Source organism: Schistocerca gregaria, chromosome 2 (genome assembly GCF_023897955.1).
Source record: "Schistocerca gregaria isolate iqSchGreg1 chromosome 2, iqSchGreg1.2, whole genome shotgun sequence".
Taxonomy (NCBI): Eukaryota; Metazoa; Arthropoda; class Insecta; order Orthoptera; family Acrididae; genus Schistocerca; species Schistocerca gregaria.
The window spans coordinates 918,672,458-919,583,101 of NC_064921.1; the positions used below are offsets into that span (position 1 = coordinate 918,672,458).

General features: G+C 43.2%; 1 protein-coding gene, 3 non-coding genes and 1 pseudogene across 4 annotated transcripts; 2 read left to right on the forward strand and 3 right to left on the reverse strand.

Annotated features, from left to right (window-relative positions):
• Positions 1–107,145: 107,145 nt before the first annotated feature.
• LOC126335350 (protein lozenge-like) lies at positions 107,146–761,543 on the forward strand (the record flags this gene model as incomplete). Its single annotated transcript, XM_049998535.1, has 5 exons — positions 107,146–108,706; positions 304,980–305,093; positions 434,796–434,960; positions 753,914–754,120; positions 761,467–761,543. Coding segments are annotated over exons 1-5 (987 nt in total), but the record flags the coding sequence as incomplete, so codon positions are not given.
• Positions 317,727–317,801, reverse strand: Trnat-ugu (transfer RNA threonine (anticodon UGU)). The gene has a single exon. It is a non-coding gene; the product is annotated as a tRNA-Thr (tRNA).
• On the reverse strand, positions 453,166–453,238 carry Trnav-aac (transfer RNA valine (anticodon AAC)). The gene has a single exon. It is a non-coding gene; the product is annotated as a tRNA-Val (tRNA).
• On the reverse strand, positions 530,419–530,536 carry LOC126337389 (5S ribosomal RNA; annotated as a pseudogene).
• A 140,571-nt stretch (positions 761,544–902,114) lies between the features above and the next one.
• Positions 902,115–902,189, forward strand: Trnas-cga (transfer RNA serine (anticodon CGA)). Its single transcript has one exon. It is a non-coding gene; the product is annotated as a tRNA-Ser (tRNA).
• Positions 902,190–910,644: the final 8,455 nt, after the last annotated feature.

The window sequence follows — 910,644 nt, forward strand, 5'->3', positions numbered from 1 at the left end:
GACCAACATCGGGTGTGGCCCAAGGAAGTGTAATACGACCTCTAATGTTTAACAATATACATAAATCATTTATCACATAGAATCAACAGCATTTTAACTCTGTCGCTGTGGATGAGTTTGTATACAGGAAAGTATTGTTGTTGGACGACAGCGTAGAACTGTAGAGGAACTTGAACAAAATTTCCAGTTGGTGTAATCAATAGCAGCCCGGTTTAAAAGTGGATAAATCTAAGATAATGCCTATAACAAAGAGAAAGAACAGTGTAGCATCTGATTACAAGATTCGTGATGAACATACGGAGCACGTCACTTCGTATAAATATTTAGTAGTAGTACTAATAGAGTGATATAAAATGGAATAATCACGTAAAATCAGGATTAGGGAAGGCAATTTTAAGACTTAGATTCATTGGAAGAGTTCTGGGAAAGAGGAGTGCATCTTCAAATGAAATTGTCCGTAAGATGACTAGTGACCGACAGGTAATATAGTAATGGAGAAGTAAGTAAATGCAAGTATCTATTAACATAAGGTATTTTATAGTAACAAATTTTAGTCTCACTGTAAAAAAAACGGTATCATTATCTACAATATGGTTAATTATAAAACATATACAAAGCACACATTGTCTTCATCAGATTAATTTTATTTTGTGAAACTTCTTTATTTTACGAAATTCTTTGAAAACAATGTTATAGTTATAATGTGTTCATTGTTTACTTTTTGGTTGTATGTCTCTTTGACACAAAACGTAAATATCACTGTATGTGCGAACTCGTGAAAAAACGAATTATAACTGTCCATGAGAAAAATCAGGTTCTGGTAAATACAGTTCTGTCCCTTAGTGCTTTATTAATGGCCATACCGAATCCTACATATATTAACAATTGTCGTCTTATTCTTTGGAAATGCATAGCTGGATCAGAAGGTGTGAGGTTATTGTGAGATATTAGCACAGTTTTATCGGAGTCAAAGAATTTAGCAGTGATGTTGCATTCGCCTAAGCGAGTTCTAATCTTGTGGGGTTAATTAAGCCCTGATTAGCGTTAAGATTTCTAATTTACATAAAAAGCATTATTTGAAGCAATTAATGAGTTGGTGGATTTAAAGAGTTCAGGAATTCCACGGGGTACAGTTGAACGTTGTTTATTTCTTCAAGTTGGACGAAATCAGATCTGCGGTAAACCTTTGCCTCTTCAGGTAACAAGTTGGAAATAACATATTAAACAACTGCTGAAAAATCGTCAAGTTCTGGATAGAATTGTTAAATATTTTGTTCTTTGATGCCAGTGGCGTTGAGTATGTTCTTCATGTTGAGTCCTGTAGCATCGGGGGAACACGAAATACAGAAGAAAAACGTTAGCAGACATTAGACAGTTTTCTTGTAATTATTCATTTTTTGAGAAAAATTGATAAGAAATAATCATTCCCGACAGTAAATGGCTGCTTTGCTGTTGCTGGTGATATCTATGAATGATATTGAGGTTAACGGAAGTGTAGCGTAACGTTGAAAACGCTGTAAAGTAATGACGAATACGAATTAAAAAATATAAAGGTAAACAGTCTTACCTGTGATGATGAACTCTGGTGTTCAAATGGCTCTGAGCACTATGGTACTTAACATCTGAGGTCATCAGTCCCCTAGAACTTAGAACTACTTAACCTTAAATAACGTAAGGACATCACACACATCCATACCCGCAGCAGGATTCGAACCTGCCGCCGTAGCGGTCACGCGGTTCAAGACTGAAGCGTCTAGAAGCCCTAAGCCACCACAGCTGGCAACTCTGATGTGATTCAATTTATTCTGGCAGTACACAACACTGGATTAAAGAAAGTAAACAACTCCAATCGCTGTTCTACATAACAGCGAAATCATGTTGTCGCAAGATGGCGCTTCTAAATTCCTTAAATCGACGTCTGTGATCGAAATCAGTTGATAGACTGCGCTTGCGTAAAGAATCCAAACAACTGCAACACCTGTCGTGCACGCTAGTTAAACAGGTGGTCGATAGATGGTACCTTCTACGTTGTTTCTATTTTAAAAGAATTCAGAACATAGTTATTAACGGAAGTAATAAATTCAAACTATTTTTATACTTTTAATTAGTGCTGAACGAAATGTTGATAAAGATATCTCAATCATTTATTTTGATTAAGTACTATTGGAGACATGGCGTACCGACAAAAAAAATCAGATATAATACATAAGATAGTGCGACTGTTTCTTGACAAGTGTTCCAGTGTTTAGAGGCATGGCATCAGACATGGAACGAATTCAGAGACGTGCAGCTAGGGTCGTAATACGTAGATCGTTGTATCCCGAATAAAAATGGTAGGAGAATGTAAACGGGAATTCTTGGAAGAAATACGATGCAGTTCCCACGAAACTGTGTATTCGAAGATGACTGAGCGACCACTATGATACAACCAAGGTATTTTAGACGTAGAAATCACGACAGAATGGGAAGAGAGGTTAGGGTGCTATACTATCCACGCCTAAATTTTATTTAGAATAATGTTCAAGACAGCATTGTGTGTGGAATGTGCATGAACATTAATCGTATTCTGGTGACACTGATAAAATGACTTCATCTATAATAACAAATAAATAAATATTGTCAAGGACAAAATTTAATATTTTGTAAAAAATTATGTTTCAGACAATACCCATGGAAAAATATAATGAAAATCTCAGTCTTTTGATATCTATCATTCTTCCAGAAAAGTCCTTGTTCGAACTGCTGTACTGATAGGATGTGATTGATGTCTCGTAACACAGATGTCTGTAAAAAAAAAAGTATTATATTGCTAATTTAATATTTGAAAAATAGAGTTTATGTGTCACTGAAATGAATCTTCTTTGTTTGGAGTTTTATTTCATTGTAAATCTCATCCTATATAAATGTTAAGTGTTCTGATCAGCTACAAAAGAGCGCAGCCAGTAGCACATTTGATCTACAGCGTGGTTTGTTGGTAAGTGCTGAATAATAAGCCATTAACATTGAGAAATGTTTTTAAATGTTAATGCGTATAGTAAAGGTACAAAAGGGTTTAATATATTCAGGGTGTAAACGGTATAAGGCGCCAAAATTATACAGATGGTACATCTCGGTGTGCTTGACAAAAAGTCTAATGACATCTTCTTGTATCATGTACCTTATTTTTGTATTATTAAAACCTAATGTTCGTAGGATAGATAGTATACGCATTTCTGTTTACGTAGTCAATCGACAGTATACGGCGTACCCAGCTTATTGCCTACAATGTCGGGGCCGCCAGAGAAAGGCAACGAGCCGACCAGAGGATTGAAATCATTAGACGTGTACAACGACGTGATGTGATAATCATGTGGTACCGAAAAAAGGAATGTAAACGGTTTTTGGGTTGTCCAGAATGTGTAACTCGCTTCACGTGAATTGAATACAACCAGTCTATTTCTCAACAAGTCGATAACGAAGGTAGTATTAGTAATGACAATCTAATGTCAAACACAATGTATTTCCATTACTACAAATTCCATCACTCACCAAGTAGATAGAAGTGCATTAATTACAATCAGCTGTTTCACCTTTTTACGGCAATGCCATAACGAATACTAAATTCATATTATTTTCCTTCTGTACAACAACATCGTAACGAAAAGAAAACTCATTACTTCGTTTCCTCTTATACTAATACTATAATAAATGTTCGAAATGACCACCATTCACTTCTACACATGCTTCATTACGGAGAACCCAGTTTCGTCGCACTCGTTCACAAACATGCGCATTGGCCTTTATGGTATAGGCAGCACCTAAAATCTTCTGCTTCAATTCGTCCACATTATTTACTGGCTCAGCATAAACAAGTTCCTTCATATGGCCTCAAAAGTAAAAATCCAGTGGATTTAAATCAGGGCTGCGTGCTGGCCATCGACGTGGACCCGAACGCCCGATCCATCGTCCTGGAAATCGACTATCCAAAAATCTGCGTACTCTGTGACCAATGTGGGGTGGAGAACCATCGTGGAGGAACCACATGTTATGACGTATGCCGAACGGAATGTCTTCTAACAACGTTGGTAACAATGTTCGGTAATAGTTACCAGTTAAACGTGCAGGTAAAACATAGGGCCCAATAATGTAATTATCGAGCATTTCCGCCCACCCATTTACGGAAAATTGTCGCTGAAAATGTGTTGTCACTACGTGGCGAGAATTGTGTACACTCAACGTGTGCTTGTTACGGAAATTAGTTATTCCGTCGCGAGTGAAACACACTTCATCTGTGACGAGTATTTTGTTGACAAAATCATGCTGCGCACCGTGTAAAAAAACCACTCTGAGAATTCACGTCGTGGAGGGAAATCTTGTTCTTCCAATGCTTGTACGCGTTGAATGTGGTAAGGCCGCAGTCGCTCCTCTTGCAAAGTGCGATGAACGACAGTGTGCGATATACCCACGTGGCGGGCGATGCTTCTAGTACTCAGAGAAGGATCATCCTGGATGCGGTCCAGAATTCTTTCCTCAACTTCCAATGTACGATCGGCGCGTTGTCGGCCTCTGCCTTCTGCGCGGGGCGGTAAAGAGCCAGTATCTCTCAATCTAAGGAAATTAAGTACGTACTCGTCAGTTGTATTCTGTCACGATGTAACAAAAACGAAAAGCATACCAGAACAGAAGATACGTTTCGCATACGGACGAAAATTTACAGAGGTGCAGATAACTATTGTACTTTATTAAGATGTAAATGCAAAATAATCGCATACAAGTAGAGAATTACAATGACACAAACCTTTGGTGCACAACAGCAAATGTCTTTCGTGCAGGAAATCGACGTTGTGGGAAGCGTTCTCGATAAATTCGTACAGCTGCCCTCGCAACACCTTTTGCCTCGCCGTAAATTAAATGCATATCGCATAGTTCGGCTATAGTAAATCTCCTTTCCATCCTAACAGTTAACAGAGTTGCAATAACATCTGCACAGGCTACTCGCCTACTATCGTCGCTCGTTGTATTACAAAGACGTAACCATTCAGGCCGCAGTTGCCTATGTGTTCACGGTTTACGCTAGCGATTTCAATACGCGCAGGAACCGATTGCTTACGTACGTGCACGGCCAAGTATCTACTTTTCCAAAACCATTATCCTGAGACGAACTGTTTTTTTTCTGGGACAACCGTAGGAAATGCGCAGACACGTTTTGTATTATCGCGTTATAGGGGAGAGAGTGTGGCAGATATGATACACGAGTTGGGATGGAAGTCATTACAGCATAGACGTTTTTCGTCGCGGCGAGACCTTTTTACGAAATTTCAGTCACCAACTTTCTCTTCCGAATGCGAAAATATTTTGTTGAGCCCAACCTACATAGGTAGGAATGATCATCAAAATAAAATAAGAGAAATCAGAGCTCGAACAGAAAGGTTTAGGTGTTCGTTTTTCCCGCTCGCTGTTCGGGAGTGGAATAGTAGAGAGATAGTATGATTGTGGTTCGATGAACCCTCTGCCAAGCACTTAAATGTGAATTGCAGAGTAGTAATGTAGATGTAGATGTAGATGTAGACTTTATTGTCAAGCATTGCGAGATGTGCCATCTGTATAATTTTGGCGCCTTATACCGTTTACACCCTGTATATACACCTGGTGATCAAAAAATCAGTGTAAATTTGAGAAACTGAATAAATCACGGACTAATGTAGATGGAGAGGTACAAATTGACACACATGCTTGGAATGACATGGGGTTTTATTAGAACCAAAAAAATACAAAAGTTCAAAAAATGTCCGACAGATGGCGCTTCATCTGATCAGAATAGCAATAATTAGCATAACAAAGTAATACAAAGCAAAGATGATGATCTTTACAGAAAATGCTCAATATGTCCACCATTATTACTCAACAATAGCTCTAGTCGAGGAATAATGTTGTGATCAGCTCTGTAAAGCATGTCCGGAGTTATGGTGAGGCATTGGCGTCGGATGTTGTCTTTCAGCCTCCCTAGAGATGTCGGTCGATCACGATACACTTGCGACTTCAGGTAACCCCAAAGCCAATAATCGCACGGACTGAGGTCTGGGGACCTGGAAGGCCAAGCATGACGAAAGTGGCGGCTGAGCACACGATCATCACCAAACGACGTGCGCAAGAGATCTTTCACGCGTCTAGCAATATGGGGTGGAGCGCCATCGTGCATAAACATCGTACGTTCCAGCAGGTGTTTATCAGCCAGGCTGGGGATGATACGATTCTGTAACATTGCAGCTCCTTTTATACACGATTGTCACACGCAGTCACTGACGTTTTGCTGTCCACCGCCATATGTCTCACTTTTCTTTTTTTTTTTGTTCTAATGAAACCCCGTGTCTTTCCAAGCATGTTTGTCAATTTTTACCTCTCTATCTACATTATTCCGTGGTTTATTAAGCTTTCAAATTTATTCTTTTTGATCACCCGATATATATATATATATATAACTCCGGACATGCTTTACAGTGCTGTTCACAACATTATTCCTCGACTAGAGCTGCAGTATTAAACTGATTTTCTACACAGACGTAAATGTTGTTGGTCATAACTGCGATAATAATTGTGAACTGGTGGCCCAGAGACCACTCTGAGGTAAAAAATTTCCAGTTAGACTGTGACTACAGAGAACTTCTGTGAATGCAAACAGCATCTAACGTAGTATAAATTCTTATCTGCTGTAAAAAATGTGAATGTCGTGTGACTAGATCCTCCCGTCGGGTAGACCGTTCGCCAGGTGCAAGCCTTTCTATCTGATGCCACTTCGGCGACTTGTGCGTCGAGTCTGCTGATGTATGAAGCCTGGTTATTTCATAACATTGTTTATGAAATATTTTGACAGAAAGAATACATTAGTGTTGTGTGCGTGTGGTATTTTGTGACAAAACTGTTCATTTTTCTTAAGGAAAAGTGTTGCCACGTCAAATAACAGTAGCGTTAAATTTGATAAACGGTCTGCAACTAGTAAAGAGACTATTGTACAACAGCACTGAAAATTACTAAATATAATCTCTTGTTTAGTTCAGATTACTTACCATACATTGTTTGCTGGTTATATATGATTACTTTTGTGCATGAACTTAGTGCTACTTACAGAGATTGACAGACAACAATGCTATACGTTCCCAGGTGGAGATTTCTTTCACAAAATAATGATAATTAGCCAGGAAATTCAGAGATAAAATAAAACCTCTAAGTAACTAGGTTTATTGTAATCTTCCTGAAACTTTAAAACACGAAATCTAACCACCACTAGACGCCACAGTGCGTTTAGAGTCCTATAGGAAGTCATTTTTTTCTCGCGCAGTACGCGGATGGGATAGAAAACTGATGACACTGGTACGATGTACCCTCCGCCATACACTCCACAGTGGCTTGCGGAGCACTTCTGTAGACGTAGATGTAGATCCCGAGTGCGAGAGCAGAGACGCTTACGGTATGCAATAAAAGGAAGAGATAGAATGGGTAGGGCGGGGTACGTAAGGCTGACGTGGGGAACATCTCATGCACCTTAAGAGACAGGCAATCTCTCTCGGGAGTGGATGATGTAAGATGGGTTTCCTATCCTGTCTTGAGGTGCATGATGTGGTGTAACGCCTGTGGTGATAAAAGTAATTACGAAGAATATTTATCACAAGTAGTGTATTGAAACCTTAGATTTCTATGTGACATATAAAGAATTCATTAACTAGTATATAAGGGAAAGACGCCATGTTGTCTCTCTCTTATCGTTTGTCTTTTTGATCTTGTTGCTTATGTCTTGTCTTGCGCTCGTGGCTTTGTAGCCCATTCTATGTAGAGAAGTTTGCTGCTTATTCATGTAAGTTAAATTACTGTTAAATAATAATTGTCAGTGTCGAATTTTAAAATTTTGTTCTTGCTTTTAAACGAAAACCTTTTCCCCTCCTTACTATTTATGTAAAAGAGGTCAATGCTTTATCATGGAAGCACGCATGGCATGTAAGTCCAAACGTAGCTTAAAATTAGTTTTCTTTCGTTCGTCGCTCTTTACACTCTGAACAACCTGCATTTAAACTTATTTACGAAGTTAGATTTTCAGTTAACACGGCACGGTTATCTTTGATCGATGAAAATTTATCTTTACGTAAAATCACAGTAGCTGAAGCTTGCATTAACTCTGGCTTGAGCCTGACGAAGTAATGTTTCAGAATTAAAAGAATTTTCAATTAATTTCGAGTCAGAAAGTTTACGCAAAATCACAGTAGCTGAAGCTTACATTAACTCTGGCTTGAGCCTGACGAAGTAATGTTTCAGAATTAAAAGAATTTTCAATTAATTTCAAGTCAGAAAGAAAAGTATTTAATATCCATAACAGAGACAATTTTTCGTAGCAGTAAAATGTATCCATGACAGAATAATACTTCCTAACACCATGATATTTTCACTTTAGCTAAAGAATAAATTTGTGAATTGCGGTAGGGAGCTGATGTTGAGTGGAAAGATACTGAACGTTTCTGAAAACACTAATGAACTTATTTTTAAAAGCAAGCGTCCAAGAATAACATTAACTGAAACGACTAAATTTGAATAACCAACTGATAGCAAACACGCAAAAGGGCAAGAGTATAAAATCACTACCTTTTTGTAAAGAATATTAAATTAAGTAAAAAAATATACATTTACATTACAAACAGCAAAACATATGATTGAATGATTATGTCACAAATATCAACCATCGGGTATTACTAGTAATTATCAAAACGCCTTTGCCAACGAAGTAGCCAAAATGACTGACAAAGGTGGTTCAAATTTATGATGACAGAAGCGGTGGCAGAGGCAACGCCAGTAGCAATAATTCCTCTTTCTCTACTAACATAGGACGGCGGTTGCCGCTACCACAGTACTAGAAACCTTCTTTAAAAATTTCATAATACTCAAGCATCTTTATCAAGATCACAGTTAACAACAGATCTACATCTTCATCTACATCTACATGATTACTCTGCACTACATACTTAAGTGCTTGGCAGAGGGTTCATCGAACCACAATCATTCTATCTCTCTACCATTCCACTCTCGAACAGCGAGCGGGAAAAACGAACACCTAAAACTTTCTGTTCGAGCTCTGATTTCTCTTATTTTATTTTGATAATCATTCCTACCTATGTACGGTGGCCTCAACAAAATATTTTCGCATTCGGAAGAGAAAGTTGGTGACTGAAATTTCGTAAATAGATCTCGCCGCGACGAAAAACGTCTTTGATTTATGGCTTCCATCCCAACTCGTGAATCATATCTGCCACACTCTCTTCTCTATAACGTGATAATACAAAACGAGCTGCCCTTTTTTGCACCCTTTCGATGTCCTCCGTCAATCCCACCTGGTAAGGATCCCACACTCCGCAGCAATATTCTAACAGAGGACGAACGAGTGTAGTGTAAGCTGTCTCTTTAGTGGACTTGTTGCATCTTCTAAGTGACCTGCCAATGAAACGCAACCTTTGGCTCGCCTTCCCCACAATATTATCTATGTGGTCTTTCCAATTGAGGCTGTTAAAAATTTTAACACTCAGATACTTAGTTGAATTGACAGCCTTGAGAATTGTACGATTTATCGAGTAATCGAATTCCAACGGTTTTCTTTTGGAACTAATGTGGATCACCTCACACTTTTCGTTATTTAGCTTCAACTGCCACCTGTCACACCACACAGCAATCTTTTCTAAATCGCTTTGCAACTGACACTGGTCTTCGGATGACCTTACCAGACGGTAAATAACAGCATCATCTACGAACAACCTAAGAGAACTGCTCAGAGTGTCACCCAGATCATTTATATAGATCAGGAACAGCAGAGGTCCCAGGACGCTTCCCTGGGGAACACCTGATATAACTTCAGTTTCACTCGATGATTTGCCGTCTAGTACTACGAACTGCGACCTTCCTGACAGGAAATGACGAATCCAGTCGCACAAATGAAACGATACCACATAGGCCCACAGCTTGATTAGAAGTCACTTGTGAGGAACGGTGTCAAAACCTTTCCGGAAATCAAGAAATATGGAATCAACTTGAAATCCCCTGTCGATAGCGGCCATTACTTCGTGCGAATAAAGAGCTAGCTGCATTGCACAAGAACGATGTTTTCTGAAACCATGCTGATTACAAATCAATAGATCGTTCCCTTCGAGGTGATTCATAATCTTTGAATACAGTATATGCTCCAAAACCCTACTGCAAATCGACGTCAATGATATAGGTCTGTAGTTCGATGGATTACTCCTACTACCCTTCTTAAACACTGGTGTGACCTGCGCAATTTTCCAATCTGTAGGTACAGATCTATCGGTGAGCGAGCGGTTGTATATGATTGCTAAGTAGGGAGCTATTGTATCAGCGTAATCTGAAAGGAACCTAATCGGTATACAATCTGGACATGAAGACTTGCCCATGTCAAGCGATTTGAGTTGCTTCGCAACCCCTAAGGTATCTACTTCTAAGAAACTCATGCTATCAGCTGTTCGTGTTTCAAATCCTGGAATATTCCATTCGTCTTCCCTGGTGAAGGAATCGGCACTGTGTAGCGAAGGTATTGACTGCGTCTTGCCACTTGTGTACTTTACATACGACCAGAATTTCTTCGGTCACTTATCCTGTAACACAGAGACGACTCGTTAATTACTTAGTAAAAATTAAACTCTTCTTTGGTTTTTTACTTAGATTCAAGCAAATTAGTAAGCAGCTCGAGCTCGTAATACTAGTCAACAGGCAACTACAGACTTGCCTTAGAAGTAAGGTAGCTAGGTTCAGAAATTTTCACTGACTATAATGTACAGTTCGTAAATCAGAAGAATTACGTCTGCATTCTATACCCTTAGATTCAATTTGGAATAGTGACAGCCATAAGGCCACGCACATTGACAGAAATGAACTCAAGTAGTGGCAGGCAAAACCTTCATAAGTTACACATTTATATACATAATAAAGGGCAACCAGGATACTGAACCAAAATAGCCACCACACGACACCAAGTAACGTGCACACTAATCGGATGCTCATCGTGATTTCTCGTAAAATCCAGCGCCCACTGACAAACGCTTGCTTAGAGAGCGCCGAGAGAGCGGTGTAACGAAGATTAAAGGTGATCGGACACCCACAGGTATCATCCAGCAGACGCCACCGCGTTCAATACTTGCAAAGGTTACACAGGAGTCCAACAGGCGCCACAATGGACACAAACTGCTTGCAAAAGCAACACCAGAGAACACGACAAACACTGTGCGTCCAGCCGAAGCACTTTTCAATGAGCCACGTTCACAGCTGCTACCAACACGCGGCCCCGCCAAACGCGCAGCGAACTAAGGCACCACTTTTGCCAACGGGCCACAGCAGACTATTGGCAACAACACGCCGCCACACTTGCGCTCCTCCCGTCCGTGTCAGACTCTCCTCTTCTCTCCAGGTCGCCGCAGTCCTTAGCTGCCGGCGACAGTAACGCTCCACTGGCTCTTGTGGCCAGAGGGATTCCAAATCCGCAGAAATTACGAGAAATTAAACGCGGGCGCACAGCACAGTTTGAATTTCAATTTCCGTTATTAAATGTAGGAAGAGAAGTTCATCATAAAAAAAGGTATTTGTTCTTGATTTCCAAAGATCTGCTTAGAGAGAACGTTTCTTAATTTTCCGAAATAAAATCACTCAAGTCGTAAGAACGTACAGGTAGGATCTAGTGTAGTCGCCACAAACGGTCGAATTGGGCTCGACCGACCGCCGTGTCATCCTCGCCTAATGGCCCCATCGGGAGGCGGCTGGAGGGGCGTGGGTTCAGCACATCGCTCTCCCGCTGTTCTCGAGTTGGCAGTCAAGCAGCTCCTCAGTTGACATTTGAGGCTGAGTGCACCCACTTCCAGTTCTCCTACCAAATGCGTGGCAGTAGCGAGAACCGAACCCAGACCCTCGCTTAGCAGTCGGCTGTAGAGGGGACGGAAAGCAACGAGGTGGTCATAAAATGGTATACCAAACGAAAGAATCTGCTAGAGAGGAAGAGATTTGAGAGCCTGAAAGATGTACCTGACGTCAGTACATTCAGCAGCATTAAGGGGGCCTACCATCGAGATATCAACTCGGCAGTATGTGGTTACTGATTAAGCCGTATGCTACAATCAGTAAGAATGTAAAGAATTCGCACTCAGAATGTTCAAACTCGTGTAGTCATGCTACGCAATATAAATGCTCGAAGTGGCGTATTGCAGTTTAAACGACACCTTTCTCTAACACCGAAGCAGGTTAAAAGGTTTCAAATACCTGTGGCCAGTTCGCCGTTCTTCCGCCACAACCCCGCTTAGCCGCTGCCGGCATGCATGGGCTGTCTGCAACCCCTTCGTCGTTCACCAATAAAGATCGCCTGCTCAAATTGCCAACGACAGCACGCACATGTTCGGCGCTTACTGGTACCATCCTCAAAGATTCGAGGCGCTGTTCAGATGTTGCTTCATTGGTACTGACTGAAGCACATTGCCTATACACATGTAACCTGTAGCTTGCGACAACACTTTTTTCTGGGAAACAGCAATGTGTTACAAAATTTTTGGTAACATATTTGGGGAAACAGCGGTTTTGTAAGCAGTTGACCTCAGTCGCTGAAACTGGCTATTCCACGCATAGTCAAATTCAGCTGATGCTGCTGTCTGAAGATGACCGAAGCCTGGGCCGAAACCTGTCATTTTAATAAAATAACTATGGCGACCAAGGCTATTTCTTCACTGATTTTATGTAGCAAGGGTTAACTTGGCGGAATTCCGCCTTTCACCCTTTCATTACTAATTTTCTTTTTTTTTTCGAGAGAAAGACATTAATGAACGATTCTTTTAATTCATGTCATAAGCACATGTAAGAATATAAAAAAAAATTGTTTTTCTAGGCGAGGACGGGTGGAACAAACTTGGTTGTCCATACGTCCCTCGGGGCGACTATGTAAAAACTATAACACACATAGAAAGTAAACACATATTACTGGATACACCATCTTTCCAAGTTTGTAACTCACATTAAATGTGTCTAGTATGGGCGTCGTTTGTGATGTGGCAAACGACAATTACATTGATTCAGTGTATTGTCTCGAATTTTTCACAAAGGCGCAACAGCAGTCCTCTTTGCAAATCTGTTCATTCAGTTGCCTTCCTGAACGCACTAATTTTAGAGTGCCAAGGCTTAACAATGAAACTAGAAACAGAATAACCAAAAGGCGCAATCTGCAATTATTTCTGCAAAGTATTATCAGGCTTCCCTTTACCAGTGAGACATTGATACATATCAGTACCATTCAGCGAATTCCCACTACTTCTCTGGTAACCTATCGTAGGAGACAAACAGTACATTCAATATTCCCAGATTTCCGAAAAGCATTTGACAGTGTGCCCCATTGCAGACTGTTAACGAAGGTACAACCGTACAGAATGGGGTTCCAAACATGTAGTGCCTCGATAATTTCTAAAGTAACAAAATTCAGTACGTTACCTCGACACTGACTGTATAGCAGAGACAAGGGAATCGTTAGGAGAGGTCCAGGGAAGTGCGATAGTATTGCTGTCATTTTCTACATACATAAATCTTTTGACCAACAGGGTAAGCAGCAATATGTGGTTGTTTCCTGTGGAGTACAAAATTTTAGTTGGTGTAATGATTGGCAGCTGGCCGTAAATATAGAAAAATTTAAGTTAGTGCAAATCAGTAGAAGAAACAAAGCCGTAATGTTCCAATAGTAAATGTCCTGCTTGACTCAGTCACGTCTAAGCGTCCATGATGCTTCTCAGGCGGGTGTAAAATTAACGTGCGCAGCCGAGAGTTATAAACTTTAAAATGAAGATTTGCCCTGTCTGACTACCCCCTGAAGCAGATCTTAGGATCTCTTCATTCTATACGTTACAATCTGAACATAAATGAATGATGAAGGCAACTAATCCTACTAAACGATAAACGTTGTTCCTGCTTATATACTTATTGTAGATTAAAAAAAAACTTATATTACAAAATTTACATTCCCTAGGTAAAATTAAGTATTTGTTTGGAGTGTAGCCATGTATGGAAGTGAAACATGGACGATAACTAGTTTGGACAAGAAGAGAATAGAAGCTTTCGAAATGTGGTGCTACAGAAGAATACTGAAGATAAGGTGGATAGATCACGTAACTAATGAGGAGGTATTGAATAGGATTGGGGAGAAGAGAAGTTTGTGGCACAACTTGACTAGAAGAAGGGATCGGTTGGTAGGACATGTTTTGAGGCATCAAGGGATCACAAATTTAGCATTGGAGGGCAGCGTGGAGGGTAAAAATCGTAGAGGGAGACCGAGATATGAGTACACTAAGCAGATTCAGAAGGATGTACGTTGCAGTAGGTACTGGGAGATGAAGCAGCTTGCGCAGGATAGAGTAGCATGGAGAGCTGCATCAAACCAGTCTCAGGACTGAAGACAACAACAACAACAACAGGTAAAATTACTAATCAATTGCCCAACTCTGCCCCTTATTATGACTGTGCAATCTAACCTCAATAACGCGAAATGACTGACATCATCTGCCAGCCGGTGTGGCCGAGCGGTTCTAGGCGCTTCAGTCTGGAACCGCAAGACCGCTACGGTCGGAGGTTCTAATCCTGCCTCGGGCATGGATGTGTGTGACGTCCTTAGGTTAGTCAACTTTAAGTAGTTCTAACTTCTAGGGGACTGATGACCTCAGGTGTTAAGTCTCATAGTGCTCAAGAGCCATCTGAACAATTTGAACTGACATCATCTACCTACCAAGCACTAGAAGACACTACTTTCAAAGATGATCTACAGTGGTGTGGAATCGTGATAACAGCTGTTTAGCCTTATAGCCCTAGTAATCCGAAGCAATCTGCGATATAACCGTATGTACTGCGTTCGGTGCGTTGAAGTGATGGTTCTCGTTCTCGTGTGTGACGATGGAAGAACTCCAGCCACAAATAAACTCTTTCAAACACTTGGACCGCAGGAGGCGGTCCTCTGACTAATATACTCTACTACAGTCATCTGCTCTCTGTGCTCTGCAGATGAGAAACGCGAACTCCTTACCACAAGGACGGAGTTCAGATAACGTCTCAACGTAAGTACAGGCAGAGGAAGTGCTCTTAATGACTGAACGCTGCGTTCTCAACGACGACTTCCAAGCCGGATGTGAAGTTCAGAATCGTATAGGTTCGCAACAGTACAGTTCCTAACTGCTCTAACTATAAACTCTACTGAGAGAAAAGACAGAAAGTCCGTCTGTACCAACAAAAGCTGATGTCCAGCGACCGTCACACACGGGCGTTCACAACGGAAGACCGCGTCTCTCCAGCACTGGCTTCCCAGCAAGGCTCGGCTCCCACCCTCGTAATTCCGAAAACGAATCATATTCCCGAAACCACGGAATATTCTTCCTCTCTACAGATACTTCCGAACGCCGACCAACCATATTTTAGTCTTTTGTCGTCCAGCGCGGAAAGTTTGCGAGGAAAAATCTATACTCGTACAATGCCACGCTTCCGAGTAAAATTCCTTGGAAATAACGCAGCCTGCGTGGTTCCCGAGATTCCGCTTCTTCGTTCCTCTCGCCTGCGTCCAAGATTTTCAGCGTTTCCGAAGTATAATCCTTCCGGTTCGGCTACAATATCGGCCGGTCGCGACTCTATTTTGCTCCAGCGTATAGGTGCTACGACGTTCGTCTTGTTATTTCCTGTGTTTAAGCAGGACCAACACACCTGTGTGGGCCTTTCATCCAGGGCTTCAGTTACGCCAGCCGTTTCATTTCCACTGGCGTTCCAACCTCTACTAGCATAGGCAATCATTCATTACGCCGTTTTTGTAATAAAGACACTCCGTCACCTTTCATGCAATAATCGTTAACAGTTACTTAGAAGACGTACGTGACAATGTCACTCTCCTTTATATATTCATATATACGATGTACAACCTATCACATGATACCTAATTGTGTTTGTAGATCACGGCGAAGTATGTGGATGAGGGCTTGTAAGGCGCGAAATTATAGCCACCTTACAAGCGTAACGTTACAAAGCAAACTGAAATGCAACGAGCAAATAGAAATTGTAAATTGTAGTAGGGTACGTTCCTGCTTATTTGGAGAATTCTAGAGATGTATCGTTCATCTGCAAAGGAAATCGCATCTAGGACGCTAGTACGACCTATTCTTTGAGTATTCCTCCAGTGTTTGGGACCCGCAACAGGTAGGATTAAACGAAGACCTCGAAGAAATTCAGAGGTGGGCTGCTAGGTTTGTAACCAATAAGTTCGAACAACAATGCGAGCAGCAATGTCGTGATACGATAAACCGCAATCGCGATAGACTACAATCCGACCTTTATCAAAGTCGGAAACGTGATGGTACGCTTTCTCCTCCTTACACGAGGCATCACAACAACGTTTCACCAGGCAACGCCGGACAACTGCTGTTTTTGTATGAGAAATCGGTTGGAAACATTCCTCATGTCAGCACGTTGTAGGTGTCGCCACCGACGCCAACCTTGTGTGAATGCTCTGAAACGCTAATCATTTGCATCTCACAGCATCTTCTTACTGTCGGTTAAATTTCGCGTCTGTAGCACGTCATCTTCTTGGTGTAGCAATTTTAATGGCCAGTAGTGTATTACGGAGATGCTTCAGGAGCTCAAGTGGGAATCCCCAGAGGGAAGACAACATTCTTTTCGAGGAACACTATAGAGGAAATTTAGAGAACCAGCATTTGAAGCTGACTGCAGAGCGATTCTTCTGCCACCAACGTACATTTCGCATAAGGGCCACAAAGATGAAATTCGGGCTCGTACGGAGGCATAAGGATAGTCGCTTTCTCTCTCTCTTTATGCGAATGGAACAGGAAAAGAATTGACTAGTAGTGTATGGTGGCTTCCGGAATATGTATGAAGATGTAGTTGTAGTGAAAGGGTTAAGAAAGAAGCATTCCACCGCCAGAAATGGAGACACAATGGAGCTGCTAACAGAGCAGAAAACTCGTCATGGCAGTCTGGACTCTTAACCCGCTCGCCAGACGTGTTCCGCGTTACTGAGCGGTTGAGGTGGCGCTCGTCGTGGCGACAGACGAGGCGGCGGCGGCGGCAGGTGCGAGGCGGTGCCGCGGCCACGTGCGTGCCACGTGGAGGGGGCGTTGCGGCGCAGGCCACGCCCACCTCCCGCCCGCCCGCCGGCCGCTGCCCTCGCCACTGCCGCCGCCACCGCCGCCGCCTCCAGCTGCGTCGCAGCTTCAGCCGCGCCAGAGCACGTCTTCGTACTGCACCACGTCTCTCAAGCCTCACAGTGTTTGATCGAGGCCATCCTTTCCGCAAACAGTCCACAGCCAAAACGCAGATATCTACAGCACATTTGTCCGCAATACACTGATCACCTGTGGTCCTGAGTTAGTGAATAGTTTAAGTTTGTTGACAATTTACTGCAAGTAATCTGCGTGAGCCAGACCGCTGGTCGATCATCAGCGATCAGCTTGTTATCTTTGGCGCGGGCATGAGCATCTTTTCGGTTTCGGCTGGGGCGCGCGAGACGGCGAGAGGCAGTCGGTTTGGGGCGGCCGGTGTGACTAGCGGAGTTGTGGCTTGGGCGTAAGCACACGTGTGACGTCTGTTACGCTGGGCCTGTTTGCGAATCGTGAAACGCCTGCGGCGGTTACTGCTTGCCTGGAAGGCATTTCGTATAAACTGTGCCAAGCCTCGCAGTGAGAGGGGAGTCCGGAGTTGGTGTTGGCCTAGATGTTTGTACGAATTGAGGTGCATGTGTGGGAAGCACGGTGTGCGCCTGTTGGTTGCTTCGTCCTTCTGGCAGCCACCGCAAGCGCATGTTCGGCCGGAATGTCTACAGTTTGTGGTGAGCATAGTGTGAACAAGTTCTCGTAGGATGTGTTCCCAGCCTGACTCTTAGCCTGTGTTATTTGTAGGTGCCGAACCCTTGTCTGTTACTGCTTCCGGGAGTCCTGTAGGATTTCACAGCAAAATGGCTCAGCCTCCGCCTAGAAAAGGGAAAGATTTGGAATTCCTTAATTCAGTAATTTAAACACATAAAGAAAATTGAAAATGTTTTTTTATTCTTGTTTAATGTCAGAGAGATTCAAATTTAGTTTACCTGGTTATAGGCTTAACTCGCGCTTCACGCCCTAAATCAGCTGATATTGAAATTGTTTGTTTTATTCCTGTTTAATGTCAGACAGATTCAAATTTAGTTTACCTGGTTATTGGCTATACTCGCGCTTCACGCTCTAAATCAGTTGATATTGAAATTGTTTTTTTTTTTTTAATTCCTATTTAATGTCAGACAGATTCGAATTTAGTACGGATTCAAATGTAACTTCATTTATGTATTTGAAATAAATGTGATGGATTGACCTTAATGAATTATGTGCAATCGAAGTAATGGACCCAGTCCTACATTAGTGCTTAACAGTGGCGTGCGGTTCGGGTTGTGAGCCCCATGCTTGCACCACTGCGACAATGAGCTAAACAGACAAAGTATTGGTTAACCCTCTTAAATGAGTACACTGTGGTCGCTTTGGATTGTGTACATTGTGTAGAACTGGTACTGGTACTAATTTACTTTATACGAAACGGTTCAAAAGTGGGATTAAAATGCAATGTGATAGGGTATCAATGATAAGATTTGCTGATGAGATTACTATCCTCAGGGAAGGCGAAAAAAAACTGAACGATCTGCTGAATGGAATGAACACTCTAGCTAGCAAGAATATGGACTGTAAATAAAACTTAGAAACACGAAAGTAATAAGGAGTCTCAGAAATGAGAACAGTGGGAAACTTAACTCTGAATTGGTGATCACGAAGAAGATTAAGTTGCGGAATTCTGCTACCCAGGCAGCAAAATAACCCGTGACAGACGCAAGAGGACATAGACAGTAGACTAGCACTGGCAAAAATGGCATCCTTGGCTAAGAGAAGTCTGCTAGAATCAAACATAGCACTTAATTTGCGGTAGATATTTCTGAGTGTGTTTGGAGCACAACATTGTATGACAGTGAAACATACGAGGGTCGGTCAAAAAGTAATGCCTCCCTTTTTTTTTCTACTTAAAAAAATTAAGTTAAGAGAAAAATTTGAATTTGGCGCCATTCCTCAAACCTTCTTCTGCAATCCACTGCAGTAGTAACTTTCTGTGTCAACAGGTGGCAGCACAGCAGAAGTTTGTAAGATGGCCGACATCGATGTTCGTTTGAGACAGCGTTGTGTGATTGAATTCTTGAATGCAGAAGGTGAAACGCCCATACGCATTCATGAAAGACTGAAGAAGGTGTTTGGTGTTGTGACAGTGGATGTCAGCACTGTTAGACGATGGGTTCGTCGTTGTAAGGAAGCTGAAGGGCAAACACCGTTGACTGACGAAAAGCGGAGCGGCAGGCCGGTGAGTGCAGTGACTCCACACAACATTCAGCAAGTTGATGACATCATTCGTGGTGACCGTCGGGTGACTGCAGATGAAGTGTGTCGCATTATTTCTCTTAGTAAAGGCAGTGTGATCACGATTATTAAACAATTGGGGTACTCAGAAGTTTGTGCACGGTGGGTTCCAAGAATGTTAACCGATCAGAATAAAGAGGCAAGGAAAACAATAGCCTCCCAACACTTGCAGCGCTTCCGTTTGGAGGGAGATGAGTTTCTGAAAAAAATTGTGACCGGGGACGAAACGTGGGTGCATTTTTTTGAACCCGAATCAAAGAGGCAGTCAATGGAGTGGCGTCACACAAGCTCGCCGAGGAAGAAAAAATTCAAAACTGTGCGATCGGCAGGGAAAGTTATGGCAACAGTTTTCTGGGATACAGAGGGTGTGATTCTGGTTGATTTTTTGGAGCAGGGATGCACAATAAATTCTGTTCAATACGTCACAACCCTCAAAAAACTTAAAGCACGTCTTCAGCGAGTTCGCCCAACAAAATCAATGGCAGATGTTCTTCTTTTGCATGACAATGCAAGACCACACACCAGTCGTCACACCTCTGACGAGATTGTCAAAATTGGATGGGAAGTTTTGCCTCATCCCCCATACAGCCCTGACCTGGCACCATCAGACTTCCATCTGTTCGGGCCACTAAAAGAAGCTCATCGTGGGATTCATTTTGAAGATGAGGAGGCCGTCAAAACATCCGTGCGTCAATGGCTTAGGAAGCAGAGCTGTGATTTTTACCGTGCTGGGATACATGCCCTTGTTCAAAGATGGACCAAAACTGTAGAGATGGGCGGAGATTACATTGAAAAATGACAAAATGATCCTCAATGTTGTGGTTTTCAACCTATGTAATTGCATTTAAATTTCCTGACAATTAAACGTAGAAAAAAAGTAGGAGGCATTACTTTTTGACTGACCCTCGTAGTCTGTTCGAAAACCGGAACGGAATTGTAGCTTTTGAGACTTTTTCTGCAAAAGAATGTTGACAATTAAATGGACAGATGAGGTAAGGAATGAGGAGATTCTTGGCAGAGAGAGATAATGAATAAGTGGAAGCCATCGACAAGAAGAAGGGACAGGATGATAGGTCATGTTTTAAGACATTAGGGAGTAACTTCCATAGTACTACATCTACATGACTACTTTGCAATTCACATTTAAGTGCTTGGCAGAGGGTTCATCGAACCACAATCATTCTATCTCTCTACGATTCCACTCCCTAACAGCGCGCGGGAAAAACGAACACCTAGACCTTTCTGTTCGAGTTCTGATTTCTCTTATTTTATTTTGATGATCATTCCTACCTATGTAGGTTGGGCTCGACAAAATATTTTCGCATTCCGAAGAGAAAGTTGGTGACTGAAATTTCGTAAAAAGATCTCGCCGCGACGAAAAACGTCTTTGCTTTAATGACTTCCTAGTTTTTAAACCAGTCTGCTCCTATAATCGCCAGTAGTCGCTCTGCGTTTTGACAAGTCCAGGATTGGTACTTCGTCACCTTTCCTCTTCTTGTGCTTTCCCTTCAGCTTTACGTTGTTAATGTTCTTCCTATGTGCGTTAGTATTTTCTTCGTCTACTTCTCTTTTCCTTTACTATCCCTTCAATTCCTCGCTGGAGAAAGCACTGCCTTCTCAAGATGGGGCCTAACAAATTTTTATTTCTTTTCCTTATGATGTCAAAGAGGTATCTGTCCTCCAGGATTCTCCCCAACACCTTCACGCTCCTCGCCATATCTTTCCAATTTCCGTATCCAGTGCCTTCAGCCCTCTTTTCCGCCTTCTCTAAATATCCAGGTCTCTACCACGTACAAAGCTATGCTCCATGCAGGATATACCATTTGGCACTGTTACTCCAGATTTTTATTCAGTGTCCCACATTGCAATTTTGTGTTTTTGTTATCACTATTCTCGCTTGTATATCTGGGCTATATTTTAGGTCTTTCGTAGTTACATTTCCCAAGTATTTGAATTTTGCAACCTGCTGTGATTGTCTCTCTATCGTGATTTTGGTCTTCTCTCGCTTTTCTCCCAGTATCATACTCTAAGCTTTTTTCTAATTTATTTCAATTTCCAGTAATTTCTATTTGCCGTTTAGATCATTAAGAACCTTTTTATATTCGACCAACATTCGACCATTTTGCGTCCAACATACACTCCTCTAATTTCATCTATGCATTTTTTTATGACCTCGTCCAGGTAGATGTTACACAGCCTACCTGAAAGGCAGCACCCTTTACTGGATCCTCTTTCTATTCCTATTCCCGCCTTTAGACCTTCACCAACACTGGCATTTTGCTTAACTCTTCAAACAGTTTTCTTTCTCACTAGTAGATACCTTATTTTCTTAGAAATGACATTACTCTGTTCCACTGACCAGATCAAAAAATTCATCCAAATCTATAAAAATGCACATCTTCCTATTCTTTTCAATTTGAAAAAAAAGTCAGAATGGTTCAGCAATGATGGAGAAAGTAAAACATATACAATGTTTTTACTTCAGAAGAATATTTCGCGTGTTCTCTGTCGCCATTACAAGATGTATGTAGTTGCGACCTGTCTTCTATCTAATTCAAGGTAAGGAAAAAATTATCTCCCGTTTCTCTGACGATCCTAGCCGTGTCCAGCTAGTGCTTAAAAAACAGTTATAAAATAACCTCGTATGGCTTCATTAGCTTGGGAGGACGTTTAGTCATTCAACGTGAAATTTTTTTTTTTTTTTACTTCATTTGATGACGATTGCAAGACAGAGGGACGTCAGCTATTATTGACGGAAGAAATTTTCTATATTTTCTTTAACTTTATTTGTTAATGTCAGTTTTACAAGCTTTCTATTTCGAAGATAGACAGTTCCACTTCCAAGCGCTTTAATAGGGCGCGCGAATACATAAATTTTGCGGATCTTAATTACTCGAGCGTGCTATCAAGGCATCTGAAACTTCTAAATCGACGGCGTGTACAACACAAATGAAAACAGCTGAATGAGATGAAATCGTTTCTTGTACCTCATTAGAGTAGCTGAGTCCGATAAGTACTAAGTGAGCACAGTGTCTTGTTTGTGTGAGGCAGACAAATCAAAAGATTTAAAATCCAATTGCGATAGCATCCACTTCCCGAACAGCAAGACAGCACCAACGTCCATGCCTCCACTGCACAGACGTATGGTGATGGGCCAAGAATTAGCTCAATAACATGTAAGTCCAGCCTTACAAAGCAATACAGTGTCGTTTTTGCATGGCGTGGATTCTAGAAGTCCTTAGTAGGTTGCCGGAGGTATGTGATCTACGTACAGGCCACACGCCGGATAACGCCTCAGATATGTTCCACTTGATTCAGATAAGGTGCATTTGCTGACGAAGACATCCATGTGGGTTCAATATGACGATCCTCAATCCACCGCAGCACATGGATTCTGGACTCGTCACATGGATAATTATTCTGTTGGAATTTGCCACTGCCGTCGGAGGAGGCATCAAGAATGGAGGGATGGAAGTTGTTCCCATTTAATGTTCACGTAGTCCACAGCTGTCATGGTGCTTTCAAATACTGCCACGGGTCCCATGGCATACCGTAATACTGCCCCTAGTTCTGCTTCCGTGGTGCGTTCATTACAAGCCTGCATTCGCCATGATGACGGCATATCTGGACACGACACAAGAAACCTGGTTAATACGAACAGACGATACGTTTCTATCCATCCACGATCCAGTCTCCCTGGTCCCGTGTCCACTACACTTATAACTGATGATGTCGTGGGGGTCAGCTGGAGGGAAATTAGGGATCGTCTTCCGCGGAACTTCATCTTCAACAATATGTGTTAACAGTCTCCTCCGAAACATGCCTCCACCTGCATTTCTATCTTCAGATCTACCACAAGTTGCCTCCCATACTGTTTTTTGGAGCGGGCAAGCCTCCATCTTCCACGTTCGGTGATAAGACGTCGAAGTCCAAAACCTTGTCGCCTACTCGTGTTGTCGCCGTACTGCAACTACTTCCCACAGATGCTCACGCAGTAGCATGCGAAGAATCACCCAGCTCCACTGTTTCCCAGATGCTTGTTCCCAGGAGTAAGGAGCGACAGTCTGTCCTTTCTTAGAGTCGCCTATGGCAGTGGAGTTTTACAATCGCCCCCTGTTTGGTGAATAGAATGATTCCCCATCCGTCTCTGTATCGCTTGTGTACACTCCTGGCCGTTAAAAATGCTACGCATCGAAGATGACGTGCTACAGACGCGAAATTTAACCGACAGAAAGAAGATGCTGTGATATGCAAATGATTAGCTTTTCAAAGCATTCACACAAGGTTGGCGCCGGTGCTAACATGAGGAAAGTTTCCAACCGATTTCTCATACACAAGCAGCAGTTGATCGGCGTTGCCTGGTGAAACGTTGTTGTGATGCCTCTCGTAAGGAGGAGAAATGCGTACCATCACGTTTCCGATTGTTTCGGATTGTAGCCTATTGCGATTGCGGTTTATCGTATCGCGACAATTCTGCTCGCGTTTGGCGAGATCCAATGACTGCTAGCAGAATATGGAATTGGTGGGTTCAGGAGGGAAATACGGAACGCTGTGCTGGTTTCCAACGGCCTCGTATCACTAGCAGTCGAGATGACAGGCATCTTATCCTCATGGCTGTAACGGATCGTGCAGCCACGTCTCGATCCCTGAGTCAAAAAATGGAGAAGTCTGCAAGCCAACAACCATCTGCACGAACAGTTCGACGACGTTTGCAGCAGCATGGACTATCAGCTCGGAGACAATGGCTGCGCTTCCCTTGACGCTGCATCACACACAGGAGCGCCTGCGATGGTGTACTCAACGACGAACCTGGGTGAACGAATAGCAAAACGTCATTTTTTCGGATGAATCCAGGTTCTGTTTACAGCATAATGATGGCCGCATCCACGTTTGGCGACATCGCGATGAACGCACATTGGAAGCGTGTATTCGTCATCGCCATTGGTTACACGCCTCGGTCACACTCTTGCTCGCATTGACGGCGCTTTAACAGTGGACGTTACATTTCAGATGTGTTACGACTCGTGGCTCTACACTTCATTCGATCCCTACGAAACCCTACATTTGAGCAGGATAATGCACGACCGCATGTTGCAGGTCCTGTACGGGTCTTTCTGGGTACGGAAAATGTTCAACTGCTGCCCTGGCCAGCACATTCTCCAGATCTCTCACCAATTGAAAACGTCTGGTCAATGGTGGCCGAGCCACTGGCTCGTCACAATACGCCAGTCACTACTCTTGATGAACTGTGGTGTGGTGTTGAAGCTGCATGGGCAGCTGTACCTGTACACGCCATCCAAGCTCTGTTTGACTCAATGCCCAGGCGTATGAAGGCCAGAGGTGGTTGTTCTGGGTACTGATTTCTCAGGATGTATGCACCCAAATTGCGTGAAAATGTAATCACATGTCAGTTCTAGTATAATATATTTGCCCAATGAATACCCGTTTCTTCTTGTTGTTGCAATTTTAGTGGCCAGGAGTGTAATTTCCGTAGCTCTTCACGAGGTTACATGCCCGCAGGGCGGTATTCAAACTCGTGGTAGGCCCTGTTCACAATGTTTTGACTCATCAACACAGATTTAAGGCTGACCATTGGAACATTGTCTACCGGCTCGGAACAGTACGACACCAAATCCGCATGTGACTGGCATCTAAACAGTGATGATAAAGATATCTTCATTTACCAGGGACAGATGTAATAAGGGGCACTATTGATCGCGGATAACAGAAATTATAAGAAAAGATATACTTGCTGTATTGGGAGTTGTCATGAAATGCCTTGGCTGCCGTGAGTTACCGGAATAACATAAGATGGTTTCTATTTGTGGGGCAGGTACAAAGTGCAAGGTATCTTAAGTTATCGACCGCAGTTCCGAAGAGCTATTTCCCCGCTTTGGTGATGGTACAAATATGACTCGTGAAGAGTTTGGGTATTGAGAGTTTTTTGAGTAATCATTAATACGCATACATCATTTGTACGTTGGGATGGTAGTCTGCTAATCATTGTCTCTGAAGCAGCACGCAGCACATGATAAGGCGTTTGAACAGTAACTCAGTATATCAGTAAACAGCTCTTTGCTCCTGGAGTACACCTATTATAGCTTCGACACATAAATATGGGTATGGGCGTCTTTTAACACTCCCTGTCAATCGCGGGACGTCAAGGAGATTTTTGATGGTAGCCAAGAAAATTTGTGATTCATATTATCTATCGTTTCTGTAGTCGAAGCCTATCTAAGGATGTGCGATTTTGTATTAGACCATACATGTGTTGTGGGTGCTTCGAGGAAGTAGTCAGATGAACAAACACCTGTTATTGTTTTCAGGACAACATTTCGAGGATCATTTATATAGGCTTCCTGAAGAAAGGAAAATCACCTTCAGTGTTTTAGAACTTGAATGATAAGGCCAAGTGTAGGAAGATTGTGGGTGAAACTATCTTTAACGACTAGGACATTACACTCGCGAGTAATGAGAAGGTAGGGAAACATCCTAGCTTTAGACATAAGCGACAGTGTAAACCACAGGAAACCAAAGTCTACACCAGCGGATAGGGATTTCTGGTCCTGCAGAGAACAAATCCAGGGTATGGATCTATGCACCACATTTCTCACCAATAATAATTCGTTTGTTCGGCTGTGCATGTAGTTAAAAATATTCACGTACTAACTGTTTGTAACTAAGTGCGAGACGATAACGACAACACTCTGGCAGCAAATAAAAAGGTAACAGGATAACGCCGAGGGACTGCTTGCTCCGTTTTCAGTCTTCACGGAAGAAACGTTAATATTGACACATCTAAGTGATAATCGGAATGAAAAAACAAGAGCGAAGACGGAAATCCTTCTTCCTTGTGCTTTAAAGAAAAATCGGAAGTCCATTTTCCTCTAAGGAGTGGCAAGTAGCTGGAGTGGGGAAACGACCGAAACCGTTTCAGCACGGAAAATCATCGGGATTTGGAACGGTAGATGACAAAGCGTTGGAATTTCAAGAAACATTTTTCGTCACAGTTTAGTTCTCCGCTCATTACTCAAAGATATCTTTATATCACCAAGCACCACTTCTCGATAAAACTGGAGTCATTTTGCATGTGTGTGACCCACTCTCTACTGTACATTACCGCGTAACAACTGCAATCCTCTTTATTTTCCTCTGTCAACAGTATTTGATTTTTTCCGTATCCGTACTACGCATTTTGAAAGCGTACACGCTGCGCATCGAATGCCAGAAGATGACGTTTATGCAAAAATGGTTCAAATGGCTCTGAGCACTATGGGACTTAACATCTGAACTACTCAAACCTAACTAACCTAAGGACATCACACACATCCATGCCCGAGGCAGGACTCGAACCTACGACTGTAGCAGTCGCGCTGTTCAGGACTGAAGCGCCTAGAACCGTTCGGCCACCGCGGCCGGCTACGTTTATGCAAAGCTAATTTTCTATTTCCTTATCGACATCAAGCTACCCAACCCATGTGAAAAACGGTGTTAAAGCCTCGATGGACGAACCTCGAGGTCAAATATTGGATTGCTGGAGCAGTTGGTTTGATATACATTTAATTCCATAGCCGAAAGTTGTGTAAGAAAGAAATGCGGAAAGCGTACTAATTGTTGAAGGGCAGCAATCAAGCTCCAATACGGAGTAGTTCAGTCTACTTTACCCTCGTACACCCCAACGTGGAAAATGGTACTTAACTACTAAGCTGTCGTAAATTGTACTAATCCAAATTTCATTCAAAGGAAGTCATTGTTCACAGTTTGTGCTTTAATTAGTTACACATGTCGGCCGGTGTGGCCGAGCTGTTGTAGGCGCTTCAGTGAGCTAGGGTTAAAGGAATTACGCAGAAGTTGATTTGAATCACCACACCCACAGCATTTCAAGAAACTGTGTGAAATAGGACGTTTACGATTGCAATCTCCTTGATTTCTCTTTTCTTTAGTACTAAACACTCATAAATCCAGAAAGCTGTCAAAATAATCTCAATCCGTAGTCCCTTATTTTCAAGTATTCAGGAAGTTTATTTGGAAATGAGCTAAAAATACGTGATAAGTTGGATGGCATTTGGATTCAGTCAACAGTACACAGTGGCACCCGTGGTCTAGGGGATCAGAGGATTAGCTGCCCTCTGTAATTAAAAAAAAGAGCGGATCAATGATAACCCTGAACGGGTGTCCTGGGACGTCCGCCTTGAACATATGCAACGAACAATAACGAACAAAATGAGATCAATAGAAAATACAAAAAAGGGGTACCATCTGTGGTAAGTAATCGGTAAAGTCCTCAGTTCCGAAATCGAAACCCACCAGCGCTTATATTTTTATTAATAATTGGCATTGGCGGCCGAAGATTTCCTGGATGAGAAGTCACCCTCATTCTGCCAAACGTCTTGTCAAAGTTGACGACGTCTCAACCTGAAGATGAAGAGATATGAGAAAATAGAAAGGGCAATACTGTACGTAAAGGAAGATGAAGATCTAATAGTCATGGGGGACTGGAATGCAGTAGTAGGTGAAGGAGTATAAGATAATGTTGCAGGAGAATATGGTCTTGGTACAACGTATGAGAGAGGAGAAAGACTAATTTAGTTGTGTTGTAAATTTCAGCTAGTAATAGTGAATACTCTGTCCAAGAAACACAAGAGGAGGAGGTATACTTCGAAAAGGCCGGATGATACGGGGAGATTTTATTTCCTCATGGTCAGACAGAGATTCCGAAATCAGATTCTGTACGCAAGAGCAGATATAGACCCAGATCACACAAATAGACTCAGTAGTTATGAAGAGCAGGCTGATATTTAAGAGATTACTCAGGAAGAATCAATACGCACAGAAGTGGGATACGGAAGTACTAAGTAATGACAATATGCGCTTGAAGTTCTCCAAGGCTATAAATGCAGTAATAAAGAATAGCCCAGTAGGCAGTACAGCTGAAGTACTAAGAAATAACGAGGTACGCTTGAAGTTCTCCAAGGCTATAGATATAGCAGTAAAAAAAGAGCTTAGTAGGCAGTACAGTTGAAGAGGATTGAGCAGCTCTAAAAAGGGCAATCACAGAAGCTGAAAAGGAAAACATAGGTACAAAGAAGGTAACTGTGAAAAAACCATGGGTACGGAAGAAACACTTCAGATGATCGAGGAAAGAAGAAAGTACAAAAATGTTGAAGAAAATTCAGGAAGACAAAAATACAAGTCACTGAGAAATGAAATACATAGGAAGTTCAGGGAAGCTAAGACCAAATGGCTGCTTAAAAAATGTGAAGAAAGCGAAAGAGTAATGATTGTCGGAAGGACTAAGCATATAGGAAAGTCAAAACAATCTTCGGAGAAATTAAAAGCAAGGGTGGTAACATCAAGAGTGCAACGGGAATTCCTCTGTTAAATGCAGAGGAGAGAGCAGATTGGTGAAAAGAGTACATTGAAGGCCCCTATGTAGGAGAAGGTTTGTGTGATGTAACAGAAAAAGAAACAGGAGTCGATTTGGAAGAGACAGGGAACCCAATATTAGAATCAGAACTTAAGAAAACTTAGGAGGACTTAAGATCAAATAAGACAGAAGGGATGGATAGCATTTCATCGTAATTTCTAAAATCATTGGAGGAAGTGGCAACAAAACGACTATTTACATTGATGTGTAGAATATATGAATCGAATCTGGCGACACACCATCTGACAATCGGAAAAATATCATCTACATATTTCCGAAGACTGCAAGAGCTAACAAGTGCGAAAATTATCGCACGGTCAGCTTAACAGCTCAAGGATCAAAGATACTTGCAAGAATAATGTACAGGAGAATGGAAAAGAAAACTGAGGACGTGTTTGGCTTTAGGAATGGCACCAGAGAGGCAATTCTGGCGTTGAGTTTGATATCGGAAGCAAGACTGAACAAAAATCGAGACGTTCATAGGATTTGTCCACCTGGAAAAAGTGTTCGACAATGTAAAATCGTGAAAGATGTTCGAAATTCTGAGAAAAAAAGTCGGGTAATATGTACAAGAGCCAAGAGGGAGTAATAAGAGTGGACGACCAAGAACGAAGGACTTGGATTAAAAAGGGTGTAAGACAAGGATGTAGTCTTTCGCCCCTACTGTTCAATCTGTACATCGAAGAAGCATTGACGGAAATAAAAGTAAGGTTCAGGAGCGGAATTAAAATTCAAGGTGAAACGATATCAAAGAAACGATTCGCTGATGACATTACCATCCTGACTGAAAGTGAAGAAGAATTACAAGATCTGCTCAATGGAATGAACAGTCTAATGAGTACAGAATCTACACTGAGAGTAAATCGAAGAGAGACGGAAGAAATGAGAAGCAGTAGAAATGAGAACAGCGAGAAACTTAACTTCAGGATTGATGGTCATGAAGCAGATGAAGTTAAGGAATTCTACTACCTAGACAGCAAAATAACAAATGACGGACGGAGGGAGAAGGAGGACATCAAGAGCAGACTAGCAATGGAAAAAAAAGAATTCCTGTCCAATAGAAGTCTACTGGTATCGACCATAGGACTTAACTGGAAGAAGAAATTTCTGGCAATGTACGTTTGGAGTACAGCATTGTATGGTAGTGGAACACGGACTGTGGGAAAACCGGGACAAAACAGAATCGAAGCATTTGAGATGTGGTGCTCCAGACGAGTGTTTAAAATTTGGTGCAATTCAAAAATGTTCAAATGGCTCTATGCACTATGGGACTTAACATCTGAGGTCATCAGTCCCCTAGACTTATAACTACTTAAACCTAACTAACTTAAGGACATCACTCACATTCATACCCGAGGCAGGATTCGAATCTGCGACCGTAGGAGCAGCGCGATTCCAGACTGAAGCGCCTAGAACCGCTCGGCCACAGCGGCCGGCAAAATTTGGTGGACTGATAAGGTAAGCAATGAGGAAGTTCCGTGCAGAATCGGAGAGGAAAAGAATATGGAAAACGCTGGCAAGGAGAAGGATGATAGGACATCTGTTAAGGCATGAGGGAATGATCGAGAATGTCTTGGTCCGGCAGTTTTAATCTGCCAGGAAGTTTCATATCAGGAAATGACTTCCATGGTGGCAGAGGGAGTTGTAGGCGGCAAAAACTGTAGAGGAAGACAGAGATTGGAATGTATCCAGAAAATAACTGAGGACATAGTTTGCCATTACTATTCTGAGATGAAGAGTTTGCCACAGGAGAGGAATTCGTGTCGGGCCCCATTAAACCAGTCAGAAGGCTGATGACTCAAAAACAAAAACAAAAAAAAAAAAACAAAAAAAAAACAAAAAAAAGAGGGAAAAGAAAAAGAACGCTGTGGCACCTCGGACATAGCAGCTGAAAATAATGCTACGACACCAGCAGAAGTTTCAACCGAACGTAGTTGCTGTCCGTATCTGACGAAGAACACGCGGTGTGGTGCGTAGTTGATGTGTGTGATGGACCTAACACTGACAATGGTGGACAACTGTAATCTAGGAAAAACACTAACAGTCCAAGGTGTTTTATTTTATGAACGTCGCAAATGAGCTGTTAGAGATTTAGTCACTTGAACCGAGTGTCGACAACCTGATGATGAGAGCACTGTCTGTAGAAACGTGTTGTTATATTATGCATATTTTGTACTCCTCACGTGCCAGGTATTCCATATCAGCGAGCAGAATGGAGCGCTCCGCGGAACTTTCGGACTTCTAACGTGGTCAGATGATGGGTGTCACTTGTGTCATACGCCTGTACGCGAGATTTCCATAATCCTAAACATCCCTAGGTCCACTGTTTCCGATGTGATAGTGAAATGGAAATGTGAAGGGACACGTACAGCACAAAACGCGTACAGGCCGATCTCGTCTGTTGACTGACAGGGACCGCCGACAGTTGAAGAGGGTCGTAATGTCTAACAGGCAGTCATCTATCCAGAACATCATACAGGAATTCCAAACTGCATGAAGATCCACTGCAAGTACTATGACAGTTAGGAGGGAGGTGAGAAAACTTGAATTTCATGGTCGAACGTCTATTCATAAGCCACACATCTCGCCTCGCTTGGTGTAAGGAGCGTAAACAATGGACGATTGAAGAGTGGAAAAACATTATGTGGAGTGACGAATTACGGTAAACAATGTGGCGATCCGATGGCAGAGTGTGGGTATGGCGAATGCCCGGTGAACGTCTTGTCATCTGCCAGCGTGTGTAGTGCCAACAATAAAATTCTGAGGCGGCGGTGATATGGTGTGGTCATGTTTTTCATGGAGGGGGCTTGCTCCCCTTGTTGCTTTGCGTGGCACTAACACAGCACAGGCCTACATTGATGTTTTAAGCACCTTCTTGCTTCCCACTGTTGAAGAGCATTCGGGGACGGCGATTGCATCTTTCAACACGATCGAGCATCTGTTCATAATGCACGGCCTGTTGTGGAGTCGTTACACGACAATAATATCCCTGTAATTGACTGACCTGCACAGAGTCCTGACCTGAATCCAATAAAACACGTCTGGGGTGTTTTGGAACGCTGACTTCGTACCAAGCCTCACCGACCGACTTCGATACCTCTCCTCAGTGCAGCACTCGTGATGAATGGGTTGCCATTCCCCAAGAAACCTTTCGGCACCTGACTGAACGTATGCGTGCGAGAGTGGAAGCTGTCATCAAGGCTAAGGGTGGGACAACACCATACTGAATTCCAGCATTACCGATGGAGGGCGCCACGAACTTGTAAGTCATTTTCATCCTGGTGTCCAGATACTTTTGATCACATAGTGTATGTTGAGTGCTACCAATTATTACTGAGAAAGTGTAACAACCGCTACCTCAAATTCGAATAATGGATAATATTAAAATTATTCTAGGCATTCCGTTTAAGGCACATAGGGAATTTGCTCCTAGATTCAGTATCCCAAAAGGACATCAAGCCATTTGCACCCAACTATTATTTTTAGGTTTCTATAACTTCGTCGTCAAGATCAATTTCGTATACCGGAATAATAGCGATTGTTTTCTGAGATGCGAAACGATATCATCCTAAGAATGAAGCAATTATGGGCAAACGTTAGACAAATTGTATAACTCTGTGGACAAGTAAATATTTGAGAAGAGTCGTGACATGCAAAACATGGCATATCCCCCTGATCACAAAAATGTTTGGGCAGTCGAAATGTTGAGTGATTTAAAATACAAATTGTCGAATAGTTCGCCCTATTCACCAGATTAGCACGCTCTGACATTCTCCTATTCTCAGAGTTAACACTCCTTTGTGATATGTATTAGGTCTAACGAACAGCTTAATGCATCCGTAAGTAAACACTTATCTACTCGCTGAAAAAACAAAGAAAAATTACATTGATCTGGAAGGAGCTACCGAGGCACTAGTGAACGCTCATATGGACCTGGCTATCTGAAATATGCTGCATGCTATAAATGTGTACTAGACTCCGGAGTGTTCCTTCTGAAGTACGATAAACAAATTCACTTCGCGTTCTAATAAAACATTGCAATCAGATTTACTAATATTATGATCTCTAAGTCTTTGATGAAGGATGAATATTTAGAAAATACAGATCTATCCAGGCACAGCACTGTTGGTGTCAGTTTTTTAGTGTATTCTTTGGAGTTGTTGATTCCACTCTGTTTTATTCTTCTCAGTTCTAACATACAATGACATGGCTTTTGTATTGTACTTTGCATTGTTATTTCACGTACACTGAAGAGACTAAAGTCATGGAATAGCGATATGCACATCTTCAGATGAAGTTCGTATTGCATACTCTAGGTATACAAGGGTAGTGCATTGACAGATTTTTGTACTCTGGTGAGTCATGTAAAAATGTTTCCAAAGTGATTATAACCGCACGACGAGAATTTAAAGACTTTGCACGCGGAATGGTAATTGGATTTAGAGGCATTCCATTTCGGATATCGTGAGGTCATTCAATATTGCGAGATCCGCAGAGTCAATATTGTGCCGAGAACACCATATTTCAGGCATTACTTCTCACCACGGACAACGCAGTGTCCGACGACCTCCTCTTAACCACTTAGGGCGGCGGCGTTTGTATAGAGTTGTCAGTGCTGACAGATAAGCATCACTGCCTGAAATAACAGCAGAAATCAAAGCGAAGCGAACGATGAACGTATCCGTTAGGAAAGTGAGGCCCATATTTGGCGTTAACGGGCTATGGCAGCAGATCGACGAGAGTGCATCTGCTAACAGCACGACATCGTTTGCAGCACCTCTGTTGAGCTCGTGATCATATCGGCTGGATTCCAGACTATTGGAAAACCGTAGCCTTGAAGATGAGTCCCGATTTCAGTTGGTAAGAGCTGATGGTAGGGATCGAGTGTGGCGCAGACTCCATGAAGCCACGGACCCAAGTTGTCAACTGGGCAGTACGCAAGCTGGTGGTGGCTCCATAATGGTGTGTGCTGTGTTTACAAAGAAAGGACTGGGTCCTCTGGTCCAGCTGAGCCTGTCATTGACTGGATATGTTTATGTTGAGCTACTTGAAAACATAGCACGCGACCAAGTCCCCTGTTCACGATTGCGTGTAAACCGGAGAAGGGGACTCATCCACTATATTGGTTTGCAATCCCTCTGTTTTTATTCAACGACACACAGCCTTCTAGCAGTGTTTAGTACTGACGGACAAACGTTCCGAGCTCTACAACTCTAATGTTTTAGTTATATGTTCATCTGAAGATGTGGCTTTTACTGCCATGAAAAACAGGTTGTTGTTGTTGTGGTCTTCGGTCCTGAGACTGGTTTGATGCAGCTCTCCATGCTACTCTATCCTGTGCAAGCTTCTTCATCTCCCAGTACCTACTGCAACCTACATCCTTTTCAATCTGCTTAGTGTTTTCATCTCTTGGTCTCCCTCTACGATTTTTACCCTCCACACTGCCCTCCAATACTAAATTGGTGATCCCTCGATGCCTCAGAACATGTCCTACCAACAGATCCCTTCTTCTGGTCAAGTTGTGCCACAAACTTCTCTTCTCCCCAATCCTATTCAATACCTCCTCATTAGTTATGTGATCTGCCCATCTAACCTTCAGCATTCTTCTGTAGCACCACATTTCGAAAGCTTCTATTCTCTTATTGACTAAACTATTTATCGTCCACGTTTCACTTCCATACATGGCTACACTCCACACAAATACTTTCAGAAACGACTTTCTGACATTTAAATCTATACCCGATGTTAACAAATTTTTCTTCTTCAGTAGCGCTTTTCTTGCCATTGCCAGTCTTCATTTTATATCCTCTCTACTTCGACCATCATCAGTTATTTTGCTCCCCAAATAGCAAAACTCATTTACTACTTTAAGTGTCTCATTTCCTAATCTAATTCCCTCAGCATTACCCGACTTAATTCGACTACATTCCATTATCCTCGTTTTGCTTTTGTCCTTTCAAGACGCTGTCCATTCCATTCAACTGCTCGTCCAAGTCCTTTGCTGTCTCTGACAGAATTACAATGTCTTCGGCGAACCTCAAAGTTTTTATTTCTTCTCCATGGATTTTAATACCCACTCGGAATTTTTCTTTTGTTTCCTTTACTGCTAGCTCAATATACAGATTGAATAACATCGGGGAGAGGCTACAACCCTGTCTTACTCCCTTACCAATCACTGCTTCTCTTTCATGTCCCTCGACTCTTATAACTGCCATCTGGTTTCTGTACAAACTGTAAATAGCCTTTCGCTCCCTGTATTTTACCCCTGCCACCTTTAGAATTTGAAAGAGAGTATTCCAGTCAACATTGTCAAAAGCTAAGTCTACAAATGCTAGAAACGTAGGTTTGCCTTTTCTTAGTCTTTCTTCTAAAATAAGTCGTAAGGTCAGTATTGCCTCACGTGTTCCAGTATTTCTACGGAATCCAAACTGATCTTCCCCGAGGTCGGCTTCTACTAGTTTTTCCATTCGTCTGTAAAGAATTTGTGCTAGTATTTTGCAGCTGTGGCTTATTAAATTGATTGTTCGGTAATTTTCACATCTGTCAACACCTGCTTTCTTTGGGATTGGAATTATTATATTCTTCTTGAAGTCTGAGGGTATTTCGCCTGTCTCATACATCTTGCTCACCAGATGGTAGAGTTTTGTCAGGGGTGGCTCTCCCAAGGCCGTCAGTAGATCTAATAGAATGTTGTCTACTGCCGGAGCCTTGTTTCGACTCAGGTCTTTCACTGCTCTGTCAAACTTTTCACGCAGTATCGTATCTCCCATTCCATCTTCATCTACATCCTCTTCCATTTCCATAAAATTGTCCTCAAGAACATTGCCCCTGTATAGACCCTCTATATACTCCTTCCATCTTTCTGCTTTCCCTTCTTTGGTTATAACTGGGTTTCCATCTGAGCTCTTGATATTCATACAAGTGGTTCTCTTTTCTCCAAAGATCTCTTTAATTTTCCTGATATAAGCCTGTACATTCTTACATTTGTCCTCTAGCCATCCCTGCTTAGCCATTTTGCACTTCCTGTCGATCTCATTTTTGAGACATTTGTATTCCTCTTTGCCTGCTTCATTCACTGCATTTTTATATTTTCTCCTTTCATCAATTAAATTCAATATTTCTTCTGTTACCCGAGGATTTCTACTAGCCTCTACTTGCCCTCGTCTTTTTACCTACTTGATCCTCTGCTGCCTTCACTACTTCGTCCCTCAAAGCTATCAATTCTTCTTCTACTGTATTTCTTTCCCCCATTCCTGTCAATTGTTTCCTTATGCTCTCCCTCAAACTCTGTACAACCACTGGTTCTTTCAGTTTATTCAAGTCCCATCTCCTTAAATTCCCACCTTTTTGCAGTTTCTTCAGTTTTAATCTACAGGTCATAACCAATAGATTGTGGTCAGAGTCCACATCTGCTCCTGGAAATGTCTTACAATTTAAAACCTTGTTCCTAAATCTCTGTCTTACCGTTATATAATCTATCTGATACCTTTTAGTATCTCCTGGATGCTTCCATGTATACAACCTTCTTTCATGATTCTTGAACCAAGTGTTAGCTATGATTTTTTTTTTGCTCTGTGCAAAATTCTACCAGGCGGCTTCCTCTTTCATTTCTTAGCCCCAATCCATATTCACCTAATACGTTTCCTTCTCTCCCTTTTCCTACGTTAGAATTCCAGTCAACCATGGCTATTAAATTATCATCTCCCTTCAGTATCTGAATAATTTCTTTTATTTCATCATACATTTCTTCAATTTCTTCGTCATCTGCTTGTACTACTGTAGTAGGTGTGGGCTTCGTATCTATCTTGGCCACAATAATGCGTTCACTATGCTGTTTGTATTTTCCTATTAATTATTAAACCTACTCCTGCATTACCCCTATTTATTTTGTGTTCATAACCCTGTAGTCACCTGACCAGAAGTCTTGTTCCTCCTGCCACCGAACTTCACTAATTCCCACTATATCTAACTTTAACCTATCCATTTCCCTTTTTAAATTTTCTAACCTACCTGCCCGATTAAGGGATCTAACATTTCACGCTCCGATCCGTACAACGCCAGTTTTCTTTCTCCTGATGACGACATCCTCTTGAGTAGTCCCCGCCCGGAAATCCGAATGGGAGACTATTTTACCTCCGGAATATTTTACCCAAGAGGACGCCATCATCATTTAATCATACAGTAAAGCTGCATGCCCTCGGGAAAAGTTACGGCCGTAGTTTCCCCTTGCTTTCAGCCGTTCGCAGTACCAGCACAGCAAGGCCGTTTTGGTTATTGGTACAAGGCCAGATCAGTCAATCATCCAGACTGTTGCCCTTGCAACTACTGAAAAGGCTGTTGCCCCTCTTCAGGAACCACACGTTTGTCTGGCCTCTCAACAGATACCCCTCCGTTGTGGTTGTACCTATCGTACGGCTATCTGTATCGCTGAGGCACGCAAGCCTCCCCACCAACGGCAAGGTCCACGGTTCGTGAGGGGGGGGGGGGGGGGGACAGGTAGTGATCTAAAAATCAAGAAGTAAATACATTTTCAGGCATGCGTGGACTTGATATTCCCAAACCAGGACGGAATTTTCATGGATGTCAATGCATCCTGCCGTGATTGGTTTGAAGAACTTTCTGGACCATTCAAGTGAAATACTTGGCCATACACATCGCTCGACATCAATCCCATCGAACATTTATGGGACATAATCGAGAGGACAGTTTGTGCACATAATCCTGCACCGGCAACACTTTCACAGTTACGGCGGATTAAGAGTCAGCATAGCTCAATATTTCAGTAGGGGACTTCCAACAACTTCTTAAGTCCATGTCACGTCTAGTTGCTGCTCTAAGTGGGGTGAAAGGAGGTCATACACGGTATTAGGTGGTACTCCACGACGTTCGTCGCCTCAATGTGTATAATGAATATAAATGTTCAAGAAATTCATTCTTCTTGATGTTAATATTCGCTAATTTTTATTTGTCTTATTTACACAATTTGCGGCACTTTGCTCTGTTTAAAAATTAAGAACTATTTCTGAAATTTTCCGAGTGCCACATTTGTCGAATATATCGCTCGCGATATTCAAAAAATGGTTCAAATGGCTCTGATCACTATTGAACTTAACATCTTAGGTCATCAGTCCCCTAGAACTTAGAAGTACTTAAACCTAAGTAACCTAAGAACATCACACACATCCATGCCCGAGGCAGGATTCGAACCTGCGACCGTAGCAGTCCCACGGTTCCGGACTGCAGCGCGATATTCACTCAGGTAACTAATGAGAAAAGCTATTTCCGATGACGCTGTAAGAAAAATGTTTAAGCGGAGCGAAGGAGATTAACCAGTCATTCTACCGACGATATGAGCTGCAGCTGGGGAAATCCACTGACGTGAGCGACTTTCACAAACAAAGATTCTTGTGGCCCGGCGTCTGGGAACGAGAGTAAATCGTATACGGCGATGCTCGTCTGCTGTTCGTAACCTTCTGTAGTGAGCTGGTTGAAGGACGGTGAAAGCGTTAAAGGTGACGAGGTGTTGGACATCCGCAGCTCATCACAAAATGTGGAGATCGGCGGCCCACCCGGTCTGTAAGGTAGGATGGATAGTGCTGGATCAGAGGATGCAGGTTCAGGCGCAATTGTTTAGACACCCATCATCAGTTCCAATTGTTGAACGTCTGCACCACAGCAGACGAGTCCTATATGTTCCGTTGATTACCTGAAGATATTGTTACAAATGCTGTGGGCGTGCACTCATCGGGCTTGGACCGAGGATGAATAAAAACGTATCTGATGAGTTCGCCTACGCCATCACCCAGGCGAACTGTTGCTCGATGTAAACACGGTGCAAGTCGGCCACTGTGGCCGAGCGGTTCTAGGCGCTTCAGTCCGGAACCGAGCTGCTGCTATAGTCCCAGGTTCGAATCCTGCCTCGGGCATGGATGTGTGATGTCCATAGGTTAGTTAGGTTTAAGTAGTTATAAGTCTAGGGGACTGATGACCTCAGATGCTCAATCCCATTCTGCTTAGAGCCTTTCGAAACATTTTTTAAACACGGTGCCATGGACGCAGGACCTGTGCCTCCAAGGGACCTTTGCTAATAATCGAAGGCCCCATGACAGCTGTGGACTATGTTAAAATACTGCGGATCATATTCACTCCTTGGTGCTTGATGTCTTCACCGACAGCACTGGCATCTTCCAACGGGATTATTGTCCGTATAACAGGCCAGAATCATGCTACAGTAATTTGAGTGGCGTGATAGTGAACGTCATGGCCGTCAAATGCTCTTCATATGATCCCGGTGGAACACGCAACCTGACGCTACATCAGAACCCACGAACCTGTGTGCAGTTTTCTGGTGCCATGTGCCTCCGGAAAGTTACCAACGACTCGAATACATGCAACGCAGAATGGACATTCCATTTAGTTCCAAAGATGGAGAAAGCTATTAAGCAGTTGGTATAATGTTGTGACTCATCTGTGCAGAGTAAAGGTATTGCCCAGTATACATTCGTTTCAACAGATTTACATTAACAATCCGGTTCCATTTCCTGTTTACATGACTACATATTTTTGAATTACGAGGGGAATTCAATAGTTTGTTTTATTCAGGATGGACCAGTGCGTCAGCACTACCAACAGAGGCGTCCAGCTGAGCAGCGAGGTGTCTGTGATCCGTCGATCGCCTCGAATGAGAGTGTCCGCACGTTCCAACAGTGCAGGAGTCACAGCTGAGTGCGGACAGTCGGAACGCGGGAGATCGGACAGGTCTGTGCGACCTTGTTGCGACGGTGACAGGCGCCTCGCTCAACGGCTAACCGTGATTTTGGTCCCTGTCAGGTCTCTGTAGACATTCTGCAAGCGCCTATGAACATCTGCGATGCTCTGGTTTTCCATGACACCTCTCAATTGGAGCGCACCACCGTTACAGGTGCCGTTTTGAAATCTACGTAAAGCGCAGCCGCCAACCACAACCACATGAAACTTTAGCACATGAAGTGGAAATATACCACGATGTCCCACAAAAAATTCCTCATTAATTGAAGCGAAATTGTCCCAGAAAAGAAATATGTTGCGTTACTTATTGTCCCCCCTTCGTATATTGATACATACTCGTATTATGACCTTATTTACGACACGTTCAAAAAGGTTCAAATGGCTCTGAGCACTATGGGATTTAACATCTGAGGTCATCAGTCCCCTAGAACTTAGAACTACTTAAACCTAACTAACCTAAGAACATCACACACATCCATGCCCGAGGCAGGATTCCAACCTGCGACCGTAGCGGTCGCGCTGCTCCAGACTGAAGCCCCTAGAACCACTCGGCCACAGCGACCGGCTACGACACTTTCAAGTAAAGAAATTGTTTTCCACTATATACTGACTACATACACTTTTTGTTAGAGAAAACGAACCAGTGAAGCGAAGATTTCATTTATTTCATAAGTGTATTTGTACAAGGAATGATGTAATGAAATTATGATGTTACAATCTCTCATAAGGACTCTTGTGTTTGAATCACAAGGTCTGATTTCTTAATTTCCATTGCCTTAAATCGGTATTTGATTTGGTGTAAGTTTTTCGGATTTTAGTGTTCAGGTCTGAGGCTGGTTTGCAACAGTACGCTACTCCAGTGTTCTGTCTGCCTTCCTCTTTATTTCAGCATTCGTATTGCATCCCCCATCATTCATAAACTGCTGGAGATAAGACATCCTTGGTCATTCCCGACGATTCCTTACCTCTGTAGCTCCTTCTGCTGTAGTTCCAATGTTGTTATTGTGATTCAAAATGTGTACCACGAGTTTGTCTCTTCTTGTGAGGTTGAGTCTCTAGAGACGCCTGTTTTCCAGTTCTGTTCTCAAGACTCCTTCTATCTCACCAGCTTATCTTCCTCTTGTGGCACCAAATTACCAGCGCTTCTGCCCAGCTTCTCTCTCTCTCTCTCTCTCTCTCTCTCTCTCTCTCTCTCTCTCTCTCTCTTCTTTTCTTACTGTCCAAGTTTCACAACCATATAGACCTTACTCTAACAATTGCTTTCATGATATGTTTCCTTATTACCAAACTGATGTTCTTGCTGCTGAGTAAGATCTTTCTCACAATAGATAAAGTCTTTACCTGCTGTATCCTGCCCACAATTTCTTTCCAGCTTCTACCATTCCTTGTGATCCTGCTCCCCAAATAGCTAAGTTCCCCTATCTCGTCTTCAAATTCTTATTCTCACAGGTTCATTTTTTTCTTCAGAACTGTATCTCATTACTTGAGTCTTTCTCTTGTTTATTCTCATACCGTAATGCTAACATAAAATTCTTTCGATTGCTCTGAAGACCTCTCGACTCATTTCTTCAAATTTTCGTCCACCTTTTTTGAAATTTTCATCTACCTTTTTAAAATTTTCGTCTGTTTCTTTTTTTAAAATTTCTGTCTGCCTATTTGAAAGGTTCCTCTGGCTTACTGTAGGAATCTGCTGCTTTTTTTAAATAATGAGAGCATGTCTTAGGTTGGTGTGAAGATGACTTTGGAGCGTGATCAACAACTCTTTGTATTGAGCAGCTATGGAATCTTCTGTAGCCTATATGATATTGTCATATTCCCTTCACTTAATTCTTCTGCTTTTTATTGTTCCACGTTATTTTGCAGGCAGTCTATTTTTCTATTCGTCACTTGTGACCCGTCTATATTACTTTCTCGACTTTTGCTCACCTCAGAACTGTTTTAAGTTAGCAGTTTAAAGATTTAATCGCTTCTTACCTGGCTGCTGTACTCATTTACACTAAACTACGTGCACGAGCACGGGTTAACTTTAGCATAACCAAATAACGACACAAAATTTACACACTTGCCTCCAAACAACCGAATTCTTAACCTACGCGTCAGAAAACGCAATAACCCTAACCAAACACATACATATGAAAATATTTCTCCCAAAATTCCAAACGAAAACTCAGGGCAATGCACCAACCTTTCCTATGAAGAAATAGAAATTAGTAAAAGCGCATGCAACTAACGACTAATTTAAAATTCTGGATGTCCTTTTATTATTAAGTGTTCGTCCTTATTTTTCCGGTTAAAATTCTATCACATCAAAAGAAAATTGGATTACGAAACTCAAAGTGTTCCAGGCTTCGAAAATTCTAGCTAAGAGTCGACAAAATTGAATATGGGGTACCAGTTCCCCTCTTTGGCATATTCCAATGTTGCTACAGTGCGATCTCTGGCGACCTTCAGAGAAGAGAATACCCCATACGGTCATGCAAATTAATTTAAAAAAAATAATGTTGCACAATGAAAACATCTCACTGAAATGATAATTAACAGGTGTGGTCCAGTCAAGTACGAACATGTGGCTGCCACACCACGCATAAGAGATCATCTGTCCATAACAGAAAAAAGTGGTCACTATTTAAAAAAATTGGTCTATTATCATAAAAAATCAATGTATGAAATTTATTCCTGACAATTAACTGTAATAGGTATAGACGTACTGCCTAAAGCGACATATGAAATTTTGATTTGTGGCTGACCGGGACTCGACCACAATTACATGCTTATCGCGAGCGGTCACCTCGTCACTTCGGTTATCCGAGCACACCCCGCGAACAGACCCAAAGTCTGGTATGTAACACCTCTATATATTTCTTCTCATACATTATTAATCCATAAGTCCCTTTAGGTAGTACATCTTTACCTATTACAGTTACGTTGATTTCTGGAACAAATTTCATTATTTGAAACTTCATGGGGACTGGAACACGGTTAAAGGGGATGGAATCTACATCTACATCTACGTGATTACTCTGCTATTCACAATTAAGTGCCTGGAAGAGGGTTCAATGAATCACCTTCAAGCTGTCTCTCTACCGTCCCACTCTCGAAAGGCGCGCGGGAAAAACGAGCAATTAAATTTTTCCATCCGAGCCCTGATTTCTCTAATTTTATCGTTATGATTATTTCTCCCTATGTTGGTAGGGTGCCAACAGAATGTTTTCGTAATCGAAGGAGAAAACTGGTGGTTGAAACTTCATGAGAAGTTCCCGTCGCAAAGAAAAACGCCTTTTTTCAGTGAATACCACTCCAACTCACGTATCACGTCTGTGGCACTATCTTACCTATTTCGCAATAATTCAAAACGAGCTGTCATTCCTTGAACTTTTTCGATGTCATTCGTGAGTCCCATCTGATGCAGATCCGACACCGCACAGCAATACTCCAGAATATGGAGGACAAATGTGATGTAAGCAGTCTCTTTAGTAAATCTGTTGCACCTTCTAAGTGTTCTGCCAATGAATCACAGTCTTAATTTGCTCTACCCACAACATTATCTATGTGATCGTTCCTGTTTAGGTTATTTTTAATTGTAATCCGTAAGTATTTAGGTGAATTTGCAGCCTTCAGATTAATGTGACTTATTGCGTAATCGAAATTTAGCGGATTTCCATTGGTACTCACACTTTTCTTTATTAAGGGTCAATTACTACTTATCTCACCACACATATATCTTATCCAAATAATTTAGCAGTTCGTTTTGGTCCTCTGATGTCTTTACAAGACGGTAAATGACAGCATCATATGCAAATAATCTAAGAGGTCTATTAAGATTGTCTCCTATGGTGTTAATACAGATTAGGAACAATAGGGAGCCTATAACACTTCCTCAGGGAACGCCATTTCACTCGAAGATTTTCCGTCTATTACTACGATCTGTGACCTTTCCAACAGGAAATCACAAATCCAGTCTCACAACTGAGGCGGTGTTCCATAGGCAGGCAGTTTGGTTAGATGGCGCTTTTGAGGACCGGTGTCGAAAGCCTTCTGGAAATCTAAAAATATGGTATCCATTTGACATCCCCTGTTGATAGCATTCATTACTTCATGAGCGTAAAGAACTAGTTGTGTTTCACAAGAACGACGTTTTCTGAATCCGTGCTAACTATGTGTCAATAAATTCATAATGTCCGAACGTAGTATATTTTCCAAAAACCCTGCTGCAGATAGATATTAGTGATATGGGTCTGTAATTCAGCGGATTACTCCTATTTCCCTTTTTGGGTATTGGTGTGACTTGAGTAATTTTCCAGTCTTTAGGTACGGATCTTTTGTGAGTGAGTGGTTGCGTATAATTACTAAATATGGAGCTATTTTATCAGCATACTTTGAGAGGAACCTGACTGGTATACAAAGCCGGAGGCCTTGTCTTTATTAAGTGATTTGAGTTACTTCGTTACTCCGAGAATGTCTACTTCTATGTTTCTCATCTTGTCAGTTGTTCTTGATTGGAATTCAGGAATATTTACTTCGTCTTCTTTGTTGAAGGAGTTTCGGAAAACCGTGTTTAATAACTCTTCTTTAGTGGCACTGTCATGAGTGACTTCACCGTTGCTATCGAGCAGTGAAGGTATTGATTGCGTCTTGCCACTGGTGTGCTTTATGTATGACTAGAATCTCTTTTGGTTTTCTGCCAGATTCCGAGACAGAGTTTCGCTGTGGAGATTATTAAAAGCGTCTCGCATTGAACTACGCGCTATATTTTGAACTTCTCCAAAACTTTGTCAATGTTGGGGATTTGGTGTTCTTTTAAATTTGGTATGCGTTTTTCGTTGCTTCTGCAACAGCGATCTGACCCGTTTTGTGTACCATGGGGTATCAGTACTATCACTTATTAATTTATGTGGTATACTCGTATGTCTCTCAGTTGCCGTCGATACTCTCTCTTTGAAATCATTCCACATCTTTTCTGTGCTTACGTGATCAGATAGGAAGGCATGGAGACTGTCTCTTAAAAAGTGGAAGAGCATTTTTATCAGCTTTTATTTAATAGATATATTTTGCGTTTCTTTTTTATGGTTGTAGGTATTACGGTATTCAACCTAGCAGCAACTGTCTTGGGGTCTCTGATCCCTGTATTCGTGTTGATACTCCCTATTTGTCTAGGATTATTTGTTGCTAAGAGGTCAAGTATGCTTTCGCAAACATTTACCCTTCGAGTGGGCTCACAAACTAATCGTTCAAAATAATTTTCTGTGAAAGCATTCAATACAATTTCGCAGGACGTTTTATGCCTGCCGCCGGCTTGAAACGTATAATTTTTCCAGCATATTGATGGCAGATTGAAGTCACCACCAACTATAATTGTATGAGTGGGGCACCTATTTGAAATGAGACTCAAGTTTCCTTTGAACTGTTCAGCAACTGTATCTTCTGAGCCGGAGGGTCGGTAAAATGATCCAGTTAATAGTTTAGCGTGTTTGTCAACCTTACCCATATTTTTTCGCAGGATCTGTTTATTTTTTTTGTTTACTTCAATTTCACTTCTAGGTAAACTATTTCTGACAGCAATAAATACTTCACCACCAACTGTATTTAATCTGTCCTTCCTGAACACTGTTAGGTTGTTTGAAAAAATTTCAGCTGAACTTATTTCCAGCTTATTAAGCGGAACACGGAAACACACCACCCGCTGGCGCAAGTCGAGGAATCTGCAGCCTACACAGTCACAGAAACGCCTGAGTCTCCGATTCAGGCCCTCCACTCGGCTCTGCACCATAGGACCACAGTCGTTTCTGCCGACGATGCTGCGGGTGGTGAGCTCCGCCTTAATCTCGCAAGCAACACCGGCAGTCTGTACCATTTCCGCTAGCCGCCTGAAACCAGAGAGAATCTTCTCCGATTCAAAGCGACACATGTATTGGTACAAACATGGGCTACCGCCCTGTAGTCTTCATGGCATCTGGCAGCACCCTTTCCACATACGGAATGACTTCCCTTGGTATGCACACATAGTGCACACTGGCCTCCGTCCCCTCCTCGGCAGCCATGTTTCTAAGGGGCGCCTAACGTTGGAGCTCCCAACTACCAGCAAACCCACCCTCTATGAATGCCCAAATCTTGCGAGCCGAGTCAGAAGCAATGACCGACCGATCGGAGGACATGTGGGACGTGCTAGACATCCGTCGCGTCTCCGCGTCCGACACCCCACCCTCCCACACACACAGAACAAAAGATTTACGGGAGAAAATGAGCTCGGTGATCAGAACGAGAGAGGAGAAAGACTAATTGATTTCTGTAATAAATTTCAAATGGTAATAGCGAATACTCTGTTCAGGAGTGACAACAGGAAGAGGTATACTTGGAAGAGAACTCATGACATGGGAAAACCCCAGCTGGATTACATCATGGTTCATACAGAGATTCCAAAATCAGGTATTGGTTTGTAGGACATAACCAAGAACAGCTATATACTCAGACTCCAATTTAGTAATGATGGAGAGTGGACTGAAATTTAAGAGAATTGTCTGGAAGAATCTACGTAGACGGAAGTGAGATACTGGAGTACTGAGGAATGATGATACGCTTTTGAAGTTCGATAAGGATGTGAAAACTGTTATAAGGAATACCAGAGTATTCAACTCAGTTGAAGATGAGTGGACATATCGAAAAAAGAAAATCGCAGATGTTGTAGGGAAGTGCAAAAATATTCAAGGAAAGACAGAAACTCACTAATATAAATCCCTTAGCAGAAATAAACAGGAAATGTAGGGAATTTAAAGCAAAATGTTTGCAGGAAAGATTTGAAGAAATCGAAAAACGAATGATTGTCTGGAGGACTGACTCAGCATACAGCCAAACCAAAATAACCTTCAGTGAAATTAAAATCGAGGGTAGTAACATTAAGAGTGCTACGGGAATTCCATTCCCACTGCTAATGCACAGCATTGAGCGAATAGGTGCAATGAGCACATTGAGGAAGGTCTCTAAGAACGAGGACAACAAACTGGAGTCGATGTGGAAGACGTAGGGGATCGAGTATTTTAGTCAGAATTTTAAAGAGTCCTGGCCACTTGGGGTGAGTTAGGTCAGGAGGGATAGATAACATTCCATATTTAAAATCATTGGGGGATGTGACAAGCAAACTATTGTTCAAGTCAGCGTGTTGAATCTATGAGACTGGCGACGTTCCATCAGAAAATATCATCGACACAATTTCGAAGTATAGCTTTACGAAAGGCAAAGACAGTTCTGGCAGTGCGCTTGATAATGGAAGCAAGAATTGGTTCAAATGGCTCTGAGCACTATGGGACTTAGCATCTGTGGTCATCAGTCCCCTAGAACTTAGAACTACTTAAACCTAACTAACCTAAGGACATCACACACATCCATGCCCGAGGCAGGATTCGAACCTGCGACCGTAGCAGTCACGCGGTTCCGGACTGAGCGCCTGAACCACGAGACCACCGCGGCCGGCGTGGAAGCAAGATTGAAGAAAAATCAAGACAAATGCTTTGTGAATGAAAAAGCGTTCAAGAGTGTGAAATGGTGCAAGATGTTTTAAATCACGAGGAAAATAGGAGTAAGCTATGAAGAAAGACCCTAATGGAAGGAATAAGACTAGTTGTCCAAGAACTATTCAATCAGTACACCGAAGAAGCAATGACGGAGATAAGAGAACGGTTCAAGAGTGGGATTAAAATCCAGGGTGAAAGGACATTATGATCATATTCGCTGGTGACATTGACACCCTCAGTGAAATTGAGGAAGAACTGTAGGATCTTTTGACTGAAATGGTCTAGTGAGTACAGAATTTGGATACAGAATAAACCGAAAAAAGACAAAAATAATGAGAAGTAGCAGAAATGAGATCAGAAAAGTTCTTAACATCAATACTGGTGATCACAAAGTAGACGAGGTTAAGGAATTCTGCTACCTTGGAAGCAAAATAACCCATAATGACGAGCCAAGGGGGAGATGAAAAACTGAACAGCACAGGCAGAGGGTTCGCTCGTGTCCAAGAAATATTTACGGGTATCAGATATCACACATTAACCTAAATTTGAGGAAGAATTTTCTGAGAAAGTATATTTGGAGCACAGTGTTATATTTTAGACTGTTAGTGCATTGCGAACAGTGACAGATGGGGAGAATCGAAGAGATTGGCATGCGATGCTACAGAAAGTTGAAAATAGGTGGCCTATTAACATATGGAATGGAGAGGTTCTCCACAGAACCGGCGAAGAAAGTAACATATGTGAAACCCTGGTACGTCCATGATACTAAAAAGCTGTAGAGGGTAAGAACTGTAGGGGAGGTCTGAGACTGGAACACATCCAGTAAATAAAATTGAGAATCTAGGGTGCAGGCGCTACCGTGAGATGAAGGGGTTAGCTCGAGAGAGCAATTTGTGGCAGGCCGCATCAAATCAGCTGGAAGACCAATTTCGGTAACGTCTGTCTGTTGCAGCATCCTAGAGGATATTCCAGTCTCAAATATCATGGTGTTCCTGGAGAAAAAGAAGCATCTATCACAGGAGCAGCACAAATTCAGTATAGGCACCCATGTCACATGAACGTTAAAATTCTCTCAAGCTTTCAGCCCCATCTATTGGTTTAAAATCCACGAGCTTCATCTAGTTGGAGACCATTTGCAGCTGTTCATGGACTTCGTTTCCAAATGAGCCAAATGCCACGTCGAGTTAATGGACTACGTTGGGCAAAACGAGGTCCGTCATGACATTAGGAGATATCCAATGACTCTCCTCACCTCAGTGTATTATTTTGTGCTCTGGCCATTTTAAATTCCTGGGTGCAGTTTCTTTTTATTTTATCTATATTCACTATCGAGGATTTCTGTTGAGGTCGTTTAATCTTTTACATTAAAATATATCTTGTCGGTGAAGGTTATTTCAATTTAAGCCTACACTCGCACAATACCCTGTCCGAACACTTCTCCACCCAACACGTGCGCTACACAGATGAATAGATAGATTAAGTCAACCTAGAATCTCTTCTCAAATGTCTGAGTGGCTGGAGGAATATTCGAATAATGGAAACCATTATACTATTCTGGACGGCGAATGCTACACAGCAACGACGATAACATCACGTGTGCCCCAAAGAAGGGTAATGGGGTCTGTAATGTTTTCTGCATATATAAGGAATTTGTCAGAGAGCATCAGCAACTCGTATAACTGTTTGCCGACGATGTGAGGGGGTACATAGCCTTGTTGGAAGAACGTAACAAATTGCAGAAGGAGTTGGACAACATTTCGTCTTGCTGTAATGAATGGTACCTTTCCTTGAATGGCTATAAATGGAACTTAACGCTTATAACAAAGAGAAAGAACGGTGTTGTATGTGGCTACAAGATCAGTAGTGAATATATTGAACACGTCAAGTCGTATGAATACTTATGGATATTAATAGCAGACGTATGAGACAAGGGAAATACTTTCAGACTAAGAGAAGAATGTAATACTTCCAGTTACAAAAAAAAAAAGTTCGTGACAGATGAGAATGTTACCAAACTGTGAGTTTAATAAGTCATGGTTGCAAAATACTGACAAGAAATATTTGGAGAAGAATTTTGAAACAGGTTGAAGACAACCTCAGGATAGCTCAGTTAGAGTTCTGGAGTAATGTAGGGACACTTGAGGCAATACTGACCCTACCACTTATTTTAGAAGATAGCTTAAAGAAACATAGCAAACCTACAGAAACTTTATGACAATGTTGACTGAAACACACTTTTTGGAATCCGGGAGGTAATACGGCTAAATACAGGAAGTGAAAGGCTATTTGCAGCTTATACAGAAACCAGGTGGCAGTTATAAGAATCGAGGAGCATTATAAGTTCTCGGCGTATGTGAGGGACCTTAGTGGGCGCACTTTAATCGAATATTTAATTGAATATTTTTATATGTCCCAGTATATCTGACATCAACAAATTATTACCCACCAAAACAAAGATAAACGCATTCATCTGACTACAAGGATCTAAATTAATTCAGTTTATTACACGAAAATTCAAAAGAATTTAACACTCGTTGAAAGTAATAAGCTAATGCCGGGACAAGGGATTTGAAGTGTGATTCGAATGATCGTATGTCTGGATAAAGCATTTACATTCGGGGAAGTCGTACCATGATTGCCAAATTTAGTGCATGGAAATAGAATATACTACAGGCACATGTTAAACAGACTGAACAGGATCCCCCTAAACACTTCTGATTACCAAAAAGAGATGGCCATTATAAAACAAATAGCATTAAAAAGTGAACACAAAAGGAACACTAGTAGACAAACTAAACAGAAAAATAAAGACACAATAATGGAAAAAAACTAACCAACCACATCAACACTTACAACATTCACAACCACAAAAAAAAACCATACAATGACTTACCATAACAAATTTGCGTGACATATTCTAAAAATAAGGCATAAACATTGATTTACAGAACAAACAACTCAATAGGAAAACAAATATCAAAACGGAAATCAAAACGAGGCGGATACAAACAATCTGATATCTATCAGCTTAGTTGCAGAGAATGTGAAAAATGTACATTGAGATGACTGCCGGGACCTTTGATACTGGATATAAAGAATACACCGCAGCACTGAAATACGGTACGAGCAATTCAGTATTTGCAGACAATCTTAAACAGGAATATCACAGACCAAGCACTATTGAAAAAAAGAACATGAACATCATGAGAATCAGTGCAGACAGACACCTCCTCCCTTTCCAATAAAATTTCCGTATTCACAAAGCATTAACATATAACAAACAGTCTCTCAATGATCAAATGAATATTGAAAACAAGACACATATAGAGTAATTGTAGAAATCATATGAAAAAGAAAACGGCCCTTTCCCTTCTCCTCCCTCACTCAAACCCTCACTTCCTTGCGAATTTCATTTCACTCCTTGCCCCTCACCTTTTTCCTCCAACCCACCCTCTACCACACTTCTAGGCACTTATGTCAATTTATCTTTGCTTCTCCCTCCCTCGCCGGCCGCGGTGGTCTCGCTGTTCTAGGCGCGCAGTCCGGAACCGTGCGACTGCTACGGTCGCAGGTTCGAATCCTGCCTCGGGCATGGATGTGTGTGATGTCCTTAGGTTAGTTAGGTTTAAGTAGTTCTAAGTTCTAGGGGACTAATGACCACAGCAGTTGAGTCCCATAGTGCTCAGAGCCATTTGAAGCCATCTCCCTCCCTCTCCCACTCACCACAAAGGACTTCATCACTATGCGTTCATTACTCTTACACAGTATATACAAACACAACAATATAATTAGAAAGAATAACGAACGACAGAGAAAGAAAAAAATGTAGATGAAAGAAAAACTAGTGACAATGTTGGAAACGCTACAAAACACAAAACGAGCTTAGAAGTATATTAATATACAGTGAACAACGGTGTACAAAATTGTGCTCTGTTGAAAGTAAAAAATGCATAGTTAAGCAAAGCAGCGGAAAATTAGACGACAATAGTCAGTGCGTAACAAAGAAAAAAACCAGGAACATACTAATAGACGGCATTTCCTGGTGCAGGCGAAAAACCAAGCAGAAATTTCCGTAAATAAAAACCAACAATCTGAGAACGAACTGTTTTTCGATACTGGAAAATAAATCAAACTGTAAATGTCTTTAATAAGAGGTCACCGATGATTCTTTAATAGAGCGAAACACGTCTGGTGAGAAAAACACGTATTTTCCTGTAGTTGTAACGAAGGCACAAAACTACCCTCATTAATTTTAAAGCACTATGCACAATATAGCCACACAAATGAAGTATTTACTACAGAAGAATATGTGTGTGTATCTGTTGCTGAAGTTGAAAGCGTGTTCAACCTCTAACTAACTAAATCACTGAACATCGTTAAAAATGACTGGACTTTCCCTACAGCCCTCCTCGCTCTGTGGTGGCAGATGAGTCTGGAGAAGTCGTCTAGAAGTGAAGTCCGCCCTTGGAGAAAAATGCCGGAGATGTCTCCGCATCAAGACGCTGAGGTAAGAAGTGACTTTCTCCAATTCGTTTCAGACAAGGAAGACTCTGTTCTCTGCATTTTTCTGATATCCTGCAATTTTGATTGGTTGAATGATTTATAATTTGAGTGCCGACCAGTAAGAATTTGCTGCTCTCCCTCTCCTACTCGCATTCCAGGTGGTTAACGAGTTACAAAATTCGTTAGCCTTGATGCTACAGCAACTGAAACTCAACGCCTATTTCTGTCTAAGTTCGTGTGTTGGCCAATAAGGATGAATCTATGTAAGCACAGCTATATTCCTTTCTCTCAATTATTTACGTTAAAAGTGGTAGCTATTTTTACATTTCCTTAAACGTTCAGTCTTGGCGGGGTCTGATCGTGGAGTTGGTGTCTCAAGATCTTCAAAGAAGTCCTAAATGTTCTGTTCCCATTCCACTTACTAAAATGTTATCTTAGTAGCTCATGTTTTCCTGTGAATTTTGCCTGTGTGCAGTTCTTTCCACAATAGCAGTTCTTCACGGAGTCTGCCAAAAATTTCACTCATCCCACGACCACATACACCTCTCTAAAAATAGTCTCTGTTGTCCCTGTACCATCAGGAGATACCATCTGTATTGCGTGATTTTGTGCGTCCTGCGACAAGGTGGCTTAGCTTCTAAGTAAGCATGGCTGGCGTGGCCCTACCACGAATTCTGTTGGGGTCTGGTTCCCTGCAAAAACAAAGGGAAGTGCAAGCACGAGAAAAGACATTACAAATGTGAAATGCTGGCACATTAATAACTGGCGTAAGAGCCAGAAGGTTAAATGCAAGCATGCAAACGTGCATGTATTGTGTTGAACAGGTGCCGGATTGTAGTTGGTCGTTCAGTGTATGGACGCTTAATACTGTTTCTGGATAACGTGGGAGTTCTTGTCCGATGATGTCCCATATGTGCTCTATTGGAGACAGATCTGGTGATCGAGCAAGCCAAAGCAACATGTCAGCACTCTGTACAGCACGTTGAGTTACAACAGCGATATGTGGGCGAGCGTTATCCTGTTGAAAAGAGCCCCTGTAGTGCTGTTCATGAATGGCAGCACAACAGGTCGCACCCCCAGACTGACGTACAAATTTTCAGTCGCGGGGCGTGGGCCAAAAACGAGAGTGCTCCTTCCGTCGTACGAAATCGCAGCACACACTAAAACTCCAGGTGTAAGTCCAGTATATATAGTACGCAGACAGGTTGGGTGCAGGCCCTCAACTGGTCTCTTCTAACCAACACACGGCCATCACTGGCACCGAGGTTGAACCAGCTCTCATCAGAAAACACAACAGACCTCCACCTTACCCTTTAATGAGCTCTCGCTTGACGCTACTGAAGTCGCAACTGACAGTGGTTGGGGGTCAGTGGAATGCACGCTATGGGACGTCTGATTCGGAGCTGTCCTTGAAGTAACCGATTTGCAACAGTTCGTTGTTCACTGTGGTGCCAGCTACTGCTCAGCCTACTGCTGCAGATGCAAAAAGATGTGCCAGAGCCATACAGCGGGTACGATGGTCTTTCCTGTCGGTAATGTCATGTGGCCGTCCGGGGCCCGGCCATCTAGCTGGCGCACAATCTTGTGACCACCGCTGCCAGAAATCATGTACAGTGGCAACATTTCTGCCAAGGCTTTCTGCAGTATCTCAGAGGGAACATCCAGCATCTCTTAGCCCTACATCAACTCAACACGTCTAATCTCACAGGTAATTGACGCTCACGACCTTTACAGCGTGTATTTAAAAAATGCCTGATTTGCATCCTACGTGACTGGTGAGGAATTTGGATAGACATCATCTTTCACATGCACACTAAAGAGAAAAAGACACTGGTGCACTGGTGGAGATCTCTCCTGGACAGCACGTTGCAGGGCATCCAAGATATGCTCAATAATGTTCATGTCTGGGGAGTTTGGTAACCAGCAGAAGTATTTATACTCAGAAGAGTATCGCATTGTCCTGCTGGAATTACCTGGAATGAACAATCCACATGAATGGATGCAGGTGATCATACTGGATGCTTACGTACGTGTTGCCTGTCACAGTCGTGTCTAGATGTATCAGGGGTCCCATATCACCCCAACAGCACATGCCCCACATCCCTACAGAGCTTCCACCAGCTTGAACACGCTCTGCTGACATGCAGGGTCCATGGATTCACGAGGTTGTCTCAATACCCACACGCATCTGTCCGCTCGATATAATTTGAAACGAGACTCGTCCGACCAGGCAACTTGCTTCCAGTCACCAACAGTCCAATGTTGGTGTTGACGGGACCAGGTGAGGCATAAAGCTGTGTGCCGTTCAGTCATCAAGAGTACATGATTGGGCCTTTGGCTCTGAAAGCTCGTATCGATTATATTTCGTTGAATGGTTCGCACGCTGACAGTTACTGATGCCCCAGCGCTGAAATCTGCAGCAATTTGCGGAAGGGTTACACTTCTGTCATGCTGAACGATTCTCTTCAGTCGGCGTGGGTGCCATTCTTATAGGAAATTTTTCCTGCCGCAGCGATGTCGTAGATTTGATGCTTCACCGGATTTCTGATATTTACGGTACACTTGTTAATGGTCGTACGGGAATATTCCCATTTCATCGGTACCTCGGAGATGCTGTGTTCCATCGCTTGTGCGCCAACTGTAACACCACGTTCAAACTCTCTTAGCCGCGTGGGATTAGCCGAGCGGTCAGGGGCGCTGCAGTCATGGACTGCGCGGCTGGTCCCGGCGGAGGTTCGAGTCCTCCCTTGGCTTGGCTTGGCTGTGTATGTTTGTCCCTAGCATAATTTACGTTAAGTATTTTGTAATCTTGGGGACTAATGTCCGTAGCAGTTAAGTCCCATAAGTTTTGACACACATTCGAACTTTTTTTTTAACTCTCTTATATCCTGATAACCTACCATTGTAGCAGCAGTAACCGATATAACAACTGCGCCAGACATTCGTTGTCTTATATAGGCGTTGCCGACTGCAGCGCCGTGTTCTCTGTATTTGAATACGCATGCCTATATCAGTTTGTTTGGCACTTCAGTGTAGAAACACGCCAAACAACTTTCGTTTATGTCGCACAGTTCCTTGTTGGTGTTGCGACTTTTTTCCGCCAGTGTGTTTCATTTTACGGTGGAGATTAATTCATTGCGATTTGATTTGAATTTTGGATTTTACATAAGTTACAGCACGGTTTCGGAAAAAAACGGCCGCGTAATAGCATAAAAGGAATGCAATGGTTGAGAAAGAAGTTGGACAGGGTTGTAGTCCATCTCCGGAGTTATTGTAACGGTAGGTTGAGCAAGCGGTATAGAAACCAAGCAGAAATTCGGAAAAAGAATAACGTCCAAGGACAAAAAAGTATAACTTTGAAGTTTTCTGATGACGTGTAATTCTGTTAGAAACAGCAATCTACCTGGAAGAGCAATTGAACGGAATGGACAGTGTTATGGATATAAGATGGACATCAACAAAAGCAAAACAAGGCTAATGGAATGTAGTCGAATGAAATCAGATGGTTCTGAAGAGATTAGGTTAGAAAAAGAGACACTAATTGTAATAGATGAATTTGCTATTTGGGGAGCAAAATAACTCATAATGGCTGAAGTAGAGAGGTCACTGTAAGGATCGTAACATGTTGGTATAGCCCATACGAATGTGTAACATAAACAATGGTGACCTTAAATTAGAACAGTTGGAAGAAAGACGATGTAGATATCGTGAAACCGTGTTGAGATCCTGTATTCGACGATTTCTGTGCGACCGTTATACGTATATATCGTATATGGATTATGAGAAAAAGATGAGAGAGTTTAGGGGGGCGGGGGGGGGGGGGGGTACAAAGGCATACAGACAGGTTTTTTTTTCTCGACCAATACCCAAATGGAACAGTTATATTGGTACGATGTTCACTCCGCCACACACTGTGCAGCGGTTTGCGGATTATTTATGTAGATGTAGTTGTAAGTATGTGATACAGAATCTGCCGATCCACACGTTTAACGCTGTTAATCAATGATTACAGCGGCCCAGAGGTTAGCGTGGCTGCCACGATGGAGATGCAGGTATTCGAGGCTAGAAGCATCGAGAAGGCTTTTTGGAAAAATGAATCGCCGTACATGCGGCAGTGGCAGTATACCGCTGCTAGAGACGGCAAAGTTTTGTCAAGTGTCGATGTGTTGACTTTTCGATGAACTGTCAGTGGTATTGATGCTAACGATATACAAGAGGTAAAAGATCGATATTTACGACGTATTGTGTTTTCCACATATAAAAAAGACTGAGTCTTATTTGAAACAAGTTTTCAGTTTTATAACATGAAAATGTTATTATTTATATTAGTCGTATTAAAGGTCTCTGATTGTTGATTTTCAAACAAGATTGTTGAGAAATTTATTAAACTTTTATACAATGCTTTTAAAATAAAGAAACGCTACAGAACTTTTTAATGCACTGCATTCAGTTAATTTAGATTCTGAGGTAAAATATTTCTTTTATATTGCCAATGGTTTTGGGAAATCAGCAACACCGACTATTTTCAAAGTTTACTTCGTATCAGTCTCAGTTTAAAACTAGTAAAAACCATCCACTGTAGAATAGGACACAGTACCGTTTTCAGCTTTTTTCATTAAGAATTCAGACCATTTTTGTTATTGTCTCATATGAAGGGCTTATTTCAGTAGCGGTACAAGTCCATTACCTCCATTTTTCTGTCTGCATTGCTTCTGAAATTAATGATCCAAACAAACAGAAAGAAAGGTTCATCTCTGGCAAGAAGCCATATGCTTGAATACTTCTGTATCTCAACTGCAGATTTTCCAGCGCTCATTTAACAATTTAGGACTGTGTATCTCAAAATGAACAAAAATGGACTTGTACCACTATTGAAATAAGCCCTTCATATGATCTGTGCCATTTTCTGAGAGTTTTTGTGTGGCCACTGGCATTCCTGTACATAATATGGTTTTATTGACAAGTTACTGCTGTAACAATACCGTAGGGGAAAAATATCGCATATCAATCCGGATTTTGAACACGGGTATTGAGTACTTAATATTTTAACTCAATAATCTTCGCACTCATTTTGTTGAGACCTGTCTGTTGCATGAGGTGCAGTGATGAGTCAAAACATTATGACCACTTACTTAATAGCTTGTCTGTCCACGTTTGGACCGATATACATAACTCATTCTGCGTATCAGGGATCCAAGAGTTTGTGGGTAGACTTGTGGAGGTAAGCGGCGTTAGATGTCTACGCACAGGTCACATAATCCGGGTAAATAACGGGCCACTGATTTGCGTACTTGGTGATGGCACTCGATAGCGACACATATGGGTTCCATAGGATTTAAATCATGCTAATTTGGCCGCTGAGTCATCAACGTTAGTTCACTACAACGATTCTCAAACCGCTGTAGCACGATTTCTGCTCCGAGACGCGGACAGTTATACTGCTGAAATGTGACATCATCACAAGGGAAGACATCAGGCAAGAAGGTGGCTAGTTGCTGTCAGAGTGTCGTCGATTACTACCACAGATCCCATTCAAGCGCAGGAGAATGTCTCCCATAGCATAATACTGCTGCCACCAGGCAGCGCCCTTGGCGCGTTCCACTTTTCAAGCCACTCGATGAGGGCGTCTGTGTAGAAAAAATGTGATTCCCCCGAAGAGCAGACTCATTTCCACTGATCGACGGTCGAATCCCAATGGTTCAGTGCCCACTGAAGCCTTAATTGACGATATCGCTGGGCCACAATGTGAACACGTAAGGGTGGTCTGCCGTGGAGATCGATGTTAAGCAATGTATGATGAACGATGTGCTCCGAAACACTTGTGCGTGCACCAGCATTGTGGTCTTTTGACGGAGATGCCACAGATCACCACGTATCCTACAAAGCGCGTCCTGTGAAGAGTCGTGGACGTCCAACAACACTAATGGCCATTAAAATTGCTACACCACGAAGATGACGTGCTACAGAAGCGAAATTTAACCTACAGGAAGAAGATGCTGTGACATGCAAATGATTAGCTTTTCAAAGCATTCACACAAGGTTGGAGCCGGTGGTGACACCTACAACTTGCTGACATGGGGAAAGCTTCCAACCGATTTCTTATACACAAACAGCAGTTGACCGGTATTGCCTGGTTGTTGTGATGCCTCGTGTAAGGAGGAGAAATGCGTACCACCACGTTTCCGACTTTGATAAAGGTCGGATTGTAGACTATCGCGATTGCGGTTTATCGTATCACGACATTGCTGCTCGCGTTGGTCTAGATCCAATGACTGTTAGCAGAATATGGAATTGGTGGGTTCAGGAGGGTAATACGGAACGCCGTGCTGGATCCCAAAGGCCTCTTATCACTAGCTGTCGAGATGACTGGCATCTTATCCGCATGGCTATAACGGATCGTGCAGCCACGTCTCGATCCCTGAGTCAACAGATGGGGACGTTTACAAGACAACAACCATCTGCACGAACAGTCCGACGCCGTTTGCAGCAGTATGGACTATCAGCTCGGAGACTGTGACTGCGGTTACCCTTGACGCTGCATCACAGACAGGAGCGCCTGCGATGGTGTACTCAGCGGCGAACCTGGGTGCACGAATGGCAAAACTTCATTTTTTCGGATGAATCCAGGTTCTGTTTACAGCATCATGCTGGTCGCATCCTTATTTGGCGACATCACGCTGAACGCACATTGGAAGCGTGTATTCGTCATCGCCATACTGGTGCATCACCAAGCGTGATGGTATGGGGTGCCATTAGTTACACGTCTCAGTCACCTCTTGTTCGCATTCACGGCACTTTGAACAGTCCACGTTACATTTCAGATGTGTTACGACCCGTGGTTCTACCCTTCATTTTATCCCTGCGAAACCCTACATTTCAGCAGGATAATGTCCGACCGCATGTTTCAGGTGCTGTACGGGCCTTTCTGGATACAGAAAATGTTCCACTTCTGCCCTGGCCAGCACATTCTCCAGTTCTCTCACCAATTGAAAACGTCTGGTCAATGGTGGCCGAGCAGCTGGCTCGCCACAATACACCAGTCACTACACTTGGTGAACTGTGGTATCGTGTTGAAGCAGTATGGGCAACTGTACCTGCCATCCAAGCTCTGTTTGACTCAATGCCCAGGCGTATCAAGGCCGTTCTTACGGCCTGAGGTGTTTGTTTTGTGTACTGATTTCTCAGGATGTATGCACCCAAATTGCGTGAAAATGTAATCACATGTTACTTCTAGTACAATATATTTGTCCAATGAATACCTGTTTGATTGCATTTCTTCTTGGTGTAGCGCCTAGTGGTAGCTTCACTGCCCTTCGACGTATTTTCGTAGATACTAACGGCAGTAGCGCGTGAGCGTTCGACCAACTTCGCCTCTTTCGAGATACTCATTTACTGGCTCTGCTTAATAATAATAATCTGCCCTTTTTCACAGTCGCTTACCTCAATGGATTTCCCCATTTACAGGCCACATCTTCGCTAGGGTGGTCCCCCGTCCTTGTATACTGCGCTGAAATATTTTTGTTACCGCATCACATGCCCGCAACGCCACCAGGGAGCATCCAACGTAGCGGTGGACAGTGGTCATACTGTTTTGGTTTATCAGTGTTCTGTATCTTACGTCTTAGTCTCATTTTACGAGCAGACACTAGATATGTTTTTGTAATCGATGTGAAGATGGCAGTATAATTAGTCATCAGTTAGCCTTATTTACTTGCGATCTTAAATACTAAAATATTTTCTTTAAAAAAATTATTTTGTGTCAAACCTTTAGACCGCTTGTCTCCATCGTAGCTATGTCAGGAATTAGCAGTAATCCAATTTAATCGCATCGGAAAGTATTGTTCAGTAGTTTACGAGACAACCTGTTGCAAGAAGTTACTGGCTGTCAACAGCCACTTATTTTAACAAAGCCTTCCTGTGAGTTATCCTACTGGTATTTACTTTCTCACGACCTGGAGGCGACGACGCCTGTTGCTAACGCCTTCGCAATGCTATTTAAGTGCACCGCATTTCCCCTAGGACTATTACAACGCGATTACGCCGCACCGGAGCCGTGTAAATTACGTACCATCTTCAGAAAGCAGCTACTGTTGCCTCACGCCCCATCATTAGCAGCCTTGCGGGTTCTTCGACATCAGTAATGCACACTGAGATCAGTTCTTAAAGGCGGATCTTGTTCTGCTGTACTGCATAAGTACCGTGAGTCTGCAGCATACAGGGAGCGAGGAGGAACATCAAATATTTTAAGAGACTTCATGGTTCCGAGCAACAGTAAAGGAGAGATCAACAACTCGCTGAATGTAAACATACATTAATATTGCGTGAAAGGCAGCAAGAGAAGTGAAAAGAGTTCTGGCATCTAGAAAGAAAGAATCATAACATGAGCACACTAAATGACAAAAAACTTTCCCAAGTGTCAATAAACAATCTTGATGGAACTCTGTTTGCGTGTAAGGAGGAGGGGGATGGGCGCAAAATAATAAAATATGTATCTTTTTGGTTGTGCCAAATATTCCTTCAAGGGAAAAACACACATCGCAAGGTAACTTGGCATTTCAGGCATAGAGGAAATATCTTAGAAACGATAATATGTAAAAAATATTTTTCATATAAAAGTTGATACCTAATTAACCTTCTCGAAAACAGTATAATCAAATGTCTTAAATAATATGCAATTTTGCTAAAATTCTGAAAAATTGAAACATTGTTACAACTTAAATTGGAGAGGCTTTCTAGCCACGTCCATCCCTGCACAATAAAACTGGGTCTTGAGACACCATTTTCGGAAAATAAGCTGCACACATCGTTCTGTAGGAGTATTTTCAATATACCTAATTAAAATGCCTGAACATTCTTTACTATCTAATTACTTACTTATGTTTGTTTGTGTGTCAAATTGTTATTTTATGTTTTACAATCATCGTATTTTTTCTTTTCTTTTTTAGCTTACCGTTTCACCTGAGCCTCTATTGTTAAAGTAAAATAAAAAGTAATTCATTATTATGGTAGAAAGTAGTAAAAGTAATTATAATCTATAAGGAAATGCTTAAAATGCTTAAAACATAACGTTTTTTACACTATGCACACAAAATGAACGAAATTTCTTCACGTAATTTACACTACGGAGAAGACAAAGTAAAACAAGATACCTAAGATTTAAAATTGTCACGGATGATCGTGTGTATATTTCGATCCTCTGTATATCACGATTTGTATTACGCATATTTCAATACATTGGTAAGCCTTCGCGAACAGAATTGATTATGTAGTAATGACTGCGACCTGATTATATTGTTTCTCAAGTGGAGACTGAGATCACAATGATTCAGCAGAAATAGATCTCAAAGTCTTCTTAGAAAGTGCTCCCAAAATCGAAAGCTGTGTTCATCTCACGGCTGTATCTGTGCCGTCGCGTACTTTGAGGATCACCAGATGAATAAGTTTCTTGCTCTCAGGTACGGTGCTCTATACGTTTCTTTCATACTGATCACGGCAAAAATCTAACAGTAATACAGACATATCTCTTTCACTGGGAAAGAAAACATCCTTCAAATATCTTTTGAACTGGTCAGACATTTGTGTACCTGATTTCGCTGCTGGCACCTGGACATTCCGGTGTTCCAACAGAGATTCTCGGATTCTCGGACCAAATTCACCACTAGTTTCCTTTAAAACTATGAAAATCAGGGTGGTCAGTTTTTTACGCCGTATACGAGGACAAGAATTATCTGGTGGTCACAAAAGACTAGATGGCACAGGTACATCCATGGAACTTGTACAGCCTTCGATGCTGGAAGAACTTAATGAGAAGATTTTCAGATGTAGTTCTGATGAATAATAACGATGAGAATCTACGATTGAGAAACAATATAATCAATCTGCAGTCACTAATTCATAATCAATTCTCATTACCAAAGCTTACCAAGGTGCAGAAATAAGGCTAATAGAAATCAGGATATTTAGAGGATTACTCTTGGCAATTTGAAATCCTGCAGAATTTTCTTTTATGTTGTATTCCCCATCGCGTATATTACATAAAGAAATCTCGTTCATTTTTATGTGCATGGTGTAAAAGAATCATTGAAGTATTTCCTTACAGATTATCATCATTGTAATTATTTTCTATCATAATCAATTAAATATTATTTTCAGTTGACAAACTAAAAAACAAAAAAACATGCATATACAAGGTAAAATAACAATCTAAAACGTAAAACGAATATAAGTAAAGTACATACTTAGAATAGTAATAAATTTTTAAACACTCCGACAGAACACTGTCTACATCTTACTTTCCAAAATTGGTATTTCAGGATTCAGCTTTATTACATAACTGACAATCTTCAAAGCTTCTTTAATTTATGTTTTGGCAAAAGGATCCATTTTCCAAAATTAATTAATGGTGATCGGGTATTTTGCAAAATTTCAAATTATTACAAAAGCTCATTATGTAGATTTCAAGAACATTAATTACGTATCAACTTTTACATTAAAAACAATTTTTACATCCATCGTTTTTAAGATAGTCCCTCTAACCATAAAATGCCAAATTACTCTTTGGGGCGTGTTTTGCCATTTTGAAGTGAAATTGGGCCAAACGAAAACATACTTATTGCATTATATTGCCTCCCCAACAGATCTGCCAAGTTTCATTGATATCGTTAATTGACAGTTGGAAACGTATTACCTGCTATATAGTTGAATGGGAGTCATGTCATGTCTGTTGGTCTATAATCACGTGAAAAAATGTTTTTGCGCCATGTTTCAGAGAGTCGAGTGGCGGGGGCCAATCGCGAGGCAATCGCAGTTACTTCTCCAGCGCCAAGTGCTGGCAGCGTTGCCGGTGTAGGAGGAACGCTCAGTGTCTTCTTTAGCGTCGCCAGCTATATGTTGGCAACACTGTCGCAACCATAGCAGTCTGTCAATCACGAAATAATTTTAATTCGTGTATTGTAGTAAATCGCTTGCATGGAAACGCAAAGGTTGCGGCATCGAAACCAAGACGGGCCATCGAATTTTCCGCCTGTCTTTAACCTATCCGGAATAATATATTAATTATTATTAGTGGGAGTTGTGAGATGACTTTCAAATGATAATGAGTTATAACCTGATGCCGCCGGTGTCGTGGATCCGGTGAGAGAGCGACATCCACATCTGCAGTCTGCGAACAACAGTGAAATGATGGCAGAGCGTATTTCCCAAGGTACTTCCAAGTTTTCTTCCTGTTCCATTCGCGAATGGAGAGTGCAAATAGGACTGTTTAAAGCCTCTGTGCATGCTTTCCTTTAATGTTGTATTAGTGGTCCTTACGTAAGTTGTAGACTTTCGCCTCTATTGTTAAATCTATACATCGAAAAACCAATTACGGAAATCGAAGAAAAGTTCAAGAGTGTATTAAAATGCAAGGTGAAAGTATTTCAGTGATAAGATTCGCTGATGACGTTGCTAATCTCAGTGAAAGTGAAGAAGAGTTATAGGATCTGATGAATGGAATAGTTTAATGAGTATAGAGTATGGATTGAGCGTAATCCGAAGGAAGACGAAAGTAATGAGAAGCAGCAGAAATTAGAAAAGCGAGAAACTTAACATCAGGATTGATGATCTCGAAGTAGTTGAAGTTAAGGAATTCCGCTACCTAGGCATCGCTCGCAGCTCGAGGTCGTGCGGTAGAGTTCTCGCTTCCCACGCCCGTGTTCCTGGGTTCGATTCCCGGCGGTGTCAGGGATTTTATCTGCCTCGTGATGGCTGGGTGTTCTGTGCTGTCCATAGGTTAGTTAGGTTTAAGTAGTTCTAGGGGACTGATGACCATAGATGTTAAGTCCCATAGTGCTCAGAGCCATTTGAACCATTTTTGAACCTAGGCATCAAAATAACCATTGACGGACGGAGCAATGAGGACATAAAAAGAATAGTAGTCCTGGCAAAAAGGGTATTTCTGACCAAGACGAATCTACCAATAGCGAACATAGGCTTTAAGTTGGGGAAGAACTTTGTGGGAATGCACTTTGGAGCCCAGCATTATATGGTCGTGAAACTTGGACTGTGGGTAAAACGGAACAGAAGAGAATCGAAGCATTTGAAATATGGTGCTACAGACGAATGTTGACAGTTAGATGGACTGATAAGGTAAGGAATGAGGAGGTTCTCTGCAGAATCGACGTGGAAAGAATATATGGAAAACGCAGAGAAGAAGAAGAAGTGACAGGTTGGTAAGACATCTCTTAATACATCAAGGAATAACGTACATGGTACTAGAGGGAGCTGTATAAGTTATAAACTGTAGAGGATAACACAGATTGGAATATATTTAACAAATAGCTGACAACGTAGGTTGCAATTGCTACTCTGAGAAGAAAATATTGGCACAGGAACTGGTGGCGGGCCGCATAAAACTAGTCAGAAACCTAATGACTAAAAAAAAAAAAAAAATACTGCATCTTGAAATTTTGTAAGCAGGATACTGCGGAATAGTTGGTGTCAAATGACTAAAAAAAAAAAAAATACTGCATCTTGAAATTTTGTAAGCAGGATACTGCGGAATAGTTGGTGTCAATCTTCAAATGTCTACTAATTCAGATATGGCAGCATGTGAATGACGCTCTCCCGTGGCTCAAAATAACCCTTGACCATTCGTGCTGGCCTCCTTTTTCTACCTTAAAATCCCCTGTTAGTATTTTTTGGCATGGGTCCAATACTTTTGAAAAATATTCTAGATTAGATGCAATCTGCCTACTTTGTAATAAGATTGAATTATTCCGGTATCCTGCCTACGAATCGAAATCTACAAATCGTTTTGCTATAACAGGACATCTCTACACTGTGACAAAAGCCATCAAAAAGCGATATGCACGTATACAAATAGTGGCAGTATCGCGTGCACAAAGTATAAAAGAGTAGTGCATTGGTGGAGCTGTCGTTTGTTCTCAGATAATTCGTATGGAAAGATTTCAGACGTGATTGTAGCCGCACGACGGGAATTAACAGACTTTGAACGCGGCATGGTAGTTGCAGCTAGAAGCATGGGACATTCAGCTTAGGAGATCGTTAGGGAATTCAATATTCCGAGATCACAGTATGCCAAGACTACCATATTTCAGGCATTAACTCTCACCACGGACAACGGAATGGCAGAAGGGTTACACTTAACGACCGTGAGCAGCGTGTTTGGGTAGATTTGTCAGTGCTAACAGACAAGCAACACTGAATTAAATAACTACAGAAATCAATGTGAAACGTACGACAAACGAATCCGTTTCGACAGTGCTTTGAAATGTCGCGTTGATGGGTTACGGCAGCAAGCGACCGACGAAAATGTCTTTGTTAACAGCGCAACATCACCTCAACTCCTCTCCTCGGCTCGTGACCATACTGGTTGTATCCTAGACGACCGGAACATTGTGGCCTGGTCAGACGACTCCTGATTTCAGTTGGTAAGAGCTAATGGTAATATTCTAGAGTGGTGTAGACCCCACGAAGCCATGGAGCCTCAATAGTTGTCAACAAGACACTCTGCACGTTTGTGGTGGCTGGATAATGGTGTGGTCTGTGTTTACACGGAGTGGATTGGGTCCTTTGTTCCAACTGAACCGGTCATTTACCGGAAATGCTTATGTTTGGCTACTTGGAGAGCATTTTCAGCCATTTGTGGATTTAACGTTCCCAAACAATGATGCGATATGTCACCGGGCCACAAGTGTTCCCGATTGGTTTGCAAAATATTCTGGATAACTTGCCATCCAGATCAACCGACAAGAATCCCAACGAACATCTACAGGACATAATGAAGAGGTCAGTTCGTAAACAAATTCCTGCGTCGGTAATACCTTCGCAATTATGTACGGCTATAGAGGCAGCATCGCGCGATATTTCTGCAGGGGAGTTCCAAAAACTTGTTGACTCCATGCTATGTCGAGTTGTTGCACTACCCTGGGCAAAGAAAGATCCGACACGACATTATGGGGTATCAGACGATGTTTGTCACTCCACTGTATGCCATGTACTCATTTTCTGAGTATAGAAACATTACTCCGAAAACTTAAGCTTATCCGAAACGTGAAAACATGCTCTGAGGTACAACATTGTCATGTGGTTATTCTATTGAAATTGAAAACTTTTGTAAGGTGTCAGGCAAATCCAACACCTTCCATGAAAACCCTGACATGATAAGCAAATCCAGCAGTATGTCACATAGCTCTGAATAAATCGTGAAATTAAATTAACGAAAGTAATACGAGTAACGAGTGAGCAAATGGAATACCACAGACTAACACAAGAATGCCTAAATGCATGTCGTACCTTCCCACTGTGAGACCGACGCAGTTCCGAGGGGAGAAACGAGAACAGAAGCCGAGAGCAGAACCGTGTTAAGCTAGAAGACCCTACGATAAGGGACGGACCTGACACCTACGTCGGCAGCCTTCCTCTAAGACTACCACCCGCACGTTTTAGCGTGAGACTTTTTCGCGTCTCAGGTACGTCAAGGACCACCCCCCCCCCCCCCCCCCCCCAGCCCATGTTAAAAGATAGAGCCCTCCAGAAGAACAGTATAGATCTTACGATAACGCTAAAAGGACCACACCAGCCGCAGGTTTTAGCGTCTCTGTTCCGTTGCAAACTTTAAAAACATTGCCCCACCACGAAAAGTATAATGTTTCTCATTGGATAGACAGAATTTTTGTAGGCGGAGCTTAAGGTTAACATTGAGACCCTGATTGGTCAGATGAAAACACAGCCAGATAGTTTTTTTAAACCAACTTCGGTAAATTGTAGTAAGGAGAAGTAAGGGGAAAGTTACTTCCGAGATGGCGAGGCGAGCGGAGCTGTGCTGCCCGCCGCTGCCCTGACGCTGCCTAAATACCGACAAGGTAATGAACGCACGCGGTGCCGCATTTTTGAGCGCATAAGGCTTCACTCAGAACTGCAGAAGTCTCATATGTTACACCCCCTTTTTTGCATAATACTAGTGTCGATCGTAAATTAAAGCTCATGGTGTTCACATTTGCCACTTGAAGCAAAAATCTGAAACGCTATGATCTTTCTGTTATATAGTTATTGAGAAGCCACATCAGCCACTGTAATTTACGACAAGTTAGATAAGTTATTAAAGATAACTGAGGATCACTGTAGACCATTTTGATAGTTTTTCTCTTTTGTGAAACTTAATTTAAAACTAGATTATAGACGTGATATGGCATATGTCATCCTTCGATCGATTGTAGAACTTGGAAACCCATTCAGGTAATATTCGTTCACATTTTTGTTGAACACAGTTGGTTTTTACCATCCTGTATTAAAACATTTCCTTTTATCAATAGTGCAATTTATAAACGATGTTTTGTGAGTAGAATAAAATTTCCAATGGTAAACTTAACTGCTTTTTTGACGTTATTTTACCAGCTAACTAAAAATAGGAAAGCCTTGAACCCCTTCCACTAAATTTAGTTAGTATTAAGATTCTTTTACAGGGAGTGCAGTGGAGCTGACGCTGAGATCATTAAGTATTTGGTTGTATCATCGCTAGTCTCACTGAACTCTTCTGAATTCTGTGTGTCATGTGTGGTCTGGCGTCTCCTTACTAGCAATAGGTCCCAGATTCAAACTAGTTAATTCCCTAAAAAACACGCTCAGAGCGTCGTTGCGCGAAAGTGGTAGGGAGACACGATATAGAACAAACAGACACCACCATGAATGTTTAGACTTTCGCAAGCAAGAAAATCTTGTTAGTATTGTAATTAGTCGACTATCTGTTACATTATGAATCTATAACACGGTAATAATCAGTAAGTGGAATCAGATTAAGCAGTAGTTTCAAAAATGAGCTTCAAGGTAAATATATTTTTAAGCTGAAGCTGCTGGAAACTAACGCCAGTTTCCATTTTCAAGACAGGTAAAAATATTAACTCATTTAATTTTCAAAAATCACTTGTTTCGCGGTAAAACACTTTCTTTGTCCGGGTACAAGATGGTGCACCACAGACGAAGTATGCCTTCAACATTTACGTATATTTAAAAGTCGTTTAGAGCGTATCCGCCTCGATTGCTGTTGGCAAGTATTCGCTTAATCACATCTTACACGACTGGCAAATTTTGGCCTTACAGGCTATTTTCAAGAGCATTAGGTGACTACTCACATGACGGGGAAAAATCGCAACACCAAGGAGGACTAGTGCGGCATAAAAGAAAGTTGTTAGGCGATTTTTTGCATATGAAAGATCTTGTCTGGTCAAGTTTCACGTCAGACGCATTAGAGTGGCGCTAGTGGCACCGCTATCAAGATGAAAATCCACACTGCAACGGTCGTGAGCGTTATCACCTTTGAGACTGCAAGTGGTGAATTGACGTTAACCAAGAGTGCCTTTAAGGCGACAAAGTCGCTATTACGAACACCTCACAGGGGTTGAACTAGGTCATGTAATAGGGCTGCGAGTTGTTGGATGTCCATTCTGCAATATTGCAGAAAGACTTAGCAAGAGTGTTGCCAATGTACAAGATTCCTGGCAGCGGTGGTCACTAGAATGTACGGTCGCAAGAAGACCGGGCTCTGGGTGGCCACATGTTTGGCTTGTCGCTCTGACGCGTCGTACTAAATCAAAGTGACACGACAAGCTGTTTGAAATCCGGTTAATTCAAGGACAATGTTGGTTCAGTTGCTCTGTAGCGTGCATTCCGCTGACGCCAAACTACCGCTGTTTGCGACTTCAGTGTCATCAAGTGAGAGCTCACTGCAATGGCAGGTTGTATTTTCTGAAGAAAGATGGTTCAGATGGCTTTAAGCACTATGGGACTTAACATTTGAGGTCATCAGTCCCCTAGAACTTAGAACTACCTAAACCTAACTAACCTAAGGGCACCATACACATCCATGCCCGAGGCATGTCTCGAACCTGCGACCATAGCAGCATTGCGGTTCCGGACTGAAGCGCCTAGAACCGCGTGGCCACAAAGGCCGGCTTTCTGAAGAAAGCTGGTGCTGCCTCGGTGCTAGTGATGGCCGTGTCTTAGGCCATTTGAGGGCCTGTAACCATTCTGTATGCATGCTAGACACACTGGAGCTATGGTCTGCGGAGCGATGTCATATGACAGTAGGAAAACTCTCGTGGTCTCTCCACAGTGCCGTATGATTGTTAGCCGCGGGTGCCGTATGATTGTTCGCCTGCCTGGGTTCCTTCCCTTCAAGTGGACTCTCCCAACATTACACTGTTTCGTTTATCTCGGCCAGCGTCAGCAGTATCGTTGGTGTGTGTCGTTATCGTTACGTGTTGACATGAATGTTTAGTTTAGTTCCTTCGTTCGTTTGTTTCGTTTTTGTCAGTGTTAAAATGCTAACCACTGAATGTGTGTTTTTAGTCGAACAAGTATTCAAAGCTGGCGGTAAATACACAGTTTCGGTTCGTCAAACATTTAAGTCAGTTTTTCCGGAGACAAGACTCCCACATCACGATACTGTGCGAGATTTGACTAACAAATTTTTAAGTACGGGTTCAGTGACAGATGCACCGAGAAGTGGTCGTGCTAGCGTTTTGTCTGAGGGTAAACTACTCGATATTTTCGATAAAATGTCCATGAGTCCGAACAACTCAGTAAGAAAACTCGCTCAGGAAATCGATGTTAGTGTCGGAACGGACCACACAGCTGTAACGAAAAAATTATAACTTTTCCGATACAAAGTGACAGTCGTGCAAGAACTGAAAGATACTGATCATGGCAACAGACTGCATTATTGTCAATCGTTCAAAAATTTCGCCCAACAGAATGGAAGCGGTATTCTTAATGAAACGTTTTTCACTGATGAGGCATGGTTTCATTTATCCGGGTACATGAACTCGCAAAATTCTCGTATGTGAGTACTGCAAATAAATTGTGTTCATGAGGAACCACTTCATTCTGTGAAAATAGGAGTTTGGATTGCAATTTATAGACGTCGGATTGTGGGTCCCCTATTTTTTAACGAAACAATAAACGCACAACGATACTGCAGTGATGTTCTGTACCTATTCACAGCAAAATTGTGTTAAGTGAAATACTGAACGGTTACTTTCAACATGATGGTGCAACCGCGTATACAGCTCACGATTCAATGTCACTGCTTGCTCATGTGTTTGGTGATCGCATAATTTCACAGGGACTTTGGCCTCCATTATCGACTGACCGAACACCACCTGACTTTTTCTTCTAGGGTGCAGCGAAAGCAACTATCTATAAAAACCGTCAAAAGTCCATCGATGAATTGAAAACTACAATATCCACTTTCACTGCTTCTGTTACAGATGAAATATTACAGCTTGTGTTTGGAAACATGATTAGACGAATTGAATTGTGTATTCGACAACAGTGGGGACACTTTCAACATTTATTGTGAAAATTTGTAAAAAATGAATATTCAATAAATTAATAACTTGTATTTCACTGAGTTTTTTTTACGGAATATTCACTGCGACTCACGGCTAACAATCATACAACACTACGGAGAGACTCTTTGAACATCCCGTATGAACGTCATGCCAGTGGGTATTTTCCAACAGGATAACGCTGTTTAGCCCAACGTGCTCTAAAGAGTGTCGACACGTTACCTTGGCCTGCTCGAGCACCACATCTGTCTGCAAGAGAATACACAAGGAACATCATCGGATGACAAATACAGAGTCGTCCACAAGCCATGAATTACATTGGCATCGGCGAACCTCGAAGTTTTTATATCTTCTCCATGGATCTTAATACCTGCTCCGAATTTTTCCTTTGTTTCCTTTACTGCTTGCTCAATATACAGATTGAATAACATCGGGGAGAGGCTACAACCCTGTCTTACTCCCTTCCCAGTAACTGCTTCCCTTTCATGTCCCTCGACTCTTATAATTGCCATCTGGTTTCTGTACAAATTGTAAATAGCCTTTCGCTCTCTGTATTTTACCACTGCCACCTTCAGAATTTGAGAGAGCGTATTCCAGTCAACATTGTCAAAAGCTTTCTCTAAGTCTACAAATGCTAGAAACGTAGGTTTGCCTTTCCTTAATCTTTCTTCTAAGATAAGTCGTAAGGTCAGTATTGCCTCACGTGTTCCAGTATTTCTACAGAATCCAAACTGATCTTCCCCGAGGTCGGCTTCTACTAGTTTTTCCATTCGTCTGTAAAGAATTTGTGTTAGTATTTTGCAGCTGTTGCTTATTAAACTGATTGTTCGGTAATTTTCACATCTGTCAACACCTGCTTTCTTTGGGATTGGAATTATTATATTCTTCTTGAAGTCTGAGGGTATTTCACCTGTTTCATACATCTTGCTCACCAGATGGTAGAGTTTTGTCAGGACTGGCTCTCCCAAGGCCGTCAGTAGTTCCAATGGAATGTTGTCTACTCCGGGGGCCTTGTTTCGACCCAGGTCTTACAGTGCTCTGTCAAACTTTTCACGCAGTATCGTATCTCCCATTTCATCTACATCCTCTTCCATTTCCATAATATTGTCCTCAAGTACATCGCCCTTATATAGATCCTCTATATACTCCTTCTACCTTTCCGCTTTCTCTTCTTTGCTTATAACTGGGTTTCCATCTGAGCTCTTGATGTTCATACAAGTGGTTCTCTTATCTCCAAAGGTCTCTTTTATTTTCCTGTAGGCAGTATCTATTTTACTCCTAGTGAGATAAGCCTCTACATCGTTATATTTGTCCTCTAGCCATCCCTGCTTAGCCATTTTGCACTTCCTGTCAATCTCATTTTTGAGACGTTTGTGTTCCTCTTTGCCTGCTTCATTTACTGCATTTTTATATTTTCTCCTTTCATCGATTAAATTCAATATTTCTTCTGTTACCCAAGGATTTCTACTAGCCCTCGTCTTTTTCCCTACTTGATCCTCTGCTGCCTTCACTACTTCATCCCTAAAAGCTACCCATTCTTCTTCTACTGTGTTTCTTTCCCCCATTCCTGTCAATTGTTCCCTTATGCTCTCCCTGAAACTCTGTACAACCTCTGGTTCTTTCAGTTTATCCAGGTCTTATCTTCTTAAATTCCCACCTTTTTGCAGTTTCTTCAGTTTTAATCTACAGGTCATAACCAATAGATTGTGGTCAGAGTCCACATCTGCCCCTGGAAATGTCTTACAATTTGAAACATGGTTCCTAAATCTCTGTCTTACCATTATATAATCTATCTGATACCTTTTAATATCTCCAGGGTTCTTCCATGTATACAACCTTCCTTCATGATTCTTAAACCAAGTGTTAGCAATGATTAAGTTGTGCTCTGTGCAAAATTCTACCAGGCGGTTCCTCTTTCATTTCTTAGCCCCAATCCATATTCACCTACTACGTTTCCTTCTCTCCCTTTTCCTATTAACGAATTCCAGTCATCCTTGACTATTAAATTTTCGTCGTCCTTAACTATCTGAATAATTTCTTTTATGTCATCATACATTTCTTCAATTTCTTCGTCATCTGCAGAGCTAGTTGACATATAAACTTGTACTACTGTAGTAGGTGTGGGCTTCGTATCTATCTTGGGCACAATAATGCGTTCTCTATGCTGTTTGTAGTAGCTTACCCGCATTCTTATTTTCCTATTTATTATTAAACCTACTTCTGCATTATCCCTATTTGGTTTTTTGTTTATAACCCTGTAGGCACTTGACCAGAAGTCTTGTTCCTCCTGCCACCGAACTTCACTAATTCCCACTATATCTAACTTTAACCTATCCATTTCCCTTTTTAAATTTTCTAACCTACCTGCCCGATTAAGTGATCTGATATTCCACGCTCCGATCCGTAGATCGCCAGTTTTCTTTCTCTTTAAAAATATATGGAGATTTAAAAATATATCTATACCTGAAGAATTACAATATAATCCAGACAACTTTAATACATTTTAGAGCACATAAACACGCAGTACTCGAAATACACTGCAAGGAAAAAATCGACTTCGACTTTGATCCAATGGCGCCCAATGACGACACATGCCACCAACGGCAGAGCAGAGCTATTGACAGTGGTTTCAAAGTCGTCTGCCAACAGGTAGCGTAGTGCATAGCTACCAGAGTGCCACCTGTGTCTACCCTTTAATAGGGAAAGCTGAGAGCCGGAAGGCTGAGTGTGGTGCAAACGTGTGAAGCAAGCAGTCAACAATCCCACGCACTCGTGCTTCCTAAAGACATATGAGCGAGTTTGAAAGTGGTCAAATTGTGGCCTTCCGAGTGGCAGGATGGTCATTTCGGAGAACTGCCTCACAAGTTGGACGTGCTGCGTCACTTGTGCAATGATCTGGTATCAGTGGTCCCGTGTACATTTTCACAGCCGCAGACGAGTTTCTCGTCATCCACGCAGCACACACGCCAGCCAGAATCGTCGTATTGTATGCGCAGCAGTGGAAGATCGTACAGCTATGACAGCACAGACAGTACATCTTGTTAGCCCAGACGTGTCAACATGAATTATTGCGAACCGGACTACGGACATGCGCACCGCCAGTCCGTCTTCCGCCCCAGCACCGACGTTCACGGTCCAACTGGTGCCGTAGGAGGATCACTTGGAAGTTGGAACGGCGCGCCGTGGTCTTCAGCGATGAAAGCAAGTTCTGCCTTCACGCAAGTGATGGTCCTTGGCTTGTACGACACAGACCTAGTGAGCACTTTCACTTAGAGTACATTCGTCCAAGACACCCTTACCCCACCCCGTGCCTTATGATCTTGGATACGAGAAGCTACAACTCTCGTTCACCTTGGGTGTTTCTAGAGGGAACGCTAACCAGCGCACAATACGTGCTGGATGTTGTCAGATGCGTTCTTTTGCAGTTCTTGCAACAGGAGGTGATGTGTTGTTACAACAGGATGATGCTCGCCACACATTGCCCGTGAAACTCAACATGCTCTTGAAGACGTGCAGCAAATTTTTGGGTGAGCAAGTTCTCCGGACCTGTCTCCATTCGTGAACTGTGTCTAGTACGACTCGTCAACCAACAACCCTCACAGAACTCCGTGATCAGAGAGAACAGGAGTGGCATATCGTATCCCATCTATACGATCGACTGAATGCCAGAGTCAGCTCCTGCATTGCCGCCCTTGGAGCATACAGTATTTACTAATATTAGTAAAGCCTGGTTCCGTACCTCGTACCTCAGAACCACGTGTAAACGTAATCATTTCGTGTTCACCATCTGTATTGTTGCAACAATAACTGTTGGTAAGGCGGGTGCCAGGTTGAGATTCGTTGGGAGAGTCCTTAGAACATGTAGTCCATCAACAAAGGAGGTGGCTTACAAAACACTCGTTCGACCTATACTTGAGTATTGCTCATCAGTGTGGGATCCGTACCACGTCGGGTTGACGGAGGAGATAGAGAAGATGCAAAGAAGAGTGGCGCATTTCGTCACAGGGTTATTTGGTAAGCGTGATAGCGTTACGGAGATGTTTAGGAAACTCAAGTGGCAGTCTCTGCAAGACAGGCGCTCTGCATCGCCATGTAGCTTGTTGTCCAGGTTTCGAGAGGGTTCGTTGCTGGATGAGGTATCGAATATATTGCTTCCCCCTACTTATACCTCCCGAGGCGATCACGAATGTAAAATTAGAGAGATTCGAGCGTGCATGGAGGCTTTCCGGCTGTCGTTCTTCCCGCGAACCATACGCGACTGGAACAGGAATGGGAGGTAATAACAGTAGCACGTAAAGTGCCCTCCGCCATACACCGTTGGGTTGCTGGTGGAGTATAAATGTAGATGTAGATGTAAATCCTGAATCAACTGGAAACCTCTAGAAGGATGTAGTGATTTTTTCCTGCAGTGCATTTACAAGGCGGGCCGGGGTGGCCGTGCTGTTCTAGGCGCTACAGTCTGGAACAGCCAAATCGCTACAGTCGCAGGTTCGAATCCTACCTCGGGCATGGATGTGTGTGATGTCCTTAGGTTAGTTAGGTTTAAGTAGTTCTAAGTTCTAAGGGACTGATGACCTCAGAAGTTAATTCCCATAGTGCTCAGAGCCATTTGAACCATTTTTGTATTTACAAATACTGCACAAAACCTAACGTCATTTCCAGCCATAACAAAAACTGTAGATACGGCAGAAACCGATAATGTCTGCCTCTATCGCGCATTCCCTCATGTTATTCTAAATTTAGTCACCAGAATGTAGTACTGACCAGGAACCATCATGTGTTGCTAGGTAGGCTATCGTGTAGGTACAACACTTTCGTCTACTGTAGACAATGGATACTGCGTTACTGCGTTTTGTGAAGCGTAGAACTTGACATTCCTGAACATGTAAAGTAAGTTGCCAATTCCTGCACTACTTTCAAACCTTATCAAGATCTGACTGAATATTTGTGCAGATGTTTTCAGATATTATGTTATTATAGGTACCTGCATTATCTGCAGGAAGTCTGATATTCCCATTAACACTAGAACCGCCGATATGGTCAAAGTGACCACTTTCTTTGTAAGTACATGCTGTGCTGTTCAATGTAGATATTGATGACCTTGATTACAATGTATCACTTTAATTACGTTTACTAACAGTATCATTGTACTTTGCAACTACAATGGGAACATAATATTACTAATATTAAAGAACATAGTTCACAATATTTATCTGGAACCATACTAATTGTATTGCAGTAGTTTTAAAATTAATAGAAATTAATCTTACTGGAATATGAATATGTTAAGAGAAAGACCAATCATAAAAAATGACATGTATAGTACCTAATCCTACTTACAAGCATTAAAAATTACTGTCTTTATTACTTTGTATGTATACGGCCCACAAACATATCTCTTGCATTTATTGCACACTTCATTTGTCTTGTTTCTGCATTTCCTCGTTTGGCATGGTTTTCTTACTTTCTCAGGATTTTCCGCTTCTTCTCTTTCTTCATTACCATCGCCCTTTTCCTCCTTTTCTTTTCCATCCCTTGGCATCCTTTCCTGATTTCTGGATTCCATATAGGCTCTACGTAATTCTTCTTTTAGATTTAGGATGAAATTCCTCCTACTTATTTTGATCCCTGTCACTAGCTTGAAAATGATCCATGCGTTGACGGCTGCTAAATCAGGGAGATTGTGAAATACGTGTACAGGCTATCGAGTACCAGAGCGGACAGAATATTTCTTCGTCATCTGGTCCAAGATATCTACAGCAAATTTTGTGCTATTGTAGAAGCTCGGGAAGGTGTTTCGAATTATTTTGTATTTCAACATCTGTGTGCATGGTGCTATACAGAAGAATATTTTTGTTCTTTTTCCCTTGATAAACAGTCAGAGTAACATCTTCCCTTTTCAAGAGAACAGAAGTATAAAGAGGAGTTTTCATTTTTTTATAGTGTTCTTTATTTCTTTTCGTGCGCGGTTAATAGTGCAGACAAGACTAGTTTTCTCTTTTTCCAGTCTCTCCCCAAGTTTGACCGTAGTGAAAGAATTATCAGTAGTCACATTTCGTCCCTTATTGTGATATGCAGTTACCAACTTCATTCCTACTTGTTCTGGAAGTTTCCCATTAGGTGCCCTCTGTTCGTTCTTTCCTACATAAGATATTTTGTTTGTGCCACCCGCTAGAAGCCAGAATTTGATTCCGAATTTATCAGGTATATTCGGCATATATTGCAAATACGGACACATGGTTCTGCTGGGGAAAAGTTGTTCGTAAACAGTGACATTTGATCCAGGTATGTAATTCAACTGACAGTTTTCTATAAAATGGTTCCAAGTAGTTGATATAAGTGCAAATTTGTCACTTATCAAACGTTCCGACCGTATATTTTTTTCATCAAAACGCAGATATTTCAAAATTTCTCCAAACCCGTTTCTGCTCATTGTGTCAGTGAAAAATGAGGCTCCCCACTTTTTCGACCACAACTCATCTACTTCAATACATCTGGCACCTAGTGCACCACGAACATATAATAAAGCAACAAATGCATCTAATTCTTCTAAATGCAAACTCCAGGAATCATTCCTTTGAAGCCGTTGTGCCTCTGCTTCTGTGCATTTCTTCACGTGTTTCAACATTGATTGATCAACTAAAAGGCGCCAGGCACTCGAAACATTATCATTTGAGACGTGCCGCTTTGCGTGTGGAGTAGGTCCCCGTGTTTCTTTCAATACATTCTGTTGACCTATCCTACCTGGAGTAGTAACACCGAAGTCTGCTACAGGCCACTCCGAGATCCCGTCCTTCCCAGAAGTTTTGAGCCAGGTTCTGGAAGTGAACCCTCACTTCGTTCTCCTCTTCTACGTAGATTCTGTACTGGTCCACTTACAGGAGGCGCAGTTCTTTTTTTACCCAGGATAGCTCCTTCTCTATCATTGTTTATATTACTGCTTGGTCCTGGTTCAGCAACTGCTTGAGGAAAGAGACAATTAGAAAGCTACAACTCATTATAAAGATAACATGCAACACAATAAAATAGCAGTAACGGAAGTAGCAATAGAAGTGTCAGCTCTATTATAATGGTGATCATTATTCATATAGTAACAATAATAATAATATCAGTAGTAATATTATAAGAGAATGTAAATTACCTTCTTCTTCAGTCTCGGAGCTGTCATACTCCACATTTGCGACAGGTTGGTAATCTTGATCTGTAGAATCTTCCACAAGGTCCTCAACTTCAGGATCATTTTCAGCATCCGATTCATACAAAAGTGTGGCAATTTCTTCATCTGAAAGTGGCCGTGGCTGTTGTTTGTATCGCTGTGACATCTGAGCCATGCCTACTTCTCTGAGAAAAGTACTCAAATAACCAGTCTAGTTTATGCGAAACAATAAATGACATGTTGCATTGTTGAGCTTTTAAATTCAAACAATGTGAACAAACTTCAGTAACCAACCTATTTAGTATATTGTTGACGAGTGCTAAGAATAAATCCGGGGAGTGACGCACAACAATCTTTATGTAATCTGTTTTCAAATTTACATGTAATGTGGTCAAAGTGACCACTCGGTGGTTTTAAGTATAAGTGGTCATGTAAAGAAAACTAATGAAGATAAAATAAATATTGAGCCATTTTTATATGATCTACATAAACATTTAGGAAAAGTCATTAACTCACAACAGCATAGATTAGAAATTGACCAAATAATAACATATTAAAATATAAAAAGTGGTCAAATTGACCACTCGGCGGTCCTAGTGCTAATAGATAACATGAGAAGCAAGGGTCCCAGAACACTTCTCTAAAGCATTCCCGCAGCTACTATCGGCGGCTCCCTATCCAAGGTAACATGCTATGTTCGCCTAACAATAAATCCTCACTCACCCACTGATTTCGTTTGGTACTCCATACGAGCAAGACTTCGTTAAGAAGCGTTGGTATTTTAAAGAAAACCAGCTCTAGGAAGATTCAAATATCGGATTTTGAGCGTCAGAATGCCTAAATATTTAACTCGGAAACATTTGAAGTAAACTTTAATGATTTTAGAATTGGGACAACTCGTTTTCCACCAAAGTTGCTGCAAAGGTCACATTCAAATTTAGTAAACAAAGCTTCAAAAAATATAAATAATAAAAATCTCATGAATACCTTCGGAACACCGTTAAACGTATTGTAATATCGCTCAATGGTATCTTCAAAAAGCCAGTAAGTCCACTCACGGCTTTGAGAATGCTCCAGTATGACGAACTCCAGAGCGCAAACAGAAACCACTGTCGTTGGACTGCTGTCTTACTTAAAATTCTCACTGTATTTGTATATTGCACCAGTGATAAATGACCTGCCTTATTGTGGTCAGAGTCTAGAAACTAATGGCAGATTCCACAGTTTACGCTTAAATTACGCTTTTTACCAAATACAGTGTTAAATAAGTAAAATTACCTAACAAAAAGAGAGCACACACATACGTCGAAGCACCCCTCAAAAGACACGTAAATGTACATATAATAGCCACCAAAATAAAAAAGAAGAGAGGTGAAGTTAGGAAACAATAACATGGAAAACAATGAAAACATGAAATTTTGAACTGACTGTAAAACTACACTGAAGAGCCAAAGGAACTGTTACACTTGCACAATACCGTGTAGGACCCCCGGGACCACGCAGAAGTGCGGCAACACAACGTGGCACGGACTCGAATAATGCCTGAAGTAGTGCTGGAGGAAACTGATATCATGAATCCAGCAGGCCTCTGCATAAATCCGTAGGAGTGCGACGGGGTGGAGATCTCTTCTGAACCGCAGATTGCAAGGCATCCCAGATATGCTCAATAATGCTCATATCTGAGGAGTTTGGTGGCCGCGTGTAACGTCCCCTTAGAAAAATTTATGAATTACGGTGCTGATAAATCCCTTACGTCATTTGATTTTCAAACAGCTGCGCAAAACTGAACGTACGCAGACATTTCTCTCTTTACTTATTCCTATCCACACTAAACTGACCCACAATGTTTTTAGCGCAACGCTATCTAACTTTCAATAATCCCTACAAAAGAATGGCCCTGACTAACAATAACCTATACCTTTCATGAATCACTTACCTCACAAAAATCTTCGTTACTTTAACTACTGTAATACAGCGAGCGCCAATACTGCCAGATAAATAAAAGATTCTAACTACTGAAGTTATTAACTACTGACAGGCATAGTTAGCATATGAAAGATTTTGATAGAGAACAAACAATGTATTTAGCTTAATATTATTCAAAAGTCATCATATATATCAGTTCATGATATACAGTATTACAAATTTACTCTTTGTGACTGAAACGCGTCCAGATCGTCCGCTCTCAACGTTCTGCCATCTCGCTTCCCACATCCACCACTGCTGGCGGCTCACCTCCAACTGCTCAACGCTACGCGCTGTTCACATCCAACTGCCCAACACTACAATAGCAAATATTCCAACAATGCAAACCAGCCACAGACTTCACACAGCGCAGTCAGTGATTTTCATATAGAGCCCTACTTACAAGCGGAAGTATTTAAACTCGGAAGAGTGTTTCTAGAGGCACTCTGTAGTAATTCTGGTCGCGTGGGGTGTCGCATTGTGCTGCTGGAACTGCGCAAATCTATCGAAATACACAGTAGACATCATTGGATGCAGGGGATCAGACAGGATACTCATGTAGGTATCACCTGTCAGAGTCGTATCTATACGTATCAGGGGTCCCAAATCACTCCATCGGCACACGTCCCACATCACTACAGAGCCTCCACCAACTTGGTCTCCCACTGACATGCAGGGTCCACGGATTCATGAGATCGCTTCCATACCTGTACACGTCTATCCACTCTACACAACTTGAAACGAGATTCATCCGACCGGACAACATGTTTCCATTCATCAACAGTCGAATGTCGGGTCCAGGCTAGGCGCAAAGTCGTGTGCTGTGCACTTATCAAGGGCACACGAGTGGGTCTCCGGCTCCGAAAGAATATTCATTGATGTTGTGCTGAATGGTTCGCACGCTGGCACTTGTTGACGGCCCAGCAATTTGCATAACGGTTGGACTTCTCTAACGTTGAACGATTCTCTTCAGTCGTCGTTGGTCCCGTTGCAGGGTCCTTTTCCGGCAGCAGTGATGTCGGAGATGTGATGTTTTACCGGACTCATACTCACGATACACTCGTGAAACGGTCGTACGGGAAAAATCACCACTTCATCACTACCTCGGAGATGCTGTCTCCCTTCGCTCGTCGCCGACTCTAACACCACGAGTAACCAATCTAACAAATGCGCCAGACACTTGTTGTCTTATATTGGCGTTGCCGACCGCAGCGTCGTATTCTGCCTATTTACATAACCCTGTAATTAAATACGCATGCCTATACAAGTTTCTTCGGCGCTCCAGTGCATGTTTCTTCAAAAAACACATATAAAGTTCGTCAAAAAATGTAATTATATTGAACTGGTTATAGCTACTTTCACAGTTTTTACTGCGAAAGAAAGCCTTCTGACAATGCTTACGTGTGCATGGAAGGTAATGTGAGATGCCATCAACCGCTAAGTGGTGACGACTGGAAAATCATAGCAGATCCGTCAGCAAAACTGCAACTGTTATGTCCTCTCGTCTAGAGCATGATCCACTTAGCAGTAATGTTATTCCTCTGTCATCTTCCTTTGGGCATAGGCTGGTCAGAACCAACTGGTGTTACATAGATCGAATCTCGTACACGTAGGACGATAACATTTCAGGCACACGGTGCAGTTATTAATGTCAAATACATTGTTTTTGACAAAGTACAAAATTCACTTTAACTCTCAGATCGTTAAGCTACTGTTAGTCCGTTTTCCCCTTCTGCATGTGCCTCGGGCATGGATGTGTGCGTTGTCCTTAGGTTAGTTAGGTAAAGGTAGTTCTAAGTTCTAGGGGACTGATGACCTCAGGAGTTAAGTCCCATGGTGCTCAGAGCCATTTGAACCATTTGAACCCCCGCTCATCATATTCGTGAATTCACAGTGTGGTGAATGACTTTCAAAAATAGTAAACTGTTTAATTTTTTATAGCGACTGTTAATGTTTTAATGTGTGTGCAACCTCATTAAGTTGCAAATGAAAGGTCTTAGAATACCTCAGTTCTTGCCACTCACGCATCAGTAAACGTGTTAGTCTAGCTGACAGCAATCACTGTTCACTCTCCTGTTAAAAATTACAAATTAAACATCTTGTCTGATTAGTACCTTTGTCACATCGTGCATTAGCTGACTTCATCGTTACAAAAATCAATGTTTTGTACTCGTCATGAAGAAACCCTGCAAACAAAAACACCTCTTTAAACACTTCCCACAAATAAGTCACCAGCATGTGGGTTGTTCCACCACCAGTCAGAGCCCAAATCTTATATACAAAATTTTTAACTTTACCTGGTCTGCCAGCAAATATTGCTTTATCTACCCAAAAGATCTCTCTGAATGTCTGTTTCTGGTGCTCATTTAACCCTTTAACTTTAGACATTTTGTCCTTTAGTTCTTCCACAATCTCATTTTCATCACTTGCACAGTCATATGCCAGATTCATTTGTAATTGGCCAAAACCAATTCCTAAAGGCATTGCTTATACCATAAGATGCCCTAGTAAATTATTATCTCCCATTAAATGACCATAATTCACAGTCACCTATTAACAAAGCTGCCCACATAATTAACCTCTGTTTTACATTCATTAAGCCAATTTATATCTAGAATAATATCTACACTTAATCTGGACATTGCTAAAAAAATATATATCTATAAGCATGCTCACAACTGTAAAATTCAAAGTTATTTGACCCTGAACAGCTTCAGTTAATTTATCAGTAACACCCTTTTTTTTTCCTTTTTGACCATATGCTGGTATCACAGTTCACTTGTGTGTGCAATTTCATTTCAGTTTTCACCTTTCACAAGGATCACACCACATCGCTTCCTTTTCACATGGTTTACGCCTATATTAAGTCTATGCAGTATTCAGAAGTTAAATATCCTGCAGTATTTGCAGTACTTTTATTGGTATGCTAACCTCACTAGGTTTTCACGGCATACCTGTGAACTTGTGGCTACTCTCTTACTCTCTCTCTCTCTCTTTGCCTCTCTGTCTCTGTTTGGCTCCCTCTGTCGATATGGGTCTCAATCTCAGTTGTACAGCAGGTGCCTTTATACATTACATTTACCATATTGTTACAAAGCTTAGGGTAAAATTAAAATTATTATGTACCTCAAAAAAATTAAGATACATATGGTAATAGAAAATTCACACACTATTAAAAGCAAATCAAACTAATTAGTTTCCCAAATCAGAACCCCACTTAATTTCACAAATGTCTACTGGTCATTGTAAAATTAAAAACATTATAGCTTTGTTGCAGGTAACATACTGGATCGACTTTGAGTCTCGACTTATCTCAGTTGTTAGCCACAGGCCACACGTAATGTAAAAAGGCTACAAAAACAAATCTAATGCGAATATATTCCTACCCTGCATTAATTTTTGGACAATATCAATGAGAATAATTTCCTGTTGACTGCTACCTCACCAAAAAAAATTAATCGACTTGATTTATTAGTAAAAGTTGCTAACTCTGAAAAGACATATCGACTGAGAACTGCAGAGGCGGGTGTGCAAATTTTCTAACTCAAAATTATGCATGTTCATCCTAATGTTTATTGTGCTTCTTAGAAAACACTGCGTATAGTTAAAGAATTCCATGCTTTAGCATTGGATATCCGAAAACATATTATTTGATTTTTACAGCTATGCTGCTGGACGCATGTTCCCATTTTCCATGTATAGCAAATAACGGAGGTAGTGACTGTGTTTGTGTAGCATTGGCTCCGTTTGAAAGGAAGCAGGAATTGTCGGCCGTGAGACTTATCACACTGAATTCCTATCGCAAAACCGCAACTGTTTTCCCGCTCCATCAGAAATGTTCGCTCTTGATACGGCACATCTATGTTCAAGGCTTGTAAAATTTTAAACCGACCTACAGAAAACCTAGTCATACGGACGTGATTTATCCACTACGAGGTCTCTTCACTTATTTCTGTGCAACAATTTGCATTCACCGAAAGTCACTCTCCCATCAAGTCATTGTTTACGTAATGGGACTGACAAAAGGAGTTTTTATATGTCCATCCTTTCGGCAGGAGGTCTTTGGGACCACGGCCGTTTACTATCGTGAGAAAGTAAAACGCCTGCAGCTGTCCTTATGATTTTATTTATTTTGTTGCAAACAGTTCCGGCGCTTCATTGCGCCATCTGCACGCTGTAGTTTATGCGGAAGGGGTTGATACGACCCCTATATACAGGGTGGTCCATTGATAGTGACCGGGCCAAATATCTCACGAAATAAGCATCAAACGAAAAACGTGGTCCAACTAAAACATTCATATTTATTTACGTACTACACGAATATGTAGCAAAAAATGGGGGTTCCTATTTAAAAAAACCCAGATGATATCAGTTGGACCTATGGCAGCACCATCTAGCGGGCCAACCATAGCGCCATCTGGTTTCCCCCTTCAAGCTAGACAAGTTTCGTTTTTTGTAGTTTTTTCGTTTGGCGCTTATTTCGTGAGATATTTGGCCTGGTCACCATCAATGGACCACCCTGTATATCGCAACAGTAGCCAGCATAACTGATAGACCGATAATCTGAAAACTTAGGTGTCAACATTCCACAGTTGATGTTTAGAGTGCTGACACCTAGGTATCAGCGTATCCAGCTATGCTGGCTACTGATGCATTATATGACGATAATGATGATGATGATGAGGTCCCATACTCCGAGGAGAGTAGGGAACGATGCGGGAGATCCACACCGCCTGCTAGGCAAGGTCCTAGCGGAGGTGGTTTGCCATTGCCTTCCTCCAGATGCAATATATGTAGGGATCGTTATCAACTCCTTCCGCATCAACTACAGCCTGAAAAATAGCGCACTGAAGCGCCGAAACTGGTTGCAACAAAATAACTAAAATCATAAGGACAGCTGCAGGCGTTTTATTTTCTCACAATGATAGAAGAATTTGTTTTATTTTAATTCTTGTTTCAGAGCCGTCTTTATAGAAAGATGCAAAGATCTAAAAATCTTTGATAGATAAACATTGGCAGAGAAATTATTAGACGACCAGGCCATTCCTTACACAATAAAAATTCTATTAATTATTTTTTCGTGAAAGATATTCTACACTCATGCCCATAAATTAAGGACAATTGCAGAATGTGGTGCCACAGAACTTGGCACTACACAAAACTGGCCCTAATAGCATAGGCACATAGGGAACACACATGACATAGATCTGTAAGTCCACGGTATCGGTGATAGTTGAGAAAAGCGTCCAGAAACACATGTGCTACAAAATGCCACTGTTTCCTGCGCATGTATCCCGCCATCAATACGGGATATGACCACCATGCACATGTATACAGGCCGCACAACGGGTTGGCATACTCTGGATCAGGTGCTAGGGTATAGCCTGGTGGGACCCACTGCGCCCCTGAAAAGGCGTACATACTGGTGCAAAATGACGTCCCGATACACCTGACCTGTTATAGTTCCTCTGTCTAAGACATCCAGGGGTGCACGAGCATCAATCAAAATCCCTCACCACACCATCAAACCACGACGTCCGTACAGGTCCCTTTCAAGGACATTATGGTGTTGGTATCTAGTTCCTGGTTCACGCCAGATGAAAACCCGGCCAGAATCACTGTTCAGACTATACCTGGACTCGTCAATAAACATAACCTGGGACCACTATTCCAATGACCATGTACTGTGTTCTGACACCAGGCTTTACAGGCTGTGCTGTGACCAGGGGTCAGTGGAATGCACATCTCCGGGCGAATAAACTATGTCTGTTCAGTCGTCTGTAGACTGTGTGTCTGGAGACAACCACTCCAGTGGCTGTGCTAAGGTCTGAGTAAGGCTACCTGCAGTACTCCGTGGCCGTCTGCGGACACCGATGGTGAAATATCGGTCTTCTTGTGGTGTTGTACACTGTCCCGTACTGTAGCCCCTGGACACGTTTCCTGTCTGCTGGAATTGTTGACATGATCTTGAGATCACTCTTTGTGGCACACAGAGCGCCCATGCTACGACCTGCTGTGTTTGATCAGCCTCCAGTCGCCCTAGTATTCTACCCCTCATAACGTCATCAATATGTGTTCTTTGAGTCATTTTCAACACTCACTCACCATTAGCACGTCTGAAAACGTCACCACACTTACTCGTTGCACTGTACTCTGACATGCACCAACACACCTCTGCGTGTGTGGACTGCTGCCATCGCCACCGTGCGACGACCGCAGGTCAGATGCACCACATGGTCATACCCCGTGGTGATTTAAACCCGCAAACCGCCCACCAGAGCATTGTTTCACCATGTATCAGCATTACCCTTGATTTATGAGCATGAGTCTAGTTGGAGATACACGGTCCCATCAAAAGTAGCCTACAAAGTATGTAATGCGGTTTTGACCATCAGATATCACGAGAGGTGGGCCTCCAAGGAAGCAGAAGGTATCGTGTGTAGCAGGTAGAGAAGCAGTAACAGGACGACGGACCGATCAAGGGCTCTCAGTGAATTCAAACGTAGACTAGCCATTGGATCTCACCTGAGTAACAAACCTCTCAAAGACATTTCAACCCGTCCAGCGCTTTCCAAGGCGACTGTTGGTGGTGTGAGGTGGTAACGTGAAGGAAAAACTACACCTAAATCAAGACTAGGCAGATCTCGTGCGCTGACGGGTAGGGATCGCCGAACACTGTGGAAGGTGGTTGCGAAAAACCGCATGCACTCAGCGACAAGAATCACTTGGTAGTTCCAGAGTGCTACCAGAAGTCCGGCTAGCACGACAACTGTGCACAGAGAGTTGAAGAAGACGGTGTACAGTGGTCGAACAGCTCTTCATAAGCAACACGTTTCTTCAGTTAATGCTAAGCGACGCTCGAGGTGCTGTAGGGAGGGATGTCGTCGGACTTGGAGCGAGTGATTATGAGTCACGCTGTATAATGTATTCAAGGCTTCTACTAATCCGATGAAAGGGTTTGGATTTGGCGAACGCCTGTAGAGCTTTACCTACCGCCGGGTGTAGTGCCACCAGTGAAGTGCGTAGGAAGTGATGTTATGGTGTGGGGGTGTTTCCTGTGGTTAAGTAAGAAAACGTGAAACTCGGAAAAATGCGAAAACATTTTACTGTATTGTGTATCGCGTACGGTAGAGGAACAGTACGGAGATAATGATTTGATCAGCATGACCGTGCTTCTCGTCATAAAGCAGCACCTGTGAGGCAGCGGTAAGTAGAGGATAACAATACTGAAGTGGTCTGGCCTGCACAAAGTCCCTACCTGAACATAATGAAACATCTTGGGGATGAATTACAATGTCAAAATCGCTCTAGACCACAGTGTCCAACATCATTACCGTCTCTGGTTTTGGCAATTGAGCTAGATTGGGCTACCATTCCTTTACAGACATTCAGATACTTCACTGAAAGTGTCATTAGCAGAATTCGATCCGTCAGAAAGGATCACGGTGGACACACAACCCATATTAGTATCCACTGATAGGTGTTCGGATACTTCTGATCTGACAGTGTATTCAACGCTTCCATAAATTTAACTGTTTTATCACTCAAAGTACTGTGGACAACAGAAACTATCCTTACCGTCAGTAACGAAGCTGTCTGCCTAGCTGAGGCATATAAGGATCACTACGAGTGGCAGTGCTAAAATTACTGGTAGCCAGCTCGAGTACTGAAAAAGGACCAAAGTTCATCATCGAAACGGTGCCAGCAAAAGGAGACCGGTTTAAGTTCCAGGTCACCAGATGTGTTAAATCCCAAAATTATCTGCAACGTCTCGTGATGACAAGATCCTGCTGATTGTGAACGATACATCAGAAACACATGTTAAGATCTACTGATCTGTTGCCGGCCGCTGTGACCGAGCGGTTGTAGGCGCTTCAGTCTGGAACTACGAGGCTGCTGCGGTCGCAGGTTCGAATCCTGCCTTGGGCATGGATGTGAGTGATGTCCTTCGGTTAGTTAGGTTTGAGTAGTTCTAAGTCTAGGGGACTGATGACCTCTGATGTTAAGTCCTATAGTGCTTAGAGCCATTTGAACCATACTGATCTGTTAGCGTTAATCATAAAATGTAGGCTCTGAGCCAACACAGGCTCTCTCTTCCCTCGCCTATCAATGACACAAACACGGCAGTGTATTCTACACACGATCACCATAGACATTTGCACTAGTTTCACTAAACACATTCTCACTTTGTCAAGGACAGATGTGATGTAGGCGAAGAGACGAAGCCATTCCGATTAACCGAAGCTAGTTCTAGGAACCTAGCTAATAATCTCACATGACTTATTTACGTAATTCGACTCAGTGCTATAGTAGTAGGGAGCAAAAATGATCACCGTAGTCCTCCCCTTTAGGTGAGTGATCAGTGCGTCTGACTGCCATCCAGCGGGCCTGGTTTCGATTCCCGTCGGGGTCGTAGAGTTTCTCCACTCGGGAACTGGGTACTGTGTTGTCCTCATCATCATCGACGTCACATGAAAAGACTTGCAACTCGGCGGCCAAATTTCACCAGGTGGGAATTACCAGTCATCAATGCCATACGATCATTTTCATTTAACCACCAGATTCTTCAGGTGCTAATGTCAATAAGATGCACTAATGAAAACAGCTGAATGCAGAACAGTCATCAAGATGCTATGCTTTATGCAGGGTGAGACGATTAACTCAAGACATACAAAATACAGAACCAGTAAATATGAAGTGGCGCGTATTCTCTGAGTTAGAACGCAAAATATGGCGAATCTTATGGAACAAGCAAGTCATTTCTTAAGTTTATAGTCGCCGAATTATGACACCTAAATTCTTTAATGGCACTACATACTTTCTTTCGTGGTATTACAAAGCCTTCGAAGAGAACTTTTACGACCTGACGTGCGTAGAATTTAAGCAGATACTACCAAAATATTTTTAACATTAAAATAATTTTAGAAATATGTCGCGAAGTCAGTCTAGAAACACATACTGATTTGATAATCAATAAATGTCATTACTTATGTGGAACTATGAAGAAAAACTTACACAACAAGAAGAGCAAAGGCACAAAATTAAAAGTATACAGAATAATGTCTGCCCCTGTCTTACTCTGTGCCAGTCAATCTCGTCTTGAAAACAAGAAAGTCAATAGCATTATGCTATCAGGTCAAATGAGATTTTTAAGATCTGTCAGAGTCGTCGTATAAGAAATGAGAATGAATGGGAAGAATTAGAAATATTTAACTTAAACTACAATGTTTAAGAATTCAGGAAGAAAGGTGTGGGAGGATGAATTCCAGTCATTGTAAAGAAGATCATGTCCTCAGGAAAAAAGACTTTGTGAGACCGAGAAGAAGATGGTCTTAAAAATGTGAAGGCGTACTGGCTAAACCTTGAGTGGACGACTAACTAGATAAAAACGCCAAAGACCACTGCCCCGAGGTCACCAGAAGAGGCCCCGCAAAATTATGCCACATTTAAGTTTTCTGTGATAGCTCCGGGCAAATGCTGGGACGGTTCCTTTGAAGAGCGCACGACCGGCCTCATTCCCCATCCTTTCTTAATCCAAGTTTGAGCTCCTTCTCTGATGACCGCGCTGTCAACGGGACGTTAAACTCTAATCTTTCTTCCTTCACTTCTGTCTGAAGTTCAGTAAGAGAAATGGGTAAAGGTAACGACAAAATCTGATATGAACTAGAGCAACCACCAAACGTGGAGTCTGTTAAAATGACAAAGTAACTAACGAAACGTAGCGACTACCTTTTCCAATGTCGAGACAAATCAGATTGCTTATTAGCTGTCGTTAAGTGGCAAACCAATTATTTCCACGAAAGCTGACTAGAAAAAGATTATAATATAACAGGTTTTTTTCCCGAACTTTTCCGGTTATGCAAACTGGAAATGTCTCTAAGCAAATATAGGATGAGTAAGAGAGGTGACATGGATGACTTGCGAATTGACCATACTAAATATTTTGGTCGCGTCACAAATAACTGGCCACTACATTTGCTAAATAAATACCTCCAAATTACACGAAAATTCAAAAAAATTATTGAAGATAGCCAGCATTATGATCAACAAGGATCCAAGCAGCCAAAAAATTATTGGCTGATTTCCTTCTTATGGCATCTTCACCAGTTGTTGTGTTGTCCTCATCATCATCGATACACAAGTCTCCCAGTGCGACGTCAAATGAAAAGACTTGCAACTCGGCGGCCGAGTTTCACTAGGTGGGAACTGCCGGTCATGAGCAAAGGATGAAGGAAAAGATTGACCTTTAGCTGATTCTAGAACAAACAGTCTTTTGTGTAGGAAAGAGATGTACACCACAAATAACTAGTCTGACCTAACGTATACAGATGAATGTGAAAGAAACCCGAGAACAGGCGCTGTCTTCATAGACTTCACACTGGTTTACAATACTGTGAACTAAGAACGGGAATGGTTCGAGGAATATAACTGATACTGTGGGTATAGAACTGACAGGAAGCTGTAGGTCAAATTAAACAGAATCCTCCCTGGATGTGGTAGGTGCTGTGATTCTATAAATGGGGTATTGTGGTGTCTCCGGGTTGTGACTGTGGTGCACTCAAACAATCTATCAGATGTATGAGAGAGGTGTGCATCCTACGATTATATAAGAGCATGTGGAATGATTTTATGAATGCCAGTTCCACAGCGATGGAATGTATTAGAAACGTAGATATTATTTTTAGTCGATTTATTTTTGTTTTATGCAATGAGGCTCATCATATATTATAAATGTACTGTATGTGTGTGCCATATGAATAATAACAATAACTGTCACAAACCTCCTTCAGAAACGATCCCTCTGAGGTGAAGCTGAGTTTTCATTAGTGTTGAGTTTACTAATCTGGAGTGGAATTCTAACGACTCTTGTGGCTTTACAAGTTGTGACATTGTCGTGAATGGAACAGTGATTCGAAAATGACCATCTTCAGAACTGTTTATTATGAAACAGATATGGAGATGGTCATTGCTCACCGAAACCGGTAGTCCGAGGACCTATAATATTGGTGATCATTTTTATGGTCTTCTAGGCGAGTGTCGTCGCGGCCTAGAGAGAGTGTACTGATTATTAGGAAGGGGCCTTACAGCACTGCGGCAGTGTCTGCATGAACTCGACAACGTTGGTGAAGTCGAAATGAAGCCAATGAATTTGTGACCGTGGAAACCTGTAGTATAGTGTTTCTGGATGACTTGTACCTGATGAGTCTGAACTACACTGCCTGTCAAAACCCATCCAGAAGAAATGGTCATCTGCAAGTATGTAAGTGGTTAAGAGTTGCAAGTGTCACTGGTAGGTGGAAGAGCCAACACAGTGCATTAGTGCTGTTTTCTGTTGATTGTTGTTTCTAGGGCTGACAGGGTGTGCAAGAGGCCTGAACAACGTTAGGTGCTGAATGATAACTCTGAAGGACAAAGAGTTGCCCCGAGCTCGTGTGAGACAGCGTTATCAGCAACTGGTGGAATTTGAAAGAGGCTTCATTGTCGGTCCCCATTTGGCCAGCTGGTCGAACTGTGCAATAACCAGATTTTTGGGGCATTCGGATGTGACTATAACCCGATGTTGCACTGTGTAGGAGCATGAAGGCAGTATGCTGATCAAGGTTCCGGTCGACCACGGGTGACCATCACAAGAGAGCATCACTGTGTGGGAGCATGAAGACAGTATGCTGATCAAGGTTCTGGTCGACTAGGGGGGCCATCACAAGAGAGCATCACTGTGTGGGAGTATGAAGACAGTATGCTGATCAAGGTTCCAGTCGACCACGGGTGACCATCACAAGAGAGCATCACTGTGTGGGAGCATGAAGACAGTATGCTGATCAAGGTTCCGGTCGACCACAGGTGACCATCACAAGAGAGCATCATTGTGTGGGAGCATGAAGGCAGTATGCTGATCAATGTCCGGTCGACCACGGGTGACCATCACAAGAGAGCATCACTGTGTGGGAGCATGAAGGCAGTATGCTGATCAAGGTTCCGGTCGACCACGTGTGACCGTCACAAGAGAGCACCACTGTGTGGGAGCATGAAGGCAGTATGCTGATTAAAGTTCTGGTCGACCATGGGTGACCATCACAAGAGAGCATCACCGTGCTATGTACGAAATACACATCTGAGCCTGCCATCAGATAACTAGTAATGGACTCCGCTTCATTTGTCGGATATTAGCAGAAATGGTACTTGGGAATTACCGTCCAGACCGTAGGCTGCCTTTAACACCGCAACGGCTAAGTATGAACGGTGTCGTGTCAAGGAAGTATGGACGTCTGATGATCGACGTCGCACGGCTAGAAGGCGGTGATCTGCAGAGAGGTCCCATTCCTCCAGTATTTGGTAGAAGCATCGTGGGGTTACCGTGTGGAGACCCATCGAGAATGACGTCAGGCCACGGCTGGTACGGATTGAGGGAGCTATGATGGCACAAGAGTAATTCACAGACATCCTGAGTGTTACTCTCACACAGCAGTATAGTGATACAGAAAAACACTCATACACACATGGCACGTGTGTCTATGAACTATCTGAGTGGTTTTGACGTACTCCTGCCCCCGATAAAAGGTGTGGGACCAATTCGGACGTCTATTCTGTCCCAGTGCTAGTTCCAGATTATCAAGGGTCAGTTACAAAAGTTGAGAGTCATCTCTCCTCAAGAGACGATAGAGCGGCTTTATGACATACTTCCCAACTAAATCAGTTCACGCATCCAGGCTCGAAGGAGTGCAACGTCATACTGATAAGTGGGCACAAACCGCAAAGCTCTTCGTAAATTTGACTCAGTTTTGTAGTCAACAAACATACCCTCTCAACCCGTGAAGTTTCATTTCGTTTCATCCACCCTTCAGTGTGCTTCACTTTTATTTTTCTTTTCTTCCGGTATTGTATAATTCCATTTGGTCTTCGTTCAAGTTTCCGGCCGGAGTTGGTAGATATCAGATGGGGGCGGTGTATGAACCGTTCGCGATGTACAATTTCCATTCCTGTGGTCGAGTATCGGGATATTTCTGAAACATGTTGGGTGGTTATAGAGAATTATTGACTTTGGTTCAATGACAATTTTAAAGCTGTCTTACGGGTGAAAGCGTAGCTGATGGCTCGTATTTAAACCGATTTAATAGTGTATCGGTGCTCAGAACTTTACCTAACAGCAAGACGTCTCAGACTAACATTGAGCGGAATCGGACAGCAGCCCCGAGTGGAATTTCGTGTGACTATACGGAAGCTCCGATAAGAGACCAAAGTAACACTTAACTTGACCATAAAGGGGAGGGGGATCTCGTACAGTTTTGGTAAGTACGATCGTGGAGGAAAACAGCGCCTTCTTGACGTCAGAATTGGGCCTGGAGACGGAGGCCGGCAAGAGACTGTTGACGACGCTGATTCGGCGGCTGCTAAACCACTGAGCTCAGCCGACGAGCGACCGCGAAACCGCACAGCCGTGGCGGGGCAGCCGCCGCTGTGAAACTCAGGAAGCAGAAACCACCGGCGCCGTTTAAGGAACCAGTTACCGGCCACCACTGTTATGAAGTGTTAATGTACGCCCTAATGGCCTAGTCAAACGTACGCTCCTAAGACACTGCTCATCAATTTGACACAGGGACAAAACTGACAACGACGGATAGTTTCACTGCCCTCGACTTAGTGTTTCTATTTCAGTTTCAATAAAATGGATGTAGATATGTTACCACATCACATTATAACATAGATCAAGTTTTCGAGTATCATTGGAAGTGGACTTCACATGGGTAACATAGTTATTTCGTATGATGACAACAGATACAACACTATCGGTCTGGGAGGGTGTGGTCGAAATACTTCTTCCTGATGTTTCGTTGCCAACTGTGAGCAATCGGAAGATGTTGCTCGCATTTGGCACGAAACGTCAGGGGGAATAATTTCTACTGTTCGACCACGGCCTCTTAGCCCATAAGTTTTAATTGATGAAGACGTCGACCGTGAAAACCTACACCATAAATACACTAATTTTCTATATAAATGTGTACAAACTCGTGCGATCATATCTCTTCAGATCTATCCCCTTGATACATTCGATCGTTTCATCCGATCTATGGTAAATGCCTATTGGTGTTCTGTTGTGCACTCGAAGAGAACAGTCATCAACGATACGGTGGATGGATTGTGAGGAGGCAACATTGTCTTAGATTGCACAAGTAGCCCATCCCCAATTGTGGAATAGATAACGACAGCTGCCTTGTCTGGTTCTGATCCAGTTCATCATCTTGCACTGACGTTGAATGATACCTGTTGTCTTTTACTACTGCAATGTTCTGGTAAGATCAGCTACGCAAAATATCTCTCTACTGGCTCCCTAACTCCTAAGAATGACTCTGCAGGTAGAGGCTACGTTTGCTTGCCGGCGTCCTAGGGAAGACTAACATAATCGTCTCTCCTGTTCCATCCCATCCGTCCCAGAGAGCATAAGCGGTTTCTACCTGTACCACCTTCCCAATGGGTTCTCAAGGGTGGCCACTAATGCCTCTCTGACCCAAAGTAGCAATATTCGAAACTCTAGACAATCGTTGGCTACACTGATCTTGCCACGCGGAGTGGCCGCGCGGTTTGAGGCGCCATGTCACAGATTGCGCTGCACCTCCCACCGGAGGTTCGAGTCCCTCGGGTACGCATGTGTGTTGGTCTTAGCATAGAGTTAGTTTAAGTAGAGTGTAAACCTAGGGACCGAAGACCTCAGAAGTTTGGTTCCTTATGAATTCACACACACCTGGACAATTACACTGATCTTAACATTCAAAGAACCATGTAGCGGCTCACGTAAACCCGTTACAGCGTCTGGGGATATCGAACCACATGGAAGGATTCTCAGCTAGATCCTTCTTGATTACTGATGACTGTTCCCAATAGATTTTCCACGAGTGGTTGACACCGAAAGAGGACACAATAAGGTTGCTTCACGTCCATAAGTATACCCTTTAATTACCCTAAAAGTGATGCCCGGGTGGGCTATTACCAACAGAACTGTTTGAAAAAGACCCCTCATTCAAAGGACGTACAAGAAATCGGAAGATGCTTCTCAGTACCCACAGATTCGTAGATCTGATCTTCGCTCAACTCTCGATATCGAAGGGTAGCTCACAACATAACCCATATGATGGTAGTGGCCAAAATGCTAGTTCATATCCCAAACTGACTGCACTTACAGATGACTAGGTCAGCATATTAAATTTTCTTATACTTCTTCAGCTGAAAGTCACATTTCTTTATGGACGATACAAACAGTATTATCATTTAACTGCTCATGGGAAAGAAATCCACCATAGCAATGCTTGTCATTATGACAATGAAAATTGAACTACTGTCGAATCAGTCCACGTTTTAAAGAAAGACGACTCACTTCCCTCATGTTACAAAGTAATATCTCTTCATAACAATCACAAGCAGTATCAACTATATACTGCATTTGTTTGTGATAAATGTCGAAACCAATGTGGCCGTATTGTTGTAGTAGGTTGGACGAACCACCACAGAAGTTCGCACATACACTCCTGGAAATTGAAATAAGAACAACGTGAATTCATTGTCCCAGGAAGGGGAAACTTTATTGACACATTCCTCGGGTCAGATACATCACATGATCACACTGACAGAACCAAAGGCACATAGACACAGGCAACAGAGCATGCACAATGTCGGCACTAGTACAGTGTATATCCACCTTTCGCAGCAATGCTGGCTGCTATTCTCCCATGGAGACGATCGTAGAGATGCTGGATGTAGTCCTGTGGAACGGCTTGCCATGCCATTTCCACCTGGCGCCTCAGTTGGACCAGCGTTCGTGCTGGACGTGCAGACCGCGTGAGACGACGCTTCATCCAGTCCCAAACATGCTCAATGGGGGACAGATACGGAGATCTTGCTGGCCAGGGTAGTTGACTTACACCTTCTAGAGCACATTGGGTGGCACGGGATACATGCGGACGTGCATTGTCCTGTTGGAACAGCAAGTTCCCTTGCCGGTCTAGGAATGGTAGAACGACGGGTTCGATGACGGTTTGGATGTACCGTGCACTATTCAGTGTCCCCTCGACGATCACCAGAGGTGTACGGCCAGTGTAGGAGATCGCTCCCCACACCATGATGCCGGGTATTGGCCCAGTGTGCCTCGGTCGTATGCAGTTCTGATTGTGGCGCTCACCTGCACGGCGCCAAACACGCATACGACCATCATTGGCACCAAGGCAGAAGCGACTCTCATCGCTGAAGACGACACGTCTCCATTCGTCCCTCCATTCACGCCTGTCGCGACACCACTGGAGGCGGGCTGCACGATGTTGGGGCGTGAGCGGAAGACGGCCTAACGGTGTGCGGGACCGTAGCCCAGCTTCATGGAGACGGTTGCGAATGGTCCTCGCCGATATCCCAGGAGCAACAGTGTCCCTAATATGCTGGGAAGTGGCGGTGCAGTCCCCTACTGCACTGCGTAGGATCCTACGGTCTTGGCGTGCATCCGTGCGTCGCTGCGGTCCGGTCCCAGGTCGACGGGCACGTGCACCTTCCGCCGACCACTGGCGACAACATCGATGTACTGTGGAGACCTCACGCCCCACGTGTTGAGCAATGCGGCGGTACGTCCACCCGGCCTCCCGCATGCCCACTATACGCCCTCGCTCAAAGTCCGTCAACTGCACATACGGTTCACGTCCTCGCTGTCGCGGCATGCTACCAGTGTTAAAGACTGCGATGGAGGTCCGTATGCCACGGCAAACTGGCTGACACTGACGGCGGCGGTGCACAAATGCTGCGCAGCTAGCGCCATTCGACGGCCAACACCGCGGTTCCTGGTGTGTCCGCTGTGCCGTGCGTGTGATCATTGCTTGTACAGCCCTCTCGCAGTGTCCGGAGCAAGTATGGTGGGTCTGACACACCGGTGTCAATGTGTTCTTTTTTCCATTTCCACGAGTGTATTTTGCCAACGAAATTTATAGACTTTTTTGTGTTACATAACATTGGCGTAACATCTCTACTTAATCACTAGGGTTACTTGTCCAGAGATTAACTGATTGTATAGCACTTAGTGTCAAAATAGATACTGAACCATCCCCACACCCATTACAGTTGCGATAGTGGGATTCAGTTATCAAAGAGAACCTACCGGTGTCAGTACCTACGTAACGTGCCATGTGTTATTCTCTTATACTTGACCTGCGGCCTTAAGCAACTGGATGCATCGTTGTCGATATCAGCACAATCGCTAACTTCTGTAAAAATAAAAAGTGTTCTCGATATTTCCTTGAATCCTCCTAAAGTAGACAAGGCGTTACCAACGTCATCACCAGTTTAGAATACTGCTTCTATTTAAATGTAACAGGCTGCAAGGTAGACGATTGGTTGAACTATTCCGTTTACGCATAAAACTATTTTATTTTCTCTCTTAAAAGTGTTCTTTTATTTAAGGAATGAAGAAGACTGGCCTTTCCACCCTGTTTATGAACTCTCCAAGGCTTACTCTCTAGGTAATTTCGTTTATTTAACGCTTCGGCTGGCAGGTTCCATTTTCTAATCTGAGGCAGTCTTCATCTGAAGATGACTAGTAGAAAACTTGTAGGAACGTTACAGAAACACGATATTGTTACATGGATGAAGACCTGAGGAGATTTTACCGATAATATTCGCCGTGAAATCCTTTGTTCTTGTAAGGCATTTATATGTTTTACGTGATGAATGTGGAAGGATACATGTGAATTTCAGGATTTACTTGAAAGTATCTTATGAAGGATAACGTTGATGGCAGCTGTTGTGCGCCTCCATATTTACGCTTACACAATGAATTTGAACAGGCTTAGGATCTCACATTGGATGTAGAGTACCATTTATCTACAGAGGAATGATTGTTGAATGGGGACAGACAGATTAATACTGTGAGAAAAATGCGGCAGTCAGTGTCTAGGACAGGAAGTGTGAGAGGTAAACCAGATGTAATCCATATGTTTGCTCCGTTCGAAGAGTTGCATAACAGGTAGGCAGTTAGAAAGGGCTGCAGACTGCGATGATCATAAATTGACACGCATTACACCGATGGTAAACAAAAATTGTAACAAGGCAAAATTTCTTAGCGCGAAAAACTTACTTTCAAGCCGAAACACGAGCCAAGCTTCAGGATGCAGTCAGTATAGAGTATGAGACTTCTAAAATTTACATGCGGTGTTACTCCTCATATTACGACATATACGAGGGTTATTCGGAAAGTAAGGAACGATTAGTCACGAAAAGGAAACCACAGTGAAAATCCGATGAAGTTTTGCACAGCTGTGTTGAGCAGTGTCTCTAGTATTCCCATCGATCGCGCTACGTCGTTCTTTTTAGTTCTGAGCACACAGGGAGCTCATAAAGATACCTGTAACAACAGTGTCTCCCGGTAAGCACGAGGGTCCGGTAAGAGATTTTGCCTGAAGCTATGCAGCCGACATTACATAACTGTTTCCTTCTTCAAGACAATTCTCAGCCGCATTCTGCAGGGGCAGTGAGGATGCTCCTGCATCGTTTTGAATTTAAAATGTTTGATTACCCACAATGCAGCCAGTAATTGTGTCCCTCTGGGTTTCATCTCTGGTCACATGAACCACTGGCTATGAAGACAACAATCTGGCACAAACAACGAGCTGTAGGCCAGCGTAGAGAATGGCGGAAAGCACTGGCGGCTGCCTTCTAGGACGAGGGTAGTGGAAAGTTGGTACAACGCTTCGACAAACGTCCAAGTCGGATCGGCGTCTATGGAGATAAGTTGGTGGAAGTTGCAAATAAAACAGTTTTGATTTTCCCTGTGGTTTCCGTTTTGCGACCTATCGTTCCTTACTTTCCGAATAGCCCTCGTATGTATCCCTCCATCTAAAAATGGGCTTTAGCTCGCAACTAATTACGAGTAAATAAATTTGTGGAACTATGAGTGGTTGCAATGGTTTCTTTCTTCCGCCATTAAGATTTAAACAGTTGGTGAAATCCTTCAGCCCTGGTGGATAAAATAAGTTTTAGCAATGAGAGACTCATTTCCATAGGATCAAAGATGCTCAATGCTTCATTTACATCAGTTAAAACATTTACACCACTAAATAAGAATACAGTAGTAAGTACATCACCTACTTTGAAGTGACAAGAGGCCAAAAACCTTCTCTCTTAGTGTAAAAAGTAAAATGGCGAGAGAAGAAGCACTATTAATTCTAGACATTATCAGTCAGATGCTAATGTATTGCTTGTGTAAGATAGGGACTTTGCCCTACTCAGAATACTATTTACCCTTGTAAATACGAAGTCGAATGTAGCAGAAACTGCTCGAAATAGTTAAGTGTAGCAAATTGTTAATTGAGCTTATTGTCGTGTCCGCCGTGTCTAAATGAAATTATAGTTGAAAGATCCTGGCCTGGCGAGAAATGTAGCTAATCAGATTTAATCTTTTTTATCGATAGTCACTGATCAGCGAAGAGCCTGAAGTAGCTGGAAAGACGATTAGTTAACAAAAAATAAGTTCCTAAGTTTCTTCCCAAAGCGTCCTCCATTCTACAGTGTTAAAGCGTCGAGACTTGATAAGAATTTATATATTTTCCCATTAGACGGGTTTCTAGTAACTGAAGGTTTATCACGACGTGTTAGAAACGAATGTTATCCACGTTATGTGGATTGAGTGTAGTCAGTCAGTGGAGCTCTGTAAAATTAAGATGCTGTTTAAATTCATTGTCTCACCGTGAGCCTGAAGTACGTTGCATATCGGCTTGTGTAACGAATAAATCAATTCGAAATGTTAAAGTTTCTTCCCACAGCGACCTATATATACAGAGCCGCAATGTTAGGAGGCTAGATAACATGCAGTTTATATTTATACAGGCACCTGTTTGCCAGGGAGTATCCATGACGGTCTGTTTGAAAACAAAGAAACACGCGTAACCAGTCACTTAAGTATAAGTCTTTTTTTGTTCTTATTTACGATTGCTGTGCTCGATCACCAGGTGGCAGTTCCATTGCTTAGCTCAGTCATACACCTGAGCCGTACACGTGTAGTGAACTAGACAGAGCACAGGATTTTGTGTTGAGCCACATATTTAGAGGGCAACGGCCTTGCCGCAGTGAAGACACCGGTTCCCGTCAGATTACCGAAGTTAAGCGCTGTTAGGCGTGGCCGGCACTTGGATGGGTGACCATCCGGGCCGCCATGCACTGCTGCCATTTTTCAGGATGCACTCTGCTTCGTGATGCCAATTGAGGAGCTACTCGACCGAATAGTAGCGGCTCCAGTCGAAGAAAACCATCTTAACGACCGGGAGAGCGGTGTGCTGACCACACGCCCCTCCTATCCGCATCCTTAGTTGAGGATGACACGGCGGTCGGATGGTCTCGATGGGCCACTCGTGGCCTGAAGATGGAGTGCATATATTTAGAAAAATATGAACAAGACTGTACTGAACCATTTTAAGACAAGAGTAACCTGTGTGCAACCGGATACTCAAAACATGACAAGCTGATGAATTCAGTTTGTGACCTAATTAAGGGACAGACAAGAAAAAAAGGGGAAAAACAAAAATACAGAAAATTTGAAACCGGTAGACACATCCCTTAACCGAAACTGTGGCAAATGTCAGCCACTGCACGACCAAACAAATCGCTTAACAACACCACAAAACGAAGGTGCTCTTATCAATATTGAGACGAAGCAGCGGAACGCGTCAGGATCTGGGGAGAAATCTGTACCATGCGGAAGAACGGTACACCCCTCTACATTGAGTCAGCTTTCCAGAAAACTCAGTCATAATGCACCACCAACTGCAAATATCACGAGTGGACAAGACTTGATGGACGTACTTCCCATGCCTGAAACTGCAAATTTGTTGTTGTTGTGAATTACTCTGTGTTGGTCTGTTTTTTGTTATCTGGTCATTATTCTTTTGTGTGACAGTACTGTATCGGAACGTTCACACAGCACAAATTGTATAATGTTGACTTCACTACGTATAATTATAAATATATCAATAAAAGTTTCATACAAAAAAGGGCACATGATTCTGGGAATTCAGTATGTTGAAAAAATAGATTGTTTCTAAATTGAAGTGTTTCGGTCGCTTTGCTCCATTATGAGGTGGCAGTTTCGATGAAATTCCAGAAAGTTTTGAAACATTCTAGATATTTCGACAACATTGGTTTCCCAGAACCAACGTGCATAGTCAACGCTGGAACTACCAGCTGATGATGGTGCAAGCCATCCGAAACGCGCCGCAAATAAAAAAAAATACAATTTATTTTAGCTTGCGTTGTGTTTCTATTTGTGTTTATACGAGGGTCACTCCAAAAGAAATGCACACTATTTTTGTAAAAATGCAGTTTTCATTCTGCATGTGTGAAAGTTTTACAGTGTATAGATACATCCTTCCCGCTTGTTTTCAAACTTAGTACAACCTGTTCCCGTGAGTGGAGCCGTCACAGCATGTCTTCAAGATGGCTGCTACACGTGACGTTCGTCAGAAGCAAAGTGTTGTCATAGAGCATTCGTGTTCTGTGAAAACGAGACAGTGGGAAACATCCACAAGAGGTTGAAAAGGTGTATGGAGATGCTGCTGTCGATGGCAGTACAGTTAGTCGGTGGGCAAGCAGGTTACGTGATGAAAGCGGGCACCGCAATACTGAGGATTGCCCTCGCAGCGGCAGGCCTCGTACTGCACACACTCCAGACAATGTGCAGATTCTGATGCATATGTGACGACACTGAAGCCACTTCAAGCTCGACTGAGTCGTGTTCGACCACATCAGCAAAAGCAGGATGCACGACCACATGTCAGTAAAAAAAAACATGGAAGCGATCACAAAACTCGGATGAACAACACTGGAAAACACCCGCCTTACAGTCCTGACCTGGCTCCATGTGACTATCATCTCTTTGGGAAACTGAAAGACTATCTTCGTGGAACAAGGTTTGAAGATGATGACTCCCTTGTGCACGCTGCCAAACAGTGGCTCTAACAGGTTGATCCAGAATTTTACCGTGCTGATATACAGGCGCTGGTTCCAAGTTGTCGTAAGGCACTTGAGAGGGATGGAAATTATGTGGAGAAATGAAAATATTGTTCCTAAAGGATGCATCTGCACACTGTAAAACTTTCAAACATGTAGAATAAAAGATGGATTTAAAAAAAAAAATAGTGTGCATTTCTTTTGGAGTGACCCTCGTAGTTTATTACTGGAAGTTGTTATTACTTAATCGTGTCCAAGCTATAGACAACATACATATTACATATACACACAAATATAAATGTAATACACATATGTATAAATAAAACAAACCCAAAATGGGGAGGCACATTACAATATAAAGACAAATATAGTATATATATCATATCACGTGCCGCCAAAATTCAGCGCATTTAACTGCCACTGCCGTAGCGTTTGCCAGATCTTCTTCCCTGCACACTTCCCCCATGTTGCTGCATTCCAGGAGGTGGTCCATTGTTTGGGTCTGTCCGCACAAACTGTGCGCAATATGCTACATGATGCGCAACTTCACTCCCGACGTCCATAGCGAAGTCCATCTTTGCAACAACGACACCATGCAGCGCGGTACAGATGTGCCGAACAACATGTCGAATGAACGACTCAGAATTGGCATCAAGTTCTCTTCACCGATGAGTGTCGCATATGCCTTCAACCAGATCATCGTCGGAGATGTGTTTGGAGGCAGCCCGGTCCAGCTTAACGCCTTAGACACACTGTCCAGCGAGTGCAACATGGTGGAGGTACACTGCTGTTTTGGGGTGCTATTGTGTGGAACCGATGTAGCCAATGGTGGTTTTGGAAGAGGCCGTAACGGCTGTACGATGCGTGAATGCCATCCTCCGACCGATAATGCAACCATATCGACTGCACATCGGCGACGCATTCGCCTTCATGGACGACAATTCGTGCACATCTTGTGAATGGCTTCCTTCAGGATAACGGGAGCGGTAGACTACATGTTGTCTCGGTATCCCCATTCACACATGTTTACGTTGCATCTGCCCACCCCAGTTCGTAGGTGGTTGAGGGTTCTCCATAATGGCCAGTTTAGTTCATTTCCAGAGGCCAATTGTTCGTTGGGTGAGGTTAGACGTGCCTGGTCTCCCGTAGGCAGTGTTGCTTGCCATTTTGACAATCTGGCCTTTTGTTTAGAGGTTTCGAACGGTTGAACTGAGGTGAGGAAACTCCGTCTTGATTTTAGACGTGAGTGTGGAGGGTTTTGTCGGAAGAGAGGATGGCGCTCGTCGCGCAGCTGCTTGAGGCACTCTGCTTCGCTTGCTATAGCTCGTCTGATGTTGGGTGGAGCTATGCCACTGAGCAAATAAAGTTGGCTAACGGGGGTGGGTCTTAGGCATCCCGTGATTACGCGACAGGCATCGTTCAGCAGAGGATCCACTCGTTTCGCATGCGCTGATCTTTCCCAAACTGCCGGCCGGAGTGGCCGAGCGGTTGTAGGCGCTACAGTCTGTAACCTCGCGACCGCTACGGTCGTAGGTTCGAATCCTGCCTCGGGCATGGAAGTGTGTGATGTCCTTAGGTTAGTTAGGTTTAAGTAGTTCTAAGTTCTAGGGGACTGATGACCTCAGAAGTTAAGTCCCATAGTGCTCAGAGCCATTTGCACCATTTTTTCCCAAACTAGGGCAGCGTATTCAGCAACCGAGTAGCAGAGTGCAAGTGCCGACGTACGTAAAGTATGTGGGTCGGCACCCCATCTTGTGGAGGTGAGCTTGAAACATCCCCTTAGAACAATTATACATGATTTTGCTTAAACTGACACACAATATTTTTTCAGCGCAAAGCAATCTGACTTTCAGTAATTCCTACAAGAGAATGGCCCTGACTAAATTAACCTATACGTTTCACAAATCACTTACCTCACAAAAATCTTCGTTACTCAAACTACTGCAATACAGCGAGCGCCACTACTGCCAACTAAATAAAAGATTCAAACTACGGAAGGCACTAACTACTGATAGGCATAGGTAGCAAATGAAAGATTTTAATAGAGAACAAACAATGTATTTACCTTAATAGTCATAATATATACACTCCTGGAAATGGAAAAAAGAACACATTGACACCGGTGTGTCAGACCCACCATAATTGCTCCGGACACTGCGAGAGGGCTGTACAAGCAATGATCACACGCACGGCACAGCGGACACACCAGGAAACGCGGTGTTGGCCGTTGAATGGCGCTAGCTGCGCAGCATTTGTGCATCGCCGCCGTCAGTGTCAGCCAGTTTGCCGTGGCATACGGAGCTCCATCGCAGTCTTTAACACTGGTAGAATGCCGCGACAGCGTGGACGTGAACCGTATGTACAGTTGACGGACTTTGAGCGAGGGCATATAGTGGGCATGCGGGAGGCCGGGTCGACGTACCGCCGAATTGCTCAACACGTGGGGCGTGAGGTCTCCACAGTACATCGATGTTGTCGCCAGTGGTCGGCGGAAGGTGCACGTGCCCGTCGACCTGGGACCGGACCGCAGCAACGCACGGATGCACGCCAAGACTGTAGGATCCTACGCAGTGACGTAGGGGACCGCACCGCCACTTCCCAGCATATTAGGGACAATGTTGCTCCTGGGGTATCGGCGAGGACCATTCGCAACCGTCTCCATGAAGCTGGGCTACGGTCCCGCACACCGTTAGGCCGTCTTCCGCTCACGCCCCAACATCGTGCATCCCGCCTCCAGTGGTGTCACGACAGGCGTGAATGGAGGGACGAATGGAAACGTGTCATCTTCAGCGATGAGAGTTGCTTCTGCCTTGGTGCCAATGATGGTCGTATGCGTGTTTGGCGCCGTGCAGGTGAGCGCCACAATCAGGACTGCATACAACCGAGGCACACAGGGCCAACACCCAGCATCATGGTGTGGGGAGCAATCTCCTACACTGGCCGTACACCTCTGGTGATCGTCGAGGGGACACTGAATAGTGCACGGTACATCCAAACCGTCATCGAACCCATCGTTCTACCATTCCTAGACCGGCAAGGGAACTTGCTGTTCCAACAGGACAATGCACATCCACATGTATCCCGTGCCACCCAACGTGCTCTAGAAGGTGTAAGTCAACTACCCTGGCCAGCAAGATCTTCGGATCTGTCCCCCATTGAGCATGTTTGGGACTGGATGAAGCGTCGTCTCACGCAGTCTGCACGTCCAGCACGAACGCTGGTCCAACTGAGGCGCCAGGTGGAAATGGCATGGCAAGCCGTTCCACAGGACTACATCCAGCATCTCTACGATCGTCTCCATGGGAGAATAGCAGCCTGCATTGCTGCGAAAGGTGGATATACACTGTACTAGTGCCGACATTGTACATGCTCTGTTGCCTGTGTCTATGTGCCTGTGGTTCTGTCAGTGTGATCATGTGATGAATCTGACAACAAGAATGTGTCAGTAAAGTTTCTCCTTCCTGGGACAATGAATTCACGTTGTTCTTATTTCAATTTCCAGGAGTGTATATAAGTTCATGACATCCATTCTTACAAATGTACTGTTTCTGATGGACACACCTCCAGATTATACATTCTCAAAAATCCGCCATCTCACTTCCCCACATCCACCACTGCTGGCGGCTCGCCTCCAACTGCGCAACGCTACGCGCTGTTAACATTCAGCTGCCCAACACTACAATGGCGAGTATTACAACAATGCCAACCAGCCACTGACTGCACACAGTACAGCCAGTGACTATCATACAGAGCGCTACGTGGCGTTACCAATATAAAAAACCTAAACTGCCTACTTACAAGCTTACACAGGAGGATATTTCTTGTTGATAGTTTGCCCCTGACCTTGTGTACATGATGTCTGTCTGTAAGTAAGTGTGCGATCAAGGGTGAAGCCTAAATAACAAGGGTTGCTGCTGAACGCGATCCGTTGGTTGTTCCACGTGATGTTTAGAGTATGTTTGGCGTCTCGGTTTCGAAAATGGAATAGGCAAGATAATGTTTTTGCTGCGTTCTGGCGTAGGCAGTTGGCTTCGTAGTATGGCGTTAGACAGTTGAGGGCATTCGCAAGGCTAATTTCTTTGTCGTTAAAGTTCCGACGGTGCATGGCTATTGCAAGATCGTCCGCGTAAGCAAAGCTCCTAGTCCCTGGTGCAATTGGTTGATCATTCACATGTTGTTGTTGTGGTCTTCCGTCCTGAGACTGGTTTGATGCAGCTCTCCATGCTACTCTATCCTGTGCAAGATTCTTCATCTCCCAGTACCTACCGCAATTTACATCCTTCTGAATCTGCATAGTGTTTTCATCTCTTGGTCTCCCTCTACGATTTTTACCCTCCACGCTGCCCTCCAGTACTAAATTGGTGATCTCTTGATGCCTCAGAAATGTCCTACCAACAGTTGTGCCACAAATTTCTCTTCTCCCCAATCCTATTCGATACTTCCTCATTAGTTATGTGATGTACCCATCTAATCTTCAGCATTCTTCTGTAGCACCACATTTCGAAAGCTTCTATTCACTTCTTGTCCACACTATTTATCGTCCATGTTTCACTTCCATACATGGCTACACTCCATACAAATACTTTCAGAAATGGCTACACTCCATACAAATACTTTCAGAAATGACTTCCTGACACTTAAATCTATACTCGATGTTAACAAATTTCTCTTCTTCACAAAAATTTTCCATGCCATTGCCAGTCTACATTTTATATACTCTCTACTTCGACCGTCATCAGTTGTTTTGTTCCCCAAATAACAAAACTCCTTTACTACTTTAAGTGTCTCAATTCCTAATCTAATTCCCTCAGCATCACCTGACTTAATTCGACTACATTCCATTATCCTCGTTTTGCTTTTGTTGATGTTCATCTTATATCCTCTTTTCAAGACACTGTCCATTCCATTCAACTGCTCTTGCAAGTCCTTTGCTGCCTCTGACAGAATTACAATGGCATCGGCGAACGGCAAAGTTTTTATTTCTTCTCCATGGATTTTAATACCTACTCCGAATTTTTCTTTTGTTTCCTTCACTGCTTGCTCAATATACCGATTGAATAACATCGGGGAGAGACTACAACCCTGTCTCACTCCCTTCCCAACCACTGCTTCCCTTTCATGTCCCTCGACTCTTATAACTGTCATCTGGTTTCTGTACAAATTGTAAATAGCCTTTCGCTCTCTGTATTTTACCCCTGCCACCTTCAGAATTTGAAAGAGAGTATTCCAGTCAACATTGTCAAAAGCTTTCTCTAAGTCAACGAATGCTAGAAACGTAGGTTTGCCTTTCCTTAATCTAGCTTCTAAGATAAGTCGTAGTGTCAGTATTGCCTGACGTGTTCCAACATTTGTACGGAATCCAAACTGATCTTCCCCGAGGTCGGCTTCGACTAGTTTTTCCATTCGTCTGCAAAGAATTTGTGTTGGTATTTTGCAGCTGTGACTTATTAAACTGATAGTTCGGTAATTCTCACATCTGTCAACACCTTCTATCTTTGGGATTGGATTTATTATATTCTTCTTGAAGTCTGAAGGTATTTGCCTGTTTCATACATCTTGGTCACCAGATTGTAGAGTTTTGTCAGGACTGGCTCTTTCAAGGCCGTCAGTAGTTCCAATGGAATGTTATCTACTCCGGGGGCCTTGTTTCGACTCATTCACATATATTTTGAAACAGTAGGTGCGAGGACACTGGAAGTGAAAGCTACATAGAAAAAATTTGTTTGGTAAGACGGCGCACGGAATGATACGTATCGGATGCTGCCACGATTAGGCACGATGCGTGAAACAGCGAAGAAACAAGAGGAATGAGAAGAGTGTGGGGGGGAGAGGAGGAGGGAAGATTGCAGCAGACGCAAAACGGCGGCATGTCGAGACGAGGCGCGGCTTGGATCCCGAGCGGGCGGCGCATGCGCAGAGGCTCCACCCGCCGGCCACGCGGTGGGGGTGGCGTCTGTCGGGGAGGGGGGAGGCATAGGGAGGGGGAGGGGCGCTGACTCAATCGCGGGAAAACCGGCGGCGGCAGCGGCGGCGGCGGCGGTGCAGGTGGTCGGGCACTCGCGCGCCGGACTCCACGCCATGTGCACGCTCGCGGGACGCGCTGCCTGCCGGGAGGCGTGACGCGTTCTCACGTGACGTCGCAGCACCTGCCGGCCGCACGTCTGCACCGTGGTTGTGACATCGCCCAAGACTGAACGACACCCAGCCGGTTGTGAAAGAAGTGTCTCGCACAAACTCTTTTGGGACTGTATTTCGCTGCGGACGGCTCCTAGAAGAGGACCGCGTCTAGCTTTCAGGTTGTGCTCAGATTTGACAAGTCCAAGTGTTTTACAAGGATTTCATTGTTGACGGCAGGGGCGTGAGAGTGTGTCAGTGTCAACTGTCAGTCGAGGAAACATTCGTCCGAGAGTGCGCCGCTGGGCAACGCATTTGGTGATTCCAATGGACTGACCTGGTGATTGACAACAGTATTATGTGGAAGAAGGACGTATTTTTCTCAGATGCCATCGTCTAATTTTCGTATTTGGTGCATATACAATGATCTTGTGTACCTGTCAGTGACATTGCCATTGTAGTTGTGTGAATTTTTGCTGTTCAGTATCGCTCCCCTGTACTATTTCTGAAAGGAGAGAGTTAAAAGGAGTGTCTGTGCTGCGACCCGTGCAAGTATTATCGAGGACTGTCAGTGATCCAACTCGGAGTAGCGTGACACCTCAGCTGAAGTACTGCTTGAATCACACTGGACTGGGCCTGTTGCTCTGGCTGATTACATTGGACTAATTGGTCCAGTCAATGACAACAGCATTTCGTCACAGAAGGGCCCATTTTTCTCAGGTGTTCTCGGGACTTCTTTGTATTTGACGCATGACCAGTGATCTCGTGCGCCTACCACTGACACTACAAGTGCTTACAATTTCCTCCGCTATTACTGTAACGAGAAGTGTCCACCAGCATCAGTATCCAGTGTCTTGCAAGTACGAGTGAGCAACTGGGCTTTCTGGCAGCAGGGTGACCAGTCTCGCCGAGGAGGAGTGCTGTGTTGACTGGGGAGGTCTCCACTCCTAGCATCGTCGCCGTTGTCGGACAGTAGCGGTCGCAGTCGCACGGTAGTAGCCAGTGGTACCGCTTCCGCCCGGGCGGAGGAGCGCGGACCGTTGCGCAAGCCGACAGCGAGCAGCGAGCGTCGCCCCAAATGCATCTGCCGGGCCTGCTGGCGACGGTGACCCCCGCGAGCGGCGACGACGCGGCTGCCAGCCTGTGCAAGAAGCCCGGCGCCATGACGGAGCAGCAGCTGCCCGCCGCGGCCACCGCCGACGATCTGTGGTGGACGGAGCGCGTGCTGGCCGACGCGCAGGCCGAGCACCCGGGCGAGCTGGTGCGGACCGGCAGCCCCAACCTGCTGTGCACCGCGCTGCCCAACCACTGGCGCTCCAACAAGACGCTGCCCGTCGCCTTCAAGGTGGTCGCCCTCGGCGACGTCGTCGACGGCACCGTCGTCACCGTGCGCGCCGGCAACGACGACAACTTCTGCGCCGAGCTGCGCAACTGCACCGCCGTCATGAAGAACCAGGTGGCCAAGTTCAACGACCTGCGCTTCGTCGGCCGCAGCGGCAGGGGTGAGTGCCTCGTCTGCGATCTGCGAGTCCCTTTCGGCCTTTCAAGTTCTCCTACACGTAGCAAAAACACCAAATTAAACCACCGGATGAATCTCGTAACACACTCACACACTGAATTGACAATATTTCCCCCATCGCCTACAATTATTGTTACAGTGCACAATTTCCCAGTTTCGTCTATTGAGTCACCTCCAAGTGGAATTTGACCATGTTGGCCTGCTACGGCAGGCAATCATAATACTTACTGAATGAGATTTTCACTCTGCAGCGGAGTGTGCGCTGATGTGAAACTTCCTGGCAGATTAAAACTGTGTGCCGGACCGAGACTCGAACTCGGGACCTTTGCAGAAGGCTCGCAGGAGAGCTTCTGCAAAGTTTGGAAGGTAGGAGACGAGATACTGGCAGAAGTAAAGCTGTGAGGACGGGGCGTGAGTCGTGCTAGGGTAGCTCAGTTGGCAGAGCACTTACCCGCGAAAGGCAAAGGTCCCGAGTTCGAGTCTCGGTCCGGCACACTTTTTTATTCTGCCAGGAAGTTTCATAATACTTACTGTACGTCAACTCAGTTGTACACGTGGCTACTTACCACAAGTACTACAAATGTGAATTCAGCTGATCCACAGTCCATTTGGAGTATCTCAACTCTGGTTATTATAGGTTCATAGTTCCACGAAGTTGTAAAATGAAAATGAACAACCTCCACACTAGATACCATAGTAAAATTTGCTGGGAATTTGAGGACGTGGTAGCGCGATAGTGTGGGAGGAGAAAGCAAGAAAGGAAAACCTCACTAAATTGGTCGAAATGCTTTTGACTGTAGCACAGAGTCTTTCCTGTGCAAACACAGCTGACGCAAGATTACTGAAGATGAGGGAGTTGCACTTCAGTTGATGCAATTTCTTGAATCCGTGCTCCAGAGCTTATCAACACTTATGTATGTGTACCTTGTCAATAAAACCATCGAGATCGCTTAATATATATATATATATATATATATATATATATATATATATATATATATACGTTTTGAGCTGATGATGACAGTAGGCGATATGACGACGTAAATAAATATTTATTAACCGATCTAGATCCTTTTATTTACAACGCACCCCCAATGAACGCAGACTCGTTCAATATATTCATTTCTTTTATTAATATATTCACAGTGTGTAGGCATAAAGACAAACCACTGGATGACATTCATAAGACATAGACACACTGAAATGGCTATATTTCCCCCCATCGACTACAATTATTGTTAAAGTGCACAATTGACCAGTTTCGTCTATTGCGTCATTTTCAAGAGCAATTTGACGCGTGTGAAGATAAGCGACCATGTTGGCCAGCTACGGAAGGCAATCATAAAACGTACTGTACGTCAACCCAGTTGTACTACAAATGTGAGCTCAGCTGATCCACAGTCCATTTGGATTATCTCAAAATTGGCTATTAGAGGTTCATCGTTCCACGAAGTTGTAAAATGTAAATGAACAACCTCCACACCAGATGCCGTAATAAATTTTGCTGGGGATCTGATGACGAGGTAGCACAGTAGTGTGGCAGGAGAAAGGAAGAAAGGAAAAACTCACTAAATTGGTCGAAAGACGTTTGACTGAAGCACAGAGTCTTTTCTGTGTAAACACAGCTGAAGCAAGATCACTGAAATTGAGGGAGTTGCACTTCAACTGAAACAATTCCTTGAATCCGTGCTCCACAGCTCATGAACACTGTATGAAACTTATAATGTGTACCTTGTGAATAAAACCATCGAGATCGCTTAACACATATATTTACCACGTTCTTTCGGCTATTGTCATCATCAGATCAAAACTTACAAGTTGCAAAACAACGTTCATTGTCAGTATCAATAAAACCTATGTCTAAATTGTGGCGTCAACGCGCCATTTAGCTATAGGTTTCACTGATACTGGCTCTGAACTTTGTTTTACAATGTCGACGTTTTGAGCTGATGATACCAGTAGCCGATATGACGAAGTAAACAAATATTTATTAAGCGATCTGGACGCTTTTATTTACTACGTACCTCCAATGAACGCCGACTCATTCAAGAAATTCATTTCCTTTATTAATATATTCACAGTGTGTAGGCATAAAGACAAAGGATGGTGGAACTGATTTTCTTATACAGTAAGCGTTGGTTTATCTGACTATATTCAGGCAAAAAAATTACTAGACTGTATACATGTTCACATTGTGGTTGTCAAATAAGTGTATGAACTAAGTCTGTTTCAAAAACCGGATTTTAAGAAACTTTTGACACTGCCTTAATAAACTTATTTGGGTATCATAATGTGAACGTTTGTATGCATTACTGAAGGTGGTCTCTAGATCGAAACTGGTTGTAAAACAAAAACAGTTCCCACAGCAACTGACAGTGCATCCATATTATTTTCTAGGGAGCACATTCTGCTAATGTGGGAGCGATCTAGATGCTTTTAAAAGAATAAACTGGTAGCCAAGAACGCAAGAATTCTTTTTACTCCATGATTACCGGTTTCGGCGAAACTAAAGCCGCCATCATCGGATCTTAGGACATATACAGGTTACAACATCAAGGTTAACAATGGTGATATTAATAGTTGTCTATAACACGCAGACCTTACAAAATTGTCGTGATCTTAGGACACATACAGGTTACAACATCAAGGCAAACAATGGTGATATGTGCTACTCACGACAATTTTGTAAGGCCTGCGTGTTATAGGCAACTATTAATCTCATCATTGTTTGCCGTGAGTAGCACATATCACCATTGTTTGCCTTCATGTTGTAACCTGTATGTGTCCTAAGATCACGACAATTTTGTAAGGTCTGCGTGTTATAGGCAACTATTAATATCACCATTGTTAGCCTTGATGTTGTAAGGTGTAAGTGTCCTAAGATCCGATGATGGCGGCTTTAGTTTCTCCGAAACCGGTAATCATGGAATAAGAAGAATTCCTGCGATCTTCGCTACCAGTTTATTCTTTTACATATTATTTTCATTCAGGCAGGAACCACAGTCTTACAAAATTGTTTATTCCCCACTATTGACCAGTTTGGATATTAAGCCATTTTCAAGCTGTAGTTGACATGTTTGAGGATAGCCACCAAGCTCTCTGGCCACCGGCATTCGTCAGGCAGACGTGAAACGACAACTAGTCAGTGGTGTCTTCCATGGGAATTACTTTTCTTTTACATCGATTTTCGATCTTTGAGACCATGTTTTTGTCACAATCTCGTTCTCATGGAATACCGAGCCTCTTCATGGTAACAACTGTTGAGAAAACCCAAGTGTACTAAGGTTTACCTGGCTTCAGCTTTCTGGTTTACTTTTGAGTACTATGAGTTTTGGGCTGTGGGTAAACTGCAACAAAAGAGAATGCAACCATTTGAAATGGTGCTGCAGCAGGATGCTGAACATTAAATGAACTGATAAGAAATGAGAGAATTCTCCGCAGAGTCGGCAAATAAACGAGTACTTGGAAAACCCTAATAAGAAGAAGGTACAGGACGAACTGACATGTTCTAATTTATCAAAGAATGCGACACATGAAGTAGACGGAACCGTAGAGGGAAAATCGTTGGTGATGACAGAGATTAAGACATGTAGAATAAATAACTTGTTGGGAGCTGATAGCATTTTCCTCTTGGCTCACAACATTCTCATAAGCTGGTCCCTGATACATTTTCAGGTGCCCAACTGGATTGATGTCTCCACTTTTTTTCGTCATATTTCAACAAATACCGCTACCATCTTCCTCAAGGGGGGCAAGCGATGATCTTAGTTGAAGTCGATATGTAGTCTCTAGCCAGACGTTTTTAAACTAAGTGACTCTTTGCTTCATATCTTCTCTGTTTACCTGATTTTCAGCCTCTTGTTTCCCTCTATAACGTTTTCGGTCAAGAAATAAAAGATTGGGGGAAGACAAGACCATACCAAAGACAATATGACGATGTCCAGAAAGGTATTGTGAGGCTCATTTTAAAATTCACGTTGATCACTGCTTTAGCCTGCCACATTTCACCGCCACATTTCACTAAACTCAAAACTTCTCCCTTACTCTCAGGTCAAGTTGAGACCAGGGAACTTACTAGATTTCCTTTGTTTTAACACATTTTATTTCACAATACCTTTCTTTTTATTTGCTTACTGTCCAACCGTATCATACCGAGCTACAATTTTTATTCGCGTACTAATTGCTCATCACTGATACCTCAAGCTGTATGTAAACCGCAATGTAGTCATTCTCTTACTCTTATCCTGATATTTCTCGCGAACATCCATGGAAACAGTATGAGTGATGGACATAAATGCATGTTATTATTTGCATGTTGTAACTTACTTATGCAGCAATACATGCCACTAGCTTGCTTCTCATAACTGACGCATTACGTTTTTACATCTTCACAAAGCTTTGGCCATCTTGTACGACCACTCTATCTAGACAGATGTTTCGCTTCTCATACTTTTTTCTTTTTCAGCTTTCTGTTTGTTAGGTTGCTATTAGTGCCTCTGATACACTCTACATATTCTCCTAATCTGCAGATTTCTTTCAGCACCTCTTGGTTCTCATTCTTTAATCCAGAGTGATATTGTCACCAGCGGAAACTGTCACTGACGTAATACCCTCTTTCCATATTTTTCCTCTTCTTCCGAACTCTTTTTCACTCAGTTGCTCGATCGACGCACGCACCTAACGTTAGAATTCTTTCATACCCTGGCTGTCCTGATTCAAACATGGCTTCCCTCCCGAAACTCTCCAGTCTTCCTGTCAGTCTTGGCAACATTCCCACCACATCACAAGCGAGAAACAGCAAACTGATCATGTGGCAATTAGCACAAGTGCCTCCGTTTTCTTTCTTCATTGGTGCGCATAAGTCTGATCTGAGTCGCCTCTCTCACAGACTTTCGACACCAGATTGAATAATCTTTCTTCTCTTATATCTGTCATTATACCGGCACCTTTGAAAGTAATGCCATAGCTTGCAACTTCAAAGTTGTATCAAAATCGTAGTGGAGGACTGAGTCTCCCATATCAGAGTCCTAGAAATGCAACTACTGAATTCATTCACCGTCATTTTGGTTACAGGTGTCCGCAATTGGTTATCATGCATTGAAGCGTCACCTTCAGTCGCTCAATTACAATTTTATTTATCCAAATTTATGCCTTACGAGCTAGGAACCGCGTTTTCATGCTATGGTAATAAAATATGCCAGGAGTTTTTGCAATAATCACGGAAATAATAATCACTAATTGTTATGTATTACCTTGCAAATGCAATCGCATTTATGTCGATTTCCACCAAAGAATAAAGAATCTTGGTCTTTCTTTTTGATACGCATCATCAAGACAGTTTTTGTAAGTAAATCATTTTTATCGGGCATTTACAAGCAATACATTACTGCACTTATTAATTTATACATTCTATGTTGCTATTCACGTTCTTGAGCGTACTATCCTTCATTACCAGCAACAACGGCAAATGACAAGGTTTCGGGTAGCGGAAATATATCCGAAACAGTGCGAGCACCAAGGTTATAGTCAGACCGACGATGGGATATTGTTATACAGTTGGGTCTAATGGCAATAAATCTTTCAGCCTCTGCAGCTGACATGCCATAAAATGAGTTCTGGAAACCGCTTAGAAAATTTTATCCCTTTCCAGACAGTAATTCATGTACAAGTACTTACGGCAGCGCCGCTTTATGAAAGTGAATTTTGTAAACAGAATGACCAAGAGTAATCAAGAAAACAGTCCCATCTCTCAGCACCTGTAGGAACGAATCAAGAATCTCTAAGAAAATCTGCAGTGGTGACGTCTGCCGCTTTCGCCATACCCCTATAATTATTCGACATGGAAGTTGACGCATTCCTGTTAAACTCGTATTTACAATACGCCCACTACCACTGCGTCGTACTCTTTCAAGTGATCGAGATTTGTGAAATCGTGCGGATGGTCTTGCTCGATTAATTGCTGAATCATCCTTATAGCATATTGTTAAAGTATTAGTGGCTACATTACAGGGAAGAAGTCCTGCAGGTTTTGTGTAAAGCTTATCTAAATTATCTACTGCTACATTGGTTTGTCCTCCCTCCTTGTGTCTGATGGAGAATTCAGATTCAGTCTATAACATTAGCTTTATATCAATCAAAATGGGTACAGCTAAAATAATTTAACAATACAGTTACTGCTTCCTGTAATATAACAGTGCAATTCCGCCATGGAAATGAAGCTCTTGTCTCAACTATCATCAAAAATTAGAATTTACGGAGACAAAAAGGAATAGCTCAGTGTTTGAAAAACTTAACGAATTCAGGGTTACATTTTTTTGTCCAGTTTTAGGAATCCTGTTTTGCAGCTACATTTTTCTTAAAAAAAGAGGCATATCCAAGAATTAAATAGAAAAGTATGTACCACCTACTACCGTGAAAGATTTTCTTTCTTAAACGGGAATAGTCACTAGTGAAATACACCCATAACACTATAAACATAAGCCAGCTGTTGAGTAACACATCCTTCTATAGAAGAAAGAGCTAAATTATTACAGCTTAAATATCTTTCAGAATCTCAAAACCTATTTTATATGTATTAACTATGTGCTCCACGTAGAAGCTCTGACTAAAAATTATTCTTTGTACTCAGAATTTAAATCAGTGTAAATTTTGTATCTAACATCCTGTTTTATCTTAAAATTAATATCGAAAGGAATGTAGCGAATGTGTTGCAGAAAATAAATACCATTCTTCTTCAGTATGGGTCTTTGGAGCAAAAATATCATATAGGCTACTTTTACTTCCAGAGCATGTATCAAATAATAAGATGTCAAGGATATAATTTTGCGAACGCTGTGCTCTTTTTATTTCCCGGTAGCAAAGGAGAAACTGTGGTTAGGGATATCTCCAAATGATAAATTAAAGTTTGATTATCAGTCAAAGGCAGAAACTGTGAAACAACACATAACACCGACAAAGAATTTATCTCTTCTGGCTTCGAGAAAAGTTGACCGAAAGACATTAGTTTCTAATTACTTCATGTGATATATATATATATATATATATATATATATATATATATATATATATATATATATATATATATATATATATATATATATATATGTTTTGGCCGGAAGTATTCCTACTCGATCTGGTATGTTATATTGCTGGTACGCAGAAAATCTACATTATTTTATGTTGACGGTGCAGTCAAACAACGGATGGTTCGTGATTGCAGCATCACTTCCGATGTTTACTACTCTGCTGTGTGATATCAGTTTTTCTGTTTCAATAACAGCTCCATTAGCCACGAAGCACAGCATTTCAGACACTCTGTCCAACGTGACAAAAATTTGGCTATTTTTTAAATTTCCCTCACGCGTAGATCCCTCAATGGGTGGAACCAACGTAATTTTTTCACCAATAACTATATTGCAGGGAGATAATAAAAATAAGACGATCAATAAAATTACAAATACAAATAAAATTAATACAACATAATTTTCACTAATTAATGTCACAAAAGCAGCTCAAGAATACGAAATAGTGCAATATTTTTACATTTACTTGGACGACTGTAGATAGCTACAACGCGTCTTAAGGCAGTAAAATATGTTGCCCATCAGTGCGAGTCATTCCTGGTCACGATGTTTCTGAAACATTTCTTTGACGTTCCTAAGGCTGCTAGAAAACGTTGGGTATTACTCGAAAAGCAAGTCTTAAAAACTCAGTGAACTGGGTAATTGTTCAACATAAATTGTGAAATGTCGGTTCCATCACATTTACAGTGCAATGAACACTGAAGTTTACGTATTTTTTGCGCTGTAATAGGTGGCAGATCTGACATTTCAACCTTTTAACAACCGTGGTCTCATGTTCACTATGGATAAAATCGAAGTAGGGTTACACTTGTTCTATAAATACTACCAAGACTGATTGTTTAACATTTACTAACATTTCTTCTGCTCTCTACATACGCCATGGTGACAGAAAGTCAAAATTCCAAGCATTGCGCAAAATTTGCCTTCTTTTGTGCGTCCTCTCGCGACAACGCGCCGAAGAAAATAAAACAGCGTAAGGTAATTATTTTTATCCGTTAAGAGCGTCTCTTTAGGCTACAAGTGATACACTTTTTGCCAATTATTAAGCTGCCTTCAATGGCCTGAAATGCATACACACTTTCATTTGTATGCGGCACTTCATGCTTGGACATTCTGCTACTTTTCATGTAAGCTACTAACTGTTCTTATCTCTTAATAAATGTTATTTTACGTTTGTATTCCAGGCCACTGATGACGTCCTTATAAACTAATGTGAAACGCGCCTGGAAAAAAAATACTGAGCGGTTCTAGGCGCTTCAGTCCGGAACCGCGCTTTTGCTACGGTCGCAGGTTCGAATCATGCCCCGGGCTTGGATGTGTGTGATGTTCTTAGGTTAGTTAGGTTTAAGTAGTTCTAAGTCTAGGGGGCTGATGACTTCAGATGTGCTTAGGCCCATAGTGCTTAGAGCCATTTGAACAATTCTGAAAACAATTATTACCTTTATTCGGTTGCTTTCAAACGGTCTTAACCTAAAAATCTTTAATATAATATTATCATAATTGAGAATTTACGGACCAATAACATTAAAGATGGTATTATTATTCATTTTCGTAAAGCCTTCTCTGCAAATTCCAATATGGACTCCGCAAGCCAATGTACAGGTTCACAAATGCGGAAGCAACTCTATTATTGCGATAGGGTTACCATTCATCTGTCATAGTCTCCACTTCTAGGTAGTTATTAGAAAACAATCTCAGTATCGATCAAAGTTTCCCGAATAGCGATTTCATTTTCTGTACACGCTCAAACTACGAGCTGTAACCGAGCGAGGTGACGCAGTGGCTAGCACACTGGACTCCCATTCGGGAGGACGACGGTTCAATCCCGCATCCGGCCACCCTGATTTGGTTTTTCCGTGATTTCCCTAAACCGCTGCAGGCAAATGCCGGCATGGTTCCTTTGAAAGGGCACGGACGACTTCCTTCCCCGTCCTTCCCTAATCCGATGAGACTGATGACCTCGCTGTCTGGTCTCCTCCCCCAAACAACCCAACCCTACATATTTTTGGATGTTTGCATATCCTGTATAATAAACAGAATTCTTGCTTGTGGAATGTCTGAACAGATTGGACTGACGATTTCTGGACATTGCGAACTTCATTATTACTGTGGTTAGCTGTAGCTTACTTGAGAAAGGGTAGCAAGCCGTTCGACCCATTATCGTCTGGAAGCATTCCTCGTATTCAAAATAAGAAAAACGTATATTTAAGAAACGGTCTGTTTCCTTACCTCTAAAATGTTAGAGAAATACTGAAAAAATCAATTTCAGAAACACGTTTGAGGTTTGCGATGTGAACTCCTCATGTTGTTTGTTGTTGTTGTCTTCAGTCCTGAGACTGGTTTGATGCAGCTCTCCATGCTACTCTATCCTGTGCAAGCTGCTTCATCTCCCAGTACCTACTACAACCTACATCCTTCTGAATCTGCTTAGTGTACTCATCTCTCGGTCTCCCTCTACGATTTTTACCCTCCACACTGCCCTCCAATGCTAAATTTGTGATCCCTTGATGCCTCAAAACATGTCCTACCAACCGATCCCTTCTTCTAGTCAAGTTGTGCCACAAACTTCTCTTCTCCCCAATCCTATTCAATACCTCCTCATAAGTTACGTGATCTATCCACCTTATCTTCAGTATTCTTCTGTAGCACCACATTTCGAAAGCTTCTATTCTCTTCTTGTCCAAACTAGTTATCGTCCATGTTTCAGAAATGACTTCCTGACACTTAAATCTATATTCGATGTTAACAAATTTCTCTTCTTGAGAAACGCTTTCCTTGCCATTGCCAGTCTACATTTTATATCCTCTCTACTTCGACCATCATCAGTTATTTTACTTCCTAAATAGCAAAACTACTTTACTACTTTAAGTGTCTCATTTCCTAATCTAATTCCCTCAGCATCACCCGATTTAATTTGACTACATTCCATTATCCTCGTTTTGCTTTTGTTGATGTTCATCTTATATCCTCCTTTCAAGACACTGTCCATTCCGTTCAACTGCTCTTCCAAGTCCTTTGCCGTCTCTGACAGAATTACAATGTCATCGGCGAACCTCAAAGTTTTTACTTCGTCTCCATGAATTTTAATACCTACTCCAAATTTTTCTTTTGTTTCCTTTACTGCTTGCTCAATATACAGACTCCTCATAAGAAAACTGAAAATGTTTATGTGAACCAGTAACTGCTAATCTGCTTTCATTTCGTGAAGATCGCACTTAATATGAATGCCCGGAAATAAAACAGGCACTACCTGGACTGTGAAGCATACGTCGTCACGTGAAGTTTAATGTAGGCGAAACTAATAGACAGTTTTACAGACTGATGTATTCTATTGGAGAAGATGAACAACGCTCGAAGATATTGAGAGCTGAATTAATTCTCACTGCTGGCGAAGAGTGGGGAGCAGTCCAGCACAACGGACAGCGACGTGCAACCTATTTAACAGTATAAACATTAGGATTTCATATTTGTGTGTGACTTAGTCCTTCGAGGGGAGTGCAAAGGTAAGGGTAGCTAAGCGTCACTTTGGCTCGTGGGTTCGAGTCGAACGCTCTACACCTGTCTCGAAACCCAGAGTGCTGTGCGTTGAGCTATAAGAACTGATACGTCGTCTCACATTCAGCTAGCGTGTAGTTAAAACGTGATTCAAATGACAGAAAATCGTGACTATATGCTTCGGCAACTATTCTTGCTGGGCACCTTTTGCGAATGGAAAAAGGAGGGTAAGGTGTGTATCCTCCGTCAAGCAGAAATGGAGGTGCAGATGCAGGAAACTCAGATGCAGAAGGACTCGATGTCTAGGCACCAGTAGTGACTGTGCGAGCATTCATATAGACACACCAAATTACAGAAAATCAGAGTTATGGAGGGACATAATAATAATTCCCACTGCATACCACATGTAGTGTTTCCATTTCGGCGGGCTCTCGATGAAATAGGGGAAGAAGGCAAACTCTACGCCGTTTAAGCTAAAAGGTGGTCAGCTAAAAATTGTTTAACAGCATTGGTTTGAAAGTTATTTTGTGGGGTAAACGTAAAACATAAAGCGATAAGCTTCGTCTTTCTCAGCATGGGGCCTGACGTTATTTCCTGACAAAGTGTGGCTGCTGTTGTTTTGCTGCTTCTATGCGATGAGGAAAAGGATGATGATGAATGTGATGATGACGAATTTAGTTTCAGGGCGCTCAACTGTATTGTTATTAGCGCTCTTGTAAAATACATATTAACGCTTTTTCTGATACAACCAACGTCTTTCCTCATAATCAGTCTTCTTGGGACAGTGGGACATGAGCAGTGAAACAGACAACACAGACAGCAGTTACTTACCAGTGTATGAAAATAGATAGTTCAAATCAACGATGGATACATTCTTGCCCCTTACCCCTTCAGGAAACTGTCATATTGCCATGTCATAAAATACTAATAAAACGAGAATCAGCTGAAAAAGTGCGGAAGTTTTGCCTCCACTCGAGTGTTGTTCACCCGAAATCTGGGGAAACGGAACTTAGTATTTAACGTGTCTGTCGACGGCGAGGTCTCTAGAGACTGAGAGAGGAAAATCATGTACGGCCTTTTCAAAGGGGCCATCCCGACATTATAAAGTAATTTAGGCAAACCATCTAAAACGTTAAGTCGGGATGGCCGGACTAGACTTAAGAACTAGCCATGAGCCATCTTCAATGACAACATTTACAGCACACAAAGTTAACTCCTGGTTACTTGCGCCAAACTATTACATCTTTTCGATGTTTAGTACATGGATATGGTACTGATATAGAGGCTGTAATTATTCTGATCTTGTCTCAACGACTTCTGTAGAACATATGTAGGCCACGATAGCTGCAAAAAATTTCATTCCCCAGCTGTCATTCTTCGAATTGAATCCCTGTTTTTCCTCGATCGTTCGAGAATTCAGACGGTTTCTTACTTCTGCAACGGCTTTTCGTTGTGCAAACGTACGGCAGTGTGTGCCACTCTTACGTCTACACATTTGGTCTCTCCCCTCATGTCAAACTGATGAAGTCTATTTAATCAATGACATCTTGCACCGCCAATAAGCTGCTGCATCGATAATATTCAAGCTTCCATCACCTGAACCATGTTCTGGTTGATATAATCGTTAAAAACGAAAATTCCTTGACATCAGGCAAATAGGCAGAGGACATGTATGGGGCGTCAAGGAACCATCATTTTCAGAAACAAGTGCATTAAACCGACCGTATGACGTTCCGAAATATCTGAACAAGTTGTCAATAAATGGTATATTTTATTTAGAGGCTTTCTGGTGGTTCAAGCTACGGTTTATAATATGAAAATTGTGGAACGCTACTTGCGAAAAGAAACGTTGTTCATCACACAAGCATGAACGGCTATCAATTCAAAAATTGTTCAAATAGCTCTGAGCACTATGGGACTTAACATCTGAGGTCATCAGTCCCCTAGGCTTAGAACTACTTAAACCTAACCAACCTACGGACATCACACATCCATGCCCGAGGCAGGATTCGAAACTGCGACTGTAGCAGCAGCGCGGTACCGGTCTGAAGCGTCTAGAACCGCTCTGCCACAACGGCCGGCTGGGCTATAAATTAACCAACTTGATTAATGCTGTGAGTTTCCTGAAGATTGCCCTTTCATGCTAACACACACACAATCACAATCACATTACCTCGGTTTGTACTACCAGTTTCAGGACATGGTCGAGTTGGTCAAATAACGATAAATCCGAAACTGGACGAACTCAGTACGGGATTAAAAATTCTTTTTTTCCTAAGATATTAAAAGGATTACGTCCTATCTTACACAAACATGGCACTTCGTCAATTTCAAAATGTCTGTAGAGTTAGATAACATTAACACATCATAAAATCTGGTAATGTTTCAATGTGAGATGACATAGATACAACGTTCTCGATACAGCATAAACTCTTTTCGTATGGAAACCGAGTTTGTAAACAGTGCTGACATGCCTTTTATCAAGATGCAGTGAACGAAGTCTTTAATATTTGTATTAAAAAAAAAATCTGCCTTATGCGAACACACATTCTTAGGATAGCATCCCGAATAACATGAATATGATGATGTTGTTTTCGGAACATCTTAATCACACCTGCGAATAAGGCCGTCCAGGGCATAGGAAAGTATGGTTCAAAGCCGTGAGCCATGTAATTAGCGGCACACTACCAATATCAGGTTGCTAAGGTAATTAAATCTCGCTCTCGAAGTCACTAAGCAGCTCAGCAGTTATTTCATGCAGTAAGGTAAATGTTTTTCTGTAAGTCTATATTTTATTTTGGTGCCATTTACAAGAACTGTTCCGAATGCACGTTTGTAACCGACGTGACTAACCGGAGGTAATTCCAAACTTCTCGTATTGCAGCGTAATAGCAGAACAGCTTCAAATTTGTATTCAAGTTATTTTTCCCTCGTTTCCACACCAGTTTCCTTGTTTTTAGCAGCTACATTTTGCATTGCATATCGCTACCATCTTACTTCTGGTAATTCTACAGCTACTATGCTTGCACCAGCATACCCTGTTGTAGACCAAAAATCATTATTTCTCTGGTTATTCTCGGCTTTGTAGGGTAGAAGTTGAAACACAATAATAAAAAAAAAAGAAATTTCAGAGCAGCGCATTGTAATACATACTGCATCTACAAACGTAATCCGGGAGCCGCAATACGATGAACCGTTTCCCCACCTTTCAATTACGTTCGCGGTTGGGACGCATGAATAACCACTATCGGTTTCCAAATATGTCAGTCACAATTATTCCAATTTTTTCGACTTAATCATACGCGAGGGTTAGTTTGGGGAAGTTAGGTTTCTCCACTTTTAGTGAAATGGGGATTTTCAGAAGCAAGTATCTCTCCGTAATCCTGAAAAACTCTGTGGTAGCTTCTCAGCCAGGAGATAGTCAAGCATTTCCCTGACGCTCTCGCGCTAAGCAAATACGTGACGAATCGTGAATCTTTTCTTCGGATCTTCTCTACTTTTTTCCGATTAATCTTATTTGGTTGGGGCCGGTGCTCCAGACATGAACAACACTCATAAATTAATCGATCTGAGTTTTGTAAGAAACCCTCTTTCGAAGATTATTACACTGCATTAGCGATCTGATAATCAGCCAGATAACTGCATTTTTAACATTCGATTTATTTGACCAATCCACCTTAAATTCATCCTAACAGATGCAACAAGATATTAGACTCTTGTTCTTGATTCTATTGAACGGTTGACGATCCTGTAGTCAAATGGTAACTATGTATGCGCATTGCATTATATTTATTTACGCTTAGATTAAACTACCAGTCTTTGTTCCATCAAGTCATTTTCAAGTCTGCCTGTGTTTACTGACAACTGTCTTAAGTAGTAACGTTGTATACAATTAAAGCATCTACAACCAGCTTTGCAGTGATTCAAACGTTTTCTGTGAAGTTATTTATTTGTGTACTTAAAATAAACCATTCTGTCACACCTACCTGAGATAAGTCAGATGATACATGTACTTCTGTCTATTCTCCCGTTAACAGCGACGCATTATTGTGTTTGGAAAGTATTCAGTCCAACTTAACAGCTTCGTTGCGTTAATATTGCGTTGTTATTGAAGCTGCGGTATGGAATGTTCTTAACGAGTTTCCGAAAGTGAAGAAACAAGGCATCAATCCAGGCTCCAAGTCTCATCAACAGAGCAAATTGGCTTCCAAACGCTCGATAGCTGCTAAAGTTTTGTTGATTTCTAAACATAGGACCTTGCAGGATGATATGTAATTCAGTATGAGAATTTGATTCAAACTGAACACTAGTTTTTCGACGTCTGTTATATTCGAATAAACAGTCCAATCCTAATAATATTTCAACTGGCCAGGTCGTCATCAATGATTTTCGGCGGATAAATATATAGCTACTAACCGATTTCTGAAGATGATAGTGGTTAAGGAACACTGTGCACAAGAAATCTATAAAACCATTTGTTCATTGTAGCATTTTTGAGCTAAATTAACTGTCTCACCAAAGAGCAAAATGTCTTTGCGCGGCATCTCCACCTCAGTCCATATCCTTCACGTAAACCGTATCTGGAGAAGTATTTAGTAAATCTGCATTTTAGCTAAAAATAATTAATAGATAACTGTGTTAAGTCTCATTTTGCACTAAATTTTAATCGCCAGTATCGGTACCAACGCGCAGTACATACCAAATTTTTAAATTAACTTTGTAGCCGTCTGGAATGGAAGAGTGCCGTTTCATCAGCACGTAAAAAAAAAAAAAAAAAGAATGAGATTTGTTGGGAGGATTCTGGAAAAGCGGCCTGTTAAGGAAACAACAATCAAATAGACCAATTGAAGCGTAGTGCTCCAGCATTGTTAGAATCGCAACCGATCGGTGTAAATTTCACGAAACACATTTTCAGGGAACGTAAATGTAAACTACTGAAAAGAAAGAATGTAATTCCCAATCCGCTATTTGTCAAATTAAGAGAACCTATATTTAAAGTGTACTGTGTAGCTATTCTAATGCCTCCCTCGTGTACTTTGCGTTTTATGTGAAAATGGTATGAGTGATTACGGCGCGTACAGGTCAGCCTGATAAGTTCTGCCCACCATACTTTCGCAGCCTCGGTGTGACTCGTAAACAGAACATTTTTTTAAATTCCTGTGCATTGTTTCCATCTACGTTAATGTTATTAAGCTACAACCGTCGTTTCCCCACTTAACTGGTAGCAGTTTTGCATAGCTGACAGCGTAGCCTGCAGAAAAAGGTGCGCAGTGCGTTAGTGTTCGGTATGGCTTTTTGTTTCTCCACTGAGTACCGTTTTTCATTTTCTAATTTGTATATAAAAGTTCACTTTCTGTGAACTTCCGCAAGGTGTATCTCTTGTCCTGTATAATCGTATTTAACAGTATATTTTGACATTCAAAACACTGTTCTTTCTCTTCCCATACTTTTTAATAAGAATAAGTTAACATCTAAGGAAAATAATTTCTTATTTACTGACGAATTCTAAAAACGTGAGAAGCAGAGAAAGAAAAATAGGTCAACGTGAAATAAAAGTTACGGAATATATCTACATCTAGATATGTAATCCGCAAGCCACCATATGTATGGCGGAGGATACCTTGTACCACTATTAATCATTTCCTTTCCTGTTCCACTCACAAATAAAGCGAAGGAAAAACGTATCTTAATTTCTCGCACCTTATCTTCGTAATCGTTACGCGGAATGTGCTTTTGCGGAAATAGACTCGTTCTGCAGCCAGCTTCAAATGACCGTTCTCTAAATATTCTCAACAGTGTTTCGCGAAACGAATGTCGTCTTCCACCCAGTGATTCCCATTTGAGTTGACGAAGAATCTCCGCAATACTCGCGTGTTGATCGATGCTTCCGATAACGAGTGTAGAGGCTCGTCTCTGAATTGCTTCGATGTCTTCCTTTAATCAGACCTGATGGGGATCCCAAACACTGTAGCAGTGCTCAAGATTGGGTCGCACTAGTGTATTATACTCGGTCTCCTTGAAGGATTAACACTTTCTTAGAATTCTTGAAATAAACCGAAGTGACCACTCGCCTTTCCTACTACCGTCCTTATGTGCTCGTGCCCTTTCATGTCGCTTAGCAACGTTACGCCTGTTAAGTAATCAAGCACCACACTAACAATGCTCTGTTCGAACATTGCGTACTTCACCAGAAGATGAAGGGTACGAAACTCATTGAAACGTTGCGATGAGACGACGCCACGACTCGACTGATAACCCGAGAAGACTTCATCATCGCGGCATTGCTTTTCCCACTCACCTGCATTAACTTACATTTTTCTACGTTTAGAGCAAGGTGCCATTCATCACAACAACTGGAAATTTCACCTAAGTCATCTTGTATCCTCCTACAGTCACTTAACAACGACAGCGTGCCGTACGCCACAGCGTCATCAGCTAACAGTCGCTTACTGCTGCTTAGCCAGTATTTAGAAAATAAGAATGGTACTATCACACTTCCCTAGGGAATTTCTGACGATACCCTTGTCTCTGATAAACACTCGCGTTCGACTACAGCATGCTGGGGTCTATTACTCAAGGGGAGTTAACGGAAAAAAATTGTTTCACATTTTCGGATTTTTATCTCATTATAAAACTTGCAATTTTCCGAATAAAATTATATATATGTGACTGCTGCTGGGAAGGAATGTTTATGGGTGTATGAACTGTTTGAGTATTGGGCATTGCAGTAATTGCACCATGAATGAGGTCCAGGAGGGCAAAGGCGGTGTACTGGTTTTCCATCAGTTGACAGTCTGTGGAAGAAGGTAGCCCATACTGCCTGCTTCATTTCCAACAAATCCTCAGTATTATTTCTAATGGGCACCCCATAATACCGATGTAGTTCAGCCAGCATTTTGTCTGTCACTTTTCCTCGGAAAAAGATTAGTAGTTCGACGTACAACGCGCGTTTATACTATGAAAAGACACCATACTGTTTTTGACAGTGCTACCAATACAGACAGTGATTTAACCTTTGTAACAGAGCAATCCGCAGCCTTCTATATAAAAATTTACCAATTTTATTAGATCTTGAAATAATGCACACAAAATTTTAACATTATCAGTATATGTATATATCACTTATAAACTCACATGGGAAGTATTTTATTTTATTTTTTTAAATATAATCTACACCTGTTGAAAATGTTAAAATTTTGTGCACATTACTTCAAGACCTAATAAAATCGGTACTTTTTTTACATAGAAGGCTGCGGATTGCTTTGTTACAAAGGTTAAATTACTGTTTGTATTGGTAGCAGTGAACGTACCGTTTGGAACACCACATTGTGCGATAGTGAAACATGGACTGTTAAAATTAAGGAAAAGCTGCATTTATGGGATGCTATAAAAGGATAAAAGGATAGGAGAGAGGTTCTCCACAGAATCAGAGAGGATAGAAATATGTGGAAAACATAGACAAGAACAAAGAACAGGATGATATGACGTGTGTTAAGGCATGAAGGAATAGCTTCTATGGTAGCATGAAGAGCTGAAGACGGTAAAAACTGTAAGGGGAGACGGAGACTGAAATACTTGCTACAAATAACTGAGGACGGAGGTCGCCATTACTTGTCTGAGGTGAAGAGATTGGAATGGGAGAGAACTAGTGGAAGGCCCCAGCAGACGAATAATAAGACTGACGACTCATAAAATAAAGAATAAATAAGAATTTAAGGCCGCGGCGCGTAGTTCGAGTTACCTGTAAATTTCATCGATGCATTGAAAGCGGTTCCTGGAATAGCATGCACATTATATAGCTCGCCGTATTCAAATCGGTACCGCACACCTGCTTCCCCAACAACTCATCCCTTAGCGACTTACCGTTTGTCATGTCGACATCTGTAAAGTTTGGTGGGAAAGTCGCCAGCCTCCGTCGGCGCTAAAAGAGTGCTCAGATGGGGCAGCAATTGCCGCCTTCATGCTCCGGTGCGGCCGAAGCCTCCCGCGGCGCAGGAAACCAAAATTGCTCTCTCTGGCGCTCCACTTCGGCGTCCCCTGGCGTCGTTTGACGGACAGTATTTGGCCGCGCCGGCAAGAAGAAGCAGTGTGTCCAACTTCTTATTTGTCATCCGTCGCTCGACCGCAAACGGCATGACGAACGGTGCGTAACACGCAGGAGACCTTTGCGTTTGGCAAACTGCAGGCAAATTCTTGTGCGCTACCTCAGGTAGGTCTTACTTCCACAGAAATTTTTCTGTAACGTTCCGGTTACAGGGGCAAACTATAAGTTTCTGGAGGTAGATCACAGTCCTCAGCGGCGTGACATAAGCAAAACATTACCCTTATTATGGAAACCACGACTGTACAGTGTATCAAGGGAAATTTGTTACTGGATTGAGGATTTTTTGGTTGGGAGGACACAGCATGATAATATCTTGGATGGAGAGTCATCACCAGATGTAGAAGCAACTTCAGTTGTGCCTCGTGGAAGTGAGTTCGGACCCTTGCTATTCATGTCGTGTATTAATGATCTTGCAGACAATATTAATAGTCTTAAATTTATCCATACCATGTGGTTGTTTTATATATATATATATGCAACAGTCACTTTTTACTAACATTTTATTAACTTGACGTGGTCGGCGAGGGTGGCCGAGCAGTTCTAGGCGCTACAGTCTGGAACCGCGCTACAGCTACGGTCGGAGGTTAGCATCCTGCCTCGGGCATGGATGTGTGTGATGTCCATAGCTTAGCTAGGTTTAAGTAGTTCTACGTTCTACGGGACTGATGACCTCTGAAGTTAAGTCCCATAGTGCTCAGAGCCATTTGAACCATTTGAACATGACGTGTTTCGGCAGCATGCTGTTATCATCAGGTGCATTAATTAATATGAAGTGAGGTTAGTTTTCCTTTTCTCTGTGTGCCAGTAAGGTTATATGTCGAAATAGATACGTGTTCAGGAAGATACATATGTTATACTGTATACGTTATGTGATAAGCATAATGGTCATTTTGTAGCGCATCTACTTAGATTTCTGTAGGTTATTTCGTCGTCTGGCACACGGAGCACAGTAACAAGTATATCACAACATAACACTTTCACAATCATTTGTTTACTTCAAGCCAAAGACTCTTAAAAGCTAAGACAAACTAGTTCCGATCTCTAAAACAGTACTATACCGTGAAGATGTAACATTTATATCTACATGTATTTATGTCATGGCAAATATAGATGAGTTAGGCGTAAAGTCTTTTCTTTTTCCTATGAAGTAGGCATTCAACATTGGAGAACTTTCTAAAGAAGTTAAAATTATTATTTTCGAGTTTATCATTTAGCAAACATGTCTCCAAGTATTCTGTCATGAATGAATATTTCCAATTCTTCATATGACTCCATTTGGTGACCCTTGTCCATTTTATGTAGTATATGAAGATCATGCGCGAGATGCGTACCAAAGGCGAAAGTATAGAGAGAAGGTCAGCATGAATAGCCACACGTTTGTTTGATTCATGGGAGAATGTCTTGTAGATGATGAAGTAACAGAGCTGACAGATGTTAGAAGATAGACGCAAACTATCCCGAAGGAAGGAAGAAAGTTTAGAGTCGACGTCGAGCTTATCAGAGACGGAGTACAAGGATGGGAAGGAAATCGGCTGTGCCCTTTTAAAAGCACCATCCCAAAATTTTCCTGGATCTATTTAGGAAAATCAAGGAAAACCTAAATCTGGATAGCCGGACGCGGAACTGAACCGTAGTTCTCCCGAAAGCGACCACGCTAACGACTGCGCCACCTCGCTCGGTAAACTCTCCGCAGAAAGCCTATTTGCGAAGTTCCAGGAACAAGCTTTAAATAATAAATCTAAGTACGTACTACAAACTTCTGCGTATTGCTCCCGTAGGACTCTCGAGGCAAAACTGGACTATTTACAGTGCGTTTATGCAAACGTTCATTCTGCGTTCCGTTCGTGAATGCAAGAATAAGAATTAGTGCTACAATGGGAAGTGCCCTCTGCCATGAACTTCACAGTGGTTTTCAGAGTAAAGCTACAGGTGTAGATATAGCTCTAATACACATTCCATTTAACCGACGGGCACAACAAATGGCCATTCTGTAGATGGATGAAAACGGCATTCCGCAACTACAGTTGGGCAAAACAGGGTTGTCCCGTAAAACATTTCGTAAACTTAAGATAGGCAATTGAACTCAACATCATTCGCCGCCGGTGCGGAAAGATGCAAGACGGGTTGTCTATCTTAAGGCACATAAAATATTTTACAGGCCAACCTGTAAGTCCCCATTTAATAAACAATCGTACGATAGATGGCGCAAGGTTCACTGTATGAGGACCACGTTTTCATAAAAACGGTGAAATAAATAAATTTTAGTTTGTAATAGCGTTTTATTGCCTCTGAACACAATAGCGTTGAAAATTTTCAACCCATCGAATCAAAACTCGTAACATTTTTCCCACTCTGATGTCGGCCCCAAAAAACATGGCTTCAGAAGAATTTGACTACTGACCATTAGGAGATTGAAATTGCACTCCACGAATTTTTTGTTTGGTATAAGGGGCATAATGACATCGTTAGGCGATACGTCTGGGGAATAAAGGTCAATGAGAGATTAATTCGTGTTTTTTCACAGTTAAATAGTCGATTTTTGAGTGACAGCTTACCTTTCATGATTAAGAACGTTACGAAGTTTTTGCTGATTTCTTGATTTCATCAATGAGCTTTAGTAGGCATATTGTTGTAGACCATGCAGCACCGACTGTTCTTCGACTCTCTAAAGTAATGGCCGCGGCGTGTAAAGAGTAACGAAAGAAAGAAGCTGTCATTATCCTGGAAGTGCTTCTCAAACTATCCACCCTTAGTGTTCCGTTTCAGCTTGAAATACCCAGATAGTTGGCTGCTGCATAATATACACGTTTCGTCACCCTTTACGATAATATACATGGATTTTTTACTTCCTCAGTCTTCTTTTTTAACATCCGCAGGCACTAGCTGACACGAGCGTGTTTTGACCTCCGGTAAAATTGTGCGGAATACACCGAGAAAACATCTTTTTCACAGCTGAATACTGATACAGAATAGAAAGTATTGCAGTTTTCGATATGCTTTACAATAACAATACCCGTAACTCAAAGTACGTCGCATGCTGATCCTCTTCAGCTGTGGGTTTGTTTATGAACTAACGATTTCTTCTACTTGTCGCGACTTTTTTAAACTGGTTTGGCCTACTAAGGAGCACATGAAATAATTTTTGTCTTCTTTTGTTTTCTATTCCCCTTTTTTCGGTAGTTACTCATTCTTTCCCTTTGTTTTTCTCTTCTTTCTTCTGTCCATATCGCGCCTTACTTTTTATTTACATTCTACTGAAAGCCCATGATACTTCTTACTCGGGCTCTCTTATCTTTCTTTTGTTTCTTCCTTCGTTATTTTCATTTATCTCAGATCTGCTTAACTTCTCTGATCTACGTCATTGAAATTATTGAGTTTTTGTCAAAAAGCAAAAAATTCTTTTTATTATCGTCTTTTTCACCTAGCTTTTTCAAATGATCCTAGAATACAACTTCTCTTCCTTGTTGTGTCTGATATTGGTTATATCTTTTCATCAGTTTCTGTATTACTTCTGAGTTTCCGTTACTCATATTTTGGTCCCAAGACTTTCTTGATTATTTGTCTGTCCTTTTCTGTTTCACCTAATTGTTTACCTGTATTTGACGTAAGTCATTCTGAAGCATAAATGCATTGTGGATGAATGACAATATCGTACTGCCGGAATTTTGCAGTTATGGAAATGGATTTGTTGTTATAAAGGACTTTTGTTGGTTAAAAAGTCACCTCCTATTTCCTTGTTGAGTTAGTATCTATGTTCAATGTATTTGGTTGTATTATTTCACGCAGACATTTAATTTTTTTCTATTTTTCACGTCGAGTTTCGGGAAATAATTCCCATTTGCAGGTGCGTTTTTCATGTACCATTCCATTTATTCACGCTGTTCTCGACAAGTGAGATGTTGCCTTGTTCTGTAATAAATAAAAAAAAAGACGAGTGACTATTAATTACTAGTCGATCTTCATTCAACGTTAACGTCGATTTGGGAAGAATTTCTACCTATGGTATCGCGCAGTGCACTTGTGCAGGAATTCACGTATTAAACATCACACACAACTGAAACGTCCTGTTAGAGTAAAACTGTTAACTGTGAAGTTAAGCAAGGGACGCCTCTAGCCAGTATTTTGAACGTGGTGTCCAGCCGACCTGTCATATTGTTTGGCGCCGAGGCTTTTGAGTCCGATTAGGCAGTGTGGTCGGCCGGACATTCATTGTCTTCTCTGAATTTTCAGCTGAAGCCTGAAGAATATTCGTTCTGCCTGCGGTCGACTTGTAAAGCACAGACATTTGTCTTGTGATTTTTTTTTTTGGTCATCAGTCTACTGACTCGTTTGATGCGGCCCGCCACGAATTCCTTTCCTGTGTTAACCTCTTCATGTCAGAGTAGCACTTGCAACCTACGTCCTCAATTATTTGCTTGACGTATTCCAATCTCTGTCTTCCTCTACACTTTTTGCCCTCTACAGCTCCCTCTAGTACCATGGGAGTCATTCCCTCATGTTTTAGCAGATGTCCTATCATCCTGTCCCTTCTCCTTATCAGTGTTTTCCACATATTCCTTTCCTCTCCGATTCTGCGTAGAACCTCCTCATTCCTTACCTTATCAGTCCACCTAATTTTCAACATTCGTCTATAGCACGACATCTCAAATGCTTCGATTCTCTTCTGTTCCAGTTTTCCCACAGTCCATGCTGTACTCCAGACGTACATCCTCAGAAATTTCTTCCTCAAATTAAGGCCGGTATTTGATATTAGTAGACTTCTCTTGGGCAGAAATTCCTTTTTTGCCATAGCGAGTCTGCTTTTGATGTCCTCCTTGCTCCGTCCGTCATTGGTTATGTTATTGCCTAGGTAGCAGAATTCCTTAACTTCATTGACTTCGTGACCATCAATCCTGATGTTAAGTTTCTCGCTGTTCTCATTTCTACTACTTCTCATTACCTTCGTCTTTCTCCGATTTACTCTCAAACCATACTGTGTACTCATTAGACTGTTCATTCCGTTCAGCAGATCATTTAATTCTTCTTCACTTTCACTCAGGATAGCAATATCATCAGCGCAGCGAATCGTATCACTGATATCCTTTCACCTTGTATTTTAATTCCACTCCTGAACCTTTCTTTTATTTCCATCATTACTTCCTCGATGTACAGATTGAAGAGTAGGGGCGAAAGGCTACAGCCTTGTCTTACACCCTTCTTAATACGAGCACTTCGTTTTTGATCGTCCACTCTTATTATTCCCTCTTGGTTGTTGTTCATATTGTATATGACCCGTCTCTCCCTATAGCTTACCCCTACTTTTTTCAGAATCTTGAACAGCTTGCACCATTTTATATTGTCGAACGCTTTTCCAGGTCGACAAATCCTATGAACGTGTCTTGATTTTTCTTTAGCCTTGCTTCCATTATTAGCCGTAACGTCAGAATTGCCTCTTTCGTGCCTTTACTTTTCCTAAAGCCAAACTGATCGTCACCTAGCACATTCTCAATTTTCTTTTCCTATCTTCTGTGTATTATTCTTGTAAGCAGCTTCGATGCATGAGCTGTTAAGCTGATTGTGCGATAATTCTCGCACTTGTCAGCTCTTGCCGTCTTCGGAATTGTGTGGATGATGCTTTTCCGAAAGTCAGATGGTATGTCGCCAGATTCATATATTCTACACACCAACGTGAATAGTCGTTTTGTTGCCACTTCCCCTAATGAGTTTAGAAATTCTGATGGAATGTTATCTATCCCTTCTGCCTTATTTGACCGTAAGTCCTCCAAAGCTCTTTTAAATTCCGATTCTAATACTGGATCCCCTATCTCTTCTAAATCAACTCCTGTTTCTTCTTCTATCACATCAGACAAATCTTCACCGTCATATAGGCTTTCAATGTATTCTTTCCACCTATCTGCTCTCTCCTCTGCATTTAACAGTGGAATTCCCGTTGCACTCTTAATGCTACCACCGTTGCTTTTAATGTCACCAAAGGTTGTTTTGACTTTCCTGCATGCTGAGCCTGTCCTTCCGACAATCATATCTTTTTAAATGTCTTCACATTTTTCCTGCAGCCATTTCGTCTTAGCTTCCCTGCACTTCCTATTTATTTCATTCCTCAGCGACTTGTATTTCTGTATTCCTGATTTTCCCGGAACATGTTTGTACTTCCTCCTTTCATCAATCAACTGAAGTATTTCTTCTGTTACCCATGGTTTCTTCGCAGCTACCTCCTTTGTAAATATATTTTCCTTCCCAACTTCTGTGATGACCCTTTTTAGAGATGCCCATTCCTCTTCAACTGAGCTGCCTACTGCGCTATTCCTTAATGCTGTATCTATAGCGTTAGAGAACTTCAAACGTATCTCGCCATTCCTTAGAACTTCCTTATCCCACTTCTTTGCGTATTGATTCTTCCTGACTGATGTCTTGAACTTCAGCCTACTCTTCATCACTACTATATTGTGATCTGAGTCTATATCTGCTCCTGGGTACGCCTTACAATCCAGTATCTGATTTCGGAATCTCTGTCTGACCATGATGTAATCTAATTGAAATCTTCCCGTATCTCCCGGCCTTTTCCAAGTATACCTCCTCCTCTTGTGATTCTTGAACAGGGTATTTGCTATTACTAGCTGACACTTGTTTCAGAACTCAATTAGTCTTTCTCCTCTCTCATTCCTTGTCCCAAGCCCATATTCTCCTGTAACCTTTTCTTGTACTCCTTCCCCTACAACTGCATTCCATCGCCCATAACTATTAGATTTTCGTCCCCCTTTACATAATGTACTACCTTTTCAATATCCTGATACACTTTATCTGTTCATCTTCAGCTTGCGACGTCGGCATGTATACCTGAACTATCGTTGTCGGTGTTGGTCTGCTGTCGATTCTGATTAGAATAACCCGGTCACTGAACTGTTCACAGTAACAGACCCTCTGCCCTACCTTGCTATTCATAACGAATCCTAAACCTGTTATACCATTTTCTGCTGCTGTTGATATTACCCAATACTCATCTGACCAGAAATCCTTGTCTTCCTTCCACCTCACTTCACTGACTCCTACTATATCTAGATTGAGCCTTTGCATTTCCCTTTTCAGATTTTCTAGTTTCCCTACCACGTTCAAGCTTCTGACATTCCACTCCCCGACTCGTAGAACATTATCCTTCCGTTGATTATTCAATCTTGTGATACTGAGACGGAAATTTTGAAGCTACCTCATCCAGGATTATTAGTGAAACTGTTGCTTGCTCGCACTGCACTGGCGTAATGCGATGTTATTTGAATTGTCAGGTTCATTTACAGGCCGTACTTCGCAATTGTGTATACTCAAGAGCGATTCACATCTTCTTTAGAGTACGTGAGGATCAATGTCTAGTTCTCAATGGGTCATCAGAGCATATCGGTCGCCTTGCACATTACTTTCCCACTCTTTCAATAGTACTTCCGGGATTATCGTGAATGTGGGGTTATATCTTGGAACTCAAAGCTTAGGACACTTTAAAAGACGAAAACAATGACTAGGAAGTCCTTGAGTCATACGGTAGCTTCGCAGCTCATTACACGAAAATCATTGATAACAGACGGCTTTCGATCTCTTTACTCAATTTGGAACGTACAGTCTCAGTATATTGAGAATAAACCTCAAGTGTTGCACAACGTCACCATTGCAGTGTCTCCCTCTGGATGTACAATAACAGCAAAAAGCAATATAACATTTCGAAACATTCAGTGTATTTTATATATACTTTGCACCCAACAGAACGAATACCATACACAGTGTATGCCACTATCTGAAATTGGTCGAATGCTCTAAACGTATACTTAAATTTTCAGGCGTATGAAATATATGACTGGCTATAGCACCTATATTCTAATTAAGGAGGTAAAGAGCCATGCAGGTGAAGAAATTAAAAATTTACTTTAAGTAAAAGAGGTCTCTTGAACTGTGTCAGTTAGTTAGGACTAAAAATGAGATGTCTTTCGCATTAAGTAAAAGACATCTCCTGAATATGTCAATTAGTTAAGACTAAAAATGTATAATAACTGAATGGCTGAAGCTCTGTAGCATGTGGGAACGGAAGGTGAACAACAAAAACCCTGCCTAAGAAAAGATTAAGATTATTATATGACACAAATTTCCTTGGAAAGATCCCCCCCTCTATGACCCATATATCAAAGATTTGTAGGAAATACGATTTTACTAAGCGTAGTAGTAAAAGTTACCGTCGATATATGTTTTTCTGTCTACTTGTCATATAAATCCATGATTTCATTTCCCAGTGTTGCAATTACGAGGGTTATTATCCTACTCATCAGTGTTTATAATTCTTGAACCTATCAAAGAAAATTCTCTTCTGGAATAATAAAATGAAATATATGCAGTGTTAACGTTATTTTACTGGATCTGCCGACATGAAAAATCATTACTGTAGTTTTATATATTTGCATTGCATTTTTCATTAGACAGATTTTATCGAAGTTTTTCCCTTCATAGATCACATTTGTCACGCCATAATATGCAAAATTATATCTTCGTGATCACTATCTTGTAGTTTCGCTTCTATTAGTGCAACTTCCGTACATTATTTTGATACGTTAAAATCACATGCTGTCTGAATATGAAAACGAGTAGAGTATGACGAACCAAGTTACACTAAGGAGACTACTTATAGTGTATCATCCCGTACCCGTGTTATACAGGTCATCGTGTCGTAAAAGTTAGAGCTTATATCGTATCTGTACAATCTCCGTTATGAATACTGCATGTTTTTGATGATGCCTGCTTTCTCCAGTTTTATAGATTAATACTTCATTATCTCAAAGTTAGCTTTTTGCGCCTTATACGTTTTATGTGCCAATATTTTCGAAGAAAAGTAAGTCAGCTAGAAACTTCCGAGCGTATTACTGTGTGGCATTTGCCTTTCGTATCGTAATATACAAGAGGTCTGCCACTGCTGTAAACGCATGCTCTATTATCAGAAGGATACCATATATACAACTGCAATGACAGTCAGCTACTGTGACAGTAACTAACAATAGTATTTGAAAATTATCCTGAATTCGTTTTTGTGTATGTGTGAGTTTGAATATCTAGGGTACTCAATAGTAAGACTGTCAGGTCCAATTCATAAATAGTCCAAAACTAGCAAAAATTTAAAAGCCCATAGCATGCAGAACGTAGTTAAAAGGGTTGCCCCTTTCTCCTACATTCGCTCAAGAGTATCGTACATTCGTAAAATTACTCAGATTATGTTCTAAATCATAATAACAAAAAGAGGGCTTCAGTGAAATCTCGGGAGAAAGTGTGTGTTTGATTTCTTGCACAGTGCCTTAATGACCTAGACTGCTTGACAACACATATAATCTAGTCTTAAATAATTTAGGTAACAGGACAGACTTACCACAGAATCTTAAAACATGTATCATATTTGTCTGATCAACTACTGAAATTAGTTTGTAAGCTAGCCTCAGCTCTCTTCTTTGAATATAAACTAAAATCAGGGTACGCAACCACATTTCACCGCCCTGACGACACGATATTGCGACAGTCTATCTGGCCTCTATCTTCAGGTGAGATTGCAGGTACCACAGTCACGCCGGAAAAAGCCTAAAGAAAAGTCTTATGATGGCGCAAAATGTATTCCAGAGTTCTTCAACAACCTGGGGTACTTAATATAAGTGAGCAGTTACGAGGTAATAGGCGACGTTTCTCGACGTGTACAGTAATGTGAAACGTACAGCAAGATCCTCTGAACATAAATTGGATTTTTATCCGTGCAGATAAGGTAAAGGATCTGTATGCATAGCACACGTCTATGAAAATGATATGTAGAATCAAATAATGTGAGTTACTGGATAAGTGCCGCAAGCTTGTCGATGTCATCTTTGTCTGCCCCATGGATTCGTTACACTGTTGATACGACGGAAATTACTTTCTCATTAACTACTAAGACTTTACCTGTTATGCCACACGAAACACAGTTATTTCTCAGGTCAATTTACGGACATAAGGCTGGATGTCGAAATACAGTACGTTTGCCTTCGTAAACTAATACTTCGTCATGATAACATGGCAGGAGCACTACAAGTGGGCTTATGTTAGACGTCTTTGCGTTTGTTGCCAGCGACCAACATTTCTCCGTTTCTGTATTTTTCTACTTGTTAGGCTATTCCTAAGCCAACTTGGGCGCAGATTTATGACTTTACATGAGCTGTGTATAGTCTTAAAAAGATGAATTAGGATTTATTTTGCGTCTCAGGTGAAAAGATTTAACTACCCGATGAACTGCCACAGAAATATCCCATTCATGGCAACCGGGAAAAATGTTCTTGTAATTTGGGCACACCTAAACTTACATTTTGTGAGTTATCCAAGCCACTAAAAGGCGATATCAGGCCAGACTATATATCGACCGCTCCTGAAGCCCTCTTTGACTTGAGTCAGACACACTGCACATCGTAAAAAACTAGACGACAGACACAGCGAAGGATAAGAATTTGAAATTACGTTCAATTTTAACAGGCAAACTGATTCCTAGAATACGTCACTTATTAAATGCGATACAACAAAAATAAATTTTATACATCTCTAAATAATTAGGAATAAAAAAACAAATGAATCTTTCATCGTACTGCTTGTTCTATATTAAAATCTGGTCTCTGATATCGTCACCTAAACGTGACTTCTGTAAAGCTAGTAATATGTTAATATCTTCATCAATAACATATTGAAGCAGAGCTTATTATAAAATAATTTGTTAACAGCAAATAAAGGACAGAATGAACAACCATTCGATGACAACTATATTTACTAAATTGTTTCAGTCCGGACACCCACAGCTGCAACTTACTAACCTCTCTTTCTTCCATGGCGTATAGTGTCACAGTCAACACTGGTTACAATAGGTGCTGCATTACCTACATAAATGTGTATTTAGCAGAAACGCGATTTGTGAAAATAAGGAATGAAAGAGCTTCAGTAACATTATATGACTATCTACGTTTTCATGAACTTAAGTTTAAAAAAGCCTATGAATCAATGTAACCGACGTAAAGTGCTAATCACATACATCTAATTTCTGTAGAACGAGCGTTTCAATTCATCATCAATTTAGACCTTGAGTTATAGTTACAGAATTATACCTGTGTTTCACTTTCCGTCAAATAACATATTTAAAACATGAAACAGAAGAATTTTTTAATTGCAGAAAATTAAAGATTTCATATGCAACGGTTAACTGAAATTCTTTCTCGCCGCTAAAGTCGTATGTGAAAGATTTTTAATGCCGTTACACAAAAACAAACTATGGAAAATTTGATAAATTTTGGAATAGACTACTACGAAGTGCTTAAGATTTCGTTATATTTCCTGCATTCAGTGATGTCGTCATCCTAATTCATCTTGTTACTCAGATGTCACCACTGTTAAGAAAAAAGTCTCTGATGTTTTATTGGCCTTAAGGAATTCCCAAGATTGTTGAAAACTCCAAGTCACATTTGAATAACAGCCTCAGTTTCACAGACTTCACCACGCGGTTACCAAAATCAATAAATTATAGTTAGATTGGTTTGGATCATCAGTACCATATATGCACAAATATACTTATGTTTAAAGCCATATCAGACACTGCTAAGTTTCCAGATAGATACTATCTTGAGTATCCCGTTTACAACGGAAGAAAATGTACCGCAAATCTCATTTCTTCTAGTCAGTTGGTAAGTCGTTGAACTTGTCCAGCGTCACACTAGACTTCTGTCAATCCACAGAACAGCACTTATGTCGAAACAGGTAATCTTGACAACGCCATGAACGATAGTTTAAAACGGAACAATCTGAGATGTATAGCAGGGCATGGAGTAAAAAGTAAGAAGTAAGCCTCAGTCTGCGGAGACGTTAGAAAAAAGCTGCGTGAGTAGGTGTACTTCTCTTATGGATACCTGGAATGTCTACAGATCAGTCCGTTCTGGAAAAAAGTTATAAGAATAGTGTTCTATATGAAATTCTGAATAACACTATGTATGATTTCTGCGACCTACTTATTGGTAAGAGCTACAATCATCCTTAGGCACCAGAGGCTTGCGAGCATCATCTATAATGATCACTTGAAATTATGAAGTTATAAGAAGAAGCTCCAAAACGGTGATCGATAGCAGCAACGCAGGTAGCCGAAGGAGGGTAACTGCGCAATGGTGTTGGCTTCCAATTGCCCTGTCTGTTAAATTAAATTGTCCCCACCTCCCCCCTCCAAAAAACAGATACAACATAAAAAATTTGTTCCCTCAATTCTCATTGCGCTGAATTTTATATCCTCCTTTTGAAAAAAAGAGAGAGAGAGAAAGAAATTACTGATACAGTGATCGTCTTATTATAACAACACAAAGACTGAAAGGAGTGTGTTCCGTCACTGGGGAACGGATGCACATCTTATACCGTGTTGAGAGAAATGATTTAAAGTTTCCTAATTATTGTTGCGTGCGATTTTTCCTGATCTCCCATAGATCTCAGTAAGCACGACCGGATGAGTGAACGTGATTAACCCATCGGCAATTTTACATGGCCCATCTGTCAACTAATTAACAGCGACTATTTTCTTCATTGTAAGGGGAATACCGAAATGTACAGTGCTCTACACTGTTCTAGTTTTTGAGTTATTGATTGAGCGTCTGTTGTAGTGAATTTCGATTCTAGCCCCCAAAATAACACAGAGGATAAATGGATAGGCCCTTCTAGTACAAGTTCACGATCGTAGCTCGCGCTAATCAAACGGAGGTGGTTTCGTGTTTCACTTATTAGTGAGAGAACAGGAAAGGTGTGATTCATATTTCTGTCATACATACACCTTTGACACATGGTGTCTGTTCAACAGTTTTACGTTTCTTGATTTACAACATGCTCCATTAAAATGTTATTATTACTACACGTGTGTATTTTGTGTGCGTCTGTTTGTGTGTGTGTGTCTGTGTGTGTGTTTTATATGATGACGATAATGAGAGAACGGAGAGGGTGAAACCCGGTGCCGGCACATAGTCTACTCCTCGCGTATGGAACCAAAGAGAGCGCCAAGTTAACCGTCCCCATCCGACTGACAGATAACGATCAACAATGAGACATGCCCCCACTTCGTAAGACACTCCGAAGAGCTTTGGTATTTTAACCAGGACCTTGGCGCAAAGTCTGGTGATCAGGAAATTTACGCCACCACCTCTCCTCCCCTTCCGGCCAAATGCTGTAAGTGAGAGTTTTTTTTCTACAACCAGGATTCGAACCGACTTACCGCCGGGTTGAGTGACAGCGCAAAAGCGTGCACTAGCGACCTCGGCCAAGGAGCGGGGATTCAACAGTTTATAGGAATGACTATAACATCGATCTACCTTCCGTTATATGTCGCTGTCTGAATTATTGTTGAGATTTAGATTTCAGTTCTTCGTTGATGAGGTGTTATGTCGCGTCCCTCTACAGTCACAATAAGTTTCTGAAAGGATAAGAGAAAAGTTAACTTTTTTCAACGAGAGATAAAATAGTCTCGCGTTGTAATGCAGGTATACTAGGTAGATTATTTTACTCGCACGATCGGTATCTCGAATTAATATGAAGTCAAATTTAAACACCCGGCCGCCCTGGTCGAACAGTTCTAGGCGCGTCAGACCGGAACCACGCAGCTGCTACAGTCGCAGGTTCGAATCCTGCCTCGGGTATGGATGTGTGTGATGTTCAAAATGGTTCAAATGGCTCTGAGCGCTATGGGACTTAACATCTGTGGTCATCAGTCCCCTAGAACTTAGAACTACTTAAACCTAACTAACCTAAGGACATCAGACACATCCATGCCCGAGGCAGGATTCGAACCTGCGACCGTAGTAGTCGCGCTCTTCCGGACTGAGCGCCTAGAACCGCGAGACCACCGTGGCCGGCCTGTGTGTGATGTCCTTATGTTAGTTAGGTTTAAGTAGTTCTAAGTCTAGCGGACTGATGGCCTCAGATGTTAAGTCCCAAGTGCTTAGAGTCATTAGAACCATTTTTGAAATTTAAACAATGTGAATGTCTGCTATAACACTATACGCAATACAACATATAAGAATTTCGGAGAAATATATCAGAGCGTTGTCAAATGTATTAGGATCGTCCTAAATTTCCTTAACAGTATTGTCGTGTATTTAATACAAAGTTTTCATTCCCTAAAATAGAACGTCACTTCGTACATGGGAGTAAAACCAGCAAGAATTGTATTATTACATCGTTAACAGAATGAGACATCAGTTACGCAGCACATGAAATACTGACATATGGAACATCATTGTAGTATTTTCCTACACATACAGAATAGTGAGTGACAACGCTTCTGTATCTTGGACTGGACGAAAGGAAAATAATTTTGCCGTTTGTGATTTTGTTTTTGTCCCTTTAGGGGACTTACTGAATACTATAGCATTTTTTTTTCCTGTACTGATTTTCGATTCCCCATCCCCCGGGAGGGAGGGGGGAGGGGCGGGCTGATAGCGGCTTAATACGCTGCTCTACAGCCGAGAGATGAGTTAAACAAACAATGGCAAGATAACAAACAATATAAAAAAGGCGACAAAACGGTGGCTTTCTTAATAACACTAAACTGGCGGAAATTTGCGGAATTTAAAATACAAAAACACGGCGTTGACGGTGCGGATGAAGACACAGTAAGTAGACAGGCACAATTAAAAAACACGACGACGGTCTGATGTCTGTTCGCATGAGATAAAAAACACACCGAGCGTTAATACGGCGGCTGTTCGCAACACACTTCAGCATTAAGACACGCTTTCATATGAAGGTCTCGGAGCCACGGTGTGTACGGTATTTACAAGGGTGTAAATGTAAATGCAAAGCTAAGCTAAGCCCCACCGCTCTAGCCTCAGACTGACCAATCGGAACCGACCGAAAGGAATGGCACCACGCATTCATATGACTCATATGCCTCCATGGGCAATGAATCCATATTCTTGAGCGCGGATGCACAGTTACATCTGACCCCCTGGGGGAATCTCACAGTAGCGAGCATGGAGGACATGAACGAGGACTGCAGACAGATGACGCTAGGTGCGAATGTGAGTTGGCCAAGAGGCGTGCGGAGGAAAGATAAAAACTGTGGCCGCCTGGAGCGGTGGTTAACGCAATTGCTTAGTAAGCAGAAGATGCTGCGTGCTAATCCCCGTCCGGTACACTTTTACGCTCACCGCCACTGATTCCGCATAATGTTCCAATACAGCTGACATCAGTAGTCCCGTTTCGTTTCCTTTCTTCCCCTCCATCTTCAATTTACATAAGACGTGTCATTCTGTGACAATGGTGTCATTTGAATGAGGTATGTAAGGGCGTGAGTACGCTTCACGGTTATGGCCGGTTTTTGCAGACCTTGGAGCGGCTACTTCTCAACTAGCTCCTCAATTGACCTTACGATAGTGAGTGTACCCCAGTCCAGCCCTCCCATGAAGGAAATCGAACCCGGATCCGCTGCATCGCAGTCAGTCGGGCTGACCACTCAGCGACAGAAGGTGAAAGTTTGTAGATGTATCAAATGACAATGGTTTTAGTGGAAACTGTGTGTTTTTAGATTATAGTAAATCAAGGAAGAAATTGGTGTGAAATAGTTCAGTTAAAGTTGTTATCAACACTGTCGATTCGAAAGTTTGTTTTAACATCACTGTGTTATTAGGCATGGTCCTAAGGCATGTGCTATGCCATTGCTGTGTTGTCGTCCAGAGATCACGTCGCCACACCAAATTCAACAACTGGAATCGATACCACAGACATTAACTAGGGCTCGCTGCAATCCGCAACAACCAATGGGAAGCACTCCAAAGCATCACACCTCTCTATCAGCGCCTTCAGACTGAGGTCAATGAAGTGTCGCGCACACGACTTCTCTACCCAGTTCGAGACCTCAGCTACAGTAGTCAACGTCATCATCTAGGACAGTAACAGTTAAAGTATCTGTTGAATGTACTTTAGTAAAGGTTGACTATTATAAAGCAACAGAACAGTTTGTTGATCTGTGCATCGGTTGAAGCTTTCATAGTTAATGACAGGTGTAAAGTATCATTTAGTTGTGCGGCAAGGAAGTGTGTCAAAGTTAATTAAGTCCTTTATACTTTTATGTAATAAAGTGAACTAACATTTCGCCGGCCAGGGTGGCCGAGCGGTTCTAGGCGCTACAGTCTGGAACCGCGCGGCCGCTACGGTCGCAGGTTGGAATCCTGCCTCGGGCATGGATGTGGATGATGTCCTTAGGTTAGTTAGGTTTAAGTAGTTCTAAGTTCTAGGGGACTGATGACCTTAGAAGTTAAGTCCCAGAGTGCTCAGAGCCACTTGAACCATTTGAACTAATATTTCATGCTTTCAAGTTTGGTTAGCCTTCTCCCAGAGCTATCAAAGAAGCCACAGTTGCCTCTGAAAGAAAGTATAGTCACAATAGTTCCACCTCTGAACCGACTTAACCAGCCAGTCGTGTGAGGACCTACACTGACGAGCCGAAACATTATGACCACCTGCTTAATACCTTGTTTGTCCGTATCAGGGAGCCGACAGTTTGTTGGTAGGTTTATGAAGGTATGCAACATCAGATGTCTACGGGCAGGTCATGTAATTCGCTTAAATAACGGACCGCTGATTTGAGTACGCGGTGATGGCGACCTATAGCAACCCAGCTGGGTTCCACAGGATTTACATGAGGCAAATTTGGTCATCGAGACATCAGATCAGTGTAGCACGGTTCTGGCTCCGAGAGACGAACAATTAAATTGCTGAAACGTGACTTCGCCGTCGAGGAAGACATCAAGCGCGAAGAGATGCAGGTGGCTCGCAGCTGTCAGCGTGTCTTCGATTACTACCACAGGTCCCATGCAAGCGTAGGACGATATCTCCCACAGCACAATTCTGCTCCCGCCAGCCTGCGTCCGCGGCGCGCTGCACGTTTCGAGCCGCCGTTCACCTCGATGACGGCGTTCGTTGAGACGACCATCGACCTAGTATAGCAAAAATGTGATTCACTCGAAGAGCCGACATATTTCCATCGAGCGACGGTCTAATGCCGATGGTCCCGTGTCCACCGCAGTGCGGATTGGCGACGCCGTTGTGTCAACATGTGAGCACGTAGAAGTGGCTTGCTGCGGAGCTCCGTGATCGACAGTGTACAACAAAAGGCGTGCTCCGAAACACTAACACGTGCACTAGTATTGTGCTCTTTCGGCAGAGATGTCACAGATCACCATTAAACCTACTCCAGGTTCTGTGACAAGTCGTGGATGTCCAACTACACTCCTGGAAATTGAAATAAGAACACCGTCAATTCATTGTCCCAGGAAGGGGAAACTTTATTGACACATTCCTGGGGTCAGATACATCACATGATCACACTGACAGAACCACAGGCACATAGACACAGGCAACAGAGCATGCACAATGTCGGCACTAGTACAGTGTAAATCCACCTTTCGCAGCAATGCAGGCTGCTATTCTCCCATGGAGACGATCGTAGAGATGCTGGATGTAGTCCTGTGGAACGGCTTGCCATGCCATTTCCACCTGGCGCCTCAGTTGGACCAGCGTTCGTGCTGGACGTGCAGACCGCGTGAGACGACGCTTCATCCAGTCAAACATGCTCAATGGGGGACGGATCCGGAGATCTTGCTGCCCAGGGTAGTTGACTTACACCTTCTAGAGCACGTTGGGTGGCACGGGATACATGCGGACGTGCATTGTCCTGTTGGAACAGCAAGTTCCCTTGCCGGTCTAGGAATGGTTGAACGATGGGTTCGATGACGGTTTGGATGTACCGTGCACTATTCAGTGTCCCCTCGACGATCACCAGAGGTGTACGGCCAGTGTAGGAGATCGCTCCCCACACCATGATGCCGGGTGTTGGCCCTGTGTGCCTCGGTCGTATGCAGTCCTGATTGTGGCGCTCACCTGCACGGCACCAAACACGCATACGACCATCATTGGCACCAAGGCAGAAGCGACTCTCATCGCTGAAGACGACACGTCTCCATTCGTCCCTCCATTCACCCCTGTCGCGACACCACTGGAGGCGGGCTGCACGATGTTGGGGCGTGAGCGGAAGACGGCCTAACGGTGTGCGGGACCGTAGCCCAGCTTCATGGAGACGGTTGCGAATGGTCCTCGCCGATACCCCAGGAGCAACAGTGTCTCTAATTTGCTGGGAAGTGGCGGTGCGGTCCCCTACGGCACTGCGTAGGATCCTACGGTCTTGGCGTGCATCCGTGCGTCGCTGCGGTCCGGTCCCAGGTCGACGGGCACGTGCACCTTCCGCCGACCACTGGCGACAACATCGATGTACTGCGGAGACCTCACGCCCCACGTGTTGAGCAATTCGGCGGTACGTCCACCCGGCCTCCCGCATGCCCACTATACGCCCTCGCTCAAAGTCCGTCAACTGCACGTACGGTTCACGTCCACGCTGTCGCGGCATGCTACCAGTGTTAAAGACTGCGAAGGAGCTCCGTATGCCACGGGAAACTGGCTGACACTGACGGCGGCGGTGCACAAATGCTGCGCAGCTAGCGCCATTCGACGGCCAACACCGCGGTTCCTGGTGTGTCCGCTGTGCCGTGCGTGTGATCATTGCTTGTACAGCCCTCTCGCAGTGTCCGGAGCAAGTATGGTGGGTCTGACACACCGGTGTCAATGTGTTCTTTTTTCCATTCCCAGGAGTGCATTTAGCGCCTAGTGGTAGGTGAAACTACCTTCTACCTCTTTCAGTAGATGCTCACGACAGTAGCACGTTAACATTCGCCGCTTTCGAGATTTTCGTTCAAAAACTCTGCGTAAAAGTGTTCTTCCTTTTGTCACAGTCGCTTAACTGAAACGATTTGGCAAGCTGCAGCTCATATCTTCGCTGGGGTAATGCCCCGTCCCTGACTACTTCGCTTACATAGTTTTGTTACCGCGTCACGTTCCCACAATGCCATCAGGCGGCATACGACGTCCCGGTGGGCAGTGCTCATAATGTTTTGGTTCAAATGGCTCTGAGCAATATGGGACTCAACTGCTGTGGTCATTAGTCCCATAGAACGTAGAACTACTTAAACCTAACTAACCTATGGACATCACACTCATCCATGCCCGAGGCAGGATTCGATCCTGCGACCGTAGCAGTCGCACGGTTCCGGACTGCGCGCCTAGAACCGCGAGACCACCGCGGCCGGCTAATGTTTTGGAAGTACGTTTTATAGTATACTCCAAACAACGGCCCAATTCGGCATTTTTCACATTAGCACGTAATGATAGAGGTGAAGAAAGAGAAAAAAATAAAAATTGCTATTTGCCTCGTTCTCTGGGACACGTCTTTCATTCTGGCAACACTTCCATGTCGTTCCATTGCTTCCTTCTTCCAATTAATTCCACTGCTTCTCCGTTCCAGTGACCTGGTACGTGGTTAAGGAACTTTGCTCGCAATCTGGTGGAATTTCATTCAGATCTCTGTGGTGGTTTTCTGATTTGCTTTTGCCTTAGTTTCCCTAAATCTGTCGAGGTTTTACATCGTACCGCAGCAATCAGCAATTTGGTTTTGAATCAGTTTACTGATAAAGCACCGTTATCGTTTTAGGATTTACAAAATCATCATCAGACTGCTTGCATGCTTTTATCAAAACACATGGTACGCTCCTGTCCAGGTGACTTGCCACAACATCATCGTATGTAATATCTGTTTTCAACGTCATTCCTAAATAATAGGATTCGTAATGTTCTTGATCATTTCACGCACATTCACAGTAGTCATCATTATTATTCAAGTTTGTTGGCACACAACACAATAAGACGATCGAGACGCACCACCTGTTTCCGGTGCACCTAGGGCGCGTTCTGGGACGGTTCGTTGATCAAGATCAGGGCTTGTTTTCTTCACCATTCTTGTGTTGACTCCCAGTTGCCAGTGCCCAATAAGGAGTGTTGAAAATTTGGTGGAGTGATACGACAAGGAATGAGAAGCTTCTCCTCAGAATCAGAGAAGAAAACACTGATAAGGGAAAGGACAGGATGATAGAACTTAAGACATTGGGCAGTAACCTCCATGGTAACCGGAGAGGATAAAAACTGTAGAGGAAGACAGAGATTGGAATACATCCAACAATTAATTAATGAAGTAGGGTAAATAAATAAATGTTGTCTGGCGCGACGACTAGTGGAAGCCCTCTTTTTTTTCTTTTCCTTTTCTTATTTTTTAACTTCTGCTAAGTGATTAGCGTAGGAGAGGAATTCGTGGCGGTCCGTATCAAATAAGTCAGAACTCTGAAAAAAAAAAAAATCTGTACGCATTTTATAACTCGGGTGATGGGCGGGGGAAGAATGGAGCAGATCTTCATTCGTTTGTCAGATTTACTGTGGCCGCCATTAGTTCTCCAGTTCCAACTTCTTCATTTCAGAGTAGCACCTACATCCACCGTCACCAATAATTTGTTGGATATATATGAATTTCTGTCTTCCCCTACAGTTTTTACATTCTGCGTTTCCCTTCAGTACCTTGGAAATTATTCCCTGATGCCTTAACCCGTGCCCTACTATCCTCTTCTTCTTGTCACTGTTTTCCATCTGTAGCCTTTCCTCCCCGATTCAACGGATAACCTACCAAATTGGTTCAAATGGCTCTGAGCAGTATGGGACTTAACATTTGAGATCATCAGTCCCCTAAAACTTAGAACTACTTAAACCTAACTAACTTAAGGAGATCACGCACATCCATGGCCGAGGCAGGATTCGAACCTGCGATCGTAGCCGTCGACCGGTTCCACACTGAAGCGCCTAGAACCGCTCGGCCACTCCGGCACGCGGAGAACCTATCCATTTCTTATCAGTCCACCTAATTTTCTTCGTCCTCCTATGGCACCACATTTCAGACGACTGCATTCTCATTTTTTCTGGTTCTCCCATTGTCGATAATTCTCCACCATACAGTGCTGTGCTGCTGGCATACATTCTGAGATATTGGTTTCTTAAACTCAGGCTGATGTTTGATACTAGCAGACTTCTTTCGGCTAGGAATGTCCCCTTTCTCCGTGCTAGCCTGATTTTTATGTCCCTTTTGTCTGTGCTACTTTGCCTCCAAGGTTGGAAGAATTCCTTCACTCCATCTGCTTCGTGACCCCCAGATTTATTGGTAACCTCGTTTTTGCTACTCTCATTACTTCTGTATTTTCTCGGTTTATTCTCAGTTCATATTCTGGAATCACTGGAGTGTTTGTTGCATTTAGAAGTTCCTGTAGTTCTTCCTCTTATGAGCTCGTTGCCGTTCTTTTCTTTCAGAACGCTCCCACAATCTGAGAGTATTCCTTTCCAGACCGCTAGGCCTTGAGGAAAGTGGAGGGAAGAACGCGGCACCTACACTTGTTTTGTCGAGGGTATATCGGAGATGTAATTAAGTGTTCCCACGACAGGAGCACCAATAGAAGGGCGCCGTATCAGGCGAGCGGTGTGCCGTGCGCGACGCGGTAGGCCCGGCGGCTTCCTGCTGATACTGAGCGCCGCAGCTCCTTAATCTGGGCCGGGGAACACGTGTTGCCCGCCCTACTGCGACGCCTCCTCCCAGCAGCGGAGGCGGCGACCGTGAGGGAACTTTTAGGTCACACTAAGGCTGGTGCTGGCCCCGTCTCCCGTAGCAGCCACGGTGTCGCACTGAGAAGACAAACCATCAGGACCACCTGTAGTAGCGAATTCGTCCACCTTTGAAACGCAACACCGTATTGATTCTGCGCGGTACCTATTCGACAAGTCCTTAGCAAGTTTCCTTAAGTACTGTAAGTAGGCTGTTTAGGTTTTTATGTTGGCAACGCCACGTAGCGCTCTGTATGAAAATCACTGACTGTGCTATGTGCAGTCTGTGGCTCGTTGCCTGTATTACTACAAATGTTATCTGCATTATTGTTGTTGTGGTCTTCAGTCCTGAGACTGGTTTGATGCAGCTCTCCATGCTACTCTATTCTGTGCAAGCTTCTTCATCTCCCAGTACCTACTTCAACCTACATCCTTCTGAATCTGCTTGGTGTATTCATCTCTTGGTCTCCCTCGACGATTTTTACCCTCCACGCTGCCCTCCAATGCCAAATTGGTGATCCCTTGATGCCCCAGAACATGTCCTACCAACCGGTCCCTTCTTCTAGTCAAGTTATGCCACAAACTCCTCTTCTCCCCAGTCCTATTCAATACCTCCTCATTAGTTATTTGATCTACCCTTTTAATCTTCAGCATTCTTCTGTAACACCACATTTCGAAATCTTTTATTCTCTTCTTGTATAAACTATTTATCGTTCATGTTTCACTTCCATACATTGCTACACTCCATACAAATACTTTCAGAAACGACTTCCTGACACTTAAATCTTTACTCGATGTTAACAAATTTCTCTTCTTCAGAAACGCTTTCCTTGCCATTGCCAGTCTACATTTTATATCCTCTCTACTTTGATCATTATCAGTTATTTTGCTCCCGAAATAACAAAACTCCTTTACTACTTTAAGTGTTGATGTTCATCTTATATTCTCCTTTCAAGACACTATCCTTTCCGTTCAACTGCTTTTCCAGGCCCTTTGCTCTGTCTGATAGAATTACAATGTCATCGTCGAACCTCAAAGTTTTTACTTCTTCTCCATGGATTTTAATATCTACTCCGAATTTTTCTTTTGTTTCCTTCACTGCCTGCTCAGTAAACAGATTGAATAACATCAAGGACAGGCTACAACCCTGTCTCACTCCCTTCCCAACCACTGCTACCCTTTCATGCCCCCTCAATGCTTATAACTGCCATTTGCTGCAGGAAGATGCCATCGGAGGCAGTCAAGACATCAATCATGAATGGTAGCAGGTGGTCTGCAATAATGTTTAAGTCGTCCACCCAGTCCTGCTGCCTTCGGTAACTATCACAGGTCTCATGGAAGCCCAGGTGAATGCTCCACGTCGCATGCCCTCAACACCACGAGGTGGCATTAAATCTCGCAGTGAGCAATGACCGCCCACCGATGTGGCCGAGCGGTTCCAGGCGCTTCAGTCCGGAACCGCACTCCTGCTGCGGTCGCAGTTTCGAATCCTGCCTCGGGTATCCTGCCTCGCGCATGCATGTCCGTGATATCCTTAGGTCAGTTAGGTTTAAGTAGTTCTACGTCTAGGGGACTGATGACCTCAGATGTTAAGTCCCATAGTGCTTAGAGCCATTTGAACCATTTTTTGGGCAGTGACCAAAATGTTTTCGTCCATACGCTGGGCGATTATAGTTAAAATGAAGATACCCAAGAAGGCCCAGTCTGGGTTGTAATTTTCATATGGCACCGCAGCGTCATAGATATGCTGATGCGTCAATGCGAAACCGGTTTATACTGAAAGAAATAGTTACAATTTTCGCCACCAGATGTAAATCTGGCGCCGTACACTGTATTACGGGTATTACGGTAAGACATCCTCACTGTCGTTTGGCAAGCCATAACGTAAGTGAACAGTATGACCGTCCGCTGTTAATAAAGCTGTTTTATGTGAACATCAGCAGTCATACTACTGCACTGAGAGAGTATCGCCAACTTGAGGAGAGGTCCGATATTATTGAGAGGTCCGATATTATTAAACGGTTTAAAGAAGGTGATAATGAACTTCGAGAACGCGGGTGAGCTTGGTGTGACAGCTAGAAAAAGAAGGCGTAAGTTATTGGCGAGATTGCCGCTACTGTAACTGACCGTACTGTACTAGTGCTCTTGTAAAGTCACGAGAATTGTCCGTCGCATGGTCGACAGTACGGAAAGCTTTGTGCCCAGTTTTACACCGGTACCCGAAGAAGATCCAGACGGCACAGCAACTGAAACCTAATGATCCGTCACAACGTTCTGAATTTGCTATTCGGTGTCTGGTACGGATCTAAGTTGATGACATGTGGCTTAGCAATATTGTATGGACTAATGAGACACTTTTTACACTACAGGGAGCAGCGAATATAACGAACTGCCGAAATTGGGGCCCTGTTAAGCCTTGTGTTGTGTACGAAGAGCTATTGCACTTGCTGTATGTGACTATGTGGTATGGATTCAGAAGCATTTTTATTTTTGGTCCCTTCTTCTTTGAACAGAATACACCCAGAGGAGCTATCTGCAATACCTCGACGCCAGCACGTAATCGAGGCGCACAGCGTGTGATTCCTACTTTGGAAGAGAGCGACAGAGTAGAAACGACTGTTTTCATGCAAAATGGGGCAACATCTCATGTCGCTCGCCCAATGAAAGATCTGCTTGGTGCAACATTCCACAAACTTGATATCTCCAAACGGTTTCCTTACACATGGCCTGCAACATAATTTGATACCAATCATGGCTCTGGGGTATCTACCAGGGACATGTTCAGTTCCCACACAATCTGAAGGCCAGTAAAGTACAGGAACACGTTGCTCAGATTCCACCAGAACGGCTGCGAGCAGCTGTTGACCACGTCGTTGTATGGATGCAGCATCTCGTCGACATTTCCGTCGCCCAAACGGAACAAATTGTGTAAGTGGCGGTTAATAATGTAATCAAAATTAAGCCTTTCTAACTTCTTTGACCTTTTTTTCTCATGTACAGTTCCTTATCCTTTATATATTGAAATATTTCTATTCATCTTTCTTTTTTTTCCTTGCATTCACAGCCCCAGTCTTGCACCTGGTGACCAAAATTGGAACTAATCTTTTTCCGAAGTAAATCTGCTCCGCATTAACGCGCTAGAATATCTACCAAGTTTTGCTACCATACCATAATTACAGTCCGTATTGGATGTCCGTGAGCAGCTGCTTATTAATTATAACTACCAGGTGTACGCAGGCTAACGAAAGGGAACAAGGTACCACAGTCTGTTGGAAAAACGTACATATCAGTAAGCTAGTCAATGAAATAGCGGAGAAAGTCAGTTAAGATGGCAAAGTAGGACACAGTACCGTCGGTAAATTACTTCCACGAGATAAAACATGTCTTTAGAAAACAGTGGAGGCCTTGATAAGGGAAAGACTCTATGCCAAGATATCACCAACAGTACCAACAAGAAGTTGGCACAGCAGTCTCAGCTGCAGATGAGGATTCTTAGTCACTATAAGCCGGATGATGTTCAACCACGATCGGTTCAAACAATATTTCCATCGCATCACTATCACACCACCTCCTTTGTACAACTGTGTTGAAGACGAGGACCTAGAACATATTTTCGTTGGTTGCATATGCCAGAAGGACTTCCTGACGGAGCTGTTAAGAAACATTAACAATTTAAAAAACCAATTACCAGACTGTCTCTGTAATTATAAAAAGAAATTTAGATATACAAGAGACATTCTTTCTCGGTTAAAACAAAAGAAACTGTACTAGATACATTAAACATGGAAATATAGGGTGTTGACTTTCCGCAGTAATATTTATTTTACATGTCATGTTGGACCGGTTTTCCGTTTTCTAGGCCGTGGTCAGATGACACATCAGCGAGAGCTGTAGGTCCACAATGATTGTTATTTTCAAAGACATACGACATTAAAGATTACGCATCTGTACGAAAAACACAAAATTACAATTCTTCAGTCTGACATGCGTATAAAACTTGAAATATTATGTAATGATTTAATGAATATTTTAGACTCTAAAGATACAAACTCAATGTTTCACTAACATAAAAGTGTGTTTACGTCAATCAAACATTGAGATTACGAATTAATACATGTATCTTTAGAGTTCAAAATATATTTGGATCAGTCGAATACTGCTTGAGTATGACTGTAGAGTTTCCGGCGTGCGCTATTGATTAACAGCTCTCGAGCTTCCAGTCGGATGGTAGTGCCAAAATCACGAGGTTTCGAAGATTGTCATACTTATCCCCTTGTGGCATCAACTTCGTCCGAAAATTCTTAGCATGCCGCTATTAGAAACGCTGCGGTATTTTAACACTGCCCCTCTACTGGAAGCCCGAGACCTTTTTATTACTTAGATTTATAGATTTGTATTTGTTGGAGTCCTAAATATTCAGAACATCATTACATAATATTTCTTGTTTTTGTACCCATATCAGATTGAAGCATTCCAGATATGTGTTCTTCGTATAGCTGCGTCGTCTCGATGGCTTAGAAATCCGAAAGACGGTACACAGCAAAATATAAAATGAATATTGTTGTGGAACATCAGTACCATGTTTATCAGTGTGCCGCGGATGTCTGTGAAGACATAAATTCTTATTCAAGAATTTGTGCATTTCTGGCCACCGTTCACCCTGATTTATCGTACTTCTTCCATATTGCCCAAGTCTAAAAATGCAGATGGGGCCTTGTTTATGGAGAACATTACCTCTTTTAATACACGACGCACGCTAAGTCCTTGTAGTTGATCGGGAATGGTGGTTTCCTTCCATATTGCTTCCGAAAGTTACACACCGAACTTCGTCCTGTAGCGACCACACTTTTTCGTCAAAGCTGAGGCACCTGAAAAATAAAAAATAAATAAATAGACATAAAAAATATAAAAAAAGGTTGAGTTATCTTGTTACATTCAGAAAAAGAGTTGTTATTATCTAGAATAGTTTTAAAGGCATTAAAGTCCAAAAAAGATAAGACTAATATTTCCTTCACATATTTTATGTATGTAGGTGACATAATGACGTCACCCGAAAGGCAGTTTTTAAAAAATTGCTGCGTACTGAGGGTGCTTCACTAGTCGGCTGTAAGGGCTATCAATAAATTCCTCCGCACAGATACTGCATATTCTAGTACGCAGAACTACAAGGCATTGATTGACTTAGATACCGCTAGCACTAGTAAGCTTTCGGATAACATTATTTAAGGCACACATTACAATTTTAATGTCGTCACAAACACAAAGATATAATTAATGTTGTTGCTCGGGAATTCCTGAAAGATTTGCTGACGTCATATCGTATTGTAACTAAGAAATCAATAGCTGTTGCTGTTAATAACAACAGCTTTGAAATGACACAGTAAACAAAAGGACATTACTTCAGTACGAACAATAATGGCCCCATTACTTCAGGAACTGGATCATTTCTTGTCAGATACGTCTCTAGAGATAATAATCGTTTTATATTGCCGGTTGCGGTGACCGTGCGGTTCTAGGCGCTTCAGTCCAGAACCGCGCGACTGCTACCGTCGCAGATTCGAATCATGCCTCTCGCATGGATCTGTGTGACGTCAAATCAAATGGTTCAAATGGCTCTGAGCACTATGGGACGTAACTTCTGAGGTCATCAGTCCCCTGGAACTTAAAACTACTTAAACCTAACTAACCTGACATCACACACATCCACGCCCGAGGCAGGATTCGAACCTGCGACCGTAGCGGTCGCACGGTTCCAGATTGTAGCGCCTAAAACCACTCGGCCACCCCGACCGCCTGTGTGATGTCCTCAGGTTAGTTAGGTTTCAGTAGTTCTAAGTTCTAGGAGACTGATGACCTCCGATGTTAAGTCCCATAGTGCTTAGAGCCATTTGAACTTTTTATATTTTGGCTAAAACGCATATGACGTCGTGTTTATAAGTACCTGTTAACAGAATCACTCGTCCTTTTTCAATAATTACTTAATAAATAACCCACTTGTGCCGTTGTGACGTGACTTTTAGATTGAACTGATTAGAAGTTTGCTGCAGGGGCTTACCCAGCAGACCTGCCAGGAACTTCAAACTCTAGTTAGCCAAGCTGTGATGTAAATCAGTGTTCATTAATTTGTAGATTAACAAACATTGTCAATGACATTCTAACATCCAGTGATTAGCATTTCGTTCTACATTGTATTGGTCACTGTGAAGCAAAGAAATACTTAGAAGAAAAAGTAGGTTATCAGCTATCCCGGCAATAATAGGCCTTCACAGCATGAAATGAAATATATCACGCAATAATCTTTGATCACATTTAAGAATGAAACCTTTCGTCAACAGTGTGCAGTGAAGAGCTAATGGGGTTGGGGAAAAATAAATAGAAATATCGTGAGAAATCCGTGCTTGAACATAAATGCAGGTGCTAGTCAAGCCTGCAGGTTGCGCTGTTGTATTGGACCACAAACCGCACGTATGTAATGTCCTCAATGCGTCGCAAGTGTCAGTGGCAGTCACAGCAGCGCGAATGCATTACGTCGGAACTAAGTGAGGTCGAAGTGGGCAGTTTACTGGAGCTCGTGTTGTGGCCGCTTCTGTAGCCAAGGCAGCCGAAGTGTTTGGTACTTCAAGAGGCGGTGTATCGATGTTTATATCGCACACGAGGAAAGCGAGAAAACGTCATCCTCTAGGTAACAACATGGACAACAGTCTGTGTTGAGTGATTATGAGAGGAATATTGTGACGAAAAATAAGGGAGCGACACCTACGAAGGTCACTGGAGAACTTAATGTCGCACTCGTGAATTCTGTTTTTATGGTCTTCAGTCCGAAAAGGGGTTTGATACAGCTCTCCATGCTACTCTATCCTGTACGAGCCTCTTAATTTCTGAGTAACTACTGCAACCTACACCTCTCTGAATCAGCTTACTATATTCATCTCTTGGTCTCTCTCTACGATGTTTACCCCCCCCCCCCCCCCCAACACTTCCTCCAGTACTAAATATGACCTACCAGCCGGCTCCTTCTTCTAACCAGGTTGTACCACAAACTTTCCTCCTCATTTCTATACAGTACTTCCTCATCACTTATCTGATGTCCGCTCCCGAAAGCTGGATGGCGCCGGCACGGTAACTCAGCGTGTTCTGTCAGAGGGTTGGCTGCCCTCTGTAATAAAAAAAAACTGAGTTAATTGATCAACGACACACTGAAACGGGTGTCTTGCGACGTCCGAAAACGAACGAAAAAACTACCAAAAAAGCCGGCACGGTAGCTCAGCGTGCTCGGCCAGAGAGTCGGTTGACTTCTGTAATCAAAAACTGAGTGGAAAGATCAACAAACGAACTTAAACGGATGTCATGTGACGTCCGCAATGACCAAACCTAACTATCAACAATGAAAACAAAACAAAAAAGTAGTCAGCGCGACAGAACGTCAATCCTAAGGGCCCGGGTTCGATTCCCGGCTGGGCCGGAGGTTTTCTCCGCTCAGGGACTGGGTGTTGTCCTAATCATCAAAGTGGCGTCAAATCGAGACTTGCACCCGGCGAACGATCTACCGGACGGGAGGCCCTAATCACACGACTTATGTGATCTACCCATCTAGTCTTCAGCTTTCTTCTGTAGCGCCACATTTCCAAAACTTTTATTCTCTTCTCGCCAAAACTGTTTATCATCCACGTTTCACTTCTGTACATGCGAAACTCTATACAAATACCTTCAGAAAAGACTTCATGACATTTAAATCTGTATTTCTCTTCTTCAGAAACAATTTTCTTGCCATTGCCAGTCTGCATTTTATACCCTCTCTATTTCGGCCGTCATCAGTTACTTTGCTCCCCAAATAGCAAAACTCCTTTACTACTTTAAGTGTCTCGTTTCCTAATGTAATTCACTCAGCATTACCTGATGTAATTCGACTACATTCCATTGTCCTTGTTTTCCTTTTGTTGATATTCACCGTCCTTAGAAAATGGTTCAAATGGCTCTGAGCACTATGGGACTTAACTGCTGAGGTCATCAGTCCCATAGAACTTAGAACTACTTAAACCTAACTAACCTAAGGACATTGCACACATCCATGCCCGAGGCAGGAGTCGAACCTGCGACCGTAGCGGTCACGCGGTTCCAGACTGTAGCGCCTAGAACCGCTCGGCCACAACGGCCGGCCCTCCTTAGAAGACACTGCCCATTCCGTTCAGTTGCTCTTATAAGACCTTTCCTGTCTCTGAGAGAATTCCAATGTTATCAGAAAACCTCAAAGTTCTTTTGCCTGGACTTGAATTCCTGTCACAATTTTTATTTTGTTTCCTTTACTAATTGCTCATTGTACAGATTGAATAACATCAAGGACAGGCTACAGACCTGTCTCACTCCCTTCGCAACCAGTGCTTCCCTTTCATGCCCCTCAGCTTCTATAACTGCTGTTTGAATAAAAGCTGTAAATAGCCTTTCGTTCCCTGTGTTGTTCCCCTGCTGCCATCAGAATTTCAAAGAGAGTATTCCAGTCAACATTGTCAAAAACCCTGCTTTTCCCTAACCAATCTTCTATGAGAAGATGTAGGGCCAGTATTGTCTCTCGTGTTCCTACATTTCTCCGAAATCAAAACCTCTCTTCCCTAAGGTCGGCATCTACCAGTTTTATCCATTCCTCTGTAAAGAATTCATGTTAGTATTTCGAATCCTATCGGCACCAAAACAACTCTAATAGAGCTCCAGAAGCATGGAATTCCACGGCTAGCTCGAATTTCAAAACTATTAATCAGTGACGCAAAAGCCTGTATCAGGAAAACGTGATGCCGAAGCCATAAAACCTGGACTATGGAGCAATCGAAGAAAGTCTCGTTTCACACAGCTTTCAACTTTTGGTCGAGTTTGCGAACCAAGAGTGAAACACGGCGGAGTTCGGTAATGGTTAGGGCAGCCATACCATGGTGTTCCCTGGGCCCCATAGTTATTGACGGGAAATGGATATGTTCGGCTACTTGGAGACTATTTCCAGCCATTCACGGACTTCATGTTCCCAAACAAATATGTAATTTTTGTGGATGACAATGCGCTATGTGAACGGGTCATAATTGTATGCGATTGGTTTGAAGAACATTCTGGACAATATGAGCGAATCATTCGGCCACCCAGATCGGCCGACTTGGGACACACCGAGAGGTCAGCTCGTGCACAACATCCTGCTCCGGCAGCAGTTTCGCTACAGAGGCAGCATGATTCAATATTTCTGCAGTGGACTTCCAACGTCGAGATGCTGCGCTACGTTGGGAAAATGGAGGTCCGACAGGATTTTAGGAGATATCCCATGACTTTTGGGTATCCCATGACTTTCGTCGCCTCACTGTACATTATATGTTAAAATATTTCTCTTTTTCAGAACCACACAAAACTTCAACTTTTCTTGCTTATGCCAGCCGGAAATTTATATCCTCTCTACTTCCGTCATCGTCATTTAGCTTCCTACTTAAATAGCGAAGGTCATCTACGTCTCTTAGAGTCTCAGTTTACTAATTTAATTTCCTAAGAATCTTTCTTTCCTTCCCCCAGTCGAGTACCGAGTCTGTTGTTACAGGTTTTGGGAAATTTTTATTTTATTATTTAACTTGGCCATATGCCCTACCTGACATCACAGTCGTCAAGGTAACCTAAGGAAGTGAAGACATGAGCGCCATCTGTTTACGAATCACGTAAACTTTGTTTTGTGCGTTATCGTATTTTAACTGTTTGTGCATCGCTCCCTCCGAGGAGCCATTTGGGGACTAGCCCAGCATTTGCCTAAGTGAGCGTGGAAAACTGCCTACAACCACAATTAGGCTCGCTGGTGTACCAACCCAGTTCTTTAATACCCCGCACGGATTCGTTCTGGGTATGGATGACCTCGGTGACTCACAAGCTAGTGCACTCCCTGTTAAGCTATACGGGCAGTCAATTCCAACACCAACTGATTTAATTTTATTACACTTCATTACCCTTGTTTTATTGATGTTCATCTTCCTTTCAAGACACTATCCATTCCGTACAACTTCTAAGTACAAACTCATTGGACAGGATTATAATAACATCACCAAACTATAGCTTTTATATTTTGTCAATGAACTTTATTTGCTGTTTCCAAATTTCTCTTTGGTTTCCTTTAATATTTGCCTACTTTTGTAGAGACTGAATAACAATGAAGACAGTCTGCCTCTCTTTTCAGTTACTGCTTCCTTTTCAAGTCCTAATGTATTCTAATAAGTATCTCCTCACGTTATCCTAACTTTCTGGGAATGCCAAACTGTGGTGAGCGTACTGTAAGACCTTCAGTACACACACCATCAGATTATTTGACTTTCGCTCTAACGAAGTAGGCGAGTGTCAGCAATATGTCCCGTGGTCTCATCGTGGCGTGTTTATCTTTTTCCGTTAGGTCAGACGATAGAAAAGCCACTTCCACGCTTAGAGTAGCAGATTGATGGTGACCAACTTTAAACAGAACTTGATTAATTTTCACACACATTTATTAAAATAATAGCAAGGAGAAAAATTACTTAACTTGGTTCTGCATGCTATTTACAACTGACAATCTGAAGCTCCTTTGGTATTGGTACGTTAATCTTGTTCTCACATATATCTCTGATACTTGACAAAAGTGTCTATACATTTATCTTCATGGCTATGTACAGGAATAGGGTAATCTTATTAGGCGCAGACTGAAACTCGACTATAGACTGGTACAGACAAATGTAGAACTAGTACAGACTGATACAGACTAATGCAGACTGACTAATCGGAGGTCTGTACACTCGTTATAATACCTCGCGCGTTCAGGTATCACTGTGCGAGTGTGATCCGCGAGGCGAAAAGGTTCTACGTTAGCGGCAATCTCATTGGCTGCGTTACATATTAATACGCGAATCAGTGAAACAGAATTTGGTCCGTCTCTATGGCAGCGTCATCTTGTAGTGCGACGCTGTGCTTAGTGGGGCGCGCTCTAGTGGGAAAGTTGTGTACGCACTGACTACGCGGAACTATGTACACAACACAAACTTCCCCGAGGTCAGATTCTAAGCCTCGTAATCCTTCATAAATACGTCGTGTTAGTTATTTCGTACCCATGATTAATTAATCTGCTGGTTCAGCAATACATCTGTGAGCACCTAACTACCTTCTTTGGAACTGGGATTATTACATTCTTCTTGCAATCGGAGAATATTTCGCCTATTTCATGTATCTTTTCCGTGGTCTCAACAATTCCATTTTCCGTCAGCTGGATAGTAGCGGCACGTCGGGACAAATTGCCGAGCAAAATGTAAACAGCTGCGGTCTGGAGCTAAGTCGCCGCGGCTGTGGCACGCTCGAAGTGGCACACCAACTCCAAACAAATCAAAGAAAATGACGGAGTAGCAGAACTTTGGCCGCATCATCCCGCGCGTCGCTCAGTGACCGACGAGTCGCTTGCAGCAGGCGTGACGTGCCACATGGAACCCAGCCCGCGAAACTCCATCTCGGCACTCATCAGGCCACAAAGCAGGGGTCAGCGCCGTTACAGGCGAGAGCGGTGATCCGCCGCCCTCTCATTAAAGGGGGAACCTCGTTTGCAGTAAGTGACGCGAGGCGAGCAGCCAGACGCACTCGCTTAAACGAGAGAGACTACCTTCCGCGTTCCACACCTAACAAGAATTTAGAGCCTAGATTCTTCCCCGCGAACCCCTTCCGGGTCGAGTTCCTTACGGTACGGTAGGTTGTCACCACTGTACGAGTACACCTCATGGCGCACACGTTCCTATCTTCATGCCAGAATTTAACCCTTTCAGACCTGGATTTTTTCTGAAGGAAAGAAAATTTTTCTTTATGCGGTCATGCTCTTAGGCGAATTTTTAATGATTTTAGATGCAACATTTATACACAAATATGTACCCCTTTTCAAAACATACTTTGTACACATGGCTTCATTTTATGGTCTAAAATAACTAATTATTAAGTATTTTCTGTTGTAGTAAATAGTAATATGATCATTCTATAATTACAATGCAAAATAACAACAACAGTATTCAATTATACAATGGAATATAGCGAACCAAACACATCCGTTTATTTTGGTGGTCACGAGCTGCTGCGCACTGCTGCATTGATTTGCTGATATTTCTATAGTGATGCCCAACAGTTGGCAACACTTGCGCATGATGACAATGTTGAACATTCACAAATGTGCAGCTCAGGTACCCATAGGGAAAAAATACTTGTGTTGCAGCTGCGACACGATAAAAATTTATGTAGACAATTCTAGCCAGAGGGTCTGAAAGGGTTAAAGACCTGTCGACATTGAGGTCATTAGAGGCATTAAGGTAGAAATAAGGGTAAAAATCTGCCAGCGGTTGGGCTACATATTTAGAAAACAAGTAATAGGATGTTGTTGTTTGGTAACCAAAAAAATGAAATAAATCTGAATCCTGATGTGACGCTTTCAACGATCCATTTGTTTGTTTTCCTATCGCTCCGACTAATTTCCAATGCGCGTCTCCCAGAACATCCAGATTTTGAATAACTCTCGTATTAAAAGTCGATGTCTTACATCGATTTAAGGCCTGTAGCTTCAGGTACATTCTATGCACAGTCTTTGAACGTCCGTATTCGTTTTACGAAATGCGAGGCAGGTCATTTGTATTCTTCTATTTCTTTCATTTTTTGACAGATGTAACCAGCATTTCATTGTACAGCAGGTTCATTCCACCATCTAGACTCTGGTCTCAGGCCATTATCAAGTGTAACAAATGTTAAAAATTATTTCACAACCATATCAAGTGAAGAAATTGCGGCGACGAGGTTCCTTTCATCCTTTACCTGCAGCTACCTGTGAACTCGTTGCAGCAGATCGCCGATAGGAAAGCCGAGCAGAAACCTACCGTACCTACTCGCACCAGGCTGCATACAACGTAACTATTCTAAGAATCGGGAAATGGACTTAATTTTGAATGAAAGATGGAAATATTGGCAAAACTTCGGTATATTCTGAACCTTGATAATTTACACGTTCACTGCCAAGCCCGTGATAATCTTAACACAGTCATGCACAAACCCTTTCATTCACGTTAGCAACTTTATGGTAAAGTAATTCCCGAAATCTGAACAGCTACTAAACACGGATTGTTCTTAAATGAAAATGCTCGCCATACTATTAAGTTTATCGGCGTCTAATGCACTCAAGTTTTTAGTCACCGATCTTCTCAATAAGCCACGCGGAATTACTGTCTTTTCTCACACACAAAATTACCAAAAAAAATTCGTACTTTCTAAAAAACACACCGGAATAAATATGCCTTCACTTCAAGACACTTTTGAAACATGTAGCACAACTAAAACCGGCAAATTATAACTTCATTCGGAGCTCATACTATACACGACCGTACGATTGTAAGGGTGGGCTCCAACTACTTTAGACTGCTGTAAGCATACAATGTCTCCAAGAGAAAAGACGCGCGAGGAATACCTCGTCCTGATTGGTCAGTTTTCTTAAAGGCCGGTAGAAAAACATTATTTTCCCGCGTTAGTCCGCGCTTTCCATGACTAACCAATCAACCAATAACGCACTATCGAACTGTACTTTTCCCGAAACAAATATTTAACATTATGATATTTTGTTTATACTTTACGTTATTAACTATTTTCATTTGGACTCGAATTAGACTTCCTTTTACCATAGACTTACTTAACATATTATGATGCTAAATTCCCCGTCGTACAACATTCATCAGTAGAACAATGATCAACATATTTACTTTTACACATTCACGCATCATTCACACTACTAAAAGCACATAGAAAACCATACAAACGTAAATAAACAAAAAACCTTGAAGAAATAAACAGCGCAATTCACAAAAGAATTCTCTAGATCTGTCCTCTAGCAGATGAAAATTAGAACTACATACTCGGCTGAACCCGCTCTAGACCATCTGTCACTGTGCACGCATGAGTCATTCTCTCGATACACTGGCTCTAGACAGGAGCGACATAGGGCGCCATGCCTCAAACTCAGGCTAAGTGCCAGTAAATTAGCCTATTACACAAATGTTCTCGCATTTACATTTGACAAAATTGGTTTATAAAGCCGAAGATTTTCGTTAATGTTCATTTGCCTGACCAAAAAAGTGAAATATCAGCCTATGTGACGTTAATGAGTTCTCTTATCAGTATCACGTTGCACACCATCTTTCCAGCAAGTATACACTGATACGGTTGGGAATGGTTTCATAAAGCCGTTATATCCTCTCCAGAGGCCAGCTGGCCCATAAACTGTTCCTTGACATCCTGGATCCTGGCCTGGGACAGAGCGAAGTCCAAGGTGGCTTCACACATGCTCTATCAGAGACAGATCTGCAGATCTTACTGGCTATGGGAGTACCTCAGTACCACAGTACCACGCTGTTGAACAATGGCATTACGATACTATCCCACTAGAGGCAACATGAGGGGACGAAGAATGTCATCGGCATAACAATAGCCGTCAGGATTCCCTCAGTCACTACCAGCTGTGACCTGAAGTCATCGCTCCCCACATCATGACGCCACGAGTAACACCGTTGTGCTTCTCCAAAACCATCGACCTCTCACTACATCAGCGTCCTACTCTCAACCATAGTCATCTGGGTCGCGCAGAACCTCGGTTCATCGCTGAACTCAGCCGCGACATTCATCTGCGGTCGATGCTTTCCGGCACGAAACCGCCCCACACGCCGTTTGAAGTGGTTTCGTGCCGGAAAGCGTTTGAGTCGTGGTGTTAGCGGCCGCCTATCCATGGGACGGTAATTCCTGAATCCCGCTGTGGCCAATCTCCAACTAGTAGTGGAGAATAGCACAGAATGTTGCAGGGAGTCCATCACTTGTTCTCGAACGGCAGACAGAGATGTAAAAAATCCTACGACGTCCTTGATGGAAAATACGGTGGTGGTAAGACATAGTCGACAGGAACCTCGACGAGGATATGCCTGCCCTCACGCTTTGTTTCAGTCCAACATCGCCCCACCGTCTCATCCAAATGCACCACAAATCTGTACGTTGGACGATTCTACAAAAAGGCCAAGTACAGACCCAAAATGAGGCCACTTTCGAACTCTGCCTGGTCCTCACAAAGCCATCTCATGAGAGTACGCAGCGCTTCCGGGCCCTTCACAGTTACCACTCAATATATGGTGGTGGTGGTTAGTGTTTAACGTCCCGTCGACAACGAGGTCATTAGAGACGGAGCGCAAGCTCGGGTTAGGGAAGGATTGGGAAGGAAATCGGCCGTGCCCTTTCAAAGGAACCATCCCGGCATTTGCCTGAAACGATTTAGGGAAATCACGGAAAACCTAAATCAGGATAGCCGGAGACGGGATTGAACCGTCGTCCTCCCGAATGCGAGTCCAGTGTGCTAACCACTGCGCCACCTCGCTCGGTACTCAATATATGACGCTCTTCACGTCCCTTATACACCTTCTAGGCTTGGTAACAACACAGAATATAAATAGTACTAACGCACTCTAGCTGTCGCAGAGAACTGCGACTCAATTACATTTCGCCGATGGTTTGTACGTTTATGGAGTTTTCCGAGTGCTTCATTCTTTTTGTCATGCAGTGTTTAAAAGCTCATCAAATATACATCTGAATAATAATAATAATATATAGGTGGCAGAAAAAGAAAATTTGAGGTGACTCAAAGAAAAGTAAACAAAATAGACAGACAAGTACATTCCAGTAAGTTGCGCAACGAAATAAAAATGACTTTCTACAAATAAAGTAGTTAAAATTATGGTTATTCAAACGTCTGAATTCCTCGAAGCGAGCGCTAAAATTATTCATGCTACTTTGAAAAAGTTCCATTTAAATTGCAGCGATTTTTTCTCGAATCGTTATTTTCGGCTCCGCAATTGTCGTAAAGTGGAGTAAACCTTTTAAGTTGGCCAAACAAGAAACGCACAGGCACATTTTGTGGTCATCGAGGCCTAAGAACGTCATCAAACCGTGAAATCGCGTGGTTGCCAAAGGGCTGTCAAACGATCGCCATTGACGCTCTGACTGTATGGGACGTGGATGATATCGCTGAAGCCAAGGACCGCTAAAACTTTGTTCTGCTACAAAGCTCTCGAGCATACCAGCAAACCATTCAGAAGTTATTGTTGTTGTATTTACTCTGCAATATTTATTTTTTGTATGTTTTTAGTCTTCAGTCTGACTGGTTTGGTGCGGAGCGCCACGGCTTCCTCTCTTGCGCTAACCTCTTCATTAACCTCTTCATTCAAAGTAGCAATTGTATTCTACGTCTCATATTTTGTTGGATGCATTTCAGTCTCTATTTTCTTTCACACCCTGCGCTGTTCCAGACGCACTTTTTCGGAAATGTCTTCCTCAAAGTAAGGCCTGTGTTTAATACCAGCAGAGTTTTCTTGCCCGTGCTAATGTGCTTTTTATGCCCTCTTTGCTTCTTCCGTCATGGGTAACCTTGCTTCCAAGTCAGCAGAATACGTTAAATTCGTTTACTTCGTGACTACTAATTTTGATATTCATTTTATCGCTTTTGTCATTTCTGTTACTTATCATTACTGCTACTTTTTATTACTTTCGTCTTTCTTCGGTTTACTCTTAATCCACATTCTGTACTCGTTAGACTGTTCATTCCATTCAACGAATCTTGCAATTCTTCTTCAATTTCACTTAGGATAGCAATTACATCAGCGAATATTATCATTGATATATTTTCACCCTGAATTTCAATCCCACTCATGAATATTTCTTTTACGTTCCTCATTACTTCTTCAATATATTTTTGAACAGGAGAGGCGAAAAACTACATCCTTGCCTTACACCCTTTTTAATCTGAGCACTTCGTTCTTGGCCTTCCAGTCTTATTGTTCCTGCATGGTTGTTGTTCATATTATACATTACCCGTCTTTCCCTGCAGCTTACCCCTATTTTTCTCAGACCTTCGAACATCTTGCACCATTTTACATTGTCGAGCGCTTTTTCCAGGTCGACAGATTCGTTCAACTTGTATTGATCCACTGAACGTGCCTCAGTCTTCCCTCGTCTTGCTTCCATTATCAACCGCAACGTCAGAACCGCCTCTCTGAGGCCTTTACCTTCCTAAAGCTAAACTGATCGTCATCTCACTCATCCACAGTTTTCTTTTCCATTATTTTGTATACTATTCTTGTCAGCAACACTTTCGCACTTGTAGGTTCTTGCAATCTTTGGGACTTTGTAGACAATGATTTGTCGAAAGTCTGATGGTATGTCGCCAGACTCATACATTTTAGACACCAACTTAAACATTCGTTTTGTTGCCACTTGTCCTAATGATTTTAGAAATTCAGATGGAATGTTATTTATATTTTGTACCTTATTTGATCCCGAGTCTCTCAGAGTTCTTCCAAATTCTGACTCCAATAGTGGATCTCCATGTCTTCCCTAATGTCTCCAATTTCTTCTTCTGCAACGTCATCAGACAGTTCTTCCCCTTCATAGAGGCCTTCAATGTATTCTTTCCATCTATCCGCTCTCTCCTTTGCGTTTATATGGCACATCAAATTGTAACCCTTATGCTGTCATGGTAGCTGTTGCAATTGACAATGGTTTCAGGTGCCTAATATCGGAAATTCCGATTCTTTACATACGCGCCGAAATAAAAATGAGCCTCATCCGATACGAAAACGATGCCGATTGTTGTTAATCTTTTCTAACATTTTTTCATTAAAAATCGCAGTGCAATTGGCTTAGGTTTTCTTTCTGGTCACCACGGGCCTTCTTTCCATTGAGTTTCGAAGTGCGTCATAGTTTTCTAGGTTTCATTGAGTGCTTTGATCTCGTTGATATCTGTTTTAGAGCTGAACCCCTATCTTCGAAATTCCCAGCACATGACTTGATGAAGTGGTAAGCGTTCTAAACTGTAATGACCTCTGAAACCTTGCCGAACAGTAATCGGCCTTATATCAGTCTTGGAAAATGTCTTCCTGGCAAATGCACGTTGTGCACCTTTGAAGCACCGCTGCTCCTTTGATTACTAAATTGCAAGGATTCGCCATTCCCACCTTTCAGTTCTCATACGTGTCACCGCTACTTTCAAGATTTCTATTATCCCTGAGCTATCCTGTATTTCTTAAAGACTGAAAATTTAGGGAGAAAATAACACCGATTTTTATTTGCAAGATTAACAGGAAAAGCTTCTGATAATCTTGAACGTAATTGATGATGCCAACCACGTTTCTGCCAAAGAGATGAGGCAGCATGTTAAATTTAGCTTTGTTCTGGTTCTTCCTGCAGAAGTATAAACTGCATAGTTAGTATACCCAGGTTCGCAGTCGCAGCTTTGCAGACATTTGCATCACGGATTTTATGAGTTTAAGTACGACAAATTAAGAAAAATCTGTTAATATTAGCAGTATTACTTTTTTACGTATTTATTTTTGCTTCACATATCGAAATTTCACCACGGGCACGAACACCGCACAACATTTGAAATTACGTAGAAACTGGAAAAGGCGTCTTTCTCATAACACGCCTGACGGGTGACTATTCTCCCCTTTTACTGATGCCTAACATGACACACCTACCCATAGTCAAAACAGTTTTAAATATGACTTCATTATGTAGGATAATTGTTCAAATTTAGGTTAAGTATTAAACAGATGTTGCTTAGTGGTTAGTGTTTAACGTCCCGTCGACAACGAGGTCATTAGAGAAACAGATGTTGGTAATTTAACTTAATATCTCCACATCTTCTTAATGATAACAATTCTCTGTAAATACGGTTTAGCTCTTCTGTTTTCAACAGTTCAAGGAATTGATCACGGTGGTCGTTATGGGTGAATTACAATTTAATCTTGTGTTTTTTTTAAACATAATATTTAAAATTTTAAACATTGTTCGAGTGTTACAAAAATCCCGACGTGACGTTTGTACCAGTATATGTGTTTCAGAATTTCGATTTGAGGGGCATTTTACTTTTTGTTACCTAGCTACAACAATCATGACATAAACAAAAATGCAATTATTTTAATCCATCCTCTAAGCTTTTTGATAACACGTAAGTTATCGAAAGGTAATGACTTTTATTAAAAAACATAACTTTGGAAGCTAATTTTTTCAGATGACTTATCTATTTGCATTATTTAATAGTTTGGTTGACTTTTTTTTTATCAAGACGTGTTCATTGTTGAAGAGAATTCAAGTGTTAGCAAAAGTAACACTCCTTTTTAAGTTATTATCTATAGATATAGATATGTGACGAACATAGTTTTAATTGCTGATTTTTTTTCTTAATCCTTGAGAAGAGAGACTGAACGCCATAAAAATATCTAAGTGTAAACATCAAGATAGGTCTCTCATATGTATACCTTCACCTACAGATGCTACCTGACGATGTTTGAAGTGCATATTTCCATTCTAGTACCCAATACACGACACACAGTGTTGGATTATCCGATACACGATCTAATGCAGTATTGTAGTATCCGATACACGCCTAAAACGTTGTAAGCCTTAATACCTTGGCAGCCGTTCTCGCTGAGGTATTCAGCGGCGCACGCTCTGGATGCGTCCGCGAACGCCGCGTTCATTCCGGTTCCCTTTCTCCACTTGCGCCGATTTTGTGCCCGCCGCAAATGAACGGGGCGCGTAATGTACCGCCAGATGTTTATTGCCATCGGCACGCGAATTACAAGTGAACCCGCGAGCAGCACTTTGGACGGGAACAATGGGCCGGCACGGTGCACGCGCCCTTCCGCTGCCGCGAATTATTTCCGGAGGAATTTCCGCCGTCAAATACGTTTGCCCTGGGTGTCCCCTGGTATCGAACGATGGCCTCCGGCCGTCCGAACCAATTTCTGGGTCATTACGATCTAATAAACAGCGGACGGCTGTCACCGCACGTACATTCATTTTCATTTATACTTCTGAATACTGATGGGTGCGGTCGTTGATCGTAGAACGGGGATCTAACGGTTGTGCCCTATAACTAGTATTTCAGCAGAGCACAATTACGCAGGACGTTGTTTATATTTTTTCGCGTTTTCTGAAGGAATGGTACTGATACCTCACAAGAAGCCAAAAATTGTCCGTCTTCATATCATAGTGTGTGTTTGTTATACACTACTGGCCATTAAAATAGCTACACCAAGAAGAAATTCAGATGATTAACGGGTATTCATAGGACAAATATATTATACTAGAACTAACATGTGATAGATCGTGTGAAATCAGTAGCCAGAAAAATCAACTCTGGCCGTATTAACGACCTTGATATGCCTGGGCATTGAGTCAAACAGAGCTTGGATGGCGTGTACAGGTACAGCTGCCCATGCAGCTTCAACACCATACCACAGTACATCACGAGTAGTGATTGGCGTATTATGACGAGACAGTTGCTCGTCCACCATTCACCAGACGTTTTCAATTGGCGAGAGATCTGGAGAATATGCTGGCCAGGCCAGCAGTCGAACATTTTCTGTATCTAGAAAGGCCCGTACAGCATCTGCAAAATGCGGTCGTTCATTATCTTGCTGAAATGTAGGGTATCGCAGAGATCGAATGAAGGGTAGTGCCACGGGTCGTAGCACATCTGAAATGTAACGTCCACTGTTCAAAGTGCCGTCAATGCGAAAAAGAGGTGACCGAGACGTGTAACCAATGGCACCCCATACCATCAGGCCGAGTGATACGCCAGTATGGCGATGACGAATACACGCTTCCAATGTGCGTTCATCGCGATGTCGCGAAACACGAACGCGACCATCATGATGGAACCTGAATTCATCCGAAAAAATTACGTTTTGCCATTCGTGCACCCAGGTTCGTCGTTGAGTAAACCATCGCAGGCGCTCCTGTCTGTGGTGCAGCGTCAAGGGTAACCGCAGCCATGGTATCCGAGCTGATATTCCATGCTGCGGCAAGCGTCGCCAAACTGTTCGTGCAGATTGTTGTTGTCTTGCAAAGGTCCCCATCTGTTGACTCAGGGATAGAGACGTGGCTGCACGATCCGTTACAGCCATGCGGATAAGATGCCTGTCATCTCGACTGCTAGTGATACGAGGCCGTTGGGATCCAGCACGGCGTTCCGTATTACCCTCCTGAATCCACCGATTCCATATTCTACTAACAGTCATTGGATCTCGACCAACGCGAGCATCAATGTCGCGATACGATATACCGCAGTCACGACAGGCTACAATCCGATCTTTATCAAAGTCGGAAACGTGATGGTGCGCGTTTCTCCTCCTTACACGAGGCATCACAACAACGTTTCACCAGGCAACGCCGGTCAACTGCTGTTTGTGTATGATAAAGCGGTAGGAAACTTTCCTCATGTCAGCACGTTTTATGTGTCTCCAACCTTGTGTGAATGCTCTGACAAGCTAATCATTTGCATATCACAGCATCTTCTTCCTGTGGGTTAAATTTGGCGTCTGTAGTACGTCATCTTCGTGGTGTAGCAATTTTAATGGCCATTAGTGTATAATTATAAACACACACGACATAAAAGCTATTCATCCACGCAAATAGCGTGTAACAATGCCACTTATCAAGATGTAAAGAATAGAGTCTGTGGCGCGCGCCTGTGCTTGTTCTGTTAGGCTGATTGCACGCGGGTAGCAGCCTTCCCTCTCCGCAGCAGTAGAAGTGGTCAGACCGTGGGGATTCCGCTCAGGCCGCGTTTTACTCCCGGTACTCATTTAATAGCATGAGGAGTGGCCCTGGGGCAGCTCTGGAGGGACATGCAGATGGAAAATTATCCGCCACTATCCGCGACTGGACCCGGAAGCTCCAGGTCCCGTATCTAGTGGTCTATCCACTAGACCACCGCGATCACACAATACTTGATAACGACCCCAATTTGACGAGGACGAGGGTCAACAGAAAGACAGGCCGTGACCTGACTGCTCGTTAAAATGTATGCAAGCTTTCAATAGCACACGGCTGCCAACACAGTCTCCACTAAGAATCTCATGTCCGGGCACTTCCCTGCCCACTCGCTAAATGCTAGTCCGTCGAACCACGGGATCTCTTGCCAAGGTCGCAGAGCGCTGTCAGCGATATTAACACAGTCTTTAGAACTGCCAACGTACAAACAGTCCACTTACAATTATAATATTTCCACAATTACATGGTGAGCCATGCGCGGCTCGCGTTTATCCATTTATTGTTTGTCATCTTCTATTACGAAACTGCCACCTCGTTTTCTTATTCCATTTACTAGCGTCACTAACTTCCTGCCTTACTTGCCCGTGAGCGGCAGCAGCAGCAGAGCGTCGTACCATAGCGACCGATAGTATTTCCGGGTCGTCATGTGTCGGACTAGTCAGTTGGAGACGGACCAGCAGCGCAGTCGGGACGCAGCAGCAGTAAAGTCGGGGACGGAGCGAGAGTGAGGCGCCGACAGCGAGTGCTCGCCGACTGCTGGCGACACACATGAACTGTCCGACGGAGGGAGATTGGAGCGGGACGACCGTTGGTTGGTCGTATATTTGGTCCTTTCACCGTTTCCGGGCCTGGCAGTTGGTCGGTTGGCGTGGAGCCGCGACGAAGTCTCCGTGACGCGTGTCTGGCCGGCGCCGCTAGCGGGACCCACGCTCGGTCGGAGTGTGAGGGGCTGTTCCCATTGCTACGAGGGCAGTGGCTCACCGATCACGGACAAGAAAGTTGAGTTTTTACTTAATCTACCAGCCAGCCCCCAACTGTTCACATTGTGTCGTTTGAATTTCGTTGTCCTGTCGCTGGATCCGTTGACTGTCTGGCGGTTGGGTTGTCGTCGGATCGAGAATGGTTGGGCTGACTGCCTGTCTCACCTAAGCGAGCGTTAGTGTTTGAATTACAGGCCGACCCTCGGATCTTATGAGCGCCCTTGGGTGTACTGCCTTTTCTTGTTTGTTCTTGTATGGCTTCTAGCCGATTCTTAGATTAAGGTTGTTTTGCCCTCAAGGCGTCAGATGGGTTGGGCGTCCAGCCTAATTTTACGTAAAGCCTTTGGCATTTTTGAAATTAATGTTATTGAGTCTTAAGTGTTGGGCCTTCAGCCGATTTTTTATTTAAGTTGTTTGCTCTTAAAGTGTCAGATTCTTTGGGTCTTCAGTCTAATTAAGGAACTGTTTTAAGATAAGGCTCTGTCTTTTAAATTTCTGAATTTGGTTGAATTCTAAGTTATTGGCTTTCAGCCGTTTTTAATTTAAAGTGGTCTTGTTTTTAAGGCGTGAAATTGTACCGTGCATTCAGCCGCTAATTAAGTTCCAAAACTAATGCTGTGGTTTTTTTTAAATTTTCTTGGCTCTTCTAATGTTTGACCAAATAAAAGATTCTATGTTCTATGTAACTGCAAGCCTCCTATTTTGGCCCCTTTTCACAACTTAAACTACCTTTTCTGTCCTGCGGGTTTAGCAGGGCGTCTCACATGGTAAAATATTTTTCCAGCACATTGTCTAAGTCACACAGAACTCCTATTTTTACCAAATAAAACCACATCGTGGTAGCCCTCAACCACTGAATTACTTGTTACGTACACAAACTTGAAATCAAACAAGCAATATTCAAGGAAGAACAACATTTCTGTCGAGAGGGGACCACTATGATAGTTTTGAGAATAATTTAATTTTCTACCTTAGTCACATTTACTTACGACAAAATAACCAGTTTCAGCCAACATCGTCCATGCACATGTTATAAAATACAGGCCCCGGTTCGGTCCCACCGCTGCAGAAAACATATTGTCATGAAATTAATCAGTATTAGTAACCGTCTGAGCTCTGAAATAAAAACATGTGAGCGCTAACCATTCGTCACCACAAAAAACAACTCTGTTTGTTATGCAAATTCCAGTAATAATTTGGCCGCTGCACACAACGCAAAACACAATCACATTGAAAGAGCACCTTAGTGTATTTCTTATTATATTTGTTAATGAGGGTCACCTAATCAGGGGAGAAGTTGTAGGAAGTATGTTTATAAATGGACGCCGATTTCACAAATTACTAAACTTTCATTTAGATGTAAAAGCAACAAGAGACCTCATTGCAATTAGACTCTTGAGAAACAAAACAAAGGAATCTAACATGGAACACGGAAGTTAATTTTGTGGGCTTTGACTGACATCGTTAGAAAGACTGAAAGAAGCACAGAATCAGAGTTTTCCATCTGCATAACTTGCATTTCCAGATTAACAAGAGAACAAACAACCAATTAAATGCGAGCTGCTCAGAGTACGATCTTTGAGCAATGAAACTAACATCTCATGCTACAGAAAAAAAAAGATACATCTTCAGACTGCACCCTCAACACAGGACGACTGCTAGCGAGTGAGTGTTAGTCAGCACCCAACCAGAGCAACCTTCTTGTTGCAGCTCGATAATAGACACAGGATGTTCCGTAATCCTCAACTTCGCGTGAGAGCCGTTCAGCCACCAACCAACAGAGAGTTTTGATGTAACACAAATTGTAACTGAACTGATACAGGCTCGAGAAGCGATTTGTATTTGTACCTGCTATGCTACAGTCACGTGGCTCCTGCAGAGGTGGGACACACTGTCTGTATTGTATGATCTGCCTGTACTGTATGATCTGAGGGAGGCCGAAACCAGTTATTTCGTTGTCCGCAGCTCGTGGTCGTGCGGGTGCGTTCTCGCTTCCCACGCCCGGGTACCCGGGTTCGATTCCCGGCGGGGTCACGGATTTTCTTTGCCTCGTGATGACTCGGTGTTGTGTGATGTCCTTAGGTTAGTTAGGTTTAAGTAGTTCTAAGTTCTAGGGGACTGATGACCATAGACGTTAAGTCCCATAGTGCTCAGAGCCATTTGAACCATTTTTTTAGTTATTTCCTTGCAAATACATGTGATTGTGCCAGATAATAATTATGACGTAATTAAATATTTGTAACCCAATATTTAGCTTAAAACACACTATTAAGGACTTTATAAGAGTGTCAAAGCCACTGAGAACAATCATCACAGTACTACACTTGACCTCTTAACAACAAATAATCTCGGGTTAATAGCAAGCATCAAAACCAATACAGGGATTAGTGAAGACATGGTTGTCGTAGCGAGATTGAATACTGTAATCCCCAAATCCTCCAAAAATAAACGAAAAGGTCTTACGGAAAGATACAGGTGTTCTTTCTTTCCGCACGCTGTACGAGATTGGAATAATAGAGAATTGAGAAGGTGTTTCGATGAACCCTCTGCGCCGGCCGCTGTGGCCGAGCGGTTCTAGGCGCTTCAGTCCAGCACCGCGCGGCTGCTACGGTCGCAGGTTCAAATCCTGGCTCGGGCATGGATGTGTGTGATGTCCTTAGGTTAGTGAGGTTTAAGTGGTTGTAAGTCATGGGGACTGATGACCTCAGATGTTAAGTGCCATAGTGCTTACAGCCATTTGAACCCTCTGACAGGCAGTTAAATGTGATTTGCGGAGTGTCCACGTAGATGTAGATGTACAACACTCCAACAAACCCATTTATGTGTACTAATGTTCATTACATGCCAACAAATTTCATGAAGTACATGTTAATGGTGATTATGATCTACACCTACATAGTTACTCCACAAGTTACCGTACGGTGCATAGCGGAGATTACCCTGTACCACTAATAGAGCGACGGGCAAAAGACAGTCTATATGCCTCCGTATGAGCCCGTATTTCTCGTATCTTATCCTCGTGGTCTTTACCGCAATGTATGTTGGCGGCAGTAGAATCGTTTGGCAGTCAGCTTCAGTTTCCGGTTCTCTAAATTTTCTCAAAAGTGTTTCTCGAAAAGAGCGTCACCTTCCCTCCAGGAATTCCCATTTGAGTTCCCGAAGCATATCCGTAACACTTACGTGTTCTTCGAACCTACCGATAACAAATCTAGCAACCCGCCTCTGAACTGCTTCGATTTCTTCCTTGAATCCGGCCTGTACGGAACCCAAACACTCGAGCAGTACTCAAGAATAGGTCACACCATCGTCTTATATGCGGTCTCCTTTACAGGTGAAATACTCTTTCCTAAAATTCTCCCAATAAACCAAAGACGACCATTCGCCTTCAGTGACACAGTTCTCACGTGCTTGTTCCATTTCATATAGCTTTGCAGTTACTCCCGGTATTTAAACCGCTTGGCTGTGTCAAGCTGGACACTAGTATCACTTTAACCGAGGATTAGAGGTTTGTTCTTCCTACTCATGCGCAGTAACTAACATTTTTCCACATTTAGAGCTAGTTGTCATTCATCACACCAACTAGAAATTTTGTCTAAGTCGTATGGTATCTTCCTACAGTCACTCAAATTCGATACCTTACCGTACACCACAGCATTATCAGCAAGCAACCGCATATCGGCTATGTTCAGTATCTGGATGCGCGTTCTCAGCAGATTTCTCGATTTCGTGTTACTAACAAAGCTGTATACCATATTAACTATCTTCAATAAAAGTGTATGCACCCTCAGCCTTTCGATTCCGTAACTGCATAGAACAAATCCATAATTCATTCCTTTCTCTGGGAGCTTTACGCCACTTTTGCGGCAGAGTGTTATGACCCCTAAATAATTGAGGACTTTCTTCTGCTTTATAGAAGGTGATGTGAATCAGTATGAAAAGCTTGTAAATGTCTTTATTCTGTCTTGGCAAATGTACGTTTATTAGAGATCTTCATGGGCAGAACTGTTTGAATTGTCAAGGTTATATTTGATGTGAACAGCTTATTGGCAACTGTACTCACATGTGAAGTTAAAATCTCGATCGTTTTGAACAGATTTTTACCATGAGCTCGACTACAATGTTCGGTTATTATTCTTATGACCTTTTTCTGTACGTTGAAAACTCCGTTCACGTTTTGTACATTTGTTCCCCAGAAAATAATTCCATAGCTAAGAACTGCGTTTGCATGGGTATGGTATATGATTAAAATTGGCTGTCACACACTGGTAACAGGACTCCAAGGGCATAACATGCTGAGACTAATCTGTCTGGAACTATCTTTGTGTGTTAACTCGTCTGCTGAGAATCATTCCTATAAATTTTGTTTGTTACACCGTCTATAGAGGTACCATCTGCATTTAATTTAAAGATGTCATTTTCCCTCTTCAAACTGAACTTCATGGCATTTGTTTTCATTACGTCCAATGTCACTTTATTACATATTGAGCAGTTCTAAATGAAAGAGAGGATTTCATTTGCCTTTTCTGCGATGAGTTCTCTTGTTTTCTCAGTTACTGTAATATCGCAGTCATTAGCGAAGAAAAATTTATCCCTAAGGCTAATATTACCGAGAAATTCATTGATGTATGAGGGGTAGTCAAATGAAAACAGAACATATGGAAAATAGTAACCGTTTATTATGTCAACAGTATTCGCCACAACTAGTAATAATGTTTACTGTAATATTTTCGGTTGCCTACGGAAAGACTATGGTCCCACATTGTATCTCTTAGTGCGAAGCATATCGACGGCCTCACGTCGTTCTTCGTTCTTCAGAGCTCCAAAAGTATTAAATCACAAGGGGAAAGATCAGGTCTGTGTGGAGGACTTGAGGTGCTTTCCAGAGAAACTTCCAGAGAGTCCAAAGCCCATAAATGTCGATGGACGGTATATTTCTACTGCAAGATAATGCCCGCCCACATTTTGCCAAGCATATTTCGACTATGCTGTAGAAGTTTCGTTGGGAAGCCCTTGCACATCACGTTTTGTACAACTTCGTACTCAATGGTGTGGAGAGGTGGATTACAGAGTGGTGTGGCAACTGTCGTCATAGAAAAGCTGCCCATGACCAGAAACGATTAACAAACAAGTCAACATAGTAAATAGAAAATTTACTTAACTTTTATTTCTTTTTAGGAAACCGCAAGCATTTTTTTTATGAGGGCACATATAACAGTGGGACAAATGTGTCAATAGTTACCCGCAATTACTTTTGAAATAATAAACAGAAACGTTGGTTTGCCTTTCCTTAATCTTTCTTCTAAGATAAGTCGTAGGGTCGGTATTGCCTCACGTATTCCAACATTTCTACGGAATTCAAACTGAGCTTCCCCGAGGTCGGCTTCTACCAGTTTTTCCATTCGTCTGTGAAGAATTCGCGTTAGTATTTTGCAGCTGTGACTTATTAAACTGCTAGTTCGGTAATTTTCACATCAGTCAACATCTGCTTTCTTTTTTGACAATGTTGACTGGAATACCCTCTTTCAAATTCTGAAGGTGGCAGAGGTAAAATACAGGGAGCGAAAGGCTGTTTACAATTTGTACAGAAACCAGATGGCAGTTATAAGAGTCGAGGGACATGAAAGGGAAGCAGTGGTTGGGAAGGGAGTGAGACAGGATTGTAGCCTATCCCCGATGCTATTCAATATGTGTATCTGAGCAAGCAGTAAAGGAAAGAAAAGAAAAGGTCGGAGTAGGTATTAAAACCAATGGCGAAGAAATAAAAACTTTGAGGTTCGCCGATGACATTGTAATACTGTCGGAGACAGCATAGGACTTGGAAGAGCAGTTGAACGGAATGGACAGTGTATTGAAAGGAGGATATAAGATGAACATCAACAAAAAGCAAAACGAGAATAACGGAATGTGGTCAAATTAAGTCAGTTGATACTGCGGGAATTAGATTAGCAAAAGAGACGCTTAAAGTAGTAATGGAGTTTTGCTATTTGGGGAGCAAAATAGCTGATGATGGTCGAAGTAGAGAGGTTATAAAATGTAGACTGGCAACGGCAAGGAAAGCGTTTCTGAAGAAGAGAAATTTGTTAATATCGAGTATTGATTTAAGTGTCAGGAAAACGTTTGTGAAAGTATTTGTATGGAGTGTAGCCATGTATGGAAGTGAAACATGGACGATAAATAGTTCAGACATGAAGAGAATAGAAGCTTTCGAAATGTGGTGCTACAGAAGAATGCTGAATATTAGATGGGTAAATCACATCACTAATGAGGAGGTATTGAATAGAATTGAAGAGAAGACGAGTTTGTGGCACAACTTGAGTAGAAGAAGGGATCGGTTGGTAGGACATGTTCTGAGGCTTCAACGGATCACCAATTTAGTACTGGAGAAAAGCGTGGAGGGCCAAAATCGTAGAGGGAGACCAAGAGATGAATACATTTAACAGTTTCAGAAGGATATAGGCTGCAGTAGGTACCGGTGGATGAAGAAGCTTGCACAGGATAGAGTAGCATGGAGAGCTGCATCAAACCAGTCTCAGGACTGAAGACCACAACAACAACAACATTTTTCATCTGTCTCTCTTTAATTTGATGATCCCTCACTTACTTTTTTCCATCTGTCCCGTTTCCATCTGACTGCTCTCATACGCCAGGGACAGTTTTTGTCCTAATACTGTACCCTGAGGAACTCCTACATTACTGATATTTCTACAATCTTCCCAATTTGCACGATTGAAACCATAGAGGAATTCCGAGTCAGTCCCGGTGTATGACATTTACATTTGACAAAACAGCTGGTCTACGGAGAGCGACGGAATATCATCTGGCGACCTGAGCAACTTGCCCTGTCGGTGGTCCCACAGCTCTGCATTATACCGGGCCGGCGCCGGGGCTCCTGTCGCGAGAAGGCAGCTGCGGCGGCGTCGGGGCCTCGGAATGGACGCGGCGGGCGGACGAGTCGTGGCTGAAAGATGCATACGGCCTCCTGGGGGAGCGACGCAGTTGTTTACGGGCGCAAGTAGCGCTCCGCGCCCGCGCCAGCGGCCGCCCCCGCCGCCTACACGCGGGCTGATGTTTTAATGAGACCACAGCCGCAGCCGGCCGCCGCGGCTGATTACCGCATTACCTTGCATTAGCCGGCGCGGCGCGGCTCGGCGGACCCTCCGCGGCGACGCCATCGCCATCGCCATCGGTAACCACGGCGAGCCGCCGGTCGCCGAGTGCCGCTGCCGACTCACTTCCACTACGCTGCCACCTGTCCTCTCCCCTTCCCCCAGCCGTCACGTACCCTAACGGCCAAGTGGCTCCATTTCCTCAACCCTAACTGACACGTTCGAGGACGAGATGGGAAACCTCCAGTCTGCGAGGGAAATAACGTGTTATGTAGGAAAATAATAAGACATAGCCGACATATTCGTCTCTAGGAAATCACAACTGTATTGATATTTAAAACTATTGTCATTTATTGTATCTGTTGCAAATTTTAATTACATGATATGTTTCGATTACTCGTGATCGTGTGAGACCCAACTCGCTTTATTTATTCATGAAACCCAGAAAATATTAGATACAGGCTCCCAGGTAGGTGCTATTTTCCTTGACTTCCGGAAGGCGTTCGATACAGTTCCGCACTGTCGCCTGATAAAGTAAGAGCCTACGGAATATCAGACCAGCTGTGTGGCTGGATTGAAGAGTTTTTAGCAAACACAACACAGCATGTTGTTCTCAATGGAGAGAACCTCTGGCGTGCCACAGGGGAGTGTTATGGGACCATTGCTTTTCACAATATATATAAATGACCTAGTAGATAGTGTCAGAAGTTCCATGCGGCTTTTCGCGGATGATGCTGTAGTATACAGACAAATTGCAGCATTAGAAAATTGTAGTGAAATGCAGGAAGATCTGCAGCGGATAGGCACCTGGTGCAGGGATCAGCAACTGACCCTTAACACAGACAAATGTAATGTATTGCGAATACGTAGAAAGAAGGATAATTTATTGTATGATTATATGATAGCGGAACAAACACTGGTAGCAGTTACTTCTGTAAAATATCTGGGAGTATGCGTGCGGAACGATTTGAAGTGGAATGGCTCTGAGCACTATGGGACTTAATATCTCAGGTCATCAGTCCCCTGGAGTTAGAACTACTTAAACCTAACTAACTTAAGGACATCACACACATCCATGCCCGACGCAGGATTCGAACCTGCGACCGTAGCGGTCGCGCGGTTCCAGACTGAAGCGCCCTTAACCGCTTGGCCACACCGGCTGGCTTTAGAGTGGAATGATCATATAAAATTAATTGTTGGTATGGCGGGTACCGGGTTGAGATTCATTGGGAGAGTCCTTCGAACATGTAGTCCATCAACAAATGAGGTGGCTTACAAAACACTCGTTCGACCTATACTTGAGTGTTGCTCATCAGTGTGGGATCCGTACCAGATCAGGTTGGCGGAGGAGATAGAGAAACTCCAAAGAAGAGCGGCGCGTTTCGTCACAGGGTTATTTGGTAAGCGTGATAGCGTTACGGAGATGTTTAGCAAACTCAAGTGGCACACTCTGCGAGAGAGGCGCTCTGCATCGCGGTGTAGCTTGCTGTCCAGGTTTCGAGAGGGTGCGTTTCTGGATGAGGTATCGAATGTATTGCTTCCCCCTACTTATACCTCCAGAGGAGATCACGAATGTAAAACTCGAGAGCGCACGGAGGCTTTCCGGTAGTCGTTGTTCCTGCGAACCATACGCGACTGGAAGAGGAAAGGGAGGTAATGACAGTGGCACGTAAAGTGCCCTCCGCCACACACTGTTGGCTGGCTTGCGGAGTGTAAATGTAAATGTAGATTATCTTCAGATCGAAGTAGCTGTGTCAGCAACACGTCATGTCTGTGCCAAAACCTGACAGAGTACTCTGATGTAAGGTTCCGACACGGACAAGGCGAATTGCTGACTAAGTGTTCAGATGTGGAAATGATCTAGAGTGATCGGAGACTGTTATTTAATTAAAAATGTCCAACTAAGACTGAAGCATAAATGAGGATTGTTTTAAGTAATACGAATTTTCGGATTTGTTCTGCATCAGCGACTATATTTAATATGGATAGGAATGTTTCAGACCACATCGAATTGACATTAATTTTAATTGTTGTTATTGGTTTCATTAGTCCATTTTTAAATCTAAAGTGCCGTTAAAAAGGATGGCTAACAAATCAGACATTTCCAAAAATGTAACACTTTCATAACTTTATTTACAACTGACTCAGTACCCAGCGTAGCCTGGTTTGTGATTAGTCCAACCTTCTATTAGTCCGTCACTTCCTTCCCCCTCACTCTGCCCACCACCCTCTCTCTCTGTCTACCTCATCCACTCGCCAGATGCCGCGGTGGCCGAGCGGTTCTAGGCGCTTCAGTTCGGAACTACGCTGCTGCTAAGCTCTCAGGTTCGAATTCTGCCTCGGGCATGGATGTGTGTGATGTCCTTAGGTTAGTTATGTTTACGTAGTTCTAACTCTAGGGGACTGATGACCTCAGATGTTAAGTCCCGTAGTCCTTAGAGCCATTTTGCACTCGCCACTCATTTTCCAACTCCTTTTGCCCCTGTCTCTCTCTCCATACCCTCCCCCCTTCTCTCAATCTGCTGAACCCCCCCCCCCCCCATCATCCAACTGTTCCTTCCCCAGTTCCATCTCCTCCTCCCCATCTCTCTACCAATCTCGTCCGACTCTGCCGCTGTCCATCTAAACCTCCTCCTCTCTCTGTCCATCTCCTCCCACTACATTTCTGTGTCTGTCTCCTCCTCAGCCCTCTCTTAGTTCGTCTGCTCCCCTTCCTCTAAACACTTCGTCTTCCTCCAATGTCTCCCCCTCTCCTTCTACTTCATCTCTTTCCCGATCGCTGTCTACCTCGTCCTCTTTCCTTTCTCTGTCCATCTCATTCTTCTCCCTCTCTGTCCGTTTCCTCCTCCCTTATGCTGTCCAACTCCCCCCTGCTCTTTCCACGTTACCACACTCATCCCAATACGACACTGGTGGTTCTTACCCCTAAATGATTTCTTTCGAGATTGTAACTAATATGTGTGTCACATACGACTGAAATCGTTTCAGGAGCGTAGGATGAGTTCTATGTCCATGTCGTTACCATAACTCTTAAACAATATTTCACATACCTTTAACATATTTCACTCGTATTTTTACACATTTTTCGTGTCTATGTCTAGTGAATTTCGCCTTTGCATTCATTTTCACGCAGCTCAATGTCTACGACTTCTTATCTCCTGAACCATGTGCTGTACAGTGATATAATTTGGCAGGTACATCCACTGGATTATGTGCTTACTTTCTGAGAAATATGCAAAGAGAGTTAGTAGTTAGAAAGTAATAAATTAATACATGCTCCATGCTCCATGTGGCTGCTTCACCGTATGAACAGCGAAAATGTAGTAAGCGATAAACACTTGTCCTTCAATCATTTTAAGGGGTCGTCAGCAAGAAAAAGTCTCATCAAAGTTTGTAATTATGTTTAAAGTTTGTTGCAGGTCACTAAGTGACTCATGTAAAGGCGCAGACGGTAGGCCACTTTCCTCTGTTAACCGACCTGAAGCGAGTTCTCCGATCGATGTAGTCTGCACGTTTGTTATTCATGGTCCATTGGAAGCATTATCGTAATTTTCTGTCCGCAACGGTCAAGCTCCCGCACATATTCTCCTTCTCGCGTCTAATCATTTTACCTTATTACTTACCGAAAGAGAGATCACTGTTGAGATTATATCCAGACGTATGAGATTATATTGTGAGATGATATAGTGAAGTACAATAAGTAGTCTTTTTTGTCATCCGTGCCCAAACAGTAAGACACCTCGTGTAATGAAAGTAATGTTTGCCTATGAAATCTCTTGTTTAATGATCATACCACCCTCCCTCCTCCCCAAGAGATAGTTAATGTATCAGAGTTTGCAGAACACTGATTAAGAAATTCATAGTACTTGTAAAGAGAATATTGAAACTCGAGTCACGTCTTCGTACAGTCGGTCGCGTTGCGTTACTATGGCGTATTGTTTGGTGAATTAGAATCACGCGTCGCAGTAAGAATGTACCAGGATCTTGCCGCAGACTTCCAAATACTGCGACAGTGTCGTTAGAAAGACCATAGAACTTCGCACCAGGGACTATTTCATCAACTGAGATTGTGGCTACAATCTTAGCAAGGCTTGGAAACCAGCACTGAGTTCAGTTAAGACGACGGTCAGCAAACAAAACGACATGGCGACCAGAGCTGACAGAGAACTTACATCAACGCTACCGCAGACGCCGACGCTGGCGTCTCCGCGGATCGCGGTGGCAGGGGATGTTATTAGTCGGCCGCACGCCCTAGGGAGCTCAGCTCGTCGTCGCACCTGGCGATGGCGACAGGTCTGATCACCGAAATGTTGTGCCCATTGGACACTATGGATCGGCAGTACATCACGATAGGGCCTAATTTCTTCTCCAATCGAGCATTGCATATACGACAGGCATTGATAGGTTGCATTTATCGTGAATCTCTTGCCCAAGTAAAGTCCTAGCGACTGGAAAAAAGCGCAGGTGACGCCTGTATATAAGAAGCGTAGAAGGACGGATCCTAAAAATTACAGACCAATATCCTTAACATCGGTTTCTTGCAGGATTCTCGAACATATTCTCAGTTGGAATATAATGAATTTCCTTGAGACAGAGAAGTTGCTGTCCATGCTGAAGTACGGCTTTCAAGAGCATCGCTCCTGCGAAACGCAACTCGCCCTTTTTTCACATATCTTGCGAACCATGGATGAAGGGTATCAGACGGATGCCATATTCCTTGACTTCCGGAAAGCATTTGACTCGGTGCCCCATTGCAGACTCCTAACTAAGGTACGAGAATATGGGATTGGTTCCCAAATATGTGAATGGCTCGAAAACTCCTTAAGTAATAGAACCCAGTACGTTGTCCTCGATGGTGAGTGTTCATCGGAGGTGAGGGTTTCATCTGGAGTGCCCCAGGGATGTGTGGTAGGTCCGCTGTTGTTTTCTATCTACACAAATAATCTTTTGGATAGGGTGGATAGCAATGTGCGGCTGTTTGCTGATGATGCTGTGATGTAGGTGCAGGTGTCGTCGTTGAGTGACTGTAGGAGGATACAAGATGACTTGGACAGGATTTGTGATTGGTGTAAAGAATGGCAGCTAACTCTAAATACATATAAATGTAAATTAATGCAGATGAATAGGAAAAAGAATCCCGTAATGTTTGAATACTCCATTAGTAGCGTAGCGCTGGACACACGTCGATTAAATATTTGGGCGAAACATTGCAGAGCGATATGAAGCGCGACAAGCATGTAATGGCAGTTGTGGGGAAGGCGGATAGTCGTCTTCGGTTCATAGGTAGAATTTTGGGAAGATGTGGTTCATCTGTGAAGGAGACCGCTTACAAAACAATAATACGACCTATTCTTGAGTATTGCTCGAGCGCTTAGGATCCCTATCAGGTCGGATTGAGGGAGGACATAGAAGCAATTCAGAGGCGGGCTGCTAGATTTGTTTCTGGTAGGTTTGATCATCACGCGAGTGTTACGGAAATGCTTCAGAAACTCGGATGGGAGGCTCTAGAGGAAAGGAGGCGTCCTTTTCGTGAATCGCTACTGAGGAAATTTAGAGAACCAGCCTTTGAGGCTGACTGCAGTACAATTTTACTGCCGCCAACTTACATTTCGCGGAAAGAACACAAAGATAAGATAAGAGAGATTAGGGCTCGTACAGAGGCATATAGGCAGTCATTTTCCCCTCGTTCTATTTGGGAGTGGAACAGGGGCAGAAGATGCTAGTTGTGGTACGAGGTACCCTCCGCCACGCACCGTATGTTGGATTGCGGAGTATGTATGTAGATGTAGATGTAGATGTAGATGTAGTTACTTTTCGTTCTTAGTCACGGAAAATTAACGTGTCTCGTTATACGGCATTTAACCAAAGTCCACTTGATGTGATGAAGGGGAGTGTTTCATTTGTCGGGTTACGGTTAGAGATGTTAATTGTAATCAGATAGGTTTCCTATCCTTTAAGTAAAATTCCATTCCCCTCTGTGAGCAACACCGTCCAATGAACGTAACATGTCCTATGGCCCTCATAATGCTGCTTCTCATAACTAGGCACCTAGAGCGCCCATACCTGCAGGGCAAGGTGAGGCTGCACCCCTCGCGACCTCACCTAGCTCCCAGGGAAAGGGAAAATATAGTGTAATCACGTGTTTTTCTTTCAAGTAAATAGTTTTAAAGTCGATATTAGCAGATTTTTAACAGAGTGGGAACTGGAACTTCCTTAGCTACTTACCATTCGTCTTCCAGAATACTAGAAATACTTAAATGCTTCATCCCCCGGCGTTGCACCCTCATCCCCCCCCCCCCCTTGCCAGGCAGCTCTTTTACCATCTTCGCTCTGAGCTACAGTTTCCACACACTGTGGGTTAACAGTTCATTCGTTGTTCAGTCCACTTGTGTCCACAGCTCATGGCATAGAGCTTAGAGTTACTGTCTGTAGATCACAGGCGCCCGGGTTCGATTCCCAGGTTGACTGAGGATTTCTCTCTGCACGGGGACTGTGTGTTTGTGTAGTCCCAATCATTTCATCTCATCGACGCGCACGTCTCCGAAGTGGCGTCAAGCAGAATGACAAATGTAAATGCAGACAACATCGTCCGAGAAGCGCAGTGATATGGTGTTAACTGTGATCAAAACAACAGTCGAGATCGCAACATCATTTGTTTATTATGACCTGACTCGGCTTTTGTAAAGCCATCCTCAGATTTCTGAGCCCCCTACGACTGATGCTGGCAGCTCCACGGTTTCTCAAGTGATGCCACAATCGTACACTGGTCACGATCGTGGTATCATGTGAAACAAGACCCGAGCCAACAACCAATTATACAACAGTATATGACGTTAGAGTACTCGGTACCCAATCACGTTATTCCGTGACCTTAATCGACCCGCTCCCACCAATGGCATTTTGTGTGAGTGATAAAAATTGAAAAAAATGGAAGAGGACAAACCAAAAAAGGCTTGGCGTCTTTCGTGGATTCTAAAACTTAGAAGTCTTCAAGCCATTCACGTATCTGGGAAATTGTTCCATACGCCAACGCACACACTACTTTCCTCTTACAGCTTACGTCAGCGGCGGTGGATTAAAAAGAAAAAAGGGTTCAAATGGCTTTGAATACTATGGGACTTAACTTCTGAGGTCATCAGTCCCCTAGAACTTAGAACTACTTAAACCACTCATCCATGTCCGAGGCAGGATTTTAACCTGCGACCGTAGCGGTCGCGCGGTTCCAGACTGTAGCGCCTAGAACCGCTCGGCCACCCCATCCGGCGGCGGTGGATAACATGAGAGCCTAGCACCAGTTCTACACCAGCGCTCCAAAGCGACAAAGAACGACAAATATTTTGTCCGGTGAGCTCATCAGTGTAATGGAACAGCCCGTCTCGGTCTTTGACAGGGTACGTCAGATCATCAAACCAATCGCGCCAGAAACGACGCGTCACGGCCGCCACCGCCGCACCGGCTGCCGGCTGCCGGCTGCCGGCTGCTCGTTTGGCTGTAATTGCAGACGCGGCCAGAGGGCGCTACTGGCGGCTCCACCGACCGGCCTAGCTCTAGCTGTGCCCGGCCACGGACGGCTCCAAATTAATTTTGTTGTCGAATTTGTAGTGGGATCCGGGAGCGGCAGCAGCGGCAGCGGCAGCGGCAGCGCGAGCGGATATGTTTTATAACACGGGAGCGCGCGCGCAGCGACCGACCGCAGCCGCTGGTTATAATGAGTGCAGCGGTGGCTGCAGCCACGTCATAATTTACTGTGCCCGGCGCGGCGCCTGCTCCACCCTCTGCGGCGCGGCCCGGTCGCTGCAGCGGCCACACTATGCACTGCCCCAGCGCGGCGCTGCGCTCGCGAGGAGAGCACGGCAAGTGCCATCATCAGATTTACCGGGAAGTTCGCTCAGTGGAAGAAGAGTCTAAATAAGCTAACTTATGTCTCGACTCAAAGGAGATTATGTCGAGAAGTAAGGTGATTCTTTTACGAAAAAAAAATTTTTTTCCTTCTTTGCCGGACTTAACAAACCACCCTCATAGATTTAGGGTCGCAACCTTAAGTACTTTAGATGTATGAAAAGAAATAGGACGCTGACTCACAAAGACGATGTTACTTCGATGTTGAAGAGAGGGTGAGGAGCAGCGCGGGGTTGCCGCGCGTTCTAGGGCGCCTTGTGACGGTTCGCCTGTCTCCCCCCGTCGGAGCCTCGAGTCCTCCCTCGGGCATAGGTGTGTTATCCTTAGCGTAAGTTGTTTAAGTTAGATTAAGTAGTGTGTAAGCGTGGGGACCGATGATCTCAGAAGTTTGGTCCCATAGCAAGTTCAAACTAAACTCCTCCTGAAGAGGCCATGAAGGCCCAACGGTACCCGTCGGGCCATCCTGATTTAGGTTTTCCGTGATTTCCCTAAATCGCTCCAGGCAAATGCTGGGATGGTTCCTTTGAAAGGGCACGGCCGACTTACTTCCCCGTCCTTCCCTAATCCGACGAGACCGATGACCTCGCTGTTTGGTCTCTTCCCCCAAACAACCCCAATCCCAACGGTACCGAACGGCCGCCATGTCATCCTCAGCCCACAGGCGTCACTGGATGCGGATATGGAGGGGCATGTGGTCAGCATACCGCTCTCCCGCCTTATGTCAGTTTCCGAGACCGGAGCCGCTAATTCTCGATCAAGTAGCTTCCCTGTTTGCCTCACAAGGGCTGAGGGCAACCCACTTGCCAACAGCGCTCGGCAGACCGGATGGTCACCGATCCAAGTGCTAGCCCAGCCCGACAGCGCTTAACTTCGGTGATCTGTTGGGAACCGATGTTATTACTGCGACAAAGCCGTTGGCTCCCATAGAAACTTATCACCACAAAAAAGAGGGTGATGAGGTTAGAACGGCTGGAGTGTGTACGATACTTCAGGTGTCAGAGCGACGCTGTCGAAAGCACGTCAAGTGCCATAACCCGATTTCTCATAAACTTAGCACCAGTGGAAGAGAAGTCTAAATAAGCGAACACTTATCTCGGCTTATCCGTAGATACTCCAAAGTTTCAAAAAAAAAAAAAAGACAAAGTTTTCGAGGTATTTTCCAGGTATTTCATGTGCCTTTCACTGCACCATAACGTCAGAAAAAATGGTAGCACAGTGGATGGCGCCGCGGTTTTTTAGTTTGGCGCCATGTTTCCGAAATCCGGTTATTGTTTTTATTCATTTTATTTTATTTTTATTGTTTTATTTCTCCATCTTAGTCCGTGAGTGGCTACTACACGAATGTTTCTTATAAAATTAGGGGTTACAAGGACGCTCTATTAATTGTAAAACTGCAACTGTATTTCACTATAAGCGTTAGCGTCACACATGTATACAAATAAAAATTAATTTGCTGCATGTATGAAAGATTATCAACTGAGAACGACTTGACCAGTTTGTGTGTGTGTGTGTGTGTGTGTGTGTGTGTGTGTGTGTGTGTGTGTGTGTGTGTGTGTGTGTCTACGTTATAGTCTGGACAATCTTTGTACGAAAGAAAATTTTTGGAAAAATCCACCGGAAAAGCCGGAAACTAAAATCAGTTGTGAAAGATCATCACTTAGAACGGCTCGACCGATCTGTTTTTTTTCCTCTTGTTTTCGTAATGGTGGATGGTGATGGCATTTTTGGTATTAAAAAAAAAGTAAAACAAATTTTTGCGTACAGTTTGACAGTCCTGCTGTCACATGTTTTCATAACAAAAATGTCAGTTTTGCAGCTATATATGAAGGGCTTATTCCAATAGTGGTACAAGTCCACTTTTGTTCAAGTATATATACTTGAATATTTCTGGTACCTCAACTGCAGATTTTTCAGCGCTCATTTAGCTTTAGGACTCTGTACCTCAGAATGAACAAAAATGGACTTGTACCACTATTTAAATAAGCCCCTTACATATAATATATAAATACGTATGTAAGATACAATGAAGAGCCAAAAATATTGGTGCACCTGTTTAATGTCGTGTATGGCCCCCGTGATCACGCAGAAGTGCCGCAACGCGACGTGGCACGGACTTGACTAATATCTGGAGTAGAACTGAAGGGCCGGCCGCGGTGGTCTCGCGGTTCTAGGCGCGCAGTCCGGAACCGTGCGACTGCTACGGTCGCAGGTTCGAATCCTGCCTCGGGCATGGATGTGTGTGATGTCCTTAGGTTAGTTAGGTTTAAGTAGTTCTCAGTTCTAGTGGACTAATGACCACAGCAGTTGAGTCCCATAGTACTCAGAGCCATTTTTTTTTAGAACTGAAGGGAACTGACACCAGGAATCCTTCAGGACTGTCCACAAATCCGTGAGAGTACGAGGTGGTGGAAGTAGACCGACGACCTCAGCAGTTTAGCCTTTTAAAAATTCACACACGTTTGAACATTTGAAGTGTTTGAACTCAGAAGAGTGTTTCTGGAGCCACTCTGTAGCAATTCTGGCCATGTGGTCAGACAGGATGCTTACGTACGTGTCACCTGTGAGAGTTTGCATCTAGACGTATCAATCCAATTTCACACGCAAACACCCCGCACCATCAAAGAGCCTCCACCAGCTTGAACACTCCCCTGCTGATATGCAGGGTTCATGGATTCATGTAGTTGTCTCCATAACTGTACACGTCCATCCACTCGATACAATTTGAAACGAGACTCGTCCGACTTGGCAACAGGTTTCCCTTCGTCAGCGGTCCATTGTCGGTGTTGACGGGCCCAGGTGAGGAGTAAAGCTTTGTGTCATGCAGTCATCAAGGGTACACGACTGGGCTTTCGGCTTCCAAAGCCCATATTGATGATGTTTCGTTGAATGGTTCATGCGCTGACACTCGTTGATGGCCCAGCAATGAAATCTGCAGCACTTCTGTCACGTTGAACGATTCTCTTCAGTCGTCGTTGGACCCGTTCTTGCAGGATCTTTTTCCGGCCACAGCGTTGTTGGAGATTTGATGTTTCACCGGTTTTATGATATTCAAGGTACACTCATGAAATTATTGCACGGGGAAGCACCCACTTCATCGCTACCTTGTAGATGATGTGTCCCATCGTCTGCCGACTATAGCACCACGTTCAAACTCACTTAAATTTTGGTGACCTGTCATTTCAGCAGCAGTAACCGATCTAACAACTGCGCCAGACACTAATTGTCGATCGCAGCGGCGAATTCTGGCTGTTTACATGCCTCTGTACTTGAATGTTCTTGCCTATACCAGTTTCTTTGGCGCTTCAGTGTATATTCCGAAAGAATACAAAATACACAATGGATAAAGAATGAATTATGTGCGGTTCTAATTTTATGCATAACAAACACCCGAACAAACAATCAAACAAGGATACGTCGTCGGGTCGCAGTTTTTCTCTTACACATTCATTTACGCTGTTTTTTCCTACCAGTGTGAGCAATGTTACTGGTGATCACACTGTTTACTCCCTCATTTATGTATTTTGCCGTAACTCCCGTAATATTGGTAGAGGTCAACTCTGCTCATACCTTGAGAGCAGCCGACCAGCTTCACCATTTCTGTGATGCTCATTCCGAAGCGGCGGACTGCAACAATCTGCCCTTCATCAAGGTCGCTTATATTGGTCGGTTTTCCCATGTGCAGCCTGTAGCGTCGGTAGAATGGTTCACTATTTGGCTGTTCTCCACTTATACATGTCCTAACAGAGTTACCAGGCCGGCTGGTGTGGCAAAGCGGTTCTAGGCGCATCAGTTTCAGTTTTATGGTATACGCTGGTCGCAATGATTTGGCGTACCAGTTAAATAACTTCAGGCAAATTCCGAGGTGTTTCCAGCTAGGCCGTGGCCGACTATCCTTCATTGTGTAACGTGCATTAGTGCGGTGTACGGCTGTAGGCTAGGAATATGACTGTTGACCCTCGGGAGCTCGTCCGCCGGGAGCGGGGCCGACTCTGGGGGATTTTCGCGGTCGGCGGGTCCCAGCAGGCGCGGCGGCACTCGCTCGCAGGTGTCGCGCCGACCGCAGCGGCAGCCCCGCAGGAGGCGGTGGCGGAGGACGGCCGCTGGAGGTGGGCGCTGCTGCGCGCCGCGGGCTGCCTGCCCGCCAGGGGACCGAGCGCGTGCCGGCCCGCCGCAGCCGCGTCTTGCCTTACAGCCGCTCTCGCTCGCACACATCCCGCGCATCAGGCGCCCACGCTGGAACGCTTCTTTTCTCGGAACAGACTGACACGTTCCTTTTGTTCTCGTAGCTTTCGCGATGTCATGCCAACCCCGTCCTGTTGCTGTAGTCCTCAGTTCGAAGACGGGATTGCTGTTGCTCCCTACAGTAGCCTATCTTGTGCATCTCTCCTCGTGGTTGCATAACTGCTGAATCCTACACCCATTTCTACCTGGTATCTTTTCTCCCTCTTTAGTTTCCCTCTACCAATTTTGTCACCACGAATTTCCTGCGTCTTAGCAACCCACCCCCTCATTTAGCCAACTAGTGTCACATATTTCTTTTCTACTCGACTCGATTCAACACCTCAACATTAGCTATTAGTTCGTCTTATATAGTCTTCAGCATTATCGTCTATCATAAGTGTTCCGTTTTTTTCCTTTTTCTTTTAGTAGTCATCGTACGTGTACAAGCTTAAATTCTTTTCTGATAATTTCAGAGGAAGACTTCCCTATGTGAGGGTAATGGTGTGTAATATCTGGATGTGGTTGTTCTTTGCAAAGCGACAATGATCAGCGGCGCAGAGAATCGCATGCAGAGGCAGTTGTTGAGAGGCTGTGGTAGGTGTAGGCTACGTGATCCAAAGGCGGTCTATATGTTTAATAGTAGTGGCACACAGTTTGAATAATAGTGTTTATGTTTGTGCAGTGTGATAAAGGAAATAAATTAAATCTTACCAGTTCTTAATGCATCTCCATCAGTTAGTACCACACAACTGCATTTAACAATGAACGAAGTCTCGATATACATGGTCAACTACAAGACGATTGTAACATAATAATCATTAATTAACCCATATAATCTCCAAAGACGAAGGGAGCTTATACCTACAACAATTTAGATTTATCTTTCTGAGAAATACTTTTCTTGATACTGCTGATCTGCACTTCTTATCTGTTGTACTTCAACCATCGAAAGATTTTTCTCTCCGTAAATAGCGAAACTTGTCTACAACTTTCAATGTCTCATTTCGTAATCTAATTCCTTTAGCATCGAACTGTTTCATTCAATCACGTTCCATTATCCTTCTTTTACTTTCATTGATATTCATCTTAAAATCTCTCTCTTACTTCTAAAATTCCGAGTGCGTATGTTCGAAGAGGATCCGGGCGACAGATTTCTTCCTCTCAGATATGTATCACGAAACGACAGCGACGAAAAATTCCGAACAATTGCGGGGTTCGAGAGGAAGTTTATCGACAGTCGTCCTTTCCACGCACCATTCGCGAGTGGAATAGGGAAGGGAGAAAACTGAATTTGCTGGCACATGCTCTAAGTTCCACAGTCTCTATGACGACTGAATCCCAGTCGTTTTTAGTGTGGACTAGAAATCGTGTCTGCTCAAACAAGATTTTGTTATTTTTAAGCCTGCGCTCGGCTCTAGCAGAGGCCACTATATTCGTGCACTTAGTGTGGCGCTGATGTTTACTACAGTGGCGTGAACTGGTTCGAACGCAATGTCCCTCATAAGTGCTGTCACATTCGCATTGGGTATTATAAACGCCTGCAACCCCGGGAGCAAGAAAGACAGCTTGGACACTGAGGCAATGTTGTGTGCAGTATTCCTCGTGAATGTGACCGCAGATACGTGGGACAGTCTATTCCACGAGTAGTCAATTTTTCTTACCTACCACCCACTGCCATATCTCTGGTAATAGTGAAATTTTACAACTGCCCACCAGTTCTTCGGTAACGGTCATTTATAGACTGCGCGAGGGCGGCTGTGACTATGCGGTTCTAGACACTTCAGTCCGGAACCACGTGGCTGCTACGGTCGCAGGTTCGAATCCTGCCTCGGGAATGGATATGTGTGATGTCCTTAGGTTAGTTAGGTTTAAGTAGTTCTAAGTCTAGGGGACTGATGACTTCAGATGTCCCATAATGCTTAGAGCCATTTGAACCATTTATACCCTGCGACAAAAGTCGTGGAATACTTGCTAATATAGCATCGGATCTCCTTTTGCCCAGCGTATTGCAGTAATTCGACGTAGCATGTACTCAACAAGTTGTCGCAAGCTCCTTGCAGAAATAATGGGCCATGCTGCCTCTATAGGCTTCGGTTATTACGAAAGTGTTGCTGGTGCAGGATTTTGTGCACAGACGGACGTCTCCATTATTTCCTATAAATGTTCGACGGGCTTCATGTCGGATGATCTGGATAGCCAAAGCATTCGATCGAAATGTCCAGAATGTTCTTCAAACCAACTGCGAAGAACTGTCGCCCTGTGACATGGTGTATTGTCATCCACATAAATTCCATCGCAGTTTAGAAAAGTGAAGTCCATGAATGGCTGAAAATGGTCTTCAAGTAGCCGAACATAACCATTTCCAGTCAATGATGGTTCTTTGAACCAGAGGTCCCAGTCTGTTCCATTATGGAGACACCATCGACTTGCTGAGTGCCTTGATGACAAGTTGGTTTCGTTTTCGTGGAGTCTGCACCAAGCTCAAACCCAACCATCAGCTCTTACCAGGTGAAATAGGTACTCGTCTGACTAGGCCACTTTTTATCAGTCGCCTGGTCACGATCCCAGGAGAGGTGCTGCAGGCGATGTCATCTTGTTAACTTCCATAACCCCTTAACGGCAAATTTCGTCGCACTGTCGTAAAGGATGCGTCCGGTGTACGTCCCACATTGATTTCTGCGGTTATTTCAAATAGTGTTGCTTGTCTTTTAGCATTGGAAACTCTACACAAACAAAGCTGCTGTTGGTCGTTCAGCGAAGGTAGTCGACAAATGCATTAACCGCATTGAGAGGTAACGGCTCTGATCTAGTTGTCTCTGCACATTCTTGACACTGTGTATCTCGTAATATTGAGCTATCCAACGATTTCCGGAATGGAGTGCCCATGCGTCTAGCACCAACTACCATTCCGCGCTCAAAACCTGTTAATTGCCCATCCGGCTGTAATCGCGTTGGAAACCTTTTCACATGAATTATCTGAGTACAAACGACTGCTCCGATAATTCACTGCTCTTTTATTACTTGCGTACGCGGTAATACCGTTATCTGGATATGTGTATATCGCTATCCCATCGCTTTCGTCACCTAAGTTATATGTAGGAAAATAACTTTACTTAATAAAAAGTATAAAGGAGAGTTACAGCAAGTTAAACTCTATGATAATAATTACTTGCCAAATAATTTATGACAATATCTCTAACCTCCGACGCCTATCGCACACCACCCACCATGAAAGCTGACTGCCCATTAATGGGCAGCAGGGACGGGGTTGACTACCGCTGGTCTATTCGAACCGTTCCCCAAAGCTTTTCCGAACAGCCTACACTTCATACTCAAGCAACAAAGAGCCCGTGGAAATTAGAATGTGTACCAAAAAGCTTTAATGCTTCCGCGGCCGTTGTCAGAATTATCGCGTTGTTGCTGTAGTCAGCGTATTATCCAAAGTCATTGCTATGAGACTTACACCAATAACAGAAGAAATACTCGGAGACTACCATTGCGAAGTGCTATGAATATCATGTGGATGTACACCAACTTTTTGTAGACTTTAAAGAGGCCTATGATAGTGCCAAAGGAAAAAGTTGGATGACACCATACGGAGATGGAATTCCAAAGTAAACTTATCAGACTGGTACAAATGACCCTCACCAGTACAAATAGCCAGATAAAAGTAGAAGGAAAACGTTCTAAAGAATTTGAGGTCAACGATGGGTTAAGATAGGGTTATGTGTTATCCACGCAACATAATGTTGTAGTGAGTGATGTGAAGGGTGGAGATTGATAACCGAGGTGGCACTCTGTTTAACTGTATGCACCAAAATCTAGCTTATGCTGATGATTTGTGTATACTGTCTAGAATCATCATCATCGTCATCATCATTTAAGACTGATTATGCCTTTCAGCGTTCAGTCTAGGCATAGCCCCCTTATAAAATTCCTCCATGACCCCCTATTCAGTGCTAACATTGGTGCCTCTTCTGATGTTAAACCTATTACTTCAAAATCATTCTTAACCGAATCCAGGTACCTTCTCCTTGGTCTGCCCCGACTCCTCCTATCCTCTACTGCTGAACCCATGAGTCTCTTGGGTAACCTTGCTTCTCCCATGCGTGTAACATGACCCCACCATCTAAGCCTGTTCGCCCTGACTGCTACATCTATAGAGTTCATTCCCAGTTTTTTCTTTGATTTCCTCATTGTGGACACCCTCCTGCCATTGTTCCCATCTACTCGTACCTGCAATCATCCTAGCTACTTTCATATCCGTAACCTCAACCTTGTTGATTAGGTAACCTGAATCCACCCAGCTTTCGCTCTCATACAACAGAGTTGGTCGAAAGGTTGAACGGTGCACAGTTAACTTAGACTTGGTACTGACTTCCTTCTTGCAGAAGAGAGTAGATCGTAGCTCAGCGCTCACTGCATTGTCTTTGCTACGCCTTGCTTCCAGTTCTTTCACTATGTTGCCATCCTGTGAGAATATGCATCTTAAGTACTTGAAACCGTCCACCTGTTCTAACTTTGTTCCTCTTATTTAGCACTCAATCTGTTTATATTTCTTTCCCACTGACATTACTTTCGTTTTGGAGATGCTAATCTTCATACCATACTCCTTACATTTCTGATCTAGCTCTGTAATATTACTTTGCAAACTTTCAATCGAATCTGCCATCACAACTAAGTCATCCGCATATGCAAGACTGCTTATTTTGTGTTCACATATCTAAATCTCACCCACCCAGTCTATTGTTTTCAACATATGTACCATAAATAATATGAACAACACTGGGAACAGGTTGCAGCCTTGTCTTACCCCTGAAACTACTCTGAACCATGAACTCAATTTACGTCAACTCTAACTGGTGCCTGACTATCCATGTAAAGACCTTTAATTGCTTGCAAAAGTTTGCCTCCTATCCCATAATCTCATAGAACAGACAATAACTTCCTCCTAGGAACCCGGTCATATGCCTTTTCTAGATCTATAAAGCATAGATACAATTCCCTGTTCCACTCGTAACACTTCTCCATTATTTGGCGTAAGCTAAAGATCTGGTCCTGACAACCTCTAAGAGGCATAAACCCACACTGATTTTCATCCAATTGGTCCTCAACTAATACTCGCACTTTCCTTTCAACAATTCCTGAGAAGATTTTACCCACAACGCTGATTAAAGAGATACCTCTGTAATTGTTACAATCTTTTCTGTTTCCTTGTTTAAAGATTGGTGTGATTACTGCTTTTGTCCAGTCTGATGGAACCTGTCCCGACTCCCAGGCCATTTCAATTATCCTGTGTAGCCATTTCAGACCTGACATTCCACTATATTTGATGAGTTCCGACCTAATTTCATCCACCCCAGCTGCTTTATTGCACTGCAGTCTACTGACCATTTACTCCACTTCCTCAAATGTGATCCTATTTCCATCAACATTCCTATCCCATTCTACCTCGAAATCTGAAACATTACTGATCGTGTTTTCACCTACATTGAGCAACTCTTCAAAATATTCCTTCCATCTGCCCAAGGCATCCACAGGATTCACCAGCAGTTTTCCTGACCTTTCCAAAATACTTGTCATTTCCTTCTTACCTCCCTTTCGAAGACTACTAATTACACTCCAGAATGGTTTTCCAGCAGCTTGACCCATAGTCTCCAACCTGTTTTCAAAGTGTTCCCAAGATTTCTTCTTGGATGCTGCAATTATCTGTTTGGCTTTGTTTCTTTCTTCAACATAACTTTCTCTGTCTACCTGAGTTCTAGTATGTAGCCATTTTTGATACGCCTTCTTTTTCTTTTTACGGGCTGCCTTGACTGTTTCATTCTACCAAGCTGTTTGCTTCATCCTACTTCTACACACTACTGTTCCAAGACATTCTTTAGCCAATTCTAGTACTGTGTCCCTGTACCTTGTCCATTCCTTTTCCAATGACTGTAATTGACTACATTCAACTAACCCGATATGGTGAGTATCCCGAACACTAGAGCAGCACAATATGCGAAAAAGTGTGTGACTATGTATATATATCCCAGTATGCACTGCAAAATTAAATACGTGTATTGTGTATACCAACTGCACAACAGAAGCAGACATCATACAATGTTAAACTGCAAACGACTTAAAAAACTTGGTGTAAATCACTAAAAAGCACCTGAAGATGAGCCTCCAGGGCTCGAAATGCATAGTGCAGTAAATAAACCCAACTTGTGACTGAAGGCGGTTTGTTCTTCATTTCTCAACAGTGCTTCGCAAAAATAATGTCTTATTTACTCCAGGGTTTCTCATTTCTGTTCAAGGATCATTTCCGTAGTACTAGGGTGCTGAGCGAATCAAATATAGCATCATGTCTTTGAACTGCTTCTATGTCTTCCTTCAATCCGATTTGGTGAGCATCCCGAACACTCGAGCAGCTCTCAACAATGGGCTGTACAAGCGTTCTGTACGCGCCACCCCATGCGGGCTCCGTTAAAGATGTGCAACACTTATGTACCCCTACGAAAGCCCTTATGTAGTCGTCTACGGTTGTATTTCGGATTTAACCAATACATAGTTCACTGGAATAGAGGCAATCTCCCTCTGTCTATTACTTTTTTTCAGTTCCAGCATCATCTGTGTGCTGTAACTTCACCAGGAGTCCCTCGGAGCTGAAACTTCCTGGCAGATTAAAACTGTGTGCCCGACCGAGACTCGAAATCGGGACCTTTGCCTTTGGCGGGCAAGTGCTCTACCAACTGATATGAAACTTCCTGGCAGATTGAAACTGTGTACCTCGGAGCTGAAACTTCCTGGCAGATTAAAACTGTGTGCCCGAACGAGACTCGAACTCGGGACCTTTACCTTTCGCTAGCGCACACTCCGCTGCAGAGTGAAAATCCCATTCTGGAAACCTCCCTCAGGCTGTGGCAAGCCATGTCTCCGCAGTATCCTTTCTTTCAGGAGTGCTAGTCCTGCAAGGTTCGCAGGAGAGCTTCTGTAAAGTTTGGAAGGTAGGAGACGAGATACTGGCAGAAGTAAAGCTGTGAGGACGAGGCGTGAGTCGTGCTTGGGTAGCTCAGTTGGTAGAGCACTTGCCCGCGAAAGGCAAAGGTCCCGAATTCGAGTCTCGGTCGGACACACAGTTTTAATCTGCCAGGAAGTTTCATATCAGCGCACACTCCGCTGCATAGTGAAAATCTCATTCAGGGTCCCTCGGAGCTATTTGCTTGGGAAAAAAGAGAGGGCTGATGCTGAACCCGGAGGGTCGGGCGGGAACAACAGAGCGTGGAGCTACGCGCAGAGCACGCTTCATGGAGCGTCGCGTAATGGCGCGTGGAGAACGTCGCCCCGGCCGTGACAGCAGGCCGCGCTCCACAGCAGGAAGCTGCGAACCGCCCGCTGGAGCACGGCGAAATATTTGGAGAAATCGTCCTCCACCGCCACCGTGCAAGAACACCGCTGCCGGGGAGAAAAACGCAGCGGGACCCAGAGGTACCGAGCAGGTGGCGCAGTGGTTACTTACTGCGCTCGCATTCGGAAGGACGACGGTTCAAACCCGCGTCCAGCTATCCTGATTTAGGTTTTCCGTGATTTCCCTAAATCATTTCAGGAAAATGCCGGGGTGGTTCTTTTGAAAGGGCACGGCCGACTTCCTTCCCTAATCGGATAGAACCTATGACCTCGCTGTTTGGTCCTCTTCTGCACACCAGCCAGCCATCCAATCCAGAGTTAGAGCACCCGCGAAACAGGGGTAACAGAGTGGGACTATCGGCTGTTGTTGGTCTTTTTCGACGACTTTAAATGTGCGTCAATTATTACTGCCGTCCTCGTCCTCGTCTAGTCCCGAAGCTCTGAATATGTCACTCACGTATGACGTAGACCGAAGTACACTGACGGAAAAAATCGCAGCAGCAGAAAATAATTAATGTAGAGTAACGGCATTTGTCTAGGTAATATAGTGAAGTGATTACATTGCAAGATCACAATTTAAGGTAAGCGGGAGTTAAGCCATTGCGAATGTGAAATACTGGTACGTTAATAGCCGGTGCGCAGAATGATGCATAATATCCTTCCCCCACAACTCCCTCTCCTTTGGGTCTGTCATAATTTCCATTTGCACTGGTCCTCTTCTGGCCACGCTCCTAAAAAAATTTCTACTCTTTCTGCAGCTCACGAAAGCTTTCCATCCATCCTTTTTCCTCGTCGTTGAATCCGAAATTAATCGATATTAATATTAAAACCATACGGAAAAACCTACAAAACCTTATTTTGAAGATGATGCAACTAAACTGCACTGAATGAATTGTTTATCAAGTTTCGTCGGATTTCACGGTATTTGCCTTTCAACACTATTCAAGTTGAATAATCAATTAGAATTAAAGCGCCACATCAATAAAGCTAATTTTGATTTTTTATACGACCAATAACATTCAGTATTAAACTGACTTGCAAAGGGAACGAACCAGCGCTCCTAGACATGCGTTAACAACATCTTACCGCCCACAAGGCAGTTTCCGTTCAAATAATGGCTCTGAGCACTATGAGACTTTATATCTGAGGTGATCAGTGCCCTAGAACTTAGAACTACTTAAACCTAATTAACCTAAGGAGATCAGACACATCAATGCCCGAGGCAGGATTCTAAACAGCGTCCGTAGCGGACGCGCGGTTCCCGACTGAAGCGCCTAGAACCGCTCGGCCACACATGCCGGCAGTTTCCGTTCCGTCAGCCCGTTAATCCTTCTTAGTCGCTTATACTGACCGCTTCTACTCTTCCCAACACCGAGATGCCTTGACGTCACACCAGTAAGAAAGTGCCACCTTATATCATTCCACACAGTACTTTACATTGTGCCCCGCCTAATCACGATTATATAGCCAAATCAATTTTTTTTTCTAATTCCGTTTGCGTCCTCGCAACATAAATATTTCTTCGTCCTTTAGACACAGACAGATCTGTAAACAGGGGTCTGTAACTACATGCGTCACTCTCCAGAAATTTTAACGAAATTAATGGAGTACCTACTGGTCACTCTTCATTTCCCAAACTAATGCAGATAATATTCACTGAAAACATATCGTGACAAGGAGCGATGGATAGATCAATGACCTTTTAACATTATAGTATGTTTTATATCCTACCTTCATTAATTTTAATAATGCACAAAGTTGAGATATTGTATTAAAGTCTTTGCCATGTTGGGTGCACCTGATGGTTCAGCTTTAGGCCGAGAAAACGATTTTGTACCAATGAAAACAAACTATCAGGGGAATTCTTCTTAACATCAAGCTCTTCAATAATGTTGTTGTTGTTGTTGTCTTCATTCCTGAGACTGGTTTGATGCAGCTCTCCATGCTACTCTATACTGTGCAATCTGCTTCATCTCCCAGTACCTACTGCAACCTACATCCTTCTGAATCTGCTTAGTGTATTCATGTCTTGGTCTCCCTCTACGATTTTTACCCTCCACGCTGCCCTCCAATGCTAAATTTGTGATCCCTTGATGCCTCAAAACATGTCCTACCAACCGATCCCTTCTTCTAGTCAAGTTGTGCCACAAACTTCTCTTCTCCCCAATCCTATTCAATACCTCCTCATTAGTTACGTGATCTACCCATCAAATCTTCAGCATTCTTCTGTAGCACCACATTTCGAAAGCTTCTATTCTCTTCTTGTCCAAACTAATTATCGTCCATGTTTCACTTCCATACATGGCTACACTCCAAACAAATACTTTCATAAACGACTTCCTGATACATAAATCTACACTCCTGGAAATGGAAAAAAGAACACATTGACACCGGTGTGTCAGACCCACCATACTTGCTCCGGACACTGCGAGAGGGCTGTACAAGCAATGATCACACGCACGGCACAGCGGCCACACCAGGAACCGCGGTGTTGGCCGTCGAATGGCGCTAGCTGCGCAGCATTTGTGCACCGCCGCCGTCAGTGTCAGCCAGTTTGCCGTGGCATACGGAGCTCCATCGCAGTCTTTAACACTGGTAGCATGCCGCGACAGCGTGGACGTGAACCGTATGTGCAGTTGACGGACTTTGAGCGAGGGCGTATAGTGGGCATGCGGGAGGCCGGGTGGACGTACCGCCGAATTGCTCAACACGTGGGGCGTGAGGTCTCCACAGTACATCGATGTTGTCGCCAGTGGTCGGCGGAAGGTGCACGTGCCCGTCGACCTGGGACCGGACCGCAGCGACGCACGGATGCACGCCAAGACCGTAGGATCCTACGCAGTGCCGTAGGGGACCGCACTTCCCAGCAAATTAGGGACACTGTTGCTCCTGGGGTATCGGCGAGGACCATTTGCAACCGTCTCCATGAAGCTGGGCTACGGTCCCGCACACCGTTAGGCCGTCATCCGCTCACGCCCCAACATCATGCAGCCCGCCTCCAGTGGTGTCGCGACAGGCGTGAATGGAGGGACGAATGGAGACGTGTCGTCTTCAGCGATGAGAGTCGTTTCTGCCTTGGTGCCAATGATGGTCGTATGCGTGTTTGGCGCCGTGCAGGTGAGCGCCACAATCAGGACTGCATACGACCGAGGCACACAGGGCCAACACCTGGCATCATGGTGTGGGGAGCGATCTCCTACACTGGCCGTACACCTCTAGTGATCGTCGAGGGAACACTGAATAGTGCACGGTACATCCAAACCGTCATCGAACCCATCGTTCTACCATTCCTAGACCGGCAAGGGAACTTGCTGTTCGAACAGGACAATGCACGTCCGCATGTATCCCGTGCCACCCAACGTGCTCTAGAAGGTGTAAGTCAACTACCCTGGCCAGCAAGATCTCCGGATCTGTCCCCCATTGAGCATGTTTGGGACTGGATGAAGCGTCGTCTCACGCGGTCTGCACGTCCAGCACGAAATTTGGTCCAACTGAGGTGCCTGGTGGAAATGGCATGGCAAGCCGTTCCACAGGACTACATCCAGCATCTCTACGATCGTCTCTATGGGAGAATAGCAGCCTGCATTGCTGCAAAAGGTGGATATACACTGTACTAGTGCCGACATTGTGCATGCTCTGTTGCCTGTGTCTATGTGCCTGTGGTTCTGTCAGTGTGATCATGTGATGTATCTGATTCCAGGAATGTGCCAATAAAGTTTCCCCTTCCTGGGACAATGAATTCACGGTGTTCTTATTTCAATTTCCAGGAGTGTATATTCGATGTTAACAAATTTATCTTCTTGAGAAACGCTTTCCTTGCCATTGCCAGTCTACATTTTATATCCTCTCTACTTCGACCATCATCAGTTATTTTACTACCTAAATAGCAAAACTCCTTGACTACTTTAAGTGTCTCATTTCCTAATCTGATTCCCTCAGCATCACCCGATTTAATTTGACTACATTCCATTATCCTCGTTTTGCTTTTGTTGATGTTCATCTTATATCCTCCTTTCAAGACACTGTCCATTCCGTTCAACTGCTCTTCCAAGTCCTTTGCCGTCTCTGACAGAATTACAATGTCATCGGCGAACCTCAAAGTTTTTATTTCTTCTCCATGAATTTTAATACCTACTCCAAATTTTTCTTTTGTTTCCTTTACTGCTTGCTCAATATACAGATTGAATAACATGGGGGAGAGGCTACAACCCTGTCTCACTCCTTTCCCAACCACTGCTTCCCTTTAATTGCCCCTCGACTCTTATGACCGCCATCTGGTTTCTGTACAAATTGTAAATAGCCTTTCGGTCCCTGTATTTTACCCCTGCCACCTTCAGAATTTGAAAGAGAGTATTCCAGTCAACATTGTCAAAAGCTTTCTCTAAGTCTAAAAATGCTAGAAATGTAGGTTTGCCTTTTCTTAATCTTTCTTCAATAATATGTAGCGCAATTGGTCGTCGGCGATACTCGCGAAAATCAGCAGCGCTATTACTATTGTTTTGATAAACAGCTTTACGTGTAAACACCTGCTCACCTTGTTCAGTCCCACGCTGACTGTCTGCAGCTGTAATGAGCACTGATGCTTGTGTTTCAGCCCTACCACGCCGTTCCCCAACCGTCGACTAACAGCAAGTCACGACACTAACACTACTGACAACGAAAATCCTGCCGCGTACACTCTGATCGTCATTCCTGTAAAGCTGATTACACATACAGTAAATAGTTTCCCGTCTACAGTGGCTCAGATAGAGTAAGCTTGATTATTACACCTTCCCCTTCACCAACAACCTGTAGGGTACTTTCACCCTCTTCCCTACAGGCAGTGAAAACCCAGTGATACTCAGGTAAATGTGGCATTCACCAGCCCCAGGCCTCACGTAATAGTGTACAAAATTGGTAAGAGGCACCTCCATCTGTTCATGCTTGTAGTGCTTTTGAAACTATCAACGTGACGCCTTGACGTTACACTTTGAGGTTGAACTTACAAGCGGAACCATATAAAGGGCGGGGGTTCTTAGGCAAGTCCCCTCCAAATACATCCACAGTGAATAAATATATTCATGTTAAAAAAAAAGAAGAGACCTTGAAAGACTACAGACTGGACGTTCATATTCACACAGGACATATACATCAGTATGTTCTGCAGAAATGATTAACATTTCAGTCAGAGTCAGTTCTGTTCAGCATGTGTCCTGCTGCCTAGTACGCACAGGGCCCTGATGACTACTTTGATATATGATGGCACCGAAACGTATAAGGCGCAAATGACGTCCTCTGGTATAGCCATCCGTGCTGTGGCTCCAAAGTTCACCTGTGGCGGCTGGCATTGGGTCACAGCGCTGCACCCGTCGTTTCACCATATCCCACACTTCCTCGCTTGGCGACAAGTCTGGTGCACTAGCGAGCCAGGGTAAGAGCCTGACATCCTGTGACACAAGAAGGCAAGTGTTCGTGCAGCAACATATGGTAGTGCATTGTCGTGCTGAAAAATGGCATGTGTGGTGTTGTGCAGAAATAGTATGGGTATGGGTCGCAGAATGGCATTCATGCAGGTCATCTGGTCACAGTGCACGCCAGCTGTGGTTTGGGGTTGTATCTAATACACTCCTGGAAATTGAAATAAGAACACCGTGAATTCATTGTCCCAGGAAGGGGAAACTTTATTGACACATTCCTGGGGTCAGATACATCACATGATCACACTGACAGAACCACAGGCACATAGACACAGGCAACAGAGCATGCACAATGTCGCCACTAGTACACTGTATATCCATCTTTCGCAGCAATTCAGGCTGCTATTCTCCCATGGAGACGATCGTAGAGATGCTGGATGTAGTCCTGTGGAACGGCTTGCCATGCCATTTCCACCTGGCGCCTCAGTTGGACCAGCGTTCGTGCTGGAGGTACAGACCGCGTGAGACGACGCTTTATCCAGTCCCGAACATGCTCAATGGGGGACAGATCCGGAGATCTTGCTGGCCAGGGTAGTTGACTTACGCCTTCTAGAGCGCGTTGGGTGGCACGGGATACATGCGGACGTGCATTGTCCTGTTGGAACAGCAAGTTCCCTTGCCGGTCTAGGAATGGTAGAACGATGGGTTCGATGACGGTTTGGATGTACCGTGCACTATTCAGTGTCCCCTCGACGATCACCAGAGGTATACGGCCAGTGTAGGAGATCGCTCCCCACACCATGATGCCGGGTGTTGGCCCTGTGTTCCTCGGTCGTATGCAGTCGTGATTGTGGCCCTCACCTGCACGGCGCCAAACACGCATACGACCATCATTGGCACAAAGGCAGAAGCGACTCTCATCGCTGAAGACGACACGTCTCCATTCGTCCCTCCATTCACGCCTGTCGCGACACCACTGGAGGCGGACTGCACGATGTTGGGGCGTGAGCGGAAGACGGCCTAACGGTGTGCGGGACCGTAGCCCAGCTTCATGGAGACGGTTGCGAATGGTCCTCGCCGATACCCCAGGAGCAACAGTGTCCCTAATTTGCTGGGAAGTGGCGGTGCGGTCCCCTGCGGCACTGCGTAGGATCCTACGGTCTTGGCGTGCATCCGTGCGTCGCTGCGGTCCGGTCCCATGTCGACGGGCACGTGCACCTTCCGCCGACCACTGGCGACAACATCGATGTACTGTGGAGACCTCACGCCCCACGTGTTGAACAATTCGGCGGTACGTCCACCCGGCCTCCCGCATGCCCACTATACGCCCTCGCTCAAAGTCCGTCAACTGCACATACGGTTCACGTCCACGCTGTCGCACCATGCTACCAGTGTTAAAGACTGCGATGGAGGTCCGTATGCCACGGCAAACTGGCTGACACTGACGGCGGCGGTGCACAAATGCTGCGCAGCTAGCGCCATTCGACGGCCAACACCGCGGTTCCTGGTGTGTCCGCTGTGCCGTGCGTGTGATCATTGCTTGTAAAGCCCTCTCGCAGTGTCCGGAGCAAGTATGGTGGGTCTGACACACCGGTATCAATGTGTTCTTTTTTCCATTTCCAGGAGTGTAGCACCATACACCATATCGCTTTAAGTTGGCCCCGCATGTCTTGTGTGAATGCAGTCGCTTTGATGCCACTCTCCCTGTCTGCGGCGAACCAACATGCGGCCAGCATTACCAAACAAACAAAAACCTGGATTCATCCCAAATTACTATCTGATCCCATTCCTGCCCCATACACCCTTGCCGTCTGGCAAGTTTCTCCATATTCGTCAAAGGTAGGCGGAGAAGTGGACGACACGCACGTCCCCCATATCGTAATAACCGCCGACCGACTGCCACCCTGAGAGTGGACGACGTGTTACACTGTCCAGTGCCGAGCAGGTCGCAGAGGTGTTCTTGAATGCCATTCGGGTGAGGTTTCGATCATCTCGTAGAGTGGTCTGGGTGGTGCGACCTGACCCATCTCGTTGTGTTGTACGGCCTTCCGTGAACCATTCTGCATAGACTCGTTGTACTGACAAAATAATTCGTGTCACTCTAGCAGCAGTTTCCCAGGTGGATGCATTACATTCAGTCACACTAATAATGCGTCCTCTTTCAAATTAACTGATTTGACGGTACTGTTCACGTACACGTGAGGGAGGCATCCTGCACGTCCGCTCAAGTCTCGGTGATCCATTACCTTCGGTTTATAGCGACGAGAGCCGCAGGCAGATTTTACCTACGGGTGGTGTTGCGCGATGTCGATGTTAACCCTGAACCCGCGGGCCGACATATCTGAGCTGCTAATCATTTCCGCAGAATGTACACGCCCTGTGACTATGAACGTCCTACCTCTAGCCGATCAAAGTGTTCTGCTTTTTTTTCTGAACATGAATGCGTATGTAGGTGGGGTCCAACATGTTATTGGGGATTATATGGCTTGTTTTTTTATCTTATCTAAGTAATTTTCTTACATTGTAGCTGTCGAATTATGACAGAGGCTTTATAAAAATTATATTAATTTTTTTCGTAGCATTGGAAAGAATGTTCGTGGAGGACTTGAACGACGTAACATTTGTGGAAGTTTATTAAACAGTATCCACATAAAATGACCGGCAATTACGTCCCCCAAGTCAGGAGACATTCCACAATTTTCTGCTACCGTTGTTCTCTGGGTACAGAAGGTGGCAACTTGGAAGCTTCGCTGTTTCGAAAGACCCACCCAAAGTGGCCATTTCCATCTACATCTACATCAGCGTGATTACTCTGCTATTCACAATTAAGTGCCTGGCAGAGGGTTCAATGAACCACCTTCAAGCTGTCTCTCTACCGTTCCACCCTCGAACGGCACGGGAAGAACGAGCACTTAAATTTTTCTGTGAGAGCCCTGATTTCTCTTATTTTATCGTGATGATCCTTTCTCCCTACGTAGGTGCGTGCCAACAGAATGTTTACGCAATCGTAGGAGAAAACTGGTGATTGAAATTTCATCATAAGATCCCGTCGCAACGAAAAACGCCATTGTTTTTATGATTGACACTCCAATTCACGTATCACGTGCTTCATTCGCCACCTGTTTCACAATACCATAGACAATTTCCAGTAAGACACTTGATTTGATCAATATTCATATTCACAGCTTTTAGTCACATTACTTCATTTATGGGAAACTTTAACTGTCTTGAAACTTCCTGGCAGATTAAAACTGTGTGCCTGACGGAGACTCGAACTCGGGACCTTTGCCTTTCGCGGGCAAGTGCTCTAACAACAGAGCTACCCAAGCACGACTCACGCCCCGTCCCCACAGCTTTACTTCTGCCAGTATCTCGTCTCCTACCTTCCAAATTTTACAGAAGCTCTCCTGCGAACCTTGCAGAACTAGCACTCGTGAAAGAAAGGATATTGCGGAGACATGGTTTAGCCACAGCCTTGGGGATGTTTCCACAATGAGATTTTCACTCTGCAGCGGAGCGTGCGCTGATATGAAACTTCCTGGCAGATTAAAACTGTGTGCCGGACCGACACTCGAACTCGGGACCTTTGCCTTTCGTGGGCAAGTGGCCTACCAAGAACTTGCCGCGAAAGCCAAAGGTTCTGATTTCCAGTCTCGGTCCGGCACACAGTTTTAATCTGCCAGGGAGTTTCATATCAGCGCACACTCCGATACAGAGTGACAATCTCATTCTGGTTTAACTGTCTTGTTTAATTTATCATTTTAAACTATATCAAAATTTAACATTTTGCCGCCCCCATAAACCAGCTACACCTCCACTTCCCCCGTCCCCCCTCCCTCTACCTAGAGCTGGCGATATCCGCAGTTAACACCTTATTCCGTATCCATATGCAAAATTATGGTAATGTGCAGCAAGTCTAATGAGTAAATCAACAAAGACAAAAGAAAATCAACACTAAAACTGGGTCGGAAGAAGGTTGCTTCAAACCTATTGGTATGCCCAGCACAGGTTTAGTATGTTTTGCAGTACGGTGCCGCTGTGCACCCAGAAGGACTTCATCCAGTTAGCAGTAGTCTGCGTCCTGCATAAAAGACTAACATCGCAGCGTGCGGAGATGCCGGCGTGCCAAGCGTCCTCTACCGGCGACTTCCGCCAGCGACGGCTGTCACTCAGAGCGGACTCGCCGCCGAACGCGAGCCCACGAACGTCGGACGACGCCGCCGACGCCGCCGCCAAAGCGTCGCGGCGCATCGTGCATTATTAAACGAGCGTCCAGCACGGGGCTGCCTCCACCAGCCCCCAGCCTCCACCGCCACCCCTTCTACACCGCCCACCACTCCTCGCAACGGCACCCCCTCCACCTCCCCCTCCACCCCCGCACCAAAAAAAAAAAGTCCCACCCAACTGCCATTCGCCATGAGGCCCGGTATTTTCATTCCATATGAAATTAATAGCAACTTGCTGCGCTGACCCAAAAATCAATTCCGGGGTGTATTACACGCAGTGACAAGCAACTCCCGCGCGACGCGCAGTCCACAGAGATCATAAAAATGGAATTAGCCGTGTGTGCGTGACCGCGTACGGACGTGCGCTTGTGTACGTGGACGTGGATGCGCCCGCTGTTTTCGTCGCTCCCCCGCCTGGCGTGTTTTTTTTGTTTTGCCGGCGTGTCACACACAGCGGTCTGGTCTTGTAGTGACCTCTAACATGTCAGGGCCCCAAACGGCTAGCCGTGTGCCCGTAATCAACTGATATCCGCATCTCTTCATTGGGGCGGTTGTGTCGCTTTTATACTGGCGTGCGGGGCGACCGCTGCGAGACAAACAACGGCGCTCCTTTCGTTTGTTTCTTTCTCCCTCCGCTCTCCACCAGCTAGCCGACAGAGACTAACATTTTATCTACGCCTGAAATTACCTCAACTGACATAAACTCTAGGTACACATACAAGGAAAAACTTTTAACTAGTAATATATTTAAAGAAATAAGAATATCTCGCGATAAGCTCTACATGTGCGTTAAAAAGATTCATCGTATTTCACAAGACCAAATCTTTTACATTAGTGAAAATAGAAACAGGTGCTGAACTATAAAGTAAACGTAAAAATTAAAAGTTTAAATGATGAATTTAAATTTTTATTTGTGTCAGCCACTATTATATCCTCTGGCGACGCGTTTCTTCACGGTAAGGTGCTAACTGAATTATATTAAATTTTTGTAGTCTATTTAGAGTTTCGTTTCGAAGGTGTTCCAGGAAAAAGAACCTGAGTATTGTCATGGAAATAAATTCTCGTCTTTAAATGTTACAACAACACAACAAAATAAACACTTCATGATCCGAGACAGTTGATGGGTACCCAGTGATCAAATAGTTCGAATTCTGCCTCGGGCATGGATGTGTGTGATGTCCTTAGGTTAGTTAGATTTAAGTAGTTTTAACTTCTAGGGAACTGATGACCACAGCAGTTAAGTCCCATAGTGCTCAGAGCCATTTTAACCATTTTTTGCGAAATTATAGACCCTTAATCTCGATTTTATTCAGAATTTTTAAACGTATGTTAAGTTCGAATATAATAAATTTCTTTCAGCGAGAAACTATTGTATCCACCAAACCAGCTGAGATTAAGAAAGCATCGATATTGCGAAACTCAGCTTGCTCTTTTCTCGCACGAATTTCTACGATGCACACAGAAAGGGGAGCAGGAGGGTCCTATATTCCTAGGTTTATGGAAGGCGTTTTGTACAGTCCTACACTGCAGACTATTAACGAAGGCATACGAAATAAGTTCTGAAATATGTGATTAGGGTGAAAACTTTGGACAGCAAGTGTTCATTGGAGAGAAAGGTCTCGCCATGATGCCCCGGGAAAGGAGTGCTCATATTCTCTACCCACACAAAAAGGTCTCACGGCTAGCGTGAACAGCAGTCTGCAATAGCTGATAGTGCTGTAGCGTCCAGGAAAGTATCGACATTGAGTGAGTTTAGGATGATGCACAACGACTTGTATAGAGTCCATGTTTCAGCTTTCTGTACATTTGGGAAAATGTAAGTTAATAAATATGGGTAGGAAAAACAGTGCTGTGATATTCGAATACGTGCTGTGCTGTTTGACACTATCAGGTCGATTAAATATCAATGCGTAACGTTGCAAAGCGACGTGAAACGGAATAAGCATGCAAAGTCGGTTGTAAGGGAGGCGAATGGTCGACTTCAGCTTCGGGGAGAATTCTAGGAAAGTGTAGATCATTTTCAAAGGGAGCGACGTAGAGAAGACGTGTGCGACACATCTTTGAGTACTGCTCGAGTGTTTGAGAGCCCAACCAGGTAGAATTAAAGGAAACCCTTGCAGCAATCCAGAGGCGTGGTGCTAGATTTATTACCCGCACGTTCGAACAACATACGAAAGTTATGGAAATGCTGCGTGAACTCAGTTGGGAATACCAAGCGGGAAAAAGACATTCTTTTCGCTAATTATGTGGGTGCCCTTACCTCGAAGATAGGCCGTATTCTTGAGAAGCACTGTGTTAGGGTGATCTTCCGGCCCCCCACGAAGATTGCAGCTTTACTCGGCTCTGTGCAGGACGATTTACAAATTAGTAGAACGGGTGTGTATCATTGCGGAAATTGTGAAAAGTCGTACATAGGTCAAACAACACGCAGGCACCATTCGTGAGAGATGTGTGGAGCATCGAAGATACACAAGCTTATTACAGCCAGACAAGTCAGCTGTGGCCGATCGTTGTATTGATACAGAGCATTCCATGAATTACAGTCATGTCAAGATTTTAACATCCACCTCTTCCGTTTGGGAATCTGTATTCAAGGAAGCTATAGAGATTAGACTAGCTAATAATTTAATAAATAGAGATAATAGTCAGAATTTCTAAAATCATTAGGGGAAGTGGCAACAAAACGACTATTCACGTTGGTGTGTAGAATATATTAGTCTGGCGACATACCCTCTGACTTTCGGAAAAGCATCATCCACACAATTCCGAAGACGGCAAGAGCTGAAAAGTGCGAGAATTATCGCACAATCAGCTTAACAGCTCATGCATCGAAGCTGCTTACAAGAATAATACACAGAAGAATGGAAAAGAAAATTGAGAATGTGCTAGGTGACGATCAGTTTGGCTTTAGGAAAAGTAAAGGCACGAGAGAGGCAATTCTGACGTTACGGCTAATAATGGAAGCAAGGCTAAAGAAAAATCAAGACACGTTCATAGGATTTGTCGACCTGGAAAAAGCGTTCGACAATATAAAATGGTGCAAGCTGTTCAAGATTCTGAAAAAAGTAGGGGTAAGGTATAGGGAGAGACGGGTCATATACAATATGTACAGCAACCAAGAGGGAATAATGAGAGTGGACGATCAAGAAAGAAGTGCTCGTATTAAGAAGGGTGTAAGACAAGGCTGTAGCCTTTCGCCTCTACTCTTCAATCTGTACATCGAGGAAGCAATGATGGAAATAAAAGAAGGGTTCAGGAGTGGAATTAAAGTACAAGGTGAAAGGATATCAATGATACGATTCGCTGATGACATTGCTATCCTGAGTGAAAGTGAAGAAGAATTAAATGATCTGCTGAACGGAATGAACAGTCTAATGAGTACACAGTTTGGTCTGAGAGTAAATCGGAGAAAGATGAAGGTAATGAGAAGTAGTAGAAATGAGAACAGCGAGAAACTTAACATCAGGATTGATGGTCACGAAGTCAATGAAGTTAAGGAATTCTGCTACCTAGGCAGTAAAATAACCAATGACGGACGGAGCAAGGAGGACATCAAAAGCAGACTAGCTACGGCAAAAGAGGCATTTCTGGCCAAGAGAAGTCTACTAATATCAAATACCGGCCTTAATTTGAGGAAGAAATTTCTGAGGATGTACGTCTGGGGTACAGCATTGTATAGTAGTGAAACATGGACTATGGGAAAACCGGAACAGAAGAGAATCGAAGCATTTGAGATGTGGTGTTATAGACGAATGTTGAAAATTAGGTGGACTGATAAGGTAAGGAATGAGGAGGTTCTACGCAGAATCGGAGAGGAAAGGAATATGTGGAAAACACTGATAAGGAGAAGGGACAGGATGATAGGACATCTGCTAAGACATGAGGGAATGACTTCCATGGTACTAGAGGGAGTTGTAGAGGGCAAAAACTGTAGAGGCAGACAGAGATTGGAATACGTCAACCAAATAATTGAGGACGTAGGTTGCAAGTGCTACTCTGAGATGAAGAGGTTAGCACAGGAAAGGAATACGTGGCGGGCCGCATCAGACCAGTCAGTAGACTGCTGACAAAAAAAAAAAAAAAAGTTTTAATTTGGACAAAGAATGGAATCCGGCTCTTGGGGTAATTAAACTGGAGAGAAGTCGTCATGGTGTCACCGCCGCCGATCATACATCGATAAGCGAATCGAATGTCTGTTCGCCTTCGCCACAGGCGGCGCATGTGTGAGCCTATTTCTTTGCCGCCGACCAGCATCTGTGACACGCATGCGCAGTACCGCCGCGGTGGAGCATATAAGGCCACGCTTGGCATCTTGGCGTCAGTCTTGTGACTCACTCTGAGGATGACCGGACGATGCGCGGCCGAAGTATCAGTGGAGGAAATTTTATTTGCGCGGCTGCATGCCCGCAATTTAGTGGACTATTCATTACGTAGCGAGAAGTTGAAAATGAACATGATCGAGAAAGTTTAGAGTAGCGGCTTTTGCAACACACTGAAGAACGATAGTAAGGAGTGTGAAAACGAGAACCTAGAATTCAGGACTCGTGCGGAGGCGAACAGACAGTGTTATCTTTCCCCTAGAAGAACAGGGAAGCGAATGACTAGTAGTGATACAAGGAACCCTCGACCAAGCACCATATTGTGGCTTTCGCATTATGCATGTAGATACAGACCACATAACACGATCTATAATTGCGGCAACTGATGTCTCGCAATCTACAGAATGCTCTGAAGGCCTTAAACAAGCGAGTCAGAATTGGACAACGTAGAGTTCACCTGTCCTCGGGGCTGGTGATACTCTAACTCAACAACATCTTGTCCTCGTCCGTTGGCTACCAGCATCTGGACTCAAAGGCCACGAGGGTTGGACCTGCCGCCGGGTGCAGCACAATATTCTGTTCCACTAAACGGGAGCCTGCACCACAACCCCAAACTCAGCTTTACTTATAATCGTGCAACTAAGTTTTGTCTCAGGAAATCATTGGAAAGTATGCACACAATAATAGAACAATTAAATCAAAAATTATGACCATTTGGTAAACATAGGGTGATGAAATGGTGGGTAGAAGAACTTTTGGGTTCCTCTAGAACGAGTGTCTCGCTATTTCACAACTCAAGTCTACGTGAGGACTGTCGCACTTCCTAACAGGGCGTGAGCCCTGTCCGACGTATCTCTGACGGATGGAGAAAAAGGAAACACCTGCGTGTGGCTGTGGAGCGGTGGAGGTCACTCAGACCACGTCACCTATGAGTGCCCCACATGTAATGATTTAGAACAACATTTGAGAGCACAGACATGTCTAGGCTATTAAGGTATGAGGAATATGTCAAGTAATAAAGAAACCTGAAAAGATCACCTCGAAAAAGACCTGGGATGAGTTTACAAATAACCAATGACGACAAAGTGTCTGCCTGAAACGCCGTGGGGCGGTACCGGCCACCTTCAGGCTGTAATCCGCCACCCGAGACCTGTTGCGCCTGATCAAGCCTTGTCTCGAAAGACGTAGAAATGATCTGAATTGTCAATGATATTTATTACAGTGATTTTAGCGAAGATAGTAAAGGCCCGGCTTCCCATGGCAGAGATGGGAACTCTTCGGGAATAGCAAGGGGAGGATAAGTGGCCATTAGTTAGAGAACATCGTTGTATTTACAGCAGGCAGTAGGTTTATAAAATTCGAACTGGCGCACATTGTAAATGAAAGATAAACAACAGAAAATTGTTGAAAGCTAATATAACCGTCCAAGTGGCATTCTAGCTCAATATAGTAGTAGCCCTAGGGTCCACAAATGTACTAGGTGTCCGGTTATTTTGTTGTTATTGTTGTGGTATTCAGTTCTCTGACTGGTACAACGCAGCTCTCCATGCTACTCTATCCTGTGCAAGTCCCTTCATCTCTGAATAACTACTGCAACCCACAGCTTTCTGAACCTGCTTCCTATATCCATCTCTTGGTCCCCCTCTACGATATTTTCTGTCCACATTTCCCTCCAGTACTAAACTGGCGATCCCTTGATGTCTCAGAACGTGTCCTATCAACCGAATCTTTCTTTTATTCAATTTACGCCACAAATTTCGTTTCTCCCCCACTCTATTCAGTACCTCCACGTTGGTTACGTGATCTGCCCATCTAATCTTCAGCATTCTTCTGTAGCTCCATATTTCAAAAGTTTCCATTCTCTTCCTGTCTGAACTGTTTATCGTCCACGTTTAATTTCCGTACAAGTCTACATTACAGACAGATACCTTCAGAAAAGACTTAAATCTATATTCAATGGTAACAAATTTCTTTTCTTGAAAGTCGCTTTTCTTGCCATTACCAGTCTACATTTTATCTCCTCTGTGATTCTGCCATTGTGAGTTATTTTGCTACCTAAATAGCAAAACTCATTTACTTCTTTAAATGTTTCGTTTCCTAGTCCATTTCCGTTAGCATCACCTGATTTAATTCGACTACGTTTCATAACTGTTTTGCTTTTGTTGGAGTTCATCTTATATCCACTTTCAAAACACTGTCCATTCCGTTCAACTGCCCTTCCAAGTCCTTTGCCGTCTCTAACAGAATTTCAATTTCATCGGCAAATCTCAAATCTCTGTTCGCAAAGGACTTTACAGCTAATGCCGCGTTTCGGGCAGTCGGCGCATCTTCAGATTATTCAAACAGCGAAAGCTACATTAGTCGGGTAATGGAAATCCTGAATAGCATCAGATTAAAGCGAAATATGAGTACGCAGTCGTCAAGTGTGGACCAGGAGGAAGACCTTTTGCAACAGAGACTTTTTGTTATTTTTCTTAATTACTCTTGCTGCACCGAGATCATGCAGTCGAGTGATGCGTACTCAAAGTTTTTATTTCTGGTCCTGAACTACTTCTTTTGTTTCATTTATTGCTTGTTTCTGGGGATAAGCTACAACGCTGTATGTCTGCCTTCTCAACTACTACCCTTCTTTCATGTCTCTCATATAAACGCCGTCTTGTTTCTGTACGAGTTGTTTATAACCTTTCACTCCCTGTATTTTACCCCAGCTCCCTTGAGAATTTCAGAGAGCGAAATTCTGTCGACATTGTCAAAACCTTCTCCAAATCTACGAAAGGTATTAACGCAGGTTTGCCTTTCCGTAATCTACTTTGTAAGTCGTAGGTTCAGTACTGCCTCCCGTGTTCCAACATTTCAAATGTTCAAATCTGTGTGAAATCTTATGGGACTTACTTGCCAAGGTCATCAGTCCCTCAGCTTACACACTACTTAATCTAAATTATCCTAAGGACAAACACACACACCCATGCCCGAGGAAGGACTCGAACCTCCGCCGGACCAGCCGCACAGTCCATGCTTGCAGCGCCCTAGACCGCTCGGGTAATCCCGCGCGGCTCCAACACTTCTCCTGCGAGATCGGCTTCTTCCAGTTTTGCGAGTTATGTATTGTGTAATAAACATGAAAAAATACTAATACTGCAACAAAGGGTATAGATTGAACAGTACCCAATGGACATTGAATGGGTAGGATTGTTACGCGACCGAACAGTCGCTTTGGGAACGCACCCGTTCCGAGTTAGATGATGGATAGGCAGTGATGGAAGGGGAGCAGAGCTTCAGTTGTCTGTAAATCACTCTGCCCGGCCTGGCAGGTCGGTTACGTGCAACGGTAGCGGCCGCGAGGCGGCAAAAAAACCGGCTCATCCCGTGGGGTGCTGCGATCGGTGAGTAAGGTGCTCCACCACCAAAAAAGGAAGGCAAGAACAAGCGGCCGAGGGCTATTGCCAGAAAACGTGATTTCCTCCCGGCCGATGTAATTGGCCTGGCGGCGGCATATAAACTGCCACCGAACAAGCGATCGCGCCCGATGCTGCAGCTCGCCTTTGTTGCTCGCTGGGTCCGGCGGTTTTTACGAGCTTCTCAGGCCGGCCGCGGAAACGACTGGAGGGTCAGCCACGCTACGCCACGCTTGGTTTGCGCTGCTAGCGACACCTCGGATACGGTTAACGCAGCCCGGGTTACGCGCCGCTTGCGGCTTCGTAGGGAGAATTTGGCAGTGAAGTGTACACTGTCTGAAATAAAAATGCTGTTTTGCATCATCGATATTTCAGTAAAATGATAAGCTGTACGTTTACATTTTTACGATTTCTTTTGTATCTGTCACACATTCTACAGCTTGTTATGGCTTCTGGTGGCGTAGTTTCCTGTTGTCTTACTTATTTACGAGCTGCAGCCCGCGTTGTAACCCGCGGTTAAACAGTTACTTACAAAAGAATGCGAGGGTATGTTTTTATTGCAATCTACTGTTAGTCCACCTCCTTCTTCCGACTCTCTCTCTATGTTCTCCTTCCCCCTCCCCTCTATTCCTCCCATCTCCTGCACCCTCACTCTCTTTCCACCTGCTTCACTCCCCACTTTCTGTCCATCTTCTCCGTCTCTCTCTCACTGTCCATCTCCTTCTCCTCTGTCCACTTTGTCCATATCCTCCTCCATCTCCTTCACCTCCACTCTCTTTCCACCTGCCTCACTCCCCACTTTCTGTCCATCTTATCCGTCTCTCTCTCGCCGTTCATCTCCCCCTCCCCTGTCCTTTGTCCACTTTGTCCATATCCTCCTCCATCTCCACTCTCTTTCCACCTGCTTCACTCCCCACTTTCTGTCCATCGTCTCTGTCTCTCTCTCGCCGTCCATCTCCTCCCAATCCCCCTTTCTTTGTCCACATCCTCCTCCATCTCCTTCTCCCCCTGTTCCTGCCCAGCACCTCCAAACTCTCTTCACACACATTTCCTCCTCTCGCCTTTCTTTGTAAGTCTTCTCCTCTCCTCTCACCCGTCTTTATCCTCCTCCTCCCCTTCTTCTCTGTCCATCTACCCCTCACCCTCTTACTAATCTTGCCTCTTCTTTATTGTTACTGCAAATTCAGAGTAGTATTCCAATTATAAGCTGATAAGCAATAAATACAACTTCTCCATTTTCTGTGAAAACCGACTGCGTGGAAGAAAACAAAACAGTACACTAATGTGTATACAATTTTTGTTTCATAATATATATAATGAGAAGGAATATGTGTGGGAGAAACAATTTTTATAATGGTTTAAATGCCCTGATATCACAGTTCAAAGTGGTTATGCTAAGTAAACTGGTCAAAAACTACTCGAGAATTTTGTTAAGACGTTTCACTGTTGTTTGTCATATATTTTACATATGAATTTGTATATTAAAAGGATAAGTACAGCCCAGTGCCATCTGCGCGTTTGTTAGAGTACATGTAAAAATTTGAGGTAAACCGGTGGAGAAATTTTCTAGGTTTTTGGTGACAACTAAAAATGAGGAACACAAAAACGCGTGCATATTCTAATACAGCGTTGTGTCAAAATTTCAAAACAACCGGTGAAGAACTTATACAGATTTAAGATTTTGAACAAACGAACCCCCGTCCCTTACTCAGGAACAAACTGCTTTACACGTGCCGAAAACAAAACGTTGCGCAGTTAGCGAACTTAGCTCTACTTCACCTATCTTTAGTTCAACATGTATCTCCTTTACTGGACATTCAGATTAACCACTTCGAGGTTTCTCGCTTTCACTCTCGAGGTTTTGTCGTGAAAGAAACTTTTTTTTCAGAAAAAAATTTCATTCCTTTATTAGACATCTTTTAAATTTCATACGAGGGTTGTCCAGAAAGTAAGGTCTGATCGATCGTGAAATGGAAACCACAGTCAAAACCAGAAACATTTTATTTGCAACAGTAAGGTACGCCTTCCTCCTACTTCTTTACATAGTCGCCGCTCCAACTTCGAGTTTTCTCGTAGTGCTGTATCGACTTTCCAATATACTCGTCATAGAAAGTAGCCGCCTGTGCTTTCCGGCAGTTATCTGCAGTAGTCTGCAGCCCGTTGTCTGTGGAAAAATTTTGTCTTCTTTGCCAGTGGTTCTTGTGAGTAGAGATGAGACTCAGGGGGAACCAAATACGGACTGTCTTGTGGAATGATCAAACACTTCTCATAGGAAACGCTGCAGGAGCGTCTTCATTGCCCTTGCAGTGTGCGGCCGAGAATTGGTATGAAGAAGGAACTGCTCAACAGTTGTGTTATGTGTGCTGCATGACGCAGGCGAAATGTCTAACTAGGCCTTCATACTTGGCGGGAGACGCTATTCCCTACGCATCTTTACGTGCTCTCTGTTCACTCAAAACTAAAAAGAGCGGCGCGACACGATCGACTTTGCATGCTAGACACACTGCCCAACCCATCTATGCAAAGCTTTACCGGATTTTCCCAGTGGTTTCCATTTCGCGACCGATCCGAACTGACTTTCCGGACAACCCTTGTAGTTCAATCTACGGTTCCAGGGAAAAACATTAACAGCACTGAAGTCAAGACGTGAAGACAGAATATGAAAAAAAAGGATAAAGCACCAGACTATGGATCGAAATGTGTAGAGTTCGATCACCGACCAGACCTAAGATTCTTTCACCACTGACGTGAAAGTGCCGAGTTGCACCGTGGCTCGAAGACCAAGTAAAACTGTTGGTCTCTCAATAACTGGCTGTGTGAGTTCACCAAAAGGTTGGAAGATGGCACCACGCCTAGTAAAGCACTGAGGTGTTCAAGCCAAGCTTCGGGTTGATGACAGCTTTGGTGTTCATACAGAAGTCATGATACTGTCATGTCTGCATGTAAAAGTAAACACTGTTAATTCTACATATTTTAAAGCTGACTGCTGAGTCTAGATCATTAATGGGTCAACTGAAGAGACAGGAAAGATTCAACGAAAATCGGCGAGACTTTTGACCGGGTTGTTTTGTCGGCACGATAGCGTTACAGCGATGTCAAACAAATTCCAGTGGGAGACGCTCAAAGAAAAGCATTGTGCATCACGCAGAAATTTACTGGTGAAATTCCGAGAGCGTACTTTCCAAAAAGAGTCTGACAACGTATGAAGTCCTCCTTCATACGCTCGGAAAATGACGGCGACGAGAAAATCAGATATTAGAGCTCATACGGTTTATCAAAAGTCATTAATTCTACATAGACATACAATTCGTTTTACATAAGAGGTAATAATAAGAGAATATAAGACGATGAATTTTAATATCCATTGAATATATTTGCTCTAGTCGCAGAATATGGGCAGTAATTTCCGAAACTAGTGCGGTAAAAAAGTTTGACTAAATTAAAGAAAATTAATACAAGAAGCTTTTGTCAGCACTTGCGTTTCAAAAATTACTGTCACACGTACCGTAAATGAACAGCACCCGAAGAAAAAGATAGTGCTACAGATAAAGAACCCATGACCACACTCTGTGCAACGTGCCGTGATTATTAGTGTACGTAAGCCAAACACAAACCCTTGGGAGGGTCGGCAATTATGTAAGTAGGCCACCCAGCAGTTTGTCTTAATTGTAGATTTCCTGGCGTACAAGAACTGTGAGCTGGCCACGATGCAGTTCAGTTAGGTAACAAAGTCGTCAAGAAAGGTAATGTTATAATTAGAATTTCAATTAAAGAACTTGGTTGAAACTAAGTTGACATTTTTCCCGTTAATGATGCACACATTACTATTGCTCAAACTATTATTTATCCCAAACGACATATATGGACATTCAGCAACAGAAATGATCATTTACGACACGTTAAAGAATGAACATGCTATTCTTATAGTGAACTAAGCATATTTTCCGTTTGTGGGTAGAAAAAATTGGACAAGAGGAAGTTGCACACTCAACTATCTGACGTATCTGCGGGAAAATGACTAATTTTGTGCTATGTGAATGGGGAAACGTGCAGAAAAGAATCCACACACACACGCAAGAGTCGCTAGCAACCTGCATTCGCCTCATGTACTAGCCACTACCTTAGCCCTTATTGGTATACATGTCTCACTAATGTCGCCCACCATCACCTATCCATTTTGGCAAACAGGTATAAACAGAGCTCCCAAGAATCACAAAGAAAATTGAAACATTACGAAACGCATTAAATAAGGAATAGAGACAGTACAGAGCTGCTTATGAAAACGAAATTGCCTTGTGCCACGTATACCAGCTCACGAAGGACACATCAGTTTCATTGAATAAATTACACTAGCGAAAAGTCGGAAAGGATGTTAAAGCACTACTGAAACAAATTCACCAAGGAAGAAGCACTGTGGGAAGCTATTTAAGACCATCTCGAGATACAAAAGATTGCCTAGCTCCAAGTATACCGAATCGTAAAGGAAGCCTCACTTAAACTGAATAACTTACATTTTCAGAATATTGGAAACGATATTAAAACACTATTAAGACAAATTTCCCAAAGAAGTAGCACTGTAGAAAGCTATTTAAGACTACCACGTGACACACAAAAGACTGCATAGCGTCACGTATACAGATACACAAAGGAAACATCAATTAAACTGAATAAATTACTTTTACGAACTACGGGAAATGATGTTGAAGCACTATTGAAAGATATTTGATGGAAAAATCATCAATTAGAACTAAATATCCTCAAAATAGTAACAGCGGCCATTTATAGAAACAGCCACTCACCCTGGCTGGTCCGGCCTCGACCAGCCATTTTCTTCTCCGACGAGAGGCTTTCTTTCCAGCACGCTTTTCCACAAAAAACCAACATTTCCTGAAACAAATGATCCGCTAGCAGCCCCTCGATTAAAGCTGCTTCACCTGTCCAGTAAGCCTCCCCAGAAGGATAGTCGAATCTGAGATATAGAGTATAAATTGGTGGGCTGATGAAAGATTGCTTGCCGATTGTATTAACGTTACTTAAAAACCGTCTTGATTGCATATATTTTTATTCATATGACCGGTTTCGGTTCATTCAGAACCATCTTCAGATCTGATATTTCAGTTACAGGAGTAACCCGTCCAAATCCAGCAGTTTTCACATGCTACGTCACATCCATGTGCTGGATTTGGACGGGTTACTCCTGTAACTGAAATATCAGATCTGAAGATGGTTCTGAATGAACCGAAACCGGTCATATGAATAAAAATATTTGCAATCAAGACGGTTTTTAAGTAACATTATAATTTCACTGATTGCTGTTGTCCCAAAAGACATTATGTCTGTTTTTGCAAAGATTGTATTAACTACTGTTACAATTAACAGAAGACAGGGAGCGGAAAAAAATGCCTACAATATACAAATGCCAGTAATTTCTCCACTTACATCTCGCGTTTACTCTTTTAAAGTAAAGGGAGGCTTAATATATCTCGACTTATGAAATGTGTCTCCCCAGTACTCGACCAACGAATTACAATTGTAAGATGAGTTGCGAAGTACTGCTGTAGTGTAGGTTCCGAAACATATCCAGAGGCTGATCAACAGTATCTTAGGGAATGTATAACATGTTTGTGAAGATGATATCAGTAAAGAATAATTCATCATCGCAATACGTGATACTTAGCAAATGTTTGACATACACTAGCATCATTTTTACATTTCAGAAAAGCAAGTCTCCCCCATGAACTGTCCACACGTTGGCAGAATACGAAATCCCTATTGAATCTTAGTGTGTGTCTGTTCTATAAAATCACGGATTTTACCTCCTCTTTATAGTATTATTTTTATTTTAGGTTTTAATGGGAGCCCTTACCATGACTTTCGTTTTCCTTGACATAGTGCTATTGCCAGCAAAAGCTTTCATCCTGTGGACAGTCACATTTTCACTGTGTGATAGTGGTTCCTCATTTCTAAAATTGACTTTCGGTGAGTGCCTTTTAAATCTCCTTCTTATTCACTGTGACGTTGCATAAAAATCCCCTTCATGGTTATTACTTTCTCCGTAGGTTTTATGGAAGCTTTCTCCGCGATATTTTACTACCTTTAGGACATTCGTATTTCTTGTGAATAATCTATACCATGGGATTGACTATGAAAGCTGCGTCTTCCCACAATATATTATGTATATCATGACCACTATGGTGAGTACATTTTTCACTATGTTTTCATCTTAGGTCAGGGATTACTCATTTTTCTACATGATTGTTTTTCCACTCACATATAGAATTGCGATTGAAGATGCAGCTGTTTAGTGTTGTGAAATCGGTACTGCTTAAGAATAAAAGGATTTCACAGCCGAAGCGGTTTTGTTTCTCAGAATTACATATCGTGGGTGTGGCTGCCCAGAGTATAAAGTTTTTAGCGTACCAAAAATGTTCTGGAAAATGGCGATGCCAGCACGTCTTTGAATTTTCTTCCAAGCATTATTAGACAACAGCCACTCTGAATGTGCACATATTTCTCAAAGAAACTCGCAGAGGAAATAAAAATATGGTGCGTTGGGAAATACCAGACAGCGATGAATCTCTCTCTCTCTACAGACGGAGTGTTTCGAAATTTGATGACAGACTAAAAAGGTATTGTGGAGCAGAACTCAAACCCGGAACGTTGCCATCCGCGTGTAATCCAGGCACGACTCACGATCAGGGCTCATAACCTTACTTCCACCAAAAACTCTCTCCTGTCTTCGAAACTTCGCAGAATTTTTCCTACTTACCTTGCATTTCACACACAGACTAGGGGATTGCTCAAAAAAAAACCTCATTAGGTGGTTGCGTTTTAAATTTTTTTTAAAAGTTCTTCTAAGACGTTAGTTTGTAAGCTCGCTTTAGTTAGATAATAATCAATTCTGAATGGTTCCTGATGATAATTGCAGTGGTCGAAACACGTAGCGAATTGAAGTGTACCGAGAAGACACGTGAGCTGAATTTCATAATTTAAAGTGAGTGGCGCGGCTTTAATGTAAATGTTTCACGACTGACACGGACTCTACATCAACATAAGCGTCAACATTGTAATTATTCAGCGGAGCACTCTGCCGTGACAGGTAACACGGCGGTGTAGAAAAAGGCGCGCCGGACACGGCGGGTTACCTCGCGCCGCTGTGCCGGCAGAGACGGCGTGTCACGGTGGGGCAGTCCTCTCCCCGAGTGACGAGACCGCCGACTCGGGCATATCCGCGTGATTTCCGGTGACACGCGGACTTAACACGGCAGCCGAAGCCGAGTGGAGCGGAGCGGCGCGCAACTTGCGCCCGGTGTCGGCGTGAATAATTCGCGAGCGAGAGGGCGGCGCGGCCGCCGGCCGGCAGGTCGCAAATTCGACCCCCGGCGCGGGCAGCCGGCAGCGGCAGCTACGCTCATCTGTCTCGCCGCTGGCGCAGCCTCGCCGCGCCCCGCCGCCGTCATTCCATTACCGGATGGCGCCGGGCCGCGGTACAGTCGGTGTCACTGCACTCTCCCCCTAATTGGGAACACGAGGGCTGTTTGATAAGTCAGGGACTTTGACACGACATCGCGCTCGCATCGCATGTTTCATTACCTCTCTGACGTACAGCCCGCTTTTTTAGCATACCCCCTCCCCCACCATTTATTTTTTGCTATATTTCCTCAGTTTACTTAAAATCTCCAGGGTTGTTGCAAGGCCTCATTTTTTCCGTCTGGAACAACAACCGTTTCAAACCCATATCTGCAGTCATCTTCAGGAGTCATAGCATTCAGCCTCTTGAAAAACAGCGAGTGCTGGCAGAGATCACAGCAGTGGGATTGAGACAATGAACACGGAAGTGTATACAGTTTTTCCCGATGTTCAGGCCACAGGCGAGTTGAAACTCGATCTTTCGAATTATTCCCCTTCTTCACTGTCGGATCTCATATTTCTTATTTCTCTGCTGTGGGTCTTCCTTTTTGCTCATAGTTTCTCCCTCTTCTCCTCCCTCCCCTCCAATCCTTGCAGCTGTGTAGCTGTGTTGCCATCACTGGTCTTCTGGACTGGCTGAGCGCCTCATTTTTTCCTGCCTAGAACCATCGTTTCAAACATATTTCTGAAATCATCTTCAGGAATCATTGTAGTTTACTCGAAAAACAGCGAATCCCGAAGAAGATCCCAACCGTGGTATTGAAACAATGGATGCCAAAGTGTGTAAAATTTTCTCGGTATCAGGATGCATCGTCTCTGAATGAAAGTCCAACTTACAGTCTTACACATAGCTAGTTTCAACATAGGATTATACAGGCAACCTGTTGCAAATAACTGTTTGGTACATTGACCTAGGTTTCGACAACTACTGAGGGCGTCTTCATCAGAATAAAATTCTGAAGAACAGTAAAATTACTTTGCGAGAATTCAGAACAGCTATGCTCAAGTCAAAAATAAAATTAAATAAAATTAACTTGAGCATAGCTGCTCTGAATTCTGACCATTGGTTTCTCGCAATGTAATTTTACGGCTCTTCATTCTGATGAAGATCCCTTTAGCAGGTGTCGAAACCTAGATCAATGTACCAAATAGTTATTTGCAACCGGCTGGCTGCGTATTCCTATGTTGAAAATTCCAACTTACTGCTGCTGTCGGATCGTGTGTTCCATTACTTCTATGATGACACTCGTCCTTTTTTTGCGCATTACCACCTGAGTATTTGTTTTGCTATGTTCGCCACAACTTCAGAGTTCGCTCAAAAACCTTTGGGTTGACTGACCTTTTCTTTTTTGGGGAGACTAAACTTTCAAATTCCCATCTCGAATTATGTTCAGAAGTCATACTATTCCGCCAGCTGAAAAACAGTGAGAGCTAAGGAAGACACCAGTAGTAGAATTGAAATAATGAACGCACGTGCATATAAACTTTTCTCGATGTTTAGACTTGATCATATCTAAGATGAAATACGAGCTTTTGAAAACATTTACCGTCTTATTCGTCAAGAGCCAACTGACTGCCCGACAGACTAACTGTCCTTAAGAGGACCTTTACCCCGTCTGACTTCTAACAGTACTGCAAGTGTTTAGAAATACGACACTCTATGATCTGTGTGGTAATGTAAAATTTTCTATACTCTGCAAATGAGTGTCTGTTTCTAAACAACGTTATGTATTATGGAGAGTCTCGGTCCAACGAATTTATGAGATGGTGGACGGAAGAATTTCATTAAGTATTAAATTTTATAGATTTAAGTGCGTGATGTGGTATGTTGATGGATGCCTTAAATGTTATGTAATATGCGTTTTTAAGTTGTATATAGGTTAACGTTGGTTGTAACTCGGAATACCTTATTTTGTGGAGTCTGTAGACTCTGTAAACTTTTTCCAGTCGCCGTAGAGGAGACTCCGAATCATGTAGGATGGCCGAGAGTATTGTGGCACCGAAGCACCGAAGACGGTTAGGCGTAGTCTGATGGTTCATCGCTTACAGAGAGGCTACAAATGATAAAATAAGTCGGAATTGTTATGTGAGATCTCCATGTCAATCTCTACTGTGAGACCAAAGTGTTTCATTAATTCAGACCAAGTTTGCACCTTCAACTATCAGATGCTTGAGCTGGGTATTGCTCTGAATTGCTTGCCTTACGTTAGAATTAATTTCTATCTTCTAGACAATGCACCTGCGGTACTCCATCCGTAACCCGTTCCCTGCTGCTGTAATGTTTCCCACTCCTAGCGAAGAATCGCGTCTCCCTTAGGAACGAATCAATACAGTTATTCTGCAACTCATTTCAACGATTTTCTTACTGTTATTTCAATCAGTTAGATAAACCTGATAGATTACCTATGGCATCTAATTCAAATATTAAACCATAAAGCTAAACGCGATCAAAAGATAAATCAACGCACCACAAATGCCGTCTCCTTGATTCTTTGCAGTACGTATCTACTTTAGGGCTGTGGAATGCTCGTGCGGAACCCGAGCTGTTCCACTTGTGGGATATGGTGGTCTGAAAAGAATTTCTGGTGCAACTGCATTCCGATATGCTAGAGAATTTTGCCTAGGAAATCAAGGAGATTAGTGTATAAGTTTCATCTACATCTACATCTACATCTCCGTGATTACTCTGCTATTCACAATAAAGTGCCTGGCAGAGGGTTCAATGAACCACCTTCAAGCTGTCTCTCTACCGTTCCACTCTCGAAAGGCACGCGGGAAAAACGAGCACTTAAATTTTTCTGTGCCTACAGAATGTTTTCGAAATCGGAGGAGAAAACTGGTGTCTGAAATTTCATAAGAAGATCACGTCGCAACGAAAAACGCCTTTGTTTTAATGATTGCCAATCCAATTCACGTATCATGTCTGTGATACTGTCTCCCCTATTTCGCGATAATACAAAACGAGCTGCCCTTCTTTATATTTTCTTGATGTCATCCGTCCGTCCCACCTGATGCGGATCCCACACCGCACAGCAATACTCCAGAATAGAGCGGACAAGCGTGGTGTAAGCAGTCTCTTTAGTAGACCTGTTGCACCTTCTAAGTGTTCTACCAGTCTTTGGTATGCTCTACCCACAATTTATCTATGTGATCGTTCCAATTTAGGTTATTTGTAATTGTAATCCCTCAGTATTTAGCTGAATTTACAGCCTTCAGATTTGTGTGACTTATCGCTTAATCTAGAGTTAGTGGATTTCTTTTAGTATTGATGTGAATAACTTCCCACTTTTCTTTATTCATGGTCAATTGACACTTTTCGCACTATACATATATCTTATCTAAATCGTTTTGCAAGTCGTTTTGATCATCTGATGACTTTACAAGACTGTAAATGACAGCATCATCTGCAAACAATATAAGACGGCTACTCAGATCGTCTCATACGTCGTTAATATAGATCAGGAACAATAGAGGGCCTATAACACTTCCTTGGGGAACGCCACGCCGGATATTACTTCTGTTTTACTCGATGACTTTCCGTCTGTTACTACGAACTGTGACCTTTCTGACAGGAAATCACGAATCCAGTCGGACAACGGAGGCGATACTCCGTAGGCACGCAGTTTGGTTCGAAGGCGCTTGTGAGGAACGGTGTCGGAAGCCTTCTGGAAGTCTAGAAATATGGAATCAATCTGACATCTCCTGTCGATAACACCTATTACTTCATGAGTATAAAGAGCTAGTTGTGTTTCACAAGAACTATATTCTCTGAATCCGTGCTGACTACAAGAACGATATTTCCAGAATCCGTGCTGGCTATGCGTCAATAAATCGTTTTATTCGAGGTACTTCATATTGTTCGAATACAGTCTACGTTCCAAAACCCTTCTGCAAGTTTGGGGAGAGAACAGGTGTTCCTGTGTTCTAAGAAGTGTGATCGGCTGTCTTCCACACCCAGGGGAAGCAGGAGATTTAAAGGTAGTACAGGTGGCTAAGAAAGGTAACGAAAGAAGGCGGTAGACGTTTTAGCAGAGGAGTCTCAGATCGGTTGGGACATGGTGCCTTGCGATTACTTTGGCGCGTAATGAGAGCACATACTATGTCGTCATCCGCTACATCTGGTGCCGTTATTGGCCTTTCTGTCTTCAGTTGAATCATTCTTCTTGTAACTGTCGCTGTCTGGGTATCAATCACGTCGTCATTGCTGCCTATAGTTCGGGACTGTGGCGACTAAGACCGACTGCTGGAGTCGCAGGATTTGTAAAGGCTATTGGGAATTGTGGGAAACGATGAGTGAAGAATGTTTACCGCGTTAAGATCGGCGAAAAATCAATGACTGTAGTCATCTCTGGCGAACACATTTTCATATCTTACTCGAACATTTAATAATCATGATGAAGCAGGCGTTTTTTTTTCAGGTTGGGATAGAGTAGATCTTTGTTTCCTTCCGTAGGACTAACTCTATACGCTAAGGAACAAAGTAAGTTGAAGTATTTTATTCATTTATTATGATACTGGATTCGTTTAGAGAAGAGTGAGTATCGAATTCCCGTTTGACTTACTGATGCACATTTCCTTGTTTACCTTAATCGTTTCAGAATAACATCGGACGGTTTCTTAAACAGGCGTCAGCCGCTTCTTCATATTATTCTCATAATGAGGCAGTGCTGAATGACCTCCTTCTGTAATCCCACTTTTTCTAAAATGTCTAAATTGACGCAAATAAAACTTGAGGATATACTACACAGCGCTGTAGCAAACAGTTATGTAAGTTATTTACATTTTGCACAATTATGTTTACTTTTGTATGACTAATTTATAAATAATATATTGTGTGATACGGAGATCTACTATCGCAGTATTCTTTATTTCAGTGTTTAACTGAGGAAACTGTTTTACATCTACATCCACATACATATTCTGGAAAATACTGCGACACTCATAACAGTGCGTAGTTAGCATGGTATCACATGTTAGAGTTTCTTCCTGTTCCAATCGGGACTGGAGGGCAAGAAAAATGATTGCTTGAATCCCTCCTTCCCTGCTTTAATTCGTTCAAGGGATAATACGACGTCAAACGGGCCGACTTGGAGCAGGACAGGCACCACATGACATGTTAATTTCCACTGTCTATACTTTTACAAATAAATTCATGAAACTTTGTCAGCATAACCAGGAAGGATGCAGAATTCACATTCTCACAGCAGTGGAAGTTCAAAAACACAAAAAATAATTTTTTTACATGAAATTATAAACATTTTTATTGGCTGAGGTCCAGCAACCGTACGTTAATTAATTATAGGACGTATATCTAGCACAAAAGTTTTGTCAAATTGACCATGGTTCCGACTACACTAAGGCAATCTTCATCAGAATAAAAACTACATGGATTACCTCGAAAATATAATGACATGGCTTGAAATACAATATACTTAATAGGATTACTTCCATAAATTACGTACAAACAGAATGTACTTACATGTAATCACACCATGGGTAGAAAACGTCTGAGCAAATCTGCTCCCATCAAATAGAAAATGTCACAACAATAAAAACAAAGATATAGAAATATAACATGTTTGCCAACTGGATAAAATATTCCATGGAAAATCAATAGCAGCCGCAAGGTCGCTTAGCGCCAGGAGCTGCACCAACACAGCCGCTACCGTCAGACTAAACGGCTAACAGACCGAGGCAGCCACAACGTGGACACGAAAACAGATACGTGCCATCTAGTGGGAAGTAATCGAACTACAGACAAGAGCAAGTGAGGCATTGCAAAGATAATCTTGAACATTACATGTGAAACGTCATCATTTTTTCACTCACTATTGGCTGCATTTGTTGCTATAGGTACCCATTTCTTAATAAATAAGAGATTCTTCGATGAATTTTGCACAGCATACAAACCATATTTACAGGTGTATGAAACTCCAGAATTTATTTAATTTATGAAAAAATGAATGAGCTGCTGCATTTCAAACATCATGTTTAGAAAAAACTCAAATTTTATAGTTAATTATCTAAATTTTTACCGCGGTTTTTAATAGATTTGGAAAATTCTAGAGTTTCTTACACCTGTAAGTATCGTTTGTATGCTGTGCAAAATTCATTGAAGAACCTCTCTTACTTACGAAGAAAAGTGTACCAACAGCAACAGATGCAGCCAATAGTAAGTGAAAAATGATGAAATTTCACATGCAAAAAAATTGTTATGTTTTTGAACTTCCACTGCTATGGATGTGAATCATGAATCCTTTCTGGTCAAGCTGAGAAAGTCTTATGAATTTATTTGTAAAAGTATAGACAGTGAAAATTAAAACGTCCTGTGGTGCCTCTCGTATTCCAAGTCGGCCTTTTTGACGTCCTACCCTCCTTAATGCTGTCTACACTGTCCCCATGGAAGCGCTATGTAGGGAACTGAAGAATATATCTACGTTCTGGACTAAATGCTGATTCTTGGAATTTTATTAGTGGGCTCTCGCTGAATAATTTGCGTCTATCTTTAGAAGTCTTCCAATTCTGGTTCTTCAACACTTCTGTGACAACGTCCTGTGAATCAAACGTACTTGTGACTATACCTGCCACCCTTCAGTGTACACTTAGATAACTCCCTACTAATACTATTTGATACGGGTCCTACGCACTTGAGTAGTGCTATGAGTCGAGACGTACAAATGGTTTGCAAGCACTCTCCTTTGTATACTGACTACATTTTCCTAGTATGCTGTCAATGAAAGGAATTCTTCCATATGTTTCATCTATGACAAAACTGTCGTGGTAATTTCATTTTATATGCCTACAGATTAACCAGCTGGATAGACAAAAGGATGACTTTTAACGCTACAAATTGTTACAATCAAGTATTTACATGAATTGACCGATTTTAATTGTGAATCACGGATATTGTAGTCATAGGCTTTTATCTTCTAGGACATAATTTTGAATTTCTGTGATATAAAGTTGTCAGTCTTCTCGATACTTTTGGATTGTAACACAATCTGATTTGATATTCCTGCAGCCTTTTTAGACAGTAATTCTTTATTAATAAATACATCTGTAAAAAGTTCGAGTAACTGGTGATATTATCTGTCAGGTCATTAGTACATAGAATAAACTGTAAGGGGTCCCAAAACACTCCTCTACGGCATGGCCGAAGTTGCCTCTGCTTCTGTCTATGGCTCTTCATCCAAGATAACTTGCTGCGTAGCACATTTTGTTTGACATTGCCTATAACTATGCTTTTGTTAATAAACATTAGCATTTTGGAAGTTTTGATGAGAAAACTAATCTTTTCTTTAGTCCTGCAGCGTAGTGTGCTTTCTTCTATTCTGAGAGTCCAAGACGGATCGAAACTGTGAGCTTATACAGCAAATGAACAAAAGTCATTAATCCTTTGTTGGGCCACACTCTTAACAACTGAGTTATTCGAAAAAGCTTCTGGACCCGAATAAAAAACTTGTCAGCATGTGTCTCCTACCTTCGTAACATCGTCTAGACAAATTTATGGTTGGTTCCTAGACTCTAGTCTCATAAAGAGGACATATAAACAGTTAAAAAACTGTGGTACACATAATTAAATTTGCACTGTTCACCAGCGCATATCATAAAATGCTTTTGCTCTCATTAATAAAGGAAATAAATGCTCTGAATGAGTCTGCAAATAACAAGGGGTAAATTGATTGGGATCAATCGCATGTCGGGTATGGGAGGAACCTCTCCAATTGCCCTATCTGTGAGGATATATATATATATATATATATATATATATATATATATATATATATATATATATATATATATACTACCACAGGTGCATGGAAGCGTAGGCATTACACCTTTGAAAGAACGTATCCAAGCTTAACTAATTACATATACAGAAAGCTCTTATGCAGTAACAATTAATGTTCGGAGGATTCACTAACGCGCCAGTAAATCAAATCTAGTTATACACTAAGGCGCCAAGGATACTGGTATAGGCACGCGTATTCAAATATAGAGATATGTAAACAGGCAGAGTACGGCGCTGCGGTTGGCAATGCCTATGTAAGACAAGTGTCTGGCACAATTGTTGGATCTGTTACTACTGCTACAATGGCAGGTTATCGATTTAAGAGAGCTTGAACGTCGTGTTGTAGTCGACGCACAAGCGATGGGACACAGCACCCCCGAGGTAGCGATGAAGTGGGTATTTTATAGTACGACCATTTCACGAATGTACTGTGAACATCTGGAATCCGATAAACCATCAAATCTCCGACATTTCTATGTCCGGAGAAAGATCCTACAAGAACAGGACCAACGACGACTGAAGAGAGTCTTTTAGCGTGGAAGAAGTGCAACGCTTCCGCAAACTGCTGCGTGCGAACTATTCAACGAAATATCATAGATAATACGGGCTTTCAGAGCCGAAGGCTCACTCCTATACCCTTGATGACTGCACGGCACAAAGCTTTAGGCCTCACTTGGGTTCGTCAACACCGACATTGGACTGCTGATGACTGGAAACAAGTTGCCTGGTCGGACGAGCCTAGTTTCAAATTGTATCGAGCGGGTGGACGTGTACGGTAATAGAGACAATTTCATGAACCCATGGACCCTACGTGTCAAAAGGAGAGTGTTCAAGCTGGTGGAGGCTCTGTAATGGTGTGGGGCGTGTGCAGTTGGAGTGGTATGAGACCCTTGTTGTGTCTAGATACGACTCTGACAGGTGGCAAGTAAGTAAGCATCTTGTCTAATCAGCTGCATGCATTCATATGCATTATGCATTCCAACGTACTTGGGGAATTCCAGCAGGACAATGTGACACCCCAAACGTCCAGAATTGTTGCAGAGTGACTCCTAGAACACTCTTCTGAGTTTAAACGCTTCCACTGGCCTCCAAACTACCCAGACATGAGCATTATTGAGCGTATCTGGGATGCCTTGCAACGTGCTGTTCAGAAGACATCTCCACCCCCTCGTACTCTTGTGGATTTATGGACAGCCCTGCAGGATACATGGTGTCAGTTCCCTCCAGCACTACTTAGCCATTAGACGAATCCATGCCATGTCGTCTTACATCACTAGGCAGGTGTACCAGTTTCTTGAACTCTTCAGTGTATTATTAACCAAAAAACAGTATTCCAAGTTTTCATGAATTATGTTGGTACGACTCTGGTGAAGGAGGGGGGAAGATAAGCATGAATCAGCTTGGTTTTGCTGTAAGTCTGTAGGAGTGGTGGCCAGGACACAGACAGATAACAATTGAACGACACGCGACAACTTCCAAAGGAAAGAAGGGTTTCCTGAGCGATTGTGTGAGGACACGGATGCAATGAATTTCTATTGCTAGAAGAAATTTACAGACAGGGACATCTTTAAATCGTTGTTATCACTGGCCAATGGCTTAGATACCGAGAACTTGGCCAACATGCTATGAAGAAGCAGATTTCCACGGAAAAAGTATCATTGGAGAAAAAAGGACATGAGGTCGGACTCCACATCCGGAGATCTAAGTTCAGTCTGTGGAAAGAGAACCGGAAAGAGTTCAAGTTCTGTTTTCAAAAACTGAACATCGGTACAAAGTAAAATGCCTCAAAGATGCAAAAGATGTTTATGTCTATAAAGAAATAATAAGCAATCAGTTGCATAAAAGGAATTTTTTTCTTTACCGGTACTAAGCACCTGAAAAAAATCTTTTTTGCAGCTGGTTGCTCATTATTTGATTACATACGACTTCAATTTCCGAGACTGGATAAAACACTATGTTTATGTTTCTACGAAAAAGGAAGTTCTAGAATTACTTGGTGATGTTGAAGCTTTGGCAGCTGTGAAGGAGAACGCAGTTTTACGGCTCTACGATGATGAAGAAGTGTCTATGTTCGTCAGAGACTCAGTTACGTAGTAGTTCGCAGTTTGCACAAGTTGCTGTTGGATCAAATAGACTAAAGAAATGTTGCTAGAATATTTATATCCAGTTTTGACAAAATAGGATAAATGTATTTGAATCACTATAGGAGGAACTTTGCAATATTATTTTAGCATATGCTCTGAAGTGGTATTTAATTATTATCGTTCCTGACTTTTTAACTACTTACATTTTTATTCCTACCTTTCACAGTTTTTCATTTGTCTTTTTAAATGTACTTTTAATGCTTGAAAAATAAATTAAATAAAGTCGTGTATGTAATGCTCCATTTATTTACATTTACGATAAATATCCAGCAGGATTTAATTTGAAAAACTATTCAATTGGAAACAGTTTACACGGTTGTTTAGGACGTAATACATAACAAACAAACCGGCACTGTCGATGAATTTAAATGTCAGTACTTTATAACTTTTTTGTGCTTGGTAACAGCAAAATACTCTTTGTTTTTAAGTGCCGTTGAAATATAAGATCTGAGGCATCCAGAATGCTCCAAAATGTGGTTTGGTCCTAAGTTTATCAGATTTTTCAAGGGAATCTCCCGTTAAGACGTTCTTGTGATCCACACTACTATCTATGGGGTCGTCATCCTCCCTTCGCCCCCACCCACCCCTCCCAAAACATTTAGTGCTAGTGACATCCGTGCATGGAAATCTAAGTGAATGTCCTTCATAGCATAACACTGTCCCCACCGATCAGGTCCGTACATGATTCTCCTCAATGACGGTGTATCCTTGATCAATCCAACCATCCATTGTTGATGATCCACTGGAGTCGTAAGTGGTGATATCATTGGGTCAACATGGGCGAACGTAAGGATCGTCTGCTGCAGAATCCCATGATGGTTGTGGTTCCGAAACACTTGGGCCTGCATCAGCAGTGTACTCTGTCGTCAGATCTACCACATATAGCCACCTATTCTGTTTTACAGAGCAGTCAGCCTTCTGATCTCCACGTTCTGCGATGTGGGGTGGAGTTCCCAACACTTCGTTGTCTACCCATGGTTTCGCAATCCAACCACTTTCCATTAATGCCCACAACAGTCGTACGCAAAAAGACGACCAGCAACACCGTTTTCGAGATGTTCGGTCCCAGAAATTGGGCCATAACAATCTGCCCTTTATCGAAGTCAATACCATCGTTAGAACGATTACCCACACGTTTCTGCTCCACTTCTACAGCGAGTAACAGGTTTGAGGGCAAATATTTTTAAGTCTGGTACCTTAATATGCACACCCAGCAGTGCGTTGGTTGGTTTTTTTTTCTCTGTGTCGAACAGTCTTCACACAGACACATCACATGATTTACTAACTGATGTTTTCTGTGCAGTCGTAACTGCACCTCTAAATGGCTGCCCCTGTCAGTGTAGACAAACTGTTTTGCTTCCATGCAGCCACACTTCAACACCTGACCTTCTGCCCAGGGGAAAATAAGCATTAATGGCTTGCTGTTGCCACTTCTACTAGGAGGTGCTATGCAACCTAAAAACATACGACTTGTGATAGCTATAACGACATAAATTCTGAAGTAATGTTGTTCAGTCACCAACAGAAATATTTGCACCTGTACCCATAAACCTGTATACATTCCTCTGTGCGCCATGTGTCCTCAAAGCCACCAGCTGGCTTGAAGGAATATCGGGGTAAGAAGCATCGAATACACCAACGGCAAGAGAGAGAGAAAAAAAGAGGAAATGCAGTAAATGACTTTTTCTGTCAGTGTATTTGATAACACGGTAATCTAAGAGAGAAAATTACCATTTTTGTTGATACATGCGATGTTCCTTTGATCTGTCACGTTTAACGGACAGCGCAGTGGCTTCGCTAGGGTGTGGGCAATAGAGGAATGGAGGGAGGCAGGCAGATTTCACGAAGGGGAGGGAGATGGGGCGGTACGCGAAGGTAGCTGAGGTACCAGTTTGCAGCGCGCGCAGAGGTTACCGATAGCTCTCCGATGTGAAAGGCGATATTCCGGCGGCACGGTGTTCATTAATAATGATCTGCAATTGCCGGCGTCCGTCCCTGCGCGGCGCTGTTGTGTGGAGGCAGTGCGCTCTGACCGCACGGGGACTCATTCCCATCATTTGCCGGTCTGAGGGGTGGCGGCAGCGGCGGCGGGGGACACCCTCCCTGCAATCGCGGCAGACTCTGGCACGCGCCACGCCGAGCCGAGCCGCTGGCCAACACCGATGACGCGCACCTCGACGCTCCCGTCTGGCTCTGTTCGCCTATACGTGCGCAACACGCTATATTTATTTATGCTCAGGATCAACTGCCAATCTCTGCCCACAACGTTGACCCTTTGCAGGTGTTACAGCATTTCGCTGTAGTCTTCCTGAAGGCAGCAGCATCTCCACAGTTTCTAACGTTATCTGCCAGATCATTAAAACAACCATCATTTTCTGTTCCTTTGGGGTACTCCCGAAATAAATAGCACGTCTGTTCAAATGTGTGTGAATTTCTATGGGACCAAACTGCGGAGGTCATCGGTTCGTAGTCTTGCACACTACTTAAACTAACTTATGCTAATGACATATACCCATGCGCGAGGGAGGACTCGAACCTCGAACCTCGGCGGGAGGGACCGCGCAGTCCGTTACATGGGGCCTCAAACCGCGCTGCACTCCACGCGGCGAACACGTCTGTATATTTGTTTCAGAATGACAAGCACTATCTACACTGAGGTGACACAAGTCGTAGGATATGTTATATACACTGATCAACACCCACGTGACAATATAATTTGCTTAATTCGGTGTAGCCAGAACACCACTTAATTTTACAACAGATAACCCTCTTTGGAAACTAAAAAGACTTTTCTCCTGCCCAAACATTTAGTATCAAAACATGAATATACAACCTAAATAAAATTGACTTTTATAACTGAACTGATTTTACGTTCCTTGGTAGTTAGACGGGCGCCGCTTCCAGGTCGAAGACTGGCGTATTGAAGACGGGCACGTGGTCGATCCGGCTGCGACGATGTTTCCTCCTGGCGGCGGTCCGCGGCGGGTCGAAAGCCTCGTGTTTCCTTTCCTGCCGGCTATCTAACCCGGCGGCTCTAGTCTTTCTCCCCGGATTCTGTCGTGAGGATTGGCGGCCGTTGGCGATACCCGATGGGCGGATGGTGATGTAATCATATTACGATCCACGTCGGAAAAAAGGGCCGCGCGCGCGTGCTTATTCCGCGGCTGCTTTCATGTTTGGCGGGAAACGCCTCTAGTGCCGGCTGGCGGAACGCGCCGGAACTACGTTGCAGGTGCGACTTATTCTGCAGCGGTAGCCGCCCGTTGTATTTGCGCCACGGCAGGATACGTCCTAATATCGTCTGAGACCTCCTTTCGACGGACGAGGTGCAGACGTGGCATGGACTCAAGTCATTGGAACTCACCTGCAGAATTACGGAGCCATGCTGCCCCGACACCTCTCCGGAACTGCGAAAATGTTGCCGGCGCAGGATTTATGCAAGAACTGACCTCTCGATACGTCCCATGTCGGGTGACCTGGGTGGCTAAATCATTCGCTCGAACGGTCCAGAAAGTTATTCCAACAAGTCGCGAACAATTGTGAGCCAATGTCATGGCGCATTGTCATCCATAAAAATTCCATCGTTGTTTGAGGAAATGAAGTTCATGAATGATTGCAGATGGTTTCCAAGTAGCCGAACATAACCATTTCAAGTCAGTGTTGGGATTCATCTCGGACGATTTGGGTGCCCAAATCATTCGCTTCAATTGTCTAGAATGTTCTTCAAACAAGCCACGAGCAACTATGGACCCGCGACAGTTCAATCGTTTTGTTTGGGAACATTATAAGTCCATGAGTGGCTGCAAATGGTTTCCAAGTAGCCGAATATAAACATTTCAGTCAATGATGGGTTCAGTTTGAACAGAGGACCCAGTCCATCCTACGTAAACACAGCGCACTCCATTATGGAGCAACTACAGCTTTAACAGTGCCTTGTTGACAACTTGGATCCATGACTTGGTGAGGTCTGCGCCACGTTCAGAACTGAAATCGAGAATCATCTGACCAGGCTACGTCTTTCCAGTCGACTGGCGTCCAACCGACAAGATCATAAGCCCGGGAAAGGCGCTGCAGGCGATGTCGTGCTGTTGGCAAAGGCAGTCGCATCGGTCGTCTGCTGCCAAATCCCACTAACGCCAGAAATTCGCCGTAGTGCCCTGACGGATACGTTCGTCGTACGTCCCACATTGCTTTCGGCGATTAATTCACGAAGTGTTTCTTGTCTGTTAGCAATGGTTACTATACGGAAACGACGCTGATCACAATCGTTGTGTGACTAGCGCCTCCCATCGGGTAGGCCGTTCGCCTGGTGCAAGTCTTTCGATTTGACGCCACTTCGGCGACCTGCGCGTCGATGGGGATGAAATGATGACGATTAGGACAACACAACACCCAGTCCCTGAGCGGAGAAAATCTCCAGCCCAGCCGGTAATCGAACCCGAGCTCCTAGGATTGACATTCTGTTGTGCTGACGACTCAACTACCCGGGGCGGACACGGTCGGTAAGTGACGGTGAGAGGTAATGCCTGAAAATTGGTATTCTAGGTACACTCTTCACATTGTGGGTCTCGGAATATTAAATTCCCTAACGATTTCCGAAATATAATGTCCCATGCCCATAGCTCCAACTACCATTCCACCTCAGTGTATGGAATAGTGTTACACTTACACAATATACTGTAGAACAGCCACGTTGTTGTGCTTTTCATTCGTAAATCCACAGCCAAGAGAATGAGAGTTTCATCAAACGATAGCCTTACTTGTAGGAATGGACTTCATGAATCAGTAAGCTGCCAATCGGTATTATTTTGTGATTATCGTATAAAAAGTGTAGTTTACGTATCTACGTTGACACTCCCGTGATAATACACACTGCTATGGTCGCCAATATTGTGTGTCTATCCTCAGAGAGCCTTTATGCTCTACAGGCAGCCTAATGATAACAAAAAAATGGCTCTGAGCACTACGGGACTTAACATCTGAGGTCATCAGTCCCCTAGAACTTCGAACTACTTAAACCTAACTAACCTAAGGACATCACACACATCCATGCCCGAGGCAGGATTCGAACTGAAACATCCCCTTTGAAAAATTTATACAAGACTGGTCTATATGAAACGTCCCCTTAGAAAAATTATACAAGACTGTGCTTAAACTGACACACAATATTTTTAGCGCAACGCAATCTGACTTCCAAAAATCCCTACGAAAGAATGGCCCTGATTAACATTAACCTATACGTTTCACAAATCACTTACCTCACAAAAATCTTCGTTACCCAAGCTACTGCAATACAGGGAGCGCCACTACTGCCAGCTAAATAAAAGATTCAAACTACTGAAAGCACTAACTACTGATAGGCATAGTTAGCAAATGAAAGATTTTAATACAGAACAAACAATGTATTTACCTTAATAGTCATAATAAATATATCAGTTCGTGACACCATTTCTTACAAATTTCAAAACTCCGTCATCTCTCTCCCCACGTCCACCACTGCTGGCGGCCCACCTCCAACTGCGCAACGCTACGCGCTGTTAGCATCCAGCTGCCGCTGCTCAACACTACAATGGCAGACAACAATGCAAACTAAACACAGACTGCGCACAGCACAGCCAGTGATTTTTCATACCGAGCGCTAAGCGGCGTTACCAATAAGAAAACCTAAACAGCCTACTTACAGAACCTGTGACCGTAGCTGTCGCGCGGTTCCGGACTGACGCGCATAGAACCGCTCGGCCACCGCGGCCGGCTGTTGATAACACATTCATTTAAATGGGTTGGACTGAGCGTTTGTGACACCATTGTGCCATTTTAAAGGTTTTTTTTTTTGCGGACATATAGAGCCTTTGATCTCGTACGAATTGTCTGTTGAAAGGTTTGATGAAATAAGCAATTCGCTCTTTGGTATTTTCCTGTTGGAAAAAGGGAAAAATAAATTATTTTATGTAGAAGCTTTCCGTCATCTACCGAACGAACCGAGAATTATGTATTTGTCTACAGAACTTATCTAAGAACGGAAGAAATATAATCTGTTTTACTATGGCGTATATTTACACCCATTAGTCGAAGGACGTGCTTTCAAATAAATAATAATCTTCTTTCGTGGAGTACAAGATATGCAGTCGAACTCAGTAACCATTTTCAATACGATGCTGAATCCTGAGACTTACCTCGCATCTTAGCCCCAACCTTACGGGAGTTAGGTATTTAACCAGATCTGTTCCACAATTACCTCCAATAGGGATAGAATGAGTTTTAGTGGAAACGATCCACTTTGCTACTGCATCGGTACAGCATGGAACACTGCCTGTAATATTCTGTGAAGAAATAACCAATTACAGATTACGATTTGCTCACGAATTGTGCTTAGATATCTCCTTAAGTATGTCTATGGCTTCCTCATCCTTTAACTCAACTTATTTTAAAAGATTCACTCTTATATGAAACCGGCAAAGACGATTTCATCTGCCAAAGGAAAAAAAGGATTGCTTGAAAGTAAATCAGTCCCGATTGTGGACTTGGACACCTTAGTACTGTACTAGAGACGGTCGTACTGGAAATGGTATTCGTTTCGCGTGACCTTTACTTCAACGTACGTGTGAAAGTATTTGAAAACATGCACAGTTTATCAGACACAGTGTTCAGCCAAATGACGTGAATACATTGGTCGACTCATGTGTGGATCCACAGCATCGTAATTTATGAGTGCTAAAACCATTTTTGTAAACTGTCGGAACATTTTTATAAGATGAATTTCATACAGTCGATACATCTCGGTGGGCTTTACAAAAAGTCTAATGAACTGTTGTTGTGTCACGTTCTTTATTTTTGTATTAAAAAATACAGGTACTTGTAGTTTTGATAGTAGACGCATTTCAGTTTACGTTTTAAACTGACGATACACGGCCTTGCTTGTGCGTTACGGATATCGACGAGGCGGTCAGAGAACCGTAACGAACGGACCAGAACAATGTAAACAATGGACGTGTGCCGCACTGCGTCGGCTAGGTACTACCCAAACAAGCAATGTAAACAGTCAGTGGTTTGTCAAGAACATGTAATTTGTTTCAAGTAAACAATGAATTACGTACAACCAGCGTTTTCTCTTTTACAACATTTCCATAACGAAGGACGTGGTAGTAAAGAAAAGCTAACATCGAACAAAATGTGTTTCCCTTAGTACGAAGGCAACCAATTACCACGAATTTGTTGTGCGACAATTACAGTCAACTGTTTCCCATTTTTACAAATGTAAATGTCGTGTGACTATGGCCTCCCGTCGGTTAGATCGTTCGCCGGGTGCAAGTCTTCCGATTTGACGACACTTCGGCGACTTGCTCGTCGATGGGGTGAAATGATGATTAGGACAATACAACACCCAGTCCCTGAGTGAAGAAAATCTCCGACTCGGCCGGGAATCGAACCCAGGCCCTTAGGATTGACATTCTGTCGCACTGACCGGGGCTGACCTCTTTTTGCAGCGATACCATAACGAAAATTTAGATTATTTTCCTTTTCTGTAACAGTACCGTGACAAAAATGAAACCCACATTACTTTGTTTCCAGTTACACCAATACTATAATAAGTGCACCAAATGCCCACCATTCGAGTCGCCACATGTTTCATTACGGCGAACCCGGTTTCGTCGCACTAATTCACACACATGGACATTTACCCTTATAGTATTCGCAGTATCGAAAACCCACTGCGTAAGTTCGTCCACATTATTTATTTGCTGAGCATAAATAAGTTCTTTAATATGGGCCCAAAAAAGAAGGGAGTGGAAAAAGAGACAACAAGCAGAGTGGAGGTGGTACTACTGTGGAAGTCTGATATGTGTAAAAGTGGGAAGTGAAAGGATGGACTGGCTTCAGCAAACAAGTGGTGTGAAACAGGGCAGTGCAATTATCACCTCTTCTCTTCACAGTTTTTTAATGTTATGGGACTTAACTGCTAAGGTCAACAGTCCCTAAGCTTACACACTACTTAACGTAAATTATCCTAAGGACAAACACACCCACCCATGCCCGAGGGAGGACTCGAACCTCCGCCGGGACCAGCCGCACAGTCCATGACTGAAGCGCCTTAGAACGCTCGGCTAATCCCACGCAGCTTTGATTGTGCTCGGATGACAGACAAAATTGGAGAAGACAAGATGAAAGCAATGGTGTTCGTAGATGACTTGATGATCTGGGGAAACAGGGAGGAGATTCACGAATAGTGAGATAGTATGGAATGAAATTTAATTTAAACAAATGTGAGATTCTGGTTACATCTACAAAGAAAGATAGGCCAGCTAGCGAAATAAGGATTGGAGGTCAACAACTGAAGAAGCACTTGGGAAGTGTGACAGCGGAAAATGGAAGAAATGAGAAAGAGGCCAGTGAACATGGCAGACAGGCAGAAGCATTCGTGCGAAGTATTAGGAGCTTGATTTGAAGTAAAGACATCCGATAAAAAACAAAAAGTGATACACAGAAGTGACTACATCCCAATAATGACTTTGCTTCTGAAACATTGGTAATGAAGAAAAGGGATGTATGCAGATTACTGGCACGCAAAATGAAGTTCCTCAGAAGTAGGATAGAAGTAACAAAGAGAGACAGGATTAGGGAAGAAAGGAGAAAGGAAACAGAGCAAGAGTAACCATTGAGGAGCAGGACCAAAGCATCAAGGATAATATGGTTGTTGTTATTTTGGTCTTCAGTCCTGAGACTGGTTTGATGCAGCTCTCCATGCTACCCTATCCTGTGCAAGTTTCTTCATCTCCCAGTACCTACTGCAACCTACATCCATCTGAATCTGCTTAGTGTATTCATCTCTTGGTCTCCCTCTACGATTTTTACCCTCCACGCTGCCCTCCAATGCTAAATTTGTGATCCCTTGATGCCTCAGAACATGTCTTACCAACCGGTCCCTTCTACTCGTCAAGCTGTGCCACAAACTCCTCTTCTCCCTAATTCTATTCAGTACTTCATCATTAGTTATGTGATCTACCCATCTAATCTTCAGCATTCTTCTGAAGCAACAAATTTCGAAAGCTTCTATTCTCTTCCAGTCCAAACTATTTATCGTCCATGTTTCACTTCCATACATGGCTACACTCCATACAAATGCTTTCAGAAACGACTTCCTGACACTTAAATCTATACTCGATGTTAACAAATTTCTCTTCTTCAGAAACGCTTTCCTTGCCATTGCCACTCTACATTTTATATCTTCTCTACTTCGACCATCATCAGCTAATTTGTTCCCCAAATAGCACAACTCCTTTACTACTTTAAGTGTCTCATTTCCTAATCTAATTCCCTCAGCATCACCCGACTTAATTCGACTACATTCCACTATCGTCGTTTTACTTTTGTTGATGATAATATGGTATGGGCACTTAAAGAGAGTGGAAAACAAAACGATTGCCAAGAAGACGCCGAAATGGAGATGCGGAAGAAACGACCAAGAGGAAGATCAAAGAATGTATGGCTGAAAGGTGTGGAGGAATGTACTGAGAAAAGAGGCGAGGACTCGACCAGGCTAAACACAGAAAGATATTGGGAAAACAGGAGTGGATCGCAAGGCTTATGTTCCAAACAGACACAACCTGGGCTGGAACCTTATCAAAACGGTGAAGGTGGTGATGATGATGATGATGATGATGACGACGATGATGATGGTGGTGATGATGATGATGTTATGATGATGATGACCTGGAGAGGCTTGAATATTTGAGTGGGAGGCAGGGAAGGCGCTTCTCGTCGGAATAGTGGAACAGATGGATAGATTCAGATGGTGGTGATGATGATGATGTTATGATGATGATGACCTGGAGAGGCTTGAATATTTGAGTGGGAGGCAGGGAAGGCGCTTCTCGTCGGAATAGTGGAACAGATGGATAGATTCAGATGGCTGAGGCACATCAACTGTGCAGGACGGGTGGCACGGATCCTTCCAGAAGTCTTATGAACGGGTGTGGAATGGGGTGTGATTGATGGTGATGAAAGAGGGTCATTGCAGGAGAAAAGTAGTTATTGGAGAGAAATCATTGACTGGGAGTACATTCCCTATTTTGAGGGGGGGGAAAGATGATCATGATGATGATGTTTGGTTTGTGGGGCGCTCAGCTGCGTGGTTATCGGCGCCTGTACAAATTCCCAACCTTTTCTCAGTCCAAACTCGCCACTTTCAGGAATGATGATGAAATGATGAGGATAACACAAACATCCAGTCATCTCGAGGCAGGTGAAAATCCCTGACCCCGCCGGGAATCGAACCCGGGACTCCGTGCTCGGGAAGCGAGAACGCGACCGCGAGACCACTAGCTGCGTATTTTTGGGAAACAGGGGGGAGGGAGGGGGGGGGCTTGCCGAGTTAATGAGTATTTCGAAAAACAGTTACCATGCTTGCTGTAAAAATAATTTCAGTATAAAGTTACCAGTTTCGGTCAACATCGGCAATTTTCACGCGGCAAGAACGATGGCGTAGCTCACTCCAGCCACTGACGAAACCAAACGGTCAGTCCGTACTGATACTGAGTGCTTCTCTCAACTGTACATGCACTGCGGCGCCGTAGGAAATCCCTCAAGTAGGACACCTTATACCCAGTACTGGCGATCTTAAATGTCCATTCCCGTGGACCCCTGTAGAGCTTAATCGGGACTGAGCATTTTTCAGCGCCGCGGCGGTTTCTGGTGCGGACTTCGGGCTGGGGATTAGGCTAGGAGCGCTTACCGGAGGGCAGACAGAAGGCGCGCCGGACCCCAAGAGCCGGGGTGCCGGCCACCCAGCCCTGGTCCTGTAGCGGCCTAATTAGTTGCGAGGCGCTGCGGCTGTAAACCTGGATTTATTGCGCAGCTCGTTCCGCCGGATCTGCCGCCGCCGGTCGCTAGCCGGACCGCCCCCGCTTAACGACGAACTTCCCAGAAGGGGGCGCCGGCCGCCTCGCCTTCTGCCCCACACCCTGCTAAAATGTATCCATATGCCCACCGAGAAGGCGCTCTCGTCTAATAATAATTACGCTCACGAACGAAATGATCAGGCGTATAAGTCAAGTTGTGCTGTAAATTTCCCTTTCTTCGCAACGTGATCCAGTGCCTCTTCATAAGTTACCCAAACATCCATCTAATCTTGAACATTCTTCCGGAACACTACATTTCGAAAGCTTATTTGTACTTCTTGTTAAACTGTTTTCCGTCCACATTTCAATTCCCTACAAGCTATGCAGCAGGAAAGTATGGGAAAATTACTCAAGCAGCCAAAGAAATTATTAAATTAAAGACAAGAGAAAATAATAAAGTAAATAATTAGATACAATAGCAATTGACTGCTAATAGTGCTAAAAATAAATAAATAATTATTATTGTTGTAATAATGAATGTTGGTCTGTTACATAATTTTTCTAAACATATTGTTATTTCTTAGTAATTGATTGAATTATCAATATTTATAGTTTCTGTATTTTTGAAAAATTCTATAAATATTGTTATATCTAGGATAATTAATATCGATATAATAAATACTCATATTGTTAAGGTAATAATTATGGTAATTGATTTAGGTTGAAATATTTCGTTTGATGTAATATAAATAAATAGAATATACCACCAAGAAACGTTAAAAATAAAATATATGATAATCAATATCTTTCCATTATTGTTCCTGTTATTAATCCAACTAAAAACGTTTGTAGAATAATGAAAAGCATTATTGATATTGCGTGTCTTAATTTAATAAAATTAATATTCATTACGTTTGATAGTGATATAATTATTATTTTAATCATTTCAGGGGTTGGTTTATTTAAAATATCGGTTTTGGGGACGCATGATGGAAGCTTTTTCACCTCTGAAGTTTTAAAAGTGGGGGCTAGATTTATTTCCGGTTTACAAGACCGGTGTTTTTTTAACTATTAAAACTAATGTTTATATTCTCTGTTTTCACTTCTTTGTTGGTTTATTTTGCTGGTGTTTATGTTTTTTCTTCTAAACGTAAACATTTATTGATGGTTCTTTTGAGATTAAAGTGTTTACCTTACCTTTTTACATTAAGGTGTTGCATCAATTTTAACTCCTAATGCAGGAACTGCTCATGTGTGGAGAACATCTGATGCTCTTGTTAATACTCGTACTTCTGTATTGATTGGGAGAGTTGTTCGGTTATCTACGTCTAGAAGTCGAAATCCATCATTTTCTAGATCTTGTTCTGGTGTTATATAAGTGTGGAGACACAAAGGAATTAATGACGTTAGCTCCCAGTGGCCGTTGATTTAAATCAATGGGGAAGGTGTCAGAGTTATGTTGGACCAGGATTGGAACTCGGGTCTCCTGGTTACTAGACAGATGCACTCACCACTATGCCATCCGGTCACAGTGGTCATCTCAACTGCTCGGACTACCCTGTCACACGTCCCGCCACGCCTATATTCTCAACTTGTTCACATACTACTGATGTACTGCCCCTGTCCATTGTCCTCAGTGCTCTCCGCTTTTCGCTGATTCCCATAAGAGTTCCAGCGTGATGTGCATCTTCACTGATGTGATTAACAGGTCGCTGTCACCTTATTTATACACCTGCGTTGTCCGTTCTTTCGAATATTAGTCTACTGATGGCACTACATTACTAGTGTGTGGATCAGTGAGAATTTGCGTGTGATGGGAGGCGTGCTAGGGTACTTCGTGCAGTTGCGATGACCACTGTGTCGGGATGGCGCAATGGTCAGTGCACTGCCTGGTAACCTGGAGACCAGGGTTCGAATCTGGTCCACCACAAATTTTAGAGTTCCCCCATTGATCAATGTCCACTGGCCGCCAATCTCTTTAATTCTTTTACGATTTGATTCATAGTGGCTACAGTATCAAATTGTGTCTGTTCTTCTGAGCCTGTCTGAAAGAACAGACACCAGGTATACTTCAGGAAACCCTTCACAAGGTAGCTGCACTTATGTTTAAAGGGAGTCCTGGGAAGCTTCAGCCAGTTGTAGAATTGCTACTTGTTCCAGCATCTTCCAGTGGTGGCAAAGGAAACGGTGTGAGGAGAAGATGTCTGGAGATTGTGTAGGCTTAAAGGTTTAACCACATGTAAATCAGTTTTATTAAATAATGTAAAACAGTATAACAACTGGGGGCATCAAATACCAATACTAAGCTCTCCTGAAATCAAAACTGTAAAAGAGGAAAAGAATTGTCATATGGAAATAACACAAGTACCAACAGTGCAGAAAAAGACCTAATCATACAGTTGACCCAACCGACGGCGATACCTCAAGGTAACACTCTACAGACATCGCAAATAGACAGATACAATCAATAGTAAGACATTAACCAAATGTAAACCACATAGCAAGAAGGATAAACAGTAGGCAAAATTCGGGGTAGAGTTAATAAATAAATCATTGATCTACAATTCCACACCTTCACCAACAGGAAGCGCTTGAAACCTGGGTAGACCACCACTGACAAAACCATCTGCAAACATTGCGGTAGTCACCGCAATACAACTTTCAAAGGCAGCAAGCACTTCCGCGCTCGCAGCTACGTAGTAGCCGCTGGACATACGAAGCCAAACCATGAAAGACATCATTTACAATATTTACGATACTGAAAAGTTCCGAGTATTTACTAAGTGGATACTCGAAAAAAGGGGGAAGGCACCGTGTGTATTCCTTCAGTACGGTTATGTGAAACCTCGTGTGTACGCTAATAAGCAAATGTCACTTCTAGAGTTTAAATCCGAGGTTCTATATGTAATTCAGAATAACAGGTGCAATTATGCCACAAACCTATGGAAAATTTCATTCAAAGTACGAGAGAGTGTATACTTTCATACTTAATTACACTAATAAATTTCTATGATGTTATGCACTCAAAAGTTACGTTATATATGGGATACCCTTCACAAACTACTTGCGCTAGAACCTTATAAGAAACTCATTGTGAATAAAGGTACCTCTGCTGTTGATTTCAAAGACAAAAATAATGATTATCCTAGTAAAAAAAATTCGTGTTGTGCTTAAAGATACTCGTATTTTCTGTCATTACTGCAATTTTGAATCAAAGCAGCAGTAAAGAAATCTTTACACATATTCGTCACCCAGTCAGAGTACTGAAAACAGTGTTTTTGTACTCACAATCACTAATTAGGCCCCTCAGCATTTAAAAAAAAGTATTTTCTGTTACTGCAAGTAATTTAAAGCCTAGAAAACTAAAAACGAGAAATTCTGTTTACATTAGACTGTGTGTTGTTAAGAGACAGTGTGAAATAGCTTGCCACATTTCGCGGTCTCTGCACTTTGACTCTACTTGTCGCAGTGAATACCGAAGGAGATCGTGACTTCTGCACCCTGCCGACAGGTTCTCGCCGTCGCTTCATGAGAAAGAATGCGAAAGGCGGTGTTCAGGGCCAGTCGCAGGTGTAATAGGAGACCGGCAGAATCTCAGACAAATTTTCATAAGCCACTGCCGAGTTTTCGTTTCGAACAGGACCCAGTCGTGTAACTGAGGCTTTTATGGCGGCTGATGCTATACGCTGGGCCGTTATGCGGTCTTTCGCAGGCACATCGCCGCAGTAAAACATTATTATTTCCAGCAATTTCCGCCAAATTCGTCGTAAATTTCAGTAGGTACAAGACTGGAAGTAGCTGATCGTGTACTTTTCGGCATTAAGAGGACATATAAACAGTAAACATACTCCTACCATCCTAAAGTGGCTCTGAATGCCCTTCATAACTTTCTTTTTATCGCCCACCCTGCGAAAAGAACTCTATTTTGATAGTACAGTATCCATAAAGAATATCGAACGACGGTTGTTTAGATTGAAAACAAATATAAAAATCCGTGAAATAGAAAGAAACGTGAAAATACTCTATTTATTAGAAAAATTCTAAACTGCAAAACAGAGATTAGTACAGGGTGTAAAAAAGTATAGAGGAAGTCTAAGAATTTGATACAGGACATTTGTGGTCTCGCGATCAAAACCCACCGAAGCTCCACCGTATGCGCGTAGCGCACTGTTTTTCAGTATTCTCTCGCCCTCTTCGCACAAACTTTGTCCTACAGGAAAAAATGTACTGGAACTTCTTGTGAGAAATGTAATATAGTTTAATTTTATACTGGGGTACGTTTTCGCTACGGACCACGGGTTTCAAGTTATTGAAGATAAACGGTAAAAAAGTGACCTTCAAACATATCCCCACTCCGGTTCCCTCCCCCCTCTCCTCCCAGTCCCACCTAACACCCCCTCCCCCACCCGTGTTTGTATGTTTAAATGTTTAATGTTACACTACTAACAGTACCACTTTACAACAAACTGCGATTACACGAATTATTTCCTACATTCGCCTTTTTTTGGCTCCACCTCCTCAGTCATGCACATACCAATTGTAGACTTTTTGTCCATTTTGCCTCACAATTGCATTACTTTTCGCAGCAGAAAATTGACAGGTCTGGCCTCCTTACTGTGAAACTATTCTGTTCGTTAGGGTTACATTTATATTAACCTGTAAACATAGCTTTTGCTTAATGTTTACTTCTTTCATTAACCTCTCGGGAAAATTTGATTTAATGCTGTCAACGGAATAGCTCACAACGCCATTGGCGTATGAGCTTAGTCAATGAAGACAGAAAAATGTCGAATATGGGTAATAATTTGTGTAGTCACAAATTTTTGTACTGTGGTAGGAGGGAGCAGCATGAATAACGTACTAAAAATCCTCGCCGGTGGAGGATGAGTGTGGTGCCTTTGAAAATCACTTCATTTAGGTATTTTTTTCTATTTTTAAGTAACTTGAAAAATATCCGAAGCGGCATTAAGAAACAAAGGTTAAGATTCCGTGGATACGTTAAAAGAATGAATCCCGGCAGAGTTACAGAACAAAAACTCAAATTCTTTGACAGCAGGAAAAAAGCCAAATGAAATGGGTTGGTGAGATCAAAACAGACCTGAAATTAGCAGTAATTAAAGGAGAAGATATCAAAAACTGCGAAATCTTCAGCTCTAAAATTCACAAAAAATGGCAGAAAACAAAGAGGAAAAATCGAGGAAGATGACTGGAACAATATTATCTGATGACAGAAAGGAAGCCCGACGGGACAGAACTGAAGAAATATGGAAATAAGGGGAGGCAAATGGCCACCTCTCAGTAATCGGCGTAGAGGTAATGGGATTATTCGCAAATAACAATAATGAAATAGTAATTACAGTCGATGCCGGAAATGGTATAGCAGGATTTTTTTGCGACTGTGGTATCTGCCCTAAGGAAAGTAATTCCTGCTCGTAGTTTCATAATTACGAGGGTCGTTCAATAAGTAATGTCCTATATTTATTTTTAAAAAAAGCCATTCATATCCATAGACAAACGTCCTTGTTGTTGCTCCACAGTTAATATTTGTTCTGTGCCCCGGTGTAGTTTCGAAACGTTCTGACAGATGGCAGAGTTAAAATGGCGTCTACATACGACTCAAGTTACAAGCAGCATGCTGTTATTGAATTCTTGTGTGCAGAAAAAGAATCCGTGTTGAACATCCATAAACGTTTGTGTGCAGCGTATGGCGATGCTGCAGTTGATAGTACAGTTGGGCGATGGGTAAGTAAAGTTACAGTCTCAGGAAACGTAAAATCAGAGCTCCATGATCAGCCACGCTCGGGACGTCCTGTCACAGCCACTGTTCCAGACATGCTGAACCGTGCGGATGCCATTATTCGTGCCGACCGGCGCATCACAACTCGACAGTTGGCTCAACAGTTGGAAGGTCACGAGAGTGTCAGTCACACAGTGAAACCATGGCTAAGCCTATAGGACAAGAGCTTACACCAGCAGGGAATACACGCTCTTCCACAAAGTTGGCTTACGGCCATAGAACGTTATGGAGACTTGAATATTTTTAACATTTCGCGGCTCTGTCAGCAACTGTATAAATATTAGTTTTAATTTTAAAAATCAACAGCCTCATTTGCACAGATTACCTGGATTTACTTAGGTTTCAGTCGGGATAACCCAACCTTCTTCAGAATAAAAGAACTACCGTTTCTCCATGGTGGACATTGTCAAGCTAAAACTACAAATCCATAAAGTATCGTCAGACTGTAAAAACTTATCTGAAACAGCCTCGGCCCCACTTCGCAACCGCGATGCGGCAGCCACGAGTGCTGTACTGGAAATCACCGTAGCGTCATGAGCCCGCCTAGACGGTACAATAACTTGCGCCTGCGCATAAACTGTGTGAAGGGTACTTGTTGGGACAAGACGCGAACCTAGCTCCTGACCTTGAATTTACTAGTAAAGTAAAATAAAAGAAAAGCACAGCTGAGGAAAAGGGCGTATATGTTATCCTGTGCAGAACGTACTTAGATCGACTGTCTTAACGTTTATGAAGTATTCGTTGGTCATTATATGAGGAAAACATCACGTGCTTACGACGTGTGGCCTGTCTAGGAAACTTTTGTGCTTAAGCGCGAAGATTAATCACCTTATAGAACTTAGGAGTGGGAAGGATAATATAAAGCCAACATTGTCATTATTATGACTAGGTCTAAAAAAAATTTTGAGATGTAAATGTTAAGCATGGTTACAATGCATGAACATCCTACTGACGTAGCACACAAATGGTCATGAATGAACTTATGAACAAGTCTACATCTAATCTGTAACATCCGGCAATACGGGCCATATAATATGGATGGCCATTATTCAAGATTAGTATATTTGACCTGAAATGGTCAAAATAAACTAATGCACTTGCCTGATTGAGCTTCATGACGAAGTTATCAAATGGCCCTGAGCACTATGGGACATAACTTCTGAGGTCATAATTCCCCTAGAACTACTTAAACCTAACTAACCTAAGGACATCACACACATCCATGCTCGGGGCAGGATTCGAACCTACGACCGAAGCTGTCACGCTGTTCCAGACTGTAGCGCCTAGAACCGCACGGCCACTCCGGCCGGCACGAAGTTATCATTATGAGTTACAGAAAACACTAACGTAGGGGATAATGTGGCGGAAATGGGGTGCAATTTGTCTTCATGGAGGTGATCCATCTGGCGAAATACGCTACTCATAATGAGAAAAGTATGATTTCGTTTTTGACAATGCCTGTTAACTGAAATTACGACTCTCTTATTTGCCTGGCAAGATACGTCACTCATAACGATTAAAAAAAATCTTTCGTTTCTTTATTACGCCGGGTAACTCTAATTTCGACCCCCTTAGTTGCTGGGAATATCACGCATCCGCTACAAGCCCATGTATTTCGAATGTGGCGAATAAAGTCAGCGATCTCTCCAACATTACTGACTTATAGAGACAGTTTGTGTGAAACATCTGTAATTTTCACGAGCGAATTGCGACGTACTTACAGACAGAGGTTTACCTCTCGTTAAAATTTTGCTAATTGTCTTCCGACTGCACCGCAGATGGCAAACTGTCCTTTGTGCCGCGGTAAATTTACGCGGCGCGTCAGAGAGTTACTCAATATCTGCCTGTAAACATCGGCAATAATATGAACCCGGCGGGGAGTGGGGCGCAATAAATTATTCGCCATAGGCTTTTAATTAAAACGGGCGGAGAGGTGCCGGAGCAGGGCAGGGCCGGGGCAGGCGCAGTGCAGGGACCGGGGCCGTCGTCTCTCGCATCTGCGGCCGGATTAGCTCGCCCGCACGCGCTCGCTCGCTCCCGATGCAGGCGCGCGGCCATCACGCCGAAACGTCATACGGCATTAAAACTGCGCCACCTGCTGGCTAATTGTGACGCATGTGTGTTTACACGAGGCTTATTAGCGCATTCATAACACCTGCTGCAAAATATGGCAGCGATTGTGTTTTAAAGTTCATTTTCATATCGCGGCGGCCGGCGCGGACTGGCCGCCAAATCCGCTCTGCGCGGCGGCGGCAGTCGTTGTGTCGCCACCGTTGTGTGCCGGGGCGCCGGCTGGCCGCGTGATAACCGGGTCCCCGCTTCGAGCCCCGCCACACCCCGCGCACACAATGCCGGCAGCTTTAATCCCCTGCTGCGCGCCGACCTCACTGGACGCTTATCGGCCTGGGCGGATATCCATCCGCGGAAGTGCAGTTCGCCCTCGGCGCGCACTCCATGCTACAGCGCGGCCAAAATGAAACTGTCCCAGAAAATATTATACACACCTAAAGATATGCAACCCATTCTACACACTATACCCGGAGCACGGAAGATGTAAGTAGGGTTGCCTATCTTTAGGTGCATCAAATACACTACTGGAAATGGAAAAAAGAACACATTGACACCGGTGTATCAGACCCACCATACTTGCTCCGGACACTGAGAGAGGGCTGTACAAGCAAAGATCACACGCACGGCACAGCGGACACACCAGGAACCGCGGTGTTGGCCGTCGAACGGCGCTAGCTGCGCAGCATTTGTGCACCGCCGCCGTCAGTGTCAGCCAGTTTGCCGTGGCATACGGAGCTCCATCGCAGTCTTTAACACTGGTAGCATGCCGCGACAGCGTGGACGTGAACCGTATGTGCAGTTGACGGACTTTGAGCGAGGGCGTATAGTGGGCGAGGACCATTCGCAACCGTCTGCATGAAGCTGGGCTACGGTCCCGCACACCGTTAGGCCGTCTTCCGCTCTCGCCCCAACAACGTGCAGCCCGACTCCAGTGGTGTCGCGACAGGCGTGAATGGAGGGACGAATCGAGACGTGTCGTCTTCAGTGATGAGAGTCGCTTCTGCCTTGGTGCCAATGATGGTCGTATGCGTGTTTTGCGCCGTGCACGTGAGCGCCACAATCAGGACTGCATACGACCGAGGCACACAGGGCCAACACCCGGCATCATGGTGTGGGGAGCGATCTCCTACACTGGCCGTACACCTCTGGTGATCGTCGAGGGGACACTGAATAGTGCACGGTACATCCAAACCGTCATCGAACCCATCGTTCTACCATTCCTAGACCGGCAAGGGAACTTGCTGTTCCAACAGGACAATGCACGTCCGCATGTATCCCGTGCCACCCAACATGCTCTAGAAGGTGTAAGTCAACTACCCTGGCCAGCAAGATCTCCGGATCTGTCCCCCATTGAGCATGTTTGGGACTGGATGAAGCGTCGTCTCACGCGGTCTGCACGTCCAGCACGAACGCTGGTCCAACTGAGGCGCCAGGTGGAAATGGCATGGCAAGCCGTTCCACAGGACTACATCCAGCATCTCTACGATCGTCTCCATGGGAGAATAGCAGCCTGCATTGCTGCGAAAGGTGGATATACACTGTACTAGTGCCGACATTGTGCATGCTCTGTTGCCTGTGTCTATGTGCCTGTGGTTCTGTCAGTGTGATCATGTGATGTATCTGACCCCAGGAATGTGTCAATAAAGTTTCCCCTTCCTGGGACAATGAATTCACGGTGTTCTTATTTCAATTTCCAGGAGTGTATTTTAAGCGCCAGTTCTTTGAAAAACAAACTTCTGTGTGAAAACTCTCAAAGCTTTCAGAATGAGATTTTTCACTCTGCAGCCGATATGAAACTTCTTGGCACATTAAAACTGTTTGCCAGACAGAGAGTCGAACACGGACATTTGCCTTTTGCGGACAAGCGCTCTACCATCTGAGTTACCAAAGCGCGAGCCACGACCAGTTCTCACAGCTTCAATTCTGCCAGTACCTCTTCTCCTACCTTCCAAATTTTACAGAAGCTCTTCTGCGAACCCTGCAGAGCTAGCACTCCTGGAAGAAAGGATATTGCGAAGACATGGCTTAGCCACAGCCTGGGAAATGTTTCCAGAATGAGATTTTCGCTCTGCAGTGGAGTAGGAGACGAAGTACTGGCAGAACTGAAGCTGTGAGGATGGGTCGTGAGTCGTGCTTGGTTAGCTCAGAAAGTAGAGCACTTGCCAGCGAAAGGAGAAGGTCCCGAATTCGAGTCTCGGTCCGGCACACAGTTTTAATCTGCCAGGAAGTTTAGTTTCTCAAAGCTTTGTACGAGGGCTGTTCGGAAAGTAAGGTCCGATCAGCAGCGAAATGGAAACCGCAGTGATGAAACTTTGCGCACGTGTGTAGGGCAGTGTCTCTAGTATGCTCGTCGATTGCATCATGTCACTCTTATCAGTTCTGAGCGTGTAGTGAGAGCCTCCTGCCAAGTACGAGGGCCTCGTGAGAGATTTCGCTTGATATCATACAGCCCATATAACCTAAGTGCCATGCGTTTCCTTCTTCATGACAATTTTCAGCCGCACTCTGCGCGGGCAATGAAGATTGGTTGTTAATCGTTGTGGTTGGTCGTTGCGGACGTCACATGACATCCGTTCAAGTTCGTTTGTAGATCCTTCCACTCAGTTCTTTACTTTCGTTCGGAAGTTTTTTATCTCTCACAATATAACCTGTACTTGGTTCCTCCCGAGTTTCAGCTCTGCTCACGTGAAGCGCTGGCTACGGAGACAACATTTTGGAACACAAAACGAACTGAAGGCCAGCGTAGAATTGGCGGGGGCACAGGCGGCTGCCTTCTATGACGACGGTGATGGAAAGTTGGTAAAAATGTAAAAGTCGTGTGACTAGGGCCTCCCGTAGAGCAGACCGTTCGCCGGATGCGAGTCTTTCGATTTGACGCCAATTCGGCAACTTGCGCGTCGATAGGGATGAAATGATGATGATTACTACAACACAACACCCAGTCCCTGAGCGGAGAAAATCGCCGACCCAGCCGGGAATCGAACCCGGGCCCTTATGATTGACATTATCTCTCGCTGACCACTTTTTTTCTTCTTTTCTTTTGCATTTTGTTCGTTGTTGATCGTTGTGGTTGGTTGTTAATCGTTGTGGTTGGTCGTTGCGGACGTCACATGACATCCGTTCAAGTTCGTTTGTAGATCCTTCCACTCAGTTCTTTACTACAGTGGCCAACCGGCTCTCTGACCGAACACGCTGAGGTACCGTGCCGGCGTCACTCAGCTACCATGGGCGGACATGGAAAGTTGGTAGAACGCCACGACAGATGTCTCAGTTTGAGCGGCGATTATGTAAATAAGTAGCTGGAGAGTGTAGCTAACTGTTGCAAATAAAACTTTTTGATTTTCAAAGTGGTTTCGATTTCCCTATCAGACCCCTCATAAATAAAAAAAAAAACGTCTTTTAACATTCTACATCTGTATTTTTCATAGCTACATATTTATTTCTCAACTTAGCCACCCTCACGACGAACACATTTCACCCAACGAGAGACCAGTTTGTTGATGCTGTCACTGTAGAATGTTTCACTTTGTCCATCCTCACTTCTGCTTGCATCGCTTTATCGCTATCAAAGTGAAGTCCTCGAAGGTGGTCTTTAAGTTTTGGAAACAAATGATACTCTGAAGTAACCAAGTGGGGACTGCGTGAAGGATGATCGATGACAGTGGACCCGGGGAGTCGGATTGTTGCAGATGTCACAGCAGTCATGTGTGGTTTGGCAGTTTCATGCTGATGCGAGGGTAGACAATGTGCGGGCGAACTCATCGGATTCGAAACTCGATTACAGCACGTCGTTCCTCACGCACTGAGATAGTTACTTTGCATACTGCCACGTTACAACCTGCAATTCGGATCCCTCTAGCGGCAGAGTCTTGCAAAGCGTCAGCGAAGAGGGGAAGTCGATCGAGTAATATGCATTACGTATAATACCTCAGTTGCTACTTAGAACAGAATAAAAAATTAGGAGCCATTTCTTTTCACCACCGTTTCGTATTTTGCCCACCTTGTAACTGAGTATGACAACTCCAGGAAAAAATGAAATATGAATAAAAGTGTTGCTCCGAATTTAGTAACTCCCATTTTTTGTCTTATCTTTGAATATCGCTGGCCAAATTATGTTAGTGTATCAGTAATCCTTTTCTGTCGACAAATAAAACGGCAACAGCTCCCAGAAATAGATTTATTAATGATTCCATCACAATTAGCTTCGAGGCCATAAAGTCACATCTTCAGGGGAAAAACATGTGACGCTAAGGAAGATACATAATTTAAAGTTAGAACAAACCTGAACTTGACTGTACTATAATATTGCAGTGTGAATTGCCAGTAGAGGATTATAGACGTTAAATTGTGATTAGATCTCCATGAGTTAAGGTTAGTTCTAATTGTATATTTTGTATCTTCCTTAGGTTCGCCTGTTTTGCGTCTGAAGATGTGACTTGTGACTGACTGGTTAATAATTTAGTTTCTGGCAGCTGTTGCAGTTTTATTAGCTGAAAAAGATTACTAAACTTTGGTTCCCCCACATACTAAGTGATGATTAACTTTTTAATCCTCCCTGCAATTTTTGTTGGCTTCGTCTGGGCCGGTTTAGGATCGTACGGGGCCCGTAACAATGACGAACTACGGAGCCTCTATTCAGGAGCATATACTCATATTTCTGTAAAGCTATTATTTTATTTCATATAATATGTCAGAAGCAGCAGAAACGAGATAGTGAAAAACTTACATCAAAATTGGTGATCAACAAATAGATGAAGGACTTCTGCCACCTTGGAAGTAAAATAACAATGATGAAAGAAGCACAGAGGACATAAAAAGCAGAATGAAATTTTCACTCTGCAGCGGAGTGTGCGCTGACATGAAACTTTCACGCATATTAAAACCGTGTAGCATAGCGAGACTCGAAGTCGAGACTTTTGGCTTTCAACGGCAAGTGCTCTACAGACTGACCTGCCCAACCACTAATCAGGACCCGTCCTCACAGCTTTACTTGCAGTAGTACCTCGTCTCCTACCTTCCAAACTTCAGAGAAGTTCTCCTGCGGAGGAGTCTGGAAGGTAGGAGACGAGGTACTGGATGAAGTAAAGCTGTGATGAGGGGTCGTGCGACGTGCGTGGGTCGGTCAGTCGGTAGAGCACTTGCCCCCGTAAGACAAGGTCCCGAATTCACGTCTCGGCCGGCGCACAGTTGTCATCTGCTGGTAACTTTCATTAAAAGCAGACTATCACGAGCGCATTGAGCACTCCTGGGCAAAAGAAGTCTATTATTATCAAATCAGTATACGCCCTAGTCTTCAAAGAGTAGAGCTCCCACATGCAAAACAGCTTCAAACGTTGATTACGTCACGAATGAGTTAAAGTGTTAAATATTTGACGCTAAGCATGTAAGCGAGAAAAAATTTAGGAAAGTTATCAGAATAAAAACAGCCTCGGTTGCGAAAACTTCTAAAATAATTTGAAACTGGCTACTACTGCAACCTGCCACAATGGAATGGAAAAATTGTAATTTAAAAAAGAATTAAAATTGTGTTTAAAGATTGTTGGAAGTTGCTAAGTGTTCTCATTATGAAACGCTGGATGAAAATACTGTGGGTAGTTTGCGTCCATTTTCAAGCAAAAGATGGTTCTTCACTCACTTTCATTTCTGCGACGTCACAACTCCTGAACTGTGTATCGTACAATGATATAATTTTGCAGGTACAGTAAATTCATAAACATATCTAGACATTGCCTGCAAAGTGTGTTGCGAATCGATATAATGGTAAAGAAGTAACCAATTAAAATGTAATGTCTGATACTGAAGTTTCATTGCGCGCCATTTTAAGCAGAGACTAGGTCTTCAAGCATTTAAATGTCTATGACGTAATATCTGCTGAACTATGTGTTCTACAATGATATAATATTGCAATAATATTGCACATACGTTCAGAGGCGTATTTGCATACTGTCTGCAAACTTTGTTGTCAAAAGAGTCGGCAGTAAAGAATAAAAAATTAAGACGTCATGTATGATGCTGCTGCTTCTCAGCATGAACGCCAAAATATAGAAGGGATTAACTTTTTTTACTTTCATCATTTTGTGCTTGGCATCAGCGAGAAAAAGTTTCGTAAAATTTTGAAGTTATGTGAAAAGTTTACTGTAAATCGCTAAGTGCTGTCATTCTCAAATACTGGATGAATAAAAGCCGTGGATTTTAACGCCGCATAGCCTCAAGACAAATGCACAGTTTCTAATTGTGCCACTTGTCTTACTGTGTTAAACTTTTAACTTAAGATTATAAAGGTTGAAACAGCATTTTAAAATTTTAATATCTGTCAATAATGAAACAAAATACTGAAAATCAAAGTTCTGTTGTCCCTGGAAGCAGTTTGATAGGCAATTTGCAACAATCGTTTCCTCGTTCCGGGATAGACACTTCTGGCAGCACAGATAATGGCCTTGATTTGAAGAAGACATTTCTGAGTATGTACGCTTTGATCACAGTATTGCATGGTAGTGAATCATGCACAGAGGAACTGTGGAAAACAAAAGAATAGAAGCATTTGAGATTTGGTGCTGCAGAAGGATGTCGAAAATTAGGTGGACTGATAACTTAAGGAGCGAGGAGGTTCTCTGCAGGATCGGCGAGGAAGGCAACATATGTAAAAACACGGCCAAAAAGAGGGATCAAGGTAATAGGACACGTGTTATGGTAATAATTGGTAAAGCAGACAGAGACTGGAATACATCCAACAAGTAATTGAGGACATGGGGTGCAAGTGCTACTTTGAGATGTAGAGTTTGGTGCAGGAGAGGAAGTAGTGGCGGGTCGCATCAGATAATTCAGAAGACTGATGCCACCAAAAAAAAAAATCAGGTTTACCCAGTACTCTACAACCACTATCAGAATGGTCTGTTGACAGCTCCATTCACATAGCAAGGAAAGGTTACTGACTAAGAAAACTGACCAAGTGACTATTGTGTATTTGCTGTTGTTTCCATTAAGTGAGAAGATTAGGGTAACAACTGTTCCAGATTTTGCCACGTTCCCCGGCAATCAGGCCTGATACTTGCCTGCCATTGCAAGTGCTTATGTATGCCGACTGCCTCAAAATTGATGTCTTTTGTTGCAGCTAACGTTAAAATTTTAAATTCGTCGTGTTAACTATACACATCATACGTTAAAGTACCACGCTGCGCTCTTTTATCTCTATGTTACTCTGATGTTGATGCTCAATACAGGAGGTGTCATGGTCGTTAGAATATCGGATGGGTGTAATTAAAGTGCAGTCATCATACACGTTCAGTCTGAGCTGAAATTGGAGAGTCGACTGGTGCTGACCGGCAGAACCTGCCATCTAGTGCGACGAGAGTAGCAAATCGTCTGCGATGATTGACGCTCGCTCACCGAACTCATCGACTATTGAATGGATTTAGAACTTATTGAAAATGTAGGTTAATCTAATTAGGGATTTGTTAGAATACTAGTCAGATGTCGTCTTTAACGTCGATGTCATTGAAAAGAATGTTACATATTGTATATATTTCTTTATGTAGTAAATTTTGTGAATTTTTACTCAGAACTGATATAGTATTCCATACCTACTCAATACTGGAGGTGTCGTGGTCGCTGGAATATCGGTAAAATTAAATTGCTTGTTGAAATAATGAGTGTTTAATATACGTATTGTTATCTGGTCCATATGTACTTAATTGGCGTTTGGAGTGACATCTTGTGGCAACGATCGGAGCTAAGAGCAGTTCAGCTAGAGAGAAGGAGGTATCTGGCGAGAAAAGCAGTAAACAGTCTCCTCAGCTACAGAGAGCAGCCAAGCTCGACTAAAATTTCCACGTACTCCGGAAATGTCCTGACTGAATGACTCATCATCGCCCAGCCCAGACCGCTAAGGAGAGAAACTTGAAATTTGCAGAGGGTGTTTGTCTTATAACGTAGGCAACATTTAAGATGGGGTTCCTCGAAATTCCATCCCTCAGGGGATGAAATTTTGGGGGAAAGGCTTTTCTTAAATATGTCGCTATTAAGTCGATTTTTCAAACTTCGAAATTGGTATTTAACTTCTTTATCAGAAATTAACAAAAAATTGTTTCAGCTATTTTGGAATTCAGCTCCTAAGGAGGGAAATTGTGGATGACAGCTCTTTTATTTTCTTTGAAAGTAAATAATTATTAAAATACTTCTAAAGCATATTTAAAGCTACATGCATGAAAATTAGTATTTGATTTCTCGGTTTGAAATAAAAATTACTCAGCCCCTAAGGTGGTAAAAAATGATTAAAAGTTTTATGAACATATTTTATTATGAACAAATTTTTAAAGCTAAATCTCTGAAAATTTGTATTGGGCTTTGCGGTTAGAAATTAAGAATGTGTTTCGTTGTTAAACTCTTCAGGGGGTGAAATAGGGCCTGACTGATTCACCATTGCCCAGCCAAAACCACTAACAACAAAAACATGAAATTTGGAGAGGGTACTGATCTAATACTGCAGCCATCGCTTAGGAAAAGATTCTTCCAAATTCCACCTATAAAAACGTGAACAGGTGATGAAAAGTTTTTAAGAAATGTGGCCATTAACGCAGTTAGATATTTCAAATTTTGAGGGAGTGTTGATCTGTAGGCATCGTATTAAAAGGGATTTTTCGAAATTTATGCCCCTAAGGGTGTGAAATAGGAGTTGAAAGGTTTTTTTAAAATATGTCGCTGTTACGGCAATTTTGAAGCTACAACTACGAAAATTGATATTTGGTTTTACACTCTTTGGACAGTATGTGGATATAGACTTCAGCATTGGGCGTAACGACATAAAAATTCGATTAAATAAAAACAACAAAGAACTGTGCGGACAATACAGATAACTCTAGCGAAGTAACGAGTTCCGAGCTAGTTATAAATAAAAGTCCGCCCCCCCCCCCCAACTCGTTTTGCTGTCTATATGCGAATTCTAATCTCAGGATCTATTACAGGGATTTTGGTACGGTTTTCACTAACAGGCTGACTCACGAGGCAAGTTTCTCATTGCATATTACTAACTAGTCACCGAGCTGTAGATACTTAGTGGCGCGCGTGCAAAGCTGGGTGGGTCGCTGGTAAATTTAGAAATCTTGCTACGACAAAATTTCGCAACACACCACATGTTTCTGTACCACATAGTACGATTTCCCGACTATGTAAAGCAAAAGCAGACCATAGTGGAGCACAAAATGAACACAAAGATTTTGTCCCAAATCGTAATATGTAATATGTGGTCTATTAAAACATAATTACCTCAGTTGAATTCTTTATACTATCGAAAATACATACTACTTTGTGTCACTGATTAACTATTTCCACCGTTTTAAAAACACTACATAATCATTCGCACATAACCCTAAACGGACTTGTTGCTTTCAGTGCAAAACTGCAATAAGGTAGGGTACCGAGCGAGGTGGCGCAGTGGTTAGCACATTGGACTCGCATTCGGAAGGACGACTGTTCAAAGCCGAGTCCAGCCATCCTGATTTAGGTTCCCCTTCTTTCACTAAACCGCTTCAGGCAAATGCCGGGATGGTTCCTGCGAAAGGGCACGGCCTATCTCCTTCCCCATCCTTCCCTAATCCGAGCTTGTGCTCCGTGTCTAATGACCTCGTTGTCGACGAGACGTTAAAGCCTACTCTCCTCCTTCCTGCAGTAGGGTAAACTGGATCTGGATTTCACTGTATTGCGATTGCGACAAATGGCAGCAGCAGGATAGCGTTCTAGAATCGCGTCTAACATCGAGGCGCGCATTAAACAGAGATGTAAAAGTGAATGCTGTGGTAACATAATGTTTTATTAAAACTGATTACCAGTTTTGGCTTTGAAGCGACACGCAGCCGTGCAGTCAGTGCGTTTATCTTCAGTGGATTGGTGTTAATGTTTTATAGTCGTGCAGAATCGAAGTATATCGAGTAGTTTTGTTCCGTCTACTGCAGTGGGTGTGCTGAATTTTTTGTTGTAACTGTACTACTTACTTTTCTGTACAAACGTTTTTTGGTTACATTGTTTTCTTCAATAAATTGTAAATAAAATATTTCAGTCTCGCCAAGCTTGAATTTATTTTCCCTTTACAGAAAGGTGAGAAATAACAACTAAACAGAAGCTACTATTTTCTTTTGTGTTGCTGCAACTAGAATTTTTTTTTTTAATCGGGCGGCTGCTATTTGTCTATTAATCAGTGTATAAGCGCAGTCGTAAATTTATGTAATGTCCTCAGAAAGTAATTCTGTCAATTTGCGTCATGTGGCATGACGTATGAGACTGGCAACTTGGTAATATGTGATACGGTTGCCCCTGGACTGTATCTCTAATCGAATCCTGCGTGCTTTAATTCCAGTTTCATTAGGTTGATTGCTTTTGTCGTGCCACATAGTTTTGTCCCCGTATCGAATACCACACTATTGCACCCCTTCAGTCGCGTTGGCATAACACTGATAGCCATCAGCTGCCTCTGGTACAAACCGTACATCAAGGCTGCCCTTCATGTCGCGTGCAAAGTTTTCAGCGAACCGTCATTTTCGATCCATTTCACTTCCGAATGAAGCATTTGAACACAAACTACTGAGCCGAGACCTTACATTATGTGATACCATTTGGTTAACATCCCTGGTAACTTCACACGTCCTACCTACATTACTAAACGACTAAAACAATCAACTTTTCGCCTGTTTAACGTCTTCCAGCGGTAACGATAATTTGGTTTTCAGTAGTTCATAAAATTATTGATGGTATTAAGAGGTATAATTTTTTGTTAAAGGTTTAAGGCAATAAGTCAAATATTGAAGTTACGAACTGTGTATACGAATATATCTCTAGTCGACGTTAACTCACGGCTCGCAAATTAGTGAGATTATATTCATCCAGTTTTTGAGAATGGGAGCATTTAGAGACTTCCGACAAACGTTCCACGTAATTTCAAACATTTTCGAACCTTTTTTGGTGACATCTCCCACAAAATAATGAAGGGAACAAAAGTTTATCGCTTTCTACATTTTTACTGTTGAACATCAACATTATTAGGCATGACGTTTTAATTCATTACTGCTTTACTAGTAATTTCATTTGCAACCCATTTTGGAGACAGTACCCTAATAAATCACTGAATATACCTGCAAAGTTATATCAGTATTAAACCATAGTTCAGAAGATATGACGTCATAGGCATTAAGATCCCTTAAAAGCTACATGAGAGTTCGATTCTTTAAAGAATCGGCCGCACCTTAGAGTTCTATAGCAGACAATAACTATTGATAATACATATAAAAATTTTAAATTTGGTAAATATAGATAGGTCTCACGTAGAAGACAACATGCTGACCCATCGGACTTATCAAGTAACAGTATGGTAAGAAAAGAAAAGAGGGAAACGGTATTGCAGTATTATAGCATAGCATTGGCAATAGCCGGCCCGAGAGGCTGAGCGGTTCTAGGCGCTTCAGTCTGGAACCGCACGACCGCTACGGACGCAGGTTCGAATCCTGCCTCGGCCATGGACATGTGTGATGTCCTTAGGTTAGTTAGATTTTGGTAGTTATAAGTTCTAGGGAGCTGATGACCTCAGATGTTAAGTCCTATAGTGTTCAGAGCCATTGGCAATATGAATCACCTAACGTTTGCATGTCTCCACAATTAACCACTTACTGCTGTGTACTTTCTCCGTAAATTTCTTCCTTTTAGTGGAAAAGATATATATGTATTGGCTCTCGAGGTTTCTAGTCCATATTGACAAATAATTTAGAAAAAAATGTGTTTTACTGTCAAAAATGCAAGAAAGTAATTGGTTTTGGTACATTTCTGGGACACCATGCATGTAAGGTGCAATACCTATCTCTTTATGTCCGTTGCACTACGTGACATAACTACTGTCTTGCTCATGGTGTCCAACGCCGTAGCATCTACAGGAACACTCGTTTACTGTTACAGTGTGGAGCAATACAATTTCTATCTTTATTCACACACAAATGAACTTCACACACACACTAGACAAAGGATGTACCCGCCCCTCAGTTGTGGAAATTCGCATAGCTGTTGGCCTCCCTATTTAAGTAAGTGCGCAACATTGACTTATTTGTGTGTTAATAAGGACATAAACTGATTCAAGACGTTCTATTTTGCCTAAGTGGAGGAATATTGACGTAGATCAGGTGCCGTTGGACGCGATAGGACAGGATTCGTTATCTCGTGTAGTACAGTACTGCTAGTGAACTGTTATATATTGCACCTTAAGTGCACTTTTTCATATATTTTGGAAAATAGTTGTGTTTTCTTTCAAAATTGGTTGTCACTGTGGTCTAGTTCCGTCAAAAGCCAATACATATATTCTTTGCACTAAATTGAAAAATTAATACAGAAAGAGAATAAAAACCTAATCACAACAGCAAACCTCTGCAGAGTCTAGGTATAATCTACAACATATGAAAAATCCAAGTGGGAACAATAAAACTAGAAGGTAAAGACAAGTTTAAGAAGGATGCAGGTAAGATTTTGGTTCGGCATCACAGTTGTGCAAACTGTACGTCGAAGAATCAAACAATGCATTAATAGAAAGAATATTTCGGATGAATAATAAAAGTACAAGTGTCTAAGACTGTGTTCAGCATCAAACCCCACAATTCCAAAATCAGTGTTTCTCCTCTGTGATCTCATTCTATTATTTCTTCCAGCGCATTAGTGAGACAAAAGGTCACCAAAATTAACAACGCATTGTGTTCTTCAGATGTTTCTGGAATCAACTGAGAATCTAACTCAGACCATATGATTACTTAATATGGATCTTCCTTTAACAGTCTACCAAGCATGCTACGATTCTCGTCTTAAACCTCGCTTTGGGAAAGTATACGTAACCGGGCTCGCGTTTTCTGCTAGCTCGAATTAACAGTCGTACATCTTGTCATTGGAAACGTGCGTTATGCTAACAGTAGCAAGGTCGCGTCTTTTTAATAAAAGTTATTTAGTCCGGAAACAGATTCGGCGTTGCCTTTTATTTGCAGAGCTCACGTGCCGACCTCACGGCCTAACGATTTGTAATTGTGGTTTCTGTACCAAACCGCACAAGAGGAATACGGCCCAAAGGGATTCAATTACTTCAGGACAAAAACGCGGCGACTGCTGACATCCGCCACTTGTTAGAGAGGGAAAGGGAGTGAGGGGGGGGGGGCGGAGGGAGAAAGAGAGAGACATATATGCCACTGCGCATTTTTTTCGTTATTTTGACGCAAGGAAATATCCAATCTGCTGCCATTCCTGGCGGTTTATTATCATCACAAAAGTAATTAAAACATGGCAATACAGCTGACGATCACAAAGGTATGAGTCGGCCGTTCATTAGATAGTGATTCCGTTATCCGGGCTCCCGCAGCCCTGACATGACAATAAATTGGGTCCAAGTTACGCCTCGCACAAACTCATTTGTCCCCATGTGCGACCCTGCAAAGCAATTAAATGATGTTGTAATTATTGGAAATTCCGCTGTGGCTGTCATTTTGATTTCCATTTCATAAATACCAAAGTCAGTGGCATATTTCGCCGCTTCCTCGAAATGTTTGCGACCGCAGACACAAGAGTCGGACAAGTACGCTAGCGTACGCTTACATTATTATTATTATCATTTTTCATATCTGTTCGAAAAAAAATTATGCCTGCTTCATTAACCTCCGCTCCACTCTGTAATTTCAGCGGGTATGATGATATTTTACGTATTTTGTTCGACGTTTTGTAACATCTCTGCTCTTTTAACAAGTTTCTGGTCATCACGTAGCTACTGTATTTACTAATACTATTATTGAAGCTGTAACGATGGCTTGATTTCTTTAGATGAATTTTCGCTATTGTATTAGCTAGGTAATTGTTTTCCCGTGCCATTTAATGACCCATTGACATTGAGGTCAATGCAGGAGGAAAAAAAATCTGAATGCAGAGGACTGTTAGCTCTGCAGCGCATAGGGTAAACTATTGGGAGAATATGTTGGGACCAGCAATTAATACCGCTGAACTAGCAAAGCAGTAGTCATGTGTTCAATTACATGTTTTTCAAAGAATTTTTTTTTTTTTGTACGGAATCAAGGAAGGAGGTTTCGAGTACAATCTTCCAGTGTACGCAACACGACAGAGCAGCTTTCCCTGTCACTATTTCAGAGACTTCCGATAAGTAATGGCAGGAACCATTCTAGAATTCAATTTATAAAGTATTCTCTAGCCAACAAAAAGACAATAAAGGGACACAAAGCGCCTAATTCATGCGAGTACAATAGACTACTCAAATACATGAAATGTAGTCTAGAAAAGATGGCTAATACGGAAGTACTTACTCCCTTTCTAGTAGCAGTCCGTCGTAGGTTGTCCGAACAGCGACATGCTTCCAGCGACTGGGAGTATAAAAAGTGAAGTTCCATCTCGCTTTCAAGAAAGGAAGCAAGGTCGTCGAAGACAAACTCATAGCAATACTCCTGTCGTCAGTATGGCTGTAGAACCAGGGAGACGTTTTTATGATTGCATAATATGACTCAACTTCCACACTGATTCCTCAAGTGGCAGTCCTGTCGCACAGGGATTTTGCTCGACAAAACTGACACCTGAGAAACATAAATTCTCAAAAGTTGCGGTTATATTCCCGATCTGCATATTGTAACACTGTACCCTACACCGAGAGAGGTAGCGCAGTGCTTAGACACTGGACTCGCATTCGGGAGGACGACGGTTCAATCCAGCGTCCGGCCATCCTGATTTAGGTTTTCCGTGATTTCCCTAAATCGCTCCAGGCAAATGCCGGGATGGTTCCTTTCAAAGGGCACCGCCGACTTCTTTCCCCATCCTTCCCCAATCCGATGAGACCGATGACCTCGCTGTCTGGTCTCCTTCCCCAAAGCAACCCAACCCACTGTACACTACATTTGGAATAAAATTTCATGCTGACTATAATCCTCTCACTCTTCTTGCTACATCAGGTGGATGCGTATCTACTACTCTTCGACCGAGTGCTTCTCAGCCATTGTTAAGCGACGGCACCGCTCTGGCCCTCACCGGTGGCTACCGCCATGTGGTAACACTGCACAGTTGCTATTGGAGTACTGGTTATCTAAAGGGCGTAAATTCAATTAAATACCTAGAAATTACAATAACGAACAACTTAAATCGGAAAGGACACAGAAAATGTTGTGGGTAAGGCGAACAAAAGACTTAGAAGACGCGACAATTCTACTAAACAGACTGCCTGCACCACGTTCATCCGTCCTCTTTTGGAGTACTGCCGAGTGGTGTAGGACCCATACCAGATAGGATTAACGGAGTACATCGAGAAGGTTCAAAGAAGGTCAGCATGTTTTGTATTATCGAGACATAGGGGAGAGAGTGTCAAGGATATGATACCGGATGTGGGACAGACATCATTAAAACGAAGGCATTTCTCGTTGCGCAGGGATCATCTCACGAAATTTCAATCACAATTTCTCTTCTCCGAATTCGAAAGTATTTTGTTGACGCCGACCTACATAGATAGAAACGATCATCACAATAAAATAAGGGAAATGATAGTTCGCACGGAAAAATTTAAGTGTTTGTTTCCGTGTGCTGTTCGAGAGTGGAATAACAGAGAATTATTGTGAAAGTGGTTCAATGAACCCTCCGCCAGGCACTTATGTGTGATTTGCAGAGTAGCCATGCAGATGTAGCTGTAGATGTGTATGTGGATGAATGCACACATAAAATTTCTCTTTAGAAACATTTTGTTTATCAAGGGAACAAACTGGTAAAGCTTTCAATTGGCACTGGGCGTTGCATGAAAGACGTGATGAGCAATATTTGTCTGCGCTTGCTGCAGTTACACATTACAAAACGAAACTGCAAATACGTGCCGAAACACCAGAAATTGCACCTGACGACTCTTGGGAGGTACACAACAGCAGAACAACAGAACCAAACAAACACTATAATATAAAACGGGTCTGTGTGAGTATTAGCAGTAACATACCTGTCATATAGGGAAACATTTGATATTCGTATTATGTAAAAAATGTTTGTATGTGTATGTAAACCAGAGCCCTCAAGTAGGCAAAATAATCAAATTTAATATGTATATATGTACAAATGTTAAGAATGTATCACATTTCACTCATTGAGAACTTAGTGTATACATGTGCGTTTTCAGTGTATATCAGAAAGTCCTCCGCTGTGCACACACCGCGCGAATGCACTAACGGGCATTTCAGACCGTGTTGTGTTCTGAATTTCACCACACTCACACTAATCAGTTTCCGTGCAGCCCCACCAAATTTTCAACATCCTTCTGCAGGTGGATTGATAATGTAAAAAATGGGGAGGTTCGCCGGAGAATCGTCGAGGAAAGGAATATATGGAAAATACCGACAAGAAGAAGGGACAGGGTGGTAGGACGTCTGTTAAGATATCATTTAATTACTTCCATGGTACTACAGGGAGCTGTAGGTGATGAAACTGTAGAGAAAAACAGAAATTAGAATATATCAAGCACATAACTTAAGACGTACATTGCAAGTGCGACTCTGAGATGAAGACGTTGCACAAGAGATGAATTCGTGGCGGGGCGCACAAGAGCAAACACAAGACTGATGACACACAAAAAAAAATTAACCTCCATTTGCACGTAAGTTGTTTTGACCACACTATGCTGTACTAAACCGGTTCAGAGTTCTCGAGTGCCACCAGTTCTGATTGGAATTCAAGTTTAGAACTTCCACATTGCTAAGGGTGTTTGGACATTAATGTTGCCAGAGTGATTGTATTGACACCTCAGATATTTGCACTGAATTTACAACTTTTCTCCTGGGTTTATATCGTTTGAGCACCGACTGATGTTTGTCTTTTGATATGTGGTGCAGCAGTTTCCGAGAATAATGTGTCATTAAAGGCCGTGTCAATTTCCTTGTCTCACTTGGATCTGTCCCAAACGGGGCATCCACAATCTGCGACCAAGAAGCAGATGGTGAGTGCTATAGATCATAGTACAGTCCTCGCTCCCACTTTGCACGTGTTGCGTGTCATTTGTCGTTCGTTACCCCCGTCGAGACTGATATAAAATTGTATCATTTCTCAAATTATGCTACGATACAAACATCAGCGTACACAATTGCTGAAAACACACGATACACAAAATGGAAAATCTGCGTCACGAGAATGCCGAAATGGCGCTGTGTAAGAATCGAGAAACTATAGGATGCGTGACGAAGTTCTGTGATTTACGTGACGGAGATCTGCGTGACGAGGTTGAGGAAGATCTGCAACACACACGTGTCGGAAATTTCAAAATGCGAATGACAGTAATCTGTGAAAGTGATTTGCGAAGCAAGCTATCATCGTACATAAGCTGATCAAAACTTTGTAAACACCGCGAGAAATACATACAATAACATAACTGCAGAGCAAGATACGCAGAACAGCACAGATACAAACACCACGTAAAATAACTATGTGAATATTTCTTTTTGATATTGAGAATAAATTGCCATCATCATCATCATCATCATCATCATCATCATCATCATTTAAGACTGATTATGCCTTTCAGCGTTCAGTCTGGAGCATAGTCCCCCTTATAAAATTGGTGCCTCTTCTGATGTTAAACCTGTTACTTCAAAATCATTCTTAACCGAATCCAGGTACCTTCTCCTTGGTCTGCCCCGACTCCTCCTATCCTCTACTGCTGAATCCATGAGTCTCTTGGGTAACCTTGCTTCTCCCATGCGTGTAACATGACCCCACCATCTAAGCCTGTTCGCCCTGACTGCTGCACCTATAGAGTTCATTCCCAGTTTTTCTTTGATTTCTTCATTGTGGACACCTCCTGCCATTGTTCCCATCTACTAGTACCTGCAATCATTCTAGCTACTTTCATATCCGTAACCTCAACCTTGTTGATAAGGTAACCTGAATCCACCCAGCTTTCGCTCCCATACAGCAAAGTTGGTCGAAAGATTGAACGGTGCACAGATAACTTAGTCTTGGTACTGACTTCTTTTTGCAGAAGAGAGTAAATAGTAGCTGAGCGCTCACTGCATTAGCTTTGCTACACCTCGCTTCCAGTTCTTTCACTATGTTGCCATTGTGTGAGAATATGCATCCTAAGTACTTGAAACCGTCCACCTGTTCTAACTTTGTTCCTCCTATTTGACACTCAATCCGTTTATATTTCTTTCCCACTGACATTACTTTCGTTTTGGAGATGCTAATCTTCATACCATAGTCCTTTCATTTCTGATCTAGCTCTGTAATATTACTTTGCAAACTTTCAATCAAATCTGCCATCACAACTAAGTCATCCGCATATGCAAGACTGCTTATTCTGTGTTCACATATCTTAATCTCACCCAGCCAGTCTATTGTTTTCAACATATGATCCATAAATAATGTGAACAACAGTGGAGACAGGTTGTCTTACCCCTGAAACTACTCTGAACCATGAACTCAATTTAAATTGTCGAGAATGTCATATTAAACATGAAAAAACATGTAACTGATGCAATGTTTCATTATTTAAATCGTGAATGATACAGTTGCAGGTTCTCATAAACATCGATGTTGATGATTGAAATTAATAAACGGCTTTTCTTAAGTCGGTATTGAGTATTCACGGATGATGGACCAGTTTCACGAGAGCAGACTGAAATGGTAATTCGCATATTCTCAAATAATTTCGTTGCACTTTATGTCCCCCTACCGTAGCTTACGTAGCTAAATCTGGTAAACACTTCGAGCGTCTCCTCTCCCTATTTATGGTTTCACCCGCAATCGTTTCCACTTCTCTTTCTTTCCAAGCAGTGCACTCGCGACCAACATATACGTCTTTAAATTTTCGGCATCCATTCCCGAACAATGATGATGAAAAATTTTACGATCTTGTAATAGCTCCAGCTCCAGTTTGTGTCGGTCAAGGTACCAGAAATACGGGCAGGTGGCGTTACCTTTGAACATGGAATGGCAATGAGACATTTCATTTCATAAATTATGAGGGAATTCAGTATCCCGAAATCCACAGGTCAAGAACTTTGCCAAGAATACCAAAGTTCAGACATTACCTCGCACGACGGACAATGCAGTGGCCGCCGGCCTTCATTTAACGACCGAGAGCATTGGCGTTTGCGTAGTGTTGGCCCTTCTAGCAAACAAGCAACACTGCGTAAAATAATCGCAGAAAACAATCTGGGGCATCCGACGAACGTATCCGTAAGGACAGCGAGATTAAATTTGGTGTTAATGTGCTGTGGCAGCAGACAACAGATGCGGGCGCCCTTGCTAACAGCACAACATCGCCTGCAGCGGCTTGCCTGGCCTCCTGACCATATCGTCTGAACCGTACATGACTGGAAAACCGCTGGCCTGATCAGATGAGTCCAGATTTTTGTTAAGACGTGATGACAGGGTTCGCATGTGGCGGGTGCTGACCACACGAAGCCATGGACCCAGGTTGTCAACAAAGTACTGTGGAGGCCGTTGGTGGCTCCATAATAGTGTGGGCAGCGTTTGCACGGACTGGACTGAGCCCTCTGGTCCAATTGAACCGATCGCTGACTGGAAATGGTTACGTTCGGCTACTTGGAGACCGGTTGCAGCCGTTCGTCGACTTCGTGGTCCGAATCACCGGGCCACGAAAGTCCGCAACTGATTTGATGAACATTGTGGACAATTCGAGCTGATCATCTGGCCACCCAAACTGCCCGACATGAACCTCATCGAGCATATACGGGACAGAATCGATAGGTCAGTTCGTGCATCCTGCCGTAGTGGCCGAGCGGTTCTAGGCGCCCAGTCCGCAACCGCGCTAACACTACGGTCGCAAGTTCGAATCCTGCCTCGGACATGGATGTGTGTGATGACTTTAGATTAGTTAGGTTTAAGTAGTTCTAAGTTCTCGGGGACTGCTGACCACAGCTGTTAAGTCCCACAGTGCTCACAGCCATTTGAACCATTTCAGTTCGTGTACAAAATCCTGCACCGACAACACGTTCTTAATATGGACGGCCTACAGAGGCGGTATGGCTCAATGGACTTCGAATGACTTGTTGAGTCCATGCCACGTCGAGTTGTTGTTTTACACGGGGCAAAAGGAGGTATGCCATGGCATTCGTCCCGCAGTTTATGGAAAATTAGAAATTTGTGGTAAGGTCTTAAGGGACCAAAGTGCTGAGGTCATCGTTCCCTAAGCTTACGCACTACTTAATCTAACTCAAAACTAATTTATAATGGCGACACACACACAGACCCATGCCCGAGAGAGGTCTCGAACCTATGACGGAAGGGGGGGGGGGGGGGGGAGCCGCCGTGCCCTGACATGACGCCCGAGACCGCGCGGCTACCCCGCCCGAGTCGACCGGAAACTGTTTTCAGTACCAGTTGTTTCCCTGCAACGTACTAATCATGGTGATATGTTGTGTTTTCGGTGGTTCACCATTTTTGTTTAGCTCTCGTGTTGTATGAATTTGTGCACAGCTTACCAGCATCAGTAACTGCCGCAGAATCGGCAAAGTGGTCTGCATGAGAGCGATCCTGGGGAGTGATACGCTGCTGCCTTGGTCCTCGCGACCGCACGGGCGGGGAGGGTCGCGCAGAAATTGAAAAACAAAAGGCGTGCATGATGGGGCGGTGGTAATGGTTGGTTGCGCCGCGTCCCCGTTTTATTAGCGGCGTGACGGGTGACAAATTTAGCAGGGGCTGGGCCGCGAGCTAATACGCGGCCGCCTCGTAAAGAGGCGTGCGGACGCACGACGCCGCCGTTAACGTCCCTCACCTGCCGCCGGCCGGCCGATAGCCGCCCACGTGGGCCGCGCCGCCCCGCCGCCCCTCACCGCCGCCGCTGCCACAGCAGACGCAAGCCAAACACTCGGCGCGCTGCTGCCTCTGCAGCGAGTGCAGCAGGGCAACACCCAACGCCTACTATCGCTCCACTTTGACACAATCCACGAGTCATACCACAGGTGCAAGGTTAGTTTAATAAGTAATGCAACACTTTTTTTTCTTTGTGGACCAATTTCGGTTGAAAGAATCCATAATTTGCTGTGGGAAATCGCGATATGTTCCCGCTACACTACCCATAGTTCCATAAGATGATGGCGGCTCATTACGTATCCTTCACAATGGCGTCTCTGTCATTGACTTCCTTGTTACGCAAAACCAGAGCGACGTGCGCTACTGGCCATTAAAATTGCTACACCACGAGGATGACGTGGTACGGACGCCAAATTTATCCGACAGGAAGAAGATGCTGTGATATGCAAATGATTAGCTTTTCAGAGCATTCGCACAAGGTTGGAGCCGGTTGCGACGCCTCCAACATGCTGACATCAGGAAAGTTTACAACCGATTTCTCATACACAAACAGCACTTGACCGGCGTTGCCTGGTGAAACATTGTTGTGATGCCTCGTGTAAGGAGGAGAAATGCGTACCATCACGTTTCCGACTTTGGTAAAGGACGGAGTGTAGCCTATTGCCATTGCGGTTTATCGTATCGCGACATTGCTGCTCGCATTGATCGAGATCCAATGACTGTTAGCAGAGTAGACGGCCGCTGAGGCCGAGCTGTTCTAGACGCTTCAGTATGAAACCGCGCGACCGCTACGCTCGCAGGTTCGAATCCTGCCTCGGGCATGGATGTGTGTCATGCCTTTGGGTTAGTTAGGATTAAGTAGTTCTAAGTTCTAGGGGACTGATGACTTCACATGCTGAGTCCCATAGCGCTCAGAGCCATTTGAACCATTTTTTGTTAGCATTATATGGAATCGGTGGGTTCAGGAGGGTAATACGGAACGCCGTGCTGGATCCCAACGGCCTCGTATCACTAGCAGTCGCATGGCTGTAACGGATCGTGCAGCCACGTCTCGATTCCTGGGTCAACAGATGGGGACGTTTGCAAGACAACAACCTTCTGCACGAACAGTTCGACGACGTTTGCAGCATCGTGGACTATCAGCTCGGAGACCATGGCTGCGGTTACCCTTGACGCTGCCACACAGACAGGAGCGCCTGCGATGGTGTACTCATCGACGAACCTGGGTGCACGAATGGCAAAACGTCATTTTTTCGGATGAATCCAGGTTCTCTTTACAGCGTCATGATGGTCACATCCGTGTTTGACGACATCGCGGTGAACGCACATTGGAAGCGTGTATTCGTCATCGCCATACTGGCGTATCACCCGGCGTGGTGGTATGGGGTACCATTGGTTACACGTCTCGGTCACCTCTTGTTCGCATTGACGCAACTTTCAACAGTGGACGTTACATTTCAAATGCGTTACGACCCGTGGCTCTACCCTTCATTCGATCCCTGCGAAACCCTACATTTCAGCAGGATAATGCAGGTCCTGAACGGCCTTTCTGGATATAAAAAATGTTCGACTGCTGCCCTGGCGAGCAATTCCCCAGATCACTCACCAATTGAAAACGTCTGGTCAATGGTGGCCGAGCAACTGGCTCGTCACAATACGCCAGTCACTACTTTTGATGAACTGTGGTATCGTGTTGAAGCTGCATGGGCAGCTGTACCTGTACACGCCATCCAAGCTCTGTTTGACTCAATGCCTCCCGGGTTCGATTCCCGGCGGGGTCAGGGATTTTCTCTGCCTCGCGATGGCTGGGTGTTGTGTGATGTCCTTAGGTTAGTTAGGTTTAAGTAGTTCTAAGTTCTAGGCGACTGATGACTATAGACGTTAAGTCCCATAGTGCTCAGAGCCATTTTTTTGACTCAATGCCCAGGCGTACCAAGGCCGTTATTACGGCCAGAGGTGGTTGTTCTGGGTACTGATTTCTCAGTATCTATGCACCGCAATCACGTGAAAATGTAATTAGATGTCAGTTCTAGTATAATATATTTGGCCAATGAATACCCGTTTATCGTCTGCATTTCTTCTTGATGTAGCAATTTTAATGGCCGTTAGTGTAGACCGCATTACACGCTAGAGCTCAAATTGAATCTGTATACCAAAGCCTTGGTCTAAGAGCTAAAGTTCTCACGATTCACATCCAGTAATTTGGTCATGCGTAACAAAAGGAGCTCGCCGTTTTTCTTCCTATCCAGTCCTTGGTCGCATAAAAGAGAACAGGCAGCTCCGCACCCACGTAACAAAGCAGTACAAACGTGCCGATTTCGCAGACACAAACCTATGACCATGAATACAGAGGTCACCAATTATTCTTCAAATATGTTAGGCACGCTTTCCACAGTCATCCATACCATGGTGAACCGGACCCCACACCTCGGTGAACAACCCTAATTACTAAGCGGAACAGCAAACAAACATTGAGAGCAGAAGACAGAAAGTTGGCGGTTAAATACCATCGGCAAGCGGGTCTGCTGCCTCTCAAACGACACCAGCAAACCTGTCGCTATGACAGAATAACGGAGCAGTACAATGAGCGGCACGTGTCGATACTGACACACTCACGGCTCAGAGACTTTTCGTGTATTGCTTTCTGCATTCTGTTGATCTGGTTGTAGACATGCGCATCACATTTATGGAATATGGTTGTCTCGTTTGCCAACTTCTACATCTACATGTACATGGATACTCTGCAAATAACATTTAAGTGCCTGGCAGAGGGTTCATCGAACCACCTTCACAATTCTCTATTATTCCAATCTCTTTCATCGCGCGGAAAGGCTGAACACATATATCTTTCTGTACGAACTCTGATTTCTCTTATTTTATCGCGGTGATCGTTACTCCCTTTGTAAGTCGGTGTCAACAAAATATTTTCGCATTCGGAGGAGAAAATTGGTGACTGTAATTATTGATAAGATTCCTTCCTAACGAAAAACGCCTTTCTTTTAATGATTTCCAGCCGAAATCCTGTATCATTTCTGTGACACTCTCTCCCATATTTCGCGATCATACAAAACGTACTGCCTTTCTTTGAACTTTTCCGATGTACTCCGTCAGTCCTACCTGGTAAGGATCCCACACCGTGCAGCAGTATTCTAAAAGAGGACGGACAAGCGTAGCGTAGGCAGTTTCTTAGTAGATCTGTTACATTTTCCTAGTCTCCTGCCAATAAAATGCAGTCTTTGGTTAGCCTTCCCCACAACATTTTCTGTGTGTGCCTTCTATTTTACGTTGTTCGTAACTGTAATACCTTGGTATTTAGTTGAATTTACGGGTTTTAGATTAGACTGATTTCTCGTGTAATCCTTTTAGCACTCATGTGGATGACACAATTTTCGTTATTTAAGGTCCACTGCTACATTTCGCACCATTCCGATATTTCTTCTAAATCTTTTTGCCGCTTGTTTTGATCTTCTGATGACTTTATTAGTAGATAAACGACAGCGTCATCTGCAAACAACAGAAGACGGCTGTTCAGATTGTCTCCCAAATCGTTTGTACAGATAAGGAACAGCAAAGGACCTATAACACTACCTTGGGGAACGCCAGAAATCACTTCCAGATGCCTGTGATCAAATAAATTGAGTGCCTATACCATGCGGGACATCTTTCGAACTGAAGCGAAATAATATTGTTTCATTTATCATATTATGTTACTTTCACTACAACGCTGTCGGCGTGAGAAAGAGGAAGCAATTCTCAGAGCGAGAGACAGACAGAGAGAGAGAGAGAAGCATTTACAGAGACAGAGATATGTATTACCCAGAAGATATATATCACCCAGCGATATGAAATATTCTCCACTCTCGGTCGGAAACTACCTGCAACAACCTGATACATCAGCAATATTGCCCGTCCATCACCATTTTCGTGTGTCGTAGACACATAGCAGCAGTGTTGACAGGAACACGGTTGCGGCCACTTATTGCCATAAAATATGGCCCATGTAAACGCACCTCCAGATGGATGCTATTGTGAGGAGTATTTCATCAGATGTAAATATCTGATCTATATGTACACTCTGCAAAACAGGTTACGGTGTGTGGCAGACGCTATTTCTGGTACCACTACCTTTCTTTCCCCCTTACCTGTTCCATTCGCGAGTAGCGCGTGGGAAGGAGATTGCAGATAAGCCTCCACATTCTCTCTCATATTTCAACATTTTCTCATCGTGGACATTTCTCAACACGAATGTTCAACGATTGGTTGGTTGATCGGTTGGTTGATATGGTGGAGGAGACCAAACATCGAGGTCATCGGTACCAAATGTGCGAGGAAGTAAAATGTTGCCAAACTCTTCCTGTCACGTATGCCCTGGGATTTCAGCAGTAATTTTTCTGTGATGCACAACGCCTTAATTGTAGCGTCCGCCACTGCTGAGTACCTCTGTAACGCTCCGACGCCGACTTAACCTATGTGTCTGAATACATGGAGTCGTGCGAAGAACAGGATGCCAAAGAAAGGCTGACACCTCGCAATGAAACCACAGAAGAGTGTAGTCGCTGCATGCCGCACCGACGTATGAAAAACACTGGCATAGCCACGCCTTCCTGCAGCTTTGCCACGCCACCGCAACGGCTACTTAAAGCTAAGGTGAGGAACGCTCCCTCCAGTTGGCAGTCAGCGTCCTAGATAGGCCGCCAGTCTATTAAATTCTTGAGGTGACAAGGCCTTGCTTTTCGTTTATTAAAATGTTGTTCTACCAAGAGCCGACGGAAGATTCTGTTACCATCTTCATATTATGTTGTAATAAAATAATGTTTTACGTGTTATATAGGGTGTTACAAAAAAGTACTGCCAAACTTTCAGGAAACATTCCTCACACACAAATAAAGAAAAGATGTTATGTGGACATGTGTCTGGAAACGCTTAATTCCCATGTTAGAGCTCATTGTAGTTTCGTCAGTATGTTCTCTTTATGGATGAGGTTTCATTCCTACGTGATCAAATTGTACATTTTCACAATCAACATGTGTGGGCTGACGAGAATCCGCACGCAATTGTGCAATCACGTCATCAACATAGATTTTCTGTGAACGTTTGGGCAGGCATTGTTGGTGATGTCTTGATTGGGCCCCATGTTCTTCCACTTACGCTCAATGGAGCACGTTATCATGATTTCATACGGGATACTCTACCTGTGCTGCTAGAGCATGTGCCTTTTATAAGTACGACACAAAATGTGGTTCATGCACAATGGAGCTCCTGCACATTTCAGTCGAAGAGTTCATACGCTTCTCAACAACAGATTCGATGACCGATGGATTGGTAGAGGCGGACCAATTCCATGGCCTCCACGCTCTCCTGACCTCAACCCTCTCGACTTTCATTTATGGGGGCATTTGAAAGCTCTTGTCAACGCAACCCCGGTACCAAATGTAGAGACTATTCGTGCTCGTATTGTGGACGGCTGTGATACAATACGCCATTCTCCAGAGCTGCATCAGCGCATCAGCGACGGAGGGTGGATGCATGTATCCTCGCTAACGGAGGACATTTTGAACATTTCCTGTAACAAAGTGTTTGAAGTCATAGTGGTACGTTCTGTTGCTGTGTGTTTCCATTCAATGATTAATGTGATTTGAAGAGAAGTAATAAAATGATCTCTAACATGGAAAGTAAGCGTTTCCGGACACATGTCCACATAACATATTTTCTTTCTGTGTGTGAGGAATGTATCCTGAAAGCCGTACCTTTTTGTAACACCCTGTAGTTCGCTCGATCTCCTACTATAGCAAACCGGCGAATCCAGCATTGCGCCGGCGAGTGTATTTTCCCATTGTACAATATAATATTCTCTATTTCATTGTTATTTCAAATCGGTATGAGTGCTGGACTGACGAGCAATACTCAGTAATCAGTCCACAATAGATCTCTTTCGTGGATGAAATACGTTTCCCTCACGTTTCCCCAGTTGATCTCGGCCAGGCACCTGTTTTTGGCATAGTTTGTTTAAATGTAGTCCTTCCACTTTCGCTCTCCTCGAATGGTTATACCAAGATATTTTACGGTTGTTACTGTGATTTGTGCCCCATAATGTAATCAAACAGTAATTTAATATTTGACACGGTTTTAAACTTTGAGGCAGTTTGTGTGTGTTCCCTAATGAAACCAAAGGCTGGAGATGTTTTTGTTGATGTTTTCACTCAGAAGACGAATTTCATGTATCTCTTCACACTAGACTATCCTGTGCTGGTCTCTTCATCTTTGCACAGTTACTTCAACGAATCCATTTCAAGCCTTGCTCTTAGTCTACAACTTCCCACTAATACCAAAATGAAGTATTCTGTGCTGCTTCAGGATGTGTCCTGTCAACTGATATTTCTTGTAGTCAAGTTATGCCATGAATTTCTTTTCTCTCGTATTCGATTCCATATCTCATCATTAGTTATCCAATCTATCGCTGTAACTTACAGCACTTTTCTGTAGCACGACAATGTAAAATCATGTTTCTCATCTTATCAATTCTGTTTCTCGTCCGTGTTTCACTTCCGTACAAGGCAATACTCCAGAAGAACACCTTCTGAAAAGACGTGCTAATGTCTAAACTTCTATTCAGTGCTAGCCTATTAATCTTAGTAGATTTCGTTGCTACTGCCACTGTACATTTTATAACCTATTTCGCCCAATGACAGTAATTGTGCCGAATCCATAGGGAACAGATCTTTTCCATGGAAAAATATTATAGCAAAGTCATTTGCACTGTAGTATTTGATATACCTAAGAAATGTCTCGATCTTAATGTTACTGAAATACCGATGTTTAGCAACAACTATGTATTTTGGTCGATCTTCATTAAATTCATCTAAGACTGAAACACGGTAACGATGGAATTCTGCAAACCAGTGCCTGAAAGTACTACATCACCAAAAGCTAAACGAAGCAATTCGAGGCACTGATGTTCAATTAAAACTTTATGAAAATCATAGTAATTTTTTCCGACCAATGATCGCTATAAACAGACTACCCCACCAATTTGTGAACTGCCATTGTTTTAACGCGAACAAATAAAAATTTTAAAAGAAAAGGAATTTCACATCTCTATATCGCGTAGTAGTTGTCGTTTATAAATTCTTAGAAGGCTTCCTTCGTATTTCTGAGTAGAGTAAGCACCTATGTTGCTTCATTGTTTTTGCAGGTCGTCGAATCTTATTTCCCGGGCAACTCCGATTCGTAAATCCTGATTACGTTCTGTGTGCTCATCATCTAGAGCTGTGATCAGCTACAAGCGAGAAGAAGTGGACTGCTGCCCATCACCCATTCACAGGAAGTCGAGAAAAACTCTACTCTCCCGTGATTGAGGGCCTCTGGAGCGCGTAGCTGAGGAAATTGTAACGCCGATGGAACCCCATCAGCGCACGAACGAAAGAGAACATGAAAAAGAGGAACGGGAGCAGTGTTGACTCTGGAGCTCAAGGTCGGCTCCCATTACTGACGGCCCGTATCATGGAGTGCGTCGCATGAATTATGTCGCGGGCGACTCCGGCCACGCGCGCTGAACACAGTCATTTGGCGCCTAATGTCGTACGTGCTGGCGGCCGGCCGAATTGGATCCTTACTGGGGCATTACCGCTGCGCTACCACACACTCCTGCGACTTACTCCTCTCGTTACAATACAGTCGTGTTCCCCTCGCTACGAAATTGAATGTAAGCGTAACGTTTACAATCAATAACATATTCGTCTTCCCGTTCGAACAGCACTGCACTGAAACCTATATACTGAAGTGGCAAAACTGCATAAAGAAGAATATACGTTCTTATTTTGTGAATTTGAAGACTGAGTAACATGTGGTCTTACACCGCTCTTGTTATTTCAGGGGGGGGGGGGGCGTGGGGGCGGGGGGGCGGGGGAGGGGTGGAAGCACGCCAGACCGTAGCTCTTTTTAATTTTACGAACGAGAGAACACACCAGCACAGACGGGCCAGCTCCACGCCAGCCATACCTACTATCACCATGGAATCTAGAGCTGATGATGGTCTCTCCAGCAGACCGTAAACGGTCATCTATAAGTAAAAATGGACAAGTTGTTTGCGAGTAAGACTGTGTTTGCTAAATAAATTATGGAAGAATGGTTTGATGTGCTTCGCCATGAATTCCTTACCTATACCAACCTCTTTATCACAGAGTTTCACTTACATCCAACGGCTACAGATATTTGTTGGATTCTGCATTTCCAGTCTGTCTTCTCCTACGGTTTTTACCCATTACAGCTCCCTCAAGTACCATGGAAATTATTCTTTACTGTCTATATATATATATGAAGATGGTATCTGTCATCTTTATATACACTCCTGGAAATTGAAATAAGAACACCGTGAATTCATTGTCCCAGGAAGGGGAAACTTTATTGACACATTCCTGGGGTCAGATACATCACATGATCACACTGACAGAACCACAGGCACATAGACACAGACAACAGACCATGCACAATGTCGGCACTAGTACAGTGTATATCCACCTTTCGCAGCAATGCAGGCTGCTATTCTCCCATGGAGACGATCGTAGAGATGCTCGATGTAGTCCTGTGGAACGGCTTGCCATACCATTTCCACCTGGCGCCTCAGTTGGACCAGCGTTCGTGCTGGACGTGCAGACCGCGTGAGACGACGCTTCATCCAGTCCCAAACATGCTCAATGGGGGACAGATCCGGATATCTTGCTGGCCAGGGTAGTTGACTTACACCTTCTAGAGCACGTTGGGTGGCACGGGTTACATGCGAACGTGCATTGTCCTGTTGGACCAGAAAAATCCCTTGCCGGTCTAGGAATGGTAGAACGATGGGTTCGATGACGGTTTGGATGTACCGTGCACTATTCAGTGTCCCCTCGACGATCACCAGAGGTGTACGGCCAGTGTAGGAGATCGCTTCCCTACCCATGATGCCGGGTGTTGGCCCTGTGTGCCTCGGTCGTATGCAGTCCTGATTGTGGCGCTCACCTGCACGGCACCAAACACGCATACGACCATCATTGGCACCAAGGCAGAAGCGACTCTCATCGCTGAAGACGACACGTCTCCATTCGTCCCTCCATTCACCCCTGTCGCGACACCACTGGAGGCGGGCTGCACGATGTTGGGGCGTGAGCAGAAGACGGCCTAACGGTGTGCGGGACCGTAGCCCAGCTTCATGGAGACGGTTGCGAATGGTCCTCGCCGATACCCCAGGAGCAACAGTGTCTCTAATTTGCTGGGAAGTGGCGGTGCGGTCCCCTACGGCACTGCGTAGGATCCTACGGTCTTGGCGTGCATCCGTGCGTCGCTGCGGTCCGGTCCCAGGTCGACGGGCACGTGCACCTTCCGCCGACCACTGGCGACAACATCGATGTACTGTGGAGACCTCACGCCCCACGTGTTGAGCAATTCGGCGGTACGTCCATCCGGCCTCCCGCATACCTACTATACGCCCTCGCTCAAAGTCCGTCAACTGCACATACGGTTCACGTCCACGCTGTCGCGGCATGCTACCAGTGTTAAAGACTGGGATGGAGCTCCGTATGCCACGGCAAACTGGCTGACACTGACGGCGGCGGTGCACAAATGCTGCGCAGCTAGCGCCATTCGACGGCCAACACCGCGGTTCCTGGTGTGTCCGCTGTGCCGTGCGTGTGATCATTGCTTGTACAGCCCTCTCGCAGTGTCCGGAGCAAGTATGGTGGGTCTGATACACCGCTGTCAATGTGTTCTTTTTTCCATTTCCAGGAGTGTATATAAGGCTCACCGGCTCACCGGCCATTTGACCATCCTCTTCTGTGCGGATGCACAAACATTGCCCGAACTTTTACGGGAATTGGCAGTAAAGCCTCGGGTAATGAGTATGATGGCCAGGGGCACTATGAATATAGTGCGGGACAACAAGTTCCGAATGTGGGTCTCACGGGAGGCGTGCCAGAGATAAGTCCCTGCAGTCGCACCATCCTCCGTGTCCTCGGTGGCTCAGATGACTGCCGGCACGGTAGCTCAGCGGGTTCGATCAGAGGGTTAGCTGCCCTCTGTAATAAAAAAAACTGAGTTAATCGATCAACGACGAAATTAATCGGGTGCCTTACGACGTCCGCCCCGAGCAGATGCAGCGTACGAAATCGCACATAAATGAGAGGAAAAAAATGAAGAGAGAAAAAAGAAAATGGATATAGCGTCTGCCATGTGAGGAGATCCCGGATTCGAGTCCCGGTCGGGGCACACATCTTCGACTGTCGCCGTTGACTTATATCAACGCCTGTATGCAGCTGAGGGGATGCATTTCATTGTAAATTCATTCTTTAGTGTGTTAATACATGTCCCACCATCCTGTCCCTTCTTCTTATCGGTGCTCTCCACATGTTCCTCTCCTCTCAGATTCTGCTGAAAATTTCCTCAATACTTATTAATCCATCAAATTTTCTAATTTTTTTCTATTGCGCCGTAAGTCAGGCGCTTTGATTCTCTTCTTTCCCGGTTTTATCATCTCCGTCGATTCACTTCCAAGCAATGCAGAGCTCCAAAAGTAAATTTTCAGAAATTTTTTCCTCGGATTCAGTCTTAATGTTTGATACTAGTAGAATTCTTTTGACCAAGAACGGCATCTTTGCCAGAGCCAGTCTGCTTTATACGTTCTCCTTGCTTCGCCCTTCGTGTGTTATTTTGCTTCTTAAGTAGCAACATTTCTTCACTTCGTCCACTTAAGGGAACCCCAGTTTTGATGTTAAGTTCATCGCTAATCTCATTTCTGCTGCTCCCCATTACTTTCGTATTTCCTCGGTTTAGTCAATCAGTATCAATCACTCTTGAGATTATTCATTCCATTCAACACGCCTAGTAATGTGAAACTAGAGTTTCTACGGGCATATAAAATATTCAGACACCTAAAGGGAATACAAACGGGTAACATCTTTTGCATTCGCCGATGTTGGGAAGAAGGCTCACAATCGCCTGAAGAAAAATTCCTTGTCGCAGGAGGCTATAAAGGGTCTTCATTTTTACTGTCGCTCCTAGTTTATATGGCCTCCGACGATTCGCAAGGCAGGTGTTTCTCTTGGGACTACAGTAAGTAACACTGGTGCAGTGGCGCACCGTGTAGCAAATCACATTGCTAGTTTGATGAATCACCAGTAGATCGGTGTGTGCATCACTTTAAGAACTCTCCGTATTTTTTACAACGATTATAGACATCGCGTTTGAATTTCTCTGATATTTTAGTAAGTTCTGATGTGCCTCTTACTTCACTCGTGTTCCTCCGTCTAATTGGTAAAGGTTAGCGGGGGTTTGCTTTGGTGTTGAATTAACAACCTATTTCGACGTGTGTTTGCTTCCAGCTACATTTTATTCAATGACCAGTACTATGAACCACACAACTGGTCTGATAGCCCATGTGCTCTTACTTTGTTCATTAAACGACTGTGGGGAATTGTATCAAACGCCTTGCAGATGTCAAGAAACATGGCATCTACCTGGGAACCCGTGTCTATGGCCCTCTGAGTCACGTGGACGAATAGCGCGGGCTGAGTTTCACACGATCTCCAGAAAAGTCATTATACTCGAACATAATACGTGTTCCAAGATTATACATCTGATCGACGTTAGAAATATAGGGTTATAGTTTTGCACATCTGTTCGACGTCCCTTCTTGAAAATGGGGAATACCTGTGCCGTTTTGCAACCTTTTCGAACGCTACGGTCTTCTAGAGGAGGGGGAGGGGGGGGAGGGGGCAAGTTCCTTCGCGTACTCTGTGTAAAATCGAACTAGTATCCCATCAGGTCCAGCGGCCTTTCCTCTTTTGAGCGATTTTAATTGTTTTTGTATCCCTCTGTCATCTATTTCGATATCTACCATTTTGTCATCTGTGCGACAATCTAGAGAAGGAACTACAGAGCACTACTGGGTAGCCGAAAATTCACACTGGCTTCCTCATGTGCAATATTAACGGCCGTGGAGCGTAAACGTGTGGTGCATCACAGAAAATTGCATTGTGGCACCTTACTTGTCCTCAGGCTTTTTACATTCGTACGCACACTTTCGGATGAACATTATGCCGTTTTTTTTCTAGAAGAGGTACCACTGGATATTCGACAGTGAATGTGAATGTGGTAGCAACACGACGGTGGTCCAGATCACTTGTCCCGTGTTGCAACGCGAATACTGAATCGGAACTTTGCTGGACATTAGATAGGAGGAAATTATGTTGACAAATAATGGCCTGAGAGGTCCCACGATTTGGCCCTAGTGATGTCTTTATTTGGGTAGTGCTCAAAGATGCAGCCTGTGACGAAGCCCCAACTACGCCAGACGATATGTGTCGTCGAATCGCCAGTGCATGCTCTACCATATCATCAAGTATACCTGTTCATCGTTCTTTCGAATGACGATTGCAAACGTACCTTTCAATCCATGGTCAACAGCTTGAACACCTGCTTAAATAAAGGATAAAGCTACTTTTTGGGAAAACAAGGTGTCCATATTATGTGATCTGGGTGGTTATGACTCATTCTTAGCAAACTGTTTACTTCATTTTCATGCGTATTAAATTGTATTGGCCGGCCGGTGTGACCGTGCGGGTCTAGGCGCTTTGGTCTGGAACCGTGTGATCGCTACAGTCGCAGTTTCGAATCCTGCCTCGGGCATGGATGTGTGACATGTCTTTAGGTTAATTAGGTTTAAGTAGTTCTAAGTTCTAGGGGACTGATGACCTCAGAAGTTAAGTCCCATAGTGCTCAGAGCCATTTTTTTTTATTTACCAACAGCTGTTGTTTTATTTACTGCTGATTATGAGATGACAGTAGGTTGGGATATACCATTTATAGGAACCCAATTCACACTGATTTGTATCCCCAGGCCAGTAGTTGTCGCCATCTGCCGAGTATGAAGGGGTACTTCGTACCTTGATTATTACGGCCCAGACCCTGGAAGTTTGTCAGATGAGTTAGCGCATCTCCATGTCACGTTTCGTTAGGATTATAACAGTAAAAAACAGATCACACGCGCTTTGAGCTATCGACCAACCTTTCGTCGGGTGACTGGAGATGATAACGACCTCTTTGCCTTATGCAGGTATCATTTCCAACAGGATTGGTCGCATTTTGCGGAAACTATTGTGAAACAGGTTTTTCAATCAACATCTAAGATTAGGACCTTTTTAGGGTTAGTGAAGGATGACTTAGGTTTCGGTAAGGCTGGTTTTTATGGTATTCCTTACGGTTGTGGCATGGCGTATATTGGTCAGACCATCATGGAAGACCGATATACCGAGCATTAGCGTCACATACGCTTTCTGCAGCCCAGCAAATCTACTCAGACCAGGATCCTGGCCTCAGCACCGGTCATCCCATGGAGATTTTGGCATGTACTTCGAGGTATTAGGATGATGTTATTAAGGAAGCACTCGAGATTAAAATATCAAGTGATCTTATCAATGGAGATGTGAAATTTTTGCTTAAACTCTGTTTAGGAATCCTGTTCCCGTTTTGGTCAAAGAACAGAGCGACAGAGTTAATACTACCTCATCTGTTTGTTATTCACTATCGATGCCTGTTGACATTGGGTCGTCTTTGCTTGTGTGGTGACTATTGTCAGTGATGTTGTTGTGTGTACTTCGACGGCCGGTGTGGCCACGCGGTTCTAGGCGCTACAGTGTGGAACCGCGCTACCGCTACGGTCGCAGGTTCAAATCCTGCCTCGGGCATGGATGTGTGTGATGTCCTTAGGTTTAAGTAGTTCTAAGTTCTAGTGGACTGATGACCTCAGCACTTAAGTCCCATAGTGCTCAGAGCCCTTTGAACCATTAGTGAATCTTGTAACTGATATGCTTTCACACTGAATTTTAATCCCACTCCTTAAGCGTATTTTTTGCCCACGATTTGAACAGCAGCTGCGACTCAACAGTAGATGTAGACTGAACAATGGGTGAATGAATGAGATGTTAACCTGGTCGTGCGATAGTTCTCGTACTCGCCTGCCCTTGCTATCTTCGAGATATTGCAGATAATATTTTTACAAATGTATATGACATGTCCCCAGACTCGGGGAGTCTACAAATCAACTTGAATAGTCGTTTGGTTGGCAACTTCCCTCAATTATTTTTAGAAATTACAAAGTGATGTTATCTATGCTTCCAAAAGCTCTTATACACTCTGACTATCCTTATGCCTTCCATTTCAACTCTCCTTTATTCTTCTACCCCGTCATCGGTCACCTCCTCCCCCTCTTTCCACCTGTCCATTCTTTCCCGTGCTTTTAACCGTGGAATTCCTCTTGCATTCTTAATGTTTACGCTTTAATTTCACCGAATGTTGTTTTGAGTTTTCTGTATGCTGAGTCGTTATTGCCGACAACCAGTTCTTTTTGGATTGCATCGCATTTTTTTGCATTCATTTCGCCTTAACTTTCCTGTGTGTCCTATTTCTTATGCATATTTCATGGCGTATATACGTGGTCCTCTTAACAGGAATGATTACACATTAACGCACCTTATAATAACCTATCATTTGAAAATGGCGCAAAACCAAAATCACGGTTGTAAATAAATATATTGAACAAGAATCCAGGCGGAATAAGTTGTCACTTCCGAAATGTATAAAGATTTGTGCCTGAACTTCAATAAATACTCAAAAAGATTAGTATGCAAGTTTCGTAAACTAAGACATGGTTCAAATTCGGAAATCAGGGAAGGATAAAGCGAAGGACTTTGTTTTATTTTAAGAAATTTTCATGTTAGATTTCCATATTTGTACGTGAATAAGGCATACACCCACGAAAAAGGGAAGAAAAGCAGTTAAATTCAAGTGTGGAAAGTTGAAGTATATCAAATTTTCTGATGACATAACACATTAGTATTAGCAATTAGGAAAAAATCATGTTGGGTGCCGTCTTGATCTTTTTTTTTCTTTCTAATGTTACTGCTTGACGTGTTTCGGATTAAGAAACAAATATTGTCAAATATGACAGCCGGAAAATTGTATAGTTAATACAATAAAAAACGGAAAATTATATTAAAGTAATGTAGTGCAACTATAATCACAGTCTCGTGTTGATTTTGTGTTATTTACTAAAAAATTTAAGTAAAACAACATAATGATTGAGGACACTAAAACTGATCTCATGAACAAACTTGGTAGGATAATTACAGAAAACAATCGATGTCCAATAGAAGTAAATGAGAGATTATGACTAGTAAAAAGAGAATTGTGGCTAAAAAAATATAAACAGGTAAACATGGTAACATAGTAGTACAGAAATCCTTCACAAAATCATTTCTGCGGATTACACCTTTCTCTTGTATCCCCGGCGTCTAGTTTCTATATCTATAGAATATCCGACCGGAAGTGACAGAAATGTTGATATGTCGAAAACAGACCACAACCAGATGGATGGAGAGAAAATACTCTATTAATGCTACGAGAAGTAAACTCGGACAGAAGCCTAAAAAGAGAAACAGAAAGACACATCGCCTGTCACCAAATATATTTGAGACGAAGATATAAACAGAGGAACCTACAGAAGACCCGACAAAAATCTAGATTGAGCGCATCAAATTCGGGTAGTATTTCAACATTCCCTGTGTTAAGATGTGCACATAATTTTTTCCTCAATGACGAAGCTCAGAACATAAATTATTTAAAAAATGTATCAAAATGTTTCATAATTTTTGTGAGAAAAAGAAGTACCCAGATAGATCTACTTCCACGTTAGTGCCGCTACGTAACAATACCGCTAAGCCACCCAGTAGCTCTCTGCATGATTTCTCGGTAATACATACGTTATTCTATAGCCACTATTACATCTTTGAAATCCGAAGACTTAATCGCCTTGGCAGCAGAGTCGTAATTGCGAGTAGCATCTAATACCGTAAATTTTCACTTGCGAAAGGTCAGGTTGTAATTCATTACGGCTGTCATCGTTATTATTGGCTTAATCTCATGGTCCCTTTACGGAATCGCGCACGTAAACTTATTTCAGCCATTAGGATTTACTGCGCTAACCGAGTAATGCTATATCATTATCATCGACCAGTAATTCTCCACTATGCGTCGCCTACACGGATCTCTTGATAAATGAAGTCTTTGAAGAAAGCCGATATTTAATTGAGAGCATGGGAGATTGCCTCCGCAACCAGTGGTTACGGAAATTGTTCTGCTGTAATGCTGCGCACGTTATGTGATCCTATATAGCGGACAGTCGTTCATTGCCGCCAGTGTAACTTAATACTTAAGTATTTTCCGATCACCTTCCATTAAAAGCTGGAACCAATGAACCCGTACTCTTCTACAGAGGGATTTTGGTGCTGTTTAGGCTGCAGCCTCATTTAGAGCATGTGGGTCAATATCGGTAGTTCCTTTGCGACGATAGCAAAGCACCGCCGCCTAATAATTGAAAATCTATATCTTCGCGGAGATTAAAGCCTGTCGGAACCAGCTGGGTGGCAGTGTTTAAGCTCCATGACCTTCCGACAAGTGCTGCATCCGACGTCTTCTAGCAAAGAAACGATTAGAAACTCAAGAACTTTCCATCAGCACTGTACACATAGATAGTCTACACTTACAAACAGATATTCACGTTTTATAGTCTATTTTGGATTAGACGAAACAAAAATCACCCACTAGTTTATATGGTCGATATCACAGTACAAAAGAATCAATTCTACAGATTTTCATGACTAATAACATAAATGATAATTGAGCAACTGCATAATAGAATTGCTTGAAATTTATAACGTCCCACTACAACTATTAGTGACACATGTAAACTAAACGATTTTATAGAAATATATTATTTACATCATTATTGCGCTTATTATTTATCGGTTCACTATTCTTTCCACGTAATCGACGTGATGATAACTGTTTCAACAATAAGTTACCGGTATGTTTTCTAAGAACACGACTAACTATTCTGTGTTCAACATAACTGCCGCCTGCAGTTTCCATCAGAGCGAAGGATGCAGTTTCAGATACTTCAGAATTTGGTCTGCAATAACGTCGGTATACTGTATTTTCACAGGGAGGATCTTTACAGACCTGTGCTTCCACACGGCTTTTACCTCGTCTGCCAGATCCCTGTATTTGGCAAACCTTCTCATTGCACATAGTTTGCAATAATGGGTAATGGGTGCAGCGATACCTATGAAGAAGGTGACCTGCTTCGCTTTATTGATTATAACTGAAAAACACAATATTGTGTATTTTATATGAGATTAAGTTATTTAGTTAGCCAGCCTTTTCGGCTTACGGCCATCGTAACAATTGAACTGACTATCGTCGTCAAAGAAGTTACAATGCTCGTAAACAACTTTGGAAAAGATGTTACTCATCTAGAGTATTGTACGAACGCAGAGTAAATGTCATCTTTGGCAATGCAGTGGTAATGCAATGAAAAAGTTTAAAGTTGAGCATTAAACACGATTTTCTACCAAGAAGAGACGAAAGAATCAGTTAAAATTATCGTATGTTACGTCGATTACGAAGTATTGTCTTCTTCCTCTTCTTCTTGTTTTGCCAGTCCAGGATTAGGTCCTATGACCTGTTCGGCCTTATCATCTCTTCTTCGGCCTTCCCACACTCCATTCTATAAAAAGATTGTATTCTATCGCTGGGATTAACTGAGTTGACACACACAATACATGCTGTTTCTAATCCGGCATTCATTGGATTACTTTTTCAGTCACTGATGATATCGCCACTTCTCTCCTAAATTCTTATTTTGTCTTATCTTGTGCTGCTTATCATTTGTCTAAGGAACTTAATTTATGACGTGTTAAGTTGTATTAGGTCTTTTCATATTAACGGTCAAATTGCCGCTCTATATTGCGCTGTGAGTGGTGCAATAACACCACCAAATTTCATTTGTGTTTCTCTTCACTTTATACCCTTTAACGTTCTTCTTATTGCATGTATTTCGATGTGTGATAGTTTATTACGCCTTTCTCTTCTTCAAGAGATATTTCACAGCCTATATACTGGTTCAAAAATGGTTCAAATGGCTCTGAGCACTATGGGACTTAACATCTGAGGTTATCAGTCCCTCTACATACTGGAATTGGATACCTGCTTTGTAATTATGTTACTGACGATTTTTAGTTCTTATGGGGTATTTTCCTAAAAATGTCATTGGTTTTGTTGCTGATATATTCAGGTTGTAATTTAGGCTTATGTTGTTTAATCTATGTATATTTTTACTTTGTCGTCACTGTCCTGTATGATGTTTGTTGGCCAAAATCATATGATTTCGAATTTTATCGATCACAGTTCTTACACGCTGAGGTATTCTGTCCTTCATCGAGTCCCTGACCAGCCATTGCTGGTGCATTCTACAGCTTTGTCTTACTCCAAGGTCCATCTATGTTTCTAGTACCAGCTCTTTGCCAGTATTTACTCTTATTTTGGTGTTTTTATATAAATCTTAGTGTACTTTACATCTACATCTACATGGTTACACTGCAATTCACATTTAAGTGCCTGGCAGAGGGTTCATCGAACCATTTTCATAGTACTTTTCAACCATTCCACTCACGAACGGCGCTTCGGAAAAAGAAACACCCAAATCTTTCCGCTGGAGCTCTGATTTCTCTTATTTTATTATGATGATTATTTCTCCCTACGTAGGTGGGTGTCAACAAAATATTTTCGCATTCGGAAGAGAAAGTTGGTGATTGAAATATCGTAAATAGATCTCGTCGCAAAGAAAACCGCCTTTGTTTCAGTGACTGGCACCCCAACTCGCACATGATATCAGTGACACTCTGACCCCTACTGCGCAATAACACGAAACGAGCTGCCCTTCTTTGCACTCTTTCGATGTCCTCCGTCAATAATACCTGGTTAAGTATCCCGTACCGCGCGGCAATATTCCAGCAGAGGACGGACAAGTGTAATGTAGGCTGTCTCTTTAGTGATTTTGTCGCATTTTCTAAGTGTTCTGCCATCAAAGCGCAGTCTACATCTACATCATACAATTATCAGATGCCTGGGGAAACCTCTTTTCTCCATTATTGACCAGAGCTTCTTTCTGTGAATGCAATCAAATTCTTGTTCGCAGTCGATAAATGCTACGTGTGTTTCTGAAGTCAATGCTCGTCTTTTCTTTATTCCATAATTTGTTTCAAAATGAAAACGTCGGCGGTACTGGATCTTCCATCACTAAAGCCTACTTGAATTAGAGAAGTTGCAACGTTTTTCGTTATTTTTTTCTGTATATTTTAAAAGAGCCATCCAGAAGAGTTATTTCCCCGTAATCATCTGTGTTACCTCTGTAACACTTTTTAAACAGTGAAATAATTTTAGTGCCTCTTCACTCTTTTGGTGATTCACCTGTACGCCAACAGACGTTGTAGAGAAGGAGCATTCTGACTTCTAGAAATGTTCCACCATACGTAACTATTTCAGAGTTAATTCCATATAATCGAAGTGCTTTTTTTCCGTAAATGGCTGTGTAATTCTGTAAAATCTGTTCGGTCTGTCTTTTTCCTCTGCTTAATCTTCTGTTAGCCCGTCTTCAGGTGGATTATACCACAATTTCTTATACAGCAAATGTATTCGCAATTGTGAAAATGGACAACCATCAGCTGTGTAATGAAATAATGGCAATGAAAGTTTGCGCCAGACCGGGACACGAACCCCTGACTTCCAGCTTATTGCGAGTGGTCGCCTTACTAGCTGGCAACCCCCACAAAAAAATATTGTGTGTCACGTAATTTTTGTGTAATGTAATATCTTGTATAGACACCTTTTATTAACCTGACACGTTCCACATCATTACGATCTATGGAACAAGTACTAATCTAATCTAATCTCTGATCTAAGCGGAACTCTATCAGAACTCTTGCAAGTGGAGTGCGTATCGCACGCACGAACGCCGCACCTAGTGGCGCAACCTGTGCGTGAATCAGCAGCGGTGCAGTCGTGTTTGTGCCGCAGCCGGAGGCGGCAGGAGGAGGCGAGGCAAGGCAAGACGGCACGTGAAAGTCGGGGAAACACGCGCGGCACGCCTTGCCCACCTTTTGTCACTGAGCCGCGACACTGTGCCCAGCACGGAGTTCCGCCGCTGGGCCACCTGCCACATTTCGACTGAAAAACAAACGACAGTTGCAGAGTGCGAAGACGACCTGTTGATATTAAAAGAGCCCCGTTTCACACGAGCAACTTCCTTGTCTCAATAGACTACAAGTAGCCAAGGATCCAGGGGTGGTTCTTATGGTTCTTAAGGGGGTTTACAGTGTGTTAGTGTCTCTCCTCTCCACCCCCCCTCCCACCCCCCTCCTGCCCTTCCGTGCTGTATACCTTGCTGTCCGCCACCTTTTTAATGTGACACGGGTGCATGCTATGTTAATAACAATATATAAAAATGGGTAAATTAAACCTGGACCGGAAAATATTCCAAGCATCTTAAGAAAGGCGGATGTAGAGAGGATAAAATACAGACTGGATATGGAAAGAAAAGCGTTTCTGAAGAAGAGTTATTTGTTAACACCGCATATAGACTTCAGTGTTAAGAAGTCTTTTCTGCAGGTATTTGTACGGAGAGTAGCCGTGTATGGAAGTGAAACATGGAGGAGAAACAATTGAAACAAGTTTCGGAAGGTTATGTCCATTTCCAAAAAGTGTCCTATAAAAGATTTTTTGATATTAACAAGGGCACAATTACTATGTACCTCTATAATTGTACATAAAGCATAACACAAATTTGGTATCTGCGCAATACACATTTCTACATACCTGATACGTAACTGTAACCATACAGTTCTCATCATTGTGTATGTGAGTTTCCAAATATGCAATATTCCTCACCATTAAACATTACATACAGAGTGACAGTTATGGAACAATATGAAAAGAAAATATAAGTTAGTTACAAAGTACCGTGTGTACACACTATGTTCAACATGTAAACATCACTACAAAAAAGTGGTTCAAATGGCTCTGAGCACTATTGGACTTAACATCTGAGGCCATCAGTCCCCTAGACTTAGAACTACTTAAAAATAACTAACCTAAGGACATCACACACATCCGTGCCCGAGGCAGGATTCGAACCTGCGACCGTAGTAGCAGCTCAGTTCCGGACTGAAGCGCCTATAACCGCTCGGCCACAGCGGCCGGGCACGTCACTACAGATATTCGTATTTAGGTTATGACATGTTCGACATGCGTGCCATCATTGGCGATGATGCGACGCAGACGAATAGCGAAATTCTGCATTGCCTGCTGAAGTGTTGGAACATCGATGCTGTCGATGACTTCCTCAGTGGCTGTTTTCTGCTCAACAGTGGTTTTGGAGTTATTGCTGTACACCTTTTCTTTAATACGGCCCCACAAGAACGAGTCGCATGTGTTCAGATCCGGAGAACATGGCAGCCAATCGAGGCCCATGACAGTGGCGTCATGGTGCCTCAGAGCCAGAATGCGGTCCCCAGAGTGCACCTCCAGGACATCAAACTCTCTCCTGCTTTGGTGGGGTCGAGCTCCGTCATACACGAACCACGTCTTGTCGAAATCAGCGTCACTTTAGATAATTGGGTTGAAATCATCTTCCAAAACTTGCACACACTGTTCGGTAGTCACCGTGCCATCAAGAAATATCACACCGATTCTCAGGCCCCCAAATGCGCCATTTGTGCTTATTGACGAACCCGTCCAGGTGAAATGGAGATGGAAATGCCGTGTGGCTACGGCCTCCCGTCGAGTAGACCGTTCGCCACGTGCAAGTCTTTCGAGTTGAGTCCACTGCGGCGACTTGCGTGTCGGTGGGGATGAAATGGTGATGATAAGGACAACACAACACCCAGTCCCTGAGCGGAGAAAATCTCCGATCCACCCAGGAATCGAACCCGAGCCGTTAGGTATGACATTCCGTCTCGCTGACCACGCAGCTACCAGGGGCGGACAACCCATACGAGTGAAAGTGGGCTTCGTCGCTAAACCAAACCATATTCACATCCTGTTCGTCAGTTCTGTGGGCAATAGTGTTGGCCAAACACAACCGCTGTTCCATGGCCCTGTGGCTTAATGGCTGATGGCACGCTGTACCGTGACATTTTCAAGTGCAAACGTCCGGCAACAACAAAGTTCACGCGCACGCCCATACTAATCATTCCTCGCGGCCAAACGTGCAGTTTGAACGCCTTAAAACGCAAACCGTTCAGAAGCTATGACGATCTTATAGTTCAATAGTTCAATAATTGTTCCCTCATATGAGCATACAATATAAATTCATCGCAGCAATCTCCAGTGCTGAGCTATCCTAGTAGCCTCGTAACCTCTTCGGAGGTCGCTAGCAGTGGTATGCTACATCCTCACACGGAGGAACAGACACACTTCTATAACGTCTTGCCCCTGGCACATCATTTCCTCATATTACTTTGATGAAGACCAGATAGTTCATGTTTATACATATATCAAATGACTACAATTGTACTATGCCGCCGCGTAATTTTGGGTACATCAAGAAAATATTTCCAAAAAAATTGCGACCTGCAAATGGTGATGATAGGCGTTCTATTACATGCCCCGTTATCGACACGTCTGTCCTACAAGCTTAATTCATTTATTGTATGGTTACCGAATTACCTGACATTCACAATGTCGTACTTATGGTAAGTTCCACACGTAACCGGTTGGCTGACCTGTAGTCCATTCTTTATTTATAAATTAGACTATCTTAGCGCCCACTGCTTCACTCGCGTAGACTGTTTGGTCTGCACACATGTTTTTGTTTATCTTTAACCGATTTTTTATATTGTTCACTAACTGCAAAATATTTTAAACTTTTTACGTCAATTAAGGCCACAAAATCATGGCCTTTTCCGAATGCACTTCTGACCAAAAACCGATTCTGATAACTAGAGTCGAAGGACTTGGTTAACAATGCCTTTTGAGTTCTTTGGAAACCAAAACACAGTTTTCATAGATTTAGCTTCAAAAGTGTTTTAATATAACGCAACATTGTCATAATACTTTTCATCTTCTATTTCACCCCCATAGAGGTTAACTTTCCAAAAACATTGAAACATGCATTTTTTCATTTGTAACCTAGAAGTCAGATACCAATTTCCACAGATGTAGCTTTAAAATGCTACAGTAGTACTTAAGCAATGATTTATTTTCAAAATAAACTTTCAGGCACTATTTTACCACCTTAGTAGTTGAATTTCCAAAATTTCTGAAGCATGCAGTTATTTTTTTCTGACAGAGCAACCAATTACAAGTCTGTGTTGTCCTAGCTACAAAATTATCTTGATAGCGATGTATATATATATATATATATATATATATATATATATATATATAAAAGTTTTTCATCGATTATTCCCCCCCTCCCCCATCTATATGGATGGAATTTCAAACAGTCCCTTACTAAAAGATGCCAACAGTAAAAGATCAACGCCCTCTCCAAATTTAAGTTTCTGTACTTTCAGAGGGAGGCCACGACACTGGGATCATAGATTCACTTCAAACTTTGTACACCATTAATAGACCATCAAAACAGCATGATTTGCAAGTAGTAACGTTCACTACTCTGGCAGTTCTGAGAAAATCGCAAGACAAGCTAACCAATCGACCAAAATGATTTCCCACGAGCATAATAAACGTAATCACAAACGCATAAAACTTCTGTTGCGGTTTTCTCTGAATTACCAGATCAACGCACCTTACTACTTGCGCGTTATGTTGTTTTAATGGTCTTCGTAAGCTGTACTAAGTTTGAACTAAACCCGTGACCCAACATCATGGCCTCCCCTTGTTTGTGTTTTGGGTGGACGATCAGTTAATGAATGAGTGAGTGAGTCGGGACATTGCCACTTATATACAAAGATTACTATCTTTTTCGTTATCATAACTGCTAGTACAAACAGGTCTACTAAAATGTTTTCCAAACAGGTCTACTAAAGTGTTTTTGGAGGTTTATCAGCCTTCTTGTCAACCACGTCTCCTTGGATCCGCGCCTGCGTTCTGTTGGCTGTCTGTGTCAATGCTGCCATTTGAAATGCATCGTGGAATGCTTTGACGTTCCGTTACCTGGCTCCTAGTGTGAACTCACCTTTCAGTCCTCGAGGATTTCCCATGACTGTGTATGATGCGCAGTAGCGGAACTGTAGCCGTATACCATTCTCCTGCGGTCGCGTTGACATCTGGATTCACGCGTCTCGCAAAGTCATACCTGAGTGTGCAAGTCGTACAAAGTGCTTAGCGTCTTGTCTTATTGGGTGGGAAGCCACTAATTGGCAGGTGGGCAAGCAAGGCCGAGCAGTCGGCCGGCTAGGAGCACAGCTTCGTGGAACGGCGCCGCAGCTGTCGGCTAATTACAGCGCCCCAGAGGCCAGCTAAGGCTAATAGCAGGCCGGCAGCCGCGGCCGCGTCTTTTTAATAGACGCTGCAGCAGGCGCGCGCGCTATTCTTCACAAATTACTTAGTGCACAGTCGCTCCAGGCAGCGCGTGCAAATGATCGACCCTTACAGCCGGCCTGGCGCGCCGTATCTGCCGGAATTCACCTCGTCGGTGAAAGCTTCTCTCGGTAGTACTGTCCCTTCGGACGATTACGTTTAGACATCTTTCTGTTCTCAGTGTTTCCAATGGTTTACCGCCGATAACATAATTGATGGTCAGCCTGATGGCAGTAATAAGAATTTTCGTATTAATAAAAAACGGACAAACACAAATCAAACGAGTTATTTTTAAATGTAAAGATAAATCTTTACTGCAGTCAGCTAATACATTGATAATAACATTAAAAGCTTCTTACTTACGTGTTAGAGGTCGTATATCTACTGCTTGTACACCATAAGATATTGGAAAGGATGCCCAGGCATGTTCCAGAAAGTACATCTTTCCTTTACTGTTCTTTCATTCCCCTCGCCGCAAATGGGTATTTCTGTAAGACATTAAAACTATATCTAAGAAGGTTTTCGCGACGGAGTCCTTGCATAAATATATCCCAGTTCATTTACAGCGTCAAATTTGGACAAAATTTTATACGAATTTGACGCGGCAAGTAAAATGTGAAATGAAACTTCCTGGCTTTCGTTCGTAACATCTGCTTGGGGCGGACGTTTAAGTTCGTTGTTGATCCATTAACTCAGTTTTTTTTAATTGTTATTACGGAGGGCAGCTTATCGTCTGACCGAACATGCTGAGCTACGGTGCCGGCGTATCTGAGCTACCCAAGCACGACTCACGGCCTGTCCTCACAGCTTTACTTCCGCCAGTACCTCGTCTCATACTTTCCAAACTTTACAGAAGCTCTCCTTCCTTTGTTATTTAAACTGAGTCCAAAGGACAAAAAGAGAAAAACAAAAATATACGGTCTAAGACGAAAGAGCCGACTAACCTCGAAGAAATTTTCAAATGCGACGGAAATCGGTAGACATGATGTACATGTACAGACAAGCAAATGATTACAGTTTGAGAAAAACTCTATGATTCTTTCCAAGAGAAAGAGCTTCACAGACTCAGCAAGTCAATGTAGCATAAGTCCACCTCTGACGCTTGTGCAAGTCAGCTTGCCATTGACTGACAGACCTGTTGGATTCCCTCCTAAGGGATGTCGTGCCAAGTTCTGTCCAATTGACGCGTCGGTTCATCAAACTCCGCAGCTGATTGGAGGACCCAGCCCATAATGCCCCAAACGTTTTCGATTGTGGACAGATCCTGCGACCTTGCTGGCCGAGGTAAGGTTTGGCCATCACGAAGACGAGCAGTAGAAAATGTAGGTGTGTGTGGGCTGAGATTATCTTTCTGAAATGTAAGTACAGAATGGATTGCCATGATGAGCAACAAAGCGGTTCGTAAGAATATCGTCGATGTGCCTCTACAGGGTGTTACAAAAAGGTACGGCCAAACTTTCAGGAAACACTCCTCACACACAAATAAAGAAAAGATGTTATGTGGACATGTGTCCGGAAACGCTTAATTTCCATGTTAGAACTCATTTTAGTTTCTTCAGTATGTACTGTACTTCCTCGATATACCGCCAGTTGGCCCAAATGAAGGAGGGTAATGTTGACTTCGGTGCCTGTGTTGACATGCGACTCATTGCTCTACAGTGCTAGCATCAAGCACATCAGTACGTAGCATCAGCAGGTTAGTGTTCATCACGAACGTGGTTTTGCAGTCAGTGCAATGTTTACAAATGCGGAGTTGGCAGATGCTCATTTGATGTATGGATTAGCACGGGGCAATAGCCGTGGCGCGGTACGTTTGTATCGAGACAGATTTCCAGAGCGAAGGTGTCCCGACAGGAAGACGTTCGAAGCAATTGATCGGCGTCTTAGGGAACACGGAACATTCCAGCCTATGACTCGCGACTGGGGAAGACCTAGAACGACGAGGACACTTGCAATCGACGAGGCAATTCTTCATGCAGTTGACGATAACCCTAATGTCAACGTCAGAGAAGTTGCTGCTGTACGAGGTAACGTTGACCACGTCACTGTATGAAGAGTGCTACGGGAGAACCAGTTGTTTCCGTACCATGTACAGCGTGTGCAGGCACTATCAGCAGCTGATTGGCCACCACGGGTACACTTCTGCGATTGGTTCATCCAACAATGTGTCAATCCTCATTTCGGTGCAAATGTTCTCTTTACGGATGAGGCTGCATTCAAACGTTATCAAATTGTAAATTTGCACAATCAACATGTGTGGGCTGACGAGAATCCGCACGCAATTGTGCAATCACGTCATCAACATAGATTTTCTGTGAACGTTTGGGCAGGCATTGCTGGTGATGTCTTGATTACGCCCCATGTTCTTCCACCTACGCTCAATGGAGCACGTTATCATGATTTCATACGGGATACTCTACCTGTGCTGCTAGAGCATGTGCCTTTTATAACTACGGCACATGTGGTTCATGCACGATGGAGCTCCTGCACATTTCAGTCGAAGTGTTCGTACGCTTCTCACCAACAGATTCGGTGACCGACGGATTGGTAGAGGCGGACCAGTTCCATGGCATCCACGCTCTCGTGACCTCAACCCTCTTGACTTTCGTTTATGGGGCCATTTGAAAGCTCTTGTCTACGCAACCCCGGTACCAAATGTAGAGACTATTCGTGCTCGTATTGTGGACGGCTGTGATACAATACGCCATTCTCCAGGGCTGCACCAGCGCATCAGGGATTCCATGCGACAGAGGGTGGATGCATGTATCCTCGCTAACGGAGGGCATTTTGAACATTTCCTATAACAAAGTGTTTGAAGTCACGCTGGTACGTTCTGTTGCTGTGTGTTTCCATTCCATGATTAATGTGATTTGAAGAGAAGTAATAAAATGAGCTCTAACATGGAAAGTAAGCGTTTCCGGACACATGCCCACATAACATATTTTCTTTCTTTGTGTTTGAGGAATGTTTCCTGAAAGTTTGACCGTGCCTTTTTGTAACACCCTGTACACTGTAAGGACGGTCATCAGAGTTCAGTTACAAGCAGAACTCATCACTGAACACAATTCTGCACCAGGCAATGACATTCCAGACAGAAGACATGTCTGGAGACGCCACGGACAGCGATGAGATACCTGCCTGGAGTGATGGTCTAGGGTATGATTTCTTTCCTACCAGGACCTCTTTAGTTGTCATCCGCGGCACCCTTGCAGCACAGCGATACGTCAACTATGTTCCATTTTCTTACTCTTCATGGCAAACCTTCCTGGGTTTACATTGCATCAAGATAATACCCACCTCCACAGGGGAGAGTTTCTGTTGCTAGCCTTCGTACTTGTCAAACCCTATCTTGGCCAGCAAGGTCGCCGGATCTCTGCCCAATTGAGAACATTTGGAGCATCATGGGCAGTGTCCTTCAACCAGCTCGGGATTTTGAAGATATAACTCACGAGCTGGACAGAACCTGGCACGATGTCTCTTAGGAGGACATCCATCAACTGTGCCAATCAACGCCAACCCGAATAACTGCTTGCATAACGGCCAGAGATGGACCACTACGTTACTTACTTGCTCAAGTTGTAAAGGTCGTTCTCTTGAATAAATCACCCATGTTTTTATGAAATTTCAATTATTTGTTTGTCTGTCCATGCACATCATATCTTAACGATTCCGTCGTCACGAGCCTTTTTTTCTCAGAATGTATACGTAAAACACACTGCAGAAATGGCAACGTTCTTCCAAATATCAGCACACGACTAACAAGACGGTGAAGGTTCTTCAATGGGAAAAATAATGTGTTATGGAGGATTTAAGAATGTGCGCGAAAAATCTAGGGGATTGTTGGGTAGTAACTGTGGAGGTAGCGGTAGATGTTGGATGAATAGTGGGGAGGACTCTTGTGGGTGAGCAACGCCGTGGTATCAAGAGGACAGGGGATGGGGAGAGATCAGAGAGGGAGAGGAAAGCTCTAATGTAATGTGAGATAGTTGGGGAGAGTCGTAGTCGGTAGGACGGATAAATATCAGGGCGGAGGAGGAGAGCATTATTGTTTAACATCCGTCGACAACGAGATCATTAAAGACGGAGCACAAGCTCGGGTTAGAAGGGTAGAAAAGGAAAGCGAACATAGCCTTCCAAAGAAACCAGACTGGCATTTACCTCAACCGATTTAGGGATCTCACGGAAAACCTATATCAGTACGGCCGGACGCGGGTTTGAACAGTCGTCCTCCCCAGTGAGAGTCCAGTGTGCTAACCATTTTGCCACCTCGCTCGGTAATATCAGGTCAACTTTCATTGTCTGGGAAAGGGAGTTTATTGAAGCTGCGTTGGGACCGAGTATGGAATGTGTGTGGGTTTGAGCACTGTGGGGTGTATTGGTGAAGATGCGCCAGCGTACCAGGATTAGTCATCAGAGAGGGAAGAATGAGATTATTCTATTCTAGACTGCGGATAGTGTACGATATGTGGAAGCTTTGCATGAGAAGGGGTAGAGATTTGATGAGATAATGAGAGAACCCACGGGGGGGGGGGGGGGGGGGGGAGCTAAACAGATGGGGAAAGCAAGGCGGAATGCATGACGTTCGAGAATTTGGATGGACTGATAAAACTTTGATGGAGTGGATATCCATTTAACATTTGCAGAGGAGAGGATCGGTCAGATCAAGGTTTTGTATGTGTGCAGGATATTGGAAGAGTTCAATCCCCACGTTCGGCCGGTTAGTGGTTTTAGTAATTACAGAACCAGAGTTGTCGAACCGCTTAAGAGCACAGTCGTGATAAGTGTTATGACGAGTAAGAACCGTCTGAAGGTTAAGTTGTAGCACTGAATTTTGTTACTGTAATGTGAAACTCACAACGTGACACGTTGTTAGCCGATATTAAACATTTGTGCACCTTACTGCAACTGGCTCGATGTCACTGTGCCACTGCTTTTGTTGTCTGTGAATCCAATTTTGAAGAAACCAACTGTATGCGTAATACGATAGATTTATTTACGTTCAAGGTGAACTGCCAGTCGCTGCAACTATCATTGGTCCTCCACAATTCTTTCTGCACTTCACTACAAGCTTCTGACGAGCGGGTTTCCTATAGACAACAGCACCGGCCTCACGGAGCTGTCAGCGTTCTCTACTAATTTATTTATATATGTATTACAATCGGTAAAATCTTTATAACACTTTATAGTTGTGCCCCTAAATTACCTTTAAATTTTCATTACGACTCATATATACATCTTAACGATACAATATATGTTTCCAGAATGACATTTTCACTCTGCAGCGGAGTGTGCGCTGATATGAAACTTCGTGGCAGATTAAAACTGTGTGCCCAACCGAGACTCGAACTCGGGACCTTTGCCTTTCTCGGGCAAGGCTCTACCATCTGAACTACCCAAGCACGAACTAGTTCAACAAGATTCTCAGGAGAGCTTCTGTAAAGTTTGGAGGTAGGAGACGAGATAGTGGCAGATATAAAGCTGTGAGGACGGAGCGTGAGTCGTGCTTGGCTAGTTCAGATGGTAGAGCACTTGCCCGCGAAAGGCAAAGGTCCCAAGTTCGAGTCTCGGTCCGGCACACAGTTTTAATCTGGCAGGATGTTTCACGATATATGTTATTTCTCCTAATGAGAGAATAAATTTAAGTTACACCTACGAAAGGTACTGTTTGCTAATCATCTACATTTTCAGGAAATTAAATCACAGCTGGTCATTTCTGTAGTGAAATGTAGGGGTTTGTAGACACAACACTGTCAACATGATGAGGCCCATCTCATACTGAGTTGACGGCTTTTCCTTAGAAACACACAAATGTCGTTTCTGCCACGTAAACTCGGCTATTGCGTCGGCTTCAAACGTAGGATCATTCCGAAAATGGACTAAGTAACACAGCTTTTGAAAGATATCGGTTTACGTATATAAAAGTTATTAGCAGATTATTATGTCTATGAGCAGGGAGGTTAAAATACTCGTATTATAACAGCTTAACTCAGTAGCTTAACTCGGTCTTCAGTCTCATTATTTTATTCCTTTATAGAATAACTGTTCCACTGGCTAGTGCAAAATATCAAAGTAATTTGATTTTCCCTTCGTTTTCATCAGTCACAGAAACCATAACACGTGGAGCAACATGAAAGGAAGGAACGACATAACAATTTAAACATTTGTGTAAAAATCAGTACTAGATAAAGTTCACAGATAAATATCTTTATTTATTTTATTTTTCATTCCTTCCGCTTAGGAGCTGTCCTTCTAGTATTCAGCCATTTTTCTTTCTTTTTCCTGGTCTGTTTGCACATCGTTGGCATTCTATTCCGGATTTGGCGTTGGTAGTGGAAGAGCTTGGCCGGAAGTCCGTTCTCTTGCTACCCTACCCCCTTTCCACTGTGACGGAATTTGTGTACCCCATCTGTCTGTGTCTAACGTTTTTCCATGTGGAAGTACGAGAGCGTTTTCGAAATGTTTGCGAATCGTGTAATTGAGGCAGGACACGGGTACCAGTGCAGTATTCACTTAGTCGGACTTGGAAAACCGCCTAAAATCACCGATCCTCGTCGTTAACGCGCCGGGAGCATTCGCCTCTGGACCGACATGGCTCCTCGAACCATGGAAGTGGGGTACTAACGCTCACAGCAATCCGGGCTGCTTCGTAGTATACAAAGATACTGATAAATTTTCTGATATGGCAACTACTTGTTTCTAAAAATAGGATTGTACCAATTCTGAACATATTCTATGTCTTCATGGAAGATCACTCAATGGAGAACACCCACACAAGATGGGGCAACTACTTCAATATATGCTGATGATGTCGTCGATGTGTCGTTAAATGCTAAGCTTTTTTCCTTCTTTTAAAATATGTCTGGTATATAAATAAATGTACTAATAATTGCGTTTGATAGAGACAGACGTCCATCAATATATGTTCTTTCGAAAAACTGGGACTAGTGCTAATTACTTCCACAATGATTATTTAACGTGCCATGTGCCATTTGGATAAGGTTATTTGATAATTCAGCCGCCAGTAAGTCAGTACCAATATATCTAAACTTCCTGGCTTTTCTGATAACAAACACAACGTAAAAATGGAAATGCCGTGTGGCTACGGCCTCCCAACGGTTAGACCGTTCGCCAGGTGCAAGCCTTTCGAGTTGACGCCACTTCGGCGACTTGCGTGTCGATGGAGATGAAATGATGATGATAAGGACAACACAACACCCAGTCCCTGAGCGGAGAAAATCTCCGACTCAGCCGGGAATCGAACCCAGCCATTAGGTATGACATGCCGTCACGCTGAACACGTTTCTTTTCCTTTTTTTAATGCAGAATCGAATGTCATTATAGGTCCCTTCCTTACATATCCCTGTTGCAAACGGACGTAACACCACGAAACAGACACAAATCTGGATACAGCAAACAGAGAAAAAAAATTAGCTCGAGAGAGCTTAGAAACACGGCTTGCCCGCATGGCAGTCCATTACAGCGACCACTTTAAAAAAAAAAATATGACAAGTAATGAGAAAACGTAGATTAAAAATTAAGTCTGAGCGTCAGTCGAACCGTCGCCTCACACACCACTCAGCTACCAGGGGTAGACATCAAACGCAATGAAACGTCTGCATCACTTGATGTCTTGTCTTTATGCAGGCGTAATGTCACAAATTACTCGTTTATTTTTTCAGTAATGTTGCTGTATTAGTCCAAACGTTGACTCCTTTATTTGAATCACAGTTAGTCACATTACTGCACTGAATAGTGACCTATTATTCAATAGTGTACAGCACAACGTTTTAGGTTTCTTCGTTTCTTAAATGAAATAAACTCAGCACTTACTGCTAATAATGCCTGACTGTACTTGACTGTATATGTGCGTAAGAAGTAATGCTCCTGAATCTGATCGCTAATTACAGATGTCATTCTGTGCCAAATCATCGTATCGGACACGTCATTACAGCCGTGAATTCTTCAGATCGCGATTCGAATCCGTATTTTTTGCTTATCGATGTAAACATTCAGCTTTCGCGACGTATTCACTACATTGCATTTTCATCAAATCTGACTGGTCTACGCTGATATTACTCGTCATAGCAGTCCCCTGAATTCATCCTCATAGATCTAACCATTTCATTTCAATGCATTTAAGCAATTTCGTGATTTAACGAATGGCTGCTTTTATTTTGCAGGGAAGAGCTTCAGCCTGACCATCACGGTGAACACGACGCCGCCGCAAGTGGCCGTGTACAGCAAGGCCATCAAGGTGACCGTGGACGGGCCCCGCGAGCCCCGTTCCAAGACCCGTGAGTACCGTTGCCTGCATCCCCCTACACAAGTTTTTGTTTTGCTTGCTAAATGTCGTCACTGCTCTTAACAAAATAATTTCTTTCTTTACTGAGACACCTGGGCCATACTGCGGTCTTAGAATATGAAACTGTCGACTCGATTCGCTAGATGAAGAAACATATATCCTCCACGGAGCTTGGTGGCGCTGTGATAGGACACTCAAATCCCACTCCGCTCATACTGGTTTGCAATTCCTGTGGTTTCCATAAATCGCTGAAGGCGATGCCTTTGAAAAAGATGCAGCCGCCTTCCTTTTGCTTCCTTCTCTAAATAGGGCTTATGTTGGTCTCTAAAGACCAGGTCGTTGATAGGAACTTAAATGCTAATCTTTCTTTACATCTTCGCAAAGACATTAGCATACAACTGGCTCTAATTTTCACATATGCCTCACATGATTCGGGCAAGGCTTAATCTTTTTCGAAATAACCTCAAGGTTGTTCTTCACGTACAATTGTACCACGTATGACAATATGCCACACTGAAGTCAGTAGCGGCACATACATATTCGCAAATATCTTCCAAAAAGTCTGACTGTGGAGCTATGTCAACTAGAAACTTCCCTCTTGTTCCAGTCTCTCTCAGAGTACGTCTTACACCCAACTTCCTCATTAATTTGTTTGATGTATTGAAATCTCTGTCTTCTCCGATAGTATTTTACTCAATTACAGCTCTCAGGTACCATGGAAATTATCCAGTAACGTCTTAAAATGTGTTTTATCAACTTGTCTCTTCGCCGGCAGGGGTGGCCGAGCGGTTCTAGGCGCTACAGTCTGGAACCGCGCGACAACTACGGTCGCAGATTCGAATCTTGCCTCGGGCATGGATGTGTCTGATGTCCTTAGGTTAGTTAGGTTTAATTAGTTCTATGTTCTAGGAGACTGATGATCTCAGAAGTTAAGTCGCATAGTGCTCAGAGCCATTTGAACCAACTTGTCTCTTCTTCTTTTCAGTGTTCTCCACATGTCCCTCTGCCCGTCGATTTTGTAGAAAAACACATTTCTTATAAGTGCACCTAATTTTCTACATCTTTCTATAACTCAACACCTCTAACGCTTCGATTCCCTTCCTTTACGGTTTTCCTGTAGTACATTATTCATTTCCGTACAATGCTGTGCTCAAGATGTTTGATGCTAATGGACCTCTTTCGGCCAGGAATTTATTGTCTGTCCTTGCTATTCTGCTTTCAATATCCTCCGCCTTTTGCTTCCAAGATAAGACAATCCCTTCACTCCGTTTATTTTGTGGTCCTCAATTCTGACGCTAATTTTATCACTAATTTCTTCTAGTTCTCATCTTCCTATTTCTTCGGCTAACTCCCAGTCCATGATACGCACTCAGTCGACGGTTCATTTCCTCCAGTATTCTTTTCCACTTGCACTGATACATCCAGTATTTTCTAAATCATTGTCACCTTCGCCTGCATCATCCATAACCCCATGACCATTTCCTAAGGATTCTATTACCGTGAACAGTTGCTAGCGTTGTAGTGTATGACCTATGAACTTTCCGTAAATATTGAACAGTGGTTAAGCATTAGCATTTGTGATGGTAAAATCTTCTCACTTGTACGGCCACGTCAAGTACCTCTTCAAACTGTCAGAAAGCTCGATGTTTCGTCCCCAGTGTTCGAATCTTTTTCAGTATTCTATTGCCGTCCCCCGTACGCCTGAACGCTACGTCAACCGAGAGACACCCGTAGATTCCTGAAGAAATTCCCAGCAGGCGGTCGAAACGTCGAGCAGTCTAGCAATCCGAAGAGCAATATGATGTGGGTTTACAAATGAGAAGACTTTGCAACGGCCGCAAATATCAGCAGACGTATACACTGAGGTAACAAAAGTCATGGAATAGCGACATTTACATTTACAGATGGCAGTAATATCGCTTACACAAAGTATAATCCATTGGCGGAGCTGTCATTGTACTGAGGTGATTCACGTGAAAAGGTTTCCGACCTGATAATGGCCGCATGACAGGAGTTCTTTTATATTCCCTGGATTGAAGATCCAGGGAATATAAAACATCTCTGGAAAGAACATTTTAAGAAACTGTTAAACGCTGAGGAACAGGTACGCGAGGAAACAACAAATAATGGAGAAATTGAGAGAAGTTGGGAAGCAGAATTAGGACAAATTGCACTGGAAGAAATGGAAATAGCTGTGAACAAGAAGAATGGGAGGAAAGCCCCAGGAATTGATGAAGTATCAGTGGAGATGATAAGAGCAGCAGGTCCAGTGGGAATGCAGTGGCTGTATAAAGTACTACCAAGTGTGTGGAGAAATAGTACAATACCTGACGATTAGAGAAGCGGAGACATTGTTCCCTTCTTCAAAAAAGGCAATAAAAGATTTTGTAAAAACTATGGAGGAATAACCCTTATGAGTCATACAGCTACGATTTTTGAAAGAATTTTACTAAATCGAATAAGTGAAAAGATAGAAAAGGAACTGAGTGAAGAACAGCACGGGTTTAGGAAAGGAAGAAGCGCCCAACAACACGGTGGAAAATGGCAGAATATCTGTGGAAATGAGGGGTGTGACCTGGCAGCAAGTCGAGGGAGAAAAGTGGTGGGAGGACCGAGCCAAATGGAGAGGACTCATCGGCACCCAGACCCGGCAGTAGCTGGAGCGTGAGCCGGATATAGATAGATAGACAGGAGTTAACATTTTTTGATCGCAGGATGGTAGTTGAAGGTAGGGGCACGGACATCCCATTTCGGAAATAGTTATGGAATTCGATATTACGAGACCCACAGTCTCAAGAATGTGCAGAGAAACAAATTTCAGCCATTACATCTTATGGTGTAATGTATTGATACCACATCACGGGCGTCGTAACCTTGGTAACGGAATTGCAAGTTTCCGTTCAACGCCGACAGCGGTCGCGTGGTATCTGGCGGAACCAGTGGTGCATCTCTGCTGAGCCACACCTCCAGCAGTTCTATACTACATGCGCCCTCTGACACCGCAATATAGACCACCAACGGCAGCCGCTCAGCCCACTTGCGCTTGGAGCCATTCCACTATCTTCTTTTTTAGCACTCCGTCATCAGGCCACAAGTGGCCCATCGGGACCATCCGACCGCCATGTCATCCTCAGTGGAGGATGTGGATAGGAGGCACACTGCTCTCTCAGTCGATATGATTGTTTTCTTTGGCTGGAGCCTCTACTATTCGGTCGAGTAGCTCCTCAAATGGCATCACGAGGCTGAGTGCACCCAGAAAAATGGCAACAGCGCATGACGGCCCGGATGGTCACTCATCCAAACGCCGGCCACGCCAGACAGCGCTGAACTTCGGTGATCTGACGGGAACCGGTGTGTCCACTGCGGCGAGGCCGTTGCCCACTGTGCTACCTTCATTTGTGCTTGTTCCGTATGACATCGATATCAGGATTCTATATCGTGTTGCATCAATGGTAGTGAGTCTTCGTAAGTTTGGAAAAATGTGAGCTAATTAATTAATCTGTTTTTTGTGTTAACTTGCTCGTTATTCATTTCTGCTCCTGTCTAGCTTTGCTATTACGAAAGTTGCCGCACCACTATGTAGCTCACAATTCCCTTACATTTCCTTACTGTTGTGTGTGAAATGGTGCACAACACGTCTCACCACCAACGGCCTTCACTTAACGATCGAAAGCAGTGGCGTTTGTGTACAGTAGTCAGAGCTAACATTTGAGCAGAAATCAATGTGGGACGTACGACGAACGTATCCGTTAGGACAGTGAGGTAAAATGTGGGCTGTAGCTGCAGACGACCGACGCGAGTGCCTTTGCTAACAGCACGACATCGCCCGCAGTGCCTGTCTTGGGCTCTTGCCCAGGTCGGTTGGATCCTAAACAACTGTAAAACCATAGTCTGGTCGTCTCAGCCCCGATGACAATTAGTAAGAGTTGATGGTGGGATTCTAGTGTGGCGCAGACTCCATGGAGCCATGGACCCCAGTTGTCAACAAGGTAACAAGGTGGAGGGGGGGGGGGGGGGTGAGCATGGAATGGAGTGGGTCCTCTGGTCCACTGTAAATGTTTATATTCGGCTATTTGGAGATCATTTGCAGCCGTTCATAGACATAATCTTCCCAAACAAAACAATGGAACTATTGCTGCTCCGCAGTTGTTTGCGACTGGTTTGAAGAACATTCTCGACAACTGAAGCGAATGGTTTGGTTCTTGCACAGAATCGTTCACCGGCAACACTTCGGAAATTATGGATGGATACAGAGGCAGTATGGCTTGATACTTCTGCAGTGGACTTGCAAGGACTTGTTGAGTCCACACCACGTCGATTTGCTGCACAATGCCGTGCAAAAGGAGCTCTGGCTCGAGGTTGGGAGGTATCCCCACCTTAGTGTATAGTAGTATTTTACAGTAGTAATACACTACTGGCCATTAAAATTGCTACACCAAGAAGAAATGCAGATGATAAACGGGTATTCATTGGACAAATATATTATACTAGGACTGACATGTGATTACATCTTTGTGCGACTGCTACGGTCGCAGGTTCGAATCCTGCCTCGGGCATGGATGTGTGTGATGTCCTTAGGTTAGTTAGATTTAAGTAGTTCTACGTTCTAGGGGACTGATGACCACAGCTGTTAAGTCCCATAGTGCTCAGAGCCATTTGATTACATCTTCACGCAATTTGGGTGCATAGATACTGAGAAATCAGTACCCAGAACAACCATCTCTGGCCGTAATAATGGCCTTGATACGCCTGGGCATTGAGTCAAACAGAGCTTGGATGGCGTGTACAGGTACAGCTGCCCATGCAGCTTCAACACGATACCACAGTTCATAAAGAGTAGTGACTGGCGTATTGTGACGAGCCAAACACGGTTGCGACCATCATGATGCTGAAAACAGAATCTGTATTCATCCGAAAAAATGACGTTTTGGTATTCGTGCATCCAGGTTCGTCGTCGAGTACACCATCGAAGACCTGTCTGTGATGCAGCGTCAAAGGTAACCGCAGCCATGGTCTCCGAGCTGATAGTGCATGCTGCTGCAAACGTCGTCGAACTGATCGTGCAGATGGTTGTTGTCTTGCAAAGGTTCCCATCTGTTGACTCAGGGATCGAGACGTGGCTGCACGATCCGTTACAGCCATGCGGATACGATGCCTGTCATCTCGACTGCTAGTGATACGAGGACGTTGGGATCCAGCACGGCGTTCCGTATTACCCTCCTGAACCCACCGACTCCATATTCTGCTAACAGTCATTGGATCTCGACCAACGCGAGCTGCAAATTCGCGATAGGATAAACCTCAATCGCGATAGGCTACAATCCGACCTTTATCAAAGTCGGAAATGTGATGGTACGCATTTCTCTTCCTTACACGAGGCATCACAACAACGTTTCACCAGGCAACGCCGGTCAACTGTTTGTGTATGAGAAATCGGTTGGAAACTTTCCTCATGTCAGCACGTTGTAGGTGTCGCCACCGGCGTCAACCTTGTGTGAATGCTCTGAAAAGCTAATCATTTGCATATCACAGCATTTTGTTCCTGTCGGCTAAATTTCGCGTCTGTAGCACGTCATCTTCGCGGTGTAGCAGTTTTAATGGCCAGTAGTGTACTTTCCATGTGGTATATAGTAACGGTACGGTAGAGAGCCCTTGGTTTGGGGCCCGCGCTGGAACACGACACGCGACGCCAGTCCCCTGGCAGCGGCTGGCGCGGCGTCTCTTTCCGCCTTCCCGCTGGAGCGCTCAGTGCGCTGCGGTTGCGCGCTCATAGGCCTCATTACGTACGCACGCTGGCGCACGCACATCCCTAACGCACTTAGCGCCACCGGTCGCCCCCGGATCCTGCGGCCCCACCCCCGAGTGCGTTGCCGCTGACATCGGCCTCCCAAATATGGGTAGCGTAGCTAGAACGTCACACAAGGTGCCACTGAACTATGATTCCAGAAAACACACAGGTCTGCACTTTTTCAGGGCACATTTTATACCATTGCAAACCCCCTACTGTTTTTTTTTTTAAGGAAGCCACATACATATCTGGTATGACAATGGAAAATGCCCTAAAAATTATCCCCCTTTTATACATAATTTTGACCGAGGAAAGAAAAGTAACGTGATCCAATTGCTATTTGAGTGACATGTTCAGCAATGGCTTCCATAGCGAAGGAGTAATTTAATGGGAGCTTGAACATGTAATTAAGTGTGTGTGTGAAATCTTATAGGACTTAACTGCTAAGGGCATTAGTACCGAAGCTTACACAGCACATAACCTAAATTACCCTAAGGGCAAACACACACACACCCATGCCCGAGGGAGGTCTCGAACCTCCGCCGGTACCAGCCGCACAGTCCATGACTGCAACGCCTAAGACCGCTCGGCTAAACCCGCGCATATGTAATTATGTGAATGCAACATTACGACCAACACACCTCAGCCTGTAAGTACAGGGTGTTTATAAGTTAGTTTTACAAAACTGACATTTGTTTGGGAAAAGAGTATTTGACATACAGAAATGTTTCATAGATCACTGAATGCAGATGTCCTGAAGTTTTATTTCTGCCTATCAGTTCCCGACGTTACCGCTAGGTGGCAAGCGTGATTGAGTTGTTCCAACCATCATCATGAGTCGTATAAAGGTGTAGAGCATGTGCACTGTTGTTTGTGGTTTCAAATGGTACAAATGGCTCTGGGAAGTATGGTACTTAACTTCTGACGTCATCAGTCCCCTAGAACTTAGAACTACTTAAACCTAACTAGCCTAAGGACATCACACACATCCATGCCCGAGGTAAGATTCGAACCTGCGACCGTAGCGGTCGCGCGGTTTCAGACTGTAGTGCCTAGAACCGTTCGGCCACCCCGGCTGGCTTGTGGTTTCATTAATCTAAATCCGCTAGTACAGTTCAGAGACAATTCAGGACAACATATCGCAAGGCGCCACATCAAAGATAAGCTGTTATTATTTGGTACAATTGCTTCAACGAAACTGACCGTGTATCACATAGGACGCCGGGTCTGCGTCTGCCCGCAGTCTCCAATGATTGTAGCAGTTGCTGACAGTTTGTCTATGGGGTGGTGGCTTCCAGTTTATTTAGTCCTGAATTGTCTCTAAAAGGTAGCAGCGGATTCGGATTCATAAATCCATAAACGACACTGCACACGCTATGTACCGTTATACAACTCCATGATGACTGTTGGAGTAACTCAATCGCTCGTGACACCTAGTCGTAACGTCGGGAACTAACAGTGTTAGGCAGGAATAAAACATGAAGATATATTGCATACAGTGCTGTAACAAACATTTCTGTAAGTTATTTACGCTTTTCACAAATAAAAGTTACGTTTGTAAAACTAATTTTAAGCACCCTGTATATTTGTACACTGTCTTATAGAAAGGATATGTGCAATGCCGATTTAAAACATACGAACATGAAGCACAATAATCACTTTGAACATGTTCAGTATTAGCAGTAATGCTCGAAGTTCTCAGCAACGTAATCCTTGATTACATGCTGTATCATGCACGCAAAGCATTTGAAAATACCTCTTCTATAGGTAGCTTATCTGAAAGACGCTTCAATTTTTTATGTATAAAACAGCCAAATTTTCAAGATACAGTTTTTAATCTAATTCATCATTAGTCATAAATTAAATAAATAATTGATGATTACTCGTCAACGAAATAAAAAAAATTGCAACTTTGGCTCTTTTCTACATCGAACTGGTTGGTACAGGCTGCTGTCTCGTTATGAACCCAGCATGCTGGAAATACATAGACGATTCTGGCGAAGGTAGAACGTTTGTAGTCAGTTCCGCTTGCATCAGCTACCGATGTAACAAAAATAAGCACGTGGGAACAGCCTAGTGAAACATATTAATTTCCATAAATAACTGCGGGATAAAAATAGTTAAGATAACTTCTCATTATTATTCAATAAACAACTGAAGAACTGCCGTAGCAAAATTGCATTTGTCCTCTAAATGAACAGGTGCAGAACAGTTCCACTAAAACCATTTTAGTTGGTTCAAAAAGAAATCCCTTCAATGTTAATTAACGTTCCATTACTGAATAAGTGGGATATCATCGCTTGCTCTGGGCTACATTAACGGATGAATTAATGAAATAGCGATATCAATGGATTTTATCTTGGTCACAAATACGGTACATCTGCATAGCTGAAAATTCTGAGAATGGAGTGATGCAAGAAAATTTCAGTTAGATTACATCGTGGTCGGACAGAGATTCCTAAACCAGATGCTGTATTGTAAGGCGTACGTAGGAGCGGATGTAGACTCAGATCACAATGTAGTAGTGATGAAGAATAGGCTGAAGTTTAAGAGGTTACTTTGAAAGAATGACTGTAGACAGAAGTGGGAGGCAAGTACTGAGGAATGATGCGGTGCGTTTGAAATTTTCTAAGGCTATAGATACTGTGATAATGAATAGCACAGTAGGCGGTTCAGTAGAAGAGAACACTTAGAAAAGTTAGTCAAACAAGTATAGCTACAAAGAAGGTAACTCTGAAAAAACCTTGGGTATCTGAGGAAATACTTCAACCGACCGCCGAAAGAATAAGTACAATTTGTTTGTGATGCGACAGGAAAATAGCAATATGAAATAAATCGGAAGTGCAGGTGTGCTAAAGTGAAAGGGATGCAGGAAAATTGTGAAGTAATCTGAAAAGAAATGGTTGTCGGAAGGACAAATTCAGCCTATAGAAAATTCAAAACTGCCTTCGGTGCAATTAAAAGTAAAGGCGTCAAAATTAAGAACGCAAGAGCAATTCCACTGTTAATAGCAGAGGGCAGAGCTGGTAAGTGGAAAGACTTAAGTAAAGGCCTGTGCGAGGGGCGGGAATCTGATGCGTGTCAATATGGAAGGAATTGGGAATACAGTGGCAGAATGAGAATTTAAGACAGCTTTTGAAGGCATAGATAACATTCCGTCGGAATTTCTAAAATCATTGGGAGAAATAGCAACCAAACGACTACTCAGCTTGGTTGGTAGAATCTATATGAATGGAAACATACCATCAAAGTATCAGAGGAAACACCATCCCATAAGCAGCAAGAGCAGACAAGTGCGAGAAATATCGTACAATCAGCTTAACAGCACATGCGTCAAAGTTTCTGACAAGAATAATGTATAAGCCTATCTGTGGAAACTCTGGGAAAGACCGTTGTCATGATCTCCGGGAAAGAACACTGTAACAATTTTTCGCCCAGTATGTGCATGGAATTTCACTAAATTCACAGCACAAGGGATTTGTAACGTCTAAAAAATGGTTCAAATGGGTCTGAGCACTATGGGACTTAACATATGAGGTCATCAGTCCCCTAGAACTCAGACCTACTTAAACCTAACTAACCTAAGGACATCACACACACTCATGCCCGAGGCAGGACTCGAACCTGCGACCGTAGCGGTCGCGTGGTTCCAGACTGAAGCGCCTAGAACGGCTGGCCACATCGGCCGGCTTGTAACGGTCAATAAGTTCATTGTTGACTTGGTGTATATAGAAAAGCAACAACCACCTAAAAACATGAAGCTTTCCAGCACTCTAGGTTATCTTTCTGGGGCTGTTGGAGTGAATAAAACAAAAAGGTAGAAGAATGATGTCTCTGGTTTCCTATATACTTTATGACAATCTCCTCCAATGATCCAGAACTGAGATGGGGAATGGCGCGGCGGATGAAAATGTTTTTTTTTTTAATTCATGGGTCTTACAGAACGTTTTGTATTATTAGTCTTACTACACTAAACTTCTGATATGTTGCTCTTTATGAAATTTAGTTTATGTCAAGTGTTTCTGTACAAGTGTTGGATGTATATATTTTGTAATACAACTATATTTGATTTTCATCTGGAAAATACATACTGAATGACATTTTGAGCTCCATCTGATGATGAAATGTCATCCTCTTCTAAGCATACCTGTTGTTGTCTCCAACTGCTATTCATTTAGAGAAAAATTATACGAGTATTTTTTCGAAATTAAACCATATTTCGAAATTAACCACACCAATGATGGTTTTGTCTAAAAGATATGTATATAAAAACTTAGAAGGAATTTGTCCTCTCTTTGGAAAAGATAGGTAGTTTTATCACCCACCTGTAAAATGTTGAAAAATCGTACTTATGTCGATCCGGCAGTCACCGATTAAATTTTACTGCAGCATTTGCTCTTTTCAAGGCTACAGTTCGTAACTCTACTATAGTCTGTCGTAATCAAAAGAGTAAAGGCCTGTGCGAGGGGCGGGAATCTGATGCGTGTCAATATGGAAGGAATTGGGAATACAGTGGCAGAATGAGAATTTAAGACAGCTTTTGAAGGCATAGATAACATTCCGTCGGAATTTCTAAAATCATTGGGAGAAATAGCAACCAAACGACTACTCAGCTTGGTTGGTAGAATCTATATGAATGGAAACATACCATCAAAGTATCAGAGGAAACACCATCCCATAAGCAGCAAGAGCAGACAAGTGCGAGAAATATCGTACAATCAGCTTAACAGCACATGCGTCAAAGTTTCTGACAAGAATAATGTATAAGCCTATCTGTGGAAACTCTGGGAAAGACCGTTGTCATGATCTCCGGGAAAGAACACTGTAACAATTTTTCGCCCAGTATGTGCATGGAATTTCACTAAATTCACAGCACAAGGGATTTGTAACGTCTAAAAAATGGTTCAAATGGGTCTGAGCACTATGGGACTTAACATATGAGGTCATCAGTCCCCTAGAACTCAGACCTACTTAAACCTAACTAACCTAAGGACATCACACACACTCATGCCCGAGGCAGGACTCGAACCTGCGACCGTAGCGGTCGCGTGGTTCCAGACTGAAGCGCCTAGAACGGCTGGCCACATCGGCCGGCTTGTAACGGTCAATAAGTTCATTGTTGACTTGGTGTATATAGAAAAGCAACAACCACCTAAAAACATGAAGCGTTCCAGCACTCTAGGTTATCTTTCTGGGGCTGTTGGAGTGAATAAAACAAAAAGGTAGAAGAATGATGTCTCTGGTTTCCTATATACTTTATGACAATCTCCTCCAATGATCCAGAACTGAGATGGGGAATGGCGCGGCGGATGAAAATGTTTTTTTTTTTTTTTTTAATTCATGGGTCTTACAGAACGTTTTGTATTATTAGTCTTACTACACTAAACTTCTGATATGTTGCTCTTTATGAAATTTAGTTTATGTCAAGTGTTTCTGTACAAGTGTTGGATGTATATATTTTGTAATACAACTATATTTGATTTTCATCTGGAAAATACATACTGAATGACATTTTGAGCTCCATCTGATGATGAAATGTCATCCTCTTCTAAGCATACCTGTTGTTGTCTCCAACTGCTATTCATTTAGAGAAAAATTATACGAGTATTTTTTCGAAATTAAACCATATTTCGAAATTAACCACACCAATGATGGTTTTGTCTAAAAGATATGTATATAAAAACTTAGAAGGAATTTGTCCTCTCTTTGGAAAAGATAGGTAGTTTTATCACCCACCTGTAAAATTTTGAAAAATCGTACTTATGTCGATCCGGCAGTCACCGATTAAATTTTACTGCAGCATTTGCTCTTTTCAAGGCTACAGTTCGTAACTCTACTATAGTCTGTCGTAATCAAAAGAATAAAAATACAGACAAAGGAAACGACCATGAGACTTGTGCATTGTTCATTGGGGAAATCACAACCCGTTATTACAGGCCAAAAAATGAGTGACTGTAAGTTTTCCCAGCGTATGATGAAAAGTTGCCGAGTAGCATCACATAAATTCCGCAGTATTTCGCTGGTCTTAGTTTTTACCTCCTCAGGCGGTCTTGAGGATGGCAACAAATCAGCGAAATCTGGACCATGATATCCGGTAGGCTATCCGAGCTGTTCAAAGAAGTTTTGTTCACTTGAAACATAGTAGGGATCTGAGTAGCCAGTGGCTAAACATCAGAATTCGGAAAAAATACTTCCAGCAGCAGAAAAAGAGCGAACATTTCCGGGATGAATCACTCACACTGCACCGGAGTGTGCGCTATCTACAAACTTCGTAACAGATTGAAACTGTGTGACAGGGAGTGACTCTATTCTGAAACCTAGCCTCTCGAAGGCACTGTTACCTTTTAACTGAGGAGTGCTAGTCCCTCGGATTATTTAGGAGAACGAACGTAAAATTTGGAAACAAGAGAGGGGTGGGGGGAGGGGGTAATACCGGCAGGATTCATTCTGTGATGGCGGGTTGTTAGTAGAGCATGCATAATTTAGTCTGCAAGTGCAATTCGGAGAATTTTCATGGGCCGTCCGCCAGTGCATTGCGGAGAATTTTCATGGCCGTTCAATCAACCAACTTCGTTATGCATCTCCTGTTCGTTGCTATGTAGCTGAGATTTTGATGCAGACTGATCTCCATCATCATTGTCGACTGTATGAATAATGGAAATAGCCCACCTGCTGCGAGCATAGATTCGCTAGCGAATCTTTGTTGAACACAGTTCATTCAGTTTTTCTTTTCTTTCTTCAGAGGACCATTTCTAATTTTATGAAATGATAATTAAATCAAGACCCTAAGCTGTCGACAGGCGTTGATATACATCAACGAGGACAGTTGATAATGTGTGCCCCGACCGGGACTAGAACCCGGGATCTCCTGCTTACATGGCAGACGCTCTATCCATCTGAGCCACCGAGGGCACAGAGGACAGTGCGACTGCAGGGCTTATCCCTTGCACGCTCCTCGTGTGACCCACATTCCCAGCTTAATGTCCACACACTACATTCGTAGTTCCCCTGCCCATTACACTCATTACTCGCGGCAGATAATCTTACCGAGTCCCATAAGAGTTCGGGAAATGCGTGTGCACCCAGCACAGAGGAAGAAGGTCAATGGTCGGTTAGCCTTGGCTATATGAAGCTGGTATCTGTTCTTTCGGGCATGTCGTCTTCCTTTCAAAGTTTCCCAACCAAATCATTGAATATTTCCGAAACACTCTCCCACCGATGGAATCTTACAAACGTGGCAGCAAGATACTGATTTCCTTCATTTATCGACTGGAACAGCTAACGATCTCAAATACTGGACCAGCATTAAAAAACAGATTCCACAAGAGTTTTTGTACGCTGTTCCCTCTGCAGCTACGAGAAGCATTCCTAAAATCCACCCGATAAATCTGTCTACTTGCCCTTGCTACAACAGATTTTATGCGTTCGTCGCGTAACATATTGCTTCGTTAAGTTACGTCAAGAGCTTTAACCTTATGATCAAATATTGTGGCACATTGGTAATGCTGAACTTGTCACCGACTTCTTCCACTACTCATATGTCTTCCCTTCCGTTAACAGACATACAAAGCGAACTGCCAAACACTGAAATGCACGTGGTGTAAAGTGAATTAAACGCGCCGCTAGTCACGCACAGTAGCTTGTATTTTTAATGCGGCGCCGCGGAGCAGAAGAGCCCCGTTGTAAGAGCTATAAGAAACTGCCTCACAGCCGCAGAACCAGTAAACGGTGAGTCACGGATTCCCAGGAAGACACCGGATGTTAACTCTGTCATCGCACAACAAGGCCTTGTGTAGGGAGAGCAGTCTGTTGCTCGCGATTCTCTCCATGCTCTGCAAAGTAACTTAATTTTCATCGCGAATGAGTGGAAGAAGTGTTGTCTTCTGAATTCCTTCATTAACTACCTGTTTCTTATCCTGTTACAGTCATAATTCATCAGGCACACTGGCGATATTCTATGCCTAACAGACGGGCTTATTACAGAATTAAATCACTTACTTGCAGGCATAATACAGTAAAATAATATTTACGATTGTAATACAACATTAATAATTTCTTTACGAGTAATGTTTTTCGAAAATAAGGTCCATTTTTTAAAATTATTGCAAACTTACAAGAATCAAAACACACACGAAGTTTTAGAACACCCGCTAAATTAAAATTATCACTTAGAGACATGCTACTTAGTCTCAAGACTACTCTACTTAGAATCATAACGCAACGAACAAGATAGTATTTAGCAGATAATTACAAGCCATCAGCATAACACCAATCTAATTACTAATTCACCAATAAAATTACAAACAAATTAAAACGGAATAAGCGTGACACACACAGCTTAACAGCACCAAAGCGTCCCACACAAAAAAGCGCAAGCTGTAACAACCCAATAGCACCGTAACATGTATGTACAGAAATGAGTGAACAAAAAACACAAAATAGATCACAGTGACACTTAAAAACAAACACAAGAAGCAGCAAATGTATAAAGATGCGTAAATATACGCCTCTCCACATCGACGTTTGCCAAAATGAGGGAATCTTATCTCTTACGTAGCAGTGACTTATACAGTAGGACCGAAGGAGCATGAGGTTGCGTTTTCGTAAAAAAAAAAAAAAAGAGCTCCTGGCAACTTGAGACATTCATCATTCACTGACACATAAAAGGGGGAAAATGATCGTTACAACAAGGTAGGAAACTATAAAGTTACTTAGATCTAATAACAAATAGAAACCGCTAAAATTACCACATGCTCATGAACAAAACAAAGACTGGACAGAAACTTACCCTAAATGACAATGTAAACTTGACAAACCACTCGTTGCTTACGCCAGATGTAACAGTACCAAACAAACATGTCAGTAGTTTCTCATAGAAGTACTGTCACGCAACATCTTCCCTCAGCAGAACCTTCAAAACATACCAATTTGTATTCAGCTCCCCTAGCCATCATCTACCCCTGACAACTCCGGTACCTACCCTCATACTTCTGCGCCAACTTTAACTCCTCCTTTCTCGCTCGCAAGGTAAAATACTGGTTTAATATAATATTTTAACTTCTACTTAGGGAAATGAGATTACCTTTTAAATTAAAACCACGAAGATGATAAGCATCTAAGATCTGTACTTTCGAACTCCTACGGTGCAACGTGCTTAGCGCGACCATCACCTAAACTTGAGGAGACGTGTGCCACTGCTGAATAGGTCGCTAGAATAACTGGTCACTTCACTTGCTGAAAATTTTTTATTTATTGATGCGTTTCGGGCACAGCCCTTCGTCAGAACATAATAAACAAAAGTCTTCAACAACAGATGCTGACGGCTGACACGTGCGAATCTTTATTTTGTATGAAGACTTTTCTTTTGATGTTTAATGATGTGTCATAAAGAAGAATTTTTGAACAGCAAGTGACCATTTATTCTTGAACCCTATTCAGCAATGACACACGTCTCATCAACTTTTAAAATCTTTATTAGTTCGTAATCACTTTGATCAGTCCCAGTGTCTCTCTTTGGAGTTCTCGGCTCACTGCTTGTTGCAACGTCGTGTCCGTCATTATAGACAATGCAACACCACTCTAGTGTTGTGATACTATAAGTTTCTTACTTTTTTTTAAAAAAATATTATTCCTTGATTAATGATACTGCAAACATACAAGTTCAAATGGTTCAAATGGCTCTAAGCACTATTGGACTTAACTTCTGAGGTCATCAGTCCCCTAGAACTTAGAACTACTTAAACATAACTAACCTAAGAACATCACAAACATCCATGCCCGAGGCAGGATTCTAACCTGCGAGCGTAGCGGTCTCGCGGTTCCAGACTATAGCGTCTAGAACCGCTCGGCCACCAGGGCTGGCAAACATACAAGTTACTCATCTCTTAGGACAATAACATAATCATGACAGTCTATCATTTGTCGTCCTTATCGAGGCTCAATTCGTTAAATATGTTGATCACTACTTGCCTAGCCGCTTTCCTTTTAGTTACATAGACAAATTTCTCACGTTCCCACTCAGTCGGGACCATCTTCGCACACGGGGAAGCGCGAGCTGTAAGTCAGTATTCCTACTGACGCAATCAGTTTTCAGCGAATGTATACATTACTGACAAAAGATCTTTCACATTGCAGTTTGACGCCGACCGCTGTGGCCGAGCGGTTCTAGGCGCTTCAGCCCGGAACCGCACTGCTGTTACGGTCGTAGGTTCGAATCCTGCCTCGGGCATGGATGTGCGTGATGTCCTTAGGTAAGTTCTAAGTCTAGGGGACTTTCCATGAAAGATGATTATCACTGCCGTGGTGATATTAGAATGAGCTGGCAATTTAATACAATGCGGATACCCGAAGTTTGCAGTTTATTTATTTATGCCTTTATTTTATCGGACAAGGTTAGGGTTTTAATTTCCTCTCCTACATCTCATCAGGCTGCCTTAATGTGTTAAAAGTACAATATGCATAGTATCTGAGCAGTACGTAATAATAATAATCATCGTCATAACAACAAAAAGTTGGGTCAGCAGTATCAATTAATGAAAGATTTTTCATCAGTGCTACAGGTATGCGCCTCTCACTATTGTAAAACATGAAAAATTCAAGATTCACTGGAACTTCAGATTCATAACCGATAAAAAATCTGACCGAACAGTGGTAATTAAAACTGGGTCAGTCACCTTCTTCAGAGAGATTGCTATATCCAACGTCCAAATTTGCAAACCACCTGCATTTAGAAGAGGGTCAAATACAGGGACCTGACAGTAGAAGCCGTAGAGAGACAGATCAGTACACATAGTCCCTATGGTAACATCGCACACCGGCGTTGACCCAAAACGGACTGCAAAGAGTGCGCAGCCAAAACGGACTGTGAAGATTCTGCAGAGCCTAAAAGTGCATCCTTTGCTCCGTCGGCCTCTGCAGAAGGCTGTAAAACTGAATGTCTGCACAGTACATCGCTGGGCTTTCGGACAACATAGGCAGCTTAGTGGTTAAGATTTGTTTTGGCAGTTCTCAATACACTACCATATAAACTCAGTTCGGAGTGGAACTCATTACTGAAAACAATTCTACTCCAGTCAGTGAGATTTCAGGCCTAATGTGCCTGACATTACTCAGTCGGTCTTGTTGCTGCACGGAGGTCAATGGGAGTCGGCCCAAGGTGCGCTGTGAGCTCATAGCCCTCTCTGTGAACCTCCTGTTGATGGTCCTTGTGATCACTAAAGAACCAGTTGCACGTCGGATTGATGATAATGATGAATCCGCGACTCTTAGTGCGTCTCTGATGATTGCTCGGCCCTCACGTCCTGTCGTCTCTCTAGATCGACCACTTCTTTCTTGACGCTGTGTTTGGCCTAGTTTCATCCAGTCGTGCCAACACCGTCAAATAGTGGAATCGATCCTATTCAAATTTCGAGTGACTCGCTTCTGTGAGCATAACTACATGTCATTTCTCACTGCTAAGTCTGCGTATATTGCACGCGCACCTATTTGCAAGGCATAGCTACTGTCCAACTGCCGGCCGGAGTGGCCGTGCGGTTCTAGGCGCTACAGTCTGGAACCGCGAGACCTTTACGGTCGCAGGCTCGAATCCTGCCTCGGGCATGGATGTGTGTGATGTCCTTAGGTTAGTTAGGTTTAAGTAGTTCTAAATTCTAGGGGACTGATGACCTCAGAAGTTGAGTCCCATAGTGCTCAGAGCCATTTGAACCTACTCTCCAACTAAGTACACGGAATGAAATTCGCAAAGATTATATGCCCTGGTATCAAAAAGTCCCCTATTTACTGTCCTTGCACAGCTGCACGGTGAAATTGCGCTAAAGCGCCACGCATTCATCCATCGGCCACCAAAGTTCACAATGTTACATTTTCCGTCGATCGACATCTGCACGAATATCAATTTATGACCACTTTGCATAACTTCTTCATGGTCCACCGTTTCTTTTTTGGAGGTTACTACTTTCTAACGTGCGCTCCATTCCGTGAAACTCTGGTGACAATTGTCTGTCACGTTTACTTATGATTCTATCTATAGTTTTACTAGCCTTGCTTCTTCAGACGTCTACCATGTGTGTATTTACATGTTGCCTTCTAAAGTGGTCACTATTGTTCCATGTCTAGAGATGAAGAATCGCATTTCTTAGTAATTAGTAACACTAGTGTATCACCAAGACAGTGTCAGTACTTTATATTCTGCCATTCTACGTTGGTCAATTTGACACTCTGTCTCTCTAGTAGTGTTTGTGAAGTCATTCGTCGACTGTGCTCGTTGACACCTGTAGTCGCTGCGAGTGCTGTGTGCGTGGTGCACTGAACATTCTGTCTGTACAGTTGTTGAGATAGGCCCTCAAGGGCTGATGCCGCCGTGTGAGTCGTCTGTCGCGCGACTAGCATTGCGTTCTCGAGTCCCTCCCTTTCCACAAGCACAATCAGCTTCCTAGGCGAACTTTACATGCATCAAAAGCGTGGGATAGTAACCGTGGCCGGTTAAGAAATATACTGTGCACCAGCCGTATTGCCATACATCATCCGTTCCCTGATGTTGCGGAAGAATGCATATAGCCTACGGCCTTTACGCATTTGTCCCACTCCCTTTGCCACGAATTCATTCTCCAGGATTCAAGCTCTCTCATTGTCCACAAGAGGCATCTCACCGCATCTGGTCTGGTCTACCCTTTTTCAATCGAGACGTTGCCGCGCGATATTTAATAGGTATGTCTATTGTGGAAATCTCTAGCACCTCCACTGACTTGGTGCCGAAAGCCCCTGATAGCTGCAGCAACACTCCTCTGTCCGTAAGTTATCACCACGGCGATAGCCTTGATGCAGAAACAATGTGTCCAATAGAGACGGCGGTTATCGCTGAAACGGCCGGTTTTCTGTTACACCGGTCTTTTCCCGGGCAGTTCAACCTGACTGAAATAATCTGTTTTCTTTTTTTTTTATTTCTACGATCTTCTGTAACAAACGTAGACACTGAAGAGAGACTGAAAAATTTTGACTCCCTCATTTTGAAAGCAGACAGAAACAAAACATTAACTTAGCTAGACAAATACACTGAAGCGCCAAGTAAACTGGTATAGGAATGCTTATTCAAATACAGAGACATGTGAACAGGCAGAATACGGCGCTACGGTCGGCAACGCATATGTAAGACAACAAGTGTCCGGCGCAGTTGTTAGATCTGTTACTGCAACTACAGTGGCAGGTTATCAAGTTTTCAGTGAGTTTGAACGTGGTGTTATAGTCGGCGCACGAGCGATGGGGCGCATCTCAAAGGTAGCAATGAAGTTGGGATATTCCCATACGACTATTTCACGAGTGTACACTGAATATCAGGAATCCGATAAAACATCAGATCTCCGACATCGCTGCGGCTGGAAGAAAATCCTGTAAGAACGGGACCAACGGGACGACGACTCAAGAGAATCGTTCAACGTGAAAGAAGTGCAAGATTTTTGCAAAAAGAAGCAGATTTCAATACTGGGCCATCGACAAGTGTCAGCATGCAAACCATTCAACGAAACATCATCGATATGGGCTTTCGGAGCCGAACGCCCACTCGTGTACCTTTGACTGCACGACACAAGCCCGCATCACGTGGTCGTGCCGTAGCGTTCTCGCTTCCCACGCCCGGGTTCCCGGGCTCGATTCCCGGCGGGGTCAGGGATTTTCTCTGCCTCGTGATGGCTGGGTGTTGTGTGATGTCCTTAGGTTAGTTAGGTTTAAGTAGTTCTAAGTTCTAGGGTACTGATGACCATAGATGTTAAGTCCCATAGTGCTCAGAGCCATTTGAATTTTTTTTTTTTTTTTTTTTTTTTTTGCACTACACAAAGTTTAACGCCTCTCCTGGACCCGTCAACATCGGCATTGGACTGTTGATGATTGGAAACATGTTGCCTCGTCGGACGTGTCTCGTTTCAAAATGTATCGAGCGGATCGACGTGTACGGGTATTGTGACACCCTCATGAATCCATAGACCCTGTATATCAGCAGGGGACTGTTCAAGCTGGTGGAGGCTCTGGAATGGGGTGGGGTGTGTGCAGTTTGAGTGTAATGGGACTCCTGATACGTCCAGATACGACTCTGACAGATGACACGTATATAAACATCCTGTCTGACCACCTGCATCCATTCATGTCCATTTTGCATTCCGACGGAATTGGGAAATTCCAGCAGGACAATTCGACACCCCACACGCTCAGAACTGCTACAGATTGGTTCCAGGAACACTCTTATGAATTTAAACACTTCCGCTGGCCACCAAAGTCCTCAGACATGAACATTATTGAGCATATGATGCAGTGCTGTTGAGAAGAGATCTCCACCCTCTCTTACTCTCACGGATTTACGGACAGTCCTGCATGATTCATGGGTTCAATTCCCTCCAGCACTACGTCATACATTAGCCAAGTCAAGGCCACGTCATGCTACGGCACTTCTGCGGGCTCTCGGGGTCCCTACACGATATCAGACAGGTCTACCAGTTTCTTTGGTTGTTCAGTGTAAAAGAAAACTTACTCCGTCCACCTTTCGCTGGTATTTACGACAAGTGGTTGAGCACCATAAAAAATTACCAGTACACTCCTATTGTTTCTAATTTTTCTTTTTAAATTCTGCTCAAAAATCATGGTGTAATCGGGGATCATACCACTATTTGGGCATTACGAAGAGTGAGCGTAAAGGGTGAAAACTGAGTTTAAAGAACTCAGTTTTTTACATTAATTTGCCCATTTTCAAGAGCTACAAGCAGATAAAGGCATATTACATGATTTCTGTTTGTATCGTATACTATCAACGCACGGTTGTTCAGTTCTAAGGCTTTTAATTTATTGCTGTTACTATAATTTCCTTCCTCCTTCATTGCTATTTTACTTCGTAAAAATATTTCTACAATACAAACGGTGCTGTGTGACGATAGGGAGAAACTACCGTAAAGACGATGGGGGACATGTCTTACACACTAAACGTACCTTAAGCAAAGCCACACGGCAACAGGATCGTTATTGTCCCAGCAGTACTGTACCATTTCTTACCTCATGATTATTTCTTTCTTTTTTTATTATTTCAGTCAGCTTTGTTATTAAAATAGAAAATAGCACAAATCGGTTTTCCTGGTTTCTGTAATTTCGAAATGTTTCAAACCAGTGGAAATTTTATGAATGAAAATGATTCCTTTTAAAAAAGTTTATTTAAAAAAGAAAAATTTTAGCACTGCTGCTACGGCTAACTATATTTCTTTTTTTACTCTGTTATAACCGAGACCAAAGAAATACCGAAAAATATTGGTTATTAGAGCCTTGGGAGGGCCAGGCCTGACAAAACTCTACCATCTAGACAGCAAGATGTATGAGACAGGCGAAATACCTTCAGACTTCAAGAAAAATATAATAATTCCAATCCAAAAGAAAGCAGTTGTTTACAGATGTGAAAATTGCCGAACTATCAGTTTAATAAGCCACGGCTGCAAAATACTAACATGAATTCTTTACAGACGAATGGAGAAACTTGTAGAAGCCGACCTCGGGGAAGATCAGTTTGGATTCCGTAGAAATGTTGGAAGACGTGGGGCAATACTGACCCTACGACTTATCTTAGAAAATAGGTTAAAGAAAGGCAAACCTACGTTTCTAGCATTTGTAGACTTAGAGAAAGCTTTCGAAAATATTGAGTGGAATACTCTCTTTCAAATTCTGAAGGTGGCAAGGGTAAAATACAAGGAGCGAACGGCTATTTACAGTGTGTACAGAAACCAGATAGCAGTTATAAGAGTGGAGGGGCATGAAAGGGAAGCAGTGGCTGGGAAGGGAGTGAGACAGGGTTGTAGCCTATCCCCGATGTTATTCAATCAGTATATTGAGCAAGCAGTAAAGGAAAGAAAAGGAAAATTCGGAGTAGGAATTAAAATCCATGGAGAAGAAATAAAAACTCTGAGGGGCGCCGATGACATTGTAATTCTGTTAGAGACAGCAAACGACCTGGAAGAGCAGCTGAACGGAATGAACAGTGTCTTGAAAGGAGGATGTAAGATGAACATCAACAAAAGCAAAACGAGGATAATGGAATGTAGTCGAATTAAGTCAGGTGATGCTGAGGGAATTAGATTAGGAAATGAGACGCTTAAAGTAGTAAATGAGTTTTGCTATTTGGGGAGAAAAATAACTGATGATGGTCGAAGTAGATAGGACATAAAATGTAGACTGGCAGTGGCAAGGAAAGCGTTTCTGAAGGAGAGAGATTTGTTAACATCGAATATAGATTTAAGGGTCAGAAAGTCGTTTCTGAAAGTATTTGTATGGAGTGTAGCCATCCATGGAAGTGAGAAGTGGACGATAAATAGTTCGGACAAGAAGAGAATAGAAGCTTTCAAAATGTGGTGCTACAGAAGAATGCTGAAGATTAGACGGGAAGATAACAAATGAGGAGGTATTGAATAGAATTGGGGAGAAGAGGAGTTTGTTGCACAACTTGAGTAGAAGAAGGGATCGGTTGGTAGGGCATATACTGAGGCGTCAAGGGATCACTGATTTGATGTTGGGGAGGGGGGGGGGGGGGGGGTGGCAGCGTGAAGGGTAAAAATCGTAGAGGGAGACCAAGAGATGAATACACTAAACAGATTCAGAAGGATGTAGGTTGCAGTAGGTACTGGGAGATGAACTTTGCACAGGATAGAGTAGCATGGAGAGCTGCATGAAACCAGTCTCTGGACTGAAGACCACAACAACAATAGAGCTAAAATACCGGTATCGGTTTTAATCGATCGTTTTTTCGCATCGCTAGTTCCCAAGACATTTTGACTCGAAAAGAGCGCATTGGCGTGTTTTACTACAGACGTGGAAGAACAAAGAACGGAGAGTACATGGAGCGGACAGTTCCCGGACTTGGGCCCGGCGCTGGAGACGTCAAATCTGTAGCGCTTGCCGGCGGCAGCCGAACGGCCCCGAGAGCCGACGAGCGCCGCCGCCGCCTGCGTATCTTATCGCCGGAAGCCGGCTGTCGCGGCAATCACCGCCAGCGCAGCACCACTAGCCCGCTCCGTCTTACGGCGGGCTGCCAGCGGCCGGCGTCCCTGACCGCCAAACGGCCGCGTGGCCCCGATAGCCGCCGTGGGAACCCACCTCAGTGCTCACATCGCTGCCGCTGCCCGGGTCCGCAGAGCCGCCGTGGCCCCCGGCACAGCACAGATCGTAACCGGCTGGGGTCGCTTTATTATCTCGACGGTCGCCTTATCACAGTCGCATTGCTAACGAGCTCACTGGGAAACAGACCTATGCGGCAGAGCGTTGAGCCATTAAAATTGCGATGCCAGGAGGGACAGCATACAGTGTCTTCGGAAATTCGTGTGACAGGCTTCCAGAACTTGTAGAGGGAAGTGAGTACATAAAATTTTGAATAGGTACCCTTGTCCGGAAACGGCATCCAGTGACGCCGCAGAGCGTCGAAGTTACAGGCGTCGGCTGACGGCTGTTGTATTCGGACTCTCCGTTCATCTTTCAGCAGGATGGGGCTCCACCCCATTTTCATCGTGAAGTTCGGAGCTGCCGCATCAATAGATCGGCTGTGCTACAGAAGGGGACAACTGTTTCATGAAAAGGCCTCCCCGATCTCCAGATCTCACTCCGTGTGACTTTTTTTCTGTGGGCACACATTAAAGACCAGGTGTATGTACCGCCTCTACCACGTGATGTAGCAGAGCTCCGCGAGAGAATACGGGAAGCGACTGCCACAGTCGACGATGCCATGCAGGGACGAGTATGGCAAGAATTCGATTACCGTATTGACTTCTGCTGGGTCACTCATGGTTCGCATATCGAATGTGTGTAAAAAAAATAAAATAAAATAAATAAAAAACTTTCGGAGTTTCTCGTCTAAAAGCAATATTTATGGCATCTGTACAATGTTTAGTTCTTGTACAACAAATAATTGAAAGTGTTCCCTTACTTTATGTACACCCTGTACGCAGTAGTAGAAACCATATTAGACAGGGTTTCAAGAAAATACAATGTCTGACGCACACATGTATCGAAAATACTATGAAAGTAGTAGACACATGTAAGATATAGACAATCGTGAGAGAAATACCTACTTTCTTTCATAACACGAGCAAGAAAATAAGGCGTTTGCATTTTCTACATGGACATTGGTACAAATGTATACATTGTCCTGTTGTGTTATTTCATTGTTCGGTCTTTTTCCAACCTCCGTTCTTCCCTATTAACTCAAAGGGTCTCTTCGGTATTGATTCTGTTAGGGTTTGTAGTTCTTGCAGTGAAATTGTCACCTACTCTTCTCTCATTGTCTTTTCAGCTCACATAACGCCACAGATTGCCTTCCATTACAATAAACACACCTTGCATCTATTCACCAAAGGTTTTCTACAGGGTTCGATTGCGGGCTATGTGCAGGCCAGGGCAGAAATCGATACCATTATCTTCAGACCATTTTCTATTTGTAGCATAAACAGGCACAGTTGAATTGTCTTCTGGAACACTACTATGTCCTCATACATTCTAATCAATACTGTCTCTAGCAGCTCAGTGTACATGTTGGTGTTCATACTGGTGTTCAGCAAAGCAATTCATGCGTTACTTTTAGCAGAGAAGGCTGCCCAAATCATCATACTTTCACGACCAAAATTTCTTACCTGTCTTACCTGCTGCTCTGTTCTCAGATCATGCCAATAATACTGAAATTCATCCTGTCCGTCCAAATTAAACTTCATCACTGAATATCATCTCATCCCATTCTGAAGTCCACGACATACTTTTTCGGGAAAATCCATTTTAGACTGTTTATATTTAGGTGTTAAGAGTGGTTTTCTGTAGTCGTTTCTTGAATGCATATTTATGTCATGTGACAAAATTTGTCTTACACGTCTGGCAGTTACTGGCAACTATAAACCAGCAACAGATTGAGAAAGATGACGGTTTTTGCACCTGATTTTACGCAAAAGTAAGTCTTTATGTGTCCCAGATAATCTTATATTTTGCCCATATTTTCCGTTATGTCCATATCGTACGCCCAGTCCAAGGAAATTATCAATCACTGTACTTGAACAGTCCAGCTTCTTGGCAATTTGAATGATTTAGAGTGTCCCATATCCTTTTACGTATCGATTTTTGCTTGTTCGTCACACGATAACTGTTTTCCTGCCACAATCGTGGTTTGTGTACACAATATGCTCTACCACTAATGGTATATGTTTCCCATCTGCAGTAAAGGCAAGTACGCACACATAAACACCGCGCAGAGGCGATTGCCTTTACACCAAGAACCACCATCTACTATCTGAACCGTTGGTGTCTCGATATATACTGTACCACCAACATAAAATGTGGCCATTATTTGACTGTATTTAGCGGTGCACTGAATTTCATACTGTGACATATATCTCGTGCAGAGATACTCCAATTGAGAACGTTTCTTGCACATATCCGTGCCTTTATATTGATTTCCACAACTGTACGGCACATCCTTAACGTTACAGGGATGTAACGGCTGCTCTCCAAATAGTGGCTGCGTGAACCGTAAGTGATGGTACTGTGTACCCAGTGGCACGTGCCGGCATCATGTGATGATTGCATTCTGGCATCCGTTGTTCTCCTTGGAGCCTCCAGGCATCGAAACTCCCTCATAAGCAAAAACAGGACGCTGGCGACACGACGTGGTGTAACTCAAGTGTTCGGTGTTTTGTGTTGGACGCATCACTGACAGCGTGCCTTTCTGCTACCACGTCATTGGAAGCCGCAAAAATGGACGCCGTGCTGACAGTCGGTGGTGCTCCAGATCTTGTCGTATTGTCCAGCCACATAGTTTTCTTTGGGGGGGGGGGGGGGAGAGAGAGAGAGAGAAGGCGAAACCGATACCGGTATTTTAGTTCTGAATATCCGATATTTTTCAGTATGTGTTTTATCTCGATTTTAACAGGTATTTTTTACTTCTCTCTAATAACCGGGTAAAAACACTGAAATGTCAGTTAGCCATAACAGCAGTGTTAAAATTACGGCCAAACTTTCAGCAAGCATTCCTCACACACAAAGAATGAAAATATGTTATGTGGACATGTGTCCGGAAACGCTTACTTTCCATGTTAGAGCTCATTTTATTACTTCTCTTCAAATCACATTAATCATGAAATGGAAACACACAGCAACAGAACGTACTAGCGTGACTTTAAACACTTTGTTACAGGAAATGTTCAAAATGTCCTCCTTTAGCGAGGATAAAAGCATCCACCCTTCGTCGCATGGAATCCCTGATGCGCTGATGCAGCCCTGGAGAATGGCGTATTGTATCACAGCCGTCCACAATACGAGCACGAGAGTCTCCACATTTGGTACCGGGGTTGCTTAGACAAGAGCTTTCAAATGCCCCCATAAATGAAAGTGAAGAGGGTTGAGGTCAGGAGAGCGTGGAGGCCATGGAATAGGTCCGCCTCTACCAATCCAACTGAATCTGTTGTTGAGAAGCGTACGAACACTTCGACTGAAATGTGCAGGAGCTCCATCGCGCATCAACCACATGTTGTGTCGTACTTGTAAAGGCACACGTTCTAGCAGCACAGGTATGAAATCATGATAATGTGCTCCATAGAGCGGAGATGGACAAAACTAAAATGAGCTCTAACATGGAAATTAAGCGTTTCCGTACACATGTCCACATAACATCTTTTCTTTATTTGTGTGTGATGAATGTTTCCTGAAAGTTTGGCAGTACCTTTTTGTAACACCCTGTATAGACCTTTTGTTTTAAAAACGAGTAATTTATGTTCATAAAAATTTCCTTTGCTTTGAAGTACCGTGTTGTTATAGAAACTGGGAAAAGCAGTCAGTATTGTTTTAATAACAATGCTGACAGAAACGAGCAACAAGCACATGTTATAAGACTTGGTACGACACTGCTTAGAGGCAGTAATGTACCTGTTACCTTGTGGCATGGCCTATTGCATGGTGCGGGAGTACATGCAGTGTGCTGCCGTCAGCGGACATTTTTGTATTGTAGAATGGCACCCTCCATAATCTGGAAGTATTTTACGTTGTGTGGTAACAGTGAAGTAGGATGTTTCATTTCCTTCACAAGATTAAGAACAACAAACTTGCGACATCTTGTAAGGAGAATAAAACTTAACAATTGATTCATAGTTCGCAATGAAACTTGAAAGTAGCTGATGCGTTGCCTGTCTGTGTAGTAGACCTTTATCTGCTTGTAGCCCTTGCAAACGGCCAGCACGAAAAGCAGTGTTCTTCTACGTCAGTTTTCACCTTTTATCACTGACTGTTCCTAATGCCCAAATAGTGGTATGCTCCTAGATTACAACATGATATTTGTGAAGAGTGTCAAAAAATTAAAATCAGTAGGAGAATACTGACGATTTTTTGTAGTGTTCAACCACTTAATCACTGCCGGCCAGAGTGGCCGAGCGGTTCTAGGCGCTACATTCTGGAATCGCGTGACCGCTACGGTCGCAGGTTCGAATCCTGCCTCGGGCATGGATGTGTGTGATGTCCTTAGGTTAGTTAGGTTTAAGTAGTTCTAAGTTCTAGGGGACTGATGACCTTAGAAGTTTAGTCCCATAGTGCTCAGAGCGATTTGAACCATTTTGAACTTAATTACTTTCTGACAAATGCAGCGACAAGTGGGCGGATTAAGTTATATTTTTATTTGCCTGTTTAATTTCGTACTCTGATTCCATGTATTTCTATGTTTGTTACTAGATATAATAGGAATAAAGAACTGAAAGACGGTTATTTCAGAAATCGTCCATTTCGACCGGTTTTAACACTCACGTTAAACTGAAAAAAAAGATATAATATAACCGAAAACAGGTTGTTTCGCCAATAACCGCCGTCCCTACAGCATACGTGCCTGGGTGCAAACAGGCCCATTTCCTGATTCAAGGTGCGATGACGTTGTGCGATCTGCACGGCAGAGCGAACAACGGTTGCCCTCTAGAGCGCTGGCAGCGCAAGGCCTCTCAGATCATGCAAGGCGCACAGCGAGGCCTTCCCGAATTCATAGAAGCTATGTTTCCGTGAAAATTGTGGGACGTCACCAACGCGAGCAGTAGCTGGTAGGACGGTAATCCGAGAGCCTCCCGCTGTCAAATTCCGACAGGTGGTGATAGAAATTTGCCCTTCTTATACCGGCTGGTTGTAACTAAAGTGCGACTACTCACAGAGGTTCACTGTTAACTGTAAGTGTCGTATGGCGGCGGAAACTCTGTAGATGATCTAATGCGTTAATGTGGAACCGATTTACGCAGGAAAAAAAAATTAGTTCCAATTTTGGCCACCTGCTGCAAATCTGGCGCTGTGAATGCAAGAAAGACATATATGTTTCCAAATGTAATGGAAACGGTATGTGAGGAGAAAAGGTCAAGCAACCAAGAAAGGCGGCATGTTGGTTTCATCATTCCGCTTACACAATTTGTTCAATGTGAGCACCAGAGACGACGAAATTATGTACGGCGCCAGATTTGCACATGGTGGCCAAATTTGGAGCTAATTTGTTTTCGCAGCCTGAATCAGTTCTGCAGTAATTCATTAGCATATTTAGCAAGTCTCGCTGCCATACGATGATTACAGTCCATGCAAGAACTCTGTGAGTAGTTGCACTTTAATTATAACTACTCTGTACTTCTCAAAAAGAAAACAGTCAAATGCTATTTCTGAATCACAAATCTGCTGCATGATCTGTCCGTGTACAGGATGTAAGCGATAACTGTTGACAATGTACCGCAGTGCTGTAGGGGACGTCGAGAGAATTAGATATTATAATAACCTATACGAAGATCTGATGATGGTAACATAGTGTTACCGAACCCAGTCATCCACAAAACAGTATCTTATTGCGATCTTGGCTAAGAAGTTGTTGTTCTAACTGTGGTCTGTAAAAACGGACAACAAACACATATTGGCCTGCAAAAATGACCTACTCTACAGCATGTGCACGCTGTGCAATATTTTTAGTATCCTCCAGCTCTCTTACACATTTACAGTTCGATCTGAATTTAGCTCTCACATGTACAATAGATTTGTAATAAAAAAAGCCGCCAAACAGAATAATTGTTAATTTCATGCTCTTAAAATGCACAATACTTTGAGGTAAAATTTACACAAAGATGAATTTTACATTTTGTAAGTACAAGGACAAGGAGTTGTTAATATTTATGGACGATTTCAGCCAATATTTGGCGCGGCGCGATGCGCTGGAGCTTCGTTGGCTTTCGTCGGCCAATTCGAGGCAGCTTCTTAGCTTCATAGACCATAAGTGTCCTGCATCAATTTGTTCGTCTCCACTTCACCTACACCACTGTGGTACGATTCAAACAGTTAACGTTCACATCCTGCGTACAGAATATAGATGGGGTTAATCCTACTTAACTGTCCAGCTCCAGTGTAACGCTAATTACTTGCATATACAAGTCTTTAATGGCAATTTGACGTTTTTAAAAGCCATATTGACTGTTAATCGACCGTGCCTGTTTCAGAGACATGAAAAGATTTTTCAAATGCCGCTACCAGTCACCAAATTTAATTAATACTTAAATTATTTAATTAGTGACTTGATTCAGGATTAGACCTCATCATCAGGCTACAGTGGCCGTTAGTCTTGGCATATGCTGTAGTAATCCTGTGGACAAAGAGAAGGATACCCAAATAAAAGGCGGCATCTCTTTGTACGATGATCTGCCGTTTGCGTGAAAAAATTTAAATACAATTCATTCACAAAACAAGTGCAACATTCTTTTATTTCAACCATCGCCGGCCGATTGTAAGCAAATTTTAGAGAAAATAAATAAATATTATTTTCTTTGAGAACAAATACAGAGACAGTGATGTGACAGGAACAGTGATGTAATGCATCAGTTTTACAGGGACTTTAATCGTTGCTGCGACTGTCATGGATAGTAGCGCCGAACATTCTCAATAGTTTTACTGACTATGTGCTACTCTGTAGTCGCTCAGTGAAAACATTCCAAAGTTTTAGAGACAATATTCGACGCCACAAATTGTTCAAATGGCTCTGAGCACTCTGGGACTTAACTTCTGAGGTCATCAGTCCCCTAGAACTTAGAACTACTTAAACCTAACTAACCTAAGAACATAACACACATCCATGCCCGAGGCACGATTCTAACCTGCGACGTAGCGGTCACGCGGTTCCAGACTGAAGTGCCTAGAACCGCTCGACCACCCCGGTCGTCGACGCCACACCTGAATGTATTAGCAACGTGTCCTACAGCGGGAAAGTGTTAACTACCACACTCTAATCGTTGGGGAACATGAGCCGAATGTAGAGACAGATGGAAGATCTAAGATGATACCGGTGAAGATATCGTGATCGATGTAGAAAGTAAGAGGAAATTAATGTGGAGCACAAAATAGAAATTTTTTCTTATTAATTTCATTAACCTGTTTAAATTTTCTCTCTGTAAACTGAATAAAACTACACCCACGACAATTATAATAAGTATTGCTATTATTATTATTATTATTATTATATTATGATAAAGAGAGAGAAATTGTAATTTAGTTGCCCCAAAGAATCCCTCAGCACGTTTGTTTTACGGTTCTTAATTATTGGGTAGAATGAGGTGGCCTAATGGGGGACTGGATTTTGTTGCTGCGTCACTGGACGCGGATGCCTGTCCACTAACGTAATTATTCGTTAATAATTAGCTGAATTTATGTATTATGCTGCTGTGTGACTGAAACGTGTGACGTGTGCCACGGTCGCTTGCATTCCAGAGAAATATTTGCAGCAAGCGTAAAATACGTTGTAAATATAAACTTCTCTCTGCAGTTTTGTATCCTAATGCTTCAAATTGTGACCTTCCTTACGTTGTCAACAGCTCATTTCGGTTATTTATTTAGACAAAAATTGCGATTAGCACCTATTTCCAACATATATCTTAATGAACATAGTATCAACGAACCTGCTGTTCTGTGAATGTAGTTATTCGCAGAAAATTTAATTCGGAAATGTGTATAGCCAATACCGTACCTCAGCTAAAGAGGATTATTTATAGCGCATTTTCAGGCTACTGGAGATATTTTTCGGAAACAGATCCGAGAGCATATGCAACAGACACCTCAATTTTCACTTCTCCCACAGACGAAAACATAAACCAGATAACTGTTAATCAGGCAACTGAAAACATGACAAGCTGAAACGAACAAAAATATTTCTAATCTGTTTACCTCTGGAGTTTATTCGAAAAACCTGCTTATTTTTGATAGTTATAGGAGAGGTTTTTCCATCCGCCCGCTTGTAGGAAATAAAAACTTGCTTGCTACTGGTCGAACGTCGCACCTGTCCCCCGAACAACAGGCGACCATTTAACAGATCGAGATTACGCAGCTTCCCGTGTGATACGGCGCTGAACCGTGGCGCCAACGCTCAAGGTTATCTTCCGGAAACAAACAGATAATGAACGATCGGAAATTAACCGCAGTGACTTCCGCGACACGTTATACTTGTCGCCCGAGGTGTGCTGATACAACGAAGCTGATAAAAACTGATTCGGCTAGAAGCGTAGTTAGTTGAATGCTCAAAGGGATTCCAAGACGAGCCACATGATAAAGCCATATTACTGGCAGCACACCAAAGTTGTAATCAACATTCAAGGCGTCTCTCTGACTGTTTATGTGTGGATATTGCATCGCGCTCACTTGCTGTGTCAATTGTCGTTCCATTACATTTCATGCCTGAATGAAACAGACTCGGTAGAAGTAGACAGATGTTATTACAGAACGTTAAAACTCTCAATATATTTCACATTTCATGTCCGTGGATAATAGAACCTACCTGATAGGTCTTTGGCATTCATTTAAATAGAAAGAAAGCTAAATCTTCAATCTGAATTTCATCGTACGGCAAAAATTTTATTGTACTAAGCTATTGATAAACAACGAAGAAAATAATGGATCAATTTAAGCAGGCAATAAGTGTATGAAGAGTCTTCAGCATTCTCTTCAAGGGCTTAAACAACGAACGCTATGCTGGCAAAATTCATTGGAAAAAAATCTGTAACAAGCACTAACATAATAAACAAACGGACAATTATTTTGTAATATTCCTTTCATTCATACAATTAATTTGCAGTTTTATAAATTTTTAACGCTTTTAACCCATCTTAGTTATGCTCAGACCATAATGCTAGTTTAGCCGGCCGCGGTGGTCTTGCGGTTCTAAGGGCTCAGTCTGGAACCGCGCGACTGCTACGGTCGCAGGTTCGAATCCTGCCTCGGGCATGGATGTGTGTGATGTCTTTAGGTTTAAGTAGTTCTAAGTTCTAGGGGACTGATGACCTAAGATGTTAAGTCCCATAGTGCTCAGAGCCATTTTGAACCATAATGCTAGTTTAGAATTTTCTGGGAATGATCGAAGATTGACTTAATCTGCAAAATGATTGTGACAGTCACATAAATATCATAAAAATGTCTTACAGGTAGCAAAGCAGACATTTAATTTCATCCTTTGGACAAGTTCTTCATATACGAATACTTAATTAAAAATCTTGGTGCTGTATGCAGCGTAATTGAAAAGTATGTTTACTTTGTTGTGAAATCTATGTTTCACATGTAAAATGATCGGCGACAAAGATAAATACAGCCGCATTTATTAAATTTAATCCAATATCCCAACTAATACTGGTATTCTCTAAATGGGGAGCAAGCAGTCATTCACACAAACCTAAAAACTAAACAACTCGTTCCAAATCTGAATGGAAATGAAACACAGTCTAACAAAAGTGACATATAATAAAGAAAAGTACAGAACTACCTACTCTCGCCGGCAGTTTTAACTACTGAAATGTTATGAATGCAAACAAATGCTACACGCTCATAGCTCTTAGCTGAAGAGTGTTGGTCCAATAGGAAACCTATCCAACTTAGAAACCACATAATCAAGCGAAGACCTAAAAGAAAATCAAAGACTTTTTGTAGATCAATACACGCGTTTAACCTATTACTATAATTTCATTTTCACTGTTGTACGGAATTGATATGCAGAAGGATTGAAGAACATATATAGACTGTTCTTAAAATTGGTTTTTTGAATTCCCGCGAGATATTAGACGTCTGCCATTTCAAAGTTTACAGCATTCCTGTTGTACTCTGCCGCTAGTCAAACAAGCTTACCACCACTCTCACTGCCTATATTCTCTGCAAAGTGGGCTGTAAGAAAATGTTCGGAATAGTTATTAGTTTGAGGGAGGACTATAGCGACAGAAGAAAGATTCTGCAGCCCTAAAGAAATAAGAAACTTCTGATAAAAAAAAGGACTCAAAAAATGGAATTATTAAAAGGGTTTCTGTTCTTATAGCAGGTTTATGTTTCAACAAAATACGAAATTTTAATTGCCACCCACCTTCATTAAATGCAGAGCTCTTTTCTGGCCCGGTAGTAGGTGTTAATCGCAATTATGGATAGCTACACATCGTTCGTACCGTCATTTAAAGTAGTTTTCTTTGTAAATAACTCCTTGTATACTTTGTATTTAATCATATGAACGACGTAATTTGAAGCCGTTAACTGGATAAAGGAGTCATTCACATCCTATTAGTACAATATATTACCATAGAAAGAGATCAACAAACTCAAAAATCAGCTCAGCTCTACTGCCAAGTTCATAACTTACTCTGCGGCGAACAGGCCCCTTAAGATCAAAACAGACTCTCCTTCACAGTTTATCCCCACAGTAATGCATGGCATAGGAACCCGCACAACAACTAAACAGATCGACAGCAAATTGCGAGCCGCAGGAAAGAAGTTCCAGAAAACTAGGAATGATAGGGTGACAAATGAAAAAAATAGTGGAAGAAGTTGGGCTGTACACTTTCTTAAATGAACAAGTGACAGGTGCGTGTTAGCGACGGTTTGGCCACGTCAAAAAAATTGACAAGGGGGGAGGGGGGGGGTTGATAAATAAAAACAATAGCTACACACAGATGTGACTGGCAGAAAACCAGTTGTCGACCAAGAAGAGATGGCTGGATTAAGTGAAGGAGGGTACAGAAACAACAGGTCAGCTGGGATACAGTCCGTAGAAAGGAGTGGCGCTGTGACAGACAGAATTGGATAGCGCTCGTAAAACCCACAGACTGAGGTGAAAAACCGATTATGACTATAAAATGATGTATTTTACACATACCTATTTATTTATTTGTTTTACCTGTCCAGGACTCAGACAATAAAAAATAATAAATTATATTACAATAAATAGAAATACGTAGATTTCAAAAAAGCTTATGATTGCATCCACAGACCTATGCTGGACACACTAAAAAATTTTGGACTCCATCCCAAATTTGAAAAAATGATAAAATTAACCCTTACAAACACCAAGTCCAAAATAAAATTCAGAGAACTATCTGAGCCATTTACGATTATAACAGGATTAAGACAAGGAGATGGTCTATCACCGCTGCTCTTCAACTGTGCCCTTGAATACTTGATGAGAGGATGGTACAAAGAGAATCCTAAAGACATAACAACTGGAACCAAGAAAGATGATGTAAACCTAAATTGTTTGGGATTCGCAGATGACTTGGCATTACTAGGTAATAATATACGAGAAGCTAGAAATCAAATAATGATCCTGCAAAGTAGAGCGCAAAAAGCAGGACTCCAGATATCTTTCGAAAAGACCAAGATGATGGTAACAGACCCGCTACTAATAGATCACATAACAGTAGATAACAGAAAAACTAAAATAGTGAAGCAATTTAGATATCTTGGAGAGATTATAATACACTACTCGGATGTAAAACCTGCTTGGCAAGAAATAACCAATAAAATAGCAAAAGCTCAAAAACTAACATGGTCTAGATACAATAAGAAATGTCTATCAGTTCAAACAAAATTATAACACTACAAGACGGTGGTTCAGCCATAGGTAACATATGCAAGTGAGACTCTTTTCAAATTCATCAGAGAAACAGAGTCGACAAAATACTAAAAGTAGAGATGGAGCCCATCACACGTACTATACGTAAAAAGAGGATTTTTCTCTTTAGCCACATAATGAGGACACCGGAAATCAGATTAGCAAGAAAAATTATGCAGAAACTGTGGAATCTGAAGCAACTTATAGGGTGGATAAGGAAGTTAAAGAGAATATGGAAGGACTAGGTATAACCATGGATGATTTGCAAAACAAAGACAGAAAATCTTATGAAACTGAAAGACAACAAAATAAGATTTAAACCAAAAGTAGATAAACGACACACAATGAAAAGGGTATTTACAGATGAGGAAAGACAGGAAAGATCAGAACGAATGAAAAGATACTGGGCCGTTAGGAAAGAACGAAGCATGCGCTAAGTGAAAAAGAGGACCAGAATATGATTGACAAAAGTGGTCCAACGGGGCCTCAAAAGCAAATAATAATAATAATTAAAAATAGAATATAGCAAAACAAAATCATAAGAATAATAAGAAATTTGCAAAACGCTACTAATTTTCTATTAGACAGGGCGTAAGTCCCAGAATCCTGCTGTCTTGATGGTCTTATCACTTACCGCAAATAGATCTTCTGTGATGCGAGGATCGGGCTGGTTTCTGCAGACCAGAAGATGTTGTGGGTCCTGTAGAATTCCCCTTCATTCATGAAGTCCCACTTCCTAAGGTTCGTCTTGCAACGTGCCACTCTTGTCGTCTATCGGTCTAGTGCCTTCCGAGTCACGTACGCAGGTAAAATCCAGCAGCAGGTATGTTTTCGATGGTCTCCTCAACCCTTTCGGTTAATTAATTTCGCCATAGCTCTGTCCGTTGAGTTCTAGTTGCTGATGGAATTGCTGATGTGCGCAACAATCTCCTCCTTGACCTCGGCCTTTGTTTCCGCTGTTCACGTCCGAACAGGCGACGTCTGGATCGTTTCTCTGCTTCTTTTTTACCCTTTTGTGGCTGTTCCCCTTTCGAAGTCAGGTAGCGTTATACCCATAATTTGATACGTTTCTGCGACAGGCGTTGGTCGTAGGCAGCTAGTCACAATGCGTCCATTCTTATTCAACGCTACATCCACCTGTTTGACATGTATGGAATTTCGTCAAACTGGTGCTGCGTGTTCTGCTGCACAGAAGCATAATGCCAAGGCAGATGTACTGAGCACATTCGGCTGTGAGACCCAGGTGGTGCCAGATGATGATGTTCTGAGCAGACAGTTTTAGCTTTGTTCCTTGGCAGTGATCTTTAAATGTCAGACTATAGCCCAGCTTCACTCTCAGGTATTTTGGACCACCGTAGTAGCATAGTTGTTGCCCTCTTCAGGTAATATTTAACTTATTCCTCGGTTTCTGGTTTCTCAGATGATAGGCACAGACTTACGTCTTCTCGGATTTTGGCTTGAGGTGGTTAGTGGTTATCATCATAATACTAGCCGAGGTCTTCGAGGGCTGCTATCACTCCCTCTCCGTATCCTAAAAGGTTTTGCCTTGAACTGCGGTTATTGTGTCATTTGAACAAATAAAAGTTCTTGTTCCCAGGTGATAGGTTGTTCGTTAGAGTTGATGTTGTACGGCAGGGTTGTCAGTACGCTATCCTAAGGTATGCCATTCTTCAAGGTCCTGCATCGGCTCTTTCTATTATGCACAGTGACAAAAAACGTCGTGTTTTGCAGCAAACACTGTATAAACTGCTTTAAACGATTGTCTTTCGTGACTGAATGTATCTTTATAATCATCTTTTTGTGGTTGGCGGTGCTGGCAGATCTATGAACAGCACCTACGTATCCATCTTCTATGTACTGAATCTGATTAAAGATTTGACCATAGCATGACTTTCCTGGGCCGAAACCTGACTGCTCATTCATAAGACCTTTTATCAACATGCTGTTAGATGCGACTGAGGATCATCTTGTCCAGGAGTTTATACAGTTGGCTGACGAGAGAAATGGACGAAAGTGCTATGCTAAAGAAATATGTTTTCTATTTATACATGTAAGTAATCTACCTTGAAAATATTGAATCTATACCTGCCAATCGTTTGAGGAAAGATGAGTGTTGTATACTTCTTATAAAATTTAGTTCTTAGGTTATGATGCGTTTCCATTCTCACCGAACCAGCCATCATCACTCCTGGTTATATTTCTAGCAATATTCATGCTTCTCATGTTGCTCTCCCTTCCCTAAAATCAAACTCATAATCTTTGAGCTGTCGATCAAACGAGGATGACAAACTTTCTGTTAAATTAAAGCTGTGCACCGGACTAGGTCTCGAATCTGCGACCTAAGCCATTGGCGGGCAAGTGCTCCACTGACTGCGGTACCCAACCACGACTCACGACACGTCCTCACAGCTTCGCTCCCACTGGTACTGCTTCTCTCGCCTTCAAACCTGCACAGTAGTTCTCCTGTGTATCTCCATAGAGGGGAGGAGTGTTAGACCCGTAAGGTGCACAGGAGAACTGTCAAGTATGGAAGATAGAAAAGCAGGTACTGGCGAAAATGAGTCGCACTTTCATAGCTCAGGCGGTGGAGCACTTGCCCCTGAAAGCCATACGTCCCAGGCCCCACTGCTGGCGCATGTATAGTTCTAATCTGCCAGGGTAGCGTTTCCTCCCTTACGATGAAAAGATCCTGCTACGACTCGTTACTAAGCCGGACACTCTAATCAAGCAAGTTGTACTTTGCGGAACGATGTTTGCGGATGGCAACGTTAATTGAACCGCAAGGACAAGTTCTAGAAAACTGAACTGGAGTCTTCCGTAGGTGGAGGCTTGCTTACCTAATCTCTTTCTAAAGCTGTCTTGATGTCCCCACTAAATTCCTTCTCCGTACGCCATAGCTGAGAAGTATTTTAAATACAGTTGATTTTCTAGAGGCGTTCGGGGATACTATTACAATGGCCTATAAAGTGTCGATAGATGAGACGCTACCTCATTTATTAATTCAAACCAAAATGCGGAAAATTTGTTTTCACCGTCAACCCTTACGAGAGCTAGTCTGAACTCAATAACGGTCCCGGAATCTGATTATAGCCCTTGTCCTGAGACAACGTTCAGCTTTAACTTGCTTTTAATAAACCAAAATAACCACTCTTCCCTCCTTCCCGCGCAGTGTCAACTTTCGTAATTGGTGGGTTACGTCCGCCAGTCATTCGTAAATACAGTAACTATTTTCTTTAATTTTTGCAGATAAGTTTTTAATAACTGAAATTGTGGTTATATAGACATCAGACCTGGTCAGTTCTTCAGCATTGTCATAGTGTCTCTTAATAACATAAACATTAAGTATTAATATAACAAGTTATACATCTTGGCGCCAAAAAACATACGTATTCCCTGCTACCTGTCGTCGCTCAAGGGCAACTCGGCACATTCTCATCGGTTTGCCACATTCTCGGTCCATATGGCGGAGCCGTTTGTCACACGGGTAACGACTCTTCCCTACCAGTTCACATAGCCATACCATCGTAAGCAGTCAAATACGATATAACAAATCATGGCCTGCAACGTAACATGAACATCGACGCACTCAGACTTAAAATTGTGCATAACTGACGGTTTATACAGTGTCAGTACCTTCACACATTGATGCGCGTCTGAAAGGACACACAACGTCACTGTCAGTTACAGCTGTGGTAAAATTAAAGGAAAAACGCATACTGCGGCTGTAAAGTGACATTAGTTGTTTGCGACACATGAGAATTCGTGCCCGACTGGACCCGAATCCGGACCTCGCTAGTGGCCGTCTTAAGAGCCTTTTATTTTTATTACATCGCGACTGGTCGCCTCACCCTCCTTAAAAAAAAGAAAAAAAAAAAGAACCCAGCTCAGTCAGACATGGACTCTTGCGAAACAGAATCAGGAGAGAATAAAAGCATTTGAGATGTGGTGCTAACGAAGAATGTTGTAAATTAGGTGGACTATAATGTAAGGAACTAGGAGGTTCTCAGCAGAATCGCCGAAGAAAGGAATATATGGGAAACACCGACAAGAAGAAGGTACAGTATGATGATGGAGCATCTGTTAAGACATCGTGGAATAACTTCCTTAGCAGGCTACTATAGGGAGCTGCAGACAGTGAAAACTGTAGAGGAAGACACAAATTGGGATACATCCAGAAAAAAATTGAGGAGTTAGGAAGTGTTATCTGAGATGAAAAGATTGGCACAGGAGAGGAATTCGTGACGGGCTGCATCAAACTAGTCAAAAGACTGGTGACTCAAAAATATTTCCACCATATTTAAAAACACTACCATTAACAGTATTTTTTCCGACTATCCTGGCACGCCTCCAGGACCAATCCAGACAATATGTCACTAGCCACAGCCGTAATACTCACATAATTCACGATTATCGCAAAGGGAGACAAATATTACGTCGTCATTTTAGCTCGTAGAGGCATGGATACATCATTGATGGTGACAATGTCTATATTTACTCACTGTCTGTATCTTTAAAATGCAATGGCCTTCAGACATGCACGTCCGGGTCCGGCACAAATTTTCGTGTGTCGCAAACAGCTAAGATCAGTGTATATTTGCAACATGGGACTCTATTTCGTAATGTAATAACAGTGTCTATTCCCTAAGACATGCACGCATGTCTGAAAATATGGTTCAAATGGCTCCAAGCACTTGGGACTTAACGTCTGAAGTCTTAGGTCCTCTAGATTTAAACTACTTAAACCTAACTAACCTAAGGACATCACACACATCCATGCCCGAGGCAGGATTCGAACCTGCAACCGTAGCAGGCGCGCGGTTCCGGTCTGAAGCGCCTAGAACCGTTCGGCCATAACGGGCAGCTGCATGTCTGAAGGACATTGTATTACGAAGATACAGATACTGAACAAACACAGCAATTGCAACCATCAATGAAATATCCATGAAACAACGGACTAAAATGATGTGATATTTGTCTCCCTGTACGGGAATCACGAATTGTGCGAGGATAAGGGTTGTGACAAATTGACGTATGGAAGGTTGGATCGGTACTGGAGGCGTGTACGCATAGCCGAAGTGGTTAAGGTAACCGCTCCCAATAAACGGGAAATTCGGGTTCGAGTCCCGACCTGGCACAAATTTTCATGTGCCGCAAGCAGCTGGCGTCAATTCATGGTCGCAGAATGTGAACCAATTTCGTAACATCAATAATGATTTTTTTTAAAGAAAAAGGTGTGACATGATTTTAATTATTTCTGAGATCTTAACTACCACACCGCAAATGGGGTCATTACCGGTATTGGCACACCGGAAATGCGGGAGCAGCCTTTGCAGAAAAGCCATCAGAGTATTGGCGAGTACAGGAACGAGGCAATCGCTGTTAGCCGGCCGTACGAGAGGGACAGTGAGTGTGGGAGGGTGTGGGGGAGGGAGAGGGGGAGTGGGGTTGGATCCCGCGGTCTCTGGCGGTGAACCGCCGGCGGCGGCAGCGCCTGCATGTTTCAGCGCAGCCTGATGGCCGCACATCACGGGTGCAGCGGCCGCGGACAGCGGACGGACGAGAGGAGAGCCGCGCCGCGCCGAGAGAGAGAAACGAGGTCACCAAATCAAATAACATTTCGCGCCCCCCGCCGGGAGTCGAAATTGATCCTCCCGAATGCAAAACAGATGCGCTGCGCGGCGCCGCGCCTGCTGCACTCGGCGCGGATTGCTGCCGCCTCATTGGCGCTGCCGATGCACGCCGCTGCGCGCGACTGCAGCGCCGCGCTGCGGCACGCTCTGGCGACGGCGGTTCGTACCTCGCTAGCGCGCGCGGTACCCCAAAAACCTGGCCGTCTTGTCTGGTTGGTACCGAGCGCTAGTAAGGCCGTTATTACCATGTCATATTTCTCCCTCAAAGTTAAAATGTCAAATATTTATGTCAAAAAATTGATATTGTAATAAGTAACATATTCAAGTCTCGCCTTTCGTCAAAGAAATACGATCAAATCTAGAGCCTCGGCCTAGATTTGATCATTAAAGTTGTTCGTCTTCTGTTCACTGCAATGTGAAACGTAGCGCTGGCATCGCTACAGTTTTCTGACGTCTCTGTTCGTGTTTGTAAACATGGCCTCAGAGTTTAGTAGGTGTGTTCCTTCGACTCGTTTTAATCACCTTACTTCAAATGGGATGGGGGATGAGCAAGGTGTACATTAATCGTGTGCTGATGGGCAGGTCGAATAGGCTGCAGGCAACTTCATATTCATAACCACAATTAAAGCTAACCACCTTTACATCTGGAAACATCCAGACAGCTTTCCAGCAAGCCGAAATGGAGAAGGTAGTCACACTCTAAAATAAAAAATCTTAGCTTTCAATTCTACTTTTTCTAATTACTGCTGAATACATTATTGGAGTGGCAGTGATCAATGTGTTACAAATATTTATTAAAAACAGTCTTGATAACGATTTATTTATCAAGGTGACAGGTTTCGACCACTGCTGTGGTCACCTTCAGACCATTGAGTAGGAACCTCTTTCTGTCGGAGAATCACTAGTAGTAAATAAATTGTGATCAAGACTGTTTTTAATAGTAAACTACTTTTTCTGTTTTTGGACTCTGGATGCTACTAGTTAAAAACTGCATCATCTACTTCGCACTTCTTATTAATTTTGTAGTTATTGGCACGCTAATTCTATTAATTAAATTATTCAAAAAAATAGTGCTTATTGCTCATATAGTGTACTAAGCACACATTTGCCTTCAGATATTCTTTGCAAAAACAGACATAATATCTGATGGGATACACCAATCACTGGTTATACAATGTTACTCATAATCCGTCTTGATTGCAAAAATGTTTATTCGCATGACCGGTTTCGGTTCCTGTAGAACCATCTTCAGATCTGACACGACAATGATACTAATTAACTATTTCAAAAATGCAAACCTTTTCCATCCTATCCGAGCAACATCAAATGCACCGGAACGTACCTGCAATTTTTGTTACAGGAGTAACCCGTCCACACTCAGCAACCTCCACATTCTGCGTCACGTTAAATTGGTTGGCAGAATGCACGTCATTTATATTAATTATAAAACTATTACAGACAGGTGGCATCTCGTACATTTGTTACATTACATATGCACAAACTGTATTAAGTAGATTTTTATAACTTACTATTATCTCTACAAATACTTAGTTAAACTCTGTAGTTGTCAAGGAAAAATTTGTACTTGTTGGTGTATATTTCAACTTCTTCCAAAATGTGAAGAAACCATCCCGTGTGAGCTCTACGTAGGATGTCCAAGTATTGTTCAATGTTCGTGACTGAGTGCTTTAAGGCAGCCATATGCCCCCCAAACGCTGTTTTGTAACAAATGTACCAGACGCCACCTGTCGGTAATAGTTTCACAATTAATATAAATGACGTGCATTCAGCCAACCAATTTAATGTGACGCAGCATTTGGAGGTTGCTATGTGTGGACGGGCTACACCTGTAACAGAAATTGCAGGTATGTTCTGGTACGTTTGATGTTGATCGGATAGGATGGAAAAGGTTTGCATTTTTGAAATAGTTAATTAGTATCATTGTCGTTTCAGATCTGAAGATGGTTCTACAGGAACCGAAACCGGTCATGTGAACAAACATTTTTCAAATCAAGACGGATTATGAGTAACATTCAGATACTCCTCCTTCAGTGCTCTATGCATCGCTTCACACGTTTCTGGAATTATTTTGGTTGATGCGCACTGTGGTATTCGAGTGCTAAATTATAAACCAGAGTCGCTCTCTCCTGCATCAACAAATCTCAATGTTATGGTGAGCCTGTCTTCTGCACATACAGCATTTCTCAACTGAGTCTTCTGTTTTCTAATATGAGAACCACTTTACCGAGAAAGTACTGAAAAGCACTGTCATCCAGCTGTAAGTAATTTAAACAAGACTTGACATCCTCCACTTCCAGCTCTCGTAACAAGTTCTGCTGAGTGTTTTTATTGTCTCAACTTGAAACCCACTGCTTCGACCAAGTATGTTTCCTGTTTTCTGCTGCTTCTCTTCCAAGTTTACACACAACACAATTGTGGTAGAAGCAATTGCAGCGCATAATAACAAGTGATTGTTGTCCGCCATCTTGAACTTTGACGAAAAAATTTATGGCAGTGTAATACCTCTTACAGCGCCACGTCAAACATCTTTGTCGAAGAAATTCGATGAATATTTGATCATATGTCTGTATCGAAGAAATATGAAAGCCTAATACTGGCCTGAAGGTTCGTGTCGCTATGCACCAAGCTTCCGTTGAAGTATGACGTAATCGCTAGATGCTAGTGAGCGTATTCGGTTTACCACGCTAACGCGAGTTACGCCCGAAAAACCTTGCTTCGTTCGCTGCTCTCGTAACTGGCTGTCACTCGCCGTTGGGAGAAAAGGGTTCATATGAAACGTCGGATTTAAGAATGACGTAAACGTAAGCACATCGGACGAAATTTAGTATGTTAGTGTACACAAACACATTTTTAAAATATTTATCGTAAAAATGATCGCAAAGGTATGAGTTACTTCTTTAGTACACTACTGGCCATTAAAATTGCTACACCAAGAAGAAATGCAGATAATAAACGGGTATTCATTGGACAAATATATTATAGTAGAACTGACATTTCATTACATATTCACGCAATTTGGGTGCATAGATCCTGAGAAATCAGTACCCAGAACAACCACGTCTGGCCATAATATCGGGCTTGATATGCCTGGGCATTGAGTCAAATAAAGCTTGGATGGCGTGTACAGGTACAGCTCCCCATGCAGCTTCAACACGATACCACAGTTCATCAAGAGTAGTCACTGACGTATTGTGAAGAGCCATTTGCTCGGCAACTATTCAGTTGATGAGAGATCTGGAGAATATGCTGTCCAGGGCAACAGTCGAACATTTTCTGTATCCAGAAAGGCCCGTACAGGACCTGCAACATGCAGTCGTGCATTATCCTCCTAAAATGTAGGGTTTCGCAGGGATCGAATGAAGGGTAGAGCCAGGGGTCGTAATACATCTGAAATGTAACGTCCACTGTTCAAAGTGCCGTCAATGCGAACAAGAGGTGGCCGAGACGTGTAACCAAAGGCACAGCATACCATCACCCCGGGTGATACGCCAGTATGACGATGATGAATACACGTTTCCACTGTGAGTTCACCGCGATGTCGCCAAACACGGATGCGACCATCATGATGCTATACACAGAACCTGGATTCGTCCGAAAAAATGACGTTTTGCCATTCGTGTCATTCGTCGTTGAGTGCACCATCGCAGGCGCTCCTGCCTGTGCGGCAGCGTCAAGGGTAACCGCAGCCATGTTCTCCGAGCTGATAGTCCATGCTGCTGCAAACGTCGTCAAACTGTTCGTGCAGATAGTTGTCTTGCATACGTACCCATCTGTTGACTCAGGGATCGAGACGTGGCTGTACGACCCGTTACAGCCGTGCGGATAAGATGCCTGTCATCTCGACTGCCAGTGATACCAGGCCGTTGGGATCCAGAACGGTGTTCCGATTACCCTCCTGAAGCCACCTATTCCATTTTCTGCTAACAGTAATTGAATCTCGATCAACGCGAGCAGCAATGTTGCGATACGATAAACCGCAATCGCGTTAGGCTACAATCCGACCTTTATCAAAGTTGGAAACGTGATGGTACGCATTTCTCCTCCTTACACGAGGCATCAGAACAACGTTTCACCAGGCAACGCCGGTCAACTGCTGTTTGTGTATGAGAAATCGGTTGAAAACTTTCCTCATGTCAGCACGCTGTTAGTGTCGCCACCGGCACCAACCTTGTGTGAATGCTCTGAAAAGCTAATCATTTGCATATCACAGCATCTTCTTCCTGTCGGTTAAATTTCGCGTCTGTAGCACGTCGTCTTCGTGGTGTAGCAATTTTAATGGCCGGTAGTGTAAGTAAATTAAGACATAATTTTTTTATTAATTCAGATAAGTCTCAAAGTCTAGATCGCTTGAATTTAGCATACATCAGCTGTATTAAACAGAAGCCAAACTTAGAATAATGCGAATAGCCGAAAATGCGTCACAGGCGGAGTAATATGTGAGCGCCTACCTCTATTTCTCCCACGAATTTCTTCTGCGGGCCACGCTGGAACCGATCGCCGGTCGGATCCCGTCCCCGGGTTTCCGGTACCCGCCCGTGCTCTGTGTGATGCAGATTGCTGCCTCTCCCATAATGTCGCTTCTAACAGTGGTTGCCAAGCTACGCTAAGGATGAAACCCTTACCTCGACTAACAACACATGTGCCTCCGTAATAAATTTGTCCCAGATACCTTTAGCTGACCGCATGACATAGGGAGAGAAGTGTAATATACAATATTTACAAGAGCCAAGAGGGAATAATAAGAGAGGACGACCAAGAACGAAGTGCTCGGATTAAGAAGTGTGTAAGAGATGTAGCCTTTCGGAAACGGTGGAAATAAAAGAAAGCTTCAGGAGTGGAATTAAAATCCAAGGTGAAACGATATCAATGATACGATTCGCTGATGACATTGCTATCCTGAGTGAAAGTGAAGAAGAATTACACGATCTGCTAAATGATATGAACAGTCTAATTAGTACAGAATATGGATTGAGAGTTAATCAAAGCAAGACCAAAGTCATGAGAAGTAGCAGAAATGAGAACAGCAAGAAACATAACACCAGGATTGATGGTCGGGAAGTAGATAAAGTTCAGAAACTCTGCCTAAGCAGCAAAATAACCAGTGACGGACGGAGCGCCGGCCGCTGTGGCCGAGCGGTTCTAGGTGCTTCAGTAAGGAACTGCGCTGCTGCTACAGTCGTAAGTTCGAATCCTGCCTGGGGCATGGATGTGTGTGATTTCCTTAGGTAAGTTAGGTTTAAGTAGTTCTAAGTCTAGGGGACTAAATTCGAGGCGGCTGATGACCTCAGACGTTAAGTCCCATAATGCTTAGAGCCATTTGAAACATTTGAACGGACGGAGTAAGGAGGGAAAAATGGTTCAAATGGCTCTGAGCACTATGGGACTTAACATCTGAGGTCATCAGTCCCCTAGACTTAGAACTACTTAAACCTAACTAACCTAAGAACATCACACACATCCATGCCCGAGGCAGGATTCGAACCTGCAACCGTAGCAGCAGCGCGATTCCGGACTGAAGCGCCTAGAAACACTCGGCCACAACGGCCGGCAACTGACGGAAAGTGGTCGAGTAAAACAGAAGTGATTTCAGGCGTTCCCCAAGATAGTATCATAGGGACTTTGCTGTTCCTTATCTATATAAACGATTTGGGAGACAATCTGAGCAGCCATCTTCGGTTGTTTGCAGATGACGCTGTCGTTTATCGACTAATAAAATCGTCAGAAGATCAAAACAAACTGCAAAACGATTTAGAAAAAATATCCGAATGGTGCGAAAAGTGGCATTGACCCTAAATAACGAAAGGTGTGAGGTCATCCACGTGAGTGCTAAAATAATCACGTTAAACTTCGGTTACACGATAAAGCAGTCTAATGTAAAATCAGAAACTTCAACTAAATACGTAGGTATTATTATTTCGAACACTCCTTAAAATGGAATGAACACTTAGAAAATGTTGTGGGGAAGGCTAACCAAAGGCTGCGTTTTATTGGCTGGACACTTAGAAAATGTAACAGACCTACTAAGAAGACTGCCTACACTACGCTTGTCCGTCCTCTTTTAGAATACCGCTTCGCGGTGTGGGATCCTTACCAGACAGGACTGACGGAGTACATCGAAAAAGTTCAAAGAAAGGCATTACGTTTTGTATTATCGCGAAATGTGGGAGAGAGTGTCACAGAAATGATACAGTATTTGGGTTGGAAATCATTAAAAGAAAGTCGTTTTTCGTTACGACGGAATCTTCTCACGAAATTCCAATCACCAACTTCTCCTCCGAATGCGAAAATATTTTGTCGACACCGACATACATAGGGCGGAGCGGTCACCACTATAAAATAAGAGAAATCAGAGTTCGTACGGAAAGATATAGGTGTTTATTCTTTCCGCGCGCTATTTGAGATTGGAATAATAAATGGTTCAAATGGCTCTGAGCACTATGGGACTTAACTTATGAGGTCATCAGTCCCCTAGAACTTAGAACTACTTAAACCTAACTGACCTAAGGACAGCACACACTTCCATGCTCGAGGCAGGATTCGAACCTGGGACCGTAGCGGTTTTTATTACTTTTTTATCGGTTTGTTTGGTCGTTGCGGACGTCACATGACATGCGTTAAAGTTCGTTTTGTTGATCGTTCCACTCAGTTTTTTTTTTATTACAGAGGCCAACCACCACTCTGACCGAACACGCTGAGCTACCCTGGCTGCAAAACCGCTCGTCCACTCAAGCCGGCTACTGAAAACGACGGAGTACAACTTCTGCTAGCGACGCACAGCGCGGTTTTGCATCCTATCGGCCACGTTCCTCTCCACGAAGCAAATACCCTACTTGTATCATTCATTCGCGCTACGCAATGCTGTGGAACGTGAAATTCCACTCGAGCAGCCCCTTTCTCGTCCCGTGTGAAGACGGCTTTAGCCACTCGCGGGTCGTCCCCCCTGGTAGGAAACGAGAATAACAATAAAAAAAAAGCAAAAAATAAATGTGATTCTTGAGTTTCTCCCGGCGTATTTGATAATCAAAATATCCACGGGTGTACTGCCGGTCTATAGTGTCCAACGGGCACAATATTTCGGCGATCAAACATGTCGCCATCATCAGGTGAACTGACGGACTGAGCTCCTGTGAACGTGCCGGCACGGAGATCCGTACGCTATGGCTGCTCAGGGGGAACTGGGTTCGGTCGCGGCGGCGGCCGATTTAAATACCCTCCGCCCGCGGCGCGCTCCCTCCGCCGTCCGCGCCCCGCGCCACGGTCTCGCGTTGGAACAGATTGCGACGGCGTCTGAGATGACGTCGGTGTGATGGCTCTGTCCGCCGTGGTCGACACAACTATGCGTTTGCTCGATTTACTCTTGATTAACCCAATCGCTGGTTCCCAAGCCTTGCTAAGATTATAGCCACAGTCACGGTTTATGAGGTCGTCATTGGTGCGAATTTCGATGGCCTCTCTAACAACGCTGTCCCAGTATCTCGACGTCTGTACCAGAATCCTCGTGCGGTCATACTCCATAGCGTGATTTTCCGACAAACAATGTTCAGCGACCGCCGACTTGCTCGGATACATCAGTCGAGTGTGCCTCTGGTGTTCACGGCATCGATCCTCGACAGTACGCATCGTCTGACCAATATACGACTTGCCACATTGACACGTAATCTGGTACACGCCGGCCTTCCTCAAACCGAGGTCATCTTTGGCGCTCCCCACCAGTGCACGAGTTTTATTCGGAGGTCAAAACACAGTTCCGACCCGGTGTTTCTTCAGAATGCGGGCGATTTTCCCCGAGAGTGCGCCTGTGTATGGAATAAATGCAGTGCCTACCTCCTCCCTCGTGACTTCATCCATCTCAACAGGTTGTGCGGCAGTGGTTGGGCGGAGAGCACGTTGGATCTGCCACTCTGAGTACCCATTTTTTCGAAACTCACCATGATATCTGACTCATCCAACCTGAAGCTATCAAGGCGTTTAACAAAATCCACGGAATTAGGGATGTGATGGTGAGTTTTGACGTCGTTTCCTTGAGAGTCGCTAGAGTTGATTGGTCAGAGGTTTGACGAGAATACCACTGAACTTTTTAGACATGTCTTGACTTCCACGTATTTTTAATGGAGAATACTACGAACAAACGGAGGGAGTCGCCATGGGTAGCCCACTCTCACCGGTGGTAGCGAATTTGTACATGGAGAACTTCGAGGAGGAAGCCCTGTCGTCATCCAAATGGAAACCTACTTGCTTTTTCCGTTACGTGGACGACACGTTCGTCATCTGGCCACATGGTATGGATAAACTCCTTGACTTCCTTACACATCTAAACTCCATACACCCCAACATCAAATTCACTATGGAGACTGAAACGGAGGGTAAATTACCTCTCCTTGAGGTCTTGGTCAGGAGAAGGGCTGACGGCACCCTAGGTTCCCCCTGAGCAGCCATAGCGTACGGATCTCCGTGCCGGCACGTTCACAGGAGCTCAGTCCGTCAGTTCACCTGATGATGGCGACATGTTTGATCGCCGAAATATTGTGCCCGTTGGACACTATAGACCGGCAGTACACCCGTGGATATTTTGATTATCAAAAAATAAATGTCTGCTGTGGCCCTCGCCAGGCGGACGGCTTCTCTGCAGACGGGCCGGAGCAGATCACAGAGGAGAGCGGAACGTCGGGTTCTGACACGCCGGCGCGCGCGCGCTCACGTCCGCCACCGCCCCGTAACGAGTAACAGGCGGCCACGAAATTGACCCCCCCCCCCCCCCCGACGGCTGGCCAGCCGGCCAGCCAGCTAATGGCGCACCTGGCCGGGTAACACAAGAAGTTGCTGGCGCGCCCGGTCCGGGCGATTTCGCACATTCGGTAGCGCGCCTCAAATTGCCCCGACGCTCCTCCCGCGCCCAGGTAAGGCCGTTACCTGCGGCCAGACTGCTCCCCTTATCCCACAACACTCGCTACTATCGACATATGTACCCGGTTTGCGGACATTTGCCACGGCGGACATTTGCCACGATTTTACCTGCTCCGAAGGGTTGGGTCTCTTGTCTCCCCCCTCCTCCTTCTCCTCCTCCTCACTCGCCGACCGACCCGCAGTAAAGGTTCTTACTGAGCCTTTCCCCTGGTTTTCTTACCATACGACCAGAACCTCTATGGATTTTTCGCCACATTTCTAGAGAGAGTTACGTTGTGGAAACTATTAAGTGCATCTCGCATTTTCTTAACATACGACCAGAATCTCTATGGATTTTTCGCCACATTTCTAGAGAGAGTTACGTTGTGGAAACTATTAAGTGCATCTCGCATTTTCTTAACATACGACCAGAATCTCTATGGATTTTTCGCCACATTTCTAGAGAGAGTTACGTTGTGGAAACTATTCAGTGCATCTCGCATTGAAATCCGCACCAGTTTCGAGCCACAGTAAAACTTCGCCAATCTTGGAGATTTTGGAGTGCCTTTTTCGGTGCTCCTGTAGCAGCTTTCTGTCGTGTTTTGTGTACCATGGGGGGATCAGTTCCATCTGATATTAATTTATTTGGTCTGGTCCGCAGCTCGTGGTCTTGCGGTAGCGTTCTCGCTTCCAGCGCACGGGGTCCCGCGTTCGATTCCCGGTGGGGTTAGGGATTTTCTTTGCCTCGAGATGACTGGGTGTGTCTTTCATCATCATTGACTCGCAAATCGCCGACGTTGCGTCAGCTAAGAAGGACTTGCAATACGGCGGCCGAACAACCCCGCATGGGGTCTCCCGGCCACCAATGCTTTACGATCATTTCATTCATTTATTTGGTATGAATCTCTCGAGTGCTGTTGATACTGTTTCTTTGAACTTAAGTCACATATGGTCTTCACTTACATAGTTTGGAAGGATTGGAGACTGTTTCTTAGAAAGACGTCAACCGAATTTTTAGTTGCTTTTAAAAATATATATATTTCGGGTTTAGTTTTGGTGAATTTCTTTGTTACGGAATTGAGCCTCGCTACGACTGTGTGTTCACTAATTGCAGTACCCGAGTGATGCTCAGGATTATTTGTGACGAAGAGGTCAAGTGTGTTTTCGTAACCATTTACAATTTGAATGGCCTCGTGAGCTAATTGTTCAAATTAATTTTATAAAAAGCATTTAGAACAATTATGGAAGTTTTTTTCTATCGATAGTAGGGTCTGAAAATGTATTTTTGTCAGTATACGGAAGGTAGATTGAAGTCACTGCCAACTGTAATTGTATGAGTAGGGTACATATTTGCGATAAGACTCGGGTTTTCTTTGAAATGTTCAGCAACTGTCTCATCTGATACCGGAGGTTGGTAAAAGGAGGCAGTTATTAATTTATTCCGGTTGTCGAATATAACCTCTGTCCATACTAAGTCACGGGAACTACCTGCTTCAATGTCGCTTGTGAGCTGGATCACACATTACATTATTTTTCCTTAAGTTGTGCTTCTTGTTTCGGTTGTAGTGGAGATAAATTACAATTACGGCTTTTCCCTCCAGAACCTAGGATGCTTTGTCTGTGACCCTGTAAATACCAGAGCTAAACAACGTAGAACAACAAAGATCGGTACAAGCATAGCATTCTGTATTACTTCATTTCCTTATTTCTAACATTTCAAAATTGTACGTCGACTTTATATGACATGTCAATCATAGATGTTCTTATCTCTGTTCATGAACGTACTTTCGGTCATGTTTTGAACATTGTCCAGCTACACTTTATTAACTAATGTTTCGCCGCAAGCAATATCGGATTTTGAGTAAATTAATACGGAGTATGTCGTCCTTCTTTTCAAACATTCATATACCCATTTCTTCTTTCCTTATTGCCTTTTGGGCATGCAGTTGTAGTAATTAAAGTAGGCGATCAAAAAGAAATGATTAGCGTACATTCGCATTCTGTTTACAGCGTTCCTTTCTTGTTGCTCCCATGCCGATGGACTGTTTCTATCGCAATCAGTAAGTGTGAAAGGAAGCTACCGTACAGACAGAGGGATATATATTTATAATTGGCAGAACTAATTACATACTGATATAATCGTCGGAATTGTTTTCGTTTCCCAAAAGATATAAGTATATCGATTTCGGAAAAGAAGCCCTGTATTTCGCCAAGATGTCGAGGAAGAAAGTCCCTTACGTACTGGTTGTATCGAGTAGAATGTGGAGACGGCGGTTTGAAAGCGGACAGAAGAAGTCCTGAGGGATCGTTACCTGGCGAAGGGGCAAGTGTGGCAAATGTCCGGCGTGGCAAATGTCCGGCATTCATGTACCCAGGGGGCCACTGTACACTGCATAATTGAGAACTGTCACTATCTACATCTACGTGATTACTCTGCTATTCACAGTAAAGTGCCTGGCAGAGGGTTCAGTGAACCACGTTCATGCTGTCTCTCTACCGTTCCAGACTCGAACGGCACGCGAGAAAATCGAGCACTTAAATTTTTCTGTGCGAGCCCTGACTTCTCTTATTTTACCGTGATGATAGTTTCTCTCTATGTAGGGAATGTTTTCGCAATCGGAGGAGAAAACTGGTGATTGAAATTCCATGAGAAGACCCCGTCGCAACTAAAAACGCCTTAGTTTTAATGATTGCCACTCCAATTCACGTATCATGTGTGTGACACTGTCTCCCCTATTTCGCGATAATACAAAACGAGCTGCCCTTCTTTGTACTTTTTCGATGTCATCCGTCAGTCCCACCTGATGCGGATCCCACACCGCACAGCAATACTCCAGAATAGGACGGACAAGCGTAATGTAAGCAGTCTCTTTGGTAGACCTGTTGCTGCATCAAAGTGTTCTGCCAATGAATCGCAGTCTTTAGTTTGCTTTATCCACAATATTATCTATGTGATCGTTCCAATTTAGGTTATTTGTAATTGTAATCCGTAAGTATTTAGTTGAATTTACAGCACTCAGATTTGTGTGACTTACCGCGTAACTGAAATTTAGCTAATTTCTTTTAGTACTCATGTGAATAACTTCACACTTTTCTTTCTTCAGGGTCAATTGCCACTTTTCGCACCATACAGACATCTGATCTAAATCATTTTGCAAGCCGTTTTGATCATCTGATGATTTTACAAGACGGTAAATGACAGCATCATCTGCAAACAATCTAAGGCGGCTACTAGGATTGTCTCCTATGTCGTTAATATAGATCAGGAACGCCAGATATTACTTCTGTTTTACTCGATGACTTTCCGTCTTTTACTACGAACCTTTCTGACAGGGAATCACGAACCCAGTCGCACAACTGAGGCGATACTCCGTAGGGACGCAGTTTGGTTAAAAGACGCTTGTGAGGAACGGTGTCGAAAGCCTTCTGTTGTGATTTTCAGTCCACAGACTGTTTGTATGCAGCTCTCCACGATAGTTCATCTTGTGCCAGCGTCTTCACCTCTGTGTAACTATTGCAACCTACAGGGTGTCCGAGAAGTCTTCGTATCCCCTAGTACGGAATGCTAATTGATTTTATTTGTTTTAGCACAAGTACTTATGTATTAAGTGTCCAATATATCGGTACGTTCCCCACCACACCGTAAACACATTTACATACTCGTCCGTGTTTTCTTTGCCACACACTGAAGGAAAACAAATCGCAACACCGAAAAATAATAATTAATGTAATGAAATTTCGGCAATACATTTGTCTACGTAACATATTTAAGGGATTAACACTGCAAGGCCACAAGTTAATGTGAGCCCCAGGCAAGCAATTGTAAATGTGAAATGCTGGTACACTAAAAACTGCCAGAACGCTGAATGCAAACATGGATGCATTGTGTTGTACAGGAGCTGGATGTTGCTCAAAATGGTTCAAATAGCTCTAAGCACTATGAGACTTAACATCTGAGGTCATCAGTCCCCTAGACGTAGAACTACTTAAACCTAACTAAACTAAGGACATCACACACATCAATACCCGAGGCAGGATTCGAACCTGCGACAGTAGCAGCAGCGCGCTTCCGGACTGAAGCCACAATGGCCGGCTTTTCCTAAGGATTCTTGCTATGAATCTGAGCCTGGTATCTTCTTTTCCTAATATTTGTAATATGTCATCATTGCACTTAAGGTCGCTCTGGATAGTCACTCCTAAATATTTTACGGTAGATACTGTTTTGAGCGTTTTGTCATCAAGAGTGTAGCTATACAGTAGTGTATAGCAAGTACTGAATAAACCTTCGTTAAGTGAAGTTAGTGTTCGTCATTCATCTAATTACACCTTTTTTCACGTGACAAGATATTGCAAACAGTAACGGTCCTATCGCACTTCCTCAAGGTATTCCAGAAATTACCTTCACATCTGTCAATTTTGATTCTTTAAGACAGACTTGTTGAGTTCTATCTGCAAGGAAGTCTTGAATCCATTCGCAGATCTGCTCCAATCCTCGATAAGTTAGTTTTGTTTCACTAAACGGCAGCGCGGCACAGTGTCAAATGCCTTCCTGAAGTCAATGAACACGGCAACAACTTGAGCGCTGTGGATCTCATGTAGGAACAGAGCGAGCTGAGTTTGGCTTGGTTCAAATGGCTCCGAGCACTATGCGACTTAACTTCTGAGGTCATAAGTCGCCCAGAACTTAGAACTAATTAAAGCTAACTAACCTAAGGACATCACACACATCCATGGCCGAGGCACAATTCTAACCTGCGAACGTAGCGGTCGCTCGGCTCCAGACTGTAGCGCCTAGGACCGCACGGCCACTTAGGCCGGCGAGCTGAGTTTCACAGGATCTCTGCTTGCGGAATCCGCGCTGATTGTCAGAGGAGATTTTGATACTCCAAAAAATGTCATAAGTCTTGAGCATAAAACCTGTTCCGTAATCTACAATAGATTGACGTCAAGGATAGAGGTCTTAATTTTGTGCATCTTTCCTACGGCCCTTCTTAAAAAACGGGAATGACCTGTGCTTTCTTCCAGTCGCTAGCTTCGTCACTCAAGCGATCTGCGATAAATTACTGCTAGAAGGGGAGCGACTTCTTTCGCATAATCATTGTAGATAGAAACTTCCTGGCAGATTAAAACTGTGTGCCCGATCGAGACTCGAACTCGAGACCTTTGCCTTTCGCGGGCAAGTGCTCTACCATCTGAGCTACCGAAGCACGACCCAGGCCCGGTATTCACAGCTTTAGTTCTGCCAGTATCTCGTCTCCTACTTTCCAAATTTTACAGAAGCTCTCCTGCGAACCTTGCAGAACTAGCACTCCTGAAAGAAAGGATATTGCGGAGACATGGCTTAGCCACAGCCTGGGGGATGTTTCCAGCATGAGCTTTTCACTCTGCAGCGGAGTGTGCGCTGATATGAAACTTCCTGGCAGATTAAAACTGTGTGCCCGACCGAGACTCGAACTCGGGACCTTTGCCTTTCGCGGGCAAGTGCTCTACCAACTGAGCTACCGAAGCACGACTCACGTCCGGTACTCTCAGCTTTACTTCTGCCAGTATCCGTCTCCTACCTTCCAAACTTTACAGAAGCTCTCCTGCGAACCTTGCAGAACTAGCACTCCTGAAAGAAAGTATATTGCGGAGACATGGCTCAGCCACAGCCTGGGGGATGTTTCCAGCATGAGATTTTCACTCTGCAGCGGAGTGTGCGCTGATATGAAACTTCCTGGCAGATTAAAACTGTGTGCCGGGCCGGGCGTGAGTCGTGCTTCGGTAGCTCAGATGGTAGAGCACTTGCCCGAGTTCGAGTCTCGGTCGGGCACACAGTTTTAATCTGCCAGGAAGTTTCATATCAGCGCACACTCCGCTGCATAGTGAAAATCTCATTCTGGACTCATTGTACATTGTTACAGGTATCTCATTTGCTTCTGACGCCTCCTTTTATACTGACCGATCCGTCTCTTGTGACGTCTAGTGGTCTACTTCGCATTACATAGGGACGTCCGCACGCTTTTGATCCGATAGTGTACTTGCGACTTGAGATCGTCCGTTCACCGTTCGGGAACCTGCGTGAAGACGCAATCGAGGAGTGACCCGCCGCCCCTGAGAACACGGTTCCGCCGCACTCTGGCCCGTGACGTGGCTGCGCGCTTAATTGAGTGCGTCGTGACGGCAGCTCTGCCGGTGGCGGCGCACCCCCGGCTGCCCCCGTGCGCGGGGCTGAGGCGCCTAATTACCCCGGCACGACAAGTATGCGGCCGTGTTTATTGAAGTCTGCCGGCTCAAAGCAAGGAATCGCGCCGCGCGCGCTCCTCGCTAATGCGACACAGGAGGCGGCTGCGTCCCGACCCAGACCTCCTCTGGCCACCGTCTCTGCCGAAGCCCAATCTCCTTTCCGTTGCACGGGCGTTTTGAAAAGATCACAAGATCTCGAAATTTGATTCAGTTTCATTTTGCTTAGCGCCTTGATGTACTCCATGACACTGCATTCCTTACTTACCTGTCTCTTCGCTTCACTACACTAAGATGATTTTCTCTCTTCTGATAATCTCTTCATCTCAGAGCAGCACTTACAATCAGTTTTCTCAGTGAGTTACTCTACTGTAACCTCTGCCTTCACCTACATTTTTTTTTCTACCTGTGGCTCCCTCTGGTACAGTTTGGATTCGTAATACACGACGTGGCGTAGCTGCACTAAAGGTAGGACTGTTAGAACACGTAGACCGAACTACCACTTCGTGCTGTCACATCGTGTTAGTTCGTGCCTACAGGTTTCCAACGCTAGAAGCTATAAAGTCTTCGCGGGCAATTTCGTGTCCTTGGCTTGCGCGCACGATTTGACGTTTACCGCATCGCAAACGACGTCCATACAGAACACCTGTTGTTGTTGTTGTTGTTGTTGTTGTGGTGGTGGTGGTGGTGGTGGTGGTCTTCAATCCCGAGACTGGTCTGATGCAGCTCTCCATGCTACTCTATCCTGTGCAAGCCTCTTCATCTCCCAGTACCTACTGCAAGCTACATCCTTCTGAATCTGCTTAGTGTATTCATCTCTTGGTCTCCCTCTACGATTTTTACCCTCCACGCTGCCCTCCAATACTAAATTTGTGATCCCTTGATGCCTCAGATCATGTCCTACCAACCGATTCCTTCTTCTAGTTAAGTTGTGCCACAAACTCCTCCCCAATTCTATTCAATACTTCCTCATTATTTATGAGGTGTACCCATCTAATCATCAGCATTCTTCTGTAGCACCACATTTCGAAATCTACCTGTAATGTGAGTTGAAAAAGAAAAGAAAAAAGAAACTGTGTGTGCAATTCGAGTCTACGCCGTAGGTTTTTCGTGAAAGCGTCTGGATGAAACAGTAAGAAGTCATCCTGACTTTCTTGGGCCTTTGTCCCACTTCAACGCGGGGTTGGCCCTGTTACTATGGATTCGGCGATGTTAGTGTCAGAGAATGGCCGGATGCCCTTTCTGTCACCACACCATACACCCCCTCCCCCCCCCCCCCAGGACAGAATTAGTGTACCCCAGCTGCCTGCGTCTCGTGGAAGAGGTGGCGCAGTCGTTAGACACTGCCCGCATTCGGGAGGACGACGGTTCCATCCCGCGTCCGGCCATCCTGATTTAGGTTTTCCGTGATTTCCCTAAATCGCTCCAGGCAAATGCCGGGATGGTTCCTCTGAAAGGGCACGACTGACTTCCTTCCCCATCCTTCCCCTAATCCGATGAGACCAATGACCTCGCTGTCTGGTCTCCTTCCTCAAACAACCCAACCCCAACCAACATGTCTAGTGTAAGCTGTGGAATAGTGCGAACATTTTCAAATGTCTGCGAGTCTTGTAACTGAAGCGGGACTTGGGGACCAGTCCGGTATTCATCTAGGGGGGTGTGGAAAACCGCCTAAAAACCACATCCAGGCTGGTCGGCACACCGACGCTCATCGTTAATCCGCCGGGCGGCTTCGATCTCGGGCCAGCGCACCTACCTGAGACCAGGAAGCAGCGCATTAGTTCCCTCGGCTAACCTGGGGCGTATAAAATCATACGAAGTAATTCATGTAATTATGAATTTCTTTTATCCTTTCCGCTCCAGCAGCGAGTGGCGCTCGACATTGGGAATTCTGTTTTCCACTCTGATGTGGAGCCTCATTCGACACGATTTTTCGTAGCTCTCACATGCTCCATTTTCGAATCTGAATGTAGTATGCATTAACGCTGTGTAGTACTGCCATCTACGGACACCTGTGTTGACTCTGAAGTTGATCTGTAGCAGCTGTGTTGTGAGAAAGGCTGAATTTGTTACGTTCAAGTTGGTAGGCGTGAGATGGCTATTTCCTCGCGAACAGTTTTATTCTGAGGAAGAGACTGCGGAGATTTTATGGGAATCTATAAGTGGAAATGAGAATGGCAATGATTATGATGATGACAGTGATTCATCTCTAAGCAACGCCAGTTCAAGAAATTGTATTTAATGAAATATTTAGTATTGTAATAATTATGTGCCAACAGCCCTGACGCAGTGCTAACACCGGTTACCGTCAGACCACCAAAGTTAAGTGCTGTCGGGCTGGGCTGGCACTTGAGTGGGTGGCCATCTGCTCTGCCTTGCGCTGTTGGCACGCCGGGTGCACTCAGCCCTTGTGAGGCAAACTGAGCTACTTGACTGAGAAGTAGCGGCTGCGGTCTCGAAAACTGACATACGGCCTGGAGAACGATGTACTGATTACATGCCCATCCGTATCCGCCTCCAGTGACGCCTATGGGCTGAGGTTGAGACGGCGGCCGGTCGGTGCCGTTGAGCCTTCGTGGCCTGTTCGGGAGGAGAGAGGGAGAGAGAGTAATACTTTTGTAACTAAATTTTAACGAATCGCCCTTTTTGTTTTAACGTATATCCTAATCGCTGGTCAACCGCTTCATGGGTTCCACAAAGAGGCTCACGCAAACCTCTGTCGGGTGCTCTCTGTCCAGGCGTAAGCGATTTAAATAAGAACGCAAGAAGAGTCCTGTGTCTGTATTACGGAGTGCAAAGAGTTAATACAATGGTTACACGGAGTAGAACGAGGGTGAGTCAAATGAAAACCTTGATTTTTTTATTTATTTTTTATATAATAAGGTCTGGTGAGTATGGTGGATGAGGAAGACACTCAAAATGCAGGTATGTGATTGTTGCAGCTGTTGTACGGGCAGTGTGGGGTCTTGCATTCTCGTGTTGCAAAAGGACACCTGCTGACAGCAATCCACGTTGCTTTTATTTGATTGCAGGCCGCAGATGATTTTCTAGGAGATCTGTGTATGGTGCACTGGTGAAAGTGGTCCCTCTAGGCATGTATTGCTCCAAAATTACGCCTTTTTAGTTCCAAAACAGTCAACATAACATTCCCTGCTGATGGTTCTGTTCGGAACTTCTTTGGTTTTGGTGGTGACGAATGGCATCATTCCTTGCTCGCTCTCCTCGTTTCCGGTTGGTGGAAGTGAACCTAGGTTTCGTCCCCAGCAACGATTCTTGCAATTAAGCCATCACCTTTTTGTTCAAAGTGCCGAAGAAGTTCTTCACAAGCATCAACACGTCGTTCTCTCGTTTCAGAAGTCAGCTACCGTGACACCCATCGTGAAGACAGTTTGTGAAACTGGAGCACATTATGCGCAATGTGGTGTGCTGACCCATGACTAATCTGTAAACATACTGCAATGTCATTCGGTGTCACTCAGCGGTTTTCCTTCACTATGGCTTCAACTGTGGGGTCACAACTCGTTGTGCCTGACCTGGACAACGAGCATCTTCCACTGAAGTCACACCATTTGCGACCTTCCTACTCCATTCGTAGACTTGCTGCTGTGACAAACATGCGTCAAACATGCGTCACCTTCTCATAGTGTGAAAACAATTCGTTGGCGCCCACAAAGGAAGAAATGAGTGTCATAATAAAATAAATCAGAGCCCGCGGGGGAAGACTTAAGTGGTCGTTTTTCCCGCTCGTTGTTCGAGAGTGGAATGGTAGAGAAAAAGCTTGACGGTGGTTTGGTGAACCCTCTGTCAGGCACATAACTGTGAATTGCAGAGTAATCATGTAGATGTAGAAATCTTCTATTCGCTCTTGTGTGAAAAAATGGCCGCAAATCTGAGTCGCTAGTAACTACGAGGCCAATAACGAGTACACAGTGACTGAGCCAACAACGCATATATGTTGTCCGTACGTGATCGTCTGTAACGTCACCGTATCAGTGTTTCATGCTGACGATTGTAACGAATAAGCTTTGTGTAGCGTTGTACGACGACTATTCGTTTATTGAGATCCGACATATCGCGAAATGGAAACCGCAGTGAAAATCAAAGATGTAAAACATTTGCAACAGTTGGCGTCACTTTCCAGCTACTTCTCTACGTAATCGCCGCTCCGACTTAAACATTTGGTGTTGCGTTCCACCAACTTTCCAGTAACATCATCGCAGTGGACATTCACCTTTGCTTGCAGAAAATTCTCTACGCAGTTCGTCGTCTGTGCCTAAATGTTGTCCTCATAGTTGACGCTTCATGTGAACAAAGATGAAAATCAGAGGAAGCCAAGTCCGGATTGTATGGTGCAGGGGAGTCTTTACTGTCCCTACAGTGTGCGGCCGAGAACTGTCATGAAGAATGAAATGTATGACAGTTACGTTATGTGCGCAGCATGAAATCAGGCGAAATCTCTCACCACACCCTCATACTTAGCTGGAAACACTATTTGCCTAGGCATATTTATGTGCTCATTGCGCGCTCAGAAATGAGCGTTGTATAGACACAGAGTTTCATAAGATTTTTCACTGCGGTTTCCATTTCACGACCGATAAGACCTTGGCAAACGAATAATCGCCACGCGTAGTTACCGAGCGGTTTGAGGCACCATGTCACGGATTGCGAGGCCCCTCTCGCCGGAGCTTCGAGTCCTCCCTCTCGCATGGTTGGGTGTATTTTTCTTAGCATAAGTTACTTTAAGTAGTGTGTAAGTCTAGCAATTTGGTCCCTTAGAAATTCACACACACATTAAAAATTCACACACACACACACACACACACACATTAAATATCTAAGAATAATGTGACAAAGCTATACGAAACGGAACGATCAGGTAAAGTCAGTTGTAGGAAATGTTTATATGGACAATTGTAGGAAAGTGTGCTTCATCCATAGAAGAGAGTGTGACACATTCTTGAGTATTGCTCGTGTATTTGGGAACCCCACCAGTCGGACTGAAAGATTAGATCGAAGCAGGTCAGAGGCATACTGCTAGATTTGTTACCGGTAGATTCGATCAATTTGTGAGTATTATGGAAATGCTTCGTGAACTCATAGAGAAGAAGACTTTTTTTGGGAAACTTTAAGTTTAGCGAACCAGCATTTACAGCGGACTACAACTATCCAACTGCCTCTAAATTACGTATCGCATAATGATCACAAAGAAAAGATAGGGAAAATCAGGGATCTTATGGAAGCATATGCAGTCGTTTCTCCCTCGCTCCATTTGCGAGTAGAACAGGAAAGGGGATGGCGTGCAATAGTGCTAGGTGTCCCCTGCTTAGTACAGAGGTGCAGAGGTAGAAACATTAGAGACAAAACGGGGAAGTTGCTGCGGTTGAGTCATCACTGCCGGCCGCGGTGGCCGTGCGGTTTTGGCGCTGCAGTCCGGAACCGCGGGGCTGCTACGGTCGCAGGTTCGAATCCTGCCTCAGGCATGGGTGTGTGTGATGTCCTTAGGTTAGTTAGCTTTAAGTAGTTCTAAGTTCTAGGGGACTTATGACCTCAGATGTTGAGTCCCATAGTGCTCAGAGCCATTTGAACCATTTTTTGAGTCCACAACTGAGCACTAGGTACCAATGGTTAGACACCCCGAGAGGAAACTTCACGATGAATCCACTGGAATCCTAGTGTATATCCAGCTGAAGCAACTTATTAGTGATGATTCCGTAGAGCGACCACATGCAACTCTTGATTGCCACTTTTCATCTAGCTTCAAATATTCTCACACCTTTTCTCTGGGATTAATATCGGGCGATATAAATGGCCAGTCCAAGTGTGATGCGATATCTGAGTGTTCGTCAAATCTGAATTGTATGATGCAACACAGCAATTGTCACCACAGAAGACAAGAGTGTCAATGGGAGACTCATACGAAAATGTAGACAAACTTCGTGATTCAAGTTCAGTGTAACTTTAATGAGTGGGACCAAGTCATAGCTCGACGAATTTTGGGTCAATAGAATCCAGTACGTTATATTGGACGGTGAATGTTCAACAGAAACGATAGAAGCATCGGGTGGACCCCAAGGAAGCTCTCACCATAAATAAACGATTATTCAGGTAAGATCAGTACCACTGTAAAATTGTTCGCTGGCAATGCTGTTGTGTACAGAAAAGAATCTCCGTTGGATGACAGCATGAACTCGCTGAGAGATTCATTGCTACTTGGTGTACTACGAGACTGCTCTCTTTAAATGAAATTTAATGATAGTAACAGAAAGAAAGAATCCAATGGAATCAGATTAATAGATTAGTGGAGAACATCTTGAGCATGTCACGTCGAAGACATATTTAGGGGTAGTACTAAGTAGCGATGTGAAATGGAAAGATCATGTAAAATCAAGCTTAGGAAATGGAAATGGATGATTTAAAACCTCTGAAAAGCTTCTGGGATTGTGCAGTGTATCTGTAAAGGACATGACATACTAAGAGGTTATTGTAGTCTGTTCGAATTTTTCTAGTGGTTGGAGATCTTATAAAGTAGACATGTCAATAGACATCGAATGAATACAGACTCGAATTACTAGGATTAGACATACCGATTTCTTTTTTCACAAATCTTGTGAGTGGTTTGATGTAGCCCACTACTGACCCTCCTGTGCTAAGATTTTCATCTCAGAATACCACTTATAAGAAGACTGTGCCACCTTCATGCCACTATCATCGTATACTTCGCCTAGGGATAGTATGACTAGAGCACGTAAAGGAGCATACAGGGTGAACCAAAACCGTGCAGGCAAACGTTCAAAGAAGTTCAGGGACTACTTGTGAGTATTTTGATATAAAGTACCTACAGTCACCGGCAGCTCGTAACACAGTTATTGCATTTTGTTTGGTTATTATTCCCATGCAGCTTTGTATCTGTATTGCACTGAAAACAGTGTACAGACAATGGAAATTTCGATGGTGTGGGTCTTGTATGAAAGCAAAATCGTCCATTCCCTTACTTTCGAGACTTCGATCGATACTCACATGGACCCGACTGCTAGGATTATTGCATCTGCGGAAGTATTACGCCAAATTCATATAATTCTTTAGCGTACTAGATAGTCGATGGCGGGTCGTTCTGCATTCTTCATTGATCGTGACGGTCAAAATTTTGAACAATTTCTCACGTCTCCAGTGGCTAGCTAAGTGCCCTGAGAATCTACGAACATTTTCAATGTCACGTTTAAGTGGTAACATTGGCATCCGAAGAAACTTCTGCGAACAGCAGCAGCATCTGCTAGACGCTTGATTTCATAACTGATCCAATATTTATTCGCATATCTGTAGAGTCTACGTATTTTCGAAAGTTTGCTACAAGTCACTTCAAAGCCAAAACAGATGCCTACTGAGGTATGACTGACAACGTTGAAAATTCCCTACTGAACACCAGCGAGCGTATTGCACAAAACGAATCTTATTTCCGGTGTTGAGAGTACAAGAATACAGAATAAACCTATCAGTTTCACTGTGCTTGAGAAATATGTCTATGTATCGGAATTTTTAAAATTATTTCTCTGTTCCATACAAGTGTTTGAGGAACTCTTGAATGCTATTGTGTAATACTTTTGTTTCAGTCGCTGGTGCACTTGAAAAGAACTTTTGGAGTTACGGCAAGTACTTAAAATATAATAGAGTTGCGTAATTGTTTTCTTATTGTAGTGGTTAGTATGATCAGCTTTTGCTAAGGGATCCCTTATTGTATTCTCAATACTGTATATTGCTAGATTTACCCACTTGTCTTTATGCCGTATGTGTATTTATAGTAGAACCAATTCAGCTTTGAGAATCGAGTTGCGAAGCTAGTCAAAGAAAAACGTGAAATTTTTCCTTTGCAGATGACGAACACATACGAAAAAACGAGCTTGGATATTTGATATGAGTCCTGACTGAGTGTTCTACTTTAATCTTCGTCCCAGACTGGACTGATTTGAAGGAAGAGACCAAACAGCGAGGTCATCAGTCTCATTGGATTAGGGAAGGATGGGGAAGGGAGTCGGCCGTGCCCTGTCAAAGGAACCGTCCCGGCATTTGCCTGAAGCAGTTAGGGAAATCACGGAAAACATAAATCAGGATGGATGGACGCGGGATTGAACCGTCGTCCTCCCAAATGCGAGTCTAGTGTGCTAACCACTGCGCTACCTGGCTCGGTAAAGTGGAAGAATTAGCAAATATATACACGTACGTGTTGTGTGTGTGTGTGTGTGTGTGTGTGTGTGTGTGTGTGTGTTCTGTTTCCTGACATTCCAACTTTTCACACCTCCGTGCCCCTCTCCAGTTCACATTCTTTCACAAAGCTTTAAGCACGACTTTCCGAGTCCTCAATACTGGACTTACAGTCTTTAAGATAAACGTTATCCGAATAAAATAAAATACACTCTGAATGGAATTCGGACGCCGCATCACCAGATCTGCATTCGATGGCCTAATATAAATGTATGTGACACGTTAAGCAATGTAAATCAGAACGACCAATGAGTAATGACCATTATAACAGCTATTTTTCTCTAAGTAGCTAGAATGCCAGTGTACTGAGTTAACGGCACGCATAAGCAAATATCGTTTTCAGTGTTATTTTTATTTATGTCAAGAGAGAAATCGATACTTTCTCTGACCAGACATGAAAGCAGTAACGGCATGGAAAACATCCACTGCGAAGTCTTTATACATCTGAAGATGATATCTTGATCATAACCTTCTGCTAATATTGGGTTCAAAATGGTTCAAATGGCTCTGAGCACTATGGGACTTAACATCTATGGTGATCAGTCCCCTAGAACTTAGAACTACTTAAACCTAATTAAACTAAGGACATCACACAACACCCAGTCATCACGAGGCAGAGAAAATCCCTGACCCCGCCGGGAATCGAACCCGAGAACCCAGCTAATATTGGGCTTTTATTGGGCTTTTGCCAGTTACGTCTTCTTACAGACACTAGTCTGAGTCCTTCCATCTTGTTTGGATCTCCTAAGTTTCTTCTTTGTTTTCTTTTACCGAAGGAAGAACCGTAGGAGACCCAAACTGAGTTTGGAGCACTTAGATGAAAAAAAAAAATGGTCGTCGGAAAGACTGATTCAGCGCATAGATTAATCGAAACTAAAAGCAAAGTCGTCAATATTAAGATTTAAATGGGAATTCCGTTGTTAAGGCAAAGGAGAGTGTGGATAGTTGGAAAGAGTGCATTGAAGGCCTATACAAGATGGATGACTCGTCGGATTACGAGATAGAAGAAAAAAATGGAAATCGATATGAAAGACGTATGGGATTCAGTATTAGAGTTTAACAGAGCTCTGCAAGACTTATGATAAAATAAGATGGTAAGGATAGGTAACATTCCTTCAGAATTTCTAAAATCGTTGAGGCAAGTGGTAACCTTATGAAACGTCCCCTTAGAAAAATTTATACACGACTGTGCTTAAACTGACACACAATATTTTTAGCGCAACGCAATCTGACTTTCAAAAATCCCTACGAAAGAATGGCCCTGACTAACATTAACCTATATGTTTCACAAATCACTTACCTCACAAAAATCTTCGTTACTCAAGCTACTGCAAATACAGCGAGCGCCACTACTGCCAGAAATTTCTAAACTCCGCCATCTCTTTCCCCACGTCCACCACTGCTGGCGGCTCACCTCCAACTGCGCAACGCTACGCGCTGTTAGCATCCAGCTGCCGCTGCCCAACACTACAATGGCAGACAACAATGCAAACTATCCACAGACTGCGCACAGCACAGCCAGTGATTTTTCATACAGAGCGCTATGTGGCGCTACCAATAAGAAAACCTAAATAGCCTACTTACAACCTAACGACTATTCATGATAGTTTGTAGAAGACATACCATCAAACTTTCGGGAAAATATGATTCACATAAACCCAAAGATAGCAGTGGGAGAGAACTGTCGCGTTACGAACAGCTCACGCACCCAAGTTGCTGACAGGAGTAAAATACAGAAGAATGGGAAAGAAAATTAAGGAGCAGTCACCCCGACGATCAGCTTAGCTTCTGGAAAGCTGAAGGCACCAGAGACGCAGTAATGACTTTGCGATTGATAACGGTAGGAAGGCTTCAGAAAAATCAGGATCCCTTCATCAGATTTGTCGACTTAGAAAGTGCATACGAGAACGTAAAAGGATGAACAATGTTAGAAATTCTGAACAAAATAGGCGTGTGCATAGGAAAAAAACGGGAAATACGACATTAGTGTCCTCAGTGAAACTGAAGGCTAAGTACAGGACCTGCTGAATGGGATGAATAGTTTAATGCGGACGCATTGTGCATTGAGAGTAAACCGAGGAAAGGTAAAAGTAATGAGAAGTAACAGAACTGAGACAAGCAATAAAACATAACATCAGAATTGTTGGAACGGAAATAGACGAAGTGATAGCATTCTGACAAGTTGGAAGCAAAATAACACATGACGAAGCAAAGAGGATCTGGAAAGCAGACTAGTAAGCGCAGTGAGGGCATTCCTTCTCAAAAGCAGCCCATTTCTATCAAACGTCGGCCTTAAACTGAGAAAGACATTTCTTAGAATGTACAATTGTACCAGAGCATTGTACGGGAGTGAATTATGGACTGTAGTAAAACTGGAAAAGAAGAGAATCGAAGGGTTTGAGACGTGGTGGTACGGAAGTACGTTGAAAATTAGGTGAACTGACAAGTTTAAGATAAGGAGGTTCTCCGCAGAATCGGTGAAGAAAGGAACGTATGGAAACACTGACAAGAAGAAGGCACAAGATGAGAGGACATGTGTTAACACATCAGATGTAACCTGTGTCATACTAATAGCAGCTGTAGAGGGTAAAAAGTATGGAGGAAGACAGAAACTGCAAAATTACCAAAAAAGCTGAGGACCTTGACTGTAAGTGCTACACCGGGATGACGGAGACGTATTAGAGGCGTGCCGCGTCGGAGTACTCAGAAGACTGACGATTCGAAGAAAAAAAAATATACACGTTATTGAGATTACTATTCTTGATTCTGCATTTAGATACGTTAATCCTAATGTTACATCTGTTTCTATATTTCGCTTTCCGCGCTCTGGATTCTCAGTATACCTTTGTTTGCTGTAATTTAGATTTTTCTTTTGTGTGTAATGAGTGACAGCATGAGCGTTCTGTAAAATCTCTGAAGTTTTTCTTTACTTTCTTCGTAAGGTTCGTCTAATAGTACCATTCATTAAGTTAACCTTCTCTGTCTTGCTTTTTCATGTACTCGTAATATACTGCATCTTAGATATTTAAAATTTATTACGTCCTCTAAAATTTTCCTATTTGTTGCAACTGTGAACCTAATCTTCCTTTTTCCATAAACTGAAACATATGCATACAGCTTTTCTTATGTATCGTCTAATAAGTTTGAAAAGGCACAACTTGACTCGAGTTGGATAAAACGCTTGTGTGCTTAACAAGGTTCTCTTGAAGAGCCAGCAGCACGGTTCAATAGACTAAGGCCATTAAAGGAAGCCATAAATACTAAGAAGGTGAATGAAGCAGCGCTGACCCCTCGCAGGCAGGTTGCGACAACACGGGACTTAGTAATTGCAAACACGACTACCGCAAACTAATTTTTTCGTTTACTACCTCGAATTCATGATTTTTCTTGCCACCGTCCATAAGCTTTGATCTGTTTATTCCCGAGAGTTTAAAAATTCACTCCCCGTCTTGTAATACACGCCCCAGAAACTTTAAATGTAGCTGAAGATCAAAATCTGTTCAGCTTTCCTACAGATGTCTGTCTCAGCTTGATACTCTATTACTGTCGGAAATCACCCTGTGGTAGAACCCAGTGGTGAACAGGTTGACACAAATGAGGACCACTAATAACGATTTTTACAGACGAACACTACAGAGTGCTTAACTTAACATAGCACTGAATTTAGTGTGAGGACCCACTCGAAGTAGTTCTGTTACCAGCGGCTACTGCTATATGTTACCATGATTCTTACTGTCAAAATACTTTAATGTCATGTAACTGAGTGACAACAACTGCACATTTGTTACAGTGTATTTGACACCTCACAAGTGCCGTTTGCGTGCTCCTTAGAGATCCATTCTAAGGACGTAAACGTGCACGGTAGGCTGTGCGGAACGCCTAGAAGTTATCCTGGTAATTAGCATCGCCTGCTGAAGGTAACGATCCGGATTTGAGTCCCGATGCACCCCGGCATACAGTTTGAAATCTTGCTGGATTTCCATAACTGTATGTACTCCCCTGCAGCGTGAAGTATTAGCTGAAAGGCGATACTAAGCGACGTATGATGCACAGTTGTCCTGAAATTTTGCTAGAGGCGGTGAACACCATTTTAACAACGTTCCTTCAGTCGTTAATAACCTTCTTCAATCGTGGTAGCACCTAAATTATAAGATAACTGTTTTCAGGTTATCGATCTTCACCAGATGTATAAAAACCATAAAAATCCAATATGTAAGGTGAAAATTTATGTTTTAAATTCTAATAATAAACATGCATCTTTGACGCTATATGGAGCAGAACTCGACATCATGTACACAATGTATTTCAATGTCTGTGCATCAAACGTCTAGGGCTGACAGATCACGCCCTCGGAAGCAACTTTCAGCAGAGAAAAGATGTTCGCCGACAGTTCCCGGTGTCGCTGGGCATCCTTTAGTATTCGCCATCCCATCCCTAGGACGAAGCTGCAGGGTGTACTCACCAGGTGTGCTGCATGCTATCTACTGTAGTAAGTTGATGAGTCATTTTCGACAGTAAAACTCTGAGAAAGGATGTCACTAAGCGAAGAAAGATAATTCAGAAAGGAATCAAGAACTTTAATTGGCTCGGCCTACCCCCCTTTCACGCGGAGCAGATGACTAAATTATGGCAACACACAATGCATACCAAAGTCGCAGAATGACTACACGCTGTCACCTCTCAAGGTCATAACCACTACGAGACGATGACAAGCGTCAACGGGAAGCATAAGCGAACATTTTTTTCTGTAGTAAATGTTGCTTCTCATTACGTGATCTATCACCCCTAGACGTTTCATACAAAGACTTTAAAAACACCCTGGATGTGTCCCCATAGATTGATTGAAAAACTACCGTAGGCAGATGGTGATGTGTGACAATGGAAGCTCACAACAATAATAGAGGTTTTCATAGTCTACGGTTGTCGATATGTATCTGCCAATAATCAATGAAAATATCACATCCCATAGACAAAGATTTCATCAGAGATGGAACACAAGCTCGGACTGCAGGCAGGAAGGTGAAGGAAAGTGGCCATGTCTTTTTCAAAGGAAATCTCCCGGAATTTTCCTTTATGTGATTGAGGGAGATCACGAACACTTAAATCCGGATGGCCGGACTGATTTCTGAACCTCCATTCTCCCAAATGCTAGTCCAGTTTCTTACCACTGCATCACCTCGACAGGATAAAATATATGAGACATAGTTCCCTTCTCCCGAAACTAATTTACAATTGTCTGTTAATCACAAAGTGATTCATCTGGAATTAAAATTCAACTCTCCATCCTATTAATATAAGGTACTCGATCATATTCTAGCTGTCAGAGTCGGGGACAGGGTTTAAATGTGTTATGTTACGAATAAATTGCTAAAACAAGAGTTAAAGTTTATATATTTCACTGCTTCTCCAACGAAAGTCTTTCTTTACTTTCGGATTAACACCGCTTTCAAATAAGGTTCTGTCTGTAATAACCTCGTCATCGACGGGACTGCCTTCTTCCTTTTCGAATAAGGTTCGAACACACTGGACCTCCAGCCTTAAACGAACAGCATTGTCTAGTAAGGCACTACAATGTCTGTCAAATACCTTCTTCTTCTCTAAGCTCGCAACTGTAACACTATTGCCTCCGGAAGCAAGTGATGTACCGAAATAATGTATCTTCCACTGTCGCGTAAAGTATTTCCTTAGTAATACTTCTTCCAACTGTACTGTGTTTCCTCGATTTTTTAATGGGATATTTAGGAACAATTTTCGAATTCGCTGGCCATCTTCAAACCCAACGATCAGAGCGCTGTCCAAAACTCACTCGTTCATGGCGACATCGCATGAATGTGGGTATACAAAATGTTGCAGCATGTTGCTTACAGGATCTGAAGACGACTGATATGGTCGAAACTAATCAATTACGCATAGACATATTTTTTGAGTATGGCAATGAACTTAAAACAAAAATAATTGTTATGGTACTGAAAGCTAACAGTGATGTTCTGGCGAAGTCAGTACAAAATCACAAACGTAACGATGAAATATTTACGGTATTACTGAACAAGTTGGCTCAGTTCTTAAGGCATTGGACCCGCATTTGCGAGGAAATTGCGTTTAGATTCCCGTCCTGGCATACTTTGAGATTTCGCGTGTTAGCCCAAATTTTTTTCAGTATGACGTGTCTGTTGTTTCGGAAATGTCCGAAACAGACACCATGTTGATCCTGCAGCCACTATAAATTAAGACACAAAGCAATTAAAGACATTAGCTGCCAGTGGGCATTGATTTATATCAATGAGGCAGGTTGAAAATTTGTGCTGGGCTAGGATTCGAACCTGGGTCTTCTGATTACTAGGCAGATGCGCTGGCCATTACCCCTCTGGACACAGAGGTGAGCGCAACCAGACAACCTACACTTCCACGCCTCCCCTCAGACCCAAATTCTCAACTTATACCTCACACTACTGAGGTACTGCCCCTGTTCCTTAGCCTCATTACTCGCGGCATCTTGCTGATTCCGGTGACAGTCCGACCTTGGTGTGCATCTGCGCTGAAGGCATCATTCACCGTCATAGCCGTAATTATATATGAGATGTCTGTTTTTTCGGACGTGTCCGGAAGGACAGATACCATATTGGCCCTTCAGCCACTACGAATCAAGGCACACAGGAATTAAAGACATTAACTGCGAGTGGGCATTGTTTGTATCGTAGTGTGTGGTATAAGCTGCGAATTTGAGTCTGGTGTGAGGCGTGCTAGGATAGTCCATGCGGCTATGTTGAGCACTGCGTCCAGATGGCGTACTGGCCACTGCATCTGCCTAGCAAACAGGAGAGCCACTCCCAGCTAATTTTTAAACTAAATACTACACTTGTTCCTGTAAAAGGCTACGTCCAGTTTCCTGCCACATTTTTATCCAGTTGAACTCTTGTTATGTCTCTACCGATCTCATCGTCGACGACAGTTTAAACACTGATGTCCCGTCCTAATGAACGAAATTGTGTGTTGTAGATGTCGGAGAGAATTTCAGAATTATAAGAGAATTGTAAACAACGATAATAATATATCAAACTAGCCCGGTGACTCGGAGAAACCGAGCACAATAAATGTAAAATAAACCAGTCTTTCCAGACGATAGCAACTAAAGTTACGTGCTTCCCGAACTTTCAAATAGCATATCAAACTTCAGCGATACACAAAGTAGTTGCTCTGTTGTAGTAATTCTACTAGTATGACGTCATCAGTTTGTGCACTGACAAATAAAAACTTTCACAACCGAAACGAAACATTTTTTAGATGTCAAACAGTTTTGGTTTCTTTAGTTTGGTTTATAGTCAACAGTGAGGTTAATAACACTCGGGTGGTTCCGACGAGTGTCTTTTGGAAGCTAGTGACCGAAAATTACTGTAGCGTCTTCCGACTGGCATGAGAACTTCGGTATGAACGAACGAGGTGACGGATTGGCTAGACACTGGGCTCCAAATGGAAAGAAGCGTGGCTCAAATTCCTATCCCGAAAGCGAAATTTAAGATGCTTCTAATTTTACCTAAAAAATTTCAAGCGAATATATTTGCAGAGCAGATATTAATTCTTATTCTTCAGGAGAATTGCTTTATGACGTAGGCCATGCGTTAAGCCCTGTCCTTCCCTCTCAGCGAGTAATCTGATAGAAATTTTGGAAAGTGAGGGATGGGAGCAAAATTCTTTGTTACTGGAATTCTCTATCTTAACGCGATGGTTACGACGCAAATGATTCGTTTATAGAGCCACAAAAAGTTTAATCAATCTAATTCATACAATGTGAAACACGTTATTGTATTTATTACGTCCATTTGTCATATTCTGTTATGTACAGTTATCGCTTCGGGCAAATCTGTTTGCTCTGTAATCACATCCGACGCCAAAACAGCGATCGCATTACTGTTTGGGGAATATCCGCTTATGGCTTAATACGAACAACATGAAAATGACTGCATTATGACACTGCATTCGTCCAAACTCGATACCTGGTGCAGTTGCATCTGACGTGTAGGCGTCAGATGCATGTACATATTGTGATTTTTTAAGATTTCCCAGTGTAAAAAGTATTTCATTACGTTTCGTGTTTGTAACGGGATGACGTTGACATTTTGTCATGATATTTCGACTGATAATCATTCAGCCACCTTCAGATGAGTGTTTTAGACTTAAGTTTCCTATTGCACGTTGCTAACTTTATACCAAAAATTGGAGCGGGGACGCATACTCATGGGCAGCCGCTAGCACAGATTTAAGGAGGAAGAACCGTTTCTACTTACAAGATCAAGAGGGGAAGGAGCTGTTCAAGTCTATGGCGTTCCTCCCATACCTTGACAATATTTCTTCGAAATTGGGCAGAAACCTAAAGAAACATTATGTTAAAGTAATATTTCGGCCGCGTGCAAAGACTTGTCTCGGTTCGGTGAAGGACGACCTGGGACTGCGGAAAGCCATAATCATAGGATACCTTACCAGTGTGGCAAGGTCAGACAACATGCTCAGCGCGTTAAAGGTGCACTGAACATGATTGGCACACTCGGCTTTCACAGTCCAATTAGTCAGCCATAGTTGAGCATTCCCTCTCCACATGATCTATGGATCATTCTGCCATGGAAGCCTAGGACTCTAAGAAATCCTTCTATTAAGGGGACCTGGTCGTGAGCGGATATCGTACGGTGTAACATACTAACATTTGTGTACTTTTCACAAAAACAAACTGTTCAAATCAAAGTAAATCTTAAACATACTTAAGTCGTCATATTTTCTTCAAAATGTATTGCTTGTATAATAGCAGCATTGTTATAGCAGTATAAATTCCAAAAAAGGCAAGTGAACTAAAAAATCGGCATCTAAAGGAAAACATCTAAATATTTCTCAATCCTTTTATTCGACTGCCACAATTCTAGTAAATTTTAATGAAGGTGATGTAATTAATCTCCGTACCAAGTTTTATTGACATGGACGCATTAGTTCCAGAGAAAATTGTATCTAAAGTTTAAAATGTCATAGTTTCAGGAAAATGCATTTAAAGTTCTTGATACAATCTTTTCAATCTACATTCAAAGTTAAAAGTCTTCAGGTCCATAGCTGTCATCGTTGAGGATTTCTGTACGGTGCAGCTTTTGTTTAGAGGTCCTCTCTTGAATTCTGGCCTCTTTTGTCATTATAGAGTACTGTTACTTTCAAATGCATTCCTGCTGTTAAAGTTCCTTATTCTTCCCATATTTACGACCTACAGGGATAAAATATAACTGTAAATACATAAGATTACTTAATAAAATGGAGCGATGTTTCAAATCATTACGACGGGTAAAACGAAAACAGAAGGCTGAACTGATGTTCCGCTGTTACCTACACCCGCTTACAACCAGCCGGACCAACTTGCAAAGCACTGGACAAATAATAATTAGAATGAAGGCAAAGAAAGTCTGTTGCAGACGGTGTAGACATAGCTCAATTGACAGCAGACAGAAATGGGAGAGTCGTTGTTTAAAAAATACTTTTTCTTTCCTATTAACATGCACCAAACACATAGAAACCATACATATTTTGGTTCAGAAAGAACTGGGGTGTAAGTTAAGAAAATCAAATTCGTCATTTCGACACATTTTCGCTTCCTGATTCCCTTAAGGAATCTGTAGAAATATGTTTGGTCGAAGATCTTATCAATCATTATCCAGGCTTTCAACTGGATAATGCGCGGTACCCGGTAATTTCTTTGATATATTTGGAAAGAAAACATTTCCTGCCAAGAGACACGTCTAGTGACTTGTTGTTGTTGTTGTTGTTGTTCTGACCTTCAATCCTGAGATTGGTTTGATGCAGCTCTTCATGCTACTCTATCCTGTGCAAGCTTCTTCATCTCCCAGTTGCCCCCCCCCCCCAAATACTAAATTGGTGATCCCTTGATGCCTCAGAACATGACGTACCAACCGATCCCTTCTTCTAGTCAAGTTGTGCCACAAACTCCTCTTCTTCCCAATTCTATTCATTACTTCCTCATTAGTTATGTGATCTACCCATCTAATCTTCAGCATTCTTGTGTAGCACCACATTTCGAAAGCTTCTATTCTTTTCTTGTACGAACTATTTATCGTCCATGTTTGACGTCCATACATGGCTGCACTCCATACAAACATCTCTCAGAAACGACGTCCAGGCACTGAACTCTATGCTCGATGTTAACAAATTTATCTTCTTCAGAAACGCTTTCCTTGCCATTGCCCGTCTACATTTTATATCCTCTCCGATCATCATCAGTTATTTTGCTACCCAAATAGCAAAACTCATTTACTACTTTAAGCGTCTCATTCCCTAATCTAATTCCCTCAGCATCACCCGAGTTAACTCGACTACATTCCATTACCCTCTTTTTGCGTTTGTTGATGTTCATCTTATATCCTCCTCTCAAGACACTGCCCAATCCGTTCAACTGCTCTTCCAAGTCCTTTGCTCTCTCTGATAGAATTATAATGTCATCGGCGAAGCTCAAAGTTTGTATTTCTTCTCCATGGATTTTAATACCTGCTCCGAATTTTTCTTTTGTTTCCTTTATTACTTGCTCAATATACAGATTGAATAACATCGTGGAGAGGCTACAACCCTGTCTCACGCCCTTCCCAACCACTGCTTCCCTTTCATGCCCCTCGACTCTAATAACTGCCATCTGGTTTCTGTACAAATTGTAAATAGCCTTTTGCTCCCTATATTTTACCCCTGCCACCTTCTGAATTTGAAAGAGAGTATTCCAATCAACATTGTCAATAGCTTTCTCAAAGTCTACAAACGCTAGAAACGTAGGTTTGTCTTTTCTTAATCTAGCTTCTAAGGTAAGTCGCAGGGTCAGTATTGCCTCACGTGTTGCAATATTTCTACGGAATCCAAACTGATCTTCTCCAAGGTCGGCTTCTACCAGTTTTTCCATTCGTCTGTAAAGAATTCGCGTTAGTATTTTGCAGCCGTGACTCATTAAATTGATCGTTCGGTAATTTTCACATCTGTCAACACCTGCTTTCTATGGGATTGGAATTATTATATTCTTCTTGAAGTCTGAGGGTATTTCGCCTGTTTCATAAATTTTGTCCCCAGATGGTAGAGCTTTGTCATGACTGGCTCTCCCAAGGCTATCACTAGTTCTAATGGAATGTTGTCTACTCCCGGGGCCTTGTTTCGACTTAGGTCATTCAGTGCCCTGTCAAAGTCTTCACGCAGTATCATATCTCCCATTTCATCTTCATCCTCTTCCATTTCCACAATATTGCCCTCAAGTACCTCGCCCTTGTATTGACCCTCTATATACTCCTTCCACCTTTCTGCTTTCCTTTCTTTGCTTAGAACTGGGTTTCCATCTGAGCTCTTGATATTCATGCAAGTGGTTCTCTTTTTCTCCAAGGGTTTCTTTAATTTTCCTGTAGACAGTGACTTAATTCTATCAGTTTGACATTAGAATCTTAACTCCTCGAGTCCGCTTTCCGACAGAGGGCATGCCCATGTTATCACGTAAGCGCCTGCTCACCATAGATGTTGCAGTATTCGAAGAGGGCGCAGAACACGACGGAGGGCGCTTAGTAGCGGCTGCCTAAGTCTTGCGTCTGGGCGCCAGGTTTCTGGCATAAAGTTAGCGACGGCTCTATGATATGCCTTTCGGTGCGAATGCACAAATATCAGTCGAACACTTACGGGAGTCAAGAAATTAGGGATGCTGCAATGTAGGGTGGGTCGAGACAGGAGACGGCGGACATCTCCGTATGTCCCGCAACCTGGAAGATCTGGCACTCCTGCCCTTGTCCAACGTCTCCACTACCTTGGGGTTGACCTTAACGTCGTCAACGCGCCGTAGAGCGGCGGTCAACTTTCGTCACGTTTTGAGAATTACCCGTATGATAATGAGCCACAGTTTCCTACGCCACCTCGATCCTTTGCAGCGTGTAGCCTACCTGAAGCCCTTTGTTGCATCCAGAATGGTTCATACTGCGCAGGTTCTACCGCTGCCGGTTACGATAAGACATTGTATTCAAGCGACATTCACATATTTTCTGACGACTGGATCATCTTCAAAGTACGCTGTGACACTGTTACTCGCCCTCCGCGTGCAGGAGGGCTTGGTCTTACGAACGTCCGATAGCGTTCGGCACCACTTTACAAGGCCAAGATGCACAAACAATGGCCCCGTGTCGAGGCCTCCATTACGCACCATTTACGTGCCGTCCTTCTGCCACTATCCTTCTCCCTATCGCTCCCGGTCGGTAGCATCAGGCCTGCGTTTGCACACATCGCGGCCTTCTTTTTGTCAGTCAGGTAGCCTAAACTCGCGCCGGATTCCCACGAACGCACCGGTCGCGGAAGAAGGATTTTTCCACGTCCTTTTCCTGCGTAATGTCGCCTGTAACGTTATAGAATGCAAGTTTCCATTGTTGCAGTGGACTGTGATTTGGCGGCACATTTGTAACAGCTTCTTTCCGGCGCATTATCAGATCGACTTGTTATTATGCGACCTGTGGGAAATGTCTAAATAATCAGCGGCTCCGTGTCACAGAAATGGCGTCTGTCATAGTGTCGACAGTGGCCACCACCGATTGAACCGTGTAGCCGTTGTGGATGTCTGATTGCTGGGTCGGCAAATGGTCGCGTGTTTTCTACGAGTACCGCCGCATGTTATTCATCCATACTCAGAGTCTTTTCTTTATCCAGCGGTGGAATATTTTTCCTGGAACAAAGTCTCGGGCGGTTCCCCGTATAAAGGGCTGTACTTCGGCATGTTTATATGGAAATGCTCATCACTCGCGCTTGATTTTTGGCAAAACTTGTAAACTGCACATGCGGAGATTTCGCGCACTTCCGTTAACGCGCGTATTTTCCCAGTTATGGTAACAGCGTTTTTACCATCCCTCCACCAAGTTCGCATGTTCGCGGCGTGGCAAGTGCCCACCCGATAGAGAACAAAAGGTGCCTACACCTTGGATTCGGCCCGCCTGCCATCCTGTATCACCTTGCGGGATTTCCAGGGTATTGGATTGGTGGACTAGTGTTAATTTGTTTTTCCACTGTAAAAATGTACACAAAAAAAATAAATGGCTGGTTGGTTTGTGGGGGTTGAAACGGCTAGACTACAAATCGGTCCAAAAATTAAATAAATAAGTAAAATTAATATGTGCAGTGTGAGGGTGCAGCTCAGCGGTGGGAGGCGGGAGGCATCGTGGCCATGCCTCCGGATTCGACTCCTGCCTTGTAGCCTCCAACGTGCAGCTGACTGTGGCCCTAATAAACTGAAAATATGAACAAATAAATAAATTTTAAACCGAAAAAAAACAATGTAAAAGAAAGAATAAAAGGAAAAAATGAATTAAAAAAAGACGGTTAAGGCAACCGTTCTAGAGAAACTGAGCATCTGGGTTCGAGTCCTCAACCGACACAAATTTTCGACGTTCGCCATTGCAAGACTGCAGTGTCATATGAGACCAACTACCCCTTTCCCTTTCTGCTCCCTTTATTTATTTCAGAAAATAAGCGTAAGTTTTTCATACGCCTTAGTGAGTCCTGGATTCTACATCATCAAGACGTCTCGCTTTTGAGGTTGATGAAGCCGTATTAGGAAAAATAGTTTGTACAACATTTGCAGTTTATTTCCGTATATTTTGACTTTAATCTCTCCCTTACCCATATCCCTCTCCACACGAATGCCATTCTCACGTTCAAAGTATCATGCAAGTGCACTGACGGAAAAAATAGCAACAACAAAAAATAATAAATGTAGAGTATCGAAATTTGGGGAATACATGTGTCTATGTGACATGTTTAAGTGATTAGCACTGTAAGATAACAAGTTAATGTAAGTGCAAATGTGAAATGCTGGTATATTAAATACTGGTGTGATCGACAGTATGCTGAACGTAAGCGTGCAAACGTACATGAATTTTTTTGCACAGGTGCCCATGTCTCATATGTGCTCAATTGGAGAGAAATGTCGTGATCAGTCCCAAGCAACATGTAGACAGTCTGCAGAGAATGTTGGGTTACAAGAGCGGTATGTGGGCGAGCGTTATCCTGTTGGAAAACACCCTCTGGGAAGCTGTTCACGAATGGCAGCGCAGCTATTCGAATCACCAGATTGTAGTACAATTTTGCAAGCAGAGTAAGTTGGTAACCACGAGAGTGCTGCTGCTGTTCAAAAATGGTTCAAATGGCTCTGAGCACTATGGGACTTAACTAAAGCTGAGGTCATCAGTCCCCTAGAACTTAGAACTACTTAAGCCTAACTAACCTAAGGACATCACACACATCCGTGCCCGAGGCAGGATTCGAACCTGCGACCGTATCGGTCACGCGGTTCCAGACTGAGGCGCCTAGAACCGCACGGCCACACCAGCCGGCCGCTGCTGCTGTCATACGAAATCGCACCCCAGACCATAACTCCAGGTGTAGGTCCAGTGTGTCTAGCTAACAGACAGGTTGGCTGCAGGCCCTCAACGGGCCTGCTTACAACCAACGCAGGGCCATCACTCTCACCGAGCTGGAACGAGCTTTCATCAGAAAACATATCAGACCTCCACCCTGCCCTCACTTGACTCCCCTGAGGTCCCAAAGGCCGGTGGTTTGGCATAGGTGGTGTGCACCCTACTGGGCATCTGGCTCGGAGCTGTCCTTGAGCTATTGTGGTGCGAACTGCTGCTCCAATAGCTGCTGCAGATGCACTACGATGAGCCAGAGTCATAAGACAGACACTGTAGTCTTCCTTGTCGGTAGTACCACGTGACCGTCCGGAGCCGGTCTTCTTCCGACCGAACATTCTCGTCACCACCGTTGCCAGCAGTCAGGTACAGTGGCTGCATTCCTGCCATGTGTTTGTGCAATATCGGAGAACGAACATCCAGTTTCTCGTAGTCTTTCAGACCTTAAAGACATCCCTGACTAACATCAACTCACCATGTCCAATTTCAAAGGTAACTAACACTAACGACCGTTACAGCGTGTATTTAAAGCAAACCTGATTTGCATCCTCATTCCATAATGTCATATGGTATAATATTTTGGGGTAACTCTTCCAGTCAAACGGAAGTTTTCAGAGTCCAAAAGCGTGTAATACGTATTATTTGTGGAGTAAATTCACCGACGTCCTGTTGAAACCTCCTCAAAGAACTGGGTATACTAACTACTGCCTCTCAGTATATTTACTCCTTAATGAAATTTGTCTTAATATATCTCTTTTTCCAACAAACAGCTCAGTTCATACATAAAACAATACCAGGAATAAAAATGATCTGCACATGGACTTAAAAGCACTTACTTTAGTTCAAAAAGGGGTCGACTATTCAGGAACACTCATCTCCAATAATTTAACAGCAAACATAAAAAATTTAGTTACAAATAAAGATCAGTTTAAAAGGAGCCTGAAAGACTTACTAGTGACCAACTTCTTCCACTCCATTGACGAATTTTTTAATAGAAACAAATTATCTATTGTATATATAGTCATACTATTAGTATTGTTATTTCAGCTCTTTATATAAAAAAACAACAATTTTACCCATTCCGCATCCACGAGGATCTCCTTAGCACGGATCTATGGAACGAAAAACTAATCTAATCTAATCTAATCATCTAATAGTGGCGCTACTAGCACAATTTTTACGCGACTTGGACGAAATTTGAGTTGACATCCTCTTCAAAGCTTACTAACTTTCGTTTATGTCGCACAACTCCTTCTTGGTGTTGCGACTTTTTTCCCATCAATTTATTTGGACAGTTGTCAATGATTGATTTTTCACTCTTTCCTCTATTCTCTTGATTGCAATACGTCGTTTTTCGAACATTAAGGCCTCTACCTCCCTTGTGATTCACTGTTCTTGACAGAGATTTAGTACGCCACTTCGCTCTTCGTCATTCACACTTTTATGACTACACTCTGGAAGCACCTGCGCCACCTAGCCAATGCTTCGTGTGTCATAGGTGTGATGGTACTTCGTTGCCTTATGCTTTCACCAACTCAGCATACGCTCTTAACCCGAAGAATGCAATGTGTACCAGTACTGGAGCCACGCATCTGGAAACAACCAAAATAAATTACGTAGCTTTAAGTTTTCGAGCGGATAGTTAAAAATTTGTGATTACGCGTCGTACAACGCTACTGAAATCATATTTCCGGTGTGCTAGTTTCAGCTTTAAAGCAGAACGGTCGACATCGTTTCAGCTGAAGAGTGCAGGACCCGCGCGGGGAGTCGAACCGGGCGCTGTTCCGGTGCGCGCCCCCCTCGCACGGCCATCAATACCCGCGCTCGATACCAGCAGCGGGCAGTCTCGGCCCCGCGGCAGCGTTCCGATTAATTACAGCCAGTCATTAACAGATGTCACTGCATGCCGCGTAATCACTGACATCCGCTACCAGCGGGGGGCAGGGCGCGCGGGCAGCCGGCGGAAATATGTACTGCCGCTCTATACTTCAAATAATTCACAATCGCCAGGGGGAGGGGGAGATGTGCGGCAGGGGAGAAGGGCTCTATCAGTGCTTTGTCAACTCCCCGGCCGCTCCGCCTGCCGTATACCGGCAGAGGGAGATGGGCGGGCAGGGGAGGGCCGCGCCGGTTTGTTACCCGTGTCCGCTACACGCCGCGCGCACCCCCGCGGACATCCCTACTCAGATCGCTGCCACTTACGTACAGACTTTCAGAAAAAAAATCTTTTATTCTTTTAGCAGTAACTGTCTAAACTAAAAACGTCCTTTAAACATGTCTGAAACAAATAAATCATCACAATTGCGACAGTACCTAACGGTTTTCTGCTGCTGAGTTTGAGAGGTGGCATGAGCCCCCTCTCATATTTCTGTCTTACTCTGAGTAATTCGATTTTCCTCTCTAATTGCATGCGGTGAAAACTTGCTATTTCTTCACACACAGACTTCCCATGCAGTGTCTCTGGTCCGGTGACAGCCGGGTTCTGCTGGTCTTGAAAAGGGTTAAGCCGACGGGTGTGAGGGAGTCGAGTGGATGCTTTCCAGACGCCGACATTGTCATAAGAGCGGGGGCGGCGACACGCCCACAGGGGCCTGACGGAGCGGCTGGGCTAGAGATTCCGTTACTCTGCAGAAACTTAGCGAAAACACTTTCTGGCGGGCTACCAGCGAGGAGTGGGAATGACTTGTGTTACCAGGCAGTCTTGGCGGGCGAATTCCCGCGTTTTCTGCAAAATCATAACTATGATTGGCTTGCTCATGGGATAGCTCCGTGACGTAGCAAAATCGGCGCAGAAATTGGCGCCAAGTATCTCCATTGGTGGAATAGTAGTGCGTCGGCAATAGAGTGGAATTTTCCGCCGGTTTTCGAGTTGCTGATTGGAACGTTTAACCACGGCCACTGTCGTGGGGGCGGGAATGTTCTGTGTTCGGCTTGTATGGGTGCTCTTGAAGGAGTCGGCTCTCGCCCTACGGTCAGAGTAGGTTACAAGACTGAGCTCTCGCTGCTCTGGACAGCCTGCCTTCCGTTGGCTGACTAATATACTTTGATTTAGTATCGGAGTTACTGTGGGACTTCACTTGTTAAAATCAATCACTGTACCGTTAGTGATTGTGTGGCGAGCCTTCTTTATCTCCCTCAGAGGCGCATTTGTATTGATAGGAAGTCTTCAGGATAATTTGTTTCGGGCTATACTCGCGACATTATCATCACCAGAACAGGACGTCGAAGCAACCTACCATCGCCTCCGGTACACCAGATCGTGTTCTTAAAGTTAAGAAGACAGCTTGGTAATGTATGTCCGCAGCACTGGCAGATTAGGGAATTTTGCTCTGTGATAATCAGAGCTCAGAGCTCAGCAGAGCGTGCCTGTTCCCGTCTTCTCTTACGTGGTTCTGTCTTGGATGTTCACTGTCTGAATTCTCTCTTCTGCAGCAGCAATTAATGTTGGATTGCCTGATTGTTTCTCTTAAGATTTGAGTTGCAAAGAATTGGCTCCACATACCACTTGGTCACAAACGTCACAAGCTAGTTTATGGACAACTACACCTTCACAGCATCTATTTGGGTACCCAATTTGACGTACTGTGTTTCATGTGTTTTGTTTATTATTTCAAGTTTAGTCATAATAAATCAAATTGTTATTTTGGATAGAACTTTCATTCTGTGGATCGGTAAAGCAACCCTTTCATTTCTCACTACGTTAATGAAACTTTCGTTTATCAAATTAATTTCTATCAAATTAAATTATTGCAGGTGTCAAACTCTTTTCTACTCCACCTGCAGGGTCGATTATAGTCAGTTCGCGTTTCTTCTTAATCCATGTGCAACAGCAAAAGTCGGAGTTAGAAAAGGGGGGGCTTAGAGCATCATTTCCATATGAAGATTCTAGAAGAATTTAGTGCTAAATACACTGCTAGCCCCGGCACATCGGAAGTTGCTCTACTAAACATAATCCCATATGATAAAACCAATTGTGTCTTTACCTCCTACATTAGGTACTTGCATGGCTCTCCTTAAAAGGAATAACTTTATATCTCGCAGGGTCGCATTGCACACGCCTGCTTTATGCCCCGCAGCTAATTCGCTGCAAATAACAACCTGTCGTTAAGATCCTGCAGTCAAATAGTCTGTGAATTGGCTAGAATTGCGAGTTGATAAAATACGCAGAAATGCAAAATAAAAGTTAAACGAATAATCCAATAACAAAGGTTCTGTTCTAGCGCCTGTAACTGACGTAGACGACAGAAAAGGGAAGTGGTTCTACGACATTCAGTTAAAATACAAACAGAAAATGCCCTCGTCAAATGCAGTAATGTTATGCTGAAAGCGTTATGGGAATGGTAGCAAAAGCCCCAAAGCAAACTCTAGTGAAAGACATGCGAAAACTAATATGCACCGGCTCAAAGCAGTTCAGAGTTCAACATGATGAGTTACTAATTATCACGCGAGATACAAAGAAAAGTAACTCATACTCAGCCTACCCTCAGTTCTGTACTAACGGAAAAGGTCCTACTCTGGAGCACATTTAGACCCCTCGAAGAATAAAGTCCTTTCGGAACTTAAAAGTCCCAGTCTCCACTTGACTCATGTAGTGTTCCACTACCGTCTGCTTTTCCACTGAATGAAGGCCATCCCAATCAAAAATACATCGTCCTTAAGTTCTACAGGCGTGATTTGACTCAACTTGACCAGTTCCTGAACAAAACTAATGATTACAACAATATTTAATTACATGTTATAAACATTTGGTCTCACTCAGATCATTCAAAATAAATATAAATAAAGCTTTGTCCATAAATAAATAATCCAGTATCCTTGCTCAAAATAGATGAGAAGAGATTGTCGTCAAATATAGTTTAAACAACCATTGAGGCCTGCTTGTCAGAAGCGTCTTTTGGTACTCTTTTACAAAGATAGTGTCCGCTAACACACTTGACCGACCACGTCTTAAATTGCCATTATCTTTTATTATGAATTGTAATTAATATTTAAATAAAGTTACTAGCAAACAGAAAACTGTTCTTTAAGTAAATACACAAGTATGAGGTAATGTTAGATATACGCGCTGTATTCAATTGCAATGTGACTGTAGAGGATACAATGTTCTGCGAAATATTTGCATAATGAAAAGATATAAAACACATAACAAATCAAAAAATAAAGTAGACGCAGATACGTATTTTTCAAAGATGATAGCTACATTGCATTGCTATCATCTGATATATCATAGGTCGAAATCGCATGAAGTGTTTAAAAGTTGTTAATTCGGAAGTTGATTGTGAAAATGTTTATATTCTGTAAAATATTAAGTTCTGTAGTTTTAAAGACACTGGAATATTGTTGTGTCACTGGATGCCCCTCACTTTTCTGAGATCGCACACGTTTTTGGATCTGCTTTGACACAACTGCGAATTATTATACACTGAAGAACCAAATAAACTGGACACGTGCCGAATGTCGTCCAGGGCCACCGCGAGCACGCAGAAATGCTGCATCATGACGTGGTATGGATTCGACTGATGTTTGAAGTAGTGCGGGAGGGAAGTGACGGCATGCATCCTGCAGGGCTGTCCATAAATCCCTGAGAGTACGAGGGGGTAGAGCTCCCTTCTAAACAGCACATTGTCATTCCAGATATGCTCAATAATGTTCATGCCTGGGGAGTTTGGTGGCCAGTGGAAGTGTTTAAACTGAGAAGAGTGTTCCTGGAGCCACTCTGTAACAATTCTGGACGTGTGGGGTGTCGCATTGTCATTCTGGACGTTTGGGATGTCGCATTGTCCTGCTGGAATTGCCCTAGTCCGTCAGAATGCACAATGAACGTGAAGGGTTACAGGTGATCAGACAGTATATTTACGTACGTGTCACCTGTCAGAGTCGTGTCTAGACGTATCAGGGGACCCATATCACTCCAACTGCACACGCCCCACACCATTACAGAGCCTCCACCAGCTTGAACAGCCCCCTGCTGACATGCAGGGTCCATGGATTCATGAGGTTGTCTCCATATATGTACACGTCCACCCGCTTGATACAATTTGAAACTAGACTCGTCCGACGAAGCAACATGTTTCCAAGCATTAACAGTTCAATGTCAGTGTTGACCGACACAGGCTTAACGCTTTGTGTTGTGCAGTCATCAAGGGTACGCGAGTGGGCCTTCGGCTCCGAAAGCCCATAACGCTGATGTTTCGTTGAATGGTTCGCATGCTTGATGATGGTCCGGCATTGAAATCTGCAGCAATTTTCGGAAGGCTTGCACTTCTGTCACTTGAACGATTCTCTTCGGCCGTCGTCCCGTTGGTCCCGTTCTTGCAGGATCTTCTTCCAGCAGCAGCGAAGTAGGAGATTTGATGTTTCACCGGGTTCTTGATATTCTCGGTAGACTCGTGGAATGGTCATACGGGAAAATCCCCATTTTATCACCACCTCGGAGATGTTGTGTCGCATCGCTCTTACGCCGACTATTACATCACGTTCAAACTCACTTAAATGTTGATAACCTGCCATTGTAGCAGCAGTAACCGATCAAACAATTGCTCGAGACACCTGTTGTCTTACATAATACGACCGCAGCGTCGTATTGTACCTGTCTTCTCTGTATTTGAATAAGAATGCTTACATCAGTTTCTTTGGCGCTTCAGTGTAGATTCTTGGAGAGCTGTAAGAAGCCAGATTTAAGCTTGTCTGACACTCCGCCATTTCTGGGGTGGATTTTCTGTCCTCTTAAGCTGAAACTTTCCCGTTACTAGGATTTACCCATATCCGTCCACACGGTCTTTGTCTCTGCGCCTGAGTTCGCATGAAGCGGCTGTGCGACGTTCTCGTCCCGCTGACTCGCAGTCAGCCAAGCAAGCATATTAAGCTCTCCTCAGTACCAACTCTAGGTGGACGAATAACTTGCCCACATACTCCTAACGTTACACAATGGAAAACAGCAATCCAAGGACATATTGAGTAGGTAGGCCGACTATACTTTTCAAGTTCAGCATAGTTGCTCTTACCATCTTCTACAGAAGACACTGTTGTTCCTGTTTCATGTACATTAGTTAATTCTCGTTTAACACTTTTATATATCCTTGCACGCTTTGCTTGTGCTTAAGTGTTCGTTACAATAAAGTAATGTTTATTATTACAGCACTTTTTACAAACTTATGCTTGTGTTACACTTTATTCAATTTTTAACATTTTAGTAATTAGTTTTTCTGACAGTTTCTAATCCACACTTTGCTTTTTTATTGTTTAATATAGCTGTCACTTATCGCTTAGTGATTTTGTGTCAGCTGTGTTCGATTACATGACAGTTGATTGTGTGAGCTGTCCGCCCCCGGTAGCTGAGTGGTCGCCGGCACGGTCAGAGAGCCCGTTGGCCTCTGTAATAAAAAAAACTGAGTGGAGGGATCGGAAACCATGTGACGTCCGCAACGACGAAACAACGATCAACAATGAACAAAATGAAAAAAAAAGAAAAAAAAATTGTGGGTAGCGGGACAGAATGTCAATCCAAAGGGCTCGGGTTCGATTCCCGACTCGGTCGGATATTTTCTCCGCTCAGGGATTTGGTGTTGTGTTGCCCTAATCATCATCAATTCATCCCCATCGACGCGCAAGTCACCGAAGTGGCGTCAAATCGAAAGACTTGCACCAGGCGAACGGTCTACCCGACGGGAGGCCCTCGTCACATGACATTATTATTACATTGTGTGAGCTTGGCACATTTTTCTGGGAGTAGATCCATTCGATTTCTCAAAAGAAGGGAGTGGGTCTAGAGGGCTCAGGAGTCTCGTAGTGTAGGCACAGGGCTTTTCACGATGTCTGAGAATCAGGGAGCGAGCCAGATGGGTGCGGAAATGATTCTGTTTCAAGAAGTGCTTATTGCGGACAGTTTCTGGCACTATTAGTAATCCGTTTGCTGCACGCACGGCATTACCGGTATCCACAGCTTTTCCCTGATGATAACTTGACAACACGATAGTATAACTGCAGCGCATTTGGCCACCGTCGCTATGTGTCGTAACTGCATTCACAGCTTAGAGGACGAAATATAATAAGAATAAAATAATAGTTACAATAGCTATCGTTAATTACATTCCTCGTGTTTTAAGAAAGACTTATATCGGCGTGTGATACGCTGATTTAGTGCAAGCATAAATTAAATGTGAAATTTGAAAATGTTCCTACGTGGGTCACAAGACAATTTAACAGACCTACAAATGATCAAAATAACCAAGTACGACTGCTATGAAGGCCTGTGACTTTTTTTTTACACTCGTTACAACGTCTGCACCACTTATATTTCTAGAAATAGTGCTTGGCCATTGTGCACAAATGTAAGCTCATCACAATGAAACAAACATCCTACAAATGAAGCGGGGTGTACACTGAGGTGACTCATGGGACAGCGATATGACCACACGCAGATGGCGGAAGTGTTCCGTAGACAAGGTATAGAAGTACAGAGCACTGCCGGAGCCGTCATTTGCACTCAGGTGATTCATGTGAAACGGTTTTCGACGTGATTATGGCTGCACAACGGGAATTAACATACTTTGAACGCTTAATGTTAGTTGGAACCAGACGCATGGGACATACCATTTCGGTAATAGTTTAGGATTTCAATATTCTGAGATCCACAGTATCAAGAGTGTGCCGAGAATACCAAATTTTAGGCATTACCACTCACTAGGGACAACGCAGTGGCTGATAGCGTATTCTATCGTAGAGCGTCATCCTGCACTTTTAGGTTCCTTCGCATACGAAAATAAACGCCTGCGTTGTCGTCAGAGGGCGAGTGGAGTAGGGAAGGGGGGTGAAGAGGGTGGATGGGAGGGTACTAGATGAGTTGGGCACCTATTCTGTGAAGTGTGTTTCATTTGGTCTGAATTAGCTACCATATACTCCTACAATGTGCCAACTAACTTGTCATTAAAATGGCATTGTCTTTGAGGTTGCTACAGTGTAGTATTAATATTTAAGTATAATAGATATTGTGTCATAATGAAACCTTTCCGTCTCCTCTATACCTCTTTTGTTAATGATAATCTTCCCTTTTACAATAAACTATGAAACCTTCACTCAGGATTTCTTTCTCTTGCTTAATAATAACAAATGAAATCTTCCTTTTGAAATTTATTCTCTTTCTCTATCTTCGCATATACATTTAATTGCTGCTTATTAAAAGTGATTTTCTGATTATTTAGAGAAACATACAATGTGTCGTCGTCGTCGTGGCCCTCAGTCGTTATCTGCAATAACCCAAAACTGTTCCTTACCTTTTTTACTGTCATGGATCGCCATCTGACTGCAACATCGAACTGCGACATGAATATACTTACTCTGTTTTACTATACTCTATTAGCTGCTGGTGGGCTTTCATAATAAGTGGCTGCATTTATTACCAAAGCTGACGTTATTCTTTAATTAATTTGACTGAAGTTACGTAATTCATAGTTAAACTTTTTCTTGACAACAATAAAATGTTGTAAAGTTTTAAGTTGATGGTTTTTGGGATGGATTATAATTAGAAATGCAATATTGCTGGCAAAAGTTAATTATATTCTGAATGAAATGATTTTACAAACGTTCAAATGGGACTTACTTTTTTCAATAATCTTACAACTAGTAATGCGCAAACATACCGTCAGTAGTCTTGAGTTTCTCAAAAAATTAATTCAATAATATTAGTTCCTCATATGATAATAGTTAGTTGATGTCTCTGTACATCCGTTTATAATCTCTTGTAAATCATAACTAGTGGCTGGCAGGCACACCGCTCCTCTCAACCTCTCGCTTCAGACCTGCTACCGACTCGCTTCACATCTCGCTTCCTACTGACTTCCTACGAACGCTAAAGTGCGGTCTCTCCTGCCAACAATGCTTCCTGGTGCAGACAATCCGTGCTACCTTTACAGAATGTATCAATGCGCGGTCTTTCCCGCTCTTTTTTTTAAATGTATCAGTACGCGGTTTCTCCCGCCCTTTTTAAAATTATATCAACAATACTTTGGTGCAGATATTCCCTGCTACCACAATTATTTCCAACATGACAAATATTAATTATTCCTACTTAATTCTATTAATAAAATATAAACATCTTTCATAAATTGTGGTTTGACAAAAGGCAATAGAAATATACACGTCTTACAATAATAACGACATCTGCGCAACCGCCAGGGTAGCCGAGAGCGCTAATGCGGTGCTTCCTGGCCTCGGGAAGCCGCGTTAGCCGCAGATGGAATCCGCCTGGCGGATTACTGACAAGGGGCGGTATGCCGGCCAGTCTGGATGTGGTTTTTAGGCGGTTTTACACATCCTACTAGGTGAATTCTGGGCTGGTCCACACGTTCCGCCTCAGTTACACGACTCGCAAACATTTGAAAATATTCGCCCTATTCTACGGCGGGGGGTTGGGGGGTGGCAGCAGAGAGGGCATCCGGCCACCCTCTGCAACTAACGCTGCCAAATCAATAGTTACACGGCCGACCCCGCGTGATGCGGGACCAAGGCGCAAGAAAGAAAGAAATAATGGCATCTGCTCACACAATCCGGTTTCTGTTTCCGCCATGTTTAGATGCGCAGTGTATGTCGGATAGTACCGGGCATAGCAAAGTCAGGCGGGATTGGCCATAGAAGTAATTTTTTTATTTTATTTTTTTAGTTTATGGCACAGTGCCAAACTTCAAGAAGAAGCGTACCGCTGAGGGTCGTAAGGAGTTGTCCGAGACTGCAACGAAGCGAGGGGGTTTAAAGTGTTTTGGAAGGCGAAATGACCGGAAAGGCTGCTACCGATCGTTTAAATGTTCCTAGAACTACACTGCAGAGGAGATTAAAATCACTGTAGGGGATCAAGAGACACCCATGACACGTCAGATAATGTTTTCCAAACCAGAGTCTGAAGAAATTTACGACGAAATGCTCGTAACACAAATGATAGTCCTCGATTCTAGACGAATACCACTAGCTACTATCGAATTTCGGCAGTTGGATTACGATTTGGCAGAAAAAATTGTCTCAAAGATTTAACAAAGAAAAGAAATTGTCTGGTAAAAATTTGTATCACAACTTCATGAAGAAGCATTTAGAACTATCATCTTACAAGGCAAACCTTAGTCGACAAGTTTAATGCGTTGTGTCAGGACCAGTGGGCCACTAGTTGAAAAGTTTTTTTAACTAGGTATCTTTTACCTCTCATGTATAAACAGATTATGGCACCTTTTTTATTTAAAAACCTGCGTTTTATTGCATAGTCCTTACTACCCAACACTTTTCTTAACACTTCCAACTCTAAGTCTTAGAAAATGTTTTCTTACAGTGAGTCGTTTTGCTTAAATATATTTTTTTTTCACCACTGACACCACAACAAATGTTGAAGTAAGGGTTTCGTGCAGTTACATCTTATTCTAGGTTAACAACAAAAGTTTCATTCCAACTTTTCCTTGAGTAGTCCATACTAGCAGCCGTCCCCCCAATTCAGTGCTTTACGATCTGCTCCCGTACAGACCGGAAAGAAAAAATTAAACTAACTAAAGAACTCTCAGAGTCATTTGAGCAGTCATTCTTCCCCCGCTCGATTTGCAAATGGAACGGGAAAAACCTCAATATGCGGTGAAATCTTCAGTGCCTTCAGTGCCCTCTGCCAAGCTTGTCACAGTTGTTTGCAGAGAACGGTAAGTACTCCGTGAAGAGGTCCGCCTTTCTGTCGACGTTCTTTTCTGATTTCTTATTGCTTATGTTTGTCTCTGTACATAATCCTCTGGCTCTGATGCTGCCGTCAGAAACAGCACGTCAATTTGTCTCATACATCAGAGATTCTGTGCGTGTGGTACTGAGGTTTTTCTGGCAACAGGACAATGTTCCATGAAGTGCGAAAAACAAGAAAAGTGAAATACGGTCATATTATTCTATTCGGGAAATGGAAGACATGGTATGGTTAAGCAACGGTTTCTATACATAGGAAGACAAATGAAATGGGCAAAAATATGGGATTTATGCAATCTAAGGGCTACGAGATCATAGCCGTAATTTTAATATCAATAGTATATTAGTGATGTAGGAACACACGAGGCAATATAAACCCTGCAACTTACCTTAGAAGACCGAAGAACGTCAAAGTTACATTTAGAGCATTTGTTTATTTTGATAAACCTATTGGCAATGCTGGCTGGAATACATTCTCTGAAATTTTTAAAGTAGTGCGGTTAAAATACAGAGAGCGAAAAGTATCTACAACTTATACAGAAACCAGGTTGCAGTTATACGAGTCGTGGGAAATGAAAAGGAAGCAGTGGGTGAGAAAGGAATAGGGCCAGGTTGTAGCCCCTCGTAGATTTTATTTAATCTCTACATTGACCTAACAGTCATAAAACCAAAGACAAATTTCGAAAGAGAATTACTATTCAGGGAGAAGACATGAAAACCTTGACGTTTCCCGATGACATTGTAATTCTGTCAGAGCCAGTAAGGTCTTTGAAGATCAGTTGAATGATACGGATAATGTCTTGGAAAGAGATTATCAGATGAACATCAGCAAAAGTAAAACAAATGTAAACGAATGAAGACCAGTTAAATTAGGTGGTGGTGATAGAACTAGATTACCAAATGAGACGCTAAAACTAGATGAGTTTTGCATTTTGGGTAGCAAAATTAGTGACGATGGTGAAAGAAGAGAGCATATAAGAAATGGAGATTGACAGCAGCGAGAAAAGCTTTGCTGAAAAAGAGAAATTCGCTAACATCGAATGTAAACTGTCGGGAAGTCTTTCCTGGATCTATATGCGTGGAGTCCAGCTTTGTATGCCAGTGACACATGGGCGATAAACAGCGTGGACAAGAACAGAATAGAAGTATCTGAAGTGAGGAACTGTATAAGAATGCAGAAGTTGTGTACATCGAATACCTAATGGGGATATATTGTATCTAACAGGGCAAAAATTGAAACCTCCTGGAAGATTAAAACTGTGTGCCGGACCGAGACTCGAACTCGGGACCTTTGCCTTTCACGAACAAGTAATCTTGCAACTGTGCTACCCAGGCACAACTCACGCTCCGTCCTCACAGCTTTACTTCTGCCAGTAGCTCGTCTCCTACCTTCCAAACTTTACAGAAGCTCTCCTGCGAGCCTTGCAGAACTAACACACCTGAAAGAAAGAATATTGCGGAGACATGGCTTAGCTACAGCCTGGGTGGTCTTTCTAGAATGAGACTTTCACTCTGCAGCGGAGTGTGCGCTGATATGAAACTTTCTCGCAGATTAAAACTGTGTGCCGGACCGAGACTTGAACTCGGGACCTTTGCCTTTCGCGGGCAAGTTTGGTAATGCACGGAAGTATAGGGGAGAGGCGGTGGGGTGTAACTGTAGACGGCGCCCAGGCTTGAGTACGCCAAGCAGATTCAAATGGATGTAAGTTGCAGGAGTTTTGGAGAGGTGAGCGGGTTGCCACAGAATATCTGCATCAAACCATTCTTTGGACTGAAAACAGCAACAACAACAATATCAGCAACATACTGATTTACACTACTGGCTATTAAAATTGTTCAGGTGATAAACGGGTATTCATTGGACAAATATCTTATACTATGACTGACGTGTGATTACATTTTCACGCAATTTCAAACAGAGCTTGGATGGCGTGTACAGGTACAGCTGCCCATGCCGCTTCAAAACGATACCACAGTTCATCAAGAGTAGTGACTGGCGTATTGTGAAGAGCCAGTTGTTCGGCCACCATTGACCAGACGTTTTCAGTTGGTGAGAGGTCTGGAGAATGTGCTGGTCAGGGCAGCAGTCGAATATTTTCTCTATCTAGAAAGACCCGTACAGGAACGGCAACATGCGGTCGTGCATTATCCTGCTCACATGTAAGCTTTCTCATGGATCGAAAGAAGGCTAGAGCCACGGGTTGTAACACATCTGAAATGTAACGTCCACTGTTCGAAGTGCCGTCAATGCGGAGAAGAGGTGACCGAGACGTGTGACCATCACGCCAGGTGATACGCCAGTATGGAGATGACGAATACACGCTTCCAATGACCATTCACCGCGATGCCGTCAAACACGGATGCGACCATCATGATGCTGTAAACAGAACCTGGAATCATCCGAAACAATGACGTTTTGCCATTCGTGAACCCAGGTTCGTCTTTGAGTACATCATCGCAGGTGCCCCTGTCTGTGATGCAACGTCCAGGGTAACCGCAGCCGTGGTCTCCGAGCTGATAGTCCATGCTGCTGCAAACGTTGTCGAACTGTTCGTGCAAACGTCTCCATCTGTTGACTCAGGGATCGAAACGTGGCTGCACGATCCATTACGGCCATGCGGATAAGATTTATCAAAACTAGACATGATTGTCTCAGTGGGAATGCCGCGATCGTTTATTAAATAAAATAAGGAGTTTCAGTTTTCGATCGCTATTCTTTATTTTCAATTACCGGTTTCGGGCTAGCTGCCCATCTTCAGAGCATATATTGTAGTTACAGAGTAACGTGTCCGTACAGAACACTCGATTCGCTGTCATAAGCGAACCGCGTGTTCTGTACGGACAAGTTACTCTGTATCTACAATATATGCTGTGAAGATGGGCAGCTAGCCCGAAACCGGTAATTGAAAATAAAGAATAGTGATCGAAGACTGAACCGCCATATTTTATTTTATGCGGATAAGATGCCTGTCATCTCAACTGCTAGTGATACGAGGCCGTTGGGATCCAGCACGGCGTTCCGTATTACCCTCCTGAACCCACCGATTCCATATTCTGCTGACAGTCATTGGATCTGGACCAACGCGAGCAGCAATGTCGCGATACGATAAACCGCAATTGTCGATAGACTACAATCCGACCTCTATCAAAGTCGGAAACGTGATGGTACTCATTTCTCCTCCTTAAGCGAAACACACAACAACGTTTGACCAGGCAACGCCGGTCAACTGCTGTTTGTGTGTGAGAAATCTGTTGGAAACTTTCCTCATGTCAGCACGTTGTAGGTGTCACCACCGGCGCCAGCCTCGTGTGAATGCTCCGAAAAGCTAATCATTTGGATGTCACAGCATCTTCTTCCTGTCGGTTAAATTTCGCCTCTGTAGTACGTCATCTTCGTGGTGTAGCAATTTTAATGGCCAGTAGTGTAACTCCTACGGACGATGGAGGCGAAGAAGGTAAGTTGTGTTACAGAGGTGTTTATTTTTGAGCCAGACATTGATAACTTGTACAGAAGAGGAACTGTGGTAACGTGGAAAGATCATTTTGAGTACGAGTGTTCTGATTTTTTTTAGTGTACTATGGTTTTATGCTCTGCTTATGACGTTCCTTATCCCAGCACCAGACTTAGTATGTGCCGCAGCTGCCCTGCCTACTTCAGGCACTGCATTCGTAAAGCGAGCGGGCTATACCAGCCTGATGAGGGTGGCAACGCAAACGGCCCGTCCTGCATGCTCCGACCATGGCGCGCTAATCAGCGACGCCTGCTCCCGGGGTCAATGAGCGCCCTCGCGGCAGTAACAGCATAGCACGCCACCACAGCCCGCGTCTGCCGCTCTGTTGGCCCATTAACACCCTACTCCCTCCTGTAACACCACCACGTCACATGTCGTTAAACTATCGGCTGGTTCATCGGAGGCTATGAAATGTCGAATTTAGAACTTCAATCGAAGTTAAATTGTCCGTAGCGCACTTGTCATTGCTTATTTTACTTGCATCTCATCTTACAATCTTCCTTTTCTTTTCCAATTCTTTTATTCTTTCACATTGTTTCCTCATCTACATCGAAATTTACATCTACATGATTACTCTGCAATTCACATTTAAGTGCTTGGCAGAGGGTTCATCGAACCACAATCATACTATCTCCCTACCATTCCACTCCCGAACAGCGCGGGAAAAACGAACACCTAAACCTTTCTGTTCGCGGTCTGATTTTTCTTATTTTATTTTGATGATCATTCCTACCTATGTAGGTTGGGCTCAACAAAATATTTTCGCATTCGGAAGAGAAAGTTGGTGACTAAAATTTCGTAAATAGATCTCGCCGCGACGAAAAACGTCTTTGCTTTAATGACTTCCGTCCCAACTCGTGTATCATATCTGCCACACTCTCTCCCCTATTACGTGATAATATAAAACGAGCTGCCCTTTTTTGCACCCTTTCGATGTCCTCCGTCAATCCCACCTGGTAAGAATCCCACACCGCGCAGCAATATTCTAACAGAGGACGAGTGAGTGTAGTGTAAGCTGTCTCTTTAGTGGACTTGTTGGGTCTTCTAAGTGTCCTGCCAATGAAACGCAACCTTTGGCTCGCCTTCCCCACAATATTATCTATGTGGTCTTTCCAACTGAAGTTGTTCGTAATTTTTACACCCAAGTACTTAGTCGAATTGACAGCCTTGAGAATTTTAGTATTTATCAAGTAATCGAATTCCAACGGATTTCTTTTGGAACTCATGTGGATCACCTCACACTTTTCTTTATTTAGCGTCAACTGCCACCTGACACACCATACAGCAATCTTTTCTAAATCGCTTTGCAACTGATACTGGTCTTCTGGTGACCTTACTAGATGGTAAATTACAACATCATCTGCGAACAACCTAAGAGAACTGCTCAGATTGTCACACAGGTCATTTATATAGATCAGGAACAGCAGAGGTCCCAGGACGCTTCCCTGGGGAACACCTGATATCACTCCTGTTTTACTCGATGATTTGCCATCTATTACTACGAACTGCGACCTTCATGACAGGAAATCACGAATCCAGTCGCACAACTGACACGATACCCCATAGGCCCGCAGCTTGATTAGAAGTCGCTTGTGAGGAACGGCGTCAAAAGCTTTCCGGAAATCTAGAAATACGGAATCAACTTGAGATCCCCTGTCGATAGCGGCCATTACTTCGTGCGAATAAAGAGATGCATTGCACAAGAACGATGTTTTCTGAAGCCATGCTGATTACGTATCAATAGATCGTTCCCTTCGAGGTGATTCATGATGTTTGAATACAGTATATGCTCCAAACCCCTACTGCAAACGGACGTCAGTGATATCGATCTGTAGTTCGATGGATTACTCCTACTACCCTTCTTAAACACTGGTGCGACCTGCGCAATTTTCCAATCTGTTGGTACAGATCTATCGGTGAGCGAGCGGTTGTATATGATTGCTAAGTAGGGAGCTATTGTATCAGCGTAATCTGAAAGGAACCTAATCGGTATACAATCTGGACCTGAAGACTTGCCTGTACCAAGCGATTTGAGTTGCTTCGCAACCCCTAAGGTATCTACTAAGAAACTCATGCTAGCAGTTGTTCGTGTTTCAAATTCTGGAATATTCTATCCATATGGAATTATCCAATCCTCTCTAGTGTGGTCATTTTATACGAGAGTTATTCGGAAAGTAAGGAACGATCGGTCGCGAAATGGAAGATACACTGAAAATCTGATGAAGCTTTGCCCAGATGCGTTAGACACTGTGTCTAGTACGGCCGTCGATCGCATCATGTCGCTCTTTTCAGTTCTGAGCTCACAGTGAGAACGTAAAGATGGCTAGAAATTAGCGTCTCCCGCCAAGTATGAAGGCTTGGCGAAAAATTTCGCCTGAAGCTATGCAATCCACATGACATAACTGTCATGCGGCTCGTTCTACACGACAATTCTCGGCAGCACTCTACAGCGGCAAATGAAGATGCTCCTTTAGCGTTTTCGATGGGAAGTGTTTGATCACCCACAATACAGCCCGTAATTGACTACCCCTGAGGCTCATGTCCGCTCAGATGAACCGCTGGCTATGAAGACAATGTTTTGACACAGACAACAAGCTGCAGTCCAGAGTAGAAAATCGTCAAAAAGCACTGGCGGCTGTCTTCTGTAACGAGGGAATTGAAAAGTTCGTACTACGTTACGACAGATGTCTAGGTCTTAGCGGCGATTGTGTAGAGAAATAGCTGGAAGGTGTAGCTAACCATTGCAAATAAAACAGTTTTGATTTTCACTGTGGGTTCCATTTCGCGACCTATCGTTCCTTACTTCCCGAATAGCCCTCGTGTTTCTTAGATCGTTGTTCAGTTTCCTGTACTGTCTTCGGCCTTCTTCAGAGTAGTCGATTTTCCATTTCCTGGGCTCATCCATTTTATGCAACATTCTCCCCGTTATCCACTCTTTGTTACTTCTTTTTCTTTTCACCTCTCCAATTTTTATCTCTAATGATTCCAACATTTTATTTCTAATGGTATTATACTCTTTAGTGACTTCTGTACTTATCTTCACAAGTTTCAATTTACTATCGACATAGTGACTGCTCTTTCTTAAAGTCCTCATTCTTCAATTTCCTAACATCGCATTTCTATATGCTGTCTTTTCTGGCTGGATCGGAAGATGAGCTACAGCGGATGTTGAATAGTACTGCGTGAAGGGTATGAGGAGCATGGGATGAAGGTAAATACTGGAAAGGCAAAAGTGATGAGAATAATCAAGAAGGTAGTCCCAGTTGACATATTCTTAGAAGGAACGGAGATAGAATATTAAACTACTTCCTGTGCGAGTGCTTTGGATGTTTAATGACACAGAAAGGAGCTGTACAGAAGAAAAAAAAGAAGGTGGATGTATATGGGAAACAGAGAATTATTAAAATCTAGACGAATTCCAATAGAGCTGAGGAAATGTTTTGCTAAATGTTATGTAAGGAGTGCATTGTTATACAGCAGTGACTCGTGGAAGGAGAAGGATATTTAGACAGTTTTTTGAATGTCGAAGGTGGGCTAACAGACATCAGAATGAAGTAAACAAGACTATTGAAAGTGACCAGAAAGGGGAAAAAATATTGGCTGGGACATGAACTGGGTAGGAATTGCCTCCGTCAATGAATAATAGAGGGAAAAGTGGAAGGGAGAGGAAGAGGTAGGAAGAGAAATGGAATGATTGGCGCCATTAGGAGAAGTGAACTTACGAACAGACGACGGAAGATGCTCAGAACAGGATATGATGGAGAGCCTACAGTTGAAACGTGACATAAGATACGCTAAGGAACGAAAGAAAGGACACTTGAGAAAACCACAGTATTTAATCTCCATTGGCCTTCCGTCAGTGATACTCGATGGTGTACAATAGACAATATTTCTACATTATGAATACTACTAAATGATTGCTAACAATAACAAAAGTAAATATTTATATTGAGTGATTAATAAGAATCATTTGTAGGAAAACTGTTTCGGTTGCACTGCAGAGAAGTTATTTGTCAGCGAAGATGACCGGATTGGCCAAAACCAATTTCTCTTACTATTACAGTCAACAAGTGACTAGTTTTAGGTCTCTCTTTTCTTCGTCCTGTGATTCACATGAAGCTATAAAGTGAACTAATGGACTACATTATAAGTGTCCAGTCAAAACGTTTCGGTATATCAATATCTGAGACGTCTTTGATGGGTCAAACATCGATAAATAGGTAATAATAAGACAAAAATTGGCTGATTATAGTTTTTTGAGATACGAAATGAACTGTAAACGTAATCTTCTGCAAGAATTAGACTCTGCTTGTTACGCCACCTACAGAGATTAAACCCGTCCAATTGAGTTTGGACCTCTCTCTGTAGCTCCATCTTCAAGAATGAATTTTCACTCTGCAGCGGATCGTGCACTGATTCGAAACTTCCTGACACAGTAAAACTGTGTGCCGGATCGGGACTCGAACCAAGGACCTTTGCCTTTCTCTTCATCTTGTTGGCTTGTACTTAAGTAGCAGTAGAAGTAGTCCAGTTCACCATTCCACTAATGTGCTGTTTCCACAGCTTTCTATATTCTTCTAGCCGCTTTTTTTAAGTTTAGGAACATTAAACCTAACTCTGTTCTTATTTTGATTTAGATATTTCGTATACTGCCATATGTTTGAATTCTTATACTGTTTTGTTCTTGTCCAAGACTCGTTTTCATGCACTACAAATTAGGAACGCATTACTAATTACATTTCAAATCACAGGCTTTAACTCGCCGAATAATTTGTGATTGAGCAGTTACATCAAATGAATGCCAAATGACACGCAACCACGGTCCGCGTAACGCGAATGTTGTTTCGAGAATACGGAAGAAAGGTACCGCGGACAAACAGCTTAGACATGGCCCCAGTAGTTGTTTTCATAATCAGTATTTCACTTTGCAGCGACGTCAGCGCTCTTTCGGAACATATTGGTTGATCAAAAGCGTTTGCCGGAACGAGACTTGAACCCAATGCCTCTCGTGCAGCGTGGTTCTCCAGCAAAGAACTCAGGAGAGCTTCTGTGAAGCTTGAAAAATAATAGATACTGAGAGAACTGAAGCAATGATTGCAGGTCGTGAGACATTCCTGGATTTCTCAGTTGAGAAGAACTTCGCACGCGAAAGGTAAGGTTCTGAGTGGGACACCCGGTTCAGGACATAGCTTTACACTTGCAGCACACACTCTGCGACGAAGCAAACGATTACGTTTAACTCTGGTACAGATGTTGTTAGCGGGAGACTGGAAAGATTGGCGAAGAGTGTTGGGTGTAGCAGGTGTGTACGAACTCCCCGTTCCACCTCTGAGGACCATGGGATGGGGACCGGCCTCAATGCATCCACTGTCAATGGCGTCATGTGGGTGGCACTCTACCAGTCGATGTCAGTTTTTCAGATCGTGGAAGCGCTACTTTTCATTGAAGTAGCATCTCATTTGGTAGCACGAAGATGTATACACTGTTCCAGTGTTCCAACCTAGAAAAAGAGACCCAGGCAGTACCGGGAATGCGGTGTGCCCCGAAACACTCGTGTCTGCACAGGTGTCGTATCCTGTCATCACCTCTGCCTTAGACAGCCGCCTATGATGCATTACAGAACGGGCAAGTCTCCGATGAGGCGTGGAAGTCCCGCACCGTGCCTCCCACTTATGGTTCACCATGCTTCAACCACTTTGCACCGATGCTCATGACAGCAGCACGCAAACAGCTTCACCGTTTCCGAATTGTTCATGCGCAGTCGCCGGACCTTAACAATCTGTTCTTTGCGTGACAAGCTCATTCGTCTCTTCTCCTTTTACTTACATTTCTTACAGCATTATACGCCGGAAACATCACCAGTCGACGTTCAGTTTGCCTTGTGCAGTCGTCATAATGTTTTAGCTCGTTGGCTTCAGCCCCAAACAAAAAGTAGCTCACTGTCTGATAAATATCATCACACTGAAACGGAGTGCTTAAGTTATTATTCATAATTAACATAGAGCAAATTTAGCAGTCATGGCTCGCTTAAGTGGAGAATCCATATGATAAGCAATGAGGAAAAACACTAGATGATGAGGCGAGCGAGACATATGTCGTCTGGAAACGACACAACAACAGTAAAACGTTTACCTGCCACACTGCATGGATGACATTGTGACTAAGTGATTTTCAAGCTGTAATATTCTTAATTTACCTGGAAGAGTTATCGCAACTAATGAGAAACAACAAGATCAAAATGATTGTCCATTGAAAATTGAAAGTCTTTCTTAATTTTGTCAGGCTTCAGCACTTAAGTAGACCTTTGCAGATAAAGCGCATGTACTGCATGTCCAGGCGGAACATTGATCTGCTTTCTCCAGGAGCAGTTAAAACTTAAATGCTCTCCTCGGGTCCTTATTAAAACCTTTTGGTCCCGAGAGGAACAGTCGACAGACCAAGCTAAATGGATATTTGTAGCAAGTCCTGATAAGAACACACTTGGATGTTAGATTCTAAGGCTGTGGTGACTTTCCGCCTCTAACTTACGTGTGTATACAACGCGTGAAGACAGCCTTTTATCCCTAAAAGAGTTGAAATTAATAGAATTCCATATCTTGACTGTAGGCTATGTATGGAATTATCTAGCGACTCTCAAAAGTCAGGAGCATCATTATATTATCATCTCTCGTTTGCCGTCGAGGCGCACGTAAAACTAACAACCATATATTCGTGCTGATTAATTACTAATGATTTGTAACTAATTTTCAGTGTCAATGGATTCACTTAGTTAATACTATTTAAGTATGGAATATTAGCAATTTTCCACCACTGATTCCTTAAACAGTGGATTAGTTTGGGTAATTTCCACTCCAATTCAAGACAGGTTAGTTTTTCACCCATCTCAATGTTTATGACGTTATATCTTTTGAACTATGACTCGTAAAATAATGTAATTTTTCAGTTACATTCAATGGTGCCTGTGGATAGTGTCTACAAAATATGTTGCGAGTAGGTTTAGGAGTGAAGGAGTAATAAATTCAAACGGCATACCTGATATTCCTACTACATGGATAGCAAATGTGTAGTAACCGATTAACTTTTTCATTTTAATTACTTTGTGGGGGAATGTCAGAGAGAAAAAGTTTCGGAAAGCCGTGAAATTATGTGTTAAGTTTGTTGGACGTCACTAAATGCTCTAATTCTCAAATACTGAAAATATAATATGGATAATTCGCGCACCGAAAGTTACGCTGGCTCAGCGTGTACAAAGTTTCTAATTTTCACACTTGACTTAATAGTGATGAGACAGAACATTATGACCATCGACCTTCTAGCGATATACAGCGTTCCAGGCTACAGCTGCGTCACTTGCACGCGGTGCCTGTAGTACCAGTGAGCGCGTTGTCCGTGTGTGTAATACACTCCTGGAAATTGAAATAAGAACACCGTGAATTCATTGTCCCAGGAAGCGGAAACTTTATTGACACATTCCTGGGGTCAGATACATCACATGATCATACTGACAGAACCACAGGCACATAGACACAGGCAACAGAGCATGCACAATGTCGGCACTAGTACAGTGTATATCCACCTTTCGCAGCAATGCAGGCTGCTATTCTCCCATGGAGACGATCGTAGAGATGCTGGATGTAGTCCTGTGGAACGGCTTGCCATGCCATTTCCACCTGGCGCCTCAGTTGGACCAGCGTTCGTGCTGGACGTGCAGACCGCGTGCTACGACGCTTCATCCAGTCCCAAACATGCTAAATGGGGGACAGATACACGCATACGACCATCTTTGGCACCAAGGCAGAAGCGACTCTCATCGCTGAAGACGACACGTCTCCATTCGTCCCTCCATTCACGCCTGTCGCGACACCACTGGAGGCGGGCTGCACGATGTTGGGGCGTGAGCGGAAGACGGCCTAACGGTGTGCGGGACCGTAGCCCAGCTTCATGGAGACGGTTGCGAATGGTCCTCGCCGATACCCCAGGAGCACCAGTGTCCCTAATTTGCTGGGAATTGGCGGTGCGGTCCCCTACGGCACTGCGTAGGATCCTACGGTCTTGGCGTTCATCCGTGCGTCGCTGCAGTCCGGTCCCAGGTCGACGGGCACGTGCACCTTCCGCCAACCACTGGTGACAACATCGATGTACTGTGGAGACCTCACGCCCCACGTGTTGAGCAATTCGGCGGTACGTCCACCTGGCCTCCATCATGCCCACTGTACGCCCTCGCTCAAAGTCCGTCAACTGCACATACGGTTCACGTACACGCTGTCGCGGCATGCTACCAGTGTTAAAGACTGCTATGGAGCTCCGTATGCCACGGCAAACTGGCTGACACTGACGGCGGCGGTGCACAAATGTTGCGCAGCTAGCGCCATTCGACGGCCAACACCGCGGTTCCTGGTGTGTCCACTGTGCCGTGCGTGTGATCATTGCTTGTACAGCCCTCTCGCAGTGTCCGGAGCAAGTATGGTGGGTCTGACACACCGGTATCAATGTGTTCTTTTTTCCATTTCCAGGAGTGTATAATATGGATAATTGGCGCACCGAAAGTTACGCTGGCTCAGCGTGTACAAAGTTTCTAATTTTCACACTTGACATTCATTTCTGAAACTGCACGAATTGTCGGGTGTTCCACGGGTGCTGTGATGAGCGTCTTCAACACGTGGCGAAACCAATGTGAAAGCACGTCCTGACGTCGTGGGGTTCAGCGGCCATCCCTCGTTACAGATTTCGAACGTCTTAGGCTGGGCAGACTGGTAAAACAGCACACGCGGTGAACTGTGGCGGAACTGACATCACACTGGGCAGAGTACAGGTGTGCCAGAACACATAGTGCACCGAACACTCCTAACGATGGGCCTCTGCAGCCGATAACTGAAATGGACATGTGGCCTTCTGCCCTGGGCGCAGTGGCAAAGCGTTGCATGGTCTGATGAATCCCGATACCTTTTTCATCATGCCAATGGGAGGACGAGAATCCGTTGTCATCCAGGGGAACAGCTTCTTGATGCCTCTACTGCGGGCGGAGAGACGCTGCGGCGGTTCCTCTATGCTCCGAGGAACATCAACGTGGGCATCCACAGGGCCAGTGGAACTCATATAAGGCACCATGACGGCCAAGAAGAATCGTACACAGGTTTCAGACCACGTGCAGCCCTTCATGTCGATCAAGTTTCCCGACGGCAGTTGCAGTTTTCAACAAGATAATGCGCCATGTCACAAGGCCAGGATTGTAAAGGAGTGGTTCAAAGGAAAAGTGGTGAGTTACAACTGATTTGCTGGAACTCTCAAATCGGCTGAGATGTGAATGAACATGGCGTCAGTGCTCATTGGTCAATCCGGTCCCCCCCCCCCCCCCTCCCCGCCCCTGTCGGAAATTACGGGAATTAGGCGACGCAGCAGTAACGCAGTAGCAAGCAGTAAAGGAAACAAAAGAAAAATTAGGAGTAGGTATTAAAATTCATGGAGAAGAAATAAAAACGTTGAAGTTCACCGATGACATTGCAATTTTGTCAGAGACAGCAAAGGACTTGGAAGAGGAGTTGAACGGTATGGACAGTGTCTTGAAAGGAGGATATAAGATGAACATCAACAAAAGCAAAACGAGGATAATATGGGATTTAGTCGAATTAAGTCGGGTGATGCTGAGGGAATTAGATTAGGGAATGGGACACTTAAAGCAATAAAGGAGTTTTGCTATTTGGGGAGCAAAATAACTGATGATGGCCGAAGTAGAGGATATAAAATGGAAACTGGCAAATGGCAAGGAAAGCGTTTCTGAAGAAGAGAAATTTGTTAACATCGAGTATAGATTTGTCAGGAAGTCGTTTCTGAAAGTATTTGTATGGAGTGTAGCCATGTACGGAAGTGAAACATGGACGATAAATAGTTTAGACAAGAAGAGAATAGAAGCTTTCGAAATGTGGTGCTACAGAAGAATGCTGAAGATTAGATGGGTAGATCACATAACTAATGAGGAGGTATTGAATAGAATTGGGGAGAAGAGGACATGTTCTGAGGCATCAAGGGATCACCAAGTCAGCATTGGACGGCAGCGTGGAGGATAAAAATCGTAGAGGGAGACCAAGATATGAATACACTAAGCAAATTCAGAAGGATGTATGTTGCAGTAAGTATTGGGACATGAAGAAGCTTGCACAGGATAGAGTAGCATGGAGAGCTGCATCAAACCAGTCTCAGGACTGAAGACCACAACAACAACAACAGGTGACTTGTGTGTGCAGATTTGGTGGCAACTGCCTCCAGCGACCTATTAAGGCCTTACTGCTTCAAGCACGACACGTCGCTGCTGTTATCCGGCCATTAAGTAGATTGTAACCTCCCCACAAAATTATTTCCGTAACCTCCCAACAGTAAGAAATATAATTATTTATAGCATTCAGCGTAACCTCCACAGATAAATTCCGTAACCTAACAACAATACAATGCGACTAATCTCTCAATAAAATTGCGACTCACTTATAAACTTTCAATAATTGACTGTCAATTTAACCTGGTAAATTTTGGACGTCAGCAGTGCTGCGTCATGGCCCTGATACATCATTCTGAATAAACTGAAAAATCTTATCTTAATTAGGTCGCCGGATAACGCGTATATACCTGCTCCTATAAGAAATTTTTCTGGCGCAGCTAAGTGCAAATCTGGCCGATAGATTTTTCTTATATAAAAGGAAAGAACTGATTTTTCTTTTCAATAATCGGGATGATCAAGGATCGGAGAAATTAGTAAATTCTTTAAATTGAAATGAATTTTTGTCAAAAGTTACTTTTTATGAGAAAGATTCTTATTAAGCGATTTTTTAAAAAACATTTACATGGGACTTGATATAACAATACTACATATGCGCGAGGCTACTTTTACCTTATATTACAACGCTCAGGCTCCGCCATCGCTGCACACGACCGGCCCAGCCAACACGATACACCAGACTGCTAGCAACTACTTACTGCTACTGCCACACAGTTCCTACTGCTGTCAACACTGCTCTTTGGTCTCAGATTCTCTTATAGCTTACATGTCGCAGGCAGCGCGTGAGCAATACATCGAAATTACATCTGCTCAAGTGCGCTACCAACATATTCTTTAATCATGGACCTCTTACAAGATGGTCATCCTGCTCTGGCTGATCACTGTGCTGTATTAAGCCTTTAACGTAAGATTACGCCTCCTATTATTCTCTTAAATTTGGTCAATAATTATATGAAATTTAAAAACGAAATATTAATTGCCCCTGGCAGCTGTTAGATACGCAACCTGCCAGGAAGTACAGGTCACCATTTTAGCCGTTTAGCAATATAATTGTAACTACTCCAGGATGAGGCATCACATCTTCGTTGTTGTCATACGAAAGGAACAACACGTTCGTAGTTAATAAGAGCTGGCTATCGCTGTCCCGCAACGAGGAACCCGAATCTGCAGGTGCGAGTAGTTAACTAATTTCGTGTTGATGGGGGGCTGATGGAGCGCGGTAAGCCGATAGGTGTGCAGGAAGTGGTCCACACGCGGCGGGAGGATGTGGTTTGTAGCGGGCCCACCGCCGTTGTAGGGCTGCCGCCTGGAATGCCAACCAACCGCTCCGTGCTGTACCGGCAGGTCGGCGCGGCCAGCGATCAAAGCTGCGAAGCAGCCAGCGGCATCACGTGTTAATGGCTACAAGAGTGCACAGTTCTATTTCCTAGTTGCCTATCTAACAGATTCCAGAGGAAAAAAACTTATTTTCAGTATTTTATATTACCCTATGTTAAAGATTAAGTCGTGATTGCTAATAGCGAGGACACACTCATAAGAGTTGCTCATATTTTATCCACAACAACTAAGTTATAGAATCTGTTGATATCTTCAAAGCACAACAAAAATTATGATTTTCAGCGGCCAGGGACAGACACCCAGCAAGATGACAGTAAATCATCAGGAAATAGAAATAGTGAACTTCTTAGGAAACACTATTTCATTCATGGCGGAAATTGACATATTTTAGTTGCGAGGGTTCTGTAGATTTCTCCAGTAATGTAATTAAATCTTTCTACTTTCTGTTGTACGAAAGGGTACTGTACTTAATTTCTCTAAAACGACGTCGGTACCAGTCGTGATATACAGAAGTGGGTCGTCGAGACTAACAAAAACAAATGAGCGAAAAATGTAGGCATCGGCGACGCAGTTCCTGCATCGAGTAGCTGGAGCACATTATCCGGCAGGAGGAGTAATTCTGACACCAGAGAAGAAGTGGGAATGACGAGCTTAAATTAGAAGATTAAGGGATACATGAACAACCGGAAGGACCACGTCACAGGACTGGACGACGACAGAATACCAGAATTAATAATTAATTGTGACCTAGTGAGCAGAAGATCTCTAGGAAGACTGAGGAAAAAATGGAAAGATCAGTACTTTCAACGAAGGGAACGTAACGGTCAAACGGCTCAGACGCGCAGAAAAAAGAAGAAGACGAGAAAGTGTATTTCATATAATCATTGACCAGATTTAAAACTCTTGTCATAATCTACTCATTAAGAGGTATAATCTTACATTAAAGATTTAACACAGAAATCAAAGTATTAAAGTCAGAAACTGACTGTGTGTCTTGTGGCAGCATAAATTACGGCTCGCAAATTACACAGGAAATATTCACCCAGTGTTTGATAATGAGAACAGTTAGTGACTTTCAAAAAATTTACGTATGAATTCAAACAATTTCTCGCCAACATCCCAACGAAATAACGAATGGAAACCTGTTTATCGCGTACTATATTTTCTCTGTTTATACAGTAAACCTCAGCATAAGACATGGCATTTTAATGTACTTCTTCACTACCGACTCTATCTGCCACACATTTTGCAGACAGTATCCACAGATATCACTGAATGTACATAGTTCAGCAGATGTGACCTCATTAACATTGAGATGTCTGAAAGACTAGCTTTCCTTAAAACGGAACGCAGATTATACTCACCCAGTTCTTGACATTGAGAGTAGTTATCGACTTTCAACAAATTTTAAATATAGGTTAAAATTTTTGTGCATGAGACTTCGCTTATATAAAGAATCAGGGACGGCAGCCATTTGCGTACACTAATCTGGCGTCGTTCATCTTCAGACGCAATGTGTTGCATTATCCGCATATGTTTTTTCAACTAGTTTGTTGTTGTCCTTCACTTCGTCCTATCTTTTGTGAATCTCTTCACTTCTATGTAGGTACTTCACCCAGTGTTTTTGATGGTCTCTTTTGGATATTCTGTTCTTGTCTGAACCTACACTCTCCCCTTTTTACTCCTCCGTTCTGTGCCAAGTAAAGCTTTGTAGGTCTTTGCTTTATTCCTTCGCTTCATCTACGAACTGGAACAAATTTTATTCTAAGTTTTCTTTAAACTCAGTTCTGCTTCTACTTTCATCGTTCCTTAGGTTATTCTCGACCTATATACTGCGTTCAGTGGGCTGTTTATCCCATCAGGACCCGCTGAAGTCCTGTAAATCTTCCCCGCTTCCACTGAGGATAGCAACATCATCAACGGATCTAACCTTTGAAATCATTTCATCCAGAAAGTGTTCTTCATTACTTTTTCACTGCACATGTTGAATAGCACATAAGGAAGACTGCGTCCTCTGCTTAGGCCCTTTTTAGACTGAGTAATTCTACTGTCCCTGGAAAGCATACCAATTTTTCTGAGAGTTACAAACATCATGCATCGCTTTACAATGTCGAGTGCACCAACGGAGGTAACGCTATGATATCGCAGTAGTCAGAGATTCGCTTAAACGGCGGTTCAAATCCCCATCCGGTCATCCAGTTTTAGGTTTTCTGTAATATCTCTAAATTGTTTAAGACATCAGACGACATTGTTTGCTTAAAAAAGGGCATGGTCAATTCACTTCCCCTTTCTTTAGCAGCCTGGTTATTTTCGAATGCTTTCTGAAGGACGACAGACCCGAAGAAAATGTTTTCATTTTCCTTGAATCTTGCTTCCGTTGTCAAACGTAGTGGTAGAATTGCCCTTCGCGCCTTTACCCTTCCTAGATCCCATCTGATTGTCATCTAATAGATGCTCAATTTCCTTTCGTGTAGGAAGACAAACATCGTCCGTCATTTTTGTTTTATTGGATAACCGATTTAGACTCTTTTTTGTGTCGTCCTCAGATCAATTACAAATTACACCGAAGCCCATTTCATCAGATTGAAAAGATTCAGAAACTGCCAGTTGACGACTTGCACTCAGCAGTAACTCGTAATTAGTAGATCTGGCGATGACCTAAGAAGCGTCGAAATCGATTATCCATTAAAACAGAAAAATGACCTTGACCGTGTTGGTCTTTCTACACATTCGAAGCAGTCACTGAGCCCTGCGGACATTATATGTTCGAGTATGCCATTTTCTTTTCATGGCTTCTGTATATTAATCTGTTCAGAAACTTGGATGCATGAGCTGCCAAGCTGATTATACGTGTAAGTTAATGGTGTTTTAGCGGGAGTATTTTCAGGCAAACTCGATATCTGCATATTGCTGTTAATATTCTCAGAAGCGGCACCATATTGGATCCACTTCTGGTAGACCTAAGGTTCGACGTCTTCTCGTTCTGTAAAGGTTTATTTCTTAGGCGCACTGCCTTCTTCTTCAACAACTGTTGATTCTTCTCGACTCTTCGATTAACCTACAACCATTTGATCTCTTGATAAAGATTTTCCTTGAAACCGCAGATCATCACATTTGTACGCCTCCCCTTGACAATGCTACAGTTGTACGCGATTTCCTTTTGTGACTAACCCCAATCGGAAAACACTTGCCAATGCTCCCAAAGAACGTAAAAAAACCTTGAAAAATATTGCATGTCACACACTATTTTAAAAACGTAGTAATTCTCCCGAGTAACAGATGTTCAAATGGCACTGAGCACTATGGGACTTAACTGAAGTCATCAGTCTCCTAGAACTTAGAACTACTTAAACCTAACTAACCAAAGGACGTCACACACATCCACGCCCGAGGCAAGATTCGAACTTGCGACCGTAGAGATCGCGCGGTTCCAGACTGTAGCACCTAGAACCGCTCGGCCACAATGGCCGGCGGTAACAGATGTGTAACTGCTGAACGTTAGGTCGCAAAGTAAAGACAATGAATATACGACAACCTGGAATAAAAAAGTTACCCCTTATAATTATCATTTTGGATGCGACTAAGTCCATTTACGATTGCGCAAAATACTTAAAAAATTTGGTTGTCATTTCTCTATGCGTATATGTAATTTTGCTATGACCGTGTTTCCTTGTTTCACACAAAGTGTGCTCCAGTTTATTCTATTGTTGCCATTGTTGCATTTCGGATGGGAATAAAAACTGCTCTTCCGAATATCAAAATGTGTGGGTCTTGCCACATTTTAATAACTTCCTATTTCGCTATTCCGTCTCATGGACTCTCTTTCTGCTACTTTTCTTCTTGCCTTATTAAGTCTATCGGTTTCGTTCTCTTGATATGGCGGCAAAATTTTCATATGGTTTCCTAATGTTGCTATGGATATGCATGTAATGTATGGTGCCTTGCTTGCTTGGTAGCTTCACCTGATCACCTATTCACTTTGTCCGAGGATGTACCTTATAATTTTTCGTTCTCTTATTTCAGTGTTTCCGATAACCGCTTGCCTCTTCAAATTCGGTGTTACTGAAGCACAGGCACATTATGCTTTAATGACAGAACTGTTATTTTTCAGGTTAGTGTATTAGGAGATGCACTTCTTGTTATAGGCATGGCGGATATCTGTTATTAGTATCATTATGATTATTATTATTATCATTTTTGTTGATGTTATTACTTGTCAGTCTCTCCATACGCACAGAAGATTTACTACACTCAGCGTAACTTATAAAAATCTTATATGTTAAAGCATACAACGAACTCAAGCCACCATTTTCATCGATGACGTTGGGAATGAAGTACTTATGATGAGGAGTGTACTTTGGTCTGAATCATTGGCGACGTCATAACGAATATGCGGTGATTCCATTAATATTCATAAAAATGGTTCAAATGGCTCTAAGCACTATGGGACTTAACTTCGATGTCATCAGTCCCCTAGAGTTAGAACTACCTAAACCTAAGTAACCTAAGGACATCACACACATCCATACCCGAGGCAGGATTCGTATCTGCAACACTAGCCACAGCGCGGCTCCGGACTGAAGCGCCTAGAACCTCTCGGAATAGACATTGATCTAACCCCAGAATGAGATTTTCACTCTGCAGCGGAGTGTACGCTGATATGAAACTTCCTGGCAGATTAAAACTGTGTGCCCGACCGAGACTCGAACTCGGGACCTTTGCCTTTCGCGGGCAAGTGCTCTACCATTCTGGAAACATCCCCCAGGCTGTGGCTAAGCCATGTCTCCACTATATCCTTTCTTTCAGGAGTGCTAGTTCTGCAAGGTTCGCAGGAGAGCTTCTGTAAAGTTTGGAAGGTAGGAGACGAGATACTGGCAGAAGTAAAACTATGAGTACCGGGCGTGAGTCGTGCTTCGGTAGCTCAGTTGGTAGAGCACTTGCCCGCGAAAGGCACAGGTCCCGAGTTCGAGTCTCGATCGGGCACACAGTTTTAATCTGCCAGGAAGTTTCATTGATCTAACTGTTCGGAGTAGTATAAATAGAATTGTTTCATAGTGGCATGGTGATGAATAAGAAGCAACTAACATCTTCTGGTTTTACATGAAGACCTTTAGTGGGAAAACTAGAGATTCGGACTCCTTAAGTCTTGTTTCAGCAAACGCTCCACTGCTCACTGTATTGGTTATTGAATATGACATTCTGTATGATTTAAGAAGCTTTATACTGTCCTTTCACGACCACCCGACATCTTCCAGCGCACGCAACAAGCACACGTTACTATCCGCACTGACGCATGTGCCAACGCTTGGTTCGTGTCGCTGAACAAACGAGCCTAATTAGCAGTACCTCGTGTAACAAATCCGGTGCTGCCACTGTCAGATCAGACACTCGTCGCACCACAAGTAAATGTTTTACAGAAACTTTTCACTTGCTAAACTTGTCACCTAATGGTAACGAAAAGGACAGGCAATCAGCAAAGTAGTCATTAAGGCTAATGAGCGAAAAGCCTTCAGTAAAGCGAACGGACTGTAACTATTGACATATTAGCAGAGATTTGTAAAGACTGCCATCCCATCACGATGTTCGGGAATAATGAATTGTCAGTTACGAAGAATTCGATTTGCATGGTTATTTACTGTGCTAATTTCCAGTGTAGTAGGCAAAGACAATGCAGCTCGTACCACCCTCATCTATTCTTTTCCTAGCTTCTAAACCCGAGAGCTGGGATTTCTAGAACAGACTGAAATAAACATTACAAGCATGGCGTACTCTGCGCTATAGTATTAGCTGAGTGTTACATAATTACAGAGCAGTTACCGTAAAGTGGGGTGATTAGAAACAGTGGGTGAATAGAAACTAGACTTCCAAAAACGTTCTGTGCTGTCATGTCGGAAGAGAAATGGGAAAATCATTCAAAGATTTGCTTGTGTAGGTTCCTAGCGAACCAGTCTAACAGAGAAATTATGAATCTGGAAGTTGATGACACTTTCAGTTGATGTTTTGTTCAATTTATGATAAACACCAGACACAGTGCTGAATTTGCCTACCATTGTAAATTATATTGTTTTAATTTAACTACATGGTAATCGGTTACATTAACCAAACGTTCACTTTTAAAATATACTTTACTCTGACTTGCGTTTCGGCTAATAGAAAATGTAGGACTGTTTTTTTTTTCGGAAATTTGTGAGATGAATGGAAGCAGTAATCGTCAGTATTTCTTCACGAGAAGACCAAGATATTGACTGAAATGAAGGACCAGCCGGCACTGCTCTCTACCCAGGAGATTATGCTGTGATTGAAGGACATGCTAATAGTAGGTAGTCTTTATTTTTGGAAAAAAGACTGTTAAACACATTTATTTTAACAGATTTTGGCTATTTGTCAGTCAAGATGTTATACGAAAGCTCTTTGTTGTTATAAAGGCATCATTTTCAAACACGGTGTCAATGACTTAATGTATTAACAACAAAGTTCATCAATTTAATGTACAATAAAGCAGTTGGAGATATAACAATATTTCTTCGGAAACCAGAATAAACTAACACAATCCTTGCGATGCCTTAATTTTTTGTACTGAATAAAACTATTTGAACCAGATAGTTTTTTTTTATTCTCCTAGATCCAAAACTGATTTTGACATGTTTCCACTTATCTCAAAGAATAATAAGCAGATAAAGGTTAATTTAACTGTGTTGTTCCTATCCACCCCTCTTACGGGGTGAACGGAAACAGCAAGTTTTTATTTTTTATCTTATAAAAACATGAACTAGGTCTCAAGTTTAATCTATAATCTCATATAATTTTGATTTTCACCTTTCTTTTCAAAATCATCATTTTTTTGTTCCATACCTCGATCGGCAAAAACGGGACCCTTATATAATCACTTCGTTGACCGTTCTTCTGTCTGTCTGTTCAATTGTTAAGATACATTTTTCTCAGGAACGGGCAGAGGTACCAAGTTGAAATTTATATCACTTAGTAAGGTTTACGGTCCATTGGCGGTGCAAAAAATTAAAGATTCTGAGTCAATGCAACCAAAAGATACTGCTATTTATGTCACACATTTTGATGCTAGCAAATTCACTCATACAAACTTACAGGATACTTCCCGTTGACATAGAATCACGACATTTTGCAAGGCGTGGGGTTTCACAGTGCAACTAAGAGAAAAAATCGGAGAATTACAATTGAAAGAAAAACAGCCCTCGGACACTATTTTTAACAAATTAACCTAGCAGTGTTGAAACATGGTTAATTCGTTAAAAATAGTGACCGAGGGCTGTTTTTCTTTCAACTGTAATTTTAACGAATTAATGGGGTTTCAACACTCCTAGCAGTGTTGAAACCCGGTTAATTCGTTAAAAATAGTGACAGAGGGCTGTTTTTCTTTCAATTGTAACTATTCACAGTCTCTTAACGTGCAGCCATGTACAAAAAAAATTGCTATACGAGGATTATTAGTTTGTAATTACGTAACTTTTTTTCGTTACAGACTTAAACTGCATTCGTAATCCGTCAAGATCCCTACAACTGCAGGGATCTTGATTTTCAGTAATTGACCTAATTTTCAGTGATAGGTAGAGCAGTTCAGGAGGAAGGTTTGTGTATGTAATTTCGTGCTAATTGGCTGAGCTACGATGAAGCAAAGCCCCCTGCAGGTGTGAAAACAATGTCTTTGCCGTCTAGCAGTGATGAACGCGAGTACTACGTATAACCACGCCACGCCACGCTGGTGCTAGCATCGCAGTCCTTTACGAACTATTCATTCTGCATACAAACATTCTCTGGCATTCTATGTCTACGACACGTACAGCATATGTAATCTTTCAGAGCAAAGTACTACTGGTAACTGATGCAAGATCGCACTTCCATTGTTTGGCATGAGGTTCCGATATCCCATAAAATAAAGCATTCCACAGAACAATTCAACATTTACGTAATAACAACAACGGTTTTACCAATTTACTTGTGTAAATTGGCTGCTGATGGTGGTGAAGCGTCAGATGGCAGTGGACAAATCAGCTCTGTGGCATTAATGATCAGTTCATTGGGATCAGTGTAGCGAACTAAAATCCAGAGTGTGCTAAAGATTGTGCATTCGCAAAAGCAACAGACTGACTGACTTCGACGCTCAACAGACGCACGGCGTCATTGTCTGACTTCGGAAGTTAACCAATTCTCGTCTGGCTTGCTTACTTTACAGATTTTGTGCTTTGTGAGTTCTTCATTTTTATTTTGTTTTGATTTGTTTTCGGGGCACGCTGGAAAGGTTGCGTGCGGACTTTATATTTTTCTACGAGTGTCCTACCTTGACAGATATAACTACATGAAAGCAGAAAACATTATGTTTTTACACTGCCTGGATAAAGAAAAAAAGTGCAGTTAGAATTAAGAAAGGTTTTTGGAGAAAATTGTTTCAATAGTGAACACATCAGCATTACTGAAGGTGAAATCCGGTTTTTGTGACGTTATTGGTACTTCGAAAAAAAAAAGACACAATGACAGATACTGAAATATCGTTTGATGTGAAACTCTGTAGAACATTAAACACTGAGTGCCCAAACATGCGACTTCTGACATTCGTCGGCAAGCGCTCTACCACTGAGCTACCCGATCATAACCCACGACACCGCCCTCACACCTCTATTTTCGACAGTAGCTCTCCTCCTACCTCCCTGAGTTTTCTTACACACCTTTCGAGACTATCACTCCTAGAAGAAAGGATGTTGCCAAGAATGGCTTAGGCTGTGGCTAAGAGGATACTTTCCAAAACGAATCTTCACTCTGCAGAGGAGTGTACCGAAACTTACTGGCAGATTAAAACGGTGTTGCTCACCGAGACTCGACCCTGGGACCTAAGTTATATATCTAATCTGGCAGACTAATTTGCCATGAAGTTTCAAGTCAACCCACACTCCACTACAAAGCGAAAATTGTTTCAAAAAAAATGTTCATATGTGTGTGAAATCTTATGGGACTTAACTGCTAAGGTCATCAGTTCCTAAGCTTACACACTACTTAACCTACATTATCCTAACGACAAACACACACGCCCATGTCCGAGGGAGGACTCGAACCTTCGCCGGGACCAGCCGCTGAAATTTTTTTAATGTGTTTGGATGAATTCTTTCGGTTCTCAGCAATGTGGAAAATTTACCATACGACCTTCGTCAAGAACATCCGTTATGGCTTTTGCTTTACCCATTAACATAGTGAACTCTAATATCATATCAGTTTCTTAATGTTGTTACAGATTTACAGCTATTTGTAAGACGGATCGTCTCTCACAGTATCACTTCCACCATTTAGTACAGGGTTAAAGGAATCCGATGTTATGTTGACATGATGAATCCCTATTTGGCGGAGACGTTCCATTAATCCAGTGTTAATCGTCATTCACTAAAAATATAGCCGTCAAATATCAGTTACATCACTGCGACAATCTGTTCTGGCGCCACAATGTGAATACACAAGGCTTCCCATTTACCAATTTCGAATGCAATTTTTCTCAGATGTTTCTCTAGAAACATGAGGTGCTGCGTCGCTATACCTCTCCTTTTACTAGCCAATGGCTTTCGATTAAAGAGAAAACATTCTACCTTACCTGTAACTTGTCGTAATCACAGCAGGACGTCGTCTCATAATAGGTGCCTTTATAAGATGTGGTGATAGTCGTAAAGCGGAAACTGGTTATCTGCCAGGTAAAACGTAACCGAGACTGCAAATCCTGCACCCAGCGACTTAAATCAGGTACTTCTGTTAACAACTAAAACACGATCATGTAATTTCCTGTCTAGCCTGGTGAGTTTACAGTCACTAGTTACACTCCAATGCTACACTTACTAGAATCAAGAGTAGTTTCTCAGAAAATATATTAATATTTTTATAGCACGAGAGTGAACTGATAACTATATCTACTATAATATTAGCTTAGTGTTCCACTCAGCACACGACAACAAGCAAACTTGCTCAAGTAATGTCCAAAGCATAGGAAGTATGTAAATTTTGGAATTTGTCGATTGACTGAGCACTATGTACCTTCGTGAACACAAAAAAAAAAAGCAATATACACCAGTGAATGTCGCGAAGCATGCTCTGGTGACACATCGGAGAGCTTGTCAATGACGTGAACGTTGCTAATTGCACCCGCCAGCTGTTGATTAATATTAACTTCGAAGGTACTGCAAAACTTTTGGTATCAAATGTGTGTGAAATCTTATGGGACTTAACTGCTAAGGTCGTCAGTCCCTAAGCTTACACACTACTAAACCTAAATTATCCTAAGGACAAACACACACATCCATGCCCGAGGGAGGACTCGAACCTCCGTCGGGATCAGCCGCACAGTCCATGACTGCAGCGCCCAAGACCGCTCGGCTAATCCCGCGCGGCCTTTTGGTATCAATGCTCCAGCTCATCTCGTGACAGCGGGACAATGTTTTCCGGTGCTGTTATTACTGTATGGTCGTTTCACACACGTTAAATCACTGAAATAGGTATCTTCGACTACTCTTTCCATAAAAACAGTATATAGTTACATTTTAAAAAAACTTGGGTTCGTATTAGACCCCTGCACGCTCTACGCCAATCAATTTTGTTTACTACGTGACACTATGAACTAATGTCATCTGTTGTTTAATGCACTGAAGATGACTATGTAATAGTTGAAATACAGATCTGCTGTAACAAAACACCGGGTTCTTTTCAACATAGTCTAAAAAAAAAACAAAGAATAACAAAGTGTGTGTGACACTTAGCAGCTACATACGTTAAAAATTAGCAGCGTAGATGAGAAAGTTCACCACATTGTTCGTTATAACTTACAGAATACCGCGCCTACACATGCAGGGTGTTAAAAAAGTTATTCCATGTTTTGAGACGTGGTAGTATGGACCAAAAAACAATGCCCCCTCCCCTAAAGATGGGCTCTAAAATACATAACTTAAGAACTATGATTACTTGCTAATATTTTCTACTGTGAAACACATCTCCTCTTTGCCTTCCATGTTGAGGTGGTAGTGTAGACCAAAACAGGAAGAAAAAAAACTTCCACTAAAAGTGGCCCCTAAGTGTATACCTTGGGACCTATGAGCACTTGTTCAGCAGAAGAGAAGTGTTTCACATTAGTGAAGATGAACAAGTGTTCATAGCTCTTGAGGTGACCATTTTAGAATCAACGTTTAGGTGAGGATTTTTTCTTGTTCTGATGTACATCTACATCTACATCTACATCCGTACTCCGCAAGCCACCTGACGGTGTGTGGCGGAGGGTACCCTGAGTACCTCTATCGGTTCTCCCTTCTATTCCAGTCTCGTATTGTACGTGGAAAGAAGGATTGTCGGTATGCTTCTGTGTGGGCTCTAATCTCTCTGATTTTATCCTCATGGTCTCTTCGCGAGATATACGTAGGAGGGAGCAATATACTGCTTGACTCTTCGGTGAAGGTATGTTCTCGAAACTTCAACAAAAGCCCGTACCGAGCTACTGAGCGTCTCTCCTGCAGAGTCTTCCACTGGAGTTTATCTATCATCTCCGTAACGCTTTCGCAATTACTAAATGATCCTGTAACGAAGCGCGCTGCTCTCCGTTGGATCTTCTCTATCTCTTCTATCAACCCTACCTGGTGCGGATCCCACACTGCTGAGCAGTATTCAAGCATTGGGCGAACAAGCGTACTGTAACCTACTTCCTTTGTTGTCGGATTGCATTTCCTTAGGATTCCCCTCTCAAAATGAGGAATACTTTTCTAAGATCCTGTATTCTTCTACAGCTACTTGACTACTCTGCGGTTCACAATTAAGTGCCTGTCAGAAGGTCCATCAGATCCCTATGTCCATCATTTCCCTATGTTCCACTCTCGAAAAAGAGCTGGATAACTGAACACTTAAATCTTTAAAAGTTGTGTAGAATAAACACCATCTATCGCAACTGTAACAAAAGTCTTATAATGAAGAAACGCTTTCATTTTATTCTAAAGCATCTTTAATGCCGGCTGCTGTGTTCGAGCAGCTCTAGGTGCTTCAGTCCGGAACCACGCGGCTGCTGCTGTCGCAGGTTCCAATCCTGCCTCGGCCATGGATGTGTGTCATGTCCTTAGGTTAATTAGGTTTAAGTAGTTCTAAGACTAGTTGACAACCTCAGATGTTAAATCCCATAGTTCTTAGAGCCATATGAACCATTTTGAGCATCTTGAATGGCAGATTTTTGACTGTTTACATAATTCTTCCTCTTCTTCTACATATATGTTCTAGAATTTACCAAGCATCAGTTTTACTAACACTAAATATACTCCCATTTTTGTGTTTTGAAGAACCACTGTCACCTCGCCATTGCCACACGAAATGGCGAGATGACAGTGATTCCTCACAACACAGAAAAGTGAATATTTTACGTGTAGGTGAAAGTGGTGTGTCATAAAATCTAGCTGATGTATGCGGAAGAACAAGGAGAATGTCGTAAGCAGCAAAAAATACGACCATTGGAGATGCTTCAGAATAGAGAAAAACGCGTTTGGTCTTAAAGATACTTTCATTGCATTTCCAAAAGAAGGAATTTAACCTGCATAGCTTGTATATCTGCGACTGTGGAAAGAAAGAGGCCGAAAAATAAAGAAGACAACATGTTGTTAAATCTTTCCTTGCGAGCTCTTATTTTATTAAATTATCGTCTCTCCCTAGGCAGGTAAGAATGAACAAAATATCCTCGCATTTGGAGCACGACACTGGACACTGAAATTTCGTGGAAAGGGTTCGCCACAACGAAAAACGCCTATTTTTTTTTAATGATTTCCACACCAACTTCGAATGCTATACAAGACACTCGTTCTGTATACTTGTATATCTGAGCTGTCCTAGCTAACAGAAGTTCAAATAAAACAATTATCTGAGTCAGTCAGTCTTTTTATTTCATCGAGCGTCGAGTTTAGAGAGTTTAGACTCTCATCTTCATGTGGAACTTTTTGCGAGCTGAATGCAGTTGGTTGTATGTATTGGTTTGATTTTAAATTTGTTCATCATAAATATACATTTTGTTGTGTACATTGTTCCCCGTAATCAGCGCGTACACAACTTTCCCACTAGAGCGCGCCCCGCTAAGCACAACAGCGCAGGCGCAGCGCTCGTCCGTCTCTGCACTACGAGATGGCGCTGTCTTAGAGACGGACTAAATTCTGCTTCCGCCGATACGCGTATTAATATGTAACGCAGCCAATGAGATTGCTGCTAAAGTAGAACCTTTTCTCCTCACGGATTACATTCGCGAAGTGATACCTAAACGCGCGAGGTATTATAACGAGTGTACAGGTCTCCGATTAGTCAGTCTGCATTTGTCTGTACGAGTCTCCATTTATCTGCACCTGTCTGTACCAGTCTACATTAGTCTGTACGAGTATATAGTCAAGTTTCAGTCTGCACCTAATAAGATTTTCATATTCCTGTACATAGCCATGAAGAGAAATGTATAGACACTTTGTCAAGTATCACAGATATGTGAGAATAAGATTAACATACCAAAGGAGCTTCAGATTGTCAAATGTAAACAGCATCCAGAATCAAGTTACGTAATGCCTATGCTTTTTAATATTTTAATAAATGTGTGTGTAAATTAATCAAGTTCTGTTTAAAGTTGGTCACCGTCAATCTGCTACTCTAAGCGTGCAAGTGGCATTTCTATCGTCTGACCTAACGGCAGAAGATAAACACGCCACGATAAGACCACGAGACATATTGTTGACACTCGCCTACTTCGTTAGAGCGACAAGTCAAATAATCTGATGGTGTGTGTACCGAAGGTCTTACAGTACGCACACCACACGTTTTAACTCAATTTGTCTCACCATAATATCATAGTTCACCTGAAGATGAGAGTGTAAACTCTCGAAACGTGTCTTGAGACCAAACAATAATTGTTCCTTACAGCAGACCAATACGGACGACTTAATGTGGCCTACCTAATATGTTTCAGCCTGTTGGAAAAAAAATGACGTGGTCGAATATTAGGGAGTGTCACCTGCGATTGTTGTCCGGTATGATGTTAGAAAACAGGCCACGATTTATGTCCTACCGAAACCTGTTATCCTTAGCACGCGGCCGGCGCAAAACTGCCTGGTAACCGTGACAAGAACTTTGTCATAGCGGCCGCTAGCGGCTACCGACCCGGCGTTGTTTGCCCGCGCGGTTTGATATTCCGAGCGAGGAGAGCGCAACCTTGTCCAACTTGGTCGCCGCTGAGTCACGCGGACAGCTTTCGCCGTCAACAGCGTGCCGCGGGCAGGCAGTGCACAGCACGAGGGACGTAACGCGCTCCTCCGCCGTCGCGTCGTGCAGTGCGCGAATAGCGGAGCCCCGGGGAAAACCGACGGGCTCTTACGTGCGCACGCCTGCGTCGCCCGGCGTTCGCCAAGCATTTTAAGTGGCTACACTACAAAGAGGAGGGCAAGTACTGACTACACGGCAGCCGGTGATCACAAGTTACCCATAGTGCTATTCTCGGGCTCTCTCTTATAACAGTCTTCTGACAGGTGTGACGCAGCTCGTACGAATTGCTGTCCTGTACCAGTCTACTCATCTCACTTGCTAACTACGTCCTTAGTTATCTGATTCGAATATAATGACTTTTCTGGAGACTAGAAATCTACTCTGTAGGAATCAGCACGGTTTCAGATAAAGACGATCGTTTGAAACCCAGCTCGCGCTATTCGCCCACGAGGCTCAGAGGGCCTTAGACACTATCAGACTAACTGTGTGATTGGATTGAAGACTTCCTAGATAACAGAAAACTGCATGTCGTTCTCAATGGAGAGAAGCCTTCCGAAGTAAGAGTGAGTTCAGGTGTGCCGCAGGGGAGTCTCATAGGACCGTTGCTATTCACAAAATACATAAATTACCTCGTGGATAACATCGAAAGTTCACTGAGGCTTTTGCGGATCATTCTCTAGTATATCGAAAGGTTCTAACAATGGAAAATTGCACTGATATGCAAGAGGAACTGCAACGAATTGACGCATGGTGCACGGAATGGCAATTGAATCTCAACGTAGACAAGTGTAATGTGCTGCGAATACACAGAAAGAAACATCCTTTATCATTTAGCTACTATATAGGTCAGCAACTGGAAGCAGTTAATTCCATAAATTATCTGGGAGTAGGCATTAGGAGTGATTTAAAATGGAATGACCATATAAAGTTGATCGTCGGTAAAGCAGATGCCAGACTGAGATTCATTGGAAGAATCCTAAGGAAATGCAATCCGAAAACAAAGGAAGCAGGTTACAGTACTCTTGTCGCCCACTGCTTGAATACTGCTCACCGGTGTGGGATCCGTACCAGATACGGTTGATAGAAGAGATGAAGAAGATCCAACGGAGAGCAGCGCTCTTCGTTACAAGATCATTTAGCAATCGCGAAAGTGTTACGGAGATGATAGATAAACTCCAGTGGAAGACTCTGCAAGAGAGACGCTCAGTAGCGGTCTTTTGTTGAAGTTTCGAGAACATACCTTCACCGAGGAGTCAAGCAGTATATTGCTCGCTCCTACGTATATCTCGCGAAGAGACCATGAGGATAAAATTAGAGAAATTAGTCCACACAGAGGCATACCGACAATCCTTCTTTCCACGAACAATACGAGACTGGAATAGAGGGGAGAACCGATAGAGGTACTCAAGGTACACTCCGCCACACACCGTCGGGTAACATGCGGAGTATGGATGTACATGTAGAGATCACCAGTTCTTCCGACAATAGAAAACATATGGTACATGATGAAGGGGAAATTACTCGTTCTCCAGCGCCTGCAAGAACTATCGCAACAAAGAGCTGAACTGCTTGCGACAATCTATCGTAGAGCGCCATCCTGCACTTTTAGGTTCCTTTGCATACGAAAATAAACTCCTGCGTTGTCGTCAGAGGGCGAGTGGAGTAAGGAAGGGGGGGGGGGGGGTGAGAAGGGTGGATGGGAGGGTGCTAGATGTGTTGCGCACCTATACTGTGATGTGTGTGTTTCATTTGGTCTGAATTTGTTATCATATACTCCTACAATGATGAGCTATGTGTAACCTGACTTGTCATTAAAATGACATTGTCTTTGAGGGTGCTGCAGTGTAGTATTAATATATAAGTATAACAGATATTGTATCATAATAACATCTGCTCAACCGCCAGGGTGGCCGAGAAAGCCGGCACGGTAGCTCAGCGTGTTAGGTCAGAGGGTTAGCTGCCCTTTGTAATAAAAATAAAAAAAATAAAAAAACTGAGTTAATCGATGAACAACGAAATTAAACTGATGTCTTACGACGTCCGCACCGAGCAGATGCAACGATCTAAGGCGAGCAAAATGAGATTTAAACAAAAAAGGCGCGCCGGCCCCAGATCGAATCCGACTGGCGGATTACTGACAAGGGGCGGTATGCCGGCCAGTCTGGATGTGGTTTTTAGGCGGTTTTACACATCCTACTAGGTGAATACTGGGCTGGTCAACACGTTCCGCCTCAGTTGCACGACTCGCAGACATTTGAAAACGTTCGCCTCTTCTAGGGGGGGGGGGGGGGGGGGGGGTTGGCGGCAGGGAGGGCATCCGGCCACCCTCTGCAACTAACACTGCCAAATCAATAGTCACACGGCCGACCCCGCGTGACACGGGACCAAGGCCCCAAGAGAGAAAGAAATAATGACATCTGCTAACACAATCCGGTTTCTGTTTCCGCCATGTTTAAATGGGCAATGTCTGTCGGATAGTACCGGGCATAGCAAAGTCAGGCGGTATTGGCCATAAAAGTAATTTATTTTATTTTATTTTATTTTATTTATGGCACAGTGCAAAAGTTAAAGAAGGAGTGTACTGCTGAGGGTCGAAAGTAGTTGTCCGAGACTGCAATGAAGCGAGGATTTTAACCCAGGGAGACCCAATAGAGGTACTCAAAGTATCCTCCACCACACACCATCAGGTGGCTTGCGGAATATGGATGTAGATGTAGATGCATGTACTCCAATCTCTGTCTTCTCCTATAGTTTTCACCTACAATTCCCTCTAGTACCAAGAAAATTATTCCCTGACGTCTTAAGACATTTCCTATCAACCTGTTCCTTCTTCTTGTCAGTGTTTTCCGATTCTGCGGAGAACCACCTCATTCTTTACCTTATCAGTCTGCCTAATTTTCAACATTCTTCTCAGGTGCTTCGATTCTCTTCCGTTCCGGTTTTCCCACAGTCGATTCTCCACTGCGATACAGTTCTGGGCCCAAAATGTACATTCTCAGAAATTTCCTCCTCATATTTGGGCCTGTGTTTCATACTAGTTGACTCCTCTTGGTCAGGAATCCCCTTTCTGCCAATGCGAATTTGCTTTGATCCCTAACTCTGATGTTAAGTTTCTAGCTGTTCTCATTTCTGCTCCTTCTCATTTCTTTCGTCTTTCTTCGATTTACTCGCAGTCCGTATTGTTTACATTTTAGACTGTTCATTCCATTCAACATGTCCTGTAATTCTTCTTCTCTTTCACTGACGATAGCAGTGTCACCAGCAACTCTTATTATTGATCGTGACAAAATAAAACACCTACAGCCGTCCGTATTATTTTATTTTATTTTGTTGCTACCAGTTTCAACGCTCCAGTGCGTCAACCTCAGGCAGAAGCGTTGATACTGGCAGCAACAAAATAAAATAAATGCATAAGGACGGTTGTAGGTGTTTTATTTTGTCACGATTGTAAACGGCCGTCGTCCCAGAGACCTCCTGCCAAAAGGATGGACATACAAAAACTTATCATTGATATACTTTCGCCCTGAATTTTAATCCCTCTCTTGCACCTTCCTTTTATTTCCGCCATTGCTTCTTCGATGTACAGATTGAACACAGGGGCGAAAGACTACATATTTGTCTTACACCCTTTTTAATCCGAGTACTTCGTTCTTCCTCTTCCATTCTTATTATTCTGTCTTGGTTCTTACACATATTGAATATTACTTGTCTTTCCCTATAGCTTACCCCTATTTTTCTTAGAATCTAGAGCTTCTTGTACCATTTGACATTGTCGAGCGCTTTTTCCAGGTCGACAAATCCTCTTGTACTACGCCGTGACAACTCGATAGACCTCTTTCTTTCACGCCTCAGGCGTTACATTTGCGTGTTGCGATATCGAACTTTTCCTCATTCTTTGTTGACTTGTTCTCCATTTAGATTGTACCTTCATGATTTTTTCATTAACTATTAATGGTTCAAATGGCTCTGAGCACTATGGGACTTAACATCTGAGGTCATCAGTCCCCTAGAACTACTTAAACTTAACTAACCTAAGGATATCACACACATCCATGGCCGAGGCAGGATTCGAACCTGCGACCGTAGCAGTCGCGCAGTTCCGGACTGAAGCGCCTAGAACCACTCTAATTATTAGTGTTATTGATCTCATTAATGTGTTCATTCTTTTTTTGATCGGTTTTCATAGATTTTATTTCGTAATTGATATATGTTCAGTTAATCCCAAATGTCACCATTCTTAATTCTGTAATATACTACATCCTTTTTCTACTGCGTGAGTTCTGCTCTCTTGGCTCACTTCCATACAATAATGTAGGAACAGTCGTGGTCCTATAAAATGTAAGTTGTGTCTCATTCCGTATTTTGTGTTTCAGTCCCTTTTTATTTTTCCATAGACAGTGCGTTCGGAAATTTCGGTTACGAACTTCCAGGATCTGTAGAGGGGAGTGAGTACATAGTATTTTGAATGGGAACCCATGTCCGGAAACGCACGGATTCCGTTCTACGACAATTTCAGATGTTCAACTCATCCACTTCCGCTTGAGGAATTGTATTGGGCGTGACGCACTACAATTATTTGGTAACAATTCGAAAGGAAACATAACGAAACATCCATTATCACTTAAGCAATTTGTTTCTGTTTACACTTAAACATTACGTGTTTGTAATATTCCAAAACAAAAAACAATCCAGCATACCTACGCACACAACAGTACTGATGCATTACAACAGCGGCTCGACGCGATGACTACCAATGTTGTTACAGACATTGTACCACCAAAACATGCATTAGAACGCACTCCTCATTTCATCCGGTGTCTCTTCAGTTTCTAGTGCAGCGTCCAGAACTCTTGCCAGCAGATCATCCTCTGTCTCTGCAGCAGTCTCGTAAACTAAGACTTTGCATACGACTCCACAAGAAGTAGTCCATACGAGTCTACGTCATCCTGTCTCTTTACTGCATACCAGGACGAGAAATTCCGAGACTTTTCTCTTTCTCTTAACAGACATGGGCGCGTTGCGCATCTGTATTGAAACCGTCGTAGAACGGAAAAGGTACATTTCCGGACATGGGTTCCTATTCAGAATATTATGTACTCACTCCCCTCTATTAGTCCTAAGAGTTTGTAACGGGAATCTCGGAACACGATGTATAACCGACAGTTCTGCTAATTTCTTCCCTGTATCTCTATTATATTCACACTCAGCGCAATATCTTAGATACGAGGACGTACTGAAAAATAATTTTTAGGTGAAAAGTCTTAAAGCTTTTTAAATAAAACAAATTTTTTTAACATTCTGTGTCTTTGTTCTTCATGTCTTTATATTTATTTCTCAACATAGTCACCATGGCAACACATTTCTCCAAAGGAGACACCAGTTTGTTCACACCGTCGTCGTAGAACGTTTGACTTTATTGGAGAAGCCTCAACCTCATCTTTACTTACACCGCTTTATGACCATGAAACTAAAATAAATGTAAATGTCGTGTGTTTAGGGCCTCCCGTCGGATAGACCGTTCGCCGGGTCCAAGTCTTTCGATTTGACTCCACTTCGGCGACTTACGCGTCGATGGGGATGAAATGATGATGGTTAGGACAACACAACACCCAGTTCATGAGCGGAGAAAATCTCCGACCCAGCAGGGAATCGAACCCGGGCCCTTAGGATTGATATTCTGTCGCGCTGACCATTTTTTCCCCCTTTTGTTCGTTGTTTATCGTTTCATTTGGTAGTGGCGGACGTCACATGACATCCAGTCAAGTTCGTTTTTGTTGTTCCTTCCACTCAGTTTTTTTTTTTATTACAGAGCCCAACCAGCTCTCTGAGCGAACACGCTGAGCTACCGTGCCGGCTACCATTCAGCTACCGGGGGCGGACACCATGAAAGTGAAGTCCTCGAAGGTATTCTTTTAGTTTTGGCTGGGGCCAAGTCGAAACTGTATGGAGCATCTTCGATAACAGTGAGCCCAAGGTGTTGGATTGTCGCAGATGTCACAGCGCTAGTGTGTGGTCAGTCATTATCATGCTGAAGGAGAGGGCGCTCTATTAAAGTATGTTGTTTCCCATGCACCGAAATAGTTACGTTACTCATCACCATGTTACACACTACATTTCATAGCCTTCTAACGACAGAGGCTTACAACTTGAGTCAGCGAAATAGTAAAGAGCAAAGTTGACGGAGCATCACGCATAACTTTTCATACCTCAACCGATATTGAGAAAAAAATAAAAAAAAAATCGGAGGCATTACTTTTCAGTACGCCATCGTCGTTAAATTTACTAATATTTCATTACTAACAATACATTTAGCCTTCCGCGGAATTTTCACAATGCATTACTTTTCAGTACGCCATTGTCGTTAAATTTACTAATATTTCATTATTAACAACAACGTTTGGTCTTCGGCGGACTTTTCCCTTAAAGTCATGTCTTCTGGATTTACCACTAATATATTTAGATTATACTTTTTTTTGCATATTATGCCCATACTCCTTTTCTTTCCAACATCGTTGTATCGTCTACAGCCTAAAATAGTGTGTTTTTTCATCGGAATACCTGCATCAAACTGAGCTTTCCATTCGTTTGTTGCGTCGTCCGCGTATACATTGCCTGACTCCTTTGTTTGCCAATATAGGACGTATTAATTTACCAACATATCTAGGTTGATGGTTATGTATTTGTTCGGAATTCTCAGTGCATCTTCAAATATGAACAACCTGCATATACTAATCTTCATAAAATAACGAAAATTCGCGAAGTTACAATAGCTAAAACAAGAATTTGTCAAATGAGATGAAACATAGCGCAGAGTGCATGACAGAAAATTGTTGCTTATTCAAGGTTTACTTTGTTTTTTATGTGTACTGCACCAGGCAGCAAAAGCTACAGCTTGGTGCTTTATGTCGGAAATAGTAATAGTGTTACTGCTATTTTGCACGATATGCTGGTCCGACAGCTCTCTCTAGAGGTCTAAATGGAAAATTCTAAATGGGAAATCCACTTGCTGTTCTTTGCAGCTTGGGTCTTGATGACCATTCGGCTAAAATGCGTGAAATTAACATATAATTCAGATGCAGAACATCGTGAAATCTAAAGAGGGGAATATCGCGAAGTCAAAGGGTTGTGGGGAGGGCGGGGGGGGGGGGGGGGGGGAGTTCTTCACGGATACGTCATTACTAGCATAATTTGAGATTACGACGTTGCAGACTGCGATGGACAAAGATAAGAGACTCTAATACCTTCCTTCATGTCCCGAATTCATAAGAAGAGAGTGACTATTAATAAAGCCGACAAATTGCAGGGACGGATTCCTGGCCGGAAATGGAGGAAAAAAGGTCCTATGAACATGTGATCTGAAATGGATGGTGTGCGTGCAAAGTCAACAAATCGTCCTAGAACACAATATAGAGCTGCATCGCATCCACGTTACAACAGGTGTTCAAAGTGGTCGCCATGGGATTTCAGGTGATAAGGGTAGTAGCGGTTGTCACGTGGGATAAACATGATCGTACTTTGTCCTACACCATGTTGGTAGGCCACTGGCCTGGAGCTAATGCTGGGGTACGTCTCGATATCTTGTTGAACTCGGTCCTCCAGATATGATGTATGAGCAGTCCGCTGCCTCCCTCCATGTTCTGAAAGGACCCGCGATCACACAAGCGCCCAAAAAGGCTAAAAAAAATGGCTCTGAGCACCGTGGGACTTAACAGCTTAGGTCATCAGTCCCCTAGAACGTAGAACTACTTAAACCTAACTAACCTACGGACATCACACACATCCATGCCCGAGGCAGGATTCGAACCTGCGACCGTAGCGGTCGCACGGTTCCAGACTGAAGCGCCTAGAACCGCTCGGCCACACCGGCCGGCCGTGCTACAATCATTTGAAAACATGTTGGTTACGCGAACACTTTCACAAGTAATTCATTAGACGTGACCCAGTACTTCTCTTGTTTTACAGTCCGACTCATTAATATCCAAAGAAATTGCTCGTGTACTCGTTGACAAGATCCCTTCAATGTAATGGAGTGCGGCCTCTTCCAATTCGGGTGTTGCGTCTACTTGGAGTACCATAGTAACACCTGCTGACGATGCAGGTACGGTTACTCGAAGCTGTTGTGTAGTTGAGGCGAAAAGGGTACTCGATGGAATGCAATGAAATGGGACTTTTGGAGACCAATCTTGACCAAAGCGGCGAGCAGCTCTTCCATCATCGTGAGCTCCGCCATTCAGAAGGACCATGTCGGTGTCTTCTGCAAAGGTGTACACAACCGTGTTGCTCTGACACTCATAGATCCTGGAATGAGGCTAGAACCAGGTCAAAGAGGTAGGATAGAAATCAGATGACATCAGCCGATCCGGTGTTAGCACCCCTCTCCCCACCATGACCACCCGGTAGCATACCTACCCAGCAGTCTCGTGTTTTCAAACGACTGTAGCACGGAAATGGCATATTTCCGGGCATATGTTCCTACTCAGAATATTATGTGCTTATTCCCACTACAAGTCCTAGAAGTTTGGAACTTCCGAACCCTCTGCATAGCATCATATTTTGGTTCCCTTCTCTTCCGGTTTTCCCACAGTCCCTGAATCACACACAATTCTGTGTTGCAGGTGTATATTCTCAGAAATTTAATCCTCATATCAAGGCCAGTGTTTGGTACCCGTAGATTTCTTTTGACCAGGAATGCCATCTCTTCCTGTGCTAGTCTCCTGGTCTCCCTCCGTGCTTCCTCCGTCATGTAGTATTTTACTTCCAAGGTAGCATAATTCTTCCACTTCATCTACTTCGTGGTCCCCAATTTTCATGTTAAATTTATCGCTAATGTCATTCCTGCTGCTCCTCAGTGCTTTCGCCTTGTACGACTTATTCTCAGCCCATTGTGTGTACTCATTTCATTCAATATTTCGTATATCTTAGTCATTTTCACTGAGTATAGCATTAAGATCAATGAACCTTATGACTGATATTCTTTCACCCTGAATTTTAATCTTACTTTTGAGCGTCTTTCTTTCTTTCTTTTTTTGTTTGCTACCGTCATTGCTTCTTCGTCTTAAACTTATTTTTAATACCTCATCGAATTACTGTTATCTCTTGCTCTTTATTTTTTCGTCGTCAATCTTGTGACTGGTTTGATGCCACCGACCACGAATTCTCCTGTGCCAACCTGCTAATCTCAGAGCTGCGCTTCAACCTATGTTCTCAGTTATTTGCCGGTTGTATCCCAATCTCTGTCGTCCTCTACAGTTTTCTCTCCCAACAGCTCCTTCTAGTACCATGCAAGTTATTCCTTAACGTCTTAAAGGATGTCCTATCATCTTGTCGCTTCCCCTTTTCAGTGTTTTCCATATATTCCTTTCCTAGCCCATTCTGCGGAGAACCTCCTCACTCATGAGTCCATCTAATTTTCAACGTTCTTCTGCAGCACCAGATTCAAATGTTTCTCTTCTGTTTCGGTTTTCCCACAGTCCATGTCTCACTGCCTCTGCTGCCCTCCAAACATACATTCTCAGAAATCTCTTTCTCAAGTTAAGACACATGTTTGATACTAGTAAACTTCTCCTGTCCCTTTATGCCAGTCCTACTCTGCCTTTTATGTTCCCCTTGCTCCGTCCGTCACGGGTTATTTTGCTATCTTCATCGACTTCGTGATCACCAATTATGATAAGTTTCTCACCGTTCTGATTTCTGCTACTTATTATTGCTCTTCTTGAGAATTTTGAACAATTTGCTCTGTTTTATGTTGTCGAACGTTTTTTCAAGGCCGAAATATCCTATGAACGTATCTTGATTTATCTGACGTCTTGCGACCATATCAAGGGCAATGTCAGACTTGCGTCTGTGGTACTTTGACTTTTCCTAAAGCCAAGATGAACGTCATGCAACAGATTTCAATTTTTTTTCCATTATAGTGTATAGTATTATTGACGACAACTTTAATGCGTGCGCTGTTAAGCAGCCCGTTCTTGCACACATCTGCCCTTTCTTTCTTCGGAATTGTGAGGATGATATTTTTCCTAAAGTCTAATGTTATTTCTCCGGAATCATAAGTTCTGCAAATTAACTGGTATAGTCGTTTGTCTATATCTTCCACCCAACTATTTTAGAAATTCTGAAGGGATGTTTTCTTTGCCTCCAGCCTTAATTGCTGGCAAGTCTTTCAAAGCTCGGTTAAACACTGACACCAATACTGGATTCCCTATGTTTTTTCACGTCCACTCCAGTTTCTTCTTCCACCACGTCATTAAACACTTCCGCTCCCTCAAAGTGCTCTCACCACGTATCCGCTTCATCCTCTGCGCTTAATAGTGGAATTCCACTTGCACTCTTAATATTCAAGTCTTTTGCTTCGAATTTCACAGAAGTTGTTGACAACATGATATGAGTGGCTAATTTTGGATCTGGTAAGCTTAAGTGTGAATCGGATCCAGAGTTTGACCGTGAGGCAAGCCACTGACTCGGATGGTATATCTCCCAGCAGGGCAACAGCAGCAGATCCGCGCCATCGCGTTCGGACAGCGGCCCTTCCTCGATGCGACGCCCTTCAACCACTTGCGGGACCTGGAGTATCGTCGCAAGAGCGGAGACTCCTCTTCGTCCTCGTCGACAGGGTTCAAGGTGCCCGAGCCGTCCACGCCGCTGCAAGGTAGGCCGCACACCGCCCGCCGCGCTCTCGTGGGCACAGGGGGCTTCCGTTGGCCTACCTCTGTCGTGAACCGCTGGAGTACACGAGCCTCAGACGACGATACTTAAATATCTACGCAGGAACTGAACAAAGCATTCTCGGGGCCCTTCATTCGCGTCTAGTGGTTAAAATACCACGGGCTTTCGGCCAAGTACACCTTGACCGTTTTCATATGGATTTCACTTCAACTTTAATCCCTAACTCGTAAGAACAAGATCGGCTGTCGTAGAACTTCGTTCTTTTCAACCAAATTCGCCAGAAAGCTAGGAGTGGAACTGAGGAATCCCAATTTGGAACATTTGGGGGAGAGGGGAGGGGGGGAGATTCCCAGTCTGGTATTCACCTGAAAAACCACGAACAACCTCCCGAAAGCGCTTTCGGGCTGCGAAATTGGGACTATTTTAATTTATTCAGGGGGGAATGCTGCCCACTGTCCCAGACAAAAATTAAAATTGTGTTTGTATGCGTTTTGCGCGCGCGTCGTTGTGTGATTGTTGATGGGCTGCTTGTACGCTCTTATACAGGGTGTTCGGAAGTTCCCGTTACAAACTTCTAGGACTTGTAGAGGGGAGTGAGTACATAATAGTTTGAACTGGAACCCATGTCGGGGTCAGGGATTTTCTCTACCTCGTGATGACTGGGTGTTGTGTGATGTCCTTAGTTAGGTTTAAGTACACTCCTGGAAATTGAAATAAGAACACCGTGAATTCATTGTCCCAGGAAGGGGAAACTTTATTGACACATTCCTGGGGTCAGATACATCACATGACCACACTGACAGAACCACAGGCACATAGACAAAGGCAACAGAGCATGCACAATGTCGGCACTAGTACAGTGTATATCCACCTTTCGAAGCAATGCAGGCTGCTATTCTCCCATGGAGACGATCGTAGAGATGCTGGATGTAGTCCTGTGGAACGGCTTGCCATGCCATTTCCACCTGGCGCCTCAGTTGGACCAGCGTTCGTGCTGGACGTGCAGACCGCGTGAGACGACGCTTCATCCAGTCCCAAACATGCTCAATGGGGGACAGATCCGGAGATCTTGCTGGCCAGGGTAGTTGACTTACACCTTCTAGAGCACGTTGGGTGGCACGGGATACATGCGGACGTGCATTGTCCTGTAGGAACAGCAAGTTCCCTTGCCGGTCTAGGAATGGTAGAACGATGGCTTCGATGACGGTTTGGATGTACCGTGCACTATTCAGTGTCCCCTCGACGATCACCAGAGGTGTACGGCCAATGTAGGAGATCGCTCCCCACACCATGATGCCGGGTGTTGGCCCTGTGTGCCTCGGTCGTATGCAGTCCTGATTGTGGCGCTCACCTGCACGGCGCCAAACACGCATACGACCATCATTGGCACCAAGGCAGAAGCGACTCTCATCGCTGAAGACGACACGTCTCCATTCGTCCCTCCATTCACGCCTGTCGCTACACCACTGGAGGCGGGCTGCACGATGTTGGGGCGTGAGCGGAAGACGGCCTAACGGTGTGCGGGACCGTAGCCCAGCTTCATGGAGGCGGTTGCGAATGGTCCTCGCCGATACCCCAGGAGCAACAGTGTCCCTAATTTGCTGAGAAGTGGCGGTGCGTTCCCCTACGGCATTGCGTAGGATCCTACGGTCTTGGCGGGCATCCGTGCGTCGCTGCGGTCCGGTCCCAGGTCGACGGGCACGTGCACCTTCCGCCGACCACTGGCGACAACATCGATGTACTGTGGAGACCTCACGCCCCACGTGTTGAGCAATTCGGCGGTACGTCCACCCGGCCTCCCGCATGCCCACTATACGCCCTCGCTCAAAGCCCGTCAACTGCACATACGGTTCATGTCCACGCTGTCGCGGCATGCTACCAGTGTTAAAGACTGCGATGGAGCTCCGTATGCCACGGCAAACTGGCTGACAATGACGGCGGCGGTGCACAAATGCTGCGCAGCTAGCGCCATTCGACGGCCAACACCGCGGTTCCTGGTGTGTCCGCTGTGCCGTGCGTGTGATCATTGCTTGTACAGCGCTCTCGCAGTGTCCGGAGCAAGTATGGTGGGTCTGACACACCGGTGTCAATGTGTTCTTTTTTCCATTTCCAGGAGTGTAGTTCTAAGTTCTCGGGGACTGATGACCATAGATGTTAAGTCCCGTAGTGCTCAGAGTCATTTGAACCATTTTTTTAACCCATGTCGGAAACGTCCCATTTCCGTGCTTCAGGCGTTTGAAAACGTGTTTCCTAAGCAGGCATGCAACCGAGTAGTCATGGTGGGACGTGCTTACGTCGGAGATGGCCTGATGTAATTTGACGTCGATCCTACCTCTCTGACCTGGTTCGAGCCTCAGTCAGGTGTCTGAGCAACATGGTAGAGTACATGTTTGCAAAAGGCACCGACATTAGCCTCCTCATTGGCGAAGCTCGCGATAATGGAAAGCCGCGCGGTGTGGCCACGCAGTTAGAGACGCCATGTCACGGATTGTTCGGCCCCTCCCGCCGGAGGTTAGAGTCCTCCCTCGGGCATGGGTGTGTGTAATTCACACACATTTGAACATTTGATAATGGAAGAGATGCTCGTGGCTTTCATCAAGATCGTTCTCCATAATGCCTGACGCAACTGCATAATCTTTTGCCTGAATTACACGACTTCGAGAAAGGGTACTTTCACCGTCAGTAGGCATGGCCGTGGTGCTCCAAGGAGACGCCGCACAGCCGAACTGGAAGAGGCCGTGTTGCATCACGTTGAAGGGAATCCGTCAGCGAGTATACAAGCAATTTCTTTCGCTATTAATGAGCGTAATTGTAAAAAAAAAAGTGATGTACTGCTCACGCCTAGTCAATTACTTGTAAAAGTGGTCGTGTTACCAACATGTTTTCAAACGATTGTAGCACCGGAATGGTGCTTTCCCGAATATATATTCCAGTTCAAAATATTATCTAATCGCTCCTTTCTGTAGGTCCTAGAAGTCTGTAACAGCAGTTTCTGAACACGCTGTGTATTCTAGCTGTCAGTTGTGACGTCAGTGGTGCTCACGGCATCGCCATACATGAGCCCTACGCCCACTCCACGTTCTAAGGGCCAAACTCGACATCGAGACTGCGGAATCCCCGCCGCGCGTAGCTGTGGACTGCCGTCTCTATTAAAAGTGTTGTCGACGGCTTTTATTTCTCTGGCTTCTTCAATTGCACAGTCCCAGAAACGATTAGTGCATCCACGACAGAGGTGTGGATAAATTTTATCCGGTGACGGTTTCCCACAGTCTGCTCAGCCAAAGCGTCTTTTTCGTGTCACACCTCTGATGATCTGTCCTGCGTTGTTCTACTGTGGGCAGTGAGAGACAGTATCAAATCGATCTTCAGGTTTCCCTCAAAATTCCAACAATTTATGAGACCGATTAAAGATGAGGCAGGTCTCATAACCACTGGATTTTGAGAGATACTCTGCGAGTGCGGCCAATCCTAGATCATACGAACAGTTCACACTGAAGTACAATGTAGGGAGGAGTGTGACAGGTTTTGTAGCCTACGCTACCGCGAGAAATTCGCTCCGCGCATGCACTAAAAACGATCACCGGACCAACTTTGGAGATACCTCTATCGTTGCTGCACTGGAACAGTATAATCAAAAAATCTATTGAAATAAAAATCATGGACAACGCCTTTAATAGAGAAGACCGCCCACAGCTCAGCGCGGCGTGGAATCCAGGGATCGCGGGGTCTGTGCGGGTGCACCGAACGCAGAGTCAACTTATGCTCATATATGGTGACACCATGGACACTAGTGACATCGCAGCCGGTAGCTAGAGTGCATAAGGACGTACCAGCAGCCCATCAGCACTCATTCTACTTGATAATGGCGAAGGAGTACATGGTCGAAAGCCCATGAAATTTTAACCACTTCACGCGGCTGGAATACCGATAGTATTTTATTCAGTGTTACGGCCGCGTTACTCTGAATTTTTACAATCAAGAACTGGATTAAAATTTGCGTAGACGTCATCACCCTCTACTGTCCACAACATATGCTAGATCTGCTTGGTACGATGTGACCACGGACACGATAGCAACGAAAGAAAAACTACACAACATTCATTTAGCGCTTTCTACGAACTGTGCTAATTGCCACGTCGACGACACACATGTCGCCTCCTTTGTTTGTCATTATCAAGTCCAAATTCGGAACTGGACAACAGCTGGTGGTTCTTAACAGGACGGCGCTACACGCCAATGAGATAGCGGACATTCTCCAGCGAGAACGGTTACTGCTTTTATTTTATGTATTTCTACGTGAGAGTGTCAACTTTGTGGTGCAGGTTTCACAATATGTTTACAAAACCAACACTGGGAAGTCAATACGAGACTCAATCCAATCACATAATCCAAAAACAATGTAGTTCCGCGTTCTAGCCCCAGACGGGTTAATCGATCCCCATCGGCCAGCATCCTCTGTCAATGGCGTCGTCGGATGTGGTGTAAACGGAAATGTGGTCGGCGTACCACTCTCCCGGATGATGTCGGGTTTCTTCATCTTGCAACCGCCAGTAATCGGTCGAGTAGCTTCTCAATTGGCCATGTCCATGGTATAGTACCAGACGCACCAGATGACTTCGAGGTCGTGTCGGAACAGTGAAGATGAAACTCATTCTCATTTCTTACGCGATAGGCAGCCAAAATCCATCTGAAGAGAAACGATTTCTCCCGCTTCTAATACGAAATTTTGTACATTGGACAAACTTCTTAACAAATATCGAAAAACCATACAAAACGCCAGCGTTCTAAGAAACGGCAAGGTTTCCGTGGCCGGTAGTCAACGTTTGAACATACCGAGCATTGATTAGCGGTACCAGTTTAGTTTCTTATACTGTTCGCTCTTTACCGAGCGAGGTGGCGCAGTGGTTAGCACACTGGACTCGCATTCTGGAGGACGACGGTTCAATCCCGTCTCCGGCCATCCTGATTTAGGTTTTCCGTGATTTCCCAAAATCGCTTCAGGCAAATGCTGGGATGGTTCCTTTGAAAGGGCACAGCCGATTTCCTTCCCAATCCTTCTCTAACCCGAGCTTGCGCTCCGTTTCTAATGACCTCGTTGTCGACGGGACGTTAAACACTAACCACCACCACCACTTTAACTCTATTTCCATTTATTTATTCTCGTTTTACTTTTGCCTCACGAGACAGGTTCAATTTTAGACAACGAAGTAGTGAAACGACAGGAAATGACTTAGCAGCTCATCAAGAACTTAGCTGCAAAACTTTTTCTGTTTTCAAGAATGATTATAGTTCTCATGACGATTTTACTTTTGAAGAAGCGATTTAGTTTGGTTTTTGTTATTCGTGATTCCTCCATACATCAGAAAGGGACTGTGTTAGTAGATGGATAAACTTCACGAAGAAACTTCCTACTGACCTAATACAAATTAAAAGAACAAACAAGAAAAATCGACAAGAGAAGAAATCATCCTTAATCAATCGAAAAACGACTATCATATTTTTGTGACATGGTTGACTTAGTTTACATCCCGGTGACGAAAGACAAGCACTATATTGGTAGTATAAGCAAAGGACGAAGATATTCAGAATTTTTTCATCCCACTATGAGGCGTGTGAATATCTCTCTACTACTCCTATAACCAAAATTCAACAGAAACAGATAGTGAGCGAGTGTCTGTTTCATTTCCCACCGTCACTATTAAAACGCACAGCAGTATGCTGGACATTCTACATCCTCACACATCTTTACAGGAAACAAATCCTTATAACAGAAGGAAAAAAGGTCCCTCAGTGAAAAACGGCTCTTCTACCATTACATTAAGTATGCAGTGTTAATCACCTATACCTTGCACCTTTACTATTTTATGATAATTTCAAGATAACAAAACGAGGTTTAAGGCAAATGATAGCAGGCAAAGGGGCAGTTAATTTTATTGTATGCATCACCCGAGATAGTGAATCACGAATAGTTCATCTGCGTAGAACTATGTACTGTTTTTAATGCCATTCGAAAGCTCTTCAAAAGACGAATATAAAGATACCAGAATGAAAATGTTGCTGTCGTAGCACAAAAAATGCAGTACATAGGTACTAAGTCACCACCAAGACACGAGCTCCCGAGGCCCACCGCACGGTGTCCATGGGGACGAGACGCTCGCCAGAGCTTAAGTCAAGTCTTGGTGGTGACTTAGTACCTATGTACTGCATTTATAAAATGTTACTACGCTTATTCAGGCTGTTTAGTTGTATTTCTAGACCATGCCCTCGTATACATATTATACAATCAGGTTTATCTTCTGAAGAAAGCTCAATTACTTGTGCTGAAACCTAGGTAAGGGTTGGTATCATTACCGCAATCGAGGCTGAAAGTTTCTTATATATTAGATTATCCCTATTGTTGAGTGGACTGCAATGTTGAAAGTACTATAACGTGATATACGATGTCATGTCGTATAACATGACACATGCTATGATGTTATTCAACATGGCGTTTGTCGTGCAGTGCAACACGACACAGCGTGTCATTAAAGTTTAGGAGGCATGCATCACCACTCTAGGATACTCCCTATTACAGATGCATCTCCACTCTCGGGTACTTCCTGTTGTAGATCCATCCCACGCAAAAGCACTTAAATTTGTGTCTGTTCGTACAACTCTCATCACAAGTGTAACGTAGGTGGATTTAAGAAAGTTCACTGCGCTAGTTTAGGGTTAAGTCGCGGAAAAACGCGAAGATGTCTTGATTTAAGGTGCGTAGGACACATTCGCCTTCCTTGTGCTACAGTAGTAGCATTTTTCATTCCAGTTCCCAACTTTTACTCTTCCATAATTTTGACAATAGACCGCCATATCTTGGCATCCGATGTCGACTTTTGTTGATTTGGGCGACGACTGATCAGGTATGGTTTTTTTAGTACCTTTAGAACCAACTTGCTTATATCGTGGCAACGGATAAAGCTTTCACAAGACGACACGACGGCCATTAATTACGTGTATTTGTCTGCCTTCTTAAAATATGTGAACCGATTAGCACAAGTTTGAAACACAGAAGTGGCGTGCTTAAAAAATATGACAAAAAACATATATTTGCACATAAAATCCGAATGAAGCTAGATTCTTTAAAAAGGTTTTCAGTTTTATCGCAAGTTTATTTGATTCGTTTTAAACAATTTCCGCGCATTCAATTCACGTAAGAACGAATTTTAGGTGTTACATTTAGCTCAACTTTAAACCACCGCATCTCAATAACAGACAAAAATTACTGGATTAAAAAAAAAATGACTTCATCCGTCTGACTACCTTCAACTGATTCGTATAAGTTTAAAATACTATTTTTTCAAATGGTTAAAACTTATCTTAGACCAAAGGTCTAAGACACCAGTGGACCAAATTTGAACCATGGGTCTCGCTCCAGTCTGGTGTTATTTAAGGATTACTGTTTTGCACGTAAAATCCGAATGGTGCACATACAAATGGTGCCCGCAGCTGAGCATTAAATTCAGCCCAAATATAGTCTTTTGCAGAAGGAAGTAACCGATTCGTACAGTTTGCTAGGACGACAGCTCCGGCTCGTCGTTCAAATCTGATTAATATACTCAAACATAGCTACAGTAAGACATATGGCTACACAAACGGCCGCTGTTTCGGGCAAAACCAACAACTCTTCTCCCCAAGATCCTTGCTCAAATGGGAACTGAGCACCGCGATACCCCTTCCCCTCCAAAACGCGATTCCGTGCACGTCCTTTTCACGCACATTTATCAAAAATGGTTCGAATTGCTCTGAGCGCTATGGGACTTAACATCTGAGGTCATCAGTGCCCTAGACCTCAGAACTACTTAAACCTAACGACATCACACACATCGATGCCCGAGGCAAGATTCGAACCTGCGACCGTAGAGGTCACGCGGTTCCAGACTGAAGCGCCTAGAATCGCTCGGCCATAGCGGACGGCACTAACATTCTCATGACTGGTATCCTTACATCGTACATAACTACGAGCATTTGTGACACTCATATAAAGAGACTACCCATAAATACTTTGTACGCAATAGCTTATTAATGTGTGTTATACGTACATCATTCACAAAACATGCAGTGTGATTATAAAGCCGATGAAACACATTTAGAAATTGGCAAGAATTCCATAAATGGCCTCATATAACTTAACGAATGATAGATTACTTGACAGACAAGCTTAATTTTTTTTTTAATTTTTACAAGCTGCCGGTAACTTCTTGTGATTAAGCGCCGAGAAGCTCACCATTGGCCGTAGATTCTGATAATGGCAAAGGAGGAGAAAGCATTTTGTATGCAGGACTTTGTTTGTTGCCAATTGCTAGTGAATGTGCAAAGACCTTTCCGTGGCTAGTTGCAGAAGACACCACCAGTTTACAACAACATACTGAACTGTTACAAGAAATTCGACGAGGATTGTTGTTCGTGCGATGCAAAATATTCTGGCCAACCGTATGTCAGAACAGACAGCGGACAGTGTTAGGGGATTTACGTGGCGAATCGCACAAAGTCTACCTATGGAGCTAATGCAGAAATGAACATCTCTCAGCCGATAGCGTGGTAAGTCCTTCGTAATCTATTACTAGGGAAGCCGTACAAATGAAGTTACTGCAAGCCAAGAGCAATGACACGAGAAACTGCTCACTCTGCAATTCTGCACTGATAAGCCGAACCGTCCCGAAAATGAAGACTTCGAGAGAAAACTAATCTCCAGTGACGAAGCCACGGTTCGTCTTTCGGAAAAGTTCGACCGACACAAGACACATATGTGGAGGACAGAGAATCCACGTCTGCTATTCCGAGAATGTCATCGTGTCGTGTGCTGTGTCTAACAGACACTCTGTCGACCCTTCTTCTTCGCTGAGAAAACTGTCAGTGGTAATGTTGTGTGCGTACTGTAAGACCTTCGGTACACACACCATCAGATTATTTGACTTGTCGCTCTAACGAAGTAGGCGAGTGTCAGCAATGTGTCTCGTGGTCTTATCGTGGCGTGTTTATCTTCTGCCGTTAGGTCAGACGATAGAAATGCCACTTGCACGCTTAGATTAGCAGATTGACGGTGTCCAACTTTGAACACAACTTGGTTAATTTTCACACACATCTATTAAAATAATAAAAAGCATAGACATTACGTAACTTGATTCTGGATATTGTTTACAATTGACAATCTGAAGTTCCTTTGGTCTTGGTACGTTAATCTTATTCTCACATATCTTTGATACTTGACAAAGTGTCTATTCATTTATCTTCATGGCTATGTACAGGAATATGGTAATCCTATTAGGCGCAGACTGAAACTTGACTATAAACTGGTATAGACTAATGCAGACTGGTACAGACAAATGCAGACTGACTGATCGCAGGTCTGTACCTCGCGCGTTCACTGCGAAAAGGTTCTACGTTAGCAGTAATCTCAATGGCTGCGTTACATATTAATATGCGGATCGGCGGAAGCAGAATTTGGTCCGTCTCTAAGGTAACGCCATCTCGTAGTGCGGAGACGGACGAGAGCTGCGGCTGCGCTGTTGTGCTTAGCGGGGAGCACTCTAGTGGGAAAGTTGTGTACGCGCTGACTACGCGGAACTATGTACACAACAGGTATCATCTTTCTCGAAGTGCTGCAATTGTGACTCAAGTTTATTACATTCACACTGAGAATATGTTCAAGGATTCTGCAGCATACGGAAGTTAGGGATATTGGTCAGAATTGGACTACTATGAGAGTTTGTTTTTCGCAGACTATATCATTTGTTGCGTTATTCTCGGCCAACCTTGATTCTGCAGCATACGGAAGTTAGGGATATTGGTCAGAATTGGACTACTATGAGAGTTTGTTTTTCGCAGACTATATCATTTGTTGCGTTATTCTCGGCCAACCTTGAGATTTTGTTTTTCGCAGACTGTATAATTTGTTGCATTATTCTCGGCCATTTATGAGTGCCTATATATCGAAATGGTCATGGAGTTTGTAACTACCGTGTAAAGGTCATCCCCGTACGCGAGCGAGGACGGCCGTTTACGACAGCGGCGCGCCACGCACTGGGCTGGAGCTCGGGTTACCGGCAGGTAGCGGAGCGTGAGACTGGGCGCTGCTGGGGCGGTTGGTGTGTGGTGGAGGGGACTTGCGTCGCGCCCTGCGCCTCCTCGTCCCGGCGCGGTCCGGTCCGGCGGGCGCGCATCGGATCCGATCGGCTCGGGTTGTGGCGGAAGAAAGCGATCAGTCGGGTAACTGAAGGCGGGTTATTGGATGTTGGGTAACGCTAGCTGGCAGCCAGCCAGCAAGGCCGTTACGTAAGAGCAGCGCGTCCACCTGCGGCGTCCGTTTGCCGCTCTGCCGCGCGTCCCGCCACCGGCCGATTTCTTTCCTACAGGGTCGACGAGCACATTCCGCTTCGGCCCATAGACAACTCCTCATTAACACTCCCACACCACCCGAGAGTGATCGCTGTACTCCAGATTTCCGCGCAAAACTCGGTCAGCCAGAGCTGTCGAAAGCGCCCTCACACGGGATGCTTTTCCACGACGCGATGCACGCCAGACGTGGTTTTCATCGTGGTTCGTGCACGCTCACACCCAAACCTCCAGATGTTAGACACTCGGGAATGGGCGTAATGTTAAATAAAAGTAACAACACAACTACGGAGCGCAGCAGATGCAAAACTGTCAGTATTCCTTATATGTTGCTTCCGTGGGTAAGTTGGCAGAGCATTAGATCTTCTTACAAAGATTTCTGAGTTCAAAACCTAACGACAGTAAATATTTTAAGTGAAAGTGTTATATGGGACAATGTACTTATGACATATAAAACGAATCTGTGGAGTTAACAGGAATGTTCCATTGGCAGTTTGCTCTCGCTTCGTTTCTTTGAAAGGAGTAAATATATAGAGTACATTCGTAGTTTCACAGATTACACAGTGAGAACAGAAAAATAAAAAAACAACTGAATAACAAGCGCGAAAGTAATAGTAATAATACTCTGAAGCGCCAATGAAACTGCCGGCCGCTGTGGACGAGCGGTTCTAGGCGCTTCAGTCCGGAACCACGGTACTGCTACGGTCGCAGGTTCGAATCCTGCCTCGGGTATAGATGTGTGTGATGTCAAAGAAAATGGTTCAAATGGCTCTGAGCACTATGGGACTTAACTGCTGAGGTCATCAGTGCCCTAGAACTTAGAACTACTTAAACCTAACCAACCTAAGGACATCACACACATCCCTGCCCGAGGCAGGATTCGAACCTGCGACTGTAGCGGTCGCGCGACTCTAGATTGTAGCGCCTAGAACCACTCGGCTAATCCGGCCGGCCTTAGGTTTGTTAGGTTTAAGTAGTTCTAAGTCTAGGGGACTGATGGCCTCGGATGTTAACTCGCATAGTGCTTAAAGCCATTTAAAGCATTTTTGAGTCAGTGAAACTGATATACGCGTGAGTATTCAAATACAGTGATATGTAAACAGGCAGAACACGCTGAGGTCGGCAACGCCTACATAAGGCAACAAGTGTCTGGCGCAGTGGTTAGATTGGTTACTGCTGCTAGACTGGCAGGTTATCAATATTTAAGTGAGTTTGAGCGCAGTGTTACAGTCGGCACACGGCCTAGGGACAAAGCCATTCCGAGGTAGCGATGAAGTACGACCATTTCACGAGTGTACCGTGAATATTAGGAATCCGGTAAAACGTCAGATCTCTGACATCGTTGCGGCCGGAAAAAGATCCTGCAAGAACGGGACCAACGACCACTAGAGAGATTCGCTCAACGGAACAGAAGTGAACTACTCCGCAAATTGCTGCAGATTTCAATGCTGGGCCATCAAGCGTGCGAAACATTCCACGAAACATCATCGATATAAACTTTCGGAGCTCAGTTTGATCATGAAAATGAACGTCAATAAAATTGCCACGTTAGCGCAATTAAAATTCAAATTTGCTCCTTTGTTCATATACTATCCATGTTGTTCTGTCTGTAGTGTACACAATAAAAACTTCAATATCCTGGAAAATGGCAAGGCGACAAGAGAAGTTCCGAGCTCAGTGAGTAAGAACATTAGCTTGAAAAAATACCGTTACTAACAGAGCGATACCAAATACAGTAGTTTTCTACATAATATAAAAATTATTTCATCGTCATGACTTTTTGGTCAAACTCTGACGGCGTTCTTATTAGATCGATGCAATACTAACTAGCAGAATTTATAGACTATGTGAAATACATGAGGTTTGAAACAAAGGAAAAACTTTCTACTGGAAGTAGTGTGCGCTCTTTTGCAGATCAAGCAAAAAATCATTTATTTACTGCAGTATTATGGTTAAAATTTCAGTACTTCTTGTGTGTGTGTGTGTGTGTGTGTGTGTGTGTGTGTACTGTCATACAAAATGTTTATAAGCGAATGATGTAACATCATAGAAAGATTTTTGAATGAATAAACAACTAAATTAATACTGAATCCCGAGCAAATCAGGCAGTAATATACAACGATCTTGCACTACACTGGTTCATATTCCTTGACACGTAGAGACAATCGAAAAAACTCACCCCATAGAATGTTTACATATTTAAGATGCCAAGATTGCGTCAAATACTGCAGAAAATTTTTTTATTAAAGTGATACGAAAGTCTCAGAATCCTTTAGAAAACATTGAACCGAATGAAAAAAAAAATAAAGTGCGCCGAAATCATAACGCGAACGTGCAACCTTTTACATTGCAATCCACACTTCTATTCACGATACTACAGTTAACATATATCACTAAGTCTCATCTTACCATGTTTTCAAGGCTTTATGTCATTAACCGATGTTTAATTAGACAGATACTAGTTTTAATAAATTGTCAATGCGCCAGTGCCTTGAACCGGCATACTTTCATAGTTATACTGCTACAAGCACCCAATACGAAAAGCGTTTTACCAACGAATATGGCATTTCTCCTCGTTTTACTGTAACAAGTCGTACCATAGACGACGGGGTTTCGAGAATTCTTTATGTGCAGGTACATTGAAACAGCATATATACATAAAAAGCAACAATGTGAAAGTCACCAAATTCACCTATAAACGGCGTAACCCGATACGGCTTCTCCAGTGTGCTGCTTGTGACGTAAACGCTATTTTGCATCTCATTGGCCACGTTCCTCTCCACGAATACAAAAAATATGACGTTCCTAGTTCTGCCTTCCATGCTTCGGAATGCTCTGGAAAGTGAAACACGACCATCACCCACATCTACGAACTTTCCAAGTCCGTTGTGGGGAAGGGTTAAGGCAAGCATCCTGTGGCCTCGCTGGAAGACATAGGGCAAACCGCATTTATACGATATCCAAAGGTACGAATATATATATATATATATATATATATATGTGTGTGTGTGTGTGTGTGTGTGTGTGTGTGTGTGTGTGTTTTTGTGTGGTTGTGTATGTTTATAACGACCTTCATTGTCATTTTTTTTTTGCCTTCCGCGACCGTTATCAGAAACTTGCGTTGGCTTATAGTGAACAAGTACAGAAGTTTCTAAGGAAAGTGCTTCGAGCTGTGAATGATTGCTAGACAGTTGTACATATACTATCAGGTGGTTCAGCATGTCCTCTTGAAATATCGGCATAAACACTCACGATAAGCCGACCGAAGCGCCCTCACTCTCATAAAATAATTCCGTGGTTCACTAATATCTGCACGTGCAAGCCAAAAGGGAATCAACATATGACTCTAGAGCCAATACATTCGTCAAATTTCGTTCTATTTCACTGACATACCCCTGCACAGACTGTGATGCGGCAGCTGCAACAGCTTTGTACACAAGACCTACTACCTCTGCTCAATTTTAAATAGCAATTAGTCCTGTGAAAAAAAAATTCCAGCTTCGCTCGTCTGTAGTACAAAAGTTAAAGGACAGTAAACGGTGAACAAAAGAACTCCGTGGTCCGTCGAGGCAGAAATGCACGATCTGCAGATCAGACCCATCACCATGAACTGGCATCGTTCTCCTCACATAAACGACACGCACATGGCGGAGGAGGCTTGGGTTTATGTCTGGCCGACCTTCACTGTCAATGTTCTGAAAACTGAGATCATAGAAGTTTACTCTCTAGGAAAACCTGATGGTTATCAAACGTTAGTATGTAGTCAAATGGTTCAAATGGCTCTGAGCACTATGGAACTCAGCTTCTGAGGTCACCAGTCCCCTAGAACTTCTTAAGCCTAACTAACCTGTGGACATCACACGCATCCATGCCCGAGGCAGGATTCGAACCTGCGACAGTAGCGGCCTCGCGGTTCCAGACTGTAGCGCCTAGAACCGCTCGACCACTCCGGCTGGCAGTATGTAGTCAAATACTCTTAAAGTCAGCGTCATTGCGTCTGCCTCAAATTATCCTCATATCGGAAGACACTTTGCCCCTATATCTTTCTGTTTAGATTGTCTCAAGAGAAATCCTTTTCTTTTGAGTCCCAAAGACAACCATTACTACAGAAAGCAGCAGTCTGTTGGAGGAAGTTGGCATGAGCTCTTCTGTGTGGGCACCCCAGTACCTCCAAATGTTTTAGCAGGCTATTTCGTTAGAATAAGTACACTTTGCACTTCAAAACTCCTAAACTGACCAGTAGTTCTAAATAAATTACTTACTTTATTTTTAAAAAACTGTAGCAAATGAGAGCCGTAATTCGCCCTTTTAATAAGAACCATCCTTTAATTCCCATATAATCGTTTAGGAAAGCTATACAGAACTTAAATCATGAAAATCTACAAAAACTCTGTGTAATAGTTCAGTGTTTTGACTACTGAAACACTCGCCTGCTACCTTGTTAAAATGTAGCTCACAACTGACACTGGGAAGTTACTATCGTTAGGAAACCAACTTGTAATTGCTTCTCCCGTCAAATACCAGAATCGATGCAGGATGTTCAGCATTAATTCCGCTACCACAAGACCTAGCTACAAACAACATAATTAATCTTACTCATAATTCATAAAGGAAAAAAATACGGCAAATATCGACATTTAAGACAAATGAAGCAAAACTATATCATTTCCACGTTACCAGGACTGGAATGTTGTAACAGTATTCTAAGTAACCCCTTTGTCTATCCACAGACGTGCAATCCAAAATATGACACCCCAAAACCGCCAAAAATTCACAACTCATCACGTTAACAGCGTCGTCTTGGATAAACAACTTGAGTTCTCTGATTGCGCAATGGTTAACATCGTTGTATGGCTTCCTGTTATTCCGCCTTGTATTCGTTACGTATCAGAGGGTTCGAAACACCCTGAAACATCTACTCAGCCACCCGAACGCCTAAACGCTTCCACTTCATGCCTGCCCATTCTCCCTTGATTCCGCTGGTCGGTCGATCGGTTGATATAATTGTAGGGCTCGCGGCAGCGCCACGTTCGCGGCCCCCAGGAAAGGAAATCACAGAGCTTCGGTGCTCTTCTAAAGCCCGAGTTTCTCGGCTTGCCCCAGATGCGGAAGAACACGCGAAGCTGCAGCTATGGGCGGTCACAAAAAAAAATCATTTCTAAAATTATCCTCTTGACGGAACAATTTTTTGTGAGCGCCGTGTCTTTGTGAGCATTTCGAGCATTTCATCCCGGCCGGCTTCCGTTTCATTTGGCTATAATACTCCTATTCAAGAACCAACATGAAAATTAATAGTTGTCAGAGCCAGCGGCCATCTGTGGATGCGGATAAAACAAAAGTAGTAGCTATTTCGAGCACATCACGCATTAATAATTACTTATATACAGAAAATAAATAAAAAATATGCGCTCTTTTTCCTCCACCTGCGACTGAATTCCCGCTTTCATATGTAGCAACGGCCAGGTAACAAAAATAATGGTAAATGAGAACAGTGGTCACCCGATATTATGTTAATACTGAAAAACTACTGACTCTCGTAACATTCTTAAATAGGTAAGGAGTCTTTCGTCAGCTGTAGTTGAATTTCGTCCAGTAACAAAAATACAAGAATTTCATATTTCAGAGCGACTTCAATAGTGAGGTGAGTAACTGAAATATGAACTAATGCGTAAGATAGTAAGCTTCTCAGTATAGTGTCAGCTATCGCATATGTGCTTTTACAACTTCCGGCTGTCAATGACGTACGCTTCGTTAACGAAAGCCATGGGATACCTCCCAGTATCGTATCGGATCTCATTTTGCCCGGCGTAGTGCAACAACTCGACGGAATATAGACTCAACAAGTCGGAAGTCCACTGCATAAATATTGAGCCATGCTGCCTCAATAGCCGTCCATAATTGCGAAAGTGTTGCGCTACCGGATGTTGTGCACGATTTGAACCCTCGATTATGCCCCGTAAATGTTCGATGGAATTCATGCCGGACGATGTGGGTAGCTAAATCATTCGCAGGAATTCTCCACAATGTTCTTAAAACCAGTAGCCAACAGTTCTGGCCCTGTGACGTGTTATATTGTCATCCATAAAATTTCCATCGGTGTTGGGAACATGAAGTCCATGAATGGCTGGAAATGGTCTCTAAGTAGCCGAACACTACCAGAGGACCCAGTCCATTCCACGTAGGCAGAGCCCACACCATTATGGAGCCATGACCAGCTTGCACAGTGCCTTGTTGACAACTTGGTTCCATGACTTCGACATGATCTCGAGCCCAGAAGAGGCCTGCAGGCGATCTCGTGCCAAATTTCGCCGCACTATCCTACAGGATAAATTAGCCGTACCTCCTTCATTGATTTCTGCTGTTATCTCAAGCAGTGTTGCTTGTCTGTTAGCACTGAAAACTCTATGCAAACGTCGCTGTTCTCGGTCGTTGTCCATTGTGAGAGGTTATGCCTGAAATGTGGTAGTCTCGCACACTCTTGACACTGTAGATCTCGGAATATCGAATTCCCAAAGGATTTCCGAAATGGAACATCCTATGCGTCTAACTGCAACTAGCATTTCGCGTTCAGAGTCTGCTAATACCCGTCATGCGACCATAACCATGATGTAAAACCACACACGACTTAGCTGAGTACGAATGCACTGCCCTTTTACGCTTTGTGTACGCGGTACCACTGCCATTTGTATATGTGCGTATTTACTATCCCATGACTTCTGTCATCTCGATTTATACAAGGTTAACCAACAAACTTTGCAGAGGTTGTTGAGGGACACCTTCTGAATATTTTGATACAAGAATAGGACAGGCTCCCGCGGCTGGTTACCAAGTTATTGCATTGGGGTTTGTTTCTTGCCCCAGATAGCTTTATAACTGTAATGCACTGAAAATAGTTACAACACTGCAAATGTTGACGGTAGACATGTGTGTCTTGTTTCCATTCGCTCACTGTACTTTCTCTTGACAAAAGTAATGTCTTTTGAACTCGTTGCCCTGAAGTTTACATTCAGCACTGATCGGTTCTGTCTGGGGATTCGTTTTCCGCCAGAGTCATTTCTGCGTTAACAGTGATCCACAGCACTGCTCTGAACAGGTTTACCGACAAAGAGTTGGCAGATACGCACAGATCGTACCTGGGTTCACTGAATCCAATGGAAAAGCGACCCAACGACGTTATGTTAAAATGTTCCCAAACCGACGGCAACCAACAGTGTTTAGTCAGAGAGTTATTGCACTACTCTGTGTTAAGTGTGATACGTATTGGCTACTGAATATTACACGCTTCTCCAGCGTGGATCCCTTATACCAAAACACTCAGAAGCTATCTCTGAAAGTTTACACTTCATTCACTGTATTGTGAAAGATAATACAGCACACGTACGAGTTACAATTATGTATCATACTCACACGTACTTCGTATTTCTATGCATCTGAATCTCCCAGTCAGATGAATAACAGCTCCCATAAGTACACTGTAGGTATTAATTTACTGCAATCAGAAGTTTCTCCGATGTGCATATATGATTGTACCATGTTTTCAGACTGAATTAGTAAAACATAATTTTTTAATATGATAGGTCGGACACAAAAATAACATGTCTTTCCATTCGCATACAACTATTTACTGTTCTCATGTTATCAGCATTACATAAAACAGTCGTAGTTTGTTGTACTATCCGACATTTTTGGCTTTGTGACAATAAGTAAAAGGACGCATATATTTGCTATCTAACTGAAACTGTAATTTTTACAATGGAGTTGGGATCAGCAAGAATTCTTTGCCCAACGAGGACCTATCTTCCATTGCTTAAAAATTATGTTTCCGCCCGGGATCGAACCGGGGACCTTCCGCGTGTTAGGCGGATGTGATAACCACTACACCACGGAAACACATGGAGCGGTGTTGCTAATTATTTGTATATTTTGTACTTTTACATTTAGGCACAGCATACGCGTTTCAGTTTTAGGTGACTGGTTTCGTTAGGTAACGGTACTACGTGCAACATGTAAACAGCTGCTACATGAACAAGCGAGTTCAGGTTTCGCGAAGCGCTTTAATGTCCATCCCAAGACGTCGGGAGAAACCTTTAGGAAAGACTTGCTTGCTGTGACGTCTGAGAGCTGGGATCGTAGTTTAGCAGAGTGAGTATTGTGAAGTGTGACGCACGTCGCATGCCATTACCAGATGCTCGCGTGTTTTTCAGCGTATTTCACTTAATTATCGAAGCCCCCCCCCCCCCCAACCTGCACTGTTCTTAGAAGTTACGTGTTCTAAATCATTCCAAACATGTGCGATAGGCATCTGCTCAATAATCCTTCAAAGGGGCTGCATTTTTGTAGTGAGAATTACTGTAACATCTCAATTATAATATAGGCGAAATGTTCACCGACAGTTTTAACGCAAGTGTTTCATTTTGATACTAAGTGGTTTATTAGAAACTACACTTTTTATCATATGTTCCTCTAGTTCAGTTCAGTAATCAGTATCTTGCAACGTCATGTCTATATCACTGTCGTGGACTTCGCTGTAAAACGGTAAATATTATTCCTCGTCGTACTCATTTTATATAATTATTCGCATTTCATTAAGTATATTGCTCAAGTCCTCTTCCTCACCTTCGTCCTAATTTTTATTTACTGTAAAAATTTTTATGTACTCTAAACAGTTCGCATAGTCAGATTAACAAAAGTAGACTAGATTTGGTTAGAAGAGCTACGTAGTCATCTGCGTTCCATAGTTTTACCTGTCTGCTTTACACTGCTTTTTTTCTACTGTTTTCTTTCACTTGCACAATTGATTCTCCAAAACATGAAAACTTCCTTGACTTCATGTTCTTATTCGTAGAAAGTCTAAAGCAGCTTCCGCATGACCATTCTCATCCCGGCTTCCAAACAGATAATGTTTTGTGGCTAGTTTAGATTATTCGAGAATTATAAAACTTTCTTTACTAATACCACCCTACAACCCCTACAACCCTGTGATAGGAATTGTGAAACACTCTGCATATGTAGTATCTGCAGAATTTAATGGACGTGGAGATCCAGGTATCTTTGACGTCAGTTAGGATCGGGCGGATGAGGGATTTGTAGGTGAGGATCATATAACTACCTCTTACTATAGTTTTTGGGCTTTTGCTTAAGTTATACCTTATGCAAGACTTGAGTTAGTACCGAGCTGTTACTTCCTCCCAAACAGGTGTGCTTTACCACTGCAGGTGTTTCGGTATACCCCTTTGCTAGCGAGTTCAGATGGTTCAAATGGCTCTGAGCGCTATGGGACTTAACATCTGAGGTCATTACTCCCCTAGACTTAGAACTACTTAAACCTAGCTAACCTAAGGACATCACACACATCCATTCCCGAGGCAGGATTCGAACCTGCGACCGTAGCAGCAGCCCGGTTCCAGACTGAAGCGCCTTGAACCGCTCGGCCACAGTGACCGGTTGCAAGCGAGTGCTCGGCTTGGGAAACTGAGAAGCTTGTCACTCTTCCGTAAACTAACAAAAAGCTATTCATCTCGGAAAGCTGCCGTCCGGTCTGCCTAATAACAGACCTTAGCAAACTTCTCGAACATAATCTTTACCTCTTCCTCTAAGTCCTCTCAGACACCAACATTCTAACAGCCGAGAAGTTTGGTTTCCGGACCGAGCGTTCTACAGCAATCCCTGCCCTTGGCTCAGCATATTTATCTGGCCAGGGCAAAGGGAGAATCAACAGGATCAGTATTCTGATGCATAGAAAAAGGTTCTGATCGCGTCTGTCATGATGACCTCATTCAGAAACCAGGTTTTCTTCGGTGCCCATAGTGCATAATGATTATCAACTCCTTTCTCACGAAGCGGCGCTTCTTTGTAAGAAATAGTATTCGTCCCAGTCAGACACGGCCATCGGAGGCAAGAGCACTACAAGATGGGGCCGGCCGGAGTGGCCGAGCGGTTCTAGGCGCTACAGTCTGGAGCCCCGAGACCGCTACGGTCGCAGGTTCGAATCCTGCCTCGGGCATGGATGTGTGTGATGTCCTTACGTTAGTTAGGTTTAAGTAGTTCTAAGTTCTAGGGGACTGATGACCTCAGAAGTTCAGTCCCATAGTCCTTAGAGTCATTTGAACCATTTTGGAACTACAAGGTGGGAGCGCCTCTTGTGTACATTCTTTACACGATCGATATGCCTGAACAGGTCGTCGGTGAAATGGCACTCTACGCCAACGACACTGCGATGCACACTGAGGCGACAAAAGTAATGGAATACCTCCTAATATCGTGTCGGACCTCCTTTTTCAGGCGTAATGCAGCAACTCGATGTTCGATGGTCTCAACAAGTCACTGGAAGTGCCCAGTAGAAAAAATGAGCCACTTTGCCTCTATAGCCGTCGCTAATTACGGAAATGTTGGTGGTTCAGGATTTTGTGCACAAACTGACCTCTCGATAATCTCCCGCAAGAGTTCGATGGGGTTCATGTCGAGCTATCTGGACGACCAAATCATCCGCTCGAATTGCCCAGAACGAATGATTTTGGCCCAGTGACATGGCGCATTGTCATCCACAAAAATTCGTTGTTTGGGAACATGCAGTCGTCGAATGGCTGCAAATGGTCTCTAAGCAATCATTCATAGACATTTCCAGTCAATGATTGGTTCAGTTTTACCAGATGACAGCCCACACCACAATGGAGCTTGCACAGTGACTTGCTGACAACTTGGATCCTTGGCTTCGTGGGGTTTGGGCCACAATCGAACCCTACCATCACGCCTTCCCAGCTGAAATTGGGCCATGGTCCTTCAGTCGTCTAGAGTCCAATCGATATGATCACGAACCCAGGTGAGGCGCTGCCGATGATATCGTGCTGTTAGCAAAGATACTCACGTCGGCCGTCGGCCGTCTTCTGCCATAGCCAATTAACGCCAAATTTCGCAATACTGATCTAACGGACAGGTTCGTCGTAACTCCCACATCGATTTCTGCCGTTTTTTCACCCAGTGTTGCTCGTCTGTTAGCACTAATAACTCTACACAACGCTGCTGCCCTCGGTCGTTAAGTGAATATCATCAACCACTGCAGGAGAGATAAATGCCTAGAATGTAATATTCTCGGCACACTCTTGTCCCTGTGAAGCTCGAAATACTGAATTCTCTATCAATTTCCGAAATACAACGTTCAAAAATGGCTCTGAGCACTATGGGACTTAACATCTGAGGTCATCAGTCCCCAAGAACTTGCAAGGGAACCTCCCCATCGCACCCGCGTCCGATTTAGTTATAAGTTGGCACAGTGGATAGGCCTTGAAAAGTTGAACACAGATCAATCGAGAAAACAGGAAGAAGTTGTGTGTCACTATGAAAAAAATAAGCAAAATATACAAACTGAGTAGTCCATCCGCAAGATAGGCAACATCAAGGATAGTGTGAGCTCAGGAGCGCCGTGGTCCTGTGGTTAGTGTCAGCAGCTGCGGAACGAGAGGTCCTTGGTTTAAGTCATCCCTCGAGTGAAAAGTTTACTTTCTTTATTATCGCAAAGTTATGATCTGTCCGTTCATCCATTGACGACTCTGTTCACTGTAATAAGTTTAGTGTCAGTGTTTTGCGACCGCACCGCAAAACCGTGAGATTAGTAAACGAAAGGACGTGCCTCTCCAATGGGAACCGAAAACATTTGATCGCAAGGTTATACGTCAACCAATTCCTCCACAGGAAAACGCGTTTGATATATTCATACGACACTGGTGACGCATGTGCGTCACATGATAGGAATATGTTGTCGACCCACCTAACTTGTACACTTGGCGAATGGGTAAAAAGATTCTTCTACCTTGCCCGATTTAGGTTTTCTTGTGGATGTGATAATCACTCCCAAAAAAGTGATGAAAACACAACGGACGGACAGATAATAATTGTCTGAAAACAAAAAATTAAACTTTTCACGCTAGCGAAGACTTGAACTAAGGACCTCTCGTTCCATAGCTGCTCACGCTAACCACGGCGCTCCTGAGCTCACACTCTCCTTGATGTTACCTATCTTGAGCATGGACTACTCAGTTTGTATATTTTGCTTACTTTTTTCATAGTTCCACACAACTTCTTCCTGTTTTCTCGATTGATCTGTGTTCAGAATTTCAAGGCCTATTCACAGTGTCAACTTATAACTAAATCTGAGGGGGGTGCGATGGGGAGGTTCCTTTGTTAGAACTAGTTAAACCTAACTAACCTAAGGACATCACACACATCCATCCCCGAGGGAGGATTCGAACCTGCGACAGTAGCGGTCGCGTGGTTCCAGGGTAAAGCGCCTAGAACCGCTTAGCCACATTGGCCGGCGAAATACAATGTCCCATGCTTGTACCTACAAGTATCATTCCGCAATCTAAATCTGTTAATTCTCATTGTGCGGCCATAGTCACGTCGAAAACCCTTTCACATGAAATTACAGATCCGCCAATGCACTGCTGTCTTATACCTCGTGAACGTGATAATACTGTCATCCGTATACGTTCATATGGCTATCCCACGACTTATGTCACCTCAGTGTTCATCCACCGAAACTTACATCAAGGGTGGCATAAAATTACTCACTGCTTTCCTGACGAAGACGATAAGGTTTACTGTCGAAAGCTCGCAAATTCGACAAATGTACCAAGAATATCTTACACAACAAATCCTTCGAAAAAGACTGCTTAGTTATGCAGTCCTCAAACTAAATGTTGCATTTTTTTTGTCAATACTGGACGTAGCAGAAAAGAGAACTGGTTTTGTTCTGTCAAATACAGTCACAAGAAAACGAAAATAAAGAAGGTAAACACATAACCACTTACAAAAAAGAATCAAAACCTTACAAAAGATTCCACTGCAAACACTACAGTTTCTTCTCACTGTCATCTTGCATGACACATTGTTTATGAACCAACTGACCCTCCTCATTGCCCGTAATTTTGAGGATTTATTAACAGCAAAATCGATTTCGATCACATAATGATCATCTTCAGTGTTGTAGAGTAGAAATTAAAGCTCGTAGGCACTGGTGTCTAGTTATTAGCGGTAACAGAAGCTATTAATCGATCACAATTGTGAATTGTCATAGCTAAAGCACTGAAGATAATCATTAAGTGATCTAAAATCGATTTTGCTGTTAATAAATCATCAAAATTACGGCCAATGCTGACCTTCCTTCTAATTTCATTTATCATATGGTCGTTGTGCACAGAGCACTCGATGGAGTCGCCAATCAGCACTTGTGAACGCGGTTAGGCATACCCCTCATCAAATTGTCGAAATAAGCCTGTAGGATATTGCTCCAATTCTCCGCAGCAGCCGCTATGTGGTCTCTGCTGGGATAGGACGATGGACCCTGCATTTTCAATGCAGTTGAGATCCGGAGAATATGGGGCCATTCCATCCGACTATTCGTAAGCTCTAATAGAGAGGTGTTCTCAAGAGTGTGTCGATGGGGACGTGCATTGCCACTCATCAGCGTGAATTCTGCTTCAATCTGTTCACCAAACGGAGCCCCACTGCGTGCAAGGATGTCGTACCGATGCCTCACGCCCGTCAACCTCCCACGAGGGGTGTCCTCTGGTCGGTCACACATGGTTCCACGACAAAATATGCCCATACTTCGTTGATAAGGGTGGTGGTACCAAGCCTCCTTGATGAGGGTGGTGGCCTAGGATAGCACCATCATTGGGGTGTAAAAGACTTATTGCCTCCACTCTCGAATATAAGTATTGTGAGAGTGGATCTCATCGGAAGAGAGGGTTGTGTCCCATTGCTGCCTAGCCGGCAAAGAGTGATTTCGTTCCCATGCGAGGCGAACTCGAGTTAGAGGATGAGCCTTGAGAGGTCCCATGGCGCGTACTCCTAGCTAACGGAGCTTATTTCGTATCGTTATTGTTGTCCAAACCATCCTGAAGCAACGCATCTCTCGCGACGATACACAGCATAAGTACTGTAATGTTGCAATGGACTGCACATACTGCCCACCCTCCTCTCCCCCATCCCACCCTCATGATAGAAATTTAAAGTCTTTTGTCGCTAGAGTTACATAACGTGTTTCTGGATCACAACGTTCAATTTTAAGGTTTCGGCAATATGCAGCATATTCGAGGCGTGTTCTTTAAATAAGTACCGTTTTGAAATTTAAAAAAGACGTGCTAAGCTACCTCAATAATTTTATTTTTGCATGAAAGCCTGTACCTTAATCTACTTTTATACATAATTTCCGTCAATATTGAGGCACATGTCATAACGTTGTACCAGTTTTTGAATACCCTCCTCACAGAAGTCTGCCACCTCACTTGTTAACCAGTGCATCACCACTGTTTTCACTTCGTCATCGTCTTGAAGACGCTGACCGCACAGGTGTTTCTTCTAGTGGACGAACAGATGGTAGTCACTGGGTGCAAGATCGAAGCTGTACGTAGGATGATCTACAGCTTCCCATCGAAAAGATGTGATAAGATCTTTGGTCTGATTCGCCACATGCTGACGGACATTGCCTTGCAGCAAAACGATGCCCTTGCTCAACTTCAATGGACTGTTGCTTTGATTCTGGTGTGACGTAGGCCACCCATGTTTCATCGCCCGTGCCGCGCGGGTTTAGCCGTGCGACCTAGGGCGCTGCAGTCACGGACTGTGTGGCTGGTCCCGGCGGAGGTTCGAGTGCTCCCTTGGGCGTGGGTGTGTGTGTTTGCCCGTAGGACAATTTATGTTAAGTAGTGTGTAAGCTTAGGGACTGATGACCTCAGCAGTTAAGTCCCATAAGATTTCACACACGTTTGAATTTTTTTTATCATCGCCAGTAACAATTTGGGTTAAGAAATCATCACCGTCGTTGTGATACCGCTCAAGGAAAGTCAATGCACTATCTAAACTTCTGGTTTTGTGCACATCCGTCAACATTTCGGTACCCAACGTGCGCACAATTTTCGGTAATTCAAATGCTCGGTCACAATGCCATACAAAACATTAGGAGAAACATTAGGAAAGTCATCCACCAAGGAGGAAATCGTAAAGCGTCTCACCTTGTTGTCCACTTCCTGCACCAAACAATCATTAACGATCGAAGGACGCTCACTCGGTTGTTCATAATGCACATTTGTGCGGCCATCTTTAAATGCTCCCGCCCACTTTCTTACCATTCCACCACTCATAATGTTTTCTCCGTAAACTGCACAGATCTCACGATGAATATCGATCGCTTTTAGGCCTTTAGCACTAAGAAATCGTATAATAGCCCACACTTCACAGCCGGCGGGGCTCATGATCATCGGAGGAGTCCTAAACACTCAAAAAAAAAAAAAGAAAGTCATCAGTCCCTAAGCTTACACACTACTTAACCTAAATTATCCTAAGGGCAAACACACACACCCATGGCCGAGGGAGGACTCGAACCTCAAGAGGGACCAGCCGCACAGTCCATGACTGCAGCGCCTAGACCGCTTCCTTTATTTTTTTTTATCTCATTTTGTTCGCTTTTGTTTGTTGCATCTGCTCGGGGATGACGTCGTAAGACATCCGTTTAAGTTCGTTGTTGATCGATTAGCTCAGTTTTTTTCTATTACACAGGGCTGCTAATCCTCTGACCGAACACGCTGTCCGCTGTCCGCTGTCGGCTAATCCCGCGCGGCACCTGAACACTCAGTTCTCAAAGTTGAAACGTCCCCTTTGAAAAATTATACAAGACTGTGCTTAAACTGACACACAATATCTTTAGCGTAACGCAATCTGACTTCCAAAAATCCCTACGAAAGAATGGCCCTGACTAGCATTAACCTATACGTTTCACAAATCACTTACCTTACAAAAATCTTCGTTACTCAAGCTACTGCAATACAGCGAGCGCCACTACTGCCAGCTAAATAAAAGATTCAAACTACTGAAGGCACTAACTACTGACTGATAGGCATAGTTAGCAAATGAAAGATTTTAATAGAGAACAAACAATGTATTTACCTCACTAGTCATAATATATATAGCAGTTCATGACACCAATTCTTACAAATTTCAAAACTCCGCCATCTCTCTCCCCACGTGCACCACTGCTGGCGGCTCACCTCCAACTGCGCAACGCTACGCGCTGTTAGCATCCAGCTGCCGCTGCCCGACACTACAATGGCGAGTATTACAACAATGCCAACCAGCCACAGACCGCACACGGCACAGCCAGTGATTTTCATACAGAGCGCTACGTGGCGGCGGCGTTACCAATAAAAAAAACTAAACAGCCTACTTACAAAGTAAACAAGGAAGAATCAGATTGTAATGGCGTCAGTGCGTAGATTAAGGTATATGCTTTCATGTTGTTGTGTACATAGTTCCGCGTAGTCAGCGCGTAGACAACTGTCCCACTAGAGCGCGCCCCACTAAGCACAACAGCGCAGGCGGAGCGCTCGTCCGTCTCCGCACTACGAGATGGCGCTGTCTTAGAGACCAAATTCTGCTTCCGCCGATCCGCGTATTAATATGTAACGCAGCCAATGAGATTGCTGCTAACGTAGAACCTTTTCTCCTCGCGGATACCTGAACGCGCGAGGTATTACAAGGAGTGTACAGACCTCCTATTGGTCAGTCTGCCTTAGTCTGCATTAGTCTGTAGTCAAGTTTCAGTTTGGGCCTACTAAGATTATCATATTCCTCTACATAGCCATGAAGAGAAATGTATAGACACTTTGTCAAGTATCAGAGATATGTGAGAATAAGTTTAACGTACCAAGACCAAAGGAACTTCAGAATGTCAATTGTAAATAGCATCCAGAATCAAGTTACATAATGTTTATGCTTGTTATTATTTTAATAAATGTGTGTGAAAATTAATCAAGTTCTGTTTAAAGTTGGTCACCGTCAATCTGCTACTCTAAGCGTGCAAGTGGCATTTCTATCGTCTGACCTAACGGCAGAAGATAAACAAGCCACGATAAGACCACGAGACATATTGCTGACACTCGCCTACTTCGTTAGAGCGACAAGTCAAATAATCTGATGGTGTGTGTACCGAAGGTCTTACAGTACGCACACCACACATGTAAAAATAACATTATTGAGATATCTTAGCACACCTTTTTTTTAAATTTCAAAACGGTACTTGCTTAAAAAACACGCCTCGTAGTTTGACCAATATACAGTAAACAGTTGCACTATACCCGTTGTCGTCATCCCCATTCTAGACGATATGAGTGCAAATAGCAACAGGCTGGCACATTCCAGTAGCGCTTCAAAACTCGAAATCTTTCAGGGACCGCGAGTGAGGGCGCGGCAGCTTACGAGCGACACGGCGCCGCGGCAGCGGTAGCGGTCCGCGCGTCGAGGCCAGGCCGGCCCCGGGGCAGTTCGTGCTGGCGGACAGATTTGTGACGTGTGTCAATGGCTGCCGCCGCTGTCTCGGCTTTTCACTTGCAAATGCCGTCATGTGGCGGGCGCAGGTGGCCCGGCACACGACGCTATTGTGGCCGCGTCGCACGCGAGACCCGGCGCTTTCATTTCATTAGGCCGGCGGGCGCGCCACCCCCGGCAGCGCTTCCTCCCCCTCCCCCTCCCCCTGCCGCTCGCTGCCCCAATTTCACAAACAATTTGGACCAATTTGGTCAAACAATCGGCGGCGGCGGCGGCGCCCTTGCGTGCCGGGCCCCAACAGCTGACAGAGTCGTCCGGGCGCGCACGCCACGGCCCGCGGCAGACGTCGGCGTCGCGCCGCGGAAGCCGGTGGCGGCCGCGACTCAAGGTCTTCCGGATCACGTCACGTTTTCTCGTACTGTAGCTGAGCGACCGGGCTGTCCGAATCTCGCAGCGTCACCGAGCATTTCTCCTGGGAATGGGGGAGGGGGCGCTAACTATAGGATAACTGGTGCCCAGCGCAAATGTCGACATTGTGTCCTTCTCCCCCACCGCTACCACCTCCTGATGACGTCACATCATCCTTCTAAATTACTCCTTATCGCTGGCACGTCGTTTCATTCGTGGACGGGGATCGATCTGACTTTACGAAGTACAGCGTACAAACTTTAATAATATGTTTTTGAATGATACAGGATTTGTAAGACCTGGTATCGTCGGATGACAGAGACAGAGCGGTCTGCATTAATTGATGCAATTTTCAATGATCGTGATCACGAGGAAATATACACTACTGGCCATTAAAATTTCTACACCAAGAAGAAATGCAGATGATAAATGGCTACTCATTGGACAAATATATTATACTCCAGCGGACAAGTGATTACATCTTCACGCAGTTTGGGTGCGTAGATCCTGAGAAATCAGTACCCAGAACAACCACCTGTGACCGTAATAACGGCCTTCATACGTCTGGGCATTAGTCAAACAGAGCTTGGATGGCGTGTATAGGCACAGCAGCCCATGCAGCTTCAACACGATACAACGGTTCATCAAGAGTAGTGATTGGCGTATTGTGACGAGCCAGTTGCTCGGCCACCATTGACCAGACGTTTTCAATTGGTGAGAGATCTGGAGAATGTGCTGGCCAGGGCATTAGTCGAACATTTTCTGTATCCAGAAAGGCCCGTACAGGACCTGCAACATGCGGTCGTGCATTATCCTGCTAAAATGTAGGGTTTCGCAGAGATCGAATAAAGGGTAGAGCCACGGGTCGTAACACATCTAAAATGTGCCGTACACTGTTCAGAGTGCCGTCAATGAGAACAAGAGGTGACCGAGACGTGTAACCAGTGGCACCCCATACCATCACGCCGGGTGATACGCCAGTATGGTGATGACGAATCCACGCTTCCACGCGTTCACCGCGATGTCACCAAACACGGATGCGACCATCACGATGCTGTAAACAGAACCTGGATTCATCCGAAAAAAATGACGTTTTGCCATTCGTGCACCCCGCTTCGTCGTTAAGTACACCATCGCAGGCGCTCCTGTCTGTGATGCAGCGTCAAGGGTAACCGCAGCCGTGATCCCGGAGCTCATAGTCCATGCTGCTGCAAACGTCGTCGAACTGTTTGTGTAGATGGTTGTTGTCTTGCAAACGTCCCCATCTGTTGACTCAGGGATCGAGACGTGGCTGCATGATCCGTTACAGCCATGCGTATAAGATGCCTGTCATCTGTGATACGAGGCCGTTGTGATCCAGCACGACGTTTCGTATTACCCTCCTGAATCGACCGGTTCCATATTCTGCTAAGAGTCATTGGATCTCGACCAATGCGAGCAGGAGTGTAGCGATAGGCTACAATGTGACCTTTATCAAAGTCGGAAACGTGATGGTAAGCATTTCGTCTCCTTACACGAGGCACACAACAATGTTTCACCAGGCAACGCCGGTCAACGAGAAATCGGTTGGACACTTTCCTCATGTCAGCACGTTGTAGGTGTCGCCACCGGCGCCAACCTTTTGTGAATGTTCTGGAAAGCTAATCATTTGCATATCACAGCATCTTCTTCCTGTCGCTTAATTTTCGCGTCTGTAGCACGTCATCTTCATGGTGTAGCAGTTTTAATGGCCATTAGTGTAATCACAACCTGAATATTGCCGGTTTCAGAAAGAATCACCAAAAAATTGCAATTAACGATCTTTGAAAACATTTCACAATACGAAGAAGGAGTTGTCCGACATAAACGAAAGTTCGTAAGCGTGTTTCTACATCTGAACGATGATGTCTTTCCAAATTTCGCGCCAGCTTCAAAACACGGTTGCTTTAAACACACGCTGTAACGGTCGTCAGCGTTAGTTGCCTTTGAGACTGGACGTGTTGGGTCAATGTTAATGAAGAACGCCTTGAAACGACAAAGACTCCATTATCAACACGTCTCTGAGTTTCTGCGAGGTCGTATAATAGGCCTACGAGAAGCTGGAGGTCCCTTCTGCGATACTGCAGAGAGTCTTGGCAGGAATGGAGCCACTGTACGTGACTGCTGGCAGCGATGTTCACGGAAATGTACGTTCGTTTTGGAGATCGGGCTCTGGACGGCCACATGCCAGCACAAAGTCAGAACACTATCTTGTGTGGCTCATGGCCCTGGCGCAACATACTGCATCTGCAGCAGCAATCTGAGCAGCATTTGACACCACAGTGGCACAAAGGATTGTTACAAATCGGTTATTTCAAGGACAGCTCCGAGCCACAGACCTGCGGTCTGCATTCCACTGGCAACTTCAGTGGTGTCAAGACAGAGCTCATTTGTAGGCAAGGTGAAGGTCTGTTGTGTTCTCTGATGAAAACTGGTTCTGCTTCGGTGCCAGTAATTGTTGTGTTTTGGTTAAAAGGAGGCAAGCTGAGGTCCTGCACCCAGCCTCCCTGCCTTCTAGACACACTAAACCTACACCTGTGGCGCGATTTCATATGATAACAGAAGCACTCTCGCGGTTACTCCAAGTACCCTGAGTGCAAATTTGTTCATCAGTCCGGTGATTTGACATGTTTTGCTGCCAATGACGAACAGCATTCCAGGGGGTGTTTTCCAACGGAATAACGCTCGCCTACATACCGCTGTTGAAACTCAACACGCTCTACAGAGTGTCGACATGTTGTGTCGGCCTGCTCGATCAATAGATGTCTCTCCAGTCGAGCACATACGGGACTTCATTGGACGACAACTCCAGCCTCATTCTCAACGAGCGTAAAATGTTCGTTCATTGACCGATCAGGAGCAACAAACATGGAACTGCATCCCACAGACTGACATCTGGCATCTGTACAACAAACTGCATGCACCAGTGTACGCTTGCAAGCAACATCCTGGGGGTACACCAGTTATTAATGTACCCGCATTTCCCATTTTCAATGGCTTATCACTCACTTATGGTCCTTCAGTGTTAATCACTTAAATATTTTACCTAGGCAAATGTATTCCCAAAATTTCATTATCCTACATTCGCTATCTTTTGGTGATGCGATTTTTTTCCGTCGGTGTTCGATTTTATAAAAGCATTAAAGGAAAAACATAGAAAAAAATTAAACCTTGCATACTCTAGAATCTGTGCAGGGTTTAGCATAGTAACAACGTTCCTATCTCCTTGTTGTTCTACACGCTAACAGTCATGCTTTGACCAACCTTTGAATATTCATAAGCTAGACGATGTTGATATGTAGCTTTGCTGCCATGGTCAACACTGTACTTTGGTACAGATTCTCGAATAAACGTAGATCTTTCAGTATGTTTTATACTTTAATACTTTATAAAAAGGTGTGTTTTTAAATAAGCAGGAGTGGCTAGAGGACAAATGTAAGGATATAGAAACATATATCACTAGGAATGAGATAGATGCTGCCTACAGGAAAATTAAAGAGACCTTTGGAGAAAAGAGAACCACCTGTATGAATATCAAGAGCTCAGATGGAAAGCAAATCTAAGCAAATAAGGGAAATAAGAAAGATAGAAGGAATATATAGAGGGTTTATACAAAGGAGATGCACTTAAGAGCAATATCATGGAAATGCAAGAAAACTTAGGTTAAGATGAAATGGGAGATACGGTACTCCATGAAGAATTTGACAAAGCACCGAAAGACGTAAGTCGAAATAAGACTCCGGGAGTAGACAACATTCCGTTAGAGCTACTTACAGCCTTGGGAGAGACAGCCATAATAAAACTTTTTCATCTGGTTAGCAAGATGTATGAGACAGGTGAAATACCTTCTGACTTCAAGAGGAATATAATAATTCCAATTCCAAAGAAAGCAGATGCCCACAGATGTGAAAATTACCGAGCTATCGGTTTCATTAGACACGGTTGCAAAATACTAACATAAATCCTATTGAGAAGAATGGAAAAAACTTGTAAAAGCCGATCTCGGGGAAACTCATTTTGGATTCAGGAGAAATGTAGCAACACGCGAGGCAGTCCTGGCCGTACGCCCTCTCATAGAAGATATATTAAGGAAAGGCAAACCTACGTTTACCATTTGTAGACTTAGAGAAACTTTTGACAATGTTGACTGAAATGATCTTTTTCGAATTCTGAAGGTGGCAGGGGTAAAATACAATTTGTATAGAAATCAAATGGCAGTTATAAGCGTCGAGGGGCATGAAAGGGGGGCAATGGTTGAGAAGGGAGTGACAGGGTTGTAGGCTATCCCCGACGTTATTCAATCTATATATTGAGCTAGCAGTGAAGGAAAAAAAATTGGAGTAGGAATTAAAGTTCAAGGGGAAGAAATAAAAACATTTAGGTTGGCTTATGACATTGTAATTCGTAAGGATCATTCAAGGGCTTGAACTGAATGGACAGTGTTTTGAAAAGAGGATATAAGATGAACATCAACAAAAGCAAGACGAGGATAATGCAACGTAGTCGAATTAAATGAAGTGATGTTGAGGGAATTAGAAAACGAGACACTTGAAGTAGTAGCTGACTTTTTCTGTTTGGGCAGCAAAACAACTGATGATGGTCGAAGTAGGGAAGATATGAAATGTAGACTGGCAATTGCAAGAAAAGCATTTCCGAAGAAGAGAAATTTGTTAACATCGAGTATGGATTTAAGTGTCAGGAAGTCTTTTCTGAAAGTATTTGTATGGAGTGTAGCCATGTATGGAAGTGAAACATGGACGATAAATAGTTTGGACAAAAAGAGAATAGAAGCTTTCGAAATGTGGTGCTACAGGAGAATGCTGAGATTAGATGGATAGATCACATAACTAATGAGGAAGTATTGAATAGGATTGGGGAGAAGAGAAGTTTGTGGCACAACTTGACTAGAAGAAGGGATCGGTTGGTTGGACATTTCTGAGGCATCAAGCGATCACCAAATTAATACTGGAGGACAGCGTGGAGGGTAAAAATCGTAGAGGGAGTAGATGACTTTTTCTGTTTGGGGAGCAAAATAACTGATGATGGTCGAAGTAGGGAAGATATGAAATTTGTTAACATCGAGTGTATATTTAAGTGCCATGAAGTCCTTTCTGAAAGTATTTGTATGGAGTGGAGCCGTGAGTGGAAGTGATGGAAGGAGAGAGAGTGTTCCGTGTTAGCTGAATTAAAAACATTAGTCTTATCATAAAAAACGTCACGGAAAATGTTAATGAAAGATTTGACCGCTGATGATTTATGCCTGCGATGATGTGTTGTTTCGTAACAGTCCAGAAACCGCAGCCAAGACACAACTGTCTTTCTCTCTTTGGTGAGAGTACTTATTGATGTCTTCCTCAAATACTTACACCTATACAAAATTAACACAAAAAATTCTCCGCTGTGAAAGGCAATGAAGCCCTCGTGTCTAGAGCCGATCTAATGCCACTCATCTCCGAATGTCTCCGACTTTCAGAGAAATGCCAGCGATTAGTGGTTTCCGGACGTCAACTTTTTTATATCGCGTATGCAGCTGACTTTCTGTTGTGCTTTCGCTCTCGGAATAGCTTCAGGGAAATTCGAAGAGGGGCGAGGAAAAAAAGCGCCAATATTATTCAGCTGTGGTTTTTCCAAACGCCTGTCGAGCTCATAAAATGGTACGAGCACGCGAGACGCGACAGCACTGTTATTAAAAATAAAACAAACATTTTTCTGTCGGTTTTTTGTTACTAAACAGCATACTAAATTTTTACAGGAAAAGCGACGGCGCCGTGTGGGTGGTTGGGGTAGGGGGGAGGGGACAAATCGCGTTGAGGTTACACATCCGACTATCGAACGGCAGCGCTCATGCAATATTCAAGCGCTGCAGCGTTGGCGGGTTGCACGCCCCAACCAAAGGACGCCGGTTCGGCCACCGACCACTGCGAATGTCTATCTCTCTGCCTACCTGCTCGCTGCGTACACGAACGGAAGTGTCCAGGCGGTCTCCCGTGTTCACTACTGTCCGACCGCTCTACAAGCCTCGTGGTTTTTCACTACTTTAGTGTCTCGGTGGCTCAGGTTACAAATCCAAAACTCTCGGTTTAGATCACTGGACCCTCCTAGGATTTATACCTGTCACTTGTCACTTATTTCACCACTGGCAATGTTCGTTAATGCGAAAAATTCCGAGTTACATTGTCACTGGAATCCACGTTAAACTGTTGGCTCTCCTTAGGTAAATAAGTAATAAGTTCAGAGAATGAAGGAAGGCAACGGCATGCCACCTTCAACAGGGCCTTCTATATCTACACAGATACTCTGGAAATCACACTTAAGTGTATGGCAGAGGGTTCATCATACCACCTTCACAATAATTCTCCATTATTTCACTCTTGACCAGCAAAAAACGAACACCTATATCCTTCTGTGTAAACTCTGATTTCCCTTATTTTATTATGATGATCATTTCTTCTTATATAGGTCGGTATCAACAAAATATTTTCACACTGGGAGGAGAAAGATGATGATTCAAATTTCGTGGGAAGATCCCACTGCTATGAGAAATGCCCCAAATCCTGTATCATGTCTCTGACACTCTCTCCCCTATTTCTCGATAGTACAAACATGCTGCTCTTCTCGACGTACTTCGTTAGCTCCCACACCACGCAGCAGTACACCAAAAGAGGATGGACAAGCATAGTGCAGGCAGTCTCTAATGTATCTGCTGCATCTTCTAAGTGTTCTGCCAATAAATCACAGTCTTTGGTTCGCCTTCCCCCTGACACTTTCTGTGTGCTCTTTCCAACTTAAGTTACTCGTAATTGTAATTACTAAGTATTTAGCTGAATTTATGACCTTTAAATTTGTTTGATTTATCATGTAACCAAAGTTTAATGGGCTCCTTTTAGCACTCATGTGGATGACACCACACTTTTAATTATTTAGGGACAATTGCCAATTTCCGCACCATACAGGTATCTTTTCTAAATCTGTCTTGCAATTTGTTTTGACCTTCTGATTACTTTACTAGATGATAAATGACAGCAACATCTGCAAACAACCTAAAGAGGGCTGCTCAGATTGCTTTCCAAATCATTTATATAGATACATAACAGCAAAGGACCTATAACACTACCCTGGGGAACACAAGAAATCACTTCTGTTTTACTCACAGGAAATCACAAATCCAGTCGCATAACTGCGATGATATTCCATAAGCACACAATCTGATTACAAGCTGCATGTGAGGTGTCAAAACCCTTCTGGGAATCTAGAAATACTGAATCAATTTGAAATCCCTTGTCAAAAGCACTTAACACTTTGTGTGAGTATTTTGGTATTTAAAACAATCTTTGAATTGGTGACTGTTTCATTTACTCGAATCTTAGAACAGCAGTTTAGTAAATGCCATACCGAGCACGGGAAGTGACACAGAAATGACAGATTTTCTTCTCAACTGCTACTTCAGTAAGTGCAGATGACTCTCGTATATAAGAGGGGTGTCGATATAGAAAAGATAGGGTATCCAGTATTAGAATCAAAATGTAAAATAGTTTTGGAAGGCAGAAGAGACAGATAACATTGCATCAGAATGTCTAAAATCATTGGGGGAAGCAGTAACAAAATGACTGTTTACGTTGGTGCGTGGAATGTACAGGTCCGGCGACGAAATATCTGACTTTCGGAAAAACGTTGTCCACACGATTTCCAAGACTGCAAGGGCTGACAAGTGTGAGAATTGTTGTACAATCTGCTTAACAGCTCATGAATCCAAGTTACAACAAAAATAATATATAGAAGAATCGAAAAGAAATTGAGGATACGTCAGAGAAGAACCAGTTCGGGGTTTGGGAAAGGTAAAGACAACAGGCAGCCATTTCTGACGTTGCGGTTGATAATGGAAGCAAGAGTAAAGAGAAATCAACATTCATAGGACTTGTCGACTCGAAAAAAGTATTCGAAATTCTGAGAAAAATAGGAATAAGCTATTGGGAAAGACGGGTGATATACTATATGTACAAGAGCCAAGAGGGAACAATTAGAATGTGAGACCAAGAACAAATCGTTCCGATTAATAAGGGTGTAAGATAAGGATATAGTCTTTCATCCCTACTGTTCAATCTATACATCGAAGAAGCAATGACGGGAAATAGAAGAAAGGCTCAAGAGTCGGATTAAAATTCAGAGTGAAAGGATATCAATGATAAGAAGCGCTGATGACGTTGCTATCCTCAGTGAAAGTGAAGAAGGATTATATGATGTGTTGAATAGAATAAACAGTCTACCGAGTACAGAAAAAGGCTTGAGTGCAAATTGAAGAAGGACGAACGTAATAAGAACTAGCTGAAATGGGAACAGCGACAAACTTAACATCAGAATTGACGGTCACGAAGTAGATGAAGATAAGGAATTCTGCTACCTAGGCAGCGAAATAACCAATGACGGATGGAGCAAGGAGGACACCAAATGCACACTAGCATTTGAAAAGAAAGGGCATTGCTGGCCAAGAGAAGTCTACCAGTATAAAACAGAGGCCTGAATCTGAGGAACACCTACATCTACATCTACATGGTTACTATGTAGTTCACACTTAAGTGCCTGGCAGAGGGTTCATCGAACCATGTTCATACTACTTCTCTACCATTCCAGTTTCGAATGGCGCGTGGGAAAAATGAACACCTAAATATTTCCGTTCGAGCTCTGATTTCTCTTATTTTATTATGATGATTTACGTAGGTGGGTGTCAACAAAGTCGCGTATCATAGGAAGAAAATTCTGAAAATGTACGTTTGAAGCACAGCATTGCATGGTAGTGAAGCATGGACTGTGGGAAAACCGGAATCGAAGCATTTAAAATGTGGTGCTACAGACGAATGTTGAAAATTAAGTGGACTGATAAGGTAAAGAATCAAGAGATTCTCCGGACAATCGGCGAGGAAAGGAATATGTGGAAATCACTGACAAGAAGGGACAGGATGGTACGACATCTGTTAAGACGTCAGGATATAAGGTCCGTGGTACTAGAGCGAACTGTAGAGGAACTGCAGACAAAACCAGGAGTAGGAATACATCCAGCAAATAATTGAGGACGTAGGTTGCAAGTGCTACTCTGTCATGAAGACGGTGGCACAGGAGAGGAATTCGTGATGGGCCGGTTAGAAGACTGATGAGATTTAAAAAAATAAAAATAAAGTAAAAAGACGCAGCTGCAAAATTACTGATCAATACGCTTCACCTGGGTTTGTTGCCGAATTCTTGAGTGTATTCTAAATTCGAATATAATAAATTTCCTTCAGAGAGAAAAACCTAAATCCACAAATCAACTAAGCTTTAGAAAGCGACGTCCGTGCGAAACCTAGCTTGCCCTTTTCTCGCGCGATGTCCTGTGTAACACGGAAGAAGAGCAACAGGTAGATTCCATATTCCTAGATTTCCTAACGTGTTTGGCACAGTACCAGACTGCAGACAGTTAACGAAGATCTGGCCATATGGAGTAGTTTATCAGGCATGTGAGTGCCTTGTAGGCTTTAGAAGTTAATACACTGTCAGGTTATATTAATGTGACCACCTCCTATGTTCGACTTCAACGTGAAATAGCCACCCACAGAAGGTAAATGGCAGCACTAGCTGTGTAGGATATATAAATCGTGTCGAGGAGACGCGGAAAACAATGCAGTCTTTGTCATAATGTGAAAACAGAGTGATTTATCAGACATCCAAAAGGGCACGATCATTGGATTTTGCGCCAAGATTTTGAGCGTTTTCGAAACGGCTAAATTTGTAAACTGTTTCACGTTGCGCCGTGTTTTAACAGTCGTACGAGGGTGAGTCAAATGAAAACGTTAAATATTTTTTAAAATATTATTTACTGTGCAGAAGTGGTACAAAGCTGTATCACTTTTCAACATAATCTCCCTCACGCTACATGCAAGTCCTCCAGCGCTTACAAATTGCATAAATTCCTTTAGAAAAAAATTCTTTTGGTAGTCCGCGCAGCCACTTCATCAGAACGGAACTTATTTCCTCCCATTGCGCCTTTGAGTGGTCCAGACATATATAAATCACTTGGGACAAAGTCCGGGGAGTAAGGTTGATGAGGAAGACACTCAAAATGTAGGTCTGTAATTGTTGCAACTGTTGTACGGCGGTGTGGGGCCTTGCATTGCCATGTTGCAAAAGGATACCTGTTGACAGCAATCCACGTCGCTTTGATTTGATTGCAGGCAGCAGATGATTTTTTAGGAGATCTGTGTATGATGCACTGGTGACAGTGGTCCCTCTAGGCACGTAATGCTTCAAAATGACGCCTTTTTCGTCCCGAAAGAGAGTCAGCATAACCTTCCCTGCTGATGGCTCTGTTCGAAACTTCTTTGGTTTTGGTGATGAGGAATTGCGCCATTCCTTGTTCGCCCTCTTCGTTTCCAGTTGGTGGAAGTGAACCCAGGGTTCGTCCCCAGTAACGATTCTTACAAGGAAGCCATCGCCTTCTCGTTCAAAGCACCGAAGAAGTTCTTCTCAAGCATCAACAAGTCGTTCTCTCATTTCAGGAGTCAGCTGCCGTGGCACCCATCTTGCAGACGCTTTGTGAAACTGGAGCACATCATGCACAATGCGGTGTGCTGACCCATGACTAGTCTATAAACATGCTGCAATGTCATTCAGTGTCACTCGGCGGTTTTTCTTCACTATGGCTTCAACTGCTGCAGTGTTCTGTGGAGTCACAACTCGTTGTACCTGACCTGGACGAGGAGCATCTTCCACTGAAGTCACACCGTTTGCGAACTTCCTACTCCATTCGTAGACTTGCTGCTGTGACAAACATGCATCACCCTACTGAACCTTCATTCGGCGATGAATTTCAATAGGTTTTACACTTGCACTACGCAAAAACCGAATAACAGAACGCTGTTCTTCCCTGGCGCAAGTCGCAAGTGGGGCGACCATCTTTATAGTGATACAGCGACGGTATGTATGCATCTAGAGAGCCTGTATACAGAGAGAGTGGCCATAGGTGAAGTTGCTCGTGATTGGTTGATTAGATTTGGCGCCATTTTTCTGCCATACGTCTCTCGCGGTTCCTATGTTCCCCGTGCTTTTGAGTTGAAGTTCAGAGGACTTTTGGAAACGATTAAAAGGTATTTGGATTATTGAGAGACTTGTTATGCATTGTGCATGCATGTTCGATTTAGTTGTATATCTTTTTAGTACGTAATTAGTGTTTGCGATCTTAAATACCAGTTAAAATAATGAAACGCTTTGTGATGAAGTCGGTAGGCCTATATGTTTTAAGTAAACACGTTAGTAATTGTACAGTATTGTTTTTGACATCTGTAATTCGTTCTGCAGACGTTCGTAAACAATTTCAGGTTGTACTGCATTTGGCTGTAAACAACTGCTTACGACTTTCATTCATCTGACGTAATACAAAAAATGATTCAAAAGGCTCTGAGCGCTATGGGACTTAACTTCTGAGGTCATCAGTCCCCAAGAACGTAGAACTACTTAAACCTAACTAACCTAAAGACATCACACACACCCATGCCCGAGGGAGGATTCGAACCTGCGACCGTAGCGGTCGCGCGCTTCCAAACTGTAGCGCCTAGAATCGCTCAGCCACTCTGGTCGGCTGACGTAATACAGGTACGTTAAATCTTTAGCGTTATGCACTTCCGATACAAAACAAATGCTATACACTATATATTTTTATTTACGTTACTTTCATTGCAATACGTCTAGTAAACGAACTTTAAAGGAGATAAATGCAAGTAACGAATAATTTTTACAGCCACTGTACCAAATTTTCCTGTGCCGTACGTAGTAGGCTACTATTAGTATATTATAGCTGTAAAGCAAGGCATTTAACAAACGATTTCGCCATATTGTCTTGTGCTTTTGATTCGGTGAGTGTGTACTCCACTACTGGCCTTTCAAAAGTACCGCCCGTAGTTTGGCAGAAAAATAGCCGCCGTATCGTCCCGTTGGCCACTCTCTCCCTATATAGGCTCTCTAGTGTGCATCTGCACTATGCTGCCACCTACAGGCCATTCTGCACGCTGTTTGTGGCACGATTACCAGCTTATCGGAAACGGCGTGAAATTTCGATTTGTTATTACAAACCTAAGGTTTTCATTTGACTCACCATGCATAGAAGAATGGCGCTATTACAACTGGCGCCAAGGTAAGTGCAGTAGACAACTGCGGAGATGTATAAGGGCGATCAGATGTGGAATATTTCAACATCTTACACAAATTTGTTAGGAAATCTTTTCTAAAGTATTTGTCGATCTGGAAGCCACGGCCTGTACTTTTTACTCTTATTTTTAAATTTAATAACTCAAAAACTGTAACAGATATTAGAATCAAATTTTAAGCAAATAATTAGTACATTGTGAGCTGTATGTAAAAAAAATTAAAACGGTAGGATAAATAGTGGACTCAGTATTGGTTTTTATCTTGCTGAATTAGGCGTCATTTTTATTTTAGGTAAACTATTCTTGCACAGTATTCAAAATAAAAGGTCAAAACGAATTTTATTCTTTTAATTATTAACTTGTAGAAACAGTAACACAGGAATATATACCAAATTCTTGTTCCGCGTATTTTTTTAATGTTTTTAGTAGTCAATTTTTACTTCTAATAATTTAAGAACATATCACACGTGCCCATTTTAAAACATTTAATACATTGTTTAGTAACATGATTCACTGTGTAGGCACGCACTATAGCAGGTCTATTATTAATACAAAATTTTGTTTTGTAGCTTTAATATTTGATGAAATAATGATAATTAAGTATACATAAACGTCTATTGCGAGAAATTGTTCCGGCCTGCTTTTCATACTTTCAGCAGTTTTTTCAGCCTCAGCGACGCGTTGCCTGGTCCACTCGTAGCAGCCCACTCTTCACGTTGTCTCCAGTCTTGATGCCTAGTCTGCTCATGGTTTTTGATCTGCTTGCTACTCCATTGTTAAAACATTTTATGGCACACAGTACACCAATCTGAAAAGTTGACATGCCAACAAAAACAGTTTACAACACAATAGCAAGTGAAAAACGTTAGTAAACTCAAGTAACCTACTTGTATCGACAGAAAGATCGTTTGAACTCAATCCCTGCTCATAGTATAGTACATATGTTCTTCAAAGATATTACACAAACGCGTTGCTATGGAAATAACGGCTAAAAAATTAAGTAACAAGACTTTGCAAGCAAAGTTTTTTGTTTGGCACTAGTGTGGCCCTGCTTTAGAAAGGAATTTAAACACAAAAATGATGGGTACTCAGCACAAAGTACGTGTTTTTAGAATCAGGAAGAACCACAGAATTTTATTACACAAAAAAATCCATTTTTGGATCTTCATCGCGTCCACGTCCCCTTAAACCGTCGTAGCATTTAGATGTTCAACAGTACAGACAAGAAGATAATTGAATAATCTAAAATGGTGCCATAGAAGAAAGATGAAGATTAGATGGATATAACGGATAATTAGTGAAGAGTTACTGAATCGAATCGGGGAGAAAAGAAATTCATGGTACAACTTGCCTAAGAGAAGGACGCGATTGATAAGGCACATTCTGAGATAACAAGGAATTGTCTGTTTGTGAATGGCTGTAATTTGTAGCGAGAGGGGTGGAGTAAGGGGGGGTGAGGTTGTGGAGGGCTAAATGGAAGCATGTTCAGTTGTAGGTTACAGGTTTTGGACATATGAAGCGGCTTACAACGGATACACTACCGTGGAGAGGTGCATGAAATCGGTCATCGGACTGAAGACTACGAGAACACAATGTGACTGCCAGAATGTCCCACGAAAACGTAGAAACGCAGCCGCAGCACCGTGGCGAACATACTAAGAAAAACGCACTACCGAATTTGGCTGAAGGAACACGAGCGAGAAATATTCCACGACGCAGACAAAGACCACTCTGATGTTCGGCGAGCGTAAAGAAGGAAAGGAAAGTTCCGTCCGAAATGTGCCAGGTGGCCCGTGTCGGGAGTTTCAGCGGACCAGCTTCTCGGGACTCCCTTCTATCTCTTGCGTCCCCGTTCCCACGGAAAATCTACACAGCTTACAGCTACCACGTTTTCTGTCGTGTTATTTGGATTAATATTCCAAAACGAATTTTCACACTGCACTGATCTGGATCTTCCTGACAGATTAAAACTGTTTGACGGACTGAGGCAAATCTCTGAACCTTTGCCATCTGCGGGCATTTGCTTTACCGACTGAACAATTCCGGTACGATCCACAAACCCGTTGTTACACCTTTTCTTGCTGCTTTTTACATATTTTGCTTCTTTCTCGTTCCAAGCACAGGCTATAGTCTGTAACGTGGGCGTGGGGCACACAATACTCCTTAAAGCCTGTACTGTGGTAAGCGAACGGGCTTCACCTTATGAGAAAGGATTTTCTTATAGATATCGTCCGCGTGTACCTGAATGGTGACAAATCAGACTTACACCCACTCTGTAATAACAATGATACGTCATGTAAGTTCGAAATGCAACTACACGTCAGGATGGACAAAAAGCAACGCAGAAGATGCTACCAATTTGTTAATAATACGGTCACCAGCCTAATTAGGCATTAACTGAGTTTCTTCCCTGTACAAGGTGGCAGATATTCGTGCAAAGTAACAAGTAGTAACACTGCATAATATAGTAGAATTTTAGAACCAGAAAATCTATTGAACTGATAGTTTCACGTTCTGTAGTGATATGGAAAAACCATGAATACATAACACTACACTATAATGTATACTATAAAACTTCGTACTGTCTATTGATCTGATTAAAATCGGGCATAGTTTACCCTAGAAATAGTACTTTCGAGCCACACACAAAATGCCAATTTTGATAAAGATAAAACACTGATGAATTTTGACTTATATATTGGCTTTAACTTTTGCTGGTCAAACCAATGTGGAACACTTCAGAATTCAAGTAAAAAAAGGGAGGGGGGCCCTGAAACTGTTATGATCACTATATTTTAAAAAAATGATTACTGAAATTATCATGCGTTCAATATTTCCAGTATATGAGATAGTACTCTTTTTATCTTATTTACTTCTCATTTAAATATCTTTATATTTGCCTCGAAATAATTAAACTTCATTACTGTATCAATATTAAAGTTATCTTTCAACTTCGTTAGACCTTCGTTATTCATTTACTGGTTCATTAACAAAACAGTTCTTTAAACACCATTCTAACATAGTTAGGTCTGCAAGTAATTATTATTAACACAAAATTTAATTTTTCATTTCGGGACACTCGGATTGCATAACATTTGGAAAGGACCCTGTCTAGGTTAGTTGTGAGGATAATTAAATGAAGGGAAAGTTCTGGTAAAATTTAGGTTATTATTGAACAGTTCACTTTCTGGTCCATAGAAATACAGTACTAAAAGTTTCAACCTGCTTGTATCGATGCGGCGGTTGGCGGGCGGCGAGATGGCGAGCCACAGAGCACACATACTACCACAGCTATGGCTCTTGACGTATCGGCACTTTAATTCTTCTTAGCGTCGCAATACTTTTCCATTTAGTGCCTATGGACTTTTGCCATGCTGTGTGGGATTTGGAACGGCATACCCGAGGCTGAGTGAAACTACGTCTTCCAGGAGAGCCTCCTCGCTCCAGAACGTGTTGCTCAAACCAGTGCCAGACTCCAACTACTGCTGCTGAGCCCGTTGTGCCGTACATTGCCCGTGTGCATTTTCCCGAGCTCGCCTGCCCTCCACCTTTTACCGCTCCCTTACAGGCAGGGTATTCACCCGAGGTTTCGCATTCTACATATCCTAACACATTGCCTACGTATAGACCAGACGCACAGTTACATTTTTAAACATCTTACAACAGTTTCAATATTTGTTACATTTCTATTCTATTACAATATTGCTTGACATTTGACATAAACATTAATTTTCACATTAAACTCGTTTACAGATTTCTTAACACAATGGCATGAACCAAAAAAGAAATGAAAGCAGAACATTAATTACACAAGTTTTTCGAAAAATCAGAAGAAAAACAATTACTTATTGATACAATAGTACAGCGTTTTTGTTGTTACAAAATCGAAAGAGCTTCGTTTCACTCTCTCCTTTCACGTTTTCAATATGAATCCATCTAGCATGTTACACTTTTCCAAATGATGCTCGTAGCATTTGTTCTTCACATCCTCCTCTTGAAACACTGAATGATACCCATCTTTTTATCGGCTGTAACAGTAACATTGAATGATTAAGGTCTCTACATCTACATCTACATCCATACTCCGCAAGCCACCTGACGGAGTGTCGCGGAGGGTACTTTGAGTACCTGTATCGGTTCTCCCTTCTATTCCAGTCTCGTATTGTTCGTGGAAAGGATGATTGTCGGTATGCTTCTGTGTGGGCTCTAATCTCTCTGATTTTATCCTCATGGTCTCTTCGCGAGATATACGTAGGGGGGAGCAATATACTGCTTGACTCTTCGGTGAAGGTATGTTCTCGAAACTTCAACAAAAGCCAGTACGAGCTGCTGAGCGTCTCTCCTGCAGAGTCTTCCACTGGATTTTATCTATCATCTCCGTAACGCTTCCGCGATTACTAAATGATCCTGTAACTAAGCGCGTTGCTCTCCGTTGGATCTTCTCTATCTCTTCTATCAACCCTATCTGGTACGGATCCCACAATGGTGAGCAATATTCAAGCAGTGGGCGAACAAGTGTATTGTAACCTACTTCCTTTGTTTTCGGACTGCATTTCCTTAGGATTCTTCCAATGAATCTCAGTCTGGCATCTGCTTTACCGACCAACGACTTTATATGATGAATCCATTTTAAATCACTCCTAATGCCTACTCCCAGATAATTTATGGAATGAACTGCTTCCAGTTGCTGACCTGCTATATTGTAGCTAAATGATAAAGGATCTTTCTTTCTATGTACTCGCAACACATGCGTCAATTCGTTGCAGATCCTCGTGCATTTCAGTACAATTTTCCATTGTTACAACCTCTCGATAGACTACAGCATCATCTGCAAATAGCCTCAGTGAACTTCCGGTGTTATCCCGTGTCGATGCCGCACTTCTCTATATTTCAGGGAATTATAAGCTATCGAGACACTTTGGGTGCAGCAAGTATATTCTTTCCCTACTGTTTCTAACCCGCACGGTTCTCTCAAGCACCACAGTAGTTGTTCCTTGGTGTCTTATCACACCTCTTGTCATTCTGTCCCCTTTCCTTGTCAGTTTTTTCCACATGTTCCTCACCTAGTCGATTCTATGGAGAACCTCCTCATGCCTAATTATATCAGCCCAACCAATATTCACCTTCGTTCTATAGGAAATCTACGTAGCATACAGCACATACGCAGTTGGAAAATTGTAAGTGAACGCTCATTACTAGTTCTAGTGTTTCTCTTCATAGTACTGAGGGACGTGTCTGCCTGCGATACAATTTTGTAAGATTATCGAAACAATCCATAATTTTATTTCCTCTCCTTACGTCCATGCGAGATCACCGTGCCAAACAAAATATCTGATAATGGCGGTGGTGTACTGGATCTTATCAACTAAGAAACCGATGGGATAGTTTTTAGTATTAGTACTCTTTAAATTATCAGGGGGCCGGAAACCAGTGTAAAAATAGCTCTTCCAAATTATGGAAATAGCGAGGAGTAACACACACGGTAAACCCAAGTTTATTGCCGACTTCACGTAGATATTAAGATCGGACAAGGAAATTCCATACGAGACCTTTCGTCAATAGGAAGATGAAAACTATGCCCACGACAGCTATTGACGTGTGGTCATTAGTTCCGATATATCCCTGATAACACTGCTGTCGTCCGTCCTTACGTCACAGGCGTCCGACGTCAGGGACGCGTCATTAGCAGCAACCCCATTCAGCTGCACCACGACAGACTTCAATGATCCTTTAATAGACGAGTTTTTCCGATAGTTTCGTAGCTGTCCCCGTCATAGGTGCTTCTCATTAAGGGCCCGGAAGCATTCAACAAACACAACACTTGTTCAAAAATATTAGTTGCGACATTTTTTCACCAGTTAATAGGTAGACTGTACGTTTTCTATAAACTTGACCGTTTCATTTTTATATACAGTATTCCTAAGAAATAAAATCAATAATTTGTGCTCTAACAATACCGAGATCTGAACACTCCACAAGACTATTACACTCTAATGAAAAAATATTTAAGAGCATTAACAAATCTTTTAAAGTAATGAGGGACTATTTCCACCTCTTCAGGCGAACGACATAGCTGGTATAATATTCTTTACTGATGCATAGGAAACAAGTGTCGTTTCCTGATGGGTGCTGGATAACAGAAAAAGTTTGATTGATCAAATAAAAATTTAAGCATTAATTCAAAGCGTACGAAAAATCTTTTTCAAGCCACCGGTTCTTGGAGGATGTATTGTACACTGTATTACGAGTGTAAACGCTGACCTTGTTGTGTCCACACTCGAATATACACTACTGGCCATTAAAGTTGCTACACCATGAAGATGACGTGCTACAGACGCGAAATTTAACCGACACGAAGAAGATGTTGTGATATGCAAATGATTAGCTTCTCAGAGAATTCGCACAAGGTTGGCGCCGGTGGCGACACCTACAACGTGTGACATCAGGAAAGTTTCCAACCCATTTCTCATACACAAACAGCAATTGACTGGCTTTGCCTGGTGAAACGTTGTTGTGATGTCTCGTGTAAGGAGGAGAAATGCGTACCATCACGTTTCCGACTTTGATAAAAGTCAGATTGTAGCCTTTCGTGATTGCGGTTTATCGTATCGCGACATTGCTGCTCGCGCTGGTCGAGATCCAATGACTATTATCAGAATATGAAATCGGTGGGTTCACGAAGGTAATATGGAACGCGGAGCTGGATCCTAACGGCCTCGTATCACTAGCAGTGGAGATGACAGGCATATTATCCGCATAGCTGTAACGGATCGTGCAGCCACGTCGCGATCCCTGAGTCAACAAAATGGTTCAAATGGCTCTGAGCACTATGGGACTTAACATCTTAATTCATCAGTCTCCTAGAACTTAGAACTACTTAAACCTAACTAACCTAAAGACATCACACACATCCATGTCCGAGGCAGGGCTCACACCTGCGACCGTAGCGGTTACGCGGTTCCGGACTGCAACGCTTAGAACCGCACGGCCACCGCGGCCGGCCCCTTAGCGAACAGTTGGGCCTTTCTGGGTACAGAAAATGTTCGACTGCTGCCCTGGCCAGCACATTCTCCAGATCTCTCACCAATTGAAAACGTCTGGTCAATGGTGGCCGAGCAACTGGCTCGTCACAATACGCCAGTCACTACTCTTGATGAAATGTGGTATCGTGTTGAAGCTGCATGGGCAGCTGTACCTGTACACGTCATCCAAGCTCTGTTTGACTCAATGCCCAGGCGTATCAAGGCCGCTATTACGGCCAGAGGAGGTTGCTCTGCGCACTGATTTCTCAGGATCTATGTACCCAAATTGCGTGAAAATGTAATCACATGTCAGTTTTAGTATAATATATTTGTCCAATGAATACCCGTTTATCATCTACATTTGTTCTTGGTGTAGCAATTTTAATGGCCAGTAGGCTATATTATGAAATGAGACATTAGTTGGTGAGTAATGATGTTTGGAAAGCATAATAATTGGTAATTGCCAAAACAGAGAGCATTAACAAGAAAATTTTTTGACGAAAAAGAGAAATTTGTTAACATCGAATATAAATTTATATGTTCAGAAGTCTTTTATGGAGATATTTGTCTAGGGCGTATCGTCTACGAAACTGAAAGCTAGGCGATACACAGTCCACGAAAGAAGAGAACTGAAGCTTTTGAAATGTTGTGTAACACAAGAACCCTGAGTTACTTGAAGAACTGCATTTTTGCCGTCAATTGTACGAATTATTGTTTCGGTCAAAGCGGCCATCATCACAGGAAGAAAAAGCAGTATATCAGGTGGATATGAAATTCATCTTTCCTTTGGAGGAACTAAAATACCAGAAAGTTAAATATGTTTGCGTAACCACATGTTATACATTGCCGGCCGGTGTGGCCGTGCGGTTCTAGGCGCTCCAGTCTGGAACCGCGTGACCGCTACAGTCGCAGGTTCGAATCCTGCCTCGGGCTTGGATGTGTGTGATGTCCTTAGGTTAGTTGGGTTTAAGTAGTTCTAATTTCTAGGGGACTGATGACCACAGATGTTAAGTCCCTTAGTACTCAGGGCCATTTGAACCATTTTTCTTATACAGCATTACTCTAAACATCGTAAAATTGGCCTCGCAAAAGCTCACAACCAAGTACGTAGGAAATAGGTCGAGGACTGTCTCAGTTCAGAGATCATGAGGAGGTACTGAATAGAATTGGGGAAAATAGAAATTTATGACACAACTTGAGTAAATGAAGAGATCGGTTGGTAGGGCGCATCCTAAAGCATCAAATAATCATAGACTTGCTAGTGGCAGGTAGCGTGTGTCTGTGCGTAGGATGAGGCTAAGTTTGGAGTACAGTAAGCAGACTCAAGTGGAGGTAGCTTGTGGAGATGAACAAGTTTGTACAGGATAGACAAAGTTACATCAAGTTTTGTCTTCGGACTGAAAACCACAGCACCAATGGAAGTTCAACCATAAGTATCCTTCCAACGCATCATTCTCGAATGGAACAGGAAAGGGAGGATAAGATAGTGTTACCAGAACCCTTTGCCAGTCACTGTAAGTTGACTTGCGCGGATATAAATAGACGCAGGCCTTGCATCTGGATTCCAACATGGCAGGAAGATTACCTCATACATTTTGGTCCTTAAAAATATCACGAACGAAAAGGAAAGCACCTCTAGCGAAGAGTATACATGATTGGCGAAAGCCGTTGCAGGCGCCACGTTCTTCTCACTGTTACACAACCTCACGAGCGCCAAAGCCAACTCTACCTCGTGTTTCTGGCCAGAAAGCGTCTTTTTCACCGGACCTCTTCTTTTCCCCAGCACCTCGTACGCTCTCCCACGCAGCCAAGTATGAAATACCTGCAGATATCGAGACTAAAGCTGAGCGTGGTTATGAAATGAAACGAAGCTGCTTTCACAGTCCACGCTCTCGTCTCTGCCGAGAAACGAGGCGTCCCGAGAAGCGGCTGCTCAAAGCGAATCTATATTTTGTGCTTCAGCGAACTTATGAGTCACTGTTGTAAACTAGTCAAATTGATAACTGAAATGAAGGTAAAATCTTCTATGTTGTTAATGGTCATGTCATATTGCTCTTCGACTTTCTTCTTCACAATCGACGTTTAGATACTTCCGGTAGGACCTTCTTCTTCAGGACTACCTCGTGTTTCCGGTCAGCTGAACACTCTCATAGGTAAATGTCGTTTTTACTTACAAAAGGAAGTTTTCCCGCGCTTATAAGCCGACGCGAAAGTGATCGAATGATATATGTCACTGTTCAGCTAACTGAGGACACCGAAAGATCCTAAAAAAGGATCTTGACAAAGCACCCGAAACGTCAATTGTGAAGAAGAAATTTGCTGCGACCTAACAATCAAGAAGATTTTATCAATGGTCACAACAGCCCGCAGATTATATGAGTTAAATCTCTAAGAGTCTGAAAGATTAACTTCACCATCTCAGTATAAAATCAATGCTGTTCATCTAAACTCTTCGACTTAAGAAGCGGTATCGCTGAAAGAAACGAACAGCTAGTGGCATGAAGTACGTGGTAATTGAGACAGTTATGGGAAAGGATTGTCAAACTAAAGGGGAAGCAGCGAGTAAGGTTGAAGTTTTATTACTATGTGGTGTCTGTATTGTCAGCGATGATAACACACACTCATATAATTGATGCGCCTCGATGAGCTGTGAATCCACAACCTCTAGTGCTGATGCACATCTACGTTCGACCTCCAGCGGGAATCTAAAATTAGCGAGCACGGTGGATATGGAGGGGAGGGGGGATGAGTCGAGCCGCTAGATAGGAATGTGAGTTGGCCGAGGATCTTGCCGATATAGTCGGCGAATTTCCTATTAATACTGCGAGCATGTGGTGCAGTGGTTAACGTAACTCCCTAGTAAGCAGTAGCTCCCGAGAACGAATCCTGATGCGGTACGCATTTTCACTCGTCACCACTGATTCTGTATAAAGTCTCGAAGCAGCTGATATCATCAGTTCCTTCCTTTTCTTCCACGCCCCCCCCCTTCCCCCCCCCCCCCGGCCCCCAGCTTCAATTTACACATCCTGAGGAAATTGGTGAAAGACCCGCCAGGGTAGCTGAGAGCGCTAACGCGCACCGGCACGGTAGCTCAGCGTGTTCGGTCGGAGGGTTACGTGCCCTCTGTAATAAAACAACTGAATTAATCGAGCACCAACGAACATAAATGGATGTCTTACGACGTCCGCCCCGAGCAGATGCAACGAACAAAAGCGACCAAAATGAGATTAAAAAAAAAAAAAATAGCGCTGCTTCCTAGACTCGGGATCGAATCCGCCTGGCGGATTAACGCCGAGGGCCGGTGTGCCGGCCAGCCTGGATGTGGTTTTTAGGCGGTTTTTTACATCCCCCTAGGTGAATACCGGGCTGGTCCCCACGTTCCACATCAGTTTCATGAGTCGCAGACATTTGAAACACGTTCGCACTATTTCACGATTTACTCTAAACACAGACAGTTGGGGTACACTGATTCCGCCCTGGTGCGTACGGGGTGGCGGCAAGAAGGGCATCCGGCCACCCCTACACACTAACCTTGCCAAATCCGTTGTAACCACGCCGACCCTGCGATCGCTGCGGGACTAAGGTGTAAGCGAAAGAAAGAAAGAAATGAAATTGGAGAAGGAGAACTTGTTCAGTTACAAGATTATGGGTGGCCTATTCAGAGGAATTATTATCACCATCACCGACATCATACACTAGGCATACTGTCTTGTTCTGCCTATAGCTGCACGCCTACGTGCATCATTTTAAAGGATGACCAATATACTTCTTTTTGTTCACGCATTATATTGTAAAGCGATCATAGTGATTTCTTGTTTTCCAGACACTGAACATGATCCATCCACTTCATTTTGTATTTTTTATAGCATCGGCGACTGACTCTACATGTAACTCCTGTCGAATTTCAATATTTTCTTATAATCTAGGAGCGAGTATCCCGCTACACATCTGAGAACCTCATTTATATGATTTCTTATGTCTCCTCTGGTCAGACTTTACAGTCCAGCTCTCACATTTGTACTACAATAGCGGAAGAATTATAACTTTTTATTGCTTGAAGGCCACATATCCACACAATGAGAAATAATTATAGAATAGTTTTTAAAATTTTAGACATGTGGTGTATATATACAGTGACTCAAAAGTCTGTTTAACATTTGAAAGTGCACTGATTAAAGGAATAACATAGGTAGAGAGGTAAAAATTGACAACCATGACTGAAGCGATTTTCTTGAAACCAAAAAAGTCATGAACTGTGCGGCTGGTCCCGTCGGAGGTTCGAGTCCACCCTCTGGCATGGGTGTGTGTGTTTGTCGTTAGGATAATGTAGGTTAAGTAGTGTGTAAGCTTAGGGACTGATGACCTTAGCAGTTAAGTCCCATAAGATTTCACACACATTTGAACATTTTTTTAAAACCAAAAACAAGTTTAAAAAGTGGCGAACAAATGGCGCTGGACAGCAACACGTCTGTGACGCCACAGGAGTGTCGTGGATAATAAAATGAGCTGTAGTGAGAGAGGGAGTCAGATCATCCCCAGTCTGGTTGGTAAACATGTTCTGGTTGATAAACATGTTTTATACATGATGGCACCCGACCCCATATTGATACACAAGTGACCTCTTCCTTTATACTAGTGTCCTCTTCGTCCTAAGAGCACTGTGCAGCGTAAAAATGTCCTCTCTTGGCGCCACAGGTGACTGGCACAACTGCAGACATGCGTGGGAAAAACGGGCTAACCCTCAAATTTAAAAACTTAGAGGTAAGTTTAGCCATCTGTTGTTGGGTACGGCAACTACCAAAACTGAGTTTGGTCTCACCCCTAAATATGCTTTAGGGGTGAGATCAGTGTCACTTTTTATATTTCCCCTACCCAGAACAGATGGCAAAACTTATCTCTAAGCTTTTACATTTCAAGGTGTGGTGTGCGTACTGTAAGACCTTCGGTACACACACCATCAGATTATTTGACTTGTCGATCTAACGAAGTAGGCGAGTGTCAGCAATATGTCTCGTGGTCTTAATGTGGCGTGTTTATCTTCTGCCGTTAGGTCAGACGGTAGAAATGCCACTTGCGCACTTAGAATAGCATATTGACGGTGACCAACTTTAAACAGAACTTAATTAATTTTCACACACATTTATTAAAACAATAAAAAGCAAAGACATTACGTAACTTGATTCTGGATGCTGTTTACAATTGACAATCTGAAGCTCCTTTGGTCTTGGTACGTTAATCTTATTCTCACATATCTGTGATACTTGACAAAGTGTCTATACATTTCTCTTCATGGCTATGTACAGGAATATGATAACATTATTAGGCGCAGACTGAAACTTGACTATAGACTGGTACAGACAAATGTAGACTGACTAATTGGAGGTGTGTACACTCGTTATAATACCTCGAGCGTTCAGGTATCACTGCGCAAGTGTGATCCGCGAGGAGAAAAGGTTCTACGTTAGCAGCAATCTCATTGACTGCGTTACATATTAATACGCGGATCGCCGGAAGCAGAATTTGGTCCGTCTCTACGACAACGCCATCTCGTAGTGCGGAGATGGACGAGCCTACGCTGTTGTGCTTAGCGGGGCGCGCTCTAGTGGGAAAGTTGTGTACGCGCTGACTACGCGGAACTATGTACACAACACAGGGTTAGCCCGTTTTTCCGCGCATGTCTTCAATTTCCGTCCGTCTTCTTTCCCTGTTCGAAGGCGCTATTGCGCGCGCTGCCGCAAACCGCTTTTGACGGAACGCCCGCGCCGCACAGCGGCGATGTGTGTAACTAAAGGGCCGGTCCGGTTCTTTTGTTATGTGTCCACTTTGCTGTCGAGAAACCCCGTGCAATGCGAAAGTGTCCTGTGTTGACGGTACGGGCAAGTGCCACAGTTTCCGTCCATCACGTTCCCAGTCCGATGGCGCCGTCACGCGCGTTGCCGCAACCCCCGTTCGGAGAGACGCCCGCGCCTCCCAGCGGCGACGCTTTCAACTACGGGCACGACGCGGGGTAGCCAGGGCGCGTGCGTCGACTTGCGGTTAACCACAAGCGAGCGTCTTGAGGCGTCGGGACGCTAGTGCGCAGGCGGCGGTCGCGGCCAACCGCAAGTGCCACCGCGACGCAATTGGCGCGCCCGCAGCGCCGGCCGGCCGCGGTTTTTATTCGCGGCGCCGGGAGTGGGGCTGGGCGGACGCCTGCGACGACGGCGACGCCGGGCGGAGCACCGCGGCACCGCCGGCCTGCGCATGCGCCCTCGGCGCGGCGGGCCGACGCCTCCTCACACACTCGCCAGCGACACCTGCACAACCATCAGGCGCCTATAACATTATGCACTTGTACCTAAACAAGTTGACTGGAATACTCTCTTTCAAATTTTAAAGGTGGCAGGGGCAAAATACCGGGAGCGAAAGGCTATTTACAGTTTGTACAGAAACCAGATGGCAGTTATGAGAGTTGAGGGACATGAAAGGGAAGCAGTAGTTGGGAAGGGAGTGAGACAGAGTTGTAGCCTGTCCCCGATGTTTTTCAATCTGTATATTGAGCAAGCAGTAAAAGAAACGAAAGAAAAATTCGGAGTAGGTATTAAAGTCCATGGAGAAGAAATAAAAACTTTGAGGTTCGCCAATGACATTGTAATTCTGTCAGAGACAGCAAAGGACTTAGAAGAGCAGTTGAACGGAATGGACAGTGTCTTGAAAGGAGGACATAAGATGAACATCAACCAAAGTAAAACGAGGATAATGGAATGCAGTCGCATTAAATCGGGTAATGCTGAGGGAATTAGATTAGGAAATCAGACACTTAAAGTAGTAAAGGAGTTTGGCTATTTGCGGAGCAAAATAACTGATGATGATCGAAGTATAGAGGATATAAAATGTAGACTGGCAATGGCAAGGAAAGCGTTTCTGAAGAAGAGAAATTTGTTAACATCGAGTATAGATTTAAGTGTCAGGAAGTCGTTTCTGGACGTATTTGTATGGAGTGTAGCCATGTATGGAAGTAAAACATGGACAATAAATAGTTTGGACAAGAAGAGAATAGAAGCTTTCGAAATGTGGTGCTACAGAAGAATGTTTAAGATTAGGTGGGTAGATCACGTAACTAATGACGAGGTATTGAATAGGATTGGGGAGAAGTTTGTGGCACAACTTGATTAGAAGAAGGGATCGGTTGGTAGGACATGTCCTGAGGCATCAAGGGATCACAACTTTATCATTGGAGGGTAGCGTGGAGGGTAAAAATCGTAGAGGGAGCCCAAGAGATGAATACACTAAGCAGATTCAGAAGGATGTAGGTTGCAGTAGGTACTGGGAGATGAAGGAGCTTGCACAGGAGAGATTAACATATAGAGCTGCATCAAACCAGTCTCAGCACTGAAGACCACAACAACAACACACAACCTAAACAAGGTGAGATGGCTACGGCAGGCCACCATAAATACACAGAGGTGACAAAAACGATGTGCACATATACCGATGGCGATAGCATCGCGTAGACACGGTACAAACAAGGAGTGCATTGGCGGAGCTGCCATTTGTATCCATGTGATTCAGACGGGAACTAACAGACAATGAACGCAAAATGTTGCTTGGAGCTAGACGCATGGGACATTCCCTTAGGAAACCGTCAGGTAATTCAGAGATCCACAGTATCAAGAGCACTCTGAGAGGGAAAACCACCGACAACAAGGAGACGGCCTCCTTGGAAGCAGTCGTCACTCCTGTCTCTGCGGAAACGCAGACGACACGGGAAGTGCCGATGGAGACCGAGGGAGAAGAAGAAGATGAGCCGTTCGAGTGCCTCCCCCTCCCTCTCCCCAACAAGAACTGTGTGCGGGAGGTGGTCACCAAGATCGCCGATTCCCTGCGAGACGGTAGCTACCCCCATCATGACCATCCTTACCCTTTCGCGATAGATAACATCCCTCCCCTTCCTCACGAACCTTATCCTTTCCACTGGGGGTGCGAACCCTTGTACCAGAAGCTGCACGGGAGGGAACTCGTCAGGCGTGCAGATCTGGAGCTCATAAACGAGCACCCGATCTTCACGTGCGAGGACTGGATGTACATGACTGAGCAAGCAGTCAAGTACTGCAACGTCCCCTTAGAACAATTATACAAGACTGTGCTTAAACTGACACGCAATATTTTTAGCGCAACGCAATCTGACTTTCAATAATCCCTACAAAAGAATGGCCCTGACTAACATTAACCCATACCTTTCACAAATCACTTACTTCACAAAAATCTTCGTTACTCGAACTACTGCAATACAGCGAGCGCCACTACTGCCAGCTAAATAAAGGATTCAAACTACGGAAGGCACTAACTACTGATAGGAATACTTAGCAAATGAAAGATTTTAAAAGAGAACAAACAATGTATTTACCTTAATAGTCATAATATATATATCAGTTCATGACATCCATTCTTACAAATTTCAAAACTCCGTCATCTCTCTCCCCACATCCACCACAACTGCTGGCGGATCACCTCCAACTGCGCAACGCTACGCGCTGTTAGCATCCAGCTGCCGCTGCCCAACACTACAATGGCAGACAACAATGCAAACCAGCCACAGATTGCACACGGCACAGCCAGTGATTTTGATACAGAGCGCTACGTGGCGGCGGCGTTACCAATAAAAAAATCTAAACAGCCTACTTACAGTACATCAAGACACAGACGCCGCCAGTAGACTACTCCCGCCTGAAGAAAATAGAATTCGGGCAGCCAGGAAACAGTAAGAAGAAGAAGAAGAAGAAGAACAAGAATCCGCCGGAATCAGCCGGCAGATAAGCTCTTGCATCCACAGAAACCAGAGGACAGACCAACACACGAAGAAAAGCATTCCAAACAGAGAGGACTTCAGGAGGAACAGCTCAAACAGCTTAAACTCTGCTACCTCGGGCCAAGGCAGGCCCGTCAATATAGTGAGTGAGTGAGTGACTATCAAACTACAGTCACCACATCTCACCATGGAGAACACAGCAGCTGACGGCTTTCGCTTAACGACCGAGAACAGCCGCGTTTGTCTGGGGTTTCCAGTGCTAACAGACAAGCAACTCTTGGTGAAACAACCGCAGAAATCAATGTGGCAGATAAGACGAACGTGTCCGTTAGGACAGTGCGGCGAAATCTGGCGTTAATGGGGTACGGCAGCAGACAACCGACGCGAGTGCCTTTGCTAACAGCACGACATGCAATGCCTCTCCTGGGCTGGTGACGACACTGGTTGGACGCTAGGCGTCAGTGAAGGCGTGGCCTGATCAGATAAGCCCCGATTTCAGCTGGTAAGAGCTGACAGGAGGGTTCGAATGTGGCGCAAACCGCACGAATCCATGGACCCAGTTCGTCAGCAAGACATTGTGTAAGTTGGTGGCGGCTCCACAATGCTGTGGGCTGTGTTTATATGGAAGGGCAGGTTTCTCTGGTCCAACTGAACCGGTCACTGACTGGAAATGATTATTTTCGGCTACTTGTAAACCATTTGTAGCCGATCATGACTTCATGTCCCATAACCACTATGTCATGTCACCAGGCCAGAATTGTCCGCGATTTGTTTGGAGGACATTCCGGAAAATTTGAGTGAATAGTTTAGCCCCGCAGATCGCTCTACATCAATCCCTTCGCGCATTTATGGGACAGATGGTTCAAATGGCTCTGAGCACTATGGGACTTAACTTCTCAGGTCATCAGTCCCCTAGAACTTAGAACTACTTAAACCTAACTAACCTAAGGATATCACACACATCCATGCCCGAGGCAGGATTCGAACCTGCGGTCACGCGGTTCCAGGCTGAAGCGCCTAGAACCACACGGCCACACCGGCCGGCCTATGGGACAGAATCGAGAGGTCAGTTCGTGTAGAACATCCTGCACTGGGAACACGTTCGTGATTATGATCGGCTGTAGAGGCAGAATGGCTCAATATTTCTGGAGAGGAATTCCAACTACTTTTTGGGTCCATGCCACGTGCTGCAAAACGCCGGAAGAAAGGTCAACACGACATTAGGAAGTATCCCACGACTTTTGTCTCTTTAGTGTATTTTAATTCGAGTACGTATACAGGGTGAGCCAGAAATTCACCGACAAACTTTCAGAGGTTGTTCAGGGAACCTTCTCAGTATTGTTGTCTGAGGAACTCACGGTCATGGGCGGCTCGTTACAGACTTATTCATTTCGTTTGGTTTCTTGGCGAAATTAGGTTTATGTCTGTATCGCAATAAAAATAGTGCACAAGAGTGCGAAAGACGACGGTTGTGTGTCTTGTTCTCATTCGCACAGGTTACGTTCTGAACCGAAAATTTATTGACAACCCAACAGCTAAAGTTCCTGGGTTTCTTCATCTTAGGTAGCTGTGGATACAGTTTAATAGATTCCCGACTGGAGAAGGTATGTGCAAATAAAAGATGCACTGACAGTACGTGCGACTTTGGTGATTTTCACACAATGAACCAGGCTTGAGGAATGGTTACCTGGTGGTATCAAGAGTCTACATGGAACGTTGCACTGGATTAAGTCTTTAAATATTTCGTGACTACTCTGTGCCGTTGAGTGTTTATTTAGTGTACACAGTTGCTCAAGTGTATTTTTTGGTAAATATGTATAAAAATTTTATCGTTGTAATTTTTTGCTTACGACAACAATAATAAAAAAGTGGACAACGTGTCGAATTTTCTTATATACTCAAGTTACTTTTAACGTTTATGGCTATCGAAATACGATGTCGATTTCTTTTTAGTGGAACTGCGTACATTTCTTGTGACAGTGGAAATAGCTTTCGAAGCGACATATGTGAGGAACTTGAAGAAATAGTAACTAGCTAACAGCGCTGCGTACCAATTTCCCTGAATCGCTCCAACAAATGTTGGGATAGTTCCTTTGAAAGAGCAGGACTGATTTCATTCGGCATCCTTGACCAATCAGAGCTCGTGCTCCGTCTCTAATTACCTCGTTGTCGAGGTCATGTTCTACCCCCCCCCCCCTCTTTTTTCTCCAAACACGTCTGCACTACTCTACCAAATGTAAGCTAACAGCCGGCAGGTGTGGCCGAGAGGTTCTAGGCGCTACAGTCTGGAACCGCGCGACCGCTACGGTCGCAGATTCAAATCCTGCCTCGGGCATGGATGTGTGTGATGTCGTTAGGTTAGTTAGGTTTAAGTAGTTCTAAGTTCTAGGGGACTGATAACCTCAGATGTTCGGTCCCATAATGCTCAGAGCCATTTGAACCATTTTTGTAAGCTAATACTTCACTCAATTACAGCCTAAGTGTCTATCTGTGCGCCTGAAACCCATCGAACAGTCCACGCTCTGCTATTGTATTAATCAGTCAACTTGCTCTTGAAACTATTCAGATTTTCACAAACCTTATGACTGACAAAAGGGATATGGTTTTCTTTTAGGACGAATGTCGCAGTTAGTGCAGCGGTGCGGATATGTGCTGAAAGGCGTCCTAACTAAACTAAGCCCTCACGATATGTGTTTGCAAGCATCATAAAAAAATTCATGGAACTGGAAATGAGAGGAATAAAATATGCGAAAAAAACGACGAGAGATAGAAATACAGTTACCATTTTAGCAGCGTAACAAATCACTGCAAGTCACTGCGAGTGTTTGCGAACTACACATTCCAATGAATTTCATCCTTTCCACATTACGTTCCACCAACAGTTCCATGGCCATGATGTTCATAATCGATTTCTGGCCTTCGAAGTGATGTACAAGACAATTGCAAAATGATGCGGTGTTTGTATGATAGGGGCAGTGCTTTGTGGAGCTGTTTGTTACTATTTGGATCAAGTACGACGTACGTTATGTGAAGGCTCTTTCCGGTGGTACAGAAAACACTCGTTGTCATAATTCAGTAGCTATAAACGATAAAATCGACTTGTGTACGTCAAAATTCCACCACATTGTCTGCTGTAGCAGTAGCTACTGTGCCTGCTTGAATTAACAACGACTGTAAACAACAGGTGTTCATTCGACCAGTCAGGTCAGGTAGTGGACGTGTGGCCGTAATGAGTCACGAGTGTAGCAAAGAACTCGATATATCTAAATGAAGTGTTCCAGTCAGCCTCCAGAACGTTTGGAAGAAGAGAAAGGTGTGTGCGAAGGTTGTCCCGGACATTTTGTCTCCCGAACAAAAACGACGCCTGGTAATGAAAAATGATGCTATTTCCTTCTTGGAAAAAATCATACATTGTGTTTGCAATAAGAATCTAACACAAAACGAGGGAGTGGTGAACGGGTCTCTGATATTTCACTGAAACCGAAGAAGGAGCGAATGTGACGTGCGAATGGTACAACATCCCAAAGAAGGACTTCCCTGAGAGTTTCAAATCGTTATAAGAATGTTCTGTGGTTTGTACGCAGGGGGAGCGGAATGGGGGACATTATACAGAACACTTGAATCATTAAAACCACCATCTTGACATTCGTCTATGTTTTATTAATCTAGCATCAAAACTTTCTGGACTGACGGGCTATTTACTCGTTCTAGGTATATTTGGCATAATTTGATCAGCTGCCCCACCGTGTACTCGTATGCTCCACCATAATTCTCATAAAAAATTGAGTAACTATGACTGTATGCCTATGTAAATAAAGTTCTCCGATCTATGTGAGATCAAATATATGGGCGCGAAAACCTGCAGTCGTACATAATCGTATATCATCAACTTGAACATTCTTTTGTGAAAGAAGATTGCAGCATTCGTGACAGAAATATCGAAATTACCATAGAAGTAACGGAACTGTACGAACATCCAGAAACTTGTACGGGAATCTATAGATTGACGGCAAATAGTAGCACTACGAAGAAATAAGTAATTAAAGTAACTAAATTTTGCGAATACATTTGTCTAGATAACATATGAAGGGCTTATTTCAATAGTGGTACAAGTCCAGTTCTGTTAATTGTGAGATAAAGAGTCCTAAAGTAAAATGATCGCTGAAAAGTCTGCAGTTGAGCAGTTGAAATACCAGAAATATCCAAGCATATGGCTTCTTGCTAGAGATGAACCTTTCTATCTGTTTGTTTGGATCATTAACTGCAAAATCATTATAGGCAGAAAAGTGGAAGTAATGGACATGTACCACTTTTGAAATAAGCCCTTCATATGTAAGTGATTGACATTGTAAGATCACAGGGCTTGTAAGCGTGAGACAAGCCATTGCAAATGTGCAGTGCTGCGACGTAAATAACCGATATAGCTGCCAGAATGTTGAATGTAAGCTTGCGAACGTGCATGCATTCTGTTGTACATGCTCCGGATCTCAGTTTCTGGGATGGAGTTCCATGCTTGTTGCTCTTGGTCGGTCAATTCGGAGACGGTTAATGCTGTTTGTGGATGACATTAGAGTTGTCGTCCGATGTTGTCCCATGTGTGCTTCACTGGAGACAGGTGATCGAGCAGACCAAGGCAAAATGTCGATATTCTGTAGAGCATGTTGAGTTACAACAGCGTTACCCTGCTGCAGAACACCCCCTGGAATGCAGTTTGTGAATGGCAGCACAAAAGGTCGAATCACCAGATTAACGTACAGATTTGTAGTAGGGGTGCGTGGGTTAAACACGAGAGTGATCCTGCTGTCGTAAGTCCAGGTGCAAGTCCCGTGCGTCTAGCACGCAAACAGGTTGCTTGCAGGTTCTCAACTGGTCTACTTCTAAACGACACACGGCCGTCATTGGCAACGAGTCAGAACCAGCCTTCGTTAGGAATAGCATAGACTCCACCCTGCTCTCCAATTAGCTCTCGCTTTACGCAAATGAGGTTGAAACTTCTTTATTAAAATATTTTACTTAAGCTGCTGAGTGAAAATGAATGCAAGTGAACCTCTTTACTTTTATCATGTCAACACTGACCCACAATATTCTTGCGCTACGCAATCTGACTGCTCAAAAAAAGGTTAACCTGACTTCAAATAATTAATTCAGAAGAATGGTCCTGACTGAAAATAAATCTTAATAATAACCTATACATTTTATTAAGCACTTACCTCACAAAAATCTTCATTACGCGGATTGCTGCAATACAGCGAGCGTCAGTAATGCCAGCTAAATAAAAGATTCAAACTAATAAAGCCACTAATCATACAATGAAAGCTTTCACGACCGGATGGTACCGTTGTTGATAATTCTTCCCGGTTAAGTGGCCGTGGTCCATGGAATTCTTTTATTCCTATAAAGCCACTAACTACTAATAGGCATGTGCTTAGCGAAGGTAAGATTTTGTTGCAAACCAAATAATGTTTTTCTTTTACCTTAATAATGTGACCTCCAGTTCAGACATAAACATAAATCGTCATTGACACCTAGTACAAAGGTATATAATCATGAATAATATTCAATCTCCAAGTCGAACATGTACAGATCGTCAGCCTACGCTAACACTTCAGACCTCTACCCTCCATCAAGGCTAACTTCTCACATCGAACATCCACCACTGCTGGCTGTTCACCTCCAACTGTCCAACAGTACTTCCATCACTGCTCGCGACTAACTTCCAACTGACCAACACTACTGGCGATAAACTTCCAACGAGCCCAACCAGCCACAGAGTCTCTTACAAAGAAAGCACAGTCAGAGATCCAATGCAAAGCGCTACACAGCGGTGCCAACACAGACGCAGCCCACTTACAAGGTGGTTTGGGGTCAATGGAATGCACTCTACAGGGCCTATGTCTCGCAGCTGTCCTTAAAATAACCAATTCGTTACATTTCGTTGTGTTACAGTGGTGCCAACTGTTCTTCATATTGCCGATGTAGATACAGAACGATGCGCCAGGGCCATACGCCGAACACTATGGTCTCCCCTCTCGGTGGCCGTCCGAAGTCCGGTCTTCTTGAGACCGTAGATTCTCGTGACTATCGCTGCCAACAGTCGTTTACAGTGCATACATTCCTGCCAAATTCTTTTTGCAGAAGGAATACCCAGCTTCTCGTAGCCCTTTTACACTTCATTGAAACTCAGTGAGGTCTTGATAATGGTGTCTGTGTCGCCTTAAAAGCATTTTTAAGATCAACTTACCACGTGAAATCTCAAAGGTAACTAACGCTCACGGCTATTACAGCGTATGTTTAAAGCAACCTTGTTTACACCCTAATTTGTAGTAGCGCCACTGTTAAGCGACTGGCACGGGATTTGAACAGACATCGTCTTTCAGATGTAGAAGCAGGCCTACCAACTTTAATGTATGTCGCACAATTCCTTCTTCTTGTAGCGATCTTTTTTTCGTCAGTGAAATTGTAATCTTATTGCTGTATTGTGGTAATAGTGAAATGAATTCACTTTTTACACAATAAATACTCTGAAAGTAAATACGTACTAGTTATTCTTATCTACCAATAGAAAAAAAAACGATCGCTTTGACCTCGATGAACGAGACGAGTGTTCGCAGCAGCACTGCTTTCCGAACTGTAAGGTTCCTGAGTGGTTTGGCAAACGGCCAATGTTAAAACTGCGTGAGGATTGAGGGCCCGAGTCGCGTGCTGGCGTACGCCTACCGTACACCTTTTGATATACCCTGAGGCTCGTCACAAATTAGATGCAAATGAGGTCAAGCCTGCACAAAAGACAGCACAAAGAGCGGCAGCCGTTACATGGCACGAGCGCCTTACAGCCACCAGCTCAGCACTTCCACGACCTCGTATCGGTTCGGCCTTCTTTTGGCTGGAATACGAAGAATTTTTAGAGACAGAAGATAATTTCAGTGCTCTGAAAACTGTGTTTAACTTTTGCGGTCTGGAGCGAGAGTGAGAACGACGCTCATCAAATACCAACTGCTCAGTAGTTACTTAAACACGATACTCAATAATTTGTATCTGTTACTCATTCTAATGACACCTGACTTAACATACTTTACTGCACTGTGTCACTGACTAGAATTTGGTGCACCAACCAAATGATAAAGCTCGTTGCCGTATAATTAGTAACATAAAGATTTCGCGTAAATCAAAACACCAAACTTATGGTTTTAAGAAATTTAACGCTGTATCGCCAGTTTTTTATAAAATGTCGCGAAATTTCGCATTTTCCTCGTTGTGGAAATCTGAGAGAGGGAATTTACTAAGCTTAGTAACTGATATTCAGTATTTTAATTGTATCTTAACTTTTTTTCTCAAGGCTGAAGTTCGTGTATAATCTTAAAACCACTATTCATTCCCGCGGAACGAATGGGTACCCTACAGAGAAACAGGCCACGGCGCGTACGTCACAACACAGTGCCACCAGCCGCCTCTGGCGGGGAGTCAGTAACTATTTCGGGCGAGTTTAATAATTATTTGTTTTGTAAATGAAACCCGCCTGTACTGTATTTTATTTTCCCAGACTTTAAGGCATCTTCAGTGGGATCTGGAATGACACAATTTTGTTTTGATGCTTGTTATCTGCAGATTATAAAACAGTTCACGTCTCGTTCTTTACGTAAGTAAGTGATTACTTATAGTTCTTCGCGTTTTTGTTTGACATCTGTGTCACTTGCTGGAGGTCGCACTATAACTTGTAGCTATTTCATCGAAAACTGTGATTTAAAGACGTAACAATGTTCGCGCAGTATGGCAGGAAAGCCGACTAGTGTGACGTCACAAGCTCGATGCTGGGGCAGTATTTCTTGTGGGCCCAGATACCCTAGATGACGTCAGACGAAAATACCCTGCTGCCAACGAACTCTATTCCGCTGACAATTTTAATCGTAAATATCACTTTTCCAAACGCTTTTGCACAAGTCGAATAAAAAAAAATAGATAGTTAATGGTGTCCATCAGTGAAATTGTACATTTTTGCAGCACGAAAAAAATAAAAACGAAAACTGGCAGAAATGACACTTAAGCTTCACAGACAGGTAAATCAATGTGCCATCCGCTGTTTCCCCCTAACAGCCAATGACGTCATATGATCGTGTTGGAAAAAGTGATGTTGCCGGATATAACTGTATACTCTACTCAAAGTTTATGTGGGATGAGGATGAGTTAGTCATTTGATGTTAAAAGCAGTAAGTTTTGGAAAACATGAAGAGACTAATACTTCAGGCAAAAAATGTACTAGATTACACCTCCTAACTAGGTTGCTTACTCTTATGGCTACAGATAGATGTAAATCTGTTTTAACAGCTCAACGCTCGCGTTTCAATCGAACGATGATTCTGATGAATTCTACCGATTCTGATACATGGAATATTCTTATATATACATGGAATGAAAAATGTTCAAATGTTCAAATGTGTGTGAAATCTTATGGGACTCAACTGCTAAGGTCATCAGTCCCTAAGCTTACACACTACTTAGCCTAAATTATCCAAAGGACAAACACACACACCCATGCCCGAGGGAGGACTCGAACCTCCGCCGGGACCAGAATGTAAAATCTTTGCAGTTCAGTGCAGAATTTAATATAAAAGCAACTTTCCATGACCACTGCCAAATGTGTGCAGGCAATGAAACTTGATAAACGACAATTTTCTGCAGTTACCTTAAAGGAATTTTGGGTTATATCTTTAAACATAGACTCCGAGCAGCAGTTTTCAAACTATGATGAGGTGTTGACGAATCAAAAATACGAGTGTATGCGTATAAGACAATTCGACATATCATCATAGAGTTGAAACAAGAACCTAATGCGCTTGAATCTTTCTTCACCTCAGTCTTTATTATTGTTTCTTCCGTTGTTCCGGTACGAAAAAAATCCTTTTCCCACAACGCTATCGTCTGAAAAAGCACTTAACAGTGTTTCATTCCATAGTTATTCTTTCTTTAATCGATTATATCAAATAGGTTTAACATAAATACGAGGGTCTGCTTAAAAGTAATGCTTCAGAATTTTGTATTTTATTCTCATTATCGGTTGAGCTATTACATGGTACGCTTATTACTCGGTCGACTTTCCCGCTTCAAAGACGCAAATTTGCGCCGGCCTGAGTGGCCGAGCGGTTCTAGGCGCTACAGTCTGGAACCGCGCGACCGCTACGGTCGCAGGTTATAATCCTGCCTCGGGCATGGACGTGTGATGTCTTTAGGTTAATTAGTTAGGTTTAAGTAGTTCTAAGTTCTAGGGGACTTATGACCACAGATGTTAAGTCCCATAGTGCTCAGAGCTATATGAACCAGCCAAACACGAGCGCTGCGGCACATGTAACAATCCGACACCTTGAGTTCACTGGCGTTGATCATCCTTCATACAGTCCCGACTTAGCCCCATCCGATTTTCATAAGATCCAAAAACTTAAAGAACACTTTCGGAGACTTCTTTGATAGTGATGAAGCAGTGCAGAGCAGAGGTGAGGTTTTGGCTCCGTAAACAAAGTCAAACACTTTACAGTGACGGTATCAACAAACTGATCTTTCGTTGGGAGAAATATCTTCGTCGCCAGGGTGACAATGTTGGGAAATAAATATGTAGTAGACGTGAAAAATAAAGATACAGAATGTTAAACAAGTTTTTATTTAAAAATCTTTAAGATATTCAAAATAAAACTTTTGGATGGATTGCTTTCCTGCACGCACTTGTATTTCTTTATTTCCGAAAGTGGAAATAAATGTTAGAAGTGAAGTCGATGAGTATAAGTCAGGGTATAATTATATAGTGGTGGTAATCCGCCAGGATAGCCGAGAGCGCATGCCGGCACGGTAGCTCAGCGTGTTCGCTCAGAGAGCTGGTTGGCCTCTGTAATAAAAAAAAAAACTGAGTTCAACGATCAACAAACGAACTTAACCGGATGTCATGTGACGTCCGCAACGAACAATAACAACGACCAATAACGAACAAAATGGAGAGAAAAAAAAAGAGCGCTAATGCGCTGCTTCCTGGACTCGGGTAGGCGAGCCAGCCCGGATCGAATCCGCTCAGCGGATTAACGACGACGGCCGTTGTGCCGGCCAGCCTGGATGGGGGTTTTAGGCGGTTTCCCACATCCTACTAGGTGAATACCGGGCTGGTCCCCACGTTCCGCCTCAGTTCCAAGACTCGCAGACATTTGCAACACATTAACACTATTTCACGATTTACACTAGATGCAGACAGCTGGGGTACACTAATGCCGCCCCAGGGGTATGGGCCGCTCAGCGGATTAACGACGACGGCCGTTGTGCCGGCCAGCCTGGATGTGGGTTTTAGGCGGTTTTCCACATCCTACTAGGTGAATACCGGGCTGGTCCCCACGTTCCACCTCAGTTCCAAGACTCGCAGACATTTGCAACACATTAACACTATTTCACGATTTACACTAGATGCAGACAGCTGGGGTACACTAATTCCGCCCCAGGGGTATGGGCCGCTCAGCGGATTAACGACGACGGCCGTTGTTCCGGCCAGCCTGGATGTGGGTTTTAGGCGGTTTTCCACATCCTATTAGGTGAATACCGGGCTGGTCCCCACGTTCCGCCTCAGTTCCACGACTCGCAGACATTTGCAACACATTAACACTATTTCACGATTTACACTAGATGCAGACAGCTGGGGTACACTAATTCCGCCCCAGGGGTATGGGGTGGCGGCAGGAAGGGCATCCGGCAACCCCTTCCAATTCACATTGCCAAATCCGTACTTAACCCTGCCGACCCTGCGCACAGTGCGGGATAAAGGCGGTAGCAAAAGAAAGAAAAAGAAAGATAATTATATAGTGTTGAAGAAGTTGTGTGAAATTGGATGAATTTTATTGGAACGCCATTTATTTTGGCCACCCTATTGCTCTATTTTTCCCACTAAGGAAGAATTCCTTGTGGTACTGGGCATCGATGCAGGACTCAGTCAGTAAGTCAAAACGCTTCAACAGCCCAATTTCGATGTGACGTGGACCAAAGATTCAACTCCAGTTTTAATTACAGTACTAAAAATGGCTTTCCAAACATTTAAAATTCGATAGCGGCAGCAGAAGCTCACATAAGACAACAGTGAAGTAACTACATCTGCCTCACATACACAGAGTAGGTGACCAGTTTCTTGTCACTACGGAACTTTGTTAATATAACCTCATCTTCCGCTTGTTCCTTTAATGGCATTCTACGCGGCTACTGCTGTGAACACACGCCATTAAGTTCCCCTCGCTAAACCTCTCATTAAAATTTTCCCGCGGAAACCAAACAAAGCGCGCAATTTTCTTACGTGTAAATTGTCCGACGTAAGAACTATCCATGCTCGTACCCATACGCGAGCGCGATATTTCCTTTTTCCTCCCGCCATCAGCGGAACTTAATCGTCCGTGAAACAGTTAGGCGTACCGTCGCCTCGGTGGCTACGGATGCTTTCTTGTGAGCTCCGCGACGCGGACAAGAACGGTGGACACATGGAGCTATTGAAATATTACAGCCGCCGATCCGCCCTGGTAATGACGCAGCAGAGAAGGTCGGAATGCGGAAGGGCGCGCCGTCTGCGAACAAAAAGCAGCGAACAGCCGGCGACTCGTGTAGGGGCGTGAGGGCACCCGAACTGCCTCAAGGCGAGTGATCCACCTGGTCCCGCAGTGGGCCACCCGCTATCTTTGCCAGATGTGCGTGTAGCGCAGTTTTCCGATACTCCACAATTCCAGTGCTGTGTAGACTGTCTGAGCAAAATACTCCGGACACACCTACGTAATGCGGAATGAGCATTAGTTATCACGAGAGACTGAACTGCCAGTGTAAAGGAGGCAGCGGGTATTGTGTTGCCAGTACAGAAGCAGTAACAGTAGAATGAGTCTGTTAGAAGAGTTAAGCAACTTAGAATGTGGACTAGTCACTCGAAATCCATCAGGTATAAGTCGTAGATCTAGTCTTAGGCTCAACAAACTGAGCACATGGATTGTACACTACTGGCCATTAAAATTATTACCCCAAGCAGAAATGCATATGATAAACGGGTATTCATTGGCCAAATATATTATACTAGAATTGACTTGTGATTACATTTCACGCAATTTGGGTGCATAGATCCCGAGAAATCAGTACCCAGAAGAAACACCTCTGGCCGTAATAACGGCCTTGATACGCCTGGGCATTGAGTCAAACAGAGCTTGGATGGCGTGTACAGGTACAGCTGCCCATGCAGCTTCAACACGATACCACAGTTCATCAAGAGTAGTGACTGGCGTATTGTGACGAGCTAGTTGCACAGCCACCATTGACCAGACGTTTTCAGTTGGTGAGAGATCTGGAGAATGTGCTGGTCAGGGCAGCAGTCGAACATTTTCTGTATTCAGAAAGACCCGTACAGGACGTGCAACATGCGGTCGTACATTATCCTGCTGAAATGTAGGGTTTCTTAGGGATCGAATGAAGGGTAGAGCCACGGGTCGTAACACATCTGAAATGTAACGTCCACTGTTCAAAGTGCCGTCAACGCGAAAAAAAAAAAGGTTCAAACGGCTGTGAGCACTATGGGACTTAACATCTGAGGTCATAAGTCCCCTAGAACTTAGAACTACTTAAACCTAACTAACCTAAGGACATCACACACATCCATGCCCGAGGCAGGATTTGAACCTGCAACCGTAGCAGTCACGCGGTTCCGGACTGAAACGCCTAGAACCGTTCGGCCACCGCGGTGGCGTCATTGCGAACAAGAGGTGACCGAGACGTGTAACCAGTGGCACCCCATACCATCACGCCGGGTGATACGCCAGTCTGGCGATGACGAATGCACGCTTCCAATGTGCGTTTACCGCGATGTCGCCAAACATGGATGCGACCATCATGATGTAAACAGAACCTGGATTCATCCGAAAAAAATGGCGTTTTACCATTCGTGCACCCAGGTTCGTCGTTGAGTACATCATCGCACGCGCTCCTGTCTGTGATGAAGCGTCAAGCCGCATCCATGGTCTCCGAATTGGTAGTCCATGCTGCTGCAAACGTTGGCGAACTGTTCGGACAGATGGTTGTTGTCCCTATCTGTTGAGTAAAGGAGCAAGACGTGGCCTCACAATCCATTACATCCATGCGGATAAGATGCCTGTCATTCTCGACTGCTAGTGATACGAGGCCGTTGGGATCCAGCACTTCGTTCCGTATTACCCTCCTGAACCCACGGTTTCCATATTCTGCTAACAGTCGTTGGATGTTGACCAACGCGAGCAGCAATGTCGCTATACGGTAAACCGCAATCGCGATAGGCTACAATCCGACCTTTATCAAAGTCGGAAACGTGATGGTATGCATTTTTCCTGCTTACACGAGGCACCACAACAACGTTTCACCAGGCAACGCCGGTCGACTGTTGTTTGTGTATGAGAAATCGGTTTGAAACGTTCCTCATGTCAGCAAATTTTAGGTGTCGCCTCCGGCGCCAACGTTGTGTGAATGCTCTGAAAAGCTAATCAATTGCATATTACATCATCTTCTTCCTGTCGGTTAAATTTCGCGTCTGCGTAGGACGTCATCTTCGTGGTGTAGCAATTTCAATGGTAGTGTATATAGCAGGGCTTCAATAGTCCGCTGATTTTGAGTGTGAGCACTCGCTGCTCCTTTTCACGCTCTTGCTCGCGAGCAGAGCCATTGCGGGGTAGGGGGAAAAAAGGGAAATGCGCGCACAGCACTTTATAAAACCACGGGAGACGCTAACTGTGTAATAGGGAAAGATCAGTTTTGACCGTGGTGCCACGTAATAACAGCAATGACAAGTCTACGTTGTGTAACACTGACAATGTGTTTGGACTCCAGTCTGCAGTGCGAGGAATCTTATCGTTTTACACACACAAAAAATCGGTTTGCAAAATGTTTAATATATATATATATATTAAACATATTTAATATATATATATATATATATATATATATATATATATATATATATCAACCATCAAAAGCATTAGACGTCTTACCACTTCAAAGTATACGGAAACCATCAAAGTGAAGGACCTGAGCGTGTAAAGGAGTTTTAAAACTTAGAAAGAAGCTCTTTGAAAAGGAATAAGGAGCAGAAGACAAATCAAGTAAACTTGCCATTCGGATGAACTATAAAACTGTACTACTTTTAGCAATGTTCTCGCGCCCTTTGACGAATGTCTTTTTACTAATATACTTGGTAGTTGCAGCTGAATATTCATGTCCACTTCAGCTAGAACAATTTCGCGTGGTGCCGTTATCAAATATGACAATAATGCATACCACACAGGTAATGGGAGGCAACGCTTATAGCGAGCTTGCGAAGTTTCTGTAAAAAAATGCGTTGCGTATTCTTTAGCGTTCTATGGAAGTGTAGATATCGCAGGCACAGAGCTGGATGTGACATTCGTAGCAGCGTTGAAGAAATTGTTCAAATGGTTCAAATGTTTCTAAGCACTAAGGGAGTTAACATCTGAGGTCATCAGTCCCCTAGAACTTACCACTACGTAAACCTAACTAACCTAAGGACATCACACACATCCATGCCCAAGGCAGGATTCGAACCTGCGACCATAGCAGCCGCGTGGTTCCGGACTGAAGCGCCTATTACCGCTCGCCACAGCGGTCGGCTCGGTGAAAGAAATGTAACGGTCTGTTTGATAGTTCCGTTGTCACGTCTTCATACAAAAAATTGCGACATCGTTTGACAGTTCTGCTGTCGCACGTTTTCGTAACAACAACAAATTCCGCATTGAATACTGATAATTTGTGGAAGAGCATGCAATTGAAAGCGATATTTCAGTGAGTTATCGGTGTTGATCATATCCTTGGTATGTCGCAAAGACAAAATTGATGTCAGCTGTTGGCTATTTGCTGCTTTGCAAACATTCAGTTGATTTCAGTTCGTGGTTTCAATTAACACAAATTCAAGGAAAGATTCAGTTGCAAACAGTCAACTGATTTCGTGGTTTCAGTTCACACAAATTCAAAGACAGATTCGGTTGGGTGAATCCTTTTTCGACTGACTGACTGACTGGAAGATAATACACAGCCCAAACAGATGGAGACGCTGACATTTTATACAATAAACACATTCTGTAAAACCGGCCGTGAGAAAGAACATATTAAGCTGTGCTGCGAAAATGTGGGGTTTTGTTTTCCTTTTCGCAGTCATTTTTAACAGAGAAGAGGAAAGTTTTGTTTATGGCTAACTTTGTAATCTCACCTGTTCATAGATAAAATAATGTGAAATACTGTCATCTTAGCTGCTACCCTCACAGATCCAGCAGCTGGAAAGATCTCCGTGTACTAATGATTCCAGCCGAATCATTTTGAGTTCCGTTCCCAATCAAGGCTCCGTTTCCAATATCAGTAATAAGGTCAGTGAGAGGAGGGGGGAGGAGGAGATAGACGCAGAAGGCGAGAGAAGCATATAGACAGATAGATGAGGGTGGAAGGGGTGGATAGAGTATATGATAAGAGACGTACAAGAAACGGGGGAAAGGTAAAATGGAAATGTGTGAGTAGGGCCTCCCGTCGGGTAGACCGTTCGCCGGGTGCAAGTCTTTCGATTTGACGCCACTTCGGAAACTTGCGCGTTGATGAGGATGAATTGATGATGATCAGGACAACACAACACCCGCTCACTGAGCGGAGAAAATCTCCGACCCAGCCGGGAATCGAACCCGGGCCCTTAGGATTGACATTCTGTCGCGGTGTCCACTCAGCCACCGGCGGCGGACGGGGGAAGGTGATGGACAGAGATTGGGGAGGGGGGGGTGGGGTGAGGAGAGGGATAGAGAGGAGGGGAGAACGACCTTCTCACATGTATATACTCTGAAGAGCCAAAAAAATTGGTGCACCCGACTAATATCGTGAAGGACCCCCGCGAGCACGTAGAAGGGCCATAACACGACGTGGCGTGGACTCGACTAATGTCTGAAATGGTGCTGGAGGGCACAGGCACAATGAATCTTGCAGGGCTGCCTATAAATACGTAAGAGTACGAGGGGGTGGAGACCTCTTCTGAACAGCACGTTGCAAGGCCTACCAGATATGCTCAATGTTCATGTCTGGGTAATTTGGTGGCCAGTGGAAGTGTTTAAACTCAGAATACTGTTCCTGGAGCCCCTCTGTAGCAACTCATGACGTTGGGGAGTCGCACTGTCCTGCTGAAATTGCCCTAGTCCGTCGGAATGCACAGTGGACGTGATGGATGCAGGTGATCAGACAGGTTGCTTACACAGGTGCCAGAGTCGTATTTAGGCATATCTGGGGTCCCATGTCACTCCAACTGCACACGTCCCACACCATTACAGAGCCTCCGCCAGCTTGAACAGTCCCCTGATAACATGCAGGGTCCATGGATTCATGAGGTTGTCTCCACTCCCGTATACGTCCATCCGCTTAATACAATTTGATATGAGACTCGTCCGACCAGAAAACATGTTTTCAGTCATCAGCAGTCGAATGTCGGTGTTGACGGGCCCAGGTTGAGAGTAAAGCTTTGTGTCGTAAGTCACAAACGGTACACGAGTGTACCTTCAGCTCTGAAAGTCCATATAGGTGATGTTTCGCTGAAAGGTTCGCACGCTGACACTTGTTGATGGCCCAGCATTGAAATCCGCAGAAATATGCGGAAGGGTTGCTCTCCTGTCACGTAGAAAGCTTCTCTTCAGTCGTCGTTGGTCCCGTTCTAGCAGGATCTTTTTCCGGCCAGAGCGATTTTACCGAATTCCTCTTATTCACGGTACACTCGTGAAATTGTCGTACGAGGAAATTCCCACTTCATTGCTACCGCTAAGACGGTATATCCAATCGGTCGTTGACCGACTATAACACCACGTTCAAACTCAATTAAATCTTGATAACCTACCATTGCAGTAACCTATCTAACAACTATTCCATGACACTGGTCGTATATAGGCGTTGCCGAACGCAGTGCCGTATTCCGCCTGTTTAAGTATTTCTGTATTTGCCTATACCAGTGTCTTTGGCGCTTTCCATACATATTTAGTAATTGCGAAGCATTGCAGGGTTCGCTAGCAGTTTAATAATTCGAATCAGTTCTTGGAAACTAGTTTTTCTAAACTAGTTGTGAAGTGAATAAATGCAAGCACAGTGGCAGAGATTTCTGTTTTCCTGGCTGCCCAGGCTGTTTATTTGCGAAATTACCCGACGTGAGGTGCTAACTGGCCCAATCCAGTATGCTGTCGCGCCCCGCGCTGAATCACCAGGCTGAGGAGGCAGCCCGGGCGTGCGCGAGGTCAGTGGGCCCGTGACTCAGCCTTCCGGCTAACATCGAGACTGGCTCAGGCTGAGGTGCTGCCGCTGGCCGGTTCCGAGTTGCTCTTTCATCAGCCTCACTTCTCAACTCGTGCGAAAGCATTCGCCGCCTGAAAAGAGCGAGTCCTTCATAAAAACGGCCGAGTTTACAACATTTTCTTATGACAGGTTCCACTGCCCTGGAATATGACCACAATTGACTGTGCAGCAGTGACGGTACTTCGCATCACCGCGCTTGATAACTTCGTAAGTGCTCTCAGAAGTTTCCTCCAGTGTTCTAGTTGTTGTTGTGCTGGCGTAAGCTGTCGACAGCATACCGATCGGCAAGTATGTAGAACGAAGATCGGCAGGCGCTGGGTCAAGCGCTCCTATCAGGAGAGAGGCCAAAGACATACTCCAAGCAACAGGCCGCCAACGCCCTCTCGCCTGCAAATATTAGATCGCCGCAGCTGACTGGAGGCTCAGTCTCAGTCACTAGCTCAGTCTCGGTTTCATCACTAGCTCAGTCACTATCCTTGTTTGCTGTATGTCATTCACTGCTTACTGGACTTGTACTTCACCAGCAGTGAGGCTAACGTGGACTATTTTGGAATACCTTGTACCTCAAGGACATTGTTAAAGTAGCAGCTATCTGCTTAAGTAAATAAAGAACCCTATTAATACACTACTGACCATTAAACTGCTACACCGACAAGAAATGCAGATGATAAACGGTTATTCACTGGACAAATATATTCCACTAAAACTGACATGTGATTACAATTTCACGTACTTTGGGTGCATAGATCCTGACAAATCAGTACACAGAACGACCACCTCTGGCCATAATAACGACCTGGGCATTGAGTCAAACAGAGCTTGTATGGCGTGTACTGGTACAGCTGCCCATGCAGCTTCAATACGGTACCACAGTTCATCAAGAGTAGTGACTGGCGTATTGTGACGAGCCAGTTACTCGGCCACCATTGACCAGACGTTTTCTGTTGGTGAGAGATCTGGAGAATGTGCTGGTCAGGGCAGCAGTCGAACATTTTCTGTATTCAGAACGACCCGTACAGGACCTGCAACATACCGTCGTGCATTATCCTGGTGATATGTAGGGTATCGCAGGGATAGAATGAAGGGTAGAGCCATGGGTCGTAACAAATCTGAAATGTAACGTCCACAGTTCAAAGTGCCATCGATACGAACAAGAGGTGACCCAGGCGTGTAACCAATGGCACCCCATACCATCACGCTGGCTGATACGCCAGTACGGCGATGACGAATAAACACTTCCAATTTGCGTTCACCGCGATGTCGCCAAATGCGGATACGACCACCATGATGATGTAAACAGCACCTGGATTCATCCGAAAAAATGATAACTTGCCATTCGTGTACTCAGGTTCGTCGTTGAGTACACCATCACAGGTGTTCCTGTCTGTGATGCAGCGTCTAGGGTAACCGCAGCCATGGTCTCCGAGCTGATAGTCCATGCTGCTGCAAACGTCGTCGAACTGTTCGTGCAGATGGTTGTTGTCTTTCAAACGTCCCCTTGTTTTGAGTCAGGGCTCGAGACGTTGCTGAATGAGCCGTTACAGCCATGCGGATAAGATGCCTGTCATCTCGACTGCTAGTGATACGAGGCCGTTGGGATCCAGCACGACGTTCCGTATTACCCTCCTGAATCCACCGGTCCCATATTCTGCTAATAATCATTGGACCTCGACCAAAGCGAGCAGCAATGTCGCGATACGATAAACCGCAATCGCGAATGGCTACAATCCGACCTTTATCAAAGTCGGAAACGTGATGGTACGCACTTGTCCTCCTTACACGAGGCATCACAACAATGTTTCACCAGGCAACGCCAGTCAACTGCTGTTTGTGTGTTAGAAATCGGTTGGAAACTTTCCTCATGTCAGCACGTTGTAGGTGTCGCCACCGGCGCCAACCTTGTGTGAATGATCTGAGAAGCTAATCATGTGCATTTGACAGCATCTTCTTCGTGTCGGTTAAATTTCGCGTCTGTAGCATGTCATCTTTGTGGTGTGGCAATTTTAATGGCTTGTGGTGTACATGTGAGCAGTTGTGTTGTAGAAAGAGGATACCGGCGGCCAAACTACATTCTCTCCCTTGATTCCTGTGGTACAAGACTCAACAGTGGTGAAGAGGACACAACAGTGGCGACCAGGACACTAAAAGTTTAAATGTAAAAAATCTGATAGTAGTATTGTTATTTTCTCCTAAATAAAAAAATTAAACATTCTGTGGCGAAATCAAACTGTGATCCTTTACAAGACGTTATGAACAGGAATATTATAAGTGTAATAATCTACGATATTTATTGGGTTGCTGCATAAGTTCACAGCGTTTTCCCATAAATTTAATAGACATAACAGAGACTTTAGCGAATAACACATTCTCATTCACTATTTACTACAGTCTGCCAATGCTGGGGTAACTTTTCGATTCCACGACTGTAGAAATCACGTGGCCTTGAAGCAAAGAACTCGTCGATCCATGTTCGGAGCGTATTTTCATCCAGAAAGGAAGTTCCTTGGCGGTTATTCGATAAAGGCCAGAAAAGGTGAAAATCTGAGACGGAAAGATTAGGTGGTCAAGTGGGTGCGAGTGACTTCGCCGCCAAACAAATGCATAGTGCTATTTGTCAGTCTAGCAGATTGTTAGTAGCCGTTGTCGAGAAGCATCACCTCAGGCAGTCTTCCCGCTCATTGTTCTTGGTCGCATCTGTAAGACGTGGAAGTTTGTGATAATGAATTTCAGCAGTGGTGGTCACACCTCAGGGAAGCAATTCATAGTACACCACATCGTCGCTGTTCCACCAGAAGCATTATATTACTTTTTGTGGATGCGCTCGAGGCCCTGTACCGGATTTGCTGCTTTCTTTGGATTCAACCATTCCTTTCTTTTCCTTATTTTAGCTTAAAGACGCCGTTTCTCGTTACCAGTAACGATACAGCGTAGAAATGGTCAGTGTTCTTCACGAGCCAATTGATGACGAGTAAGTATCCACTGGTTTTTGTTGTTCTGGTTTAGAGCATGAGGCACCCATACACTTGATTTTTTAACCTTCCCCTTTGCATGCAAATTCACACCATGGTGGAATGATCACAATATATCACATCTGCCAGTTCTCGAGTACTGAGACGTGGATCATTCTGGATTAATGCGTTTAAACGATCTTCATCAAACCCCAAAGGTCTTCCTGAAAGTGGAGAGTCACTAATGTCAAAACGATGCTCCTTAAAAAGAGAAAACCATTTTCTTGCTGTGCTTTGTCCAGTGGCATTATCCCCATACACGGCGCAAATGTTTCTGGCTGTCTCCAATACTGTCACACCTCTACTGAACTCAAACAGAAGAATATGTCGAAAATGTTCCGATTTCTCCATGTGGCATTCCTTTTTCTAGCCACTACAGCTCCATTCACTATCTCGGAACAACAAAATGACAATCTGTAAACTTAAGGAGCAGCAGTAAACTACAAATAAAATATGATAATCCATACCGGAATGCGAACAAGTGAAACAAAATCGCTACGAACTTACGCGTCAACCTAATATTATTTAACTTACCGGTTTTAGACTGTTAGGCCATCGTCTGGTGCAAAGATGCAGGGTGACAATTACTAAACTATATGAAATAAAATCTTCATAACTGTTGTCCGACGTTTCTTACAAACAAAATCGCTTAGTCATCTCAGGTCATTTTCACTTCAGTGTTGTCATGGAACCATAGGTTCCATGTCAAAAGAGTAAAAGGGACCTAAAACAATCCGAAAAAAAAAACATCACGACCAGATACCAAAAGTTACCAAAACAATGAAACATGGAAAACGCAATTAAAATGGGGGAGGGGAGGAGGGAGAAATCACATATTGCTTGGAATTACTTACAAAAACTCCATAACAGACGTTCCCCCGTGCTGCGCGACTGGGGACACAACCGCATATTTCCTTACCTGATATTTCTAACATCCCCTTCCTTTCGCATGTAACAGGACATTTTTACTACTTCAGTTTACACCAGATGATGGAACTGTAGCTATTGCGAGACCGTTCGCGTACCCAATAAAAGATTGTAGATTAAACTCTGTCCTGCGGCTTTCTTCACTATTCTGGTGTGTTTCAGGCCATTGAACATGCCTCGTATGAAGTAATATGAAAAGCATCTGGCACAACGCAAATTGTATTTATTCAGTTGTATACGATAGACAGATATGACCCAATAATCATCTATAAATGAAACAAGTTTACTTTTACCAGTCACTGTTTATTTATCTCCACGACGCGTTTCAAAAGTTTTTAAAACCTCCTTCATCAGGTGGATTTACATTTGTTAATATGACGTGCGTGTGTTGTGTTACGATATTTTGGAGGAACTTGTGGCACTGTTTCCAGTGGTCACAGGTTCCTCTCACATCACATGTATACTGTCATGTTTTGTAAACAAATATGGCCTGCCATATTTGTTCCTCCAAAATATCGTAACACAGCCTACACACAAATGTCATAATACAAATGTAAATCCACCTGATGATGGAGGTTTAAACCTTTGAAACGTGCCGTGGAGATAAATAAACAGTGACTGGTAACAGTAAACTTGTTGTTTCATTTAATGTCAATAACAGTTACGGTAAAGCTTAACCTAAAATTTTCGCCTTTAATGTCAATAATCATCTGTTAAGTACTTTGGGGAGTAACGGCAGGACGGGAGAACAGTGCAGAAAATCATGGAAGTGTTGTCACTAACACAGTACGACCCTTCGCTTAGAGCGTGAGTAACGAGAGAACAGGTGGTGGAGGAGCAAGTTGAGCGTTAACTCTGGGCGGGCGAACCCTTGCCTTTAATTTGCAGGGTGCAAGGCGGGGAGGGTAGCAAAGCAAAGCGGCGAGCGGCCGCCACCTGCGGTGTGCCGGAAGCTGAAAGGCCAGTTCGGCGGCGCTCTTTCCGCTTTGATTGGAGCTCGGGCCAACTTCCGCTCTCGCCCTACGTGGCGGCTTTGAAACGGCCGCACTCCGGCTAAGCTATTTCCGTCGAGTGGCTTGATAGTGCTCGAGGACGGCGCGGAGTCGCCAATATGGCGCCCTGCTATCAGTTGACACCCGCTAATTGAAGGGGCAGCGAAAGGCACCGAAAATTATTAATAAAAGAAATAAATTCCCTAGATGAGACTAATCATTGAATCTTCTTGTCAATGTGACGAACCAAAATGTTGTACAAATGAAATGACACAATATCAGAGACTGTACTGGTCTCATAGAGACATAATATGAATATAAACGAAGCGGCGAGTGAAAATTTGAACCAAGGTGGGGAATCGAACCCAGGTCTCCTGCTTACTACGCCGGTGCGTTGTCTACTAAGCCACCTTCGCACAGCGGTTCACAACTGCACGGATTACCCTGGCACGCCTCTCTCCTAGATCCAAAGTATCACTGCCACCCCAGTCTATTTTAAATTCACACTTACAAACGAACAGAGGCCAGTACGAGGGGTGTTTGAAAAGTCCGTGCAAAAATAAAAACTACTTATGTGTTTGGGATAAACTTTTGTTATTTTTCGACACAGTCTCCTTCTAGACTTATCCACTTCGTCCAACGCTGTTCTAATTTGTTGATCCCTTCTGAATAATAGGAATTGTCCAAGTCTGCAAAATATCTATTAGTTGCTGCAATCACCTTCTCGTTTGAATAAAATCTTTGTCCCGCCTGCGGTTTCTTCAAATTGGGGAACAAATAGTAGTCCTAGGGAGCCAAGTCTGGAGAATGGGGGGGGGGGGGGGCGCGGATGGTGTGTGTGTGTGTGTGTGTGTGTGTGTGAAACGAGTTGGAATCCTATTTCCATTAATTTTGCAACAACAACTGCTGAGGTGTGTGCTGGTGCATTGTCGTGATGGAAAAGGACTTTTTTCCGGCCCAATCGTCGGCGTTTTTCTTGCAGCTCAGTTTTCAAACGGTCCAGTAACGATGAATAATATTCACTTGTAATAGTTTTAGCATTTTCCAGATAGTCGATGATGATTATCCCTTGCGAATCCCAAAAGACAGTCGCCATAACCTTTCCGGCCGAAGGAATCGTCTTCACCTATTTTGGTGCAGATTCTCCCTTGGTAACCCATTGTTTAGATTGTTGTTTGGTCTCAGGAGTATAGTAATGTATCCATGTTTCGTCCACAGTGACGAAATCCTGCGGATTCTTCCTGAACAGCTGCAAACCATTCTTGCAACACTTCACATGATTCCGTTTTTGGTAATTTCTTATATGTACCCATTCATTCAAGATGCCCACAGCACTAGCAATCTCACGAACATTAACTCTTCTGTCATCTGTACTATTAAAAACAGTCTTGATCACGATTTATTTATTAAGGTGAGCGGTTTCGACCACTACTGTGGTCATCTTCAGACCATTGACTAGGAACCTCTTTCTGCTGGAGAATCACTACTCATGTCATCTATCACCAAACCATGGATTTTATCAATGATTTCTGGAGTCGTAACCTCCACAGTGTGACCAGAATGTTCAGCATCACTTGTGCCCGTATGACTACTTTGAAAATTTTGAAACGACTTATAAACTCTTCTAATCGAAGGTGCAGAGTCACTGTAATGTTTATCAAGCTTTTCTTCCGTCTCCTAGGGCGCTTTGCCTTTCATAAAGTGATGTTTAATCATAACACGAAATTCTTTTTCGTCCATTTTTTGACAATGACACGAATGCCACACACAAAGAAATAGACCAATGGCTGAAACTTGGTGTGCGTTCTTTCCAAAGATGCTACTAACTAAACATGACCTCGATACGCGCCGGTAGTGCCACCTCTCAGACTTTGCACGGACTTCTCAAACGACCCTCGTAAAGTCTCTGAAACTGCGTCGTTTCATCTCTTTAAGTACCTGTACTTGGGTTTCAGGCTGGATCCCGCGCATACATTCGATACTCAGGTGCTACTTCAGGACATGGAGAGCCTCAGCAATTCTGTTCACGTACAAAGGGGGGTTTGGATCGAGGATGGACGCATGCCAGGACAATCCGTGCAGTTATGCGAACCGCTGTGCAGTGGTGGCTTAGTGGTTAACGCACCTGCCCAGTAAGTAGGAGACAGAATTTCGATTCCCGGCGTTGGTACAAATTTTCACTCACCACTTCAATCTGTGTATAGAAAAATTTATTACCATACGCTTAATAGCGCTACAGTCCAATTCTGAATCGCAGTACAGTAGTTCTTCTACGAGTCATGGCTTCGGCAAGTCCTCGCTAGACTACCTGGGGGATGTAGCACAAGAAGTCTACTCACAGGTCATTCAGTTCCCGAGACTAAGGATCAGTGGCTTGTGCGTACGGAGCTGGCACCTGATGGCATGTTCATTTAGGTTCAGATCTGGCGAATTCGGTAGACAAGACACTGTCATGATACTCAGTGCAGTATATCACGATTCTGGCCTTGTGACAGGCACAGTTATCCGGCTGATAGGCGCATCCTCGTCACGGAAGACATCAAGCTTGGAGGAATGCAGGTGGTTCGCAACAATGTTCCCGAGGTCCAAGGTCCTGACAAGAACAATGTATAGACAAATGGAAAAGAGTGGAAAAGACAATCAGTTTGGCTTTAGGAAAGGCACAGTCACAAGAGAGGCAGATCTCACGTTGCGGTTGACCATGGAAGCAAGACTAAAGAAAAATCAAGACACGGTCATAGGATCTTTCGACAAGGAAAAACTGCCCGACAGTGGCAAACGGTGCAAAATGTTCAAAATTCTGAAAAAGATATGGGAAAGCTATGGGAAAAGACGGGTAATATACAAGAGCCAAGAGAAAACAATAAGAGTGGAATCTCAAGAACAAAGTGCTCGGATTAAAATGGATGTAAGACATGGATATTCCCGACATTTGCGGCCCCCTGTGTCTTATGTTAAATGAGTTGACTCAGTGTCGGCCTGCTTAGCTGGGTGGTAACGTGCTCGCCTCCCATGCGAGCGGGCTGGTCGCCCAATGTGGCGTCCACTGAAATAAGACTTGCACTTGGCGGCCAATGATGCCATACGCTCATTTCTACTTTTTTAATGTCTTGGCGTGCTTCGCATTACAGGCAGACCCACTTCGATCTTATTTTTCGTGCACCCTTTAAATTGATAGTCTACTTATTGGAGATGCATTTAATTCTTCTGTCCATTTCTATCGAACCTGCTCAGCATTCTCTGTCTTCCAGTATTGTTTAATTATCCTCTTCCGCTGGTCGTTGCTTAAATTACAAGCCATGACTGTCGGAATATTGAAAAAATAGGATTAAAATGTAGTGTATCTACCGAATACCTACTTATACATCCCCTGTGTATTAAGCAATTTGGGCTCTTTGTGTTCAAAACAGCATCTCATTGGACAGCCGCCCGGTAGCAACTAACTGCATTTTCTTATCTCTGTACTTAAAAGCACAACGTTATACTGCGCCCGTTTAAACAAGTCAGTGATAAAAGTATCCTCGGCATCCGTGTATTCCTGCGGTCACCAGCTACTCCGCACGGCGACACTGACTAGCTGATATTTTCATAGTGATGCCCAACAGTTGGCTGCACTTTAGCAGGATCAAAAGGTTGAACATTCACAAACGTGTACCTCATGTTTTCAATGGGAAAAAATATTTCTGTTACAGGTGAGATACAATAAAAGTTAACGTACACAATTGTAGCCAGAGGGTCTCTAAGTGCTATCGGCTATTTTTATTCCTACACAGACGGAGACGATAACCCGAGCTCACTGTATTTGCACACTAATCAGAATTCTACTCGTGTAGTACATGAATATTTTAAACCGGTGTGTCGCACCAAGACTTATGTTGGCGATGCAAAACTTGAAGACAAAGATACGAATTGCCAACTGTTCCACGAATCGAATGAGCAGGTAGACGCAAGCGGATGGGAAAACCCAGAAGGCTGACAGGACAACCTTCTGTAATTCTTGGAGTGAGCTTCGGACTAACTGTGCTTGTTTGCCATACAGATCTCGGCAACAAACCATCTTAAGAACTGACAACCGGCGCCATGTAGAGATCACAAAATATGGATGTATCTGTTCATGATTTTGCTGGAGAATATCATTTTAGAGACAAGAACGTAACTGTGAAGGTTCGTATTCTAATGCGAAAAGAAAGTTACCAGTTGTGATAAGTATAGAAAGAAATGTGTTCACACAGCAGTCTAATTATCAAACGACAATGGTCAGTTGAAAATGGAATTCTCTCATATCAGCCAATGATACACTCACTCGCCAGAAGCTGCCAGACATACTCGCCAAAACTATATTCAGAATGCACTATAAAGTCTGATGTATTATGTAATGGTATCCCTTCCACTGTCATAATTAACCATTTTCAACTACTGTTGGACATCGCTCCCTACCAGGTTTCTCCACATACCGTGTATTACGATCTTTAGCTTCATGTAGCTAAGGTTGTATTGCATAATATCTTATGTCAGTCATCCAGTTGGTCGTCCACTAAACATGTTCTCATCACTCGAAGGCCGCCAGAGAATTATCTTCGCACTCATCCGCAAATTCATCTACAGAGGATTATGCTCAATACCTGTCCATTACAAATCTCCACAAGCCACCGTATGGTGTATGGCAGCTGTCCATACACCTCAATACGAGTCCTAATTTCTCTTATCTTGTCTGCGCAACCCTTACGCGAAATATATGTTGGTTTCAGTGGATTCGTTCTGCAGTCAGCCGCAATTCTGTGAATTTTCTCAAAAGTGTATCGAGAAAAGAACGTCCAGGGTCTCCCGTTTAAGTTCCGTAACACTCGTATGTTGACAGAATCTACTAGCACGCTTCTGAAGTTCTCTGATATCTTCCTTTAATACGATCCGCTGGAGACCCAAAAAACTACTCAGAACTCAAAAAAGGGTCGTACAAATAGTATATACGCGGTCTCTTTTGTAGATGAGTTACTCTTTCCTAAAACTATACCAGTTAATTAAAATCGACCATTCGTCTTTCCCACTACCGTCCTTATGCGCCCATTCCGTTTCATGTCGCTTTGCAACGTTAGGCCTAGATATTTAATGGACGTCACCTTGTCAAGCAGCACACGATCACGACGATATTGGTGCACATTAAAGGATACTTTACCCAACTCATCTGCATTAACTTAGATCTGTAGCATGTTACACCGTACAGAAGTTATGTCTGTCATCCTGTATCCTCCTACACTCACTCTAAGAGAATACGTTCCAGCACCATACAGTGTCATCAGTAAAAGAAGTCGCCGATTGCTGCTCAGATGATGCGCATAATAGAGAACCAGAGCCGTTCTATCACACTCTCCTGGGGCACTCCTCACGACGCCTTTACACTCGCCGTCGAAGACAATGTGCTGGATTCTATTACCTTTAAGAAGTCTTTGAACCACACTGGTCACATCGGCGTAGATCGATCGGATGCAATACAACTTAGTGTGGTGATGGCATGAGTACATTGAAGCTAGGGAATACCACTTTGCATAATTTAGCTCCTGGTGCAAGTTTTGCAGCTAAAGATACCACAAAACATCTGTATATGAATTTTTATCATCGACAGCAGACGAATGGTAAATTCGAAATTTTCTCATTTCCGTCTATAAACTTGCAACTCAGTTGGTTCCAGACCATGCCATCCTATTTGTTCTCCATTACTCCCAAACGTTTCTATCGACACAATAACAGCGTATATAAGTTGTCATAAACTTTAGAGATTTAAATAATAGTGATGGTAGAGGTTCTTAAACTATTTCATAGTAAGGAATCAAAGGTCGGGAAAGAATATTTCAGGTAGTACGAGCCCTCCAAGGAGAAGTGGAGCTGCACAACGTGAACTTTATTTCAGGTCATCAGTTTCTTGGCTCGTTTGAAGCGGCGAGCCACAAATTCTACAACTGTGCCAACCACAGTCCGTGTTTCTTTTATCTGTTGGATATATTCCAATCTCTGTCTTCCTCTACAGTTTTTACCCTCTACGCCTCTCTCTAGTACCATGGAACTTATACTCTGATGTCCTACCATCCCGCACCTTCCTTTCTCATTGTTTCCTTAAGCGAGTTTCCTTTCCTCGTCGATTCCGCACGGAACCATTTTTTATCAGTCTACCTAATTTTCAACATCTTTCTATAGCACGACATCTCTAAGGCTTCGATTTTCCGTGTTTCAAAAATGGTTCAAATGGCTCTGAGCACTATGGGACTTAACATCTGAGGTCATCAGTCCCCTAGAACTTAGAACTACTTAAACCTAACTAACCTAAGGACATCACACACATCCATGCCCGAGGCAGGATTCGAACCTGCGACCGTAGCGGTCACACGGTTACAGACTGAAGCGCCTAGGACCGCTAGGCCACCTCGGCCGGCTATATAAGAGTATGAGGGGCATTCAATAATTAATGCAACACTTTTTTTTTCAAACAATTTCGATTGAAAAAACTTGGAACTTCTTGTGGGACATCGTGGAATATTCCCGGCTTAACCCCTTTAGTTTTATAAGGTTCATATAGGCGGAAACGTCTTCCGTATCGTTCAAAATGGCGTCTGTAAAGCAGGTCCATTCCTAGTAGAGAGCTGTCATTGAGTTTCTTTGGCAGAAAACCAGAGCAACGCAGATAATCATAGGCGCTTGCTGAGTGTCTACAGAGTCCTGTCAGTGAACAAAAGCGCGGTGAGTCGTTCGGAAAGGCGTCTGTCATCATCGCAACAAGGTCGAGCAAACCTGTCCGATCTCCCACGTGGCAGCCGGCTGCACACAGCTGCGACTCACGCAATGCTGGAACGTGCGGACACTCTCTTGGGAGGTGATCGACGAATCACAAAAACCTGACTGCACAAGTGGAGGTCTCTGTCGCTAGTGCTGACAGTGTTTTGTAGTCAAAAAATGGGGAATACTGTGGTCTACTGGCATCCTGAATAAAACCAACCTGCTTTCAGAAAGAGCCGGCCGATGTGGCCAAGCGGTTCTAGGCGCTTCAGTTCGGAACGGGGCGGCCGCTACGGTTGCAGGTTCGAATCCTGTCTCGGGCATCGATGTGTGTGATGTCCTTAGATTAGTTAGGTTTAATAGTTCTAAGTTGTAGGGGACTGATGACTTCAGATGTTAAGTTCCATAGTGCTCAGAGCCATTCTTTTTCTTTTTTTTTTCAGAAAGAAAGTGTCGCGTTACTTATTGAACACCCCTGGTACATACGAAGAATGTTGAGAAGTTGTTTACAGACTCCCATAAATAACAGCAAGTGTTGGCTCTAAAGTGGAGCAGCAGAGAGAGCATGCGTGTGAGCCGAACGGTAGGGGCGGCGGTGGGGCAGACACGGGGGTTGGCGGCCGGAAGGGGCGGCCTAATCGCAGCAGGGCAGCCAGCTGCACCCATCGCCGATCGCCGCGGTTGTGAGGTGCATAACTGTATTAGCTGCTCATTTGGGTTTCAATGAAAATCGACCAGCGCGCGCACTTTCACCCGCTCACTCGGCATAAAACAAGTCCGGCTGCTGCAGTAATGGCAGTGGTTAGCGGCAGCCAGATCGATTTCCAATATCGCGAAATAATTCTCCTGTAATCGTTTATCCGGGCTGGGGCCGCTGCTACCGTGCTGCGTTTCTGCCGGTTAATTACGGAGCCCCGGCGGCGGCGGCTAAAAGCCCGAGCGCGCGCGCGCAAGCGCCCCGGCGAACGCCCGGGAATGCGTCTCGCGGTTGCCGCAGGCGATTCTCTCACGCGTCGCGTCTCGCGGGCAGGCGCTATGTCGCGATAAAAGGAACGACCTATTCCTGTTCTCCTAGCTTAGCACTCTTTCCGACATTTCAGCGTACATTAACGTGCTTGTACTGCCTGACACGTAGGTATCTAACAAGTAAGTGGTGGACGTGGAATGTGAGCCAGTCCTGAATACATTGCTGACCACTGAAACTAAAAAACAATGAAGAGGACAATGCAATGACATTACATTGGCATGAAAATTATTAAGTGCTTGCGTATGGAAAGGAATATCATTTCAGCCGGCCGCTGTAACCTTTGCGGTTCTAGGCGCTTTAGTCCGGAACCGCGTTGCTGCTACGTTCACAGTTTCGAATCCTGCCTCGGGCGTGTATGTGTGTGATGTCCTTAGGTTAGTTAGGTTTAAGTACTTCTAAGTCTAGGGGACTGATGAAAAAAATGTTCAAATGTGTGTGAAGTCTTATGCGACTTAAGTGCTAAGGTCATCAGTCCGTAAGCTTACACACTACTTAACCTAAATTATCCTAAGGACAAACACACACACCCATGCCCGAGGGAGGACTCGAACCTCCGCCGGAACCAGCCGCACAGTCCAGGGACTGATGACCTAAGATTTTAAGTCCCATAATACACAGAGGCATTTGAACCATTTGATTTTCATTTCGTAAAATATCTTCTACTCCATAAGGGCGTCTGATACAGCAACCACACCTAAAATATTTGAATTAAATAAAAGACTTGGTTGCAGTTTCTTTTTCTTTTATCAGCAATGCGTTTCGGCTTCGTGAGGCATCTTCAGCTTATCTATAAGGGTACCAAAACAAGTGCGGAGCGAAAGGCTACTTACAACTTCCACAGTAAGCAGATGGCAGTTAAAAGAGTCGAAGTGCGCGAAAGGGAAGCTTCGATTGAGTAGGGAGTGAGACAGGATTGTAGCCTACTCTTGATGTTATCAGGATTGTAGCCTATTCTTGTTGTTATTCAATCGGTAGGTTGAGCAATCAGTAGAGGAAAAAAAGAAAAAGTTGGAGTAGGCACAAAATTTCGGAACTTAGAGGTATGCCGATGACATTGTAATTCTGTCAGATACAGCAAAGGACTTCGAAGAGCAGTTGAAAGGAATGGACCGTGTCTTGAAAGGAGGCTGTAAGATGGACATCGACAAATGCAAAATAAGGATCATTGAATGAAGACGAATTAAATCAGGTGATCCTGACGAAATTCGATCAGAAAACGAGATATTTAAAGTAGGAGATGAGGTTTTTTTTATTTGGGCAGTAAAATAACTGTTAATGGCCATAGTAGAGAGAATACAAAACGTAAAGTGACAATGGCAAGAAAAGCATTTCTGAAGATATTGATTTAAGTGTTAGAAAGTCTTTTCTGAAAGTTTTTGTATGGAGTGTAGCCATGTATGGGAGTGAAACATGGGCGATAAACGGTTTAGACAAGAAGAGGATAGAAGATTTGGAAATGCAGTGCTACAGAAGTATGCGAAAGACTGGGTAGGTGGATTGTGTAATTGTGAAGAGGTACTGAACAGAATTAGGGAGAAAAGAAATTTGTGGCATATCTTGACTAGAAGAAGGGATCGGTTGATAGGACACATTCTGAGACATCAAGGCATCACCAATTTAGTACTTTAGTACTGGAGGGAATGTGAGGCTTTAAAATTGTGAAGAGAGACCGAGAGATGAATACAGTAAGGAGCATGAGAGGACAGAAGGTTTGCAGTAGTTATTCGGCAATGAAGAGGCATTCACAGAGTAGAGCAGCATAGAGAGCTGCATCAAACCAGTTTTCGGATTGAAGACGACAACAGCAACATAACAAGACAAGCAAAATGAAGGGTATGGCCCTAGACTGCACGATTCTAAATGTGAATAAATATTTGTTCCTAACCTCAAAATTTTCCACTTACAACATTTTATAAACATTAAAACAGCTGTGTGCTACACTGGTGCACGCGTCGAATCAGACGAACCCGCAGAGACCTAGTCAAAAGCAACTAGTATAATATCGTGTTACTGCCTGTGTACCTGTTTGACATTAAGTTACAGCGACATCTCTTTGTATTATGTTTAAATGTGTGCTCTTCTTTTTGAGTGTTCGTACCATTGCACCATTTTAGCCTGCCGGTACGACTTTATTAAGCTACGTCTTATTCAGTTTGATTATTTATTTAACATTCTATCGTGCGGGCAAACGATATTATATCAATTTTTGACTCGGTCTCTGCTGGTTCACCTAATTCGACACCTGCTTCAATCTAGCACAGAGGATTTTTAAAACGTTGTGAAAGGGAAATGCCTCCACGGATTCATCTGAATCGATGCTTTCTTCAATCTAGCACAGAACCGTTTTATCATTTTAAAATGTTGTGAAAGCAAAATTTTAACGTTAGTAGCAATTTATTATTCGTATTTAGAATTGTGCATGCTAGGACCATACCCTAATATTTGCTTATCTTGTTATCCCTATAGACACCTTGAAGAGTCTCCTGAAGCTGAAAGGTGTTGTTAATAAAAGAAGAAATTGCAAACAATACTGTTTTCAATTCCAAGATTATCCTCTCAGTGCCTGTCATCTGCATATAGGTTAAAGATTACGCAAAGGGTTTCCGTTTTATAAATCGCATTTGAAAACTAGTTGGTTGTTATGCCGCGTGGAAGAGAAACTTCCACTAACCTCCATGGTACTTGATTACTTGAGGGAGTTGTAGAGGGTAAAACCTATGGTGGAACACAGAGGCAGGAATAGGCCCAAAAAATAATGGAGGACGGCGGGGCACGTGCTACTCTCACATGAAGAGGTTGGCACAGGAAATAAATTCGTGACAACGTATCAAACCATTCAGAAGATCTATGACTCTCCCCCCACCCCCCTCTACCAATGAAAAAAACTGCTTCAGCAGCATCGACTTCAGGCAAGCCGTATGAGACAACCAATATGCGACGTTGTAGCTCGGTGCTCCCGCCAGATGAATTACTCGCGGAGAGTCGTTGTTGACGTCCCATTCCATTTCTCTACGTGTGTCATACCTGTCAGAGCAACTGCGTAGCCGATGACGACTCGGCAAATGAGCGCGCACGATGTCTGCTTTCCGCGGCGGCGGCGGCGGCGGCGGCGGCGGGGGCGGCTTGCAGCGCGGCCCCGGCCGCTTCCGCGCTAATGGCGGCGCTCCCGGGGAGGCGGCCCTGACATAAACGGACAGCCCAATCACTGCTCCCAGCGGGTAAAACGAGCCGCGCGCGCCCTGGGGGTCCCCGGGCCGATACCCGCGCACACCGGCCGCCGCTCTGCTCTGATGACCGCTCAACCAATTTAGCGGAGGAAATTGCGCTGGAAATCAGAGCGCCGGTCGCAAGAGCACGGCACCCCGCGGCCGCCGCCGCCGCCGCCGCCGCACCAGCCCTTCAGGCCGACGCGTCGCATCCGCACCACCACAGAGCCGCGCTCCGGAACACCGCGGACCCCATCAGGTGGCTACTTGCTGATCGCAGGCGGGACCGCCACAGCTGTAGGCAAAATGCGAAACTGACTTTTCCCTGCAGCATACGAGACTACCTTCGAAACGTCACTTTAGTCCGTTCTTCAGAGATAGCGCGGTCAGAACCCACACGCTAGGCAACGAGTGGCGTGCGACACAAACTAAGTGGACGTACTGACATAAGAGTTTTTAGTTTAAAATCACTTCTCCTGCACAACTTCTTCTATTCCATTGACGATTTTTTTAAAAAACTGTTTGCATGAGTAGGAATAAAATGATAATGTCAACACTAATCAGTTACACATATTTTGCAAAAACAGACATAATGTCTTATGGGATAACAGCAGTCAGTGATTTTATAATGTTACTTAAAAACCGTCTTGATTGCAATTTTTTTTTATTCATATGACCGGTTTCGGTTCATTCAGAACCATCTTCAGATCTGATATTTCAGTTACAGGAGTAACCCGTCCAAATCCAGCAATTTTCACATGCTACGTAGCATAAAAAAATTGCAATTAAGACGGTTTTTAAGTAACATTATAAGTTATACATATCCTGTAAAATGAATCGTTGCACATTATTTCCATAATAGAATCGTTTAAGTGATCTATGGAACATGTACCTAGCTAACTACACTCATATAGACTAATATGATACCAACCACTGTTGCTACTGTTATGCTCCAACCTCCATGGCAATTCAGAGGAGTAGTACACTACTGGCCATTAAACATGCTACACCACGAAGATGACGTGCTACAGACGCGAAATTTAACCGACAGGAAGAAGATGCTGCGATAAGCAAATGATTCGCATTTCAGACCATTCACACAAGGTTGGCACCGGTGGCGACACCTACAACGTGCTGACATGAGGAAAGTTTCCAACCGATTTCTCACACACAAACAGCAGTTGACCGGCGTTGCGTGGTGAAACGTTGTTGTGATGCCTCGTGTAAGGAGGATAAATGCGTACCATCACGTTTCCGATTTTGATAAACGTCGGATTGGAGCCATTCGCGATTGCGGTTTATCGTATCGCGACATTGCTGCTCGCGGTGGTCGAGATCCAATGACTGTTAGCAGAATATGGAATCGGTGGGTTCATGAGGCTAATAAGAAACGCCGTGCTGGATCCCAACGGCCTCGTATCACTAGCAGTCGAACCGCATTGCTGTAACGGATCATGCAGCCACATCTCGGCCCATGAGTCAACAGATGGGGACGTTTGCAAGACAACAACCATCTGCACGAACAGTTCGACGACGTTTGGAGCAGTATGGGCTGTCAGCTCGTAGACCATGGCTGCGGTTACCCTTGACGCTGCATCACAGACAGGTGCGCCTGCGATGGTGTACTCAACGACGAACAGGGGTCCACGAACGGAAAAACGTCATTTTTCAGATGAATCCAGGATCTGTTTACATCATCATGATGGTGGCATCCGTGTTTGGCGACATCGCTGTGAATGCACATTGGAAGCGTGTATTCGTCATCGCCATACTGGCGTATTACCCGGCGTGATGGTATGGGGGCCATTGGTTGCACGTCTCGGTCACCTCTTGTTCGGATTGACGGAACTTTGAATAGTGGACGTTACATTTCAGATGTGTTACGACCCGATCCCTGCGAAATCATAAATTTCTGCAGGATAATGCCCGATCGCATGTTGCAGGTCTTGAACGGGCCTTTCTGGATACAGAAAATGTTCAACCGCTGCCCTGGCCAGCACATTCTCCAGATCTCTCACCAATTGAAAACATCTGGTCAATGGTGGCCGAGCAACTGGCTCGTCACAATATGCCAACCACTACTTTTGATGAATTGTGGTATCGTGTCGAAGCTGCATGGGCAGCTGTACCTTTACACGCCATCCAATCTCTGTTTGACTCAATGCCAAGGCGTATCCAGGCCGATATTGCGGCCAGAGGTGGTTGCTCTGGGTACTGATTTCTCAGGATCTATGCATCCAAATTGCGTGAAAATGTAGTCACATGTCAGTTCTAGTGTATTATATTTGTCCAATGAATACCCGTTTATCATCCGCGTTTCTTCTTGGTGCAGCAATTTTAATGGGTAGTAGTGTGTAAGTAATTCACGGTAAAGGTCGAATGTGACGAACTTTCGTAGTACCGTCAGAGAAATACGACCCACCATTGGCCCCCTAAGGCTGCCACCGACTCGCAGAATCAGCATCCGTCATACCTGGAGTAAGATGTGGACCAGCGACTAGCCATTCCTGGCGCCGACCGCAAAGATTTCGCCGCCTCTGCGACGACGAGGTCGGCCAAGCATCCAGCGGTACGTGTTTTTCCTACAGCGGTCACTGCGCCGCGTACCTACACACAACGCCGGAGCAAAACAGGTGGCAACGCAGCGGTGTACGCGCCCGCGAGATGTGGTTGCTTTCCAGTGAAAGTGTACACTTCCCAAATTTGCGCGTCGTATAAAGTGCGACAAGAACTGCGCTCCAGCATTTTATCTGACGTGACACAAAGCTGAAAACACTGTTTTTGAGTCGTCAGGGTCCTTAGCGTTTCGATGCGACCCACCCCCTGTGCTGACTTTTCATTTCCTAATATAATACCAGTCGTGCTGGGAAGTACTGCAGTGTAGCTTCATCCAAGTCGATGAACAGGAATAGACAGGTAATCATATTTGAAGATGGCCTCTAGTGGCTGAAACTGATCATAAAAAATAAATACATGATGTCCCAAAAAATCACCGATAAACGTTAGGCACAGATTTCTTACACAAAAACAAGACAAAGGTTTCTAGTAAAAGAGGGCTCTAAAGCGCATACTTTAACAGATACTAGCACTTATTCATCTCCGATACTATAAAATACGTCTCTACTATTCCAAGCTCCGGACCAAAACAAAAAAAGATTTCTAGTAAACATGGAATCTAAAACGCATAACTTAAGAGCTATGGACACTAGTTCAGCAGAAGATATGTGTTCCACGCTACCGAAGATGAACGACTGCTCATAGCTCTTAAAGTATGAATTTTAGATCTCGCGTTTACTTGACTTTTTTGTCCTTGTTTTAATCAATATTTCCTCCTCCCAAAACACGTAAAGCAAAAACCTTACAGTAGAAGAGATCTGTTTCACAGTACCGAAGATGAACAGGTGATCATACCTCTTTGTTGTGTTGTTGTGGTCTTCAGTCCTGAGACTGGCTTGATGCAGCTCTCCATGCTACTCTATCCTATGCAAGTTGCTTCATCTCCCAGTACCTACTGCAACCTACATCCTTCTGAATCCGTTTAGTGTATTCATCTCTTGGTCTCCCTCTACGATTTATGCCCTCCACACTACCCTCCAATACTAAATTGGTGATCCCTTGATGCCTCAGAACATGTCCTACCAACCGATCCCTTCTTCTTGTCAAGTTGTGCCACAAACTTCTCTTCTCCCCAATCCTATTCGATACTTCCTCATTAGTTATGTGATCTACCCATCTAATCTTCAGCATTCATCTGTAGCACCACATTTCGAAAGCTTCTATTCTCTTCTTGCGCAGACTATTTATCGTCCATGTTTCACTTCCATACATGGCTACACTCCATACAAATAATTTCAGAAAAGACTTCCTGCCACTTAAATCTATATTCGATGTTAACAAATATCTCTTCTTCAGAAACGCTTTCCTTGCCATTGCCAGTCTACATTTTATATCCTCTATACTTCGACCATCATCAGTTATTTTGCTCCCCAAGTAGCAAAACTCCTTTACTACTTCAAGTGTCTCATTTCCTAAGTGTCTCATTTCCTAATCTAATTCCCTCAGCATCACCCGACTTAATTCGACTACATTCCATTATCCTCGTTTTGCTTTTTTAAACCAAGTGTTAGCTATGACTAAGTTGTGCTCTGTGCAAAATTCCAGCAGGCGGTTTCCTCTTTCATTTCTTAGCCTCAATCCATATCCACCTACCACGCTTCCTTCTCTCCCTTTTCCTACACTCGAATTCCAGTCACCCATGACTATTAAATTTTCATCTCCCTTCACTATCTGAATAATTTCTTTTATTTCATCATACATTTCTTCGTCATCTGCAGAGCTAGTTGGCATATAAACTTGTACTACTGTAGTAGGTGTGGGCTTCGTATCTATCTTGGCCACAATAATGCGTTCACTATGCTGTTTGTACTAGCTTACCCGCATTCCTATTTTCCTATTCATTATTAAACCTACTCCTGCATTACCCCTATTTGATTTTGTGTTTATAACCCTGTAGTCACCTGACCAGAGGTCTTGTTCCTCCTGCCACTGGACTTCACTAATTCCCACTATATCTAACTTTAACCTGTCCATTTCCCCTTTTAAATTTTATAACCTACCTGTCCGATTAAGGAATCTGACATTCCACGCTCCGATCCGTAGAACGCCAGTTTTCTTTCTCCTGATAACGACATCCTCTTGAGTAGTCCCCGCCTGGAGATCCGAATGGGGTACTATTTTACCTCCGGAATATTTTACCCAAGAGGACACCATCATCATTTAATCATACAGTAAAGCTGCATGCCCTCGGGAAAAATTACGGCCGTAGTTTCCCCTTGCTTTCAGCCGTTCGCAGTACCAGCACAGCAAGGCCGTTTTGGCTATTGTTACAAGGCCAGATCAGTCAAACATCCAGACTGTTGCCCTTGCAACTACTGAAAAGGCTGCTGCCCCTCTTCAGGAACCACACGTTTGTGTGGCCTCTCAACAGATATCCCCGGTTTTGGTTGTACCTACGGTACGGCTATATCGCTGAGGCACGCAAGCCTTCCCACCAACGGCAAGGTCCATGGTTCAGGGGTACCTCTTAACGTGTTTACTAGACATTTTTTCCTTACTCTGTATAAGGTACCTGTCACTAAAGTTTGTCGGTGTTTTTTTTTGTTTTTTTTGGACAACCTGTATGTTGTGGCCTAGACTGTGTTACTCAGACACATCGAAGTAAACAAGTAAACAGAATTTCATCGCTCTCCAAGAAATGAAAAACTCTCTTCTAATCCGAAATTCAGTTGGTTTAACAGACGAGTATCATGATAGATAAATGGCTAGGCCGCTGACGAAGCACCATCAGTCTTTTTGCAACATCTGAATAATCCCTAGTGTCTTTCACAACCTCATGTTCTCCACGCAGAAATTCACACAGTTGCATTAAAAAAAAAATGGTTCAAATGGCTCTGAGCACTATGGGACTTCACTTCTGAGGTCATCTGTCCCCTAGAACTTAGAAATACTTAAACCTAACCAACCTAAGGACATCACACACATCCATGTCCGTGGCAGGATTCGAACCTGCGACCGCAGCGGTCGCGCAGTTCCAGACTGTAGCGCCTAGAACTGCTCGGCCACTCCAGCCGTCACAGTTACATCAATCATAGTTTTTGTTTGCGTCGTATGATAAAATAATACAAAGATTTTACGACACAATTCTTCTTCTAGAAGAAAGCACAATCCCTGCAATTAGGTCGACTAAGCACTTTTCTTTTGGCAACTTACTTTCCAAGGCGCTGGAATCCCCGTTTTATCAGTTGTAACGAGAATATTAAAAGACTACTGTAGGAAAAAAGTCCCAGCACAACTCACGCAGAAGCCGTATTCAAAAATTATGTAACTGCGTCCAAACAGGCCTTGGAAGGCCCTACGGTACCGACCGGCCGCCGTGTCATCCTCAGACCACAGGCGCCACCGGATGCCGATACGGAGGACTTGTGGTCAGCACACCGCTCTCCCGGCCGCATGTCAGTTTCCGAGACCAGAGCCGCTACTTCTCAATCAAGTAGTTCCTCAGTTTGCCTCACAGGGGATGATTGCACCCCGCTTGCCAACAGCGCTCGGCAGACCGGATGGTCACCCATCCATGTGCTAGCCCAGCCCGACAGCGCTTAACTTCGGTGATCTGACGGGAACCGGTGTTACCACTGCGGCAAGGCCGTTGGCAAAAATTACGTAAATCCTCACAAAACTTGGTGATGAGAACAAGGTCTTAACTACGTCTCTTATAAACCAGAGAGATATTGATAATTTTTACTTTTTGGACCGACTGACTGCAACTGAATGAAACACAATTTTAGTTTCATACGCGTTTCGCCTTTATTCTCCGTAAGGCATCTTCAGTGGCCTGAAATATGTACATATTTTTACTATTTAGTTTACATTTTGGGGAAATGTACCTATAGGTTATAAACAGTTCTGGTGGTTGGTTTTTGCTATGATGTAACAATATTTGAAATTCCACTTACAGGTTGCGTGGGCGATTTTCTACATATTACGTTTCTGTTCCATTCTTGGTCTCGTTCCTCCTCTTATAATTGCGACTTCGGGTTTTTTCCACATTTCACAGCACTAGGAACTGAACACTTGCTGTGATGCAATGTTTAGATTTGTGTTGCCGACTGTCGGATGTTATTGTCAAAGATCGAATATTATTGACAACTTTCGAGTGTAAAAATTATCAGTATACCGTAATGTTACACGCAACTGAGGGATATAGGACTCGATAGTTGCAGAGAAAGTCACTTCGTAAATTAATTCGCAGAGTGAATTTATTACACACACACTGAAAGAAGAAGTGAAGTAAATCATTGAGAAACCATTAAATTCAAGGTCAGTAATATTAATTCTAATAGAACAGTAAAATAAATCGCTGCCCACTGATACCGTAAGTGACAACATATCTTTAGACACGAGAAGAATTGTACCCTTACAATAGCATCCGGAAACTACGTGCATAAAACGTTCACACCACCCATCATAATACCGTCTGACGCTGACTTCAGCTGCAAGTACTTTGTAGCTGAAAAAGAAATGAACCTTATAAGCACGTAAAAAAAAATACGACAGTTGTAGTCATCTGTGGTGGGGACAGTAAACAATGTGAACAAGTTGATGACACTGGACACAAAAATGCACGCATAAAATTCTTTCTGTTATCTCCCACGAATCGTCGAGGGATGTTAATAGACATTTATAAAATTTCTCACAATAAAAGTACCAGCAACGATGCAGCCCATTATCTGTCTAACTGCATCGCAATCCCGAAATTCTATCGCAATCGAAAAGCAAATTAAATAAAGTCTGTTCGGCAAAATGAAGTTAACTTTTGCCGCTGAGAAAATGAAGTATCGGCGTGCGGTTGTCGCTAGTCTGTCGTTTGCTCTCTACATACACTCGCAATTTGGAGCGAAATTCATTTTGCAGAAACGATTTTGCTTACAGCCAGCGTCAGCGCGTCACAATAGGTGTTTTATTTTCCACGTGTTTCGCTGATACGTCGCATTCAGCAGAACAGTAGAGTGAGACACGCATAGTTCTAATTTTGCTGGACCGAAATTGTTTTACGCTTCAGTCGAACGTCGGCAACAACCATTTTTACTCATTTTATAGCTATCGCTGCAATCAAATGGAAGCCTGCATCACTAATCAGTGCTGCAATTGCGGCTATTCATGATTCCCAGCTACATACAAAAAATGTCTGCGTTCTAGCAGCGTCAGCGTTGATAACAAAGGAAGAAATCGGTGTGCTACTTTACTGCAAATATTCAGCGAAATCGCGATTCAGTAAACTTTATGTCGTTGATGTGTTATTGAATAATCTTCGTTCTTTAGTATATGTTGTTAATTAGCCCAAAGATTCGAAACAGGGAATGAATTATGCAATTACAAACTGGGGTGAAGAAATTGGCACAGGCGAGGAAGTACCAGAGGAGCGTAGTCTGATGATACAAAAAAAAGAGCATGGCGCTATTTAATTTGCTAATTTTATTAGTGTACGGCGACTATGTCGAAATACTTTTTTGACAGTTATATTTTTTCACAAGTCCAATTTAAAAAAGGCAGGGCTGACAGGTCCACATCTAACCATCTGTTTAATTCTCGTAAGTCATAGGTATTCGTACTTGAATTATAGGCAGAAGAATGGAAAGACAGGTAGATTCGACCTCTGGAACGATCCATTTTTGTTCCGGAGAAATGTAGGACCCCATGAGGCAATACTGACCAGATGACTTACCTTAGATGACAGACTTAAGTACGGAACGTCTACGTTTAGAGCATTTCTAGATTTAGAGAAAGCTTTCTACGCTGTTTACTGGAAAACATTATGAAATCCTGACCGTAACACGGATCAAATGGCTCTGAGCACTTAACATCTGTGGTCATCAGTCCCCTAGAACTTAGAACTACTTAAACCTAACTAACCTAAGGACATCACACACATCCATGCCCGAGGCAGGATTCGAACCTGCGACCGTAGCGGTCACGAGGTTCCAGACTGAAGCGCCTAGAACCGCACGGCCACACGGGCCGGCAACACGGATCAAAACACAAGGAGCAGAAGATACTCTACATCTTTTAAGGGAGGAGACTGCAGTTATGACTCGCAGGACTGGAAAAGGAAGCAGTCGTTGAGAACGTAGTGAAACAGGGGTGTAATCTATCCCCAGTGTTATCCAAAATGTACACTGAGCAAGTACGTAAAACGAAAGCAAAGAGAAAACTGGAAAGGAAGTTAATTTACAAGAAGAAGAAATAAAAACATTGAGGTTTCACCGATGACATTATAATTTGCCACAGACGGCAACGGGCATGGAAGATCCGTGGAACGGAATGTGTACTGTCTTGAAACGAGATTATAAGATGAATAGTAACACAAGTTCACATGGTTGACATAACTCTATGCACTATGCGACTTAACATCTGAGGTCATCAGTCCCCTAGACTTAGAACTACTTAAACCTAACTATCCTAATGACATCACACACACCCATGCCCGAGGCAAGATTAGAACCTGCAACCGTAGCAGCAGCGCGGTTCCGGACAGAAGCGCCTAGAACCGCTCGGTCACAGCGGCCGGCTAGCAAAAGTGAAAGGAGTATAATGGAATGCCGTCAAATTGAAGTGATGCTGAAGGAATTAGGGAACGAGAGACTAAAAAAAATGTTAAGAGCTGCATTGTGCAATACATAGCTGAAACGGTATATTTTATTAGAGACGATCGATTTCGGTCTAGGGTCAGACTATCATCGGGCCCACTGTAACAAAGAAGACTAAAGATACATAAAACAAAGGATGTAACATTAACGTAAGCAGCTGTTACGTGAAAGCGCATTAAATACATCACATATCAATGTAACAAAGCACTTACAATGCCATTCAGCTATGCATTTGCGTAATTGGAATAACAGTCGTCAGATGTACATCGTTCCATCATTGATATGAGCGGTAGCCTATATAGGTAATATTATGTCCACTTAACCTCACAGACGTTTTCCCGTGGCATACGTATGCTCTGAACAGAGTAGGTCAGCGACTATTCAGTGAAGCATTTAAGGCAGTGTAGAGATGTACCAACTATTGAACAGATCAACTACCAGTACCACGCCGATGTTAACATCGCACAAAATAACAAACTCAAAATGCATCTCTTATGTTACAAAACTAATAATTTAGGCAATAACCATTTTCATTTTATGGTTATTGTATAACATTAGTGGTAATTCAGAGAGACACACTTTAGTCTAACAAACCCCCGAAAGTCCTATACGTAGTACTCACACAGATGACATCGTCGTGACATACAGTGTCAACTAAAATACGTATATTTTTTCCCATCGGAATACATCCAGATATGATATGTATGTTGTCATTATTAGTGATGTGTTGCTGATATCGATGATGGGACGATGTAACCTGATAAATGTTATTTCAATTACGCAAATGCATAGCTGAGATGGTTATATAAACCTTTGGGAATTTTCTCGTAAAAAATTCGGAGGTATTACTTTTCAGAACGCCCTCATTTGTGATAACGTATTGAGTAGAATCCGAAGCAGACGCCACAGATTCCCTGAGCATTATGATAATGTAATGACAACTTAATTGAACAAATTTAAGAAAGACCACACCGAGAACTGTTGAAGAATCTTTGACGTAGTCTTCGGTTCGATGTAAGTTTCCCTGGTGCGTGAATGCATGTCACCTGGATGGCAGTAATATGCTGAGTTGCGCAGCGCCTCATATGGATTAGCATAAGGTTATTTAAGGCAGGAGAAAAAGATGGAAAATGACGTCCACAGAACTTCCCCATGTGCAGCAACGAGGAAATTGCACTGTTCTACATGAACTGTCTTATTTCAGTCTATTCTTCAAACCGAGCGAGGTGGCACAATGGTTCAACACGGGACTGATATTCTCGGGGACAGTAGTTCCAGCCGGCCGCGGTGGCCGAGCGGTTCTAGGCGCTACAGTCCGGAACTGCGCGACTGCTACGGTCGCAGGTTCGAATCCTGCCTCGGGCATGGATGTGTGTGATGCCCCTAGGTTACTTAGGTTTAAGTAATTCTAAGTTCTAGGGGACTGATGACCTCAGATGCTAAGTCCCATATTGCTCAGAGTCATTTTTGAACAGTGGTTCCAGCTCTATCCGGCCATCCAGAGTTAGGTTTTGCATGGTTTCCCTTCCATGTCCTTTCCGAGCTTCTGGTTCATAAAAGACTGAAGTGGGATTTTCCTAGGAACATGAATTTTGCGCTGTGCGAACAGGAAATTTAGTTCAGCGTCGGTATGTAAGCAAAATTTAAATACGTAACGCACTTGTGTTTCCCAGGAAAGTGAAGTCGGAAGCTCATTAACCAATCAGTCCATATGTGCTGTCTAGTAAGAATCTTCAAACAAAATATTGTTACTTTAACCAAAGTGCTAATATACTGTACACTAAAGGTGGGTTGTGTGGCAGTTATAGAAAAAATTTATGGAAGCAAATCAGTTTCGTTTCAGGTTCATTACTACAGGAGAATCATGCAGGTCACTGGCATTTGCCTGGAGCCTCACTCCATCAGCTACATGAACGTTTATACTACAGCTACTGACAGCTCTTCGAAAAAAAGCTTGTACGCTATTTCTACCTCGCTAAGCAGACTGGGAATGAAAAGCGTAGGAGTTTAGGACAGATAGGGGTTTCAATAACTGTGATACGGCCCTTCATGGAAAGCATGTAAAATGGGTGGCATCCGCAAATGCTGTAAGTTTGATCTTCAACTACAAACTATATTTTTCTATTATGCTTCTTGTCATGGTTGACGACAACTGCTCGTTTTTGGTTACTGATGTGGGTTCGTATAGCATGGCGGAGTGATGCATTAATATTTAGAAAACTGAAATTGGGACGTTTGGTACAACATGAAACTACGTTTCCTTCCCCACCACATCTCCCTTACGCAAGGCTCTTGCTGCAACGTGTTATACAGACTGCGCGAACATGACATGAAACGGTATTCAAAAAGCAACTGTTGGTAGATGCAAGAGAACGAGTAGAGCGAGGTGAGCTCCAGAAAGCGACTTCCGAATAATGTGTGCCGCTTTCGGAATTTTCTTCACTCCAATAAATACAGAGACTGAAACTGCGAAACTGATAATTGCTTTGTGTTGTTATTTAAGTTATATGCTCAGAGAGAAATACTTGTCTGCTAACCGACATGGCACTGATGAACTGGAAATCACCCAGAAGTTTCCTCAGGAAAACATCAGGTAGAGGCAGCTTTGCTCTATCCTAAGGACTTGATGTGGGTAGCCGACTCACAGATTATTTCAGTAGCAGAACTTAAGTTTGCTCTCACTGATTACAAAAAACTACGAACCGGTCTTTTCTTATCAACATGTTACTACAGTTCTGTTCTTCCCGATGCATATGTATTTCTTATGTGATTGCCTTCGTCGTCTTTTAGTAAAGACGGTAGTAAAAACGTAATAACTTAGATACTGATAGTACTGCAGTATTTTGAATTTTATGACAGTTCTGTATTATAATTTGTTAGAATAAAGCGTTATTAAAATCTATAACTAAAAATATTACCAGCAGAAATAATAAATATTGAAAATAAAAAAGCATTAATAACGAATAAACAAATGAAGGTCAAATATGGAGTTTTGTGATGAACAAACATTATTTTATTATTTACTAATTCTTCTTGTTGACAAGTTTCCCAAATTCTATTCAAATCACCTCTCTCTCCATTTTATTTTTAAAATCTAGATTCGTCATGTCGTGTACACAGATATGTACAGACACCACAACTTCCTGTGCATTGAAACGCCCTTCCGGCTTTTAGTACATTTTGTACCTATTTCTCATACGAACTTTATCTGATTTGCAGCAGTTGCTTCACTAGAACTCAGCGTACAAACTTCATAACCGGTTGGCCAGTCACACCTGATGTAAAGTGCTGTCGGGAAACACATCCGGTATTTTGTCGATGTCGAGACGACGACGCACTGCTTTTTACGCGGTGTAAATTCCTGTCCCTAGGTAAACCAAGCTTAGTCTTCCTTATATTTCCCGTAGTTCTGCTGCACTGCCTCTTTTTGATTGTTTCTGCTTTACCGTTATTGTGACTATATAGCTGATAAACTGCACTTTTTACATTTTTATTCTTTTACCCTTGCATCCTCACGCTTCTGTTATCGAAAGGTTTCAGCTGTAGGCCAATAGGTATGGTATTTATTTCCCATCGTTCATCCTGATCATTAGCTCATCCAGCCAACTATAGACAGACCTATGGTTAAATGTGGAAACTCGGTCACGATACAGTTTGTCATATTTCACGTAATCAATTAATATAGCAATGTAAATGTCGCGTTAAGTGGAAAGAAAACTCCTAGAACTGATCAAGCATCGAATCTTTGAATTTATTGTATGACAGTGGCAGTGACATCCAGCCACAGAGCGTGTCAACTCTGGCAGAAGTAAAACGTTAAATGAATTCAACACGGGGTGATAGCTTCTAAAGCTCTGTAATCTCTCAGCTTTCCTCGACGCGACTGATTAATGGTGTGCTTTTGCTTGTGCAGCCGAATCCTTGTTTCCATTGTTTTGCACAATATTGGCGACCTACCTAGTATTCTTCTTCATGTGCTCCGAGGTATTTAATTATGCATACTCACTGCCGGGTCGGTGACCAGTATGTGAAGTCTTTGTTTCTCGGGGCCCGCTCTGTTATTCCTCGAAACGCACATTCTGTCAGAATTTTCCACCTCTGATGGAGGAGATCGCTCAAGAGATCTTCACAATTTGAGTGCTGAATACCAAATCTTGCTTAAATTGTAATTTCCCTCCCAGTTCATTCCGTTTTGCGACGTCTTCGTTTCGATAAACTCCTTAATTACATTGTCACAGAAATTCGTTGAGAACACGATACTGATCTCGCCGTATTTCATTTCCTGACCATGCTCTAGGCAGTGTTCGGTGACAGATGATTTGCTCGTTGGTTTTAGTCGAATGTAGCGCTGAAGTTCCTGTTACCCCATTTCGACTGTTCAAATGGTTCAAATGGCTCTGAGCACTATGGGACTTAACATCTGAGGTCATCAGTCCCCTAGAACTTAGAACTACTTAAGCCTAACTAACCTAAGGACATCACACACATCCATGCCCGAGGCAGGTTTCGTACCTACGATCTTAGCGGTCGCGTGGTTCCAGACTGAAGCGCCTAGAACCGCTCGGCCACAGGCGCCAGCTTTCGCCTGTTCTAATAGTGCATAGGCAAGCACACTCCATAATGACGGGAAACTAGAATCGAGTCGAAGGCCTTTTCGTTATTTCGAGTTGCACCTAACCCGGGGACCGAGGTTGTTTTGCGAGCGCTCCACGTACTTGCCTGCACTGAAGCGTGCCCTGGAAACGTCACGATTCTTGCTATAAGCTCAGACTGAATTCCCCGCTGAGCGCTTCTCTGATCTGATAGCAAATTCGGGGGAAACTAATTAATGACGTAGGGCTTATCTGGAAGTACTGCTATTACCGTGAACAGTGGGGTGCTTCGAGGACCGGTATTCCCTGTGCCTGCAATATTTTGTCCACGGGCCGTTACTTTACTCTCCCAGGGGCGATGTTTCACCGCGAGGACTGACAGATCTCCAAGTACTGCAGGGCAACTTTTTTTTTATTTGTTATCTATAAATGCTTTGCTCTTGATTACATCATAAACAAGAGGTGGAATAAAACTGAAGTGGGAGAGCTTCTTGTAACGCAATGTCGACGCCTCGTCAGCAGTAGAAAGTCACCGCTATCCACATACCATCGCCAGTTGACCGGGTGTGCCGCTTTGAGCCTTTGTCTTTGTAGGTACACTTCTTCCCCGCTGATTCTGTGCCATTCCATTCCAGTTCCTTCCAGATGCTGTTTCACTTGAGTGATGATGTGTTTCCTGTGCTGGTCACTAAGTGCCTTGCCTTCAGTTTTTTTTTTTTTCAACTATTTCTCCGCTATCCTTCCTTGACCCTTCCTATTCACAGGTCCAAAACATCTCAGCCTTAAAGTTCTTATATTTTCCCATAGTTGCTACTGAGCTTGTGTTTCTTGACGAATCTTTTTATTCCCCATCTTACGAGGCCTTGTTTGGAGAACTGAACTCAGGGTGTTCGTTTCTGCAGGCTGGAATCTACCACCGTCTCTATCAACAGTACAGATTTCCTGGACGTATATAGTTATCGACAAAAAAATAAAAGCGTACCCGATAACAGGGTTCATTGCATCTTAAGGGGATCTACACTCCTGGAAATTGAAATAAGAACACCGTGAATTCATTGTCCCAGGAAGGGGAAACTTTATTGACACATTTCTGGGGTCAGATACATCACGTGATCACACTGACAGAACCACAGGCACATAGACACAGGCAACAGAGCATGCACAATGTGGGCACTAGTACAGTGCATATCCACCTTTCGCAGCAATGCAGGCTGCTATTCTCCCATGGAGACAATCGTAGAGATGCTGGATGTAGTCCTGTGGAATGGCTTGCCATGCCATTTCCACCTGGCGCCTCAGTTGGACCAGCGTTCTTACTGGACGTGCAGACCGCGTGAGACGACGCTTCATCCAGTCCCAAACATGCTCAATGGGGGACAGATCCGGAGATCTTGCTGGCCAGGGTAGTTGACTTACACCTTCTAGAGCACGTTGGGTGGCATGGGATACATGCGGACGTGCATTGTCCTGTTGGAACAGCAAGTTCCCTTGCTGGTCTAGGAATGGTAGAACAATGGGTTCGATGACAGTTTGGATGTACTGTGTCCCCTCGACGATCACCAGAGGTGTACGGCCAGTGTAGGAGATCGCTCCCCACACCATGATGCCGGGTGTTGGCCCTGTGTGCCTCGGTCGTATGCAGTCCTGATTGTGGCGCTCACCTGCACGGCGCCAAACACGCATACGACCATCATTGGCACCAAGGCAGAAGCGACTCTCATCGCTGAAGACGACACGGTTCCATTCGTCCCTCCATTCACGCCTGTCGCGACACCACTGGAGGCGGGCTGCACGATGTTGGGGCGTGAGCGGAAGACGGCCTAACGGTGTGCGGGACCATAGCCCAGCTTCATGGAGACTGTTGCGAATGGTCCTCGCCGATACCCCAGGAGCAACAGTGTCCCTAATTTGCTGGGAAGTGGCGGTGTGGTCGCCTACGGCACTGCGTTGGATCCTACGGTCTTGGCGTGCATCCGTGCGTCGCTGCGGTCCGGTCCCAGGTCGTCGGGCACGAGCACCTTCTGCCGACCACTGGCGACAACATCGATGTACTGTGGAGACCTCACGCCCCACGTGTTGAGCAATTCGGCGGTACGTCCACCCGGCCTCCCGCATGCCCACTATACGCCCTCGCTCAAAGCCCGTCAACTGCACATACGGTTCACGTCCACGCTGTCGCGGCATGCTACCAGTGTTAAAGACTGCGATGGAGCTCTGTATGCCACGGCAAACTGGCTGACACTGACGGTGGCGGTGCACAAATGCTGCGCAGCCAGCGCCATTCGACGGCTAACACCGCGGTTCCTGGTGTGTCAGCTCTGCCGTGCGTGTGATCATTGCTTGTACAGCCCTCTCGCAGTGTCCGTAGCAAGTATGGTGGGTCTGACACACCGGTGTCAATGTGTTCTTTTTTCCATTTCCAGGAGTGTAACTGTACCATAGAAGAGTGGTTAAATATCTCGAGCTGCGATATTATTAAAGTGTTGAAAGTGAGTACGTTTTCTAAATTCTCTCCATCTAGCTCGTGGTTCACATGCACTCTCTGTCTGCTGACTAGCTTCACAGTTGATATTCTGTAGCTTATTTTCAGCCCAAACTGCTTCAGTTGGTGATTCCACATTTCTCACGCACTTCTCCTTCTTCTGAGCTTTACCATATCACTACACTACCTGCATAAGATGCTGAATTCATCGTCAATCTTACTCCCCTCATTTCGTCATCCATCACATAATGATTCGGATTTGTGACAGTGCGCTATCCTGTTGCACTCCTTTGCTTATGGTAAACCAATCAGAATGACCATCTCCTTTATGGGTGGAGCTCTCTGAAAGTCGTTGTACAACAGTTTTATTTAAATGATAAGACTCTCTGGTGCATTCCTCCTTACCAGACATTTCCATTGTATGTCTCTGGCTAGCAGTCGCAAGATACTGCTGACATTTCTCATTAGCGGAACATTAAGTATAACTTTCATCTCTTCGCTCTTAATGTACGAAAGTAATTTAAAAAATGAAGAACGAGCACTCATATAAAGATCTTTATTGACAATGCTACCTCAATAAAATACACAGAATCTGCCACACTCAGTGACACGTTCGTCGTATTTCTGTTGCAGTTTAACCCACTATTGTAGGACTTTTTTTTAGAAAACCAATTTCAGTGAAAAAAAATCTGAGGGTAGGGGTCTGACACACAAAATACTATGTAACAGCTTTAACATAATTTTTTTAATTTAATTTTTATTAATTATTAACAGTTCGGTTACGGAGACATAGAAACGCAACTGTGCTATCATTAAACATCACTTCATATACCTTAAAAATCTAATAAGATGTGACCTAAGTGGCAGAAATAATTCACTCTTTCAGCAACTTTCGCAAGTGTTTTCGTACACTCGACCTTCAACAAAGATTATCGTTTTTGAACTGTATCTGCTAACATAATGGCGCTAAACACGGTCTAGTTGTAGGCAACCAGATAGTGTGCGTAGCCAGACGGCAATACCATGGATAAACGAGTGGTTGCCTTAACATTATACGTAAATTTATGCTTTGTTGTCAAGTGGCAACATCATGCAATACAGGTTCAAAAAATACCTTCCCGTACCATGTGGCGATCTGGTGGTTTAATCAGTCGATGCTATTTGTACTCCGCTAGTAGAAAATGCAAAAAGCAAAATAGTCCCAAGTACACGAAATACTGCTTTTTTTCCTCAGTGTGATAGGTATGTAAAGGTCATCATCCGAAAGTAATACGCCTAAAATTAAGTGCATTCTCTTTTGCTATACTCGTGCAATACGTCTGCGCTACTTCCCTTTGTCACTATTTATTATAGAGGATGTAAACATGTGCATATCCGTTTGTCCTCACTGGCCGACTAGGGAGTCTGCTTGTCGAAGCACTGAAATCTGCGTCAGCTTATTAATGTAGCCTAGACGAATTGTTTTAGCAGCTGCTCGGTAGCTTTCCTCGAGCGTCAGATCAGAGTGGTGAGAAAGTTCCGCTTGGCGCAGGGCCTTAACAGCAGGCGGGACCTCCGAACAGGCCAGATAATTGATACCTGCTTAAGAACCGACATCCTGTAACGATAAAGCGCGTCCGTAGTTAGTCACGTTGTTACATTAGCATTTTGTGGACATGATTCACCGACGGGAGCAGAATTAGGAGGACATGTTTGCATGTGGGCTATAGTTTGGCACGCCAACCGGTTCAGCTTTCGCCCCGCGTGACTCATTTTTGTGTTCCTCACTAACTAGTTTTCCGGCACAGACCCCGTCCCGCACACCTTACTCCAGTGACCATTCATTCACTTTCCTCTTACCCAGTGACATCACAGTCGCGGTTCTTTCCCTTTCCCCAGAGACGATTGCTCTGCCAAGGAGAAACGGTACCTGCTTCCCGCGAACTATTCAGCGTATCTGCTAAACGCAAACGTGAAATTAATTAGCAGCTCACAGGACGAAAGTGTTAGGACGCGAAAGATGTGACTCGTGGTGGACACTGTAGCGAGCCCAGGAAAATTTGCTTGAGGCCGGCAAGAGCTTAGCGTTATTAGATCAGACACTACGCTTCTCCAAACATGCACTATGCATGCTTCTGCTGTGGCAGGATGTAATTGTGTCCGCCTGCAACTTTAGTAAGGAACGTAAGTCAAACTACAGCGTTATCCGAACATCTCAGTTAACAGTTTCAATAGGACATTGTTTTCTTATCATAAATGAAAATAAACAAACAAACAAAACAGAATTTTAGCGACAGCATCTGTATAAACTTACATAATATCCATTTTATTTACTAGTTTGTGCTAAAGTCTTAACGGAATTTTGTAAGTTATCCACATGGAAGCATTGGAAATGTTACAAGTTACGGAAATTATTACGTGACTATAAAACCACAACGTCAAATTACAAAATACTGGTGTGCAAAACGGGCCAACAGCCTTGCCGCAGTGGTAACAGCGGTTCCCGTCAGATCACCGAAGTTAAGCGAAGTCGGGCTGGGCTAGCATTTGGATTGGTGACCATCCGGTCTGCCGAGCGCTGTTGGCAAGCGGGTTTCCCTCAGCCCTTGTGAGGCAAACTGAGGAGCTACTTGGTTGAGAAGTAGCGGCTCCGGTCTCATAAACTGACATGCGGCCGGAAGAGCGATGTGCTGACCACATGCCCCTTCATATCCGCATCCAGTGATGCCTGCCCCTCGATATCTGCATAAAGTTATGCCTGTGGTCTGAGGCGGCCGGTCGGTCCCGTTGGGGGCCTTCATGGCCTGTTCGAGCAGAGCTTAGTTTTTAGTTTAGATGTGCAAAACAATGGCAATTTTCGCATGGCATCACTGCCAAGTAACCCAGCTCAATGAAAGTTGGACTAAGCATAGGAAGAACTCCTATAGTACACTGCAGTACCTTACAGAATTTTCACTGAAAGAAATACAGAACGGGATGAACATAAATGACACTCTTATTCAAAGAAAATAATTACTCGGAAGCCACTGCGATTCATGACCATGTGTGTTGCCATGCTGGCCACAAGATTGTGCTAGGGCGTTCTGTTCGTCCACCTGCACGGTTAATAACTGCTTGTGGATTTTTGGTAATATGTTTCCCCAAAACATACCATCCTGTGGGATTTAAATTGGAGAATAACCAGGCATGTCCATTCGCCGAATATCCACACGTTTCAAGAGCTTGTCCACTTGCACTGTTCGATGTGGTAGCGCATTGTTACAATTAAGAATGAAGTCTGGGCCGAATGCACAATTAAAAGACGCGTATGGAGATGGGGTACAGCGTCACAGTATCGTAGATCTGTGATTGTGCCGTGTTCAAAGATTTGGAGGCCAGTACGCCAACATTATGCCTTCCCAAACCATAACATCTGAACCACCAAAACTATGTTGGACAACATTCCTGGCTGGGGTGCATTACATGTTCCCACATCTCGTCACGTGCGGGTGTATCCACAAGAGCTATTTAGCAACATTATGGTCAGCATGGGAGCACGTTGCAAAGCCTGCATTGTATTAAAAACTATGTCCGGCCTTGTGTAATATCCAGGGTATCACCATGAATCGCTGTGACTTAAGAATAATTACTGTTTGTATAAAAGTGTCATTTATTTTGGTCTCATTGCGTATGTCTTTTAGTTACCTTTTATACTATACTATACTATACTATACTATACTGTAGCAGTTCGTTTTATTTGTGGTCCATACTTCATAAAGCTATTTTACTTGGCAGTGACACATTATGCAAACGTTACTGTCGTTCGTAAGTTACGCACACCAATGTATATAACATCGTCACTGTCAAATTATAGCATGTAACATAGTCACTATCAAATAATAGTATTTAAGTTCATCATTTGCTTGTTTGTTTGTTTTTCTTTTTGCTGTGTTACGTATCCCAACTGACAGCACATTGTAGCTGTGTTCCTACACAGATTATGACATTTCGAATAAATTAAGATGAGCAAATAGGAATAGGTGTTTCAATGATTACTCAAGAGTCAAATATTCAATTGCTATTTAAATACTCGATCTATATTTAAATACAGTAGTATAATCAAGTCTATTCTTTACAGTTCCTGTGCGTCCACTTACGTCTCCTTAATACCACATAATTAGCCTTTTATGTTAAACAGCGGACTGCCACACTGCATGTGTAATAATTAAACTAAGTGTAACCATCTTTAGATGGACCCGCAATCCGTAGTGTTTTAAATAAGCAACCTCGAAATGTGACTGACAGGACGTTTTTTCCAGCATTACCCTTTAAAGGAACGATCGCGGAGTTCAACAGCATCGATTATGGATAAATCAAACGAAACTACATGGTTCCGAGACCTTTTCTCAAACATGTATGATGTATATATGTAGACTGAAGGGACGAATGAAAAATTGCACCAAGACGAGGATTCGAACCTGGGTCTCCTGCTGGCTAGGCAGATGTCCTACTCACTACGCCACCCTGGAAAAGTGGTTTTACACGACGGCAAGGACTATCACTGCACGCCGCCTCCCCCCCCCCCCCCCCTCCCTTCTCAATGCATCTGTCACTTTTGAGAATAATATACAGGGTGATTCACGAAGGTATACAAATATTTTAATACGTTATTCTGCAAGTAAAACTAAAGAAAAAGTTCATATATACATAGTTTCGCAAATGTTTAGTTACGGAGTTAGGCTGATAAAAGATTTTGATTGCAATTCAGCAACTTCTCTAATATGAAGCCATCGCAAAACTGTAGGAGGTTAAAGTAAAGCATAATTTCCATTTATTTTGGTGTTATTGATCTGGTGAATCTAATAAAACATGACACAGACCTGTATCTGCAGTAGTTTTCCAGAACATCCAGAGAAGCAAAGAAGTAGACGTGAAGTAATTTCGTAAAATTTTTTAATTTATCAACTACTTGGCCCAATTTGTTTTTTAAATTCCAGGCAATCGCACAAAGTTTTCAACGGAAGCTGTAGAGAATTTAATTTTGGAAAAGTGATGGTAATAACGCTAACTGAAACTCTATGAATGTGTCAGATAATCTGCTTTTATTAATGCAGGGCACACAAAGTACAACAGTCAGTATGTGATTTCAATTAAACATGCTGTTGTTACTATGTTCTTGCCCTGAAAAATACTGAAAACTAACTCGTTTCAAGGTTAGGAAACGACTGAAACAACTCACTAACAGTTTCCAACAATGACAGAATCGTTTCTACATTCTTAACGGAAAGTAAGCAGACTTACTTCTATAATAATCTTTGCTTCTCTGGAGGTTCTGGAAAACTTCTGCAGACACACGTCTATAAAATGACAGTAATATTAACCAGCACTAGGAATATAATAGGTTAAAAGAATAAAATGTCTTTTTTTTAATGTATCGTTGTTAATATATTTAAATAAATATATATGGTAACAAAAAAAAAAGGTTCGAATCCCTGCCTCGGTACAAATTTTCATTCTGCATGTATACTTCATTTTGGATAAAACTAACGCGGAGCAAAGTTTCCTTCCTTAGGTTAACTGTGGCGACAAATAGGGAATCTGACATCACAGTTAGAAGCCAAATGTTGTTGTTGTCTTCAGTCCTGAGACTGGTTTGATGCAGCTCTCCATGCTACTCTATCCTGTGCAAGCTGCTTCATCTCCCAGTACCTACTGCAACCTACATCCTTCTGAATCTGCTTAGTGTACTCATCTCTCGGTCTCCCTCTACGATTTTTACCCTCCACGCTGCCCTCCAATGCTAAATTTGTGATCCCTTGATGCCTCAAAACATGTCCTACCAACCGATCCCTTCTTCTAGTCAAGTTGTGCCACAAACTTCTCTTCTCCCCAATCCTATTCAATACCTCCTCATTAGTTACGTGATCTATCCACCTTATCTTCAGTATTCTTCTGTAGCACCACATTTCGAAAGCTTCTATTCTCTTCTTGTCCAAACTAGTTATCGTCCATGTTTCACTTCCATACATGGCTACACTCCAAACAAATACTTTCAGAAACGACTTCCTGATACATAAATCTATATTCGATGTTAACAAATTTCTCTTCTTCAGAAACGCTTTACTTGCCATTGCCAGTCTACATTTTATATCCTCTCTACTTCGACCATCATCAGTTATTTTACTTCCTAAATAGCAAAACTCCTTTACTACTTTAAGTGTCTCATTTCCTAATCTAATTCCCTCAGCATCACCCGATTTAATTTGACTACATTCTATTATCCTCGTTTTGCTTTTGTTAATGTTCATCTTATATCCTCCTTTCAAGACACTGTCCATTCCGTTCAACTGCTCTTCCAAGTCCTTTGCCGTCTCTGACAGAATTACAATGTCATCGGCGAACCTCAAAGTTTTTACTTCGTCTCCATGAATTTTAATACCTACTCCAAATTTTTCTTTTGTTTCCTTTACTGCTTGCTCAATATACAGATTGAATAACATCGGGGAGAGGCTACAACCCTGTCTTACTCCCTTCCCAACCACTGCTTCCCTTTCATGTCCCTCAACTCTTATAACTGCCATCTGGTTTCTGTACAAATTGTAAATAGCCTTTCGCTCCCTGTATTTTACCCCTGCCACCTTTAGAATTTGAAAAAGAGTATTCCAGTCAACATTGTCAAAAGCTTTCTCTAAGTCTACAAATGCTAGAAACGTAGGTTTGCCTTTTCTTAATCTTTCTTCTAAGATAAGTCGTAAGGTCAGTATTGCCTCACGTGTTCCAACATTTCGACGGAATCCAAACTGATCCTCCCCGAGGTCTGCATCTACCAGTTTTTCCATTCGTCTGTAAAGAATTCGCGTTAGTATTTTGCAGCCGTGGCTTATTAAACTGATAGTTCGGTAATTTTCACATCTGTCAGCACCTGCTTTCTTTGGGATTGGAATTATTATATTCTTCTTGAAGTCTGAGGGTATTTCGCCTGTCTCATACATCTTGCTCACCAGCTGGTAGAGTTTTGTCATGACTGGCTCTCCCAAGGCCGTCAGTAGTTCTAATGGAATGTTGTCTACTCCGGGGGCCAAATAAATTTGCGAAATCATAAAAGAAGTAGCAGAACCCGTATCGCCGAACAAACGCTAGGGAACAAACAGTTTCTTTTGCGGGAGAATAAGTGCTCAGTTAGCCCCAGCAACGCTGAGAGAACGCTGCGCCGTGGCGTTCCAGCTGCGAGGCTGTGCCGTTGCCAAACGGCCCGCTGGGACGGTTCTGGAGTGACGGCAAGCGCTTCTGACGAACCCGCCTTACCCGCCCGCCTGCCGAGGCCGCGACGCGGCGGCAGATTACCGAGAAGTGCTGTTGCGAGAGCAGCAGATACCGGGCTGCAGAGAGGCCCAAAGTGTGCGAAGTGTGTCAGCAGAGAACGCACTTGGAGCGCTGCTGGCAAGACATCGGTTATGTTCTCTCTCTCTCTCTCCCTCTGAGGAATTTGTTTTCTGTGCTGCATTCCGTGTCAGAATACAGACAACTTTTACAGCTGTTCTCGTGACGCACGTCTGTGAGCAGTATAAAACACTGGCAGTAAAGCAGACAGAAGCAACGAAACTCCTCGCGGAGCTCGGATCTTACGTAACACACTACAGTTCGGGGTCAGAGGTAAGGCGGCTGGATGACCTTGAATGCACCAGTTTATTATCTCAATGCGTAAGTTTAACCGTACTCTCGTCTTTAACCAGGAAACAACTATTTCCGTCTGAATTCGTCTACTGTCGCCATCGCTCCGCCCACTCGCCAAATCGTAAGCCTCTTTTTCGTTTAAATACGTTTATTAAGCTGCTTAAGCGACTTTATTCTACTTGAAAGTTGCCTTGATGAAATGTAAATTATCATTTCTCTATAGTTGAAAATAATGAGAGAGAACTCATGCAGCTCACAACCTGCTGCAAAAATTCTTTCTCTAATTATCAGCAACTGGGCGGCTAACCTGCCACGTATTCTGTGTATTATGAATGACAATAACTTGCCTCACTGGCTGTTGTTTCTTGGTCTAAAATATCCTTTTATTTTGCCTTTTTCACCACTGCCCAGTTTCAGCTGTGTAGTCATTTTCAATAGTATCGCCCGATAAACGGACGTTCGCAGTCCAGACTAGTTGTTTCAAATGCAGAGTGGCTATCCGCCTTCAAAACAAATAACGTGACATCAGCTGTTTACTGAATACCTTTTAAGTGACTTGCCGGCCGGGGAGACTGAGCGGTTCTAGGCGCTTCAGTCTGGAACCGCGCGACCAAATGGCTCTGAGCACTATGGGACTTAAATGCTACGGTCATCAGTCCCCTAGAACTTAGAACTACTTAAACCTAACTAACCTAAGGACATCACACACATCCATGCCCGAGGCAGGATTCGAACCTGCGTCCGTAGCGGTCGAGCGGTTCCCGACTGAAGCGCCTACAACCGCTCGGCCACCATATTGAATCGATATGCGGTATATTTACGTTAGGACAATATGTTAATGACATCAATAAAGTTTGCTTTGAGTCCCCAGTTTCATAGGGCATCCTATGCTGGACATTTGCCTCCTTTTGGCGGATATCTTCGTGTTATATCCGAAGCAAGTCTGTTGAAGGAAACACACAGATTTGCTTTTGCATGAGATTTGCCGTGATCAGACACAATTTTTTCTTCTTTTACCCAGATGTGCTTGGCTGAAGTTCCACCATCATCAGTGTGATTTCCTCTCCATTAAATAGAAAGAAAACAAAAACAAACAACCTTCAGCGAAACATTGTGTTTGCTCAAGGTGAATCCCACCTTAAATCAAATTTATTTCTTATCACCCCCGGACAAAAGAGGTTCAATCTCCAGATGAATAATAAACAGATTTAAACCTCAAGATGAATAATACACAGATTCATGAAGGTTTGGTAGTCATCAGCAAACAGCGTTTCATTTATTGTAATTTCTGACATTAATATCTCTAATTATACCTTCCCAGGTTAAGTGAATAAATCATAGAGAACTGTTGTCCCTATGCTAGGTCTCGATCATGTACCAGGTGCACCGGTATGAAAAAAGCGTTTTTTGTGAAAATGAAACACTGATTTTGAATTGAAAAGTAAAAACATTTTATTCAAAGTACTGCCCATTGCTTTCTATACATTCTGACCACCTTTCTGGTAATTTGGGGACACCACGCCAATAGAAATGTTCGTCTTTTGAAGCGAACCAATCAGACACCCAATTTTCGACTTCTTCGTAGGAATCGAAGTGTTCCTCAGCCAATGCGTGTCCCATTGATGAAAACAAATGGTAGTCAGAAGGGGCCAAGTCTGATGAGTACGGCGGGTGGGGTAGCAGCTCCCAGCCAAGTGTTTTGATTGTATCCTCAACCAGTTTTCCAGTTTTGCTTTGTTTGCAGGTGCAATGTCGTGTAAAAAAATTACTTTGCCAGGTCTTCTGGCCCATTCTGGTCTTTTTTCGATCAATGGATAGTTCAAATTGATCATTTGTTGCCTGTAGCGATTAGTATTCACAGTTTGACCGGGTTTTAGAAGCTCATGATACACCGCACCTTTCTGATCCCACCAAACACAGTGCATTGTCTTCTTGCCGAATCGATCTGGTTTGGCAGTCGATGTTGATGGTTGTCTCGGATTAGCCCATGATTTTTCCCGTTTAGGGTTCTTAAAGTAAATCCATTCTTCATCCAGGATTGCTTGCAATTCGGCGTCTTCGAACTTTTTTGGTGGTCTTCCACGTTATTCATTTCTTACACCAAAATCATTATTTCTGAATCGTTGAAGCCATCTTTTGCACGTTGCTTCTGATAGAGCAAGATTACCATATGTCTCGACAAGCATTAGATGCGACTCTGCAGCACTTTTTTTTTGTTTTCAAATGAAAATCGTCACTTTCTGGTACAAAATTCGACATTGTTAACCCGATGAAAACAAATGATGTTGTTTGTTCCATTACCTGATGTATGTTAAATATCTTTGACAGATGTCATACCAACCAAACAAACAAAATTAAGGCTCGTTCACAACAAATGTTCCCTATCGACTCATCTTAACGCTCATTTCACACCGGTACACCTGGTAAATGAAACGTATCTTCCTTTGTATAAATGACCAGTCGCTAGTCGGCTCGGTATTCAGGACTTTCCCTGACGCCCGCGGAATTTATTTCGTAAGACGAGAGACCCTTGTAGAAATGAGGATGACGACGGCGGCCGCCACTTCCTGGTGCGACGCACGTCATTCAGCAGGCTGGTCGCCCGAAGCGTCAGAGCCTCGCTAACAGCTCGCGGCGCTCACAGCAACAGGTTTCCCGGGGCGAGAGCGCGCGCCGCGCAGGTAGAAACACTGCGAGCTGAGGCCGGGCCGAGCCGCGCCGAGCGCGGCCTTGGAGGCCGTCAATGAACCCCCCACCACCCACCAGCCAGCTCCGGCGCCGCGGGATTCCATACGGCTTCCTTCCCAGAAGGGCGAGCCGCGCCGGCTAACGGTCGGACTGCCCGCTCAACGCCGACAGTCATCGCGTAGCTGGCTGGCCACATGACGATGCAGTTCCGCAAAATTACTTCCCTGCGCGGAAGTGCCCTGTCACGTCTTATGCCGTCGGTACACACGGATTGTGCTTTCGAACGGCAACGTCAACATGCTGCTGAAAGCTCAGGAACTTTTGTATACGGCACGTGTGCGTCAGCGTGGTATACGCGATCGCAGCGCGCTCCAGCAGCAGTTGCCGGCTGTATCTGGCTCGTAAATCTCACTGTTTACGACATGAACGGGCGTAGAATTCCTACGTTAGCTCTATGAAAACGCACATTCCCCACATTCCCTCCCTTGTCCATCCACTAGCCATGTTGTACTGTCAGTAGTATACATTAATAAAAACTTCAGTATCCGTAAACGTGTTATGAGGTAAAACGGAAAGCAGCAGGCCCAGTCAACATGGACATTGGCCTATAAATTTCCATTACAAATAGTGTAAAATAAATTTAAACTAGTTATCCACATAAGATAAAATTATTTCATCATTCACCGAGCGAGGTGGCGCAGTCGTTAGCACGCTGGATTCGCATTCGGGAGGACGACGGTTCAATCCCGCGTCCAGCCATCCTGATTTAGGTTTTCCGTGATTTCCCTAGATCACTCCAAGCAAATGCCGGGCTGGTTCCTTTGAAAGGGCACGGTCGATTTCCTTTCCCATCCTTCGCTAATCCGAGCTTGTGCTCCGTCTCTAATGACCTCGTTGTCGACGGGACGTTAAACACCAATATCATCCTCCTCCTATTTCATCATTCGCACTTTTTAGTAAAACCCTAAGGTCATGGTTAAATGGTCATTCTTCCTATTCAGTAGCAAAAACTTTACAACATGTGGAATACAAAACTTGAAACAAGTACTTGCAAATCATCTTAATGCAAGCAATGCAATCTGTCTTGTAAATAAAGTCAATCGAACAAAGTCACTCCTCGGAAAGCGTGCATTTACGTTTATATAACATCGAATATTACAAAATGAACTTCTATTAAACTAATAGGAAAGTATCAGAACCTATCAGAAAATGAGAAGGTCAGTAAAATAATATCTGAAACCAGAACTAGTATCCTATCATTTGAAATAGGTCATCTCTACGAAGCAGCGGATTACACTACCGGACCACGACTATTGCACGACCATACTTTGCGTTTTATCATGTCCTGAAAGCTTCAATCGAGGTTATTAGATGACATTTAGTTATAATAAATTGTACCAAGAACAATGCGTTTCTGATGGAACTTCAAAATCCCGTTGCCTTGAAATGGAATACTTTCATAAGACAAAAGTTACAATAATTATTCAACAGCCAGCACAACGTTTACAGTCATTTTATTACAACAAATCTTACAACTAACAACCGGTTTTCGAGAGATCCTCATTTTGCTGGTGCATCAAGAGGCGGCCGCTGTGGCCGAGCTGTTCTAGGCGCCTCAGTCCGGAACCGCGCAGCTGCTACGATCGCAGGTTCGAATCCTTCCTCGGGCATGGATGTGTGTTGATGTCCATAGGTTAGTTAGGTTTAAGTAGTTCTAAGTCTAGAGGACTGATGACCTCAGATGTTAAGTCCCATAGCGCTTAGAGCCGTTTGAACCATTTTCGTGCCTCAGGAAGTGCCATAAAGGGCATCAATGACAGCGCCCCTCCATTGGGGCGCCCATTCACACATACATTCTAAGAAAAAAAAAACAGAAAAGCATACCACGGAATTGTCCTAACGAGTCGCAAATCAGTAGATGTGATGTACATGTATACGTACAAATAAACGGTTACAATTTCATAAAAAGTGGATGATATATTCAAGAGAAAGAGCTTCACAAATTGAACAAGTCAGTAACGCATTGGTTCACTTCTGGCACTTATACAAGCATTTGTTCGGCTTGGAGATGATTGATAGATGTCCTCCTGAGGGATGTCGTGCCAAATTTTGCACTATTTGTGCGTTAGATCGTCAGAATTACGAGCTGGTTCGAGGGCCCAGACCTTAATGCTCCAAACCTTCTCAATTTGGGAGGGATCTCACGATCTTGGTGGTCAAGACAGGGATGTCTTACCAAATTCTGCACTACTGGTGCGTTAGATGGTCAAAATTCCGAGCTGGTTCGAGGGCCAAGACCTTAATGCTCCAAACCTTCTCAATCTGGGAGGGATCCCACGACCTTGATGCTCAAGACAGGGCATGGTAAGCACCAAGACAAGCAATAAACACTCTCCCCGTGTATGGACGGGTATTGTTTTGCTACAATATAAGCCCACCATTGCTTGCCACAAGGAGCAACAAAACGGGGCATAAGATATCTTTGACGTACCGCTGTGTCGTCGCTGTGTCGCGGATAACAGCCGAAGGGGTCCTGCTATGAAATGAAATGACACTGTAGACCATCACACCTGGTTCTCAGACCATATGACGGCCGACAGTCAGACTGGTATCCCTCCAATGTCTAGGGCGCCTCCAGACATGTCTACGGCCTAGAACCTCATCGAGTAGAACTACCTTCAGTGATGAGTCCCGCTTCGAACTGAGTCCCGATAACCAGCAAAAATATGCCTGGAGACGTACTGGATAGTGGTGGGATATCGTTCTGACTGTCGCCCGCCAAATGTCCCGACAGCCAGGAGTGATGGTCTACCGTGCCATCCATTTCACTTCATAGAAGGACCCCTTTGGTCGTCATCCGTGCCACCGTTACAGCACAGCGATATTTCTACGATATTCTACGCCTCGTTTTGTTGGCCTTTATGGGAAACCACCCTGGGCTTACATTTCAGCAAGGTAATTCCCGCCTGTACACAGCGAGAGTTTCTATTGGTTGTCCTCATGCTTGGCAAAACCTACCTTGGTCAGCTAGACCGCCAGATCTCTCCCCAACAGAGAATGTTTGGAGCGTTGTGGGCAGGGCTTGGGATTTTAACGATTTAACGCGCCAGTTGGATAGCATCTGACACGACATCCCTCAGGAGGACATCGGACATCGAACAACACTAAAAATCGTTCAGATGGCTCTGAGCACTATGGGACTTAACATCTGAGGTCATCAGTTCCCTAGACTTAGAACTACTTAAACTTAACTAACCCAAGGACATCACACACATCAATGCCCGAGGCAGAATTCGAATCTGCGACCGTAGCGGTCGCGCGGTTCCAGACTGGAGCGCCTAGAACTGCCCGGCCACACCGGCCAGCTCGAACAACATTGTCAATCAATGGAGGTGGGTCAATGCGTTATTGGCTTGCTGCATTTTTGAAGTTCTTTCTCTTGAATATATCAATCAGTTTTTTCCGAAATTGTAAACATTTGTTTGTCTGTGCACGTGAATCACATCTGCCGACTTCGGTCCCATTCGGCTAATTCCTTTCTGATGCGTCGTTGTCTTTTTGTGTGTGTGCGTAATTCGAAGTCCAAAACGACAGTTTGCAATGTGGTGCGCCTCAGTTCGACGTTCTTGACAATCTTTGACAGGTGTTGCAAGAAAGTGACTTTGTAAATCTTTTTCGCAGTGTATTTTCATTCAATTCTGTGTTGTTTCACCTGTGTGACAATTTTCAAACGATTGTCCGGACTACTCTGTCCATCTGAAGACGCTCATTGGCGATTACGCCCTGTATACTTTGCGGGGATGTTGATTGCAGCGTATCACCCATTGTTCCGTCTAGTCCCAGCGTTTTCTATGTGATTAACTTCAGGTAGTTAGCGAGCCACTCGAGAGATCTGACAAGGTGACAAAGTGTTCGCCAAACCAGGAACGTAGGAGTGTAGCGCAGTGGACACGACTGTTGCCATGACGGAAGGCAAGCGTACTCATCATGAAGATGTAGGAGAAACGGCAGCCATGGTCAGCAAGACTGCTGAAATAAACATCCTGTTTCCTGTCCACGGTAACCTGAATGACTAGGCCTGTTATGATACGAAAAACGCTCCCAAAGTATCACAGAGCCACCTCCAGCCTGAACTGCACCCTCCAGACATTTTCGGTTAGACGTCTCTTTGGGCTTTCGGTACTTAGACGCCTTACATCATTCCAAAAGAGGCAAAGTCGTGACTCGTCGGGTTATTTGTCATCCATACAAATCTACAGTTTTATTCTGATCTTGATGAAATTTTGGACACTTCACCTTCAAATGCAGAAGAAGATCATCGTCTACATAAAGTTTCGTAATCTAACTTGAAAGATATATGTAGGTAACAAAGGGTGGCGCAAGAGTCACTGGGCAGTTGGTTAAAAGAAAACAAAGGAACAGCAAGACTTTGTACGGTAGGAAGTTGTAACCTGGTAAGTTGTTATTACCAGATCGTTATAATTATGCCTTGTCAAGTTGGCATACAGTGCAATGACAAACAAAATAAACACAATAATAAAACCAATGAACTGCTGAAAAGGTGATCAGTGAGACGTGTTTACAGCGGTAGCTTTCCGAACTGTCACGATGTTGAAGGAAAAAGAAAGGATTTTAGTGTTTATAACATTTAGTAAAAGTGGTGCTACTGCCGTTGTTAGTGAATGGGGAAGACAATTGAGATCAGAATCACCGTCTTGACAAATATTGTACGACATATGAGATAGATCTGAAGAACATAGATTTGTTATGGTTGCACCAAGATCTGGCCGCCCAAAGACAGTAGCCGCTAAGGATAATGGCTTGGTTCAAATGGCTCTGAGCACTATGGGACTCAACTGCTGTGGTCATTAGTCCCCTAGAACTTACAACTACCTAAACCTAACTAACCTAAGGACATCATACACATCCATGCCCGAGGCAGGATTCGAACCTGCGACCGTAGCAGTCGCACGGTTCCGGACTGCGCGCCTAGAATCGCGAGACCACCGCGGCCGGCAGCTAAGGATAATGAATTACGGTTTGTTTAGATGTGACTCAAATTCCGTTTGTATTGTAATCTACTTGTAATGAAACATAAATTTTCTCTTTTGTTTATATCAGTGCCCAGTGTCCAGTGACTTTTGCGCCGCCCTGTATATAAAAGGGAAAGGTTATCACAAAAAATCTGTAAAAGTTCTAGGTGCTTCTACAAGACGGACGTAGGCTATATATAAGAAGAAGAGTTGTAACCAAACATCTCGAAAAGTACTTGACCGATTTACTTCAAAGTTCACGGACGACTTACTTCAAATTTCTACGTTCAGATCAAACAGTGAAGAAAATTAATGAATAATGAAATGGCTAACAAATGAAACATACCGTGGTAGAATAGCTGTTACCGCTATCACGAACATAAATTACAGTGACAATATCCGTCTTAGAGATAGTACCATCAGACGTCACTACATCGTGTGGCGAGCGAGAGCTCGAGAATTGCAAATTCTTATTTATTGATTAGTTGTCTTTTTAGTATACCCTGGAAGATATTTTAGTCCGTGTTTCTATTGTTAAAATCCACTGGCCATACAAACGCTAAGGCGGGACATGGATGTAGTACCAACAAAAGTCACCAGATCGTTGACCGATCAAAGGATCGAACAAAACCCGAGATTTCCCGAACTGTGACGTAAACTGTTTGAACAGTTCGAGTAGTACTCAAACACGGCCCTACATGAAACAGTTGAAAATGGTTCAAATGGCTCTAAGCACTATGAGACTTAACATCTGAGGTCATCAGTCCCCTAGACTTGGAACTACCTAAACCTAACTAACCTAAGGACATCACTCACATCCATGCCCGAGGCAGGATTCGAACCTGCGACCGAAGCAGCAGCGCGGTTCCGGACTGACGCACCTAGAACCTCTCTGCCACAGTGGCCGGCTCATGAAACAGTGAAAATGAGTTGAAACAATGGAAAACGAACTCTCCAAAAACACAACTAGATACTTATCGCAAAATGTAACAACAGATGGCTCAGCTAATCGTCCCTTCATGTAGGGAAAATGTAAAATTTACGAAAATTTACTTTAAGAAATGAGTCAAAAATGCTAATAGAAAACCATTTAGTTCCTATCGGAGTATAGCAGAAATATCAAGGTTCTATTTATCGAAATTGTGTTTATCGAAGGCTGATAACAAAGCAAAGCTCAAATTTCTCCAGAAGCGAAAGTTTTAGTCATTTACATTGCCACTTTTTATTTAATTGTTTACAAAAGTCAGAATCCGACGCCTAGAACCTGATTTCTATGAACGCCGCAGGTGAAGACGTATGTATTCGTCGCATTCCATTGACACCCAGCTCTTTAAATACGACCTTTGATTCGAAGCGACTGCAGTTTCCCATGCGTCTTCCATTCACTGAGTATCAAGAAGGGACAGGGCCAATCAGTTTGTGTAGCAGATATTAAACATACAGGGCAACGCAGGGCACTGCAGTTAGTAGTGTATAAAACACGCGCATTGCAAGAGGCAGTCATCTTCTGACGAAGAAGGTGGTGAATATCTTCGAGAGCTTGAAATTTAATTCAGACGTAACGGGGCTTGAACACAGACAACATTTTACACATGGATAAAACCATACATGCTTTACTTTCGTGTTATTTTTCGATCGTCTGTTAATGCTGATGTAGATTCTTGTGGTCCTACATCAGATCATTTTCTAATCTGCAACAAGTTCCTGGCGCTAAGGAACTATTGAGAATTATCGAAAAGCTCTAAATGTCTTCTAAAACTTTTTTGTATCGTCGAGTTATCTCATGATCGTCAAAGGATAGACGATTACTTACCTACACTAGCTTCATGTTGCTAACTTAGGAGCTGTACGAACAATGAGAGTCCAGTGAAATAGTTCCAGGTTGTAATGCTGCACTCGGCTGGCAGTGAGTCAGGATCTAAACGCTTATGACGTTACGATGATCTCATGCAAGTACGTAGTATGTATTTGCTGAGAACAGGAATCGTCGTTCCAGCTTCATGTAGACAAAAGGTATTACTGGTGCTGGAGGCAAAGCATCGTTACAGCGTCGAACCTAAAATGCGACACTCTATAAATAACCTTGTGAAGTTTCTTTATTTTGAATTTGACGTCAAGCAGTCAGTTAAGGTTAAAAGTTATGACTGCCTCGGGTGAACATGTCTAATCGCAAATACTGAAGCGTTCATACTCTAGGGTCCGAATCTTACTCTTAGTTTCTCGAGCGCTTTTGTTGTTTGATAATGCGCAGGAGAAATGAAAAAAGAAATGTGTGTCCTTCAGATGATATCGTAGTGATACTGAAAGCACAAATTGTATATAGAGTAAGTAATACATATTTCGTAAGCCGCTGTACAGAGCATACCAGTGCTGTTCCAGTCGACTTTGGAGAGTCGCGAAAATGAAGTCAGTCTGTAATTTTGACATCAGTAGCGTGAACAGTACGAAAGGTACTTCCATTGATGTGGCTCTTGGGCACGCAAGGTTAACTAGAAAAAAACGAAATTGACTCATATTGCAATTAAACTGTCTGTATGTTAATAGATAGTGACTGATTTCAAGGCTTCTAGCCGCATCATCAGATGCAGCTAATACAAATGCATCGAATCTTTGTGATTTGTGTCTTGTCATATAAACAGTAGAATCAGTCGCTGGAGTGTCATTTCGTGAATGGTGTTGTGGATATCTGGTTTGACACTACACGCTACAGAAGGACAACTGATGCCAATAAGTTATAGTCCTAAGATGAACATACAACACATAGATTCAACATGTATGTATCAAATACATCTGATGATAGAGCTATAATTCTCAAAATCGACCGTGATGTAATAAAATTAAGACCATTAATCAGATTTACAGGCTTTTTTTTCGTTGTGCGAAAGGATTTTCACTCTTCAAACTTAGCTACCCGAAACAAACCACATGCAATTTAATTAACGCTATGTACATAAAGCATAAGACTCTTCTGCATCCGAAGAACACATTCATTCTGCATTTATAACGATCTTAAATTTTATTGTGCATTCAAGACAACTCACTTTAAAAAATTGAGGTTTCCTTAATCTCATTTTCTTCGGCTGTAAGTTATTCACATTATTCACCAATTCACTAATTTCATAAAAATGCCCGCTACTCACAATTTTCGGAACTTTAGACAACTTTTAACCAAATGTAGGCTGGAGAAACTGTTTTAAATCCATGGAGAGCATGAGAAACAACTATTTCAGAAGCTTCGCGATTTCATTACATGAGCAAGCCAGAGATATTTTTTTATAATTACTACTGGATACATGTTTCGTAACGGTATTATCTTTTAAGGCTGAAAGTGGGAATATCAGGGGAGGGCAGTAATTATCTAGCTAAGTTCAAAAAACAACCGCTCACATCGCTTGCCACAGTGAAAAGGCGATTTAGGTCTTACAGATGGGTTAAGGTGCCATGGAAGTTAAAAGTAGTACCTACTTTCGTGTGGTTATGTTCAGGTTGTTTCGTATCAAAATGTAATGCAAATATTGAAATATTCATGAAAATAACAATGTTTATGCAAGTGCGCTGCTGCTAGAACAGGTTATCAGCTGTGAATAAACACGATGCGCACATATGTATTCCATACGTTTTCAGAGCATCGATAAAGATTTTAAAACTTCTTACGCCGGTCAGATTTTTTTTCTGGCAGTTTTTTTGTTTGATGCGGCCTATTCTGTGCCAACCTTTTCATCTCAGAGAAGCGCTTACACCCAATATCCTAGATTATTTGTTGAATGTATTCCAATCCCTGCCTTCCGCTACGGCTTTTGTCCACTATGGCTCTTTCCAGTACCATGGAAATTATTTCTTGTTGTCTTAAAGCAAGTCCGATCCTCCTGTTCATTCTTCTTGCAAGTTTCCACATATTCTTTTCCTCGCCGATGTTGCAGAGAAACTAGTGTTTTATCAGTACACTTAATTTTCAGCACCCTTCTATAATATCTTATCTCAAAGGTCCGATTCTGTTCTCTTCCGCTGTTCCTAAGGCCCGCTCTCTGCTTCCTTATGTTCTCAGAAATTTCCTCTTCAATTTAAAGCCTATTTTTGCTACTATTTGACATATTTAAGCGAGGACTGCTCCTTTTGTCTGTACTAGTCTTCTTCTTATATCTTCGTTTCTTGGTTCTCCAGCATTATTTTGCTTCCAAGGCAACAGAATTCCTTCAGTTCTTTTAATACGTAGTCCCCAGTTTTGATACTGAGTTTCCATCAAACAGTTAGTGCAGATCTCCCGAACGTTGGGCCATACTACCTTCGTCGGCTGCGTAGTTTAATTTGGTATCCGTCCACCGTGTACTTTTGTTCTTATTTTCAAACAGTCCTTCACTCCCTTTATTTCTTCTCCAACACACAGGTTACTCAATGGTGATAAATTGCAACCCTTCATTAGTGCCTACCAAACAAGATCTGAAAGTCAAAGTTCCATCAACCCAAATGATTCATTTAAACGCTACAGTTGCTTAATAGACATAGTCTATGTTGATGTTGGAGATGGTACCCCCAGCAGTCGTCCATTTTTAGTTAAGAGCCTGGTGGTCCAGCAGTTGCCGGCACGGTAGGAGTTCGGTCAGGAGCATTTAATAGTTTGCCACTCATAGCACGTATCATATATCTAAGTTAATAATTGTTGCCAAACAAAAGAACTGAGTTACAGGCCCACATCAGTGCCCAAAGCAACAGATATAAAATTCAGTTTCACAGTCAGTGATCGAAATATCATGTTCCTCGGTACACGACTTTAACAAGGTAATAATTCTTCCATAACTCAGGGCAGCTTGATAACTCTGAATCTACAGAACGACCGACCGAAAAGGTAATCTACGTCATTATAATGGCCTTCCATTCAAACAAGTTTGAGGAACCTAAGAGTTTCCATTTTACCATGCGAATGATACAGCCGCATCCATAATTGGAGAGTCATCGTGCTCAAGCAGTGCCGAAGAAGCCCAACCATCTCACGAAAAGTTCACCACGCCAAGTAACTGAAATGATCTCATCCGATTCTTTCATCATTGTAAAATCTCCACACCAGTACAGATCGCCTGTGTTCCTCCGTAGCCGGAACACAGCATCTCCGCATTAGAGCACGGCACAGGACCAGAATGGCGAACGCCATTACGAACGAAGACGGCCGCGTGGCTTCTGGCCAGCGGAGGTTGACAGACAAACTGACTGCCCAAAAGCGTGAAATTGACTTAGTGACCATGTAAAGAGGTTGCCTGAAAAGCTTATGTCGATCAGTCGAAGCTGAGTATAGTAGAAACGCGTTAAGTATTGCAAAGGAAAATGTCGCAATCTACTAAAAGCGGAATACAAGGAGAAGGAACGAAACTGATGAATGAACAGGCAACTATCAAACATACTAAATTTTCTCATCAGGTGATTTGATGTCGGCCCGAAACAGAACTTTCTCTTCAGTGCATCTGAACACGTGTATCGTTTTCGGGTATTTAGCCATATTGCTCGTCAGACTTGTATTTACGTACAATGCCGTGTTAACTGGCGGTGGTAAGTATTCTTACTGGAACTGGTACTAAATTATTACTACATTCTTTCTAGCAATTTGAACTTTTATAGTATAGTGCAGATTTACACGACCAGGCCGTGGTCGATGCATAAAATTATTTACTAATGTCTCGTTCTCATCTGCGAATGGGATCATCAGACGCTCATCGGAAACTGCATCCGAAGCTCAATGGGCCCAGGATTTGTAGAGCTGCAGACCAAACACCGTCATTCGTCATTTGGCGCCAAACTCTTCAATAACTGTGGTTACAAATAGAGAACAATGTAAACAATCGGAGATTATCACACGTTCAGCACCACGTGGCGAATGGCACTGCTCTCTAAAGAGCTACATTACACTAAGATGGCAAAAGTTATGAGAGAGCGTTGTGCAAATACATGGGAGTAGTATCGCGCACACAAGGTACAGAAGGTCAGAGAATCGGCAGGACTGTCGTTTGTGCACATGTGATTCGTGTGAAAAGATTTCTGACGTGATAGTGCTCACACGGTGGTAGTTAGCACACTCTGAACGCGAAATTGAAGATAGAGCTAAGCGCATGGGACATTCCATTTCGGAAATCAATAGGGAATTCAATACTCGGAGATCCACAGTGTCAAGAATTACCTGTGAGATGTACGATGAATGTACTCGTAGGGAAATTTGGCTTTAACGGACTGTGGCAGCAGATGACCATCGCGAGTGTCTTTCCAAACATCACGACATCGCCTGCAGTGACTCTCCTGGGCTCGTGACTATACCGCCTGGACCCTAGACCACTGGAAAATCATTGACTTGACAAATTGGTCCCGACTTCAGTTGGTTAAGAGCTGACGACAGGATTCGAGTGTGGCGCAGACCCCACGAAGCCATGGATCCAAGTTGTCAACAAGGCACTGTGCCAGGCGGTGTTGTTTGTTGTTGTGGTCTTCAGTCCTGAGACTGGTTTGATGCAGCTCTCCATGCTACTCTATCCTGTGCAAAGCTTCTTCATCTCCCAGTACCTACTGCAACCTACATCCTTCTGAATCTGCTTAGTGTCTTCATCTCTTGGTCTCCCTCCACGATTTTTACCCTCCGCGCTGCCCTCCAATGCTAAATTTGTGATCACTTGATTCCTCAGAACATGTCCTACCAACCGCTCCGGTAGTGGCTTCATAATGGTGTACTCCGTGTCTATAGGGAACGGACTGGATCCAGGAGGTGTTCGACTACTTGGAGAACATTTACAGCCATCCATGGACTTAATGTTCCCAAATAACGATGGATTTTTTATGGATAACAATGCGGCATTTCACTGGGCCACAGTTGTTATCGATTGGGTTGTAGAACATTCTAGACAATGCGAGCGAACGATTTGGCCATATAGATCTCCTGACATGAATCCCATCATGGGACATAATCGAGAGGTCAGTTCGTGCACACAATCCTGCAGCGTGCCTCAGTATTTCTCCAGGAGACTGAAGAAACTCGCTAGGACATGAACAATTATCTCCTAATATTCGTTTTTTTCTCCTGATAATGATGCTGAAGGTTGTTTAGCTGAAGAAGATGAAAGCAATGATGCTAATATTAAAAGTGCAGTGGAAATTCCTCTCTTAAATGCAGAGAAGAGAGCAGATAGATCGAAAGACTATACGAAAGGCCATTATGAGGGGAGAACTTGTTTGATGGCACGATAGAAGAAGAAATCTAAGTCGTTACGGAAGAGACAGGGGATGCAGTATGAGAATCAGTTTAAAAGAGCTTTGAAAGACTTAAGATCATATAAGGCAAAAGGGATGGATAACATTCCACCAGAAAACCATTGCGGGAGTGGCAAGAAAATGTCTATTTACTTTGGCATATAGAATGTATGAGACTGGCGGTATACCATCAGGATTTTGGGGAAAACATAATCCAGACAATTCCAAAGATAGGAAGAGCTGTCGTATTAACCTTATCTCGCAATCAGCTTAACAGCTCGTGCATTCAAGCTGCTGACAAGAATAATACAGGGTGTTTCAAAAAGGAATATACGGTACGTATTTCTAATGCATATATTTATGAAATTTTAAGACACATGAATATGAAAGTTTACGCACATATTTACGAACCTCTCAAGTTCAGATTACATATGTTCAATATGACCTCCAGCAGCGACAAGAACAGTATCACATCGATACTCAAATTCCTCCCATACTTGGGCAAGCATGTCCTTCGTCACTTATGTTATGGCAGTACGGATCCGGTGCTTCGACTCTTCCAGGTTCTGTGGGAATGGTGGTACATAAACATTATCTTTAACGAAACCCTCAGGAAGAAGTCAGAGGGTGTCAAATCCGGTGACTGTGGAGCCCAGCTGAGACAAGCGAAGTCGCCAACCAACGGTTCGGTAGAGTTTCATGCAGATATTCACGCACTTGGCGACTCCAGTGAGGGGGTGCCTCACTTTGTTAAAAAATGAAGTTGTCTTCGTGCAGCCTCGGAAAAAAACAGTTTTGTAACATAGCGAGATACTGCTGACTGTTAACCGTGTTTCCATCAAGGTAGTATGGGCTGTAAACAGATGATCGAGATATTACACAAAACACATTGACTTGGGGCGAATCTCGTACATGGTCAGTGTCTGCATGTGGGTTCTGTAGGCCCCAAATTCGAGCACTGTGTTTGTTTACCTGAGCACTTACATGGAAAGTCGCTTCATCACTGAATACGATGCGGTGTGCGGAAGCGTTATCATTGTCAATAGCACCAAGAATCAAAATGCTTTTTGAATCCATGCCACGTCTGGTTGCTGCACTACACCGGGTAAAAGGAGGTCCGTCACGATATTATGAGGTATCCCATGACTTTTGTCGCCTCAGTGTAATTCTGACACCCTTTCGATACAGTTTCCGATACAAGTCAGAAGATGTCCCTTGCAGGAACGTCTGTGAATAGTTTCATATATCAAAGGCCACCTCTGAGGCCGGCCGAAGGTTTAAACAGACGTGGAGCTGTTTTATTTAATCAAAAAAAAAAAATTAAGACAGTCGTGGAGCATTCCAGAGTCACGTGAGAATCATGGACCAATCAACAAACCGATTTTGTCCGGTACTTGTACGGCAAGAAAAAAGGAATAAAAGTGAGATAGTGTTAATACTTTCATCCTTCTTTACCTCCAATGCATTTACTGCAGATGACGTGTCACTGTGCACATTTGTACTGTGCATGCAGTACACGTGAGGTGCCTAGTTGTTTCCACTGCCCTGTGTGGAATACATAAGTTCTTGTACACTTCACTAACCTGCTGTCTTCATGATGATGATTTCCCCAGCGCAGAAAAGAGCACGCAGGTCGTGGATTCTTTTTCTTGAGGCTGAAATTAACTTCACAAGGAACTGCTGCTAGGAATAAATAAACTATAACTCATTTGGGATGCCACTCTCGTTTTTATTGATATAGACAAGAGGGACTATTCTTGATCACAACGTACTGAACATATCTTTCCACAGTCATTATATCTGGCTAAAATAACATGAAATACATCCTGCCACAGACAACATGTCTGTCTACTGGAACCTTCAGAACTGGAGAATAAAATTACATGAATCAAATACTACTAATACAGACAAAATGTCTGTACCTAGCGACGGTCGGAACTGTAGCAAATAAAAATGCATGAAACAAATACTGCTATAACAGACAACATGTCTGTCTACTGGAACGGTCAGAACTTGAGAGCCGGACTACCCGAGACACTTCGCGCGCCAAGCCAGCAAGGCGTGACCCGAGCGCCACCGAAGTGCATCGGCAGTAATATCGTCACTCTTTTGTTTTAGTAATACTTTGACTTTAATAATTTTGAAACCCTGTATGACTGATTGATAGCTGGCTGTTGAGAGATGTTTATTTAAAAATGAAGTAGTTTGGACGACAGGTTTAATTAAAAATAGCAACTAAAGTTTAACGTTTTGGCGCTCTACCGCCGAAAACAGCAGCCAATCACAGAGCAGCAGCATCATGCAGACTGTCTTTCTCACGGGAATGGTACCGAATCTAACTTCTGTCACCGGTACCTCATCACACATTGCGTCATTTCTATGCTTCTTGCATCTCCACTGCCCTGGGAATAGTTTCCTGGAGCTTAATATGATGGCTGAATAAGCCATAAATATTACACTTATCAAAGTATTTTAGCCCGTTCTTCTGTATACAGGGTGTTACAGAAAGGTACGGCCAAACTTTCAGGAAACATTCCTCATACACAAAGAAAGAAAATATGTTATGTGGACATGTGTCTGGAAACACTTACTTTCCATGTTAGAGCTCATTTTATTACTTCTCTGCAAATCACGTTAATCATGGAATGGAAACACACAGCAACAGAACGTACCAGCGTGACGTAAAACACTTTGTTACAGGAAATGTTCAAAACGTCCTCCGTTAGCGAGGATACATGCATCCACCCTCCGTCGCATGGAATCCCTGATGCACTGATGCAGCCCTGAAGAATGGCGTATTGTATCACAGCCGTCCACCATACGAGCACGAAGAGTCTCTACATTTGGTACCGGGATTGCGTAGACAAGAGCTTTCAAATGCCCCCATAAATGAAAGTCAAGAGGATTGAGGTCAGGAGAGCGTGGAGGCCATGGAACTGGTCCGCCTCTACCAATCCATCGGTCACCGGATCTGTTGTTGAGAAGCGTATGAACACTTCGACTGAAATGTGCAGGAGCTCCATCCTGCATGAACCACATGTTGTGTCGTACTTGTAAAGGCACATGTTCTAGCAGCACAGGTAGAATATCCTGTATGAAATCATGATAACGTGCTCCATTGAGCGTAGGTGGAAGAACATGGGGCCCAATCAAGACATCACCAACAATGCCTGCCCAAACGTTCACAGAAAATCTATGTTGATGACGTGATTGCACAACTGCGTGCGGATTCTCGTCAGCCCACACATGTTGATTGTGAAAATTTACAATTTGATCACGTTGGAATGAAGCCGCAGCCGTGAAGAGAACATTTGCACTGAAATGAGGATTGACACATTGTTGGATGAACCATTTGCAGAAGTGTACCCGTGGAGGCCATCAGCTGCTGATAGTGCCTACACACGCTGTACATGGTACGGAAACAACTGGTTCTTCCGTGCCATTCTCCATACAGTGACGTGATGAAAGTTACCTTGTACAGCAGCAACTTCTCTGACGCTGACATTAGGGTTATCGTCAACTGCACGAAGAATTGCCTCGTCCATTGCAGGTGTCCTGGTCTTTCTAGGTCTTCCCCAGTCGCGAGTCATAGATTGGAATGTTCCGTGCTCCCTAAGACGCCGATCGATTGCTTTGAACGTCTTCATGTCGGGACACCTTCGTTCTGGAAATCTGTCTCGATACAAACGTACCGCGCCACGGCTATTGCCCCGTGCTAATCCATACATCAAATGGGCATCTGCCAACTCCGCATTTGTAAACATTGCTCTGACTGCAAAACCACGTTCGTGATGAACACTAACCTGTTGATGCTACGTACTGATGCTAGTAATGTAGAGCAATGAGTTGAATGTCAGCACAAGCACCGAAGTCAACATTACCTTCCTTCAATTGGGCCAACTGGCGGTGAATCGAGGAAGTACGGTACATACTGACGAAACCAAAATGAGCTCTAACATGCGCAAATTAAGCGTTTCCGGACACATGTCCACATAACACCTTTTCTTTATTTGTGTGTGAGGAATGTTTCTTGAAAGTTTGGCCGTACCTTTTTGTAACACCCTGTATTATTACAGCCTGCAACTTACAACCGCGAGGCGCCAGGCTGATCACCAAGTAGCATTACCCCCACAATAAGAAACTTAACGATAGAGATATCTGCACCAGTAGCCTCCCCACGGATATTCCCGCCAACAGCAATCGCGTGTCAACTATGTGAGTGCCTCCCACAGCTGTTCCATTCCACTCGCCGGAGCTACGTGAGAAATGCCACCGTGGCGGTAACAGCGGAGTCGGACCTCGGCAATTGCAGCCGCGCGGGCGAGACGTGCGCGCTCCCTCGTGACCAGTAGCCGCCGGGAGGCGGACAAAGGCTGTCCCAGCTCCAGCTCCAGCTCCAGCTAGGCTCCAGCGGCGGCTTGTATCGCACCTGCCAGGTCGAGCGTCCGGCCATTACCGCCCCGGCCCGGCCTGCCTCCGACGAAATTACGTGGCGCGGCGCGGCGCGGCTTCCCTCGGATCACACGTCGTGCGGAACACCGACTGCTGCCGCCTCCGCTGCTCAGGGGTCAACGCCCTCGTGCCATGCCGCAGTCGGCTCCCACAGGACCCGGCACCTATCTGAGTCAAGGCCTTTCCCATGTCTGCCCCCGAGTCACGTCTGGACCAGACGGGCGCCAGGTGAAGTCGCCGCATGTCAGCTGGAATTGACGCTAAATCCTGGACTACCAACAGCGCCATCAGTGAGACAGGCGGTGGATATTTGCCGCTACGAAACACCCACAAATTCAAAACGTTAGTCATACTGTAGTGTTGGCTACGCCAACATCGTGTTACTAGAGGAGGCCGAAAAGCACGCGTTTTAGCTCACGCAGGCTGGCGTGAGCAGGGAAGAACTATACTGACGTGAGGTCTGGAACATGACAAGGAATTAGAATTCAGAAAGCGGACGTAATTAGATTCATACTTAACTTTAATCCATTAATAATGAACGTCGCTTTTGACGGTACGTAATTTACAATTTTATCTGTTCAGAATAGTAACTGAATATGGCGCCTTGCTAGGTCGTAGCAAATGACGTAGCTGAAGGCTATGCTAAACTGTCGTCTCGTCAAATGAGAGCGTATGTAATCAGTGAACCATCGCTAGTAAAGACGGCTGTCCAACTGGGGCGAGTGCTAGAGAGTCTCTCTAGACTAGACCAGCCGTGTGGCGGCGCTCTGTCTGCAATCACTGATAGTGGCAACCCGCGGGTCCGACGTATACTAACGGACCGCGGCCGATTTAAAGGCTACCACCTAGCAAGTGTGGTGTCTGGCGGTGACACCACACACACATCAACACACGTGCAACTCCTGTCAGTCAGTAAACACGTGACAAACATGCAGAAGGTTTGAACGAAGTAGAGATACGCCACGAATTCCTCTCCTGCACAACTTCTTCATCTCAGAGGTAGCACTCGCAAGCTGTGTCCTCAATTATTTTCTGGATTTATTCCAGAAGAAATGGAAAAAACTGGTAGATTTATTCCAGAAGAATGGAGAAGCTAGCAGAAGTCGACCTCGGGGAAGATCAGTTTGGATTCCGAAGAAATGTAGGACTAAGGAGGCAATACTGACATTACGACTTATCTTAGAAGACGAGTTAAAGGAAAGCAAACCTGCACGCAGAGCATTTGTACACTTAGAGAATATGTACAAGAGCTAAGAGGAAACAATAAGAGTAGAAAACCAAGAAAGAAGTGCTCGGATTAAAAAGGGTGTAAGACAGGGAAGTATTGTAGTCCTTTGCTGCTAATGTTCAGTCTCTACATCGAACAAGCAACGACAGAAATAAAACAAAGGTTCAAGAATGGAATTAAAATTCAAGGTGGAAGGGCATCAACGATAAGATTTGCTGATGACATTGCTATTCTCAGTGGAAGTAAAGAAGAATTACAGGATCTGCTGAATGGAATGAACAGTCTAATGAGGACTGAATACGAGTTGAGAGTAAATCGAAGAAAGACGAAAGTAATGAGAAGTAGCAGAAATGATAAAAGTGAGAATCGTATTTTCTGTTGCAAGCGAACTAAGAGACGTTAATTATTTATGTGCAGCATAGCTACACATATCTCGAAATAAAAACAAAATAGAAGCTTGGTTTTTTCTGAACTTTATTACGCTCTTATGTTAAAGTAGACTTTTAACAGGTGTTGCTGTCGTAAATTATGGTTCCAAAAATATTTTAATAATGATTATCAAGAATTTGGCTGATTAACTCATGGATTTCCTGATTTTTAAATAATTCGTAAGAATAGTCTACTTTCTAATTAAGTATGTTTTAAGACAGTATACAATATTTCAGCCCTCTGTCTGTAACAGTTTTTAACCAGTGTGTGCCACAACAACAAAAAAGTGAAATTCCGGGAAATCCGAGTTAAAGTTAAAGCTTGTTTCTCTGCCCACCCTGCATAACACTAATGAATCCCAGGTCCACATTAATTTCGTTTCTTGTGTTGTTCTCCCTCTCGTTTCTTCCTCAGAGTTCTTCTCATTCTTGCTTCTTTGGCGTCTTCCAACACTGGTTTCTCTGCCTCGAAGAGTCTCCTGCGGTCAATGCCAATTAAAGTTCTTTGCATATTTAGTCCACCAGCCACTTCAATCAGTTCCACAACCTTAAACCTGCACCATCACTGATGGATAGCAGAGCATTCAGCACATCTATTTTCAGAGTACTTAGCCCAACCAGAACAGTTTTCGGTGTACGTCCCCTTACAGAGGTTGGGTCACTAATACATTAGAGACTAAAAAGTGATTTAAAAAACAAATGCGAACTGACATCGTGGCGTCGCCGTGTGTGTGCTGACACTTAAATTCCTGCAATTTTGCGCCTTTCTTCGGTACAATTTCCTGGATGTAAAGTTTTTCTTGTTCAGAGAACTTCAGAGAATTTTTTTAGACAACAATTAAAAGATAAATTTTTTTACACTTATTCACGTACTAATTCCTTAACAGAAGGGGAAATATTTTTGACACTACAAAACTGGGTGAGCTGCGTTTTTTCAAAGGTTGAAGCTAGGACATTTGAGCAAAACGATTTAGTAACATTCACAGAAACATCATTTACTACTTTCCCAATGTCTCTTTGCTTGGCTTCAAAATAATGCTTGTATCCTCTCCAAACAGGAATAATTCTCTCTCCTCCTAAATAAAATGGGCGATCATTAGCAAAAAGCAAGAGCAGTAGTGGACCAACACTCGAACCCTGCGGGGCTCCCACTGTAATTTCTCCCCATGCAGATGACGTGGCGCTCTGACGCTCTTAGCTGTATTAGCTGAACAGACTAAGGTAACTTTCTGCATTCTATTTCTTAAGTAAGAATGAAACCAGGCATTTGCTACTCCACGTATTTCATAAATCTTAATTTCACTAATAAAATATTACGATGGAAACGAATGCCTTCGATAAGTCTCAGGAGATACCAACTGGGGATGCTTCACATCACTTACAGATTTTACTATGTGATCAAGAAAATGTATAAATAGGTTATTCAGTAGAAACAGGGGGCACCTCGTGGCGCGACTTAGGTTAATAGTATTCGTCTCGCGGAGGCAAAAAAGAGGCATTTTCAATCCATTCCGTACGTGGTGTAACAAGAACAAGCAGACCATTTGCTGGGTCGAAAGTTCCATGTCATACAGTCCGCATGGGAATATATCGGACTAATATTATCGATTCTCGTCCTGTGCCATCCGTGTACCGAGTGAGAGATAAATGAGGGACCCCAATCTTATCCTCATGTTACCTAGGCGATGTACACGACGGTGGCAGTATAATTTTCTCACAGTCTCCTTCTAACACAAGTTCTCTAAACTTACCCAACAATGTTTCACGTGGACCACGTCGTCTTTGTTACAAGGACTGCCGTTTCAGTTCCCAGAGCATTTCTGTTACACTTTCGTATGAGGAATACGAACCTGTTACGAACCTTGCAACGCGTATTTAAATCCATTAGATGTCTATTGCCACGGCTACTTGAGGTACTCCAAAGAAGAACAATACTGTAAAACTGATCGCACAAATGTCTTGTATGCTATTTCCTTTACAGGTGTACTATACTTTCTCAGAACCGTTGTCGGACGCAAATGTGTTGTCAATATAGTGTTCGTAAGCTCCAGCTTGTTGGTGCATTCTTGTTTGAGAGAAGATGGAAGGAGACAAATGGCTCTGAGAACTATGGGACTTAACTTCTGAGGTCATCAGTCCCTTAGGACTTAGAACTGCTTAAACCTAACTAACGTAAGGACATCACACACATCCATGTCCGAGCAGGATCCGAACCTGCGACCGTAGCGGTCGCCCGGCTCCAGACTGTAGCGCCTAGAACCGCTCGGCCACTCCGGCCGGCGGAAGGAGACATCAAGGTAATCTAGACACACAATTCAGCTTATGGATTACGCAATATATTTCATAAAACACGACGGAGAAATGAAACTCCACGAAACTCTGGGTTAGCATTGTTTCCCTTCGGTTTGTCAGCGTCTTTTTAGACGACGTTTACGTACAACGCAGTTCTTTTTCCAATCATTTTGTTCCAGACGATTAAAACTTGTAACTTTCCGATACAAAGCCACTTTTGTAAGTTTGCCTGTTCCTTGATTTGCTTTTTACCACGGAGAGCTGTAATAAAGTTAATTTATTGCAAACACAAATACTCGAATCGACATGTCCTTCATGTACCGTGTCGCAATGCAAAGAGGAAACGAAGCGGAATTTTCTATTGAGTCACGTAGACGGCGTTCAGAGTTGCTGAAGGTCGTGTTGGGACACCGGTAAAAAGCAAATGTTGCGTATTTTCAAGTAAACGTTTCCCAAGCACGACTGTGTAAAATGGGCTTAAACCGTAACGCACGTTCACTATCACCATTCGTGTCCCAGCAGCAACCAGCAAACGCTTGTCTCACTCGGCGCGTTTCTGGGTGGTCGGTGTGTTAAGTTTTAAATTCCGTCCATTACGCTTGTTGCTAGATATAAAAGAGAAAATCCAGCTCGACTTGACAGAACTGTCGTTCTCGATTAACTCTGGTCATGTTAGAATTCCGGAACCGAACCAGCAATCAGTTAAATACTCTGCCAAGAACTAAAAAACACTCAACAACCAGTTAAATACACTGCGAAGAGCTAAAAAAGTTTATGTCCGTTACAGTCATGACGATGCGGTGAAAAATTCTCCGGTGCATCTTTTCTTCAGTGAGTTAGTCTGCAGCATCGTGCTAGAATCCCTGCGGAGCAGAAAAGAAAAGTGGCGCAGCGAATGGCGGAATGAAGCTATGTGATTGTGATCGAGTGCCGTAGTTGGAGTAGCGTTGTACATGAGTACACGTTCCCACTTAGTTCATACAAATTTAATCGCTCTGTAAGCGTGCCGTTGTGTAATTCTACCACAAATATTTACCGCACGTTACAATAATGGATATTTATGGGCTCTACGGCAAAGGAAGTGATCATAGCTGCAACACCCGCACGGTTGCACTGCCTCTCCAGTGAATCTGTATTACGAAACGACTAGAAGGGTGCATGTTCCGAGTTGCAGGTTGCCTATCTGATGGCATCCAGGGGCAACAAAAGTTTGTTTTTCAGTATTTCATATACATATTGACTGAACTTAAGAATTTAAAATGCTGTCGTAATATACTCATTAAAAGATACAATCTTACGTTAAGGATTTAACACAATAAATGAAGCACTGGAAACCCTAGGGACCCGAAACACAAAGTTTTGATAAAAGTAGATGTTTGTGAAAATAAAATTTATAGACAAACCGCCAGTAACATAGGTCAAAATAGTTTTTTTATCCGAGTTTCAACATCCTGTACTTCCTACAAGAAAATAATGTACCCACTTAATGTTGTTGTTGTTGTTGTGGTCCCCAGTCCTGAGACTGGTTTGATGTAGCTCTCCATGCTACCCTATCCTGTGCAAGCTTCTTCATCTCCCAGTACTTACTTCAACCCACATCCTTCTGAATCTGCTTAGTGTATTCATCTCTTGGTCTCCCTCTACGATTTTTACCCTCCACGCTGCCCTCCAGTCCTAAATTTGTTATCCCTTGATGCCTCAGAACATGTCCTACTAACCGGTCCCTTATTTTTGTCAAGTTGTGCCACATACTCCTCTTCTCCCCATTTCTATTCAATACTTCATCATTAGTTATGTGATCTACCCATCTAATCTCAGCATTCTCCTGTAGCACCACATTTCGAAAGCTTCTATTCTCTTTTTGTCCAAACTATTTAACGTCCATGTTTCACTTCCATACATAGCTAAACTCCATGCAAATACTTGCAAAAACGACTTCCTGACACTTAAATCTATACTCGATGTTAACAAATTTCTCTTCTTCAGAAACGCTTTCCTTGCCATTGCCAGTCTACATTTTATATCCTCTATACTTCGACCATCATCAGTTACTTTGCTCCCCAAATAGCAAAACTCCGTTACTACTTTAAGCGTCTCGTTTCCTAATCTAATTCCCTCAGCATCACCCGACTTAATTTGACTACTTTCCATTATCCCCGTTTTGCTTTTGTTGATGTTCATCTTATATCCTCCTTTCAAGACACTGTCCATTCCGTTCAACTGCTCTTCCAAGTCCTTTGCTGTCTGTGATAAAATTGCAATGTCATCTGCGAACCTCAAAGTTTTTGTTTCTTCTCCATGGATTTTAATACCTACTCCAAATTTTTCTTTTGTTTCCTTTACTGCTTGCTCAATACACAGATTGAATAACATCGGGGATAGGCTACAACCCTGTCTCACTCCCTTCCCAACCACTGCTTCCCTTTCACGCCCCTCGACTCTTATAAATGCCATCTGGTTTCTGTAAAAATTGTAAATAGCCTTTCGCTCCCTGTATTTTACCCCTTCCACCTTTAGACTTTTGAAAGAGAGTATTCCAGTCAACATTGTCAAAAACTTTCCCAAGTCTGCAAATGCTAGAAACATAGGTTTGCCTTTCCTTAATCTTTCTTCTAAGATAAGTCGTATGGTCAGTATTGCCTCACGTGTTCCAATATTTCTACGGAATCCAAACTGATCTTCCCCGAAGTCGACTTCTACCAGTATTTCCATTCGTCTGTAAAGAATTCGCGTTCGTATTTTGCAGGTGTGAGTTATTAAACTGATAGTTCGCTAAGTTTCACATCTGTCAATACCTGCTTTCTTTGGGATTGGAATTATAATATTCTTCTTGAAGTCTGAGGGTATTTCGCCTGTCTCATACATCTTGCTCACCAGATGGTAGAGTTTTGTCAGGACTGGCTCTCCCATGGCCATCAGTAGTTCAAATGGAATGTTGTCTACTGCCGGGCCTTTCAGTGCTCTGTCATACTCTTCACGCAGTATCGTATCTCCCAGTTCATCTTCATCTACATCCTCTTCCATTTCCATAATATTGTCCTCAAGTACATCGCCCTTGTATAGACCCTCTATATACTCCTTCCACCTTTCTGCTTCCCTTCTTTGCTTAGAACTGGGTTTCCATCTGAGCTCTTGATATTCATAAATTGGTTCTCTTTCCTTCAAAGGTCTCTTTAATTTTCCTGTAGGCAGTATCTATCTTACTCCTAGTGAGATAAGTCTCTACATCCTTGTTCTCCAGCCACCCCTGCTTAGCCATTTTGCACTTCCTGTCAATCTCATTTTTGAGACATTTGTATTCCTTTTTGCCTGCTTCATTTACTGCATTTTTATATTTTATGCTTCCATCAATTAAATTCAATATTTCTTCTGTTACCGAAGGAGTTCTACTATCCCTCGTCTTTTTACCTACTTGATCCTCTGCTGCCTTCACTACTTCATCCCTCAGAGCTATCCATTCTTCTTCTACTGTACTTTTTTCCCCCATTCCTGTCAATTGTTTCCTTATGCTCTCCCTGAAACTCTGTACAACCTCTGGTTTAGTCAGTTATGCAGGTCCCATCTCCTTAAATTCCCACCTTTTTGCAGTTTCTTCAGTTTTAATCTACCACTTAATGTTATGAAATATTAATTAATATTTAAGTTAATATTAATGTTACTTTACAAAATTTGGATGCATAGGCTAGTGGCAATAGTGGCTTCTGAGAGCTCTAAAGAACAGTTACTAAATTCACCACGCACACAGTCATGGCCTTACCAACACTTCATGGTTCTCGTTATCATCATTTTTGTTAAGCACATATGTGGGCTCGAGCTTCAAATAAAACTGCAGATACACCTCTGGTCATGAGCTGTCACCACCATGTCTGTGATGTAGACATTAAATTATGTTGTCAACCCTAGGTAACAATTCAACAGTGCACAACAACAAAATTATGCTCTGTGCTTAAGGCCTTTATGGAAATGAATATTCGAGAAACTGGTGAGACAGGCCTCACTGGATGCGACATTCAGGGGCGTGGTTTCAGCACTTTGGCCGTGGGGGGCGTTGTCGACTTAGCACATCTGGAGCCGCTGTTATTCGGTCAAGTAGTTTCTCAGTCGGAATCATGAGGTTGGGTGCATTCCGTTCCACTCCTCTCATCAAGGAAGAACTACCAGGCAGTGCGGGGATTCGAACCTGGGACCTTCACAGGAGAGTCAGCCGCGATGAGCACCCAATTTTGGAGGCGGACATATGCACTAGTGTTTTTCATTGTATTCTATGCTATGAACTGTTTATAGCTGTCAAAATCAAAAGCGGCATCTGTTTATCAGCTTTGCTCCGTTATATAAGGTACAGTGCTATTACAATCAGATGTAGCAAAATCGTAATGGATGTCCGTTCTAAAAAAATACGTATATTTCACTGTCTGCCTCACGATGCAGGTGTTACACATGTGCTGAGTGATTAGGAAGATCTGTTGTCTTTTGGCTAACACCAGAGTCGTCAAAAGCGCAAGACGAACTAAGTTCTCGTCCGACACAAACGATGTAACAGGTCGTCACCCGTTACGAGAACGACATCGTAGCAGCCTCATTATTTGTTTCATCATTTCGCAGAACGATTTTAAGATTGCTCCTGTGTCGACAAGCCCCATGGGAAACTGCGCAACTGAGTAAGTGCTTATTATTCATATTACCTCGACAACAACGGCCGCGCATCAACTTGTTAAGAGAAAGTGGTTAATGAGCCGAGATCTCGTACCGTCGCAAGTTTTACACTTAATGACAATCGTTGAACGTAATGAAGTCGGTAATAAAATTAGATTAGTTCCGAACGCTTGCCGTGGAGCAGCCGTATGATTGCGACATGTACTCGGCTAGAGCCAGCTGACACCTGCTGTTAGCCGTGCGCTGTTGCTCGTAATGGCTCGGCAGCGGACGAGTAATGAAGCAGTCACCCGCCAATCAGCGGGCAAAGGGATCGCCCGCCGGAAGCTCCCACAATAAGCGTCTCTCATTCGCATCGTTCCTCCCGAACACACACACACACACACACACACACACACACACACACACACACACATCACTAGGTCAAAGTGATACTACGATCGTTTGTTGGCGGGATTAATAAGTATTCGCTACGCTGGTTATCGTCTCAAATTGTGGCGAATGCTTAATTACTCAAAAACTTTTAGATCAACATAAATTACTGTAAACTATAATAGCCACTGCACAGGACGTCAGATCTGGCAAAGGTAATATCCATAGCAATAGCTCACAGGTAACTTAATTTGAAGGAGGCTGCATCTAATAAGCCTTCTTGGAAGAGACTGCTTCGTACACAGATACTGTCAGTGATTTGTTCTGTTCCATTAGCGAATGGAGCGAAGGAAAGAAGATGTTTTGCATTATTATATACAAGGGTTAGACAAAAATATAGGAGCACCGTAAGAAATGTATGACTGAACGTAATGCAGATGCTAACGAAGCCTACAGGCTACACTGTTGTGTGTGGCCACAAACACAATGACCTCAATACAGTGCGCGTGTCAGTGGTGGTCAGAACAGTGTTCTGTGTAGTCGGGAGTGGATTATATCGGAGATAAGTGAATTATTTAGATAGTGAAGTGAAACTAAAATTTAAAAGTAATGGGTGACTGGAATTCGGTAGTAGGAAAAGGGAGAGAAGGAAACGTAGTAGGTGAATATGGATTGGGGCTAAGGAATGAAAGAGGAAGCCGCCTGTATTCATATTTGCCTGCTTCATTTACAGCATTTTTATATTTTCTCCTTTCATCAATTAAATTAAATATCTCCCCTCTTACCCAAGGGTTTCTACTAGCCCTCTTCTTTTTACTTACTTGATCCTCTGCTGCCGTCACTATTTGATCTTTCAAAGCTACCCATTCTTCGTCTGCTGCATTTCGTTCCCCTATTCTTGACAATCTTTGCCTAATACTCTCCCTGAAACTATCTATAAACTCTGGTTCTTTGAGTTTATGCAGGTCTCATCTCCTTAAATTCCTACCTTTTTGCGGTTTCTTCAGTTTCAGTCTACAGTTCATAACCAACAAATTGTGGACAGAGTCCACATCTGCCCCTGTAAATGTCTTACAGTTTAAATCCCGTTTCCTAAACCTCTGTCTTACCATTATGTTCTATCTGAAATCTTCCAGTGACTCCCGGCCTCTTCCATGCATACAATCTTCTTTGATGGTTCTTAGTGTTACGCTCTGTACAAAATTCTACCAGGTCGCTTCTCCTTTCATTCCTTACCCCCAGTCCATATTCACTCACTGCTTTCCTTCTCTCCCTATTCCTACAAACGCATTCCAGTCCCCCATGGCTACTAAATTTTCACGGTACACTCGTGAAATGGTCGTACGGGAAAATTGCCACTTCATCGCTTCCTGGGAGAGGCTGTGTCAAATCGCTCGTGCGCCGACTATAACAGCACGTTCAGCCTAAGTAAATCTTGATAAAGTGCCATTGTAGCAGCAGTAACCGATCTAACAACTGCGCCAGGCAATTGTTGTCCCAGATAGGCGTTGCCGACCGCAGTGCCATATTCTGCTTGTTCATATATCTCTGTATTTCAATAAGCTTGCCTACACCTGTGTCTTTAGGGCTTCAGTTTATATCTCCTGTATCTCCTATTGATTACGGTAGCAGCAAACATGAAATGCGAAGTCACATCTTACTTGTAACACTGAGCTAGGAGATAATTTTAATCATGATATTGATAGTCAGGGCATCGAAACCTATAAAGACCATCTACTTTGGTTTCTGCAAAAAATACGCTATGGATCAGTGATAATTTAATCTGTAAACACGGCTACAATTAGACGAAGATGATAATGATCATACAAGGTAAGCTTTCAAGGCTGGTACTGACATCACTCAAAAACTACCGAGATATTAGGCCGTGGTCGATATATAAAACTTTCACGTAAAGTTTTCTCTCCGACTGCGGGAGACATCTTCAGAGATAAAATGGCGAACTCCAACAGCAACTCGAGGGAGCGCCGAATACATAGTTAGCGTAGAAGGTACAACAGTCTATCATGTGACGTCGACTAGGAGATTATCGCTCGTACTGAAAATTCGCCGTTTCACCATTTTATCTCTGAAGAAGTCTCCCGCAATCGGAGAGGAAACGTTAGGAGAAAGTTCTATATATCGACCACGGCCTTATGGCCCGGAAGGCTTTTTTTTTCATTTTACAACTCCGTTCATACAATTTTTTAGCAGCGCCTCGTCCTGGTCAGCTGAACTGTCGCTAACACCCAGGAATACACTACTGGCCATTAAAATTGCTACACCATGAAGATGACGTGCTACAGACGCGAAATTTAACCGACAGGAAGAAGATGCTGTGATATGCAAATGATTAGCTTTTCAGGGCATTCACACAAGCTTGGCGCCAGTGGCAACACCTACAACGTGCTGACATGAGAAAAGTTTCCAATCGATTTCTCATACACAAACATCAGTTAACCGGCGTTGCCGGCCGGAGTGGCCGAGCGGTTCTAGGCGTGACAGTCTGGAACCGCGCGACCGCTACGGTCGCAGGTTCGAATCCTGCCTCTGGCCTGGATGTGGGTGATGCCCTTAGGTTAGTTAGGTTGAAGTAGTTCTAAGCTCTAGGGGACTGATGACCTCACTTGTTAAGTCCCATGTTGCTCAGAGCCATTTGAACCATTTTCTGACCGGCGTTGCCTCGTGAAACGTTGTTGTGGTGCCTCGTGTAAGGAGTAGAAATGCGTACCATCACGTTTCCGACTTTGATCAAGGTCGGATTGTAGCCAATCGCGAGTGCGGTTTATCGTATCGGGACACTGCTACCGGCGTTGGTCGAGATGCAATGACTGTTAGCATAATATGGAATCGGTGGGTTCAGGAGGGTAATACGGAAAGCCGTGCTGGATCCCAACGCCCTCGTATCACTAGCAGTCGAGATGACAGGCATCTTATCCGCATGGCTGTAACGAATCGTGCAGCCACGTTTCGATCCCTGAATCAACAGTTGGGGACGTTTGCAGGACAACAACCATCTGCAGGAACAGTTCGACGACGTTTGCAGCAGCTCGGAGACCATGGCTGCCGCAACCCTTGACGCTGCATCACAGACAAGAGCGCCTGCGATGGTGTACTCAACAACGAACCTGGGTGCACGAATGACAAAACGTCATTTTTTCGGATGAATTCAGGTTCTGTTTACAGCATCATGTTGGTCGCACCCATGTTTGGCGACATCGCGGTGAATGCACATTGGAAGCGTGTATTCGTCATCGCCATACTGACGTATCACTTGGCGTGATGGTATGGGGTGCCATTGGTTACACGTATCGGTCACCTCTTGTTCGCATTGACGGCACTCTGAACAGTGGCTCTACCCTTCATTCGATCCCTGCGAATCCCTATATTTCAGCACGATAATGTACGATCGCATGTTGCAGTTCCTGTACGGGCGTTTCTGGAAAATGTTCAACTGCTGCCCTGGCCAGCACATACTACAGACCTCTCACCAATTGAAAACATCTGGTCAATAGTTGCCGTGCAACTGGCTCGTCACAATACCCAGTCACTACTCTGGATGAACTGTGGTATCGTGTTTAAGCTGCATGGGCAGCTGTACCTGTACACGCCATCTAGGCTCTTTTTGACCAAATGCCCAGGGGTATCAAGGCCATTATTACGACCAGAGGTGGTTGTTCTGGGCACTGATTTCTCAGGATCTATGCACCCAAAGTGCGTGAAAATGTAATCACATGTCAGTTCTAGTATAATATATTTGTTGAATGAATACCCGTTTATCATCTGCATTTCTTCTTGGTGTGGTCTAGTATAATATATTTGTTGAATGAATACCCGTTTATCATCTGCATTTCTTCTTGGTGTGGCAATTTTAATGGCCAGTAGTGTATTTTGGCTGTCACTTTGGGCGAACTCAACCGCCACCTGGTGGCGCTCCGACGAGCAGGTGGCCGCAAGCACACACGGTGTCTGCGAATCAATTACGAGGTGCGTGTTTCCCAGGAGCCGGGCCGGCTCGGCTGAGTGCAGCGGGCCGCGTCACGGCTCGGTGTCTGTGTCGGTGGCAGCGCCAGGTGATTGCCTCACGGCTTTTTACGGCCGCCGGCAATGATGGGGGCGGGCGTGGAGGTGGGGGCCGACAACTGCGCCGGGCTGTGCTGTGCTTTGCTGGGAAGCGGAAACCAGAATCGGGGGACGCCGCTGCTCTCGCGGCTGCGACCGTCTCGGAATTACACAGCGACAATGAACCTCAGTCAGTACTGAAAGACACACCGCTGTCACCACTCGGAGGCACAATTGTCGTCATGCCTTGAGGATGGGCTGACGGCCCGAAACATTACGACCACCGCCCACCGCGAGATACAGTGTCGCCTGGTAGCGTTGCAGATACACGATGCTGTGAGGAAAGTATACTGGATGTGCCAGGAAGAATGCTCAATATACAGGGATGTGGCAGTAACGGTCATTTGAAGCAAAACAGCCTAGTAAACATGAGCTCTAAAATGCATACATTTTGAGTTATATACACTGTGAAACACTTTTACGGCAAGGTCTGTTTCAATATTTTTATGGGGTATTATTAATGGCGACAGTCTGCGAAAAATCCACTGTGGACCAGTGATAATTTAATCTGCAAACACGGCTACAATTAGACCTTCATTACCAAACTGAGACGCTAATGATCGAAAAATACAAGCTTTCACGGTTGGCACTGACATCAGTTAAAAACTTCCGAGCTATTACGCCGTGGTCGATGTACAAAACTTTCTCCCAAAGTTTCCTCTCTGACTGCCGTAGACATCTTCAGAGGTAAAATGGCGAACTCCAACCAGAACCCGAGGGAACGCCGTATACCCATATCTGTGTTTATTACAGTACAGTCTCCTTCAAACGTGCATGCTTCTTTGACGATTTGCAGCTGTGCGAGTTAGCAAACAAATTCACATACTGTGAATACATACTAGCGTCAGCTAGTTGTGAAAAATGAAAATTTGTGACGGACCAGGATTCTACCCCAGACTTCCCGCTTGTCATGAGCGGTCGCCCTAACGATTTTGTCTGTCCGAGGACGCCCCTTGCCGGTTAAATGCTCTCTATGTCTCGCAGTCATAAAAGTGCCCGCACTTTTATGAAACTGACCATAGGAAGACTGTTGTTTTATATCGCCATTTTACCCCCGCCAGGCGTGATTATGTTATTTTTGGTGACAGTGTGTCTGTTTATGCAGTAACTGCATTTATTGCAATATAGTGTCCTTCTCACCTGCATGCGGCATTCATTTTCAAGTGTCACAAGAAGCTGACGCTAATATGCATTCACAATATGTGAATTCATTTCATGACTCTCACAGCTGAAAATCGTCAAAGATAGTGTCTGTTTCTTCAGACATGCATGTCTCTATGAATGACTTTGCATTGTACTGTAGTAAATGCAGTTACTATATAAACACGAACACTGTCGATATTAATAATGTAATCATTCCTGGCGGAGTTAAAATGGCGATACTAAAACTAGAGCACCCAGTGCGAAACGTGTCCTATGCTTCATTTCACGAATATGCGGGCATCTGGATTAGGGCTGCGTCACATATGGAGCCGAACTCGTTAAGGCGACGGCTCATGACAAGCGGGAAATCCGAGTTACGGTTCCGGTCTAGCAGAAATTTTCCTTTCTCACAAATAGCTGACGCTAACACGCTTTCACAGTATGTGAATTCATTTCACGATTTATTGAGAACAAAACAAGAATAAATTGTCCTGTATACATGGACTCTAAAATGCATGCCTTAAGAGCTATGACATCTTGATCAGTAAAAGAAATGTGTGTTGTCAGTAGCAAAGATAAACATGTGCTCATATCTCTTAAGATACAGTAACCACTTTAGAAACCATGTTTACTGCATTTTTTTCTTTTTTGGTACATACTACCGCGTCTCAAAATGGAAAGCAAGTAACTTGCAGTAGAAGCGATTTGTTTCACAGTATCGAAGATGAAGTGCTCAAAGCTCTTAAGGTAGGCATTTTAGAGCACGTGTTTACTAGATACGTTGCTAAGAATGACCATTTGGCACATGTAACCGAGAAAAGAAGAGAATTTAGATTGTCCACTTACTATGTTCTTATCGACTATGAAAATGCGTTTGACAAGATATAGAGGTAAACTCTATGGAAATCACTTAAGGACGTCTATTCGATCATTATACAAAAATAATAAAATAACTTTTCGTACTCTGTGAGGATTGGGGCAGGATATGCCGATATCAAACAACTAGTCAGACAAGGCTGGTCACTATGCCCCCCCTCTCCCCCCACCCCTTTTTAATGTTTAAGTTCACAACATGATTAAACAACACATTAAGAAGTGATAATTTTAATTTTATGACGATGCTATTTGCTGATGATCTGATTGTAATAGGCTAATCTGAACAAAATGATCATATTTCAGTAGACACATTGAGTCAATTTGACGCTAAATACAGAATATCGACAGATAAAACAAAAGTAATCGTGTTTCAAAGATTGCAACCCACAAGAGCCAAAATTGTTATAAACGTACAAATAACTGAACAAGTAAGAGAGTTCAAACATTTAGGGCGAAAATTTAAATTTCTCAAAAAATTGTTCAAATGGCTCTGAGCACTATGGAACTCAACATCTGTGGTCACCAGAACTTAGAACTACTTAAACCTAACTAACCTAAAGACGTCACACACAACCATGCCCGAGGCAAGATTCGAACCTGCGACCCTAGCGGTCACGCGGTTCCAGACTGAAGCGCTTAAAACCGCACGGCCACACCGGCCGGCTTAAATTTCTCACGTCAGGTGATGCAGAGCTAAAATTCACCAGACACTTCTGTTGAACTGTACAACGTATATTAAAACATAACGTTAGGAAAGAAACATTAACTAAACTCTACAGAGTAATACCGTTAGCTTCGCTGCTGTACTGTACCGAATGTTGGACCCTAACGTTTGATCAATTACGATGACTCGATGTGTCAGAGATAAAGTTCCTCCTCTTTTAGCTGGACATTCATTGTTGGACCACCAAAGAAATACCGCTGTAAGGCCACAACTAAATCTCGAACCTATTACAAATATAACTGAAAAATACCGACTGAACTGGAACGACTATGTCCAACATCTAGTATAGAATAACTAAAGTGGCAATACAGTATAACCCAACCAGTAGGAGATTCCGTTATGGAACACGCCAAAAAGAGCTAAACCTTGAAGATGACGATGATGACGATGATGATGATGATGATGATGATCGTTCCTATTCCTGAAATACTGATCATACTTCCTTCGAGACCCTACGTAAACGGAGAGAGGCGAATAGGGAATCATTCTACCCCAGATACGGGCTGTCTGTACCGAAATTCACTGGTGTAGGTGACTTTGATACAGGGTCCATTGTCATGGCCAACGCCTGGGAAAGAGCAACTCGCAAACGGCGAAGCTGCTCGGCTGTCCGCTTGAGCGACAAGATCATCTATGGAACTAGGTTGATGAACGGTGAAACCGCGAATGGGCAAAAAAGGTGTTGGACGTCCACACCTCATCACAGAACGTGGTCGGTGGCTTGTCCGGTCTGTGAAGCAGGATAAGTGGCGATCTGTAGCAGATCTGATGATGGAGTAGAACGCTGGTACACGAGCACACTGTCCAGCGCACAACGTTGACCGTGGTTCTCCGCAGCTGACGACTACTTTGAGTCCTCATGTTGACCGAACGATATCGTCTATTATAATTGCAGTGGGTACGGAATCATCGAGACAGCACCGTGAATAAATAGAAATCATGTTGCTTGTTACACAAATCGATGATTGCGTCCTGCTACATCGTCGTCCATTTAGAAACATAAACTTGCCGCGGTTGCAGACGGTGGGTACAGTGTTATGCTATAGTGGACATACATCTGGATCTATGTTAGGATTGTCTGGTCGTTGCTCCTAGATCGCAGTCTCTGCAACTGCCCCGCACAGGGCGAAATATAGAAGGGTCCAAAAAAAATGTATCCGCTATTTAAAAGTCTATAACTGGCAAACTAATTGACGGAACTGTCTCATCTTTGATAGTGTAGTATTTTGTAGTTCCGGCAATCGCCACACAAGCGTTCTATTGCGTTGTTTCGTTTTGTCAGATGACAGTCGCCACATAGTGTTTTGCTCTTAGTTGCACCTAGTTACTCGAGTAAACATGGCTGGCGCAAGGCTTATTACAATCGATGAAAGGAAGTCAGTTTTGAAGTGGTATTTAAAGTACGAAAACATTAATGAGGTTCAACGGCAATGGCGAAATGAGTATCAAACAGAGCCACCGATATATTTAACGATTCGTCGCGTTCGTGACAAATTTGAAGCCGAAAGCTGTGTTAAAGATGTACGCAAACAACGATCAGGATGACCTGCAACAGTAACAAGTCCAGCTAACTCCCGTCGTGTGTTACAACAATTACCTCACTCACCACAGAAGTCTGTGAGACAGTGTGCCCGTGAAACTGGAGTGAGTAGCTCACGTGTTCGGCAAATTTTGAAGACAGCAAAGCGGAAGTGCTACATCCCACGATTGCTACACGTAATAAACGAGGACGACCCAGATCGTAGAATGGAGTACTGCGAGTGGTTTACTAACATGGTGCGCAACGATGAAGAGTTTGCCGAGATGATTGTGTGGTCTGATGAGGCACAGTTCAAACTCAGTGGTACAGTAAATTGCCACAATTGCATCTACTGGGCCACCGAAAATCCGAACGTCCATGTAGACAAAGCTGTGAATTTGTCAGGAGTAAATGTGTGGTGTGGGCTGTCTTACCGGGGCTTCATTGGGCCATTCTTCTTTGACGGCACAGTTACCGGTGAGGTGTACCTTCAGAAGCTTCAGACATCCATTTTACCTGCCATCCGAGACTTGTATGGAGACGGAAGAGTTTACTTTCAACAAGATGGTGCCCCAGCCCACTACCAAAATCGTGTAAGGGCGTATTTCGACGAAAATCTAACAGGAAGATGGATAGGCTGTAGAGGTGCTGTGCAGTATCCACCACGTTCCCCACACCTAACTCCTCTGGACTTTCACCTGTGGGGTACACTAAAGGACGTCGTTTATCGACAAAAGCCACGCAAATTGGATGAACTTCGAGAATCCACCGTACATTCATGTGCAAATATCTAACAGAACACGTTGCTGCCAGTAGATAGTGCTGCAGTTCGACGGCATCGTTTGTGTGTGGATGTTAATGGTGACCATTTCGAACACCTACAGTGATGTCTTTAAGTTGGACTTTAAGCTCCACTTTCACCAGAAATGAGACAACTCCGTCAATTAGTTTGCAAGTTATGGACTTTTAAACAGTCGATACTTTTTTTTTTTTTTTTTTGGACCCCTCTGTATGTACGTTTCCATGCGTACGAGCCTAATACTACACCTCGACGATTTGTGATAAACAGCTTTGGACGATGTGGTTTTATCCGTGCTAGGGAAAGGTTTAAATTTGGCGCCGTCGCCCAAACGTTTACTAGTTGTTGATTTTATAAGTTCTGTTGGACAGACAATTTTTAAAGTACATCCCGCCGCTAGCTAAGAACATAGTGTGTTTACTGGGGCACGTTCGCCCAGGACTAACAACAGCCGAGAGGGCTGAACTGCATTCATTCAGTGTGGTTCCTGATATTGTTGTCTTTCCCGCGGCCAACTGGCAATGTCACAGGTGTGTTGGTCAAGAAGGAGTACGTTCAAAATATGCACTGTTTATCATCTGACTCATCGAATCGCAGGAACACTGTTGCCCGGACTAAAAATTTTGAAAAAAAGCTTCTGAAGAAAATTTCCTTGTCGAAAGATAGTATCAAGAGTTTTAATTCTTACTGTACTGTCATTGCTGTCGCCGTCCCGAGATTATATGGCCCTCCTTGTCGAAAGACAGTATCAAGAGTTGTCTCAAGATTATATGTCCCTCCGAAGACCCATAAGGGAAGGGGTCCTCTCATACCTATTGTCAGTACCACTGGTCCTCCGACATGCCATGTAGCATAACACGTACTCTGTTGAGCCCACAACTAGGTCTGTATGTGCATCACATCAGGAACACGGCGGAATTTTTACTCCGGTTAGCACCTGAATGACCCTGGTATTATAGTAATTTTTTATGTTGAGTCTTTCTTCTCTCGTAATTCTCTGTCTGATTCGTTGGGAACCTATTTCGCCAAATGTTCACAGCCACTTACTTTTCATTCAGTGACCAGTACTATGAACAGACGGATAGAGTTACGATGGGGAGCCTGTTGTCACCTGTTTATGGGAGCCGAGGTACGTGCTTTGTAGTCAGCTAGATTCAAACCTACGTGTTTTTCAGACATCTAGAGGACACTTTTGTTTTTTAGCCTGATGTAAGTGAGATAAGCGGCTTTTTGGAACATCTCTGAATAGGACATAAAAGTTTTCTGGGTATGGTACCGCTTCATAATATAGTAGACCCAGAAGAAGGCCACTGCAACCGTGGCCGAAATGTTGGTTTTTGTCCAGCAGCAGTAGTTTTATACATTATGACGCGGTACCATACTCAGAAAACTTTTATGTCGGCTGACTCTGCAACGGAAGCCTACGCAATTATATCTCTGAATACATTTCAGCCGAATAATCGCTTCACATTGGAGGTGGAAAGAATGTCTGCCGTCCCTTCCTCAAGGTGTTCGTCAGAAGGGAGGTTGATGGTACGTTGGGATATGCCTTTTTACAGAAAACAGTTCTCACGTGATTCGTATCCAGTTCAGCGAAAGCTGTACTTCGTCTCTTGGTTCATAGGGCCACCCTGAAAGTTTCTGAGCTGAGTTAGCCTGTCTGGAAGTCACCTTTCGTCAGAATGGTACTGTGAAAGAGACATCAGATGAGAAAGTTCCTGGCAGATTAAAACTGTGTGCCGGACCGAGACTCAAACTCGGGCCCTTTGCCTTTCGCGGGCAAGTGCTCTGCCACTGACCTACCCAAGCACGACTCATTTCCCGTCCTCACAGCTTTAATTCCGCCAGTACCTCGTCTCCTACCTTCCAAACTTCACAGAAGCTCTTCTGCGAACCCTGCAGAACTAGCACTCCTGGAAGAAAGGATATTGCGGAGACATGGCTTAGCCACAGCCTGGGGGATGTTTTTAGAATGAAATTTTCACTCTACAGTGGAGTGTGGCTGATATGAAACTTCCTGTCAGATTAAAACTGTGTGCCGGACCGAGACTCGAACTCGGGACCTTTGCCTTTCGCGGGCAAGTGCTCTTATCAGCGCACACTCCACTGCAGAGTGAAAATTTCATTCTAGAAACATCCCCCAGGCTGTGGCTAAGCCATGTCTCCGCAATATCCTTTCTTCCAGGAGTGCTAGTTCTTCAAGGTTCGCAGAAGAGCTTCTGTGAAGTTTGGAAGGTAGGAGACGAGGTACTGGCCGAATTAAAGTTGTGAGGACGGGGCGTGTGTCGTGCTTGGGTAGCTTAGTGGATGCCGGCACGGTCAGCGTGCTCGGTCAGAGGGGTTAGCTGCTCTCTGTAATAAAAAAAACTGAGTTAATCGATCAACAACGAACTTAAACGGATGTCTTACGACGTCCGCCCCGAGCAGATGCAACGAACGAAACGAAACAAAAATGAGATTAAAAAAAAAAGAGGGGGGCAGCGCACTTGCTTGCGAAAGGCAAAGGTCCCGAGTTCGAGTCTCGGTCCGGCACACAGTTTTAATCTGACAGGAAGTTTCATATCAGCGCACACTCCGCTGTAGAGTGAAAATTTAATTCTAGAAACATCAGATGAGTGTTGTGCTATCGACCCACCGTGAATCGGGTGAGCGACGCTAATAACGAGGTGTCACCAAGTCTACGGATTTTTGGCCTTAATCAGGAAGCATTTCCAAAAGATTGGTCGCATTCTACGGAAATATGAGGTGAAACGTGTTTTTCGACCACCATCTAAGACTACGGCTCTTTTAGCATCCGTAAAGGACGATCTTGGTTTGTGTAAGATGGGTGTCAATCGCTTTCCTTGCAGTTCTGGCATGTCATATATTGCTCAAATCATCAGGACTGTGGAAGATCGTTGTATTGAGCATAAGCATCACACACGCTTACAAAAGCCGAGCAAATCTGCTATTGCTGAAGATTGTCATCCTATGGAGATTTTATCCTGCACTTACAGCTTAGGACACTGTTATTAAGGAAGCAGCTGAAATTAAATTAGCAGGTATCCTTATAAATGAGGTTTTTTGATTAAATTCTGCGTGGAATCCTGTTCTCTCCCTGGCCAAACAACTGAGCGACAGAGTTAATGCTATCTCACACATCGGTTATTAATATTCGCTATCGACAACTTTTGACGTTTGTCACCTTTGGCTGTGTGATGGCACTAGCGGTTACAGTGTGTGTGTGTGTGTGTGTGTGTGTGTGTGTGTGTGTGTGTGTGTGTGTGTGTGAGTGTCTGTGTGTGTGTGTGTGTGTATGTGTGTGTGTGTGTGTGTGTGTGTGAGTGTGTGTGTGTATCTTTGTGCATACGCCCTGCATATCGAGGGTCAAATTTCCTTGCACATTGCTTTCTCGTTGTATTCGTGGCTTGAAAAGACAGGATGTGCACCCATCGAAATATCTGCAGTTATCTAAGCCAACAACCACCAGCGTCCCCATCAAGTTACATGTTGAATTTTATGCACCGGGAGAAATTTAAATTGCACATCTTTGCTGAGTAATTGCGATTTTAAATCAGTTCTGAAAGTTGTAATTGTGACAGACAACTTTCACACTACATGTTTCAGAAGAACGTACCTTACAAGTTTGTTCAGGTGAAATAAACAATTGAAAGTCGAAGATATCTGCCGAAACATCTAGTGTGAGGAGTAAATCAACTCAGGATGCCACACTCGGTCGTGTATTTTAAAATGTTTGCTTTTAAACGTTAAACAGACTTTATTCCTTTTCTTACCTAATATAAGAGTGGGATAAGTCAGTAACTGGTCAACGGCCTACAATCAGCTAGTATTTCTATAAGGCTCTATCCATGTGATACCACTGTTGTTTCGGGGCGTACACCTATCATCATTTAATTACTCTTCGCACTTTATACTGAATAGTTGGCTTTTTCCGTTTGAGCGAAGCATCTCTGCTATGTCATAAAAGTTCAAGTCGACGCCTAGTGCAGTTTTCCCCAGGACTCGGAAGGGCGATAGCGTTGCGCATGCGCCGCTGCATCCTATATAATTATCGCCCCCTTTCAAATATGTGACGAGGTGCTGGCCTGCATGTTTTGAATGACAATGTTCGGTACACAACGGGGCCGTAATATTTTCAATTTTGTGGTTTTATCAATTCACTGGGGACAGTCTCCGGTATTTTGCATGTACCGCCGGCCGCCATTCGCGGCAAATAATTACGATTCGTTCACAAACAGAAAAGCGTAAACAGAGCAGCTAAAATAAGCGGCGGAAATGCGGACCGTGCATAAATGTAGCGTGTTGTTTTCAGCCTTTTTTTTAGAGAAAATAGAAAAAATTATGCACTTTTAACGATCACTACAAAGATCTTATCATTATGCGCGGAACGTTTCTGTGTTCTTTCTTCGTAAAGAATACAAAACTCTCTACCATCCGTGGAATCTACGGGTCGTTGAAATTATTTGCCACTACGTAATTCGGTAAGTGCCAATATTTCTGAAGACAAACAAAAACTTTACAAATGTTTCAGATTTATAAATCTACATCGCCAGTTTACCGAGCAAGATGGCGTTTGGGCGAGAGTAGTGACTCTTAGTCAAAAGTGGATTTTTATCCCCATCCGGCAATCACTGAGAATTTTCATGGCCTCGCTAAACCATACCAGGATAATATCCAGATTGCACCATCAACATTGTGTTCTTCCGTGATTCTTCGTCATTTCTACTTCTACGTTTATACCATTCATACTCTGCAATCACCTTACGGTGTGCGGCGGAGGGATCTTAGTACCACAAAACCCCTCTCCCCCCCCCCTCTCCTACCTTTCCCTGTTGCATTTAGGAATGGTACGTTGAAAGAAAGCCAGCCGGTAAACACGTGTGTGAGTTCTAATTTCTCTGATTTTCTCGACGTCATCATTTCGCTAACCGTATGTGGGAGGCAGTAATATGTTATCCGACTCTTCTTGGAATGAACGCTCTATACTTTTCTTGGAACGAACGCTTAACAGAAAACCTCTCAATCTGCCATTAGAGTTTGTTGAATATCTTACAAAGGCTGGAGTTTGTTGAATATCTTCTTAAGGGTCTCGCATCGACTAAACAATCGCGTGACGAAAAGCAACGTTCTTCTATTGATCTTCCCCACCGCTGTATCTTTAATGAATGGAACTCACATGTGTAAAATAACTTCAAACGGCTAGTGACTTTACAAATGAATTAATGTTTTGTTATTCGACGTTTAGCATATAAAAGCTTTGTAATTGTAGACGCAAAACCCTAATTATGTTGGTTTTGTTAGCTGTGGAATATTCACCTTTAAACAAATCGAATAGTCAAACCAATGGATGAGTACACTCTGGGTAATAAAAGCCAGTTTTTCACGCATTTCAGTGTTTATAACGACATACCTCCTGAGCTATGTCGTGCAATGGTATAATTTTGCAGGTACATGTGGATACTGCCTTAGATTAGATTAATTATTCATTCCATAGACCCATAAAAGAGGGAATCCTCCTTGGTGTGGAACATGTCAGATAAACACATTACAAAAATGCAATTAGAAAAACTTGAGTTCCATTAATTTTAATTATCAGCAGTCGTTTCATTAATTTTAATGATCCTCAGTCAATAAACAGTAAAAGTATGTACATGAATTAAATATAAACTTCTAATATTTACAGGTTTAATACTTACATCTGCTTTCATGAAATCCATCATTCAGACATTTGCTGGTTTCTTGGCTATTACGATCATGTATTGTCAAAAATTAAAGTAAATTATTCATTTCAGTGATCCTCAGTTAAGAACAGTAAGATTATGTACAAGATTTAAAATTAAACTTCCACTATTTACAGACTTAAGACTTACATCTGCTTTCCATACATCCATCATTCACACAGTAGGTAGTTAGTTGGCTGTTACAACCAAGTATTGCCAAAAATTAAAGTATAAAGCCTGAAAAACGTGTTGCGATTATAATTACTAATAGTAATAAATTAAAGCATCATGCCTCATACTAAAATTTTACTGCATGAACACCGAAAATGTAATAAAGATCAACTTCCTACTTTTATTATTTTGTGAGATGTCTCGACAAGAAAAAGTATGAAATTGTGTGTAAAGTTTGTTGGTTTACTTCTATTAGCCCATCTTGGTAAAAGTCTGAGACTGATGAAGGGCACTCAAGGATCGACCGAATAAGTGTTTTCTATGCCACTTCATTCGTGGACGAGTTACATTTCCTTAAGATTCTCCTAGCGAATCTCAGACTTCCATCTGATTTTCCTGAAATTTGTTTTATGCAGTCGTTGCACTTAAAGCCCGGCCGTATGGTTACTGCTAAACGTTTTACTCACTGCAGTGATTTGTCGCCAGTAGTTTTATCAAACAGTAATGGATCACTTCGCCTACTCTTGGGCAATGCTTTACATTTACGCTCTGGGTAAACTGACAGTTCCTGCACCATTCGACGATCTCCTGTAGTCTTCCTGGCTTTCGCTACATTCTTATGGCAGCCGTGAACAGCCTAACACAGCCTCCAAAGCCACGCACTAGACCATTAATAAAAATTATAAACACTAATAGCCGGATACGCGGGGTAGCCGCGCGGTCTTAGGCGCTTTGTCACGGTTCGCACGGCTCCCCCCATCGGAGGTTCGAGTCCTCCGTCGGGCATGAGTGTGCGTGTTGTCCTTAGCGTAAGTTATTTTAGGCTAGATTAAGTATTGTGTAAGCCTAGGGACAGATGACCTCAGCAGTTTGGTCCTACAGGAACTTAACAAAACTTTCCAAATTTCCACCAATAATCCTATAACACTACCCTGGGCTATGCCAGGAAGTTAAGGATGACTTGTTGTATTAGTGCCTGTCTCTGATAACATTTATAAGGTATTAACCCCTGATTCACCTTCATTCCATTGACTCCTTCCAAGCGAGCTACCAGACTATGACTTACCGCTGCCATTCTTTTACTAATGGAACAGTTGAAAAGTATCCACCTCTTTTCGACACCTTGAACCGTTTATGAAACATATCATAATTCCCGTTGCGGTAAAAGGGAATGGGCGCGTCGCGTGGAACTGTCCATCACATACAAAAATCAATAAGACGAGAACGAAATGAGATATCTTCCTCCTCTCTGTTATACATAAAATTAGAAACTTACCCACATTTCATAAATAGCAACATAAAAGCTAAAATCAACCATACGTAAAGTTTATGCAGTGTGTTTTTACCTCTGCAAACTCTTTAAAATTTCGAGCCAAGTTTTACTAAATTTTATGCAGTGCAGTAACTGTGACGGATAACGAAAATAAATTCAATTCGCTATCGAACAAAGATGTAGAACTACAAGCGGAGCAAAAATCTAATTTTTTCAGTGAAAGACTTTTTTTAAAAAAACCGGATGATAAATAATTCATAGCAGCCGGCAAGTCCGCATGGACAAACTGCGCGTGACACTCCGTTGGGTATAAAAATCAATAACTCGAGAACGAAATGAGATATTGTTCAGTTCTCAGTTTTAAATAAAATTTCTATATCTTACCTACATTTCATATACTACTGTGTAAGACTGAAACCAACCATATGCAAAGTTAACGTAAAGCGTGCTTTGCGAATTCTTTAAAATTTCGCGCAATGTTATACTTAATTTGATGCAGCTCAGTTTTTTATTTTATTTATTCGTGTGTCTCACATACAGTTTAAAAATACAGGTACATAATATTAGTAATACTATATATAACAGAAATAGGAAAATGCAAAACTATACATAAAACTAAATGTCAACATCCAAGTTCCTAATCCTATATGGATTACGGCTCTTATACGGCTCTTATATAGAGCCGTATCATCAGCTTTCATGAGGTCGCTCCAACTCCCCTGGTAGGAACGCAAGGGAAATTCATGATTGTCTGGTTCGGAGCCCCATAGCCACAGACCGGAGACTCTGTAGCACCCCAACTGTAAAGAGAGTCTGCGCATCGGCCATGTCCAGTGCGAGCTCTATCCAATTTAACCCACAGTTTCCTGTCGAGTTCTGTGCCAGCAGTATCACAGTTATACTTTCGGAACCACTCACGCTACTCAAAATTAACAAAAAAAAAAAAAAAAAAGTTGACAGCTCTGGTCCCACAGGTCTTCCACCCCGGTATTATTGGCATGGCATCCAGGTGTTCTGCTTGCTGTAATGGGGGGTTTCTTGAACGGCGTCTAGTTACTACAGCGCAGCAACTGTGACGAATAACGAAATAAAATTAGGCCCTTTATCGAGGAAGACAGTAAGACTGGGAAAAATGAATTTTTTTTCAGCGAATGGTTTTCTTAAAAATCCGATGATATGTATTTCAGAATGCCGTCTCTCAGCACGAAATGCAGCATTTGGCAAGCATTACAGCTGCAACAAAGCTGCACTCAGAACTGGAAGCAAAGAGCACGTCTTGGGCAGCGGAAGGATTAATTCCTCTTGAGGAGGGTCTGCCATTCTATATTTGCGTACTGGTTCGTTCGAAATACTTTCTTATTCACCTAAAAAACAGAATTGCAAACTCTAAAAGGGTCGTAAAGTGATTTGAATTTGTGAGTAATTACTGGCAATAACGCTGTTTGTAATTTAATCATGCAATATTTAGAAACTTTATTTAACATGGACGTTAAGTATCTGACCTTTTTTTTCAATGAAATAACGGAGAAAAGCTGCATACATAGATTCTACTATAAACGATTTATTTCATAATAGTCGGTTCCTGGAAAAGTTCTTCTTTAGGTGCAAGGTCAAGTATATAAACCTATGCTACATTATATTGACTGTAATTTTCTCCGAAGTTCTCCCGCTCTGCCAAATATTTGTATATTCATAATGATGGATTGAGTGCGTCTTACTAAGATTTCTTCATACACGTTATTTCTCAAAATTTTTATCACTCTGCAAGTACTTGTACTAATATTGTGACTGTAATTCTTAAAACTTTTCAGAATCTTTTGTGACTGAAACTTTAGTAAACGTTGAAGGACGATAAAGGGAAATGAGCATGGCCACAACCAAAACGTTGGTTCTTCCAGAGCATCAAATCGCTGCTCTTTGTTTCTAGTCGCTGGTGAGATCATCTCGTGCCCCCGTAGCCGCAATGCACGCTTCCTGAAAACAGAGCTTCAGGGAATCCCTAACCATACAGAGGACGACGTAAAACGCGGAAGGATGACAATCTGGATGAAGCTGTTCTGGTAAGGGAAGTGGAACAGCTTTCTGTGCCAATGAAACTGTGCCTGGTGCTCATCGAGTGTATCTGTTTTACTTGTGTGATATCATCAAAGAATTAGGTTTCGTCCATGCGAATTTCTGCAGTCACTATTCAGAACAGTAGTGTACTCAGCGCAACAGTACGAATGTTCCAACAACTGAGACCATAGCGTCAGCTGGAACTGAACTTCATCACGACAGCTCTATCGTTTCCTGGATGTCAACTGAAGACAATGACTTAGTATTATTCACGTTTCCTTCTAGTACGGTTTCCCTTACTTTATTAATATGGCTTACCGGGATACAGAAATTCACTGACGTCCAAATATTTGCAATTAATGCGTTGTGACACTCTACAAAAAACTAGGTGTTGATTTTTGTATCAGACACCGGGATGAAATAGCGATATTATCTTCTGTAGAATACAGTCATATATTCACCAGACTTTTTTTGTGCTTTAACTCTTTTTTACTTGATGACGTACATAATTTTTCACAATTTGTCAACAGCATTCGTCATGTACTGTAATTTATTTTACATTCAGGAAAGAAAAAACCAGTGAAATAATTTTTAAACAATTAAACCTAAATAAAACTGACATTACAGAAAGAAACATATATCCTACAGCTACGCAAAGATTTCTTTAACTATGCTAAAGAGAATCGCAATGAGGTGCGGCGTTTGGTACGGAGGAGACTAAATCCGATACGACAGATGGCTTACATCTATTGCACACACAGCTAAACCAGACATTATATGAACAAATATTTACACGAAACTGGCGTGGATTAGAACAACTTTATCCTCAATATGCGTTTTACATCCGATAATGGAATCTACACACTGATCAGCTAGAGCATTATTACCAGCTACCTAATAGCCGTTAAGTCCACCTTCGGGACGAATAATAGCGGCGACGTGTCGTGACACGGAAGCAATGAGTCGTTGGTAGGTCGCTGGGTGGAGTTGCCACCACATCCGTACACACAAGCTACCTAATTCGAGTAAATACCGGACAGGGGGCCCATGAGCTCTGACACCACGTTCAGTCACATCCCATATGTGTTCGATCTGGTTCAGATCTAGCGAGTTGGGGGCCAGCACATCAACTGGAATTCTCCACCGTGTTCCTCGAACCGCTCCATCGTACTCCCGGCCGTGAGACAAGGCGCATTATCTTGTTGAAAAATTCCACTGCCGTCGGGAAACGTGGTCGGGAAGCGGTATACGTTCTCTGCAACCGGTGTACGATGCTCCTTGGCCGTCATGGTGCCTTGCACGAGCTCCACTGGACCCATGGCTGCCCACATGAATGTTCCCCATAGTATAATGGTGATGCCGCCAACTTGTCTTCGTCTCGCAGTGCAGGTGCCAAAGAGCTGTTCCCCTAGAAGACGGATTCGCGCCCTCCCATTGGCATGATGGAGGTGTCGGGGTTCATTAGACCATGCAACGCTATACCACTGCACCAGCGTCCAGTCCCGATGATCATGTGCCCATTATGTCGTGGTGTTAACATTGGCACATGCATGAGTCGTCGACTGCGGGGGCCCATGTTAGGAGTGTTCGGTGCACTGTGTGTCCAGATACACTTGCAATAGGCCCACCATTAAACTTTGATGTTAGTTCCGCCATAGTTCGCAACCTGTCTTGTTTTAGCAGTCTGCTCAGCCTACGACGTCTGATGTCTATAATGAGGGTCGGCCGTCCAACCCCACGATGTCTGGACATGGTTACACCTTGGTTTCTCCACGTGTTGAAGACACTCATCGCAGCGCTCCTTGAACTCCCTACAAGTCGTAGAGTTTCCGAAATACTCCTGCCGAGCTTCCGGGTCACCACAAACTGTCCTCGGTCAGGCTCAGATAGATCACGCAGCTTCCCCATTCTACACACGGACACAACGCTCACTGGTAACTGGTACTATGCCGCGCGGGATTAGCCGAGCGGTCTAAGGCGCTGAGTCATGGACTGTGCGGCTGATCCCGGCGGAGGTTCGAGTCCTCCCTCGGGCATGGGGGTGTGTGTTTGTCGTTAGGATAATTTAGGTTAAGTAGTGTGTAGGCTTAGGGACTGATCACCTTAGCAGTTAAGTCCCATAAGATTTCACACACATTCATTCATTCAACTGGTACTACATTCACAGAGTATGTGTCTGGCTAGCAGTCACTCCTCACCAAGAGACGCTATGTCGCCTGGACGGGTTTACGAGTATATAGATAGTAAGTCGGTGGTCATAATGTTCTGGCTGATCAGTGTATTCCTGTAAGCAAAGGAACATTGCGTTTTTACTTACTATTACGAAGCAGTGTCACCAAAAGCAACGGGGTAATCATTAACTTTTCACATCATTCTATTGTGGCATTCGTATGGATATAATTATTTGTTTATTCGTGTTAAAATGAGTGAGTAAAAGTTAGTTTGGGCCAGTGCAAATGAGCACGTTTTCTCTATCTCTATCTCTCTCTTTCTCTCTCTCTCTCTCTCTCTCTCTCTCTCTCTCTCTCTCACACACACACACACACACACACACACACACACACACAAAGGAGGTGGCTTACAAAACACTCGTTCGACCTATACTTGAGCATTGCTCATCAGTGTGGGATCCGTACCAGGTTGAGTTGACAGTGGAGATACAGAAGATCCAAAGAAGAGCGGCGCGTTTCATCACAGGGTTATTTGGTAAGCGTGATAGCGTTACGGAGATGTTTAGCAAACTCAAGTGGCAGACTCTGCAAGACAGGCGCTCTGCATCGCGGTGTAGCTTGCTCTCCAGGTTTCGAGAGGGTGCGTTTCTGCATGAGGTATCGAATATATTGCTTTCCCCCTACTTATACCTCCCGAGGAGATCACGAATGTGAAAATAGAAAGATTCGAGGGTGCACGGAGGCTTTCCGGCAGTCGTTCTTCCCGTGAACCGTACGCGACTGGAACAGGAAAGGGAGGTAATGACAGTGGCACGTAAAGTGCTCTCCGCCACACACCGTTGGGTGGCTTGCGCAGTGTAAATGTAGATGTAGATGCAGATGGTCGACATTGTCGCAGGAATAAATTAAAATACTTCCGATCCTCCGGCTACGATCAACGTTTCCGAGAGTTTTTTCCTCGGTCGTTAGGCGAATGCTGGATCTGGAAATCCTCTAGCAAACATTCTGAATGGGAGCCCAGTGTACCCCACTCCCAGCCAGCTGGGATATTCTTGCAAAATCTGGTATGATAACAAGGCTCATCCTAATTTTAAAACTTTCTTAGGACAGCCTTTTGAAGTATTTGAGTCACTTCAATCAAAGTAGGAGGTCAAAATATCCCCAATCTGATAGCTAATTTCACTTAGTAAATGACGTTTTAACTAGCATAAATTAATGAAAACAACGATAAAGTTATACTTATAACTCTTACAATACCCTGCCTAGATGTTATCCAATTATACAGAATCTTATGATATACATCTTTACAAGATCCTGTTTCACATTTTTCTAGCGATTTTTGTTTCGGTATGCTTTCAGCCATTGCTCCGCCTTTCAGCTTTGCTCAGTCGATGCATTATACTCAGAAAGTGAAGTTGTAATTCTGATGTAGCGCTTCTTTGTCGCTATGGGATTAAAATACTGACGTCTCTTGTCACTAAATTAAAAGCAGAAGTGCGAGCTGAAAAAACGGTGAGAAGAGGGCGGGTGGGCGCAGAGGGAGGCGGGGAGAAGGTTGATGGGTTGGTGGTACTTGAACAGTTGTGACAGAAGCGGCAAGCATGACACGATATGGAGGATCGAAGCCAGTAGGCTGTTTGAGAGCCTCTGATGTGCGTATGTATCGAAGATGATGTATTAGTTTTGCCTCAGGTGAAGATGCCTGCACTAAGTCAGCGGGATATTTCAGTGCATCGATCTCGTGCTTTTGCTTTTGCACCGAATAATAATGGATGGATGGATTGATGGAGTTAAAGGAACCAAATTACGAGGTCATCGGTCCCAGAAAAATAATAAACAAAAAAATTATTCGTTTCTACTAGTTATTTGTAAAGTTAACAAACACTTCAACATCACGTGAAGGCATAGACCTCCAACCCTGGACAACAAATATGTAAAAGCTAAGATTAGGGGGCAGTCACATGAAAACGGGCAGATGGAAAAAAAGTAAGTAACTGTTGGTTATTCCACCAGTAGTCGCCAGAAATCTGAACACATTTGTCCCACTGTCAGAGAAAACGGTCAATGTCAGCACGCAAAAAAATCTGCGACTGCCTACGAAATAGTGAGTGTACCTCTCCGTACGAAGCAAATCGACGCAAATGTCTTTCTTCAAGGCTCCAAAAAATATGGCAGCCGCATGGGGAGAGAGCGCCACTGTATGGAGGATGTGTAAGGGCGTGCAGCGAAACTTCTGAAGTGTAGTCGAAACAATTTTGTCAAGATTTGGGCCCACCTACATCATCCGCACAATCCCGATCCCTCCCCATGCTATTTCCATATTTTTGGAGCCCTGATGCAAAGACATTCCTGGCCGTCGTCTTGCTTCGAACGCGTAATGCACGCCTAGGTACAAACATTTTTTCCACGAATGCATTTTCCATCTTGTCTCACAGTGAGATAAATTTCTTAACAGTTACGCGATTCCTTTTGGAAGAATGAACAGTTTACTTACTTTTTAGGGTTTCGTACCTCAATCGGAAAAAGCAAAATCCTTATCGGATCAGTTTTCTGTCTGTCCGTCCGACTGCTCAAAACCCTTTTCTGTGGACCGGGTATCAAGTTGAAATTTATATCACATATTAATGTCCACGGCCTCTTAGCGATGTAAAAAAAAGTCTACGCAGTCAAAAGACACGACCACATAATAAAATTTTCTTGGGCTTCCAGCCGCTTCCAGTGGTTTAAAACCCACGAACTTTCGGCCGAGTTCTTCTCGGCCATCGTCAAGTGGTGACTGTCGAATTATTGCTGCTGCTGTCATTATATAGCCGCACTCTCTTCAGTGACGTCACGGCTATATAAGGACAGCAGCAACAGTCACTCGACAGTCACTATTTGACAATGGCCGAGCAGAATTCGGCCGAAAGCTCGTGGATTTTAAACCACTGGACACGGCTGGAAGCCCGAGAAAATTTTATCAGCATATATCGCCGCGAAACTATGCATTCGCATGATATGATCACATATTTCAGTATTTTGACACTCGTAAACTCAGTCACCAAAACCTACGGGGTACTTACCGTTGATCTAGAATTAAATAGCTTGGCAAGAAACAAGGTTTCGCACTACAAGCAAAGGAAAAATTTCCTAAAATTCTTAATTTGTAAGTATATTATAGGAAAAAGAATTATGGCGTTTATTATCAGTCTGTCAATCTGTCGGTCCGTCTGTAGACGTCTCAAAGTGAAAAAAAAAATGGTTCAAATGGCTCTGAGCACTATGTGACTACACAGCTGTGGTCATCAGTCCCCTAGAACTTAGAACTACTTGAACCTAACTAACCTAAGGACATTACACACATCCATGACCGAGGCATGATTCGAACCTGCGACCGTAGCAGTCACACGGTTCCGGACTGCGCGCCTAGAACCGCGAGACCACCGCGGCCGGCCTCAAAGTAAAATTTATGTCACATACTAAGGTCTTTGTCCCCTTGGCCGCATAACAAACGTTAGGTTCTAAGTCAATGCAGCCAAAAAATATAAACAGATATGTCACATATTTTGATACTCGCGAACTCCCTCATTAAAACGTAAAGGGTACTTCCCATTGACGCAGAATCACGAAATTTGGCAAGAAAAAAAGTTTCACAGTGCAAGTAAAGGGTGAAAAAAAATCTTTTTTTTTTCTTTTGTCGTTTGTTATCCGAATTCGAACTTGAAATTAAAACATTCCCGAAAACCTTGGAATCCCTGGGGCCGATATCTTGCCAGTATCACTGTCGATACGTATCCACAGGATTTGTAGATTTTGGAACGTACGTTGCTGATGGAGGCTCGAATTAATGTCATTTAAAATAATTGTAGGTAGATCTCAAGGTCTAAGAATCACATATTTCTCACCATAACTTACTCTAACTCTGGTGTCAAAGACGACAGTGGGAAACGAAGACTGAAGGTATTTCCTAACAACGTGCTGTAATACGAAAGGTAGGAAAGAAAACAGCTGGCTAGAAGAAACCATGCCCGAGGCTGAAAAAGGCTCCACTAAGACACACGGCAATCGCCCTGGGAGAGTTGCTCCCGAAATACGGTCCGGCCGGCGCGCTCGACCGCCTAATTCCCATTCGTCGTAGCGACTGCTATGAAATCGCAAATTGCTTCGCCGCGTCCGCGGCACCGCGTCGCCAGTGCTCTGTGGCGTGCGGCAAGTCGGCCGCTGCTACCGCCCACTTTCCTCCACTCCTGTGACAAACACGGCCGCTGGAGGATCTACCGACTTCCGCAGGCCACAGGACACCCGCTGCTCTACACAACACACCGGGGACCAGTCTGCCACCCGCAGTGCATTTCCGGTGTACACTACTGGCCACTAAAACTGCTACACCAAGAAGAAATGAAGATCATAAACGGGTATTCATTAGACAGATACACTCCTGGAAATGGAAAAAAGAACACATTGACACCGGTGTGTCAGACCCACCATACTTGCTCCGGACACTGCGAGAGGGCTGTACAAGCAATGATCACACGCACGGCACAGCGGACACACCAGGAACCGCGGTGTTGGCCGTCGAATGGCGCTAGCTGCGCAGCATTTGTGCACCGCCGCCGTCAGTGTCAGCCAGTTGGCCGTGGCATACGGAGCTCCATCGCAGTCTTTAACACTGGTAGCATGCCGCGACAGCGTGGACGTGAACCGTATGTGCAGTTGACGGACTTTGAGCGAGGGCGTATAGTGGGCATGCGGGAGGCCGGGTGGACGTACCGCCGAATTGCTCAACACGTGGGGCGTCAGGTCTCCACAGTACATCGATGTTATCGCCAGTGGTCGGCGGAAGGTGCACGTGCCCGTCGACCTGGGACCGGACCGCAGCGACGCACGGATGCACGCCAAGACCGTAGGATCCTACGCAGTGCCGTAGGGGACCGCACCGCCACTTCCCAGCAAATTAGGGACACTGTTGCTCCTGGGGTATCGGCGAGGACCATTCGCAACCGTCTCCATGAAGCTGGGCTACGGTCCCGCACACCGTTAGGCCGTCTTCCGCTCACGCCCCAACATCGTGCAGCCCGCCTCCAGTGGTGTCGCGACAGGCGTGAATGGAGGGACGAATGGAGATGTGTCGTCTTCAGCGATGAGAGTCGCTTCTGCCTTGGTGCCAATGATGGTCGTATGCGTGTTTGGCGCCGTGCAGGTGGGCGCCACAATCAGGACTGCATACGACCAAGGCACACAGGGCCAACACCCGGCATCATGGTGGGGGGAGCGATCTCCTACACTGGCCGTACACCTCTGGTGATCGTCGACGGGACACCGAATAGTGCACGGTACATCCAAACCGTCATCGAACCCATCGTTCTACCATTCCTAGACCGGCAAGGGAACTTGCTGTTCCAACAGGACAATGCACGTTCGCATGTATCGCGTGCCACCCAACGTGCTCTAGAAGGTGTAAGTTAACTACCCTGGCCAGCAAGATCTCCGGATCTGTCCCCCATTGAGCATGTTTGGGCCTGGATGAAGCGTCGTCTCACGCGGTCTGCACGTCCAGCAGGAACGCTGGTCCAACTGAGGCGCCAGGTGGAAATGGCATGGCAAGCCGTTCCACAGGACTACATCCAGCATCTCTGCGATCGTCTCCATGGGAGAATAGCAGCCTGCATTGCTGCGAAAGGTGGATATACACTGTACTAGTGCCGACATTGTGCATGCTTTGTTGCCTGTGGTTCTGTCAGTGTGATCGTGTGATGCATCTGACCCCAGAAATGTGTCAATAAAGTTTCCCCTTCCTGGGAAAATGAATTCACAGTGTTCTTATTTCAATTTCCAGGAGTGTATATAGTACTAGAACTGACATGTGATTACATTTTCACGCATTTTGGGTGCATAGATCCTGAGAAATCAGTACACAGAGCAACCAACTCTGGCCGTAATAACAGCCTTGATTCGCCTGGACATTGAGTCAAACAGAGCTTGGATGGAGTGTACAGATACAGCTGCCCTTGCAGCTTCAACACGATACCATAGTTCATCAACAGTAGTGACTGGCGTATTGTGACGAGCCAGTTGCTCGGCCACCATTGACCAGCCGTTCTCAATTGGTGACAGATCTGGAGAATGTGCTGGCCAGGGCAGCAGTCGAATATTTTCTGTATCCAGAAAGGCCGGTACAGGACCTGCAACATGCGGTCGTGCATTATCCTGCTGAAATGTAGGGTTTCGCAGGGATCGAATGAAGGGTAGAGCCACTGGTCGTAACACATCTGAAATGTAACGTCCACTGTTCAAAGTGCCGTCAATGCGAACAAGATGTGACCGTGACATGTAACCAATGGCACCCCATACCTTCACGCCGGGTGACAACAGCATATGGCGATGACGAATACGCGCTTCCAATATGCGTTCACCGCGATGTCGCCAATGCGATGCGACCATCATGATTCTGTAAACAAAACCTGGATTCATCCGAAAAAATGACGTTTTGCCATTCGTGCACCCAGGTTCGTCGTTGAGTGCACCATCGCAGGCGCTTCTGTCTGTGATGCAGCGTGAAGGGTAACCGCATCCATGGTCTTCGAGCTGATAGTCCACGCTGCTGCAAACGTTCGTGCAGATGGTTATTGTCTTACAAACGTCCACATCTGTTGACTCAGGGATCGAGACGTGGCTGCACGATCCGTTACAGCCATGCGGATAAGGTGCCAGTCATCTCGACTGCTAGTGATACGAGGCCGTTGGGATCCAGCACGGTGTTCCGTATTACTCTCCTGAACCCACCGATTTCATATTCTGCTAACAGTCATTGGATCTCGACCAACGCGAGCAGCATGTCGCGATACGATAAATCGCAATCGCGATAGGCTACAATCCGACCTTTATCAAAGTCGAAAACGTAATGGTACGCGTTTCTCCTCCTTACACGAGGCATCACAATAACGTTTCAGCAGGCAACGCCGGTCAACTGCTGTTTGTGTATGAGAAATCGGTTGGAAACTTTCCTCATGTCAGCACGTTGTAGGTGTCGCCACCGGCGACAACCGTGTGTGAATGGTCTGAAAAGCTAATCATTTGCATATCACAGCATCTTCTTTCTGTCGGTTAAATTTCGCTTCTGTAGCACGTCACCTTAGTGGTGTAGCAATTTTAATAGCCAGTAGTGTATATACTTTTTCCGGGCAGGTTGTGTGCGTAAGCGAGTGTGTGTGTGTGATTCTCCTCGTTTCGTCTTTCAAGCACTTCCCTTATTTCCTCACGACATGAGATCGCCACAAAAATAATATCAAATTGAGTTCACACATATCTACACTTCGTTTTTTCCATCGCACAAAACACCTTCATGTTTTGTCCCCCACGAGGCTACTCAGTAACACAAATTGCACAAGTCAGTTTTCTTTTTCATTACGAATTAGACTGAAAAATGTGCATAAATGGACTACGTTCATCTATATAATTGTCTAGACTTCACCATTTACACTCTCTGGGCTGTTTTGACATACGGTAACCGTACAAATAGAACGTGGGAATTATTGGGGCGTATATTAATCCTTATGACAGAGTGTTGTCGTACAAAAGTTACTGCGTGTTATTTACGCTACCGGTGCATTGAGTGACAACTCTTTCGTTACAGCTCCGTAGTCAATGAGAGCAGTACAGTAATCGTAAATCAGCGTGAACATACTGTATCTCACAGCATAATGGGTTCCATTTATTCCTGGGTAAGTGAATACGCAGACACAATACCCTATTCAGGGCGTTTATTGCGATTGTGCAGTTAATATTCCGCTTTTACAATTTCTCGCACAGTGTGTGTAAAAAAGACAAAAAGATTTCAACCTCGCTGTAGAAAGTGCGTTACATTGCTCATAATTAGCCACAAACAGAAGCGTAAATCACATCAAGCATTTATGCGGATGCGAGTTGTCTACAATGGACTGACACGCCAAAATCCTGTGAAACCAAACTGAAAAAATTGATATTGGCAGACTTTTTGACGAAAATCTGCGTCACTTTTGTTGTAGTGTAAAAAAGAATTATGCAATCCTAATGCATATTATTTATGCGATCACAATTATGTCTGTCCTTCTTTCAGATATCAACCTACTAACATCTCGCACTTTGATTTATTCAGTGTTTTACGCTAAGTCACTTTTTTGTGCAGGAAAGATTTTTTCTTTCGTTAGTACTCTAAGATACACAAATACTGTGTTTTTAGGTGTATATGCATTGTATCTATCCGACACTTGATTGCGATATTGAAATTAACTGTAGACCTTTCTATCGTATCTCTTTTAGGTGTTTTGCTTACCAACATTGACAAAACCAAAATAATTAAGAACAGTGTTCTTGACGTCTGAAACTAAAGCTTTATGCGACTTCGCGTCCTGCTTAGTTTTGTAATTTTATTCTTCATGTGCTATAGACCTTAGAACTCATCTAACACTCAGTAAAAACACCTAATAATTTCTTTGATATCAGAGCGCTCGAAACCAGTTTTAGATATGTGAGGGTGCGAATGATCTGGGTAATTGTACGATCCATAGCCACTTGGAGAAGAGTGTCAAAACTGAACTCTTGGTTGCATGACGTAAATATACTTTAGGTATTTGTTTCGGACGTTATTACACGAACATACGAGATTACAGTTTGAATGCCTAATCGCAATGGTAGTATTTAGACGACGGTGGTGACATTATGCATAGAAGTTAGACGATGGGACTTTATAAGGATACTTAACCAGAGCAAAATGACATTCATGAAGAGTTTATTATAAATACGTCACAGCTGTAGTACATACAGTTTTTGGCAACTAGTTTCGAACTGATTGGTCTATTGTCAAGTCTGACCTATGTGGCTGCACTAGATATGACTGATCTTCATGACAACCATCTAAAACTGACAATATATGCATCACGAGGTGATGCTATCGCTCAAATTGAGTTTTCATTTTGACGTGTATTGTGAGATCAAAATGGTTCAAATGGCTCTGAGCACTATGGGACTCAACTGCTGTGGTCATCAGTCCCCTAGAACTTAGAACTACTTAAACCTAACTAACCTAAGGACATCATACACATCCATGCCCGGGGCAGGATTCGAACCTGCGACCGTAGCAGTCCCACGGTTCCGGACTGCGCGCCTAGAACCGCGAGACCACCGCGGCCGGCTATTGTGAGATCATCCATCGACATTGTGTGATGCATATAATGCCAATTTCAGATGGTTGTCAACAATGTCAGGCACCTTGAATGCGACTTCAATAGGGCAGTCTCTACGGCGAACTGTTCGGTCCCAAACTAGTCACCAAACAACATATCTACTGCCACTGTGACGGCTTTGTAATAAAGTCTTCACGAAATAAAAAAAAAGAATGCTGTCCCTACAACAACAAAATGTTAAAATTCTAAAATGACATTCATAATCGAATAACGTTTCTTTTTTTGTTGAACAGTTTTTTTCGGTTTTGAAAAAGAAAAGTGGTGGAGGGGACACTTGCGCTAAATGTGTCTAACAAAATGAACAATCAACTGAAAACTCTATGTACCGAAAAGAATAAAACAGCCAAAAAAACCCGTATACCAATTTGGCGGTAAAGGATTAAATTTCAATGACCATAAAAAATTAGCTTGCTACGACAATACTGTTCAGGCAGACCGACATCCAAGTTAGATGTGTTCCCGATTACAAGTTTACTGTTACCAGTCAAAATTCTATTTGCGCTGCAAGTTTCAGAGACTTAAACGACCGTTAATTTTTGAGAACATCTTCTCCTGGAGGAAAGCGGTTTTTTTTAATTGCTTAAAAATGAACGTGAACAGTCAAAGCCGCAAGGAATTTCTTTTTAATAAGGTTACTGGTTTCGGTCTTTTTTAGACCATCTTCAGACCTACCACCATGATGGTAGACGGTGGCCTTAAACGGAGCAGGCGCTTTGATTGCATGAGCAGTCAGCGTTTATGGAATCGTAAAGCCTGCTCCGTTTGCAGGCACCGTCTACCATCATGGTGGTAGGTCTGAAGATGGTCTAAAACACACCGAAACCGGTAACCACATAAAAAAGAAGCCCATTTTTAAAGCAATAAACAATGATTATGAGGTGGATTTATGTGAGTTAATACAACAAGTATGTGCTGTGTGTACGACTTGGGGGGTAACCTGTGGACTGTACAGTGACAAGGAACGGAAAAAAATTACATAGATTAAAATTTTCCGGAGGATTCTTATTGCAAAGACTCGCATTCGGGAGGACGACGGTTCAATCCCGTCTCCGGCCATCCTGATTTAGGCTTTCCGTTATTTCTCTAAATCGTTTCAGGCAAGTTCCGGGATGGTTCCTTTGAAAAGGTCACGGCCGATTTCCTTCCCAATCCTTCCCTAACCCGAGCTTGCGCTCCGTCTCTAATGGCCTCGTTGTCGACGGGACGTTAAACATTAACCACCACCACCGCAAACCTCAACCATGTGATAGTAAAGTCAAAGACAGTGATGTAAGCTCCTCACGAACTTGATCAGAGCAATAATTCCCCAATCTACGACCACGACAGATTTTTTTCGGCAGCTGTCGACAGTATTCTATGTCAGTGTTGCACCGTTTCTGCAAGAAGCAGATATACAGACAAAAATCAGACGCAAAGGTGGAGGACATTTCACCACAAATGGATCACTATGCTCAACGAGCCGCCTGGCGAATTCCTTCCCAGTCAAATACAATCCAGTGCGATATGGGCTTAAAAATGGACTGAGTTGAACAAACGGTGGCTAGGCGGTCCTGATATCGTCGGCGCAGTTTTCACGGGAAATCGTATCAAACACGATATGCGCGGCGCACTGTCTCTTACATTTCAATCGTACAAAGTGTATCATGAAGTTTCAATTGTACTATTATAATTCAAAACGCCTAGGAAAACGGTTCTGTCAATATATAATTCCCTGACTAAAGGACAGTTAATAAAAAAAAAGCAACATAACTCATGAGGATATCGGAAAACTGTTGCCAGCCGCATAAGCCACCTGCCGGCAAGAAACGACGTCTTTTATCTCGACGCTAGCGATCCGTCAGTCAGTGGATCAGTGGAACTTGAATGCTACGTCGAGTGGGCGGTAGAGTAAAAGACTTCGTGTACTGAAGATCATCGTAATTAACTTGATTATGGGACATCAAATAGTGACTACAAAGGTAATGGATTAAGAAACGATAAAGCTCATCTGTCTCTCCAAGAAACATCCTTATAGTGTTGTGGAAGCAAAGAAGAAAATCAAGAACTTACGTGCAGCAATCCATCGCGAACTTAAAAAAATCTTCAAAAATCAAAGAGAAATGGTGCTCTCTAAGAATGGAGGAAAGCTGTTCTCATTCGAACTATTACCTAGTTGTAATAGTTTGGAAAACCACTATTTTCTTAATTACCTGTGTAAAATCATGGAGAACACGTATTTAGCTGAGGTTGGTGTTGTGATTGTTGTGGTCTTCGAAGACTGGTTCAGTGTAGCACTCCACACTTTTACATCCTGTGCCTAACTGCCACGATGCTCCTCACTAGTTACTCGTATTACCCATCTAATTTCCCACATTCTTCTGTAACACCACATTTCAACAACTTCTATAAATTTCTACTTTCTTCTTATCAGAACCACTTACTCTCCTCGTTTCAGTTCTTGGAATACTTGGTTCGGACGAAGTGAAGTATAACCGTCAGCGGCAGATAAATATCTCAAGTCACTTACGTCCTAACATCAGACGGTACTGCCTCTCTGCCTGTCTGGTTTTATCAAATGGTTCATATGGCTCTGAGCACTATGGGACTTAACTGCTGTGGTCACCAGTCCCCTGGAACTTAGAACTACTTAAACCTAACTAACCTAAGGACATCACATAGATCCATGCACGAGGCAGGATTCGAACCTGCGACCGTAGCGGTTCCGCAGTTCCAGACTGTAGCGCCTAGAACCGCTCGGCTATATCGGCCGGCTGGTTTTTCTCATCATTGGCAGTATCGTATCCAGTAAGAACCTAAAATCAACTAACCTTTTACGTGCGACACTTTTTAACAAAGTTTAATTGTTACCCACGAGTTTCTTTTTAAAAATTCGTTGCCGGATAATTCTCTTCTCTAACATCTTGTTTTTTTTAATTTTTGTTTTCTATTTGTTACTCAATGGACGGAAAAGAACGCATCTGCTGTTACCATTTGAAAAGACGCGAAGCATTATTCAGATGCTGCTTCAGTGGAATGGTACAGAAACAGGCAGCTTGTAGCATGCGGCATCAGGCATCAGTTTTTTCTGGGTCACAGCAACTTTGTTGCACGGTTTCATGTCGCATAGCAAAACTTGGCAAAACATGACAAGACGCACTGAGGTGACAAAGATTATGGGATACCTGCTAACAGCGTGTCGGTCCTCCTTTTGCGCCGCGTGGTGCAGCAAATAGACGTGGCATGTATTCAACAAGTCGTTGGAAGTCCCCTGCAGAAATATTGAGTAACGCTGCCACTATACCCGTCCATAATTGCAAAAGTGATGCAGAGGCAGGATTTTGTAAACGAACAAACCTCTCAATTGAGTCACATGAATGTTCGATGAGATTCATATCAGGCGATTTGGGTGGCCAAATCATTCGCTCGAATTGTCCAGAATGTTCCTCAAACCAATTGTGACACGGCGAGGTGGTGCATTGCATCCGTAGAAAAGTCATCGTTGTTTGGATGCAGTTGATTGGTTGGTTGGGTGATTCGGGGCAGGGGACGTCTTCAGTCCCATAGGCTTACGGAAGGGTGGGGAAGGAAGTTGGCCTTGACCTTTCAAAAGAACCATCGCAGCAATTGCGTGAAGCGATTTAGGGGTATCACGGAAAACCTAAATCAGGATGGGTGGAGGCGGGTTTGAACTGTCGTCCTCCCGCATGCGAGTCCAGTGTGCTACCTATTCGTCACAACGCTCGCTGCTGTATTTGGTCTGCCTATAAACGAACATAACGATTTACGGACAATGATTGGTTCACCTGGACCAGAGGACCCAGTCCATTCCATCTAAACACAGCCAGCACCAATATGGAGCCATCTCCAGTCAGCTCAGTGCCTTGTTGACAATTTAGGTCCATGGCTTCGTGGGGTCTGTGCCACACTCGAAACCTACCGTCAGCTCTTACCAACTGAAGTCCGGACTGGTTTGTCTAGGTCAGAACATCTAGCCACCAAGTGGTGTGTGGCGGAGGGCGCAAATCGCGCCAAAGTCATGTTTCTCCCCCCCCCCCCCCCCCCCCCTCTGTTCCACTCGCGGATCGCGCTTGGGAAAAACGACTGTCTGAACACCCAGCACGAGCTCTTATTTCCCTATCTTTGAATGGTGATGATTGCGCGATTTGAAAGTTGGTGGTAGTAATATATACTCTACATCCTCGGTGAAGATTGGATTTCGGAATTTAGTGAGCAGCCCCTTTTGTTTACCGCGTCGTCAATCTGCAAGTGTGTCCCACTTCAAACTTTCTATGAAGATTTGTAACGCTCTCGCGATGGCTAAATGTGCCAGTCACGAATCTTGCCGCTCTTCTTTGGACCTTCTCAATCTCTTGAATCAGACCCAACTGGTAAGGGTCCCATACAGAGGAACAATACTCCAAGACTGGGCGAACTATTTCCTTTGTCGAAGGACTGCTTCGCTTCAGGATTCTACCAATAAACCGCAATCTAGAGTTCGCCTTACCCGTTACTTGTGTAATTTGATCATTCCATTTGAGATCATTTCGAATAGTCACACCCAAATACTTGATGTACGTTACCGCTTCCAAAGACAGGGCATTTATTTTGTACTCGTACATTAATGGGGATTATGGCCTTGTTATACGCAGTAGGTTACACTTGCTAATATTGAGAAATATAACTGCCAGTCATTACACCAGGCATTTATTTTCTGCAAATCCTCATTGATTTGTCCACAACTTTCGTGTGATACTACTTTCCTGTAAACTAGAGCATCATCGGCAAACAGTCTAAGGCCGCTGTCAACACTGTCAACCATATCGTTTATGTAAATCGTAAAAAGCAGAGGACCTATTATGCTGCTGTGGGGCACACCTCAAGTTACGCTTGTTTCTGTTGAAGTCACCCCGTTCAGAACAAGAGGCGATGTTGTGCTGTTAGCAAAGGCACTTGCATCGGTCGTCTGCTACCATAACCCATAACGCCAAATTTCCCCCACTGTCCTAACAGATACATCAGTCGTATGTCCCAAATTGATTTATGCTGTTATTTACGCAGTGTTGCTTGTCTTTCAGCGAAACTCTACGCAAACTCCGCTGCTCTCGGTCGTTAAATGAAGACCGTCAGCTACTGTGTGGCCCGTGGTGAGAGGTAACGCCTGAAATGTGGTGTTCTTGACACTGTGGATCTCAGAGCTCTCTGACGGTTTCCGAAATGGAATGCCCATGCGTCTAACAACCATTCCGCGTTCAAAGTCTTGTCACTTCCCCTCGTGCGCCCATAATCACGCCGGAAGTCTTTTCAGTTGAATCACCTGAGTACGCCGGCCGCGGTGGTCTCGCGGTTACAGGCGCGCAGTCCGGAACCGTGCGACTGCTACGGTCGCAGGTTCGAATCCTGCCTCGGGCATGGATGTGTGTGATGTCCTTAGGTTAGTTAGGTTTAAGTAGTTCTAAGTTCTAGGGGACTAATGACCACAGCAGTTGAGTCCCATAGTGCTCAGAGCCATTTGAACCATCACCTGAGTACAATTGACAGCTACACCTTGTGTACGTAATACTACCGTCTTCTATGTATGTGCATATCGCTATCCCATGATTTCGTCACCTGGTGTATAGCATTCGACTCGAGACAACGTGGCGCACAGTGCTGACTCGTTGAAATTCCGACTGAAAGGTAGTCAGAAAGTGTAGTAACTACACTACTGGCCATTAAAATTGCTACACCACTAAGGTGACGTGCTACGGACGCGAAATTTAACCGACAGGAAGAGGATGCTGTGATATGCAGATGATTAGCTTTTCAGAGCATTCACACAAGGTTGGCGCCGGTGGCGACACCTACAACGTGCTGACACGAGAAAAGTTTCCAACCGATTTCTCATACACAAACAGCAGTTGGCCGGCGTTGCCTGGTCATACGTCGTTGTGATGCCTCGTGTAAGGAGGAGAAATGCGTACCATCACGTTTCCGACTTTGCTAAAGGCCGGACTGTAGCCTATCGCGATTGCGGTTTATCGTATAGCGACATTGCTGCTCGCGTTGGTCAAGATCCAACGACTGTTGGCAGAATATGGAAACTGTGGGTTCAGGAGAGTAATACGGAACGAAGTGCTGGATCCCAAGGGCCTTGTATCACTAGCAGTCGAGAATGACAGGCATCTTATCCGCATGGCTGTAACGGATTGTGCAGCCACGTCTCGATCCCTGAGTCAACAGATTTGGACGTTAGCAAGACAACAACCATCTGCAGGAACAGTTGGACGACGTATGCAGCAGCATGGACTATCTGCTCCGAGGCCGTGGCTGCGGTTACCCTTGACTCTGCATCACAGACAGGAACGCCTGCGATGGTGGCCTACTCAACGACGAAAAAATGGTTCAAATGGCTCTGAGCACTATGGGACTCAACTGCTGTGGTCATCAGTCCCCTAGAACTTAGAACTACTTAAACCTAACTAACCTAAGGACATCACACACATCCATGCCCGAGGCAGGATTCGAACCTGCGACCGTAGCAGTCGCACGGGTCCGGACTGCGCGCCTAGAACCGCGAGACCACCACGGCCGGCCTCAACGACGAACCTGGGTGCACGAATGGCAAAACGTCATTTTTTTTTCGGATGTATCCAGGTTCTGTTTACAGCATCATGGTGCTCGCATCCGTGTTTGGCGACATCGCGGTGAACGCTCATTGGAAGCGTGTATTCGTCATCGCCATACTAGCGTATCACCCTCCGTGATGGTATGGGGTGCCATTGGTCACACGTCTCGATCAACTCTTGTTCGCATTGACGGCACTTTGAACATTGGACGTTACATTTCAGATGTCTTACGTCCCGTGGCTCTACCCTTCATTCAATCCCTGCGAAACCCTACATTTCAGCAGGATAATGCACGACCGCATGTTGCAGGTCCTGTACGGGCCTTTCTGCATACACAAAATGTTCGACTGCTGCCATGACAGCGCATTCTCCAGATCTCTCACCAATTGAAAACGTCTGGTCAGTGGTGGCCGAGCAACTGGCCCGTCACAATACGCCAGTCACCACTCTTGATGAACTATGGTATCGCGGTGAAGCTGCAGGGACAGCTGTACCTGTACACGCCATCCAGGCTCTGTTTGACTCAATGCCCAGGCGTATCAAGGCCGTTATTACGGCCAGAGGTGGTTGTTCTGGGTACAGATTTCTCAGGATCTATACACCCAAACTGCGTGAAAATGTAATCACATGCCAGTACTAGTATAATATATTTGTCCAATGAATACCCGTTTATCATCTGCGTTTCTTCTTGGTCTATCAATTTTAATGGCCAGTAGTGTAGAAAGGAAAGGCTTCAACGGATGTCTTTAGTCCCCTGCGCGTGTCTGCCGTTAATATCTGCTTCTTGTACTCGTGGAGTGTGCAAACATAAAGGGCACGGGTTAAACCCCTGTGCAAAACAATTACGCGGTACGTTTTCTCTTCGCCGGGGCATCTTTCAGCGTAGCTCAGCCGGCTCGGCGCCCATCAGTCTCAGGCCGTCTACCGTGACTGCCGAATGTCCTAATGGAGCCCGGGCCGCCCGCCTGCGCAACCAGCAGTCCGGAGGAGCGCGCCAGGGGTCACGTCCCGTTTCCCGCGGCCGCTTGCTTACCTTTTTTCATCTCATTCCCCGGCGCGGCGCGGCGCGGCGCGGCGCGCCGAGTCTAATTTCCGCCACATATTTGAGCCGCACGACTCGTTTAGCCACCTGTTAGGCGCGGCCGTAAGAAGTAGCGCAACAGGTAGCCGCGCGGCCGCGTTTTTGTGTGTGGACAGTAATGCCGGTGTTTTATCACGCGCGATAGCCCGTCCCCGCCGCCGGGGCTGTAATTTTCGGCCGGGGTGATATACCGTCCCTCAGCCGTCCCGGGGCTCCATTACGGCCTAAGTATAGGGGCGTCGCGCAATGACAGCGGGACGTGAGGGCTGCGGAGCGTCCGCGCGCAGCCCGATCAGCGCCGGACAGCCTCGCTGCCCGCTTCACTGGGCCTGGCACAGGGCGCCTCGCACCGCCCAGAGAGTAGGGGATGGTAGTAGTTACAAATACTGCCCGATCGGTGCCAAGGGGGCTCACTTTTAGCGTTTGTTACCGACTCGCCTTTAAGTGAGAAGCAGACGGCGCTTTTTTCAGTTTTTACGTTATTTTCACTGCGAATAAACCGAAATAATGTTCAATGCACTGTATTTTTTAAATATTTTCAGAAAAGGTACGAAAACGAAAGGTCAGACAAAATTCGGAATTCGCGGTAAATTTCCATTAAGAGGTTGTAAAGCGTACACGAGAACTTAGTATATAATATTAAATACTTTTATTGTTTTACAGTTGATTATTTACACCTGCTTGGGTGATATTCGTCCTAGGATAGGGGAAGCATCAGTTTTCTTGCCACACGTAATGAACGCCACATTTTTTTTTACAATGACATGGTAGTTATGATGTTTCTATAGGGAATCAAACTTTGTTCTCCCTCCTAAGTGTGGCAGCAAACCACGCGTAACGCATCATTTCACCAGATATTTGCAACTGAATGTATGTTGATGCAGTCTTCTGGGAACTGATTTCTTTTTCTCTCACGACGAGACAAGAGCACTTTTGCAGCATTTTGGTCAAATTCTTTACCTGAAAATAAAAATAAACATCGCGGGATGCACTAGCAAATGCAATTGGGAGGGGTAATCACTGCATGATGGTAACCCTACTTCACCTTGAAAAATCTCGATGTAAAATTTTGGATTCGTTTGTCTTCCCCACTAATAAATTTATTTGGACAACAGCCTTGTCGCAGCGGTAAAATCGGTTCCCGTCAGATAACCAAAGTTAAGGGAGGAACTACTTGATGAGAAGTAGCGGCTCCGATCACGAAAACTGACAACGGCCTGGAAGCAGCGTGCTGACTACATGGCCTTCCATATACGCATTTGTGACGCCTATCAGCTGTTGATACGGAGGTCGCTCGGTACGATGGGCCTTCCGAGGACTGTTCGGAAGGAGTTTATTTTCCTTTATTTTCTGTGTAAGTAACATTAAACATGAAAATAATAAATAAAATAAAAGTGTATCCAAGGTTCTCGGGTGTCCAGCCGGATCCGATCGTCGAAGTTCCACGATATTTCGGCGAATAACCCTCCGACACACAGCGAAATTCGAAGAGACAAAAATCCTGACGGCCGCAAGTGCCTACTGGGACAGTATCTACAAGGAGGCCATAGAAATTCGCGTAACAGATAACCTCATCAACAGGGACACCGGGTTTCAACTTAGAAAGGCCTGGAAACCATTATTAAACACTATCAAAGAGCAAAGGCGCGAGCGGACGCAAAATCCTTCCTACACGGCGGACGGAGATGAATTGTGCCTACCACCGGGCGTGGCTGCAGCTACTCTCCCCCCCCCCCCCCCTCCCGACACGCGACGCTCCGCCGGCCGTCCGGGCCGTCCGCACAGGGGTACGACTCGGGACCCCGCGGACATAAATACCACGAACACAGCGCAGACAGATCATCCATCAGCACCACCTGATGATGACGGAACGGTTACTCGCCAAAATATCGTGGGACTTCGACGATCGGAACCTGCTGGACAGCCGAGAACCTTGGATAGAGCACATTCGCCGGGAAAGCCTCAGATCATATAAAATAAAATCTTTTTACATAGGGACTCGACCCCACGACCCTCGAATTACCGTTGTGTACTCTTCCGCTGTGCCAACCGCTGCCTGGAATCTACGCTAAGGCTCATGCCCAAGTCAAAAATTATATTTACTCTGAGCGCTTGTCCATTGGATCTCCCTCTTCCGTCACTTTGATATATGACAAAGCCTTGCATTACCATATATTCGGCCACCGCGTGACACGTACTTGCGCGCCCACCGAGGTTCCACTTCGTAGGCCAATGTAACGTAAAGTGTCTGAAAATTGTTGAACCCGGGACCTCTGGATTAAATGTCTGGCATTTAACCAAGGGAGCCACCAAACCGCACGAAGGTGGCAGTAAAGTCCATTAAAATGCCGAACCGAAAACAAGAATGAGTAGAACTGGAGAGACGGCTTGTTCATGGGCGCAAGGCACTCCTCGGCAAGAGCGCAAAAAACTGTGCCACGCAGTGCGCGAGCGGACTGATGCCTGATTCCGGCTGGCTACCTGCTCTTATTTCTCCGGCCGCGGCCTTGCGCGTAGCGGCACTCGGAATCACGTAGGGAGTGGGGACGTTGAGGGGGGGGGGGGAGGAGGGGGGGGGGGGTAGCAGTCTGGCTGTGCCGCCCCTCACGACTGCAATCCCTCCGCTGTAATCTGCTGTCGCTGCATTACCGCGCGAAAGGAGAGCGTAATTGAAATGATGATACGGACGCTTTTTCTGACCGTCTGTCGTCTCCATCCCTCTCCTTCTCTCTCTCTCTCTCTCTCTCTCTCTCTCTCTCTCTGTCTTTATCTTTCTCTCACTCTCTCTCTACCCCTCCGTCACTATTTCTCTCGTTTCATCTCTTTCGCTGTACATCCATTACTGACACACAATTTAACCTGTGACCCTTGACTCGCTAAATATTTCCGAGCGCCGTTGAACGAGAAGGATGGAGGGGGGGGGGGGGGGGGGGGGGGGGGATGGTGTAAGAACCCAGCCTCAGGACTACAGAATTACCAGTCATCCCTGAACTCTCGAACTAGACGTACAGTGACCTGACAGTTGACGTAAGCAACACCGTGACGTAATACACAGTAGTTCAGGAAAAAACATAATAAAGAGGCCCACTATTCTTTGACAATTCACAGTCGCTATATTCCAGTTTTCTAATCGTGCAAGGTTTGTTCGTGTAACGTGTGCATTTTCAGGTAGTCTATTTCTCCTAATCTATTAAACCACACCATCTTCAAAGATGTTCTTGCAATTTATACTTTTATTTCACGTATTGTACAGGTTCAAATTCTACGTTCACTGCAAACAGTGTCCTATGTCCAGAGATATTTCTTTCTTGATATAATGGACGAGTGATCTCCGGCTGGCCGTTACAGAGTATAAATAATCTAGTAGAAAGCCTCGGATGCTCTTTAAGGCATCTTTGAGATGCAGTTACCTACAGCAAAGGAGCAACGCCAGACCTGCAGAGAATAAATGAATGGTGCAGGCTCTGGCAGTTGACCCAGAACGTAATCAAATGTAACATATTGCGAATACCTAGGAAAAGAAACCCACTACTATACAGCTACAGTATCGATGACAAACAGCCGGAGTCAGCGTCTGCCGTAAAATATTTGGGCGGAAGTATTCAGAAGTGGAATGACAACATAAAACAGATAGTGGGAAAAGAAGATACCAGACTCTGATTCATCTGAAGAATCTTAGGGAAATGTAACTCATCCACGAAAGAAGTGGCTTATAAGGCGCGTGTTCGCCCGATTCTTGAGTATTGTTCATCTATCTGGTATCCCTATCACGTAGGACTGATAGAGGAAATAGAGGAGATCCAACGCACTGAAACCTCAAGATTTTCTCGAATTTCACGCGACAAGAGGACAATATTTTATACAAAAATGTCAAATCAGTCTTCTTCCCTGCGAATCCACATATGCATAATTTATCAGCACGCCCTACACAATGTTTCACGAAATCTAAGAGCTGCGCGTTTCGTCACGGGATCCTTTAGCTGACGAGAGAGCGTTACGGAGATACTGAACAAATTCCACTGGCAGACGTTACAAGAGAGGTGTTGTGCGTCACGGAGAGGTTTACTATTGAAATTTCGGGACAGCACTTTTCAGGAGGAGTCGGACAACATATTACTTCGCCCCACATACATCTCACGTTCTGACCACGAGGAGAAAATCCTAGAAATTAGAGCCAATACAGAGGATTACCGACAATCATTCTTCCCACACACTATTTGCGAGTGAAATAGGGTTGGAGGGATCAGATAGTGGTTGCGGAATATGATGTAGACGTAGATGTATATAGTGTAATTACGATTTATTCGGTTCTTATCCCAATTACGCGTTTCTGGAAATGTACCTAGGAGTGAGGCAACGGAGTTCCAGTTGGGAATATTTGAGAGAGAACTGATAACCAAAGGAAACCTCCCAGAAACATCGGAACCAGGAAATTTGAACTACACTGCCTGACAAAAAGAAGTGAGACACCTAAAGGGAGGAAAAAACGAAATGATATTTCACAGACTGGTACAATATGTGATGTTTCTTCAGTGTTTACAAAAGTCAAAAATGTGTGTGAAATCTTATTGGACTTAACTGCTAAAGTCATCAGTCTCTAAGCTTACACACTACTTAACCTAAATTATCCTAAGGACAACACACACACACCCATGCCCGAGGGAGGACTCGAACCTCCGTCGGGATCAGCCGCACAGTCCATAACTGCCGCGCCCTAGACCGCTCGGCTAATCCCGCGCGGCTTACAAAAGTCAAACTGACGCAGAATTCGTAGTACGAGCACGTTTATCATTGCGTGTTTCAAACTCTCTCCATATGAGGGTACGTCCAGCAAGGTCCAACATGATCGTTTTGGTGGTCCACGTGTTACGGTTACGTTGCATGCGCATAATCAGCTGCAAGTCTTTTAAAACGGTAAACTCATCGGTCAACATTAATGTGACAATAAACTGTTTCCACATGTGCATCGTTTCATGAGTGCATGACTATTTTTATGGGTGACAAAGCGCCATCACACCGAAGAATGCATATGGAGTAGTTCTTGGAACCAGAGAATATTCGGTGAAGGGACTGGCCCGCGCGTTACCTCGACTTATAACACATCGGGTACGCGTGGGATGTGTTGTGGTGACGTATTGCAGCACGTCCATAGGCACCAATGGCCATCCACTAGTCAATTCACCTTGGGAGGAATGGAACACTTTACCACGAGAACTCCTAACCAAATTTTGTCAGCAGCCTGGGAGCACACCGTAGAGCATACGTTACCGTCCTTGATGATCAAGCACTGTACTGGAACGTCGCCAAGTTTGTAGGATCCGGGGGACCATCATGAATCGTGGTACCTTCCGTCCGTTGGTTGTTGTTGTTTTTTTGGGGAAGGAGACCAGACAGTGAGGTCATCGGTCTCATCGGATTAGGGAAGGAAGGAGAAAGAAGTCGGCCGTGCCCTTTGAAAGGAACCATCCCGGCATTTGCCTGGAGCGATTTAGGGAAATCACGGAAAACCTAAATCAGGATGGCCGGACGCGGGATTGAACCGTCGTCCTCCCGAATGCGAGTCCAGTGTGCTGTACCTTCCGTGTAATTGCTGTTCGTCTCATTGCGTGTTTCAGTTGTCTCCTGTACTGCACTGTAGCACTTCTTTCTACGCATGGTCCAGGTTTCGTCGAGCTATGTTACGTGACTATGACACGTCTTGGGAAAGTTACTTTCGTCCTTAAGTTTTACACACCAGTGAATTTGGGTTACAGCCGAAGCTTACGCAAGCCATGTACTGCTGAAATTCAGCTGGGTGGCCGGACTCAGACATAAACATGACACGAAGATTTCTTGAATAGTTGTACAGTCCAGTTCGTGGACGAACAGCTTCGAGAGTGCATTCTAATAATATGCCGGAAAGACAAGTGCGTACGCTGCACGGAACGGACTGCAGATATCCATCGTGTTCTGTTAGTCATGCGTATAGCACGTGACTGCCGTAAAGCCTGGAAGCGATACAACAAGAAGTCTTCGCGAAATTGAGGTTAGGACCCGTCGGGTGATCTCAAGCAAGACTTTCTGTACAACCAAGCACGCGCTCCTCCTTTCTTTCACGCCGCCAGAATTACGACCAAAAGAATGCACCGCTGTTGACCTCTGCTACACGCTCCTGTGAAATGGCTTACCATCAACCGTACAACATCAACTGCAAAGTCCGCTACAAACATTTCGGAGCGCAGCCTTTTTTTCTTTGATCCTTGATCTGTTTCTGGATGAGCACACCGCTGGTATCGAATATCGCCTAAGGTGCCAATGGGACCGGGAATCTTATATGATGTCTTCCTGTCTTGGACAAGTTGCTTTGCTACCTTAAGGTTTACTCGACGAAGTTTTAGGCCTTCGGTTAAACTAGGTTTTCTGTCGTGCTGCAGTCACTCAACACTCAGGCCGATATCCCAACGGTGGCGCTGTAGAGAGATCTCAGTTCAGTCATCCAGCTTACAGCCCCGGTTCAGAACATCACAGTGGTCACGTTTGCTTTTTCGTCTTTGGTGGTGTACTTGCTGCAGCGTACTACCCGTGTACTATTTGCTTCTGATTACCTCGCATCAAGTTATATCCAGTGTCTGTCGTAGGCACTTTTCTTTGGACCTTCTGACTTGAACAGCGTTTTTTTTTCGGACCATTTAGCGCGACGCGGAAATTGCACATTTCAGTTTCCACTGATATATTCATTTTCCTTCTAAGCAACATTTCACTCAGTCGTGTTTTTGCACCTACGTGAAATCATGAGTGAGCAAGTTCTTCATTTTACGATTACCTACACATAGGAAAAGTACACACAAGTACCTACGAAACCTTTTTGCGTTAACCTTGTTAGTGCACTTTATAACACGTACATTAGGCTACAATGTGGTTCACCATTTAAACGGTATAATGCGATGGAGTGTCGTCCCCAAAATAAGGTGAGTGCGACTGGGGGAAGAGTTGCACAAGCGCAGACTGTTAACGGACAGAAATTTAATTTTACTAACAATATGAACCATACAATTACTGCAGCAAAAGCCACAGATAATTTTTTTTGGAATGACTTAACACCTTATATACGAGGGTTGAATGTAAAGTAATGCCTCCACCTTCGTTAATTGGTAATCATCTTGGTATTGAAGCTCTTTTTTTCCGTGTTTGCTTTAACAATATATATGTTTTTGGATAGGGTCCGCCTTTAGCAAAACACAGTTTTGTTTTATAACCCAAACATGTTTCACTGCAGTTGCAGCATCCTCAGTGGGCTTTTATTTTCCATCTTTTTACCACATGGTGTCAGAAAAACCACACCATGTGGTAAAAAGATGGAAAATAAAAGCCCACTGAGGATGCTGCAACTGCAGTGAAACATGTTTGGGTTATAAAACAAAACTGTGTTTTGCTAGAGGCGGACCCTATCCAAAAACATATATTTCGTTAATTGGATTTGGATGGGAATATTTTAATATGTCAAACGCAGAAATGATCCTTAGAATGTGATCTTTAATTACCAATATTCACTTGTCCACCTAATCACTAGCCTATTGGATACATTTCTGCCAACGATGAACAAGTCTTTTGGAGCCGTCACGGAAGAAGTCGACACACTGTTTCCGCAATCACAGTCTCACAGTTCTCTCAACGTCTTCATCAGAAGCATAATGATGTCCCCGCAGATCGTCTTTTATTATCGGGAACACATGGAGGTCAGATGGTGCTAGATCTGGACTGTATGGAGGATGAGGTTCAGTCTCGGAAGATCTGCTGTGGTGGCACGTGAAGTGTGTGGTTAGGCATTGTCATGCTGCAGAAAAACATTTCTCTCTTCCTTTCTGACCCTTGTTAGCCGTCGTTTGAGAGCTCGCAGCGTTGTGATGTAACGCTCTGAACTTATTGTTGTTCCACGATCAATGAAATCAACATGGTTAACACTATCTGCGTCCCAGAACACTGTGGCCATGATTTTTCCAGCTGAGGTCTGCGTCTCTGGGGCGAGTCTTTGTGTCGATATTCCATAGACTGACGTTTCGTCTCCGGGTCGTGATGGTGTATCGTCTACTGTCACAGTTGAATGGAGAAAGGCGTCACCTTCATTTGGGTAACGCGAGAGGAGTTCCTGGCAAATTTCAAGTCTGTGCGCTTTCATTTCATGAGTCAGCATCCGGGGTACCCATCGTGCACCGATCTTATGATAGCCAAGCAAAGCTGTAATGTGATCCATACGTTCTTGTGAAATGCCGATTGTGCTTGCAATCTCTCTCTGAGTGATACGACGATCGTCCTTAATCAATCCGTCCACATTTTGTTTGTGAAGCTCGGTGGTCGCTGTCACAGGACGTCCAACTCTTTGTTTGTCACGCAGGTCAGATGTTCCTGCCTCAACATCTTTAAACGTACTCGCCCAACTACGCACGGAACTCACATCAACACTATCACCATAATTTACTTTCATTCTCTGATGAAACTCCTTTGGTGTGACACCTTCTGCTGTCAAGAATTCAGTGACTGCACGTTGCTTAAATCTCATTGACCGACCGTCTGCGCAGGGTTCCATACTTTGCTCTGTAACAACACAACCGTTCAATGTTAAGACTTCCGCCAGCTGGAGCTATAGAGAAGAGGCTACGGCACAAGCCAGTACCTGCTGCATACCACTGCTGCCAACTGTTGATGAGTTACGAAGGTGGAGGCATTACTTTTCAGTCAACCCTCGTAAGAACATAAAAAGTCATGAATATAAGCTATAACCTGATAATTATAATAGATACTTTCAGGGGACACAAATGAATATACAATCATAAAATCTTAACCCAATATACAAATATCACCCTATATAAATACTTCGCCCCACAGAGATTAGCTTTACTAAAGGAACACTCAGCGTAATCTGTACCAACACACACCAGTCAACAAGATAGCACATGGACACCCCATTACAACCATCACCTTAAGCAAACACGGTGAGACAACACGAACAGCACACCCAATCTAAAGTCACACAACAACCAAACATACGTCATTTGTCAGGGTACACAGAAAGACAACCTGAGCTTATCACAAAAAAATAGATTCTTACTTGAAATCTTCAGATAAAATCAGTTATAGTCAGCCACGCTATCTGTGACAGCAATTGAAAAATAGAGCCTATAGAGTGAAACGTCTATGTACTTATTTCAGTTACAGTCAGTAAATGAAAATACGGATTTACCGCAGACGGTATTATAACTGCAATTAGCTGTGTACAACACCGATGCATCGCCCAGAACATTCTTATTTAAAACCTTCTGATAAAATCTGTTGACATATTTTACGTTTATCATATAGGCTCTATGTTTCAACTGCTGTCACCGATAGCGTGGCTGAATATAACAGATTTTTATCTGAAGATTTAAAGTAAGAATGTTACAGACGACACAACGGTGCTGTACACTGCTCAGTTGCACTTACACTGATGAGCCAAAATATTATGACCATCTGCTTAACAGCTTGTTTGTCCGTCTCTGGAACGAAATACATCATTGATTTTGTGTATCAGGGACCCAACAGTATTTTGATAGGTTTGTGGTGGTATGTGGTATTAGATGTCCACGCACAGGTCATGTAATTCGCTGATTTGCGTACCGCACAGGTCAAGTAATTCGCTGGTTTGCGTACGCGGTGAAGGCGTCTGATAGCGATGCAGAAGCGTTCCATAGGATTTACCTCAGGCGAATTTGATGGCCGAGTCATCAACATGAGTTCACTATACCGCTCCTCAAACCACTGTAGCTCAGTTTTGGCTCCGAGACACGGATAGTTACACTGCTAAAAGGTGACATCGCCGTCGGAAAAGACATCAAGCTTGAAGGGGTGCAGGTGGTTCGTGGTTGTCAGCGTGTCTTCAATTACAACCGTAGTTGCCACACAATGTGGCGAATGTCTCTCATATCATAATACTGCTCCCGTCAGCTTGGGTCCGTGGCGTGCTGCACGTTTCGAGCAGCTGTTCACCTCGATAGCGGCGTTAATGGAGACGACCACCGACCTACGAGGGGCGTTTGAAAAGTTCGTGCAAAAATAAAAACTACTTACGTGCTTGGGGTAAATCTTTTTTATTTTTCAACATAGCCTCCTTTTAGACATATAAACTTCGTCCAACGCTGTTCTAATTTGTTGATCCCTTCAGAATAATAGGAATTGTCCAAGTCTGCAAAATAGCTATTAGTTGCTGCCATCACCTCCTAGTTTGAATAAAATCTTTGTCTCACAGGGATTTCTTCATATTGGGGAACAAATAATAGTCCGAGGGAGCCAAGTCTGGAGAATAGGGGGGATTTGAAACGAGTTGGAATCCTATTTTCATTCATTTTGCGACCACAACAGCCGAGGTGTGTGCTGGTGCATTGTCGTGTTGGTCCAATCGCTGGCGTTTTTCTTGCAGCTCAGTTTTCAAACGGTGCAATAACGATGAATAATATGTACCTGTAATAGTTTTATCCTTTTCCATAAAGTCGATAAGGATTATCCCTTGCGAATCCCAAAAGACAGTTGCCATAACCTTCCCGGCCGAAGAAATGGTCTTCGCCTTTTTTGGTGCAGATTCTCCCTTGGTAACATATTGTTTAGATTGTTGTTTCGTCTCAGGAGTATTGTAATGTATCAATGTGTCATTCACAGTGACGAAACGACGCTTAACGTCCTGCGGATTCTTCCTGAACAGCTGCAAACCATCCTCATAACACTTCACACGATTCCGTTTTTGGTCAAGCGTGAGCAATCGCGGAACCCATTTTGCGGATAGCTTTCTCATGTCCAAATTTTCACGCAAAATATTATGTACCCGTTCATTCGAGATGCCCACGGCAGTAGCAATCTCATGCACCTTAACTCTTCTGTCATCCATCACCATATCACGGATTTTATCAATGATTTCTGAAGTCGTAAACTTCACAGGGCGTCCAGAACGTTCAGCATCACTTGTGCCCTCATGGCCACTCCTAAAATTTTGAAACCACTAATAAACTGTTCTAATCGAAGGTGCAGAGTCACCGTAATGTTTATCAATCTTGTCTGTAGTCTCCTGAGGTGTTTTGCCTTTCACCAAGTAATGTTTAATCACCACACGAAATTCTTTTTCGTAAATATTTTGACAGTCAATCGACTTCCTTGATTCACACGAATGCCAAACACAAAGAAATAGACCAATATGGCTGAAACTTGGTGTGCATTCTTTCCAAAGATGCTACTAACTAAACATGACCTCGATACGCGCCGATGGTGCCGTCTGTCGGAATTTTCACGAACTTCTCAAACGCCAAAATGTAATTCACCATAAGAGCCGACGCGGTTCCATTGATCGACGGTCGAATCCCGAAGGTCCCGTGCCCAATGTTGTCGGAATTGACGATGTATTTGTGTCAACTACTGAACACGCAGGGGTGGTCTGCTGCGGTGCTCCATGTTCAACAATGTACGATGAACGGTGCGTTCCGAAATACCTGGTGTGTGTCAGCATTGTGCTCTTTCGGCAAAAATGCTACTGGTCCCCATCTGTCCTACGTTACAAGCAGACAAGCCTCTGAACCACACGTGAACATTCGACCAGCTTCGCCGATTTCGAGATGTTCACAGGCTCTGCCTAATAATGATCTGCCCTTTGTCAAAGTGGTTTATCTCAATGGATTTCCCAATTTGCAGCCCATATCTTCGCTAGGGTGATCCCACGTCAGTGTCTGCTCCGCTTACATAGTCTTGTTACCGCGTCACGAGCCGGCAACGCCACCAGGCAACATCCAGTGACGTGGTGGGAAGTGGTAATAATGTTTCGGCTTATCAATGTGTAATACTACATCTGATGTAAGGATGGTGGTTACAGTACCGGAAAAAAGTTAAATGCGTTTGAGATGATACATAGAGAATTTATGAAAATTTTAAAAAGTTTCATAGAATTGTAAGTAGGCTGTTTAGGTTTTTATGCTGGTAACGCCACGTAGCGCTTAGTATGAAAATCACTGGCTGTGCTGTGTGCAGTCTGTGGCTGGTTGGCATTGTTGTAATTTGCTTTTGTAGTGTTGGGCAGTTGGCTGTTAACAGCGCGTAGCGTTGCGCAGTTGGAGGTGAGCCGCCAGCAGTAGTGGACGTGGGGACAGAAATGGCGGAGTTTTGAGAGAGGATGATCAGGACGTGTGGCCATCAGAGACAGTAAATTTGTAAGACTGTATGTCATGAACTGCTATATATATTATGACTTATGAACCCTATTAAGGTAAATACATTTTTTGCTCTCTATCAAAATCTTTCATTTGCTAACTATGCCTATCAGTAGTTAGTGCCTTCAGTAGTTTGAATCTTTTATTTACCTGGCAGTAGTGGTGTTCGTTGTATTGCAGTAGTTCGAGTAACGAAGATTTTTGTGAAGTAAGTGATTTGTGAAAGGTATGGGTTAATGTTAGTCAGGGCCATTCTTTTGTAGGGATTATTGAAAGTCAGATTGCGTTGCGCTAAAAATATTGCGTGTCAGTTTAGTGTTGATCAGAATAGGTAAAGAGCGAAATGTCTGAGTATGTTCAGTTCTGCTCAGCTGTTTGAAAATCAAATAATGTAAGAGCTTTATCTGCATAGTAATTCATTAAGTTTTCTATAGGGACGTTTCAAAACGTTTTTAAGACTTTTATAATTTTCATTAGATTATCTGCTTACGATCGCTTTTCCTGTTCTGACAGCGTCAGACGTGTTCGACAGTTCACTACAATAATTTAGTATAACGGTTTTCGACAGTGACTGATGATGCAAGCTTTGTGTCGGAGTGCAGTGAAAGTGAATGTCTGCGGTGATGTATCTGTTCTCCTCTATAAAAGATTAGGGGTTCTGCTTGTTGAAACAAGATCGTTCAGACCATCGTGAAACCGAAGAAGAAGAAGAATGAAAATGAGGTATTGCCCTTCTCAACACGTTTTACGAAATTACTGTATGCAATTGAATTTACTTATGGCGTGCACGTCGTTGTTTCTCATACTTTTCTCTTTCACGTTCGCGGTGTGATGGTACTTTAAGCCCATCAGTTACGATAGGCCTAACCACAAAAATAGCAAGTTTCAAACGTGAAACAGAATTATTTCTTGTTCTTAATCACCGTAGTCAGCGACAAGAACTCCACACTAATGTTTCCTTTACTGGCGCAGCACACATGGTCTGTTATCCAGCGACTGTCCACCTCTGCTTCACACAGCTCCGAGTGAAATTGTAAGTTTTCCTAAAAAAAGAAGAACAGCCCTGCGTCATGAAAGCTTACATTCAGTTATAAAATAATTATTTTCTGAACATCGTCACGTAGTAAAAGGGGACTACGGTATCCCTTAAACTCGAAATACTGCTGTAAGCTGAGGACGCCATTATTCGCGCAGCCTGTAATGTGCAGAGCCCCGCTGTACATTTTATGCGATGAGTCGCCTTGCTGCGCCTCTCGTGGACACAGCTGACTGCTGGGTGAGCAGCGCTCCGCTGAGCATGCTGGGAGTCTATTACCGCCAATTAGTACCCGTAAACGTGATTCGCGCTGCTTCTATTCCTCTTTTTTTCTCCCGTCGAGAGCTACGTTATTGTGGAATTGGTTGAGGAGCGCCGGCTTAAAAACTTGAGTTACGTAAGATGAAATAGCGCAGTAAGCTCCCGTTAAATTTGTAATGCTCCCTCCTGCTGCGGCACGCATTCTGAGAGAAACTGCACACCTGATCATTACCACTCTTCAGACGCTACCCGTCTTACAGCCGACCTTGGATGCCGCTGAAAGAACGACAAGGATTTGGCAGCGCATAGATTTAAACTATCGCATCCAGCAGTGTCTACAATCGACACGAAATAACAGTAGCAGCACCGGTAGCATCGACTGTTGACCATTGTAATCCCTAAGGCCGTTTCTAACGTTGTTCTCCTATTACCTTGTCACTCGTAATTTCAAACGAAAATCCAAGCCAGCAAATATAAAAAATTTCGTGATTAGCATTCACAAAGACATCAGTCATGCACGTAGAAGTAACAAATGCATATCATGGTTTATGTTCCGTCGATATAGAGGTAATTACAGACAGAGTACTAGTTCAATTGGACAAATATATATGAGGGGCTTATTTCAATAGCGGTACAAGTCCATTACCTCCACTTTTCTCCCTATAATGCTTCTCAAATTAATCATCCAAACAAACAGAAAGAAAGGTTCATCTCTAGCAAGATGCCATATGCTTGTATAATTATGGTATCTCAACTGCATATTTTTCAGCGCTCATTTAACTTTAGGACTCTGTATCTCAAAATGAACAAAAATGGACTTGTACCACTATTGAAATAAGCCCTTCATACAGCAGTCTTTTTTAATGAACGATTATGGTACTGGCGTGAAACAATGCAGGGGAACCGAAGGCTCAACCAGGCATTTGTCTGGTTCAAATGGCTCTGAACACTATGGGACTTAACATCTGAGGTCATCAGTCCCGTAGAACTTAGAACTACTTAAACCTAACTAACCTAAAGACATCACACACATCCATGCCCGAGGCAGGATTCGAACCTGCGACAGTAGCGGTCTCGCGGTTCCAGACTGCAGCGCCCAGAACCAATAGACCAGGCCGGCATTTGTCTGGTCCCCGTTTGTTCCTAATAGAATGATAGTCTTTGTTTTCGCTGCCTCGACGAGTTCTTTGCTAGTTTAAAAAACACTGCAAACTTTTTTTTTGCAAGACGTGCTGCACAGCTGTAATATATTTGAAGAAATCCTTGTCACCATCATAAGCTGCTTTTAGTGAATAAAGCTTTAGCAGTGAATAGTCCCCGTAAGAAAAAAACATTTTCAAATAGACGTAGAAATGCATTATAATAAAATAACCTTAGTAGGATATGCTAACACCTAAAACGTTATATCCAAGTTAACAGATATCTTGCAGAAGAAAATTTACATCGAAACGTTTTTGTGCTTCTGTCACATGATCTCCACAACACATAACAACATTGATCTCTCACAGGTGGACAACGTACATCAATGAGTCTAACATTTGCAAATGTAATGACGCAGTGAAGTAATATATCAACGTTCTGTTTAGTAATTCTTCCACACCTTAATTAACTTTTGCTTGTTTTTTTCCCGTGCCTTTAATCTAACATATTACGCAGTTGAAATAGCTATCGATATGTTGTTGTTGTGACCTTCAGTACGAACTATTTTCTCAGCAGGGTTCTACATCTACGAATTACTACTGAAAGGTGTATCCATTTGAAACTGCTTCTTTCTCCGACCTCGCTCTATAATTTTTATCACCCTCCCCACCCACATTCCTTGGTGCCTCAAGATGTGTGATATCAATCGATCCCTTCTTTTAGTCAAGCTGTGTCACAAAGTTCTTTCATTCTTAGTCTCGTTCAGTAGCTCCTCGTTAATTATTCTACCTAACGATCTATTCTTCAACATTCTCCTATAGCACCACGCTTCAGAATATTCTCTTCTTGTCCAAATTACTTATCATCCACGTTCCACTTCCATACAAGCGTACACTCCAAACAAATACTTTCAGGGAAGTCTTTCAGACAGTCAAAATTTATGTTACACGTTAGCAGACTCTTTTTTTTCTTTTCAAAAATGCCTTCCTTTCTATCCGCAATCTGAGTTTTGATCCCATCTTTTGCGGCAATAACAGTTATTTTACTGCCCAAATAACAAAACTCGTCTACCATTTCAGTGCCTCATTTCCTAATCTGATTCCCTCAGCATCACCTGGTTTAAATCGACTGCATTCCATTAGCTTTGTTTTACTTTTATTGATTTTCATCTTATTACCTCTTTTCAAGACACTATCCATTCTTTTCAAATGCTGTTTCAAGTCCTTTGCAGTCTCTGACACGATTACAGTGTCACGAAAAAAACGTAAGCTTTTTTTCCCCTCTGGAACTTCATTCCCTTTCCAAATTTTTCCTTTATTTCCTTAACAGTGTTCAATCTACAGACCGATTTAGATCCGGCATAGGCTACAGCCTAGTCTTGCTCCCTTCTTAGTTACTGCCACGCATTCATGTTCTTCGACTCTTAGATGTAAATAACCTTTCGCTCTTTGTATTTTATCCCTGCTACCTCCAGAATTTCAAAGAATGTATTCCAGCAAACATTGTCAAAACTTTCTTCAAACTCTCTTTTTTTAAATGCTACAAACGCAGGTTCGCCTTTCTTTATTTAACATATCTTCTAACATTAATCGTGTTCCTGCACATCTCCCAAGCCGAAACTGATCTTCCTCAGACGTCGGGTTCTACCAGCTTATCCATTCTTCTGTAAATGATTAACTTCAATATTTTGTAACCGTGACCTGTTGTTGTTGTGGTCTTCAGTCCTGAGACTGGTTTGATGCAGCTCCCCATGCTACTCTATCCTGTGCAAGCTTCGTCATCTCCCAGTACCTACTGCAACCTACATCCTTCTGAATCTGCTTAGTGTAGTCATATCTTGGTCTCCCTCTACGATTTTTACCCTCCACGCTGCCCTCCAATGCTAAATTTGTGATCCCTTGATGCCTCAGAACATGTCCTACCAAACGATCCCTTCTTCTAGTTAAGTTGTGCCACAAACTTCTCTCCTCCCCAATCCTATTCAATACCTCCTCATTAGTTATGTGATCTACCCATCTAATCTTCAGCATTCTTCTGTAGCACTACATTTCAAAAGCTTCTATTCTCTACTTGTCCAAACTAGTTATCGTCTATGTTTCACTTCCATACATGGTTACGCTCTATTCAAATACTTTCAGAAACGGCTTCCTGACACTTAAATCAGTACTCGATGTTAACAAATTTCTCTTCTTCAGAAACGCTTTCCTTGCCATTGCCAGTCTACATTTGATATCCTATCTACTTCGACCATCATCAGTTATTTAACCGTGACCTATTAAACTGATAATCAGTAATAACTAACTTTCCAGCACGTGCCTCCATTGTAAATGGAATTAGGGGCAGACGAATCAGTCCTGACCAAGTTTGTAGTCGTCGAGACTTGCTAGTGACATCACTAAATAGTGATTTCATGGACAGCAGCAACTGGTAAGAGCGCAACTATCCGCAGCTCCATTCACTCTTTACGTTCCCAAAATAAAAAGAAACATTTTCATTTGCCTCTAACATTGCAGTTGTTTTTGTCCCGTTCAATTCTTAACATGGTACTATCAGAGGAGACTCAGAAGTGGCGAGGATAGACAGGGCCGGCCTACGTATAATTACGGCAAAGAAGCTGGCATTCGATCGTTAAGGTAAATCGCAACAGCATCAATATTCGTGGCGTAATTTGGAGCGCCATTTCGGACGATCCGGTCGTATTAATGTTTACTGTCAAAATTTAACATCATTACGCCTTTTTAGGGAGCACTGTGTAAACAAAAAGGAGGGGTAGCCGTGATTACGAGGTAGTTGAGCGTCCAAGTCGGGCGTTGCTCGCATCGCGGGCCGCGGGACGGCCGTTTTTACAAGGCGGGTCCGACAGCGCCTAATGGCCCGGCCTGCGAGGCGGGAGACACCTCAGGTGTAGCGAGCGTCGTTCTGTCCGACAAAAAGCAAAAAGCAAGTAAATAAACTCGTGCAGCTGGTCCGATCCTCCAACCCCACCTCCACACACAGCACAGGCGTTGTCGGCATTGACGGAATCTCCTATGTGACAGGAGAATAATGAACGAGACAGAAAAGTCTGATGACAGTAGCAACCCTTATAGGCGACTGATTTTTCCGCATCTACATCCCTACTGCGCGAACCACCTTATGGTCTTCCCCCCTTAACTGTTCCAGTTGCGAATAGTGAGCCGGCCGCTGTGGTCGAGCGGTTCTAGGCGCTTCAGTCCGGAACCGCGCTGCTGCTAAGATAGCAGGTTCGAATCCTGCCTCGGGCATGGACTTGTGTGATGTCCTTAGGTTAGTTAGGTTTAAGTAGTTCTAAGTCTAGGGGACTGACGACCTCAGACGTTAAGTCTCATAGTGCTTAGAGCCATTTTGCGAATAGTGAATAGCGAATAGTGAGATGAAAGAATGACAGTAGGTAAGCTTCCGCGTGACTTTGTTGATTTTTTACATTTTTATTTATTTATTTTTGGAGGGAAGAGGTCGGGCGTCTTTTGACTGGTTTGTTCCTGCCCGCTTTCCTCTCTCATGCCAAACTCTTCATTTCAGAGTAGCAGTTGCGCCCAAATACCTCAATTATTTGTTGGATATACCTGTATTCCAATCTCTGTCTTCCTCTACAGTTCTCACCCTCTACTGCTCCATATAGTACCATGAAAGTTGTTCCCTGAGGTCGTATGTTCTCTCATCATATCCCCTGTACTTTCCAGTGTTCTCCATATGTTCCTTTCCTCGCCGATTCCGCGGAGAACCACCCCATTCCTTTCGTATCAGCCTAATTAATTTTCTACATTCTTCTGTAGCACCACATCTCAAGCACCTCGAGTTTTTTTTCCGTTTTCCCCAGAGTCCATAGTTCACTGTCCAATAAGGCTGTGCTGCAAACGTACGTTCTCAGAAATTTCTTTCTCAGATTAGGGAATATGTTTGATGCTTCTTTTCGGCAGAATTGCCTTCTTCGCCTGTCAGTCTGCTTTTTAAAACCCTAATCTTCCTCCCCCCCTTCTCTAGCCTGGTTTTTATGTCGCCCTTGCTTCGTCTGGATTATTTTGTTTCCAAGAAAGCACAGCTCCTTCATTTCATCTACTTCTTTTTTATGTAAAGTTTATCGCTACCCTCATTTCTGTTACTTTTCGTAACTTTTGTCTTTCTTCGAGTTCACTTTCACTACATATTCTGTACTCAGCAGACTGTTCGTTTCATTCAACTGCGCCTGTGAAACTTATTATTTATACCCTTTCGTCGTTTTTATCCCGCTACTCAACCTTTGTTTCATTTCAGTTATAGCTTTTTAAATGAGCAGTAGTGGCGAAAGATTGCGTCCACGCCTTGCACTGTTTTTTAATCCGAGCAATTCGTTCTTGGCCTTGCGTGATTACTGATCCTTCTTGGGCCTTCCACATAAAATATATTAACCATCGTTCGCCTGTCTTGTACATTTATAGTTTTATCTTCACGGTCTTTTCGCCATGTGTATGTAGGTGAAGGCAAATAAACTGGTTGATTCTTTTAGGAATGTATGTACTCTGAACTTAGTAGCAAAAGACACCGTGATGTACAAAGTCTCTCCTGTTGCGTCTCCCACTGGATTTGTTTAAGAATATCCGTGACACATTCGCGCTTACTACAGCAACCAACCTGGTGCTCAAAATTCGCTTAAGGCCCAAATAAATCTTTCAAAGTTAAATAAAAGTACTTTACAAACCATATTTTCAGAGTGACGAATACTCTGAAGTTTTCAAACAACTTACGAGAATGAATCCGGGTGACGCTTTCGACACCCGCCGTTATTTCGACACGTGAATATCCCATCATTTTCTATGCACAACTTCAACGAGACAGCTTTGCTCACGTAAATTTAAACTCTTGATAGGCAGGTATACCCTGACCAAGAACCATAATACGGCACCTGCGGAAAGATAAGACACACACCACACAGGACCGGCGATTCTTGTCGGACGAGGATACACAGCAGTCAGTTACGGACTTCTTTACGCAGCAGGACCCGGTGTATTAACAAGCTGCCGTCTTCAGTCTGGTGTGTCGGTGAAAAGAGTTCCAGGATGTTCAGGGCGATTTTGCCTGATTAGCAAACCGGTTCTGGATTTCACGGCCTTCAAACGGAAACTTTTTGATCGCCGTTTGTATTTACTATTGAAAACTTTTGGCGTCGGTCATCTTTGCTTGTGTGATTGGACTGGCTATCCAACATTTGTTTGTTGTCTACCTGCATACGCCGTATTATGTTACTTGATCAGCGTAACCAGGACGACTGAGTGTTTAAATTTCCTTACACATCAACCTCTGTTTGTATTTGTGCTTTGAAAATGGTAGACTGTTCACTTGTCGACATATAGACGTTTGTCGACGACACCACATGAATATAGTCCCGTAAATTGTTTGAAAATTGTATACGCCGGAAAATGCTCAAGTTTTAATGCGACGTTTATTTTTCAGCTAGTGTATAAGTCATATAAAATGTGGCTACTCTTACCCCAGTCAAAATTACGCATAAACGTAACTGCATAAATAACACGATATTAACAGTTTATCTATTTGCACGCTTCAGTGTAAATATAGCGTGCCTCATAATGGCCAAACTACACTGCAATCAGAAATATATTACGTGATACAAAGGAAGGAAATTTAGGATAAAAATGTTGGGGAATTCTGTCTTCAGCAAAAAACTCTTATTATGTATGAGAATCTGCAACGAAACGCCCTGCTCTTCTCGGATCTTCTCTTTCAAATCCATCTGATGCGAGACTCACACTGGCGAACAATACTCAAGTATCCACCGAACACTGAGGTTTCTTTCACTGAATCTGAGTCTGCCATTTGCCTTCCCTGCCCTACTCCTACTCCTAGATGTTTAGTGGACGCCGCTGCTTCCAGCGTTATTTCGACTATCGTGTAAATATACAGTAACAGGTCGGGTCTTTTGCCTATTAGCGCAATGCGTTACATTTATATTTATGTTGATGGTGAACCACAGATCCCTGCACCAGACGTACACATCTCCCTGAATTTTGTTAGTTTTCAAGAGTAGTGACTTTTCCATATACAGCAGCAGTATCTGCATACAACCTTTCGGAGCTTCTGACGTTACCCGATACGTCATTAAGTAACACTGTGAACACATGAACGTCCGAAGTTACGTTAACGTCTGAACATTTTTCACTATTAAGAAGAATGAAATACTATGGTCTATTTGCTAGAAACTCTTCAGTCCAGTCACAAAGCTGCCATCGCATTTCTTACCCTCCCGTCTTGCTGATTACGCAATAGTCTGGAGCTATATCGAACGGCTTCCGGAAATAAAGCAACTCAGTATCAACCTGGACGTATAGAATGTTCAATAGCACCTAAATTTAGGTGTGCTATTATCAACAAATTTATCATAATTGCGCGGCAAGCGAGGGTTATTCACGGTTTGTCCTTCGCGGAAGAGATGAGTTCCTTGACGGGGCAAGTGTTCATCAACGGAGAGGGGGTACTGTTGAGCAGCTAAAAACTAGTTATACGTAATCACTGCGTTAGTTCCCTGAAGTGAGAAGATAAACGGGCTGTTTAATCCAGAAAAGTCATTTTCTAGATGGTGCAGCCACTAACACGGTAAATATGAATGTCCTACCGTCTTACGCGCACATTCCATTTCACCTTGCCCGGACTCGGTATGACGCTGAAATAACACGATGCAGTGAAACTGAAAATTGTCAGGCGATGACGCACCTGTGCCTGTGCGAGGTTGCTCGATTGTCAGAGAGTGGCTTTTTGCTGTAATTGTATTTCTACCTACGATCCTCTGTATGATTGCTGCGACAATTTTACTTCGCATTCGTCCGAGACGTAAATGACTTTCCAGGGCTGAAAAACAAGTGTTTTTCCCTGTCGGCTGAACTGGTATTCTTATCCCTGCTGAACAGTCGCAGAAAACGCTTGAAATTTCTTCTGAGATTGAGTAGTTTCTGCTGTTCCTTATAAGGCGTCCGTCACACGTTTTCACACATTCCCGAGATAAACCAGAAGGACCTATCTCTGGAATCAAAGCAATAGATAAAACGCCAGCATGTGAACATAATTTTAGCCTTTGCTCGCGGGACCCGCGACTTTTCTTTTTACACGCACCTACCTATCCATAATCATGGGGCCCATTACTTGCACTGACACAAAAAATTTGACTCCATCAATTTTCAGAATAAGAGAACAATATGGTGTAACGTACGTAGGAAACAAAAACATCGGAATATTCCTCAAGTTGAGAACAGATCTCTTGATGTGATGCTTATATTGTAAGGCAAAGGTTTTCTAATACTGTACACCTCATGATTGGATAAAGTCACAATATGAAACGTCCCCTTACAAAAATTGTGCAAGACTGTGGTTAAGCTGACACACAATATTTTTTTAGCGCAACGCAATCTGACTTTCAATAATCCCTACAACAGAATGGCCCTAACTAACATTATCCTATACCTTTCACAAATCACTTACCTCACAAAAATCTTCGTTACTTGAACCACTGCAATACAGCGAGCGCCACTACTGCCAGCTAAATAAAAGATTCAAACTACAGAAGGCACTAACAACTGATAGGCATAGTTAGCAAATGAAAAATTTTAATAGAGAACAAACAATGTATTTACCTTAATAGTCATAATATATATAGCAGTTCATGACATCCAGTCTTACAAATTTCAAAACTCCGCCATCTCTCTCCCCACATCCACCACTGCTGGCGGCTCACCTCCAGCTGCGCAACGCTACGCGCTGTTAATAGCCAACTGCCCAACACTACAATAGCCAACAACAATGCAAACCAGCCACAGACTGCACACAGCACAGCCAGTGATTTTCATACAGAGCGCTACGTGGCGTTACCAATAAAAAATCCTAAACAGCCTACTTACAACAATTAATTTATTAAAAAAAGTTTGCTCTGTTGTTTCATCTCTAACTTTAATCTTTAATTATTTTGGCTGTGAATACACTTTGTTTGCCGAAATCAGTGTTAGACATGGCTTTTTAAGAGCATCACCGATATATCAAATTTTGTTCCCGGCACAGCAGTTGATATAAATGACTAAATGTTTTATTACCTTTTTCATTATTTTCGAAGGAGAACGCTATTTGCCGGTCCGCAGCGATAAATTATTTGTTTTGTTTCTTCAAAACCCACGTGTGCAGCTAGTAGAAAATCCGTATTTGTATCACCGTGCACGATTCGTTTTATTGATATAAAACACAGCCATTGGTCTACAATGAAAATATTTACCGTTTTGGTATGCTTTCTGGATTTAAAAACAATTCTTTACAAAATATACTGATTTCTAATGTGTACTTATAGCATTTTATGTCCAATTTTCGCTTACATCGGGAAGAGTCGCCTGATTGCACATTATTCAGGTATTTCTTCGTTTGGCACTGTTGTTTTATGTCTAATGTTAAGTTATTTTGCGGCACTAGAAAATTCCTTCGTCAAATACAATAGAATATAGCACCACTAATGTTTGTTGAATATGTCTTGTTAAATGTGTTTTTGTGTAATTTTGTCATTGCGCTTTTGTCAACTTAATCGATAGTTTGGGTTTTCACTTGATCTAAAAACGTTTTCTTCATCTGCGGTTTGTCATACATTATGTCCTTCCGACTATCTTCATGTGTATTTACTTAATATGTAAGTGAATTGAAGGAATAATATGGGAGTTGAGGAGTGGATGGGAGGGGGGTGGGCTGGAAAGTGGAAGGGAGAGAAGGAGATGGGAGGACAAATGTGAATAAAGGTTGTTAACAGTGAATGTAAAGTTGGGGAAGGAAGGTTGAGTTGTTAATGATATGGAGAAAAGATGCGAAGCGATATGTATGAAATAGAGGGTGGTTTGTGTGGGGCCACGTGGGATTAGCCGAGCGGTCCAGGCGCTGCAGTCATGGACTGTGCGGTTGGTCCTGGCGGACGTTCGAGTCCTCCCTCGGGCATGGGTGTGTGTGTTTGTCCTTAGGATCCTTCAGGTTAAGTAGTGTGTAAGCTTAGGTACTGATGACCTTAGCAGTTAAGTCCCATAAGATTTCACAAACATTTGAACATTTTTTGTTTATGTGGGGGGCGGGAGGGAGTGGCAGGGAGGGATAGAGGAAGGAGAGAGGGGGAGAGAGAGAGAGAGAGAGAGAGAGAGAGAGGAAATACTTTTTACGTTTTTAATATTTTATTCGATGTAGTCACCGATTTTGTATAATGCCTAGTATGATAGTTAACTTGAAAATATCTCACCCTTTCCTTGCTCTACATTCAACGTTCACTATCCTTCCCCATCTCCCCACCCCCCTCCCCCCACCTCCACCCAGCACACCGTCTACCTACTCCTGGATCTTCAATTCCCACACTGCTCCATTTTAGTAATACACTCAATGAATAAATATTGACATGATTAATGCGATATAATACAGCTATGAAGAACCGCAGGTGAAAATAACATTTTAAAATCAAATGACAACAAAAAGCTATTCATTTCGTAACACTGCACACACAGAAATACGCCGTCAGGACTACGCCAACAGTCACTAGTAGCACAGTGTTGTATTTCACATCATAAATGTATATGGGAGCAAATTAACTTGACCTCAGACTATAAACAACAGTGCCAAACGAAGGAATAGCTCAAAAGTATGCAGGCAGACCACACTTCCTGAAAATCGAACGTAAAATATCATTAAGTAAAAAATCAAAGCTCAGTATCTTTTGTAACTAACTAGGAGCAAAAAAAGTTGTAAATACATTTCTTTGCACGTCACTGATCACGTGTTACATCAATAAAATGAAACATCTATTGTGGTAGACATTCACATTTCTCAGTAGTAGCAAAATGGTTCAAATGGCTCTGAGCACTATGTTACTCAACTGCTGTGGTCATTAGTCCCCTAGAACTTAGAACTACTTAAACCTAACTAACCTAAAGACATCACACAGATCCATGCCCGAGGCAGGATTCGAACCTGCGACCGTAGCAGTCGCACGGTTCCGGACTGCGCGCCTAGAACCGCGAGACCACCGCGGCCAGCTTCAGTAGTAGCATAAGCAGCTTTTAAATAACTTTAATAATTGAGTTGCCACTACGGACACTTTGGCCACAAAAATGAAGAATTTATTTGTTTTGAAAGTGGAAGTTCCACACCTACATTTTTTCAATAATTTGTTTATATTTCATTTTTTTCGTGTTCAGTTTCTGTGTCGTAGCTTCGTTCCATAGGAATGTTTAGTCTCAGTACGACCATTAATGATGCCAGGATCCCCCCTTACAGATTGGACACAAGAACGAGTGCTTGAGGTTGAGGATGGAACCTGGGACTAGTCACGAGAAAACGAAATATCGATAAACAGACACAAATTGTAGCTTTGGAACTTCTCTTCGTGAATCAAATAAACAAATTCTGACAACACCGCGGTCGCTACGTTACTGCGTTGTTCTGTGTATTTGGTGTTCCAGGGAGCACGACACAGGCAAGAGGCAGGAACACGTAATGTACTCAGGAACACGAGCGTTTTGGTGGCACACGTGTTATGATGTGGGGAGACAGAATGTTGCACGGGCATACTGACCTCCTAATCTTCGGTCAGTCAACGCTATTCCCAACGAGCGATTTTTCAGGGGATGCATTCTGCCCTGACGTCATTTTTATGGGTGGCAATGAGCGACCGTATTGGACAGCGCAAATGGAGATCTTGGAACGAGAGCATATTCGGTTAATGGACTGCCCCCCCCTCCCCCCCCCCCCCCCCCCCCAATTCCCCTGAGATAAGGCCATCAAGCACAAGGGAGGGGAGCGTTGGGGAAACATACTGCACATGTCTACATGCACCAACGACCACCCAATAGTTGTCAACCGCACTGGTGGAGGGAAGGAACGCCCTACCACTAGAACTCCTTACCAGCCCAATGGTTGACATTACAGAGCATGCATTGGCGTTCATGGTGATCACACACTCTATTAAAAAAAACCACGTCCCACCATTTGTACTGTCGAGAGGGCCATCATAAATCCCAGTGATATCAGTGTGTTTATTACCTTTGAGTAAAAGCGCCATTTCTGTTCGACTCATTGCGTATATCTTTCAGTTGCCGTCTGTACTGTACTGTACTATAGCAGTTCCTTCTACGTGTTGTCGAAATTCCATCGAGATACGTTACTTGGCAGACACATATCATGGAAAAGTTACACTACTGGCATTAAAATTGCTACACCACGAAGATGACGTGCTACAGACGCGAAATTTAAACCGTCAGGAAGAAGATGCTGTGATATGCAAATGATTAGCTTTTCAGAGCATTCACACAAGGATGGCGCCTTTGGCTACACCTACAACGTGCTCACACGAGGAAAGTTTCCAACCGATTTCTAACACACAAACAGCAGTTGACTGGCGTTGCCTGGTGAAACGTTGTTGTGATGCCTCGTGTACGGAGGAGAAATTCGTACCATCACGTTACCAGCTTCGATAAAGGTCGGATTGTAGCCTAACGCGATTCCGGTTTATCGTATCGCGACAGTGGTGCTCGCTTTGGTCGAGATCCAATGACTGTTAGCAGAACATGGAATCGATGGGTTCAGGAGGGTAATACGGAACGCCGTGCTGGATCCCAAAGGCCTCGTATCACTAGCAGTCGAGATGACAGGCATCTTATCCGCATGACGCTGCATCACGGACAGGAGCGCCTGCGATGGTGTACTCAACGACGAATGACAAAACGTCATTTTCTCGCTTGAAACCAGTTACTGTTTACAGCATCGCGATGGTCGCATCCGTGTTTGGCGACATCGCGATGAACGCACATTGGAAGCGTGTATTCGTCATCGCCATACTGGCGTATCACCCGGTGTGATGTGTTACGACTCGTGGCTCTACCCCATATTCGAGCCCTGCGAAAGCCTACTTTTCAGCAGGATTATGCACGACCGCATGTTGCAGGTCCTGTATGGGCCTTTCTTGATACAGAAAATGTTCGACTGCTGCCCTGGCCAGCACATTCTCCAGATCTCTCACCAATTGAAAACATCTGGTCAATGGTGGCCGGGCAACTGGCTCGTCACAATACGCCAGTCACTACTCTTGATGAACTGTGGTATCGTGTTGAAGCTGCATGAGCAGCTGTACCTGTACACGCCATCCAAGCTCTGTTTTACTCAATGCCCAGGCGTATCAAGGCCGTTATTACGGCCAGAGGTGGTTGTTCTGGGTACTGATTTCTCAGGATCTATGCACTCAAATTGCGTGAAAATGTATGGCTATGAGCACGATGGGACTTAACATCTGTGGTCATCAGTCGCATAGAACTTAGAACTACTTTAACCTAACTAACCTAAGGACATCATACACATCCATGCCCGAGGCTGGATTCGAATCTGCGACCGTAGTGGTCACGCGGTTCCAGACTGAACCGCCTAGAACCGCACGGCCACAACGGCCGGCGTGAAAATGTAATCACATGTGAGTTCTAGTATAATATATTTGCCCAGTGAATATCCGTTTATCTTCTGCATTTCTTCTTGGTGTAGCAATTTTAATGGCCAGTAGTGTACTTTCATCATTACGTTTTGCTCACCAATGTACATGTGTCAGGTTATTCCGAGAGCGGCTGTTATGTAGTGAATATTATTGTGAGAACGATAATTACGTAATGAATATTTCATTCAGATTACAGTACTTTGAGCGTGACTTGTGAGATGAAAGCGTTGACTTGACCGTGACTGGAATCTGCACCGCTGGTCAAAGCCCTCACCGTCCTGTGAGCACGCTTCTGGCGCTCCACTCACGATTCCAATCTCGTAACAATACTTCTGTTGCCGCAGGACAGCGGACACAAGTCTGGGAAGCTGAAATTACTAGAAATGTCTCAGCGAATCCGAGGCATCTCCCAGCACGGAGGCAAAAAAGCTAGCCATAGCATTTCGTTCCATCTGCTAGATCTCATACAGTCTCACGGTTGGGTATCACGTAGGAACATATTACAAGAAATGCAATACAACGCCACTGGCAGAACACTTACCTTTCTTTTTTCGTTGAGACGCTGTTTGTAGTTGCGGCGAACACAATCGTCCGTATTACCCCGCTTTTTTTAAATTTAATTTCATTTCTACGGACGTACTTTTTTGCCACGTGATAATAATAAATATTAAGAGTTTTTTGCAACTCAATTGTTACCACTGTTCTCAGCCAAACATATTGCACTAATTTGTATTTGGCATGATTAAGGGTCTGTAGAAAATTAGATAAAATTTGACCGGATGTACAATGGACGGATATTTTTGAATTATGGTACGCTACTGTTTTACGCATTTGGCAATGGACTGTGCGCTGACATTACAATCGTCTACTGAAAAAATTAATAAATAAATAAACGCATTCAACTACTGCGAGCAGGCTGGAGTGGCCGAGCGGTTCTAGACGCTACGGTCTGGAACCGCGCGACAAATACGGTCGCAGGTTCGAATCCTGCCTCGGGCATGGATGTGTGTGATGTCCTTAGGTTAGCTAGGTTTAAGTAGTTCTAAGTTCTAGGGGACTGATGACCTCAGCGCTCAGAGCTACAACTACGGCGAGATGAAGTACCTCAAAATTTCATTTTGACTGTTGATCCCAAACACTATAAGGTGAAATATGATCAACAGAAAAAAATAATAGACACTCGGTTGTAAAAAAAAAAGACATAAAATTCTTTCTTATACGAAGGGCAACACATTTATTTCTAAAATCAGGTTGGTTCTGTTCGGGATTCCAATACACTATATTACTCCCCACTTTTTGTCATCCTTTCCATTCTTTTAATTACAAAACCCTGTCTTTTTTAACATTATCTCCTTTCAAGATACGCGCTTACGCCAACTTGCCGGGAAGGCCTTATGCCTGCCTGGTACTGGTCTACTGGTCGACATCGGAACCGACGCCTTGCTGCTTCGATAACGTCCCCATCATCCACGTACTGCTCCCCGCGGAGTGCATCCTTCATTGGGCCAATCAGATGGAAGTCTGAAGGTGCGAGATCCAGACTGTTGGGTGGATGATGAACAGTCCAAAGAAGTTTTGTGAACTCCACTCGGGTGCCCAGACTAGCGTGAGGTTTTGCATTGTCGTAGAGAAGGAGTAGCTCGTTATCATTTTTGTGGCGACGAACACGCTGACTTCAGTCTGGAACCGCGCTGCTACTACGGTCGCAGGTTCTAAACCTGCCTCGGGCATGGCTGTGTGTGATGTCCTTAGTTAGGTTTTTTAGCAGTTCAAAGGTTAGGGGACTGATGAACTCAGATGTTAAGTCCCATAGTGCTTAGAGCCATTTGATTTTTGACTATGTTGCAATGATATGAAAATGGGTCTAGGCCCAAAACTAGTTGTCGAGTGAATAAGAAAGTTAAAGTCTGAAACTTTGGACTGGTTTTTCGTTGTACTGAAAAAAGAACTGAAGAGCACCCTGCAGAAAGGGTCGGATGTCAATGTAACACTGTTGGTGTTATTGTAAATGATTGGAGTTGCACTTCTCTGTCAAAGAACAGCCACAAGAGTCAAATTTGTGCTGTTCCCGTTTAGTGTTATTTACATGTCTGCACGAATGAACAGCGTTATATGTCGAATGATCTCTGTAAAGAACACGGAGATGCCACGCCCTCGTATGAGACAGCGTTATCAGCACTGCTGATAAAGGGCCTTCATTCCGAGTATTCATTTGACAGGCTGGTCGAGTCATGCAATATCCATTATTATGGGGCATTCAGTTGTGACACTGGTCTGATGTTGGGCTGTACGTTAACCTGATGGCAAGCATACTCGTCGTCAAGTTACTGATCGATCAAGTCTGATCACTACAAGAGAGAATCGCTGTATTGTGCACCAAGTGCATAGTAGCCCCTCCATATCTGCGCCTACATCCGAGCGCAATTAATTGATTCCCTGCAACATTCTGGGTGTCCCGCACCACTAGTCCGAAACTAGCGGCTCTCCGGCTAAGGCTGCGTTTGGCGTGTTGACCTGACCGGGAAGCACGGACAGCTCATAAATCACGCAGCAATCTGCTCTGTGGTAACCATCAGCGGCGAGGGTGGCGGCGACCTAGTGAGAGATCCCATTCTGTCATTGTTTTGGAGAGGCACCGCGGTGCTCCTCGTGGCGTCTTAGTATTGGGAACCACTGATATGACTTCAGGTCACGATTGGTAGTGACAAAAAATTCTGACGCCACAACAGTACGTCACGGACATCCTGCACACCATTATGTTCCCTGCCATTCAACAGTATCGTGTCCGCAGGTCGTAGTCTAGTAGCTAGCGTTGCTGCCTCTGGACCACGAGGTCCCGGGTTCGATTCCCACTCGGGTTGGGGATTTTCGCTGCCCAGAGACTGGGTGCTTCTGTTCTCCTCATCATTTCATTATCCTCACCATCATCATTCGTGGCAGTGGCTCAATTGGACTGTGGAAAAATCGAGACTTTGTACGGGCGCTGATGACTGCGCAGTTGAGCGCTCACAGACCAAACATCATCATCAACAGTCTTGTAATGGCGTTTTTCAGTAGGACAACGCTTCAGGATAACAAGAATGAATGAAACATTTGTGGTCCAGCTTGTCTCAGGAGAGGATGGGACAGCTTTATGAAGCCCTTCCCAACCGAATCAGTGCATGCATCTTGGACAGAGGGGATGCTATGTCCTAGTGATAAGTGGCCCTGAAAGTTCTTTGTAAATTCTACTCTATTTTGTAATCATTGAAAAGACACCACATATCCTCTCAAACCAGTAAGATTCATTTCCTCCTCCATTTCTGGGTGCTTCACTTTTCTCGTCAGACAGCGTATGGTATAGAAACATGCACCTTCACAGCAAGTGACATATCGTGACTACAGGCTTCATAGATGTAGTAGTTGATGCCTACTATAAAGAAAACAAAACTGAACAGATAAGAAAACAAGAAGGGACAAAAATGGTTGAGGCTACAGCACTAATGGAGCAAGTCAACTCTTCTGGACACGAGTGAATAGAGCACGTTGAGGATGAAACCAACGACGACAGTTCAGGTAAATCTAGAGAATCAAGGGGGAAGGGCGCGGCGAATAGGAAATCCAACAAAACGCTGGACGGACGTTATAAAGATGGACATTGCAAGAAGAGGAGGAAGGCGCAACGATGTCATAAACAATAAGGCTTAACTTAATAGGAGGGTACGGATGAGGAAAGCGGATCTGTCAGAGGACGATGACGATTTCTGTTTTTTTTTTTTTTTTTTTTTTTCAGAATACTGACCTTTCTTTCCGGGACACACTTATAGTGGCCCAATGTCCATCGTTGCCTTTTCTGCCAGCGTGAGGCTGAGAGAATAGGAGCTAATTTCGGTTAGGGGCCCCTCGTGTTGCTGCGGCACATCTCGCACGTCTGGGAGGATATGCCGCCTCCGGGAAGTGGCTAGATTCTTAGGCAACTGCAGATAGGCGCCACTAGCCACGATTCCTGCCAGGGGGCAATCAAGTATCAAATGTTGTCATTCGACCTAATTTTGGTTAAGTAGGTTTCTTTGGCGATGCCCCGAAGGAAGCAACCAGTTACTGATGATGGTTTCATTTCGCTGAAACGGCCCGGTCATGACAGCTTTCTGAAATATAAACCGACACAGTATGAAGTGGCGATGTAAAATCATCGATAAGCAGTACCTTGTTGGTGTCGTTACTACAAGTACTACAAAGTTAGAGAGCTCTACACATTATAAAATAATTTGACAGCGAATTATTGCGAATTTCAAATCAAACAGATTACCGACATCATGCTCTCATTCTCGCTTGTGCAAGAGACGGTAGCTGCACACATACAGAATGCACATTATGAAATTGATCAAGTGACGACCGCTTTAGCTTTCTTATATTTGTGCTGTAACACCCCACCCGTCACTTATCTGGTTTTGGCGTGTGTTCGCCCTTGCTAATTGACTAACAGATCAACAGAGAGTGCAAAACTGCCGCAATATCGGATAACACAGAAAAAGGTAATAAGGCCCTGTGACTCCTGACTGAACTGCGTTGGCACTGTTGACATTAAATGATTCAGAATTGATCACTTTTAATTAAAAAGGGGTGCACATTGATGTTATATTCAGCTATTGAACACCAGATGCAAATGTTGAACGTAAAATTAGTTAAAAAAGTTACTTGGGATTTCAACTACTTGATTGGAAACAGATGCAGTCGATTAGCACAGATTTATTTTAACTCACGACCTTCAATCGTCACATTACAAGACTCTCCTATCAGGCATTGGTAATAAATTGCGTTTTCATGGAGTAACGCGTAAACTCAAAAGTAATTCCTATCGACTGACCCATGCGTAATGCGAAATGCGAGAAGAATTCTACAATACACAGCCCATGAAACCCTCGTGGAAACTTTGCCGACGTGATCCAACAAATTAATCAGTGGCCAGAGCGGGCGCAATATCACCGAATGCAGCGTAGCAGCGCGTCGTCGTTATGCGGACGTCGGCCGACCTCGTGGGGCTGCAAGGCTGCGCTCGTCTATTCACTTCTAGCTATCTTGCTCAGTACATAGCTGAACGAAAACTTTCTATCTCCAAGCTCAATTGTTCCATTTGCTAAGTCCTAAACTGCAGAGATGCTCACTCTCTCTCAGGCAAGCTGAGTCAAGAACGCCACGTCCGCACTCTAGGCAAGCTGGGAACAGACAACCTCTGTGGGGACTTCTCCCAGTCCGCTCATCACCTCGGTTTCCCCTCCAGCAAAATCACTTACGCCAATTGCAGCGCAAGTCGCGTTAATTATGCATCGCTTCCCAGCGCCGACCAATGCCTGCTCTGGGAAGTGAACAAAATCCCACAAAATTTCCCTTTCTCTCAACTTCTGCTATTTAGCCCCTCCCAGGCCACCCATCAAGGTTAGCGTCTGCACAAACACCAATTTTTCCGGAATTCTGACTCCCAGGAGAGTACTTCAAATTCCTTGGTCCTACGTTCCCATTGGTGACTGGCGTATTACATTCTGTCGCTCTTCACCTGATTTACTTCAGACTCTGCAGACCGTGAATTCAATGTGAAGTTGCTATAGTCATGAACACACATATTTTGACCTCTGTTGATCGCTCCACCGTAGCTTTGCGCTGCTTTCTAGCATGTTTCACTGAAAACGCGGCGACAGACATTTATCAACAGGCGTACAAGTTATCCGTCTGCTTCATGGTACACCAGCATGGGATGAACCACCCAGTCACTGTCACTCATCTTAAGACAGCTGGAGGCCGCGCCACGTTACTGCTTTCTCAGAGCTTGAGCCGCCCTAAGCCGCCTATTGTCGCTTCCCTTCGCCGCTCCCAGGCGGCCTCGGTCAACTCTTGAATACTTCCCTTGCCTCCAGTAAATCGACACGTTTCCTCAAAGTTTTCATGTCGTGTGAATTACTTTAAAACCATCGCCCGGCATTAATTATTCCAATACATCTATACTATACGCTCTACAAGATGCATTGTGCCTTGTCAGTCATTTTTGTTCAGCCCTACTGTTCGCTCAACGTGAGTTAGGTGATCTTTAATGACTTCATTTAAGGGGCATAGTTCTTGCCATCTTACAGTGCCTGTGCAGGAAAATTAGCTGTCAACACTAAAAAAGTCATTTTCCGCTGCCTAATCTTGTCACTGATGGATACTGTTCAAATCATACCCGAGAGAGAGAGAGAGAGGAGTTTTCCAAGTGCGATGTGTGTGACAGATGTTGGGTAAAACTTTGCGAGATCGCGTCACGACTAAGCGTCCGGAGTGCAGCTGTAGTGATGAAAGCATGGATGTGGGATGCTTGAACATAGTAGGCTGCCCTTAAGAAACAGTGTCCTTAGCTTGAAAGATTCGGAAGATAGCACCAAAGAAAACCTTGATCTAACGACTGGAGAAGACTTGAAAGTTTGGTAGACAACACTTGAAGGAAAACGGTAACTGGCTGAGGACAAAAAGATTCAGAGTATCGACAAGGTATCTATGGCCCTGTTGACAATCACATGCGAGCTATGAAACAAGATGGTGACCATCGAAACTCCTGCCGTGCTACAAATTTCTTCGAGATTAAAAACGTTTGTCAAATCTATCGCCGTCCGCTATGACCGAGCGGTTCTAGGCGCTTCAGTCTGGAACCGCGCTGCTGCTACGGTCGCCGGTTCGAATAATGCCTCGGGCATGGATGTGTGTGATGTCCTTAGGTCAGTTAGGTTTAAGTAGTTGTAAGTCTCAGGGACTGATGAACTCAGATAGTGCTTAGAGCCATTTTAACCATACAAATCTATCACAAAAGCTCAAGTATATTCGAATTTCCCATCTTGATCGAATGCGGAAACTCGCTCATACCATAATTTGATAAATTTTCCATTGCCCTTCATTTTTTTTTTCCTTTTGTCATGATGGATTTCGGGGCTACCAGCCCTATTCTCAGAAGCAACTGGTGTCTGACGGATATGAGGTATGTTTTCCTCGGATCAGCTTTATATTATCACAGTCCAGCAGTAGCATGCACTGTAAAACCTGTGTCCACAGCACCACTCGGGAGGTCACAGTAGATTGTTGACATTATGGCATAACAAAAAGAAATTAAAGATCTTTTTTGCAGTTAGAGGCAAATTTAATCCTAATCCCAACTCGAGTGTATTGCAGATTTTATGGATTATGGAAATATCGATTAGGGACGATATACAGGATCTGAAATCAGAAAGGCTTTAGGTCTAATCCTGGCTCAAATATCCACTGTGAATTTTCTGTCAGTTACCTTTCCCTAGCTACTGCGGCAGCTTCTGCCGAATGGCTATGAAATTCTAACAAAAAGCTTTGATTATTACCAAAATGTCTTCCTTAGCCACCGGGATTGGCTAAACAAGCTGGAACATTCCCATTGCAGCGGAAAACGAACTTCTGGGCGATTCTCCACATTATGAAAGGGTTTCACCATTTTGTTTTCGCTGTTCTGTAGACATGCTATAGTAAAGTGGAGTGAGGATTTTAATGTGTAGTGTGACTGTAGAAATGTACTTACAAATTAACAAAAAAATTACGTTAAATACTTTTTCGGTGTACTATTTATAAGTTTATGACTATCATTCGTACGATGAACTAAATAATCAAGTAATTCTCTATCCTTCTTTTTATTTAGTATTCTTTGGTTACATGCAGTTGTTCGCCTTTATATTTTCTTCTTTGGCAAGCTTTTCTCGCCATTTGCTTCCTTTGAGGGTTAGCAGCTTGGCTGGCAGCGTTCGCCTACTCCTTCAGCAACATCGATAAACACGGCTCAGAGAAGTCGACTGCAATCGATCTCTCTGAACGGATGACCGGAACGCCACTTTTTCCCACGTAAGAAATGTGGTAGCGAGAGCAGGTGATGAACTGTTTGCCGCCTATCAGAAATGGCAAAAATATTGCGTAAACGTGACTCGGCACTTCAATTTCTTCTCCGAGACGATGTTCGTCCGGGAAGAAAATTCGTTTGCGAACTGAGTGTGCAACCGTTAAACCGCAAAACGATGCAGCGCGTTGGAATCCAGTGATTTGCTTGGGTGACGTGAACGGTGAGAAATGAGACTACCAATAGGCTGATTAGAACAGTCAGGACAGGGCAGCACACACCACATGCACGTTGAAGAATTCTATGTCTAAACATCAGAAGCCGCTTATGGTGTATGGGGGAGGATACTATTGCCCTTTCTGCGAATTCTGCGCGGGAATAACGTGGATGTCTTCGTCAAGACCAGTTTTTAGCTATCTAATAGTGCATGTGAGTTATGACTCCGGTATTAATGCCCTGTAAATGTTCCATAAGATTTGACCCGAAGATGAAAAACAATGCCATATGGCTACTGTTAATGAAGAAAGTGTTAGCGAGCGAACTTTCATAGCGCAATGGAATAAGGGGCTTTTAACATGTGTTCAAGTAAGCCAAATTTACAACCAAGTTCTTCAATCATCGTAATACAACCTTTAGGTAATACCATCTGTAACTCTTTTATTGTTCCATGCTGATAAGACTGCCTTTGTATGGCCTACTGCCTAATAACAAAAGAATGAACTGCTGAAATGCAATGTCTCTAAATCTTCATGACTGCAACATTTTTGTCTCGAAGTTCTTGCAACTCGTGACTTATCTTAAGTGGGCTGAAAATCGTCTAGAAAACCATTATTCATTTCGTGTGTGAAAAGCAACATGTACTAACATGTCATCAGCAACCACAAATAACTTAAAGTAGAAAGTTATTTACATCGAGAATTTACGGCTGTGAATATTATGGTTACCGTTATTTCATTCTGGATAAATAAATAACTACATCAAGTTCTCTATGGTTGCAGACAACATACTGTGAAAGACAAACAGCTGTAACGCTAAATATAAAAAACGCAAAAAACGTAGCAAGTGGTAATAAGCTACACCTAAAGAATCTTATCGGTTCCTCAAATTCGCGAATACTTTCTTAAAACTCAAATTTCTATATGTCCGGATAATGAAGAGCAATTTTCCTGTTATTTAATAGAAAGAAAATATGAGAAATCACAGATGATTCTCTAACTTCTGCGAAACTTGTCTGGGTAAAGAGAAGAAAAATATTGTTCACTCACGATAGATCCCATCCATAAACAAAGGAACCGGGAAAGCTATAATGTCACTACGAATCATCGTAGAAAGAACAAGAACAGGAAGACGAATGCCGCGTTAATTCACCTAAGGAAAGCTTTTCGTAGAGTGGCCTGGAAGATTCTATTTGGAAAATTGAATCAAACAGGAATAGACTGGAGAAATAAAAGATTGATTCTCAATCTACCTAAGAACCAGAGCACAGAAATAGATGTTGACGCCACTGATACAGAGGCTTCAAAACTGCAGTTTTCAAAAGCACATGAACTATATTTTAAAAGCTTTGTTTGACATATTGTATAACCAAAGATGAAAATAAACACAAGCAACAGACAAATCGGAGAAGTAAGGTTAAACATTAAGATAGGAAATAAAATAATAATGCAAATAAACGAAGTTTCTTACTGAGGACTACAATAACAAATGACAACGGAAGTCTATATTAACAGATGAATTGCAATGAATAACCAAGCTCTCATAAATAAAATTCATTACCAAAGAAACACCTTAATATAGAAATAAGAAAGATTCAGCAACATTTTAATTTGATGCATTTTTATGGTTGTCAAACGTCGGCTCTGGGGATACAAGAAAAGTTAAAAATAGATGTAATAAAGACGTGAATGTGGAGAAGAGATACGAAAACATCCTGGGCTGAGAGAAAATCTAATAAACAGATACTAAAAGAAATTAAAGAGAAATGCATATTGATTAACACGATATAGATAACAAAATTAAATTGACTGGACACGTAATTCGACATGTTGTTGTTGTCTTCAGTCCTGAGACTGGTTTGATGCAGCTCTCCATGCTACTCTATCCTGTGCAAGCTGCTTCATCTCCCAGTACCTACTGCAACCTACATCCTTCTGAATCTGCTTAGTGTACTCATCTCTCGGTCTCCCTCTACGATTTTTACCCTCCACGCTGCCCTCCAATGCTAAATTTGTGATCCCTTGATGCCTCAAAACATGTCCTACCAACCGATCCCTTCTTCTAGTCAAGTTGTGCCACATACTTCTCTTCTCCCCAATCCTATTCAATACCTCCTCATTAGTTACGTGATCTATCCACCTTATCTTCAGTATTCTTCTGTAGCACCACATTTCGAAAGCTTCTATTCTCTTCTTGTCCGAACTAGTTATCGTCCATGTTTCACTTCCATACATGGCTACACTCCAAACAAATACTTTCAGAAACGACTTCCTGATACATAAATCTATATTCGATGTTAACAAATTTCTCTTCTTCAGAAACATTTTCCTTGCCATTGCCAGTCTACATTTTATATCCTCTCTACTTCGACCATCATCAGTTATTTTACTTCCTAAATAGCAAAACTCCTTTACTACTTTAATTGTCTCATTTCCTAATCTAATTCCCTCAGCATCACCCGATTTAATTTGACTACATTCCATTATCCTCGTTTTGCTTTTGTTAATGTTCATCTTATATCCTCCTTTCAAGACACTGTCCATTCCGTTCAACTGCTCTTCCAAGTCCTTTGCCGTCTCTGACAGAATTACAATGTCATCGGCGAACCTCAAAGTTTTTATTTCTTCTCCATGAATTTTAATACCTACTCCAAATTTTTCTTTTGTTTCCTTTACTGCTTGCTCAATATACAGATTGAATAACATCGGGGAGAGGCTACAACCCTGTCTCACTCCCTTCCCAACCACTGCTTCCCTTTCATGCCCTTCGACTCTTATGACTGCCATCTGGTTTCTGTACAAATTATAAATAGCCTTTCGCTCCCTGTATTTTACCCCTGCCACCTTTAGAATTTGAAAGAGTGTATTCCAGTCAATTCGACATATCAGCTTAATAACCCGCGTCTCAGAAAGAAAAATACTGGTAAAAAATGAGGAAGCAAAGCAAGACTAGAACTCCCATATCACAATGTGTTATTAGTGAAAAGAATTGCAATAACAGCATCTACATGCTTAAGATGTCCATGCTGCTGCAAACGTCGTCGAACAGTTCGTACAGATGGTTGTTTCTTGCAAACGTCCCCATCTGTTGACTCAGGGATCGAGATGTGGCTGCGCGATCCGTTACAGCCATGTGGATAAGATACCTGTCATCTCGACTGCTAGTGATACAAGGGCGTTGGGATCCAGCATGGCGTTCCGTATTACCCTCGTGAACCCACCGTTTCGATATTCTGCTAACAGTCATTGGATCTCGACCAACGCGAGCAGCAATGTCGCTGTACGATAAACCGCAATCGCGATAGGCTACAATCCGACCTTTATAAAAATCCGGAAACGTGATGGTACGCATTTCTCCTCCTTACACGAGGCATCACAACAACGTTTCACCAGGCAACGCCGTTCAACTGCTGCTTGTGTATGAGTAATCGGTTGGAAACTTTCCTCATGTCATCTCGCTGTAGGTGTTGCCACCGGTGCCAACCTTGTGTGAATGCTGTGAAAAGCTAATCAGTTGCATATCACAGCATCTTCTTCCTGTCGGTTAAACTTCGCGTCTGTAGCAAGTCATCTTCGTGGTGTAGCAATTTTAATGGCCAGTAGTGTAGAATAAACTGAACTCTGTTTATTTGTCACCTACATGGTGGTATTCTTCTGTTTATCTATTACTGTAGCCCGGTTTGGCCCTCTAAGGAACTGACGTCCCTCGTTGGGGACTGGCCCTGCTACCCAGTGGTCTGTTTCGGTGCTGCAGCGCTGCAGAGGCGCGTACAAGACCCGGAGGCCTGTAGGGTGCTCGGCTGCAAACCACAGCACCAGCAGCAGGAGCAGCAGCGGCAGCAGGGGCGGCGAGCCGTCAGTCAAGGCAGCCGGACTGGCGTGGTGTGCCGTTCCGCTCGGTACTGTGCAACGAACGCCCCTGCCGGCCGCTGCAATGGATACGGCCGGACGGCGGATACATTTCGCTCCCGGGCCGCTCACAAAAAAAGGCGACACACTCCGTCCACTCCGATATGAAATTGGCTCCGAGACGACAAGTCGGGCATCTGCAAAACGATACGCCGAAGCCAAAAAAACGAAACGGGGCCGCGCGCCGCGATCGCTGGCCTGTAACACTATCGATTTTTTGAAATCGATCTCGCCTACGAATACGTTCACAAAACAAATGTTTCAGCACACCGGCGCGCTCGCTGCCTCGCCGGGTCGCGTTTCAAGACGCGCGGCGTCGCGGAGCTGCGCGTTGCGCGGCAGCGGCCAACGGGCACTCATTACTCTAGTTGTGATTGTGGCCCGTATACGGGTCAGAGACCTCTGCAGCCTTTAGTGTTTAATAACATTTTATACTGTCACGGTTGTAAATCGGCGATAAGATGAACGCTTCTCAATGCTTACGTGGCGCCGCGCGAAATCACACTCCCGGCCGCGGCCACGATCAAGTGGCTCTGAGCACTATGGGGTTTAACTTCTGAGGTCATCAGTCCCCTAGAACGTAGAACTACTTAAAGCTAACTAACCTAGGGACATTACACACATCCATACCCGAGGCAGGATTCGAACCTGCGACCGTAGCAGGCCGCGCGGGTCAACACTGTAGCGCCTAGAACCGCTCGGCCACCTCGGCCGGCTAACACAATTCAAAAGTATTTATTTCCTTCATGGTTAATACTTGTTTGTAATTGACTTATGCATATACTAATACTCAAGGGATCGAAACTGAGAGCGGTGCTCGAATTCTACGCCTCTCCATATGACGCCACTTGGCAGGAATGACACGGCAGCCGTTCGACAACCGCGTTATCTTTAGGGCCTGATAGCGGAGTTTAGTTTAGATTTAAGCTATCGACGCTGGTCAATACAGTGATAGCATATAAATAAAACCTGGACGAAAAAGAAAAATGTTCCCAAGCAAAAAAATCTTTTCGGCTATCAACCTACAAGGCAGTGTTCAAATTTATGACGGTATGCACCCGACGCGTTTATATGCTGCCCTCGCTTAATTACTTAGACCGTGCTCTAAGGCTAGTAGCTCCTCGGCAGGATACAGAAGTATTAACGGATTTACCGCCTGTGGTCGCCCGCTCAAGTGGCGACACCGCGAGAAAGACTTGCTCTTGCAGAAGGCGACTTAATTAGAGGCTCTGTCGACAGCAGCTGCGCCTTGCTCCGCTACGAGACGCTTCTGGTTATTTATTGCCCTCACCGGCGAAGCTGCTGTCTTTTATCACGTTTTCCATTTAGTCTGCGGTTACAGATGCACCAGCTCAGTGCACGAGGATAGCAGAAATATTAAACTGAGACGGTGATACATGGCAAAAACCTAAAACAGTGTCACCTCGAGCTTGAATATGAATTATGCAGGTCGAGAAGTATGTACATTGCCAAATTCTCAGCGACCCTTTCTTACATGTATAGCGGCAGTTCTCCAAGGAGGACTACGGACTGTTTCAGATCCGGCCCACTACACAGCGTGTTCCCAAATAATCTTTACAACTTTGATCACGTACATTTCAGATGAGGGGATAGGTAGAATGCCACGGTTTGCGGATCGAGTTCAAACACACCTACAGTTTCTTTTCCCAAGTTATTGATGAAAAAGACCCCTCCCCCCCCCCCCCCCCCCCAAGAAGATGGTTGAGAGAGGCTAAATCTAACACCAAGAACAGCGGAACCTCCGGGCGCGTTACAACACATCCCACCAAGCCCAACCATCAGACACTGCTACACGAGAGTCGAGGAAGCCGGAAATGTCATGAAGAAGACGAGTTCGGGTGTCAGAGCAAAAGTGATGCAGATGTGGAACGGCTGCAACAGGCATTTATACGAGCCCTACCAAATCAGTCCGTCAACAGTCTTGACAGTTGCAATTACTCCCAACGGCGGTGAATAGGATGCCACCAAGACACTGAAGCTTCATGCCGATTATGTGCAGGAGCTGCATGTGCCTCGACCAGATTATAATCCAAACCGCAAAGCATTTTCACTCATGCCATCTGAAAAAGGTGATGCTCACGGATGCAGCTTGCATCCTCGTGTCCAGGAAAATAAACCGACACAGTGGGCGGGCCTGGGGTTCTGAGTTTCCCGACTTCAATGTGGAAATTGTGTGGTACGGTCCAAAGGTAAACGAGTGGTGTGCTCTGCTCAAAGACCGTGTGGTAGCACCGTTTTTCTTTGCAGAGGCGTCAGTAACCTCGACTGATTATTTGGACTTGTTGGAACAGATTGTGCCTCCACTGCTCGAAGAACTGCAACCTGCCATCATACTACAGCATGGTAGTACTTCTCCTCAGTGAGCCTCGGTCGTTATAAATGCAGGCTTGGCAGTGGAGTACCAATTCCCTGGTTCCCAAGGTCTCCTGACATATCCCACTAGATTCTTTTCCTCTGGGCTTTGTGAAGAATGCTGTCTGTCAGACACCTGTCCGGTATCTGCAGGAACTGCAAGCTCTTATCAGAGCAGCAATTGCACTCGTTAATGATGCTAGGCCGGAGTTGGGAGGAATTGGAATATCGGTTAGATATCCTGCTTGCTAAATACGGCACACACATTGAACTCTGTTAAACGAATACTACAATTTTGAGTTTGGGTGACTATTATGCCACAAACCACACCTTCCCAACTATCCGCTTTTCTGAAATATACCTGATCAAAGTAGTGAAGATCATTTCGGAATGCTGTGTGGAGTCGCGGCTGTTTACAGCTAATTACCAGTCAGTTAGTGGGGGAGAAGGCTTCCTAATTGGATGGAGGGGAATGGATTGCAATTTCCGACTTCTGCCTCACTATGTGACAGGCGACATCTCCCCTCGTTTCGACTTCACTCTTCCAGTTTCGTTTTGTTGTTCTCTGTAACGTTTTCGTCTTTTCTCTCATCACGTATCCTTTATTATCGTTTAGGCAATCATTCCACCAATTTTATCTCCGCCGCCGTCTCATTTTCAGTTGTCCTAAAATACATAAACAGAGGCACCACCTAATTTGTCTTCTCCTGGTAGCTGTGGAGATGAGCGGACTTAAAGAGGACCACGCACATGTTTTTGTGACAGTTTCCCTAAAATAAAGATGAGCCTCAAAATACGTTGGCATGTATCTAATTACTCATTGGCGTATTTGATCATTTTATATCTATGTTTAATCATGAGAAGAAAGAGAAAATATTGACGAAGTTACCTAAATATTTCACCGCCAGTCACAGCAGTAAAAGTTCACGAGAACTGACAAGGGAAACACGAAAAGGTTTTTCAGAGACCGCTACTGGTCACAAAATTTGTCGATACTTATATCATTTAATGTAGAAACGTGTTTCGAAGATAAACCTCTTCTCCAGGGTTCAATTACAAAAACAATTAACAAAAGTAAACATAAAAATTGCAGTAGTTTTGTAGAGTCTTGGCATGTAATGTGGTCGTATTTCTTCATATGAAATGGCTGTCTTCTTGTGGTGTGTTCGGTTACCTTCATTGCTGTGGCTCCTTTTAACTAACTACTGTTCACAAATCTGCAGAGTGTTTTAAACACCATATCACAATCAACAACATGGCGAAAATAAATATGGCTTTAAATTGTTTTCTACCAAGGGTAACCTCCCGAAAACCTTGGTCGGGACTGAGGGATTGGAATTATTTTAATTTATTGTTGGAACATTATTGTTCCAGGCAACAATTAAATATTTGTGTATTCGTATGTATGTTTCTATGAGTATTCTGTATTCAGTGCCTGCGTATCAGTGTATACTGTGGTAATTCTTTTTATTTCTTTACGTCTTTCATTCCTTACTCATGAGATCTGGGCGGTTTGTTATAGAACCGTCGTCCTATCAACTTCTCAATGGACTGGGAGCAGAGTGGAGGGGATTTCTAATAGGGAATATTTGGGAGTCGAGTTTTAGTTTCGACGACCAAGGGAAGCCTCTCGAAAACCCTTGTTCGGAAATAGTGTTAGAACTATTTTTAATTTTCGTTAACTTTTAGTCTGATATTTTGTTCGCGGACACTTTACTTCACAAAGTTTCCTCTTTGAATTTTCATTTGTGAGTATTCGTGTAAGACCGATTTTTTGTTTTTTTTTCTGCTTATCAGTCGACTTCACTGAATCAGAAATCTAGTTTACGCTAGGAGAAGTGACCTATGAATGAGTTTGCGTTGGCACTCATGCTCTACGTATGAAGATATGTTATCGAATCGATGGACTTAAAATTAAAGTAGTAATTGTTATGAAAAAGTAATAAATTCTAGTAACATTAGATGTTTTGCAAACAACGAAGTTTTCACTGCACTCACAGGTAGTTGAAATTATGAACCCAAGGGTGGCTTCGTGACTTAGTATTATTCTGAAAGTGTCACAAAACAGAAAATAAACAGAAATAAAATATGGTAAAAAAGCAAGCAGGCAGTAAAAAATCGTAAAGTACCAGACTAAGGAGTCAAAGGTCTTGGGTATGATCACCGGACAATCCCAGCATTTTCATCTATAACTTATAAACTCCCTTCAGCCCTGAAAATGTTCGTTAATGTGAAAAATGAGCATTGAACCGTGTTTAGGAGTCCGTCTTAAACTATAGGTCCCCCTACAACTGGATGGGCACGTCAGTTTAAAAGACAGAGGAAAACAACGACATGGCAGCATTCATAGTAAAGCCCTATGGTACTCAGGTTAATCTTCAGGTAGATAACAGCTTTACCTTTAGCAAGGTAATCTCTGCCCTACAACAAATTATCACCACATCGATCCGAAAAGACTTTTTTTGAACAATTTTTTTAATGCTGCATCATTTTATCAGTAAATTACCTGAATGAATTTCATTAAAGAATATCATTATTAATTTTGCACTAACTGCATGTAATAAATCATAAATTCTCTAATGACTGCTATCTGAGAACCAGGCGTACCATAGCAAGGCAATGACAATGAAGATTACTCACAGATGTCACAAATTTCCAGCCAACCTTACAAATGTAAGGTAACAGTTTCTTCTGAAGATGGCGCCCCTAGTTGGCGTTGAAAACTAGTTCAAGAATTTTAAATTCTATTTGCAACCGGTTGGCTGGAAATTTGTGACATTGTAATTAATTACGGTTGTTGATCACAGTCATGTTCAAAACATTACTCACAGAAATAAGGAACTGACTGAAACTCTAAAAACAATATTTATTTTTCTGTTTATTAATATTTTCCGCAGTTCGTGGAATTCATTAAAAAAATCGCCACTTTTCTTCATCAAATATATCCCCTGATAGCCATCATGCTACATGCCAACGATACCTTTTATTTTTAATGCCCGGATGCATTTAATCTCTCTTCGGAAACAGGAACCCGGTATCTCTATTACTTTATCTCGAGGCAGATATTATGAAATACTGTGTACGTAAAACACAAAACCGCGAGGAACAAACATTTCCTTATGTCGACAGACTTCATATCGAGGCCGGAAACCTTGGAAGAACGGACGAGATGCCAAATGTTTCCATGTGGCGGCCGCTGGTACCGACCACGTCTTCTTGGCCACTCGCCTGCAACTGCTACATGTTCGTTGATAATTTTCTGCTTGTAATCGATTACGAGTCCATAGTTCGTCGGCTCACAAGTCTGGTCTCACAACCCGACGTCCTTGAACCGGACTGGTAGTACGGTATACTGCGAAGTGAATAACGTTTGAGTTCTTGCTTTCTCCAGCTCCCTGACAACATTCCACGATTTCTTGTAGCATGACCTGCAGTTCTTGAACCTCTTCAAAAGAGTTGCCATTTACCGAAGATGGTCATTATCAAACACACTGCATAATATCTGTGCGGAACGATTTCGAAAATACAGTCTTTGGTCATAATTTTTTGATCAGTCATGTTAATTACCTCTGTCTTTTAGCCTCGCGAATTTACTGTCCATCCATATGGTTGACAGCGCTAAGCAATAGGCCTTTAAACAAGGAAATGTATGTTTAGATTTATGTTTGTACTGAATGAAGAACAGCCTAGCGCAACTTTCCTTATACTTAATACTTGCTCTTTTAGAATAATGCAAAGAAAGTACGCAATAGCAGGACTAAAAGCAGTGTGTACAAATACTACAGGGGCTTAACATTCGTAGATAATGACATGGTATTAGATTCATCTCTGCGGACAGTAAGCTGTATAATTTCTATAACTAGTAAATAAAACATACGATACTGATCACTTAACATTCAAGGAGAGCTTGACGGCGGACCGCACAGGTGTTTTGTAATTCCTTTCGCATGTGACTGCAACTAACCAAAAGCAGGGATCTGTCGATAAGACACATTCTGAGACGTCAAGGGGACACCAATTTAGTACTGGAGGAAAGCGTGAGGGGTAGAAATCGCAGAGGGAGACTATGAGATGAATGTAGTATGCAGATTCAGAATGATGTAGGTTGCAGTGAAGAGGCTTGCACAGGTTAGACTGAATACCACAACAACGAATGAAACTACCTAACAATGAACGTAATACCGTTAAATACTTTATTCATGACTAAACCTGTGGGTCCCTAACGAAGCAAATGGTGTCGTTTGGAAAGGCTATTAGTTTTTGCAAGACCTGTTCTAGTTGCCACTGCAGTATACGTTTCCATATTTCGGCCCCGCTCTCTCTCTCTCTCTCTCTCTCTCTCTCTCTCTCTCTCTCTCTCTGCCGCGCGGGATTAGCCGAGCGGTCTGGGGCGCTGAACTACGGACTGTGCGGCTGAGCCCAGCGGAGGTTCGAGTCCTCCCTCCGGCATGGGTGTGTGTATTAGTCCTTAGGATAATTTAGTTTAAGTAGTGCGTAAGCATAGGGACTGATAACCTCAGCAATTAAGTCCCATTAGATTTCACACACATTTTCTCTCTCTCTCTCTCTCACTGCCCGGAAGAAAAGAATGCAGCTGTAAAATTTGGATTTGGGTAAGCGCCGTTTGGTAATTTTCCGGTACGTCTACACTACATATGCAGAGACACCGCCTTCAAACCAACCTTTGACCTTAAGTGTCGAACGGGAATACTAAGCGCTTAAAACAACGGGGCACACACATAGCACTTATCATGCAGCAACATGCTCGTAACAAATTGCCTCCTACCTGCTGGCTCCTGTGGACAGCGGTCTGTGCATCTGGCAGCGGGCCATACCGCCAGTGTTTCACCAGGCGCCTCTGGCCTGCAAACTGAAACACCACGCACACTGCAGTAAACTTATAGGCGTTAATTTTCTCCTTCCCTTCTTCACCTTACATGAGATTTCGTTTCTTATTGATCATTATTTGAAATTCCCTATGCAGATGAACTGAAAACTTAAGTATTCAGTGATAAAAGAAATGCATAATACAATATTCTTCTTCTTATTCCTCTTTCAAGGAGCATGCGATTCTCCTGGTCTAATCACAGGGGAACCTGTTGCCAGCGTTTTCTTGATCTCCCGATGTTTTCTTGATCTTCCATTCGGTCTATATGAAGAAACTTCTTGTGGTATTCGAATAAAATAATTATTCCTGTTGCCCCATGTCATTACAAAATAATGACCACTGACGTTTCGACCGTCTTTGCAGCTCTTCTCTTCAGGGAGATTAAATTTACGTATCATTCAAAACCGATACACTATATAGCAAAGTGCAGTAGTTTTACATTGAATTTTGGATGTATAAATGATTATTCTTATAAATTTGAACTCGTATTCGTTGGAGGAAGCATGATAATTTTATTTAGAATCTTCAGTAAATTAAAATGAATTCATTAAGCCTATACTACAGTTACGTAAACTATTTCAGCGGTTTGAGAATGCTTCCCACGTGGAAGCTAATGTATAATTAATACAGCTTTACTCGTGGCTGGCAGCAGCAACCGTAAATATATTTTCAATATATAAACTAGACGGCTAACCGCTTGCATAAGGTTACAATAAAAACCTTGAGGTGGTTTCAGTTCCACTAAAGCATCTTCTGCAGAAGTAAAGTCACATAAACTTCATATAATTTACGTGACTTTCTTTCTGAAGAATACACGCTTAGTGTTACTGAAACCGCCTCGAGTTTTTTTTACAATAACCTTATACAGCCGGTTGGCTGTAACCTTACTTATTGAAAAAAAATGTATAATTAATAGGCTTCCAGACCTGGAACGTTGTAATGTGTTACTCGGAATTAATAAAGTATTAGTCACCCCTTCAAAGAGCATGCTGGTCGCTTTGGTGCGCTTTAGATGTAACGAGGCAGTCACAAGAACCTTTTCCGCTGGCAGAAGTCAAGGCAGTGGGGTGCACGTGAAAGTTGCTTGTATGGCAGCAGGAAGATGAACCGACGTGACAGATTGCCGGAAAGCAACTATCGCGATTGGGTGTGCCCATCAATGCAGACGGCCCAACTTGTACACAAGGAATGGCGTACCTCTCGCATCCACGTAACACGGGGTAAGAACGGGAATTGAAGGCGAGTGTTGCGCCTTCTCAATCACAATCAGTTTCACACCCAGAAGGAATTGCTCCTGTCAGTGAATGCAGGTCCATCTCAAATCAAATAAATTCTGATTTGGTGAACAATGGCAACTTAGGATCGTGTTACTAAAACTGAGAACTCTGCTTCAGTTGTAAATGATGTTTTAGTAGCACTAGTTTCGGAGACTATTTCTCCATCATCACGTGCTACACATTACACTGTGTTTCAGGGGGGTAAGGGGTGGGGTGGCCAGTTAATGCAACACGTAGAACTCACGTATATGTGACGTTAGTATGTGCCGAAACTGCCATAGAAGTGCCTGTCTCACCAATACGAGAGTGAGACGGTAATTGTGAGAAATTGCAGGAAGACGTTGTAGAACGACCGCCACTTTGTTGTTTTGTCCTTACTGCCACAATTTATTTTCTATCGACTTCAAACTTTCTGAGTACATACCACGACGTCTTTCACTTATTTTCATAGTTTTTTACATACTAAGCAAGACACAAAAAAGCAATTTGTTTTGTGGAACCTTACACACTGTAGGCGAAAACGTGCTTTAACATGAGTTCAATGAAATAGATTCAAAAAATTAAACAAAAAATTACACGGTAGACACACTATAAAATCAAATATTGTTGTAAGATTTTACAATATAGAGATCTTCTTGATGACCGACCCCACCTTTTTATGGCCATTGCTCTAAAGTGGCATGAAAGCTCTTATCATGTTTTGTTTATCTCAAGCCTTTCTTTTCTCTCTTCTCCTAGGCGTTCACTCTTTACGAGACTCCTGCTACACAAAATTGAACAAAATTTCTGTAGTGATTATAAGTTGTGTCCTTTTATATTGGCGGTTCATATTCTCAGCACCAAAGGCGCTCATCATATCAACACCGCCACCTTTATAAATAAAAATTTATCACCGTCTGACATTAACTATAAAGTAAAATATTAATACTGGAACAGTCGTGTGTCACACAAGGAAAATCTTGCAATAAGTATTTATACAGGAGTAGCCTTCGGAATCTTGGCACAATCCGCTACCTGTTAAAGTTTTTGTCGGCGGTGAAAACAAGATAATATCATTGCTCACTGGTAAAACCAGTTGTTCTGCCAGGGCGCTCCACGGACTAGTATTGGGCTGGTGCGTAAGTTCGTAGCTTTTCTCCGTAAGTTTAACAAAAACAACAGATACACAGAACAGAGACTTTAGTCAGCAATAATATATTCTCCTTCACTATTACAACAGGCTGCCAAAGCTGGGGTAACTTTTTGATTCAGAGACTGTAGAAATCACGCTGTTTTAGGGCAAAGGACACGTCGAGCCATGTTTCAAGCGCATTTACACCCCGAAAGGAAGTTACTTGCAGACTGTTCGATAGGGATCGGGAATGGTGAAAATCTGAGGGTACAAGGTCAGGTGAATAAGTTACGTGCAGAATGACTTCCTAACCCTCCTCCTGTATGGTGTTTTTTGTCAGTGTAGCAGAATGCGGGTGGCGTTATCGTGGAATAGCATCAATTCATGTAGTCTTCCTGGTCGCTCTCCTTGCATTGCTTTTGCAATACGTCTCAGTTGTTGACAATACATGTCAGCAGCGATGGTTAGACCGCTGGAAAGCAATTCATAGTACACTACACCGTTGCCATTCCACCAGAAGCATAACATTATCTTTTGTGGGTGGGTGCGGGGTTCTTTGTATGGGGAGTTGCTGCTTTATTTGAGCTCAACCATTCCTTTCTTTTCCTCGTCACTATTTACGTTACAGGAAAGGCACGGTCTGTGTTGTTCACGAGCCAAATGACGACGAGCAAGCAGAGATGCATACCCGCAACATTTTTTAATTTATTTATTTATTTGTCTTAGAGCACGCTGTATCCATACACCCGATTTCTGAACCTTCCCCATTGCATGCAAATGTCACACGATGATGGAATGGTGACATTTCATCACAGTTTCCAGTTCTTGTGTGCACCGACGTGGATCATTGTGCATTAATGCGTTTAAACGATCTTCACCAACACCTGAACGTCTTTCTGAACGTGATGAGTCACCAATGTCAAAACGATACTCCAAAAACGAGAAAACAATTTTCTTGACGCGCTCTGTCCAGTTACACTATCCGCACACACGGCGCAAATGTTTCTGGCTGCCTCCACTGATATCATCACTCTACTGAATTCGAACAGAAGAATATGTCGGAAACGTTCCGACTTCTCCTCTTGACTCTCCATTTTCTAACGTCCACAGCTCCACTCACTATCTCCAAATGACAAAACGAACGTACGTAAACTCAAAAACTAAAGACAAACAAAAAAAAAGGTGGTGCAGTGGTTAGCACACTGGACTCGCGTTCGGGAGGACGACGGTTCAATCCCGAGTCCGGCCATCCTGATTTAAATTTTCCGTGATTTCCCTAAATCGCTCCAGGCAAATGCCGGGATGGTTCCTTTGAAAGGGCACGGCCGACTATCTTCCCTAATCCGATGTGCCCGATGACCTCGCTGTTTGGTCTCTTCCCCCAACCAACCCAACCCAAAAAATGATAACCGAAAAATAAACGCATAGCAACTGGAAGACCAACATACAAAATAAAACAGCTACGGAACTTACGCGCAACGTAATAATTGATTCATTCCCCAACAGAAGCGCGGCTTCGTTAGATACTGAGGGAGACCCTAATTACCAGGAAGGGCCCACCGTATCACCCTGATAACCTGCTAGTGAAATAGGCGCTTCTCTGGAAACTTCGGAGCACCGTAATGCCACATATGCCTGAGATCAATACACAGCGATTAACTGGCCCGCCCGACCCTCGCCCTTAACTTGGAAAACCATTTGATGTGTGGCTTCGATATAGGATCCGACATCGTTTCCGAAACTAGTAGCGGCAATGAAACGTCATTTAACACTGGATCGTGTTTCTCAGTCCTGTCCACCTTAACGAATGTCAGAGTGAACATTCCGAACTGAACAGCAACAGGACTGTAACTGACGGGAGGTATGTAGTGTTCAGCGATGAGTCGCGTCTTCGCTTCTTTGCCTGCGTAACCCGGTGTTAGCGAGGTCTCTCCTGACAATAATTTTTATGCACGATGTGTTTAGTTTTGCGCATCCTTAGAAGAAACCCTAATGCGTGATACAGTAGGAGATATCGTCTTCAATAGAATCATCGAGGCAGCAAGTCATTCTCAATGGAGAGAAGTCAGGTGTGTCGCAGGGGAGTGTCGTAGGACCGTTGCTATTCACAATATACATAAATGACCTTGTGGATGACATCGGAAGTTCACTGAGGCTTTTTGCGGATGATGCTGTGGTATATCGAGAGGTTGTAACTATGGAAAATTGTACTGAAATGGCGGAGGACTGCAGCGAATTGACGCATGGTGCAGGGAATGGCAATTGAATCTCAATGTAGACAAGTGTAATGTGCTGCGAATACATAGAAAGATAGATCACTTATCATTTAGCTACAAAATAGCAGGTCAGCAACTGGGAGTACGCATTAGGAGTGATTTAAAATGGAATGATCATATAAAGTTGATCGTCGGTAAAGCAGATGCCAGACTGAGGTTCATTGGAAGAATCCTAAGGAAATTCAATCCGAAAACAAAGGAAGTAGGTTACAGTACGCTTGTTCGCCCACTGCTTGAATACTACTCAGCAGTGTGGGATCCGTACCAGATGCGGTTGATAAAAGAGATAGAGAAGATCCAACGGAGAGCAGCGCGCTTCCTTACAGGATCATTTAGTAATCGCGAAAGCGTTACGGAGATGATAGATAAACTCCAGTGGAAGACTGCAGGAGAGACGCTCAGTAGCTCGGTACGGGCTTTTGTTAAGGTTTCGAGAACATGTCTTCACCGAAGAGTCAAGCAGTATATTGCTCCCTCCTGCGTATATCTCGCGAAGAGACCATGAGGATAAAATCAGAGAGATTAGAGCCCACACAGAGGCATACCGACAATCCTTCTTTCCACCAACAATATGAGACTGGAATAGAAGGGAGAACCGATAGAGGTACTCAAGGTACCCTCCGCCGCACACCGTCAGGTGGCTTGCGGAGTATGGATGTAGATGAAGATGTAGAGGTACTTCGCAGTGGTCCGCAGAGCATGGATGTAGATGGTTGATGTAGAACAAACAGGTGGGTCCTGCAAAGTAATAGGCCTCCTTGTACAGGGGTTTTTGAGTTGTGTGCTGCAGACTGTGCCCCTCCCCCCGCCCCCCTCCCCCCTTAGGCGGCAGCCTGCGTGTGGGCCTACCTGGCGCTTGGCGCTCGTTAGCGCCCTCGCCCGGCTGTCTCATTAAGGCGCGGCCCGCCTAAGCCCTGGCCTGCGGTCTGCTCGCTAATTGCCTTAAGACCGCGGAGCCGCGTCGCACGGCGTATCGGTTGTGCTAATCGCGACAGACTTATCCGCGCCCCTCCCCCTTCCCCTCCCCCCTGTCGCACCGGCTACTGCTTAGCAACCGTGGCAACAACTGACACAGGTTAAACGGAAAGTCCTCGCCCTTCACGTTCTAAAACACCTTTTGCGTGAGCGACATTCTTGTGTCAATCGACTACTCCTCGTAAGTGAGCCTCGTGCAGCGCTGACGGCGTTTTATTCGTGTCCTAAGACTTGCTTGTCACGGGAGGTCGTTTGTGTTTTTTAAGAACAACTGTCATGAACTTTTCTTTTATCATTATCAAACTCCACCACCATAGTTAGTTCCTTCATACTATTATCACATCATAAGTATTATTTTTCAATTGTGTTTTTTTCTTTGGTCGGTACGCCATAACTGCCCCATTCCTTAATGAAAACTGTTGATTGAGACATCGTTTTCAAGTTTTCTTTCACCACTAATGACGGAAAATATGCAAATAGTTTGAAGCTATTATTATCGTTAAAATTTTATTCTGAAAAGATGTTTATAAAAGCGTGTAGAAGTTGCTATCTATCAACAATCTGTTTAACTAGCATGCACGACAGCAATTGCAATTCTTCAGATTCTTTACGCAAGCGTAGTCTACCACGCGAGTTCGGTCACACATGTCGATGACAAGAATTTAGATTGCACCTTCCACTGACACACTAATTTTACTATTATGCACAACAACGGCTGGACTTCTTCAGTTTCTTTAAAGAACCGTTGTGTTCTGCACGAATGAAGTAAATTGCAGTAACGTTCATCATCACACGTAAGTACCGGTTACTTTTATAACGATTTATTTAACTTTTAATTCGTCATTACCTCACAGCGTTTTCAGTGTTAAGTTACACGACCGCTAATCTCAATACCTTTAATCAGCATCACCATCAAAGGTAAAATAAACATGTATTGCTCCGAATATTTATTGCTTACTAATTTTTGTAAACAAACGAACAATCACAAGAGAAACGAGAAACTGTCAAATGTCCGCTAACTTTTTCTCCTGTATTCCATATTTCCACGATGACTAGGGAACAACATGCAGACCATATTCAGTGTCACAGAAATCAATGAACAAAATGTTTCGACGTTCTAATCAACGACGATTTTATATTTAAAAAATTATGATTGTACAACAATTAATCTGTCATTTCCAGTTTGTTTTCTAGGGAAGCAAAGGCTTACCTCAGTTCTGATTTTGTCCAACTTCAAGAAATAAACAAGGTTCAGTTGTACGCTTTAGAATTCCTGACAGCTTTAAATCCTTCTGGTTTATCAACTCATCAGTTGCTTTGGAAATGTTATTATTATGTCGATTAGAAATCTTAAAGCACATGAGGGGTTAACTAAGAAACTGTTACTTAGACAAGTACACCATCACTGCCAAAGTCATTGACTCTAATAAAACTGTGCTAATACCACGCATGAGCCTCATACTTTCTGATCCAATTATGACTTTTTAGTTGATAAGAAAACGATTCCCAGCAGAAGTAACCTTTGCTATGACCTTTAATAAAACACAAGGTCAGATGTTTCAAAGAGCAGGATCGTGTTTAACAGCGCCTGTGTTTTTCGCATGGACGGTCATCCATGATTTCTCACGAGTTTGCACATCCAGCCAAAAGCAAAAACATTGTTTTCAAAGGGCTTATGTAAAATAAAGAAGTTTTAAAAAATAAAATCAAACTGACAAAGACAGTTAGTCATATTGTATGTAATGATATCGATTTTTTTTTTACAGTGAGATTAACATTTGTTACTAGTGTTCAAAATACAGTACCTTTTATTAATAAATACTTGCATTTACTTATTTCTCCTTTACTATTTTACTTATCAGTGACCGATCAGGACGGAGTGTGAATCATTTGCTCGGAACAGCTAGTACCTATTTATTGTAAGAAGTTCCTCGTAACAATCCAGCACTCCGCTAAAGATGTAATATTGATGTCTCCTTCAGTGTAAAAATGTCACGGTGATGTTCCGTTCCGAAACGTTCCTTGAGGAGCAATGTGAAACGTCCTTAAAGCTAAAAAAATAAATAAATAAAAAATAAAAACCAACGCGACGGGGGGGACTTTACTTTAGTAATATGTATAAATAACGTTTAAGAAAACTTGTTTTCCATTTGCCAAAACTTGTTTACAAGAAAACTATTTACAGATCAATCGATAAGCGCTGAGAAGAGCATTTCGTACATGTGGCTGTTCTTAAAAGAAGTCCCGTTGCTGATTTCATGCTTTGTAAATTTTTGAAAAAAATATACACAATATATATTCTAACATTACCTTGAATAAGCTACAAGTATTATCTAAAATTGCACGCAAAATGGTATAGTTTTGTAATCTTGGTAACGATTTCCCTTGATGCTGGAGGCAATCCACGTCACGAAGTTCTAGAAGCTGCCACGCCACAGGGAATACCCTATTTGTTTGCACCCACGCGTAGCAGGCGATGGTGCGTCCGACCTCCGTGCAACATCAGAGATGCGAGACAGGCATCCGTCACTCGGCATCAGGGAAGGTCACAAATTCCAGCCGGGTCCCGCCTTCCGACGGAATTCTTGGAAGATAGAGAAAGCGAGAGAGAGAGACGGAGCACTTAGAAGAGAGACAGAGGCTACAAAACGAAACCAACAGCGCACTGTGCACAGCTGTTCACGAGAAGCCACAGCTCTTGGGAACAATTCAGATGCGAGCTTGTTTCGCTTGGTTACGGGGACAGAGAGTAAACCTATTTACCTACATCTTCGTTCGCCAGTTGACGGCCACCGTTTGATGAGAGTCTTTTGTAAACTCCGCCATGCACTGCAGACTTCATTTTAGTACAACTATGTTGCTCCTGCAAGTTTTATAAGATTTGTCATTAAATCGCCTTTTCTTATGAAGTGTGCACCAGCAAAGATCTTCCTTGCTCCAAATACGAATCATTCTACTGTTTACTTGTCGCGTCCACCTCTACAGCAATTTCGTTACAACCAGAACTACGTCAGCGACTCCAGTCTGCTCTGTCGTCCTTTTGTTTGTTTTCCACTTTCTCATAGTAATCCCCAACACGTGTATCTCTCTTTCTTGCTGATCGCTGAGCTCAATTTCATATCTCACTGCCATAAGCCAAATCTGCTAACACTCACTGATTGTAAATTGTCCTTGGCTGACAAATCGAAAGCTTAGATCCAGAGACTCCACTCTTCCACTAATTTCTTTTCCTGTACGTCATGTTTAGTTCCTCATTTGCCCTGAATCTCTGAATCTATAGTTTATTTTTATTATTTTCCTTCCGATGTGCTGATTATTATAGGTTATATAAAGCGGAATAAAACAAAGGCTTCAAACTGGCACAGCTAGTAGTGTGTTGTTATGAAGCTTTACTAGAATACAATCGTGAAAATCACAGTGAGATTATACCTCTAATACCTGGTAATTACGCGTACAGTAATTACATATGCCGCTCAGTGCCTGCCGTTTGTTTATATAAGGTAAGTGGCCCAGGACAGGTGGCGGATGGCACACCATGGGCCCTCGGGAAAATTTTGAGACTGTGTAAAGTATCTAAACAGTTAGTCGGTTTCGGTTCAAAATGGTTCAAATGGCTCTGAGAACTATGGGACTTAACATCTGAGGTCATTAGTACAGTAGAACTTAGAACTACTTAAACCTAACTAACCTAAGGACATCACATACATTTATGCCCGAGGCAGGATTCGAGCCTGCGACCGTAGCGGCCGCGCGGTTCCAGACTGAAGCGCCTAGAACCGCTCGGCCACACCGGCCGGCTCGGTTTCGCCCCAATATATATTTACTGAGAGTGGTTCACGGCCTGTGCACAAAAGGCGACCCAGAGGAACTCTCTCTAGAAAAGACCGGATGCATCATCCTAACTGTTTTTCGTCGGTCAGTGAGATGGAGTCGATTTTCCACTTTCATTAAACCCATTTTATTCATTTTTGTAAATAATTATTCACGAGACACGGTGGCGAAAAATTAGATATAACGGGAACCGCGCTGTACCAACGTCAGCTGCTATGAAAATCCTTATTAGTGCTACCAGTTTCGAGTCTTACTCTTGATAATATCATCATCGTCGTCAGGCACAGGAAGTTTTTCAGTTGCAGCATTGTGTGATACGTATCATCAGTATAATAGCACAATACAACGAAACGAGTGTGAGGGCATGTAAACTGTTGCAAGAACACTACTGTTAGACGTTTGAAACACGACTGACGTTAATGTACGTATCCTAAGAGGCACTGGTAAACGAAAAAATTTTTGTGTCTCGATATGACAGTGATAGCAATAATAATGTCTTGTGTATGTATGGATCGACAGCTGTTGTAAACTTATTAAAAGAAATCATTCAGCTTTGCAGGTTGTTCTTCTATTTTGAAATAAAAGCATTATTATAAACCCTCCCTGGGCACTAACGAGCTCCATCATAATAAAATTTGTGATGTTTACAGCATGTTATGCAACGTACTGTATATCAGCGTTGGGAAAAAACCATCTTGTGAAAGCGACCCTGCTTAGAGATTCACACAGTCATAGTGGGACAGGACACAGATGGCGACGAGAAGGCTTCCGGCCATCCTCTACAACTAACACTGCCAAATCAGAGTAACCTGTAGACGCTGTGAACACACAGGGCAAACGCCAGGAAAAATAAAAAGATGGTGATGTGTCTTGATAATGACCATGGAGGTGAAAGTAGCTAATTGTTAAATAATAAAATGTAGTGTTTATTTCAAAGTAAAAGTCCAGTCTACACAGAGAAATGAATTCCTTTAACGAATGATAAAGGTTCCTGTAGCAACTGACGGCTGTATAGCGTACTTACCGACGTTTTAGTTTTTTATATCTTTCACGTCCTATTTATGGGAGTTGGTCGGGCTGCTGTAGAACTACGCAATTTTCTACCAAACATGCCAGAGGGGTTTCCCAATTCGGAATATTTAGGAGGGGATTTTCTGTACCTGGGTTTGCCTGATAACCAAGGGGAAACTCCCGAAAACCTCGGTCGAATTCGAGGATTGAAGCAACTGTAATTTATTTGTGGAAAATGATGTCTACTGTTTCTGACAGATATGTATATTAATTTTTGACCACGGCTGCCTTCGCGACAGCTGCGCTGCTTGGGCCACTCGAACGCCCTGTCCGTCGTAGTACATAGCGTCTTTCGCCTTTGTAGATAATTGTAAAGCTCATCTTACTGCATTAGCAGAACACCGTCGACCATTTTCCCCTGAGAGAGCTGGTACTGACAGTTACTCTAATGACTGTTTCGTATTTTAATTTACACATTGCCCATTTTATGTATACAGAATTTCACAGTTTTTAAACGTCACTTCGTAAATAATTACCGCGGTAACAATGGAGAGGTGAAAGACTGGGACGGATCGGCAACAGTTGCCCGTTTTACTGCCATCGATTCTCCTTCCGTAATTATGTGCTGCAAGTAGTATGTGTTATGAGGGCTATTTTTAATGTAAGAATCGATAGCGCATCGTGTCCGCGCATCCTGTCACGCTCACTGTCGGCCACTTTTTGCCAGTGTCTCACTACGCTGCCATTACATTTCACGTCTCTGTCGGTGATTGTCCTATGGTTACACTGCTTCGTTTGTCGCCATGTCGATCAGTAACGCCGTCGATTGTGGAGTGAGGTCGGTTATTTGGTTCTTAAATGTAAAATGATTTCGTCCTGCTGAAATTCACCGGCAGCTTCTTGGAGTGTATGGTGCAGATCCAACGAATGATAGAAATGTGCGAAAATCGGAGTTGGGTGTTTAATGAAGGAAGGAAAAATGTTCATGATGAAGAACGATCTGGACGATCTACTGTCATGAATGAAGAATTGACACAAAGAGATGACGAAGCCGGCCTTTTATAGCCGGCCGGGGTGGCCGAGCGGTTCTAGGCGCTACAGTCTGGAACCGCGCGACCGCTACGGTCGCAGGTTCGATCCTCGGGCATGGATGTGTGTGATGTACTTAGGTTAGTTAGGTTTAAGTAGTTCTAAGTTTAGGGGACTGATGACCTCAGATGTTAAGTCTCATAATGCTCAGAGCCATTTGAGCCATTTGAACCAAGTTTAACTAGTGTAAGTGTACATATTTTTTGTATGATATCTTAACATGTACACACATGAGTGTGTTGTTATTTTTTCTCTGCATCGAACAGTCTTTCCACGAATACACCACAGACTTTATGACCTGATGTCCCCTGCTTGGTCGTAACTGCACCGTCTTTGGACTACGCCTGTCGGTATAGACTGTTTGGCGTCCACATGTCCACACTGCAACACCTTACGTGCCTCCCAGGGGAAAATAAGTATTTGTATTTGGAGAGTACAAATGACGTTGTTGTGGTGATAGCACACTCTAACCTTGTACAGCAGTAACACGACCAGTTTGTAGTTGCAACATTTCTTTATTGATTACACATGCACGTGAATTCATCAGCAGTAACAATCAACTAACAACATTTGCATATCAAGGCCCTATCCACAATTAGTATTTACAATATTAACCGTCACACTTGTGACAACGGCCCTCTTAGGTGCCGGTAACAACAACCAAAATAATAGATAAAATAGACAACCAGATGTTTACAATGTCAGCTATCGCCTTTCTCACTCAGTTTTACACTTACTGAAAAGGTAAAATTAATTTTATGCTATCTGACCTGAAGGGTACTATTAATTGTTCTGTTTACACTTAGCATTCGACTACACACGACGTCCGGAAGACTCTAGACTTTATGCAAGCTTAAGGCAAAACGTCAGTTTGATGAACATATGTTGGACGCGAGCAAACGTTAATCTATTACGATTTCACAAACACACGATCCAAAGGGTGAACTTATACTAACTTTGGGCAGTAGGAAATCTTCTGCCTAAAACAGGTCTCTCGTTAAATGGAATAGAGAAATCGCGCGGCCCGCATCTCGTGGTCGTGCGGTAGCGTTCTCGCTTCCCACGCCCGGGTTCCCGGGTTCGATTCCCGGCGGGATCAGGGATTTTCTCTGCCTCGTGATGGCTGGGTGTTGTGTCATGTCCTTAGGTTAGTTAAGTTCTAGGGGACTAATGACTATAGATGTTAAGTCCCATAGTGCTCAGAGCCATTTTTTTTTAAAACTTCCGTGTCTTTTTTTCCTTTTTTTTTTTTTTTTTTTTAATTCTCACGTTAAGGGGTCCTGACGGCCCTTAGTTCAAATCCTGAGATTTCCGTCACACTGCAGGTATTGCAATACCTTAATATAAACATATTACAAGTTAACCAATGAACAGAATTAAGGGGCTTAGTTTCCTTTGATCCAAATATGTATATATACAGATACTACGTGAAAAGATGTGTCAGTCCACACCCAGTGAGTTAAGGTCCACCTTACAAGATAATCTGTCTTTGCTGAATGGCTGACACCACATAAATCAAACGTGCACTACCTAACGTGACAATCAACCTTCATATAGGTATTTGAAATTGCAATAGAAAACTAATGTCACTTCAATAGGTCGCTAATGCAATAAGCACGGCCCCTATGGCCACAGACCAAAAACCACACGGCCCCTATCCGACCATAAAACCCAGTGTGGCCTATATTTATCATGGCCACTTGCCTCCCATACACACAAGAAATTATTAACAAACAACAGCTAACACTAATTCGTAAAACCAGAAAACTCTAAACTAAGAAATGACGTTCAAGTGAACCAGCTACCTTCAGCGTGCCACTAAGCACCAAGTCCAAACTTCCAAATGCGAGGCGCTATTTCTAGCCACTTTGGTGACATAATTTCATGGCCGTTCCAGAACATAACTCGCCTCGCCACCACTGTAGTGAATGTTTTGCTGGCGTCTAGCACGAGCAACTGCAACAGTCATCAGTCCTTAAGAACACAATAATATTCACTATATGTAGAAGAAGGAACCCACCACGAAAGCTTGGCGATTAATTTTTTTCTTCTTCATGTGAAATTCACACGTCATCCATCCACATAGCTCTCGAGGTATCAGCAAATCCTGATCGCCACTGGCCAGCCGTGTCAATACAACTTTAATACTTTCCGGCAGCAGCCCATTCTTCGTTGCTCCAACTCGGCTGGTCCTCACGGCATACGGCCGTGCCACGTGACATGGTGTCGCCAACTCCCCACAACGAAAACATCGAAAGCACGTCACGTCACAGACTGACTCGGCTCTTGCGCGGACCCACCCTCCACGACTTAGAGAGCCTATATAGGGAAAAAGTGGCCAACCGGACGATACGGCGGCCATTTTTCTGCCAAACTGCGGGCGGGACTTTTGAATGGCCAGTAGTGGAGCACACACCGAATCAAAAGCACAAGACAATATGGCGAAATCATTCGTTAAATGCCTTTCTTTACAGCTATAATATACTCATAGTAGCCTACTTCGTACAGCGCAGGAAAATTTGATACAGTGGCTGCAAAAATTATTCGTTACTTGCATTTATCTCCTTTAAAGTTCGTTTACTAGACATATTGCAATGAAAGTATCGTAAATAAAAACATGTTGTGTATAGCATTTGTTTTGTAACGGAAGTGCATAACGCTAAAGATTGAACGTACATGTATTACGTCAGCTGAATGAAAGTCGTAATCAGTTGTTTACTTGTGACATGCAAAAAGTGTGAGACGTATTAGTACTTCTTGTCACGTCTTCAAACTGTTTGCATGTCACAAGTAAATAACTGCTTACGAATTTCTTTCTTATACCTATACTCTCGTAGATAACAAACGAAAAAGATTACAAAAATCAGGTAACGTTAAATGTAGGCTACTGTAATAACGACCAAATATAACAAGAAAACTGCCGTATCCCTTCTACCCACAGTAAGTAAGCCTATTAAAAACTGTCTTCAAGAGTACCTACAATTATTTACTACGAATAATGTTTCAACAACAACGACATCTGGGGAAAACGCGCTTACAAATTGCCTGCGTCAACAGTCAGGCAATAATACTGAAACCAAAATAATGCCTAGTGTTCTGATTCGGAACGAAATAAAGTTTGACGATATAAAGTTATGTCAGCCCTGTTGACTGCGACTGCCCACTGCTTTCGTCTTTCTTCATTGTGTGAAAATGCCAACATGCGAAATCCACCTTCGCCTCTATTGGAACAACCAAATGCAGCACAACTTGGCATCGTTTACGATCGTCTGCAGAACGAATTACATATGTCAAAAACAATACTGTACAATTACTAACGTGTTTACTTGAAACATGCAGGCCTACCGACTTTTCAACTCGTATTTAAGATCGCAAATGCTAATTACGTACTAAAAACGATATACAACTAAATCAAACATGCATGCACAACGCATAACAAGTCTCTCAATAGTTCAAATACCTTTTAATCGTTTCCAAAAGTCCTCTGAACTTCAATTCAGCTCAAAAGCACGGCGCACATAGAAAGCGCGAGAGACATTTGGCAGAAAAATGGCGCCAAAGCTATTCAACCAATCACGGGCAACTTCACCTATGGCCACTCTCTCTGTATACAGGCTCTCCACCTCGACTTGCGCACTCGCGCCACCATAAATAGCCTGCTTCAAAGACGCAAAGAGAACAAGGCACAGGGACAACGATCAAAGATGGAAGTAAGAATCGATATCGCCTGGCGCCAGAAACCCACCGGCTCAGACGTAAATACTGACTATTGTTGCTCAGCACACTGTCCTCTGTCAGCGATAGAAACATCTGCACTTGTACGCATTACACCCTATATATTAGAAAAAATTCATCTCGAAGACAAAATGGCTCTGAGCGCTATGGGACTTAACTGCTGAGGTCATCAGTCCCCTAGAACTTAGAACTACTTAAACCTAACTAACCTAAGGACATCACACACATCCATGCAAGAGGCAGGATTCGAACCTGCGGCCGTAGCGGTCGCGCGGTTCCAGACTGTAGCGCCTAGAACCGCTATGCCACACCGGCCGGCCCATCTCGAAGGCAGAGGCGGGTGGAAGACAGTGTTTTGGTGGCGTTAACCTTACCTCTCTCCTCTCACCCACTGACTTATTTTAAACCGGCTCATGCAGAAGACAAAAGCCTGCGATTTGGGTAAGCCAAGAGCTGGACCGGGCTGGAGTGACGTTTCGGGGATGGTCCCGCCTGGATGAATGGAGCCCTGCCCGGTGCCCGGCGGCGCCTCTCCGTCACTTCCGGCGCGGGCTGGCGCCTACCTGGGCGCAGATTACAGGCCGGCCAGCCGACGCCTAATTGCGGTCGGCCATTGATGCTCGCGCGGTGGTCCCGCTTGTTAGCCTGTGAAGCGCGCCGCGCGCCACTTTACGGGCCGCTCTGCCCTCGGGCTGCGGAAACGACCCCCCTGGCCCCGTCGCGCGATGGACTTCTTCTCGGAAAAGGCCGCCAGCTGAGATCTTCACCATACGCAGCAGACTTCATCTCCCAGCTGTTCTTCGGAGCTGCTGCAGGCCCACACAATAGGTTGCGTGCCGATATAATGCATCGCCAATCATCCGGCAGTAAAAGAATATGACATCCGTCCGTATTCACCTGCCAAAGTTCCAAAGATTGCGACACCATGTACACTACTGGCCATTAAAATTGTTACACCAATAACAAATGCAGATGATAAACGGGCATTCATTGGACAAATATATTATACTAGACCTGACATGTGATTACATTTTCACGCAATTTAGGTGCATAAATACTGAGAACTCAGTACCCAGAACAACAACCTCTGGCCGTAATAACTGCCTTGATACGCCTGGGCATTCAGTAAAACAGAGCTTGGATGGCGTATACAGGTACAGCTGCCCAAGCAGCTTCAGCACGATACCACAGTTGATCAAGAGTAGTAACAGGCGTATTGTGACGAGCCAGTTGCTCGGCCGCCATTGACCAGACGTTTTCAATTGGTGAGAGTTCTGGAGAATGTGCTGGCCAGGGCAGCAGTCGAACATTTTCTGTATCCGGAAAGGCAAGTAAAGGACATGCAACATGCAGTCGTGCATTATCCAGCTGAAATGTAGGGTTTCGCAGGGATCGAATGAAGGGTAGAGCCACGGGTCGTAACACATCTGAAACGTAACGTCCACTGTTCAAAGTGCCGTCAATGCGAACAAGAGGTGACCGAGACGTGCAACCAATGGCACCCCGTACCATCACGCCGGGTAATACGCCAGTATGGCGATGACGAATACACGGTTCCAATGTGCGTTCACCGCGATGACGCCAAACACTGATGCGACCATCATGATGCTGTAAACAGAAGCTGGATTCATCCGAAAACTGACGTTTTGCCTTTAGTGCACCCAGGTTCGTCGTTGAGTACACCATCGCAGGCGCTCCTGTTTGTGATGCAGCGTCAAGCGTAACCGAAGCCGTGGTCTCCGAGCTGATAGTCCATGCTGCTGCGTACGTCGTGCAGATGGTTGTTGTCTTGCAAACGTCCACATCTGCTGACTCAGGGATCGAGACGTCGCTGCACGAAGAAAAGTTATTTTCCATGTGTTCGTTCCTGTTGTCTTTCAACAGAAGAATGTGTTAACACAATTCAGTTTTAAGGTTGTTTTATCCGCTGCCGTACACCAAGTACTGGTCAGGAACCATATCACGTTTTGATTGAGCGCGACCAGACCGCTGACGTGTCCTTCAGAACAACGAATAGCAGAGTATGGAAACAGCTCACAGCGCTCCCACCCAAAACGGCAATTGTGAAGTGATCGGGTATTACTCGTATTATTTATTATTTGAAACGTGTTTTTTTGGGGGGGGGGGGGGGAGCATATAATATGGTATGCCTAGGGGCGCAAAATTTTTAAATCCGCCACTGGTTATCTTTCAAGAAAATAACACAAGACCGCTTCTGCTCCGTGTTGTCTTGACCTTCAGTAGAGAGGATCATCATCTGTCTTTCTGGCCAGTAAGCTCTCCAGGTATCTCACCCACAGGAAACAAAAGTTCATGTCCCTTGAAATTTCCGACGAATTTCGAGTGTCTATAATTTGCTGCCGTGATACTTCCGCGTAGAATGTCCTGGCCGTCTTCAGATGTATCTCACCACCAGTATACATCCTAAGATAGCCAGAAGACTCTGTGCGGAAATATTGTGGCAGTAAATTACAGATATCCGGCAGTTAGACCGAAATTTCTTGGAACCATCTAGACAACGAGGAAGTTTTAAATTTCGCATCTGATCACGCGTTCCCAATCTCGTCATGTTCTTCTTAAAGCCAAACAAAGACTTTTAACATCGTAAATTTTCCAATCTTTATGTTCATCTACCATTTTTGTTCTCTATGTCCATGAGTATTATTTGCTGGTGTCTTAATATTTGTTCTGCCATCCTGTTGCTTCTACTGGATGGTGCTTTCCACACACCTTTCCCCAACACCGGCACTCTTCTTACTTCTTATCACTTCATTTAATTTTCAGTATCCTTCTATAACACCACAGCTTATAGGCTTCGATTCTTTAGTTTTCTATTTTTGGTTTTTTGCACATTCCTTGGTTCACTTCCACGGAATGTTGCACGCTGGGCGTCCATTCTCACCGATCTACCCTCTCTTTACGATCAGTAAACGCAGCTCAACATCAGTAAGAGCCCACAGCTGAGAAAAAATCTTACAAATTCCTACAGAATTGCGACGGTTGTACTCTGGGTATGCAGACAGCGCGGAAATGACGAGCGCCCGGGTGGCTCCCCTCAAAGCGTTCCGGTCGCTGCTCATAAATGACCGGCGAGCAAGAGCTGGATGCTACTCCGGTCTGAGATGCCGCGGTGTGCCGTTCCCCGCGGAAAGAAGTGTCTTGCTGGAACGAGGCTGCGAGCGCAGGAATGTCGCTCCCAGGCCCGGCACCAGCGGGGCTGCGGCTCACTCAGGAAAGCAGGTCGCCACAGCACCCTGAACGAGGCACGCTCGTCTCATTTACTGCTCGCACAACTCTACTTGTACCTCTGTGTTTCGTCATGGTCTCTGGGGAATTCCTTTCTTCCTGTTGTGCCGTATTCGTCGCTTTATTCCCCGAAACTCAAGCGTAGCAGGCTAGGCTCACCAGACAAAATTTACTCACACTCTCAAAAGAGAAAATTGATCGCTTTGGAGCACTGTAGATGGTACAGACTTTAGAAATGATCTCGAAAAGTTGGCTGGTTATGCTTTATCGCGAGTCTCTTATTAAATTAACTTGCCTTTTGATAAAAAGTGCACAGGCTTTATCCGTTATATCAGTCAATCCTAGTCCATCACTTTTAGGATCTAAAATGGCTGCTTTAGCAGGTACTCTGAACACTTCATCTCTCTATAAAACATCTTACTTTTTTTTCGTTTGCATTGGCTCCAGATGCTCTACAGTACGAATCAATCACTGTTTGCTAGCGTGGTTACCTCGTCATTATTCCTTATAATGACACCTATATCGTCAGCATAGCCTCTTGTAACTGTTTTATTTCTTGATAATGTTAAGCCTTTTAGTCTAGCATGGACATGTCTGAGGAAAGGTTCCAGAGAAATGGCGAAGAGCGACATGGACAGAGGACTTCCTTTAGGAACACCCCGTTGTATTTGCATCGGCCTGGATTGTTGACAATTCATCGATATTTTAGCATTTATTCCAGTTGCTATGTTCTTAATCAACTGTATGACCCTATCGTTGAAACCTATTTTCTTCAATGTCTGTAGAAGGTATTCATTAGATCGAACGCTTTATAAAAATCTAAAGCACACTTTATGTTTGTTGCAGAAGCTATCACAATGATATCCCTGAATTCTGCTAGATTTTGAAAAATGGTTCTGCCTTGCGCGCAGTTCTGATGTTGACTACTAATTTTATCTGTAAGACATGAAATTCTCTTGTTTACTATTCTAGCTATCAATTTATAATTAGAATTCAGCAGTGAAATTGGACGAAAATTATTTAAATCTTTGTTTCCATTATTTTTTGGCACCAGAACAATTTTACTCTCCTTAAACTCTGCCGGAGTCATTTTACCCCGAATAACCTCATTTACAATGTCCATGATTTTCGCACCTACTATTGGCCAGTAACGGATGTAAAACTCTGCTGGCAGACCATCCGGTCCTGGGGACTTTTTTGGTGGTGAGGCGCACAGAGTCTCATATACGTCTTCTTCACTGACAACCTCTAGAAAATTTTCGTTGTCACCTTCCGCCAGCCGTAGGGCTAGGATGTGAAGGATGAAGGAATTCTTCCAAGAAAGCATCACTACTTTGATGTACAGAATATAGCTCGCAATAGTAGCGATAAATCTCGTCCATGATACTCTGCTGGATTCTGAGAATCGTACCGTCTTTTGCTTGAATTTCATCAATAAAGGTCCTTGCGTTTTTCGTATGCTTTACTAAATGATATAGCGAAGTAGTTTCATCTTCTGACACCGAATTTGCCTTCGATTTTATTTTCAACCCTTCCATTTGACTTCTCTTGATATTAAGTAACTTGGCTTTGACTTTTTTGATGTCTGCTATCCGAAGTGAGGAACCTGCTGAGACTTGATCATATAGATCTCTCAAAACGGAATAGTAATATTCTATAGTGCATTTCCTTTCTCTTGCGCTCTGGGCACTGTATTGAATAAGAACCTTCCTCAACATTGGCTTTGCCATTTTAACCCAACAGTCAATAGCAGTGGCATTACGAGCACGCAGGCATATTGCCCTCGTTTCTCTAATCAGGTCTTCTAAATAATGATTTACTAACAAGGAAGTGTTCAAATTCCACTGATTCTTGAATCGGCGAACCGGCTGTCGCTGTTAGATTCATGCAAGCTAAGACACTTGAATGGTCTGAAAAATACGTAGGAATTGTTTCTACTTTTTTCACGGAAGTTTCAAGATTTTTTGAAACATATAATCTAGCAATCCTGCTACGTGACGTTGCCGTGACATAAGTGAACTCAACAATAGAGGGGTATTTGATTTCCCATACATCCTTTAATTCTACACCAGTAACTAGATGTTTTAGTTCACTTGAGAAATTAAAATTAGGTAACTGATCTTTTCGATTTAAAACACAATTAAAATCACCTCCAAGTAATAACTGTCTTGGAGTTTTCCTTAACAAGTATATCAGGTCATCTTTGAAGAAACGTGCCCTGTCAGCTCGGTGAGAACTTCCTGAAGGGGCGTATCAGAGTTGATGATAGTCACATCATAGTTATTTAGTCCTATTCCCCTTCCGGATTCCAGTCGTTCCAGCTCGCTTACTGTAATCCCTTCTCTCACCGAAAAAGCTTTTCCAACACTTGTTTCGGGAGACACATTTATGTAACTGACAAAACCGGGAATTACTAAATCCGAAATTGGAACCCTTGTAACAGGGAAATATCAGTCGCGGATTCGTACAAAAATTCCTTAAAGACAGATGGCAACATAGTGAAAGAAGTGGAAGCGAGGTGTAGCAAAGCTAATGCAGTGAGCGCTCAGCTACGATCTACTCTCTTCTGCAAGAAGGAAGTCAGTACCAAGACTAAGTTATCTGTGCACCGTTCAATCTTTCGACCAGCTTTGTTGTATGGGAGCGAAAGCTGGGTGGATTCAGGTTACCTTATCAACAAGGTTGAGGTTACGGATATGAAAGTAGCTAGGATGATTGCAGGTACTAGTAGATGGGAATAATGGCAGGAGGGTGTCCACAATGAGGAAATAAAAGAAAAACTGGGAATGAACTCTATAGATGTAGCAGTCAGGGCGAACAGGCTCAGATGGTTGGGTCATGTTACACGCATGGTAGAAGCAAGGTTACCCAAGAGACTCATGGGTTCAGCAGTAGAGGGTAGGAGGAGTCGGGACCAAGGAGAAGGTATCTGGATTCGTTTAAGAATGATTTTGAAGTAATAGGTTTAACATCAGAAGAGGCACTAATGTTAGCCATGAATAGGGGATCTTGGAGGAATTTTATAAGGGGGCTATGCTCCAGACTGAACGCTGAAAGGCATAATCAGTCTTAAATGATGATGATGATGATAACAGATAATTTCAAACTGATCGTAATTTTATTTATGTTTATAGTGGTGACAAAATAAGATTGCGTCATTGTGCTGACACTATGTAGTTGTTTTGATAAGCTAATTTAGTTTCCTGTGGTTCAGGGTTCAGTTAACCTGTAACAGTTTTCTCGGAAGGCTGAACATGGAATAACACTTCAATCAGTTTATTAGTTACTGTCTCGTTTTTTTCTACTTCTGATGTTTTCTCTTGTACCGCAGGCAGACTGATTTCCTGGTGAACTATCCGATTTTTCCTCCAGTGATTCGTGTAGGACCGTTTCGGACCGAACATTCTTTGGGCTTGGGTCGCCCCTACCGGATTTTCCGTTCCCTTGGTTACGAGCTACATTCTCATTTGGTTGCGTCGGGATTTTACTTTGCGGTTTATCTGGAGCAGCAGCAGACGCTTTCGCAAATTCGGTTGCCAGCGCCTGCCCTGCGGTGTTGACCCTGTTTTCAGTTTGGCCACCACTTCCTCGTTCTTTATTAATTTCACTTGCTTCCTGATCGAGGGAAACAAAATGGAGACTGTAGTTTTGCAACCTCTCCCTGGATTTGTTTATTAACAAATAGCTGCTGATATTTGCAATCGGCTACTGCACCTGTTGTTTCTTGTAAATTAATGCTGATTACACCCCATTCATTTTCTGGTACCGTATGTGTATTATCTCTCTGTTCATCAGTTTCCATTCGCATTTTGCCTTCCGGTTCCTCTGCCTCCCCATCACACTGTTTTTGCTTGCGGAGTGTGGGAGTGGTACAAGACAGCTCGTCCTCTGAACAACTATCAGTTGTCTCCAGAGGTCGTTTTTTCGGTTGCAGTTCAGTTTCACGAATAGTGGTAACAGGGTTTCCCTTCGTTGTTAACGGGGTAAATTGACTGTTATCGTGAAGGGAGGCATTAGCTTGGCCCGCTGCGTTAAAATCCTCAACCAGTTGATCCGGGCTATTCTTCGGTAACAGATCATTTAAGGTAAATTTCTGACGCTGTATCAAATTACTTTTAAGACCAACAGTTCGTCGCGGACGTTCCTGTCAGAAATGGTCGGTTTCGTTACGTATATGACATGTAGCTTCCTGACCTGTATAAACAATTTGTGCCTTATACCCACAAACAGTTATTTGAGACGGAATATTTGTCTTAACGTCCATCTCTACACAGCGAACCCCGTTGAAACATTGCAGTTTAAAGCGAGGCGACCATCTTTCATGTGCAATTGATTTAACGCCCCCGTAGTTTGAAAGAGCTTCCTTAATCTTATCATTTTCAGTTTCAATGGGAAGAGTGAAGACACGAACGGTTTTGTAGTGAGTATCCGCTCTATAGATGGAAATCTTACTTTTATAACCATTTCTATGCACAAAATCTGCTTCATAGCCCCACTTTCGTAACACTTTATCTACAGTCGCAGCACTGATTAACTTGACAAAAACACAGTATTTTTCCTGATCCAGTTGCCAGGTATGGAAGGCTTCAGAATTCAGACCAATTACCTGTGTAATCCAGTCATCTATTTCCAGGGATGTCGGCTGAACAGGAAGGGATTCCTTGTCAAAAGCAAATAGCAGAGTGTTCTTCCTGAGGTTTGTAGCCATGGTTAATCCAGCGACGAAATTTCGGTTAAACAACCTAAATTCCAATTAACAGGAGCAAGACAAGAAAGAGCGATCAGAAGGGATAGGAACGAACACGGAGATTAACGGACGGACAGCACTTGGCGAAGCCCAAGTACAGCGATGTAAACACGGAAGTGCAGCGCAGCAGTTAACAGCGGCCACTCGCTAGCGTGGCTGAAACGGAACTGACCATGAACTCTTAACGCCTGGCACTTAGGCACAGATACATCAGGCCGCGCGGGGTAGCCACGCGGTCTCAGGCGTCTCGTCACGTTCCGCGCGGCTCACCCCGTCGGATGTTCGAGTCCTCCCTCGGGCATGGGTGTGTGTTTCTACCTTAGTGTAAATTAGTTTAAGTTAGATTCAATAGTGTGTAACCTTAGGGAGCGATGACCTTAGGAGTTTGGTCCCATAAGACCTTACCACAAATTTCCAATTTCTTATCTTCTCTGAATGCAGGAATGGCATTAAAATGCTCGAAAAATCCCATCACAGTTTCCTCAGTAATATTTGTCTCAGTAATATTTTGATATGTCTGTTGTACTTTTTGGTCCAAAGCCATTATTAATAGTACTTTCTCTTTTAAGAAAGCCAATGTCTACCGCATTCTCGAGAAAGTCACAAAACCGTGCGTATTATACCTCATTATCGAGAGAGCCACAAAAAAAAAAACGTGTGTACTGCTTAACAAACTCAAGCATTACTTTACAAATCTGAGTAAGAAGTAGTAGTAAGAGGCGGCTACATCTCTAGTAGCTCTCATATAAAACGAATGAAATGAAACACAATGGAATGGCGGCGGATTCTAAACAATCTAAACGTATGTCGTAAGCGGCGTTTCTCACTAAGCTGCTGACATTTTTAGCAGACCGATTAGCACCAGGTGGGGCAGTCACACACAATGTTTGTATGGTCGCACCGTTTGGTGTCACCGAATGCGTTTAACTTTTCTACACTCCTGGAAATAGAAAAAAGAACACCGTGAATTCATTGTCGCAGGAAGGGGAAACTTTATTGACACATTCCTGGGGTCAGATACATCACATGATCACACTGACAGAACCACAGGCACATAGACACAGGCAACACAGCATGCACAATGTCGGCACTAGTACAGTGTATATCCACCTTTCGCAGCAATGCAGGCTGCTATTCTCCCATGGAGACGATCGTAGAGATGCTGGATGTAGTCCTGTGGAACGGCTTGCCATGCCATTTCCACCTGGCGCCTCAGTTGGACCAGCGTTCGTGCTGGACGTGCAGACCGCATGAGACGACGCTTCATCCAGTCCCAAACATGCTCAATGGGGGACAGATCCAGAGATCTTGCTGGCCAGGGTAGTTGACTTACACCTTCTAGAGCACGTTGGGTGGCACGGGATACATGCGGACGTGCATTGTCCTGTTGGAACAGCAAGTTCCCTTGCCGGTCTAGGAATGGTAGAACGATGGGTTCGATGACGGTTTGAATGTACCGTGCACTATTCAGTGTCCCCTCGACGATCACCAGAGGTGTACGGCCAGAGTAGGAGATCGCTCCCCACACCATGATGCCCGGTGTTGGCCCTGTGTGCCTCGGTCGTATGAAGTCCTGATTGTGGCGCTCACCTGCACGGCGCCAAACACGCATACGGCCATCATTGGCACCAAGGCAGAAGCGACTCTCATCGCTGAAGACCACACGTCTCCATTCGTCCCTCCATTCACGCCTGTCGCGACACCACTGGAGGCGGGCTGCACGATGTTGGGGCGTGAGCGGAAGACGGCCTAACAGTGTGCGGGACCGTATCCCAGCTTCATGGAGACGGTTGCGAATGGTCCTCGCCGATATCCCAGGAGCAACAGTGTCCCTAATTTGCTGGGAGGTGGCGGTGCGGTCCCCTACGGCACTGCGTAGGATTCTACGGTCTTGGCGTGCATCCGTGCGTCGCTGCGGTCCGGTCCCAGGTCGACGGGCACGTGCACCTTTCGCCGACCACTGGCGACAACATCGATGTACTGTGGAGACCTCACGCCCCACGTGTTGAGCAATTCGGCGGTACGTCCACCCGGCCTCCCGCATGCCCACTATACGCCCTCGCTCAAAGTCCGTCAACTGCACATACGGTTCACGTCCACGCTGTCGCGGCATGCTACCAGTGTTAAAGACTGCGATTGAGCTCCGTATGCGACGGCAAACTGGCTGACACTAACGGCAGCGGTGCACAAATGCTGCGCAGCTAGCGCCATTCGACGGCCAACACCGCGGTTCCTGGTGTGTCCGCTGTGCCGTGCTTGTGATCATTGCTTGTACAGCCCTCTCGCAGTGTCCGGAGGAAGTATAGTGAGTCTGACACACCGGTGTCAATGTGTTCTTTTTTCCATTTCCAGGAGTGTATTTGCTTTTAAGCTGACAGGTACACATTACAGCAACCGCAGACGCTCTGGTTACTTCATTTTTATCCATTATCTTCCTAGACAGACAGAAAAAGGAGGACGTAAAAAGCAGGCTGGTACTGGCAAAAAGGGCTTTTCTGGCTAAGAGAAGTCTACTAGTATCAAATATATCCCGTAATATGAGGAAGAAATTTCTGAGAACGTACGTATGGAGCACAGCGTTGTATGGTAGTGAATCGCGGACTGTGGGACAACCGGAACAGAAGAGAATGGAAGCCTCTGAGATGTGGTGCTACATCGTAGTAAAGTGTGTGGATCCCGGATCGCGCTGGTCAGACGCAGTTTCGTCAGAAGTGACACGTGAAACTCGTCGGTGCGGATTCGCCGAGGGAGCGGCAGCGGTCAGCGGCAGCGGGAGCGTCTCTGTACGTACCGTTACGGTAGGCCCGCTGGCGGTGCACTGCAGTCAAAACAAACCTCAAGGCAGCCGTCCTTGCGGCGCTGCACCGCCGAACCGCAACACAAACACAGCATCAGTGGAGACCGCAGGCCACGCCAGGGCAGCCAGCTTCATTGAGGCGGCTGCGGCGGCAAGGACGCGGCCGGCGCGGCTGCCGGGAAAACCTCAAGCGGCGAACCGGCAGACGCTGCACGCCGCATCCTCTGGGCGGCACCGCTGTACGCGGCGGTCCGGCACACGGACGTCCCTTCAGCCAGTTGTTGTTGTGATCTTCAGTCCAGAGACTGGTTCGAGGCAGCTCTCCATGCTACTCTATACTGTGCAAGGTTCTTTATCTCCCAGTACCTACTGCAACCTACATCCTTCTGAATCTGTTTAGTGTATTCATCTCTTGGTCTCCCTCTACGATTTTTACCCCCCCAAGCTGCCCTCCATTACTAAATTAGTGATCCCTTGATGCCTCAGAATATGTCCTACCACCGATCGATTCTTCTAGTCAAGTTGTGTCACAAATTTCTCTTCTCCCGAATTCTATTCAATACTTCCTCATTAGTTATGTATCCACCCATCTAACCTTCAGCACCACAATTCGAAAACGTCTATTCTCTTTTTCTCTAAACTATTTGTTGGCCACGTTTCACTTCCATACATGGCTACACTCCATACAAATACTTTCAGAAAAGACTTCCTGACACTTAAATCTATACTCGATGTTAACAAATTTCTCTTCTTCAGAAACGCTTTCCTTGCCTTTACCAGTCTACATTTTATATCCTCTGTACTCCGACCATCCTCAGTTACTTTGCTCCCCAAATAGCAAAACTCATTTACAACTTTAAGCGTCAAATTTCCTAATCTAATTCCTGCAGCATCACACGATTTAATTTGACGACATTCCATTATCCTCGTTTTGCTTTTGTTGATGTTCATCTTATATCCTCCTTTCAAGACACTGTCCATTCCGTTCAACTGCTCTTCCAGGTCCTTTACTGTCTCTGACAGAATTACAATGTCATCGGCGAACTTCAAAGTTTTTATTTCTTCTCCATGGATTTTAATTCCTACTACGAATATTTCCTGTTGCTTCCTTTACTGTTTGCTCAATATACAGATTGAACATCATCGGGGCTAGGCTACACCCCTGTCTCACTCCCTTCCCAACCGCTGCTTCCCTTTCATGCCCCTCGACTCTTATAACTGCCATCTGCTTCCTGTACAAATTGTAAATACCCTTTCGCTCCCCGTATTTTACCCCTGCCACCTTCGGAATTTGGAAGAGAGTATTCCAGTCAACATTGTCAAAAGCCTTCTCTAAGTCTACAAATTCTAGAAACGTAGATTTGCCTTTCCTTAATCTATTTTATAAGATAAGTCGTAGGGTCAGTATTGCCTCACGTCTTCCAACATTTGTACGGAATCCAAACTAATCTTCCCCGAAGTCGGCGTCTACCAGTTTTTCCATTCGTCTGTAAAGAATTCGTGTTAGTATTTTGTAGCCCTGGCTTATTAAACTGATAGTTCGGTAATTTTCACATCTGTCAACACTTGCTTTCTTTGGGATTAGAATTATTATATTCTTCTTGAGGTCTGACGGTATTTCACCTGTCTCATACATCTTGCTCACAAGATGGCAGAGGTTTGTCAGGGCTGGCTCTCCCAAGGCTATCAGTAGTAGCCATTAGTAGTCTCAGCCAGTAGCCACGTAAAAAGCAGGAGCTGTCGCCGACCCGATTGCTGGTTTTAATACCACAGTGGTTTACGAGGTATGGTGCTACTGGAGGTGGTACGCCCTTGTCTTCCTCCGACCTTTGAACTGACTCACTCAACCATCTCTAGACGGACCTACGAGTGTTTAACGTAGACTCCGAACGACTCTGCAGCTAGGCAATTTTTCACATCAACAATCTTTGGTGAAAGAAGTGATAAGCGGAACATAGAAATCCTAGGAATGTCCGGGGTCGAATCTGGAACATTCCCAATTAATTTGATGTCGATTGTTATTAACTGAAATTGCAGTCTTTCTTCATTTCTGATGTGATCGGGGCCTAATAGATAAATGCTAATAGGATTTCGCTGCTTCGGGAGTCGCTCCTCCTCAGCAGTGTTCACACAACGATGAAGGGTTTTGCAATAAGTAAAGCCAGAATGTTTTACACTGTTTGACTTACATATTCTGTTTAGACACTAAATGAGGCAGACAATACTTCCGTCTCACACTTCTAGCTGCGGTTAATCTCATCACAGGTCAGAATTCTTTGTGTTGCGTCACACGCTGTAACAACGGTCACCAAACACCATCCTCACTGCACTGCAACAAGTGGCCGGTATGGTTGACACGTATGCGAATATACGGCACATTCTAAATTTAAAATAAAGCTTGCCAGAAATATCATTTGCCACGAATCGGTAATGCTTTGCTGAGGGTCAACCCTCGGCGGTGGGGGCTCAAAAAATGCTTCAAATGGCTCTGAGCACCATGGGACTTAACACCTGAGGTCACCAGCTCATAGAACTTAGAACTACTTAAACCTAACTAACCTAAGGACATCACACGCATCCATGCCCGTGGCAGGACTCGAACCTACGACTGTAGCGATCGCGCGGTTCTAGACTGTAGGGCCTAAATACGCTCGGCCATTCCGGCAAGAGTGTATCTGAGTTGCATGAACTTGTCAAGTTTCCAAAAGCACAGAAAAAACTCAATGGCTTTCATATTATTTGCACACAGAACTCACAAATCTCATTATCGTGACCAGGCTGTTGTTTCTTTATTACTCATCTTAGGAAATGATTTAGTTTGAGATATGAATTACATACCTGGCCAGATATCCAAATACTGTGCTTGAAATCTGTTACTCTCGATTGTACGTTAAATGATTCAGTTCACTGACTTGCATTTTACTCCCATAGTGTTTGAAAGAAAATTTTGTACTTTTTTGTGTTTTATCAACACCCGAAATTCCCAGAGAAAGTCACATCCACTTGAGGGCTCCTGAACCCAGTGGAGGAATGTGGCGCCTGGCCTGAGGTACAAGGCAACACGCAATGCCAGGGAACATTCCGGCTGCATACCCAGTCGGGCAGTTTGTTGCAAACTTAGACTGAGTCCCTTCGTTACAGCGATGGATTTCTGATCCCCGACACAAAAATCACTGTTGTTATACCAACGATCCTCAGATTTTGATGACGGCAGTATTATCGCCGAAATTAGTTGGAGGTAGCAAACTGGTAGAAGCCGACCTCGGGGAGGATCAGTTTGGTTTCTATACAAATGTTGGAATACGTGAGGCAATACTGACCCTACGACTTATCTTAGAAGCTAGATTAAGGAAAGGCAAACCTACGTTTCTAGCATTTGTAGACTTAGAGATAGCTTTTGACAAAGTTAACTGGAATACTCTCTTTCAAATTCTGAATGTGGCAGGGAGCGAAAGGCTATTTACTATTTGTACAGAAACCAGATGGCATTTATAAGAGTCGAGGGGCGTGAAAGGGAAGTAGTGGTTGGGAAGGGAGTGAGACAGGGTTGTAGCCTAACCCGATGTTATTCAATCTGTATATTGATCAAGCAGTAAAGGAAACAAAAGAAAAATTCGGATTAGGAATTAAAATCCATGGAGAAAAAATAAAAACTTTGCGGTTTGCCGATGACATTGAAATCCTCTCAGAGACAGCAAAGGACCTGGAAGAGCAGCTGAACGGAATGAACAGTGTCTTGAAAGGAGGATATAAAATGACCATCAACAAAAGCAAAACGGGGATAATGGAATGTAGTCGAATTAAATCGGGTGATGGGTCGGGAATTAGATTAGGAAATGAGACGCTTAAAGTAGTAAAGGAGTTTTGCTATTTGGGGAGCAAAATAACTGATAATGGTCGAAGTAGAGAGGATATAAAATGTAGACTGGCAGTGGCAAGGAAAGCGTTCTGAAGAAGAGAAATTTGTTAACATCGAGTACAGATTTAAGTGTCGGGAAGTCCTTTCTGAAAGTATTTTTATGGAGTGTAGCCATGTATGGAAGTGAAACGTGGGCTATAAATAGTTTAGACAAGAATAGAATAGAAGCTTTCGAAATGTGGTGCTACAGAAGAATGCTTGAGGATTAGATGGGTAGATCACATAAATAATGAGTAGGTATTCAGTAGAATTGGAGAGAAGAGAAATTTGTGACACAACTTGACTAGAAGAGGGAGTCGGTTGGTAGGGCACATTCTGAGGCATCAAGGGATCACCAATTTAGTACTGGAGGGCAGCGTGGAGGGTAAGAATCGTAGAGGGAGACCACGAGACGAATACACTCAACAGATTCAGAAGGATGTAGGTTGCAGTAGGCACTGGGAGATGAAGAATCTTGCACACGATAGAGTAGCATGGAGAGCTGCATCAAACTAGTCTCTGGACTGAAGACCACCACAACAACAACAACAGAAAGCAAAACCTTTGCGTCAAGATTGACCCACGAATCCACATTAATTATTGCAGCTATCGTATAGTTTTCACACGAACCACAATAAATGAGTGATGATGTAAGTACTACAAAATGCAGTTGCGAAGAAATCATAAGATTCTCCCGGTCAATGAAACACTGTGCTTTAAGCGGTCAGTAGTTCATTTAGACGAGATCCAGTTACACATCTTCTGTTCAATTTTTTATTTATTTGACAATCTGTAAACTCAGCCTGTAGAATTACTCATTTTGTTCACAATCGTTACTTTCAATTTCTCAAAGTTTCTTCCTTTCAATCTCTAACTCTCTCCGTCTCTCTCTAAGTCTCACTGTCTTTCTCTGACTCTCTCCGTCTCTCTCTAACTCTCTCCGCCTAACTCTCTCCGTCTCTCTCTAACTCTCTCCGTCTCTCTCACACACGCTCAATCACACACAAGCATTTTTAACTGCTAAGGAAGAGGGTTTAACGTCCTGTCGACGAGCAGGTCATCATAGACAGCTTGTATATTGCATAACATCGTACAGCATTTTCCTGTAGGTTTGTGTCACATTACGCATTTTTCATTCTTCTCCACACATGTGACAAGACTGCGTCAATAAAATAAACCGATGATATCTACATGGGTAGACATTACTTTGTAAACTTTTACGTCTCTCGGAACTAACAATGTCTTCAGGCAGCCTGGAGTTCACATATCATTTATCTGTTTATCTGCAGACTGAGGAAGAGCTAAAGTGTACAATTACTGCTGTAATTATTTCTCGGAAAGGTGCTTACGATTACTGCTGTAATTATTTCTCGGAAAGGTGCTTTCCTACGTAAGAAATCTAGTTTTCAAAGAGACCTTGTTTGCTTATATTTTTCATAATATCGTTGCTGGCAACCAACACATTTATCCATAACGTCAACTGTCTACTAACCGTGAGTACTTTAATAATTTCCAAATGTCTTGACCACATTTTTATTATTATTTCCAAAACCCCTTCAGCGTTTTAAGATTCAGTCATTTTCAAAGGAACTGTTATGCCAGGCCGGCCGGGGTGGCATAGCGGTTCTAGGCGCTACAGTCTGGAACCGCGCGACCGCTACGGTCGCTGGTTCGAATCCTGCCTCGGGCATGGATGTTTGTGATGTCCTTAGGTTAGTTAGGTTTAAGTAGTTCTAAGTTCTAGGGGACTGATGACCTTAGATGTTAAGTCCCATAGTGCTCAGAGCCATTTGAACCATTTTTTGTTATGTCAGTCAGAAACTATTCAACAGATTCAAACTGCAGTTTGGACTTGCCTCGTGATTGAGAGTGTCGATGAGATAATATGTAGCTACCGAGCAATTTTATAGATTCACATAATATTGCCTTTCAAAACGACGGCGTGACGAAACATGTAAGGCGATTCTGGAAGTAATAAAAACGTTGGTCTAGACGTTTGAAAACAAAGTGCGTCCAAATGGCCGCTTCGTCTCATAACATTTGCATGCAAATCGCAGCTCACTGTAAGAGCTTTGCTTCTTCTCTCGGTCACATTCTCGAATTCTGCTCTTCCATTCATCGTTTTCCTACTAATTTACACACAATCGACGTTAACACCCCGGAAGCTCATTCCATCATCTTTTCCTCCGTTGCTGGCGTTCCTTTGCCCTTCCCGCCGTCAGTAAACCTAATGACAACAGCTAGTTGTCACAGCTGTTCACGAAACCATTTTCCGTTAACAGTCGCCATGCTTCCACGTTACTGAAGAACCACCCAACTTGAAGTGGAACGAAGCCGTTTCTAGTCAGGTATCAAGTTAGTTTCTACTACAACAGATACCAGAGTTGATTTTGTCGAATAATCAGTTATGACTGACTTATCATCACAATCGTCCCTGTTTTCTGGTGGGTGGAATGTTTAGCAATGATATAAGTCTGATTGATGGTTGTTTGCAGGAGGGTGGACGGAAGGTGGGGAGGGGTAGGCTTGACAAGGCTAGTCTTCAGGAATCATCATCATATTCGGTTCACGTAGATGAGAACAGCTGTGGGTATTTTGGAATGTTTTCAATCATACCCCATTTGCCAGTATAATCATGCCTCTCAAAAACGATGACAACGGCCTTGATGCAGTGGTAACACAGGTTGATCACAGAAGCGCTGTCGGGCTGGGCTAGCACTTTGGTGGGTGACCATCCAGTCTCCCGAGCGCTGTTGGCAAGCGGGATGCACTCAGCCCTTGTGAGGTAACCTGAGGATCTTCTTGATTGAGAAGTAGCGGCTCCTGTCTCAGAAACTGACATATTGCCGGGAAAGCGGTGTGCTGACCACATGTTCATCCATATCTCCATCAAGTGACGCCTATGGGTGAGGAGGACACGGCGGCCGGTCGGTACCGTTGCGCCTTCATGGCCTGCTTGGGAGGAGTTTAGAGTTCTTAAACACGATGTAAGACATTATTTTCAAATGACAAGTGGAAACAGACCATGTTCCAGGCAAGGCTGCAACAGAACATATTATACACCACAAATTCGTTCTACCTACCCATATCCTCGATGTGGATGACAAATTTTAATCGAAAAACGATGATCTGAGATTTAATTTTTTTATTTCATGATGACAGTCTATATTTTTATTTCGTAGAGCAGAAAATATCCCTCATATTAGCTACAAGTTAATTTTCGAAGACGTGTTATGGAATTGCAAAGTATTATAAATTATTATAGTGAGCGTTGATAAAAATATTACAGAAACGTATTTTATAACTTGTTCTAGCTTTAACGCGTCGTATTGGAAATATTTAAACGGGGTAACATTTGAGAGGTCATCCAAGAGGCCCAGTGCTATTGTGAGCTGTTCTCGTTTAAGCCAAATGCTACGTTGTTGCATTTAGCACATCGCAGGCAGCGCTCTTTCTGTTTCTGTACAAAGACAGACGGAGATTGTGGGTTTTTAAGTTCTCTCTTTCGTTCCCTTGTGCGGTTAATCCACTAAACCGCTTATGAGATTTCGCCGTGCACATTTATAAAAGTCAAAGGCAGCTTTATTATCGGCAGCCCTGGCGCAGTGCAATGCGCAGCTCTTTAAACAACTGCAAGCGACGTATACGAATATAATCTCGCACTTTTTCAAAAAAAAGGTTGTCCCAATTTTTTACCGTCCACATTAAAACTTTTACCAGATCCTCAGTCTCCATTTCCTAAAATTTTATTCCTTTGGTACAGGACTTAAGTGCTACAGTGTTTTGTTTCCTGGACGTTTCTTGGACGCAAGGGACAAAGTGAAACAGTTTTGCGCCAGATTATTTTCGTTTTCGCATTTTTTAGAAGCATCTTTAGCGATAATACTTACTGATCCTACGCTATGTACGTCCTGTTCTGTTTCAGATTTTTACATTCTTCTGATGACTCTTCTATGCGTACATTAACCCGTTACAACATAACGGAAGCTGCAAATATTGTAGAGAAACAATTCAAACAGATCACTACATGATATTGTTTAGCACAGTGATCAGAGTGTTGTGCAAAATTAATGTGGTATATTTAGAGCTGCCAACAGGAAAAGACATAATGGCGTCTTCTGTCTGTTTAGCAAAACGCGAACTCTGATAATTTTTTTGTTAGATTAACATTAAAATCCTGTGTGATGAGCCTTTCCTGTTGCATTACCACCTACTTACACTCTCTTATAATAATTTTATTATTATGTAACCAGATCCAGACGTGTTTCAGTCCTTTTAAGAGAAGTGCCTTTCCTGATTTATAAGATTTGTCTAAGTTAAATTTATTTTTTCATGAAAATTTTAAGCAGGAGAGTTATATGGTTGCTTTCCTGATGTTATCTAAGATTTTGCTGATGTTACCACAGGAAACAGCTGGGTAAAAATAAGAAAAAAACAGTTGGTATTCATAAATGGGCAATCATACAGTGTAAGATGATTTGACACATTGATACTGTTGCTCTACCAGGACTCGAATTCGTTTCCTTTCCTTCCATAAGCAATGCTCATAACAGCGGAGCTAACTAGGCACGTATGCCGTACCTTCAGTCTGCCAATATGACACACCTTCAGTCTGCCAGTATCCGTCTTCTACATTTCAAATTCCTCAGAAACTTTCCTGCATATCCTGTTTAGACTACAGCTCCTTGGAAGACATGTGAAGCATGACTTCCCCATTACCAGTGGATCGTTTCCAGAAACAATCTTCATCTTTTCAGAGAATTGTGTGCTCATAAAACGTTATGTCAAACAGAAGATGTTACTTTATATATGTCCTTAGTGATTATTATTATTATTATTATTATTATTATTACTAGCGAACTCAGCAATGCTTCGCATTTGCAAAGTATGTAGGGGTACTAGATATATGTCCTAATCTCTGTACCCCCCCCCCCCCATCTCAGTCCATCACCTTTCCCCCATTCCCTCTAGATTACCCTCTATCCACCTCCTACCCCTCATCTAATCTGTCCACATCCTCCTCCCCTTTGTTTAAATCCATTTCCTTCCCCCTTGTTTGTCCATCTCTCTTCTGACATTATTTATTGTTATTACAAACGATTTGAAAATCAAAATGAATTGGCAAATGGGTTGGAGTCATTAATACACCGCGTTTGAGAGAAACCCTTCCAGCTTCTGGATCTGTGAAGGTAGCAGCTGGTTTCAATCAACGGAAAGGTAGGATTATAAAGTTAGCCATGAACGCAACTTTACCGTTTTCTATTAAAATTGACTGCGGAAAGGGATACAAAGCCGCACATTTACACAGCACAGCTTAGCATGTTTGACAGAAAGTGTTTATTGTGTCAGTCAGTGAGCTGATACAGAAGGGATTCAGCCACCGAATCTTTCCTTGAACTCGTGTGAATCGAAATAACGGCAAACATTCAGTCTGAGTTGTCACGTTTGGCCGTATACTTTGTCGACGTTCCAAATTATTTTTTGCGTAAGCTCCAACTGAGCATTCGAACTTGACTGCATATGTTGTTCCTGACTCACAATAGCCGACGGCTGAGTTATTCGATTAGCCTCCAAACGCTGTCTACGCCCTTCGTCAGTCTCATTGACCGGATGATCATAGAGTTAGTTCACATTGTTCGCGCGCCGACCGATATTTCGACGCCTCACTGGTGGCCTTTTTTCCCAGACAAATAAACCATGAATTGAAATCGATTGAATGTTTGTAACACGCCTCATTACCACGAACTGACGTCAATTCAGTCTTTGCAACGCATCAAAGATATCATCACCCGCTGAAATATCGCTGTCACTTGTAATTTTTTCCCAAAATAACAGTAGCCAATGAGGATTTTGCTCTTGTTATGAAAACATGTGACAGAAGAACTGTCAAACCGACAATCACATTCCTTTCATTGAGATTTTTATGCAAAAAATACCTTCCAAATTTCCGCCTTTTCTGGTAGATTTTCGAAATATTTTCATTCATAGAAACCTTGTATCGGTAGAGGCTTTCAAGTTATTCTTTCAAACATGCGGCGACTGGTTTATATAGATTATTACTAATATTTTTCACGAACACCATTAGCAAAGTTAAACATTATTAACAGCGAAATCTGACACGTTATGATCCACAAAGGAGCCGTTTGCGAGATAACTGCGAATATGAGGCTACGAGCCACCACTGACTTCACTTTTTTTATTGAGGGGGAGGGGAACGGTACTGGTAACAAATTATGACAGCCCTTACCTGCCTGTTGTCGTATGCTACCGTCGGAGTAAATACGAGAGTGAGTCAAATGCAAACCTTAAATATTATTTATTGTACAAAAGTGGTACAAAGCTGTATCACTTTTCAACATAATCTCCCCCACGCTCAATGCAAGTCTTCCAGCGCTTACAAAGTGCATAAATTCCTTTAGAAAAAAAATGGTGGCGTACCTCTTCATCAGAACGGAACTTCTTTCCTCCCATTGCGTCTTTGAGTGGTCCAAACGTAAGGAAATCACTTGGGGCAAGGTCTGGTGAGTATGGTGGATGAGGAAGACATTCAATATGCAGGTCTGTGATTGTTGCAACTTTTGTACGGACAGTGTGGGGCCTTGCATTGTCATGTTGCAAAAGGACACCTGCTGACAACAATCCATGTCGCTTTGATTTGACTCTAGGCCGCAGATGATTTTTTAGGAGATCTGTGTATGATACACTGGTGACAGTGGTTCCTCTAGGCATGTAATGCTCCAGAATTGTGCCTTTTTCGTCCCAAAAGAGAGTCAGCATAACCTTCCCTGCTGATAGTTCTGTTCGGAACTTCTTTGGTTTTGGTGACGAGGAATGGCGCCATTCCTTGCTCGCCCTCTTCGTTTCCAGTTGGTGGAAGTGAACCCAGGTGTCGTCCCCAGTAACGATTCTTGCAAGGAAGCCAACACTTAATTCATAGCGCCGAAGAAGTTCTTCACTAGCAACAACACGTCGTTCTCTCATATCAGGAGTCAGCTGCCGTGGCACCCATCTTGCACACACTTTGTGAAACACATCATGCACGATGTGGAGTGCTGACCCATGTCTAATCTGTAAACTGCTGCAATGTCATTCAGTGTCACTTGGCGGTTTTCAATCACTATGGCTTCAACTGCTGCAATGTTCTGTGGAGCTACAACTCGTTGTGCCTGACCTGAAGTCACACCATTTGCGAACTTCCTACTCCATTCGTAGACTTGCTACTATGACTAACATGCATCACCATACTGAACCTTCATTCGTCGACGAATTTCAATAGGTTTCACACCTTCATTACGCAAAAACCAAATAACAGAACGCTGTTCTTCCCTGGTGCCAGTCGCAAGTGGGGCGGCCATCTTTATACTGATACTGCGACGGCATGTGTGCATTTGCACTATGCTGCCACCTACACGCCATTCTGCACGCTGTTTGTAGCACGCTTACCAACTTACAGGATAACGGTGCGAAATTTCGATTTGTTATTACAAATTTAAGGTTTTCATTTGATTCAACCTCGTATTTGCTACAAAGAAACATACAGTGTACTGAAAACATTTCGTCTCCTAAAGGTAGTGGATAACTTAAGATGGCGTTGCAACGCTCAACAAGTGCCTGAACGAGATGGGCAGATATGTCTTAGGGCTACACTGCGTCACACGATCGGTATTGCCAGCGTCATATTTCACGCGCCACAGGATCATGCAGTCCTTAAAAGGCTTCGCTGGAATAGCTTCCGGCCACCCCCAGACGTTGGAGTCAACCCACCCCCGATGAAGGCAGGTACATTGTAACAGCGATCACCGATAAATCTGCGTTATGTAAGGCCCGTTACCCGAGCCGGCAGGAAGGCGGAGACGACACCCGAGCCCCGGCGACGACAGGCGATCCGGAAGCCGGAGTAGCGCTGCGTGGGTGGGCCAGGTGCCTCCAGCGTCCACCCGACACCCCGGCCGGGCACCTGCGAGCCGCTCAATCACTGTCCGAGCAGGTGGCGCCGGGCTCTCCGCCACGGCCGCGCTGGAGGGGACGCCAAGACAGATAGGATGCATTCCGCGTCCCGCAAAATGGCGAACGTGATCTGTGTCGATTTTCAGAGCCGCTAAGTCACTGTCAGATGGGTACATTTTGTAATATCGTAAATAGGCTGCCCAATTAAAAAAAGTTAGGAACCCAGAAGACACGTTCGGATGTCAATGCAACTTCGTGCATGTATACACCACCGGTGGGAATGTGTTTGGTGATTAGAGTTGCGATTCTCTGTGACAGACAAAACAGCCACCAGAGTACATTACTGTTTCCAGAATGAGATTTTCACTCTGCAGCAGAGTGTGCGCTGATATGAAACTTCCTGGCAGATTAAAACTGTGTGCCCGACCGAGACTCGAACTCGGGACCTTTGCCTTTCGCGCTCAAGTGCTCTACCATCTGAGCTACCGAAGCACGACTCACGCCCGGTACTCACAGCTTTACTTCTGCCAGTAAATCCGCAATATCCTTTCTTTCAGGAGTGCTAGTTCTGCAAGGTTCGCAGGAGAGCTTCTGTAAAGTTTGGAAGGTAGGAGACGAGATACTGGCAGAAGTAAAGCTGTGAGGACCGGGCCTGAGTCGTGCTTCGGTAGCTCAGATGGTAGAGCACTTGCCCGCGAAAGGCAAAGGTCCCGAGTTCGAGTCTCGGTCGGGTACACAGTTTTAATCTGCCAGGAACTTTTACATTACTGTTGTTCGTGTTTAGCATTGTTCAAATGTTTCAAATGGCTCTGAGCACTATGGGACTTAACATCGGAGGTCATCAGTCCCCTAGAACTTAGAACTACTTAAACTTAACTAACCTAAGGACATCACACACATCCATGCCCGAGGCAGGATTCGAACCTGCGACCGTAGCGGTCTCGCGGTTCGAGACTGAAGCGCCAAGAACCGCTCGGTCACTCCGGCTGGCGTTTAGCATTGTTACCAGGGCTGGTAGGATAAGTAGCGCGCGTAAACAGCCTAAAGACGTTGAGCGGTCACTATAAAGAACACGGATATGTCGCATACTGGTGGGAAACAGTGCTGTCAGAACATGGCAGTTCGAGAGGGGACCTACTGTGGGTTTCCATTTGGTTACTGTACTGTCTCCTAGAAAGCCTTATATAACCCGTGTAAAATGTTGCACCAGCCACAAGTGAGTAACGAATAAAGCTGTGAGCGTTTACGTATGTAAAGGTGCTCTCAATGATGAAACATCATTTTGGAACGCGAAAACTCTCGACCGTTACGTGTCTTGAGCATATAAATATTAATAATAATTATATTTCTCTGTAATAAATACTAAGAATAACACACACTGTGAGTATATCAGGCCATGGAATTTTTATATAATTGTCGTATAAAGACTTAGATAAATAAAATGATCACTGTGCCGTCAGCTCTCAACCTATTAGAGGCTTTTGTACGAGGTTGCTTCTGAAAGCACGATTTTGTTAATTTATTTAATTATATTTAAATTGAAGGTGGAGAGGGGAAGAAAGGAAAGGGAGGAAAGCACTCCACCTTCCCAGCAGGCAGAAGATCCAGGGTTCGAATCCCGGTCCCGTACACATTTTCACTCGTCGCCGCTAATTCTGCGTAATGTCCCGATGCAACTGACAGCAGTGATCCCCTTGCTTTCCTCTCTTCCCCTCTCCACCTTCAATTTACACATAATGTATCACAGTTGCGGATTCGAGTGATGTCTGTTCTTTCGGGCATGTCCGAAGGATCAGACAGCACGCATTCATATAATTGTGTTTAGGTTTTCTCCCAATATATGTATAAAAAGTATTTGTCATTTTAATCTCATTTCATACCTCTACTTCCATGTGAATATAATTCCGCGAAAATAATTAATTATCGCTAGAATTCAAGTTTCATCATTGGCTATCTACATTCTTTCGTCTAACGGTGCATTGGCAGCCATTACGTGAAATATTATTAGTCTCGTGATTTTCCAACGTCATCCACAAGATAAACAGACAGAATACTTTAAATATTTTTATATAAGGAAAGGAAAATATTTCTGTGCAGAAAAGTTTTCATTAAATGTGGAAGAAAAACCAACAATAAATAATAATACGAGGCTCAGGCTTGCTTATGAGTAAATCGCTGACTAGTAAAAAAATCTTGTTTTCACTGCCGTAAATATTATTCAAACCATAATTAATAGTATAAAAGGTCAGTGTTTCAGAAAGGATATAAGTAACATTGAGAATAATAGTGCGACTACGTGGATGTTTATATCGTGTCTCTTTCTGCAGCAATATTTATTTATCGACCATTAACTACTATGGTTTTGCATGGGTGTGTGTGTTTGTCCTTAGGATAATTTAGGTTAACTAGTGTGTAAGCTCACATACATTTGAACATTTTCTTACTACGGTTTTGAACAAACCACGGGTATTTTTGAGCTAGCCGGGTGTGTGTTGACAACATAAGTAAATTGTTACGAGTAGCCTAGTACCTTTACTCAGAATTATTCGCTTCCGTAGCAACATTGACGACTGTTTGCGTACATTTTAGGCGACGACTGTTTGCGTATATTTTAGGCGCTACTACGAGTGTGCGAAATATACCCAACGTCACGACTTATAAATATTTTCATCCACTATTCTAAATGCAACAAATCGATACCTTTTATAGCCGGCCGGGGTGGCCGAGTGGTTCTAGGCGCTACAGTCTGGAACCGGGTGACCGCTACGGTCGCAGGTTCGAATCCTGCCTCGGGCATGGGTGTGTGTGAGGTCCTTAGGTTAGTTAGGTTTAAGTAGTTCTAAGTTCTAGGAGACTCATGACCTCAGAAGTTAAGTCCCATAGTGCTCAGAGCCATTTGAACCATTGATACCGTTTATAGAAATGGGGAAAGAGAGATGATGATGATGATATTTGGCTTGCTGGGAGCTCAGCCAAGTGGATATCAGCGCCCATCTTTTCACTGTCCAGACTTGCCAGTTTCCCGAATGATGATGAAATAGTGAGGACACCACAAATATCCAGTCCCCGGGTGGAGAAAATCCCCGACGCCGTGATCTAAAGAGAGAGAGAGGGGAGGGGGGGGGGGCTTCATGCAATATCCAGATTTCGGAGCATTCGGATGTGGCAGTTGCGCAGTGCGAGACGGCTTAGGAACGTGAGGGAAGGCATACTCTCGTCACCGTTTGGGCGATCACATATGACCACCACAAGGGGAGATTTTGCACGGAGCACATCGTAAATCCTCCACTTCAGCGCCTACCATCCGAGAATAGACAATGCATTTCCTGCAACATTCTGAGTCATCCCGCACCATTGGTCGAAGACTAGCAGCAAGCGGGCAAGGGAATTACCGTCCCACGTCCCACGCCTAGGCTGCCTATAATAACACAGTGGAAACGGCTGCAGTTGGGGCGATGCCGTGACAGGGAAGCATGGACTGCTGAAGAATGGCGTCGCGTTGTGTTCAGCGATGAATTGCGGTTCCGCACTACACTTTACGACTATTGACATCCAATATGGCGATCATGGGGTGAGGGTTCGAATTCTTCCAATGTTTTGAAGAGACACAGCGTTATAGCTCCTGGGGCATGGTGTGGGAAGCACCGGGTATGACTTGGGCCACGGCTGATAGCGATTGAAGGAACACCTACGTCACAACAGTACCTCATGCCCACCCTGCATCCTCATCTTCTACCTTTCATGAGATATTATGGTGGTGCCAGTTTCCAGCAGAACAATGTCCGTCCACGCAAGGCACGTGTCACTATGAACTGTCTGTGTGATGCTAAATTACTCCCGCTGGCAGCTGGATCACCAGATCTGTTCCCATCAGAACATGTGTCAGACCAGCTCTTGAGAGAACTCCGCCCCAGCGCCTATATCGAGGGTATCAATACCAGTTACAACAGCTTGCTTCAGAAGAGGAACGATACAAGGGATGATATCCTTCCCCAACCGAGTCAGACCACGCATCCAGAGCAGAGGAGATTGAAAGGTCTCTGTTGGATTCCTTTCATGTTAATTTCTTAAATCTGTTGTCATTTACGGCATAAATTCCTCTTCTAAATTTACTTTGGTGTTTCTGACTATCTGGGAGGAGACTGAGCAGTGCAACGTGTTACTTTTACATATAAACAAGAACGATCTGTCACAATACTAAACTTTAAAACACAGTTTATATGTAATTCATGTCACACAGTCTCATACGGAACCTACATCCGCTTTCTTTTATATACTGTACATGATAAGATACTGTCATCCCCCTTCCCTTCTGTGTGAGAGGATGAATGAGCAAATGTATTTCTAGTTGCATACTTGATGGTAGAAGTCAAGCCTGTCTGCTAGACAACAGTAGGACCAACGTCGGAACAGGTAGCAACGCCTTCTAAAAGCAGAGAGGTTTGTATTGTTAGTATGATCCTGTCCATCCCTTGTCATGTTGGTATAGGGAGCTGCCTCTCTGGTCACTTCCATTTGTATCTGTTAAGCACGCTCGGTAGGAGTCCAGAGCAGTCTGTCCGCGGCTAGCGTCTGAAGTGGTAAGATCTCCGGCTAAGCGCGTGTCTGCTAAGTCCGTAGAACAATGGATTTCTTAAGTTCAGCCTAACTGAAAATTTAATCACCTTTATTTCAGGTTTAGCTCTAAAATATCTAATGTTATCTTAAATTGCAACGCAGTGTAATTCGAGTGTGAAGTTCAGAATATTTTCCGGTAGTTGCTTTGTCCCTGCTTTGTGAGTAAAGTGGAACCACGTGTTGATCAGTCACTCTAAGATCATCAGTCCTAAATGCGAATGTCTTGACAATATTTTTCAATATAGCAACTTTTCTTTATGTTCAACCCACGTGGGGTGTACTTTGTGAGACCAGTACCACGTGCTTATACAATTGTTTGACCCATCAGGTTAATGTAAGACGATAGTAACCATTTCGAGGTTTTTCTTTTGTAAATTGCGTTTCGATGTAATTTATTTTAGTTATCAAAATTATTGTGGAGTTACACTCTTTGTGTAAACCAAGTTGACCACCTGAAGCATGTGGTGTAAGCATCAAAGTAGACCTCAGCTATTCTTTTCGGGGAGATTTCACAGAGAGTTAGTATGAATTTAGTATACCAGTGTGTGGTAATTTCATGACGGACAGGATTACGCTACGAACGTAACTTCTTTGGGTGAAAATTGAATCGGTTGGTTGTGGTTAATTTCCTCTTGCATATGTTTCAACGTTCTTCGTGTGTTATTTTATGAATGCAGTGTTGTATGTAGTCTCCCAATCTTGGCTCCCTATTTGATATGTTCCGTTTAGTTATGAATCAAGTTTGATACGCTGAAATTTTAACGAATTCAATGTTAAAATAAATGTCCAAATATAAATTGATTTATTTCTTTTTATTTAAATTATATATATATATATCACCGGTTATCGTAAGATGAGTACTAAAAGATTATAATGAATGTTAGTCTACTTGGGAATTTGGTAAGCTAGACTGGATACCTGGTGAAACAGCTGCGCAGTAATGCAAGGTTAACTTCCTCAGAGAGCTCACAGCTGTTAACCCACTTTTATGGTCTTGAATATCAGCACCGCTTTCAGAACAAATTAAAGCAACAACATTACAAGGTGCAATGTCATGCGGATTAGCTGCCGCCGAAAGAGTCAGGCGAGTTGATGTTAAGTGTTTTTGGGGACAACTGTCAGCTGATCACATTACCGGAGGGCTACCCGAAGGCTGTCAAGGTGGAGCGACGAGTGGATGCTGTCTAAGGGAGTGTGTTTGCTCCACGACAACTCCACAGCACGGGACACAGACAAATTGATTCTTTGGGCGATGAAGTTTTTGCTCATCCCCGTATTCCTCCTCTTGCCTTGGGTGAAGGAACCATTCCGCGGCAAGCTATTCCAGAATGATTTTCGAGGCAGAAACGTTACCTGAATACCCAAAATGCTGACTTCTACAACTAAGGTTTCCGTCAAGTCATCCGTTTTTGGGAAAAATCGTTCAATTTGAATTATGAATATGTAGAGAAATAATATCTCCTATTTTCTTGGCGGCAGCTTTATTTTGTGGAGGTGGTTATTAATACCTTATGGATACTCTCGTACTACTTATTTAAGCAACTCAGTTGTCCTAGCGAGTCTGGGGGAATCCCTGTCCAGTCATAGCACCATGGGATCAATCCGTGCGAAAGACCAGGAACCGAACCCTGGTCCTCTGCATAGGTCTCAGACCTGCAGGCCACTGCGTTACGAAGGCCGTAGATATATGTCGCTGTGAGAGCCGTTATTAACTTAAAAGTATCTTCAAACTGGTTCAAATAGCTCTAAGCGCTATGGGACTTAACATCTGACGTCTTCAGTCACCTAGAACTTAGAACTACATAAACCTAACTAACCTAAGGACATCACACACATACATGCCCGAAGCAGGATTCGAACCTGCGACCGTAGCGGTCGTGCGGTTCCAGACTGAAGCGCCTAGAACCGCTAGGCCACAGCGGCCGGCTAAAAGTATCTTCATCTTAAATAATTTGTGATTACGCCCCAGTATGGAGTTGTTGGACATTCTAAAGTAAATTTCCGATGCAAACGAGATGTAACCAGTCGTGCTGCCGTTCTTTTCGTTCCATGTCTCATGTTAGTCCAACATGAAGGGGTTGCCAAATATTAGAACACTATATCAGTATTTGTCTCCTTTCTAGTATAAGTCTCCTTTCAGTTTTCAACACTACCGGCAACTGTAATTTCATTATGAATTTATTGGCAACCGGTTTCGACGATACTCTTCGTCGTCGTCAGGCCCTCTGATTATATAGTGGCTGGATTTTCTAGAAGGACATCAATCAGAAAGTCCCACGTGAAAATAACCGGTATCCGCATCAGCTCTTGTAATAAGCAACCACACAATTCCCTTTGCAGTCTCTCCGTGTGCGGTTATTTTCATGAAGGAGACTCTGATTTATGTCTTTCGGCAAAACTCAGTTCCTATATATTTAGAAAGCCTGTTTTAGAAATTGCTATATTCCTATCAGCTATGGTACTCTCCTTCCACTTCAAAAGGACGGACATGCCGAAAGTCTCCTTTCTTGTTTAGTCAAACAAATGTTTCTCAAGCGTGTATTAATAAAATTCTGATCCAGGAAGCTACGCAGAAAAGCTTCGGTGAAGTTCGGAAACTAGGAGACATGTGCTGGCATACATGAAGCAGTGAGTCATCCTTGGATAGCTCAGTCGGGAAGAATATTGCCAATCAAAGATAAGGTTCAGGGTTCGGGTCTCCAGTCGAGCATACAGATTTAATCTGCCCGGAAATTGAAATTCTGATACTGTCAAAAATGTCTGAGCCCATATGAAAAAGCTGTGTCCCTCCATCAAGGAATCTGAGCTGCTCTCTGCCTGTTAGGAAGTGCCAATTTAGGAAAAATTCTACAGGCGTGTCTCCTTCGAAAGTGTTTTCTTCAGTAGACACTTATGTAGTGCTGAATGGAAAAAACTTGGAGAGTCTATATACTCTGCATCAAATTACAATGCCCAGTCACATTAATGTGACCACCTGTCAAAGGCCTGAATGACTACTTTATGCAGTGCGAACAGCTGCGACGTGTGCATTAAGAGAGTCAGTGAGCTTCTGGAAGGGACCGACAGGAATGTGGAGCCATGCCTACTGCACTGCTGTGGCCAGCTGCCCTAGATTTCTCAATTGAGGATCCAAGGCACCAAGGTGAAGAAGGGAAGGCGTAGATTAACGCCTATAAGGTTAATGCAGTGTGCGTGGCGTTTCAGTTTGCAGGCCAGAGGCGCCTGGTGAAACACTGGCGGTATGGCCCGCTGCCATATGCACAGACCGCTGTCCACAGGAGCCGGCAGGTAGGAGGCAATTTGTTACGAGCATGTTGCTGCGTGATAAGTGCTATGTGTGTGCCCCGTTGTTTTAAGCGCTTAGTATTCCCGTCCGACACTTAAGGTCAAAGGTTGGTTTGAAGGCGGTGTCTCTGCATAAGTAGTGAAGACGTACCGGAAAATTACCAAGCGGCACTTACCCAAATCCAAATTTTACAGCTGCATTCTTTTCTTCCGGGCAGCGAGAGAGAGAGAGAGAGAGAGAGAGAGAGAGAGAAAATGTGTGTGAAATCTTATGGGACTTAACTGCTGAGGTCATCAGTCCCTAAGCTTACACACTACTTAACCTAAATTATTCTAAGGACAAACACACACACCGATGCCCGAGGGAGGACTCGAACCACCGCCGGGACCAGCCTCACAGTCCATGACTGCACCGCCCCAGGCCGCTCGGCTAATCCCACGCGGCGGGGGTTTGGTTACCAGCGGAGTAAGGTCTGCTCATCTGGTGCCCTTCGAACCACGCACGTAGACTGCAAGCTGTGGGACAAGTTGTCCAGCCATCGTGCCGAGGAAGAAGACCAAACTGCACGTAGGGGTGGATATGGTCCACAAGGACAGATGCATACCGATGTAGATCCACTGCGCCTTCCAAAACGACGAGATCACCCAGAGAAGCAAAAACATTACTCAGAACGTAACATTCCCTCCTGTTGCCTGGGACCCTTAGACGATTTTTGCACGGTGCTTACTTTCAGTCCGATGGAGCATAAAACATGATCCATCTGAAAAGGCCACCTGTAGACGTACAGCTGCAATACTGACGTGCAAATTCCAGACACGTCGCCGGTGAACACCAGTTGGCATCGGTACGTGAACCAGCCGCCTGTTGCGGAGACCCAAACGCAGCAGCGTTCGCTTCACGGTCGTTGAGTAGACACCGTTGGCTCATTTGGGCGGTCAGTTGCTCCACAGCAGCACGTCTGTTCGCCCGACACTTCTCCGCAGCCGTTGTTCACCCCTGTCACCAATGGCCCATGGTGCATCGCAGTTACCTCAGCGGCACTCGAGCAATTTTTAAACTTGGCCGTTTCAGAAATGCTTCCACCCTCCGTCTGAAAGCCAATTACCATGCCCTCATGGACGTCACATACATCGCTCCGTTCCCGCATTACAGCGACTGCAATGTTTCACGCGTCTCCCCGGCGACACGCTTTATGTACCATCAGCTGCTGCTGAGTGGTTATTGGACAGTGACTTCGAACATAGTCAGTGGTTACATTAATGTTAATTTTGCGAAAAGATACGTTTCTCTCAATCGGTGCTTGTTGCAAAGCTGAGGATCAATTTGCTTCTGAAAGCTTTCAACTCAGAATGCGCTGCTACCGAAAGACTGGAACCTGCAACGTTGTTTTCCTCGAGAAGGCTTCCTGATTCAGTATTCCACCACCTCCTACCTATATTGTAGAAAAATTGACCTGGAGCTTCAAAAATGGCTCTGAGCACTATAGGACTTAACATCCGAGGTCATCAGTCCTCTAGAACTTAGAAATACTGAAACATAACTAACCTAAGGACATCACATACAGCCATGCCCGAGGCAGGATTCGAACCTGCGACCATAGCAGTCGCGAGGTTCCGGACTGAAACGCCTAGAACCGCTCGGTCACAGTGGACTGCACCTGGAGCTACTGTGCCCTGCAGAAAGTGCAGAACATGTATCAGTACCGAAACTGTTAACCTCCCACTGTGCAAAGTACCCATTCGACGTCCGAGATCAAGCACAAACCAATCAAGTCGCTCAGAAAAAAATACAAATATACCATGGAAGAACACACTCGAGACAGTGCACTGCGGTGTGTGCGGCAACTGAAAACTTCTGTTTGAGAAATGCGTGTGCTGTTCTGACGACTCTGTTGGGAAGGTTACCGAGGCAGCGATGAGTGAGGCAGTTCGCTATCCAACGTGACGGCCACTTACGGAGCAAGGTGCGGGGAAGTCCATTCATGCGCCGTGACCGCAAGGTCACAGCGGTTACCTCCTATTCAGAACCCAGCTTTCTGCCGCTGGATCCACTGGGAATCTTTTGGGATGCCCTCCAATGTAAATACCATTCGTCAGTAAAGTGCTTGGCAATATCGTTAAGCAATCTCAGTTGCTTCCGCAAGGCTAGAAATGCAGCATCAGTGTTGACGAACAGTTCTTCAAGGTGCTTCGGTGTGTCGCGCCGTCCTGCAACTACATTTCCCTCTCCCTTGCAGTCATTATTTTCATCTACATCTACATGACTACTCTGCAATTCACATTTAAGTGCTTGGTAGAGGGTTCATCGAACCACAATCATACTATCTCTCTACTATTCCACTCACGAACAGCGAGCGGGAAAAACGAACACCTAAACATTTCTGTTCGAGCTCTGATTTCTCTTATTTTATTTTGATTATCATTCATACCTATGTAGGTTGGACTCAACAAAATATTTTCGCATTCGGAAGATAAAGTTGGTGACTGAAATTTCGTAAAAAGGTCTCGCCGCGACGAAAAACGTCTGTGCTGTAATGACTTCCATCCCAACTCGTGTATCATATCTGCCACACTCTCTCCCCTATAACGCGATAATACAAAACGAGCTGCCCTTTTTTGCACCCTTTCGATGTCCTCCGTCAATCCCACCTGGTAAGGATCCAACACCGCGCAGCAATATTCTAACAGAGGACGAACGAGTGTAGTGTAAGCTGTCTCTTTAGTGGACTTGTTGCATCTTCTAAGTGTCCTGCCAATGAAACGCAACCTTTGGCTCGCCTTCCCGACAATATTATCTATGTGGTCCTTCCAACTGAAGTTGTTCGTAATTTTAACACCCAGGTACTTAGTTGAATTGACAGCCTTGAGAATTGTACTATTTATCGAGTAATCGAATTCCAACGGATTTCTTTTGGAACTCATGTGGATCATCTCACACTTTTCGTTATTTAGCGTCAACTGCCACCTGACACACCATACAGCAATCTTTTCTAAATCGCTTTGCAACTGATACTGGTCTTCGGATGACCTTACTAGACGGTAAATTACAGCATCATCTGCGAACAATCTAAGAGAACTGCTCAGATTGTCACCCAGGTCATTTATATAGATCAGCAACCGCAGAGGTCCCAGGACGCTTCCTATCAGTTTATGATGTAGTTGTCGTCATCAGTCCGAAGTCTGCTTTGTTTCAGGTCTGCACGACAGTCTATGCAAGCCTTTTCACCTCAGTATAACTACTGCAAACATTCGTTTGAACCTCCTCACAGAATTCGTCACTTTTCTCCTTCTACAATTTTTGACACCGTACGCTTCCCCCCATTACTAAATTGACGATTGCTTGAAGCTCTACGATGGGTCCTATCAAGCGAACAGTTCTTTTAGTTAAGCTCTGCTATAAATTCCTTTCTTTCCCCAGTTTGATTCAGTATCTCCTCCCTTGTTACTCGAGGGACACACGTAACAGTCAACATTGTTCTGTAGCAACACATTTCAAATGCTTCTATTCTCTTCTTGTCTAAACCTCTAAACTCCTACATTTCACTTTCGCACTGGGCTATGCTCCAGCCATATACACACATCAAAAAAGTTTTGCATCACTCCTGTTACCAGAACGCCTGAAGACAGACGTTGACTGTGGATATTGTATCACAGACACAGTCCCATTGACTGTTCAGAAAAGGCACTAAACCCTCCCAAAGATGTAAATAATCATGCATGACTGGCGCCTATTAGACGGAGGGGGTCCGACAGCCGATTAGTTCCAGTCATTCCACCAGGAAAGAGATCGGCTTGTGTTGTCTATAGTTCAATAATGCCAAATGGTCAATACCGCGGTTCGATCGCATTCGCATTGTTACTTTGTGCCCCACTACATAATCATTATGCCTCGGAGGAACCCTGACAACAACGCCACCATATTGAATAATGCTTTTCGTTCAAACACAGGACGTCGTGTTATGACTCAAACTGTGCGCAATAGGCTGCATGATTCGCAACTTCACTCCCGACGCCCATGGCGAGGTCCATCTTTGCAACTACATCATGCAGCGCGCTACATACGGACCCAACAACCTGCCAAGTTGACCGCTCAGGATTGGCATCACGTTCTCTTCACCGATGAGTGTCGCATATGCCTTCAACAAGACAATCGTCGGAGACGTGTTTGGAGGCAACCCGATAAGGCTGAACGCCTTAGACACACTATATAGCGAGTGCAGCAAGGTGGAGGTTCCTTGCTGTTTTGGGGTGGCATTATGTGGGGCCGACGTACGCCGCTGGTGGTCATGGAAGGCGCCGCAACGGGTGAACGATACGTGAATGCCATCCTCCGACCGATAATGCAACCATATCGGCAGCATATTGGCGAAGCATTCGTCTTCATGAACGACAATTCGCGCCCCCATCGTGCACATCTTGTGAATGATTTCCTTCAGGATAACGACATCGCTCGTATAGAGTGGCCAACGACATCGCTCGTATAGAGTGGCCAGCATGTTCTCCAGACATGAGCCCTATCGAACATGCCTGGGATAGATTGAAAAGGGCTGTTTATGGACGACGTGGCCACCAACCAATCTGAGGGATCTACGCCGAATCAGGAGTGGGACAATCTGGACCAACAGTGCCTTGATGAACTTGTGGATAGCATGCCACGACGAATACAGGCATGCATCAATGCAAGGGGCCGTGCTACTGGGTATTAGAGGTACCGGTGTGTACAGACCACCACCTCTGAAGGTCTCGCTGTATGGAAGTACATTTCATGTCCGACTATTTGCAGCTGCAGTCTTGTTTCTGTACAAGTTGTAAATAGCCTTTACTCACCGTATTTTATTTCTGCGTTATCAGTGTATTTCACATCGTGATAAGGAATGCCTGTTTCAGCAGGTAACAGTCAACATTACTATAACCTAGGAAACAGTGCCTTTATTTGAACATCATATTCCCCCCTACTTCGAGCGAATTGAGAGTCGTACATTGTAAAGGTATTTCACGCACCAGGTAGTTTTCCCCGTTTCCATCGCCAGGATCGTACTAACCTAAACTTCGTCCGAGCACCCCTTGGAAAGCCCAACAGAACTCACCGACCGCCGTGTTATCCTCAGCCCACAGGCGTCACTGGATGCGGATATGAAGGAGCATGTGATCAGCATACCGCACTCCCGCCCCTTGTCAATTTACGAGACTGGAGTCGCCACTTCCTCAATCTTCCTCACAAGGGCTGAGAGCCCCCCCCCCCCCCCCCCCTCCACTTGATAACAGCACTCGGCAGATCTAACGGTGATCCATCCAAAGGCCAGCCAAGCCCGACAGCGCTTAACTTCGGTGATCTGACGGTAACCTGTATTACCACTGCGGCAAGGCCATAGACATAAACGTACTAGATGTTTCCATAAAGATGTTACAGGCCATAAAGTAGAATAGAGCAGCACTGACCATAAAAAAAGGAAACCGTATTCCTGGAACGACCGCGTCAATAGTTTAAATCAAGAACATCCACCTGTAGAGTCCGCATTTTTCTGTTATCTGGACTAAGATTGCAGAACTTTCCATTATCACCACAGAGCAGTGCTCTGAATGTCAACGACAAGGAAGTTCTACCGACTTTGGCAAACAATGGTAGTAGCGACGACATAAACCAAAAGCATGGTCGTCCAATAAGTGACGCACATAAATGAACCAGTGAATTTTCGGTATCCTATTTTTACGACGTTCGGTTGGGAAACACAAATTATCTGCTTAGAGCATTATCCACACATATCTCAGCGCCATCTGTGTGGTTTTCAGTATCGAACTGCTAAATAACTGGAAAATTTTTAAAACAAAACGATTTTGAATATAAAATTGGGCCTTAATCTATTTTGACAATAAAAAGTTTTATTCGACGCTTACCGCAAACGACGGTAATAAGTGTTGGGTAGTCGCATTAAAACACTACTCAATTACAACCACTTTTAAGATACAGTATTTGTAATATAGTAGAAAACTAGTTTACCTCATGCTGAATCTGTCCTTCAGATGACCATTTTCTTTTCGATTTCTTCACATTTCACGCTACAGTTACTACAGATTTTACTTTTAAGGGACTCTAATTGCTTAATTAGAATTTTGAACTTGATCGATCAATTGCAATATTTTACTGTCACCCGTGCTGAAAAATTTCGAACTCTGATCTCAGGTCCGTTATGAGCTCCGACGTACGCCACATCGCTGGCTGAATGCGTAGAAAATCATAGCCGATAACTTACCCATTATCTACACATGTGTCTCCCTGTAATAATCTTGTGGTAAATTTACTTAAAATCATTTGGAATCATGTTACACGGAAAAGGTTCTCTTTTGCACTCTGTATGTAATTTTCGTACCTGTAAATTCAAGCAAACTCTAAACCATTGCTCAACAGTCTTTTTCCCTTCGTGGAAGATACTGAGGATTTATAAATAAACTGTAGGAAAACGTTGCAGCGTCAGTTAGGTAAGAGATTTATTTACGTAACTGGTGAACAAGGAAGGTAACATCCAGCACATGTCGTAAAATAAACCAAGCCCTATGCAGCATTTCAGGACAGCACCTGCCCAATCCTCCCATCGTGGATTTCATGCTGAATATACGTCAGATTCTCCGAGAGATTGTTCGATCATATTTTTCCCTTCAAGGAAAAGAAGAGGTTGCTTGAATGAGCTGTGTGAAAACCGTGGAGTGAAAGTTGTGCAACAGAGCTAAGCAACAGATAAAGCAGGAAAAGTTCGCGGGAAGTCTCCTCTCTTTTAAACTACTCATAGTACCGAAATAATTCAGACGTCATTGCGAGGGCTATTTACCAAAACGTTATGGGGCACATCAGTGACGTAACAGGTCAACGAAATTCCAAACTATCGTAAGGGGACGGTTTCTGCATTTTGAACCTCGTGGTATGCAAGCACAATAGAATAACGAATGGTAAATGCTTTTTTAATATTAACAGGTTTTAAGTTTGTGACACCTACTCATGAGTGAATACATAGGCGTATGACTTCCTTTCTGTCTGGAAACAATTTTACGGCTGCACAAAGGAACCCACGATTAATTTACTGCGCCATACGAGAACCTACCTCTCAGTGTCACGTTATATCATCTGTCATTAACACTGAAAATGTCAAGTTGTCGTAAACCAACGAAAGAAAAGAATGAATGATGAAATACCATAAGTTAATGCTTCATTACTATAAACAGTTTAATAGTTTACCTGAAAAATGATAGGAGATACAGTCCATCGGGGTTTGATGAAGGCACAGTACTGGAGTTAACCTGAAATATTTATGGAAATCCTAGAAACCGTATTTACCGTCTTGAGGCTTTTTTACTGCTACTGCTCTAAAATTTGTATCACTGGCATTAACACTGTGACGCCTTGCTTGGCTGTTGGAAAACAATTAAGATCCAGATAACCAGTACTTAAAGGAATATGTTATTACGCGGACTGTGATCAAGTCCGTAAAGAACGTATCGTATGAGGTGAGTTTTGTTTGTCTCACCCACACTCGCTTACAGAATAAATCGAGTAAAAATTGCCTTAACAGCGAAACGGAACTTCGAAAGTAAAGTCACGAAAACAAAATCAGCTCCGTCTTTGATCACAGTCTTCTTGACCGCATTAGTGAAAAAGTTCTGGCAAAGTGATTGCCAGAGCTCAAGAAAAACCACATTATCGCGTTATTGAACTGAAAGGGAGACTGGTGATGTCCAGACTTCTATTGAAAGGCCCTTCAAGATCAGAAAAAAATTCCAGTGGTTAATAAACTATATATGTTTTTTAAATGAGGAATCTTTTCTCAAGCAGCACCTTTCTTTTCAAGTCTATAAAAATCTTATCACATGGGGTTGTTTCATTTCGCTTATGGAAGATGCCGCAGGCCTTGTTATCAACTGTTGTACTAAAGTTTCAAGCCATTCAATCAGTTAGGTTGTTGAATGTGCTGTAGTGAAGTTCACATTCTCACCATCGAACTAAAACCTGCCACTGCTTAAGGTAGTCTACCGTAGGCATTTCGTTTCATTCACTTGAAACTTTGCCAGTGGTCGCATTTTATGTACGATTTTGCTTTCATCCGAAAGTGCGGCCTGCATGCACATTTTCCAGGTATTCCTACGTTTGACACTGGTGTGCTTGGTCTAATATATCTTTGACTTGCACTGTAACACTTTTTATTATGTAAAAATACGACTGCATACTGCACCAATAATATTTATTTGGTTTCTCGGACTATGAGATTTAAAAAAAAAGATTTTAAGTAATTGGACAGCAACATTGGGCACAATAGCCACACAAACAGACAATTTAAAAACTGCCGCGTGTCATTAACAGTATTCTTTTCAGTCAGGGGATGAAGAAACACGGAACACAACATACTGTGGTCACCGTGAAGTAAAAGATTGCTGATGAAAACTGAACAGTAGTAGCAGATCCAAGAAACGGCCGCCACAGACCGCTAGCCCGTTGGGCGCCTCCCAGTCTTGGAGCAGTGCTACCAGTTGCGCACGTCTCTGTTCGCAGAACAGTGCTTTGTGTTGGCTGGTGCTGCGTGAACGGGCTACAAGGACGCCAGCGTGCAGGATGAACTAATAATTCTCGCTAAATTTACTTGCAGGAGAAAAATTTCCAAAACTGTCAGCGTCTGAATATACTGCAGATTGAAGCACGTGAATGTAAGTAAATAAACTAATTGACTGAAGAAACTGGCGTATTTCCAGACTTCCATTGACTGGGTCTTCTTGATCACATAAAAATTCCTTATGTTAATAAGCTACACATTTTTTTCAGATCAGGAGGCACTGTTCTTTCTCCTGCGTCACAAAACTTTTTTCTTTTTCGTTTTCTCGTTCAAGTGCCCTCAAGAAAAGACGTATTTTTTTCCTGACGTAGAAAGAAAATTCAGAAAAATCGCTGAAGAGGAGACATTTCACAAACAAAAATTAATTAAATCTTACTGTCGAGAGAAATATTCTTCGAACAGTCCATCCCCTATATAAAATGGAAAGCACAGTACTGAGTATATAGTGCTGATTTATTTTGTTATCTGGTGTTCGTCTTACGAGACAATCATCAGACTACCACTATCATCTTCAAAAAAGGTGCTATATTCTTAAACAAGACTGACACTTCGAGAGTGAGGTATGAAAACAGTGTAAATGTCATCTTTAAAACTGAAGGTTTAAGGTAATTAAAAATGTTAAAGTACTACTTAAAAACAAACGGAACAAACCAAAAAACATTGACATGAAATCTCGAAAAAACTGTGATTGTATAAAAATTTAAACTAAATTAACAATTGCTAAAAAAATTAATACAAGGCAACGGTACTAAGAAATAGCTTGAAGAGGTAGCGAACGGTGTTGTATACAAAACTGTCCGTTATAACTAGGATAAGTTTTCTTACTAAAAAGGCAGAATTATGCGTCCATATTTGCTGAGCATGTACTGACTAAGGGCTGCAACTACCGGTCATTGTTCCATGTCCTACAGCTAGGAAGCAAAGACCGAAAACGTAATCAACAAACATCTGGCCTATACTCCAGATTTAATATAAAACACAGTTCAGTACTTCCCCTCTTCTAAACTTCACATAACCCTCACAGATTTGCTGTTCTTGCCACGCAGTCTGTTCCATTCTATTCCTCCATTTTTCCTGTATTAATTTATTTTATCGTGATTATCTACATATTCTACGTACTTTGTTGTTTTATAACACGTACATCTTCCACCTTCCATATGCAACACCCCTTCAACCTATTCTTTTGTACTCTTGTATTAATTTTATTGTGATTGTTAATTTACTTTAAATTGTTATATAGGCATTGTCTTCTCGACGTTTCACGTTTACTTTTTTCTGGTTTTCCCACTTTACTTTTATTTACTGTGTAACTGTAACGTATTATTTATTTTACCACTGCACTCAAGGATGATATTTATTCTGCATTCGTACCTCATTCCAGTGTTATTCACGAATATTGTACGATAGACAGTTAAAGTCTGAGCATGGCATTGTTAAGTTGAAAGCCGGTCAACAAAATTACGATCTAAAAAACAAAAAACAAAAAAAACGGACGCTCCACGAAGGAATTACCCGAAACTGCGAAATGTTTGCAGTATTATGGGCAGGGCTTTCCAACTATCTCGGGATTTTGACGATCTAACTCGCCAATTGGACAGCATTGGCACGATATCCTTCAGGAGGGTCCATCAACTCTATCAATCAATATTATGCTGAATAACTGTTTGCATAATGGCCGGAGGTGGATCAACGCGTTATTGATTTGCTCAATTTATGTAGCTCCTTCTCTCGAATCAATCATCCAGTTTTTCTGAAATTGTAGTAATTTGTTCGTCTATACATTTACATCGCATCTGTCGATTTCCGTCTCACTCAGATAATTCCTTCGTGTGAAACTTCCTGGCAGATTAAAACTGTGTGCCGGACCGAGACTCGAACTCGGGACCTTTCGCGGGCAAGTGCTCAACCAAGCACGACTGATGCCCCGCTCTCACAGCTTTACTTCCACCAGTACCTTGTCTCCTACTTTCCAAACTTCACAGAAGCTCTCCTGCGAACCCCGCAGAACTAGCACTCCTGGAAGAAAGTATATTGCGGAGAGATGGCTTAACCACAGCCTGGGGGATGTTTCCAGAATGACATTTCCACTATGCAGCGTAGTGGGCATTGATATGAAACTTCCTGGCGGATTAAAACTGTGTGCCCGCGAAAGGCAAGGTCCCGAGTTCTAGTCTCGGTCCGGCACACACAGTTTTAATCTGCCAGGAAGTTTCGTATCAATGCACACTCCGCTGCAGAATGGAAATCTCCTCATTCAATTCCTTCGTAGTGTGTCGTTTCTTTTTTCTTCTTGGAGTGCATGATTATCACGTGTGACGTTAGCATGTGTGTTTTTCGCCCGTCTTGTACTTTCGTTGTCTTTTTGAGGTCATACTGCAATCGGAAAACCGTACAAAATAAATCTTTGAATCTTTTTTACATGATAATGTCATAATTAGTATTTTTGTTTGTGTGCAAAAAGTTTTTGGGCCATATTTATGAAATTTACTATAGTTATTATAGACTGGAAAATTTGGAAAAGTTAATTGATCCATTATCTAGTTTGTCACAGAATATTTTCCCCCTTTCTTTTTGTACGTGCAAAAACTTTCAAGTCCTGAATTAAATTCATTGTGTTATTTTTCTGGATACTAAATCACTTAATTTCTTTAAATTTTTGGCCTGTACGTGGTAGCTACAGGAAACTAGATAAACGTGTTATTTTCTTCAGAGACTATATTCAGCATTTGCAACGAAGTAGAATATAAAACCTAAGCGATAATTTTAAAGTCAGCAATGGTCAGTAAAGGTAAAATAAATTTATAGGTGACAACTTTACGTAGATAATGTAATAGACTTGTGGTTTAAGCTTTTTTCTTGTCCGCCTTTGCTTCCTAATTCATAATTCGGAGCAAACACAAACTCTTCTCTTTAGGTAAAGTATCACCATCGTCAGTAGATTCATTTAGTTTCATAGTGTAGCACATTACTGTTTGTCAGGCTCTCTGACACTTGCAATACAGTTGATATTTTCCTCCAGTTTGTCACTTCGTTGTTGATTCCGCACTTTCAAATAGTTCAAATGGCTCTGAGCACTATGGGACTTAACATCTGAGGTCAACAGTTCCCTAGAACCACTTAAACCCGACTAACCTAAGGACATCACACACATCCATGCCCGAGGCAGGATTCGAACCTGCGACTGTAACGGTCACGCAGTTCCAGACTGAAGCGCCTAGAATCGCTCGGCCACATCGGCCGGCTTCCGCATTTTCATGCCTGTGTAAACTGTGCTCTCTAACAAGCACTGCGTCACTCTTCATCGTGGCAGGAATATGTGGAAACAGTGATACAACGTGTGTTTGGAAGCGCAGTTTACATACCGGCATCAAAAAATCAACAAAAAATAAACTGAAACAAAATGTAAGCTGTACTGTAAATGCCGGCCGCGGTGGCCGAGCGGTTCTAGGCACTTCAGTCCGGAACTGCGCGACTGCTACGGTCGCAGGTTCGAATCCTGCCTCGGGCATGGATGTGAGTGATGTCCTTAGGTTAGTCAGGTTTAAGTAGTTCTAATTTCTAGGGGACTGATGACCTCCGATGTTAAGTCCCATAGTGCTCAGAGCCATTTGAACCACTGATACCGTTTATAGAAATGGGGAAAGAGAGATGATGATGATATTTGGCTTGCTGGGAGCTCAGCCAAGTGGATATCATTTGAACCATTTTTGTACTGTAAATGTCAGTCAACCATCACCAATATGTCACACTAAGAAATAAATGTAGACACAGACTATGGTGAAATTCACCGATACTTAATTACATATCTGGAAGCAAACACGCACAAAAAGTGAGCTTCAACGACAACGGAACACTTGGTAGTGTTGGCGATAGCAAGTACGGAATTCAGGAGGAAATGCGAAGTATTCCATGGGAATAAGCGTAATAGTTCGCGGTCGTAAGCACGGCGTGGCGACACGGTTGCTGTCGCCACTGATATTTGCCGGTAGTATTCCACGGGATCCACCGCGGCCGCCTCCGCTCTTGCTGACGTAGACGCCGACAGGTCTGCGTGCCGGAAATCCCGCCTGCAGGTTGTTGCTGCACGCCCAGCTGTCTGCTGTGGCTCCGCTGATGAACGTTTCGATGGAACGAGGCAGCTGCCGTGGGATCGCTTGCACGAACCACCAGACGCCACTGGGTACTCTCGACCCACGGGGTGGCACTGGAACAGGCTCAAATGGTTCAAATGGCTCTGAGCACTACGGGACTTAACATCTGAGGTCATCAGTCCCCTGGAATTTACAAGGGGAGGCCACAGCGTTTGGAACGCGGATTTACTGCAAACTTCGTACATTAGTAGTATTCCATGAGGACAACAAAAAGTGTAAAGCAGTGGCGCGTACTTCTCAAGTGTTATTGAGAAAATCGGAAGATAAATTCGGGCGTCAAATATGTACCTGTGCGTGGCCATTTTTACCATGGAGTAGCGTCAGCCGCGTGGTTAGCGTTCAATCCCCATAATCGATGGATCGAGTCCCGTTCGTCAGTTTTTTTTCTTTCTAACACAGTCATTTTCTTGACTATTTATAATACAGTTGATATAATGGGAAAAATACATGTAATCGGATGAAATTTTATTAAATTTACTATGTTATTTGGCAGTCTACAAATTTTCTTTATCACAAATAATATAATATTCATAACTATCGATTAGTAAACGACCAAACCCATAAAGTGGTACTGAAAATGTATGCTTGTCCGTGTCTTCAAAATTGTTCGTATTTAATCGAAAGAGAACGAGAAAATGCTTCTCGTGAAGACGCTATTAAAATAGTCGATACTGCATGACCAATTATCAGCGCCGATATTTAAGGAAATGCGCTGCGTTATGCATTGTCTTCTTCCAAACAAACGTCTAAAAGATACGTCTTTGAACATGTTAACGAGGTTTGTTTTTCCACGGAAAACCTCAAAAGACCTTGCGTATGCGGTAACATAGCATTTATTCAATGTAGCTGGTGCCTTTTTAACTTATGTTTTCCATGTTTTTACGAAAAATACCACATCCTGCAACTTGTAATGTCGAAAGCGACGATTAATTGTAGATCTTTCGAAAGCCGTCTGTACCGGTCAAAACTTGGAGGTAGCAAGTAGTTTTGGACTCCTTCCAGGTATAAGGGATTTCTCAAATCACGGATAACCATACATTTTCAGTATCGCTTTATACGTTTGGTTGCTTACTAGTCGTTAGTTATGAATATTATATTATTTGTGATAATAAAATTTTGTAGACTGCCAAAGAACATTGTAAAATTAATAAAAGTTCATCCAATTACATTTTTATCATTATATTAATAGCAATGTAAATGGTAAAGAAAATGACTGTGACACTGGACTCGCATTCGGGAGGACGACGGTTCAATCCCGTCTCCGGCCATCCTGATTTAGGTTTTCCGTGATTTCCCTAAATCGTTTCAGGCAAATGCCGGGATGGTTCCTTTGAAAGGGCACGGCCGATTTCCTTCCCAATCCTTCCCTAACCCGAGCTTGCGCTCCGTCTCTAATGATCTCGTTGTCGACGGAACGTTAAACACTAACCACCACCACGACCAAAATGACTGTGATAGAAATAAAAAAAATGACGAACGGCACTCGATCCATCGACCCAGCGATTACGGGGCTTGAACGCTAACCATGCGGCTGCTGCCGCTTCATGGAAAAATGGCCACCCACAGGTATATATTTGACGCCCGAAATTATCTTGCGATTTTCTCAATAACGCTTGAGAATTACGCGCTACTGCTTACACATTTTCTTGTCCTCGTGGAGTACTACGAGTGTACGAAGTTTGCAGTAAATCTGCGATCCAAACGTTGTGGCCTCCCCTTGTTAGAACTAAAACCTAACTAACCTAAGTACATCACACACATCTATTCTAGGGGGAGGATTCGAACCTGCGACCGTAGCGGACACGCGGTTCCAGACTGAAGCGCCTAGAACCGCTCGGCCACAACGTCCGGCCACTGGAACAGGAGCGGGTCGTCCGCTGCTTGATCTTACGTGTATCTTAACGGAAATGGATTCCTGACGCAGCACATTCAAATCTACGGCGATTTGATTCACACTCTGCGCGATTGACGCGGCTTTCGTTCGTCAGGTACTTGTGGTCAACCTTGAAGGGGTGGTATACGCGTATGGAAACATTGTCTCTGCGATGCTGAAGATTCACCGTAGACACTGTTGACCTCGGAAACCTGAACTATTTTGCAATCACCGATATGCTACGACCGATATGTCTCGCCTCGAATATCATACAGCGTATACATTCAGTTTGTTCGCGACACGCTGTCTTGTTAAATACACTCCTGTTTGTAACACGCTGCACATATAAAGCACTGGCCATTAAAATTGCTATCAAGAAGAAATGTAGATGATAAACGGGTATTCATTGGACAAATATATTATACCAGAACTGACATGTGATTACATTTTCACGCAATTTGGGTGCAAAGATCCTAAGAAATCAGTACCCAGAACAACCACCTCTGGCCGTAATAACGGCCTTGATACGCCTGGGCATTGGGTCAAACAGAACTTGGCTGGCGTGTACAGGTACAGCTGCGCATGCAGCTTCAACACGATACCACAGTTCATCAAGAGTAGTGACTGGCGTATTGTGACGAGCCAGTTGATTGGCCACCATTGACCAGACGTTTACAGTTGGTGAGGGATCTGGAGAATGTGCTCGTCAGGGTAGCGGTCGAACAATTTCTGTATCCAGAAAGGCCAGTACAGGATCTGCAACATGCGGTCGTGCATTATCCTGCTGAAATGAAGGGTTTCGCAGGGATCGAACGAAGGGTAGAGAAACGGGTCGTAACACGTCTGAAATGTAACGTCCACTGTTCAAAGTGCCGTCAATGCGAACAAGAGGTGACCGAGACGTGTAACCAACGGCACCCCGTACCATCACGCCGGGTAATACGCCAGTATGGCGATGACGAATACACGCTTCCAATGTGCGTTCACCGCGACGTCGCGAGGCACGGATGCTGCCATCATGATGCTGTAAACAGAACCTGGATTCATCCGAAAAAATGGTGTTTTGCCATTCGTGCACCCAGGTTCGTTGTTGAGTACAACATCGCAGGCGCTCCTGTCTGTGATTCAGCTTCAAGGGTAACCGCAGATATGGTCTCCGAGCTGATAGTCCATGATGCTGCAAACGTAGTCGAAATGTTCGTGCAGATGGTTGTTGTCTTGCAAACGTCCCCATCTGTTGACTCAGGGATCGAGACGTGGCTGCAAGTTCCGTTACAGCCATGCGGATAAGATGCCTGTCATCTCGACTGCAAGTGATACGAGGCCGTTGGGATCCAGCACGGCGTTCCGTATCACCCTCCTGAACCCACCGATTCCATATTCTGCTGACAATCATTGGATCTCGACCAACGCGAGCAGCAATGTCGCGATACGATAAACCGCAATAGTAATAGACTACAATCCGACCTTTATCAAATTCGGAAACATGATAGTACGCATTTCTCCTCCTTAGGCGAGGCATCACAACAACGTTTCACCAGGCAACGCCGGTCAACTGCTGTTTGTCTATGAGAAATCGGTTGGAAACTTTCCTCATGTCAGCACGTTGTAGGTGTCGCCACCGGTGCCAACCTTTTGTGAATGCTCTGAAAAGCTAATCATTTAAATATCACAGCATCTTCTTCCTGTCTGTTAAATTTCCCGTCTGTAGCACGTCATCTTCGTGGTGTAGCAATTTTAATGGTCAGTAGCGTAGGTTCTGTACTCGCGTTGTTTTCCCTATCTAGCCGCAACATATGAAAGTCATACACAGCATATCTTGAAATCGAACGACCCTGTGATTTTCGGCCACTTGGTTTAAATGTAAAGTATTAGCAAAAATTCGCGGTAATACCCAGTACTCTCCTATTACACTACTGGTGATACATAATAATTCAAAATACACCCTACTGGAACAGCCTGTACTGAAACAAACGCACATAAAAATTTTAGGCATAAGTTCGTAGCATTTTTGTTTCGCATGTTGGATTCCTGTTGCTATGGGATTATTTATCGATTTTCACGTTTTATTTCTAGTTCACAGGTGCTATCTGAGTTGACGTATTGTCATTTTTTCATTTGGATATAGTGAGTGGAACTGCGAACATCAGAAAATAGTGACAAGTGGAGAAATCGGAACGCTTCCGATTTATTCCGGCGTATTGAGTTTAATAGAGGACTGACGGCAGCGGTGGCAGCCAGAAACAATTGCGCCATATATGGGGATAATGACACTGGACAGAGCCCAGGAATAAAATGGTTTTCTATTTTAAGGAGAATAGTTTTGACATTAGTGACTCTTCACGTTCGGGAAGACTTTTGCGGTTTGATGAAGGTAGTTTAAACGCAATAATGCGCAATGATCCACGTCAGTGTACTAGAAAACTGGAAAATGTGGCCGGCCGAAGTGGCCGAGCGGTTCTAGGCGCTACAGTCTGAAGCCGAGCGACCGCTACGGTCGCAGGTTCGAATCCTGCCTCAGGTATGGATGTGTGTGATGTCCTTAGGTTAGTTAGGCTTAAGTAGTTCTATGTTCTAGGCGACTGATGCTCAGAGCCTTTTTTTTTTTTTTTTTTAAGAACTGCTGAGGGAAGAGATGAATTGTTATCTCGAAGAATATAGCTATAAAATTCCTCATAAGGCATATCTTTGAAATTTACTTAGCCAGTAATATTCTTTTAGCTGTTTGCTTTTCATTTGCCTGTGAACTTGCACTGTCTTTTTCTGCTGCCACTATTTACCTATCTGATAAGATGGCGTAGTTCTAATTAGTTGGATGCAGTCGTAAACACCGACAGTACTTCATTAAAATTCTCACTGGATCAGCGCTTCTAAGCACGATAACATACGAAAACCCCAACTTCAAACGATTAACTAACAAGCTTTTGTTGCAGAGCGTGAAAATATCGCGACAATCCTAGACAAACTACAACATCTCGAATCGAGATATCGTTCATGCCGACTATGAACGCAATTTTCTCCAAACATTGATAGCGAATATCGTGAGAAACACATAGCCCAGTGTGTGCAGCATAAATTCAGTCCAATCACGCTACACTGAAATGCGTTAGCTCAGCAAACGGAACTTTGTTACCAAAAAGCCGGACATCAAAAAATTAAGTCGCAAGCATCGTAAAGTCAGACGCCTGGTAACCCTCCTTACAAAGCACTCGTTCGATCGAGTCTTGCGTGTTACTCATCAGGCTGGCACTCTTACCACGTAACACTAATAAGAGGGCGCCACGAGCAGCACATCTCTCCCGTGACGTCACTCAGTTTAGAGTTGTACAAGATTGTGTGGAGTACAGTTCAGAAGCAGACCTGTGGAGAACCCTCAGCAGAATCTTAATAGGGGAACTCATTAAGAAGGTACAAACATATCGGTTTTCCTTGGATGAAATCATTCCGGATTATTAGCCGAGCGACAGCGCTGTCTTGAGCAACGTTTCAACGAGTTTTGTATTAGCGATCTTCATGTGAAGTGTTTGTCGTCTAATTCTCGAGAAAATTTCATCAGCACCACAAGATTTCCTGCATTCTCAAACCGTATTTTTAATTTTTCTCAATTTCCAATACCCTCCATGTAGTTTGGAATTTTGTCTAGCGAGATAGCCTCAGCGAGATGGCGCAGTAGTTACCACACTAGGTTTTAATTGGAGAGAAAGGCGGTTCGTATACTCGTACAGAAAAGAAATTTGTTTCTAGTTCTACATAAGACTCATCCCCAATTCAATGGTTATTATGATACTGGAGTTACATCTACGTGTACATCTGCATCCTACTAACACACTTGAACTAGTGGTACATTATGGTAATTTAGAAAGTGCCAGAACTGGTTCTACCCTCAAAGTATAGTCTCTAATATGTAAAAAAAATAGTATACACATAAATATGCACATATTTCATGCTACTGATGATGCTTTTCAACAACTACAAGTGAAACGCGTATGGCTTGGTTAAAATTGGTTTTATTCAGCTGCATTTAGACGGACCTAGCGTGAAAATCATCAGCATATAGTAGGAATTCGGGAAATGGTCTGCAAGTTCAGGTTTCTTAGCATTTAAGTAACGCTCTCCTTTTGCCCCAACAAATTTGTAACTGTTCCTTATACGTAAATCAAAAAAAGTTTTGCATCACCCCGGTTTCCATAACACCTGAAGACAGAGGTTGACTGTGTATATTGTATCACAGACACGGTCCTTTTGACTACTCAGAGATGTCACTAAACCCGCTCAAAGATGTAAACAACCATGCATGAGCAGCACCTACTAGGCAGAGGGGGTCCGACAGCCGAGCAGTTCCAGTCATTCCACCAGGAAGGAGGTGCACGGCTCGTGTTCTATGTAGTTCAACCATGCCTAGACGGTCAATACCGCGGTTCGATGGCGTCCGCATAGTTACTTTGTGCCAGGAAGGACTCTCAGCAAGGTTCAAATGGCTCTGAGCACTATGGGACTTAACATCTGAGGTCATCAGTCCCCTAGAACTTAGAACTACGTAAACCTAACTAAACTAAAGACATCACACACATCCATGCCCGAGGCAGGATTCGAACCTGCGACCGTAGTGGTCGCGCGTTTCCAGACTGAAGCGCCTAGAACCGCTCGGCCACACCGGCCGGCTCTCAGCAAAGGAAATGTCCAGGCATCTCGAAGTGAACCAAAGACATGTTGTTCGGACATGGAAGAGATACAGAGAGACGGGAATTGTCGATGACACGCCTCGCTCAGGCAGCCCAAGGGCTATTACTGCAATGGATGACCGCTACATTCAGATTATGGCTCGGAGGAACCCTGACAGCTACGCCACCATGTTGAATAATGCTTTTCGCGCAGCCACAGGACGTCGTGTAAACGACGTCATTTTTTTTTTCTTTTTTTTATTTCCTTTAAGCCGGTCATTGAAACCAAAACCAGATATGAAGCTTACGATGGGTAAGGATTCAATTCGAGGCTCATTTCGAGCACATTTGCTAAAGTAACAGTCAGTGTGTCAGTAGGCGCATTGGCTTTGTGCAAGAATATTTTTTAAGCTAATATTGCTCGTTTTTGCTTGAGTACAACGTGCAAACGATCCACTAAAGTTGTATTCCATGAACTGGTAACTTTTTTAGCCAATCGGAACCCCAAAAAACACTAATCATGATTTTTTGTGCTTTTAAACTGTTTTTGTCTTTTTCGGTGGACTTTCACTTCCCGCACGTCATTCTTTTCACCGTACCTTTATCTCCGGGTGTTGTGGTGAATCCGCGTTTCGCCATAAGGAAGCAACTTTTCGAAATACTATTTTGAAATGTCCATCTGGAGCTGTTTTCGTCTACAGTCAACATATAAGGTACCCACCGCCCTCTCTTAATATCCAGTATTTCAATTAGACCTATACTCCTTAAGCCACGTCGCCAAACCCGCATATGAGCTCGATTTTCGCGTCGTCATTATTTTGCGAGATGTGTGTTGGAGGAAGTAATATGTTGTCTGAATCTCCTTGAACGAAAGCTCCTGGCATTTTTTACAACAAACCTCTCCGTGACTCACTAGGCCTTTCTTGTAGCATTTGCCACTGGAGCTGGAAGTCCATCCCCTTGCGTTACGTTGCATCATATATGTTATGCTTTTGTGCTGATTTCTCTATGATGATGCATATTTTACCTCCCTATTACTCCCATAACAATCGGGAAAGTCAGTCACGTTCAAACAAGGAGCCGCGTCTCTCGTTTTGCAGACGTCTCACTTTATGCTGATTTCCAGCCAAAATATTCCCTTTTCGGTCCGTACTACTCATTTGCGCAAGATCCATTATGCTTTTAGAGTTATAATTTGTACGACAATATGGGTATACTGGAGTGAGAATATTTGTGAGCAGAATAGATTCCTTAAGCAGGTATAAGTTACTTCCTAAGGACTGTCTCCACTGGGAATTACAAAACAAGAAAGAATAGCCACGTCTGAACAGATTTTTACTGAACAGAAGCAGCACACCGATACGTTATTAAAAGTTAGTGAAAAAATATCTGAAGGAGATATACAAACTTCTCCTTGTCTGTATTTATTCTTTTTTCTTATTTTTCTTTCTTCTATTTTCTTCCTTTTCTTTATTTTGTTCTTATTTGTATTTATTCTTTCTTACGTGGCATATAAAAAGTAATACATCAGGGTATTTCGCCTGTCTCACACACTTGGTGAGCAAGATGTATGAGACAGACGAAATACCCTCAGACTTCAAGAAGAATATAATAATTCCGATACCAAAGAAAGTAGGTGCCGACAAATGTGAAAATTACCGAACAATCTGTTTAATAAGTCACAGCTGCAAAATACTAACGCGTATTCTCTACAGACGAATGGAAAAACTGCTAGAAGCTGACCTCGGGGAAGATCAGTTTGGATTCCGTAGAAATATTGGAACACGTGAGGCAATACTGACCCTACGACTTATCTTAGAAGCTAGATTAAGGAAAGTCAGACCTACATTTCTAGCATTTGTAGACTTAGAGAAAGCTTTTGACAATGTTGACTGGAATACTCTCTTTCGAATTCTGAAGGTGGCAGGGGTAAAATACAGGGAGCGAAAGGCTATTTACAATTTGTATAGAAACCAGATGCCAGTTATAAGAGTCGAGGGGCATGAAAGGGAAGCAGCGGTTGGGAAGGGAGTGAGACAGGGGTGTAGCCTCCCCCCGATGTTATTCAATCTTTATATTGAGCAAGCAGTGTAGGAAACAAAAGAAAAATTCGGAGTAGGTATCAAAATCCATGGAGAAGAAATAAAAACTTTGAGATTCGCCGATGACATTGTAATTCTGTCACAGACAGCAAAGGACTTGGAAGAGCAGTTGAACGGAATGGACAGAGTCATGAAAGGAGGGTATAAGATGAACGTCATCAAAAGCAAAACGAGGATAATGGAACGTAGTCGAATTAAGTCGTGTGATGCTGAAGGAATTAGATTAGGAAATGCGACACTTAAAGTAGTAAAGGAGTTTTGCTATTTGGGGAGCAAAATAACTGATGTTGGTCGAAGTAGAGAGGATATAAAATGTAGACTGGCAATGGCAAGGAAAGCGTTTCTGAAGAAGAGAAATTTGTTAACATCGAGTATTGATTTAAGTGTCACAAAGTCGTTTCTGAAAGTATTTGTATGGAGCGTAGCCATGTATGGAAGTGAAACGTGGACGATAACTAGTTTGGACAAGAAGAGAATAGAAGCTTTCGAAATGTGGTGCTACAGAAGAATGCTGGAGATTAGATGGGTAGATCATATAACTAATGATGAGGTATTGAATAGGATTTGAGAGAAGAGAAATTTGTGGCACAACTTGAGTGGAAGAAGGGATCGGTTGGTAGGGCATATTCTGAGGCATCAAGGGATCACCAGTTGGAGGGCAACGTGGAGGGTAAAAATCGTAGAACGCAAGAGATGAATACACTAAACAGATTCAGAAGGATGTAGGTTGCAGTAGGTACAGGGAGATGAAGAACGTTGCACAGGATAGAGTAGCATGGAGAGCTGCATCAAACCAGTGTCAGGACTGAAGACCACAACAACAACAACATCAGTTACGTACATGAGACACAAGATGTGACACGGTTTTTAACTTTCGTCTACATTTTTATTTCTCATTATTGAGTGCCGTTTCACCACAATATATTAAAATACATTTAAATATCACCGTGACAGATCGAGAGTTTCTGTAGCTACGACATTCGGCTGTATATGCACAATGCAGCCTTAGTTAATTTCAGCACAACCTGATCACATTTTACCGACATCAAAATCGTGGATAATTTTTTTGGTGCTAGTGAAGGACGTTCTGCAACGTGTACGCTGGGTAGAAAGCCGTGCTGCAAGCTACCGCTTGTTGCCGTACCGTCACTGGAGTGAAAAATGACGCCTTTGTTCGCTGATAATTATTTTCCTTTTTCTGCGTCTTTCGAAAGTTAAGTATGACACTGCTACGTAGCAAACCATGTGTTGCAGCCTTGAGAAAGCTTGGCATTTCCTAGCAGACCTTCAGCAACACCAGACGATCTGTGTGTTCGCAATCTGACATTCGTCGTTTGTTTTTGTCTCGCCTCGTTTCTCGCTCAAGCGAGAACAGAAAACGTGTGGACATGCTCTGTCTCCTTCCCCCTCTCTATCGACATCTTCCTACAGATGTCTCTCTCTCTCTCTCTCTCCCTCCCTCTCTCTCACGTTCTCTTCCATTCCCATAACGACGGGCTGTGCTTGAGACTACTTTAGCAACAACAAAGAAATATATTTCAATGCTTTGACTGATTCTTTCAAGCTGGCACTTTTTTTTAGTATACGAAATTGCCAGTAACACGACTATAAGTCGTCTGAAAAACATTCGTCGACCGATACTCAAGGACTGGAATTGGGACTCTCCCTAGGTTGGATCAAGGTGAAAAGCTGTACGATTCATTATGAATCAGCAGTGTCATAGGAATGTTCATCCAATTCCAGTGGAAGAGGCTACAGACAAACTTTACACTTAACTCAGTAGAGTCATAAAACTGCGAGAGCACATTTTGAATGTGCCGTGGCGACGCTTCCGTGCCGCATTAGTGTTACTGCTCTAGCAGCTACACTTACAATAAAGATTGCCTTATTGGCAGGAGTTTATTCTGGCAAGGCATCTTTTCCAGTACAGCAAGCTTCCAACTATCCAGATTATTGCGCACTCGAGATTCCACAGAAATGTCTCACCCTGCACAAGTTTTTCAGTCCTGGGGAGGGCGGGTGCCCACGCCTCCCTAACCTCAGAGAAAAAAAATGTAATCTTCGCAATCCGAACTTGCGTCCTGCATAGACAGAAATATAATTTCTTAAGACAAGTCATTTTTGTGAATAGGCTCTCTCGTCGACGAATATCTACGCAATAGCAATGCCCGTAAATTTGTGGCCCCTCATAGACAAGTGTGAAATTGTTCCTGGTACAATATGTATACTCCACTGCACTGCCAGTCTCTATCTGTCCGGCGAGTCAAAAGTATTCTGGAAGTCAATAATAGACCTCGATTTTACTGGAATTCACCATTCTTTGACGGGTGATTGACTTCATACTGAAACCAATGCACAGAATCTACCATAAAGAATAAGTTGTTATATTTTGTTGTACGCAATATTTGACATCAGTATAGATCATTTATGTAATATTTTTCAATAATGCTCAATTTCTGTTAAAACTACTCACAAAATCTTAAAATTTGCTGCGTCCATACAAAAAAATTGCGGAAAGGTTGTTTTGTGGCTCTGCAGATTTGGCAGTTCTCTGAAGGGAGCAGGATCATATCGAAGTACGATTCTGATTTTATATTAATACAGTAAACAGTAACTTATGTAAAGGCCGTGCAAAGAATCGCGGTTTTGGGGCGGGGGAGGGGAAGGGGGGAGGAGGTTTTAGTGCTAGGTTCCTATTTGAGCTAGCAACATAGTGTAAAAATTCTTTGGTTTAGCGCCGACCAGGGGCCATTTGTATAGCCATCGAACCTCTGTCGTGTTGCATCCATGTTGCAGTATATTAAACAAGGTTTGAACGACTAACCGGAATCTGTCGCTCGAGCAAATTGTGCGAATCATTTAATTCCTTTTGCAAAAGACTTTAATTGGGCTGAAATTAATGTTCGGCTAATGGCACCAATTGTAATCCACCGATCGAAAGTTACGTGCGAAACATCCATCCTCGTTCTGATTTCACATACAAAAACGGTAACTGTTACCTAATTCCGGAATGGAGAGAGACTGATGGTTCAAATTTGGTCCACAGTTGGTCTAAAACAATGTTTAAACATTTTAAGTAAATCGTGCTTATTTGGATTTTACGAGTAAAAAACGCTTTTTTCTGGGATGTTTTCAAAGCGCGACGCTTCTGTAAAGTCACAACGACTTTTTTATCCAGAATCTATATCCGTTGTCAAGATAGAATGGTTTAAAGTCGACGTAAATGTAGCATGCAAACTTCATTTTTACATGAACTAAATGCGTGGAAACGGTTTAAAGTGAATCAAATAAATAAAAAATGCAATCTTACGATGAAATTGATAATTCGCTTTGAAAAATCTAGCTTCTTTCGGATTTTATGTGCGAAAAACACTCTTTGTGGTCTTTATGCGTGCCACATATATATTTCATACTTGAGCGAATCGGTTCAAATTTGGTAAGGAAGTAGACAAATAGATGTTCGTTGTTTTACGAAAGCTTTATCCGTTGCCATGGTGTATGCAACATGATTTGGAAGACAATAAAGAAACCTATACCGGAGCAGTCGTCGACCGAGTCAATAAAAGTCTACATTGGTTCCCAAGCTAGGCGGTCTAATGTTAAAATTATGGTAGAGTATATATTACAACCAGAATGAAAAATGCTGCTATCATACACAAAAAAGGCGAATATATGCTGGGCAGGGTTATGGATATAAAAGAGGGAAACTAGCTTTTCCACTTATCTGGCAGCTTCAAAGACATTAAAATCAACACAGCTTGATATATTCACGCTTCTTTAGTGTTTAAGCTTTTTTAGTTTTAACCCTACTTCCCCAGCGTAGTGAGCTCTCTTAACTGCAAGGTGCTGGCATACCTGCGTCTTGCAGTTTGTAGACTCGAGTCCTTCACCCAATGCCCAGAATCCAGAATATTCGCAACTCATAGTAAACAATATATATCACCACATGGCTGAAGAGCACACATGTAATAGCTAGAAAAGTTTTTCTGTGGGGATGAAATTTCGGTGGTGGATTTTTTCCTGGAAAGACCCTAAAACAATTTTTTTTAATTTCTGGGTGGGGAAGGAGGTTGGTTTTGTCCCCGAGGGGACCATTTCTCAATCAAACCCATCTCCAATTACATATATGGTGTAGGGTGTAAGAACAAATAGAAACAAATTTAAGTGCTTCTAGGGAGAGAGATGCGTCTACAATAGGAAGTATCCAAGAGAGGGAGTGCATCTATAATAGAAAATATCCCGAAATGGGGACACAAATACCCCAAACTTTAATGACACGTTGTGTCATATTGCATGACATGACAAATAGCATGTTGGATGACATGACATCATGTATCACGCTACTTTACTTGAGATGATGCATTATATTACATGACATGGATACTAATACTAACAAGTAAAAAATCACGAATATATAAAAATGTTTTGAGTTAAATGTCTTTGAATCGGCAGGATACGTCGAAAAGCCAGTTTCCTTCTTTGACATTCCTAATTCTGCCCACGGCACATTCGCTTGTTTTAGTGCTATGATAAGAGTATTTTTCAATCTAGCACGTTTTTATTCGATTATCTGCGGAATCTCGGTTCCGCATTAACCCGCATAGTCGGCACCTTCTTGTACTAGAAAAGATGTCTGGCCAGAGTTGATGATAAACCCAACCATTATGGCATCTTTACTGTAAGTGTAGGTACTACGGCAGTAACGCTGATGCGAGACGGTAACACGTTCACGGTACGTGTTACTACTGTTATAATGGAAATGAAATGAGCATATGGCATCGTTGGCCGAGAGGCCCCAACCGGGGAAGTTCGACCGCTAGTCTTATTTCAGTCGACGCCGTATAGGGCGACCTGCGCGCCAGTGATGTGGATGAAATGATGATGACAACACAACACCCAGCCTCCCAGCGGAGAAAATCTCCAACCCGGCCGGTAATCGAACCCGGGCCCGCTTGCATGGGAGGCGAGCACGCTACTGCCCAACTAAGCAGGCGGACACTATAATAATAATTTCTTGTGGCTCAATGCCAAGGTGCGAGTCTTGCAAAACGACCCCACTTCGGAGACTTGCGTGCTCCCAGTCTATCCCAGTTGTCCAACAGGGGAAAGGTGACGTAAAGTGGAACCCAAACCACAACCGAGAGAGGTGGCGCAGTGGTTAGCACACTGGATTCGCATTCGGGAGGACGACGGTTCAATCCCGTCTCCGGCCATCCTGATTTAGGTTTTCCGTGATTTCCCTAAATCGTTTCAGGCAAATGCCGGGATGGTTCCTTTGAAAGGGCATGGCCGATTTCCTTCCAATCCTTCCCTAACCCGAGCTTGCGCTCCGTCTCTAATGACCTCGTTGTCGACGGGACTCTAATGACCTCGTTGTCGACGGGACGTTAAACACTAACCACCACCACCACCCAAACCACGTGCCACTGGAAAATTGGAAATTTGTGGTAAATACTGTAAGACCAAACTGCTGAGGTCATCTGTCCCTAAGCTGACACACTACTTACTCTAACGTAAACTAATTTACACCAAGGACAAAACACACTCCCATACCCAAGGGAGGACTCGAACCTCCAACGGGAGGAGCCGCGCGAACCGTTACAAGACGCCAGATACCGCGCGGCTACCCCGTGCAGCTACGTGTATTTCCCGGCGACTCGTCACATTATTAGAAGGGGAAGGATACATTACACTGAGGCGATAAAAGTCATGGGATAGCAATATGTACATATCCGGGTAGCAGCAGTACCGTGCACACAAAGTATGAAAATGCAGTGCATTGATAGAGCAGTCATGTGTACTCAGACGATTAATGTGAAAAGGATTCCGTGTGATTATGGCAGCACGACGGAAATTAACGGACTTTCAACGCGAAATGGTTGTTGGAGCTAAACGCATGGGATATTCCACTTCAGCCGCGCCGGGCGCTTTACCATGGTTCGCGCGGCTCCCCACATCGGAGGTTAAAGTCCTCCCTCGGTCATGGGTGTTTGTGTTGTCCTTAGCGTAAGTTAGTTTAAGTTGGATTAAGGGGGGATAGGACGTCAAACGGACCGACTTGGAGCAGGAGAGGCACCACAGGACATTTTAATTTCCACTGTCTATCCTTTTACAATTAAATTCATAAAACTTTAACAGCAAGACCAGGAAGGATTCAGGATTCATACTCATTGCAGTGGAAGCTCAAAAACGTAACAAAACACATTTTTTTACGTGTGAAATTTCATCATTTTTTTCACTTACTACTGGCTGCATTTGTTGTTATAGGTACAATTTTCTTCCTAAGTAAGAGAGATTCTTCGATGACTTTTGCACTGCATACAAACCATAGTTACAAGTGTATGAAACTCTAGAAGTTATTTAATTTATGAAAAAATTAATGAACTGTTACATTTTAAACTTCATGTTTAGGAAAAATTCAAGTTTTATAGTTAATTATTTCAATTTTTTCCACAGTTGTTTAATAGATTTGGAACATTCTTGAGTTTCATACACCTGTAACTACTGTTTGTATGTTATGAAAACTTCATCGAAGAATCTCTCTTACTTAGAAAGAAAAGTGTACCTATAGCAGCAAATGCAGCCAGCAATAAGTGAAAAAATGATAAAATTTCATATGTAAAAAAAAGGTATTTTGCTACGTTTTTGAACTTCCACTGCGATGAGTGTGAATCCTCTTGGTCATGGTGACAAAGTTTTATGAATTTATTTGTAAAAGTATAGACAGTAGAAATTAAAATGTCCTGTGGTGACTCTCCTGCTCCAAGTTGGCCCTTTTGACATCCTACCCCCCTTTAAGTAGTGTGAAAGCCTAGGGCCCGATGACCTCAGCAGTTTGGTCCCATAGGAACTTACCACCACCATCTCTATTCCACTTCGGAAATCGTAAGGATTTCACTATTATAATATCCATAGTGACAAGAGTGTGCCGAAAATATGAAATTCCAGGGATTACCTCTCACCACGGACAACGCAGTGGCCGTCGGCCTTTACTTAACGACAGAGAGCAGTGGCGACCGCGTAGAATTGTCAGTGCTAATACACAAGCAACACTGCGTGAAACAACAGCAGAAATCAGTGTGGCACGTACGACTGACATATCCGTCAGGACAGTGCGGTGAAATTTGGCGGTAATGGGCTATGGCAGCGTACGACAGACGAGAGAGCTTTTGCTAACAGCACGACATCGCCTGCAGCGTCTCTCCTGGGCTCGTGAACATAACAGTTGGCCGGCCGATGTGGCCGACGGTTCTAGGCGCTTCAGTCTGGAACCGCGCGACCGCTGCGGTCGCAGGTTCGAATCCTGCCTCGGACATGGATGTGTGTGATGTCCTTAGGTTAGTTAGGTTTAAGTAGTTCTAAGTTCTAGGAGACTGATGACCTCAGATGTTAAGTCCCATACTGATCAGAGCCATAACAGTTGGACCCTAGACGACTGGAAAACCGTGGTTTGGTCAGATGAGTCCAGATTATGGTTGGTAAGATCTGATGGAACGGTTCGAGTGTAGCGCAGACCTCACGAAGCAATGGACCCAAGTTGCCAAATAAGCACTGTACAAGGTGGTGTGGGCTGCGTTTGCATGCAATGGATTGGGTCCTCTGGTCCAACGAACTGGAAATTTATATGTTCGACGACCTGGAAACCGTTTGCAGCCTTTCATAGACGTCATGCTCGCCAACAGCGATGGAATTTTTATGGAAGACACTGAGCCAATCACCGGGTGCCAGTTGTTTGCGATTGGTTTAATGAAACGTCCCCTTAGAAAAATTAATGAACGATTGTGCTGGTAAACCTCTTATATTATTTGATTTTCAAACAGCTGAACAGAACTGAACGTACTCAGACATTACTCTCTTTACTTATCCTGATCAACACTAAACTGACAACATTTTTAGCGCAACGCAATCTGACTTTCAAAAATCCCTACAAAAGAATGGCCATGACTAGCAATAACCTATACCTTTCATGAGTCACTTACCTCACAAAAATCTTCGTTACTCGAATTACTGCAATAGAGCGAGCCCAATACTGCCAGCTAAATAAAAGATTCTAACTACTTAAGGCACTAACTACTGACAGGCATAGTTATCAAATGAAAGATTTTGATAGAAAACAAATAATGTATTTACCTTAACAGTGTACAAAAGTCATAATATGTATAATTTACTCTCTCTGATGGACACACGTCCAGATCATCCGCTGTCAAAACTCCACCATCTCACTCCCCACATCCACCACTGCTGGTGGCTCATCTCCAACAGCGCAACGCTACGCGCTGTTAACAGCCAACTGCCCAACACTACAATAGCAAATTCCAACAATGCCACCCAGCCACAGACTGCACACAGCACAGCCAGTGATTTTCAGCTCGTGGTCGTCCGGTAGCGTTCTCGCTTCCCGCGCCCGGGTTCCCGAGTTCTATTCCCGGCGGGGTCGGGGATTTTCTCTGCCTCGTGATGACTGGGTGTTGTGTGCTGTCCTTAGGTTAGTTAGGTTTAAGAAGTTCTCAGTTCTAGGGGACTGATGACCATAGATGTTAAGTCCCATAGTGCTCAGAGCCATTTGAACCATACAAATCTAAACAGCGTACTTACAGTTTGAAGAACATTCTGGTCAGTTCGAGCGAATGATCTGGCCACCAAAATCGCCCGACATGAATCTCCTCGAACATTTATGTGGCACAATCGAGAGGTCGGTTTTGTACAAAATCCTGCAACGGCAATACTTTCGTAATTATGGACGATTATAGAGTCACCATAACTCAGTACTTCTGAAGGGGACTTCCAATGACCTGAGTCCACGTCACGTCGAGTTGCTGCAGTACGCCGAGCAAAAGAAGGTCCGACACGATATCAGCAGGTAGGACCCATCCCACGGCTCTATTCACGTCAATCTACAGGTGGAGTGAAAATTTCCACATTGAAAATTTCCAGAGTTCGATCCCGTGACCTCTCGGTTTCTAGACACGCGCTTTGTCGTGGACCATCACGCGACACTGAAAACAACTGACGCAGAGTCAGAGAGGCAGTGGAGGCCGCAAGGTTACCGACGAGGACCCGATGTGTGCCAACCACGTGACGACGGCGTCACCTCGGACAGCGCTTTCTCCGCATCAAGGCGAGCGACCGGAAGTGCCGCTCGGCAATTACGGCCGCGGTGACCAGTGGCGAGGAAATTTACCGTCCGAGCGCGGGTCTGCTCGTGGGGAACGGACCGCGGACGGCGTCGCGCCGGCTCGGAGCATGGGCCGCCTGGAACACAGCGGGCCTCGCATGACGGCGCGGGAAGTCCAATCCGTGAGCCGATTGTTCCCACCGGTACAGTTATAGGCCTCATGTGACTCAGGGGCGCTTCCATACCTACTCCGTGTTCGTCCCGCTGCCCGACGAGCGCACCTGACATTTGCATCTGACATTTCAGTCACGTACCGGGAGGTACACGACAATACTATGACCTCACAGCTGCTAGATCAACATGTACATTGCTCTCTACTGGTTCTCAAGGCAAGTGCGTACCGGAGAAGGCGAGTTATTGGCGCTTGTGCAAAGACGGTATCTGTTGTGATTTCTGCGGACCCCGGGACACTATAGGTAATTTTTTGCTTTCACATTCGTTGGCTTCACCAACTCCCAACCAAACTGTAACCTTCCAACCCAACCTAGACCTCGAGCAAGGGTACACATCAGTTTGTCACCAGTGTCTTGCTTTCACGTTTGTTTACTTTTGCTAAAACACAACCAAACTGTCACGTTCCAACCCAACCTACACCTCGGACTAAGCCACAGGACAGTCTGTCACCACAATTAGTATTTCCGCTTTCACATTCGTTGCCTTCGCCAACTCACAACAAGATCATCACGTGCAAACCAACCTCGGCCTCGTCCGGAGATGAGCAAACCAGCCTCAAAATGATGAACGTAAACTATCATAAAAAAGCGACTAGTCGCATTTTTCTCAACCTTTCTACATATATTACAACTAATTCCTAGTAACAAGTGTCAGACTACAGCACGCTGTGTACACCGCCAGACAGGAAACAAGTTCTTGGCGTGCCTGTATACCACTTGAGGAAAGCTGCTTATTCCAGTGAGAGCCCCGGGATCCAGAGAAGTGACTCTCTGCATAAGTGTCACCCGCATTAGCGTTCCAACCGTGGAGAGGGCCGCTGCCCACGCCTCCTCTACGTCTATGAAAAACATGTAATCTTCGCAGTTTGAACTGGCATACTGCCCCGCAACATAGGACAGATATATAATTTCCTAAGATAACCCCTTTTCCTGAGCTTCCAGATCTTTCGTTTTGGGATAAATAACACCTTTCAATACAGTAGAGTCTCTCTAAATTACGAGTTTCCAAAAATCCGATCCTCGTGAAAAAACCTTCTGTACAGTATATCTATTTTCGATCCGTTTCCCCAAGCTCCTCATAGCATATCACCAGTGTGTCAGTGTCATTGGCCCCATGCATGCGTTTCTCCTGAATATTAATTGTTTACAAAAGCAAACTGTTTCTTGAAAGTGGTGTTTTAGCTTGCAGTTGTCGATACAGCGCAGTGCTCTGTTTCGTTTGTTTTGTTTTTGCTTGTACACCTAAAAACGAATGCGCAACCAAAGAAAGGGAATTTTTGGCTTGGAATGTTAAGTCAGAAGCATTGTAACGACTTGGGAAAGGAGAGCCAATAAAAGAAATTCGCTCTCGAATACGGCGTCGGCGAAGTTACTTTTGGTGACTGGTGAAGAAACTGACGAACTGGAAAAGTTTCATTGAAAGAAATGCTACGAAGAATCTCTTAAACGGAAAACTATAAAAATCAGGAGTTTAAAAACAATTACGTGAGGCGTTGTTAGTACGGTTTGTTCAGGTCCCGTTTACCTCGACCTATCGAGAACCCACTCAATCACCAATTAGGTAATTAACTTCCTACCCTTGGACATTATCAAGCCACACCACTCTGAAAGTGTACATGTCTGAAGCATGTTAGGGGTACACTCAGCAGTGTGAGAAGAAACAGAGGAGGGAACAAAGATTAAAGTTTCGTGTCCCATTGACGACGAGGGCATTAGATTATTTTCTGGTCACTTGCATTCACAGTCCAGCAAAGGAGAACAATTTCCGCTTGGTGGGAGATGTAATCCTTTCTGGAAGTCATTAGAGATGCAGCACAAAACCACGGAACCAAAAAGACGGGTGGAGACCGGGAAATTATATGGGGGGTCATGACCCCCTCCATCAAAAAGCAAACGAGTTCTCTGTTGTCCATTATTCTAAACAAATTATTATCATCATATTAAAAGATTTTATATATTTATTATTATTATTATTATTATTATTATTATTATTATTATTATTAAAAATCCTATATATCTGTGCCTCGACAAAGGTGCGGGTGACGGTAAACGAACACGTAACATCCGTCTCTCCCTGAACAAGCATGAATCGACGAAAACTTGCAGTGTAGCAACTTCCAGCACCACTTTCCGACCTCTAGAAGCCTGGCACTGGGTAAAACCCTTCTTCTTAGTAATACAAGGCGACTTCCTTGAAGAGGTCGATAGGTAGAAAGGAAAACCGCTAAGAAAGCGTCATAATTCTACACGCTGCTTATTTCCTGAGAAGCTTAGTTTCCTTCTTAAGACAGAAAAATATTAACAAATCAAAGTAATTTCACGGATGTTTTACACTGCATGTGATGCGAACCAAATTTAATTTATTGATAGATAACCCCAACACACCATAACCCGCTCAAACATACATTTTTAATTTTTCTGTTATTTCCACTCTTTACTTTAAGCAAAAAGGACCTCCGCTAGTTTTCCCCTTGTTGCACAAGTGAGCTAGTGAACTCTCTATAGGCATTCATACAGAAAAGTGACATGAGGTTTCAGTAATGGTGATATACAAGGCATAGTTAATTTGATTAAGCAGAAATTTCTTGTAACAGCTGCATTTGTGTGTCCATAACAACCTCATTTATCAGGACTAGGTTGGTTGGTTGGTGGGTTTGGGGGGGAAGGGACCAAACAGCGAGGTCATCGGTCCCATCGGATTAGGAAAAGATGGGGGAAAGGAATCGGCCGTGCTCTTGCAAAGGAGCCATCCCGGCATTTGCGTGGAGTGATTTAGGGAAATCACGGAAAACTAAATCAGGATGGCCGGACGCGGGTTTGAACCGTCGACCTCCCGAATGCCAATCCAGTGTGCTACCCACTGCGTCACCTCGCTCGGTAACAGGGCTAGGTGGGACCGGATGTTATTCAGATTACTGAAAATCCTGATAATCCAGAAGTAAAGTACTATTTTGAATAAGTCTTGTATGTACTAAAATATACGAAACTTTTGTTTTCTATCCCACGAAAACTTTCACTCGCCACTGAAAGCTGGAGTACTACATGATGACCTTTCAATTTTTTTAACCACCCTTGGCTGGCTGTGATGTTAGGATCACCATCGGGTTGCTTGCTGTTCAAGTTTAGCCCTTTTTCTTGCAATATTAGACCGGATTTCAGAAGACAGGGCTCTCTTTCTTCCATGAATCAAACGAATAATGGTTCAGCCAATGTTTCATTTCTAGCTTTCTTTATTGTACCGCCGTTCTGCATACTGTCCTTAGTCATAATTTGATGTACAATTCTTTAGTTGCTGTTCTGTTCTTCCAGAACACTTTTGTAGTACCTACACGATATTCTGCAGCTATGTTTTTCAGCAGTTCCCCTCCATCTATTCTCTTTAGTGCTCCCATCTTTTGCCCATAGAAATAACCAATTTCTTCCGCTTCTAAGTCATTTCACTCACGCGCATTCGAAACGAGGGTAATAGAACAATACCGGAATAGCCTCTTAATTCCGGAAGAATCAGATCCACACTGACCGTAGTTGACGATAGCTGGCACCGTGGAACCGACGATCTCTATATTCTGCGGTGCCAACATAACAACTGTACATAAACCGTACCGTACCAGCTGTACACCGCACTTTTTCCAGTTATAAAGGAGAGGAAAAGCAAATAAAAAATGAATCCGAATAAACCGGAAATCCGGATTATAGAGGCCGGATGAACGAAGTTTTGGGTACTTTTATCTACGTAACCAAACTCGCCATCCATTTCTAGCAGTGTGTAGCATAATTCGTGTTGATAAGAAAGTTTTAATAAAAAGCTTTCGAATTAACTGCACGCACTGTGCTGCATAATAAAATATAATACGCCAGTTTTCCTACACACTGTTCTGGTATGTAAATTATTTCATAGTAGAAGAAAGGGGTAGCATGTCACATCAGCTTTGAACGTAAACTCGTCACTTACAGAACAGTTCTGCCGATTCCAGAGAGATGTACAAGAAACGGCGAAGAAGGCGCTGGTAGTTTCACATTCCTTGCTCTTCACACACTTACTGATTACATATTATCATGTTAGAAACAGTCGAATGGCTGCCATATTGTTTTACTTAAATATAAATAACTGGGAAGGTGAAACTTCTAAATTATTTTTACTTAAACTGGAATAACTGGGAAGATGAAACTTCTTAATTTAATTCTGAAACTGCTGAGTGAAACTGAACGCAAATGAACCTGCTTAAACAGCTGCGTGAAACCGAACGTACTTTCACTTTGCTTGTCTTTATCATTTCTTATCTGACCTACAGTGATATTCCTGACAAATACAACTCAAACTTATTCATTTATGAGCCACCATACACAACGATACGCAATCTAACTGCGCAAATAATTAACAAAAAAGAAAGGATTAGAAGAAATCCTAACAATAACCCATACATTTCATAAGTCACTTACCCTACAGAAAATCTTTATTACACGAACTATAGCGATACAGCAAGCACCAATACAGCCAGCTAAATAAAAGATTCTAGCTACTGTAGGCTCTAACTACTAACAGGCATGTGGTTAGCAAAGGAAAGATTTTGTTGCGGAGCAGACAATGTATTTAACAAATTTTATCTTAATCAAGTGACAACCAGTTCAAAAATTATGTAATCGTCCGTGGCATCCAGATCCAAAAAATTATATAATCGTCATTAATTTTAAATCTCTTATGACGGACACGTCCAGACCGTCCGCTCGCGCTAACACTTCAGTCCTCTAATCTCCATCTCTGCTAACTCCAACTGCCAGCCCGACCAGCCACACAGTCTCTTACAAAGGGCACACAGCACTGTCAGAGTTATTAATGCAGTCTATCGCGCTGCCAACATACACACATATAAACAGGCTACTTACATTGGTGGCCAGTTACAGTGCTGAATACTGCTGTCAAACTTCCGGCGTTGAACCTATTAAGCATCTCTTGAGATAACTTCAGACATAAAATCAGTAGCATTAAACCACCAATTGCTTACCTACCAACATAATGGCGCTCCTGTAACATGTCCGATACGGCGGACAATCCAGTCCCCAGCCTACAGCAAATATACTGATTAGTAGGACAGGCGACAGTTCTCTGAGATAATTTGCAAAGAACCAACTGCTATTTTTTCGTAGTCACTGTTACTAGTCGCCCGGAACATTTCTTATCTGCAAGAGTGTTCCTTCGTTTTTAAAATTGTCGAACCAACGAAAATTCGCAGCCATTAAATGAGAATAAATCTCAAATGCCAAGTGCAATCACTCAAGGCAATGATTCGCTATCAGATCCTAAAAAAATTCATCGAACATTAGTGCACTGGTATCCACTTTATCAATAAACGTCGATTCACACTAAACGTCAATGGAACGGTAGGCAATGTCACGGTCAAATGCCGGTGAGTTCTCACTATACGGAAAGTCAAGAGAATGGCACTTCGCTAGCCCATAACTGAACGGTGAGGCTACTTTAATGACATTGCATCCGTGATACAAAAAGTCGGAATTAGAATTAAGGAACTGGCAATGCTAAATTTTATTAATTGCAATAGCTTAATTCATAAAGTATGTTCCTGACAAAGTTCGTACGATGAGCTACTGACAAATAAAACAATAGAAGTGTCTCCCACAAATTTCATAACATCTACATATATTTACTGCGGAAATGATATTGTGTATGTACAAACACATGAAATAATAAATTAGAAGTCAATACACAGAGCCTATTTATGTCATCCTCTGTGTTTTTTAACCATCATATGACATCAAAAATATTTTTTTCCTTCAACAAAGCTGTTCATTGTAAAAAAAAATGGGTATTCAAAGAAAATTGTTTCATCAGTTTAAGTTTCTATTTATGCCAAGCCGAGGTACTGTTAAACCTGATACGTTTTTTTTTTTTCACTTTTAGATATCTCTCGTCTTTTGCGGAAGAACAATCATAATATCATAATATCAGTGACGAGGACTGGTTACCTTGCGATGCTAGCAGACGACGCCTCTATGCTCCCCCCCCCCCCCCCCCCCCCGCCCCCAAACTGCATCAACATCAAAACTTTGTTCCCGAGAAACCTTGACGTTTACTTCTCGTTTCGTTCCGTCTGTCAAGCATGAATCGACCTTACTAGCGACGGAAAACAGCGGGAAACATGAAAATGGAAGCCACAGCATAGTTTCTAAATTTGCGCCGTTTTGGTAATTATTACAGTAGCATTCGATCAGTTAGGCTGCTGCTATCGCGTGTTTCTTGGTTGTTTCACATGTGCCTAGTAGTCAGTCATTCTGATAACATAAGAGTGGAGATCCTAGTAACAAGTGTTATGTTCTTATTACGGAGATGTCAGCCACAAGTGTTATGCTCTTATTACGGAGATGTCAGCCAACCTTTCGTTGAGGCCAACACCCGAGGAGATAAACTCCATCTTCTGCAGCTGGAGCTGGTATAAAGCACCTGGTGCAGCAGGCATTTCCTGGTGTCCCAACAACGAGCGCTTGTTAACTAGCGAGGGGACAGTCCCGTGGCCTTGACCTTCAAGCGGTTGCCGCGAATCTGGCAGACCAGACATCTTGCTACGCACGCGCGACTGGTTACGCTTGGGATGTCATCGCCAACAGTCACCAGCTCACCGGTGACGCGCCCGCCTGAAGCAAATCATTCTGGCATCCGCAGTCAGCGGAAGAGATCCAATGAGTCGAGTCACTTGTCTTTCTGTGTCACGGATTCGTGTCACGCCAAGTTATTTACGTATCTACATCTACATCCATAAATCTGTAAAGCACTGTGCAGTGTATGGCAAATGGTACTTTCCATTGTACCAGTTACTAGAGCTTCCTTCCGTTCAATTGACGTATGGAACGCGGGGAAACAACAGTTTAAATTCCTCTGTTCGCTCTACAGTTAGCCAAAACCTGTCGTCGCCGACCGGAGTGGCCGTGCGGTTCTAGGCGCTACAGTCTGGAGCCGCAAGACCGCTACGGTCGCAGGTTCGAATCCTGCCTCGTGCATGGATGTGTATGATGTCCCTAGGTTAGTTAGGTTTAAGTAGTTCTGTGTTCTAGGAGACTGATGACCTCAGAAGTTGAGTCCCATAGTGCTCAGAGCCATTTGAGCCAAAACATGTCGTCACGAACCCTACGGGAGCGATACGTATTGGGATGTAGCATATTCCTAGAGTTATTATTTGAGCCGGTTCCTGAACATTTGTAAGTAGGCTTTATAGTGACAGTTTCTTCAGCAACACTGTGACACTCTACCATTGGTCAAATAAACTTGTGACCATAAGTGCTGCCCTTCTCCGTGTACATTTAATATACCCTGTTATCCTATTTCGTACGGACCTTACATATTTGAGCAATATTCTAAAATGGGATGCATAAATGCTTTGTGAACAAAGCCTTTTGAAGACTTGTTGCATTTTCGCAGTACTCTACCTACACCTGAACACATCAATCGATTTCATATCCCTACAGATGTCTACATTCAAGTATTTGCAAGGATTGGTTCAAATGGCTCTCAGCACTATGGGACTTAACATCTGAGGTTCAAATGTTCAAATGGCTCTGAGCACCATGGGACTTAACATCTGAGGGCATCAGTCCCCTAGAACTTAGAACTAATTAAACCTAAGGACATCACACACATCCATGCCCGAGGCAGGATTCGAACCTGCGACCGTAGCGGTCGCGTGGTTCCAGACTGAAGCGCCTAGAACTGCTCGACCACAGCGGCCGGCTGTAGGAATTAACCGATCCCATTTATAACTCGCCGATATAGTCATAGGGCATTTTTTTTTCGTTTTGTTGAGTTCACAGTACGGCACTGAAGGCAAGTTGTCAGTCTTTGCCCTAATTTGAAATTTTATCAATATCTAAATGAACATTTGTGCATCTTCTTTTTTCAGACAGTACTTCATTATAGATAAGTGCATCATCTTCGAGAAGTCTGAGGTTACTATTAATGTTGTCTGCAAGGTCAGTAATATACCATAAGAACAGCAAGGGACCCAAGACACTTCCCTGGGACACACCCTTAGTTACCTCTTCATCTGTCGTCAAGCCTTCGTCCGTTACAAGATGTTGCGTCCTCCCTACCAAAAACCTCTCAATTCAATCACAGATTTCGCTTGATACTCCGTACAAATGTACTTTTGATAAGCGTAGAAATAGTTTCGGAAATCGGGAATTACTGTATCTACCTGCCTGAATCGGTCCATGTCTTTCACGACGTCATGTGAGATATTTTCGGAATCCATACTGGTTGGCATGGAGGGTAGACGATTCAACAACAAATGAATGTCATATTCGACTTCTGCTACCATTCTTGTACACGGGTATGACCTGTGTTGTCTGTTAGAGAACTATTTCAATTCAGAGATGCTCACCGATACTTAGTCAGTTTGGAAGATTAACATCTGGTGCCATTCGCTCTCGAAAGTCTCCGAACGGATGCTCAGGCGCTAAACTGGAAGGCTTTACACTTCGGCGCGCACTGTGTTTCTTTCATAACAAGCTGTTTGTGGTTTCTTTCGTACACATTACATTACAGACCGTAAATGAGTCATAATCACAGAAATATTGAATAACTGCTCTTTTCTTCACACACAACGTTTTGAAAGTATATGCACTAATGGCTATTAAAATTGCTACACCACGAAGATGACGTGCTACAGATGCGAAATTTAACCGACAGGAAGAAAATTCTGTGATATGCAGATGATTAACTTTTCAGAGCGTTGACACAAGGTTGGCACCGGTGGTGACACTTACAACGTGCTGACATGAGGAAAGTTTCCAACCGATTTCTCATACACAAATGCGTACCATCACGTTTCCGACTTTGATAAAGGTCGGATTGTAGCCTATCGCGATTGCGGTTTATCGTACCGCGACATTGCTGCTCGCGTTGGTCGAGAGCCAATGACTGTTAGCAGAATATGGAATCTGTGGGTTCAGGAGGGTAATACGTAACGCCGTGCTGGATCCCAACTGCCTTGTATCCCTAGCAGTCGAGATGACAGGCATCTTATCCGAGAGGCTGTAACGGATCGAGCAGCCACGTCTTGATCCCTGAATCAACAGATGGGGACGTTTGCAAGACAACAACCATCTGCAGTTACAGTTCGACGACGTTTGCAGCAGCATGGACTATCAGCTCGGAGACCATAGCTGCGGTTACCCTTGAAGCTGCATCACAGACAGGAGCGCCTGCGATGGTGTACTCAACGAAGAACCTGAGTGCACGAATGGCAAAACGTCATTTTTTTCCAGATGAAGCCAGGTTCTGTTGACAGCATAATGATGGTCGCATCCGTGTTTGACGACATCGCGGTGAACGCACTTTGGAAGCGTGTATTCGTCATCGCCATACCGGCGTATCACCTGGCGTGATGGTATGGGGTGCCATTGGTTACACGTCTCGCTCACCTCTTGTTCGCATTGACGGCACTTTGAACAGTGGACGTTACATTTCAGCTGCGTTACGACCCATGGGTCTACCCTTCATTCGATCCGTGCGAAACCGTACATTTCAGCAGGATAATGCACGACCGCATCTTGGAGGTCCTGTACTGGCCATTCCGGATACAGAAAATGTTCGACTGCTGCCCTGGCCAGCACATTCTCCAGATCTCTCACCAACTGAAAACGTCTGGTCAATGGTGGCCGAGCAACTGGCTCGTCACAATACGCCAGTCACTACTCTTGATGAACTGTAGTATCGTGTTGAAGCTGCATGCGTAGCTGTACCTGTACACGCCATCCAAGCTCTGATTGACTCTATGCCCAGGCGAATCTGGGTCGTTATTACGGCCAGAGGTGGTTGTTCTGGATACTGATTTCTCAGGATCTATGCAGCCAAATTGCGTGAAAATGTCATCACATGCCAGTTCTAGTACAATATATTTGTACAATGAATACCCGTTTATCATCTGCATTTCTTCTTGGTGTAGCATCTTTAATGGCCAGTAGTGTATATCTGTGGTGTCTGTTCTTTGGAATACGTCCGAAAGAACTAACATCACATTTATATACAATGATGGGCAGTGATCCTTTCAGTGCATATGCACACCAAGCTCGAACTCTTACCACAATCGGCGAGATGCCGCAAGTAGTGAGGCAAATGAGCAAGGGCACTACATCTTTAGTGTGTGGTATAAGTCATGAATTGTTGTCTGACGGGAGGCGTGTTAGAACAGTTCATGCGGCTGTGCTCACCACTGTCCGGTTGGCGTAGCGGTCAGCGCATCTGCTTAGTAACCCGAAGGACTAGGTTCTAAACCCGTTCCAGTAAAAATTTTCAAAATGCCCCGTTGATATAAATCAATACTCATTGGCAGCTTCCCTGATTTATGAAAGGCCATCGATAATCACAACATTGTCAATTAACAACCAAAATACGATCACACGAAGTAGTTTCACAGTTAAGTGACTTCAGTAAATTTTGACAAAGAGAAACGGGAATGTTATTCTGGACAGCGACAGTTCATCAGAAAGTACATAGGGACTTCAGAAAGTAAGTTACACATGTAGAGTGCAGTCACCGACATTTTCGACTTCAGTGATGTCGAGAGCTCATTGGAGGGTAGGATGGAGGTCTGTGGTGTTTTCTGGTGAAATCTGGTTCTGCCTCGGTGCCAGTGATGGCCGTGCGTTGGTTAGGAGACCAGTTGGGGGCCTGCAACCAAGCTGTCTGAATGCTAGACACACTGTGCCTATACTTGGATTTACGGTCTCAGATGAGATTTCGTAAGACAGCAGGAGCACTCTCTTGGTTATCCCACAAACCCAGACTGCAAATCTGTACGTCAGTCTGGTTATTCAACCCGTCCTGCTGCCATTCATGAACAGCATTCCAGGGGGTGTTTTCCAACAGGATAACGCTCGCCCACATACCACTGTTGTAACCCAACATGCTTTACAGAGTGTCGACATGTTACCTTGGCCTGCTCGCTCACTACGTCTGTCTACAATGGAGCACATATGGGACATCATCAGACAGAAACTCTACAACCTGCATTAACCATCTGTGTATCGACCGGCCAAGTACAGCAGTAACGGAACTGCATCATCCCACAAGCTGACATCCGGTACCTGTACAACACAGTGCATGTTTGCATGAAACATTCTAGCGGTTACACCTGTTATTAACGTACCAGCATTTCACATTTGCAATGGCTTATCTCGCGCTTATATTAGCCTGTGACCTTGAAATGTTAATCATTTAAATATGTTACGTAGACAAATATATTCCCAGAATTCCATTAATCTACGTTAATTATTTTTGGTGTTATGTATTACGTATACGTCACACACGTGGATGATGCTGAGCCGCCATGCAGTACAGATCACGCATCGTGCTATTTCTATCTGTTCGGCAACTGAAAGAACTTCTGGGAGGAAGAGTCTTCCAACGATGACAACGATCACACAGTGTTTCCCGAATGGCTCCGTGAACAAGGAGGGGACTTCTATCGTCGAGGAATTGAGCGATTGGTAGAACATCCCGATCCTTGTTTACAGATACTTGCTATGTTGAAGAATGGTGTCAGATATGTCTCACTGTGAAGTGTAGTGCAACATTCCACAGCAGTTACATCACCGTCTATAGTCCTGACTTTTCAAAGTCCCCTCGTATTACGAGTGAGTACATAAACACCTTATAACAGAGTTCCCGAGGATCCAAGTTCCTGATATGCGCTTGAGGGCAAACACACACAAGAAGTGTTCCACAGGCCCACCTTCCACGAGAAGGAAGGCTTCAGCATGTCTCCTCATCGATGCTCGTACAAGTTAAAATATGCCAGGCATGGTCCGAATGCACTAACATCTGTCCGCAATGTATTCCCGGAATTCAGCGACACTATCTACAGGGCTGGAACGCACCAAAGGTTTCAAATGACCTCACACACAAAAATCCAACGCGTTCAAGTCGGCGGACCTAGAAGGCCATGGTACTGACCAATACACTCGTTGTCGAAAAGCTGTTCACCACTACGCCCTACTCAGGAATCCGTAATGATAAGAAAACCAAGTTAAATGAAGTTTATCACTTTATAATTTACGCCCCACTTGTGGTGTTTAGAAACAACGGTAGCCTTAGATATTAACAGTGTTGTAACACTGGCATGACTGCACTTACGCGTACGTTATGTAGGCAACACCATTGGTTTCCAGACTTATGTTTATTAAGAATATTTGCTTGTTTCATTATTGTCTACTCGTTCCTTTCCTATGTGGCTACATCTGCATCTGTATTACGCAAGCCACCTTACGCTGTGTGGCGGAGAATAATTTGTGTAAAGATTTCACTTCCGTCTTTTCCTGTTCCAGTCGCGAATGACACGCGCTTAGAACTACTGCTGGTTCAAAAATGGTTCAAATGAGTCCGAGCACTATGGGACTTAACGTATGAGGTCATCAGTCCCCTAGAACTTAGACCTACTTAAACCTAACTAACCTAAGGACATCACACACATCCATGCCCGAGGCAGGATTTGAACCTGTGACCGTAGCAGTCGCGCGGTTCAGGACTGAAGCGCCTAGAACCGCTCGGCCACCGCGGCCGGCAACTATAGCTGGTAAGTCTGTGTGTGTGCTCGAATCTCTCTATCTTCATCGTCTTTTCGCGAGATATATGTGGCACCTAGTAATTTATTGGCTGACGCTTCTGGTAACGTACGATCTCGAAACATCTGCAGAACGCTTCTCTTGCAGGGTCTGCTACTGGAGTTAGCTGAGCATCTCCGTGACGCTTTAGCACTTACAAAATAAACCTGTAACGAAACGGGCTTCTTTTCTTTGTATGTTCCCTATTTCCTCCATCAATTCTATCTGATACGGATCCCAGACTGACAAGTAGTATTCATACATCGGTCGAACAATGATTACCTCCTAAGGATTCTTCCAGTGAATCTCAGTCGGGCATCTGCCTTACCCACGATTAGTTTTATGTGGTCGTTCCACTTTAAATCGCCCCGTACGCTACTCCCAGGTATTTTAGGGAAGTAACTGATTCCTGTGATCATTGTGCAATCATGTGTAATCATACAACAACGGGCCTTCCTGCCTATGTATTCGCAATACGTTATGTTTGTTTGTGCTGAGAGTCAACCGCCACTCCTTGCACCAAGACCCTTTGCAGGTCTTCCTGATTTTCACTACAATTTTCTAGTTTTGCGACATCTCTGTATGCAACAGCATCATCCGCAAAAAGCTTAATAGAACTTCCGATGACACATTGTGAAAAACGAATGGTCCTACAACACTCCCTTGGGGCACGCCCGAAGTTACTTTTTACCTCTGAAGACTTTTCTCCATTGAGAACCACAAGCTGTGTTCTGCTTACTAGAAACTCTTCAATCCAGTCACATAGTTGGTTTGATTTCGTTAATTCAATCGTCAGTCGCCCTGTAGACTGTTGGTCCCCATACAGACCGAAGCACTTTTTTTACTTCTTTTTCACATATATGAAGTTATTCTCTCGAGCAACAACAGAAGTCAACGCGTAGCAGAAGTAATTCAATATCGACAACTCGGTTATATGTACAGTATTTAATAATCACTTTCTGAATATAGGAAGTGAACTAAATGGATGCTTAGTTCCAACAGAGGATCACATAACTCTCTTAGAAAACAGTTTTCCGAAACCGTTATCTGAAATGCTCCACCATGATACCAACAAGGAGGAGATTGAGTCGATACATCACTAAACAGTAAGGACTCTTATGGATATGGTGGGGTTTCTAGCAGAATACTAAAGTACTGTTCAGCATATGTTAGCTCAGCACCCAGCCATGTCTGCAACTTTTCATTCGGAATGTTCAGTTTCCTTTAGTAGTGAAGTCACTTTATAGAAAAGGAGAGATGGGTAATGCAGACAATTTTAGACCTATTTCTATTTCTCTGTATGTCCATTTTTTCAGAGATGGATATGGGACTCAGCTGTTGGTCAGAGGGCCTGAAGATGGCGTAGTAAATCACCGAAACTGGAAATTGGGTGGCTAAAAGGTGTTTGGTCTGACACCCTATTTCTATTTTATCGGTGTTTGCTAAAGTTATTGAAAAGACTACATACACAAAGGTAGCTGATCAATTCAATTTACGAAATTTGCTGTAAAATATACGGTTTGGTTTTATAAGTGGATTAACAACTGAAAATGTTATGTTCTCTTTTCTCTGTGAAGGTCTCGACGGATTAAATAAAAGGTTGCAAACGCTAGGCGTTTTATTGTCTTGATCACAAAATGATAATGCAGAAGTTGAACCATTATGGAGTGAGGGGAGTAGCTCACAATTGGTTCACCTTTTACTTTGAAAACAAACAGCAGAAGTTCATTCACCACAGTACTGAGAATGGCGACGACGTGAAGTTCCAGAGGTGCACAGTTAAGTGGGAGGTACCTCAGGGATCGGTGCTGGGGCCGCTGCTGTTTATAATTTACATGAATGATATACCTGCCAGCATTACAGGTAATTCTAAAATATTTCTGTTTGCTGATGACACGCCTTGGTAGTGAAGGATGTTGTGTGCAATACTGATACAATATCAGCTAATTCAGTTCAAGGCATAATACACTCCTGGAAATTGAAATAAGAACACCGTGAATTCATTGTTCCAGGAAGGGGAAACTTTATTGACACATTCCTGGGGTCAGATACATCACATGATCACACTGACAGAACCACAGGCACATAGTCACAGGCAACAGAGCATGCACAATGTCGGCACTAGTACAGTGCATATCCACCTTTCGCAGCAACGCAGGCTGCTATTCTCCCATGGAGACGATCGTAGAGATGCTGGATGTAGTCCTGTGGAACGGCTTGCCATGCCATTTCCACCTGGCGCCCCAGTTGGACCAGCGTTCGTGCTGGACGTGCAGACCGCGTGAGACGACGCTTCATCCAGTCCCAAACATGCTCAATGGGGGACAGATCCGGAGATCTTGCTGGCCAGGGTAGTTGACTTACACCTTCTAGAGCACGTTGGGTGGCACGGGATACATGCGGACGTGCATTGTCCTGTTGGAACAGCAAGTTCCCTTGCCGGTCTAGGAATGGTAAAACGATGGGTTCGATGACGGTTTGGATGTACCGTGCACTATTCAGTGTCCCCTCGACGATCACCAGAGGTGTAGGCCAGTGTAGGAGATCGCTCCCCACACCATGATGCCGGGTGTTGGCCCTGTGTGCCTCGGTCGTATGCAGTCCTGATTGTGGCGCTCACCTGCACGGCGCCAAACACACATACGACCATCATTCGCACCAAGGCAGAAGCGACTCTCATCGCTGAAGACGACACGTCTCCATTCATGCCTCCATTCACGCCTGTCGCGACACCACTGGAGGCGGGCTGCATGATGTTGGGGCGTGAGCGGAAGACAGCCTAACGGTGTGCGGGACCGTAGCCCAGCTTCATGGAGACGGTTGCAACAGTGTCCCTAATTTGCTGGGAAGTGGCGGTGCGGTCCCCTACGGCACTGCATAGGATCCTACGGTCTTGGCGTGCATCCGTGCGTCGCTGCGGTCCGGTCCCAGGTCGACGGGCACGTGCACCTTGCGCCGACCACTGGCGACAACATCGATGTACTGTGGAGACCTCACGCCCCACGTGTTGAGCAATTCGGCGGTACGTCCACCCGGCCTCCCGCATGCCCACTATACGCCCTCGCTCAAAGTCCGTCAACAGCACATACGGTTCACGTCCACGCTGTCGCGGCATGCTACCAGTGTTAAAGACTGCGATGGAGCTCCGTATGCCACGGCAAACTGGCTGACACTGACGGCGGCGGTGCACAAATGGTGCGCAGCTAGCGCCATTCGACGGCCAACACCGCGGTTCCTGGTGTGTCCGCTGTGCCGTGCGTGTGATCATTGCTTGTATAGCCCTCTCGCAGTGTCCGGAGCAAGTATGGTGGGTCTGACACACCGGTGTCAATGTGTTCTTTTTTCCATTTCCAGGAGTGTATGATGGCTTGTAGAAAATAAATTGCTGCTAAATCACAGTAAGAATCAATGTTTACAGTTTATAACACACAATTCAATAAAAACTGACATTTTGATTACACAGTGTGGGTATATGATTAGTGAAACTGAACAGTTCAAATTCCTAGGCGTTCGAATAGTAAGCGGTCGAGGACAGGCCATGTTCAGGATCTTCTTCAAAAACTAAACGCTTCTTCAATCATCACTAGAAAAATTTCTAAAATAAGTGATAGTTCAACAAAAAAGTAGTCTCTGATACAAAAAGGGTATTCCTGGCTCAAGAAACGGGCGGTTAGAGCAATATGTGGTGTAATTTCGCGTATCTCTTGTCGACGCCTGTTCAGTGGTCTGGGAATTCTGACATTGGCGTCTAAATTCATGTTTTCTTTAATGCCGTTTCTTGTTAACAATATTCACAAGAGTTAGCAGCTTTCACTCAGTTAATACCAGGCAGAAATCGAATCTGCATTTTGATCGCACCTCCTTGACTGTTGTACAGAAAGGAGTGCAGTATTCCGCTGCATCCATTTTCAGTAAGCTGCCCCAAGAATTCAAAAATCTTAGATCAAGTCTAAACTGGAGAGTTTCCTCATGGCTCACTCCTTCTATTCTGTAGGGAAACTCATAGAATTTTTTAAAAATAAATCAAGCTACTTTCTGTATTACGTTGTCGATTACGTTTATTTAAACTTATGGCTCATCGTCTTCATGGGATTCATATACGTTTCAATTTAACTATTATGACTTTTATGTTTTTATTTCATGTACTGACTAGTTCCATGACAATTACTCCTCGATTTGGTCCTAAGGAACATGATACGTGTAAAAAAATAAATGAATTAGCTACATCGGCACTCAGTCTGTCAATATGTCCTTTCCACTTTCTCATCTCCATAAATCCTCTCCAGCGTACCTCAGTATCATTGTAGCCTCATTTAAAGTTGTTGGTTGCAGATACGACCAACACTGGGGGCGGCGTGGGCGGATCGTGCTCGGCAGCGGAGGCGGTGGGCGGCGGCGGCGCCATGGCGGCGCCGTGGGGCGGCTACGGCTGTTCCTCTACGTACGCCAGCTACTCGCCCCTGCAGCCCACCTTCTCCTACTCTGGAGCCGACATCGCTTCAGCCTCCGACCCTTCTGGAATCAGCCACTTACCCACAGGTAAACACTTGGCTTCTTCATTTTCAACGTCTTTCTTAGTAGCATATGCACAAAGAAATAATACCAACTAATATTAATCAAACAATTTCTGCATCAGTCACATAGTTATTTTGCCTCTACAGGTTTCGATGTTTCACACCAACATCTTCAGGTGAAGAGTTGTTTAATTACGTTGTTGTTGTTTTTTGTGATGTGCACAGACGCTGGTGTTAGTGAAGAGTACAGGCGCCTTTCCACAGCAGAAGACCAAGTGCAAGTCAGACTAAGTTGCGTCTTTTGCTGGTGATAAAGTTGTATTCATAGAAGAGGCACTGTTAAAGCTAAAAAAAATAAAAATGTGAATCTGTGAGAGCGAAGTGTACTCACAAGGGAAGTAGAGTCGAAAAAAGGCTGCACTTTCGAAAAAAAGCCCTCATATTTCATTTACATGCTGGCGCACGAAATGTGTTACCATTTTGTTTTTGAATATAAACTTTATTGCCAATACAATGTGAAAGGAACATATACTACAATGAAGAGCCGTCCATGGAAATTTATTCTAACTCAGCACATGCTTAATATGTCCACCATTTCGCTTCCTAACTTCCTTCAAACGAACACTGAAGTTAGTGGTTACCCTACGGCACATGTCTACCGTAATTTTACTGAAGGCTCGAAGAATAAGTCTTCTGAGCTCCATTAAATCATGTGCGCGTTTCGGAAAATTTTTTCCCTTTAGGTACCACCAAAGAAAAAAGTCACGTGGACTCAGGTCTGGTCTATTGGGGGGCCAATTTTGTCCGTCATTGGAACGACCTGGAAACCTGAGTGAAATGATCCGTATGTCGAAATGCTCGTGTAAAAACTCCAATGCAGTGTTTGCAGTAAGTGGCCTCGCTCCATCTTGCATGAACCACTGCGTGTTGAAGGGCAAGGCAGTAACAAGAAGCTGTGGAATATAATGGAGCTCAGAGGACATATACTTCAAGCTTGCAGTGAAATTACGGAAGACATGTGCCGTAGGGTAATCACTAACTTCAGTGTTCGTTTGAAGGAAGTTAGAAAACGAAAATGTGGAGATATTGAGCATGTGCTGAGTTAGAACGAATCTCCATGGACGGCTCTTCATTATAGTATATGTTCCTTTCAGATTGTATTGACAATATTGAAAAACAAAATGGTAACACATTTCGTGCGCCACCCTGTATCTTCGTACTCAATGTAAGCAAGTATATCTATGCGTAACATCTTTGAAGTAGCAATGTAAACATAAACTGAGTGACAAAAGTCATGGGATACCGATATGTACCTATACGAATGGCGGTAGTACCGAGTGCACATGGTATAAAAGGGCAGTGGCGGAGCACTCATTTGTGCTTAGATGACTCACATGAAAAAGTTTCCGACGTAATTAAGGCCGCACGACGGGGATTAAAAGACTCTGTACGTGGAATGTTAGTTCTAGCAAGGCACATGGGACATTCCATTTTGAAAATCGTTAGTGAATTCATTATTGTGAGATCCACAGTGTCAAGATTGTACGAAGAAGACCAGATTTTAGGCATTAACTCTCACAACGGACAACGCAGTGCCCTATGGCCTTCGCTTGACAATCGAGATTAGCGGCGGTTGCGTAGATTTGTCAGTGCTAACAGACAAGCAGCACTACGTGGAATAACCCCTGAAATCTATGTGGGACGTACGAAGATTATATCCGTTAGGACAATGCGGCGAAATCCGGTGTTAATCGGCTATGGCAGCAGACGACGGAAGCGTGTGCCTTTGCTAACAGCGCCATATCGCACGCAGCGCCTCTCCCTAGACGATTGGAAAACCGTGGCTTCGATTTCAATTGGTAAGAGATGATGGTAAGGTACGAGTGGTGCAGACCTCATCAAACCACGGACTCAATTTGTTGACAAGGCACCATGAAAGCTGATGAAGACTCCGTAGTGGTGTGGGCTGTGTTAACATGGAATGGATTGGGTCCTCTGGTTCAGCAGACTGGAAATGGTTATGTTCCACGACTTGAAAACCATTTGAATGCTCCCAAACAACGATTCAATTTTGTGAATGACACTGCGAAATATCACCTTTTAAAGATGTAAATGGTTCAAATGGCTCTGAGCACTATGTAACTTAACTTCTGAGGTCACCAGTGCCCTAGAACTTAGAACTACTTAATCCTACTAACCCTACTAATCTAAGGACATCACACTCATCCATGCCCGAGGCAGGATTCGAACCTGCGACCGTGGCGGTCGCGCGGCTCCAGACTGCAGCGCCTAGAACCGCTCTGCCACTCCGGCCGGCTTACAGATGTACCTGGGTAGTAAACTCATGAGCCAAAACATTATGACCACTCCCACAACGTGGTTGAATACCTCCTGGTGGTGTTGCGGGCACATTACACAGTAAGCAAGGAATGTAAGCGGAAGAGAGATGAATGGGCACTCATTATGGCGAAGATATGAGCCACGAATGCGTAAATTCGCTGATGCAAGTGGTTCTGACAAAGAGCGCACAATCTCAGTAATGGCGAAGCTCGGCGCCTGTTGGCGTACCGCTGTCGTGAGCACCTACGCAAAGTGGCTCAAGGATGGTGTAACAACGAGTAGGCCGTATGGTATTGGAAGACCACGTCTCATCACAAAACGTAGAGGTCGTAGGATTCCCCACTGTGTAATCCAGGATAGACAGCCATCTGTGGCAGATCTGACGGCAGAGTACACTGCCGATGCAGGCAGAAGTGTTTCGGCGCACACTTTTCATAGGCCACTGTTGAACATGCAGCTGCACTTCACACGACTTCGATGTGTTCTTGCATGGATCCAACGATATCGCCAGTTATGACAGCAGTGGACACAACATCACTAAGTCTTCGCCAAGGATCGATAGAAACGCGGCGCCTGTCGAATAAATTGCATTTCTTGTTCCAACAGGTCTATAGTTGGGTCGTTACACGCCGTCATCTAGGCGAATGGCTGCACAAAACACACACCCGGCCACTAAACGTACATTGATGTCTTGGCAGCAAATGTGACTGATCTGTACCTACTGGAACACATATCGGGCCCCAGCTGCGTGCCCGTAAACCACCATCACGTAATTTGCGGTAATTGTTTGACATGTGCGTAGGCATCTGGTGCCACATACTTTTAGAACCCTGTCAAGGACTTGTAGAATCCATGTCAAGCAGGATCTGTGTTACACTGTGTTTTAAAAGTGAAACAACACGCCATTCATAATGTTTTGGCTCATCGGTGTATACTCTCTCGCCGATGTATTTTTAATCACTTAAACCATAATTTGAAACCAGTTTAAAATATGATCAAGGGAGATTCATTTATAAATGTTCGACAAAACAATGTGATGTATTTGTGCTAAAGCATAATCTTATTGTGAGGTGTGAAAAGCCAGTCACTCGTGAGCTGGTTTGACGTTTGCTGCTAGAGAGAAGGAAATCAGCTTGTAGTACATCAGAGTGTTATACCAGGTGGAAAAATGAAAGAGGAATATTTAAAGAAACTCTCATAAGACTTAAGAAAATGAATTTGCACTTTTGATGGGCGAAAGCAAACAGTCACTGACATATAGTTACACAACAAAAGATTATTACTGTTTGAAGTGTCTTTTCTTTATAGTCTTCTGGAAGGACTGAAGCGACCCGTCACGAATTCTTCTCCTTTTCTGGGGAATGATGGCCATTGAAACGAAAGCAACCTAGAAGCGAATGCTGAGATCTTTGCATTGCGCTCGGTAACACCTTCACGGGAAGTACAGCGATTTTTTCGTGGACCCTTGTTTTCAGCTCAGCAACTGTCGTTGAGCGAATGGTGTGCACTTTTCAGTTGGTCCCACAAGAAAAAAAATCGCGCTCCGAAAAATCTGTTGTTCTTGAGGACCAGTGACTGTCGCAAAACCGCGAAATTAAATGGTAACAGCTGTCGAACTGCTGCCATTAACCCTATATGAGCATGGGCAGGAAATCAGGCTGTAGTACATCAGTATTGTTGTTATACTTTGCTTGCCTCAACTAAATTGTATTCTCGTCAGTACCACTGTACCGGCTATCCCCCTAGGGTGAGAGTATTTTTATCACCGCATCATTTATGTACGGCTGGCTATAAGTGCTTTTTCCCGTCCGCCCCCGGTAGCTGAGTGGTCAGCGCGACAGAGTGTCCTTGCTGGGTCGGTGATTTTCTCTGCTCAGAGACTGGGTGTAGTGTTGTTCTAAACATCATCATTTCATTGACGCGCAAGTCACCGAAGTGGCGTCAAATCGAAAGACTTGCACCCGGCGAACGGTCTACCCGACGGGAGGCCCTAGTCACACGACATTTACATTTAGTATTTTTTCCAAAAATTCCGGGAAATCTTGCTGAAATCCAAGATTATGAAGATTTTCTGCTCCGAAAGTCTCGATCAGATCCACATATCGTACAGACTGATGTCGTCTTCCCTTCCTCATCCTCAAAGATGTGAGGCCTCGTCACACCTGAGATTGAGACAGCACGCAAAACTATAAGCTTTGTGCTGACTGACAGTCGTTCGTGCAATTGTAAGTTTTCAGGTGCCCAGTAACTAAACTTCTGGTTGCTTACATACCTACTGATGTGTAAATGAGGGTCATCTGACATGAGAAGCTTGTCAGAAAAGCTGAAGTCATCAGTAACATTTCCCAACATTCATTCACAACAGAACCATAGTTGTACCAAGTGGTCTGATAGTTTTTTCCTATGTATCTTAAATTTAGTAAAGGTGAAACTTCATATTCGAAACACTGTGGTGTAATCGACGGACAGCTGCTCGATTTAAGCTGGATTTTCCTAGAAGCAGGAATTCTGCGCTCGCCAAACAAGACAGGTCGTTTCGCGTCGGCAGGAACGCAACACTCAAATACGCCACGCATTTGTGTTTTCCCAGAAAATGAAACCGCAAGCGCATTAATCATTCACTCCATACGTGTAGTCTGGGATGAGTGTTCAAAGTGCTGTTACTTCAACGAAAGTTCTAACTGTGCGATATTAGGGGACTTGAGTAGCAGCACTTAGGTTTGCTGTCAGTATATCAAAAACTAATGAAACGTACTTTACTTATCAAACTCTTACTATAGTTCGCCTCCTTCTGACACAAATGTATTTTTCGTGTGCTTGGCGTCGTAGTCATTACTGCTGACAGATTTTATCAACAGAAGACATACAGTCTGTATATGAGTCCGCGATCATTTTATTTTTATCACTTTTATTTTCACAAGTCCGTCTTGATCACATAGATTTCTTTACACTTTATGACCGATTTCGGATTATCGCCATCTTCAGACCTGTTGTAAATATAAATATTGTGTAAACGTGTAGGTTCAATTAATTAAGATTAAAAAGTACACAAGTCTTAGTGATGCATGAAATATAAAATATTTTTAGCCATGTATGTCAGTCATACATACCGTTAAAATATTCTGATGTAAATCATCGTGAAGTTAAACATGTGCGTGCTAATACTCAGATTGCTTCAGTAGTTATAGAAAAACGTAATGCCAGCAGAGAGCACTTTAGCCGCAGTACATAGTAAACCAGTGTCGCGAACATAAAGATAAAAAGCGGTATGCACTGTCTTTAGTTAAACTTTTGTGGAAATACTGACGCAATCTGAGTATTAGCACGCACATGTTTAACTTGACGATGATTTATATCAGAATATTTTCACGGTGTATATGACTGCCATACATGGCGATAAATATTTTATATTTCATGCATCACTAAGACCTGTATACTTTTAATCTTAAATAATTGAACCTTGTCGCTTACACACTATTTATATTTGCAACAGATCTAAAGATAGTGATAAGCCGGTCATAAAGTGTAAAGAAATCTATGTGATGAAGACGGACTTGTGAAAATAAAACTGTTGACAGTAATAATAATGTAAGACCGTACTTGTGTTATTGTTGTTGTGGTCTTCAGTCCTGAGACTGGTTTGATGCAACTCTCAATGCTACTCTATCCTGTGCAAAGCTTCTTCATCTCTCAGTACTTACTGCAACCTACATCCTTCTGAATCTGCTTAGTGTAGTCATCTCTTGGTCTCCCTCTACGATTTTTACCCTCCACGCTGCCCTCCAATGCTAAATTTGTGATCCCTTGGTGCCTCAGAACGTGCCCTACCAACCGGTCTCTTCTTCTAGTCAAGTTGTGCCACAAACTCCTCTTCTCCCCTATTCTATTCAATACCTCCTCATTAGTTACGTGATCTACCCATCTAATCTTCAGCATTCTTCTGTAGCACCACATTTCGAAAGCTTCTATTCTCTTATTGTCTAAACTATTTATAGACCACGTTTCATTTCCATACATGGCTACACTCCATAATAATACTTTCAGAAACGACTTCCTGACACTTAAATCTATACTCGATGTTAACAAATTTCTCTTTTTCAGAATCGCTTTCCTTGCCACTGCCAGTATACATTTTATATCCTCTCTACTCCGACCATTATCAGTTATTTTGCTCCCCAAATAGCAAAACTCCTTTACTTCTTTAAGCGTCTCATTTCCTAATGTAATTCCTGCAGCATCACCCGATTTAATTCGACTACATTCCATTATCCCCGTTTTGCTTTTGTTGATGGTCATTTTATATCCTCCTTTCAAGACACTGTCCATTCCGTTCAGCTGCTCTTCCAGGTCCTTTGCTGCCTCTGAGAGGATTTCAATGTCATCGGCGAACCTCAAAGTTTTTATTTCTTTTCCATGGATTTTAATTCCTACTTCGAATTTTTTCTTTTTTTGTTTCCTTTACTGCTTGCTCAATATACAGATTGAATAACATCGGGGATAGGATACACCCCTATATCACTCCCTTCCCCACCACTGCTTCCCTTTCATGCCCCTCGACTCTTATAACTGCCATCAGGTTTCTGTACAAATTGTAAATAGCCTTTCGCTCCCCTGCCACCTTTAGAATTTGAGAGTATTCCAGTCAACATTGTCAAAAGCTTTCTCTAAGTATACAATTGCTAGAAACGTAGGTTTGCCATACCGTACTTAGAGACTGAAAATAATGCTATTTAGATTTTAAAAATAATGCATTTTTTGAATTTGATGACGACGCTGTATTGTAATATAGTAGACTAATGGATTATTAATATGTATTATTGAAAATATTGATAGCAGACACGTTAAATAATGCTAATAAAAACTATTAGTAATGAATGATAAATTAATAAAGAAGTAGCATGATTTATCCAAAAACATAATTTTATTAAATTATGAAATAAATAAGATGTTTAATGAGAGTAGCAGGATTCCCAAAGAAAAGTTTGGGAGAGGAGGTGGGACCTGGTGGTGACGGCACTCGTGTGTCCACAGTCTTGCCGGACCACGCGGCGGCGAGCGGCGGCGCCGGCAGCAGCAGCGGCGCCAGCGGCGAGTACGGCAGTATGTTCTCCAAGAGCCCGCCGGCGGGGGCGGGGCCGGGCGGGGGCGGCGGAGGCGGCGGGGGCGGCGAGCTGGAGCCGCTGTCGTGCGCGGGCGGCATCGTGCCCACCGCGGGCCTGCCGCCGCAGCCCGCCGCCTCGCACTCGCCCTACAGCACAACAGGTGAGGCGCTGCCGCAAGCGAACGTCTTCTGCTTCGTCGACAAAAGGGCCTTACAGCCCGATCCTTATCGACTTTCACCGTACTTGCGAGATTTCAAATTCAGTATGTGCGTGTCTATTTCCCAAAGCAGTACGTTGCAATAATCCAAACATGCCTTCGAAGACGGGCTTCCGATCGCTTTTAAGTAATAACATTTCAAGCTCATCAGTGGAATCGATGGTAGCAGACTGTGTAGCGTCAAAGGCGTTTGACTGTGTGAATCACAGAATTCTTTTAAGTAAATTAAAATATTATGGCGTCGCTGGTAGTGCTGCAAAGTGGTTTCAGTCTTCTCTTACTAATAGAAAACAACGGGTGTCATTAGGTAACACTTCAGCAGTAGGCAATGAGACATCATCTGACTGGGAAGAAATTGCATGTGGTGTTCCCCATGGTTCCATGCTAGGTCCACTACTGTTTCTTGTGTATAATAATGACCTGTCATCTGTTACATTACCAGATGCCAAGTTTGTCTCATTTGTAGATGATACAAACATTGCAATAAATAGTAAATCAAACATAAATTTTGAAAGGGCAGCCAATAATATTTTTACTGACATTAATAAGTGGTTCATAGCCAATAAACTGTCATTAAACTTTGAAAAGACCTACTATATGCAGTTCAGAACTTCCAAGAGATTTCCTTTTGGTGTGTGTATAAAATATGATGACATGGAAATAGGAGGGTGTAAAATTCTTGGGATTACAACTTCATAATAAATTCAATTAGGAGCAACATACTAATGAACTGCTAAAGCGCCTTAAACAAGTCTGTGTTTGCAACGCGAATGATGTCCGACATAGGAGATATAAATATTAAAAAACTGGCATATTTTACTTATTTTCACTCCATTATCTCATATGGTTTCATATTTTGGGGTAACGCCACAAACAGAGAAAACATTTTTAGAGTACAGAAGCGTATAATATGAGTAATGAGTAGTGTAAATCCAAGAACATCATGTCGAGACCTATTCAAAGAATTGCTCATATTAACCACAGCTACTCAGTATATTTATTCCTTAATGAAGTTTGTTGTAAATAATACATCTCTTTTTCCAACTAACTGCTTAGTACACAGTATCAATACTAGGAATAAGAACAATATACATAAAGATTTAAAATCACTTACTCTTGCCCAGAAAGGAGTCCAGTATTCAGCAACGCATATTTTCAATATGCTACCAGCAACCATTAAGAGTTTAGTTTCAGACAAGGCACAGTTCAAACATAATTTAAAAGAATTTTTGGTGGCCAACTCCTTCTATTCCATCCATGAGTTTCTCAACAAGTGCAGTAGACCATTTTAATGAACATTTATTGCACTTTAATTTTTGGAAATACTTGGTTGTAACAGCCAAGTAACTACCTACTGCATGAATGATGGATGTATGGAAAGCAGATGTAAGTCTTAAGTCTGTAAATAGTGGGAGTATAATTTTAAGTCTTGTACATAATCTGACTGTTCTTAACTGAGGATCACTGAAATGAATAATTTAGTTTAATTTTTGACAATAGTTGGTTGTAATAGCAAAGAAACTAGAAAATATCTGAATGATGGATTTAATGAAAACGGATGTAAGTATTAAACCTGTAAATATTAGAAGTTTAAATTTAATTCATGTACATAATTTTACTGTTTATTGGCTGAGGATCACTAAAATGAATGAAACTCAAGTTTTTCCAATTACATCTTTTTAAGATGTTTATCTGACATGTTCCACACCCAGGAGAATTCCCTCTTTTATGGGTCTATGGAATGAATAATTAATCTAATCTAATATAATCTTATTACTGTTATGTCGCTCGTTGAAAAGAAAGGTGGTAATAACTTTTTTTTACTTTTTTTTTTACTTTTCTACAGGGTGTCCATAATTAAAGTTACGGTTTCAAAACGCAGTAGCAATAGAACCACTGCTCAGAATGACGTCAAATTTGCACAGCATATTATTGACGCATGGGGAAACGTCACGAAATAAAAAGAAAACAAAAACCAAATAAACGGAAATATACTGTCTTAACGTAAATGGGGTCGGCTACAAATGACAGATGAATCGCAATACGACGACTATGGTTTGAGCTGCACATTACACCATCAGCACTGCTTAATGTGCGTGACTTCATAAGTTCATGAGTCGAACAAAATGGCTCTGAGCACTATGCGACTTAACTTCTGAGGTCATCAGTCGGCTAGAACTTAGAACTACTTAAACCTAACTAACCTAAGGACATCACACACATCGATGCCCGAGGCAGGATTCGAACCTGTGACCGTAGCGGTCGCTCGGCTCCAGACTGTAGCGCCCAGAACCGCACGGCCACTCCGGCCGGTCCAGGAGTCGAACAGTTGTGGCACTGTTAGTTACGTACGTCCATACACAACGGCAAGGTCGTAACACATCGGCTGGCAAAAACCGGTATTTAATTGTCCTGGTGCCGTAACTGCCTGTATGCAGTCGTCAGACTGGTACTAGATGTGTTCAATTAACTGTCCACGTGTTCAATTAACTGTCCACTGCTTTCTGCCACAAGTTGAAATCCACGACAGATCGGAGAGCCTCGCGGGCACGTTCAGAATGCGTTGAGCTTTGCATGTCTTCAGTTCAGCTACATTCGTAATTGCAGCAATGAACATCTTTCAGATAACCTCATTGCCAGAAGTCTCTCGGGTTAATATCAAATGATATGGACGGCCAGACTGAAGGGAAATGACGGCTGATAATTCTAGCATTTCCGAAATGCCTCTGCCGCAGCCACTTCACGGGCTGTGCTAATGTGGGGAGGAGCTCCAGCATGCGTAAAAGCTATTGAAGGTTTGGAATGACGTTGATGCGCAAAAAGACTGTCACAGCGTTTAGCAGCGACTGTTAAGGCAACAGGACCCGCAGGATTCACCTCTTTGGCAAAATAAGGGCCTACGGTAAACGATGCTGTCAACCTGCATCACACAGCCACCTCTGCAGAATGAAGTGATACCGGCTGATGGCGTGCGGATTTTCCATGGAACATATTCTGCAATTATGGGTATTGACATGTCCTTGGAGATGCAAATGGGCTTCGTCTGTCCACAGAATGTCCCATGGTCACTCATTGTTCACTTCCATATAAACAGGAAATTCCAGAGCAAATGTTTGTCTTGCTGCCAGGTCAGCCGGAAGCAACTCCTGAACAAGGGTGATTTTGTATGGATAGTAAAGCAGGATGTTTCGTAGGCTTTTATGCACCATGCTCGCAAACATTTGGGCAATTCTCTGTGCACTGCATGTCTACACCTGACACATGACCTTCTCTGCAATGCTGTGGTCACATCTTCGACAGACGTCGGATCACCTGCTTTCCTCCTTCTTCCAAACTGCCTTTCAAAAGAACCTTTGTTTTCAAATTTTGTAATCATTTTCTCCAGATCCTTGGTAGATAGCGGACCAGTGCCTTTACTTATATCTTTGAGTGTCCGGAGCTTCTGCTGGGCTACTGGTGCGCAGTCACCGTTCTTGTAAAAGAGCCTGCATGGAGGCTCATTTTAGGCGTCTCAGACGCCAACTCAGCAGCAATAGTGCGCCGGGACTCCTTTGGTGTGCGTATTCTGACGTTACAGCAACTGTTGGTCAAATTTTCGCTACTTTTTTCTTTGTTCCATGTCGTTTCCCCCTGCGTCAGTAATATACTGTTCAAAATTTGACGTCATTCTGAGGAGTGGTTCTCTTTCTATATTGTTTTGAAACTGCAACTTTAATTATGGACATCCAGTATATTAAATTCTGTATTATTACCAACTGCTGTGATAATTGACAACCACTGAATCATAACCTTTTAATGAAAACAGCATCGTTTTAATTTTAATTACTAATCGTATGAGAATGAAAATTGGTACCAAAACCCAAAACATTAAATAGAAAATAAAATACTTTTCATCTCTAGAGACTGAACAATATTGTCGGCGTATTTACGTTTTAAAAGACATTTCGAATTTGTTCTACCAAATTTTAATTTATTTTCGTGTAATCAGCAATCACAAATAGACTCGATCCAGTAACTTTACTGTTACAAGACTTTTACGCTATATACGCGGCTACCACAGATTCTGTTAATATGCTTCAAATGTTACTACTTAACAACGGTCGGAAGTCTTCTGATCTTCGAAGCTGATTTTTTTCGAGGTTTTCCTTTTTTAAAAAAGAATTCCGTTACACTGGTTTATGAAACTGATTTCCAGGACTGACCTCTAAATCCTAACAGTATGAAGAAAATGTGCCGTTGTGAGATCCCACTTTTAACGAGGCAATTACTGAGGAGCGCTAGTTCAATTTAGTAAGGATAAGTTAACGCCAGTAAAAAGTGATTTTCTATGAATTCCATGCCAAATAAAAACTTAATTACGTACATTTTTAGATGATAATTTAAACTTTCTAATTAGCGAAGGCTACGAGCTTAAATCGTAAAAACACTTTAAAAATCGAAATAACAAATACGTGCTATAATACAAAAAATAAGGACATATGCACAAAAGCAGAGTTCGGTTTTATGGCCACATAAGGAGACTGAATGACTCCACACGGGTGGTATGCACCTTCAACACTTTTCACTTCAACCGATGAAGAGCTAGAGACAATGGGCATACAAACAGGAGGCGCACAAAACCTAAGCAAATCCACAATGGTTGTAGTGATCCTTCAGGCTTTCTCCACGAAAGTGATGATTTACTTGTTTCTCAATTTGCTGCCGAGTTGCCACGTCATCTTCACACGATGTTTCGAGAAGTTCCTTGTGACTACATTAGTGGTCATAGTTCACGCCGTTCAACTGTAACTAAAGCAGATCGTAAGAGGCCACTGAGATACAACGCACTCCATTCTGCCCGCGAGTCTGTTCTGCATGAAATTGCCCGGAAGGCTCCATCGGCAGCCAGTCCAGCTCGTCATACCGCCGGACAAGCTACAGTAGGTCGAACCAAAACAATGCAATATGGTAGAATGGAGTGTGGTGAGGAGGGGGTACGGCCAGCGATGAATCTGTACCAACATTTTTGTCAGAAAGAAGCTGATACGTGTAGACACAGTCCGTTGCACGGATAGTATGAATTGTTGATGGAACGTCTGTTCTTGTGTTACGTAAGGCCGGTGTTTTTGTTATGTCTCTTCTTCGTGTTCGTCAAGTTTTTAATTAAAAAAAAGGTCATGTCTCACTTACAGTGATGCCTTGTCTGCATTGCAGCAAGTACCCTAATCTCTAGTCTACAAAGCGAACTGAGGACCTCATCAGGATGGCAGCGCCAGTCTTTCTACACCCGAAAAAAGGGAATGGGCGGTAGTAACAGCGTAACTGCAATTTTTTTACAGCGGCTGGCTTTCACGTATTGAGATGTAGTTTACTATACACTGGAACCAAGGGAATGGGCGGTAGTAACAGCGTAACTGCAATTTTTTTTACAGCGGCTGGCTTTCACGTATTGAGATGTAGTTTGCTATACACTGGAACCATCAAATGGCATTCGCTTTTATTCAGTTGTCTTCAAAATTAGAAATTTCATATACCACTTTAAATCAGAGTGGCACTTTCTTACTATGTGTATCATACACTGAGATAACAAAAGTCATAGGACAGCTCCTAGTATAGTGTTGGACCTCCTTTTGGCATGATCTCAACAAGTCGTTGGAACTCCCCTGCAGAAATATTGAGCCATGCTCCCTCTACAGCCGTTCACAATTGCGAAACTATTGCTGATGCAGGATTTTGAGCACGAATTGACATCTCTGTTAGGTCCCATAAATGTTCGTTGGGATCCGTGTTGGGCGATCTGAGTGGCCATATCATTCACTAGAACTGCCCAGAATGTATTTTATGCAAATCGCGAACAACTGTGACCCGATGACGTGACACATTGTCATCCATGAAAATTCCATCGCTGGTTGGGAACATGAAGTCCTTGAATGGTTGCAGATCGTCTCCAAGTAGCTGAACATAGCCATTTGCACTTAATTATCGGTTCAGTTGAACCAAAGGACCCAGTCCATTCCATGTAAACACAGCCCACACTATTATGAAGCCACTACCAACTTGCACAGTGCCTTGTTGACAACTCAGGTCCATGGTTTCGTGGGGTCTACGTTGTACTCGAACCCTACCATCAGCTCTTACCAATTGAAATCGGGAGTCATCTGACCAGGCCACGGTTTTTTCATCGACCAGGGTCCAACTGGTTATGAACGCAGGAGAGGCGTGCAGGTGATCTTGCGCTGTTAGCAAAGGCTCATACATTGAGCGTCTGCTGCCATAGCCCATTAATGTCAAATTCCGGCGCACTGTCCTAATGAAAACATTCGTCGTACGTTCCTCATAGATTTCTGTGGTTATTTCACACAGTGTTGATTGTCTGTTAGCACTGACAACTCTACCCAAACGCCGCTGTTCTCGGTCCTTAAATGAAGGCCATCGGTCACTGCGTTGTCCTTGGTGATACGTAATGCCTGAAATCCGGTATTCTCGGCACACTCTTGAGACAGAGGACCACGGAATATTGAATTCCCTAACGACGTCCGAAATGGAATATCCCATGCGTCTAGCTATAGCTACCATTCTGCATTCAAAATCTGTTACATCCCATTGAATGGTCATAATTACTTCGGAAGTATTTTCACTTGAATCACCTCAGTACAAATGACAGCCCGGCCAACGCACTGCCTTCTTTACACCTCTTGAGCGCGATCTCTGTATTTGCCTATCGGTATCCCTTGACTTCTGTCAGACCCGCTAGGTTAGCCGAGAGCGCTAATGCGCTGCTTCCTGGATTCGGATCGAATCAGCCCGGCGGATTAGCTATGAAGGCTGGTGTGCTGGCCAGCCTGGATGTGGTTTTTAGGCGGTTTTCCACATCCCACTAGGTGAATATCGGGCTGGTCCCCAAATCCCGCCTCAGTTACGCGCCTCGCAGACATCTGAAACACGTTCGCACTATTTCATGGTTTACACTAGACGCAGACAGTTGGGGGTACACTAATTCCGTCCTAGGGGGGGGGGGGGGGGGGGGGGTTATGGGATGGCGGCAGGAACGGCATCCGGACACCCCACAAAATTAACCATGCCAAATCCGATTTAACTGTGCCGACCTTGCGAAAAGCTGCGGCACAAGGTGCTAGCAAAAGAATGAAAGAAGGAATCCCTTTACTTCTGTCACCTCAGTGAAAAGTGGCAGTTGCTGTTGTTGTTGTTCTTGTGGTCTTCAGTCCTGAGACTGGTTTGATGCAGCTCTCCATGCTACTCTATCCTGTGCAAGCTTCTTCATCTCCTAGTACTTACTGCAACCTATATCCTTCTGAATCTGCTAAATGCATCATCTCTTGGTCTCCCTATACGATTTTTTACCCTCCACGCTGCCCTCCAATGCTAAATTTGTGATCCTTTGATGCCTCAGAACATGTCCTACCAACCGGTCGCTTCTTCTTGTCAAGTTGTGCCACAAACATACATAGAAAGATAGATCCCTTATCATTTAGCTACAAAATAGCAGGTCAGCAACTGGAAGCAGTTAATTCCATAAATTATCTGGGAGTACGCATTAGGATTGATTTAAAATGGAATGATCATATGAACTTGATCGTTGGTAAAGCAGATACCAGACAGATTCATTGGAAGAATCCTAAGGAAATGCAATCCGAAAACAAAGGAAGTAGGTTACAGTACTCTAGTTCGCCCACTGCTGGAATACTGCTGAGCAGTGTGGGATCCGTACCAGATAGGATTGATAGAAGAGACAGAGAAGATCCAACGGAGAGCAGCTCGCTTCATTATAGGATCACTTTATAATCGCGAAAGCGTTACGGAGATGACAGATAAACTCCAGTGGAAGACACTGCAGGAGAGACGCTCAGTAGCTCGGTACGGGCTTTTGTTGAAGTTTCGAGAACATACCTTCACCGGAGAGTCAAGCAGTATATTGCTCCCTCCTAAGTGTATCTCACGAAGAGACCATGAGGATAAAATCAGACAGATTAGAGCCCACACAGAAGCATACCGACAATCCTTCTTTCAACGAACAATACGAGACTGGAATAGAAGGGAGAACCGATAGAGGTACTCAAGGTACCCTCCGCCGCACACCGTCAGGTGGCTTGCGGAGTACGGATGTAGATGTAGATGTAGAAACGCCTCTTCTCCCCTATTCTGTTCAATACCTCCTCAGTTACGTGATCTACCCATCTAATCTTGAGCATTCTTCTGTAGCACCACATTTGGAAAGCTTCTATTCTCTTCTTGTCCAAACTAGTTATCGTCTATGTTTCACTTCCACACATGGCTACACTCCATACAAATACTTTCAGAAACAACTTCCTGACACTTAAATCTATAGTCGATGTTGACAAATTCCTCTTCTTCAGAAACGCTTTCCTTGCCATTGTCAGTCTACATTTTATTTCCTATTTACTTCGGCCATCATCAGTTATTTTGCTCCCCAAATAGCAAAACTGGTATTCCTTTGGTAAATGATAGGCCTACATTTTGTATGTCAATGCAGTTGTGAGCTACTCTGAAACCAATACCAGAAGCAGGTGTCGTACTACGGTGCGTTCTCCGTTTGTTGCAGCGCCAGGACTCAGCTGTGGCGGCACGACGTACCACCATCCGGCGGCGGCGGCCGGCTGGCCGGGCCACCAGACCGGCTCGTTCATGCCCCACCACCACCACCACCCCCACCACCACCCCAACAACTACAACTACTACGGCGCGGCCCAGCCGGCGCCCGGCCCGTACCTCAACCCGCCGCCGCCCACCGCCGTGGCTGCCGCCGCGCCGCCGCCCCCGCCTCCGCCGCCGCCCCCGCCCACCATGCTGGTGTACCCGCACCTGTACTCGACGGTCAACCAGAACCAGATCCACGTGCACCTGCACGCCGACCGGGACTACTCCCACGACCCGGAGGCGGCGGCGGCCGCCGCGCGCGCGCTCGACGGCCTCGTCGTGTCGTCGCACGACGCCTCGCCGCCCGGCGACGTCATCAACAGGTATCCGGACCGGCACGCCGACCAGTCCGTCTGGAGGCCCTACTGAGGGGCGCACTGGCTGATCTCAAAGAGTCCGGCGACGGAACGCAGCCGGGCGATCCACTCGCGGACGCTACAGACATTCCAGGGCCTGCAGACAGACTCCTCAGTGGGGACGTACCTCTGTCAAGACTTTCATTACACTGCAGTGCTTCTCAGTCTACCGGAACAAACATCTGGAAATTCAGTTAACCTTTTTTCAGCATTTTGGACACACCTACATTTCGGTGGCCTTACCGTATTGGTCTGGAGACTGTATATTGACCGAAATGGTCAGTTGTACCAATTTACTGGAATATTCAGTAACACATGAAAATTCGATGCGTTATGTACCACGGTGTCCCAAAATGTACGCTTACAGTTTAGATTTACTCTTCTAAAGATGCTTCCTTGTTATTCGTGTCAGGTTGTGTATTTTACCTAATTTATAGTGTTCACTCCTGTTGTCACAAATATATTGTACCGATCAAAATCAACAGAAGGAGCTCCGTTTTAAGTAGGTGTAAGGAGCGCTAAATATTCAGAAGAAGTGCCCTCTTCTTCATCCCTGTCGTAATTTTACTGACTGACTGCTAGATGGCTCTGATTTCGTTCTGACGAATACCGTGTTGTTCAGTCATTAAGTGTCCTATACAGTCTATGGAGAGATGCAGCAACTGTTAGAAAGCTGTAACTATTTATTTATTTCAGTCGCAGTTACGATTTACAACAGACGATTACGTGTTTCGGCCGTCATCGGATTTTTTTATTTTTTATTTTTTTTTTTTTAAAGAAAGCTTTGTTACAGTGTAACGTGTGAACGTAGTCGCTTTACGACTTCCTCCACATTAAAATATTATTTCTTATCTATCGACGTAGCACTTGGGAGCTATCTTAATAAATAAAAAAGATAAAGATTATCTGAAGGTGCACCTGTTGTGCGAGCTGTTGCATAGCAAAAAATTTCATTCTTGGAAAAGAAGTATGTGCATAACCTAACTTTACGTTTACAGTTGAGAACTAAAGCTACCTGTGAGAATAAGAAGCAAATCTGCGAGAATGTAAATGAAATATGCCCTGTCTGAACCAAAACTGTACAGACACACAAAAAGGACTCTGAATTTTAATGCGAATGATTAAACTGAGCAACGTAAACTGACCCTGTGAAACTGAAAACTCGTATCACATGTATTTGGCTTACCTGTGTCGCAACGGAAAATGCCATGTAACTTCTTTCGTAGAATAAGAAGAAAAAGCAAGTCTCTATTTCTGAGCTGCTTCTAACTGCAGAGAATCGCGGTAGCGCAATGCGTTCTCTTAAACACACCCAATGCAAAATTGGTTCTCATAAAATTCATCTCATAAAAAAGAATGTTCATCAGGTAATGTGAGCTGAATAATGACATTGAGTAATCTGAGTTACTCCCTGTATAAAAATTCTTCTCAAGACACGGTACTCAAGAAAATTCATCTCAGAAAATTTTCTGACACTACCCCATTTACAAAATATCATCATCGAAGATCTAGCAAGGATTGACACTGGAGAAATATAAAAATGTAACTCAACAAGAAAATTTATTCGACACAAATTCCTTTACAATAGTGATTAAATTCTTTTCGTCTTTTCAAATCCATTAACAATGACTTTGATAAAACTTTATAAAAATAGTAAGAACTTCCTGATTTGGATGTCTGTGTTGAATCAAGAATAGGTAAATAAAATGTTGCTGCAATAAAGTAAAATATGTTTTTATTCGTTCCCTTAAATACTAATCGTTTCAAAAGAGTATCTATCTTAGCAATTCCATTTCATTCAGGGCATAATGACAATATTCCTTTCGTAATACTAATACCTGCATCAGATCGATAAAATAATTCACAAGAGATGTGTAGCCTAAGACAGACAAAAACAAGAAAATGACCTATAATATTACACAAACACACACATACACAGACCTTTCACGCTAAACCTTTATCTCTTGCACAGTTGCACCCTATTCAGCTATTTCGGCGCGATACACTGTTACAAAGTCTGTTGCTTTGGTCTCGCGGTTAGCGTTGCTGATTCTAGATCCCTGATGTCCAGGTTCGATTTCTGGTCGGATTGGAGATTATCGTTGATCAGCGACTGGGTGCTTGTATAGTCGTCAAATAGAAAAACCACCAGTCGGCCGAACTACCCCCAGAAGAGGTACCGCGGTCAATAATGTAACAAAGCTGAAAAGATCTGAAGATGGTAGATAAAGGCCGAAACCGAGAATCGACTCTTTAAATCGTAACTGGGACTGAAATAATCACCTATATCACTGCGCTTCATCTCCCATTTTACTGCATCCCCTCCGCTGCTGCGCTCTGATCTCGAAGTACAACTTATGTGGACTGAAGAAAAACAGTATTAGCCCACAAAAAAGCAAATAGGCAGTGCAAGATTAAAAGACAGCAATAAGAAAGAAGGAACTCCCTTCTGGTGTGTCTAGCAAGTATCAAATTCTGCATCTGTATCGACATAATGCATCCGCTAACAATGTTGGTTGTGTGTGAAATGCTAGCGTCTTATACTTGATACTGTGGCTACACAGTGAACAATTGGAAAGTCACCCAAAGCTGGGCAAGTATATGCGGGCAGGGCTCGTCTGTATTGCACATTATTTGTATAAACAAAAAAAAAACATGACAGTGGATTTTATATTTGTACACCATTTCTGTTATTTTTGTTGTGGTTGCAACATGAGCTACAGGTAAGGAGACTTGTGTTTGACTATTACATTCGTCTGCGGTACAACGATCTTATCTTGACAAAAGATAGACCAGTAGAATTTTCAGACACAAGGAATCTGTTTAACAAAGGGATAAAACAGAAAATGAAACTAAAAGTACACTTCTGTGTCTCATAATGTAATATACCCACTCGAACTTCGTCTAATACCAAGACCCATGTTTACTGACAGCACATTCGTTACATTACAATTATTTTGAGTAAAATCAAACTGTATTAAAATCTCTTGAAGGCTTCTACTACAGACATTATTTGTACGTTGTACTGCATCACTTTCCACATATTCCTCGATGAAATATTTATTTGTTTTGAACACCTGATAGAGTTAATTCTGTGTTTATCAACAAAGTACGATTGCAGAAAATTAACGTATTCTGTACTTCCGAGTTCATTCTTTATAAAATTGCTTCGAAAAACTTTAAAACAGACTGGACTCCAAAATTATAACTGCAGACTTTATTGCCGTCAGTGTGCGATTAGAAGAGATGGATGGATAAACGGAATATATTGTCGCATAACTCGAACTACGCTCCCATGTGCCACAATAACTAAAAATTAACTTTGATGATCACATAATACGTCACTACATTACCATAAAATGATGAATGTACTTAAATTATATTGTTAGGTACACTGCAGTAAAAATTTATGTTTTCCCTCATCCTATGACTTATGTTGTAATCTTCATGATAAACTATGTTGTTTCAGCATCTGTTCATATTAAGCAAACTAATGGAAAATTCATCCGCTAATTAGCGATGACAATCATAACGTTTCTACTTTTGGCTCAAATTGCAACCACAACGCTACTGTAAAATATGGAATTCCTAAAATGTGTTCTGTGTTTCCTATTTTATTTTTGAATCTGTGTAATAAATACGTGAATGTATGAAGTCAGTTGTGATTTAATTTAAACGGATTCCAATATAATAATGTCTGTTGCACCAATCAAAAAGGAATAATCCTCAATAACGCCAGAAGAAAAATATTTGTTATGGCAAATTAAATCAGAAGAACAGCTCTTGTTCTGTATTGATGGTTTCAAGGGCTGTCTGGTCTACATCATGAGATACACGATGAAACAGAAACTTCGTTAGTCGTTATAATTTCTTAGCTTTGTTGCAAAATGGTTTTAACTAGTGAAGTAGGTAAATACATACTTACATACATCTACAATTATATACGTTCTTCCGATCCATCAAATAATGTGTGCTGAGAGAACAGAATCTGAGACTTTCATGTCTCTCCCTTACCTTCCCCCCCCCCCCCCCCCCCACACACACACAACCTTTTTTTTTTTTTTTTTTTTTGTAAGTTCGAATTTCGCTAATGTGCCGCGTTTGGTAGCCGTGTGGTCTATGGCGCCTTGCTCCGGTTCGCGCGGCTTCTCCCGTCGGAGGTTCAAGTCATCCCTCGGGCATAGGTGTGTATGTTGTCCTTCGCATAATTTAGTTTAAGCTAGATTAAGTAGCGAATAAGCCCAGGGACCGATGACCTCAGCGGTTTGGTCCCATAGGAATTACCACAAATTTCCAAATTTTTGCTAATTTACCATCCTGGTCAGTAGAATACATGTATTTGGGGGGAGATAATATATTATGACCTCGACATGTATCGATTTCTTCCAGAAATGTCAACCAACCGTTCTATGACAGTTTTACAGTTTCTTTCACTACACTACGCTTAGCATTTTTGTGATGTCACACTGACCGGCTACACTCATGAATAATAGCACGTTATATTTTACATACTATCACCGGTAAGTTAGCAACGTTAGTTAAATAATCTGTTGACTGTCTTCCGATCGTGATGGTTCGAAAAAAGCTTTTATGATAACCTCTGTTTTTATAGTTACTGGTAACTATAAAAAATTAAAACAGAGTGATAGTAAATCAGAAGACAACTTATAATGATACACGGTAAACGGTTTTTAAAGATTCCTGTTTGTATGATTGAAATAAAGTCTCTCAGATAAATTGCGCTTCTCATTCTCCCTAGGTGTGCCTCACCACATACCAAGGCAGTAACACTGCAGGAAAACCTTTCTGTACTCACACTACACGTGTACTACCGTAATTGTTTGATGATGAGAATCGTCTCCTTGAAACAAGAACAGTAACAAAAATCTAAGATATAAATAAATCGGTGACTGGTAGTGATACTACAAAATTTAATTTATTAATAGGGGTCAACCAAATTGCAGTTGGCAGGGTGATGAAGCAGTGCATTTGTAAGTACTGTGCTGATATTGGCAAATAGCAGGTTTTGTAGTATTATCCTGGTTTTATTAAGTGTTTTTGTAGAATATTCAGCTTTATAAACAGAATCGTACCCTACCACACCTTGGAGCCGATTCCTTCATATTTTTCTCGAATCTAGAGAACTGTATCTCATGTCAAGCGGTCTCGTCATCTAGATAGTATACTAAATAGGAATAATTTATGCAGAATTTTCGTTGAAGTGTCCAAAGACTTGGCCTACAGTTGCTGCCACATTTGACGAAATTTGCGACTGATTCCAGGCACAAAAACAGGAAAGAAAGAGAGAGAAATAAAATACGTTAGAAGCTTGTTCTCTCGCTACGAAAATTTGTAACACTTGCGTTGGGCCTTATCTCCTCGCCCAAAATTTAGCTCAGATTTGTAGTGGCTGAAGGGACTAGTAAAACGAATTTTGGTCGTGCGTGTAAACAACAAATATTAATTTCGTTCTGGATCCTACATTTTTCGTGAATTTTGTGGATGATCTCGCCGATGAAATTCAGGTGATCAGCACCAAGGAAATATAAATTTTCATTTCATGGCGAATGAGCGCACTTTCATCGAGATCAATAAACGAGTCGCTAGAAACTGCGTATGTACACGCAATTTCTTAATGAGAGTTCACTTTAATTCTTCGTATATTCTTACAATAGGTACAAATGTGAATTTTCCATCGATGAAGATCGGTCAATATTTGTGCAGATAGTCATTTACTGAACCACTCCTACGGTGGAAGCCGTTACGAATTTCATATTAAAAAAAGTACCGCAAATATTAGCAAGTAAGCCAAAAGCGTATAATTCCAGATAACTATCACTTGCCGCATCGACGGTCTTACGAAATAAAACCGCACGCCCCATTAGCCATTAGATAAATGGCTTCAACAACGCGATGAGACAACTCATAAGCGAGACACTTGATCCTAAACCAGTAACAGATTCGATCGTGTAGACAGGTGTTGCTTAGAGCGAAATTTCCGGTCGTCAAGCGACGTAGGTTACGAATGCAAAACAATTGTCAGAAGAATTCGAAAAATATGTTACAATAGGTAAGCAATCACTAATATTCTACAGGAAAGCAAACTGAGAATATTGAGTTCAAATCTCAAAAAAAAAAGAACTTCCGGCGAAGCACAAATACATCAAAAAATCTCGTTCTGGGCAAATATGCACCAGTTAAGGTAATGAGTGATACTACTTGGGCCTCATGTGCAGCATTGCGAAGGTGATCATTTGAGACGGTCGAAACCGGAAAAAAATATGTTGTTGTGGTCTTCAATCCGAAGACTGGTTTGATGCGGCTCTCCGTTATAGCCTATCCTGTGTACTGGATCACTACTGCACCCTACAGCCATTTGATCTTGCTTACTGTTCTTTCTGCAACTTCCATCCCCCGGCCCCCCTCCCCCCAAAATTTTCTTCCATTGCCAAATTGACAAATCCTTAATACCTTAGTTTATGTCATATCGACCGATCCCTTCTTTTAGTCGAGTTGTCCCATAAATTTCATTTTTCCACAACTCCATTCAGTGCCTCCTTATGTGTTAGATACCCATTTAATCTTCAACATTCTTCTATAGCGTCACATTTCAATAGCTTCTATTCTCCTCTTCTCTGAACTGCTCATAACCCACGTTTCAGTTCCATACGAGACTACACCACACACAAACACCTTCAGAAAACATTTTCTAACACTTAAATTTAAGTCAGATATTAAAAAATTCCTCCTTATCAGATTTTTTTTTCGAAATGTAGCCAGTCTCCATTTTATAACTTCTTACTTCGCCACCATCGTTATTTTGTTACCCAAATATCAAAACACATCTACTACTTTTACTATCTCATTTCCTAATCTAATTCCCTATACATCACCTGTTTTTATTCGACCATATTCCGTTACTTTTGATTTACTTTTGTTCATGTTCGTCTTATAATCTCTTTTCCCAAGACATTGTCTACTCCGTTCAACTGCTCTTCCAAGTACCGTGACGACTCTGACAGAATTACAATGTGATCGGCAGACCTCAAAGTTGTATTTCGTCTCCTTGAACGTTAATTCCTACTCTAAATTTGTCCTTAGTTTCCTTTAGTGCTTAGCCGGCAGCTGTGGTCGACGGTTCTAGGCTCTTCAGTCCGGAACCACGCGGTTGCTACGTTTCGAATCCTGCCTCGGATTGTGTGATGTCCTTAGGTAAGTTAGGTTTAAGTAGGTCTCAGTCTAGGGGACTGATGATCTCAGATGTTAAGTCCCATCGTGCTTAGAGGCATCTGAACCTTTACTACTTGCACACTGTACAGATTGAATAACATTGGGGATAGTCTACAACCCTGTCTCATTCCCTTCTCAACCAATGCTACCCTCTCATGCCCTACGATTTTCATGACATTGCTTAGTGTGGCTTGCCATCTGAGCTCCAGATATGTAATTTTCCTACAGGCTCCATTTTTCTGCAGCCTTGCATTTGTCCTCTAGCCGTTCCTGCTTAGCCATTTTGCACTGCCTGTCAGTCCCGTTTTCTGGACATCACTGTTCCACTTCGCCTACTTAATTTCTGAATTTTTATATCAATAAAACTACGTGTGGCTCAATGACGGGCAGAATTCTTTCGACTTGGACAACTTGCATGCCTCTAATCCATCCCAGTTATCCAATCGGGGAAGAGGATGTACAGTTTATGGTAGAATACGAACCATATTTCATTCTTGGCGGCTCCTTCCATCGTTGAGAAGTGACGGCAGACTGAGAATTTTCTTGTTCCATTCGGGATTCGATTCCACGACCTTTTAGTTTCCATCCACGCACTTTACCTCTAGACCACCTCTATATCTCCCTTCGTCAGTTAAATTCAATATAGCCTGTGTTATCCAGGAATTTGTACTAGACCTTGTCTTTTTACTTACGTGATCCTTGGCAGTTTCTTCCGTTAGAACCTGCAGTTAACAACCAATAAAGTATGGTCAGAATACATATCTGCCCCTGTAAATCTCTTACAGTTTAAAATGTTGTTTCGAAATCTCTGTTTGCATTATGTACACAATCTGAAAACTTCCAGTGTCCGAGATCTATATCTAATGTTAATGAGAAAATATAAATGCGGCTTTTTTGTATGTAAAAATTATTTGAACAAATAAAAGATAATAAAGACTCACTTTGGTTTAATGGTCCCATTCGGAGACTGATGCCAAATCGGACTGTTACGTTTTTGCTTCAGAGAAGGTTGGGAAACTGATGGAGATAACGTAGACATAATAGACATCAGTGCCTCTGGATGATGGGCTACATGAAAATAATATGACAATTTCCACAGTCACTCCTCGATGAAAAGTCTTACAAATAAACTTAAAAAGTTTTAGTGTTACGTAAAATCGACGAATGGATTGAAATTTTCCTTTGTCTCATTTAGACCTGCCTGGTGTCGAAACACAAGACAACAAGACGGAAAACAAAGATCCATTGTTGGCTGAGTCATAAGTAAAACAACGGTTATTCTAAAATAAGATCTCATTATCGAGCCGCGCGAAATGGCAGCTCGGTTACAGACACCACGTCGCGGATTGCGCCGCTGCTCCCGCCGGAGGTTCGAGTCATCCATCGGACATTGGTGTGTGTGTTGTCCTTAGCATAAGTTAGTTTAAGTAGTGTGTAAGTCTAGGAACCGAGGAACTCAGCAGTTTGGTCCCTTAGGAATTCACATACACATACACATAATTACCGAGGTTACGGCTATTCTAAGCTCGAACATAACCACATTCCTAGAAGAAAAATAAGATTCTACCAAAGAATCTGCACTCGTTCAGAAACACCACTCTTAAATTATCACACCACTCTTAAATTATCTCACACCATATCTTCCGAGAAGGAGAAGCACTACAACAGGTAAGTTCCGTGTTTTTCCGAAAGGTATTAGAGTTTCATCCTGTCGAGGTGAACTGCTTCCACAGTGTATCTTATGTAGATTAGGCGTCATTGAAGTAAAAAGGTTTATTTGAGCATATGGAGACTTGCTCAGTATGCGAATACAATTAACTGCAGAGGCACACTTGATTGTGTAGATACAGAAGCACCATTGCCCAAGAAAATAATCCAACTTACATATCACATAAAGAACGGAAAAAAGGTAAACTGAAGGGGTCGTAAAAAGAAAGTACTAAACCACAACATCGTATTCTGAGTTATTACATGTTATATGTTTGATTAGATTCACAGAAAATAACATAAATACGATAAGACAAAAGAATCTAAGTAGACAGTCTTTTTTTCTAGTGGTACATATGGGACTACGATGGTAAGTCAACGATTATCCGCAAAGTAGTTATAAAATTTTATTGTAATCAAATAGGAAACTTACAAGAACATCATTTTTCGACATAGTCTCCTTGCGTTTCAACGCAGTTGGTCCATCGTTGTACAAGCTTCCTGATGCCCTCATAAAAGGTTTTCGGTTGAGCTGCGAGCCAGGAATGCACCGCTTCGTTCAGTGCTTCGTTGGAGGCAAATCGACGGCCTCTTAATGCCTGTTTGAGTGGACCAAACAAATGACAGTCAGGAGGGACAAGATCGGGACTATATGAAGGATGATCCAGTACTTCAAATTTGAGTTTCTGGAGCGTTTCAGCAGTGTGGGCAGCAGTAGGCGGACGGGCATTCACGTGCAACAACACAACACCTTTTGACAACAATCCTCGGCGTTTGCTCCGAATTACAGGCTTTAGCCTAGCAGTAATCATCTCACTGTAACGTACACTGTTTACTGTTGTGCCCCTTTCCCCATAATGTTCCAATACTGGACCTTGTGCGTCCCAAAAAACCGTAAGCATCAGTTTTCCTGCCGACAATTGGGTCTTGAGCTTTTTCTTGTACGGCGAATTTGGATGTTTCCATTCCATACTCTGCCGTTTACCCTCTGGCTCGTAATGATGGATCCATGTTTCGTCACCAGTAATGATCCTCCGATAGTAATCCCAAAAGTAGGGTCTCCTATTTTTTTTTATAAGTACTTAAATCTGTTTGTTTCCACAAAGGTTTACATCAGTTTACAGCTTGAACATTTAACTATTTTTCGATATAATCACCATTTCTGTCGATGCATTTTTGTAGACGCTGTGGCAGTTTTTGTATGCCCATGTCATACCATCTCGCCGCCATGCTGTTCAAAAAGTTATGAACCTCTTCTTCCACCTAGTCGGCCGGCCACGGTGGACGAGCAGTTCTAGGCGCTACAGTCTGGAACCGCGCGACCACTGCGGTGGCAGGTTCGAATCCTGCCTCGGGCATGGATGTGTGTGATGTCCTTAGGTTAGTTAGGTTTAAGTAGTTCTAAGTTCTAGGGGACTTAAGTCTCATAGTGCTCAGAGCCATTTCAACCATTTGAACCACGTCGTCGTCGGATCTGAATCGCTTTCCGGCCAAATGTTCTTTTAACCTAGGGGACAGGTGATAGTCAGTGGGCGCTAGGTCATGACTGTAGGGTGCGTGGGTGATTATGTTCCACTGAAACTGTTGCAGGAGAGCAACGGTTTGCCGAGCGATGTGTGGGCGAGCGTTGTCATGGAGAATATGTACGCATTTGCTCAACATTCCACTTCTCCGGTTCTGAATTGCCCGTTTGAATTTTTTCAGAGTATCACAGTACCTGTCAACGTTAATTGTTGTCCCAGCGATTCAGGACCGACGACGAGGTGAAAAAAGAGGTTCATAACTTTCTCAAAAGCATGGTGGCGAGCTGGTATGACATAGGCATACAAAAACTGCCACAACGTCTACAAAAATGCATCATCAGTCCCCTAGAACTTAGAGCTACTTAAACCTAACTAACCTAAGGACATCACACACATCCATGCCCGAGGCAGGATTCGAACCTGCGACCGTAGCAGTGGCGCGGCTCCGGACTGAGCGCCTAGAACCGCGAGACCACGGCGGCCGGCGACAGAAATGGTGATTCTGTCGAAAAATAGCTAAATGTTCAAGCTGTAAACTGATGTAAAACATTGTACAAATAAACAGGTCTATGTACTTATAAAAAATAGGAGACCTTACTTTGGGATTACCCTCATATCTGAGAAGTTGTCCCCTTCGTTACCATAACGATCCAAATGTTTCTTGCAGATGTCCAAGCGCTTTTGTTTATGTATCTGTGTGAGTTGTTTTGGGACCCATCTTGCACAAACTTTTTGAAACCCAAGTCTGTTGGGGATGATTTCGTAGGCAGAACCCTGACTAATTTGCGGACGATGTGCCACTTCGCCAATAGTTAATCGTCTGCCTAAGAGTATAATTTCACGTGAACGCTCAATGGTTTCTTCATTTGTGGCGGTCAACGGTCCTCCCGGTCTTTCACCGTGCGCAACACTTGTGCGACCATTTCGGAATTTGTTCAATCCATTCGTAGACACTCCGTTGTGGCAAAACACTGTTCCCGTTCTGTACCGAAAGTCTTCGATGAATTTCGGCCCCTGATACGCCTTCCGACCACAAAAAACGGATAACTGAATGTTGTTCTTCTTTGGTGCAAATAGACGGCGCAGCAGCCATGATTTACAGCAGCTTGAAAATTGCAAAGATATAACAACAAATAAACAAAGCATGCGTCATCAACGTAAAACGACAGTACTACCATTACAAACAAAAATATAACTAAACTGTGGATAATAATTGACTTACCCTCGTATATATCACCAGTATGTGGTGCATTCAGAAATACTACAGATGTCGTAATGGGATTAATTCTTTCTAAGTGGTGGGTTAGCACCTTCACCGAACACAAAGAAAAATGAATATTCAAGGGCATACAGGAATAATCTGTATACTGAGAAAGCAGTAAAGAAAACCAAAGGGAAGTTTTGAAAGAGAATTACAAATCAGGGAGAAGAAATAAAAGCTTTGAAGTTTAGTTTGTAATTCTGTCAGAGGCAACAAGGACTTGGAAGGCCAGTTGAATGGAATGGACAATGTCTTGAAAATAGATTGTAAGATGAACATCAATAAAAGTAAAACAAGCGTTATGAAACGTAGTCGACTTAAATCACCTGATGGTGACGTAATTAGCTTAGGAAATGAAACACTAAAAGTAGTAGATGAGTTTTGTTGTTTGTGTGATAAAATAATGGTTCAAGTCGAGAAGATATAAAATGCAGTAATTTGTTAACATCGAAAATAAATTTAAATGTTAAGAAGTCTTTTCTGAAGATATTTGTGCGTAATATAGCCTTGTACGGAAGTTAATCTTGGACCATAAACAGTACAGACAAGAAGATAATGCAAGCATTCGAAATGTGGTACAACAGAAGAATACTGCAGATTAGATGAGAAGGTCGAATAAATAATTAAGAGATACTGAATCGAATTGGAACAAATGGAAATTCATGATAAAGCTTGACTAAAGAAAGGGATCGGTTAACAGAAATCCTAAGGCATCACAGACGAGAGGGAGGGAGTGAAATTTGTAGAGGGAATTCAAGGTTGCAGTAAGCAGGAGTTAGAGATGAAGAAATTTGCACAGAACAGACTAGCGCGAAGAGCGGCACAAGCCGTTCTTCGGACTGAAGAAAACAACAATAACAACATCAATTTCAGTAAAATAAACCACGAGATCAACAGTTCAAGAATTCAGATACATTCTCGCTAATAATGAGAACACCTCTCGTGAATACTTAACGGAACGCCACCATAAAACACTAAGATATGAAAGAACGGTGGGAATCTAGTAATAACATCATACTGCGCAACCTGTACTATTTTAATACCTCGTCTCAGTATATTCTGCAACTTGTTAGGAAGAAAAGGAAGTTTAAAATTAAGTATTCCGTTGCCGTTGATGTCATTAACGAACACGAGATCGGAGCGGATAATGATGATGAAGGAAGTGGCCTTTTTCGGCAACGCTCTCGGCAATAGCCACAAGTGATTCAGTTACACCATGGGAAACCAAATTCAGGATTACAGAGAGGGAATTAAAAACCTTCTCTTCTCAGTCGTTACTTAAATGGCATCGTCTGGCTGTAACCGATAACTAGCGAGGATTAGAAAACCTGGTTTGCGAAGCAGATAACAAAATTTTAATAAGCTGTTACCACATTTTCAAAAAAAAAATGACGTAGCTTATTTTCTCATTCAATTGGCAGGGCTACGAATGAGAATGTGGAAGTAAGAGTTCTTGTGAAAAACAAAACTAAATTTTGCCAAAACGGTTTTACTGTTTTATGAAGTCATAATGAGGAAAGATGTGAAGTTCTGAATCGAAATTGAAGCAATATCCTGATGATTCGGTGGTAGAGCGTTGCTTACGAGCAACAGAGAACGACCTTCTAGTGGTTATACAGCATACAGCTGTGTTCCAGCAGACAGCTTTATAAGAACTTTCCAGCAGGAAAGACTGTTAATATCACTCTGTCGTAAGATATATTTTTGCATTAGTCGACTTCACCTGTACCTAAAACCGAAACATTGCTAATCCGTAACCTAAAATTGCTTTTATAGTATCTTCAGATTTCAGAAGTACTAGGGCGGATAGATAAGGCTAGTACTGTTATACAAAGAACGAATACCTTATTAACGGAACGACTATCGTAGAATAATTTTGGAAACAGATAATTTCAGATATTCAGACAGTGGCAAGACGCAGTATTTGTTATCAATTATCTTAGTCTTACAAGTTTCGATCAATCACGCAATAAGATATTTTCACACATAGGTGCCAAAGTCACCGGATATCTAATAATACCGTGTTGGATCTCCTTTTGCCCGGAGCAGTGCAGCAAGTCATGGACTCAACAAGTCTTTGGAAGTTCCCTGCAGAAATATTGAACCTTGCTGCCTCTGTAGCCGTTCATAATCGCGAAGGTGTTGCCGGTATAGGATTTTGTGCACGAACTGCCCCCTCGATTATGCCCCATAAAATAGAATAATTTTGGAAACAGATAATTTCAGATATTCAGACAGTGGCAAGACGCAGTATTTGTTATCAATTATCTTAGTCTTACAAGTTTCGATCAATCACGCAATAAGATATTTTCACACATAGGTGCCAAAGTCACCGGATATCTAATAATACCGTGTTGGATCTCCTTTTGCCCGGAGCAGTGCAGCAAGTCATGGACTCAACAAGTCTTTGGAAGTTCCCTGCAGAAATATTGAACCTTGCTGCCTCTGTAGCCGTTCATAATCGCGAAGGTGTTGCCGGTATAGGATTTTGTGCACGAACTGCCCCCTCGATTATGCCCCATAAAAGTTCGATGGGCTTCATATCGGGCAATCTGGGTCGTCAAACGATCCTCTCGAATCGTCTAGAATGCTCATCAAACCACTAGCGAACAACTGTGGTTCGGTGACATGACGCACCGTCATCCATAAAACAGTCCATCGTAGTTTGGGAAAACGAAGTCTATGAATGGTTGCAAATCGTCTCCAAGTAGTTGAACATAACCATTTCCAGTCAGTGATCGGTACAGTTGAACCAGAGGACCCAATGCATTCCATGTAAAAACAGTCCACACCATTATGGAGCCACCACCAGATTTCAAAGTGTCTTGTTGACAACTTGGGTCCATAACGTATGGGGGGCTGCGCCACACTCGAACCCTAGCATCAACTCTTACCAGCTGAAATCGTCTCCAAGTAGTCGAACATAACCATTTCCAGTCAGTGGTCGGTCCCGTTGAACCAGATGACCCAATGCATTCCATGTAAAAACAGTCCACACCATTATGGAGCCACCACCAGCTTTCAAAGTGCCTTGTTGACAACTTGGGTCCATAAAGTAGGGGGGGGGGGGGGGGGGGGGGGCGGGCTGCGCACACTCGGACCCTAGCATCAACTCTTACCAGCTGAAATCGTCTCCAAGTAGTCGAACATAACCATTTCCAGTCAGTGGTCGGTCCTGTTGAGCCAGAGGACCCAATGCATTCCATGTAAAAACAGTCCACACCATTATGGAGCCACCACCAGCTTTCAAAGTGCCTTGTTGACAACTTGGGTCCATAACGTAGGGGGGGGGGGGGGGCTGCGCACACTCGGACCCTAGCATCAACTCTTACCAGCTGAAATCGGAACTCACCTGACCAGAAGACGGTTTTCCAGTCGTGTAGCACCCACCCGAAAAGGTCACGAGCCCTGGAGAGGCGTTTGCAGGCGATGTCGTGCTGTTAACAAAGGCACTCACGTCGGTCGTCTGCTGCCATAACCAATTAACGCTAGATTTCGCAGCACTGTCTAAAGGATAAGTTCGTCGTGCGCCCCATATTCATTTCTGCAGTTATTCCAGGCAGTTTTATTTGTTAGGACTGACAACTCGCCGCGCGGGATTAGCCGAGCGGTCTTGGGCGCTGCAGTCATGGACTGTGCGGCTGGTCCCGGCGGAGGTTCGAGTCCTCTCTCGGGCATGGGTGTGTGTGTTTGTTCTTAGGATAATTTAGGTTAAGTAGGGTGTACCCTTAGGGACTGAGGACCTTACCTGTTAAGTCCCATAACATTTCGCACACATTTGAATTTTTTTTTTTTTTTTTTTTTTTTTTTTTTTTTTTTTTTTTTTTTTTGACAGCTCGACGCAAACGCCGCTGCTCTCAGTCGTTAAATGAAGGCCGTCTGCCACTGCGTCGTCTGTGGTGAGAGGTAAAGCCTGAAATGTGATATTCCCGACATACTCTTGACACTGTGGATCTCAGAATATTGGATTCCCTAACGAGTTCCGACATCGAATGTCCCACGTGTCTAGCTCCAACAACCATTCCGTGTTCACAGTCTGTTAATTCTCGTCTTGCGGCCACAATTAAGTCGGAAACGTGTTCACATGTGTCACCTGAGCATAAATTACAGCTCCGCCAATGCACTGCCCTTTAATACTTTGTGTACGCATAGCCACCGCTTTCTGTTTACGTGCAGATCACTATCCCATCAATTTTGTCGCCGCAGTATATGCCTGTAGGTTTAAAAGAAAGAACAAAATAAAAACAAATGTAGACTACGAGACAGATGAGATGACTGAAAGTCACAGAGTTTCTGCACCTGGCTGGTAGTCTAGAAACGACGGAGAGGCTCCGTCCCCGCCACAGCCACAGTGGTCCACAACATATACTACCGCAGTCCACTTCATCCCTCCGCCGCCCCACACCGAACCCAGGATTATTGTGCGGTTCGGCCCCCGGTGGACCTCCCAGGGAACGTCTCACACCAGACGAGTGTAACCCCTATGTTTGCGTGGTAGAGTAATGGTGGTGTACGCGTACGTGGAGAACTTGTTTGTACAGCAATCGCCGACATAGTGTAACTGAAGCGGAATAAGGGGAACCAGCCCGCATTTGCCGAGGCAGATGGAAAACCGCCTAAAAACCATCCACAGACTGGTCGGTTCACCGGACCTCGATACAAGTCCGCCGGGTGGATTCGTGCCGGGGACCAGGCGCTGCTTCGCGCCCGGAAAGACTGGTAGTTACCAGACATGTGAACTTAATGACTCGACTTTTTAATTTTGCATCTAGGGTCACGATTTTTGCTACTCAGTACCTCATCATCTTCCCTTCTTGCAAATGTATTCGATATATGCTGTCTTGAGAAAGTGCATATTAGTATTGAGTACGGATAATAATTTAATCTGACGACAATAGCTTGTATGCGACACAGCGACATTAGTGTAATAAGACAATATACTCATCGCATAGACGCCGAGAAAAACGGGGCATAAATCCCATAAAATTTAGAAACTATGATTAAAAAACACTTACCGCTACACTTATTCCTGAAGAATACATTTATTAAAACAGAAAACAGGGATAAAATGCAGGGAGCGAAAGTTACCTACAATTTGAAGAGGAACCAAATTGCAGGAAACCAAATTGCAGTTATAAAAGGGAGCAATTGCTGGGAAGGGAGTGAGGCATGTTACTTAATCTCTGAATTGTGCAATCAGTTAAGGAAACAAAAAGAACTTGGGAAAGTGAATTAAAGTTCAGAGACAAAATATAAGAACTTTATATTGAAATCTGAATGAAAGACGGTCGAAACGTTCGTTTTATTAGTGGTTTCAGTCTCTAAAGAATGCGGATTAAAGGATGTTTCGAGATTGACGCTGATCATGGAAGCCTTCGTATTCAAATACTTTAAGGTATGCCGACGATATTGTTATTCTGTATGAGACGACAAAAGACTTAGAACGTTAGCTGTACGGAACGCATAGCATCTTGAAAAGAGACTGTCAAATGAGCGTCGACAAAAGTAAAAAAAATGAAAACTGAGTGCAGTCGAATTAAAGAGAAGTATTTCTCAGTAAGAGAAATTAGTTAACATAGAATACAAATTTAACTGTCGGGAATTTTTTCTGAAAGTATTTTGTTTAGAATATAGAATCGAACAGAAGTGAAACTTTAACACTCAGAAGTACAAACACGAAACGAATAAAAACATTTGAAATATGGTGCCACAGACGGATACTGATGATTACATGGGTAGATAGGATAATTAAGGAAGAGGTTCAGAATCCAACTGAGGAAAAAAGAATTTTTTTGGTACATGAATGGTACAGCTGATGGGACACATCCTGAGGTGTCAACGAATTGTCAATTAAGTTGTGGAGGAAGTGTGGAGGACAAAAAATTTTACTACGTTAATAGCAGGTACAAGCGAACTTGGGTTGCAGTACTAGCTATGTGAAGAGGAAGGGATCGCAAGGGCTAGACAAGCGTACGCAACTGCAACAAACTAGTCACCGGACTGAAGGCGACAATAACGTTGTCCAAATACAAATACGAGAATATAGTAATAAACATTTAGAAGCTATACAATGCTGTATTCACAACGCAGCTGAATTGCAGATCACTGGAAGAGGAAATCAGTGGTATTTTTACCAGAGGTGTACACATTCCTCTTTTAACCCATGCTTGATTGTTAGCGAGGCAGACAAGCTGTCGCAGGTTACCAGCCGAACGGGCTGGTTGCTTTACTTTCATTCAAGCCAAGCTACGCTCAACCCAAGCAGCGTAAAGGAATCATGCTTACCGGCCTGTCTTATCGCAGTGCTACGCTACGTAGCAGTATACTCTGCATGCCTTCATTGTAATGTTATGAGTGGGGTTACGAAGTTTTTTACCTGAGCGTCGCAAGACAAGGCCCACTGTAATATACTGTATATTCATTCTGCGTCACTACAGGTCAGAAACTTACGGATTTTACTTGCCCTTTTTTTAGTTTTCGGTCTATTTCGGTTTTTTTTATTTCGATGTGGATGCTTTTCCCTGCAACTTCACTGTCTTTTTATTACTACTGGCTATTCTATATTCGAAACATCATCAGCTCACCTATAATGCATGTTTTCTGCAGCAAGCAAAACCATCTCTGAAAGTCGACATACTTTGAACTTAAGAACCTGAAGATGTTTGTTCTATTGCTACACCAACTAAAGTAAAGTTTTGAAAGTCTAGTTTCTGTAACGTCAGTGTATTTCAGCCAAATATGTACCTAGTTATACCAATTTTAATTACTTTTTCCGGGACGTGTATTGCGAGTGGCCAAATAGTTCATTCAAAAGTCCCCAAACGCAAATTAGGAAACACAAAGTTCGTTTTCTTGTTATTTAATTCAAAAAGTACATTCTGAAAGAAGAAGCTTTTCCTTCATACCAAGCTCTTTCGCATTACGTTGCATACCCCCAGACTGTGGTTTTCAGTATCCACTAAGTCATGTTTCTTTTCCTATTTTAATTAATGTTTGGCCTAAATTTAGAAAGTCTATATACCGCCAAATGCCCTCAAGTCGCACATTTCCACACAATATCAGCCACTAAGTCCTTGTCCTCTTCCACAATATTTATGGAGTGAAGAAATTGATGGTCAAATTTACAATCATGTCATAACATACTCGAGGTTCCCGAATGAGTGTTTTGAACTTCTTAGACAATTTCCATTGCGAAACACCTACCTACTTATTTGGAACTTATTACACATACACAAAAACTATTACATTTTGGACTTGGGCTCTGTTTCATGATTGTTACAATTATGTCTCCAGTTCTTAATTTCTCCTCAGTCCCTTTTGAGTGTGGTTTGTTCAATTTGCTGCTCCCACCGTTAAGATAGCTGAGTTGCAGTCAAACTACCTACGCAAAAAAATGGTTCAAATGGCTCTGAGCACTATGGGACTTGACATCTGAGGTCATCAGTCCCCTAGAATTTAGAACTGCTTTAAACCTAACTAACCTAAGGACATCACACACATCCATGCCCGAGGCAGGATTCGAACCTGAGACCGTAGCGATCGCGCGGTTCCAGACTGTAGCGCCTAGAACCGCTCGGCCACCCCGTCTGGCACCTACGCAAACATATACCTTGTCATTATGTAGTCACGTTGGATTGATAGTGCAAACTGTTGTCAGTTACAGCAGGCTGAAACAGTCCCGTGAAGCATGCCAGGCTTGCGGAAACCCAAGATGTCCTACTTTAACCACTGCGCTTCAGTACACACGGACTTCTACGTCTACGTTACGTCAGGTTGAGATGTTTTAATGGTTGCTGCGGAGATAGAGGCAGGCAGGCTGGAAGAAGGATTTGTACATCTCTGACATTTGCTAAAGTATTCGTGCCAGCAAACACATTCCATATTCATACACATATTGTTAAAATGCAATAGAAACAGTTATCACAGCACTTGTAACGTTCATACGTCAATCAGCCACTGTTGTGTAATGTGGCAGCAGAAATCGAAGATGCAAAGTTTAAATAGAACCATTTTCGCTAACTAACGCATTTACCGCAGAAGAAACGAAACTGGTTTGCAACTTCAAATTTTTTCATGCAGTGAGAGGTACTCAAACTCTGAAGCTGCAAGCATGTTCTTTGTTGGCGCCTTCCTTTTCTCATAAATAGGTATACTTCCATGCTCATCTGTAGTATGTAAACGAATTTAATACAAGCTAATCCATCCTCCAAAGGTCAATGAGAGAAGCTTTTCGCAGCCTCGCTATGCCGATTGAGTTCGTTAGACATGTCGTTACTCCATGGTAGTTGGTGTTTGCCAGTAGTAATTATATGCATTCAATCAGTTTAAATAGTAGTTGACATAATCCAACTATGCGTTTTGAGAGACAATGTTCTCAGGTTCTTGACATTCAATTTTTGAAGTTCCCTACATCAAACAGAATAAAACAAAAAACACATTGGATTATGGGTCCTTGTCTTACGTAAATTCGTCCACTTCACACATCACAACCGCGCAGGAAACCGTGTTCTCTTTTTCAGCTGGCGGTAACAAGAGTCCCCTCTTCATGATTCTCCATACAACTGAGGGCAGTTATGAGCTTGAGCGCTACCTATTGATTATTAACGCTAGTTCCCACTAGTAATGTAGAATGCTAAACTCACCACTCCCGTGGATATACTTAGGCGGTACTCGTTTGTTGTCCTAAGTGCAAGTCCATGACTTCATATATATGCTTGAGCCGATCTTTTATGTTTTATAAATGAGAAACAAACACTTCGAATAATCTTCGTTTATTATTGTTCTGCACCTACACAGTAACAGATCGATGCACTGAATGACAAGTGTACTTTGTTGCCTCAATCCGTTAGTGTTGCCACATTCACCATGTTGATGACGTTGAACAGAAAACTCATATGTCAAAAATTTAGTTTTATGAGACAGTGGAAAAACATTGTTATTACATCGATATCAAACAAATGAAAAATTATCATTATAATACATTTGGTTAATAAAATATAAAATGAAAAAGATGGGAAAGTGAATCTCAAGCCATACATTAAATAAAAATAGCCATACGATGTCCCTATATGAACAAACTTGCATACAAGTTTGCAGTTCGACACCATCGATATACAAAAACAGTGCAGCGCCATCCTGTTAAAAAACGCGCATCTGTCATCTGATCACAACTACTTCTCAAGGAAGTGCTAGTGTCAGCAGAGGCTGTAGCTTTTGTTTTAGGGCCTAGAGACGTAATGGCCAAGGCATCAGTACGTTCTGAGTCAGAATTACATGTCTAATAATTAAAATTAATTACTATGAAAAATTTAATCGACATTGATGACTAATAATACAAATAATTATGGGCATCAAAATTACACTGGGGATGCCTAATAAATTTCTGGTCCTGGTTGCACGCAAATTATATTTACAATGTGTTTATCGAATCCAGTTAAAAGGGGTGGAAAAGCTTAAAAACATACAAAACAACAAACTGTCAAAAACTGCCAAAATAAAAGTCTAACATAAATTTATGGTAAAGCACAGCAAACGATTGTGTTTGATCAGAGTATTATCAACTTTATCACTATACCTTTATCAATGTTTCAGTTAATTAATAATAAATAAAACATTGGTTTTTAACTGAAACTAGTTGTCAGAAGTGAGATATTTTGACCTAATGCTTCTATTGAAATACATCAATTGCTTCAAAACTCGCTAGTAAATAAACAAGTTTCAAACGTAAAGTGAGTAGTGTTCTCATATCAAGTGTTTCAGGATTATTTGATGTAAGCCATCCCCTACAAAACCTCTCGTGTCTCTCTGAATAAAAGGTGGCTCTGACTTCCAATACATGTTAGTAATGGTGGTGATAATTCTGAAAGAGAAACGAAGAAAGAGGAAAGAAAAATATTCTAATGACACAGATGGAGCTGATAAAGTAATCAAGTCAAAGGATAAATCTGAAATGAGACGAATAGTTTCAAGCAGTTTATGCAGTGGCCGAAAGTGTGTTTTATCTTACATCAGAACCAACTTTTAGTATGTTCATTAGGTATAAAACTGAACATATATTTGTGAATAATAACTAACGTAAAAAAATGAAATCACAATAATACGAAAATGACATATTGATACAATACTGCTTTCAAAGAAAATTGTTCTTTATGTACAGATATTTGCGAATAATAACTAACATACATATATATAAAATTTGCTACACTGTCTTGCTGCTCTCCAATGGCACGTGGTCAGTCTATGTAGTGGGTTTTCACATCACACAGTCTTAGAATGTGTCCTTATAATCTACAAAATCGAATGCATGTCTTAAAATCGTGGCAGGTTGTGAGCTAACATTAATGTCAGCATGTAAGGTGGTGACATTGAACAGAATGACTGGAGTATAAAGCAAAAAGAAAGGAATGTTTCAATTTAAACATTGGTATCCTGAATCGGGAGGGTAGATTAGAAAATTTAAGAAGGGACTAGTGGCAGGAGGAACAGGACTTCTGGTCAGGTGAGTGAAGGGTTATAAATACGAAATCAAATGCAGGTAACGCAGGAGCAGGCTAATAAGAAAACAGGTATGCTGGTAAGTTACTATGAGCAGCATAGCGAACACATTACCATAGCCAAGATAGACACAAAGCAAACACTTACCACAACAGTAAAAGTTTATATGCCAACTATCTCTGCAGATGATGAAGAGATTGAAAGAATGTATGATGAGATAAAAGAAATTATTCATATATTTAAGCAAGAGGAAAACGTAACTGAGATGGATGACTGGAATTCGGTAGCAAAAAGAGAAGGAAAAATAGTAGGAGAATATCTAGATCAATCTTGCACAAAGCATAATTTATTCAATCGCTAACACTTGGTTCGAGAATTATGAAAGAAGGAAAAGACTTGGAGACATTGGAAGTTTTCAGACTGATTAAATAATGGTAAGACAGAGGTTTTGGAGCCGGACTTGAAACTGTAAGACATTCATTTACATGAAATAGAGAATGGGGAAAGGAAGGGAAGGGATGGGTGGGAATTTGTGACTTCCAGCACCACAGGGCATTGTGGTAATGCAATGGTGAAAGTTGAAAATTTGTGCCAGACCTGGGATCGGATCCGTATTTACCGCTTCTCAACAGCAGTTGCCTTAACCACGGTTTTATGGGCAAGTGCTCTACAGTATTATCCCTTCTTTGTTGAATTATTTCTACTAAAATTATACATTAATTCAGTATACAATATAGCTATCCATTCCATCATCTTCGTGAGGAAGGTGTGGTTTACCCGATCGAATGCCTGATCAAAGTCGACAGAAATCATGGCTGCATGCAATCTACCGACTGTCGCAATGGGAATGAAGTCTCTACAATCACATAAAGTCAGTTGTATATTAGTATCTCCTCCCAAGGATATTTGTGCAGGCGACAGGAACTGGTACAGGACCTGTCTGAGAGGCATAGCGAGGAGGCAAGTAAAAATCTTAAAATCTGAATTTAGTATAGTAACTGGCTGATAGCTGTCGGCTAGTTGCCCTCCAGAGGACAAGGGTACCGGAATCATTCGACCCACCTCACATTCCGGTGGTGGCTTCGGCACCGTAAGGGACAGTATCTTCTGGTACATTTCCCTCCATCGCAGCAGTATAAAGTCTTCAAAAGTCCTATAAAATTCTAACTCAGTCCGTCTGGTTCTGATGATCCACTGAGAGGTCGCTTGGCGAGCACATGACGGACGTCTTCAGTGGAGATGTTTGCTAGAAAAGAGGCCACTGCTTGTCAAGGGTACGATGGACCATCAATGGTATGTCTGTAAGTGTTGCAATATTAGGGTCTTCTTCTCGATAGAAGCGACAATAGTGAGCTTCGAAGGTTGTTGCGATGCCAGCCAGTGATACCAGCCTTCAGCCATCAGGTAAATGTGAAGAACGAATTACCACTTGTCGGCGTCTGAGATCTGCGATGACGTGATGAACTTAGCGCTTTTCTCCACTGCTGCTGTCCTGTTGGGGTCTTCAGTGCACTGCTGTGTTCTAGAGCTAAGCGGTAAATTATCCTGCCCATGATAGGGATGGGTACCTGCAAGTGCGCATGAGAGCTCTTTCTGGGAGTCATCTGGTGGGTATGTAGCGAATACATCCAGAAAGTATGACCCCGACTCTGCTGCCGATGCCATTCCCCTCTTCTTGCATCGTCTTGGTGGCCTCTGTTTATGAGGATGTGGTTCTGAGTCAGACTACGGAATTCAGGACTTAGGGCAGCTGTGGGCACAACTATGGGTTCGAGATCAATGTCACCTTCAAGTAGGCCCAATGTCTACATCTTCATTTGACGTGGGGATTTGTGGGCAAGGGGATGATCGCTCTTGTAGATGGAGGGCCTCCTCTCGTTCAGTCTCCGGAGGCTGTGAAAGATTTTGTGGAAGCTGCTGTGCAGGCGTTTGCAGGGAATCGGGTCTCAGTGCCACTGCATAGGTGAGTTGAAGGGATGTCATAGCCAGAAGGGGAGAAGTGTCATTGGTATGCAGCTGCATACTTCTGCATTGGAGGCATTCGTTTTGCACACGTCCTTCATTACTAGATCCAGAACAACTCTTTGGCTGCCCATCGCATATGACTATGACCCAGCAACCACCAATGAAGAGGGGGGGATGGGACAAGTTTCTTTAACGGGCTTTCACCTGCCATTCAAAACTGCATATGGACTGAAGTGTGCCCATTTCTTTGTTACATGCCCCTGTACAGTTCCACAAGGATGCAATGCCACCATTGCGTCTTCCGCCGATATTTTAAAAGGGAGTTCGGAGATAGGAACCACACATAATCCCAGGCAGGAATGTTCAGCAATTACTGGGTCGATGTGGCCGTTGAAATTCGAGAATTTGAGTCTGTCGTTCGTTTGTACTAAATTTTTTCACAAGTTTGATGTAAACCACGCTACTAACGACGGACAGGCATATTTTCATAGTGTTTCAAAGGGGGTATTCACTTTATCATGTAGAAATTGTTCGATGGTAAGGGCTTTTAGCCACGCTTATTCGTTCGAGAAGGTGAATTTCAGTGTGTTATGGTAGGATCTCAATGAAGCTTGTGAGGAGTATGGGATGCAAATAAACACAGCAAAAACAAAAAGTATGGTCATCAGTACAAGACGCAGACTGTCCCATATTAAAATAGAACAATTTACCATTAGCCAAGTAAGTGAATTTAAATATCTTGGAAGCACAATAACTGAAGACTTGAGATGTCACCAGGAGGTGAAAACTCGAATTGCCATAGCGAAGTAGGCATTCAACAGAAAGAGGAGACTCTTATGTGGCAAATTAGACAAAGGGCTATGGAAAAGTCTTGACAAATGTCTTGTCTGGAGCGTGGCACTATATGGGACAGAAACATGGACGCTGAGACGAGAGGATGAAAAAAGATTAGAAGCATCTGAGATGTGGATGTGGAGGAGAATGGAGAGGATAAGCTGGATGGAAAGAGTGAGTCATGAAAGAGTATTGGAAAGGGTTGGTGAGAGGAGATGTCTGTTGAAGGTTGCAAGAGAAAGGAAAAAGAACTGGTTGGGACATTCATTGAGAAGGGAGTACTTGCTAGCAGATGCTTTGGAAGGATTGTTTTGTGGGAGAAGACTGAGAGGAAGAAGGAGATATGAGATGATAGATGACATAAAGGGAAGAGGAGATTATGCAGACCTGAAGAGAATGGCAGAAGACCGGACAGTCTGGAGAATTACCATGTGAAAACATGCCTTTTGGCAGAACACTGATGATGATTATGGTAGGAGTTAATCATTGTATCATTGCTCATCACACGCGCAAATACCACTGCGAAAGTAAACAACTGAGAGGGACAAGCCGTGGTGAGGACGTAAGCAGCTCCGTCTGCACCGCATCGCTGCCAAAAGCAGACTGAACTGCTTTCGGGCATAGTCCCTGACAGACTCAAATCTCCAACTTACCACGTGCTGCGATGCTGTATCTCTCATCCACTAACCACCCACTCGCAAATTATTGATTCCCGTAGGAGTGCAGACAATACTAAAGCATCAACACTGAAATAAACATCAACAGGCCGTCGAAATCTTACAGAAATGTATATATTTGAGTGGTGTTTGTTTTGTCAATCACTCCCAGGGACAGATGTGAACTCTGACCATAATTTATTGTTTATGAACTGTAGATTTAAAATGAAGAACTTATAAAAAATGTAGGAATTAGGGAAATGGGTCCTGGATAAGCTAAGACAACCAGAGATTGTTGAGAGCTTCAAAGCGAACATAGACAATGATTCAGTGAAACAGGAGAAAGGAGTGAAGGAGAAGACGTATGGGTAGCTTTGAGAGATGAAATAGTGATTGCAGAAGAGGATGAAATAGGTAAAACGGCAAGGCCTAATAGAAATCCTTGAATTTCACAGGATTTATTGAACTTAATTGATGAAATCAGAAATCAAGAATGCAGCAAATACAGCAGGCCAAAGGGAATATAAACTTCTAACAAGTGAGACTGACATGAAATGCAAAATGCCTAAGCAGGAATGGATGAGGACAAATATTAGTCTATAGAAGCATGGGGGAAGATAGATGGCGCCTATAGGAAAATTAAAGAGGCCCTTGGAGAAAAAGGAACCAGCTGTATAAATATCCTGAGCTCAGATGGAAAACCAGTACTAAGCAAAGAAGGGAAGGCCGAAAGGTGAAAGGAATATATAGAACGGCTATACAATAGAGATGAACTTGATGACAATATTATAGAAATGGAAGAAGAAGTAGATGAAGATCAGATCGGAGATACAATCCTGTGACAAGAAGTTGGCAAGGCACTGAAAAACCTTAGTCGAGACGAGGCCCCTGGAGTTGATGACATTTTATCAGAACCACTTACAGCCTTGGGAGAGCTAGCCATGACTAAACTATTTCACTTGGTGTGCAAGAGATGAGACAGGGGAAATATCCCCAGACTTCAAGAAGAATGTGATATTCCAATTGGAAAGAAACCAGGTTTTGACAGATGTGAGCATCATTTAACTATCAGTTTAATAAGTCATGGTAACAAAATAGTGACACAAATTATTTACAGAAGAATGAAAAAAATGGTAGAAGCTAACTCCAGAGAATTTCAGTTCAGTATACGGAGAAATGGTGGAACGCACGAAGCAGTACTGAACCTAGGACTTATCTTAGAAGATAGGTTAAGGAAATGCAAACACGTTTATATCACTTGTAGATTTGGAGAGAGTTTTCGACAGTGTAGACTGGAATACACTATTTAGATTTCTGAAGGTAGTAGGAGTAAAATACAGGGAGCGAAATGCTATTTACAAAGGGTATAGAAACTACATGACATTAAAAGAGTTGAAGAGAATGAAACGGTTGGAGTGGTTAAGAAGGGAGTGAGACAGGTTTGTAGCCTATCCCAAGCGTTATTCAACCTGTGCACTGAGCACGCTGTAAAGGAAAGTAAGGAGTAATTTGGAAGTTCAGTGAGAAGAAGTAAAAACTTTGAGGTATTCATTTCAGTCCATCGTAATTCTAGTGCTGCTGCCGGTTAGACCGTTCACCTGCTTGGCATCCAGGCCAACATGGAGCTGCACCGTGCTCTACTTGCTGCTATATAACAGTTCAAAGGTTCCCACAGTTCCTTTTAATAATTCTGATTTTCATCCAGAGAGTTTTTGTGCATGTGGCTGGCTTTGGTAGCCGGAGCAGTGACCTTCATTTCATACTTTTACATAATCTGTTGCTGCCTAACCACGGCGAAACGCATTATCTTTAAATAAAGGTAAATTTGTTACCGTGACTTTTATTTTTAATATAAGCTTTGCGGTTTGTCGATGACATTGTAATTCTTCCAGAGATAGCAAAGGAATTGGAACTGCAGTCGAATCGAATGGACAGTGCCTTGAAACGAGGAGTTATGATGAACATCAACCAAAGTAAATTAAGGGTAATGAAACGTAATCGAATTAAATCAGCTGGTGTTGATATAATATACAGATTAGGAAATAAGACACTAAATGCAGTACATACATTTAGACAACATTGTCTATGGAGTGCAGCAATCTGGTCAAATATTCAGGTTAAAATCAACAGTCGAGATCGCAATAATATTTGTTTATTTAGCGGTTTCGGCTTATGTTAAAGCCATCTCCAGAATTTTGGCCCTGCAACGGTAAGAACATCAAAGTTACAGACGATACTACTAAATAGGGCGTTAAAATAAGATTGAGAAAATCCGTAGCAAAAATTACCAATGGTACTATTATATATGGCGTTAAAAGAAAATAGAGAACGGTTGTAGCGTTTACTTGTATGACGTGCTGGCGGCTGGCTCCTCGGTTTTCTCTTGATACCACGATCGTACGCTGTGACTGAAGGCTGTGGTGCCACGGATTAGATAGAGTGGATTACGTCATCACCAGCCAATGGCAAACCCTTCACACAAAAATCTGAAATGTTGCTGTATGAAATTTGCTTAGTAGGTTTTCGTAGATCATGTAGGAGTACATAAGTAGTTAAAACATTTTAAAGCATGAGGCAACTGGTCCATTATGTTGAAATAAAATAAACAAACGTACAAAACAACAGAAGAAGCAGAGTAATCTATTGACACGGGTGAAACACGAACACATCGTTCTTATTAATTTTTTGTCGATAAACGAATAAAGTAGAGAGTGCTAATTATATGCACATACATAAATTACATGAAGACATAATAACAGGTAAAATTACATTAAAAGATACAATCATTAAAATACACTCCTGGAAATGGAAAAAAGAACACATTGACACCGGTGTGTCAGAACCACCATACTTGCTCCGGACACTGCGAGAGGGCTGTACAAGCAATGATCACACGCACGGCACAGCGGACACACCAGGAACCGCGGTGTTGGTCGTCGATTGGCGCTAGCTGCGCAGCATTTGTGCACCGCCGCCGTCAGTGTCAGCAAGTTTGCCGTGGCATACGGAGCTCCATCGCAGTCTTTAACACTGGTAGCATGCCGCGACAGCGTGGACGTGAACCGTATGTGCAGTTGACGGACTTTGAGCGAGGGCGTATAGTGGGCATGCGGGAGGCCGGGTGGACGTACCGCCGAATTGCTCAACACGTGAGGCGTGAGGTCTCCACAGTACATCAATGTTGTCGCCAGTGGTCGGCGGAAGGTGCACGTGCCCGTTGACCTGGGACCGGACCGCAGCGACGCACGGATGCACGCCAAGACCGTAGGATCCTACGCAGTGCCGTAGGGGAACGCACCGCCACTTCCCAACAAATTAGGGACACTGTTGCTCCTGGGGTATCGGCGAGGACCATTCGCAACCGTCTCCATGAAGCTGGGCTACGGTCCCGCACACCGTTAGGCCGTCTTCCGCTCACGCCCCAACATCGTGCAGCCCGCCTCCAGTGGTGTCGCGACAGGCGTGAATGGAGGGACGAATGGAGACGTGTCGTCTTCAGCGATGAGAGTCGCTTCTGCCTTGGTGCCAATGATGGTCGTATGCGTGTTTGGCGCCGTGCAGGTGAGCGCCACAATCAGGACTGCATACGACCGAGGCACACAGGGCCAACACCCGGCATCATGGTGTGGGGAGCGATCTCCTACACTGGCCGTACACCTCTGGTGATCGTCGAGGGGACACTGAATAGTGCACGGTACATCCAAACCGTCATCGAACCCAACGTTCTACCATTCCTAGACCGGCAAGGGAACTTGCTGTTCCAACAGGACAATGCACGTCCGCATGTATCCCGTGCCACCCAACGTGCTCTAGAAGGTGTAAGTCAACTACCCTGGCCAGCAAGATCTCCGGATCTGTCCCCCATTGAGCATGTTTGGGACTGGATGAAGCGTCGTCTCACGCGGTCTGCACGTCCAGCACGAACGCTGGTCCAACTGAGGCGCCAGGTGGAAATGGCATGGCAAGCCGTTCCACAGGACTACATCCAGCATCTCTACGATCGTCTTCATGGGAGAATAGCAGCCTGCATTGCTGCGAAAGGTGGATATACACTGTACTAGTGCCGACATTGTGCATGCTCTGTTGCCTGTGTCTATGTGCCTGTGGTTCTGTCAGTGTGATCATGTGATATATCTGACCCCAGGAATGTGTCAATAAAGTTTCCCCTTCCTGGGACAATGAATTCACGGTGTTCTTATTTCAATTTCCAGGAGTGTATATACACCTCGTTGAAAATTTACTGGGATATTTACTAGGCAATAAAAATTCAAAACGACGCCGTTGTTTCGCCAACATGAAGGCTAAGATGGCTGTACTAAAAGGGACGCCTTTGTTTTTTAAGAACTTAATATTTTCCCAAAGAGATGGCCTAGGTATGGGGAACTCCATGGCTGGTACCATCGCTGACGTCTTTGTCAATCACATTGAAATTTTATTTTTTAGGGACAATCCACATATTTCTGAAAATGTCACCTACTATAAACGTTATGTGAATGATACTCTTCTTTTATTTAACGGCTCTGAGGGAAAAACTCAATGATCTCACTGATAAATTGAATAATATGCATCAAAACCATGTTTCTACTATTGAACATGAACAATAAAAAAACATTAATTATTTCGATTTAGTGATTTCCAATAGTGAATGGCAACATACTTCTGCCATATATAGAAAGCCTACAACGACTGATGCAATTATATAACCTAAGCCATGTCATCCAAACAAACACAAAAGGGCTTTTTTCTGTTCGGTGTTGAAGTGAATAAATAAGCTACCGCCCTCGTATGATCAAAAACAAAGAGAAATTTCTATTCTCAAACAAATTGCAGCAGCTAATGGTTAGGACTCTAAAATGGTTGACTTTCGATATCATAAGATACAGTTGCAACAAGCACAGCCATCTACAAAAAAGTATTTCTCTCAAATGGTCTAAGTGGGAACTGCGTCTTATAGGATAAACGGGTAGTTTAAAAACACTGACAACATTAGCTTTCTGTAACACAAACATATTTCCGGATAAACTAAAAAAAACGCTATCAGAAATTCAAACTATCGATTCTCAAAATCTGAGGTATATTATTTAACATGTAAGGGTTACCATAAGACATATATTGAACAGACTGGAGGGTACAGCCCGCAGAAAATCTGCATTTAGACAACATCTGACGAGTACTAACCATTCAGAATATGGCATAGAATACGATATGCGAATCTTACATACTGTCCAAAATGGCTTCCTATTATATACTTTGGAAGAATTTGAGTTTTGGCCCCCAAAGAAACGGCCCATCACTTCTCATTAACGAACGCTTAGAATTTCGAGATAAAGCATATTTTGAACTATTTCATAATATAATTTGAACCAAAAGATGCTGTTTTCCCTCCTTGAATTAACGGCTCTTGCCTTATCTAGGTTTTATGAAAATTAATAATTTTGACACTGTTTATTCACGTCTCACATGTATGTTAGCGTCACTTTGTTATGAACAAGCATTTTATCTCGTATAGTTTTCATTTTATAGTGCTCTTTGTGACAAGCTAACTTAATATGTACAGGAGGGTATCTATAGTTTTAACATTTTATATGTTAATTTCCTGTAAATTAATAGAATAACATTAATGTAGCCTAATGCTATTAAGACATATATAGCCTTTTATCATCAGATTACCAACAACACCATGTCATATATGTATTAACGCTTCTGGAAGCCCATGCAATGAAACATCCACACAGGGCTACCACTCTCACACTACAGCACCTTGACAGTAGCACCTACTGTAGTGGTTGATGTGCCAAGACATTTGGCCCCACTAATGGTGCGAAGGATACTAAGTAACTTTCCTACAGCCTTTATTTATGAGTCGTCGGCACAAACGTAACGTCTTTGAAGATATCCACCTGAATCGATATCTTGATCGTAGTCCGCGTCTCAGACGTACTTCTTTCGTTTCTCAGCTACCTTGTCAGCCGTTACATTACCCTGACAACGGCGTCCTTTTCAGTACACACTTCTATGATATCGTGAAGGCCATCTCAGCCTTCAAGTTGCCCAGACAACGGCGCCATTTTGAATTCGTACCGGAGGGCACTGCCTAGTAAATATCCTAGTGAATATACAACGACGTGTGTATATTTTAATGGTTGTATCTTTACTATAATTTTACTTGTTATTATGTCTTTATGTAATTTATGAATGTGCATATAATTACCACTCTCTACTTTTCGTCTATCGACAAGACATTAATAAGACACAGCAACACTCCTCTCATTTGATATAGAAAACACTTATTCCAACGTACCAGTACCAGAAACAATAGAAATTATAGATAAGAACCTGAAATCTTATAGTCAAAAACTCCCTGATTAACAGATAAGGAAATATACACACCAATAAAGCTCATAACAGAACAAAATTACTTCCAGTTGAATAATGAATTTTATTTACAAGAAGATGGATTACCAATGGGCTCCCCAGTTTCAGGAGCCTTAGCAAATATTTTTGTAAGCCACTTTGAACAGATCATTTTCACAAAAATAGTAGCAAAAGAATACAACATATTATATTGGTTCAGGTATATGGATGACATCCTTTGTTTAATAGATGAACCACAAACAAAAATTGAAAAACTTCATACTGACATCAACAAGATACATAAAAATACAAAATTCACAGTTGAAAGAGAACAGAACAACCAAATTAACTTTCTGGATATGACACTCAAAAAACAAAACAATAAGGATATGTTTGAAATTTACCATAAACCCACAGCAACGGACATCATCATTCCCCAATCCTCCTACCACCCACATGCACAAAAGCAAGCAGCACTTCGACACATGTTCCATAGACTCAGCACAGTACCATTCGCCAAAGAAAGCTACCAAAAAGAACTGGACATAATAATGCAGGTAGCTCAAATAATGGTTACAATAATAACACAGTCACAAAGCTAAACAACAAAATTAAAAGTAAAATAAAAGCAGAAAAACTCCAACACACAGACAACAACACCACAGAACCAGACACAAAAACGCAGTCGCATGACAATTACACAGGCTAATCAGACAAATATGAAAGAAAACATAAGATGGTACACAATGACATACAGACACAAACTCACCCAAAAAATCACCAACATTTTCAAAAGACAGAGAATAAACGTAGCATACACAACAGATAAAAACTTGTAAAGGCACATACATAGGGCAAACAGGAAGAATATTTGATGTCAGATACAAAGAACACATGAGAGCCTGGAAACATGGGACAAACCACTCCACATTTGCAGAACGCCTAAGAGAAAATGACCACAAAGCAACCATCAGAGAAGAAGACATGAAAATAATTAGAATCAACAATAAAATACACCTCCTAACCATACAAGAAAATTACCACACACAGAAAACCAAAGCAGAGGGGAAAATCCTGTTAAATGACCAAGTACACAAGCCAAGCAATTCAATATCTACACTAATGCATAAAATCATAGAATAACGTTCGCAAAAAGTATTAATATAATAATACTGTCCAATACAATAATAATAGAACCCAACATCTTTACACTCACTCATCCATGAACCCCTCCACAGAACATTGAAACGAAAAGTCAAATCAGCTGTCACCAAAGTTTTCAACCACTCGCTAACAGCTACTACACCCAGCGTACCCCCCCCCCCCCCCCAAAAAAAAAAGAGCTCGTCGGCTCTATCCCCCTCTATGTCTCACTCATACACACACACGGTATACACATCATAAATAGAAGTTACTCTCGAACATATACTTCGGTAGGTTGGCAACCAACAGAAACACGCAATGGAGTCGCAATATTTACGTTCGGAAAAGCAGTGTACGACGAAATAGTTGTATCGAGTGACAAAAGAATAGTCCACAACAAAAAGAGTGAAAAACATGGTGAATAGTGTGTGTGGAAGGCGAGAACACAAAGATGTGATTATATGGCAGTGATAACAGTGGTAGTGCGACCTCCAGACCATATGTGAGGAAACGCAGATCAGCAAATCATAAGTAATTACTTTTTTTTACAAAAAATCATGAAGTGAACTGCTTAATAATCTAAAACTAACAAAATTGTATCGTTATAGATCCCACTGATGATGCCTTAGAACAGAAAAAGGCGAAACGCGTATGGGATAAATAAAGTAACTAGCAACTGGAAAAGGCTGTTTTATTTGCAAAATAAGTATTTATTTGCTTGCTGTGTAGGATGGCCACACAAACAAACTTGTTAATAAGAACGATGTGTTCGTCTTTCACACCAGTGTCAATAGATTACTCTGCTTATTTTGTTGTTTTGCAAGTTTGTTCATTTTATTTTAACATAAATGACTACTTGCCTCATGCTTTATGATGTTTTCACTTATTATGCATCCTTACACGGCCTACGAAAACCTACCGTGCAAATTTCATACAGCAACGGATTTTCAGTTCTCGTGAAGCGTTTACCATTGGCTCGTGATGACGTAATCCATAGTCGGCGCCCGAATTGCACGGTATTTAACCCGTGCCCCACACCCATCAGTCACAGTGTACGACCGTGGTATCAAGAGAAAATCGGGGAGCCGCCAGCACCAGTCATAGGGGTAAACGCTACAACCGTTCTCTATTTTCTTTTAACGCCATATGTAATAGTACTGTATGAAATTTTTGCTGCAGCTTTTCTTTGTTTTATTTTAACGCCATATGTAGTAGTACTGTTTGTAGCTTTGGTGTTCCTAAACTTGCAGGGCCAAAAATTCTGAAGATGGCTTTAACATAAGCCGAAACCGGTAAATAAACGTATGTTACTACGATCTCGACTTTCGATTTTTACTTAACTAAATGTTGTAGATAACTTTTGCCATTTTGAGTAACAAAATAACCGACAGTGTGAAGTAAGAGGTCATAAAATGCAGTCTGGCTATAGCTCGAAAATAATTTCTCATAAGGAGGAAATTGTTCATATAAAATTTAAATTTAAGTGTTCAAAAAACCTGTTTTGAAGGCATTCGTCTGGGATGTAGCCTCGTAATGAACGGAACGTGGGCGACAAACAGTTCAGACAAGAAAAGAACAGAAGCTTTTGAAATGTGATTCTATAGAAGAATGTTGAAGATTAGAGGGGTAGATCGGAAACATAATGAGGTATTGAGTCGAGTTGCGAAAAAATGAAATTTATGACACAATTTTACTAAAATAATGGTGATTCCATGCCAAATCATCTAATTTCGTAACATTTTCCTCCGCGATCATAACGGATTTCGATAAAATTTTGTGTGTACATTGGCACGTGTTCCCAGTGAACACTGGTCAAGTTTAACGTTCCTTGAAGCAATACTGGCCGGGATATAGTCACTTCTTTGACTCTGCTACCTTGTGGAGGGCGAACGTTGCTGTTTACAACATAATGACATAGAAATTTCATTGTAAGTAACCTAAAACTACACACATCAAAAAAAAAGTTTTGCATCACCTCGGTTCCGAGAGTTCCGGAACTTGTTCAGAAAACTGGAATAGAGATCAACATAAGCATCATTCCCGCCCTTTTTACTGTTCATGAAAATCACGCATTGCATGTTGTACCACCATACAGCGAGACCATCAGAGTTGGTCGTCCAGATTCTGTAGACTGGTACCTCTAATACGCAGTAGCACGTCCTCTTGCATTTAAGCATGCCTATATCGTGGTGGCACAAGTCCATCAAGGCACTGTTGTTTCAGATAGTCTCACTGCTCAACGGCGATTCGGCGTAGATCCCTCAGAGTGGTTGGTGGGTCACGTCGTCCATAAACAGCCCTTTTCAATTCGATCCCAGGCCTGTTCGATAGGGTTCATGTCTGGAGAAAATGCTGGCTACTCTAGTCAAGCGATGTCGTTATCCTGAAGGGAGTCATTCACAAGATGTGCACGGGGGCGCGAACTGTCATCCATGAAGACGAATGCCTCGCCAATATGCTGCCGATATGGTTGCACTATCGGTCGGGGGACGGCATTCACGTATCGTGTACAGTCGTTACGGTGCCTTCCATGACCACCAGCGGCGCACGTCGGCCCCACAAAATTCCACGCCAAAACAGCAGGGAACCTCCACCTTGCTGCACTCGCTGGACAGCGTATTTAAGGTGTTCAGCCTAACCAGGTTCCATCCAAACACGCCTCCATGATTCTCTCGTTGAAGGCATATGCGACACTCATCGGTGAAGAGAACGTGATTCAATCCTGAGCGGTCCATTCGGCATGCTGTTGCGCCCATCGGCAACGCGCAGCATGGTGTCGTGGTTGCAACAAATTGACCTCGCCATGGACGTCGGGAGTGAAGTCGCGGATCATGCAACCTATTGCGCACAGTTTGAGTCGTACAGGACGTCCTGTGGCTACGCGAAAAGCATTATTCAACATGGTAGCGTAGCTGTCAGGGTTCCTCCGAGCCATAATCCGTAGGTAGCGGTCATCAACTGCAGTAATAGCCCTTGGGCGGCCTGAGCGAGGCACGTCATCGACAGTTCCTGTCTCTCTGTGTCTCCTCCATCTCCGAACAACATCGCTTTGCAGAATGAGTTTTGCACTCTGAAACTTTCTGTGAGATTAATACTGTGTGCTGGACTGAGACTCGAACTTGGGACCTTTGCCTTTCGCGGGCAAGTGCTCTACCAACTGAGCTACCCAGTCACGACTCACGCCCCGTCCTCACAGCTTTACTTCTGCCAGTACCTCGACTCCTACCTTCCAAACTTTACAGAAGCTCTCCTGTGAATCCTGAAGAACTAGCACTCCTGAAAGAAAAGATATTGCGAAGACATGGCTGAGCCTGGGGGATGTTTCCAGAATGAGATTTTCACTATGCAGCGGATTGTGCGATGATATGAAACTTTCTGGCAGATTAAAACTGTGTGCCGGACTGAGACTCGAACTCGGGACCTTTGCTTTGGTTCACTCCGAGATGCCTGGACACTTCACTTGCTGAGAGCCCTTCCTGGCACAAAGTAACAATGCGGACGCGATGGAACCGCAGTATTGACCGTCTAGGCATGGTTGAACTACAGAGAACACGAGCCGTGTACCTCCTTCCTGGTGGAATGACTGGAACTGATCGGTTGTCGCACCCTTCCGTCTACAAGGCGCCGCTCATGCATAGTTTTTTACATCTTTGGGCGGGTTTAGTGACATCTCTCAATAGTCAAAGGGACTGAGTCTGTGATACAATTGCCACAGTCAAGGTCTGTCTTCAGGAGTTCTGGGAACCGGGGTGAGGCAAAACTTTTTTGATGTGTGTATAAGAAATCTATCTTTAATGTTTGTTTACTTTACGTTAAATAGTTATTGTGCAGGTAACAGTTCATTGTTCACGTAGTATTTTGCTGTAGGACACTGCCATCCCAAGAAACTTTCATCACAAAGGAAACAGAAAGGCAAAACGTAAACATCAACAAATACATGTCTAAACGTGTACAGCTGCCTGAAGATGAATCTCTCAGCTCGAAACCGGTAACGGATCTATTTGTGTGAATAAACAGTATTATCAACAGTAGTTGGTTGTTGTTTTCTTCTTTGTAAGTACCAACTTGGAGTTTGCACACAGCTACGACCACAAAATTTCAGATTTCGACAAAAAAATAATGGACTAATGTTGCCGTGCGCTTCAAAACGCCCACCTGCCTAGTTGAGAGATCAGCGCACTTCACTGCCATACGTGGGACGTGGGTTAGATTCCCAGCACTGCCAGGAATTTTTCCCTGGTGGGAGGACTGGAATGGTGTGCGCTAAGCCTTGTGATGACAACTGAGGAGCTACTGCCCTAAGTAGTAACGGTTGCAAGATCAAGAAACGTGACAACGACCGCGTAAATACTGCATCCAGGCTTCGGCAGAGGACGACACGGTGATCGGTCGGACCCGATCGGCACGTCCAAGACAAGAACTTACCTTTAATACAGTATGACAGGTAAATAAGGATAAGCCAGCACAACCCTGTGTCTCTCTATTCATAATATCTGTTGTTCCTTTGGATTCGTGAATGACCTCAAGAAATCCCAAGCACTCATTTTCAAACAATATCGGCTTGTTTAGGGCCTATTGTGTCTGCGCTACTGCCCGATCCCTTGTTGTCTACGTTTTCTCTCGTCGGTATTGTTCAACAAGTGACCGAATCTTTTTCTCTTGACAGTTACTTACGATGTGTGCAATTTTCTGTCGCTACACCTATCTTCCGTTTTATTTTTGTAATCTGAGTTTCTTATAAAGGCAGTCCACTTTTGTCCCTTCATTAAGTTGGTAATGTAGTAATCATGTATTGAGAGCACTTCCGCGAAACTTCTTGTACAGCCCACTCTGGTAACTGCGTCCTGCAAGTTTAGAAAATGGTCGGCATTGACGTACGTATGAGACAGCGTTCTGTGATCGCATTCCTTACTGCAAAAGGTGAAACGGCCAATCACAGCCATGAAAGTCAGACGTCAGCACCGTTAGACAATGGGCTTGTTTCTATAGAGAAGCCGAAGTCCAGTTCGCTGATACGACGCGGAGAGGCCGGACAGGGGTGCAGTGACTTCACACAACATGCAGTGTGTCGAACAAACCATCCGTGACGACTGCCACGGTCACAATAAATGAATTGTGTCGCCATTTGTCCACCAGTAAAGGCAGTTTGATGCCCATTATTGACAAACTGGACAATTCCAAGATTTCTGCACGCTGTGTACCGAAAACGTTGACCGACCGCAATGAAGAGGCAAGAAAAACAACTGTACTCAGTCTGTTTCTGTGCTTGAGAGAGGAGGGGGAGGTGCCTTTGGCGAAAACTGTAACTAGAGAAGAGACTTGGGTTCATTTATTTGTTCCTAGCCGTGGGAGCAGGGCCATAATCTTTATCACACACACACACACACACACAAAAATGGCTCTGAGCACTCTGGGACTTAAACATCTGAGGTCACCAGTCCCCTAGACCTTAGAACTACTTAAACCTAACTAACCTAAGGACATGGCACACATCCATGCCGGAGGCAGGATTCGAACCTGCGACCGTAGCGGTCGCGCGGTTCTATAGTGAAGTGCCTAGAACTGCTCGGTCACAGCGGCCGGCTGTTTATCACAAATGTTCATGTTACAAGGTGAAAAGTAACTATGTACAAAGATTGTCATTATATTAACTGTGAAAAGATAATCGTTGGAACTGTTGTCTTGTGTACTTGGAATTTACTGTACTTCCCTTGCAAATACACTCCTGGAAATGGAAAAAAGAACACATTGACACCGGTGTGTCAGACCCACCATACTTGCCCCGGACACTGCGAGAGGGCTGTACAAGCAATGATCACACGCACGGCACAGCGGACACACCAGGAACCGTGGTGTTGGCCGTCGAATGGCGCTAGCTGCGCAGCATTTGTACACCGCCGCCGTCAGTGTCAGCAAGTTTGCCGTGGCATACGGAGCTCCATCGCAGTCTTTAACACTGGTAGCATGCCGCGACAGCGTGGACGTGAACCGTATGTGCAGTTGACGGACTTTGAGCGAGGGCGTATAGTGGGCATGCGGGAGGCCGGGTGGACGTACCGCCGAATTGCTCAACACGCGGGGCGTGAGGTCTCCACAGTACATCGATGTTGTCGCCAGTGGTCGGCGGAAGGTGCACGTGCCCGTCGACCTGGGACCGGACCGCAGCGACGCACGGATGCACGCCAAGACCGTAGGATCCTACGCAGTGCCGTAGGGGACCGCACCGCCACTTCCCAGCAAATTAGGGACACTGTTGCTCCTGGGGTATCGGCGAGGACCATTCGCAACCGTCTCCATGAAGCTGGGCTACGGTCCCGCACACCGTTAGGCCGTCTTCCGCTCACGCCCCAACATCGTGCAGCCCGCCTCCAGTGGTGTCGCGACAGGCGTGAACGGTGGGACGAATGGAGACTTGTCTTCTTCAGCGATGAGAGTCGGTTCTGCCTTGGTGCCAATGATGGTCGTATGCGTGTTTGCCGCCGTGCAGGTGAGCGCCACAATCAGGACTGCATACGACCGAGGCACACAGGGCCAACACCCGGCATCATGGTGTGGGGAGCGATCTCCTACACTGACCGTACACCTCTGGTGATCGTCGGGGGGACACTGAATAGTGCACGGTACATCCAAACCGTCATCGAACCCATCGTTCTACCATTCCTAGACCGGAAGGGAACTTGCTGTTCCAACAGGACAATGCACGTCCGCATGTATCGCGTGCCACCCAACGTGCTCTAGAAGGTGTAAGTCAACTACCCTGGCCAGCAAGATCTCCGGATCTGTCCCCCATTGAGCATGTTTGGGACTGGATGAAGCGTCGTCTCACGCGGTCTGCACGTCCAGCACGAACGCTGGTCCAGCTGAGGCCCCAAGTGGAAATGGCATGGCAAGCCGCTCCACAGGACTACATCCAGCATCTCTACGATCGTCTCCATGGGAGAATAGCAGCCTGCATTCCCCTGCTAAAGGTGGATATACACTGTACTAGTGCCGAGATTGTGCATGCTCTGTTGCCTGTGTCTATGTGCCTGTGGTTCTGTCTATGTGATCATGTGATGTATCTGACCCCAGGATTGTATCAATAAAGTTTCGCCTTCCTGGGACAATGAATTCACGGTGTTCTTATTTCAATTTCCAGGAGTGTAAAAAACACATAACTTTCTGACTGGCCCTAGCACATTACATAAGCACTCCCCTGCCTCATATAATGGCGGCAGCTCGAAAATTTGCTGCCTTGTCCATTCCAATTTCTACTGTTTACGAAAGTATAACTTCAGACGAAATCGCAGCTCGAAGTATGAAGAAGTCGTGTACCGCCAATATGTGATAGCTGACTAGAAATATTTTTTCCTTCGATCTGTACCGACGTTACGATATATAGCTGTTCCTGCGTTTCGAAACACGTTTGCAATGCTTTACAAGCGACAGCCACCCAATAGTAACCAGAAATATTGCTTGAAATTTGTTGAAACTTGTGTGCCCGAGGCTTGACAGAGGTCGTCTTTTTGCGATTTGCCGCTTTTAATATTTAGTTCAACAGTACAAAACGGTAGCTTTTAAAACAACATAAAGGGTGCTGTACGAGATTCTAGTCTAGTTTCAGAGCTTAAATATGTGAACAATTCAGGCGTACTGTAAAGCTGCTTTTCTTCGTCACGAAGCAACGTTTTTATATGCACTTAAAGAATGAACCAAATTCGAGGGAATATACAATTACACCGGGTGGATCCGAACTCCGCCGACAAAATTTCGGAACTTGTTCAGGTATACTTTCTCAGTATCTTGAATAAGAGATGTGTGGTCTACACTATCTCTTCACACAGAAATAATTTAACTATGGTTTATTAGTTTAGTTACCCCACTTACCTACTTTCATGCAAAAATACCTTCACAACAGTGAAAACAACTTGTAATATGCAACTTCGGAAGGAACCGGTTTCTCCTAGGAGCCTACGTACAGATGTAAAATTGCTATGAAGTGGTTACCGTAACTGGGGAAACACTTCAGAAGTTGTTCCTTTCTGTCATTCCAGTCAGTGGACCCATACATATCGACCAACTTCTCATCTGTAAACCTATTCACACTGCTGTGTAACACTGTTAACGTACAGCTAACAATGTCGGAAAAAAGAAATCCGAACCGTACTGAACTGTACTGAATGTAAGTAAAGTGGACATTACTGTTGTCATAAGCAACTACTGTAAGTGGAACAAATTTGTTTCCAGGCAAGACGCACATCACCTGCTGTTAACATTTGCACTCTTTTCCAGACAAAGACACACAGACAAACTGGGGTAAGAAATCAAACGGACTGCAATTATTCGGTGCGCGCCACTTGAGTCGACTGATCCCTCGTTACAAAGTAGCAGAAAAGTCTCTTAATTAACGGCATATCTTAGGAAACCGTCGTGTCCATTGGTATCATGAATGCGAGACACCGTCTGGATCACTATGTTTTTTGTTGATTGTGACCAGTTTTGATATTCAGACATAGTGCTTCAAGTTGCAGTTTGTCAGTAATGGTACGAATCTAACACAAAAACTACGGAAAACAGCGTCTTGAAAATGTTCAAATGTGTGGGAATTACTATGGGACCGAACTGCTGAGGTCATCGGTCCCTAGACTTACACACTACTTAAACTAACTTATGCTTAGAACAACACACACACCGCTGCCTGAGGGAGGACTCGAACTTCTGGCGGGAGGAGCTGCGCAATCCGTGGCATGGCGCCTCAACCGCGCGGCCACTCAGCTCGGCCAGCGTCTTAAATCTGAAGATGATCTCTAAGTTAAATCAAAAATGACCATAATAAAAACATAGTGATCTTGACGGTGTTTCTCATTTACTACACACAGAAAATATACCTGAACGTCTAGCAAAATTTTGTCGGTTAAGACTGAAAGATTGGTTTCAGTCTGGAAAAAAAAAAGAAGAAAACCGGACTCGTGCGAGTAGGACTAGCGCTATGAGGGTTCTGCATTAATTTAGTTATATATGTAGACTGTTCATGTGTAGGTTTTAATAAGAGAGTTTGCGAGAGTGAAAACGTGTGACATAAATGGCCCTAGCTTTCGACTGCATTGACTTCGAAGCTTGAACATCTTAAATCGCCAAGGCATCAATTTCAATTTAATATCTCTACCCGTTCCTGAGAGAAAGGAGTCTTAGGAGACAGACGAACAGACACAGGGTTAACAAATGGCAAAACATATTTTTTCATGTGACTTAAACTAACAAGTCTAGTATTTTTCCTTTACTGTTACAGTGAATTCTTGCATCTTGCCAAATTTCAAGATTCTAGGTCAACGGGAAGTAATCTACATGTTTGGATGTGTGAGTGCGAGCATCAAAATATGTGACATAAGTGGACGTATTTTTTGACTGCTCTGACTTATACTGGTGTCCAAAATTAAAGTAACAAACCGCTATTTCCCTTCTTATATGTAATTCACGATATAATCATGCAAAGTGTCAATAAATGTCCGTACAATCGTGCTCTGCACGGAAGGTGACATTCCGGTCAATGTAAAACCATGCCAACACTGACGTCAGGCCACCTATCAAAGAGGGTAGTGTGTGCTGGGTAGTCTCACATACACGATCGCTGTGTATACAGTCACTGACGGGCCATGTGGCACAAAGAAGACATGTACCACTCTCTGCGGTGGAGGCTTTAAGAAGAATGGAAGCAGGATAGCTTCATACTTATGTGGCTTGATGTGAATCGTTCTGTCGTTTCTCGGATGTGGCGACAATTTATAGAGACCTGGGAGCACAGCACTGTATAGTAGTGAAACACAGAGTGTGGGATAACCGTAACAGAAGAGAATCTAAGCATTCGATATGTCATGTTATTAGAAGAATTTGACTGGAATATGCTCTTTCAAATTCTAAAAATGGCAGGGGTAAAATACAGGGAGCGAAAGGCTATTTACAATTTGTACAGAAACCAGATGGCAGTTATAAGAGTCGAGGGACATGAAAGGGAAGCAGTGGTTGGAAAGGGAGTGAGAAAGGGTTGTAGCATCACCTCGATGCTATTCAATCTGTATATTGAGCAAGCAGTAAAGGAAACAAAAGAAAAATTCGGAGTAGGTATTAAAATCCATGGAGAAGAAATAAAAACTTTGAGGTTCGCCGATGACATTGTAATTCTATCAGAGACAGCAAAGGACTTAGAAGAGCAGTTGAACGGAATGGACAGTGTCTTGAAAGGAGGATATAAGATGAATATCAACAAAAGCAAAACGAGGGTAATGGAATGTAGTCGAATTAAGTCGGGTGATTCTGAGAGTATTAGATTAGAAAATGAGACACTTAAAGTAGTAAAGGAGTTTTGCTGTTTGGGGAGCAAAATAACTGATTATGGGGGAAATAGAGAAGATATAAAATGTAGACTAGCAATGGCAAGGAAAGCGTTTCTGAAGAAGAGAAATTTGTTAACATAGAGTATAGATTTAAGTGTCAGGAAGTCGTTTCTGAAAGTATTTGTATGGAGTGTAGCCATGTATGGAAGTGAAACATCGACGATATATAGTTTCGACAAGAAGAGAATAGAAGCTTTCGAAATGTGGTGCTACAGAAGAATGCTCAAGATTAGATGGGTAGATCACATAACTAATGATGAAGTATTGAATAGAATTAGGGAGAAGAGGAGTTTGTGGCACAGCTTGACAAAAAGACTGGAACGGTTAGTAAGACATGCTCTGAGGCATCAAGGGGTCATAAATTTACCATTGGAGGGCAGCGTGGAGGGTAAAAATCATAGAGGGAGACCAAGAGATGAATACACTAAACAGATTCAGAAGGATGTAGGCTGCAATAAGTACTGGGAGATGAAGAAGCTTGCACAGGACAAAATAGCATGGAGAGCTGCATCAAACCAGTCTCAGGACTGAAGACCACAACTACAACAACATAGGAGAATATTGAAAATCAGTGCCGGCCGGGGGTGGCCGAGCGGTTCTAGGCGCTACAGTCTGGAACGGCGCGACCGCTAGGGCCGCAGGTTCGAAACCTGCCTCGGGCATGGATGTGTATGATGTCTTTAGGTTATTTATGTTTAAGGTCTAAGTTCTAGGGGACTGCCTACCAAATAAAGAGAGCATTGGATTATTTTGTATGAGAGGGTGTAGAGGGTGATGCAAGCAGCCCTAAAATGCAAAGGGAATTTATAGTTATAGAGGATCAGTGTACATTTGACAATCAATTAGCAGTAATGATGAATATATTGACTGACTATGGCAGAAACTTTGGGGAAATGGAAGTAATGCTCGACAAGAAATTTCAAAAGATGAATTTAAGACTAAGTAATATAAAATCTCAATTAGTTGGGGAAATGGGGTCGAACAATCATATTGCGGAATTAAAATTATTTTAAAAGAAACCATTAATTATGTAGCAGCAAGGTCATTTAAAGACAGGATATCCTGTAGGGAAGAGTTTTCATACCAAACCCTTTAGCGAATAGAACGTGGTTTTTTGGCGTCGCGTTAAGATAATTTTCTACATGGAATGAGTGAGGTTGCTAACATTAAATTTGTGAAAGGCAGAAGAGACAGCTCAGACCTTGGTTACTGCCGGCCGGAGTGGCCGAGCGATTCTAGGCGCTACAGTCTGGAAACGCCACGGTCGCAGGTTCGAATCCTGCCTCGGGCATGGATGTGTGTGATGTCCTTATGTTATTTAGGTTTAAGTAGTTCTACGTTCTAGGGGACTGATGACCTCAGAAGTTAAGTCCCATGGAGCTCAGAGCCCATCGAACCATTTTTTTGAAAATCAGGTGGACTGATAAGGTAAGGGATGAGGAGGTTCTCAGAAGAATCGGCGAGGAAAGGCATATATGGAAAACACAGACAAGCAGAAGAGACAGGATGGTGGGGTATCTCTTGAAGCATCGGAGAATAATTTCCAGAATGATATTTTCACTCCGCAGCGGAGTGTGCGCTGATATGAAACTTCCTGGCAGATTAAAACTGTGTGACCGACCGAGACTCGAACTCGGGACCTTTGCCTTTCACGGGCAAGTGCTCTACCATCTGAAGGTAGGAGACGAGATACTGGCAGAAGTAAAGCTGTGAAGACCGGGTGTGAGTCGTGCTTCGGTAGCTCAGATGGTAGAGCACTTGCCCGCGAAAGACAAAGGTCCCGAGTTCGAGTCTCGGTCGGGCACACAGTTTTAATCTGCCAGGAAGTTTCATCGGGGAATAACTTCCATGGTACAAGAGGGAGCTGTAGAGAGTAAAAACTGTAGAAGAAGACGAGGATTGCAATACATTTAACAAATAATTAAGGATGCAAGTTGCAAGTGCTACTCAGAGATGAAGAGGTTGACGCTGGAGACGAATTCGTGGCAAGCCTCATCAAAAACGTCAGATGACTGGTGGTTCAAATGGCTCTGAGCACTATGGGACTTAACATCTTAGGTCATCAGTCCCCTAGAACTTAGAACTAGTTAAACCTAACTAACCTAAGGACATCACACACATCCATGCCCGAGGCAGGATTCGAACCTGCAACTGTAGCAGTCCCGTGGTTCCGGACTGTAGCGCCTAGAACCGCACGGCCACCGCGGCCGGCTCAGATGACTGGTGATTCAAAAAAGATATGGTAAATATGCTGATGTGATAAAACCTGACGTCTAGTCATCACTATTTACCATCCACCTACAGAAGTTCTGAATGTCCTGCCATTATCATTTCAGCTTAATGTAGCACGTGAGCATTTTACTTCTACGAACAGAAGCACACTGCTGAGAAAAAAAGACTAACAACGTTGCGTCCACTGCTATGTTCCAACTTCGATGTACACTGCCCTCAGCGCCTGCAATCTCCACGTACCGAAGATTGTTGGAGACAACAGCGCAATTGCGAAAGGGTAGCCAGCTGCAGATACAATGTAGTCTGCGAAGACATGCACTGGCACCCAGCGGGCTGGCGCTGTTCCTTTTTTTTATGGCGAATGTTTATGCTTCCGAACGCGTCGGTATGTGACAATTAGGGTTCATTGAGGTCGCCTGGGAGCAGTAACAAAGGGCAGCAGAGTTTGGGAAACCGCAAACGGCCGGCCACGCCTCTGATGCACGCCCGCAGGTTTTTGCCCTGCGCACCTGTTGGTTGGGACGTGTAGACCTCACTACAGGCAATGAGACTACTCGTCCCAACATGTGAGCGGGCCAACCGCTCCTGGCCCGTGTCGTTTTCAGGTGCACGCGAGCAAAACGAGCTGGAACGTAGTCGTCTTCTCAGAGGTAGCGCGCGCACACTCATGTACGTGCACGCACACACGAAAACATTCACACACTTTGAACAAAAGGCAAGATGTAGTGATACAGCATTTTGTGCTCTACAACTGGAGACTGGTAGTTTATACGATATGCGGTAAAATAAGCTACCCATATGCAGGGTGTTTCTCGAAGATAGGCAAATATTTTAACATGTTATTCTACAAGCAAAACTAAAGAAAAAATTACGGTGTATTGATAATTTTTACTTATGGACCGTCTGACAGCAACTGAATAAAACACAATTTTAGAGCCATACGCGTTTCGCCTTTATTTTCTGCAAGGCATAATCAGTGACCTGGACTATGTACATATGTTAGCTATTTAATTTACATTTTTATCACTGTGCCTATTGGAGATAAACAGTACTGATGGTTGGTATTTCTTATTAAGTAGTAATGTTTTGATCTGTACTTACAGGTCGCGTGGACAATTTCTTACATATTACGATCCTGGTGCATTTTTGGTGTTCTTCTTCTTATGAATGCCAATTTGCGTTTTTTTTTTTTCACATTCCACAGCACTATGAACTGAGCGCTTGCTTCAATGCAATGTTTTGGTATCTGTTGCCGACTGTCAAATGTTTTTGCCAAAGATCGAATGTTATTCCCAAACTTTCGAGTGTAATTATTGAAGTATCTGTGATCTGTTCGTGTATGCTTTTGTGTGTGTGTGTAGGTGTTGGTGTGATATAATTTTTTGTGCTGTGTGTGTGTGTAATTTGGTGTGGCACACTCTTTTCTGTGGGCTGTGTGTGTGTGTGTGTGTGTGTGTGTGTGTGTGTGTGTGTGTGTGTGTGTGTGTGTGTGTGTGTCTAGATGGTGTGGGGAGCAGTTTTTTTTGTTTCGTATTATCATTTCCTTTATTAAGTGTAGTAGGGAGCCTGTGCAATGTGTGTTTGTTCATTTATCACATGTTTGTTTTCTGCTACGGTTTTCTGGATGTGGAAGTTTTCTAGCGTTTGTTTATGATGTTTGTCATGGTTGCTTATTCTCATTATTTTCATTTCTTGTTCCATGTTTGTGGGATGATGGTTATGGTGTCAGACGGTCCATAAGTAAAAATTATCAATATACCGTAATATTACACGCAACTGAGGAAGACAGGACTAGGTCCGCAAATGTTTAGTTACTGAGTTACAAGTCGGCCTCAGTGGCCGAGCCATTCTAGGAGCTACAGTCTGGAACCGCGCGACCGCTACGGTCCCAGGTTCGAATCCTGCCTCGCGCGTGGATGTGTGGGATGTCCTTAGGTGAGTTAGGTGTAAGTAGTTCTAAGTTCTAGGGGACTGGTGACCTCAGACGCTAAGTCCCATAGTGCTCAGAGCCATTTGAACCATTTGAACTGAGTTACGGCTAATAAAAGATTTTGCCCAAAATTTAGCAACTTCGCTAATATGAAGCCATCGCAAAACTGTACGAGGTTAAAGTAAAGCACGATTTCCATTTATTTGCTTGTTATTGGTCTGGTGAATCTAATAACACATGCGCCAGACGTGTATCTGCAGTAGTTTACAAGAACATCCAGAGAAACAAAGACGTAATTTCGTAAAAATTTTAATTTACGAACTACTTGGCCCAATTTGTTTTTTAAATTCCAGACAACTGCACAAAGGTTTCAATAGAAGTTGTAGAGAATTTAATTGTGGAAAAATGATGGTAATAACCTTAACTGAAGCTGTATGAATGTGTCAGATAATCTGCTTTTATTAATACCATATCACACGTGAATTTGTGTTAAACCGAAAAAAACATTGCTCAGTGTTAAGGAAGTTGTATAGTGTACATACAATTTCACAATACATTCACAATAAATGTTCAAAAATGTCTCGACCGAGTTCAATCCCTTTAGTTGCACGTGTATGAACAGATTTTGTTGCTCGTTTCAGTTTCACAGGGTTGTGCTTAACTTCGTCTATTGCATTCATAATGCGAGCAGGTAATGCCTCACGTGTATTGACTTTGTCCTCATAAAATATGTCTTTCATCCATCCCCATACACAATAAACCATTAATGTTACATCGGGCGATCTGGGTGGCCACAGACGTGTGGCACCACGACCAATCCATTTCTGGGGAAAGTGTTCATTAAAGGGTGGTAGGATGTCAAACGGGCCGACTTGGAGCAGGAGAGGCACCACAGGACATTTTAATTTCCACTGTCTATAATTTTACAAATAAATTCATAAAACTTTGAAAGCATGATCAGGAAGGATTCAGGATCCATACTCATAGTAGTGGAACCTCAAAAATATAACAAAATACATTTTTTACATGTGAAATTTCATCATTTTTTCACGTACTACTGGCTGCATTTGTTGCTATAGGTACACTTTTCTTCCTAAGTAAGAGAGATTCTTCGATCTAATTCGCACAGCATACAAACTATAGTTACATGTGTATGAAACTCTAGAGTTTATTTAATTTATGAAAAAATGAATGAACTGTTACATTTTAAACTTCTTGTTTACAAAATACTCAAATTTTATAGGTATATATATTAATTTTTACCACAGTTTTTAATAGATTTGGAAAATTCTAGAGTTTCATACACCTGTAAGTACTGCTTGTATGCTGTGGAAAATTCATCGAAGAATCTCTCTTACTTAGGAAGAAAAGTGTACCTACAAAAACAAATGCAGCCAGTAGTAAGTGAAAAAAATGATGAAATTTCAAATGTAAAAAAGGTATTTTGCTACGTTTTTGAACGTCCACTGCTATGAGTGTGAGCCCTCAATCCTTCCTGGTCATGCTGACAAAGTTTTATGAATTTCTTTGTAAAAGTATAGACAGTAGAAATTAAAATGTCCTGTGGTGCCTCTCCTGCTCCAGGTCGGCCCGTTTGACGTCCTGCCCCCCTTAAGTAAACCAGACTATCTGACACATTCATAGTTTTAGTTAACGTTATTACCATCATTTTTCCACAATTCAATTCTCTACAACTTCTGTTGAAAACTTTGTGTAGCTGTCTGGGATTTTAAAAACAATTTGGACCAAGTAGTTCATAAATTAAAAATTGTACGAAATTACGTCTTTGCTTCTCTGGATGTTCTGGGAAAGTACTGCAGATATTTTATTAGATTCACCAGACCAATAACAAGAAAATAAATGGAAATCGTACTTTACTTTAACCTCGTGCAGTCTTGCTACGGCTTCATATTAGCGAAGTTGCTAAATTTCAGGCAAAATCTTTTATTAGCCGTAACTCAGTAACTAAACATTTGCGGACCTATGTTTATATGAACTATTTTCTTTAGCTTAACTTGTAGAATAACATATTAAAATATTTGCAAATCTTCGAGAAGCACCCTGTATGTAAAAGGTAGTGTCCTGACTGACTGGCTCACCATCGCCCAGCCGAAACCGCTAAGGAAGGAAACTTGAAATTTGGAGTGGGTGTTGTTCCTCTATTGCAGGCGCCGTTTACGAAAGAATTTTTCGAAATTCCACCTCTAAGCGGAAGAAATAGGGGATGAAAGCTTTCTGAAAATATATTGCTATTAAGGCAACTCTGAAGCTAGAACTACGAAAATTGATACTTGGTTTCTCAGCCAGAAATTAAAGAAATACGTATTTCAAAATTTTCCCACATTCGTGCTGGAGAAGTGGTAGTATTGGTTAAAATTGATAGCCACCACTTGTGGGCCATAGCCATTAATATTCCCGCACTGATCCAGAAGAAGGAGCATTGTTGGTTAAGCTCCTGTGGATATTATTCGTGGCTCATCGTCATTGGGTAGAAAGGCACTATTCCGCACTTACGCTGGAGAAGGGTTATTGGTTGAAATGCCTCCTACTGCTATTGGTTGGCCGTCATCATTGGCTAGATTCTAAACGGGCAGAGCATGAGAGGGGAATGTTGACGACAACTAGGAACCAGAGTTGAATTTTTTAAAGAGGACAATGAAGGCAAATGGCTATGAAAGTTATTCAATCGTTAGGACTGACCGCACAAGCAGAATTGTAAAGGAGATGGTATCCAGACACCTTTTTTTAATAAAAAAAGATAAAAGATCTTTTCCGACCAAAAACGGATGCACCTGATTGCCTCCACAAAGCACGCGTCTATCAAGTGACAAGTGGCTGCGGCAAGGTGTATGTAGGCGAAACGGGAAGAACCGTTAAGGAACGGGAGTATTACGTCGCCGGATTCAAATTCTACTTAGTCGAAGTGCTGCGGTGATTATGAAAGTACAATGAAAAAAAAACGAACATTGAAAAATGTACTGAATCTTGATAATGTAATAAGTTCTCGTTCTGGCCACAATCGAATTAACACGTGTTGTACTCCTTAGCATCTAATAAATCAGACTGAAGTGATTATAGAGATAAAAAGTAATAACATGTTTCCTGAATATTTAAGGAGAAATTAATTTTCAATTTTGTCTTGACAGAAGTTTAATCAACTGCTTCCTTGCATTCTACGAATTGTGTACACTGAAACCAGTGAGAAAAGTTAGAATTAATAGATTTGGTTTGAAACAGATCGCCGAGATCTGTTTCCAAAAGAGTAACTGGTGTCTTTTAAAGACAGTGAGCTATTAAATCACAGTAAATGCAAACTATTTTATTCTGACTGACTGAAAATAACCATCAAGTACATTAGGGTGGAAAATATCTGGTTTCATAATTGAGTGATATCACACAAATTAGTGATTCAGTGAATTTAGCAGAGCGCCATATTAAAATTAGCGTTGCTTGTCTACCTTCACTAAATAATGTTCAAAGCAATCAGATAAATTAATTTTCCGCCAAACTGAAAATTAAAGATTTGCTCACAAGCAGCACTTCAAATATTTCCGCTATTGCACTGTGCAGCTTCCACCATTAATCGCAAAGCGTTGCCTGACTGTGTCTGCTAGCTGCCAAGAAACACGAGACTCAAAAAACCTACGCCAACATTCCTAAATCTAGAAGTAACTTGAATCGAATATACTATAGATTGAAAGTGTAAATTGTGTATATTCCAGCGACGGTTATCTCTTTCCTATGGGTCGTAGTTTGGTCCCTTTTCTTTAGTGCCCTCAGTTAAGATATTTGTTCATGAAACACAAATTTACGAGAGTTAATTAAACATCAATTTTCATCCATTACAATTTAAAATGTTTATGATAATTAATTTATGTAAAAACAGTCTGTTCACATCTGAAGTTGCAGCAAACAGCAGTCTTCATCAGCGGACGCCATTTTTATATTTATTCCTTCCCTTTGGTGACCGTGAAGCTTAACACAAAAAATGACTTTTACTTTTTCTCATGAGTTCCTTAGGTTTGTTAGGTAGACATATCAAACCGGCTGCGCCGCAAAGCGAATTTGGATACAGTAAAACTTCATTGAATTATTATATAGCGCCACAAAACAATCGGGCCAAGTGCAAAGGATTTATTTTACTCACCTTTCTACTTGCTTCATAAAAATAACATAGAATCCTTTACTTACTTATAATAGCATCAAACTTCTTTCCAGTAGATCTCTGGTAAGTGTGACTCAGTTCTTTAACATCGCCTTGTGCCTTCACACCTCTTTTTTTCTTTGTGCATGGCAAATAACAATGAAGCGCAGCATACAGTAAATGTCTCTGGAGTGAGCATTCACATGCAGAACAGATTTTCTGTTCTCAACATACATTGCCGGCCTGGTCACGTGTTCTCGGGACCTCGTGTGTTTGCCCCGTATTTTTAGAATCTCGCTGGATCCCTAATACAGACGGATTCTTTTCGTACGTGTCGTGGATTTTTTATGTATGTTGCGCAGACATTTTAACAGTATCCGTTTGATACCGGGAATAGACCAGATACGTAACTTTTAAGGGCAAGTTATATTACATGCTGGATCTTTGCGATAGGTGTCACAGTTCAGATGCACTCGATTTTTTGTAGTTTTCGGTATGATATGGCACTTCATAGTATTACAGAACCTGACGTACATTTTTGCTGTGATAGTCTTCCAAAACGACTTGACAGTACGCTAGTACTTTTGCAAGTGTCCGAAAAACACCGAATTTGGCACATATTAGCGATTATATGCCTGCTAATTCGTCCTTTTCTTCTGCTATTTCTGCGTATTTATTTTCTCGTTTTTGCGACCTAAAGCACAATTTTTCTTACTGGTGACACATTGAAGTATTTATTTAAGGCATTTTACGTACTTGCTCCTAGTTTATTAAATAAATAGCAGACCGAGTAATCTATATACATGATCGACAAGTCACTAATAAATGATTCGAGGATAGTATTTGCTGAAACAACTAACCATTCCCTTTCCTGTTCCACAAGCAAATTTACGAGCGATTGTTTGTAAGCTTTTGTACGAGCCGTAATATTTATTATATAGTCATAAAATCGTAGAAAAATAGGTCTACAGAATCAAGCCTTAATTATAATGCGTCTCGAAATTTTTAAACATATACAGTGTCTCTTACTAATATGATAACTCTAATTAGAGCTACATGGTATGTACCCATGAAAAGTTACTATCCCTCCTTTCACATATTTTTCTTGGCATCTGTAGCAAAAACAGTAATTCACCATCGCTATTACACTATAAACAAACGGTGAAACACAACAAAAACTCTTGATATTATAAACTTCAAACGCTGCAGAAAGCACACACGCACAGCGAAGTCCCGATATTTACTCTATGAAGCTCAGCAGATATATAATTGCTTAAGCTAGCTTCGGTAGCACAATAGTCAAGATGAAGTACTATAAGCTTTACAATAAATGACAAAACTAAATGGATCATTTTATGTCACAGCAGGGTTAGATGTAATGTTACACATCTTCAAGTAATGGATTCATGCACTTCATGAAGTGTTATTGCTTGAGAATTGCGAAATAGATGAAATCACGATCGTAAACAAATGTATATTGTCACAGCCCGGATAGAATATCTTGAGATTTCTACAACGAAACTAACAAAAACTTAAGAGTAGGCCTGTGTAGGGTAATCTTATACTTAAATCATAGGTAGGAAAGTATGAGAGATCAAAAGTTTTCCTCTGTGGCTGTACGATCAAAATGTGTTTGTACAGGAGGAAAAGTAAAATGCATTTGATGTTCTAACAACCCTACCACAACAAAGGTCAGAATTTAATAATGATTGTGGTGTTGCTTACGCTGCTAAATGCTGCATTTTCGGGCGACAACAGTAATATTATGTGGCAGGTGTCATTAGAGCACAGTTAATAAAGTCATTTCATGTAATAATCAAAAAACTAGGCACTCATCTTTTTGTGTTTCCCACGCTGGTCTCGTCGTAAAATCATGGCTCAATCGTTGAAAATCTAGGTGGTTATGATTACAAGCTCGGATGCAAAGAGGCCTAGGTTTTATTCTGCTGTATTCAAAAGTTTTGTAGATGCGCTTCACAAACCATTCTTGAAGACTACACTTTTACTGGACAATGGTGATGTAAAAAAATAATCAGCACTCCGAATTTATGTTACACTTCCTTTTGATTGCTTTTATTGCAATATCGCGTAAACACAAAACATCACTTCACTATACAAAACCAACTTGAAAACATCTCTCTCACAGTCGCTGTTAAAGTTCACATTTTATAAGCGGACTACGTTATGCGTCTTCCCAACATGACGTCCAACACCTGACTTTCTCAAGGTCCGACTCTCTAACAACTCCACAACTAAGTAACTATGGCTTACGCGCCCAAAAATCAGAGTTACAAGTACGACAAAGATCATATTGACAAAAGAAAGAATACACATAAAAATAATATCATTGCAATATAAACATATCGATGTATCACAAATGAAATCAAATCTGAATGTTGTCTCAGAAATATGTCAACTACTTTGCAGAAACACAGTAGAATATAGCTGGTATCGAGAGGTTCAGGTGAGGTGCAGTAATGGTTGCGTAATTCAAGTACCACTACAAAGTGCAGTAAAAATAACATTTACCGACAGTTCAGACTAATCATGTTGCGATTTTTCAGCAGGTTGTGTTTGCAAGAAAACTTTTGTATATTCTGCAACGGGAAAAAATATACAACGCATAGCTTCAGGCATCTATCTTACCTTTCCATTGGATATGAAGATGCTGTTGTTAGAAATTTAAGGAACTCATCCCCTCTAACACAAAACATCGTGCAACATAAAATGCTGTTTTATGCATGCTGAGATTCTTTTATTGTTTTGTGGAGCGAAGAATGAGGGGTTGAAAATGTGACAAAGTTATGAACGGTATCTAAAGTACTCTCGAAACAGTGAAGGAAAAGAGCGTATAGAGTAACGCAGAGATGAAGACATCTGCTTCGAATAGACTAGCATGCGGATCTACATCAAACCAGTTTTTGGACTGAGGACCACAACACCAGTGCAGGTAAAAAGGGAAAAACTGAATATGTGGGCATGTACTCCCTAAAAGGAAGAACATCTCTAACTTTGTGGGTGAATCTTCATAATAATTACATGAAACCTGCCTCGCTACGAAAGTAGTTGCAAAGTATTCATAAACATTTTAATTACTTATCAAGATGTATAATTAAAAATTAAAAACAGAAGTTTGCTAGGCTCCATAAACATAAACTGAAAACACTAGTTTCTGAATAAAAAGGCTGGATACAGGTAACATATGAATGATTTTAGGCTGCATCCACCAGTGTGGGCAACTGAATAAATGCAGTTTGCATTTGATCTTCATTGGCAGAATGTGTTGTTGTTCATATGTGTCTTTACTGTTCTGCTGGTAAAGCTATTTTCTGCTTGTACCACAAAGAATTTTTGGCAATACAGCACACATAATTGTACACGCAATCATGCCAGACAAACAACCATTAAAAGGGTATCTTGTCTACGGAATAAATAACCATAGATTTGTTACGATGGAACTTAGCTTCTGTTTATGATAAACTAGATTTCGTTGCAGAGTTTTTAAAACTATTATGAATCATCTGTGACGCAAATTCGAACAGTTTCGAAACGATTCAACTTTTAATCCTAAAAATTCAAAATCAAAGCGAAATGTTATGCTTAGACAATAGGTTGGATTAGTGTTTATGTACTTCACTTGTTACGTCATTCGCACATCATGTTGTGTAACTCTTACCAGGTAGTTGAACCTTCAGGGATATGGAACGAGCCAATCTAGAAACTGGCACGAAAACGTAACTATTAACATTGTGTAGAGTATTTCAAACAATTAGAACGTCATAAATAAAATAATTCAGACAGTTCGCAAATAAGATAACAGAGATAAGCAGTTGTCAGTAATGATTTCTGACGAATATTTATGTAAATAAAAATAGATTGCCGCATGTATGAAAATCATCACGTGAGTGTGTGTGTTCTTAATTTTGGATAGTAATGGTATTTTTTGTGTAAAAAGAAAATAAAAAAAATGCGTTCAGTTTGATAGTTCTGCTGTCACATGTTTTCATAACAAAAAAATCAGGTTGACACTTACGGTGTATATGTAACATAAAAATTCATATGTAATATAGAAAGGAAAAACGTTGTTACCGAAAATCTCGAAAACAACTTGACGGATCTTCTACAAATATTTAAACGATACTCTAATGAACATTGAAACGGAAATGTACACAGCAAGCACAGATAGTTGGGGGGGGGGGGGAGGGGGAGGAGATGTACAGAGATACCGAACATACAGACGAAAATGGACATAGAGTGGGGGCGGGAGGAGATGAACAGAGAGAAGGGAGTGGAGGTTATGCAGAAAGAGATGGGAGAGGAGGTGTTCGGAGAGATGAAGGGGTACGTAAGAAGATGGGCAGAGAGAGGGGGGAGGGGCAAGGAATTTAAGATGTATATGCAATTCCCATACATACTTAGCAGTTGCGAAGCATTCCTGATTACGCTAGTTAAAAGATAAAATGCGCTAAAACTCGTTTTTGTTCACGAATAAACTGATTTCCGAATTGTTAGGCAGTGTGTAGAAAATATTTTTGGTTAACTATCATTCGCGTGACACACTTCATTTGTACTTAGAGACACTAAGTGAGCATAATGCCTGAGTAGCAGGAAAGCAGCTCTTTCAAATGGAAAAGGACATGTTCCTGTGTCAGGTTGTTTCTGTATTTCAATCGAGGACATAATTTCATTCTTCGCTACTAGTTAGTTTCGCCTGCTTGGGCATTATCAAGTCACATCCAATTTTTATATGCAGAATAAAAAAGTGGAAACCCCCATGCTGATTTTATCGACATACCAGCATGCATTGTACATTAAAATTAGTTAGCACAACTCTTGAAATGTAAATGCCCATGTCGTGGTCAGCGTCTGAAAACAACGATAAGATTATTGCTACCAATAAGTGTAAAATTATAACAGTTCTACACAGTGCGATTGTAACGTTACATACATTTTCAGAGGTTTTGCAATAAATGTAGTAACTTCTCATGAGAATAAGAAGGCTTTACAGTACTCCGATCTGTATTATTGTTCAATGAGTTGCCAAAAAGATGTTTTTAACATTCTTTTAAATTTGTAAGAACTCCAAATTTATTGCCTTATCCCTGCAGGTAGCTTATGCAACCTCCTCCCCTTATCATACTTATTCAGAGCTTTACACCAACTTATACAATGGCGCTATGAACCTCAGACCACCATGGTCCGTATTGTAAGCTACAGTGATCCACATTGATAGTGTTCAGATGATATTGGCATTTTTTACTACTCGTGGCAACTGTACGAAATATTTTTTCACGATTAATGGACAACATAGCAATTATAGATGAAGACATATCGATTTGGTATTTCTTTTTCTTTTTTCGTATAGTGAAATACTGCAGTGGTTAAAATACTTGGCGCATTTTTCGTTGTAACGGGGTTCAAGCTCCCATCTGGTTATCAGTTCTTTCATTTTACAAATATCTTATCGCTCTAATATTGAACCTAAATTCGATCGAAGTCGTCGGTCTCTTTCCTGAGTAGAATTCCCATGGAATGCCATGTGCATCAGAAATCTACACTCCTAAACATACTTATATCCACGAGATCCTGGGCATTTGACGTCTAACAACTTTTACAGCTTCTCCCCTAGTTCTCTCTACTGTTGAAAACATTAAGTCTGACAATAAACATATTGAAGATGCTGTCAGTAAATGATTACTTAAGGTGTGTACGGTCCCTTTTTTGGGGGGGACAGTCATGATTCTTGTAGCTCGGTCCAAATTTTTTCAAAGGTTTTTTCCGGCACCTACTTTTCCCGGATTTAACAACTGCAAAAAGTTTATAGAAAATCATTTTTATTTGCCATCTGCCGCGTGTACTAAATTATAATTCGGGTATTTCAACCATCATCAGCTGGAAGACTGAACAAATGGGTTTACCACAATGGGTAAACTAAACTGTCCTCTATGAGAAATATGCATGTTTAAACCAATAGATGCTATGATTTTGTAAGTACCGTATGTAATGTTGATGTTGAGAGGCACAGCTGTTATATTTCCATTTTTTTCTCTGTGTGTATTACGTATGGCTTTTCTGTGTGTTCAGTCTTCCAGTTGATGATGGCTAAAGTAACGGAAGCCGGTCGAGAATAAATATAATACATACAGCTGATGGCAAATAAAAATACTTTTCTATAAATGTCTCACAGCTGTAGTTAGCAACTACAAAAATGCTTAATTATGAAACGATATTCATCAGAGACATTCTTCGGACTCAAACGGAAATGTGAGATGCAACACGTGTTCTTCTAGTTCCTCAATAAGTCACAGTGGACGTGGAGGTATAGAATCCATTCAAAAATGACGACCATAAAAGAGCAGTCTCTGCAGCAGAATCTAGCGTAACCTTAAAATCATTCTTTAAATCTGAGAAATTTTGTCGTTAGGAAGTGAGGTTACCTGCATATCATACAATCCAGCTTAATCATAGGTTGAGATATATGAATATATCTGTGTCAACAGTTCGTAACCAATAGAAAACTAAGTGAATGGATTACTAACCACACATTAATAACTCAAAGATGGATTCATATAATTTCCAATTTCAGCTTAAATCATGTCATGTTCTCAAATTTACTCTAGCTAGTGGAGTTTCTCTTCTGTTTTTCTGTCGCTAATGCTACTACTGAACCGGTATTTTCTCACACAAATAGTATATGGACCAGTGACAAACATAGCTTGCTGTAGAAACACTGAAAGTAATGTTGGTAATCAGAATGAATTATGATGAACCCATGAGCTGCATTTTTTCATATACTGTTGAAGAGTACAGAGATCACAGTGCCTATGAGTACAATTGGTCTGTTCGCACTCATCATCTTAGAACGTTCCTACAGAGTATAAATTAATATACCACTTGTAAATAATTAAAGCGATATTTGGAATTTATAAGATTTAATTCTGAGATTTTTATTTATTACTTATTTCTTTATTTGCAGTATTAGAATTAGCAATGTGTCCCGAATTTGGGTTTAGAAAATATTGCCACATTAACCCTCTGGTAATATTTTTATTATTTGTTCCACTGGCAACACGTGAAATACAGTATGGCGCAACAGGCTGCTATTAAATTCTAAAATGTAAACTTTCACCGCCAAAAATATCACAATTAATTAAATATTCCAGTCTATTACCCCGTTTCATCCCCATCTGCGGAAGAAGTTTTCGCCAAGACTTTTGCACGACCGTCCTAACACACTGTTTTTACCTCAACGGACGAAAAAGCATTCTTGACCAATTCAACGCCAAGCTGCTCTAGTTCTCAGATGTTCCTTGCTCTATCCTCCAACATTTTATGATGCCTCGCTCATGTTGTGGGTAGCGATTCGAATCCCTATGTAGGCAACGGTCTGTGTGCGCGAGTTTTCGGTGGCCTAAGCTACAACCTTCTTTCTTGTTTTTTTGGTTTTAACGTGGAATCCATTCGACCACGACATAACAGCTCGGAATACTTTATTAATCGTAGTTTACAATTTGTCTTACACATCGTATGGTGTGAAACAGTATAAAATTTATTGTGTTATTCGGTGTTAGAATACGCAATAGCGGCCGCAACACACGTATGTAGACATTAAAAAAGTCTCAGTCTTCTTCCTTTACATAAATATTAATAAAATTACAGTCGTAATTAAACAAAAGTTTGCAGGGTTATATGCCTCTTACATTCAGCTTAACTAATGTCGGACGAAGAAGCCACATAGTTTTTCGATTTCGCCGTTTTCCAATCGAAATAGCCACCGAAACATTTATCAGAGGTTCGTTATTTCCCGCAGCACTACGACCCTAGTGTCAAGCTTCACATGGCCCACAATATACTTCTATTAACAACTGCATCTACATCTAAATACGTACTCTGCAAAACACAGTGAGATGCATGACAAAGTGTAAGTCCCATTGGACCAGTTATCAGGGTTTTTTTCCCGTTCCATTCACGTATGGAGCGCGGGAAGAATGTTTGTTAGCCTCTGTGTGTGCAATAATTATCTTATCCTCAAGATCCCTATGCGAGTGATAGTAAGGGGATCGTAGTATACTCCTAGAGTCATCATTTACAACCGGTTCTTGAAACTTTGTTAACACACTTTCTTAGAGTTCACGTCTGAATTCAAGAGTCTTGCCTGTTGGGTTCCTTCAGTGTACGGGACCCACACACTTGAGCAATATTCTAGGATGGATCGCTCGTGTGGTTTGTAAGCAACCTCCTTTGTAGACTGACTGCATTTCCCCAGTATTCTACCATTTGATTACGAGCCTGCAGTGGCTCGGAAATTAGTTAATGGTACAGGGAATAATTGATACCAAAAATCGAAAAAAGCGATAGGTTGCATTTCATACTCATACATCGTCAACACTAATCAGACGTCTCACTCTTTTTCCTACTGTCCGTAAATTCTTTAATACTTATGCTACCTGTCTGATTGAAAATTCTCAACAAATCATTGTAGTTACCAAATGCTTGTAACTCCAAAAAGTACATACAGCATTCTTAATATAGCATTTAAGAGACGATGTTTGCTCCAACGAAGGGTCGTTGTATTTAAAAAGAAGTAGTGAAGCATTTGACCTCGCATTGAAGTGTTTCTATGTTTCTATAATCCAAAGCGTTTACAAAACAAATTTATATCGTTAAAATTAAAAACAAACCAACTGAGAATGACTCAATTGTGTCAAAACATGTCTGACGTCACAAAAGATACAAATCGATCTATATCGACCGTCATGGCGGGAGATATCGATGTTGTTTACAGGGTTAACAACGACAATGATCTGACAACAACTATCAAGCGCATGACTGTCATAGCTGCAGACATTCATTTTGTTTTCAGCGTTGACAACAACAATGACAAAAGATGTACCAGAAAAAAACTGATGGTTATTTAACTTACCGTACTCGTGATCCAGCTCTTCATCAGCGACAATTCGGGCTTTGGGTACGCAGCCGGGAGCGATCCTGTTTTACCGCAGCAGGGGTAGATTCTAGTATTCTAGCTGTCTCTTTCACGAAGTTTGTGACACGTCTCTCCATGACAATCCAAGCAATTCCTAAAATCGTGATTCGTAACTAAATGAAGTCTAAACCATTTTCCTTAGTACACGATCTCTGAATTAACATCCGCACGATAAGAGTGTGCAAGCCGACACTGCAATGGCTTCAGTTCACTCATCTGTGGCACGCTGCTGATGAGACTCTCTGTTAAAACATGTTCCGCTACCAACGCCTTAAACAAATGCAATAACTTATCGATATTTCCTGCCATGACAGCCACGCGCTCGATATATCGCCTGCTTGTGATCTTGGAAATTAGCCAAATCTTTTGTTAAGCAGACCTCCAATAATTTAATTTTAAACTTGGTTTGTTTTCGTCATATGAATACACAGATAAGATTCGCTATTGCTCGTGCCCAACCATGTGAACCGATAAGAACTGCTAACATGCTTTAGTCAGTACTGAAAGTCAGAGCAAGATGTCTATTTTAGCCCATGTTTAAGAAGTCACCAATCAGGTTTTGTTAACATTACCTACAAAATTATGGTAAAATGCAATAAATGTCGCAAATGGTTGAAACCCAGATTAATTAAAATGTGTTTAGTTACGAGTTTCCAAAATTTTGTATTTTAGTATAACAATCAAATTGCGGCGAGGTAAATCGCCATCTCCTCGTCGCAATAATGATTCTCTAACGCAAGAGACGCTAGCACTGAATATTCTGCCGAATTCCTAAGACTTGAACGACTCTCTCAAAATTGTATTTTTACACTCTTTCCCTAGAGCAGAGTTAGTATTCCACGATATATCTAGCTCAAACACGTCAGCATTCATCGAAGCTCTGTTTTTTATCTACAGAGTTCTTCCTTCTGAAAAGGACTGAAAGAATTATTACAATACTTCTCTCTCTCCACATTTCGTGGATAAGAAAGTGAAACGGCAAGCCGGAGCGCGATCACATGCCAATAACAGCCTCTGTGATATACATAAAATATAATAAATATAATAATATGAACAAGAGAAACTCATTTGGAGTTGCAGTTTTACTTTTCTACTGCAACTGTGTAACTTCTACCTCTAAAACCCTTGGAGAAACGCTTACTGCCAACAGTAAAATAAACTTTCTTCAAAGTATTTGCGGATAATTGAGCAATACGAATAAAATGGCCAAGCCTGTCACATATAAATCTTATCTTCAGTTCAACATTATTCTAAATGTGTATGCATTTAACGGACTGAGTACTCGCACACGCTCCACACTGCCATCGAGCGAGATGGCGCAGTGGTTAGCACACTGACCTCGCTTTCGGTAGGACGACGGTTCAAAGCCCAGATTTTAGTTTTCCGTAAATTCCTGTAAATTGCCCCAAGTAAATGACGGTATAGTTTCTCTGAAAAGAGCACGGCCGATTCCCCCCTCCCCAATCTTTCGTACCCTGAGCTTGTGCTTCGTCTCTATTCAATCGCGCTGTCGACTGAACGTTAAATACTAATTTTCCTACCATCCCTAAACTACAGAATTCATCCAGTTGTCTCAAAAACATAAGGCCATAAACTCACGTAAATTGGCCGTGCAATTTTATTTCTTCATTACATTGTGTGTCGATATTGGTCAACACATAAAACACATCTTTCTAGTATGATAACTATAATTATATGTTAAAGGTAACTCCTCCTTCGGCAAATTCGACTTGCATCCTTAGCAGCAACAATTCAGCACCATTTACTGCTATATATAAGTGATTGAAAGCAGGGCAAATAATTGTAATATTCAAGTTTTGTTTTATCGTAGAATTCACTCCATAGATATTCGTACACCATGGGTGTTGCAGACTGTAGTATTGCAGGACTGCACCAATAGGAAGAAAGAACGATAATACCAGGGATAGTACAGCAAAGAGTAAGAGTATCTTTCGTATTAACACAGTTGTTTAAATTTCACGCTAAGAATGATACTATAATGTTACATGTAATTTTCATGATTACAGATTAACTTATTAGTAACAGCATCGGTGAATAAATGCTACTCCTAGGAGTGTAAGTGCACTGTACTATTGACGCCAGGTCGCCTGGATGTCACCTTCTGTTGTCGACAAAAATTCTGTTCTCCGCATATGAACAGACTCCTTGGGTATTCTACTCCATATAACACACACAGAAAATTAACAATCGTTGCAGGATGAAACATTTAACTGGTTTCGGCATGATACTTCAGCAGAGTCGCAAGAGTCCAGAGCTTGATTATTTAGACTCAGTTCCATTTTATTAATATCTGTGGTTGGGTTTTCTAAAACGCAACAATACAAATAGTTTAATTTTCTTCTATACAATTAATGTTAGTTTTGTTAATGTATCGACAAAATTTCACGTAATGCTGCAATATATGTAATATATACATTGCGATTAACCTCGTGTATGGTTGCTGAACCTCTGCTTCTGTACAGATTTATATCATTAAAATTCTCGTAGAAAATCATTTGTTAACCCGAAACCTATGACGTAAGAAAACGAGTGTAAGTGGACTGTACTATTGTCGCCTGGATGTCACCTTCTGTTGTCGACAAAAATTCTGCTCTCCGCATATGAACAGACTCCTTGGTATACAAGATACAGAAAACGATGACTGTGTAGTTACCACCTCTCAACAAGTGCCCTCAGATGAAAACGAAGAAACATTACGTTCCAACGTAAAAGACAATGAAAATAATGTGGAAGACAAACATTGGAATGCATGGTACACATAACTGAGAACGTCTTACGTAAGTAGTAGTCAAGTATACCATTGGAGAATTAAGAAAAGGAATGTTGCTAGAGTCTGTTTGTCCGCAAATAACGCAGTAACCATTATAAGCTTCTCAATCAAACTTAATGCGACACCAGAAAGATATTTTATCGTTCTAAAATTGGAACCTGTCTCACGTAAAATGACACAGTGTAGGATCAATAAACAATTCCTTGTCGTAGATTATTTTTAGTTTTTATAACCACGCAGTTTTCTTTATAGCCATCCTCCACTTCTGGACAGAAGCAAAAAAAAAAAAAAATCATTCTCGGTAGATTACGAAGTAATAAATTGTGGTCTCGCTACGAGGTGGCACTTTCGCGAATATTAACCGGGTCAGAGCAACAAACGGACAAATATCAATTACCGCGGTGTCTAATAAATCTCGGGCGAGATACGCGATGAAAGTATTAAGCCCTAAATGACGCCTAAGGTGCCTGTGGCGGGCAGTAAATATCTCAACGTCAGCCGTCAGCAGTTTAGCACCAAGCTAGGGACATCAGTAACGTACAGCCGGAGCAAACGAAGAGGCCTACAGCGAGCACACTCCCCAGCCAAGGTAAGTGTGAAGCTTCAAAGCTGTTTCTGAAATGATAACCAGCACAAACAAATGTTAGAAAAAGTCATGAAGGTATTCATCTAGTGCTACACTTTTCATGTCTTAATGCATCGTGTGTCACACAAGTCACAAACGAATAGCAGTGCCCAGCTGTGTAGTGGCGCACATTTTGCACTTATCGCGAACCGAAATTAATGGTAAACAAATACTTTGTATTCGATCTTCTGACAATATACTGACCTTAGCAGATTTTGAAGAGGACGTAACTGTAATGAAGTATTCTAGGGTTATCAGATGGGTCATGGTGTAGTTCCGCGGCATCGTTTTCACAAGTTTGGGTTCAGGTGCAGTTCGATACGGACCGTAGGGTTCATGTAAATTTCGCATCGAATTGGACGTGAACCCGACACTTCGCCTGTAGATGACGAGTAGCAAACTTGCCGAAACGTTGCCGCAGAACGACGCCTTGAAGCGGATGATAACCCGAGAAGACTTCATCATAGAAATTCGCCGAGAAAGCCTGCATTATCATATATGACATACCTGAATTTTAAAAGTTACGTCCGATGTCTTTCATAACCACAAACTGAAAATAAAAACAGCAAAATGAAAATAATGCTGACGAAGATATCGAAATGACAAGCAAGTATGAAAATTAAGATAGGAAGTACAACATTAATGCAAGTGAACGTTTTTTGCTACTTCGGAAGTAAGATAAAAATGACAACAAAAGTACATTGTATGTTAGAAGAATTAAAATGACAAAACAAGCCTCCAGAATTAGGAGAAATTCATTAACACACAACCATCTTAATAAAAAAAAGCGAGGAAGAAAGTCATCGAGACATTTGCTCGGGGCATTTTAAGCTATGCTTGTGGACTCTGGGCAAAAGAAAAAAAATTGAAGCGACAGAGATGTTTTGTACTCTACAGTATATTGTTACCTGTATGTTTGTACGTGAAATGTAATGTAGTGTTCTGATCACTCATAGATTAATTTGGACACATCATATATCTCTTGGTTCAGCGTAATTTGTAACGATTTTTTTTCTTTTCTTACCTCCTGACCGAAGCTGTCCCCGTCTCGTTTGTTGCAGGCTCATCGAATCCTCCTCAGCGTCGTGTCAACATTACTCATCTAAATTTGAAACTTTCTCGTAGGCACATTATTAATAATGAACAGAAATAATGATTTTTAGTTGAATCTCATCTAATAAATGTTTCGGCGGAAACCTACTCAGTTTTCATTGATGAGAAAAATACTTTCGTACTAATACAATGATGATGAACATACTTTACCTACTTAGTAGCCTATCCAACCATTTCTTTTCTCTCCTAGCCAAAGCCAGAACAGAAGAAGCCTTAATAATTTTAGTCTTAATTTCTACGTACGGAGATCACGCCCTCTCTGAGATAATATTTAACCATTGTCCGCTAGTCTGAGCGCAGTCGCTGAGTAATGTGTTTACTTCACACTCTGGTTATGCAGTTTTTTCACACAAACACAAGATACAGAAACGATATGTTACAGAGACAGTCGCAAAAACAACTTGGATGGAAAGGAAATCAAATGAACAAATACAGGAAAGAAACGCTAAATTAACTAGTCATCTAATTCGACATAACAGCTTCATAAAAACATATTATAAACAAGAACCCAACGAAAAAATTGAGAGGTAGGACTAGAATGTCCGTACTACGCTGGATGATAAAAAACATGGGACTCCACCTAAAACTGAGCCGGAACTCCTCCAGCCCGACGTAGCGCAGCAACACGAAATGGCATGGACTCAACAAGTCGTTGAAAAGTCCACTGCAGAAATACTGAGCCATGTTCCCTCTATGACCGTCCACAACTGTGAATGTCTTGTCAGTGCGGGATTTTGTACACGAACTGATGTATCGATTACGTCTCATATAGCCGCGCGGGGTAGCCGTTCGGTCTTAGGCTTCTTGCCACGGTTCGCGGGGCCCCCCCGTCGGAGGTTCGAGTCCTCCCTCGGGTATGTGTGTGTGTGTGTTGTCCTTAGCATAAGTTAGATTAATCAGCGTGTACGCCTAGGGACCGATGACCCCAGCAGTTTGGTCCCGCAGAGCCTTACCACAAATTTCCAAAAAAAAGTCTCATAAATCTTCTATGGGATCCATGAGAGGTGATCTGGATGGCCAAATCAATCTCTCAAATCGTCCGGAGTGTTCTTCTAACCAATCGCGAACATTTTTGGCCCAGTGACATGGTGCATTGTCATCGATAAAACTTCGATCGTAGTTTAGTGCAAATGGTCTTCCAGTAGGCGAACATAACGATCTAAAGTCAATGCCTGCTTAGTTGGACCAGAGGACCCAGACCAGTAAACATAGCCCACACCATTATGAAGCCACCACGAGGTTGGCACAGAAGATAGTAATTGTTCTCGGAAGATCAGATACCATTGATAGCGATGCAGCTTCTCTAGAATAAATGATAATTCATTGAAACCCTCAGCTCCCGACAGGTGTTGTTGATATACCTCGATGGGGACAGCTGAGAATGTGTGCCCTGACCGGAATTCGAACCCGGTATCTCGAAAGAACAGTTACTATCTTCATATATATGGCTGTTCTCGAAAAAGCAGGTTCAATTTTCATATGTAGTTAAATGGCTGTTCTCGAAAGAACAGTTACTATCTTCTTATATAGCTACCCGGCCATTGGCCTTCGTCTGTGCGAAAGCGCATAGGTTGCCCGAACTCTTACGGGAATCGTCACCTTAGCGTGCGCGAGTAATGAGTGGATGGGAAAATATCTATTAGGAACATTACGTATGTAGATTGTGGACAGTTGGGAAAGTGGGTCTCACGGGAAGCGTACGAGGGATAAGTCACTGCAGTCACGCTATTCATCTGTGTCCTCGGTGGCTCAGATGAATAGCCAGCAAAGTAGCTTAGCGTGTTCGGTCAGAGAGTTGTGTGCTCTCTGTAATAAAATAAATTAGTCATGGAATCAACGATCAACTTGAACGGATGTCTTGTGACGTCCGCCCAAACCAAACGCAATGAACTATATCGAACAAAATGAAAAAAAAAAAAGATAGATAGAGCGTCTGTCATGCAAGCAGGAGATACCGGGTTCAAATCCCGCCCGGGGCACACATTTTCAGCTGTCCCCATCGAAGTATATCAACAACACCTGTCGGCAGCTGAGGGTTTCAATTAATTATCATTTATTCCAACCAATACGGTTAAGACCCAAGGAGAGGAGCTGCAGGCGATGTTGTGCTGTTAGCAAAGGCACTGACGTCGGTCGTCTGCTCCCATAGCCCATTAACGCCCAGTTCTGCCGCACTGTCCTAAAATATACATTCACATTGGTTTCTGCAATTCTTTGACGCAGTGTTGCTTGCCTGTTAGCACCGACAACTCTATGTGACGCCGCTGCTCTCTGTCGTTAAGTGAACGCCGTCTGTCACTGTTTTATCCTTGATGAGAGGTAATGCTTGAAATTTAATATTCTCTGCACTCTCTTGGAACTATGGATCTCGGAATATTGAATTCCCTAACGATTTTTGAAATGGAATGTCTGATGCGTCTAGCTCCAACTACCATTCCGCGTTCCAAGTTTATTAATTTCCGTCGTGCGGTCGTAGTCAAGTTGGATACTTTTCACATGAGTCACCTGAGTACAAATGACAGCTTTGCCACTGCACTGCCCTTTTATACCTTGTGTATGCGATACTACCGTCATCTGTAAATGTGCATATCGCTATCCTATGACTTTTGTCACCTGAATCTGTGAAATGTTATCAGCGAGAAGAAGTGCAGCAACAACAACCAAATGGTAACAATGGCAAAAGACGGAATAAACAATAACAGTGCGTTGCCTTCATGTGTGATGATGATGATGCTGCTGCTGATGGTGATATGTACATATGCTTGATAAGACGTATTACATGCACAAATGACTAAATCCAAAACATAAAATGCCGTGAGTATCAGGCACAGCAGCTGTTAGGCATATTTGTGTTACACTGTATTCATTATTGTCGGCAGAAGGTTATGTAAAACATTTTTGTAGCGTTCATACGTCTGTGAAATCTATTGTATTAGTAACTACTCATTTATGTTTTGGTACGCTACAGAAAATGCCTGTTTGTGCTTTTTACTACACAATACACTGTAGCGAAAAATATCGTAGTTTTTAATAATTTTTGAAAACATTATTGGAAAACGGCGATTTGTTTAAATAATTTGAAATAACAATCAGTCTTATACGAATGCGTGATTTCGCAGCTATATGTGTACTGACAAAATTCTCCCGAGCTCCCAGCCGCGCCAAATCCTTTAAAATCCACGAGCTTTCGTCCCAGTACTATTTTCCCATTATCAAGTGATGACGGTCTTTTTGGTTGCTGCTACCGTCCTTATACAGCCGCGCTGCCTTCTGTGATGTCACTGATGCTCACTCCAGCGCCGTATAAGCCAATGTTTTCGTTATGCGCCCGCTTGAACCTTCCGATGGCAGAGTCCCAAGGCGTGCTTGGCTGCAGGTCGCCATCGTTATTGAGGATGTTATCACACGATTTTTATCTACATCGTTTCTTTTATTCCTCTATCTCAAGAACTATTAGTCCGTGTAATAACAGATATCTCGTCGAATGGAATACGATGTCAGTTTCCTAGAGCATTCTATCGCTGATTTTTATGGGTACCGAAGGCGTTGTTCAGTAGCACGCACAGTCTGTCCGACATAAAACTGTCCACGCCCACAGAGTATTTTATGTTTTCCTGACGTTCTGAGGCTTACATCGTCTTTCCAGGACTCATGAGTTCTCCAATTTTTTCTGGAGCCCTGAAGACCGAATCGATTGTATGTCTCCTTGGGAGCTGGTTGACCCTCCCTGTTACTGAGTGACAGAACGGCAAAAACACAAGCTTCTCTGAATGCTCCTCGGTGTCCTTCTGCTTATATGTGCCGCGCGGGATTAGCCGAGCGGTCTTGGGCACTTCAGTCATGGACTGTGCGGCTGGTCCCGGCGGAGGTTCGAATCCTCCCTCGGGCATGGGTGTGTGTGTTTGTCCTTAGGATAATTTAGGTTAAGTAGTGTGTACGCTTAGGGACTAATGACCTTAGTAGTTAAGTCCCATAAGATTTCACACACATTTGAACATTTTCTTGTATATTTTCGGAAAGACGGCTTGCGAAATCTGTCGATTATTGTAGTCTTTTTTCTTGTGTAGTTTCTGTAAGTGGCAGAGCTCCTATGACAAGTTTTCAGCGTCTGAGACGGCTTCCGCTAGACGCACCGAGATCCTCAGAACAGGAAGTTTCTGTGCTGGATGGTCGAACTGTTATGCAGAATTTGTGACAACCATCTCAATAAAGATGGCGGCCTGCAGCTAAGCACTTCTTGGGATCCAGCCAACGGAAGGTTGAAGCAGGCACGCAACGAAAACATTGGCTTACATGGCGCTGGGGTCAGCATCAATAACGTCACAGAAGACTTTGCGGCTATATAAGGACGGTATCAGTGACCGGGAAGTACTTGGAAGAAAGCGCGTGGATTCTAAAGCGTCTGACGCATCTGAAAGCTCGAGAGAATTTTATCAATACTCCGTCTTTATAGAAATTTTTTATTAAAATATTTTTTTAAAAATGGCATATCAGTGGTAGCTGGTTTCGATCATATCCAGATCATCATCTGATCATGTCTCTGGAATACGAAGAAAAGAAAATATTTCTCCTTAGACGGTTATAGGTGCCAAAATTATGCAATCCATTTATGGATACCGTACACTATCTCAATAAAATAAAAAGGTTTCAATATCATAATGTGGTGAAAAGAGAGGACGAGAGGAGCGCTGACAATGTCGGAAGACACTCCTGGCAACTGCTAAATACCGTCAGAACGAAATGCCTTGTAAGGGAGAAGCTTAGCCTCTCGAAAGAGGAGTGAACAGAGAGAGACAGGAGGGGGAGGGGGAGACAGAGATCAAATGTATAGAGAAAGGAAAGAAGAGGAGATGGACAGAGAGAGGGGGAAGAAGAGATGGGCTGAGAGAGGGGGAGGAGGGGGAGGTGGACAGAGATACTGGGGAGGAGGAGATTTACTTGGAGGGAGAAGGAGGAGATAGACAGAAGGAGAAAGAGCAGATGATCAGAGGGAGAAGGAGCAGCTAGACAGAGGGAGGGGGGCAGGAGGGGGATATGGTGGGGGAAGAGGAGATGGACAGAGATAGGGGGAGGAAAAGATGACAGAGAGAAGTGGGAAGAGGAGATAGGCAGATCTAGAGGAAGGAGGAGAGGTAGACAAAAAGATGGGGGAGGAGGGGATGGACTTTGAGGGGGTGAGGGGGAGATAAAGGGGAAGGAGGAGATGGAGGGCATAATGAGAAAACAGAGGGCTGAGGGAGATTGACTTAGAGGTCGGAGGACTAGAGTGACAGACAGGAAGGAGCAGAAGGGCAAAGGAGGAGAAGGAATTTGATAGAGAGAGAGAGGAGATGGACAGAGAGGAGAAGGAAGGAAGAGATGAACTAGTAGAAGACTGAAATAAATAGATACCCGACCAACGCCAGGTACTCGGCTAGTACCAATGCTACGGTACTTGTCCGCAGAATTCACAGGCATTTCGATCCGACTGTATGTAGCATGTTTTTGGCACACGGCATCCAACTAGCAGGGAAGCAAGATATTACAGTGACCATTTTCTTAAACAGCACACATGGCCACGCAACGGGCAGAGTAAGGCCTGGCCACAGTGAGTACAAGTTTACATTTTATGTCAGCTAGTGCAATTTTATTACAGCATAGAAAAATCCAGTACGAAGGAAACATTGAATGAGAGTGTGTTACAAGTCGATCACTTTACAGCTCACCAACAGGATAGCTGTCTCGTCTCAAACGTTCTAAGACATCCAATTCGCACAACAACTGCCGGACTAACGGCTACACGGTAGCTAGCATCGACAGTCAGTGTTTCGATAGTTTCTATACGTTGTGACGCAACAGGTGCATTCCACTTACACAGAGGAATGTGACTGGGCGGCAGCTCCTGTTCGTCGTTCAAACTTTGCTTAATATACTGTAACGTAGCTACAGCAGGAGACATGTTCGAATGGCTATACAAACAGCCGGTGGGTCGGGCTAAAGCAAAAACTTTTTACTCCATGTTCCTAGCTCAAATAGGAACCGGGCACCAAGACACCCTTCCCGTGTTGTAATGATATGTTGTCCTGATTTAAGTTTGCGGAGTATTTTTAAGTATATTAAAAATCACACACGAGTGATTTAACAAGCAATTTCAACCATTATTTCTAACGGCACTGTGTGGAAGTACTGCCATGGAAAATAAACTGCTACGTTTAAAAGTAGTGGCATTGAGCTCCGTATATCAACTAGTACTTGTACAAAATAATAATAAACGGAATGAAATTTATCGAACTTGTTTTTGGAGCATTGGCACAGGGAACTATAGGCTATCTTACAAAATACATTCCATTTTTCATTGACTTCAAGTGTGTTGTGTATATTTTTCCATTCTGTATTTCGCAAATCCATTTTAACATCGGGAAGCCTTCCACTCTTTTTTGAGCAAAACGGAGTTCATAACTGATACGACCTCAATCAAAAGTCCTGAAAATTTTTCCCTTTTTATACCAAATTTTGACCCAAGAATGAATATTAAGTGATCTTACTTCGATCTAATTGATGTGTTCAGAAGTAGGAAGTGTTTTCATGGAGCAACGAAAAATATATTTAACATATTGCAACATTATAATCACACCTTTTTATTTCATGGCAAATGTATAAGTTACCTGTTGGTTGAGAGCAATTCAGAAATATTATCAAACAAACGTGGGCCGAAGAACCCGAGACAGAAGAAAACAAGCAATTTGTCAACAAGTGCTCACGATAGCATTAACAATTTAGTAAATCTGTAAGTGTCTTTGTGTTTTCCCTTATAGGAAGGACACATTACACAAGTATGTAAACCCTACCACGTATTCACAAATGAGCCTGAAATACAGTAATCACTGATATTCAGTATCAGCAAGACGTCTCGCAGTTCACAGATTCACTAGTTTACCTTATACTGACTGTAAAATATATGAGAAGGAAAAATGTCTCTGATACCTTGTCACTATTTCAAATGAATTCCAAATAAAAGGTCTTTATTAAATTCGTATTTTATTTCGTGCATTTTTTTTTACTTTTTTTGCGACGCAAACTCTAACATATTCGTTGAAGGCAATTTATACCTCTCGTCCCATTACTAAAATAGCTAGATTTGTTTCTTAATCTCAACGTGGATATTACAAATCTTCAATAATTTTTACTATGTTTAAATTTAGAGAAGCGTTTCTCACAACACGCATTACTTATAGTAGCTGCGAGGAATATTCTCAGCCTTACAATTATTTTAGGTAACCCTTCTTCAAACTTTGGCTTAAAATAAATTTTAACACACCCAGTGGTCCGGGATCAATAAGTTATTTCTTACAGTCCGTTGTAGTCATGAAAACTCGTAGACGCACGCACTCAAACTCTTCTCTGTCAGTATCTTGAGAAGCTTGGTGCTGATTGCATTCCTCATCGTCACTGCCCAGTATTACTACATGCCTTAAGAAAGGCATATTTTTCGGGGAAATTCTGCAGCTGCTGGAACCTTTCTCGAGGTTCAGCAGTTTCTCTGTCTAATGAAGAAAACATTTTTCATTTTAGATCGTCTTCATGGGACAAGCCGACACCTCTACGTCTGTCGCCAGAAATGTGCCTTCTCCTGATTCGTCTTGGAGATTCAACTGAAATGACAAGGTCTTCACACAAGCTTTTAGCCTAACTTAAAGCCTTGTCTACGAATTCCATTCGCTTCTCTTGTACCGCCATGTACAAAGCGTGTATGTTCTAAGCACATTGATCTATGTGAAGTCCCGCCATTTGCAAATAATTTTGGGCATCTTCCACTTCATGCAGCACTTGTTCCCAAAGATCCAGGAAACATAAAAACGAAAATGGTTGCATCCCGACTAACGAAGTTTATGTGTCCTTTGGGTGTGTTCAAGCTTTCTTCTATTTCTATTAATTTCTCAAACTTTCCCAAAATTTCTTTGTAATCATTTTGTGACATGTTTACTGCATCGCTTTTGCGCTCCAAGTGTGCCCTGAATTCCCTTCAATCTGTGGGGCGGAAGCCAGTCAATCTGTTCCCATAGAACTAACTGGTTGAAACATTTAATTTAAAATGGATGTGCTCCAGATTAGAGATTTAAAGGACCTAACAAGAAACCCTTGCGGAGTCTAGAGCACAGGTAGACATCTTTTAGGGTATGGGGTATGGTGAACAGATGGTTAGGAGCTTTTTTACCAGCTCTGATTTTTGAGGGTGAGTGCTTACACATTAACTTAAATTTGTGGAAATTTGGCGTAAAATCAATGACAGTGTTGCTGATCTTACGAACATAAACTTCTGTGTCAGCACAAAACACCAACGTCTCGTTCAGGGTAATTTTCGAGGGTGAGTGATTGCACATTAACTTAAATTTGTGGAAATTTGGCGTAAAATCAATTACAGTGTTGCTGACCTTACGAACATAAACTTCTGTGTCAGCACAAAACGCCAACGTCTCGTTCAGTGTAATGAAGAATATATCAAATTCAAAACGCTTCAAGAATTTTTCACGAAATCATATTTTGAAGTTTTCAGCCAGATGATTGCGTTACTCAAGAGTACATCCGACAATTTGCAATTTTTTTAAAATCATTGCGCATCCTACAGGCGTGGATTAAATTGTAAAATTTTACAAAAATGATTTTGATGCAGAGAGACTGATAAGCGACAGAGAAGTGTTTTTAAAACGTTTTAAGAGACAAAATGAGCACGAACAGAACTTGAGGGAATTTGGAGAGCCCTCAAAAAACATTAATAGACCAATTCCTAACGTGTGTGCACTTTGTTCGCTTACATATTACTATTCCTTTACCACCCTATTCTAATGAGCGATTTTTTCTTTTTTACGTCAATTCGAGTTTTGTTTAAGATCAACAAGGTCACTAAATCATATTATTTTACGTATTCACTGCGGTATTACCGATAAACTACAATTAAATGATTTGTTAACTAAATTTATTTCGTGACACGCAAAGCGCAGCACAGTTCTTACATTATTCAGGTAAATTTTTGTACTGAACAGCATTTAACCAAGTAAATAGTATTTCATGAATCATTTGAATAATATTTACAAGAGGTGACTCTTTTTTGGACAACCATCCACTCACATAAAATATAAGCCTCCAGGCCTAATACGTTGTGCTTCAAAGTGAATGTTAAAAGACCTTTCTTTACAAGTTTTGGAGATTCTGTTTTACCAGAAACGTCTTCCCTTTCGTATAGCAAACTATCCTTCGATGATCGCCATTCCTAGTTCTTCTTGGTGGGCTTCAAGCATTCCATTAGGGCACACTTGTTTTCTATTTGGTAATTATTCGAAAACTGTGTAATAAACTACGCAAGACAAACAGAAGTCAAGTTTTGCATACGGAAATACTTAATGGGCGGCTTGGGCACACAGTAACATCGCATTTCAGTGTTAGAAATGTGATTCAAAGTCACCTGAGCCCAAATCATATGACAAAAAACAATGGACCAAAGTAGCACACTTCTGTGTGTTATGTTGACAAGTTTTAAAATCAACGTGTTTATAAGATTTACTTCGTAAAAACATTACACTGAGTAATGATAAAGTTGTAAAAGGTTTAAAATTCGAAAAAAAAATCACTTGCTAACAACCTGTATCCTTTGATGGAGTCGATACAGACAGGTTTTCATTTTATTTATTTATTTAACCTGATCCAATGACGACCGTCAGGCCTTCTCTTACATAGGAACAAGGTTTCACACACACAGCATCTTTTTTACACCACAGTTTCCTGAACAGATAACCATATTAATATGACGAAAGGTATTAAAATGGCTTGAGTGTCTCAAGTACAATGTGAGTAAATTATACTATAACTAATAGAGCTAATATTGACAGTACTCTTACTACTGCAGCTGCTACCACTAATAGCGTTAAGAATAACAATAATAATAACGACAGTAAAAATGAAGGGCTTATTTCAATAGTGGTACAAGTCCATTTTTGTTCATTCTGAGATACAGAGTCCTAAAGTTAAATGAGCGCTGAAAAATCTGCAGTTGAGATACCAGAAATATTCAAGCATATGGCTTCTTGCTAAAGATGAACCTTTCTTTCTGTTTGTTTGGACCATTAATTTCAGAAGCATTATAGACAGAAAAGTGGAGGTAATGGACTTCTACCACTATTCAAATAAGCTTTTCAAATAACAATGATAGTGCAAGATATAAAAAGAATTTATAAGTGTACGACATAGAAGTCTTCTGATGCAGCAAGTTCTGGGAACGGAAGTTTAAGGAGACTACCCCAGCTAAGAATGCTGAAAAACATTAAGACCTGGTTCAAAAGAAGGATTTACAAGGATAACGACTACGTACAGAGGCAATGGTAATCCTTATTGTTGCTTTAATAGATCAGCCAATAACTGTCTTCTGAAGCCGGAGATATTATTCATTTCTTTAATATAAAGCGAGAGGTTATTCCAAAGTCAGGTTCCCGCTACTGAGAAGGACTTGAACAACGCAGTGGGACAGAAAGGACTTTGCCGTGATGAGAACGAGTGCTTCAACCATGTTGTCCAGGTAAGAGCGTTGAGGTCGAGGAGAGATATGAGGAACAGATACCAGAGAATACGGAGGGGTATCGAAATCTATGCATTTGCAGCCAGTATAGCTGTGCATATGATGGTTAAGTATGGTCAAAGAATCGAATATCACAGATATGAGGAACACAGGCATTGACAGTTAGTTCGAGGCTTTCCTGAGTAAGGCCTTGCAGGGTAACATAGCTGTAATCAATACCTGGACGTGATGAGGAGTAAACGAAACAATAATTTTGCAAAACGTGTGTTGTGACCCGTTGGAAATGCCTTTGAATGCAAATGGAGGTACTTAATTTGTATCTTCTATTTAAAGAACCGGATACACCGGTTCGTGAGATTACCGAAGTTAAGCGCTGTCGGGCGTGGTCGGCATTTGGATGGGTGACCATCCAGGCCGTCATGCGCTGTTGCCGTTTTTTGGGGTGCACTCAGCCTCGTGAATACTATCATTACGACCGGGAGAGCCGGTGTGCTGACCACACGCCCCTCCTATCCGCATCCTCTTCTGAGGATGACACGGCGGTCGGATGGTCCCGGTAGGCCACTCGTAGCCTGACGACGGAGTGCTTTTTATTTAAAGAACGACAGTTCAGAGACCATCTTCAAGGCACCTACCCGAAAACGACGACCCATTGCACTTGACAGACACCTATTAACACTACGTTAAACTTAAAGAAGATTGCCTGGCCTCAAATACGTAACTGATTTTTGTTGCTGTATCTGAAATAAATAATTGAATATTACATACGAGTACAATCATTAAAATATAGAAAACATAATATGTATATCTATTATTCTGAATGAAGCTGACACCGATTCAAATATATCACATTCACGAGCTTCTGTTACGACGGGACTTCAAAAAGTGAGCTACACATGTCGTACCGCGCTGAGACCATTGCACAACAAGGATGGCGCGCTGTCAGAAGAGGGTTCACGTTCCGCGTTTCGTGCAGAGACAGTTCTGGTGCGATATGGATAACAAGTGCTTTACAGTGTGGGACTGAAATGGCGTGGCGGCTGAAAAGCAATTAGAAGTTAAAGTATACGTGACGCTGCTACCCTTATCAGCAAAAAGTCTCAATTGCACACAGCCTGGCCTTGACACTCTGGCGGCACATGGACCAAATGCAGTATGTAGCGTCCAGCCGAAGCGTAGTGGTGCCAACAGTTCGACAACGGGCATACAGACGAGGGCGATGCTAATCGGGAAGGAAGACCATCGATATCGACCACATACGACGATGTACAGCCAATCTAGAAACTGATTGAAAACAATCGTAGGTTTCATACGATGGGGATGTTCAGACAGCGCTTCTTGAATGTTTCTATGACCAAGGAGCGGATTTGTGTCGTCAAGGAATTGAGCGATTGGTAGAACGTTTCTACTGTTGTTTACACAGACTTGGTGGCAATACTGAAGAATAGTGCCCTGCATCTGTGTCACTTTGAAGTGCAGTTGTCAGTAACAGTTACCCAACCTTCCATAAAAATGTGCAACTTGTTCTTTGAGGTCCCTTCGTATCTTACACATTTTCCATCAGTCACCAAGTATAAAAATTGACATTCCCATCACAATGTTAAGCAAAATGTCTTGCCAAAGTCGTACCATAAACTGACAACTGGATCTGCTGATGTCTGTCTTGCTTACATACACTACTGGTCATTAAACTTGCTACACCACGAAGGTGACGTGCTACAGACGCGAAATTTAACTGACAGGAAGAAGATGCTGTGATATGCAAATGATTAGCTTTTCAGAGCATTCACACAAGGTTGGCGCCGGTGGCGACACCTACAACGTGCTGACATGAGGAACGTTTCCAACCGATTTCTCTTACACATACAACTGTTGACCGGCGTTACCTGGTGAAACGTTGTTGTGATGCCTCGTGTAAGGAGGAGAAATGCGTACCATCACGTTTCCGACTTTCATAAAGGTCGGATTCTAGCCTATCGCGATTGCGGTTTATCGTATCATGACATTGCTGCTCGCGTTGGTCGACATCCAATGGCTGTTAGGAGAATATGGAATCGGTGGGTTCAGGAGGGTAATACGGAACGCCGTGCTGGATCATAATGGCCTTGTATCACTAGCAGTCGAGATGACAGGCATCTTATCCGAATGGCTGTAGCGGATCGTGCAGCCACGTCTCGATCGCTGAGTCAACAGATGGGGACGTTTGCAAGGCAACCATCTGCACGAACAGTTCGACGACGTTTGCAGCAGCATGGACTTTCAGCTCGGAGACTGTGGCTGCGGTTACCCTTGACGCTGCATCACAGACAGGAGCGCCTACGGATGTCTACTCAACGACGAGCCTGGGTGCACGAATGGCAAAACGTCATTTTATCGGATGAATCCAGGTTCTATTTAGAGCATCACGATGGTCGCATCAGTGTTTGGCGACAACGCAGTGAACGCACATTGGAAGCGTGTATTCGTCATCGCCATACTGGCGTATCACCTGGCGTGGTGGTATGGGGTACCATTGGTTACACGTCTCGGTCACCTCTTGTTCGCATTGACGGCACTTTGAACAGTGGAAGTTACATTTCAGATGTGTTACGACCCGTGGCTCTACCCTTCATTCGATCACCGAGCGAGGTGGCGCAGTGGTTAGCACACTGGACTCGCATTCGGGAGGACGACGGTTCCATCCCGTCTCCAGCCATCCTGATTTAGGTTTTCCGCGATTTCCCTAAATCGTTTCAGGCAAATGCCGGGATGGTTCCTTTGAAAGGGCACGGCCGATTTCCTTCCCAATCCTTCCCTAACCCGAGCTTGCGCTCCGTCTCTAATGACCTCGTTGTCGACGAGACGTTAAACACTAACCACCACCACCACCACCTTCATTCGATCCCTGCGAAACTCTACATTTCAGCGGGATAATGCATGACCGCATGTTGCAGGTCCTGTACGGGCCTTTCTGGATACAGAAAATGTTCGACTGCTGCCCTGGCCAGCACATTCTCCTGATCTCTCACCAATTGAAAACGTCTGGTCAATGGTGGCCGAGCAACTGGCTCGTCACAATACGCCAGTCACTAATCTTGATGAACTGTGGTATCGTGTTGAAGCTGCATGGGCAGCTGTACCTGTACACGCCATCCAAGCTCTGTTTGACTCAGTGCCCAGGCGTATCAAGGCCGTTATTACGGCCAGAGGTGGTTGTTCTGGGTACTGATTTCTCAGGATCTATGCACCCAAATTGCGTGAAAATATAATCACATGTCAGTTCTAGTATAAAATATTTGTCCAGTGAATATCCGTTTATCATCTGCATTTCTTCTTGGTGTATCAATTTTAATGGCCAGTAGTGTATTATTAGGATGGCATATAGTTCTAAGAGTTTTTGTTTAGCATCTTGGTATTCCGGTTGCTAAGGGTTTATTTATCGATTGTCATTTTTTTGTTTGTACTTCACTGTTTATATACCGCCATTGTGTCATCTGTAAATAGTGAGTGGAGCTGTGGTCGCCAGAAAATGGAGTGCGAAGTGCAGCCATCGAAACGGTTTCGACGTATGCTTCTGTTTGAGTACAGTAGAGAAGTTACAGCAGCGGACGCAGCCAGAAACATATGCAGTGTGTATGGGGATAATGCCACTGGGCAGAGCAGGACAAGAAAATGGTTTTCTCGTTTTAAAGAGGACTGTCTTGACAGTAGTGACTCTCAACGTTCACGAAGACCTTGCATTAAAGGGGAAGGTTCAATAATCGGGGGTATGGGTGCAACATGCTGTAAGTCAAAAACACAAACAGCAGAGCCGGTGGCCATATGTGCACCTCTGCTTGCTCGTCATCAGCTGGGTCGTGAACATCAACAATTACTATCCGTATCGTTATTCAAAATTCAAATGTGTGTGAAATCTTATGGGACTTAACTGCTAAGGTCATGAGTCCCTAAGCTTACACACTACTTAACCTAAATTATCCTAAGGACAAACACGCACACACATGGTCGAGTGAGGACTCGAACCTCCGCCGGGACCAGCCGCACAGTCCCTGGCTGCAGCGCCTTAGATCGCTCGGCTAATCTCGCGCGGTCCCGTATCGTTACTGATGACGATAAGTGGTGTATTTATGCTAACGTAAGGAATAGAAAGGAATGGTTGAAACCAAACAAAGCAGCAACTCCCCGTACGAATGCCTGCGCACAGCCGCAAAAGATAATGTCTTGCATCTGGAGGAACAGCGACGAAGTCGTGTACTACCAATTCCCTCCCCGAGTCGTAACCATCACTGCTTATTATCAACAAATTAGAGAACAATGACAAGGGAGACTGCGTGTAGTGATCATACACCACGATAACGGCGGCCCAAATTCTGCTAGACTGAGAAAAGTTTCATACATGTGTTGGGTTGGAAAGTCATACCGCACCCACCTCATTCAACTGATCTTGCACCCTCAGACTTTCACCTTTCCCGCTCTCTATCGAATAACCTTCAACGAACCTCCTTTTCCGATGAAAATGCGCTCCGCCTGAAACCACGTTGTCTCTATAATCGTGGAATCGAAAAGTTAACGCAGCGTTGGTAGGCTGACGTAAATAGAGGAGCAGAATATATTATTGATGACTACAGTCTCTGCTATGTGTATCTCTTGTGTTTATTAAACTTGTGGAAAATCGCTACAAGGCGTGTTGATAACCAATTGCAACTTTCTCCGACATGCGTAAGTTACACTTTCTATGAGTTTTGTAGTGGACGATGAAAAATAATACCGGTAAAGAGGAGGAAGCCATACTGACCGTGGAAAAACGGAAACTCCACTCACGGATTGCAACTGGTCGATTGCTGCTGATCGTGGGACATCTGATCAGCCTGTCACCAAACTCTCCACCCGTTACTGTCAGTAGATGAATCCTGATTATGTCGCAGCTCCTCTTTTGGCCTCAGGAGCCTTAGTGGAATCCGCCCTGGACCTCCATACCTCAGAAAATTCCGAGGAGGTACCTGGAATCGAACCCTGGTCCTTCCACACCGACGGCCGCGATGCTAATCATTCAGCTACGGAAGTTGTCCTTCAAACTTTAAAATGCGCGTGCTGAGAGGTATCCTCAACTAGTAGAACCGTCAGGTGTAAAATAACCATTCGAATTTGTACACGCCATACCGTTGGAGATGTGATCTCTGTATCCAGTTCGATGACAGACTGTTTGTTTCTTACCATACGCATTTCACTTCTGTTAGTTAATCTGTAAATCGTTTTCAGTGATCTGTAGTGCGTGTTTGGTTTATGTATATAATATCTGTTTCATATAACGATGTCAGACAAGCTGCTGTATTATACTGTTTCGTTATTCTCTTGTTGTTAAGTAAGAATCTTTGGAGTGTAAGTTTAGTAAGGTTCAATTACTATTTGGTTCTGCTTACGACTTTGCGATCTTTGTATCTCATATGCGTCATTGTGACATTACAAGCAATAGGTCGTATATTACATTGGTCATGGTACGGGGGGGGGGGGGGGGGGGACAGGGAGCTAAAGATAGTCCACTAGAAACAGCACCAGTACAGTTGATGTATGTGCGTGCACATTGGAGATAGCAGTAGGCCATAATACAGGGTGATCAAAAAGTCAGTATCAATTTAAAAACTGAATAAATCACGGAATAATGTAGATAGAGAGGTACAAATTGACACACATGCTTGGAATGACATGGGGTTTTATTAGAACAAAAGAAATACAAACGTTCAAGAAATGTCCGACAGATGGCGCTTCGTTTGATCAGAATAGCAATAATTAGCATAACAAAGTAATACAAAGCAAAGATGATGTTCTTTACAGGAAATACTCAATATGTCCACCATCATTCCTCAACAATAGCTGTAGTCGAGGAATAGTGTTGTGAACAGCACTGTAAAGCATGTCCGGAGTTATGGTGAGGCATTGACGTCGAATGTTGTCTTTCAGCATCCCTATAGATGTCGGTCGATCACGATACACTTGCAACTTCAGGTAACCCCAAAGCCAATAATCGCACGGACTGAGGTATGTGGACCTTCCGTAATGAAAGTGGCGGCTGAGCACACGATGATCACCAAACGACGCGCGCGATTCTGCAACATATCGGCATACCTCTCACCCGTCACGGTAGCAGTTTTGCTGTCCAGCGCCATCCGTCGGACATTTTGTGAACTTTGGTTTTTTTTGGTTCTAATAAAACCCCATGTCATTCCAAGCACGTGTCTCAGTTTTTACCTCTCTATCTACATTATTCTGTGGTTTATTAAGTTTTCAAATTTTTACTGACTTTTTGATCACCCGGTATATGCGATATCACGGAGTACGTACGCCGATTCTGTGGTGCCACGTTTCTGTGCCACAGTAAAAGAGTCACAAGTTCCGTGCTCCCCCCCCCCCCCCCCCCCCCCTCTGTGTTTGCACCAGTTGTCACAGGGTTGCCATTTCGTGTCTTCTCCTGTCCACACTAAGGCCTGCTCACGTCGCAGGATCGCCACTGCGCCCAAGTCAGTGCTTGTCAGTGATGCAGTCACCCAAAGCCACCACTTCCTCATCCCACCACCTGATCAAGTTGTTGTCATGCCCGCGCCGACGCCTACCTACATCGCAGCGTCTCTACTGCACCACTGCCTGTCAGTACTGTAGTCAATACGGGATCGCATTGCCGCCACTTTGCCGCCTTGCTGCTGTTGTTCACGTCGCTACCAATGCCTGCCCACGGCACCGTCTCTCCGCTATGTTCACGCTGGTGCCTGTCCGTGCTGCACCCGTTCCAGGGCCGAGACGTCCGCAGCATTGCCGCTGCCACCGCCACCGTGCCAAGAGATCTCTACCATCACCTGTTGTGACCGTAGAAAATTTTAATTTTTATTCGTGCTTTTGTGACCATAATAAGAGTCCAGGCTCCATAGGCAAATAGCCAGCCGACATTAAGAAATAGTCCACCAGTATGTAAGGACAACATAAGCGGCGGACGCTGCCAAGTTGATCAAATAACTTAGTGTTTGACTTCCTGCCAGAGGAAGCAGCATGAATCAAGCTTGCGCAACGGAAGAAGCAAACACCAGGGCGATAATACAGCAAGAGAGAGTGTCAGTAATGTGCGGAAAAGACTCGTGTGGAACCAAATTAAGTTGTGTGCAGCTAGAAACGAAAGTGTCGTGTGGAACCGAAGGCATTCTTGCGCAAGCCGACCAATTAGAAACGAGAGTGTCGTGTGGAGTCATAGGCATTCTTGTGCAATCCGATCACTTAGAAATGAAAGGTTTGTGTGAAACAAATTAACTTGTGTGCACCCAAGTACATGAGAAACGAAATAAAAGACCAGGCAGCGGAATAGCTAGAAGCAGAGATTCAGATGCAGATTCAGAGCCAGTTTGGAGATTCCGCAGCGAGGCACCAGCGGAGCCGAGTAGGCCCAGAGCAGCCGATTCAGATGATAAAGACTTCAGCTACGAGAAGACGGTGATAGACTCTGGTGGATACTCAGGAACTGCATGTCAAGTAGGATTTTTAGAGTTTCATCGGAATAATGTTGAACAGAGGCTGTCAGTCTTTGTCGCAATTACAAAGAGATTTCAGTGCTAACCAAGGACAAGTGACTGCTTGTAAGTAGGCTGTTTAGGTTCTTATATCGGTAACGCCACCGCCACATAGTGCTCTGTATGAAAATCACTGGCTGTGCAGCGTGCAGTCTGTGGCTGGTTTGCATTGTTGTTGGCCGTTGTAGTGTTGGGCGTTGGCTGTTAACAGCGCGTAGCGTTGCGCAGTTGGAGGTGAGCAGCCAGCAGTGGTGGATGTGGGGAGAGAAATGGCGGAGTTTTGAAATTTGTAAGAATGGATGTCATGAACTGATATATATATTATGACTTTTGAACACTATTAAGGTGAATACATTGTTTGTTCTCTATCAAAATCTTTCATTTGCTAACTATGCCTATCAGTAGTTAGTGCCTTCAGTAGTTTGAATCTTTTATTTAGCTGGCAGTAGTGGCGCTCGCTGTATTGCAGTAGTTCGAGTAACGAAGATTTTTGTGAGGTAAGTGATTTGTGAAAGGTATAGTTTCTTTTGTAAGGATTATTAAATGTCAGATTGCGCTGAGTTAAAAAATATAGTGTGCCAGTTTAAGTACAGTCATGTATAATTTTTCTAAGGCGACGTTTCATGCTTTGTACTTGTTTCTTATATGTATCGGCAATTAGCTTTGAAGTAGCGAGTCCGAATAAATAGGCTGAATCTTACTCATGGGTTTATGGTCCAACACCTCACACAAGTGTATGTGAGAATAAACTTGATAGAAACTAACGAATATTTTCTGTCTATTGCAATTCTGTAACCTATTTTCAGGAAACTTATTTGCTTCGAAACAAGGAGATTCTCTCCCTCTCATCTTCGATATAAGGGTTGACAGCAATTTATAGCTAACCCATTGCCGTTAACGTCCCGATTGAGCTACACAATTCGCACTTACTTTGTTCTGGTATAGTGAGGCTGTGCCGGGATGCGGACTGCCGAAGCAGCTGAGATTTCAAAATGATTTTTTGAAAGGGTCAGGCTAGAGAAGTGGAAAGGAAAGTATGATAGAATTTTGTGTTGGGAAACCAGACCAACTGATTCATTTAGATAGGTTACTGGGTATGCGAACTGCAATTTCAACTTTAAAGAGGAGGCTGCCAGAATCTTTACAATAGAACCACTCCACAGTCCAACATATAGCGTGGAAGAATTTGTCAATGACATTGAACATATGGGTGGGCCCTGTGTTACAGACCAACGCATACTGAACAGAGAGAGAATCATAGGAATCAGGATAGAGGAAATTGTAACGACAATTTTAATGGAAATAGTGGTAATACATGGATAAATGAGAAGAATGGGCACAGTAATGAGGATAGGAGGTGGACAGACAGACGGAAGGGAGAAAATATAAGTTATGGGTGAGAGAGAATTTTGATCAGAGAAGAGCGCATGAGAGAGAAAGAGGTAGAAAAGTAGGTCGACAAGGTGCCGGTTTTCAGCTTCAGAAAACTAGTTGAGGCTTACTTAAAGTTCACATGAAGGCTAGTGACATCCCAATGAATATGTCCAGACAGGATTTCAGTGGGTTGAACAGAGAATATTGAAAAGAATAGAAGGAAATTACTTATGCAAAAGAATGCAATTTTGGACGATGTAGAGATGAGGTGAGATTGTAATGATTACAGTAGAAGAAATCATGGAGGGAGAGGACAGAAATTTAATAAAACTAGTAATAACCACCAGTACGCCTGTTATTATATTGGGGAGTTATTTCATCAATGAGATGGATGAATTAGAGAATAGCAAGCAGCTGAGGTATCTGACAGAGGCAGTGGTTATGCCAGAAATGAGAACAGATGGTAATATGGAATTGACAAGCAAGGTCATTAATAACAATGATATTGATTGTTAAGAGGAAACGTTTGTTGATGTAGGAGTAAATCATGAAGCACAGTCTACGAGTATTGTATGTGATCATGTTCAGAATGAAGTGTGTCCTGAGGTAGACAATATTCATGATTGTAGCAATGATTTTATTGATAGTGAAATATTTAATGATGATATGTATGTTCTAATGAATGTGCATGATATTTTATGTTGTAATAGTGATCAATTTATTAATGAAGTTGGAGTGAGTTGCAATAATAGAAGTGGTATTAATGAAGATTGTTCCGAAGAAGGAGTTAAGACATTTGCTTTTGTGGAGAAAACCCTTGTGGTTCTCGATAAGGATATTAGTAGTGAATGGATGGGGAAGGAGGAAGGAGAGTATAATATTAATGATTGTATGTCCTTTGCCAAATTGCATAAAATACTCATTGCTGTGGAATGGGATAGTTCAAAACTTAAAAGTCGCTACGATACTGCAGAAGTTCAGTAAGAAGGAAAACATTGAGGAAGTATTTTGTGATATGTTGAACGAAAGTGTAGAGACTGAACGTGGGGAGGTGTATAAAATATGTGTGTAGTGGGCAGTACAAGCAAAGAAGGAATTGAAACTGTTTTTCTGAAAGAAATGGAGATGAAGAGGGAAGTAAGTGTAAAAGTTCAACTTATTATTAATGTAAAAGTGGAGAAAATCTACGCTGACAGATTCTGAGTCTAGCGTATTATCTTATTAGGTGTAGGAAGTTGTGGTGTTTCCTGTAGCTACGATAAAAAATTAAACATTTAGAGACGTCTTTCACGACGCTACCGGACTCCCTGCCAGTCCTTCCTACTAGTAAGCAAGCTAGAAACCCAAGGCACCTCAGTTTCCACATGGCCAATATCTGTCCTCTGGGCAACACAAATTTACAAATTTTCATCACCAGGTGCTCTCGCACTCTTTGTTCAAAAATATTCAGCTCTCCTGTGACGCAATTTCAGGCAACCAGTCCCTTTCAGAACAGATCCCTCACACACATATTGATTACTTTCTGTACCTTAATTTGCTTCCTTTGCCAAATACACTCCTGGAAATTGAAATAAGAACACCGTGAATTCATTCTCCCAGGAAGGGGAAACTTTATTGACACATTCCTGGGGTCAGATACATCACATGATCACACTGACGGAACCACAGGCACATAGACACAGGCAACAGAGCATGCACAATCTCGGCACTAGTACAGTGTATATCCACCTTTCGCAGCAATGCAGGCTGCTATTCTCCCATGGAGACGATCGTAGAGATGCTGGATGTAGTCCTGTGGAACGGCTTGCCATGCCATTTCCACCTGGCGCCTCAGTTGGACCAGCGTTCGTGCTGGACATGCAGACCGCGTGAGACGACGCTTCATCCAGACCCAAACATGCTCAATGGGGGACAGATCCGGAGATCTTGCTGGCCAGGGTAGTTGACTTACACCTTCTAGAGCACGTTGGGTGGCACGGGATACATGCGGACGTGCATTGTCCTGTTGGAACAGCAAGTTCCCTTGCCGGTCTAGGAATGGTAGAACGATGGGCTCGATGACGGTTTGGATGTACCGTGCACTATTCAGTGTCCCCTCGACGATCACCAGAGGTGTACAGCCAGTGTAGGAGATCGCTCCCCACACCATGATGCCGGGTGTTGGCCCTGTGTGCCTCGGTCGTATGCAGTCCTGATTGTGGCGCTCACCTGCACGGCGCCAAACACGCATACGACCATCATTGGCACCAAGGCAGAAGAGACTCTCATCGCTGAAGACGACACGTCTCCATTCGTCCCTCCATTCACGCCTGTCGCGACACCACTGGAGGCGGGCTGCACGATGTTGGGGCGTGAGCGGAAGACGGCCTAACGGTGTGCGGGACCGTAGCCCAGCTTCATGGAGACGGTTGCGAATGGTCCTCGCCGATACCCCAGGAGCTACAGTGTCCCTAATTTGCTGGGAAGTGGCGGTGCGGTCCCCTACGGCACTGCGTAGGATCCTACGGTCTTGGCGTGCATCCGTGCGTCGCCGCGGTCCGGTCCCAGGTCGACGGGCACGTGCACCTTCCGCCGACCACTGGCGACAACATCGATGTACTGAGGAGACCTCACGCCCCACGTGTTGAGCAATTCGGCGGTACATCCACCCGGCCTCCCGCATGCCTACTATACGCCCTCGCTCAAAGTCCGTCAACTGCACATACGGTTCGCGTCCACGCTGTCGCGGCATGCTACCAGTGTTAAAGACTGCGATGGAGCTCCGTATGCCACGGCAAACTGGCTGACACTGACGGCGGCGGTGCACAAATACTGCGCAGCTAGCGCCATTCGACGGCCAACACCGCGGTTCCTGGTGTGTCCGCTGTGCCGTGCGTGTGATCATTGCTTGTACAGCCCTCTCGCAGTGTCCGGAGCAAGTATGGTGGGTCTGACACACCGGTGTCAATGTGTTCTTTTTTCCATTTCCAGGAGTGTATACACGCAAGCACTGTGGATACCCCAGCTCACTTCAATTGTGTCGTTACTCCACTATTCGCAGACTCATCTCACCGCCTGTCACGCATCACTGAGCAGGTACACCAAAGATTTTCGGCTACATGAATTACTCCCTTGGTAGTACTATCCCATTCGTCGGCGAGTGACACTCTGGCCTCATTTCTGATAGAATAATATACCTGAACTGGGTCCTCCCTTTCAGGATGTAAATCAAACAACGTCTGAGTGCCACACGTTAGACTCTCCTAGTCACCAAGAATTGTAATACCCCAGAGTTGGACGCTCCCCAAATGTCAATGCGTCAGTTTCTGTGTTATGTGGTGACGATGTCACACATTCATGCCGTGATATTACGGTTCAGGCATAAGAGCATACGCTCCACAATACTGAAGACGAGGAACGTAGATCTCAACCCATCTACAAAAAAAAAAAAAAAAAAAAAAAAAAAAAATGGTTCAAATGGCTCTGAGCACTATGGGACTTAACATCTGAGGTCATCAGTCCACTAGAAATTAGAACTACTTAAACGTAACTAAGCTAAGGTCATCACACACATCCATGCCCGAGGCAGGATTCGAGCCTGCGACCGTAGCAGCAGCGTGGTTCCAGACTGAAGCGCCTAGAACCGCTCGGTCACAACGGCCGGCTAACCCAACTACAGTTGAGATGTGTATTTCATCTGTAGCTCATACCTTCTCATAGTCTGTCAGTTAAGAGCCACCAGTTTGACGAAGGACTCTGTGTTCCATTGTTAGCATCGTACCTGTTTCCCAAGCACCGATTCAGGCATTCTTTTTCAAGAACGTATCCTCCAAGCTAGAGGATCCTATTGACAGCATCCCACGGCACAATTTGATGCGCTCCTCTCAATGCAGCAGTCTCTGCAACCTCCATGTCTGGCTATCACAGGATCTCAAATTCTGGATACACCTGCCTGTAATCTGCCTTTGTCAGATTAGTGATGCATAGTTCTGTGGGATTGTGCACCCTTCTCGTACCAATGAGTTGTTGTTCCTTCTGAAATAGACACATGATTCATACTCTCGCATTATTCCCAGAAAGAAAACTGTACAACATGCAATATGACAGCCTACGATCCATGCCCTATGGCACACCTGTATGGTCTGCATGTCAGGATTCTTATTAAAAGGGAAAATGATCGCCGTCCGCACGCACCTGTCATCTTGTGCTGTTCACCAGAACGACCTACAAGGGCCACCCGCAGGACGTCCCCTGCTGTTTCATTGCTTCCTCGTGGAAAGTTAAACATAAATTTTGATAACTGTGGAACACTCCTCTGTCGCCAATTTTGGTGACATGTCTCGGCCACCAGGACAAGGGTACTGCACTTTTCTTTTCTTCAGATATGCAGTCTACACTTCCTAACTGAGCCAGCCCCAGCTTTCGCATCCACACCTGGGCCACTCGAGCCTTCGTCTGGAAGGCTTTGCAAGACCTTGGGCCCAGGCTTTCAGAGACAGGGGGACAGAGATGCAACCACCAAGGATACTCTCTCAATGGCCATCATCTACAGCGACCCAAAAGTGCCTCATCCATTTGGACATCCCATCAGCAATGAGACTTACCTCTTTGAGATGGCACCCTCATCATTTCCCATAGGAGGGGAGGGGTGCATGATCTTCGCCCAACATCAAGATGAGTGCGCCATCTTTTCCATAGGTTGGGAAGGATGATGTATACACAATCTTCACCTGAGATTACGAGTACAACTACCAGGAAACGTACCTGAGAAACTGGATTGCCTCACTTAAGTACGGAAACTGTCTACCGCTAGAGCCACCACACCAGCCGACAGGCAATGTTTGCAAAGGGGCGCACGACGTCCGTGGGCACTGCTTCGCATCCGCCAATAACTTGTCCATCAAACACCGAACCCGTATCCGTCTGTCAGGTGTGTATTTAAGAAGGCACCCTGCCGTTAGTAGTTCGTCTCTCTGAGCCACGAAGTCCCACGGCACAGCTACATCAGGATTTACAGCAGTTCCAGCCACAGTAGCAACCTGGGAGATACACCACAGCAACTTCAAAGAGCAGCCAGCTGTCCGCATTTGAGCCTTCGGATCCTCTAACACTGGCCTCCCTTGGAAACTGTGCTTCAGGACTGGTATCAGCCAGCTGACGTAACTATTGAGAATTTGCTCAAAAATATTGTCAGTGATAGGCACTTGACTGGACTAAGAATTATACCGATAAACTCTCAGTAGTGACAATTTTAACATCGTCACTTCAAGTGTTATTGTTTCTGTCTACGAACCAAGTTACAGGGCCTCAATTATTGAACTATATAAAAAAACGTAAATTAGCTACGAACTACGGCGTGCACAAACTGTATTCAACATGTAAACGTCACTATAGGTATTAGGATTTAGATTATGACATGTTCGATACTCCTACCATCGCCGGCGATACTGGAAGCAGAGGAATAGCAAAATTCTGCGTGATCCGCTTAAGTGTCGAAACATCCTGAATGGTTATCAGCTCAGCAATGGTTTTGGGGCTATGGCTGGACACCTTGTCTTTAATTTACCCCCACAAAAAGAAGTCGCATTTATTCAGATCCGGAGAATATAGCGTCCAATTGAGGCCAATGCCTGTGGTTTCTGGGTACCCCAGAGCCAGAATGCGGTCCCCAAAGTGCTCCTCCAAGTCCTCAAACACTCTCCTGCATCGATGGGGTCGACCTCCGTCTTGCATGAGCCATATATTGCCGAAATCAGGTCACTTTGGATAATGGAGATGAAATCATCCTCCGTTCGGTAGTCACCGTGCCATCAAGGAATATCGCACCGATTATTCAGTGACTGGATATTGTACACCACCGAGTCATCCGTTGAGGGTGAAGAGACTTCTCTATCACGAAATGCGGATTCTCAGCTCTCCAAATGCACCAATTTTGCTTACTGGCGAACCCATCCTAAATTAAAGTAGGTTTCGTCGCTAAACCAAACAAGAATGCGTATACTAATTCCCAAGCCGGCTGGTGTGACCGAGCGGTTGTAGGCCTTTCAGTCTGGAACTGCGCGACCGCTACGGTCGCAGGTTCGAATCCTGCCTCGGGCATGAATGTGTGTGATGTCCTTAGGTTAGTTAGGTTTGAGTAGTTCTAATTTCTAGGGGACTGATGACCTTAGATGTTAAGTCCCATAGTGCTCAGAGCCATTTGAACCAATTCCCACCTTGTTCCGCGGCTAAACGTGCAGTTTGAACGTCCTAACGCAAACCGTTTAGAAGTAATGACGATTTTATTTCATATTGTTCAATAAATGTCATACTGCAAGACTATTATTCATTACCAGTATCAGATCAAGAAGATCGTTTATTGGTGTGTTGTTAAGTTACAGATTTTCCGCCCCAATTGACACTGACAGTAAATTATTGGATTGTATGCGTGTTGGAATGAAATGTCTTTTTTTTTGTCACTATCTGAGAATCTTCTCGAGAGTTGTGAACTCATATAAGACTGCTACATAATCCATATTTATTGAAATCGAAACATATAACGTAGCTATTTTATAACAAAACTATTTTTAAATAAGACCGTCAAGGTAACATTAGTCTGTAAAATAGTAGCTTTACACAGCTCTTTATTAAGCTAGAAAATGTGTCTTGTGCTAACAGTCCTGTTAAAAAGGTGCTTGGATAGATTGCAGAGCTTTGTAAATCTTCAGTTTATCTACTAGCAGTGCCCCACGGAGCTCCCCATGCTTAAAGAGTTATTTATATAAAAAAAATGTCTGAGCATGCATTTATTCCAATCTTCTATTAGTCCACCTTCTGCTTCCCCCTGTCTCTGTCCTCTCCTTCACTCTCTCTCTCTCTCTCTCTCTCTCTCTCTCTCTCTCTCTCTCTCTCTCTCTCTCTCTGTCCGTCTTCTCCTCACTCCATCTACATCTATCTCCTCGTTCCCCCTCTTTTTCCATCCATCTCCTCCTCCACCCCCCCCTCTTTCTATCCATCTCCTCCCCGCCCTCTCTATGTCTATCTCCTCTTCCTCTTTCTCTGTCCATTTCCTCTTCCCCCCATCCCTCTCTGACCGTCTTCTCCTCACTCCATCTACATATATCTCCTCGTTCCCCCTCTTTTTCCTTCCATATCCTCCTCCCCTGCTCCCTCTCTACGTTATCACCCCTACCCCATGAGCAAGCTGGTGGTTCTCACCCCCAAAGTACTTCTTTTGAGGTCGTAATTAATGGGTGTACCAAATTTGGTTGAAATCGTTCCAGGGGCTTAGGATGAGTTTTTTACAGCTTTTCCCGCTTAAACACATTCCAAATATTTTTCACACGTGTTTAATATATTTCACACATTTTGGTACACATATTTCACCTTTATCTCTGGCGAATTTCGCCCTGCACTTTCATTTTCACGCAACTATATATTTATATGTCGCACTCCCCACTATTTGTTTTACAGTGACGTAATTTTACAGGTACATCCAATGGAATATGAGGCTGCGTCTACGAATTGTGTTGTGGATGCAGTTAGTAAAGAAGTAATGAATCAAAACGTCATGTATGATGTTTCAGGTTTTCACCATTCTCAATATTTGATGTCATATTCTCTTGAACTATGTGTCATACATTGATATATTTTTGTAAGTACATTAAGCGGCATATGTGTGTTGCGAACAGAATTAGTAGCAAAGATGTAATACATTTAAAAGTCATACATGATGCGACAGTTTTGAAGCATCTCATTATTTATGACGTCATATCTCCTGAACTGTGTATCGTGAAATGATATAATTTTGCCATCACATTAAGTGCTACATGTGAATACTGTCTGTAAAATGTGTCGCGAAGTCAAGAAATAACAGATTAAAGCGTCATGTCTGATGCGGCAGATCTACTGAGCAGCGAAAATGTAGTAAGTCATAAACTTTTATCCTTTCATCATTTTGTAGGAGTTGTAAGCGATAAAAAGTTTCCTAATGGTTTGGTATTATCTGTAAAGTTTGTTGCAAGTCTCTTAAGTGCTCTCATTCTCAAATACTGGATGAATAAAGTGTGGATATTCGCGCGACTTGGGCTACGTTTCTTCTTCACCCCATACTCACCCCTTTGATAGGCAGATATGCGTAAGATAGCCGATGTGTTAGGGTTGGGTAGTTTGGGGGAAAGAGACCAAACTGCGAGGTCATCGGTCTCATCGGATTAGGGAAGGATGTCGGCCGTGCCCTTTCAAAGGAACCATCCCGGCATTTGCCTGGAGCGATTTAGGGCAATCACGGAAAACCTAAATCAGGATGGCCGGACGCGGGATTGAACAGACGTCCTCCCAAATGCGATCCCAGTGTGCTAACCACTGCGCCATCTCGCTCGGTCCGATGTGTTAATCGAGGATATAAGCTATCTCCATTCCACATTTAATCTAAACCTCTCAGCCCGTTTCAGCGTGAAATGGTAACAGACATACTAAAACACATAAAAACTTCGGCATTTAAGTATATATTATCTTAGCGCGCGCTGCTTCGTTTGCGTAGACTGTACGGTCAGTGCAGTTGATTTTTGCTTATAAAATAAAATAGAATATGTATGTTGTTCACAAATTGCAAAACTTTCTAAACGTTTTAAGCTAATTACAGCCGTAGAGGCATGGTCTCTTCTGAATGAACTTCTGAACAAAAAGCAATTATGTTAGATGGAGTCTATTTTTGTTAGTCATGCCTGCAGCGTTCTCGTGGCCATATTTCCATAGAAATGGGAATAATGCTAATACACAATTTTATACCTAACCGAGAAGTGAAACACCAAATTCCAGAGATCTATATTTTAAAATTTTTTACTGTAACGAAATATTTTCTTAAAAATTATCAACCGCTACTTCACCCCATTAGGAGCTGAATTTCCAAAAACAGTGGAACATGTATTTTTCTTTCTAACGGAGAAGCCAGATATAAATTTTCATAGATTTAGCTATGAATATGCTTTCATAACGAAATACTTTCATAAAACTTTTCATCCCCTATTTCACTCCCTTAGAGGGGTTGAATTTCAAGTGGTTCAAATGGCTCTGAGCACTATGGGACTTAACATCTGAGGTCATCAATCCCCTAGAACTTAGAAGTACTTAAATCTAACTATATATATACTAAGATGGTATCTGTTCATATATAAGGCTCACAGGCCACTTGACTTCTTCTTCTGTGCGAATGCACAACCAGTTCCCGGACTCTTACGGGAATAGACAACGCGCCGCGAGTAATGAGTGTAATGGGCGGGGGCACTACGAATGTAGTGCGGGACAGTACGTTGAGAATGTTGGTTTCGCGGGAGGCGTGTCAGAGATAAATTCCTGCAGTCGCGCTATCCTCTGTGTCCTCGGTGGCTCAGATGAATAGAGCGTCTGCCATGTAAGAAGGAGATCCCAGGTTCGAGTCCCTGTCGGGACACACATTTTCTTCTGTCCCCGTTGACGTATTTCAACTCCTGTAAGCAGCTAAGGGTGTTCATTTCGTTGTAATTGAACTAACTAACCTAAGGACATCACACACATCCATGCGCGAGTCAGTATTCGAACTTTGCGACCGTAGCTGTCGCGCGGTTCCAGACTGAAGCGCCTAGAATCTGTCGGCCACACCGGACGGCGGGTGAATTTCCAAAATCACTGCAAGATGTACTTTTTATTTGTAATCAAGGAGTGAAGTACCAATTTACATGAATGTGGTTCTTTAATAATGATTTATTTTCAAAAAATCTTTCATCTACTACATCACCGCCATAGGAGTTAAATGTCCCAAAACCCTGAAATACGTATTTCTGTATATCTAATCTAGGAACCAAAAACCAATTGTCCTAGGTCTAGCGACAAAATAGTCTTAATAGCGACATACCGGGTGATCAAAAAGGCCGTATAAATTTGTAAACTTAATAAACCACGGAATAATGTAGATAGAGAGGTAAAAATTGACACACATACTTGGAATGGGATGGGGTTTTATTAGAACCAAAACAAAAAGTATTGCTAGACGCGTGAAAGATCTCTTGCGCGCGTCGTTTGGTGATGATCGTGTGCTCAGCTGCCATTTTCGTCGTGCTTGGCCTCCCAGGTCACTAGACCTCAGTCCGTGCGATTATCGGCTTTGGGGTTACCTGAAGTCGCAAGTGTATCGTGATCGACCGACATCTTTAGGGATGCTGAAAGACAACATCCGACGCCAGTGCCTCACCATAACTCCGGACATGCTTTACAGTGCTGTTCACAACACTATTCCTCGACTACAGCTATTGTTGAGGAATGATGGTGGACATATTGAGCATTTCCTGTAAAGAACATCATCTTTGCTTTGTCTTATTTTGTTATGCTAATTATTGCTATCCTGATCAGATGAAGCACCATCTGTCGGACATTTTTTGAACTTTTGTATTTATTTGGTTCTAATAAAACCCCATGTCATTCCAAGCATGTATGTCAATTTGTACCTCTCTATCTACATTATTCCGTGATTTATTAAGTTTTCAAATTTATACAACTTTTTGATCACCCTGTATTTTCAAAAACAAGTTTTCATCCCCTATTTCACTTCCTTAGGGGTGGAATTTCAAAAAATCTCTTCTTACACGGCACCCACAGAATAAGAGCAACACCCTCTTCAAATTTCAAGATTCTTTCCTTAGCGGTTTAGGCTGGGCGATGATGAGTCAGTGAGTGAGTCAGTCAATCGTGACATTGCCTCTTCTACCATTCATCCTTCTTGTTTAACGTCCGTCGCACGTCTTTTTCGTCAAATCTCTTTTTTCGACTACTGCCAGGGTATCAGCGTCGTCGCATAAAAGGTGGATTTTCCGGTCGTTTTACGGCACCGGCCAGGCAAACACGGCGAGGTGTCTGCACTCGCCCAGAAGTGAGACCGTGGGCGCAGCCGGCAGGGTCCGACCCCGGGAGGCGGCTCGGCTGTGAAATGGAGTGTACGCCGCCCGGCCGGCGGATAATAAAATGCTCATCAAGAAGCTCAACAGGTGATAAATAAAGGCGAGCGGGCAGAGTTACGAGAGGAGGGGGAGCCGCCTGTCGCGTCAATCCGTCACCGGCCACTCCCACCCCCACCCCCACCTCCCCCGTCACAGCGCCGGCATAACGCACGCGGGCCCGCTCTGGCCGCTCGCCGCTCTCGGCCTTATGACGACTCGGAGCCCGTTGTTGTGAGCGCGCTGTCTCCCTGCGGCAGTAAATCCCTCGGCCTTCTTTCCTAAAAAGAAAAAAAAAAAAGAAAAAAAAGATGAACATCAGTCGCAGATTTTTCGTAACCTTACAGCTTTACAGTAAGTATATAACAGACCCAAACTTCCGGTTAATTAGGATTTTTAAATGACACGTTCACCTAATATTTCCTGTTGTTTGGGGAAGGCATCTGTTCCGAAGAATAATGAATATATGGATAAGTGCGAATACAATTATAACTGAACCGACATCGTGCCACTGCTTTTGCACGCTAACGATCGAAACAATTTTTCACAAGAAAGATAAAAATAAGAAAGAGTTGCTGAAATTTGGTGCAAATAACCTGAATCTGTTAGAGTTTTAGATAGCAAATTACTTAAGAACGGTGGCCAGCTCACTGTGTGAGTAAAAATTACTATGTGGTTATTAACTGTTTATAGAGAGTATCTATAAACAACATTCTGTTAGAACTACTGACAGCCTTGGGAGAGAGAGTCCTGACAAAAGTCTACCATCTGGTGAGCAAAATGTATGAGACAGGCGAAATACCCTCAGACTTCACGAAGAATATAATAATTCCAATTCCAAAGAAAGCAGGTGTTGACAGATGTGAAAATTACCGAACAATCAGTTTAATAAGTCACGGCTGGAAATACTAACGCGAATTCTTTACAGACGAATGAAAAAACTAGTATAAACCAACCTCTACGAAGATCAGTTTGGATTTCGTAGAAATACTGGAACACGTGAGGCAATACTGACCCTATGACTTATCGTAGAAGATAGATTAAGGAAAACAAACCTACGTTGCTAGCATTTGTAGACTTAGAGAAAGCTTTTGTCAATGTTGACTGGAATGCTCTCTTTCAAATTCTGAAGGTGGCAGGGGTAAAATACAGGAAGCAAAAGGCTATTTACAATTTGTACAGAAACCAGATGGCAGTAATAAGGGTCGAGGGGCATGAAAGGGAAGCAGTTGTTGGGAAGGGAGAGAGACAGGGTTGTAGCCTCTCCCCGATGCTATTCAATCTCTATATTGAGCAAGAAGTAAAGAAAACAAAAGAAAAATTCGGAGTAGGAATTAAAATCGATGGAGAAGAAATAAAAACTTTGAGGTTCGCCGTTGACATTGTAATTCTGTCAGAGACAGCAAAGGACTTGGAAGAGCAGTTGAACGGAATGGACAGTGTCTTGAAAGGAGGATATAAGATGAATATCAACAAAAGCAAAACGAGGATAATGGAATGTAGACGAGTTAACTCGGGTGATGCTGAGGGAATTAGATTAGGGAATGAGACACTTAAAGTAGTAAAGGAGTTTTGCTATTTGGGGAGCAAAGTAACTGATGATGATCGAAGTAGAGAGGATATAAAATGTAGACTGGTAATGGCAAGAAAAGCGTTTCTGAAGAAGAGAAATTTGTTAACATCGAGTATAGATTTAAGTGTCAGAAGTCATTTCTGAGAGTATTTGTATGGAGTGTAGCCATGTATGGAAGTGAAACATGGACATTAAATAGTTTGGACAAGAAATGAATAGAAGCTTTCGAAATGTGATGCTACAGAAGAATGCTGAAGATTGGATGGGTAGATCACATAACTAATGAGGAGGTATTGAATAGAATTGGGGAGGAGTTTGTGGTACAACTTAACTAGAAGAACGGATCGGTTTGTAGGACATGTTCTGAGGCATCAAGGTATCACCAATTTAGTATTGGAGGGCAGCGTGGAGGGCAAATAGAGGAGGGAGACTGAGAGATGAATACACTTAGCAAATTCAGAAGGATGTAGGTTGCCGCACGTACTTGGAGATGAACAGCTTGCACGAGATAGAGTAGTATGGAGATTTGCATCAAACCAGTCTCAGGACTGAAGACCACAACAACAATTACATCTATAAACTAATCACTCAATCGTAATCATGCCAGAACAGAACCAAAGTACTGTCTCGGGCACTTATGTAAAAATACAGTTAATATCATAGCTTAAGGTTAATCAGAAAACCAGCAAAATACGAGGGCTATTCGGAAAGTAAGGTCTGATCGGTCGTGAAATGAAAACCACAGTAAAAATTAAAAAAATAAAAAATTATTCGCAAGCTACACCTTCCAGCTACCTCTCTAAATAGTCGCCGCTCCGACTTACAGATTTGTCGTGGCGTTGTACAAACTTTCAGGTACCCTCCGCCAAATCTCTGTGCTGGTCTGTCTTTCGCTTTTAGCGCCAAAATGTTGTCTTCGTAGCCAGCGGTTCTTGTGAGTAGAGATGAACCACGGTGGGAGCCAATTCAGAACTGTATTGTGGGTGATCAAACACTTACCATCGAAAATGCTGCAGGAGCGTCTTCATTGCCCCTGCAGAATGCCGCTGAAAACTGTCTTGAAGAAAGAAACGCATGACATCTATGTTACGGCGGCTGCATAGCTTCAGCCGAAATCTCTCACCAGATCCACATACTTGGCGGGAGACACTGTAGTTTTAGGCATTTCCACGTGATCACTTTGTGCTCTGAACTGAAAAGTGCGACGTGAAGCGATCAACAGGCATACTAAAAACACTGCCTAACACATCTGTGCAAAGTTCAATCGGATTTTCACAGTTGTTTCCATATCGCACCTAATCGGACCTTACTTTCAAAATACGCCTCGTAATTTGTATTGAACAAATGCACGTAAAACTTAACTGTTTGCAAAACGGTTCACTAATGAATTGCTTTACTTTGTTCATTGCAATGCTGTTACTGATATTAGTAATGGAAGTATTAATAAAAACTTGTTTTCCGTTTTAATAAGTTACTTCTGGAAAGTTCATAATGTTTCATTTAGCGAATAATGAGTAAATTTACATTACACTGTTACGTAATTTGCGATTGTGAGCAGAGCTTTCAATCGCACCGAAGACACGAAATGTATTATTCTGAAGTAATATTACGTCAATATTCATTTAAGTTATGCTTTTAGTCTTTTACTATTAGTCATTATTCTTTAATTAGTTGTTCTACTAAGGAAAAAAGTTCACTGCTGTTAAATGACAGCTTTGGATACTTCTCAAATTTGTAAATTTTGTAAATTAATTTCGGAAACTAAGATAAAGAAATAAAGAAGTTAAATAAGCTCATCACTTTCAGTTTTCTACAATTCGTTGACTGATAGCGTTCTCGGAATCAATAAAGGTAATAAGATAGGATCCTATTAGGTAAATGACTGAGGTAGAGTTCATTTGCACTACAACAGTTGTTGCACTAAACGCACCGTTATTCAATTAAGAAAAACTACTACGATGGCTAGCCCTGTACAATCTACACTCCTGGAAATTGAAATAAGAACACCGTGAATTCATTGTCCCAGGAAGGGGAAACTTTATTGACACATTCCTGGGGTCAGATACATCACATGATCACACTGACAGAACCACAGGCACATAGACACAGGCAACAGAGCATGCACAATCTCGGCACTAGTACAGTGTATATCCACATTTCGCAGCAATGCAGGCTGCTATTCTCCCATGGAGACGATCGTAGAGATGCTGGATGTAGTCCTGTGGAACGGCTTGCCATGCCATTTCCACCTGGCGCCTCAGTTGGACCAGCGTTCGTGCTGGACGTGCAGACCGCGTGAGACGACGCTTCATCCAGTCCCAAACATGCTCAATGGGGGACAGATCCGGAGATCTTGCTGGCCAGGGTAGTTGACTTACACCTTCTAGAGCACGTTGGGTGGCACGGGATACATGCGGACGTGCATTGTCCTGTTGGAACAGCAAGTTCCCTTGCCGGTCTAGGAATGGTAGAACGATGGGTTCGATGACGGTTTGGATGTACCGTGCACTATTCAGTGTCCCCTCGACGATCACCAGAGGTGTAGGCCAGTGTAGGAGATCGCTCCCCACACCATGATGCCGGGTGTTGGCCCTGTGTGCCTCGGTCGTATGCAGTCCTGATTGTGGCGCTCACCTGCACGGCGCCAAACACGCATACGACCATCATTGGCACCAAGGCAGAAGCGACTCTCATCGCTGAAGACGACACGTCTCCATTCGTCCCTCCATTCACGCCTGTCGCGACACCACTGGAGGCGGGCTGCACGATGTTGGGGCGTGAGCGGAAGACGGCCTAACGGTGTGCGGGACCGTAGCCCAGCTTCATGGAGACGGTTGCGAATGGTCCTCGCCGATACCCCAGGAGCAGCAGTGTCCCTAATTTGCTGGGAAGTGGCGGTGCGGTCCCCTACGGCTCTGCGTAGGATCCTACGGTCTTGGCGTGCATCCGTGCGTCGCTGCGGTCCGGTCCCAGGTCGACGGGCACGTGCACCTTCCGCCGACCACTGGCGACAACATCGATGTACTGTGGAGACCTCACGCCCCACGTGTTGAGCAATTCGGCGGTACGTCCACCCGGCCTCCCGCATGCCCACTATACGCCCTCGCTCAAAGTCCGTCAACTGCACATATGGTTCACGTCCACGCTGTCGCGGCATGCTACCAGTGTTAAAGACTGCGATGGAGCTCCGTATGCCACGGCAAACTTGCTGACACTGACGGCGGCGGTGCACAAATGCTGCGCAACTAGCGCCATTCGACGGCCAACACCGCGGTTCCTGGTGTGTCCGCTGTGCCGTGCGTGGATCCACAGTACTCTTCTTGAATCTTCATTCCTGTTGATTACAATGCACTGTGCCGTTTACGACCACGTAATACGCCTGTCCATATATTAAAAATCTTGCAGTTTATTCCTTGCACTCCAATTGATCACTTGTCGCTAGCAACTTCTCTCTACCGACTAATTCTGCCCGACTCTGGCCTTAAGCGTCCAGCAACCAGCTCTTTACTTCAAACGTATTATTAACTCCACACGATAGCAAACTTCCCTGACTAGCCCATCGTTTTTACTACATCGTAACTACAATATTTTTATTTAGTTCCTTTGAATTAATTGTCATTTAATTACATGACAACATTAATAAAGTAACAAAAGGTACGTATGACATAAATTACATCACAGTCACATTATGGTTACAAAATTAACTATGCGAAAAATTTATTAGGCATCGTTTTTTGTGTTGCTAGTGTTACTCTTTGATTTTTCAATTCAGTAACTTCCGTTTAACCAAACTACACCGCCGAGTCGTATTATTTAAAAACTCTTCACAAGTGTGAAGGTCGTAGATCGTAGCTCATCTACATCTATATTCAGTAAACCACTTAAAGAGTGTGACGGAAGGTACTTACCATTACCGTCTTCATACACCTTGGATCCGTATTATTAATCCAAAATTAGTAAAGCCTCGTAGAATTTACAATTGCAGTTGGTACCAATTCGCGGTTCCTGCCAATCTGGTATTGTCATTTTCGGGTGTAAAACAGGACATTTTGTATTTGTTTGTGACCTACCCAGTGCTTGCTTTGTTAAAAAAAAAAAGGTCCTGGTACTATGACTTTCTGGGTGGTGTTTCTGAATTTGAGACTTCTTAATAAGTCATTTTAACGCGTTTCTGAGCATTTAAAATTGTGAATACATTTGTACTGGTAAAAAATAAAACTACGTTGTGCACCAACAGTCTTTTATTACAAGTCTTATTAAATAAGTTAAACATTATTTCACAATTTACTATTTGTTATAAAAAATAAACTGCAGGAGGACGATCACACGTAAATTTGAACTACGAGATACTGAAAAAAGGAAAAAAACTCAAATGTTTTAACTTACAGTTTATAAAACTGTTCATAGCTTTGAAAACCTTTCGTTTTACGTCTCTCCTCCCTCTCCTTCCTTGCTGTTAGTGTCCACAGCGAGCGAACGAATCAGTCGTCGGCTACAGCTTGAGGAAAAGTAATAAAGAAACAATTTTTGTTAACAGAATGGCTCTACCATCAATAATGATCAGATTTATTTGGGAAAACTCTCTTTCATATTCAGTAGGTGACACTGGAAATCTCTTTGATAGTAGTCGTCAGTGGGAACAGATTTGTGGGATAATTTGTTTTGTTTTCACAGTTTCCACCAAAGCTCTCACAATTGTCAACCACATACTCACGAAATGCTTTAATCGTATCTCGTTTTTAACCAACTGAAAGCCAACTGCACCAAGTAGCAGTACTTTTACATCCCTTAAATAACAGTAAATGTTTTATCGTACCACATATCAAAATTTTCGGTTCTGGTTGTTTCGTCAGAGACACCGGTAGGGGTAACGGCGCGTACCGTCACAAATCAAGCACTGGTAATACCACTGTAGGCCTTATAATAGTAATTAACTAGTTCTTAAACTACAAATTATGACGTCCTTTGAATAAAATATGTAGTAAAATTTACGATGGTTCAGTAAGAAAGTAACATTTTTCCACATTTAGTGTTCTAGAGTTAAAATGCTTTGTAGGTATGGCGATTACAAGCCTTAGCTCACCCATCTATATACCTACAATCCGCAAGCCACCTCGCAGATTGTGACGTAGGGTATGGCGGCAACTACGTAGCGATTTCAGAAAGTAACACTTGTCGTCCCACGCGCAACAGCACCTGCGTATTGCCGAAAAAGAGAACATATTCCAGGGTTTACAGCAGACAATGTGTTCGAGCGGTACATATAACAGGTGCACAAAGCGAAAGTGTGGGGACGAAAAGACACAGCAACTGAAAATGTAGCCCAAAGGTGAAGTATGCTGGACAGTACGATTCTATGAGCAAAGCGTCTAAATTGCACACATATTCAACGTGAAAGTCTAGCGGTGTGTGAATGAGAAGCAATGTCCCGTCCCGCCGTAATGAAATGGTGTCAACTATTTGATGAATACGTCACGTACGGGCATGGATGATAAGCCGCCATACAGTCCAGATGATGCGCTATGCGGTTTCCATATTTTTCGGCAAGCTAAAAGAACATTCGGGGCAAGGAAGAAATTTTACAGCGATTCTCGAATGGCTCCGTGACCAAGAAGGGGATTTCTGTCGCCGAGAACCTGAATGGGTGATAGAACCTCTCACCATTGTTTAGGATGACTTGGCAACTACGTTGTGTGAGTTACTATTAAGTATAGTGTAACATGCAATAAAAACTACTTAGGTTCCATATTACTGTGTAACTTAACTTTCTGAAGTCCCCTCGTATCTTTCCTCCCATTCCCTGTTTAATTCGTGAACGACTCACGGGAACGATAATGATAATAATAATAATAATAATAATAATAATAATGGATAACCACAGCGACTGCATAGAAGCGATGGAAAAAACAGATGCCTATAAATATATAGGATACAGACGAAAAATAGGAATAGATACAAATATTAAAGAAGAACTAAAAGAAAAATATAGACAAAGACTAACAAAAATACTGAAAACAGAATTGACAGCAAGAAACAAGACAAAAGCTATAAATACGTATGCTATACCAATATTGACCTATTCATTTGGAGTAGTGAAATGGAGTAACACAGACCTAGAAGCACTCAATACACTTACACGATCACAATGCCACAAATATAGAATACATCACATACATTCAGCAACAGAAAGATTCACATTAAGCAGAAAGGAAGGAGGAAGGGGATTTATCGACATAAAAAACCTACATTGTGGACAGGTAGACAATTTAAGCAAATTCTTTATAGAACGAGCGGAACCTAGCAAAATACACAATGCCAAGAAAGTAAATTGGAAAAAGAAAACACTACATGGCAAGCACCCGTATCATCTAACACAGCCACATATCGATCAAGACGCATCCAACACATGGCTAAGAAAAGGCAATATATACAGTGAGACGGAAGCATTCATGATTGCAGTACAGGATCAAACAATAAACACCAGATATTACAGCAAGCATATTATTAAAGATCCCAATACCACTACAGATAAATGCAGACTTTGCAAACAACAAATAGAAACAGTAGATCACATAACAAGCGGATGTACAATACTAGCAAATACAGAATACCCCAGAAGACATGACAATGTAGCAAAAATAATACATCAACAACTTGCCATACAACATAAACTAATAAAACAGCACGTTCCCATATACAAATATGCACCACAAAATGTACTGGAGAATGATGAATACAAATTATACTGGACAGAACCATTATAACAGATAAAACAACACCACATAACAAACCTGACATCATACTCACCAATAAAAATAAGAAATTAACACAACTAATCGAAATATCCATACCCAATTCAAAAAAAAAACAGGAGAAAAAAGTGAAAAATACATCCAACTGGCTGAGGAAGTCAAAAACTGTGCCGGCCGCGGTGGTCTAGCGGTTCTAGGCGCGCAGTCCGGAACCGCGGGACTGCTGCGGTCGCAGGTTCGAATCCTGCCTCGGGCGTGGATGTGTGCGATGTCCTTAGGTTAGTTAGGTTTAAGAAGTTCTAAGTTCTAGGGGACTGATGACCACAGTAGTTAAATCCCATAGTGCTCAGAGCCATTTGAACCATTTGATCCATCAAAAACTGTGGCATCAGGATAAAGTTGACATTATACCAATTATACTATCAACTACAGGAGTCATACCACACAATACCTACCAGTACATCAACGCAATACAGCTACATCCAAACGTATATATACAACTACAGAAATCTGTAATTACTGATACATGTTCAATTACCCGAAAGTTCCTAAATGCAACGTAACATATACCGTACAGTTAAAAGGAAGTCACGCTTGATCAAGGTCCACGTCACTTTCCATTTTTAACCAGACATAACGCCTGAGAAATGAAAGATATAATAATAATAATAATAATAATAATAATAATAATGACTATCGCTAAACCTCCATGCAGGTTCTAATGTTTTGATTTTCTCGCTGTGATCATTTCTCGAGACGAAATAGTGTGGAGCCGAATTACTTTCAGTACTCTCCTTCTAATAATTCCAACAGAAAATTTCTCTACTGTTTACAGCGCATCTGTAGCGTCTGTCACTGGAATTGTTGCGCATCTCCGTATACACACTCGCGCTGAGTAAATGATATCGGGAGACCGCCACGTCACCCGTCACGTGACTCAGTTTGAATAAGGTGACATTTGACCAAATGGCTCCCATAGCCAGTGTACCGAATAAACGGACCAGCAGCGGTAGCAGAGTAGCAGTCGTCTGATATGCAGTAATTTAGTTTAGTTTCCGATTTTTCTAACGTGCTTCTCCACAGGAGTGAACTATACCTGTGTAAACTAGTGGTTAGCAAATTACTGCAAGTTTTAATTTTTGCGTAAATCCTGGTGCATATCCTTGTGTAAGGCGGCTTTATAGAGTAATTGTAAGTTTAAATCCCGCGCTGGTACACAGCATATAGTTTAGATCAATTCACTCCACTTTGCACACTTATCTCGTGCACTAGCTTTCGGGTAAGCAGTTTCTAGTAACAGGTACCTGTAGCTACATCCACTTCAGTAGAGAAATTAGTTTCTGTGTAAGAGTTTGTCGTCTCAGAGCATAGCAAGAAATCTGCTGAGCATTTTTTAGTGTTTCTTTGTTCTCCTCGTTCATTCCGAACTCAGTAACGCCATTTGAAATCTTGTATCTGTTTTCATACAACGCTATGGCTAGATACTATGTTTGTCGTGAGCGGATACAAGGATAATTAGCTGCTGTCCGTAAACAGCTTGAAGAAATATTGGCTACCATCGACACGTTTCTGGATAATGCTCAAAGTTGCGGGACATCGGAGAGCTGGGAACGAGACCTACGACACCTCTGGAATCCCGTGGTCACCAGGGTGTCGCTGCATCTTCTGATACGCAACATCTGGCCGGTCCGTCCTCACTCGAGAGTGGGTGGCAAACAGTGGTGCGTTCGCTTGTCACTAGGCGGAGGGCGAAAGAGGGAGCAGGTACGAGATGCTACCCAGTGTTGATGATAACTCTCCTGTTGGGCCAGCATCCGATTTTCTTGCCCAGTCCGGACAAGTGCAGAAGGTGAGTAGGTTTGTCACTGGGAGTTCCAATGTTAGGTGGGTGATGGAGCCCCTCAAGGAAATAATAAGCACGACAGGAAAGAATGCCAGTGTACACTCGTTATGTTTGCTGAGGGTCTCGTCGGCCCTGCCGGCGATTATCGAGCTCACTGGGTGCAACAGGCTGCATATACAGGTAGTGGCACATGTCGCCTGCCGCTTGTGTTCTGAGAGCATCCTCGGCTCCTTTCGGCGGATGGCTGATCTGGTGAAGGCATCTAGCATCGCTTGCGGGGTGCAGGCTAAGCTGTCTATTTGTAGCTTCATACCCAGGGACGATCACGATCCTCTGCTTTGGAGCAGAGTGGAAGGTCTAAACCAGAGGTTCAGACGACTCTGTAGTGATATTGGATGCGAATTTTTTGACCTACGCCATCGGGTTCGGAATTGTAGGTTTTCCTCAGTAGGTCAGGTGTGCGCAACTAGAGCAGCGGAATACGTGTGGCGTGTACATGGGCTTTTTTATGTAAGAGAAACTCTCCTTTGGGATCAAACACGATTTTCCTGATAAATTAGCCCTCATGGCTGCTGGTAAACCTTCCGGGATGTGAGGTCGTGGTCCAAGAAACTCTTCTATTCCTTTCGTCCAGGACTGCGCTGGATATCCTCAGAGGCGCTCCTCCGTTGAGTCTTGCCGACTGACCGGTCGGCTTGCTTGCTTGCTTTGTGTCATCTCGAAGCTTCAGCTTCGTTAGGTTGAAGAGTTAGCAGGTCTAGCTGCTTTTCCTTCTTCTTCTTCTGGTTGATTTTCAGTTCACCGTGTCTTGGTTTATTTCTTCTTGTTTGATACTCTTCCTTTTCCTTCCTCTTGCTGCCTGAGCAGCGTTGTTACTCTCGTAGCGAGTCCGGCCATCTCGTTGTCTCTCACCAGTGAATCTGGTTTCCCAGATTCCTGATGAGAGGATTCATAGATCTTCTTGTGTCGGCATAGCAGAGTCTCGCCGACTGCTTGAAGCGATCCTTCAGCATTGGCACGCCCGTTAGCCGATGTAGTTAGGCCGTGCTCAAGTCACGCGGAAGATGTAATACCAGTCTCAGGCACCTGTTCTGGATCTTCTGGATACTGCTCATATGAGTCTCGGCGGCATTCCCCCACACCGCGGCGGCGTATTCCAACACGAGCCTGATAAGTGCCAGATACAGCGTCTTTCCGCAGTGTGGGGACAGTGTGGTCATGGGACTGAGGAAGAGGTAGAGGAGGCGCATTCTGCCACGCGCCTTACCCCGTATTTCGGTGATGTGCGTCTTCCACGTAAGGCGCCGATCCAGTGTGACATCCAGGTAGCGCCCAGTGTCCGACCATGGAATGGGGCCTCCCATGATGATTGATGGCAGAGCTTCAGATATACGTTTCCTCGTGAAGATCACAGCCTGGCTCTTTACTGCACTGAACTTGAGCCGCCACTTGGTGGCCCAAGCTCCTAGCTCGTTGCAGGCTATTTGTAGTCTTCCTCGCATCAGATGTGGATTGATGCTCTTGGTGTACAGAGCTGTATCATCAGCATACAGCCCTGTCTGCACCCGTCGCGTTCGCGGCATGTCCGCCGTGAATAGGGCATACAAGAGGGGCCCCAATACTGAGCCCTGTGGGATTTCGGCGGCTATTTCCCGTGGTTTTGAGGTCCCTTCCTCCATTTTCACATGGAAGGTACGTCCAGGGAGGTAGGAGTGGATCAAGCGGGTGTGTGACCCTGAATTCTCTGTACTAGTTAGTAACTTGTAGACTAGTCCGTCGTGCCACACGCTGTCGAAGGCACGGGAGACGTCTAGAAGTACCGCCCCAAAGTATTCCCTCTTCTCCAGCGCCCCCATCGCCTGCTCCACTAGTCGCAGCAGTTGCTGTGTTGTCCCGTGCCCCCTCCTGAAGCCGAACTGCTCGTCGGGAAGCAGGCCTTCTTCTCCGACGTGACGGCGCTGTCTCCTGACATAGATTCGCTCAAATACTTTTGAGACTGTTGGTAGCAGCCTGATGGGCCGGTAATTTTGCGCCAGCCCGTGGTTTTTGCCACCCTTACAGATCGCCACCACCTCCACATGTTTCCAGGCGGAGGGGTAGTGGCCGGTCGGACGTCCGAGAGCAACATAAATACTGCAGGAAAGGGTGCGTGGTAAAAGTAACACGTGATGAACAGAAATAATACTTGTCAAAAATTAAACTTAACTGTCGACCGTCGTCTTATCAAATATAATACTGTCTAGCGATTCTGCAGAGCTACTTTCCATACATTGCTAAGTTTCATTGTCTCCTCTTTCCTATTAAAATTATCTTGATGCTTATAAACTTCAATGGCTTCTCTATATAGTTGTGGATAATAATGTGATGTTGTAGATGAAATTTCTGTTTCAGAAAACTTCACTTCGTAGTTTCCTGACTGAAGAGCATGCTCTGCCGGCCGGAGTGGCCGAGCGGTTCTAAGCGCTTCAGTCTGGAACCGCGCGACCGCTACGGCCGCAGGTTCGAATCCTGCCTCGGGCATGGGTATGTGTGATGTCCTTAGGTAAGTTAGGTTTAAGTAGTTCTAAGTTCTAGGGGACTGATGACCTCAGATGTTGAGTCCCATGGTGCTCAGAGCCATTTGAACCTTTTTTTTTTTTTAGCATGCTCTGCTACAGCTGATTTCTCTATTTTTCCTAGTAGGCAAAGACTTTTGTCCTCTTTTAGCCATGTATTTACGCTTCTCTTGGTAGTTCCAATATAAACTTTACCACACATATACAGAATTATGTATACACCACATGTCGACAGAGGAGGGCGTTTATCCTTCTCCGATCGAAGTACTCGACTTATTTTCTTTGTGGTCTAAAAACCGGTCTGATGTCATGTTTCTGTAAGATCTGACCGACCTGATTCGTTACTTTTTTAATAAAAAGGAGAGAAACCGTACTTCCCCGTCGTTGTGGTTCATCCTTCTCCTTCCGTCTTCTGTTCCTTGGTCGCAAATTCTCATGAGTAGCCACTTTTCTCGAAAGCCTGCCTCAGATGGTCGCTTAGGTTGACATTACGAGGCCAGATCAGTCAATAATCCAGGCTGATATCCTGCAACTACTGACAAAGCTGCTGCCCCTCTTCAGGCACCACACGTCTGTCTCGTCTCTCAATAGATACCACTCCGTTGTGGTTGCACATATAGTACGGCTTAGTACAGTTATCTATATCGCTGAGACACACAGGCCTCACCACCAACGGCACGGTCCATGGTTCACCTGCTATCCTTCCTAGTGCCGCAATTTTAATAACAGGCATAGTACTTACACTTAATTTCACCAACCAATCTCTGCACCATTCGTCGGTTCTCTGTATATATTCCTCCATTTCGCCATAGCCTTTCTCTATTGCAGCCTACGTATGGACAAAACCATCGTCGTTAGACAGCTTGACTGAGCCTACAACATTATACATTACATCATTAATTCGTGGCAATCCTAGAAAAGGTCGCATATATTTTTAGATATACACTCTGAGATATAAAAACGAAACATCAAGAAGGAATTATCCGAATTGGCCGGAAAACGAAGGATTTGATGTACGTGCACAGACAAGCAAATGTATACAATTTCTCACAATTTGGATAATTTATTCAAGGGCAAGAGCTTCACAAATTGAACAAGACAATAACGCGTTTCGCCCACATGCGAGCATGAATTCGGCTTGGCACTGATTGACAGCGTTCTTGGATGTCTTCCTGAAGGATATCGTACAATATTCTGTCCAACTGGAGCGTTAGATCATCAAAATCCGGAGAACGTTGGACGATCCTGCCTATCAAGCTCCAAAAGTTCTCAAATTGGAGACATCCGGTGATCTTGCTGGCCAAGGAAGGGTTTTGCAAGCGTGAAGAAAAGCAGTGGCAACTCTGACCCTGTGTGGGCGGGCATTATCTTGCTAAAATGTAAGCCCAGGATGGCTTGCCCCGAAGGGCCAAAAAACGGGAAATAGAATAGCGTGGACGACCACTGTGCTGTAAGGGTATCGCGGATGACAACCAAACTATGAAAAGAAATGGCACTGGTTGTCGGATCGTATGGCGGGCGGCTGTCCGGCCGGTATTTCGCCGCTGTCTGGAGCATCTGTAGACACGTCTTGAGCCTAGAGTCGCATTGATTGGAGTAGAATTGTCTTCAATGACGAGTTCCTATTCGAACTGAGCCCCGATGACCAAATAGCGCTAACAGGCGGTCGTGAACGTATACAGGCAAGACAGCACTCGTGGTCACTGGTTTATTTGACCCATGGAAGAATTTTACAGCGATGCTGAAGAAACTGAACTGGCAGATTCTTCAAGACAGACGTAAAATATTCCGAGAAAGACTACCAACAAAGTTTCAAGAAGCGGTTACAACTGACGATTCTACAAATATACTAAAATTCCATGCATTTCACTCTCACAGGGATCTTGAGGAAAGATTAACTATTTACAGCACACATACACAGGCATTTAAGCAATCATTGTTCCTACGTTCTACACGTGAATGGAATGGTAAAAAGCCCTTATAACCTAAAGACTATTACGATGGAACTTAGCCTCGGCTATGTACAGCACAGTGCCTCGCAGAGTATAGATGTAGATGTATATTATTTTGCAGTGTGAGACCTAGTATCGTATCACTAATACTCCTAATTCAATCAGGAAAATAGGTCCAACGCCACATCTATACTTTATCTGCTAGCACCATCTTCTTCTTGGCTCTACATTACACATCTTCGTCAACGGTAATATTCGGATGTTGTTAGACTGAAATACAAAAATTTAATGGCCTGAAATAGACACAGATATACTTGAAAAATGTAAACTGCTCAATAATGTTTCACAGCACTTCCATACCTACAAAAGTGAATGGACCTATATTCAAGTGGATCAGGGACTGAAATAATAAAGCTAAATAAATGAAAAAGAATCGTGAAAAAAAAAATAAAACAATAACCAAAATAAAAGCAGTCGAAAGTGCAGAGCTCCGCACACTTCTTAAATCGAAATCTGCAGTCGGGTAACATTCATTAGCCTGTTACACCACCCCGTGCGTTGTATTATACTTGAATCCTCCCCAGCAAGCTCTCCACGAGGCGGCTAAGCCTGTCACAGCGAGGCCACACGCTTTCGCTCCTTTTCCTGGACTTGAGCATTTTCCACAATGAGCTCCTCAGAACCACCGCCTGCCCGGAAGCTGCGTATAATGCGTTTCAACCTGAAAAAGCTGTATTAAAGACGGACTGCGACATACATATGCCAAGAGGGTACAAAAACTTTACTCTCTCGTAACTGAAAATGGGGTTCATTCTATCAGATCCGACTGAAGCTACTGAATGAAACAAATTCCTGGCTAAAATATCTCTTATCTACCATCATCGTACTAATACAATTGACGCTACCAACTCCGCCCAGTTCCTGACGTTAAAGCAAATATTTGATAAAACGTTTGTGCTCTTAGGTTCATTCACACAGAATATTCTCTCGCTAGTAGCCAGCGCAAATATAGAATTCTCGATCTCCTGTCCAAAGAACTGCAACTTTAAACTGTCAATAAACATTTGAAAGTCAGTTTAGTGTGATCGCCCATTACTACAAAGTTCATCACGAGTTTACTATACATTTCAGCACCAGTGCGTAAGATGAAGTTTCTGAAATATGACTGCATAGTATACCACGACGAATTTGAGCCCACCAGATGAAAGTCACAGTTTTGACTAAAAATTCCAAAACGCCATTTGCAACGGATCTCATCAGAGATTAGCAAAAAAAATGCACATTCATGTTACTAAATTCCAACCGGGCGCGCGCAAATCCGTTACGCGTGCAGAACACTCTCTGATTGGCTGAAAGACACACTAGCTTCGTAATGATTTTAGGGCAACGAGGTAATGTCCCTCCTTGACCAGTCCTAAGTTTCGAATTTGTGCCAATATTTGTGTTTTCTGAAAAGCAAAACAACTCAAAACAACCCCCTCTTTAATTAAAGACAGAAGTAAAGATTTTCTTTCTAGATTATCTGAATTGGCTACATTGTAACAAGCATTTCATGTCATTTATGTGACTCACTGCACGATTATACGCTGAAGCACCGAAGAAATTGGTATAGGCATGTGTATTCAAATACAGAGATATGTACGTAGGTAGAATACAGTGCTTCGGTCTTCAACGCCAATATAAAACAACAAGTGTCAGGCGCAGTTATTAGATCGGTTACTTCTGCTACAATGGCATTTACAGGGTGTTTCAAAAATGACCGGTATATTTGAAACGGCAATACAAACTAAACGAGCAGCGATAGAAATACACCGTTTGTTGCAATATGCGTGGGACAACAGTACATTTTCAGGCAGACAAACTTTCGAAATTACAGTAGTTACAATTGTCAACAACAGATGGCGCTGCGGTCTGGGAAACTCTATAGTACGATATTTTCCACATATCCACCATGCGTAGCAATAATATGGCGTAGTCTCTGAATGAAATTACCCGAAACCTTTGACAACGTGTCTGGCAGAATGGCTTCACATGCAGATGAGATGTACTGCTTCAGCTGTTCAATTGTTTCTGGATTCTGGCGGTACACCTGGTCTTTCAAGTGTCCCCACAGAAAGAAGTCACAGGGGTTCATGTCTGGCGAATAGGGAGGCCAATCCACGCCGCCTCCTGTATGTTTCGGATAGCCCAAAGCAATCACACGATCATCGAAATATTCATTCAGGAAATTAAAGACGTCGGCCGTGCGATGTGGCCGGGCACCATCTTGCATAAACCACGAGGTGTTCGCAGTGTCGTCTAAGGCAGTTTGTACCGCCACAAATTCACGAAGAATGTCCAGATAGCGTGATGCAGTAATCGTTTCGGATCTGAAAATTGGGCCAATGATTCCTTTGGAAGAAATGGCGGCCCAGACCAGTACTTTTTGAGGATGCAGGGACGATGGGACTGCAACATGGGGCTTTTCGGTTCCCCATATGCGCCGGTTCTGTTTATTGACGAAGCCGTCCAGGTAAAAATAAGCTTCGTCAGTAAACCAAATGCTGCCCACATGCATATCGCCGTCATCAATCCTATATCGTTAGCGAATGTCTCTCGTGCAGCAACGGTAACGGCGCTGAGGAGTCGCCGCGTTTGAATTTTGTATGGATAGAGGTGTACACTCTGGCGCATGAGACGATACGTGGACGTTGGCGTCATTTGGACCGCAGCTGCAACACGGCGAACGGAAACCCGAGGTCGCTGTTGGATCACCTGCTGCACTAGCTGCGCGTTGCCCTCTGTGGTTGCCGTACGCGGTCGCCCTACCTTTCCAGCACGTTCATCCGTCACGTTCCCAGTCCGTTGAAATTTTTCAAACTGATCCTTTATTGTATCGCTTTTCGGTCCTTTGGTTACATTAAACCTCCGTTGAAAACCTCGTCTTGTTGCAACAACACTGTGTTCTAGGCGGTGGAATTCCAACACCAGAAAAATCCTCTGTACTAAGGAATAAACCATGTTGTCCACAGCACACTTGCACGTTCTGAACAGCACACGCTTACAGCAGAAAGACGACGTACAGAATGGCGCACCCACAGACTGCGTTGTCTTCTATATCTTTCACATCACTTGCAGCGCCATCTTTTGTTGAAAATTGTAACTACTGTAATTTCGAAAGTTTGTCCGCCTGAAAATGTACTGTTGTCCCAAGCATATTGCAACAAACGGTATATTTCTATCGCTGCTCGTTTAGTTTTTATTGGCGTTTCAAATATACCGGTCATTTTTGGAACACCCTCTATCTAGATTTAAGCGAGTTTGAACGTGGCGTTTCAGTCGGTGCACGAGCGATGGGACACAGCGTCTCCGAGGTAGCGTTGAAGTGGGGATTTTCCCGTAAGACCGTTTCACGAGTGTACCGTGAATATCAGGAATCCGGTAAAACATCAATCTCCGGCATCGCTGCAGCCGGAAAAAGATCCTGCAAGAACGGGACCAACGACGACTGAAGAGAATCGCTCCACGTGACGGAAGTGCAACCATTCCGCAAATTGCTGCAGATTTCAGCGCTGGGCCATCAGCAACTTCCACTGTGCGAACCTTTCTCCACAATATCTTCAAATATTTGGATACTATCGAATCAGAATTAGCTTCTTCCAAGCATAAAGCATACATGTAGCACCACTATCGTTCTGCAATTTGTCTGTCGGGGTAATAAGAAAACATAAAAAGTACACCTTCCAGCCAATCAAGACTGAGAAAAGATTATAAACTGTGCTCTAACTGCCAGCAGTTTTTCATTATTTGCCTTTAAATAAGTGGATATACATGTTATGTGTCTGATTCCATTATTCTGCAATTGCACAAAAATTACGCTACTTCTCTACGAATGTGTGGTGGATTGCAAATAAAATGGACAAAAACATGTTTTGCAGCAATCTCTCCATTACAATTAGAAACCAGTGCCAATCGCTTAAATGATGGTCAGCCGCGCTACGATCAACTCAGACAAGAGATTCAGTTGTCTATTTTCTACTGTGAATATTCTGATGTGACATCACCCCTTCTGGCACTGCGAATGTTACGTTGCACACAGCACCAGGTCAGTATTATTCTCTGAAATTGTGTGTAGTGTACTGTGCAAGCATAGAGAATGAAGGACTTTTGGGGAGCTGTCGGATCTGCACTGTGCCCGAATGTTTTAACAGTCTACTTTCCGCAGCCGTGCGGCTCGGACGTCTGTTTACGTCCCTGCCGCGGAGCGTCGCGCGAACGCGGTTGTTTACTTCGTGTTAGCCTTCTCTAGTGCTTGCACTTCCGAACTAGAGTGGCTCATTCGTACCGACAATCTACTATCAAGATCAGCTTTAACCTTCCGGCGGCCGCGCCTGTGGAACTCGCGCGAGCTCGCGCTTACGGCACTGACTGCTGCGCCCAGAAAATGGGCTTTTGGGCTTTACCGCTCACGTAGCAGCCCTGTTTTCGATGTAAGGTAGGTAAAATCATTAGAAACAAATCACGATGTCGGACTGAATTATATATTTGATTCTTGAGCATTTTACAGTCCGTCAATATAATGTATTTTTTTCAATGTCAACTATAAATCGTTCCTCAATAAACTATAAAATATCAGATGTAAGTAACAAAAGCGAAAATATATTTCGTTATCGGTGGTAACATAACCTTTTGAAAGTAAGAATGTACACCTTTTGAATACAATTTCACAAGATTACAAATCAAACCTATAATTTATTATACCCGTAGAAGACCCTTCGTGGATCACGTGAAGTTTTTACAGTTCCTCCTGCGGTTCTTCCATGAGACCTTCATCTTCTCGCTCATGGCTTTCTTTCTTTCATCCGTCCACTTTGTACCGATCTTTTTGGCTCTTGTCTCTGGCTGGACTTCCCATTTGCCTATTTTGCTTCTGTAGATGTTACGGTCTGCAATGTCCTGAATGGTGAGTTGAGCATCAGTAAGGTTTCTTCATACTTGTTCGGCCCATGTCGTACCTTTAAGGTTTTCAGTGGCTGTGAGTATCTGGCGTGTGAGTCTATACTCAGGGAGTCTGTGTAGGTGTCCATAGAATCTATGGCGTCTTTTTCTAATTTCAGCAGCAATATTTGACATTTCCTCTGTAGTTTTGTTGGTTTGCAGTCTATATGCTCTTCGTTGTCCAAGGATTTTCCTAATGACCTTTCGCTCTTCTTTTCGTAGATTTTGTAGCAGCATCTTGTTATGGAGTGACAAGGTTTCTGTTGCGTATAGCACCTCGGATCTCCGGGCGGGGACTACTCAAGAGGATGTCGTTATCAGGAGAAAGAAAACTGGCGCTCTACGGATCTGAGCGTGGAATGTCAGATCCCTTAATCGGGCAGATAGGTTAGAAAATTTAAAAAGGGAAATGGACAGGTTAAAGTTAGATATAGTGGGAATTAGTGAAGTTCGGTGGCAGGAGGAACAAGACTTCTGCTCAGGTGACTACAGGGTTATAAACACAAAATCAAATAGGGGTAATGCAGGAGTAGGTTTAATAATGAATAGGAAAATAGGAATGCGGGTAAGCTACTACAAACAGCATAGTGAACGCATTATTGTGGCCAAGATAGATACGAAGCCCACACCTACTACAGTAGTACAAGTTTATATGCCAACTAGCTCTGCAGATGATGAAGAAATTGAAGAAATGTACGATGAAATAAAAGAAACTATTCAGATAGTTCAGGGAGATGAAAATTTAATAGTCATGGATGACTGGAATTCGAGTGTACGAAAAGCGAGAGAAGGAGACGTAAAAGGTGGATATGGATTGGGGGTAAGAAATGAAAGAGGAAGCCGCCTGGTAGAATTTTGCACAGAGCACAACTTAGTCATAGCTAACACTTGGTTTAAGAATCATGAAAGAAGGTTGTATACATGGAAGAACCCTGGAGATACTAAAAGGTATCAGATAGATTATACACTCCTGGAAATTGAAATAAGAACACCGTGAATTCACTGTTCCAGGAAGGGGAAACTTTATTGACACATTCCTGGGGTCAGATACATCACATGATCACACTGACAGAATCACAGGCACATAGACACAGGCAACAGAGCATGCACAATGTCGGCACTAGTACAGTGTATATCCACCTTTCGCAGCAATGCAGGCTGCTATTCTCCCATGGAGACGATCGTAGAGATTCTGGATGTAGTCCTGTGGAACGGTTTGCCATGCCATTTCCACTTGGCGCCTCAGTTGGACCAGCGTTCGTGCTGGACGTGCAGACCGCGTGAGACGATGCTTCATCCAGTCCCAAACATGCTCAATGGGGGACAGATCCGGAGATCTTGCTGGCCAGGGTAGTTTACTTACACCTTCTAGAGCACGTTGGGTGGCACGGGATACATGCGGACGTGCATTGTCCTGTTGGAACACCAATTTCCCTTGCCGGTCTAGGAATGGTAGAACGATGGGTTCGATGACGGTTTGGATGTACCGTGCACTATTCAGTGTCCCCTCGACGATCACCAGAGGTGTACGGCCAGTGTAGGAGATCGCTCCCCACACCATGATGCCGGGTGTTGGCCCTGTGTGCCTCGGTCGTATGCAGTCCTGATTGTGGCGCTCACCTGCACGGCGCCAAACACGCATACGACCATCATTGGCACCAAGGCAGAAGCGACTCTCATCGCTGAAGACGACACGTCTCCATTCGTCCCTCCATTCACGCCTGTCGCGACACCACTGGAGGCGGGCTGCACGATGTTGGGGCGTGAGCGGAAGACGGCCTAACGGTGTGCGGGACCGTAGCCCAGCTTCATGGAGACGGTTGCGAATGGTCCTCGCCGATACCCCAGGAGCCACAGTGTCCCTAATTTGCTGGGAAGTGGCGGTGCGGTCCTCTACGGCACTGCGTAGGATCCTACGGTCTTGGCGTGCATCCGTGCGTCGCTGCGGTCCGGTCCCAGGTTGACGGGCACGTGCACCTTCTGCCGACCACTGGCGACAACATCGATGTACTGTGGAGACCTCACGCCCCACGTGTTGAGCAATTCGGCGGTACGTCCACCCGGCCTCCCGCATGTCCACTATACGCCCTCGCTCAAAGTCTGTCAACTGCACATACGGTTCACGTCCACGCTGTCCCGGCATGCTACCAGTGTTAAAGACTGCGATGGAGCTCCGTATGCCACGGCAAACTGGCTGACACTGACGGCGGCGGTGCACAAATGCTGCGCAGCTAGCGCCATTCGACGGCCAACACCGCGGTTCCTGGTGTGTCCGCTGTGCCGTGTGATCATTGCTTGTACAGCCCTCTCGCAGTGTCCGGAGCAAGTATGGTGGGTCTGACACACCGGTGTCAATGTGTTCTTTTTTCCATTTCCAGGAGTGTATAATGGTAAGACAGAGATTTAGGAACCAGGTTTTAAATTGTAAGAGATTTCCAGGGGCAGATGTGGACTCTGACCACAATCTATTGGTTATGACCTGTAGATTAAAACTGAAGAAACTGCAAAAAGGTGGCAATTTAAGGAGATGGGACCTGGATAAACTGAAAGAACCAGAGGTTGTACAGAGTTTCAGGGAGAGCATAAGGGAACAATTGTCAGGAATGGGGGAAAGAAATACAGTAGAAGAAGAATGGGTACCTTTGAGGGATGAAGTAGTGACGGCAGCAGAGGATCAAGTAGGTAAAAAAACGAGGGCTAGTAGAAATCCTTGGGTAACAGAAGAAATATTGAATTTAATTGCTCAAAGGAGAAAATATAAAAATGCAATAAATGAAGCAGGCAAAAAGGAATACAAACGTCTCAAAAATGAGATTGACAGGAAGTGCAAAATGGCTAAGCAAGGATGGCTAGAGGAAAAATGTAAGGATGTAGAGGCTTATCTCACTAGGGGTAAGATAGATACTGCCTACAGGAAAATTAAAGAGACATTTGGAGATAAGAGAACCACTTGTATGAACGTCAAGAGCTCAGATGGAAACCCAGTTCAAAGTAAAGAAGGGAAAGCAGAAAGGTGGAAGGAGTATATAGAGGATCTATACAAGGGCGATGTACTTGAGGAGAATATTATGGAAATGGAAGAGGATGTAGATGAAGATGAAATGGGAGATACGATACTGCGTGAAGAGTTTGACAGAGCACTGAAAGACCTGAGTCGAAACAAGGCCCCAGGAGTAGACAACATTCCATTGGAACTACTGACGGCCTTGAGAGAGCCAGTCCTCACAAAACTCTTCCATCTGGTGAGCAAGATGTATGAAACAGGCGAAATACCCTCAGACTTCAAGAAGAATATAATAATCCCAATCCCAAAGAAAGCAGGTGTTGACAGATGTGAAAATTACCGAACAATCAGTTTAATAAGCCATAGCTGCAAAATACTAACACGAATTCTTTACAGACGAATGTAAAAACTAGTAGAAGCCGACCTCGGGGAAGATCAGTTTGGATTCCGTAGAACACGAGAGGCAATACTGACCTTACGACTTATCTCAGAAGAAAGATTAAGCAAAGGCAAACCTACGTTTCTAGCATTTGTAGACTTAGAGAAAGCTTTTCACAATGTTGACTGGAATACTCTCTTTCCAATTCTAAAGGTGGCAGGGGTAAAATACAGGGAGCGAAAGGCTATTTACAATTTGTACAGGAACCAGATGGCAGTTATAAGAGTCGAGGGGCATGAAAGGGAAGCAGTGGTTGGGAAGGGAGTGAGACAGGGTTGTAGCTTCTCCCCTATGTTGTTCAATCTGTATATTGAGCAAGCAGTAAAGGAAACAAAAGAAAAATTCGGAGTAGGTATTAAAATCCATGGAGAAGAAATAAAAACTTCGAGGTTCGCCGATGACATTGTAATTCTGTCAGAGACAGCAAGGGACTCGGAAGGGAAGTTGAATGGAATGGACAGTGTCTTGAAAGGAGGATATAAGATGAACATCAACAAAAGCAAAACGAGGATAAAGGAATGTAGTCGAATTAAGTCGGGTGATGCGGAGGGAATTAGATTAGGAAATGAGACACTTAAAGTAGTAAAGGAGTTTTGCTATTTAGGGAGGAAAATAACTGATGATGGTCGAAGTAGAGAGGATATAAAATGTAGACTGGCAATGGCAAGGAAAGCGTTTCTGAAGAAGAGAAATTTGTTAACATCGAGTATAGATTTAAGTGTCAGGAAGTCTTTTCTGAAAGTATTTGTATGGAGTGTAGCCATGTATGGAAGTGAAACATGGACGATAAATAGTTTTGACAAGAAGAGAATAGAAGCTTTCTAAATGTGGTGCTACAGAAGAATGCTGAGGATTAGATGGGTAGATCACATAACTAATGAGGAAGTATTGAATAGGATTGGGGAGAAGAGAAGTTTGTGGCACAACTTGACCAGAAGAAGGAATCGGTTGGTAGGACATGTTCTGAGGCATCAAGGGATCACCAATTTAGTATTGGAGGGCAGCGTGGAGGGTAAAAATCATAGAGGAAGACCAAGATATGAATACACTAAGTAGATTCAGAAGGATGTAGGTTGCAGTAGGTACTGGGAGATGAAGAAGCTTGCACAGGATAGAGTAGCATGGAGAGCTGCATCAAACCAGTCTCGGGACTGAAGACCACAACAACAACAACAACAACATAGCACCTCGGGTTAAAGAGTGTTGTAGTGCCTGACTTTTGCATGCATGGACATGCACTTTTTGTTGTAAAGTTGGTGTGTTCGACCGTAGGCTCTCTTAACTTTCTGTGCTCGAGTTTCTTGAGGTTTTTTTTCCCCCTAGTCCAGTGGGTTCCAAAATTTCCCCCAGGTATTTAAAATGTGGAATTCTGCTTACCCGTCCATATTTTGTGGTGAGATTCTGTATGTTTGAGTGTACACAAAATAAATTTACAAGCCAAAAATGTCACCCGATCCAAACTCCATGCGATTCATATGACAGTTTCATCCCTTTGCCCTCAGTGCCAAACTCTGGACTACGATGAACACCGCCTCATATGCGGCACTTCGGCAGAAGTGTGGCGTTTGGCAACACAAATGATCACTTTCTTTCTTCGAATGGGACAACACAACACTGAACCAGGGATTATATTCTTCCCGGACGGGACATACCATCCACGTACCAAAACGAATGCCGTAACGTGGCTTCAAGGACAGACGGTGCTCTATTTGTTCAGAGATGGCCCAAAGAACGTATTGGACTTTTGGATCTTTTTACAGGAACGACATCTAAAGATCGCGAACGATCGGAAATACCAACAGTATTTCTCTAACTTCCTATGGAGTGCGTTTCAAGAGCGCCCGCATAACTGGAACGTCCAGGGTAGGCGAAGTTAAATTATCGATGCGAAGAAAGAGTGAGCGGAAGATAAGAATCGGTGGATACATTATACTTACGAGAAGACATACCCGGATGACAGAACAGCGGGGGGGATTGTAAATACGATTTTCCATTGTGATCTGTGTTTCTTTCTTTATGTAACGCGACAATAATGTTCAGTTTACTAGCTTTCAAGCAATACAGAAATATTATTTGTGGTATGACAATGCAGTGGTTTTTATCGACATTTAACTTCACTTAAATATTATATGTGAACCACAATTTGCTTTGATTTGTGAAAGATATTCATTGAAATTTGAACTATGGATGGAGAAGTATGTCTTTTTAAAGTAATTTTATTGTGTTTTTCATTTCTGACATATGATTACCTTTCCAAAGCTTACTTATCACAATGTCAATTTTACGTCAGTCTGGTATACAGTTATCCATTTTGTTAATCTCATTTTGTAATAACAACAAAATAAATGCAGAGACTGACAATTTGTAGACCAGGGTTCGATTCCTGCGGTTACTAACATTTTTTGTAGTTTTATTCCTCGCATTATTAAACTACTAAGTATAAAATTTAAATATATATGAACAGTTCAATTTATATACGTAAAATTATTATACTAAATTCAATTATGATTACTGTTCTTGTAAGTCAATAGGTTATAGTCCAGATGCTGGAGAAAAGGGAATATATGAGCAAATTTATTATGAAAGTGTCTTTTGTAAACGATGTGTATATGATCCGCTAAAGTGGCCTAAGAAGACCTTTGGAGGAGAAAGTGAGATTTAAAGAGTTAGGTAGACTTACGATCAGCTTGTAATTTCCATAACCAGTCCATAGACTCGAATACTTACTCATGACAATCTAGAAGATTTACCCCCCAACTATCAAAGAAATTGAAGTTATTAAAACCTTATAAAGCTAGTGGAGAGGACTCTATTACAGCAGAACTTTTCAAATTCTCTCTACCAAAAATAAAAAATGAACTAAAATTAATACTTGAGAAAACGTAGAAAACAGAAAAACTCTCTGGAGAATTGATAGTGACCTTGATACATACACCACATTAGAAAGGCAATGAACAAGACGTTAACAACTACAGAGGGATTTCTTTGCAACCAGCTGCATATAACATAGTTTTCAATATTATACGAAACAGAGGAGAAACAATACTGCAGAGCAATTTCGATGTACATCAAGGTGGTTCAGGAAGGGCAGATCATGTTCTGGACAAATATTTAATCTGAAGCCAATCGTTTCCCACAAATTACATTCAACAATTTGTCTACTGGTTAATTCTCCGTCTGCCTATAGGTTTAATTATATACCTAAACACTAGGATGAGATTTTTAACAAAGAAGACGTAATTATTATAAGTAAGAATAATATTAAAGTTGTAGAAACATGTTTTCGTTAATCCAGGACCTTGTCAAAGGGGTGTGCCACGCGTAAAAATTTTATTTTGAGACAGATAATACCTGAAAGAACCAATCCACTGGGCAAGCTTAGACCATTCCCTATTACCCTATTAAACATTTCGAGCATGAAGCAAATGTGTAGCACTACTGACATTCTGCGATTTGTTTGGTGGGTGTAACATGAACAAACCGAAGTTGTCTAGTGTAGAAGGACATCTTCTTGACAGTCACGATCGGGTAAATGTTATAAACTATTCTCCGTCTGTCAATAGTTATAATTATATGCCTACAAAATAGGAAGGGACTGTTAACACAGACGATACAAGTATTTTACAGAATTTGTACTATGTAATTGTCATATTATCTAGCGATTGTTACTATAAATCCCCCGCTTCCATAGTGGTGTAAACTGGTAAGCATTCATTCGTTTGCAAAGATGTTATAAAGTCTAATTAGCTATAGAGAAGAATTTAGGGAGTGAAGTATCAATTGCAGGCGGTCAAACAAACAAGACTCGGGCAAAAAATGAACAAAACTTTATTTGAATTAAGTGAACGCAACTTTCCTTCGGGGATTTTCCGCTGTTATTTACAAGTCTACTGTAATATTATGGTATCCGACAACTCTACGGCATCCTATTCGTTACGACATTGTTGATAACAGAATCGGCAGTCATTTTTATGCTGCTGCTGATGATGGCCAGCAACAAAGATGGGTTGGGGTAATCGTTTACAGTGTAAGTCTTGAGCGATGTGTGTGTGTGTGTGTGTGTGTGTGTGTGTGTGTGTGTGTGTGTGTGTACATACTTGGATTTTCCGCCGATATTTACAAGTCTACTGTAATCTTATAGTATCAGACGCCTCTTAGGTAGTTTTGAAGTGATGTCATTATTTTTAATCCACTAATAATGCAGGGATAAGTTCCTTGCAGTGAAATGTAGACATGGCGTATAGCAAAAACGTATTTGTTGTAGTCTGCTAATTTTTTCCACGTGAGATATCGGTGTATTTGTTAAAATATCGCACTATGCTAAATGTTTAACATTAAAAATCTCGCAATTATGTGTGTTGTAGGACGACAAGCTTGAAAAGTTGGATAAAATTGGCCAAAAAATGTAACAAATTACCGTGAACTATAAATAGCTGTGGGAGGTTGTGCTTACAGAAAATACCATTGTTTTTAACGCACTTTGTAGTAATGAGAGGAATGGCGTTATTAGTACTCACATTCCACTGTGCAGTTCCTTTTTATTATGCCTGGGGACTTGGATGATCCGTCCGATTATCCTTTTACTGCGGTTCACAGATCTAGAATGAAGAGGCTAACACAATTTGCCTAGAGAGAGAAGGGGGAGGAAGAGGTCGCAAATTCCTTTCACACCATTTTTAAGTCATGCTACTGACTAGGTCATTGGAGGATGGATGACCTTCATTTTCCCGCCATTTTGTAGTTGCACATTTGCCCTAGAGACGGCAGGGGGGAGAGGGATTGATCTTGACAAGTGACTGATATCTGGTTACATAGCGACCTTGAATTTACCACACATAATTGGAAGAGTGTCATGGGCTGGATATCACTTTACATAGTGACCTTCAGATTAGATTGTATTATGGCGCAAAATCGGTGGTCACTGAATTACTCTGATCAAGTGACAGTAAGGCAAACACATATCGGTCCCTGATGGTTGATTTTTCTGTACCCTCTCAGCCCAAGTGTTCTGCAAACTTCAACATCCGTAAAAGGTACCACACTGTTATTTCCAACTTCCAATATAAACTACACGCTATGATGCATTGGCCCAGAGCAAGTGATAACGTAATCTGGGCTGTTGGTTCAGGTGTCGATGGAAGTTTCTAGGTTTCTGTTTTCCGTGTGAATATATGAGCAATATATACAGAATTTATATAGAAATCGGAATTTAAGGTGTGTGGAAGTGAAGAGGAGATAAGCCTCCAGAAAACAATTTAGCTGCTATTGGCGAGAGGGAGGAGCCCAAAGTAACGTCGTCTGTTTATAAACGTTGGTCTTCCACTTGAAGTGGTCATCAAGCAGTGCCGCAAGATATCCCATGTGTGCAATAAACACATTTAATTCGTTTGCGAAGAGGAATTAAGGCTCAACATTATGACTGGGAGAAATGGGATGGTCGGTTAAAACCTTGGATAACTGCAATGCGTCTTGAACATTTTACTCTTTGTGGTTACTAACTTACTCTTAGGTACCCCGCAGAAAGGTATGTTGAAACATAAATTCCGTTAACTACGGGCCTTAATGAATTCTAATAGGTACTTTCGTACCTTATAGGCCAGAGAAATCCCTCCGTGTGTTGGACAAATTTTCTGATTTCAGATAGGGGAGGATACCTGTCACACCACAGAAAGAGAATGTGAATATAATATTATTTAACTGAAGGGGCGTCGGTTTCAAGGTTTCAGAATTAGTGTTCACACTTGCTACTGACCAAGAGATTACACGCATTCTAGCCCAACCATCGCGCGACGACATTCGACATGTTAGCACAGCCGAAGTCTCCTGGGCTATAATGCATTCCGCTGCTAGGAAAGCCCCTGGTCATGATGGCATTCAAAACCGTGTCCTCCAGGAGTTCACGGATAAAGCAACTGAGTACCTAACACACATAAAGAATGCCATACTAAAACACCAACACTACCCCGCCTTTTGGAAGTCGGCCAAGGTCCTGGTGTTCAGGAAGCCGGGGAAAGACCACAGCCTCCCACAAAATTACCGACCCATCAGCCTCAGTAAGATTGTTGCGAAGGTGATTCTCAAACGAATCACTAGGTACTGCATAACCAATGACATCCTGAGACCGGGGCAATTCGGCTTCAAGAATCACCACTCCACAACACAACAACTGTTACGGGTCGTTGAACATATAACACATGGCTTCAACATAAACAAAGCTACAGGGGCGGTGTTCCTGGACATCGAAAAGGCTTTCGACCGTCTATGGCACAACGGCCTCATTCGCAAACTCAGCGACGCGGGATTCCCCGACGGGCTGGTGCGTCTAATACACTCATACCTCACAGACAGGAGTTTCAACACTGACGTGCAGGGAAAAAACAATCAACACGACACGGTATACACGCGGGAGTACCCCAGGGAAGCATCCTAGGGCCCCTACTGTTTCACCTCTACATAAACGATCTCCCAGCCACACACAACACAACGATGGCAATCTACGCGGATGACACAGCCATCCTCGCGCAAGATTGGAAACCATCAAACATTACTGGATATCCAGCTGAAATACACTGCCGAATAACTGGCACCACGCAGGGAAGCCGTACCGTACACTGCATGCAGACAAGCTCCACACATCCCCCACACAGCGAGATGATCTATGGCCGATCACCCACTGCTGTATAACGATCTTGACTGTTCCAGGAATGTAGCGGCTGCAGCAACTGGGATACATCGCCATCGCTTGTCACGGTAATGATGCATGATACCCATACTAACAAATCCAACCTTGCATGAACTATCGCAGCTAGTAAGCCACTACTGTTCTTACTGCCCATTCCACTGTCGCGGAGGTTTTTTCCCGCTGCACGAGCCTTGGCACTTTTTTCCCTCTGCTCTTCAAATCGCTACCCTCACTCGCGTTTCGTCCACTATCTATCACCTGATGGACCGTGTTAATGCGTAGTCTTACCCAGACGCACGGATAACATCACAGCCCAGCATTCTGTGATCCACTTACTAGATAACTAACATGTTTGCAGAGGTGACAGTAGAACTTTTGGTTTGGTCACCACGTTGGTGCGGGCGTGGAGGGGCCCCATCTCGTAGTCACGCAAGTGAACGGCAGTATGGCCTAGATCAGGCTGCTCCAACAGTGAGGTCCGGGGCGCTCACTGCAGCGGCTCGGAGCCCTCGTGGTGGGGGAAAGCAAAGATAAACCCTAGGTAAACCGATGAGCCAAATCATTATGACCACCTGCTTAATAGTGAAATGGTCTACTTTTAGAGCGCAGTACAGTAACTGTTCATGGTGGCATTGATTCGTCATATCTTTGGTATGTTTCCGGTGGTATGCAACTCCAGTTGTCTACGCACAGGTCACGCAATTCCCATATATTACGAGCCGATGGCTTGTAGCGCCCAATAGTGTTCCAGATGCGTTACATCGGGTTCAGATCAGGAGAATTAGTTGACCAAGACATCAACGTGAGTTCACTGTCACTTTTCTCAAACAATTGTAGCAAAATTCTGGCCTTGCGATATGGACAGTCATCCTGCTGGAATATGTCACTGCTACCGGAAAAGACATCAAGCTTGAAGGGGTGAAAATGGTCCGCAATAATGTTCAAACAGTCAACAGAGGTTTATTGTAGAGAGGGAAGCTAGTAAATCTGAAAAGGGAAATGTGAAGTCGCAGTCTTGATACAGTGAGTGTCAGTGAAGTGAAGAGGAAAGAAGATAAGGCTTTCTAGTCAATAATATGAACAGCAGCAGAAAATGATATAACGGGAGCAGGATTCATAATTAATGGGAAACCAGGTCAGGGAGTGTGCAGTTCTGTGATTAGATTAGATTAGTTTAGATTTACTTTCATTCCAATTGATCCGTAGTGAGGAGGTCCTCTAAGATGTCGAACATGTCAGAAAAACAACAATACACGACAAATATTTACAACTCAAACAAATAAGCTAATGTACCATTCCACAGGTCGCAAGTGGAATGATTGTCATTTTTTAATGAACACTATATGAAAGGATCATTTTACAAATACTGATGCACTGAATTTAAAATAAAAAATTTATTTATTTATTTATAAGGTAATAAACGTGTAATAAACTACCATAATACTTATTTACAATGAACACATTACTGCACTGAAATTGTGCAGAAGTTATATATGTAGAAGGAATTGACCACCAATAAATCCTTTAGGCTTCTCTTAAACTGAATTTTATTGGTTGTTAAGCTTTTTATGGCTGCTGGCAAGTTATTGAAAATGTGTGTCCTGAATAATGCACATCTAATTGTACAAGACTAAGTGACTTTAAATCCTTGTGAAGATTATTCTTATTTCTAGTATTGATTCCATGAATTGAGCTATTAGTTTGAAAAAGTGGTATATTTTTAATGATAAATTTCATTAAGGCATAAATATATTGGGAAGCAGTAGTCAGTATCCGTAGTTCCATAAACAGGCTTCTGCAGGATGTTCTTAAGTTCACGCCACATATAACCCTTACTGCATGTTTTTGTACCCGGAAAGCTTTTGTTTGGCTAGATGAATTACCCCAAAAAATAATCCCATATGACATTAGGGAATGAAAGTAAGCATAGTATGCCAGCTTTTTCGTTTTTATATCCCTTATGTCTCACACAATTCGCATTGCAAATAGAGATTTGTTAATAGGCTTCAGGAGTTCTGTGGTGTGCTTTGCCCAGTTGAATTTATTATCAAGCTGTAACCCCAAGAATTTAACACTGTCCACTTCTTCTATCTGCTTGTCATCATATGTTACGCATATACTCGTGGGACACCCCTTACAAGTTCAGAACTGCATGTAATGTGTTTTTTCAAAGTTTAGTGACAAAGAATTGGCTAGGAACCAGTGATTAATGTCCACAAATATTTTATTAGCTGTTCTTTCTAAGACTATACTTGATTTGCTATTTATTGTAATGTTTGTATCATCGGCAAACAAAAAGAACTTGGCATCTGGTAATGTTACTGATGAGAGGTCACTGATATACACAAGAAAAGGTAAGGGACCTAAAATGTAACCTTGTGGGACCCCACATGTAACTAGTTCGCAGTTGGATGATGCCTGATACATGTCTCTTTCCTAATAACACCCTTTGCTTCCTGCCAGAGATATAAGATTTGAACCATTTTGCAGCATTTCCTGTTACACTATAATATTCTAATTTACTTAAAAGGATATTGTGATTTACACAGTCAAATTCCTTTGACAGATCACAAAATACACCAGTTGACTGCAATTTTTTATCTAATGAATTAAGCACATTTTCACTATAAGTGTAGATAGCCTTCTCAATATCAGAACCCTTTAGAAATCCGAACTGTGACTTTGACAGTATATTATTTGAGATAAGATGGTTATAAAACCGATTGTACATTACTTTCTCTAAAATTTTTGAGAACGCTCGCAAAAGTGAAGTTGGACGGAAATTTGATGCTATTTCTTTATCTCCCTGTTCCGGTCAGAATCGAAAGCAACACCAATGCCATCAACAATAGTTCAGGTATAAATGACGACGCCACAAGTAGAAGATGAAGAGGTAGAGAAAGTAAATGATACTGAACAGGAAATTCATTATGAAAAGGGAGATAAAAATCTAATAATAATGTGGGGAGGAACAGAAGATACAGCTACGAGAGAATAGGGGCGTAATAGTAGGAATGAGAGAGATAAAGATTACTTGAGTTCTGCAGTAAATTTCAGCTAATAATAGCGAAACACTGTTCAAGATTCACAACTAGAGGAGATATACTTGGAAGAGACCTGGGGTCACGGGAAAATTCCAGCAGGACTACATCATGGTCAGACAGAGATTCCGAAATCAGATATCGGATGGCAAAGCGTATCTAAGAGCAAACAGGCTCGGAGTACAATTTAGTAATGATGAAGAGCAGACTGAAGTTTAAGAGAATCGTATAGAAGAATCAATGTAGAAAAAAGTGGGGTACTGAACCACTGAGCAATGATGCGATGCGTTTGACGTTCTCTCAGGATGTAGGTACGCCTGTAGGTAGTTCAGTTGAAGAGAAATGGACATCGCTAAAAAAATAGTCACTGGAATTTGACAGATAAACATAGGTGCATGGAAGGTAACTGCGAAGAAACTTCCGATAACCGGAAAAAATCAATTATTGATCGACAAAAGAAGGAAGAACAAAAATGTTCCGGAAAAGACGGAATTCAGCAGTGTAAGTCACTTATAACTAAAATAAATAGGAAGTGCTAGGAAGCCAAAGCGAAATAGCTGCAGGAAAAATGTGAAGAAATCAAAAAAGAAATGTTATATAAATTACATGAATACGTGGTGTCTGTTCTTTCCAACATGTCTTAAAGAACACATTCATACACTACTGGCCATTAAAATTGCTACAACACGAAGACGACGTGCTACAGACGCGAAATTTAACCGACAGGAAGAAGATGCTGTGATGTGCAAATGATTAGCTTTTCAGAGCATTTACACAAGGTTGGCGCCTGTGATAGTGTACTCAACGACTAACCTAGGTGCACGAATGGCAAAACTTCATTTTTTCGGATGAATCCAGGTTCTGTTTACAGCATCATCATGGTCGCATCCGTGTTTGGCGACATCGCGGTGAATGCACAATGGAAGCACGTATTCGTCATCGCCATACTGGCGTATCACTTGGCGTGATGGTACGGGGTGCCACTGGTTACACGTCTCGGTCACCTCTTGTTCACATTGACGGCACTTTGAACAGTTGACGTTAAATTTCAGATGTGTTATGACCCGTGGCTCTACCCTTCATTCGATCCCTGCGAAACCCTATATTTCAGCAGGATAATACACTACCGCATGTTGCAGGTCCTGTACGGGCCTTTCTGGATACAGAAAATGTTCGACTGCTGCCCTGGCCAGCACATTCTCCAGATCCCCCCCCCCCCCCCCAATTGAAAACGTAACTGGCTCGTCACAATACGCCAGTGACTACTCTTGATGAACTGTGGTTTAGAATACAGAAAAGTCGTACAACCTCTGGTGAAATTAAAAGCAAGGCGACAGCATTAAGAGTGGAATGAGGCTTTTACTGTTAAACGCAGAGGAAAGAGATGATAGGTGGAAAAAGTACATTTAATGCCTCTGAGGGGGAGCAAACGTCCAATGACATAAAAGAAGAAGTAAGGAGAGTCGATAAGCAAGTCATACGGGATCAGTATTTGAGTTAAAGTTTAACAGAGCTTTGGAAGACTTGCAATTAAATAAGGCGGAAGGAACAGATGACATTTATAAAGTCATTAGGTGAAGTGCCAACCAAACGACTGTTTTAGATGGGACTGTGTATACACCATCACACATACGGAAGAATGTCATCCATGTAATCAGGAAGATGGCAAGGGAAGGTAAGTGAGAGAACTATCGGACTATCATTTGAACAGCTTATGCAACCAATTGCTGACAACAATACTATATAGAAGAATGGATAAGATGATCCGTGAAACGACGATGAGGTTGGCTTTAGGAAAGGAAAATGCGCCAGTGATGCAGTTCTGACATTGCAACTGACAATGGAAGCAAGACTTTAAAAAAATAAAGACACGTTCATTGAATTTGTTGAGTTAAAAAAAAAGTTCGACAATATAAAACGGTGCAAGATGTTCGTACTTAGGATAAGGAGTAAATGACATGAAAAATGATTAATATACAATATTTACAAGAATGTGCTACAGTTTAGGAAGTCTCTTATTGTTTTGAGAGTGCGTGTTAAAGATAAAAAGAAATTTGAATTACGTAATGAGTGAGCAGGGAATAGTATTGCATTTGAAAACGGAGGCAACTTGTAATACACACGGAGCTTAAGATTTATTCCCACTACCGTTGTCTAATAGACTACTGCAAAGGAATTTTGCTTATGGAATAGATCAGCAGATTTGGGTGCACTGTCAACACTAAAAACAAATACATCGTTAATGAGAAAACTGGAACAGGTATTTACATTAAGTTAACTGAATTCTGTATAGAAACCAAGATGAAGTAGAGTTAAGCAGTAGTGTGGGAAAAGACGCCAGCGGTATTGAAAGTATACAAGGAATTTAAATAAATCCTATCTCCAGAAGGAGATTTTCACTCTGTAGCAGAGTGTGCGCTGATATGAAACTTGCTGGCAGATTAAAACTGTGTGCCGGATGGAGACTCGAACTCGGGAACTTCGCCTTTCGCGGGCAAGTGCTCTACCAACTGAGGTACCCAAGTACGACTCACGCCACGTCCTCACAGCTTTACTTCTGCCTGTACCTCGTCTCCTACCTTCCAAACTTTACAGAACCTCTCCTGCGAACACTTCGCTGCAGAGTGGAAATCTCATTCTGGAAACATCCCCCAGGCTGTGGCTAAGCCATGTTTCTACAATATCCTTTCTTTCAGGAGTGCTAGTTCTGCAAGGTTCGCAGGAGAGCTTCTGTAAAGTTTGGAAGGTAGCAGGAGAGGTGCTGGCGGAAGTAAAGCTGTGAGGACGGGGCGTGAGTCGTGCTTGGGTAGCTCAGTTGGTAGAGCACTTGCCCGCGAAAGGCAAAGGTCCCGAGTTCGAGTCTCGGTCCGGCAGACAGTTTTAATCTGCCAGGAAGTTTCAAATCCTATCTCATTTACTGTGTTAAAGACAAAGCCTGTTTAGAAGTTACTGTGTTAGGTTGATGCATAAGGCCGTAGCGTTTTTGTTTTGCACGTTGATATTCCGGTTTATTTATCGATTATCATTTTTATATGTAGTTCACTGTTGCTATTTGAGTTTACCAATTGTCATTTCGTCATATGGAGATAGTGACGCTAGAAATGGAGTACCATGTGGACAAATCGGCACAAATCCGACATATTCTTCGGTTTGAGATCAAAAGATAGGTGACAGCACAAGACCGTTTAAAACGCATTAAACTTGAGAAATGGCAAATGTGATGAACTGTGATCGTTATACCATCGCACGACATTTGCGTGCAGTGGGGAAGCTTTAAAAATCGGGTGCATGGCCACCGCATGCTCTAAGCCAAAATCACAAAAATCAGCGGGTGACCACATGTGCATCTCTTATTGTTCGTCATGAGTTGGCTCGTGAACAACACCGACCATTCCTATCCTGTAGAATAATGGTGTCTTTATACCAACATAAGAAAGGAACAGTTGAAACTAAACAAAACAGCAACTCACCGCACAAAAGCCTGATAGCATCTACAACAGACAACGTTAGGCAACTGGTGGAATAGCGACGGTGTGGTGTACTACAAATTGCTTCCCCGAGGTGCAACCACCATTGCTGACATTTATTGGACGCTATTACAAGATAACTCTCGCCCTCCTGACAAAAAACGCTATACGGGAGTTCAGTCGGGACGTCATTTCGCACCCACCTTATTCACCTGATTAGCGCCCTCAGATTTTCACCTTTTTTCGAAAAGTGCAATGAGTTATTGATGTTATGTGTACCTGGTACATTTATTAAAGTTACGGAAAATCTCTACGTTCTTATGCACCGATCTACTGTATTAATGTTAAGTGTGGCCGAGACGAGAGCCAGTGTATAAATGTCAATTTAGACAAGCTCCTCACAGTCACTTTTGTGGAGCTGCTGAACAAATATGACAGTCGTGTAGGTGGACCTGTTAAGTAAATATCGCAGTCACTTAAAGGGAGCTGTTAGACAAATTTTGCTGTGACTCTAATGAAGCTGAAGGAAAATTGATGTTTGTAAGCATAACTGAAGGTAAATGTAGAAAAAGGATGGAGGAAACGAGGGCTTATATTACGAGAGGAAGTATTTATGATTATGATTATAGACAGTTGCAAGGACTGACCTGTTACTCTTATAAAGGGTATAATAAAAACATAAATAGTTATCCAACTATAGACTAAGAAGAAACTTGTTTGAAAGAATATAATTAATAATATTAAGAATCTAAATGGTTTATACACAGTAAGACCTTTACCCACAGAATATGGAGCCTATGTCCATAACACCTTAAATGCTATGTTTATAGCACCTAATGGTTTTTGCCTCTAAAAATATTAATTTGCAGGTGACCCAGTACGCGGGCTGTCCGGTCGAATCAGCCATCTAGATGGAGTTGCTTCACCTTAGACGAGATGTGTGTGACGGTCCCCTTATATTGGCCATCCCGCCTTTTTTACTTGCACTACGCAATAAGGCTAAGGTGATGTGGAAAAATGCTGCTGAGCGACAGTATTAAGCTACATGTGGGGGATAAATCTTGTATTAATCTTTTTGATAAATGTTTCAATAAAATAACTCGCCGCCATGCAGTTATTCGAATAGCCGGGAAACAAACTAAATGGCCATAGCAGTGTGCGCAGTGACACTAGCTGAACAATGTCACACATGGAGTGTCTGGAGATCACCATCGTCTATTGAAGATTTGAAGAACTCTGTAAAACGTCAGTCTTTGGTTTGTATTTGCATGAGGCTGACGCAATACGAGAACTGCTGTTAAAATGATAGAATTTTGTTATTTAAAGATAGCTAGGGATTAAGAGCGGCACTGCGCTTATGAAAAACTGTTTCAGGATGTAAATACCGGTTTGTTCCAAGACATAACTTTCATTTCAATAGTGTATTTGAGTACTAATTTATAGTGCTGTGTAATGTTTCATTAACTTGAAGAATATTACGCAACATTTGATAAATATTGGTATACTCTGACAGTACAAATTTTTATGTAGACAAGGGCATTGTATTATAGACACTCAGATGTCTCTTTACGGCCAAAAATGGACGGTTTAATAAAGTATCCGTTGCACACCTTTGGGGATTTTTGCGTACTAGGCTCCTATTGATGAACGCTTCACCTGAAGCGGAAATTAAATCTTATTCAGACGTTCAGGGTTGGTAGTCCGGGACAGCTGACAGTTATGTGCAAGTTCCCACCAAGCCCCCGTCCATATACGAGAAACAACAGAACGTTCAAGAGTTGGATTAAAATTCTATGGAAAGGACAGCAATGATCGGATTCGCTGTTGCCGTTGCTACCCTCAGTGGAATGAAGTAGGTTACAGTACGCTTGTTCGCCCACTTCTTGAATACTGCTCAGCAGTGTGGGATCCGCACCAGATAGGGTTGATAGAAGAGATAGAGAAGATCCAACGGAGAGCAGCGCTCTTCGTTACAGGATCATTTAGTAATCGCGAAAGCGTTACGGAGATGATAGATAAACTCCAGTGGAAGACCCTGCAGGAGAGACGCTCAGTAGCCCGGTACGGGCTTTTGTTAAAGTTTCGAGAACATACCTTCACCGAAGAGTCAAGCAGTATATTGCTCTCTCCTACGTATATCTCGCGAAGGGACCATGAGGATAAAATCAGAGAGATTAGAGCCCACACAGAAGCATACCGACAATCCTTCTTTCCACGTACAATACGAGACTGGAATAGAAGGGAGAACCGATAGAGGTACTCAGGGTACCCTCCGCCACACACCGTCAGGTGGCTTGCGGAGTATGGATGTAGATGTAGATGTAGAAGAAGAATTTCAGGACATATAGCGTGGAAGTAACAGTCTAATGAGTGCACAATATGAAATGAGAGTAAACAGAAAAAAGACGAAAATAATGAGACGTAGCAGAAAAGAGATTAACGATCAATTTAACGTCAAAATTGATGACCACGAAGTACACGACCTGCCTTGGAAGCTAAATAACACATGACGGACAAAGCAAGGAGGACATCAAAAGCAGACTAGCACTGGCAAAAAGGGCATTCCTGGCCAAGAGAAGTGTACTGACGTCAAACATGGGCCTAAATTGAGGAAGAAATTTCTGAGAATGGGCGTTTGGAGTACACCATTGAATGGCAGTGAAACATGGACAGTGGGAAAACCGGAACAGAAGAGAATCGAAGCATTTGAGATGTTGTGCTAGAGACAAATGTTGGAAATTAGGTGGACTGATAAGATAAGGAATGTGAGGGCCTGCGCAGAATGGGAGAGGAAAGGCATATGTGGAAATCACTGACAAGAAGGACACGACGTTAGGACCTGTGTTAAGACATCAGAGTATAGCTTCCATGGTACTTCAGGAAGAGGTAGAGGGTAAAAACTGCAGGCGAAGACAGAGATAGAAATAAAACCTACAAATAATCGAGGCCGTAGGTGCAAAAGAGAGTGAATAGTGGCGCACTGCAGCAAATCAGTCAGAAAATTGATGACTCAAAAACAAAGTAAAATAAAAAGTTCACAGCTGTCAATGTGCCTTCGATTACATTTTAGCAGCCATTCGCCTAACGACTGGTCAACCTGCTGAAAGAAGGAACGCGATTCATCAGACCAACCGACACATTTCGATGGATCCACGGTCTAATCTCGATAATCCTGTACCCACTACAGTCGTAATTGACGATATCATCGGATCAACTTGGTAACATGTTCAACAATGTGCGTTGAACGGTACTCTCCTGAACGATGTCACCTGCACCAGCACTCTGCCACACTTCTGCCACTGCTTTACGCAAGGGCAAACCACATCCTCCGTGTTCTGTGATGATGTCTGAGTTCAGCGTTTGTCGCCAGCTCGTCGTAACACAGTTCTTCAACCACTTTCCACACATGCTAAAGACAGCAGCACGCTAACAGCCGACAAGCTTCGTAGTTTCTTACCATATTGTCCTTCTTCGTCGCTAGAAGGTTCCCTATTCGTCTCTGATCCACTTACATGCTTCCCTTACCAAGTCACGTGTCTAGAACGACACCACACGATATTTGATCTCGCACTGGACAGTAATCACAGCGTTCTAGTGCCTCAGTGCAGTTCTAGGGACAGAAAACTGGCTGAAACCAATTGTTACAAGCAATTAAATACATCGCAAAGATACCCTGGGTTCCAGTCCTGGGGGCGTTTTTATAGCGGTGAGCACTAAGGTAGTATCTTACGTGTTTAGCACAGATTCTGAATGCGAATTAATTTGGATGAAAACAAATGTTAAAGGTGTAGATGGATGCTTCATAGACTCATTGCCTCAGCAGCAGCAGCAGTGGCGGACCATTTGAGGGAGAACGTTGCACTCAGTATCTGTCATTTTAGGGGTATATTTCGTAATACCACCTGCAGACTGAGAGACTCGTGTGCTTACAGCCAGCAATAGCGACAGGGCACCGCATAAACTTGTTCTACGCACCTTATCCTAAAATTAATCAGAGACTCGCCTCATGAGGGTAATCTCTTAGATCCACTAGTTACAAACAGTACCGAATTTTTCCACTCTCCGAATCAGGGAAGAGGCTGTTTAATTTCACTAACAAAGGGTACGAATAGAAATGTAGTTCCATTGGTAAACTCGTACAAATCCTACATACAGCCCCACCTCTCCCCATGTGATTTCTATATTTTTAGAGCCGGAGGAATGGCATCATGACCATCAATTTGTTTCAGGCAAACAGGTGCAGGCTTGGGCACAATCATAATTCCATAGCAATGCAAAAATTTTTCCATGAAGGCACTGACTGTCTCACAACGCGATAAATGTGTTACCAGTTATGATGATTACTTATAAAATAATAAATGGCTTACTTTATTTTTTTCATACCATATGTCTCGATTTCGTCTGACTGCTGCTTATATTAAAAGCTCCAGCCAAAAAGCCTAATCAGAGCTCAAAATGCTTCATTTTTTAAATGTTTTTAACCACACTCATCCTTTCATAAGCTAAAATAGAGAACAGGTACCCACTTAAAATGCACTTTAGCTCTTTTGTGAAAATCCGTAATGCGCTCAATTAAAATATGGCATCGTTCCATTTGCATGCCAGGGCCTCAGGTATTAGCGAAGGGCAAAGTCATACATGCTTCATATACTGTTTAAGAACTAGTTTCTCCTGGATCATCTACTCAATAAGCAATACTTTCTGTAATACCTGTGGGACACTAAATGAACTGGAGTAGATAAGAAACTTCTTTGCTGTGATGGCACCTCATTTTCTCAGTTTCTTTTGGGATCATGTACAGTTCTGAACTAAGAACAATGTACTAACTAGGAAGGTGAGTCCTGAAGATATGATTAAGGTAGCCCCTTGCTTTGAACTCTCGATGTATACCACACTGCCTGACAAAAAAAGTGAAGCACCCACATTACATGGTTGGATGTCTATGTAACTTTATAACAAACGTACAATCGACAGGCATGTAAATGATTAGCGTTGCAATTCTCTCTGACATGTAGTCTGGCCACTAGTGTGCAGTAATACTGTTCATGTTTAGTGTTGTTAACAAGGCAGGTAGGGTACATAAATGGTGTGAACAGCACCAGGTTTTGAGTGAACACTGTGAAGGACACAGAGATGTCATATACATGTATGCGGTAGCATTAGCATTTTGAGAGTGGTCTCAGTGTGTGTCTCCATTTGACCTTTTGGTCAATTCGTGCAATATCCAGATCTTTGGATGTTACAATGACCTGGCACTTATCTGAATGCAAATATGAGGGTAAGCATATATCATGCCTCCCCTTCACATCTGTACCAGCCATCGGAGAACAACTAATGGATTCTCTGCAACATTCTGTGTCATTCTGATTCTGTGTCATTCTGTTGCGTTCTGTGTCACCTCCCACCATTTGTCTGAGACAAGCAGTTGCTGGAATACGGAATATCGTCCCATGTGTAGGCTGCCATTCTGTGTCATTCTGTTGCGTTCTGTGTCACCCCCCACCATTGGTCTGAGACAAGCAGTTGCTGGAATACGGAACATCGTCCCATGTGTAGGCTGCCATTCTGTGTCATTCTGATTCTGTGTCATTCTGTTGCGTTCTGTGTCACTTCCCACCATTGGTCTGAGACAAGCAGTTGCTGGAATACGGAATATCGTCCCATGTGTAGGCTGCCATTAACACCATAGCACAAATCATTGCATTTGGAGTGGTATTATGACCAGGAAGCAAGGTCTGCTTATGAATTGCATTGAAATGTGTTCAGCAATGAATTATGGTTCTGCACTACCCCACACAACCATCATCGTGAGTATGGTGGTAGCCAGTCTTCCAATGTTTTGAAGAAGCACAGCAATGTTAATCCTGGCATCATTGTGTGGTGGGCCATCAGGTATGGCTTCAGGTCACAGCTGGTAGTGACTGAGGAAAGTCATCCTACATCTTCATGTGTTAGTTCTAGTGTGACAGTATCATGCTGGCATTTTAAACAGGACAATGCCCATCCACATATGGCACCTTTCTTGGTGAACTAACTGTGTGGCACTGAGGCAGTCCTATGGCCAGCAAGATCCCGAATCTGCTGCCGACAGAATGTGTGTGGGACCATCTCAGATGTCAACTCCATCTTAGTGCCAGTATGCAGGATATCAAAGATCAGTTACAAAAGTTATGGGACAGCTTGACACAGGAGAGAATACAGTGGCTACATGACACCCATCCCAAGTCAATCAGTGGACACAACCAGGGTAGAGTGGGTGCAACATAATGCTAACAAGTGGATTCATATTGCCAAGTTTGATTCAGTTTTGTAATCACTGAAATTTTACATCATATACCCTCTTAAACCATGAAGCTTCATTAAATTTGCTCCTCCATTTCTGGGTGCTACACTTTTCTGCCAGGCAGTGTGTATTAAAATCTAGGTTCTTTTCTAAAATGTTACAAAGTAAGTACTTAAAAGTGAAATATTTAGTGCATTTTTTTTTAAAGTTTATCAAATCTAAAATAATGCTGAGTCTGTTAGGAAGCCAAGGTGTAGACATGCTCCGGCTTTGAAGTAAAACTTTGCAATAGGCTACACTCGCCTCTAAAAGGCAGTCTCTCACAAAAGACATTCATGACTGCTATTCACTACAGAAAGGTAATTACATAGGTGAGTGAGGCACAATATGGTATGCAGCTTCTTGTGTGTGGAGTGGATCATGTTTTATAAGCTTAGTGCATCATGAGACATCACTATACGATGTTATGTAAGAGGTATGGCCAGCAAAATTTCGTTACGCTGCACCACATCCAACATTTTTAAACATGATACCATAGTTAAGCTGAGAACTCACAAAGCTCAGTAAAACAAGAGCAGGCAATTTTAGTCCAATCGCCATGGACTGTGACTAACGCATTTAAAGGGGCAATGCTTTCAGATTCCAAAGGTGTGGCAACCAGGCGAGCTTAACATCACAGTTTCTCTAAAAACATCTGTAATGACTTTTCATAAATGGAACATTAAGTACTAACCTTCTTTTCACTTCTTTAGTCATTCATCCTAAATCCGAGATAATTAAAAACAAAATGTATCTCAAATGAAAAATTAAAACCTATCTTCTCTGCAACTGATGTGCTGTTGTTGCAAATCTGAAGATAGAATAAAAGATGGAGATGTTGTCCACAAGCAATGAACATTGGATAGAATTCTCACTATTAACAACATACTTTTAATAGCTATGGCAAAGGTAACCACACTTACCACATCTACCAGATTTTCCAAAATTTTTCATTCAGAAAATACAAGGTCATCTTGCATTCACGGATTAAGGTTATTGTTGCTGAGGTCAACATTTTTACATTGTGTAACAGCTTAATAGAGAGGTAATCTTACATTTGCTTATGTTGCTTTGGTAACTGACCGCATGCATGTATCTCGTTTTGCAATAAATTTCTGAGATGTTGAAGGGGTACCCAAACACTAGGATAAATATGCAGAGAGGAGTGGTGAGTGGACAGCAAATTTTGTCATGCTGCCAACCTTAGGAATGCATCCTGCATACCTTGCTGTTTACGAATATTTACCATGCATAAACTGCAGTTCACCTGAACCCAATTGTGGCCTGAATTGAACTGACTTTACAAATGGACATATACTCAACAATAGAATACATCTGTACAGGAGACAAATTAATTCTAACATAAATTTGTTCACACAGAACACCAGTAATGTGGTACACCAAATGGAACAAGAGCTTCAGCAATGGCACTAAAGCTGCTACTGTTCCACAGAACCACTGATTTTCAAGTTTGGCAACAAATTATGAAGTGGACCTTCAGCATGAAGTGGTATGATTTTTACTGATTCAGCAGGAGGGA